The sequence below is a fragment of the Schistocerca serialis genome, chromosome 3 (assembly GCF_023864345.2).
Source record: "Schistocerca serialis cubense isolate TAMUIC-IGC-003099 chromosome 3, iqSchSeri2.2, whole genome shotgun sequence".
NCBI lineage: Eukaryota > Metazoa > Arthropoda > Insecta > Orthoptera > Acrididae > Schistocerca > Schistocerca serialis.
Window position 1 is genome coordinate 448,659,461 of NC_064640.1, and position 1,153,433 is coordinate 449,812,893.

Below are 1,153,433 nucleotides of genomic sequence, written 5' to 3' on the forward strand. Positions count from 1 at the left end.
AATGCCTATCCTCTTCTTATAAACAATTTATCACAGAAAGTAAAACACTGTTAATGAAACAAAAGCGTTGATAGCGTTAATGTCTGAAAATTTCTCACACATTAATAAATGATTCGAAGTGGGCTAACAGGCAGTGATAAACTGGAAATAAGGTAGTCACGAACTACGTTAGCAAAAGATTGATAACTACTGTTAAACTTAGATACCACAGTAGCATAGTATCCTAGTAACACGATAGCAACAGACATCAACAAAGGGCATGAGAAATACCACACGTCCACGGCAGGCAAACGGGACCAGAGAGCTGCTAAATCTTGTTAAATGCTGTGTAGGAAACAGAACACTTACGACGAAAATCAAAACACAAAAAATTCATAAGAAACTGAAAAATTATTTTAAAGAAAGTTATTCCTAACTCCATCAGCATTTAAATTTTGTCCAGTACCTGAAGTTTAAGTCGTTATTTTATTAGATACATACGATATCAACGGAAGCATATGAAATTCTGTTTTTCGTATCTTCGGAGTAACATATTGTATACAAAATTTGTACATGTTGTTGTCTTCAGTCTGGAAACTGGTTTGATGTAGCTCTCCACGAAAGTCTACCCCGGGCAATCATTTTCATCCTTGGTTGACTGCAGCTTCCTACATCAAGTTGAAGTTACTGTTTTCTAGCTAAAGACTCACTCTACAATTTTTACTCCATACTTCCCTTCACTACCAAATTGACGATTTCTAGATGCCTCAGGATGCGTTCTGTCAATCCATCCCGTCTTTTATTCAAGTTGTGTCAGAAATCTTTTCTCCAATTCAATTCAGTACCACTTCATTACTCATTCGATCTACTCGTCTAATCTTCGGCGTTCTTCTGTAGCATCACATTTCAAAAGTTTCTATCCTCTTCTTGCCTGAATTTTTTATTGCCCGCGTTTCACGTCCGTGAAATAGTATTGTCTAGACTTTGTGGCTAAATATCGGATTTAATTAACGGAACGAAACCTGACACACTGACACATAACCCGTAGGTACTACAGCCCCCAAGTTAAACTGCTTTGTTTCTTGTTATGATTATACTGCTCTGCACACTTCGGTCAAGTGTTGTATTACATTTCATCAATATAGCTCTTTCCGCTGCAATCCAACAGCTACTCAATTGGTTTTTTGTTAATGTTCATCTTTTTTATACCATTTAATTACCAAAGTATGCTAGTTTTGACAACATAATATATAGGAACTATATGCTGTAAATGTTGTAAATCGCAATGGAGGTGTAGATGAACCCAAACGCTTAAAGAAATGACTGAGTCTGTACCCGAAGGCGTAATATACAGTAAATTGCACTTCCATTTGAATATTTTCGTACTAAACAGAAAACAAAAAGCAGCTTTGAGAATAAACTTACTTCCAGAAGAAATTCTCGAGATATGATCATAAAGTCACTCAAAATAGGTTCATAGAAAAGTACGAAGAATGGAAGAAGTTCATTCCGATCTCCTGAACAACAGTGTAATTGAAGTTCTATTCATCACAGGAATATTATAAAACAAGACGATGCTCTGGAGGCTTCGCTCCTGTACAACAAAATAAATTGGCTGCAGTTTTAGAACAATCATTTAGAAGAATACCTGGAGGCACGATGATGTGAAGTTCAGACTGCACTATTCTAAGAAAGGCAAATAGAATCAGACGACTGAACACCGGTATAAAATGGATTAACAGAACACGTAAGATAGTAAAAGAAGAAATGTGTAATTTGTTGTGGGTTTGTCCAGTAAGAGTGGCAGCATTAAGGAAATGTTCAGCAACGACACTGGAGGACCTTACAGAACGCCATTGTGCATCAAAATTCCGAAAGCGTAAGTCCCAAGGATGAGACAAGAAACATATTACTTCCTTCTACATACTCGTGCATCTCCCGTTATTTTCCTGGCGGTGAAAGTAAAAAAAATTCGGCTTTGTGCAGAGGCGCACACACGTTCGTTCTTCCGCGAACGGAATAGGAAGAGAGCCTAATGATATGGGAACACTGTGTACCCTCTATGACACAAAGAAGGATGATTTGTGAAGGTCAAATATAGAAGGAAGAAAAGGAAAATGAAACATCGGATATTCAAAACCAATGAAGTCACAACGACTCGATCTTTCACTTTGATAATTTCGGTAAGGTACGACGCTGGCCTCGGTTAGTATACATCGTGCATCGCCAGAATATGTATGGAGAACGTTTTGGGGAGCTCAGGGACTAAGAAAGAAGCTAACTGTTTGTAAATGAAAATATCAAAAGAAAAAACCTTTACAACTTTTAATATTCCTCTGACTCTGTTTCTGTAGTATGGTGTAAAAACGTAGCTTGTCGCAGAGAAGAACAGATGGGCATTAAAAGTAGCGCACCGAGAAACGATAATAAATGGACTTTATATTCCACGAAAGAACATAACTGATACTGAAATACTGAAAGAGAAGTTAGATGTAAAACCAGTGGTCAGGAAATGAATTTAACCTACTGCTTGTAGGTCTAGGTACCATATGGAGTTCAAGTAGAGCAAACAGTGAGATAGAGGTACGAGTTGGGCTCTTTTCAGGACAAAATTGGCCAGAGTCACAAAGTAACAGCTGGCACTGGAAAACCTTTGGCGAAGACTGTTCACACCGAAGGGATGTTAGTTGGTAGTAGTAATAACAACAGAACAGCTGAAAGATAACTATCCCTTTAAAAGTATTAGTTATGCTACAGGAATGATTAAGTATCGTGCGAATGCGAACACAAAATGTTATAGAGAAGTTTCAGTACTCGCACTTGTTGTTATTCACATAACAAAACAAATGCGACAAAAAGTTAAAAGTATATTTCAAACGATACATTAGACCTACTTCACTTAACATATATTATTTCGTCCTAGACTGTAGCGGCCCACGAATAAATCATTCCTCTAATTCCTATTTATATTAATGACAGTAACGGAACTCAGTAACTATATCAGATATGAAATGATAAATCGAAGATAGTAACCGATCGTATATGTTTCAATTTATTACACCACTAACCTTCGTTCGTTTTCTGATGGTGGCTTACCTTAGTTTTACGCAAATTTCATTTCCACAATGCATATGTTTGTCCCTGGACATTAACTGAAAATTAAGCTGGACATCAGGGTACAAGCCTTGTTTTGTATGAAGGAAATTCAAGCCAAAATGGTGGATACACTTACACTACTCAGTGAAAACTTGTTTTCTTTGACATATTTGTTTCCACTAATTTCACGACGACAGAATTTGTTGATTTTGACAATATAATCATGCAACAAATATGGATCTTATGATTGTTAAATCATCTCTTCGAATAAACAAACAGCGAGGTATGAACCCATCACATATCGAATATTGAACGTCAGAAGGATCTGTCCTTAAAAACCACTGTTTTAATTTTATTTATCTTTATCCCAAACAGTTTGTGTTAAATGTCTAAACTGTCAGCAGCACGTATTCGGGATTGCTACCAATGCCATTTCTTAGTTTTTGTTCTTAAAGTTAGCATGGAAAATGAGTGTCTCGTAATGGAAAACTATTTTGCGTTAAGTACTTCAGCTCTTTATTGCCTACCTGAAAATTTCGTGCTCTGCGGTCTTTGTTTCAGTGGCAATCATAAGCTATTGTAACTCAAATTATTGAGTATATTTACATTCAAGCGCAACATTGTGATAACTGGGTTTGTCTGCAGTGCTTTCAGTCATTTTTAATCTACAGTGCCACGCATGCAGGCATAATCTAGAGAAATTGCAAAGCCTTGCATGACTCATCAGAGTTCTCCAATTCCTCTAGCTATTTGAACAGCTTCATCTGAGAGCATCTTACGGTTGCTCTTGACCTTTTATCGGTCTTCTTTCACGTATATTGTGAGAAACGGCGTTCTATTACGTTGCACAGCAGGAGACCTGACGTTAATCATGTCTCTGATGACGACCCTTCCTCCGCAGGTTGCCAGTTGGGAAGTCTTTGATCAGCTCACAGATTTATGAGGTAACTGACGAGACTTTAACTTGTTTACGAACCAGCATGGGGGTGCGTATCGAACCTTTTTTGAAACCAGGCATTTGAGCGTGCAATCAAATTTTCCGTGAAGACATCCAAAGGTATCTCACGCGATAATAAACAGCAGTTCATAAAACACACTCTTGAATAACTACTGTGATTTGTGTGTGAAAGCCCTTCCCTTAAAATAAATAACGAGCTGTTTTGTTCCACGGTTTCGGTTCACATCAGTAAAATATTTCTGCGATTTCTCTGAAGCTCGTGCTAAATAAAACTGTAATTTTTTCCACCGTATCTTATTATTCGAGTGATGGAATCTGCGTACTGATTTCGGAAGTCTTAAAAATTCCATAAAGTTTTTCTGTAGTAAAATAAGCAATTTCTGGTCAAAACGTGTTGTTTTCTCACACGATGTCTAACAATATTAAGTTATGTCACAGTTTTCAATTCCGTTTCTAAAGTTCACTGATTCCGCTCATGGCTTTCATGATGGAATTGTACAGTTAAGTAGAAGTCACAGAATAATATCTTCGTGCAATTTTCATTGAGTGAGATGTCTTCCTACAATTTTCACTGAGGAAGCTGTCATAGTGAATCCACATTTGGAGGGAGTGAGGTACAAATAAAAGTGCGTTTATTCATATTTAGGTCTTCTGTAGCTCATTACAAGCCAATACTTTAATGTTTCCTTCAGAAAGTATAAATCCAATCTTCCGGGTTGTCATTGTCCTCCTCAGTTGGTGGTATTTTAAAACATTGACGTCTTTGCGATGCTATTTTCTAATCTTACCTTTTTCGGCGAGTTGAGATTCACATTCTAATTTGATTCAGAACCACACTTGGACAGAAAGGAGGTAGTATAGCGAGGTGTCCACACGAAAGAATACAGAAAACTATTTAGACAGCAGGAAAACATCTATATTCAAATTCATAGGATGATAAACAAATTCTTTGCTCTTTAAAACAAGATAAAGGAGTTACCTTCCATTTTGTTCGATAACTACAGTGGAGTCGCTGGAGATATTTTTTAGGGATTCATCTTGCAATGTGTCCGGAATTGCCGGCCGAAGTGGCCGAGCGGTTTTAGGCGCTACATTCTGGAACCGCGCGACCGCTACGGTCGCAGGTTCGAATCCTGCCTCGGGCATGGATGTGTGTGATGTCCTTAGCTTAGTTAGGTTTAAGTAGTTCTAAGTTCTAGGGGACTGATGACCTCAGTGCTTAGAGTCATTTGAACCATGTTTTGTCTGAAATGGTTTAGACAAGTCACATAACCCACGTAATCCCACTGTGCCGCGTTACAACACAGTAAATGAATGGTGCTCGCTGGCATTTCTCACACAGTGAAACAATTAGTTATGTAATCCTTATCCTTCATCTAAAACCCTAACTTTAAAAAACATTTATAGTTTCCATATGATAACTGTTTTTACGGCAACAGCTACTTAACTGCAGTGGCAATTCCAGTTGCAGAAACAACAATGAAGAAGTCTAATCACATACTAATTGTCATGCATAAAACAGTCTACACAATGATTAAATTAAAAATTCCGAATGATGGAATTTAGAGATAAAGAGAAGAAGAGTTCAATGTGGACCAACCTCAATGGCAAAGAAGTAATTTCGATATGATGGATGTATTTAAGAGCCTACCCGATGGAACTAAAAGGAAATGAGACGAAGACGTGAGTCAAGCGCTAAGTTAAATTGGTTTTGTAGTTAAAGCACTGTATTTCAAAATCCCCACCCTTGTCAAAAATTTGTCTCTATTGGCCTCGTCGTCAATTACTGAATGTTAAACCCTAATCCTTCTTCCATGTTTTCAATTAAGGATACTAACTGAAATAATATTGGCGTATTCCAATAGCAGAAAGAACATCGAGAAAGGAAGTAGTATTCGCAACACTGCAATATATCAAGAAGAGAGGAAAGGACATAAAAGGTAAATGGCATCAGCAGTAACTTTATGCTGACCTGACATAGTGTGAAGTGGAGAAACGCACGACATATGAATTATTAAAGTGTGTTTTATTTCAATCTAATGCCGCTCACGTATGATTGTATTAGATTAATTCGGTATGCTTACTCTTGGCAAGCCGTTTTATTCGTTTTTAACTTACCATAATATATTCAGTACTGGAACGAAATCAGTCGTCAGTGTCAAAATGTGTGACATTAAACTGTATTAAAAGACTTTTAGGAGCAACATTATAATTTCGGGAAATAAGTATTAGAACAGACTAGAAGATAATGATACTGTGGTTGATTGTGTACCATGTAAATAGGTGGAAATAGCTCGTCGGACCGTGGTACCTAGACTAGCAGCAATCATAGGACTGTAGTATTTGACACATACTAGATTTTCTAACACTAAGAATGAAACATCAAACTGTTTCTGTTGCAGATAAATGTTGAAAGAAATAGGTATGTGGTATTACTGGCTAAGGAACACGAAAGGTTGTTCGACTGACTGAAATTGACATTGTCAACTTTCCTTCGCTACAGATGAGCGCTGTGCTTTAGTTTTCCCTTTCACTGTAAACATTGCGTGCAGAGCGTAGTATTGGATTTGCGCAGTTGACGAAGAAGAGGATAAGTGAAGTTGATGCTGGAGCACAGCACTGGCCTGCTCTTCTACATTAGCAGTAACAAAGGGACCTACGAACTTCTCTTCACCGATTTGATTCGTTTTCATAGAGCGCATGGGACTCGAATAAGACTTCAACATACGTAAACAGGAAGTCGCAACTCTCAGCGTTTTGCAAGAAAACCGATTTTCAAAGTTTTTGGCCTCACACAATTACGTAATTTATATGGTCGCTATTATTAAAGGAATCTCCATCTAAGCGAGTAAGCGGTTAGTTTCATAAGCGCGAGGCCCTTGGTTGGAACCTGGCTACGGGTACTTTTTGTTTTCATTCTCACATTATTCTGCCAAGGTGCAGTATTAAAGTAATTCCTCCTAACTGTACATTGCTGGTGCTGACTTGCGACTTTTTTTGCACATGTAGGTGAAGTATCTTCTAATACTACTACATAATTGCGCGTACGTTATCGGACAAAGTAGAGAGATAGCTTCTAAAGAAGACTGCATAGAAATTGAATCAACTGTACAACATCAGATGTCTGTACCAATATACGGTGATACGATTCGATACGCGTGGTACGCCAGTCAATTGTGAGATGACAGAGAAGCGTTTACGAATGTAAACCAAGTTTCTTTTACAGTAGACCCACTGAAAAATTATGCACACGCGAGAATTCGACGTTCATAACAAATGCTCAATGTCGCAATAATTCTTGTTTTCCGTGTTTTTACGATCAGTATCATCCTTATTCGTGCAGCGCTTCATGGACTACATATTATACCTGTCACAAATGCAGATACAATGACATAAATGAAACGACTATGCTGATTTCATTGAATGTTCTCGTGTATCCTTTTTTTTTCTAGTCTCCGTGCGAAAAAATTATTTCTCATTTTTCGAGAATAAATATTATGTAAATAAAAATGAAGCGTTAAATATTGATAAAGAATTAAGTGGGAATGAAAAAAAAAAGCATCAGCAGTAAGATTCGATTCAGAAACTTCGCGCTTATGCAACTACATACTTACTCGATCGGCTGCGCGCTGCTTCCATATTTGCGACCATACAAAGTACACGTGCTATGAGGGCTGATAACACTAGTAATTCTGAACGAAAAACATTGAATAACCGTAGGTTATGCTTTTTACAGGTTCCGAAGAAACTAATGAAAACAATGGGGAACAGAACAAATGCAGGTGATAGTAAATGAAACATTGTGAGCTAACGTTTTATTTAATTGTGTACATTTCCTCACAAAAGAAGTGCAAAAAGCCCACCGTCAACAGCAATGCATTTTTCCGCTCTTGTAGACAGTTACTGGGCTGCTGATCTGATCTGAGCTGACTCGTACTATCAGCCACTCGAGCACACGCGTATAAAATACGAGCGAGAAGTTCCCCCCTTTGTGTCCACTCGGCGCTTGTAGACTTTACTCTTAAGACAACCCCATAAACATTAATCTATTGGAGTAAGACTGGGTGACCTCGTTGGCCAAGAAAGGAATCCACGGCGACAGATCCAACGCCTACGAAAGTTTCAGTGAAGTACTGTGTCACTGGCCGTGGTACAGAATGTGCGGAATTCGTTCGTGCTGAAAATACGTACGAAATGGTCAGTAAAGACAACACTACGTAGCCTACTGTCACTTTGGTTATATTCGCACGTGAGTTCTGGTGAAGAAGTACATGCGACTGACGCCCGTGATCTTCAAACTGCTGTTTGTCAGATACGGTAAGAAATGAGCATATGTTCACTTGAAGTTTTTGATAGAATAACCATAATATACAAGGGCGATGTACTTGAGGACAATATTATGGAAATGGAAGAGGACGTAGATGAAGATGAAATGGGAGACACGATATTGCGTGAAGAGTTTGACAGAGCACTGAAAGACCTGAGTCGAAACGAGGGCCCAGGAGTAGACGACATTCCATCAGAACTACTGACGGCCTTGGGAGAGCCAGTCCTGTCAAAACTCTACCATCTAGTGAGCAAGATGTATGAGACAGGCGAAATACCCTCAGACTTCAAGAAGAATATAATAATTCCAATCCCAAAGAAAGCAGGTGTTGACAGATGTGAAAATTACCGAACTATCAGTTTAATAAGTCACGGCTGCAAAATACTAACGCGAATTCTTTACAGACGAATGGCAAAATTAGTAGAAGCCGACCTTGGGGAAGATCAGTTTGGATTCCGTAGAAATATTGGAACATGTGAGGCAATACTGACCCTACGGCTTATCTTAGAAGCTAGATTAAGGAAAGGCAAACCTACGTTTCTAGCATTTGTAGACATAGAGAAAGCTTTTGACAATGTTGACTGGAATACTCTCTTTCAAATTCTGTAGGTGGCAGGGGTAAAATACAGGGAGCGAAAGGCTATTTACAATTTGTACAGAAACCAAATGGCAGTTACAAAAGTCGAGAGGCATGAAAGGGAAGCACTGGTTGGGAAGGGAGTGAGACAGGGTTGTAGCCTCTCTCCGATATTATTCAATGTGTATATTGAGCAAGCAGTAAAGGAAACAGAAGAAAAATTCTGAGTAGATATTAAAATCCATCGAGAAGAAATAAAAACTTTGAGGTGTGCCGATGACATTGTAATTCTGTCAGAGACAGCAAAGGAATCGGAAGAGCAGCTGAACGGAATGGACAGTGTCTTGAAAGGAGGATATAAGATGAACATCAACAAAAGCAAAGCGAGGATAAGTCGGGTGATTCTGAGGGAATTAGATTAGGAAATGAGACACTTAACGTAGTAAAGGAGTTTTGCTATTTGGGGAGCAAAGTAACTGATGATGGTCGAAGTAGAGAGGATATAAAATGTAGACTGGCAATGGCAAGGAAAGCGTTTCTGAAGAAGAGAAATTTGTTAACATCGAGTATAGATTTATGTGTCCGGAAGTCGTTCCTGAAAGTATCTGTATGGAGTGTAGCCTTGTATGAAAATGAAACGTGGACGATAAATAGTGTAGACAAGAAGAGAATAGAAGCTTTCGAAATGTGGTGCTACAGAAGAATGCTGAAGATTAGATGGGTAGATCACATAACTAATGAGGAGGTATTGATAGAATTGGGGAGAAGAGGAGTTTGTGGCACAACTTGGCAAGAAGAAGGGACCGGTTGGTAGGACATGTTCTGAGGCATCAAGGGATCACAAATTTAGCATTGGAGGGCAGCGTAGAAGGTAAAAATCGTAGAGGGACACCAAGAGATGAATACACTAAGCAGATTCAGAAGGATGTAGGTTGCAGTAAGTACCGGGAGATGAAGAAGCTTGCACAGGATAGGGTAGCATGGAGAGCTGCATGAAACCAGTCTCCGGACTGAAGACCACAACAATAATCAACCATAACTATCACCCTTCAAAGCATGCACGTTTCCTCCTGCCTCACCCTGAAAAAGCACGCCTCAGATTTCCGAACTCGATCTTACAGTAGACGGTCGATTGTTGCATCTTCCTGTTTACAAACGTCGACGTCATTGTCGTGCCCAATACTCTGTCAATATGAATCAAAGCGGCGAGGGCAAGTTCGTACGGTCCCTTGTAAGCAGCCCACCGAATGCCATGTCACCATCTGAGGAAAAGCTCGCCGTCAGCAGTACCACATCACCAGCCATCTAGGAACATTGCCTAATGGCTAGGGATAAAACTCAGGATACAGGCACACTATGTACCATGCCATATCTCCTCCTCCTGGAAGATATTGGTATTGACAGTATTCTCCACTGTCGGAATTCGAGCCTGCTACCTCAGAGACGAGAGCCAGCCTACCTCTGCTTCGGAGATCGGTCTGATATATAGTGTTTCACCAAAGCACTAACTCTGGGGGTAGAAAATAATTTCCCACATCTTCGTCCTCGACCTGGATGCGAAGCGGAGCCCGCGGTGCCGGTGCCAAGAAGTGCGTGCCGCACTATAAATACGGAGAGAGGACAGCAGTCCGCGAACGCAGATGGGGATGCAGATGTACCGAGGAGACAAATATATTCGCTGCCGTGTAACACAAATCCTGTGGCCGGGAGCCGAGGGATATTTCAGACGGGAGCGGCGTCCTCGTCATTTTATTAAATAAAGCTGTTATCAGCTTTTATCGGGTGTCAGTCGCAACCGTAGAAGCAACACTTGGCTGCCGGGCGCGGCGCAAAAAAAACGGAGCTCGCAGGCAGGGGGCAGGTAGAGGCGCACCCTTCCTTCCCTCGCCAGACCAGCCGCTGGCACTGCCTTCCTTAAAACCTTCGGCTTTTCCATTCACAGTCGCACTGGAAGGCACATAATTCCTTCCATCAATATTAACAGGGCTCTATGGCGAAATTAAAAAACTAATAAATAAATACATGGTGATCTAGAAGTCCGCTGACATTTGAAAATTTAGTACCTCGCCGGATAATGTAAGTTGAGGGGTGAAAATTGACCCACATGCTTGAAATACCGTGACGTTTAATTGAAACAAAAAAGTGCAAGAAATGGCCAAAATATGGCGCTTCGTATGATACAAAAGCAATAATTAGTATCTCAATTAATTTGTAGCAAAGACAATATTCTTTATAGTAAATGTGCGTCATGCCAGTCGTTATTCGTCAACAATGCCTGTAGTCGAGGAAAAATGATGTGAACAGCACAGTATATTAGCGGTCGGACGATCGCGGTAGACTTGTGACTTCAGGTACCCCCATAATCTATAATCGCATAACTTGAAGTCTAGGCACCTGGGAGCCCAAGCGTGGCGAAAGTGGCACGCGAGCCTCGGCAAACGATGTGCCCAAGAGATCTTTCACGCGTATGGAGAGCAATTATACATAAAAGTCACACTTTCCACCCTGTGTTTATCAGCCAGGCTAAGGATGACACAAATCTGTAACACATCGGCGTACCTCGGATCCGTCACGCCGACATTTTGTAAAGCAGCTACTTGTACTTCCTCGAAGACAAAGGAAACGACCACAATTGTTGTGGTAAATTCACGCCACGCCGTGACTTTCTCGACATTCAACGGCCTTCCCACGACAGTTCTAGGATTTTCCGTAGGTTCAAATGGCTCTGAGCACTATGGGACTCAACTGCTGTGGTCATTAGTCCCCTAGAACTTAGAACTACTTAAACCTAACTAACCTAAGGACATCACACACATCCATGCCTGAGGCAGGATTCGAACCTGCGACCGTAGCAGTCGCACGGTTCCGGACTGCGCGCCTAGAACCGCGAGACCACCGCGGCCTGCGATTTTCGGTAGCTCATACTCTGCAGCTGCGGGTGTTGTCAGACCCTCGGAGTGTGAAATGGGCTTCTTCCATACAGAACACGTTAGGCAATCAATCGATATGTTCCCACATTTTTGGAATGCCCACACCACAAATGCTCTCCGCGCTAGAAAATGGTTAGCTAACAGTTCATGATGACTCTGGATTTTGTACGGACAGCATTGGAGGGTGCGTTTTAGTGCTTTCCAAACAGTAGTGCTTGGAATGCAGGTGCGGCGTGCGACTTCACGAGCGCTTACTTCACCATGCTGAGGTGAACCCGCTAATGCCACCATTTGTTCCTGAACTGTCCGAGCAGCAGTAAGTAGCACCTCTGCCTGGTCGCCCACTATGGGACCGATCGTCTAAAGAACCCGTGGCTTCGGACTTCGTGATTATTTTCTTCGCAGCGACACATGTTACACTACCTTTAATTGTACGAACACCCTTCTTATGGCGATTGGATCGCAAAGCTGCGGTAGTGGATTCTCTATTCTGATAGTAAAGCTTCACTAACAGTGCCTTTCCTAGTGAACTCAACATGCCGCAATTGCTGGTGCATCTGACTCCCTTACAGTTCTTTCTACACACGATTCTCATGCGGCGTCACTTACGTGGTGTTGTATAGCGCCATCTTCTGCCGGTTTTTGCACTCGTTTTTGGTTTCAATAAACCTAGTATCATTTCAGGATCGTATATCAATTTTTTTCCTCTCTATCTACGTTATTCCCTGAACTGGTGCAATTTCAAATGTTAACGGACTTTTGACTCACCCTGTATATCAACATATTGTTTCTAATGTAAAGTATGGCAGAATGGAACTTATGACTCATGACAGGCACGTTTTGTTAAGTTAATTTTTGGATAGTTTTTCGGTACGTGCCTGCAGGCAAAGAACTCTAGTGATAAATTGTGACGATATTTACAACATTCATTAAAATTGGATAATGTTCACAATACCAGTCATATAAACATCTTTTAGTGATAAATTTTTCTCAGTTTTTTTAAGAGGGTAAAATTACAACTGTGAATTATTGATAACAGACCTAACGCAAGCATTTGAAAGAGCTATCGACAGTGAAGGGTCAAATCACCGGTAATGTTAATAAATAAACCAACGTTAGCCTAAAGCCGCTGAAGACAATATATGCATGAAAATAATGTTCTTCAGACCCACTCTTTCAGTGTGACGATGCAGTAGAAACTGTACTGGAAACGCCAACACAATAGACACTTGCTACTCATGCTGAATCACAAAAGCGCGATATGGGGTGTGGCACTCACGTTCAATAGGCAGCCACGTGTCGCCGAGTGGAATGCTGTGGGAGGCAAGCAGAGAAAACTAACTCCGGTGCATCGCGACACGATAGGTGTAAAACAAAATATAAAACTATAGCTAGAGAAATGGTGAATGCAACGCATTTGGCTGTAAAAAAGGCAAAGAGTGGAGCTATCAGGGGCTACCGCAGCAGAATCTTATCTAAAGACTTCTCACAAAAGCCAAAGAAATTCTGGTCGTATGTAAACGCAATCAGACACGGAAAAAACAGAATATCAGAGGCAAAAGAAAAATCCTGAACTCCGTTTCCATCTGTTCCTTCACAACCAAATTACAAAAGTGCTGTTGTGAAGTAATTGCTATTTCTTTATGGAAACATCATAGCCTGGAGCGTTCCTCCCATCATGAATTGTTTTACCAGTACATATAAGGGGCGATCGAAAAGTTCCTGTTTAGGGGCGTTGCTGCAGCGTATATTCAACGTAGCGTGACACCGGTACGGGTATATAAGCATTGACAAGTAGGCAAGGGGTTAGTGTAGTATCGTGTCCTTCCGACATGCGTGCATTGAAGACGAAACGTGAACTATGGCGACGTTATTACAAAATGCATATCTAAAGTGTTGTTATTCTTTTCTTGGCTGCCGAAGGACACCACCGCTGACAACCATCGCATAATGTAGAATGTGAATGGGGCAGCATGTGAATCGAAAAGCATGGTTGTGGAACAGTGCGCCAAGTTCCACGCTACGTAAAATGTCTTCGCAGTTGCGAATATGGATAACCATCAGCTGTAAGACGGAACGAGGACAATGAAAATTTGTGCATGTCCGAAGTAAAATTCCATCGGAATTCGGAATAACACAGGCAGTGCAATACGATATTGTAAGTTCCGTGCTGGTCGCGATTCGACACAAGTCACATGTCACCATATGACAAATGTCGTAACGTAAAAGTTTCATCAACTTCAGTGAGAGACACTAAGGCACCTGACCTATAGTCTTCATCTCTTCCCCGAGCGATTATCACGGCTCCAGTCCCTTAAAAGAGGCTTTGAAGGGTCGACGATTCCTGTCGGGCTATGATGTACAGCACACAGTCACGGACTTCCTTACGCAGCAGGATACGGTGTTTTACCGAACTGGTATCTTCCACCTGGTTCTTTGGTGGGATGATTGGCTCAATGATCACGGCGATTTTGCCTAATTGGCATACTGATTCTGGACTGTACGGCCTTCGAACAGAAACTGTTTGATCGTCTCTTATACATGTCCAGTTTTTGGTCAATTATCTTTTAAATTTCGGACACAATTTCTCTACATGCTACTGCCCAGAGACAAATATTCCAAGTTCCTCATTGAGATATGACATTACTATCTCTTTATACAATCTGATGAACATTTAAACAATTCCACATGTTTTAGTTGCCCTTTGTACCTTGGTAATCATTGTCACTATGAAAGCCACAAGGTCACTAATATCTGTTTCAACATGGACATCTTCATAATGCTTTAGCTACAAGAATAGCAATAATACCACCAAACTAGTGATTAGAAAGAGGTGGTAGGGAATTTTTCAGCTCGATCACCTGATCGAACTTCAGAAACAAGGGAAGTTCAAATCAAATGGCTCAGAGCACTATGGGACTTAGCATGTGAGGTTATCAGTCCCCTAGACTTAGAACTTCTTAAACCTAACTAACCTAAGGAAATCACACACATCAATGCCCGAGGCAGGATTCGAACCTGCGACCTTAGCAGCCAAGTGGTTCCGCACTGAAGCGCCTAGAACCGCTCGGCCACCGCGGCCGACACAAGTGAAGTGCCCGGGAAGATTGTCGCTAAAACAGTAGATATGAATGTCAGCGCGTTGCACATTGTATTACTCGTGGCTTCTCTGCCATCGTGTTTTTTCCCACCCTTCATTCCATGCCTTGTACGGACACGCTTTATTTTCTTGGAAGTGGTAAAATGCATTGAAATCGTGGATAAGTGAGAGCTCCTTGTGATTTAACCCCTTTGTCAAGAGGGGGACGTACCCGTTTTCTCGTTTTGTTTCAGATCTCTGTGGGACGGTATCCAGATAAACTTCAACGAAGTTCCGTACCACTGCAGTTTAACAATCCTCCGCTTTACGTTCACGACATTAACAATGTTGTCTGTCCGTATTGTTGTGGTGCCGAGAAATTCGCGGAACACAAATATGAATTACGAAATCTGTTCGCTGTGTTTATACACAAGGCTCTAAAAGAGAGTAGATACTTTCGCCCAGGTTGGAACCGTGTTCATTGACTTCCGAAACGGCCGAGAGGTTCTAGGAACTTCAGTCTGGAACCGCGCGACCGCTACGGTCGCAGGTTCGAATCATGCCTCGGGCATGGGTGTGTGTGATGTCCTTAGGTTAGTTAGGTTTAAGTAGTTCTAAGTTTTAGCGGACTGGTGACCTCAGATGCTAAGTCCCATAGTGCTCAGAGCCATTTGACTTCCGAAAAGTTTTCAATACATTTCCGAAATTTGGCCTCATGAAGAAAATACCAGCGCACAGAATACCAGACCAGCTATGTGATGGATTCTGTTCCTAGCAAACAGAAGACAACATGTCGATCATAACAAAGAGCTACCTTCAGGCGTGAAAGCAGCTTCGGGCTTGCTCGAAGGGAGTGTTATATTTTATATATTTATTCAACCTGTTCTTATTAGGGGCATCAGGCTCTCTGTTACATCAGACAAGAGTTTCACGCACACAGTACCTTTTTTCATCATACTTGCCTAGGGAATAATAGTTTTACTAAGACAAATAGTATTAAAATTATCTAAATGTGAATAGTGACAATGTGAGATGTGTTGGATCTGTTTCATATCCGGTGAGTTGGGGGACCACTACATCAAATGGAACTCGCTAGTCTGTTCCTCGATCCACTCGAACACGCTCCTGGCTTAATGTAGTGACTGTGAACTAATAAAGTTACTACTAGAAGTTCTTGTTTTATTGCAATTGCTGCTAATGATAGTGATCATAGTACTAATACTACTACTAGTAGTAGTAGTAATGACAATAATAATATCGATAATGATAGTAGCAGCGGAAAGAAACATTGAAACTGTACAAAGTAGATTTTTTCTGATACAGCGAGTTCTAAGGAAACTAACTTTAAGGAGCACTGCGCCAGCTAAGAATAGTGGGAAATGGGGAAGATCAGATTGGAACGAGTGATGTACAAGAGCAACGAGTGCGTTCAGGCAAAATTGTAATCATCATCGTTGATTTATCAGATATGAGATTAACTGTCTTCTGATACAGGAGCTGTTATTTATTTCCCTAATATATTGCGGATGTTATTCCAGAGTAGGGTTTCTTCTACTGAGAAGGATTTCGATAAAATGGCTAAACAACAGAGTGGGACAGAAAGGATTTCTCTCTTATTGGAACGGGTGCTTCTGCCATGTTCTTCAGACAACTGCGTTGAGGTCGGGGAGGGATTTGGTGGACAGAAATGTATGCAATAAATAAACTAACAAAACCTCATTCTGTCTCTTCGAACAGTCAATTGCAGACTGTTTCTCTTCGGTCTGTGATCATCACCAGGTGGTACTCACAAAGCAAATAGTGAAGATCATAGGCAAAGAAGCATGTTTCGCCATGGATTTGTTCAGTATACACGAACACGTTCATTCCACCCCAGTGGTAGACGCTACAAGAAAGGGGCTATGCATTACTATGTGGTTTACTGTTAATATTCCGAGGATGTCAGTTTCTAGAAGAGACAACCAACATATTGCTTCCCGCGGCACAGATCTCGTAGAAACACAACGAAGGTGAAGAAAATGCATCATCCGACTAGGCGACCCGATTCCATTGATCCATGGTCTAGTCTCAATGGTTCTGCACCCACGGCATCCGTAACTGACGAAGTTTATAGGTTAGCATGGAAAAACATAGAAGTCGTCTGCTGCAGACCTCCATGTTCTCGAAAATGACACATTGTACAAAAAAAAAGGGACTAGGTGAAAAGTTTGTATTAGTAAAGAGGACATTTTTCTGTGCTACAACTGGCCACCTCCTAACCGCCCTTTCTGCATGGGCGTGGTCAACTTTATATTTTCAAAGGGGAGCCCCCACATTTATTGCATACATTTCATTTACGATGTTAATATAAACCTTTGTGTTGTAGCGCTTGCTTCTGATATTCAAACGTTACCTGGGTGTTGAAAATGTGATTGTACCGTACAAGTAATATTGCTAGACACTGGCATTTCTGGGAAGTGAGATATGTGTATGGTAACGTAGTTTTCTGTGCCGTACAGCGTTGATTATGGTGGGACCCCACACGATCGGAACGCTTGATTCGGTGGCCGCTCTAGAGCCCCGCCATCAGAGCTGCTGATTTCGGCGTGTGTTTCCATCCACAGCCATTCTAACACGGTGAAATGTCCGTGAAGTGATATTTTACTGAAAGGCGCACGTGTCATCGATACTCAGCGGACTCAAGCACTCCATTGGTGAGAGGCAAATGGACTTACAGATATCAAGCATACCGATGTGAACAGCAAACTGTTACATCCACATCGTTTTTCCTGGATTACGCTAAACGTAGTTTATAACAGACAATGAAATGGCTAACCATATTGTACTGAACAACCAAATTCGCAACACTAAAGTAAATTTTGGACGCAAATATCAACTGTAGGAACACATTTACAACACATTTACATCGTAAATGAAACCTAGAATCAAACCCGCCGGTTCTTAATTGCAAAAGCAGCACACTTGATAACTGTCGATTCCAGCGCCATGCCATGAATTGAAAACACTGATTTGGTAAACCTTAAGTACTTTTTGGTGTAGAACTCTAATATGCAATAAGATGGGGCGGGGGGGGGGGGATATTTTGGTGTCTCAAGTTAAAACAAACATTTTGTATATTTATTACTGTCGCCGAGTACAATAATACTGTTTATACTTGAATGGTACTGAAGTACAGTCACAGTTCAATGTAAATGTAATTTTAAACTTTGGCACACAGTTCCGATTATTAATACTAGCGCTGCCAGATATGTGTTATGTTGATGTAACTGTGGAGCGAGGGGCGCTGCGCTCTGACGTAAGTAGTCTTCCAGCAGATGCGGCGTGTTGGCGTTTCTTCACCGACGACTCTGTAGTTGCATCTGGCAGCGACTATCTTTAGCTTGAGATGCCCTTGTGAAATGCGAACGGTAAACTGGACTCTCACTCTCCGTACGACAAGACACTGAGAAGAAAGGTTGAATTCCTCATACACAGTACACGTCATGTGTGAGCTGTGAGACGTGGGCATTCAACACCTTTTCGCCTACTAGTGGTTTTACCATTCCTCAACAACTTTCTATAGATGCTCACGACAGTAACAAGCAAACAGCCAACCAGTTTCACCTTTTCCAAAGTACTCGCTCCCAGGTACCAGGTCTCACAATCTTCCCGTTGCCAAAGTCGCTTATGTCAGTGGATTTCACCATTTGCGGTCCGTATTATGGCCAGAATAATTTCCCATTCGTCTCTACTCTGCTGATACACTTTCTTTAACTCGTTATATGGCTCCAATACCACGAGGTGGCATTCAGTTTTGTAGTGTGCAGTGGTCATAATATTTTCGGTCATCAGTGATATGTAACTGTAGTAGTCACACTATCAACTTATTACGCACAACACGTATTGTGCTTTCAACAATTAAAAACAATAGCTATTACCAGTAGGGAGTTCTGGGCTAAGCCACTGGTAAACTGTACATTCTCCCGTTCATGATCTGTTCAGTCCATTCTCAAGTTAATCAAAGTGTTTGTCGAGGACAATATTGTTATCAGATGAAGAAAAACTACGTTTCTGATAAACCCTCAGCTTGTCGATAGAAAATACCTGCCTTGCGGTTTTTGCTTCAGAATTTTTTTAAGATCAAGAACTATTGTAAAGTTAAGCTTATCCATTACGAATATTGTAGAACCCGTGACTGTTGATTGATGGTAAAGACATAAAACTGAAACCAGTCTTTTTTTGAACAGTTATTTTTATTTGCATGAACCAGTTTTCGAACTTGTTCAGGTTCATACTCAGATCGTTTTCCAGAAGTTTCATATCTATTTCTAGCATAATGGTGGGTGCTGGCTCTATGACAATAAAATGGGACATGCTTTAACGTATCGCCATGAGTATTGTTTATCTGTCTATATGGATGCAAAACTTTTAGTTTTGTAAGCACTGCGACAATATGGGCGGCTTTTTACTCTTCGTGTCCATCTGTCTGCTCCCATTGTGATGGCCAGTTGGTACATCACTTCACACACTTCTACACAAGTGGTGTACCAACTGCCCGTCACAATGGAAGGAGACAGATGGACACTACAGAAAATAGCCGCCCACACCGTCGCAGTACGTACAAAACTAAACATTTTGTATCCATATAGACAGATAAACAATACTCATGGCGATACGTTAAAGCATGTTCCATTTTATTGTCACAGAGCCAGCACCCAGCATTATGCTAGAAATAGATAGCTAACTTCCGGTAAACGATCTGAATATGAACCTGAATAGGTTCGAAGACTGGTTCATGCAGTAATAAATAACTATTCAACAAAGTGACTGGTTGCAGTTTTATGTTTTTACATTATTGTTAAGTTATTTTACAACCTGTGTTCCTTTAGATACGCATGCATGCCTGAAGGAACAGACATTGTAAACAAGTATCACAAGGCAAGACGTACAAAACGATGATAATAACACTACCGCCGAAGACGTTTCTCTGATTAACTCTGTTGCGGAAATCCAAGTAAAGCTGCGAGCAATAAGAGCGTACAGTGTGGCGTATCGAGGTTTCGATCCGGCACAAATTTTCATGTCACCAAGAGGTAATATTTCCATACCTAATACAGTTTATGTCGAAAGAACTCGCAGTTGTTGAATAAATTTCGTAGTATTGTAAACTTCGAACAGTCAGAGTGCCCGTGTTTGGTTCTAAACGTGACTGATAACTTCAGTTCCTAAATCCCGACTGTTATGAGTTCGGGCTACCGTATCTCCTCCTTCCACGACCGGTCTCTCTCTCTCTCTCTCACTCTCTCTCTCTCTCTCTCTCATGTACGAGTAGCCGACATTCGGGGATATGACGGGAATAATCATCCGAAGGAAAATAGTCTAGTAAATATGGTCTCTAAGATGCATAACTGGAGAGCAATTCCCCATGTTTAACACTGTGAAACACTTATTTTCTACTGTACAACTCCTCATAACTCTTAAGGTATGCATTTTAGATTTAATGTTTTCCCAACAATTTTTTCTTGTTTTGGTCCACACTAACCCTTCCCAAAATGTGGAAAGTAGAGAGCTTGCAGTAGAAGATATCTGTTTCACAGTACTGAAGATGAAGCTGTGCTCATAGCTGCAAGTTTACTAAACATTGTTGCTTCGAAGGATCGTTCCTGTCATATTTCTGAATACTGACCATTCCTCCTGGGACATCCTGTATTTCTCTCCCTCCACCTCTTTCCCACTTTCCCTCCTACGCACGAACGCAAGTATGCTTGAAAATAATTTGATTATGATCTGTGCACATTTCACATATTTTTCTCTTTAGATTATAAACATTTGCTTATGTACACTTCATACCTGCAGAAACCTAGCTGCAACATTTTCGGATCTTTGAGTCTGAATCAAGTTAAGATTTTCGTCTCTGTCAGACTAGAGATGTATTTCACTTACGACAGGCAAGAACAACCCACCACAAAACAGAAAGAATACAATTTACTTTTTGTAATGGGTGCCGTAGTGTTATTGGAGCTTCTGTAGCAATTTAACGATTTTTATGAAAACGCAAAATTCGTAAAATTTGATTCAAATAGTGACAAGAGGATAGAGAGGTTAACATGCATTATTTGTAGGAAGGAAAGAAGACGATGGTTTATTTTCCCTCCGACGACGGGGTTACTAATAGTGCAGCACAAGCTCTGATGCGACATAACTGGAGCACGGAATCGACTACGGTCTTTTCACAGAAGTATACCGGTATTTCCTTTAAGCGATCTGGATAAACCACAGAATGGTCGGGGGAGGATCAGTGTTTAGTCAAGGCGCCACTTCGTTCGGGACAGACTTCAATCAGAAGAAGAATGCAACGTTAAAGCGAGCGACGTTTCGACTTACTACAAACAATAATCGTTACAGTAGTTGGCTGTTAACACACTGTGGACGGATTCCTAGCTTAGTCATGTTTCGCACGTCATCCGTTACGGACGGATCTCTAGATAACTCGTGTTTTCTACACGCTGTCTGTAGATCCCGTCTTCTGAGTTACACTGTAACTGTTTTGTTTACTTCTATGTTTACACCAGTAATCAATGTAACACACTTGATTGCTTTCATGTACTTTTCGCGTATTTAGAATTTTCGTTGTATTTTGATATTTCAAATAGTTGATGTTTTCCTCTTAGTGTTCCTCTAGCTTTTGTAGACGGTCCTATTCAGAAAATGAAAGGAAATGAACGAATCTGAAATCCTTTCTGAGGTTTTGACGATGATTATTCAGGTGTTATTATTGAAAATAAAGATCCAGATGACTGTGCGAATGAATGTTTTTATTGTTCTTAGGACGATTCTAGTGACAGTAACATCATTAAACCTGCAAAAAAGCTTAAGGTGGCAGGGTTTTGAAGTGATTCCTGCAATAATGATGAAGATGATTCTGTTCTTGTAAGGTTTATATTTATTTCTCCTCAAGCTTTTTTTTAAATTTATCGGCTTTCGGTATGTACCATAACAGCCGTCCCAACACCGAAAATCTGATTCTGTGGTTTGTTTTGACGATGCAGAGTATACGTTAGCGTAAGTCGTATCCTGGTAAGAAGTTACAAAGGCTTAACAAAGGACAAATCCCGACATGAACCAAAGTTTACATCCACGGTTTACGAGTAAAGAAGACGAAAATGTAACACAGGACACACAGCTGTAGCAAGCGTAAATCCTACTGGCAACACATTTAGGATTTTCCTAATTCAACCCATATTAATGACTTAGTTTGTAAATTAACAATAAAATATTCTTTTGTATGTCCTGTAAAAATTGTCTCAAAAGCAGCGTATGGAAAACTGAATATTTCTGCAGGTCTACAAGTACCATCTGTACAGTGTGCAATAGATTTGGGTATTACAGCCATACGTATAGGTATACCAGTATTCAGACACATACATATAAGAGGAACTTAGTGACATACATTTATAGGCTGAGAGTTCCACGTAGGAGTGTAGTCAGTTATTTGTGTTTTGGTCTTCTCATGGCATTGTAATTACCAAGATCATTAGATTAGCAGCCGAGGGAGCTATATCTGGATGTTCGCATTGATACTGAACTCGTACAGTATTTCGTACGTTGCTCTATGGTTGGATGCTAACAAGGTTTGGAGGCTGCTTGGAAACTGATGACCAAGCGCCCGAAGATTGCTTGTAAGGACGTTGATGTGATACGTATTCCGAGGATATTTCAGAAACATATGGTTTGAATCTTCTTCCTTTCCACAAACACTTAGAGATGTGGCGCTTAGGTTGTGCCGACAGAAGTGTTTGTTGAACTTCCAATGATTAAAATTCAGCCGTACCATAACTTTCGTGAAGCTCCTCGATGTGTCTACGTGGGCTATTCGGTAAGTAATGTCCGATCGGGCGCGAAATGGAAACCAAATTGAAAATACGATGAAGCTTTGCACAAATGTGTTGGGCATTGTCTATAGTATGCACGTCGATCGCGTCAAATCGCTCTTTTTAGTTCTGTGCTCACGGTGAGCACGTAACGATGCCTAGATAAAGTGTGTGTCCCTCAAGGTATGAGGCCTGACGGCCTGGTGAGAGATTTCACCTGATGTCATTTAGCAAACATAACATAACTGTCATGCGTTTCCTTCTTCATGACAATTCTCAGCCGCACTCTGCAGGTGCAATGAAGATGCTGCTGCAACTTTTTCGATGCAAAGTGTTTGATCACGCACAATACATCCCGTAATTGGATCGTCCTGAGTTTCATCTCTACTGATCACATGAACCGCTGACTATGAAGACAATGTTTTGGCACAAACAACGAGCTGTAGACCAACATAGAGAATTGGCGGGGAACGCAGGGGGTACTTTCTATGACAAGGGTATTGTAAAGTTGGTATAACGCTACGACGGCTGTCTATAAAAGAGCGGCGACTATGTGAAGAAGTAGCGAGAAGATGTAGCTAATTGTTGCAAAGAAAACATTTTTGACTTTCAGAGTGGTTTCCATTTCGCGACCGATAGAACCTTACTTTCTGGACAGCCGTCTTATTTTATTATATCAAGATATTGTTTAATCGTGGGACGATTAGTGCGTAGAGGCTGCCTTTGATTTCAGATGTCCTCGATCATTCCTTTTGCTAGTCCGATGACAACCATTTTCTGGGCATGGGTGTTATGTCGGTGTGAGTCAATTTATCACATACAATTCGTTCATTTTAACTGGAGACATTGAAATATCTCGGAACTAAACATCGGATCAAGAAAAGTTGTAATTCCAATTTGTCTCGGAGGTGGACACCCAATGATATAGCCCTGTGCGTGGATGGCGAGGGGCAACTTACAAATCTTCAATGGGAACCTCCGTTTTTTGTTGCAGATTAAAATTCTACGGCTAAATTTACATAGTTTTGTCTGAAGCATTTTCTTCGTTTCACTACAGATGGCGCTGTAATCGGAGGAGTAGATATGGGTACAGAATTGAAATTTATAACATGCTACTTAATGGCCCTTGAATATACAATGGCACGTACGACCCTAACTCCATGTTGCGAGGGTAGAACAGGCCAGTATTTCATAACTTTTAATTAGAAACCCCATTCGCAACGTCGTATTCCTCCAACATATCGAACAGGCGGCTACTCGGCGCGCCATCGTGGCCGTGTAGCGAACTACGACGTATCATAATAGACAGTACACTGCGACCGGACTCACATATCGTGCAGACTTAGAACAGAGAGCGGCTCTAGACATTACAATAAATGCGCAGTGTTTATTGCCTGCACACCTACCTATCATTTGGAGAACAGACGCCGGCCGCGGTGGTCTCGCGGTTCTAGGCGCGCAGTCCGGAACCGCGCGATTGCTACGGTCGCAGGTTCGAATCCTGCCTCGGGCATGGATGTGTGTGATGTCCTTAGGTTAGTTAGGTTTAAGTAGTTCTAAGTTCTAGGGGACTGATGACCACAGCTGTTAAGTCCCATAGTGCTCAGAGCCATTTGAATCATTTGAGAACAGACGTGCAAGCCGACGATGAATGTTGCAACAACAGAACAAAAAATTGAAATGATCCTAATTTGCGGAGAATGTAGGAGAAATGCTGTGACTGCTGTTGTCTCGTAAGCCGAGCGTTTTCCAGAGAGAGCTCGTTCTCGTTCTTTCGTTTTTGATGTGTGATGTGTGATGGCAGCGTAAAGACTAGCAAAAGGAAACGAAGCAACCGTGTTACAGGAGAAGCTACTGAAATAGCTGTACTAGCGGCAGTGGACCACAACCCACGGATGAGCCCGGCAACTACACCGCGATTCCGGTATGCTCGTAGGTAATATTGTCACAATATTGCGTGGTCATAAGTATCATCCACACCACGTGTCACTGTATCAAGAACTTCATGGCGCCGATTTCCATAACCGGGTCGTGTTTTGTGGATGGACACGTCAAGAAATGCAAACGACCCGCACTTTTGCCGAGGTACCATTTTCCAATGAATCTACGTTCACAAACCTCGTTAGCGTTAACCGGCTACATGCATTACTGGAGTGAAGACAATCCCCACTGGTTACAGCAAGTTGACCATCAACATCCTTGGTCGGTTAATGTATGATGTGGCATCATGGGAAACAAACTCATTGGTCCGTCTTTTATCGATGGCATGTAGAATGGACGCAAATATCGTATGTTTTTGGAACAGGAACTACCGGTATTACTGCCGGATGTTTCCCTGGACGTTCAACAACGTATGTGGTTTCAGCATGACGGTTACTTAGCACATTACACAACTGAAGCATGGGAGATATTAGACCGTGTTTACACTGGTCGGTGGATCGGCAGAGGTGACCCTATTGATTGGCCCGTCCGCCCCGATAGCTGAGTGGTCAGCGTGACGGATTGCCGTCCTACGGGCCCGTGTTTGATTCCCGGCTGGGTCAGAGATTTTCTCTGATCAGGGACTGGGTGTTGCATTGTCTTCATCATCATTATATCCCCATCCGGCGCGCAGGTCACCCAATATGGCGTCGAATGTAACAAGACCTGCACCGAGGCGGCCGGACCTGCCCCGCAAGGGGCCTCTCGGCCAATGACGCCAAACGCTCATTTCCATTGATTGGCTCACTACGTCGCCGGATTTGACGTTACCGGATTTCTTTGTATGGGGATATTTTAAAGATAAGCTGTACCAGAAAGTGCCAATAGACCGTGAGGACATTGTTGATCGCTTTAGAAACGCCTGTGTTACATTCCCGCAGATCTGCTTTTGTCCTGTGTACGGTCGTTTGAAACGCGGGTCACTAAGTGCACTGAAGTTGGCGGTACTACCTTTGAACACTTACTGTAATTGGAAAAGTAGAGAACCATTCGCTTCGAGCCGCGCTGATAGTGGCGCGTTGAGTAGTCCCTCTGGTCGATATAACGGAGCAATATGACGTTGCGAATGGAGTTTCGAATTAAAAGTTACGGAATACTGGCCTGTCCCACCCCCGCAACGTAGAGGTGTGGTCTCACGTGCCATTGTATATTCAAGGGCCATTGAGTAGCATGTCGTAAATTGCGATTGTGTATCCATCTCTATTCCTCCGATTACAGCTCCAGCTGTGGCGAAAAGAAGAAAATGCTTCAGACAAAACGTATGGAGATTTTGCCGTAGAATCGTAATCTGCAATAAAAAGCGGTGGTTCCCATTGAAGATTTCAAAGTTACCCACAACCGCCCACGCACGTCGTGAGGTGGGGGATCGAGTGTGGCATCATTGGATGGCCCCCTCAAACAAAAATTGGAATTATAACTTTTTTTGAACCGATATTTAGTTTTCGAGATATTTCAATGCCTTCAGTTAAAAGGAACACCCTGTATAATAGCTCATGTAGAGATGATCTCTTTGCGCCTCACATGCGCTTAAGCACCGTCGCGGGATGACTAACGCGAGCAATGAATCACAGAGCTACGTCTGCACAGATTGTTTTGTCTTTTAGGTGGCAAAAGCTAAATGTCACTGCACTAAAGGTACAGCCGAGAAAGGCAGCGGCGCGACAAACATCGCGTGGCAGGGAGGCGGTGACGGGCGCGGCCCGCAACGAGCTTTGTGAAAGTGTGCTCGGCGCTCGCCACTTACCAGACCCACCATTTCACAGTCGGCTGCGCTCCTTCTTAAGCAGAGCATTTTTTCCGAGCTCTCTTTTTCTGGAGCCTTTGTGGTTTGGCGTGAAGCGCGCGGCCAGGGAGCGCCGAGCGCTAGGGTGCCCGCCGGCAGCTGCCCCGGCACCTCCCTGCCCACACTCCGAGGCTATTCACCCAGCCGGGGGTTTCATCCCAGCGCAGCTAACCGAATTACTCAGGCCGCGTCACGCCCTTACTACGTCCAGGAGGTCTACTTCAACGTTCAGACCAGAACTGGGAGCAAGCAAAGTCCAATTTTAAATGCTCGAAGCCTGGGTTTGTCATAATTTTATATATCCGTATATGTGGATAATCGTATTACAAAATATCACATCTTTGCAAAACGTTGACAACATACAGTTGGTGTTTACGAACACTATCGGCTCGAAAGTATGCGGACGCCGCTACGTAATGCGGTATTGACCACTAGATGTCACGAACCATTTAGTATAAAAGGAAGCTGGCAGTGTTGTGTTGCGGTAGAGCAGCAGTAGCAGCGGAACAGGTCGTTCAGGAAAGGTCAGTGACTTCGAACGTGGAGTAGTCAATGGATAATACCTGAGTGACGTATTTGTTTTATCGGCTCGAAAGTATGCGGACGCCGCTACGTAATGCGGTATTGACCACTAGATGTCACGAACCATTTAGTATAAAAGGAAGCTGGCAGTGTTGTGTTGCGGTAGAGCAGCAGTAGCAGCGGAACAGGTCGTTCAGGAAAGGTCAGTGACTTCGAACGTGTAGTAGTCAATGGATAATACCTGAGTGACGTATTTGTTTTCAACCCTTCTAAAGATGCCCACATACATGTTGGTGATGCGATTGTGAAATGGAAATACGAAGAAACAACCATAGGTACGTGAATACAAGGTACACGTCATGTACTGACGTGCAGGAACCGTCGAGCGTTGCGGAGAGTGTTTATAAATAACTCACATGAAATCAGCGGAAGGAATTAATCTTTGGTTCCAAAGTGCTACCAGCAGCGTAGCTGGTACAATTCTTAAGCGTAAAGAGTTAGAGTGGAGTACAATGATAATAAGGTACACATTTCTGTGGTCGATGCTAAGCGATACTTGAGGTGGTGCTAAGAGCAACACCACTGGACCGTGGATGACTGGAAAAGAGTGATTTGGATGGAGGAGACAAGGTGTTACTTGCACCAATCCGTTGGTAGGGTTTGGGTCTGGCGAATGTCTCGAGAACGTTACCTACCATCACGTGTAGTGCCAACAGTGAAGCACGGAGGAGACAGTGTTAACGTGTGGAGATGTTTTCCGCGGTTAAGATGTGGTTTCCCTATTGGGTTTAAGAAAACTTTAAATGTGGAAACATATGAACCAAACCTGCAGCCTTGTGTTATGCTCGCACTAGAGGCACGGTTTGGAGGCGATGAGTGTGTCAGCGTGACAGTTTACTATGTCATAAAGCAGCATCTGTGAGGGAGTGGTGTGTGGGTGGCAACATTCCTGGAATGGGCTGGCCTGTCCACAGTCGCGACCTGAACCCAACGGAACGCCTTTGGAATGAGTTAGAACGTCGATTTCGCTCCAGTCCCATCGTCAAACTCCACTACCTCCTCCTATTTCGGCTCACGAGGAAGGATAGGTTGTTATACCTGCACAGACTTTAAGACACCTGATTGAAAGTGTCGCCAGTAAAGTTCAGTCCCTCATGAAGGGGAAGGGTGGGCATTCTCCATAGTAATGTCCACTAATAGGTTTCCGGATACTTTCAATCAGATAGTGTACTTTTTGTGAGTGGGAGTCATCACTATGTATTGAAGATTTCCGGGATCGGTCGTATGCGCGGCGTTCCGATTGGCCTTGACAAGATCCAATAGCTAGAGTACGACTATCAGGAGCAATTTTAGGTTTTAGACCCGTGCCCAAAACAAAACTTCATCCACAACTTAGATCTGTCTAAATATGATTTGTCTGTCTTAAGACCCCTTTGTCAGTCAATTGAGTGTCTTCGAGATTATGCTCAGGGATCAGTGCTGGGGCCAGCTCCTGTGCCTTAGTTATGTAAATGATATGCCCTATAATATTACAGGTGATTGTAACATATTTATATTTGCTGATGACACTAGTTTGGTAATAAAGGATGCTGTGTGCAACATTGGCTAGGTTTCAAATAGTGCAATTCGTGACATAAGTTCATAGCTTGTGCAAAATAAACTAACGCTAAATCATAGTAAGACGCAGTTTTTATAGTTTCTAACACACAACTCAACAAAACCCGACTCTTTAATTTTACAGAATGGGCATATGATTAGTGAAATTGAACAGGTCAAATTTTTAGGTGTTCAGATAGATAGTAAACTGTCGTAGAAGCCTACGTTCAGGATCTTGTTCAAAGACTTAATGGTGCCATTTTCACTGTTCAAATGATATCTGAAGTAAGTGATATTTCGACGCAAAAAGTAGTCTCCTCTGCTTATTTCCATTTGCTTATGACGTATGGTATTATATTTTGGGGTAACTCTTCCCATTCTCAAAGGATATTTTTGGCTAAGAAACAGGCGGTTCGGTGCTGTAAGTTCGCGAACTTCTTGTCGACCCCTGTTCATTAGTCTGGGTATTCTGACATTGGCCTCTCAATATATATATTCCTTACTGTCGTTACTTGTTAACAATATTAGATTATTCCCAGGAATCAGCAGCTTTCACTCAGTTAATACTAGGTAGTAATCGAATCTGCATTTGGATTGCACTTCCTTGGCTCTTGTGCAGAAAAGTGTGCAGTATAATGCTGCATCCATTTCCAGTAAGCTACCACAAGAATTCAAAGGTTCTGGCAGTAATCCAAGCATGGTCAAATCGAAGCTGAAGAGTTTCCACATGGGTCACTCTTTCTATTTTGTCGAGGAGTTCCTTGTAAAATTAAGCTGATTCCTGTGTTATATTGTCGATTGAATTTACATAAACGTATGGCTTGTCCTTTTTTGGATTCATAAACATTTTATTTACCTGTTGATACTTTTATGTTGAAATTTCATGTACTGACACGTTCCATGACCTTGGAGATTTGCTCCTCAATTTGATCCTTTGGAACTAGACGTGTAAAATAAAAAATAAAAAACGCGTAGTACAGCAAATTAGTATGAGAGCCTCTTCTGATATCTTTACAACAGGTTTTGACACTGTCTTTAAGCACGCCAGTCCTTTCTAAGCTCAGTTAGTGAAGATACAACAGTATAACCAACCGCTTAATCGAAATTCGACCTTGCCTGCACACGTCGGCGTGATACGCACAAGGTGGTGCTGTGTCCTGTACACCAGTACGCTGCTGTACTTTGGTGCAACGTCGCTGAAAAGATTCAGTCGCTTGGACACAAAATATACATTTCCGAGTGTCAACGAGATGGCCGGAACTGCTGTTTGGTAACGCCAGTTAGCACCAGAATACAACAAAGAAACTGAATAAGGAAGAAGATAGACCATAACTGAAAAAAAACAAGAAAAACCACAACAAGAATAGAAGGAATAACCGCAAAGTTTAAATTCCACAAAGTAGCAGGGAAGAAGAAATTCCTATGAAGACGCGTCGTCGTATAAGTGACATCATTTTCACAAGCTCTGTTTTCTTCATGTGTTTCTTACTTGCTGCTGTCCTCAATACTACTCCTTGCGTATCAGGTACAGTACCTACCATCATTATACACCTACAGTACATGATGTGGTACACACAGCACATTAGCTGTGCGTATGCACAACAAGAAACTTATCTTTATCTCCATCTCCATTTTACTTATACGACTGTGAAACGAACTGCACAGTAATCTGCTTTTTATTCAAAATGGTTGTGCTTTCAAGAGTAGATAGAAGTCTTGCCTTTTATCATTGGCGTGACCTCTCTTCCCGCATATCTCAACTGTTCAACAGAGGACCAGAATTTCTGTCACATTATCAACACTATCCGTGATATCCTCATCCTTATCTATTTCTGTTTTCTCTTCTCCATCTCATCTGATACCTGTACCCTGTTGTTACTTGCTCCTCTCGTGACCAATCAACTACCTAACCGTTTATCATTCCTTTTGTACTGCCGCCTACATTTCTGTTTGATGACTTTACTCACATTCCAAAAAAACTTAATGCATTTAAGAGAGTGTTAATTAGACTCACAGTTCTATAATACCGTATATGAATTACTTTATTTATTGATATTATCATTTTTAATACTGTCATTATTATGGACTGATCATATACTGTACATTTTGTAGCGATTGCCGCATCAGTTACTATCGTTATTATTATTATTGTTACTGTTACTATGTGCCTCGGTGGCTACAAATCCAGAGGCTCGGGTTCGGTGTCCTAACAGTCCTAGGACTTTTGCCTGTCACTTATCATTTCCTTCACTCTGGCAATGTTTGTTGATATGAAGAATGACGAGCTGCACTGTGGTACTGAATCCACGTTAAACTGTCGGTCCCTCTATAACTGGCTGAGTAAGTCACTTCAGAGGTCGAAGGAAGGCAATAGCATGCGACTACCAACAGGACCATGCCAAGTAAAGCACCGTGCTATTCAAACCCATCTTCAGAATGATGACTGATTTACTACTGCTCCTATCATACACTACACACACTGTAATGCTGACTTACTGAGGAAGCTTCGTTAGTCCTGCATTACATTGTCAAAGTTCTTTGATCAAAGACCTTTGTTAAAGACTTCGCCAGACTTTTCTGACCGAAGTACTTCACTGGAGCTATTACACTATTGACATATTTTTCGCCATAGTTTTTGCGGAATGAATGCTGAACAGTTGATGTGCTGTGCAGTAGCATTTAATGTAACGCTGGCGGCGAGAGCATTTCTCAAAAGGAAAGATAAACGGAAACGATTATGGGTGAAACCATGGATAGTGAGAAGAGAAGCTCGAATGTTCATCACAATTTCCTACAGTGCGAGGACATAAAGAGCTACGAAAATTATTTGAGAATGGAAGAACAAACATTTCAATTTGAAATCATCCATAGCGCAGCCATTTTGAATACAGCTGATGGCTGCAGCTATTTCTTTATGACAGTCTAACCGCTTATTTCGGTTTACACACGGTGGTCAGAAACAGTGTGGAAAGCTTGTAAGCATGTTTCATGGCGGTTGTAACTGCTAAGAAAAAAATTCGATATGTTGTGCCGTTTCGGAATTGATTAGCATTGAAGTTAGCCAATCAGGCCGTTGCGTGCGCCAGAGAAGGTGTCACCATACATGTTGTTCGTTTGATTACCTAAAACCGAACAAGATAGCGATGTAACAAATTGGACATAGGACTGTAGTAAGGATCGACGCCCAGCCAAAGGATGAGCAGTCTCGTGCGCTATCATTTACGCTATGAGAACAACTAACACGAATTGTATTTGGCGGGAAGCTTAAATTTGCGCGCGTAACGGTCTGATTGCCTAACTTCATTGCTTAATAAACTCGGAAACGGTGAAAAGTATCGAATTTGTTTCTTAACAATTATTTCTCAGGGTAATGTACCCTGCAACACCCTTTCACGATGTTCAGACCGTTTCAGACAATCCTGTATAATCAGTGTCTTTGGCTTGTGAAGAAAGTCGTTTTCTTCCTACCTGCAAATTATCAACGAGGTGGCGGCCACCGAATGAAGCGAGTCAATTAAGTTTACAGTATGGCGAACTAGACCCACGCTCTAACTTCGAGCAAAGATCTTCTACCAAAAAATCTCCCTAGTTCACTCTAAAAAATCTGACCAACGGATTTTGATTAAACATCTTTCCAAAGAAATTTGACAGAGTAATACGGGCCTTAGATGAGAGGGGTTCAAAACTCTAATTCTGCCACATGAAATAAATAGTTAGATAAATTATTGAATTCTATAAGCCTGGCGGCTGTAGTGGGAATCTCGATGCATCGCGCAGGGCTTTCTCTTGACGAAAGTGTATCAGGCTGGTGCTCGCGCCCAAAAAGCAGGCGACGCAGGTCACACTTGCTTTCGCAACTTCATTGCTGCTGCTACTTCTCCGAGTTCAATGAGTGCCTCAATTTTCTCAGTTGAACTTAGTTTCAGGCAACCTGGCTATAACGCATACTGCAGTTCGTGAGATATGTGTGTGTGTGGATTTAGGGCACCCAACGGCGACATATACCATGACCGCATGTTACCAACGTTGCTTCGAGTACGCCTCAGAAGTTTCGCTCGGGAGCCTTTGTACACCTCCATACAGCCCCTATCCCTCCCCATGCAATTTCCATTCTTTTATTTTTATTTTTTTTTTACCACAAATATTTTTCCATGGAGGTACTGAGCGTATTGTCTTACAGAGTGATAAATGTATTTACAGTTCTGACGAGTCTTAACAATAAACTTAAATTCTGCTGGTAACGACTGCCTGTGAACAGGGACGACTTACTTTTCAAACTTTCACATGGTTTGTGAAATGTTACTAGAACAGCTTTCCTGTGAAATGACTACCTGATAAATACTGTAAATACTGTAATACATAATTAACGCCTTTGATTTGCACAGCATCATTACCTTGTTCTGTGCTTGTTCCCAGGAAAATGAGCTGATAATAAATACCTACGACGTCCTATTGTTAGAGTTAGTTGCAAATTTCACTTCCAGTTACCACAGTACGTCGACTTTAAAAATATTCATTGTAATAAAAACCACACAAATGTGATAGTTGCGCAAAGAAATATAAGTAAGAGTGTAGTAACGGAAGTTAAACCCGGATATATCAGACAACGCAAAAATTTTGCACTAAATGTTTCCCCGGCTTATAAGAAATTTTACTTGTATGGAAGCAAGTTCGCTTTGGTACCTGAGCGGTCAATAAATTTCAGGATGATTACTTAATGCCACAGCCCATCTCTTTCATCATCCTCGTAAGTACTAGCTTACTCTCCTTATACTCCGTGGCTAATGACCTCGAAGTCGACAGGACGTAAAAGTCAGTATTGCCTTTTTCTTTCTCAGCTGTGAGTTCAAAACACAACGCAAAATAAATTGCACGAACCAGGCGTCTTTACATGAACAACTGCGCGGACAGTAGAGTATTCGATTTTGTTGCCCGGTATCGCCAAGATTTTTTCCTAGTAGACAGCTACTATTAGCCTCACCGGGATACCTGAGGAGTTTCTTGAAGGAGAAGCAGAGGTTCCACTTTGAGAAAACCGATACAAACGGTGGAGATAAGTCCGCATCGAGTGGGTACACGAGTCCGCGCTACTAAGTTATTAATCTGTTATGGCCAGGCAAAGAAAAACCTTGAAAAACTTTCAAAATACGTTTCTCATTAACAGACAGAGACGCTTTACATTTATTCCTCTCCAGGCATTAGCTCTGATTATTAGATCATGTCACGAAACGACGTGAGTGGCAGATGAAATAGACAATGGAGTGCAGGCTGTAAGGTGACTATATCTTCAGATATCTCTTATATCATCTAAAATTTTCATTGATGTGCAGATAATTCAAATTATTTATATGTAAATGAATATTTAAGTTTGCTCCTGGACTCATTGCCCTTAGCTGTTTGATCATCAAAGTACCGCAAAGAAACTATAATTGTCTACAAGAGTATTACATTCCTCTTAGGATCACGTAAAATGAGTGTGCCTTTTGCTTTTTTTCTGACAACCCTTGTGGGTTGTCCACGTGATTACGGCGTACGACGCAGGTGGACGCGTCCGGCCAAGGGGACGCCAGAACAATGTCGGAGCATGAATCGAACGGTAGCAGAGAAGCGATCGACGACGGATGCTGCGAGAGTGGGCACAAAAACATTGATAAAATAAACATCTAGAATAGAAAGCTGCGAGTATTATAAGTAAACTGATGGAATGAGTTTTTATCGACAAAGTGTCGAACATGATTAATCAGTACTAGTTTTGTATATAACAACTAGCGTTAACAGACAAAGTGAATATAATAATCCACAACTTAAATCGAATGATTGTGGGTCTCTACTTTCATTTAATCGTTTTCCTACAAAGCGTCAGTAGGAAAGGAGCGATGCACTCAAACAAGGCTCTTCGACATATTACAGGTAAAACAGAGCGGATTAATTGCATGCTCTAGAGGACACTTCTTCGAATGTAGAAGACATCATGAAACTCTTTGAATATAAAACCTATGGAATTCAGTGCTCAAGAATAAATGTTGCATGTCACCGACTCTTTCATTATTATTTGCTCCTTCGGTCAGATTATACCAAAATAGACATTACAGCAAAATAGACATTTAACAAACATAAATTTTGATAGTGCTGTTTTTGTTTTATGGCTATCATAATTAACTTCGCTGGTTTTCACGTACACTGATGAGCAAAAACATTACGACCACCTGACTGTGTTTGTCCATCCCTGGAACGGAATGCAGGAGCGATTGTGCGTGGCATGGATTCAACAAGTCCTTTGTAGGTTTCCAGAAGTATGTGACACCAGATGTCTACACACTGGTGACAGAACTCCCTTAAGTTATGTGTATGTAGATTCTGGGCAGGGAGCTGGCTCCCGATATCATTCAAGATGTGTTCCACCGCCACCGCTATCATGCTCCTTAAGCCACTGTAGTACTATTCTGGCCTTCTGATAGGGACAATTTGTGCTGGAGTAAGCTGTCACCAGCGCACCGTTCGGCAAAGATGTAGCACGAACATCGATAGTAGGCCCTGGACCAAGTGCGCCTATCGCGAGAGAGGCCAGACACACCGACAAGCAACACGCCGCCAACGCCCTCTCGATAGCAAGTATTTAGGCCGCTGTCGCTGACCGGAGGGCCTTACTGGCTTACTCAATCGTCCATTTGGCGTCTGTCATTAATTCGCGGAGCGGCACAGTTCAGCACAGGCTATGCCAATACATAGCGGGACCAGATTAGTGCACTAGCAAGACTATCGATATTGTCTGCAAAACGATTATTACTGAGCTTGTACCACGACACATGGACTCTATTCAAGATAAGTAACTTCCTGTTTTTGTAAATAAAGAACCGTGTTAATCCAAGTGTGCATTTGTGTTGTCGAAATAGAATACTGGTCACCATCATTGCCATCGAGAAAGACATCAAGCAGGAATGGATTCAAGTCTTCCGTAAAAATGTTCACGTTGTGCACAGCTCTCATTGTGCCTTCGATTACCACCAAAAGTCCCATGGAAGCCCAAGTAAATGTCTTTCATAGCATTATACTGCTCCTTACTGGCCTGCGTCAGTGGCGTGACATATTTTTTAGCAGCTGTCTTCCTGTATGATAGTTTGTCTGGACACGACCGTTCTGACCTGATGCAATAAGGAACACGACTCTGTAGTTAGATCTGCCACTGTTCGCCACCTATCCTACTTTAGAGAGCGGGCAAGCCTCCGGGCTCCACGTAATGTGATTAGGTGTGCACATCCTACACGTCGTCACCTGTTCGCTGTTACATCATCCTTCAACCACTCTTCGTGGACGGGTTCCCGGGTTCGATTCCCGGCGGGGTCAGGAATTTTCTCTGCCTCGTGATGACTGGGTGTTGTGTGATGTCCTTAGGTTAGTTAGGTTTAAGTAGTTCTAAGTTCTAGGGGACTGATGACCATAGATGTTAAGTCCCATAGTGCTCAGAGCCATTTTTGAACTCTTCGTGGAATCTAACGACAGCTTCACCATTTTCAAGATGATACTTCCCTGGTGTCAGGCCATAACGACTTGCCGTTTGTCGAAATCGCTTATGTCAATGGATTTTTGCCATTTGCAGCCCATAGATTCACTACAATGATTTGCCATTGATCGCTGCTCCGCTTATATACTTTCCTTACCGCGTCACGTGCCAGAATTGCCACAAGGCGGCATTCAGTGTAGCGCTAGATAGTGGTCATAATGTTTTGACCCAACAGTGTGTTAATTGTAACACTACGAGCTCTATATCCTGCGGTAATTTCGCATTTTGTTTCGCTTCAGCTAACACAGTACAAATGTATAAAACAGGATTCGCTCGGAGTAGCTACCAGCTCAGTTATACAATATGGGAATTGCGAGTCTGCCTTGATGGAAAACCCTTTTTGTTATTTATTTATTTATTCCCCAAACTAGTTTCAGCGACAAATATCGCCATCATCAGCGGATTCTTTGCACCTACAACATGCAGAAAATAGCATAGTTATACAAACACTGTAACGCATTATCTCATTTGTAGTGTTTGTGTGGTGTCACCGCCAGACACCACACTTGCTAGGTGGTAGCTTTAAATCGGCCGCGGTCCATTAGTACATGTCGGACCCGCGTGTCGCCACTGTGTGATCGCAGACCGAGCGCCACCACAAGGCAGGTCCCGAGATACGGACTAGCACTCGCCCCAGTTGTACGGACGACTTTGCTAGCGACTACATGGACGAAGCATTGCTCATTAGCCGAGCCAATAGTTAGAATAGCCTTCAGCTAAGTCAATGGCTACGACCTAGCAAGGCGCCATTAGTAACATTGCATGTATCTAAAGAGTCTCACTTGTATCGCCACAATCTCCAGATGTACCAAAAAGATGGATTAAAGTTAAGTATTCCAGAAGCTACGTACTTTTCTTTATAGCATTCATTACGTATCCTGTTTCAGACCTCACGCCATCCTGCTTTAACTTAGCGCGTGCCTTTCGGCTTCCTCTCATTGTGTCTAGGCTGTCTTGTCTAGACACAACAGTTTGTTTTTTGAATACAGTTTTCTGTGGATACTTTCATAGTTCCTTATTTATTGTACGTTATAGCATGCTTTAAGAATTGTTGTCGCTGCTTGAAGCATATTTTCTGTGTTTTTTCTGTTGCCGTTTTTTCAGCGTACGTCATGCCATTTGCAACAGTATGAGTGACTTTTAGTAAACAAATAATAAAACCTGAACTTTTAACGCTGACATACGTAAGTCTACGTTTTAGTATTTGTTTACTGACAGCCGCCCACGCAATTGCAGATGACACGATGTATGCTGAGAACAACGGCAACAGGAAAAAGCACAGAAAATATGCCTCAAACAGCGACATCAATTCTTAAAAACATGCTACAACGTACAAGAAATACGCTAATATGAGAGTATCCACAGAAAACTGTATTCAAAAAACAAACATTATAAATGAAATAATGTGTTACAGTGTTCGTATAAAACACTTAACGCTTGTATTAATTCGGTGATCTGACGGGAACCGGTGTTACCACTGCAGCAAGGCCACTGGCTCGTAATTAATAAAGTGAAGGAAAATAATACGATAATTTTTAGACTCTGTAATTGGTTAGAAGGAAACGAAGTGGGGGATGCGCCGAACTGAAATACTCGTATGTTAGTAGCATTCGTTGTTTCTTTATAGGTCTACGACAATATCTATATAGCCGGAAATGAAAAGGAACTCCCTGATACAATAGTTCCATAAGAATGAAGTTCTTACACAAAGTGTACTTAGCATCACAGTGTTACAAGCTCATAGTCAGACTGTCTTGGACAACAATTTCTGTATCTTGTACCGTCCTACAGCTATAATGCAGTCATCCAAACGTGTGTGGATACGACTATCGAATATTCTTTTGGTTCTGTTCTACGCTACTTCCACCTGTTCTAGTAATTATTCGTTGGATGTTGTTAGCAACGGAAACCGGTTGCGAAGCTGTCCCTTATTTTTCACACTTACAGAGGGAAAAGTGTGAAGATCGTGTCAACCAGGGAGCTGAACGAACATCTCTGATGGCGCCATGGATAACCCAAGTATGTGAGTCCTTAAGGAAGGGCATTTCTTTTTTATATTCCAGGAAACGCCTGGAATGTGTTCGACGTCGTGTCAACAAATGCCAAGAGTAATACTATCACTGTAGACTATGGTATTCCATTTTGGGATGCCCGAAATTAGTCCTGTTTGTCTCATACAGTCCAGTAATGTAGTTTTCCTAGTCGTCGTCGGGCCAAAACATCAGCATTGATGCAAAAGCAGATTTTGCTCTCATTACTAAACACAATTTATTCCTCCAAATGCGTCTTTCGCTACGTTATTGGAGGTATGTATCCATGGTGGTGAGATGTGAGAGGAAGCTCAGCGAGCGTAGCTTTAGCTCATAGCGATGCTCCAGCAAACAGTTCCAAATGGTCTTCAGAAACACTTTGGGTGCGATATAGGTTTTAATTTATGCCATAGTCATGATGTAGTCACCAATAGCGTCTCCTCTGATGTGGCAGTCCACGTGTGAATCTATTTTCTGCTGTTGCCCAAAAACACGAAATTAAAATGAGCGACAACCGGGAAGTATAGTCAAGGGGAACCGAAAGAAAGTGTGCCGCAGCTACACAAGGTGTCCCTCCAGTGAGTCGTAAGGCGCATTTTCTCTGATATTTCAGCAGGGGTTTGCCATTTTTGCAGTTTGTAGCTGGAGTCAGCACGAACAAATACTGATCATCACGTCTTTGATGTGCACCCAGCGTCGACGGAAAGCGTCGGCTTGATTCCCATTGCAAACACAACAATTTTTAAAAAGGAATTTTACGTGTTCTTTCGACACAGTGGTCCCAAATTAGTGTAGTGCGATACTTGTTTTGACGATATACATGTACAGGAACTGTGAAATAGGAAGACTAACCATGGCGATAGCAGTCAGCGCGCGCCACGGCGTCACGCGGTTCGCTGCTGGAGCACCGGTGATCCATCGGGTTTTACTGGCCCTGTTACTACATATCGATAGAACGAATATCGCACTAGACTAATTTTGGACCGCTCTTTCGAAGGGGTACGTGGAATTCCGCTTTAAAAATAATTTTATTTGTAAAACGGAAACAAACCGACGCTTTCCATCGACACTCGGCGTCGCCTGCAGATGTCACACAATGTGTAATGGTCACGTTTGCAGTTCTCGAGTACAGTAACATGTATCTTTGTGGATTAATGCATCTAAACGATGTTCATCAAACCTCGAAGGTCTTCGTCAACATGGAGAGTCACTAATGTCGAAACAGTCCACCTTAAAACGAGAAAACCAATTTCTTCTCGCACTCTGTCCAGTGGCGTTATCCCCAAATACGTTGCAAATTTTTCTGGCTGTCTCCGCTGCTGTCACTCCTCTAATGAACCCAAATACAAGAATACGTCGAAAATGTTCCTATTTCTCTACTTGACACTCCATTTTCTAGCGTCCACAGCTCCACTCACTATCTCCAAATGTCTAAATGACAATATGCAAATTCACATAGCAATAATGAATTGCAAATAAAAAATGGCAATCTATAAATAAACCCACAGCAACGCGAATACCAACATGCAAAACAAAACCGCTACGAACTTGTACACCAACCTAATACATATCGACAAAACGAATATCACACCAAACTAATTTCAGGCCACTCTGTCGAATGAGCACTTTAAAAATCATCTTGTCTGTAATAGGAAACAAACTGACGCTTTTCGTCTATACTCGGCGTCACATGAAAGTTGTGATGAGTGGTATTTTTGTTTGGGTTGACTCCAGCTACACATTGCAAACATAAATATCCAAATATCAGCCGAATCACCTGAGGAAATTCACCTGAAGGCTCTTAGGTGGGATACCCGGTATACGAAGTGCATTATCTAAGAGTATACTAGTAAAAGGATTGCAGAAAGGTAGGAAATTAAGGAGATGGGTCTTGGATAAATTGGAAGAAGCAGACGTTGTTGTCAGTTTCAAAGGTACCATTAGACAAAAATTGACGGAAAAGGGAGATATGAATTCAATGGAAAATAACTGGATGGTTTTGAGAGATGAATTAGTGAAAACAACAGAAGATCAAATAGGTGAAAAGACAAAGCCTAGTAGAAGGAGGAAGAGCCCCACTGGTTGCCGAACCGAACCGCACAATAACTCTGGGTTCGGTGTGGGGTGGCGGTGGGGTTTGTGGACTGCTGTGGGGATGTGAACAACTGAGGGCTACGTCGGAACTAAGTCTCTCCGTCGTTTCTAGGTCCCCGGTCCAATACACAATACTTGTAGAGCACGTAAACCAAAATGTGAGTACACTGGAAAGTATGTTGACGACTACAAGGTTCCGCTTATTTCGCGGAGAAATCAATACCACAGATTTAATGAAAATATGAAATAGAATTTTAAAGTAGATAAGGTAGAAATATGGACACAAAGAAGTTGGAAAGGTTTAAACGAAGAAAAATTGAAGTGCACGCGTCGCCGGAGGACCTGAAGTCGTCCCAGCAGCGTAGTGTAACGATTAGCTGCGCCGCTGTTCCCGCGGCAGGTCGAGGTTAGTCGCGGTCTCTTTGTCACTCTGATCGGTGCCCACAGTTGCTTGTCAGCTGTTCTCGCGCTACCTGCTCTGCGCCCTTCGACACAACTGAAGCGGCGAAGCGCTTTCACTATGTCTCTGACAAATGACTGGCAATTTGGAAATGTAGCTCGGAGCATTACTCTCTCTTTCAACCCGCGTGTCTTCATTCTCGATTTGACTGAACTGCCCGTGGACCGTTGGCTGCTCCTTGCACTGTTCCGAGAAGTGAACCTACTAAAAACGCTTCTGCTGCCAAAGATACTGAGCTGTAGTTTCAAACAGCTTTAAAAACTGTTAAAGGTATCACCTGCTACCGAAAAATTCCTCTCAGCCGGCCGGAGTGGCCGAACGGTTTTAGGCGCTACAGTCTGGAACCGCGCGACCGCTACGGTCGCAGGTTCGAATCCTGCCTCGGGCATGGTGGTGGTGGTTGTTGGGATGTTTAAGGGGGACTAAACAGCTAAGGTCATCAGTCCCCCAGCCTCCGGCATGGATGTGTGTGATGTCCGTAGGTTAGTTAGGTTTAAGTAGCTCTAAGTTCTAGGGGACTGATGACCTCAGAAGTTGAGTCCCATAGTGCTCAGAGCCATTTGAACCATTTTTTGAATTCGTCTCATGTTGTTTATCATTAGCACTTGTTAATAGAAGGAGCCCCAAATTACAACAGGCAATTATTTTCTCCTAGCTGCAGTAAACAAAGCTGTTCGCATGACAGTGCACTGTTATCTTCGTGTATAGCAAAAATCTTTCTTCAGAATGCAATCGGTCTTTAGATTAAACTGTAGGGTGTTGCACACTGAAGAACAAAATATGTACTGCTCTAATTAAAGCTGTTTGTTAGCTCACATAGTTTTGTTTTTTGCCTTGGGAGCGTAACCGTATAGGAGGCTGGCACTTTAATAGTGTCAACTACACACATCATAAAAACTTTTGCATCACCTCGGTTCCGAGAGTTCCGGAACCTGTACAGAAAATAGGAATACAGATCAACATAAACATCGTTTCCACCCTTTTTATTGCTCATGAAAACCACACATTACGTGTTGTTCCACCATACGGCGAGATCTTCATAGGTGGTGGTCCAGATTGCTGCACACACTGGTACCTCTGATACCCAGTAGCACGTCCTCTTGCATTGATGAATGCCTGTATTCGTCGTGGCATACTGCCTACAAGTTCATCAAGGCACTGATCCTCAACGGCGATTAGACATAGATCCCTCAGAGTAGTTGGTGGGTCACGTCGTCCACAAAACAGCAATTTTCAATCTATCCCATGCATATTCGATAGGGTTCATGTCTGGAGAACATGCTCGACACTCTAGTCGAGCAATGTCGTTATCCTGAAGGAAGTCATTCACAAAATGTGCACGATGAGGGAGTGAATTGTTGTCCGTGAAGACGAATGCCTCGTCAATATGCTGCCGATATGGTCACACTATCGGTCGGAGGGTGGCATTCACGTATCGTACAGCCGTTACTGCACCTTCCATGACTACCAGCGGCGTACGTCGGGACCACATAATGCCACCCCAAAAGAGCAGGGAACCTCCACCTTATTGCACTCGCTGGACAGTGTGTCTAAGGCCTTCAGTCTGTCCGGATTGTCTCCGAACACATCTCCGACGATTGTCTGGTTGAAGGCATATGCGACACTCATGAGTGAAGAGAACGTGACGCCAGTCCTGAGCGGTCCATTCGGCATGTTGTTGGGCCCATCTGTACCGCGCTGCATGGTGTCGTGGTTGCAAAGATGGACCTGCTCATGCATGATTGTTTACATCTTTGGGCGGGTTTAGTGACATCTATGAACAGTCAAAGGGACTATGTCTGTGATACAATACCCACAGTCAACGTCTACCTTCAGGAGTTCTGGGAACAGGGGTGATGCAAAACTTTTTTTTGATGTGTGTATTTGCTATGTGGTTACAACTTATAAAAATAGATACGCGTTTCAAAGTTTTACTGTCCTTCAAAGTAGGCACCTTCATTGTGTATAACCCGTTGACAAAAATGTGGAAGTAGTAGAATACCCTTAGCAGCGCCAGTAGTATTGATAGGGTGAGACGAGAGGTCTGTTGCCCGACGAATCCTTGTAATATTTCTGAAGCGAATGCCATGAAGTGCTTCTTCAATTTAATAATTAAATTGAAGACACAAGGACTTAACACCTGGCAGTGTACAGGCAGACTCCGGACCAAGCAATCACACCAGCAGCGGTAGCAGAGCAGCGGTTGTCTGATTCACAGTAATTTGAGACTAGTGATTAGCAAATTAATGTAAGTTATCATTTTTGCGTAAGTCTTGGTGCATATCCTTTTGTACGGCGGCTTCCTAGTGTAATTTTCCCTCCGCCAGGCCGCCACGTCACAACACAAGTAGAATACCCTTAGCAGCGCCAGTCGTATTGATAGGGTGAGACGAGAGGTCTGAGATCAAGTTTATATCTCGTGCTGGTACACAGCATATAGGTTCGTTCAGTGCATTCTATTAGTTTGCAAACTTATCTCGTGCAGTAGCTTTCGGGTAAGCATTGTTTCTAGTAACAGGTAACTGTAGATACATTCACTTCAGTAGAGAAATTTATTTCTGTTTAAGGGTTTCCCCTCTCAGGGCATAGTCAGAAATCTGCACGGCAGTTTTTAGTGTTTCTTTATTCTCGTCCTTATATTTTGCGCACATTCCAAACTCAGTAGTGCCATTTGAGATCTTATAACTATTTTTACACAGTACAATATGGCTAGGAACTGTGTTTGTTGTGAGCGGACCCAAGGAGAACTGGCTGCTGTCCGCAGAAAGATGGAAGCAGTGTTGGCTACCGTCGACATGCTTTTGACTAAAGCTCAAAGTTGCGGCGCTGGGAACGAGATCTGCGACACCTTTGGAGGCGTTGGAATCCCCTGGTGACCCAGGTGTCGCTGCATCTTCTGATACATAACCATCTGTCCGGTCCGTCCTCATTCGAGAAGGGGTGACAAAAGGTGGTGGATTCGTGTTTCACTGGGCGGAAGGAGAAAGAGGAAGCAGATCGGGTGGCTTTCTCCCTACGCCGTAGTAACAGGTACGAGGTGCTATCGCTGATTTGGTGAAGACAACTAGCATCCCCCTCCGGGTGCAGGCTACGCTGTCTATTTGTAGCATCGCTCCCAGGGTTGATCGCGGTTCTCTAGTTTGGAGGAGAGCGGATGGTGTAAACCAGAGGCTCAGACGACTCGGCGACGGTATCTAGATCTCCGCTATCGAGTACAGAATTGTAGGGTTTCCCTTAAGGGGTCAGGCGTGCACTACACGCAGGAAGCGGATACTGGGGTGGCAGAGTATGTGTAGCGTGCACATGGGGCTTTTTAGGTCAGAGAAACCCTTCCTTGGGATCAAAGACGATTTGCCTGATAAATTAGCCACAGTGTCCGCAGAGAACGTTCGTCGTCGTAGATCAGAGACAGAAAAGGTTAATATGATTTTAGTAAACTGCAGGAGCACCTAAAGAAAGGTCCCGGAATTAGTATCGTTTACTGAAGGTATGGAAGGTATGAAGGAATGCACAGACAGCATTAGGAACAGAAAGTTTGTTGAAACCAGACGTTAATGACAACGAGATCCTAAATTCAGATGGGAATATTTATCGTAAGGATAGGTTAGTTGTCAATGGTGGTGTAGTGTTAATTGCAGTAAATAATTCGATAAAATCTAGCGAGGTTATCACGGATTTCGATTGTGAATTAATGTGGCCGAAGTTAACAATCAAAGATCGACCAAATATGGTAATCGGATGCTTTCATAGGGCGCCTGGGTCAGGAGCCCTAGTGGCAGAGCGCTTCAGACAGAACTTGCAGAATATCGTTAGTGATTTTCCTGATCATGCTGTTGTAATATAGGGTGATTTCAACCTGCCAGGTATAGATTGGGAGTGCCGTGCTGTCAAAACTGGTGCCAGAGACAGCGATTCGTGTGACATTATTCTGGATGTCTTGTCCGAAAATTACTTTTAGCAGATAGTTAGAGAACCAACTCGTGAAGGTAACGTCTTAGATCTCATGACAACAGACCTGAACTTATCGAATCAGTTGACGTATAGGAAGGTATCAGTGATCATAAGGCTGTGATAGCGCCTATGACAACGCGTCTGACAAAGAATGTTAAGAAAGGTAGGAAGATATTTTTGCATAGCAAGAGTGACAATATACAAATTTCAGAGTATCTCAGCAGTCAGCACCAAATATTCGGTGATGAGAACAAAGATGTGGAACACGAAAGGAAAACAAATTCAAAGGAATCGTGCAATATGCCGTAGACAAGTTTGTTCCGAGTAAGGTCTTAAGGTATGGGAAAGATCTACCATGGTTTAACATCCGTGTTAGAAAACTGCTACCTAAACAAAGAGAATTTCAGCTCAGATTCAAGAGAAGTAAAAACTTAACTGACAAACAAAATTGTTTCATCGCGGAAGATCGTAACACGGTCCCTCCTTTCAATAGTCGTACGAACTTCAAATTGACAGATGTTGAGATAGCAGATCGCGGAACAGAAAAACAACTACAATAACTTACTAGAGGAAAGGCGTCAGGATTGTGGGAAAGAACTTGCTCCCCTTCTAGCATTAATTTATCGTAGATCGCATGAGCAACGAAGGGTACCTAGCGACTGGAAGAAAGCGCAGGTCATTCCCATTTTTAAGGAGGACCGTAGGACCTACATCGTTGACGTCAATCTGTGGTAGAATTATGGAATATGTTTTATGATGAAGAATTATGACGGCCGTGGACAACGAAAATCTCCTCTATAAAAATTAACATGGATTCCGCAAACAGAGGTCCAGCGAAACTCAGCTCGCTCTGTTCCTCCGTAATAGACCGGCCGCTGTGGCCGAGCGGTTCTAGGGGCTTCAGTCTGGAACCGCGCTGCTGCTACGTTCGCAGGTTCGAATACTGCCTCGGGCATGGATGTGTGTGCTGTCCTTAGGTTAGTGAGGTCTAAGTAGTTCTAAGTCTAGGGGACTGATGACCTCAGATGTTAAGTCCCATAGTGCTTAGAGCCATTTGAACCATTTGAACCTCCAAATGTCAACAGCGCCGTAGGCAATGGCGCTCAGGTTGATGCCATGCTCCTTGACTTTAGGAAGACATTTCACACCGTCCCGCACTGCCGTTTAGTGAAAAAAAAAAATACGAGCTTATCGAGTATCGAGGCAGATTTGCGACTGATTCAAGACTTCCGTGCCGACAGAACTCAAACGCCGCTCTTAACGGAACAAAATCGACAGATGTAAACAAAATTTCCAGAGTACCACAAGGAAGTGAGATAGGAACGTTTTCGCTTAAAATATATATAAATGATGTATTAGAAAATGTCGGAGACTCTGAGACTGTTCGCAGATGATGCGGTTGTCTATAACAAAGCAGCAACGCCAGGAGTTAGTAACGATTTGCAGAAAGACCTCCAGAGAATTGATGAATGGTGCAGGCTCTGGCGGTTGGCCCTTAACGTAAATAAATGTAACATACTGCGCATACATAGGAAAAGAAATAGCTACACTATTGATGACAAACCGCTGGGATCAGTATATACCGTAAAATATATAGGAGTAACAATCCAGAGCGACCTTAAGTGGAATGACCACATAAAACAAATATCGGGAAAAGCAGATGCCAGACTCAAATTCATAGGACGAATCTTAAGGGAATGTAACTCATCCACGAGGGAAGTGGCTTATAAGGCGATTGTTCGACTGATTCTTGAGTACTGTTCATCTGTCTGGGATTCCTACCAGATAGGACTGATGGAAGAGATGAATGTCCAACGAAATGCGACACGTGTCGTCATGGGACCGTTTAATCTGTACGAGAGCGTTACGGAGATGCTCAAGAAACTCCATTGACAGACATTACAAGAGAAGCGTTCTGCATCACGGAGAGGTATACTATTGAAATTTCGAGAGAGCGCTTTCCAGGAAGAATCAGAAAACATATTACTTGCGTCCACATACGTCTCGTGTAATGACAATGAGGAGAAACTTCGAGGCATTGGAGCCAATACAGAGGCTTATCGCCAATCATTCTTCCCACACGCTATTCGCGGGTAGAACAGGGTTGGAGAGCTTGGTTGCCGGCCGAATTGGCCGAGCGGTTCAAGGCGCTACAGTCTGGAACCGTGCTGCTGCAACGGTCGCAGGTTCGAATCCTGCCTCGGGCATGGATGTGTGTGATGTCCTAAGGTTAGTTATGTTTAAGTAGTTAAGTTCTAGGGGACTGATGACCTCAGAAGTTAAGTCCCATAGTGCTCAGAGCCATTTGAACCATTTGGAGAGCTCAGTTAGCGGTACAAAAGGTACCATCCGCCACACACCATTAGGTGGCTTCCGGAGTATGATGTAGATGTAGATGATGTAGATGTGGAGTGTGGTGGTTGGTACAGCACTTCCCGGCGTCATCGAGCGAACAAAACAGTCACATCTCGCGCCATATGCGCCGGAACATTGTCCTGAAAAATGATGGGTGGTTCTGCAGAAAGTGTCGGCGCTTCTTTCTCTAAGTTTGTTGCAGGCTGTGTTCCAAAAACGAACGTCTTAGAGAAAGGCGTGGCAACAGTTTCTAGAGAACCACACATCATTTTGCAGGACAGTGTTCTGGCGTATATGGCGCAATGTGTAACTGATTTGTCCGATGGATGGGACATCAAGGTGCTGTACAACGCACCACTCTACCGGATTTAAGCCCTTGTGATTTCAGATTGATTCATAAACTGAAGCAAGACCTTCATATCATTCGCTTCAGAACTATTACAGAGATTCGTCAGCCAATAGGCCGCTCCACTCGCACTGTCAAAACAACCGGCGCTGCTAAGTGTATCCTACGACCTCTACGTTGCTGGCAATGGGTTATATACACTGCTGGTGACTATTCAGATGGACTGTTAAGCATTAAACATGTACTTATTTTGTATAAGTTGTAAATACGTAGTTGGCAACATTAAACTTGCAACTCTCGTCTTAAAGTGGAAGGTCGCACAGTCTTGCTTTAGCCTTGAGAGCCTGTCCATGTATTCATGTGCAAGTTATACTTTGTGTCACCTGTTCAGAAACATTGCACGAATTTCCATTAACAATTTGAATAACTTCTTTATGCATCCATTATCATCATGTTGGACAATACATGCTACGCAAACGTTTAGAAGACTTTGTCACATTTGCACATTGATGGAGTATATTGATGTCGTACTATGGGAGGGGATGGGGAAGAGTGTTTAATGGGGAATTGATGACCTTGCTTAGAAGTTTGGTCTTCTTAAACCCATAATCAGTAGCAGCAGTATCACGTTAGATGCTAGACTTCACTGTTAACTCTTTAGTTTTCAGTTTACCACCGTCTCAGGAAGTATTTCGCGCTCCTGTATTTCCATCGTAGTTCCGATGGTAGTTCGTGTGCTTCTACAAGGAAATGAGGGAAGGCTACAGTCATTAGACAGAGCATAGGCTGGGAATGGGGACAGATATACCGCGAAACTCCCTTATTTTACCTTCGTGGTCTTTCCAAGAGATATGCATAGGAGGAAGTAATATACTGATTTACCCTTCTAGGAACCTAGCACTCAGAATTTTAACAGAAAAGCATTTCTTCATGTAAAACACCTTTCGTCTAGCGTCGGACGCAGGTGGATGGGCATCTCCATAACGTTTCAGCGTATACTAAACCTACTTGTGACAAAACGTGCTCCTCCTCTCTGGATCTTGTCTGTTTCATCTATCAATCCTATCTGGAGAGAGCCCCAGAGATACCAGCAATGTTCAAGTATCGGTCGAGCGCGGGCACTGAAAGCTACCTCCTCGTGGGTGCACTACACTTCCTGAGGACGCTCAGTAAATCTGCCATTAGTTTTATGTTGCCGTTCCACTTTAAAATCGCTCAATACGCAAGCTGCCATATATATAGTTAGTTCTGGTACCTATGGCCCTCATGACTATTTCTAATTCTAGGGATGATTTCCACAGGAGGTAATTTAGCATGCTAATTACAGCACTGGAAGTGACAGGAACTGCTCGAATGTGCGACCATTGGCCAGTACGCACGCAGTACGTCGTCGGATCATTGATTGCCGTGTCCGTTCGTAGATTCCTGGTATGTTCGCAATGGAACCAGCAGCGACGGCAGTTATAGCGAAGAGGTCTTCTTCTGTTTCCACAAGTGAGGTCAGATGACCCGGGTGGCCATGCCACGGGGCACCTCGACCGATCCATCGATTCCCGAAGGTGGCTCTCAGATGATTCCTCACGGCAATGTTGAATTAGGCTGCCGTCCCCATCGTGCTGGAAGTGCATCCCATGTCCAACATTCAGGGGTACATTCTCCAGCAGGTCTGGCAACAAATATTTCCCCGTATTGTAGAACGTATGGTTCGATCAGCCTATTACCGAGAATTCCGGCCAACACATTAACATCGAATTGCTTTTGATGACCACGAGGTCGAATTCATGGCCAAGTCACTTGCGCCCAAAGATGAGAATTGGGGATATTTGAATGGCAGTACTCATTCCCAGTCAGCGACACCGACGCAACAGCTTACGTCAGCATTACTAACAAAATATTTCCTAACGGTATAAGCGGACTTCAGAGACCGTATGTTTTCATTAATGTTTAATCATGAACACAAATCTGTAAAGTGACTCATTCCAGGTCATTTTGATAAAATGATGGTTGAAATGGTCTATGGAACATGTAACTGCCTAACAAACTACCTAACCACTTTTTTTTTAATGTTCTCTAGCTCCTGTATTAATCTGAACTAATAGTTTCAGAGCAACCCTTATTTAATACACATGACAGCTTCTAGTAAACGTTCTGCTAGGGTGTAATCATATAGTAAAGTATTTTTCCATCTATTTATTGGTAGTACACCACACCTGTTTAAGATGGTGGTCAACAAATTGTGCCAGTAGCGAATTATGGTGAATTGTCACCATGGCTCCCGAGTATACTCTGGGGAGGGAGAGGTTATTCTATTTAGTGTAATTCTTTTAAAGCGTATTTCGGTTAATAACCCATTGAACTCGTGAGCACAGCGTGTTAGCAATGTGAAGAGTTTTCGGAAAATTGTCAGAGTAGCGAAATAGTTCACGGGTGAACTATTTCGGCCGGGTATCAGTTTCCAAAGGGCACAATATTCATACAGGTGACCATTTTGTCACCATCAGATGCGCTGATCAACTGCCGAAATATTGCTGAAATGCTGCGCCCATTGGACACAGAATCCGGCCATTCACCCCTGAATTACTTTGTCATGAATTACGCTGGGAAAGGTAGAGAAAGTGCATTGTCAGAGTAGTTTGAGTCTTGAATGAAATTTTCACTCTACAGCGGAGTGTGCGCTGATATGAAACTTCCTGGCAGATTAAAACTGTGTACCAGACCGAGATTCAAGTTGTGCCACAAGCGACTTATGGTATTACTCGAAGTATATTACATGATTTCTTTTTTATTTTCTGTCACCAGACGTTTAAATGTCGATGTGTCGTGTACGGCAAGAAAGGAAGAATGGAATCGATTGTTGGTGTTAATAACGATCATCCTCCTTTACCTCCTCTGCATTACTGCAGATGTCGTCTCACTGAGCACATTTGTTCTGTGCAAGCAGTACACGTGAGGCACCTAGTTGTTTCCACTGCACTGTGTGGACTACGAAGGTTCTATTATAGTTCACTAACCTGCTGTCTTCAAGTTGATGTCCCCAGCGCAGAAAACAGCACGCAGGTCGTAGGTTCTGTATCTTGAGGCTGAAACTGACTTTTAGTGAGGTTCTGTTCTGAAATAATGTATCACTTCTTTGGGATGCCACTCGCGTATTTTAATATAGCCACACGAGAAGACTACATGATCTTAATACAACACTTTCTGATACAGCAAAGTACATGATCAAACACAATGTTTACGAAAATGTAGCTTTACACTATTTGTGGCACGTGTCTGTGCCTCATAACTACCGGAGAGCTGAATACTGGCAAACACATTCTGCCACAGACAACATGACTGTACATCTCGACTACCTAACCCAGAGTGACGAACAGGAACTTAAACAAAAACTGGAAACACATCCTACGACAGACAACATGTCTGTTCTTCTCGACTGCCTAATCCAGAGTGACGAACAGCCCAAAACACTTCGCGCGCCATACCAGAAAAGGGGTGACCCGAACGCTTCCGAAGTGCTTCGTCTGCAATTTCGTCAGTCTTTTGTTTTTGATATAAATTGTTTTTAATAATTATAAAATGACTGATTGATAGACAGCTGTTGAGAGATATTTATATTAAAAAGTGAAGTCACTCCAATTAGTAGTTTAACTAATAATAATAACAATACTTTAACGTTTTGACGCCCTTGCTTCGAACACAGCAGCCAATCACAGAGCAGTAACATTATGCAGGCAGTCTTTCTCACGGAATGGTACCGAATCGAACATCTGTCACAGGTACCTCACAGCACATTTCGCCATCTATAAACTTCTTGCATCTCCACTGATCTCGGAACAGCTTCTTGGAGCCTAATATGATGGCTGACTAAGCCAGAAATATTACACGTGTTCATCTGAATTATAGTGGAAACAATGTTTCAAGATCTTAGTTGTTTTAACCTCGATCAGGTTGTAGTTTCCAAGCTAAATTCGCTGAACTTATTGTGGCCGTGCCTTGTGGAGAGCCGGCCGCGGTGGCCGTGCGGTTCTAGGCGCTGCAGTCCGGAACCGCGGGACTGCTACGGTCGCAGGTTCGAATCCTGCCTCGGGCATGGATGTGTGTGATGTCCTTAGGTTAGTTAGGTTTCAGTAGTTCTAAGTTCTAGGGGACTGATGACCTAAGATGTTAAGTCCCATAGTGCTCAGAGCCATTTGAACCATTTGAACCTTGTGGAGACCATGACAGCAGACTTGATCAGTCGATGTTTGTAGGTCAATGTTGTACAATGATTTTTGTGGATTAGATCGGACTTTGATGACATTTTTCCGTATCCTGATCTTCAGTGCGGGAGCAGCTGTTAGAAGGGATAAATACAGCGATGGATCCTTTGAAAACATCAGGCAGATCATGCCCAATACTCTACAATTTGAACTGCTGTTATCTCTAATGACTTCCACGTAGACGAGATGTTAACCTCAAACTTTCCGGCTTTATTTTAGACACGAACGCGTTTATCATGAGTAATGAGTCAGAGAGAGTTCTGAAAAGTCTCTCTGGAAATTTTTTTTACCGAAGTTTCGCTTGTGCGCCTGTTATTTCAGAGGCACTGTTACAGTAGCTTAAATTATTTATTATTTCATTCAGAATTCAATTGAGTTTTGGTTAACGTTTCTTGCTAATGGGCACTACTCAGCGGTTGTTCAAAAATGTGTTCAAATGTGTGTGAAATCTTATGGGACATAACTGCTAAGGTCATTAGTCCCTAAGCTTACACACTACTTAACCTAAATTATCCTAAGGACAAACACACACACCCATGCCCGAGGGAGGACTCGAACCTCCGCCGAGACCAGCCGCACAGTCCATGACTGAAGCGCCTCAGACCGCTTGGCTAATCCCGCGCGGTTCAGCGGTTGTTAATTTATGTAAAAATGTGAAACTGAGCCCTGTATCTGACACATATTAATTAATCACCGTGTAAAAGAATGAATTAGGGGTCCCACAGCGACTAAATGAGACAAGAATCACACTTATTTTGGTTTATTCTGATAAAGTTATTCGTAAAACAAATTACAATTGGGCCAAACAGATGGAAGTCGTAAAGTGCGAGATCCGCGCTGTATTGTGGATAAGGAAAAGCAGTCTAATGAAGCGTTGTGAGCTCCTCTCGGGTGCGGAGACTTGTGTAAGGCGTTGAGTTATCATGGAGAACGAAAAATTCATTTGCATTTTTATGGCTACCAACACGCTGAAGTCGTTTCTTCAGTTTCATGAGGGTAGCATAATACACTTCAGAGTTGATCGTTGTACTGTTATGGAGAACATCAGACAAAGTAACGCCTTCAGGGTCCCAGAAGACCGTCGGCATAACTTTAGCGGCTGAGCGTGCGGTTTTGAACTTTTTCTTCGGAGGGAAAGTGGTGTGACGCCACTCCGTGGATTGTCATTTTGTTTTCAATTTGAAGAGACGAATACATGTTTCATCGCCTGTGACAATGTTAGACAAAAAATTGTCATGTTCAGCCTCGTAGCGCGCAAGCAGTTCTGCCCAGTGCGCCTGCTTAGCTGGGTGGTAACGTGTTCGCCTCCAATGCAAGCGGGCCGGCTTCGATTCCCGGCTGGGTTGGAGATTTTCCCCGCTCGGGGACAGGGTGTTGTGTTGTCCTCATCATCATTTCATCCTCATCACCGGCGCCCAAGTCGCCCAATGTGGCGTCGAATTAAATAAGACTTGCACTTAGCGGCCGAACTTCCCCGAGTAGGGGCCTCCCGGCCAACGATGCCATACGCTCATTTCCATTTTTAATTCTGCACAGATGGTTGTTCGTTGCTCTATATGGTCTCTTGTTAGGCGACAAGGAAGCCAAAGGGCACACACCTTTGAGTTCCCCAGTTGGTGTGTCAACACTAAACAGAGACGGCCAGCTGAACAGCGAGATGTTTGATTACAACCCGTCGATCACCTCGTATCAGAGAGTCCGTATCCTACAACACTGCAGTAGTCACAGCAGAGTGGGAGATGTACAGGTTGAAGCGATCTTAATTACAGACACTTCGGCCAAGGACTCACCGTGCATTTTCTCGCTGCCAGGTCTCCATAGATATTCTATAAGCGCCTATGAATATCTGCGATGCCCTGGTTTTCCGCCAAAACAAACTCAGTGACAGCGAGTGTTAACATTGTTTTGCGCGAGTAATACTTGCATACAACGTCAGTCCAGGAAGGTTCGAATCTAGATTAGTGAAAAAATGGAGAAAACTTAAGATGGTGACCTTAATGAGTCATGCGCACCACACTAAAGAACAACGATCAGAACGTTAATGCAATCATTTTAAGGTGTCAGAATAATCCTTCTTTGAGACATTGTCCAAATCGTGCGTCACTTTGACTTCAACGTCAGTTATGTCGTGAAAGTGTTGATGCTTCATATAAATTTCTGCACTTGGTCGTGTAGTTGTAGGTTCGTATTGATAACACCAAGTCTCGTCACCAGCGATGATGTTTTTCAGAAAAGGATTGTCCGCGTTTAGCATTTTGATCAAGTCGTGGCAAGCTTTCAGGTGTCGTTGTTTTTGTTGGAGAGTCAATGTTCCGGGACAAACTTTCTCTTCTTCAAAACGTTCTGGAAAATAGCTTGGACATTTGGTTTAGAGGTGTTGCACCACTGCAGTTTGTGACACAACGACGTTGCGTTGACACACTACGGTAGCACGTACACTTCTTAACACTGCCTGTCAGAACCCACTGGCCGAAGCTACTTACGTTGTTTAAAGTTGTTAGTTTAAGCTGCCACCTTAGTTACTGCGCTGAGAACGTTTATACGCCAGGAACAAAATCAGTCTCGAAACTTTTTGGATGGGTGGCGTACACCCAAGTCACCAACAAATTTAATCATAACCTCACCGGACAAAAATTAGTCACCTCTAGACATATCAATACAAGCATCATTTAATAACGTACAATACCTCCCTGTACTTGATAACCGTCTGGATTCGGTTAGGAAGCCACTCAACAAGGTTGCGAAAGTATGTGGAATCAAGGTTAAGCCACTCGCTGAGGTTTTGATGGCGCAATTTCACCAAATTCCAGGGATGTTGATATCGGCATTTTACCCGCCTTTCCAGTATGTCCCACAGATATTCCGTGGGGTCTAATTTAGGTGATTTTGCATGTCAGTCGAGATGCAATAGGGTGGGGGACTGTTCAGAAAATCAGACACGTATTCTTCCAGCCCGACGCGAACTTCGCTGTTGTCATCTTTACGTGCTTGTGTGAGCAATGGCGTCTTGCGAGGTTACCGACTCCAGATGTTCTTTGTATGCAGTTTCCGTCTCAATGTTCTCGGTAACAGGTTGGAATGGATCTCCATTCACTGCCTGCAGCAATTACTGTCGGGTTTAGAAGCGATTCTGATTCACAAGCTTTGAAATATGTCTCTGGCATTCCTAAGGATCTTTTCTCGACCACAATTCTGACTTCGTGTATCCTGGCCACAGATGTTACACCATTCCAGTAGATACGTTGAACAGTTGTCCGTTGGAATACCAACAAATCCAGCAACTTCACACGCTTTATGGCCATAGGCCCGGCCAAACACGGTTACCGCTTTTTGCCACTCTGTCACTTCCTTACATTTACAAATGTCTGAGTACAATGTCCTCTTGAAACATAAATGTCTCCACTGATCGCTACTGCCTTAGTCTCACTTAGCACTTGACTCGATCTCAGGGCTATCTGTAAAGGCTTAGCGATTCATCTGGGCGTGCATACTGGTGTGATTGGTTTTTTATCTGGTGGGCTTATATTCCTTCTGCTATACTGTGTACGCACAACTGTCAAAATTTCATTATTTTCTGTCCTTTCCGGTGCTGCAGTTTGAATGACGAACAGTATGATCTCAAGGGAATACTGCACCATCATCACTTAGGAAAAAGAAAAGATTAGAAAATAAAAATAAAAACGATCTATTACGCTGAGGTACAAGACGGCAGCGACTGATGCGGGCAAGTCTTGTGCACGTTTCCGGACGGCAGCGAGGCAGGCGTCTTTGTTTTCGCGGCTGCGGTCCACGCTGCGCCACGCCACGCCACCACGGCACGGCGGGGCTCGGCGCGACGCATTCCGCGGCTGCGTTTCTTGCGCGGCCGCCGTCCGCAGCGCCCGCTTCCTATATTAGGAGCCAGACTAGTTCTACAATGTGTACCGAGAATACGGAAACACTATGTCACCGTCTGCTGCCTGTCCCGCCAAAAGAAACTAGCCGCATTAACCTTATACGATTGCGCAACACTTCCATTCGATATATCTATAGCGGTATATAGGCTACAGAAAATCGCCTTCGCCGAATCCAGTTCTTTAACTTTCCTGAAACCGATACGACGCTGTGCTCGGCTCGACCTCTTGGTGACAAGTTTTCGACGCGGCCGCGTGGATTCCCCGTGTCATGAACCTCTCTCGGTGTTGTGTGGTAGATGCTAATCACCACACTATCGTATTTGACACTACATTGTTGAAAAACTGAAGGGAGCGGCCAGAGAGCCGGTAGCGTTAAGTTAAAGCCGTTAACGTGCCGCTTCTAGTATTCAAGGAGTCGAGCCAGCCCGGATGGAGTGCTGGAGAGCCCGCCAGCCTGGAAGTGGTTTTCAGGCGGTTTCCCACATCCAAGTCGGTAACCGCCGGTCTGGTATCCACGTCACGCCTCAGATACACACCACGCTAACATTTAGAAGACATTTTCACAGTTGAAAATGTGATTTACGTGTAGACGCAGACGAATGGGGTACGCTGATTCCGTTTCGGAGAGGAGTGGAGGAAAGGCATCCGACCACAGTTATCTCTAACTTTGCTCCAGCCCATATAACAGTGCCGATCCCTCAGAGTACTCGAACGAGCAACGAAAAAGAAGATGAATAAAAAGAAGATGAAGATTCAACATTGCAAATGAAAATTAGTTTACCGTGCATTTTAATTTCATTTTGTTTTGATGCACCCCTGATTTTGGGTTTTAAAGTATCCTCACCCAGCCGACCTCATCAGCTCCGAAAACTAAACGTGCCGATAACTGCGCTGCTATACATGTAGTAGAAACAGTATAGTGTGAAAACTATTTTTAAACATTTTTCAGTCACTCGCCTCATCTAGCTTTTCCTTCGCTCTTGATTACTTGTATTTCACCTTTTACTCGCTATCCCCCCCCCCCCCCCCCCATCTCTCTCTCTCTCTCTCCATCTCTTTCCCCTACCCCCCGCACCCCTTGATCAACGCCCATTGCTGCTACAGCCGTATGTGTAAACCCCTATACCTTTCTGCCTCTATGGCTACGCGATCATTGCGGCGGAATGCTAACCGATGGACCTGGGTTCAATTCCCGGCCAGTTAGGAGATTTTTCTCCGCTCAGGGGCTGGGTTCAAATGGTTCAAATAGCTCTGAGCACTATGGGACTCAACTGCTGAGGTCATTAGTCCCCTAGAACTTAGAACTAGTTAAACCTAACTAACCTAAGGACATCACAAACATCCATGCCCGAGGCAGGATTCGAACCTGCGACCGTAGCGGGCTTGCGGTTCCAGACTGCAGCGCCTTTAACCGCACGGCCACTTAGGCCGGCAGGGGGAGGGGGGGGGGGCTGGGCGTTGTCTTGCACTCACGTTCGAATCGTCATAATTGACAGTCCGCTATTTATATGGTTGTAAGGGCACGTTCTAAAAGACAATACATTAAAAAAGATCCATATACCTGTGTAGTTCTCTTTCTTCCGCTCCTATTCTCAAAACAAGATAGTAGGCTGCATTTATTTCTGTTTTTAGTATTTATATTAATGTTATTTTACACTTTGTCTTTGTTCTTTGTTTCAAATATTTCGAATTAATATTAAATATATGACCCGTTGCAGCAAATGTGTCATTACGAAATAATCGTTACTGTCAGTCCATAGGATGCTTCAGTAGAGTGTGTAAGCAGTTACGTTGAATCGAAGGTAGTATTTAACTTCCCACTGATATCAACAGACGAAATCCTCTGTTGTGCCGGCCATCCCGATTTAGGTTTTCCGCGATTTCCCTCAATCACTCCAGGCAAATGCCGGGATGGTTCCTCTGAAAGGGCACGGCCGACTTCCTTCCCCATCCTTCACTAATCCTATGAGACCGATGACCTCGCTGTCTGGTCTTGTTCCCCAAACAACCCAATCCAACCCCTCTGTTGTGCAAGGACTGGGAAGGAAATCGGCTGCGACTCTTTAATGGACCAACCCGGTATTCGCCTCCTTAATCATATCGGCCGCACAGTAGCATGAATCCCAATCCTCTTGAAAAAGAGTCCATTTGTCAAGTATTTTGCCACGTCCCTCTTTCATTAAGGTTAGTGTTGATACTACGGTGAAAGAAACTTAGAAAACTACAAATTGAATTTGTACTGGTATTTAGTTAAAGTTGTTGTGAAGCTTCCGATAAAAGGACAGTACCGCTAAAAACAAACGTTACATATTCTACCAATACATTTTTTTCTGTTTTACGTCTTCTTTCGGGAACAAAATAGTAAACCCCAGTCATTAATGACAGGACAGGAAAGTCTTAAATTGTATTTCGTGTATGTTTTGGAGCAGAGAGTCTAGAGGAACGAGCACTGCTGCAACATACACCAATGTGCAAAAGAGTGAAAAACGTACGAAGAAACTGCGTGACACAACAGAGTCCGTACTCAGGTGTAGACCAGTGTGTTCTTAACAGGCTGCCATCTGGCAGTATATATTTTCTTCCCTTTAGTGTTATTTCATCCCCTCGGGGATGGGCGGGCAAGTGGGCTGTCAGCCTTCCAGTTGTCCGCTCTTCAGCAGAGCGAATTTAAAAAAAATGCAATGAGAACTATACACAAAATTAGGTGTTGTTTTCTACTTTAAATTAAAAAATTAAATAATTAAGGAGTATATAGAGGGTCTATACAAGGGCGATGTACTTGAGGATAATATTATAGAAATGGCAGAGGATGTAGATGAAGATGCAATGGGAGATATGATACTGCGTGAAGAGTTCGACAGAGCACTGAAAGACCTGAGGCGAAACAAGGCCCCGGGAGTAGACAACATTCCATTAGAACTACTGACGGCCTTGGGAGAGCCAGTCCTGACAAAACTCTACCATCTGGTGAGCAAGATGTGTGAGACAGGCAAAATACCCTCAGACTTCAAGAAGAATATAATAATCCCAATCCCAAAGAAAGCAGGTGTTGACAGATGTGAAAATTACCGAACTACCAGTTTAATAAGTCACGGCTGCAAAATACTAACGCGAATTCTTTACAGACGAATGGCAAAATTAGTAGAAGCCGACCTTGGGGAAGATCAGTTTGGATTCCGTAGAAATATTGGAACATGTGAGGCAATACTGACCCTACGGCTTATCTTAGAAGCTAGATTAAGGAAAGGCAAACCTAAGTTTCTAGCATTTGTAGACTTAGAGAAAGCTTTTGACAATGTTGACTGGAATACTCTCTTTCAAATTCTGAAGGTGGCAGGGGTAAAATATAGGGAGCGAAGGGCTATTTACAATTTGTCTAGAAACCAAATGGCAGTTATAAGAGTTGAGGGGCATGAAAGGGAAGCAGTGGTTGGGAAGGGAGTGAGACAGGGTTGTAGCCTCTCCCCGATGTTATTCAATCTGTATATTGAGCAAGCAGTGAAGGAAACAAAAAAAAAAAAAAAAAAAAAAATTCGGTGTAGGTATTAAAATACATCGAGAAGAAATAAAAACTTTGAGGTTCGCCGATGACATTGTAATTCTGTCAGAGACAGCAAAGGACTTGGAAGAGCAGTTGAACGGAATGGATGGTGTCTTGAAGGGAGGATATAAGATGAACATCAACAAAAGCAAAACGAGGATAATGGAATGTAGTCGAATTAAGTCGGGTGATGCTGAGGGAATTAGATTGGGAAATGAGACACTTGAAGTAGTAAAGGAGTTTTGCTATTTGGGGGGCAAAATAACTGATGATGGTCGAAGTAGAGAGGACATAAAATGTAGACTGGTAATGGCAAGGAAAGCGTTTCTGAAGAAGAGAAATTTGTTAACATCTAGTATTGATTTAAGTGTTAGGAAGTCGTTTCTGAAAGTATTTGTATGGAGTGTAGCCATGTATGGAAGTGAAACGTGGACGATAAACAGTTTAGACAAGAAGAGAATAGAAGCTTTCGAAATGTGGTGCTACAGAAGAATGCTGAAGATTAGATGGGTAGATCACATAACTAATGAGGAGGTGTTGAATAGGATTGGGGAGAAGAGAAGTTTGTGGCACAACTTGACTAGAAGAAGGGATCGGTTGGTAGGACATGTTCTGAGGCATCAAGGGATCACCAATTTAGTATAGGAGGGCAGCGTGGAGGGTGGAAATCGTAGAGGGAGACCAAGAGATGAATACACCAAGCAGATTCAGAAGGATGTAGGTTGCAGTAAATACTGGGAGATGAAGAAGCTTGCACAGGATAGAGTAGCATGGAGAGCTGCATCAAACCAGTCTCAGGACTGAAGACCACAACAACAACAACTGCATTATAGGCGCAGTGGAAGTTTAGTGGGTCTGTAAGCTCCAAGCCAGTTTGAGTGTACGGTTCAGGCTGTTTCTGTACCGCACGGTAAATATTTACGATGCGTCTTGCTATGAAAGTACGAAGTCATGCTGAAAAAGCAATGTCTCCGAATTTTTTATGTGAATACTATCAAAATTTTTTAGAAAAAACAAATGTTATTAGCATTCTACAGCTTTATTCCTGTCAAAATATTTGCAGCCCTCCCCCGCTAGTGGGCTGTGAACTGTAGCGTGCAACATGGCAGTGTGTAATGTAACCATGTCGGTGTGTGAGGAACAGCGTGCTGTAATCTAGTTGCGAATTCGAAGAGTTCTTCCACCCGTGGAGCACCCTCTCCTTCAGCATGACAATGCCAGACCACACAAGAGCGCTGCGACATCTGCAACAGTCCAATGCCTTGGGTTCACTGTTATCGATCATCCTCCCCACAGTCACGACTTGGCCCCATCAAGTTTTCATCTGTTTCCAGAACTTAAAGAACACCTTCGAGCACTTCACTTTCATAGTGTTGAAGCGGTGCAAGTAGATGTGAAGTTGTGACTCCGTCAATAAAGTCAGACATTCTACAGTGACTGTGTCGACAAACTGGTCTCTTCTCGGAAGAAATGTATTCGTCGCCAGAGTGACTATTCTGAGCAGTAAATATGTAGACATGAAGACTAAAGATGTAAAATGTTAATAAAGTTTGTTTTATTTTAAAAGTTTGAAAAGTTTCACATAAAAAAATTCGCAGGCATTGCTTTTCAGCACCCCTCGAACTACATCTACATCTACATGACTACTCTGCAATTCACATTTAAGTGCTTGGCAGAGGGTTCATCGAACCACAATCATACTATCTCTCTACCATTCCACTCCGAACAGCGTGCGGGAAAAAACGAACACCTGAACCTTTCTGTTCGAGCTCTGATTTCTCTTATTTTATTTTGATGATCATTCCTACCTATGTAGGTTGGGCTCAACAAAATATTTTCGCATTCTGAAGAGAAAGTTGGTGACTGATATTTCGTAAATAGATCTCGCCGCGACGAAAAAACGTCTTTGCTTTAATGACTTCCATCCCAACTCGCGTATCATATCTGCCACACTCTCTCCCCTATTACGTGATAATACAAAACGAGCTGCCCTTTTTTGCACTCTTTCGATGTCATCCGTCAGTCCCACCTGGTAAGGATCCCACACCGCGCAGCAATACTGTAACAGAGGACGAATGAGTGTAGTGTAAGCTGTCTCTTTAGTGGACTTGTTGCATCTTCTAAGTGTCCTGCCTACCGAGGTAGCAAAATTGTTTCATCTGATAAATTCTGACTTCGTCAGTTTCTATATTGATTTCAAATTCTCCCATATTTTTCAGTGCTAAGATTACTTTCGTTTTTCGTTTGTTCACTTTAAATTTCTCTCCGGAGAAAATCAGTCTTATCTGAACGGGCATGTCTTTATTGTAATACAGTGCTCGGCCAATCTGAAATTCTTCAAAGATCTGATTACGAAATCCGGCAATTTTGTATTTTTTAATCAGGCAGTGATGTAACTGTTGGAACAACCTTGCTGGCCAGTGTTCACTTGGAGTCATTTCGATACCCATCACTGCCCACCGCTTCCTCTCGATTGGACTTCCCACCCTATACGCGGTAAATCGTAACGAATATCGCGCCTTTTCCTTTCCGTGTGTGCTTGTGTGACGATGCAGACGTCGGACCTTACCGGAGGCTGAGCGCTAGCGGCTCGTTAATGAGCTCTCATTCTGGAGAGGGAGGCCTTATTACGGTTATTATGGTTTGTGAGCCGTGTAACAGTTACAGCCGCAATGGATAATTGCTCCGCTATGGAGCACAGACGGGTTATTATGTGATACGTAGTGCGAGCAACAATCTCAGGCGGCACCCGTTAGTATAAACAGCGCAAAAAGAAGCAAACGATATTAGCTGTTCTCAGTTTTGTTGTGCATTCGACTGAAGAAGAAGCGGTCAGTATGCTCGAATATGCCAGTGTGCATTTACTTCCGTTACTGCTGGATATAATATTTACTGCGGCTCTGCTACAGATTGGTTTAACGATTGTCGTTCCAAACACCTCAGCAACATTAGTGGGAAAACACTTACTTCGTAAAAATAGGTTGATACTGTTAAGGTTGCTACATCAAATGCGACAGTTCGATACCGTTATGTAGCTCTTTCTGAAGGGACGTGATTTACAAATCTTCCAGTTTTTCTTCTTTTTCTGCGTTTCGTATTGTGCTATTTTTCTGTCTTACAATATTTACGCTTATGTCTCACATCTCGTAAACAAAAATATAACTTAAAACTACACTACATTAAAATCACTCATTTAACAGAGAAATGAATTTTCTATTGGGCATAGAAATACGAGGGGCGTCCAGTAAGAAGACTTCCCAATTTTATGAAAAACGTTATACAATTTATCGTGTTCAAATAACTTTTTGATATTATATAGCGCATCTGTTACTTTTCTACATAGGTGCCACTTTTTTCCAGGCATTTTTGTTAATAGAGACAATTTTTTTTTCTAAACCAGTGTTGTACCAGGTAGGGCCCATGCTCGTAACCAGGTGTTCACTGTTGATATTATTCTATCATCTGGTGTTGAAGTACTTACTTCCAAGATGACCTTTGAGTTGGGGGAACACGTAAAAATCACTTGGGGCAAAATATGATTAGTACAGAGAATGCGAGAATATTTCCTAGTTGAGTCTTCAGAGCTCCACCTGGGACATTCTTGCTGTATAAGGCCGATCATTGTCATGAATAAAGAGAACTTTGTAAGACAAACGTCTAGGACGTTTTCTTTCGACGACAGCCCGCAGTTTCCTCGAGACGAGCACAGGACACAACCTTGAAAAACACTGTTTTGGAAAAACTTGTGTCACGTTATCAGAAACTCTTGGAAAGTAACAGAAGCATTGTCCAACGCCAATAAAATTATTTCAACATGTTAAATTGGGTGTAACATTGTTTATAAGTAAAATAGGGAAACTTACTTATTGGGGGCCCCTCGTACAAAACTACTGTCCAAACGAAATGGTGAGGAAAGAGGAAAGGTAAATCTCTTTCTAAAAAGAAAAAAGAAAAAAAAAGATTTATTTCATTTAACTGGCTTGGGGTTCAACCAATCTTCTTGTTGCAGGACGCATTGAAGTATACCACTAAAATTTTCACTTACTGTCTCACGTAGAAAAAGCATCCCTCCTTATAATTAGAAAATTACAATACTCGGTGAAAGACATATATTTGTAATTTCATAGGTCACATTACATCACTCTTCTGCATCCGGCACTGTAGATCACGGTAGCGTAAAGAAGCTATGCTCGCTTCACACGAGCAATTCTGCAAAACTTCTCTTAAGTGATGCTTCCGACCTCTGAAATGAATGAAAATTTGAAACAAGTTCTGTCAAAATAAATCGCTATGTAGTAAAAATTTCTCGCCTTATTATTCGTGTTTCACAATTTAAAAGTTTGTTTCACCGCAACAAAACGTGGTAAACAGAAAAAGGGAAACTCTTTCCAGCCTGTGGTTTTGTTTCGTTTGCCACCTCTAAAGATATCGATCTTGACGGAACGCAAATCCCAATTATTCCTTTTGTTTTGTGTGATATCTCACGAAAGCGGGTGAGATATGGCATTGTTTAGGCACTAGACTCTCAGTCGGGAAGACCATGGTTCAGATCCCCCAATGGCCACTCACATTTAGAATTTCACTGATTTCGCTAAATTGCTTAAGATCGATCTCGGCATGGTTTCTTTTAAAAGGGTACGTCAGATTTTCTTCTCTATCGTTATCTGTTCCGATCTTGTACTCCGTCTTTAATGGCATAGCCGTCCTTCCTTCCTTTGAAATTCCATAACGCTTCTTCAAACGGAAATAGTCTCTTAGGAATTTTCTTTTGATTCTGTGTAAGCGTACGTATGAGAGAAGCTACAATACACATCAACACTAACAGATAGAAACAAACATAATCAGCTGTGAAAGATTCTTCATCACAGGCTCAGCGAAGTCACCTCTGACATCAAATAAAAGGAAACCACTTGGTGACCTGCAGCTATATTTCAATCGGTTGGTCAATGAAAATAAGCTAAACGTCCGTACCTTAGCCCTTTAGCAGTGCTTATATCATTGTGATGCATGTAGCTCTTTCAGAGAAAGAAACGGGAGCATCGAGTGTGTATTCATAATGAAAGTTATTATGGTGACAGCATTTATACCCGTAATCCATTAGTTTTCTGCAGCCATCAGTGGAGCTGACGTTTATTATTACTCCAAAAATCACGTAGGATGAACTGGAGAAAAAGCATGGAAAACTTATTTGTTGCTGTAAGAGCCTCCATGCTTCAGAAAACGTGATCAATATCTTAGTATTGCCCTTTCAGTATCTCCATGTTCTTATTACAGTTTTCAAGTACCGATATCGGTGCAGTGACACGTGACCTCATTCACATAATCTGTAACACACTTCCTGAACATCTGTACTGTTGATATCGGTTTCAGACGCAATAAAAACTTCGGGATATTAGTGATAGTGAAACGTTTGCGGTAACATGATTTCAGCACACTAGAGGAAAAGAAATATGGCGTTATTATTCTGAGCTCAGCGATAAATGGTTCAAACAATGAAGTAACATCAGCTACCAGTAATAGTAACCGTAACATCTCTCTACAACTACGCTTTAATCAATAATCCGTGGGTAATGACATTACAGAATACCGAGTTTCTCATACAGTAAAACTTGGCAACTTCGCGACACTTTTAGCTGACAACTTGCAACATAATCTTATACAAATATGTGCGGAAACATTTAAACGTTACATACATGGAATTTTGTATCATTTATTCTTTAAGGATACAGAGGACTTACAAATGGTGGGAAAATCGAAATTTTTTATGACTTTATTAAATTCTTTACTGTTTCCCGATTACATTGATATATTAATTATGCGGTTTCAAATGAAAAATAACCTCTATATACCAAATTTTAAAGTTAAGGTCATGTATGCCGCCATGCCCCCTTTATTTCTGTTACAGAAAAAAGTATTATTTCGAAAAGAACTGTGTACTTCCTGTTTCCAGCGATATGTTGGTAACAGTGCAGGTTTCTAGTGTCTGTAAATGATTACCTTTGCTAGTATTTAGTTTTGTTTCGCTGAAGCAGTTTGTTCACGTGTTACTGAGTGTTTGTTGCCCAAGTGCTACATGTATTTGTGGAAGTACATATCCTTTAGTGTGTAATAAATACGAACTATGCCACGCACCAAGAAATTCAATAAAAGAAAATTCCGTGGTACCCAATTCACATACAAAGCAAGCCTCACTGTTGAGAGTAACCTGTGTATCAGTTCTTCAGGGAAGAAACTCCCACATGGCACGCCTCCCGGTGATTCAAATTTTTGTGTTAACAATGACGCTGTTTGTAGTGGATTTGTTGTTGCTGATGTGGGCATCTTATCTTCTTTGATGACGGAAGTGTCGACAATGTGACCGTGAAGGCGGTGTGAAAATAACTGAACAACATAGTAGGAGGTAGGGGTTAGCGTCAAAATTAGTTGTTCTGTGTAGTCCTGCAATAAATCTACCTCGAAAATGACTTCGAACATTATGCATAATTCATATGATGTGAATTTGAAGTTAGTGTATGCAATGTGTGCAATACGAAAGGAGAAAAGGCTGCTCAAACGTTTTGTGGTTTGATGGACCTTCCTCCTCCTCCCAGTAGGTTCAGTAAGTACATAAAAAGACTTTTAGGTGCCTTGACGGTTGTGTCTAAAGCATCTATGTAACGTGTAGTAGAAGAATCTGTAAATATTAGTGGAAACAGTGACATTGCTGTTGAACTTTATGGGACATGGCAAAGTCGAGGACATCGTTCCTTGAATGGTGTTGTAAGTGATACTTCTCTGGAAAATGGAAAAGTTGTTGATATTGAGTGGTTATCTAAGTACTGCCACACCAGCCATGGTAACACTGAAGGACATATTGAACATCAGCGTTCTAGGAATTATGATGGTCACAGTGGAGGTATGGAGTGTGATGGAGCTCTAAAAGTATTTCAGAGGTCTATGCCCGTTCATAGCGTTAAACATACGAAGTACCTAGGCAATGGGGACTCTAAAGCTTTCAATAAAATTAATGAGTTATATGTTTACGGTGATGCCTTCGTAATAAAACAGGAGTGTTGTGGATATGCGCAAAAGAGGATAGGTGCTAGATTGAGGAAGCTACGAAGAGAAATGAAAGGAAAGTTGCTATCTGATGGAAAATTTGTCTGTCCGAGGCAGATTGACAGAAACTGAAATAGACCTTCTTCAGAGTTATTATGGAGTGGCCATTAGATGAACTGCACTTCTGAATGAAGTTACAGCAATGAGAAAAGCTGTATGGGCCACCTACTTTCATAAGTTGTCCACAGATGACCACCCTGTTCACAGACTTTGCCGTAAAGGAGCAGATTCTTGGTGTGGTTACCAAAAAGCAAAAGAAAGTGGTCAAATATACCATCATAAGCATTCTCTTCCTGAGCCTGTTGTGAATGAAATAAAAGCAATTTTTAGCGACCTGAGTGACAGTGTTTTGTTAGTAAATGTCTTCATGGGGGCACTCAGAATACAATTGAAAGCTTCAACCATTGCATATTGGAAAGATTACCTAAGAATGTTGTTGTAGGACTGAATTCATTAAAAGGTGGTGTACTAGATGCTGTGATATGTTTCAATGATGGAGTGATAGGAAGGTTGGAAGTCCTAAGAAATTTAGGCATAAAATGTGAATCTAACATGGAAGATCAATTGGTTGGTTGGTTGGTTGGTTTTGGGGGAGGAGACCAGACAGCGTGGTCATCGGTCTCATCGGATTAGGGAAGGATGGGGAAGGAAGTCGGCCGTGCCCTTTCAGAGGAACCATCCCGGCATTTGCCTGGAGCGATTTAGGGAAATCACGGAAAACCTAAATCAGGATGGCCGGACGCGGGATTGAACCGTCGTCCTCCCGAATGCGGAAGATCAATTGCTTGCGTGGTGCATGAAACTTACAGATGTGCTCTTCAAAGTACCAAAGAAGCAAGAAGTGCTAAAAGCCATGCCGAGAGGAAGCTTGAAGATGAAGTAATGCTACAGGATGAAAACTATGCTTCAGGAATGTTCTGAGGCACAGTTTAATTGGACTCACATCTTCAGTCGCAATTTCCCGCAAGTTGTATTTTTCATAATTCAGGTACAAATATTTCCTGAAGTTTACAAAGCATTGCTCTAATTTTTTTCTGTAACTTGCAATAGTCCTAAGCTCTAGTGCAGACTCCACTAAATTATAGAAAAAATAACATCTTTATTAGGAAAAAATTATATAAATATACATAATAGGTGGAATTAAATAGGTTTAGCACCTCAGCCATCATGTCATGCATATCTGGTAAACATTTGGTCTCCTTAAAATGTATAACACTGGATTAAATGGTACCTCAATTTGAGGAAGCATTTTTGAAAAAATAATTGCATCAATTTTTTTTGTAATTTTTTCAATAAACCTAAGCAGGTACAAAAATATTCAAAATACTTCTAATTTGTTTTGAAAGTTTGCTGCATTATCTGATATCAACAAAAATCTGTAAGAAATATTCATTATAAACAGTGCCTGAAAGAAATAGGTGTTGATTTTTACATAATATTGAACCGGAAAAGTACCCTGTACCTTAATTCTGATAGCAATAAAGGTTTTACGGCGGTGAGGTATTTGGAATATGGAATACAGTCACAAAGTTAACCCCCCGCCTCAGAACAACGTTGTGATGTGAGGTCTAAGACAGGGAAAGTAGATTGTCACAAAGATTGACTGCCATAGCATTTCTTTATGAAACACACTTATAACATTTTTTAGAAATGCGCCCATTTTTATGAGTTTCTTTTACCCATACACAGTAGAATATTTGTGAGAAAGGTTTTCAATTGCTGGGATTTTTTCTAATTTTCTTAAAATCCAAACATGTGCAGGACTATCTTTATCGCAACAAAGTAAGAGTGGAAAAAAACTGAACTGCATTAACTAAGGTAGTTAAATACAACTGTTGCACACTTACACATATGTTCAGTGGAAACTTATACGTTTAACCTTATAGTTTGTAAAGAAGATAACTAGTTCAAACCTATAGACACTTACTTAGAAGTTCAGTGGTAGGAGAAAAAACAAAGTCATGACTCATTCAATACAATATTCTGAACAACTTTATTCACTTTTCCAATGGCTGACGTAACTTTTTTGTAAAATTTAACTCATATAAAGAACAGCCTGCATATATAACTTGCTTATATCAACTTATATTCAGCTAGTCAGCTCTTCAAAGTTAATGGCAGTAGCAGAAAGTTGTAACATATTACCATGTTTACGACGTTGCTCATCGAGCCATATACGTTATCTCGCATTTCTAGCTGCTTCTCTCACACAAATAATGATAAAAATTCAGAAATTCAGGGTCTCCACCAGTCCAAACCCTTCCTAACCATTTAGAAAGAACGGAGCTAGAGAATTATTAGTTTAATTACTTTAATAATTTAATTACAGGTACGCAAATTTCTTTAAGCAGCCAGGTAAATAGCACTCCATGTCGTGCATGAAGCAACTTGATTAATTCAGGAATGGAAATCAGAGTAAGGGGGTAAGATCGACACCAAAGAATTTATCTTTCACGTAAATTATTAATTGTAACTAAATATTTGTTTGCACATCCTAACTACACATAACTGGTGCCTGACTCGAAATATTTAAGTAAGAATTACGTGAGAATGAAACAGAGCACAATTTAACTACAGCAAGAAGAAACACAGAAGATGGGGGTTGGACACAATTATACTATCAACTCCTTTGCATTAATACCTTAAAAGTATCTAAGTGAGATTTGCATTACGATTCTACGCATGCTCTATTCTGGACAGAGGTTTAACCAATACACAAGGCTGTGCGATAATTATTTAACATCCTAACTGCGTTTGCTGCTTGCAAACGGCCGAACTAGAGCACGTGGTTCATTCTGACTCAAACTGTTGTGCTGCTTTGTAGAAAAAGAACGAAAGAGCAGATATTCTTGCAGAAATTGTAGCTCATTAAACAAGCAAAGTGTTAAAATAAAGCCTATTGCGATGCCGTGGTGAACCAGAAGGGTCATTGATTACCAAACACGTGGCACAAAATCGACTCACAAAGACAAAATAAATTTCCACAAAATATAAGATTAAAAATCATTAAAAAAATAACTCGCTCCACACGCTTCAGATAAGCTAAAGTTCTCAAGTATTTCACCAGTTAAACATAGCGAAGTCCTAACTCAACCTGATTCCTATCACCTGAAACCCCCCTGAAGAGCTACGATCCGTACTCACCAAGCGTCCACCGAAGAGTGCCCTTCTCTTTGCAGATTACCTAGCTCGTCGTGCAGCGGAAGCTACCAGAGGGGTAGCCCTCCGTCACCAACCTCACACACAAAAACAGCCTTCGAGACAACCCTCGACTAAGATGGGTAAACCTCTCTGTTCGGGTATTGGGAATTTAAGTTGGCCATCCTGCGCTCTCCTTTGAACGAGAAGCAACGTCGTCCGCTCCCAGCAGACGATGACCAATTCAGCGATTCCCACAAAACAAAACCGAAACCCACATTAAAACACACATATAATAACCAATAGGCCTTATCTGAGTGCTCAGTCTTTCTGGAAGAGTTCATAAATTGAGCTATAGTCAGGTAGTAAAAAGAATAGGTTGTACCGAACCCGACAAGCGTATTATGAAACGACTCACAGAGACGTTTCAAAGTTTCTAAAAAATCTACAAACATGCCTTTCTACCAGCAAAAAAGTGGCTTTGTGACCAGCTCAAGTGTAATGTTCGTATTTGAAGCTTCCATCACTAACGGCAATGATGTATAAGAACCCACTGCAACCACTATTTACTTAATGTTGTCCAGAGTTAAAGTATTTAAGAACAGAAACTCTAGCGAGCTGTTGTCACACAGTAATACCTCAATAACAAAGTTGCCCCATTTTACGGTATACTGCCGCCCGTGACCTAATCTCTGCAGTTTTATTACCAGGTCTCTGCACGATACCCACACCGGAGATTTTAACGCATTGTTAGAATCCTCTGTAAAAACTGGCTCGCCGCCAGAGTGGCTGTACGGTTTGAGGCGCCACGTCGCGGATTGCACGGCCTCTCCCGCCAGAGGTTCGAGTCCTCCCTCGGGCATGGGTGTGTGTTGTTCTTAGAATAAGTTAGTTTAAGTAGTGTGTAAGTCTAGGGACCGATGACCTCAGCAATTTGATCCCTTAGAAATTCACAAATATATTTTTTTTAAAAAACTGACTCGCGAAATTTTGAAAGCGTTTCTCGACGTAGCGCGTGACGTGTATCGGAGGTGAAGAGGTGCACGCTTACGCATCTGTTCGGACTGCCTACGGCAGAGCATAAATTGTCCCGCAGGTTGTGGAGAAACCACAATAGAAATTAGTCCCCGAATAGATCAAAAAATGTATTTTCCACAGAACAATCACACTTGAATTAGTGGAATTATTATCGGTGCATACTCACGTGGAATTATAGTGGCCCACAGCACCGTCACAGACGTGCCATGGAAAGAGAGGTTGTGGTGGACCCTTATGAGAGACGACATTGGATGTGAGTAGCTACCGTCACCTTTACCGAATGGAGGAATACTGTCAATACGCAGAAGTACAGAGATTGGGTAATGCAACCCCATATGCATTTCTCTAAATCTGCATTTGATCCATGGGCAAAACCACCTGTCTGCACTATCAGACGCATTTCTTGCAGATACCCACCGTCACACTGGTCGTAGTATGCTTGGAAAGCAGAAGGAAGACGAATTGCAGCCTGTCAGCCTCTATCAGCTGCTATTGCGAACGTAACAAAAGGAATGGTATCGACTGCCAGTGGAGTTTGTGCATCACCTCTTAGTAAGCGTACCACATGGCTGCAATAATGTGTGGTAGTAATGCGTAGCCATATCTCTTATTAAGAGTGACGAGTAATGAAGCAGTAGAATCTTTCTCGAGGGGAGAGAGAGACAGAGCTCCGAGAAAAAGTACTCAGTGCGTGGCGGGGACTTTTATACTTCACTGTACTACACTCACATGTTTCTGAAATTTTTGGAGGTGTTTTCTCCGTTTCGAGGATGCTAGTGGCTCATACTGACTTTCCTCTTCATTCACCGAAGATAATGTTACTTCACAGGGTGTTCATTAGTCCCGCTCTCATTTCAAACAACCATTACTTAGAAGCTGTCAGACATAGAGAATCGTGGTTTATTGTAAAACTTTTAGAAGCTCTCGATCTCTTCTTTGTACTTCGTTGCACAATTGACTTGGAGTGTCACCATTTGGTGACAGATCAAAAGTCACCATGTGTTATCTGGAGTGGAGAGTCCAAATGTCAACGGTACTGCGTGATTATCGACGCCAGTGTGGGAGGTCATCACCGGAAAGAACAAGCTTAATGAGGTCGTTCAAGAACTTTAAGGAGACCTTCCTCGAAGTGGACGTCTCTGTTTGTCTCAATCGCGTATTTACAGAGCGCAAGCCGCAGTTCAAGGCTGCCCGCAGAAGTCAGATCGTCGGGCATCACACGAATAGCAGGAAACTAGATCAGCTGTCGATAAAGTATTACATATGGGGTTACGTCGTTTTGCACACGAAGTGAAAATAGTCCAACCATTGTAGCCAGGCGATCGTCCTCTGTAGTATGCATTCGAGTGACCCATGCTGGTCTCCATATGTGATGACATAACTAACTCAAAAACTGCGTGTTTTAGATGAGGCAACGTTCCACAAAAATATGGTTCAAATGGCTCTGAGCACTATGGGGCTTAACATCTGAGGTTATCAGTCCCCTAGAACTTAGAAGTATTTAAACCTAACTAACCTAAGGACATCACACACATCCATGCCCGAGGCAGGATTCGATCCTGCGACCGTGGCAGTCGAGCGGCTCCGGACTGAAGCACCTAGAAACGCTCGGCCACACCGGCCGACAACGTTCCACATTTCTGGACATGTGAATCGCAGCAAGATTAGGACATGGAGCTCGAAACACCTACACAACATACGTGCACACATGTTTGGTATTGCGAAGCCTAATATTTGGTGTGACCTAATGATAAGTCTCTGCAGAGAAAACCATAATGAGAAATGTAAATCTGGACATACTCCAACAGTTCCAGCTACCTCAGATCGAAGAGCTAACCCATCAATCATTTTCCTGCACAATGTTGCACCCGCACATTGGAGTTTGAACGTGCAACATGTGCTGAAAGACACATTTTAGAAGAGGCGGATGGATCGTATGGTCCCATCGTGTGGTCTCCACGCTCTGCCGATGTCACGCCCATAAACTTCTTTTTGTGTGGTTTTGTCAAGGATCGCGTATACACAGCACCAGTCAGTGACATTCCTTCTCTTCGGGCACGGATCAATGAACCAATCAGATTAGATGTTGTAATGTTGATCCATACATGGGCAGAAATTGAATAGCACTTCGATGTTCTACGAACGACGAGTGAGGCAAACACTGAAATTGTAACACATCAGGAAAAAAAAAGTTTTCCAACAAACCACGTTTCTCTATCTCTAATAGCTTTCAAGTTACCATTTTCGGAATGATATAGGAACTGTATGGATATAACAGAAATTAGTGGGAACAATAGGTATATTTCTTACAACCATGACGAGCATTCCTTGGCCCAATCTGTTCCAGGATATCACAACGCTGCATAAGACGACGTCAAGTGGAAAAGCCCGGTTTTTGTGAGTACGACACTCTTTGGAAGAGGATCAGAGAACAGACGGCATAAAAGGTCTCGTGGAGTAAACAAGTGACAATAAATTTTAACCTACATAGCATGGTTACGGGTGCAAACGTCACAGCATACGACGATGAATAAGCACATATCGCTGTCCTAAAAGTCAGGTCATTTCCAGACGCTAATGGTGAATTTTTCCTTCAGCTTTAGTGAAGAGTTGAAACATGTTTCGATAGACTATCAGAAAATAGTTACAGACAACTCGCATAGGAGCTTAAAACCATGCGTCCAAGATCGGTATCCATATTCTTCCTTTATGAGAATGCTCCGTAACATCGAGAGAACTTTCGTGTTTGACTTTTTTCCGTTGTGGTAGACGAAGTTCATCTGAAACTTATTTTCTGTTGATAAGACGGTGATTCTCTGGATGGATACCACCTGATGGCGGGAGACGGGGAATGGTCTCGTCTGACAGAAGATATTTTTAGAAAATGGTTTAATGAGTGGCTTTTAATGATAAAGAAGTGCGTTAAATGTGATTAGCGGAAGTAAAGTTATAGGAAAAACTCTCCTATTACCGTATTTATTTATTTCATCTGGAAAGATAGTGCTCTCAGGCCCTCTCTTACACCTAACCAGACATCCTTAGTGAGTCACCATTACCAGCAATAATATTATTAATGATAAATAATAATAACATTATTAATGATGACCTAATTTATAGTAATCAATATACTGAATATAGGAAATGTCAAATGGTTCAAATGGCTCTGAGCACTATGGGACTCAACATCTATGGTCATAAGTCCCCTAGAACTTAGAACTACACTCCTGGAAATTGAAATAAGAACACCGTGAATTCATTGTCCCAGGAAGGGGAAACTTTATTGACACATTCCTGGGGTCAGATACATCACATGATCACACTGACAGAACCACAGGCACATAGACACAGGTAACAGAGCATGCACAATGTCGGCACTAGTACAGTGTATATCCACCTTTCGCAGCAATGCAGGCTGCTATTCTCCCATGGAGACGATCGTAGAGATGCTGGATGTAGTCCTGTGGAATGGCTTGCCATGCCATTTCCACCTGGCACCTCAGTTGGACCAGCGTTCGTGCTGGACGTGCAGACCGCGTGAGACGACGCTTCATCCAGTCCCAAACATGCTCAATGGGGGACAGATCCGGAGATCTTGCTGGCCAGGGTAGTTGACTTACACCTTCTAGAGCACGTTGGGTGGCACGGGATACATGCGGACGTGCATTGTCCTGTTGGAACAGCAAGTTCCCTTGCCGGTCTAGGAATGGTAGAACGATGGGTTCGATGACGGTTTGGATGTACCGTGCACTATTCAGTGTCCCCTCGACGATCACCAGTGGTGTACGGCCAGTGTAGGAGATCGCTCCCCACACCATGATGCCGGGTGTTGGCCCTGTGTGCCTCGGTCGTATGCAGTCCTGATTGTGGCGCTCACCTGCACGGCGCCAAACACGCATACGACCATCATTGGCACCAAGGCACAAGCGACTCTCATCGCTGAAGACGACACGTCTCCATTCGTCCCTCCATTCACTCCTGTCACGACACCACTGGAGGCGGGCTGCACGATGTTGGGGCGTGAGCGGAAGACGGCCTAACGGTGTGCGGGACCGTAGCCCAGCTTCATGGAGACGGTTGCGAATGGTCCTCGCCGATACCCCAGGAGCAACAGTGTCCCTAATTTGCTGGGAAGTGGCGGTGCGGTCCCCTACGGCACTGCGTAGGATCCTACGGTCTTGGCGTGCATCCGTGCGTCGCTGCGGTCCGGTCCCAGGTCGACGGGCACGTGCACCTTCCGCCGACCACTGGCGACAACATCGATGTACTGTGGAGACCTCACGCCCCACGTGTTGAGCAATTCGGCGGTACGTCCACCCGGCCTCCCGCATGCCCACTATACGCCCTCGCTCAAAGTCCGTCAACTGCACATACGGTTCACGTCCACGCTGTCGCGGCATGCTACCAGTGTTAAAGACTGCGATGGAGCTCCGTATGCCACGGCAAACTGGCTGACACTGACGGCGGCGGTGCACAAATGCTGCGCAGCTAGCGCCATTCGACGGCCAACACCGCGGTTCCTGGTGTGTCCGCTGTGCCGTGCGTGTGATCATTGCTTGTACAGCCCTCTCGCAGTGTCCGGAGCAAGTATGGTGGGTCTGACACACCGGTGTCAATGTGTTCTTTTTTCCATTTCCAGGAGTGTACTTAAACCTAACTAACCTAAGGACATCACACAACACCCAGTCATCACGAGGCAGAGAAAATCCCTGACCCCGCCGGGAATCGAACGCGGGAACCCGGGAAGCGAGAACGCTACCGCACGAGGAAATGTCAGTCACAAATTTTGGAAATTTGCGGTAAGACCTTATGGGACCAAACTGCTGAGGTCATCGGTCCGTAAGCTTACACACTACTTAATCTAACTTAAACTAACTTACGCTAAGGACGGTACACACACCCATGCCCGAGGAATGACTCGAACCTCCGACGGTGGGAGCCGCGCGGATCGTGACAGACGCCTCAGATCACATGGCTACCACGCGCGACAGTCTCTCAGTCACATTAACATTGTACTTGGATCAATTGTTACTGCCTGTAAGAGTAAAGCAAGCGCTCTGATTGAGTGCTTTACTCACGATGGGACTGAGCAAACAGAAAAACTACGTTCCTCTACATATAGCCTTCCCCTGCTTTCCTTGAACCATTCCTTTGGAATTGTGGAGTGAGTCCCTCATCAAGAACCACGTAACTTATTCCTCCCAAAACTAGAAAGCTTTTGCCAGTGCTCAGTTTTAAAACTGGCAGTGGAGACCACTGACGTAATATTTCTTTTTCTAATACTACTTTGATCTGTCCTACGTCTTTTGAGAACACAGTGGTTTCACTTCTGCAGAGAAGGAGATAGAGAGAGTGAACGAGAGAGAGATCTAAGGCATTACCGAGGTATTGGTAATGATTAGATTGTAATGACTGAGACACTTCAGTATGCAAGGCTACAACAGAATTGTAAACTTGTTTTTTATGCTTACACGTGTCATTGTAGAGGGAGGTATGGTGTCAGTGAAACATCGCTTACCCTGCTTTATTTAGTATGTGATCTCTGGAAGATACCCTGGGTGAATTCATAATGTTGCGCTCCTTTTCTGGACATAGCCGTGGCTGGAAATCAACCATGGGAATCTTCGAGGAATCATCCTCCAATTCATTTCTAGTCAGGCAGATGAATCACTGAAGACACACCTCAGGGGAGTCGGAATGCAATTTGAATATATGGAAATATGAAGTTAGTGTTTAAAGCATTCTTTCACCTTGAATGAAATTTTCACTCTACAGCGGAGTGTGCGCTGATATGAAACTTCCAGGCAGATTAAAACTGTGTGCCGGACCGAGATTCGAACTCGGGACCTTTGCCTTTCGCGGGCAAGTGCTGTACCACTGAGCTACCCAAGCACGACTCACGCCCCGTCCTCACAGATTTAATTCCGCCAGTACCTCGCCTCCTACCTTCCAAACTTCACAGAAGCTCTAGCCCGCGAAAGGCAAAGGTCCCGAGTTCGAATCTCGGTCAGGCACACAGTTTTAATCTGCCATGAAGATTCTTTCACCTTGCTCATCAGTTCAACAGGAGGTGAGTTACGGTGGGCCAGCCAAGCTGGTAGTGGCAACAGAAGAGGGAAAGTCTCAGAATGCAATCAAACGCTTATGTTTCGAATCGACAATGTCATTCGTTGTTTCAGCACGACATCACTACGGGGTGAAAAGATAAGTAGATTCCAATCCGGATTCTCTCAGTTGTCCTATTACTCATATTTGTTTTAGTCTGACAGCAGTATTCGAGCAAAAACTGGAAATACAACTGCATGAATAAAAGTAATCAACATCTTCTGCTTTCATAGTATCAGCCGAGTGACACATGAAATTATTTTGATGTAGTATGAGAAGAGTGAGTGTCTACCATGAAGTTCTTGGCGTTCTTGGAGACGAGACAGTCGCCCACCTGCACAAGCCTAGATATTGAATCTGCAGCCGGCCGCGGTGGTCTAGCGGTTCTAGGCGTTCAGTCCGGAACCGCGCGACTGCTACGGTCGCAGGTTCGAATCCTGCCTCGGGCATGGATGTGTGTGATGTCCTTAGGTTAGTTAGGTTTAAGTAGTTCTAAGTTCTAGGGGACTAATGACCACAGATGTTAAGTCCCATAGTGCTCAGAGCCATTTTTTTTAATCTGCATTCACCAATCTCGCAAAGCATAAATCGGGATAGTCGGACTGTCTACTCGCCTTCCCCGAATAAATCGAGGGCATTTACCACTGCACCAGTTTTACTCAGTTTGTGTAATAAATCAATCCTTCTTTTATTTTTAGACCAAATGTGTGTTAATCCTCTATCTTCCCCTAGGCTATTATTCAATAATCTGCGGGTTTCTACTAAATAGTGCTTTATATTCTGCTTGCGCAGTACTTCTAGGTGATTGGTGACATACTGCATGGTTTCAATTCCAAGTTCATGGATTTTATCTTGACGAAATCTATTATTAATAGAATTCAGTAGATACTGTTTTTGGAATAAGGGCTCAGGACTGTTGCCTGGTCCTATCGATTTTGTTTCGATGTTCTGGGGTTATGCAATCATATCATTATTATTATTATTATTATTATTATTATTATTGACTAGAATCAGCTCTGTCCCCTTTGTTAGTATCATTCTTTTCTATCTTCGTTGTATTTATTTTCATTCAGTCGCTCTTTTGTCTTCTCTATTCATAATTGGAAGTCTGATAGAGTTTCATTAACCTATTCACCCATTTCTAATGTTTTGGTTGTTAAAATACTGGAAAATTTGTTTAACGTAAATTGACTTGGTTCCGCAGTTATTTCTATCAAAAAAAAAAAAAAATTAGAGTTTACTGTGAGGACGATTACGAGGTCCCTAGAGCAGGGGTACGAATTTGGATTGGGGGAAAGGCGAGAAAGAATTTTGACCGTGTATCTTCCAAAGTGGAACGGCGTGTCTGGTGCGGCCTGATGTGGTCGGTGGTTCTGTACCGCAAATGGTTCAAATGGCCCTGAGCACTATGAGACGTAACATCTGAGGTCATCGGTCCCCTAGAACTTAGAACTACTTAAACCTAACTAACCTAAGGACATCACACACATCCATGCCCGAGGCAGGTTTCGAACCTGCGACCGTAGTGGTCGCGCGGTTCCAGACTGAAGCGCCTAGAACCGCTCGACCACACCGGTCGGCCTACCGCAAATGAATGTGGATGCAGTAGAATAACGCTGCTCGTGCATTATATACATTCATTCAGTCTTTGATGCTGCTGATGTTCATCTTTGGCTAGTGCGACAATTACAGCTGCACAGTGCCTCACGGTGTATTGACCTGCCGCCGCTGGACTGATCAGCTAATGAGGACCCCGCTACTGCGTCAGTTGACGTCTCGAGTAAAACTGGCCGCGGCGTCAGCTGCTGTCACAGAAAATACCGCAGACTGCGTCTTACCCCAGTGGCACAGAACGAAGGAGTCCTCAGTTTGAACGTCGCCATTATGCGAAGACGGCTAGCTCCCAGCGTCGTTGTCCCACGGATGCGGCAGAGTGCAGAGCTGACAAGCGCCTGGGTGATCACTCGGTCGTCGAAAGTTCGAGGCTCGGCGACGGTGGTAGCTGCTGCGTCATCGGTAAGGTGGCACACATTAAGTGTTATTGCGTAGCCTAGGTATTCAACTAGACAGGCTGGCCCTGGGGGATTTAAGTACCGACATCTCAAGCTGACCACGCGGCAAAATTCGCACTGCCATATTTCAATGTCACACAGAAGCATCTCGAAAAGGGCCCAGTGACCTAACGCCAGCTATTGCCACACGGCAGTGGGTTGAACGGCGAGATCTCCCTCATTCTGCTTGGGCGTTGTGTCAGCAGGCCACTGACTGCAGCTCACGGGATGACTGCTAATGTGCTGGATACGACACTTGGTTGTGGTCTGTATCGTTTCAAAAGGAGCCATCCTGCCGGCAACCGATTTAGGGAAAACTGAGTGCCCGGCCGTGCATTTGAACACCAGCAGCCCCCAGCTGCGAGTCCAGTGAGCCAGCGTAGCAGCTTGCTTGGTATTGGTATTGCTGTTCTCGCTCAAAGAATTTCAGCTCAATATGATAAAAGAAGTTCCAAATAATAGCTATTTCCTGCGGCTAATGCACACAGAAAACAGCATTACGGCAAGATACGACATGAAATTGTGGTGGTTATTATGTTTTTAATATTTTAATCCAGTGGGTCTAGCTTCTGAGTAATACGCGTGTTTCACAAGCAATTGGTTCTGCTAATGAAGAGCATTTTCCGCAGTGTAATTTACTAGACGTGGGCATACGTCAAGTGAAAGATCTTTCTTACGCTAGAAGGAAGGTAGTGCTCAGAATGTGACGAAACGGTGTATCACCTGAGTTAGCACTTGGCCTAAGGGTTGCACTCATTCCTAACCTTCGACGAGAACACTGGCATCCACTACCATCATTCCTGTTGTTCGTCGTTTGTTACAAACCAGCTGAGTACCGGGCATTGCTCGGGTATGTATTTATTGCAGCTATCTATTATTCGATCTCTTTCTGTCCGTCTCCTCCTCCTTCCCTTATCTATCCATCTTCTCCTCCTCCTATGTTCACCTGCTCCTTTCCCCTCTGTCCATCTCCTCCTCCTCCTCTTCTTCCTCTTTCTCCTCCTCTCTCTGTCCATCTCCTCCTCTTTCTTTTCTGTCCGTCTCCTTCTGTCCCTTCTCTCTGTCGATCTCTTTCTCGCTCCTACCTGCTTCCATCTACTCCTTACCCTCTGTGCCCGACCATCTCCTCCTACCACCATCTCTCTCCATGTTATCGCTCCTGCCGCAACAGAATGTTGCTGGTTCGTACCCCCACAATATTTCCTTGCTGGTAGGATGTAGTATGTGTACCAGGTACGGCTGAAGTCCATGCAAGGGTTTAGGAGGAGCTTCTTAACCGTGCCTTTGCCTGTGTACGCACATTTCACGTATATTTCATATACCTTTGTCATATTTCAAACATGTTTGTACTCATAGTTCACCTGTGTCTCTAGCAAATTTCACCCTGCAGTTTCGTTTTCACCCATATCAGTGTTTATGTAGACATATCTCTTTAACTATGTGACGTACTATGATAATTTTGTAGGTACATTCAGTGGAATGTATGGATACTGTCCGCAAAGTGTGTTGCGACAAGAGTTAGTAGCAAAGAAATAACAGAAGGTCAAGCATGATGCAGTAGTTTTTTTACGCATCTCGGTGTCTATTACGTCATACCTCCTGAAATTGTTTCTTACAATGATATAATTTTACAGGTGCATCCAGGATTATATGTGAATACTAACTTCGAAATGTCTCGCGAATGCAATCAGTAGCAAAGAAGTATTAAATTACATCATCATACAAGATGCGGGAGTTTATTGCGTGAACAGTGAAAATGCTGAGGTTGTCATAGAGTAAAAATTTCGTTAAGGGTTGAAATGATGTGTAAAGCTTGTTCAGTCACTAAATGCTCTCATTCTCAGATACTGGACGAATACATCTGGGTATTCGCGCGTCGTGGGCTACACTTCTTTTCACCCATTTTTCCACTGGACGCATCGAAGGTCCCACAACGATTCCGTTCAGACAGTAAGCGATATGTGTACCAAGCTTAAAGTTAACGGTCCAGTGGTTTAGAAGGAGATGAGGAAAATACATGTACAAACATACACACGTACGTTTTTAAAAAAGTATGGATTTCTACATTTATTTACTGATCTTGGAAAATGGTAGACGTTCTAGCCTCAATATCCTCCAAGGCAGTGCCGGCCACGGAGTGCCATACTTCACACGTGCAGTATGTGTGGACCACGGGCGGGCCAAGGCCCGGTCTGTGTCGGCTTTGATCGGTCCTCCTCGTAAGTACCCGGAGCAACGCGACATTTCAGTGAGTACTGTTGCCTGGCGTAATTCGGTCGCCACTACTCTCTTCAGTCGTGCAGACGTGTAGTGTCAGCGCTATTTATCCTTCACTATTTGTTCGTAGTACGGAGGACGTTCGCAGCGCCAGTGGATGTTTCTACAAGAAGAGGCAATCTAGCGATCTGTCGTCACAAGTCTTTAAAAATTAATAGGAATGGCAGGAGAGAGGGATGAGAATTCTCAATATACCCTGAAGCGCCAAAGAAATCGGTATAGGCACGCGTATTCACATACAGAGGTATGTACACACGCACAATATGGAGCTGCCCTCGGCAACGCCTGTGTAAGATAACAAGTGTCTGGGGCAGTTGTTAGATCGGTTACTGCTGAAACAGCGGCAGTTTGAACATGGTGTTATAATCGGCGCACGAGCGATGGAACACAGCATCTCCGAGATAGCGACGTAGTGGGAATTTTTCGGTACGACTTTTTCACGAGTGTAACGTGACTATCAGGAATCCGGTAAAACATTAAATCTCCGACATCGCTTGGGCCGGAAAAAGATCCTACAAGAAGGTAACCAACGACGACTAAATAGAATCTTTCAACGTGACAGAAGTGCAACCCTTCCGCACATTGCTGCAGATTTCAATGCTGGACCCTCAACAAGTGTCAGCGTGCAAACAATTCAACGAAACATCATCCATATGGGCTTTCGGTGCCGAAGGCCCACTCGTGTACGCTTGATGACTACACGACACTAAGCTTTACACCTCGCTTGGGCCGGTCAACGCCGACATTGGACTGTTGATGACTGGAAACATGTTGCCTGGTCGGACGAGTCTCGTTCCAAATTGTATAGAGCGGATGGACGTGTACGGATGTGGAGACAACCTCACGAATCCATGGAACCTACATGTCAGCAGGAGACTTTTCAAGCTGGTGGAGCCCCTGTAATGGTGTGGGGCGTGTGCAGTTGGAGTGATATGGGACCTTCGATGCGTCCAGATACGACTCTGACAGGTAACACGTAAGTAAGCATCGTGTCTGATCACCTGCAACCATTCATGTCCATTGTTCATTCCGACGGACTTGCACAATTCTAGCTGGACAATACGACGTCCAGCGCATCCAGAATTGCTATAGAGTGGCTCCAGGAACGCTTTTCTGCGTTTAAACACTTCCGATGGCCATAAAACTCCTCAGACATGAACATTATTGAGAATATCTGAGATGCCTTGCAACGTGCTGTTCAGAAGAGATCTCCACCCCGCTCCCACTCTTCCGGATTTATGGAGAGCCCTGCAGAATTCCCTCCAGCACTACTTCAGACATTAGTCGAGTCCATGCCACGTAGTGTTGGGGCACTTCTGCATGCTCGCGGGGGCCCTACACGATGTTAGGGAGGTGTACCAGTTTCTTTGGCTCGTCAGTGTACATTATGCAGTCATATAAGCAAAGGATACTGCAAACTTGCTATGAAGCAGCATTAAAATACTATGTTAAATGTTTAGTTGACAATGAAAGAGCAAATACACTGCTGGCCACCGTAAATGCAACACCAAGAAAGACAAGAGGTAGCACAACAAAATTTATTTTGTAGATAACATGTTGACCAAGTATCAAATGATTACGTTTACAGACGTCTGTGACATGTGGTTCCTGCCAGAATCGGTAGCCAGAGTAGCCGCCATTGTTGGAGATCACCGCTGCCACACGTCTCGGCATTGAGTCAAAGAGACGTTGGATGTGCTCCTGGGGTACAGCAGCCCAAGCAGCTTCCACACGTTGCCAAAGATCATCTGGTGTGGCAGTTGGGGATGTAATCTGGGTCACTCGTTGAGCAACCATGGACCACATGTTTTCTATCGGCGAAAGATCCGGAGAGCGAGCCGGCCAGGGAAGCAATTCAATCTGGTTATTGACGAAGAACCTTTGGACAGTGCGTGCCACGTGTGGTCGCGCATTATCTTGTTGAAATATGGCTGTGGCCGAGCCCTGAAGGTAAGGAAGGACAACTGGCTCCAGCACCTCGGATATGTAGCGCCGGCTATTTAAAGTACCGGCAATGCGTACTAGAGGCGTGCGAGAGTAATATCCAATACCGCCCCATACCATAATACCCGGTGCAAGACCAGTGTGGCGGTGCATAATGCAGCTGTCCAGCATCCTCTCTCCACGGTGTCTCCACACTCGAATCCGACCATCGTGGTGCTGCAGACAGAAGCGTGCCTCGTCAGTAAAGACAACGTCATTCCATTCTGCCGTCCACATCCGTCTGTCATCACACCATTGGCGACGGAGACGTCTGTGGTTCTGCGTCAGTGGTAGACGAAGCAATGGACGTCTTGCGGACAGACCACTCTGCTGTAAACGGCGTCGAATGGTACGCGCAAACACTGGATGATGCGTTACAGACGCAATGTGCTGTGCTATTGTTCGGGATGTCACTGAGCGATCCGTCACTGCCATGCGCACAATTTGCCTATCAGCACGTGCAGTGGTGCACCGAGGTGAATGCGATCGACCACGTCGGTCCATCGTACCCTCCTGCATCCAACGGTCACATATCCGCATTACAGTTGTTTGGTTTCGTCCAACACGACTAGCGATTTCTCTGAATGATAATCCACAATCTCGGTAAGCCACTATCCTTCCTCTGTCGAACTCGGATACTTGATCAAACGATGTTCGCTGTTGTCTACGAGGCATAACTGATCGTCTTGTGAAACAACCACAAGGTAAACACACGTGCCGAACGTACACTCGTCGAAATCGCCAAGCCTTAAATGGCGCTATGAGGTGGCGCCACAGGCGCGCGTGATGTGCGTCTGCTCTGAAATTCTAATCAGTTGCATATCTCATCGCTGCAAACCCATGGTGTAAATTTCACTTGATTCGGATGCTTCCTTCAGGGTGTTGCATTTACGGTGGCCAGCAGTGTACTTCGACGATCCCGAGGAGGAAGTCACTGTTCTGTACATAAAGAAGCACTTTGTGCTAAATTTGCAGCCACGGAGCATGTTAAGAAATTGGTGGTACGAATAGCGAAATTTCTGACCTCGCAGTCAGTTGCAACACTCCTTGATTGAACTGAACGAGGACTATGGAAACTTTATACATTACTGCAAAGTACGTAGATTAACTCAAGGGGTAAGATTTTTCGATATAAAAAACGTCATTTTTTTATTTGTGAAGGAAAAATAAGTGCACAAACGAAACTTAGAACTTCCGGAATGGATTGTAGATCTTACTTGCACACTATCCACAGTAAGACACTACAAGGAGAGAAAAAAATTTGTTTCTGATTTGATGGGAATGGATTTAAAAAGAAAATCACTTTGTAGAAGGGTCACATTGTAGCACATAGTCCACTTCCCTATTCTCAGGACATTATGGAAAATGCGAGGTTTGAAGAATTCCTTGTAGTCTTGAAAGAATTGCAAGAATAGTTCTTAAACATTTTGAGGACGCTGCCAGTCTTAATCTCCTCTCTAGCTTTTTTCGAGACTGTTTGCCGTTTCAGCTGCAAGCACCCCTTTAACATTAAAACCGTAAAAAAAAAATGGTGCAAATGGATCTAAGCACTATGGGACTTAACATCTGATACTAGACTTAGAACTACTTAAAACTAAGTAACGTAAGGACATCATACACATCCATGCCCGAGGAAGGATTCGAACCTGCGACCATAGTAGCAGCGCGGTTTCGGACTGAAGCGCCTAGAACAGCTCGTCCACATGGGCCGGCTTAAAACTGTTCAGTACGTCTTTATTGCTCACCCCAAATAGAGTTTTCACGTCTCTATAATGAGGTTGCAAAAGTGCTACAATATTTCGACCAACATATGTGTGTGAAAGAGGTTTTTTCGATTATGAAATTAAATAAGTCACGATTACGTGCAAAAATGTGTGAAATTCCCTGCACATCCCCGTATGCCGAAAGTTTGTACCAGATAAAAATTATGTCTTCAGAGTGTAAAAAAATTAAAAAATACTGAAATTGGCTTTTTTCATCTGTGTTGTTTAAAAATGTGAAAATTAAAACAAAGTCGTAGACAGTGCGACTGTATTGCCATTTAAATGCGGCGCTTTCGCTGTTTCCCCCTCCTCACGCTCAGAAAGCGTGGTGTGGCGGTGGGGGAAACACGCCAGCCAGACTGAGCGCTATGGCCCTCGTGGTGGAGCACGGTCCGAAAGCCGAATTCTCGGCCACCCCTGTTCTAAGGAGTACGAGAAATCGGCTGTCGTTGATATCGGTCACATCACATCCGCCCCATCACCGGCCGCACTGCGTCATGATTTTGTGACATTTGTGAGTTGTGCGGAGTGATGCTGCGTGGACATTACTGCTGTTCGCAAGACACACAATGTGTGTACCTGAGCCCTTTTTAGGGCCACAGCTAAAGATTACATCTATTAACATAGAAGGCATAACACCAGCCAAAGAAGAAGTGCTACGTGAACCATGCAGTCAGCACCAGTGCCATGTACTGTGCATACAGGAGACACATAGAAGTAGTGACATGAGCAGACCAAAAATGGACGGAATTCGTCTCGCCATCGAAAGACCACATGATAAATATGGAAGTGCAATCTTTGTTCATCCAGATATCCAGCTCTTATCCACAGTATTCACGGAGGAAAACAAGTTTGAAATTCTTATTCTAGAAACAGTTAATTGCATCATTACATCGCTTTATAAATCACCTGATGCTGAATTCATTGTTAACAAACCACCCAATTTTCTAAATAAACATCTGCAGATCGTGATCGGCGATTTCAACAGCCATAGTACCGTCTGGGGCTATGATCATGAAGATGAGAATGGAACAGCAATACAAGTATAGGCAGAAGCAAGTCACCTGGATCTTTTAACAGCGGCAGGTAGAGGCGAGCTTACAATCTTGACCTAATTTTTGGTAACAGCAGTATCAGCCAACAATGTGTAAAATCTGTCTGCCCCCCAATACCCAACTCGCAGCGTAGATCAATAATGTGTCAATTATTTGCTACTATAAGACCACAGAAAATATCTTTTTGGAGAAGGTTTAATTTTAAGAAGGCTAATTGGTCAAGATTTGCGGAATTGTTGGACATCGAAGTATCTCATATAGAACCAATACCCGAATGCTATGACACCTTCACGTAGGCTGTAAAGAGATGCTCCAGAATTTCTATCCCTCGCGGCTGTCGAACATCTTATGTCCCCGGGCTTACTTCAGACCAGGACACCCTACTAGCGGAATACAGCTACTTATTTGAAGAAAACCCTTTCAGTGAAGCAACTGTGGAAGCAAGTAACAAGATTATTTCCTCTATTAGGGAGACAAAACGGGATAAGTGGAGAAAAACCATAGAAAACTTGGATCTGAAAACAAACAGCCATAAAGCATGGAGACCTCTGAGACGCCTAAACAATGATCCGACTAAGACCATTACACATCACAGTATCACTGCCAGTCAAATAGCACATCAGTTACTGATGAGCGGGAAGCCAACACACAAATCACGAAAACCGAAATTGCAAAGAGAACAGGAAGAGGTGAGTAATGACCTTACATCAAGATTCAACATGGAAGAACTATAGAAGGCTATCAAACAAAGTAAAAATACCAAATCAGCTGGCTTGGATGATATACGAACAGAGCAAATCAAACACTTCGGCTTAAATACAAAGAAATGGATTCTCCAACTTTTCGATAACTGTGTAAGCAGAAACCCAATTCCTGGCAAAGAAGGAAATAATCCAAAGGATATTAGAACAGATGCACTGCTTCGTCATCTTTACAAATTGCTGGAAAGACTGATTTTAAGTCGCCTATCACCTGAAACTGACCCCTCACTTATACCTCAGCAGTCGGTATTTCGTCCAGGTAAAAGCTGTACTGGACAATTGCTAAATCTCACACAGTTTACAGAAGATGGCTTTGAAGCTACTACTAGTCAAGGTCTACAATCTGACCAAAGATTTAGGTCTAACCAGACTCATCGCCTCCCTTCTGCAGAATCGCAGGTTCTTCGTCGACTTTCAAGGACAGCGTAGTCGATGGAGACTACAGAAGAATGGTCTCCCGCAAGGAAGTGTTATGGCTCCAATTCCGTTTAATATATACACGAACGACCAACCTATAGCCCCAAACATCAGGAGCTTCTTATATACTGACGTCCTCGCTCTAGCCATCCAGAGCTCAATTTGAGTCAGTGGAGAACAACTTCAGGAATGCCCTTGAAGATGGAGTGACACTTAACAGATCTCTCACTTTCAAAAAGCACTGCATGAAATGCAAGTCGAAAGTTTACACAAGGAACAACCTCCTACGGAAACTGGGTGGATCACAGTGGGGTAGTCAACCTGAAACAATCCGAACATCTGCTGCGGCACTATGGTATTCTGCGGCAGAGTATGCCTGTCCTGTTTGGTATAATTCAATTCATGCCAAACAGGTGGATGTAACTCTCAACGAAACCTGCAGAATTATAACAGGTTGCTTGAAATCCACTCCAGTCTAATGGCTTTTGTACCTCGCAGGAATAGCACCACCACCTGTTCGAAGAGAGATAGCCGTGAACAAGGAAAGAAAGGCAGTGGAACAGGAAATCACCTATCCTCTGTATGGGCATGAACCGCATCCGCAACGACTGAAGTCAGGGAAGAGTTTCCTTAGGGCATCAAAGGAACTTAGAACCACTACTGAAAAAGCTAGGTTGCAACTATGGAGGGCTACGACCTACCTTCCCCATGGCTGGAAAAGAGTTGTTGAAGTTTTACCTCCAGGTAATGACGGGGAATGGACAACTTGGAAGTCCCTGAATAGACTGAGATCCGGATTTAGAAGATCAGAAGTTAACTTGGCAAGATAGGGATACACTGAACCAAATGATATTCGGTGTGACTGTGGAGAAGAGCAGACAGTTCGGCACATGCTTCGGTGTCGATTGTGCCCAGTCTCCTGTACAGAAGATGGTCTTCAACAAGCAACAGAAAATGCACTGGAGTTGGTCAAGATTTGGTCACACGTAATTTAATCATAACTGTGTGCCTGTATGTTTCTGACACGAGAATAATAATAATAACAATGTACGTAGTTTTTTGATTTCACATTCGTTGGCTTCATCAACTCCAAACAAAACTGTCACATTCCAAAATAACCTAGAGCTCAGGCTACGGTACAGATCAATCTTGTCACCACAACCAGGGTTTCTGTTTTCACATTAGTTGGATTCTTCACAACGATACCGAAACCACCTCTTACAAAAATTTATGAATTGCTATGTTCATAAACCTCTTACGTTATTTGATTATCAAACAGCTGATCAGAACCGAACGTACTCAGACATTTCTCTCATTACTTATTCTGATCAACACTAAACTGACACACAATATTTTTAGCGCAACGCAATCTGACTTTCAATAATCGCTACAAAAGAATGGCCCTGACTAACTATAACCTATACCTTACATGAATCACTTACCTCACAAAATCTTCGTTACTCGAACTACTGCAATACAGCGAGCACCAATACTGGCAGCTAAGTAAAAGGTTCTAACTACTGAAGGCACTAACTACTGATAGGCAAATGAAAGATTTTGATAGAGAACAAACAATTTATTTACCTTAATAGTGTTCAAGAGTTATAATATATATATATCAGTTCATGACATCCACTCTTACAAATTTACTCTTTCTGATGGAAACACCTCCAGATCATCCGCTCTCAAAACTTCGCCACTCTCTCCCCACATCCACCACTGCTGGCGGCTCACCTGCTACTGCGCAACGCTACGCGCTGTTCACATCCAACTGCCCAACACTACAATAGCAAATTCCAACAATGCCAACCAGCCACAGACTGCACACAGCGCAGCCAGTGATTTTCATACAGAGCGCTACGTGACGTTACCAACATAAAAACCTAAACAGCCTACGTACAATACTATATCTTACTGTCTAATCTACACCTCAGGCTAAGTTACAGATCAGTCTGTCATCACAACTAGTGTGCCTATACACTACCTGCGAAAAGCCACTTAACCCAGCAAGAGCCCCTGACTCCGCAGAAGTGTCTCTCCGCACAAGTGTCGCTCCATCCAAATGATCCAACTCTCTTCCTCATCGACGAATATCAACGCGGACACAGCCTGCTATGGATCGTGACGTTGCAAGGCCAACTACCAACAACACTTTTCACAGTTCGCTGTCCTTAGAGTCGCCACTAGAGTTCCAGGCATTTACAGTATTGTTTAGATCTTTTATTCCCAACATTTTTCATTCTGTAACGGCGCTAATGTTTCTGGAAAACTGCAATGCATATGTGACGAAAAGGAAGTTATATAACAGAATAGGTAAATGCAATGCACAGTGAAACATATCACTCTTTGCCTCGTCAGTGGGCTGTGTCCTTGGTCTGTTTTGGATGCCAACATAACGGAAAAGGGAGCTTTTTTTCAGCCTCGGGCTAATGGACTTGCCTTTCAACAATCCTTACAATGGGCTGTGATCGAGGTCTACTAAGCTTAATTAAGGACGAATGACTGGCCCTGGAAATAAAGTTTCAAGACGCCCAGGCAGGAAACAGCACTTTGCCGACGATTGCTATAGCGTATGCAGGAAATGGTCGCTCATCCTTTTATTTGTGTTACAGCCTAGTGCCTAATGTTCTACAATAGGCCTACTTCAATATCTACAGTTTTATTTCTACATTAACTTTACATAAAACATGGCGATATGCTAAAAAGTAACGCCTCCGAATTTTGTATGTGAAAATTCGTAAAGCTTTTTAAATAAAATAAACGTATTAACAAGGGAAATGCAAAGGCTCAATCTAGATATAGTAGGGGTCAGTGAAGTGAAGTGGAAGGAAGACAAGGATTTCTGGTCAGATGAGTATCGGGTAATATCAACAGCAGCAGAAAATGGTATAACAGGTGTAGGATTCGTTATGAAGAGGATGGTAGGGCAGAGGGTGTGTTACTGTGAACAGTTCAGTGACCGGGTTGTTCTAATCAGAATCGACAGCAGACCAACACCGACAACGATAGTTCAGGTATACATGCCAACGTCGCAAGCTGAAGATGAGCAGATAGAGAAAGTGTATGAGGATATTGAAAGGGTAATGCAGTATGTAAAGGGGGAAGAAAATCTAACAGTCATGGGCGACTGGAATGCAGTTGTAGGGGAAGGAGTAGAAGAAAAGGTTACAGGAGAATATGGACTTGGGACAAGGAATGAAAGAGGAGAAAGACTAATTGAGTTCTGTAACAAGTTTCAGCTAGTAATAGTGAATACCCTGTTCAAGAATCACAAGAGGAGGAGGTATACTTGGAAAAGGCCGGGAGATACGGGAAGATTTCAGTTAGATTACATCATGGTCAGACAGAGATTCCGAAATCAGATACTGGATTGTAAGGCGTACCCGGGAGCAGATATAGACTCAGATCACAATACAGTAGTGATGAAGAGTAGGCTGAAGTTCAAGACATTAGTCAGGAAGAATCAATACGCAAAGAAGTGGGATACGGAAGTACTAAGGAATGACGAGATACGTTTGAAGTTCTCTAACGCTATAGATACAGCAATAAGGAATAGCGCAGTAGGCAGTACAGTTGAAGAGGAATGGACATCTCTAAAAAGGGCATCACAGAAGTTGGGAAGGAAAACATAGGTACAAAGAAGGTAGGTGCGAAGAAACCATGGGTAACAGAAGAAATACTTCAGTTGATTGATGAAAGGAGGAAGTACAAACATGTTCCGGGAAAATCAGGAATACAGAAATACAAGTCGCTGAGGAATGAAATAAATAGGAAGTGCAGGGAAGCTAAGACGAAATGGCTGCAGGAAAAATGTGAAGACATCGAAAAAGATATGATTGTCGGAAGGACAGACTCAGCATACAGGAAAGTCAAAACAACCTTTGGTGACATTAAAAGCAACGGTGGTAACATTAAGAGTGCAACGGGAATTCCACTGTTAAATGCAGAGGAGAGAGCAGATAGGTGGAAAGAATACATTGAAAGCCTCTATGAGGGTGAAGATTTGTCTGATGTGATGGAAGAAGAAACAGGAGACGATTTAGAAGAGATAGGGGATCCAGTATTAGAATCGGAATTTAAAAGAGCTTTGGAGGACTTACGGTCAAATAAGGCAGAAGGGATAGATAACATTCCATCAGAATTTCTAAAATCATTGGGGGAAGTGGCAACAAAATGACTCCAGAATGAGATTTTCACTCTGCAGCGGAGTGTGCGCTGATATGAAACTTCCTGGCAGATTAAAACTGTGTGCCCGACCGAGACTCGAACTCGGGACCTTTGCCTTTCGCGGGCAAGTGCTCTACCATCTGAGCTACCGAAGCACGACGCACGCACGGTACTCACAGCTTTACTTCTGGCAGTATCTCGTCTCCTACCTTCCAAACTTTACAGAAGCTCTCCTGCGAACCTGGCAGAACTAGCACTCCTGAAAGAAAGGATATAGCGGAGACATGGCTTAGCCACAGCCTGGGGGATGTTTCCAGAATGAGATTTTCACTCTGCAGCGGAGTGTGCGCTAATTCGCAGGATTCGCTGGTTCGCAGGAGAGCTTCTGTAAAGTTTGGAAGGTAGGAGACGAGATACTGGCAGAAGTAAAGCTGTGAGTATCGTGCGTGAGTCGTGCTTCGGTAGCTCAGATGGTAGAGCACTTGCCCGCGAAAGGCAAAGGTCCCGAGTTCGAGTCTCGGTCGGGCACACAGTTTTAATCTGCCAGGAAGTTTCAACAAAACGACTATTCGCGTTGGTGTGTAGAATATATGAGTCTGGCGATATACCATCTGACTTTCGGAAAAGCATCATCCTCACAATTCCAAAGACGGCAAGAGCTGACAAGTGCGAGAATTATCGCACAATCAGCTTAACAGCTCATGCATCGAAGCTGCTTACAAGAATAATATACAGAAGAATGGAAAAGAAAATTGAGAATGCGCTGGGTGACGACCAGTTTGGCTTTAGGAAAATTAAAGGGACGAGAGAGGCAATTCTGACGTTACGGCTAATAATGGAAGCAAGGCTAAAGAAAAATCAAGACACTTTCATAGGATTTGTCACCTGGAAAAAGCGTTCGACAATATAAAATGGTGCAAGCTGTTCGAGATTCTGAAAAAAGTAGGGGTAAGCTATAGGGAGAGACGAGTCATATACAATATGTACAACAACCAAGAGGGAATAATAAGAGTGGACGATCAAGAACGAAGTGCTCGTATTAAGAAGGGTGTAAGACAAGGCTGTAGCCTTTCGCCCCTACTCTTCAATCTGTACATCGAGGAAGCAATGATGGAAATAAAAGAAAGGTTCAGGAGTGGAATTAAAATACAAGGTGAAAGGATATCAATGATACGATTCGCTGATGACATTGCTATCCTGAGTGAAAGTGAAGAAGAATTAAATGATCTGCTGAACGGAATGAACAGTCTAATGAGTACACAGTATGGTTTTAGAGTAAATCGGAGAAAGACGAAGGTAATGAGTAGTAGTAGAAATGAGAACAGCGAGAAACTTAACATCAGGATTGATGGTCACGAAGTCAATGGAGTTAAGGAATTCTGCTACCTAGGCAGTAAAATAACCAATGACGGACGGAGCAAGGAGGACATCAAAAGCAGACTCGCTTTGGCAAAAAAGGCATTTCTGGCCAAGAGAAGTCTACTAATATCAAATACCGGCCTTAATTTGAGGAAGAAATTTCTGAGGATGTACGTCTGGAGTACAGCATTGTATGGTAGTGAAACATGGACTGTGGGAAAACCGGAACAGAAGAGAATTGAAGCATTTGAGATGTGGTGCTATAGACGAATGTTGAAAATTAGGTGGACTGATAAGGTAAGGAATGAGGAGGTTCTACGCAGAATCGGAGAGGAAAGGAATATCTGGAAAACACTCATAAGGAGAAGGGACAGGATGATAGGACATCTGCTAAGACGTGAGGGAATGACTTCCATGGTACTAGAGGGAGCTGTAGAGGGCCAAAACTGTAGAGGAAGACCGATATTGGAATACGTCAAGCAAATAATTGAGGACGTAGGGTGCAAGTACTACTCTGAGATGAAGAGGTTAGCACAGGAAAGGAATTCGTGGCGGGCCGCATCAAACCAGTCAGTAGACTGATGACAAAAAAAAAAAAAAAAAAAAAAAATGTACATCTCATTCTTCATGTCTACATATTTATTTCTCAACATAGTCATCCTGGCAACGAACACCTTTCTCCCAACGAGAGGCCAGTTTGTTGATACCGTCCCTTCGAGTGTTAGACTTTGTTGACTGTGTCACAACCTCATCTCTATTTGCATCCATTCAACACTATAAAACTGAAGTCCTCGAAGGTGTTCTTTAAATTTTGGAAAAGGATGAAAATAGGATAGGGTTAACTCATGACTGTGTGGGGAATGACCGATGAGAGTGAACCCAAGGCGTCAGACTGATGTAGATGTTGCAGCGTCCCTCTGTTGTCTAGCACTGTCATGTTGAATCAGAGGGTGCTCCGTGTTTGTACGAACTCTTCGAATTCGAAACTCGATTATAGCACGCTGTTTCCCATTCAACGACATACTTACGATACACGTCGGCATGTTACACGATACGATTCGGAGCCCACTAGCGACAGAGGGCTGCCAATATGTGAAGATGAAGAATAAAGACTTAGATAACTAATAACGTTAGTTTTATTTTAAATGCTTTAAGAGTTTTCACATAAAAAATTGAGCGCATTGCTTTTCAATACGCCCTCATAATAACGAATTTACAGTTAAAAATGCAGCAAACAATGAGTGGTCAATGAAATCGCATCAGTTCTGCTACTGAATCTCACTGGATGAAGGGCTTGACTGTAAAATTGTTACGTGGAACGGAGCTCACGAGATCGAAAGTCAGGCGGCAGCCCTCAAAAGGGAGGTGGGGGAGTTGTGTGCCCTGCGTTGCGGAGCTGATGTTTCAAAAATGTTTAGTGCGTTATTTCTGGAGCGAATGACCTTTAGTGAACAATAAGGTTGTTCTACCTGCAGGAAAGTGTTAAAAGCGTTTGTTAATGCGTTTCCAGAAGCGGAGGTGGAATTTTGCTTAAGCTACCGGTTTTTGATACGTGTTGTAGTCTCGTGAGCATACACGTACTGGTGGGGAAAGGTCGCATAACAGAGCGAGGAGCCATCAGCTAACGAGGCAGACTGTTTCTTCCCGTGGAAACCCGAAATGTTATGTTTTTGTTGTATGTCCTTTTCCTGTTTGAGTTCAAACTGTTGCCTGTATCAGTTTGTATTCGATCTAGTTTTTCGAAAGTAGTCCGACTGCTGCAGGGCATTTATTAGTGGTGCAGCAGTACTGACAGTTCGTCAGACGGGACTGTTGGGGGACAGACAAACGCTCCATTTTGCAGGATATGTTCAATCACAGTCTACTGAAAGCTTTTGCAACCATTTTTCAAATGAGTCTAAAGTTTCTCGCTTTCCCCAATTAATCTTTCACGGTGCTAAAAAGTTTTTTTCCGACAACCATTGTATTCTAGGTGCTAGGCAACGAAAGATGTGAACGTTACAAAATTATCAGATATCGTGACCAGTTGTGATGACGCACTGTTTTATAGACCGAACTCGTTTTTTTTTAGGACGAACTTAATTCAGGTCCCGTGTATATGTACTGAATTTTAGTTTTCCTGTGGACTCTAGGCTGTCAGACGGCTGCCTCTTGGAGCCAAATCACAGAGGAATTCTTCTTCCTTCTCTGTCTATACGAATATGTGCTATTTCACTTATCACTTCCTATTGACCAGCATATTAAAAGTCGATAAAGCAAACATAAGAAAGTGAAATCAATATCTGATGAATATACAGAGTGAATGATGCATGCTAGAATGTGGATTTTGCAATGTAGTTGAAAGTTAGTCTTGCGCTCGTTGTTAGCTCACCATGCGAGACTCAGACTAGCAGTACATAGACCTTATATCTCACTAACGGATTTTATAAAGACAACTTCTTTAATGATTTTGGCTCACAACGAAGCTATGCTTAGGACTCCGTTACTCAGTGATGTTACGCCTCTTTTCGACTCACGTTGAATTCTTAAGACTTGGAAGTTACTGACGAAATAATTCTTGTTGTTGGAATAAAGCAACATTCAGTCTATGGAGGAGAGTGATTAATGTATTCTTTCCTTTTTATCACAACCTAAGCTCACCGGACAAAAAATTAGTCATCCCTGGAGAAATCATTACAAGCATTATTTAATACCGTCCAATTTTGACCCTGGTCTTAATAACCTCCTGGATTTGGTTAGGAAATGAGTCCACGAGGTTGCTCAGGAACATCGTACCAGGTTAAGCCAGTTGATCACGCAATCTACCAAATTTCTGGGATGCTGACGTTGGTGTTTTACTCGCTATTCCAACACGGCCCACAGATTCTCAATGTGGTTCAAGTCAAGCGATTTTGCAGACAGTCGTGGTGTAATAGGGTGGGGCAGTGCTCAGAAAATCAGTCACATATTTTTCCAATCAATGAACTCTGCTGTAGTCGTCTTGAAAATTAGGGTATCAGTAGCATACTCATCACGCAGGAGTTGACTGAGAGGGTACACTTCATCATTCACGACGTTTCAATAAACATGCTTGTTCATGTTAGTGATCACCTCTACGAGCGGGCCCAATTCGTGGTAAGAGGAACACTCCCAAAACATCATAAACCCACCTCCGGCTTGAACCTAACTTTGCAAACAGTCAGGTTGAAATGCTTCATTTGGCATTCGGTGCATTCGACGAGGTGTGTCGTTAGAATACAGGTAGAAAAGTTATTTTTAAGACTACATTACGTCCGCCAGAGAAATACTACCGTCGTTCTATGATTTTTAGATGCCCTGTAGACGCGCAAAACTATGTGCCCGTCTGAACAATGGCCTTGTACAAGGTGACCGACTCCAGATTTTCACTGAATGCAGCAGTTCCTATCGAATTTTGAAGCGATTTTGATTCATAAGCCGTGACACGAGTCTTCGGTCCCTCTCAGTCAGGATATCTTTTCGGCCAAAATTCTGTTTCGTGGCTACGTACCTTACACCACTGCATGTGGAAACTTTGAACAGTCCGCCGCAAAAAACCAACAAATCCAGCGAAATTCACATTCCATATGGCCAGGACTATGGCCAAACACAATTTTCCCTTTTTACTACTTTGTCAAGTCCTTATATTTATTCATGTTTACGTACAATGACTGTTTCTGACGTAAATGTGTCATTGATCGCTACTTCCTTGCGCTCACGTAGAGGTAGTGGGCTCGCTGTTGAACTCTGAGCCGATCGCTGCGCTATCTGTAAAGGCTTAAAGATTCATCCTTGTGCCGCGCGGGGTATCCGGGATAGTCTTGTCACGTTTCGCGCTGCTCGCTCCGTCGGAGCTTCGAGTCCCCCCTCGGGTATGGGTGTGTGTGTTGTCCTTAGCTTAAGTTAGTTTTAAGTTAGATTAAGTATGGACCGTTGACCTCAACAGTTTGGTACCATTAGACGTTACAACAAATTTCCAAATTCATCCTTGACTGCCCCCAGGGTTGACTAATTTTTTGTCCGGTGAGTATATTTGTCATATGCTAACGACCTTTACAAGTTTCGGCAATATGTTGGCCACATTCAGATTCTATACCTCCATGGCATTTGGTGAACAGCCTTATCATACTACATTTAACATGAGATATCTGAGAACCAAATTGCATGTTGTGGCCGAGCGTTTCTAGGCGTTTCAGTCCGGAACCGCGCTGCTGCTACGATCGCAGGTTTGAATCCTGCCCCGGGCATGGATGTGTGTGATGTTCCTAGGTTAGTTAGGTTTAAGTAGTTCTAGGTCTAGGGGACTGATGACCTCAGACGTTAAGTCCCATAGTGCTTAGAAGCATTTGAACCATTTTTTGAACCAATTTGTATACACCAAATACCACTTATGACGCACAGAATTTTAAGATGACCAATGTGTGGCTGAAACCGTTAATGGCTGTTATATGATACGTGTTGCTGTATCTCAAATAAAAAGGTGTATAAATCGTGTGGTGTAATTTCATCTCTCCGCGCAAGGATACAAGTGTTAACACAAATTCATAATTTCGTCTGAATGCTCACTATAATTTTTCTTTATGTTAAAGGTTAAGAGACATCAGAAAACCGTTCGATTAAAAGCTACACATTTTGCTTTCATTAAATGTCCCATGAAGTTACTCGATTTCGCTTCCCATATTTTTGTGGAACAACGCATGAACCGGTACCAAGCATAATTAAAAACATAGAAAATTATGCATAACATGGCATCAGTAGGAAATACACCACTACAGTTGTGTTTGCAATTAAACTAACGACTCTTGGAAACACTCAACGTCTTATAATGCAGCTTTGATGGTTTTTCTGTACGGATAAGTGTCAGGAAGATACGTTGTCGCGACGTTTGATGTCTTCGGCAGTGTTAAGGCCATCGTATTTTTAGCACTTCTTATGTGTCATTTACTGTTTACATTATTTATTTTTTTATGTGCACCTCACCTTTGAAAGAAACATGGAATGAACTTTGCCACATCCATGATGAATGACCAATCCTGTTATCAGCTTAGAATCCGTATAGTAATACGACTGACAATTTAGATTAGAATGTATGGTGGTAGATTGGAATCTTCATCTACGTCCCGCACTAGTTAATAATTGGTTTTAAGACTCCTACCGGCGTCAGCTACAGCAGTAGGAAAAGTAATGTTTGCGTTTGAGGTGACATATTAGCAGCACTGTATGTTTTGAAAAGAGATGGTGTGCCGTTCGCTTACGTGAGGTAGCATCAAGAGCACGTTGAAAAATTTGTTGTTGGAATGGAAGGATAATATTTAGAAAATCAAACGTGCTAATATATATCATGGTCTGAGCGTGTGGTGAGGGAAGCTGCAAATGCACAGCATTTAAATGACAATGCAGTCTCATTGTATACGAATTGGTTTTGTATTCCACATTTCGCAACAACACAGATGACAAACAAAACAAATTTTCAATATTATTTAATTATTTTTGGTGCGCTTAAGACATAATACAATTGTTATCTGGTACGAAGTGTCGGCATGCAGATAGGCGTGGACATATTTACAGATTTTTGTGCATGGGTTGCCATGTAATCGTGACCTATTTTGTTTCATAATCGAAAAAAAAAATTTTCACAATTATACGGTGATTGAAATATTGTAACACTTTTTCAACCTCATTATGGAGATGTGGAAACTATACCTGACGAGGATTTGCCTTTAAAATGGGAATTACATTGCAGATCAATCAGTTACACGGGCACATGCGTAGGGGCACTTTAAATTGAAATGGTAAACTGTATCGAAAACAGCTCAGAAATAGATATAAGGCTGGCAGTTTTCTCAAAGCGTTTAGAAAAAAATTCCTTGTATTCTTTCAACGCGACAATGAATTCTTGGAATCTCGCGTTTTCTTTAATATCAGTGAGCGTAGGGAACTGGACTCTTCTGGTCTGAATTTGTCCCTTCTACAATGCGATTTTATTTTTAAATACATCTCAATCAAATCAGAAACAAGTTGTTTAACACCTTGCAGTGTCTTACTGTGGGCAGTGTGTAGCCAAGTGCACTCAAAATGCGAGGTCTGCAATCCATCCCAGATGCTCTAATTTTCATTCCTGCAGTCCTTTTCCCTTTATAAATTCAACAATATGGGGTTTTAAATTTAAAATCGTTCCAGTCATGGCCCTTGACTTAACCAACGTACTTTGCAATAATATATTCCTTGTTCAGCGGTATGATGCTTGCCACTTCAGAAATTTTACTATTCGTACCTGAAATTTCTTCATGTCCTCCTGCCTGCAAATAAAGCTTAAAATGCTACTTGGTGTACAGAACATTGAATCCTGTCTAATAATCGTTGTAATTTTTCTCTTTCATTGTCAACTAAATCTTTAAATTCCTTCTGTATGTTATTGTTATGTCGTTTCATAGAAAATTTGCAGTATGCGCCGATTATGCGACTGCATAACACATAACGAGAATTCTCATCCCTCTCTTCTGTCTTTTCCATTCATTTTTAAAGCTTGTGACGCTAGCTCGCTAGACTGCCTCTTTTTGTGCAAACATCCAGTGGACCTGTGAACGTCCATCACACCCCGAATGAATAGCGAAGGGAAAAAGCGCTGACACCACTATTTAGTCGAATGGTTAAGAGTTGTGCTGACCGAAGAACTAGCACATTACACATATGGAATGAACTTTACAATTTTATGCCTGTGGAAGACTTCACCGCTGTTTCTGCCACCACTCGGGCATATGAGCTAGATTACTAGAATATCATCGCTAATGTTTGGTGCACTGTTTCAGCTGATCTTGGAGATTTCAAAGAAGTTCAAGTTCAAATGACCCAGACGTGCGACTGATGTTGAAAATTCCTCGTTCTATTAAGTTGCACTCTTAGCCCCAATGCATTTTGTCTTATAAGACAAGTTAGTAATTTTACTATTCTCCTTAAGATGTCGAAGAAAAACAAAAATAAGTTATTCAGCAGTTTGATGTATACATAGGTACCATTTCAACATAGCTGAAGTACCCTCAAAGCTTGAGTCAGCCTCCTCCAGTTTTCTATTCCCCTTGATAACATCGTCTCGATTGTCTTTTCGACAAATATAACAAACATTCATATGCAAGCAGAATCGTGATTCTGCTGAACAAACAACACGTTTTCTATTCAACGTGTTTCACTGCTGGTGTCTGTTGCTAACGTAATCGGGAAACATTGAGAATACAAGTGAGTAAGAATCTAATGGATGTATCTCTGCAGAAAATGCGACGAAGTTCTCACCCGACTGTTCATTTGGAAACGAGACGGGAAAGATCAAAGTTGCCACTCTCCAGCAATTGAAGCTTTGTAACGAAGTGCTCGACAGGACACATGCCGGTACTTTTCCTCCACCATTATCGTCTTTCAGCTGCAGTTCGAAGTATCCCCGAGGATCATTGTTGCTAAACCTATTCAGAAAATTCTTTACCATTTAACTATGAGCCCAATGGTGTGGAACTAGTATGATCTTTGGAAGAGTCTGCATTGTAGGTAAAATCTTTGTCAAAAGATTATTGAGAAGGCTGAAATGCGAGCGTTCTTATCGCATTCTTGTAACAGTATATTTCTTATCGGCAATACCTCTAATTACGCACAAGACACATTTCAAATTCTACAGTTAACAATAATGCTAGTCTTTGGTACAGCCCACATATATGCCATACCTACCACTCTTGGAATCTGGCTACCCTTACTTCCTCCCACTCTTTTCAGCTCTTGCATATGGTTCTCATATCTGCCAGCAGTAATTTTTCGTCAGGTGATACATAGTTCGAAGGGAAGCGAGGGGTGCTCTCAGAAATCATGTTACGGAAATTGGAAATTTGTGATAAGGTCTTATAAGACCAAACTGCTAAGGTCATCGGTTCCTAAATGTATACACTACTTAATCTAACTTAAACTAACTTACGCTATGGACAACACACACACCCATGTCCGATGGCGGAATCGAATCTCCAACGGGGGGAGCCGCACGGACCGTGACAAGGCGCCCTAGACCACGTGGCTACCCCGCGCGGCTATCATGTCACGTGGTCGGGTCACAAGTCGTGCTTCGATAGCTTAGTCGGTACTAGAATTGCCCTCGAAAGTGTAGATTCCGTTTTTTAGTTCTTATCGGGTATATGTTTGAAAACAGTCACTGTGTTTCGTCTGAACCTGGCTATAACTGTGTTCCGCTGATTTGTGCTCGCATTGGTGTTTGTTGAGACTGAAGCAACTGGCCGGCCGCGGTGGCCGTGCGGTTCTAGGCGCTTCAGTCCGCAACCGTGTGACTGCCACGGTCGCAGGTTCGAATCCTGCATCGGGTATGGATGTGTGTGATGTTCTTAGGTTAGTCAGGTTTAAGTAGTTCTAAGTTCTAGGGGACTGATGACCTAAGATGTTAAGCCCCAAAGTGCTCAGAGCCATTTGAACTGAAGCAACTCGATAGCTACGGAAACGCGGACTGCCGATTTACTTCGTTTTAAAATGTTGCAAAAATGTAGGCGCTGATATGATTTTCTGGTAAATCTCTTCCCGACAGCGATTTCAGAAACATTCATCCGATTTCATAAGACCATATCTTCCAGATGACTGAAGATAGAAACTAGAGTTAATTTTAACTTAGAAATGGAAGTGTATCTATTGCTTGCATGCGTATACAACATTGAGGTACTTTTTACAATTAGACTTAGTTTAGGATATAAGTTTTCATTTGCTCTTTACAAATGTTCAATGTCCCCTCCACCGAACACACGGGAAATACCCAGACAATAGTCAGACTCGTCTCACACTTTTGAGAGCATGCCGAGTTACCGTATTCACTGCCGTTTTTACGCGGCATCCCAGTTCACCTAAAGTTGTTGGGAGGAGAGATACTTAGACGGTCTTCTTCACAGACCACCACAAAAATAAATCACATATCTTGAGATCAGGCTACCTTGGAGGCCAGTGGTGCAATAACACGTGAGAATGCCCCTTGCGGACAGTCTATCGTTCAGATATCTCATTATTAAGAAATGCTCTTACATGGATGGTCAAGAGTGATAGGACTCCGCCCTGTTGAAAAACGCAATTTTTGGCGTATTCTCAAAATTGTATAAAAAGGTAAATGCCCAACATATAGAGGTTAATACCTGTAACCATTTTTTTCTCAAAAAAAGAACGAGTCGTAAACATTTTCTTGAGAAGTGGAACCATACACAAGAAACTTTGGAGAGAGTCTTTTGTGGTCGACCACGGCACGTGCCTGCCATGTTCCTCGCGTTCTTCAAATTTAGCCGTTCACTTTTCCACTTAAATGAAACGTAGCCTCATCGCTTAACATTGAATCTGAAAGAAAATTGTCATCTTCCATCTCCACACTCAGAATGAATTCACAAAAATCTGTATGTTCTTCTTTAAAACTATTATGAAGGACTTTTAAACATAAACGTCGAATCAGAAGAAGGCCAGACAGATACATGAGGAATGGCTAACTTTAGGCTAGAGCGAAGAATAGATATCTGGGGGCTACGTCCAAAATTCTGTTGAATGCTCTCTACGTTTTGAACGAGCACACGGGGAGCGGCTGTGGATTTTAACTTACATGTGCAATCATTGTCTGGCAAATGCTCATGCCATCGTCGAATTCTTTCAGCTTTAGGAGGTATAATCTCATATTCCCGACGATAATTACGCCGCATAGCTGTAATGAATAGCAGATGTTGAAATGGAGAGACTAAACGCGTGTCTTGCTACGTGATAAGCGTCTCGACTCGATACGCATTAGTAATGAACGAGAAAGCGAGTGAGGACGTGCACCAAGGAGACACCTATCAGCTAGCACATGAACCGGAGCTTACGAGTTGTACCAAGGTAAACTTTTAATTTAGATACGTACGTTCAATGTCACCCCAAGTTTCTAACTTCATTCGTGCAGAAAGTATAACCTTGATAAACTGGATGTATCATTTTAAAACAGCCTGTATTCCTCATCAATAAACCACGTAATTGAACACTGTTAATAATCATTAATAACTCATCGAGCACTAATTCTCGTTTTGCATTCCTAACCTTGCAGCATATCTATAATTCTCAGCTCGTGACTGCCCATTCTCTCTCGTACTTGATAGGCCACTGCGAAATACACGGTTATGAATCATAACCTTACGATCGCCGGCTGTATGTCCGCTTATGGAATGCAGCTCAGTAGTGATGCTGCGTGGCGTAGATTCGACAAATCCTTGGTAAGTTTCCGGAGTTATGTGAGTAGAATGGCAATTACTAAGGCGACAAAATTCGACCTCGAACTTTCAGCTAAAGGCCACGAAGGTCGTACATGTGGCCATCACATGCAGCCACCTGTGACATCACAAGCTACAGACCTCTCATGTGTCACGTTACAAGCCACGCACCTTTTTCAATAACATCACAGTAGTGGCCATTAGCACTAAACCGAACTTTACCTGCCATTAAGACGAAACAGCCAGTCACAGTGTAGCCCCATTGCCATCTTGGCTATGTTCAAAACTATCCGAATGATCTGGCTCAAATGGCTCTGAGCACTATGGGACTTAACTTCTAAGGTCAAAAATGGTTCAAATGGCTCTGAGCACTATGGGACTTAACATCTATGGTCATCAGTCCTCTAGAACTTAGAACGAATTAAACCTAACTAACCTAAGGACATCACACACATCCATGTCCGAGGGAGAAGTCGAACCTGCGACCGTAGCGGTCGCGCGGTTCCAGACTGTAGCGCCTAGAACTGCTCGGCCATCCGGCCGGCCCGAGTGATCTGAAAATGCGCCATGTTCAAAAGTATTTATCAGGAAAATTATGTAAAGCGTATAACGTGTAAAATTTCCACGTACAAGATACATAAGTTTCATCGTCCACACACACACACACACACACACACACAGACACACATATGCGCGCGCGCGTGCGTGTGCTCGCAATATTAATGCCCATGAACTTACAGGTTTAGCAGCACGGCAATCGTGAAAGTTCTCAGATCGTAGTTCAGAGTTAGTTACACCACACCTAGTGTAAGGCACAGCGGATCCTCAAACTAAACATTTTCACATTTTAATTGTTGTATGAACCACATAATGCATTCAAGTTTTACAATGTTGTTTTCCACTCTAAAAGTCTGAAAAAAACATGTCAGCAACACAAAAATGCAATGTTTACGTCAAGTGTGACTATGTTATGTCCACACTACTCATATCCATCGAAACTAATACCTAAAACATGACGTGTTCGCCAATGCTATTTCCAAATCCAGTTTGACACTAAACACATGTGGATAAAAAATAAGTTCCCAAGTAGCCAGACGACATTTAGTTTTTCGGACTAAATGACGCAATTTATAGTGCGTCCATAATTAAAGTTTTAATTTCAAAGCACTGTAGAAAGAGAACCACTGCTCACAGTGACGTCAAATTTGAACAGCATGTTATTAACACAGGCAAAACGACGAGGAACAAAAAATAAAAAATAAAAGTGTTGACCAATAGATAGCACTGTAAGCGACGGAATATGCACACCAACAGATTCGCGGCAGACGACTATTAGTCAGTTTCTGTCCGAGACGCCCAACAGGACTGTCTCCATGAAGGGTACCGCGTTACTGGTAAAGTTCTTTTACAAGAACGGTGACTGTGCGTGAGTAGCCCTGCAGAAGTTCCGGACACTCGAGGATACGAAAAGGGCAATGGTCTGATGTCTGCCAAGGATCTGGAAAAATAGTTACAAATTTCGAAAAGACAGGTTCTTTTAAAATGCATTGTGGCAGAGGGAGGATAGCCGTTGATCCGATGTCTGTCAAAGATATGACTACAGCACTACAGAGAGGTCAAACGGTGGTTTGTAAACATGCAGTGCACGGGGAACTGCCCAAACTTCGGACATGCCTGCGATCACGGTGCACAAGATCGTACGAAAAATCCTGCACTGCTATCCGTAAAAAATCATTCCTTTTCAGGAGTTGCTTCCTGACGAACTGCCAACAAGACAAACGTTCGCTCTGGATTTCTTACACGAATGGAAGTGGCCAATGAACGGCCATAGAACATTCTTTGGACAGACGAAGCCGACTTACATCTCCAAGGACGTGTCAATATGCACAATTGCAGAATATGGAAAATAAAAAATCCGCACGCACGTAAATCGGTAGCACTTAATTCTGCAAAGGTGCCGTGTGATGTGGGATGATGGTACTGTTTATCATACGGCAGCATATTTTCGAGGAGATGTGTACTGCGGGTCCTGTTAGCTGCACCGTCACTGGTATTCGCTGTGGGAGTCTTTAGCGTATCAACGTCATTCCAACCCTTCAACAGCGTGGATGTGTGGGTAGTATAATTTTTACGCAAGATAGTGCTCCTCCTCGCATTGCACAGACAGTGAAGTGGCTGCTGCAAGTGCATTTCGGAAGTACTAGAATTATCAGCCGTCATATCCCTACAGCCTGGCCGTCCAAATTACCTGGGTTATAAGAAAGATGTGTTCAGTGCTCCAATTGTAACGCAGCTGAATTGAAGAAATACACTCCTGGAAATTGAAATAAGAACACCGTGAATTCATTGTCCCAGGAAGGGGAAACTTTATTGACACATTCCTGGGGTCAGATACATCACATGATCACACTGACAGAACCACAGGCACATAGACACAGGTAACAGAGCATGCACAATGTCGGCACTAGTACAGTGTATATCCACCTTTCGCAGCAATGCAGGCTGCTGTTCTCCCCTGGAGACGATCGTAGAGATGCTGGATGTAGTCCTGTGGAACGGCTTGCCATGCCATTTCCACCTGGCGCCTCAGTTGGACCAGCGTTCGTGCTGGACGTGCAGACCGCGTGAGACGACGCTTCATCCAGTCCCAAACATGCTCAATGGGGGACAGATCCGGAGATCTTGCTGGCCAGGGTAGTTGACTTACACCTTCTAGAGCACGTTGGGTGGCACGGGATACATGCGGACGTGCATTGTCCTGTTGGAACAGCAAGTTCCCTTGCCGGTCTAGGAATGGTAGAACGATGGGTTCGATGACGGTTTCGATGTACCGTGCACTATTCAGTGTCCCCTCGACGATCACCAGTGGTGTACGGCCAGTGTAGGAGATCGCTCCCCACACCATGATGCCGGGTGTTGGCCCTGTGTGCCTCGGTCATATGCAGTCCTGATTGTGGCGCTCACCTGCACGGCGCCAAACACGCATACGACCATCATTGGCACCAAGGCAGAAGCGACTCTCATCGCTGAAGACGACACGTCTCCATTCGTCCCTCCATTCACGCCTGTCGCGACACCACTGGAGGCGGGCTGCACGATGTTGGGGCGTGAGCGGAAGACGGCCTACCGGTGTGCGGGACCGTAGCCCAGCTTCATGGAGACGGTTGCGAATGGTCCTCGCCGATACCCCAGGAGCAACAGTGTCCCTAATTTGCTGGGAAGTGGCGGTGCGGTCCCCTACGGCACTGCGTAGGATCCTACGGTCTTGGCGTGCATCCGTGCGTCGCTGCGGTCCGGTCCCAGGTCGACGGGCACGTGCACCTTCCGCCGACCACTGGCGACAACATCGATGTACTGTGGAGACCTCACGCCCCACTTGTTGAGCAATTCGGCGGTACGTCCACCCGGCCTCCCGCATGCCCACTATACGCCCTCGCTCAAAGTCCGTCAACTGCACATACGGTTCACGTCCACGCTGTCGCGGCATGCTACCAGTGTTAAAGACTGCGACGGAGCTCCGTATGCCACGGCAAATTGGCTGACACTGACGGCGGCGGTGCACAAATGCTGCGCAGCTAGCGCCATTCGACGGCCCACACCGCGGTTCCTGGTGTGTCCGCTGTGCCGTGCGTGTGATCATTGCTTGTACAGCCCTCTCGCAGTGTCCGGAGCAAGTATGGTGGGTCTGACACACCGGTGTCAATGTGTTCTTTTTTCCATTTCCGGGAGTGTATATTGCGCAACGCATTCTGATCGTGATCCTCAAGACACTCCGAACTGTTGTGGAATATACTGTTTCTCGATTTCAACAAGGGGCATAAAACAATGGGCAGCATATTGAACATGTCTTGCGCCAGTCCCACGATAGTTAGAAACCCATGTTATTTTACGAAGTTTTTGGCCTCAGGACAGTTAAAAACCGATATAATTTTGCTTTTTATGCGGCTTTTGACCTCGGAACAGTTACAAACCGATTTTCCCATCCGATGCGGTAAGGCCTTACCGTGGTGGACGGGCTTACCTAACTAACGGTATCGCAGCTGTTGACTACCGCTCTTGTGCAGTCATTCACATTGGACAGTACGGACTTTGTAAAGTATAGCTCAAACCATAGCCGTCGTATTGCGATTCATCTGCCATTTGTAGCCAACCCCGTTAAGATGCTTACAGGGAACTTTAATTATAGACGCCTTGTACCTAAACGAACCTGCACAAAACACATGTAGCCTAAACTATTATGCTAAGCAGATAGGCATACTAACAAATATGTAGTCTGAATTACTGTCGGCTATCGTAAGTATCCATATAATGTGTGATGTCTAATGCATGACTGTGAACTCTCAAATTAATTGCCACAATGCTAATTCCACATCTCAATCGTTCTATAACTGTGTAAAACACACGCAGCAATTAAGATCGCATCCTAGGTCCAAATGAGTGTAGGAACAAAAATGAACCTGACAAGCACCGTTTTATGGGATAAGAAGATAACAAAACACTCTATGTTTATGTCAAGTACCACAATGTGATTTTCAGGTTTGAAATGTGCATCGAAATATATAAAGGGGGTGACTTACAGCATTTCCATATTTAAAATGTATGTCAAAAATTATAGAAATTTTTCAGTAATGTGTCATCTCTCCAAGCATCATTTTCCACGCCAGAAAAATTTAATCGATGACATTGAGAAGCTGATAATCCTTTTTATTCTATTTGGCATCAGCATACTCAGGGTTATGTGCAAAACCAAACTTTCGAGGTAGGCTGTGATCTTTAACAAAGCGGACCTGTGGTTTCAAGGCTCTCTACAAGGCTTACAAACTGAATTTCCTTATCGTAATGCTCCAGAATACGAAGTGTAAACACAAAACATGGACAGAGACAAACAAATTGAGCAAGCACTATTATGGGAAGGAAGAATGTGTTTCGATGAGATCTTTGTTGTGATGTATTACTTAAACTATACAATTTCGTAGTATGCAATAAGATCTTCTAATGCACCTAATATGAATGTGAACATGGCCAACGACAGTGCTGAACAGGATACCACACACAGAGATGAAAGACTGTTATCTCAAAAATATGATCTCTGATCAGTAACTACAGTTTGATATTTTCATAATAGTAAAAGTATTTACCAAAATAAAAAGATTTTGAGTACAAAAATTCACACACGCATACATGTTGCTTATCGTAATACGTAATTACAGTTTCATGTCTCTGACCACAAACGTAAAATCGATCTTCGCACAATAATAAATTTATATCTCAAAACATGTAAGATTTCAGGCACAAAATCCACAATTAACTACTGCAGTAATTTAAACTTTCTGTACCATTTTAAAAAATACACATGGCTCGCTTAATGACACTAGTGATAAAAGTTACAGGTTAAGGCAAACTGGTGGTGACCAAAGCTTCTTGTAATACACTTGGCCAGTCACAGTGGATTCTGTTCAAATGGGTGTGAATTCCTATGGGACCAAACTGCTGAGGTCATCGGTCCCTAGACTTACACACTACTTAAACTAACATAAACTAACCTATGCTAAGAACAACACACACACACCCATGCCCGATGGAGGACTCGGACCTCCGGCGGGAGGCAGTGGACTCTGAAGTTAAATATTTCCTGTATAAATTGTTTGTATTACTTATCAAAACGCACATCCTTTCAGCCATTACTGGTTCCATCCTTGTAGCACATATTAAATTACTAAAAATAGATAAAAATTGTTTTATAACATCACAAAACACTACTGCTGATCTATGTTATAGTCTGAAGTTCACTTACCGATGACAATACTTTCATCTTTACACTAAAATAAACACTGTATAATGGTTCAAATGGTTCTGAGCACTAGGGGACTTAACATCTGAGGTCATCAGTCCCCTAGAACTACTTAAACCTAACTAACCTAAGGACATAACACACATCCATGCCCGAGGCAGGATTCGAACCTGCGACCGTAGCGGTCGCGCGGTTCCAGACTGAAGCGCCTAGAACCGCTCGGCCACACCGGCCGGCTAAACACTGTCAATCCCATATCCAAACTGTCAAAAAATCATCTTAGTTTGGCTTACACTGATCTCAAAGTCAGCCAAAGATTATAGTGACGTCCATGCTAAGGTATTAACATCATCTTACAGCTTAGAACATTTGCAAACTTCTGCTGATAATGCTAACTTGTGCTCTCACCCAGTGGAAACTACATGGCACTTTTGAGGAAATAGAATTCGGAACAGTGGTACTACACACTGGTACAGGTAAGAAATGAGTGTTTCTATGCTATCAAGTACCCACTTTCAAAATCAGCCAAACATTATAATGATCCCACACTATGGTATATGCTTTACCTTGCAGCACAGAAAAATTTATAGCTTGACTGAAATATGGGATTAGTTGGATTAGTTGATAGAGCCAGGAATCACCAGTTTGGAGATAGTAGGAAGTTTCTAGGTAAATATCGTAGAGGGAGAGAAAGGTTTGAATGCATTAAGCAGGTTGAAACAGATGTAAGCTGCAGTAGCTATGCAGAGGTGATAGATGAATATGCAAAGCCGCATCAAACCAATCTCTAGAAAGAAGTCCACAACTACAACAGATGCTGTTTCTAATTGTGTCCTCTACTTCTGACGTATTTTACCTTTAGGACAAAATCCATCGCATTCCATAGTAGGAGCTATTAGACGGACAAACAGTGCTGCACATTCTGAGAAGATAACAGTGAGTCCGAGACCTATTTCCTGTGGCTCTAAAGTGTATGTATCATCAGATGTTTTAATCATGTCTCCTCGACTCAGTAGCCAATAACCCACATGGGCAAACTCTATACCTGTGTCCTTTGAAACACAAAAACGTTGTACACTGTACCAGGCCTCTGTGAACAACATTTTTCTATAGAGCACACCAGAAATTTTTTCTGAAGAATTTCTTGCGACAATGGGAAATTTCTGCTGTTCGAACGCTTCTTACTATTCCACGCTAACAAATTATTTGCTTGTTTTGCAAAAAATAATTTGTTAGGAACTCTGCAGTCACGTACATCTATTTGCTCAACCATTCTGAGCAAACTGCACCTCAATACAGCAGAAACTCTGATTATTAATAGTCGCTGCAATTACTCAACACCTAATGAATCAACAAAATTTTGAGGAATCATTGGCTTCCAGTAGCTCATTGCATTTCGTTTGATTTCATATACCAAAAATATCTGTAAATTAAGAAGATATGCAATGCGTGTGTTGCTGTTGACAACAGTAACGTATACTTAAAGCTCGATTCATTTGTGATCCGGTCTGTTTTTTCGGGAGTGTTAGTTGCACAATAACAACATGGATAGCTTTGCAAGTGAATAGGTGATCAACCTGCTTTTCGTTTATCAGCTGTTTCCTCAGCTATGCCTTGAGTCGTCATTATGGTGTAACAGCTTTATTGTGTGTCTTTTTTCTTTTCTCTAAAGGTGAAGTTGTAAGTAAAGATAATCATTTAAACAGCAAGAGTTATCGTACTAATAGAACAATAGAAGAGGAAATTTTGAAATTGCAATCCTATGCATTATTAAAACGCCCAACACCAATGATCAACGTCTGTCTATATTATTTAAAGTATCGTGTCAACGTAATTCAAAGTGAAAGTTAATTAACAAAAAAACTAAAAACTACGCAGTACGACACTAGTCCAATGAATACAACGCATAATTTACTTGTACGAGCATAGCCTCTTGGCTTTGAGGGTATTTCTACATCACCGACATGGATCGATAATGAATATGGTGGGTCATCATACTCATGACGTATAGCAATGTGCACGGAACGATGTGTCCTGACACACTTGTGCCTGCACACTTATGAACTCTGTGTTCTTACCTGCCACAGATCGCCACCTATCCTGCTTACAGAACGTGCAGGTCTCCAACCACCACATTCTGTGATGAGGGGTGAACGTCTAACATCTTGTCGTGTATTCATTGGTCAGCATACTTCAACCACTTTACATAGTTGCTCATGGCAATAGCACACAACGCCGTTTTCAAAATGCTCGATCTCAGGCATCGGGACAGAGCTGTCTACCCTTTATCAAAACAACAAGGCTGATGGCTTCTTCTCTCTCTCTCACTCTCTGCAGGGGTAGGGCAATCTCTCTACGAAGAGACATGTCTTACCTTGAGTTGCCTGCAGATGGGCAAGCGATGAAACACTCTACTGCTGATTAGACGAGGTCTTTTTCACTGCCCAAGGTCTTGCACAGAACCTCCCTCCCCCCCCCCCCCTTCTCGCTCTCTCTATCTCTCTCTCTCTCTCTCTCGCGCGCGCGCGCGCTCCACTCTTCGAACTGCACTCAGGTTTGTAACGTGTTTCATATATATATATATATATATATATATATATATATATATATATATATATATATCACTCCTGGAAATGGAAAAAAGAACACATTGACACCGGTGTGTCAGACCCACCATACTTGCTCCAGACACTGCGAGAGGGCTGTACAAGCAACGATCACACGCACGGCACAGCGGACACACCGGGAACCGCGGTGTTGGCCGTCGAATAGCGCTAGCTGCGCAGCATTTGTGCACCGCCGCCGTCAGTGTCAGCCAGTTTGCCGTGGCATACGGAGCTCCATCGCAGTCTTTAACACTGGTAGCATGCCGCGACAGCGTGGACGTGAACCGTATGTGCAGTTGACGGACTTTGAGCGAGGGCGTATAGTGGGCATGCGGGAGGCCGGGTGGACGTACCGCCGAATTGCTCAACACGTGGGGCGTGAGGTCTCCACAGTACATCGATGTTGTCGCCAGTGGTCGGCGGAAGGTGCACGTGCCCGTCGACCTGGGACCGGACCGCAGCGACGCACGGATGCACGCCAAGACCGTAGGATCCTACGCAGTGCCGTAGGGGACCGCACCGCCACTTCCCAGCAAATTAGGGACACTGTTGCTCCTGGGGTATCGGCGAGGACCATTCGCAACCGTCTCCGTGAAGCTGGGCTACGGTCCCGCGCACCGTTAGGCCGTCTTCCGCTCACGCCCCAACATCGTGCAGCCCGCCTCCAGTGGTGTCGCGACAGGCGTGAATGGAGGGACGAATGGAGACGTGTCGTCTTCAGCGATGAGAGTCGCTTCTGCCTTGGTGCCAATGATGGTCGTATGCGTGTTTGGCGCCGTGCAGGTGAGCGCCACAATCAGGACTGCATACGACCGAGGCACACAGGGCCAACACCCAGCATCATGGTGTGGGGAGCGATCTCCTACACTGGCCATACACCACTGGTGATCGTCGAGGGGACACTGAATAGTGCACGGTACATCCAAACCGTCATCGAACCCATCGTTTTACCATTCCTAGACCGGCAAGGGAACTTGCTGTTCCAACAGGACAATGCACGTCCGCATGTATCCCGTGCCACCCAACGTGCTCTAGAAGGTGTAAGTCAACTACCCTGGCCAGCAAGATCTCCGGATCTGTTCCCCATTGAACATGTTTGGGACTGGATGAAGCGTCGTCTCACGCGGTCTGCACGTCCAGCACGAACGCCGTCCAACTGAGGCGCCAGGTGGAAATGGCATTGCAAGCCGTTCCACAGGACTACATCCAGCATCTCTACGATCGTCTCCATGGGAGAATAGCAGCCTGCATTGCTGCGAAAGGTGGATATACACTGTACTAGTGCCGACATTGTGCATGCTCTGTAGCCTGTGTCTATGTGCCTGTGGTTCTGTCAGTGTGATCATGTGATGTATCTGACCCCAGGAATGTGTCAATAAAGTTTCCCCTTCCTGGGACAATGAATTCACGGTGTTCTTATTTCAATTTCCAGGAGTATATATATATATATATATATATATATATATATATATATATATATATTTGTGTGTGTGTGTGTGTGTGTGTGTGTATGAAGAATAGCGTCAATTCATGTAATTCAGTTGAATCTTAGATAGTTTTTGGAAATTCTGTAATATTAGCAACATTTTTCTTGAACTTGACGCCATTTTTACCCAGTTCAGGTGAAGCTTAAGTATTTTTGACGCTGTGTGCGCTTTTATTAGATGACAGGTACAGTATTTGACGTAAACATCTTTATAAACATTACAGAGGTGAAAATAGTGTATTTTCACGTATCTTTGAATATGACAGAAGAAGATTTCAGATACTTTTGAACATTGTGGCCGCGCTGAGAGGCCGCGCGGCCTCAGGCGCCATGCCACGGAGTGCGCGAATATCCCGCCGGAGATTCGAGCCCTCCCTCGGGCATGGGTGTGTGTGTGTGTGTTGCTCTTAGCATAAGTTAGTTTAAGTAGTGTGTAAGTCTAGGGACCGATGAACTCAGCAGTTTAGTCCCTTAGGAATTCACAAACATTTGAACATTTTTGAAGATTGTGATTGACTATTTTCTTTAATGTCCACTACAGTCCTAGACTGTGATTGATTGTTGGACGTGAGAGGAGAAGTACGGGGAGAGAGGACTGATATCGAAAGAGGACGGGTGGGGAGCGGGAGAACAGTGGGGGCATGAATGCGTCATGTGTTCAAGGTGAATGATCGCATTCAAGGTCGAATTTGGAGCCGTTAGTACCTTGCCGTCCTACTTACGTGGTAGCAGATTTCTACACACAAGTCACGCAATTCCTGTGAATTAAGGCCCGATGGTTTGTGGACGCAAAGCTAGTGCCCGACAGTGTCCCAAGTGAGTTCCATCGGGTTTAGATCAGGCGAATCTGGTACCATGATAACAAACTGAGTTCAGTAGAGTACTAAAAACTTGTTCCCAAAAAATAAGCCCAGTCTTAACTGAAATACGTATCGCATTACTAACTCAAGGCTTTTTTCCGGAGAGACTGAAATGTGCCGTTATTAAACACCTGGTTAAGAAACGTGATAAGAGAGATGTCAATAACTAACGACCGGTTTCATTGCTGACATAATTTTCCAAAATTTTTTATATCATGTGTTCTGGAATAGTATCTCATCGTCTCAACAATAATACCCTCAGAAAGTCACACTTGCTTTCAGAAGAGTTGCTCCACTGAGAACGCAATTTACATGTTTACTCACCAAATTTTACAAGCATTAAATAATAAAATAGCGTCGTCTGGTACTTACTGCTACATGTCTAAGGCGTGGTTGTATGAATTAGAGTATTCTCCTAGATAAATTGAAGTTTTATGGAACTGATAGTATAGCAAACCAATGGAAATGTTATATCTAATCAAAAGAATACGAAATTTGTGCTTAGTAATTCAACTAATATAGTCTGAAGAAATAATTCGGAGTGGGGAGAAATCACTTATGAGGTTCCCCAAGGCTCAGTCTTAGGTCCACTATTGTTCCTCATTTATGTAAACAAACTTATGTTTAATAAACAGAAAGCAGAATTAGTTGTTTCTGCAGATGACACTAAGATTGTAATCAATCCAAGCCAACGTACAGAAATATAAGAAGTGGTAAACCAGGTTCTCAAAAGTATCATTGGCTGGTTTCCTGTGAGTGGTCTCACCCTCAATTTTAAAGAGACACAGCATAGTCAGTTTTGCACATATAGGGTGCAGCACCAATGATAAGTTGGGTTGGGGTTGATTTGGGGGGAAGAGACCAAACAGCGAGGTCATCGGTCTCAAACGTTTAAGGAAGGAAATCGGCTGTGCCCTATCAAAGGAACCATCCCTGAATTTGCCTGAAGCGATTTAGGAAAATCACGGAAAACCTAAATCAGTATGGTCGGACTCGGGATTGAAACGTCGTCCTCCCGAATGCGAGTCCAGTGTGCTAACCACTACGCCACCTAGCTCGGTCAGTGATAAGTGTAACACATGGTGAGGAAATAATAAATATGGTGAAACTTCAAAATTCTTAGGTGTCTACACTGATGAGAATTTAAACTGAGAAAAGAACACTTTGGAATTCCTAAAACAACTTAGTTAAGCCACATTTGCTCTTAGAGTATTGCAGATCTTGGGAACAGACAAATCAGTAAGTTGACATATTTTGCATATGTTTATTCACCAATGTCATAAGGAATAATTTACTGGGGTAGCTCATCTTTAAGAAAGTCTTCGTTGTGCAGAAACGTGCTGTAAGAACAATATGTGGTTTTCACCCACGATCATCTTGTAGATAACTGTTTACGGAATTGTGCATTCTGACTACAGCTTCACAGTATATTTATTCCCTCACGACGTTTGCTGTAAATAATCCACTACAGTTCAAAAGGAACAGCGATGTGAATAATAAAAATAGTAGAAGGGAAAATGACATTCATTACTGCACATTAAGTATGTCTTCAGCACACAAATGGTTGCACAATGCTGCAACAAAAGTTTTCGATTGCTTACCCAGTGATATAAAATGTCTGATAGATAGCAAGTAAAATCTGAAAACAACCTGTAAAAGTTGCTCTTTGACAATTCTTTCTATTCCGCAGAAGAATCTCTGTTATTACGTTAATTACCTATTATATTATATATGTATTACCTTATGTATTATTATTATTATTATACAGTACACCTATATCCATGGTATATGGGTAGCGTCTTTGATTAGTAACCAAAACGTCCTCGGTCTCGGGTTCGAAACCCGCCACCGCTTAAGTTTCGATTAATAATCAGCATTGGCGGCAGAAGACTCCGGCCTAAGAAGTCACCTTGATTTTGCCAACGGCCTTGTCAAAGAGGGCGAAGGAGCGGACAGATGTCCAGGGGACTCTCTTGTCCTTGGGGTGGGAAACTGCCCCTAAAGGCGGAAGTATAACCAATGATCAACGGCATGAGGATGCAGAGGGCAATGGAAACCACTGTATTCAAAACACATAACGTGTATCCACAGGAAACGTGTTCCATAGTTGAAAAAATGTCATGATGATCTGTCCATTGGCAAAAGATTCCGGAATAGTCCCCCATTCGGATTCCAGGAGGAGACTGCCAAGAGGGAGATGACCATCAAGAAAAGATTGAATAATCAACGAAAGAATAACGTTCTACGAGTAGGGGTGTGGAGTGTCAGAAGCTTGAATGTGATACAGTAACTGGAAAATCTGGAAAGGGAAATGCAAAGGCTCAGACTAGATATAGTAGGGGTTAGTGAAGTGAAATGGAAAGCAGATAAGGATTTCTAGTTAGATGAGTGTAGGGTAATATCAACAGCAGCAGGAAATGGTATAATGGGAGTAGGATTCGTTGTGAATAGAAAGGTGGGGCAAAGAGTGTGTTGCAGTACACAGTTCAGTGATAGGGATGTTCTTGTCAGCATTGACAGCAAACCGATACGGACAAAGGTAATTCAGATATACATGCCGACGTTGCAACCTGAAGATGAAGAGATAGAGAGAGTATATGACCATATTAAAAGGATAATACAGTACGTAAAGCGAGATGAAAATCTAATAGTCATGGAAGACTAGAATGCAGTTGTAGGGGATGGAGTAGGAAAAAAGGTTACAGGAGAACATGGGTTTGGGACGAGGAATGAGAGGGGAGAAAGACTAATTAAGTTCTTCAGTAAATATCTGCTACTAATAGCGAATACTCTGTTCAAGAATCACAAGAGGAGAAGATTTACTTGGAAAATGCCAGGTGATACGGGAAGATTTCATTTAGATTACATCATGGTCAGACAGAGATTCTGAAATCAGATACTAGATGGTATGGCATACCCAGGAGCACATACAGAAAAAAATCACAATGTAGTAGTGATGAAGAGTAGGCTGAAGTTGAAGAGATTAGTCGGGAAGAATCAATACGCAAAGAAATGGGGTGCAGAAGTACTGAGGGATGATGAGATACGCTTGAAGTTCTCTAAGGCTATAAATATAACAATACGGAATAGCACAGTAGGCAGTGCAGTTAAAGATAATGGAAAGCTCTAAAAGGGCAATCACAGAAGATGGAAAGAGAAACATAGGTACAAAGAACGTAACGGTGAAGACACCATGGGTAGCAGAAGAAATACTTCAGTTGATCGATGAAAGATGGAAGTACAAACATTTTCAGGGAAATTCAGGAATACAGAAATGCAAGTCTCTGAGGAATGAAATAAATATGAAGTACAAGGAAGCTAAGAAAAAATGGTTGCACGAAGAATGTGAAAAAATCGGAAAAGAAAGGAAGGACTGACTCAGCATACAGGAAAGTCAAAATAATTTTCGGTAATATTAAAAGCAAGGGTGGTAACATTAAGAGTGCAACGGGAATTCCACAGTTAAATGCAGATTAGAGAGTGGATAGGTGGAAAGAGTACATTGAAGGGAAGATCTGTCAGATGTGATAGAAGAAGAAACACGAATCGATTTAGAAGAAATAGGGGATCTAGTGTTAGAATCAGAATTTAAGAGAGCTTGGAGGACTTAAAATCAAATAAGGCATAAAGGATAGATAACATTCCGTCGGAATTTCTAAATCGTTGGGTTGGGGGAAGTGGCAACAAAACGATTATTTACATTGGTGTATAGTATGTATGAGTCTAGTGACATACCATTTGACTTACGGAAAAATTACGTACACAAAATTCCGAAGACTGCAAGAGCTGAAAAGTGCGGGAAGCAACGCACAATCAGCTTAACAGCTCATGCATCCAAGTTGCTGACAAGAATAATAAACAGAAAAAGAAACGAAAATTGAGGGTATGCTAGATGACGATCAGAATGGCTTTAGAAATGGTAAAGTCACAAGAGAGGCAATTCTGACGTTTTGGTTGATAATGGAAACAAGACGAAAGAAAAATCAAGACACGTTCATAGGATTTGTCGACCTGGAGAAAGCGTTCGACAATGTAAAATGGTGCAAGGTGTTCGAAATTCTGAGAAAGATAGGGGTAGGAGACGGGTAACTTACAATAAGTACAAGAACCAGGAGGGAATAATAACAGTGGACAACCAGGCACGAGGCACTCGGATTAAAAAGGATGTAAGACAAGGATGTAGTCTTTCGCTCCTACTATTCAACCTGTACATCGAAGAAGCAATGATGGAAATAAAAGAAAGGTTCAAGAGTGGAATTAAAATTGAAGGTGGAAGAATATCAATGATACGGTTCGCTGATGACGTTGCTATCCTGAGTAAAAGTGAAGAAGAATTACGTCATATGCTGAATGGAATGAAAAATCTAATGAGTACAGAATATGGACTGAGAGTAAATTGAAGAAAGACGAAAGCAATGAGAAGTAGCAGAACTGAGAAGAGCGAGAAACTTAACATCAGGATTGATGGTCGCGGATTAGATGAATTAAGGAATTCTACTACCTAGGCAGCAAAATAACAAATGATGGACAGAGCGAGGAGGACATCAAAAGCAGATTAGCAATGGCAAAAATGGCGTTCCTGGCCTAGAGAAGTCAACTAGTATAAACATAGGACTTAATTTGAGAAAGAAATGTCTGAAAATGCACGTCTGGAGCGCAGCATTGTTGCTAGTGAAACATGGACTGTGGGAAAATCAGAACAGAGGAGAATCGAAGCATTTGAGATGTGGTGCTATAGGCGAATGTTGAAAAGTAGGTGGACTGATAAGGTAAGGAATGAGGAAGTTCTGCGCAGAAACGGAAAGGAAAGGAATATGTGGAAAACACTGGCAAGGATAAGGGACAGGACGATAGGACATCTGTTAAGACATCAGGGAATGACTTCCACTGTACTAGAGGGAGAGTAGAGGGCAAAAACTGTAGAGAAAGACAGAGATTGGAATAAATCCAGAAAATGATTGGGGACTTAGGTTGTGAGTGCTACTCAGAGATGTAGGGGTTGGCACAGGAGAGGAATTCGTGGCGGGCCGCTTCAAACCAGCCACGAGACCGATGAAAATAAATAAATAAATGAAATAAAACTGTAAAATGTGATGGGTAGGGATTACTAACCCACATCAGTATATTTGGAAAAAAAAAGAAAGAAAATATAAAGGTCTAGCCTGTAGCCATATTCACAAATTAATTTGCGATGTGAATGTAAAACGACTCGTTCCACATCATTACTATTCATCGTGATTCATGAAACATCTCAGACACTAAGACTGTTGGAAGCTGTTATCTATGTGAAAGATGACATTAAGCATGAAGGGACGCAGGTGGCCCGCAACAACGTTCACGCAGTGCACAGATGTCATTGTGCCTTCGAATATTACCGTAAATCTCATGGAAGCTCAGTTGAAAGTCCCACATAGCATAATACTGCCCCCACGAGTCTATGACTGAGCCATCATATACTCTGCATGCAGATAAACCGTATACAGCTGCCTGTCCTGTTATACAGTGCATGCAAACCTCCGTTCACCACATTCCGCGATGAGGCATGGGCACCTTAGCACCTTGTTGCACGCTCGTGGTTTCACTGTCCTTCAAACACTTTCCATAGTTGCTCACGACAGTTTGCACGTCAACAGCCGACAAGCTTCGCCGTTTCCGAAATGCTCGTTCTCACACATCGGTCCAGAACAGTCTGCCCTTTGTCAGAGTCGGTTATGTCGCTGTATTTCCCCATTTGCGGCCGTATCGTCGGTAGAATGATTCGTCTCTGCTCCTATTATATACTGCCCTTATCGTGACACGTGCCCGCAACGACTCCAGAAAGAATTCATTCTAACGGTGGGCAGTGCTCATAATGTTTCGGTTCATATCAGGCGAGATATATTCAGCAATACACTAGCGAAATTCGCAACTTCCTCCACAGGATGCCTTTCGTACGTCTCAAAGCAATCATTCCCTTCTGCCCTTTCGTCACCTTGACTTTGCATCACAATATACTCATGGCGAGCTAAATGTAGACCTTTTGGTAGCAACTCTGCTGTCAATCAGAACGCACCCTACGCAGCCGTTCCCTGCCTCTCCACTTTCTCCGGCATCCACTGATGCCTCGCATTACTATTACCCTTGACGCACAAGGTGATAAAATTTTGAACCAGCGAACTTGCATAACTTTAGAGATATGCCGCAGAAACATACAATCCACGTACAGCACTTGGTGCCCAGTGACCTGTTAAAACAAAAAATATTCTTAATGTTATATGTTGTTACAAGGAAATTATGTAAAACAGTTTCTCAGTACGGCTGATACTATAACGTAGTTCTGTTAGTTTCACCTGTGCGGTAACTAGATCATGTGGTCTCTCAGACTTAATAAATGTTTTGTTACAATAAAAATAAACTTGTGATTAAAATTTGAGTGAAATGACGCATAGGAGAAAATTTTCACAGGTCACGTGTTATTCTAGAAGCTTTGGTGTTAACTATGTTGCTTCTTCCGCGAAGATACTACTCTCGAGATCGAGAATGTATGCCATTTTAGTACGCGGCGGACCGTCTCTTACGTAGCTCCAGCTGCCGCCCACAATGCTATTTTCATCGTTCCGTGGCAGAAAGAATTACACATAGTCTATGCCATTCACTCTAACCAACTTTGAGTTCCATGTAACGTGAGAATTTCTGAGTAATTTGTCTCAGCTACACTACTTTATAATCTCACTCACGTGACTGAATTCCACTATTCATTTTTTCCCCTTTTTGGGATCTGTTTTATTTGAGGTGTTTTAATGATGCCTTGTAAAACCCAGATTGACTGCCTTAGCTCTCTAGTCAGTTAATTGCAGATCTAAGAGAAATGTTGGCACTGAGTTTTGTACGGAAAGCTAATTGCAAAAGAGATATGAGATGAATCTTCTTTATCGTAATGATGACATTTACTATTTAACTTATGTAGCTTTATTAGTTTTTATTGTGTAAATATATTGGACATTTACTTTCATACACACATCAAAAAAGTTTTTCATCACCTCGGTTCCGAGAGTTCTGGAACCTGTACAGAAAATTGGAATAGAGATCAACATAAACATTATTTCCGCCCATTTTATTGCTCATGAAAACCACAAGTGGCGTGTTGTAGCACCATACAGCGAGACCTTCAGAGGGGATGCTCCAGACTCCTGTACACACCGGTACCTCTAATACCCAGTAGCACGTCCTTTTGCATTGATGCATGCCTGTATTCGTCGTGGCATACTATCCTCAAGTTCATCAAGGCACTGTTGGCCCACATTGTCCCACTCCTTAAAGGCAATTTGGTGTAGATCCCTCAGAGTGGTTGGTGGGTCACATCGTCCATAAAAAGTCCTGTTCAATCTATCCCAGGCACGTTCGATAGAGTTCATGTCTGGAGAACATGCTGGCCACTCTCGTCGAGCTATGTCGTTACCCTGAAGGAAGTCATTCACAAGATGTTAACGATGGGGGCGCGAATTGTCGTCCATGAAGACGAGTGCCTTGCCCATATGCTGCCAATGTGGTTGCACTATCGGTCGGAGGATGACATTCACGTATCGTACAGCCGTTATGGCGCTTTCCATGACCACCAGCGGCGTACGTCAGCCCCACATAATGCCATCCCTAAACAGCAGGGAACCTCCTACTTGCTGCACTCGCTGGACAGTGTGTCTAAGGCGTTCAGCCTGACCGATTTGCCTCCAAACACGTCTCTGACAATTGTCTGGTTGAAGGCATATGCGACAATCATCGGTGACGAGAACGTGATGCCATTCCTCAGTGGTCCATTCTACATGTTATTGGGCCCATCTGCACCGCGCTGCATGGTGTCGTGGTTGCAAAGATTGACCTCGCCATGGACTTCGGGAGTGAATTTGAGCATCATGCAGTCTATTGCGCACAGTTTGAGGCGTAACACCTGCACGAAAAGCATTATTCAACGTCGTGGCATTGCTGTCAGGATTCCTCCGAGCTATAATCCGTAGGCAGCGGTCATCCACTGCAGTTGTAGCCCTTTGGCGGCCTGAGCGAGGCATGTCATCGACGGTTCCTATCTCTCTGTATCTTATCCATGTCCGAACAAGAGACGCCTGGAGACTTCCTTGGTTGAGAGCCCTTTCTGGCACAAAGTAACAATGCAGATGTGATACAGTATACACAGTCAACGTCTGTCCTTAGGAATTCTGGGAATTCTGGGAACCGGGGTGATACAAAACTTTTTTTGATGTAAGTAGTATCCGACTTATTGAAATTAATTATTGGCTCAAATAAACAGTAGTGGCTCAAGCGCTATTGGGGGAAGGATATAGTGTCGCTATTTTCCCGCTGTTACAAGTGCGTCTGTGTGTGTGTGTGTGTGTGTGTGTGTGTGTGTGTGTGTGTGTGTGTATGTCGGGAGAGGGGGGGGGGGGGCAATGTATATCAGCAAACTGTTTAAAATGGGAGGTGTAAACTGTTTGCCGACACAGTTTGGTTGTCAGTAAAGCTGTATGTTGCCCACCAAAAGTTACGAACTGATTGATTAATCTATACTTACTCTGCCTAAACAGTGAGGTGTCAGGACTGTGAGGTAACGGGCGAGTTGTGGCGCCCTGGATATAGAAGTTCGGAGTTGGCGTGACCGCACGGGCCGCTCAGCAAGTCGGGGCCCGGCAGGAAACACGTGGTCCCGAACGTTAGCTGGACAAGAGGGGTAGCCCCAGCGCATGGTCCAGGCCGATCACGTGGCTAGGAATTCCTTGGTGACGCTGTGTTCATGAAAGAGACTTGTATGCCGATAGTGCCAAAGATGGCGGACTTTGTGAAACCATCATGACAGACATTTCACAGTTCGTATAGAAATTAATAGTAGCCAGATCAATCGTGATACCTCAAAAAGAAACATGAACATTATCATTATTTGCACGACGATTCTGATGGTTTAATCTGATTTTCAGTATCTCTATTAGTTTAAAGTACAGTATCCGACGATAAATTATACAAGTAACACCCAGCAACGAATTTCCAAAATCTAAACTATTCTTCCGATTTTGTCGATCGACGTGTCTTTAGAAAGCTATTAGTGTAAACCTAAACTGGTATAAATTACAGGCACGTAACTTGAATAGTACATGAGTTATTGGAGGTCAAAGTGACCGATTACTATCGATCGCGTCAGGCCAGAAGTAGTCCACAGTTACACGAAAAAAACGTAGCAGCATGCTTATAAATATATTTATTCATCTATGTCTTTCTTTATATCCGATATATATTCTTCATAAAGAAATTGGTCTATTGTTTACAGTGTTTAGAAAGCACAGAGACATTAGGATACAGGCCTACTTTGTTTTTATTCTTTTGATATATGTTTATTTTATTTGTTTCTGTGTTTAATAATGTGTGTTAGAGCGCGTTTAAGGTCCAGCCGTAGGAATATTTATTTAATTTTAAGTTATTTAAATGTAAATCCAGTATTTCGTATGTGTTTCAAAATGTTGGTGAGTGTACATTGGCTTGGAGAAATGGAAGGAGCGCTGTAGCCAATCACAGCGCTCGTTAATAAGGGAGGCGATTACCGAAGTGAATGGAGGGGCAGTTTTGAACAGTGTGGCGCGAGGGACAGTCGCACAGGACACGAGGAGTTCTGAACAGTACGGCACAAGACATGGGAGGTGCTGGACTGTACGGGAGAGAACGGCGCGAGGGACTTGGAAGTGTAGAGCGGTTTGCGGGTGGCCGCGAGAGAGAGAGAAATACATTGGAGTGCCGACTTGTGTACTTGTGAGATTTCTGTGACTTCTACAGTGAAGACGTAGTGTGCGTTTAGAAGTAAATATCTCGTGACCTATGTTGTTGTTCATAACTAATTACGTAGAGTTGGAATCTATTGTTTCCCTGTTATTCAACTTATATTTTATTTAATTGCTGGACCATCGACACCAATAAGTGTTTTGCAGAAATATACCACATTCTCAGAAGTACTTCTACTATCGTACTCATCATTTAAAGTCGATAAGATAGTACCTGCAGATTTTATTTAATTGCAATCTTTCATTTATAAATTTCTACATTACATTCGCAATTGCCGAGTGATAGGAACCTTCGACCATTCGATTCATGTGTATATTCCTTTTATATACTGTAGACTCAGCAGTATTTGGCTTGTACTGTGGCAACTACGTCTCGCAGCCCCTACACAACGAAACCAGCCAAAACTTAAATATATCAACACTGAGTCTCAGGATACATAGTTGAGTGCCACACCACACCATCACATCATCTTTAATTTGAAAGCACGCAGGACATTAACATGATATTTTTCAATTAAACGTTGGACTGTGCTGACAGAGGGGAGGAAAGAAGATTTTTACGGTTTAACGTCCCGTCGACGACTAGCTCATTAGAGACGGAGCCCAAGCTCACATTATGGAAGAATAGGGTACGAAATTGTACGGACCTTTCAAACGAACCATCCCGACATTCGTCTTAAGCTATTCTGGGAAGCCACAGAAAATGTGGATCTGGATGGTCGAACGGAGATTTGAATCGCCCTCCTGTGTGTTACCACTGCAGCACTTCCCCCGGTACTGAGCTGACAGTGAATGTGTCCGTCGAAAGGAGAATTTCTAGTCAGGCTACGTATAGACCAGCGATGCAGTGGGCGATGCTTAAAATTTCATAACCACGGCAAAAGTGCGGTCGTAGACAAATTCTGAGGAGGGGGAGGAGGAGATTAGTATTTAGCGTCCCGTCGACACCGAGGTTATTAGAGACGGAGCACATGATCAGATTATGGAAGGATGGAGAAGGAAAGCGGCCGTGCTATTTCGGAGGAACCATCCCGGCATTTGCCTTACACGATTTAAGGAAATCAGGGAAAACCTAAATCTGGATGGTCGGACGCGGGTTTGAACTGTCGTCCTCCCGAATGCTAGTCCAGTGTGCTAACCACTAAGCTTCCCCGCTCGCTCACAAATTGTGAGAGAGCAAATAGAAGTGTTTGTGTTGGCAAGATAGACTGTTTTATAAATCGCACGACTGGTATCGACCAAGCCAGAAGTGTCGAGATTTTCTCTGCTGGGATACTGGGTGTTGTGTTGTCTTCATCATTTCATCCTCATCGACACACAAGTCGCCAAAGTGGCGTCGACTACAAAGACTTGCACGACCGGTCTGCTAGATGGAAGACCCTACACACGAGCAAATAATAATAAAAAACTTCTACTTCTATGATTATATGACGGCTGCGAGTACAAGTGCTACAAATGACATTTTAAAAGAAAATTATCTAAAGACACATTTGGAAAGACGAGGTGTGGATCTCTTCTGAGAAAAAGAAGTACAAGCGATTTCCTGCGTAGAGCCGCAGTCTCTGATGATGAAGTTTAAACGCAAAGCCAATGCCTGGACTGCATTTAGAATACAGCTAGTAAAAGTGAAATGGCAGACAGAACGGTTGCTGTTATATTTAGTGAAGGTTCAAGCATGTATTTTTTGAAAGTACAGCAATAGCTTCATGTGTATGCTTTTAAAAGTACTTATGACAATATTTAATGCATGTTTAAACAGGCCATATTTTGAAATACCGCTTGCACATCTTTAGGCAAAATCATCATATTAACACACCAGATCATGAAGTCCTTGAACTTCGCCATACATACGTAGAATGTGATAAGGATTTTGTCCTCTCTGAAAAAGCCAAGAAGCACTTCAAACATGTATTTGTTGGACAGGATGGAAGCAATGAATTAGGTCAGAAGAAAGTTTTCTGTAAAAGAAATTAAAATAGAAAACTTTCTTTCGAGTAATGCCATGGATTCCATACCAAAGGACGAAGTTGTTAAAGACGCACAAAGAAACAAAATAGAACAGTGGAATACCACCTGGATCTGAATCAGAGAAGAAAATCCTCTTACAATGCGGTTCAAGGATTCACTAAAGAAGGGATCTTGAGTTTACAGAAGCGGACCTTAGGAGGTCCAATATTGGTACCCTATGAATACCTCTTCTGCTGCCTTTGCCTTAAGATAGTTTTAAATAAAATTTTAAAAACGGAAAAATCTTCAGGAGGTGAAGAATTGCATCCCTCCACATTATCATGTGATCTGTAACAATATATGCCGTTCCCGGAGAGTGGTTACCATGAGTACTAGAAGAGGGAGTGTAGAAAGAAAATGACGTGGTCAAAATAGACGAGGAAGATTGAAAAATGCACCCCACAGTGGTACAGCATCACGAATATTGCCTCAGGAAGGACATTCTTCAAGAGATACCACGGAAAGACATGATTATGAGTCTATAGGCACTGACTGTGAGGGGTTATAGAATGTTACTATGAACAACCACACCAATAATTTCCGTTTTGGTATATTAATTTTATTTCCTACTTACCTGTTGTTTTTCAGCTTGTATTAATTTCGCTATAACTTCTCGTATGTCGTTGTTCTATAGTGAACGTGTATTGTACTATGTATATCATGTGTGCAGAACCAAAATGGTTCAAAATAAAGCACAGTACATAGAATTATTTTACACTTGTAGCCTACCTGTTGTACTCTGAAACGTTTTAAGACACAAGCAGTATGAGTATTTTTAATATCTTATGAAACATACTACCGGCGAATTAAGACTTCTACGATATCTACAGCTATACACAGACTAACTGACCATTAGGAAAAAATATCTGATGTCTCGATAGTAACTCACATAATTTATAAAAGCCATTTAACTTTGTCAGTCATTTACTCTTTGCTTGAGCAAGCACTTGTGCCATTTGTACTCTCAGCCCTTCAAATATGGCATGAGCGTATGAACAGTAGAAAAATTTAATGGCAAATGTAGCTTAGTATTTCATCATTATTAACACTCGCGTCAGCCTGATGAGTCCAATTTTTCTCCTTTTTTACGACTGCAGTAAAGTTTCAATCGCAAAACCCAGTTCTTCTTTGCAATATACGCATCTCAAATTAAAGTGTGAGTCATCTGATTAAACTATTGTTGGGTTTACTACAGTACTTTATTCTGGACATTACTAATGATACTGTATTTTGCTGTTTACGGATGCTAAAACTTCCTATTGTATGGAGTTTTAATATACACGGTGTTTCAAAATTTCTGTTACCCTTTCGCGGGCTGTGGGAGATAAACTTCCCACTAATGGTATTCCTTTACTGCATTCATGGAAATACGTGTTCCCACTTCCGTACGCTCCTGGCCCCTAGTGGTAGTCCGCTGCACTAGCTCTGGTTTCTGTTTGTTGCTAAACATTTCTTTTAGGGCTGTGGGAAGTATATATCCCACCAAATAATGGTGTTCCCAGGGTTCTTGGGAAGTATGCTTACCACCGAAAGTCGTTTCTGAAAGTGGCTCGGGAAATATATATACCACAATGTCTTTTGTGGTCCTTGGGAAACATAATTACCACAAACGTCGAGGTACCACAATGCTTCTGGGAATACGTCTTACCACCGCTGTATTTGCCTGACATGTTGTGGTAGTACACTGTACAAGGTGTATGAAAACTGCTACAACAATCAGTTTGTGTGTATCGCGGGATCACTACTGTTGTCGGAAGAGTTTGCTTCGCTTCTGAAGTATATGTCTGTGTCACTATTATCAGCTCATAGCTTTACTATTTTCACATTGTGGCAAGTAAATATTAATATTGGTGGCAAACATAATTGGAATATCACATTATCACTAATTGTTCGCCTCAATCTTTCTTTGCTTTTCGTAGCAAAAATGTCAAAGAAGCACGCCTATACTAAGAAATACACACCAGAAGAAGAATTGGAGTTGCTATTTTCACTACCTAGCGATCTTGAGGATTCTGAAATAGAAAGTAATGAAGCATCAGAAGATGAATTTGTTTCAGACGTTGATCCGTGTTTGATTCCACAACCTAATATCAATGACCGTGCAAACAATTCTTGCTCCATGGACGTAGATATTTCTAGTGACAGCACCGTAAGTGCAGAAGAGCCATCGGCAGAAGAGGAATGGTCCGATGACACTGCTGTTTTCGACTTTCTTCGCGTTGATACAAAAGGAGAACCAGTTGTCAATCACCCATCGACAAAACACAGCACAGTGAGAGACTAATTCCTTTCTTTATTTACCAATGAGATGCTGGAGTATGTGGTTCAGCAAACAAATCTGTATGCAGAGCAACAGAAACAAAAACAGCAATCTGGTCAGACTGTAAGTGAGTCAACAAATAACTGGACAAATTTATCTGTAGAGGAGTTACAGGCCTGGAGTGGAATGAATATCTTGATGGGTGTGGTTGTGTTGCCAAGTATAGTGCACTACTGGAGTCAGAACCTGCCTTAGGTCAGCCTTACATATCGAAAACTATGACATGCAAACGTTTCAAAAAGATATGTGAAACTATTCACATAAATGACAACAAGCTGAATCCTCCAAGAGGGCATCCAAACCACGATAAACTTCACAAGGTCGGACCTCTTATAACCTTTCTGAACAACACAATTCGTAAACCATACACTGCTAGTAAGGTATTGGCTGTAGATGAAAGCATGATACCTTTCAAGGGACGGTCTTCGCTCAAGCAGTATATGCCTCTCAAGCTAGTAAAACGAGGATACAAGGTATGGTGTTTAGCAGATTCAAAGACTGGCTATGTCATAAAATTTGATATTTACCCAGGAAAATCAAATGACGGATGTATAGAAAATTCTATGGGAGAGCGTGTAGTCATTAGCCTCACCCAGGACCTGAAATATAGTAACAGTTTAGTAGCGTTTGACAACTTCTTCACCACAGTGAATCTAATGCAAATGCTTTTGAACAATGGAATCGATTCTATAGGGACTGTCAGAGCAAACCGGAAAGGGCTTCCTTCAATGATGAAAGATAAATGTACCTTGAAAAGAGGAGAATTTCAGTTTCAATGCAAACGTGGCATTGCAGCTATAAAATGGATGGACAACAAACCTGTCACTATTTTCACAACTTCAGACAATCCTAGAGATATCACACTTGTCTCAAGAAAGAATAAGGATGGCACAACCAGCGTGGTTACGTGTCCCACAGCTATGGCAACATACAATACAATAATGGGAGGTGTAGATCGCTTTGATCAACTTAGAGAACGTTATGCAATAAGTCGACGTTCTCGTAAGTGGTGGCATCGGATTCTCTATTTCCTATTAGACATGGCAGTTGTAAATGCCTTTATATTGTAGAAAACTAATAAAGGACAAGAGGGATATGATGGTCAATTGAACTTTCGATTACGACTCGCAAAACAATTGATAGATGGCTTTACATCCCGCAAAAGAAAACTGCGTGCAGTAATCATTCTAACCAGGCAGAACACCGTACCAGATCATGCTAGACTGGAAAAAGTAGGCGATCATATGCCTGTTTTAGAAACAACCTACAGACGGTGCCGAAAGTGTCCAGCAAAAGCTCGTGACAAGAGAACAAAATATGTATGCTGCTCCTACAACGTACCCCCGTGTATCGAACCATGCTTCCGCCAGTTTCATGGGAAATAAAAAGAAAATGTAACAATCATTTGAACATTTTGTCGAAAAACAATTATTACTTGTAAATTTGTAATGTTAATGTTTTTGAAATAAAGTAAAACGAAAAGAAATCACCGTCTTCTTAAAAAATTTTTACATGTAATGCCAACATGTTACAGCTTATAAAATGGAAATGGGATATCTTCTTCCCACCAAAGTGTAAAGCTCACAAATTGGTTTACCACCGAAAATGTAAGGTTTAAAAAAGTGCTGTGGTGACATATTTACCACCATAATTTTTAGACCTAAATCACAAAAATAAAATTATCAAAAAATTAAATATAATAAATTCATCACAATTCTAATTCGATGCAAAAAAAAATTAGCTTCGCTGAGTCGCCACAAAAAATGCGCCCGTTAAAGGGTGGCATCTAGGGATTGCTTCTTAGATCCAGTTTAGTACGGGATTCACGTCCGGAAGTATACTACTTGGATGTGAAATAAATCTGATGGCTGAATCATTTTCAAATCTTCCCCGTGATGCTTTGCCCAAAGCGCTGACCCGTGTGCTTCACAAGACCTGTTCCACGTGGCGAGCCTGCTGTTCGTTGCACACGCTGTATCTTCGCGGCATGCTTTCACATACATGTCCGAGGAGCACCATAGTCAGCCTTACTAGTTGAGAACGTACCGGTTTCTGGCAACCGACACAGTAGTCGGACGAAAATGGTATTTGATGGAGTGAGGCAATCCGGAAATCGTTCTCGATACATTCATTGTTCAGCTTTACCATTACGTAACATACCAAGAAGCGGAAGATTTCAAAATTATATGATTTTTCAACTTATTTTTTACCCAAACTGTACATTTCCGGACGTGAAATCCTTATCACAACATTATGTAGTAAGTTTCCGTTACAACGACCGGAAGCTTGTAAAAGCAATTATGAAGAACCCTGTGTTTTGTGCAGGCGGTGTTCCACATCTCGTAAACATTTCGAGAAAGTGAGTTTTGTGTGACACCATAAACTGCTAACAATCGAACACATTCTTACTACCAGTCTCAATATTTCAGATCGTCTGGCACAAAGCAAAATCTTTCATAACAGAAACCTGAAATATTCGCATAAAAATTTTCTATGCACCCTATATGCCGTCAGAAATGCTATGTCGTCAGTGATAAAACTACAAAAATAAGCAGCTATTTTGTGTCATTGGAAATAAAGCACATAGCAAATAATAATACAGTACATTGCGTAGCAATAAAAGTGAAGCATGGTCGGATTCAACTTAACATCGATGAGTATGTAAATGATTCTCTGTGACAGGAAGAAACGCCACCAGAGTGCATCAACCTTGTTCGTGTTTAGTATTGTTACCAGGTCTGGTAGGGTATATAAGGGACGTGAACAGCGTCAGATATTGACTAATCACTATGAAGGGCGCAGAAATGCCGCTTACTCTTGTGAGAATGCGTTATCAGCACCTCACAGTGTTTGGAATGGGCCTCAGCGACAGATGTTGACTAATCACTATGAAGGGCGCAGAAATGCCACTTACTCTTGTGAGAATGCGTTATCAGCACCTCACAGTGTTTGGAATGAGCCTCATTATGGATCTCCATTGGGGCGGCTGGTAGAATCGTTCCTTGACTAGATTTCTGGGCCATTTGGATATGGCAGTGGCGTGGAGTTGGACTGCATCGGAACGTAATGGCATAAATACTCGTCGTCAAAGTTCCAGGCGACCACGTCCGACCACCACAAGGGAGGACCGTCGCAATGTGCACCAAGGATATAGTAGCCCCTTCACAGATGCGCCTGCCATCCGAGAACAAGTAATGGACTCCAAGCAACATTCCGTGTCATCTCGTACCAGTGGTCGGAGATGGGCAGCCGGACTAGGTACTTACGGTCCCAGGCATAGGCTGCCGTTAGCACCACAATACAAAAAAATGGCTCTGAGCACTATGGGACTTAACTTCTGAGGTCATCAGTCCCCTAGAACTTAGAACTACTTAAACCTAACTAACCTAAGGACATCACACACATCCATGCCAGAGGCAGGATTGGAACCTGCGACTGTAGCGGTCACGCGGTTACAGACTGATGCGCCTAGAACCGCACGGCCACACCGGCCGGCACTACAATACAAACGGCTGCGTTTGGTGTGGTGCCGTGACCAGGAAACATGGACTGCTGATGAATGACTTCACATTGTGTTCAGCAATGAATCGGACTGTGCACTACCCCGGATGACCATCGTTGGCGTAAATGGCGGCGACCTGGTGGGGGGTCCCATTCTCTTCGTGTTTTGGTGAGGCACATTGGTGTTAGTCTTGGCGTCATTGTGCCATTGGTTATGACTTCAGGTCACGTTACGAAACAACATACTGCGTCCTCCCTTGTTACCTCCTAAGCGACAGTATCTCGATGCCTTTTTTGAACATGAAACACGATATACATTCCCTAATGTATACAGACATTAATGATATGGGCCCGTAATTTAGTGGATTACTTCTACTGTCTTTCTTAAATATTGGTGTGACCTGTGCAACTTTCGACCCTATGGGTACGGATCTTTCGTCGAGGTAGCGGTTGTAAGTGATTGCTAAGAATGAAGCTATTGCATCAGAATACTCTGAAAATAACCTAATTAGTATACTGTCTGGACAGGAATAGCCGCTTTCATTAAGTGATTTAAGTTGCTTCATTACTCCGAGGATATCTACTTCTAAGTTACTCATGTTGGCAGCTGTTCTTGAACCGAATTCTGGAATATTTATTTCGTCTTCTTAGGTGATCATACTGATAGGTGGGCTCATACTGCCTAGTTCCTTTTAAATTTGACTTGATGTTGTAATCAATTAAATAACATCATATACCCTCTCAGTCCGCCAAGTTTCATTTCGTTACTTCCTCCCCTTCCGCATGCTTCACCTGTTTTGATTAAGCAGTGTTCACATGAATGATTTTTAATCGGTGTGGGTAATATTTTGTCAAGGGTGAATCTTGTCCACAATGGAACTGTAATATGCAGGCTGAAAAATCATATGCGGGAAATTGGTTACGTCCACAGTGTACTTTTATGTGGCAATTGGGATATAAAAATGTTAAAATAGGGCGTCACTACGCTGATGGCTCAAGTCAGGTCACGTACCTACTTCATTTGTAGCATCTAGCTGACACATTGTACGAATAACTCGAACGGACCGCCATTTTAGACCATAACGTACACAATTTGTTAATTTACATATCACACTGAGAACCAAAACCATCTTGTTTTGAATATGGATGTTAACCACGGAACTGATAAATTTCACAACATGGACATTTTATAATGATGGAAATGTAGACAGATATACGGGGTTTAGTGTCCCGGCGACGAGGAAGTCATTTTAGACAGAGCACAAGCTTGTAATGAGGGCGGATAAAGAAAGATACTGCCCTTGTCATTTATTAAGGAAACCATCCTGGTATATACTCCAGTAGTTTTAAGAATATCACGAAAAATCTAAATCTGGATGGCCAAACGTCGATTCGAGCCGTTAAAAGTATCACTGAGGCATTAGGCACTGTCTCCATAGAGTCACTATCAGTCAAACTGTAGAAGTATCCGATAGACGTTTCGGCCCAGGTACCCGGTACCGAGGTCTAGCTATTGTAAGGTAGCTATAATTTCGCACGTTACAAGCACTCATCTACATACTACCGGAATTAGGTAGGTTGTATATCGTATATATGTATATTTAAAGAAGGCTGACACTGTCACGTACACCTTGTAAATAGTGGTTAACGCTTATTGCATGAAAGGTGACGGAGTGTCTTTATTATCAAAACGGCGTAATGAATGATTGCCTATACTACTAGAGGTTGGAACGCCAGTGGAAATTAAACAGCAGGCATAACTCAAGCCCTGGGGGGAAAAGCCAGCACAGATGTGTTGATCCTGCTTGACACAGAAAGCAGCCGAAACAGACGGACGGTCTGGGCACCTGAGCGCGGAAGCACAATACATAGCGACCGGCCGGTATTGCAGCGGGGGCCGGAAGGATAACCGGATAATACTTCCGAAAGTCTGAAAATCTTGGACGCAGCAAAGAGAACGAGGAAGTGTTACCTCGGAAATCGCAGGCTGCGTTATTTCCGCGGATTTTTACTCTGAGAAGCGTACCACTGTATGAGTATAGTATTTCTTCGCAAACTTTCCGCGCTGGACAACAAAAGACTAAAATATGGTTGGTCGGCGTTCGGAAGAATCTGTAGAGAAGGAGAGTTACGATGGAGGGGAGCCGAGCTTTGCTGGGAAGCCAGTAGTGGAGGTAAGAAGTCTTCCGTTTTGAGCGCACGGGTTTGAAGGGCACTCACGATCAGCTTTTGTTGGTACAGACGGACTTGCTGTCTTTGCTCTCAGGAGATTTTATAGTTAGAACGGTTAGGCACTGTACTGTTGCGAGCTTATACGATTCTGGACTTCGCCTCTGGGTAGGAACTCGTCATTGAGTACGCAGCGTTCAGTGATTGAGAGCACTTCCTCTGTCTATACTCACGTAGAGACGTTATCTGAATTCCGTCCTTGCGGTTTGGAGTTCGCGTTTCTTGTCTGTAGAACACAGAGAGGAGAAGACAGTATTAGGTTATAATAGTCAGAGGACTGCCTTCTGCCGTCCTAGTGTTTGAAAGAGTTTAATTTTTTTGCTGGTTTCCTTCCATCATCGCAGTCATGTACGAGAACCATCACTCCGACGCATCGGATGCAGTTCATACAGTGATATTGCTAATTGCTTTGGCTTATTAGAGCTATAAAACTAAACAGCTATGATCACGTAAATTATATTTCCACTGAGTTTGCACACCACTGTAGACCATCTTTGAAAGTAGTGTCTTCTAGTGTTTGGTACATAGGTCATGCCAGTCATCTTGTGTTAGTTATATTAGATCGGGTAGCCATAACAAGGGGCTGATTTGGGCAATTGATCAATCATATTAGTTAGGAAATCCATTTGTATCTCTTTATGTCCATTGCACATTGATATATAAACATTTATAATTTTATAAAAGGGCTTTAATCTACAATAAATGTATAAGCAGAAATAACATTTATCATTTGGTAGTTACTAGTTCCCTTAATCATTAATTTATGTTTATGCTGTAATTTATGTGTTAAAGACCAAGAAGTTGGTAATTACAATTAAGAGACTCTAAGATCTGCTTCAGGGAGTAGTCAAACAGAGCCAAATCTTCATTTTCGCCTTCAGTATTTCCGTTGCGCACATTCATTTTTACACCCGCCTGGATGAGGATGATGATGATGTTTGGATTGTGGGGCGCTCAACTGCGCCGTTATCAGCGCCCGTACAAATTCCCAACCTTTTCTCAGTCCAATTTTGCCACGTGCATGAATGATGATGAAATGATTACGACACAAATACCCAGTCATCTCGAGGCAGGTGAAAATCTCTGACCCCGCCGGGAATAGAACCCGGGACCTCGTGCTCATCTTGGAGTATCACCTTGGACTACAAAGCAGTGACTTTCAAGAGGTGTACGGGTTGATGGAATGAGAACAGAATGACAAATAGGTTCCATCTTAAACACTGATGGATGGAAAGAATGGAAAGGTGAAGATATTGATAAGGGTTAAAAATACAAGCTCAGTTTCTGATATCAGCTAGTGGCTGAAACTTCTCCATGGAGCGCTTTTCAACTGTCATCCAGTAACTAAAATTTCTTCTTTCTCTTTTTCTTTTCACCTGTACAGTCTGCTTGTATGAGGAGTACGTTCCGTGATGAATCCTACCAGCGATGCTGTGCTCGCAGCTTGAGCGGTAGTGATACTGCTGAAAGAATGAATGCTGCTGAAGCTGCTACAAGGACTTGCATGGCTTTCCAGTTTGCGCCACCACGAGAACTAACAATTGAGAAGTCATCACCAATGGATGAGGAAATAATAGAGGAGTACAGAATGATCATTGGCATTAGACAATGATGTACATGTCGCCGATGATTTGTAGCACAATAAAGAGAGTTTTTGTCAAATGTAGTTACAGTTCTGTTGTAGTTAAAGAAGTACTGTAGTTTGGTAGTTTGGCCTATATAGGCAGCCACCAACTCACAGGGGAAAGGAGGATACGGTTGCTGGGGCTGCAGTAAGTTATGGAAAGCAGGCAGGGCAGTCTGCCGACCGCAAAAGAAAGACTCCCCCGTCGAGGTGGAGGTAGCTTTCTCATCATTTTCTGTGCTTTTTTTGTTCAAATGGTTCAAATGGCTCTGAGCACTATGGGACTCAACTACTGAGGTCATTAGTCCCCTAGAACTTAGAACTAGTTAAACCTAACTAACCTAAGGACATCACAAACATCCATGCCCGAGGCAGGATTCGAACCTGCGACCGTAGCGGTCTTGCGGTTCCAGACTGCAGCGCCTTTAACCGCACGGCCACTTCGGCCAGCCTTTTTTTTTGTTCTTATAAAATAGTACTAATAATAACAGTTAACAGTTCATTATAGTTTGGATGTAATTGTGATACACACACAATCCTCTGAGGAAAATGATATAACGTAAAGAGGTAAATTTCACTGTTATAAAACACTTTTACAATCTGTCCACATAAATGACAAATATAAGTGGGAGAAGTTATTATTGTAAATGCAGATTAAATTTAATTCTCTGTGACAGCTGCCATTTCACAAATTAATTCCTGAGTACAGCTGAAAAGGCAATTAATTACGTATAAATTACAAGCTTGTGTTTTAATGTATGTGTGCAACTGTTGTTGATACGACATGTTCCATATCAAAATAGTTATCCAACATGTGATCTAGGGCACACGTAAGTAAATAACTAATAATAATTTCGTGTGACTAAATGGCCGGATGCAAGCCTTTCAGTCGGACGCCATTTCATTGAATTGCGTGAGCTTAATCTAAATCGGTTATCTAGCGGGGAAAAGGGGAACCGAATCACATGTCGTTCCTGGCGACTCTCCACATAATTAAGAGCTGAAGGCTTGTTTAAATGCAGACTGAAGGTTTTCGAGGTACGATCGGGATTCGATCCCAGGACCTCTCACTTTCTAATTAGTGAATTCATTTATTTTTTCGTCTCTGTTTGTTGCTATGAATTCTTTTAGTCTTGCGCTTTTAGTTGTAATTTCCTTCAGTTTAAAAAGGATTTAAGTTCCGGGAAATCAATCGTATGAACAGTGGTACAGTGACGTCAACTTGGTTCATGGACTAATTTACGCATCAGATTAATGGGTGCATAGGTAATGCAACAACAAAGTACAAGGGACAGTAAATCTTATTGCTGCCACAGAACGAGATGACGTACTGTTTGTGTAACCACATAAAAGTTTCATTGATGTGTCTAGCACTGAATTTGATATCTCCAGAGACACTGCCTGTCAAAAAAAGTGAAGCACCCAGAACGGAAGGGAGGAAACGAAACAAAGCTTCACAGATTTAGAAGGTATATGATGTAATTTCAGTGATTACAAAACTGAGTCAAATTCAAAAGGAGCTTGTCAGTATGAGACCACATATCAGTGTAGTGTTGTATCCTTTCTAACCTAAATGCATGCACTGATTCGATTGGGAAGGCCGCTCTATCCTCTCCTGAGGAAAGCTGGCCCAAGGCTGTTGTAATTGGTCCTTCATAGACTGTATATTGGCATTGGGACGGAGCTAACTTCCGAGCTAGTCCCATATATTTTCCATCGGGAACCGATCTGAGGATCTTGCTGCCCACAGGTGCACCTGAACATCACGCAAACAGTTCAAAAAGGCACGAACTACACATGGGAGAGCGTCATCCTATTGAAAAATGCCACACGATATTGTCGTATGGGAGATAAGACATGAGGATGTCCGTGGCGTACCGATGTGCCGTCAGAATTCCCTCAGTCTCTTCCAGCCGTGATCTGGAGCCATACCCGTTGGCTCTCCCCTCCATGACGCCACGAGTAACGCCGCTGTGCCTCTTCAAAACATTGGAAGAATGAGATCTCACCCCAGGTCGCCGCTGTACTTGCCGACGATGTTCATCCGCGGTCACGGCATCACTCCAAACGCATCGTTTTTGTTGTGCTGTTAGCGACAGCCTACGCTTGGGACGGTAATTCACTTCTCCGACTGCTGCTAACCTCTCACCAACGGTTTGGGGGGACACATAATGTTGTAGAGGGTCTATTACTTGTTTTCGGATGGCAGGCGCAGATATGAAGGTGTTATGATGCTTGGTGCACAATACGTCGGTTTTCCCTTATGGTGATCAGATGTGATCGATCAGTACCTTGACATCGAGTATGCCTGCCCTCGAGTCCCATGCAGTCCAACAACGGGCCCCACTAATCTGGATACTGTGCAGTTCTACCAACCTGCCAAATGGAGATCCTCAATAATGAGGCTCTTACAAAAGGCCTGGTAACAACACTGTACACGGGACACCCTAATACAGTCTGGTGGCCTTTCTATCTGTCACAGAGAACTGCAGCTCTAATCATTTACATACCCGCCGATGGGATGTACGTATACGACGTTACATTGACGTGTGACCAAGTCTTCTGGGTGCTTCACTTTTGTTTGTTAGGCGGAGTACGTTCAGCCTGTAGAAGAATCACTATAAAACGGAGGAAACAAGAAGTATAAACAATATGTTTATTCGCCTGTTGGCCACAAGAGCGTACTGAAAAAATTTACAAGGCTGCTGTCGATAAAGGCCTGTCTGGAATCAATCCAAGCCTCGATTTAATAGTGTACGATATTCACTGAAATTTGAAGCAGGCAGCTGTGCAGTGCGACGCGATGGTTGCCTAACCTACTGCGGATGAAACTGACAGCACGAAGTCTACATTTATATCTCCATCTGCATCTGTACTCACCAATCCACGTTGCGATGTGTGGCGGAGAATCATTTATAGCCCTCTCCTGTTCCATTCGCGAATGGTAAGTAGGAAAAACTAATCTTGCACATGAGTGCTAAACTCTGTGCTCATTTTACGCCGAGTTCAGCTCACAAGGTGTAAGAGAAGGGAATGTGTGTCACCCTTTGCAATCCTGTTCAAAGTAAGTCATTAGCAGCTAACAATTTACTGGTTTTATTACTTCCGAACTGTCCTCCCTATACCTCACAACTGTGACCCGGATGTTATGCTCGTTGGTTATAAGTCTTCTGTCTTCAAACACCGTGATCGATCTCGACGCGATGTTAAACTCCAGCTTTGCTTAGACTTCCACAAAGTATAAATTTAAGCAAAACACAAAGTGAGGGCTCCTTTGGACAAGTGAAACGGCATTTTGCTGGGACTCTAACGCCTCAACATCAGTGGACGATAAGCCAACCCCAGGTCGTAAGTACGTAGACTTAAGTCCCGACTGACACCAGTAATGAAATAAAATTAACAATATGCGCAACAAATAGCTTATTAATTCAGTCTACTGCCACCAGAATTGTTGCCGTTGGAGGATTATCAGACAGCCACATCTCTTAAGCTAAAACAGTGTGTAGATATGGACAAGAAGTACTGGAAGGGCTCCCGGTATTTTACAGCTCTGGAGTTTAATGAGAACCATCATAATAGTCTCTCGCTTACTAAATCAACCTATTACGCCTCTATTCTTTGGGTCTTTTCTATTTTCCATGTAAATGGCTCTGAGCACTATGCGACTTGACTGCGGACCCGCGGCCGATTTAAAGGCTACCACCTAGCAAGTGTGGTGTCTGGCGGTGACACCACATTCCTCCCCCGCAAATCGGCGTACGGTTGTGGCATAAGGCTTCCGCCCGCCGTGGGGAGGACCCCATGTTGACGTATGCGACGAGTTGGGGAGCCTAATAACAGGCGAGGCTGTGCCACCCGCACCCTGCCATTCGGACCGCGGGGAGCTAGGAAACGCCTGAAAACCTGCTCCAGGGTGCACGCCAACATGCGGTGTATGTGCCAGTAGAGAGACAGGAGGGGCCGAAGGGTCGACCTCCATCGGGCCGGGGCACCCGACGGGCGAAGACGACATAGGGTCCGGAGCGTGCAAGAGTTCCATGTCGGAGGACAACTGGTCACGGGAAGCGATCGGCGGCGCGTGACCCAGGGAGGCGCCCGGCGGTTGCAGCGACGCGTCCACTGCGGGCGTCGCCGGCGGGAGAACAGGCGGCGGCGGCGGCGGCGGCGGCGGTGGCGCGTCGCCAAGGGGCAAAATGGAAGGCAGCGTCGGTAACACCTGGGGCTGAGGCGAGCCAGTAGATGGGTCCCCAGGGCGCTGACCGGACGGCACCGTCGCTGAAAGCAGACGGGGAGCGGCAGATCCCGTGCGACGACAGGGGCGCAGCTGATTGAGATGCCGTCGCACCTCACCAGAGGCCCCCAAAACCTGATACAGAACGCGGCCGAGGCAGCGAAGAATGCACTCTTCGAGCCAACGCCTCGATAATGGCGGTAGTAGACAACGTCGCCTGCGGGAAAAGCAGGTGTCTGCCGCTGCACAGGAACCTGATGCGGCGGATGTAGCAAAGACATCAAGGTGCGATGAGGGCGACCGTGAAGCAACTCAGCCGGCGAGCGACCATCTCGGGGCTGAGAGCGATACGAGGACAAAAAGAGCAATAACGCATCCTCCCGAGAATGCGACTCTTTCAACTTGACTGTGGCGAAAACGGCGCGGACGTCAGATGTTGAATACCATTGGCCTTGCAGAATGACTGAAATTCTGCGAACATGAATTGTGGGCCATTGTCGGAAACAATAGTCTGTGGAAGACCTTCAATGCAAAAGATAGCAGATAACGCTTGGATGGTGGCAGATGACGTCGTGGAAGACATCCGGACAACAAAAGGAAAATTACTGAATGAATCTACCACAACCAACCATCGAGCATTCCAGAATGAACCAGCGAAATCGATGTGTAAGCGTTGCCAAGGGGAAGTGGCTTTTGGCCATGCAAAGAATTTCCGCGGTGGTGCTGATTGTTGTTCGGCACACACCCTGCAAGAAGAGCACATATTCGTAATCGCGGCATCGATTCCGAACCAAGTACAGTGCTGACGAGCAAGTTGTTTCGTTCTCACTATACCCCCAATGTCCTTGGTGGAGCAGCTGTAAGACAGAGGACTGTAACGAACGTGGGACCACGACCCTGGACTGATCATTATCAGAACGCAACAGCAAAACACCACGTCGTACAAAAAGTCTCTCCTGGTGAGCAAAAAATCGGCGAACCAACGGATCCCCGATCCGTGACTTTGACAAGGGCCATTGCGTAGCAACAAAACGCAGAACGGTAGCAAGGACAGGGTCGGCAGCTGTGTCTGTAGCTACACGACGAAAATCAATCGGAAACGATTCGACCACGTCATCGGTTTCCGAATCAATGAACATGCAAGCAGATTCGGAGGAATCGAATGCTCTATCCTCAGGAACAGGCAAACGGGACAACGCATCGGCGTTTCCGTGCTTAGCAGTGGACCGATACAAGATATAGTAGCGGTACTGCGAGAGGAAAATGAATTTCTGCGCTGTACGTGGAGGTACAGGCTTGGTCGGATGAAAGAGCGATGTCAAAGGTTTGTGGTCTGTGATGATGGTAAAGTGACGACCATACGAGAAATCATGAAACTTTGTAACACCAAATACGAGAGCCAATGCTTTTTTCTCGATCGGTGAATAATTTCTTTGGGCAAACGAGAGCAATTTGGACGCAAAGACAATAGGGCGATCGTGCGAACCATCTTTGTGCGCAAGCACAGCACCGATCCCGAAATCCGATGCATCCACCATCAACAAAAGGGGCTTCTGGGGATCGAATGGCGTAAGGCAAGTATTGGAAATCAACGCCGATTTCAACTGGTGAAAGGCGCGTTCGCATTCCGTCGTCCAGACGAACGGAACACCTTTACGGCGTAAGCGATGAAGCGGAGCTGAAATGGAAGAGGCATGGGGAACATAGCGATGATAATAGTTAATTTTCCCCAGCACACTCTGTAGCTGCTTCAAATTCTGCGGCGAAGGCAAGTCTTGTATGGCACGTAGGTGCTCGGGACTGGGATGTATGCCTTGGGCATTGAGTACATGTCCCAGGTAGGGTAAGTCACGAGCAAAAAATACACATTTCTCCTTCCGCAAGCGAAGACCATTTTGTCGCAAGATGTGAAATAATGTTCTGAGATTGGCTAAATGTTCTTCCTCCGTCTTTCCGGAGATCACAGTATCGTCCAGATAGTTTGCTGCAGTAGGGACCGACGCACAAACAGTTTGTAGACATTGCTGAAACAATGCAGGGGCGGATGCACACCGGAATGGCAGTCGTTTGAATCGATACAAACCAAGATGCGTGCTAACCACCAAAACGCGCTGGGATTCTTCGTCCACCGGTTTTTGGAAGTACGCATGTGCTAGGTCCAACTTCGAAAAATATTTACCCGGGCAAAGTTTGCCAAAAAGATCTTCCGGGCGGGGTAAAGGAAAAGTTGCAGTCACTAGTTGTGGATTCACTGTTGCCTTGGAGTCCACACAAAGTCTCAATTTTCCGGAAGTTTTTGGCAAAATTACTAATGGTGATGCCCAGAGAGAAGCCTGCACACGTTCAATTACACCTTGTGATTCCAAATCGTGTAATGTTTTTGCGACCTCATCACGCAATGCGTGGGGAACATTGCGCGCTCTGAAAAATTTCGGTTGCGCGTTGACTTTCAGTTCCAAATGTGCTTTATAATTCTTAGCGCAACCGAGGCCCAGTGCAAAAATGTCTGCAAATTCTTCACATAGACGAGAAACACTGTCTGAAGGCGCAGTCTGGTTCACTGATAGGACCTGATTTACTATAGACAAGTGAAACAACTGAAATAAATCGAAACCAAATAAGTTCACTGCAGAAGAAGAAAGAAGGACGAAAAATGACACAAGTTTTGTTTGTCCCTTGTATGTTGCAAGTAGGCTGCACTGTCCTAACACAGGGATCTGTTGACCTGAATAGGTACTTAACTTAACATTTGTGGCACGCAACGGAGGTGTGCCCAGCAGTTTGTAAGTGTCTTGATTGATCAGTGAAACTGCAGTCCCGGTATCGAGCTGGAATGGTATCACTTTGCCGTTAATGTCCAAGTCCACAAAAAGTGTATTGCTCTGCTGATGACAAGAGCGACTGTCTCGTGCAACGTGAACTGACACTGGTACAAAATCACCTGCGACTTGACAGGAGTTCCTGCAATGTCGACGCACACTATTTGTGGGACGAACACAGTCACTGTTAGAGAGAGTGGCACTGGGTGGAGTGGCATGAACTATATGAATTTCCATGGGCGAAGTGTTGCGAGCCTGTGTATCCTTGTTTCGATTCAAATTCCGGCGCGAAGCAAAGGGCCTGGAATGGTTTTGAGTTGCCGATTGGAGCTTTTTCTGGCAAACACTCTGAACATGTCCTTTTTTATTACAGAAAAAGCAAATAGCTTGGCGTGACGGGCAAGTCTCACGTGAATGTCTAGTAGCACACCACGGGCATGATTTTAGCACTGCATTTGCTTGCCTGCGCGGTACCCGTGGCTGAGAGCCTGGCGGCAGTGGCGCGGCAGGGCGCGAGGACTGTTTACTGTTCCGTGCAGCTCGCCCGGAGGGCTGGTTAACCTGACACACGGCTGGCGAAGTTTCAAATGATTCCTGAGCAAAGCCAAGTGTGTCCTGCCGATCCAATATGTCCATCACTTGTTGAAGGGAGGGATTGACTAGTTTCAAAATCTGTTCCCGTATACGAACATCAGAAATGTTCTGTGCAATTGCATCACGTACCATAGTATAGAAGGTATACCGTTTGGCAACTACATTGACTGATTCTTTGAAATATGCATCTAATGCAGACAAAATTTCTTCATAGGACAGAGTTGCTACGTCGCGTCGGGGAAATAATTTGACTATCACACGGTACGCGGTCACCCCGACGAAAGATAACAAAAAAGGCTGCCGCTCGTTGCCTTGAATTCTGTAGGAGGCGAGATGGAATCCAAATTGGCGTGACCACTCCGTCCAGCTTTCCAGTGCAGCATCAAAACGACGAAAAGTTGGTGCAACTGCGTGTTGTGGCTGCGTTAGCGGTGGAGCGGTGGCTGCCGCATCGTTTTGCATTGCACGTTGACCCTGGACGAGCTGTCCAAGGGCATCCAGTAAGGTCTGCGTTAGCTGATTCTGTAAGCTATAAAATTCGGACAGTACATCTGGAGATGGTGGCGAAGCCATTACACAAGTAAATCAGGGCAGTATAGTTACGAACGCGGTATTGTCTCGACGCCAGTGTTGTGGGTTGGCAGGAGAGCCAACACCGTGTTACTAGAGGAAGCCAAAAGGCATGTGTTTTAGCTCACGCAGGCTGGCGTGAGGTCTGGAACAGGTCAAGGAAATTAGAATTTAGAAAAACGGACGTAGCTGGTGGAATACTTAACTTTAATCTATTAATGATGAACGTCGCTCTTGACTGTACATTATTCACAATATCGATAGTAACTGAACATGGCGCCTTGCTAGGTCGTAGCAAATGACATACACTCCTGGAAATGGAAAAAAGAACACATTGACACCGGTGTGTCAGACCCACCATACTTGCTCCGGACACTGCGAGAGGGCTGTACAAGCAATGATCACACGCAAGGCACAGCGGACACACCAGGAACCGCGGTGTTGGCCGTCGAATGGCGCTAGCTGCGCAGGCATTTGTGCACCGCCGCCATCAGTGTCAGCCAGTTTGCCGTGGCATACGGAGCTCCATCGCAGTCTTTAACACTGGTAGCATGCCGCGACAGCGTGGACGTGAACCGTATGTGCAGTTGACGGACTTTGAGCGAGGGCGTATAGTGGGCATGCGGGAGGCCGGGTGGACGTACCGCCGAATTGCTCAACACGTGGGGCGTGAGGTCTCCACAGTACATCGATGTTGTCGCCAGTGGTCGGCGGAAGGTGCACGTGCCCATCAACCTGGGACCGGACCGCAGCGACGCACGGATGCACGCCAAGACCGTAGGATCCTACGCAGTGCCGTAGGGGACCGCACCGCCACTTCCCAGCAAATTAGGGACACTGTTGCTCCTGGGGTATCGGTGAGGACCATTCGCAACCGTCTCCATGAAACTGGGCTACGGTCCCGCACACCGTTAGGCCGTCTTCCGCTCACGCACCAACATCGTGCAGCCCACCTCCAGTGGTGTCGCGACAGGCGTGAATGGAGGGACGAATGGAGACGTGTCGTCTTCAGCGATGAGAGTCGCTTCTGCCTTGGTGCCAATGATGGTCGTATGCGTGTTTGGCGCCGTGCAGGTGAGCGCCACAATCAGGACTGCATACGACCGAGGCACACAGGGTCAACACCCGGCATCATGGTGTGGGGAGCGATCTCCTACACTGGCCGTACACCACTGGTGATCGTCGAGGGGACACTGAATAGTGCACGGTACATCCAAACCGTCATCGAACCCATCGTTCTACCATTCCTAGACCGACAAGGGAACTTGCTGTTCCAACAGGACAATGCACGTCCGCATGTATCCCGTGCCACCCAACGTGCTCTAGAAGGTGTAAGTCAACTACCCTGGCCAGCAAGATCTCCGGATCTGTCCCCCATTGAGCATGTTTGGGACTGGATGAAGCGTCGTCTCACGCGGTCTGCACATCCAGCACGAACGCTGTTCCAACTGAGGCGCCAGGTAAAATGGCATGGCAAGCCGTTCCACAGGACTACATCCAGCATCTCTACGATCGTCTCCATGGGAGAATAGCAGCCTGCATTGCTGCGAAAGGTGGATATACACTGTACTAGTGCCGACATTGTGCATGCTCTGTTGCCTGTGTCTATGTGCCTGTTGGTCTGTCAGTGTGATCATGTGATGTATCTGACCCCAGGAATGTGTCAATAAAGTTTCCCCTTCCTGGGACAATGAATTCACGGTGTTCTTATTTCAATTTCCAGGAGTGTAGTTGAAGGCTATGCTAACTATCGTCTCGGCAAATGAGAGCGTATTTTGTCAGTGAACCATCGCTAGCAAAGTCGGTTGTACAACTGGAGCGAGTGCTAGAAAGTCTCTCTAGACCTGCCGTGTGGCGGTGCTCGGTCTGCAATCACTGATAGTGGCGACACGCGGGTTCGACGTATACTAACGGACCACAGCCGATTTAAAGGCTACCACCTAGCAAGTGTGGTGCCTGGCGGTGACACCACACGATCTTCTTCGTGATGCGTGACAAAATGTGGTGTTTATATGATGCTCCATTACACTTTCTTCCTTGTCACCACATTAGACTAGCCACAGTAGATATATTTTCTTTAAATTAGCGTCTTAGATGGGCAACGGCCTTGTCGCAGTGGATACACCGGTGTCCGTGAGATCACCGAAGTTAAGCGCTGTCGGGCGTGGTCGGCACTTGGATGGGTGACCATCCGGGCTGCCATGCGCTGTTGCCATTTTTCGGCGTGCACTCAGCCTCGTGACGCCAACTGAGGAGCTACTCGACCGAATAGTAGCGGATTAGGTCAAGAATACCATCATAACGACCGGGAGAGCTGTGTGGTGACCCCATGCTCCTCCCATCCGCATCCTCCTCGGAGGATGACACGGCGGTCGGATGGTCCCAATGGGTCACTTGTGGCCTGTAGACGGAGTGGTGGTAGCGTCTTAGATGCTCCGTTCACATCTCTGTATGTCCATCGATGTGCCTCTACATGCCGTTTCCGTAATTATTGGTAATTAGATAGCTAACAATTCACCATTTTTGACAGACTCACCTTCTACTGTCGTGCATTGAAGGGAACCTTCTAGATAAACTGCATGACCGTTTCGTTAGAAATCGGATCCATGGCATCACTTACCAAAAAAATAGTTCAAATGGTTCTGAGCACTATGGGACTTAACATCTGTGGTCATCAGTCCCATAGAACTTAGAACTACTTAAACCTAACTAACCTAAAGACATCACACACATCCATGCCCGAGGCAGGATTCGAACCTGCAACCGTAGCGGTTACGCGGTTCCAGACCGAAGCGGCTAGAACCGCACGGCCACACCGGCCGGCATCACTTACCACAGATTCTCATTAAATCGCTATGAGTTCCACAGTAGTGCATACATGGCTGATCGTCCTGGCCGCAGAGAGCTCGGCTGTGATCTTCCTGCAGTAAGTGTTTTTATTCCAGTGGGAAGTCCTTCTTTCATTCACCATTCTCAGAGAGAGATAAATGCATTTTTTCCTAAAATCTCATAATTGAAGATATGATGTCTCAGGGAACTGTGATCACCTGTAATTACAATAAAATAAGACTCCGTCTGGGTCACTAGTTATGTTTTGTTAGGATCACCGATTTCGATCCTTGATACAAGTAATTCTCAGATGTATACATCTAATAAATGTAGGTAATGGAGTACTGTAGTACAAAGCTGATCTAATGTGGGCCGGCCGGAGTGGCCGTGCGGTTCTAGGCGCTACAGTCTGGAACCGAGCGACCGCTACGGTCGCAGGTTCGAATCCTGTCTCGGGCATGGATGTGTGTGATGTCCTTAGGTTAGTTAGGTTTCATTAGTTCTAAGTTCTAGGCGACTGATGACCTCAGAAATTAAGTCGCAAAGTGCTCAGAGCCATCTAATGTGATGTAAACAATACAAACAGTGATAGTATACGAATAAAAAATAAAAAATCATGACGTACTGTCACATTACGATCAGCTTTGTACTTTTATTTCATGAGTGGTTCTGGGGATGGTCTGTATCAAAATTCGAAAGCTATTATCTCAACAAAACATACCTAAACTGTTTCTCCATTACTTGTTAGGTTTACTTACGACGACAATTACGTGGAGTGTAGAACATACGTTCCATAGCTGATCCCTTTCTACAGGCCCTGTGCATTCCATTACCATTGGCATCTACTGCACAAGCTGTGACATTGACAGCTAACATTTTATTGGTCTTATTATTCGTGCTGGCAATTCCGAACACGTTATCGACACAGTTGGAACCCGGGAGCTGTGCTCGTTAGTAGCACGTGTTACGTCTCCATAGCTATGACTGATCTCGATGCCGTGTTAAACTCGAGCTTTCTCCCACAAACTATAAAATTAAGAAAAACGCCGAGGGATTGCTTCTCCCATTTCGTTGTGAATCTAAGGCCTCGACTAACGAATAATGTACCGAAAGATAGCACTTCCTGAAACCTATATTGATATCAGTGGACGATGAGCCAGCTCCAAGTCGTAAGTATGTAGACTAAAGTCGTGATTAACAGTACAACGTCAGTAACTAATGGAAATTGACAATTCGCGCAACTAATAGCCTATTAATATAGTCTATTGTCACCAGAACTGTTGCCATTGCAGGTATTATCAAACAACCACATCTCTTAAACTAATAAAAATAAACCTCATGTTTAAATTTTACGTTACTTTTGTATTAGCGTGTACTATCATCCCTTAACTCGTATATGCTTTCTCCTGAAACATTTAGTGTGTAGATATGGGCAAGAAGTACTAAAAGGGCTCATTTCAGTTCTCGAAACTAAACATTAACAGTGGCACAACTGGCCTTTTACTGGTAAAACATGTAATAAGATAAGCAACATTTTAAAAACAAAGGGATTCTCTAGGATTTTCGAAGTCCCACATACATTAGGAAGATGTTTCATCAGTTTGAAGTATAATTAACTTATCACGAAAGGTGGAGTTCATAAGAACACCTGTCAAGAACATCAGTCCAGCTATATAGGACAGACTGGGAAGTCAACCCATACTAGACCAAGGAAACATCACATAAGCTGGAGATTAAAGGAGCCAGATTCCTCCTTTGCTGAACAGTGCTTGAACCAGAACCACAAATATGTAACAGATGTAGAAGTCCCACACACAAAGGGAAAGGGTGCACGGCTCACTCAATTACAAATATTAGGAATTAGAGACAGATGTGCGTATCCCCACATTTACTATTGAATAAGAAAACTCATTTCAGTTATTCACGGATTGTAGATAACGTTGCAATTTTCACATGGGAGAAAAATCTTGGTGTCTGCATACATAAGCAGATAATTACAGAAATATCCGTTTCTGTGCACATAGCTCTACAACACTGTATGTGTACTTATAATTAGAGTAAATTATGTCCTAATGAATGTTACAAGGCTGTACAATACAAACTCATCTATGTCGGAACTGTCAATAGATATTTATAGTTTGAATCGTGAATCGTTAGATTTTGGGGTTGACATGTTTTTATCTTTGCTTGGTTGCTATCTTTGGAATTAGTTGTGTACTGGATAATAGGCTTACAACCAGAAACATAGATCTTACGAAAATAACAAAGTTTCGAGAAACTAAGCAAAACAATTTCGTGTTGTTAATGCAGTATACAAAGTTTCACCAAGAACCCACATCTGAATTAGTTAAAATGGCTATACAGAAATTTAGTTCTTTCAGTTCATGGAATACTGCAAAGGATAGTCTGCACACACAATCTGCAGGCGTAACGCGCGGTAGTTGAAGCTCGTATACGAAAGGGCTGAAATTTAGATTCCCCTCGGCCGTTCACCTGTCCCAAACAATGTTTCCCGCAGTTTCCCTGGATGGCATAGGATGAATTTCGGGATGGTGCCTTTAAGAGCGGTGTGGCCGATTTATTTTTCTAGCATCTCCAGTCCCTAGCTAGTACTTTGTTTTTGGCACTTAAACGCCTTTGTTGCAGAAATTAAAGATTATGGCAAAAGACAAATAAAAATAGTGGACTACGGGAGATAATGGGTAATGACCTACAAACAAATTCTTGACGAATGAGGCCAATGCCGAATTCAGGATTTGGTGATTACGTAGGATGAACATGAACAATGTAACCGAACTGAGATATCACGGTTAAATAAAGTGTATTGAATAAATAATCCTTTCCGGAAAAGTGTTATTCACACACGTTATTCATAACGTACAGCATAGACTACTGCATTGGCAAATTTTATAAGAAATGGCAATTAAACCTCCAGAACACTCATCATTGTTACCGCTGTTCGCCGACCGCCGACATCGGAAGAGCTTGTGTTATTAGTAATCACGTCGTGGAGGCGAGGCGTATTTGCACGTCCTGAGGCACGCTATGGAAGTAGTGCCTTCACTGGCATCGAGGGACAAATGCTGGCTGCTACATGTCGTTACTTCAGCCCACTTCCTCATGAACGTGCGAACGTACAACGAAAGCGTCTTCCTCAGCCGATGTTCCGGGCCAGTTACGTGCTTCGGCGGTCGCTCAACGTCAACATTTCCGACCTCCCCTGAACAACGTTCGCTGAAAAGTGTTGTTTCAGACCCCCTTCACTGGAAAAACTCGGTTATGCTACCTGTACTGCCATCTGAGTTCGGGCCGGTCTATTAGAACGAATGCGGCAGTCCACATTACGTCGTGGGCGTAGATGTTTCGAAATCCGTGGGGGGTTCTTTGGAACACCACCTCTAATGACACGTGGAGGCTTTTCCTTTACCAGACTGTACCAGTGCTGAGTAAGGTGCTACATGTTATGGCCTCTGGCTTGGAAACCAAGCTTCTCGGAACATATGCTCTTGAGAACATACTTGTTCCATATCCTCAAAGGGAAGTTCCATGCTGCTTTTCGCGGATGATGCGGTAGTATACAGAGAAGTGGCAGCATTAGAAAATTGTAGCGAAATGCAGGAAGATCTGCAGCGGATAGGCACTTGGTGCAGGGAGTGGCAACTGTCCCTTAACATAGACAAATGTAATGTATTGCGAATACATAGAAAGAAGGATCCTTTATTGTATGATTATATGATAGTGGAACAAACACTGGTAGCAGTTACTTATGTAAAATATCTGAGAGTATGCGTGCGGAACGATTTGAAGTGGAATGATCATATAAAATTAATTGTTGGTAAGGCGGGTACCAGGTTGAGATTCATTGGGAGAGTGTTTAGAAAATGTAGTCCATCAACAAAGGAGGTGGCTTACAAAACACTCGTTCGACCTATACTTGAGTATTGCTCATCAGTGTGGGATCCGTACCAGATCGGTTTGACGGAGGAGATAGAGAAGATCCAAAGAAAAGCGGCGCGTTTCGTCACAGTTATTTGGTAACCATGATAGCGTTACGGAGATGTTTAATAAATTCAAGTGGCAGACTCTGCAAGAGAGGCGCTCTGCATCGCGGTATAAATTGCTCGCCAGGTTTCGAGAGGGTGCGTTTCTGGATGAGGTATCGAATATATTGCTTCCCCCTACTTATATCTCCCGAGGAGATCACGAATGTAAAATTAGAGAGATTAGAGCGCGCACGGAGGCTTTCAGACAGTCGTTCTTCCCGCGAACCATACGCGACTGGAACAGGAAAGGGAGGTAATGACAGTGGCACGTAAAGTGCCCTCCGCCACTCACCGTTGGGTGACTTGCGGAGTATAAATGTAGATGTAGATGTAGATGTAGGGACTGTCTCCAACAGTTTGTTCTAGCGTTCAAAATCACCTGTATCGATCTACAATGCAGTTATAAGAAACGTACTGTATCGCCAAAAGGGATAGCTTCACCAAATACTTCATTTATTTAAGAAACTGTGAGTAAACTGATATAGGCTATCATTCAAAGCCATTATAAACCCTTACTCTTGAGCTCTAGTTTCAGAACTTGTAGGAATATGATAAATTAAGATAACATTTATCCGTAAAAAAAATTTAAAAAATCAGCGATAATGAAGTCAACATGAAAACGGGCGACTTTCCCAGCTGTCATAAAACAGGTGGGAATTACCAAAAAATAAGAGAGGAAAGGATATTTAAATATGGTAACTCTTTTGGAACGATGTGTATCACGTGTAAATATTCAAAATATTCAAATAGGCAAATTTAAATACACACACTTTAGACTTCAAAGAAATTTCTGAATTTTTAATCAGAAAAGGATACTTTTTCCAAGATTTTGTTGGAAGGATGGTCAATTACACACATAATGACTTGAACATTGAAAACTCTTCATCAGACATGTTTGAGAAATAAAAACATTTCCCTCTATCATTTGTTCAGAGATACCAACTCTTCATCTCCGTAGAACCGACAACGACATGTTTTAAGCCTATCTTCTTCCTCAGCATTACTCAACACAGCCAGGCGCCGTTGTGTCTTTGAATGGAGGCACTTTTCTTTATTTCCAGTAGTTCTAAGCGGAATATTATCTCTTTCGGTTGTTTCTCCTCTGCTCATCTCGTTACTAACCACTGCAGGGAGCCGGCCGCGGTGGTCTAGCGGTTCAGGCGCTCAGTCCGGAACCGCGCGACTGCTACGGTCGCAGGTTCGAATCCTGCCTCGGGCATGGATGTGTGTGATGTCCTTAGGTTAGTTAGGTTTAAGTAGTTCTAAGTTCTAGGTGACTGATGACCACAGATGTTAAGTCCCATAGTGCTCAGAGCCATTTGAACCATTTTGAACCACTGCAGGGAAGCAAGTTGCAGACCAGCATTCTCATAATTTTATTACATGCGGTCACCCATCTTGATCTTGATCCGTCTTGGTATTTCAACAACATATAAAACAAAACTAAAGTGCAAGATCTGAAAAAAGCATGGAAAAGTATAGAAAATTACGAAATTCTGTGTTGTCAAAGTTGTTCAGTTTCCACCACGTTTCCTGGGGTAACACCACTTACTCTTACTCTCCTGGCTTAAAAACCGCAGTCGGTTTTTGGGGTTGTCATGTAGCCTTCTCCACAGCGTTCTATCCTAGGCATCTTCTTCCCTAGCTCCAAGTATCTGAAGATACGTGACCACCCGCTCTCTCGGTCTTATTTTCGGTCTGTCTAAAGGTCTACGTCCTTTCGGTTTTTTCCTCTGACACTGCTCTCAATCTTGATCCTTCCTCCTCTCTATAAACGTGACACTGCCCCTATCCTGGACATCTACTTCATTTGACAGTGTGAGCCGGAACTTCGCCGACGATCCTTCAGAGGTTGTTCAGGGATACCTCCTGAGTAATTTGGCACAAGGGACCCACAGTCTTCGGCGGCTCGTTAGAGTAATAATGTAATTATGATTTATCAGTTTATTAGCCCAGCTACCTCCGTTTCTGTGAAAATGACGTCGAAACACTGAAAAAGATTGCAATACACAATCAACAAAACGTACAACACATTTGATTTCCCGTAAAGCCTGTGTACAGATGCAAAAGGACTGTGTTGTGTTTGCCATCACTGCCGGCACAGCTGACAAGGGAACCTCCCCATCGCATCCCCTTCAGACTTAGTTGTAAGTTGGCACAGTGGATAGGCCTTGAGAAACTGAACACAGATCAATCGAGAAAACAGGAAGAAGTTGTGTGGAACTATGATAAAATAAGAAAAGTATATAAACTGAGTAGTCCATGTGCATTACAGGCAACATAAAGGATAATGGGAGGTTAGGAGCGCCGTGGTCCCGTGGTTAGCGTGAGCAGCTGCGGAAGGAGAGGTACTTGGTTCAAATCTTCCCTCGAGTGAAAATTTTACTTCATTTATTTTCGCAAAGTTATGATCTGTCCGTTCGTTCATTGACTTCTATGTTCACTGTAATAAGTTTAGTGTCTGTGCTTTTCGACCGCTCCGCAAAAGCGTGCGACCGTGCGATTAGAAGACGAAAGGACGTGCCTCTCCAATGGGAATCGAAAACTTTTGATTGCAAGTTCATATGTCAACCGATTCCTCCACAGGAAAGTACGTCTGATACGTTCTATACGACACTGGTGACGGCATGTGCGTCACATGACAGGAATATGTTGTCGTCCCACCTAACTTGTGCACCTGGCGAATGGGTAAAAAGATTCTTCTACTGTAATATTGCTACATTAATTTTTGCTATGATGAAATCGGGTGCTAATAGTAGAATAAAAGCGGCTTAAAAGCTGTGAGCTGTCTGGGGAGAAGTTAACCGTGCATTACTGCGTAACTGTTTCACCAGGTAACTAGTCTGGGTTTACCACATTACCAATCAGACTAACATTGATTATAATCTTTTACAGTCATACAACAACCGGTAATATATCTATATATAAAAAGGAGAATTTAAATAAAAAGAAAGAAATCAGTTTATATTTGGAAATTTATTTTAAGATTGTTCATTGAAATTTCAGCATATTATACGTGAGTTATAGCTGAGCTGGTGCCTTGTTTAAGGATTGTAAAAATGTGAGATTTTAATCTTACGGAACACATCAAATATGGAGCCAAGATTGGGAGACTGCGTACAACACTGCATTCACAAAACAACACCCAAAGAACGTTGAAACATAAGCAAGGAGAAATTAACCACAACCAACAGATTCAGTTTTCACCCAAAGAAATTACGTTCCTAACACAATCCCGTCCGTCATGTAATTACCACACACTAGTATACTAAATTCATATTAACTCTTTGTGAAATCTTCCCAAAAAGAATAGCTGAAGGCTACTTTGATGATTACACCACATGCTCCACGTGGTCAACTTGGTTTACAGAAAGCGTATAACTCCACAGTAATTTTGATAATTAAAATAAATTCGATCGAAAAGCAATTGACAAAAGAAAAACCTTGAACTGGTTACTAACGTCTTACTATTAACCTGAGGGGTCAAACAGTTATATAAGCACGTGGTACTGGTCTCGTAAAGTACACTCCACGAGGGTTGAACATAAAGAAAAGTTGCTATCTTGTAAAATATTGTCAAGCATGCAACTACAAACACATTTGATCATTCATCCTCTCACACAGAAGGGAAGGGGGATGACAGTATCTTATCATATACAGTATATAACAGAAAGCGGATGTAGGTTCCGTATGAGACTGTGTGACATGAATTACATATAAACTGTGTTTTAAAGTGTAGTAGTGTGACAGATCGTTCTTGTTTACGTGTAAAGGTAACACGTTCCACTACTCAGTCTCCTCCCAGATAGTCAGAAACGCCACAGTAAATTTAGAAGAGGAATTTACTCCATAAATGACAACAGATTTAAGAAATTAAACATGAAAGGAATCCAACAGAGACCTTTCACTACCTTGCCCGATTTAGGTTTTCTTGTGGATGTGATAATCACTCCCAAAAAGTGATGAAAACATAAGAAATTGTCACATAAACTGAAAATGAAGAATTAAACTTTTCACTCGAGGGAAGACTTGAACCAAGGACCTCTCGTTCTGCAGCTGCTCACGCTAACCACGGGACCACGGGGCTCCTTCGCTCACGCTGTCCTTGATGTTGCCTATCTTAAACATGGACTACTCATTTTGTATATTTTGCTTATTTTTTCATAGTTCCACATAACTTCTTCCTGTTTTCTCGATTGATCTGTGTTCAGTTTTTCAAGGCCCATCCACTGTGCCAACTTATAACTAAATCTGAGGGGGGTGCGATGAGGAGGTTCCCTTGTGAGTATAGGCGTCGTTGTGCCGCTATTCCACTGCATTCAGTGAAACCACACGCGAAGTACACATCTGTCAACCCTCCATCCGTAAGCATACCCATACTACTCTGTATATCCGTTAACGTACAACTAACACTGCTGGAAAAACAAACCCGACACAGGGCGAAGTGTAACGTGGGCGTGATGCCGTTATTATTGTCAACAGCAAGTACCGTGAGTGTATGGAATAAATTTGTTTCCAAACAATACTCGAAGCGGCTATCGTCGACATTTGCACTGTTGTGCACTATTTTCAGTGCAACATAGATACGAAGTTAGTTGGGGCAAGAGACCAAACGGAATGCAATAACTCCATAACAAACTGGCGGAGACCGTGGTTCCTTCGTACCAAGATACTCGGAAGGTATCCCGGAACAACCTCTGAAAGTTTGTCGGTGGAGTCATGGTTCACCCTGTATATCTCCATGAGCTCCCTGTTCTTTCATCTTCGCCATTCTCCTCCCTCGCAAATTGGTCCAGATATCTTCCGCAGCATTTTTCAAAAGCCTTCATCATTCTCTCTGTATACTTATATATTCTCCATTCTACCAGATAAAGTAATACTCGTCCGATTGAATTTTCTCATTTTGAGAAAACAGAAGGAGCGATCTGTTTTGCTTGCTAAAAACATTCTACAGCCAATATCACATAAATATTTCTTTATTTAAAACGAGCGGTTTTGTCAGACTTTGCTGACCTGAAGATTACAACAAAGTGTGCCGCAATCGATTGTTTTGAATAGAAAAATATTGATGCGATCCTGGCTTTAGAATGTTTTTAGTTACTCGTCTGATTATAGTCTAATATGTCCTTATGTTGGTTCTTCTTTCATCTACTTCTTCGAAGACGAAGTTATCATCAAACTGTGGGAAACATTCTCAAGTCATATTATGAAATCAAATATAACATAACAAAATGGTTCAAATGGTTCTGAGCACTATGGGACTCAACTGCTGAGGTCATTAGTCCCCTAGAACTTAGAACTAGTTAAACCTAACTAACCTAAGGACATCACAAACATCCATGCCCGAGGCAGGATTCGAACCTGCGACCGTAGCGGTCTTGCGGTTCCAGACTGCAGCGCCTTTAACCGCACGGCCACTTCGCCCGGCTATAACATAACATTTTCATGTATAACTGATTTTGAAAGAAAATTATGCGACGTTTCAAGCAAAACAAGTAGATTTTCCTCAGATGTGAGTGAATGAGCAGGGCGAGACACATATGAAGATTACCAGTAAATCGTCTCCTCCAAGAAGGAAGCAAAAATGTCGACAAAGACATGTAATAAACACGTACAGTGTCGCAAACGAGCTAACTGTACTCTGCGTGCAGTGCAAACAATCGTGCCTCTGTTGGCCAATTAAGGGACTTTGCAGGTCGTTAAATAGGCTACAGCCGTTTTCAAAAACTGGCAATCTTATCCTGTTCGACAAAGTTATCCTACTTGACAGTATGGCTGTCACACGGGATATGTATAGTTACGTCTATGACGACGAACGGCACGTTCGTATATAATGAGTGAAGGATTACACAAGTACCGGTAAAGGAATTCACTCAGCGATAATGTAACTCTAGCTTCGCGTCTCAGATCATTTCCATTAGCCGCAAGAATAGGGCGGCGCTTCGTCACAGTATCTCGCGGTAGTCGCGATACGAGAAGAAGCGAGTGGCGAGCCAAAAAAACCGTCGGTAATTACGAGTGCGATTGTTTGCGCGGGTGTGCTTACGGCTGGCAGCGTGCGCCCGCGCGGGGCGTCCCCGCGGCGGGTGGGGCGGGGCGAGGGGTGGGGGGCGGCCGGCGGCCAACGGGCGCGCGCCTCGGCCTGGGGGGCGTGGCTCCCGCCCACGGCGGCGGGCCAGCACGTGTGCGCGCCTCAGTGCGGTGCGCGAGCGTGCGGCGTGCGGAGACCAGGCAGTGCGGCGTGCCGCGAGCGCGACCGAGCGCGTGTGTACGTGCAGGGTGCTGCGGTGATGGAGCAGAGCGGCTACACGTCGCCGTGGGCCGCGGTGCTGGGCCGCCACCACGCCGCCGCCGTGCCCGTCATGCAGGACCACCACGGATACGGCCCGCCCGGCGCCGCGCCCATCGACCTCCACGTGTCGCAGCCCTTCCCGTACTACAGGTGCTCACCCTAGCTACTCGTATTCTCCGCTGTCGTAAGTCGCCGTCCCTCCTCACCCAGCCGTCGACGCGCCCTGCAGGCCGGCGGGACGACAGCTTTCCTTAGCGCGGTCGTCGATCCACGTGTGTCACCTGTGTTCTCGTCACACACCACGGGCATAACGACGCAGCACCAACGCACCCCCTCCTCCTCGCAGAAACGTCACGGCAAGAAACCGCACTGTTTAAGTCTGCGCGCATTGTTATTGTAGGTAATAGGCTATGGTACCCAGAATAGGATGCTGACCTTTGATGTGTCCGTCACCCATAGCGTGATCTCGTACATTTATTACCGGCCTTCGAAACCTGTGTCAACTAGAAATATTTTACCAGCTCTAACTTTCTTTTTATTTATTTTGACGTACTGATTGGCGAAAGATGGCGTCACCTTACCGAATTTCTCAAGTTTTCGTTGAAGGGAACGACAGTAAGATTGTCATCTTTAATTAGATTATTTCCCCCCCAAAAAAAATGGAATTCACAATTTCTCCGCCGCATACTTATTGGCTGGTGGTGTCAACGGAGCTGAGTGCAATGGCCAGCCTCTTCTGCGAGAGATTGTTACACTTATGCCTCTCTTTTGACAGACATTCTTTTATCGCATTTGCACATGGACAACAGGTGACTGATGGACGAGACTACAGCTAATGCCGGAGTCGGTAAAAAAAGGTCTTACGCAGGATATTAACCTAAAAAACCGCTTGTTCATTTCCATGCTAAACTCTTTCCCGCTACATCAAGTTAAAAGAAGAATTTGACCAGAACCGGTCTTGACAAGATGCCTGGATACTCGTCGACCAACAAGCTCTCTTCTTTTTTCCTCTTTTCTTACAATTTTTTATACCTCTGGGGGCAACATATCGGAAAATATACAGCGGAAAGAATGATCAATTCGGCGGAAAATATTCTGACGACTACCGCATTCGCTGCACAAATTCCTGTTAGGAATAATACTGCATTTCTGTGGCTATGAAAGGGCGTTTCACAAGGAGTTAGGTTCGTTACGAGCTACTGTGTACTTGTGGGTGGATTTTGAAACCACATGCGCGCGTGCTCCTAGCTTCAGCCGGCTATTAGTGAGCTGTCACTTTCGCTCGCGAGAGAATTTGTAAACACGCACGGGACGGGCGTCGCCCGGCCTCGAGACCGGTTTGCTATTTGATGTGAAGCGACCCGCGATTTGCGTGCCGCACAAGTGGAGCTGCCAGCGGCTGACGCGCGTTCTTCTTCGCACGCCGGCCGGACATAAACAACGCTAGTGCCACGAGGGGCCTCTCGTTTACTTCTATTTTGGAAGGCCGCCAGCATACCGTTATGCTAGGCCGATTAAAAAAGAGCACAAAAAGAGGCGGCAGTGGGCTTTTGTCGCACGGCGAGTTGTTCCATCAGACGCGCCACGGTCGGCTGCGCCAGCATCCAGAAGGTTGCTAGGCCGCTGCTGTCAAATTGGCCATTTACTACTCGCACTCACACGCTCTCCTACGCTTCTTCACGCACAAATCCAGGCCCGCATGCTGCCGCTCCTCCACCACACAAATATGTATTGTATTCTAAGAAGAATGGAGTCACTACACGTTTCACCAAAGTTCTTAACGCGCATCATGTAACTTGGAAACTTTCTCCAAGGTCTCAACAATGGAGGAAAGTGTCCTTAAAAAAATACGTTTCCGTTTTTTATTATGAACAACAGAGGCCAACTACAAATAAAACTCTGCCTTAAAGGAAGCGCTTTCGCAGAAGGACTTGTGAGACGTAGGTCATCCCTGAAGCATTATTCTAAGCGCCTATCGGGAATAGGAATTTCATTGTAACGCTACCTCATTAGATTAAATTTATCCGTTAGGATGTTTAAGAATCGTGAATGTTTATTGAATATAAACACAGAAAACAGCAACCAGTCACATGTTTGAAACAGTTATTTATTACATAAACTAGTTTTTCGAACCTTTTCAGATTCATATTCAGATAGTGCACAGGAGGTTACATAAATATTCCAAAGTGTAATTCTGAGTGCTGTCTTTGTGACAAGAAGACGAAACATGCCCTAATGCATCTCCATGAGTATAGTTTATATCTCGATTTGGATCCAAAAATGCATTTTGTACTTACTGCGACAGTATGAGGACTTTGTTGTTAACATCCAATCATCATCTTCCTTTGCAGTTGTTGAAGAAACATGCCAAAAACATCATTTCACGTGTGAAATAATAAACGTCGACCTTCCCAAGAGACTGTTTAGTACGAGTGTCTTTCCAAATCCAGGCCGGGGATACAGCAACAGTTGTAATTAATGTACACAACACAACCACATATAGCATATTATTCCATTTATTTTGATCAGATTTTTCTGACAGTTGCCCCAGCGGTAACACGTGACAAGTTAAAAGCACCGCTCGGTACCATCATCAGTGCAAAGTCTCACTTTCCATCTCCTCAAATAAAATCTAGAAACATCAAAAGTATCAAAGAAACATATTATTAAAAAAAGTGCAAAACATTTTCGCGAGCTATGTAGCCTGCAAATCGTCGGTTGAGAGTAATAGTAAACTATATTTCAAGGGCTTGTCACTGTGCAAGTGGACAAGCGCTTTTGTTCTCGCCCGTGGCTTTTCTACGTCTGCATCTCATAAATTAATTGTGAAGCATCTTGAGTATCGAAGCGTGTTGCTCCTATAGTCCCTGTGCCTTTCCTCCACTGCAGCTGAGATCTGCGTCTTCTTCTCCGGCGCGGTATGCACTTGTCAGCACTGCACACCGACTGGAAAGGAAAAAAAAAGAACTTGTCGCAAAGGTGTAAATATATTTTGATAAAAGCACATCGGGTTGTAAAATATAAGAGCATATTAAAATGCAGCAAAGCAAGCACATATGTATTGCAGCAGTAACACACTGTCACTGAATATGTTGCACGGTAATTTGAAGCAAGGCGAGTACGTCAGAAAATTAATCGCGCTTAATCCGCTGCGCAGATACGTACCTTTTTTATGTATTGATAGAAGAACGTCTACAAATGATAATGGCTACTGTATAAAACCTTCTCGATTTTCACGGACATTTTTGAAGAGTTGAAGGTAGAATCTGGATTCACAACAAACGTACCTAAATATTACGTTGCATCGTCTACATAGACACTCGCTCCATACCAATTGTTTGTATACTACTTAGGGAGAATCCATATTTCAGTCACTTTGCAAAAGAGTTGATAAGTTCTTTTGTTTACTCAGTGTGTCCGTTGACATCACGCCTAATTTTTGATAACTGAAAAATTTGTTAGGAAGGCAGACGTGTTGTTTGTCTTGGAATAGGGTAGCTTAATAATTTCGTTAATGTCAAAGGATCGAGAAAGCACTTGTGGAGCCTGGCGTGACTATCCTGGTTTGTGAATGGCCCGTGCGAGAGTTACAAAAACTATTAGGGGCGGCATAGCGCCCCTTTCGTGCGTAATTAGCGGCACGCGACTCCGCGATGGGGAAGCTCAACGGGGAGCACTCCACCTGAGTGGCCGCTCGAGCAGGGGCTGTTTTAGCGGATATTTTCTCATTGTTGTGGTTCGCTTCCAGGGTTGGCAACTTCCACCAGCAATTATTTTTGTATACACATTCCTCTAAAACGCTACTTGCTACATGCGAGGCTGTCATTTAATTTCAAGCAAAGGAAAAAGCACTACGACAAAAATACGTAACTCGGTTTAAAATACGAGAGGGCAAAACGTATGATTTAATTTCTGGAACCTGGTAACATTAGGATTTAGTTTGCATATCGAACAAACGTATAAAATTTGACAGATATTTTTCTGAATGTTCGAGCTGTGAATTGCAACTCGAAATTTGATATGCCTCCTGTAAGTGGAAGAAGGAATTGCTGACTGCTATTTCAGCACCTATTTAAAGTGTAATATGATGCATTTTTGTATTTGTGTTTTGCTTCGCAGACTGATATTCAATATAACAATAATGCCTAAGTAGCATTACCGTAAATTACTGATGGGGAACGGAATACTACATATAATGCTAAATATGCTGAAAGTTTCTTTTCTGTTACTGAGAGTCATATTTTAATCCTTTCAAACTTTGTCTTTCTATCAATAAATTTGTGGTATTAGAAGATGATATAAACTAAAAATAATTCTCCTTTTTATTACTTAGCAAATTGTCTTGGCATAAATTCACAATGTCGTGTTTTAATAAAGACAAGGATGTCAAAAAGAATATATTCCTCCCGTTCTCAAATAAAATATGGGAAATATTTTTTTAATCTCTCTTGTCTTAAAGTGCTTGGCAAATATTTTTACTGTAGTCAATTAGAAAATTACTTATTATTTTCAAACAGAGCACTAAATACAGATTTTCTTATATTAAGCAGATCATTCTTAAAAAATAAATATGGCAGGCAAAGGGTGAAAGAGTAGTTTTAAATCACATTTTACTTGATACTATTTGTGGATTTTAAGAGTTTTCTGCGTCAGTTTAGCCCGGAGATATCTTTTAAAGCATGAAAATAAAGTATCATAATGGTTAGAATATCATACTATTGACAACATCTAAAACACCTGAAGTTTTATAATACAGTAATCAGTTTTGTTTGTGCTCTAGTGCGTTTCACAAATATGTAGAAACAGCAGTAAATTCCCATGTTTATTACCGGACTATCTGGACAGTCTTGTTTGAATAGTCCGTCACAGACTTGTACAGTAGAACGCATGTTGTAATTTTGTACCACCCGCTACAAGAAGATATAAAATATTAAGACTTCTTGAGCGAACAGTGAAATAGCATGAAAATTTAAGATCTTATTACCAAGATTTGATCTTTATCTGCTAGTAACATGGAGTATGTTTATTAGTGACTGCCTTCAAACAGCTGCATAATAATATCTCGGATTTTATATCATTTTTTGGGATTTAGACAATTTTCTGAAAGGATTTCTTAAAAAAGAGGCATTTGATTTCCCTTTTAAAATTTCTGTCCTGCTGTGTTACGATAAGAATTTTGTCTGCATTCCAGGCTTTGAGTTTGCATGGAAACAGAAGTTGCTTTTCGTCTAATCAGAAAATAGGCGCAACTGTGCAGTTATACGCCAGAAATACTCGTGCAATTGAATGTGTGTAGAGTTACAATTTATGTCCGCATACGTATGTTTGCAATTATTGAAGTTTGTTGCTGCTGTAAAGTGGTTTCATCTCTTGTTTTGTTTTCGTTATATCAGCAAATAATCGCGTTTTACGCTTTTCCCTTTTTTATTTCCGACAAAATTTGATACAAAGTCTTTTCGTAACACCCCATTACCAGATACCTAGACCCTACATAGATATCTAATGTGGAATTGAATGATACCGGGGCATACAGTCTGTTTTTAATATTTTTAATTACCATTATATTGATAAATGTGCCACGTAAATAATGTGACAAAATAGCGTCGTCCTTGTCCAGAGGAAATGGAATATGTAAGCTCATACAACGAATAAATATTTATTTTGACAATTGATGTTAAGGACTACTACGATTATTTAAGTTGTACATTATGTTTTCTTTGTCACTGATAAAAATACAGTGTAACGTAGTCCAAGTTGCATAGTTTGGAAAATGGGATTGATTAGCTGCTGGTTTTACGTACGACCTGCGTTTTAAATGTTACTGCACGCAATGTTTCACAATTATTAATAACAGCAGTAATGGTAATAATATTAAGAGCCACAGTACAATAATATGGAATTCTTCTATTATAAATAATTTACTATACAGCCCAGTCACAGTGAAAAACATAACGTGTGCTCTGGTTACTTTCAATTTTGTGTTAAAGACGTAGATACACAGTTGAATACGGTACCATCCTTTCGAAATGTACCGGGACAATGTTAATTGGTGATAAATAATTTGCCGGATGCAGAAAATGCTATGTTGATTTTGTGAGATTTCCAGTTACCGTCGCAGACATCAGCGAGTCAGTTTGTAACATGGAAAACCCCAAAATTATATTTTTTCGGCCATGTTACGTGAATCTACTTGCAGTAATTTTAGTATTCATTCAGTTTGCTCGCTGTGGGTGACGATGCCTGCTAATCGTTCACAAAATTATTAAGTGTGGGTGGCAGCTGGTCATAACAAAAGTAGAGGTCACGACATTTTGTGAAGCATTTTTGAGTTCCGAATGAAACCTTCGGCCCCATTTTCGGAAGAAGCTTTGCAGTGAAACTAATGCAGACATTATCTACGGCATTGTTGGATGCTAGCGGCCCAAATATAATACAAAGCGACTGGGAGATAGGTGGACGTTGACGCGAGATCCGAAGAAGGCAAGCGGATGGTCGTAGGTAGGAGTAATATGGCACGGCCACGGCTCGGGACCAGTTTCTGGTTTCTTGCGCGCTGCCGATGCGCGTGATGGATGTGCCCCACGGTGACAGATGGCACAATCCCGCTGCCATTGTAGTCTGACCCCAAGGACACTCCTCCTTTTTCTCGGCCGGTTGAGAGTTGGAATAATTTGGCTGTTATGATATGAAACTGAGTCCCCCTCTTGCGCCACGTCAAAGCGCAAGAAAACCTTAATTATCATCTCGCAGCAACTGAAATACGTCCATCTTTGTGTAACGGATCACCAAGTACCCTTCATAATGTCTTCTGCGTTTTCTCTCCTGCTGACAGATGAATAATTGCCGCTGTATTATGCTTCGAAGCGAGCATCGTTGAGAAAAAAAAAATTTCCTACTTTCGGGACATCAGCAGTATAACGCAAAAATTATGTCGCTGGGTAGTACAAGTGTGTTTGAAAAAACTATCTCCTTTTCTTATGTTTGTGGGCAAACAGCATACGCTGATAAACCGTCATGGTCGCTCAAGACCGCGATACCTAGCTCATCAAGACTAACACACTTTCAGATACATAATTTCTAATTCTCATCGTAGGTGAGCTTTTCTTCCGAAACCGTCATCTTATACTTCTTAGCCACCATTATACACCATTCCTGACGAAAAGAAGAAAAAGCAGTTACCACACTGTAGGACCATCAGGCCCTCTCTTACATTTAACGAGGCATTTTGCATTACAGTATACCCATTACAACAATTTTATCAATTAGATCTAATATAGGATCCAACAATTAAATGTACTATGACATAAATAGTAGGAACAGCAGTAGCTACAAAAGAAAAAAAACACAATTTTCAGAGAAAACTTTTATGTCGACTGACGCCTACGCAATTACAATAAAGATAAGTTACACGCAGCTAGGTTGGAGCTGTGAGCGCTAGAACGAACAGGCATGAGAGAGGATTAGGACAGGGAATGAAAAAAGGTGATAAAACACAAGTCATGATGATAGGAAAAAAATAAGGCGTCATGGCGTAGAAATGGTAAGCATCACTGGGAGAAGATGGGGCATTTGTTTTACTCTTTGACGTCGACATTTTTGGGGACAAATAATTATATTCACAGAAAGAACTGCTTCAGCTCTCGCGGTACAATACGAACTTTTCATTGCAAAAGACTGGACTGTTTACATCGACAATATATTTTGAAGTGCGACAGTTACTGAAAGTAACTGCTTTCTCTCAGATAAACTAAGTGACAATTTGAAAAGAGAGACTTGCTTGTCCTCATAAACAGATTTTTCTAAAAATATTAAAAGTTCTTCATCTTGCACAGCCGAATTATTGACAATTGTTTCCAACTGTGATGACAGGAGTAAGTCAGTGATGATGCGGCTTATCCAAACAGAAGTTTTCTATTTCTAATTACCTAAAAATGCCCTAAAGTTATTGCATATTCCTAATATTTCCACGGTAAACTTCTAAATTAATGGAAAGCCTTCTGATGCCGCATTACTACTGACAAAAATTAAAGGGATGTTTCGGAAAGAGAGTAAATTTTCTTAGATGGTCCACCGAATAAAATTTATCCGTTTACATGGAACACGTGTTACCTGTGTAGTTCTTGGTGAATGAACGCGGAGAGCCAGGAAGAACATTCGTTGTCAACTCGACTGGGTGGACTGGTAGCACAAACACAGCAAAAAAAATGGTAGCACAAACACAGCAAAAAAGTCGCCCGTATCTTTTCCCAGAGGACACACACATTAGCCTCCCGCATCGCGTTGCCTGCTTCGGTTTCCTTCCGAGTGCATAATTTATTTACATTGAAATCTGTTGTAGTACTTGGTATGAAATCTTTTTCAAACACGACCCACATTGATCTGCTTCTGTTGTGCTGATTAATGAGCCATGCTGTATTGTTATCTGATGTGTGCCTCTGGGCTAAGTCCAGGAACCTGATTGACCATATTCTTTTCATAATATTTTCTTGTGTGTGTGTGAGGGGGAGTTGGGGGGTGGGGAAGGATCTTGTGCTGTCTGTCTTTCGTTCCCTGTTTCTTTTGCCGTTTTACGTATATTTCATTTACTTTCAATTTCCGAATGCGTTTATTCTTTGCCGGCCATACCTTTCTTCGACATGTGACTACATTAACACAGTTTGCATTAGTAGGAACGTTAATTGTACATGTGTACTTATGTACCTATGTAACAATTTTGGCTAATATAGACATCTATTTCAGTTATCTGGATTGTAATTAGAGACACTTCGTGTCTAAAATAAACCGATTAGATACCGATATAACTTTCTTATTGTATATAAAAAGCCAAGTGACGATTATGAGCTCGTTCAGTATGTACTGATTTGTTTGGTAAATAAATATGTGACTGACTGAAAATAGTGATTGTTTCTAGACAGTTTCAGACTCAGTGGTACTCCAACTTTAAATCTACTGCTAACACGTGAACTAAAAATGCAACGTTTGCGCAACATAAATCTGTCGCTTTTAGCGTTTGGTTGCGGAAGAACGAAGCATTTCGTCAAAGAACTTAGGAACTGAAAAGAACGACGTAATTTCCTTTAGGCTAAACCCCTTTATTTATGTCAGTGCTGCTGCACTACAGTAGACAACGTATTTATCGATAAAATGCCGTCGGAAAAACTGGAGAGAGAGGTATGTAGTAAAATTTCGCATCTCTACTAGTAATTATAGCTGTTTGGTGTACCTAACGTTTACTGATGTTCTTGTAGCCATATTCTGCTAAACCCGACAATAAAACCTGTCCGCTCAACAGCTCCCTTCGATGCTTCCCGCCGGTACTCGCGCCAGAGTGGAGTTAACACGAATACAAAATTTCTCTCCGGCTACAGTGTGCTTATGATTATGGCTTCTATTTATGTTAATTCAATTCAGTTGTGCGCATTACTCAGCAGCTCCGGGCTTATCCCAATAAACAAGACGTACGCAGCTCTAAGCAACTTGTACGGCTGGAAATATACGACTATTTGGTGTAATAATATCAATTTGGGCCACGGCGGTGGGAGGCGGGTTCGGCTGTTACACATGCCGGCGGCGGGACGCGTGGGAGCTGACAGCTTTACATTTCACAGCTGAGTCGTCTTTTTCACTGTTCGCATCAAAGAACCTCTGTGCCTGCCTGTAGCAGCTTCGCGTGTTATGTGATTTTCCAACTGCTCAAAACAAATACAGAACAACATCCTTTCTTTTTTTATTTGCTTCTACCGTATTTGGTCAGCGTAGCCAGTCGTGTTACGTGACAAGTAGCAAAGCCGTCTCAAATATGGATTTTAATTGTGTTCTTCGTTTTGGTAAATTTCTTTGTTGTCTACCGGTGGAGGTTACACCTGAGGCTGGGCCCACTGATGTCAGTGTCCAGGATGCTCCACAAAAATGCTAAGGCATCTCACAGGAAACGACATACATTACACGTCAACTATTATGTATTTGGCAATTACATATTGACTATCTGGAAAGCGTATACATAATATATAATGAATACACATTTCAAACATTTCAACCGTCAGGAGCTGCTGTTAAGTAGTTCTTTATTTACAATCTGTTTTACTTACTTCACATTATCTTCAGGTATCAAGATTATTTACAGCAGAGTCCATGGCAACAATGATACGACATCAAATTAAATAAAAGCTATTCTGCATCGCTGCCTTCAAAATTAAGTACGTTAACCAGTCAGTATTAAAATTCACAAACATAGTTAATCTTCGTCCACCGATGTGATCAAGTTCTACATAGTACATGGAGTGCTTCCAAACCGAAAGGTAGAATTGTATTACTCGACTGTTCCGTCAGTTCTTGGTAGAATATTTTATATATTACGAATGAGAAAACACGCGACACTGGTTAAACAGTCCACAGTAGTTATTATTTACTATTTACTGGTTTAGTCCCACTTGTTACGTTGTTCCTGTTCGTGTTATTGGACCTTTAAAAATGGATTATCTTGTTCAGTCACCTCCTTGGAACATGTCACCAAATTTTACCGTATATTGTTGAATTTATTTTTCCTCTCTCAACAGTTGTTGCAATTTGTCATGTAGTCAATTATATAATGTGTCACTCATTGTCCCTACCATAAATGCTTTTACATCGCAGTTTTTACCACAATAATCACTCTCGTTTTTGTCTTAAACCAAACATCAACAGTTGTCATCTTTGGAAACCAACTGAGATATTCTGTAATTGCCCTCTTTTAAAATCTTTAATCCTATAAAAATATCATATACATATTTGTACCTTACACACCAGTGTTATGGTTTTTTTCATTCATAATGAGAAGATGGAATTGTATTATAACAGCAGGCGAAGATTAACTTTGTTTCTAGATTTTACTATTGACTTCTTAATGTACTTTATTATTGATGGCAGAGATTTACATCTACATCCATACTCCGCAAGCCACCTGACGGTGTGTGTGCAGAGTTTATTGTATTTGACGCCAAAGCATTGTTGCCATGTGGGTTACTGTAAATTATTTTGATGCCTGAAGATCGAAACTAGAAGTAAATAAGGATTTATCTAACACTAGCTCTTGGTGGTTGAAATATGGTTTTTTTTCCATACAGGTATGATTTCTGAGGTATCATACCGCTGAATGATAATGTCAAACGTTACATTCATAGGGTATTTTATTTATTTGTGGGGTGTTGATCATTTAACTCGTCGTCAGTTGTTAAAAGTTGTACACACATTGTATTCTAATAACTAAATGCAAAATAAAATGCGGTAGGAAGGTTGTCTGGCAGCCTAATAGAAGCTTTCCTAGTTTTTCGAGTTTTGCCACTACGAAACTTCTTAACAGATATACCATATATCCGCCTCCTTTATTTCAGCTTATATTCAGTTGTCAGAGAAGAAACACGAAGTGGTCCTTTTATGCAGTATGTTTATATCTGACGACTCAATAAAGATCAAATGCATTGCACACAAAAAAATAAAATCAGTTATGAACACGAAGGTAGAGAAAAGATAATGTTAGATTTGCAATTATTTCTCATTATTTCGCTTAGCCTTTCAAAGAGTACGAACAATCACTACTTATCTTCAGTCTTCTTCTTCTTCTTCTTCTTCTTCCTACCAAAACTTTATCCTGTTACAATGAGTCTGTCGATCTTTAAGTGTTCATGTATTTTTTAATTTCAGAGTTCTTTCGGTTAGTTGTTTGGTGGTGAATTTACGTGGAAAGGTCTTCTGAGACTCTGTGTGCTTTCTGCAGTTGCCAGTAGGTCAACAGCGACTTCCTTGATACTCTTTTGGGTATTGATTAGTCATAGGAATTTGGTTTTTGAATTCCATTTACGACACTGAAAATTATCGTAGGTAATCGTGAGTCGTCCGTTCGTACTCTATGTAACTTCAGACGTCTCATCCGTGCTTTTACACACAGTCATTCCGCTAGGGAATAAAATTCTTTTGAACTTTAACGCATCCAGGTACCGTATTGGATCTCGCGTCCGAATATTTGCCACTATATTTGTCGTTACATTTTCTCGATGACATTGACGTTCGTAATTTATCATAATGTCTCAACTGTTTGGTAGTGGTGTCATTTATCTTCGTTGGAAATGCATTTACCGTTATAAATATGCCAGATGTTTGTTTAGACTTTACGTATGTCATATTAGATTCTTCTTAGGCTATTCTTCGTTGGGGTAGAGGTCTTGCACTTCAAAGAGGTATTAATGTGTCGAGCTATATGTGAGACCATAGGCGTGTGTGTTTGTGCTTATTTACATGCTTCTGTTATCGGAAGAGACTGTAGCGCGTATCAACGAGAAGTTAGTATCACCAGGCGATGTGTATTTAATGATTAATAGAAATATTGAATTACTGTCTGGAAACGGTATTTTTAATATTTGTGGATTAAATCTTCGCCGGCCGAAGTGGCCGTGCGGTTAAAGGCGCTGCAGTCTGGAACCGCAAGGCCGCTACGGTCGCAGGTTCGAATCCTGCCTCGGGCATGGATGTTTGTGATGTCCTTAGGTTAGTTAGGTTTACCTAGTTCTAAGTTCTAGGGGACTAATGACCTCAGCAGTTGAGTCCCATAGTGCTCAGAGCCATTTGAACCATTTTGATTAAATCTTCGACGTCCCTGCTTTTTTCCTGGAAATTATAAGGAAGTTCTTGTTAATATTGGCTTACTGTCATCCAGTGAAAATGTCGTTTCCCTCTTGAGCCAGTGTGCAGAAATCGATAACATACTAGGTTTACAAAGACAGGTTTAATATTTCCCATAGATGTCGTGAAGGTAGCCATGGTCTTATAGGAAAAAGTTCACGAAATCACAGCAATAATCTTCTGATGACTAGTGCATAGTGGTTTTCTTATCGCGGCTGTAGCATCACACGGTTATAGCTTCTAGTTTACGTTATACAAATGTGGCGGGGCGCCATTCCGCTTCAATAAAACACATTATACGAAAAAACTAAAATGTTTTACTTTATTTTAACATCGAATGATTTGACATCTGCTGGAACAACTTTTGTTTCGGATCTGGTGTTAAAACAGTGTGCTATGGCATAGAAACACTCTACAGTGAAAGGCTATATAGCTGATAGGGGAGCTATACATCACCGCAGTACACATTATGTTCTTCACTTGTAGACGGCGTATCTTACTAATGTTGGCAATAAGCTTACGTGGTAATATTTTCAAGAGTTTTATGCCTATAGGCCTTAACAGTGGAGATAAAAATAAGAATTTCGGCTTCTGTACAATCGTGTCTTCGATGTGCATCTGGCGAAGGTTATGTTTTGTTAATATTACTATCAAGATTTTATCTTCGTTAGTGTCTCACACTTGGTCATGTGCGAGCCACATTTCATCTGAAAACTCATATCGAAATACCTTCAGAATCTGACATTAGCAGCTAACCCTTCGATCTATAGCTGCAAAGTACTTGGTCTAAATAGTACGTCCTTATAGGATTGTTGGGCGAAACACGTCAGCAATGTCAAACTTAAGACTGCCCTGTGACTACATGTGATCACGTTTTTTTTTGCGTTGGCTCTAGAAACAGTGGTATATTTGCCTTTCATTCCTGGTGTTGCTCTTCAGTTGTTATTTACCCTTCCTATGCACTACTAGATCGATGGAATCAAATCACTACGTTATCTGTGCTATGATTCAGGAAGAAGGTGTCCTTCACGCTGCTGAGAAAGGGGGGAGAAGGAGGGTTCAGATGAATGTAAGGGAAGCCTACACTAAGTTTGCCGGACGAGGCGTCATGTGTACCAGCACATGTTTCATCCTACATGAATGAAGGGGAACTGAAACGATCCCGCACTGTGCTCTCGTATCTCTACCCAGTCCAATCTAAACAAAAAAAGAGGAAAAGAAAATGAAATGAACAGCAGCACAGATTTAGCATCTTCATGATTTACTGTCAACTGCATACCTCGCTTAGTAGCGCGACTTTTCAGTGAAATGTATGAATTTTGTTGGATGCAGATATGTGTAGGAAGTGTTCTAGTGGAAAGGAACTTTGTAGGCTGCATGGTATCTAACTAGGCACGGGCTGGCTGGAGATCACAGCCGGAGAGCGTGCAAGACGATTTCAGACTCTTTTGATCTGCGTATTCGAACTAAGTGCCGTTATTTCTTTCACTGGCATTAACTGCAGTAAGCTTAAGACGGCGAAACCAATAATAATTGCGCTTAAGATTTATTTTGTAGTTTTATTTCTGTTTGTCAAAAGGTGCTGTTAAAGTGACTACGATATCTCTGCAAAATATCGCCCTTTAAAATTAGTTCGTGGCTAGTTTACATAAGGCCATCATCGCGAGAAATTCCGTTCTCAGTTTAAAAGAACGAGTGGCATATTTTGTGTTTGTTGGGAGCTTTTATGTCGATGTTCGTTTACTATATGTTCAGCCTCCTACACACGCATCCAGTTACACCCAGACTTGTGCGCCCAACATTGATATAGCTCAAACCCTTCCAGCTCACGTGGTGTCCTGCGTTGTTGTAAGCTGAAGGGAGAACAATCGTCGGAACATCGGTGTAGCTAACGCTCTTTTGACAAAATATGAGGGTTACCGGAAACTGTGGTTACAAGACGTGTAGTTTCAGCATGGAATGTCCGTGAGGGAAGTTGGTCACACTTCCGTGTAGCAGGAAGCCAGCGGAAAGAACGAACATTTCCAACAATTAGTAGCTCGTCGATTAATGTTGTGGTGACTGCTGTAAATGAGCGTTCTCATTCCGGCTCCCGCCAAATGCGAAATATGCGCTCTAATTCGCTACCTAAGTGCTAAGGGGATGAACGAAGCTGCGATTCGACGCGAAATTGTTTCAATTTATGGAGAGGACGTAATTACAAGGCAGCATGTGACGAAATGGGTACGGAATTTCAAATCTGGAAGGACGGAAATTGACGATGAAAACAGAAGTGGAAAGCCGTCTGTTGTGACTGATGATGTGGTGCAGAAAATTGAAGAACATCTTCTCTCTGATCGCCGTTCGACAACTGACGACCTGCATGCAGTTTGTCCAGGCATTTCACGAACTGTTGTTCATGAAATCGTAACTGATCGACAAAATTATCGCATGTTGTGTGCGCGATGGGTGCCCAAGCACACAAAACGAACAGAGTCAGTGCCGCTCGCGAATTTCTTGACCGTTTTGAGACTGAAGGCGAGGCTTTTCTCAACTCTATACTGACAGGAGATGAAACTTGGGCTTATCACCAACTCCAGAGAGCAAACGGCAATCAGTTCAGTGGCGCCACACTCATTCTACTTCAGCCAAAAAATTGAAAACTCACCAAACAGCGAGGAAAATCATAGTGTCAGTGTTTTGGGACAGAAATGGCGGCTGTTCTCGTTGACTTTCTGGAAAGAGGTGAAACAATAAAGGCTGCAAGATATTGTGAAACTATGAAGAAACTTTGGATGCAATCCATCGTCGCGGGATTCTAACAACGGGAGTCTGTTTCCTTCATAACAACGCGCGTCCTCACACCGTTCGTGCAGCACACGAGTTGTTGACTTCGTTTGGTTGGGATTTTTCAAGCCACCCCTCTCAGTCCGCCGATCACGCACCTAGTGACTATCATCTGTTCACTAACTGAAGGAACATCTTCGTGGAAAACACTTTTCAAACGACGACGAGGTAAAAATCGAAGTGAAGAACTGGCTGAAAAAGATGGAGGAAGATGTCTATGACACAGGGATAAAAAAAACTCGTCCCACGGATGAAATAAGTGTATTGAAGTGAATGGTGATATGTGGAAAAATAATGCAAGACCTATACTACAATGCATGCAAATTTTATTAAAATAAATTCATTTTTTGTGCTTCAAAAAATTCTTGTAACCATACTTTCCGGATTACACAACATCGTGAGGACGACTTGGCATTCTCTGCCACGAAAGACACATGAAACGACTACTGGATCTGGTGCACTGAACGGTGGATGCCGCATATAATTTGTCATACAATGTATTCGACTTCGCTTCCAATGACCGTTCAAGAGGGGACAGTGGTTCAGAGAACAGGCGCGCTTTTGGAAAAGCGGGATTCACGTCCGTGTACGTCTACGACGATTTTCGTTTCATGTGGTCTGCCTAAATCGATAATGACGAACGTAAGAATGACTGTTTCAACAAGTACACCGCCGAATTATTTTCTCGTTTTCTTTCAATGACGCTAACTCTCCATGGATAATCGCCTGTTTACATCACATGCACTGTCTCTAAATGAAGCACGAATAATCTTATTTGTCTCTGCAAGCTTAACATTAAAGTGTTTTAGGAGCCTCTGGTAGTGGGCTGACATCCGTGAGGCTTGGAATTGTCGAGCTTAAAACTTTGTGTCCGTGTTAATGAAGTGTGGAGTGCGAAGTTCGTAAGTGAAAACGACAGATTGACCTTTACGATATATGATAGTTTTGTGAGTGAACCCTTTGAGGTTCGTTGTAACTAGCCATTAATTTCATGCAAGTAGGTAATTCAGGCAGTCATTTTCTTGACTAGTAACAAATGTGAAAATGGAATGAAATAATTGAGGCACTTCGCAAAATATGAAAATAGCTCTGTCTAGAATATTTTCAGGAGTAACATTGGCTAATCAATAAATTTGTGGACACAGTGTCCAGGAAAAGAAAATTTGACATACCTGAAGGAGAGACATGTTACTCACAACAGTGATGTTCTAACGTTCTTCACAGTACAGCAGTTGTAGAAAAAGCTGCTCAAGTGTTGATCGAAATTTGTTGTCATTTTAGAAGGTGTTACTTACTATCACGCAGCACAATGAAAACTTATTCAGCTCGGACTGAGTACATACCTGCGCATAGGCTTTATGATTTGGGAGCGTGATTAAATAAAGTGATTTTAAAATTATAGAATAGGTTTATTCTAAAAAAGTCATTCATGGTTAGTTATTTTGATAATTTCAAATCTTCATATTCTTTATATATGTTTAATTTTTTTCGGAAAGCATGTTTGTTTTTTGTAGAACCTATAGTCTACTTCTAACAGCGTGTAGCATGTCACTGTCTGTGGGGAATGAAGGATACACAGTTGCAATAGTTACTTCACTCTGCTATTAATAAACACAGAAATTCGTTCTCAGGAGAATTCCTACCTACTAAAAGTTCCCCTTTCTTTACTGCGTGCGCATGTACAAACCAAAATACTTCTTTTATATTTTCATTTTAAAAATAAGCATCGAATACATGACACTTTCTCTACGTTTTGACTTATCAGATTTTTTCCAAACTATTTGGTTCTGTTTAAGACAGTAGAGAATGAAATTATACTTTAATAACGTTTTTGGATAGTTTAATAATTTACGAAGAAGCTTTTTGTTTATCTTCCTGCTTATTGAAAGGCAAATAACTTACCCACATCTGTTAATACGGTTCTTAGTTATGTTATACACGTTCGATGATGGTGCTAGAAAGGCATACGTGAAGTTGCAATAGTTGCTTTAGTTCATTTTTATTTCCTGTTGAGATTTTTCTATAGGAGGCTATTATTGGAATAATTGTTTAAAGCTACAGTCCGAATTACACCTACGTGGATAACATATGATTACACACAGAAAAATATGCCGGTGGCCAAACAGTTGCTTGACATACTGAATGTCGAGCAGTGATAGAACAAACACATTCTACTGTATTTCCATGTGTGCTAGACCACTCACGTCGAGCACTGATAGAACAAACCCATTCTACTGTTTTTGCATGCGTGCTAGACCACTCACAGAAAATAGTATTTCTACGAACGGACAGTAATGTATTAACTATATGGAATAAAACAGTAAAAAAAAATTCCATCATCTTCAGATCGTGCATCCAGAACAGTAGTACTTCGGCTGTCAAACACACAGCCATCTTAAAGGCGAGTCGATGATATGACTCTAAACTTTTGAACGAAGTCAACACTGTTCTGCGGATGATATAATTGTTGATTGTTCGTGTTCATTAAAGGGATCTGAAATTGATCTCACAGTGTTCTGCTGATAATATATTGACCGTTCATGTTTGTAGCTCCTTAAAGGGATTTGCATCTGGTTTCACAGTCTAAGTTTGATAGTTGAGATGTTGGAATAATTTAATAACATGAAGGCTGATATTTGGAGAACAATTAAAGTATTTCATTTTGTTGAATCTAAGCAAAATTTCACACTCCCTACGTCTTTAATGAATCCTTTAATATGGAGCAGATTGTAGAGTACGGCAGCCCTACCAACTTTCGTGACAAACCATTAACCGTAGGCTTCAAAATGTGTTACAAAATGAATGAATGACTTTAAAACATTAGTTTGTTAATAGCGTTATTCCAAACAGTTAATCTAGTGTCAAAGCGAACACCACGCACAATTCGTGTACTACCGAACTTTTGAAGAGATCGTTCAACGTAAGAAATGCCAAGTTCACTCTTTTAAGTTCTTTTAAGAGTTGCAGAGTTGCTTCCGGTATGTTAGAAGTATAATTTTACTGCTTCTTGTGTCGGGTAAATAGTAAAATACATCTAACTGCCGTGCTGTAATCGAAAGTTATTGTTTACACAGTCTTGTTCCCCTCGCGATAGAAAGTGCTTTCGGTATTCAGCCGACGATCTGGACATGCTGGAACTCTGTCGACATCAGCGTGACAATGCTGTTTCTCTTGTATATAGTCGCCGTATCAGATAGACAGGCGAACACGTATTCACTAGCAAACAGGAACAAGAGTTGTTATACTCTGAATGAAAAGCCAGGTCAACTTACGGAGTCAATGCAGTGTACTGTTTAGTTGTGTATACTGACTATCTATTGCGAAAATTATTTATCGTATTACAGTGACAACCGTCAAGAGAAGTTTACGTTAAAAAAAAAAGCACTCTTCGCTTACCACCTGAGGCGGAGCATTGGTATAGAGTTTTAACTAGCTAATAAATGCATATTACTGAAAAGATCCTGCTATTTGCTGGGGGATGTATACCATATAAAAATGTTGTTTTACCTTCTTATACAATGCAGGTCTCGTATGTAACTAACGTATAGAAACTGTACAGTCTCTTCTCAACGTTTCGGCAACTGGTTATGTTCAGTCCCTCAAAGCTGCACAGTAAAACTTATTGAATCATTCACATCCCATTGCAAGCACTGTATGTCACAACTTTTTAGTGGGCTACGCTACTTCTCATTGGAAACTATTCCTACAGTATTTGAGGGTAGGATTATGTCTTTACTATCTGTGTATAATGCAAACGTTGCACGTACGTGGGACTGAGTGGGAGCAACTTAAAGTCGAGGAGTGTGCAACGACGTTATATGGATTAGAACAACTGTACGACGCCTTCTATGAAGTACATGTTTCCCCCGAAACATTCACACTTTTTTATGTAAGTAGCCGTATGTCTCAATACTTACCAAGACCAGACTGTTTTAGTGTATTATTAGTTTCTTCTTTCACACGTAATAGTGTTAAGATATGCCTATGTCCAACAAAACATCACACTATGCACGAAGTTTCAGGATTCATTTTTTAGATTTCTGGCGTTTGGGATCGTCGTATTGTGGTGGCCGATACTGTTTCTTGTTAGCGATATTAGGGTGTGACGGTGATACAGATGGATTACTGGCTGATACAGAATGATCAATTCCTGAACATTTTACTACTAATATCGCCGTTTATTTTACTCCACCTGATTTGAGCGCTACAATAATCTTAAAAGATGGGTCAAGAATATAATATAAATAGCAAACGAAAAAAAACACAACAGACTATGAAGAAAATAATTTTTAACATTTTGTCACTATAAAAGCAAATGCTAACAAAAATGCAGTGCAATGCTCATGTGTTGAAAATATGACACGTCAATTGTCAATGAAGAGATCCGCTACGAATTGCTATGTGTGTTACTTCCTATCGTTAATGTCGAACATGATTTTGACCTGCTTCCACAAGCTATGTTCCATACCCTGAACTTCACAGCTTAAATAGTGAGTATATCCAAGTCATTAAGATGTTTTTTTAGAAATTAACTTTTACAATAGATAAATGCTAAATAAATACAATAGATAAACAAATAAATAAAATACAATAGATAAATAAATTTCCTTAATATATGTCCGAATGGAAGTATAGCGCTCGAAAAGCGTAGCCTACATGAAGCAACCACAAACGTTTCAGGGGATGGTCCAACCAAGCAATCTATAGTGAAGTGCGTCATTGAAACTGACCTTTAATCACAACCTAAAATATTTTCTTCATTTCGTTTCTGAACTCATAGCGCGTTTATTAATTGCTTGCCCTCGTGTTGCGCTCTTCCCGTCGACGCCGGAGGCTGTGCGGGCTGCCAGATCGGCTGATAACGTCCAGCTAATCTCCATAGATGAAATAATTGACGTAATGAAGCGCGCAGTGCCCCCATCTGGCACGCTCCGTTCTGGCCGGGTAACAATCTCGTGGTATATTGCGGATGCCTCGCGAAGCGCAGATACGGGCTGGCAATCAACCTCGCAGATCAGAGATTAATGACTTCGGCCGCCGGGCTCACTGCTTACATAGTAATTATCACGCGGAATCGGCTTCGGATCGAAGTCGAACCTGGACCTCCCGTCGATTAAGTCTCTCGAGGGTTGATGGGCTGCCAATCCTCCTGCGCTAAGAAGTCCAAAAGAACGACTGCGATATAAGATTACTGCTTCACACATGGATACGTTCACATACTTAGTTTATGAAAAAAAAAATGAAAATAAAATGGCCACACTTCTTTGCAACCCAGTGACGGTGAGCTGCAGCTTTATAGGACGGGAACATGGAAGACGATTTTCACGAAATAACATGCATACCGATGCTTCACTTGTGTATTTGCGCTGTTGCTGCAAGTCCGGTTTCACAGCATTTCCATCGTAATTGTGAGGATGACGGTGAGTATGTGCCAATTCATACATGGTTCAAATGGCTCTGAGCACTATGGGACTTAACTTCTAAGGTCATCAGTCCCCCAGAACTTAGAACTGCTTAAACCTAACTAACCTAAGGGCATCACACACATCCATGCCCGAGGCAGGATTCGAACCTGCGACCGTAGCGGTCGCGCGGTTCCAGACTGTAGCGCCTTTAACCGCTTGGCCACCACGGCCGGCAATTCATACATGGCTGACCTCTGTACCGTGCAGTCGTAACCGTCATTCAGTGAAAAATATCGGTAATCGGAAGAGACTAAAAACATAACGTAACATTTTGGTTATTTATTTAAATTCATGTTATGAGACTTTCACCTCGAAACGCATGTTAAGATGGCTACATGTTCTTGTAATACAGTAAATGAATGTTAGTCGGTATGCTAAAGTTTGCTGAATAGTACTTTCTTTATCTACTTTGACAAGGGAACTGAAATTGTAACCAGAACTATACCGAACAAAAAAGTTGAGGCGCTATGAAGGTTACTTATTTAAAGAAAGATGATGCCAATCCCATGTTCTTTAGTAAAAATTTTAACAGCAGTACATTTCACAGCGAGTCCGTTATCGATCTACAACATTCCTCTAAATAACTTACCTAGGGTCGTTACACTGTATTATAGTTAACGAAATTCATTTTACTTGTTGCTGTACATAATAAACAGAACCCATACCATTTTTCATTAGGCCTAGGAAAACAAATTCAAACACACATAGCAATCTGGAAAAGGTAGCCAAATTTGAATCCTGTAGTGAAGGTAATTTGGATACGTAAATATATAATGTAAGTCAATGAATGCGTCAAGGCACTTCCCTTCTTTTCACATAACAGTTGCAGAAAGCGCACCACCCACCAGGGCTTGCCGTTCTAATCATTATTCTGAAGGTTCTTCTTGTCTATGAGACAATTAGGATAACGACGTCACAGTGTTTATTTTATGTTGTTTGACTTTGGCTTTTTCCTCTATTATTGGTGCATCATCTGTGCAGCCATCTTGAGTTTCTGCAGTTTTACTCATGGATTTTTCCAGAAATTGCTTGTAGTATGTTAGAAACTGGACCCGTCTTAAGAAAATGAAATTACATTTTACATTCACATTGAAATCGGTACCATTGTTCAAATATAATCATTTCATGTATGAGTATGTATTTCAAAACGTACACAGAAGAGAGTTTGCTTCACTGATCAACGCTACAAATTACAGACAGGAAATGTCTCAAAATACACGTATACGAAATTTTCATATCAGAACATCGCAGAAAATTTCAATTTCGGTACACAGGGTAAGGTACTTCTTATTCCAATTTTCATCAATCAAACGATAAATTTAAAGTGTAAAAAAACTGTAACCATGGAAATATGAGTTATAAATCTACATCTGGCTCATCGCGATGAGAGCACTATAAATAACAATTATTTTTCCATATAGCAGACTGAGTTTCAAAAAACAGGTATACTTACGAGAACGTTTTCTTGTTGGACACGATCTGAACAAATATTTGTGTAATTCCTCGTATCCTCAACGAAACGTGTTTTAATTTTAACCTGATTTAGTTGCTATACAATGGAAGCGTAAATTTCGTTAATGTAAAGCAATGAGAATCAGAATATTCTGTACTCAGAACACGGTTTTATGCAATAATTTGCATTTTTAAAATTACTTAATGTACGAAATCTTCCTATTTGCTTGACGCTATCCTGGAATTTACTTCAATAAAAGTGAATTCGAAATTCAAACTGTCTTGTTAACTAGTGGAATGGAATTCGTTCTTTTTACACTTGTGTGATAGTGAACTTGTTTTCCGCCTTCTACAGTAACAAACAAATCTTTTTCAAAACTTGATGGTAGCGATAGTATTCACGTCACAAAGGTTACGGTGAGTCGCATACGCCTTTTCCGTAGCGTTTTTTCGCGAAAATAGTTAGACTTTCGATTTCACTTTACAGGAAAGGTCTACACATTTGCCTTTCAGAACGAATTCGATAAATGAAGTTCTCTGCTGATGGTTACTGCATAATCTTAAACATAGCTATACCTGCCGTGCTTTAGAACTATTACGAATGTGGGCTGTTAGGCGCTGGAAGTTCGTCCCGACAAGGAAACGAGCTGCCGAAATACACTTGTTAGCGTTTTCACGGTGTCGGTGAGCTGCGATTCCTGTAGGTAGCCGAAACAAGAAACAGCCGTTCACACCGATACAAATGCCTGTGTTGCTATGACATCAGGTAGCCGAGCTGCGTATGTAAACGAGACAGTGGCGCTCACGGTGTGTGCTGTGGTGTGAAGAGGGCTACATGTACAAATAAAAAATAGTCCACCACTCGGCGACATAAACGAAAAAAAAACCTGACTTCGAAGGTTATCGGCAGGGAAATATTTTAGCCCCTCGATGAAAACCCTTCTGAAACGGTAGGCTTTTTAAAAGAGGGGTTGTAAGACTATTAAAACTCACTAACATGGCTTTAGGCGTTTCTTGAGAAAGGTAATAGACGCACAAACTAATTTAGTACACAGCAGATCATGGTCAGAAGGCGGCAGATTATCTGTAATGGCGGCTTTAATAGAGGAGGCAATCTACAGAGGAAGCTGTGCCGTGGGTCAGCGGTCAGCGGGCAGACAACTTGGACCGCTTGTTCGGGACAATCCCCCACCCTACTGCCGCTCCATGGCATTCCCTACACGCTCCCCACACCGCCTCAATCTCCACCACGGCTCTGAATATCGAATGAAATATGTCAACTCTCATCACACGATACGTTGCAGCGCAGTTTTGACATTCTCCTGATTTTAATGTTTTTCATCGGAAATTTCTTAATAGACTATACTTAAATCCTTTAACGAAAAAGAATGAAACTTTCCGGCAGCATTAGTGGTCGGTAGACCCCATCTGGAGCTGTACTGCCGCCTAGTGCATGTCTTTTCATTTGACGCCCATTCGGCGGTTTTGGCGTCGATGGTGCTGAAATGATGACGAGGACAACACAATACCCACGTTCCGCACGGATAAAATCTCCGACCTGGTCATGAATCGAACCCAGGACCCACTGTTTAGAGGCAGCAATGCTAATCCGTATACCACAAACTGCAGACATTTCATTTACTGATTGACTCTCAAGAACATACCCACTTGATTTCTTTAAAGACTTACCCGCAAGAATCCACCCTTGTGACTTCACTATACTTTGATCTTTACGCTTATTATTGAATCTGCAGTGCAGAGAATCAGACTTCGACGTAGAACTGGTGGGCCTTACAGCATATCAGTGAAACCACCCGATGTCGAACCCCGAGACGTTACCTCATGAAGACAACAAAGTTACCTTTCGTGTTAGTTCCAATCGTTGTCGTCTGTTTCACCTCTGCGAACGCTGTGTCGGCGAGACTGGTAGTGACCGCGTGTGACAGTAATAAGACAGCCTGAGCCGAAAGCGCCCGGTGTGATGGCTGTATGCTCGCTGTCCGGTGTCTCAGGCTCAGTGCACGCGTCACCTCGCTTCACGCTGCGGCCACATGTGCGGTGAGATACAATTGCCATTATCTGAAACTTCAATTGAAACGCTGGACTAACTGCCCGTAACCTTTAACGAAATGCACCTCTAATTTTGTCTGTTATTGTGATCAGAGAACAACGCTACCGTGACACGTCGCCACGAGACTCTTAAAACACAAATCGCATGTGCCTACTCAGTCACATCGCAGCTGACTTCCTTTCAGTTCTTATTTCAATCTCTCGCTATATTCTGCGAAACAATGAGAGACCTGAAATTAAAGCAAGTATTTCTGAGGGGTACATTTTCCCCTGTAATAGGATCAAAAAGTTATCTTTATTATAATCGAAAGACGTATACGAAGTTTATAATAAAATGCTTTCAGGACTTAGACGTTGCTGTTCGACATCTAGGCCATGAGTGCTTTTACGGTGTTTTCATTGCTCCGTTTTTGGAAATATTTCTTCGTCGCCATGTCGTACAAATATATACATTATTTTAAATTTGAGATTACTCTTGTTCGGATCATGAGCAGACATACTTTACGCAGCTGTGAAGAAAACGTCTACACCATGTATGAATACATTTTTAATTTAAAAATAAAAAAGTAAGCGAATTATGTTAGTCCAAAAGAGTTGAAAATGATTAAAAGTACTTGGCATGAAAAGTATGTTACTTTGGTAAAGTGTAAAAACCTTGTAAGAAACTGAAGTCAGCTTTCTGACGCGACACCTACCATCTTACTCAATTTTTATGAGAAAACAGTTAATTTTTATGACTGTCTATAACGTCCGTATTCCCAGCGGGAAATTACTGCTTATTAAAACAAATCATGATAAATTATTGATTGTGACCGATTACAAGTTCATATCTCCGAATAGGATTTCTTTCGAAATTTGTCTACGGAAGTTGCAGTGAATAAGAGACGTAAAACGCAAGCGTATTTACATTGTACTTTACTATTACTACTTGTGACTAGTTATTGTCGCATTAAGTGGAAACCAGAAATCTAAAGAGTAATTCAAATGAAAATGTGCAAAAATTATCGCTTCTGGGTAATACAGTGCTGCGTGCTTATGACGTTTATAACTGACAGTGAAACATTGGTGCGATCGTGGCAGCAAACAGTTACGGAAATTCATAATTTTGGTACTTACTAAAATCTTGTTCCTTGAAAATACATCCTCCTTGTTAAAAAAAAACTGTTAATTAACTTCCTCCGAGTGAGAATGCAAACCTAAAAACGTAAACATAGTTCCATTCATAAGTAACCACTAAATGATCCATCAGAACGAATAATTTAGGTGTTAATTTTTATATGGACTGCTTTTTATCACAGTATCATCTCTGTCTTAATAATATAGTCCTTACACACGAAAATAATCACTTGTTTCAGTGTTTTTCTCTAATATATCACATCCACTAAGTGCTTTGTGGTTGTGAAGTGTCAGTTGAATGTATACCACAGTTTCTGGTCTGACATTATTAATACACTAGCCAAAAGAAGCACTTGAAAAACTTCACACAATAATTCAACATCGATTGCGCCTAATCAGCACCAGTGGTAAGGGTTCCTGACATTCCTTAGCATTGTCTGTCTCTGTTTCCTGTCGCACTTACTCGGCGATCCAAAACTATGTTATTTTAATTTTCTGACATGGCAATTACTTCAGCTGACAGACTTCCCAAGAAGAATTCATGTAGTCATAGATGCGTGTGAAAACCGGCTCATAACAGGCCGTGAAACTGCAGTTTTATTTCTAATTTAAAAACTGGATATAATATGAGTGGCACCCGCCCTTTTCACTCATTCTTTTTTTTTACTAATATCGTATTTATGAATACAATGCGCTCTTCTCTATGTCTTTTCTTTCGATGATAAGCTGGAAAAGTTATTGTCCCGTTGTTTATGACTAAATTCTCACCCATCTCTTTCTTACTGTTAGGTAATGCATTTTTGCAGATTGTTACCTGATACCCTGCAGTAGTTTAAGCAGCTGGGTTTCATTGGCTGTTCCACAATAAAATTCCCAGATACAGTGCACGTATTTAGATTTGACAGGAATTATGAAACGAGTTGTCCGTGCCATTGTCTAGGTCTCCGTCTCGGTGTAGCCATAGAGAGATTTAACGAATCGACAATATCTCTGATTCAGAATGGCCAGGCAGATATTTGAACTATTTCTTTATTGGATTTGAGTACAGCTGCACCAACTCGCGTGATAAAATTCTGTTTCGAGCGGATATCATCGTTTGGAGAACAGAAGCTCGTATTCGGCTACACGTTTACCTTCGCGCTTGGTATTCCGAATCATTCCGTGTTGTATCTATATGGGCACGTACGTAGGATATAGTTGAAAGACCCTACAAGGTGCAAAATCTGTAGCTTTCAAGCCTATGAATGGTGAGATCTCAGCATCAATAATTCGTAACGTGTTTAATTTTCCAAAAACTTTTTCTATTTTGATGTTTTCTCGGAACCGTGATTTCAAAATGTGCATTCTCTCATACATAGCATAGCTGAAATTTCGAATTAAATTACGGTTGGGGCAGCATATCACCTGTATTTAAATATCACGATGTTCTTTACGGTAAGTTTGCCTTATTTCCCAAGACGATGGTGTCAGTTAATTAAATCGATGGATACTGAAACAGAACTAACGATTTCAAATAGGCAGAGGCCAAGCTTCCTTGCATTTTTGTTGCCTAAGAGCACTCTGCTGTTGGGAGATTCAGACTCACGCTGGTACCAGCAATGTTTTCGACGTCTGGAATCTGATGTGGAGGAATAAGTTTTCTTTTCTGTATTGTGTAATCCTCCTTTCCAGATAGACGTCTTGGACGTTATGCGCCACTCAGTAGTTCTAATTTATGATATTAATATTTACATTATGTTATATTACCCCATATTCAGACCGTCATACAGTTGTCCGATTAATAGGCCACGGAGCAGATACAGCAAATAAAATTGCCAGCAAACAGTAGATCCGCTGTGTCGGTCTATTGTAGAAGTTGATAACGTTGAGGCACATACGAATGTCAGAGAGACTGAGCGTATTATGAAAAGCTTTTTATTATCTGTTAGAATAACTGTTGTTATCGCGTTCTTGGATCATCTGGTTATTAGGTTGGCTTGGACAATGGAACTCCTACATAATGAACCCGAACTCGATCGACAAAATTTCGGAGGTTGTTCTGGGATATTTTCTGCATATATTGATACGAAGGACCCACGGTCCCCGATGGCTCGTTGCAGAATAATTGCATTTCGTTTGATTTCGCACTTCCATTTACGTTTGTATTTGCGTTGCACTGAAAATATCGGCACAGCGTGGAAATGTAGATGGTATGTGCTGTGTGTCTTGTTTGGTAACAAACTTATTCTATTTACTCACAGTACTTACTGGTGGTAACAGTAATGTACAATTCAGTCGTCGCCCTCAAGTTTGCATTCAGCACTGGTTGGTTCTGCCCCGTGTTTGTTTCCCTGGTATTGTTTGTTGTATGTTAACAGTAGTACAGAGCATCATGGATGAGTATACTGTTGAAGATTGGCCGATATGCACTTTGTGGATGGATTCGCTGAATGCAATGGAAGAGCGGCAGCCGGCCACTGTGCCAGAGCGATTTTAGGCGCTTCAGTCCGGAGCCGCGCTGCTGCTACGGTCGCAGGTTCGAATCCTGCCTCGGGCATGGATGTGTGTGACGTCCTTTGGTTAATTAGGTTTAAGTAGTTTTAAGTCTAGGGGACTGATGACGTCATATGTTAAGTCCCATAGTGCTTGGAGCCATTTGAACCATTTTTTGAAGAGCGGCACAACGACTGTTCCCGCAGCGACAACAATCACATCATAATACTTTTGCAGCTCTCTGATGGCTCTTTTGTGTTGTACGTTTAGGTGACTTTATTAGTGTTGTGAGACTATTTTCACAGAAACAAAGATGACTGACGTAACAAACCGAATGAATCATAATTATACCTTTAGCCTACATTATTAGGAGCTACCGGAGACAACAGATCCCTTGTATCAAAATAACCATTAAATATCCGTGAACAATCTTCGACATTTTATCGATGGCGTTCTGGTTCACGCCGTATGTGTAAGCCATATGATCTACTCGATGTACTCCGTGGTCTCCTCATCTGGACATCAATATGGACGGCTGTGTTTGGAATTATTTAACTCAGAAGTCGATAATATAATGTAAATATGTACGTCATAAATAAAGACAGCTGAGTCCAATACTACTACCTGGAGTTGTAAAACTACTGGAAGCTACCATAAGTAAGCGTAGACTACGGTAATTTTCCTAGTAGCTATGGTCAGTTGAGGTCGGACCCCCGTTACCTGTACATTGGGTATATTCTTACCTATCAGGGATTAACTCATAACAATCACTTTCTTTACAAATTCGATCAGTGTCTTACTATATTCCACTAAAAACAGGAAGTGGTGAACGGTCTAGAAACTGAATGAGGGTATATAAATGGCCGGGTAAACTACGGAACATTTTTGTTCTACGGAGTTATACTGCTGTCTGTTACTTAAGAATAAAAGGTATTTATATTAAAACTGAAACTACCAATGTTTAATTCGGGTCTTATTCGAAAATTGTTGATTTTTGCATCGCGGGATTAGCCGAGCGGTCTGGGGCGCTGCAGTGATGGACTGTGCGGCTGATCCCGGCGGAGGTTCGGGTCCTCCCTCGGGAATGGGTGTGTGTGTTCATCCTTAGGATAATTTAGGTTAAATCGTGTGTAAGCTTAGGGACTGATGAGCTTAGCAGTTAAGCCCCATAAGATTTCACACACATTGTTTTGTTGATTTTTAACGCGAAACAGAGGGCCGTTGTAGCAAAAATAAAGAAAGCAATACAGATTTATCATATAGCGCTAGAAAATGCCATTTCCTCAACAAAAAGGTAAAATAAAAATACAACAAAACAAAATACATAAAACGTCGCTTCAATACTTCGTCGAACTTATATAAAACATGTTCCTGTTATTTATAAACAACTTTCTCATTTATCAGTAAGAGCAGTGAACTCTTGTCTTTGATCATGATGAAGACATTCTATTGAGAACAAAATAAATATAATAGATATACATATTTTTTATGTCTGTGAATGTAAACTGTCCTTTCATAAAAAATAATTGCTTTGTTTACGAAACAGAGCAGAAGTTACGTGATCAACTAATTTTTATTACTTATATAATGCAATTTATATTCTGTAAGGGTGTAAAATACACAGTGGACTAACACTGAATGATGCGCCGTTCTCATTATGTGCAAAACAAACAACAAGAAAAGAGAAGTCGATGGCTCCCAATTTCTCTCTTACACATGCATTTGTGTTTGTTTCCCCACCAACTCTACCAATTCTACTAATACTACCGGCAATCCTATCATTTTATATGTCGTTTATATAGTGCACCATAACTACCGAACCTTAGAACACAAGTCTACTCCTAACCACAATTTTGACGTCGAGCGACTTAAGTAGGGTAGGAATAAGAGTATGTAGTAGTTGAACTGTGGCTGCACTTTGTCCAAAGTGTAGCCACCAAGCATGAAGGTGAAATGGTGTTTTAGAGACTAAACTCATACTCGTGACAGACGAGAGTCAAACCACCGCAGAGCCATTATATTCTGATTGTCCATAGTTTCCTAAAATTACTCCATGCGAATGTCAGAATGGTTCCGTGAACTTGACGTCGTCCAATTAATTCCTTCTTCTTTCTTCGACTCTAATGACAGGTCAGTAAAATTTTTTGTGTCGAAAGAATGGTTCTTTTCTCAGTTGCAAAGCCACGATGGCACATCTTCCTCACATCTTTTTTTCGAGTTCGGAGACAAATAGCGTTTCTCTAGTTACTTACACAGTATAGTTAATCGACGAACTGCTCATCATCATGGACAGATCTGTCTTTACTACACAGCTTTGATTTTCATTCGTTTATTCCTGATAGAGTGATATGCTGGAGGGAGCCTTGTCAAGTGTAAAATTAACGACGGACTTCTTTGGACCTGAAATTTAATAGAGCAAGAAATTTTACACGCAAATTGGATTAATCATCCTTCTTAATAAAATGACACTCATAATTCTAAAACGCTCAGCAGGAGAAACGTATCTGGGTGAAAATGTGTCACTGACATTGTAAATGTATGTTTATATACGGTATGAGTAACGACGCGGGCGTGTTCATTATGCTAAGAGGCTGACATTAATTGTGGCGCGTTTATATATTACGGCAATTAGCGCGCAGTCGTATGCAATTACCAGCGGTGGCACGCCGATCGCGTGTTGGATAGCTCCCGCCTCTGCGGGCTGCCGCTGCCCCCACAAATTACCAAATTCCGTCTAACGACGCTCACAAGCACGGCTATTGTCGACGAGCGGCCAACACCTCTGCCAGGCCCCATCCAAGCTTTTCTTGCAGATTCAGAAGTTCTGTAAGTCGTGAACCTTCCCAGACCCAGAGGATATTGGTTCCTATCGCGAACTGTTTATTATTCACCCCATATCTCGATCATTGATGTATGTGGGCCCTTCACACCTTCTCGTTTCGTATGATTACTAAACTAGTCCTTCGCGAAACTCGTCAGTGCAGCTCGAGATACAGAAACGAAAAAACCATACAGCTTCCACAAGAAAATAAAAATAAGCGCTGCCTGTAACGTCCTCAATAAAATAAATGGCCCATTTGTTTATAATTAACTGTGTCAATATAATATGCTACTGTACAGATTCTAACTCGTTGTAAATGGTTGGACTTCACTACCGCTCTGTTTTCTATAAGACTGAACACAATATTAACGACACTCCACCTCTTACGTTTATTGTAGGCCAAAACAACTATTTGTCATAATTCTTGTACAACTAACACCTCCAAAGGGGCTTCTCAGAAAATGAAAGAAATCTTAATTCCTCTGCAAGAAAGGCCGGTACACATTGGAAGATTCCACCTGGATTACATCATGATCAGATAGAGATTCTGGAATGATATATTGGATTGTAAAGTGCACTCAGCGGAAGAAGTATATTCCGATCAGAATTTAGTATTGACGAAGAGCAGTCTGAAGTTTAAGATACTCGCCTGGAAGAATTAATGTGTTACAAGTGGGATACTGAAGTGCTACGGAATGGTGGGATGCGTTTTGAGTTCTCTAAGTCTGTAGATACTGCAATAATGAATACCACAGCAGTCAGTTCAGTTGAAGAGCGAAAAAGGGTAATAACAGAAATTGGACAGACGAATATAGGCACAAGGAAGCCAACAGTGAAGAAACCTTGGATACAGAAGAAATACTTCAACCAGTGGACGGAAGAAGGAAGTACAAAAATATTCAGGCAAAGACAGGAATACAACAATGTAAGTCACTTAGGATCGAAATAAATAGAAACTGCAGGAAAGCCAAGTCGAAATGGCTGCGAAAAAAGTCGGGAAATCTAAAAAAAAAAAAATGTTCGTCGGAAGTACTAACTAAGCCTCGTAGAAAAGCCAAAACAACCTCCACCGAAATTAAAAGCAAGGGTGACAACATTGAGAATGCAATGGGAACTCTACTGTTAAATGCACAGGAGGAAGCGAAGAGGTGGCAAGAGTGTCTGGAGAACCTCAACTAAGGGGAAGACTTGTCTAATGACGTCATGGAATAGTACGTGGGAGTCGATACGGAAGACAAAAAATGGTTCAAATGGCTCTGAGCACTATGCGACTTAACTTCTGAGGTCATCAGACGCCTAGAACTTAGAACTACTTAAACCTAACTAACTTAAGGACATCACACACATCCATGCCCGAGGCAGGATTTGAACCTGCGACCGTAGCGGTCGCTCGGCTCCAGACTGTAGCGCCTAGAACCGCACGGGCCACTCCGGCCGGCTACGGAAGACAAAGGGGATCCAGTTTTAGAATCTTAGCTTAACAGTGATTTGGAAGACTTGCGATCAACGAAGGCAGGTAGGATATATAACATTCTTTCGGAATTTCTAAAATCATTGGGGTGAGCCGTGTTCAATCGAAAATTCAAGTCCGTGTGTAGAATCGATGAGACTGGATACATATCATCACGCTTTTGGAAAAATTTCGGTCACACAGACATGAATGAAGGCGTTAGAGATGGCTGTACTATAGATGGGTGTTGTAAATTAGATGGACTGACAAGATCAGGAATGAGCAGCTTCTCCGCGAGGAGAGGAACATAGGGAAAACATTGGAGGAGGAACAGTACGATAGGACATATGTTAAAACATCAGAGAATAACTTTCATATCGATAGAGGGAACTGTAGAGGATAAATCTGTAGGGGAAGACATATATGGGAACAGTTGAAGCTGGCCGGAGTGGCCGAGCGGTTCTAGGCGCTACAGTCTGGAGCCGCGCGACCGCTACGGTCGCAGGTTCAAATCCTGCCTCGGACATGGATGTGTGTGATGTCCTTAGGTTAGTTAGGTTTAAGTAGTTCTAAGTTCTAGGCGTCTGATGACCTTAGAAGTTAAGTCCCACAGTGCTCAGAGCCATTTGAACCATTTTAACAGTTGAACAAAAACAGTTTACTTTTCATTCAACCTTACATATGACATTGTTCTACCAGGAAGTAAAGGGAGGATCATCAAATAAGATATTGGAATTATCTGACTAATAATTGAGGACGTAGCGTGCGAGTACTACTATGAGATGGAGTGGTTGGCACAAGAGAGGAATTAGTTTCCTTCAATCTTCTGATAGTATTAAAAAACGTGAGCCCTAATTAGTAAGCGATGTCTATGTAATATCTTCTTAATATGGACTGTAAAATATCGTTTAATGTAATATTCTTGTAACAAATGACACTAAAATATGGTGTGCTAGCATCGTCGTCAACTAACAACGCCATCGAAGATGAACAGAAACGTGAGTATCGAGCGGTACCGTGCGGCTGGTCCCGGCGGAGGTTCGAGTCCTCCCTCGGGCATGGGTGTGTGTGCTTGTCCTTAGGATAATTTAGGTTAAGTAGTGTGTAAACTTAGGGACTGATGACCTTAGCAGTTAAGTCTCATAAGATTTCACACACATTTGAACATTTCGAGCAGTACCACCAACGTGAATTACAATGTGTTCCATTCGTCATAAGTTAGAAATGGTGTGTGATGGTCCCACGTGGAGATACGGGACAGATGGCTCAGCAACAAGCCCTACTTGCTTGGCTGTGATGTTGGAACATTCTATACATTTACCGAAACCTATTAGTAAACAGTATTGAGACTTGAGACTAGGGCTAGTAGTTTCAGCGTGCAGTGTGTGAGTGAAAAACTCGGCACCGTTAATATTATTCCCCTTCCTGTAGATAGAAAGCGTATAGAAATTAGCGAAAGCAGCAATGAAACTAATTTATTACCAAAAAACTGATAAAATAGATGTATACACTAAGACACCCACTTTGGTTGGTCGAAAACGTTGGAAAGCGATGCTTCGTCTGGATTGGCATACAGCGATGTAAATGGGCCATTCTATTTTGAATGCACAGAGGCGACAATAAGTAACTGAAATACTGAGCGCATCTGGGTCACTCGCCATTCGTATGATCTACAGAAGCAAGAAGTTTTCTCATGGCGGTGTCGCCAAATGTATCAACTGATCTTTCTAACAATCTTCCTGAGCAGTGAATAGAACGAAGGTGTGCAGCTAAGTTCTCTCCACGTCCTCCAGATTGAATACCGCTGGGCGCATACACACAGAAAATCCTACAAGACGTGTAGCGGCTAAAACAGCTGCTCCCTCTCCATCTACATCATACACCGCAAGATACTTAATGGTGTGTGGCGGTGGGTACTTTTGTACCACCAACTGCGCCCTCCAACCCTGTTCCAGTAGCGAATAACGCGTGGGTAGAATGATTGTTGTTAAGCCTCTGTATTGGCTGTAATTTCTCGAATTTCCTACTCATGGTCATTACGCGAGACGTATATGGGGGCAAGTAATATGTTGTCCGACTGTTTCTGAAAAGTGCTCTCATGAAATTTCAATAGTAAATCTCTCCATGATTAACAACGTCTCTCTTGTAACGTCCGCCAATGGAGTTTGCTGAGCATCTGCGTAACGCTTTCGTGCCGACTAAACGATCCCGCAACGAGCGTACCGCTCTTCGTTGGATCTTCTCTATCTCTTCTGTCAGTCCTATCCGGTAAGAATCCGAGATGGGTGAACAGTACTTAAGAAGCGGGCGAACAAGTGCCTTATAAGCCACTTCCTTCGTGGATGAGTTACATTTCCTTAATATGCTTCATATGAATTTGCGTCTGGCATATGCTTTTCCCACATTTCCCTTATGTGGTCATTCCATATAACGTCACTCTGGATAGTTATTCCTAGATATATTACGGCAGATACTGTTTCCAGAGGTTTGTTATCAGTAGTGTAGCTATACAGTAATGGATTTCTTTTCCTATGTATGCGCAATATGTTACATTTATTTACGTTCAGAGTCAACTGCCAGAAGCTGCACCATTCATCATTTCCCTGGAGGTCGTTCTGAAAATCGTAACTATCTTCTGCCGTTGCTACTTCGTTATAGACAGCCGCGTCATCTGCGAACAGCGTTAGAGAGCATCCGACGCTTTCTACTAGATCATATATATATATATATATATATATATATATATTCTCCTTTAATCTCTCTCTCTCTCTCTCTCTCTCTCTCTATATATATATATATATATAGAGATTCAAGAAGAAATTTGAACTGTAAGTGCAGCTATGGATGTGCACACTGTGACAGCTACTAGCCGGCCGGAGTGGCCGTGCGGTTCTAGGCGCTACAGTCTGGAGCCGAGCGACCGCTACGGTCGCAGGTTCGAATCCTGCCTCGGGCATGGATGTGTGTGATGTCCTTAGCTTAGTTAGGTTTAATTAGTTCTAAGTTCGAGGCGACTCATGACCTCAGAAGTTAAGTCGCATAGTGCTCAGAGCCATTTGAACCATTTGACAACTACTACTCAAGCAACAGCTCGCCGTTACTCGAAGTTTCCGGGTTCTGGCAGTGAATGTGTTGGCAACTATAGTAGTTGTGGAAATCGAAGGTGATTCTGTATTTACAACTACATATATACTCCACTAGCCACTTTGCATTCTATGGGAAAGGGGTACACTGTACCATTACTATCAATTTTATTTGCGTCTTGAAGGAGAAAAAATGACTCGTTGTATGCCTCTGTGTACATCCCTTAATCTTCCTAATCTCTTTCTTGTGATTCCTACACCAGATACCCGATTGTGGGCGATAATGGTCGCACAGTCTTGTTCGAATGCAAATTCCTTGAAATTGCTCAACAGGGTTTGGCGAGAATTTCGTCAACCCTCTTCGACGCATTCCCACAAAGTTCGGCGAGTATTTCTGGTAGAGGTTCGTAGTTGCTGTACCAACCTGTTATGATCCTAATAGTGAGTCTCCGAATTCTTTCAGTGTCCGGCTACTTGATAAGGACTCCTAACACGGGAACAATTGAAATGTCCGCCATAACGCGTTCTATGCGATTTCATTTTACAAATACACTGCATTTTCTCAGACCCGTTGCAACAAATCCAAGACTTTCACCTTCTTGTGTTTGTACCAGTTTGATATCACCATATTTATTTATTTTTTTCATTTTCCTGAAGTGAACAGCATATACATTCTTACAGGTCATGTATATTTTGCTAAAAATCGTCACATCGTCACGTGTTTGTATTGCAAGATAAATAATACATTCAAAATGTATCAGCAGTAGCGCATCCTCAAAAGATCTCGGATGAGACTACTACAGATCCTGTGCCAAGAGAAAATGCTGAGTAATCATTGGTTCGCTAGAGCATGCATGAAAGCGACCAGAAAGGAAGAGGAAAGAAACTGAACAAAGAAACTGTTCCGCTGCAGATTTCGACTGTAGGCTGATCACAAGGAACCTGCCAAATCGAACGATCTTCATCTTACGAGGTCGCGTCATGTTAAGACATTGGACACTCGCGCGGGAAGAGAGGGGTTGAAACTTCTTCCCTGCCATAAGGCTTTAGTTTTTCCATGCTTTCAGTACATCACGTGAGGCGTATGCTGGGATAGTTTCTTCGGAATCCGCGACTGATTTGTTCCCCCCACCTCGCTCCAACAGCGGTGGTGTTCCGTCGCTGATGACCACATTGTCCACAACACGTTAGACTCTGACCTTTCTTGCTTGTTTCCTAACGCGGGAATTCCCTGCTTTGCCCCGTGTCTTTGGATGGTAAACCAGTTTTTGTTACACTTTGAAACTTAAGACTAATTGCTTTATTGGGCCACTGAGAAGGCATTCAGGACTTTGCGGCATCCGAATGTTTATTGCTGCTTTGCTTTGTTCTTGCCAATATTTGAGAATATTTTTTCCCGGCTATACGAATATTATTATTATTATGGCTAGGTACTTGTTTTCCGAGGCAGACACTGACGCATGTGAATTGGTTGTTACGTGAAGCGTCCACATAATGGAAAACGGAAACATTTTTATGTTTATCTGATTCATAAGTAATCTAAAAAAAGGAGGAGCATCTAGTGTCACTAACCGCATACACAAAATCTGTTGTCACGACAGTGTGTAAGAGAATCGCGCATAATGGAAAACTTTGTGCTAAAAGTGGAACTTATCTTTTCTCAAAAATTGTTGTCTGATAACAGTATTAATCTTTTTACACATTTCGTATTATTCGCAGTATAAATTTATGTCCTTGAACGGTAACAGATGTATGACCACCACTTTCATCTATGCATATCCGCAACTCTTGTTCTTGGACACTATGTGTAGTTTTCTCTCAGGAGCAAAATAAATTATTGCACAAGCATGAGCGTAATTAGTAATTTCCAGTGCCGTATTTTTTTCAATCTTGTTCTATGATCATTGAGAGGGAAAGACAAATAATCATAGACAAACATTTAGCCACTTACGAAATATGAGCCTTAAATGGTACTTGTATTCTGCTTGTTCGCTAAGGTTTCCGCATCTCCGATGAGATAAAAATTGTTATAACCGGTGTTCATAATGCAGAGCTTATGACGGTTTTTTACAAACTGATTGTGTTTTTTGTGACTCGTATGTAACCAAATTTGATCGCCTGTCATAATATTTAGATAGCTCCTTTTGCTACTCTTAATCCCAAAGTATTTTGCAGTAGAAGTGATACTATTCAAAGAAACGTTCTCGAATTTTGTTGGGAGTAATATAAGAAGCATTATTTGGAAATTTAAATCGATCTACCTGGGTACAGCATACGTAATAGTTGTTTTATTATTAATGTATTATGAAGATAATGATTGTTATCTAAACGTAATGCATTATTCGTCCCAGTCTGTGCTTCCTTTCTCTAACGCAAAGGACACATAATTCATACTTTACCCTAGTTTTGTCCTTTGATCAGTAATGCAGATTTTGATCACTTCAACGAAACTGCATTAATTCTATAGATATTTTGTATTTTCTTGTAATATTGGAATTTTTTGCTGTACACTTCCCCATTTACGTTTCAGATAGGCATTGACGCAGATTTGGTAACATAAGAGAAGTAACACTAGACAGATATAACCAGCTGAAAGTAAAAACTAAAGCGTGCACCGATAATGCACAAAAACCTCTCGCATTTTGCGGCAGAGAACTGTGTTAGTAGTGGGCACATTTGTTCTTGCACGCTTCGTCGCCTCCCATGTAGTTTCTCCGATAACTTCGAATAATCAAATATGGCGCTCTTAAGAAAGTTACTGTGACTACAGCTAGTTAATTTCTAGGTATTTCAACTATTATACCACTACACGTACGTTCTCCGTAGTCGCTCTAACGAGTTTAAGCTTTTAAACCCACAGTGGGGTTGGTAATGACGTTCACTGGATTGCACCTTGCCTTCTTTTGAATACGAGATTCGTTATTCCGTATGAAAAGCCAATGAAGAACTTTCAGTTTTTTGCTTAATCAAGAAAACAAATCATTAATAATTTAAATCGCATCGCTTGCTCTTAATACCTGTTACAGGCTCATTGCCTTCCTGGCGGTAGTTTAATAAAATGGTACAGCTATCCCCATTAATTTAAGACGCAGAACGCAAAAATTATCAATATTGTACCAGCAAGCAGAGTACTACTCTCGTACTACTGCAGCTAGAGTTAGCCGTGCGCTTTGTGATACGCAGCAAGGGCATGTGGAGTATCATTACACAAACATACCGCACCAGCCTGTTGCCTGTCAGTTTTTCCGGGTATAATGCGTCGTAGGCCAACATTAAGGAGGACTGCAATGGTGAACATTGTTGGAAACTGAAGGAGCCGTAGCTAATTTTCAAATGTCAGCTATTAAGATGAGCTTAATAATTTTCTTGCAATGTCTATAAAAATATTTTGTCACTGTGCAAGAAAAAATATTGACTTTTTAACTTTAAATAATCTTCTTTATTATGAAATTTTGTAAAGGGTAGAAAAATTACTTGTTTTTAATTTACAGTGGCAAACTTCCGAAATGCTTGTTTGTAAGCGCTGTTGCGCTTCGTCTTCATGTATACTGGGTATCCCAAGGCATTTTTGCAAATGGATATGACAGCCATGCTTTTAGAAAATGGCCTATTATTAAATCTTTCGGTAGTAATGGCCAGGAAAAAATTTATTTAATGTACTTCCAACCAACAAGAAACAACGATCTGGAATACAGTAGCCAAAAGATGTAAATGGGTTTTCTGTAATTATTTTCAACCGAAGACCTGATTTCCAATCTAAAAACTGTCTTTTTAATCATCAAATGGACATTTTAGAAACATAAATGTAACAAAAAGACTTTGCTCTTTACAACATAAGAAATAAATTGTAAGTTGATCAATAATACTACAGAATTTTCTTTCCTTTAATGTAGCTTGAATAATCAGTTCATGGAAGATTACTTTGATGATATCATGGGATCGGTTCTATATACTAAAAACTTCCCAGGAAAAAATGTTTTTTTTTTTTCGAGAGCCTTATTCAGTCACACCTACTTTAGCCATCCTCCCATTTCAGTCTCTGAAGTTGACCTTGTTTCCTGCAATTTCCAACGAACTGAAGTTCACCATTCAATTCGTGCTTAATAGTATTTCTAATGCGTATTTTTTTAAATGCTGTAGCCGTAGATTACGACACTCAGCAAAGTCGTCATGGTGATAGTTATATCATTATAATTCATGGTATTACCCTGAACTAGATTTATTAGGGAACAATGTGAAACGCATAACTCACACAAGATGTCCAGCTGATCAAGAATCTCCTACGTTGCTCACGTCTAATCCTTTACTATTTTTCTCTGTTTGATCGCCACTACAACTAACAAATTAGACGCATTGGTTTCCAGACCTCTTCCATAGTTCACACATAAAGGAGCATGGCTTTCCCTGAGGCTAACTGTCTGTCTGTCTGTCTCTCTCTCTCTCTCTCTCTCTCTCTCTCTCTCTCTGTATCTGTGTGTGTGTGTGTGTGTGTGTGTGTGTGTGTGTGTGTGTGTTTTCAGGAAATCTTCTTGTCTCGTTTTCTTGGATAACAGTTCGATAGAATCACTAGTAAGTAAAACAAAATGGAAGTTGTAACGAATGAACTTATGTGACTTTGCGCATCTAAATAATTTGAATCATGATTTAAGATTTGTCATGACTGCAAAGTTAAAAAGCAATTTGAATTTATTTAATTTCGTGTAGTATTTAAAACCCTCAAGTTTTGAGTACAGAGATTTTACGTCTTTTTACATGTTAACGTTGTCTCGCCGGGTTTCATCGTAAAGCATAGGAGCAAGGGCTCCTGTTACGGTCTGAGTTTGCTACAAATATTAATTTATATTTACATAAACAGTCGATACTTTTTAAACGTCATTGTAAGAGTAACCTTTCTACGTACCCACAAAACTAGGTAAACTGGATGTTGTGTAAATTTATTGAGCCGCCCGTTCTGAGGTGCCTTGCCACGGTTAGCGCGGCTCCCTCCATCGGAGGTTCGAGTCCTCCCTCGGGCATGGGTGTGTGTGTTGTCCTTGCGTAAGTTAGTTTAAGTTAGATGAAGTAGTATGTACGCCTAGAGACTGATGACCTTAGTAGGTTGGTCCCATAGGAACTTACCACAGATTTCCAATTTCCAAATTTATTGACTGTTTTTACGAATATAGAGGATACTGTAACGAAATGTATTTTTTGTGACTAAGGATCGTTTATATTTTCACGTAATTACTACGTGCTGTACTTCTCACTAGCTTATTCAGTCCTTTCGTAAAACTCTCGACTAGACTTATCCATAATTTCGAGTAACTGCTTCAGTCGCTTAAGTTTTGAATAAACATATTAAAACCCTACATATTGCTGACGTATGTACCACCGCAGTCAGTTGCAGAATGTTTTTGTCGTTATTTATGATGTTGACCTCGCAATAATTGTTTATAGCGCATTACAACCTTTACATTTCCTTCGGTAGACAATTTATATATTGAATACTTACCCTAATTTAATCTATTTCCTATATTTCACCAATCATTTGTTGTACTTCTACCTACAATACGTTTATAAATAGGTGGGTGGTTTTTGTTGTAGATATCGTTTCTTCATTTAAATCGAAATGCTTCGGGGAAAGACTGTCTTAGATGCTACTAAATAACTCATACTTCATTAAAAGACGGTGCCTGATGTCAACATTCGTATATCTGAAACTTCCTGGCAGATTAAAACTGTGTGCCGGACCAAGACTCGAACTCGGGGCCTTTGCCTTTCGCGGGCAAGTGCTCTACCAACTGAGCTACCCAAGCACGACTCACGCCCCGTCCTCACAGCTTTACTTCTGCCAATACCTCGTCTCCTACCTTCCAAACTTTACAGAAGCTCTCCTGCGAAGGAGCTACATTTCGGACACATCTATGGTCTCTCTTGTGTCTACATTGACCTGAACAGTCTATAATTACTGCTGAGTTTATTATCCTAGACAATTACCCCAATTACGAATACTGTAGTATCCTGGACTAGGAATACCTTTCAGTTTCTCTCCTCTAGTACACGGATATTTGGTAATTCACTAACCCAAACGTTTCGCTGTATCATCGTAGACTGTCAGATGGAACAACGTGGATAATTAGGAGACTAACTAGTAATCGATGCTATTTTTAGATATTTCACGTCAGAAGAGCTTAACGTCACTGAAAATAAGAGAGCATTTCGTGTATCGCATTCGAAATACTATTTAAGTTATCACGAGCCCGATATCTGCGAACATGAAACATTGCTTTTGAATTCAGGATTGTTGTGACGTTTTGTGTGCTGATCTAGTCTAACATTTGGAGGAATTACCACCACAATTTGAAAATACTTTTAGAAATTTGATTAACGTGATAAACTTTATCGTCAGTTATACAAGTTTCATTAAACATCGTAAAACGACTCTCCCGGAATTATTCGTTCCATAGAATAGCCTAATACGTCAGTAAATGTATTCACACAAGGAATGTCCCTAAACCCACCTCCCCCACTCTTCTCTCTCTCTCTCTCTCTCATATTTTTCTTTCTTCAGTTAAATAAAGGTGTCATCGTGGAGCACTCTCTCTCTCTCTCTCCGTAATCGCCAGTACAACTATTCTGCGAATATGACCACTAGAGCCTGCAATGAAGTACCCTTTGTCGCCTTTTCCACCCATCAGATTCCGTGGCGAATGCTATGCAAATTATTAACGCAAGGGCCAAGGTTTTTTACCCCTAGATTATTGGGGGAGCATTGCCGACAGCACAATTGTCACTTTCTGCAAGACAAGTTCAGAAGAAAAGCAAGATCAATATATCTTCTGAAGTAATGGCACTATGCAATACAGTGAAAAACTAAAGCGTTCGGGGTTGGTCGGTAAATTTCAGTGTACGGTTCCATATTAGCACAGTCGATCATCCAGCTGTTGGTATTTATTTGCGTTTTATATGTCATCAACAAAGCGAACCAGCAAATTGAATACTTGTAAATCTGATATCGGACAGCTCTGAGCGAAGCACGTTAAGTAACTGAAAGCCTTTTCAATGAGCTGTCAGGAGAGTGCAGCATGCAGCATCTGATAGACGGCACTTGGGCTAAGCTGCAGGGAACGCAGCGCAGCGCCGCGCCGCGCCGCACCGCGCCGCGCCGAGGGGAATTAATACGGCAGCTGATCCGATAAGTCTCTATTGAGTGTCCATTGTTTCTCAGCTCGGTAATAACCTTTAATGTGAAGAGTTGCCTCATCTCAGCAAGTCCCCAAAAACACACACAAAAATTTGCTGGGCGTCTAGAGGACTGTAGGATACATCGGTATTCAATACAATACGTCCTGCCCAACGGACATGGTTGTTTGTGAATGCATACCAAAACCCGCGGCAAAAAAAATTGATAATTAAATTAGTTACTGTAGACATACAGAAAATCGTTAGTGTGGACTTACAATTTTATTTTAAATAATGTTAGCAGTAAATGAAACAGTTACCTTCATATTGGATTACATAGTGTCACTAAGCGCAATGCGGCCATCGACCTGCAGACTAATTTGACTACAGAAGTGGTTTATTAGAAGTGGTCGTTTTTCAGGCTATACTTCCTTGCCTTTCTTCACACGTTTATTAAGTGCTTTAATTGATATTTTGAAATCGTGCATAAACCATAGCGCAGCTAGAGCATGATTAAAGTAGCAAACACAATATAAGGTAATGACATTTGGATGTATTCTGAATGTGAATGTTTGTTTAGTGCAATATACCAAAGCCAATCCGTTGACGGTGATTGTGTTAACGCTTGCGCAGCCTTTTCAATAGACAGCGGCGTATTTTGGAGTTATTGCAGATGCAGTGCGCCCAAGGCCTCTTTTTGGCTTATTACGCTGCATCCTATACTAAACAGTACATTAAAACGGTCGTTTTATGCTGTGTTATTTTTTTTCCTGGGAATATGAATAATTCTCTACGTTTCTCTGTAGATAGTATTACTATAGGCTACAGCACCTTTCACCATATACACACATCACGTGACCAAGCCGTGCATATCCTTAGCATTGGTGTCAGTATTCTGTTATCTTCTGTGGTGTCACGAAGTATCAATATCACGATGATAGGAACATAGTTATACAGGGTGTTTCAAAGCAATTCATCCGATTTCATAATATTACATGTTATTGTTGTGATCTTCAGTCAGAAGACTAGTTCGATGCAGCTCTCCATGCTACTCTATTCTGTTCAAGCCTCTTCATCTCCGAGTAACTACTGCAACCTACATACTTCTGAATCTGCTTACTGTGTTCATCTCTTGGTCTCCCTCTACGATTTTTACCCCACACGCTTCCCTCCAGTACTAAATTGGTGATCCCTTGATGTCTCAGGTTGTGTCCTACCAACCGATCCCTTCTTTTGGTCAGGTTGTACCACAAATTTATTTTCTCCACAATTCTATTCAGTACCTCCTCAATAGTTACGTGATCTACCCGTCTAATCTTATATATGAATAAAGACAGATATTAGTGGTGGATTTCAACTTACACATAAGACCACAAATTTTTTATTTCAAAAGAAGGATCGATTTTACAAGGGTATGTCTATTCCATGTTTGTAGATGCAACCCTTAAGTGATTTTTACAATCACTTTTAGAATCAAAATTTTCATTTTTATTGCGATTTAGTATAACATTGGTGTTGTTTCTTGCAGCCTAGGTTCCAAAGTTTTCTATCTTTTCCATCTTCCACCTGCAGATTCCTCTCTGACACACCTCTTATGTCTCACTGTACCAATCTCTTTTCGACCGTCCTCTTTTTCTTGTCTTAGTTAGGATTCATTCCATCACCTTCCTAGGCCACTCAAACGGCGTACATACCCATAACATCGCAACAGTTTTGCGTCGAATGTATCCACTACAATGGTTTCCAGGTTCATTCCCTTATGTATGTCCTCATATTTAATCTTATCCCGTAGTGACAACCTACGGCAACACCTCCATAATCCCATCTCCATTGACAATAATTTCCTCTTTATTCTTTTACTTATTTCACGTTTGTGCTTCAGATGCTTCTACACTTTCTACAATACTTTCCAAAATCCTAATATTCGTTTTCTACCTAACCCGGCTGGATTGCCATGAGTGTTTAGCCGGCCGCTGTGGCCGCGCGGTTCTAGGCGCTTCAGTCCGGAACCGCTCTGCTGCTACGGTCGCAGGTTCGAATCGTGCCTCGGGCATGGATGTGTGTGATGTCCTTAGGTTAGTTAGGTTTAAGTAGTTTTAAGTCTAGGGGACTAATGACCTCAGATGTTACGACCCATAGCGCTTAGAGCCATTTGAACCATGCGTGTTTAAGTGCCCTATCCGAGACGGGCATGAGCACCGGCCCCGGGTCGAATTCGTACTGCGGGCTAACGACGAGGATCGGCGTGTCGGCTATCCTGGATGTGGTTTTTAGATGGTTTCTCACATCCCATTAGATGAATACCTGGCTGGCACCAAAACCCAGCTCAGTTACACGATTCTCAAACATTTAGAAAACATTTGCTCACTTTCACATGAATAATACTACACGCATATAGTTCCATTACAGGGGGTAACGGGATGGCGTCAGTAAAGGCTGCCGGCCACCCCTTAAACCAACCACGCCAAATCCGTTCATAAGCAAGCCGACCCTGCGCTGATGCGGGACAAAGGCACAACAAAAGATGGCTCTCCATTCCTGACGTAATTCACGTGCTCCATAAAACTCTATTTAATAGTTCGGCTGCTTATCTACCTGGCCCGCACCGCTTCTTAATTTCGCTTTTACTGGATCCTCCTATGTTAATAATGACTCCCAAATATTTATAGGAGTCCACAGACGTTACTACCCCAAAATCGAACGTTAGGTCTTGACTCACTGCCCCTGTAATCAAATATTCCCTTTTCTCTAACTTAATGGTTAAATCTCATTTCTGATATTCTCTATGCAACTTTCTAACCATTACGCAAGCACGTCTGGAGTTAACTGCATTCACTTTAGTTATGCACCGTCACCGTTCATCCAAAGTTGTTTGAAGGGGAACCACATAAAATGAGCCCTCCACAACCCCCCACCAACAAATCGCATATCATAAGGTCAGGCGACGTTGGAGTCCAGTGGTAGAATGCGAGATCTGTAGGCTCCTTATCGGTCACACAGCTAACTGTTAAGAAACGCTCTGATATGCAAGGGACAGTGGGATGGCTTTCAGTCATCTTGAAGAATGAAATTTTTGGCGTGTTCTCGCAAGTGTGGAAAAAGCCATATCTCCAACATATCCAGGTACATGTTTCCTGTAACCGGTTTTTCCGAGTGAGCGAGCTAATTAGTTGCTCCAGAGAGACCCTTCCGGGAAACGCATGAACCAGCAACTTACATCCAGCTCCACTATAAATTTTTTATTTCGACGCGTATGCAGAAGTACGAGGGCGTGCTGAAAAGTAGTGTCTCCAAAGTTTTTTTTGTGAAAACTCTTAAAGCTTTTTAATTAAACCGTTATTAGCGTTCTACGTTCTTCGTGTCTACATTCTTCTTATTTCCTAAAATAGTCATCCTGACTAAGAACAACTTTCACCCAACGAGAGACTTGTTTGTTGAAAGCGCGACCGAAGAAAATTTGACTTTGTTGACGGAGCCATAATCTCGCCTCTGCTCGTACCGCTTCATCGCTGTCCAAGTGACGTACTCGAAGGTGGTATTTAAAATCGGGTGGGGCCAAAACGGGGCTGTGTGGGGGATGACCGATGACAGTGAACCCAAGGCCCCGGATTGTTGCAGAAGTCGCATCGCTCGTGTGTGGCCTGGCATTGTCATTCTGAAGAAGAGGGTGCTCAACGTGTGGACGAAGTTTTCTGCAGTTACAAACTCGAACACAGCACACAGTTTCTCAGGCTCCGACATAGTTACGTGACATACCGCCAAGTTACACGTTAAAATTCGGAGCCCTCTGGCGGCATAGTGCTACAAGCATGGAGACATGAAGAATAAACATGTAGAATGTTAATAACGTTTGTTTTGTTTAATAATCTGAACGTGATTTCACCTAAAAAATACGCAGGCATTACTTTTCTGCGCACCCTAATTGGATGAATCTTTCCGATACTCCCTGTGCACGTTGTCAGGATAGTACACATCTTTTTTACTGAGTCCTTAACTCCATCAATAGTGCGCCCCTGTCAACAAGTGGACAGTCTTTTGGGGTGTTGCAGCTGCCGCTACAGGTGCATGTGCAAGTAGGGAGCCAGCTCCTCATACCGCATTCATATTACTTCGCGGTATTCAAATTTGTGAGGGGAGAGGAAATGTGCGATGAGCGGAGTTTTCTTTCAAGAAGCACCTTGTATACTTATGAATATTTTATTTCGCGAGGGTTGCTCGTCTGTCGTGCAGCCGCCACCTTACGGGCCGCCGATGAGTTCGTTACACGGCAATAAATCTCTTACGCAGACTGCACCACAGCGCTGTATTCCAAAGGAATCCGAAATTCATCTGCAGTGGTGCATTGTAAGGAAGGGTCTTTCGGCTGCTGAACAGTTGGAGGGCAATGTGTGTAGTGTGTAGTTTAAAGGAATTTCATAGAGAAAGCCGGAACACCTAAAATTTTATAGTTGGGAAAAGTGTACTTTTGCGTTACTTAATTAACCACTTTAGTTTTCGTCCTACAAATATTAGTTTTTAGGTCATACTTCACGATTAATGTGTCCGTAATGATGAATATGACATTACGATGACTTTTCCAGTTTCGGAGCAGACAGAGCTATACGTACTGGTGCTGACAAAAGGATGAATTGTCTATTTTCCGCCGGCCGAAGTGGCAGTGCGGTTAAAGGCGCTGCAGTCTGGAACAGCAAGCCCGCTACGGTCGCAGGTTCGAATCCTGCCTCGGGCATGGATGTTTGTGATTTCCTTAGGTTAGTTAGGTTTAACTAGTTCTAAGTTCTAGGGGACTAATGACCTCAGCAGTTGAGTCCCATAGTGCTCAGAGCCCCTGTCTATTTTCCTTATTTTATGCAACTGCTTATCTCTTTTATATTATTCTTTCTTCACATTTTTAATTTTATAGCATTCCTATAAATTGCCGTTCATACTGGAGAATTTAACGATGTTCAGAAGAAGACTCACAGTCACATCATCTACAGACATATGTTTCAAAATGTACTGACCGCTGACTAACATGCCATCAAACATTTTATAGAAGGGAAAAGTAGCAATTTTACTACGTTTAAGGATATGATTCAAATTTAAAGGCTAATCAGCATCGAGCCAGAAATCTGTATACTCGGGGAACACTGAATAATAGAACAAAGAAAGCACCTAGGATCGAGTTTCATAGAAACAATGGAACTGAAATGCCAATGAAACTCGGAATAATAGTAAAACAAATTGGAAGCAGACTGCAAAGATCAGGGATACAATTTTCAAGACGAATTAAGGCATTCAGAATGTAAATGCATTATAAGTGATGATACCAGAGAACACACACACACACACACACACACACACACACACACACACACACGTAGAGTACGAAAGACCAGGGATAGCAAAATTAATTAATCTCGTTTACATTAAACTGAAGGAGATGGAACAGTCAGGAGGCCGTAGTTAACAATGACCCATAAATTCCATAAGCTACTAAAGAAAACCACAATACAATTAGTTTAAGGTCGAGCAACTGATCGAAGTGATTATGAACAGAAAATAATCATAATGTACATAATTCCAATACCAGAAGGGAAAATGACATTCATTACTCCACATTAAGGTTGTCTTTAGCACAAAAAGGGGTGCAAAGTTTTTAATAATTCACCCACTGACATAAAATATCTCCTACAGCAAAATAAATTTGAAAATTAATTGAAACCGTTTCTCCTTGACAACTCCTTCTGTTCCGCAGAATAATTTCTATCACTGTGATGTGCAAAAGGTGGTGGATAGAAATTACCAACTCACATCTGTATGTTTAATAGTAATAACAACGATAACTTATAAATGATCAGCATGTAGACACATTTACAAAATATTTTGCGATATGAATATAAAATGACTCCACATCATTACGATGTAGCTTGCAAAGGATCCATAGAACATGAAGTTAACTAACTACCATTTTGAGCACTCACAAGATGATTTCTCGAATAGCGATGCGCTTTTGAGTAAAAGTAGTCTAAACATAGGCTCATTGTAACTCTGCTCGTAGCTCCATGAGCTACCAGCGATATGGTCGGTCGGCATATAGTATTCATGTAGTTTTCCACACTCATTGTACGTTTTTTGGATTCATTTTACGCTTTACTCCAGTGTTATAGTTACTTCAGATTTATATTGATCAAAATGAGTGTAGTACATCACAAAACAAAAAGCATGTGTAACATTGCCATGCCTTTGCGTATCAGCTGGCAATTGGCTGGAGAGTGTTTTACACGTAGATCGCCGCTGAAAAATTTTCCTGTGTATTGTGGATTGATGAACGGTGATTTTACACGAATATCAGCCACGAAAGTGCGTAATCCCTCAGTTATTAATGGAGCTTCACTGTAAAGCGCGCCTCCAGGCACTCCTTGTTTTCTCTGCACATTTAAATTCAATTTTTTTGAAATGCATCACAACACTTATTTCGTCCTCGTACATTATTTGTCTCTTTTATTGATGTATCCATTGTTGATTCATTCTCGCCCAACGCATGCGTGGCAATTGGTGGCTTAGACGGAGTGGACACCTTTGTAAACCGTACGTAAAGAAGTCCTGCACCTACACTACCAATTCCTTCTCACAAGGGGCGTTCAATTTTTTTTTCTGGAAGCAGGGTGCTTTTATCCAGGATTCCAATGTGCCATATTATTCCCCACTGTTTTGGCTACAAAACTATCTTTCTTCAACATAATCTCCGCTCGATGCGACGGTCTTACGCCACCTGACTGCGAGGGCATCTTTTCACGCATGGTACCAATCCACTGATCGATGTCGCAGCCAACGTCTTGCTCCATCAATAACCTCCCCATCATCCAAGTACTCCTTCCCGCAGAGTGCACCGCTCATTGGGCCAAACAGATGGAAGTCGCAAGGTGCGACATTTTGGTTGTAAGATGGACGAGGAAGAACAGGCCAATGAAGTTTTGTGAGCTCCTCTCGAAGTGCAGACTCTTCTGAGGCCTTGCGTTCTCATGGAGAAGGCAACGAACACGCTGGATCTATTTCTTCAATTTCCTGATGGTGTGTGTGGCCAGCAGGCACGCGGGAGATCTGGCAGATTTTCGCGATCTTCTTGAGATGATGACAGACGCCTCACCCAACGACTCACCGTGCTTTTGTTCACTGACCTGTCTCCGTAGACATCCTGTAAGCGCCTATGATATCTGCGATGCTCTGGTTTTCCGCCAAAAGAAATTCAGTGATAGCTGTTTATGTGGAACGCAAGTCGGTTACGGACGCCATTTTGAAGGCTACATAGAGCGCCGCCACCTATCGAAACTTCATGAAAGTATAGGGACTGAAGCAGGAATATTCCACGATGTCCCGCAACAAATACCGCATTTTTCAACCGAAACTGTCCGAGAAAAAAGGTATTGCATCGCTTATTGAACGTTCCTCTTACTTAACGTGGCTACCCTTCCTTCACTTGGGTATAGGAGACATATCAGATAACACTGTGCCAAGGATTTCGCGTTAAATTGCTGGTACCACCACAATTTGCTGCAAAACTGTTTTCTAGGTAGGAGGAAGGCAAGGCTTGCTATTTTCAGTAGGATCGTGCGCAGAGAAACGCCTGACTTTCAAACTTTCAGGTCGCTACGTGCTTCTCTTTACTATAAACTTGTAAGTGCGAATTATCGCATGAAGTGTCTAATTTCCTAAACTATTCCGAATCACATATTTTGTACAACAGCAAAACTGACCCGCCCGGATAGCCGCACGCGTTGGTACTCCCTTTCCGCCATTCCTGAAGATGCACTGATCGAATCGCCCGGCGGATTAACAACAACGGCCGATGTACAGGCCAGACTGATTGTGGTTTGTAGACGGTTTCCCACACCCCACTAGGTGAATACCAGGGTGGCGCCCACGTCTCGCCTCGGTTACAAGATTCGGAAACATTTCGAAACACGGTCTCGAACTTTCTCGAGGGATAACACTAGACGCAGATAGTTGGAGTGGCGACAGGAAGTGCTTCGGGCAAACCTCTATCAGTAACATTGCCAAATCCGGAAATTAGCATGCCGCTCCCGTGAAGATACGGGATAAAGGCCACAATAAAGAAAAGAAGTTAAGTACGATAGTGCAGCTGTGGAGATGTACATTAGCATGCATGACTGTATAAGGAAACAGCCAGGTTCGATGTGAATCCACTGTTCCAAGATCGGACAAAATAAGGCCGCCATTCATAGTGAGAGTGGTTTTTTGAATCTTTGCTGATTCCTTTTGGGAGAATGCTGTATCGTAAGCACCTTGCCCATTTCAAATGTAATGCTAACGAATATAATTAATGACATTTAGTGCCAATCTATATGCTTCAGTAACAAGTCGACAGCATTTTTAATACCTATAAAAACGATAAGTGTCTCAAATAATGACGTATCTAATTTCAAATTTAAAGTTAAATATTTGTTTGTGCTATACTGCTACCAGTCTCGATGCAGTAATGCCGTATTTCATTTCAATGACCGCAGGTAGAAATCTGTGAGCAATGAGAGTCGGTACTTAAATATACATATACAGGGTGGTCACAAACCGTCTAAAAAGCTTATTAAGAGGGTTGCACGGTAGGTTGTGCTGAGAAACAGTTATGAAGAAAATAATAGATATATTGCGCCGTTTCCGAGTTAATTACTATTGAAGTTAGCCAGCCAGGCCGTTGGGCGCGCAAATACAAGCGGTCTGCCAGAGACGGTGTCGCCAACTGTGTATTTCGTTTGGTTTCCTAAAACCGTACAAGGGAGCGATACAAAACTGGACACGGGACAGTAGTCAGGATGGAACCAGAGCCAAAGACTGAACAGTCTCGTGCGCTATTTTCTACTCTATGAGAACAATTGACACTAACTGTCTCTGGTGGGCCGCTTGAATTTTCCCGTGCAACGGACTGATTGGCTAACTTCAATGCTAATTAACTCGTAAACTGCGCAACGTATCGAATTTTTTTCTTAACAATTATTTCTCAGCACAACCTACCCTGCAACACCTTTACAAGCATTTCAGACTGTTTCTGACAACCCTATATATTCCGCAAGCCACATTTCAGTGCGTAGCGGAGCCTACACCGTACCAATATCAAAGATTTTCTTTCCTGTTCCATTCGCGTGTTCTGCGGGGAGAAAAAGACTAGCTATAGGATTCCTTACGTGTACAAATTGCGTAAAAGTAAACATAAGCATAATCGTAAACAACCCTGCGGGGTTAGGCCTTAAGCCTCTTCTGACTAGCCGACTGCTGCTTTCAAGGCAGTAATAGGAGTGATCTATCATTGTGGGACATGTGATCAGCTTGTCGCCAATGCCACAAGACGTTTTTACCAGAAGATAAATCCAGATGATACGGCCACTACTTTACTCCAGCAGCTTCTCGTTTGGCATCGCGAAGCTGTGTGGACACTCTTACCGACCCCCTCCCCCCAAAAATCCGAGGAGGCATTTGGAATCGAACCCAGGGCCTTCCGCACCAAAGACAGTAATGCGAACTATTTTTTTGTATTCTTCCGTTAGATCTGTTTCTTAGTCGTTTTCTGTAAATAGTGGTTATGCGCGGATGTCACATGACATTCAGTATATGAGAACTCCACTCGGTTTTTCGTATTACAGAGTGTGGCTAGTCTTCTGACGCAACAGGCTGAGTTTTCATGCTGGCTAAATAAAGCACTAAGTGGACTCGAATCCACTATTTTGCGCAGCGTTTACCACTAGATCAACAGCAGATACTGCATTCTCCTACTGATACGGCTTGCTCTAATCTCACACATCTTATTATTGCGTCGGATGGACGATGTTGGCGGATCGCATAGCCTTTTCCGAATACAGGCTCTGTAAATTCACCCAACAGTGTTTTGCGAGAACTACATCGTCTTGCTACCAAGGATTCTCATTTGAAGTCTCGAGCATTTCTGTTGCACTTTTATGTCGGTACACCCACCTGTTAAAATCCTAGCAGCGCGTCTGTGAATTCGTTGGAAGTCTGACGTCATACCTATTGTAAAACAACACTCCACAATCGGTCACACTAGCGTCTTGTATGCGAGTTTCTTTACAGAATCATCGAATTTTCCCAGAACTCTTCCATAAAATCTGAGACTTACATAAACTGATCATACGTTACCGTTCTATTTGATATCGCTTGTTAGTGTATTCCCTAAATACAGAAAGATTATAATTAAACTTCCGCTGCTTCAGAGGGCCCCCATGAAAAACGAGTGATCGTAGGACAATGAAACTTCGTGGAAACATTTCTAAAGACATCAAGAGAAGTAATGAATAAACCACTGAAAGACACATTTTAATTTTACCGTGAGATGGTAACATTTATTAACTGCGTACCATGTTTTCGTTCCAGGTTAAAAACGTCGCTCAATGTGACGACCGTCTTCATCCACGGCAGCCTGGAACCACACTAACGAATGCATTTCACAATTGTTCGCAGCACTTTTCGAATGGTGGACCACGGAATGTTGAGCTGTCGTCACACAGCTAGTGCACTGCTTGAAGACCGCATATTCCGTCCAGCGTTCTCAGCCACGGCATGAGTAACTTCTTCAACAGTTTGTGGCGCAACTGGCTGTCGGCCTCTCCCAGGAGAAATTCTCAAATCGCTAGTTAATTCGAATTTGCGAATCGTGCATTCCAACTCCAGCGCGGAAAGGGGCCCTCTCCGTGTTCCTTCTACATCTACATGGGTACTCTGCAAATCACATTTAAGTGCCTGGCAGAGGGTACATGGAACCACCTTTACATTTCTTTATTATTCCAGTCTCGTATAGCGCGCGGAAAGAACTTTCCGTACGAGCTCTGATTTCCTTTATTTTATCGTAGTGATCGTGTCTCCCTATGTAGGTCGGTGTCAACAAAATATTTTCGCATTCGGAGGAGAAAGTTGGTGATTGGAATTACGTGAGAAGATTCTGTCGCAACGAAAAGCGCCTTTCTTTTAATGATGTCCAGCCCAAATCCTGTATCATTTCAGTTACAATCTCTCCCATATTTCGCGATAATACAAAACGTGCTGCCCTTCTTTGTATTTTTTCGATGTACTCCGTCAGTTCTATCTGGTAAGAATCCCACTCCGCGTAGCAGTATTCTAAAACAGGACGGACAACCGTAGTGTATGCAGTCTCCTTAGTAGATCTGTTACATTGCCCTGCCAATAAAACGCAGTCTTTGGTTAGCCTTCCCCACAACATTTTATATGTGTTCCTTCCAATTTAAGTTGTTCGTAATTGTAATTCCTCGGTATTTAGTTGAATTTGAGGCCTTTAGCTTTTACTGATTTATCGTGTAACAGAAGTTCAACGAATTCCTTTTAGCACCTATGTGGATGACCTCACACTTTTCGTTAATTAGGGTCAGCAGCTGATTTTCACACCTTTCAGATACCTTTTCTAAATCGTTTTGCAATTTGTTTTGATCTTCTGATGACTTTATTAGTCGATAATAGACAGCGTCGTCCGCAAACAAACTAAGACGGCTGCTCAGATTCTGTCCCAAACCGTTTACATAGATATGGAACTGCAAAGGGCCTATAACACTACCTTGGGGAACGCCAGAAATCACTTCTGTTTTACTAGATGTGAAGATATTGTCGATATTCGCGAAGAGCAGCAGAGCTATTGTAGTTTTCATAAATTAGCTTTACGAGTAAAGCCCTGCTCACCCTGTCCAGACACATGTTGACTGTCTGCAGCTATAGTGCACAGTGATGCTTGTGTTTCAACCTTAGTCGCTGTACAGGTACGTGCGCCGAAAGGCGAGTTGAGACAACAATACTACTAAAAACGTAAATCCTGTAAAACACAGTCTGACCGTCATTCTTATAAAGTTGGGTGTCCGTACAGTACTACACTGCTTCTAGTAGTGAAAGTTTAATTATAGTCACACAGAAATTATAGGATGTGACGTGCCCAAGAAAAGGTAGCAAGGAAGGAAGATTAGTCGACAATGGAGACGGAACAAAAGCTCGAATTATGATAGGATGGGAAAGGAAATCGGCCGTGCCTTAAGTGATTTGGGGAAATCAAGGAAACCCTAAATCTGGGTAACCGAACGACTATTTGAACCGTAGTCCCCCCGAATGCGAGTCCAGTGTGCTAACAACTGCGTCACCTCGCTCAGTAACGTGCTGGACATATTCACCTCTAGCATCGTACCGTACACAGGTTTCTGGATCATGACGACAACAACGGACGACAAGTTGACTCCCTCAGTGCTTCTGAAAATAGCTGTTCTCGAGAAAAGCGCAAAGGCTGTATCTACAACGTACGTTCGGTCGAATAAGCGCGAGACGTTGGTCGGCAGAAGCCGAGAAAGTAGCGGAAGTGTCGTAGCGTAGTCGACAGAGGCGCCGCCAAGTAATTTCAGTAACGGGGGTGGCTGTAGAGGGCGAGGCGGCCTGCGTGGGTGGCACCTGCAGCCGCCTTCTCGTTATGCGGAGCCCATTTCATTTTGGCGCAATCTCTTAAAGAAGTGTAACGGTCTAATTTGCGCGGATCTCAAGCGCACCGCTTGCATCGCCGCCGGCCGTTCAACTTAATTCTGAATAAACAATAAGTACCCAGGCGCGCGGCCTTCATTAGCTGTGACCCTAATACACAGATGAAATGTCATTTGCAGCCGTTGTGCGGCGCCGCTGGCTGAACACATAGTCTAAAGTGTACCCCTCTCCCACCTTCTCTACACACACACACACACACACACACACACACACACACCACTCTCCCCTCTTTTCCTTCGCCCGACACCTCCCCCACCTCTCTCACACAGCCTCCCTACGAGCTCAAACCCACACTTCCGAAAATTACACCCTATCAAAATTTGCATCGCAAATTGGTGCGAGGACGAGCTGTTATTAAGGCTCTATCAAGGGAAGGCGATGGCCTCTAATAGCGACTGATGTCTCGACGTGGAAAAGCAAAACAGGACTTCCTTGCCGGCTCTGGGATTCCGTCGTTGCGCAGCTTTTATTTCGTACCGTTGCTAAATCGCTGTCGCGCCTTTTCTGGGTCAAAGTGTGTCACACGGGCTGGCGAATAATTTTGGGAGCCCGGGGTCTCCTCGGCTGCGAGAGTATTCGGCTGCCGGGACCCAGCTCGTCACTTGTGGCGCAGTGCGTAGCCGCCGCCTGCAACATCCTGTCTGCTTGTTATGCAACACGGGACACCGGCCCGCCGCTCATTAACGTAATTCTATGTGGTTTGCACCTCCTGGATTGCTGCTTCCGAATCAGTTCGGTGCCAAAACATCCAAGGGACGTCCCCTTGCAGAATTGCCTCATCTTGCGTGGCAGATATTTGGGGAAACCTCGTGTGCGCGCCCACTTCACTTCAGAAATTGGTTAAATGAGAGTCCGCAAATGAGAGCGAAATGAAGCCTCTCTTGATCATTTGGAAGGTGAGTGGTTTTTTTATGGCTGCATGAAATATTAGCGAATGAATCATGTCTCGACGACAACTTCTTTAGACTTTGTGATGATGTCAGTCAAGGCTGCTACACGGTTGATAGGTTTCCTTCAGAAGATGTTTTCTACCAATATTAACGTTTGGTTTCAAAACACGAGTCAGCTGAAGTGCATGTACAGATACAGTTGAAAACACAGGTAGGCCGCATCCAAAAAGCAGAAGACGTCTGATCACAATATAAGCTGCCGAAAGTTGATGCCGAAGAATTTATATTCCCACTCTCTTAAACTAATTCTCAATTACAACATCAACTAGGCATAATAGTTAATTATGACAAAGTGAAACAGATAACTTAATCATGAGAGCTACAGCATTGGAAACAGTAAATCTCAGAGAACCTTGAAGATCAGCGACTCCACACCTAAACAGGTGGATCGTTAGTGGAAAATGTAGGAAACTTTGTCGTAGGAATATAAAACAAAATTTCCTCTTTCCACCAGAGTTCAGGATCTCCACACAACTCAAATTTTGATTATGAAGTTGAAGCTATCAGTACTGCCGTAAGTCTGCTAAACTACCTTGTACACACATTGCACAAAACTGCCTATTTCGCGATTGCAGAGCAGCAATATCAGCAGTTATTAACTAACAACTTCCAAAAAATCATTCAAGTAAAAGAAATGCAAGAATTAATTAAATTAATAAAGCAGAAGAACAAGAAAACTGCAGTTCAGTGGATATCCTCTCACTGCCGCTTATATGCTAATCAAGAAGCAGATTTTCTCTCTAAAAAGTGCACAAAAATTAAAAAGATTAGAAAAACTAACAGATCGTATTTGCAGTGAACAAAGAACATTTCAAAGAGTGTGCAAAATTAATTGTAGTATAGACTTAACAACACTGTGAAGCAATAAGGCGAATGAGTGCCAGAGCATTATAACAATGATACTTAAACTTATCAAGTGAAAGCTAATTTCCATTATTTGTGCGTTCGAAATTTTATATGTGTAATTGTATATTGTCGGTGTCAGTAATGAGTGCATGTAGAAGGTAGTTTCCCTTTTTTTGTAACTATTGACATTTTCAGTAGCACCCATGTGACCTCTGGATTTAACGTTTTCTTTCGACAACGTCCGGCCGGCCAAAGTGGCCGAGCGGTTCTAGGCTCTTCAGTCTGGAACCGCGTGACCGCTACGGTCGCAGGTTCGAATCCTGCCTCGGGCATGGATGTGTGTGATGTCCTTTGGTTAGTTAGGTTTAAGTAGTTCTAAGTTCTAGGGGACTGATGACGTCAGAAGTTAAGTCCCATAGTGCTCAGAGCCATTTGAACCATTTTGTATTTTCGACTGACTTTATGGTAAGGTTAAACAGAAGCAGACGTCATAGCGTGTAGGCTTTCACGGCCGGCGTCTTCAGTAATTAAAACTTCCGGGCTAAGAGGCCGTGGTCCAATAATAGAAATACTTCTCCCTGACGTTTCGTTGCCAGCTGCGGGAAACATCATCTGAGGTAGACTCACCTCAGATGATGTTGCCCGCAGCTGGCAACGAAACGTCAGGGAGAAGTATTTCTATTATTGGACCACGGCCTCTTAGCCCGGAAGTTTTAATTACTGGAGAAGCAGACGAGTCATAGGAAAACATATGCATAGCGCGAACGTGATTCATGGGTTCCGAAAGACGTAGTTTAAAATAAAACAGGAAAAAGATATGCAATGGCTATGATTTCATTATTTATCTCGTATTTTCAACCAGTTCCTTGTGCTCTGTTGACTATTAAAAAGCCATGCAATTTTATGTATGAACTGAGTACTATTGGAACTCGACTGTGCATCGATGCTGTAACATATTTGAATATAACTTAAAGAATTAGCCATGACGGTGCAGGAAAATCTTAATGAAAGCACAACTTCTCTTCCAAAGATATACTTAGGTAATGTCCACCTCATTTCTAGGAATACACCATTTGCATTAGTTACTCTTTGTAAATAGCGGTTTAACGGTTACTTAGTAATGTCCCGGTGTGTTATGTACAACGTTACACAATCAGACGCGGAAAACAAAGAAACTGTGAGGAAGAAGCAGTGCACACTGTCAGAGGCCGATATCCGTTCTTCGAATCAACGGTTGTTCTAATTTCCCAGCCTGCCTCATTAGCAGAAATGCCATTATTCGTGCTGTCATTTTTACTCGAAAGGCGGCGCAAAAAGTGCCGCCTCGCAAAGGCCCGTGTGACACCGCGCTCGTTAGAAGCTCGCCCGCTTCATTACGCTCACGTAACTTAGAGCTCTTCAAATACGCGTATTAGTAACAGTACTATTCGCGTCCAGAATAAAATAGCGCTCCATCTAGTACAAGTAACGTCAGAGCAGGTTGCAGAATGCAATTGATCACTCTCAAGTACGTAACAAATTCTTTTCCCCAGCGCGCTTCACTTTATCAGCACATCTTTTCGCAGCTGACGAAGCTTAAAGGTGTGCATACGTGTGAGCATGTGGAGAATAGTAGTGCTGACGGTGATTGCAAGATTTTGAGGCTTTTTGCAACGGTTTCGGCATAAAACAATCTAATTACTACGACGAGTGGTACCACAATCTTCGTATCATACGCAAGTCTTTAGGGAAGCATTTTGTTCGATTGATAACTTCAGCGGACGCCTATATTATATAAACATCCAGTCATCACTGGAATTATTTAAGGGGAGACATCGATCATTTGTTGTATAAAACCAGATGAATATTCTTGTATGTCCTGCACTGGAAGTGTGTGTGGCCCTGAAAATATGACATTCGGTTTCTCGAGAATCATATAATGTCCAGCTCTGTGCGTGCAATAACGAAAATTATTCCAGTACAAATATATGTTTGATGTACCACATTTTTAAATGGGACTTCAAAGTGTAACATAATTTCCCCTAACTCCATACTTGTGAATTCTTAATAGCTATGAAAATGCTTGTAATATTCAAAACTAAACACGGGAGTCGCCACGCGAGGTTAGCTGAGCGGTCTAGGGCGCTGCAGGCATGGACTGTGCGGCTGGTCCCTGCGGAGGTTCGAGTCCGAGTCCTCCCTCGGGCATGGGTGTGTGTGTTTGTCCTTAGGATGGTTTAGGTTAAGTAGTGTGTAAGCTTAGGGACTGATGACCTTAGCAGTTAAGTCCCATAACATTTCACACACATTTGGTCTAAAACACGGGAGTCGCATGCAACCGGTAATAGTAAGGAGGTGAACTATTCATGCCTCAGTTACGTGTGTATTGCATGCGCTCATATTCATGCCTATTAAAAAAGCACAGTCATAATTTTTCGGATTTGTATATACGGGATTAGGAATCTGTATGGGGTTAGGAGAAATCATTTAACATTTTTAGATCGATTTCAAAAAGTAGTATATTAAAATTCGCTTTTATTCAAACAATTATTTTCTGGTTTTTAGTCTTGTGTATGTGAAACTTTTCAGTCGATCTCAAACATACTAACTAGGTTATAACAGAGACATGGGGTACATTTCAGGTTTATTCAGTTTGTCATGATCTGATTCAACAAATATTCTTCTTCCTCCTACTCATATCCCGGAAAAGACTGAGAAGCAATCGTTCTTCTCATGAATGGGACAGGAAAAGGGGGAAATGGCAGCGGTACACAAAGTAGCCTCCAACACACATCAGACAAGAAAGCCAACTAATATTCCACTGTCATCCAGTTATGAACTTTGTTTAAAATTTTAAATCTCTAGCTCAATACAAAGCTGGATCAAAATGAATTTCAGAATTTTTGCCAAATAGATAGACAGAGAAGTAAGATATATTCATCTCCTGTCCCTTCCTCTCTCTGCTGAGCTGTGCCCATCCGCCTGCATACCACCTGGAACTGTTTCCGATGCTACCCACACACCACCCTGGTCTTGCAGGGTAGTTGAGATGTCAGGCGTTACCAAAGTTTTTCACCCCCACCCCTGCGAGAGCAGGTTGACGAGAAAGCGAGTTATTATTGCATTATCATCCACTTCTGAGATATATTTACGATTTCAAGCTTAAATCTTGTCGGGAAGTTGGTTTAAAATCAGTTTCAAATTTTGCACCGAACAGACAGACAGACAAGAAAGCGAATTAACAAAAACTTGGTAGAAATAGAGGAGTCATTGGCGAATTTCTTTAGCATAAAGTAAATTAATGTAGGACTGATGGCTGATGCATCCCTCATGCTCTTTCAGCCCCCACAATTTCACAGGCGTCTGTGATTAGGTCTGGTATCATTTCTTCAGGAGATGACAGCAATTTACTACAGTATATAGGTTCTGTATGGGTAATTTTTATGGCAGCATCCGAGAGAGATAGCTAAGTGGGTACGGCTGGGGATTCGCGTTCGGGAGAAGCGCGAATCTAATCCCCACCGGGACGCCTCGATTTAGGTTCTCTATTGTTTCACCAAACTGCTTAAGGGAAACCTCGGGATGGTTCCTTTCAAAAGGATATGGACGATGTTCTTTCCCTCTAATGACATTGTCGCCGACGGCCCGTTGAGCTTCTATCTTCCTTCCATCCTTTGCTACGTCAGCACGCAGTGTAAAGTCGTGTCTACGTAGCTGATTATGGAGGTAAGTACAAAACCAGAGACGAAACGTAGACTATTCCGCTCACCATTAGGACTGATTTACCCAACTTGGTATCTCAGAAGTGTTTTAAATTTCCGAATATTTGGTGCACCCTCAGTTGACCGTAAACTGCATAACATCCTTTGTCTATCTTACCAATCGAATTCCGGCTATGAAAATATTTTTTTCCACTTCTTGCGATACTATATGAGAAACTACGATACGAGCGACACCAGGCGATCTAACGACCTCCACGACCATGTGGCGTGCAATTTAGACGTGGTCTATGGCAACAGAATTCCCATTCACAGTGTAAGACTATCAGTATTTCTGTTTCACTGCTGCAGCCGATACAGTTGTGACCTATCTAGCATATGTCTATGTATTTCTAAGAGCATGCGTTATTATAGTTTCTCTTCGACAACAGAGTAATTTTGTTGGTGCATTTTGGTCATGTATTAGATTTCATGTATCAGTCTCTGTAGCTTAGTGGGCAACGCAGCTGACAGCTATGCGGGGGAACCAGCTTCGATTTCCAGTACTGTCAGGGATTTTATTTTCATGAAAGGGATGTGGCGAAGGGCACTGAGCCTCACGACGCCAGCTTTGAAGCTGCTTGACAAAGTAGTAGCGGTTCCAAGACACGATAGCTGACAACCACCGGCAGGCCGGTGTGCGGATCCCACGCTCCCTCTACACCACATCCAATGACACAATCAGTGGAGAATGACACAGTGGTTGGTCGGTACCGAACGGCCCACCAGGGCCTGTGGATGGAGTTTCACATCTCATCTCTGGGAACGTAAACCGAGCCTTAGTCAATAGAGCTCAGTGCAATGATGCTTTATCTTTATGCTGGGCCGGCCGAAGTGGCCGTGCGATTCTAGGCGCTACAGTCTGGAGCCGAGCGACCGCTACGATCGCAGGTTCGAATCCTGCCTTGGGCATGGATGTGTGTGATGTCCTTAGGTTAATTAGGTTTAATTAGTTCTAAGTTCTAGGCGACTGATGACCTCAGAAGTTAAGTCGCATAGTGCTCAGAGCCATTTGAACCATTTTTTTTATGCTGGGCGGTACCATTTTAACCTAGTCTGGCTCTTCACTCTACAAACGCGACACCTGGGGTTTCAGTGTAATCACATAGTCACCTCGTTCTGGATCTCGTGCACAGTTTGACGATGTCGCCCAGTTTATTAAGGCTGTGACTTGTCTGCGATGCTACGATTATGTGAGCTAAACGAGGTTGAGGGTTAAATATCAGAATAGGAGTTGGCGTAGTATCTATTCCTTTGTAATGACGTGGCGCTGCGTATGGCTAATAATTGGAAGAATCCGGGATAAAATCTCACTCTTCTTATTCTTCTCTGGGTATACCTTTTGTGCCGGTCAACCGTTCCAGGCGAATCTTGACAAGGGTTCTTGGAGAACGTTGCCTTCAGCCGTCCTTATAAACTTCCCTACTGTCGGTATCTCAACATTAAGAGTAAAAAAGTAGCCAGTAGCTTTGCGTTGTTAACGCAAGTATAACTTGGGCTACATCGCTGCTAGTGACATTGTTTTCAATCGGAGAGAGAAGTTCACAGTGAAAAGAAAAACAAACGTATTTTAGACCATAAAAATTCGTAATTAATCACTACAGCTGTTAGTATTCTTATTCTTATTATTATTATTATTGTAACAATAAACATAGGAAATGAGATCAACATACTGGATTTCATATTTTATCACTAAACGGACGCTTCTCAAGAGTCTAGGACTGCATCATGTATGGCCGGCTACATCTTACAGATCCCAATAAAGTGGCTTTTTGTAGTTAGCAGATGAACATTTTATAATTTTGAATGGTTTTCAAATGCCCACTAAGATCTTTTTGTACTGCTCCATTGGAACAACCACGGGGACTACAGTCACTCTTAGGGTAGCCGTATTTCTGTTTTCAAACCCTCTTATCTAGAAATTTTTTCATTTGTTTCTAGTATCATCTGGGACGTCGGTATCAATGAACCACCCTTTCTTTTTCTTCGCAGTTATGATTTTTAGTAGGTTGTGTTCCAGCAATAGATCTGACAGAGGTCGGAAGCCACTCAGTAATTATTATTACCACTAAAATAGTAATTATTATTATTATTTTATCTTAGTAACAGCTTCAGCTGCTTTTCGGTCTTGTATGTTTGCTATCTTCTCCGTACGCCTTCTTCTTCCCTTGTCTTTTCCTTTCTTCTATCCATGTTGTTTCAAATTTCTTACTGCTTCTGTGTCAAAATCCTACATTGAATATTTTATTCTTAAATCGATTTCTTTCTGTTATTTCTAATTCCTTTATTATTATTATTATTATTATTATTATTATTATTATTATTTTGTTAGTGTGGTCTGTATCTGATTGCTCACTGCGCGTCAGCGTACATATCCAGATATAGGCAGTTAGATCCTAAACTGGTTAAATTTTTTCTGGTTTTCTGTTTTTCAACTATTCATGTGTTGCGTTTCTGAGGAAAATATGGCGAATCTACCAGGATGAGAATGGGAAACCGCCTAAGATTCAAACGCTGACTGTCCGGGAATCTTGACCAAAAGTCGTTAGTTCATAGCACTGGTTGTATTCATGGGTTGGCCTTTTTGTCTAGAGACAGCAGGAAAAATGTTACGTATCACAGAAGTTAGTACGCGACTATTAACAGCGAATTATTAATTGGAGCGCAAAGAGTTAGTGGGTAACCTTTGCATTAGAGTTGTGCGAACGCGTAGCACACATGCCTTTTTTGTAGCAGACTGAGGTCGGCAACGCATAAGTGTGCACTAATATATCCCGCGCACTAAATTCGGTAACGCGATGGGACGCCACAGCGGCCGGGATTTGGCATCTAAACATGACGCGGCGAGCGGCATGGGCAGGCTGCGTATCCCGTAATGATTAACGACGAATAAAGAGGACGGAATGACCGTAATGACCCCGGTTTTTTGTATCGGCCGTGGGGTTTTTTAGCGTTTTGTTTGGTGGCCCGCTGCGGCGGCCGGTAAGTGGACACCTACGGGACCAGGTAATAGTGGCCGCGCCGGAGTCGCTCGGGCCCGGCTACGACACCGCGCCTACCCGCCACAATTACAGGCTGGCTTTAAGGTGATCGAGAATTAAAGCTGCGTGTGTGCGCGGGGCGGCTTGTTATTACGCCCGACAGATGGTCAGCAATCAGACGGACAAATTATTGGCCGCCATCGGTCACGATTCCGTCCCGCCATTACGACTCATCCGCGGAGGGCCGTCCGCCGTCCGCCGTCCGCCGACTGCGCGGCGTGCTAGTGTCAACAGCGGGCTCCCCGCCGTCGTGCCGCTCACATTCGTAGTTAGCGAACCGGCGAGCTGCGCCGAGTGACACGCTGCCGGCCACTGGCCCTGCAGTCTGGAGGCCGTGCTTCCACTAAAAGCGCGAAACAGAGAATTCAATTCTTGCCAGTTAATTTCGCAAAGGAAGATCCTATGCTGATAATACACAGAGTGGTCTAAAAAATATGTATACTGTTTAATTGCTCATAGCTTCTGAATCAACCCATTAACGCTCAGTGTCGCGAATCTGCAACATACCAATGCTGTACTAATATTGTAAGGTTAACTGCTTTTGAGCACCACTTCCGGTATCAGCTGATTCTGCCTGAAGCTATCAACGCTTCCGACAAGTTCTGCATTCTCCTGAGTGTTTCGAGTACCTCTAAAGCGCCACAATTTTTTATTATTATTTTTCATCAAGAAATTAATTCAGGCGTTAAGAGGTTACCTGACGTCTCATTTTCACTGAAACTTTCATTATCCATAACATGTACTACCAAGGAAGGGAGGGAGGGGGGGCAACTTATTCGCACCACCTACCTGAAAAAATTAGAAAAAGTAAATTTCGTCAATTGCTGTTAACTGTTATCAACGACATACTTCTCGAATAGATACTGATGTTAAAGTAGGGTCCAGAACCTGACTATATCTTTTGGCACCCTCTTAGCAATACCAACACATTTTCTGTATTGCGTAACCGATGGGAGAGATACTTTATGACCACAATATTTTTTTTATAAAAAAACGTATTTCGTTAACTGTCGTTGGCTTTGTGTAAGAATGGTCCTGAACCTGAAAATACGAATATGAAATTTCTCTACCCCTACATCTACATACATACTCTTCAAGCCGCCGGCCGCGGTGGTCGTGCGGTTCTAGGCGCTGCAGTCCGGAACCGCGGGACTGCTACGGTCGCAGGTTCGAAACCTGCCTCGGGCATGGATGTGTGTGTTGTCCTTAGGTTAGTTAGGTTTAAGTAGTTCTAAGTTGTAGGGGACTGATGACCTAAGATTTTAAGTCCCAAAGTGCTCAGAGCCATTTGAACCATACTCTTCAAGCCACCGTATGGTGCGTGGAGGAGAGTACCCTCTATCACTAATAGGCGTTTCCTTTCCAGCCACACTCGTAGACAGGGTGAGGGAAAACGACTGTCTGTATGCCACCGTATGAGCCCTAATTTCTCGTATCTTATCTTCGTGGTCCTTACGCCAAATGTGCACTGATCAGCCAGAACATTATGACCACCAACCTACTATCGATAGCCGGCCGGAGTGGCCGAGCGGTTCTAGGCGCTTCAGTCTGGAACCGCGCGACCGCTACGGTCGCAGGTTAGAATCCTGCCTCGGGCATGGATGTGTATGATGTCCTTAGGTTAGTTAGGTTTAAGTAGTTCAAAGTTCTAGGGGACTGATGGCCTCAGAAGTTAAATCCTCTGGTGCTCAGAGCCATTTGAAGCAATTTTTTTTTTTTTTTTTTTTTTTTTTTTTTTTACTATAGATATAAACCCACCCAGGCGATAGCAGCGTCATCTGGCGAAGAAAGACTGCTAGTCCGACACACGTACGGTGCGTGTAGTATAAGTAAGCATGCTGTCCGTTGGTCCAATGGGAAAGGCGAGCGATCAATCTGAGTTTGACCGAGGGCAGATTGTCATGACCCGGAGGGTCGACACAACGATTACAGAAACTGCATGACTTGTCGGGTGTTCGAGACGTGCTGTGGTGAGTGTCTTCAACAGGTGGCGAAATTAAGGTGAAACCACGTCCAGACGTCGTGGGTTTGGGCGGCCACACCTAATTAAAATCGTCGGACGACGTAGGCTGGACAGACTGGTAAAACAGGACAGGCGGCGAACTGTGGCGGAAGTAACATCAGATTTTAATGCGGGGAAGAGTACAAATGTGTCTGAACACACAGTGCACCGAACATTCCTAACGATGGGCCTCCGCAGCCGACATCCCATGCATGTGCCGATGTTAACACCACGACATCGGCAATGGGCACGTGACCACCGGCGCTGGACGATGGCACAGCGGTCGTAATGTTCTGGCTGATCAGTGTACGTTGGCGGCAGTAGGATCGTTCTGCAGTCAGCTTCAAATACCGGTTCTCTAAATTTTCACAATAGTGTACCTCGAAAATAAGGTCGCCTTTCCTCCAGGGATTCCCATCTGAGTACCCCAAGCATCTATCTAACACTTTCGTATTGTTCGATTATTACCAATACTCAAAGATTTCGGTTAAGTTATACTGGAGAGCCGGCCGTGGTGGCCAAGCGGTTAAAGGCGCTACAGTCTGGAACCGCGCGGCCGCTACGGTCGCAGGTTCGAATCCTGCCTCGGGCATGGATGTGTGTGATGTCCTTAGGTTAGTTAGGTTTAAGTAGTTCTAAGTTCTAGGGGACTGATGACCTTAGAAGTTAAGTCCCATAGTGCTCAGAGCCATTTGAACCATTTTTTTTTTTATACTGGAGAATTTAAAATAATTATGGATTTGGTATAAGAAAACATTGGTCTGGCATTCTGGATAAGAGGAGTGATTAAATCCCCATACGGCTAGTCTAATCTAGATTTTCTGTTGCTTTCCTATATCGATTAAAACGAATGCTGGGACACTTCCTTTGAAAAAGGCATCGTCGTCTATCTCCTCAAAATCAAATGTGTGTGAAATCTTATGGGACTTAACTGCTAAGGTCATCAGTCCCTAAGCTTACACAATACTTAACCTAAATTATTCTAAGGACAAACACACACACCCATGCCCGAGGGAGGACTCGAACCTCCGCCGGGACCAGCCGCACAGTCTCTACCTCCTCATTCTTGCCTTATCTGAATTTGTGTTCCGTCTCCAACAATCTCATCACCGACGAGACGTTAATTTCTAATTTTACGTTCTTCCTTTACCTTGCCTAACTGGTCTGCTTTCCTGTATCTAATTATTCAAAACAGGAAACAAAAAAAATGGTTCACATGGCTCTGAGCACTATAGGACTCAACATCTGAGGTCATCAGTCCCATAGAACTTAGAACTACTTAAACCTAACTAACCTAAGGACATCACACACATCCATGCCCGAGGCAGGATGCGAACCTGCGACCGTAGCGGTCCCGCGGTTTCAGACTGAAGCGCCTAGAACCGCTCGGCCACACCGGCCGGCGAAACAGGAAACTACTGACTGTGCAAAAAGAGGTGGTGCCTCGTCTTTTGCATGCTGTACCGTTGGATGGTAGTTTTGGTGAGCACGCCATTTTCTTTCACTCTAGTCTCCGATTTCGAAACCGAAAGAACTTCAAGTAACTCCTGAAGGATAATAGTTGGCAGAACCGGATACTGAACGCGTTACTGCTCAGTTACAGTGACAGAAAAGAAGCTAAGGGTGTAACACAGAATTGCAGTTGCATCCAGTATTTGTATAAATAATGTTTCCTCCTCTTATTTGATTAGGCAAAATTGGTTAAGGGTGTCAACGAGTGAGACACCGTACAAGCCACTGAGTATCATACGGTGGAGGCCCAGAACGATGGGCCTGAGGTACTTGGCATGCACTCGTAAAATCATTCACGTGCAGTAGGGAGCTGAGATCCAGAAGAGAACCTGAAACATTTTTGCCTCACACAATCGTGGTCACAAGAGTCAGATTTTTCACATATTTCCACTTACAAAAGACCTGCAAAACTCACTTGAAACTAGTTACCAGTTGAAGTGGCATTCGTGAACAGTTATAGATGGTCCTACAATGCCGGGACAGTGAAATATTTCGTGTAGTAAAAGGGTGTGTTTCATACACAGTTTAATAGACTTAACGCATCTCTACACATGGATAACAATGTTATTCAACATCGTATCCGCATAACTGTTGTCCATGAACGGGATACTAGTATCACAAAATATTCTAGTGTTCTGAATAGTGGACGTTGAACGCTCCTACAAGCAGTAAAGCTAATCTTGTGGAGAGCGATCTAGCTCTGATACCCTGTCTCAGAGGATATTGTTGTGCTATAGTTTTTTCACTATGCAGGCTGGTTGTTTCCACTACATATGCTTTGCCCGTCTGCCTAGCTCAGACCCTACATCACTGTGAAGGTATGTCGTTTCACAACCGTTACCTTCGCTGCATTTTCGTTTTCAAGAAAATGGTTCAAATGGCTTTGAGCACTATGGGACTTAACATCTGAGGTCATCAGTCGCCTAGAACTTTGAACTACTTAAACCTAACTAACCCAAGAACATCACTCACATCCATGCCCGAGGCAGGATTCGAATCTGCGACCGTAGCGGTCACGCGGTTCCAGACTGAAGCGCCTAGAACCGCTCGGCCACACCGGCCGGCTTTCGTTTTCATCCCAACCAAATAGAACGCAACACCAACTGGAGCACACCACACAGTCTACAAATTCTGCCGTATGTCACACTATCCACTTTTTCTTATTTCCCATATATTTTTGTTGTCTGTGTCGGTATACAGACTCAAATGGAGACTTTATGTATCAGGTGTCGAGCTGGGTCGAGCTGGAGATAACCTAAAACCTTACTCTCGTCTTTGTGATTATGAACTTAATGAAACTCGTAATCAGAAAGCTAAGGCCCTTCTGTTTCGCGGTGGATATGAAGAAATAACGTCAACATACAACTTACGGGTGCCTCTGTAAATTTACGTAAGGAGTATTTTCTATTTCTTTCTTAAAAACGCACTCAACTGCGTTTCGTTATTACATTTTCCGTTGCAAAGCGAATCACTGCCGTAGCTGTGGCAAAGAATGTGGCAGTGTTTGGAGAAAATCTTTTTCTTTCCCATAAACCCATATAAAATCACGCGAGGTTAAGTCTTGAGATCGTGGTGGCCATGCGCACCACACGTCATCATCAGCACCTGCACGGCCTTTCCATTGTCCAGGAGGTTGTGTGGTTAGGTGTTCCCGCACACCGAGGTGCACCATTTCGTTGCAATATGAAGTTGTTAAAGTCTGCTTGTAATTGAGGCAGAAGCCACTAAGAAAGTGTGTCGCGGCAGCAAATCCCATTGAAGGTTTTCTTTGTGAAAAAGAAGGGTCCATAGACCTTCCCCATCGACACTGCGCAGCACACATTGCCCTTTTGCGAATTTCTTTCATGTATGATGGAGAAATTGGCGTTTTCTTTTTCCAAAAACGAACTTTGTGCTGATTAACTTTAGCATTAGTATGAAACGTTGCTTCAGCACTAAACATTAACCTCTTTGATTTGTCTTTGTCATAGTCCATCCTCGCTAACATCTCGATGTAGAAGTCAGGACGTGCAGTATAATCTCCTGGATTGAGCGTCTGAACCGACTGCAATCTCTACGGTTGCGTGCGCAAGCGTTTACGCAGGATTTTTGAAATGGTTGTTTGTTGGGTCACCACTTGCTCGGCGTGTTGATTTCTGTGGACTTCGCAAGAATGCTGTTCAAACACGATCAACATCTTGCTACGACACAGGAGGCGGGTAGGTCTTTTGCCTTTGCAAAATATTTGCAACAGGCAATAATGGAGACTCTGCTAGTTGTTTCCTGGTGAATTTTATTGCGAAATTCTAGTTGAACAGAAGCTACCGTGTCCCTTTTGGCTTACCGAAGGACCCACCAGCGCTTCTGTTGCGGTGGAGGCGCCATTTCCTACACTAGCACCCTCTGGCGACGGCATCTTGTAACAAAAGTGACGTGCCCACACACAGAAAAGGTTCCAGAGATATTCTATTAACAGGTTAAGATCTGAAGAGAAGAAATTGTACCATTTCGTTTGTATGAATTTTAGAATATGTTAAGTTCTTTTATGACCACCCAGTACAAGGTGAAATGCGAGACATTTTATTGTGCGAAGAACGGTCGGTACTCAATGTTGTAGGTTGTCGTCCTGTTGACGTTAAGTGTACATTTTTTATTGGTTGTTCTTAGGTATTAATGAAGATGGTTAAAAGCGCTGCAGTCTGGAACCGCAAGACCGCTACGGTCGCAGGTTCGAATCCTGCCTCGGACATAGATGTTTGTGATGTCCTTAGGTTAGTTAGGTTTAACTAGTTCTGAGTTCTAGGGGACTAATGACCTCAGCAGTTGAGTCCCATAGTGCTCAGAGCCATTTGAACCATTTTTTTGAAGATGGTTACTAATAGTTGTGGTTGCCCTGTTTGCAAGCTGTCTGCAACTTAATTTTTGTGTTTGTCTCTCTACTTCGTCCTCTGACAGTGACGCTGTTGTCAGACACAAGAAACACAATCGTCTCCTGCATCAGCCGTTCTGTACGTATCGTTCTGAAATTGTGGCGGCATCAGGACAGGATTCACGATTCCGTGGAATGGGAATAATGTAAACAGTGGAATGGTGTTCTGGTATTCAAACTGGAAATGGCAGACGTTGTATTCTACTACGGTTTAGCCGAAGACATTAGTTGCCAGGCACGTATCACGTGCGCCGGATGACACTCTCAACGCCGCATTCCATCTGAAAAATGCTGAGCAAGTTGTTCCTACGACTTGCAGTCACGGACAAGATATCGCAGTAGATCTCGCACACTTCTAACTCCAAATATGGGAGATCGAGTGCTGTGACGAGTAGAAGAAGATCCTGAAACGTGTGTGCGATGAACTGCAGGTTCTGAAGGCATGAACCACGCTTTTTCGTGGTGACTTCTGAGTTATGAATTACTTTATCCGTGTCACAGCGCGTGCAAGCTCTCAGGTTATATATACACTATATTAGATTACTGTTTTGGTGGTGAATTCTAGTACAAAGTGTGGCGCTGCGCTTCTGGTCCGAAGAATTGTGTTTAGACTGCTTGACTACCAGTTAATAAATTCGACCATGCAACCACAACACAAGCCCCTCTGTATTCTTGAAGCATAATAGTGAAATATATCTTTGTTAAACTTACAGAGCCTTTAATGTTTCAGAATGTTTCTCTTGGAGAATAGTGGTTTTTTTGTTACTTTAAAAGAAAATAAACAGTGTCGACGGAAGGAACATTTTTTTCAAGGTTACCGGCTTTGGTCTGTTTTAGGCCATCTTCAGCCTTCATACCATGATGACATGCGGTTGTGCAATTAGCGTTCGTGGAGTCGTAAAGCATGCTCCGTTCACCGCCACCACATGAGGTCTGAAGATGGTCTAAAACAGACTGAAACAGATAAGCTCAAAACAAAAAGTTTCCTTTGGTCGAGACTGTTTATATTCATTCTACAGAGGCTTTGTTTCAGACTGAGACTTTATTTGAAAGAAGAAAAGAAAAAAAATCCGTTCACTTGTCCTCTAGAAATCGCATTTCAATCGATAATAATTGAAATATGCTGTATATTGATGAAGTTTGTGCCAAAATGTAATTATCTACGATTGTAATCTTAAAGTATCAGTACAGCTGAAAAATTATTCTACTACGTGAATGTACAGAGTGGTCAGAAACAGCGTGTAAAGCTTGTAAGAGGGTTACAGGGTAGGCCGTGCTGAGAAACAATTTTTCAGAAAATAAATTGGATGCATTGTATCTTTTCCGATTTAATTAGCATTGAAGTTAGCTAATCAGTACGCTGCGCTCACAAAATTACAATCTGTCGGTCGTTGTCATAGGCTGTTGTTGATGGCACACGGAACTGCCTAGTCTTTGACTCGAGTTCGATCATTAATACCGTCCCATGTCCAATTTTTGTATCGCTCGCTTGTTTGCTCTTACGAGGCCAAAGGAATATCACGTTTTGCGACACCATCTCAGGCGGGCGGCTTGAATTTGCGCGCGCTATGACCTAATTGGTAAACTTCAATGCTAATTAACGCAGAAACGGCACTGCGTATCGAATGTTCCTCTTAATAATTACTTATCAGCAAAACCTACCTTGCCACATCCTTACAAGCTTTTCAGACTGTTTCTGATCACCTTGCATAAACAGCGTATAAACTGTCGCTCGATCTGTCTTTGTAAGTAAAGTAACTTCTTCACCCCATAAATAATTTCTGTGTAAATTCAACTTTCAACTCTGTACAAGTTTATTTGCTTCTTATTAAACTGACACGTTTACATGTATTCTGTTAATAGCAGACAGTCACAGACTCACTTGTACATCATTACAATTTCGTTACAGTTACTATTAGAGTTTCTTTATTTAGTTACAATAGCATTGATTTATACCCGAATGGAACCAGATTTTCGCAATAGTCGCGTCTGCAGGATCTTCTGGCTATCGCTGGCCGTCGCTTCAGATATAGCGGCAGCGAAGACAAGTGAGGCAGTTTTGATCTGTACTATCTCCTGCAGGATTGTGGGACACCTTTCTTTCACAAAATCCTGTACTAAAATTCACAAACAACTGAATTTTAAGAAATTGTTAGGTAGTTAACTCTTCTCTGCCTCGTACTTAGTCAGCTACAAGAGTCCGTGTTAACTGAAAGTGACGATACAGGCAGTAGAGTATGCGTATAGACCTACCCAGAGTTACTCTTTCATGACAGCAATCGTGTGGCAGGTGGCTGCGACGCTCGGGAACTTTCCTCATCGCCAGGGCTGGTGACCTTTCACTCACGGCCGAAAAGGTGGCGCAGCACATTTTCATTGAATTCATATTCTAGAACACCCTGGCTTGATTATCGGAACAAGAGTTTTTGTCTGCAATTCCTTGGCCTGGCTGGGGAGAGCCTTCTACTGTTTCCACAATAAAGGCCATGGTCAAACTGTTGCACGTTTCCTTTGTTGCATCGCTGAAGAATACTTCTTCTTTCCTGAACTCTATGTTTTGGTGTTCTTATTACCTATTGAGAGCTATTTTCTACGGTATTTTCGTTAAACTGATAATTTTGTGGATTATACAACGTTCGTGTAAAATGTTATGAGGACTTAGTCTATACCTCCATGTACTGGAACCTCAAGTGCAACCCATCATCACCGTGCAATTAGATGTATGAACTTTTCAAAAGAGAATATCAAGCATATCTACAAAGCCCCTTACTTGCACGTAGATATCAGTGGAAAGAGGCCTCCATTGTAACTGGTAAGCGTACCGAGAACAAAAAGGCAGAGTATCGTACAAATCTTGTTTGTAATTTTAAGTAGTCCATTTTCGCCGGAATTTGGGACACCTAGGTTCAGTTTAATGTTATAGCAGGAGAAATGTCAGAAGTACCCGGGAAAATACAGAAGTAATAAGTTTACAGTAGGATGTACAACAACATTAGAAACATGGGCATGGATACAGATAGTTTCGGAAATTTTATTTTGTAAAATGGGTTTAGTAACATACATGGATTTATACAAATTCGCTTTATCGCGACTGTTGTGACTGCTTTCCTGTGCTCAGATACATATTCTGGCCATTGCCCCCGCATAGTTCAATACAACCTAATAGTCTTCCATCATTGCGAAACGATTTCTGAATCGTTCTGCTGGAGAGCGGAAAGTGTATCGTGCTATATCGATGGCGAGAAGACACGAATGGAGAGGATCGTATCTCAAAATGAGTATAAGAAGAACATAGTCATACATTTGATATGTAATAAAACAATTTCTTAACGTATTGCCCCGCTGCCGATGGGAAGTTAAATATCACAAGGGGGCAAAAAGCAACAACGTACATTATCTGTACTTCAACGCAAACTATTTGTGCAAAAATCCGCGAAGATATTTTCCTAATTTCATGTCACAAATAATCTCCTGAAATAAAAATAAGGAAGTAAGACACGTCTAACAGCAATTAATAACATCGATATTTCAGCTGATTTCGCTTCACATAGTGTATTTCATAAAGTACTCATTCAATCAATCTACACTAAGTTATGCTGTCACACTGTCATTCCTAGCGTCCATAAATAAACGAGCAAGAAATGCAGGACAGATATTTAATCATGCGTTCTTTCCTGCCCCTCAAGGAAGTTCATTGTACTCGAGGAAACACTATAAAATCAAAGCATAAATAGTTGTTTTTTTTATCACTGCCTTGATTTCACAAGCGGGTGTTCTCTTTTACTGTAGCTACTTATCAATAACGTACTTTGTGGGATTACTTCCACTTCGAATAATACCAGTGTGTTATATCCGTTCGGTTAAAAGAATACCAGATGACATTAGGCGCTACTGTGTGGAAACTATTCAGAAAATTCGCACCCTGAAAGAAAATTCAAAGGTTTATTTTTGTCATCTGTTCATCCTGCAGAATAATATCTAACATTGCTGCACAGTGATAAATCATCGGACAGAAATTGCTCATAAACACTCCCTGTGAATGTTTTTATCGACAAGGCTACGGAAGATTCCTTCTCGCGTCACAGGCTCAACCCAGAAAATTGTGTCGTAATGGCTAATACGCTCTCAACTGATGCTAAACACTAATTTCAAAAAAGTTCTTCAAGGTGTTATCCGTTAATGAAATTTCCACAAGAACATTGCAGAGCTCTCTGAAATATCTGTTCCGCTTGTGGCTACACGCTTTGACAGCTTTACCTCGCTCCCTCCCACCTCCCTCAACCTCCCCCCTCCCTCAACCTCCCCTCTTCCCACCTCCCCTCCCCCCCCCCCTGACCACTACACGTCTAGTTTCAATTTACTTCTTGACGGTAATGGTGGAATGTGAGTTCCTATACTTGCGACATCATTACATGGATGATGTTCAGAATACCAGTACAGATTATGTTTATCTCATATAATCATGATACTAACCCTCTGTCATTCGTTTTCGTCCAAAACACTCTTCTTGACAGTCTGTTTAAGTGTAATAATTTTGTAACAGTGACGTTCTCGCAATAAAAAACTCCTTAGAACTCTGTTTGATTTCTCTATTCCAGAGTACTAATATTTTGTTTATTTAACAGCATTCGATTTGATATATGCGTCAGAACTCGTTCCTATTGAACATTATCAACCAGAATAGCACTCACTGTTCTCTGTTCTAGTCGATTACCAATAACTTGTATAACCGACATACCCTTGGGACATAGCATTCGTATGTACCGAAAAGTACTTTGTTTTCGATAAATATCTTCAAAACATCCGCGGTTTGAATTTCAAAATGAACTGAAGGTTTTTTCACTGGGGCTTGTTGGACTTCTAGCAGTTCTGAATATAAATTAATCAAACTGAGGCAAAGAGTCATGTTTAACGTAAATTCGTCTTAAAACCACGAATACGTCCACTGTTTTAGTGGCCGAGACAATGTTCGGGAATCTGTCCTATTCGGTGTCATCTGTTTTCACAGATGCAACACCAAATACATTTACCTCACAGCAGGCAACTGTTAACTGCGTAAGTGTTTCTCTACTCAGTAAGGTTCCTTCTCTTCTGCATATCTGCTCTTCTAATTTTTTTTTTATTTTGCCTCTCTGCCGAAGTTTTTGTTTCTGAACGCTAAATTTAGCAACATCAGGTGTTGGAAATGTAAAAGTGCTACCAAACGCAGAGAAAATTAAAAAATATGTTTTGAAGAACATTGTCTTGTGTGTGTTTATTTATGACAATCAAAGTTTTCATTTTCTTAATCATAGAATTAAGTTATGATGTCATAATAGCCGCCCGGGATTAGCCGAGCGGTCTAGGGCGCTGCAGTCATGGACTTTGCGGCTAGTCCCGGCGGAGGTTCGAGTCCTCCCTCGGGCATGGGTGTGTGGGTTTGTCCTTAGGATAATTTAGGTTAAGTAGTGTGTAAGCTTAGGGACTGATGACCTTAGCAGTTAAGTCCCATAAGATTCCACACACATTTGAACACTTTTAATGTGATGGCCTTAGACCACCTTTCAAATAAGGATATACCTGCATGGTACCACACTTGATGTCATAATATAGTTTTGTACTTTTATATTATATACTGTTTTCATTGAAAAGGGAAAATCTTTGTCCGTATGCTAAATATAATGCGTAGTGGTCAGTGATCAGCCTCATGTGTGTCAACCACCCTTTTGTATATTTCAATTTAAATTCCGAGGTAAAAATTAACAGAAAATTGACTAATGAAATGGGTATCGGTGGGGGGGCATTATAGAAAAATCGTTTGGATGTTACATTTAAAGCAATATTTAACATTTGCGTCCTGATTCAGCTTCTGCTGTTTAGTTAAAAACTTCATATTATTTAATGCTTTTCAGTATATTTTCCCATTGAATGTTGATGTAACTTTAAATAGTCTCAATTACTTGGCAAAAAAAGAAGCACCAGATCGATCTGTACACATGTTTTAGCCAGCCGCAACAGTCTATGTGATACCGGGAATGAAACAGTTATGTCCTAGTCCTCTCCTGGAATTTACTACTGAAGAGAATGATGCGCCTGATCAATTTATTTGACCGACCGTTATATTACTAACAACAGTGATCCGGGAAAGAACTGAGTGTTCACCACTCAGTGATTTCAAAGTATTTTTTACGCTCTCCATGGCTTAAACCAGGGTAATCCGTAGTCATAGATAATTTATTATGTCGGTCACTGCCCAAACTTCCTGTGCGAGATTCAAATCAATTTTTTTGAAAAATAAAATGCTCACTTCACTTTTAATTGCCTAACACTGATAATTTTATCTAGATAATGCTTTCGCTGAGACCACGCCTATCGTCACTTTACATTTTTTTACGTAAAGCACAGGCTTCCGCAGGCTATTTACAGAGGTCATGAAACAGTAGGTGCGTGACATTTCTGGAATTTTATTTTCTGCTTAGTTCAATGAAAACTAGATAACCTAATAAGAATGTAACGCAGTACGAAATTTATTATAAACGCTAAATGCCCTGTTACTAAGAAATCTCTATGGTACAAACATTTCACGAAATCTCGAGAATACACGGCTTTCGGATAGCCTCTTGCCGTTCCATATGTAGAACTACTGTAAACCCTGTGTTATCAGTCACTGATACTTGTCAGTGTTAGAGAATAATGTTTCAGTGCTTTTAAGTTGAATATTCGGCTGGCTTTCTTATGCAGATAAACAGGAGAAACTGACGAACGTGGTGGCACCATGCAGAGTTCGGCCTCCGTACGACTCTCCTTCCTGAATGTCGTAATGGAGTATCAAAGCAACAGTATATTTGCATCTGTTACAAACACCAGGCACTGCTTACTTATTTATTCAGTAGTGGAAAAGGCTGCAACAAAGTGCTCTAGTCAGTAGGCAAAAGCAGATTATGAAACTTTGAAATAGCGTACAGTCGTACTAGTGCCAATCCTTTGGTGTAACTTTCAATAAATAACAGATCTTGATATACGATTACATGTCGGCAAAGGCTGGCTGAACGGCTTTGGTGGCGAAAGCAGAGGCGATTAATGAACAAGAAAGTTATAGACATGCTCTCCTCCGACGTGATCGTGTTTGAGACCATGCGTGCAAACTCCAGAATGGGATGGCTGTCTGTGATACTTCCGTTTCTCGCGTCAGATTTTCTCAAAAAGGCTATCTTATATTTACCTCTTCGTGTCTGAATCTCAACTTCCCTAGCATATGCTTCTGTTTTGCTTAGTACTTCGAAGATGGAAACAAAAGGGCTGACCGCAAGCAACTAACAGCTGTCACCCGCATGTTTCTTGAAATTCCACGCATTAAATCTATTTGTTGGCATTGTGAAAGTATTCTTGACAAAGTTAGCGAGCCTCTGTATGCTGAATGGGTATCTTCGCAGCGAGTGAGGTGGCGTTGCGAAGACAGTGTACTACTGTTGGGGAAAAGCGGAGCTAAAATCCTAATCCAGCTTGTAAAATGACTTTTTAAATAATAATACCAATATTTATATATGTGTTTGGAGAGAGAGAGATTGATTTTTGATTGAGATTTTTACTTTAAGTCGTAACTGGTACCTGAATTTTGGTTGCTGCCTCCTTGAATGATCAGCTTCTGCACCAGTTGTTGACGTATTGCAATTTGGAGAAAGTTATTGTTCTTTAAGGTTTAAAATACGACTCTGTTAGTTACTTGGCCGTATTACGGATAGCTTTGAGCCCAAGTTTTCGTAGCTTTTCATACCTAAGGGACCACTGTTGTAAGTAATTAAGATCAAACAGCAATCTGCTTTTCGTGAGAAAAGGAGATTGCTTGACACACAAACTTCCTTCAAACTACACGTCCTGTTACATCAAAATTGGTCAGTGGAGTTCAGCACCATAATATTGTACAAGAACATAATCCAATTACTGTAATTAAGAAACTATGAGAGGCTGCCACTTATTGAATGAAAACTATAGAGAATGCATTTCTTCTCCTGTATTTTAGTGAACTTTGTACACTTACAATTCTGTCGATTGATAGACGGCGACGACAATGAAGTCACCTCCTTTTCCAAAAACAAGATTCTATTCTTCACTTCCAGAAAATTTGTACATATAAATGTTTGGCAACTCTTACACATACTTCACTCGGTTTTGTCACTAGAATATCAATTTTCATTAAATGTAACAATACGTTCTGAGCGACGACCTAGTAACACGTCCTCTTTCCACAAGATACAGATTAACAGTCTTTTTCCTTAATAAAATCAATTTTTTTTAGAGTCCATACGCAAAGATTCTCTACTATCGTTGTGGGGGATTGCGCGCTAAAGACTTTGTTTGCTGTCCAGCTGCGCTTCACTTCACTTCAAGAACTTTTTGAATCACAGTTACATTTACGGTATTTAAATACATTACTGAGCTTCTCAGAATAAAATCAGGCACAAATTAGATAAAGAAAAAAAAGCAGTGAGGCACACATAACATTACAAGCTGTGTTGCTAAGTTTTACCGTGGTGACCCTAAATCCTTATAGACGAATACCGGATTTGTTCCTTGAAGGACACTACCGCCATTTCCTTCACGAATCCTCGTCGATGTTCCAGTTCTCGGTCTATAACGACCCCAATACTTGTTTAAATTCTTTTTGGGCTTGCTGAACCACATTGCCAACGGCGTGGTAGAAAGTTGGAAAGACCTGTACAATGCAATACAGTACAAAGAGTTCGAACAATGCTTTAAGATTATTTAACAGAATCAACTTAGGCACAAAACACGTAGTTAAATCAACTCAAAATCTCGTGCAGAGAATACACCTGGAGATTAAAATGTTTATGTAACCACTGAGCGTCTGGTGAAACAGCATATGATAATTCGAGAGACATTATCATAATTGAGTAATTGCTAATCATTGGACAAAGCCTTCCGATGCGCTGTGACCGCTTCCTTTCATGTTGCCCTTATGACCTCAGTTTGAAACGATACTCGGTGGTAGAAAACAAGCCGCCGCAGTTCAGCTGTCAAGATACTGAATAACGATCAAGTGATCTGTAAGGGCGCTCCCGTGCGGCGCTTAGAACCCGCTGGCACACATTCCGGACCCGCCAGCGAACGCGGCTTAGCATGTCCGCCGTCACTTCGTCTCTACGCAGACTACTAACAGACACTTTACGTCTTTGATTTCTCGATCTTTTGCAGAGCAAGAGCGTGTCGGGAATTGGATTGGGGGCTGAAGTGGCTGTTACTACCTGAAAGTAGCCGCGGTTAGGTTTTATTTGCTGGAAACTTGTCGGTTGAAAGGAAGCGAGAGTGCGTGGGTGGAGGGGCACTACACGCGCATGGAGCATTCGTTGCCAACACCGGCATCGTGCAGGTATAGCCCACCCTACACGTCACTGTGCTCATGGCACAAATGTACTCCATGTTCTTCGCAGATTCATAGCCCTTTCTCTGTTTATAATACATAGTGCGGTCCGAAACAGTCTAAAAAGCGGGGTAGGCCGTACTGAGAAATAATTGTTAAGAAAAAATTTGATACGTTGCGCCGTTTCCGAGTTAAGTAGTACTGAAGTTAGCCAATCAGACCGCTGCGGGCGCAAAATCAAGCGATCACCAAATGCAATTAGTGTCAGTTTATGTCATAGTGTAGATGATAGTGCACGAAATTCGTCAGCCTTTGGCTCATGGTCGATCCTTACTATCGTTCCACGTACAATTTTTGTATCGCTCTCTTGTTTGATTTTAGGAAACAAAAAGAACACGTTTGGCGACACCGTCTCTGGCCGGCCGTTTGAATTTGCGTACGCAGCAGCTTGATTGACTAACTTCAGTGCTAAATGACTCAGAGACGGCGCAACGTACAGTTTTTTCTTAAAAATTATTTCTCAGCACAACCTACCCTACAACACTCTTACAAGCTTTTTAGGTTGTTTCTGACCGCCCTGCATTCTTCAACACACCTGTTGAAGACAACTAATTGTGATAAAGGACACCTGTACATATTCCACTGGCTCAGTTTGTTTTACACTTCGCTGGAAATAAAATTTCACTATATAAAAGTATGTATAGCCCACTAATTGTATTTTTTAAGAAAAACCGCAGAAGTTGGCCTCACATTCAAATGAGACGTATGTGTCGATCACCCCACAGACGGAAATCCATTCACAGTTCGTTTATGTTTTGACATCAGTGTAATTACAGTACATCGAAATCCTCGGAATCAAATACTGAGAGCAAAATGAATAATTATAATAAGTAATTGCATCAAATACTGATAGAAAGCACACATTTTCATTGAAACAAATGTTGTGCCTCACTTTGTTACGGTGCAGTTAAAAGTTCTCGAATATTGTACAAAAGGAAGTTGTTTAAGTAATCCAAATTTGTTTGTAATTAGTCAGGGCTCTGTTTACAGTAACATTTTTTTCGCACATCTTCCATCTCGTATCATAAAGTGAGTCGTCTTTCCATTTTCGCATTTATTTTTATTTTGTAATGTCTCTTGCGCTCCATCAAGCAGTCACTGCCGTGCTCCCTTAATTCTTCAGTCTATTACCTTCCTCGAATATGAACTTTGTGCTTTACTCTTTGATGAATACCTTCTAACATCTGAGACTCTAATACGTTGGAACCAAGTAAGGTGGAGCAGTGTTTAGGACAGAGTGCTTACAGTCGAAGGTGCGTGGTTTCCTCACATCGTTTAAGGCAAATGCCGGTATTGTTCTTTCAGAAATGGCATGGCCAATTTCCTAATGCATTCGTTTCTAATCCGAACTTGTGCTCTGTCACTAATAACTTCGTCGACGACATGACGTTAAACGCTAGTTTTCCTTCTTACTTCGTTCTCAAATGTTGCACTTTCCTAAGTCATTCCACTTTCCGTAACCCAACCATTAATTATAGTTTTATTACAGTGGTTACTTATCAATTTGGTTAGTAGTTTATTTTCCTTAATTCAATACAGACGTCTTGGAAATGAAGATATCCATTTCCTCACGGTTTCAGAAGTTCTCTTCACATTCTGCTGGACTTTCCTGTTGTTAGAAGTTTCCATCCATCTTCATTCCGTCTTACGCCCATCATTTTTCGCAAATTTTTTCTTTCTTCGACATTCATTGGTGTAATACGTATCTGTTTTCACCACGGTTGTATCGCATTATCTCGGTTTTCTAGGACATGTATTTTTTATTGTAATATTTTATGTCAACTCAAACGGTATGCCCATTTTTATGAATCGATATGTATCAGTGGATCTTCCAAATCCATTCGCAAGGAGAAATGGGGTTTAACGTTCCGTCGATGTTTTATTAGAGACGGAGAACATGCTCGGATTGTTGAAGAATGGGGAAGGAAAGCAGCCGTTTCCTTTTCAGAGGAACCATTCCGGATTTGCCTTAAATGGTTTAGGAAAATTAAGGAAAATGTATATCTGGATGATCGGATAGCTATGTGAACTGCTGTAATCCCGAATAGGATTCCAGTGTCGTACCACTGCGCCATTTTGGTTCCCCTCAATCATTCACCTGTATAGTCTTAACAAGATACTTGAACTTTTTGATCCTTTCTGTCAGTCCTACCTCCATTCCAAAGAATGTTGTTCCTTATTTGTCGTTGCGACGATTTTTTTTGTCCTGCTGACCTTCTGAGCGCTGCTGATACAGTGATCTGCAAAAGGTCAATCTCTGTGTTCGACTCTTCGAGGCAGCTGACATTAGGCACTTCTCTCATTTTTCCTGAGCACGTTTTGCTTCTTCCAGGACCATCACATTCTGAGTTCGAAATCTTGTTTCTCCTCCATAGGATGCAACTGAGCAGGAGTTGCAATCCGTTACTTAAACTTATGATTTACTTAATTCCGCAGGATTAGGAGATCTGTGATCTCGACCCTAGAGGTTAGGTTTGTTAGGTTCTTCTCGATTATTTTCACTAACATGTTTTTCATTAAACATTTAATGGTGATGACCTGTAATGTCTCTTTGCTCATCAAGTCGAAAGCCTCTGTCAAAAATATCATGTTTTTCTTGTCGATTAGCTTTCTACAATTACTTTTAAGAGTGGCCCTTTTCCAGAGCATTCTTGGTATCACCGACTTGCTTATCTAAGTTTTCCTCAATATTAATCAGATATCATTTCTAGACAACTGAAAGATGCAGCTTACTTCGGTAGTTGTTTCTGTCCTGTTAGTCCCTTATCTTGTTGGCCACGTGTACCAGCGTTATCTTTCATTTGTCTGTGAGTTGCTCCATTTTACAGACTTCTGCAGCTGATGTGGTTAGGGTCTCCCTCTTTAACATTTCTAATGGAGTTAAGATTACGCCTCTCAACTACTTGTTTTGATGTTGAGAACTTCAGTTTCTTATTCTGTTGGTGGTTTGTCATCTCTAGATTATTTGTGCGGTTCAGCATTTAAAGAGTGCGTTGTGCAATTGCGAATTCGAAAATGGCTCTGAGCACTATGCGACTTGACTTCTTAGGTCATCAGTCACCTAGAACTTCGAACTAATTAAACCTAACTAACCTAAGGACATCACACACATCCATGCCCGAGGCAGGATTCGAACCTGCGACCGTAGCGGTCGCTCGGTCCAGACTGTAGCGCCCAGAGCCGCACGGCCACTCCGGCCGACCTTGCGAATTCGTCTTTGATATACAACATGTAGAAGAATTTTCTTTCACCACACGCTCCATTCAGTAAATAAAGTTTTGGCTTGTTAATGTAGAATTGGATTCCGAACTAAAGCGGCATAGATTTCAACAATGATTTTTTCTTATTTACTTTACTAAAATTTTCTGCCACCTCTGTCCTGTAATGCCATTAAGAATGTTGACCAGAATCCTCGTGTAAACTAGGTGTGAGCGCATCATTCATATTCAGAAACACCAAAGTTTTCTAAAGAGGTGTTGCACCTCTCCCTTGTTCATCTCTTGTAAGATGAAGTATCGGGCATGGGTCTGGATATGACGCGCTCTAAAAATATAGAGTACTTATCCTCGCATATTGTACCTAAATTTTTCTTACACCAACCACTTCAGTTGTGTAAACTCACGAACGGAAATAACTGATGGACGGTTTAAATGGCTCCAAGCACTATGGGACTTAACATCTGAGGTCATCAGTCCCCTACACTTAGAACTACTTAAACCCAACTAACTTAAAGACATCACAAACATCCATGCCCGAGGGAGGATTCGAACCTGCGACAGTAGCTGCAGCGCGGTTCCGGACTGAAGCGCCTAGATCCGCTCGGCCACAGCGGCCGGCTACTGTTGGACGGAATCCTATCGAAGACGAGGTCATTAAAGTTGTAGAAAAAATAGGTTTGGACAAGGGTATGAAAGGAAATAGGCTGATGTTTCCCTGAAGTAATTTAGAGATTTCACATAAAATGTAAATATAGAGGGACATCTCTAATACGAGTCCAATGAATTAACCATCTCACTTGGTACGAACTAGGAATGTTCGAAACCACTTGTCTACGTAAACAATTCCAATCCGGGACAGAAAGAAGGAACTGGCAATCCCGTTGAACACGATTTTAGGGGCCTCACCTGCTTTTTAATGATTTCATAATAGGTAGTAATTAATTCAGCAGTATTTTACTTTAGTCGCATTGGCTTTATGCGAATGTTCTCGTACGTACATGAGATGGCTTACGATGGACCAATTTGTCTCGAATGATAAATGTGTTCCCGGCCACTTACTGCTGACTTTTGTAAACAAGTTAAAAGACACTACATAATATGAAAGTAAGACTGTTCTCCAGTTTTCTCTTTAACACCAAAATTTTTACCGCTGCTATAATGCTGCTATGGTGTATGTTGTCCCAGCCGATACTATGGGCTAAGTATGTATTTTTGGTTAGCAGGAAGCATCTCTCCCACGCTTCATAGTCTATCAGACCACTTAGGATGGAACGCGTTACAGCGGCAGAAGAGTCCATCAGAAAGGTCACACAATGCAATATAACAAATATGACAGGCAAGGAAGAAAGCCGCCATTGAACTGAAATATGGGGTGTTGAAGGTATTTGTCAAACTACATCATAAGACTATTCTCCAAGAACATTCTACAAAAAGTAAGGAAAGAAGATAAGGATTTAACTTCCCGTCAATAACGAGGCCATTCGTGACGAAGCAGAAGCTTGGATAGGACAAAGATTGGGAAGAAAATCGGCGTGTCCGGTTTCGCCTTAATCGATTTAGGGAAATCGTGGAGAAGCTTAATGGATGGCTAGACGGGTATCTGAACCCTGCTGTGCTCGAATATGAGTTTCATGCGATCGCCACTGCGACAGCTCAATCGGTGAATGTTTCACACGTTTCTGGAAAATGCAGTTTCTCTAGACATTTTGTTTTCGTGTCAGAAATAGAAACGGACATGAGCGTACTACTGAGTGGTTTTCAAAACTGGTTCAAATGGCTCTGAGCACTATGGCACTTAACATCTGAGGTCATCAGTCCGTTAGAACTTAGAACTACTTAAACCTAACTAACCGAAGGACACCACACACATTCATGCCCGAGGCAGGATTCGAACCTGCGACCGTAGCAGTCGCGTGGTTCCGGACTGAAGCTCCTAGAACCGCTCGGCTACCGCGGCCGGCTGAGTGGTTTTCATTCTAACCAATGGAACATTGCGTTGAGCAGTACTGAGATGTGCAACATAAGATTCCCAAAAGCTTATTGATGATTTGATTCTAGATGAATTCATTTTGATGGCTCTCATTCATATGTTTTATGCTCTGAATAGCTAACACACTTATGAAAACATAGTTCGCGTAATACAGTTATGGAAGCGATGAAGGTATGAATAGCTAGTCGTGCGGAAGGTCAGAAGAAATGTTAGGCGCAGCTTTTGAATGCACAGTACACTGCGGAAGTGACTTGAAGATTGGTGATTCCTCGTGTGCGATTGCGGTGGGAAGTCGCTATTGTTGTAGCACTGATTACTTTATCGGATACTGACCTGCTCAAGCGGTCACAGGTAAGGAAATGCAAACGAAAAAGTTGGTCAACGTGAGACATGCAAGTGTTACTGCACAAAAGTTGCCTGCAGGGATCCCATCGCCTATATGTGTATTCCCTTATTTACTTACAGATCACAGGAGAAAACCGGAACAGTAATTAGTTACTATAAATTGACACATTGCTGCTTTTTAAACCGTAGTAAGGAATTCTAAATTCTTCAGTTGGACAAATGAAGCTAAGCAGAAGACAAAAGATGTCTACGGAGAAGACAGACTTTGTAACTCAAAGATTTGAGACGGTTGTAGCATGATACTAGATGGTCAGGTCTGAATGTATGACGATATTGTGCAGTGACTGTAGATATCTGTGAGAGAGACAGCACACGGGAAGGAAATGCTATACTTTTAACTTTATTCTTGCTATTCGTACGTGAACAACATTACGATTTTGTGACCATACGTATTTTAAAAGCTCCTTCAAATTACTTGCTTTTTAGCGAACGAACTCATCAACTTTTGTACAAGCAGATGACCCTGAAAGAGTTACAATTATTATAAACATCCTGATTTAAAAAATAGAAAAAATTTTGTGTAAGGAAACGTTAATTTTTTTCTTGAGGGTATGTTCATTTGCCAGTTGGCTTTATTTATGTACTGAATATAACTTAAGTTATACAGCTCGACCAGTCGATAAGGACGCTACTCTACTCTGTTGCGTTTCGGAGGGAAACAGATGGCACAATTCGTGTAATCATCGCAAATTAAATATGGAGTTCCAGAATTACATGTTATGGTTGGCGGTATTCTCCTTTCTAGAGGAGATGTACAGAAATAGGATCCTGAAACACTACTTGGGAGTTCTATGTCTCAAGGAGCAGGATAATGTATCGCAGTATTTCCAGGCGCACGTTTTGTTTTGTAGAGCAATACAAAGGAGTGGATTGGTTATGGCAGCTATAGTCAACATTCTAAACAAGCTGCACAGCAGTGTAAACTGATAGAGTAGGTGGTTAGAAGTGCATTATGAATAACCATCTCTCTCATATCTGCACATTGATAGCCAATAAATTATCCCCTGGATTGTTGGTGCGCATCTGTTTTCTGGAATGTACCCTTCTCTACAGACCTTTCGCAAAAAAAAAAATTCTAGTGCTTTGAAAGATCATGAAAGAAACTGCTGCACATGTTGTCCATAGGATGCTTAAAATGCTGTGTTTGTAACCTTGATACAAACAGCTTTAAGATTTACTTAAATGGCACAAGCTACATGAAAACATTCTTTTTATTAGAAATTCCTTATGCACCTTGATGTCATGTTTTGGCACGGAGGAAATGAAAGTGATGTTTCAGAATGGTTGTGAAATGTGATGTTCATTTCCACAATACAAATTAATTTATTAATTTTTCCCTGACTGAGTTGAATGGCATTATTTTAGCCTTCCTCCGAAGGTTTCTAATTATATATTTGGTTATAGCAGTTGGACCACTATCAACAGTATTTATTAGTACAAAATAACGACGCACAGATTCGACGAGCCTAAACAGATTCGACGAGTCTAAACTTCTTGTCTCTATTAACAGCGCTCTTCAAATGAAATCTTTTGCTGCTCATACTTACACCAATATAACAGCTACGTGTCTCTCAATAACATCGGAAAAATATTTTTAGCAACAGAAATGAGACTGAAATCAGAAATGAAATTCATGGCATTCAAGTTATTATTTATCGCTTGTAATTGTTTTCGACAAATTTTCAGGCAATAATAATATTTTAACGGTATATTTCTTTATTTACTGTTGGTTTATTGTAGTCTTCCTTTGTGATTACAATACATCCGTACGAAGATGTACCGTCCCAAGTCCCTACGCTCTCCGTATGTCTATCCAGAAGTCCATGACGTCATACAGCGCAGTTTTATACCAAGGACGACACACACCGTAAACACAGGACACGGTTTGCTTAACAATTAGACGAGTGTTTAATCATCCGTGTGTACTGACTGATAAGTACCAGAGAAGTGAGGAACGAACGTGACCAGCCCATGATGTACTTCACTTATAAAGCTGTCCAACTTGAGGGTTACTTGCTTTCCAGAATCTGTGCTCTTGAAAAGCACTGACTCTTGGTGTATGTGGTTCAAGCACGTGCATTCTGCAGTACGGTCAATTAGGATAAACGTACGACTATCGATTCCATGAGAAAAAATTTTGAACGAGCTTCCATTAACGTTATTAGTAAGCTTCGTCGTTATTTCATACTGATTTGTACTCGTCTCTTTAGTACCTCTAGTGACATGTTAAACATCTGCCTTATTTGAAACAGCTAAGAGCAGTTGTCAACATAAAACAAAATTCGATCCGTAGCTTTATCAAGAAGGAATAAAATATCATTATATCAAAAGTGAAGTTTAGGTTGAAATATAGCGAATGTTTACTGTAAAAACTCGATAAAACAGAGTATAATGTGATAACTAGAAGATAACTTAAAAACTTGAGACTGGCGACTTAAATTTGATGCACTGTTTGATATGTGTCGTCTGTAACAAGAAAGTTTAGCGAAACACATTTTCTAGTTAATTTTCACAGTTGTAGATATATAGCAACGTCGTTTAAATTTCATGTTCTTATGACTATGTGCACGAGACTGCGGCGAAATCATACAGATCATCACATGAAGGGCACCGTCTCCATAGACCTTTTCCAGCATTTTCAAGTGTTTTTGCACTGCTTGAAATTTAGGATATTTCTGTACAAAGTACTGCTCAGTATTCTGTTACCGTGTTATGTCAGCGATACATCATGTCGTAAAAGGGTACACGTGACGGAGTTGCCAAGATGAGGCCGCCACTGAAAGCAGACATGAGCTTTATGTGGCACCGTAGTTTTACATTGTTGCTTGTTATTCAGAAAATGTCTATCGCCTTTGTCATAAAATTTAGCTGTTTCAGAAACATTACAACTGTAAATCACCCATATTTCATTACTGTAAGTACAAAGTAGCTTAAAGTCTAAGCTTCTCTAAAAATGCTTCCTTTCTAGTGCTTAAGTTTTTACGTGGGCGATGTTTTGAAGATAGTGGAGTCATCTTAGAGTCTGTCCCAAATAGCGTCCTCAAGTCCTTGCCAGTAGTTTCTCTTACGAATGCCACAACATTCCTTCATTACCTATGAAATTTTACTTCATATTAGCGCTAATCTATCATACTGCTTGAACCACCCAGATGATAATATGACAGCGCAACTACTGAGTACGTCCGATTGCATTTTCAAACTGACTTCGTACAAATCCCAAGTGGTGCCGCTGTATACAGTAATGGATCACACGACAATTATGTAACAAGTCTCCTTCGTATGGATTCTGTACGCTTGCTGTTAAGAACGGAAGTTTGCCACCCGCTTTCTCTGCTAAAAACCCAGAGGTTAGAGTGTAGCGTGCAGTCGACGTTGAGGACATTAGAGAAGAGATCTAGTTCAAACAGGCAAGACTGAGGAATATGATTGGCTGTCAGTTTCTTAAATAATATGTGCTAGCATTAAATTGAAATCTCAGGAGATGTAAATCTGGCTACATGAGTATTTAAACCCCTATCCCCTGGAAAATGAGCCCCGTCATTTAAGCTTGGTTCATCATCGCTCGGTCGCTTTCTCTCCATGTCTCTTCGTGTGTTCACTGCATATTAAATTACTTATAATGGTTCTATGGCTAGTTTTTGGCTAAGATTCGTCTAAAAGTGTATCACTATAACTGTTGCCGAAAACTATCACGTTTCTCAACAGTGTTACGAGGATTATGTAGCGCTTATCCGCAGATGAACTCCTCTTTACTGTATGAAACGAAATACTAGTTTTGGATTTTCATTTTCTTTCCATGCAGTATAAGCTATAGCGTTTTCTATCGAATTTCAGGAGCCTGTACGTTAATGTTCTTAATAGCAAGGTAATTAATTAACACTCGTTTGAGTTAGTACGTTTATGTGCACATGCTTTTAAACTCTAACAACATCAATAAATGAAAGCTATTCTTTGAGTCTGAGCTCACACCGGAAACTGGTCATAAATTAAAATAAATACTTTACTAATTGTAATTACCGCTGTTTGCGGTTTTTCAGTAATAATTTGCTTTCGACTGACAACAACATTTTTCGCGATTTCAGTGTCTGCTAAAGTGGTTTACATTTTATGTCAAATTTTGATGAAATTTCCGTGAGGTTGAGGACTGTCTTCAGCGTATTCTTCTTGATAAAACACCTCTCTGTCAAATACGTTTCCCTTTTCTTATCTTATACTATTCTCGTATCGAAGTTGATTACTGAGTCCCAAGCAAGACATCACATACATTTTTGTCACTAAGTTGCTTGATATTGATGAAGACAAAAAATTTAATTTTAGACTTGATATAGCAAAAAAATTCATAGCATTTTCCCCTCTTCTCTGCACTTATCCAGAAACTGAAGCTTTCTACAAATAATGTAACTTCATTTCTCAATGCGATTGATCTTAGTATTCCTCGCTCTACATCCTCTCTCAATTTCCACCCCAGGAAGTATATCGTGCTCGTTTGGGTTTTATTATGTATAAATTTTCTTTATTTCTTATAACCATAGTAAGTATTTAAATTAGATGAGAAAGACAAAATTCGACAAAAAATGTTTGGCAAGCACGTCGATAGCAATAAAAGAGATAATTAAAGGAGACTCAGACGTTTTAGGTGTTACGTAATACTTCCAACAGGGGAACAAAGACGCTGGCGCAGTTTATACATCGCAAAAAATTTTTAAGCACACGCACAGTCAGACGTTTAAAGCTCATATGTTACATTGTGTGGCTGTCGTCACATTCTTGTTTGATCCATTCTTACTGATATTGGTTTGCTTTCTCTCTTCACATTATAGACGAGATTTTGTGCTCCACTCTTCGCAGCCAGACTCGAAGCCTGCAGGGAAAATTTCTTTTACGTCCGGCCACTTCGACGAACGTGTTGTGGCTTACCATAACTGCATCATCGTTTCTTCCTATCTGGAGATCGCCTTGTGAACAGTGTACATTGAGCTTTTTCTTAGGTTTCGGATGTGCCTTTGCGCTGTGTTATGGAAAGAGTGGGATGAGCTACGTTTTTTGCTGCCTTGGCTCGTTTAGATCTGACTGCAAGCTCAGGCTAGAGGCCAGGTGGACCACTGCCAGCCAGATAGCAGAGACGGCACATAGGCACAGGTTTCAAGCACCCTTTTATTATTCTTCATGGATCTGTTAGTGGCATTACGACCTGATGTGCCTGTGTTCGCTGATGTTAGCTGGATTCTGCCGCTGTGCAACACAGAAGCGACGACATTTCACATGATCCATCTGGAAGGACAACATACGTTGGCTCCATTGTTCCTCGAAATAAACTATCCTATTTCATTACTTTTGTTTCGTATGTAATCAATGAGATTTTCGTGTTTCATACGACATATAATCACACTTAAATACTTCCAGAGTAAACGTTTTTTCCAATGCACGTGGAGGTTTACGGTTCTAGAGTTTGACAACGCAAAAGCCGGCTTATAAAATGCAGTACAATTTAGTTTAGTCTGTTATAGCTGGAAACATTACTTACAGTATCGGTTAACAAATGGTCCACCTTCTAAAATTTTCCACTCAGCTCAGTTAGACGAAGTTTTTCGGTATATGTGATTTTCTGTGCAGGAATTGGCAAGAAGAGTATTGACACTCATACTGAACAGTAAAACCGAAACAGGTCCTGTATTGGTCAAGGTACTTAACTCAAGGCCTTTACCCCTGTCCGGCCATACCGATTTAGATATATTGTGGTTTTGCCAAATCATCTGAGGCGAATGTCTGGCTGGTTCCTTAAATAAGGCCGTAGACGATAACCTACGCCGAATGTGACCAGTCCGAGCCTGCGCTCCGTCTCTGGCGTCCTAGACATCGTTGGGACGTTAAGCTCTTAAAAAAAAAAAAAAAAAAAAATCCCCCCTTTCGAAGAGGAACAGTGAGGATATAGTGTACTGGGCAGGGAAAATTCGTTGAAACGTCTCTAGCAATTATGCAGCTTTCATATATGTACAATGAAATTCTAGAGCTCCAGAGCACATCTCGCCACGAATGAGGGACCATAACACTAGAGAAAACTTTTAGAGCAGTATCATAAGCCACTACCACTTACACATTTAATCCCAAAATCAACTTTTTCAGTTACTGAACCTCATTATCTGGTCCACAGTTGTTCAGAGCACATCTCACCACGAATGAGGGACCATAACACTAGAGAAAACTTTTAGAGCAGTATCATAAGCCACTACCACTTACACATTTAATCCCAAAATCAACTTTTTCAGTTACTGAACCTCATTATCTGGTCCACAGTTGTTGTAACTGATCCTTGATATTCTGGACTCTGGCAGTGGATGTAGTTGACGCTGAGCCGGTCCCACACGTGTTCTATCAAGACAGTTCTGTTAATCTTGCTGGCTACAGGATGACCTCAATATTACGTAGACAGTTCATACAGACACGTACGTTGTGAGGATCGTCCTACTGAAAAATGGTATTACGATACTGTTCCTTGAGTGGGTACACATGAGGACGCAGTATGTCCTTGGCGTACCACTGTGCCGTCAAATATCCTTCTAACACTATCAGCCATGACCTGAAATCGTATCCGATGTCTCGCCACACCATGATGACTGGGATAACACTGCTATGCCTCTTCAAAACATAAAAATGATATGAGCTGTCTCCAAGTCACCGCAATACTCGCCGACTATGGTCATCCCGGGCAGTGCAGAATCGCGATTAGATGCCGAACACAATGCGACACCGTTCATCAGCAATCCGTGCTTCCCGGTCAGCAATTAGTGTTGTAGTGTTAACGGCAGCCTACACATGGGACGGTCATTCCCTAGTCCGGTTGTTGATAGTCTCTGACCAGTGGTGCAGGAAGAGACAGAATGTTACGGGGGATGGCAGGTACACATGTGAAGGGGTATGTTGTACATGGTGCACAATACGGTGAGCCTCCCTTGTAACGTTCTTGTGCAGTCCAACATTGGGCCACTGTCACGTATCAATGGACCGCAAATCTCGATACTGCGCGGTTCGACAAGCCGGCCAATTGGACACCCACAATGAGTCGCCTTTGAAACTCTGTCAAGTGTCGATGGTGCTGTTTCACGTAAGTACGTGGCATCTCTATGATCTTCGCAGTGGTCACTCAACATCTGATGCTGCTGACTTCCCTTAGACACCCTAACAGGTTTACGACGACGCCAACAACGAACGACACTAATGCCCTCTGGTGGCCGTTCTATCTGTCACAGGGAATTGCAACCGTAAACATACCGGCCGACGTTGTTTTCATGTGAGAAGCCATACTGATATGCTACCAAGTCTTCTGGGTGCTTCATTTCTTGTCAAGCAGTCGATGTAACTCCATCCGAACAGGCCATGAAGTCCTAACGGTACCGACCGACCGCCGTGTCAACCTCAGCTCACAGGAGTCACCGAATGCGGATATGGAGGGGCATGCGGTCAGCACACAGCTCACCCGGCCGTATGTCAGTTTACGAGACCGGAACCGCTACTTCTCAGTCAAATAACTCCGCAGTTTGCTTCACAACGGCTGAGTGCACCCCGCTTGCCAACAGCGCTGGGCAGACCGAATGGTCACCCATCTAACTTCTAGCCCAGCCCGACAGCGCTTAACTTTGATGATACGAGGGGAACCTGTGTTGTCCCTGCAGCAAGGCCGTTGGTAGTGCATATAATAGCTTTATTTCTTAAATTGTTAAAACTGGCTGTTTTGTATTGAAGATATGAAATCAAATATTGTTGTGTCCTTTAAAATAGTAAATTTACTCTTAGCGTTATAAAACAAGGAACTTTACTGGTCGGGATTGCTGGAAATGAGTAGTAAGTGAAAAGCGTTGTTGTAGGAGAGTCTCTTAGAAAAAGGATGTGGAATGAAAGAGTTGGGGAGAATGTCTCCGAACCAGGGGTTGGAAATGGAGGGAAGAGAGTGGGAGAGGAGACGAAGAGAAGCCCCGACACGGACAGCAAGAGTAGTATTCTGGAAGAGTGGGTAGACAGCTACGTGTGTTTCATCAACGAGGAAGAGGAGGCCGTCGGAGTAGGACGTGGTGTAAGGTTAGGGGAGATGAGTCAATATAAACATGACAGAGTAGAATGGTTAATAATCAGAGCTGAAACAATAAAGTAGGTGGTATCAAATTTGCGAGAACTGTAGAAAATACGAATGTGTTTATTGTGAAAGAAGAGAAGGGAAATTAGTGCCCTTTGTTGCATGGTTAGTAGGTGGGGTTCCCTTGTTAGTTGACGGTTAAGAGTTAGTCCGTGGCAGTTTAGTGTGTTAGTTAATGGGATAGGGCGGTTGCAGATTGTGAAGAAGACACGAACGCGGTTGGTTCGTCCTGCAATTATTACCTGCTTCTTGGAAGGGTTGATTTTGGAGAGTAATTGGTTGCACCAGAAGGTAAACTGGTGGAGATGGTGGTTGAAAGGATCTTTGGGATTTCTGAAGAATTATGAGTAGGGCTTGTGTGGAGGAAGTGTGAAGGATGTAGAAGAGTGGAGAAAAGACAGAGCCTTGGCAGCCATTATTGAACCCTGTAGGCGTCAGCTTTATAATTTTCTACGAGCAGACCAACACGTCTGAAGTAGTTCCATCGAGCTAGGTAAGGTAATGGTAAAGTTCCGCGTTCTGGCCTTAGGTGGGCCAATCGGGCCTGACAGACCGCCGTGTCATCCTCTGCCAATGCAATCATCGGAGGCGGTATGGAGGGTCATGTGGTGAGCAAACCGCTCTGCTCTGCTCTCCCGGTCGTTGTCAGGTTACTTGATCCTGTAACGGCTTCTGCTCTATTAAGTAGATCCTCCGTTGGCCTCGCGAGGCTGAGTGCTCAACGCTACAGTCCTCCCACCAAGGAAAATCTCATGGCAGTACCGGGAATCGACCACATCGAATTATGTGGTACAGCTATTAAGACACTGAACTCGTATTCGGGTTCGGAGTTCGAGTCCCGTCTGATTATACAATAGAAGTTTGGGTTTCCGAAAAAGACAAGACAGTTTCTTTTAATGACCTGAACGTGGGCCAGACGTTAAGCTTGAGCCGTCCACCTTTCCTCCCAGCTTGTAGGACGGCACTGTTCATCGTCAGATGGTAGCTGTCCGGTGCCTCGCGCGCGACATTTCCGTTCCGTAGGACGGGGGCTCGCCACCGAGATTCGAGGCGTCCGTCTATCGTATTTCCGATAACCGGCGATTAGCCGCGAGGCGCAGCGCGGAAACGCGTCGCCCGCCAGCGGTCGCTGCGCTGCGGTGTAAATCGTGCGCCTGGCGTAATGGCGGCCGTAAGGATAGTTATTACGAACATAACTAAAACACGGGCGCGCCGCAGCCGGACACGGCGCGCAGATTGAAACTCGCGCGCAAAAAGGGAGAACCGAGTGCCAAATTGATTGAGATAGATCTGCTTTATGGGCGTTAAGTGGCGATACCGACGGCGATAATTGTCCTCGCAGCCCTCACAACAAAAAGTTGACCTATAAATATTGATTGCTCGCTACTGACTGACCTGTGCCTTCCATTTTGTTTCCTCGTTTTGTTCCGGTGGGAGCGTTTGGGGGCGTTTCGTTTTTTAATCTCTCTTATTATCATGATCGCCGGCGGTTCCGTCATGCACCCAGTTTAAATCAAAATCTGATTCGCCGGGAAAAGCCTCTGTTTTTTCCGTTTTACCAGCGTCACAACTGCAGTAAGATAAAGGCTAAATAGCTGCCTTTATGTAGAGGTTGCTCGGTTTACTCTCTGAGAACATGTCTTAGTTTATATACCGTAGTACGCCGCTATCACGCCAATTATCGATATTGTTTTCTGCCCTTCCCCTCCTGCTCGGAGATGAGCTGCCCAGCTCAGGCCGAAACAATTTGTGTAGCTGGGAACACGGGCACTGACAACCTTCCTGACGCACATTGACAGACCAACGTGAACCAGCATCGCCTTTAGGTGACCATTGACTCCTGTATAAAAGAAGAATTTTGCCATCTCATCAAATAATCGATCAAGAACAAAGTGTACAAAACTCTCCTTGCACTTTGGACCCTTAATAACTCCCTCCCTCCACCGATTGAGTTGGCGCAGTTTTTAGGACACTGGACTTGCATCCAGGAGTACGTCGGTTCAAATACCCGTCCGGCTATCCAGATTTAGTTTTCCGTGATTATTCCTAAATCGCTCCGCGTAAATGCCAGGATGGTTTCTTTGAAAAGGGCACAGCCGACTTATTTTCCCATCCTTTCGTAATTCAAGCTTGTGCTCCGTCTCTAATGAGCTCGCTGTTGGCAGGACATTTAACTTTAATTTTTCTTCCTTCTCTCCCTCCCTCGCGCTCTCCTTTCTCACAGTACCTCTCCCTGCCCCCCCCCCCCCCTCTCTCTCTCTCTCTCTCTCTCTCTCTCTCTCTCTCTCTCGCTCTGCCCCCTTTCATACGCACACACACACACTCACACACACACACACACACACACATACACTAGCGAGTGTAGTCACATGAGATTTCGTAAATGCTCTCAGACGTTCGTATCTTCGGCCTACAATCCACTCTATTTCCTACGATATAACTGAAGGAGAGATAAAGTAACATCCTTTGCCGTAACAGAGCAGGAAAGTTTTATTACCTGAAGTATTCAAGAGAGAAGAATTACTGTATTTTTATTCGTGACTTGGCATTTAGGAGGTATCACGTAAATGTTTTGATACTTGATCCACAGAAGTAGTCTACACAGCGTGTGTAACTCACACCGTATTTGCCAAAGCGTTTGAGTGTCTCACCCGGTTCTTATGAGCTTTTCTGGACAAGTGTCAAGGTACTTAGGCTTTTCTGGTGGTAAGAATCGCACGGATGAGAACAGAAGGTCCAAAACAAAGGTAAGATTCGTATTATACTCTTAGATTTTTTTTTGACAAAGCTGGTTTATCAAATATATTTGACGTAGTCTAACGACCCCTCCTTAGATTTGATGAAAGAAACGATCCTCTTCTGTTTACTGCAGCCATGTAACCGAGTGGTTATGATTAAAGTGCACATACTCACAGAGGTCCAGTGTGGGCTGTAATTATTGTACAGCAGCGAAACCTGGTAGATATTCTAACGCGTTAATGCAGAACCAATTTGCGCTGCGAAAAATTCGTGCCAGGTTTGGCGACCAAGTGCGAATCTGGCGCTGTGAACGGGAGAAAAACGTATAGATATGTTTCCGTATATAATGAATTAGGAACTGGACGTGGGCAGAAAAGATCAGACAGGTAAAGACATAATGTTAACTTTACTATTAACAGAAATTTACACTAGATGCTGTACAGCGCCAGATTTGCACCTGGCGGCCAAAATTGGAACTAATTTTTTCAGTGTAAATTGGTTCCCCATTAGCTCATTAGCATATCCACCAAGTTTCGCTCCCATACGATAATTACACACCAAATTGGATCTCCGTGAGTAGCTGCACTTCAATTGTAACACCCCAGTACAGACACTGTAAAACGATTGTGTATTATATACATGGAACGTAGAAGCACATTCAGAACGTGAAAGACGTCGTATTTCTGAGCTTATTGTGGCACCATAAATACAGAAAGGCATGCTATAATCTGGGATGAAATAAATTTTTTTTTTTTTTCCAGAGAGGTGGGAAGCCACTTTCTTTCTTCAAAACGAATTGGAATAGTGTGCACTGAGATCTATATAAGAAGTCAAAACCAGGAAGTATATAAGGCAAATTCATCGTCATCATTGGTGTTAAATTGTTCATTGAAACTTGAATCAAAGAACTTTTGTTGTTTGTGAGGAATAGAAAATTAGCTAAATACGACTGATTGATGATGCAGCAATGGTAGCTGAAAGTGAACAGGATTAGAATTTTGTGCAAAATGTAATGGAACATTTGGTAGGTGTAGGTTAAGATACATAAAGATGAAAACGACACAGGCGGACATACTAGAGGACTAAACGCTGCAGTCGGGAAAGAGAGACTGATAACCACGCATTTTGGTCGCTTTAATCGACAACCCAACCCAGGAGAGAGAAATTTGATTGGTACACGCAAGGTGTAGAAGCAAGGACAAGACCAATTGGTCTTTTATAAGAATAAATAGCAGCTAATGTGCAAGAATGTAAAAATAGTGCCCAGTTTTAAATGTTCTGAAATGAGTTGAAATCCGTAAAGAAATTCGCGGAGTGAACTAAAGTTGGGGGGATGCATCAGAGAGTGCTTGGTAAGCACGCAGATACACTTATGATCAGTTTCTTTTGAATTTGAAAACATCAAGCGAAAATTCATTTCTCATATTAGAGGATTTTCAGTGATGGGTTTCCGACTAGGCTACTGTGATCTGTGTAGCTACATTACGAGATTACACTCAGATGTTAACATTAGCAGGAAGTGGGATATTAGTTTTATCATACATCGTACTCGTACTGGAAAAACCACTGGCCCATTTAGTGTTCGGGAACTATGGAACTAACACCATTAAAAATAGAAATTTTCGGCTGAAATCATGCGGTTCTTATGTTACTGCATGTCTGTCATTCTGAAGCAACTATGATGAAATAGTTGATGACTATGTAACACCCGCCGGCTGCTGTAACATAGTGGTTCTACGCGCTTCAGTCCGGAACCGCGCTGCTGCTACGGTCGCAGGTTCGAATCCTGACTCGGGCATGGATGTGTGTGATGTCCTTAGGTTAGTTAGTTGTAAGTATTTCTAAGTCTAGGGGACTGATGACCTCAGATGTTGAGTGCCATAGTGCTTAGAGCCATCTGAACCATTTTTGAAACACCCCTCATTATGCCGCGTCAAAGAAATATGGATTCAAATTTCTTTGCCAAAGAAATTTGACAGTGTAATAATGGCCTAAGCAAGTGAGTGCCAACAGAGTAAATGCTTTTTCAGAGAAGAAAAAAGTTCTATCTTTTCTGTCTGAAAACGGCAGTGTATCGGCTGTGGAAGCTTGTGACAGGTCAGGATGTTCTTAACTGCATAAATTATCCGGTCGTTTATTTTGATTCCCGAAAAGCTCGTCACGGAACATGTATTGAGTGTACAATGTAGAACTTTCCAACTATTTCTCTACAGGCTATCACGCTCGCTTGAATTTATTTTTGTCGTCATTACCAGCGGAGAAACTGCAGCGGACAAGTAGGGACTGGTTAGGTTCATTAATAAAATAGCACCTTCTGTTGGTACAAATATTGCCTCATAGCTTCCCACTGAAAGGTTTCCAACTGACGTCCTTCCCCTTATTTTGCTAACTGTTGCTTCTCATCCATCTTTGAACGTACACCTCTTCTTCATGAAGACAAACTTATAATAAACACATTAAGTCCGCGGTATTAGTAATCCCTACATTTGAAGGGATCACACCCATTCTTTGCAATGAAATCCAAAACAAACGAAAAAGTTGTTTGTGAAAATCATACATGAAGCATTTTTAATCACTCTTCGAGATAACTGTGCCCACATCTCAGCACTTATTGATTTTCACAAGTACTCTCATTTCTTTTCTTGATGTGTGATGCTGGTGTCCTGCACTCATCCTGGTGTGATGCTTTCTTTTCCAGCTGCGGATACCTCACTTAAAATTCAATGCACGTCATCCGGAACAATTGAGGAATACTGGTGGCAATAAAATAACAAGTTTCCGCCATTCCATTCACAATGATCCACAAAAAGCACGGAAAGGTTTTTGAAGGACACCAACAGCAAACTGAGGGAGGTGGCGCAGTGGTTATCACACTGCACTCGCATTCAAGAGGGCGACGGTTCAAACCCGGGTTCGGCCATCCAGATTTAGGTTTTCCGTGTTTTCCCTAAATCACTTCAGGCAAATGGCGGCATGATTGCTTTGAAAGGGCACGGCCGATTTCCTTCCCCATCCTTGACACAATCCGTGCTTGTCGTGCGTCTCTAATGACCTCGATGTCGACCGAACATTAAACCCAATATCCGTTCCTTCACCAACAGCAACTTTAGTGATATTATCCTTGGAAGTAACTGACAAAATTGTGTGATAATTGCTTTTTATATATATAAAAGTATTTATCTTTTCTAAAAGTAATGGAATGATATCTCAAAATTAGGAAATTATATTTTCCACTGCCTGTATATTTGTCTTCAGCATTCTTTGAGTATGCACAAATGCTGCTACACATAAGCGTAAATATGACTGTTGGTGGTGTTCTTGTTGTTTCTCTCATTCCTGATGATAAAGATCTGCAGCGGATAGGCACTTGGTGCAGGGAGTGGCAACTGACCCTTAATATAGACAAATGTAATGTATTGCGAATACATAGAAAGAAGGATCCTTTATTGTACGATTATATGATAGCGGAACAAACACTGGTAGCAGTTACTTCTGTAAAATATCTGGGAGTATGCGTGCGGAACGATTTGAAGTGGAACGATCATATAAAATTAATTGTTGGTAAGGCGGGTACCAGGATGAAATTCATTGGGAGAGTCCTTAGAAAATGTAGTCCATCAACAAAGGAGGTGGCTTACAAAACACTCGTTCGACCTATACTTGAGTATTGCTCATCAGTGTGGGATCCGTACCAGATCGGGTTGACGGAGGAGATAGAGAAGATCCAAAGAAGAGCGGCGCGTTTCGTCACAGGGTTATTTGGTAACCGTGATAGCGTTACGGAGATGTTTAACAAACTCAAGTGGCAGACTCTGCAAGAGAGGCGCTCTGCATCGCGGTGTAGCTTGCTCGCCAGGTTTAGAGAGGGTGCGTTTCTGGATGAGGTATCGAATATACTGCTGCCCCCTACTTATACCTCCCGAGGTGATCACGAATGTAAAATTAGAGAGATTAGAGCGCGCACGGAGGCTTTCAGACAGTCGTTCTTCCCGCGAACCATACGCGACTGGAACAGGAAAGGGAGGTAATGACAGTGGCACGTAAAGTGTCCTCCGCCACACACCGTTGGGTGGCTTGCGGAGTATAAATGTAGATGTAGATGTAGATGTAGATGAACTCTGACAATGAAGAAGGAGAAATATTAATAGAAAAATCTTCACTTTTTTTAATAAAATTCTTTTCCCCAGAGGCTAGCTGATGAAAGCTGCACAACCTTGGAGAGGGCTAAGCTAGGCTGCTAAGATCTGCACATGGCGCTGTACCGTTGGAAGCAGCCGGCTGACGGTATCGGAATCACTGCACCATTCACGAACCTGTTTTCGTGACATGACGCTGCCGCTGGTACATGTGCACAAGTTATCTATTGTCTAGAAGTCACTCGCCTTCTATGGACCACACTGGCTACTGTAATAATCATTGGACAAATTGAATAGTGCACTAAGTGGTTTGTTCGTGCACGTTAGTCATTTATTTTAAAGAAAATATGCCACAGGAATTCTTTTCATTATGTGTGACATGCTCGCACTGCTCTCTAGGTACATGATAATTAAGAGGATAAGCAACGGTCGAAATTTGGATGAATTTGGTGGGTGGTCGGGTGCAGCTGGATAAAAGTAAAGATTTTTTGTGTATTCTGGTTATATTTCGTCATCTTCAAATTCAGTCAGATATTAGTTTATTACAAAGTGGGTATTCAATTTCTTGACAACCATAGGCAGCGTCCTGTGCACTGAACCACATCTGCAGGTATGAGACCTGGTCACTGACGTCGAATGGCATCGATGACATGCATCAAGCACGTCTGACATCCACCTACCTTTACAGTTTATCGTGATCTATTAACTAACTCACCTAACGTGTCCGGAAAAGCCAAGCATCATTCTCACCGCACCTTAAGCCTACTCAATTTTTTCATATATTAGTGACTTTGCTAGGAATCCACTCCTCGGCCAGGTACCTATTCCTTGGCCGCAGATGTATGTGAGTTGCAGGAAGAACCTGTGCTATTCGCCAACAATATGAGTGTGTTTCTTTATTATTATTTTACGACGTTTGCACATAGGAATTGGAGATGCCGTGGCCCGTAAACTATAACATTATATTGTTGGTATCGTAATCCCTGGTCTGCAGTGTGCTGTCGAATTTGAAAATGCTTGGCTCAATTGTTAAAATTTCGGTTTTCCTGAAATTACATTCCTGTGAGGCTTCTCCGAATTGCCTCACAGATTCAGATTAATCGAGAAACATTATTCTTTCTTCATTAAGCTATAAATAGAGCCGATTTCCTCGTTTGAAAATATGACTGTTGGTGGTGTTCTTGTTCTTTCTCTCATTCCTGATGATAAACTTCATTAGAACTAACCAAAGCTGTCCTCAACCTGAAAGTTGGTGTTAACACCAAAGCGGTTTACTAGACATCGTCTTTTCTGGGGCTAGTTTCGTAAGAAGTTCAGACAGAAATAAGCAAATTACGTCCTTTCTGTGCTATCGAGGCCTGCGAAATCACCCGGAGGTTGTCCTGTCTGCCAAAGGTCTCTTTGAGCTTCCAGCGATTGCGTGCCATGTGGCGTTAACAAATTCCTGACGGCACTAGCTCAATGACCGTTATGTAACAGCGATAAAGAACAAAACAATTCGAGTCGTATATTTTTCTCATAGAACCGTAGATGACATGATCATGGGTCAAGATTAAAGAATACAGTATTATGATACTTTCTCTATTTCCATTGGTGTTCGAAGAATGTCGCAGATGCTACTGACAAATATGTACTTTAGCCTCCATCTTCCATGTATGACATTTCCCAGTTGCATTCTACTAAACTTTTATCATTACATGGCTTAGTTTCTTCTAGAATCCCGCACAGATGAATGTACTGACTGATTAGAGCAGCAGTTTAGGTAATGTTTTTGGCTGAGGATTACACCTATTTAAACCTCGGAAGTATAATACATTATAAGTTTATTATTTTATACTTTTCTCAACATTTCATGACCAGATAAGAGATATTTATAAATGTTCCACTCCTCCAATTGTACACAATTTTTATTCGAGTGATGTGGATTGAGCGAAGTTGTTTAAAACCACGCTGCGAGTGTTTATCATCGGCAGGAAGATATGCAGATGCAAGAGAACGTATTTCTGAAACCTCATCATCCCAAATGCTAAACTGTAACCTTTCTCAAATGGTAACCTGGTTTTCTGTTCGCCAGTTAGAAATAAGATTCATGTTTACAGCTGCTACTGACCTTAGTGTGTCAGCATTACATAATGAGAAAATGTAGCGGCTCTCTACTCACAGTAGCGCTTGTGATAGCAAATAGTTTTCCGTTCGTCTGATTTTAGCGGCGCAAGTAATGGCACCCGATTTGTTTCATGGTACTTTGGCTTACATTGTTCGCATACGTGTTAACGTTTTAAGTTTGCTTGTAAAAACTGAAGAACGCGTTTCACAGCTCCATCACTAGAACGTTATGGTCGATAAGAAACTATGGTAAATAAAGCCATACTGTCGCTACGTTTCTGTATAATTTTTAAAAGGAATTCATCTTGATTGCAGCTATTAGAATTTTATTTTACGACTGCAATTTCGGCATTAGGATATTTTCAAGCATAAGGTTTTGACATATAGGTTTATGTTAGGCAATCGTAAAATAAAATTCTAACAGCTGAAAGGGAGATTAAATCCTTTAAAATTCTATGGAAGCTTTGGATCCATATCACAAGAAAATAATTTCTGTACAAAATTTTGCTTGGAGAACCTGTGTAACGACGTATCGTCCAGAGCAAAGGAAGTTACATAATGTTGGAAAGACATGGTACAGAGCGACGTACAGCTCTGAGAGACAACGAACTCACACTCAGGAGGACATCACATCAAATCCCTGGGCGGTCATGAACATTAAGATTAACTTGCAAATAGCAAAAGCAGGGATGGTTCTTTGGGAAGGGCGGGGTCGATTTCTTTCCTCATACTTCTACCAATCAGAGATGGTACTCTATCTCTAATGTCCGGATCATTAACGGGACATTAAAGTGTTACCTTTTTTCTGGAAAGAATTCACTTGTGAAGTGTCTAATTTAGTAGTAAACAACGGTGATTTTGTAACTTCAATCCGTGGGAAAGCAATATCTGCTTATGTTTACTTTCAGTCGTATAATCGGGCCTTCCATTAGCAAGTACCCAAATCTACAGCTGCGGAGGAAATAATTAGCTGATGTAATTGTCCAGGTTTATAGGTAAATGTCTTCATTTGATGTCTGAGGTGATACTGAGGTTTGGATGAAAAAGAGTGCAAATAGCAATCGCGGACTGAGGGTTCCGTACAAATTTAGTGATGTGCATAGATAGTTCATACATTCATATGTACATTGCATGTACCCTATACATTTAGTTGAGTGAGTTTGGGAGTATGAAAATATATAACGTAAATAGCCGCACCTTTTGAGTGCGTTGACTTGGAAACTTGAATTTGTTACACCACCAAGGGACCTCACCCTCGGTGTGTCACATAATTTTCAGCTTAATATGTCTACCTGTTCCTCAGAAAAAGGGGTCTTAAGAAACGGAGTGACAGAGTCGAATAACAAATTTTAAAAAATCGTGTGATGTAAGTACAAATTGACAATTTTCGGACTTTGTCCCTCACATGTACTATGACACCTTGCTTCTCGACAAATTTAATGATTCTAGGTCAAAGGGAAGTACGCAACAGATTTTTATGAGTAAGTTTGCAAGTATCAAAACATGTGACGTAAAGGCTCGTATCTTCCAATTGCACTGACTTAAAAATGGTTCAAATGGCTCTGAGCACTATGGGACTCAACTGCTGAGGTCATTAGTCCCCTAGAACTTAGAACTAGTTAAACCTAACTAACCTAAGGACATCACAAACATCCATGCCCGAGGCAGGATTCGAACCTGCGACCGTAGCGGTCTTGCGGTTCCAGACTGCAGCGCCTCTTACCGCACGGCCACTTCGGCCGGCTCCACTGACTTAAAAGCTTACATTTTTTACATCGCCAATGGACTGTAGAACTTAGCATCTGACATAAATTTGAAACTGATATGTCTTTCAGTTATTGAAAGAAAAAGGGTCTTAACCGACAGATAGACAACAGTCGGATGACTAATGTAAAAATATTGTTTGATATAATTACAAATCAACAAGGCCATGGACATTTGTTCCTCAGTTTGGTCCTATCGAAATAAAGGTGTAAAATAAAATAATCTTAATTGCAGTCTGCTTGAAATTGCAACAGGCAAGGGTGTTAAACCAAAACTGGATATTATTATGATGGTAATTAGGAGAGTACAATCCCTGAAATCGGTTTTCATCAAGGCGGATGTATTTTGAAAGTTACCGATGTATTTTTATCGAAGTATTTTTATCGATGTTTCATATAATTGATATTAATGAAAGCATGTCCTTTGGATTATGCTAGTTATCTGAATCGAAGTGTTTTAACCTCGTGCTTCAAATGTGATACTTCAATTGCTCAAAATAATTTTGTAATAAATTTGAAAACGTGAGTTGAATAGCGTTCACGTATCAGACTTGGCGGGAAGTTATCCTTCACAAACATACAGAGCGCGGCCCTTAAATTCGGACAAATTTCAATCTGAATTTACCGCCATATCGTAGTTTCGCCGGAGGTAGCGATTGGCGTTCTTGAAAGCCATAGGCATCTAGTAAACAGTCAACCTCAGAACTGCCGAGATGTTACAGACAAGTGCGGAGTACAACCGAAGAGCCGTGATTATCGGAAGTCTTCGCCTGGACGTTCGCCAACTGAAATAGTTCTATTCTTCGGGAACCAGAAATCAACTGTTTACGATATTGTGGCCAAGTATAACGCTTCCGAGACGTCTGGGTAAGGTTCCGCTGACCCGGCGAGGAAACCTCATCAGAGGAAAAGTGTGTCACGAACTGCGGCAGTCATAGAAAAAGCTCAGGCGCTGATTTCGGAGCACCCGGGTAAACAGCTAAGGAAACTGGCGTCAGTATTGAATGTAAATGAGCGAATAATACGTCAGATGGCAAAGGAGGACCTCATACGAGCCATTTAATCCAGAACTGGCTCTCGGATAACGATGACATGTTGTGGTCAAAGGAGTTCTGCCCCCCGAATAGCCCGGATTTGAACCTCCTCGACTACTGTGTTAGGAGCGTGCTCAAAAGAGTTACCAATAAGACGACGCACCCTTATGTCGCATCTCTAAGCACCGCTATCGAGGCAGCATTAGCGAATATGGTCAGCGCTGTTCGAAAAGTGTGTGCGATCTCTTCAGGACAAGACTGGAGGCAGTCATTGCAGCTAAGGGAGTTACTTTTGAAAGATACCACTACGTATATGTAAAAGGATTTACATTTTTATTTGTATTTTGTTTTAATGAATTTGCTTAAAAATGTTTATTTTGCCTGGATTTAAGCGTCACATCCTGCGTTATATCACTGCGAATAAACGGTAATTATTACTGCTGGTAACGTTGGGCGTAATTTCTGAAAAGGAAACCAACGGTGGAACTTGAATCACACGACGAGAGACGATGGAGTAAATATGCGTAAAACTAGTGGTACAAAAAGAGACGAATAATTTTATGTTGTGGCTGGAAGTATCTGATATGCTACATCAGAACCAGCTACTATGGCTACTATGAACATAGACGCTTCCGCCCGAAGCAGTTCATAGGCTATAGACAGACTGCACGCAGTCGACCTTGGACTAACAGGAGGGACGGAGAATTCAGCATAACAATGTCACAACGTTCATTAGGCAGTTGCAACAGTGTGAGAAATAAGTGGTCGTGCGTACGACATCCTAGTGTGTGCGAAGACTTTTGACAGAAGATGACGTTGTCGTGTGTGCAGCGGGTTAGCACACCGCGGGCAGTGATTTCCTCGGTTAATTTCCGTGCGAGGCGAGGGCGGCGACTTCCGCAGGACGGCGGTCGGCTATCGAGATGTTAGGGTGTGGGCCCACGACGCCAGATAGCGCCGCCCAGGGGAGCAACTACGTGTGTCCCGAACACGAGATTTCAATTAAACCGACACGTTTAGTAATGAACCCTGGACAGATTTATGTGCGTGGTTTCTGCTTTATTTTCGGAGTCTACACGCCAGGTACCTGCGATGGGGCTCTCTCGGGGACGCTCATGATGGCCGTCATACTCCGTCACCGCCGCAAGAGCGCGCTTCTTCCCTTCAACCTGTTGCTCTCGCGATAAAACCGAAATATCTCTTGCAAAATTCCAAACTTTCTGCTACTTCGTGTCTCAGATTTCGCGTTTATCTCTGTGAATGCGACGGGTTTGTTAGCGATGTTACCGCTGTCGCCCAGAAGCATAGGAGTCATTTACTGTTAAGCGGAGTAATATTCTGGGTCGAGTGCTATGGGGAATCGAAAATTTATGCAAATAATTCATACTGAAGTCATTTTTCAGTGAGAAGTCGCATAGCCAGTTTACATCTAGACATTTTATTTATGTTTAGGGGGCTCCAGATTACGTCTATGAAATTCATCGGGAAAGCTGCAAGTACATTTTTCGAGAGAATGTTAGTTATGTAACCAATGAAGATCACTTAATATTTTTTCAGGTAATCCTAAGTTGGGTTTCCCGGCTTTTATGACCGACATGTTTATGTATAATTACCACAAAGCTGGTGAAATCTTTGTTGTTCTGTGACTTAGTACGAGAATATGTCATCGTTCGGCAGACTTGGGTGTAATATGTAATAAGAGCTTATAATTTTATGAAGGAAGATACATATTTAATACGATAATCATATAATTAATAACTTACTTTAGAATTTTAAAATTATCTAAACCACATGTGTGTAATTTTGAAATAATTAATATTTTTATTTAGCGCTGTGAAAGTACGTGGGTCGGTAAACAAAAGCATAATATACAGCTGAAGCGTGATGCTAGACATCAGTAACAGCTACATTTATCATTGTTACACTCTACCTGGATCAAGGAACGACATCGTCTAGCCCACAGATAAATAAATTAGGGCTCCACGCATATTTCATAGTTCTAGGCGTGTGGTATACACCATTTTAAAAATTTAGATTATGTGGTTAGTGATGTAATATTACAGTCGTAATCAAATACGTCTCCACCATAAAATTGTCTGCTGTTATTATATACACTATCTGGTCAATAGGATCCGGACACAGTTACGTAATGCAGAATCGACCACTGGATGTAAAAAATGGTTCAGATGGCTCTGAGCACTATGGGACTTAACATCTGAGGTCATTAGTCCCCTAGAACTTAGAACTACTTAAACCTAACTAACCTAAGGACATCACACACATCCATGCCCGAGGCAGGATTCGAACCTGCGACCGTAGCAGTCGCGCGATTCCGGACTGAAGCACCTAGAACCGCTCGGTCACCGCGGCCGGCTACTGGATGTCAATAGGGTCAGATCCGCCAGAAGAAATCGAGGCGAGAAGAACTGTGTTGCCAGCAGAGAATCAGAAACAGTAGAATGGATAGGTCAGGAGAGCTTAGTGACTTCAAATGTGGGCTAATCATTGCACATCACCTGAGTAACAGACCTATCATCAATATTTCAACCCTTCGAAGGCTGCACCAGTCGACTGTTGCTGATGTGACTGTGAAGTGCAAATACGAAGGAACAACCACAGCTCAACCAAGAACGACGGGCAGAGACTGTTGAGCACAGTGGAGGGTGGCTGCACAAATCTCATTAAATCAGCGGAATGAATGAAGTTGCTGCAAGAGACCACTTAGCTCAATAACTGTGCATAGGGACTTAAAAAGGAGGAGGTACAATGATCGAGCGTCTCCTTCTAAGCCACACATTTCTGTAGTCTGTGACAGGCGACGCTTGAGGTGGTGTAAAGAGAGACGCCACTGGACAGTGGATAAATGGGAACAAGTGATCTGGAGGGATGACTCACCCTATAATCAAAAAATGGCTCTGAGCACTATGGGACTTAACAGCTGTGGTCATCAGTCCCCTATAACTTAGAACTACTTAAACCGAACTAACCTAAGGACATCACACGCATCCATGCCCGAGGCAGGATTCGAACCTGCGACCGTAGCAGTCGCGCCGTTCCGGACTGCCCGCCTAGAACCGAGAGACCACCGCGGCCGGCTCACCCTATAATCTGTGTTAACCCGATAGAAGGATTTAGGAGTTCGCGAATACCTGAAAAAGTTACCTGCCGTCATCTGTACTGTGTGGTGTTACAGTATTCGGGTGTTTCTCGTGGTTAGTTGTACTCCCGTTACCGCACGTAAGAAAACGCTAAATGCAGAATGATATGAATACAGTTTGCAGCACTGTGTACTGCGCAGGGTAGAGGAACAGTTCGGAGACAGTGATCGTTTTTATCAGCATGACAATGCACCCCATCATGAAGCAGCATCTGTGAGGAAATGGTTTGTGGACAATGAAGTCCTAAACGCAATCGAACACCTTTGAGATGAGTTAGAACGTCGCCTTCGCTCCAGCAACAGCGGCCAACTTAACTGTCTTCTCTAGTATCGGCTCCTGATTAAGAATGGGTTCATTCTTCCACAGACATTCAGACACCTCATGGAAAGTGTATCCAGCAGAGTTTAAGTCGCCATGAAGGCGAATGGTGGTACCACACCATATTAATTTCCAGTAATAAGTGTACAGATACTTCTGAGCAAATAGTACATCATGTCCAGGTCTGCTAGGCGATAATACAGTGCTGAAAGTAGTGCCAGAACTGCAAGGATTTTAACAGCTTTGTGGTGGTTTTGCATAAAAACGTCTCATATTTTTTTCATTGGGTCACAAAGAAGCCTGAGCCTGCTGCGTGTCCATTTTGCTCGGAATGTAGCCAGTGAACACGCTCAATTTCTCCGCGTCTAATTTCTCGACAGTAACTGTGTCGTCTGGCGTGAATTTCCTTCGGCGTATGTTTAATAAGCAGTGCTCATTATTTCCGAGCGACGAGCCCGCGTATTCATACCCCACAAAGCGTTGAAGAACACATACAACCGGGACAGGAATCTCAATGATAGGCGTCAGCTTGAATGGAATGATGTATTTCATCGGGATACGGGGCTTCTGATGCAAGAATGTGTCCGGGTTAACTACTCCACATCGTTTGCAGCAGAAATCTATTCGACGTGCTACGCCTCGTTCTGGCTTTTTATTGCGGAAGGTCTCACACTGTGGGACGTGAATCGTCTCTCGCTTTGTGTACCAGCTTGCGTTTCGAATTATGACCGTTATGCCGTGTGAGAGCGACTGAATGGATAGACGCAGCTGTAATGTCTTCAACACGCACTGAAGGATCTTGGGGCTTTGTACCAAACGTAAGTCTCTGCGACATAGGTTTGTTCCTTTTGCTCTTTGTGGAGCCATCGGAGTGTAACACAGGACGATTTGTCTTCAGTTTACGAACACATCCTTGCATACAGTCTGCTAAGTAACAGCGTGGTCGGCATTACACACAGATGGTAAAAGATATCGCCTTAGTTTTTTCACGACCCAACAAAAGGAACCTTTGTCCTTCATGCAGTGTCCTTACAGCATTAGTTTAGTTTGAATTCTTGACTGAAATACACTAAAACAGACATGAGTGCAGCTTACTCGTCGCGTTTTTAGGCTGCGCTTCTCTGCAGCCCTCCTAAAGGTCCGAAAACGAGTCATTCCGCGGCGTATAAATATATGGGGAAATCAAATTCATTTGTACAAAAGTGGTAGCACGCTATAAATTGGTTAAAAACGTGAATCTGCATCTACATTACGTCAAGCAAACACAAAATTAAAAAAAAAAAAAAAAACGGTTACGATGTGATGTGTGTAACTATGAGAAGCGACTGGAAAAAGGAGAAAGGTGTGCAGGTGTATGATTGGACCACACAGTCGCCTGATGCTAGTCCTGTTGAAAATGTATGGTCTTAAATCAGAACGCAGTTGCAAGGAAGGAATATGTTCACTTTGAAACAGTTGTCAATGCAAATTCGAACCGTTTGGAGGTCTCTTTTACATCAATACGTGGAAAGCCGGCCGTTGTGGCCGAGCGGTCCTAGCCACTTTAGTCTGGAACCGCGCAACCGCTCGGGCATGGATGTGTATGATGTCCTTATGCTAGTTAGGTTTAAGTAGTTCAAAGTCTAGGGGACTGATGACCTCAGATGTTAAGTCCCATAGTGCTCAGCGCCATTTGAACCATTTTAATACGTGGAAAACTGGGTCTCAGACATGCCTCGAAGATGCCAAACAGTTATTAATGTAGTGTTGGCAGAAGAGCCAACACCGTGTTACTAGTGGAGGCCGAAAGGCACGCGTTTTAGCTCACGCAGGCTGACGTGAGGAGGGAAGAACTATACTGACGTGAGGTCTGGAACATGACAAGGAATGAGAATTCAGAAAGCGGACGTAATTAGTTTGATACTTAACTTTAATCCATTAGTGATGAACGTCGCTCTTGACGGTACATGATTCACAATATTATCTATTCAGAAGACATATAGTAACTGAATATGGCGCCTTGCTAGGTCGTAGCAAATGAAGTTTCTGAAGGCTATGCTAAACTGTCGTCGCTTCAAATGAGAGCGTATGTAGTCGGTGAACCATCGCTAGCAAAGTCGGCTGTCCAACTGGGGCGAGTGCTAGGGAGTCTCTCTAGACTAGACCTGCCGTGTGGCGGCGCTCGGTCTGCAATCACTGATAGTGGCGACACGCGCGTTCGATGTATACTAACGGACCGCGGCCGATTTAAAGGCTACCACCTAGCAAGTGTGGTGTCTGGCGGTGACACCACAATCGACGCTGGGGCTGACTGGAAGAATTATTAGATACTAATTGCATTTTTCTTTTGTTCATGTATGATGTGTATATACGTTTTAATTTGCTGTCAAATACAGTTTTCTACTGAGTAACCTGACCACTATCTTACCTAACAGACTGTATATCGTATTTCGTGCGTGATGTTGGCTCGGCTTTGAGTCTGAGTTCGGAATGCATCAATAACTGAAGGAAAAATCGGCAAATGCAGAAGCTTGCAGGAAAGACTAGACAGCTACAGTGTAACAATACCTCTTATTTAAAACATGCTAGCTTCCCTTACAATACGTAGTCTGGATTCTATCTTTCATGATAAACAGAATTTTTTCAAGTCACTTGCAATAACACAGGTTAAGTTATCGCTATTTGTGTTATCCATTCTCCCAAGATTAAATTGCTATAGTAAGAATAGATGGAATAACCCATAAATATGTCAGAAATTTTACTTTATGACTAAACTGATTGTGAATTACAGCGATAAAGAATGAAGTGACGTGTAACGTTGACATCATTGTAATGCATTTACCGGCTTACAGTGCCTTGATGACTTCGTTACTTTGTGACGATGCTGAGATCGTAGTGTGGACTCGTATTGTCGTAAAACAAGGGCTACATCCTGATGTGCCTCTCATTATTTAAGTTCGATTGGGCTTCTCTTGCCTATACAAAGGTACGCAAGCGTAGTCTGCGATATCTCCACCAAAAAGGCCACTGCTGGCTCTTTTCCTGTCGTGAAAACTATGATTGGCTCTAGTCCCTAGTGATCCTAAACTCGACGTCACATAAAACAACTACTCAACACTTTTGATTCGGACCACACTGGAAATCGATTTCCAGCGAATTTCATTGTGTATTACATTATTAAACAATCCCAGTAAAATCACTGTAATTAATATAATCTCAAAGAATATGGGAAACTACAGGAGTAAGAGTTAACGGTATAGCAATGTCCAATGAGATCTTGAGAAAACATCAGTTTAGTGTAAAACATGGCAATTAGCTATCAGCATATAGAGACATAAAGTTCTTTTCCTTATAAAACGTAAAACTGTAGTATCTTGTTATTACTCAGTTAACAAGTCATACTTGGAAGTCAGTTATATCAGAAAGATTACTAAGAAAACAATGCGTGGCGATGATTGTAGTGTTGGCAGAAGAGCCAACACTGTTTCTCTAGAGGAGGCCGAAATGCACGCGTTTAGTTACACGCTGACTGGCGTGAGGTCTGGAACAGGACAATATCTTGAGAATTGCAAATAAAGTACGTAGATGATGTAATACTTAACTTTAATCCACAATTGTAGAACCTCTCTTGATGATATATGCTTCACAATATTAATTATCAACTGAATACGGCGCCTTGCTAGGTCGTAGCAAATGACGTAGCTGAAGGCTATGCTAACTATCGTCTCGGCAAATGAGAGCGTAGTTGTCAGTGAACCTTTCCTTGCAAAGTCGGCTGTACAACTGGGACGAGTGCTAGTAAGTCTCTCTAGACCTGCCGTATGGTGGCGCTCGGTCTGCTATCACCGACAGTGGCGACACGCGGGTCCGGCGTATACTAATGGACCGCGGCCGATTTAAAGGCTACCACCTAGCAAGTGTGGTGTCTGGCGGTGACACCACAATGATCATAAAATATCAGCTGTAAATAATCCAAATATGAAGATACAGTAAACCTAAGGTTCGTTAGTTAAATATATTTCCGGCAGACGTATTGTACAGTCTGTACCGGAATACTGCTCAAGTCTGTGGGATCCGTATCCTGAAGGGAAAACAGAGGACCTTGTCTACTTTACGAAAAGCAACGCTATGAGCCACGGGCTTGTTCCAAACGTAAGAGTAATATAAATACTATCACTTGAAGAAGATCAATATTTATTTCAAGTATGCCTAGTTAGAAGGCTACGAGAAACAGTTTTCAAGGTGTCGACTACGGATTCTCTTAGGAACCCTACACATCTCTTAGAAAGAAATACGATTATGTACTACAGTACAAATTTGACAGGCTTTGAAGTCCAACGAAGTATCGAAAAGACTGAAAGACCTATGATACGAGAACAAACAAAGCAGTCTAAAGGACCAGTGAAGGAGAACTGAAGGCAGAGGACGGAAGGAAGGCAGCAAGGAAGTTTAAGGTTAAACGTCCTGACGACGACCAAGTAACTGGGTATGCAGCAGAAGCTAGACCCATTCAAAGAACCATCCCGGTATTTGCCTCAAGAGATTTTGGCAAATCACGAGAAATCCAAATCTAGATGGCGAGGCATGGATTTTAAATGTCATCCAGGGCCATACCACCGCGCAAACCGGTCGGTTTGAAAATAGAAGAGACGGTTGATAAATAGGACGACGTTTGAAAAGTAATGCCTCCGAATTTTTAATGTGAAAACTCTTGAAGCTTTTTAAATAAAACAAACGTTATTCACATTATATATCTTTATTCTTCATGTCTACATAGTCATTTCTCAACATAGTCGCCCTGGCAACGAACATATTTCTCCGAACGGGAGACAGATTTGTTCATACCTTCACTGTAGATTGTTGACTTTGTTGACGGAGCCACAACTTCTCCTCTGTTTGCACCGCTTCATCATTATCAAAGTGAAGTTCTCGATGACGTTTTGTAAGTTTTGGAAACACATGGAAATCGGATAGGGCCAAGTCGGGACCATACGGAGGATGATCGACGACAGTAAAACCAAGGCGTCGGATTACTGCAGATGTCACAGCGTTCCCTAGCGTAGAGATTTTAATAGTGTTTCAATAAGACATAGACTAATTCACGAGTAAGAATTATGCATATACTCTATTACCGTTATGCCGGACAAGTCATCCGGCCGCAGATATTAGTGTTATCCGTGCGAAGCCGCAAGGGTCGTTAGTAAGACACTCCAATTTGCTATTCTAGCATTTTTATACCGTGGATGCCGATTGCGCACGTAAAGGTTTACTGTTTTGCCAACCGCTTGAGAGCAGGTTCAGCATTACCTCAGCAAACAGGTCGACTGTGCACGATGTCATATATTGTAAATATATTGATTACACGTATGTTATTTGTTACTTGGTAATGTTTACACTGAACTGTAGATAGTACTGTTGTCATTAGTGACTTTCTCCAAGTGCTGTGCTGGTTGTGCCGGATCCTATTCGTTGTAGGTGACTAGTAAGTTAGAAATGCTTAGTAACGTTCCTGTGGAGCAGATGACAAGTGTAAAAGGCCAGAAGTAGATCGTTGTTGGAAGAAATAAATTTCAGAAAGACAGAAACGCAACGTGAAGTAGCGTGGAGGTGCACAGTAATAACCCGTAAGACATACATTTACTTAAACGATTCGTCAACCCACATTCCGTTTTTTAATAATGAAGTCAGTCATAACGGTGCAGTAGTTGAGAACTTAAATAACTCCAATAGAGTTACTAAATTCTGTGAGAGACCTTTACAATTAATTTTTAAATATATTGTCTCCAATGGACTCGATATGAAAGTGAAAATGTTGCCTGTTTTGGTGATTATCTGCTAACGCACTTCACAGACTCCGAAAGTGTGTTTCCGCTCAAAATTTTACAAATATTATAAATTCTGAAGGAAAAACCAGTGCTAGTGAGGTATATCACAGGGCTTTCGGCCTTAACTTTCAGAGTGCATATCCACTTATATTACATTACGTTGACGCTATCGATCAGACTCAGAAAGAGATCTGCATTAAAATGAATTATACAGATAGACCTAACCGTCCTAACAATAAACATGAAAACCATGAGCAATATATACACGAACTGATTTGAAAGTACAGAAATGGAACTATGATACGTTTGAATTTTTTGGGAAAACGCTTTTTGCTATTATCATAAGGAATGAAATTGTTTCCGGGCCTTTTTAAATATCTTGAGAGTGCCTCATTACGGACATGACTGTTTTATCAAACATTTTTGACCATGCCTATGACTGGTCTAGCTTAGCAGTCATACAGTGTCCCAAGTCTCTGAAAATGAAAGAAAAATACTGTAGTGGCAACTTCACTTGAGATTTCCCCCGCGCGCAGTTGACTTGACACAAAAATTGAACACCACGCGCAGGTGGCCTATTTCGAAAAGTGACAGCGCACGCAGTTGACCTCTTCAAGAGCAGGTAAAACTTTGGGTCTGCGCGCAGTCGGAATCACCCGTTTTTCTATAACTCTTCTTCCGTTATTCGTTAATAGGCAATAATGAAAGCCCGACGCCATTTAAAAACAGCAGATGTCTCTTTTATTACGGAGTGGCAGACAATGAGGTTGTTAGCGCTGTCAGAGAGCTGAAAGCTCGCTCCGGGGTTGGGGTCCGGTAGCTGGACGTGAGTCAACTGTTGGGCTGCGGTTGGCGAGAGATGGGGATCTGAAGCGGCGGCCGGTGGGCGGCGACTTGAAAGCACCAGCCCCGCCTGCCTTATCTGCTGCGGTGGCGGGACCACGCTCTTTATCACTGGCCCTTAATTAATTCCATCACACTGCCACGTGATACCTTTCCTAAGAGGCGTTCTGCAACCCCCAACCGGACCACCTCCCTCACCTTGCTCGTTTGTTTCTGTGAGTGCTCCAAAACGACCAAGCAATCGATGATTTCGAATGTTTAAAATTTTTAGAACGCAAGATTAACGGACCGTGTTATTGAAGTATCACCTTCAGGATGTTAAGCATTAACTAGATGCTGAGGTCAACAACAATAGAATAACCTTCACTGTCGTTTACAATGAAACTTTACTTTTCTTAGTCTCAATCTGTTTTGACTAACAGAATGTAACAGAATGCTAAAGCGACATTATCAGGACACATTCATTGCTCGTAGAGCAATAAAAATACGTCATACTAACATGGGTTCGGAAACACTTTACTTACCCACATTTCGTACACGTGGTCGTAGTAAATTAATCACAGGAATCAGACAAGAGCAGAACACACCATACGCCGTAATCTGGCATCATTTGGTAATTTTTTCCATTCGTTATCTTTCAAAACTGCTCTGACCGATACAGACACGGAAAATACCGTTGAAGTGGTTAGGTTTTTCTGAATTTTTCTAAAAAAATGATAAATAACTGTCAAAATTTTGGAACACACACCCAGTATGATCTTTTTGATTTTTTTGTCTGCATCATTTTTCCTTTGTTTTGGTCCTTCTCGAGGCTGAAAATTTCTTATTTTTTACAACTACATTTGGGTACTGTCTAGCAATAACTTAGGAAAATTGACTTCGACCGGTATCCCTGCTCATTAGGAGTTTAGAATCCTGAAAATTACTCATAATCGCAAAATTTTAAATAAATAAATTGTCTCTGTCACTTATCGATTTTGCCTGAATTTGTAAAGCATATTGGTTACTATGAAGGAATGAATAAGTTCAGTTAATTTAGTATCAAGTTAATATAACGTAGCTTTTTAAATGTTTGCTTCTTGGGAATTTCTTCGAATTGGACGTTGTCCAGTTTTCTGAGCGGAAATATTAACTAATCACAATATCAGTCCAGTTCAAACTGTAATCCGTCATTTCATTATTTAAAATGTACATTTATTATTATGTTAGTTTATAGCTAGAGGAACAAACTCTCCTCAACATCGATGTCAAAATAAATTAAGTATTCTATAATCATACTGAACAAGGAGAAACAGACAGAAAGACGGTCTCAAACACAAACCGGTCATATTTGCTGGTATATGTAAAATCTTCGAGCACAGATGACGTTTCGTACGTTCCATGTAGTTCAGCGTTCAGGGAAATAAATTTAGAAAACCACTAAAACAGAGTACATGTGCTTAATTGCTTCCGTGTGATATTCCTTTCTCGAGTTGTGGATTCGAGGTGAGTTGCAGTATCTCTCTCTCTCTCTCTCTCTCTCTCTCTCTCTCTCTCTCTCTCTCTGGAATGTCACGCACTCTGGGTGCTTAGTTAAATAAGATAATTTGTTACACAGTGTTTGCAAATTGTAGGAACTACAGTATAAGGTCGAGGTTGTAAGTATTTCGACAGACACATCACGTTGTGTGTTATCGCAGCTGCTTCTGTTCTTGACGTGCGTCCAAGTCTCCACGGAACTCGAATTCCGCCCTAGTAAACCATTAGCAGTTGAGAAAACAACAGAAGCGAGCTAAGTTACTATTCTTTCTCCAGTACACGTATTGTGGTATAATGCGTGGAAACTAATCAACATTTCACTGTTTGTTCCACGAAGATTTTTCTTAAGTCATTTCCATGTAAATGAACTTCAGTCTCTGTTGCAAGAACAGAATAACTTTCACGCCGTAGGTATTCAACCTTCACCACAAACTGTAAATATCTCATATTATTAATTAACTGTTAGACAAAAGCTGCTTTCTGATAGTATTTTATTTCTCCTGACTATTTTCGGGCGTTTCCCATCATCAGCGGTATCTGTATTACACAATAGACACCTATTTCTATTTTACTAGCAACAAGTTACAGAGTGTATTGCAATGTCTTTTATGCATATGCGGTATTTCAATTCATTGTAATTCGACTTGCCTTAAAGGTGATGTTCCCTAGCGTATACGAATGACAATATTTCGTTATATTCATATAATAATACAATTGCGTGATTTATATATACACATATTTAACCAGCAGAAGGAACTGGTTACAAAACATATGTAGTTGTCGTTGGCAGTTTCTGTGCATGAAAATACTACTTTTGGTATACATCACGTAACAGATATAATGCTGATTCTAGTTTCTATTACCTCTCTTAGCAGAACAAAGAAATGTGTTTTCATTAAAGAACACTAGCAAAATTTTCAATGGATTTTTTTAATTTTATTATTTTTAGATCCGTCTGTTCCTTTAAAGTTCGGATGTTTCGTAATATATGTGAAAATTTCTATTTCTTCCAAAATATTTAGTAAGTTGCTTATTTTGTCTATGTGTAGGACTTACAGGCATTGTGTCGTGTCACTGGCAGTGTTGTTGTGTTCTTTTAAGTCTGTACTAACTTGACAATTAGGTTCAGATGTTATTCAAATCTTGTTTTAAAATTTTGTCCAGGTTGTCCTACGTAAATTTTCTCACATTTATCGCATCTTATTTTAAAATAACAAAACCACACAGCCAGTGACACGACACAATACCTGAAATCAGTCCTATATATTGCCGAAAAAGGCAGTTTACGAAATATTTTGGAAGAAACAGTAGTTTTCACATATATAACGAAACATCCTGACATTATTTTAAACGAACAGAGCGATTTACAAAACAAAAAATTTATCGAATATAATACAAGCATATTTTAATGAAAACACATTTACTTCTGTGATCTTCTAACTCAGATAATACAAATTAGAAGTAGCATTACATACATTTTGTGATTTATACCTAAAGTAATCTTTGCATGTACAGCAACTGACAATGATAACTGCATATATTCAATAAATATTCCTTATTCTGATTACATACTGTGTGTACATATGTCATTTAATCGTGTTATTACATGAACATTAAGAAATATTCTCACTGGGATACGCTAGAGACCATCACGCATAAGGCAACTTGAATTAAAGTGAATTGAAAAACAACATATCCATAAAACACTAAAATATACATTGTAAGTAACTAATTATAATAAGAAATATACGTCTTTTGTATAATACATATACCGCTAATGATGAGCAACGCCCGAAAATAGTCCGGTGAATGAAATATTACCACAAAGCAGCTTTTGTCGAACAATTAATTAATGTGTTGCAGGAACCAGAAACCATCCCGGCATTCAGTTGTTTGTAGAAATCTGGAAGAACCTCGTTATCATGAGGTTGTTGTTTGAAGTTCGCTCCTCCCGAAATTACGTTTTCTTCTGCCCGTGATTTTTGGTATTTCTTTGCTGCAATATTTTTCAGAAATCATACTGTGTTAATAAGACGCGCAAAGAAACTTATAGTTGAGTATCTGCTTCATTTTAATCAGCAGTAAATTTCTAATTGAAAATGAAAAGTAGCGAAACTATTCCAGAATGAATTTTCACTCTGCAGTGACGTGTGCGCTGATATGGGAATTCTTGGCAGGTTAAAACAGTGCGCCAGACAGGGACTCGAACCTGTGATCTTTGTCTTTTGGGGGAAAGTACTCGACCAACTGAAATACCCGATCATGACTCACAACCCGTCCTCACAGCTTTACTTCAGCCAGTACTTCATCTCCTACCTTCCAAACTTCACGGACGTTTTTCCATGAAACTTGCGGGACTAGTTACCCTGGAAGAAAGGATCAAGACTCTCAAAAAAATTGAAGAAAACACAATTCCTGAAAGTTATCTCTCTTACTCTATTTACGAAATTTCAATCACCAACTTTCTCTTCCGAATGTGAAAATATTTTGTTGACACCCACCTACGTACGGAGAAATGATCATCATAATAAAATAAGAGAAATCAGAGCTCGAACGGAAAGATTTAGGTGTTCCTTTTTCCACGCGCCATTCGAGAGTGTAATGGTAGAGAAGTAGTATGAAAAGGGTTCGATGAACCCTCTGCCAGGCACTTAAATGTGAATTGCAGAGTAACCATGTAGATGTAGATGTACAGTCGATATTTATTAATAGACTAGCCTAGTTTTCCATTACATACACTAGTCAGGGGCTGGAGACAATGAATTACTTACCGCTTATGTTAAAACATTTAAAACATTATGCCACAGACTCATGTTTTTCTTAGTGCATAAAATAGCTTAAGCATTCAAAAAAGGTTTTCATGACGAAAAAGCCTTGAAAATGTGTTTTAAATATATTTCATTCTCTGATAAACTTTGAAGTTCAAGAAACAGACCAGAAAAGAAATAAAAGTGTTCGAAACTTTAATATACACTTTCTTTCAAAGAGTAAGGAAATACCTCCTTTCAGACTCCCCTGAGAGATTGTTATAAGAATTGACATACATATTGTCTTAACACGACTAATACGTTAAAGATAATCGCAGTTATCGCTTGAAGAAACTCAATAATAGTCCTAAAAGTATTCATCGTTTTGTAATCTGATCCAGACATACTTCTCATGTTAACGACGTCTCAATGAAGTTATCAGAAGGAATATACATATATATATATATATATATATATATATATATATATATATATATATGTGTGTGTGTGTGTGTGTGTGTGTGTGTGTGTGTGTGACTTAAATCCTTGAGGTCCTCTGAACATCAGCGCTGATGTGAAATATCAAAAAGACGAATGGAAGAGTGACGTCGCAAACACTACAAAAGGACGCAAAGAAGTTACCAAGCCTTTTGCTAAATTCAAATAGTAAAACTTCGACGAAAAGTGAATATGTGGAAAGATACACTGTGGATTGTCAAGCGTATGTTCTCAGAGAATTAAGTGCTTCGGTGACGTAAGGAAATTGTGTGCAGAAATGATTATAATTCCTTAGCTGTCCAATTTCAGAACTAGCAATAGGTTCCTATCAGCAGTGACAAACTTTTAGGTGATGGTTTTGTTCATTATCGGCCCGACAGGGTCTCGTAGCATAGTACTTGAAACAATAGAATTGCCCATTGGGATTTGAGTTAGCAGCGGCAGTTTTTTTATATAATAAGTAACAGTATTATTAGGTTTTTGAAGAAATATAAATGAATATATTAGTACGCTCATGAAATTTGGGTGTATACTGTGCAACTGATGAACATCACTGCATCAGCCAAAATTTGTCTGATCCAAGACGTTATGTTCACAAGAATTGGAAATTCTCAATTATTTGCCACTTGTTTCACTAAGTATCAATTCCGAGACCTCGGTTTCGGATTATTAGCCCACTGCGTAACAGCACTGAAAACGATGTTGTTGTGCGTACTGGTAGAATTATAAACAAAGCAAAGAATTTACTGTTTAGAAAAAAATTAATTGCTGATTCTAAACAAGTAAAAGTATTCGTTTGAACTCATATAATACAAAAATACATTACTGGCTAATCCATTTAAAGTGGGACAAAATGTAACAAAAATAGACCCGACAGTCAGTCAGGGTTGGCAATATAAAAGAGTGGAGAGTAACTGAAGTCTGCTTATTCATTCAGTAGCTGTACAGGATGGTTCTTGTACCTCTCCATGTCCAGCATTTCAAGCGGGAACAGAATCCAGAATTCAGTATTTATAGAACCACTAAATAACTGTGTCTGGTTTCCAGACAGTTTCGTGTAAAGTCACCAGAGACTGTAGGTCTTTTTATTTAAACAAACTTTCGCCTACTGTTTCTGCGGTATAGCAAGTAACTGAAAATTAATTTTTCATTAAAATATTACAGTTTTGATAGACTGTCTGCCGACAAATGATAATACATTTCCTTTTCCTTGTAATTTTTGTGACTCTGTTAATGGATGCGCTAATGTTGTAACTGGAAGTTTTAGCTTTTCCTTTAAAATATTGTCAATAAGAGTTTGCTGGTAACCGTGGTTTATAGCAAATGTTATAATGACGTATAGTTATTGTTAATGATCAGTCGTCGACACTGAAACTGGCAACAACCGGTGGATTATAAAATGAAAAGTAGCTCGTTTGTGTCAGGAAGACAATATTGAAATTGAAAATTTTTGTATGGCGACTACCAACAGCCGTCAAATAATGTACAAAATGAATGTTTGCCATGTCCAAACATAAACAGAGGATCCAGTCTATTCCAAGTAAACACAGGCCACACCATTATGGAGCTGCCACCGGCTTCCACAGTGCCTTGTTGACTACTTGAGTCCATGGCTTCGTGGGGTCTGCGTCACATTCGAAACCCACATCAGCTCTCACCAACTGATATCGGGATCCATATGACCAGACCTCAGTTTTCCAGTCGTCTAGGGTACAACAGACACGGTCACGAGCGCTGGAGGCGATGTCGTGCTGTTAGCCAAGGCACTCGCATCTGTCGTCTACTTTCGTAGCCCATTAACCCCAAATTTTGCCGCGCTGTCGTTACGGATACTTTCATCTTACGTCTCACAGTGATTTCTGCGGCTTTCATGCAGTATTGCTTGTCTGAAAACTCTACGCAAACGCCTCTGCTCTGAGTCGTTAAGTAAAGGCCGTCCGCCGGCCGGGGTGGCCGAGTGTTTCTAGGCACTACAGTCTGCAACCGCGCGACCGCTACGGTCGCAGGTTCGAATCCTGCCTCGGGCATGGATGTGTGTGATGTCCTAAGGTTAGTTAGGTTTAAGTAGTTTTAAGTTCTAGGGGACTGATGAGCTGAGATGTTCAGTCCCATAGTGCTCAGAGCCATTTTAAAGGCCGTCAGGCACTGCGTTGTCCGTAGTGAAAGGTTATGCCTGAAATTTGGTATTCTCGGCACACTCTTGACAATGTGGATCTCCGAATACTGAGTTCCCTACCGATTTCGAAAATGGAATGTCCCATGCGTCTAGCTGCAGCTACCACTCCGCGTTCAAAGTATGTTAATTCTCGTCGTGCGCCAACAATCACGTCGTAAACGTTTCCATAGGTATTACCTGAGTACAAATGACAGGTCGGCCAATGCACTGCGCTTTTATTAAATGGCTCAAATGGCTCTGAGCAGTATGGGACTTAACATCTGAGGTCATCAGTCCCCTATAACTTAGAACTACTTAAACATAACTAACCTAAGGACATCACCCACATCCATGCCCGAGGCAGGATTCGAACCTGCGACCGTAGCGGTTCCAGACTGTAGCGCCTAGAACCGCTCTGCCACTCCGGCCGCCTGCGCTTTTATACCTTGCATACATGATACTATGGCTCTCTTCAGATGTGCATATCCCTATCCGATGACATTTCCATCTCAGTATAAGTCATACACAGCACACCGTAGACATTTGCACTGCTGTTCAGATGATGTCAGTGCAGTACAGACATGTGGTAAAGATGGATAAAAAATTAATCGAAATGCAACTACTAAGTAACGAGCCACCGAAGATGAAGTGTCCTCGATGCCAAGATACAAAAAATGAAAGGGGATGATCAAAAAGTTCCCATTTGAGGGTGTTGCAGCAGCGTAATTGCAAGGCGGTGCGGGTACAGAAGCACCGACAAGTACGAGAGGGATTAGTGTGGTACTCTTGTCTTTCCGACGTACTTGCCGTAAATGGGGAAATATTAACTATGGCGACGTTATAACCAAATACGTCCAAACAAGATCAAAGTACTGTTAGTCTTTCCTTGGCTGCCAAAGTGCAAACAGTAGTAGGTGTCCATCGGAGAATGAATATGGGGCAGCATGTTTGTCGGAAACCTCCGTTGTGAAATAGTGCGCCAATGGTTGCTGTTGCTTCCTGATAAAACACGTCCCCATATTACAAATGCCGTAACGCAGAAGCTACGCTAAGTCAAGAGGGAGACACTTGAGCACCCGCCATATATTCCTGACCTTCGCCCATACGATTATCGCTCCTTGTGTCCCTTAAAAAAGACCTTGAAGAGTCGAAATTCCTGTCAGGCGAGGATGTGCAGCAGGCTGTTAACGGACTTTTTCACTCAACAGAATACGGTATTTTACAAGACGCGTATCTTCAACGTGATGCGTCGTTTGGATGACTGACTCAATGCTCACGGCGATTTTAACTGATTGGCATACAAATTCTGGACTTCACGGCCTTCGAACGGAAAATTTTCGATTGCCCCTTATATTTCCAAACAACCTCCAGAATTTTGTCGGTGGAGTTCAGCTTGGCGTTGCAGTTTTACCGCGGAAACGAACGTGCTATAAAATGGATTACGATTCCGTTGTAGTGCGGCCACCAAAGTTCGCAGCTGAAAGACACGGAGCGCGCAGGTGCGGCGGTCGGTTTTGCGGGATATGAGGAGAGCGTGTGGCGCATCCGTCAGCGCGGGCGCAGCCGCTGCATGTAAAGTTGGCGGCAACACGTGTCCGCAAGTGTCAGCCGCGTGCCAGTAACGGCCGGCGCGCCACCCCGCCCTGTAATCACCATCTAATTGTACCTACCTGCGCCTGCTCCCCTTGCCAGCTGTTGTGTTAATCGCCATCTGTATTTCACTCGATGCCATTTCCTTCACGGCTCACGAGAAGTTATCAGATTTTGTATCTCAGACTGTACCTACTGTTTTGTCGATTTTCAGACTGAATTATATCGAGTGGTAAGAAACAGCTGAAAAGCTTGTAGGGGTGTTGCAGGATAAGCTGTGCTGACAAATAATTGTTAGCAAAAAATTTCGGTATGTTCGAGTTAACTAGCATTGAAATTAGCCAGTCAGACGGCAGCGCGCAGAAATTCAAGCGGCTTTCCAGATACGATTAGTATCAATTATTCTCATAGCGTAGATGAGAGCACACGAGACTGCTCAGCCCTTGGCTCGGGTCCAGTCCTTACTAACGCCCCATGTCCAATTTTTGTATCGCTCTCTTGTTCGGTTTTAGGAAACCAAACGAAGCACACAACGAAGAACACGTTTGTTATGACGGACCGCTTGAATCTGCGGGCCCAACGGCCTGAGTGTCTAACTTCAGCTCTAATTAACTCGAAAACGGTGTATCGTATCAAATTTTTGTCTTAGCAGTTATTTCTTAGCACAACTTGTCCTGAAACATTCTTACGAGCTTTCAGACTTTTCTGACTTTCCTGTACAAGAATAGCCAGGTTCACAACCCAGTCACTGCGCTTAACAGAAATTCGTAAGAAGCAGAAGCTGCTCCGCTCACCTAATGTACGAAAAAAAAGGTTTCTCTTCAGCACCAATAATTATTCTACAGGGGCTGCCAGGTAATGAAAGTCGAAACTATTTTGAATAAAGTTAGCAGCTGTTTGTAGGAAAAAATGGCTCTAAACGCTATGGGACTTAACATCTGAGGTCATCAGTCCCCCAGACTTAGAGTTACTTAAACCTAACCAACCTAAGGACATCACACACATCCATGCCCGAGGCGGAATTCGAACCTGCGACCGCAGCAGCAGCGCGGTTCCAGACTGAAGTGCGTAGACCCGCTCGTCGACAGAGGCCGGCTCTTTGTAGAAAATGACGACCTTAAAACTGAAAGTAAAATGCCGTTAAATGGAAGAGGGTATGAATGTGATGCTGTTTCAATCAGGTCAAATTTGCAAAGTAGTGTGAGCCATCTTATCAGTATGACGTTACATTCCGTTTGATCTTGATGCATGCACTGATTCGGTTGTAAAGGATTTAATGGAGCCGTTCTATCCTCTCCTGATTCAAGCTGGTCTACAGCCTTCGTACTATGTTTTATATCTTTGATACTGGCAATGAGATGGAATTACTGTTCGAGCTAGTCCCGTGTTCTGTGGGGGAAGGATCTGGAGACCTCTCTGCCACGTGAGTTCGTCAGAACCACGTAGACTCTTCACAGAGGTAGGTGCCATGTATGGACGCGAATTTTCTGTTGAAAAGCGGTATGATAATAATGTCGCATGAGCAGTAACACATGAGGACACTGGATGTCGGTGACGTACCATTGTGCCGTCAGAGTTCCCTCAGTCTCTACCAGCCATGAACCTGATGTCATATGCGATGGCTCCCTACATCACGAGGCCAGTAATAAACCAGTTGTGCCTCTCCAAACCATTGTAGGAATAACTTTTCCCTGGTCGCCGTCATAGATGCCGACGATGGTCGTCCGGGGTACGGTAGAACAGATACGCCATTGGTCACCAGTCAATGCTTCCTGGTCACGGCGCCACTCGGAACACAGTCGTTTGTGTTGTGTTGTTAAGGAGAGCTTACATATGGAACGACAACTCCCTTGTCTGGCTGATGCTAGTCCCTGACCAATTGTGTGTGGCGTTTGCAAGGAGTCCATTATATGTTCTCAATGTCAGGCGCAGATGCGGAGGCGCTACGATGTACTTGTTGCCCAATACTGCGATCCTCCCTTGTGGTGGTCACTCGTGGTAGACCGAAAACTTGACTTCGTGTATGCCGGCCCTCAAATTCCCATGTAGTCTAACATCGGGCCTTTGTCGTACACGAAGGCCCCAAACATCTGGATATTGCACAGTTCGACCAACTGGCCAAATAGAGATACACAGTGAGGTCTCTTTCAAACTTCTTCAGGTGGTCTAACGCCGTCTCATACGAGTACCCTTCAATTTCGTGTCCTTCACAGTCATCACTCAAGATTTGATGCTTTCACTCCCCTCATAGACTGAAGCGCAAAAGAAACTGGTATAGGCATGTGTATTCAAATACAGAGATATGTAAACAGGCAGAATGTGGCGCTGTGGTCCGAAACGCCTATACAAGACAAGAAGTATCTGGCGCAGTTGTTAGCTCGGTTAATGGTGCTACAATGGCAGGTTATTAAGCTTTAAGCGAGTTTGAACGTGGTGTTATAGTCGGTGCACGGGCGATGAGACACAGCATCTCCGAGGTAGCGATGAAGTGCGAATTTTCCCGTACGACCATTTCACGAGTGTACCGTGAACATCAGGAATGAGGTAAAACATAAAATCTGCAACATAGCTGCGGCCGTAAAAAGATCCTGCACGAATGGGTCCAACGAAAAAATCAGTCAACGTGACAGAAGTGCAACAAATTGCCGCAGATTTCAATGCTGGGTCATCAACAATGAACAAGTGTCAGCGTGAGAACCATTCAACGAAATATCATCGATATGGGCTTTCGGAGCTGAAGGCCTACTCGTTTAACCTTCATGGGTGCACAACACAAAGCTTTACGCCTCACCTGGGCCCCTCAACACCGACATTGGACTGTTGATGACTGGAAACTTGTTGCCTGGTCGGACGAGTCTCGCTTCAAATTGTGTCGAGCGGATGGACGAGTATGGGTATGGAGACAACCTCATGAATTCATAGACACTGCATGTTACCAGTGGATCATTCAAGCTCGTGGAGGCTCTGTAATCGTGTGGGGCGTGTGCAGTTGGAGTGTTATGGGAACCCTGATACGTCTAGATTCGACTCTGACAGATGATACATACGTAAGCAACCTGTCTGATCACCTGCATCCATTCGTGTTCATTGTGTATTACGACGGACTTGCGCAATTCCAGCAGGATAATGCGTCACCCCTTCGTCCAGAATTGCTACAGAGTCGCTCCAGGAATACTCTTCTGAGTAAACACTTCCGCTGACCACCAAACTCCGCAGACATGAGCATATCTGGGATGCCTTGCAACGTGCTGTTCAGAAGAGATCTGCACTCCCTCGTACTCTTACGGTTTTATGGACAGCCCTGCAGGGTTCATGGCGTCAGTTCCCTCCAGTACTGCTTCAGACATTAGTCGCGTCCATGGCACGTTGTGTCGCGGCACTTCTGCGTGCTTCCGGGGACCCCACATGATGTTAGGCACGTGTACCATCTTCTTTGGCTCTTCAGTGTATAACCTACCGCTTGTGGTAACAACACTAGAAACGGACACAACTCACTCTGGTGGCCGTTCTACCTGTCACAGAGAACTGCCACTAAATCATTTACACACCTGTCGATGGTTTGTACCTGCACGAACTTAGACACTGCCATCCGACCACGTCCTCCGACTGGTTCACTTTTTTGTCAGGCATTGTACTTTAACGGTTACGAATTGATTGTATAAGAAAAATAAGGAAGAATTTAACTGTGGCTTTGCGGTGCAGCCATTCCGAAACTCGACTCGTTGAATTTAAGAAAACCACCTGATACCTTAATCTGGACAGAGGAACGGGGTTAGGAGTGCAGTGTCATGCCCATGTGCCATATCGTTCAATGTATGTTAGCGCTGGAGCGTAACGCTCGAAAATGCCGATGTGACCCGCCGGCCTTAGCTACTGGAGCGTTGCTGGGGTCTTTGGCACTGCGTGCTCTGGCTGTACACTTCGTGGCAGGTAAGGGCCACGTGCAGAGGACCATCTCGCCGTCACCGTGGCTGCGCATGGGCCGACATGCAAAGCAGCCCAAAGGCCTGCCAGGCGGCACGGCAGCGACGAGAAGGAGCGCCGAGTCTCGTGAATACGGTAGCTCCACGACGTGATTCGAATCCTGGACCGGCCACACTCAGCTAGTTATACTGGCGGTTTTTCTTCAGTTCTACGTGAATGCCGGTATGGCTCCACAAACAAGTTTACAGCTTGTGGCAATGCTCTGTGGTATTCCGTGTCTGATAGTCGCATAAAAACATAGGGGAGGAAGAACGTCGATAGTTGTGATTTCGTGAGTCAGAACAATATCTGCACAAGAACTACAAAAAATTGAGGGAAGCGTGGCACTTCCAGATGCATTCGGTGCCCTTTTTTCCGTTGAGAATTACCAAAGCAATAGGCATGACTGAAAGTAGAGAAAAGGGGTTAAATACTGCTACCACATATCCCCCGTCACACACCGTACACCATAGGAAATGTAATCCGCCTACGAATGAGGTCTAATCTAATCTCCGCCCGAACAGACCATAAAGGCCCAACGGTACCGGCCGGCCGCCGTGTCATCTTCAGCCCACAGGCGTCACTGCATGCGGTTATGGAGGAGTATTTGGTCAGCACACCTCTCCCGGCCGTATGTCAGTTTACGAGACTGGAGCCGCTACTTCTCAATCAAGTAGCTCCTCAGTTTGCTTCACAAGGGCTGAGTGCGTCCTCTTGCCAACAGCGCTGGGCAGACCGGATAGCCACCCATCCAAGTGCCAGCCTAGCCCGACAGCGTTTAACTTCGGTGTTACCACTGCGACAAGGTCGTTAGCTACAAATGAGATAGCTCACAAAAATCTTGTTCGTGCGGTACTTGAATACTGCTCGTCAGTCTCAAATCTGTACCAAATAGCATTGTGGAGGAAGTAAAGAAAGGCTGCCAAAATGAGAAAAATATCGTCGGTGTAATGGACAAAATGGAAATGAGCGTTTGGCGTCATTGGCCGGTAGGCCCCTTGCGGGGCAGGTCCGGCCGTGTTAGTGCAGGTCTTATTACATTCGACGCCACATTGGGCGATCTGCGCGCCGGATGGCGATGAAATGATAATGAAGACAACACAACTCCCAGTCCCTGAGCGGAAAACATCTCCGACCCAGCCAGGAATCGAACCCGGGCGCGTAGGACGACAATTCGTCACGCTGACCACTCAGCTATCGGGGCGCACCTCGGTGTGATGAAGGAAGTCCAATCAATTAACCGTACGCTCCAGATTTGTATACCAGTTAGCTTCTTTTCAGAGTACGATGATACAATAGCTGCATACTTAGCAATCGTGTACAATCGCTCACTCGACGAAATATTCGTACCGAAAGACGGGAAAGTTGTACATGTCACACCAATACTTAAGAAAGGGGGTAGGAATAATCCGCTGAATTAAAGACCCAGTTCACTGAAATCGGTTGAAGCAAGATTTTTTAACACATTCTGTGTTCGAATATTGTGAACTGACCCGAAGAATACGGAAGATTGACACATTCTCAGCACGGATTCAGAGAACATCGTTCTTGCGAAACACGAGTATCTTTTTACTCACGCGAAGTAATGAGTGCTATCGCCAGGTATCTCAAATTGACTCCATGTTTCTAGCCTCACAGAAGGCTTTCCACACCGTTCCACACAAGCGATTTCTAATCTAATTGCGTGCCTATGGAGTATCGTCTCAGTTGTGCGACTAGATTCGTGATTTCCTGTCAGAAAGATCACAGTAAGTAATGGCCGGAGAAGCAGTAACAGCAGTATGTGTCACGTGAGCTCAGTGACTTCCAGCGCGCACTAGTCATTAAATTTCACCCGAGAACAACTTTATAAAGGACATTTCAACACTTCGAAAGCTGCCCAAGTCGACTGTTTCTTATGTGATTGTGAAGTGGAAACACGAAGGAACGGCAGCAGCTTAACCAAGACTTTGTAGACCTCATGTACTGGTGGTCAAGGGACGTCCGGCATTACGGAAGGTGGCTGTAAAAATCGCATGAAATCAGCGGTAAGGATCACTCGTGAGTTCAAAAGCTCTACCAGCAGTCCAACTAGCACAATGACTGGGTGTAGGGAGTTAAAAAGAGTGGAGCACGATGGTCAAGCTACGCACCGTAAGCCACCAGTTTCTGTAATTAATGCTAAGAGACGCTTGAGGTAGTGGAAACAGCGACACCACTAGAAATGGATGACTGGAAACTCATGATGTGAAGTGATGAATCACGCTATAATCCATGGCAATCCAAAGGTAGGGTTTGGTACAGAGGTGGTGGTGTTTAGGTAGGGAAATCGTTTTCGTGGTTAGGATGAACCTGTAGTCCCTTTATTGTGCTTAAGAAAACGCTAAATGTTTAGGGATATGGAAACAATTTAAAGCAATATGTGCTGCGTACAGCAGAGGAACAGTTCGGTGACGATAACTGCTTGTACCAGTATGACAACGAACTCTGTCATTAAGCAGTATTTTCGAGGCAATGGCTTATAGATAGTAAAATTCCTGAAAATTACGGGCCTGTCCAGAGCTTCGTTCTGAATTTAATGGAACACGTTTGGGATGAGTTAGAACGTCGACTTTACTCCAGACCGCAGCGTCCAACATCACTACCTTCTATGACTTCGCCTCTTAATTAAGAAGGGGCTGCCATTCCTCTACAAACGTTCAGACGCCTCATTGAAACTGTCTCCAGCAGAGTCAAGGCCGTTATAAAGGCGAGCTGTGCACACATCCCATATTAGATTTCTCTAACACGTGTCCGGATACTTTCAATCATATGATGTATGTGTGATTATGTAGTAGTGTTGTGTGCGGGACTTCGGTAGGATTTTGAGACGTGTGAGCTATGATGGGTCTTTAAGACAGTGTCGATTATTACTTAAGTCTGATAAAAGGGCCAGATAAAACTCGCTGCCTTTCTGACTAGCCGGCCGGAGTGGCCGAGCGGTTCTAGGCGCTACAGTCTGGAACCGCGTGACCGCTGCGGTCGCAGGTTCGAATCCTGCCTCAGGCATGGGTGTTTGTGATGTCCTTCGGTTAGTTAGGTTTAAGTAGTTCTACGTTGTAGGGGACTGATGACCACAGCAGTGAAGTCCCATAGTGCTCAGAGCCATTTGAACCATTTTTTGAACCTTTCTGACTAATGGCAGTAATGATACGGATGTAGTACGAAGGGCGTTCGCTTAGTAATGCCGCATATATTTTTTCCGAAAGCATGTTGTTTTTAGTCAGGATTTAAATACACGATATTATTCCACACTCTTTTGGCTACAAAACCCTATTCTTCAACCTAATCTCAGTTTAATGTGACGGCGCTGCAGTCATGGACTGTGCGGCTGATCGCGGCGGAGGTTCGAGTCCTCCCTCGGGCATGGGTGTGTGTGTTCGTCCTTAGGATAATTTAGGTTAAATAGTGTGTAAGCTTATTGACTGATGACCTTAGCAGTTAAGTCCCATAAGATTCCACACACATTTGAACACTTTTAATGTGATGGCCTTAGACCACCTTTCAAATAAGGATATACCTGCATGGTACCACTCAACTAGTCGACGTGGAAGCCTTCGTCTCGCTGCATCAATAACCTCCTCATCATCCACGTACTGCTTTCTGCTGAGTGCATGCATCATTGGGCCAAACGGATGGAAGTCGGAAGGTGCGAGGTCCGGCCTGTAGGGTTGATGAGCGTGGATGAAGTTTTGCGATTTCCTCTCGGTTCCGCAGATTAGTGTGAGGCCATGAGTTGTCATGGAAAAGAAGTCCGTTTGCATTTTTGTGGCGATGAACACGCTGAAGTTATTTCTTCAGTTTCCTAGGGCTAGCACAGGTGTGTGCTGCCGGCCGGCTCGCGAGAGATCGCACAGGTTTGCGCAACCTTGTTGCCACGACGACAGACGCCTCCCCCAACGACTCACCGTGCTTTTGTTCACTGCCAGGTCTCCATAGACATAGACATTCCGCAAGCGTATATGAATATCTGAGATGCTCCGGGTTTCCGGCAAAAGAAACTCAATGAATGCTGTAATCCACTCCTTCTTCCTACTTGCAGCTATTGTCCACAATAAGCAAAGTGTTTCATAAAAATTTTGAGAGAAGCGAAGATTACAATAAACTTACTAGTTTACTTAGCTTCTCCTGTACATTTGTCTCCAGCCCTTCTTGTCTAGGGGTCTGATTCTTAAAGCTGAAATGTCACATTGTGGGTCCTCGCGGTTGGATTGATCTAAATTTGAAAATTGTTGTTGGAGAATTTTCGTTGTTACGTTAATATACACACATCAAAAAAAATTTTCATTACCTCAGTTCCGAGAGTTCCGGAACCTGTACAGAAAATTGGAACACAGATCAACATAAACAACTTCTCCACCAGTTTTATTGCTCATGAAAATAACACGTTGCATGTTGTATCACCATACAGCGAGACCTCCAGAGATGGTGGTCCAGATTGCTGTACACACCGGTACCTCTAATACCCTTTAGCACGTCCTCTTGCATTGACGCATGCCTGTATTCGTCGTGGCATACTGTCCACAAGTTCATCAACGGACTGTTGGTCCAGACAGCCGCACTCCTCGACGGTGATTCGGCGTAGATCACTGAGAGTGATTGGTGGGTCACGTCGTCCGTAAACAGCCCTTTCCAATCTATCCCAGGCATATTCGATAGGGTTCATGTCTGGAGAACATGCTGGAACTCTAGTCCAGCGATGTCGTTATCCTGTAGGAAGTCATTCACGAGATGTGCACGATGGGGGCACGAATCGTCGTCCATGAAGACGAATGCCTCACCAATATGCTACTGATACGGTTGCACTATCTGTCGGAGGATGGCATTCACGTATCGTACAGCCGTTACGGCGCCTTCCGTGACTGCCAGCGGTGTACGTCGGCCCCACGTGATGCCACCCCAAAACAGCAGGGGGAACCTCCACCTTCTTGCACTCGCTGGATAGTGTGTCTAAGGCGTTCAGCCTGACCAGGTTGCCTCCATACCCGACTCTGACGATTCTCTGGTTGAAGGCATGTCCGACACTCGTCAGTGAACATAACGTGACGCCAATCGTGAGCGGTCCATTTGGCATGTTGTTGGGCCCATCTGTACCGCGCTGTATGGTGTCGTCGTTGCAAAGATGGACCTCGTCATGGACGTCGGGAGTGAAGTTGCGCATCATGCAGCCTATTGCGCATAGTTTGAGTCGTAACACGACGTCCTGTGGCTGCACGAAAAGCATTAATCAACATGGTGGCGTTGCTGTCAGGGTTCCTCCGATCCATAATCCGTAGGTAGCTGTCATCCACTGCAGTAGTAGCCCTCTGGTGGCCTGAGAAAGGTACGTCATTGACAGTACCTGTCTCTCCATGTCCGAACAACATCGCTTGGGTTCACTCCGAGATGCCCTTGTTGAGCGTCATTCCTGGCACGAAGTAACAATGCGGACACGATCGAACCGCGGTATTGACCGTCTAGGCATGGTTGAACTGTAGACAACACGAGCCGTGTACCTCCTTTCTCGTGGAACGACTGGAACTGATTGTCTGTCGGATCCCTCCGTCTAATAAGCGCTGGTCATGCATTGTGGTTTACATCTTTGGGCGGATTTAGTGGCACCTCCAGTCAGTCAACGCGACTGTGACTGTGATACAATGTCCATAGTCAACGTCTATCTTCTGGAGTTATGGCAATAGGGGTGATGCAAAACTTTTTTGGTGTGTGTATTTCGTCACATTTTAGTATATCATACAGTCTCTTGATTTGTCACGTTAAAAAGCCTAAATTACATTGTTCGCACAAAATACAAAACTACGCCAGATCACATCAGAGACATGCTTATCACACCCACACTCTGCGGAAATAACTATAATCCTAAAGGGTTTGCAATATTTCGTAACAAATGAATTACTGTTAGTTACTTTCGATTATTATTTCACAAATGAATCCCGAAACAAACATAATAACCAGTACACTATTGCGTAATTAATAACAGAAATTTGGAATGTGCCAAATAATTCGTAATTTGAAATGTTTCTAAAAAAAATTATTTTAACTGTATATTCCGAGATAGTATTTATCGATTATAACATCTAGACTAAAACATTTTATAAAGTAATTCATTTTCATAAATTTTATCTTGTAATATATCATACTGTGTATAAAATGATACGAGTTGTCAGAAAAGCAACTTAGATAATATTGACCTGTCCAAAATTCGAAACATAATACAGGTATCGACAACTACTGTTGAGGAAAAGTATCGATGGAGGAGGATGTCCCTTTATATAGCTCTCTCCTTGGAAGGCACCTCCGTTACAGACAACATTCTGAAGACTACATATATCACCGTCACTTCTTGGAACTTAAGGAAATAATAGTGGTTTAAGCGTAAGTATTCAACGATGTCGCACAACAAATTCTGCACGTTTTCATTCGAAAGTGCCCAAGTAAAAAATGTGTTGCATTTCTTATCGAATGCCCCCCGTACAACTGTTTCGGTATTAGTAAAGCTTTGCGTGTTCGGCAGGATGAAAGTAGAAACTCGGACGTGTGACGCACTCGTTGTGACGAGTGTCGGCCGCGAACAAATCCCGCCGCTGTTCCCGGATGTAAGAAGAAGCGCACGCGACAAACACGGCGCCCGGCATTCCCGGCGCGCAGCGCATCCCCGATGCGCGTCCAGCTCTACCCCGCCGGGTCGCCGGTCGGCGCGCGCGCACTCGTGCGCCTCGCGTCGCGTCGGATATACAAGCGGGTCGTGATACGCTCTGCCGCGCAATATAAATTATTCGCCGCGGCCGCGTTAATGAGGAGGGATCGTCGAGAGCCACCTGGAGCGGCGCAGCTCCGACAAACGCGGCCCTCGTGTTACGAGGCGATGACAGCGGCCGGCCGATGTTATCGGTGCGTCGCAATAACAAACAGTGGCGCTGGGGGCGGCCAGTGAAATATTTTAATTGCGCCGGCTATCAGCGCAGATAGTAATTGAGCGGCGGCCGTCAGGCTGGCAGAGCGGCGGGGCGCCGCCAAACCTGCTCCGCCACAGATTTATACCCGCCGTGTCACTCCGCTCCCTCCACCGCAGCCGGCCCAGTCACCGCTTTTCCGCTCCGCGGCCGCTGCTGGCGCTGGGAGAGTTTGGTTGCGCAGTATCGTAAAAAATAAACAAACGTTTATTGTCATTGGGAACAACGTTTGTTGAACACATAATGTTCGTTGATGCTTCCCGGCCACCCTAGGCGTCTTATGTGATTGGTTATGGTAAAGGACACGGATGGGCAATCTGCGACCCGCGGGCTAGATATGGCCCACGATTCGTTTCGGGCCAGTTCGTGGAAGAAATTCGGGAGGGTGGGGGACGGGGAGTAGCGGTGAGGGAGGTGGGAGGGAGGGGGGGGGAGCGATGCACGTGGCACTCGCATTGTATTTCGGCACGTGACAGATTTTCGGATATTTCTGCAATCAGTCTTCAAAATCATTATCGGAAAAAATATTTTAAAAACGCTAGCAGCTTGTGTACACGAACGCACTGGAATGACCTGCCTGAGGCTAAAAATCGCAAACTTTCTCCTTATTTGCATGTCAAATGCAATTACTTATCTCAAATGGCTCTCAGCACTATGGGACTTAACTTCTGAGGTCATCAGTCGCCTAGAACTTAGAACTAATTAAACCTAACTAACCTAAGGACATCACAGACATCCATGCCCGAGGCAGGATTCGAACCTGCCACCGTAGCGGTCGCTCGGTTCCAGACTCTAGCGCCTAGAACCGCAGGGCCACGCCGGCCGGCACTTATCTCACTGCCGTATTTTATTTTGCTATTCTTCTCTTATTAACATTAGTAAATAATTTTTGTCCGTTGTGGACGTACTAGAACACAGCAAATGTTGACACTGTAGGTTCATTTTTAATGTGCTTTAATAGACGTTTATTTTCCACGATGACACATCAGGATGCCTTGCATGTCTCCTTCAGATGTTTACATTTATTTACGTGTCATAAAAATTATTTCCTTGCTAACGGCGTTGAAGATTTTCGCAACGGAAGTCTTTTAAGACAGCTATTGTAAAACATCATAAGCAAAGAAATAATCTTCACCACACTTAAGCAAACTTAAACATCTGAAAATGGGGTGAATATAAATAAAACGCATGTACTCTCGAAAACGTGTATTTTAAGGCATAATTTGCTGTCATGGCGTGTCGAGAAAAGAGTGCCATTCATATCGGTGCGTTATCCCATGAACATTAACGACATGGGACTGTATGATTTTCACTTTATGCACTAGCAGCGCAGATCTCGCGTCACGTGACGGGACGGCCCGTGCACTTAAGTACGTGAATCATGCCCGCAGGTCAGCAATGGATGTCCATGCCTGAAGTAGGCACTCTGCGACTTTCGTGTGCATTGTGTGTTGCCTATAGCCCTGTCCAGCTTCACGTGAAGGAGGGTAGGCCGTACTTTCAAAATAACTTGCTCCGCTTAGAGACAATCATTCTAAGGGTTTGTTGAAAATCACTATCAATTTAGCGGGGTAGGTAGTACGTAGATGCAGCACACCTGGCTAATAGACCCTGTAACTTTGTTAAAATCCCGTCGTCCCAGGGCCGGCGAATTCAATGAAATGATGCGTAGTGTCGCCGGGAAACATGAGCAAACCTTTTGTCCCTATCAAAAGTTCTTCCCTATGACGTGATCTATCACCCTTTGACTTTTGATGCAAACACTTTGAAACACCCTGTATAGTTAGTGGTAAATTTAGTAAAACACTTTAATTTATTGTTTGCTTGTAGACCACGTGTAGAGAAACACATACATTTTAAACGCTACTCACAAGATTCACTGTGCACAGCACACACTGAAAACAGCAAACCCACAAAAGAAAACAGTCATAAATATATTGACATATAGTCAACAGAGAGCACTCTATTGATCGTCAACGGCGTTTATGTACTATTTTTTCGGCGGATGGTATTTTTCATCAGTAATCTGCATCATTATTTGCTTATATCTTGCCGGCCGCTGTGGCCGAGCGGTTCTAGGCGCTTCAGTCCGGAACTGTGCTGCTGTTACGGTCGCAGGTTCGAATCCTGCCCCGGGCGTGGATGTGTGTGATGTCCTTAGGTTAGTTAGGTTTAAGTAGTTCTAAGTTCTAGGGGACTGATGACCTCAGATGTTAAGTCCCATAGTGCTTAGAGCCATTTGAACCATTTTTTGCTTAAATATTATTTTCAGTGTTACTTATTTCTATATAACGCTATTTTATTTGAATCTTTAATGATGCCGTCTACGCATCTGAAGAAATTAGTCACTTTTCAGTTTTTCATTCAATGTTTGGTTCTCATATTTTTTATGACGTGACTATATTTCCTGTTCTTGCAACATATCCATTTTATGACCTTTATGTAGTTGGTGAAGTGCTGTGACATTTCTCACTACATTTCCAATTCAGGTACTTTATTGCGCTACGTGTGTTGCTATTGCTGGTGTGAGTCTGTGGTGTTTTTGTAGGCTCCAGTACGGTGTGCATACCTAGTATGAAAATCTCTGCTTGTTTGGACTGGGTAGAACATGAATAATACATCCTATGTTATTTGATGTATTCTACAATCTGAACGTCGGTCACAAATAATAACGTAATACGTGAAAGAAAAACATGACTGGCAGCAGCAATAGTTATTTCAAAAACAAACCCACCGTTCTTAAGCTCGCAGAATTTCACCAGACATTTCGAATGGATAAAATAAAAATATCTACATCTATACTCTGCAGACCACTGTGAAGTGAATGGCAGAGGGTACGTCTCATTCTACTATTCATCAGACTTCTTTCCGTTCCATTCCTGTATGGAGCGCGAGAAGAATGATCGCCTAAACGCCTCCTTGAGTGCTGAAAGTGGTTTATCTGTCCAGAGTCAGTTTACCCACACGGTACATTGGATCACTTAGCAGGGGGGGGGGGTGGAGGGTTGGAAGGCTATTGGCGTATTCCATTGACAGTAGCGACAGTTCATGCTTGGGTGTCAGGAGTGTTAGTAGAGAGCTGTCATCGATGAAGCGGGACACTGACGATGTCTCCTGGGACAGCGTCAGCGTACGTGTAACATAAATGCCGATTTTGTCGGCTGAGAAGTCAATTTGATCATAAAATCTGCCGCTCGGTACACACACAGAGCCGTGTGGGCTTTGTTTGCATTTTGTGTGTATTCAGCTGCCCTGTTGTTGCTGGTTTGAAGATTGCATGAACTCAGCTGGCGGCGCCAGTCAGGTTTGCTGTGCTGCAGGGTTTCGCCTATATTATGTTGCATGTCTACCACAGCTGCTTAGTTGTCCCTAAGGAAATTTTATAACATTATAATGTGGTGCATTTTAGTTTTTTAATGTGAGATTTAAATTCAATTTTGAGACAGTCTGCGAATATCAGCGCCTGCTACGGTGGACATATGTCACTTCTGCTTACTAATGATTCGAGCGACGGTAAACATATTTAATAGTGGTTATCATTTAATGCCTCCTTTGTGGAAACAAAACTAAAAGTATTTAGATCACTTGGTCAGTTTCAGTGTATGCATAGTATATGCATGTTTTCGTCCAAAATATTTTATTTCAACTGTATGATTTCCCTTGCTATTTAAACAGAATGAAGACTCAACTGTGACGGGTGGTTCTAGTTTACTGAATAATGTTAACGACGTTGCTCAGGTGATGATTCAAAATTCGATGTGCAACTTGTTAGTTACAGCTTAAATTAATGTAATAAAATTTTATTAGACGTTACCCTCACGTGCTGAACGTAAGTAAAATAAGACGCTTGACAGGAATATCAGTACATATGGCGGAACAGGGACCCTACAGGTAATCAGTGTTACGGGCCTCACGCGTTCTAAAACCTGCCGTGGTCTAAAATTCTCGTCGCGATCCCCACGGGAGAGATACATAGAGAACTGTAGCTTATTCTCCTACTCCTCACTTACAGCTCCATCTTGAAACATTGTAAGTAAGCTTTCGCAGCGTACGCAGAACAGAAATTGTGTCGCCAATTTACGTTACCTCCAAAAGCACCTGACCACGGTACTACGTAAGGTTCAAATGGGTCTGAGCACTATGGGGCTTAACATCTGAGGTCATCAATCCCCTAGAACTTAGAACTACTTAAACCTAACTAACCTAAGGACATCACACACATCCATGCCCGAGGCAGGATTCGAACCTACGGCCGTAGCGATCATGCAGTTCGAGACTGAAGCGCCTAGAACCGCGCGGTCACAAAGGCCGGAGCGTAAGGTTTACCCGTAAGCGTTCTGCAGATTTAGAAGTTGAACAAAAATATGGAAACGTCGCGGGAAATGCGTGCTTGAACATAAATGCAGGTGTTAACCAATCCTGCAGGTTCCGCTGTTGTCTCTGACGTCACATGTGCGATGTCCTCAATACGTCGCAAGTATCAGTCGTGGGCAGGACAGTTCTCAGCATAGTTGTAAGTGCACTATGTCGGGGCCCAGTGCATTCCAACGTAGGAAAATTATTGGTGCTAGTATGGTGACTGCTTCAGTAACCAAAGTAGCCGAAGTTTTTGGTGTTCCAGGAGGCACTGTATCGAAGATGTACTACCGCATACAGGGAAAGAGGAAAACCATACGATAAGTCACAACATGGAAGAAAGTGTGCGTTGAGTGATTGTGACAGACGGTCACTGAGGAGGACATCAGCGAAAGTCACTGCTGAACTGAATGTCGCACTCACGAACGCTGTCAGTACAAAAACAACACGAAGAGTGCTTCATTAGCCAGGAACTGCAGAGTGAGCTAGAATTCTGAAATCCATATCGTGATATTCCATGGGCCCCATGGTTACTCGGCAAGTATGGATTACTGCCAAGAATTATGTGGCCGTATTTGCTGAACAGGTCCAATCCTTGGTACAATGCTTGTTCCCCAATGGTGAAACTGTGTTCCAAGAAGACAGGGTCCCTGCTCACACAACTCGTGTCTCCAGTACTGGTTTTGTAAGCACGAAGGTGAATTCTCGCGGCTCCCATAGCCATCATAGTCTACAGATATCAACATCAGTGACCCTTTGTGGTCTATTTTGGAGACAAGGTTGCATTATCGCTACCGATCTCCATCATCGTTACCTGAACTTGGCGCTATTTTTCAAGAAGACTGGTATAGAATTCCCTGGACAACAATATAGGACATGTAGTTATCCGTTACGAGACCATTGGCAGCGGTTTTTAATGCCAACGGTTTCGCTACACCGTATTAGGCATGTTAATGTGTTGAGTGTTTGTTGCTTCAAAATTTTTGTCCTCCCATTGCCATTACGTCGCTAATACAGACAGATCTGGTTTAAAGGTGTTGTGGATTTTATGCACGCGTTTGATAGGAAAATTAATGATCTGGTGTCATATGTTTCATAGTCATTAATTCTAAGTGAATATAAAATTTTAATCGCATATGCTCATCCTCCTCGACACAGCCATTAGTAAAACAGTTTCCTAGTGTTAATACTTCAAAATAAGAACAATGATTAAAAGATCTGTATAATTTGGGGGTAATGACTCAGAATGTCACATATAAACCTTACCTTCAGGTGAAAATTGTTCGAAATATGCATACAGTCGACGGATTGTTTGGTAGCACACTCCCACGTAACAGAATTTTTGCCTCTTGAATTTAATGCCACACGCTCTTATAATTTCCTTTACATAATAGACCAATGATGATGTCTAGTATGAATATGCGAAACATGTTCGGTCAGTTGTAACAGGCGAAATTTTTCTTACCTACATGATAATAATAATGACAATAATAATAATGTGGTGGCTTGTAGTTTCAAATGCTTCAAATGGCTCTGAGCACTATGGGACTTAACATCTGAGGTCATCAGTCCCCTAGAACTTAGAACTACTTAAACCTAATTAACCTAAGGACATCACACACATCCATACCCGAGGCAGGATTTGAACCTGCGACCGTAGAGGTCGCGCGGTTCCAGATTTAAGCGCCTAGAACCTCTCGGTCACCAGCGGCCGGCTGGGAAAACTGAGGAACTGGAAGTAGGAATCATCGGTGCCTCCCCTTCGACCACCAGGTTTTCAGCCCTCTGATCTACGCCTACTCCTGCATTAAAAATATTTGTGGTGTAAAAGTGCACTGAGTTCAGCGGAAAGGATGTTGCTTGTGAGGATATATATTTTGCAAAACTTCCAGAATCGCATCTTCTCACAAAGAAAGCTTTGAATGAAGTCTGTTGGTCTAAAATGGGGGTGCGGAGAAATATAAAAGCATTTTTATACCAAAAACACTCATTTGTTTGCTGTCTCAGTGACAAATGTTCCTTACTTTCGAACAAAGAGTATTCATAAAAGTAACTTTGAAATTCGCGCTGTAATTTCACGAGTGTGCGTGGTCGTCGTTTGGTGATAAGTCAGCCAAGCAGAGATACCACTCTTAGAAGGCATGAAGGAAGATCAGGGATTAAAGTGCCATCTACGACGATGTCATTAAAGACGGAGGACAAGCTCGGGTTTGGGAACTACGAGGAATGAATTCCACTGTGCACTTTCAAAAGTAACCATCCTGGCAATTTGTCTTCAGTAATTTAATGAATCTCGGAAAATCTAAATTTGGATAGCCGGACAGGGATATGAACCACTTCTCTCCTCTACGGCAATAAGTCAGCTTGTCGAAATATCCGATTATCAGGACGATGTCACCGGGACGAATACGTCAGAACAGTTCAAAATCAACCTTCATGTCGCGATCACTAGTTTGAAATCGCACATTGTAATCATTCACCACCCAATAATCGCAGGTATTTCAGTCATTTCAGAGTATTTTTCACAATTTTTCCATTTTTAAACATTCTTTTATGTCTATAGTTCACATATCTGAAGAGCAACCATCAACGTTCTGCCAATCCGCCCCTTTTGGGGGAATGAGGGAAAGACGCTAAATAAAAAAATAGCATTTAGTTATAAACAAAAGGGGAACGTCGGAGAAAATCTTAGGGTTCAAGAGACATCTCGTTGCATGTATCATAATTACCAATAGTTACATGGGAACGCTGTGAACAGAGCTTCCCCTATGCTTCTGCGTATAAATACTTGGGTGGAACAGTAAATTGGATTTATTTCCGTCAGATCTTTACGTTTCGTGTTAATTAACGGCACAGCAGAGTGTGATTTCAAATCTCATGTCAGGTCTCTGAACGGAGCAATGGGAGAAACACGCACTGCTCAACCGTACGAAGCCTACCTGGGATTTGTTCACTTTCGTCTTGCACTGTGTTACTGCTGCTACGTTTACGCGTTAGTGGACAACGATGAAAGCGGAATGTCGTAGTTATCTTGTTGTGGATCATAATAGATGTACTAACTCCTCGCTTGTCAAGGAATACTAAATTTGAAAAGAGCCATTTAGTACAAGGAAGCAAGTATTTTTCAGTCATAGCATAACTTGAAGGAAGGAAGATAGTTTAACACCCCGTCGACGTCGAGTTTATTAGAGACGGAAGCATAAATTCTTCCAAATAACACTCGCTCAAGAAATCACTCGGACGGTAACACGATGATTGTTTCTACAGATTTGCACGGAACCAACCGACCAGGTTGACCATATAACCAATTTAACTTAGAACCGACAATAATTATCTGCTAAATCTTTCACTGAGATTTTTTTGTACTTTGTGGTTCAAAATGGTTCAAATGGCTCTGAGCACTATGGGACTTAACATCTGAGGTCATCAGTCCCCTAGAACTTAGAACTACTTAAACCTAACTAACCTAAGGACATCACACACATCCATGCCCGAGGCAGGATTCGAACCTGCGACCATAGCGGTCGTGCGGTTCCAGACTGAAGTGCCTAGAACCGCTCGGTCACATCGGCCGGATTTGTACTTCGTGTACTAGCACCCCTCGCTTATCCATCTTCTTAGTCAGGAGCACCTGAAAGACTTTTCTCTAGAAGATTGAATGTATCACCCTACCCGTAATCTTCTGAATGGGTTTTTCAGAGCTTTTTCATTGATGACGTAAGGATGGTTTTTGGAGACGAAGCGATATAAGTCACTCAGATCCACAAGGTTTTTGATAATACTGAATATCAATGCGACATTTGCCAGAGAACAAGATAAATGTTGCTGGATGTTCTGATGTTAGTACGTGGGTGAAACTGTCAATTCCAGCGTTTGTTGCTAATGTTAGAGGTTAATGCGTTTCAATCTACCTCATTTTTTAATTTAATTGCCTGATAATTTAAATGTGAGTCATTCAGACCTCATATCTAAAAGTCGAGTCATAAAGCGAAATATGTTTACTATATCGCACACTCAGTTTACGCCGCTTCCTTCACTAACAACTGCCATAACCTGCAATACCCTCTTATAAGCTTTTGGAGCACGTTACTTTAATGTATTGAACGGAGAGACTGATTACGTATATTTAACTCTAAACACCAAAGCTGTGGGCTTTTATCTTTGAGAACAACCCAGTTGCCCATTTTTCATTTTTTGTTTCTATGCAGGAATGAAATTTTGTAAATCGGCAACACATTCCTTCGTCACTTCAAAAAGAGGAAGAAGAAGAAGGATAAACCCACTGTGTGTTCAGTGTACAGAACGAAAAGAAACTGTGGACTTTCGTTCCTTCTGTAATCTAATCCCAAAATTAATGCTCCCTGTAGTTGGTAGATCGGACATTCGAATTCTTGTGATAGCTTTTTTTACACCAAGACTTTTAGAAAAGTATCCTAAGTGCAGAAAACACGCAGTGCTGAATGTACTCTACATGTAAAATGTAACAACGGAATGACGTAACTTTGAGAAAAGTGTTGTGTATCAACGAAAAATACTTGTGACGTTTAGTAAAGACGTATACTACTCGTTTACAAAAATACAGTTCCAGATTTGAGATAGCTTAACTTGTACGAACGACAGGACATGCTGAGTATACGTTTAGAAATCATTCCTCGCCGTTTCCCTACAACTTTAAACAGTCACGTTGCAGTTTCGAATACATTTCCCGCGTACGTAGCTTTTACATTAAGTCATTAACAAGAAGAAGTCATACAATCCACAAGAAAATATAACTCTCATTTTATTCTTGACTACTTTCTCAGAATGAAGTAAAAGAAATGATATTCTTGTTTCTAATTTCTTCTGAATGTTAACTTTGGCTATACTTGCTTCCACGCCGTTCTGCGAGATTCTAGCTTACTTCTGATGCTATTTGATCATTTAATAATCTTAAGGAACTTCGAGTATTACAGGGTCGTTATAACTGCACTTTCGCTGCTTGAGAGGGCCTCCATGAAAAACGGGACAATGAAACTTTGTGTAAACATTTGTAAGGTCATTCGGAAATAATATAACGAATAAACCATCGAAAAAAGACACATTTTAATTTCCATATGTGATGGTAACGTTTGTTAACTGCATATCATGTTTACATTCCAAATTGCAAAGGTTTTACGAGGTGACGATTATCTGTATCCACTACTGCATGGAACCACACTAGAGATACCATTTCACAGTTGTTCGCAGCAGTTTTAGATTGTAGACTATGGAATGTTCAGCTGTCGTGACACATCTCGTGCACTGTTTGAATATCGAACATTGCGTCCAGCATTCTCAGTCATGGCAGAAGAAACCTCTTCAACAGTTAGTGGCGCAATTGGCTGTCGGCCTCTCCTAGGAGCAATTCTCAAATGGTTCAAATGGCTCTGAGCACTATGGGACTCAACTGCTGTGGTCATAAGTCCCCTAGAACTTAGAACTACTTAAACCTAACTAACCTAAGGACAGCACACAACACCCAGCCATCACGAGGCAAGCAATTCTCAAATCTCCAGTTAATTCGAACTTCCGAATCATGTTCTTAAACCCTGATGCGGAAAGAAGACTTCTCTGTATTCCTTTAACTCGTCGATACTCGCGGAGAGCAGAAGCACCATTATTGTTGTTTTGATGAAACAACTTTACGAGTAAAGCCCTGTTCACCTTTTCCGGGCCTCTGTAGACGGTCTGCAACTGTAAATGCGCACTGATGCTTGTGTTTCAAACCTACGTCGCCGTAACAGTACAGACACCTAACGGCAAGCCATGACACTAACACAAGTAACAACTGTAGCACACAGTCTGGACGCCATTCCTACAAAGCTGGGTAGCCATACGGTAAATAGTTTTCCGTCTACATGGGCTCAAGGAGCGTAAGTTTAATTATGATCACCCTGTATTTTAAGTGCTTCACGGTTCGATTGTGGGTTGATTATCGGCTTCGTATGAAACACTGAAAATGATTGGAGAACTGTTTATCCTGTTGAAGGTGAACGAGGGAAATGGATACGGAAGTTGATCTGACCCCCTGCCCACGTGTTAGTTTACATTTGGTCGCAACAGTTCCGTTGTCTACTTACATTGCGCTTTAAGTCGTTTTCGTTTCTTCAGAACCACTAAAAACTCTTTCCACTTCATTTGTCTGGGGACAGTTCATCAGTTTACTTACGTACCAGTGAGACTTTATCTCCAATGTTGACGAGAGATGAACGCGAACAGTTACATATTTGTCTTCGGTGCATAAAAGTTCTGTGATTCAGCTGTCAATTACACAGATCCACCAATAAAATTAAAAAAAAAAAAAAAACGGAAGAAAGAAAGAAATTTTCAGAGACGAGATTTTTATATTAGTTTGAGGAGATGAACCCTCACACAGTATGGTTTCTAGCAGCATATGCAGTATTGTACTGCAGCGGATAATACAGATTTTAAAACTATTAAGAGCCTTCTTCTCCATATTTTAAGGGCAAAATTTATGTGGCTTCGATTTGATCTCGAAAGAGCTTCCTCAATTTTCTGTTAATGATTAGCCAACGACGTGTACTGGATTTTTTTAGACCATTACTTTTGGGAAGATTTTTTTCTTTAAAGTGCATTTTGCGAGACACATTGAGCATAATCATATATCAACATCACATCATCAGCCATTTGGATAAACGGTTCCCCTATACTTCCCCGTAAATTACGAATGGCTCTGAGCACTATGCGATTCAAATAGTTCAAATGGCTCTGAGCACTATGGGACTTAACATCTGTGGTCATCAGTCCCCTAGAACTTAGAACTACTTAAACCTAACTAACCCAAGGACATCACACACATCCATGCCCGAGGCAGGACTCGAACCTGCGACCGTAGCGGTCGCCCGGCTTCAGACTGTAGCGCCTAGAACCGCACGGCCACTCTGGCCTGCCGTAAATTACGGTCTTCAGCCATCTTCACCTTCTTTTCCTGGCCTCTCTCCTGTACCTTCACGAGGTCGGCATCTTAATCTGGATTTGACTGTGTTAATGGCACAGAGTGGCCAGATGCCCTTCCTGTGCCCACTCCCACTGCCCCCCCCCCCCATCTTCCCCGTCTTACCCTCTCGTCTTCACTCCTCGCGACGGAATTCATGGACCTCATTTGTTTGCGTCTATTGTTAACCACTGGAAAGTGTGAAACGTTTGAGAAATGCTTACGAATCGTGTAACGGAGACCGGATGTGGGCACCAGCCCGGTATTCACCTATTGGGTTGTGGGAATGCTGTCTTCAGCCGTACGAACTTATGTTGCTACTGAATGTTTCATAATGTCGTGTATCCACCTTAAATTAGGGCGGCGTCCCTTTCTTGGAATACAACCAAGAAATCCTTGGACCATTTACTGTCCATCAGTAAGGATAATAGTCCATCCCATTTCCATTTCCATTTGTACTAGTTGTACTTATGTCATCTACTTTAGTTGTTCTCTACTTCACTGCCTTGTTTTCCAGTGTCTTCTGCCAGTTACCAGTATGTACATACAAACTGAACTAAACTCCGTCCGAACAGGCCATGAAGGCCCAACGATACCAACCAGCCGCCGTATTATCCTCAGCCCTCAGGCGTCATTGGATGCGTATATGGAGGGGCATAAGGTCAGCACACCGCTCTCCCCCTCTCGTATGTCAGTTTACGAGACAGGAGCCGCTGCTTCTCAATCAAGTAGCTCCTCAGTTTGCCTCACAAGGCCTGAGTGCACCCTGCTTGCCAACAGCGCTCGGCAGATTACACTCCTGGAAATGGAAAAAAGAACACATTGACACCGGTGTGTCAGACCCACCATACTTGCTCCGGACACTGCGAGAGGGCTGTACAAGCAATGATCGCACGCACGGCACAGCGGACACACCAGGAACCGCGGTGTTGGCCGTCGAATGGCGCTAGCTGCGCAGCATTTGTGCACCGCCGCCGTCAGTGTCAGCCAGTTTGCCGTGGCATACGGAGCTCCGTCGCAGTCTTTAACACTGGTAGCATGCCGCGACAGCGTGGACGTGAACCGTATGTGCAGCTGACGGACTTTGAGCGAGGGCGTATAGTGGGCATGCGGGAGGCCGGGTGGACGTACCGCCGAATTGCTCAACACGTGGGGCGTGAGGTCTCCACAGTACATCGATGTTGTCGCCAGTGGTCGGCGGAAGGTGCACGTGCCCGTCGAACTGGGACCGGACCGCAGCGACGCACGGATGCACGCCAAGACCGTACCGCACCGCCACTTCCCAGCAAATTAGGGACACTGTTGCTCCTGGGGTATCGGCGAGGACAATTCGCAACCGTCTCCATGAAGCTGGGCTACGGTCCCGCACACCGTTAGGCCGTCTTCCGCTCACGCCCCAACATCGTGCAGCCCGCCTCCAGTGGTGTCGCGACAGGCGTGAATGGAGGGACGAATGGAGACGTGTCGTCTTCAGCGATGAGAGTCGCTTCTGCCTTGGTGCCAATGATGGTCGTATGCGTCTTTGGCACCGTGCAGGTGAGCGCCACAATCAGGACTGCATACGACCGAGGCACACAGGGCCAACACCCGGCATCATGGTGTGGGGAGCGATCTCCTACACTGGCCATACACCACTGGTGATCGTCGAGGGGACACTGAATAGTGAACGGTACATCCAAACCGTCATCGAACCCATCGTTCTACCATTCCTAGACCGGCAAGGGAACTTGCTGTTCCAACAGGACAATGCACGTCCGCATGTATCCCGTGCCACCCAACGTGCTCTAGAAGGTGTAAGTCAACTACCCTGGCCAGCAAGATCTCCGGATCTGTCCCCCATTGAGCATGTTTGGGACTGGATGAAGCGTCGTCTCACGCGGTCTGCACGTCCAGCACGAACGCTGGTCCAACTGAGGCGCCAGGTGGAAATGGCATGGCAAGCCGTTCCACAGGACTACATCCAGCATCTCTACGATCGTCTCCATGGGAGAATAGCAGCCTGCATTGCTGCGAAAGGTGGATATACACTGTACTAGTGCCGACATTGTGCATGCTCTGTTGCCTGTGTCTATGTTCCTGTGGTTCTGTCAGTGTGATCATGTGATGTATCTGACCCCAGGAATGTGTCAATAAAGTTTCCCCTTCCTGGGACAATGAATTCACGGTGTTCTTATTTCAATTTCCAGGAGTGTAGATTAGGCAGACCGGGCGGTCACCCATCCAAGTGCTATCCCAGCCCGACAGCGCATAACTTCGGTGATATGACGGGAACCGGAGTTACCACTGCTTTTAAGGTATGCATTTTAGAGCACATGTTTACTGGACATCTTTTTCTTGTTTTGGTCCATACGACTGCTTCCCAAAATGTAGTAGAAGAGATTTTCTTCACAGTATCCAAGATGAATAATTGCTTGTAGCTATTTAGGTATGCATTTTCGACCCTACGTTTACGGAGACTTTTTTACTTCTAGTATCGTGCATTGTCAGCTGTATGCGTTTACGCCATTAATTATGTTACACAGTATATATATATATATATATATATATATATATACGTACGTTCCAAATTTGAGGCGATAGGAGAAAACTTTATACACGAAAATCATGGTGAATTCCTTTGTGGTTATATGACATTTGCTGTTTGAGTAATTAACGTGCAGGGCGCTTGCATATAGACTGTGGCTACGAGCCTAAAAATTTATAGTGATCAACGTCAATGACTTACGTTTTGGCAGCAAAATATTTATCATTTGTGTACATACTCTTAGTCACTGCCACAATTCCCATGTCGAGAAATTTAGTTGTGTTTCCATCGGCGTTTTTCAAAATTTGCAGTGGCGTTCTTGGACTTCAAGGGAGTTGCAAATGGCGCTGTTGGCAAGAAACCTGACATTTCTTTGTAAGTAAAAGGGCGAACTTTGTGGCTGGAATGGGAGAAAGAGGAGACTTTAGTAGAACAGAGCACAGCGTCTGAGTCAAGTTCCTGACTTAGTAGAGCGTCATCTGAAACTCGTTCCCGATAACTCGAATCTCTCTTTCAAATTTACGACTCACTTAACCGAGAGAACAAGGCATGCTCAGGAGTAAGCTGTTATCAGCCAACTCATACGGGCTGACGTAAATATTAAAACACTGCTGATATATTGAGCTTGCAGCACGCTGAAAACTTAATTACAGCAGGGCGCACTTCCAGATTTTAGATAGTTCTGAAGGCACTGTTGTTGCTTTAGCAGAATACATGCTGCTCCTATCGTACGTAGGTCATAACTCGCAGCGGTTGTTAGCGGCTTTGTGACCTGCGCCGCGGAGCGCTCGCACTCGCGGCGTTCCCACAGCCTGCTGCCAACTAATTGTTTTGGCGCTTTTCGTGCTCGTTGGGAACAACAGTACGTACATTAGCTTGCGCGACTACGAGAACACTAAATGGTAGTTTAGAAGCATGTCTCTTTTTAAACAAACAGTCGACGTCTGAGACGGAAGGGGACCCCCAGAACACTCAGAAACTTCCTGTGCCTTAGCGTTCTTAACGTTCGGGACAGTATTGACATGTTAAGTAATGAGTGAAGATGTATAGTTCACTGATTTAAAAGTTGGTCAAACTAACTGAACAAGATGCCTGTAAAAGAATTCTGATCCATAATCTAGTCATCTAGAATTTTACGTTAACATCTCCGTTTCTGGTTGCTGGCTAGACTCCACCCAAGAATATTTCTTCCGTTACCGGCTACGAGCTGGCTACTTCAGGTCGATCTACGTGGCACGACGATGATTTGGTGAAAACGAAGTCGATTTGGTACCCTGTGCAGCATGTAATGCTAATCTCAATCGTGGAATCCTTCTGACAGTGTGCATCTTATATAGGTAAAATAGTGCCAATGTTTCAATTTATACGTAGGTTTCCCTAACATTAAACACTTTCTGTAGATCTAAATACTAGGTGTTTTCGGGAGAAAGCAGGTGATAGGACGAGCCATTCTGAAATGAATGCAACGTACACAGCGCAAACACGTACTGTATACTGCATGGGTTCGGATCTGTTTCAAATTGGTAGAACTGGACGAGGTACAGGAAAAGAAGAATTAGCTTTTCTTGCTCGAAAATACCACTGTTAACTTCAATGTATTTTGCAGTTCGTTTTTGCAGTTCATGTTGACAGATACCGTGTCGCTAATCGGAACTGGTTTCTGACGAATACATTATTCAATACGTGCGTACGAGACGTTAAAATACTTGATTTGGACGTTTTGTCTGTAGACCGAGGTGTTTTACCAACCCTACAGGCGACATTTCACCTGAGAGAGATCGACGATGATGCCACAACACCCCCGCGACCTATCTATTGAGCAAACTGACGGAAGTGGTTCAGTTTTTAAGACACTGAACTGTTTCTATGGAAGAAAAACCTGTTAATATGTTATGATTTGGATTTGCTTTGTGTCCCCTGAGTCACTATGAGAAAATGTTGAGATGATTCCTTAAAACTGTCGCTTTCGTGCCTACCCCTCATCCCAAATGACATCGATGAGAATTAGACTCTAATCTTCGTCCCACCAATTTCCGATGATTGATGTCATAGTCACTGCATCACTGGTATTGAGAGACGTGCATCGGCCGCATTTTGTGGGAAGTATATTCCAGTCCTAATTTCCAAAGAAATATTTTCCAACAACTCTGAACACAAAAATTGCAATTGGCTAAGAACTTGAGTAGCAAGTTACTTACGGATAACATCTCAACCCAACTGAGAAACGAAGCTGTGAATTATTGTCTACGTTAGCATTGGAATCGCGTCCGTCTTTGTATGCGAGTCGTGTCTGTTGCGGTTCTGTTTCGGGTAATCTTAAATTTTCTAGTAAACAAGATCGAAAATGGTTCAAATCGCGCTGAGCACTATGGGACTTAACTTCTGAGGTCATCAGTCCCCTAGAACTTAGAACTACTTAAACCTAACTAACCTAAGGACGTAACACACATCCATGCCCGAGGCAGGATTCGAACCTGCCAACCGTTGCGGTCGCGCGGTTCCAGACTGTGGCGCCTAGAACCGCTCGGCCACCCCGGCCGGCAACAAGACCAATTGAAACAGTTCGTCACTGTCAGTGGCTCATCGGTTCACGCAAGTGGTACATGCATCATTTTTCAAGAACGCTTCACATTAAAGTTGACAAAATGAAAAACACAGAGTTTCAGAAAGGTGCATTTAGGAAATATTTGAAAATAGATCGAATGGTTGTAGAATATCTTTCCTCCTGGATTGTCCTTACTGTCATATCTAAAAAAAATGGCTTTCTCCTCCTGAAATACCCTCAATAAATAGATACACCAAACCGAGAGCCGGCCGTGGTGGCCAAGCGGTTAAAGGCGCTACAGTCTGGAACCGCGCGACCGCTACGGTCGCAGGTTCGAATCCTGCCTCGGTCATGGATGTTTGTGATGTCCTTAGGTTAGTTAGGTTTAAGTAGTTCTAAGTTCTAGGGGACTGATGACCTTAGAAGTTCAGTTCCATAGTGCTCAGAGCCATTTTAATATAAAAAAAAAGCCAAAACGAGAAATACAAATTTCATTGCAATGAACGTTTCAAAATAAATCTAATTTATAATAATATGGTGGCTATCGAAGCAATATTCCTTACCAGTTATTGTTGTTATGTTATTAAGCCGGAGGCCTGGTTTGATGCAGCTACTGTATCCTTGCAAGCCTTTTCTTCTCTGCATTACGGCTGCAGCCTAAAACCATATAAACCTGTTCACTGTAATCAAGACGAGGACTCCATCCGCAATGTTAAACAGCGACACTTCCCTCCATTACCAACTGATGCCTCAGGAAGTGTCGTATCAACTGGTCACTTATTTTAGTAAATTTGTACCATAAACTTCATTTCTCCTCAGTTCGATTCAGTACCATCTCATTAGTTAACCGGCCTACCGATCTAATTATCAGTATTTTTCTGCAACACCGCATTTTCTAAAACTTCTGTTCTCTTCTCGTCTGAACTGTTTATCATTTGCATTTCACTTCCTTATAAGGTCGAACTCTTGAAACATACCATCCGGAAAGACATCTCAACTCGTAAATGTAAATTTGATGTTAGCTAACTTCTCTTTTTCAGTAAATTTATACACAATGTAGCGCGTCTTCGATACTGCTATATAAGCGGCGAAATGCAAGCGACGGATTAGTGTGGCATTTATGTCTTTCCGACGTGCGTGCAGTATATGCAGAAACATGAACTATGGGGACGTTATTTCCAAATGCATCCAAAACGGACCAACATGCTGTTAATCTTTTCTTGACTGTTAAAGGACGAACACCGGTAGACATCCATTGGAGAATGAAAAATGAGTATGGGGCAACATGTCTTTCGGAAACCATCTTTGTGGAATGGTGTGCCAAGAGGTGTTGCTGCTTCATGATAACGTACGTCCACATATCGCAAATATCGTAACGCAGAAGTTACGCCAGCTCAAGTGGGAGACGCTAGGGCCACCGCCCTGTAGTCCCGATCTGTCCCCACGCGATTATCACTCCTCCGGTCCAAAAACGGCCTCGAAGCGTCGACGATTTCTGTCGGGCAAGGACGTATAGAAGTCAGTTACGCACTTCCTCATGCACCAGGACACGGTGTGTTACCAAACGGGTATCTTCAGCTCTGTGCCTAGGTGGGATGATTGCCTCAATGCTCGCAGCGATTTTGCCTGATTCGCATACCCATTCAGACCTATACGGCCTCCGAAAGGAAACTTTTTGATCGCCCCTTGTATCATCTGTACCTCAGAACAAGTAACAAAACCAGTGTACTATTTTTAGTGTCTCACTTCATAAGTGCCGGCAAGGGTGACTGAGCGGTTCTAGGCGCTTCAGTCTGGAACCGCGTGACCGCTACGGTCGCAGGTTCGAATCCTGCCTCGGGCATGGATGTTTGTGATGTCCTTAGGTTAGTTAGGTTTAAGTAGTTCTAAGTTATAGGTGACTGATGAGCTGAGATGTTAAGTCCCATAGTGCTCAGAGCCATTTTTCACTTCATAAGTCATTCAGTATCGCCTGATTTAATTCGAACACAGTCAATTACCCTTGTTTTACTTTAGTTGATGTTATATGAGATATTTTCTTTCGTTTTACGTTTCTTAAGCGTACAAAAGATCATGAAGGATTTTACGAAACGTATTCCCCCTTATTGGTGAGATTAAACACGTATGATTTTGTTGGCTGAGAGACCCCGAATGGCGAATTCAGTCACCTAACTAAAAATGTTTATCTGTCCTTCATGCACAATGGCACATTTCCTTCATAAAGTTTGGTATTTGTGTGTTTAAAGTTGTCTGGTTCAAAATGGCTCTGAGCACTATGGGACTCAACTGCTGAGGTCATTAGTCCCCTAGAACTTAGAACTAGTTAAACCTAACTAACCTAAGGACATCACAAACATCCATGCCCGAGGCAGGATTCGAACCTGCGACCGTAGCGGTCTTGCGGTTCCAGACTGCAGCGCCTTTAACCGCACGGCCACTTCGGCCGGCAAAGTTGTCTGGTAAGTGGTGGTGACTGTAATGGGTGTGTGCGTGTGTGTTGTCATGTTTGGCCGGCCGGAGTGGCCGATCGGTTCTAGGCGCTACAGTCTGGAACCGCGTGACCGCTACGGTTGCAGGTTCGAATCCTGCCTCGGGCATGGATGTGTATGATGTCCTTACGTTAGTTAGATTTAAGTAGTTCTAAGTTCTAGGGGACTAATGACCTCAGAAATTAAGTCCCATAGTGCTCAGAGCCATTTGAACCATTTTTGTTGTTATGTTTATGTCTTATGATGATGAGAGAAGGGAGAGGGCGAAACCTTGTTTCAACACATATCTTACTACACTCGAAAACCACCAAGGGGGTCGCTGTGCTTAACTTCTCCATCCGATGGACTTTCTTTCTTTCTTGGGTTCTTTGTCCCGCGTCGCGCGAGGTCGGCCGTGTTACTATTGATTTGGCAGTGTTAGTTGCAGAGGATGGCCAGATGCCTTTCCTGTCGCCACCCCGAACCCCCCAGGACGGAAGTAGTGTACCTCAGCTGTTTGCATCTAATGTAAACCATGGAATAGTTTGAACGTTTTTCAGATGTCTGCGAGTCGTGTAAGTGAAGCGGAATGGGGGACTTGCCCGGTATTCACCTAGTGGGATGTGGAAAACTGCCTAAAAACCACATCCAGGCTGACCGTAATACCGGCCCTCGTTGTTAATCCTCCGGGCGGATTCGTTATGGGGCCGGCGCACCTACCCGAGTCCAGGAAGCAGCGCATTAGCGCTCTCGGCTAGGCTGGCGGGTCTCCATCCGATGGACTTATCACCATCAATAGAGTCACATGCTCTCACTGCATGACACACTGAGGAGGGGTTAGAATTTATCTAGGACACTGATGCAGAGGCTGGGGGTCATTAACTCTGCGCCACCACCACTTTTTCCCTTTGCTGTAAAGTTAAAGAGAAAGCTGCCAACAACACATGGCGTACCCAGGCGGTTACCCATCCAAATACTTGCCACGCCCGACGTTGGTTAACTTCGGTTATGTGACGAGAACTAGGGAGGGCGGTTATCGCTGAAATAACATGTTATATCGGTTTCTTTCCACGCCAGTTTAGCCTGATTGTTAAAACCGTTCTAAATATCGGTTTCTGAAATAAACAGATTTTCGGTTTTTCGTTCCTATTATTTCCTGTAGTAAAAATATAAATAGAAGAAAGATTGAAAAATATTGTCTCCCTCAGTTTCAAGACACATAGAATCAAAATATTAAATTAAATAGGAAAATCAAAGAAAACTTTGTGTGTCCACTGTTGGCTGCTATTCTCGGGAAGTGATAAGTGGTTGAATACTAGAAAAAAAATCATCAGCCTTCTCGCACTGATTCTAATTTTCTGAAACTCTACCAAAAACCATGTTGTTATCAGGGATCATATAAGTATTCGGGTATTAGGAATAGTCAGCGCCAAATGGTGAAAACTGAGGTAGAAGAACTCTGAAACGTGTTAGTTTGTCCCTTTTCAAAGGTTACAACCTGGAAAAGACATCTTATGAACACGCCGGTAGCAGATCAGCTACTTTCTGTTTTTATTGTGCATTATGAATGAATGGTTGCTAAGTTTTTAATTTGTTATTGTTAATACAATCTCCTTTCTCTTTTATTATTTCATAGAAATGACACACACACACATTTAATGTTTTAAAGCAAATGAAGCATTGTACTTCATTGTTATGTCATTTCATATAAATATTTCCAGATTGGGATTGGTGCAGTTCCGGAATGCAACGGATTTATGGCGATGACAGCGAGAAACTAACTTATAGACCAAGTGGGGGCAAGTCTTGCACACTACACATACACTCGTACCTGAAGCCACGACACACGCAAACAGGGACGTTATTGTCTCAGCAACGCTGTACCAATTATTCTGCAATGCGTTTGTTGCTCGTTTCTGGCAGTATTGTCATTAAGATAACACCAATTGCTTTTCTCATTTTGTATACAAATACAATACTTGAAAATAAACAATATTTTACGTATAAAAATTACTTCTTTTTTGAGAAACGTTTATTTAAAAGCGAAAAATTTTAGCTCTGTTCCTATGGCTAACTGATATTTCGGGTTTTACTCGGTTATTAGTAAAAAATACCTTTTACGAACGAGACAAAACAAATACTGAAAAATATCGGTTATTCGGAACTAAAATACCGGTATCGGTTTTAATCTGTCGGTTTTTTCCATCCCTAACGAAGACCGGTCTACTGAACGAGGCAGGGCCGTTGTTGCTATGCACCATCCTTGGTGACACTATACTGGAGTACCGAAGAAACTGGCATAGGCACGCGGATTCAAATCCAGAGATAGGTAAACAGGCAGAATACGACGCTGCGGTTGGCAACGCCTATATAAGACAACAAGTGTCTGGCGTAGTTGTTAGATCGGTTACTGCTGTTACAATGGCAGATCATCAAGATTTAATTTAGTTTGAACGTGATTTTATAGTTGGCGAACGAGCGATGGGACACAACATCTCCGAGGTAGCGATGAAGTGGGGATTTTCCCATACGACCATTTCACGAGTGTACCGTGAATATCAGGAATCCGCTAAAGCATCAAATCTCCGACATCGGTGAGGCCGGAAAAAGATCCTGCAATAACGGGACCAACGACGACTGAAGAAAATCGTTCATCGTGACACAATGCAACCCTTCCGCAAATTGTTGCAGATTTCAGTGTTGGACCATCAACAAATGTTAGCCTACGAACCATTCTATCAAACATCATCGATATGGGCTTACGGAGCCGAAGGCCCACTCGTGTACCCTTGATGAGTGCATGACACAAATCTGTACGCCTCACCTGGGCCCGCCAACGCCGACATTGGACTGTTGATGACTGGAAACATGTTGTCTGTCTTGTTTCAGATTGTATCTAGCGGATGGACGTGTATGGGTATGGAGACAATCTCGTGATTCCGTGGACCCTGCATGTCAGCAGGGGACTGTTCAAGCTGGTGGAGGCTCTGTAATGGTGTGGGGCGTATGCAGTTGGAGTGATACGGGACGCTTGATACGTCTAGATTCGACTCTGACAGGTGACACGTTTGTAAGCATCCTGTCTGATCACCTGCATCTACTCATGTGAGTTGTGCATTTCGTCGGACTTGGGCAATTTCAGCAGAACAATGCGACACGCCACACGTCCAGAATTGCTACAGAGTGGCTACAGGAACACTCTTCTGAGTTTAAACACTTCCACCGGCCACCAAACTCCGCAGACGTGAACATTATTGGGCATATCAGGGATTCCTTGGAACGTGCTGTTCAGAAGAGATCTCGACCCCCTCGCACTGTTACGGTTTTATGGACAGTCCTGCAGGATTCATGGTGTCAGTTCCGTCCAGCACTACTTCAGACTTTAGTCGAGTGCATGCCACGTCGTGTTGCGGCACTTCTGTGAGCTGGCGGAGGCCCTACACGATATTAGGCAGGTGTATCAGCTTCTTTGGCTCTTCAGTGCATAAGCGTGTATTTTTATATTCAGATTAAGCAATAAATGACGTAATTATCGTGTACAAATCTTCACTTTTCTATGCATAATTCTCTTTAACTCTACAATAATCGAAATGTAAAAACGAATCATTCATGGAAAATATTTATGGACCACCACTAACAATGCTGTGCCAACAAAGAGATATACATCTGGCAAAAAACTCTGTTAATTTGCCGTAAGCTTAATACTGGAAAAGGCCAAATAATACCGAGATTTATAACTGTTGCATCCTATGCTACCAGCAAGTACGAGGTTCAGTTCTTTACACGCTATCGTTGTGGACGTATGCACAATAATTGGATGCTGCGGCCTGAACTCTTGCACGCAAACGTACGCGTAAGGCGGTTACGTAAAGGAGCGACGTGGGGTGAGGCTCGTTAGCCGGCGCAGGCGCATTGTTAATTGGCGGTTATTGCGCGGACGGCTAAGCAGCGCCGCGGCCATTCATAACGGCGCCGCTCGCCTATACATGCAGGATAAAAGCCGAGAGCAAATGGCCGCCATTGGTCTGCTGTCGGTGGTGCCTGCCTTTTTGATCCGAAGCACGTGCCGCTCCACGTTCAGCACCTGCTGGCTCCTACTTCGGTTTCTTCCCTATTACATTCGTCCGTTTGGAGAGAAGTCTCAGAGGAACTACACACATGTCAGACGCCTGGCTCTTAAAGGTGTAAATATTATTGCTTCACTCTTCGTGCCAGAAACACTATGTGATAAAAGGTAGCCAGGCACATGTTAGTGAACATCAGTATGAAGTGAGTCTGCCCTTTGCCTTTATGGCGGCTTGAACTCTGCTGAGGACACTTTCATTAAGTTGTCTAAATGTCTGCGATGGAATGGAACCCTGTTTTTATTTTTTGTCAAGAGCGGAAACCAAAGAAGGTTGTGATGTTAGACGCTGAGGTACAGAGTGAAGCTGACGTTCTGACTCATCCCAAAAGATGTTCTGTTCAGTTCACGTCGAGACTCTGGGCAGTCCATTTCATTTCAGGAAAGTGATTGTCCATAAACCATTGCCTCACAGATGTCGTCTTATGACAGTTTGCATTGTCATGCTGATACATTCATCGTCTCTAAATTGTTCCTTCCCTGTACGGAGCCGGCCGTGGTGGCCGAGCCGTTCTGGGCGGTTCAGTCCGGAACCACGCGGCTGCTGCGGTTGTAGGTTCGAATCCTGCCTCAGCCATGGATGTGTGTGATGTCCTTAGGTTAGATAGGTTTAAGTAGTTCAAAGTCTAGGGGACTGATGACCTCAGATGTTAAGTCCCAAAGTGCTTAGAGCCATTTGAACCATTTTGAACCCTGTACGGAGTACATAATGCTACAAAATACGTTCTTTCTTTCCGCTCTTAGCGTATTCGTAAGCGCAATAAGGGGACCACATGCTAATCACGAAAACCAAGGCCATATCGTAATGACACCTTTTCTGCATTTCGCTGTGGATACCGCAGACGATGGGAGGAATTGTTCACCAGGCATTCGCCAAACGCAAACCCTACGTTCGGATTGGCACTGGGTATAACATAATCAATTGTCCTGTGGCGTCGCTCTTCACTCAACCTCAATGGTCGCTTAGTAATGACTACAGAAATGTGTAGCTTATGAGCTACTCGATCGTTGCATACCTTCTTTTTAATGTCTTACGCACATTAGACTACTGGTCGCATTTTGAAACTCACAAGATATTTCCTCCGCTGACTGTTTACAACCAACCTCCACAATGCTCGACCATACCACTCCGTCAGTATAACAGGTCTACCTGGTTTTGATTCAGCTGTGATTATTTCTTCGCGTTTCTAATTCACAGTAACATCACCAACAGTCGACTTGGACAGCTTTAGGACAGCGAAATGTCCCTAATGGATATGTCAATCAGGTGATATCCAATGACTGGTCAACGTCTGAAGTTACTGAGCTCTTCTCACCCATTTCTTCTGCTGTTACTGTTTCTCCACTGTTAACACAATACTCCCCGCCACCATTTATACTGGTGGATCTGCCTGTCGTGACATCTACAGGTCAATTCCGCATTACATAGTGGTGTCCGGATACTTTTGTTCAGGTAATGTGATAAGAGTTTTACGTTACTCCCAACGAAGAGAGATATTACGATTTACTCCGTCCTGTGTCATAAGTACTGATCTCATTATTTGCCATGTTCTAATAACTTTAGTGTTTCAACAATAGATCTCAGAATATTTCCACTTTTGAGGTAAATTTCGTGTCCGTAAGGTTTGATACAAGCGAATATAGTAAGACAAACACCAAATAAATTTTAGAGTAGGGTATATATTATTGTATTTAGTTATCAATACTTGAAGTTAAACATAAATATGATACATAGTGTGGAGAAGGAAATTTATGTTATGACTAAAAAAAATTAGCTTCTGCTTTTTAACTTCACCTGTATACATTAAAATATTGCCTAGAATCTATGAATAATGGTAAATTAGACAATATTCTTCCTGGTTTTACACTCGAAAGCGACTTTCCATACCTTTCCCAAATTGATAATCACGCTATAACTTGGCCATAAACTCTATTAGTGAGGTCAAAACACCAAACTAGTCCTACATAATTTACAACATTAGAAGTCGACCCCGTTGTAACGGAAGAAAATACATTATCTTGGCGACCATTTAATCTCCGTGTAAGTACAACGCCCTGTTGACGTCACAGACGAGAAACCATTTCAAAAAACTGCTGTCTTTTCTCAAGAAAACAGTCGAGGATTATATCGAAATTTTTTGTGGATACCAGGTATGGTCTGAATCAGTAAGGCTGAGTTGAAATTTGATCGAATACTCTCGTGTGTAGTGTTTGGCAAACGAGTGTCCGTTCTGCGAATAAACTCTTTTTCTTGAAGGGTTAGTGATCTCTCCACTCATACGTCGACCGAGACTGTAGCTTTTCGCATTTAAACTACAAGCCGCCGGCCGGGGTGGTCGACGGGTTCTAGGCGCTACAGTCTGGAGCCGCGCGACCACTACGGTCGCAGGTTCAAATCCTGCCTCGGGCATGGACGTGTGTGATGTCCTTAGGTTAGTTACGTTTAAGTAGTTCTACGTTCTAGGGGACTGATGACCTCAGATGTTAAGTCCCATAGTGCTCAGAGCCATTTGAAGCATTTGAAACTACAAGCCACCACATTATTATTATTGTCATTATTATTATCATGTAGGTAAGAAAAATTTCGCCTGTTACAACTGACCAAACATGTTTCGCATATTCATACTAGACATCATCATTGGTCTATCATGTAAAGGAAATGATCCACCTACACATATTTTGTAAGGAGATATGTAGTGTTTCCCGGCAATATATTTAATTTGGTAAATGTTGACAAATAGACGCTTTGATTTATCGTATACTTTTACTTTTCTGTTCTTTCATGTATACCACAGTTCTTCTGTAGACACTAAATGCACGTAACGCATTTCCTACTTATAAACTTTCCTGTTGCACACAAGCGCATGACCAGTTAATCGTACAGCAAGTGAGCAAGGCCATGGGCAGTGTGGAACAGGAAAGGCTACGTGTAGTGAAATGTACTGTGTGCATGTAGTGCCTACAGAAGAATCAAGGGATGTGTGCATCAAGTACCCACAAAAGAACCATGGTGTGCATAAGAAGAATTTAAAATTCAAAGTAAGTAATAAATCAAAACAGTATATTTGTAAATAGTTAGATATGTGAAATGTACTGCCAGAAAATAATAAAGATTTCCTAACAAAATATGTATAACTGAATAATTTTCTTTATATACGAGCAGTCGAATAAAAACGAGGAGGTTAGAAAGAAAATAAGTAAACTGTTCATTATTTCAACAGTAATCACCGCCTCTGTCAATAGATTTTTCCCACTGGGACGAGACGGTCAGTGCCTTCATGGAAAAAATTTTGTGGTTGTCCAAACGCAAAGGAACGTTGACGGGAGGCATCATTATTTTGTGAGGTAATGCCCGTCCAAATGTTGCCAGCGACCTCTTTTGAAATAATGAAGAGGTTACTTACTTTTCCATCTGTCTCGTTTTCATTTCACTGTCCCTCATATTATAAATCGCTGATGATGCCTAGCACGAACAGACGATACATGGTTAGAAAAAATATTTAGTTCCAAAAGACGGAATTTTTCTCTCCTATATGATAAACATAATTGAAGCAGAAACTAAGGAACAACGGCTGCAAATATTATTATTATTATTATTATTATTAGTATTAGTTTTAGTATCCATTTTCGCATTGTTGTCAGAGTAAGACAAATAAAATGGTGACGATGCAATAGCGCCCGAACAGGTATTTGGTAAAGAAAAATTATAGATACAGTGACTTTACTCACATCATAGCTCTTTTTCCTCTCATTTTATATTTTCAAAGTGCAATACTAAGCTTTAAACAGCTTTTAGTGCAAACGAATAACCACTTGCAGCTTATGCATACTAAAATTTAGTATCGTTTTATCACTCCTCGTATGATTTTAGAAACATAGAGAACATAACGATATGAAAGCTTTCCTAATCAAAAGATTTGTTCTTTTAAGAGTGCGATTTTCAGATGAGTTTTGTTCTCTCTTTTAGGTATATACAGACTAAAATCTCAGTTGCTAAGAACTTTTTTATCGAACGTACTTAAGGCTTCTCGTCAATGTTTTGCTCCTCCTGTGTGGCTCTAAATCGTTTTCTGCTTACGAACCATGACATTAGCTAGTGAGGGAGGATATCGAATGCTGTAACACTTACGATTAGCTGTCAGACAAGACGGGCGTGAATTTCACGCGCTCCAATTGCTCGTTTCGTAATGCTACAAAAGGTGTGCTGCTTCGTCAGTAGCCTCTAACAACAATCGCTGTAGCATCTAACAGTCACGTCTCTCCATCATTGAAAGTTTCACTGTTGCCCGTGGGCCACCGGAAAGCGTGAGGCTACGGAACCCGACTAAGTACAATGTACCGTTTCCACAGGCCGCATGGACGAGAATCACCATAAGCTTTTGAACTAATTTGTTACGTGCTTCTTTACTTTGAAGTTACCTTTGACTGGCTGACACGTACAATATTCGACTAAGAATTAAGCATTTGGGAAGCAAGCTGAGACTACCCTATTTTAAGCAAACAACAGGAAATGAAACTAATGATAACTTCTTCTCTTGCATGCATTCTTGACTAGCACAAATTAAAAAAAAGGTCTCCCAAGACCAAACACAAAATCATCACACACTTATAGGGCTTCCTTGCACATGCTCAGAATCACCACTGAATAGAGATATGTACCAAATTATAAGATCCTAGCAAACTGCTGACACTCTAAAACAAACTACGCGTCAAACAGTCACCCCCTCCCCTCGCCCTTCTAAAAGAATTTTATTTGCAGATAGAAAACATCAAAATAATAATAATAATATACACAACAAGCCTCTCCTTGCACGTCATCAGACGTTATATGCAACGAACAGAGAGGAAAACGGAACAGTTACACAAATTCACGAAAAAAAGACAAGTGGGAATTCAAAAAATCAATAACCTTTAAGCTAACCGAGTGGAAACAAGCAGCGTTAGTAAACGAAGAAATTGTAAGAAAAAATATCCGTGAGAAAAAACGGACAAACATGAGAATGTAGTACTTTAAGCTAATGCGCATTTGCTTCCATAATCTCTAAATTAACGATGCATGTGGTCAGAACTGCCTGAGTCTAGTTTTATTAAATTAATTGGGTCGTGTAATTTATTATGACACGTGATGCTTAAACACACACAGCTGCATCGTCTCTGCTGACAAGAAAAGAAAAAAATGTAAGCAGTTATAAGTAGAATGGTTTATTAACCATTTGAACATAGGTTCAGGAGTCAGTCTTGCTAATTAAGTAGCTTCTTACAGGTCTCTGGTATTTGTAGATAGTAATGGGCACTAGAATGTTTGCACTCTGTCCAATGATTCTTCTTACCTGGAGGATTGCAGCGACCTGAGTTTTGACTGAAATTCTTAAGAATATCCACTAAATAAAGTCTGCATTGTTATATCCCTCCGGCGTATATCACTGTGTATGGGAATGTGAACTAAGCGAGACAGTGAAATTGGTCACCAGACGGCAAAAGCTAGTAACAGCCAACGTAAGGACCCGACAAGTCTCCACAGTATCTTACCAACAATCAGAATCCGAGGTCGCAAGTTCCTTACCAAAATCTAACTATCGAACTAACAAGGTCAACTCCATGATTAAATTGACGAAACCATGTGTTCTAGTCCCCGTGTAATCCAATGGCCAGCCTCACCGCTTCAGACGAAGCCGCGACAGCTGTGCTGTGGTCCCAGAAGAAACACTGTGACTGTGTTATCTATACTGTGTATTGTCACTGCCATGTGGTGAAAACCTGTACAGGAATCTCATGTGACATATACCCTGTGGCTTGCCGACTCCTTCAGATAATGAAACTTCCTGGCAGATTGAAACTGTGTGCCGGACCGAGACTCGAACTCGGGACCTTTGCCTTTCGCGGGCAAGTGCTCTACCAACTGAACTACCCAAGCACGACTCACGGTCCGTCCTCACAGCTTTACTTCCGCCAGTACCTCGTCTCCTACCTTCCAAACTTATCATTTCTTCAGATAATTCTTGCTAATGGGAACAGGTTACTACGGAAAGCCGGCCGATGTGGCCGAGCGGTTCTAAGCGCTTCAGTCTGGAACCGAGTGACCGCTACGGTCGCAGGTTCGAATCCTGCCTCGGGCATGGATGTGTGTGATGTCCTTAAGTTAGTTAGGTTTAAGTAGTTCTAAGTTCTAGGGGACTGATGACCTCAGGTGTTAAGTCCCATAGTGCTCAGAGCCATTTGAAGCGTTTGAAACTACAAGCCACCACATTATTATTATTGTCATTATTATTATCATGTCAGATGTTAAGTCCCATAGTGGTCAGAGCCATTTGAACCATTTTCTTACTACGGAAAAACGGTTACGGTAGTAAAATGGGCCGATCTGGTTGATTTTTCCTATCGTGCGATACTGCATCTGCGAGTTGAGGACGCCAGCACAGTTAAAAAGAGTGAAGTCGCATAATTTCTGTTCATAATCCTGCCTTGCCGTTAAATATATGTGGGGGGGGGGGGGGGGGGTACGAAGCCTGTTTTCTCGGATCGCTAGACAACATTAAAACAAATCGTATTAATGAGTTTTATTACGAAATGAAGAATGACAATACGTAACTTCGAGAATAATACGGAAGTGTTGCAAGCAAAGGGAAATAAGAAATATCTTCAGTATATACAATTCCTAAGTCGCTGGTCTCGAAGTGCCTAATCTTGATGTTGCTGTAGAAGTGGGCCGTGAGCAGTCGGGAGCCATACTTATGTTGGCGTTCCGGCGCTTGACTTTCATATCCATTATTGGGTTCAACGTCGTTAATTTACCTTCTCTGACTATTAGATTAAAATTATCTTGCCTTTGGCTATCAATATAAATATACTATGAAGATCTTCGCTTTCGTAAGTTGCTGAATGGCTTACATACCATTCATCACGAATGTCCCACTGCCTTATCCTGGCATCATCATTTTTAGAGCTTTATTTCCTTCTGCCAATTGATGCATAATAGTAAAATAGCTGAAAATATTCTTATTATGAGATTTCAGCTACTATTAAATTCAAGGATTCAGGATTGGATTCAGCTACTACTAAATTCAAAGATTCAGGATTGGATTCGCGGTTGTTTCTAAAATTGTTTGTGGAACTTACGGGGGTATTGACACCTGGTTATTCAGTGCATATAGAAGTAAGTCAAGGTGCTTCGTACTTCATATTCTACATAAAACTGTAGATGCTTCAAGTAATGACATATGAGGGCAATGAAGTTCAAGTCCACATTAGGTGATCCAAACTGAGTAGTGGGGGCATTATGATGTTGTGTGGGACGTTTGTCTGGGCTTCCACAGGACCTGTCGTAGTATTCGAAGATAGCATCACAGGTGTGGAGTTCAAAAATGGATCAAATGGCTCTGAGCACTATGGGACTTAACATCTGAGTCCCCTAGAACTTAGAACTACTTAAACCTAACTAACCTAAGGACACCACACACATCCATGCCCGACGCAGGATTCGAACCTGCGACCGTAGCGGTCGCGCGGTTCCAGGCTGCAGCGCCTAGAACCGCTCGGCCAGCCCGGCCGGCTGGTGTGGAGTACTTGTACATTATTGCGGACCACGTGTATCCCTTCATGCCTGATGTCTTGCCCGACACGATGACAGGTTCCAGCAGTATAACCCTCCGCGTCACAAGAGCAGAATGGTGCTACAGTAGTTTGAGCAGCATAATGGTGATCTCTTGATGATATCTTGGCCACCAATTCGCCTGATCTGAACACGATGAAACATATCTAGGACACTACCGACTGACAGCCTTACGCCAAAAAACCACATGCCCGAAATTTATAGGAATTTCTTCTCCTGTGCGCAAAATCGCTGGTACTCGTATATTGCGCTCCAAAAGTGAATAAACACGCCGTTAAGCAGGCAATCGTAATGTCTTGGTTCATTAGTGTATGCTGCTATTTACTCTTTAATCATCATCATCGTCGTCGGCGTCGGCATCCTCTTCAGCCAATTCGATCACTTGGGGATGTGGCCCACTTGATTCGGCGTGCAATATAGGAGCCCTGCAGGTTCTTACATTTCTGACGGTCTTGAGCTTCCTGTTGCTAATTGAGTCCGGCTATCTTTCTTAAGTCTCTGTCACATCTGTGCGGTGGTACTCCCCTTAACCTTTTTTCTTTTTTTCTTTTTTTTTTGGTAAAATCGGCTTCAATCTAGTGCCGGTTTTCACCACCTGTCATCTTTTCTTCGAACGATTTCACCAGCCCACTGCCTTTTTGAACTATTCACTCTTTCCATTATGTCATTGACCCTTGTTGTTTATCTGATATCAGCTGCTTTCTTTCTGCCTTTCTTCGTGTGGCTCAACATTGATCCTTCCATTCCTCTTTGGGTTACTGTTAGTTTTCCAACAATAAATACATTTAGTGTCCACGTCTCCCAGCCATAAGTTATTACCGGCGGCATACATTGGTCAAAAACTGTTTTTTTCAGCTCGGCCGATGTCTTAGACTTTAAAATTGAAGAGTATCTCCCGCAGGCTTGCCAGCCTAATTTAATACGTCGAAACAGTTTTGGTTTTAGTTGACCTTTCATATGTACAAGTTGACTCAGATAGACATATTCCGTGAAGCTTAGCAGTTACTTACTTCCAACAGATACGAGTACATTTTCCCACTGTATCCATTCATTCATCACGATCTTGGTTTCATCATAGTTCATTTTTAGATGAGCTTCAGAGCAGACTAACGCAAGTTCATGAACCAATATTTGAAGATATTCTAAACTATTTACAAATAGAAAAATATCTTACTACTTTCTTATTATTGTTATTTCCTGTTACAAGTTACGTTCCGCTACGTACTTGAAGAGTTGCTATTCCACGTTGGAATTTGTCCACTTTACACAACACTCTCAAAGGACACAGAGCGATGGGGAGGGTGGTAAAGGTCCCATAAAGCTGAATCCGCAAAACACGAGCTATATTGAACTATATTTTGAAGCACAATACATTTAGAACGCAAATGATGTCCATCCTATGTGTAACAGTTTTCGGTATGCACAGTATCGCTTCAGCATACGGTTTACAAGTCGCGCAGCGTAGTACCGAGTTTCATTAGTGACTGCGAACGTAAAAGCAGAGGCTTCTGTCTGTTGAGAACCATTCGGCGTCTCCCTAGAGTGCTATATGGGGACCTGAGACACGTAAATCAGGCCCGTCAAAGTGACTCTGCCCTTCGGAATACTCGCTGGCGCGCCCGGATCCTTTACTGGCGACGCGGTCGCTGGCGTAGAATACTGAAGGCGACCGGCGTCCGCTGGTCAGCGAGCTGCCGAGCTGCGCTCACTTTGTAGCCACCTTCATAGGACACGGATTCCGTGCTATGTCCATGTCCGTCACGTCCAAATAAGCTTTGCTGGGCACTGAATGAGAACACACAAGCTCATGTTGTCACCATTGTCTTGTAGCTAAGCTATAACGTATATCATGGCACCTTGTGATCTCGTGACGATGCTGTTGAATGTGGAAAGCTTTGCAGAATTATAAGATTACTACTTTTTTAAAAAAATGAAGATTTTTTGACTTTGAAACAGCTTGTTCCGTGGGCTCTTCTAAGGGCAGTGGTCTGTACTCAAGTGGTTTCGGTTTGGAGTAGTACGTATTAAAGTTCTCGGGGACGGCTCAAAAATTCCCGGCCGAGGGATAGATGTAGATTTTAACATGTATGGCCCTCAGCTGCAGGATATCCTTCATTGTCTGGTAGTTATTCGCAACGCCGATCCTACCTCCAAAGGAGTTCCCTATGGTATCAACTTCTTTTGGTGTCAAAACGAAATAAATTCCTTTGTACTGCTACAGAATGAGAAGAGAGCCCAGCCGTTAACATCTTCTTCTTCTTCGGTTATCAACCCACAGGTTGGTTGGCAGCAGCACGCCATTCCGTTCTTTTGTCAACTTTCTTCTTCATATCTGCATAGGTCTGGCACCCGATGTCATTTATTACTTGTTGAATGTAGCTTAATCTAGGTCGTCCTCGGCGAGTTCTTCCTTCAATGATTCCTTCTAATATTCTCTTAATGAAGTTGTTATGCCGTAAAATGTGACCTATGAAGGTTATTCTTCTTTTCTGTATATTTCGCCAAAGAGATCTGTTTTCTTTCACTCTTCTGAGGACATCTTCGTTTGTAGCCTTGTCTCGCCAGCTGATTTTTTCCATTCTCCGGTAGCACCACATTTCGAATGCCTCTAATCTTCTCTTTTCTTCTTTTCCACTAGTCCAAGTTTCACATCCGTAAAGGGCTGTACTCCACACATAGGTTTTCATGACTCTCTTTCTTACGTCTAAACTAACATTTCTACTCGTTAACATACAGGACTCTAATTCAGGTGAAATGTGGCGCAAATTCCCATCCGCACATCCTGACTGTTGTTTCCCTGAATAGCTTGGGGTGAATACCTGATGAATCCTCCGATAGGACATTCGGAAGGACGACGGTTCAATCCCGCGTCCGGCCATCCTGATTTAGGTTTTCCATGATTTCCCTATATCACTTCAGGCAAATGCCGGGATGGTTCCTTTGAAAGGGCACGGCCGATTTCCTTCCCCATCCTTCCCTAACCCGAGCTTGTGCTCCGTCTCTAATGACCTCGTTGTCGATGGGACGTTAAACACTAATCTCCTCCTCCTCCTCCGATAGGACCAAGGCTTATTTCTTCCTACATCCCCGTCCAATTGAATTGGTTCTCCATCCCCAGTGACTTCGCTGTCGACGAGACAATACCTAATACACTCTTTCCTTTCTTATTTTCAACGCCGAATGATAATTAGATGAAATTATTACGAGAGAAAGATTCGAAACGTCGTCAAGCATTAATATAAATTAAATAGTGTGTTTCATCGTTTCTATTGGAAACGATCATTCTTAAATGACACTTGCAGTAGTGAAATGGGTTCATCAGAGTATTGTTGTCACAAAATGGTTCAAATGGCTCTTAGCACTATGCGACTTAACTTCTGAGGTCATCAGTCACCTAGAACTTAGAACTACTTAAACCTAACTAACCTAAGGACATCACACACATCCATTCGAACCTGTGACCGTAATGGTCGCGCGGTTCCAGACTGTAGCGCCTAGAACCGCTCGGCCACCCCGGCCAGCTATATGTTGTGATTTATGTCTTCTCCAGTCGTTTGTTTAATACTTTTTATATCCTGAAATATATTCTCAATTAATATACCATAATTGTATCACGCTGACATATTCTTTTCTTAAACTCTCGTGTCGTATTATGTAGGGCTTACATCTGAAATGATCGGAATAGCCCTGTTGTACTCTGTGGATCTGAAAAGGAATACCTCCGAACATTTCATGTGAAAACTGTTAAACTTTCTTAAATAAAACAAACATTATTAACAGTCTACATCTTTATTCGTCATGGCCACAAATTTATTTCTTAACGTAGTCACCCTGACGACGAACGCATTTCTCCCAACGAGAGACCTGTCTGTTGATCGTCACTGTTGAATGCTTGACTTCGTTGACAGAGCCACGACCTCACTTCTGCTTGCATCGTTTCATCGTTGTCAAAGTGAAGTCCTCGAACGTGTTCTTTAAGTTTTAGAAACAGATGAAAGTCGGATGGCGCCGAGGCGGGGCTGTATGGAGGATGATCTATGACAGTGAACACGAGGCGTCAGATTGTTGCAGATGTCGCGGCGCTCGTGAGTGGCCCGTCATCGTCATGGTGAATGAGACGGTGCTCCATGTTTGGACAAACTCTTCGTATTCGAAACTCACTAAGAGCCCCCTGTTTATCACGCGTCAACATAGTAACATTACAAATGGCTATGTTACACGCTACAAATCGTAGCCCTCTAGCGACAGGGGGCTTCAAATATGTAGACATGAACAATAATGATGTAGCATTTGAATAACGTTTGTTTTATTTAAAAAGCTTTAAGAGTTTTCACACAAAAAACTCGGAGGCATTACTATACAGCAGGCCCTAGTAGGACTAATGAGCGGAATGCTAGATTTGCTACCAGTAGGTTCGATCAGAACGCAAGTATTACGGAGGTGCTTCTTGAACACAAAGGAAAACCCTAAAGGGAAGATGATGCTCTTTCCGGAAGGCACTACTGCGCAAATTTAGAGAACCACCATTTGAGGCCGACAGCAGAACGATCCTATTGCCAGCAATGCACGTTTCGCGTAAGGATAACGAAGATAAAAGTCTGGAACCGCGCGACCGCTACAGTGATAGTGAATCGAGCATGGATGTGTGTGGTGTCCTTAGGTTGGTTAGGTTTAAGTAGCTCTAAGTTGTAGGGGACTGATGACCTTAGAAGTTAAGTCTCATAGTGCTCAGAGCCATTTTTTTGAACAACGAAGGTAAGATGAGAGATATTAGGGCTCCTACGGAGGCTTTTAGACATTCGTTTTACCCTCGTTTTATTTGTGAATGCAACAAGGAAAGAAATTACTGGTAGTGGTACAAGGCACCTTCCGCCATGCACCGTACGGTGGTTTGAGAATTTTTTATGTTGATGTAGATGTGCGTCAAATAATGTGTTTCGGTAGAAGCCAGGTTCCTCTTTTTCTTTTTTCCAATTTTCGATTAATTGTGCATATTTTCATAATTGCTGTTGCATTAACTGTTTTTATCTCTGAACGATAGTTCTGAGGTATCTTCAACGTTTTCTAACAATTTTAGCCTTTCTGTGTCCGCTAGCTTCAAATATAAGTTTCGGGTAAGGTTTAATAGCATATGTATATTTTCGATCGTGCCTTTGTTATCACGAGTTCGCGTTCTTTGTTGCACGTATTGAAAATATGGTCACCTGTTCAAATTTTACTAATACAAATCCTACACTTTCTTTTACTTATGTCGCTCCTATTATATTTGTTAGCTGAAAGAACCTCGGACAGACCGAATGGTACAGATCATATCTAAGGTGCACATAAATATGCATTTTTTGTAATTCCCATTTACGCTTTTCCGATAGAATCTTTTTCTGTGGGAAACATTGTTTTCGTCTGTGTTCTTCTCTGTGTGTGTACGCGTATATTTTCAGGTACCAACGTCACAGTGTGTTCTGGTGTAGTGAAAAGCGTTTTATTACGTTATTTGTGGAAAATGCTTGTTATAGCTACGTATGCATCACAACATCTCAGCATGACGCGGAGAATAGAAGCGCTTGCCACACGAAAACGTAAGTAAATACGAAAATAGGCGAGAAAACATCGCGAAAAACTAGATTACACTCTAGAAGATAGGTTAACTCTCGGCAAAAAAAAACTTTCTCATCGACATCGTTTGGTTGCAGATGACGGGCTACCTGTAATAATTAACACAGAAGTGGTCCAGAAAATTCATGCTCACCAAATGTAAAGGTATTTACAAAAAGAAACGATCTGTTGTTTGTACTAAAAATGCACATAATTTTATAATCATGTAACAAAAATGTTCACAGTGCAGAAAAATAAAAACGAAAACCCACTGATGATGGCACAGTGGTGCCGAAACATGTTTGGGTACTGAGAAAAACGGTGTTTTGCGTAACTGGCGGACCTCAAATCCAAAAAATTATTTTTGAGTTTCTAAAGTGATAAGGACAGTCTAAAAATAAAGACCGAGCGAGATAGTGCAGTAGCACTTTCATGGAAGTCGTAATTCGAAGGAGCTGCTTTCGAATCTCCGTCCGTGACATCCTAATGTAGGCTTCCTGTCGTTTGCTTAATCACTTTACGTGAACGCATCAGCCACCTGTGCTAGCAGTTTGTCTCCAGTCGTGTCAACGTTGACGTGACGTTAATGCTCAAGTTCCTTCCTTATGAGAAATAAAGTGTTGAATTGTCGTAGAGCTACCAAGAACTTTTTTTAGAAAAATCCTCTATGTAGATAGTCCAACTGCTCTGTTAGAGGAAGCGCAGACTTGGCCTTAAAATTATGTATCTAGACGAATGTAAATTTGATTGCTCGCTGCGAGCAGTAGCCGTTAATTTGTAGCGAGCTGGCGGGAGTAATTTGGAGCTGAGGCGGCGTGGCGCCTTGCTGGCGACACCTAGAGGCCACCCCAGGCGGCGAGCAGCGCGCTTCTAGGGCGGCTTACAGCGAAAAGCTTTTTATATGAGTGTAGCGGCCGCGCGCGATATGAATGCAAAAGTCGGCAATAAATCGGCCGTGCCCTGTAAATCAAGGGTGAGTAATGCGGCAGGGGAGGGGGAGGGCGCAGGCGCTCAGCCATCACACATCCGTCTCATCGCGCCTTCTCCTCCTCGCTTCTCGCCTTCACTCAATTATTCCCCGCCCTGTCCCCCTCTCCATTTTCCCAGTGGGATGCTTAATATTGAGAATACCATCATTCGAAGGTCTTAAATTTCTTCCCAAGTCCGGGAGCAACACCGCTTCAGAGTGGCGTATTGGTTCTCGGAAATGGTTAACTTCTTGTGCCAGAGAAACATCATCTGACTGAACTGTAGTTCTTACAAATTCGCTATACGCCGTGTAATAGCGCAGTACGCTCTGACAGACGTATTTCGCCAGGGCGAGCTTTCGAGCTTTATCGAGGATAACGCTACATGTGACTAGAACCGAGGGCTCCTCAAAAATTAGTATTGTTGAAGCGTGGTCGATTACTGAAAGATGCACAGGAGGTCGCAAGGTTTTAATTATCGTCTCAAAAAAGGAACTTTATCAACTTGTGGCCGTTTGCAGATAGAAGTCTGCAGTCCTGGGACGAACTGAAATAAATAAAAAAAGAAGTTAGTTAATTTTTAAATATGGCTACATGTCGAACATTCATAAGGAGAAAATTGTTCAGTTTGTTTTCAGACTTTGGTTGGTTTGTTTGGGGGAAGACACAAAACTGCGCGGTCATCGGTCTCGTCGGGGTAGGGAAGGACGAGGAAGGAAGTCAGCCGTGACCTTCCGAAGAAACCATCCCGGCATTTGCCTGGAGCGATTTAGGGAAATCACGGAAAACCTAAATCAGGATGACCGAACGCGGGATTGAACCGTCGTCCTCCCGAATGCGAGTCAGACTTTACTTTGCTGTCTGTCAGGCATTTTTGATCATTGGGTGCGTGATCAATGATTTTTGGTGCAGCATTGTGCACACCTTTCTGTGCTGAAGACCACCTTAATGTGGAATATGAATGCCATTTTTCCTTCTAGTATTGTAAGTGTGTACATCATTGTTCCTTTTGAACTATAGTGGATTATGTACAACGAACTTCGCGAGTAACTATACATGATGTGAAAAGTAGCCACAATGCCCAACTACTCAAACAGATGTTTACAAGACGAACGTGGATGAGCACCACATATTACAGCACGTTTTTGCGCAACGAACACTTTACCCCACAACATTATTCCATATGACATTACTGAATGGAAAAATGTCAACTTACTGATTTGTCTCTCCTCAAGATTTACAATGACTCTGCGTGCAAATTTGGCTGAACTAAGTTGTTTTAGAAGTTCCAAAATGTGCCTTTTCCGGTATAAATTCCCATCAATATGGACACCTAAGCATTTGAAGTTTCCACCATATTCATTATTTCCTCACCCAGTGTTACACTTATCATTGTTGTAGTACCCAATACTAGTGTCATCAGCAAAAAGAACTAATTCTACTTGTTGTATATTAGACGGAAGATCGTTCACATCTATGAGGAACAATAGTGGACCTAATATTGAGTCTTGGGGAACCTCATACTCAGCTTCTCCCTCCCCCCCTCCCCCCCCCAAAAAAAATCAAATCATTCATATGGCTCTGAGCACTATGGGACTTAACATCTGAGGTCATCAGTCCCCTAGAACTTAGAACTACTTAAACCTAACTAACCTAAGGATATCACACACATCCATGCCCGAGGCAGGATTCGAACCTGCAACCGGAGCGGTGGCGCGGTTTCAGACTGAAGTGCCTAGAACCGCTCGGCCACACTGGCCACCCCCCCCCCCCCCAAAAAAAAATCACAATTACTTCCTAGGACTACATTGGTTGAATTACAAAGTACAACTTTCTATATTATTTTGTTGAGATATGCATTATGCATTGGTTGACTGTACCATCAGTCCCATAAAACTTCAATTTATCTAGAAGAATACTGTGATTCACCCAGTCAAATGCCTTAGAGAAGTCGCAGAAAACGCCAGCCGGCGTTATTTTATTATTTAAAACTTGTAAAATTTGGTGAGAGAAGATGTAAATGACATTCTCAGTACAGTAATTATCCTGAAACCCAAACTGTGATTTGCTGAGGGTATGGTGGTTTTAAGGTGAGATACTATTCTAGAACATATCAAATTCTCAAAAAGTTTGCAAAATAATGTCATCAGTGAAACCACTCGGCAGTTACTGACCTCTCTCTTATCCCCTATCTTGTAAAGGTGTTTAACAATGGCATATTTCAGTCTCTCTGCAAAAATGCCTTGAATTAGCGATGACTAGGATTTAACGTCCCGTCGACATCGAGGTCATTAGAGACCAAGAACAAGCTCGGGTTGTTTCATGGCTGGAGAAGAAAATCAACCACGCCGTCTCAATGGAGCCATCCCGGAATTTGCCTGATGTGATTTAGGGAAGTTAGCAAAACCAAAATCTGGATGGCCAGACGCCGATTGGTATAGTCCTCCCAAATGCGAGTCCATTGTGTCACCTCGTGACACAATACCGTACAAGCTACATAGGTCAAATATGGTCTTTTGCGACTGTAATAAGAGTCTTACTAAGACCAAACGCGTTTCTCTTCATTTTAAGGCATCTTCAGTGGTCAGGTTTTTTTATGTCATCTTCGCGTTCTTCTACACAAATGTGGTAGATTTTAGTGCACGGCACATTCACTAACGCTAAATGTATTCACGTTCTTGTGTTGTGCAGAACCACTTCCATCTTACCGAGCGAGGTGGCGCAGTGGGTAGACACTGGACTCGCATTCGGGAGGACGACGGTTACATCCCGCGTCCGGCCATCCTGATTTAGGTTTTCCGTGATTTCCCTAAATCACTCCAGGCAAATGCCGGGATGGTTCCTCTGAAAGGGCACGGCCGACTTCCTTCCCCATCCTTCCCTAATCCGATGAGACCGATGACCACGCTGTCTGGTCTCCTTCCCCAAACAACCAACCACTTCCATCTCGCCATGTATGTGTAAAAGAACGAGAAGGCTGACGTAATAAATAAAAAATCGACCACTGAAGATGCTTTAAAATAAAGTGAAACGCGTTAGATCTCAATAAGGCTTTTATAAAAAAGTCGCGAAATGCGGTATTTAACGTATATAACTCTGGTGTCGTCCGAAGAGTCAGATCCTATGGTAAAGTTGGTACCACACGACGGCACAACAAGCTGACGACAGTCGCTGCCAGACGCAGCCACGAATGAGAGACGTCGACGAAGACGTGCCCTCAAACATTCCGTACGCCGCCGCTGCTGAAGTCTACTTACGTCAAAGCGCAACGCCACTCGCCCCACTCTTTGATAGCCTACCCTGATAGCAGCAGGATCGTAATCGAGATTCGGCAGTGAACTAGTCAGAACTATTCATTGTTAAATGAAAGCGATATCTGATAGTCATTCGACACAAGACAAACACCGTTGCGTCGTTACATTACAGTATTATTCAATACGTCCCTCATATGAACGTGAACTAATATTCTGTATATATTCTGGCCTCCACTCGACGTCCTCCAGAAGTCAAGCCTATTGAACTATTGTCTACACTTGCTACAACACGTATAAAAATAACTTGTTTGAAAAGAGAGATCTTACAACAAAGAAGACAACATGTGAAATACTGTACCACCCAGCTATAACAGCTAAAACAAAATCGAGGAGACAATCGTGAGGTAATTCGTTTTCTTCTTTTGAAGAAGAACAACGTTCACCAATCCATGCTCAGCTGGAGGATCTGTAAGACAACAAATCACCAACATATGAAACAGTGTGGAATTACGACATTGTACTGGTAAAAGGATCCTTAGCTGTATTCAGTTTTTTTATTTCTTCGTTTTTCCATATCAGTGCTGTGACTATTTTGATAATTGGTGACCAGTTCGATAATGGTTCAATAATGAAAGTAAAAGTGTGAAACTAGTCACCATTAACCCAAACTGTCAATGCGGCTGAAATGCAACAATAAAGAAATAATAATAATCTCACCGGACAAAGATTTAGTCACCCCTATAGAAATCATAACAAGCATTATTTAATACCGTGTAATTCCGCTCCTGGACTTGATAACCGCCTGGATTCTGTTCGGGAATGAGTGCGCAAGGTTGTGTAGGTACGTCGCATCCAGGTTAAACCACACGCTGAGGATTTGATCACGCAAATCCACGAAATTGCGGGGAAGCTGATATCAGGCTTTCACCCGCTGCCTCAACATGTCACACAGATGTTCTGTAGCCGGCCGCGGTGGCCGAGCGGTTCTAGGCGCTTCAGTCTGGAGCCGCGCGACTGCCACGGTCGCAGGTTCGAATCCTGATCGGGCATGGATGTGTGTGATGTCCTTACGTTAGTTAGGTTTAAGTAGTTCTAATTATAGGGTACTGATGACCTCAGATGTTAAGTCCCATAGTGCTCAGAGCCATTAGATGTTCTTTGGGATCCAAGTCAGGTGATTTTGCAGTCCAGGCAAGATGTAATAGGATGGGGGAGTGCTAAAAACCAGTTATATATTTCGCCAGACCGATGAAATTTTCTGTTGCCGTCTTCATGTGCCTGTGCGAGGTGAATGGATCCAAAGGTTCATAGCATGCTGTCCCGTCTCGCTGATACGTTGGAATGGATCTTCATTCATTGCCTGCAATAATTCCTGGCGGATTTGGAAGCGATTTTGATTCACAAGCGGTGAAACGAGTCTTCTGCCCCTCGCAGTCAGGATATTCAGACGACGTGTTTCGTGACCACGTCTGTTACACCACTGCTTGTAGACTCGTTGGACAGTCAGCTGCGAAATGCTAACAAATCCAGCAACTTCACACACTGTATGGCCATGGGGACAGCCAAACACGATGTATAATGTCTGCTTGGAACATAAATATCTGACTGATCGCTACTGCCTTGTACTCAAGTAGAGGCTGTGCGCGCGAGGGTTGAGGGCGTGACTCGTTCGCTGCAACGTCTGTAAAGGCTTAACGATTCATCTGTTCGTGCGCACTGGAGTGGCAAATTTTATGTCCGTTGAGCTTACATGACACAGTGGTTAAGTGGCTCAGACTGTTCCAGCGTGGTCAAACAAGTCTGAATGATGAAGAGAGAAATGACAGAATATCACTCTGTGACTAACCAGGAGTCACAACAGAAGAGGAGGCCCTGGTGCGCCGAGACATACGTACCGTAATCGAGGCGGTAATAGAAAACGTGAAAATCAGTCATGGATCAGTTTTCAACAACTTACACAACATTTTGAACACGAAAAACCTTGCTGCCCGCTTGAATGCGTCGACTTCTCAGAACGAGCGGCTATGTTGAAACAGGCGGGCCAGTCTAGATGTCTCTTTAGCCAACTAAACAATGTGGACAAGTGTTGAGTGTATCACTATGATCTAGAGACAAAGAGATAAAACAATCAATGACATATGTGGGCTCACCACATTCATAAAAGGCGAAAACCGAACCGTTATCGGCCAAGGTGACGCTGAGTGTGTATTGGCATTGCCACGGTTTGGTGCTAACAGATCAAGCTTAGAAGGGTCAATCGTCATAGGAGCACGCAACCAAAATCTGCCGAGGAGGGTACAGGAGACTGTCAAGACGAAACATCGCAGCAATATGTCGAAGGGGATGCTTTTCCTCTACAACAACCCTCATCCTGCACAGGACGTAGTCACACATGCTCCTCCTTTGAGCTATCAAATTTTGCTTCCCCACTCCTCTTCAACCGACATGGAACCCAATGACTTCTTCCCCATTGGACAGATGAACAAACCACTGCGTGACATGAATGATGAAGAGGTGATTTCCGAGATGGAATGCTTTCTGAACAACCAAAATGCAGACTTCTTACAATCAAGGTCTCGACCGAGTCATACGAGCGATATCGGGAAACTAAGGTTACGAGGCTTGTAACTACTCCTCGGAATTGAGTTTTTCACAGTTGGTACCACTGTTGTGCACATTGAAACGAATGAGTGGTAATGGAATTAGATAATTTTCTTGTTGCAGATTGTTCATTTACCAATGTTTCCGAACTATCGAGTGTTAAAAAACTGAAATGAAGAACTGTTTGTGTGTGATAAATTTGGTGCCAGTCTTCATTATAGAACAACTTGTAGTTCGTATATTCAAAAAATGTTCGTTAATTTACAGGCTAAACCAAGGATATATGATTCAATTTCGCTCCAGAACGAGGAGAAAACTAGATTGTCTTTCTTTGTGTGGTAATGACATTTTTATTTAAGTTTTTGAGTTCACTGTAATGGCTAAACTCCGGGATAATCTATTCCTTTAACACTGAAAGATAGTGAGACACTACTGAGTCACAAAAGTTTAATGATAATGGGAGGAAAAATCACTAGTATTGTGCATGAAACAAACGCTTTTAAAAAGTTACCAACTGTTTGGCGAGACTTCTCGTTTTTCAACGGTTGAATTCTGATATGGATATAGAAGCCTACACCCGGTTTCTGCTAGTCACGAGCTTCAATCAACAATTAGTGATAGTTAGAAACTGTTACGTTAGAAAAGACGATAGTTGGTCAACATGTAACTGCATATGTATTCAGTGGAAGCTGCTTCCGCCTGAAAATCCCATGTCGTGGCGATAACTTGACTTCATATAGCCGGCCGTTGTGGCCGAGCGGTTCTAGGCGCTTCCGTCTGGAATCTAGCGACCGCTACGGTCGCAGGTTCGAATCCTGCCTCGGACATGGATGTATGTGATGTCCTTAGGTTGAAGTAGTTCTAAGTTCTAGGGGACTGATGACGTCAGAAGTCCCATAGTGCTCAGAGCCATTTGATTTGAACTTCATATACAAACTGCTTCCGTAAACAAATTCACACACTTTGTAAAGAACTTACTGAATAACGACACTTTACGAGTAATATACTGATATTTTTTCCGGTGCGTTCTACCAATCAGCTATCATAGGGTTTATTCACATGAACTATCACACAATCAAGATGTGACAGACTATTTTCAAAATAAAATATTCCCACAATTTAAACAATAGAAGCATGCTAACCGCTCGAAGAGCTGTACAAAACACAGCCTAAGCTCATCGGCGAAGCCTGGGATCTGATTACTCATGCACGACGATGCGCTTACTGGAAGCGAAACGCATCCGCCTTTTTTGTGTGTGAGCTGGAAATGGGCAGGAGCCATCTACCGCCGCTGCCATCTCCGCAGCGCCCGTGTAAAGTAATTTAGGGGCACAATCGACAGGGTAAATTAGGAGCCCTGAGCTGTTAATTGAACTTCGGTTTTCTCAACTAGGAAATCTACTTGCTAGCCCTACATTCCACCACTCCAGCAGTTAACGTGCTGACGAAGGGCACGAAGAGGAGTTGCGTAATTCGTTTCTTCGTCTCAAGACATTTGAAAACGCCGTAAGGTGGCGCAGTAGCTAAGCCGCTAATCTCTAATTGTTGAAGAAAAATGAAGTAAGATGAGGATTTGACGTCCAGTCGATGAGGAGCTCTTCAGAGACGGTTGTATTTTGAAAAAATACGGTTCAAATTTAGACCAGTACCGTGATTCAGTGTTTCAGTGGTTTCCTTAAAATATTTCTGGCGAATGCTTGGAAGATTCCTTCAAGAAGGCCACGGCTGTTTCCCTTATCTAGCCTTTTTCTTACCGTGCTACTGCTCTATCTACGACAACATAAATGAGAAGACCAAAAACATTCTTTCGTTAGTTGAGCTGGAAACCTGTGATTTCTTCAGGAATTCTTTCTCCGTGGCTTGCTACGTTCACGTTGTCTGGATCCTGTCATCTCACACGTCACAGATGTGTGCAATTTTTTGGCACTGTTCTTAAGCTTTTTGTTTCATTTGGTTGAATACTGAACCATCAACAGCCATGTAGTAACAGCTGATTCCACTGTATCCAGCAATAAAAGTAATGTTTACCTCAACAATGTTCTGTGAATCATCGTTATTGTTCGCGTTCTGTGCTCGCTGGACTCACCATGTTAGTGTAACCATTGGTATTAATTCCCAGTCTGAAATAATTCAGTGATGGTCATGGCAGAAATTCATTTTTCAGTGGGTGTGAATTTTCGATTATTGGTGTTTGAGTAACAAATGAAGCAATAAATGGGAAACTTGTTACCCGTAACTGACTGTTCTAAACTGAAGCCTTCCTTTGTGCGCGTCATTATCCGATCCTAAATATATTCTCAAAGTACAGGGAGTTTCAAAAAGAATATACCTATTTGTAATGCATATATTTATTAAACTTTAAGACATACGAATATGAAACTTCACACACATATTTATGAACCTCTCAAGTTCAGATTCCAGGTGTTAAATATGTCCTCCATCAGCGACACGAACAATATCACATCGATACTCAAATTCCTCCCATATTCGGGCAAGCATGTCCTTCGTCACTGATGTTATGGCAGTACGGATCCGGTTCTTCAACTCTTCCAGGTTCTGTGGGAGTGGTGGTACATAAACGTTGTCTTTAAGGAAACCTCACAGAAAGAAGTCAGAAGGTATCAAATACGGTGACCGTGGAGCCCAGCTCAGACATTTTAAGTCGCCAGCTTCTTGACGACCAGTCCAACGGTTCGGTAGAGTTTCATTCAGATTTTCACGCACTTGGCGACTCCAGTGAGGGGGTGCCCCGTCTTGTTGAAAAATGAAGTTGTCTTCGTGCAGCCTCGGAAAAATCAGTTTTGTAACATAGCGAGATACTGCTGACCGTTAACCGTGTTTCCATCAAACAAGAATGGGCCGTAAACAGATGATCGGGATATCGTACAAAACACATTGACCTCGTACATGTCCAATGGCTGCATGTGTGTTCTGTAGGCCCCTAATTCGAACATTGTGTTTGTTTACCTGACCACTAACATCGAAAGTCGCTTCATCACTGAACATGATGCGCTGTGTGGAAGTGTTATCATTGTCAGTAGCATCAAGAATCTCGTTACAAAATGCCACACGTTTGCGTTTGTCATTAGGACACAGAGCTTGTAACAGCTGTAACTTGTACGGCTCCATAACCAACCTACGTCTCAAATCACGCCAAATAGTTGTTGTAGGCATTTACAGCTCCCGACTGGCACGACGAGTTGATTTTGAAAGACTACGTTGGACAGCAGTTTGAATTCGTGCAACATTTTCTTCCGGAACATGAGGGCGGCCAGGACTCTTTACTTTACAGACACTTCCTGTATCTAGAATCTGACGATACCATCTGCGAATGTTCCACCCATTCGGAACATCAATTTGGTACCTCAACCTGAAACGTCTTTGCACTGTAATCACGGAACTGCACTTTGCAAACTCGAGGATACAAAATGATTTCTGCTGCGGAGTAGCCATTTTAAACATCTGACGGCAACCAAGCAAAAAAAAAAAAAAAAAAAAAAAAAAATTCAAATGTGTGTGTGTGTGAAATATTATGGGACTTAACTGCTAAGGTCATCAGTCCCTAAGCTTACACACTACTTAACCTAAATTATCCTAAGGACAAACACACACACCCATGCCCAAGGGAGGACTCGAACCTCCGCCGGGACCAGCCGCACCGTCCATGATCGCAGCGCCTCAGACCGCTCGGCTAATCCCGCGCGGCACCAAGCAAAACAGAAGACTAATAGAAACTTGTAACACATAGTTGGAGGGTAAAGTAGGATAGCATTTGAATTGGTGATGAGAAGGTGAGTAATGTAATATTGCTACTTCGGCGGGAGTGTTACAACATACTACGCAGCTAGTCGTGAACCAGGCCGAGGGTGTTCGCAACGTACACCGGTAACTTCCTTCCACCGGCTAACAGTTAATGTGCACAATGACTTTCGCGTTCTACAGTGGAATGGTTCAAATGGCTCAGAGCACTATGGGACTTAACTTCTGAGGTCATCAGTCCCCTAGACTTAGAACTACTTAAACCTAACCAACCTGAGGACATCACACACACCCATGCCCGAGGCAGGATTCGAAGCTGCGACCGTAGCGGTCGCGCGGTTCCAAACTGTAGCACCTAGAACCGCTCGGCCACCCCGGCCGGCACAGTGGAATGAACGCGGTTTTGAAACTTCCTTACAAATTAAAACTGTGCCTGACTGGGACTCGATCCCGGAGCGTTGTCTTCCGCGGGCAATGATCTTAGCAACTGAGCTATTCAGGCAAGCCCTCACAGCCCCACGTTGACCAGTTTATCTTTTCTTCCTTCCAAAGTTCATAGAATCCCTACTGAATACCCAGCAAGAATACTACTCGTGGGAGAAAGAATGCTGCAGAGAAATGGATCAGCCGCATCTTAGGCAACTGTTTGCAGAATGAATCTCTTACACTGCAATAGATAGTGCACGCTTTCGTAACTTCCTGGCAGAGTAAAACAGAGTGTGTAGCCTCTAGCTAATGTACAGTCCTATTGGCTAAACGTCCTTGCGTTTCTTAACACGATTCCACAGTGGGTCCGTCTCGTGCGCAAAGAAAAAGTGCTGGGTCAGAGCTCCCCTTAGTGTGAGTGGAACGTGGGGTGCCATACGTGCCACCACTTATCACCCGTCAACAAGCCTCGCGTGTGTTTTGAAGACTCCGGCTTGGCAAATATACGACGCATGCTCACGCTCTGATTGAATAGAAAACAGCAGGCGCGTCGGGCGTGTTTTACGGCGCGGCGCGACGTCTAATTCATATTTCGGCGCGAAGGCATCCCGCCGCGGCATTGTCCACTCGGCACGTATTTCACAGTCGCCGCTGTCGCGCCTCGAAATTACTCCGTGATTTAGTTGCTGCTGTCTTCCTCCGCCGCTCTTTCCGTAATACACTCTGCGGGGTCCTTTATGTCCCACTATCTATCGATCTTCAAGTCTTCCGGTCTTCCATCTCTATCTGAAACCCCCGTTACGTATAGTAAATACTGCACTTTTGGGGTTTATCTGCAATACTTTCCAATCTCCCGTCGTCTGCCTCGTTACCTGTTGCACCACATTACAGATATTTTCATGATAGTCAAAGGATTCTTTTAAAAATAGTTCTTAATCCGACCCTTTGTTAATCACAAATTTGATTCATTTAGTAGAAGTATCTGTTAGCAGAAAACATAATATAAGACAGCTGGGAAAGCATTTAAGAAAATGCCACCTTGAATAACGGTGGGAAACTTACATCTGTAAGTGGATATTAATACAATATGTGGTGTGTCCACCCTTCCCCTCTGTGTCAGCATGAGTTCTGCTGGGAACGCTTTCAGTGAGGGATCTGAATATTTCAATAGCAGCCCATTCTTCCTCAGGAGCCGAAACCAAAGAAGGCAGTGGTGCTAAACGCTGGGGTCTGAAGTGAAGTCGACGTTCTAACTAATCCCAAAGGTGTTCCATTCGGTTGAGGTCGGGACTCTGTACAGGATAGTCCGTTTAAGTAATGTTAACGCCCACTCGTTTCCAATCATCCACTGCCCAGTGGCGTCACTCTTTACACCACCGCAAGCGTCGCGTAGCACTGACTGCAGAAATGTAAGGCGTATGAGGAGCTGCTCGCCCATTGTACCCTATTCTCATTAACTTCCAAGGCTAGGTGGGCTGCTGGTAGAGCTCTGGAACTCAAGCGTCTTTCTTTCTACTGATTTCATGCGATATTTTACAACCACCCCTATCCATCAGTACATAAGTCTGCCTCGTTTAACAGTGGTTGTGGCTTCGCGTTTCCACATCACAGTTACACCACTAACAGCCGACTTGTGCAGCATTAGGAGGGTTGAAATGTCCCTGGTGGATTTGTTACTCAGGTGACATCCAGTTACTAGTCGACGTTCGAAGTTACTGAGCTCTTCTGATCGACCCATTCTGCTGTTTTTGCTTCTCTACCAACATCACACTACCGCTCGCCTCCTTTCATACTGACGGATGCGCCTCTCGTGACATCTGGTGCTCAGTTCCGCATTACATATGGGTGTCCGGATACAGTCGACAGTCACTCATAAAATTACACCTCTTGTAAAATCAAGAAAGAATAATCGGCAGATTAATTGGTAACAAAACGCTTATACTACCAGTACACACATATGCCTCGGAAACTTGGTCATTAATCTCAAAAGATATTATAATTCTGCATGGCTTTCAAAGACCGGTACTTCGAAGAATCGTGGCCCAAACTGTGAAAGACGAAGATGGAGGAGGTGCACAGTCGTGTGCTGGACGCTGTGTGTAAAGACTCACCTATTAGAAGAAAAGTGAAAATAGCGAGATTTTGATGGATGAGCACATGGCATGCGTGAGTGAAGTGGAAGATAAGGATATTAGAAGAGATATAGGGGTTCCAAGAAGATGGTGTCGACAGAGAGCCAGCTGGATGGGTGAAGTCAAGGAGGACCTGCAGAAGATGAGCTGTAGAGGATGAAAGCTCGAGCATTTGATTATGATGGTTGCCGGCGAACTGTTGAGGAGGCGAAGGTTCACAACGGACAGCAGAGCCACAGAAGAAGAACTGAAAAAGGAATAACACAAATTGATCTTATGATTCCATCGCGATCTTGTAAATAGGGTTCATTCAGTAAATTTAATACGACCATCTCTCTCTCCTCACTTTCATCCCATCGTATGGCGTCCACTATTTTCACTAGCTGGGAAAATTTATATTTATATCAACTTTGAAACCTGCTTGTGCAGCTTAGCGCTAATCCGACATGCGTGCCGGCCGGAGTGGCCGAGCGGTTCTAGGCACTTCAGTCTGGAACTGCGATACCGCTACGGTCGCAGTTTCGAATCCTGTCTCGGGCATGGATGTGTGTGATGTCCTTAGGTTAGTTAGGTTTAAGTAGTTCTAAGTCTAGGCGACTGATGACCTCAGATGTTCAGTCCCATAGTGTTCAGAGTCATTTGAACCGACATGCGTCTGGCTCACCTTCCTGTCTTGTAAGCTACCGCGCTGAGCATTAAGCTGTCCGACCTGGTTCGGTCGAATACAGCCATCGTGAATTCAAAAGCATTTCGCCCTCTTAGTCAAATTACTTTCTGTCCAATATCGATAAATATGTATTCTGGTTGAAAACTAGATATGATTATGAGTCAACGTGTGGAAACGACATGTGTTGACAAATATTCAATCAAACTTCTTCCAGAACTCTTAAGGCATTTGCTACTGAGAAGTTACGCACACGTTAATCTATAGTTTGCACGGGAGATGGTACATTGCTAACAAAGAAATCACACCATTACCTATCCACACACTTACTAGAATGCGAGAGTCTCAGTGGAATGACAAATTTAACTGTGACAGACACAGCTGGCATGGTTATACCACAAGTTGAAGCAGATCCACTGACGCATTTAAACTCATAAGTGAAAAGAATCGCAAAAAACACACACAGGAATGAACGTCTGATATACAAGCGATATTTGAATGTGTGGGCAGAGTGTCGCTGGTGATCGTACAGAACACGCCAGACTATAAACCATATGAGGTATACCAGCTGCACTGAACGAACTCTTGCATGAGTTTATCTGACGCTGATGAAGCGAGGTGACGTCAGTTGGAGCACTCGACTGGCAACCAAGCCGGTTAGTTTACGTGCTCTTCACAGTCGTTGGCTGACCCCGACACAAAAATGTTGGGTATGAAGCCAGCTGATATCGAAAGCACTGCCGGTGAAGGTGACTAACTGCTCAATTTAGCTCCATTCAGTTTCGCTCCACATTACTTCTGCAATCTCTTTAAATGTTTATACAACGATGATCTTTGGAAATCAAATGTCAAGTGGATTACAGCTCGAAATATGAAAGAGAAACTGTAGGATACAAATGGCCATCATGTGTTCGGCGATGAAAGATTTCATCATTATGTCCACAAAGAACGCGGGATGCCAATCACAACCGAAGAGATATCAGTAGTGGTTCTTTCATTTAAAACAAAGCAGATACTTCAACAGCAAAAAGTAAAGTTTTCAGACGCAGAAATCCATTCCTAACGTCGTGAGCACGAAATGTAATTTTAAAATTCCATAACAAGGTTTTCTACGGATATAAGAGCGGACTGTTAAGAGACAGGTTTGGCTTTGGAGAAAGGTGCGAATAAAATCAGGAATGAAACACAAACGTGGAGAGGGCGGCAATGTCATTGGAGGCTGAGTACTCCTCTGTAAAATGATAGAACAGGAAACTCACGTTGGTTTTGCTAAGGAACTGTATCTGCATTCGGCTTAAGTAGTTTAAGAAAATCACGACAGTTGTCTGGGACCGCGCGGGATTAGCCGAGCGGTCTTAGGCGGCTGATCCCGGCTGAGGTTCGAGTCCTCCCTCGGGCATGGGTGTGTGTGTTTGTCCTTAGGAAATTCAGGTTAAGTAGTGTGTAAGCTTAGGGACTGATGACCTTAGCAGTTAAGTCCCATAAGATTTCACACACATTTGAACATTTTTTTTAGTTCTCTTGGTGGCTAAGCGATCGCAAATCGGAACTCAATTCTATCTCAGTAAGAGAGGGATACGGGAGGGCGTCGGCTATTAGCTGTCGAAAGAAACCGTCTCAGCATTTCAGTGTCTTACCCATTTTAAAAGCTGGTTCGGCAATAGTTTACAATCACTTTGTTGATACAAACGGAGTTACTAGCCACAAAGATTAAGTGGCGTCCATTACATATTGTGGATACAGAAGACCCACGCAGACAATAGAGTGACGTGAATAATAAGTAGGTAGGTCAAAATCTAATCAAAGCTCTTGAGGTGACCTGCAGTTATATATGTGTGTATCATCGCCTCATAATAGCCAACCTTTGACTTCCAGCAAATTAGTGTTCTGCGCCTTTTCTTTTTCCTTTTATCTAGTGTGAGAGGCATCTTATTACAAAAAGTACATAAATACAAATTATAACTAACGGAGAACAATAATTTATGTGTCACTGTTGTAAATATTATGAGGAATTGTTTGCTTGTTGCCGTTCAGGCAAGTGGGAGGCTTATCGGAAGCAGTTCGCTATTGTTCGCGTAAGAAATTAGCGTTAGTGTATTAAAGGGTTTTCCTGCAGACTGATATAAGGAAAACATTGAACCTAAATAGTGAGGCTATCTTTCAATATGAGCGCAGCTCTTCCCAACTCTGACTTCACCATTTTACCTCCACTCCACCTTTTCACGTGATTAATGCGCCGTCAGTCGCAGCAGTGAATGTTTCACTTCCCTATCGAAAATTTGCTTAGTACTTCCATATGTTGTGTGGAAGGTATCGACTGAACCGTAATAAATGTATTTTTCACGTTTCATTACATTCATCTTTCCACTGTGGACACACACACACACACACACACACACACACACACACACACACACACTCTCTCTCTCTCTCTCTCTCTCTCTCTCTCTCTCCCCCCCCCCCCCCCCCCCACTTCGCTTCACTTACTTCACTTCTTGATATCTGGCGCAGGTACATGTGTAAAGAGCAGTACTCTTACATGCAAAAAAATCGTTTAATCAAAAAAAACTTACACCTCTTTTCGGTGTAAGGGTCAAGTTAATTAATTTTTTTGAATTGTCTCCTATTTGCAGTCGCTCTTAATAAATGAAACACAAGTACTGACAGTCTTTGGCCCTCTATAAATTTGAAAATTAGCAAGAACCACTCTTCTTAGAAATTTGCTGGTGATACTGCTATAATATGCATGCATGTCTTCTCACAAAATGTCTCTCGTTAAGATTTCGTGTGGATCCGTACTTTCCTCACCAAAGTGTTTTGTGTTTCAGGTACCAGGAAGAGGCACTGTGCTGGTCTGACAGGTGAGTATCGTCACGTCCGTCGGCCATGTTTCCTAAACAAACTTTCAGACAAAGCCCCGCATACCGTGCTGTCTAGAGCGAAGAAATTCCGTGGACGCGTTAGCGTTCTTCTCATGTGGCGGTAAAACAGTAACACACATTAGCTCGAGCTCAGAAACCTACCGCTGAAGCGATGGTCCGTTACCCATAAATGTGCTGTGCAGACACACTCCACTCATATGAAGTTTACTCAAAGCCGAGTACACCAGAGATGTATTTCTGTCAGACTAGTCTGTTACAACTGTATTTAAGATGTTCGTAGAACTATAAATCGGTACCACACGTGCACTGAACACTACCGACGTGTCGAACATAAATGATTAGAATTACATATTTCCAGTGCGGACTGAGCAGCCTCTTATGAATGGCAACGATAAGATGTATAAGGCAGTGCAGAAACCCGACGTACGTTGTCAAACGAGGGATCACTATTCTTCGTCTTTCAGAAAAGTGCACCATTACCAAGTTACGGAATAAGAACGAGAACCAAAAATGATTCTTACGTGAATGCTGTTGCTCGTGCTGTGAAATTCTAACTCGTGCAGTAACAGTTCAACTGCAGTGTTGCATGTGTAACTGGCAAAGTTGTAAACCTGAAATTGGCCCACAACGTGATACTTTGGTTTGGGTGATTGACATTCGCAAGACAGTGTGTTTCCGTAGACGGCCATCCAGTGTTCTCTAAGCGCTGAAATATTCCCACCAAGTGTTTTGTTCTTTGACCTCACAGTTCACCAGCTTCTGCTGCGCTGTGTGCACGAACTCCCTTTTCCAGGAAACCCCTAAAAACAAAAATAGACTCGGCCTGAACAGACCATGAAGGCCCAACGGTACCGACCGGCCGCCGTGTCATCCTCAGCCCACAAGCGTCACTGAATGTGGATAGGGAGGGGGATGTGGTCAGCACACCGCTCCTCCGACCGTATGTCAGTTTACGAGACCGGAGCCGCTACTTCTAAATCAAATAGCTCCTTAATTTGCCCACAAGGACTGAGTGTATCCCGCTTGCCAACAGCGCTCGGCAGACCGGATGGTCGCCATCCAAGTGCTAACCCAGCCCGACAGCGCTTAACTTCGGTGATCTGACGGGGAGTTGTGTTACCACTGTGGCAAGGCCGTTGGTCGAGGAAACCCCTAGCATCAAGAAAAAGGTACCTGCTGGTGAAATGAGTTCCCTGATGCTGGCAGTAACATGTCGATTATCGAGAAGTCGTTGGGGGTCTCGCTCAATTTGAATCATATTCCTGGCTGAGTTTGCGTGAAACGCTGTAGAGGTGAATACTGCCCTACAGACGAAAATCAGATGAGATGATGTTGGCGCTATTAGATGCTACCGTGGATTCCATCTATTCGAAATAGTGATCACTCTCAAATACCAACCACAATGTCAAAAATGTTGTATAACGTGACAAAGGATAGTTCAGAGAACATTTTGCTAGAATTGTTTTCTGGAAACAAGGAAGCTCGTTTCCCTCATCTGACTCTTAGCCATACAAGACCATATATGAACTGTTCGTTACTTACCAGCGTATTGTCCGTGATACATGTCCGGTTTTGAATTAACTATGGACTACAATGAGATGATCACTCTGCAGTGGCGTGTGCGCTGATATGAAACTTCCTAGCAGATTAAAACTGTGTTTTAATTCTGTGATTCTTGCTTGGGCCTAGTTTGGAATGGCATTGCTCTTTGAGACATTCATAACGTTTTCAACTTAGTACCATAAAGCTTAGATGCCTGCTGTTGAGAGTCTAAGACTGACTCTGTACACATAATATTAATTTATAGTATTATGTATTTAGCTGATTGTTGGCTACACTTCAGTGATTTTATGATGTTTAGTCATCACTGTAAAACATTTGTCTCTATGAGGTTTATAACGGAGACAGTAAACAGCCACAAGAATGATTTTAAAAAGTTTATTAAAATCAAACCATGACCGATTTCGGATTTCTTAAAAATCCGTCTTCAGATCGTTCTTAGGGATTTCCTTGTTTTCTTGCTTGGGCCTAGTTTGGTATTCGTAATTTGTTTGCAGCACTAGGATAGACAGAAAGTATTTTTGTACACTATTTTGTAATAGTTATTAGAGATACAGCTCTTTTGACCTCTATAAAAATATTTATGAAAATGTTTCAAAGTTAGTAAAATATGTAGTTTGTGGGAAACGTACGTGCTTTATGATTTTGCTTGACGAAATGGCCGTGTGTTTTTTATGAACTTTAAAAACATCACATAAGTGGACGAGCAATATGTGAGTGCTGTTAAGTTCATTGGAAAAGACTTTACACCAGACCTTTATGTTTAATGGCAGCACACACGATAAACATTTACAAAGTATAACCCAGCTTCACATGAGTAATATACTTTGTAAGAAATCCGAAACCGGTCATTGTTTGATTCAAAAAAACATTTTTAAACTGTACTTGTGGCTGATTTCTGTTTGAATTATAAACCTCAAATTATTTCAGCCACAGTTCTCAAAATTTCAGTTTTCGACTAAGTAGCATTTGTCTCTATAGTTGTCTCAGAAAAGTTTGTTTATAGAAATTTCCATATCAATATAATTCGTATTATTTATCGTTCAGTAGTTATATCGAAGTAGACAAACGAAAAAGAAGGCCTAGAATTTTTCTCCATGACAGACATATTAAGGGTTCTGTCAAATGAGACGGTGTAGCAGTAAAAGCTAGTGGTAACATGTTGAGCTAAAAAAATTACAATTAGAAATTGAAGTGCATCACTAGTTACACGAGTGATATTAAAGACTAATATAGTTAGTCTTATTACATTTAAGCCAGTGTGCCATGTAGCGACCTCTAAATGGCTGCTTGTAGCAAGACTCACAAACAAATCGTGTATATATTGTCTGTACACTCACTCATTCCAATTCATTTCGATAAAATCCGTGTATCTGATCTATGAAGGATATAACTAAGCAACTCGACGACACAAGATTATGTAGCGTGTATTAGAAATTGTCATATCGCTAATATTAAAGTAACACAGTTCATACGTTGTAGCGGTGGATGACTAGTTCTGGAAGAAACATGGTAGGACTACAGAAAATATTGCAGCAACAAATAAACGTATGCTTAAAAGCACACCAGACCCATTGGTATGGCGAGGTGGGCCAGTGGTCTGCCGTCACTGAGAATGGTCGTTAACGTCAAACGTCTGCTGAAGGCACTCACCAGAGCCAACCAGTTCTACTAACTCGTGATTTTTGTCATAGACAGACTGTGGTTGTATTTGAACTAGATACTGAGGTTAGATGACTCCTCTGAGTTCACTGTCTACTTCCTATGTTCAGAGGCAGATTTAAAATGCAACCAGGGTGTCCTCAGAACAGTAGCAGTTCGGGCGCAGTGCTTAGGGAGATCCGAGCGCTGCCCAACTAGAGAGAGAAGGAGAGCAGCGCACCGTGGGTACCAAACTAAAGCTGCTAATTTCCTGTAAGGTTCATCTTTCGACAGCAATGTTCCTAAAAATATTTTTCTCGAAGGTGTAGTCGCCAAGATTTAATCTTGAGTAACACAAGTATTCGTGATAGAGACTATCAGTCTTAACAAACTTTACATATTTTCAGTCCTTGTTCGTGAATCATGTTCGTAAAGTTCGCTGCAGTACGAGTGAAGTGTTGTTTCCTAATATTTTAGCATGGCCAAGTGATCCCAATTGTGCTCTATCAGCAGCCTGAATTGCGACTTTCAAACACCTTTAATATACTGCAAAATCCCAACAAGCATTACATCTTGCAGGAAACAGGCCTCCCACTTAGAATACGCGCTGCTCTCAAGTACGCCCTCAAGGAACCACCATAAAAAATGGTTGAAATCGTGTCTTCATGAAATAAGAACCTTATTACACAGTCTCTTAGGATGGGTTCTACATCATTCATTTCAACTGATCGCAACATGAGGTCACAAATTATAAAAATAGTAATTTATGTATTTGAGTGGTGTCTGTTCTATCGAATATGTCCGACAGAACAGACACCACTCAAATATATACTTCTCTGTAAGAGCGCGACGGCTCCTTGACGTTTGTTTCAGTGCGAATACCCTAATATCGTCCGAACTCCTACGGTAATCAATGATCTGCGAGAATGGGGTTAATGGAAGAGGGACGAAGCATTACAGCGTATGGTAAGTTCTAAATTTGAAAAGGGCGGGAACCGTGTCCGGATGGCCGAAGCGGTTACAGCAGCCGCTCATGAGAAGCGGTAAACCCGACTTCGAATCCCGGTCCGGCACAAACTGTCAACCTTTACCACTGCATTAGCACTCTGCCCTTTGTGGCTGGAAGTCACGACTTCCCACCCATAGTTTCCGTTTCTTTCCTCACTCTCTGTTTCATATAAATATAAAATAGTGGCATACACACTGAAATATTACGTATGCTGCATGAATTTACTACAGGGTGGGGCAAATAAAAGTGGCCCGGACGAGTGGATACGATTGGACGTGAATTTGTGACAGCATTAACGGAGGAGGAAAAGACCTGAAGTTACTTCCAACAACTGCCTATAAAGCCGGCCGAACTTTGGAGCACATGTAAACAATCTTCACGCTTGACAGTGTTGTCCACCCCAGTCACCTGATCTCTCAGTGTGCGAGAGCCCTTAAGTCTCAGGTGTATCGCAACAACCCTCATAGTCTTCAAGAACTGCAGCAGAACATTTGGGATGAGATTGCAGGAATTGCAGCAGTCCACCTTCGATCAGCCTTCAGCATCTTGCTAACCAGGGTCCATAAGTGCCAGGACATGAATGGTGGTCACTTGCAACATCTGCTATAGTCAGGTTAGTACTGTATTTCTTTTCTCTGCCGTTTTTCTTTGTACCCTGGAACTCTGTTCTTCGGGCCACTTTTATTTGCCTCACCCTGTACTTGTTAATAATACGGTATGAGTAGTCCCGCAGTTAATGATTTGCATTAATATCAGCCCAGTGCTTAGCTAGAGTGCAGACACGCAGTTCTAATCTGCCAGTGTTTCAGGTGCTGACAACTGTTTGCTGACAGGTGTCGCAATGTCTCCTTCCTTCCTGTCAGCCGTCGTTGTGTCTGTCATCTGCAGCGGATAAATTTCCGCGCGGGCTGATTCGGCGAGTGCCCCCATGCAGGCGGGCGTTTTTCAGTAGCGCGGTCCAACAATGCGGGCTACTGGAGCCAGCCGCACTATTTATTGGCCCACATTGCTGTCGCGTGGTGCAATATGTCGTACCTGAGAAATGTCCACCAACCGTCGAATCGTGCGATTAAAAGGAACATGTCTAACTGCGCACTGCATCACACATCGAGCAGGCTATGGTCCGTTCTCAGTTTCTGTTTGTCATTTATCTATTGGTAAAAATTTCCATCGTGATGGAAGGCGTGAACGCAGTCGTGTGATGACTTGAAATTATAAGTAACGATAAAAAGGTTTCCGTCTGAGGACGTTGCTGCAGCATATATGCAGGTATGTAAGCACCGACACAAAGGCAAGGGATTAATGTTGCATTTGTGTATTTGCAACATGCGCGTGATGAGTGCGGAAACGTGAACTATGGCGACGTTATTACCAAATGCGTCGAAACAGGACCAGCGTGCTGTTATTCTTTACTTGGCTTCCGAAAGACGAACATCGGTAGACATCCATGGGAGAGTGAGGTATATGTATGGGGCAGCATGTCTGTCGAAAACCAGACAAAAAGTGTGACAAGTTTCGCGCTGGTCGTGGTTCGACACAAGACGCCAGTCGATGTGGAAAGCCAACTTCATCCATTACGGACAAGTGAGGCACACTCAAGCACTTGCCCATAGTCCTCATCTCTCCCCATGCTATTATCGCGGCTTCGACTCCTTAAAAACGCCCTGATGGGCACAGCAGGCAGTTACGGACTTCTTCACGGTGTTTCACCAAATAAATACCTTCAACCTGGTGCGTCGGTGGGAGGTTGTCTCAATGCGCACGATTATTGTGCCTCATTGGCATACCGATTCTGGAATGTACAGTCTTCGAACGGTAACTTTTTATAGCCTTTGTATAAATAAGTTAGCCTCTGACTGCAAGAATCATCTTTAATATCCTTACTGCATTATCGATTTCAGGACTGGCAACCCCATCATCAGATGCACCTTGTATGTACATATCTAATCGCTGTTATGTATAATTTCCATGAGATCACCAACTCCTGCCGACCGCTCAGGTGTCATATTGTAGACACAGGTTTTTGTACGTATTATTGATCGGTGATGACAGTAAGCTGTGATCCCGAAAAAATTATGCCAACATCGATTAGATGTATATGTACAAGTTGCATCTGAAGATGGATTTGGTAGTCCCAAATTCGATAATGCAATAAAAAAATGAGATGATCCATGCAACCAGATCCTAATTTACTTATGAATTCAACTAATCTACTGTTCATTAAGTTTTTTGTACATTTTCGTTCACAGCGGCTAACTAGTGGTAGCTCATGTCTACATCTACATCTACACCTACACACCGCAAGCCACCTTGCGGTGTGTAGCGGAGGATACCTTGTGTTCCAATGTCATTTTGCTCTTTTCTCTCCCAGTCGCGTATGGTTAGCGGGAGGCCTCCGTATGGGCTCGAACCTCTCTGATTACGTATCCAACAATGATACATGAAACAGGTTAAATGAGGAAATCGGAACAAATGTCGAGGAACAGAGCTTATTATGAATGTTATCAACTATTGCCTAAAACATTGGAAGCTTTTTTATAAGACTACCGTACCAACGTATTCATCCAAAGCTAATATGGAAACCTTAAAATATGTATAAGAAAAGCTAATATCGAAGGTGTAGAGCCAATAGTATTTTCCCCGATGGTGGATACAGAAGGGCAGAACCGACAGTAATACAGAACGTATCCGATGGTGTAAGTATGCGACCATCATTACCGGAATGGTGTTAATGACTTATCTACATGATGCTCAATAATCTATACTGATATAACTAAAACAAAACACTGAAAAAGGCACTACGGATTTAGATACTACATATGTGGTGATGAAAGCGACAGCCGAAGTGTTGCTGCCTTGACTCAATAATGTCAACGTATACATATATATTCGGCAATTCACCTAATGTTGTGCGGCATAGGGTACTTCTGTTAATACTATAATTTCAACAATAGAACATATTACAGGGAACCACATTCTTGGCATATGAATTTCACTTTGTTCAGCGCAGATTGTACACTGTGTCAAATACGTGTGATCAGCTAACACAGTGTGCAGGGCTAAGTGTCAAATCTACATACCTAACATTCTCGGGCAGGACGCTACTAATTGCGCTACACCGGGTACATTTCACAGACTAGCATAAAGCCTCAGCTTAAATTGGCTCCGTCATATTCCTTCCAAATTCCACAGAGGATCTACTATAATGCTGCTGGCCTAATACCACATGGAGAGAGGCGACATTCTTGTTCCCTATGCGCATTATGAGCAGCAGCGTCAGTATCTCAGATGTGCGAGGATAGCACAATTGGTACCACAAAGCCTGCAGTAGACAGATGTACGGGTTCGAGTCCCGGTTCGCGTGGAGTTTTAAGTGGTCGTTATTAGTACACGTAAAGTAACTTCGTAAATGAAACCTAATTGGCGTAGTGAAGAGGACAATTCCCTCATATTCAGTCATCCTGGTGGTAGTAGACCCACAGCATCGTAGAAGAACCTCTGCGAAATTTGGGAGGAATGATGAGGAGCCAACAACATGTTGAAGCTTTAAGTTGGTCATTGGAACGAGTTATTAGCTCTCCACCCCCGAAGCCGGATATCTGGATTGTGTCCCAGTGCTACAGAATATTAAGTTAACACGCACAATCAAAATTCTTCTGTCTCTTAAACATTTTTGCTGCATTTGTACACGAGCAATATGCTTACGGAATTCAGCAGATAAAGTGTCACATCAACAGACTTTTGTGCTGTATAACTTAGGCATAGTGCATACAGCAATCTGGACGGGGAAACCAATTTTCAGCGTTTACCGCTCGTCGTGTCAGTGAAAATCATGTTTCGCAAACCACATTTATTGATAGATGTGCAAGGGTCATTTTCACTTCAGTCGTATAATTGTGTCGATTAGGATTAGTTTAATCGCAAATTGACGGCAGTATCGTTCATTTTAGCTCCACTTGATAATCTGAGAGAGAGAGAGAGAGAGAGAGAGAGAGAGAGAGAGAGAGAGAATACAGACGTATACTGTGTGTGGTCGCATAAGACAGTCTAAAGAATTCCCTACTATGACATTGTTGATGGACACACGCCTTCAATTGAGACAAACCTGTATCTCACATGAAATAATACCCCGGCAAGTCCACGTCCGCCGCATTTGAAATTAAAAATTCTGATGTACACCTGTCGCTTCACAGACCGCAATTAGTCGTGTCGTAGCAGATCTTTTCCAATTGCTTTATTACTGAATGTTGACGGAGCTTCAAGACAGTTATTGGACTTGCTCTCGTCATATTTCACTAGGCTAAAAGAAGAAACTGACTGATGGGAATTAATTTAGATGTTCTATGAGATGAAAGTGGAGGCTAAACAGAATTTCAAATGAGCGTCGCAGTGAATCCACGTTGATATGTATATGGCTCTGCTGAAGAGCGTTCGTCGTCTGTGGCTGTAACACTGAGATTGTAAACAAACTGCAGCTGGACAGTAATTTTTTCTTTTTTTTTCTTTTAAGACGAAAGTTACGTTTTTCTTGACTTACCACATGTTTGTAATTGAGGAAACCGTTGGTATAGAGTTCCATTTGAATTTTCAAAGAAAATTGGTATCTGAAAATAAGCTACACAATCTTAACTTACAGAAGAACAGGAACTCAGTGTATTGCAAACATCTGAGACAAATAGCTACATTCATTAATAGAATAATAGTTCGCAAATGGCGCTTAAGCCTGCTGCCTTGTGTTAAATCATCCTTTGATGCAGGAATCAGTTAAACTCTTTGATAATATTTTAAAAAGTCTTGGAGACAAAGGTTGTCTCGTAACTCAGATTCGTTTTTCAGTGACAACGTCTTCCATGCCAAAGAGAGCCTTCAATACAAATAGGTAGTTAGTTACAAGCCCGTAAATGGCCAGTATGCAGCACATATATGTGCAGTTACTGTTCAGCTGACGGGTTTTGCACCATAACGTTTATTGTTAATATTATGTCTAGAACAAATAATTAAGATGTAGTTTTTAAACAAAAATCATTGATATCCTTCGGGCTGCGATCTGCATAAATTCAGAACTTTCAGTGCTAAGAATAAAGAGCGACAGTACTGGACAGTGGATGAGAGGAAACGTGTGATTTGGAATAATGAATACGCTCTACCCAGTGGCAATCCGATGGAAGGGCTTGGGCCTGGTGACTGTCTGGAGCACGTTGCCTGCCGTGGGGCGTAGTGCCAACAGTGAGATACAGAGTAAGTGTAGTTACGGTGTGAGTGTGTTTTTCTTTGGATAGGATGTGGTTCCCTTATTGCTCTTAAGAGAACGCTAAGAACAGAGGGATACGATAGTACAGTCGTGCTTACAGCACGCAGTAGAGGAACAACTCGGAGACGACGATCGTTTGTATAAGCATGACAGTGGACCCTGTCATGGAACAGCATGTGTGAGGTAATGGTTTTTAGGCAATAACATTCCTGAAATGAACTAGCCTGCTCAGAGTCCAGACCTAAATCCAATGGAACATCTGTGGGATGAGTTACGATGTCGACGTCGCTCCAGATTCCAGCGTACGGCATTATTATCTTCTCTGGTCTCGGCTCTTGAGGAAGGATGGGCTACAATTCCTCTACAGACATTCAGACACCTCACTGAAAATATCTCGAGCACAGCGCGGGCCGTCAAAATGGTGAAAAGTGGACACACCCCATATTAACTTCATATGGCAGGTGTCTGGATACTTCTGGTCAGATAGTGTATACAGGCACGGATGTTTGACGTCATGTTTCAGTATCACTTATGTCGTGTGATGATATTTGTTTTGACAGGTAATTACTCAACATTGGCCTCTGAGAAGAGGCATCAGGAATTTCGTGGATGATGCCTCTTCAAATATAAAACATTTCGTTATAAAAGTCATCAGTCACACGAACTATCGATTTTCTATATTTTTTCAAGTACTCATTTTTCGTGCTGAAAATTAAACTGAGCTTGCAGCGAAAAATATTTTGATTTCGATGCGAAGCGTTATAATGTGTCCAGTATGACAGGTATCATATACTGTCTATCATGAACAGGATAACAACACATTCAGTACGTACTCCAAAATTTCCTATCGAATCACAACTCTCGTTTCTTGGGATTATTTGAAGAAAAACTTCCGTCTTGCCTAAGAATTAAAGCTACAAGAGAAAAGTTTATTCAGAAGGAAGGAAGAGTAAGATTTAACGTCCAGACGACGAGCGAGGTCATTAGATACGGAAACACGGATAAGAATGATCGCTTTTGTCCATTACAAGGGAGCCTTAACGGAATTCGCCTGAACTAACCCCAGTAAGCCACAGAAAACAGAAATATCAGAATTTTTTGTCCTGTGAGTTGCCACAGCCTCTTATGACTTTTTATGCGAGGTATTTCGAAGGTAAGGTCAGATTGGTCGTGAAATGGAAACCACTGTACAAATCTAAAATGTTTTATTTACAACAGTTAGCTACACCTTCTAGCTACTTCTCTACATAGTTGCCGATCCGACTAGACATTTGTCGTAGCGCTGTACCAACTTTCCAGTACCTTCGTAATGGAAGGCAGCTGTCTGTGCTTCCCGCCAACTCTCTGCACTGGTCTACATCTTGCTGTCTGTGCCAAAATGTTGTCTCCATAGCCAGCGGTTCACGTGAGCAGAGATGAAACGCAAACGCTGCAGGAGCATCTTCATTGCCCCTGAAGAGTGCGGCCGAGAACTGTCGTGGAGAAGGAAGCGCATGACAGTTATGTTATGTGGGCTACATGACATCAGGCGAAATCTCTCACCAGGTCCTCATACTTGAAATGAAACACTATTTTCTTGGCATCTTTACTTGCTAACTGCGCGCTCAGAACTAAAGTGATCGACGGGCATTCTAGAGACACTGTCCAACACATCTGGGCAAAGATTCATCGGATTTTCACTGTGGTTACCATTTCACGCCCGATCGGATCTAACTTTCCGAATACTCTCGTGAAAGAAAACATGGTTAGCAACAGGCTGTAATAATTTACTTTGTAAAAGAAACGTCAATGCCAGTACTGGAATCTGAACCCTACTTCTGTCCAATGTTACCCCACAGCTTAAACGACCGGTCACCTCGCGCGCTAACTGGAGATGGGCCGCTTGCGAATAAATTGGTCTAAGGAACAGTTCACAAAACTGAACGAAAGGAACGTGGAACGACTCGTAAGGAATGGTCGTTCATCATTCCCTTCAAATTGGTCTCTGTCTCATTTGCTCGATCTCATTTTTTTTTCGGATAACCACTCATTTCTCGTTCCACCGTCCTTTGTGGAGTACAGAGTTGTAGTTTTTTTTCATTTTTTTAAAGTAGCTTTATGGACGTGCCCATACAGCCATATCAATTGTGGAAGTTACGACAGTGTTGTTCGAAAAATTCAGAACATTCGTTAGGACCAAGCCTGTACTGATTTCGCATATGCTTAGACGTGTCATGAGACGCCATGCAGCCGATTTTAGTGTCAGTTATGACGGTACGAAGACAAGGACAATACATCACCCAGTCTCCGAGCGGAGAATATCTCCGACGCCGCCGGCAATCGAACTCGTGCCCCTTCGATTAGCAATCTGCAGCTCTGAGTTCTTGTTGATTCCGCTCATTGTGTTCGCCCGTCTTTGTTCAATATCAAACCGTTTCCGAAATCTCGACTTACAGTTCTTTGTTAAGCCGTTCACTGTCCACGACTGGTGAGAGCCGAAGTTCTGTGCGACGTCGAAAAACTGGCTGCACGGTCGCCGTGCCAAGCTAGTATACCCGTTACGTGGCAAACTTCAACCGGTCCCGTCTGACTAGATTGACTGCGGTATTCTATTATCCCGTTCATTACCTCTTCTGCGAAACTGTAGGCGAAAATGTATGTCACTTAAATGGCAGACTGACAGCGGCTTGTAGTAACTAGACAGATACAATTTACGAGCTGCTTACGAGGGGAATCACACATGTATGGAAATATCTCACTTCGATTCATTCACTATGCCTTCAGGTTTGGAATAAGTATTGCACTCAGTTCCGTATCACTACTAAAGCAGTACTTTTAGACTATGCTCAATGGCCGCGTTATAATGCAAGTGAAAGGCGAAATTTTTATAATGTTGATTTGTAACGAATTTACTGCCTATCAATAGATGAACCTGCACTGATTGCGTAGTCGAGACACGTCCGTTGGCTTCGGATTCCCAGTTGCATTAGCTTTACTGCACGAAACTTCTACCCAGTTTATATCTGGGTTATTCAATGTGTGCGACCTACTTATTTTGGATGACAGATGATGCAAAGTTGGTTATCGACATCTGAAAGTGAGGGGGCTGAGAAAGTAATTTTGTACCCTTCCAAGATCTTGCAGCCGTCAGTAGTGCTAATACAAACAGCTCAGGAATTAGTATCAGTGTCCACAACCATCGTTTCTCAAAATGAACAATATCATACATAAGAGTGCTTTGAAGAAATGTAACATGTAGTTCACTACATGTAGAGTAAAACAACACTGAATTGATTAATTTTAGTTCTGTTAGTTCTGACTTCGATTGGCACCACTGTCGTATTGTACGGGGTGACCCAAAACTATGTTAACATTTGAAACTTCAATGCTTCTCGAAATAATGCGGAATAATGTAGGTAGAGAAGTACAAACTGACACACATGCCTGAAATGACATGGGGTGCTATTGAAACCAAATAAAGCAGAAAAATGATCAACAGCTGGAGCTTCATACGATGCAAAAGGAATAATTAGCAGAGCAATTGATTCTTAGCACAGATAATATTCTTAACAAAAAAACGCTCAACATTTCAATCACCTACAATATCTCTAGTCGAGGGACAATGTTGTGAACAGCACTGCACAGTGTATTACTAGGTATGGTGAGAAACTGTCGGCTGATGTCGTCTTTTAGCATCCCGAATGAGGTCGGACGATGGCGGTAGACTTGCAGCTTGAGGTAACCCCACAACCAGTAATCACACGGACAAAGTCCGGGTACTTTGGAGGCCAAACATGGCGGAAGTGGCGGCTCACCACGCGTTCCTCCCCAAACTATGTACACTAGGGACGTTTTACAAGTGTAGGAATATGAGGTGGTGGCCATCCTGCACAAAAGTTATACCTTCCAGCAGGTGTTTATTAGCCACTCAAGGCATCATGTTGTTCTGTGACATGTCGGCGTACCGATCACATCGTGCGGAGTCACTGACGTTGCAGCCAGCGCCATGTGGAAGTGGATTTTGCACTCTTTTTCTGGTTTCAATAAAACCTCATGTCATTTCAGTCATGTATGTCAATGTTTACATCTCTACCTACATTATTCCGTGATTTAGAGCATTTTCAAATGTTAACGGACTCCTGGGTCACCTCGTATTTATCAAATGGCTACTTTTCAAAAATGGTTCAAATGGCTCTGAGCACTATGGGACTTAACTTCTCAGGTCATCAGTCCCCTAGAACTTAGAACTACTTAAACCTAACTAACCCAGTAAACGGTATCTCTCTCTCTCTCTCTCTCTCTCTCTCTCTCTCTCTCTCTCACACACACACACACACACACACACACACACACACTACCTGCGTTACATTTTATTCCTTTTACACGAGTGAACTGATAAGTTTCCAAATTCCATCAGATATTCTAATTTTTACAATTAAAAAAACTGTAAGCTACATTAAAAAGTCACTCACTGCCTTAAAAACTTCAGTGCTTTAGGGTTGCCGACATAGCGACAACTGAATGATAAAAGTCGAATTACCATTGCTGAAACAGTTAGTTGGCTTAGGATGCAATTGCAGAAAGTTTCGGGTTCGAACAATGGTACTTTAGTATCTGACAGTTGTCTGTGAAGAGAGAGACCGAGTGAGGCGACGCAGTGGTTAAGCTACTAGATTCTCATTCTGAAGATGCCGAGCTCAGATTCCCGCCTCGCCATCCTGAATTCCGAACTGTCGACGGGCCCACTCAGTTCAGTCTGTTGTTCAGGTAATGTCACAATTAGGTCATAACCGATTCCTTCCAGCATCCTAGACTAAGGAGTGAAGGCAAGAGGGAAGATTTAGGTTTAGCATTCTGTCGTCAGCTAGGTCACTAGAGATGAAGGACAGACTCGATCGGGCAGTGATGAAGAAGGAAGATCATCTACAAAGGAATCCACGTCGCTGAACATAAGATCTGTCTCTTGAATCTTTCCCAGCCGCTCGAATATTTCTCCATTTCTCCGCAGTGCTTTAAAAATCGTGCAAGCGACTCACGTTTGGACAGGCTGGAAGGTATTCAGCCGAATATTGAAACAAGATTTAATAATGTCTCGTATGCAGTGCCAGCAAATGATGGAATATTTAATCTGAGAAGCCAGATGGGGTTTGAGTAACAGCCCTTTCGAACGTATACAAGGGAGAGGATTCAGCTTCAAATATTTCTTTTTCTCTTATTTTTGGCGTAGTATATGGATCAACAACCCAATTTCTTATATACCACAGTGTTGGCAAACACTCCTTTTAAAATTGTTTCTATGGCAGAAGCTGACATCGATTAGGGTCGTTTTGAGACTGAGAAAAAGAAAACTTGGCTTAGTGGTTAAATGTACACTAGTGACTGAATGGTCAGTGTGTTCAATCCCAGTCAGTTCTCGGACTTTTATCTGTCGCTTATGACTTTTCCCATCTCTCGCAATTTATTTACTGTAAAATATGTCGAGTTGAACCAAGGATGGTAGCTTACATTAAACTGTAGGTTGTCCTATAGCTGGCTTTGTAAATCAATTCGAAGGTCATGATAAGGTAAGGGTATACCATCTCAAGTAGGATGATGCTTAGTAATGCATTGAGGTGTTCAAACCAACCTGCGGGTTGATGAAAACTTTACTTACCACCCGAATACAATGCCACCCGACCACTGCCCCATTTCGCTCGACCTCTTCTACAACGTAACTAGTGACCCATCCCGAATGACCTCGATCCTGAAGACACGTTTGGTTTTTAACGTCCTCATCTTTACAGGGGTCATAAATAGAAACGCAATCATTTTTTGCAGAGACGAACCAAGGACTGATGTTGTTGAAGGCCTTACTTGCTATGTGAGAAAGCTGAGAGAGGGGAAGCATCAGCTGTTGGTGTATCGATCAGGTGGCGCTTAGATGACGCATGCGGAGGCTGTTGAGCAGGGAGCGGCAGGCGGGGTGTGTTAACCTCATTTGGGAGTGCATCGTCTCCGCGCTGCGACAGCTGCTTTCCGTCCACCGCCCTCGTCGCTCCACTCCACGCCGTTTTACCAGTAATTACACGCTTGCCTGCAATTTTGTGTCGCTGCAGCCGTATTGCCTGTTTATGTTATACAAGTTCCGATGCTCTACTATTCTTTAAGTACTATCAACAATAACTTTCACTGTTATCTTCTCTAGAAATCAGCCTTTAACCGGCGAATATCTCTTAAAGGGTGCCATGCACACACATTAAAGACTTTATGACAGTTACCAAATTGTAACTATGTAGATATAGATCGGTAATATGCTAAAGACTTATTCTAGACAAAAAAGCTGGCAATGCCTTTTTTCTACTATTTTAGAATTTGTGTACAATGACCACTGGCGCGGAGTGCACTTTTTAATATTGATGTTGGGATACAGTATAAATTCCATCTCTTTGATGATGCTTGTCGTTGCTGATCAGCTTCGAACTATAACTATTCAAAGCTAAGTGTTCAACAGAGCACATTGGAAGACTTGAATATTCCTACGGTTGTAAGTTCAATCTATTTTGAGAGTCTCTTATTTTTCCGCATCGTTCCTGATCACCTCTTATGCTATATTTCAACTAATTTTGAGGTAAGTGGGCGACGTTCCAGTTTCACTCTTTTGCACATGGGCGAACTGAATCCGATATAACTCTAAATTACATCCGACACAGCAAGGAAATGACGTGAAGTCATCTCAAAATGCCTATAAATAGCGATAACTGTAGTTTGTCATTTTATCCACTGTGGTAGAAACCGTGTACTTCGGTGAAATAAATGATAGCTTCTTACTTTAAATGAAAGCAAGAATTTTCGTCTCCTGGAAAACCTGGAAAATTTATTTCATTTTTAGTGGTATTTTACGATAACCTTATTGAGAAGAAATTATCAAGCGCAGAATTTCTTTCGATTCGCAAAATCACTACTTCTAACAAACCAGATTTCGAAAGTTTCATCCTGCTTAGCTGTCTTTCAGAAATCTGCCTAACCAAGGGTGAGTCCACCCTGAAATTGATAAATACGGATGTCAGTACAATACTATAACATACTGCCTATCTATCAGTTGTTTAGTGTTTACTGCAATTGCTTCCTTATGTACAAAGTGCTTTTGTTATTTCTAGAATACTGAAATTCAAGAATAAAACTTTAGAATGCCAGAGTAAATAAACCTTTACCTCTAACAACAAGTAATGTAGTAATAGTTAATTACTCTGAATGTTACGGAAGCGACTGTCCCAGACATCAACTTCTGTTCATCGTGACTCAGAGCGGACAGAACCTGCATAAGTGAATTTAATAAATACTCTTCCTTATTTTGTTTCAAGATCTCAGATGGAAAGGGACCCATCTGCTTCTATTTTTTGAGAAAAAGAGATTGGTCTTGTTGTTAGAATTGCTAACTGTTGGCACAGAGGTACTAGATCCGGTTCTCAGTCACCACCTCGAATTTTTATGACGCAGAAACGTCAGAAGCCACCGTCAAATCCAACTTCACTACCTGATGCATCCTCGCATCAGAGAGCTTTGCGTACCAGTGCGCCAACGATTTAGTTGCCACCAGAGAATGTATCCAGATTCAGTTCGTGCTTGATGGAACGACGTGGACGATGAGGAAGGAGACCGGAAATTTTCATGCTGGCAGCGACTTCTGAGTGGTACTTGCACTGCAAAGCTACATTTAAAACTGGTCGCCTCCAATGTGCATTCACTTGTTTTTAAGTAAACCTGCAACTTAGTGGGAAAAATACTTTTATTTTTTTTGATCCTGTAATACAGTTCTTCTAATCTACGACAAAACATCTGAGCTGCCTTTCCACGTGCAGCAATATCCTTACATCGGGACAACCGTGCCTGTCTGCGAGCCAGCTGAAACAAACGTTGCAGCCGTACGGCGAAAATCGCGAGTCACAACTTTCCGAGGCGGGGAGCTCGCTTAAAGAACGGACGATCGCATTTGCGCGTATGTTGATGCTAGTGTGTAGCATCGAGCGCGTTCTTGTAAGTGAGCTTGAAGCCAGCTCGTTTCTCTGCGCTCATGAATACTATCGGCAATCAGGCGGCTGCCGCGCTCTCGGCTTTGTAATCGCCGCACTGAGCCTTCAACGTCGCGCTGGCCTCCCAGATCGATTAAGTCCCAAGCCATATTCTAACTGGCGGCCTAGTCTTCTTGCCTGGCACATTCATCAGACGCCACTGGAGTGACAAGCGCAAAAATAATTATTCCATTGAAGCTGCGTACCTGCAGTAAGTGCGTGCGTGCGTGTGTGTGTGTGTGTGTGTGTGTGTGTGTGTGTGTGTGTCTGTGCGCACGCGCGCGCACCAGGTAGTGTGTTTGAGTAAGTGTTTGTCTTCGATACATAAAAGTTCATATAATATCTATCGGTGCCGTTTCCGTCTGTAAACGTTAGTATTCGTCTCCATCAGCGAAGAGAAACGGTGAGAATGAGATGAAGATGTCTGCATGGGGAGCAAATAAAAGTCGTCCGCAGTAGTAAACATCTTAGCCATACGCCATCATCTACCCCACTACCTTACTGTGGTTCAGTAAAGAGAGCTCAAGTCTCTATGTATAGTCGTTTCCATTTTTTCTTTCTTTTTTTTTCTTCTTTTTCTTTTAAGTACAGGGTGTCCCTGGACGAATAGTCAGTATGCAGGGATATGACAGGAACGATCATTCGAAGCAAAAACGTCTGGTAAACATGGGCTCTAAAATGCATACCTTAAGATTCAGGTGGTTTGGGGAAGGAGACCAGACAGCGAGGTCATCGGTCTCATCGGATTAGGGAAGGATGGGGAAGGAAGTCGGCCGTGCCCTTTGAAAGGAACCATCCCGGCATTTGCCTGGAGCGATTTAGGGAAATCACGGAAAACCTAAATGAGGATGGCCGGAGGCGGGATTGAACCGTCGCATACCTTAAGAGCTGTGAACACTTGCTAAGTAGAAGGGATGTGTTTCACAGTAGTGAAGGTGAACAAGTGCTCATAACTCCTAAGGTATGCGTTTCAGAGCCCATGCTCGCTGGAATTTTTTGCTTGGAAAGACCTTTTCTATCTTATCCATAAATATTGACCTGAGACACCCTGCTATGTCATGACACTTGACTCGTATCTCTGAGTTACAGGCTTCCCCTCTGAAACGGATTCCAGCATTCAGGTATGAAATTGTGTTACACGCTGATTGTAAAGAACATAACGCTTCTTAACTGGTTACTTCTCTTCATCCTCTACTCTTATACCGTTTTATCAGGAACACACCCGCGCTACAACCGTTCTCTGCAAGTTAGTTTGCTTCTTGCTTTCTGCACTAAACTGTAGTTGATTTGAATATCTTTTTATCCTTGAAGCTCGCTTAGGAATTTATTGTGAAAGTAAAAATTTTTCTGCAGAATTCGTCAAATGTGCGCCTTATTCAAGAATACTGCTGGAATCTTATATCGCGCTCAAGCATGTGCACAAGGAGGAGGGACAATGAGGCAGGAGATTCAATTTAGAATTTTGCAAGCGCCCTATTATTACCTCTGTGATATCTTAAGGTCAGCAATGGAATCTTGCAGTTCCACTTACTGTCAGCGCCTTCCACAATAATAAAACTACCGCTTAGCTGTGGTGATACAAATTGTTGCATACATTCTTCTTTACCAACCGTGCTCCGGGTCTATATTCTAACCTATATTTATGAATTCCACCAGTACGATTCACAGCCATATGAAGTGCTTTAGACTGACACTGTCTCTCTACTTAATTCGTATACAGTGGCGATATCTGAAGGTTCCATCAAATGTTGGAAGGAGACATAAAATTAAAATCTTTTTGGAAGCAGACTTAAAATTACAATTTTTGCTGTTGGCGACACAGATCAGCGATCTCAAAGCAATATTATACGGCACAATGGAATATTCAAACAATTAAATCCACTGTTAGGTGTAAATTAAGGATCATCATAATAAGGAATGAAAAACTAGTGACAGTCCGTAAATCTACTATGGTATATTGCTCGTGTTCTTGGTGGAATTGCAGGAAGCTGAGTTTGGCGTACCGAGTTCATAGAACCGGTTTTTAATGGCTGTTTCAATTATATACCATTAGAAAAACATTCCTTACTATGTTTCAGATTTTTTTAAAATTTTGTTAAACTCCGAAATATTACAATTCATATTTTGGAAAAATCCTCTGCGGCGATTGTGGCTGAGCGGTTCTAGGCGCTTCTGTCCGGAACCACGCTGCTGCTACTCTCGCAGGTTCAAATCCTGCCTCGGGCATGAGTGTGTATGGTGTCCGTAGGTTAGTTAGGTTTGAGTAGTTCTAAGTCTAGGGGACTGATGACCTCAGATGTTAATTCCCATAGTGCTTAGAGCTATTTGAACCATTTTGAAACTTCCTCACTTAATGACATGTAAGAAGATGAGACGAAAACACAACACACAACACACAACACACACACACACACACACACACACACACACACACACACACACACACACACACACAATAATATGCTACTAAAGCCAGAAAAAATTAATTACATGGTTGGATAGTGGCCTTACAGCCAATACGTACTCCCAGAGACGGGAAATTATTGATAAAAATTTAATTTTGAGTAAAGAAATGTAAATAATAGCTGAGTGGAACCGTAAACAATTGGTGACTGGCGGTCCTATGCAGTTGAGCTGCCCCTGCAGAAACTGGCATAGCTACGTTTTCTAATCGCTCATTTGCATCTAACATGGAGGCCTGTTTCAGTAAGCTAGTGAGAAGACTACTTAGTTTTCGATTCTGTTTGTTTAACATTACTTCAGTTTAAGTTGATGCAATGTTGTCTTCTGAGCATCTGCAATTTCCCGAGTACAAAGATAGTTTATCAGACGCTACTTCAGTAGGCGACACGTCGGAGCTGATAGAACGAAGTAAATTCTCGGCCGTTTCTAGTAATTCAGGTGAATCGCCGATCGTTCTAGAAAATAGGCATCTTCTATTCCAAATGCTTATGGGCAACAAAGGAGACTTTGTCAACACGGACTGGAAACTCGTGTTTCGAGGGGAGATCAAAAGTTCTTTTGGAATCAGTTTCGGCGATCGGGGCGGGAGGTGAGAATCCTCTCCGGATGAGGCGCGGTATGGTAAAGCAGGCAATCTACATTCACATGGTCCGTATTGACGGGGCGCCGATCACTATGGAATGTATCGGGTCGCTCCTTCTCTCCGCGGATAAGCCCGGAGAGCGTTGCGGACGCTCGCTCCTGCACTTCGCCTGAAGAATGAACGCGAGGGCCGAGTGAAAGCGTCACACGAGCCACAGCTCCCGGTCCACACCGAGAAACTAAATTCGCTCCAACAGCTGCAGACAACCACACCCGACAGCGAGCTATCATGGCCAATCAGCTTAGAAACCATGAGATCATCATTACCCGGTGCTATGCCACGTTTCATAACCAGGCAATTGCCCCTCCAGAAACAATATTTCTGCAACCGCACTTCAGAATCGCTCTGGGATACAATAAATCACGGAAGGAAAAATTGTTTAAGAATTTTCCATTTCGAAATTTTATTGTTTGAGACCGATTCTAATTATTTACAGAAGAATCGGAAAACTGGTAGAATCCGACCTCGGGGAAGATCGTTTTGGGTTTCTAAGAATTGTAGGAACGCGAGGTGCAATACTGGTCCTACTACTTGTCTTGGAAGATAGGTTAAAGAAAGGCAAATTACGTTTATAGCATCTATAGATTAAAAAAAAAGCTTTTGACAACATTAAGTGGAATAGACTCATTCAAATTCTGAAGATAGATGGGATAAAATACAGAGAGCGATAGGTTGTGTACAGCTTGTTCAGAAACCAGACGGCAGTTGTAAGTGTCGAAGGACATGAAAGGGAAGTAGTAGCTGAGAAGGAAGTGAGACAGAGTTGTAGCCTATCCCAGGTATCATTCAGTCTGTGCCCTGAGCAAATATTAAAGGATACAATATAACATGTAGACAATTTGTTGGAAACTGCTGTTCAACGGAAACAGAGTGAGTAATATGAGTTGAGTCATTTGGCTGTAATAGGAAGTGGTCAGAACTTTGGCTAAGGTCTAAATATGGGATAGCTTGATATTTCGTACTGGGAGGTGCTGTAACCTAGCGGAAACATGTAAAACAGCGCTACAGGCCACGTCACTTGTTCTGTAGAACCGCCACGTCAGTTCATTGTCGCATTCGATTGTAGTCAACATAAACTCAGTTTCGGTCGTACATATGCATTCATTATTTTTTCATACAGTTCCTGTGTTTAGGAATAGTAATCTCTCTAGTATGTCGTGTTAAGAATAATCTCAGCTTTTAAACCATCTTTAGTTTTAAAAGATACTTTCCGTTGTTTTGTAACTAATCTAAAAATTATATAGTGATTATGGTCTAAATTCGGGCTAGTACGTATGGTCTAAATTTGGTCTATAACCAGATATTGGACCATTTTGTCTGTATGACTAACTGTGCTGCTTTCGTTCTAGGATGTCGAGAACAAAGCCAAAACATAACGAACACGAGAAAAGGAAGAAATAGAATTAAACAGAAACGATCAAAATGATTCGTGCAGTCATAGATAAAACTAAGGGTGTATTGAAGACTGCTAATATATTTAATGTGCCACTATCGACATTAAAAGCATTTTCCAAGGCGCGAAGTTTACCTAAGCCCTGTGGAACTTCATCATGTGCTCTAGGTTTTAATAAAGAAAATGTTGACACTTTCTTTAACCTATTGCAGGTGGCTTATCTCAAACACAGCTTTCCGGCTGACAGGATCTACAATGTAGCTGAGATGGAATTAACAATTGCACAAAGTAAAATTCCTTATATAAGTGGACGGAAGGGAAAGCGACAAATTGCTGCCCTTACCTCTGCTGAGCGAGGTACAACGATTATAGCGATTGCCTGTATGAGTGCTTCTGGACATTATGTCCCTCCTTTTGCCCAATTCCCTAGAACAACATCAACAACCAACTAATGAGAGGATTTCCTCCAGGGACAATAGGTGCTCCACGTTCGTCACAGTAGGTGCAGACCAACCTCTTCTGTACATGGTTCAACTGTTTTGTAGAAAAAGTGAATCCCTCAAAGGAATCTCCAGTTTTATTCATCCTGGATGGACGTTTCACTCATGTGTGTAATTTCGATCTCATTGATAGTGTAAGATGTAACCACGAGCTCATTTTGTCACTTACCCTATATTACACACTGACTGCTGGGATCTTTCGAAGTTTACTACAGTGAAGTGGTAAGGTAATGGCATAGCCATTCAGATAGAGCACTAACCATTTATGAAATGACGGAATTGTTTGGAAAAGCATATCAGAAAGTACAAACAGAAGAAACTGCAATCAATGGTTTCGCAGTCACAGGGATATAACCTCTAAACAAAAATGTCTTCACTGAAGCTGACTACTTGGAGTCCACGAATGGCGAGCGAAAATCTATAGCTCGTTGTCAGTATTTCAGCATAATTATCGCGAAAAACCTTCTCAACATCACACATACATTTCGGGTAGTCTTACACCGGGAACATCACACGTGTCAGCCCCTTTAATGCAGGAGCATCAGCGAAACAGGCCTACCTCATCGGCTGTTGATCCTCACGAAATTCCTCCCGTTCCTATGGCAAACAAAGTGAAAAGTAACAAAGGACGTAAGACCTTAGGATCTGTCCCGATAACTAGTACTCTTTGCAAAACAATGTTACAAATCGTTCTAGGCCTTCTGAAGAAAACATTCCTACGAACCTTCCCAAAGAAGCCGCTGCGAAAAATAAATTTAAGTTTGCAAAAGAAGGTGAAATCATATGAAAAGGCGAGGGATGACAAAAATAAAAGAAAAAGAAAAAATAGAAACGGAAATGAACGAAAAATCAAAAAGAAAATTAAGGTGGGTGAATCGGCCACGTCAGTAACCACTGACGACCTGAGTGATTTAGACTTCCCTGCTGGAAAAAAAGGTCAAACAGTGAAGATGTAGAATGCATTCTTTGTGAAGGAAACTCTTCTGGTGGTTGTAAGGAGAGCTATGGGTTATGTGCGTCATGTGTAATATGTGGATACATAACGAATGTGCAGGGGTTCATAAATACGTTTATATTTGTGACTTTGGTGAATTGGTTAGAATGTACATTAGGTGACCACACTTTTTGATTAACCATTGATTTAAAAATAGAAATACGTCATATTCTTTTTCGCATGTGTTAAAATATTCCTAATACTGTATTCCTTAAAAAGATTGGTTTTCCTTCGTTTTACTGAACTTTTCTCAATGATGTCTCAATATTTTTAGAACTAGCCCCAATTTAAAGCACAGCGAAGTTTTGTCAACATTTTTAAAAATGCAACATAAGGAAAAATAGTGAAGATGTGTTACACTTAATCATAATGAAATGAAGTATGAAACTTCAAAGTGTTCTTTGCTGCAACTTTTTGTAATTTACCTCCAAACGAACCTAAGTTTTACCTCGAAAAGTAAGTGGTAGACCACATTAAGACCACTTCCTCTACACGCCACAGCAGATAAGAAGCGAATAACCATTCCTAACGGAACTCTGCAGTTTTTTCGTTCCTGCTTGATGAAAGGAGACAATATAAAAATGCAGTAAGTGAAACAGGCAAAAAGGAATACAAACGTCTCAAAAATGAGATCGACAGGAAGTGCAAAATGGCTAAGCAGGGATGGCTAGAGGACAAATGTAAGGATGTAGAGGCCTATCTCACTAGGGGTAAGATAGATACCGCCTACAGGAAAATTAAAGAGACCTTTGGAGATAAGAGAACCACTTGTATGAATATCAAGAGCTCAGATGGAAACCCAGTTCTAAGCAAAGAAGGGAAAGCAGAAAGGTGTGAAACGTCCCCTTTGAACAATTTCTTACAAGACTGTGCTTAAACTGACACACAATATTTTGTTAGCGCAACGCAATCTGACTTTCAAAATTACCTACTAAAGAATGGCCCTGACAAACATTAAACTATACCTTTCACAAATCACTTACCTCACAAAAATCTTCGCTGCTCAAGCTACTGCAGTACAGCGAGCGCCACTACTGCCAGCTAAATAGAAGATTCAAACTACTGAAGGCACTAACTACTGATAGGGATAGTTAGCAAATGAAAGATATTAATAGAGAACAAACAATGTATTTACCTTAATATCATCATATATAAATATATCAGTTCATGAAAAATTACAAAACTCCGCCATCTCTCTCCCCACATCCACCACTGCTGGCGGCTCACCTCCAACTGCGCAACGCTACGCGCTGTTCACATCCAGCTGCCGCTGCCCAACACTACAATGGCAGACAACAATGCAAACTAGCGACAGACTGCACACAGCACAGCCAGTGATTTTCATATTGAGCGCTACGTAACGTTGCCAATAAGAAAACATAAACAGCCTACTTACAGGTGGAAGGAGTATATAGAGGGTCTATACAAGGGTGATGTACTTGAGGACAATATTATGGAAATGGAAGAGGATGTAGATGAAGATGAAATGGGAGATAAGATACTGCGTGAAGAGTTTGACAGAGCACTGAAAGACCTGAGTCGAAACAAGGCCCCCGGAGTAGACAATATTCCATTGGAACTACTGACGGCCGTGGGAGAGCCAGTCCTGACAAAACTCTACCATCTGGTGAGCAAGATTTATGAAACAGGTGAAATACCCTCAGACTTCAAGAAGAATATAATAATTCCAATTCCAAAGAAAGCAGGTGTTGACAGATGTGAAAATTACCGAACTATCAGCTTAATAAGTCACAGCTGCAAAATACTAACACGAATTCTTTACAGACGAATGGAAAAACTAGTAGAAGCCGACCTCGGGGAAGATCAGTTTGGATTCCGTAGAAACACTGGAACACGTGAGGCAATACTGACCTTACGACTTATCTTAGAAGAAAGATTAAGGAAAGGCAAACCTACGTTTCTAGCATTTGTAGACTTAGAGAAAGCTTTTGACAATGTTGACTGGAATACTCTCTTTCAAATTCTAAAGGTGGCAGGGGTAAAATACAGGGAGCGAAAGGCTATTTACAATTTGTACAGAAACCAGATGGCAGTTATAAGAGTCGAGGGACATGAAAGGGAAGCAGTGGTTGGGAAGGGAGTAAGACAGGGTTGTAGCCTCTCCCCGATGTTGTTCAATCTGTATATTGAGCAAGCAGTAAAGGAAACAAAAGAAAAATTCGGAGTAGATATTAAAATTCATGGAGAAGAAATAAAAACTTTGAGGTTCGCCGATGACATTGTAATTCTGTCAGAGACAGCAAAGGACTTGGAAGAGCAGTTGAATGGAATGGACAGTGTCTTGAAAGGAGGATATAAGATGAACATCAACAAAAGCAAAACAAGGATAATGGAATGTAGTCTAATTAAGTCGGGTGATGCTGAGGGAATTAGATTAGGAAATGAGGCACTTAAAGTAGTAAAGGAGTTTTGCTATTTGGGGAGCAAAATAACTGATGATGGTCGAAGTAGAGAGGATATAAAATGTAGGCTGGCAATGGCAAGGAAAGCGTTTCTGAAGAAGAGAAATTTGTTAACATCCAGTATTGATTTAAGTGTCAGGAAGTCATTTCTGACAGTATTTGTATGGAGTGTAGCCATGTATGGAAGTGAAACATGGACGATAAATAGTTTGGACAAGAAGAGAATAGAAGCTTTCGAAATGTGGTGCTACAGAAGAATGCTGAAGATTAGATGGGTAGATCACATAACTAATGAGGAAGTATTGAATAGGATTGGGGAGAAGAGAAGTTTGTGGCACAACTTGACCAGAAGAAGGGATCGGTTGGTAGGACATGTTCTGAGGCATCAAGGGATCACCAATTTAGTTTTGGAGGGCAGCGTGGAGGGTAAAAATCGTAGAGGGAGACCAAGAGATGAATACACTAAGCAGATTCAGAAGGATGTAGGTTGCAGTAGGTACTGGGAGATGAAAAAGCTTGCACAGGATAGAGTAGCATGGAGAGCTGCATCAAGCCAGTCTCAGGACTGAAGACCACAACAACAACAACAACACCTTAGTTACAGCTATGGTATGAATATGTGTATTCGATGATGCTCCTTAAAATCCTGGCCAATAATGAGAGGACTGTCACTATTTATCATCTGTGTGATTATTACACAACACGCCTTGTTGCCAAATAACAGCATATAGTTTGCTTAATTGCGCAGCGTATATGCAACAAGAAGTCCCAATTGGATTTTAAAAGAGGTATATTTGATTGTTACACTTCGTTTTTAGCTACACACTCTTTTGTCTGCATAGATAACAGCAGTCGCTGTCCGTAGTGCCTGTGACTCGGGGCGAGCGATTCAATAAATTACATTTACGAATTATCTGTCAAAAACTAACAAATTATCAGCGAAGTGGCACTTTACACTGAGGTGACAAAAGTCGTGGGATAGCGATACGCACATATACAGATGGCGATAGTATCGCGTACACAAGGTATAAAAGGACAGTGCATTGGTGGAGCTGTCATTTTTACTCAGATGATTTATGTGAAAAGGTGTTCGAATTCATTATGGCCCCACGACGGGAATTAACAACAGACTTTGAAAGCGGAATGCTTGAAGGAGCTAGAAGTATGAGACATTCCACTTCGGAAATCGTTAGGGAATTTAATATTCCGAGATCCACAGTGTCAAGAGTGTGCTGAGAATGCCAAATTTCAGGCATTACATCTCACCACAGACAACGCAGTGGCAGACGGCCTTCACTTAAAGACCGAGAGCAGCGGCGGTTGCGTAGAATTGTCACAGCTAACAGACTAGCTACCCTGCGCGAAATAACCGCAGAAATGAATGTAGGACTTACGACGAAAGTACCCTTGTGGTCAGTACGGGAAAATTTGACGTTAATGGGCTATGGCAGCAGACGACCGACGCGAGTGCCTTTGCAAACAGCACGACATCGCCTGCAGCGCCTCTTCTCGTCTCGTGGTCATAATGGTTGGACCCTAGAAGACTCGAAAACCGTGGCCTGGTCAGATGAGTGCCGATTTCAATTGCTAAGAGGTGATGGTAGGGATCGAGTGTGGTGCAGACCCCTAGTTGTTAACAAAGCACTGTGAAAGCTGGTGGTGGCACTATAATGGTGTGAGCTGTGTTTACATGGAATAGACTAGGTCTTCTGACTTGGAGACCATTTGCAGCCATTCGTGGACGTCATGATCCGAAAAAACGACGGAATTTTTATGGATGACAACGGATGCGCCACGTCACGGAGTATCAATTGTTCGCGATTGGTTTGAAGAACTTTCTGAACAATTGGAGTGCATGGTTTGGCCGCCCACATCGCCCGACATGAATTCCATGAAACGTTTATGGGACATAATAGAAGACAGTTCGTGCACAAAATCCTACACCGGCAACGCTTTCGCATTTATTGACACTATGGAGGCAGGGGACATCCAACGAGTTGTTGAGTCTCGCCATGTGGAGCTGCTGAACTATGGCGGGCAAAGGAGGTCCACCACGCTATTACGAAGTATGCCACAACCTCCGTCACCGCAGCGTTGTGGTAGCACATTGTCGGAGGTGGTACGAGACGGGACTCGAGTTAGTGGCCGCTGGCAACGTCTCGCTACGCTGGTCGGCCACACTGGCCGATCTGAGGACGGGGAACTCCATGGATGGGTCGTGGTGGTCTCTTTTGCTTCGGCTGGGCCACGTTTAATTTTCAGTGCTGGCGCCTGGACCATCACTCACCGGGACTACTGCACGGAGAACCTGCAATTAGCAGCTGCCACGGCCCGCCAGCCGACAGCTGTAATCCCCCGCAAGCTTCCGCCCCGTCACCGACTCGCCACGCTGTATGACATTCTGTCTTCCCCGCTTCTAATATTTCATTAAGCCCTGCAGCCTGAACTCGCCGGTTCCACTTCCTTCCAATACTGTAAAAAGGAAAAACTCCTGTCAGTAAATTTATTCCACTACACAATTATGCGCACAGACATCACATCGAAGTTCGTCTCAATTGTTGTTTCCTTTCCCTGTCTCGAACAAATCAGTCAAGGCGAAATACGGTATTTTTTGAAATTACGCCACGAATGTTTTATTAACACATATGTGAATATTTTCAACGTTTTCAGACATTTCAAATCCTACAGCTATAGTATATCGAGAAGTTGCGTGACAGAAGTCATTGGATACCTTATCATATCGAAAAATGTTCAGATGTGTGTGAAATCTTATGGAACTTAACTGCTAGGTCATCAGTCCCTAAGCTTACACACTACTTAACCTAAATTATCCCAAGGACAAACACATACACCCATGCCCGAGGAAGGACTCGAACCTCCGCCGGGACCAGCCGCACAGTCCATGACTGCAGCGCCCGAGACCGTTCGGCTAATCCCGCGCGGCTCATCATATCGTGTCGGACTTCCTTTCACTCGGCGTACTGCAGGAAATCGACATGACGTGGACTCAACAAGTTGTTGGACGTCCCCTGCAGAAACAATGAGTCATGTTGCCTCTGCAGCCGTCCGTAATTACGAAAGTGTTGCACCTGCAAAATTTTGTGCACAGACTGACCTCTCGATTATGTCAGATAAATGTTCGATGAGATTCATGTCGGGTGATTTGGATGGCCAAACCATTCGCTCGAATCGTCCAGAATGTTCTTCAAACCAGTTTGGGTACGTCTTCGAAACCATGCTTTCACTTTTCTGAGGGTCTCGCAGTACCGTACAGAGTTTATTGTGATGCATTTAGACATGTACTGCAAATGCACCACACCTTGAACATCGCAGAACACTATGAGCATAACTTTTCCTATCGACGGCGTGGTCTTGAACTTTTTCGGCATCGGTGATAGTTTTTGGCGGGACTCCACTGATGCACTCTTGTTTTCGGAGTCAAAATGGTAAACCCTCCTATCACTACTTGGCTCAATGTTGTTAAGGAAACCATCACCCTCACGCTCAAAACGCAAATGAGGTTGTCGGCAGTTGTACAGTCTCCGCTGTTCCATGTCAGGAGCGAGCATTCGAAGCACCCACCGTGCACACAGTTTCCTATACTGCAATTCTGCAGCGATGTCCTGTACACGCTCTCCTGACAAGCCCGAAATACCCGACAGCTGTGTCTGTGTTATCCGACGACTTGCGCTGATGACTGCATCAGCCCTATTGCGGTAAGTCTCGTCGATTTCCGTACGCATTTGTCCGCTCCGAGCTCTATCACACACGCTGAGGTTACTTGCACCGACATAGTCATGTTACACGCTACAATTCGGAGCCATCTAGAGGCAGAGGACTGCAACTTGCGTCAGCGAATCGGGAAGGTCGACCGTGTGAAAGGCGTGTCATGTAATACCTTAACTGATGCTGAGACAGAATAAAAAATTCGTAGTCATTGCTTTTGATCGCGCCCTCCTAGCTCCCACGAAACTCGGGAATGATGAGTTTGGGTTCCGGATAAATGTAGGAACTCGTGAGGCAACACTGACCCTACGAATTGTCTTAGAAGATAGGTTAAGGAATGACAAAGTCATATTTATATCATTCATAGACTTAGAGAAAGCTTTTGACAATGCTGACTGTAATAAACTCATTCAAATTCCCAAGTTAACAAGAATGAAAAAGAGGGAACGAGAGATTATATTGTACAGAAACCAGAGTCGAGTGGCATGGAAGGGAGGCTGTGCATGAGAAGGGACTCGGACAGTATTGTAGCCTATCCCCGATGTTATTCAATCTATACATTGAGGAAGCAGTAAAGTAAACCAAAGAACAATTTCTAGAGAGAATCAAATTTTAGGGAGAAGAGATAAAACTGTGGTTTGCAGCTTACATTAAAATTCTGTCAGAGACAACAAACTACTTGGAAGATCAATTGAACGGAATGTGCAGTGCAGTGTCTTGAAAGAAGGATATGAGATGAACATCAATAAAATCAAAACAAGGGCAATGGAATATAGTCAGATTACATTAGGTGATGCTGAGGAAATTATATCAGGAAACGAGACAGTAAAAGTAGTAGATGAGATCTTCTATTTGTGCAATAAAATAACTGATGATAGCCGAGGTACAGATGTTATAGACTGGCAATGACTTGAAAAGCCTTTCTAAAAAAGAGAAATTTGTTAACATCGAATATAAATTTAAGTGTTAGGTAGTCTTTTATGAAGGTATTTGTCTGGAGTACAGCCTCTTGCCGAAATGAAATGTGACCGCTACGGTCGCAGGTTCAAATCCTGCCTCGGGCATGGATGTTTGTGATGTCCTTACGTTAGTTAGGTTTAACTAGTTCTAAGTTCTAGGGGACTAATGACCTCAGCAGTTGAGTCCCATAGTGCTCAGAGCCATTTGAACCATTTGAAATGAAATGTGAACGGTAAGCACTTCAGACAAGAAGAGAGAATAGCAGCCCTTGAAAAGGAAAATGATGAAGATTAGATGAGTGGATCGTGCAAGTAATGAAGTACTGAATACAACTGGAGAAAAAAGAAATTTGTGGCATAACTTGAGTCGAAGAAAGGATCGGTCGATAGGCCACTTTCTGAGACTTCAAGGAATCATCAATTTAGTATTGAAGGGAAATGTGGTGGTTCGAAATAGTAGAGGGAAACTAAGAGAGGAATACAGCAAGTACGAGCAAATGGATGCAGGTTGCAATATTTATTCGGAGATGAAGAGGCTTGTACAGGACAGAGCAGCATGGAGAGTGGAATCAGACCAGTGTTCGAACTGAAGACCACAACAACAAATGACACCAGATACCTTTCCTCTACAGCTGGCACTATAATTGTGTTCGGAAGGAGCGAGGTTCAGATCTCCATCTGACCTTTTACATTTATCCCATTTTCTTTTCTTTCTGAAATAGATGAACGCAAATGCGTTAGAGTACCTTCAGAAAGAACTCAGGTAATATCCTTTCGTAAACCGCATTTGTGGTCTGTTACTAACGATTCATCATCTATAGGACGTTAAACTTCGATCTTTCCTTGCATTTCTTTCAAAGCTAAAGAAGAATTGCGCGCTGCTCTAACTGCAGTTGAAAGAGTGGAGTCGCCGGTCGCTGTGGCCGAGCGGTTCTAGGCGCTTCAGTCCGGAAAAGCGCTGCTACTACGATCGCAGGTTCGAATCCCGCTTCGGGCATGGATGTGTGTGATGTCCTTAGGTTAGTTAGCTTTAAGTAGTTCTAAGTCTAGGGGACTGATGACCTCAGATGTTAAGTCCCATAGTGCTTAGTGCGATCAGCGATCCGATCTGAAAGAGTGGGGGAAGTGCTTTATGGAGATATTTATGCAGATGCAGTAACCGTGAAACAAAGAAAGAATTTCTGTGTGTGCAGTTCAAACCCCACCCGCACCGTAGATTTCATTCCGAAAAGTGTTTCGTATAAATGTGTGATTTTATTATCAATCTCTTTAATACAGTGGTTATGCAGAGTAGCATAATGGTTAAAAATAGGTAAATCGCAAGTTTAAGACATGTAGCGTCAGCTGACATGATTATGTTTGGTGATGCGTTACATACTCGTGTGGCGCTGTCACGTTGCAGTCTACGTTTATATTACTACCGTTTTCTGCATTTCCTTCCAGAGACGTTAGCACATGATCCGTAGACATTTGGACCGTCCCTAGTCGCTGTATGCCCGATGGGCCAGCTACGTAATCCGCTAAGGGCGGTTTTTTCATTTCGTTTTCCACTCTGCTGTGGCTTTCGCATTCGTCATGTAATGGAATTTTTAGGCTTTTTGGTTTCCTTTCGACGCGAGCTTTCCTCTGACTTCAGTTTTCTTTAACTCCGAGCATATTTACGGGTCATACGATTCGACATCTTTCATTATTTTGTAATTTTCAGTTTAATACCAATTTTCACTTATATTTCGACGAATACTTTTATTGTCTCATTTCGGATCCTAGTAATCTTCCACAAAATCTTCATAGACACCCGAATCTGCGTCCTTGCTAATCGACTTTCTACGATACACCAATCTGTGACTTTACACAAAGCTAATTCGTAACAATCACCCGCATGAACCTACACTGGTATGACGACGTCACAGGCAAAACAAATACTGTACGAAGAATAGGTACAGACTTGCTCTGTCCGCTGTGGGCTCAACGATTGTTTACGCATTATCAGCTTCATAGTTAGTAGCGGCTCAAAGCTGACGACATATTGTCAAATAAGAAAGTTTGACCGACTAACACTTAACGATCGTATAAACATTTTCACCCCAGGAAAGGTAAGCTTAGAGTCTGAAGTCACGCCGACGGCGAAATTGTTACAGGCGGACGACTGAATGAGTTGGAGAGCACTGGAAGAAGGAATCAGTAAAGCCCTTGTTGAATGAGCTATTATGCTGTTCGTCTGAAGTAATTTGTGGAAATCGCAGAAAACTTGGACTGGAATAGGCGGGAGTGGATCTGAATTCAGCTCCTCTCAAATCAGAACCCAATGTCTTAATCAGCGCGCCAGAATATTGAAATTGATAATAAATTTAGCTGTAAGAAAGGTGATTGTTACAGAAAAGTGCCTGCAGGCGCTTCTACCTTTACGTCTAAAGTGAAAGTAAGAGGAGGCTATATGCAATCGCATTTACTTAAAAGAATCCTTGAAGTATCGGTGAGGTGGGTCTTTACGGCCGGATGCGCTGCCTCCATAGTTCATCTCCTTAAGTTGCCCCTGTGGCCGTTGCATTATTTGTAGTTTAATTCATCTAATGCGGCCGCGGAATGAAATAATTCATGAGGCGGGCGAGCGCTATGTATATTAAGAAGCGAGCGAGCCGCGGCTCCGTCGCCGCCGTCTTATCCGAGGCACGTTGAGCATTACCAAATTGACTCCCTATCAGCGCGAGGGTGAACCAGGATTAATCACACGAGCCGTTGTAATTTATTATCAGTTTGAGAATGTTATTAACGCTCTTCTAATGAATCTTTATTACGGCGTGACTCGAATACTAAATCGGCTGTGTCCTTGCCAAATTACGGCGACAGTCGGCTCTGGTTTACCGCCGAGCCTTATTAGATGTTTTTAATATGTGGAGGCGTCTAGTGCGGAGGATAGGAACTACGTTAACGAAGTGTGTCAACGAGGCACCTTCTACGTCTAGTGGAGTTACCTACAGAATTTTGTTCCATGGACGGTTAAGTTGCCGTTAGAGCACTGTCTTCTTGCAGAGACTTGAAAGTGTTGTCAAAAATTCAGCCGACAGCAGTACTGTGGACTCTGTGTGACAACGCTGTAGACATTTTGTCAGTGCACCAAGAATGGGCCCTTGACGACCAGAGCAAGTATTCCGCTGCATTCCCAGCCCTTACGTATACTTGGCCACCACACAGAACAGAGCTAGCAGTCAGGGCTAAGGATTGAGAATCGACTCTTCTTGCTACGCAGTATTGTCAGTTGTCTTATGAACATCAGATTAGCTTATATCTCAGACTAAATTGTGGTCTACGCGCTGAAACAGTAGTCTACTCTCCACTTCTGCAAAAATAAGAGAAATATATATCTTTTACTGAATTTTTCCTTTTATTTTACTCTGTAGAGCAATGGTTCCCAACCTTAGAGAGTCCATTACCCCTGAGTGAATTCAAATATCAGCTTGTTCTATCCTCCTTCCCCCACCCCTTCCCCCACCCCACCCTTATTAACATAGTGCCCAACTAAACTTTAGAATGAAAATGAATACTTTTAAAACGACGGAAGCTGAAAAATGTTAAAATTTTTATCGTGTTTTATTAAACCACGAAATAATGAGTCAATGAAGGAACTGGTGCTGTTTCTTTCTAACAATTTTTTTCATGGAGTGATGAAGCAGTTCTCAGTGATCATGAGTGCTAGCTACAACTGCTTCTTAGAAAAGAAAACTAACTATCCACATTGAGGGTAGACACTTGTTACAAAACATGCTTCCTCTGTACCAGACTTCTCCCTAGCGTCGCAAACTTCACCCTCACCATACACCCCCATTTAAAATCAACAAAATTTAAATGTGTGCACAGTACTTACTGTTTGTAAATCACTTGATTACTGGACTCCTTACTTCTGAACTGACAGAAACTGGAAGACGTTAGGCCATCAAGGGTTTGGATCTAGCCACGGTCACTAATAATAATAATAATAATAATAATAATAATAATAATAATAGTGATAATACTGTAGACCATGCAGCAGTGTCGTAATCGTTTGATACATACTATCGTGTTGTGCTGTCAATTTGTTCGTTTATTGTTGCGAAGTGAACTTCTGGGCTCCTGCGGGAACTACCTACCTCTCTGAAAAGCTATTATCATGAGATGTTTAAGCAATGTGATACATATGTCTCTTTATTGTTAAAGATGCGAGGTACAAAGTTTGTGTGTAGTGGGTTGACTGTGTGAGGAAGATGAGCAGGGTCGGCATGTTTATTTACGGGTTCATTTAAGGGGTGCCCGTATGTTCTTCCTCGTAACCCCCCTCCCCCCCCCCCTCCCCCGCCACCCTCCCGCCTCTTCGGGACGAAATACGAGTACCCCAACTGTCTGTGTGCTGTGTGTGGTGTTATTTGAAAGTTTCCAGAATTTTTGAGAATAGTGTTACTGAGGCGGGACTAGAATACCCACCCGGTATACACATAGTGGGATATGAGAAATCACCAAAACATCTCATCCAACCTGGCCAGCATACCGACCCTCGCCGTTAATTCGGCGGGCGGATTCGACCCGGGGTCGGATCACCTTCCCGTCCCAGAAGCGGCTCTGTAGCACGTACCACTATCCGGGAGGGTAATCATTGTAACGACAATACGGGCCACAAATGGGGAAATCCACTGAGATAAGTGACTGACAAAGAACAAGTGGTTTTTGCCCTTCGCCTGGGATCGAGCATCTCGGAAACTGCAAAGCTGGAGCTCCTGTCAGGAACATCTATGGAGAGTGGCTGAAGGACAGTGAAACCGCGAGAAGGCGACAAGGTGTCTGACACCCACGCCTCATCACAAGTGCAAGCAGGTGCAGGCGCAAGCGGAAGTATTTCGAAGTACATCGTTCGGCGCACGTTGCGGAACACGGAGCTCCGCAACAGACGACCCATACGTCTTCCAATGATGACCCAACTGCATAGTCAGTTAAGATTCCAATGGACGCAGGATCATCGAGACTTGGCAGTGGATCGACGAAGAAGTGTCGCTTCGTTGGATGTACACTCCTGGAAATGGAAAAAAGAACACATTGACACTGGTGTGTCAGACCCACCATACTTGCTCCGGACACTGCGAGAGGGCTGTACAAGCAATGATCACACGCACGGCACAGCGGACACACCAGGAACCGCGGTGTTGGCCGTCGAATGGCGCCAGCTGCGCAGCATTTGTGCACCGCCGCCGTCAGTGTCAGCCAGTTTGCCGTGGCATACGGAGCTCCATCGCAGTCTTTAACACTGGTAGCATGCCGCGACAGCGTGGACGTGAACCGTATGTGCAGTTGACGGACTTTGAGCGAGGGCGTATAGTGGGCATGCGGGAGGCCGGGTGGACGTACCGCCGAATTGCTCAACACGTGGGGCGTGAGGTCTCCACAGTACATCGATGTTGTCGCCAGTGGTCGGCGGAAGGTGCACGTGCCCGTCGACCTGGGACCGGACCGCAGCGACGCACGGATGCACGCCAAGACCGTAGGATCCTACGCAGTGCCGTAGGGGACCGCACCGCCACTTCCCAGCAAATTAGGGACACTGTTGCTCCTGGGGTATCGGCGAGGACCATTCGCAAGCGTCTCCATGAAGCTGGGCTACGGTCCCGCACACCGTTAGGCCGTCTTCTGCTCACGCCCCAACATCGTGCAGCCCGCCTCCAGTGGTGTCACGACAGGCGTGAATGGAGGGACGAATGGAGACGTGTCGTCTTCAGCGATGAGAGTCGCTTCTGCCTTGGTGCCAATGATGGTCGTATGCGTGTCTGGCGCCGTGCAGGTGAGCGCGACAATCAGGACTGCATACGACCAAGGCACACAGGGCCAACACCCGGCATCATGGTGTGGGGAGCGATCTCCTACACTGGCCGTACACCACTGGTGATCGTCGAGGGGACACTGAATAGTGCACGGTACATCCAAACCGTCATCGAACCCATCGTTCTACCATTCCTAGACCGGCAAGGGAACTTGCTGTTCCAACAGGACAATGCACGTCCGCATGTATGCCGTGCCACCCAACGTGCTCTAGAAGGTGTAAGTCAACTACCCTGGCCAGCAAGATCTCCGGATCTGTCCCCCATTGAGCATGTTTGGGACTGGATGAAGCGTCGTCTCACGCGGTCTGCAAGTCCAGCACGAACGCTGGTCCAACTGAGGCGCCAGGTGGAAATGGCATGGCAAGCCGTTCCACAGGACTACATCCAGCATCTCTACGATCGTCTCCATGGGAGAATAGCAGCCTGCATTGCTGCGAAAGGTGGATATACACTGTACTAGTGCCGACATTGTGCATGCTCTGTTGCCTGTGTCTATGTGCCTGTGGTTCTGTCAGTGTGATCATGTGATGTATCTGACCCCAGGAATGTGTCAATAAAGTTTCCCGTTCCTGGGACAACGATTTCACGGTGTTCTTATTTCAATTTCCAGGAGTGTATTACATTCCTTTTAACACCAGGTCGATGGTCGTGTCCGCATACGCCATAACACATGCGGAAAACTGCTCGAAACACGCCCCGCACCGCGGACATAGGCCGGTGGGGGGCAGTACCATGATACTGGGGTCATTCACCACGCCTTCCATGGGTCGTAAAGTAGTAATTTGAAGTAACACGACAACTACGGACTACGTGAATATTATTGTGGACGACCTGCAGCTCTTCATATTTGATCCCTCGGTGTCTGCCTAGACAGCGATGACATCCTCCAGCAGGGTAACCTTCCGTGTCCCAGAACCAGAACCGTACTACACTGGTCTGAGGAGAAATAACAGTGTAGTTGATGTCTTGGCTACCAAATTAGCCTGGTCTGAACCGTATGAAACATGGGACGCTGTCGGGCGTCAGCTCCACGCCCACAAACCACCGGCCCGTAATTTACGGGACCTGCGTGACCTGTGCGTAGACATCTGGTGCCTCATACCTCCGGAAACCTACTAAACACTTGTCGAATCCGTGTCACACAGAATCGCTGCTGTATTGAGCTCCAAAGATGGACCACCACACCATTAAGCAGATGGTCACAATTTTTTGGCTCATACCTGTAGGTGTATTTGTAGCTAATGCGCCTTCATCAATTCTATCAGCGAGAGCACACTCCAGATGTTTCTATCATTTGTCTGCATAATGAGACATGATGTTCCGTGACTCCACAGCCGACATGTCCGGTACCCACAAAGGAAACAAGCCTCATCAGTGCAATGTATCCTTCCAGTAACGAAAGAAACATCACAGGATCAGATACGCCCAATGATTAGTCTGTCTGTTGGTATTGATACACTGGTTTCCTCCCATAGCATCCACATGGTGACAAACTAAGAGTTTTATTCTGAATTCGGAATGTCTTCTGGGCTGAAATTGCATGTCTGAAACTATCTGAGCCGTCTGGCTATGTTAAAGCGATGCGAACACTCTACTCCATGCTTATCAATAATTCGTACATGAGGGCTGCGACTGTTGATACATACAAATAAAACAGTTTTATGCGTCAGTCAGATATTTATTTTGCCACTAAGTGATTCAACGGTTCACGCCATCATCTTCAGGTGGAGAGTTGCTTAGTTACATAGCTGGCCTTAGTGAAGAGCACAGACGTCTTCTCGCAGCAGGAGACCAGGGGCAATGTAGATTATGCTGCGTCTTTTACTGACGATAAAATAATATTTATCATCAGCAAAAGACACAAATAACTTATATTGCTCTTGGTCTGCTTTTGTGAAAAGACGTCTACGTTCTTCACTAACACCGGCTATGCAACTAAACAACACCTGAAAATGACGATGTGAACTGTTGAAACGCTTAGTGACAAAATACACGGTCCAGTTTCGTTAATGTGACCACCTCCTATGTTCGACGTCAACGTGCAATAACCACCCACAGACGGCAGGTGCCAGCAGTAGCAGTGGAGGTTATATAAAGTGCGTCTTGTCGGAGGGACGCGGAAAACGTGCAGTCGTTATCCTAACACGGAAACGGAGCCATTTGAGTCCAAAATGGCATTATCGTGCGTTTTCAGGGCAAGAGTGGAAGCATTTCGGAAATGGCTATTTTTATAGACTGTTCGCGTGCCGCCGTGGTTAAAGTATACCTCCCATGGCAAAACAACGCTATCCAAAACCGGCGCCGAGGCAATCGTGGTGCACCAAGGATCATAGGTGACAAGGGGGACGATGGCGGCAGAAATGCGTGTGGGCTAACAGACGTGCAGCGTTTGAGCACCTGACAGCCAGTATGGTCCAAGAGGCTACCAACAGTGTCTCCTCAACGACCGTTCTGGAAATGTTGCTGCGTTTGGACCTCCGCAGCAGGCACTTGGTTCATACACCCGTGCTTACTACTGTTCATCGGCTGGAATTTCCATGCCAAAACCGCAACTATACGTCAACCAAATGGCGAAAGGTGGTATTCTCAGATGAATCACGGTTTATCTACAGCAGACAGGTGGGCGTTGGCGAGTACAGCGTGAAACATCTGAAAGCAAACACCAACAATCGTCCAACGGGTCCAGGCCTGAGAGCATTCCATGGGTGATCTCATAATTCTGGAAGGCACAAAGGTTCAGAGCAAGTACGTATCTATCCTTGGGGATCATGTTCCCCTCTACTTGCAGTTTTTTTCCACGGCACGATGGCATCTACCAGCAGGACAATGCAATGTGTCACACACTCGCAGTCTACGTGCGTGGTTCGAAGACCACCACGATGAATTTACCGTACTCCCCTGTCAATCAAATTCCCCGGATTTAAACCCAATCGAGAATCTGTGAGACCACCTCGATCTGGCCCGCACGCGCATAGATCCTCAACTGAGAAACCTAGCGCAGCTGGCCGCGGTAGTGGAGTCGGCTTGGGACCACATCCCTGTGGGTACCTTCCAGAACCTCACTGACTTTTCCTGCACGTCTCGCAGCCGTCCGCGCCGCAAAATGCGTTTATTCAGGTTTTTGACATGTGGGCAGATTAATGTGAATGGACAGTGTAGTCAGTGACTGCCGCAGGAAACTGTTTTATTTCTAAGTGCTCCATGCAGTGATGACACCTCGTCGAAGCGCCGACACGGTGTATTCTTTCTTGCACTTAAACTAGTGTCAGAAAGTGAAATGTAATCCAAGGAGACAAAGACGCTGACACACACACACACACACACACACACACACACACACACACACACGTTTAACAGTTGAGGCAGTTTCATTCTCGATATCTCATCGACATACCGGGTTTAGAGGTAGAATGTTGTTGCTTTTGTGTACTGAAAGTCGGCATGTGCCTTGTATTTTGTGAATTGGACATTGAGGGCGCGTTCAACTTTGTTAATCACTGGCTACCGCCTATGCCGCCATGAGCCTAAATGAATGCCGGGGAAGCACGGAAACACTAAATATAGAGAAGCCTTCCTCTCGATTGCGAATACTACGTTTTGAATCAGCGACACTGCAGTCAGCCTATTTGGTGATTAGGTATTTGCCTCTAACAGCTGAAGAAAACCTTACTGGTTATATTCATCGACGTCTTAGAGCTACTCTAGTGTTCCACACGGCCAGTGTCGCTTCCTGAGTGCGTGGTTAGTTGTTGTACTGTAAATGTACAAGTTCGAGTTGCGAGTAATGCTTTGTCCGATGTTTCTTTTTCTGTACTACGCTAAACTTCGTCTCTCCCTATGACTGGCTAGTTAAATGTAAGGGTCGATCAAAAAGTTTCCGTTTTAGAGCGTTGCTGCAGCGTATACACACGACTCCGATGCGGGTGTATAAGCACCGACATGTAGGTAAAAGATCAGTGTGGCTCTACCCTGCTTCCGAATTGCTTGCAGCAAATGCGAAAACGTGAATTATAGCGATGTTATTATTAAATGCTTCCAAGCAGGACCAGCTTGCTGTTTTTCGTGTTTTGGCTGCCGAAATATATGCTTCGATAGACATTCATCGGGGAATGAGGAATGAGTATGGGTGACAAGTCTGTCGGAAACCAGCGTTGGGAATGGTGCGCAAGGGGTGCTGTTGCTTCATGACGTACGTGCCCATATCGCAAATGTCGTAAAACAGAAGTTACTCCACTCCAAGTGGGTTCAAAATGGTTCAAATGGCTCTAAGCACTATGGGACTTAACATCTGAGGTCATCAGTCCCCTAGACTTAGAACTACTTAAACCTAACTAACCTAAGGACATCACACACATCCATGCCCGAGGCAGGATTCGAACCTGCGACCGTAGCAACAGCGCGGTTCCGGGCTGAAGCGCCTAGAACCGCTCGGCCACAGCGGCCAGCAGTTCAAGTGGGAAACACTCGAAGCACCCGCCCTATTGTCCTGATCCCTCCCCATGCGATTATCACGCCTTCGGAACCTTAGAAAAGGCCTTGAAGGATCGATGATTCCTGTCAGACGAGGATGTGCTTCAGGAAGTTACGGACTTCTTCACGCCACAGGACACGGTGTTTTACCAAACGGGTATCTTTAACCTGGTGCATCAATAGGTTGACTGCTCAATGCTTACGGCGATTTTGCCTGATTAGCATACCTATTTTCAACTGTACGGTGTTCGAAAGGTTTTTATGTCGGAGGAAGGTCGGGGCACACCTCTACCGGGTAAATAGATGTCTAGTACCCACTGTGGTATTCAGATCAATCCTCCGATCTACTAGTGCTTAACTTGTAACATGGATTTCCTCACTCAATCTAAAGATGTTTTATAAGAGCTTTGCATCAACAATGAAAGAAGAACTGCGGCTTAGGAATACGTTAATGAATAACCTATGCTCAAGTGTGTGCAACCGGTATCACATAGTACTAACGGAGGATAATGAATGAATGTAAAGATGGGAGTTGGTGCGAGTGGTCATAGGTCTGTTTTAATCACGGGAGAGCGTCACGGAAATGATAAAAAACTTGAACTGGCAGATCCTAGAAGAGACATTCTTCAACTCCCTACGTTTCGCACCCGTTGAGACCGTGGAGACAAGATTAGATTGATCACAGCACGCACAGATACATTTAAGCAGACATTTTCCCGCGGGAAGAAACACTAACATGTGGCTCAGTGGTTTGCAGGATGTATACGTAGATGTCGATGTAGAGTCTGAGGATGGTTGTTGACAGAGTTCAAGAACAAACTACCGGAGTGAAAAGTCAGTTCGTGGAAAAATCTCTTCTCTACAGCACTGAAACTGTCACCGAGTGTGTCGGTGACAGAGACTCCTGCCGCTCCACGTTCCTTCGGTCAGTTCCCTTCGAGGAACCAAAAAACGAAGGCGACTAGGGTGAGGAGGATCGTATCTCTCAATATTTCCCACTGTGTCTCCATAACTAATTTCGCCTGCGTGGATAATGAATTACTGTTAGAGGCCCGCAAGTCGTCAAATCCGCCACGGGGCAGCGCGCAATTAGCGACGTAAAAGTCGAGAAAACCGCTACGAAGCGAGAAATTTCCGGAGAGCGGCGCTATTTGTTCCGGAAGGGCCGGCTTGGCCAGTGCTGTACCTCCATTCATGTTGGCGGGAAGAACCTGTTCTTCTTGTTTGTATTGGCGAGCTGGCGGCTTCGGCGGCCGTGGCTGCGTCGCTGGCGACAAGCGCGTCTGCTGACGACCGCCTCCGATAAGGACAGACGCTCGTGCAGAAAAACTCCCGCCCCACCGGCCAGCTGTAACTCATAAGTAAGATCGGCCGGCGGAAAATTTGATGTCACTTTCGTAGCGACACTAAACATCCCCCTTCTGACCTAATGGTTGCTCTTACTACTCTGTCTCTTCGCGTTTCCACCACATTCACTCTCCTGTCATCGATAACATCCTCATTGTTCTGTGGCGCCAAAATATCTAGCGTTCCCACCAGCTTTCAGTTACTGAAGAAGTCGCAAAGGCCCAACAAACGGTGACTCGTGGCAAGTATGTCTGATGAGCATTTTGTATCATGGGAACTCACTAAATCCAAACTAGCAAAACTAAAGAAGAACTGCCGTTCTTACATCAACAACTTTCCCATCTTGCCTAATACTTTATATTACCAGTCTGTCTCTTCGCTCATGTTCACTTCTCCCTTGTCACGAATAACATCTTCATTGTTCTATGGTGCCAAAATATCTTGAGTTCCCAAGAGCTTCCATTGATTGAAGAATCGGAATCGCGATTACACTGGTTAGAGCAAACCACGGGTATGCCAACAACTACGGAATTGCACCAAGTAACGATATTTTGTATGGAAACTGGCTCTCGGATAAGGATATGGCGCCTTTACGGAACACACTCTGCAACGATTCACAATTAAGCATTTACCTACAGTAGTCAAATCAACATAATGACTTGGAAATAAATCTACCTGAGATGAGATTAAAATGTTCAGTCTGTAACTGGAAACAGTGTGTTGCACCTACGTAACACAAATTTTCCTTTTCTTATTTTATATCATATCACAAGCGATGCTCTATGCAGACTGATAGTGTATTGCTCAGAAAGATGTGCTCCAACCATAAAGAAATCCTACATAAAGGTCTACTGGAAACTTCTTACAGCAACATAAACAGACCATTCTAACGTGGTAAAAATCAGTGAGGAAAACTTTCACCAGAGATCTAAATCGTGAATATTTTTATTAATGTTTTGCTTAAGAGGTAGCATCGTCTCGTGAGTGAGGCAGTTGAAGAAAGAGTACCACATAAATTTCGGCAGTAACTACGGAAAATAATGAACGTTGAATTTTAGAAGGAACTATTCCGGAATTCTCCCGAAATTATTTAAGAAAACCAACGAGACGAAAATAATGATAGCCAATAGGGCACGTGGAGTCACATAAGCGAACTGATGTAACACGTGAGGCACCGAGGAGGTAGGAGGACGTAGGTGAAGATGTAATGGGAGATACGATTAAAAAAAGAAATGGCTCTGAGCACTATGGGACTTAACATCTGTGGTCATCAGTCCCCTAGAACTTAGAACTACTTAAACCTAACTAACCTAAGGACATCACACACATCCATGCCTGAGGCAGGATTCGAACCTGCGACTGTAGCAGTCACGCGGTTCCGGACTGAGCGCCTAGAACCGCTCGGCCACTGCGGCCGGCGGAGATACGAAACTGCTTGAAGAATTTCACAGGCACTGAAAGATCTAAGGCGAAACAAGGCTCCAGGAGTATACAACATTCCATTAGAACTACTGATAGCCTTGGAAGAGCCAGCCCTGACAAAACTCTGGTGAGCAAGATGTATGTGACACGCGAAATATCATCAGACTTCAAGAAGAATATAGTAATTACAATCCCAAAGAAATCAGTTTGGATTCCGTACAAATGTTGGAACACGTGAGGCAATACAGACCCTACGGCTTATCTTAGAACATAGATTAAGGAAAGGCAAAAATACGTTTCTAGCATTTGTAGACTTGGACAAAGCTTTTGACAATGTTGACTGGAATACTCTCTTTCAATTTCTGATGGTGATTGGGGCAAATACAAGGAGCTAAAGGCTAGTTACAATTTGTACAGAAAGCAGATGGCAGTTATAAGAGTCGAGGAGCATGAAATGGAAGCAGGCAGTGGTTGGGAAGGGAGTGAGACAGGGTTGTAGCCTATCACCGATGTTATTCAATCTGTATACTGAGCAAGCAGTAAAGGAAGCAAAAGAAAAATTCGGAGTAGGAATTAAAATCCATGAAGAAGAAATAAAAACTTTGACAGAATTACAATGTCATCGGCAAGCCTCAGAGACAGCAAAGGACCTGCAAGAGCAGCTGAATGGAATGGACAGCATCTTGAAAGGAGGATACAAGATGAACATCAACAAAAGCAAAACGAGGGTAGTGGAATGTAGTGTAATTAAATCAGGTGATACTGAGGGAATTAGATTAGGAAATGAGACGCTTAAAGTAGTAGATGAGTTTTGCTATTTGGGAAGCAAAGTAACCGATGATGGTCGAAGTAGAGAGAATATAAAATGTAGACTGGCAATGGCAAGGAAAGCGTTTCTGATGAATAGAAGTTTGTTAACATCGAGTATAGATTTAAGTGTCAGGAAATCTTTTGTGAAAGTATTTGTATGGCGTGTAGCCATGTATGGAAGTGAAACGTGTACGATAAATAGTTTAGGCAAGAAGATAATAGAAGCTTTCGAAATGTGGCGCTACAGAAGAATGCTAAAGATTAGATGGGTAGACCACGTAACTAATGAAGAGGTAGTGAAGAGAATTGGGGAGAAGAGGAATTTGTGGCACAACTTGGCTAAAAGAAGGGATCGATTGGTAGGACATTTTCTAAGGCATCATGGGATCACTAGTTTGGTATTGGAGGGGAGCGTGGAGGGAAAAAAGACCAAGAGATGACTGCACTAAGCAGATTCAGAAGGCCGTGGGGTGCTGTAGTTACTTGGAGATGAAGCAGCTTGCACAGGATAGAGTAGCATGGAGAGCTGCATCATACCAGTCCCTGGACTGAAGACCGCAACAACAGAAGTGGGATTCAACCCTCCATCCGCCCATCGTATTTACAAACGTAATTGGCTTAATGCGAATATCAGAATGTTTTCGAAGAAACCATGACCGATGTCCTGTTTCATCCTTCCTCAGTTCTACCTTGTGCCATGTCCCTTATGACCTCATCGTTGACTCGATGTTGACTCCTAATCTCCATACCTACTCTTGTACTGGGATCCACCTAGTAATGTCTGGGGTTTCATTACTAACACAGTGAAAACACCACCTAGTAATATAAATGTAGGGTTGCAGTTTATCTATAATGGGAGGAAACTATCAAAACCTTAGTCTTGAGTAATTATCAGTGGTGGTTGTTACAGCTAAAATGTCACTAGGAAATGAGTCATTTAATATATAGTAGTTTACCTGACGACCGAATATGAGATTCGCCGCGCTGATGCCCTCGGAAAGTAACTTTTATTTGTTGTGCAACTCAGAGAAAGTAGCACGTCATGCGCTGAACAAATATATCTCAGTTAGTTGTCCGTTATAATTGAACAACAAGAGAACGAAGACAAGGTTTTACCGCGAAGTAAGATTTAATCGCCAAATTTAAGCACGTTTGAAGTAGCACAGTCCCACATTGTATTCAAAGGAGCATTCCTATAAATTTAGCTTTATCTGGCTGCGGTAATGTTAGCAGTAGTTAACCACTAAGCTTATCAAGATGTTTTAGCTGCAGGTGGGACATGTCCCCCCTCAAAGGCTTCAGGATTCAGCCGCCTCAATGGCCATTGCTTTTGTCGCTGATTTTTCTGTTCACAGCCATTCCTTTAGTTTTGCCACTCTCACGAGTGTGAGCTTTATCTGAGCCTGAAAAACAATCAGTGAAGTTTGGGTAATCGATTGAAAAGTATATATCTTAACGAACTTGGAATTAAGTCAGTATCAGTCTATCACATTTTTTTCGATGTCTTCTCACACTGTGAATAAAACTTTTTATCTATAACAAATTATTGCAAAAGGCAATTTTCTGCGACAGATATAAGAATAATTTTTTTTAAATAATCCTTGGAGAACAACAATGTTAATATTTTCTATCCCATAGGCGTTTCGCATCCTGAAGATGGGTTTCATATAATAGCGAAACACGTGTATGAGAGTTAATACAAACATTACGGGACAACAAAGTTGTTTTATTTATAAGAGAATAATTATAATTACATTTATCTCACAGGAATAACACATTTTGGCTCTTCTTAGAATATTTTCGTACATTTGTTCTGCTTAACACTAGTATTAATCTCCTGGAAAAATGAAAAAGGTAGTTTACTGGCAATGTGTATCCATCGAAGTTTCAAGGCTGCCTCTCCGATTTTTATTAAACTACTATATTTCTTCCATAGTATAAATATACGCAATGTATTTCCTGTATAATAAAAATCCATTCATTTTTCTGGTTATTATTTATTTATTTTTATCGGAAACTTTTCCAAATAGCTAAACTTTTTTTACATGTATGTTACTGTATCATAGCAAAGCAACTTGACTATGACGCCATGTGTTAGGTAAACTCGTAATCATTCGTTAATCATAAATACTAGTTTTCCATTTGGAAATAAGAACGAAATGGTGTTTTGCAACCGTCTGAGAGCTGATCTACGTGAATGCTAAAAACATTTTATTATCACTTGTGGACGTCGCTGCACTGTTTTAACCAATAAATTAAAAAAAAAATCTGCATCAGTCCCATTTCTATGCTTCCAAGAGATGTTTTGACGGCTTGCACCCTCACATCCAGATGGGTCAAGGGTTTAAGTAAAAATTTCTTGTTTTGGGCGTAGCTAATTATCTATTTTCATCTTCACTTCGAACATGTTCCAGAAAAACGAACACTGAGAATAATTATAAATACACATTTGTAAACTGCTTTTTTTTTTTTGCAAAGCACGTTTGTCTTTTGTTTAGTTAGATGGTAGCGGGAGTGTTCGCTATTACTCTGTTAGTGTGAGTGTTCATAGTTTTCGACAGGTGTGTGCGGGCGCGTATGTGTGTGTGTGTGTGTGTGTGTGTGTGTGTGTGTGTGTGTGTGTGTAAAACACACACACCAGTCAAAAACTATAAACATTCACACTAGTTGAGTATTAGCGAACTCTCCCGCTACCACCTATCTAAACAGAAGACAAACGTTTTCCGCACATAAAAAAATTACACAAAGTGGCGGTGTTCCCCCACAACAAAAAACCTCGAAAAAAATTAGTGTGAGTGAAAGTGCTGTCTGCTGAAATCTACCACATACGTGCAAAAGAACTTGAAGAATGGCGTGTGAAACAAAACAGGGTGAGTAACGATAAAAAAATTTGTTGTCTACAGTGTTAAGTTAAAGCACGAGAACTGCCCATGTTCCAAGCAAACCAAATCCATAAGAAAAACTATATTGTTACGGTGCCTGCTGAAGATACTTTAGAATAAAACGAAACGCATTTGGTTTAATTAAACTGTATTACAGTCACAAAAGATGATGTTAACCTATATTACTTGCAAACTCTCTCGTTTTCTGTTTGTATGCCATTCAATAATTCCAATATTTATTTATAATGAATTTCTGTGTTCTTTCTGGTGAAACATACTCGAAATGAAGGATAAGACAGACATCTGGCTACACACAGGAAGAGAATTTGTTGCGTAATCTGTTGATCCACTTGAAGATCAAATTGTGAGCACTCGAAACGCTTAGTGGAAGAAAATAAAAGTGCCTGACACAAACCTTTTTTAAAAATTTGTATCATGATCAGTCACAGTTTTCAAATCACATTTCGTTTTAGATATCAAAGGTGATACATTCAAACTAAGTATTCACCAACTAGTGATAAAGATCATTTAACGCGCACAGACTCTTAGCTGTAAAGTTAGCCGCCTCCAAAGTCTAGTAGTCAGTATTCCTGACTGCTGATGTGGAAGTCCTATGTTTGATTGTCAAGAAATACTTATGATTTTCTTAGCTTAAAACATGTAAAAACTGTGTCCCCCAGCTTAGTTGTGCTTGAAGAAATAATCAGCGTGAAACAGGTAACCACCGAAGTTTTCGATTCTGTTGTATTGAATGGCTTGTATCTGCCTGTGAGTCATACGAAATTTAGTTAGTTAAAGTGAAACTTGATTTCAGGCTATACTGTAATACTGAATTTCGCAGATGGTATGCAGTATACACTAGCGTGTAACACAACACAGTCGGCAACAGTAGTAGTGACGTTTGTTTTTTCAATACACTATCTGATTTCAGTATTATTAAAATATCAGAAGATGGAGATTATGCAAACGGTAATCGAAAGAATTTGGATACCGATGAAGGTCACCAATCTCACTTTGTATGTGACTAAAAATGAAAAATGTTGCCTAACTACACATTTACTATCATGCAGAAAGGCATTTCTTTTATAAAACTGGTATTCAATTAAAAAATAGGCACTGCGAGATATTAAGATTCCCGTAAAAATTTCGGACACATTAAATGAAATACCAGCACAGATTTCATTTTTCCCTACTGAAAATAAAGAAGAGCACTATCTCCCTTACAATTAGTGACACCAGTGGATCCTTTTTTCGTAGATTCTTGCGTTTGCTTGAGGCATAATTCGGACGCTTGCGAAATTAACGTCATATAGGAGAAATGAAGGCCATGTTTTTGTGTAAAGACTGGCCAAGATGCGGTGGTTAAGCCCTTAATGTTATTTAGATGGTTTTCAACACACAGACGCACAATTCTAATGGTATTATTACTGAAATCTAAGGTTAGCCGCAAGTGTTCGGGAAACAGGTTATTTAGAACAGACGTTCGCACATGTACATCCGGAGCTATTACGCCAGTACCCCCGTTGAAAAGTTAGCGTCTAATAATGTATTACATTATCTGTATGTTGCTGAATTTTGTCTACTGCAGCTCATAAATTCTGGAATTGTTCCACAGATATATTGAGGTAATTTGTTTCGTTTGATTATCTTCCATCAAGCTTGAGAAAGCAGATTACACCTATTTCGTATTCAACAACTTCGATGTTGCTGGGACACGGAATGCTGAGTGTTCCACCGAACCGAAGTTTCTGAAATTTGTGTCAGAAGCTCTATTTTAAGGGGGAAACGATCCATTAATGAATGCACCAATGGTTCTTAGGTAATGAGTGCGATAATTTTGTAAAATTACAGCAGAACTGTAGCGCTCCGGTGCAGTCGAATCTTTAATTATTCGCTTTTACTTGCTTTTCGAGACTTCTGTCGCAGCAATCAAGACATGCTACTCGTACTATTGACGGGACAAGTCGATTTTCCGGTTCAGTAAGAGTGATCTTGTTTTTCGCAGCTTGATATTACTGTTTCGTATTCGGGGCTGTAACATACATCGTGTACCGACATTAGTAGCCGCATCCATACTGCCAGTTTTTGCTGCGACCTGATACAGGTTGACGACGACGCTTTGAAATCAGCATCATTTGAACTACATCCATCAGTGTATATCCAAGTGCGTCTTCGTATACATAACAACTACGTCACATACATCCGTAAAATACTCGTAAAATCTAAAATAACGTGAATAATAGAAAGCATCACACTTCCCACGTCAGAGGTCGGCGTATAACCAGCTCAGCACGCTTTGGGTGAAGTCAAAGTTGGTCGCTGGCCAACAATAAAAGAGTCAGACTATAAATTCACGGTCGAGGCTCAGCCTTCAGTAAATTCTATAACTTTTTCTATCGCTTACCGCTTCTTTAAGTGAAGGACAGCTTGATTTGTACGGATGTAGGTACAGGGTGGTGCACTTAAAAGTAGCCCTCTTCCCCTTTGAATTCGAATGGAATATTTGGACTTCTGAAATAAAAACCTACAACAATGGACAGTTTTACGCAGTAATCGATTGCTAGCATCCTTCTATCAGCATTTCAGTTTATTTCATCAGTGGAGTTACACGTTTCTCTTCGCAGTCTGCAAAACGACTTTTTGGATAGGAGGAAGAATTGAAATTGTCGAAGCATGAGTGTTGTCGCTTAGGGAGGTCAAACAAATCCTGTGCTGCAGTGGGAGGCGGATTTGCGGAGAGATGAGACATGGTGCGAGATGTGATACTCAGAAGAGCGGGCGTGAAACTGTTGAATGTTGTTTGCTTGAGCGTGATGTGGCAACGATGATATTAGGTGGATGTAGTGTGATAATATGGGGCTGTTTCAGGGTGTACCAAGGCTTTTTATCGATAGTAAAATGAGCGTAAGCGTTTATGAAAACACTTGAGATCGTATCATGCTTTTCACTCTACGATAAAAATTTGTAATGGGCCATTCCTGTTCCTGGATGGTAGTACCCCTGTCTTAGCTGCTGGTAAGCCTTTCTGGATGTGAGGTCGTGGTCCAAGAAACTCTTCCGTTCATGACACTTTGTCCAGGACTGCGCTGGACATCTTCAGAGGCGCTCCTCCGCTGTCTGGCAGACTGACTGGTCGGACGTCCGAGAGCGGAGGCAATGGACAGTAGTTCTGCAGAATCGTTAGACAATTTTATATTTGACAATACGACAATCGATAGTTAAGTTTTATCTTTGACAAGGATTATCTCTGCCTAGCACGTGTTACTTCGACCACGCCCCCTATATGACGCTTTTGGACGTCCGACCAGTCAATCGGCAAGACTCAGCCGAGGAGCGCCTCTGAAAATGTCCAGTGCAGTCCTAGGCGAAACGTCAGGAACGGAAGAGTTTCTTTCTTGGACCACGACCTCACATTCCGAAAGGTTTACCAGCAGCTATATAATCCGGTGGTGAAAGCCTTCATTCTATGATCAGTACTCCTGTCTACCAAGTAAGGACCTTTCCCGTATTATTCCAAGGACAGCGAGTGTCTTTGGTGCTCTGGCATGCTTAAAATTCATAACTGAGGCCCACATAAAGTCTTTTGTCATTAACAAACATTTCGATAGCGTGAGAGACTATTTCGCCGTCGACAGTCATTCGTCAAATTAATTACGAAGTTAACACATAATTTTGTGATCGTAATAAATTGTATAATTTTTGATGCAGTGTACTATTGCCCTATTTCGGCAATCATATCATTTTTAAGTGAGTTTGCCTTAGAAATTTATCGAGTGTTGACAGGAACGCCTATGTATTCATTGCAGGTGGAAAGGACAGACAGCCTTTCGAAATAGTTCCTAACACATTTTCCGAAGACTGTCTTATGGAACTAGTTCGACATCCCTCACGTAATGGAAATGTTTTGGATCTTGTAGCTACAAATAGGTCTGACCTTATAGACGGCGTCGGTATAGAGACGGGGATTGGTGATCATGATATATAGCAACGATGATTACTTAAGTTAATAAATCAATCGAGAAGGCTAGAACAGTATTTTTTTGCTGGAAAGAGCAAATAGGCAGTTGCTGGTATCCCACATAGACAAAGAACTGAAAACATTTAGTTACAATGTGATGGACGTAGATGAAATACAGGCAAAGTTTAAACTGTTGTAAATCGCGCTGTGGAGAAATATGTGGTTAGTAAGTGGATTAAGGACGGAAATGACCTACAATGGTTTAGTAACAAAATTCTAAAATCCTGAGGAAACAGACTGTTGCGCTCTCGGTTCAAGAAAGAACGCATAAATGTCGACAAATAGACGTTAGTAGCAATTCGTGCGCGTGTAATAATATCGATGAGTGAAGCATTCAACTACTTCCACAGTCATACGTTAAAGAAAACTATTGCCGAACACCCCATAAAATTCTGGTCCTACGTAAACTCGCTCAGCGGTTCAAAGGCTTCTATTCAGTCACTCGTCGAGAAGTCTGATGTGTCAATAGAGGACAGCGAAAGGAAAAGATGAAGTTTGAAAAAAAATATCACTCACTCAGGAGGCTCGTACATCGTTTGACCGTTGCTCAGACTCCTCTGTGGAGGACTTAGAAATAGGCATCAAATGGTTCAAATGGCACTAAGCACTATAGGACTTAACATCTGAGGTCATCAGTCACCTAGACTTAGAACTACTTAAACCTAACTAATATAAGGACATCACACACATCCATGCCCGAAGCAGGATTCGAACCTGCGACCGCAGCGGCAGCGCGGTTCCGGACTGAAGTGCCTAGAACCGCTGAAACAGGCACCCCTGGCGCTGAGAAGCAAATGAAAGAGTTGAGAACGAATAAGTCGCCAGGTCCGGATGGAATCCCAATTCGGTTTTATGAGAGATCTCGTCGGCACTAGCCCCTTACTTAGCTTGCATTTATTGTGAATCTCTGGTCCATCGTAAAGTATCAAGAAACTGGAAAATCCAGCAGATGACTCCCGTATGTAAGATGGTTAAAACAACGGACACGCAAAATTACAGACCAGTATCGTTAACGTCGGTGTGCAACAAAATTTTTGAGCATACACTGAGTTCGAATACAAAAAAAGCCATGAGACAGAGAAGCTTCTATCGGCAAATCAAGACAAATAAAAAAAAAAATCGCTCGTACTAAACTCAGCTTGCACGAAATCCTGCGAACCGTGGATGAAGGGCGACAGGTAGATTCCACATCTCTAGATATCCAGAAACAAGAAAGTGACTGACACAGTGTCCTACTGCAGACTGTTATTGAAAGTCTGAGGATACGGAATAGGTTTTCAGATATGTGAGAGATTCGAAGACATCTTCAGTATTTGGACCTAGTACGATGTTCTAGACGACGAGTGGGCACCAGAAGCCTGAGTATCGTCAGGAGTGCTCCAGGGAAGAGTAATAGAACCGTTCGTTTTCTCTATACACATAAATGATCCGACGGTTAAGGCGAACAGCATTCTGCGACTGTTTACTGACAACATTCTAGTTCAAAAATGGTTCAAATGGCTCTGAGCACTATGGGACTCAACATCTTAGGTCAAAAGTCCCCTAGAACTTAGAACTACTTAAACCTAACTAACCTAAGGACATCACACACACCCATGCCCGAGGCAGGATTCGAACCCGCGACCGTAGCAGCCTCGCGGTTCCGGACTGCAGCGCCAGAACCGCACGGCCACCGCGGCCGGCCAACATTCTAGTGTTTGGGAGAGTGTGTCATTGAGTGGCTGTAGAAGGATGCAGGACGACTATTAGACAATAGTTCTCTTTGATGTGCTCAATGGTAGCTTGCTATAAACGTAAAAAATAAGTAGGTTACCACAGAGGGGTGGATAAAAAACCCTGTTCTGTTCGTATACAGTACTTGTAGTGTGCTACCTGACACAAACACGTCGATTAAGTATCTAGGCGTGACGTTGCAAAGGGACATGAAATGGAACTAGCACGTAAGGTCTGCAGTAAGAAATTTATTTGGGGAGTTCAAGATAAGTGTAGCTCACCTATAAAGATATCGCGTATAGAACACTAGTGCGACACGTCCATGAGTATTGCTCGAGTGTTTGGGATCTCCAGCAGATCAGGCTGAAGGCAATTCAGAGGCGTGCAGCTCGATTTGTGACCAGCAGATTCCATCAACAGGCTAGTGTTACGAAACCGCCCTGTGAACTCAAATGGGAATCCTTCGAACTAAGACGAAGTTTTTTTCGCAAAACACTATTGAGAAAGTTTAAAAATTGCATCGTATAGCACTCAGTGGTACTTTCTTATTTCTATTAACGCCGATCGATTTCTGTGATGAATCTGGCCATCTTCGAGTCGAAAAAAAGTATTCAGCTATGCAATGCACAGTTGCAATACGCATTGAAACTCTTAATATTCTCCATTCTTAATACTACTGCCAACGTGTAACAACCATGTCATGAGACTACCAACTGATCAGATACATGACCGAAATCGATCATTTCATCAAAAATAAGAAATTAGAGCTGTGTATTATGTGATGCAATTTTTAAAGTTTATCGAATTTGTCCAGCACTGTCTACACAAAATATTACTTTTGAGATGGTTATAGAACCGGCATTTGCGGATGACCGCAGACCGATTCTACTGTTACCAACGTACATCCCGCTTGCATAGCTGCGAATGCAAGATAAGTGAAAGTAGGGTTCGTACGAAGGCATATAGACAGTTTTTCCCTCGCTCCATCTGCGAGTGGAAAAAGAAAGGGAATGACTAGTAGCTGTAAAAGGTATCCTCCGCCATGCACCATATGGTAGTTTGCAGAGGATGTATGTAGATATAGATTTAGAGACAAACAATTAAACACATCAGGACAGTAGAAAGTCTTCAGATCCCAAAAATGAGAACTGCGATAAGGAATACGAGTTAACGGAACGTACAGGTGAAGCCTTCATTTCGCTGATGACGCTGTATCGTTTGCTTCTAATGCACATACATTTGAATAAGTGATGGAAGAGCCTAATAGAGAAAACAGGAAGGGATTCCTGAAAATTATATACAATAAAGCTTAAAATAATTTATAATCATAAAACCGAAAATCAGTGCTTGTGGTGGAGGAAACAGTTTTTCTGGAAGAACGCCTTTTCTAGCGCACAGGCACACTATGAATCTGTTTCCTGTGTAGTAGTGTAGTGCAGGGTGTGCTCATTTACATAGTCTGTTGATGTGTGATTATTATGGTAGTTACGAGTCACTAATTTCTGTATTCTGTATATTTTTTATTACATTTAGAGGAAAATATGTACTCACGGGCAATGTCAGAGCAATGCGTCGTCACTGATTTAAAAGGCGCGCTGCGAAGCTGCTGATTCATCTTGATGAAACAGCTGGTGGGTGCCCCTTGTAATTTATTTGGGTAGAGTTGAGTAGAGAGAGCGAGGACTTATCTGTTCGTTCTTCAGTTTAGAGACAGACGAAGTCATAGAAGCAGTCGATTAGCTACTTTATTTAGGGCAGCTAAGGGAAACCCAGAATCTACTCTGTAGGAAACAACATGGATTCCGGAAACAGCGATCGTGTGAGACCCAACTCGCTTTATTTGTTCATGTGACCCAGAAAATATTAGATACAGGCTCCCACGTAGATGCTATTTTCCTTGACTTCCGAAAGGCGTTCGATACAGTTCCGTACTGTCGCCTGATAAACAAAGTAAGAGCCTACGGAATATCAGACCAGCTGTGTGGCTGGATTGAAGAGTTTTTAGCAAACAGAACACAGCATGTTGTCATCAATGGAGAGACGTCTACAGTCGTTAAGGTAACCTCTGGCGTGCCACAGGGGAGTGTTATGGGACCATTGCTTTTCACAATATATATAAATGACCTAGTAGACAGTGTGGGAAGTTCCATGCGGCTTTTTGCGGATGATGCTATAGTATACAGAGACGGATAGGCACTTGGTGCAGGGAGTGGCAACTGATCCTTAACATAGATAAATGTAATGTATTGCGAATACATAGAAAGAAGGAGCCTTTATTGTATGATTATATGATAGCGGAACAAACACTGGTAGCAGTTACTTCTGTAAAATATCTGGGAGTATGCGTGCGGAACGATTTGAAGAAGAATGATCATATAAAATTAATTGTTGGTAAGGCGGGTACCAGGTTAAGATTCATTGGGAGAGTCCTTAGAAAATGTAGTCCATCAACAAAGGAGGTGGCTTACAAAACACTCGTTCGACCTATACTTGAGAATTGCTCATCAGTGTGGGATCCGTACCAGATCGGGTTGACGGAGGAGATAGAGAAGATCCAAAGAAGAGCGGCGCGTTTCGTCACAGGGTCAATTGGTAACCGTGATAGCGTTACGGAGATGTTTAGCAAACTCAAGTGGCAGACTCTGCAAGAGAGGCGCTCTGCATCGCGGTGTACCTTGCTCGCCAGGTTTCGAGAGGGTGCGTTTCTGGATGAGGTATCGAATATATTGCTTCCCCCTACTTATACCTCCCGAGGAGATCACGAATGTAAAATTAGAGAGATTAGAGCGCGCACGGAGGCTTTCAGACAGTCGTTCTTCCCGCGAACCATACGCGACTGGAACAGAAAAGGGAGGTAATGACAGTGGCACGTGAAATGCCCTCCGCCACACACCGTTGGGTGGCTTGCGGAGTATAAATGTAGATGTAGATGTAGAAACGACTGTGTCGACAACAAAATAAACAGAGGAAGAGAAGATACGTGAATTTTTTCTGGTAAACTAATTCGAATTTTGAAAACTAAATTTCCCATATGTGTGAAACATTAAGTATTCAAGCAGTGTCTACTATCAGTGCTGACTTATGACAGTGATTTCGAGAACTGTGGACTCCAGGTGAAAAATGGAGCGAAGAATCCTGGCCATTATTAGAAGCAGGGCAGCAAAGAAATGGACCAGAGAACATACCGAAATAAGGCAAAATTTCGAATATAAAGGAAATGAAATGGAGATTGGTAGGTCGTGCAGACGGGCGAATGGATGGCAAAAGCATCAACACTGTTACTTGCTGGATTCCAAGAGCTATGAAAAGACGGCCACAACGATCAAGTGGAAGGCGGGAAGACGAGTGTCAACGCTGTCGTTCGTTAAATGTGATTATTGTTTCTTACTGGAGTGCAGAAGCTAAGCTTACTGCACACTAAGCTGTCTGCTGGCATTGCAATTATGCAATTAGCCAGAGATATATAAGGTGAAATGGGGGTCCTCAGTGACTTTCAGGATGAGCAGATTGGTGGAGTACTTCTTGTTGGAGAGAGGGCACCAGAGACTGCAAATGTCTTTGCTTATATCGTCGGCAACAGGGTACAAGGTGGTGATGACGTTAACGACTCTTGCAAGGTATCATCGACGGTTATTAAGTTGTCAAAATCACAGAACACTGAAGAGGGCTGTCACAGTAAATGAAATATGAGGGAACGATGTCAGACTCGAACAACTTGTTTTTACGTTTCAACGAAATCTGTAACGACTTAAGAAGCGCAGCTGTATGCAAAACTTATGATTAACAAGAACCTCTAAGGAAATGCTACAGAGACCTTCAAACACGATCCAAGCAGGATTGGAAGAGAGCAGTGTTCTCCGATATATCACACTAAAATTTGTCTTCAACACCTGGTAAGGTTTATGTATGGTGGACACCGAAAGGCCCTTACGCATTGGACTCTTAACCTTCTGACGCTAAATCATGAGGTAGTTGTAGATAGTATATACTGCCGTTTCGTGGTATTCTGTTGATTCTTTTGTTATATCTACAATGAAGAATCCCGGCTAACGATTGTATATACGTTTTAAGTGATCGTACGTATCTTTTGATGCCTATGACGTTGCCAGACCAGACAATAATGCCGCAGACTTTTTTACTGTTTTAACTTTAAGGTTATAGATCATCTGTTGTCAAATTTGGAGGAAGGAATGCACAGTACAGTACATATCCTACCCGTCACTATCAACGGAACTAAGTGACACAGTACGTGACGAAGACATTCATGAGTCCTGTGCAACAATGCGGCCACAAATATGAGCTCAACGGCAGAGTAAGCGTATTCCTTTAAAAATTTGTGTTTCGTGTCTTAATAATTAACGGTATAAATATTAAATATCGTGTAACAAGTACAAGCAAAAACAGAAGAGACTTTATTAAATTTCAGTACGCATCACGTATTGCACATAATTATTATTAAAATATGAAATACAGTAAGAATACCGTTGTCAACTAATGACGGCTTTGAAAGGCTTAAAGGCAGGAACGAAAGAAGATTAGGGTTTAATATTCCGCCGAGAACCAGGTCTTCGGCAACGAACCATACGTTCGATTGGTAAGGACTGACCACGAAACTGGCTGTAGCCTTTTCAAGGGTCCTACCCTAGTATATAAATGTGAGTCTGCTCGTATCACACTGAGATGTTCAAAATGTTTGTTCGTTACTAAACATGAAACTGTTTCACTAAGGAGCAACAAGACAAAATATTAATATAAAGTACGGTATATAAAGGACAGATATGAAATTCTTGTGAAGGCAGTCTTCCAGAACGCACTGTTTTTACTGAGATGCACAGAAGGCATTAAGTTAGTTCTGAAGAGGCTCCCACTTAAAGTCAATACTAATTCATGATCGTGCGGCTTTGGTTTCTGCCTTGAACACTTTCATTTTCCCCTATGAATAATACAAGCGCTTTTTTTGAAGATCCGATCGGTTTCGAAATGGAAACATCATTGAAAATCATATTTATTTTATTTGCGACATTCAGGCACAGCTTCCAGTTACTTCTCTGTATAGTTGCCGCTCCTGCTTATACTTTCGTTGTAGCGTGGTACCAACTTCCCAATGCACACGTCATAGAGGGCAGGCAGCCACCCGTGCTCTCCGTCAATTCTCTACGCTAGTCTGCAGCTCTTCGTCTATACCAAAATGCTGTCCTCAAAGCTGGCGTATCATGTGAGCAAAGAAATGAAAATTAGACGGAGCCAAGTCCGGTCTGTACAGTGGGCGATAAAACACTTCCCATCCGAAAAGTTGCAAGAGCGCCCTTGTTTCAGCTGCAGTGCACGTCCGAGAATTGTCACGAAGATAGACAATGCCTGATGACAATATTTCTCTTCTCTTGTTATGAATTGCCCTTCGTAGACCATTTTCTCTAATCGTCTGATACACTTGCCGAGAAAGATCATGGGTTTACACTCGCTTCCTTCCCTGACTGCCTGTACGTCCTGTTTCGGAGTTCCTGCACCATTACCGCACTTTGCTTTCACTCTAGACAGTTACGTTATGTGGGCTTTATGGAAACCAGGCGGAATCCCTCAGCATAAAGAAATCGAATGACAGCACACACTTCATACTTGGCGGTAGACACTTGTTTTAGGCATCTTTTCGAGCTCTCTGTGCGCTCATAACTGAAATATGCCACTAGACGCGATCGACGGGCATTCTAGAGACACTGCACAACACGTCTGCACAAAGAATCATCGCATTTTCAGAGTGGTTTTAATTTCGCGAACGATCTGACCTTGAAAAAAAAAAAGAAAAGAAAACGCCCTCGCGTTTAATGTAGTAGTGGTTTCAGTCCCGTCGCCTGTAGTTTACGGTTGCTCATTGTAGCCTCTGGTCGCATGTCCATGAATTCAGCTCTTCTTTGGATGAATAACGGAAGGGAGACTAGCGCTTAACGTTCTGTCGACAAGTGGACCATTACAAACGGAGCACAAGGGTGGATTGGGTAAAAAAACCAGCCGTGACTCCTCAACGTGACAATCGTGGCATTTGCACTAAGTAGTTTAGGAAAATCGTAGAAAGTCCATATATGATTTGTCAGACAAGGGTTTGAGCCGCCGTCCTCCGAATACGACTCTAGTTTCTTAATACTATCCCTCCTTGCTGGGTTCGTCTTTGGAGAGAGGGGGGTGAATGTATTGAGGGTGAAGCTGAACCGGTGAAGTCACCGACAGCCGGTGATGCTTCTCCTGTGATACCTGCGAGCGTCTTCGTGAAAATCGCTTTGGGTTTTATTTTCCTTGCCATTTTATTTAGACTGCACCAAAATGAAATCTAATTTCTATTAATTATGGTTTACCTTCGACTGTGATTAATGATTAAGTAGCTGTTCAGAATTTCAAAGCCACTCGCCTCTGAGAATCACAATTGTAAGTCGCGCTTACTGTCACATATTCGATAATTTTTTATCGATATAATTTCTGTACTTAGCTCATCAGACTCTAATCGACACGATTTTAAGAGAAATGTTATGTAAAAAGAAATACGTCACGACTGCTCGTGTCAATACCGATCTAAGTTTACTCCTGCGACGCCTTACATCGCAGAACCGTCGGTCTCAGTAACAAACAGTTAATCCTTAAAATGGCAAGTATGTGTTACAGCCGTTCAAGCGAAGGAAGCGAGATAAAAATTACTCTGCTGTTTCCAAAGAAGTTTCCTCAGTTGAGTACACGTGATTTGAAAGTGTATAGTGACAGAAATCTCTTGTGTCCCTGTTTTAAAAACGTCTCAATAAAACAGTGAAAAATTGTTGTCGATTCGGGTGATGAAACCACTAATAATTTGATGCCACCCACAACGAGCAAGCACAAGTCGAAATATTCTGTTCATTATTGATTATTTGTATCAAGGCAATGCCTGAGACACCAGTATAGTGAATAAAGATGTGTAATTCCGATTATTAAGTGAGCTTCATTTTATCCACTGGGAATGCTGAGGGCATACTTTTGGCTATGGGAGTTTTTATTCTGTATTATGTTTCTGTATTACGTTATCTTGTCCTGGGAGGTTATAATTAAAGTGCAGCTACTCTCTGAGGTCCAATGTGGGCAGTGATTATCATATGGAAACGAAAATTTGTAGATACTCAATGTGTTAATGCGAAACCGTTTTACGTTGGGAAAACTTGGGAAAAAGTTAGTTCCACTTTTGGCCACCAGGTTCAAATCTGGCACTGTGAATGCAAGAAAGACGTATATAAATATTTCAATAGGTTATGGATTAGGAACGGGACGAGGAAAGAAAAGGTCAAACAAGTGAGAATAGCATAATTTTGATTTTATTAATAACTGCTGCTTAGACAGTTTGCTCAATATGAGCACCAGAGCCGTCGACGGGATGCTGCACCCGTAGAACGATGTGGTCAACAGTTGCTCTCAGGAGTTCCGGTGGAACCCGAACAACGTCTTCCTGCATACTGGCCTTCAGATCGGATAGAGACCGAACGTGTTCCTGGTAACCGCGTTCTTTTGGACATGCCCAGAACCAAAAGTTACATGGATTCAGATCAAGTGATCTTCAAGGACATGCATGTAGAGAACCTCAGGAGATAACACCTTCGTGGAAGGTTGTATTAAGCAGATCTTTACGAGGACGAAAGACATGAGGTGTTTGGCATACCTTGCATGAAAACAGTGGGTTTTCACGCAAGTGTGCCCTACCAAAGCAGGAATCACGTGCTGTACAAGGAGGTCTCCACAACGTGCAGACGTCACGGCTCACCTTGTCATGTCCTCTCAGGGTATTCTCTTCAAAGAATAACGGACCGAGAGTAAAGGTGTTTGTGAATCCTCACCACACAGCCACATACGGCTCGTACAGTGTCTCTTTGCGCCAACACGTGGTTTAACAGCACCCCAGTTCGACAGTTGCCGGCCGCGGTGGTCTCGTGGTTCTAGGCGCTCAGTCCGGAGCCGCGTGACTGCTACGGTCGCAGGTTCGAATCCTGCCTCGGGCATGGATGTGTGTGATGTCCTTAGGCTAGTTAGGTTTAAGTAGTTCTAAGTTCTAGGGGACTGATGACCACAGATGTTAAATCCCATAGTGCTCAGAGCCATTTGAACCATTTTTGAAGTTCGACAGTTCTGTGTATTCACGGCGTCTCTACTGTGAAATGCGCCTCTTCACTCCATAGAATATTGCCTGTCCACATGTCATCAACTTCGATCCGTGCTAGAAATCGTAGAGCAAATTCAGAACGCTGCTGCGGATCGTGAGGTTTCAATTACTGCACATGCTGGATCTTCTACCGGTACCAGTGTAAAATACACAACAAAACTTGGGATGGAAAATTATCTTAACAGTACACGAGTACTAGCATTGCACGTGGCACGTGCTGCGTGGTCAGTTACAGCAACAGCAACCTCGTCAATAACTTCCACTGTGATAGGATGTCTTGCTGTTCCAGGTGCCACACCAAGCCCACCTCCCATGGTGCTCAGAGCCATTTGAACCAAGCCCACCCGTGGTTTCGAATTTCATTATCATCTCCTTTAAACCATTTAATGACATCGCGCTTCTCCTCAGACCTTTCAGATGGCGATATTCTCTCAATGCAGCCCTGTAATTTCTGCCGTTCACATAAAATAGTTTCACTGACAGTGCACGATCTCTCTTCTCATTAGCTATATTGTTCATTCACTTTAAGGCTTGTCGAATGATAGCGTGGATGTCATACCGTCCAACAAACTGTGTACAACGCCAATTTTTTACTTGGTGGCCACAACTGGAATTACGTTTTTTTTTTTTTTTTTCCAACCCAAATCGGTTCCGCAAAACGCATTAGCAAATCCACCAATTTGCGCTGCCATACGATAGTTACAGCCCACACTGGAATTCCGCAAGTAGTTGCACTTTAATTATAATTAGCCGGTAGCATCAAAATAGTGCTCCAGAACAAAGGAGTATTTTCAGCGAAATTATCGACTGGTTCAAAAGAGTAGTACATTAGGTGGTATACTAGTATACTTTTTAGAACACGCTGCTTACAGCTGCCGAATGGTCTCTGACTGTATTTCAATGGAAGGGAGAAAAAAAACTGTTTGTTTTCTGCTGAAAATGTTTGTTACGAGTGGAGCGGCCGACTGTCCGGTGTGCAGAATATCCGGGCCGGCAGCAGCCTTGGGGCTCGGCCGAACAGCTCACGGCATGAATGGCTCGATTAGCCGTTATGACCGAGAGGCCCCACTTAAATTCGTCACGAGGCCAGTATTACACGCCACGGACGTGTCTTCACTGTTTGCGTTAAACGGCTCGGACCTACACGCACAGGAAATCACATCCAACGTGTGATGTCTCTCTTATCTTGCTTCCGGTCTAATAAGATTCACTTTTGTCTCATTTTGTCCAGGCAAGCTTTTAATTAACCCTTTCCAGAAAGTTTGCTGTGCCTTTTTTATTCATATCCGTACATACATTTCTCCGCAGAGCTTCATTAAGTATAATTAATCCTCTTTTTATTTCGCAGGTCACTTCTATAGAAATTATTGTGATAATGTGGACAAGGACTACCATTTATAGCAGGCGTTTGTTCAGATTAGAAAAACATGAACATACCAGAGCCTCTGTCCCTCAAGAACTTTCTCTATTCCTCACAGATATATTTCTTCCTTCTCTTTTATTTGAAACGTTGATTTATCACTAACTTTAAAACAGCGGTTAACTTCTCATCTCTCAGTAAGGTTTACATTAAATGAGGGGCTTCTTTCAACAGTGGTACAAGTCAATTTTTGTTCATTCTGAGATACAGAGTCCTAAAGTTAAATGAGCGCTGAAAAATCTGCAGTTGAGATATCAGAAATATTCAAGTACATATACTTGAATATTTTTGGTATCTCAACTGCAGATTTTTCAAGTATATAAACTTGAATACTTTTGGTATCTCAACTGCAGATTTTTCAGTGTTCATTTAACTTTAGGACTCTGTATCCCAGAATGACCAAAAATGGACTTGTACCACTATTAAAATAAGCTCTTCAAATGTTCCCATTAGTTTTCTTACTGGTGCCATCTTCTGAGCGACACTGCAATTCTTGAGACCTTCGAAGCTTTTTACAGATATTTCTGGGCACATTCTGGCAGGAAATCCAACACAACAATGGAAATATTACATTAAAGATATAGATGATCTTTACACGTAATTTAAGCGCGACATCTCGATGTAACTCAAGCTTACATTCGAATGGGAATGACGAGTAGTCGTCTGACGGGTATTATCAGCGCTAGTCCATAAATATGAGTTAAGCACGAGAAGAAGCTGGATTCGTGAGATTCAGAGGAGGAGGTGCGCTCAGTTATCAAACTTTTTTACTAAAATAAAATCACGTGAGTGATACAATAAATTCCAGTCACCAGAAATATAGAGGGTGGACAAAAAGAAAATATAGGACCATCGCGAGAGATACAAGCTTGAACACAAATGCAGATACTAGTGAATTCCAGTCACCAGAAGTATAGAGGGTGGACAAAAAAAAAGGACCATCGGGAGAAATCCAAGCTTGAACACAAATGCAGATACTAGTGAATTCTGCAGGTTGCGTTGTTCTATTTGACAATGAACGGCATCTGTCAATCAACTCAATAATACGTTGCAAGTAGCAATCGTGGCTAGAACAGTGTTCTGTGTAGTTGCTAATGTACTATGTCAGAGCTCAGTGTATTCTAACGTGAGCAAGTTGTTGGTGCACATATAGTGCGTTCTTCCGTAACCAACGTACACTACCATTAAAATTGCTACACCAAGAAGAAATGCAGATGATAAACGGGTATTCATTGGACAAATATATTATACTAGAACTGACATGTGATTACATTTTCACGCAATTTGGGTGCATAGATCCTGAGAAATCAGTACCCAGAACAACCACCTCTGGCCGTAATAAAGGCCTTGATACTCCTGGGAATTGAGCAAACAGAGCTTGGATGGCGTGTACAGGTACAGCTGCCCATGCAGCTTCAACACGATACCACAGTTCATCAAGAGTAGTGACTGGCGTATTGTGACGAGCCAGTTGCTGGCCCACCATTGACCAGACGTTTTCAATTGGTGAGAGATCTGGAGAATGTGCTGGCCAAGGCAGCAGTGGAACATTTTCTGTATCCAGAAAGGCCCGAACAGGACTTGCAACATGCGGTCGTGCATTATCCTGCTGAAATGTAGGGTTTCGCAGGGATCGAATGAAGGGCATAGCCACGGGTCGTAACACATCTGAAATGTAACGTCCACTGTTCAAAGTGCCGTCAATGCGAACAAGAGGTGACCGAGACGTGTAACCAATGGCACCCCATACCATCACGCAGGGTGATACGCCAGAATGGCGATGACGAATACACGCTTCCAATGTGCGTTCACCGCGATGTCGCCAAACACAGATGCGACCATCACGATGCTGTAAACAGAACCTGGATTCATCCGAAAAACTGACGTTTTGCCATTCGTGCACCCAGGTTCGTCGTTGAGTACACCATCGCAGACGCTCCTGTCTGTGATGCAGCGTCAAGGGTAACCAAAGCCACGGTCTCCGTGCTGATAGTCCATGCTGCTGCAAACGTCGTCGAACTGTTCGTGCAGATGGTTGTTGTCTTGCAAACGTCCCCATCTGTTGACTCAGGGATCGAGACGTGGTTGCACGATCAATTACAGCCATGCGGATAAGATACCTGTCATCTCGACTGCTAGTGATACGAGGCCGTTGGGATCCGGCACGGCGTTCCGTATTACCCTCCTGAATAAACCAATTCCATATTCTGCTAAGAGTCATTGGATCTCGATCAACGCGAGCAACAATGTCGCGATACGATAAACCACAATCGCGATAGGCTACAATCCGACCTTTATCAAAGTCGGAAACGTGATGGTACGCATTTCTCCTCCTTACACGAGGCATCACAACAACGTCTCACCAGGCAACGCCGGTCAACTGCTGTTTGTGTGTAAGTCGGTTGGAAACTTTCCAACCTTGTGTGAATGATCTGAAAAGCTAATCATTTGCATATCACAGCATCTTCTTCCTATCGGTTAAATTTCGCGTCCGTAGCACGTCATCTTTGTGGTGTAGCAATTTTAATGGCCAGTAGCGTATTATTCAATGTTTCAAGAGGCACTATATCGAAGATTTGTACCGCATGCAGGAAATGTCCCCGGGTGGAGGCATTTCCGAAACGGCTAAGTTTGTAAACTACTGCCGCAGTTAAAGTGCATAAAGTGCACCGTGCATGGCAAAACGGCGCTATCCAAAACTGGCGCCTAGGCATCTATGGTGCGCCAAGACCATAGATGTCAGGGGTGAACGACGGCTGCGGAAGATGTGTACGGGCGAATATACGTGCAGTTGTTGAGCAACTGACCGCCCAGATGGACCAACAGGTTACCAACAACGTCTCCCCAACTACCGTTCAGCGAACATTGCTACGTATGGTCCTCTGCAGCAGGTGACTGGTTCATGCACTCATGCTGACTGCTGATCAGCGGCGACCAAGTCTACAATATGCGCACCAGTATTGTGGCTAGACGCCCACTGAATGGTGACCGCTGGTCTTATCAGATGAATCACGTTTTATGCCCCTTCGGAGTGAAAAGTCTGAAAGCAGACACCCTGCAACAATCGACGGAATGGTCCAGGCGTTATCGTCTAGGGAATGTATTAGTAGCATTCCCTTGGTAATGTCGTCATTCTGGAAGGCCCAACGGTTCAACACAGGTATGCATCTATCCTAGGGGACCTTGTCAACCCCTATACGCAGTTTGCTTTTTCTCGACAGTGGCATCTACCGGCAGCACAATGCAACGTATCACGGCTCGCAGTGTACGTTCGTGGTTCAGAGAGTTCCAGGGCGAGTTTACCACACTACCCTGGCCACCTCTGTCGGGCTGTTCGCTCCATGGATCCTCAATGGAAGTTCATTTGGCCGCGGTGCAAAAGGTGGTTATTCAGGCTTTTGACAGGTGGTCACATTAACGTGACTGGACAGTGTACTTGTTTTCGTGGCGGCGCGGAAAAAACCTAACTGTAAATATGCCTACAAACGACTCTCGTATTTATTTTATACTTCCCAATATAGGAAATGTTACTGTGAATTAAACTGATCGTCGTTTATATCAGAATAGTAAATCCATAGGTGGTAAATGTTAGCTGGACACAAAACCTGCTATGAAGACGAGTGCCTCAGAGACCATCAATAAATGCTCATATCATTACTCATTTGTCCGCTGATATCTCAAGCCCACCGACTTAGAAACCTAAAACTGGTACTCAAGCTTACCATAAAAATTATTGTAAATATAGCAATAGCAACAAAATCGGTTGTTTGTAGCAAATAGAGTAATAAACAGAATTTAAGACTCGTGAAATACCTATTTATCAGTGTTACTTTAAGGTTTAAAATATTGTATACGATCGCTGTGTTCCGTAATGATGCCAGAAATTATTCATTCAAGTTAAATGCCGGGATGGCTGCTCTGAGAAGGACAATGCCGATTTCCTATCCCATTCACCCCCAGTCCGAGCTTGTTCCCCGACTTTAATGACCATGTTTTTGGCGGGAGTTTGAACCCTACTCTTCTGTCCTTTCCTATCCCCTCGTCACTGTCCGAAGACCGTCGTGCACGATATTGATCCGCGAATCGTGTGTACTTCGCTGTGTTTGTGTTGCGTGTTTAACTGTTTAGTGACGGTGTTTTATTTCTGATGTGGAGATAGAGAATCAGTCAGGAATTCATTTAAATCGATACAGGAAACCGTCTAAGAAGCTACAGTTAAGGGCAGCCGTATCTGAAGTTGTAAAGAAGACAGATCTGTAAATTGAAGGAACAGAGCAACATTTTTAACGCTCACTGTAAAGTAGATGTGAGTAGATGTAATAAAGCAGTTCATAGCATCAACAGCGTCTAAAACTTGTTTTATACGAGTGACTTTATGGTCAATATCGACTACTTGTAAACAGTGCGCCTCACATGACAGCGTGTAAATCAGCCACCCCCACGTCACATTTGGGTCCACCGACCTCTTTTTTTGTGACGAGTAAAGATTCTAAAATCCTGACTATTCTCAATATGGTGTATACGCAAAGACAGGGGTTGCTGGTGTCGTCTGCTAACACTGTAAACTAACCAATTTCGCCGCGGTGTCTTACACACTGACGGAAAAAATCGCAAAACTAAAAAATAATTAATGTAGAGAAAGGAAATTTCGAGAATACATTGCAAGTTAACAGGTTAATTTAAATGCGAGATAAGTCATTGCAAATGTGAAATTCTCGTACGTTAACAACCGGTGGACCGCCTGAATGTTGAATGCAAACATGCAAACGTGCATGCATTGTGTTGTACAAGTGCCGGATGTCAGTTTGTGGGATGGAGTTCAATACCTGTTGCGCTTGGTCGGCCAATACAGAGACGGTTAATGCTAGTTGTGGATGACACTGAAGTTGTCGTCCGTCGATGTTCCACATGTGCTCGATTGGAGACAGATCTGGTGATCGAGCAGGCCAAGGAAAAATTTCCATTATTTCAGTTCTCAGCTGTGCTAGGAGTTTACCATACGTATGTTCACTACAAATTTTGCTTTGGTTATTAATAATCTGTATTGTCATTGCAAGTTCCTTAATTCTGTTACCGTGATCTTACTCTCTGTAAAAAGGACGGTCCCTCATAAACCTCGCGGAGTGGCCGCGCGGTTAGAGGCACCATGGCACTAATTGTGCGGTCCCTCCTGCCGGAGGTTCGAGTCCTCCCTCGGGCATGGATGTGTGTGTGTGTGTGTGTGTGTGTGTGTGTGTGTGTGTGTGTGTGTGTGTTTTGTCCTTAGCGTTAAGTTAGTTTAAGTAGTGTGTAAGTCTAAGGACCGATGACCTCAGCAGTTTTGTCCCTTATGAATTCACACATAAACCCCACTTTCACTATTCAGGTGACAAACTGCAAAGCAGACATCTTCACAACACACACAGTTTTGGAACCGACGTATAAACAAAAATGGTCTTTCGCGACAGATGAATCTCAGTTCAAGAATGAAACACCAGAGGCTCTGCAGTAGAATCATCTGCCACGAGTTCTCAATTGAGACAAGAAGGTCGCTCTTGTAAAAGGGGCTTAAGATGCATATCCAGACTGACAGGTATAAAAGACGAACGGTCTGCGACACCTTACAATCTCACAAGCTAAATTATGGTAGCAACAGCCTTGTATCTGGTCCCAACACCAAACCGCATTGCAAATCTTCGGGGTGCCGTACGTCGCCTGTCGCATTCGTGGCACAATGGCTGAACCTACGAATGTTTGCGGCGTCTGCACGAAGAGACTCTGTTATTTCAGATACGGTCAAATAATATAATCTAGATCATCAGGCAGTTATACAATGTAAAGGAGCCGTGGCTGGGCTTGGTTGATAGCAGCGGCCATTACGGAAGTGGTGGAGAGTTCCGGCAGGACCGGAGCGCCGTGTGGCTGTCCAGTCTGTGAGAGGCCGCCGGGCCACTCACTGTATCTGCCGCATCGGACGCCGCGGGATTCGCCTTTATCGGTTTTTAACTCGGCGTTAAACGTTACGTTTTTCTCCGGCGTGCCGCTGCACAGCATCCTAAATTTAATTGCCGCCCACTAACATTTGAATGTGTATGTTTATCGGATGCACGGTTCGCGCCATTTTCTTAGGCAACGTATCTAGATGCCTTCCGGCTGAAAATCGAAACAGTCCATAAAATGAGCATAAACAGTATACAGTACCGGCGTCCACGGGCTACAGGCAGCTCCCCTCCCCTCCCCTCTTCTTCACTCGCTAAGGACCGGAGCGTTAAGAATTAAGGACGGTTATGACGGGCGTGCAGATAAGCCTAACAAATGCGAGTGAACTTTGAAGCCAAGATTTTTCGTCACCTGTCTTTATCCAATGACCATCAGCTATTTTTCAGGACCGAATCAGCGCTAGCAATGTTTGTGGAGATGACTGTAAGATATTATGGGTAACCTTACCGACCTATAGTAGTAGTAGTAGAAGGGTTTAGTGGGCGAACGACAGCAAGGTCTTCAGCGCCCGTTCGGTATCATAGGGAGACGGGTGTCAAGAAAAAAAAACTCAGAACATTTACATAAAACGGAACATAAAACACGGGGAACAATCATTGAAAAATATGTGCTCACCCACACCGAAGCGTGGGATGAAGCAGGGCGTCAGCAGTAAAACATGGAGAACACAGGAAGAAAAAGGTAGAGGGAGCTAAAACAATGTAGCAGATGGAAGTGGCTGGCTGACCGCAAGGAAAAAGGGGAGGAGTCAGCCACTCTGCAATACACTAAAACCTCCAGCCTAAAAGTTTAGGCCAGAGTCCAGACACATCACAAAACTTAAAAACCCTAGACACACACGTCTCATCGTTAGCTAAAACTTACCGACCTATGTTGCTGAAATCGAAAGGACAGAAGATTAAGGTTCAACGACCCCTAGATGACGATATAATCAAAGACGAAGAGTATGCTCTCAATAGGAAGGGGTAGGAAATGAAATAAGCGCAGTCCTACTGGTAGCAACCATCGAAGAATTTGCCTTAAACGATTGAGGGAAACCATGGAAAACATAAATGTAGACGGCCAGACGAGTACTTGAACTGCCATCGTCTAGCATGCGAGTCCAGTGTCATAACATTGCGTCACCTCGTTCGATGGATGAACTCAATGAAGTTCAAAGTTCTTATCACTTTTTTTCCCCTCTCATCAGCGATAAGGAAATGAAATTGGGTTAGGAGATAAACCTTCAGATAGGTGACTGACGGTTTTGTTATCTTCTTGAGTGGTAATACACTTGCAGAGGTACACATGATCGTCACTTCTCTTCCAGTGTGGCGCAGTAGTTAGCACACTGGACTCGCATTCGGGAGGACGACGGTTCAATTCCGCGTCCGGCCATCCTGATTTAGGTTTTCCGTGATTTCCCTAAATCTCTCCAGGAAAATGCCGGGATGGCTCCTCTGAAAGGGCACGGCTGACTTCCTTCCCGCTTCTTCCCAAATCCGATGAGACTGGTGATCTCGATGTATGGTCTCTTCCTCCAAACAACCCAACCCTCTCTTCCAGTGGCAGGTAGTATTATTATTACACTCATGGTCAGAAAAAAAGAACAGAACACCTTAGGACATTCATATTCACAGGTCATGTACAGTAGTATGTTCTGCGGAAAAGATTAACATTTCAATCACCTCAGTGCAGCAAGTGTCGTGTTGCCTAGTAGGCGCAGGGTCCGCCGTGGTCCCTATCTGTTGCTATTCCTGTACACAGTGACGTCGTTCCATACACCGTTGTCATCTAGCACGTCTCTGCACATTCGTCAAAGGTAGGCGGAGAACCGGACGACGCGCACGTAACCTTTGCCGTAATAAACGGCGACGGACTGTCACCCCCGATGGTGTACGATGTGTTACTCTGCTCCACTGTTGCGCCAGAGCCTAGCACGACGCAGATCTGCCCTGCAATGCCATTAAAATGAGTTGTCGGCCTTCTCTTGGGGGGTGGTCTCTCGTTGAGGTTCTACGGCCTTCCGTGAACAGTTCTGCACACACCTGTTGCGCTCCCGGAACACTTCGTCCCACAAGAGCAACAATTTCCCGTATGGATGCAGCACAGTCTCTCGTGCCAGTAATGCGCCCTCTTTCAGTACTCACCGATTTGATGGTACGGCTCGCGCATACGTGTACGAGGCATTCTGCACGTCTGCTCAAGTCGCACTGCTCCATTACCTTCAATTTATAGCAGAAACGAGATCCGCAGGCACATTTTACCGGTGGGTGGTGTTGCGCCGCGACATCGGTATGCCGGCCGGAGTGGCCGAGCGGTTCCAGGCGCTACAGTCTGGGACGGTCGCAGGTTCGAATCCTACCTCGGGCATGGATGTGTGTGATGTCCTTAGGTTAGTTAGGTTTAAGTAGTTCTAAGTTCTGGGGGACTGATGACCTGAGAAGTTAAGTCCCATAGTGCTCAGAGCCATTTGACATCGGTGTGACCTTGAACCTGCGAGCGGGCATGGTTCAAATGCTAATCATTTCTGCAGAATATAATAATGTACATGTCCTGTGAATATGAACGTCCGATCTCTAGTCGTTCAAGGTTTTAATTTTTTTTTTCTGAACATGAGTGTATTTATTAATGTTTGTCTCATTTCCACTCCGAAATTTTATGGTCCGTGTTATGTAAGTATGACTTTTTTCCAGAACATACACTGTCCAGTCACATTAATGTGACCACCTCCAAAAGCCGGCCGCGGTGGTCGTGCGGTTCTAGGCGCTCCAGTCCGGAGCCGCGCTGCTGCTACGGTCGCAGATTCGAATCCGCCTCGGGCATGGATGTGTGTGATGTCCTTAGGTTAGTTAGGTTTAATTAGTTTTAAGCTCTAGGGGACTGATGACCACAGCAGTTGAGTCCCATAGTGCTCACAGCCATTTGAACCACCTCCAAAAGCCTGAATAACCACCTTTTGCACCGCTGCCCCTGCGAGATGTGTAGAAAGATTCTCAGTGAAGTTCCGGAATGTACCCAGAGGGATGTGCAGCCATGCCGACTCCAATTCCGATGCCAGATGCACTCTAGGTTTCTCGGTTGAGGATCCTTCGGGCGAACAGCCCGATATAGGTGATCCTACAGATTCTCGACTGCGCTTAAATCCGGGGAATTTGGTGTTCAGGGACGTGTGGTAAACTCGCCCTGGTGCTCTCTGAAACACACACGTACACTAAAGTAACAGTGACCCAACTCAGATCTGGTGAATTTTGACAGGTTCTGCAAATTATTCTACAAGAGGCATACTATTCTATATTAGAAGACGTTCGTGCGTGAACCTAACTTAGCTATGTGTACAAATCTCTTCTTATAAGGTGTCCTAATACTTTTTCTCAAGTATCTGTACTGTTAAAAATACGTGGGATTGTACTGCCGGTAGACGTAATCGGGCCAAGGAAAAAAGCAAACTACATGTAGCGGTGAGCATGGTGCCCAAGGATAGATAAGTACTTATATTGATCCAGTGTGCCTCCCAGAATAACTAGGTCGCCTAGGGAATGCAACGAAACATTGCCCAGATCATAACCCGCTCTCGTCCGGCCTGGACTCTTTCGAGGATTGCGGCAGGGCCGCACACGCCAACGGCTTCCTGTCCAATGGTGATGAAAACACGATTATTCTTAGAAGGCCACCTCTCGCCACTCAGTGGACGCCCATATCCGGTACTGGTGTGCAAATTCCAGCCTTCGTCGCCGATGAATAGCAGTCCGCATGGTTGCAAGAACCAAGCGCTTGCTGCAGAGGCTCATACGTAGCAACGTTCGCTGAACTGTCGTTGAGGAGACACTGCTGATAGCCTCTTGGTTCATCTGGGCGGTCAGTTGCTCAATAGTTGCACGTCTATTCGCCCGTACGCATTTCCGTAGCCGTCATTCACCTCTGTGCTCTATGGGCCTGCGGTGCTCTACACTTGCCTCTTCGTCGGTTTTGGATAGCGCCATTTTGCCATGCACGATATACTTTAACCACGGTGGCACGCAAACAGTTTACAAACTTCGCCGTTTCGGAAATGCTTCCTGGCCCGAAAGCCAATCATCATGCCCTTCTGGACGTCAGTTAACTCGCTCCATTTACACATGACAACGACTGCACTCTTTCCCGCGTCCCCCGACGTGCTTCGCACGCTCTCCACTGCTAGTGGTGCCGCCTGCTGACTGTGAACGGTTACTGCACGTTGACGTCAAACATTAATGTGACTGGACCGTGTTTCAAGATGTATTGTATGACGTTGTGTTTTTGACAAAGAGGTTGTGGTGTCACCGCCAGACACCACACTTGCTAGGTGGTAGCCTTTAAATCGGCCGCGGTCCGCTAGTATACGTCGGACCCGCGTGTCGCCACTATCAGTGATTGCAGACCGAGCGCCGCCACACGGCAGGTCTAGAGAGACGTCCTTGCACTCGACCCAGCTGTACAGCCGACTTTGCTAGCGATGGTTCACTGACAAATTACGCTCTCATTTGCCGAGACGATAGTTAGCATAGCTTTCAGCTACGTCATTTGCTACGACCTAGCAAGGCGCCATTATCAACTGCTATTTATCTTGTGATGCATGTGCCGTCAGACCGATGTTCACCAACTATGGATTAAAGTTAAGTATTCCAACAGATACGTACTATTTTTGCTAGTCTCATATCCCTGACCTGTTCCAGACCTCACGCCATCCTGCGTGAGCTTAAACGCGTGCCTTTCGGCTACCCGTCACTGTGGATTGGCTGTCTTGCCAGTCCACAACAGAGGTCATATCGAACACAAATTAATTGGAAAACGAGCAAATAGTAAACCCACAGTATACCTTTTCTTTTTCTAAAATACAATGACCCAACTGAGATATGATGAATTTTGAGAGGTTTTGCAAATGATTCAGCAAGCGGCATACTATCCTCTATTTGAAGACGTTCGTACGTGAACCTTACGTAGCTATGTTTACAAATCTCTTCTTATATGGCGTCCTAGCACTTTTTCTGAGGGATATGTACTTTTAAAAATAAGAAAGATTACATTTCACCTTCTGCCGTCTTCGAGGTTATAAAAGACGGATCACAGTATCGGGGAGGACAACGACAGGGCAGGAAATCGGCCACGCTGTTTTCAGAGGAACCATCTCAGAACTTCCCTTCATCGATATAAGTGATTCACAGGTAACTTAATTTTAAATAACTAGACGGGGATGTGACCCTCCCTTCTCCCGCATGCGAGTGCAGAGCCGCCTAGTTCGATATGCTGTAACATAAACAGACACCGTCCGGAGCAGACTTTGAAGGCCCAAAGATACTGACCGGCCGCCACGTCATTCTCAGCCCTTAGGCGTCGCCGGATGCGGATACGGAGGGGCATGATTGTGGTCAGCACACCGCTCTCCCGGCTGTTGTCAGTTTTCGTGACCGGATGCTGCAACATACTAAAGTAGGAGAAGGAAATGACGCCGATATCTGTAACCAGAGATTTTTTGTTAAAAACGAAGATCTGCAAAGCTGCCATGTAAACTATTATATGACCCGAAGATGAAAATCTTGTATCGAAACTTCAATCAATTTGCAAATTAAACCGCTATACGCAGCCCACAAGTTTCACTTTTCATCTTAGTAGCCTCAAATACATTTTAGTGTAGGCTCTAAAGCTTCCACAGATTTATTATATTTATTCTATTATTCATGCTACTCAAAACTCTATTTCAAGCAACAGACATAATAAGGAACAATGAGTTGAGATTCGGTCGACTATAACGTTATTCTAGATTGCACACTAGCTCGCATGGAAGAATAAGCTGAACACGGCATTTTAAAAAGGAACATTCCTCCATTCACGTAAAATATTTTTTTCTGAAATCACGGAAGAGATTAATGTGGCTGAACGGCCGACGATTTGAATGCGAGCTCAGTAGCTTAACCAACAACGCTAGGTTAACACATGCAGAAATTAAGAGATATTAGAAATTTTAGCCTGTTAGGGCTTAACTACAGACTGGTGTTGTAATACTACAGTGAAAGATCAGCGGTTGGAATTGCTATCATTCGAACAGTGTGAGTCATTTTAGTGGTTATTTGTTCTAAATACTGAATCATGTCGTCTGTGCATCTGTATCGTAAGGATGACCATCACGAGTGACTGTGTAGTATAGTATTGCTACGGATGATTATGGAAAGTTCTGAAGAAAAGAAGCCTCGGAGCCTAACCCCAGTTGCCGCAGCCTCAGAGCTTAGTGTCTGATCAGAATCAACTACGTAACGTGGTTCTCTATATGAGAAGCTGAGGAGAGGCAGTAGATTTAATGAGAGACATAGTCATACGGTTTGATTTTCCTCTTCTAACAAGCCGATAATATAGCTGAAAATTTGCCTCCACCACAACGCCAGTCGGTTACCTTGCTGTCTAAGGTACTATACCATCTGAGTGTGCGCTCTCGGCAACGGACGTACGTCGTAAAGAAGATTGATATTCGGTAGTAAAATATCACCTTTCTATTTACTAGTTTTCCCCCATCATTTCAGTTTCCTCGAGTACTCGGTTTTAACAAGAAGTGGCGAAATACATAACAAACCAACATCAATAACAGGGTTTTGAGAACCCACAGTTTTTACTGTAACGGACGCTGTTTAAGAAGTATCAGTACGGTTATCAAAGGGGACATCGACGTATATCGTGGAAAACTGTTCCGAAGTAAGCTTTATCTCCACATGTCGACACCAAATCTCAGAGAATTTAAATGGACACGACACACGAAGCAGGCGCGCTTCCTCGGGCTCCCGAATTTTCTCATGGAAACTATCTACGCGTGCATCGCAAGCCGCGGGGCGGATATGTAGTTAGATATTTACTCTCGATATGATAATCGAGGAGCGGCAATATTGATAAAGCGCGATGATAAGAGGGAGAGGACATCAGATAGGTGCGACCAGCTCCGGACGTTGGCCGGCGCTCGTTGCAGGACAACACAGACATGGCGCTGGAAGGCGTGTGCTTTACTCCGCTCAGCACAGAGTTGCTTGCGATCAGACTCGCGATTCACTTTCTTGTGTTTGGGTTGTCAGCGGTTGCTTGAACTAATTGTCATATGTTAGAGGTCGAACGACCACTGTGTGGCGAAATGGTAAATGATGGTCTGGAACCGCGCGACCGCTGCGGTAGCAGGTTCGAATCCTGCCTCGGGCATGGATGTGTGTGATGTCCTTAGGTTAGTTAGGTTTAAGTAGTTCTAAGTTCTAGGGGACTAATGACCTGAGATGTTAAGTCCCATAGTGCTCAGAGCCATTTGAACCTTTTTTTTGGTAAATGATGTGAGAAATGACCCAAGTATGTTGCGCATTGAAAAAAACTGTTCTGTAGTAAGCTTTATCTCTGCGGGTCCGACGATAGTGTTACTCGTAAAAGGTTTGTTAAGCAACATTTTTCTGATGAAAAAGATCGATTTAATTAATATGTCGGGAAAAAATAAGCCGACCGCGATGGCCGAGCGGTTCTAGGCGCGAAGTTCGGAACCGCGTGACTGGTACGGTCGCAGGTTCGAATCCTGCCTCGGGCATGGATGTGTGTGACGTCCTTAAGTTAGTTAGGTTTAAATAGTTCTACGTTCTAGGTGTCTGATGACCTCAGATGTTGAGTCCCATAGTGCTCAGAGCCATTTGAAACATTTTTGCAAAAATTAAATTGCGTAATTATTTTTTTTAATGAGAAAGCCGTTCAACGGTTCACCGTAGGCTGTCAAAATATTTTTATACGCACACTGAAGCGCCACAGAAACTGGCATAGGCATGCGTAGTCAAATACGGATATACGTAAACAGGCATGATACGGCGCTGCGGTAGGCAAAGCCTATATAAGCCGACAAGTCTCCGACGCAGTTGTTAGATCGGTTACTGCTGCTACAATGGCAGGTTATAAAGATTTAATTGACTTTGAACATGGTGTTATAGACGGCGCACGAGCGATGGGACACAGCATCTTCGAGGTAGTGATGAAGTGGGGATTTTCCCTTACGACCATTTCACGAATGTACCGTGAACATCAGGAATCCGGTAAAATATCAAATCTTCGACATAGCTGCGGCTGGAAAAAGATCCTGCAAGAATGGGACCAACGACGATTGAAGAGAATCGTTCAACGTGACAGGATGCAACCCTTCCCCATATTGCTGCAGATTTCAATGGAGCCATCGACAAATGTCAGCGTGCGAACCATTCAACGAAACATTATCGATATGGACTTTCTTTCAGCATATGAGGTTAAGTTTTCCGCTGCACGAGCTTACGAGATGCGGGGCGTCCCGCATCTCGTAAGCTCGCGCAGCGGAAAACTTACCTCATATGCTGAAAGAAAGAACATTTATGTGCCAGGTGTGTGCAAGGAGCATACAAGTAGCTCAGTCCATTACAAGAAGTCAAACTCTTGACCCTGTGGAAAGATAGTCCGAGGACTCTTGGTGTGTGACATCCGTAACAATAATTTCAAATGAATCTCTACTGAAACGAACATAAACGTAACGTTTAGTCCAGTCGGAATGCAAGCATGCAGTTGGCCGAATACTAAGGGCACACCAGTGCATAACCACATATTACCGAAAGTGCAAATTCATGAACCATTAAAATTATTTTAACTATAAAAAGTCATTAAAAACACACTGAGAATGGGTATAGGAACATATAAAGAACTAATAACGGAGACAAGAACGACAATGTGGGTCAGAACACGTGTCGAGTTACCGATTGATCGTCATGCACGCTAAGAACTGCCAAAAACAGCTAATCTAAATTCTGCGGCTATAATAAGTCCATAATATGGCGTCGATTCTAACAGTTTAAGCAAGTATGACGAATGAACAAAAACCTTTCGCGAAACGTACAGAACAATGGAGATTCAGGTACCCACAACTTGCAGCGTAGCTCATTAGAAGTAAGATCTCTCTCTCTCTCTTTGTGTTATAGTCATTCGGAAAATGCCTTTTCATCAAAACGTGATACCCTTCTTTCCGCGTTGACAGAAATAATCGTTACTTACTGTGATCACCGTAACGACGAACACGTTCCTGAAGTCTAAAGAGTTTTCTGTTACAGGCATATCGATACTGACAGGCTACCTTTGCTTCAGCAGGTACTTCGTCTGCTGAAAGCTGACGTAGTCGTAGATGCGTGATGAAAGTTCGTGTGTTAATATTTGTCGCCGAAAAAATCGTCAATACAGCCAGCTTTTATCTTATTGCACTGTCACAGATGAATGTATGTGAATGGTCGGCTCTTTTTAGATTCCGGCGTCATTCACTCTACAGAAAGAGAGGTAACACTTGACTGACATTGCGTCTACAATTACAAACTTCTCTGATAGGTGGCATCATAGTTACTAGCTCTGCACAGCTAGGCTGAAAAAAAGTACTACTTTTTCATACTTCGCTAACGACCAGAGTGTTGATATTATGTTAAAAGGAACATGAATATATCAAAAAAATTATTTTTCCAGTATGGACACATCTTGTGTCATATCTTGGCTTAAAAACATCACCCCTCACAGCTATTGTCCTGAACGGAGTGGTCACTACTCAGGTTTCCGTTCCAAAGCTGTGGAACGTCACACGAGCAAGTGACTGCTCTTGGGGTAATCTGTGGGTGTTTACGAAATTTATTTAAGGCTGCGAAGAAATGTGTTCGGATTAGTCCTTAATCGGGGGCACTGTCGGTTTCACTGTGGAATTTTTTCGTACAAAACACGTGCAGGGGAGGGAAGGAAAATCGATTTGATCTTTTTACTGTATAAACAGAATGAGTATCGAAGATTTCAATACAATACGACCATCAATGGTTTCAAAGCACCGTTTCGCTTGGATATAACGAGGTTAAATTTTCTTGTGACTGGTTTCGTTACCACTCCTCACCACTTATTTCACTTCCATTGCCACTTAAGATCTTGCCACGCGTTGCCTCATCGAGAGGCCGAAGCAAATAATAATCAGTTCGTGTCTGACAAGGACATAGCAAAGATAAGGTGCGAAGGATAGCGCAGTATTCTTGTGTATTTGATTGTAATTGATGGTTTCTTTAGTTATAATCCTTCGAAATCCTTCAAAACAACATAAAACACGAAAAAAGCGCGACTTTTCTTAACTTCACACCAGGTTTCAAATAATTCTTAAGTGAATAACTATTTCATTCATCCTTCACAAAACATCCCCCCCCCCTCCTCACCAATGGAGAAAGCCATAGCCGTATATAACTTTTTTTTCTGAAGGAATTAACCATTTGCGTATCTAGGACCTGTCATCGGTACAACTTCAATATTTTTCTAGTAAAGTTGCTATACAGTTCCAACAAAAATACATATTGATTTATTCGGGTGAAGAGTAAGTTACCTTTGTCCCCTTCTAGTGGAAACTGCTGCAGCATGTTGCGAACGATACGATCAACACATCCTTCTATTGGCTATTTGTCGATGTTCACACACCAGCTTTGTCATATGATTCAATCTACTATAGCGACAATGCATCACATTTATCATATACTATCGACTTGAGCAAGCAGCATTAGTAAGTTTCTGAGTAAAATGATTTCGAAGTACGAGGCCTTCATATGTGGTCCGTATTCGCCTGCATTTACCGTATACTACTTTTAACAGACTGTGCAGTTATCAATAAGAGAATGTTACTTCCACTTTCAGATATTTTTTCTTGTACTTTACTAGTGATAGTATCGCCGTAGTTTCAGTATCACCTCATTACCCGTTCGTGATTAACTTCTTTCAAAAGGCACGAAGAGCATTGTCTTCTTTTAGGCATATCTCGCTTCTCGCTCAGTGGTAGTCTCTTGTGCTATGGACCATCTTCAACGTCCCTCTTCTTCTACCTTAAACACTGGCTTTCTAGGTGTACGGTAGCTTCTTTCTTTGAAATAAAATCAGAAACTTATTCTAAACTGAGGTTTAAACAGTATGTGTAAAAAGACAAAGTGGGTGTCATAGTAAAGCAACCAATCGTGTTTAAAGTTACACTCAATTATCTCAAACGAATAACGTTTGCTTTTGGAGTATTTCTTAGTTCCTTTGTGGGAAACTGGTAAGAATGTCTGTATCGGCTACAAGATCATATTAAACATGGAACATAAAAAGGTCTAAAAGACCTCGCTAAGATATACCGGAATGATTACAAAACAAAATAGTCTCGCTGATAGTAAGCACATGTAATGAAAAAAATGAATTGTTTCCAACATAAAATTAACAAAGTATCGATTAAAACATGCATATTGACCGTGGAGATGATTATCGGTGCATGTGAGGAAGTAATGAAGCATCGTCGTAAGGCAGGTCCGATGTTAGCCGCCTAGCCGCCTCAGGTAATTGGAGTGAGAATCAAGATTGGGACTCTCCTTTTTTTCCACTCCCAGCAGCATTCTCATGTTTTTATTAATTCAGCTCATATGATAGCTTCCTTTTTTCAACATTGACCAGTTACTGTCGTATTTTGCTAGTGGCCATCAAATACGATTTAATTATGCGGCGCATACCTTTTCGCTATTGGCAAGCGTCTTCAGGAAGTGTTTATATCAATTCCAACTAAGCCTACATCATCTGCGCCAGAAATTAACATGAAGTTACGATCAAAAATCACCACTACTACTGCTGTGACTTTCTTCCATTTTTTGTCACATTAATACTGTAAAAAACGCTGGATTTCCCTTTGAGTACAAAGGGGGAAGAATATCCGATGTCCTTTCGATGCAGAGTCTACCAGTAACACAGCAAAGTATTAACCGATATAAACTGCGATCCTAGTCTTAAATACCTTCAACTTCGTAAGATTGTGGAAAGTAATAGTGCAAACATCGGTAGAAACCACTTTTAAATTAGGTCGGATATATGACTCATTAAGAACCAGACCTTCCAGTGAATGATGGTGTAACGCGTCACTGGAACAGCTAATTATGAGTTATGTTTTACAATAATATTGTTAACATCTACAGCTATTTTCCTCAGTTGCTAATAGTAAGTTCCATTATGGTTTATCATAAAGATTAAATAATTTCCGTCTTTTACAACTGAAATTTATTCTTGAGTACCAGACATGTTTCACCTATTCATGTTAGGCATCTTCAGTGGTCTATAAAACATATAAAATTATTTAAGTATGCATATTTTGTGAGATATTTCACAAATAAAAACAAAAATGTTCTCAATGACCAAAAGAGCAATAACTGAAGACGAATATCCAAACTTATTCACAGTGTACCACAAAAAATATTAAAAAATAATTTAAAAAATAGAAAAAAATGAAAATAATAATAAGAAAGGTACACACACATTATATATATGAGAGAGAGTGTTTGTCTGTCTGTCAGTGCCCCACCACCCACCACTCCCTCATCCCCACCCCAGTGTTCCACTTCACTCTCCCAGAGTCCCTCAGCCAGTTTCCTACAATATAGGTTACGTGCATATTTACTGGACCAAACACATACAATGTGCACTTAACACATATAGGACAACAAATAGCCACATGAACAGGACACAGGGATGAATGTAAGTAAAAAAGAATCCAAAAATATAATTGTAAATAGAAACAACTAGATCAAAACAAATTGCAAAAGAATTACAACAAATCTCGCATCAAAAAAAGTATAAGCTGTGTAAGTATTATAGATCATTTAAGATGCATAACATGAATAGGCAAAACATATCTTGGCAAAAGACGAAAGTATTCTTATCTTTTTGATAAAACGTAATTGAAGTTACAATAATATACGTATCATATGGTTCAGTGAGGCCTTAAAGTCCGGTCTACATCTGCATCTACACCTTTACTTAGCATATCAACTTATTTATGCTTTATGGCAAGATGGTACTTCGTATGCCACCATAATTTCTCCCTACGCTATACCATTCCCAAAAGAAGGAAACAACAAACTCCCCATGAACTTGAATTTTTTCTGATTGTACCATCATGATCATTCTACAGGTGATATTTGTGGCCGGCCGTTGTGGCCGAGCGGTTCTAGGCGCTACAGTCTGGAACCGCGCGACCGCTACGGTCTCAGGTTCGAATCCTGCCTCGGGCATGGATGTGTGTGATGTCCTTAGGTTAGTTAGGTTTAAGTAGTTGTAAGTTCTAGGGGACTGATGACCTTAGATGTTAAGTCCCATAGTGCTCAGAGCCATTTGAACTTCTCTTGGAATGCGAAATCGCATATAAATACGGAAAAGAAGCTAATGACAAGGGATGTTCCCACCGACTATAGTACTACACCATATGATGCAATCGTCTTGTTCCCTTGTCACGTATCGGTGGGGAATTGACATAGTTATTTACAGATTTGGCATGTTTAGTTTTAGGGATGGCCGTATGCCTTCCCTGTCGCCACCCCTTTACCCCCAGAAATGGAATACGTGTACCCCAACTGCCTGCGTGTAGTGTTAGCTATGTGAAAGTGGGCGAAAGTTTTCTGAATGTTTCCGAATCATGTAACTGAGGGAGGACTTCGGCACCAGCACGGTATTCACCAAGTAGGACGTGGAAAACCGCCTAAAAACCAATCCAGGCCGACCCGCTCACCGGCCGTCGTCGTTAACTCGCCTGCCATATTCGGTCCGGGGCTGGTGTACCTCCGCGTTCTGGAATCTGCACTTAAACACGCACGACTGTTCGGGTAGGTAGACAATGGGTTGCAATGAAACATTCAAAGTTTTACAGATGCGATTAGGACCTTGGCATACTTAAATACAACCAACATTTTTACCGATGCATAGAAATTACAAATATTTTCCTGTTGTAGGTACATTAGAAAAATCTGTCAGTCGTTTGTTTTTAAAATGCGAAATGATTTTTGGAGTCCTTCGAAGCTACAGCTACAAGGGCGTATATCAACTAGTATGTAATTCAATTATGTCGTTGCTAATTATGTCTTTACTTCATACGAATATTCATCCAAAGACAAGTCGCTAGACGTGACTGGTGCCACTGACGCTCCCTTGTTACCAGGTGACGTAGTTTCCCACCGCTACCGTGAGCATTTTAACGTTAGTGGTGCTGCTTCTTTCACGACAGTGTTATGAAGGAGATTATTCCACAGATATCACTGTGAGCAATAATTAAGTTTCGGTAGTACATTACTCCGGCTTCAGTAAAAACTGACACCATCGACGAGATTTAATATGTGCATGTGTCGTTTAATCAAATTTTTACATTATTATATCCGACAAGTCGGGCCCGTGAGCGTCCCGATTAGTGATACTGTATATTTTTCTCGTTTCCACAAACGAGCAAAAAGTATCAGGCCTTTCACATCTAAATCGTTGTCAATTAATTAAGAAGGGGAACTGAGAACAGCGTCTGGTGCTGAAAATGTTATCGACAGCTCGGCATGCGTTCTCCGCTACCTGGGAAACTACCGCGGACGGCTACGTCGTGGCGGTAGTCATTTATTTTTCGTTTTCGTAATCAGTCATGCCAATCAATTACTGTGTGAACCAAATCTTCCTGTTTCTAAGAGGACACTTTTAAGGCATTACTGAAATATTGAATCCTCCTTGAATACTTTAATCGTATACACAATCTGAATCATAAGTAAATTCATGTTTACCCTAAAAAGTAGCCAATAAAGCCACCGTGAACATTTTCAACCACAGTTTTGCGTCGAAAATAGTGATCGAATGACACTGTACTAGTGGTTTGGCTTTGTCATTTGTTATGTGTGCAACAACCGTGTTTCTAACGTACAGTAAAAATATTTTTGACGTCATTTAGGAACCACAGCGATCGTAAATTACAGTTTTAACAAAACGAAATAGGAAATTCTTTCGGTACTAACATTCTGTCGATATTTACATGCGTTTATGTCCTTGGAATCCATTTACTGTTGTTTGATGCATGATCAAACAATAAGTGAGGTACTTCACCAATTGTGATGTGAAATATAGTTCTCAAGAGAACAAAATGTTTCTGGTAACTAGATTTCTTTTATAAACTGTCCCAGAATATAAAAATGTGTGAGTCGTTCTCGACCATATTCGTCAAATAAGTTTGATGTAGAAGATTCGTATTTGAACATACGATCACGAAAAAAGTACTATTTCATATTTCATATATCTGTGTTGAGACGAGAACCTTAGCGGAGCACAGTTTCCTGCGACGATCAGTGTTCTTTCAAACGACTGACTGTTAAAGGCCAGTTAGGAGGAGGATAAACAGTTTTTTCACGTAGGCTAGGAAACAAAGACGAAAGATATGATATTAACATCCCATCGAAAACGCAAACTCAAACTGAAAAAAGTGACAGAATTCGTCCGACCCTTTTCCACAACAACTATTCCAGCTTTTACCTTAACTGATATAGGGAAATTACGAAAAATATACACCTGGATGGATGGACGGTGATCGGAACACTCCCCATCTCTACGTTCGAAGGAAGGAACATTGTATCGTTCTTCTTAACAACACTGGCCCTACAGTATTGTATTTAACCGCCGATTCCTGGGAGCGACTTTCAATTAAAATAGCCGCTCCTTTACGAGAATTACGTAATGTATCTACGAGTACAGACTGTGCCGCAGGAACGACGACATATCCAAGCTTAAGTCTGGCAGTGAGTGGCGCAGGGATAGCCCGAACGGTTAAGGTGACTGGGCACGTAAAGCGAGAATTCCGCGATCGATTCCCGGTGCGGCACTAATTTTTACTGTCGTCATTCTCTTATACAGGTGATGATTGTTCGTATTCGCAACTGTGAATACGTTTCATGTATTTCAAAAGCAGTACCTGTCAGATTTCTATAAATTTCAAAGTGCTGAAGGGATTGGCAACTTGTTTTAAATGTTACAAAATGTAACTCTAAAACGTATTATCCTATGATTCCAATATAAATGCGACATAAATGGTAACAATCAGCTAATCGAACAACAGGGTACAACAGTCTCTGCGGATATCGAATGGAGTGATGACGTATGTTCAGACGTAGATAAAGCAAGTGGCAGGTAGGAAACTGCGAAATTTCCAGCAGTCTACAAGAAAAGTGCTTACAAACGCTGCGTGCGATCCATTGTGCAATATTGCACAAGTAAGTGAGATCCGTACCAAGCACGTTCAACAGGGGATACTGAAAATGTATTCGTACACTATCTGATCAAAAGTATCTGGACACCTATTAACGGACATTAATTAGTGGTGTGCTCACCCTTCTCTTTTATGACGACTTGATCTCTGATGAGGACACCTTCAATGAGGTGTCTGTGATGGAAATGGCAGACCATTCTTGTTCAAGAGCTAGTGATGTTGGAAGCTAGTGTCTGGAGCGAAGTCGATGCTTTGATATATCTCTGAGGTGTTCCTCTGTCTCCAGGTCCATTTCAAAAATATTATTGTCCACAAACGATTTCTCATACATCCTGCTTCATGACAGGATGCATTGTCATGCTGATACAGTCACCATCTACATACAGTTCGTCTACTGTATGCAGTACATAATCCTTCGTAATTTAGTGTTTTTTAAAGCGCAATAGTGGGACCATACCCTAACCACAACTGCCGGTAGCGCTTCGGAACTCTCGAATGATACCTTCTGCTGATTCATGCCATTTTTTGACAAACACCCTCCGCAGTGTTCGACGGTTCCTGCCCGTCAGTCGCGCGGGATAGCCGTGCGGTCCGAGGCGTTTTGTCACGGTTCGCGCGGCTCCCCTCCGTCGGAGGTTCGAGTCCTCCCTCGGGCATGGGTGTGTGTGTTGTCCTTAGCGTAAGTTAGGTTAAGTTAGATTAAGTAGGGTGTGAGCCTAGGGACCGATGACCTCAGCAGTTTGGTCCCATAGTCCTTACCACAAATTTCAATTCCTGTCCGTCAGTACATGAGGTGCGGTTAAAGGCGCTTCAGTCTGGAACCGCGTGACCGCTACGGACGCAGGTTCGAATCCTGCCTCGGGCATGGTTGTGTGTGATGTCCTTAGGTTAGTTAGGTTTAATTAGTTCTAAGTTCTAGGCGACTGATGACCTCAGAAGTTGAGTCGCATAGTGCTCAGAGCCATTTGAGCCAAGTACATGAGGTGTGGCTATCCTTCGATTAGCTGTGGTTGTTCCTTCGTGTTTTCACGTCACAATTACATCACCAACTGTCGATTTGGGCATGTTTAGAAGAGTTGACATGTCCCTTACATACCTGTTAATTAGATCACCCTTTTATACTGGACGGCCTACCTCAGGTGATTTCCAGCAGTCAGATTCGCATTACGTAGTGGTGCTCGCATACTTATTATCAGATAGTTTAGAAGAGCAGTACAAACGGTCACAGGTTTGTCTGTCTCGTGAGAGAGCGTCACGAAGATACCTAAAAACCTAAACTGGCAGACGTTTGAAGAAATGCGACACCTATACGGTGAAATCTTACGTACAAAGTTTCAAGAGCCAGTTTTAAGTGAGGTGTCGTGGAATATGGTACAACTATATACGTACCGTTTCCGGAATGACCGCGTGGAAACTCTAGCAAATCACATTTCAGATCGGAGCGTTTAAGCAATCATACTTCCTACGTTCCAGATGCAAATGGAAGGGGAGGAAGACCTTATAAATGATAGAATTATAAGTCCCCTCTGCCATGGACTTCAAATTGGTTTGCAGGTTATAGATTTGGATGTAGGTGAAACTACCTGGCGGATTACAGCTGTGCGCTCGATCGGGATCGATTTGTGACCGTTGCCTTTCGTAACACGCCCTTCTTCTACTTCCCAAGCTTCACTGAAGTTTTAATCTGACCCGAAGTTTCGAATCAGCGGACACTCTGCTGCAGAGTGGAAATTCATTATAGATGTAGATATTTGTCATCACTAATGTGGAAAGTCACACGAATGGCAAGTAGATACAGCTGCACTTCGGTGCGTGTGCTGTTGCGGTTTGCAACTGATTGCGCAAGAGAAATGCGGCAGCCGGAACTGGGAAGCAGCAGCGGGCAGTGAGGAGTCTGCGGAGAGCAATTAATGCGAGTGGGCGTTGCGCAGCGGTGACGGACGTGGCCGGCTCCGTCTGCGTCCGCGGCTGACCGCCTCGTCTCCCGTGCAGAAAAACCTACCATTGTCTGAGCTTCCTTATCGGGCGGCCTCTGCATGAATTAGCCAGCGCCGTGTCCTTTTGTTGCGGTAACGAAGCCAGATAAATCTCTGCGAGGCAGGGCGCGGGTCGCCGCCCGCCGCCGACGCCCGCTGCACGGGGTGCGCACCACGGCCACTCGCCGCGGGGTGGCTCTGGGAGGGTGGCTCCAAAGTTGGCGGCCTTGCTCACAGATGGCGTTGATAGCAGCCTAATCTTGCTTTAGTTAGGTTGGTACACGCTGTGCAATAACGTAACTCATGTGTCAGCTCGATTTACGGAATAATTCAGTTATACAGTTTGTATCACAATTATTAAATCTTGTTTATTTCCTGACACAGTCACTTTCTTTATGACACAGTCGTAACTGATTTCGGCCTCGATGGTCATCTTCAAATACTGGAAACTAAAAAAGTTTATATTAAAATCTTAAAAAAGCAAGAATATGTTTACTAGGTCTGCTTGTCAGCTAAGTAAAGTGCTGTTCAAATATTTGTGGATCAAACCTAAAAGCGACATTTGGTGAACACATGTTCATGTGTTGTCAAACTGAACGTAAAACCAAAACTCTGGAAGTTATATAGGAACATCTAAGTGCACTTTCCTTTCCATACCTTTTGTGTTAGATGCAAACGTCCTATATAAGACAATCTGTAGTTTGAATACAATAAAACATGACAGATATACCAATAATATTTGTCAGTTATTCGTAAAATATAAAAACAGAGTACAGGTCGTTAAATCAATAAAAATATATTTAAGAATAGAATATCATTTTATAATAAAAGAAACAACGGAACAAGCCTTGTAGTGCAAAGTTTCGACAGCTGATGGCACTACATTTCTGGTTGCTAGATGTTCACCTATTGCGCCCAAGCTTAGAAGAGATGATACGGGCATTCTGTGCTCGGTGACACTCTTCTTCCGGCTGCGAGGTGTGTTTACATTTGCGGGGCAGATGCTAGCAAGTGGCGGCGTAGCCATGATTACACAAGGCAGCACTCGGTCACAGGGGGCAGGTGCGGGGGTGGGGGGCAGGAGGCGGAAGCCCTGGGACGGTGGGCGGTGGCCGGTGGCCCGGAGGAGGGGTGGGGTCATTAGTTGGCAAATGTGGGACGCAGCAATCCTTTCAACTGTATAATAAATAAACAAAACTTTTATAGTCAGTCACAGTCTCCTTAAACGAAATGTCGTCGTATAACTATTATTAGCAAAAACTGACATGGATGAGAATATACAATAACTGAGAGACTACTAAGTAATACTATAGAGACTGCTTATCCGCCCTCTTATGGAGTACTGCTATGCAGAGTGGAATCCACATCAGTTAGAGGAGGAGGAGATTAGTGTTTAACGTCCCATCGACAACGATATCATAGAGACGGAGCGCAAGCTCGTATTAGGGAAGGATGAGGAAGGAAATGGGCAGTGACCTTCCAAAAGAACCATCCTGGCATTTGCCTGAAGCGATTTAGGGAAACCACGGAAACTTAAATCAGGATGGCCGGACGCGGGCTTGAATCGTCGTCCTCCCGGATGCGAGTCCACTGCGCCACCTCGCTCGGTCACATCACTTAGAATTGGAGGAGAACGTCGAAAAAGTCCAAAAAAGGGCCGTTCGTTTTGTATTACCACGAAATTGGGGAAAGAGTGCCACGGATATTATACGCTGACTGAGGTGACAATCACTAAAGCAGAGATCTTTTTGTTACTACAGGATCTTCTCAGGAAATTTCAATCACCATCTTTGTCGTCAGAATGTGAAAATATTATGTTTGCGCTTAGCGGCATAGAAACAAATAATCATCGTAATAAAATAAGAGAAGTCAGAGCTCGCACGGAAAGATTTAAGTGTTCGTTTTTCCAGAGCTGTTCGAAAGTGGAACTGTAGAGAAATAGGTTGAAAATGTTTCAAGGAACCCTCCACCAGGCACTTAATTGTGAACTGAAGAGTAATCGTGTAGATGTATATGCTCCAGTAAATGTTCCAGTAAACCTTTATGTAACTGGGAATGTGTCGCTACGAGCTGAAATATGAGATATTGTCCTGGGTCTTCCAGTTGTATTTGAAATATGAAGATTTCGATTAAATTCCCACCTAATGGGCTCACATTTCTCTGGTGTCAGTGGCTGGGGAATGTGGTACATGCATGATGGAGCACAGGCATATTTTTGTTGCTGATGTGTGGATGGGTGGATTTAAAATTGTCGGGCACGAAACAGCGTGGTCATCGCCGCCCTTCCTCAGGGTCGTGGTACCTGAACGAGTAGTTACTCTTGAAACGAAAATATAGAGCCATATAACTAAAGCCATAGTCATAAAAAATATCATATACGTTCTCCAGCAGATCCGTTCATGCCATTGTCATACTTCAATAGTATTAAAAAAAATAGTCAACTGCATTATTGTGGCAGGTTCATCGCGGAACTAAAAGAATGAACCAGCCACTCAGGACTACATTAAAATCTTCGTCCATTTAAACTGGGTAGGAGTGCCGACGCCACACAAAATATCTACAGTTTTCTTGATATTGTCTCGTAATCGCCTAAAATTCAGCATAAGTCCCTCGGTAGACCAAAAGCTTCCGGCTATCAGCATACAAACCACATGACATTGAAACATTATGCAGTGTGTGTGTGACGTTGCTCTTGATGTAACACTATATGATAAGCGCCAATATGGTCCTAGATGAATAGGTCGAGAGGCACACTTAATTAGTTTCCGAGGTCATCTGACTTCAATTGTCTGGTTTTTTTCTGTCTGGAGTCACATCAAAAGTGAAAAGTACAGCACTACCGTTGATATGGTTGAAGAACTGAAGCTGCGAATTACACATTATTGTCAAGATTTAAGAGACGATGCGTGACTGTTTCAAAGAATTCGCTACTCACTTAAGACACGGGTGCATGCAAAGGCGAGGACGACATTAGGAACAACTCCTTCATGAGTATGAAGTAAACTGTTACATGTAACGTGCAGCAACACCATTGTATTTCTTGTTAAAGTATCCAATGGTTGCAATTTGAGCCCAATGACATGAGGAATTAATCGTAAATTCTCATTTCCAGTACATTTATGCCAACTATAACGATGTTTCATACAGAATTAAAAGGCTAGTAACCATACATTCGTTTGCGGAATGTTTATTGGGACTTTGCTGTTAATTATGATGCACCCTGTGTTACTGGCCATTGTTTTGTTTGTGTTCCGTTCAACTGGAGAAATTTGTATACAGTCTCGTCATAAAATTTACTGTTTTGTAAAATTTTCCGCTACCAGAAACCTATCTGAAGAAAGGGCAAAACATCTTCGAGAGCTGACGATCGACACACAAACAACGAGAGGTTGCTCCATAAGATGTGAAAATGTGGGTGATTTAAGTTGTATGAAATACATGCCACTGTTGCCATGTCAGTAAGAAAAGATTGCGGTACACCTTGGATGAAAACTGAGTATTGAGAACGTGTTTTTCTATATCTACATCTACATATATACTCCGCTAGCCACCAAGCGGTGTGTGGCGAAGGGCACAATTCGCGCCAAAGTCATATTCCAAACCCCCCCCTCCCTCTATTCCACTCGCGGTTGCGCGAGGGAAAAACGACTGTCTGAACGCCTCAGTACAAGCTCTTATTTCCCTTATCTCTGAATGGTGATCATTGTGCGATTTGAAAGCTGGTGGTAATAATATATGCTCTACATCCTCGGTGAAGATGGGATTTCGAAATTTAGCGAGCAGCCCCTTCTGTCTAGCGCGCCGTCTATCTGCAAGAGTGTCCCACTTCAAACTTTCTATGAGATTTGTAACGCTCCCGCGATGGCTGAATGTACCAGTCACGAATCTTGCCGCTCTTCTTTGGACCTTCCCAGTCACATGAATCAGACCCAACTGGTAAATATGATTGCTGCATACGTTGAATTGCGACTAATATAAAATGCAGAAACGAAATTTTCGACATAATTTGGCCATTTTGAAAAGAATCTGTTAGATTTTATGCAGAGATTTGCTGCTGTGGTAGAGAAGTTGGTCCGACAAGTCACGCTAGGAATAAAACGGTAATAAAAAAGTAAAAAGTAATGCGTAGGTATGTAAACAGTCGAGTCCTGCAAGTATACGGCCAGTATTACTAAGGTTGTTTTTATTGATCGCTTTTAAAATTATAAAAGAATTACTGACAAATATCACGCAAATCTTCTGGATCACTGGATGCAAAAAAGAAGCCGATACAAAAAAACGAAAAGGCCAAATGCAGTTATCCAAAACGATCGGTTTCCAATGGGAAAACTATAGGATCTGAAGTATGAGTAATTCGAACGTCCACTATATTCACACAACTTGGCACCAACTGACCCAAAACTAAAACGATTACAGGAGCCGTGGGTATATAGTCTATAGTGCATAGACCTAAATGATAACCCCGTAGCAAAAGAAGTGCATTTTAATATAATCCATTATGGAGTCGAGGTAGCAGTTGTCGTTATACTGGTTATCACTGTTAGCATTCAACCGCGATTCTTATACATATATTTTAACAACGCGTTTCAAGGGCCAGTGCTCTCATCGTCAGGTTGTAAAGTCTATGTCATGAAATTAAACGGACTAAAAAGACAAAATACCATCACAAATAGTTGGGAAGTCCATACTTTTAATTCTGTTTTACTCTATGGACTTCCCAACTATTTGTGATGGTATTTTGTCTGTTTAGTCCGTTTAATTTCATGACATAGACTTTACAACCTGATGATGAGAGCATTGTCTCTTGAAACGCGTTGTTAAAATATATGTATAAGAATCGCGGTTGAATGCTAACAGTGATAACCAAAAGAAGTGCATTTTTTCAAGTGACAAAGTACATAATTTAATACTGCATGGCTAAGACCTGTTCACTGTGCCCTCGCACAGCGCCTGAAGACCGACTCAAATGCCAATTTCCAGACTTTGACAGAGAGACTGGCTGATTACAGTGAGACGAGGAACTTCTGGTTCTCAGTGGTTAACTGTAAAAGGAATGACAGTTCTAGTTTCTTGTTACACCGACATTGATGTCATCAGAGACGAAGCGCTGGCGCAGTTGGAGTGAATTTTGGGTATAAAGCTGTTGTGGCCATTCTAAGCAATCGCCGGAATAAGTTAAAGGAAATACGGAAAATCTAAAATAGGTTGGCTGGACGAGTGATTGAACTTTCAACGGGCGAAGACAGTTCCTCAACAACTAAGATGCCTCGTCCAATACTAATAATTGTGTGCTCAAATGAAATTCCACTGCCTCATAGCGAACGAGTTTAGGGGCTGTAGCTCTGGTCTCCATTCGCCCATTGGGGAACCTACAGGCTGATTGCGAACTTCAAGATAGCTCTCCCGAGGAATACTAGGCTGGCCTTCAGTTTTCGTATAAAATAATTGAGTACATGCTGACAAATATGACGAGGGACGAGTGTGTGTTACCTTTGTGTCCTGCCGTGATAGCTGGTTAAGGCCAAGGGAATTGCGTGTGTTACGCTATCGACAGTTTTACTTTTAGGAAAGATGACCGCAGGACTGAGAAGAAGCTCAACACTAGGGTACGACATGGAAGTAACTTTTATGTAACAGAAACCTGAGCGAGGTGCTGTAATATAATTATGTAGCTGTCTAATTTTGAAAGTTCGCTCAGGATTAACAATAGAGCTGTCCTTGTTTATATTTGCTCCTGCTGCATCGGCAATGGAAAACTATGCCCAGTACTGTTCAACGCGGAGGCGGCTCTGCGTTCATTGCTAGTCTAAGCAGGAACGTCCCGTGTCTAATGACTTGGATGTTAGGGAGACGCTAACACCATAACCACGGACAGTACCTATTGTCCCTGCAGTAGCGCCTCGATACGTAAGAGACGAAGGAAACGCTGAAAAAGTGTACAGGAGCGCTTCTTTGTGTTGCCGTTGTCCGAGCTGCAGCCAGACGTATCGAGACAAAAACACGCCCTGCAAGCCGCCAGACGCTCGCTCTATCCCCACCGCACCTTCGCTTTTTGCTCGGTACTCACGCGCGGTCGTAAGGGTACTATTTTGACTTGATCGCACTATACTGACTTGCGGTACATTGACCATCTGTTCATTTATGTGTAAATATTAAGGGAACAGAATAGTAATAAAACGACTAGCGTTCTCCTGCTGGAAAGGCCAATAGAAAGCTGCACCCAAAATTGGAAATCCAGAATTTTTTTATTTGTCGGTCTTACCTACGTCGCAGATTAAAAACTGTTTAAATACATTTTACAAGGCCTACCGTTGCTACCTCGTGTTCTAGACGTATTACAAAAGAATGCCATGCCAAAAGTCATCACGTTAGAACAAAACTCAGTGGGTAAAAAGAACAATGGTGTTAGTGGAATTGCATAGACCAAACAAAAGGCACATAATGCATTTGTTTTTTTCATCTCGCTGCGATAAATGAAGGCTGGTCAAGAAGCCTGGGTGCCTGATCTTCATTGCGCAACAGAACTGAATGGTCACTTTTTCGAAACCGCTTAATTGCCTTCCACTGCGACGCATAAGTTTGAAATTTGGCTCAAGGGTGCCGACACCCTTCCTCTATAATACAAGAAACGAATTCAGAGCTGCGAATATGGACAACTATCGGCTGTTTGATGGAATGACGACAACGAAAATTTGTGCCAGACTGGGATTCGAACCCAGATTGCCCGCTTACCCCGATCAGATGCCATACCACTTTTTTTACATTATATTCTTTGTTATTTTTGGCATTTGATATGGGTGGACGCCACATGACATCTAGTCAAGTTCATCGTTGATTTCTTCACACAGTTCTTTTGTTACACAGGGCAGCAAGCCCTCTGACAGAACACGCTGAGTAATCTCGTCGGTATGTGATTAGGCTACCCGAGCACGCTTCACGGACAGACCCTAACTTCCATACGTCGTCAAACATGTGTCTCCGACCTGCACTTGCACATCCATTACTTATATTCCCGCACAGGGGAGACATTTTAATTGAAAGTCGCTTGCACGGTGTTGGCGGATAAATATGACACTGCAGGGCCTGTATTGTTCAAAAGTACGATGCAACGTTCCTTCAGGCATACATGAATGTCCGAAGGAACATAGTGTCGTACTTTTGAACAACACAGGCCCTGCAATATGATATTCCTCTGTAGTGGTGCAGACTCTTGGCCCACTGTGACGTCACCCTTGGGCTCGGCGACGTTACAAACAGCAAGGTGTCGACACATGCGCAAGAAAGGCCACAGCTCGGAAGTTCATGTGAGCTCTAAGGTGGGTTAATGATGTGACATTGGCACCAAATTTCACCACAATTCTACCCAACGCCACAGTGGACGTGTCACACGATGAGAAGGTTGTCACATCCCTTCTTACCCACATTTCACCCCTTCCTTTGACGTCTCTGCAGTGGAGGTCAGAATCACAATACCCATCGTTGAAATCACGCGATTTTCTTATGGGTGGCCGAGGAAAACATTTCAGACCCACAACACGATACGAAAATGGCTCAGGGGGTGACATAAAGGGCGTTAACGAAACCCCCTTCTTCCTGGATCGTTGATTCCCACGCATTTCGTGGTCGAAAACGACGGTTCGCAGTGCGATGAGCAGCAGGAAGATGTTCTTGACAATCTTCGACACTGCTGACACCATCGGAGATTCAGCCCTTCTCTAAGGAAGCTTTGGGCCTGCATACCCATTGAATGTGATCGCACCCCTTTGGAGTGCAAAGTGACCACAATTCTGCTTTAGTGTACAGTATGAAACAGCTAGGGATCGTTAAAAACCATTCGAAGAAATCTGAACGCGATCCGAATCAGAAAAGGGTACTTACTCGTTTTTAACCCTCCTGTTTTTCTTCATCCTGTGGCGTGATCACTAGGGAGTGCAACATTAACATGTGCGTAAATAAAACGGCAAAATGTGTCTCTAAGAAATCCCCCACCCTCCCTTCCAGTTCGGCAATACACTCGGTGCCACCCACACACACTTGCTGAGCTCATTGGAAGTGTACCCTCAGAAATTTACAGATGGACAGTAAACTGTGAATCTTTACGACAGCTGTTATGCAGTTTTGACACGTTTGTCTAACCTACAACATGTTTGATTTGTGCGTAAATAATATGTGACAGCCCAGTTTTTAGACAGTCAGGATGCCCAAATGAAAACTGCTGATTACCCTGTACTTAAAATATTAATATTTATAAACAGAAAATTGTTTCCTGCTCACTAAACTCTACGCAAGTGCAGCGTAATATAACGAAAAACACTATAAAAGCTGCTCACGTTGTTAAAACAGTTTGTGTGAAGAATTCTGAGTAAATAAAATTTGTAATTAAAGGAATAAGTTGATTTACCTGCTTACGTAAGTAACACAGTCTGTTTTTGGAGAAATAAAAGGGAATAACGGCTGTCGAAATCAGCGTAAACGTGACATGCTTTACGATAAGCGGACCAGGTCCTAAATCATTATGGAAAGTCTGAAACTTTTAATTTGTTTATTTCATATGAACTGTGGCGTTCAGCCACCTCTTGCTGGTCCCGTAGCTGTGTAAGCAAGAGACAGTGGTTTCCTGCAGTTAGCCCAAAACATTTCTTTTACCGTACTCGCGACATGGCGCGAGATATTTTTGTGTTGGCCGTTTCCGCGGCACATAGAGAACTGACCTCTGTCAAGAGTCTCGGTGGCGCAGGTGGACTGTTATAATTATTTTGACCTTGTCGGGCGAGCCGCAGGGCATTTTTGTATTTTTTGCGGCGGGTCTTGCAGTCGCGAGTGGCGGGCTACAAAAGGGGGTTGCGGCGGAGCGACCGCTGATTGAGAACAAGAAGTATCGCCGGGACCGGTTCGCCTGCCATTGTCGGTGTGTCGTCCATGTTGATGAAATGTGCCGACCGATGTTTGGAATCTCGCCTGCTCGGGAGGCCGCATCTCATTACTCGCCATTGTTGAGTGTGGACACTTTGATTGATCATTGCCAAGCGGCGCACCGGCTCACCACGCACTCTTCCAACTATTGCACTTTTTAGCGGCGGTGCACGCGAAAAAGATGTGCGCCGCACCCAAGTCGCTGCTGCTCCCCTCGTCATTTTTGAAGACTCCACCAGATCTGTCCCGCCGCCTACACCAGGACACGGTCTTCCGGACATATGTACCAAATGGTGGTCAGTTATTCTCCATTCGTCCAAACCCGAGGTCATTCCTCCGTGCGGTTTCATATTGCTGTGTGTGTGTCATACTGAGCCCACTGTTTGTGTAGCAGGCAGCACTTCTGTTTCATAGTAGCATTAGGGAAACACTTGATCACCATAAGACTTCTTTATGTCACTGACCCACAACATGCATCCTCAAAATCCATGCCCTAGCTCCGTTTCCACAGATATAATTTCGACCGGTAATATTTTTGCTAAACATCTGCAGGTGAGTTCCTTACGGCCTGACAAACTAGTGAAGCACCCAGAAGACACTGTAGGGAGTAAATATAACCTCTAACACGTAAACACCATCGGCGCGGATGTAAATGACGAAAACTGCAATTATATATGAAAGGCAGAACGGCCACCAGAGTGCATTAGTGTCGTCCGTATTCAGTGTTGTTACGAGGCCTGGTGGGGTGAATAACGTAAGCGAACAGCGACAGGTGTTATGTGAACACTGTGAAGTCCACACGAAGAAGCCGCGTACTTCGTGTCACACAGCGTTTTCGGCACCTGAAACAGTTTGAAAGGGGTGTCATTGTCGGTGTTTATTTGGCCAGTTGGTCGAACCGTGCAATATCCCTATATCTAGTTTCGATGATTTTTGGTCGTGACCATTTTGAGAGACGTATCTGTAAGGAAGTAACATGTTGGCCAACTCTTCTTGGAACGTACGGTCTCTACATTTCAACAGTAAACCTCTCTCTGTTACACAACGCTTCGTTTATAGCGTCTGTACTGCAGTTTATTTTCACCAAAATTCCTTTGTAGCCCTCAAAAAATGAGCACCGATTGTGGAGATAGCCACATGTTCGCAATGCAGCGGATGAAACCTCGCAATCCCATGCCTACACTTAAAATCTAACGTCAGACCTAACGAACTGATAAATACCGCCGAAACTTATTTATAGCATCTGTTTAAAGGGAAAGTCGGACTGCAGTGCGAGACACGAGAGTAATTTCGAAATTTTGTATTTCTGTCAGGCTACACAAAATGTCTACGTCGGCATTCACCTCGTTCATCAACGGCACATCCAGTTTCGCAGTTTCCACAGCGGTTCTTCACAGTGCTGCTATTAATCCATTCGCGATAAGTTTTCTTCACAAAAGCACAAAAATACTTCACGGACGTTGCTGTTTCAGTAATAGTGTCCATCTGGTCCGACATCGAATGATTGCGTCTACTTGAAAATTGAATTAATTGTTCCTTTCTATCACAATGACAGTGAGGTATAAGCGTGTACACATACTGTCAGTACCTTCGTTGCCGGTGCACATCTTGTGACATACGAGACGAAATACATTCTAACGGCGGCACTATAGGTCTCGGTCACAATCAGGTGTCTCGACAATGTATTTCTACACTCAGTGTTAGTAATGAACGTGCCTGATTATGGGTCGGACATTTCTTATAAATGTGATCCTCCACAATATAGCAGGTATATTTACCCATGCTCGCTGCTATCTTGAATAGAGGCCTTGAGAATACCAGGCTAGATAATAATCATTATTCGAAAGTCCCACTCTACCGAATGAGATTCCTGGTTCGAGGAAGACAGTGACTGATGTTCTTTACAGTAACCTCCATCGGGACATTGAACTTTTCTTTTACCATTGCAGCCAACGTTCACTATCAGAGACATACCGTTTGTCAGCTACATATTCTGCCTGTTGCTCTAAACAGAAGTGGAGGTAACCGAGTGAGTACGGAGGGAGAACAACGCCCTTATTCAATAGTTTTTACTACGAGCATCTAAACATCATTGGACCAACACTGAATCCGTATACTGGTATCAATCTAGGTTTAATTAGAACGCCTCATCGAACATTGTTAATACCCCGTAAAGCCTCATTTACTCTGTCGCAAAGATGCTCTTCATCCGTAAGAGTTGTGAACAAATTTCATATAAGCTTTCCAGCAGGACTCTCAGGTCAGGTTGGGGCGATGGAGGGGGAAATCTGCAGTCGTCTCTTTGTTACTAAGCGTGTTCGATGGTTTAAATCATGTGATTGTCCAGAGGGGGCCAAGCACTGAAGGAGATTTCAGTTACCCAGATCTTACATCTGAGCGGGGGCAGCTATGTGAAGTGAGTAGGTCACTGTCTTCTTGACGGATCAAGAGAGACATGTGTACCCCGAGATGCACTTGGTCTGCTAAAATATTTGTAACGAGCGAGGTGACGCAGTGGTTAAAACGCGAGTCGTTTTCTGGAGCAGCTGAATTGAAATCACTGATACCTCCTTGTCCATTCTAACCATTAACCCGTCTCAATCGACCTTCCTCTTACAATACCCTAAGGACCTTAGTTCATAGTTACTCAGTGAAAAGGTATCGGTACTGGTGTGTCAGACGAATGACATGAATCTCATCTTCACGTCTCTAGTGCTATCGCCACAATAAACAGTCGGGGATAAACAGGACTTGGACCAAAGGATTGTTTGGATATCTGCCATGTATATGACCGACCTAACGCGTTACTGATAATGATCAAATAAAGAAAGGAAAGTTGTAGTTTAACGTCCAGCCCAGATTCGGGTTGTTAGGGATGGAGCGCTGTCTCAGGATGACAAGGAAATTTCCGAGGTATATTCTGAGGAGCCACGTCAGCAGCTGCCTAAATTGATTTAGTGAAACTGTGGAAAAATTGAATCTCTCTGGACGTAGATGGATCTGAAACGCAGTTCTCCCGAATATGAGTGCAGTGTCTCAACCACTGAGCCATCTCATTAACTAACAGTGCTCAGAGGTCCATAGACCGAAATCTCAGAGTATACTGAAATTTCTCCCTCTTCCCTTTGCATCTGCTGATGAGCTCCTACACTGTATACAATTCTCTGGTAGCATGTAGCATCCATTTCATTCTTGATGATGATGATGATGATGATGACAGCTATTAGACGTAGTTCGCATACATGAGTTCAAACGCGGTTACTGGATGTAGCCATCCATCCTAACAAACAGATATAGGTGGTATCATGGTCATCATGGTCAAGGCAAGAACACTCATGTCTGTGCAGTCTTCATCAACCGACTCGCACATACATTGTACTCGCTGAGATGGTGACTTGCCTATTCAAATGTTCAGGTTGTCAGCAGGATGAAATAGCCGAATAAACAGCTGCAAATTTTTTGCTGTGAGAGCATCGTATCTTTCGCCTGCTAGCTCCTCAAGCAGACTTACCAGTAGCTGAATTTCAACGCAGACAGATGACTCCAGTATTAGGACCATCACCTGCTTGAAGTGTAGCTTGCTTTGCAGTTTAATAGTATACCCATATCACCATCGTTATCACGTAAGGCGAGACTTATTAAGTCCAGGAGCCCTTTTATCATGTTTAGGACGTTTATATTCGTGGACTTAGCGTCACTGCCTTCGGTGTGGAAGAACTGGGGTTCGATTCCCAGTACCTCCTCAGATATATCTGGAATCTGGAAAACACCTCCTCATGACACCCAACAAGGAACGGCTTGACTAGAGAAGCAGCGAGCGGCATCATCAAGTTTCATCTATTGGCAATAACAGCTGGAGGAAACTTCCTGGCAGATTAAAACTGTGTGCCGGACTGAGACTCGAACTCGGAACCTTTGCCTTTCACGGGCAAGTGCTCTACCAACTGAGCTACCCAAGCACGACTCACGCCCCGTCCTCACAGCTTTACTTCTGCCAGTACCTCGTTTCCTACCTTCCAAACTTTACAGAAGCTCTCCTGCGAACCTTGCAGAACTAGTACTCCTGAAAGAAAGGATATTGCGGAGACATGGCTTAGCCACAGCCTGGGGGATGTTTCCAGAATGAGATTTTCACTCTGCAGCGGAGTGTGCGCTGATAAGAGTCTCGGTCCGGCACACAGTTTTATTCTGCCAGGAAGTTTCATATCAGCGCACACTCCACTGCAGAGTGGAAATCTCATTCTGGAAACAGCTAGAGGGATTGACTACATGCTGATCACATGTCCCACGATCAGAGATCGCTCCTCGAACTGCCTTGTAGGCAGCAGTCGGTCAGTCGGAACAGGGAAAAAATCCTAATCCTTGGCCGATGTTTACGTTTATGTATTCTTCAGCAAATTTTTGCGCCCTAAGATTCTGAATCAGCTGAGGTTCAGGAACAGGGCACTGACTTTAGCTCATCATAGTGTGAAGAAAGTTCTGAATAGTAAGGTGCTTTCATGCTGTCATCAGTTTCGTTGTTGTTGGCCAAGACACCAGACCCCGCAAGTTTTATCCTAATGGAGGTATTAGCACTAACCCCTTAAGATGGCGATGCGTAAAGTATCCAGTACCTGGTCGATTTACGATATGGAGTTCACCCATTACCTTGTCCCGATGATCTCACAACGATCGAATGTTCTGTGATTCCTTGTCTTGCAGATTCTGCGAACGATATCATTTACACTGTCAGTGCAATATCAGACAACACTGACACCACTTTCCATACCGACCTGTTCTAGCCACTGCGGTGGCAACAGCTCAAATACTTCAGTGTGGCAGCATCCTTATATCAATTGTTCAGCCATGTAAATAAAAATATTGAAAGTGTAAGTTGATATAAGAAACTCGGCCAGAGCGGCGAAGGATTGCACATTCGTCTTCTCTTTGCCATAAGCCGATCAAGTGACAGATCAGTGAACGGAAAGCGCTGGGCGCCAAGGTGCTCTAGGAAAAACAGTGAGCGGCAGCGGAGGAGGGCGGAACAATATCTCGGGTGATTAGCTGCCGAGATTCCAGCACGGCTCGTTAACGGCGGCCGCCTAGCCTTTTAATTACATGCCATTGTTGTCTCCGTATTGTCAGCTCTTGGCAAAAGGAAAACCTTCCTGACGCGGCTCCTTAGCAATGCGTAATTCGCGGCACTGCCCACTTGCCGCTAACTGATATTTCCAGTTGCCAGCTCCTTTTCGTCTTTCTTGCTCACTTTGGATTAATTCGATACTGTCTGATTCTTCATCTTCTTTGACGAGTGACTGCGACCAACCGTTTCCTTTTCAAATGTACGGTGTTATTCGAAAATAATTAAACCGACTTGCATAAGAAATTCTCGGACTTCTTGCCGCGTCAGTTCAGGGTGAAATCGCGAGCTTTCGTCGATTACCTTCATCGTCTTCGTCAGGAGCAAATTTATGTCAAAACTGCCGCTGTAGTGGCCTTATATTTCCCTTATACGGCTTCTGATTGGTCGGTAATTAGGTAATGCTGTCGCAGACGGTGTCAACGTCCTCGCTGGTAGCGCCACCTGTTCCATTATAGCGTAAGCATTGCGACGAATATCTCTGCCTCTTCTCTGCATCGAGAGCTTGCTTTTTGACAGTCAGTTGCTCCTGACTAATACGATGGAGGTAATCGTCAAAACCTCCAGGATTTACCCTGAACTGATGAGGCAAGAAGTCCAAGAATGTTTTGCACAACAGTGCCGTCGCGAAAGACTCCGTTCTCAAATAAACCGACATGACGCTCTCGTGATCAGTGTATTTTTTTTCCATTCCTTCTTTAAGACCTGGTACGACGCCAATGATAGCCACCAAAATGATATTAAATGTATATATTTGGTAATAATTATCCCCTTTTCTCTTTAATGGATATGAGAAATGTATGAATTTGAGGACAACAGCAAATTATATAAAGAAGTACCAAATGACCTCCAGCTCCGTCGAAGTAGTGGGATACTATATAAAAAGAAATATCTTAAGTAAAGTATCCATTCATCTGCCGCATCTCTTAGAAACACAAGAGGAGTACTACAAGAAAATAAAGCAAACAAGTCAAAGAACATAGAGTACTAAAAGCACTGAGAACTGAAACTTCCTGACAGACTAAAAATGTGTCCCTAACTTGAACCCAAAAAGTGGGACAAAGTTGAAAGTATAAATAAGCAAGCATGGTTTTCAATTTCTTGATTGCTTTATCAATTTCGAGGTTACCAACCCCAGCTTCAGATGCACCTGGTAACGTACCTCTAATCCATGTTTTATAACTTACTGGGGATTAAAATTAGCTGCCATCAGCGACCATCAATTCGAGAAACAAACATGTGTCTCCAACACTGCACAAAATTAACACCTCAGTGATCGGTAGTGGTTTTGTAGACACAGGTTTGTTGCCCGTACTGTTCATCGGTGATGGCAGCAACCTATAATCCCGAGGTAGTTTAACTTAATACTGATTAGATGTATGTAAGAAGGTGCAACTCAATATGACTCTGGTAGCCCCGAAATAGATAGTGCAAGGAAGAAATTGAAAATCATCCCTGCAGCCAGAAGCTATTTTATTTATCATCCATCACAATGGAAAATTTAAAGATGGGACAGGGTTACTGATACTGTTTAACGCGTAGTGGTGGCTCCTAAGCTCTTGCACTGATGGCTCATTCGGTAAAACGGCAAGAGCCCCTATCCGAGTTCCATTCGTGAATAGAGTTTTAATCCGTCAGAAAGTTTCCTAAGTACGCACACTCAGTTGCAGAGTGAAAGATTCATTCTGTAGCACTAAGAACTTTTAATATTAAAAGAAAATAAAGACAAGTATGATGGATCACACACGCGCTATGTTCACATGACACAATGCAAAGATGAAAAATAGTACTAAATTAAAGACCAGCGAATTGGTGAGACGTTGCTGGTAGAAAAATACAGATTCATAGTAGAAAGGTTATCTTTCTCTTGTTCAAAAACCGAAGTATGAAGGAAAAATAAGAAGCAAAAGAAGGAGGAGGAGGAGGAGGAGGAGGAGGAGGAGGAGGGAGAGGGAGAAAAAGGAGACAGGTAAAGCGAGAACAGGAAAGGAATACGCTGACAGTTTAAGACAATACCTACAGTGCATCAGCATTCTACTAACGTTCTGAAATTATATATATACAAGGTGCCACCAACAAACGTCGAGGGGATCTAGAAGGTGTGTTGAAGAACATTATGAGGATAGGAGCCCGTGACCGAAAACGGCATCCAACGACGCTACAGAGTGTCTAAGTTAGAGGCACCGGCGCCTGTACAGGGCGATTGCGTGATGATACTACAAACTTTCAGGGGTAATGTAAAAGGATAAATGTATCAATCAGAGTTAAGGGACACTGGTCTGGAAGCGAATCAGTCACAGGGTTTGAAGTGAAAATCGTTCTGATACCTCTGACAGTGGAATACATGTATCGGTACTGTTGTTGCTAAAACTGCGGGGTAAGCAACTTTCAGAGGTGGAGGTATAGGCCAAAACAGGAAAAAATGTCCAATGATAAAAAATAGTCCAGTGGTACACGCCGGCGTCTGTAACTCCGACGCTCTATACAGAAATGCATGACGTTCCCCCACACGGATTCCTGTCCTCGATTCGTTCCTTAAGACACCCTTTACAAACGCTAGAAGTTTTTCGCAACACTTCTGGATTACTCTGTATGACGGGAAACATAAGTTATGAATAGTTAACACTGAATAATTACCTGCTATCGCACTTCCGCAGTTTGTGTTTTTCCACGCAGTGCTTGAGTTCCTTCGTTGATACCCCAGCCCCCTGTTGCACGGATATGACTCTAGTGGCCCGTCGTGAAACAGCTTTGTGCTGCAGAGAGAGCAAAAATTAGAGTAGGCCCACATTAGTATAAGTTATAGTGAAGAAAGAGAGAAATAATGACTGAAATAAAGCGTTTACATCGTTGAATGCATGATTTTTGCAAAAAATAATCTTAGTCCATATTTGAAAATCTATACTAAGTACCACGTTCCTTAGTATGAGCATTAATGAAAAGACCAGAAACTGTTTCGGAAGACACAAAAAGAAAAATTTATGACACGCGAAATGGGATTATGCAACTACGCTTGGTGTGGCAGGAGACAGGTTATTTGTGTTGCAAATCGATTTACTCGAATGCCTTCGATTACGCAGTGCATTAAACCCTTTCCGTTCTTTGTCACACAGTGTTTTTTTTTTTTTTAAAAATCACGTGAAATGCCTATCATGTGACCATTCTTCCAGATGGACAAACAGTCAATCCTTAAAATGCTTTGACATGCTGTAGTGGCATATAACATAGTATGTAATAATCTTTCATTATCAACCAAATACGGAAAATATTTCAAGTTACATTTTCCAAACGTTATCAAGAGAACAGTGGATTTGCAGCAGATACAGCTCAAAAATTTCTCCACTAAGTATTAAAATTCCCAATTCCTAATCGGAGTGCACGAGGCAGAGATAACAGAATTTCCCTTAGATACTCAGGCTTCAAATGAATTCTGTATTTGTTTCTGACGCAGCCAGCCGTAAGAATAAAGTGACAGTAATGTCTGTGCTGACCTGACAGAAGGCGTTTAACAACCAGTTAGGCAAACAAACCCGCGTAATTTATTTTTCTCGGAAATATTTCTGAGCTTGCTAAGTTTCATTTCATAGTGCAACACTTCCAGAGACGTAAAAGCGCTTGTAAAAGAGTCCCTTGTAGGCAGCGTGATAACTTTTGCAAGAAAAGTGGCAGGGGACGCAGGTCCTGATGAGGTCTGAGCAGTATCTTGCTACTTGAATGCTATGCAAATGTGCAGAGGGCTTCTTTGCAGGGGAGCCGGCAGGAATATATGCCATTCCCCCGCGATTGGCTTGTTATAATTAAGTGCGGGGCTGCAACAAGTTCGTCGGTGCCGCAAGAAGTTGGCGCTGTCCCCTCCGCCTTCGTCGAGTAGCTTCACGCTTCGGTGAAACACTGCCCAACTTTTGCGTGTGCGTAAAATTCTGACGTTGCTGAAGGGAGAGAGGCGATAGGTATATTGACTAGAGTTTAAAATCCCGTAGACGGTGATGACGTTAGAGACGCAGCAATAGTTCGGTAGGAGAATAATGAAAGAGCAAATTGGCCCTGGCCGCCTTGAGGAATCTTACATACGTACTCCCGAAGTCATTCTGGATGACCACGGAGAATCAAAATCAGAAGAGAGTGACAAGACTTTGTCTCCAGTTTTTGGGTAGAGGTTCCACACTCGCTTTTTTTAAAACAATTCAGTAAAAAATAAGAATCCAGATTGAATATATATATATATATATATATATATATATATATATATATATATATATATATATATATATGTATATATATATATATATGATCAAAAGTATCCGGACACCTAGCTGAAAATGACTTTTAAGTTCGTGGCGCCCTCCATCGGTAATGCCGGAATTCAGTATGGTCTTGGCCCACCCTTAGCCTTGATGACAGCTTCCACTCTCGCAGGCATACGTTCAATCAGGTGCTGGAAGGTTTCTTGGGGAATGGTAGCCCATTCTTCACTAAGTGCTGCACTGAGGAGATGTGTCAATGTCGGTCGGTGAGGCCTGGCACGAAATCAGCGTTCCAAAACATCCCAAATGTATTCTGTAGAATTCATGTCAGGACTCTGTGCAGGCCAGTCCATTACAGGGAATTCGTCGTGTAATCAGTCCGCCACAGGCCGCGCATTATAAACAGGTGCTCGATCGTGTTGAAAGATGCAATCGCCACCCCTGAAATGATCTTCAACAGTGGGAAGCAAGAAGGTGCTTAAAACATCAATGTAGGCCTGTGCTGTGATAGTGCCACCCAAAACAACAAGGGGTACAAGCCTCCTCCATGAAAAACACGACCACATCGTAACATCACCGCCTCCGAATTTTACTGGTGGTACTACACACGCTGGCAAAAGACGTTCACTGGGCTTTCGTCATGCCCCACACCCTGCCACGGGATCGCCACATTGTGTACCGTGATTCGTCACTCCACACAACGTTTTTCCAGTCCAATGTTCACGCTCCTTACACCAAGCGAGGCGTCGTTTGGCATTTACCGGCGCGATGTGTGGCTTATGAGCAGCAGCTCGACCATGAAATCCAAGTTTTCTCACCTCCTGCCTAACTGTCATAGTACTTGCAGTGAACCTTAATGCAGTTTGGAATTCCTGTCAGATGGTCTGGATAGATGTCTGTCTATTGCACATCACGACTCTCTTCAACTGTCAGTCGACAGACGAGGTCGGCCTGTACGCTTTTGTGCTGTACGTGTCCCTTCGCGTTTCCACTTCACTATCATAACGGAAACAGTAAACCTAGGTATGCTTAGGAGTCTGGAAATCTCGCATAGGGACGTATGACGCAAGTGACACCCAATCACCTGACCACGTTCAAAGCGTGAGTTCCGCAAAGGGTCTTATTCTGCTCTCTCTCTCGATGTCTGATGACTACTCACGATGTCTAATGACTACTGAGGTCGCTGATATGGAGTACCTGGCAGTAGGTAGCAGCACGATGCACCTAATATGAAAAACGTATGTTTTTGGGGTGTCTGGATATTTTTGATTACATAGTGTTTATACTCCATCTGCTCCGACTGACTGGGGTCTGCTACTCGCACAGTAGTACATCGTCCCCTTCGACATGCCTGAACAGGAAAGCAAAAGCGGTGTGTTTCTTAATTCTTACTTCGTTCAGGTGTACATCTGCGTCTACATACATACTCAGAGAGCCACCGTACGGTGCGTGGCGGAGAGAACCCTGTATCACTAATGGTCATTTCCTTTCCTGTTCCACTCGCAAACAGATCAAGGGAATAACGACTGTCTTTGTGCATCTAAATCTATGTTGGCCGCAGTAGGACCGTTCTGCAGTCAGCTTCAAATGCTGATTCTCTGAATTTTCTCAGTAGTGTTCCTCGGAAAGAACGTCGCCTTCCCTGCAGGGATTCCCATTTGAGTTCCCGAAGCATCTCCATAACAATTGAATGTTGCTCGAACCTACCGGTAACAAATCTAGGAGTCCGACTCCGTATTGCTTCGATGTCTTCCTTTAATCCGAAATCATAAGGATCCTAAACGCTCGAGAATCATAAGGATCCTAAACGCTCGAGAAGTACTTAAGAATAGTTCGCACTAGCGTCCTATATGCTATCTCGTTTACAGATGACTCACACATTCTCAAAATTCTACCAACAAACCAAAGTCGACCATTTACCTTCCCTACCACAATTGTCACATGATCGTTCCATTTCGTATCGCTTTGCAGCGTTACACTCAGGTATTTAAACACCTTGACTGTGTCAAACAGGACACTACTATCGCTGTATCCGAACATCACGGGGTTGTTTCTCCCACTCATCGGGAGTAACTTACATTTTTCTACATTTAGAGCTAGCTGCCATTCATTACATCCACTAGAATTTTTATCTACGTCACTCAACTTCGACACCCGTACACCACAGTATCATCAGCAAGTAACGGCAGATTGCTGCCCACCCTGTCATTTATGTATACAGAAAATAACAGTGGTCCTGTCACACTTCCCTAGGGCACTCCTGGCGATACCCTTGTATGTGAAGAACACTCACCGTCGAGGACACCATACTGGGTTCTGTTATTAAGAAGTCTTCCAACCGCTCACTGGGAACTTATTCCACATGCTCATACCTTCGTTAAGAGTCTGCAATAGGGTACCGTGTCAAATGCTTTCTGAACTCTTTAAACATAGAATCTTTCTGTTGCTCTTGATCCATAGTTCGCAGTATATCATGTGAGAAAAGAACAAGCCGAGTTTCACACGACCGATGCTTTCTAAAACCGTACTGATTCGTCAACATAAACTTTTCTGGCTCAAGGAAATTTATGGTATTCGAACTGTGAATACATTGAAGTATTCTGTAGCAAACTGATGTTAGGGTTACAGTTACAGGGGTTCAGTCTCGTAAGTGGTGGCAGGAAAAGTGTTACAAAAATCTTAGTAGAAGAGGAAATGAAACCAAATTTTCTCATGACACACCTTCATGATTGAGAAATAAAAGCGCCGTACGAGAGTTGCTTGAAGTAACCTCCCACCACCTGTATACACAATTCAACACGGCGCTGCATGTTCCTGAATGTTTCTCCCAGAGAATCGGATTTCATGGTGGATGTTCTCACGTAAGTCGTCGACGTGGCAGCACCTGTAAATGTGATAACAGTGCGGATCCGCGAGCTGTGTGTCTGTCTCCTGTTTCAGTGTGGAGCTTACGGAATAGTGACGACCAGCATGCAGTCGTTCCCTCAAAATAGGTGGAAGTGTTTTGTGCATTATCTGTGCCTTTTTTTAAATTACTTATTTTTGTTACACAACTGTGACCAGTGAAGCGTACTGGATGAATTTGTCAAACCAAGTTAGATGGATCGATAGGTGGGAGTAGGTCACTACCAGCACTTCTTGTAACCATAAAGGTATGTAATGTACAAATTTGGTTTCATATCAACTTTTATTGAGATTTTTATAACACTTTTATCGCGGTCGTGTGTGACACCCGGTACCAATAAAGAGTGTCTGTGTTATCACCTACAGAATCCATATTCACTGCTGACAAATGCAGTTTCCTGGTCACTGTGAACTCGCTGCACAGGAAAATCATGCACAATTTCTGCGAACTCCACCCAGTTCTACAGACATGCAACTTAGGCTGGGGTCCCTGGTGAATATGTTACTGAGGCTTACGCCGATGTTGCATACACGATAATTCACTTAAGAACGCCACCGATGCGATACGGCCTCTTTTTTTTTCTTTTTATACTAGGGAACTGCTTCAGACACAGTATTGCAGAAGATAGTGTGGGATTAACATGTAACGAGTCGGCGCTCATATGGAGGAGATAATACAGAAAAGGTTTTTTATTTAGATACAATTATTCTGTGCGTTTTCTCCAAAACAGTCTGCTTGATGCGACACATTCAGTGTCGTAAGTATTTCGAGGGAACGTTGAACACATAGAACTTTGGCATTTTCAAGCTAAATATACGTTCTTCATTCGCTGTAAGCTACCGATCGAAGGAACTGGGTAAAGTGCAGTGGAACCACGTCTGTCCAAATCAAGTTTGTTGTGATGTATACCAATGCTAATTTAGTACTAGACTCTAGAACATTTTTTCCCATATCTCCGTCAAACGAAATTCCATTTAATTACAGACAACTGATAATTATAATATCAAAAAGTTAGATGAGTGTGACAGTAGGTAAAAATTGTTGGATATTAAGCAAATAAATTATCTGCAGCTAGTGACATCTTGAGGAACAGAGTTAGTCTCCCCTATAAAATAGTTCTTTCAGCACTTTATGTTTTACAAGAATACACCTAATAAACGGAACGCTTGAGGTAATCTGGGTAGGTGCCACTGTCAGAACAATGACGAAATTGACTCGACATTTAATTTTTCTTGAAGTCGTATTACAGCTGCGTAGAAATACTTATGAATTCATTGCGTCTTAAGATAATTGTTTACAACTTATTTCAGTTCGTCATACACATTTGTGTGATATCTTGTTTATCTGCACGCGACTTACCTGATCAGTTTTGAAAGTTGGATGAAATACATTGACAAGAAACTTTCAAACAAATGACATTGCTTACACAAAGACAGGTACTAAAGCGCAGTTGCTTGATTCGTTACTTAATTTTGTTACATGGTTATCCGGGTATTGACAAGAGAAGATATCTTTATTTTGTTGTTAAAGATTTTTGTGGCTATAAAATTCAGACTTTCACGGATGGTGTGTACTATTTAGCTGAAATATGGTATTTAGGCAATAGGTCACGATCATAGACGAAATTTTCTGCACAATTATTCTCCGGATACGATTCACATCGTCGGAGTCTATGGCTGTGGATATCTTGATCACCCACAGTTCATTGTTAAGAAAATTCATTGATTCTAACACTTAACAGCTACAAACAGGTCAACAGCTCTGTGACCACTGACATCTGTTAGGAAACAACGTTAGACATGTCTACAAACGAATATCTTTCGATTTTTTTCTTAGTCATTGTAGGTGATTCTAATGTTATTGATATGCAAAGTTCAAAAATGCTAATGGTTTCCCCCTATTATTTGAGATTTGTTCACAAAATAATGATGAATTTTTAGGAAATTCATACAAAACAAGCATTCAGGAAAACCTTGTTAAATACACGATAGAATGTGGCACTCCCAAAAATCTTAATGTCTCTTTTCTTTTCCCTCAGATATCCGCAGATTTTTCTTGTGTGCACTGACTGAGGACTCTCCCCGTGGAGCATCCAGCAGTAGTCAGCTATCATGCTGACATTCCATCGATACCGGTACCCCTGTTCCATTTTGTTTAATGTTTTGATGGGACCTTTCTCCCTGTTCTTCACTCACAGCAACTAGATTTTCTAGGAAACAGCTGACACGAGAATTCAGAAAGTCCATCTTCAAGTTATTTGAAGCATCCTATACTTCGAAGTAATATAGCATGTTGCTTACATATTCCAGTAATCAGGATCTTTCTAGTTCCCAAGAAATTTGTTGATAACTTGTTTAAAGGACGTTCAAGACGATCTTTCAGTTTCGCTCACTTCGTCTTCAAATGTTTCGCATGTCACTTTCCAAACTTACCTTCTTTCATCTGAGCTTCTTGTAGTTACGGTAACTTAACTGGCCAGAGTCTTTGAGACCAGTGCTTGTCTTTACCACGACTTTTCCATTTTCATAGGAAGCAAGGGTCTTCACAACTTGAACACAGTCGATGTGGGGCGCATGACTTGTTCTGATCCCCAACCTTTACGCCACAGTACGCAAAATACACTTCCCTGACAGAGTCTGAGATTGTCCGCTGCTGCTTTTTCACTGCAAGTTTGCCACAGATGTATCGGAAGTGGTCAGGAGAAGTAATATAATCCTTTGAAGAAGACACGGAATTCCCAAAAGCAGGCACCAGTCGATTTATCACTCGTCGTTGAAGTTTGCACGAAAAACGATATTTAAAACAAACGTATAGGACTGAACATTACCATATCACCAAAATATGTGGGTGTCTGTATTATAGACTATAAAATTAAACTTACTTTTGTAGCAGGATACATTGTGAACCTTCACAGAACAAAACTGACATTATTATAACAATTAAATGTGATAAAATCTTCTTAGGTGATCAGTCGAGTGGTGGTGTCGACTTGCGACGTTTCGATAGGTTTCGTACCCATCGTTTTCAGGCGAATATGATCATCTTCGCCTGAAGATCATGAGTACAAAACTGACTGAAACGTTGTGACATGACGACGGCATCACTCGGCTGATCACCCGAAAAGATTTTATCATTGGAATGCCCTAAAAAAGCCTACAATCAGAAACAATTACATAGCTACATTTTGCATATCTCACAGAAATCCTAAATTTATACCAAAATTGCATGTGACTGAAGTACTTTGCCTGGAATCAGCATCAGAAAATACGGACACCGCAAAAACCTTCTACCTTTTAGAAAAATTTCATTGTGAATGGTGTTATCAGTCACCTTTCCAGGAAAGTAATATTTGTAATTCCTTCTTCACAATAAACAAATTTTTTTCCTTAAGAACGTTTCGGTAATTGGCATCTGGTTTTTATTTTTGAAAAGTGGAAAATAAATAAGATTTACTAACAAGGGGAGGCCGCCAATTGTGAAATTCAGATTCGATTCATACTGCGCATAATAAAAGCTCATGGCCAGAGGTGTAATGTGCCAAAGTACCAAGATGCACTTCTCAGCCGTTGTCGAGAAAAATCGACAGTTAAAAGAAACCGTTTCGGTGAAATACTCACTGCGATTAACAATTTTCTGCAGCGTCGTAGCGCAGCGGTAAGCGCCCCGGTTCGTAATCCGAAGGTCACCGGATCGAATCTCGCGCCATGCAATTTTTTTACTATTTGTTTTTTTGTAATATATATATAATTCCCGGCAATCAGTATCAAGAATTATGCATATAATAAGTTGTTGAAAGTCGTTTGTCGTGGAAAAATAAAACTTGAAATAAAACACAATATCACAAATAGTATTCAAGTGGATACAATTTATTGAAAAGTTCGGTGTACAATCGCACATAATTAACAATTAGTGACCGGCAGTAGCTGGAGTATCGCACGAACCAGAGTGATAGTTATCATAGAAACATGGAAAGCAGAAAACAGCACGACATCGAGCACATCTGATAAACGATGCGTTTTTACAAGAACAATTGTTTTTTAAAGTATCTGTTGGGAAACACACCTGATAGACATTCTGAAAAATTGTTCTATCGTTCGTCAGGTTTGATGCATACCACGCGTATCGTATCATATCGGCAAAAATCGGAGAAGACAATTGGTGGTGGACGATGGATATATATATATATATATATATATATATATATATATTGCACTTCCCAGGAGTTGTCGAGAAAATCGACAGTTATTTATTTATAAAATTTTATTTATTTATAAAAAAAAGTTGCATAGCGCGAGATTCGCTCCGGTGACCATCGGATTACGAACCCGAGCGCTTACCGCTGCGCCACGACGCTGCAGAAAATTTTTAATCCTAGAGAGCATTTCACCGCAACGGTTTCTTTTAACTGTCGATATTCTCGACAACGGCTGGGAAGTGCATCTTGGTGCTTTGCCACATTACACCTCTGGCCATGAGCTTTTATTATGCACAGTATGAATCGAATCTGAATTTCACAATTGGCGGCCTCCCCTTGTAAGACTGCATGGTAAACTAAGATGATACAAGTTGTTCGTTTTCCGCAGTTGAGAAATAATGACCCATTTACGATAGCTCATATTTCTCGACGTGTTAAAAGCAAAGCGGTGTTTTGCGCCACGGCACACCTAAGAATGCTAAGTTGTTTGCATCAGGTCTGGCTCAATTAACAGAAGAGCTAGAAGTATATAATTAACCTGGGTATTTTCGTCGATCTTCCAATCTTAAAATTCTATGTAACTCGGAACTCCGTTATTTGTCGTTTATGTGGAGTGTGTGAAAGCGGCAGAATTTGCGCGCGGGGGCGCAGAAGGGGTGAAGCAGCGTGGACTCGGACAGACAGGGGTGCTCAGAGCAGCGCTCGTCTTACACACGATACTGCGCCGGCAACTGCTTGTAATATGATGTGCAAAATATGCAGATTGCGCCCTAAGCCATCTGGAGGAAAGAGCTAGTTTAACGCGAGGAAATGGAAGCGTTTTCAAGATTGAGGTTACAAGCGGAGCTCGTTGCGGCGTCAAATGTTCATTTCCTGGCTCACATGCACTTAGCGCGGCCGTCCTCGCGCTGGCTGCAACTTCAGCTTCAGCCTCCTCTGCGGCCGCATTAGTCTGCTCCCTTAACAGCCGACTCACAAGTGAAAACAAACTAAAACACTAGCGCGCTCTCATGCTACACAGTCGGTCGTCGTCTAAAAACGAAGTGGGGCACACGCTTGCTCTCGCATTGCAATAACCTCAACGAATGACACGTTTAAGTACCTACACAGATTAAAAAATAAAGAAAACAACGCCTGTGTGTAAAAATGCTGCTCAGTGGTCTTTCTTTGATCTTACTGCTACCTATTGTAATTCTGATTACCTTATGTAATTCCTTCCTCTAGTGGTTCGTACATTCCTAGAAACTTCTGTTTTGACGACTCATGAACGCCCGCATCTCGTGGTCGTGCGGTAGCGTTCTCGCTTCCCACGCCCGGGTTCCCGGGTTCGATTCCCGGCGGGGTCAGGGATTTTCTCTGCCTCGTGATGGCTGGGTGTTGTGTGCTGTCCTTAGGTTAGTTAGGTTTAAGTAGTTCTAAGTTCTAGGGGACTGATGACCATAGATGTTAAGTCCCATAGTGCTCAGAGCCATTTGAACCATTTGACTCATGAACAGAGAAACAAACTGTGTCATTAGTGTTCTGACTTGTTTGATGTGGTCCGACGAATTCCTCTCTTTCGCCTACCTCTTCATCTCGGAGCAGCACTTGTGTCCTCAAGTATTTGTTGGATATACTCAAAACTTTGTTTTCCCATTCAGTTTTTACCCTCAACATCTCACTTAATTAACATGGAAGTCATTCCTTGATGTATTAACAAATATTCTACCATCCTCTCCCTTCTTCCTGTCAATGTTTTCCACGTGTTCCTCTCACAGCCGATTCTGCAGAGAACCTCCTCATTCCTAATCTTATCAGTACACTTAATTTACAACACCCTTCTGTACCACCGCATGTCAAACGCTTCGATTCTCTACTTTTCCTGTTTTCGCACAGTCCATGATTTGCTACCAGACAGTACTGTGCTCCAAACGTACGCTCCCTGAAATTTCTTCCTCAAATGGTCTATATTTGATACTAGAAAACTTCTCCGGGTCTGGAATACCCTCTTTGCATGTGCTAATCTGTTATTTATGTCCTCTCTGCTTCGTTCGTCATATGTTATTTTGTTTCCTAGACGGGGAATTTCCTTCAGGTCTTTAACTACATGATCCACAATTCTGATGTTAAAGTTCATCGCTAATCTCATTACTTTCGTATTTCTTCGGTTTGCTCTCATTTCATTGCGTGTGCTCATTAGGGCACAGGTTCTGCAGTTCTTCTTGACTCTCACACAGAACAGCAATGTCATCAGCGAATCTTATGATTGACGTTCCTTTACCCTTAATCTAAATCTCACTCCTCAACCATTCTTTCATTTACGTCATTGCTTCTTCCATATGTAGATCGAACAAAAGGGGCGAAACAGACGTCCCTGTCTCATACGCTTCCTAGTCCGAGTACTTCGTTCTTGGTCACACATTCTTCTTTTTCTCTCTTGGTTTTGTACAGATTGTATATTACGTATCTTACTTTACCTGTGGCTTACATCTACTTTCTTGAGCATTTCGAACGTCTTGCACCATTTTGCATTGTGTAACATTTTTTTCTAGGTCGGGGTCTTGATTTTTTAAAGTCTTGCTTCCATTATCAAGCGCAACGTCAGAACTGCCACTTTAATGCCTTTACCTTTCCCGAAGACAAACTGAAGGAATATAGTTCCTTTGAAAGGGATACTTCAGAAGCCGGCCGAAGTGGCCGTGCGGTTAAAGGCGCTGCAGTCTGGAACCGCAAGACCGCTACGGTCGCAGGTTCGAATCCTGCCTCGGGCATGGATGTTTGTGATGTCCTTAGGTTAGTTAGGTTTAACTAGTTCTAAGTTCTAGGGGACTAATGACCTCAGCAGTTGAGTCCCATAGTGCTCAGAGCCATTTGATACTTCATATTTTCTTCCCCGTCCTTGTTCTATCTTCGCCCGTGTTCCATCACTAATGAGTTGATCGGCGACTGAACAGTAAGGGCTAACTTATTTCACCCGGTTCTCTGTTCTGTTCCATTTACATAAGGAATGAGAAAACAGTGTCTGTACTCCTCCGGTTGCTCAATAATCACACTTACGTTACTCTTGCGATCCATACGCTACACATACACACATCAAGAACAGTTTTAAATCATCTCTGTTCCGAGAGTTCCGGAACCTGTACAGAAAATTGGAATAGAGATCAACATAAACAACATTTCCGCCTTTTTTATTGCTCATGAAAACCGTATATTGCATGTTGTGGCAACATACAGCGAGACCTTCGTAAGTGGTGGTCCAGATTGCTGTACACACCGGTACCTCTAATACCCAGTAGCACGTCCTCTTGCATTGATGCATGCCTGTATTCGTCGTGGCACACTATCCACAACCTCATCAAGGCACTGTTGGTCCAGATTGTCTCACTTCTCAACGGCGATTCGACGCAGATCCCTCAGAGTGGTTGGTGGGTCACGTCGTCCACAAACAGCTTTTTTCAATCTATCCCAGGCATGTTCGATAGGGTTCATGTCCGGAGAACATGCCGGCCACTCTAGTCGAGCGATGTCGTTATCCTGAAGCAGGTCATTCTCAATATGTGCACGAAGAGGGCGCGAATTGTCGTCCATGAAGACAAATACCTCGCCAATATGCTGCTGGTATGGTTGCACTATCGGTCGGAGGATGACATTTACGTATCGTACAGCTGTTTGCTTTCCATGACCACCAGCGGTGTACGTCGTCCCCACATAACGCTACCCCAAAGCAGCAGGGAAACTTCACCTTGCTACACTCGCTGTAAGGTGTGTCTAAGGCGTTCAGTCTGACCGGATTGCCTGCAAACACGTCTCCGACAATTGTCTGGTTGAAGGCATATGCGACACTCATCGGTGAAGAGAACGTGATGCCAATCCTGAGCGGTCCATTCGGCATGTTGTTGGGCCCATCTCTACCGTGCTGCATGGTGTCGTGGTTGAAAAGATAGACATCGCCATGGACGTCGGGAGTGAAGTTGCGCATCATGCAGCCTATTGCGCACAGTTTGAGTCGTAACACGACGTCCTGTGGCTACACGAAAAGCATTATTCAACATGGTGGCGATGCTGTCAGGGTTCCTCCGAGCCATAATCCGTAGGTAGCGGTCATCCACCGCAGTAGTAGCCCTTGGGCTGCCTGAGCGAGGCATGTCATCGACAGTACCTGCCTCTCTGTATCTCGTCCATGTACGAACAACATCGCTTTGGTTCACTCCGAGACGCCTGGACACTTCCCTTGTTGAGAGCCCTTCCTAGCACAAAGTACCAATGAGGACGCGATCGAACCACGGTATTGACCGTGTAGGCGCGGTTGGACTACAGACACCACGAGCCGTGTACCTCCTTCCTGGTGGAGTGACTGGAACTGGTCGGCTGTCGGAACCCCTCCGTCTAATAGGCGCTGCTCATGCATGCTTGTTTACATATTTGGTCGGGTTTAGTGACACTTCTAAGCAGTCAAAGGGACTGTGCCATTGATACTGTATCCACAGTCAACGTCTATCTTACGTGTTCTGGGAACCTGGGTGATGCAAAACTCTTTTTGATGTGTGTACAATGGAAGGAACAAGATTGTCGCATAATGTAACTGAAATACTTTTTGCTTTCCTTTATCCAGCCGTTCGGAGTGGCCGTGCGGTTCTAGGCACTACAGTCTGTAACCGAGCGACCGCTACGGTCGCAGGTTCGAATCCTGCCTCGGGCATGGATGTGTGTGATGTCCTTAGGTTAGTTAGGTTTAAGTAGTTCTAAGTTCTAGGGGACTGATGACCTCAGATGTTAAGTCCCATAGTGCCCAGAGCCAATTGAACCATTTTTGAATATTGCATAACGTGAGTTGTCAACATAGACACTGTACAATAACATAATACGTATAACGCGCCTCTACGGGTTAAAACGACGATTACATCGAATGTCCTTCTCTGGTGAAAATCACATGGTGTGTGTGTGTGTGTGTGTGTGTGTGTGTGTGTGTGAGAGAGAGAGAGAGAGAGAGAGAGAGAGAGAGAGAGAGAGAGAGAGAGAGAGAGGAGGGAGAGAGAGAGCATTAGGAGACTTGGGCAAGTGTGACATTTGGAGATTCGGATCGGTTCCCTGAGGCGTGTTCCAACAGCCGAAGTGGTTAAGGCGACCGCGGGAAATGCGAGTGTGACTCCTGGTCCAGCACAGATTTTTATACGTCACCGATAACTAATACAGTTAAAGTCAATTTAAATTTGCTATCTTAGAATCAAATTTCTTAATGTACGATATCAATAAGTCACAGCTGGGTTCGGTCAACTCATAAAAACACATGGGTGTAACAGTTTGTAGGATATGCAATGGAACTGTCACATAGGATCGTAGATAAAGCGGGTGGCGCGCTTTGTTAATAGAATACTAGGGAACTACTATCAGCCTACAAAGGAGATGGCTTACAAAACACCTAACTAACCTAAAGACAACACACACATCCATGCCCGAGGCAAGATTCGAACCTGCGACCGTAGCGGTCGCGCGGTTCCAAATTGAAGCGCCGAGAACCGCACGGCCACACCGGCCGGCTATACAACATTCCTTCAGACATGTACACATAAATTTCTAAAGGAATAGAAACTACGTAGCGATCGAATGTTCCTTCTTGGTGGGAATCACACTGTGTGTGTGTGTGTGTGTGTGTGTGTGTGTGTGTGTGTGTGTGTGTGTGTGTGTGTTTGTGAGTGTGCGCGCGTGCGCACTAGATATGGACAAGTGTGACATGTGGAGATTCTGATCGATCTTGGAGGTGTGCACGGATAGACAAAGTGGTTAAGGCGACAGCGCATGTTAAGCGGGAAATCCGGGTTCAAGTCCCGCTCCGGCACAAATTTTCATATGTCGCCGATAAATAGTACAGTCAATTCACAATTTTGGAATCTAATTTGGTAATATTTAATAAGCAGCTGTGGATTGTTAACCAGTGTCTGTTCCTTGAGGCATGCATGGATGTCTGAAGGAACATTGTATAACGTGACTCAACAGAGATATTGTTCAATATTATAGTAAGTATTGACATTGTAATCACAGGATACTATGTTTTCTCGTTTTGTGAAGAGCAAAATTTTACATTTATGAACATTAAAGCTAAGTTCCCAGTCTATATACCACTCTGAAATCTCATCAAGATTATAAAGACGAACGGAAGTGGTCCCAAGACGGTATCCTGTGGCATTTTCATATGATATTCTGGACTCATAGGCCAACATTGTAAGGGACATGTCGTAAAGATACCGTCTGTGGAAGGTTTCCGACTGACTGCCTTCAGCAGACGGGGCATGACTGCTTTCAGAGGCGAGGCGTAACGATACATTGACAAATTGGGCGGTTTTTGCCATAAACAAGCTGGAAAAGATTCTCTTTATGCGGTTAGAAGACACACAGAATTCGAATCCGAACAAATACTGAGATGTTAACATTGTCACCAAAAGGGGTACTGAAAACGGTGTAACAGTCCGTGACAGCTTGTTCGTGAAATGTGTTAATTACGTAGAAGTGTTGTCATTATTAGACAATAGCATTCCTGCAAAGTTGGTGCTTTTGCGAGATAGCTAGCGGAGAGTGTGCGCTAGCGCAGTATGTGAGAGGTGGCAGCCGTAATGGTTTTTAGGGCGCAAGAAGCGGAGGGGCGCGGGCCCCGGTCATATTGCACACGCCACGCCGGGGCACAGATCACGCAAAATACAAAAAAATAGCTTCGCACTTCTGGCTGTGCTTTAATGTCCTCCTCGCTAACGAACATTTGATGGCGCCGTCGCTAGTGCCATCAAGGTGAAACAAATAAAGCGCGCGCCGCGTTGTTTGTATTTGTAACGGGGGAAAGAAGCCAGCTGCGATTTTTCGCTAACTTCAGATTTTCACGCAGAAGAAAAGGAAATATGTGCTCGGTTTCAGCGACTTGCTGATATTGCCCAGTGAATAACAGGTGGTGTGAATTTTAACGAATTCGATGGTGCTTTGTTGAAGACACTGGACTCGTTTTTGGGAGGAGCAGGGTTCAAGTCCACGTACAGTCATGCAGACGTAAGTCTCTTATCGCTTCCCGAAATTGCTTAGGCCATGCCCGTCTGGGTTCGCTTCTAAACAACGCAACTGAGTTCCTTCCCACCTGTTCTCCTATCTGAACTTGCACACCGTCTTTGATGACTTCTCCTTCAACGAGAAGTTTCTGACAACGCTGTTTTGAGAGTCGTTGTCCACACTTTTAGTCACGGTCCGTATTCGCATTTTGTAGTTATTATTCTGGAAAATACTTCCAGCAATATTCTGTTACCGCCGGCCGGGGTGGCCGTGCGGTTCTAGGCGCTACAGTCTGGAACGGCGCGACCACTACAGTCGCAGGTTCGAATCCTGCCTCGGGCATTGATGTGTGTGATGTCCTTAGGTTAGTTAGGTTTAAGTAGTTCTAAGTTCTAAGGGACTGATGACCTCAGATGTTGAGTCCCATAGTGCTCAGAGCCATTTGAACCATTATTCTGTTATCATGCTGGAGGAACTCCAAAACTGAGACTCTTACACTCTACAGAGCACAAGTACTTGCGTTGTTTTGCTTTTTTCTCATTAACTTCTCGTAAAGCACCGCAAACCGCTATGAAATTATGAGGTTTTCATGAAGTTTGAAAACTGTGGTCGAATTCACGCGCAAGAAATGGTAGATCAGTGCTTCTGATTGTAGATTTCCTGCGATCTGACACAGTAGAATGTTTGGTAAGTTTCCGACTACAGCCTAAAGTATCACCAGCAGCGTAATGGGTACGCTGTATACAGATGCACTTCGTAATTCCGCTAGCCTAAGGTAGCCTCCATCCGAGCACTAATTGTTCTTATTTTACAAGATAAACACTACCTGATCAAAAGTACCTGGGCATCTATTAGTGGACATTAATATCAGGTATGTCTATCCTTCTCCTTCGTGAACTCTCTTCGGGACACTGTCAGTGAGGTGTGTGAATTCTTGTGGAGAAATGGTGTCCCATTCTTCCTCAAGAGCCGAAACCAGACAAGGTAGTGATGATTGACGCTGCTGTCTAGAGCCGATACAACGTCCTAATTCATCCCAAAGGTGTTGCATTCAGATCAGATTGGCACTCTGGGCAGGCCAGTCCACTTCAGGAAAGTTATTGTCCCTAAATCATTGCCTTACATATACTGCTTTATGGCAGCGACTATTTTGGTGCCGATGCAAACAAGTCATCGTCTCAGTGCTGTTCCTGTACTCAGCGCAGTACACACTGCTGTAAAATTTGTTCACATTCTTTCGCAATTACCGTTTTATTAAGTGCAGTAAGGAGCTACACCTAACTGTGAATATCACTCCCATACCCTAATACCACGCACTCTATCAGACACGCGTGGCTTCTGAGGAGCTACTCGACCATCGTAGCTCATTCTTTTTAACTTCCCAGTACTTTCATTGTGCTAAGTGGACTGCTGGTAGCACTTCCAAACTCACGAGTGATTCCTTATGCTTGTTTCATGATATTGTTTACAACTACACTTAGCATTCTCGACGGTCCCTGTCCGTCAGTACATTTAGTCTGTGTCTGGTCTTGGTTTACCTACGGTTGTTCCTTCGCGTTTACACTTCACAATCACATCGCCCACAATTTAAATAATTGGGCAGCTTTAGAAGGGTTTAAATGTCCCTTATGGATTTGTTACTAAGATGACTTCCAATGATTAGTCCACGTTTGAACTCAGTGAACTCTACTGACCGATCTGTTTTGGTTCAAAAATGGTTCAAATGGCTCTGAGCACTATGGGACTTAACTTCTAAGGTCATCAGTCCCCTAGAACTTAGAACTACTTAAACGCAACTAACCTAAGGACATCACACACATCCATGCCCGAGGCAGGATTCGAACCTGCGACCGTAGCGGTCGTGCGGTTCCAGACTGAAGCGCTTGGAACCGCTCGGCCACAACGGCCAGCGCTTTGTTTAGAAACTACGAAAGATAGATACACGATTCCAACGTTTCTGGAAAGAGAAAAGTTCAAATTTGTATGCATTCAATGTCAACACCATGTGTCGCCCGAAAAATATCAAAACGGTGTCTCATTTCCTGCAACATCGTCTCTCGTTATCGAATTCACGGCTTCAACAATGCGATGTCACAGACTTCTAAGGGCGTCAGGCAAAGGGGGATGAAAACGCGGTTATTTACGCAACCTCACAGATAAGTCACAAGTTGTGAGGTCTGGAGACCTGGGAGACTACCAGCGATGAAGTTCATCTTCCGCTCCTCCTCTTCCACTCCAACGGTCTACGATGGTGTCATTAAGGTAAGGTCGGACGTGCACACGCCTTCTGACTTTCATCAGTGGGGGGGGTTACGTAAATGACCGCGTTTTATCACCCCTATGCCGCGTAATAATTTGAACTGTTCTCTTTCCTAGAACGTTGGAATTCTATTTCTATCTTTTGTAGTTTGGAAGCAATAAATGCTTGAAATCTGTTCCTTATTTTTGGACAGACCTGTATATTTCCATGCTTCTGACGCTAGATGAAGTTTAACAGATGGACTGTTAGTGCATCCCGAATGAAACTGAATAATTTGAGTCAAATTTACTTTCAAAAACGTAAGAAGTTGTTCTTATTGTTTGACTATGACAGCTAAATGATACGCGGGTATTTTGTGTGAGTGTTTCAGTCTACAAGTGTTCTGCATGTAGCAATGGCCCTGAATCATGAAAAGATCTCTTACTATCTGTCGATATGAACTACAAAACAAGGAAACAGCAAACATCATTTTATGGGTTTCATCAACGATGGATGCAATTGAAATGGTAACTGCATATTATCTTCAATGTGTCGATTCAAAGTGAGATTACCGAGCGAAATGGCGCAGAAATTGAAGTACGTACTTACATTCCAGGTGAGTGGGATTTTCTTGGACAGCCGAACTTAGATATACCACAGCTGATTGTCTCCCCCGTCCCTGTCTAATTATGGTCTGTTCTCCGTATGTGATAACAACGACATAGATAGGACGTTAAACAACATTTCTTTCTTCCCTGTATTCCATTTTGAATATCCCTGTAATGTGCATTGTGTGAAAGGAACTGAGGACACTGCTTTCTGTTATAGTTGTAATCAATTTTTTTGCCGGATATTGATAACATTCACTGTTGTGCTTTCACGATACTCATTACAGCGAACGCTGATGTCACTTTCAAGCTTAATATGTTGGTGTAACTCCGGATATCCGTTGGTTTATTATAGGTGGATGTTAGAGAAATAAATGGGCCGAGTATGGACTCTTTACTATATTAGTTGGAAAGTGAGATAACAAAGGTAAAAATCATACATGTTGTTTCAGCGCGAAACTGCTACATTTATACTAAATGTTATCTACCATGATCGATTAAAGAGCAGTTTTCATTTGGTGCTTCTATGTAAAATCTGAGTTGGCACATAGATGCTTAACACTTCTTCTTCTGAACTATGTACGATGAATACTGAGCACATAGTCCAGAAACCGGATTGAAATTTTTTACACGTCTCAGCTAAAAAGAAGACTCTCAGGTTTTTCTTCGCAAATCTTTCACGCTATTTCCCAAACAGCAAGCTCCGACTAGTACAATGGCTCTCAACCTGTGGTAATTACTTCACGAAAGGTAAAAACTAAAAGGTACGATTGAGTTCAGGTCACGAAATTAGATTACTTGTGAAATATTATGACTAATATCGTTCTAAAATACGGTGCTATTAAAAAGGAAGGAACAGATTTCAAACACTTTTTGTTTACAAATGGCTCTGAGCACTATTGGACTTAACTTCTAAGGTCATCAGTCCTCTAGAACTTAGAACTACTTAAACCCAACTATTCTAAGAACATCACACACTAATATCATTATTTAATGAGAGTGTCATACTAATTACCTAAGTTAGCAACACTTAAATTTTTTAAATAAATACTAGCATTAACATATGAAACAATGTGGAGGGCCCTAAAGCCCGTGAAACAAATTATGAACGTCATCTGCCTCACCCAATCCACGCACTACACACATTCTTTGCACTTTGTATCATGCACGTATGACATTAAAACTCAGACATAACAGGCACCACATACAGGGTGTTACAAAAAGGTACGGCCAAACTTTCAGGAAACATTCCTCACACACAAATAAAGAAAAGATATTTTGTGGACATGTGTCCGGAAACGCTTAATTTCCATGTTAGAGCTCATTTTAGTTTCGTCAGTATGTACTGTACTTCCTCGATTCACCGCCGGTTGGCGCAATTGAAGGAAGGTTATGTTGACTTCGGTGCTTGTGTTGACATGCGACTCATTTCTGTGAACGTTTGGGCAGGCATTGTTGGTGATGTCTTGATTGGGTCCCATGTTCTTCCACCTACGCTCAATGGAGCTCGTTATCATGATTTCATACGGGATACTCTACCTGTGCTGCTAGAACATGTGCCTTTACAAGTACGACACAACATGTGGTTCATGCACGATGGAGCTCCTGCACATTTCAGTCGAAGTGTTCGTACGCTTCTCAGCAACAGACTCGGTGACCGATGGATTGGTAGAGGCGGCCTCCACGCTCTCCTGACCTCATCCCTCTTGACTTTCATTTGTGGGGGCATTTGAAAGCTCTTGTCTACGCAACCCCGGTACCAAATGTAGAGACTCTTCGTGCTCGTATTGTGGACGGCTGTGATACAATACGCCATTCTCCAGGGCTGCATCAGCGCATCAGGGATTTCATGCGACGGAGGGTGGATGCATGTATCCTCGCTAACGGAGGACATTTTGAACATTTCCTGTGACAAAGTGTTTGAAGTCACGTTGGTACGTTCTGTTGCTGTGTGTCTCCATTCCATGATTAATGTGATTTGAAGAGAAGTAATAAAATGAGCTCTAACATGGAAAGTAAGCGTTTCCGGACACATGTCCACATAACATATTTTCTTTCTTTGTGTGTGAGGAATGTTTCCTGAAAGTTTGGCCGTACCTTTTTGTAACACTCTGTATACAAGGTGAGTTACTAACTCCGAAAGTATAACAGGAGCTGAAACGTTTGTGGGACGTTGGTTTTTTGTTGCTAGGTGGGGTCACTTCAGAGATATGAAGGTCAACTTTGTTTTTTTTTTAATTGGATGCTACAGTTTGCTACTTATTTTCTGATAGCGGCCATCGAGACGAATCCAGTGATGTGCAACAATAAGGTCTTTGAAGGTCAACGAAGGTCAAAAAGGTGGCATGAACGTCCATTTACAGAAGGTGTTCGAAGTGATGACTATTGGTATCAATGCAGTGCTCCAATATTCTTATCATGGATTGAGTGGTATTCTTTATCACTTCAGCACTTATCGAAGCATATGCTCGGGCAATTCTCTCTCGTATAACGTGCAAATATACGTAGTAAATATTCACCGAATACGTGCCATGGACATGTAAACACCATTCGACGGTTTCGCAATACAACACTAACAGGAACTGTAAGATTATCGTCGAATCAAGAGAATGTGAATGATGAATTCCTTCGAAGAACAAGTCGATATGCTTCTCATTTACGGAGAATGCCAGGGAAATTCAGTGAGAGGTAGAGACTTTTAAGCTGAAAGATATCCTCAACGTACTCACCCTGCACGCCGTACATTTAAATATGTGCATGATACATTGAGAACAACTGGATCTTTAACGCATCGGAAACATACCCGGCAAAGGAAAGTTACTAACGAGGAAACGAAAATTGGCACCCTGCCACTGTGGTTCGAGATCCTGGTGTTAGTTCACGTCAAATCGCAAGGGAATCTGGCATGAGCCAGAGTAGTGTTGTTCGTGTTCTGCATCGCCATAAATATCATCGTTACCACATCAGTCTCCATCAAGAATTAACTGGTACTGATTGTATGCGTCGCAAGGAATTCTGCCGATGGGCTCAGCTTCAGATTCAGAGGGATGACACATTTATTAATCTGATTTTATACAATCACGAACCAAGGAAATGTTAATTTGCATAACATGCATTACAGGGCAACGGAAAATCCATGTTGACTGCTGCAAGTTGCACACCAAAAACCGTGGTCGGTGAATGTATGGCGTGGGGTTCTGGAGGACAGTATTATAGGGACCTATTTCATCGAAGGAAATGTTAATGGTAGGAAGTACACCACATTCCTGCAAGAACGTTGGGTCTGTTTTTGGAAGAAATACCTTTAGGAACAAGGAACAGAATGTAGAATCAACACGATGGGTGTCCGGCACATTTTTGGCTGACGGCTAGAAATGAGTTGCAGAGACAATTCCCAAAGCGTTGGATTGGAGGCAGAGATGTGTCATGGCCGGCTCGTTCGCCAGACTTTACGCCTGTGGATTTTTTCTTGTGGGGACTCGTAAAAGACATTATTTATAAAGACGTTGCAACTACACCTGAAGATATGCGAGAGAGAATTGTACGTGCTTTGATAAGTGCCGATGTGATAAGGAATACCACTTAATCCCTGATAAGAAGACTGCAGCACTGCATTGATACCAATGGTCATCACTTCGAACGCTTTCTGTAAATGGATGTTCATGCCACCTTTGTGACCTTCGTTGACCTTCGAAGACCTTCCTGTTCCAAGTCATTGGATTCGTCTCGATAGCCGCTAAAAGAAAATAAATACCAGGCTATACCATCCCATTTAAAAAACGAAGTAGACCTCCATATCTCTGAAGCGACCCCACCTAGCAACAAAAAACCAACGTCATATTATGGCCCCTGTTGTTCCATGCAACATTTGTCCCACAAACATTTCAGCTACTATCGTACTTTCGGAGTTAGGTGACGCTACGCTAGTAGTGTGTAACAGGGTGGGAATTCGGGAAGCGTGCCCGGGTGGCCGAGGCGGTTAAGTCAACTGCCCAAGTTAAGAGCGAGATCGGGGTTGGAGTCCCAGTCCGGCACAAATTTTCACCTGTCATCAACGATTCCTTTTGACACGCAAATGCGCTTAATGTCACTGAAAACCTTTGGCTCAGATATTTATGTTACATATGTTTAAATACACTCCTGGAAATTGAAATAAGAACACCGTGAATTCATTGTTCCAGGAAGGGGAAACTTTATTGACACATTCCTGAGGTCAGATACATCACATGATCACACTGACAGAGCCACAGGCACATAGACACAGGCAACAGAGCATGCACAATGTCGGCACTAGTACAGTGTATATCCACCTTTCGCAGCAATGCAGGCTGCTATTCTCCCATGGAGACGATCGTAGAGATGCTGGATGTAGTCCTGTGGAACGGCTTGCCATGCCATTTCCACCTGGCGCCTCAGTTGGACCAGCGTTCGTGCTGGACGTGCAGACCGCGTGAGACGACGCTTCATCCAGTCCCAAACATGCTCAATGGGGGACAGATCCGGAGATCTTGCTGGCCAGGGTAGTTGACTTACACCTTCTAGAGCACGTTGGGTGGCACGGGATACATGCGGACGTGCATTGTCCTGTTGGAACAGCAAGTTCCATTGCTGGTCTAGGAATGGTAGAACGATGGGTTCGATGACGGTTTGGATGTACCGTGCACTATTCAGTGTCCCCTCGACGATCACCAGTGGTGTACGGCCAGTATAGGAGATCGCTCCCCACACCATGATGCCGGGTGTTGGCCCTGTGTGCCTCGGTCGTATGCAGTCCTGATTGTGGCGCTCACCTGCACGGCGCCAAACACGCATACGACCATCATTGGCACCAAGGCAGAAGCGACTCTCATCGCTGAAGACGACACGTCTCCATTCGTCCCTCCATTCACCCCTGTCGCGACACCACTGGAGGCGGGCTGCACGATGTTGGGGCGTGAGCGGAAGACGGCCTAACGGTGTGCGGGACCGTAGCCCAGCTTCATGGAGACGGTTGCGAATGGTCCTCGCCGATACCCCAGGAGCAACAGTGTCCCTAATTTGCTGGGAAGTGGCGGTGCGGTCCCCTACGGCACTGCGTAGGATCCTACGGTCTTGGCGTGCATCCGTGCGTCGCTGCGGTCCGGTCCCAGGTCGACGGGCACGTGCACCTTCCGCCGACCACTGGCGACAACATCGATGTACTGTGGAGACCTCACGCCCCACGTGTTGAGCAATTCGGCGGTACGTCCACCCGGCCTCCCGCATGCCCACTATACGCCCTCGCTCAAAGTCCGTCAACTGCACATACGGTTCACGTCCACGCTGTCGCGGCATGCTACCAGTGTTAAAGACTGCGATGGAGCTCCGTATGCCACGGCAAACTGGCTGACACTGACGGCGGCGGTGCACAAATGCTGCGCAGCTAGCGCCATTCGACGGCCAACACCGCGGTTCCTGGTGTGTCCGCTGTGCCGTGCGTGTGATCATTGCTTGTACAGCCCTCTCTCAGTGTCCGGAGCAAGTATGGTGGGTCTGACACACCGGTGTCAATGTGTTCTTTTTTCCATTTCCAGGAGTGTATCTCATGAAAATGTCTTCTCCTGTTGGTAGGTACCTACCAAAAAGTACTTGCTACGTTATTCGCTTTGCAACAGATAAACGAACTAATTAACAGCAGAACACAAGAGTAACTGTGTAACCGCTATTACATTGCCGTAGGACCTATACAGTGTTGTTATTATATTATTATTAGTGGCAGTTTGAAGTCTGTCAGTTTAGAAATGATTCACAAACAAAAAATACAGTGCACACAATTTAACTTACTTGACTTTAAGTGAGGGTGCTGGGCATGGGTGTCGCTTCGGAGAGGCGTGGGCTAGAGAAAGCATTTTTGTAACAGGTGTCTACCCTCAATGTGGACAGATAGATTTCGTTTCTGAGGAGTTGTAGGTAGCGCTCGCGATACACTAAAAACTGCTTCGTCATTCTATAAAAATGTTGATACAAATAAGCATTACAAATTGTCTCATTGTACAAATTGTCTCATTGGTGTTTAGTAAAACACCTACAAAAACTAAATGTCATCTATCTTTCGTCATTTTAAAAAAAGTACAATTTTGCAGCGTCTGTGTTTTACGGTGTACTATGCAATGTCTTTCAGTAACTGCGCGAGCGCAGGATGTGGACATACGGTAACATATGGCGGTTTGGGTCGGTCCTGAAAGCGTGGTCGGGTAGCTGATGATAGCTCTGCATGTTCGTTCAGAGGGTTAGCTGCAATCTGTAGTAAAAAATTGAGTGAATGGATCAACGATGAACTTGAACGGGTTTCATGGGACATCCACCCCAAACAAATGTCACGAACAATAATGAACAAAATGAGATAAAAAGTTATTAAGGCGACAGCGCGTATAAAGCAAGAAATACAGGTTCGAGTCCCGATCCCACACAGATTTTCATGTCTCACTAATCAATTGTGCAGCTGAAGTCTAATCGTGTTGCAATTGCGAATACATCTGTTAAAATAAGTGTCCCATAAATAAGAGTACATTCTTTTTCATTCTAAAGTTAAGTTAGACGCAATGTTGATGATAGTGAGGGCGGAGAGGGTAACTAGCTAATATCTGTTTACACTCAGGGTTAATGGTCTCGGACAGGTCGGGAGCCATTGGACTTGGATCATATGTAAACAGCAGCGCGGCGTGGAATGGCACGATCCGTTGTGCGTAGCTGGCTGGAGCGTTTTTGCGCACGGCGGGCAGCGGAGCGTGCGCCGGAGCAGCCGCCGCCTTAACGGAGTGGGCAGGCGACCTCGTTGCTCGTTGACCCCTCGGCTGCCGTGCAGACGCAGACAGGCGCACACGTCGTACCACGCGTCGCCGCTTCCGGAAAACGGCGCCTCAGGTAGCTCGCTTTCCACCGAGATTGGAAAAGCCATCTTGTCGGCACCTAGCAACGATGTTATTTCGAACTTTATGGACCACAGTGTGATGTCTGCGAATGATCAATTATGTATAAATGAAACTCATTTTGTGTAATTCACAATTCTACGCGTTTTCAGAGGCGTAGCCAGAAATTTCAGAACGATTACTCGTCTATAAACTAAAACTTAACTCCACCAGAACGGAAGGCCTAACGGTACAGAACGACTATAGTGTTATCCTCAGCCGAAAGGCGTCACTGTCGGCGGATATTGAGGGGGGGGGGGGGGAGGGAGGGGCATGAGGTCAGCACACCGCTCTCCCGGCCGTTGTCAGTTTTCGTGACGGAGCCAGCACGTGTCAATTACGTAGATCCTCAGCTGTTCTCAGAAAGGTTGAGTGCCCTCCACTTTGCCAAACAGCGATTGGCAGACCCGGACGGTCACCCATCCAAGTGATAGCCAAGCCCGACAGCACTTAACCTTCGTGACCTGACGGGAAGCAGTATTACCACTGCAGCAAGGCGGCTGGCCATTACTTGTCTTCAACTCATTCAGTTCTACTAGTCACACGTACGGACAGTTACGATAAAGTTTCAATTATCACTTCGAACAAATCAAGCTGGGGCTACTACACTTGACGTAGGTGTCAGTCCTTCTTTAAATATTCATCCTTCAACTCTAAACTAAAACACCGCCCACAGACTCTGGCGAACCCATTCCTACCTATCGGCCGCGCACAGTCGGCTAACTCACTTGAAAACCTAGCATAATAGAAAAATGGATATAAAATCCGACAAAACTGTGTTCCTTTTACATTTTTGAGGTCGCTGATTATGAATCCGATGACGAAATTGCAAAATTCAAATTGGCGAATCCAAGACGGCGGATCAGAATTTATTAATTTATCGAATTTGAGTAAAATTTATGGTACAAGATATTCCGAGGTAGCTTATAACGAACTAGGAGTCGGAATTGCCACATTGAGAACGCTTTATTTGATATTATACATTTTTCAATGGAAATCTTAGTCACATTTTTCGCTTCCGTCGTTATCGCTATTGTATAATATAAAATTAACATTATCACACTAATATAAAGCACGGAGTGTTGAAATGAACGATAATACGAACGCGGATGGTATTCATTACAAATGCAGTTTACTGTTTACTGAAAACTTCATATCGATCGCGTTCCCATTGACCCTTGTTCCACCTCATCCACAATTTCGATAAAATTAATCACAGTTGCTTTTCATTACCAGCACTCAGCTGAAACAGACTGTCTACATCCTCGGACAATTTTTACTGTACAGTCGTGACTTGAAGGTCAAGTCCTGCAGCCCATACATCTCGCACAAAGTCAAGTCAAGTCTTGTCTAAGATTTCAGTTCTCTGAATGGGAAGCAGATGCTGAAAAAAAGTCATTCAAAATGCTCATCACAGAATTATCCACGATTATCGATTAATTTTCAGTTCAATAATGAAGCAATATTTACTTCAGTTTTAATTAATTAATTATTTTTTTTATTTATTGCACAATAATTTCTATAATATTGTCCATTATTTGCAGAATATTGTTCATTATTGCACAATAAATGTCTACTGTGTAGCACTGCCGCACTAGATAAATGACCCGCGTCCACAAAAAGTGCACAAATATGCGCTCGTAAATACATTCGAACTCGTTAACTATAGGCCTACTATTAAAGTAGTAGGAGAGCCATTTTCAAAAGTGGAGCCATGCAAGGGAAATTTTGTAGTCAACGATTTCGAATAGTAGCGGTAGTCGTTTAATTTTCATTCGATGTACGTCATTACACCGATTAAAAATGTCATAAATGTTCGTTCTGGAATGCTGCTCGCCTAATTTAATCTCGACAAATGGGCATGATCGCTGTACTTACTACATAGAAACCAGGTAAACAATATCTGAAAAAATGTTTCGTTGTCCGATTCAATGTTTGCCGGCAATAATCGACTTCTGTCTGGAAACCCACCACCACATTCGAAAAGTGTGCACCAGTGCTATCTACACAATATCTCGCGATAGTAAAATCGGAAAGCGCACCCTTTTCTATTTGTATTCTGTCCAGGTTTTGAAGCTAGCTGCTGCGTCGAGCGCTGCCAGTGGCGTCATTGGATGCAGTCAGGAGGGGCGTAGGTTCAGCACAACGCCCTGCCGGCTGTTACCAGTTCTTGTGACCTGGAGCCGCTACTACTCGGTAGAGTAACTTCTCAGCTGGAATCACGAGGCTGAATGCACCCCGTTTCAGTCCTCCCACCAAGGAAAAATCCCTGGCAGAACTGGGAATGGAACCTGTGTCCTGCACACGCGCTGATCACTCAACAACGAAGGTGCACATTACTTTTCCTCAACGATGGATGACTTGGCGGAGACCTTGAGAGCAGAATTGTACATTTTGGCTGTTCAGCTAACATTCCACCTCTGAAATCATCTCGTCATCATCTTGGAAATGACTGACACGCAGTGATTTCTTCATCCGATGAAAGAGGAGGAAGTCACTGGGTGCCATATCACGAGAATCTGGGGGCGAGGCAAAGTTTGATGGCACGGAGAAGCATCATGTGTGACTGTGTTCTGGGGCGTTTTGGTGGAGCAGAACCACCCATTTGGACAGCCTCACGTAATCTCGTCAGAAAATTCCATTAGTATGCTCCTCGATATAAATAAATAAATGAAATTATGCTCCTAGGACATTTTGCAACTTACGAGCATGATACACTGACAGAAAAAAGTCACAACACAAAAAATAATTAATGTACAGTAATTAAATTTGGGGAATACGTTTTTCCAGGTAATACATTTAAGTGATTAACATTGCAAGATCATCAGTTAGTATAAGAGCGAGTTAATCCATTGCAAATGTGAAACGCTCGCACATTAATAAACGGTGTAACCGGCAGAGTGTTGAATGCAAGCAAACAAACGTGCATGCATTGTGCTGTATACATACCGGATGTCAGTGTGTGGGATTGAGTTCCATGCCTGTGACACGCGATCGGACAATACAGGGACTGTTAATGCTGTGTGTGGATGACACTGGAGTTGTCACCCGATGATGTGCCATATACGCTGGACTGGAGACAGATCTGGTGGTCAAGCAGGCCAAGGTATCATGTCGACACTCTTTAGAGCGTATTGGGTTACAACAACGGTTTGTGGGCAAGAATTATCTTGTTGGAAAACACCCCTAGAATGCCATTCATGAATAGAAGCACAAAAGGTCGAATCACCAAGAACGACGCACAGATTTGCAGTGCGGGGACGGAGGGTAACCAAGAGACTGCTCCTGCTGTCATACGAAATCGCTTCCCTGACCAAACTCCAGGTGTAGGTCCAGTGTATCTAACACGCAGACAGGTTGGTTGGCAGGCACTCAAATGACTTCCTTCTAACTAGCGCACGTGCATCACTGGCACCGAGCCACAACCAAATTTCATAGGCAAATACAAAAGACTTCCACCCTGCCCTCCTATGAGCTCTCGCTTGACACCATTGCAGTCAAAAACGACGGTGCCTTGGGGTCAGTGGAATGCACGCTAGAGAGCGTCTGGCTCTGAGCTGTCATTGAAGTAATCGATTTGCAACAGTTCGTTGTGTCACTGTGGTGCAAACTGCTGTTCAAATTGCTGCTGCAGATGCAGTACGATGCAACAGAGCCATATGCCGAACACGAAGATCTTCCCTCTCGGTAGTGCTAAATAACCATCTGGAGCCCGGTCTTCTTGCGATCGTACATTCTCGTGACCACCGCTGCCTGCAATCATATATAGAGGCTACATTCCTTCCGAGTCTTTTTGCAGTATCGCAGGAGGAACATCCAGTTTCTCATAGACCTATTACACTACCTCTTTCAAAGTCAGTGAGGTGTTCATAATGGCGTCTTTGTTGCCGTAAAGGCATTCTTCACTAACATCAACTCATCACCCCCAGTCTGAAAGGTAACTAACGCTCAAGACCGTTACAGCGTGTATTTAAATCAAATCTGATTTGCATCCTCATAGTGGCGCTACTAGTGCCTCTGTTATGCGACTGGCGCGAAATTGGAGTAGTCATCATCTTTCGATGTAGAAACACGTCTACCAACTTCCCTTTATGTCACACAACTAGGGTGGAAAACCCAATAAATACTCATTACCACCTTGCCCGATGATGGTTGGGTCGTAGCATTTTTATATCTTGGTTAATCCACATATTTCCACTGTTTGCTTTGCCCATTAATTCGGGATGATACTGATACTCCTAGCACTCGTCCACGGTGATCAGGCAGCTTTTGAAGTCATCTGGATTGATGTGACTTGCCGTAACGTTCCACCTGCGGCCTCAGTTCTCCGGGCGTTTTGAATGGGTGTGAACAGTCGTGGAATCCAGGGGCCAGTGCCATTTGTAATTTTCAAAATGGCGTTCAGGATGTTGAGAACTGATCCGTGAGTGATATTAATTTTTTAGAGAATCGCCCCTATTGTAATACGCCTATCATCGAGCATCACCTCCTTCACTTGTCTTGCGGTTCTCCACAGGGAGATGGTCCGCCACTTCATTCTTTGTTATTCAGACTTTTTTTAACACAATGGAAGAGTCTGTGCCATTTGAATGCAGTGTCATATGATGGTTCATTGATGCTATGCACTTTCACCATCTCAACGTAGATTCATGCGGAGTTGTTGCTCATAAAATGCAGAAAACTAACTACCGCGCGGTACTCCACCTTGCCTTTTTCATTTGGCTCCTGTAGCGGTATGCTACGTCACTGTAGCGTGGAGTTGTCCGTCAGTACAGTCAGTACGTAACAGGACTGCAGACACGTTCCTGAAAAAACAAATTGGAAAATTTTATATCATCTAGATGATAATCAAACCATAATGACTACCTGCTCCTATCGTAACACGAAAAAGGGGAGTATGTCCTGGGCAGATTTAAGGATATAAAGAAAGGAACTAACTTTTCCACTCATCTGGCATCTTCAAAGACATTTAAATCAAAACATTTTGATACATACGCACCTTTTTATTTGTTGGTATTAGTACCCGTGTCATGTAATACAATGCATCGTGTCAAGTAAAGTAACATAATGCATGACGCCATGTCATATAACATGGCACATGCCATCATGTCATTCAGAATGGCGTTTGTCATTTGGTTCAGTATGAGACAATGTGCCATTAAAGCTACCACTCTGGGATACTTCCTATTATAGATGCACTCCCGCTCTTGTACACTTCCTATTGTAGATGCAGTGCGCTCTGTAGGAGCACATAAATCTGTCTCTATTTCTTCTTAAACCCCTCACCATACATTAACATGAGATGGGGTCTAAAAAAGCTCACTGAGCTGGGGAAGCAGTGTTAACTCGCAAAGAAATGCGAATATGTAGGGATGTTTTGATTTAAATGTCTTTGTAGCGGCCAGATAAAATACATCCCTAACTCTGCTCTGGACGAATTCGCCCTTTTCTGTGGAAGCATCGATAGGAGCATTTTTCACTGTGATTCCCAACTTTTACTCTACGATAATTTTGACATTAGACCGCCATAGCTTGGCAACCAATGGAGATTTTTGTCGACTCAGGTCACGACTTATCCGGTGTAGGTATTATTTTTATTGTCTTTCGAAACATGTTGTTTATATCGTGGCAACGGATAAAGCTTTTACAAAACAACGGGATGGCCATTAATTATATGTATTGTCTATTTTCTTACAAAATTTGAACCGATTCACTCAAGTTTAAAACACAGAAGTGACAGCGTAAGAAAACTCGCAAAAACGTGTTTTTTGCACGTAAGATCCGAAAAAAGCTAGATTTTCGAAAGTGAGTTTTCAATTTCATCGTAAGAATGCAGTTTTTATTTGATTCACTGTAAACCGTTTCCGTGCAGTCAGTTCATGAAATAAAGAATTTTACGTGCTTCATTTAGGTAGACTTTAAGCCATCGGATCTCGACAAGGGACAAAGATCATTGCACAAAAAAATTTCGTTTTGACCCTATCCATTTGTATACCTTCGCGCAAAGTTTTAACGGATTTGTACAAATTAAGGTATAGATGTGGTGTGCTTCAAAACCCCCCAGAAAAAAACGTGTTTTTACACATAAAGTCCAAACAAAGCAGTATCTTTTCAGATGGTTAAAACTTACCTCAGAACAGGTTCCGATGTATTGGTGTACCAAATTTGAATCATCAGCCTTGCTCCAGTCCGGAGTTATTTAAGGGTGACTGTTTTTGTACGTAAAACCCGAACCGTGCACTACAAAGGTAGTCATTAGCTGAGCATTAATTTCAGCCCAGTTAAAATCTTTAGCAAAAGCAGTTAATCGATTCGCACAATTTGCCTGGGCGCCAGCTCCGGTTCGTCGTTCAAACCTTGTTTAATATACCGTAATATAGCTGCGTTAAGACAGATTTTCGAATGTCTATGCCATCGGCCACTGGTCCTGCCTAAACCATAAATTTTTCACTCCATGTTCCTAGCTCAAATAGGGGCCGAGCACCAAGACTGAACCTGCGCGCGGCCTTTCAGACATACACTGACGTAACAATAGTCATGAGATACCTCTTAACGTCGTGTCAGACCTCCCTTGAGTTCCCTGCAAAAATATTGAGCCGTGCTGTCTCTATAGCCGTCCATACTAACGAAGGTGTTGACCGTAAAGGATTGTATGCACAAACTAACCTGTAAATTATGTCACACAAGTGTTCGATGGGCTTCATGTCGGGCGATCTAGGCGGGCAAATCATTTGCTCTAACTGTCCTGAATGTTCTTAAAACTAGTCACGAACAGTTGTGGCCCAGTGACGTGACATTGGTGATTGGAAACATGAAGTTGATGAGTGACGGCAAATGGTCTCCAAGTAGCCGAACATAACCATTTTCAGTCAATTATCGGTTTAATTGGACCAGAGGAGCCACCCTATTCCATATTAATACAGCCCACATGGCTATGGAGCCACTACCAGCTTGCACAGTGTCTTCTTGACAACTTGTGCTCATGGCTTCGTGGTGTTTGCGCCACACTCGAACGCTAACATCAGCTCTTACCAACTGAAATCGGGACCGATGACCTCAACAGTTTGGTCCCATAAGACCTTACCACATATTTCCAGTCTCGGTCGGTAGCGAAGGCTGTCGGCCACTGGGTTATCAGTGGTGAGAGGTAGTGCCTGAAATTTGGTGTACACTCTTAACACTGCCGATCTCGGAATATTGAATTCCCTGACGATTTCCGAAATGCAGTGTCTCATGTTTCTAGCTCCAAGTACACTACCGCATTCAAAGTCTGTTTATTCCCATCGTGCGGCCATAACCACACCGGGAAACTTTTCATACGAATCACCTGAGTGCAAATGACTTTTCCATGACTTTTGTCACCTCAGTGCATTTTTTACAGCTCTTCTGCGCTGTAACGATACGTTAAGAGATGCTTTACTCTAGTGGTAAAGTTCTAATATTATATGTCTCACTGTCATGTCTTACGCGCGTTAATGGACACATACGTAACGTGTATTGTGATCTTGTGCCTCATCACCAATACCTGTTTAAGACTATAATTCCTGTAAAATTTCCTGGTAACCTGTACGGTACTTAGCGCTCGTACGCATGCGTGCGTTCCCGCACACACACACACACACACACACACACACACACACACACACACAAACATACACACACACACACACACACATCTCTTTATTTCACATGTCTAACGCGTCCAAGTGTAGCTATGTCGAAACCTGGCTGTACAACAAATTTTCATTACGTATGTTGCACCAACTAAGGAAGGAGAGATTTTACTATAGTTATCGATCGTTAGTGTGTGCCAAAGTCATCGATTAAATTTTAAGCCTCTCTGCAATATATTGACGATAGAGGGCTACACAAGGGAAGATTATAATATGGTAATTTGATATGGAATTTCAGCTCGGTAATCCAAGAGGTTAGCTATGTACCTCCTCAGTATATCACCCTCTCCGTTTTTGTGTTCCATGATCATCAATAACAACACAGCATTACACTACACAAACACTTACGGCAGTCATCCACACGACATAGGGAAGATAACGACAAACCCATCTCTATTAGCAACTTGCGTACGACACCAATAGGATTTTCTCTCGCCGGCCGGAGTGGCCGTACGGTTCTAGGCGCTACAGTCTGGAACCGAGCGACCGCTACGGTCGCAGGTTCGAGTCCTTCCTCGGGCATGGATGTGTGTGATGTCCTTAGGTTACTTAGGTTTAATTAGTTCTAAGTTCTAGGCGAATGATGACCTCAGAAGTTAAGTCGTATAGTGCTCAGAGCCATTTGATTTTCTCATTGTCCTCAAAACTCGAACGATTGCATACATGTGAAGCCTGTCGAGTCTATTATTGACTTTTCTGAAGAAAATGGCTGGCTCAAATGGCTCTGAGCACTATGGGACTCAACTGCTGTGGTCATAAGTCCCCTAGAACTTAGAACTACTTAAACCTAACTAACCTAAGGACGTCACACACATCCATGCCCGAGGCAGGATTCGAACCTGCGACCGTAGCCGTCGTGCGGTTCCAGACTGTAGCGCCTTTAACCGCTCGGCCACTCCGGCCGGCCTCTGAAGAAAATGCACTATGTAAAAATGAGTATTTTTAGCATTGGTGTACGTGAAACGTTTTATACCGTTATTTTCCATTTATCTTGTTTTTGATGCAGTGCCTAACATCTGAGTAAAAACATCGAAATATAACTGTGCAGTGGCAGGTAAATTTGTTGCGTTGTGGCATTACACAGCACTTGGCAGACGGATTACATCAAAAGTGTCACACGCCCTCACTCAGTAAGACACTGTGGATAGGTTTGGAGTTCAAGCCAGGACATTGACGTAGAGGCTGATGTCAACTAAAATATAGGCCTAAGCCTTCAAGTCTTTTCCTCTAGTTGGTATAATGCCAGAGCGTATATCCAAGAGTCGAAATGGTGTTTTCCATATTGGGGGCTACTGATGTAGTGTGCATTAAAAGTCTCGGCTATGAAGACTGACAATGCAGTGTGTTTATAAAGTCACTTACCATTTATGTCTTAACGTTAAAAATTTTGACTTTTTGAACAGAATCTAAATGAATGTACACAACAGAAGAATTAACAGCTGTTGTTTCTGACCGACTGCGTGGAAAATCGTATCATGAGACTCGGAACAATTTCGAACTTAAATTACACAAACCAGCTCCTTCCAGGCTTGGAATTAGGAACATGATCAACAAATTAATGCGAACTGATCATGTTACTAATGCATAGCGTTCAAGAAGCCTGGCTGTAGCAGAAGAACGTGTAGAAAGGATTCAGGAAGTGATTACTCTAAGCAACACAACATCAACCAGAGGCATAAACGGAGAACTTGGTATCGCACACCCAGCAGCGTGTGTAAGGTACTGCGATTCAAATCGGACAAACGTGTCTACAATTTCAAATCGTCTATAACCTTGAATGTGAGGACTATGCTACCACAAGCTATGTGATATGAGTTAATGAATGCCGCTAGAAACATAGATTTAATCCATCACCTTCTGTTCAGCGACAAGGCACCATTTCCCACCTGTCTGAGGTCACGCGAATGTCACTTCTGATAGTTGACTGACTGACCGTGCCTCGCTAAGACCTGGGCTACCCGCTCACCCGATTTGTCGCGAATGGAATTTTTCGTCTGCGGCTTTATCAAGTCCGAGCTGTATCAAGTGAAAATAACAATCTTCAACAAGTAAAAAACCTCATTTTTGTTGCTATGGGGTGTTAGCAAGGGTGTTCCGGTCCACACATTTCTAGAGACGTCACATTGAAATGTATTAAATTTTTATAAAGATATGTGTCAGCGGCTGTTCATGTTGTTTACAATGCACGATAAAGTGATTTAATGGAAAATTGTATGTGTATTCATAAACATCCCGTGCAATGTTAATCTGAAAAGAAGGGAATGGATTACCCCTGTGGTTAGGTTATTATTTCGAAATTGTCGTTGAATAGTATTGGAAAACGATAGTATATCTTTACACTACATAACAGTACTAGTTGCTGTGTAAAGCTCCTCAGAAGTATCTGGACATTGTGTTAATGCTGTTCCATATAACTCGCTATGGGTTTTGCACGTTACGCCTGCGAGATTCCTATTTAGTCGCCTTACAAAGGTTGCATTACGTTTTTACCAAGAGATCTGACGCAAAGCGCTGAACATAGTTTCAACTTTTATACAGAGTTTTGAAAGGTAAAGGATAAATCTCATGCCTTTTAATGGCAAGTGGCAGTATACTCCGATACAAAACGTCCGGTGCAATTTTCAGTGCTGCATGTTGCGTTAGCACTAGAAATAATACGACGATAATCTCTTATTGTTTCCTGATAACCTGGAACGTACCAGAGATTCATCCAACCAGCAGGTGTTCTGCAGCGAAATGCACTAAGTGCCCTAATCTCTAAATCATTTCCTCAGACGACGATAGGAAGGAAAAGCACATGGCTCAGGTTTCATAATCGTTCGGGTCTTGTTTATTGCTTTACAAATATAGTGCAAGAATAAAAGAAACAACTCATGTATACATATAGACACAACTTTTAGTGAAGTATCGTACTGTAGCAGAATTAAATGTAAGTTACTAACGTTCCACAAATTTCATACATGACAGAAACTGATTCAAGTTGGAGAACATAAACGTGTGTGGCGTTTCAGGTAACGCTTTCTAATTGCTGTGGCTAGGCAAACGTTCCTCGTCTTGATCATCCATAGCAGTCCCAATCTGTCTTTTTTTGCAGTGCTACACATATGTGAGTGAAATATGTCATAAGATACTTGAGTAATAACCTCACAGTAGTACTGAATTTTGTCCCCATTAATTTCTTTTTCGCCGCGCGGAATTAGCCAAGTGGTCTAAGGCGCTGCAGCCATGGACTGTGCAGCTGGTCCCGGCGGAGGTTCGAGTCCTCCCTCGGCCATGGGTGTGTATGTCTGTCCTTAGGATAATTTAGATTAAGTAGTGTGTAAGCTTAGGGACTGATGACCTTAGCAGTTAAATCCCATAAGATTTCACACACATTTTGAATTTCTTTTTCCATGTCAGAAAAAAACACGTAAGTGTTCCTCAGGCACCACTAATGTTTATAAGGCTTACTGATTTTTCCTTAAGGCCGTAATGACTTAAGTGATGAAATTAATTTGTGTTATATTGTTCATGTGCGATATTGTTCATGAGAATTGTCTACTAATTTATTATATTTAATGGAATATTGTAAACAACATATTAATATCATTTGTACTTAGATCTAAGCAAATATCTGCTCCATCTGGGACTGGCTCGAAGTTGTTCCGATGCCCTCCCACCTGGAACAGCCAGGTAGTGGGACACTTTCGTCCATTAAAAACCTCCCCTATCATCTATTAGCTTCTTCTTAAATTTTTAAATTGTTTCTCTTTTATTTTCTTCAGTTTATGTTCATTTTATTCCACTACCAACTCATTATTGTTACTCTTATTTTATTGCTCAAAAAACGGTAGAAAAATGGAACAATGTATTGTAACATGCAAAATTGTAAACTGTACGACCTGGTTTTTAAAATAGGCAGCAGATGTTTCAATATGCAATAAATGAAATGAAATGTTCATAGTTGTTATTCATCTCTGGGTATGACTAGCTGAGAGTGCAGATCTAGTCATCCGGGTCGGTTGCGCACCTGCGTATCTAGCTAAACTAGTCTCCCCTGTTCTGCCGATTTGCCGACTTGCTCGCAGCAGCTCCTGTAAGACAATGTCCATAGGCTGGTGTAGCCATTAAAGAAGCTGTCGAGCAGCCGGTCTGCACGATTGCACAGCTTTCTTCATGCTTGCGTACTGAATTGGCTTATCTCGCGTACAGTTGGCTAACCAACACAGCACTCCCGTAAACAGGCGTGCAATACACCGCCATATCGACATGCAGGCGGGCGGGTGAACCTTTCAGTGCTAACCCTGCCGACGGGTACAATACGTTTCTGTCTACACTCCCTTTTCTTCAAAATAAAGCTTAATTCGCTAGGTTATTCTGAGGCAACAGACTACAAGGTAAATATTACATTTCATTTTGTTCTTACAGTTTGTAATAAATGGTTCAAATGGCTCTAAGCACTATGATGGGATATAACATCTAAGGATGTCAGTCCTCTATAATTAGAACTACTTAAGCCTAACTAACCTAAGGACATCACACACATCAATGCCCGAGGCAGGATTCGAACCTGTGACCGTAGCAGCAGCGCATTTCCGGACTGAAGCGCCTAGAACCGCTCGGCCACAGCGGCCGGCACAGTTTGTAATAATATGACAGGATTTATAGTTAGTGCGTTATTATGCAGTAAGTAGATTACTGAACCACGAGGCCGCTCAGTTGAATTTATACGGAAAAAGTAAATAAATGCACCAATCACATCAAATATCATTGCTACCAGAACCTGATCAATATGACTAAGCTTGTGGCCGAAGATTGAGCATAAAAATGAAACCTATACCTACACTATAAATCTTAAAATACAACTTCTGTAAATCACGCGTTGAAAACCACAGAAATAATGTCGTAGAGTTTTTGGTGATTTGGGGTTTTGAAGATGATTTGTCTCTACGACTTTTCTGTGTGCAACTGTCATTGTAACTCCAAATCAGCTCCATCGGTTTCACGTTCCATTCGGTTACAAAACCGGAATGAGTTGACTTGTGTATGGGAGACTGGGTCCAGCTTCCCGTCGAAAATACTATCGTTAGGGACTAAGCACAATCTCGTAAGATAAATATGGGAGGAAAATACACCATTTAATTTGAAAATATCTTGCCCATCATTCGCTGTAATCTACAGGGTTGTTATAATTAAACTTCCGCTACTTCAGAAGACCCGCACGAAAAATGAGTGATTGCAGGACAACGAAATTTTTGTGCAACATTTCTAAGGACATGCGGGAGAGAAATCGCGACTAAGTCATTAAATACACACACACATTTTAATTTCCAAATGAGAGAGTAACGTTTGTTAGTTGTATACCATATTTAAGCTCCAGGTTGCATACGTTGCTGAATGTGGCGACAATCTGTGTCCACGACAGCCTGGAAGTTTGTACGGAACAGTTTCACAAGGTCAAATGGTTCTCAGCACTATGGAACTTAACTTCTAAGGTCATCAGTTCCCTAGAACTTAGAACTACTTAAACCTAACTTACCTAAGGACATCATACACATCCACGCCCGAGGCAGGATTCGAACCTGCGACCGTAGCGGTCGCACGGTTCCACATCGTAGCGCCTAGGACCGCTCGGCCACCCCGGCCGGTTTTCAAAAGTGTTCACAGCACTTTTCCAACTGCGGACAATGGAATGTTCAGCTGTCCTGACACACTCGTGCACTGCTTGAAGTTCGCAGATTGCATCTAGCATTCTCAGCCATGCCAATAGTAACTTTTTTCAAGAACTTGTGGCGCATTCCACCGTCGTCCTCTCCCAGAAGCGGTTCTCAAATCTCCAGTTACTTCGAACTCCGAATAATGTTCTCCATCCTCGGTGCGGAAAGAGAACTCCTCTCTGTATTCCTTTAATGCGTCGATACTCGAAAGAGCAGCAGCTGTTGTTTTGATGAAACAGCTTTACGAGTAAAACCCTGCTTTCCTTGTCCAGAACCATGACTGTCTGCAACAGAATTGCACATTGATGCTTGTGTTTCAACCCCATGTCGCCGTACCAGTACCGGCGGGTAAAGGTAAGTCATGTCCCTAACGTCAAAAACAAGTTGGGTACCGATATGGTTCAAAAATGTTGAGATGTGTGAGAGTTCTTAAGGGACCAAACTGCAGAGGTCATCGGTCCCTAGACTTACACACTACTTAAACTAACTTAAACTAACCTATGCTAAGCAAACACGCACACACACACACACACACACACACACACACACACACACACACACACACCCATGCCCGAGGGAGGACTCGAACCTCCGGCGGGAGGGGCCGTGCAGTCAGTGACATGGCGCCTCTAACCCCACGACCACTCCTCGCGGCTACCGATATGGTAAACAGTATTGCGTCTGAACTTGCTCAAGTAGCCTAACATTAATTGTAACGATGCTGAATTTAGGAAAACCATCGAAATACTAAATCTGGATGCCCGGATGGTGATTTGGACACCGCTCCACCAGCAACATAATTCACGGTGTGGTTATGGGCACATCAAAACACGATAGCTCTTTTCACCTGTTCTGTAACGTCTACACTGCGACCAATCTTACTGCGCTAATTACATATACCGACACCTATCCATCATTTTATTAGCATGACATGTCTGCGGTGGAAGGTCACATGACCATCTGTTACCAATTCTAGGTCATCTACAGCGAGAAGTAATTAATGTTTTGTCCGATGAACTGTGTGTTTACACTATTGACCATATTCAGTACTGTATTCACCAAACAACTCCTGGAAATTAAATTCACCAACTACCTCTCTGCTTTAGCAACCCTGTAAATAAGTTTTCAATGCGTTAGATGTCAACGGCAAGACACGAGCCAAGTCTTGGCTTTCGGGAGTCTGGCAGGTGCACAGTAGCCTGTATGGCATAGAGAAGAAAGAGCGGTCCTGGGTACAGCAATCGTTAAGTTGGTGTGTGGGGCTCTGTGAGGCGCTATGTTTGCATGGCTCGTTAGACACTTCTCAACGCTCGGGACGCTGTGTGTCTGCCCCTGAATCTGTAGCATCTTACAGCGGATTTATTGCTTCACGACCGTAGCCTTCATTTCTCGGACACTTTTGCCGAGCGAGTTGGCTGGGATTACGGACTCGTATTCAGGAGAAGCGAGAATAACGAAATCGTGAAGAAATGAAACTGTTGATTACAACTTCGAAATACATGTAGAAAATTGTACCAAAAACAGAATGTACTTATAGGGATGCAATGCACACATAGACCCAACAGCGCTCTTTCTTATTTGATCAAAAAGGTGGGTGTCACGCCAAGCTCATTCAGTGAAGATTCGTCAAATGGCGTGGAAAAGTAAAATCAAGTGCTAGAGTGCCCCCCCACATCAAAGCACATATGCCTGTGAGAGAGTTGGAATGTGGCAGATCGATCGGCCTCCTGACAAAGTATTTTTCTCCTCGTGATACTTCGACTCGCACAGGATATTCGGCGTATGTGCAAAAAATTCACAGGTGAATGTCGTATACAGTGACAACAGCGTAGTGGACCACTGAGTGGATACACAACACGAGATGATCGCCATCCTGCCGTGTGGTTGTAACGACGAGTTCATCTTCACCCGTGAAGTTGTGTCGATAGTCGATTACTGCACTGGTTGTGGACTTATCCACGGCAACAGCTTTGCAAAAGACGGGAAGAGTAACACACATGTCATCGCATGGCTTTCCATTGTCCAGAAATCTCCGTAAAATGTAATGTTTCCGAACGTGTCTTGCTTCAATCTTTCCAACGGTTACAGCTTTGTAAGTTCTAGAAGCTACCGTGTGACCACATCTGCTAGCCTTTACACACTGGTCAAAACAGTTAGGGGATCAGTTGAGATATCTAGGTTCTAAAGTATTGTCATCGGCAGAATGTACTAAAATGGTTCGACGTCTTTCTGTCGGTTCTACAGAGTCGAGACAACAACTTGACGGTCACCGAGATAGTGGTAATAACGGAAAGTTGCTGCAGAGTAGTTGGTGTTGACTTGTGTTTATCAAACGAATTGCACAAGCAGTTGGGTTCAAATAGTATGGTGAGCAGGTAGTACAATGGAACAACAACGTGACTTACCCGAAGCTATGGCATGGAGAGCCATAGGACGGTTGGAAGCGGGACAGACACAGAGAAAGGTGGCTGCAGCTATTGGATTGTCCCAAAGTGTAATTTCCAGGACCTGGACGCGATCCAGACAACAGGAACCGTTAAAAGAAAGCAAGGCCAAGGTCGTCCATGTGTAACATCAGCAATGTTGTTGTTGTTGTTGTGGTCTTCAGTCCTGAGACTGGTTTGATGCAGCTCTCCATGCTACTCTATCCTGTGCAAGCTTTTTCATCTCCCAGTACCTACTGCAACCTACATCCTTCTGAATCTGCTTAGTGTATTCATCTCTTGGTCTCCCTCTACGATTTTTACCCTCCACGCTGCCCTCCAATACTAAATTGGTGATCCCTTGATGCCTCAGAACATGTCCTACCAACCGATCCCTTCTTCTGGTCAAGTTGTGCCACAAACTTCTCTTCTCCCCAATCCTATTCAATACTTCCTCATTAGTTATGTGATCTACCCATCTAATCTTCAGCATTCTTCTGTAGCACCACATTTCGAAAGCTTCTATTCTCTTCTTGTCCAAACTATTTATCGTCCATGTTTCACTTCCATACATGGCTACACTCCATACGAATACTTTCAGAAATGACTTCCTGACACTTAAATCAATACTGGATGTTAACAAATTTCTCTTCTTCAGAAACGCTTTCCTTGCCATTGCCAGCCTACATTTTATATCCTCTCTACTTCGACCATTATCAGTTATTTTGCTCCCCAAATAGCAAAACTCCTTTACTACTTTAAGTGCCTCATTTCCTAATCTAATTCCCTCAGCATCACCCGACTTAGTTAGACTACATTTCATTATCCTTGTTTTGTTTTTGTTGATGTTCATCTTATATCCTCCTTTCAAGACACTGTCCATTCCATTCAACTGCTCTTCCAAGTCCTTTGCTGTCTCTGACAGAATTACAATGTCATCGGCGAACCTCAAAGTTTTTATTTCTTCTCCATGAATTTTAATACCTACTCCGAATTTTTCTTTTGTTTCCTTTACTGCTTGCTCAATATACAGATTGAACAACATCGGGGAGAGGCTACAACCCTGTCTTACTCCCTTCCCAACCACTGCTTCCCTTTCATGTCCCTCGACTCTTATAACTGCCATCTGGTTTCTGTACAAATTGTAAATAGCCTTTCGCTCCCTGTATTTTACCCCTGCCACCTTTAGAATTTGAAAGAGAGTATTCCAGTCAACATTGTCAAAAGCTTTCTCTAAGTCTACGAATGCTAGAAACGTAGGTTTGCCTTTCCTTAATCTTTCTTCTAAGATAAGTCGTAAGATCAGTATTGCCTCACGTGTTCCAGTGTTTCTACGGAATCCAAACTGATCTTCCCCGAGGTTGGCTTCTACTAGTTTTTCCATTCGTCTGTAAAGAATTCGTGTTAGTATTTTGCAGCTGTGACTTATTAAGCTGATAGTTCGGTAATTTTCACATCTGTCAACACCTGCTTTCTTTGGGATTGGAATTATTATATTCTTCTTGAAGTCTGAGGGTATTTCGCCTGTTTCATACATCTTGCTCACCAGATGGTAGAGTTTTGTCAGGACTGGCTCTCCCACGGTCGTCAGTAGTTCCAATGGAATATTGTCTACTCCGGGGGCCTTGTTTCGGCTCAGGTCTTTCAGTGCTCTGTCAAACTCTTCACGCAGTATCGTATCTCCCATTTCATCTTCATCTACATCCTCTTCCATTTCCATAATATTGTCCTCAAGTACATCGCCCTTGTATAGACCCTCTACATACTCCTTCCACCTTTCTGCTTTCCCTTCTTTGCTTAGAACTGGGTTTCCATCTGAGCTCTTGATATTCATACAAGTCGTTCTCTTATCTCCAAAGGTCTCTTTAATTTTCCTGTAGGCGGTATCTATCTTACCCCTAGTGAGATAGGCCTCTACATCCTTACATTTGTCCTCTAGCCATCCCTGCTTAGCCATTTTGCACTTCCTGTCAATCTCATTTTTGAGACGTTTGTATTCCTTTTTGCCTGTTTCACTTACTGCATTTTTATATTTTCTCCTTTCATCAATTAAATTCAATATTTCTTCTGTTACCCAAGGATTTCTACTAGCCCTCGTCTTTTTACCTACTTGATCCTCTGCTGCCTTCACTACTTCCTCCCTCAAAGCTACCCATTCTTCTTCCACTGTATTTATTTCCCCCATTTCTGTCAATTGCTCCCTTATGCTCTCCCTGAATCTCTGTACAACCTCTGGTTCTTTTAGTTTATCCAGGTCCCATCTCCTTAAATTCCCACCTTTTTGCAGTTTCTTCAGTTTTAATCTACAGATCATAACCAATAGATTGTGGTCAGAGTCCACATCTGCCCCTGGAAATGTCTTACAATTTAAAACCTGGTTCCTAAATCTCTGTCTTACCATTATATAATCTATCTGATACCTTTTAGTATCTCCAGGGTTCTTCCATGTATACATCAGCAATAGGTGACCGTTATCTCCGATTAACAGCCCGTCGAGGCAGGAGGCTGAATGCATCTCAGCTGCACCGCACCCTCCAGGCAGCAACAGAGCGCGCGATATCAACACAAAGTACGAAATCGCCTTCGGGAATGTGGCCTCTACGCACGGAGGCCTATGGTGTGTGTCCCATTAAGTCCATGACACCGTTTAGCCCGAAGAATCTGGGCGGAGGAATATCAGGCTTGGAGTCGTAATGAATGGCGCCGGGTGCTGTTCACAGTTGAGTCAAGATTTTGTGTTCAGCCGCACAATCGTCGTTCCCTCATCTGGAGAGAACGTGGAACTCTGAACAATCCTGCTTATGTGCAGGAAACGTCACCATATTATGGTGGTGGACGAATGGTGTAGGCAGGAGTCAGTATTGGCGGACGTACGGACCTCCATGCCGTTCAGAATGGCGCTTTGACTGCTCAGAGGTATAGAGACGAGATCCTTCGACCTTTCGTTGTGCCCCACGCTGGTGCCATAGGAGGTGCGTTCCTTCTGGTGGACGATAACTTTCATCCCCACAGAGCTGCACTGGTGGACGACATACTTGAAGTTGAGGGAATTGAATGAATGGAGTGGCCAGCGTGTTCATCGGACTTAAACCCGATTGCGCATGTCCGGGATGCACTTGGCAGACGCATTGCAGCCAGACCCGCACCTACCACAACTGTTGCTGAGCTGGATAGTGCACTCCTGGAAGAATTGCCAAATATCCCGCAAGTGCTGATTGATAACACCTACTTTCCATGCCACGCAGGTATGCAACTGTACTGGCTGTCCGAGGTGATTACATACCATATTACAGGGCAACGAGAGTGACTGTTTCACTATTGTAGTAGCCCAATGGTGCCTCGCTCTACGTAAACTCCATGTAAACCTCAAGTAAACGGTTGAGACAGCAAAATATCGTACTATATAACACAAAAACTACAATTGTAATCGATATCTGAATAAAATACGTTACCATATGTCTATTGTGTATGATATTTCACCTGATCCCCTAATTGTTTTGAGCAGTGTATTTCAGCCGCATAGCAAAATCATGGCTTGGGACGCAACTGGGTACAACAATCTATCTCGATTCGGACGTATTGAGGGTAATCTGAACGGCAGTCTCTACATCAGGGTGGTTTGGAGTGTCTTATTACATCTGAAAATGGCAAATTCTAGAAGGGAAGGATGGTATTCAATTAAGTATTCACATTTGCTTAATCTTTGATATTTGGTTAATTTCAGTCACGTGTGTCCTCCTTGCAGTTGGAAATTTTCCCAAGCATGAGGGTAATGCATCTTCACCACCTGCAGAAAGACTGTTTTTTCTTACTTCCTTGCCCATAACAATAATAATGTCGTGTGATTGGGACCTCCCCTCGGGTAGACCTTTCGCCGGGTGCAAGTCTTTCGATTTGACGCCACTTCGGCTACTTGCGCGTCTATTACGATGAAATGATGATGATTAGGACAACACAACACCCAGTCCCTGAGCGGAGAAAATCTCCGACCCAGCCGGGAATCGAACCCGGGCCTTTATGATCGACATTCTCTCGCGCTGACCACTCAGATACCGGTGGCGGACCCATTGCCCATAGATATATATCGATACCGTTCCTGCTTTTATTTCTGAAATCGTGTGCTACGTTGAAACAAGTGAGTAATACAGGGTGGTTATAATTAAACTTTCGCTACTTGAGAGTGGTCCCATGGAGAAAGAGTGATCCTAGGACCATGAAACTTTATGGAAACATTTGTAAAGTCGTGCTGAAGAGAAATAACAGATACATTACTGGGAGAAACACATTTAAATTTCCATATGAGACGGTAATATTTTTTAATTGTACACCACTTTCACGTTCGAGGTTACAAACGTTGCTCGACGTGACAACAATCTACGGCCACGACATCCTGGAACCTCACTGGAGCTACAATTTCACAATTGTCTGTAGCACTTTCCGAACGGTGGACCATGGATTATTCAGCTGTGGTGAGGCAGCTCGTGCACTGCTTCAAGGTCGCACATTGCTGCCAACATTATTAGTCATGGCAACAGTAACTTCATGAACACCTGTTGGCGTGACTGAGCCTCGACCTCTCCCAAGTGCAATTCTCAAATCGCCAGGTAATCCGAGCTTATGAATCGTGTTCTTCAGTCCCGATGCGGAAAGATAACCTCTCCGCGTTTCTTTAATGTGTCGATTCTCGCGAAGAACAGGAACACTGTAACTGTTCAAAAAATGGTTCAAATGGCTCTGAGCAGTATGGGACTTAACATCTGTGGTCATCAGTCCCCTAGAACTTAGAACTACTTAAACCTAACTAACCTAAGGACATCACACACATCCATGCCCGAGGCAGGATTCGAACCTGCGACTGTAGCGGTCACGCGGTTCCAGACTGAAGCTCCTAGAACCGCACGGCCACACCGGCCGGCACTGTTACTGTTGATTTGATAAAACAGCTGTACGAGTAAAGCGCAGCTCACCTTGCACAGACCCACGTTGACTGTCTGCAACTGTGATGCACAATGATGCTTGTGTTTCAACACTACGTTGCCGTACCAGTACCGGCGCCTAACGGCAAGTCCGGCAAGTAATGATACTAGCACTAATAACAAGACAAATCTTGCAGCGCACAGTTCGAACATCGTTCCTATAAAGTTGAGTACCCATACGGTAAATAATTTTCCGTCTACAGAGGCTCAAGTATTGAAAGTGTAATTTTAACCACCCTGTGCAACAGATATAACTTCATTAGATGAATAATCTCGCTTTTAATAACACATCCTTACAGAAATAAAAGATCCTGTTCATGAAGATTCAATAATAATGATACACAAAAGGATGGAAGAAAATAGACTACGTTTTTTAAAGTTTTTGAGTTCAAACTATTTCATTCTATAGCACTTCTGCACCCGATCCTAACTAGTTTGTATGCGTAATTTAATTCACATGCCAAGCAAAACCGACTACCTTGGCGAGTTAAAACTACAAATGTGACAACCGTCCCACTGACATCGTCTAGGCCGGCCGAAGTGGCCGCGCGGTTCTGGCGCTGCAGTCTGGAACCGCGAGACCGCTACGGTCGCAGGTTCGAATCCTGCCTCGGGCATGGATGTGTGTGATGTCCTTAGGTTAGTTAGGTTTAACTAGTTCTAAGTTCTAGGGGACTAATGACCTCAGCAGTTGAGTCCCATAGTGCTCAGAGCCATTTGAACCATTTTGACATCGTCTATTAGGGCGAATTACAAAGAACTATGTTTATCTTATGCTGAAAGAACTTCATTTCTTGAAAATTTAGTTTGTTTCGGTTGCCTTGGCCAAGGGAAGGGATGCTCGGTTTCGCTGGAGACGATGTGCAGGCAGTTTTTCTGGCTGCCATGAATATGGAGTGACACTCGGACAACATTGGTTCCAATTACGCATCGCCCCATAACTCATGGCGTGCGGCTCGTGATGCACCTGACTGCGAATGCCTACATACGTTAAGGACGACGCGCCGCTGGCTCTTTTTGTCGGGCACTCTGCAGGCGGTGCCCCTTCGCCTTTCGTTGTTAGCGTCGTGTTTCTCACAGCACAGCCAGGTATAAATCTGAACCGACGCATAGCTGCCGCATATACCTCAGCTAGCTCCCAATTTCACTTTCGGGTGAACAGAAATTACTCAAGATATCCCATTATCGAAGATAATTCTTTTTTAATTTCCTTAAGATACCGGAAGTTCGGTTGCAGGAGGAACAGGACTTCTGGTCCGGTGAATACGGGATTATAAATACAAAATCAAACAGGGGTAATGCAGGAGTAGGTTTAATAATGAGTAAAAAAAAAAAATAGGAACGCGGGTAAGCTACTATGAACAGCATAGTGAACGCCTTATTGCAGCCAAGATAGACACGAAGCCCACACTCACCGCAGTAGTACAACTTTATATGCTATCTATCTCCGCAGATGAGAAGAAGATTGAGGAAATGTATGACGAGATAAAAGAAATTATTCAGATAGTTAAAGGAGTCGAAAATTTAATAGTCATGGGAACTGGAATTTCATAGTAGGGAATGGAAGAGAAGGAAAAGTAGTAGGTGAATATGGACTGGGAGAAAGGAATGAAACAGGAAGCCGCGTCGTAGAATTTTGTACAGAGCATAATTTAATCATACTAACCCTTGGTTTAAGAATCACGAGAGAAGGCTGTATAGGTGGAAGAGACCTGAAGACACTGGACGGTGCAAATCGGTATCCATAAATCCAGATTAGATGTTCCACTAGCTTCCTAAATCACTCCAGGTAGACGGCCGTATGCTTCCATTGAGGCGGACGGTGTCGCCGAGCCGTCCTAGACGCTTCAGTCTGGAACCGCGCGACCGCTCCGGTCGCAGGTTCGAATCCTGCCTCGGGCATGGATGTGTGTGATGTCCTTAGGTTAGTTGGGTTTAAGTAGTTCTAAGTTCTTGGGGGCTGATGACCTCAAATTTTAAGTCCCATAGTGCTCAGAGCCATTTGAACCATTTGAGCTTCCATTGAAAGGATGTCGATATCGACGGGAATGGCTTTGTTTTTTCCTTCCTGACCAGCCATGTGTATACACCAACTTGTCGATAAACTAGGAATGTTCTTCCTGCTCAAAAACTAGTCCTGCCACAACACTAATTTTACATAATCAGTCATCGTAGAGGAGAATAACGCGACCTTTTTTGTTCTTTTGAAGAACTTCCTCTCATATTTACAATGCAAAACTTAGTGTCATCCTTTGCCTATAACACTTAGGTAAATTTTGTTTTTTAGGCTAAAGGTTAGGCGCCGCTACTTAAATGAAATGCTGTAGTCTGGCCGTTCATGCAAATGAGTGCGGTGTTCCAACCGGGAACGCTGTTGGTGCGATCAACGTACAGACGCGAGGCTGGCAATGAGCGCGCACTGTGTCGTCACACGGAGCCGTTATTAAATCTCGGAGCATAACAAGCCGGTTTACGGGCCTTTTATGAGAGCCACTTGCAGATGTTATCTACCGATCTCTCTACAAATCCGCGACACACAGCAGAGCTATCTTCCGCACCAGCAAAAGCTCCACTACCGCAATGAAAGTACAATGCTGGAAGCTACTAACTGTCCTTCCCCTGCGCGCCTCCCATGCCTAACAAAGTCAGACCTCCAGTGCTTGGGCACTGACATACATTTTTACACGAGCAAGAGAGAGACTTAATACATTTATGTCCTCCTCCATTCTCCTGTTTCCAGCAACTGACATTGTAAACACTGTTTTATATTTGTCTTTTGTTTTTCTCTCTGTCAATTCAAATCCCTTTTTTCAGTCTGTATCTCCAGTCTGTTCGTCATTTGGTAATATTTTTATTTTCTTGTTTACTTTTTAGATCGGTTACAGGTATCTAAGGGTTGATACTTCATTTAACTTTAAAATGTGAGTAGATAAAACCAAAGAAAAGATCGTATGACAAAATTATTCTATGTGTAGTCTGCCACAATATTTCGGACACACATATACCTCTTGGCGGAAATCTTGTCTGTTGATAATTGTGGCAAAAACGTAGGTGCTACCTGCCAGAGTTGTACCTGTCATCAGCAGCTCCATAAAACTAGCCACCAACAAGATGGAACGAGTGATATCTTTCTGATATTTGGGAAGCATGAGTTGGAGCAACAACAGTTTATAAACATAAATAACTACCCGCATTGCTGATACTGTTGCTGCTGCCTCACTAAATTAAACCATAGCGCAGGGGTCACCCACGATTTAATGTGAAAACCAGATCAGCCCTCGATCTTGCTCTTTCTGCTGTATGTGTCTATTGCTTGGTGTCTGCGCAGAGGTGATATCAAACATTTGGGAAACTCCGACATGAAACGCCTTTCGAAAATTCTTAAACTGAAACGGAAGAACATGTGTAAAACAACGAAATTCGTATGAAGGGCCAGCTAAAATGACGTGGTCACGTGGCGCTGTACTTTATTCAGAACTTCAGAGCTGCAAGCGCAAGGTTGAGAGTCAATACCTCCACTGCAAGGATGTCCTAAAGTGTAGATTAGCGTCTTGCGGTTTGTCAGTGGAGAATTTGTATCAGCTTGCTCAAAAAGGTATGAGGGACGATTCAAAATAAAAGGTATGGAAACATGTATAGAAACATGCGTAGACTATCTTAAGGGATACACACGCCCGAAATCAGGGTACGTCTGCACCGATGACGACAGCCGCCATTTCTCCTACCTGGCTAACGACCGATGCTTCAACACTAAGCTACGCTATCCTTGTTACACCCACCCGCTCGCTGTCGGTTAATATGTGGATGGAAGTGTTATCATCACTATCATGAACAGCAGGTGTGTTTGAGTACTAACAGACCAGAAGTTTTGCAGTTAGTTATTCACCAATGCTATCTGAGGAAAAGGGAGAGGGTATTTACTAGCGAATATTAATGAGGAATGTGTTCACCCTTCGCCTTTATAGCGGCTTGAACTCTGCTGGGGAAACTTTCAATAAGGTGTCTGGATGTCTGTGGAGGTATGGCTTCCCATTCTTCCTCAATAGCCGAAACCAGAGAAGGTGATGAATATGGACGCTGCGAGCTGGAGCGAAGTCGACGTTCCGAGTTGTCCCAAAGGTGTTCCTTTCGGTTCAGGTTGGGAATCTGGACAGGCTAGTCCATTTCAAGAATCTTATTGTCCACAACGCATTGCCTCACAGATGCTTCTTTCTGGTAGGACGCACTGCACTGCTAATATAATCAATAATTGTCTCCTAACTGTTCTACTGTACGCAGTTCACAGTGTTGAAAAATGTGTTCATATCCTTCCTCATTGAGTGTTTTCCTAGCGCAATAGGGAGACCCCACCATAACTACGGCAGCCAACTGCATACCGTGACACCATCTCTTCCATATTTCCTGTTGGCACTAAATATGGCTTGTAACGTACTCTAGGTATTCACCAAATCGAAACCCTTCCATCGTACTGCCGTAAGGTACAGTGTGATTCATTAATAGAATACACTTACTTACAGTTACCCAGCGTCCAGTGGCGTTGTACTTCACGTCACCTCAAGCGTCGCTTCAGAGATGTGTGGCATATGAATACCTGCTTGACCACTATACGCCACTTTGTGAACTACCTACGCACAGTCAATGTGCTAGGTGGACTGCTGGTAGCACTTTGGAACTTGTGAGTGATTTCTTTCGTTGATTTCACGTAGTCTTTTACGACGAGCCTCCGAATGCTCGATGGTTCCAGTCCGTCAGCACATGAGGTCTGCTCGGTCTTGATGATATAACTGGCAAGTGACAACAAGAAAGGACAACCATAACTAAACCAGCAGTCGACTTGGGCAGTTCTAGAAGGTCTGGAACATCCCTGATGGCTTTGCTTCTCAGGTGACATCCAGTGACTCGTCCACGTTCTAAGTAACGGGCTCTCTTGACCAGCCCATTCTACTGTAACACCTTCCGACGATTTCATGCGGTATTTTTACAGCCACCCTTTGCGATGTTCAGCGATCCATGGGTGCAAGTACTTGAGGACTGCCTGGTCTTGGTTTAGTTTTGGTTGTTCCTTCGAGTTTCCATTTCACAATTACACCACCAACAGTTGACTTGGTAGCTTTACAAGGATTGGATTGTCCCCGAGAGAACCCTTGAGCTTTTACTACTTCTCTACTGACAACAAAATACTCTCCGCCTCCTTTTATACTGGCGAGTCTGCCTCTCGTGGCATCTAGTGGTTCAAATGGCTCTGAGCACTATGGGACTTAACATCTGAGGTCATCAGTCCCCTAGAACTTAGAACTACTCAAGCCTAACTAACCTAAGGACATCACACACATCCATGCCCGAGGCAGGATTCTAACCAGCGACCGTAGCAGTCGCGCGGTTCCGGACTGAGCGCCTAGAACCGCTCGGCCACCGCGGCCGGCCCATCTAGTCGTCATTAGTGTATTGTATAGGGGTGTCCACATATTTTTGATCCGACAACGAGTATCACTGATCAGACGTAAGACAGCAAATGATGCACTCCTGTAGCCGAAACTGACAGTCCTGAAGTACAAGAATATAAGCGAGCGCTGCTACGAATGATGCATGGGTTGTCGTGAGTTAGCAGAATTGATGCTCATGTATTCGAACATGACTTCCAGATTAAAATGTATCTGAATCGAAACAACTGATATGGACTTACACATCACAGCAGACGATTTAGAATGTTCGACGAACATTCAATGGATGCACTAGATTTGACAACAGAAGAAACCGTTTACAGCGATAAGTTGAAAACAATGTTGCGTCAGAGTCGGCTGTAACGCTCTATCATTAAATATTTATTGGGCTGTGAAAATATGGTGTAGACTGCATTTAGAATTCCCTGCATTGATTAGCTTTTCACTCTGGCAGTAATTCAACCTATGTATCTAATGCACAAGCCATCCTTATAACTCATTTTCCACACACACACACACACACACACACACACAAAATGCCTTTTAGTTTATAATTTCAACCAAGCGAGCACGAAGTTTACCATCACCTCCACGTACAGTGTTCCCTTGCGTAGCTGATCATAAACGGTCTACAGCTACTGCATGACTCCAGGGAACGCAGGGTGAACATTGATAAAAACCGACGAACTGCAGGTACGGATTCATGACTGGAAATGGAATAAAAAACGTCCTATGAAAATGTGTCCGGAAATGCGTCGTTTCCTCGGTAGCCGTGTGTTCCTCCAGTATTGCAGGCTGTGTGATTGACGCAGCGTACTGAAAGCAGCAGAATGGTCCGGTATTCACGACGGGATCAAGCCGAGATGGTGTTCATGTACGGCCAAGCAGATAGAAAAGATCGAGAGGCAGCACGGCTATACCAATACAAGTGCCCCCACAGACACCAACCACACCTGGTTTTACAGAACATTGACACGAACCCTAGTACACGCTCCAAGCAAGTGACCCGCCAACATGGTGTAAGCCAAAGTACGATTATGTGTCTCCTGCAGAACAACCGCTACTATCCCTATCGCCTACAATCCCATGGAGGCCACTTTGAATATCTGTTGTGACGTGGATGTGATTCAGTTCTATACTGCGTTCCGGAAAAATTTGTTGTCGTTGCACGCAGACTGTTCGTTTCTGGACACATGTTCACAGAATCTTTTTTCGTACAGTTCCAGTCACGAAACCGTCCCTGCAGTTTGTCGGTTTTATTAATGTTCACCCTGCGTAAGTAAAAACTGGTTCAAATGGCTCTGAGCACTATGGGACTTAACATCTGAGGTCATCAGTCCCCTAGAACTTAGAACTACTTAAACCTAACTAGCCTAAGGACATCACACACATCCATGCCCGAGGCAGGATTCGAACCTGCGACCGTAGCGGTCGCGCCGTTCCAAACTGAAGCGCCTAGAACCGCTCGGCCACTACGGCCGGCCCTGCGTAAGTAAAATTAAATGATTTCATCAGTAATTGAATTTTATCGTTACTTCAAAGTTAAGGAACTAACTCAGTTTTTGACCTTAGCTGAGTTTACAGCAATAACACGTAACAAAAAGGATGACAAAAATTTAACTAGTTTGTGCCTACTTTACAGTGACTAATTATGTTGAGGTAAAGAGCAGACCAAATGAAAGGTGTTTGACCTTCTCAAAAGCTGAGCATTCTAGGTCGGCATTACGGTCGTCGTCGTGAAAGCTTATTGGAAAAGAAGAGTACTTTGCTTGAGACTTGTTCGCCTCCGTAGTTCAGTGGTCAGCGTGTCTGGCTGCTACTCGGAGGACCCTGGCTCGATTCCCGGTGCCGCGAGTTACTTTTCCACGGTGGACGACTGGAAGGGGGTGCACTCAGCTTCTTGAGAGCTACTTGAGTGAGAAGTAGAGGCTTCAAGATCAACAACGCCTGCAACGACTGGGAGAGCTGTGTACTGACCGCATGCTCCTCCAAATCGCATCCGAATGACGCCATTGGCAGAGCATGACACGGAGGTCGGTAGGCAGCTATTGGCCCATCTGTGCCAGAACGTCAGATTTTGCTTTGCTTCTTTTCAGGAGAAGTGTGAGATCGGTTCTTGCCTAAGAATCCGCTGAACAAGCTTGTAATGTGAGTAGATGGGACGGGGTCACTGTAGTTTAACGTGAAATTGAAACAAAAGGCAGTTTGAGTAATATCGCGCTTAAGGTCACACATAAAAACCCTCTTGACTGCCAGGCCCCATCTTTATATCAACTTCAAACATTCCGTTTTTGTCAGACTCGGGATGAAATGCGCTGCTAAGCCGCACTGAGTAGCGTGAATGAACACCGTAAAAATTTCTGAAATCGTGTCAGTTGTCCAGAATCATTGGTAACTATCGATTGGCTTAAAAATGTATGTTGGGTTAGTGCCACTTCTACTACACCATGGTTGCTACGCTAGCGGAATAACACGGAAAAAATAACGTACGGACTAAGGGCGAGAGACTTCGATGTTACAGCAAATGTAATGAGGCATAAAATCTGTTACGGCTTGGGAAAGGTGTAATTTGGAACAAGGCCTCCAACGACAGCTAAAACGTAATGCGAATTTTACTGTTACGGCAATGATTACCGGTGGTTTACATCTTCTTTTCGACCCCAGGTAGCCGAAACGCGCGAGCGGCAGGTAACTTTATGCCGAATGGCCGGTGCGTAACACGGGAGCCGGAAGGTGGCATTTAAAAGGCGCGTAGTGTGGCCCCAGACCATACATCGGTTACTCGCCACCTGTTAGATTTCAGTGAGAACGACACCGTAAAGCCGCTAGTGTTGGCGCAATAAAAGCTGCGCAAAGCGGCCGGCCGCGCCTCACGTCGCCCTATCATCTCCATAACAGCGGCGCCCCGACGAGAATAGACCTCATATTGCGAGGAATGCGCCCGTGATGAAGGACTTCATATAAATGTCCGGCAAATTCCGATTGCCGGCGTGTTTATGAGTTCTCATAACGCGACCGATAAATCAACTCGGCGCCGCTCTTCTCGCGCTGGCGCATGCGCGCTGACTGCGCTGACTCAACGGCGCGCCGTGGCCTTCACTGCCAGCCAGCATCGGCTGTCGACGAACCGAAAAACCACCAATGTCACGTATCAAATGTTCGCAATGTTCTTCCGCCCTGATTACGTATAAAGTTCCAAGCTTTCGACAATAATCTCTGTAACATTCTACAGGAAAGCAATCGACTGCCCAAAACCACTGTCTGACAAAAAAAGTGAAGCACAGGTAACACACGGTAGGATGTCATTGTACACCTGCACACCATCGACTGGTATTCAAGTGATTAGTGTTGCAGAAGGACAACAACAGTGCGTTAGTGTTATCCTTGTTTAGTGTGGTCAGCACGCCTGTTGGGGTATATAACCGACATGCACGACATCAGATGTCAAGTGATCACTGTGAAGAACGCGGAGATGCCATGTACTCTGTAAGACAACGTTATCAGCTCAATTGGCCGGCTGGTCGAACCGTTCAATATGCAAATTTGTAGGGCATTCAGCTGTGGCAGTGGCCCGATGCTGGACTGGACGTGAGGGCAGACATACTAGCCGTGAAGCTTCCGGTCTACCATGTGTGACCACCACAAGGGAGATCGCCGTATTGTGTACCAAGCATATCGCAACCCTTTCACATCTGCGCCTGCCATCCGACAACAATGGACTCCCTGCAACGTTCTGTGTCATTCCGCACCATTGGTCGACGACTAGCAGCAGCCAGACCAGGGAATTACCGTCCTACGCGTAGGCTGCCATTAACACCAAAACACAAACGGCTGCGTTTGAAATGGTGTCACGACCGGGGAGCATGGAAAGTTGATGAATGGTGTCACATAGTGCTCAGCGATAAATCACGATTTTGCACTATCCCGGAAGAACATCGTCGGCGAGTATGGCTGTGACCTGTGGAGAGGTCCCATTATTCCAAAGTTTTGGAGAGGCACAGCGGCGTCATGATGTAGGGAACCATCAGATATGACTTCAGGTCCCAGCTGGTAATGACTGAGGGAATTCTGACGGCACATTTATACTCCACGTTCTCATGAAACAGTAACGTCGAGTTATTTTTCAACAGGACTGTGCTCGTCCACACATGGTACGCGTCTTATGAGCTGTATGCGTGCTGCTGTGTTACTCCAGTGGCCAGCAAGATCTCCAGAGATGTCCCCAGTAGAACATATATGTGACCAACTCCGTCCTAGAACCATTACCCATGATATTAAATCTACATCTACATCATATTCCGCAAGTCACCTAATGGTGTGTGGTGAAGGGTACTTTCGGTGCCACTATCTGATCCCTCCAACCCTGTTGCACTCGCGAATAGTGCGCGGGAAGAATGATTGTCGGTAAGCCTCTGTATTAGCTCTAATTTCTCGAATTTTCTCATCGTGGTCAATACACGAGATGAGTGGGAGGGAAAGTAGTATGTTGTCCGACTTCTCCTGAAAAGTGCTGCCCGAAATTTCAACAGTAACTCTCACCGTGAGAGGAATGAAGGACCAGTTACAACAGCTGTGGTCCAGCTTTCCCCAGGAAAGGCTACAACGGCTTTAGGGCAACCTTCCCCACCCAGTCAGTGTATTCATCCAGGCCAGAGGGGATTCAACATCAAACTGATAAGTGTTCCCATAATACTACCTCACGACCTTTTCCATCTGCAACATCACGTATCCTCTCGTACCGTGAAGTTTCATTTGGTTTCCTCCTAGTCGTATGACTGTACTCGTATTTACCAGGCACCATGGATCACAACGATTTTTTGTCAGTAATCTTGTAACTGGTTTGATGCAACCCGCCACGATTGCTTCTCCGTCTCAGAGTATCAGATTGTTCGCTGACGTTGCCGTTGCATACAACAAAGTATAGGCGCTGATCTTTCGTAAGGAATAGTAAGATGGGCCGGCCGCTGTGGTCGAGCGGTTCTAGGCGCTTCAGTCCGGAACTACGCGGCTACTACGGTCGCAGGCTCGAATCCTTCCTCGGGCATGGTTGTGTGTGAAATCCTTAAGTTAGTTAGGTTTAAGTAGTTCTAAGTCTAGGGGGCTGATGACCTCAGACGTCAAGTCCCACAGTGCTGAGAGCCATTTGAATAGTATGATGACTTGAACAAATTTTCCATCTAGTGTGACGAATGGTAGCTCTTTTCGGTTGTTTGGAAAAATGTAGGATATAATAGTAACAAAGAGAAATGAATCGGTAGTATCTGATTACAAAATTAATTCCAGAGCACGTTACGACGTATAGGTTTCTGAGGGTAATACTAAATAGCCCATACGAAAATGTAACAGAAATTCTCGTGAAATTTAAATAATAATTCTTGGAAGAAAGACGACGAATTTATCGAAAAATTCTGTTGGGTGAATTCAGAAAACCTATATTTGAAGAAGATTGTGCCTTCATTATGATCCCACATCTGTATATCTCGCATTAGGAACCGCCATAAGATTAGAGAAATTAGGGTGCGTACAGAAGCATGCACTCGCCTCGTAGACTCATCATTCTCTCGCTAAATATGCCAATGGAATATAAATAAAACTGATAATATTGGTACGATATACCACCTCCATGCATTATACGGTGGCTTGCCACACCGGCCGGCTCCCCCAGTATCACGGAAGCTATTCGGTCATGTCGTAACACGCGTTCTGCCAGTCTGTCCCTTCTTCCACTTACTGTTTTTCGCATATTCTTTCCACCGTAGATTCTGCGGGGAACCTTCCCATTTCTAATTTTATCAGTCATACTAATTTTTAGCATCCTTCTGTGAAACATCACGAGCGCTTCAATCCCCTCATTTATCGCTTTTCCCGCAGTCCATGGTTTTCTGATATACCGTGCTGTTCTCCAGAATTAGAAATGTCTTTCCCTTTCTAAAAACCTTTCCCGTAATAGTCTTTCAAATGTTTACTTACTAATGTATAGGGTGTTACGAGCATTCGGGTCAAACGTCTAGGGGTGATGGATCATGTCACGAGGAACAATTTTTGTTTTTGTATTTGTTATGCCCCTGAGAGGCAGCATGCCATATACACTCTGCAGTGTGTGTATGACTTGTGTGTTGCCTCCACTCCCGTCGTTTTCTTCACATGAAATGGGGTACTCCCTGCAAAATTAAAGTTCCTGCCCGCATCTCGTGGTCGTGCGGTAGCGTTCTCGCTTCCCACGCCCGGGTTCCCGGGTTCGATTCCCGGCGGGGTCAGGGATTTTCTCTGCCTCGTGATGGCTGGGTGTTGTGTGCTGTCCTTAGGTTAGTTAGGTTTAAGTTCTAGGGGACTGATGACCATAGCTGTTAAGTCCCATAGCGCTCAGAGCCATTTGAACCATTTTTTGAAAGTTCCTGATTCGCTTCTAAAATAATTTTCTCCGTTTGAGACATTCATTCTTCAGATTTTCATGTTGAAAATTGCTCTCGGTTAATGGGGCAGGTGGTATGCAGTGCACCTCGTTAGTAGACTCTACTACTTCGGTTAAGTCTCGTCGTCCATGGTCAGGTGAATACTATAAAAGGGCAATCAAAAAGTTTCCATTCGAAGGCTGTATAGTCCAAAATCTTTGTGACAATCAGGCAAAATCGTTGTGACCACTGAGGCAATCACCCCAATGACTCACCACGTTGAGCCGGCCGGAGTGACCGAGCGGTTCTAGGTGCTACAGTCTGGAACCGCGCGACCGCTACAGTCGCAGGTTCGTGTGTGATGTCCTTAGGTTAGTTAGGTTTAAATTGTTCTAAGTTCTAGGGGACTGGTGATCTCAGAAGTTAAGTCTCATAGTGCTCAGAGCCATTTGAACCATTTTGAACTCACCACGTTGAAGATATCCGTCCTGCTGCGTTTAGAAGTCCGTAACTGCCTGCTCCACATTGTCGTCCAACAGGCATCGTCAACCCTTCAAGGTCTTTTTTAAGGGACCGCAGGCGTGATAATCACGTGGGGAGAGATCAGGTGCTCGAGTGACTCCCACTTGAGCTGGCGTAATTTATGCGTTACAACATTCGCGATATGGGGACGTGCGTTATCATGAAGCAGCAACACCTCTTGTCACGCATCATTCCAAAACGGTGGTTTTAGACAGACATGCAGACATGCTGCCCCATAAATTTTCTTCATTCTCCGATGGATGCCTACTGGAGTCAGTCCTTCGGCAGTCAATAAAAGAATAACAGCATGTTGGTTCTACTTGGACACATTTGATAGTAACGTCGCCATAATTCATGTTTCCACATTTACCCCGCGCACAACGGAGAGACACCAGTGCCACTCTGATCCCTTTCCTACACGTCGGTGCTTATGTACCCGCATCTGAGCCATTGTATATACGCCACAGCAACGTCCTCAAACGGAAAGTTTTTGATCGCCCCTTAAAGATGACGCTTGTGGCGTCAGGAAGCGTCTTCGAACATGTTGCGTCTAACAAAAGTTATTCACTATGACGTGAACTATCATCCCTAGACGTATGATGCAAAGACACTGAAAACACTCTGTGTTTAAGAGAAACATTGATGGATTCACTGATTTTATACGACATACTACTAATGTGTGTATTATAAAAATACACCAAAATAGTAATACTTACACTGTCCTTTAATTTTTAACCACAGATTAATTATTATTGCGGATATCCACGGATACAGCAACAGATATTCCTACCGGTGCAAGCTTTTATTCGTAATGTAATCATTACAGCTGATTTGTCCTGGATATCTACATCGGGACAGACCTCTTGTTACAGAGTATCGGTTTGTAATGTTGTTCATTGGAACACGAATTCTCGTGCTAAATTTTCCAAGCGTAGCTTCAAAGTAATACGTACGCAAGCGAAACTGCAGAGGGGCGTATCGAGGAACGTGTATGCTCCGAAGCAAAATAGTTCGAATATCGGCAGCGGTTCCTGGTAGCGCAGCAACACGATTTCGAGGGAGGTAGGAAGTGTCCCGATGTAAATGCGCCGGCTCACAATCAGCAGAAGTCACAGCTTCGACACCGCCGTCCACGATGAGCCTTTTGTCTGCCTCACAAAGGCCACCAGACATGCGGAATTTTCTGCCCGGGGCTGCTCTACGCTACGACGGCCGCGACGGAAGAACAAAAATAACGAAAAAACCGGAGGAATAAAATTTAAGGCAAAACCCCGGATATAAATAACGCATTACAAAAAGAGAGAACCGTTTTGACATTGTTCTGTGTTTGGTAATACAAGACGTAATGGTATCGTTTAGAATTCCCGGCGGGGCAAAAGGAAGCAGACGCGAGCGGAGCCTTGATGGAAGCCTTGTTACGCGTCGTGTCGGCGGGCAGCCGGGCCGCGCGCATATTTTAATTTACGAATATGTTGCGCGCTTTTTCACGGCGCTGGGCTGCGCCTTTGATCGCGCGCATGCGCACGCAGAGCTACCTTCCTAAAATGGGCAGCGGCCGGCGTACTGCATACTTCCGCGCCGGCGACATACGACGCCGGCCCGGTAATGATCTTTGGCCGGGGCCCGACCTCTCGTAAATCCTGCGCTTCCTTAAGTCCGCGGCCGGCTAATACGGCTCCCTCAAAGCAAATGTGACGTGTCTCGTCCCGCCACTGTCAGCCGATACCCAGATACCCGGCTACCTGTTTCGTTTTTGCCGCGAGTGCTCTTTCCTAACGGCTCGTGGCGTCACTGTTTAAATGTGGGCCACATCTCCCTCATGTTTGCACACATGTAGTCTGGCACACCGGGACGTAACTTTCGGACTGCAAGGCTGCGTCCACGTCCGCAGTTCCTGGTCTTTGTCAGTGTCGCTGCCTCTGGAGCGTGCGGTCCCGGGTTTGATTCCCGACCACGTTGGATATTTTCTTCTGTTAGGGATCGGATGGTTGTGTTGTCCTAATCGTACCACCTCATCTTCATCAACGTCCGCCCCCGGTAGCTGAGTGGTCAGTGCGACGGACTGTTCCGTGTTCGATTCCCGGCTGGGTCGGAGATTTTCTCCGCTCAGGGACTGGGTGTTGTGTCGTCCTAATCATCATCATTTCATCCCCATCGACGCGCAAGTCTCCGAAGTGGCGTAAAATCGAAAGACTTGCACCAGGCGAGCTGTCTACCCGACGGGAGGCCCTTGTCACACGCCATTATTATTATCTTCATAAACGCATAAATCTCTGAAGTGGCTTCAAATACAGAGACTTGCATCAGGCAGCGGAACAACCCCAGACGAGGCGAAAAAAAGTGTGATTGAAGGCCAGTCTTACTACACTTGCTTCCCACATACAAATTTTGTTGGTTGATTCAAGTCCTTCAAGAATGGTCACAGACGTGGCAGATCTCACAATAGTCCAAAGGAAGACATTGCTAAGATACAGTCAGATCAAGCTGTTAATGCGTCATACCACTACTACAATGCGCATCCTGCTAGATTACGGCTGTTACCCTTCATGTCTTTATAGGATTAAAGTTGAGCCACCTTCGTACCCCGTTGTCCAGCCAACTGAGATTGCAGGCCTCAGCCAAGTGCTACTCGGGTGTTTGCGTTACGACAGACAGGGCTGTTAGATCAAAAAATGGCTCTGAGCACTATGGGACTTAACTGCTGTGGTCATCAGTCCCCTAGAACTTAGAACTACTTAAACCTAACTAACCTAAGGACATCACACACACCCATGCCCGATGCAGGATTCGAACCTGCGACCGTAGCGGTCGTGCGGTTCCAGACTGCAGCGCCTAGAACCGCTCGGCCACTCCGGCCGGCCGGCTGTTAGTTTCTCATGGCCATGATCAGAGCAGGAATTCCCCAACCTACATATGTGACTGACCTGTTTCGTCAGTTGTCCACAACGGACTACGTCAGTATTGTCCTGTTTCTGCAAGAAGCGGATATTCAATTATAAGTCAGACACAAAGGATCCAGCGTGAGAAGATGTGATATATGAACTCTGTTGAATGTGTTAATGTAGAAAGTGTACTATGAAGTTTAACTGGTATTAATGTATTTCCCAATGCCCATGCTATATATATGATATTGTTCACCAAATCTATAATTGTTCACTTGTCTGGCTAAATGCTAACACCGAAGTGCAATAAATACATAGAAAAAGAAGAAACAGATGGGTCTCCCGGTTAATAATGCCATGCGATCATTCCACATTGGCTGTGGTTTACCATTCGTCCGTTTTGCATCCAGCGCAGTCTGTACAGGAAAGAAGGAACGTCATGAGTGAGGGCAAGATGCCAATAGAGTGTACAAGTTTGTGGGGACGCGAAATGGAAAGGTCACCTGGGGTCATGCGCAGGTAAAGTAGACAGACTTCGGTTTCTTGATAGGTTAATAAGTTAATGCTATCAGTCTAAAACAGACTGATTATAAAAAACTCGCACGACCTATCCTAGAATACTGCTCAAGCGTGAGGGACCCGTGACAGAAAGCACTAACAGGTGGTGTTGAAAGTATACAAAGAACAGTAGCACAAACGATCGCTGGTTTACTTGACCTATGGGAGAAAAAGAAACTCCTGAACTCTTAGACGCCAACTACCCAGCAAAATACTTACAAATCTTCCAGACCCAGCCTTCAGTGAGGAATCTTGAACAGACAACAACCCCCAACGTAATGTCCCATAGGGATTGGGAATACAAGGTTAGACAAATTACGGCGCTCACGGAGGCGTTCAAGCAATCTCACTTCCTGCGCTCCATACGCCAATGGAAGGGAAAGAAGGCCTAATATATGGTACAGGGGAAAGTATCCTCTGCCATGCACTTCACAGCGGTGCGCAGAGTATTGATATAGAAATAGATGGTGCTGAAGGTGAGGGCATGAGTTTCCTGAAGTGATATGTAGGTAATCGCCTACTTCTTCTTATTATTATGATTACTATTATTATTATTATTATTTGAGATTTCCCGTTTCTCTGGGGGTCGACATTTTTACATGACTTCTTAGCCTGGAATATCACTGACTGGAGTAGAATTGGCTTCAGTGATGAGTTCCGCTTTGATCTGAGCCCCGAAGACTAGTGAAGACGAGTCTGGAGACGCCCAGAATAGCAGTGGAATACCGCCCGCCCGCCATACAGGCTTACAATCAGGTGTGATGGTGTGGGGTGTCATTTTTTTCATAGCAGGACCCCTTTGGTTGTCGGGCGAGACACCCTTACAGCACAGCAGTACATCGACGATATTCTATGCCCCGTTTTGTTGCCCTTCATGGCGAGCCATCCAGCTTACGTTTCAGCAAGATAATGCCCGCCCGCACGAGGCGAGAGTCCCTACTACTTGTCTTCGTGCTATCCAAATCCTGCCTTGGCAGAGAAAGATCGCCGGACCTCTCTCCAATTGAGAACGTTGGAGCATTAAGGGGCAAGGCCCTCCAAACGGCTAAGGATTTTATGATCTAACGTGCCAGTTGGACAGAATGTGGCACGATATAACTCAGAAGGACATCCGTAAACTCTACCAATCAAAGCATATTCGGTTAACTGCTTGCTTAAGAGCCAGAAGTGGAGCAACGCACTACTGACTTGCTCAGTTTTGTAAGCTCTATCTTTTGAATAAGTCATCAATTTTTTCTGAAATTTTAATCATTTGGTTGTATATGTACATCACATTTACTGACTTCCATTCCATCATTTGGATAATCTTTTCGTGGTGCGTGTTTTTTTTTATTTTTTTTATTTATTTATTAGGATGTACATTATTAACTAGTGACAGGATACCACGTCTGCAAAGAATTTTGGCGACGTGGTGTTTTGGGGAATCGTTCAGTAACTAGACAGTTAATTGTACTGAAAATATTAAATTTTACTTACGTCAGTGGTATCAACGTCCTTGCCGCAATGGTAACACGGGTTCCCGTCAGATCACCGAAGTTGAGCGCTGTCGGGCTTGTCCAGCGCTTGGATGGGCGACCGTCCGGATCTGCTGAGCGCTACTGGGTAGCGGGGTGCAATGAAGGTCAATGGAGAAGCTACTTGAGTGAGAAGTGACGGCTCTGATCATGAAAATTGGTAATGGCCAATAGAGCGGTGTGCTGAGCACATGCCCCTCCATATTCGCATCCACTGACGCCTGTCGGTTGAGAATGACACGCCGGGCGGTCGGTACCGTTAAACTTTCCTTAGTTTTAGTTCAGATAAGTAGTAAGAAACCAATATGGAGTTGTCCCGCGAGAGATACTGAACCTCGCAATAACTTGAGAACCACGTATAGAATACGAACAGAATATGGATAATATTTGGGAAAATTACAAATGACCGTAAGTGTAGTTATTTTCCTACTCAGTGCAGACAAAACTTGAAGAAATACCGAGGTAGCCATCAAAAGAAATCCACATAGCTGGGAACACTAGAAGTTACTTTAATGTATTAATGTTTGTTTTGGTTTTTTACAATACTCATTTTTAAGGGATAATGTATTTCGTATTATAATAGTATAACAAATTTTGCACTCTCTTGTGTTGGACGACTTGTTTTGGACACAGAAGGGGATAGGTTTTTAAAAAGTAACAGATAAATCATACAATTAGTAGTAACAATAATAAGAATAATAAAGTCTGTTCAATGTCCCGTCCACGTCGGAGGAAGGGCAATTATAGTTTAAGGAGCCGTCGACTTCAGTACTGTTGTTAACTGAAATCGACATCTAGGTCATTGGGGAGGCAATACCATATGTCATCCAAACACGTAGATGAAAATCGGTCTAGATCTCTTTGAAGAAATCGTCCAAGAATTCAGATGAAGAGATTTAGAAAAATACACAGCAAAACTGAATCGACGTGGCTAGCCAGGGATATGAAGTCTGCTCCTCTCTAGTGTTAAGAGCTGCGACACCTCGCTCGCTTCTTGCAGAGCTAGCACGCGATTGTAGGTATCTGATTCCAATAATGTGGTGTTTCTGTCATGAAGATAACGGGACTACCAAAGGGACATGGGCATAGTCGGATTTCGCATCAATAATCACACTTGACGGAAATCATCCATGGTGGTTTAGTGGTTAGATCATTGGACTTGTCTTCATGTGGGGCGATGTCTGGATTTCAGTCCATGCGTTCCGAAGTAGACATCGTGGTTTACCTAGACCAGAGCCAGAAGAATGTTGGTATGATCTGGAAATTCGCTACGGTCCAGTCATTCGTCTAATATTCCATAGATGTCTAATTACTCGGTCTCTAAATGTCTTACTGTCGAATAGACGTTAAAATCTAAAAAATTTGAAAGGAAACCGTGTTTGCGATCGCGATCAATGCTTATATACCGACGTAGTACATACAAAGATCATAAGAAAGGCTAAGTATAAAAGTAGCTAGTATGATGGCGTAACTTATGTAGAAACTAAGTACATACATACAAGCAATAGGTTTAGGCACCGGTGAGTAAATGTTCTGAGCACAGTTTATTAGTTTCATCGTAATGCACCTGAACAGATCTGGTGTTGAAGTATTTGTGGAGTATTTCATATTCAGCTCTGTCGGACAATCAGGTACATTGTGTTGGTACCTACTGTACTTCGACGACAGGGGCATGATGTTTTTTCCCTATCTTGTGCCGGGGACCAGGGAAACAACTACAGACCTTTCTTCTTTAAACTGGAGAAAATTTTGGACTTTTACTTAAAGTAACAGAAAGCAGTTTTACGAAGGATAGTAGTTTTTTCTGTATGCTCCCTTAAACAGGATGCTCCAAATCTCTGGGATGGGAGTTATACAGAAGGTAGAGGATACTAAGTTAGGTTCTTTCATAGAAGGTACTAGTGTTCGGAATTCCACATACGTTGTTTTTGCTGACAAAAGCAACTCGTTACTTACAGCAGCAGGTTATGACAACAGCAGCTGACGACCGTTCATATTCTCTTAGATATTCTTGTTGTCCATTGTAGAACGAGACAAGCAGCTAGGATCTTGTAAGCCTTTTCCTCTTCAGTTCCTACTGGGAGCTTATACACCAACAACTTCATGTAATCCAACAGGAAAAATTCCGACGTGGACACATCGCCGATAACAGTGTATTGTTTCTCTACGTCAGGAAACTTACGTCGGTTTAGAAATAGAAGCAATTTACGTACAGATGTGTTGCTCATTCAACACCCATTAGAACCAGAAATATTCATTAATGACTATTGGTTCTTTATCCCAAAACATTCAATTTAAATCCTTCCTCTGCCTTTATAATTTTCACTCTAACGTACTGGAATGCCTTGAAGTCGTATTCGTAATAACGGCGCCGTAAAAAAAATGATTAAATGGTTCCTGACTTAAATAAACGACTTGCTTCGTAAGGAATAACAAGCAGAATCTATAAGAAGCAAAGATAAATAGTGTTGGCAAACTTTCTGACAGATGAAAGAAAAGAAGACTTGAAATTGTAATTGCGATTAGTTCCATTTGAATGCTTGGTAATTTTCTTTCATATTATTTCTATAGGCGGTTGTCAAAATGGTTCAGTCCGCAAGACACTTTCAATAACTAGTTCTTCCGTTATTCAACAAGGGAACTGTTTCTACCAGCCCTTTCCAAAGTGTGTTCGTTCTTCGAATCGAATGACCACATAGCGGAATGGTAGAGAATCGTTCGTATTTCTTACCACCCTGCGGCAGGTTTATGTAACTGTATGCCCACAACTCAGACCACTGTAGTGATGTGTGACGCATCCTAGTACAGCTGTTGGACAGTTACAGTTATCACGCGAACCTCTGACTTAAGGAATCTGCCTTTCCTCGCGAGTAGCGAGGGCATTGTAGAAGAAAAGCCCAAGTTGCCGCAGTGTCTCAGGTTCCTGGAGCAAGTGGTGACAATAGAGGCTAAATGTTTGTCAATTGGATAATAGTAGCGGCCCGCAACGAGGCTCGGGCAGCCACGGCCTGTGTCCAACTGCACCTGCCCCGCCATGATTCACTCACCAGCATCGCGGCCTTCCTCCCGATTTTGCTGGAGACGTAGCCCACATCTTTCATCAGTGGCTGTCAGATCGCGCCCAAGACACAGTTTCCCTTTAACTGGAGGGGTTGCGTCACTTAAACCGTGAGCGAGAGCAGTGTTGCACTGTAAATCATCACGAAATAAAGCTGCTGAATGAAGTAATCGCCTCCACTAAGTAAAAATGGGCTTGCACACATTTTTAAAAATCGCAAAATATTTGCCTCTTTTGGGTGGTGTCTTCCGTTTGTGGGAAGTGAAAGGAACCAAATTTTCGTAGGAGCATCCATTAGATTTCCATTAGGTACGTAGCTCAGAGGGAAAGTGACTAAGAATCCACAGTTCACGGTTTCGATCTCTGGTCGGTACTAGGATTTTTGTGTGTCCCTTATTTGTTCTTTCGTCAGTGATAACGAACGTTAATGTGAAAAATCCCGAGTTGCACCGTCGTTCGGAATCCACAATAAACGACAGATCCCCTTATAATTGGCTGCCTACCTCAGTTCGGAGGTCGCAGGAAAACAACAGCTTACCATTGACCACGCATAATAAACCAGTGCGGTGTTGAAAGCTACTTTCGGCCTGGCTTTGGCAGCTTTACCTATACCTGTTTGCTGAGCCGATGAAGCAATTAAAAACTTACGTATAAAAATAACAGTGATAGTTGCTCCTGGTGTTTTTATGTGAATTCATTTGTTTCTATTTAGTGAGACTTTTCATGAATGTATAAGACGTTTCCGGAAAAATAATCGGGAATAATAGAGGTTAAATTGTTCCTGCTTCCCGAGAAAGATTATGCTATAATTAAAACACAATATAAGACTAAACTGATTGAAATATTACTGCTGATTCGTTGTGATGTTTAAGTAAAACGACTCGGATACGCCACTCAAAAAATGTTCGATGAAGTGAGGTAGCCGCTATTTCTATATTCAAAACTTGCGGGATTCAGATCCCCGTTCTGCCATCTGACATTACGTTTTCTACGGTTTTCTTAAGAATGCCGAGATGTTACCAATGACAAGTACATGGTCGGTCTCCTTCTTCATATTTATAATGCAATCCCAAAAAAGTAAATTAATGAACGGAGATTACACTTTGAAAATATATATTAGCATTTAAAGTATCGTCAGCACCGAGGTTACTATAGACTATCCGAGCCTCGTATTTTTACACATTTAAAAAGGTAGACTGGTGTTTAAGGTATCGTCACTGCTGAAGTAAGTGTAGACTATTTGCAATCTCGTACTGACTGGAAAAGGTCATAATTGTTTAAGGAATCGTCTCAGTATTCACCTCCGATAATTTAGCAAAACGCGAATGTGGCCGGCTGTCTGGAGATTGGAGTCATGGTTCTGTCGCAGAACGCACTGTCTTAATCACAATGATATCTCACTCGCTCTAATGGACTTAGTAAAAAAGTAAAGCAGTAAAAATAACACTGTCAAGATAGATACGATTTTGTCTCTATCGCGACGGGTAATGGATACTATAAGATGTGGATGGGAAACGTTACGTCAATCTTAAAGTATTGCTTTGCTAACAGTACTGAAATAAACTTACATCTCAATTTTGTGTTGTTCTTAGTGCCTCGGGTCTAGTTGTACTGGCCGTTTGCTCAATTTGGATTCTTCCTGTGATCGGGTGATGGGGCGTGGCTCGTGTTGTCTTAACGTCATCTATACCCAGAACTGGAGAGAGAATTGAGTACTCAGTCGCATGTACATGGTTAATTGGTTTCGTATATTAACTGTTTTCATAGTGTAATCCTCAAGTGAAAATGGGGAATCAGTCCGAAATATGGGTGGATGTAGCACAGAACCATCTACAAACCACATTTCAATACGAATAGACCGATATTACAGATCAGCTGTTGTCAATACGGCACATCGATTCTAAGGAACATTAAGATTAAAACCCAACGACAATTGTATTGCCAGCTAGGGTGGCCGAGCGGTTCTAGACGCTTCATTCTGGAACCGCGCGACCATTACGGTCACAGGTTCGAATCCTTCCCCGGGCATGGATGTGTGTGATATCCTTAGGTTAGTTAGATTTAAGTTGTTCTAAGTTCTAGGGGACTGATGACCTCAGAAGTTAAGTCCCATAGTGCTCAGAGCCATTTGAACCATATGAACTATTGTATTAGATACATGAAATGTATTCGCAGAAGCGAACATGGACAACCATCAGCTGTATAATGAATGACGACAATGAAAATTTGTGCCGGAGGAGGACTCGACCCCGGATTTCCGCTTTACGCCAGCGATCAACTTAATCGCTCAAAGTACCCTTGTATGACTCACGGCCAGACACTAACTTCCATATATCGTCTTTCATGCGTCACAACCCGCACTCGTACAGATTACGTTATTCCCGTACAGGAGGAGGACATGTTAATTGAAAGTCGCTGCCTGGTATCAGCAGGTAATTACGATACTGCAATGCCTGTGACGATCAATGCAATATCGATTGTATGAGAGTTTGGGCACGGGCTCCGACTGCAAAGGATGAAGAAAGATATGGCCCCTCTATTTTTCTGAGGAATCGTAAGGTATTTACCTTACAGTATTTAGGGAAACCATGGAAAACCTAAATATTAATGACCGGATTACAGTCCGAAACGCTATCCTCCCGGTTGCGAGCCAAGTTACTTAAGCTCATATTTTATCCGAGTGCGACACGGCTGTGCATTTTGTTCGCCAGAGTCCTGCACAGTAGACTGTGCGGGCGGGCTCGAGTATCGGTATTAGCACTAAGTTAATTTTTGTCTCTGGGTGCAACTCCATTTAAAATTACATACTCGGTGCGGCAGCTCGGCGGTGTGCATATTGTGGAATTTAATCAGGAGGACGATAGCCGGCCGCTCAGTTTTAACGAGTGCAATTGTTTCTGAAGACTGTTTTACGACGGCGGAATCAGTGTCCGGCAGCGGGCGGCTTTTTTCTGTTATTCTGCTTTATTAACCCTAATCTGGGACGAATCCTTGTCCCTTGTCTGGTTATGCAAATAGGGAGGGTGCGCGGCGCGGCGCGTTCCCTTAATCCTGGCGTGCTCTTGCTTGATGATATCATCTGGGGTATAAGGGCCTTAATACGCGCCATCCGGGGGGACCGCGGCCACTGGACGCAGCCTTTCTTCCGAGCCGCAGTTGCACCTTGCCCTCGTCCCTCGTCCCTCGCCATTCGGCCGCACGGCCACTGAACCGCGCAATCTCTCTTGCGTCTCCCGCTGCCGTTCTCTCACATTTCTAGTGTTCGTTCACTAGCCCTGAAAGTAGATCATTATAGCTCCGTACACCATCCCATAAACAATAAAAAATGTATGTTGCAATGCAGTTTAACTGAAATGAACGAAACAGTGCGTTTGATTTTAATCTACATCTCCATCTACACTCTGAAAATCACTTTACGGCGGAGGGTACTTCTGTTAGTAGTATATGTTCCCTCCTCCTCTCTTCCATTCGCGGAAGATGCGAGCGGAGAACGACTGTCGATAAATTTCCGTATCAACTCTAATTCTTCAGATTTTCTCGCCGTGGCCATTTCGTTAGCCCATGCGAGAGGAAGTAATATGTTACACCACTCCTAGAGCATTCACTCTGTGAATAACAACCTCGCGGTGATACATAATACCTTTGTTGTAGAGTATGTCCTGGAGTTTACTGAGCATATCTATAATGCTCTCGCGCTTAATGAATGACCCCGTGACGACACGGACCACTCCCTGTTTCCTCTATTAATCCAACTTCGTAAGCGTCTCATACTGATAAACAGTATTCAAGAATCAGTCTTACAAGTGTTTTGTAAGCCACATCTGTCTTGGATGAATTTTATTTCCATGGTATTCTTTTAATGAATTTCAGCCTGGCTTCTGCTGTTTCTATAATTAGTTTTATAATCTTCATCATGCTTTAGTCCGCCCCCGGTAGCTGAATAGTCAGCGTGACGGAGCGTCAATCCTGAGGGCCCGGTTTCAATTCCCGGCTGGGTCGGGGAATTTTCTTCGCCCAGGGACTGGGTATTGTGCTGTCCTCATCATCATCCTATCATCCTCATTGGCTGCAGGTCGCCGAAGTGGCGTCAAATTGAAAGACGACACCCGGCGAACGGTCTGCCCGACGGGGGGCCATAGCCATACGATTGAATAGATTAAATAAATTCCGCTTTAGGTTGCTGTGGATGCAGAATCCTAGGTATCTTGCGGTTGCTTCTGGTTTCGACAGCAAAGTAAAGCTCCATGTTCTGCCCCTAACGGACCAATCGCGGCCGACCGACCGCCATGTCATCCTGTGCCAGTGTCGTCACTGTAAGCGTGGTGGAGGGATGTGGGGTCAGCACACAGCTGTCCCAGTCCTCCCAGTCGTTGCCCGCTTTCTGCCTTGGAACCGCTACTTTTCTCCCAGGTGGCATCACGAGGCTGAGTGCAACCCGTTCCAGTCCTCCCACCGAAATTCCCTGAGAGTAGCGGGAATAGAACCCGTGTCCTTCGCATAGCGGCCGGATACGCTGACCACTGAGCTACGGAGGTGGACCGTTGTTCCCAAAGCTTTATCGCTAATAGCGTAATCGAACAGTAATGGACATCTTGGCCCTTTTATGTCCAACATGTTAAATTTATTCATGTTCCATGTCGGCAGCTATTCCCCACCCTACTCATAGGATATCTGCAGGTATTCCTGCATTTCTCTATAGTCTCCTAGCGTGGCAATCTTCCTATAGATAATACCATCGTCAATATGCTGGACAATACGTTGACCATGACATGTCCCTTCGTTATTTCGGAACATATTGTGACAAATTATAACGTAACATGCTGTGTTCGATGTTACGATGACTAGATCCGAATATGAATTACCCTTTTCTCATTCAAGATGTAAACCTTGTATCTGTAAACGTACAGTATGTGTTCATTCAACGAGATTTGGGACACCTTTACATGTTTATATGAAGGCAGTCAAATGAGAACCGAAAACCCGCCACAACTGGACCATGGATTGGTTCCATTCAAAAGTATTCACAACACGCGTTAAGACATTTATCCCACTGGGAGACGAGACATTCAGTTCCTGATACGTAGAACACGATCCGTCGCTGATGGATCCACAATCGTCCCCACTCTTGCCCTCGCCCAACTGAAACCGTCGTCCATGCATATCTTTCTTCAAGATGCCAAAAATGTGAAAATCACACGGTTGAAGATCAGGGATGACGGAGGATGTTACAGTGTTTCCCAACCAAACCACTCATGCGTGACCTTCATCCCATTGGCAGCGTCGGGCGGGCGTTATCGTATATCTGGATGATTCCGTCCGACATCATTGCTGGGCGTTTTGACTTTAGCATGCGCCGCAGTTTCTGCAAAATGTCTTCGTAGGTTGCACATTGATTGTGGTTCCACGGTCGAGGAACTCGACGAGCAGAGGACCTTGAGTCGAAGAAGGAGGTCATCATGACCTTACTGGAACTTTTGTGAACAACTTTGAATTTCTTTGGTGGGCGAGATGTGGAATGTTTCCATTACTGACTTTTCGTTTACCCTCGGGCTGTCGGCATTCTGTCGGACAGAAGGATCCTGTCGCACGATAATACCCGCCGCCACACTGTCAATCGGACGAAGGCTACGCTGCAGCCATTTGGTTGGGAAACATTGCACCATACTACGAACAGCCCGGATCTTTCACCGTGTGATTTTCACACACTTGGCTACCTCAAAAAAGACATGCGCGGACGTCGGACGAGAAAGTGCACGAGTGGGTGCGGTTGTGGAGTCGTCAGCGGCTGACTGCGTGCTACGAAACAGGAATTGATCATCTCCTCTCCCAATGGGATAAATGTCTTAACAGGTATTGTGATTACCTTTGAATGGGACCATTCCATAGCCCAATTGTGGCGGCTGTTGGGTTTTCTTCTGACTGCACTTTACGTATTTAATACTGCTTCTTGGATCATGAAATGCCGGGAAATGGAAGCATATAACACGTTGCATTGTGTGGCATTCCTTGGTAATATCTAAGGGGTGAAATTAGCTACCTGTCATTGAAATAACATCTTAGAGATTGTTTCAGATTTCTAAAAAAGCATGATGCCGGAAAATGACTTCCTTGAAGGGACGAGTGTTACTACACTGAGCAGAAAATTTAATCAGTTATGTATTATTTGTGGCGTTATTCTGCAAGTTCCCTGCTGTCTGTCTCATGGTCCTGCAATTTTTCAGTGTTTCAGAAAACATTTATGGAGCTAGGAAGAGAAGGTGAAAGCGTTACATCGCAACAAGGTAACAATTATGCGACGAGGAAAAAAACTGAAGAGGGGAGGATAATTACACATTATGGAAAATGTGGTCTAACTTCTGTATGACCAACAAGGAAGACTGAGTCATTTTCCTTTAATTTCAGCTTCGTAAGCTATTTAACTGAAAACAGGAAAAGGTAACACGGGTACACAAATCTACGAGCCCCTTTACTGACTGTCTGGTACTATTAACTATTGGTAACTTACAAAAAATTGACACGAGCAGACAACAGTATCTGTACAGAAGAGAGGCCCTTTGAGAGTGAGTAAACACTCTGCTTCTTTAGCATCTGGGGATTTGTTGTATTAATTCAGTGCCTACAGGCGAGCTTGTCTATAACATTAGGGCGTATCTATATATACCCAATATGTGTTGGGATTTTGTATGTATGTGAGTACTTCACAAGTGGTACAGGGATATTGTAACATCGAGTAGCACAGAAAAACGCGCTATGTTGTCTCCGTTGGTTCAACGTTGCTCGCAAAAGGCAAAACCATGGACTCGAATCCGTTGTCTAACACACAGTTCCAGCCAACTATCAAGTTTCACTACAGAGTGTTACCGTTACAGCGTGAAGATTTCACTCTGAGAATGCTTATGTTTTTGTTGCTGTTACAACTTTATAAACAGTACTGGATACTATTAAGTTCAGAGCAACATCGTGGACAATGGCTACGAGGAACTGTGAAATGAATTAGAATCTAAAACTCTTCGGGTAATATTATAGTCAACGTACAACAGACTCCCTTGTATATCTTTACAGAACAGTGTGTGTGAGTTGAGTTGCCTTAGTTGTTGATCATGACTAAGGAATTTCGTTTGCTGATTAGATGTAAGAAGGCAGTAGGCAAATATGAGTATTTTTAAACACAGTCGGGACACTTTGTAACGTTCATATTGAAGTCTGCAAACCAACTGACCTTAGCAACACACACAGTAGGAAGGCGAACCAAATGAGTCTCAGATACAGTGATTCTAACAGCAGTTAAAGCGCGCAAGTCGAAAGATTCTCACAATGAGTTCGGAAGTTTCAGTGGTCCCAAAATGCTCCACTGGGTTAAGATCTAGGGAAACAGCAGACCAGGAAAGTATAACAAAATCGCAATCACGATGTGCCAGTTAGTTATACACACGTTTAGCTATGTGGAAAGAAGTATTACCTTGCTCAATGAATTCTTAGATACTTGGTTGAAATTGCCTTCCCTGTTGATTATTGCTCATATCGAATGCCGCAAAAACATTTCTGACACAGTAACCTTAGCCTTACTTCCTAGTCATCTTTCATTAATGATAACAGTGTATTTCTTTTGTGATGTATCTTACTGGAACAATAACGTCCACCTTCCATATGAAGCAGAGAATGTGATTTGCCGTGTATTAACTAACAGTCACCAGTTAATAGCGGCTCGGAAAATTCAAATTTTTTCCATCGATGCATCGTCGACATAATGGATGTAAACACTATCGATCTGCCTCCGGAACCCCAAATTCTGCAGGTTTCACTGAGACACGATTTTGTTCTCCCCTGGTTTGTTTGACACTACTTCATGTCACGTACTTACGTACGTCGGACATGTTCAAGTAGACATAGAAGTGTAGAACGCTACGAAGTCCACTATGGTTATATGCAATTGGAGCCATTAGCTCATTTGTTTCACACTTACGTCGCAGAAGAAGTTTAAATAACGCACCCATTCCTCCACACCCGCAGCCTCCTTCACAGAACCGTGTCTGCATGTTGGATGGATCGCTTCCTTCATCAATGATAACACTGAACGAAATAGCCATGTATTCTCTTCTGTATCTACTTCAGATGTGTTATGACATAAGTTGTAAACAGTAAACATGGTTTTTGGTCGTAATAATGTGAATCGAAATTGCAGATTATAACATGTAGAAAACGTAAGAACGCATTTATGTACGAATGAAGAAATGAAAAGTAACAGAGGTACTTACCTAATATGTAAAGAAATTAAGAAACTCGGTGAACTCATGTCATGGAAAGAAACACGAAACCTGTTATTACTAACTACACGATTTCGTCGACGTCTCAGTCTCTTCAGAGTGTTCCGGATACCACCTGACAGGCTGGAAACTGCTCGTATCTCACGTTCGGTTACTACAGTGAAACCTTCAAGTGCATTACCGCGTACCGTGTGCTGTCATCTTCTGTTCGGGAAGACGAGGCGTAATTACGTTAGGATTATTTCTTTATCACGATTTTCATTTTGCATAATTGCACATACAGAGGGCCGCTCCTCCATTATTCTGTGTGGCAATCAAGGTAATTTGGATCTATTGTTTGGAAGTTTTCAGGTGAAGATACCGCTCGATCTCCTGAATGGTTTTCGCAATGTCGGGAGTATGCAGCGCGGCCGCCATGTTTTATTCATTGTGCTTGACGAAACGGCGTGCTGCGCGCCTCAGTTTGGGAGGTTGAACGAACGTTGGGAATCGTGAGAACTCCTGTAGCGCCTTCTTTTTTTCGGCCAGCTTCCCACTTCTGCTCCTCGCCAACAAAGTGTGCGCTAACTGCTGCTCAACTCTGTAACACTGGCTACGTTGCAGTACTGCCGCCTTTTGGCATTCAGAATTTCCGGGAACGTGCGGAACGGACGCAATCTTTTGATTTGCTTCTATGGAATACGTGTTACTAATTTTTGAAAGGAGCTCAATGTGCACTGGAGCTGATGCAGGAGCAAAACACGCAAATAACGTAAGTGTACGATGTTTTACAGCTTGTCTCCTTTTCCTCCGAAGTACGAGAGTAATTGTCAAGACACACTAGATGCTCGCATGAGGAGTCTCTCTGTTCAAATGCCCAGCTTCACACATAAGCAAACGGCACACTGTGCTGCGAGTGTATGCTTCCGCGTTCGTTTTCGCGTTCAGTAAAACGTTTCCGCTTCTGTGACTGTGTCGTCACGTTGTTCATAAATCCAACGTTCTGGTCACTGTCGCAATGAGAGTATCTCTGACATATCAGGAAAAGTATTGCTGAAGATAGCACACTGATTAAAGTCCCATGCGCGAACCTGTTCGAATATTGTCTATTAGATTTACCTAGCATAATCAACTGGAAAAGAACACTCAGAATACTGTCAAAAAATTTCCTCCTTCCCCCTCATGTTTTGCCCTCTGTCCTAAGGTACATCTATATCTACATATATGCTTTGCAGGCCAACGTACGGTGTGTGGCAGAGGGTTCCCTGTACCGTTGTTACTCATTTTATTTCCTGTTCCACTCGCAAATAGAGCGACGGAGAAACACCTGTCAAAATGGCTCCGTATGAGCCCTGTTTTATCGTAACTTATCTTCTTGAATCTTAAGCGAGATGTATGTTGGCGGCAGTAGAATCGTTCTGCAGTCAACCTGAAATGCCGGTTCTCCAAATTTTCTCAGTAGTGTTCCTCGAAAATAGTCCCTTTCCCAACAGGGACTCCCATTTCAGATCCCGAAGCATCTCTGGGACGCTTGCGTTTTGTCCGAACCTATCGGTAATAAATAGAACAGCGCATCTCTGAATTGCTTCGATGTCTTCCTGTGCGGATCCCAAACACTCGAGCATTACTCGAGAGTAGGTCGCACTGGGGTCCTGTATGAGGTCTCGCTTGCAGATAGACCACACTTTCCCAAAATTCTCTCAATAAACCGAAGTCTACCATTCGCCTTCCCTACCATAATCTTCACATGCTCGTTTCATTTTATATTCCTTCGCAACGTTACACCCAGATATTTAAACGGCGTGACAGTGTCAAGCGGATCAGGCCGGAGTGGCCGAGCGGTTCTAGGCGCAGGCGCAGGTTCGAATCCTACCTCGGGCATGGATGTGTGTGTTGTCCTTAGGTTAGTTAGGTTTAAGTAGTTCTAAGTTCTAGGGGACTGATGACCTCAGATGTTAAGTCCCATAGTGCTCAGAGCCATAGTGTCAAGCAGGACATTAGTAATGCCGCTTCCGAATATTACAGGCTTGTTTTTCCTACACTTCCGCATTAACTTACATTTTTCTACATTTAGAGCTAGCTGCCATTCATTACACCAATTAGAAATTTTGTCTAAGTTATCTTGTTTTCTCCTACAGTCACTGAGCTTCCACACCTTCCCGCACCCCACATCATCATCAGCGAACAACCGCAGATTGCTGCCCACCTTGTAAGCCAGATCGTTTATGTATCTAGAAAATAATATAGGTCCTATCATACGTCCTTGGGGCACTCTTGAGGATGCCCTTGTCCCTGATTAACACTCGCCGTCGAGGACAACGCACTGGGTTTTGTTACTTAAGAAGTCTTCGAGCCACTCACATATCTGGGAACATATTCCATATTCTTGTACCTTCGTTACACAGGGGCACCGTGTCAAATGCTTTTCGAAAATCTAGAAATATGGAATCTGCCTGTTGCCCTTCATCCATAGTTCGCTGCATATCATGTGAGAAAAGGACAAGCTGAGATTCACACGACCGAAGCTTTCTAAAACATTGCTGATTCGTGGACATACGCTTTTCGGTCTCAAGGAAATTTTTGATATTCGAACTGTGCTGCTGCAAACCAATGTTAAGGATATTGGCCACTTCTTTTACGCTTCTTATATACAGAAGTACTCTCTGTGAAATCGGACTGATATTCCATCCGGACCTTGCGACTGATTTACTGTGCCACTCATATTAGACTCTGTGTGATGGTCAGAACAATTCACCATAAAGACTACTTGCCGCTTTCCATGCTTGCATGAACTGGGTTCTGTAAAGCTTTTGAAGATATCTTTGTGGAATATAGTTCAAAATGCTCGACTCCCTTGACCCCTATGAAGATAAAAAATTAAAACAGAAATATTTGCTCTAGAACGGAATCGAACATCTTGCTATTCTTTAGCACGTCACTGGTATCAACTTTCAGCATCCAGAAGTCAAATAAAATAAAGTACTTTAGATTAAGAAGTCTCATAAAATACATGTATTTTTAATTTTTTACGACTACACTGTAGTACGTAAGAAATAAAAAACAGGATTGGTGTTCCTCGCGTTCAAAAAATAAAGTAAGAACGCTTTACATAATGACTCACGAACTAATTAGGGACACTAGCTTATAATAATTTGTGCGCATTTTCTCGTGAAATTGTATCCAATCAGAATGTACCCAATTAGTAACTGCGGAATAGGCTTAGGAGATGAGAGATCGATCTTCTTCTAACTCATGTTTGTCGTTGCTCAGTTCGCTCCAGCCATATACACAGTGAAGGTCTAGTTTCCTCAAAATACATAAACGATTTATCAGTTAAGATCAGCACTATAATATGTTTCAATGACGACGATGATGTGTACAAGAATATATCTTCATTCGACGATCGTAAGGAAATGCGAGAAGCCTTTGGCAAAATTTCCACTTAGTGAAACGAATGGAAGCTCTCATTAAATGTGGGTGGATGCAAGATAATGCCTATAGCAAAGTGAGAGAATTCGATGGCATCTAATTGCAAGAACTGAGGGCAACACCATGGGCACGATAAATCGGGGAAGTAATAGGGAGTGCTGAAAAGTAATGTCTCCGAAATTTTTATGTGAAAAATCTTAAAGCTTTTTACATAAAACAAACGTTATTAACATTCTACGGCATTCGTCCTCATTTCTTCATATTTATTAATGAACATAATGACGCTGGCGACGAACACACTTCTCTCATCGAGAGACCAGTTTGGTTCAAATGGCTCTGAGCACTATGGGACTTAACTTCTGAGGTCATCAGTCCCCTAGAACTTAGAACTACTTAAACCTAACTAACCTAAGGACATCACACACATCCATGCCCGAGGCAGGATTCGAACCCGCGACCGTAGCGGTCTTGCCGTTCCAGACTGCAGCGTCTAGAACCGCACGGCCACTTCGGCCGGCCCAAATCGGGACTGTACGGGGGGATAATCGATGACAGTGAACCCAAGGCGTCGGATTATTGCAGATGTTGCAGGGCTCGTGTGTGGTCTGGCATTGTCAAGGTGAAGGAAAAGGTTATCCATGGGGGGACTAACTCTTCGAATTCATCCTTTCATTACTGTGAGGGTTTCTCTCACGCCGACATAGTTAAGCTACACATCGCCATATTACACATTGCAATTCTGAGCCCTCTAGCAATAGAGGGTTGCAACCTGCATCAGCCAAGCGAGAAAGTCAACCGAGTAATTTGCATGACATTTAATACTTCCACCGATATTGAGAACAGAATAAAAAGTTCGGAGGTATTACCTTTCAACACGCCCTCGTATTTAGCGGTGACACTAGGAAGCGATATCAAATAATATGATCACTTACGATCAGTATTAAGGAAGCCGACATGAAGACTTGATTTCTTGGAAGGTTTCTCGGAAAACATAATATGCCTGTAAAGAAAAAAGTATACAACTGCTTATGGCGACCAACTAGTATATTGTTACATTATTTGACTCGTTATTGAGTAGGCATGACAAAAGTCATGGAACGAATTCAGAGACGTGCTGTTAGGTTTCAAACAGGTCGGTGTAGTCCATATGAAAGGGTAATAGAGATGCTCGGGAATCTTAAATGAGAATCCTTGGAAGAAACACATTGTAGCTCTCACTAAACACTGTAGGGTAAATTAGAGAACCTTTATTCGTGCAATCATTATGTGGTCACCATCCCGCATCCAGCGCAGACGAGATTTGAAAGTTAAGGACACGTATAGAGACGTTAAGACAATCATTTTCTCTTCGTTAAAGGTATGAATAAAACAGGAAAGAAAACTGATCGATGTAGCTTCCGCCATGCACTGTTCAGTGATTAGCACAGTATATGCAGGGTAATTCGGTGATAATGTTATCAACTTTCGAGGATGAAGGAGAATGGTAAATGGATCAATATGAGGTGAAGGACCCTGATCCGGAAACGACCGAGTCGAAAGTGATAACCGAAAATTGTTCTGATACTTCTGAAAGTGCAATACATAGTACCCGGGTTCCGGAAATATGTCCCACGTGTTATTCGTTAACGAATGTGGTTCCAACACGACGGAGCACCACCTCAGCTTGAACTGAGTGTTCCTGAACACCTGGATCAAACAGAGTTAGGCAGAGGAGTTCCTGCTTAGCGACCAGTACGTTCGCCTGATCTCACCCCACTTGATCTTTTCCTTATGGGGCCATGTAAAAAGTCTTGCGCACCAGACACCCGTCGAGTCTGAAGAGGACTTCCTAGCAAGAATTCTCGGTATGACAGAACTTTTTGCGACAATGCTATGCCTACATTGAAGCTATGTGACGCCACTTTAAACAACTGTCGTAAATGTAGCAGCTTGTGAAACTTGTGCATGTAAATGGAATTTAATTTTATTATTACTGTACCGTAGACTTACGATTTTCAGTCTCTCTGAAATCAAATTAAGTGCGCCGTTACTAGTCCCTCAACAGGAGTCATTATCTGAGGCTATTGCGAAGTATTTAGTCGGAATTCTGACCGAGCGAGGTGACGCATTGGTTAGCACACTGGACTCGCATTCGGGAGGACGACGGTTCAAACCCTCGTCAAGCCGTCCTGATTTAGGTGCTCTAAATCTCTTCAGGCAAATGCCGGGATGGTTCCTCTGAAGAGGCACGGCCAACTTCCTTCCCCATCCTTCCTTAATCCGGTGGGACTGATGGCCTCGCTGTTTGGTTCCCTCCCCGAAAACCAGCCAGCCAGTCTGAATTCTGTACATATTGATCAGAATTCGGAAATCTGGGTCCTTGGTTTGAGCACTGCGCGAGGCATAGGCGGAATGGAGTAGATTTTCGTTTTGACTCGGTCGGATCCGTTACATTAAACTGATACATTTACCCTTTTTCTTTATCACTGAAATTTTGTAACATCATCATGGTATCACCCAGTGTCTACGAGGGCTATTTGTATGCTACCTTCGTTCGGTTGCGTAATAGAAGCCGCGGTGAAAATAAGAAATGTTTTATTTGCAGAATTTAGTTACATCGTTCAACTACTTTTCTACATAGTCGCCGTTCCGAATTAGACATCTGTCATAGCGTGGTACCAACTTTCCAATACCCTCTTCATAGAAGGCAACCGCCAGTGATCTCTACCAATTCCCTGCGCTGGTCTGCGGCTCGTTGTTTGTGCGAATATGCTGTCCTTATAGCCAGCGGTTCATGTGAACGAAGAAATGAAAATCAGAGGGAGCCAAGTCCGGGCTAAATGATGGACAATCAAACGCTTCCCATTGAAAACGCTGCAGTAGCGCCTTTGTTGCACCTGCCGTCTGCGGGCGAGAAGTGTCGTGAAAAAGGAAACGCATGATAGTTATGTTATGTGGGCTGCATAAAATCAAGCGAAACCCTTCACCAGTCCTTGGAATTTGGTTGGTGACACTATCTTCTAGACACTATCTTTACGTGCTCACATAACAGAAAGGTGCGACGTAACGCGATAGACGGGTATACAAGAGACACTGCGCAACACATCTGTGCAAAGCTACACATTGGATTTTCACGGTGGTTTTAATTCCGCGAGCTATCGGATGTTAAAGAAATAGCCTTCGTACGTTTAGGTGAAGATACACAGAAATAGTCCAAGATGCCGATTAAATCCATTGTTTAACAGACTAAAGCATCATTTCCACACTGTAGTGACGGCAATAAAAACAGACCCGTTTGTTGTGTGGCTCACGCAGGCTAGCGCTTTGCCTTGGTCTGCGGCAACTAACAGTCTATAGCACTACTGCGCCGTCTTTTCATAGTCCGTCGATTTTCGACACGCTGAATACAGCTGGTTCTGGCTGTTATCTGAAATTTATTTGCATGGTTTTCCGATATTCATGTATTCTCAGCCATAATTCAAGGGACGGATGACCTCAACAGTTTGGTCCCATAAGACCTTACCACAAATTTCCAAAATTTTCAGTTATAATTTGCTATAGAACAGAACAACAGCGACAATTTCACATAGACACTACATCATCGTGCCCATGTCAACCCCTATACCGAACTGTGTAAAGGAGATGACTCATATTCGGGAGGAGCGGGGTTCAAATCCAGCCACAGTCATCTAGATTTATATTTTCAGCGGTTGCCCTAAACCACAAAAGATGAATGCAGTGATGGTTGCTTCGAAACGGACATGGCCTATTTCCTCTCACGTTCTAGTCATATCAGATGTGCTCTATCTATACTGCCAGACAGAAAAAGTGCAACAACCAAACAGGGAGGAGGAAACAGAATGAAAATTCACAGCTTCAGAGGGTATGTGACATTAATACAGTGATTACACTATAGAGTCAAATATACAAATAACTTGGCGATATGAGGCTACTTTTGAGAATGTTGTTGCGCACCCTCTGACATGATGCATACACTGGTTAGGTTGGAAGGGTGTCATAAGGGCGTTGTATCCTCTCCTGGGGCAAGTTGGCCCTCAACTGTTATAAAAGGTCTTCCACATCCTTGCTACTAGCATTGGAAACGAGTGGTTGTTCGATCTGAGCCCACCCGTGTTCTATTAGAGACAGATCTTGGGATCATGTTGGCTACGGGAGCACCTCAGCATCGTGCAGACAGTTCAGAGAGACACGTGCCATGTGTGGACAAGCATTGTCCTCTCGAAAAATGGCGCCGTGTTACTGCCGCATGAGTGAGAGCACTTAAGGTCTCAGGTTGTCCGTGACCTACCACTGTGTCGTTATAATTCTCTGTCACTACCAGGCGTGATTGAAGTCACAATCAGTGGATCCCTATACCATGACACCAGGGGTAACATTGCTGTGCCTCTCCAAACCGTTTGAGGAATGGAACCTATCCCCAAGTCGCCGCTATGCTCGTCGACGATTGGTCATCTGGGGTAGTGCACAACCGCGGTTCGCCAAATGCAGCCGTTTGTATTGTGGTGTTAACGGCAGCCTACGCATGGGACATCAATTCCTTAGTCCGGTTGCTGCTAGTCTCTCACCCATGGTGCGGTAGAAAACACAATGTTGCCCAGAGGCCATTACTTGTTTTAGGATGGCAGGCTTAGATCCGAAGGGCTTAAGATGTGCTTGGTGCCGAATACGGTTATCCTCCATCATGTTGGTCAGACGAGGTCGACCGGATCCTTGTCGACGAGTATGCCGACCTTCATCTTCCCATGCCGTCCAACATAGGATCACTGTCACATCCGAATCCCAGGGAAATCTGGATATTGCACGGTTCGACCAGCAGACCAAATGGAGACCCACAATGAGACAACGAGGCTCCATTCAAACTCTGGAGGTGCTGATAGCGCCGTCTCATACCAGTACATGGCACCTCCGTGTCCTTCACAGTGATCATTTAACGTCTGACACTGTCCACGCCGCCTCTAAACTAATGCACTCTAGTGGCCGTTCTACCTGTGACAGACAGTTTCAACTCTAATCATTTGTATACCTGCTGATGGAGTATACATGTACAAAGTTGTATTAATCATTGACCATGTCTTCTGCGTGCTTCAACTTTTTTGTCAGCCAATACATAATATAAATTTTGTCTCGGTGGACTGTTAAACGTTTTTCTTCCTTGATTTACCACCCAAAACATTCTCATTGGAGCTGTCATTATAAATTTCTTAGCGTAGCGTTCGGTTGTACATGTGAATATTCGAATATAGCTGCAGTTGGTCTTAACCTCAGTATTTTCTGCCAAAAGATTCACTCCTTGAGGAAGACATGGGTTAACCACACAAAACAGTTTACATTATGCATATAAAGCTTTCTCATACTTATTTTACTTTGCAGTTGTTCCTGCTTACTCGGCGACTTCATGTGATTGACACACTCTCAATCTAAATTCCGTGGTATAGTATAGCTGCTCCAGATAACGATCCTAGCGCTACAACATGTCCTTGGTCCAGTATGAACGAACATTTTTTTAAAGCTGTTGTGGGCTGTATTTCTGAGTCTGAGAATGGGAACCAGTTCGCATTTGCTTAGGTGTGTGTGTGCGAAGCTGTTCCAAGCTTACAGTCGTTAACCTCACGCGTATATTCAAGCCTTTTACGGTTTACCAGTTTGCCTGCTTCTTACGTGTTATTCTAATGGAAGTCTGAGTTTGGCAAAATAAGAAGCAAAATGTTTTTAGGGAAGAAAAATTGTTTCGCATCGTGATCCTGACCGTAGTTAATACATTAGAAGTAATGAAATTCTGATCGCCAAAGCCAAGTAATGTTTCCATCTATGCATAATAATCATATACAGCTCAAATAATACGATTAATTCAACAAAAATGTTTTCTCTCCAAGCTAATCTTTTGGTATTAGGAAATAGAAACAAGTCACATGGGACAAAATTCGGAGAGTGGGCTCGGTGGGAAACTTCGGTTACCCATCTCATACCAGTTTAAAATAATCTCTACAAACTTTAAGCAATTGCATTTTTATGTCGAATATAGTTCACTCTCCGAATTAAAAGGTTTTATCGTTAAATGATGCTCATCTTTATCTATGTGTAAGAAACTCGTGACACTTGATGCAGCTTCCTACAAACAACTACGCGTTGTATGTTTCTAAACTTTGCACCACCATATGCAAGGCCCGCCCTTACTAATAGCGTTGTGGCTTAAAATTTGATAGGAGTTACCAAGCTTGTCGATCCACCCCCATAAAGCTCTCACCAGGATACACAAATAGCGGCAAAGGTTAGACGAAGATAGTGGTAACGCTATTCTGTTAGGAAGTTCCTTAACGCATCAGTAAGATGTCTTCTAAATTGATTGATACACGGTGACTAAATATGGTATTGTCCTAACGGTTTGACCATATATCATACAACTGAGAAATCAGATGAAGTTTTTTTTATCTCTCTTCGTTAGTTGTTAATGCATTGTCAATGCCAAGGTCACTACATTGGCAAGAAACTGCCAATGCCTTTGTCGAAGGAGACATTCCAGCACTCACCTGTAGTGATTTGAAGAAACAACGGGATCGATGCGCCTAGATAGACCGGATTTTGAGCCCAGTTACCTAATCTATGAGCTGACCGAATTACTCGTACCACTGTGCCATCCCTGTGGCATGCGCAGTAGCGTCCCAAAACGGCGAAACGTGGTTTGGCGCACTAGAGCAACCGAGTGTCACGAGGACGCGTGCCTCCTAACACGGTCGCAGTGCAGATGACAGAACAGAACAAAAGTTAGGAAACCTAGCACCGTTTGAAAATAATACATAATCTCGCACTGGGAAGGTGTTAGGTGGGACAATGAAACATGTATACTTAAAAAAAAGGAAGAATGCCTCACGAATCATGACAAGAAATATAGGCGGCAATTTGGAATGTTGCCCAGCGTAAGCTTATAAAAGTCCCACCCCTGCCCCCACCCCTCCTCCTGAACGGTCGGAGAATGGTATTCTCACAGAGCCACAGTCTCTCAGTAGTCTTTTTTGCCGCGAGAGAACAGGTTCTTTAAGGCTTAAATTTTGAGGTGATGATGACTATCGATTTCTCTGCAGCGTGACTAGCACGGAATTTTTTGTTTATCGGGATTGCTACTGGAGTAAGCACTAAACACCGTAGCATTTCGCCGAAACGTCCGTCCGAGCCAGGTCACAATGGAACGATTTTGCGTGGTAAATTCGTGGAGATTAGCCGACGCTGGAGCCACGTTGTAAAAGTGGTGTACAGCTTGACCACGGTACCTAAATGTGAAAAGAGAGAGAATTCTTAGGGGGCAAATTGTTCATCTGAAGTGTCTCATTATAAGGAAGTGTCAAAGTGACAAGACGCGTAATAGAAGGTGGAAATCAAGTTGTTATTTTCAGATGAAGTGCTTGCCTGAGGGGTCAACCAGTTTAAAGACAATTTTTTCTTTGTTTTGCATTTTCCTCCGCTGGCGGTGTAACTAATTAGCATGTCGAGTACTTGAGTGTAAGGATGTAATAGCGGCCGGAGAACGAATATGGCACAAATGACCCTAACTGCTTGATGGGTGGTCATCGTGCTTATTGAGTCAGTTTTCTGGGACATCGCCGCGTACATGCTGGCGTGCTGAGTAGAGTAAGTGAACTTGTCACATGTTTTTCAGCATTTACGTCACTAAATATTTAATTGGGCCCTCTTAGTGCTGTTATACTAACTACATCCCCAAATGTGTTGAACGAATTTTCCATTTTTTATTTATTGGAAAGATGAGACACATTTTTATTTGATGGGATGATGCTCTATGAATAGATGCAATAACTGAAGGAATGAAACAACAAGATCAGATGTAAAAATCTTTTCAGTTAATGACAAGAAAGAAGTGAACAGAATGAAATGGGAGGATCGTATTGATAAAATGACATAAATCAGATTGTCAAGAAAAGGTAAAAAAATTATTGGTGCAATGGAAGAGAGAACTAGGTAGACCTCGTAAGAGGTGGTTGAATGGATGGCTGGATGAATGGACGATAGAGTTCGGAACAGGTGACCACAGCATCTAATCCTTAGGAGACGATGAACTGAAAACCTTGCGATCTCATAGGAGTAAATGTTTCCCATCAGCACCAACGTTGCTATAGCGATGTGTGGCCGCTAGGTTGTTAGGCTCTTGATTGCCTAGGGGAGCGACCACACACGGTACCAATTTGTTCCACTCATGTTCAGAGTTACTGCTTATAACACCAGTGATTATTGAAATATAGGGAGTGGGTAATCAATAACTAGGCAACACACGTGAATTTGTTTGATATTCCATTTAAGTAACAAATTTCGGCAGTCCATTCCACAGAGTGGACGTATGAGTATCTAGTCAAACGTGACACTGCACGGGTGAGGTTACCTTCCAAATCCAAGCTCCAGTCTTCTGTCAACTGGTTCCGCAGATTTCAGCACCGTAAACTAAGTTGAAGACAGTCATGAATCAACTACTAAAATTGACAGAACCGCCTGTTCACTGTAAAGCGATAAAAATAGGTGACACTGAATGAAAATTCTGCTAAGCACGAAACTTTTGCTTCCGCACTGAATTGTACAAAGTTTCACACTGCGCCGTCCCAGCAACTCAGAATGTGTCTCCGTAACTTCTACTAAACTTTCCGACTCTAATAACACGCGAATCTCACACAAGTAAGCCTTGGTTCGTACAATGTCTCTCGCTATGCGTGTCCATTCCTTACATACCAGCGTCCCTACTCAGCCTCCAAATTCTTACCTTTACTATCCAGATACAGGAAAAGGAAGATGAAAATACAGCTTAAAACCCACGTTAAAACAACACAGTGTGTCGCTTTCAAAGCTTCATCTACCAACACCAAACACGGCAATTTTAGCGTTTCTTTTTTGACTTCAGCAACCATTTATTAAATTTCGTTTATACATCGACTACTTTAAGAGAAATGATTAAAGTTAATCATAAGCCCTCCTGAATTACTTCTCGTGGGGTCCACGAAGTAATACTATACGATACTTTATTTTCCTTCGAAAAATTATCTTGTAGCGGTTTTTACAATTTTCTTCTTATGGTTAGGCATATGAATCAGCTCATTTAAATGGTTTCCACTGTTTCATGAAGGACGGCATCTTGGATTAGTGGAAGATGTGGTCCATCCTGTCAAGTAAAGAATCATACTTTTGCGGTTCCGACGTGTCATTCACCGTGACTACGCACAGCGCTATTTCTTAGTTCCGTGGAAGGACACCAACAATTCATTACTCCCCAACTCATTTTTTTTCTCTGTGGCGGCTAACGTCATCCATTCATTTCATTTCAGGAAAGATAAATCTGTTGATACTAGATGATAGGCGAAATGCTGTTTTCACATGAGGAAGCCGCGCGGAATTAGCCGATCGTCTAAGGCGCTGCACTCATGGACTGTGCGGCTGGTTCCGGCGGAGGTTCAAGTCCTCCCTCGGGCATGTGTGTGTGTGTGTGTGTGTGTGTGTGTGTGTGTGTGTGTTTGTGCTTAGGATAATTTAGGTTAAGTGGTGCGTAAGCTTAAGGAGTGATGACCTTAGCAGTTAAGTCCCATAAGATTTCACACACACACATATGAGGAAAAAATGGTTCAAATTGCTCTAAGCACTATGGGACTTAACATCTTAGAACATCTTAGAACTAACCTAAGGACATCACACACATCCATTCCCGAGGCAGGATCCGAACGTGCGACCGTAGCAGCCGCGTGGTTCCGGACTAAAGCGCCTAGAACAGCTAGGCCACAGCGGCCGTCTATGAGGAAAAGATCTTCAGAGTATAATATGTTATGTTATGTAGCAAACGAAAAATCTGTTCACGTTCATTAGATATACGAAAGAATTCACCCAGACCCTCGCATTTAGCGGAGAACTATTTTACACACTGCGCTATGCAATTATGCGTGTTCTTGTTGAGGTCTTCAGTCCCACGGTATGACTCCATAGCACAGTCGTCAGGACGTCTGGCTATCTTGCGGGGAAGCCAGGTGCAATTCCTGCTATTCCACGGATCTTTGAGATTCTTGAAAAATAGGGTTTTGTTGCAAAAAGAGTGTGGAATAATATGGTCTATTGTAATCCTGAATAAAAACAACCTAGTTTCAGAAAAAAATGTGTTGCATTATGTATTGAAAGCCCTTCATACATGCAGTTGAACTGGCTTATTGTAGTCAAGCCCTCTACAACTCTTAGCCTCCAACCCTGCAGATAAATATTTCGCTTCATTATTAGACTGACAATGCCTCAACATATCTTCTATCAACCGATCCGTTCTTTCAGATAAGTTGTGCCATAAATTGGTTTTCTCCCTAGTTCGATTCAGAACCTCTTCATGAAACCACCTAATCTTTAGTATTCTTCTGTGGTACATAACCCATGCAGTGAGGCTCTATCCAAAACTTTAGTCTGTCTTCACTTTGCTGGAGAGCTTGTCCGTAAGAGCACTTCTCGCAAAAGTGAAGGGTAGAGCTTCGTCTTCTGGTCCGGCATATGGTATTGTTTTTAGGGATATCTCGTCACAGCTGTAGGGCAAAAGGTTTATTAAAATACCTGCAACTCTATAGATTACCCAAAAATTCGTCAGTTACGCAGGGTGAGTCTGCTAAATGGGGACAAACTGCAGGAAACGATCCCTGAGGTGATAATAAGCAATAAAGTTATTATGGACGTATGGCCGTAAATACTTTCCAAGGGAAGTATACCCACCTGGAGGAGGAGAGAAATAATATTTGACGGTGATCCCGTTATCAGCACCAGGCAGGTGGCCCACCAGCTTGGAATAAGCCAGACGACTGTGTGGAACAGTCTCCATGACAACTTCCGCTATCCGTATCACTTACAGCGCGATCAGTCCTTATTACCTACAGACTCCCCAGAGCGACGGTTTTGTAGCTGGTTCCTCAGTCAGGCCACAACGGTGCTGGGATTTCTGTCATCCATGCCATTTACTGATGATGCTACCTTCAAGATTGCGGTATCGTCAACCCAGATACGCCATTCCGTGGTCTAGAAGGATCCCCAACGGTATGGTGGCAGCGAACCATCAGCACCAGTTCAGCCTCGATATTTGGGAGGGGTTAATGACGACCGCCTCGTGAGACAAGCAATCCTTCATGAACGCCTCACAGGCGAGGAAAATCTTCAGTTCATGCCAGCGACCCTGCCTCCCCTGCTGGAAGACGTGCCTTTGGTCGTATGAACGGTAATGTCGCTACTACGAGAGGAGTTCAGTAAGTCATGTAACGTATTTTTTTCTGAAAGCAGGTAGGTTTTATTCAGAATTCTGATACATCATACTATTTCCCACTCTTTTGGCTACAAAAGGACGTTTTTCAACGTTAGACGGCCTTGCGTCACCTTAGTGGGAAGACTTGTATGTCCGCTTGGTACCTCTCCACTAGTCGACGTCGGAGCCAACGTTTTGCTGCATGAATAACCTCCACACCATCCACGAACTGCTGACAGCTAAGTTCATCCTTCATTCTGACAAACGGATGGATGTGGGCAGGTGCGAGATCCAGGTTGAAGGTGCATGATGACGAACAGTCCAATCAAGTTTTGTGAGCTCCTCACTGATGCACAGACTCGTGTAAGGCCTTGCGTTGTCATGGATAAGGAGGAGTTCGTTTGTATTTTTGTGGCGACGAACACCCTGAAGTCGTTTCTTCAGTTTTCTCAGGGTAGCACAATACACTTCAGAGTTTATCGTTGCACCATGAGGGAGAACACCATACAGGATAACACTTTCAGAGTCACAGAACATCGTCGCCATTATTCTAACGGCTGAGGGTGTGGCTTTGAACTTTTTTTTCGGAGGAGAGGTGATGTGGCGCCTCTCCGATTGCCGTTTTGTTCCCAGTTCGAACTCATGAACTCATGCATCGTCTCATATGATGATGATCGACAAAAAATTGTCGCCATCAGACTCGTAACGAGCAAGCAGTTCCGCATAGAATGTCCTTCTTTGCTCTTTATGGTCTCGAATGAGAGTGTCCGCACTTTCAAACACTTCAGATGGCACAGCTGTGAGCGGGCGGCCGGCACGTGGGACATCAGACAGGTTTGCGCGACCTTGCGATGTTGACAGACTACTTGTTCAACGACTCACCGTGCTTTTGCTCTCTGTCAGGTCTCCTAAGACATTCTCAAGTTAGCTATGAATATCTGCGATGCTCTGGTTTTCCGCCAAAAGAAGCTCAATGACAGCTCTCTGTTTGGAACGCACCTCCACTGCAGACGCCATTTTGAAGTCTACGTATAGCGCCAGCACCAGTCGAAACTTCATTAATCTGCAGGTGCTGAAGTGTGAATATTCCACGATGTCCCACAACAAATTCCGGATTTTTCCAGTCGAAATTTGCCAAGAAAATAAACGTGTTTCGTTACTTATTGAACGCCTCTCGAACGTGACGGTTCTACAACTCGCCGCCCTCTTGAGTGTGGAGGTAAAACATTAGAACAGAAGTAAAATTCCCGCTTGGCTGGTTTCTCCTCATGTGTACTTTCAGTCATTGGTACCTATGTGTTCTATCATAGTGGTTCAACTGGCTCTTATCACTATGGGACTTAACTTCTGAGGTCATCAGTTTCCTAGAACTTAGAACTACTTAAATCTAACCAACCTAAGGACATCACACACATCCATGCCCGTGGCAGAATTCGAACCTGCGACCGTAGCGGTCGCGCGGTTCCAGCCCGAAGCGCCTAGAACCGCTCGGCATACTATCATAGATCTGTTATCTCCACCTTCATGTGGGTGTTTCTCCTTTGGAACGCATGTGCAGCCATACGTCCATATGGACTTGTTTGCTCCTTATCATACAGGGAACATTTCCTGCAGTTTGTTCCCATTTAGCAAACTCAACCTGTGTATCAATGCAGGAAATTAATTTTAATTAATGCTAAATAGAACCGTGTGTAAATAATTTAATGCTTCTTGTCAGTATTCAGAATCCACATCGCTTGAGCTTCTCCACCCACTCATCTCTCGTGGGGAGACACGTGCTGGGACAGAACGTATTAAGAATACGTATTCTGCTTCCTGGTCGCGAGTAGCCAGTTGTGCGGAAATGAGTTAGTGAAATATTGCAACGCGAAGTGCAGTGTTCTTGTCAAAATCTGGATAGGGGATTTTCGTGTTGCTCATCCTTTTTTCCCTTTGTGGCCCACGACTAAAAAGATCTTATTATTCATTCACCTGTATCAAATTACTTTTTAGATTTGAGAAACGACGCGGGCGTTTAAAGGCAGGCCGCGGTGGCGCAAGAAAAGAAACAGAAAGGAAAGGCGCTCGCAGAATATGGCGGCGCGCATTCCGGCAGCCGCGTGTAGCTGCGCGTGCGGCTCGTATTAATCCCGGAGTTTGTCACCCCGCTATGCCGGGCATCTCCGCGTGTCCGGACCACTTGCTAACCCATCAGCCTCCCCATATTCGTTTACGCTTCGCTTCTTCGGGCCGCCAAATTTATTACGTTTTCTGCGTCTAGGCACTTATCTGCTGAAATACGGTCCCAGAAGACGTGTTCCGGTTTGAATATTACAAATGGGCAGGTGCGACAGTTGCAGATGTGCGATAGGGCAGCATCTCGAAGCGAGTGAGTAGATTACGGCCGTGTTTCTAAACAGACCTGACTCGGCCACGCTACCACCGCCTGACTGCCGCACGAGCTCCAACGTGTGTTGTGTGTTACTGAAGGCGAGCATCACCTAGTTGGAAAGCCACCACCGTTGGAAAAAGAGTACAGTGAGAGACATTGATGCATTTATTGTTCCATTTTCAAATTATTGGCCAAAAGACATGGAAATGCTCTGTCAAACAAGGCTGTAGTTGTCTGTTGAAGCCTATATGGTGCATTCAACTCGACATCGTACAGTCGTGGTAGAAACGGGTTTCTGACACTAAAAATTCAAATTGGCGGCGGTCTGTGGCACAGTAGATCCTCGATGCACCGTTCACGATATTCCAATCACCAACTTTCTCCTCCAAATGCGAAAATATTGTATTGGCGCCCACTTACTAAGGGAGAAATGATCATCGTAATAAAATAAGCGTAATCATAGCTCGCACGGAAAAATTTAACTGTTCGTTCTTCCCGCGCGTTGATGGGGAGTGCAACAGTAGAGAAACAGTGTGAAAGAAGTTGGACGAACCATCTGCAAGGCACTTAAGTGTGAGCTGCAGAGCAGTCGTGTAGATGTAGACGTTTGGCACTAAGCAGGCGACGTGGCATCTGTCCGTTCGAGCGGCAGTTTATGCGTGTATTTGTCTCAGCTGTATTAAAGGCCACCCCCCCCCTTCCCCCACTAGACATTGCAACCTGGGAAATTCGAATTCCTGTGTAATTACCGATATGTTATAGCCCATGCATCTTCACCGGCAATCATCCTACATTCAAATTGGGTTAACTTGCGACGTGTTGCCGATTACATTACACACCTGCGCACAGACAGGTGCACTCGCGCCAAGTGCAATGTCTCCCGAAACATTAAGGCGTCTTCTAGTCAGACAAGAATGGCCTTAACTTTTGGTCTCTCAACTTACTTTCATTATATAATTATCGTCTTAAACTGTCCAGTCACACTAATATGCCCAGCTGTCAAAAGCCTGAATAACCACCTTCTGCAGCGCGGACCGTTGCGAGGCATGCAGGAAGAGAGTCAGTGAGGTTCTGAAATCTATCGATAGAGATGTGGTTAGCCGAGCGGTCTAAGGCGCTACAGTCATGGACTGTGCGGCTGGTCCCGGCGGAGGTTCGAGTCCTCCCTCGGGCGTGGGTGTGTGTGTTTGTCCTTAGGATAATTTAGGTTAAGTAGTGTGTAAGCTTAGGGACTGATGACCTTAGCAGTTGAGTCCCATTAGATTTCACGCACATTTGAACATATTTGACAGAGATGTGGAACCAGGCAGATTTTAGAGCCGTGGCCGGCTGCACTAGATTTCTCGGTTGAGAATCCATGGCATGAACTGCTCGAGCGAGGTGAGCCCATAGATTCTCGATTTAGTTCAAATCTAGGGAATTTGGTGGTCAAGGGGGTACAGTAAACTCATTCTGGTGCTCTTCGAACCACGCACGTGCACAGCAAGCAGTGTGGTAGATGACACCATGCCGAGGAAAAAACAAACTGCATGTGGGGGTGGACATGGTCTCCAAGTATAGATGCATACTTGCGCCGATCCATTGTGCCTTCCAAAACGACGAGATCACCGAGGGAATGCCGTCCCTCCTGGAGCCTTCCGACGATTGTTGCACGGTGTTTGCTTCCAGACGTTTCACGCCGTACACTCCAGTGGCCAACCGTCCGATGAAGCATAAAATGTGATTCATCTGAAAAGATCAACTGTCGCCACTAAGTGGACGTCCACTTGAGGTATTGGCTTGCAGATTCCAGCAGTCAGCATGGGTGAATGAACCAGGTACCTGTTGCGGAGGCCCATACGCAGCAATGTTCGCTGAACAGTCGTTGAGGAGACGCTGTTGGTAGTCCCTTAGTTCAACTGGGCTGTCAGTTGCTCAACAGTTGCACGTCTATTCGCCAGTAAACATTTCGCAGACATCGTTCACCTCTGTCCTCTATGACCAGTGGTACGTACACACAGCTATCTCGCCGCTGGTTTTGGATAGCTTCATTTTACCATGCACGGTGTACTTTAACCACGGCAGCACGCGAACAGTTAACAAACACAGCCTTTTCGGAAATGTTTCCAACCCTTACTCGAAAGCAAATGATGATTTTCTTTTGGTCCACAAATAAATCGCTCCGTTTCCAGATTACGAGCCGGCCGCAGTGACCGAGCGTTTCTAGGCGCTTCAGTCGTGAACCACGAGTTTGCTACGGTTTCAGGTTCGAATCCTGCATCGGACATGGATGTATGTGATGGTTCAAATGGCTCTGAGCACTATGGGACTTAACATCTGTGGTCATCAGTCCCCTAGAACTTAGAACTACTTAAACCTAACCAACCTAAGGACGTCACACACATCCATGCCCGAGACAGGATTCGAACCTGCGACCGTAGCAGTCGCGCGGTTCCAGACTGAGCGCCGAGAACCGCTAGACCACCGCGGCCGGCTGTGTGTGATGTCCTTAGGTTAGTTAGGTTTAAGTAGTTCTAAGTTTAGGGGACTGATGACCTCAGCTGTTAAGTCTCATAGTGCTTAGAGCCATTTGAACCATTTTTGAACCACATTACGACAACGACTGCACTTTTTGTTCGCATCCTCTCCCCTCTCCCACCCCAGCGAAACACACTTTATATATATGCCCTGCATTGTTAGTGCTGCCACCTGCCATCTGTTAGTGGTTATTGCACGTTGATGTCGAATGTAGATGGTGGTCACATTAATGTGACTGGACTGTGCATTTGGAGTATAGTTTCCGATTGTCTCACTCAGCGAATAGGCTAACAGAGAAAATTTATGACCAATATTCTTGATCGTCGACTATTGCAGGATCATGAAATATATTCCAAACTGGAATAACGTTGCTTTACAAACAGGTTTTTTTCAGTTATCCAGTATAGATTTCAGAAGAACTCTCGTTTCAGACATACACTGATCAGCCAAACCATTATGGCCACTGCCCAGCGTGGGACTGAATGTAGCCTGGTGACGTTGCGGGTACGTGAGGCTCTAACCCGAGCAGGGAGAAAAATGAGTCATTCTAGCGACCATATGGGTGGCCCATATGGTCGCTAGAATGTCTCGCTTTTTGCCATGCTTGGTGAAAAACCACTGACATAAGAGACTTTGACAAAGGCAAATGTTATTACCGATAGCTGGGGACGAACATCTCGGAAACGTCGAAGACTCTCGGAGACCTGCCGGCTCTGTAAATCACGAAAGGTGGCGATCATAGCAGTTCTGGCGACACAACACAATGCTTGTGCAGGCAGAAATGTTTCGGAATACACCATCGCACACACGTTGTTGAAGATAGGGCTCCTCCGCAGACTACCCCATGTTCCTCTGTTGGCATAACAACCTCGTGTGTGTGTGTGTGTGTGTGTGTGTGTGTGAATTCCAAAGGGACCAAACTATTGAGGTCATCGGTCCCTAGACTTAACACTGGTTAAACTAAATTAAACTAAATTATGCTAAGAACAACACACATGCCCTTGTCCGAGGGAGGACTCGAATCTCCGGCGGGACGACCTCATCGATTACGGTTACAGAGGGCACAGGATCATTGATCTTCGACCGTGGATCGATGGATACGTGTTTGCCTGGTCGGATGAATCACGTGTCTCGTTACACCTATTGGTTGGTCGTGTCCAGACACATCACCTTCTAGGCCAACGGCTGCTTCATCATTAACCGCGCAACGGATGCAGATCAATGCGGCCACTAATGTACTAAGGCGGATTTTCCCCTGGACTTCCATGGGACCTGTGGTGGTAATCGAAGGCACCGTGACAGCTGTGAAGAACGCAAACATTATTGCGGACCGCCTGCATCCCTTCTTGCTTAACATGTTCCCCGGCGGCGATGGCGTGTTTCAGTAGAATAACCGCCCCTATCAGACGGCCATAAGCGCGCTGAAGTGCTTTGAGAAGCGTAATAGTGAACTCACGTTGATGTCTCGGCCACCAAATTTGCCTGGTCTGAAAACGATGGAACATATTTGGGACCCGATCGGCTGCCGCCTCCGCTACCGTAATGTACGGGAATTGCGTGACGCGTACGTAGACAATCTGGTTAAACAAACCTCCAGAAACTAACCAACAACATGTTGAATCTACGTCAAGCAGAATCGCTGCTGTCTTGCACTCCAAAGGTGGACCACCACGCTGTGGGTCACAGTGTTTTGGCTCAACAGTGTACTCCACTCTCAGTACATGTGATTACATTGGACTTCGAGGAGGCGAATGACGCGTGGGAAGAATGATTGTCGGCAAGCCTCTGTATTGGCTCTAAATAGTTGAACTTTCGCATCGTGGTCCTTTCGCGAGATGTTTGTGGGAGGAAGTAGTATGTTTCCTAACTATTCCCGGCAGTACTCTCTCAAAATTTCAATAATAAACCTCTTCGTGATGCAGAACGCCTCTCTTGTACCGTATGCCATTGGAGTTTGAGACCATTTCTGTAACGCTCTTGTGCCGGCTAAACGTTTTCGTGACGAAACGTGCTGCTCTTCGTTGGATATTCTCTATCTCTTCTAGCAGTCTTACCTAGTAAGTGTCCTAGATTGATGAACAGTACTCAAGAGTCGGTCAAACAAGCGCCTTGTAAGCCACTTCTTTCGTTGGCGTGGCACTTTTCCTTATAAAATCACTCCCTCTTCAGGCCACAAGCGACCCATCGGGACCATCCGACCGCCGTGTCATCGTCAGCTGAGGATGCGGATAGGAGGGGCACGTGGTCAGCGCACCGCTCTCCCAGTCGTTATGGTGGTTTTCTTTGACCGGAGCCGCTACTATTCGGTCGAGTAGCTCCTCAATTGGCATCACGAGGCTGAGTGCACCCCGAAAAATCACAACAGTGCATGCCAGCCCAAATGGTCACCCATCCAAGTGCCAGCCACGCCCGACAGCGCTTAACTTCGGTGATCTGACGGGGACCGGTGTATCCACTGCGGCAAGGCCGTTGCCACTTTTCCTTAAGATCCTTTGTATGAATTTCAGTTTGGCATCCCCTTTCCCTAATATTTGTTTTACATGGTCATTCCACTTAAGATGGCTCTGGAAAGTTACTCCTAGACATTTTTCGATAGGTTAGCTACTTTTCAACGACCGCCTACCAGTTCTTTCGAAGGTCGTTTACTTTATACACTGTATGTGTCCAAGATAATCGTTCTTCAGCATTTACATAAACATTTTATGTAAAGTGAAGGTGGAGGGGACAGGAAGGAAAGGAAAGGGGAGGAACTCATGATGTGAGCTGCATCGGGCCTTTATGCGGAATCAGCGGCGCAGAGTACCGGACTGAGATTCGAACCCGGGATCTCCTCCTGCTTACTAGGAAGTTGCGTTAACCACTGCGCCATCCGGTGACAGTGTTTAGTGCAATTAGGGAGAACATCCCGATGCGCCTCCGACCGACTCAAATTCTCACTCAGCGCCTCCTATCCACTGTCCCCGTCCATGTTCTCCATGCTCGCTATTTTGAGATTCCCGGAGGAGGTCGAAAGTAGTCGTGCAATCGCGCTGAAGGTGGTCGATATATTGTCCATCGAGGCTACTCAATTATATGAATGCGTGGCGTCTGTTCCGAAAAAACAGACACCACACGGAATCTGCAACTGTGATACATATTACTCAAACGTTCGACCTCCTGCAGAATCCAAAGTATCGAGCGCTCATACTGTGTCCGGGTGGCGCAGGAGAGCCCGACTTCGAATCCAGGTCCGCTTTTTCACTCGTCGCCGCTGATTCTCCATGAAGGCCCGATGCAGTTAACACCATGAGTTCCTTCCTGTTCCTTCATTTTCTCCCCCTTCACCTTCAGTTTACATAAGATGTATGACAGCTGCGGATTCCGCATGCTGTCTGTGCTTTCGGACATGTCCGAAAGAACAGAAGACGCCACGCATTCATATAATTTAAATAAACATCTTATGTTACAGATTGAAAAACACTTTCAGATGGTGTCGATGATGCTGCTGTTTTTTACTGGTAAATATCGTTGATAGATGATGGGAGAATTGCATACTATGTAGTGAATGGGTTCACAGTTTAAATGTCGATAATTGGAAGGTGACATGTATACGAGATAAAATACTCAGTTCCACCATCGATTAGTCTTTGCAGATTTTACATTGGTTAATCTCGTAGAGGAAAATGATATGAGGTTCCTGAAATTGAGCGAAACAAAAATATATGGTGGTAACTGTGAAGGTAAGACACGGTTGTATTGGTTGAATTGTGAGTAAAATTAGTGGATCCGCGAAGGATGCCACACATAAGCCTCGTGCAAACCATTTTGGAAGATTGCTGGAATCCTCATCAAGTCGACCTGAAGAGAGAGATCGGAGGGTTTTTATAGCTCCGTTTACTCCACACTAAACTATTAATTACACGCACGTGGAACTTAATCGGCAATTATTCGAAGATTTGTGGCGTATTTCAGTATTTCAAAGAAATTCATTTAAGGACTGTAACTGTGAGGTAGGAGAGGTAACTGTTCATTCGAAGCCACAGAAATAGTTATCTTTCGCTAACTCTACACGAGAAAGATTTTGGAAAGGCAGCGATTTGGAGTTACGTACATTCTTCTATGCCCTGTACAGTAGCCTAGTGAAACCTTCTTAACACCAGAGGAGCTACACGTTTCACCAATCAAAAACTAAACCTAAGTCATAGCCCCTGAAGTTACGGTAGCAGAATCTCAATCTATTCCTGAGTGCCTGTGTGTAGTACGAATTCCACCTCTTGTACTAAGACATCTACAATTTTCTCCCTGTGGTCTTCTGTTTCCGCTTTTTCCTTCTCTTTAGTCGTTACGTACACTTGATGTGGCATGTTACTTGTCTGATCGGATGAGAGCGAGAGCGGAGATAACAATGGAATAAATAAATTAAAAAAACTAATTTCTCGGTTTTTTAATTACTTCCATTTTCCACCAATCTTAAATAACTAATTGCAACAGTACTATTGTGCTTTCGCGCAAGAGTTTACGTATGCCATAAGAATTTTTCCATATTCTTTTAATCATAGACAACTATGCCACATTAACGTGCAGTATTTACTTTCACCTGTACCTGCAGCAAAAATACAAATATCAAGCGTTTTATGACTTCTGTTTCAGGTTTTTAAAAATGAAAACGTCAGTTAATGTAAATAAAAGCTTGAGAATAATGAGTAGTAACCAAATCTTTTTTTCATTAGATTCTATAATAGTGGAACAATTCGGATTATTTCACATCGTTTCTGTCCCTCGCATCTATTCTTAGGACCTTCTAGTACTGAATGGTGGATCCTGCATAGCAGTTGTTACGCATGCATTACTCGGTTGCTACATATTCGCAATTCATTTTCAAGTCTACTTCCAGAAAAACGAGCGAAACGTTGCAGGGAGAACTGCACACGCACATAATCAGAGCATAACCGTGAAGACAAATACTGTACGCTTTTAACAATATCTGTAGAAATTTTTTGTATCTAACGAGCTGGACTGAGTAATACTGTAGCATAATTAAACGAGGCGGGAGCCACAAACCCAGATTGCTCTCTTCCTTTTATCTCCGGGAGCTACTTCCACTTCCATTGGCGGTGATTACTATAAAGATCTAACGCAGGGAACCTGTAGGGACGAAGAATGTCCATTATCGGAAGTGAACTTGCCTGTGGTATCTTATCAGCGTGACGGCGATTCCAGAGAGAGAACAAGCGACCGATTCCCCCATTCATTAACGATACTGGAGTTGAATTGCTGAGTCTGTTTACTTACATCGTCTGGAGGCCACTGTTTCATTCACGGGCCTACGCACCCTTCTTCGGAAGATAAGCAACTGCCCCCACCAAGACGTGGCATCTTAGACTCGTCCGTTAAGGTTACTAAAAAATCAGCTGGAGGAAGCTGAACACCGTCGAAATAGTGAACAGAATAGAAGCAATGCTCCTAACAGATGCCTTGGAAGGCTTAACTCAGCTCTTCCGGCGCATGAGAAAGGCAGTAGACGTCACAGCATAACATAGTACGTAATTATTTCCCAAGGCAAGTAGTAAGCTAGAGTGAAGAAAAGGATGTATTTATGTGTACAGTTAAATGTTCACAGTATATCTTATGGGACTTAAGTAAGATGGAGTACTCATTCTTATTTAAAGCGGCTTCATATTTATTAAATTAATAGTCAGAGCTCTGCATAAGATGAAACTCAGAGATAAGTTTAAAATCTTCACTACCTGAGAATCATGGGGTAATGTAGATGCACGTTTCGAACTTCATTGTTTGAAGATAAGAAACATGTAGCGTTCAATCTTGTTTTGTACTGGACCATCATTCAATTCCTTTCGATTGCTGTGGGTCTAATTCGAGCCCGACATTTCAAATAACCATTTTCCTTGTTTCCTTAAATTATCTCAGACGAATTCGCTAATTGTTCCTTTGAAACTGTTCACTCTCTCTCTCTCTCTCTCTCTCTCTCTCTCTCTATCTCTCTATCTCTCTCTCTCTCTCTTTCGTAAAGCTGAAGCAAGATAGCAATAAACAAAGTAGAGAGTAAATGCAGTTTTAGGCCACCAGATATTAAAAAATGATGGACTTCGTTGTTCGAGAACTGTACGCTCATTCAGAAGACAGAAAGTTTTAGTTATTAGGTGAGGTGCAGCGTAGACATCGCGCAAATGTTTTTCTGCGTTTCGTCAACACTGATCAGAAATGTTCGTAGACTGGGTGTGACTGTTAGTAACCCAGTTAAGAGCGGTTTCCAGTTATGGATTTTTGAATGCAGAAGAAATGAGGCAGAGTATTACCCAGCACTGACGATGGGTTCTGTATGACGCTGATGTATAAAACTGAAACTAAGCACAAGTATGCCTACGGTTTTGTACGTGCGTACTCTCTGCTTTACTTATTACTTCCCTTGCGTCACCGCTGGCTCGTCAGGACGATTAGAGAAAGTTATTACTTTTACTCTGGCGCTGGTTTGTTTAGTTTTTGTTTATGAACTACGTCATTACTTTTAAGTAATCAGCACTGAAGTGTCATGCTTACAAAAAGTGCCTGTTTCTGAGAAATTGTGTAAGAGAAATCTATTGAAAGATGGTCCAAAGTGCAAGTAAGACGGAATGTTAGATAGTTTACCATACATTCAACAATGGTATCCCACTTTTCTTGTGTGATATATCTTACGGTGAAGGTAGCATATACATTGAAAGTATGTTAACACACACATTACACATAGCTAAGGATACATTGTTCTCGGATGTTTCTGTAATGTGATTCTGTTTCTGTAATGTGATTCCCATTCCCATTCCCATGTGATTCCCATAGGTAGAACACGTTTGAAAATCGACGGTCTTAGATATTACACGCAGGCATTAGTAAGGCACCTGTGGATGGTAGTATGCTGTTGAAATCTATGGTTTAAATTTCACTACTAATTAGTAAGTAGCACTGAAAACTGTTTTTAAATTATCAGGTCCGTCACACACAGCAGAGAAATTATCATTGCCAAAATGTATAAGATTAAGAAAGTCGAGAACTTTAGAGGAGGAACATTGAATTAATCGGAGAATGAGATGGGTATAAGTTAGGTGTATCCCTTTGAAGGAGTCATGCTGGAATTTACCTAAAGTGATTTAGTGAATTCAGAAAATCCACTGGATACCTACATCACGGAGTTGAGACTAGGATTTAGTCCCTACACCTTCTGAAAACAAGGACTTTGTTTTAAACATTGCAACACGTCGTTCTGTCTCAGAGACTACGTCACTGGGTGCCACCTGTATGGTTGTTGGTGGATTTTTCTGTAAAATAAAAGCACTATAACAAGTGTTCTGTAAAAGAAACTATTTTTCACTCCTCCAAGCTTGAACAATAAAGTCATATCTGGCTATCAGTAAGTATGAAAGAGTAAAAACACTAAAACGTTTGTTTTTGGAATCATGATAATATGATGACCATATTCGTTGCTTATTCTAGTTAGTGAAGATGAGATAGGGAAATTATGCACTATCCTAGAGCATTGTATTTTGTAGACTCTTTATAGCGAACAGTAATAACGAACCGCAAATTGATTTTGGTTTCGATTTAACATATTCATCGTCAATAGTTTGCATAGTTTTATCAAAACACACCAGCTTGTAAAAGTAAACAAGTACTCTCTATTTGTTTTCGCTTGGTACAAGTCAGTCAGAACGTGTGATGCTCCTCCATAATTCGTGTTATATCTCATCGAACGTCACTAGTAATCAAGAACACTGTGAGGGAATGTGAAAAAACATAAAAAACAACGTGGTTGTTATTTGTTGTAGAAATCCGCTAAAACGAATGTAGCGGGCAGACATTTCACAGCAGCTCACCTGTAAATCACCGTACCATTTTTTTTATAGTGGCATGCAAGCCGTCTGACGATGAATTTGTAAATTCAAAACCGTTAACTATACTTTAGCGATAGTATAAACAAAAATCAAATTGTGGCTGATTGCTGCTGTACGTTATAAACATTCTGCATCACAATACTGTAGTTATTCGAGAAAAAAATTGTGGCTGATTGCTGCAGTACGTTATAAATATTCTGCATCACAATACTGTAGTTATTCGAGAAAACAGCTGTAAGAATACTTTGAAAGTCTTTCTCCGCTTCAAGATTTGCAGAGACTACGAAGAGAGGTTTTAATGAGCAGGTCGTGAACGCTTCCTCTTCTGATTGTATGGTTATAGTGTTGAAAAATTCAGATCTGACGGTGGAGTGCACAGGACCTAGCATCGGTAAATTCCGCTCGCACATTTGTCGAACTGGATTCGCCAGGGACGGAAAACGGAAGACCGCCCACGTAAAGGTTATGCTCTGGCCCGCTATTATCTTACATGAGATGTGCAAACATTCGGAGAGCCGCTGATCTTTCGCCCTCATGAAATTTTAAATTCAAGTAGGCACTTGCTCCCCGTGCTGAGGGCGTCCTCCCCGGGTGCTGTATTGACACCATCGGTTTTAACGGAATGGCTGCCAGTATGTGGCCGCGCATCGCAGTTAACCGCGGAATCTATGTGAGCGTTACTGTCAATAAAAGGGGAAGAAAGTACGCGAGGCAAACAGCTTGGCTAACCGCCTTCATTACGTCTTTTTTTCTCCCTCGCGACGTGAACCAGAAGATGCGAGCCCGTCTGCGGCTTCCCCATATTGCTCTTCAGCTAGGAAACAAAATTTAACGGTGTGGTTTCATCGATGTTGCAGCCCGGTTCACTTCAAATTATCGCTTACGTGGTGGTTCCAGTTGCCACATTTTATAACGCCAAAAAATAAATGGTTTCTCTGGCGAAAGACAGTGGGTTCTCATGTTTCTTTTATGAGCTCTTGGGAAATGCTACACATCCTTACAGTACGTGAAAGTAGCAAAGACATGCTCGTACGGTGCTAACCAGTTCTAACCCTTTGCTCCGTATTGTCGTATTGAATTAGTTCTCCCCTGCAGATAGGCAACCCAGTGAACACATTTGCAAAGCAAGCTGCTGTCGCACCTAACTGGAAAATTCGTATATGGATTGCACTCACTCACTGACGTTTACCGCACCACAAGCGGTATCCATATTGAGCGCCTTTATTGCGAATTACAAACTTGCTGAGATGGTCTGTCCACTGATGTGTCACTGTTTTCTGTATGTCTTGTAGTTTTAGAACAGACGTTTTCTGAAACCCAGCAGTGCTGGATGGTTGTAATTAAAGTACAGCTACTCACAGAGTTCCAGTTATGGGTGTAATTATTGTATAGCAGCGAAACTTGGTAGATTTTCTAATGTGTTAATGCGGAACAAGTTTAGGCTGGAAAAAAGTTAGTTTCAGTTTTGGCCAACAGCTACAAATCTGGCGCCGTGACTGCAAGAAAGACATATAGAAATGTTTCCAATATAATGGATTAGAAACGGGATGTGGACAGAAAATGCCAAACAAGTGAGAAAGGCAAAATGTTGATTTTATTATTATTAACAGCCGCTTACACGATTTGTTCAACCGGAGACGTCGACGAGATGCTGTACATCGCCAGATTGCACACGGTGGCCAAAATTGGAACTAATATTTTTTCCATTGTAAATCGGTTCCGCATTAATACATTAGAATATCTACCGAGTTTCACCTCCGTGAGTAATTGCACTTTAATTATAACTTCCTGGTAAGCCAAACTAACACTGTATGCATCAACTCTCCCCACGGCCGAATACGATACAGCAGGAGATTTTTTTCGTGTTGTTCCGACTATGACATTAACTGATATTAATATACATTGACGTGTTTCACTCCGAAAAAAAGTGATGATAGTCAAAGAGTTAAATTGAAGTTGGTTTCTCATTAGAAGAACAGAGAAATACGACTATATTTTTACGTAGTTACATAAACCATTCGTCAGTCTGAGCGCCGTGTTCTTGAGTTGCAGTCGTTCTCCTACAGCACAGAACTCCACTTTTACATAATGTCAACATAGTGACAATCACTGAATAGACATCTACATATTTCGGAAACAGGAACAGTAGTCTCTATACCAAGGGTCACCTGTGGGTCGTCAGGCTCATTTTCTCTGGTGTTTCGGCAGATATTTGCAATTTCGTATTTGCCACCTACAGCTGGAGTCAGCTCAAACGAATTCTGATTATCACGTCTTTCATACGATGCCCAGCTAGGACGGAAAGACTTTGTCTGTTTCCCATTACAAAGAAAATGACTTTCAAAGTGGCATTTTATGTGCCCATTAGATAGAGCGGTTCCAAATTAGTCTAGTACGTTATTCGTTTTATCGATATGTATTAACAGGAACAGCAAAACACCAAGAACAATCAGTACTCCAACAACGACTGAACAGCGCTTCTGCTTAGCGGTAGGAGTCAGTGCAGGGAGGTGCTGTAGCTGCTAGGCTACTGGTTATCCTGCAGATTTTACTATCCCTGTTAATACACATCGATAAAATGAATATCACTCTAGCGAATGGGCCCGTAAAATTCTTCTTAATTTTTCTGTAATGGGGAATAAATCGGCGCCTCCGACCATTGCTGGGCGTTGCATGAAAGGTGTGGTAGACGTAATTGTTGTTTGGCTGACTCCAGCTGCGTGTTGCAAAAACATAAAATGTAATAAAATAAATACAAATATCTGCCTAAACACCAGAGAAAAGACTCCAGACGACTCTTACGAGAAATACCTTGTATACTTAAGATAGCATTAAACAATGAACAGAAGATTGGAAGGTCGACGTAAACTTATTTTATCGCTCTTACAAGACTCTGTGAACTCATCGGTCAGTTTACTCTCCGTTTATACTACCTGTCTGCACATGATCTTACACACGTTCGAGTGACGGCTAGCACGGATCTCGTGGTAATTATTACGATGTTATGCCTTAATACAATTAATTTGAGGTTGTGATATTTTGGCGAGGTATGAAGTGTCCTTAAAGAGCAGTGCAAAGTTTAGTAAGACTTCCGGTCAGAAGCACGTGACAACTCCTTCCTCGAAATAAATACAATTAGCATTATGTCTAGATAGTGAAGCTATTATCGTGTAGTAGCACATCTACCCTCATGTGCCACCGTATGGTGCGTGACGGAGTTTACCAACACAATTACAAGTCAGTTCCTCTCCTGTTCTCCTGGCAAATTGAGCTAGGGGAAAAGGACTGTTTGTATGCCTGCGTACGAACCCTAATTTCTCTTATCTCAGCTTTGTTATCCTTATGCGAAATGTATATTGGAGGCAGTAGAATCGTCCTCCAGTCACCTTCAAATACCGGTGTTTCTATAAATTTTCTCAATAGTGTACCGCTAAAGGAACATAGTCTTCCCTCCAGGGATTCCCATTTGAGTTCACGAAGCATCTCTGTAACACTTGCATGTTGATCGAATCTACCGGTAAATATCTTTAGGACACTAAATTATTTCGATGTCGTCCTTTAATACGACGTGGTGGGAACCCCAAACATTCGAACAGTATTCAAGAATAGATCGCACTAGTTTATTACATCTTTACAGATGAACCACACTTTTCTAAAATGTGTCCAGTATGTCTATACCATGCAAGGGATCGTAAAGTACAGAGTACTTCCCGTTTTGCAGTTTTTAGGGCTTCAGCCCTTTCGATTCGTGAGCGGAGCGTGGGAAGAATGAGTGGAAATGCCCCTTTGCGCGTAGTCATTAGTCTAAACTTATCGTCACGATCGCCACGGGTTCCATACATAGTGAGTTTTAGTACATTTCTAGATTCTTTACTTAATGCTGGTTCATGAAATTGTTTAAATAGACGTCGCGGGATAGTTGTGGTCTCTCTTGAAGCGTCAGCCAAGTCAGGTTTCTCAGCATCTTCGCGATGCTCTCCCCTGGCTCAGACAAATCTGTGACCATACGTGCTGCTCTTCGTTTATATGTTCAGTATTTCTTAACAGTCCGATTTTGTACGAATCCCACTCATCTGAGCGATATTTTAGGATGGATTGTACGAGTGTTTTGTAAGCATTCTCCTTTATAGCTTGACTGCATCTTCCCAGTACCCTTCCAATGAAACGAAGTCTGCCACCTGCTTTACATACGACAGAGCCTGTGTGAACATTGAGTTTCATACCCCTACAAACTGTTACACCCAAAGCCGGTCGGAGAGGCCGAGCGGTTCTAGGCGCTTCAGTCTTCAACAGCGCGATCGCTACGGTCGAAGGTTCGAATCCTGCCTCGGGCATGGATGTGTGCGATGTCTTTAGGTTAGTTAGGTTTAAGTAGTTCTAAGTTCTAGGGGACTGGTGACCTCAGATGTTAAGTCCCATAGTGCTTAGAGCCGTTTGAACCATTTGTTACACCCAACTATTTGTGATTGCAGTTGAGACTAGTTTATATTGTAGTAATAGGATACTACTCTTTTATAGTGTTGTGTGAAGTTTTAAATGTTGTGTGTCGTAAGTATACGAACCTATTGAGGAAGGAAGATTAGAATTTATCATCACATCGCCAGCGAGGTCATTAGAGGCCAAGCGCTATCTCGGTTAGACAAGGAAGAGGAAAGGAAGGGGCCATGGTGTACGTAAGGAACCATTCCGGAAGTGATTCATGAAATTTATCTGGATGGGGAGTTGGGTCCCGATCCTCAAGAATGCCAGTCTAATGCCTTAACCACTCCGACATATTGTTCGGAAGCTTTTAAAGATGGAAAGAAACTAATAAGAAAACATCATTCGGATAGATGACAACGTGACACAATGAATAATTTAAAGTGACGCTAAAAGAAGTGCGAAACTGATGATGATATCTTAGAATAGTGAAAGTGTAATACACATACACAGTGCGAGAAGAAAACGTAGAATAGTGTAGACAGCTCCGTTCCATTGTAGTTGAAGCTTATATGACATAATAGAAGGCACTGATCATTACCAATTAGTATGTCACCTGAGATGCATTAAATTCTGTCTAGTCTTCCTTCGACACATCGAAGCCGAAACACCGTCAGAGTCATGACAAATAACTCACGTCTCCGGTGTCATTGTGGCACAGAATAATAAAACTGGAGATAGTTCGGCTGTCACTGGATCCAAATTACACTTGCTGTAGCTTTTCCGAGATTGGTGTCGTCCGAAGGGCGAAGAGACCGTTCAAGGTTGGTACCTCGCGAAGGAACCTTCAATAAACATAGTCGCTGCCTGAAGCAACGGCAAATGAGAGGCGATGGCGTAGACTCACTCAGAAGGTTTTCCAGACGCCACAGCGTCAGCTTGCTTATTTCTGGCAGAGCGCAGTGCTGCGCAGTCCAGTCAGCCATCATCGTCGAAGTCGACAGCAACGTCTCTCCACTGAGGCAGCAGTGCGAGAGTTGCATTGGACAGAAATCTGCGTTTATGTTTATACTCAATTGTACTCCGTAAGAAGAGACTAGTATCTTGTCTGTAACAATTGATACATTAATGCAGGGTGACATTATGAATACTCGTGACATTCCTGTGAAAATGGATTTTTACAGAGTTATGTATTTCATCTTGTTTTTTTGTGAGCTGATATTTTGTGTGCTGAAGTGTCACCTCGGCCCCATTGAGGAGCAAAGCTGAGAACCCACCACTATACCAAAGAGTGATATTTCGTCCGGAACAACACTGAGGAAGTGAGAAATATGAATCAGATTGTCTGGGCCTGTAGCGGCAGCCAGAGGCATCAGAATTTACTAGGCAAGCATGAGGATTTAACTTCTGGGAACGTAAGCTTACTTGAAAGTTAAGAGCGGTACTCACCTCTAATATTACGTCAGTTTTTATGAAAACCAGCAGTCCAAAGTTGGAATGCAGTTTCTGGCTATTTACAACCGAGAGGCGTGGCTCAGTGGTTAAGGCGTGAGAAATGGATTAGGGAGAACCGGGGTTTAATTCCACCACATCACTTTGGATTTTCCGAGGTTTCACCTAACGACTTTAGACAAATACTGAGATGGTTTCTTTAAATAGACTATCTATATTTATAGTTTGCGATTCACTCTAAGATAATAGGACGAGAGTACCTTTTATTATACCACGTATTGATGGAAGGAGCATTTAAGGAGCGCCTGCTTGTACACATCCTCCCAAGTATGGTTTTACAGGATATTTTCTATTGTTGCTCAAGTGCTTACCAGCTCATATTTCTCAGAGTTTGTGTCACATTTTCCTAGGTCATACATGACTGTGACTATTCGTGTTGCCCTTCTTTTTGTATTCACATGATCCCGACTGATACGGATTCCGCAAATTGATAGTACTTGATCAGTATGACTTTTCGATTTCTTCCTCCATATTTATCCAACTGTGTTACTGTTCCCTCTAACGATTTCGGTACCAACTGCATTGTAACCTTCTGTGCTTCAGTCCGGAACCGCGCGACTGCTACGGTCGCAGGTTCGAATCCTGCCTTGAGCATGGATATGTGTGATGTCCTTAGGTTAGTTAGGTTTAAGTAGTTCTAAGTTCTAGGGGATTAATGACCTCAGATGTTGAGTCCCATAGCGCTTAGAGCCATTTTTTTTTTTTTTTTTGTTCATCCTTCCTCCATTTAAGTCACGATGTTTACAGGTTTTCACTCCTTTTCCCACACCCCATATTCAGGCTAAATGTCGCGTGTAATTCATAACACTCATTAGTTATACATACACTATGTAATCAAAAGTATCCGGACACCTGGCTGAAAATGACTAACAAGTACGTGGCGCCCTCCATCGGTAATGCTAGAATTCGGTATGGTGTTGGGCCACCCTTAGCCTTGATGACAGCTTCCACTCTCGCAGGCATACGTTCAATCAGGTGCTGGAAGGTTTCTTGGGGAATGGCAGCCCATTCTTCACTGAGTGCTGCACTGAGGAGAGGTCTCGATGTCGGTCAGTGAGGCCTGGCACGAAATCGGCGTTCCAAAACATCCCAAAGGTGTTCTGTAGGATTCAGGTCAGGACTCTGGGTAGGCCAGTCCATTACAGGGAATTCGTCGTGTAATCAGTCCGCCACAGGCCTTGCATTATAAACAGGTGCTCGATTGTGTTGAAAGATGCAATCGCCACCCCTGAATTGGTCTTCAACAGTGGGAAGCAAGAAGGTGCTTAAAACATCAATGTAGCCCTGTGCTGTGATAGTGTCACGCAAAACAACTACGGATGCAAGAACCCTCCATGAAAAACACGACCACATCGTAACACTACCGCCTCCGAATTTTACTGGTGGTACTACACACGCTGGCAAAAGACGTTCACTGGGCTTTCGCCATGCCCACACTCTGCCACGGGATCGCCACATTGTGTACCGTGATTCGTAACTCCACACAACGTTTTTCCAGTCCAATGTTCACGCTCCTTACACCAAGCGAGGCGTCGTTTGGCATTTACCGGAGCGATGTGTGGCTTATGAGTAGCAGCTCGACCATGAAATCCAAGTTTTCTCACCTCCCGCCTAACTGTCATAGTACTTGCAGTGGACCCTGATGCAGTCTGGAATTCCTGTGTGATAGTCTGGATAGATGTCTGTCTATTCCACATTACGACCCTCTTCAACTGTCAGTCAACAGACGAGGTCAGCGTGTACGATTTCTGCTGTACGTGTCCCTTCACGTTTCCACTTCACTACCACATCGAAAACAGTGGACCTATGGATGTTTAGGAGTGTGGAAATCTCGCATACAGACGAATGACACAAGTGATACCTAACACCTGCCACGTTCAGAGTCCGTGAGTTCCGCGGAGCGTCCTACTCTGCTCGCTCACGATATCGAATGACTACTGACGTCGCTGATATGGAGTACCGAGCAGTAGGTGGCAGCACAATGCACCTAATATGAAACACGTATGTTGTTGGGGGTGTACGAATGCTTTTGATCACATAGTGTAGTTTTTACACACATATCTTCAGTGTACTTATTTTGCTTTTGAAGTTCGCATAACGCACTTTACTTCTCTGCGAAGTATTAGTGACAGTACTTTAATATGAACTATACGCCGATGAATGGAAGTTTTCTTACAGTGATATAATGTGTCGGCTATACTAAAAGCCGGTTCCGAACTGAAACGTGTGCTATAAATCATCTGCTGCTTGAAAGAGGTCCCGAGAATTCTAAGGATGGCGCCTCCAAAAACTTGCTGACATCCTTGGGTTTTTTCGTACTTCCTAGTTCTCTTCTCGTATCTGTAGAGGGCAGCTTGAAGTGCAGAGAAAAGAATACGTTCAGGTACTCAACTTGAAAAATATCTCCGGAGAAGCTGGTGCAAACGGGTCGACGTACGGCGGCTGTGAGCCTCCACGTCCAGGGATCTGAATATGAATGTGGCCTGTGTTTGGTGGGGGGTCAGGTTGTTTATCTCTCAGCCGCGTGACCACCATATCGAATCTGGCGTGTTTGTAGCGCACGTACCTGATGTCAACAGGTCCACGCTGCGCTTCCCTCCGCTACTTCCTACCATCTACCGCACGCAGTTGCTCTCGCTCACCTTTTTACCATGTCTTTTGAGTGCCTAAATCTATTTTTGTGAGAACAGAATTACCTTAAAGAGCTTAGAGCGTACTTAATTCTTTGCGCTAGTCCTGACGTGTAACAGAGCTTCCCTGGAACCAATTTATTTGAACCGCAATGTAGCTAGTGACTGTGGAATAAATGACAAATTTTCCTTACTGCGTATTTTGCTGCTGCTACAGTGATGTCAGGATGCGGAGAATTAAGACTGATAAAAATTCGGTATAGCAACTTCTCTAACTGGGACTGAAGTGCTCAGAGGAGGTTGACGACCGCCATGCTTCCATGAAAATTTAAGTACTCGTGTAGCACCTCAGCTATCCACGTTCACTATGTATTTAAACATTTTATTTCTATTTACTCTTCCACGAGGCTACTTAAATTCTTCTCTTTTTCAAAATTGTAACCAGTGTTCAATTTTCGACTTTCATCAAGAACATTTTAGTTCTGACATATTATACATCTGAATGATTTTGGTTCGACCGCATAAATATGGATCGTACAAAATGGTGCAACGTTCCTATGCGTAAATTATTGTTTCGTGGTCCTCAGTCCGAAGACTAGTTTGATGCAGTTTTCCATGGTACTCTATCCTGTGCGAGCCTCTTCGTTTCTCATTAACTACTCAACCACATCTTTCTGAATCTGCTTACTGTATTCATCTATTGGTCTCCCTGAACGATTTTTACCTCCCACACATTTGTGATACTGTGATGTCTCAGAATGTGTCCTATCAACCGATCCCTTCTTTTGGTCAGGTTGTGCCGCAAATTACTTTTCTCTCCAATTCTTTTCTGTACCTCCTCGTTAATTACGTGATCGATCAATCTAATCTTCAACATTCTTGCCGGCCGCGGTGGCCGTGCGGTTCTGGCGCTGCAGTCCGGAACCGCGGGACTGCTACGGTCGCAGGTTCGAATCCTGCCTCGGGCATGGGTGTGTGTGATGTCCTTAGGTTAGTTAGGTTTAAGTAGTTCTAAGTTCTAGGGGACTTATGACCTAAGATGTTGAGTCCCATAGTGCTCAGAGCCATTTGAGCCATTCAACATTCTTCTGTAGCACTACATTTCGAAAGCTTCTATTATCTTTTTGTCTAAACTGTTTATCGTCCGTATGTCACTTCCATACATGTCTGCACTCCAGACAAATACCTTCAGAAAAGACTTACTAACACTTAAATCTATATTCGATGTTAACAAATTTCTCTTCTTCAGAAATGCTTGTCTTGCCGTTACCAGTCTAATTTTCTATTCTCCCTACTTCGGCCATCATCAGTTATTTTGTCCCACAAATAGCAAAGTTGATCATATGAACATTTTATTTGGTGGCACAAGATTACGTTTTTGTAGGGTAAGGCCGTGTTCCAAGATACAAGAGACAGTGAACGATAGTACGTACCCGTCGCATTGTCCATTCACAATCCAGACCCTTGTAAGAAGAGGCAGGACAAATGATCACGAATACTATCCCACTGTAGTTCAGTCGATCGTTCACTCGCTGATCGCCGCGTAACATTGGTATTGTAGTTGGCGATGATCTATCGACATCCCAGACCGAAGTACGCTTGCAGTCGTTTTTGCTGTTTCATCAGTGATGTGAAGTTTCGTCAAAAAAGACGCTTGGTTCGGATTGCATGTTAAACTGTAGGTCCCCTTTTCACGGTTTGATAACTGGGGTAGCTTAGCGATACAGAAGTGGCATACAAATGAACCATTCAGTTATGCGAAATTGTTATATACTTAAGACAGATATCATGGGAAATACGCTGAAGCTTCCTAACTAAAAGAAAAAAATAACTTTCCTATAGAAGTGGACCTAGAAGCACCAAATAGTAACCTTGAAGTTAATGAGGAGTCTTGATACGGGTATGGGCAAGCTGCTTGATCATGAATTACGGAATGCTGAGCATAATAAATTGTTAAATAAGAACTCAGAAGTTCCAGTTGTGTACTGTGGCTGAAGAACATCACACTAGAACTCGAAGTTGTTCTACTTTGCTTAACGCCACGTAGAGAACTATAATATTGCCGCAGAATGAACTTAGCTACGCGAAAGCTAGATTATTCCATAAGGAATTGTGGAAATTTTTGCAATTTTGTCGTCTTGCGAGGTGGCGCAGTGGTTAAAGCGCTGAACTAGTATTCGACAGGAGCAGGATTTTGACCCTCGTCAGTTTATTTCGATTCAAAATTTACGAGATTTCCGTGAATCAGTACCGTCCAAATATAGTATACTGGGTTTTCATAAATCGTATTCACGTTTTTGTGGGTTTCAGAGGGGACGTAGTAGATAAAATTCGATAAGGAACCCATGGCCGAAAATGGTCTGTTTGGATATACGAGGGGCGTTCAATAAGTAATGCAGCACAGTTTTTTTTCTTAGGCCAATTTCGGTTGAAAAAATGTGAAATTTCTTTTGGGACATCATGGAATACTCCCTCTTCAGCCCGTATCGTTTCGATAAGTTCCCATAGGTGGCGGCGCAATACGTAGCCTTCAAAATGGCGTCTGTGACGGAGGCCCATTCCAAGCAGAGAGCTGTTATTGAGTTTCTTTTGGCGGAAAGCCAGAGCATCGCAGTTATTCATAGGCGCCCACACAATGTCTACGGAGACCTAGCCGTGAACAGAAGCACGGTGAGTCGTGTGGCTGGCGTCTGTAGTCATCGCAACAAGGTTGCACAAACCTGTCCGGTCTCCCGCGTGCCGACCGGTCGCACACGGCTGTGACTCCTGCAGTGCTGGAACGTGTGGACCCTCCCATTCGAGGTGATCACTGCAAAATCGGAAGTGTTTGTTGGTAGCGCTGACACACTCGTCCACAAGATGGGATACTCAAAGGTGTGTACCCACTACCCTCAGGATATTGAAGAAACGACTTCGACGTGTTCGTCACCACAAAAATGCAAACGACCTTCTCCATGACAACGCAAGGCCTCACAAGTCTGCGTGTCAGAGAGGAGCTCACAAAACGTCATTGGACTGTTCTTCCTCATCCAGCCTACAGCACAGATCTCACAGCTTCCGACTTCTATCTGTTTGGCCCAATGAGCAGTGCACTCCACGGGAAGCAATATGTGGATGATGGGGAGGTTATTGATGCAACAAGTTGTTGGCTCCGACGTCGACAAGTTGAGTGCGGGCACACAGGCCCTCCCACGAAGGAGGTGTAAGGCCGCCGCATTCAACGGAGATTATGACGAAAAATAGTGATTTGTAGCCAAAAGAATATGAAATAATATAATGTTTTGGAATCCGGAATAAAACTGGCATTTTGAAGAAAAAAATGTGTTGCGTTACGTATTGAACATTCCTCGTGAAATTAGTTTGAAGAACAGACCACTTTTAAATCTTTCGTCACTCAGTGCGGCACATAATGGTAGAACTGTACAACGAATATGCGGATAATGCTTCACGAATCGCCTCAGTCCATCACGTACCATTTTCGTCCGACTATTGCGAGAAACTGGCACTTTCGCAACTAGAAAGATTGCCTGTGGTGGTCCGGGGACGTACATCATTGTTTGTGGGCCGTGTGTATGAAAGCTCGAGTCTCAGATTCATCTCGCGCAATGAACAATAGGGTCACCACGTGGAACGTGCATACCGTTAAGCGGGAGATTTGAAAGTGATCCGTTCTTGAAACTTATTTTACGTCCAAAGTGTACATTTCCGGACTTGGGTTACTTATCAAAACTTTATCAACCAAGTCCCCTCTACAACACCTAGACGCCTGAAGTAGGAATTATGAAACACATTATATAGCGCAACATCCCTGAGTGTAAGATAACTGCCAGCCGCGGTGGCCTAGCGGTTCTAGGCGATTCAGTCTGGAACCGAGCGACTGCTACGGTCGCAGGTTCCAATCCTGCTTCGGGCATGGATGTGTGTGCTGTCCTTAGGTTAGTTAGGTTTAAGTAGTTCTAAGTTCTATGGGACTGATGACCTCAGATGTTAAGTCCCATAGTACTCAGAGCCATTTGAACCATTTTTGTAAGTTAACTAAGTAAGGAGACTCGTGTTATTATATTTAGTAGAGTGCATAACTTACAGAACTTGTCTATCCAGTGAGCATTTAGTTTGCTCAGAAAATCCCAGGAACAACAACATTCAAACGGAGACGTGCCTCACCATTCCGCACGCAAAAGAACCATTATGCGTCTACGCTAAAACAGCCTAACAGATCGGTCGCAAAAGTGGAAGCAGAAAACCTAAAGATACCGATGCGAATTGTCCGTGGCGCTACTCTTTTCCATCCATACCAGCTGCCCATCTAAACCGCGAGCTGCACCGGAGGGTTAAGCGCCACCGTTCAGCCGTAAACTGAAAGCCGAGCAACGCTAACATTTTGTGATTTGGCCCCGCAACATTCTCTTCTGTGAGAGCCAAGACGCAACGCGCAAGCTGCGACGTCCCGAAGGAACGGCCGCAGGCGCACCGAACATCTGCTGTCGGATAAGCTTATTAGGGCCTCAAGAACACTGTACCAGAAAATCGCACCTTACGGTGGCTGTGTGTTCTCGCTCCATTGGTTATCGCAAGGCGCGGATTAGGACTTGATCAATAGCATTAGGCTGCGAGCGGACGAGAGAAAGAGTTGCCATTGTACTGGGATTACCCGCTTCCCCGAGGCAGCTAGTCGGCCACACTCAGCCGTCACCTGAAAAAAATCTGCAACGGGAGCAGAAAATGGTACAATCTCTGTAGTATGGCAACACATATTTTCTTTCAAAGATTCAGATAATTATCTTTCGGTGGCCACGTTTCTACCCTGGCTAAATATTTATTCGCGACGACATCAATATTACTCTTTCTTCATTGGAACAAGACGTTACTATTAACTTATGAGAATATTTTCATTATCCAATACGTAGACTAATGACTATCATGATGTATCTTTATTGTAGTAAATATGGGCGTGTCCTTCTCTAAAAATACGAGCGGTGTATCGAAATATTGCTAGAGAAATCTGTATGGGGCTGTTAGATGAAAACGAGACAGATGGAAAAAATTAAGTAAACCTGTCTATGATTTCAAAAGTATTCGCCATAACTGTTAATACATTTGTCTCACAAACAGACAAGACGGTCAATGCCTTCACGGGAAAAATGTTTGCGGTTCCCTACGCAACCATGATTGTACCCAGGTGTTCACCTCTTCGTCCGAAGCAACTCATCGACCACGAATATCTCTCTTCAGGGCTTCAAAACTATGGAAAATGATTGAGGAGGCATCGGGACTGTATCGACGATGCATAAGAGCTTCTTAGCGAAACTTGTGCAGCGTTGTCGGAACAAATTTCCAAGGTTGTTTCGACTACGGCGCAGAAGTTTCGCTACAAAGCCCTTCGCGGCCTCCATGCAGTCCCAATCTCTCCAGATGGGATTTCTATATTTCTGGAGCCTCTAAGAAAAACGTTCGTATCCATCGATTTGCTTCGGACGAATAGGCGCATGCCTGGGTACAATCACGGTTCCATAGGCGACCGCAAATATTTTTCCATGGAGGCATTGACAGTCTTGTCTCTCGGCGGGATAAATGTATTAACAGTTATGGCAACTACTTTTGAAGAAATAAACTGTTTACTTTCGCTTTTTCTACCTGCACAGTTTTCATTTCACTGCCCCTTCAGAATATGTTTGTCATATGGAATATAATGTAATATAGATAAAAACAAAAACTGACATAAAGTTTTACATTGTTCAAAGCTTCGGGATAAACTACGCTAGAATTGGCTTATATATGTTGAAAAATTTTGTTGAAAAAATAAATAAATTTAGTAGGAGCAGTCCTAGCACCACTGAATTGTTGAAGAACCACGAAAATAGTGCTGGATAGTTTTATATGCTGTGCTGCCATGCTGCTGTCATTTCTTTTGTGCTGTACTATGTTCCACTGTCCCCTCCGGGACTCCAAGGCTGTGAATTAAAGTAAGAAAGGGAAGAGAAATTCAGTGAAGCTGTGAACAAAGACCAAAGATGATGATTCTGACATTGATTTAACATGATAGATCCAAACAGGGTGCTATATTTCGCTGAGAATGATTTTGTCGTTTGTCTTACGTGGTTTAGTGGCTTGTTTAATCGAGATATTAAATAATCTTGATCATATGGAAAGAGCTGCGAAGTTCTTTAGTTATTTTGCCTACAGTTCAGATCTCCACGAATCTTTATTGTGTGTGATAATTCGTTTGATACAGCCTAGAAGGAAATCATTCAATTTATTTATATGTAGGCCCAATGTGTAATAAAGATCAATGAACTGATTGCAACGCCTGGCCGCTTAATGTTATCACTGCCTGGAGGTAACGATGAGCGTTCAGCCTACAGTAATTATTCTACAGTAATCTGTGTACATTTAATTTCGCAGCGTACATCTTTCCACTTACGGAAACCTAGATTATTAACAGGTCCATGAACGGAGATTACAGATTTCTCACGTCGGTCACACAACCAGTCAACAAGGCTGCCTTCTCAAACTCTCATGCTGCAAAATGAATCTAAGCGAAATTTCTCTTTTAGTCAAAAATTACATCGGGAATAATATATCTCGTAAATAATGTGATAGCTTCTATAAAAATTCGGATTAGATTAGTGGGTATTCTAATAAGCAGAAATATAATAAGTCATCTCGTTCCTTGCTTTGTTAGTCATTTTCCTCATCTATGATTCGCACCAGTGACCGTATTCGCAACAATATCAGTCCTAGAAATCTTCGAACATTACGTAAACCTTCCTTCCCCAGTACGTTTACTGCAAGCGCATGACAGTTTTCCGATAATTTTTATGATTCATGTGGTAGTCTGTCAACATTATTATTTGTGCGTCTTACTGCCGATCTCCTCGCAACTGCTATTACATATCTGATGAAGATGCGTCAGTCTGGTAGTCACATATTGTTCTTTGCCGTATCTACAGAGTGCGGCAAATAAAAGTATCTCAGATGACTGGATACGATTGGACGTGAATGTTTGCATATAACCACACCCCGTGACGCGCACACCGCGTGTACGCCCGCCACGTCATCCACACCGGTTCAGAGCTTAGTGAGAGCTGTGTCAGTGCGAGTGGAGCAGTAGAAAGAGGACGATGGTACCCACAGTGGAGCACCGGGTGTTCATTGTCGAGAGTTACGTGACAACAAAGTCGTGGAAACGGTGTGACCGGTTGTTTTCTGAGAAGTTAAAGGATATCAAAGTGCCAGTATAGAGTGACAGGCAACGCTTAGTCCGAAATTGGCGTCAGACAGGATCTGTTTGGAACAAGTCCAAAAACATTACGAAATACACCCGCACACCAGAAAATTTGGCTGCAGTTCGTCAGAGAATGCTTCAAAGTCTTACCAAATCAACCCGACGCTTGTCGCAAGAGACCAGCATATCATGTCGAACATGTGGACGAATACTCCACCTGGATCTGCACATGCATCATAAACGAGTGTCTGTTGTTTATGCATCAAAACAAGCAGATGCTCCTCAGCGCCCCAGTTTTGTGAGTCGCTGTTCACTCAGATAACAGTGAATGGCTTGGACATGGATCTGTTCTTTATGCCTGATGAAGCCTGCTTTCGCCTGAGGGGTTATGTCAACTCACAGTATCACAGGTTCTGGACAGCGAAGAATACGCGTAGCTTCCACGAAACAACGTTGCATGATCCGAAGGTTGGGGTTTCGTGTGCAGTGTCTGCACGTCGCATTATTGGTCCCATCTTCGTTCACCAGACGCTGATTTCGGCGCTTTACATTGCCAACATTCTGAAACCATTTGTGGCAGCATTAACGGAGGAGGGAAAGACCTACAGCTACTTCCAGCAGGATGAAGCAACTGCCCATTCAGCCGGCCAAACTTTGGACCACATGTACACAATTTCACGACTGACAGATTTCTCAGCAGACGTCAGTTGGTCGAGGTCCTAGCTGACCACACAGGTCACCTGATCTTTCAGGGATTTTCACCTGCCTCGAGATGACTGGGTGTTTGTGTTGTCCTCATCATTTCATCATCATTCATGAAAGTGGCGAGATTGGACTGAGCAAATGTTGAGAATTTGTACGGGCGCTGATAACCACGCAGTTGAGCGCCCCACAATCCTATCATCATCGTCATCACCTGATCTATCAGCGTGTGATTATTTTGGGTGGGGACCGTTCATGTCTTAGGTGTATCGCAACAAACCTCGTAGTCTTCATGAACTACAGCAAAATATTTCGGATGTGATTGCAGCATTTCTAGCAGTCCAGCTTCGGTCTGCCTTCACCAGCTTGCTGACCAGTGGCCAGAAGTGCCAAGAGGTAAATGATGACCACTTTCGACATCTGCTACAGTTAGGTTAGCGCTGTATTTCATTTGCGCTGCTGTGGTTCTTTGTACGCTGGAACTCTGTTCTCCAGGATACTTTTATTAGCCCGACCCTGTATAAAATAGCGTCCATTTCACCACAAGAAGCATTTAAAGCTGCAGCTACTAAACTAACATGGAGTTTTGTTCAGAGGTAGATAAATTCGGCATTAATATATATGACTGCGAACAATTTCACGTCGCTGAAAAATTCCCCACATGCAGGTAATATATCCACTCATCGTTGTTCCCAAGCGTGACTGCAGAACCTTTTCTGGTTGTGAAAGTTTAATGTCCTGTGGAAGACGACTGCATTACAGTGGGAATAGTAGCATAGTTTTCACAAGGACCCGGGACTCATATGGCTGTGTGCTCGTCGAAGGAGTCATTATTATATATTCCAGGAGGCATTGTAGGTTACCGCGAATCATCTAGGAGGCAGTAACTTTGTGTCATACCCCGTCCTCGAGACTGATGACGGTTTACACCGTTATGTCCATTACACATCCCAACATCCCAATACGACTTCCTTCCGCGTGGATCGCGATGGAATACAGTTCAGTAAGCCCTATTCCTTCTTCCGGGATTAATGTGTGTCTTCGCAAAATGTACATTTAATGGAGTCAGTGGTATCAGCCATGAAGTTCAATGACGGTAGCTACTTGAACATGAAATCAAAACTCCACATCTCTTCAACCCCTAGGCATGTGATGTGAATGTTCAAATGTGTGTGAATTGCTAAGGCACCAAACTGCCGAAGTCATCGGTCCCTAGACTACACATACACACACATGCCCGTGGGAGGACTCGAACCTGCGGCGGGAGGGGCCGCGCAATCCGTCACATGGTGCCTCAAACCGCGCGGCCACTCCGCGCGGCTAGTGAGGTGAAGATCAAAACGATAAACATATGTTCGATGAGAGTAAGGTCAAATACCACTCAAGTTTTAGTTTTTCTGGTTCCCTTAAATCACTTCTGGTGAAAGCTTGAACAGTTCCTTCAGCAAGTCCGCGGCAGATGTTCTCTCGGATCATTTTTCGGTTGAGCTAGCCCTGCTCTTTAATGACCTTGATGCCGATAGGACACCCAACTAGTCTTTCCTTTTTCAAGTGATGGAGACTGAAGGTTCTCACTGTTCAAGTTACGTTGAAAATACCTTTACGTTTACCTAATTTGACCTTCTAGCCAAGGATGAGGCGGAGACGAGTTGATGAGCAACTAGCTTGTAGCATTGCTCCTCGGTGTGAGTTACCTATCACATAACGGAATGTCGGCCATGTGAGATCGGTGAGTGTAGCAACACGACCGAGGCTCGGCGCAGCGGTAACTAAATTTTCACTCGGCGGAGAGAAATTTACTACCGTTCCGATCCGGCGCGTATTTCTGCGCGCGGCCTTTCTTACACGAATTGCCGCAACGGCGGTGGTGCGGCGATGACGCAACCGCATTCCCACGTCAGATTGAGAATGGCTGCAAGCGGACCACAGGGTCTGCGGCCCGCGCCGAGTACACCCCATGATTCTCTCCAATACGGCGACTCCTATTGCACGTTCCACACTTTTCCACGCTTAACGCTTCATCCATTTTCATACATAAACGATTTGTTCATTGAGAATATTTTAGACATTTTGGAACTACATCCTGGTGTAGCTATGAAGACAAAAAAGGGACAGAAGTAAGATCAGCTCATTCAAGCGATTTGCCAGTTTTCTCTATGTGGATAGTTTCTTAAGGCCGCAATACCTGTCCATGGGAAGGTATCAAACAATTAAGTGACTAGTTCACTGGTTTTGATGTGAAAGTTATGTCTCCGTTGTAAATGTAGCCTCTCTGCCACCACAGAATTGGAGAAAACTCACGAAGCCACGAATTAACAATGACTGCATGCTTACCAAAAGTTAAAAATATGAAGTTCCTAACATCGGAGGGTATCAAAAAGGATAGTCTGAAGATTCTCCTGCAACAAAACATGAGATGATTATTGTTCTGCTACTGTAAAGACAGACTTCCGCCATTGGTTTTTCCACAGCCTTGATGCCATTCTAAGAGTTTCAGCTTCTCCTGATGCCTACTGTTGCTGCACTTCCTCTCCTGATGTCTTTAATTCGGCCCCCTTCTAGAATCATGCACATCTCATTCTAGAGACAGTCTAACAATACTTCCTTCTTCACCGCTTAGAGACTGTGCAATCAACACACACTTCATCTGGTGAATACGAATAGCTATGGTAGTTTGATTCGCTGTGACCGAGAGTTTCTAGACATGTTTGATTTCAGATCATAGTAAGTCGGAACGATCTGGGGGTTGTAAAGATGAACAAGTTTCGAAATTATTTGCTGGACCTAGCAGCCTCAGTTACACAACCGAGCCGTTGCGACCTTCCCCGAACGTATCGAGGGGTTTCTGCAATCAGTGGTGCGATAGCACGCAGCTGCCTGGAGTCTGGGTTGTTTTCAAACTAGAGTGTCAGAATGTCAGGGCGATTTGCTACATTTACGTCCAGTCACAGTCATATATGACTACTATGAATATTCGGCGTTTAGGAGAGTATAATTGCTGGATTTACAGCTCTGCACTTAGGGAGTAAATAAGAGAATCTGTCATTTGCGAAAGGCATCCAGAAGACCAGCGCCCAGAAAGGGGAATCCTTGTTGCACTATGGCGTCATATGTTCCAAGCTGTGTAGCTTTGCTACCGCTGAGAGACTATTAAGTCACTAGCAGCTATTTTGCCAAATAATGACGTTGTTGGAGAACCGTGACCGTTTTATAGTACAGAATGTTGAATGTACACCGCTTTGATCTTATATATAATAAAGTAAATCAGAACCAAATTCTAACTGGTTGCTGCTGTATACTGTCAACATTCTGCTACGTTGCAGAAGTGAATGCAGTAGTCGTTTCTCAACAACAGGCTGCTGAGAACAAAGTTAATCGTTGAGAAGTGGGTACAGGATTAAGTAAATCCTTTGACTCCGCGTGGAAGTTGTAAGGATATTTGATGCATGTTTAAAAAAATATCTCATCCGGAGTGGCTGCGACAATTATAAATGTGCCAGCACCACATACGAAGATGGCAAGAAACATGAAAACTGGAACATGTAGCCTCATTTCTAAAACATATATTAAGAGAGAGCAAGAGCTTGTTACCATTTTCACACACTTGCGGCTTGTTTAGTGGTTTTAAGAACAATGAAGTAGAATTGTAGCGTATAACTGTTTAGAGAGCGTTCTTCAGCGTCGCAGAGACAAACCTGTACTAGAATTGTAAACGGAAGTCGACATCGCAAACTTGGGAGCGAAAAACCATTTCTTTCATAAGTGTGTCTGAGGTACAGATTTTTACTGTTTTTGTTGGTCTCCGTAAAATGTTACGTACGTAAGAGTAGATAAAATTATTAGAATGATTTGGAGAATATAAAAATTACAAATTGTGCAAAATGGACATTTAACATGCGATATGTAAATAATGATACCGACAGAATACGAGGAAATATAAAAATATAATTTAAACATTTGTCTTTTTATGTAATTGCATCATTGTGTTGGTATAAGGATCAGCAGCTCAATATGTCTGTAATTTATGAACTAAGGTTTCCGTCAGAGTTGCAGATAATATTTTTATTAGTGACTAGTTTCGCCGCGCGGGATTAGCCGATCGGTCTGAGGCGCTGCAGTCATGGACGGTGCGGCTGGTCCCGGCGAAGGTTCGAGTCCTTCCTCGGGCATGTGTGTGTGTGTGTGTGTGTGTGTGTGTGTGTGTGTGTGTGTTTGTTTGTTTGTTTGTCCTTATGATAATATAGGTTAAGTAGTGTGTAAGCTTAGGGAATGATGACCTCAGCAGTTGAGTCCCATAGGATTTCACGCACATTTGAACATTTGACTAGTTTCGAACTTTTTGCTCATTCTCAAACCACCACCTATGTTAGAAGATAAAATGTTATTGACATTGGTTTTAGAATGAACGAAAAGTTCGAAACTAGTCACTAATAAAAATATTATTTGCAATTCTGACGGAAAACTTAATTAATAAATTAAAAATAGCTTTTTGACCAAATATAGGTATACAGGTTATACAACGTACCACAGTGGTTTAGGGGAACTCAAGACGAACAATTTGTTATAAGACATTTGTGGTCAACCAAGCCAGGACACAACCTCAAATTGGCCTATAAAATCCACCTAAGATACGCCAATTACGCTCCGCGCGAGATCTTGAATTCTGCAAAAAATAATTGTGCTTCCAATTCGATTTCAAATTAACACTTACAAGCACAGTAGACTCGTATAAGAGGGCCAGAGAAACAAAATTCTGCAAACTTAACCCTGTTAAAATTCACTAAGTCGTAAGGTAAAATGTGCTCCAATGTCAATTTTAAAATTTTTAAAGTGCACGACTAAGCCGTTGACATGAGAGACCGAGAGGATATTCAACATCTGGCGCGGCGAGCATGCGTTGTACCGTTGTGGCTTTTGTAGGCAAATTTGAGATTGTTTCCCGGCTGGACAGACCACAAGTGTCCTGCATCAAAATGTTTGTCTCGACTTTTGCTACACCACTGTCATATGCTGTAAGCAGTTACAGTTCACTCTCTGTTTATACAGAGTGACAAAACGTAAAAATGTAAGTTGATAAGCGTAAGATTAGTTGCAGTGTTACAAATACTTTGATTATGGTGTATATTTCCTGCAAACTTTTTGCATTTAATTAACGCCCGTCGGCGGTTCTGCCTTCTGCGAATAGTGGGCCAACAGTACGGAAATCAAACGAGTTAGAGCCGTAGCCGCCAAGTATGGGGACCTCACTGCTAATAATTGGCCCTCCCTGGTGGCACACATTTATTAATATTCATACATGTGATCGTGTCGCTCACCGTAAGGTGTGTTTTTGTTCGCACCGGTGGCCCGAGCGGCCGCCCCGTGAAGCTGAGGAACGGCTGGAAGGAGAGGGGGGAAGGGGGTGAGACAAGTAAAAATCGTGTAGAAAACGAAACATCAAAAAAAGGGGAATAGTGAAGGAGAGGGGAAGGGATGGCGGGTGGGGGGGGGGGGGTGAGAGGGGAGCAGCGTGCTGTCGGGCGCGGCTTAATCACACGGAGAGTGCGCCAGCGCAAAAAACGCCGCCGCCGCAGCAGCAGCAGCAACAGCAGCGGAGGGCCATGCCGGCCCACCGTCATGCAGTCGCACACGCAGACGCCCCCGCCGGACTCCACGTGCTGGTGAGCGCCCCATACTCACCTCAGTCGCCTTCTATACGCGTAAACTACTACCGACATTTTTTCAATCAGCGATGTGTGTATTTACGATCCAAACGGTGCGGAAACGTAGGGACTGTACTCTGCTGTTTCGGATAAAAGAGAGATGTTCTACATCTTCCAGGAGGACTAACCAGTTCTGGAGGTTTCTATTTGACAGTTCCGTGTTAAAAACTTTTTATAACCGAATATCCAGTTTTTAGTGTGTGTGGAGGTACGGCTGCTTCGAGTCGACACGTACATTTCGGATCCGAGAGCTTAATCTCATGATCACTGGCGTGATTCCGGTTTCAGGTCTACTGCCTGTGACAACACGAGTGTTTTAAAACAGTGTTTATAGCGTACGGCAGCAACCAGCTGCAATTTCTTTCAGTCTGCTTTGCTGAAAATGCACCGTTACCGGTTTCAGCTTTACACATTCAGCGTCAGATGCTTTTTTTCAAATCATCGGTTTTATGTCGTTTTGACAAAAAACTTGAAAACTTTCTGGTGATGAATCTGTAATTTACACAGCGGTAATAGTATCTTTTCAATAAAATAAACCGAAATCTAATTGTGGTTGGTTGCTATTGTGCACAATAAACATTATATGTCATATAATAGTCATGGCAACTGAAGAAAACTTCGAAAGACAAGATCGCTGAAAAAGAAATTTATTGCTTGACCGGTGTGTCACCATCGGATCTGCAAGAGGAGGAACAAAAGTTGATTGGAAAATATTTTGCAATCATGATATCCTTATTGTGGCAGCACAGCTCTGTCGAAACTCGACATTCAATAAAATGCCTTTTTTGTAACAACCTTGACTTGTGATGTTTTCTTCACTTACCATACACTGCAGATCGCCCAACGGTTGAAAGTGTCAGGAAAATATATAACAGTCAAGGTTCTCCGTCACTGTTTGACAAAGTAGCATCCAAAACAATGCCGTATTCCTTTAGACATCTTGAATAGGCCGACGTGATTTGGGGGTTTTCAGGTGGAAACGTTACTAATGCCTGCGGAGAATGACGCAGACGATTTTCTATCCTCATTTTCACGGATTCAAAAGTGTTCTCTTGTGTTTTTTGCGAACTTAAACACTTCCCAGTGCACATATTTTTACCTAAAGTGGAATTGAATAAAGTGAGGTCGAAATAGAAGCTACAGTTGTCCTACGTCAAGAAGTCACAAATTCAACACTCATATATGATCAGTATATAAAGATATACCTAACATTTCGTCGACATGGATTATATTCATGGCATCATCAACTGCTGCTATATCTACTAATAAGCTCGAAGAGTTGGATTTTGTCGATGCATAATTGGAAATCACGGATTAATACCATTCATACTGATTACTAACGAATTTACTTTCAGTTTACTTTCACGGGTGACGACATAAGCTACATTCGTAACTGACATTTATTGTGCGACGGAAATTCTAATACCACCGTGGAGAAATATTTTCAGTATCACTTCTCTGTACATAATTGCTGCTTTGCGGCTGCCAGTCGTTTGACTGGTCCGGTTATCATATCGCATCGTCTTGCAGGAGTGCCACAGGGAGATGTCTTGCACAGGAAAATCAAGTCCTCGCATGTTATACGCTCAGATAATGTGCCATCTGACTCTTCATTCTACCATAGCAATGGGTCGACCACACCATTTACGTTCATATTCCACATTATTCGTCCAAACTTACTTTATTAGACTTTATACTGCTCGGATGAATACAAAGCGAAGACAGCAAAGAAAATGCAATCGCAGGAGGGGACTCGTCAACAGTGTTACCCTCATAAATATACGCGAAGAGGTCTTCAGAAGAGCTGCGAATAATGTTGCGAAGAAACCTTGTAACTGTATTGAAGTTTTCAATGGGTTTTTCGAAGATTTCATTTGAACTGTTAGCATTTAATTTCATGCTTTGTACGAAACAGTTATTTCAACAGTCATTTGATAGCGTTGGCTCATTAACGAACGTAACTAGAACTGCGTTGTTAATGAGTTATGAGGCACTCCAATCTATGACGATAAGATTTACTGTATTGCCTCGTGGATTTGAATTGTAACTATTCCGTCTTATAACGTCCTATGGTACACAGTCGTCATCAAGACCGATTCTAAGACACTGGCCGGACGATGTGGCCGAGCGGTTCTAGGCGCTTCAGTCTGGAACCACGCAACTGCTAGGGTCGCAGGTTCGAATCCTACCTCGGGTATGGATGTGTATGATGTCCTTAGGTTAGTTAGGTTTAAGTAGTTCTAAGTTCTAGGGGACTGATGATCTCAGATGTTAAGTCCCATAGTGCTCAGAGCCATTTGAACCAAGACACTGCATAGTGTGGCGTCATCCCTGAACGCTTCAGTGGACTACGCTGCCACCGTTGTCTCGCGTCGACGGCCATCTCTAACCCACCTCTTTCAGCACGACTTATCGGCGATTTATTAAACTACATCCTTTGTTGTAAACTGATGTAATAGTTTGACGAATAATTGAAGGGATGTTCTTTCCACGGGTAACGTTTAGCCCTCATAGCAAATCATTTGAATGAGGTACCTTCATTGCGTGTTTTCGCTGAGTCTCCGAGCTGAATCTTCTTTTGTGCCTAAATAGTTGAAATCGAGACGTTACAGCAGGCAGTTGCTCCACCAGACGGGCTTAGAGTACTCTGCAGTGTACCTCTGACTTATTGTCATGGCACTGCACAGTTGGGGTTGCCGCTGATGGCTGCAAATTGTGCACTTTCAGAATGGCGACTTCGTCGTTATTACCTGTTCCGTATTGAAGTTGTGTACGTTGTTCACGTTATGATCTCCAGATCCTCGGAGTCCCTAAACTACTGCCTCTTTTCTTAAATGCTCATAAAAAATTACGTACGTACCATAAGCAGTAAACTGCATTACCATCGACGCCGCATTTAGTTGCCAAACACATTGTATGTATAAACATTCCGGAGCACTGCTCAGAATTTCGTAAATGTTCTACGCCGCATTTGACAATTCCCTGGCGGTAGATGTTTGTGTTTTATCTGCATAACATGCACTGAGGAGCCAAAACATTTGACCACTCCCCACCGCGAACCTTAATGCCGCTTGCTGCCTTTGCAGGCGTATGACACGTGAAGGGAAGTGTACAAAGTGGTCCAAAACCGTCTGAAAAGCTTTTAAGGGTGTTGCAGGGTAGGCAGTGCTGAGAAATAATTGTTAAGAAAAAATTCGATCCGTGGCGCCGTTTCCGATTTAGTTAGCACTAAAGTTAGCCGGTCAGGCCAATACGCTTGCTAATTCTAGTAGCCTAACAGAGACTTCCGAGAAAGACACATTTTAACTGGCAATCAGGATCTGAACAAGTGGTAACTCACGGACCCACAAATGTCTATGCATTACCGCATTTTAGAGCGTGCAAGTGCTTGCATTTGTGCGCGCAACGACCTCATTGGTTAACTTCACAGCTAAATATCACGAACCGGCACAACGTATTGAATTTCTGTCTTAACAGTTATTTCCCGGCACAACATATAAGCTGAGCAGAGACGAATGGCGAACCATTCTCGCGACTATAAGGGCAGCAGATGGAGAGATTCGGTGTGACATAAGTGACTTTGACTGGGGCAGCTTGTTACGATCCGGCGCCTAGGAGCGAGTTATCTTGGAAACGACGTGCTGCTGACGTGAGCATCTATGGAAAGTAGTTGAAGGACAGTGACACCACAAATAGGCGACGAAGTGTTGCACGTCCAAGCCTCATCACAGAACGAGTTGGCAAGAGGATTGCACGATCCGTAAAGCTAGATAGGCGGCGATCTGTGGTAGATCTGGCGACACAAGACAATGCAGGCGCGGCAAGACGTTTTCGGAGTACACGTATTCCTACGTGTTCCCTTGTTGACCCATCAACATCGTCAACTGCGACTGCTCTGGGCACCGGGTCATCGAGATTGGACAATGTATCAATGGAAATGTACCTCTTGGTCGGATAAATCACGTTTCTTGTTACATAATGTCGACGGCCGTTCGAAACATGAACCGCGCGACGAACACACGCCGGCAGGAGCAGTATTGTGCTATAGCAGACATTATCTCGACTTTCTTCGGTCCTATTGAAGTAATCGAAGGCATCACGAGAACTGGGGACAACGTGGAAATTATTGCGTACCACGTGAATCCCTCCATCCTTGATGTCCTCCCCAACTGCGATGGCATCTTCCAGCAGGGTAACTGTCCGTATAACAAGACCATAATTGTGTTATAGGGACTTGAGTATCATGATGGTGAACTCCCGTTTCAGATTCTCCCAGTCTGAAACTGCCAGCGAATTCTACATCTACATCTACATTTATACTCCGCAAGCCACCCAAAGGTGTGTGGCGGAGGGCATTTTACGTGCCACTGTCATTACCTCCCTTTCCTGTTCCAGTCGCGTATGGTTCGCGGGAAGAACGACTGTCTGAAAGCCTCCGTGCGCGCTCTAATCTCTCTAATTTTACATTCGTGATCTCCTCGGGAGGTATAAGTAGGGGGAAGCAATATATTCGATACCTCATCCAGAAACGCACCCTCTCGAAACCTGGACAGCAAGCTACACCGCGATGCAGAGCGCCTCTCTTGCACAGTCTGCCACTTGAGTTTATTAAACATCTCCGTAACGCTATCACGGTTACCAAATAACCCTGTGACGAAACGCGCCGCTCTTCTTCGGATCTTCTCTATCTCCTCCGTCAAACCGATCTGGTACGGATCCCACACTGATGAGCAATACTCAAGTATAGGTCGAACGAGTGTTTTGTAAGCCACCTCCTTTGTTGATGGACTACATTTTCTAAGCACTCTCCCAATGAATCTCAACCTGGTACCCGCCTTACCAACAATTAATTTTATATGATCATTCCACTTCAAATCGTTCCGCACGCATACTCCCAGATATTTTACAGAAGTAACTGCTACCAGTGTTTGTTCCGCTATCATATAATCATACAATAAAGGATCCTTCTTTCTATGTATTCGCAATACATTACATTTGTCTATGTTAAGGGACAGTTGCCACTCCCTGCACCAAGTGCCTATCCGCTGCAAATCTTTCTGCATTTCGCTACAATTTTCTAATGCTGCAACTTCTCTGTATACTACAGCATCATCCTCGAAAAGCCGCATGGAACTTCCGACACTATCTACTAGGTCATTTATATATATTGTGAAAAGCAATTGTCCCATAACACTCCCCTGTGGCACGCCAGAGGTTACTTTAACGTCTGTAGACGTCTCTCCATTGATAACAACATGCTGTGTTCTGTTTGCTAAAAACTCTTCAATCCAGCCACACAGCTGGTCTGATATTCCGTAGGCTCTTACTTTGTTTATCAGGCGACAGAGCGGAACTGTATCGAACGCCTTCCGGAAGTCAAGAAAAGTAGCATCTACCTGGGAGCCTGTATCTAATATTTTCTGGGTCTCATGAACAAATAAAGCGAGTTGGGTCTCACACGATCGCTGTTTCCGGAATCCATGTTGATTCCTACATAGTAGATTCTGGGTTTCCAAAAACGACATGATACTCGAGCAAAAAACATGTTCTAAAATTCTACAACAGATCGACGTCAGAGATATAGGTCTATAGTTTTGCGCAACTGCTCGACGACCCTTCTTGAAGACTGGGACTACCTGTGCTCTTTTCCAATCATTTGGAACCCTCCGTTCCTCTAGAGACTTGCGGTACACGGCTGTTAGAAGGGGGGCAAGTTCTTTTGCGTACTCTGTGTAGAATCGAATTGGTATCCCATCAGGTCCAGTGGACTTTCCTCTATTGAGTGATTCCAGTTGCTTTTCTATTCCTTGGACACTTATTTCGATGTCAGCCATTTTTTCGTTTGTGCGAGGATTTAGAGAAGGAATTGCATTGCGGTCTTCCTCTGTGAAACAGCTTTGGAAAAAGGTGTTTAGTATTTCAGCTTTACGCGTGTCATCCTCTGTTTCAATGCCATCATCATCCCGGAGTGTCTGGATATGCTGTTTCGAGCCACTTACTGATTTAACGTAAGACCAGAACTTCCTAGGATTTTCTGTCAAGTCGGTACATAGAATTTTACTTTCGAATTCACTGAACGCTTCACGCATAGCCCTCCTTACGCTAACTTTGACATCGTTTAGCTTCTGTTTGTCTGAGAGGTTTTGGCTGAGTTTAAACTTGGAGTGAAGCTCTCTTTGCTTTCGCAGTAGTTTCCTAACTTTGTTGTTGTACCACGGTGGGTTTTTCCCGTCCCTCACAGTTTTACTCGGCACGTACCTGTCTAAAACGCATTTTACGATTGCCTTGAACTTTTTCCATAAACACTCAACATTGTCAGTGTCGGAACAGAAATTTTCGTTTTGATCTGTTAGGTAGTCTGAAATCTGCCTTCTATTACTCTTGCTAAACAGATAAACCTTCCTCCCTTTTTTTATATTCCTATTAACTTCCATATTCAGGGATGCTGCAACGGCCTTATGATCACTGATTCCCTGTTCTGCACTTAAAGAGTCGAAAAGTTCGGGTCTGTTTGTTATCAGTAGGTCCAAGATGTTATCTCCACGAGTCGGTTCTCTGTTTAATTGCTCGAGGTAATTTTCGGATAGTGCACTCAGTATAATGTCACTCGATGCTCTGTCCCTACCACCCGTCCTAAACATCTGAGTGTCCCAGTCTATATCTGGTAAATTGAAATCTCCACCTAAGACTATAACATGCTGAGAAAATTTATGTGAAATGTATTCCAAATTTTCTCTCAGTTGTTCTGCCACTAATGCTGCTGAGTCGGGAGGTCGGTAAAAGGAGCCAATTATTAACCTAGCTCGGTTGTTGAGTGTATCCTCCACCCATAATAATTCACAGGAACTCTCCACTTCTACTTCACTACAGGATAAACTACTACTAACAGCGACGAACACTCCACCACCGGTTGCATGCAATCTATCCTTTCTAAACACCGTCTGTACCTTTGTAAAAATTTCGGCAGAATTTATCTCTGGCTTAAGCCAGCTTTCTGTACCTATAACGATTTCAGCTTCGGTGCTTTCTATCAGCGCTTGAAGTTCTGGTACTTTACAAACGCAGCTTCGACAGTTGACAATTACAATTCCGATTGCTGCTTGGTCCCCGCATGTCCTGACTTTGCCCCGCACCCGTTGAGGCTGTTGCCCTTTCTGTACTTGCCCAAGGGATATGCGTGATTTGCGTGTTGACGTCTGGTGCTACATACCTCCCGAAGCCTACCCAGGAGATTTAGAAACCATGCAAGGCAAAATCATCGCTTTGCTTTTTTCCAAAGATGGACGCGTTTCTCCTCTTTCCCGTTCCATTCACGAATTGTGCGAGTGAAGAACGACTTTCGGTAAACCTCGAAATGAGGTGTAATTTCTCTAATTTTCTCTTCGTGATCATTCTGCGAGATGTATGTAAAGGAAGTAATATGTTGCCCGTTTCTTCTGGGAACGTAGCCTCCCGGAATTTCGATAGTAAACCTCTTCGTGATGCATGTCCCCTTTCCTGTAGCGTCTGCCAGTGGAGTTTGATGAACATATCCGTGGCGCTCTAACGCTTACTAAACGATCACGATCACGTCGCGAAACGCACCGCTCTTCTTTGGATCTTCTCTACCTCTTCCATTAATATCATCTTTGAAGAGTGCCATAATCACGTGCAGTGCCTAAGAATAGGCCAAACGAGTGATTTAGAAGCCAGTTCCTTTGTGTATGAAATCCATTTACTGTTATTAGTTTTTTACATTCTAGCTCTCCAGTAGCCCGTTGGTCAACTTTTGACACACGTAACATCTTTAGTTCGAGATAACACGTATTGTACAGAGCCTGGATACATTATCGGCGGTGCTTAGCACTAGATGTCAACGACTAGGGCACGTGATTCAAATAAGCTACCAGGAGATGGACTCTTACCTGTGGGGCTGTGTTCTATAACATGTCAAATAAGTCCGATGACACTGAATTACTGGTAATTTTGGAGCAAGGACATCATCTAGAATTCATTAACATGTTCTTCAGTTCATTCTATCACAGTTCTGGCCTACTGCGTGCTGCAAGTTGCTTTTCAATGTGTGGAAGTCATCTGATACAAACGCATTCAAGTCGTCAACAACCTTACTGACATGCTACAAAGCGTTCGTTGTCCCTCTGTCACAATACCAGGCCCCAGTAGAACGCCTCCTGTAGCACTCATATTTTTTCCAGCAGCCGATATATCGGAAGAGGACACATCCTGACACAACCACCGATGTGGCGTGACTGGAAACGTGATTACTCCGTCACGGCATTTCGTTTCCATTGCTCTACTGGTTAATGACGATGTTTTCCTCGCCACTGCAATCGTAGTTTTCATGCCGCTGCTAAACGAAGACACGCTTACGGATCGTCAGCTGAATAGGCCACGTCACGGTACAATCCATGAACAGTGCGCTCTAAATTAATGTGAGTGGTCAAAAGTCACAGGAATGTTTGTCACATTTAAAGATGTGCCGTGTATGACAGCTGAATGTGTTACGGACAGATAGAGAGAAAGCCGCTAGTGATTTATACGATATCTGAGCAGTCTGTTGCAGACAGGTGTGTAGCGAACTTGGAGCAAGTCACAAGTTAACCGACTTGGAACATGGGATGATTATCGGTGCAAGACGCAGAGCCTTACGGAGCGATCGACGGCCTACTGCGGCCGACATCACATCCAGTACCTTCCCATGACCCTTGGCCACTCTCCAGTACTGCAGCCTGCCGTCGGTATGTCCACTCTAGTTACCTGTTATGATTTACAAAGCATGCAAACCTCCGATGTGTCCTTCCTTTGACGAAGTATAGACAGCCATACATAGCTTTGTCATTCATCCGCTCCGAATACATACTGATTATAGCAACACGGGAATACTTGACGATATATGATGTTTCTGCGACTCTCGTCTCGACCAGTCGTTACACCATAATCTGCCTTTTCTTAAAATCGCTTCAACAGCTTACCCATTCTCTGTAGATGGATTCGAGCGAGTTGCTCCTCCATATTTTCTGCTCGTATTACGCATCTTTCCTATCACGTCGCACACCATCCAGATGGAGCAGATGTTCCAAACGGATTAGTCACTGCATCTGATGTGAAATCCAGATTCACGTGAGGATTTGAACCAGACAGCTATCACCTACCAGAGCGGCTATTCTATCAACATCTGCACAGCTTTCCTGTGCGGAAAACAAGCTTTCAGCGGAAATCTGTTTATTGAACGTGTGCTATATTTACTACTTACACTTTACACACATGTTTTTGCATTCATTTACAGTGCACTTATCATTTATAATTTTTGTGTCTTCAACAACGGTAAGTAATAATGTTATTAATTTGACCTGATGACGCACCGAGACTGTGGAACGGAAATTCAAAGTCTGTGGTAAAAGTTATTGTGATACGCAGTAAGGCACCCAGTAGCCTGTATTCTCTCTCTCTCTCTCTCTCTCTCTCTCTCTCTCTCTGTGTGTGTGTGTGTGTGTGTGTGTGTGTGTGTGTGTGTGTGTGTGTGTGTAATTTATACCTATGTATACTACTCTCAGTATCGACGGAAAGTGACTTGTCCTTTTGATTCCATATTGCGCTGCAGATATGAATATGTATCAATTTCCCATATTCATCGTCCCAAATATGGAGTTGGTTAGAAGCATTTTAGAAGTGCTAAAGTTCTTTAAGTACTTTATTGCAATTGATGATTATAAAAATCTAACTTACCTTGATTCCAGTATCGTACATTATCTGCTGATTCGTGGCATATGGCTGACTGATGTTTTTGGTATAATGCATCTAGTCGACGTAGTGGACTATAGTGGAACATTCCACTCAGAGAATTCAGTCTTGCACAGTTATCATTATTAGGGACAATATATCTGTATTTGAGGTGTAAGATTACCCCTAGTAGAAGTGAGTTTTCTGTCAACAAGACCAACGGAATATCAGTGTAGATGAGAGTATGATTCCAGCCAATGGTTCTCAAAGATTTACATCATTCCCTAAACCACGTACATCACACGCTCAAAAAGAACTACCTTGCTCATACCTGGCGCCCAGTCACGCGTCTCTCAGTATTAAATGAAGATCTACGTTACGCAAATGATATGCTCCACGTTTAGAGAGCACACATATTGCGAAATGTTTATTCCTGCAGACAACTTGACATGATTGTTTATATCTGATAACAATAGTTAGTTTACTTCTCTTTTACTTCTCTACTATTTTCATCGTCAAATATTGTGTGGTAGAAAGAGGTGATGACAATTTGCCACATTCCTAACGTTTATTCAGTACCAGACATACCAAATTTGGTTGTGTGTGTACCATAAAGTGTTATCGAAATAGTTCGAATGGCTCTAAGCATTATGGGACTTAAAATCTGAGGTCATCAGTCCCCTAGACTTAGAACTACTTTAACTTAACTAACCTAATAACATCATACACAGCCATGCCCGAGGCAGGATTCGTTCCTGCGACCGTAGCAGTACCGCGGTTCCGGACTGAAGCGCCTAGAACCGCTCGGCCACTACGGCCGGCTAAAGTGTTATCCCATCGAGCTTTCCCCGTGAAGGAGTGAAAGCAACGGCCCAGTGTGTCATTTACCACTTTAGATATCAATGGGATCTGAATATGGACATGAGCCTTTAAGAGACGTTTTGTGTCAGCTTCTAGTGACAAACGTGTGCCACTGGTCGTACAACCAATCACGTTCTTTATTGTGTTCGACCTACAAAAGTTGCTAAGTATTTGTCGCAAAACAGCAAGACACTGCAAAAGGGCCACTAAATCTGTGAAATGTGTATTCACAGAGCCTAGTGGCATTGGTATCCATGTAGGGCAGAGCATTCAGCAATAGCCCGCATCTCGTGGTCGTGCGGTAGCGTTCTCGCTTCCCACGCCCGGGTTCCCGGGTTCGATTCCCGGCGGGGTTAGGGATTTTCTCAGCCTCGTGATGACTGGGTGTTGTGTGATGTCCTTAGGTTAGTTAGGTTTGAGTAGTTCTAAGTTCTAGGGGACTGGTGACCATAGGTGTTAAGTCCGATAGTGCTCAGAGCCATTTGAACCATTCAGAAATACAAGGACAACAACAGTTTAAGAAGGTGGTAAGATATTCTTAATGTTGTATATACTATTGAAGAATCCAGTTTGTCTTTTTAATAATAAGAGATAATTATAGTTTACACAGAGATATCTTCCATGTTTTATTCAATGTTATAAGTCGCTTTTCCAATGATATATTTCATATCTGAATATTGGTTTCGAAAACTTCTTCCCTAGGAACTTCAGTATTCGATTCGATTACTTAAGGGACATCACTTGACCTACATGATGTTATATAGTTCAGTATTTTGAGTCCATACTAATAGACTGACCGTTTGTGCCCTACTGGGTGTAGGTGTATGCCACAGAAGGTCTGCGCAGCCTTATAATTTACGTCACCGACACACAAGTAGACAACGGCAGGACACGGAACACCGGAGACTGAGACAGTGTTAAGTACTTGCCTCCTCATATCAGATGCAGGGCAACTGCGAGAGCTGTGTTCACACGCACGTATCGAATTCGAAACAAGTTTAGATGTCTTACTCACAGCTGTCTTCCTGGCACTGCCTGGCGTCACTGCCTACTGGCACAGGTGCCAGGATACGCAAGTTCGTTTACATCCATCTGAATAAGGCAACACCAAATGACTGTCTGCAACTGTGCCAAGAAAAATCGAGAAGTGACATGGTTACTAACACCTTGTTGAGTTCTTCCTCGTTTGCCAGGAATTCAAATTTACTACTGACCTCACGGATGTTTAACAATGTACTGCTCTTACGAAAACAGAATTACAAATTTAACTCGTAGTACCTGGCAATTGCTACATGTGTACCAGAGCGTCCTATTTATCTTTTTTAGACCAATGTCTCATAAAGGATTTTACGCTTCAAAACTAATTTGTGTGCCATTGTTAACTAGCAGCTATAGGGGGAAGTGCAGAAAACTCTGATTTGCCTTCGCAATTCGCACACTTCAGCACCTTTTCTGAGGGATATTAATGTGTCTTAAGTGTTACTGTAGATGACTTCTGTTACTGCTTCTGAAGTGCAACGTTGTGTTTCTGTTACAGATATTGGAAATGTATGAAAAGGTACGGGAATCTTAGTTTTCTCCTCTTGATACAGAACAACATGGCTGACAAATTTAACGTCTGTATGTGGCTGATACTTTACCTTTACGAGTCTCCAAGACATCCTACTCTGTACGAAAGTGCAGAGAGATTTGAGAGGGGAAGGATGGGCAGAATTTAACATCTTATCGGCGTCGACATCAAAGACAGGACATTGTTCTGTTGGACAAGAGTTATGGAAAGGATCTGACACAAGCTACACCTGGGGACCACTGTGGAATTCGCCCAAGGTGGTAGGGAAAGGCAGGGAAACCTACTTCGAAAATATCGGGCCAGGATTTTGACAGTGGCTGCTCCGAACTGAGTCCATGATTTTGATTGATATGCAACATCACATAATGGTGAAAATTGTAATCAGTCTGGTTCTCAGGATCTCTACGCCATCACCGCTCTGTTCGTCAGTCCCCCTTTAGCACCGGAATACGATCAGCCTGCCACTGGTTCGAACACGAATGCCTCATCGCGATATGGCAACCTCGGGCGCAGGCTCAGACATCTACAACTTGTTCACGGTCTGGTAACTAACGAAAGCAATACACGCTTACATGTCAGCGAATTTACTGTTAAATGGGACAAGGTTGTAGAGTGAGGAATGTTTAATAGTAATTTTGGGAACAATCCATGACTCAATTACAAAAAAAAAAAGCAGCTTCCGGATTGTATGGGAAAAAATGGAGATCAGGCTGCTGACCACACACTACATGATACAGCTTTTTTCTTCTGGTTGCATGCCAACAAAGCCGTATTTTGATGTTTGCAAAAATAGTCAAATGACGATTAGTCGGACATTCTGTGTAGTGATTTCTTGCCTCGTGTTGCACAGAAGCTTACTGCACCATGCTTTTGACACCACTAGTCACAAGAGACTTCTAGTCATACTGCATGTCTATGAAGTACGCTTCACTTGTGTGATTGGATTCATTATTTCCCGTCAGAAAGGTCACAGTACGTAGTAATCGACGGAAAATCATCGAGTAAAGCAGAAGTGATAAATGTCATTCCTCAAGGAAGTGTTCTAGGTCCTCTGCAGTTCCTAATCTAATCTATAAGAACGATTTATGAGACAATTTGAGCAGCCTTCATAAGATTGATTGCAGATGATGCTCTCATTTACCGTTTAGTAAATTCCTCAGGAGATCAAAACCAATTGAAAAATGACTTGGAATCGACATCTGTATGGTGCGAAAAGTGTCAATTGTCCTGAATAAGGAAACGTTTGAGGTCATTCACATGAATAAGAAATGAAATCTGTTAAATGTTAGTTAAATGATAAATTACACAAATTTAAAGGCTGGAAATTACACTAAATACCTAGAAATCACAAATACGAACAAATGTTCAAATGTGTGTGAAATCTTATGGGACTTAACTGCTAAGGTCATCAGTCCCTAAGCTTACACACTACGTAACCTACATTATCCTAAGGACAAACACACACACCCATGCCCGAGGGAGGATTCGAACCTCCGCCGGGACCAGCGGCACAGTCCATGACTGCAGCGCCTTAGACCGCTAGGCTAATCCCGCGCGGCACAAATACGAACAACTGAAATTGGAATGATTACATTTCCTAATAGCGGTTCTAGGCGCTCAGTCCGGAACCGCGCGACTGCTACGGTCGCAGGTTCGAATCCTGCCTCGGGCATGGATGTGTGTGATGTCTTTAGGTTAGTTAGGTTTAAGTAGTTCTAAGTTCTAGGGGACTGATGACCACAGATGTTAAGACCCATAGTGCTCAGACCCATTTGAACATTTCCTAATGTTGAGGGGAAATTCATGCCAGAGACTACGTTTTATTGGCAGAACACTAAAAAGATGCAGCAGGTCTACTAATGTGGTTGCTTACACGACCCTTGTTCGTCCTCTGCTGGTGTACTACTGTGCGGCATGGCATCATCACCAGATAGGACTGACATCGAAAAAGTTCAAATAAGGGCAGCGCGTTTTGTCTTGTCGAGAAATTGGGGAGTTAGTCACGGATGTGATAAGCAAGTTGGGGTGGCAATCACTAAAACAAACCGAGCGAGGTGGTGCAGTGGTTAGCACACTGGACTCGCATTCGGGAGGACGACGGTTCAATCCCGTCTCCGGCCATCCTGATTTAAGTTTTCCGTGATTTCCCTAAATCGTTTCAGGCAAATGCCGGGATGGTTCCTTTAAAAGGGCACGGCCGATGTCCTTCCCAATCCTTCCCTAACCCGAGCTTGCGCTCCGTCTCTAATGACCTCGTTGTCGACGGGACGTTAAACACTAACCACCACCACCACCACCACCACCACCACCACTAAAACAAAGGCATTTTGCGTTGCGGCCAGATCTTTTTACGAAATTTCAGTGACGAACTTTCTCTTCTGAATGGGAAAATATTTTATTGTCATCAACTTACATCGGGAGAAATGATCATCTCAATAAAATCAGAGAAATCAGAGTTCGTACAGAAAGACTTACGTGCTCTTTTTTTCCCACGTGCTGTTAGAGAGTGGAATGGTAGATAAATAATCTGAAATTTGTTCGAGGAACCCTCTGCCATGCACTTAAGCGTGAATTGCTGAATGGTCAAGCAGATATAGATGTGGATGTTTTACGACGTTTTTTGAACACTGAGATCGTAATATAGAGAAAACCTTATATACATGTGCATAATAAGAATGGCTCTGAGCACTATGGGACTTAACATCTATGGTCATCAGTCCCCTAGAACTTAGAACTACTTAAACCTAACTAACCTAAGGACATCACACAACACCCAGTCATCACGAGGCAGAGAAAATCTCTGACCCCGCAGGGAATCGAACCCGGGAACCCGGGCGTGGGAAGCGAGAACGCTACCGCACGACCGCGAGCTGCGGACTGTGCATAATAAGAGGTAAATATTTGACATATGAGTATATCAAATATCTGGACATGGATTCTAAGTTCTCCTCAAAGTTTATCGTGCCTTTGAACGAAAGTTATAGCTTTTACCTGTGAGCGATTGCTACGTCATAGCTAGATGGAAAAACAGTACCGAAACTAATCCAGGTGAAAGTAAAAAGTTGCCCACGAAAGCTTCAAGTCTTTCTAAATAACAGATAGTGTTTACTTAGCAATGGATCTCTTTTCTTTCGAACCGAGTTTTCTTGTATCCGAAGTCAGACGCAAACATAGTGAACGTAAACATTAGTGTCCACCATTTTTATCCTTAGTCTACTCCATGGTTGAGCTTGTCACGTATCAATGAAGCAGACCTCGATGTTGTACTGTATATAGTAAAACTTCTCAATTAAGTAAAAGTTATGCATCTTACATATAATATGAAAAAACTTTAGTAACTTACAAAATCATGAATATTTTGCTTTACTATAAGATAAATATGTGGAATTTCTACGAGAGATCCTCTCTGCCGTGTGAAGATGGCGGTGAAATTAATCATTCACTAAAAAAAGGTGTCGCTGGTTGCGGTTTTTTCTTCAGTGATCTTTCCCTAAACAGCTTCGACTTTCTCAAAATATCATTGATAAAGCAAAATTATCTCGAACATTTCTAAATTTCTTCATAGGTTAACAGGTGAGCCGTAGATGGTTTGCTTGGACTTTTTGTGATTGCTCGTAGCTGACGGGCTGTGGATCGATAAGTCTGAGAGCAGGTGTGGTGCAGAGCGCGGAGTGCAGAGCTGAGAGCGCACACTCACGGTCGCGTGACCCTTCGCTGGGTGGGCCCGCACTCCCACGCCTTCCTTTTCGTTTTTGCTCTCAGCTACTAGTCTCTGCAGCGCCTCTTGTATTCCAGAGCTCGTAGTCAACACTTTTTATCAGTTTCTTGTCCCGTCAGCAGCGTGATAATTAGAAATCGAGTACTCGCTCAGAATTGATTGTAGTTGGGGAAATAACACGCTCTATCTTTGCGCAACTGCCTACTCCAGCTCTCTGCAGCAGTTAAGAAATTGTAAATACCCTTGGAGTCGAGCATAAATATGGAAGGAAGGTAACCCCCTACAACCGAATGTAGTTTCTGTTATTAAGGTGGCTTGCTTACACACAGCAATTGCACAGCCCCGTCACAGGGCATAATAGGTTTAGTCAGACTACGGTAAAACGAGTACAACACAAATTAACAAGAATTTACAAGAATTTATCAAAAGAATTAATTGACTAAATAACTTGAATTTGAAGAGAATGCATTGTAATGAAGTTCGAAGTTCACTTTCACTAATCAGTCTTTGAACACTAGTCTAGTACTGACTCCAGTGAATGACGATTAAATTTTATTTGCGTGTCTGGAAGAACAGGCATTATTGACGATCCACAGCTGTACGAAACACTTCGAAATGTTTTCGCTGACAGCGAGTTCCTTCGTATCAGCTGTATTAGGTATAGATAAAATGTACATTAGTGACAGATATAAATTTGTGCTGGATCTGAACTGGAACCAGGAATTACCGCTTAACGCGAGCGGTCGCCTTAGCACTTCGGACATCCGTACAAGCTCCCTGAACCGACCCAACTCTCCTTATGTCACATTGTCTAGTCCCTATGTCATAATCCACTACTGACATGGAGAATGAGACTACGACGAATCGAGACCATAGTTGTTATCGACGTATGGCCACCTAGGCATACGACGACGACAACATTGGTCTCGATTCGTCGTAGTCTTATCCTCCTTGTTGATGGATTCCGAGTAATGATACGAGCATTGGGTGACACAGTGGACTATGACATATGGATGTAGACAGTGTGACATATGGAGGTTTGGGACGGTCTGGGGAACGTGCACGGGGAGCTGAAGTTGTTGAGGAGACCACTCCGGATAAGCGGAGAAGTCAGGTTCGAGTCCCGCGCCGGCACACATTTTCATATGTCACTAACGGGTAGTGCACATATAACGAACACAGTTGATGCAAAGGAATTCGCAGTCAGCAAATGTATTTCGAATGATGGCAAATGCAACTAGTAGAAGGTCCAGCCTGGGTAGCGACTTTACGTAGTCCTGATGTGGTTTTGAGGCTCGGTGTTGCTGTCAAAATGTCTGTTGATACCCTCTCTGAGTGGACCTGCGTGTCCGTTGACATCTACCTTTGGCGGATGGATGCTCACTTGGAAACTACTTGCCGGCCGGAGTGACCGAGCGGTTCTAGGCGCTACAGTGTGGAACCGCGCGACCGCTACGGTCGCAGGTTCGATTCCTGCCTCGGGCATGGATGTGTGTGATGTCCTTAGGTTAGTTAGATTTAAGTAGTTCTAAGTTCTAGGGGACTCATGACCTGAGAAGTTAAGTCCCATAGTGCTCAGAGCCATTTGAACCATCTGAAACTACTTGCGTGACATTAGGCGGAAGCATAACACAGTCTGTGCTGTGTGGGATCTATGTAGCGTCTGACCATAGCTATATTGCGCCTTCTGGAGGCTGTCCATGCTGTGTGGCACTCTCTCCATATAGTGTTCTTCTGGAGGACAAAGCAGTATCCCAAGATGGACGGACTCGCTGAGATGCGAATCCAGCACGCTGCTTTGAAACACCCCACTCGTTACCAGACAGTACTACAACTTTAGTGGTATATAAAGTGGTTTTCTTCGTATTTCATTACATTATTATTGTGCATATTGTTACACGGACTTTCCTGTGACGTCGCATACGCTAAATTGTGTTAATGAAGTTGTGATCGACCAGTAAGTATTGCATATGAAGTATGATGATGAGAGAGTTTTCTACATCAAAAATTAATTCATGTAGGAGAGGAGAGATGGTGTAGATCCTTGTCATCAGTTTGTGTTCCATTGTAATAGGTGAAATACAAATCTCTCTTCAGTGTCTCATGGTGTGAAAGCGTAAGAGACAGGTGATAGTAATCTACTCGTGTGAGACATTATGCTCAGTGACCTCTGTCATGCTGATAGAGGGGAATGACTGAGTGGGAGTACCATAAGCATGCTAACAACACGGGGAGCACCATAAGCATGCGAAACAATACGAAAACAATACTGAATTGTACATTTACATATTGCAGCCATCTGCACGATACAACTGATGCCACAGCCACAGGTGGATGAAGGCAAAGGTAACTCATATATATCGACTAACACTTTGCCATGAACACTTGCGCTGTGTGCCCCACACTTTCTGCTCACACAAAAAAAGCACATGATTTCACTAGAATATTCATTCTTTGGCCAAAAAAATTCAGGTTCACTATTCCAAAGTGTTAGACCGAATGGAATATGACCGAAAATTATGTAAATTTGGTTTGCAAGATAGCTGTCTAGAGCGATATTTAGAAACACATAGGACACAATATTCGCACAGTCCAATGAAAAGTTCACCAAGTGTATGAAAGACGTCCTTTCTAATAATGAAACTTAATGACCCCTAATCAACAAAACCATATATCTGTAACGACATATCTTCAGTTTCGTAATAAAAACAATATCTCTAAGCATTACAGTGTTCCACTTCAGCATGTGTGTTAGAAATTTAAGTCATGGTTTTCTTTTTGCATTTATATGAAGAAAGTTAGTGCTGAAATTTGGACTCTGTTGATGAGTCACGAAAGTACCATCACCACAAAAAAAAAAAAAACAGGCAACAACAAATAGCCAGTTCTGAATCACACAGAAGGCTTCACTTTTAATTCTATACTGTCGCTCATGCATTACAAGAAATATGTTCTTACAGAAACGCCCCTACGAAGCTTCTGAATTGAATTTCACCTCGAATGATGATTTCGTCATCTGTGCGTGTACTGCGATTTCTGATGTAAGGCTCCAAAGTGAGTTCCCTCAAATAGGACTAAAATTATCCACCGTCCACACCTTCAAAAGTTCTATATATTAATTATGTCAACAATTTCTCTCATACAACGACAGACTGATAACATCGGTACCATCGTCAGTCACCGTTCGAACAGAGGACTGTAGAAAGGTATGTGGTGCCTCCGCTTTCACTATTAAAATTTTTGAGATACTTTGTTTTATTTTCATTGGCTGTTACTCAGCTCAGAAGCTTTAAATTATCCGTGAAACGAAAAATTACTTTGTTAAAATGACAAATTTAGGTTTTCCGTGGATGTACTTCCTTCTTTGTTACCTTGACGTACATTTTTCTCTGCATAATACTACATCAGTCTAGAATCTATTAGCAGAGGCTGATTTGTGTGAAAACAGTATCACTCAGTCGCAGCAATAAACACTCCTTTAATTTCTATGCCTTCATTTCTAACTTATGTAGTGATTGTAGAATTTAGTTAGCTATTTTCGGGCTAGGTTTTATGTTTAATATCTCTATCACTTTACGAGTCTGTTGTGATTAAAAACCATACAGTGACGAAATTTTGCCCGTTTCTTTACCAGAGGTTGCTGTGTGTTTAATTACAATTGTTCAGCAACGTATTGTATCCTAGCGCTCTAGCCCTCCATCTCCAGTTGCCTATATTCGCAACACAGTGTCTCGTGTTATCTGCCCGTTGCAATATATGTTCATGTGTTGCCGCGGGAGGTTGAAGGTATCTCGTTCAGATGACACAAAATAAGACGAGAATTAAAGGGGACACGCACGGTATGACTGGGAAAGGACACAATAGGGATTTTCCCCGAGCCAAATAAAAATATTTCACAATTCTTAATTCAGTACTTTGCATGTACGAAAAGAACGTATTCCATAGCTATTCAGCAGTAACAGCTTTTTTAGTGACGTATACATGTTTTTGTACAAGTATCTTTAGGGCTTTCAATGCAATTTAGGTTTTGATTTCGGTAACGGACGGGAAATTCACGATGAGCCAATTGCTAATGGTGTGGGTACTTGCTTCTCTTGCAGGAAACACTCCGTAGACGATGTGAGCAACCCCACGTCCGTGAACGCTCGGTAAGTGAAGCTGCATCGCTCTGATTTTTCTTACCGGTGAAGCTTGTGCGGCAGCGAAACACTCATCAGTGTAATGTGCGAAATTGAGGAAACAGCCTGTTCCGTAGTTGATAGATGAGATGAATTCTCTTGCCTGATCTCTGCATGAAGACAACACTGGGAAGAGAGAGGAACAGTTAGAATAAATGCTTGCGACTTACTCGCAGATACCGAATGTCTAATTGAAAGTTTGTATAACAGTACAGAAGTACAGCTGTCCCCAACCCAAAAGTTGGTTCGAACAGTGGAAGGAATGGTCCTATCGGATGCTTGCTCTTGCCTTCCAACCACACTGGAAATGACTTATCCAGTCAGTTGTAGGGGGGACCTATATTATATCGTGCACTCCGAAGAACGGTGAAATTTGGCAGTCTTCACATACACACATCAGTTACGTAGTGCGCAACAGATATGTCGACACAGACTGAAGCTTTGAAGTACTTACAGTTCATAAAACGCTCGTCGTTTATTACAGTTAACTACGCCATAGTTCAGATTTTATATTTCCATTACAGTAATATAGCTTAAATAGTTGTTGCTCTGCCAACCTGTACCCAGATACGTATCTTCATTGCACATAGAACGCAACCCCACTTACAGCCAAAATTGTTGCTAACCGTCGATTGAACCGATTAACATCACGACTCTTGTTTTAAGTTCTTTCAAAATTGGCTTGGATTACATATAATGTCGCGTGTGTTTGTAGTGGAACAGGAAGGTAGTCGGTATCGTTTCACATTACACATCCGTCTATCATCCTGAACCATTTCCTCTTACCTATGAATTGTTTATAATGGTGATGCTAAGTGCTTCTATTCTGTGACTGATTTTTTTTTTCTACATTTCCCTCACATTTGTGTTTTCGTAAGTAATATATTGAATAAAAAAAGGTTTGTATTTTCTTCTGTTTTAATAGGCTCGAGGTCATGATTATTTATCATAAACACAATTAGACGAACTGCACGAGTGCGGGTCTTCAGGAAAATTTATTGTGTAAAATGGCAGAAATATTTACCGAGTTCGTGGATTAGATCCTAAACCCTCATGCAGTGTTTCACGAACTGGGCGCACGTGACACAGTCACGGTGAACCATCCAGCAGACGCAGATCTAAGCTCGGCGGCTCCCTGGTGAAGTTCAAGAGGAGTGGGTTGTGTCTCATAGCCACGAATTACATAAACACCACACTAACTCTAGACGCATGCCACATAACACCCTGCAATAACCAGCTACACTTAAAACACAGTATTCAGGAACCACGAAAGAGAAGTGCCAAAATGTGCGAAGACAGCAAACCTCTGCAGTCAGGAGGTTGAAACTTACCCTGAGGGTCTTGCCGCTAATGAAGTCGAGCAACCTCGCTTTTTTCATTAATTTTTCGTTTTTAAAAACTTCAGTCACGATGTTCGGATCAGAATTCAAATCAGACTTCTCTCACGTATGGAGGCACTATTGTACTACTACTTCACCTGTTTCGATCAATTACCAGGTAACTACAAGCAGCTCCTAACAGGTTAGAGAATGTGATGGCCTGGTCTTCCATCACGAATTTCTGCCCTCGGAAGGATAGCGGAGAGCTGGCGATAGATTTTAAGCTATGCGAAGATGAAAGTTGTAGTTTCGGATAGCTCAGATGAACGACTGCCTATTAGAAACACAGTTTGCTTAATACATGCGTCTGAAACAGGTACAACGAGCGCTTACGAATATTTCGCCGAGAATGAACTAATCCCGTTGTTGAAACTAGAACTCTACGGATACCATTTACACAATACTGGCCTCTATTTCGACAGGAAGTGGGGTTAGATTCCACGTACATCTTTGCCAGGAGGTGTAGAGATGGCGTACTGAAACGTCGAAACTGGTTGCATAAATAAATTACATTCACAAGTTGCAGGTGTTTTTAATTTTAGATTCTGGTTAATTTTTACCCGGTAATTGGTAGATTTCGTTTTTATTTTCCTTCTGGGCAAAAAGTAGTCAAGAGGAATAGGACGCCCTGTATATTGACAATAGTGCAGGCGATTATGAATTTGTACAGAGAAATGCGAGGATGAGAAAATGTTTTGCTACCCAAGGGCACCTCCGGCTGTGAGGTGTGCTCAGAGAAGGCCGGCCATGTGGCCTAAATTATGTAAGGCAACGCGACGCGTCGGCTATGGCGCGTGCGAGGCCTACAATGGGCATCCGCGCGCCTCGCATGCCAAGACGGTGTACGGTACCGGTCTTTGTCCCCGTTCCGTTCCGTTCGACTTTTCTTCCGGCAGCCTTCTTTGAGGCAGCCACAAAGCTGCTGACACTATCTAATAAAACATACCGAGCGACGCTGCTTTCAGAAGTCTGTGCTCTTATTGTGGAGGAAACAAAGACGCCAATCGTCGACATTGTTGCTCGGATGTCGGTACAAGCTACCCCTAACGAAGGCAGCACCTCGCCCTCACGAGGAGCCCTCTCTGTAATCCCCAGCCTATTAACATCACCTCTATTTACTGTTTTGATTTAATTTTGTTCCACATGAATGAGCTAATAGGAACTTGTACGTTTTCGGAATCTTTTTAGTTAGTATCGAAAAGATATGGGGAAACTAGTGATATGAAGCGAGTGTTGTCAAGGAAGCCTTGTGGAGAGAATGAGTTAGACACTCTAAGACAAAGAAATGAGGCACCGCGAAGTAATTACCGGAATGGGACGGTAATCGGGAGATGAGATGTACATGTACAGACAAACAAATTTTTACAATTTCGTAAATCACTAGAGGTGGTTGGAGGGCTCTGCCCATAATGCTCCAAACTTTCTCAATTGGGGAGAGATCCGGTGACCTTGCTGGCCAACGTAGCGTTTGGCAAGCACGGACACAAGCAGTAGCAACTCTCGCCGTATGTGGGCGGGCATTGTCTTGTTGAAATGTAAGCCCAGTATGGCTTGCACACGAAGGGCAAGTAAACGAAGTGTAGAATATCGTCGACGTACCACTGTGCTGTAAGGGTGTCGCGAATGGCAACCAAAGGGGTCCTACCGTGAAATGAAATACTATCTATTACATTAAATGTATTCGCAGTTGCGAACATGAATAACCATCAGCTGTACAAGGGAATGACGACAATGAAAATTTGTGCCGTATTGGGACTCGAATCCGAATTTTCCTCTTATCGCGAGCGGTCGACTTACAATTTGGCTACCTGAGCATGATTCACGGCCAGACCAAAACTTCCATATGTCGTCAGCTATGTGTCTACAACCTGTACTCGTACGTCCATTATGTATATTCCCGTACAGGGGAGACATTTTACTTGAGATTAGCTTGCCCGGATTCGGCGGATAAATACAATACTGCAGCGCCTATATTATTCCGAATTACGATGTAATGTTCCTTCGGACATGCCTGCTGGCAATGGATTATCGTACCACTCCTGGCTGTCAGGCCGTATGGCGGGCGACTCTCTGGTTGGTATTTCACTGTGTCTCCAGACACGTCGTCGGCCTGAAATCTCGGTGGCTGGAGTAGAATTGTCTTTAGTGATGAGCTCTGCTTCTACTAGAGCGCAGATGACCAGTGACGAAGTGTCTAGAGACGCCCACATAGCGGTGGGATATCAACCCGCCATCCTACCCGACAACCACGAGTGATGGCCAGGGGTGCCATTTCTTATTATAGCAACACTCTTTGGGATGTCATCCGCAGCTCTCTTACAGCACAGCGGTGCGTCGACGATATCCTATGCGCCGTTTTCTTACCCTTCATGGCAAGTAATGCCCGCCCGCACACGGCGAGTTACTGCTGCTTGTCTTCGTGCCTGCCGAGCCCTACCTTGGCCAGCAAGGTCGTCGGATATCTTCCCAATTGCGAAAGCTTGGAGCATTATGGGTAAGACCCTCCAACTATCTCGGAATTTTGACGATCTAATGCGCCTATTTGACAGAATTTGGCACCTTCGCGGTGTTTCCGTTTTTATTTATTTATATTTATTAGAGTGTATCCCGGAAGCTAGCGAGAGAGGTGAATTCCGGTAGAGTCTAGCATATTTGCATTGAGAATAACTTCCAAGCGTCTGCTAATATATTCTGAATACTTTTGTACAAAGGACTTGTGGTTTCAGGTGGTTGGTTAGAGAATAAGTGCATTTCATTTGATGGCCTACCGCTGTTTATCTTTGTAACTGAATTACATTGAAAATATCTACATTACAGTGCAAACGTCGACGGTGTGCGCTCTGTCTTGTCTGGAAAAACAACTTAATCCACTCCTTCACGGTACTTGCTGTTGACAACAGTCATGTTTTGTAAGTTTCAGTGGTGTCACACTACTGGCTTTTTCACTTTTGTAACGGAATTTACACAGAAAAGGTAATTGGGATGACAAATGGAATTAACTGTAATTGAATTATCACTCTGTAACGATCTAACGGAGGCCACATGTGTCTTACACCAAAATACTCAGAATATGTGTCTCAAAAAGTTCTTTAATTTTGTCAGTGCAGTTCGGATTCACCCTACGCACTAGGTGCTTACAGCCTGCTTCATCTGTGCCTGATGGGGAAAAAAATCAGAGGCAAGCAGATAGTATAATCACTAGCAGGTAGCGCAGACTAAACTAGCAGATTTGGTATATGCTAGGTTTCTAATGTCTAACATATCTTGCAGAAACACAACAGGGCAACGGCAGTGAGAATTTTGCCTTTCTTAAATGACTGTAAAAGACCTGGACCGTACAGTAAATGCAAGAATTTCATCTGTACCGTATTATAACTTAAATTAATCATACTCAGGCAGGTGACGCAGTGGTTAGCACACTGGGCTTGCATTCCGGACGACGACGGTTCAAACCCGCGTCCGGCCATCCTGATTTAGATTTTCCGTGGTTTCCCTAAATCGCTTCACCCAGTTACCAAGATAGTTCGTTGAAAGGGCACGGCCGACTTCTTCCCCATCCTTCCCTAATCTGATGAGACCGATGACCTCGCTGTTTGGTCCCCTTCCCCAAATAAACCAGCCAGCCAACCAACCAAATTAATTATTTTCTCCACGAGACACAACGGCGTCATGCACCTGTAGATGTTTGAAGTGGTCGTCGGGAGAAAGCGCTGAACAACAGGAGTGAATTTTGAAATATTACTTATTATACGTTGAGTTAAATTCAAAAACAAGAACATAAATACAGTAAAAAACAAAAAATTAAATGGCAGACAACTTTTTCTAGTAGTACAACTGAAACTACGTGTTACTCGAATGTGGTACGTTCTAAAACACAATAAGTCAGTCTATTCTTTACTAAATTGAGGATTAGAACTTTCATTCTTTGACCTTTCATTTATAATGAGCAAACAGACGCGCCAATTGCACTGCTTTGTTAGCAAAGCGGCTTTCTATTAGTGTCGAATCATTGTTAGGTATTCTGTAAATTGGTCTGACATTAATGAGCGTCTGGAAAATTAGCGTTCCATTAGAATATTCATAGCTGAGATATACAGGGTGATTCAAAAAGAATACCACAACTTTAAAAATGTGTATTTAATGAAAGAAACATAATATAACCTTCTGTTGTACATCATTACAAAGAGTGTTTAAAAAGGTTTTTTTTCACTCAAAAACAAGTTCAGAGATGTTCAATATGGCCCCCTCCAGACACTCGAGCAATATCAACCCGATACTACAACTCGTTCCACACTCTCTGTAGCATATCAGGCGTAACAGTTTGGATAGCTGCTGTTATTTCTCGTTTCAAATCATGAATGGTGGCTGGGAGAGGTGGCCGAAACACCATATCGTTAACATACCCCCATAAGAAAAAATCGCAGGGGGTAAGATCAGGGCTTCTTGGAGGTCAGTGATGAAGTGCTCTGTCACGGGCTGCCTGGCGGCCGATCCATCGCCTCGGGTAGTTGACGTTCAGGTAGTTACGGACAGATAAGTGCCAATGTGGTGGCGCTCCATCCTGCTGAAATATGAATTGTTGTGCTTCTTGTTCGAGCTGAGGGAACAGCCAATTCTCTAACATCTCCAGATACTGTAGTCCAGTTACAGTAGCACCTTCGAAGAAAAAGGGATCAAAAACTTTATTGGCTGAAATGGCACAGAAAACGTTCACCTTAGGCGAGTCACGTTCATACTGAGTTGTTTCCCGCGGATTCTCAGTGCCCCATATACAGACATTGTGACGGTTGACTTTCCCGTTAGTGTGGAAAGTTGCTTCATCGCTAAACACAATCTTTGAAACGAAAGATTCATCTGTTTCCATTTGAGCAAGGATAAAATCACAGAAATCGATTCCTTTAATCTTATCAGCTGCAGACAGTGCTTGAACCAATTTCAGACGATAAGGTTTCAGAACTAACCTTTTTCGTAGGACTCTCCATACAGTTGATTGTGGAATTTGCAGCTCTCTGCTAGCTCTGCGAGCCGATTTTCCTGGGCTGCGAACAAATGCTTGCTGGATGCGTGCTACATTTTCATCACTCGTTCTCGGCCGTCCAGAACTTTTCCCTTTGCACAAACACTCATTCTCTGTAAACTGTTTATACCAACGTTTAATACACCACCTATCAGGAGGTTTAACACCATACTTCGTTCGAAATGCACGCTGAACAACTGTCGTCGATTCACTTCTGCCGTACTCAATAACACAAAAAGCTTTCTGTTGAGCGGTCGCCATCTTACAAGGGAACCTCCCCATCGCACCCCCCTCAGAATTAGTTATAAGTTGGTGCAGTGGATAGGCCTTGAAAAACTGAACATAGATCAATCGAGAAAACAGGAAGAAGTTGTGTGGAACTATGAAAAAATAAGCAAAATATACAAACTGAGTAGTCCATGTGTAAGATAGGTAACATCCATGTGGTCCTGTGGTTAGTGTGTGTAGCTGTGGAACGGTAGGTCCTTGGTTCAAGTTTTACCTCGGGAGAAAATTTTAATTTTTTATTTTCAGACAATTATCAAAGTTCAGGCACTCACATATAATTAACTTTGCTCTCCAAAATTCCAGGACATGCTCAGATTTGCTTGGACATATGCAGGATTTGACGGTCTACACACGGAAAAATTTGAAAACGTTAAAAACATATGTTTTGACAGAGCACAGGGAAAACTGTGCGACTGTGAAACTGTTGCATTCATTTGTTGCAGTTTATGTGACAAACTCTTATGTTTTCACACTTTTTTGGGAGTGATTATCACATCCACAGGAAAACCTAAATTGGACGAGGTAGAAGAATCTTTTTACCCATTCACCAAGTGTACAAGTTAGGTGGGTCGACAACATATTCCTGTCATGTGACGCACATGGCCGTCACCAGTGTCGTATAGAATGTATCAGACGTGTTTTCCTGTGGAGGAATCGGTTGGCCCATGACCTTGCAATCAAATGTTTTCGGTTTCCATTGGACAGGCAGGTCCTTTCGGCTACTAATCGCACGGTTTTGCGGTGCGGTCGCAAAACACAGACACTAAACTTATTACACTGAACAGAGACGTCAATGAACGAACGGACAGATCATAACTTTGCAAAAATAAAGAAAGTAAATTTTTCACTCTAGGGAAGATTTGAACCAAGAACCTCTCGTTCCGCAGTTGCTCACGCTAACCACGGAACCACGGCGCTCCTGATCCGGCGTACTCCTACATGTTGCCTATCTTGCACATAGACTACTCAGTTTGTATATTTTACTTAGTTTTTTCATAGTTCCACACAACTTCTTCCTGTTTTCTCGATTGATCTGTGTTCAGGTTTTCAAGACCTATCCACTGTGCCAACTTATAACTAAATCTGAGGGGTGTGCGATGGGGAGGTTCCCTTGTTAGCATCAACTGACGCTGACGCCTAGTCAACAGCGCCTCAAGCGAACAAATGTACAACTAAATGAAACTTTATAGCTCCCTTAATTCGCCGACAGATAGTGCTTAGCTCTGCCTTTTGTCGTTGCAGAGTTTGAAATTCCTAAAGTTGTGGTATTCTTTTTGAATCACCCTGTATAATAACGTTCCAACATGTCCTACATCTGTTGAGATGGTTATTTTCTCAGAAACAACTATTATTCTGTTGCGACACTCAATGAACATAGAACACTTTATTGAACGCATAGTAACGATAACCCTCTAGTCTAAAGCAGTCGTACCAGACCAAGTGGAACCCTCCCGCTGACAGCAAGTACGTGTCATTTCTTTGAAGCATATCAGTATAATAATCTTTTGTACAGAATCCAAAACATTTCTACTATCTCAAGCATATACTTAATGTATGTCCGGCAACGGTGCTTTTAAACCTAAATATTGAAGTCCGGGAGGCAATTTGAGTCCCATTCCTCCGTAATGCTGACCCAGTGTTTTAACTGTAACCACACTTCTCTCTGTTTCCTTTGAGGCTTCTATGGTTGTGAAAGTCTGTGGGTGGATTCATATGGTGTTGATATCCTTTTCTATTTTTTATTTTGCTGTCATTGGCGAACTGAGTAGCGATGTAGCTGTCGCCGGATTTTACATGTAAATAAACCTATTCTCAAATCCAAAACTTGGCAGGTGTGTGAAGACAACAAGTGAAATCAACCAGCAGGTCAGTAGCCTTTTTATGCGTCCGACTGATTCGCTTTGATTTTCTAAGTCTCTCCGAATTTCTGAAACACTGTGCATTGGCCTTGCAAGGCACCACACAACGCTCTATCCACGCGGGGATGGCTCACTACAGTACTACGTCGACTACGATGCAATCATTTTTCCAGAGGCCATTTGTCTTCCGCAGCAATAAATCGACCCTTCATGACAAAACGATTGACGAGTTTAAGCGGAATGCAGAGTACCGTTAAACGTGTACGCTAAACAGAAATCTTGTGCCCATACTAGCAATAAGACGCGAAGCAGCTTTTAGTGCGGCGTTCGACCTCCCCGTGGCATTTCCGTTATTTTTGTGACGGCCCTTTGGGTATCGGATTTTTATTACTCCCATTACTCATCCATCTTCGGGGCCAGCGCGCGACTGCTAACTAATGGCTCCTGAGCCGATAAGCCGATCGCAGCAATATTTTGCATCCTTGCCGCATTCCTGTGTAATTTGGGAGTTGGGGCCATCAGTGAACAGAGGGTAGGCCTAATTAAATAGCAAACGGTAGCCGATCGGGCGGCAGTCTGAGGCCGTAGTTGATTTATCAGCGCCCGATGGACTTCATACGCTTCGTCGACATAAATCCAGCGCGGCGCGGCGCCGGCCTAAGCACGCGATATTTCACGCCGGCTTTTGCGGCCGCGCGTCCAGCTTTCACGGCGCCGCATCCGATTTATTTCTCCTCTTCCATACAACACCTGCGAAGCGCACGCCACGCGGACCACATGCGGCGATTTCTGGGAACGGGGAGGCATGAAGGCGGCGAGTCTCCTGTGGGGTTAATCGTTGATGTCCCCGCAGCTAATGCCAAAGGTTTGGCCGCTAGCTGGGCTGGCCGCGTTTACCTACTAAACGGGCACGATGCGGCGGTGGACTGTACGGCAACGCCGTGAAACAGAATTTCGAGCCGCCCCCACACAGACCTATATCTCTGACGTCGATCTGTTGTAGAATTTTAGAACAAAAAAAAAATGGCTCTGAGCACTATGGGACTTAACATCTGAGATCATCAGTCCCCTAGAACTTAGAACTACTTAAACCTAACTAACCTAAGGACATCACACACATCCATGCCCGAGGCAGGATTCGAACCTGCAACCGTAGCGGTCTCGCGGTTCCAGACTGAAGCGCCTAGAACCGCTCGGCCACACTGGCCGGCTTTTAGAACATGTCTTTTGTTCGCGTATCATTTCGTTTCTGGAAACCCAGAATCTACTCTGTAGGAATCAACATGGATTCTGGAAACAGCGATCGTGTGAGACCCAACTCGCTTTATTTGTTCATGAGACCCAGAAAATATTAGATACAGGCTCCCAGGTAGATGCCATTTTCCTTGACTTCTGGAAGGAGTTCGATACAGTTCCGCACTGTCGCCTGATAAACAAAAGTAAGAGCCTACGGAATATCGGACCAGCTGTGTGGCTGGATTGAAGAGGTTTTAGCAAACAGAACACAGCATGTTGTCATCAATGGAGAGACGTCTACAGACGTCAAAGTAACCTCTGGCGTGCCACAGGGGAGTGTTATGGGACCATTGCTTTTCACAATATATATAAATGACCTAGTAGTGTCGGAAGTTCCATGCTGCTTTTCGCGGATGATGCTCTAGTATACAGAGAAGTTGCGGCATTAGAAAATTGTAGCGAAATGCAGGAAGATCTGCAGCGGATAGGCACTTGGTGCAGGGAGTGACAACTGACCCTTAACATAGACAAATGTAATGTATTTCGAATACATAGAAAGAAGGATCCTTTATTGTATGATTATATGATAGCGGAAGAAACACTGGTAGCAGTTACTTCTGTAAAATATCTCGGAGTATGTGTGCGGAACGATTTGAAGTGGAATGATCATATAAAATTAATTGTTGGTAAGGCGGATACCAGGTTGAGATTCATTGGGAGAGTCCTTAGAAAATGTAGTCCATCAACAAAGGAGGTGGCTTACAAAACACTCGTTCGACCTATACTTGAGTATTGCTCATCAGTGTGGGATCAGTACCAGGTCGGTTTGACAGAGGAGATAGAGAAGATCCAAAGAAGAGCGGCGCGTTTCGTCACAGGGTTATCTGGTAAGCGTGATAGCGTTACGGAGATGTTTAGCAAACTGAAGTGGCAGACTGTGCAAGAGAGGCGCTCTGCATCGCGGTGTAGCTTGCTGTCCAGGTTTCGAGAGGGTGCGTTTCTGGATTAGATATCGAATATATTGCTTCCCCCTACTTATTCCTCCCGAGGAGATCACGAATGTAAAATTAGAGAGATTCGAGCGCACGCTGAGGCTTGCCGGCAGTCGTTCTTCTTGCGAACCATACGCGACTGGAACAGGAAAGGGAGGTAATGACAGTGGCACGTAAAGTGCCCTCCGCCACACACCGTTGGGTGGCTTGCGGAGTATAAATGTAGATGTAGATGTAGAAACCACATCAGCAATGAGGTCTAAGCACTCGGAATAGATTTTCAGATTTGTGAGTAGCTCGAAACTTCATAAGTCAGAGAATACAGTACGTTTTACTGGACGGCGAATGTTCATCGGAGACTATGGTGTCGCTAGGAGAGCCCAGGGAAGAATGATATGATCGCTCTTATTCTCTATGCAGGATGGTCAGAAACAGTCTGAAAGTCTGTAAGGGCGTTGCAGTGCAGATTGTGCTGAAAAATAATTGTTCAGAAAAAAAATCGATACGTTGCGCCATTCCAGAGTAAATAGCATAGAAGTTAGCCAATCAGGCCATTACGTGCGTAAATTCAAGGGGTTCGCCAGAGACGCGGTCGCCAAACGTATTCTTCTTTTGGTTTCCTAAGTTCGAAAAAGACAACGACGCAAAAATAGGACATGTAACTATAGTAAAGATTGAACCCGAGCCAAAGCTTGGGTAATCTCGCACCCTATCATCTGCGCTATGGGGGTAACTGACACTACTTGTATTTGGCGGATAGCTTGAATCTGCGCGTGAAACAGCCTGATCGGCTAACTTCAGTGCTAATTAACCCGGAAACGGTGCAACATACAGAATTTATTCTTAACAATCATTTCTCAGTACAACATACCCTGTAACACCCTTACTAGCTTTTCAAATTATTTCTGAGCACACTCTATTTATAAACAGTATGACAGTAGGTTGAACATCAGTCTGTCACTGTATGCTGATCATGCTGTGTGTACGAGAAACTCGTCGTTGGCTGACTGTAGGACAGTACAGGACAGGACTTGGATAGACCTATTTTGTGGTATGAGTTACAGCTTATTCTAAACGTGGAAAAAGTGTAACTTCATGTAGATGAGTAGGAAAAACAGTAATCTAATATTCGAATACAACATTTTGTAAAGTAACATGAAATGGAACGAGCAAATAAGTTCAGTAGTAAAAGGGAAAAAATGAAATGACCGTCTGGCAGTGATGGCCGGGAGGCTCCAGCCGGGGAAGTTCATCCGCCGGCTACAAGTCTTATTTCATGTGACGCTACAATGGGAGACTTGTGCTGTCCTCAATTATCACCTTCGCGCAACACCCAGTCTACGAGCGGAGAAAATCTCCAACCACGGCCGGGAACAGAACCCGGGCCCGCTACATAGGAGGCAAACACGTTACCACTCAGCTTAGCAGGCGGACATGTCTGTTATAGTGAACGCAAATGATGAGATCGGTTTACTGAAAGATTTCTAGGAAAGTGTAGTTCATCTGTTGAGATCGCCTGTTTAAAACTAGTGCGATCAACTCTTGAGTGTTGCTCTAGTGGCCGGCCGGGGTGGCCGAGCGGTTCTAGGCGCTACAGTCTGGAACCGCGCGACCGCTACGGTCGCAGGTTCGAATCCTGCCTCGGGCATGGATGTGTGTGATGTCCTTAGGTTAGTTATGTTTAAGTAGTTCTAAGTTCTAGGGGACTGATGACCACAGATGTTAAGTCCCACAGTGTTCAGAGCCATTTTGTTGCTCGAGTGTTTGACAACCACATCAGATCATGTTATAGGAAGACATCGAAGCAATTCAGAGGCGGGCAGGTAGACTGGTTACCGGCAGGTTCGGTCATCGCCCTTGTATTGCGAGAATTCTCTAGGAAATGAAATGGGAATCCCTGGACGTGGTAAGTCGTTCTTTTCGCTAAACATGATTGAGAAAGTTTATAGACGCGGCATTTGCGACAGACAGCAGGACGATACTACTACTGCCAATATATACCTTGCGTAAGGACCGTGAAGACAAAATGAGAGAAATTAGGACACATACTGAAGAAGATAGACCGTTGTTTTTCCCTCGGTCTATTTATGAGTCGAACAGGAAATGAAATGACTACAGTATGCACCGTATGGTGACTTGCGGAGTATGTATGTAGTTGAAGGTCAGGTCATTTAGGTGTATCATCCTGCAATAAGGCAACAGCATTGGTCGAGTCCTTTTCTGTGATGACACAGACTAGAAATCAGAATTAGAGTTGAAAATACCGTCGACATTTAACTCATTAGAAATGAAGAACTGGCTCAACTGCACAAGACTAGATGAGGAAATTAATTAGGCAAGGCCTTTTTCAACGATCCAGCCCAGCATTCCAAAGAAGTTTTGTAGGGAAACGTAAGTCAGTATGTCTGGGCGACAATTTCTACCGAATGTAGATTTGTTGCCCGTTCCAACTGAATATGAGTTAAGTATGACAGCTACTGCATCCCCTCCTTTGGTGTATATTCAGGACACAGATCGATTCTGAAGACTACGGCGATGATGTTGATGATGATGAGGAGGAGGAGGAGAAGGAGAAGCAGAAGCAAGATAGTGATTTTTGATTTGAGTTGGCCCAATGTCACTGTGTTCACTGCTATGTTATTGTTACTCTTCTTTCGTTTCGTCTTTTTTTTCCTCTCTGCCTTTCTTACTTGTTTCTCCGGTTTCCTTTATAGGATACTTTGTTAATCGTTCTAGATACGTTTATCATCACCTAGTTCTCTTTCCCCAGAAACGATAACTCTCAAAGTGTAAATCTCTGAAAGTGCTTTTCATTGGAGATCTGTGTTAAAGTTTGGCACTATTTTATAACAAAACCTTTAGTAAAACAAATATTACTTTTGACAGTTACCACGAAAGATACCTAGCACAAATGTGATACGTCTTGCATTTCATACATGATTCTAAATATTTAAACGATGTATTCAGTAAAAAGAGCAAGTAATTTACCACAAGATCAACAACTGCAACATTGTACTTTGCCATGAATTTGAAGCAATCATGTTTCTCATGACACGATGTAATTTTCTTTATCGGTAATCAGGTCTGTCGAAATGAGGTACACAGTGAAATTTCAGTGTTCGCAGTAAAATATATCAGGAAAAAAATAGGAAATAGGGTGTACGTGCAAGTCCAGTGACATTAGGTTGTCCTCCGACCTGTGCGAAAAGTTTCGCTGTAGACATTAACAAGGGTATTCCTCACGACCTGTTGGGTTCCGTTAAGAAAAATTATTTAGTTTTAAAAAATAAACATTTTATTATTTTGGCATCTCGATAAATAAAAATGTTAGGCGCATTAGCTACACAGTAATTTACCTTTGTTTGTATATTTTGCACAGCTTACGAAACATTATGTATTGTGAATCCCTATTACATACGACACCCTATATTGAGATTTAATCGGTATTGAAATATAACTGTTAAACCGAGTGTTATTAGAATATATATCAGCTAAGTACTGCTGCTTCAGTTTGTGACTGAACATCGATTTACTTGGCAGCAAATATCAAATGTATAGTTGTAACTGTTTCCTTGATGAATGCACCATATAGTTTTACTACAATGTGATTTTGATTCAAGGCATTCCACGACATAGCCTGCAGAACAGTTGTTAAAGTCCAGTACGCATCATTCTACCTCCTTGCTATGACCCACCATCCTATACCATCCTGTGCATTTATTTAATCGACATTCTAATCTGTCCATATATGGATCGCTCTTCACGTGGATAACCTTCAAGGAAAGTACAGCCACCTTTGGGTTTACGGATTAGTTCATAATTAAATTTTCTTTACTCTATGTCTATGGTCACAAACTTTTTGTCAACAGATTACCAGTTTCGGTCTATAACGACCATCTTCAGATCTGTTTTACAAAAGCAATGTCCTAATGTACTGCAGCCATAGATCACAATTGTTGCAAATAAAATAGCTGGCCTCCTCGCTAACTTTACACGAATTCCGTCGGTTTGTAAGCTGTTCTGATAGAACACGTAACGTTCCAGAGATAAAGTTTTGCACAGAGTTCAATTACTTCGCAACACGTGTCAACAGAAAGAAAAAAATCGTTGACATCGTAACAGCCTCTGTTAAAGACGCAGAACTTTTTATCATATTCTCAGGCGTTCTGCATCACGATGCGCTTTACTATAGCTATTCCGAGAGCGTACAGTACCTGAAGTGTGAAACAGTATATTACTTCCTCCTACATATATATGTCGCGAAAAGACCATGAAGGTCAAATTTGAGAGATTCGAGCTCACACGGAGGCTTACCAGCAATCGTTCTTTCCGCTAGTCATTCGCGCCACGAATAGGAAAATGAGGAACTGACATTGGTACAAAAAGTACTCTTAGCCACACACCGTGACATGACTTACGGAGTATACTTACAAATGTAGGCATCTAACACCAGACGAATTTACATTTTGGCTTCATTAAAATGTAGCAGTTTGCTCATATTGTTTTCCGATGAAGGCAAAATTTCTTTGAACACCGAAACAGCAGGCACTACAACCAGAACGAGAAGCAGTGGAGGAGACCCAGCGGCGGATGCGATTTTTAGCAGCTGTGTGGTTTGGTGCAGGGCGCCGTAATGCTCGCAAGCCGGGCTAAGACCGCCATTACACACGTGTGATCCCGCGCACCCCAGGGGACAGCACGTGACCTGGAACGCAACGCTGCCCAGCAGCTAGCATTAACAACTACCACCTTACGGCGCTCTCTCATAACAACAACAGTGGCTCCAAAAAGTATTCTTCCGACCATAGCGCGTAGAATACGACAAGCACAATCATACAAATAGAGCTAAGAAACGAAGAATGGCTACACTGAAAGAAAAAAAAAAGGTCCGACCACGAGGGAATCATCAGAATGAGACGGAAATCGGTAGATATGATGAGCGTGTGCAGACAGAACAAATGATTAAAAATTCAGAACAATTCTATGATACAGTCAAGAGAAAGAGCTTCACAAAATGAACAAATCAATAATGCGATAGTCCACCTATTGCCCTTATGTAAGCAGTTATTCGGCTTGGCACTGATTGATAGAATTGTTAGATATCCTCCTGAGGGATATCGTGCCAAATTCTGTCCAATCGTCGCGTTGGTTCGTCAAAACCAGGAGCCGGTTGGAGGGCTCTGCTCACAACGCTCCAAACGTCCTGAAATCGGGAGAGATCCGGCGATCTTACTGTCCAAGGTAGGGTTTGGCAGTAGTAACTCTCGCCTTGTGTATGCAGGCGGTATCATACTATAATGCAAGCCCAGGACGGCTTGCAGTGGAGAGCAACAAAACGGGGCGTAGAATATCGTTGACGTACCGCTGTGCAGTAATGGTGCCGCGGATGACAACTAAAGTGGTCCAGCTATGAAATGAAATGGTACCCCAGAGTATCACTCCTGGTTGTCGGACGATATGGCGGACGACAATCAGGTTGGTATCCCACTACCGTCCGGGGCGTTTCCAGACACATCTTCGCTGCCGGCCGCGGTGGCCGAGCGGTTCTAGGCGCTTCAGTCCGGAACCGCGCGGCTGCTACGGTCGCAGGTTCGAATCCTGCCTAGGGCAGCGATGTGTGTGATGTCCTTAGGTTAGTTAAGTTAAAATAGTTCTAAGTTCTAGGGGACTGATGACCTCAGATGTTAAGTCCCATAGTGATGACTGGGAGTTGTGTGATGTCCTTAGGTTAGTTAGGTTTAAGTAGTTCTAAGTTCTAGGGGACTGATGACAATAGCTGTTAAGTCCCATAGTGCTCAGTGCCATTTGAACCATTTTGTTAAGTCCCATAGTGCCTAAAGCCATTTGAACATCTTCGCTGGTTATCGGGGCTCAGTTCGAAGCGGGACACATCACTGAATAGAATTCTACTCCAGTCAATGACATTCTAGGCCGAAGACTTGTCCGAAGACACAGTGTCCTTCAGCTTCATTATCCCACGCCCGGGTTCCCGGGTTCGATTCCCGGCGGGGTCAGGGATTTTCTCTGCCTCGTGATGACTGGGTGTTGTGTGATGTCCTTAGGTTAGTTAGGTTTAAGTAGTTCTAAGTTCTAGGGGACTGATGACCATAGATGTTAAGTCCCATAGTGCTCAGAGCCATTTTTCAGCTTCATTAAAGTGACGAACCCGTCGTCTAACAGTGCTGATATCCATTGTTGCGTCACCATACACGTATCCCAGTCTTTCATGAATGCGACTGGGAGGTTCACCTTCTGCATCCAAGAATTCAGTCGCAGAACGTTGTCTAATACGAACTTCGATGTCGCCCATTTTGCGAGCGACTGCAACACTTGCCTCTGTTAGCACAGAAAATTACTACTGCAGTGGACTGGGAAGAAATATTGCCGAACAGCGCTAAATTCTAAATTTCCCTTAAGAAACTTTATTTAAGGAGAAAAAAATTATGAAGCACTACTTTTTGACCGGCCCTCATAGAATAAAGAGAATGGACAATATTGCAGGACACTGAAATGGGGAGGAGACAGAAATGTACTAAAGAAAATCATGAGATTCAGGTTGTCTTGTGTTGTGCAGCACTTCGAGAAGACCTGCACCTCCTCGGTATATAAACACTTCCGTCTTTCTTCAGCTAGGAGACGGAGCCACTCGTTATGTCAAGTAAGCCAACGATAGTGTAAAGAGTATGTATAGTGTTTGTTTTTGTGTTTGTTACGATTTTGCGTTGCTCGGCAGTGAAACAATGAAAAGGAATCGCGTTACTGTCGCAGCAATGCAACGTTGGACCGTTTTTTTCTCCAGTTTATTGAAATGCGAGCATTTTACGTCGTTTTGAAGTCGTGATGATCTCAGTAACTAATAAACTAAGCAGGTGCAAAATGGTTCAAATGGCTCTGAGCACTATGTGACTTAACATCTGAGGTCATCAGTCCCCGAAAACTTAGAACTGCTTAAACCTAACTAACCTAAGGACATCACACACATCCATGCCCGAGGCAGGATTCGAACCTGCGACCGTAGCGGTCACGCGGTTCCAGACTGATGCGTCTAGTACCGCTCGGCCACACAGGCCGGCGACTAAGCAGGACTGAGGATTAAAGAAAAAGAAAAAAAGGGGAAGACATCGGGTAGGTGGCCGGTAGGTACGGGGGAGGACGGGGATGGGGGTGGGGGTGCATGGTGCGAGAAATTATAGTTTGCCATGGACACCAAATACCCTAAGCTTTTCTCAGGACTGTAGAGCATATTTTTGCTACACAGACAAAAATGAAATATGAGCCTGAATAATGATATGTAATGTATACTATGAGCGTACGTCGTCTACGTTCTGATCTGTTATTAATGATGCTTGATAATTTTATTCTGTTGCGATGCTTTCAAAAATAGAAATCTCAGTGGGTTCATACTTGGAACACTCCTTATTCTTTTCCCTGCCTGTTTCCGTTTCTGTATGGAGTCAGCACTGTACGGGTTTTGGAAATGTCAGTGACAGCTGGAGACGGATGCCGTCCCTGACTCCACCACTCTCCATGGGACGGAATACGTCTGTGTCTAGATTAAGTCTGAGATTCAACTGTAAAATCGTTTACTAAATATTTGTGTAGCGAGTAGCTTACACTAGACATGGGTACCAGTCCGGAAATTACCAAGTGGGATGTGGGAAACTGCCTGAAAACCGCTTCCAGGATGGCATGCACACCAGCCGTCGTTGTTAATCCGTGCGGCGGATATGATCCGGGGCAGGTTCGCTCCCAGCATCCAGGACGCACAGCGTTAACGCGCTCGGCTATCCATGCATGTAATACTTGGAGCACTGAACAGTTGACAAATCAAAATTTACTATTTCTGCTCGGTAATTTAACACCTGAGTTATAAAAATTATAACACAACTTGAAATTATTTTCGTGGCAGGTTTCAACATATTATTTATGTTGCGTGTATGAATGTGATATGCTTTGCAGATGCATTGCTTGATGATTTCAGAAGATAGAATATCTTTGAAACATACACACTTTATTTATCTCTGGCTCACGTTGCGGGTTCCTTCGGGTTCACCTTCACTTATCAACCAGTTGATGTTTTCTCTGACTTCCCTGAACCGCTTAAGGGAAATGCCGAAATGTCGCCTTTTGAAACTGACACGGCCGATTGCCTTTCACAAGTTTCCTCAATCTGAGCTTCTGCTCCGCCTTTGCCTTTTTCTTTTTTTTTTTTTATTTCAATTTATCTGCTTTCGGTTCGTGCAGATTCAGGCTTCTCAGTCACGGAAAGACGATATGACAGTTTATTACAGACGATTTTCTTGTCAGTTACGAACGTAAGGGCAACACAACACACACTCCCCGAGCGGGGAAAATCTCCGACCCGGCCGGGGATCGAACCCGGGCCCTTTCGGTTGGCAATCTGCCACGCTGACCTGCATCTACCGAGGAGGACCACCGCCTCTAATTAGATCGGTGTTGGCGAATTTAAGCCCGAATCTCCCTTTCAGTTTTCGACGTATGGCCGCGAACTAGAAAGTCTGATGAGCTGGAAGCGAGCGCGGCTAAATCCATCATTCGCAGCACCTGGCGACGACTTCTAGATCAGTCGGTGCAATATTGTAAATAAAAATGGAATCATCAGTCCTGTTGAGCACCTTTTTTTCTTATTTTCCACCATCTTTGCACCCAAACATACTAAGAATTGCAGTCTTTATATGAAAATTCTCCTCGCTGCATTCAAAGAGGCTAAACTGTTAGAACGCTGTACTCATTAATAATGCGAAAATGAAAAAAATGTTATTTATTATTTTCATAAATTACTTCCTGTCCTCCTAGATTTCCGTCTGTGGCTTCTGCTGAATGAGAAAAACTGCAAACTTTTCTTAGCTAACTTTTAAATCGCTCAATACAGTTGATATACAAGCTATCCACTGACGTCTATGAAGTAGGTATAAATACATCAGTTGCTCAGATCTCACTCTCTCTCGCTCAGATTAATTATCTTTATGTAAGAATGTACCTCTGATTTACACACGAGTAAATTTGCTTTTTTGTTTAACATGAAAACCATTGTAAGTTGTGTATGCTGGCCGTCCTGGAGAGGAAATTTCATTGATTTCTGCTTTGGTGTATCGCGCATTTATCTCGCAGCACTTGGCGACGTCTGTGGAAACTGTCAGACCAACTTACTTTGACAGCCATACGAGAGCAGCTCCGCTGCGAGAGAAGTTATTACTCCGTTGCGCCACAGGTACATCCATTTACATAGCCGCACACTGTGTTCATCTTCTCAACCATCCTCGTGTTTTTTATTCTTCTCTCAGAAACTCTTAATTGCATTCCATTTTTAGCTTGCAATGCTTTCGTGCAGACCTCTACGCTAGACAGTGTGTTTCTCCCTGTGATATAAACGAGACAGTATTAATTTACATAATCGGCATGAAAATATTGGGGAAATAGACTTGCGTTGATCACCACGAAATTGTTACCCATGCGGTTGTGATCTTTCAGCTGAGAGCGGTCTGTTGAGAATGTTGTAAACAGAAGCTTCTGACAGGACATTTGAGAGTACCACAAGCAACAACGTAATTCTCACTTCCTGATCGAGCGCCACAGTTAGCTATTTCATATGCGCCTTTGTAATTTATACGCGGTTGCTACAAATGATTTCACTCACAATATTCTCGAATTTCAGTCAGTTAAACAATATGTACCTGAGGGGCGAGTAAAACCAAAGGTTAAAACCCATACCAGTATTTTAGTCTGAATAACCGGTATTTGTCGGTATTTGTACGATATCGGTTATAACAGGTCCTTTCTTCATTTTTTGATAATAACTGGGTAAAAGAACGGCTTGTCAGCTTGCCATAGCAGCAGTGCTAAACTTTTTGATTGTAAGTAAAACATCTTTTTAAAAAACTAATAATGTTTATTCGTAAATGATCCACTGCTTTCAAATATTGGACTATTGTAGAAATTGGGGAAAGCGATCGGTACTATTTTTATAACAACACCTACAGTTAGAAACTAGCAACACAGACGTGTTTCCACGTGACTTGGTGTATTAGACGGTACGCGGGTACGTAGTGTACAAGACTTGCCCCAAACTAGTCTATACAGCAGTTTCTCGCTGTCGTCTCCGCACGTCAGTTGTATTTCAGAATGATACCATCCCTAGTGTGGAAGTATTATACGAAGTGAGGGAGCAATGAAGTACAATGCTCTATTTGCTCCAAAAGATTAAAAACGGGAGGAGGCACAACAAACTTGCAACACCATATAAGAAGAAAATATCCCCGATGTCAATTGGAAGAGAAGGCAGATTTAATCGATACACCTATTATTTTAATGACGAGCGACAAATCTGAGATAATAACTGAACCCTTTATTATGTGGTTGCTTCACATCATCCAAAAATGAAGATGCAGGGAAATCATCAACTAGTGACTTTCCGTTCTCGCTGTCGCCGCCCCCATCTCCTTCACCTTCACAATCTATGCTGGAGATAATGAGACCGATTTCTGCCACAGACACAACCACATACCGATCGCGATCTCTTAGACATTCACCTTCATTAGAATTTTTCAATAAATATTCAAAGTTTATGTTTATTACTGAAAGTGATAGTAATAAAAAAAACAGAAAATCGCTTATTTCCGAAACCGGTTATTTTTGAACGTTAGTGTAACATAAAACCAGACGTTTCAGTGACAGCCGTCGTCCCTAGATTTCACCTTGAGACATCACTGTACAGAAATTCTACCTCAGTTTTCTGTCCAGAACCTTTCCGGGGTAAAACGTTTAAATAAAGAGCCGTGATTAGTTTTTTCTACACAGAGCGCTATTAGGGCAACTATTAATCCCTCGTTGCAAGAGCCTCACGTTAACGTTATTTTGTAAATTATTTATCTCAGTAATAATCACTTAAAAGCTTAAATGGGGCAGGGGAGCCAGCTTAGAGACTTGAAAGTTATCGTCAAACTAGCGAGGACAGTTAAAACCAGTGAGCATGAACTAGCAATACATAAATGTTCGTCTTCGAATTATGGTCTGGTACTCAGTTTCAGTCTCGCGATGGTTCCATATTTATGCATGTCAACCGGTCAGGATCAAGGGCAACAACTTGAAAAGACTTGGAAACTTGACTGTATTTGAGTGCTCAGTACCAAGTGTCCAAAAAAGTTTATTGCATTAGAAATATACAAAATGTTAAGGGCCATTTCATACTTAAAAGGCAATGTAGCGAATTGTTTTAATGTGTTACCAATACATTTGCCAAGCGAAAGTGAGGTCAGCATCCGTGGCCTACGTCTAAGAACGATTCAATCTCTCCTGCACTTGTCTGCCAGTTTTACTTGCTGTTTGAGCGATAACTTAGACCGAGCGAGATAGCAGAGGTTAGCACACAGGACTCGCATTCGTGAGGATGACGGTTTAAATCAGCGTTCGGTCATCCTGATTTTGGTTTCCTGTGATTTCCCTAAATTTGTTAAGGCAAATGCCGGGGCAGTTCCTTTGAAAGGACACGGCCGATTTCCTTCATCCTTCTTCCTTAATCCGAGCTTGTGCTCCGTCTCTAATGACCTCGTTTTCGACGATATGTTAACCATTAACTTTCCTTTTAATAACTAAGATTCATGAAAAAGAATCGCATCAGGGTCTTTTTTTATCTTTTGCATAGAGCAAATGGGTTGCTTTAACGACTAGAGTAACAATGTTTTGTTAGTCGACATTGCTCTCGGTCGTCGTGGCCGAATGGTTCTAGGCGCTTCAGTCTGGAACCGCGCTGCTGCTACGGTCGCAGATTCGAATTCTGCCTCCGGCATTGTTGTGTGTGAAGTCCTTAGGTTAGTTAGGTTTAAGTAGGTCTAAGCCTGGGGGACTGATGACCTCATATGTTTAGTCCCATAGTGCTTAGAGCCATTTGAACCATTTACGAGTAATCTACTAAATTACAGGCCCATATCATTAACGTAGAAATGTAGCAGAATTTTTTAAGATAAGTTGTGTTCGAACATTATGAATTATCTCGAAGGAAACGATCTATTGACGCGCAGTCAACATGAATTTAGAAAACATAGTTCTTGTGAAACACAACTTGCTCTTTACCCGCATGAAATGTTGAGTGCTATTGAGAAGGGATTTCAAATTGATTATCTGTATATCTGGCTCCTCCTTGTCCGTAAGAATAAAAAAAGGCACGAAGGCGTTTGACCCAAGCTACTCGTGATGGTTGGTGAATCACTTAAAAGTATTCACTTGGATGTCCACAATTTCTTCATTATTAAAGCTATGGCTTCTACAAAGAAAGTGAGCATTTTCAAAGCTATTAGCATAACTGATAATTCATTGGCTTGTGTCTGCACACTGATCAAAGAAACCCTTCATAAAATAGAAACTGGCCATAGGATAGATGTTCTCAAGTTTAGGGATGCTTGAGATATTTCAAGGCCTGCATATTGGAAATGATACTATACTTGTACAGAAAAGAACACAGAAAACCTGATTCAGACGTAAATTTTGTGACGTCTGTTTACTTTACACTTTTCATAAATCTTAATGTTTGGCCTCTTCTTAAACTGTAATCTGACTTTATTATGAAACCGTCAATAAGACAACACTAGAAAATCGTTGCTGTATCTGTAATGCAGTTTTGGAGACTGATAAGGCAGTAAGGTACACATGATTATTAAAACTTCTGCCCCTACATTTTAAGCTTTAAACCCTTTCATTGATAAGTATCCAATGCCGTATTTTTAAAAAAAAATTTAAATGTCTTACTCATAGTAGTTTCTGATTGATCCCTTCAGATGGCGAAGTTCCAAATTTCAGCCTTGCAAACATGAGTTGCAGAAATCCGTAAAGACAGTGAGCAATACTGAGACTGCCGTTTCTTCTGACATTTATGACATGTGCAGTTTCAACTCCAAAACTGTTAGCAACATATCAGTGTTTCCTACGTGATGGCTTACAACCGTTCTCTGTAAAGTTTCTTGGCTTCTGTTACCATCAGCTTTAGGTGCATCAACCTCCAACTCGGAATGCACCTGAGTTCTTTGGCACTGGGCTGTTTCCAGCTGTGCCATTGTCCGAGCGATCGCCAGATATTTCACCTATCGAATCGAAAACGTGTACTTGTAAAAAGTGGTCGCCGGGGAATGTCCAGCCAGTGTGCCCACGAGAAGACAAAGAGTGCAGTGGGATATTTCTGAGCAAACCAGTCACACACTTTTTCCTCCAACTGTTACCGAGTATTTATGCCTGTTTGGAGATAGTCTTCCGTAACTCTAAAAGATTATCCCCATCAATTTAAGGAATCCGAATAAAAAGGAAAACGAGGAAACAATACACAACGCAGGGTGTCCATAATTAAAGTTACGGTTTAAAAACGCTGTAGAAAGAGCATCACACCTAAGAACGACGTCAAATATGAACAGAGTGTTATTGACGCAGGGGGAACGTCATGAAGGAAAAAAAAAACGAAAATATGATCAATAGATGGAGCTGTAAACATCGGAATATGCACGCCAACAGACGCGCGGCACACAGCTGTTCCTCAGTTTGTGTCCTACACGCTCAATACGGTTGTTTCCACGAAGGATCGCTTGCTGCTGGTAAAGCGCTCTTACAAGAACGGTGACTGCGCGCCAGTAGCCCTGTAGAAGTTCCGGACATTCAAGGGTATGAAAAAAGGCATTGGTCCGATGTCTGCTAAGGATCTAGAATGGCCATAGAACGTTCTGTAGATTAATGAAGCCCATTTCCATTTCTAAATCTGCACGCACTTCAACCGGTACCACTTCTTTCTGCAAAGGTGACTGTGTGGTGTATCGTTTATAGTGGGGCCGCGCTTTTTCGAGCAGTGCGGGTCCTGTTATCTGTGCCGTCGGTGGCGAATGCTGTGAGAGTCTCCTTCGCTCATGGCACAGCCAATGAAGCAGCTGCATTTTGGAAACACTCCACTTACCAGACGTCATTTCCCTACAGCCTGGTTGACCAGATCACCTGTCATAATCTGTGTGACTTCTGGCTATGGAGCTATCTGAAAAATGTTGTGTTCAGTGCTCCAATTACAAACGTAACTAAAACGAAGACAAGCACTGCATAATGAATTCTGAATGTGACCCCCGATACACTCAGATCTGTTCTCTATTTCAGCTTGTGTCAGAACACGGTGGACAGCATATTGAACATGACTTGCGTCACTCTCACGACAGTTAGAAACCGATGACATTTTGCTTTTTATGCGGGTTTTGGGCCATGGACAGTTAAAAACCGATGTCATTTTGCTTTTCACGCGTGTTTTGTCCGCAGGAAAATTAAAAACCTTCCTCATTTTGCGTTTTATGTGGTTTTTGGCCTCAGGACAATTAAAAACCGATTTTTCCCATCCGTATGGTATAACCACGCTGTGGTGGATGGGCTTACCTAGCTAACAGTGCCAGACTTTTGACTCCCGAACTTGTGCAGTCATGCACATTGAACAGTACGGATGGTGTAATGTGCAGTTCAAACCACAGCCATCGTATTGCGATTCATCTGTTATTTGTAGCAGACCCCATTTACGTTAAGGCACTAATAGCGCCAGCTACTGGTAATTCTTTTCCATGACGTTACCACATGCGTCAGTCCTATGCTGTTCAAATTTAACGTCATTCTGAGCAGTGGCTCTCTTTCTAAAGCGTCAAAGCATTTCTTTTACCAGATAACTAAATAACTGTCCGGCAAATATGTCTAGCAGTGATCTGAAGAGGGCAGTGTGCTTTCCATAAGCATTTTATTTACTTCCTAAATAAACACTCGATGATAAGCTAGATGTTTCATTTTTTTCAAATGAACGTCACCGGAAAAAGGAAGGTAGGTTTATGTGAAATATCTAGTCGATGTCGAGATAAGTGACACAGGACTTGCTGAGGTGAACAAATATGGTGATGAAAATCGTACATGGTTCCTTCTTTTTCCTCAAAAGAATCATCTCTGAAATGACCATAAATGATTTAGGGAATTCGCAGATAATCTACATCTGGAGACGGAACGCAGCTCCTCCGAAGTGCATTTCTATTGACTTAACCGCCGCCTCCGTTCGTCTGGTCGTAATTAAATTTGCAAATGCTATCATGCACCATTAGTCTCGTGGGAAAAATGTTAAAATCCCAACTTTCCCGTAATTTCCGCGTTTCTGCTAGAGAAATGTACACGAAAAATTTAGCGGCTACAATAAGAGCGATCGTCGTACAGGTGCTGAAGCCAACACCTCAAACCTTACAGGTAAGATCCCATTTTGAACCCCACTCATTTTCTGGCAGGGATAGTAAAGCTGACATTAACCACTAGTTTGGCCTGACCAGCAAAGTCCTTTACTAGACATTGCTTTATTAGAGGTGAGTAGCCGTCTTAGATTGTTTGCAGATGATGCTGTCATTTACCGTCTTATAAAGTCATCAGATGATCAAAACGACTTGCAAAATGATTTAGAGAAGATATCTGTATGGTGCGAAAAGTAGCAATTAACCCTGAATAAGGAAAAGTGTGAAGTTATTCACATAAGTACTAAAAGAAACCAGCTAAATTTCGATTACGCGATAAGTCACACAAATCTGAAGGCTGTAAATTCCACTAAATACTTAGGGATTACAGTTACAAATAACTTAAATTGGAACGATCACATAGATAATATTGTGGGTAGAGCAAACCAAAGACTGCGATTCATTGACAGAACACTTAGAAGGTGCAACAGGTCTACTAAAGAGACTGCTTACACCACGCTTGTCCGCCCTATTCTGGAGTATTGCTGTGCGGTTTGGGATCCGCATCAAGTGGGACTGACGGATGACATCAAAAAAGTACAAAGAAGGGCAGCTCGTTTTGTATCATCGCGAAATAGGGAAGATAGTGTTACAGGCATGATACGGGAATTGGAGTGGCAATCATTAAAACAAAGGCGTTTTGCGTTGCGACGGGATCTCCTCATGAAATTTCAATCACCAGTTTTCTCCTCCGATTGCGAAAACATTCTTTTGGCACCCACCTACATAGAGAGAAATGATCATCACGATAAAATAAGAGAAATCAGGGCTCGCACAGAAAAATTTAAGTGCTCGTTTTTCCCGCGTGCCGTTCGAGAGTGGAACGGTAGAGAGACAGCTTGAAGGTGGCTCATTGAACCCTCTGCCAGGCACTTTGTTGTGAATAGCAGACTAATCACGTATATGTAGGTGTCTCTCGGCTTTCTCCGACCTCTGCACTGACTTACTCAGACAATTTCAGAGGGGCCCAAGTTTAACGTGAATTCCAAACTACAGTGTTTTCCGACGTTTTTCACATTATTAACTGTCTTACGTGAAAGAGTGAATAAGTGCAACATAAAAATTCTGAGAATGATCAGGGAACAAACTCCAGACGTTTATATACATAATCTGGCAATAAAGTAGAAAGCTGAAGTTTCAGTTACCATCAGAACACAGTGCAGTCTAAAGTATTGCTGGTAACAATATGTATTTTTTCTTCTAACACGCACACTCTTTCCAACTCCCAGAGAACGTTTCTTTATGTGTCTGAGACATTAACTGCAGTTCCTGAATCACAGAGTGAAGAGCCACGAAACGTGCCTGCTATTTGCCCCAGAGTGTTTCCCCACGGACTGGCGGCAGTGCAGAAGCGAGCGTTCCGCGGCGCTTCTATAGGAACGCTGCTGGCCGCCATAGGTCATTCTGCTCAGGCGCTTAGTAAAAACTGAGCAGTATGTGAAAGCAGTAGCAGCCGAGCGAAAGCGTCACCACAACGTTCGCATACCAGTACCGGCCGATCGAAAGCTATAAGGCCGGCGAATATTTATGCTGCAATATGCCTCGGCTGGGAATTTCGTAGTTCTTGTGCTTGCGCTTTGCGGAGCGGTGCATTGCTTAAATGGCTAGCTTGCGACACACGGAGAGATCTCCGCCGCTAAAGCGTAATTACCGAGTGAGCCAAATTGTTGCAGTATAGTGTAACAAAAGGAACCGCCGGCTGCTGTACTTTTTGAGGGTCTGGAAACTGATTGCTACAAAAACCGCCGACATTCTTTGCTGTAAGCGAGCTTTCAGTAAATGTTTTTTTGCTTTGGCTTCACTCAACATTCGCTACGGTACATTCGTTTACGGTGTTTCAGATGCAATACTGGAAGTCTGGACTAGATTTCATTTCGAAGAAAGCGGAGACGTCACAATAACGAACGAAATCTGTTCGTGTTTCTTCCGTACGCGAGCTGTAACAGTAAATGCAATAAGTGGCAAAGAACTAGCCTTTTATACACAACGGCCTTGCAGTGGTCTTACGACATCGGAACTAGAGCGATGTGACTGGCAGTGGCGCCCGAATTCTAACGAAGTAGTCCGACAGAAAGCATTTGTTGTAAGCTGCGCTGTACCACCTGCAGGGCCAGCTTTGTAACAACGAGACATCCTTTATGTCTCGTGCTATACCTTGTATTAAAAACTGATTTTGGCCGTAAGAAGTAAGTTCTGTCATTTGCTACTTGTTTCTGTTGTTGTTGTTGTTGTTGTTGTTGTGGTCTTCAGTCCTGAGACTGGTTTGATGCAGCCCTCCATGCTACTCTATCCTGTGCAGGCTTCTTCATCTCCCAGTAGCTACTGTAACCTACATCTTTCTGAATCTGCTTAGTGTATTCATCTCTTGGTCTCCCTCTACGGTTTTTACCCTCCACGCTGCCCTCCAATGCTAAATTTGTGATCCCTTGATGCCTCAGAACATGTCCTACCAACCGGTCCCTTCTTCTTGTCAAGTTGTGCCACAAACTCCCCTTCTTCCCAATTCTGTTCAATACCCCCTCATTAGTTATGTGATCTACCCATCTAATCTTTAGCATTCTTCTGTAGCACCACATTTCGAAAGCTTCTATTCTCTTCCTGTCCAAACTATTTATCGTCCATGTTTCACTTCCATACATGGCTACACTCCATACAAATACTTTCAGAAAAGATTTCCTGACACTTAAATCTATACTGGATGTTAACAAATTTCTCTTCTTCAGAAACACTTTCCTTGCCATTGCCAGTCTACATTTCATATCCTCTCTACTTCGACTATCATCAGTTATTTTGCTCCCCAAATAGCAAAACTCCTTTACTACTTTAAAGTGTCTCATCTCCTAATCTAATTCCCGCAGCATCACCCGATTTTATTCGACTACATTCCATTATCCTCGTTTTGGTTTTGTTGATGTTCATCTTATATCCTCCTTTCAAGACACTGTCCATTCCGTTCAACTGCTCTTCCAAGTCCTTTGCTGTCTCTGACAGAATTACAATGTCATCGGCGAACCTCAAAGTTTGTATCTCTTCTCCATGGATTTTAATACCTACTCCGAATTTTTATTTTGTTTCCTTTACTGCTTGCTCAATACACAGATTGAATAACATCAGGGAGAGGCTACAACCCTGTCTCACTCCCTTCCCAACCATTGCTTCCCTTTCATGTCCCACGAATTTATATGTGCCATCTTGTTTCTGTACAAATTGTAAATAGCCTTTCGCTCCCTGTATTTTACCCCTGCCACCTTTAGAATTTGAAAGAGAGTATTCCAGTCAACATTGTCAATAGCTTTCTCTAAGTCTACAGATGCTAGAAACGTAGGTTTGCCTTTCCTTAATCTTCCTTATAAGATAAGTCGTAAGGTCAGTATTGCCTCACGTGATTTGCTACTTAGTTTATAGAAACAATATAGTTACGAGCAGTATGCGCCTTGATAACATACATATTATTATGTATGTATACTTTGCTCTATCTTTTTCCTTAAGACAGAGTGAAATGGCGCTGTGGAAAGAAAACTAGACTTGTATTTCGAAGTGCAGAGGTTCAAAGCCCCGTCTAGGAATGCAGATTTGGGTTTGCCGTGATTTCCCTAAAATCTCGTAAGGCAAATGCCAGAGTTGATACCTTCCCCAATCCGAGCTTGCGCTTCTCCTCTAATGATCTCTTCGTCGACGGGATGTTAATCCCTAGTCTTGCTTTCTTTCTTTCCTTCCTTCCTTCCTTTCTTCCTTTTCTTTAAGCTAGTTCGATAACTCGATTTAATGCCCTGGTGTCCGATCAGTAATAGCAGTTTTTTGCGATATGAACCTATGACCGTTATCGTCTGTAAATGCATGTGTTTTTTTTTAAGCTTTTCAGCTTTCAAAGCACATACAGCCATCTCAATAATGATATGTCAGTTATGAGGATACGCACGTAAGGACAACACAACAGCCAGTCCCAGAGCGGGAATCGAACCTGGCTCCTTCGGTTAGCAATCTGCAGTGCTGACCGCGCAGCTACCAAGGCAGACAACTACACATGTTACCTCGGCAAATAGATACAACATATAATTGTCGGGTGGAGATATATCTCTATAATAATAGAGCCACTTCTCTGGGAACTATTATCATTTCTCTACTTTTAAATTTGTTCAGTATAATTATTGAAAACGGAAGAAAACTTTCATAAAATCTCTTGAATGGATTGGTTAAATTACGTTACAGAAACAGTCGAATTGTGTAGTGGAGCACAGAAATATAGTTTCCTTACCGTATAGGTTTTGGTCTTACGCGTTTCATCTGTATTAAGTTTACAGGAGACGTGACTCAGAGAAGCGGGGACGAATAGCAGCTTTCGTTTCGCAGCCTTTCCAGAACAGTTTGGGTGAAGAAAGAAAAAGTTGTAATACGCGTGAATTATAGCCTGCGTGAAGCGGACCTCTAGTAAATTCACATAAATGTTGCCTATGTGTGGTGACGATATCGGATAACGTATCCAAAATTGTGCTAAGAGGAAGAAGGCATTCAAGTCACAGCTGTGGGTGGCGTATTGAGTTTATTTATGTTGTGGCGTGGATGACTGTAATCAGTTGTGTAGTGTGGCGCTGGTTTTGTTTTGTTGTGAACGATTCCGAGAACGAATAAGAGGGCTGAAACCCCAGGGTGACAGATAGCCTACTTCTGTCGAGAAGCACGAAGCAGCCCGCCGTTGCCGTCCGACATTCAACTTACAACAACTGATCATTATGTCACAAATTACAAAACACGACACAGAAGTTTCAAGTTGAACACAGAACATTAACTTGAAGTGTGAAGTGTTATGACCAGGAAATGGAGCCGAGCGGGGTAGCCACGCGGTCTGAGGCATCTTGTCACGGTCCGCGCGGCTCCCCCCGTCGGAGGTTCGAGTCCTTCCTCGTGTGTGTCGTCCTTAGTGTAAGTTAGTTTTAGGTTAAATAGCGTGTAAGCTTAGTTACTGATGACCTCAGCACCTTGGTCTCATTAAACCTTACCACAAATTTCCAAATTTCAGGAAATGGACACAACTTTGTCCTCTTCTGATCAAATCCTGACGATGAAAATGCAGACAGTCACAAGGATTCAAACCGAATACTTCCGATCAAGAATCAGCGCCTTAAATCTCGTTATCGAACTATCTTAAGGAGAAAGATGGTATGGAGATTAAGGTTTAATGTACCGTTGCATGGGGGCTTAATTAAAATAAAATGCAAATAATTTTAATTTTTTGATTTAGTAGCTGTATGTCCGATTACGAAGTCTCGTAAACGGTTGGCCCTGACTAGTTTTAGTACGCAATCTGACTGCATAGAATAACAACAAAGAATGGAATGAAATTTTCCGTTAACACAATTAATTAATTAAGTCCCCAGCAGCTATAAAACCAACGCAACAACAAAGCACAAGTGTAACTGTTCTGTGTGTGGAAGTGTGATTCAACGTACACATCTGGCACAGTTCTTCTTCAATAAGACAAGAAATTTTAAATATCATTTATACTGAAGTAATTAAAAACATATAAATACTATAATTGCGTAAGGAAACCAGAATTACACTCTAATACAAGAACAGGAGCCAGATGCTTTGTTGACTGAACCTGTAATGACGCATTATTTAAGACACTGAAATAATGAAAAAAACAGGGAATATTTTACCTTCATATATATTGACGAAAAGCACTCTGATCATTACAATACCTCCATTCGAACAACATCTGCTGACTAGCCCATCAAACAACTGCATAAAACATGGAACAAGCGCTCTCCACTACGACTTCTCGACAAGAACTTTTCACTACGACATCTCAGCAAGCACTGACTACTACGAGTTCTCGACAAGCACTGCCAGTGGAGGCGGCTGAATAATACTCTTTGGCGCAATCTCTGGCGCTGTGGCTCAGTGTAGCCACCTTTCACCGTTGATGATGAGATCATTAGAGACAGACTACTTGCTCGGAATTGACAAGAAGAGATAAGGAAATTGGGTGTTGTGGAGCTTTCCTGGCACTCAGCTTAATCGACTTGGGAAAACACGAAATACTTAAATCTGAATGGGAGGACAGTTTATGAACCACACTCCTCCCGGAGATGAGTTCAGTGCCGTAACCACGGCGCCACATCGCTGCATGTGAGGAGAGGTACCAGGTACTTTTACCATTGCATTATCTGGTAGGTATTGATTATAAAATGAAACATTCTAAAAATTCTAGAAAAGAAAATGAAAATCTAGAGGCCAAGGTGTATTACGTACATACATAATTTACAACATATTAGTTTCGTAGCTTGCGTCTTTTGACGTTTGGGAGAAACCTGGCGAAACTCGTGGTGTAAGTAATACGAAAAAAGCCCGATCACGCGAATTACAGGCTGCGGTAATTGACGTCCATGGCTCTTTCGTCGTCATCATGTATTCTGTTAGAGATCGTTCTGTCGACGTTTCGCAAACGACACAGCTTTTCACTTTCGAAGCCATTTTTGGAATATTTCCTGCCATATTTCCATATCGTACAGAAAAGAGAAAAAGTCTGTTGACGCTTGAAAGTCGAATCCCCTGCTCATCCACTCGTCCATCTTACACAGTGGGGTAATTTTCACTGTACGATCCATAGAGACCTTGCATGTATGTCACAAACTTACAAACGCTTCACAAAGGAATTTTATGGATATATCCTACTCTAACATTCTACATTTCATGAAAATAAGACGATAATAGCTGTAGCAGACTCAAAAACGTGCTTAAAAGCTCACCATATGCAGAAACCTATAGGGTGTTCCAAAATTATGCATCCGATTGCTCAGTGGTCAGCGTGTCTGGCTGCTATGTGGAGGATCTAGGCTCGATTCCCGGTACTGCCATGGAGGGCGGGTACGGGATGGATGCTGCCTCTTCAGACCAATTGAGGAAATGCTTCAATAAGAACTAGTGGCTCCAAGGTAAAGAAAACTGACAACAGTCAGGAGAGAGGTTTGCTGAACCCCACTCCCCTCCATAACGTATCCAATAACGCCGTTGGCAGAGGATAACACGGTGGTCGATGGGTCCCGCAGAGCTTTCCTTTTCTTTTATTTTTCCACATAAAACTTTGGGTAGATTTTAACTCGTTCATACGGCTACAACGTCTTTATTTTCAAAAGAACCACTCGATTTTACAAAGGTATATCTTTTACTTATACAACCTTGCAGTTTTACCATAACATTTGGTATATAATCAAAGTTTTAATTTATCTTTCGCTGATGTTATACGCGACCTCTGCCAGGCGCTCCATCTATTGTTCCATACTTTTGGGGCAAGTGTGGAGTAACTACTGTTGCGGTGCGGCGTCGTAGGTCATCGAAAGTCCCTAAAATAACAACAACAATAATAATAATAATAATAATAATAATAATAATAATAATAATGCAGTGGGATCAGGTGACCTTGGTGCCCAATGGTGCACGACCCATCGTTGAAGAAATTTCCTCTTAAACGGAGGTTTCACGTGGGTGGTGCTCTATCCCGTATAAACTGAAATTTTCGGTATAATCTCGCAGTTGTGGAAAATGGCACATCTCCAGCATATCGAGATATGTGATTCATGTAACCGTCATCTCCGCAGAAAAGGAGGGGTTGTAACTCTTTCCTGTGGAAACGGCGCAGAACATAAGTTTTGGAGAATCCTCGTGGTTGTTGTGTTCCTCATATTCTTAGGTTGTGGCGGTTCACTTTTGGATTTAAATGCAACGTAACCTTATCACTGAGCAGTAAATGTGAAAGGAAACTACTATCATTTTTTCCACACCTAGAATGAATTCACAAAACCCTCCGCTACACACCGTCAGGTGGCCCTTCAGGTTGTTATCATTATCAAGAAAAGTTTGAAGAACCTGAATTCTGTATGGTCTGAAATACAAACGTCGCCGCAAAACACCCCAGATAGACACATGAAGATTGGCTAAGTCTTTTCTGGTATAACAAGTAGATTTCTGTGGACGACGTGCAGAACTATCGAATGCACTTTGCACCTTGGACGAGCAAGAGGGGCGACCTATGGATTTCTTACGTAAACAGGTAATGTCCTGAAACTATTGCCAGCCGCAGTGGCCGAGCGGTTTCTAGGCGCTTCAGTCTGGAACCGCGTGACCGCTGCGGTCGCAGGTTCGAATCCTGCCTCGGGCATGGATGTGTGTGATGTCCTTACGTTAGTTAGGTTTAAGTAGTTCTAAGTTCTAGGGGACTGATGACCTCAGATGTTAAGTCCCATAGTGCTCAGAACCATTTGAATAATTTTTTGAACGTGAAGCTATTGGTGCTCTCGTCGAATGGTTGGAAATGTAGAAGGTGCAACACCGGGCACTCGACGAAAATTACGTCGCACGGTTGTAACTGAATTGCACCTGCTGAAACAGAACGCAGAATGCCTTTTGTTCCTGTGTTATCTCCAGCTCGTCTCGACGTACATTCGGTAACAGATGAGCTAGCCAGCTGCGCCGGGAAGGCCCGTACCAGCAACCACATGAACTAACGACTTCAAACTAGGGCCAAGCTAAAATTCTAATTTCAGTGCGTCAGTTAACGTCTACTTGAAGTGTCTGTCTTCATTCGTGTAGAGGGTATAGTTTTGTGAGATCGGATGAAACTTTTTGAGCGTAGCGATTAATCCTTCGTTTGTGCATACACCTGCACAAGGTATTTCACTACAGAGATCTTATAGTTCTGGACCATATTTCGTATTTAGAATGAAATTTTCACTCTACAGCGGAGTGTGCGCTGATATGAAACTTCCTGGCAGATTAAAACTGTGTGCCGGACCGAGACTCGAACTCGGGACATTTGCCTTTCGCGGGCAAGTGCTCTACCAACTGAGCTACCCAAGCACGACTCACGCCTCGTCCTCACTGCTTTACTTCTGGCAGTACCTCGTCTCCCACCTTCCAAACTTTACAGAAGCTCTTGCAGGAGAAGCTGTGAGTACGGGGCGTGAGTCGTGCTTGGGTAGCTCAGTTGGTGGAGCACTTGCCCGCGAAAGGCAAAGGTCCCGAGTTCGAGTCTCGGTCCGGCACACAGTTTTAATCTGCCAGGAAGTTTCATATTTCGTATGCTGAAAATCGTCATGAAAATATGTCAGCTTCCGCCTTTATGTGAACTTCGCTGATTAAATGGTTCCGGCACGCATACAAAATTCCAGAGTGGGGCGCCGACGGTGGCCTGGGAGACTGGACGTTGAGCGGCGAGGAGTGACGCAGCGTGAGACGCGCGTCCAGAAGGCGGTGGGCTGGCGGCGGCATGGTGCAGCGGCCAGCGTGCTGGGTTAATCGGTGCGGTGGAAGGCCTGGTGTCCGGTCGGGGCTAATGGGGCCAATTGACCTTGCTCCCGCTGCCGCCGCCGCACCGGCGTGGGCTGCCTCTTCACTCCTGTGCGCACGGCGGGCCCTCGCCAATCACGGCCCACCTGCCTCTCCCCGGATGCATCCCTGCATCTAAAACGAGTACCAAAACTTACAAATTTCACGTGAAAAAGCAGCAGGATATCTGCTTCGATGAGACAGCATGGAACAGCGATTTATGTTCCCGCTTAGTGTCTCATACCTCCTTTCTTGCCCATAGGTATTGGGGGCGGGGGGGGGGGGGGGGCACGTGTTCTGCTGGAGCGCATTCGCTGGTCCGACGGAGGCTGGTCGCAGAGAACTGTTTGTCTCAACTGCTTGATTCTCCAAAAAGGCCCATCATACACCGTCCAATTTTATGATACCCTTCTGTACTGGAATCTTATCACGTATCCTGAGCTCAAACGTAATGAGGTTTCTCGATCAGAATGACATCCTCCATGTTAACCAGCATCGATTCGGAAAACATTGATTGCTCTTGTGCAACCCAACTCGTGCTTTTCTCACAAGACGCCCTGAAAGCCATGGATCAAGGCAGCAACGTAGATCCAGTATTTCTCGACTTACGACAAGTATTTGACACAGTATCAGACCATCACTTATTAGCAGAAGTATTATCATATGGGGTAGTTGTGGTCTTCAGCCCCAAGATTGAACTCGTGCCGCCCTCCACGCTGGTCTATTCTGTGCAAGCCTCTTCATCTCCTCATAACTACAGCAAGCCATCCCCATTTCAACCCTGCTTACTATATTCAATCTTTGCTCTCTCTCTCTCTCTCTCTCTCTCTCTCTCTCTCTCTCTCTCTCTCGCTCTCTCTCTCTCTATCTCCCCCACCCCCCTCTCTCTCTCTGATTAAAGGCGCTACAGTCTGCAACCGCACGACCGTTACGGTCGCAGGTTCGAATCCTGCCTCGGGCATGGATGTGTGTGATGTCCTTAGGTTAGTTAGGTTTAAGTAGTTCTAAGTTCTATGGGACTTATGACCACAGCAGTTGAGTCCCATAGTGCTCAGAGCCATTTCTCTCTCTCTCTCTCTTTCTCTCTCTCTCTCTCTCTAAAATGGCTCTGAGCACTATGGGACTTAACTTCTGAGGTCATGAGTCCCCTAGAACTTAGAACTACTTAAACCTAACTAACCTAAGGACATCACACACATCCATGCCCGAGGCAGGATTCGAACCTGCGACGTAGCAGTCGCGCGGTTCCGGACTGAGCGCCTAGAACCGAGAGACCACCGCGGCCGGCTTGAACCGACAGTGGCTAAGAAAAAAATATGTTGCATCACTTATTGGATGCTCCTCGTACTATGACACCACTTTCTCTTCTCTTGTTAGATGTTGGTCTGCAAACGACATGTAACAAAACTGGAAACCGGTAAACCGAATAAACGTAAGAAGTGCCATCAGGCATCATGTTTTCACTTACTAAATACTTCGTAAACCTATGTCTGTACCAACAAAAATGGAATACATCATATTTGCATTACAAAAAAGACCTCAGATGTTAAGTCTCATAGTGCTCAGAGCCATTTGAAACATTTTTTTTGACAACGACGACAACAACAACAACAACAGTTTGACATACGCAAGAAAATGATGGTAGCATATCGCGATTTTCCATGTTCCAATGTTATTTACCCGCGTATTTAATGAATTCATAGGTGGAAATTGAAATACATTTAACTTTCTTCACATCACCTCGCTGTTGGGTGAATGTTTTCTACAACATGTTCCAAAACTGTTGGCACCACTTCCCAAGCAACATCAAAATGCCATCAATCATCACTGCAATAGCTGGAAAAAAACATATGTTCATATTCATGTTTTCGCGGCGTAAAGACTGTTCCATAAAATTTCGGGCACTGAACCACTGCTTCATCTTTCTGGGACTCAGTAGTGAAAGAAGCAATTGAAATTCGATTGGCGACGAATTTAATTAATAGAGATAGCGGCTTCAGCTTGGACAAATCATGGAATCCGGCAATTTATGTAATTAAAACACAAAGACGTCGCGACGGTACAGCTCTCTGTGACACATCGATATCACCCTGTGGATCGACTGCGCAGCCATAGATTTAATTTCCATGCATATGTTACACCTCTTTGCCGCCCATCAACGTCTCTGGCGCCTTGTGTATCTTTGGCCGCATCCGCAGTGGTTCAGTCCTCGGGTTTAAAAGGACGTAGCAAGGGCTGGAGTGTTACATGGGGGTTGCACCCCTCTACCATCCTCCACACCTACAAATCCTTAATCCGTCCCATCCTCTGTTATGCCAGTCCTGCCTGGATATCTGCCCCCCCCCCAAATTCTATAAGTCCCTCCAGATCCTTGAGCGTCATGCACTCCGCCTTGCCTTCCGTATACGCCTCCCGTCCCCCACGCGGATCCTCTATGATCTCATTCCTTTCCCCCATCTGCTCCTATTCCTCGAACATATCCGCATCCTCTACACCTCCCACCGCCTTGAACGCCCTCACCCCCTGGTTGCTCCTCTCCTCTCCCATCCCTGCCCCCTGCCACGTCTTCACCGTTGTGTCCCTCCCTACCCTCCATCTCTACACCCTACATCTCCTTTCCCAAGGTGCCTTCCATCAACTCCCCCTCCCGGATGATGCCGTCTCTCCCTCCATTTATCCCTCCTATCAACTCTGATCCTCACTCCCCCTCCTTTTCTCTGTCCTTTTCCCGGGCTCCCTCTCCCCCCCCCTTCCATCCTCTTTCTTCCCCACCTCCCCTCTCTTTGCCCCCTTCTCTCCCCCGAGTCCTTTTACATTTCCCTCTTCTGCCTCCTCTCATTCCCTCTCGCGTCTGCCCTTCTCCCCCTTTATTAGTCCTCTCCCTCCTTGCCCCCCCCCCTTTTTCGATTTTTTCCTTCCTCTCTCCTTGTTCTTCCCCCTCCTCCAGGTCCACCCCCCCCGCCATCTGCCTTTGGCTCGGGAGTGTCATCTTTGTGCCGCCACTTTCGTGCAGTGTTCTACATTGAGTGTTTTACAGTGAGTGTTCCGTGTTGTGTTTTTTGGGAATTGTTGCGAACGGCCATCATACTGTCGCTGGGTGTGCCTTTTATCTCTTGCAACAGAAACCAGACTGTCGCCGTGTTTTTTTAATTGTGTGTGTACTATGTTACTTGTCTGATTCCTGTGTCTTTTATTAACGTTGCCAACCCCTTTTGCCTTCTGTTTTAACTTTCCGCATCTTTCCGCCATTTTACACTTGATGTCACCGTTTTATCGCCTGTTTTTCTTGTTTCTTTTCTTCTTCCATTTTTTAAAATAAAAGTCTGTAAGCTGCTGCCAGCCCGCCCCCTTCGGGGGGAATTGAAAATCAATAAAGGGGGAAAAAAAAGCTGGTGCGTTAGTCACCTCGGCTCACTCTGAAGGTGGCTGGACGGTATTCAGCCGAAATATTAGAAGAAGAAACTGAATTTATGTGGCTGCACGCCCGAAATTTTATGGAAAACATATGTTTTTGTATTTGTTGCAACGATGAAATTAATGTGAAAGATACGACTTCGGTACAAAGCGAAAGTATATACGATAAAGCAGGGAAATTCGTAAAGAAGAGTGTACATATCTAGATAACCGGCGCTAGCATGGCTTTTACGCAGTTTTACAAACAATTTCATTTTAACAAAGTTTATTTCGTCAGGTGACAGATGACGCTAAGTTTGTTCTTTTCACCTGTAATGACCCCTTATGTAACAAATTAGTGGGTGTATAAGGTGTCAAAATATTGATATCTCTCTCCAGCTGACGTTAGGGCTGATGAGACGCTACAGTCGTGTATTAAAATCCGACACTTTTTCCGTACTTTACCCAGTATCAGCAAACCAGTCTCGTCTTTAAGTCTAACGGAATTCATACAGTGCGTTTGTAATTCATAGCAGCCATGCGTATGTCGAACGTTCTTTTCTTATTATTACCACAAATTTGTTTCTTATTTGTTATGCTGTGTGACTGTATCCATATTGTCACTGCATTTTTAAAGATCACGAGATTTGTGAGTAAAACATGTATCGTTGTCTTGGACAGTCTTTTTGCTTTCTCTTGTGTATAGGTTGCACTCGATGACGAAACCCAGAGTGAAGCTCGGCTCGGGTTACGTGAAATTACGTGAACAATTAAGTCACTGTTTCCACATATGGATATATGTTTTGATGTAACCTCAGCGGTCGACCGATGAGAGCAATAAATCATTCTATACGTGCAGCGATTTCTGACGCGGGACATTAAATCACAGTTCTCTGAAACACTGCTTTTCATTCTGTCGCGACAGTTCTGCGCAGACTTTTCAACAAAAGAGTCACCGCTGTTTCTGTATTATGTGGTGGAGATGAGTATCGCTTATAAGACTCGCCGATTAAGTGATATTACAGTAATTTCCTCCTGTCGACGATGAAATACGATTCTGGGTGACGGAAGCGGTAACACAAACGAGTACAGATCAGTTTTGGACATTAAATTTGCCATTTTGTCAACCTGAACAGTAGTTCTGATCACATCTTTCTCACGAAATTTCCCTTTTATTGGGACGACACGATAATATTACTTTGCTTTCTTGACTGGTCTGCGGGAATAAGATACCAAACTTTGAAAGTAACTGGCATTATTATTTAATATATTCTTTTTCAGATTCTGCAGTCTGAGTTGTCGATTCATTTAGATGAGTGTCACCTGATTTCCTAAATGACAGGGATTTCTCCTCAGAATACGCAAATTTAAGGAGAAACGCCAGCCTCGCTACACCTTCACTATCGGATTTGTTTTCTTTCGCATATTACAACCTGCCATATACTCCAACTGAAGCTGTGTCAGTTATCTCTCAAACTCCCAATAGCTATACTGATCAAATAGCTGCACAATCACATAAAACTGATATATGACATGTGGTACATTCAGCCGAATAGGCTACATTACTGGAGCAATTTTTCATACATATATGCTGGACTAGTTTAGGCAATTGAATGACAGTTGTATCGAGACGGTGATTGAATCGTTTTTTGTGCGTACGTTATGCATTGTATACTCTTCTTCAAAATACCGTTGTTCAGAGGCAACACGTTTCACCGAGAATGCATATAAAACATAAGCAACATCAGAGACCTCAGTCCTTGAATTATCAATTATAGAAGTACTTCCAGATTTGGATTATAGGACCAAAAAAGGAACATCGTAGGGAGCTGAATTCCCCGCAATATTCAACTTTACATAACGAACGGGAAAAATCAAATATACCACTGCCGAAAGAAGATGAACACTTACGTCGCTGACAAAGTAATAGATGAGGATCTGTTGGAGTTAGTTCATCAAAAGATGAAAGAATGCTGTATCATATATGCCAAACCAACAAGGAGTAACCAATTTAATTGTTGAGTGTGTAGTAGGTCATCAAGACTGAAAGCTCATTACGAAAGCACCCCCATCTCAGTTGTTGGAATAGGGGGGAAGAAAGTTAGTTCAAAAAACCATCCTGGCATACATTTTAAATGACTTAGCAATGGAAACCAGTATGGGAATTGATTCCCACTCCTCTTACTCATAAGTATCAGTTTAGTGCCTTAGCTACTTCGTTCGGTGGGTTGACTAAAATACAACTTACGTCACAGATCAGTAAGAATGTCAGATGTGATCGGTGTCTAAGTGGGTAAGTATGTAAAAGAGGGAGTTCAACTCTAGTCGGACCAAGAACTTGTTTCTGTAATCGTATTCGTCTACGGCAATGACTTGTGTAGGTGCAAAATAACACTGGTTTGGAGTGTACATTTAACTGAGAGTTCAGAGTTGGGAAAGAACAAAATGTGTAGGACCTCCAATAGGACCTTTCCTAGTAAACCACTGCGGTGTTAAGCCTACCTTCGGGTTGAGGATAGCACGTAGGCATCAGTAACGTGACTGAAAAGTACTGGTCAATCGAAGTATCACAACAAGAAGTCTGGACTTCTTTTCCCAAAAACTGATTCAGATATAGGGAGGACCCAATGAGTTACGAGAAAATTTTGCCTTTAAAATAGGCTTTCAGAAAAGTGAATACGTGAATCGACACAATATCTCCAAAATACGGGAACTAGGGCAAGTTGGGATCCTCAATTGTGAAACTTTGGAAATGAATTGAAGACATAGTAGAATGAACTTCAACGTTTCCCGCTAACAGTATTCCTGCCTTCGTGAGCACTCCTCATCTCTAAAATCTCACTTCGTCCCTTAAGGCAGCCAGAAGTCTAGAATAATAGCGATAAGTGAGGGTTTCGTCCTACGGCAAACACACCTGCATGTAGATATTGGTGACCAGCTTTCCGAATACGCTAAATCTATAAATTGTCCTTCTGAGGGCGAGGAGAAGCTGTTTTTTTCAATTGCATCTTTATTCATTTTGTTTCTCAATTACAAAATAACAATAGAACTCTCTCATTTCTAACAGTCAACTGGCAGGATGTTTTATATCTAGCTAGCGGTGGATTAAAATTTCTTTCTTACTTTCTCTCGAGTCTTCCTCCTCGAAGAATGAGAAAGCCCTGTGTGATTTGCTACACTCATATACTTCTTTCATCTCACTATGAATGTTTCTATCGTATATCTAGAAGGTGAACGCATTTAATGACACCCAACAATTCTGGTAAATGAAATGAGAATCAAGCTTCAAACTGAAATTCAGTGTGCATGCCTCAGGAGTATGAAGTATGTCATGCGCATTGTAGAAGTTTCTCACCTTGTCTGCTTCAGAGCAGCCACTCGAAATATTGCAGTATTATTAGCTGTCCACAGTATTATTGCACCAGGGAGTGAGGGAACTTCGATCGGTTTGTCGTGAGTCAGCGCGTAGTCGGGGTTCATAGTACACGCACAACTGATCTGAAAGCATTGATTCTGCAGCGCGCTTTCCTTAGTCACCACTGTACTTGGCTACTGTAACGTCACAGCGCGTTTCCGATAACGGCCAAGTACAATAATTCGTGGACGACAGATCCTTCATACAAGCGTACCGACTGATCCTGCCCATTGAGTGATTAGTCTTCTTAACAAGCGCTCGGAGGGAGCTCTTCGAATACCCATTCAGCCCTCCACATTTAAATTTCATATGGGTTTTATAAATCACTTCAGATGAATGCTGGGATAGTTCCTTAAACATCCGAACCCCGACTTCCTTTCTATTCTTGTACTATTCTTCGTCACCAATAACCTCGACCCCTACAGAACGTTATGCTCTAATCTTCCTACCTTTCTTTCACACCGACCTGCTTCTAGCTGAAGTTAGAGAAAACTGAGTGAAGATATTACATATACATATATATAGTCGTGTGCGAAGTAATTCAAGGGAGCACAGTGAAAGATTCCAAGTACTGCTAGAAGTAAAGTTGGGACTAAGGACTTGCCGTTTACCAACAAAAGGAATTCTTCCCCACCACCGACGTTAACATTCTTAGTCTTACTGTTTTTCATTCTGTCCAAGGAGAGATCACTGGCTCAGATTAAGACGACGCTAATGTATGAGAGCGGGAGAAAGACTCTATATCTCATACCTCCAAGTAAGGGGACGTGGCAGAATGTGTAATTGTCCTACAGTTTAATGCTAAATAGAGCATGTCAACGGAAACTATTCAATTATTGATCAAGTTCAGCGTTGAAAACTGCTTACAAAAGACTCACAGCTGAGCCAGCTTCTGATAATTGGACTAGGCGAGGCTCCCTGAAAATCGCTGCTTGTCTTTATTCAAATGATATATTCCAACTTACTAGTATGTCATTACAGATCCTGCTCGGTTAAGTGGATCTTTGCCATCTCACATCTCATCCTCCTCTGTTTTTTAAAGACTCAGTCTTTTATGTCGGGAGGTTTTCTTCTTACGGTTTAGACTGCAATTGCCCTGCTAGGCGGCAATGTACGAGTAGCATCCTCCCTATAAATCAAGTGCCAATTCGGGAGGCGAGAGTGAATGCAAGCAATTTGCATGTGGCGATGGGTATCTGCGGACACGGTATCGCTGCCCTGAATACTAAGTAGCGGGAGTGCCTCGCGCGATACCAGCATTTCTTGCCAGCGACACCACGTTGTCTTCAATGGTGTTTCATTAATAAAACTCTATGAAGGAAAGAGCAAGCACTGCTAAATTAATGTTCGCAGAGCCACATCCCCGAGACTATCATCGCCGCTCTTAGAAAAGAAAAGTTCAATGAAATAAAAAATAAGGTAACGTTCATGAGAAGGTGAGCACCCTCCCTGCATGTATGAAATGGTAGAATGTACGAAGAATGTAGAGTGCATCTCCAAATATGCGCGAACTATATGATGAGCTCTCGCGAATTTATGCAACACATGGAAGCAATACCTAACGTGGGAAGTTAATGTGGTGTATGTGAGGCAGTTGTGAAAAATGTAAAACATGTCGTTCACAAGACACTTCAAAATGACCTTTCATATTAGACAATGAGAAAAATTTACATCTACGGTATGTGGCATGAGAACGGTAACAGAAACCGGGAGAAAATGATTCCATTTAGGTACAGAAATATAGAGAAGGAGGAATCAAATGAAACAAAAATAAAAAGAAATGAACAATAAATCTTCCGTAACAACACACAACTTTTTTTCCAAAAAAAAAACCTTAAATTTGTTGCTTGCACAATGTACGAGGGCAGTTCAATAAGTAATGCAACACATTTTTTTTCTGAAACAGGGGTTGTTTTATTCAGCATTGAAATACACCAGGTTATTCCCCAATCTTTTAGCTACACAACACTATTTTTCAACGTAATCTCCATTCAATGCTACGGCCTTACGCCACCTTGAAATGAGGGCCTGTATGCCTGCACGGTACCATTCCACTGGTCGATGTCGGAGCCAACGTCGTACTGCATCAATAACTTCTTCATCATCCACGTAGTGCCTCCCACGGATTGCGTCCTTCATTGGGCCAAACATATGGAAATCCGACGGTGCGAGATCGGGGCTGTAGGGTGCATGAGGAAGAACAGTCCACTGAAGTTTTGTGAGCTCCTCTCGGGTGCGAAGACTTGTGTGAGGTCTTGCGTTGTCATGAAGAAGGAGAAGTTCGGTCAGATTTTTGTGCCTACGAACACGCTGAAGTCGTTTCTTCAATATCTGAAGAGTAGCACAATACACTTCAGAGTTGATCGTTTGACCATGAGGAAGGACATCGAACAGAATAACCCCTTCAGCGTCCCAGAAGACTGTAACCATGACTTTACCGGCTGAGGGTATGGCTTTAAACTTTTTCTTGGTAGGGGAGTGGGTGTGGCGCCACTCCATTGATTGCCGTTTTGTTTCAGGTTCGAAGTGATGAACCCATGTTTCATCGCCTGTAACAATCTTTGACAAGAAATTGTCACCCTCAGCCACATGACGAGCAAGCAATTCCGCACAGATGGTTCTGCTTTGCTCTTTATGGTGTTCGGTTAGACAACGAGGGACCCAGCGGGAACAAACCTTTGAATATCCCAACTGGTGAACAATTGTGACAGCACTACCAACAGAGATGTCAAGTTGAGCACTGAGTTGTTTGATGGTGATCCGTCGATCATCTCGAACGAGTGTGTTCGCACGCTCCGCCATTGCAGGAGTCACAGCTGTGCACGGCCGGCCCGCACGCGGGAGATCAGACAGTCTTGCTTGACCTTGCGGCGATGATGACACACGCTTTGCCCAACGACTCACCGTGCTTTTGTCCACTGCCAGATCACCGTAGACATTCTGCAAGCGCCTATGAATATCTGAGATGCCCTGGTTTTCCGCCAAAAGAAACTCGATCACTGCCCGTTGTTTGCAACGCACATCCGTTACAGACGCCATTTTAACAGCTCCGTACAGCGCTGCCACCTGTCGGAAGTCAATGAAACTATACGAGACGAAGCGGGAATGTTTGAAAATATTCCACAAGAAATTTCCGGTTTTTTCAACCAAAATTGGCCGAGAAAAAAAATGTGTTGCATTACTTATTGAACTGCCCTCGTACGTAAAAGCACTTTCTGTAATTTTAAACAGAGAGGTTCAATACTAATGTAATTATTATCTCCATTATATGTAGACAAATGTCATGCTAATGGTTAAATTGTTTCGTGCCTCAGTGTACTTATCAAACTGAAATTAAGTCGAAGTTAAAACAAGTAGGAGAGCATTTTCGAGTATCATTCTAGACACTAACGGTATACATCAGGGAGCAGTGGTACACCCTTGTATAATTTCTAAAGTCTTTATGGTAAACTGGTAGGTTACTAGACGCATGAAATTTGGGTCTGGTCGTGAGTCGTGCAACAGACAGCAAAAGCGGGTAAAGCGATCTCTCGCGTAAAGCAGGAAATCTAGAGCCCAGTTCGGCACAAATTTTCATTGCCGTCACTACATTATACAACTGATGGTTGTCCGTATTCGCACCTGCGAATACATTTCATTTATTTCATGTAATCCAAAGGAGTTGGGAAACGTATTTCTCTCTATCATATAATTATGGCGAAATGACCACAATGAAAAAATTAGAGCAATTTGATCTCATCTGGAGGCTTTGAGACAGTTGTTGTTCCTACGCACCAACCTGAATGAAGAGGGGAGTGGGTACCTCCTACATACGCCATAAGACGGCTTACGGGCTATACAGTAGATGTAGATGCCATGCATAGTGGAGAATGATGTCGCTACTTGCATTGAGAGGACACGTAGCAGTTTGTAGGCTTGTCAGCTGGCGCCTACGCTGCAGTCTGAACTACCAACATTAGCCCACTTACTACGCTACCAATGAGTCGGCTGATGTTTGCCGCCAGGACTTCGCTACTCCAGTTGCGCATGCGCAAGGGCCACTTTCCTCTTGTATGCGCCTCGCTCCTCTGGTGTGACCGTGGTACAAAAAAATGGCTCTGAGCACTATGGGACTCAACATCTTAGGTCATAAGTCCCCTAGAACTTAGAACTACTTAAACCTAACTAACCTAAGGACATCACACACACCCATGCCCGAGGTAGGATTCGAACCTGCGACCGTAGCAGTCCCGCGGTTCCGGACTGCAGCGCCAGAACCGCACGGCCACCGCGGCCGGCGACCGTGGTACTAGTACACAGGAACCAGAGCTAAGACAACGGCAGACCATTTCCATTGAGACCTTTCTCAACGTTCGTTTAGGAGAGGGGAATCGACTTTGGCTGAGAGGTGTGGACGTTGTAGTGTTAGCGGCTGCTGCGGATTGCGAGGGCCTGGCCGTTTGGTTGCCGGGTTGTGACATGGAGGGGGAAAGGGGGGGGGAGGAGTGGTGGAGAGGAGGGCGAGGCGAGAGCCATTCAGCTGGGGTGGCGAGCCGAGCCGTCTGCCGAAATGCACTCGCCCGGAATCGCTAATAGAGGGCCGATATTAGGTCAGGGATGGGCTGACAGACGCACCGACCGGTTTCCGGCAGCCGTCGCGTCCCGCCTAGAGCCATGAATAATGCTGCTCCCGTACGTCATTCAGTCGAATGTCGGATAGATCACTAACCCAAGCCGACTGTCCAAATAAATGAGCTCCAGAGGCGTTCTCGGTCTGCGGCACGTTGGTTCCAATCAGTTTGCCGGCCGGTGTGGCCGTGCGGTTCTAGGCGCTACAGTCTGGAACCGCGTGACCGCTACAGTTGTAGGTTCGAATCCTGCCTCGAGCATGGATGTGTGTGATGTCCTTAGGTTAGTTAGGTTTAATTAGTTCTAAGTTCTAGGAGACTGATGACCACAGATGTTAAGTCGCATAGTGCTCAGAGCCATTCCAATCAGTTTGTTCTGTACATTCGAAGCTAGACACTGTCTCTACCCTCATTTGGAAATAACAAGTATTTCCTACTAGTCTCCTATGTCCGTGTCGATGTTGTACAGCACATAGGCGACAGCTACACCGTATTAGGAAGAATACTGTAATGAAGGGAGATAATGTGCAATGTTGTCTCGTGATGGCCTCCTGTGCTCTTCTAAATTCTGTGAAAAATATGTGAACGAAATACTGAAGTCTAACTTTCGGCATAATGCAACTTACACTCAGCACCACGCTCGTTAGAGACGGGTTGTTGCTTTGGTTGGCCATGGATGGGAATAGGAATCCAAAGTGATCTTGTTGGAAAAGCGACTTGGGCGTGACGGATGGGCGGAGATATGTATTTCGATACTCCCGGATACCAACCAAGTGAGATGGCGCAGTGATTCTATCACTGGACTCGGATTCGGGAAGAGACGAACTCGAGTCCCCATCTGACCTCTCTGATTTAGATTTTAGTTCCTTTTCTTCTTATGATGAAGGCTAATACTGGGATTTTTCCATTGTAAAGGACACAGCCGAGCTCCTTTAATACCCTTTTCCAGTTCAATGTTACGCTTCCCCTCCAATTTTCTTTTTCCTAGCCTTATCCCTTGCTTTATGGGGTCGGCATGTTTTTCTGATTTGGCGGTGTTGCCCTTCCTGTAGTCACTGCCCCCTCCCCCCCCCCCAACCCACCGGCAAAGAATATACCCCCTCTGTCCGTTTCTAGTGTTATCTATGCTAAAGTGTGAGAAAGTTTTCGAAATGTTTGCAAATCGTGGAACTGAGGTGGGACGTGGGAATCAGCCCGGTAATCTTCCTAATCGGGTGCGGGGAAACCTCCTAAAAACAACAACCAGGCTGGCCGGCACACCAGCCCTAGTCGTTAATCCGCATGATGCAGTAGATCCGGGGACGGCATACCTCCCCAAATCTCGAAATCGGCGTGCTCATGCAAGCGGCTATATGCGCGGGAGGTACCGCAATGACAGTGCAACAGTTTCCTGGATTACTGTAAAGACGGAGTAGTAGAATGGCAGATGGATAGCCAGAAATTAATTTAAAAAATTACAAAAGGCTTTCCTCAAGAGTCGATCTACGGCCCCATCTTCTGGTACATAACAATGGATCCCGTCCTAAAACTCCTAGATGGGGATGACAGGTCAGACGGAATTGTCGCCTACGCAGATGACGTATTAGTTGTAGTCACTGCAAACAACAGAGCACAGCTAGAAGAGGAATCCAATTGAATACTACAAACAATTACACAACGGTATCACAACAACAAACTCAGGATAGCCGAAAACAAAACAGCATACACATTATTGAAAGGATCGCTCCAAAGGAACCCTTCAGTTAAAATAGCACCAAATGTTGTACTCGGATGAGCACCTAATGTTAGTGCATAGGATTACCAATACTATTTCTCTAATACTAACCAAATTTCTTTTGTTGTGACTGGCGGTCAATAGCTCGAAGAAATCGTCCCGAGGTATTCATCGCCGGTCAGAATTGGTGATGCAACTAACAAATTTCTCCTCTATTCTACCATCTGTTTACATTCTTCTGAAAAAAAAACTTTTATTTATATTTCGACCTTATGCTACTGTTATTTTAAAAAGTGTTATTCTTTGTCAAATGCTGTAGATAAAAACAAAACAAAAAAACTACAAAAAAGATGACAACGAAAATTTAAAACACCAGGTAACAGGTCTTTAATCCTCTAACAAATAAATAAATAAATAATATGTGGGGGGCTCCATTGCTTCGTCTTCAGTGATCTTTTCGTTGATGAGACATTATTTCTTCAGCTCCCTTCTTTTCTGAACATAAGTTCTACACATCACCTTACGTCTACGTCTTTCAGTAGTCTCACTTAGTTGTCCCATACGTCACTGCTGAAATCCGTCCTAGTGACACATTCTGGTTTACTGCCATGGCTATCGAATTTCATAAGGAGTGGCATGGCTGCGAGGAAAGGAGAGAAACATCGTTAAGAGTAATATTAAAGTAGTACAAAGCGTGGTTGCAGGAGGACATCAAAAAGTGGGACAGCACTTAGTAAGAAGTCAGATTTGTTGACGGCCTGATGAGGAAGCGGCGGTGCCGTAATGGTTATGCGGGGGCAACACGCTCAGGCACCGAGGTAACTAGCAGACGCTGGCCAGAATGTTCGAGAATCTTCTAGAAGGCTTTACAGTAATCTTTACGAAGACTTTCTGAAGAATCAGTGTAAAATATCTCTATGCGAAAAACTCACACAAAAGCCCCTGAGAAACCGATGTATAAACGGCTAGCGCGTAGGGCCAAGTCAGTTAGTACCATGAGTTAAGAGGAGTGGTTACCAGGAAACAGCTAGGAACAGTATAACAGCCGAGTCGTCGGGAGCAGCCACTATAGTGTGACCCTCTGATGCCGATGCAGTAAAAACTACGTGAAGTCTGTACACCTTCGAGGGAAGACAAATGGCTTTCCGATATATGTCCACCAACAGCTGTTATCTTGAGTTTCCTGTCTGTTAGAAAAGAACAAGCTTTATAGGGTTTGTCTCTAGTAGTAGGAATGAGTAATTGGCGATTATTCCATGCGTCAAAATATGAAAGCTGTCTCGCACATGTCTCCAGTTGTGGTGAAAATATTTGAGTGTGCATTATCGGAACGAGTTGAAAGCAGAGCACTCGTCTCTGATAGCGAAAAGTGAAACTCAGAAAATGGGAGTTGCTAGAACCTACATCTGCTCTAAATTTTCTTTCGAAATTATCTGTAGTGATACAGAAATAGCAAGAATAGTTATAATTTTCATAGTCAGGCCAAATAACTGACCTGACATTCCTTGCATATTAATTAACGATCTCCCAGTCTCTAAAGCAGATGTTTCCCTAAATAACTTCACGAGAATGCTGGGAGAATGCCTTTAAGTGTTCGCATCAAGTTCATTCCTAGTCTAGGAAGATTTGTGAGACTGCTGTGTCTCTGCAGGTCTAGATACGAGCGCGATGATGAACTCCAACTTTCGTTCTTCGCCAAATTATTCAAGCTGAAGACTATATGGTATGTTATTTTTTCCTGAAATCCAAAATCCGGTAATCTCTCGTATTTTAGAATAGAATGGTGTGAGAATAAATCCAAGCTGAAGTAAGGTGGGAGCTGTAATACTGATTAGGACAGCATGTGTTTTAATCTAGACGCTGCGAACGCCGGGCGAGACGTGATCGGCTGCTTGCCAGTTGACAGCCGCGTCCCTCTGCGTAATGACCGTCATTTTCTGTGCTCAATTTCCACAGCCTCCCAAGTCTCTCTTGTTTTGTTTGGTAGACTGTCCGCGCCGTGTTTTTAAGTCGCTTGGGCCCTGGCAAGGAATGCAGTCCGAACAAAGCGGACGACCGTCTTCTCACTCAAAAGCTATCTTTTTATTCATTCAGAGATGACATTTCGGGATCAGAGAGCTTTGTTCATCATCTGCAACACGGTGATTTAAGCGTCTCGTTGATTTTTGATTACTGAAGCTTACATAACATGCTCCAGAAAATTTCGCATTCGAATAAATCTAAATAGAATATAGCGCTTTCCAGAACCACTAATTGCCTAATATACGTAAAAATAAAGCAATAAAGACAGAATTGGATTTTTTGCTTGCGTAGAGTCGTTCCATATAATGCTTGGGGCTTTTGATGCGTGACACAAGAAATAATTCTCTGTCATCTATTGACACACGTCTTGATGTTGAGCACTGGCTAATCCTTGAACTGTGTTCCTGACAGTTCATAGTGATTCGCAATTAAAATCAGTTCCATGCTCTTCTACGAGAGATTGGGAATCGCAAATGTGCGGGGTTACAGACCTCCCCAAGGACCACGTGAATGTGGTTTGACGTTGTGATGGAGGCCTTCTAACGACTTCTCAACATAGTGTCCAGTGTTAAGTCTCTATCAAGTGAGTTGTGGGTCTAGCAGAAAGACGTTATATTTTATTTCTGTTGGAAGAAATGGAGCTATTCGTGTTCCTAGATAAAAAAAGTAACACTAAGTACATTCATTTCCCTACATCCCAGGCATTCTCCTCTCGGGAGAAAAGAAACAATTAACATCGACTCGCTATTATACTGCACGTAGTCAGTTCCAAGATGGACCGCTGTCCTTCCATGCACTTACTTCGCCCGGTTGAACTGTATCTACAAAATGATTTTGGTAAATGGGACAAACTGCAGGAAACCATCCCTGAGACGATAACGAGCAAAAAACGTCACTTGGACATGAGGCCAGAAATGTGTTCCAAGGGAGTTACCCCACTTGAAGTTGGAGATGAAGAACCTTTTACAGTGACCTCGGTATCGATACCAGACAGGTACTCTGCCATCATGAAATGAAATGAAATGAAATGATCGCGTAGCATTAAGGGCCGGGAGGCCCCATTCGGGGAAGAACGTGGTCATTGGAGCTTGATCACAACCTCTGTCTGTGTTCAAGGATGGGGAAGGATATCGGCTGTGCCCTTTGAAAGGAGCCACCCCAGCAATCACCTCGAACGATTTAGGGAAATCACCGAAAACCTAAACCTGGTGGCCGGACATGGATTTCAACCACCGACCTTCCGAATGTGTCCATTGTGCTAGCCACTCCGCCATCTCGCTCGGCGTGTGGAGAGATCTCCACGCTGATTGCCACCATCCGAATTATTTACAGTGCGAGCAAGCCTTATTACCTATGAACTGTCTCGGTGGCGACAGTTTCGTCGCTGGTTCCTCGCACACGCCACCACGGTGTTGGGATTTCTGTCATTCACATATTCGCAGATGAAGCTACCTTTGCCGGCCGCGGTGGTCTAGCGGTTCTAGGCGCTCAGTCCGGAGCCGCGTGACTGCTACGGTCGCAGGTTCGAATCCTGCCTCGGGCATGGATGTGTGTGATGTCCTTAGGTTGGTTAGGTTTAAGTAGTTCTAAGTTCTAGGGGACTGATGACCATAGATGTTAAGTCCCATAGTGCTCAGAGCCATTTGAACCATTTTTTTTTTTTTTTTTTTTTTGAAGCTACCTTTGCGAGTGGCAGTATCGTCAACCGTCACAACACCCAACTGTGGGCTATGGAGAATCCACATGGTATGGTGGCAGCGAACCATAAACACCGGTTCAGCCTTAATGAGATGGCGAGGCTATTGGGTACCATCTCGTTGGATTCATCCTTCCACAACGTCTCACAGGCGATGCTTATCTGCGTTTCCTGCGGATGACCCTGTCTCCTCTCCTAGAAGATGTGCCTTTGTTGGTACGAAGGGTAATGGCTACCACATCATGGTGCTCCAGCTCATTGCCGTCTTGAGCGTGGAGCTACAACACTAGTACACACGGAACATTCCCACTTTTCTGGTGTGTTCTCTCGTGTGCTTTCAATCATTGAAACCTACGCCGTCAAAGATCTTTTATCTCCAGCTTCACGTGGGTGAACTTCCCATGGAAGGCATTTCCGACTGTATGACCATATTACCTATTTTGCTCCTCATCCTCTCAGGGATCGTTTCCTGCAGTTTGCCTCCATTGAGCAAGGAAGTCTGCTGTGAGAGCCTTAGCGGTGTAGTGCTATGATTCTGTTTCTGTTGATGAAAGAAAAGGGCAGAATGACAGACGTTTCAGATACATAGTCTGTTCCTATTTCATACCACCATGGGAACCTCGGAGCATAACGACCCCATCCAACTGACGGACCAATAATAGTGTCACATGTTTCATTCCATTAGGTAGTGCAGACAGCTTTGAAATTAACCCCAGGGTACTTCGTACACGGTCTGGTGATCACGGACTGTGTATCACACCACCCTGTTGCATCTTCTTGCCGGCTAAATACTAGTAATGAAACTTCTTCCACTAGCGAGATTGGGATCAGCTACCTCCGGTCCGACCGCAATGCACTGTGTGCATATGAATGTGGAGGGAAGCCCAGTCATTGTCGCTGACTCGCTCAACAGCCAATTTTAGTGACCTTTGAACTCTGGTAGAAACTTTATGACGCCATTTCTCAGGGAAATTTTGATATGTTGTATGTTATCCGCTATAATTTTTCATGCAGTGTTGTTATCGCGACGTGTAACCACTTCACTAAATATTATTATATAATAAAATATTTATAGTAATGTAAATAAATATTTTACATTAATATATAATACGTACAATACAATTGTTAAATGAATAATATTTAGGAAGGTGCGCCAAATAAGACTACCTAAGGTTTCACGATTTTTCTTCGCCAATCATCTCTGGTGATTAACTGTAAACTTCGAATACCTTTAGAATAGCTCGTGATTACTAAGAAAAGAAATATCTGTTCATTCAAAACTGCTGAGGTATGTTCTAAATTGAAATTTCAGAAAGTAGTAAACGACCTTTTTGGGCATACAGCGTGTCCAATAACTCCACCCCATTCAACCCAATAAGTCCCAGTATAGAAAAGGATAGGTTGGAAGCAGTCAAATGTCAGACAAAAAAAAATTACATATTAAGAGAAAATCAGTAAGAAAAATTGACATTTTCAGACTGAGACTTGAACAGTACCATTTCGCAGTAGGGGGACGGATAGTTCTCAAAACTGTCTCTCTTGTCGATCGCGGCAAAAAGCTCGTGAGCAGTAGTCTATACAGTGGACAGCGAATCATACCTTTACCAAGATATAGTACAGATCAAACAATGCTTAGATGTAGATGCATCCGGTTTTAAGGCGCTGGGGGGATCTACACAAAACTTTTCGTCCTTTCCGCACAGTTTCTGCCATTTCTCACAAACCCACCTTAAAATAACGGTTGCAGATCTACTATAAATATGCTTCAAAAGAATCACCAGTTCATAAAGCAGACGCAAAAATTACTTTCTCTAGAGCTTAGGAAAAACTTACCGCAGTAGCTTAGCAGAAAACTGGTAGCCTTACTGGAAACTATATATCCCGTTTTGCTCACCTACCTTACTATTTCAAAATAATTGATTATATTAATTATGATTATATAATTATTTTACTAAAATGATAATATAATGTATCTCATTTAATCAGTCATTAATAACTATTATCCTAAAGGATTGACTACATTAATCTAAATGGTTTATATGATTTAATCTTCCATAATTAGTGATAGAAAAGGAAGATTAAATAATAAAGATAATAATACAATGCATTCATCAGAATACTAGTTCTATATTTATCAGTATTTATATATAATAGAGAAGTAATTTTGGTCATGAGGATCTTTCGGTCTAAAATTTTTCGATTTCTTTTTGATTCCATTTCTTTTTTCCAAATGTTTTTGTGATTTTAGTAAAACAATTTTATTTAGTTATTATTACTATTATTATATATTTATTATTTTATTATCATATTATTTAATTATTGCTCGATACTTTGAATACAAATTTTATATCATTGTACGTTACACATTAAATTAGACTACATTTCATTCTCTTCTGGTGATTCTCATAGTACGTAGCAATCTACGCAATTCGTAATAAACTGATACACGTGTAATCTCGTCTGTTATAGGCCTATTCAAAATGTGGAACAGTAGTCCTCAAAAAAAACGTTACTCTATCACTTTCTGTCGTGAAAGCCGTAAATTCTGTGCCAGCAACTCTCCTTTCTGTGTTTTCTACCGAGTGAGGTACAGCAGTGGTTGGCACACTGGACTCGCATTCGGAAGGACGACGGTTCAATCCCGCGTCCGATCATCCTGATTTAAGTTTGCTGTGATTTCTGTCAATCGCTCCAGGCAAATGCCTGGATGGTTCCTCTGAAAGGGCACGGCTGACTTCCTTCCCCATCCTTCCCTAATCCAATGAGACCGATGACCTCGCTGTCTGGTCTCCTCCCTCAAACAACCCTCCGTGTTTTCCAGGTGTGATTTATAGATAGTACATTTTGCAGCTACCATCTGGATTGACTGTTCCATGTTTCTGCACCCCTATTTTGAAAACACACCCATTCCCATTCGTCAAGTGCCGCGAGAGAAGTTATTAGGTGTGCTCGCAGAGCGTGATGAAAACGACAGAATCAGTAGGCGATTCATTGTAATCCGCAGATGAGTCGCTCAGTTTTGAAATTTATGTGCATAAAGACTGAACCGTTGACGTGGACAGGCTCCTTTAAGTACAATTGCACCGTCTCACTCTCTCGCTTTTATCCTTAAGCCTCTTATCAAATGTTAATGATATAAAGGTTATGGTTTTCCTCTTTGCTTGATAGTTACTTAACAACAAATTACTAACAGTATAAATGAACTAGTTGCAAAGCTACTTTTTATTAATGACATTACTCCTAGAAATGTGTAGTGGCCTTATAAATAATTGATCAATGTAAATCCTTCGTGAGCTAGTACTGTTTTTACCAACAGAAATAAAATTTCATTACGAGCTATATAAATGTTTACAGCCTCGGTGCTGGAATTTGCCATATTGATTCTAGCACAACAGCCAGTCTATGTGCATATTTTATGCGATGTTTATTGCGTTTTATTTGAAAGATACTCCACAGTAATATCATACAGATATTCAGGAGAGCTACGCTAAATTTATCGAATAATACGTGAGAAAAACTGGAACCAGAACTCATTCCTTCTGTGGGAGGTATATCGCACACGACGTTCCATGAAACACATTAACATCTGTGGCATTTGTTTCTTTACGAGGTTCGACACTTTAAATTTATGGCGAATGGAACTGCCATTGGTACGTGATGGTAGGCGTAACTGATCGTAATAATTGAAGAACTCTTTATTCCGTAGTGGAATGTTGGCTGCAGTATGACTGTTATGGCTACAGAAATTACAAGTACCAAAAATCCGGGCTAACCTGTTCGGCCGATTACTCCTCCAATAAATACGGCTTATGCCACACGACGCTACTCCGAAAAACAAGTTCACGTTGTTGAAACAAACTTCTCTTCCAGTATGATACCTGTTCTTATGCTACTGCTTCTTAGGACACTGCAACGATTAGAATTCTTGTACGTCCTCCTTTGCCGTGGGAGCATTCAAGGTGCATAATGTGGTTAAATAAACATATATTTCTAAATTTTTATTCCATCCGCAAAGTTCTGATTTTAGTAGTGTTACAAAAACATTGTGAGTGTTGTAACTGTTATTAGTTTAAAATGTAATTATTCTAGTTTTTTTTCATAGCCCCTGTTCGCTGTACACCATTGTCTTCATGTACATGTTACAGCTACGCATCAACAATTCTCGATCAGAGACAAGTTACCCTTTCCGACGATCACTTTCATACACTTAACATAAAATAACAACCATAATAAATATCCATGCTAGAATTCCACGCTTGTCTAGGTGGATTCCGAATACTCTTCATATTTATTTGTAGCAATAAGTTCCATGAGACCTAAGTAGCAGCCAAAACTATGCAGTTAAGCCATACTACCTGTTAGACTTTAACCTGCGTGCATAACAATTACGACTCTGATACTTATTACCTAAAAATATTCTTCTTCTTGCACAAAATTTTGATCCGTGAATGAAAACCAGCGCAATCTGACTATTGTTAACGGAGTATTAGGCATGAAGCACACTTTCATAGTGCAACAAAATATATGAAGAGATCTTTAGCAAGTGTTAAAGGAATACAATATTATAACCAAGACGTTGCACGACTCGAACACAGCCTATACGTACAGGTGCGTCTTGTCTTGTACAGAAAAGGCGTATAGTGCAGATATAAACTGCACTTTCTCTTGCTTAGCATCTAATACAAGAAACATGAATCCCAAAGGAACCAACTCACCCTGTATTCAGGGCTGTAACACGTATCTCTAAGTTCTCTGCAGCTGATATCTACCCTATATTGGCTGAAAATTACATGCAAAGAAGAAAATATTCTATCTGATAAAAGCCGTTTACAATAATATTAATTCTGGCACGGGTAGATTGTTTTCAAATAAGCAGTGCTCGTATCGGTTACTGACGTGAATAAATGAATAACCGAGCAAATGAAGATCGAACGTAAAAGTCGTAAGGCTGAGCGATCATGTCAGCAATAAAATAGTAGAGGAAGAATTGGACACTAACTCCAATTACTTAACAACAAATGAGAATCAAAGTTCCAGAACAGTGGATGCTTATGACCTCTACGGAGCCCCGGGGATATACGAGGCTTGGAACTTTAATAGTGGCAACTATTTATTCACACCTTATACACTACATATACATGTTTGAAAGCTTTGCTGTCCTTTAGAGTAGTCACCGGCATTGTGTATAACCCGTTGCTGGCGATGTGGAGATCGTACGCAGCAACAGATGTGTCGACAGTTCGAGTGGAGCGGTCTGTTGCCTGATGATGAATCTCAGTAACATTTCTGAAGTGAAAGTCATGAAGCGCTTCCTTCAACATGTAATATGAAAGACGTTTCTAACAGACGGCTTGCACTGTGAATGTTAATCAGGATTTCATCTTACATTTAAGTTCGTCACGCAAATAGTAACCGATAAAGGTAAATATAAGGTTTGTGGCACTGAGAGTAGGCTGAGTTGATCTGCGGCAATCATGGAGAGATTAGAACGAGGAAAAGTTCTCTTTCTCACCTGGGATTCAAACCGAGACCTACGTGGTTGGAGTTAGCTCTCTAATCGCCAGACCGCCACAGCCACAAATAGTAGCTGCCGTTTGTAAAATTGCTCCCCACTTTACAATGAGGTGACAAAAGTCTTGGGATACCTATTAATATCGTGTCTGACCTCCTTTTGCCCAGCGTATTAGGCCAACACGACTTGCCATGGACTCAACAAGTCTTTGGAAGTCCCCTGCAGAATACTGACCCATGCCGCCTCTATAGCTCTCTAGCTTCGAATTTTTGAGTCTTAGAAAGTGTGAGACTGTTGCTTGCAACGACATTTCTTGAAAGATAATTTTCTTTTTGTTAAACTAATCTAACTATATGCGTCTAACACTTCGAAAAATTCTTGTGTCACTGGGCATGGATCACTCATCAACTCCTTCGTGGTGTATTGTTTGAAAATGAAGTAACACGATAGATGCTCCTAATAGTTTGTATCAGGCCTTTTGACTATTTTTAGCTACCGAAAAAAGTCCACTAGGATACGTGTACCCTTTTGTATACGATGTGGAGATACATCGTACGTTGCGAAACAGTACGAAAGAGAAAAATTAAAGCACGCAATGTCCCAGTAAACTGACTTAAACTGGCAATGTCTCTCGTTTAATATTATCTGGCTGTAACACACCATTTTATTGACAGGTGCTGATTAAAGCACCTAGTGGACACGATTTGCCGAGAACGATGTTTGTCTGTTTCGCATGCGACAGTCTGTACATTAAAAGGCAAGGTTATGAAAACAAGTAACATGAAGCCAACGCAGAATTTATTACGGTTTCTGACTAGCCACATAAGGTGGTTTTATGAACTTCTACATAGCTACATCATTTTCGTTCGCCACTCACTGTCGCGTGGAATATTACACAGGGCGGTTAAAAATTATTGGTCAGTTTCATAAGAATATATTTTCACCTACTGAATGTTAACACACGAACTTACCACAGTTTCAACGAGGAAAATTTGAAGTTACACGTTTGTGTTTGATTTTTATATGCCGAATTGGAGGAATCGTGTACGTTGTAATTATTGGAGAACACGGAGTTTTACCTGCATACACTATGTGATCAAAAGTATCCGGATACCTGGCTGAAAATGACTTACAAGTTCGTTGCACCCTCCATCGGTAATGCTGGAATTCAGTAGTACGGTGTTGGGCCACCCTTAGCCTTGATGACAGCTTCCACTCTCAGAGGCATAAGTTCAGTCAGGTGCTGGGAAGTTTCTTGAGCAATGGCAGCCCATTCTTCACGGCGTGCTGCACTGAGGAGAGGTGTCGATGTCGGTCGGTGAGGCCTGGTGCGAAGTCGGCGTTCCGAAGCATCCCAAAGGTGTTCTATAGGATTCAGGTCAGGACTCTGTGCAGGCCAGTCCATTACAGGGATGTTATTGTCGTGGTACCAGTCCGCCACAGGCCGTGCATTACGAACAGGTGCTTGATCGTGTTGAAAGATGCGATCGCCATCCCCGAACTGCTCTTCAAAAGTGGGAAACAAGAACGTGCTTAAAATATCAATGCTGTGATAGTGCCACGCAAAACAAGTGGTGCAAGCCCCCTCCATCAAAAACACGACCACACCATAACACCACCGCCTCTGAATTTTACTGTTTGCACTACACACGCTGGCATATGACGTTCACCGGGCATTCGCAGTACCCACACCCTGCCATCAGATCGACACATTGTGTACCGTGATTCGTCACTCCACACAACGTTTTTCCATTGTTCAATCGTCCAACGTTTACGCTCCTTACACCAAGCGAGGCGTCGTTCGGCATTTACCGGCGTGATGCGTGGCTTATATAATTCAAGTTTTCTCACCTCCCGCTTAACTATCATAGTAGTTGCAGTGGATCCTGATGCAGTCTGGAATTCCTGTGTGATGGTCTGGATAGATGTCTGCCTATTACGACCCTCTTCAAATGTCGACGGTCTCTGTTGGTCAACAGACGAGGGCGGCCTGTACGTTTTTGTGCTGTACGTTTCCCTTCATGTTTCCATTTCACTATCACATCGGAAACAGTGGACGTAGGGATGTTTAGGAGTGTGGAACTGTCGCGTACAGACGTATGACACAAGTGACATCCAATTACCTGACCACGTTCAAAGTCCGTGAGTTCCGCGGAGGGCCCCATTCTGCTCTTTCACGGTTTCTAATGACTTCTGAGGTCTCTGATATGGAGTGCCTGGCACTAGGTGGCAGCACAACGCACCTAATATGATAAACATATGTTTTGGGGGGTTTACGGATACTTTTAATCACAACGACACAATTTGTTTGTGATTCTTTTGACATTTGGACTACACTTTTGATGTCTAACTCTCCAGTGACTTCAACAGGAAGGAAAGTGGGACAATGTTTCCGACAGAGGCTACGACTGCCATAAGAGAAAAGGATAATACTGGAGATAAGTTTAAATGAAGATACAGTTGTTAAGGCGTTCAGACTTTTGCTACGGAGTCCACAGATAACATTACGGGAATCCAGCCAACAGCTACCGTTATTAACATATACAACGGGGAATATCAAAAGGAAGCGCTGGCAGTAGACACTGTACAGTCTGCTAAAGGGTATAACCTGCAATCAAATGGTTACGTAAAGAGTAAGGCTGGCTTTGAGAATTTTACGGCCTTTGACGAGGAGGATTTCTGTTTTCCAGAAGGAATCATTATGAATCATGAAAAACCAGTAGGTATGATGAATGGATATGCGGGTCAGAGAAACAAAGTGCTGTAGTTGTGTCAGAGGAAAACGTGTTTCGACCGATTTCTAAATTACGTGTTTTTTGCTCAATTTTCTTCAAAAATGGCTCTGAGCACTGTGGGACTTAACTTCTGAGGTCATCAGTCCCCCAGAACTTAGAGCTACTTAAATCTAACTAACCTAAGGACATCACACACATCCATGCCCGAGGCAGGATTCGAACCTGCGACCGTAGCGGTCGCGCGGTTCCAGACTGTAGCGCCTAGAACCGCTCGACCACTTCGGCCGGCCAATTTTCTTCGCCGGGGAAACTGTCATTGGACAGTACGGGAACGTGGTCACATTCTGTCATAGGCTAATGATAAAATTATATCGGAGGAGGAGAAAGAAAAGACAGATTCCACCGTAGCGACATACGTTCGCGTGTCAAGTACCATGTAGGTGGACCCACACAATACATTTTGGACATGATCACGGCAGTCGTGGGGTCACTTAGCCTGTGATTTATTCCTTTGACACTTCATCAAGGAAAGTGTTTATATGTCTATACTTGAGAGACACTGACAGAGATGAGAAGACATATCACCAAGCCATCATAAACATCGCAAGAGACGTGCTACAGAGGGATTGTCGAGGATGGGACGCTGGTGCACGTAAAAATTTGAAAAATTTAAGCTTCCTTCTTTTTTGTAATGCAAATATGATGTATTCCATTTTCTAACAAGAGAAGAGAAAGTGATGTCATAGTACGAGGAGCATCCAATAAGTGATGCAACATATTTTTTTCTTAGCCACTGTCGATTGAAGCCGGCCGCGGTGGTCTCTCGATTCTAGGCGCTCAGTCCGGAACCGCGCGACTGCTACGGTCGCAGGTTCGAATCCTGCCTCGGGCATGGATGTGTGTGATGTCCTTAGGTTAGTTAGGTTTAAGTAGTTCTAAGTTCTAGGGGACTGATGACCGCAGATGTTAAGTCCCATAGTGCTCAGAGCCATTTGAACCATTTTTTGTCGGTTCAAAAGATGCGGGATTTGTGGTGAGACATCGTGGAATATTCTCGCTTAATTCCCCTATATTTTCACGAAGTTCCTATACGTGGCGGCGCTATAATGTGGAATATTCCCGCTTAAGTCCCCTATAGTTTGATGAAGTTCCGATACGTGGCGGCGCTATAACGTCTGTAACGAAGGTGCGTTCCAAGCAGAGAACTGTCATTGAGTTTCTTTGCTGGAAAACCAGAGCATCGCAGATATTCGTAGGTGCTTGCAGAATTTCTACGAAGGCCTGGCAGTGAACAAAAGCACGGTCAGTTGTTGGGCGAGGCGTCTGTCATCATCGCAACAAGGTCGCGCAAACCTGTCCGGTCTCCCACGTGCCGGCTGGCCGCTCACAGCTGTGACTCCCGCAGTGTTGGACTTCAACGTCTTCCGTTTTAATGCCAAAGAGTGGGGAATAATATGGTGTGTTGGAGTTATGAATAAAACCAACACGCTTTCAGAAAAAAAGTGTTGCATTAGACATTTAACTCCCCTGGCATAAAGTTGACCCTGACTTCTATACATATTATGAACTGAAGTCCCCCGCTGCGTTTTTTTTTTTTTTTTTTTTTTGTCTAAATGTGAAGACTTATTTGTTAGGAACTACTGTAGGGATTTTAACATGGTTAGAACATCTGAAGAGGATGGCAGATGGCAGGATAACCAAACAAATAATGAAAGAAAGATTGATTCCACCAGAAGGATCGACCTAAAGCTGGAAGTCAGGATAATGTGTTGGCTGACGTTACCAAGAAGAAGATCCGAGGATGGAACAGAAAAGCGAGAACAGGGATGGATGGAGGCACATTGTTGAGGACGCAAAAGCTGGTCAAAGTCTGTAATGGCTGATAAGAAGAAGCAGAAGAAGAAAACGAAAAAGAAGTATAATGATGGGTGCGTAATAGATGTACTGTTACCTGATGCATATTTAATTGATGTTTGGAGTGACGTCTCGAGGCACTGATGATAGCTACTAACTGGTCAACGACGGAGGAGGCGGCATCTGGCGGGAAAAGTAGTAAAACGAGTGCCGGCTGGGGTGACCGAGCGGTTCTAGGCGCTTAAGTTCGGAACCGCGCGACCACTACGGTCGCAGGTTCGAATCCTGCCTCGGGCATGGATGTGTGTGATGTCCTTAGGTTATTTAGGTTTAAGTAGTTCTAAGTTGTAGGGGACTGATGACCTCAGATGTTAAGTCCCATAGTGCTCAGAGCCATTTGAACCATTTTGATGACGAGTAAGCACAGGTGCACATATTGCCAACGGTTGATTTTTGTGTACAGCACGCGGTACCCACACACCAGGTTTTTCAACCTTCCACATTGCATGCGAATGTCGCACGATGGCGGAATGATCACAGTTCATCACATTTGTCATTTCTCGAATAAACTAATGTGCAGCAATGCATATAAATGATCTTCGTCGTACCCCGAATGTCTTCTTGAACGATGAGAGTCACTAACGTCAAAACGATCCTCCTTAAAAGGAGAAAGCCATTTTCTTGTCGTGCTCTATCCAATATCATTAACCCCAGACATGGCGCAAATGTTTCCGGCTTCCTCCACCGCTGTTATCTCTCTACTGAACTCGAACGGAAGAATATGTCGGAAATGTTCTGATTTCTCCACTTGGCACTCCATTTTCTATCGTTCACATCTCCAGTCACTATCTGCAAATGACAATATGTAAACTCAAGCCGGCCGGTGTGGCCAAGCGGTTCTAGGGGCTGCAGTCTGGCACAGTGTGACCACTACGGTCGCAGGTTCGAATCCTGCTTTGGGCATGGATGTGTGTGATGTCCTTACGTTAGTTAGGTTTAAGTAGTTCTAGGGGACTGATGACCTCAGATGTTAAGTCCCATAGTGCTCAGAGCCATTTTTTTGTAAACTCAAATAGCAACAGTGAACTACGAATAGAATATGAGAGTCGATAAATAAACCCATAGCAACCAGAATAGTAGCATGGAAAACAAAAACACTGAACTTTCGTATGAACCTAGTACTTACGGAGTAGCTCGTAATTTGTAATCTGTTTGATTCTTTGCCACTGATCATGTATACGAATTCTTAACAGTTCAGCTGCATGTGTTATCGGTACTACCGTATTACCGTAGACGAGGTTGAAAATGCACTGTAGTCGTAAATCGAGAGAATCGAAACGTGTGTCGTAGTCGGTTGTCTGCTCTGGTCGACTGGCGCCGTTCCAGCCGGCAGGGTAGCTGCTGCTAATACGCGCACGGGGGGCATTTAGATGGGCCGTCGGATTGAGAGCTTGCCCTCTTGTCTGGCGCATCTCGGCGCAGCGCTCGCCGCGGTTTCGGCGAGTGAGTAAATCGAATCGCTACGAGATAAGCGCGCCAGCCGGCGGCCGCGGCGCGCCGGCGCTGATGTGACAGATAGCGCGCGCTGTGTGCGCATGAATTATAAATCCCGCTATTATCTGTGACGGAAGTGGGCGGTCGAGGTGTTGGTTTCCTCTTTATCTCCGCATTCTCCCCGAGTCATTTCGTTGCGTGGTAGGATAAACATCCAGGAATGTTAGGAGCCGGAGCCCCGCGGCAGGCGCCGTTCGCTCACCCCGGCCGCGTCTTTAGTGGACTGACTTCTTCATTTGGCGCTCATTCCCTTCTGTGGCGGCCCGTCTTTAGCGTCGCCTTTAGGCCATTCTCGTTTGGGAAAAAAGTCGGACAACCTTTTTTTTTTAGTAGAGTGGCTGCCGACCCATTGGCTTGTCTGCGTGAGTTGGCTCTGCCTCCCCAGCTTAAGGATGAGTAACGAGGCCATCCTCAAAACCTTCAGCATTTGTCTTCGAGAGTCATCGACATTGGAAGAACTTCCCATTTATTTGAAGACCTCCGTTGTAAACAGTGGTAAGAGACAAGTGGGTTGTTTTGAGATACTGCACAGTAAAGTTGCACCAAAATTTTCGTGAAAAAATAATAAGCAGCCAGTCATTTGCAAAATGCAAGTTCTATTTAAACCCATTGACCGTGGTCTCAACATTTATAAAAAGTGTTCTTCAGAACGAAATTAGCTATAAATCGGTTAAATGTAGCAGAGGGACGTTGAAAATAGTCGAAAGGCAACAGTAAAATATAAAATTCCACCTTCATAATATTAAAATCATGCCCAACACTGTGGTCGTCATTGAGAAGTACCTCATCATTGCAGAGCATGATGGGTATTCATACAGAGTCTAGGGCAGTAAAACGGCCGAGCAGTGATTTCAATGGCAAAAACTTTCTCCCGATTCTACGCTACGCACTCAAGCTTCCAACATAATTTACCTATCTAGATCCGTGCCGGCCACAGTTACACTACTAGCGAGTCACTGACCTCGGTTACAGACAAGCGTTCCGCTTAATTAAACAGCTCCTAACTGATTTTACAAACTTGAAGTGCTTTAACACCGAAAGAACAAAGAACGAGCAGAAATGAAAGAAGAATGCAGGCAATTTCTTTGTCACTAGAAGATGACCTACTTGCTTCATTCTTAATCGAGGAGTTAAATATTTCGTTACAGCTTAGCCGCGTGTGTAGTACACGACATAGTCTGATCAGTAGCAGAAAATTTTGTCTGGTGACAGTGTAAGTTCTAGGAAAGTGTAACTTGTACACCTAGGCTGTGAAAAAGCCAAAAAGTTTGAAACTAATGCCATATACGACACAAACGATCAACCAGTAGAATCACATCACCGATACAAAATCCATTTTTCTTCACGAGTTACATGAAACAGACAATTAAGTAGAGAATAATTCTACGGTATTTCCTACCAGGCAGTTTCGATGCGAGTTCACAGATGACTGGTCCTGAATGCCAAAGGTCGATCATGGGTCAGTTAGCGAGTGACCTTATTTCACACACGTTCAATTGCTGACGTGTCTGGCTGACGAACAGGCTAACAAAGAAATGGCAATTGCTGTGCTATGGAGAAGACATCGGTATTCCGCAGCAGATAAACATGAGTTTCATTGTATTGAAAATTATAAGGTGTTCAAAAGGGTACTTTTCAACTTCAATATTAGATAATTCGACTTGTAATTAGCGTAGCGAAAAAAGTAAACTTCGTCCGACGCACCAATTTAAAAAGATTTTTTGGAGGCTTTAATGAGGTTCTGCATGCGTTATATTTATTAACGTCCCGACACACGTGAAGAGTCGATACATCTGAAAATACAACACGCTTCAGAAATTATTCATTCCTATCGATAAATGCAATAATGCACTGAATATGCGAAGCAAGTTTCGGCTTGTGACAATTGCAGTCTGTACGGAAACGGATGAAGACACAGTAGCAATACGTAGTGCACTGTCGTACGAGGGATCCGCTGTTCTTTTGGAGCCTTGCGAACAGACTACTGTGATGAACGCTGGAAAACCTGTCGATTTCTCTCCGTGTCTTCCTCACTTCTCCTTGACCAGCCTACATGGTGCTTCAAATTCACACTCCAGATTTCCATGAAGTTCCTGTGCACTTTTTATGGATGGGAGAGAGGGTTGTGGTCGTGCGTATTGCGTTCTGAAATTTGTCTGGAATTCGGTGTCTGACTTCGCGTCGAGACAAACCAAGCTGTGCGTTTTGGAAGGAACGAAGCAAGGAAAGAAGACTGGGTTTAACGTCCCGTCCCCAGCTGTGCCTTTTCCTGTGCAGACTCCATTCAGTTATGGTGCTCCCACCACACTGCAACAACATATGTTGCTCTTGTCACCTAGAAAGGCAAACCATTTATTCAATACTTTCCAAAAAAGAATTTTGTTTCGGTGCATCAGACAAACTTTACTTTTTTTCTGTAAGTTAATCACAGATCAAGTTATATGACAATTGAAATTGTGAAGTACCTTTCGGGATACACTGTAGAAAGGTGGTTGTATCGAAGCTAAGGCATCTGCACCTACAAATTTCTTGAAGCTGTAATTTTAATTTTTAATATCTTTGATTTTTACAATCATATAGCTTTACCTTATCTATGAAAACACAACTCACTGTTTACTCACACACACACACACACACACACACACACACACACACACATACACACACACACACACACACGCTATAACGTATTCAAACATACTCTGTTCCATCAGTCCATTCACAACTCCTCTTGTCGAGACTGCCAAGGACGTAGGACGTACTTGTACAACACCGGATATGTTAGTGATGTCTCTTGCAAATTTAGAAAAGCATGTGATACCTGTATCGCATATGTAAACAACAGCATACCAAACTAAAGTTTCGCTAAGGTCTCGTCTCTTTATTATGGTAGAACTAGGCTTCTACTGCCGCAAGGAAATCCAACGACAGCTGTGCGGTTCTAGGCGCTACAGTCTGGAACCGAGCGACCGCTACGGTCGCAGGTTCGAATCCTGCCTCGGGCATGGATGTGTGTGATGTCCTTAGGTTAGTTAGGTTTAATTATTTCTAAGTTCTAGGCGACTGATGACCTCAAATGTTAAGTCCCGTAGTGCTCAGAGCCATTTTGAGCCAAATCCAACAATAATCTAACAATTGTTGCCTGTGGAGTTTCCAAACTGCAACATTTCCTGTGTAGCATGCTCCTCAAATGCAGGATTATGGTGTCCAAGGCCTGTATCCGTCTTTGAGAACCAAGTTTCTCAGGCAGTGGTTGCTGCAGGCAATATTAACAGCTCGCAACATTCTTGACCAATGGTGGCACTAAAGGACGTCCCATACTAACAAACCTGCCGCTATTGTAACTCTCTTTTATAACCCAGTGTCAGTTGTTCTCATAGTGTAGATGGAGCACGAGACTGCTAAGCTTTTGGCTCGGGTTCGGTCCTTACTGCCGTCCCATGTCCAATTTTTGTATTGCTCTCTTGTTCGTTTTTACGAAACTGAACAAAGTAACGGTCTAATTGGATAACTTCAATGCTAATTAACTCGGAAATGGCGCAACCCATAGAATTTCTTTCTTGGCAATTATTTTTCAGCGCAACCTACCCTTTCATGCCGTTATAAGCTCAAACTTTTTCTGACTACCCTGTATGTAATGCAGATATTTCTAGTCACTTTCTGGCATGGTTTCTCGAAAGTATTTAATGTCGATGATTCTTGCTATTTATTGTATGAAATGTATTTACAGATTGCGAAAACAATATTTCACCAACTGTGTGGTTTACTATAGACACATGAAAATTTGCGTCGAACTGGACTCGAACCTGGCACAGATTTTCGTGTGTTTATAGTAAGCCGTACAGCTGGTGTAATATTGTATTCGCTGTTTGCAGATACATTTCATAATATAATACGGCTGTAGGTTATCGGCAGTGTGGGTTCCTTCAGACATGGATGCATGTCTGAAGGACATTTGCATCGACCTATACTGACACTGTCAAATACAGACTCTGCGCTAATTGTCTTGCTATTTAATTTTTCTGTGTATTTTGGCGTATCTTTGATATTTGTACGAACCCTATTCATTTTTTCAGCCAGAATTCTGCCATTAGTGCTGTTCGTTACTCCCTCTTTAAAATGATTATTTGAGTACTAGATTATTATTGTTTTCCCGAAACTATCCTGGATACATCTGCGAATCCGTTATTTCCATTTGACTTGCATCTGATAAACATGGATTGAACTTTATAAAATTGGAGCCCCTAATGTACTGTTAAAAAGTAAAAATGATAAGCCACTCCATGTCTTAACTCACTTAATATTTCAAGCTGCTAAGATGTTCCTCCGACAAATTTCACTTTACATGTGTCTCTTAAACTGTTCGGAATTACGATTCTCTGTTTTAGTATAACAGAAAATTCTGTGACTGCTTTGTTCATTGGTTCTGTGAGTACTGAGCTGAATTCTCTCTTGGGATGAAGAACCTCGCTGTTTATGACGGGTGAAAGTTATTTATGTATTTTTTTCGTATCATGGAAGAACAAGAAAGACAGAAACTTCGTGTGTTGCAACTGAAATATTTGGGGCAAAGGTTGGGAGTATTTCGTGACGTGGTGGCATTTAATTGCGGATGTCACGAGCATAAACGCGAGCGACTCGCACAAAAGGCGGTGGGAATGCGATAATCCGCACGGAGATTTCAATATCGGCGCCCGCTGCATTCCTCAGCCTCCACTCTCTTTTCAAGATTGTCCTCCCGGACCCCACTCGCTCACGACCCCTCTATAAAGCGGCAGCAAAATTAACTGGAGTGTTATATAGTCTCACTTTGCGGCATTTCTCTACTTTAATCGTTTCAGTAATTCATCCACGAAAGAAATGGCTTACAAAGCTCTTCGACTGATTCTTGAGTGTTGGTTATCAGTTTGGCATCTTTATGGGGTTGGATTAATAGAAAAAAGAGATAAGATTCAACAAAGAGAGGCGCGTTTCGTCACGGGATTTTAGTCGGGGCGAGAGGCTTACGAAAATGCTCAACAAATTCCAATAGCAGACGCTACAAGAGAGCTGCTGTGAACCACGGAGAGGTTTACTATTTAAATTCGGAGAGAGTAGGTCCCAGGAAGAGTCGGGCAACATATTACTTCCTCCGATGTACGTCCTATGAAACGAGTAGAGCTAATACGGAGGTCTACCGATTACCACTCGCCATTCGCGAATTGAACAGGATAAGTGGGACGGGGGCAGGGTGGGGAGATAGTGGTACCAGAAGAACCCTCCGCCGTACACTGTAACGTGACTTGCGGAGTGTACATATAGATGTGGAGTTGTGTATGGAGAAAAGTTCTCCACTTGACAGCAAAAATTGCGATTTTGGTAGGTAAAAAAATTAATTTCCAGTTTTTTTTTAAGTCAAGTGTGTAATGATTTTTTTACCGGTGAGTAGATTCCATTAGTGAAGTGTGACTCACGAAGGTCTGCAGAATTCCCATCCATAGCTCCCTTAAGTTCTTCATTGGACTCAAAAAGTTTCCCAGCCACAAATTCTTTTAGATATGGGATCAGTTGGAAAGCAGAAGGTACCAAACCTGGTGAATAGACTGGATGTTTCAAAAATTCGTACCTCAAAACGTTCATTTTTCCATTGTTAAAACACCTTTGTGCATTGTCTTGTCTCCTCCTATGCATTTTGTATTCATTTTATCCAAGCGATTTGTATCTGTAGCGTTCTTTTTCTTTGTGTCAATTAAAATCGAGTACTTATTTTTTGGTATACAGCTTCCGTATTGCAGTCATTGGTTCGATAGCTTTTCCGTGTATGAGGTGAACTGAAGGTCCCCCGTCTCGTCATGAACAACAAATCGCCGCACAAAATCAATAGGAATCTTCGCAAAGTAGTCCAGTCATTGCTGAGAAATTCTGTTCCGTATTTGTTTTAGGCCATCATTCGACAATGCCCATTTTGCACAATGCTTGAGAAATGTAGCTCACTCTACCTTCTGACACGGCTACGCTGCCAGCTGATTCAGAGATCGGTTGTTTATTGTCATCGTATACACTTTCTGGATGCTTTCATCTGCGGCTGCAGTTTTGGTACCACATTCATGTATATCATCTTCGAGAGAAGCACGGACACGTTTGAAATCAGTCATCTCAATAGTTGAATGTGAAGAAGAAAAATCCCTAAAATCATTTATCAAATTTGGATAAATTTCCTTTAGTGATAAATCAACAATAGGAAAAAAAAGTAATATGGCGTACTGGTATTCCAGATTATCCCCCTGAACGAATCCCACATGACATCAATCTTTTGAAAATCCATATAAATTAAACTATTCTGTACACCAAAACATCACTTTTACCACTTTATTGTGCAACATATAGAAACAGCAAAACTAAATGTCACTGATATCAACATCATTTATGAGTGACGATGAGAATATTTCATCGAGCACTTGCATAAATCTATGTTCTGTCTTGCAATAGGTTGACGACATCGCGTGGGCGATGCCCAAGTTCGAATCCGGCCAGCCACACAGGTTATCTTGTCAGGTATGGTCAATAGCTTGTTAGTTGTTCGTTTAAACAGAGCATTACTTATACAAACAATGTAAGGTAAATTTAGTCGAGTGGTTGGACTGACTGGAAGACGAGGAATGGGAGTCTGGCTACTATTATTGGCAATGACAGTTTCACTGGACACCCTTCTGTTTTATGTATAACAAACAAATATTACGATTCAGTGTAGAAAACTGAAAGTAGTGTGCAACACGTCAACGACTGTGTGTCTTATGTTGGCTTTGGAAGCGACAGATGATGATGCCTGGTGCTAAAAAAGAGTTAACTTGTTCAAATAATTTACAGGAATGCAGCCGGGAGACGTTGCCGACAACGGCCGATATTTCGACAGGTACAAAACTGCACGAACTAAGCGCTGTGCGAGCAAAATTAAATCTCGTTTTCCACAGAAACTCCGTAAAGATAAAACACACACACACACACACACACACGCATTGTAAACACTAGCGTCATCGCAAACCAAATATGACCGACGTCAGAAGTTATCGATAGTGAAATTAATAATCAACGGATGAGATACCATATACTCTGCCCCTCTGTTTTTTGACAAGGGACAGAGTGGGACTCCATGCAGAATTCAAACAAAAACGCCCATCTTTATTTATAAAGTAACTTCCTAATTTAATTTCAACAGCTTCCTTAAAAACACTATCCCAGTAGCTGGAAATGCATGCCAGAATCTTGGTGTTGTTATGTATCATGCACTGCAGAGCCAAAGAAACTTGTACACCTGCCTAATATAGTGGAAGGCCCTCGCGAACACGCGGAAGTGCCGCAACACGACGTGGCATGGACTCGACTACTGTCTGAAGTGGTGCTGGATGGAATTTACACCATTAATCCTGCCGGGCTGTCCATAAATCAATAAAACTATGAGAGAGTGGAGATCCCTTCGGCACAACACGTTGCAAGGCATCTCAGATATGCTCAATAATGTTCATGTCTGGGGAATTTGGTGGCCAGCGGAAATGTTTCAACTCCTGGAGCCACTCTGTAGCAATTCTGGACGTGTGGGGTGTCGCATTGTCCTACTGGAATTGTGCAAGCCCGTCGGAATGCACAATGGACATGAATGGATGCAGGTGATCAGACAAGATGCTCACTTACGTTTCAGCTGTAATAGTTGTATCTAGACGTAGCAGGGGTCCCATGTCATTCCAGCTACAGATGTCCCACACCATTACAGAGCCTCAAGCAGCTTTAACAGTCCCCTGCTGACATGCAGGGTCCACGGATTCATGAGGTTGTCTCCGTACCCGTAGATGTCAATCCGTTCGATACAATTTGAAACAAGACTCGTCCGACCAGCCAACATGTTTGCAGTCATCAACAGTCCAATGTCGGTACTGACGGGTCCAGGCGAGACGTAAAGCTTCGTGTCGTCCAGTCATCGAGAGTACGCGAGTGGGTATCCGGCTCCGAAAGGCCATATCGATGACGTTTCGTTGAATAGTTCGCAAGCTGATACTTGTTGATGGCCCAGCATCGAAATTTGCAGAAGGGTTGCATTTCTCTCACGCTGAACGATTCTCTTCAGTTGTCATTGGTCCGTTTTTGTAGCATCTTTTTCTAGCCTCATCGATGTCGGAGATTTGATGTTTTACCGCATTTCTGATACGCTACGCTCGTGAAATGGTCGTACGGGAAAATCCCCGCTTCATCCCTACCTCGGAGAATCTGTGTCCCACCGCTCGTGCGCTGGCTATAACACCACGTTGAAACTCACTTAAATTTTTATGACCTGCCATTGTAGCAGCAGTAACCGATCCAACAACTGCGCAGACACTTGTATTATATAGACGTTGGCAAACACAGCGCCGTATACTGCCTGTTTACGTACCTTTTGTACTTCAATAGGCATGCCAATACTAGTTTCTTTGCCAATTCATGGTAGTATGACCGGAGTCAAGATAATGATCTGCAATGGCTGATGTGCGTTTGTGCCGCTTATATTCAGTACATCGGTCCTCCACTGTTCTGATAGTCTGACCAACATATGACATACCACAACTGCCTGGAATACTATAGTTACCCGCCTTATGCAAACCAAGATAGTCCTTTACGGAACCTTAAAGGATCTTGATCTTGAATGGTGTTCGAAAAACAGACACCACATCTTACTTCAGCAAAATATGACCAATTCTGTTTGAAATGCTCCCTGCGTAGGGCGAAAGGGCCGTAGGCTTTGGTGCCACCTTGGTATTATCATCACTCACCCGGCGCACTGTTGGTCGATAGCACAACGCACGTCTAGCCTGTCTTTCAGTATAACCATTCTGACAAAAGGTGACTTCAAGATGGGCTAATTCAGCTGACAAACTCTTAGGGTCCGATATGACATGCGCACTGTGAACCAAGGTACGAAGTACCCCTTCACTTTGAGCCGTATGGTGACAGCTGGCAGCCTGCAGACACAAGTCAGTGTGAGTAGACTTCTTGTAAACAGCATATCCCAACGTACCATCCAATATCCTCCTGACCAACACATAAGGGAAGGGAAAACAGCCATCCTTTTCCATCAAAAAATGGTTCAAATAGCTCTGAGCACTATGGGACTTAACTGCTGTGGTCATCAGTCCCCTAGGACTTAGAACTACTTAAACCTAACTAACCTAAGGACATCACACACATCCATGCCCGAGGCAGGATTCGATCCTGCGACCGTAGCGGTCGCTTGGTTCTAGACTGTAGCGCCTAGAACCGCTCGGCCACTCCGGCCGGCCCTTTTCCATCCCCATCCTCAAACGAATATTCATGTGGATTGAATTCAGATGTCGTTCAAACTCTCACTTCCATGAGTCCCACGCAAAAGTGTTGTCTTCAAGTCTGAAAAAATACCTACGTTTCAACCCCGCGACTCCAGTTCACGTTCCTCAAAACCTTTAATAAACAAAGTGGCAATAATGGATGGCAACGGGCTTCCCATTACAACTCCATCTCTCTGCTCGTAGTAGCGGTCATTCAATAAAAAGCAATGGAACACATGTCGAAATAGGTTCGTTAAATCGGCACCAAATCTAACCTCAATCAACCGTAACAAATCAGACAGAGAAACACGAGTGAAGAGAGACAGACCACACCAGACCTTACTATAATATCAGAGTCATTCTAAGGCAAACCCTCTAATCGACGTAAGAAATCTGCTGAGTTCTTGATGTGGTGCTCACACCGACGTACTGTAGGGCTCAATAGGGTAACAAGGTGTTGTGCTGTACTATATGTCGGAGCAGCAATGTTATTCACAATCGGACGAAGAGGAACCCGTTCCTTGTGGACCTTAAGTGTCCATATAACCTAGGGAGAACAACAGAATAAGAATTGAGAGTCTTGATGGTCTCCTATGATAAGGAACTTTTCTACGGGTGGTTGTTAGTCCTTCTCTCAACACTTCTTGTGTGGCAGCACTGATCCTACAATACGTTGAATCAAACAGTGAACACTGCATCTTTCGAACGTAATCCTGCTTGCCCAAAACAACGGCAGCATTGCCCTCGTCTGTAGGTAAAATAACAGTATCCGATCAACTCTGAGTGAACGTAAAGTAGCCCTTGCAGCCACTGTGATGTTTTGGAGGTAGTTTCAAAACAGCCTGTTCAGTTGAACTAATAAAATCAGCCACTGGAAAACGCTTACGAGTCGGTACAAAATTTAAACCTTTTCCTAACATGGATAAAGCTGCATCGTCAAAAGATTTCTCCGCGAGATTAATCACAGAACGTCGAGCAATAGTATTAGACTATGAGCCCTGGAAACGTTCAAACTTCGCCAAATGCCAGGCAGTTATAGAATAAAATACCCAGTCGGAATGCGACCATGAAGCACTGTCCAGCCAACCTCAAGAAAAAGAATTAATTATAGAAGCAAACATTAAATAAAGCCAGAACAATTCCTTGCAAACGAAATCCAGGTGTTGACGAGTGTAATGGATCCTTTCGCGAACAAGAGCTAGGCCAGCACGTCGCTTGGCTGTTGACGGCAGGAGTATTAATATGATGCACAACTTTGGCAAACGTTGAAACAATATTTTGATCACGACACAGCAGCAAAAACGACAACGCACATTGCAATCTTTCTCTACTGCTGCCAATGTTATCAAACCTTCACAAGCACCGTACATTTCCTCCCCGTACAGGCAAACAATGTAAGACGCAAGTTTCTCCCGGCCTATACAGTGTTCAAATAACATACGATAAAGTAACCGGGTGACGTAGTCGACAGCCGCCGATATTTGGACACGAGCACACACTGCCATTTTCAAGGCAAAACTGCAGCAAGTAAGCGCTGTGCAGTCTATCGATAATTTCTCACGTCGGTCATCTTTTGTTCGCGATAACGATAGTGCTTACAGTACGTGCGTGTATGTTATCTTTACGGCGTTTCTGTGGAAGCGCTTGCACAGCGCTTACTTGCTGCAGAGTTGCCTTGAAAATGGCAGAGTGTACTTCTGTCGAAATATCAGTGGTTGTCGACGACGTCACCCTAACGTTCCTATCCGGCGAACGGATAATCGCCGTCAATATCTTTTCCCCTCATTCCATCAGGCGTATCACGCAGGGGTAGAAATTAACCAATATCATAGGGATGCACTTAAGCGATGGTAAACTTGACGTTTCTCTTTGTATCTCCGTCGTCGCCCAAATTCAGTGAGCGAAGTAGGCATAAATGAAGCGATAGTCACTAGATAAATCATGCAGGTAAGAAAAAGGAGGTCCCAGTCCAGAGTCCATTACTTGGGAAAACATCAGGAAGAAGTCAACGGCTCGTACCGCCATAGATGTCCTTCTTGTTCGGGAATGGATAATTCTTCTTCAATATCCATGATAAAAACCACCATTTTTTGGATACCTGTGTGTCTTCAGATGGTCATCAAACACAGATTGCAGATAGTTATGACTCGCGTGTGATGCAACGCTGTATTTATCCTCTCGGCGAATACCAGTCAGGCTAGACCGAATTTAATTTTTGTTTTGTTTCACTAAATCGTGTTAGGTGCATGGGCGGAATGCTTCACTTGACCAGCGTTCTGTTACTTGAAGCTCGCGATACACTGGTTATATCCCTAACTTTCATTCGGGAGCAGCAGAGTACAAATGTCCGTTCAGCCACCCTGACTTGGATTTCCATTAAATCTCTTACGACCTATGCCGGGATAACACTAAAGAGGATCGGTCTCCAAAGCCCTTGTCTGGACGGACGCTAAACCTTAATGTTCTGTTTCTGTTACAATATTCAGTACGACGTTGTCAATTTATCAGTATCTGCCTGCGAATGCAGTAAACTTGTAGTAGTAGTTATCTGAAAGGTGCCACTTACCTGAAATGAATTTTCCATCGTATGTTTGCCATACTGGCCGCTCGTAACGTCTTAGTGCACCGGAAATTTGATGGTTTATCGAATAGTGAAGAGGACTGTACCTTTAACAAAGCCAGTGACTACATATTTAATCCTCAAACTGAGTCGTTGTTACAGTTTAAGAGAAGAATTCGTCTTAGCCACATTCGGAACGTTAATCACCTTGAAATCTTGTTCTGTTAAAACTGACGGGTTTCGGAAGACCAAACTTTTCTTTTGATGGTGTGTGTCAGTATATGGAAGCTCGATCCTCGAAAGGCGTCCTTTTTGATGTGAAATAGAGTCTACGGTGGTCAACATAGTAATTGCGGTTGAGGTGAATTATTTTCTTGGATTTTTAATTTGCGAGAGCGTGCTGAAAAGTAATGCCCCCAAATTTTTTTATATCAAAAGTCTTAAAGCTTTTCTAAATAAAACAAAGATTCAATCTCCCTATGCCTCATCCTTACATATTTTCAGTACTCTACCACTAGAGGGCTCCGAATTGTACCGCGTAATATGGTGGTGTGTAACGTAACTATGTCGGTATGTGAGAAACAGGATACTGTAATGGAATTTCGAAATAAAATAGTTCGTCCACTGCTACGGTCGCAGGTTCGAATCCTGCCGCGGGCATGGATGTGTGTGGTGTCCTTAGGTTAGTTAGGTTTAAGTAGTTCTAAATCTTGGGGACTGATGACCTCAGATGTTAAGCCCCATAGTGCTCAGAGCCATTTTTGAACAATCCGACGCTTTGAGTTCAGTGTCGTCGACCATCTTCCATGCGCTTCCAGATTGGCCCCAACTGATTTTCATCTGTTTCCAAAACTTAAAAAACACCTTCGAGGACTTCACTTTGATAGTGATGAGGCGGTGGAAGCAAAGGTGAAGTTGTGGTTCCGTCAACAAAGTCAAACATTCTACAGTGACGATCAACAAATAGGACTCTCATTTGGAGAAATGCGTCCGCTGCCAGGACGACTACGTTGAGAAATAAAGACACAGACGCGACGAATCAAAATTTAGAACGTTAATAAGCTTGCTTTTATGTAAAAAGTTTTAAGAGTTTCATATAAGAAAATCGGAGGCATTACTTTTGGTTGGTTGGTTGGTTGGTTTGGGAAGGAGACCAGACTGCTTGGTCATCGATCTCATCGGTTTATGGAAGGATGGGGATGGAAGTCGGCCGTGCCCTTTTAGAGGAACCATCCCGGCATTTGCCTGGAGTGATTTAGGGAAATCACGGAAAACCTAAATCAGGATGGCCGGACGCGGGATTGAACCGTCGTCCTCCCGAATGCGAGTCCAGAGTCTAACCACTGCGCCACCTCGCTCGGTGGCATTACTTTTCAGCACGCCCTCGTAGAACCACAATGTCGCTTTCATTGGGCTGTGCATAAAAATAAAGAATTGTTATTAATTTCATAATATCTGTTACCCCTTTTAAGAATAAATAAATCGATTTTTATTAATTTTTGTCATAATGGCATAAAAAGCAAACAGTCACTAGTTTATAAAATTCATCTTTAACGTGTAATTGGTTTCAATCTACTGTGCCCATTTACATATGGTTGAACTTATTTCCCCTACTTTGTGTATGAGGTTAGAAATATGTCGTTTGCTGCTGTGTTATGTGAGAAACAGCGCCACTGTAGGAGATTAAGAACCAATTACAGTGATTAAAAATGGTTCAAATGGCTCTGAGCACTATGGGACTTAACTACTGTGGTCATCAGTCCCCTAGAACTTAGAACTACTTAAACCTAAGGACATCACACACATCCATGCCCGAGGCAGGATTCGAACCTGCGACCGTAGCAGTCGCGCGGTTCCGGACTGCGCGCCTAGAACCGCTAGACCACCGCGGCCGGCTACAGTGATTAAAAAGCTTATTTGTGGGTTTGTGCTTGGGACTAGTTACTGAAAGTTGCAACAAATAAACAGAATATGCCCGCGTGTCTCGATATGTGATGCAACTCTGTATTTATCCTCTCGGCGAAGACGGAGGGGCTGAATACCAGTCAGGCTAGACCGAATTTAATTTTTTCTTGTTTCTCTACAGTAATTATGCACAGCAATTATGCTCATTGTTATATGATACTTAAAAATGATGTTTTTTACAAGGAAACTGTCGAAATCTTTTTATACCAGCTAAATGTTATCTAATAACTGTTGATAATTAAAAAGCCCCGTAGTAACTAAGAGAGCAACCTGTGAGTTAATAATCAGCCGTACCTGTGCAAATACAGCTTTAAGCGTAGATTACTAAACCCTCGTAAAATTTACGATTGCGCCAGTGTATAAAATGGCTCTGAGCACTATGGGACTTAACATCTGAGGTCATCAGTTCCCTAGACGTAGAACTACTTAAACCTAACTAACCTAAGAACATCACACACATCCATGCCGGAGGCAGGATTCGAACCTGCGACCGTAGCAGTCGCGCGGTTCCGGACACAGCGCCTACAACCGCTCGGCCACCGCGGCCGGCAACTAGTGTATAAAACAAGACGTTTTATACATACTTTGGTATCTAACATACCATTGCAGATCTAATAATAGTAATTAACTAATGCATAATCTATAAATTTTGAATTACTTTGAATAAATTTGGACTAGCAATTTACTATGGTTTAGTAGTAATGTAACAATTTATCCTCTTTAGTGGAGTAGGGTTAAGTTCTGTTGAACTATGATGTCAGTATGTTCAGTCGGTGATATGTATTCCACTGACTGAGCGTCAGTTCTTTAGCGTCAGTTCTTCCCAGAGGCGGCGGTAGGTAGGGGTGGGACTCTTAGGTTTCGATCCCGCGCGAGTACACAGTTCTTGCGTAGAGCTGTTCAATATTAGAAGCGCATCGGCGCCTGGGGCGCGAGCGGAAGTTCTCACATCAGAGATTACTTCAGTGACGATTCCGCCCGAGGTGTGTACATAAAAAGAGAGCGCCTCAGCAGCGCGCCGACAACAATAGTGGTATTGATCGCGGCGTGGCCTTCCACCCCAGCTGTTCCATCCCCGCAGATCGGATCGCATCGGCAGTTTAGCGCCGCCTCCTCGCCGGACAGCCGGTCATTTAAAATATTGAAAGTGCCGCCTTGTTTCCCGGAGAATGGAGCCATTGCGAGGTGCGGCCCGATCGAGCCGAGCGCCCTAGCCGCTAGCCCTCTAGCCTCCCGGCGCCACCCCACACTCGTTCTCCCGACCTCGACCACGGCCTGCTGTCTACTGCTCCCGCTGCCGCCGCCAGACATCCTAAAGTCGCTACCTCCCCGTCTCCATTCTCTTCCAAGAGTTGGACCAACTATTGTTCCTTATAACAAAGCTGATACAGGTCTATCACAAATGAGTCATTAGACTTTAACATGTTTCTTTTCATTGGCAACTACCACAGCAGATGATAATTTTACCATGATTTGGGGCGACAGTCATGTAATATTTTTTAAATGAAAGTTTCGCCATAACTAGTGCGCATAACTTAATGCGATCTTAAAATCGGTCTCTAGATTGAAGCAACTACGAGCAAAATTCTATCGTTGCTAGGTACACTATCTTCCAGGTGCAACACTCGCCCCTACTATGTCTATGGGAACAAACGTTTACGATGTTTACAAAAAGAAAGCGAAAAAAATACAAATGCAACGAAAGAAAAAGTTGGTTTGCAAAAGCCGAAAAATCGTGAAATACTTTTTAAATGAAAGTTTCGCTATTTGACTTGGGTTAGATCGTTTATTCTACTTTACAATCACGATTTCGGCCATTGGCCATTTTCCAGTACCACAATGTTGGTCATGATCCAACTTTTATAAAGGAAGTAATTTTCGGAATATAACAAACTTGGTTATACCGGGTGTTACAAAAAGGTACGGCCAAACTTTCAGGAAACATTCCTCACACACAAATAAAGAAAAGATGTTATGTGGACATGTGTCCGGAAACGCTTAATTTCCATGTTAGAGCACATTTAGTTTCGTCAGTATGTACTGTACTTCCTCGATTCACCGCCAGTTGGCCGAATTGAAGGAAGGTAATGTTGACTTCGGTGCTTGTGTTGACATGCGACTCATTGCTCTACAGTACTAGCATCAAGCACATCAGTATGTAGCATCAACAGGTTAGTATTCATCACGAACGTGGTTTTGCAGTCAGTGCAATGTTTACAAATGCGGAGTTGGTAGACGCCCATTTGATGTATGGATTAGCACGGGGCAATAGCCGTGGCGCAGTACGTTTGTATCGAGACAGATTTCCAGAACGAAGGTGTCCCGATAGGAAGACGTTCGAAGCAATTGATCGGCGTCTCAGGGAGCACGGAACATTCCAGCAATGACTCGCGACTGGGGAAGACCTAGGACGACGAGGACACCTGCAATGGACGAGGCAATTCTTCGTGCAGTTGACGATAACCCTAATGTCAGCGTCAGAGATATTGCTGCTGTACAAGGTAACGTTGACCACGTCACTGTATGGAGAGTTCTAAGGGAGAACCAGTTGTTTCCGTACCATGTACAGCGTGTGCAGGCACTATCAGCAGGTGATTGGTCGCCACGGGTACACTTCTGCGAATGGTTCATCCAACAATGTGTCAAAAAAAATGGCTCTGAGCAGTATGGGACTTAACATCTTAGGTCATCAGTCCCCTAGAACTTAGAACTACTTAAACCTAACTAACCTAAGGACATCACACACATCCATGCCCGAAGCAGGATTCGAACCTGCGACCGTAGCAGCCCCGCGGTTCCGGACTGCAGCGCTAGAACCGCACGGCCAAAATGTGTCAATCCTCATTTCAGTGCAAATGTTCTCTTTACGGATGAGGCTTCATTCCAACGTGATCAAATTGTAAATTTTCACAATCAACATGTATGGGCTGACGAGAATCCGCACGCAATTGTGCAATCGCGTCATCAACACAGATTTTCTGTGAAAGTTTGGGCAGGCATTGTTGGTGATGTCTTGATTGGGCCCCACGTTCTTCCACCTACGCTCAATGGAGCACGTTATGATTTCATACGGGATACTCGACCTGTGCTGCTAGAACATTTGCCTTTACAAGTACGACACAACATGTCTTTCATGCACGATGGAGCTCCTGTACATTTCAGTCGAAGTGTTTGTACGCTTCTCAACAACAGATCCGGTGACCGATTGATTGGTACAGGCGAACCAATTCCATGGCCTCCACGCTCTCTTGGCCTCAACCCTCTTGACTTTCATTTATGGGGGCATTTGAAACTGTATCATAAACTGGTTACCAAAAACGGTCGTTATATGCGCAGGCTCTGTTATCTACAGTGACGAAATCAGGTTGCTGAAGTCACCAAAAAGTTGCATTTACTAATATACGATACAACTTCATTTCAAATGGACATAATGCCTCAACAACACATGATTAACAACCTCTTCCATGCTAATTTCGAAAGCCTGAGAAAAACCGACAAGTACGGAGACAAGAGATGACAAAACAAAGAAGAGTGCGAATGCAACAGTCCTAGATAAAATTCTGGAGCTATGTAGAAGAAAAACTACTTCCATAATCGATGCAGTAATGACCATGACTGAAACACAAATATAAAACAGAATGAGAATTTTGTAATTGTGGTGTGCGTACTGTAAGACCTTCGGTACACACACCATCAGATTATTTGACTTGTCGCTCTAACGAAGTAGGCAAGTGTCAGCAATATGTCTCGTGGTCTTATCGTGGCGTGTTTATCTTCTGCCGTTAGGTCAGACGATAGAAATGCCACTTACACTCTTAGAGTAGCAGATTGACAGTGACCAACTTTAAACAGAACTTGATTAATTTTCACACACATTTATTAAATAGTAACAAGCATAAACCTTATGTAACTTGATTCTGGATGCTATTTACAATTGACAATCTGGAGTTCCTTTGGTCTTGGTACATTAATCTTATTCTCACAAAGTGTCTATATGTTTCTCTTCATGGCTATGTACAGAAATATGATAATCTATTAGGTGCAGACTGAAACTTGACTATAGACTGGTACACACTGGTGCAGACAAATGCAGACTGGATGATCGGAGGTCTGTACACTCGTTATAATACCTCGCGCGTTCAGGTATCACTGCGCGAGTGTGATCCGCGAGGAGAAAAGGCTCTACATTAGCAGCAATCTCATTGGCTGCTTTACATATTAATACGCGGATCGGCGGAAGCAGAATTTGGTCCGTCTCTAAGGCAGCTCCATCTCGTAGTGCGGAGACGGGCGAGCGCTGCGCCTGCGCTGTTGTGCTTAGCGGGGCGCGCTCTAGTGGGAAAGTTGTGTACGCGCTGAATACGCGGAACTATGTACACAACAGTAACAATGCTAATTCTGGAAATGCGCCCTGTTATGGTAAAATAAACTAAAAGACGACGCAGGATCGAATGAAAGAAATGGAATAATACATGTGAAACACTGAAATACCAAGAATTACTTTTCTTTAAAATGTGAAACCACTGTTTATGACTTAATATAAGAAATTGTGTAAGATTATGCAGTATTCGTATGCAGAGGAATAAGGAAATAATAGGCACCAACATCTGCTGCTGAATACTGTGTTTCGAATCTAGGCGGAAAATTAAGCTGTAATTGGTGTTTTAAATAAAGATGCGGCTCTAGGACAGTTTTGTACATAATCTACGAAGCTGCATTTATGTTCTATGGTGTTATCGTCCAATATAAAAAAGGCTTCGTCGCTGTAAGGACTGGGACGGCGGGGCTTTAGTCGTGCTTGGCTGGCTCAGCTACAGTCTGCCTTCGGCGGTGCTACTGCACGGACGTCTGTTTACGTCCCTGCCGGAGAAGTTCGCGCTCGCGCAGTTGTTTACCTCTTCGGCGTACTCGCGCGTTTAGATGGTTCAAATGGCTCTAAGCACTATGGAACTCAACTGCTGAGGTCATTAGTCCCCTATAACTTAGAACTAGTTAAACCTAACTAACCTAAGGACATCACACACATCCATGCCCGAGGCAGGATTCGAACCTGCGACCGTAGCGGTCTCGGGGTTCCAGACTGCAGCGCCAGAACCGCGCGGCCACTTCGGCCGGCTCGCGCGTTTAGACGACTCGATATAGAACGGCACATGCATACCGAAAGTCGACTCTCAAGATTAGTTTTTCGAATGAATATGCGAGACCGAAAGCCTACGAAATAGAAAGATTCCTACGACACGAAGTTAAACTTGACTACAACGAACTTATCGGAATCCATCTCTCCATAGTGAGCAGTGTCGTTTACGTGAAGCTGATTAACGATGCAGTATGTGACAGAATCATCCGAGATACTAAACATGGACTCAAATTTCGTCACTCTGATGGACATGTTGGAGAAGTAACTATTGATCACGCAGGACTGGGCTTACGAAACATACGCATTTTCGAACTTCCCTTCGAGGTTCCGTCTGACTTGGTCGTTGACGCCTTACGCCCATATGGAAGAGTGCTTAGCCACGTTGAGGAAAAATGGTCCAACTTCACGACTTACCCCGTTCTCAATGGGGTGCGTCAAATCAGAATAGAACTGACACAACATGTACCCTCGTACTTGTTCATCGGCGGATGCAGAGCTATAGTGATCTACGATGGACAACCCAAAACATGCTCAGGCTGAGGGAAAGAGGGCCACGTCCGTTCCGAATGTATGCAGCGGAGGATAGTGCAAGTTCCAAACGGCGAACCCGTGCCTCCATTCGGGAGGACGACGGTTCAATCCCGCGTCCGGCCATCCTGATTTAGGTTTTCCGTGATTTCCCTAAATCGCTCCAGGCAAATGCCGGGATGGTTCCTTTCAAAGGGCACGGCCGACTTCCTTCCCCGTCCTTCCCTAATCCGATGAGACCGAAGACCTCGCTGTCTGGTCTCCTTCTCCAAACCAACCAACCAACCAACCCGTGCCTCCGTCCACGTTGACGCCGCTGCCACTAACGTATGCGGACGCATTTCGAACAGATCCCATCTCGAAGAATGACCAGCTACAGAATCCTGACAGTTTACGGCAACCGACTGCGGCAGAGACCGCCTCCAGTGACGAAACGACGCACACTTCTGCCGCTCCGGCGCCGACGACGCCCTTAACCGAGCGGAAAGGATCGGTAGGAGGTATGGAAACTGATCCTGCTGTTGTGCCGACAGCTGCTTTCGTCCCTGAGCACCGGGAGTCACTTCCGCACTCGGATACGGAGGCGCACACGCGTAAACAACGATCGCCGAAGCGCCACAAGAAACGACGGCTAGCGCCGTCGGATACCTGCTTACTGCAGTCCACGTCAGACGGACATGGGTGTAACGTCGATACCGAGCATCCGGATGCGCAACGGGAGGTTCTACCTCCCACACAGCAGTACGACGCGAATCATGCTAGACAGTGGTTGAATACAGACACACCGGACGGAAAGCCGACGGAAGGAGTCCCTCCACCCACCGCAGCCACGCCACCGCCTTCGGTCAGCCAGGCAGGAGAGACACGACGGGAGCTGGACCTCCAGTACAGGAACTAGGCCGACGAATCCGATACTGGCCCACAGACCGACGACGCACCCGCAATGGCGAGTGCTGCGTCCACCGGATGTTAACCACGCAGAAGATGCAGACTGATGCACAGACAGCATGTCACCGGGCAGCAGCACACAAATTAACATAAGCGTTCATGTGCGCTTTACGCACTGAAGAACAGCGGCAGGCATATCGAACAGCCTCTATTAATATTAATACGATCAGAACGCCTGTCAAATTGCAATTATTACGAGACATGTTGCATGCGTCAGACGTCGACATCGTTCTGCTGCAGGAAGTATGTGTTGAGAGCTTCGCCGACCTCTATGAGTACGATACGTACATTACACCTACTACCGACGGCGGCAGCGGAACAGCGATACTTCTACGTAGTGGCATAGTGGCCGAGGACGTGGTGTACCTGCCGTCAGCGCGAGGACTCGCGCTGACAGTGCTGGGAGTACGGGTCGTTAACATCTACGCACCGTCGGGGTCCGACAGACGGCGCGACCGATCCCGATTTTACGCAGAGGAGATTGCAACACTATTCTTAGGTCGGTATGAACATGTCTTATTTGGAGGCGACTTCAACTGCGTGTTCGCACCAATAGATCAACACCCACGTTATACTTCATGCCCGTAGCTGCGGCAACTCGTACAGGACATGAATCTCATTGATACATGAGAGACGATACATGGCGACAGACGTGGATACACCTACGTTACGAGTCACTCTGCAAGTCGTCTCGATCGCATTTACGTAACACGTCGTCTCGAACCTGCGATCCTCGATGCGGAATTGTGGCCTGTCGCCTTTTCAGATCACTTAGCATATATATGCACGGTCTCCCTGAGTCGTCAACAAGTGTGGAGGAGTCACAGTGTTTGGAAACTGAATACAGCACACCTCAGGGAACCTGAGTGCAGACGCTTAGTCGAAGACACTTGGCACGTGTGTGAACGACACCTTCCGACATATCCGACGACGTTGCAGTGGTGGCTGGAATGCGTTAAGCCTGCATTGCGCCGAGTGTTAATTGCATACGGAAGAGAGCAGATGATGTGGAGGCGACACACGATGGAATTTTATTTCACGATGCTCCGCGAACTTTCTGTACAAGCACCTTCACAGGAGCGTCGTGCCGGTATAAAACGAGCACAGGCCCAAATAATTTCCATAACGCGCCGCCGTCTGGAGTGTGTCGCAATCCGTGCAAGGGCCTTTGAACGAGTCCGTGGAGAATCACCGTCGATGTATCACGTTATCAGAGAAAAACAACGTAGCCGCAGAACCTTAATACAGACGGTCGTACTGCCAGATGGTCGCCGCATGACAACGCAAAAAGATACTGCCAACGCTTTTGTGGAACACTACGGTCATCTCTATGAAGAAGCGGAACACGATCAGGCAGCCTTTCATGAGGTCCGACAAACGCTCTCCGCGTGTCTCGACGAGACGGCCAACCTGGAGTTAACAGGTAAAGTCACAGTTGACGACGTAACGGAAGCGATTGATAAGGGAGTGTCGCACAAATCGCCGGGGCCCGACGGGTTTCCGTTAGAGTTCTATCGTACATTTAAAAATCTAATGACTCCACGATGGACTGCCATGTACTGCGAATTGATGTCTCCCAACGTGCCTCTTCCACCCTCCTTCGTGGAAGGATGGATCATCCCCATCCACAAACCATCTGGCGGCACAGGGATACAGACGTACCGGCCACTGACCCTTCTTAATTGCGACTACAAGATCTACGCCAGGACACTTGCAGCACGCTTTAAACGCGTAATACGCCAAAAGATTTCACTCGACCAAACCCAGCTAGGAGGAGATAGCGACGGCACTTAGCGACTACCGCGATGTTATCGCACTGGCATCAACATGTCGTCTCCGGGGTGTATTAGTATCGATAGACTTCGATCGCGCATTTGACAGTCTGAGTCATGCTTATCTCACGGACCTGATGTCGAAAATGAAGTTTCCGGAAAGTTTTGCCACCGTCGTCATGAGACTACTCCACGGAGCCGCATCCAAAGTGCTCATCAATGGACGCTTGGTGGGGCCCATCACCATCTCACGATCGGTCAGACAAGGGTGCCCCCTGTCAACGATATCGTATGCCATCGCTGTCGAGCCACTGCTCTGCGGGCTCCGGAATCGACTCCAAGGAATGACGATAAGACACAACAAGTTTATATGCCGAACATACGCAGATGACCTAGTGTTTTTAGCACGGTCAGGCGACGAGGCAAGAGCGGCCTTGCATTGGATTAATTTTGTATTGTATGGCTACGGGAAGTCGCCTGAACATGGCAAAGTCGGGAGCGATGAACATCGGGAGAGGACTCCCGACAGGTAGTGTAGCACCATTACAGCCGATCAACAAGATGAAATGCCTAGGAATTATCTTCACTACAGACGTTCGACGCACGGCGACACTGAGTTACAGACATCTTCTGCAAAAAATTCGTGCGAGTGTCCGAAGTCACAGGTTAAGGGCACTGGATATGATACAACGGGTCACCTTTGCCAACACTTATCTAGCTTCTCGCATCCCCCACCTGGCACAAGTTCTTCCTATGCCGGTGGTGTTGACCCGCCGAATCCTGGCGGCACTAGGATATTTTGTGAGCACAGGTCTGCTTTTTTAAGGTAGGATACGAAACCCTCACCCTTCGTCGTAGTCGTGGAGGTCTTGGACTAGTCCACGTACGCAACCGAGCAGTCGCTATTTACACTGCTGGCCACCGTAAATGCAACACCAAGAAAGACAAGAGGTAGCACAACAAAATTTATTTTGTAGATAACATGTTGACCAAGTATCAAATGATTACGTTTACAGACGTCTGTGACATGTGGTTCCTGCCAGAATCAGTAGTCAGAGTAGCCGCCATTGTTGGAGATCACCGCTGCCACACGTCTCGGCATTGAGTCAAAGAGACGTTGCATGTGTTCCTGGGGTACAGCAGCCCAAGCAGCTTCCACACGTTGCCAAAGATCATCTGGTGTGGCAGCTGGGGATGTAATCTGGGTCACTCGTTGAGCAACCACGGACCACATGTTTTCTATCGGCGAAAGATCCGGAGAGCGAGCCGGCCAGGGAAGCAATTCAATCTGGTTATTGACGAAGAACCTTTGGACAATGCGTGCGACGTGTGGTCGCGCATTATCCTGTTGAAATATGGCTGTGGCCGAGCCCTGAAGGTAAGGAAGGACAACTGGCTCCAGCACCTCGGATATGTAGCGCCGGCTATTTAAAGTACCGGAAATGCGTACTAGAGGCGTGCGAGAGTAATATCCAATACCGCCCCATACCATAATACCCGGTGCAAGACCAGTGTGGCGGTGCATAATGCAGCTGTCCAGCATCCTCTCTCCACGGTGTCTCCACACTCGAATCCGACCATCGTGGTGCTGCAGACAGAAGCGTGCCTCGTCAGTAAAGACAACGTCATTCCATTCTGCCATCCACATCAGTCTGTCATCACACCATTGGCGACGGAGACGTCTGTGGTTCTGCGTCAGTGGTAGACGAAGCAATGGACGTCTTGCGGACAGACCACTCTGCTGTAAACGGCGTCGAATGGTACGCGCAGACACTGGATGATGCGTTACAGGCGAAATGTGCTGTGCTATGGTTCGGGATGTCACAGAGCGATCCGTCACTGCCATGCGCACAATTTGTCTATCAGCACGTGCAGTGGTGCGCCGAGGTGAATGCGATCGACGACGTCGGTCCGTCGTACCCTCCTGCATCCAACGGTCACATATCCGCATTACAGTTGTTTGGTTTCGTCCAACACGACTAGCGATTTCTCTGTATGATAATCCACAATCTCGGTAAGCCACTATCCTTCCTCTGTCGAACTCGGATACTTGATCAAAAGATGTTCGCTGTTGTCTACGAGGCATAACTGATCGTCTTGTGAAACAAGCACAAGGTAAACACACGTGCCGAACGTACACTCGTCGAAATCGCCAAGCCTTAAAGGGCGCTATGAGGTGGCGCCACAGGCGCGCGTGATGTGCGTCTGCGCTGAAATTCTAATCAGTTGCATATCTCATCGCTGCAAACTCATGGTGTAAATTTCACTTGATTCGGATGCTTCCTTCAGGGTGTTGCATTTACGGTGGCCAGCAGTGTATGTAACCACAATGATAAAGATGTGGACACGACACCAGACATGTCTGACGGGCACCTTGATAGACGAACTCGCCCCACCTTCTCGTTCGGCTCCGGTAGCTGTGGCTCACATCTCACCATCGCTTCCCCATATGCGAACCTTTTTTGTGGAACACAGTTATGTACATATGGAACTACCGACTACCAGGACGGCAACGGCACGTGATATATATCACATCTTGACTCGACGACGGCCGAATAATGCCGTAGAGCGCCGCCAACCAACAGTCACGAGGTCAGTGGTATGGCGTACAGTGCACAACCCACACCTTGATACGGGAACGCGCGCACTGTGGTATCAGGTGGTAAATGGGAAATACGTGACTCGTTCCAGGTTGCATACAATTCATATGGCGGACGAGCCACTGTGTCCGCAGTGCAATGTTATAGACACAGAGGAGCATCGCCTGATATGCGGACCTTCGGCGGACGTATGGTGTTTGGTCAAAAAAAATGATCGCCTTCCTCCTTCGGGTGGGGCCACAAACAATAGAACCACGCACACTACTTCTCCCAGATAGGACATATTATCCCCGAACAAAGACAAACGCAGTGACTTGGATTTGAGGTTTGACTGTGCGTTATCTTTTCCGAGGCGGCAGTAAGAATGTGCTCGACTTCTGGGCCTTACTACGGGAACATCACTCACAGCTTATGAGACATCCGAGATATCGAACATATTACGCAAATTTTTTAGGGAGTGCCTTGCTTGATCCCTCACCCAGTTGGGGTGTCCCGGGTAGGAGAATGTAATTATTGTCTGTAAGTATCAGAACAAGAAACGACCAGGACAGTGGAGAAGATCCACAAACACACGTGAAGACGTACCCGACACCAACGCGAGGTATAACGGGATTAGCGAGGTACGCGCCTAAAAGAGGAACGTAGACCGTTATTGTTTTGTACTGACAGAAGCAGGATTTTTTTTTCACTATTATGTAAAAAAAAGTCCACTTATTTACGTTTCCCAGAAAAATTTTATTTTGTAAAAGTCATCGTCTTATATATTTAAAAAAAATGCTAGAAGCAGTTTATGTTTGTTATTGTTACACCATTCAGCAAAAAAAAAAAAAAAAAAAAAAAAGAAGTTGGTGGAGCACTCGCCCGCGAAAGGCAAACGTCCCGAGTTCGAGTCTCGGTCCGGCACACAATTTTAATCTGCCAAGAAGTTTCATATCAGCGCACACTCCACTACAGAGTGAAAATCTCGTTCTGGAAACATCGTCTTATTTTCACACAGTAGAATATTTATTAGCTTCGTCATTTTAGCTGCAACATTTTATTCATGTAACAGGAGTTTTTCTTCTTTGTTCTCTACAAGAAAACTTTATTCCTTATATCAAGAAGAGACGAATAAAGAAAAGAGTAGTTAAGATGAAGGATCGCGACAAGTGGGAAAAATCGTATGATGATTGCTCGTGATTATCCGGAAATCCGGGTTCATGTCCCGGTCCACAACAAATTTTCATTGTCATCACTCCATTATACAGCTGATGGTTGTCCATATTCGCAACTGCGAAGGCATTTCACGTATTTCATAACGGCTGTAGTCGCCGCTGTACGTGTTCCTTCGCCCTTGCATGCGTGTCAAAGGAACATTGCATCGTAATTCGGAATAAGACAGGCACTGCAATAAAGTGATTGTAAAAGACGCCTTGGGTCGCCGGGTAGCGTCAGCGAACATTTTGTAGCTTACAAAAGTTGTTCCCCATGATGATGATTTCACGATCCTAAGCCTTTCGCTTTCTCAGCAGTTTAAATGCTTAGTAAACTGCCACTGAATGGATAGCATGCTAAACAAAATATATTTTACTTCCATGAAGATGCTAGAGGAGGCCTTCAACCACTCATTGTACTCTAGTATCCAGATAGCATCACAGATATCTGAAAACTTCATAACGTGCCTCTGAAAGCAGCAGCAGCCGGCCGTTGTGGCCGTGTGGTTCTAGGCGCTTCAGTCTGGAACCGCGTGACCGCTACGGTCGCAGGTTCGAATCCTGCCTCGGGCATGGATGTGTGTGATGTCCTTAGGTTAGTTAGGTTTAAGTATTTTTAAGTTATAGGCGACTGATGACCTCAGATGTTAAGTCCCATAGTGCTCAGAGCCAAAGCAGCAGCAGCAATAGTATGTCGTCGCTGTTAGCATACATGAGGTCTAATACACATGCGAAACGTTATAGTTAACTGCAGTTATTTCATTTTTTTATATTTTTTCACGTTGAGGTTGGTATCTTTCCTCGATTCAGCTGGGTAATAGAAAGTGTACTGCTAAGACACTTTTGGAATGGGCGTGCTTAAAAATTAGAAGAAATTTACAATATTATTTTAGAATCACAACTGAAAATGTCCTCTTCTGAGATTTTCACCACGTTTCCGTTTCGAAGGTGACGTGTTTTTGGTTTTCTTCTTTCCTAAAATATAACTGCTAGTTGACAGACTGGGAGCACAGTTAACATGACGGAAGAAAATATTCCTTTTCGTTGAATATTTAATTTCTTCAACAGAAAGTTTAAAAAAATCAGCTACTGATACTAAAGAGAACATGACGAAATTCAAACATTACAACCGAAAAAATATGTTGAATTTTGTATCTGAAGCGTCATTATCGGATTAATACTTTATTTTTAAGACTTCTGTAAACCGTAGGACATGGCTCCCCGAGTATAAAGAATACAGAGTGGACCACGGTATCGTACATCCTGGACATAAGAACTTTCATTTAATTGAGTACATGTGATTAAAAATAACGTGCAATTAAAATGCATCTTCTCTGACGTACAATTATGATATTAAATGCCCTCTACACTTCAAAGATCGGGTGTTTATAACAGAAATGCAATATACCCATAATGGTCAAAACAAGAGAAGGCGTTTATCACCATTAGTATACTTAGGTGGTTGACCATCGTTTCGTTTTACGTGATAAATTTCATGAGAATACTGCAGGCAGAATGTACCCGTAGCCCGATGGTCACATATTCACGATCATTCTCTACTTCTCTACTCTTCAACGCTTCACAGTTTACTACTTCTGTTGTGTAGTGCTTCCGGAAAACTGAGCTTCTTTACTCAATTTTACAAATAAAAAGAGTTATGATTAACATACCGTCGACAACGAGGTCATTACTGGTGTAGCGAGTCCGTAGCTCGTGGTCTCGCGGTCGCATTCGCGCTTCCCGAGCACGGGGTCCCGGGTTCGATTCCCAGCGGGGTCACGGATATTCACATGCCTCGAGATAACTGGATGTTTGTGTTGTCCTCATTATTTCATCATCATTCATAAAGGTGGCGAGATTGGATTGAGCAAACGTTGGGAATTTGTACGGGCGATGATAACCGCGCAGTTGAGCGCCCCGCAAACCAATCATCATCATCACTGTTGGAGCGAAAGCTGGAATCGGGCACAGATTGGGAAGGAAATCGGCCATGTCCTTTCCACAGAATGAGTCAGTGAAATCATGGAAACACAAACTCGGGCGGCTTCTCCTGAATGGTCGTGCGATGTCTCTCAGTGGGTACCATACTTAACTCGCGTCCAGAAAGACTGGAGTTCAAGTCTCCGTCTGGCCATCCACATTTAAATTTCCGTGATGTCTATAAACAGCTAAACACCGATTTCGAGATGGGTCCTTCAAAGCAGACAACGCCGATTCCGTTCCCCATCCTTGTTAAATAAAAAATTGTGCTCAATCTCCAATAACTCCCGTGTCAACGGAACGTTCAACTCTGTCTTCCTTCCGAATGCGAGTCGAACGCCTTACACTGAAGCTCCTCGCCTTTACGGTAACCACGTGCCTTCCTTTCAGCCTCTTCTAACTTGACAGGCGAATATTATGCTGCAGTTCTCAAATGCCTACAGGGTGTTAAAAATAAGTATTCCATGTTTTTGGAGGTGCTAGTATGTACCAAACCAAGAAAAAAGTCCACTTAACACGGGCTCTAAAATGTATACCTTAAGAGCTATGAGCACTAGTTCGTCTCTGCTACTGTGAAACACATCTCTTCTACTGCAAGTCCTTCGCTGTTACGAACAACCTGCACAATGTTGTAAGTAAATGAGGACACGTTACTCTGTTACTGTCCATGGTTACAGAGTGCAGTAAACATCTCTTAGTGTTGCTACAGTAAGCCGTATTCACAGCAAGCGCTTTGGCTAGTTCTAATGAAACCAGTTTGTGTCAGGGAGGTCCAGTACGTTGGCCAGCAAGTTCCCCCGTCATATACATCTGGATCTTTGGTTGTGGGGACACTTGACGTCTTTGGAGTTTGCAAGCCCCATTACTCATGTACAAAAACTACACATCAGTGTCTGCCATCAAAGCGATGACCAACCTGCTGGAGTTTTTCAGAGTGCGTGATTCCCTAAGCATGCCTTACTATGAATGGATACCATATTGATCACATACTTAAGCGATGTCTCACAACTGCAGGTCGTATGTAATAGCAAGTAGAATACACAAGAAGCTCTACCTTTTCAGAGTAACAGAATGACGAGTTCTCATTTTTTCTACTATCTTCTCCAGTTCGATCGTAATAGCAAATGAACTTCAAGAGAGAGATACATATTTCACAGTAGCGAAGTTGAATAATTGCCCATAGCTCTTAAAGTATGCATTTAAAGCCCATGTTCACTTGTCATTTTTGTTTTGTTTTGGTTCATACTACCAGATCTCAAAATATCGAATGTTTTTTTTTTTAAATATTTTTTACACCCCCTGTATAATCGTTCGACATTTCATGTGTTCCTGTCTTTTACTGATTTTTTAGTTATGCAATATAAAGTCAAGCCAACAGCCTTGCCGCACTGTTTACACCGGTTCCCGTCAGATCACCGAAGTTAAGCGCTGTCGGACAGGGCTAGTTCTTGGATGGGTGACCATCCGGTCTGCCGAGCGCTGTTGCGAAGCGGGGTGCACTCAACCCTTGTGAAGCAAACTGAGGAGGTACTTGAGTGAGAAGTAGTAACTCCGGTCTAGTAAGCTGATAAACGGCCGGGATGGCGGTGTGCTACCACATCCCCCTCCATACCGCATCCAGTGACGCCTGTGAGCTGAGGGTGATACGACGGCCGGTCGGTACCATCGCGCCCTCATGGCCTGTTCGGGCGGAGCTTAGTTTTTTAGTATAACGTGAAAGACAGTTAATTTTCTCTATCCTTAGTTTCCTACTTATTTCTACAAGGGCGTGTTGAAAACTAATGCCTCCGAATTTTTATTCTGTTCTCAATATCGGTTTAAGTATTACATTTCATGCACATTACTCGCTCGACTTTCCCGTTTCGATGACGCAAGTTGCTGCCCTCTGTCGCTAGACGGCTCCAAACTGTAGTGGTGTGTAAACTAACTGCCGGCCTGTGTGGCCGAGCGGTTCTAGGCGCTTCAGTCTAGAACCGCGCGACCGCTACGGTCACAGGTTCGAATCCTGCCTCGGGCATGGATGTGTGTGATGTCCTTAGGTTAGTTAGGTTTAAGTAGCTCTAAGTTCTAGGGGACTGATGACCTCAGATGTTAAGTCCCATAGTGCTCAGAGCCATTTGTAACGTAACTATGCCGGCACGTGAGAAACAGCGTGCAGTAATCGGCTTTCAACCGAAGACTTCGTCCACACGTGGAGCACCCACTTCTTCAGCATGACAAAGACAGATCACACACTAGCGCTGCGACATCTGCAACAATCTGACGCCTTGGGTTCAAATGGCTCTGAGCACTATGGCACTTAACATCTGAGATCAGCAGTCCCCTAGAACTTAGAACTACTTAAACCTAACTAACCTAAAGACATCACATACATCCATGCCCGAGGCAGGGTTCGAATCTGCGACCGTAGCAGCAGCGCAGTTCCGAACTGAATCGCCTAGAACCGCTCGGTCACAGCGGCCGGCTGCCTTGGGTTCGCTGTCATCGATAATCCTGCGTACAATCTCGTCCTGGCCCCATCCGATTTTCGTTTGTCTACAAAAACTGAAGAATACCTTCCAGGGCTTCACTTCAATAGTGATGAAGCACAGGTGAGGTCACGACTCGGTCAACAAAGTGAAACATTTTACAGCGACGATCAACAAACTGGTCTCTCGTTGGGAGAAATGAAATCGTCGCCAGGATGACTATGTTGAGAAAGACATGATGAATAAAGATGTACACTGTTAACAAAGGTTGTTTTATTTTAAAAGCTTTAAGAGTTTTCACATAAGAAATTCGAAGGCATTACTTTTCAGCACCTCCTCGTACTTTTGTCTACACACAGTGTCGGTAGCTTGCCAAACAAGCTTAAGTGTTTGACCGACGATAGCATTTGAATACAGAGGCGGAACTAAGAAGCCAGAAATTTTTGTTGATCTCTTCTATCAGATAGTTGGTTCGTCCAGTCGGTCGAGGGATGGGGGACCACGACCGGGAAGAGCAGAAGTTGAGGACAGCGAGCAGCGGGCAGTGAGGCGCCGTGGGGGCTGCTGCAATCCTGTTTAATTTAAGTGGGATTTGTCCGGCCGCAGCTGGCGCCCTCTGGGACCGCAGCTTACGGCACGGACGCGTGCGTCACCTGTTGGAACGCTGCGCGAGCCGACCCGAGGCGTGCCGCGGTGTGGTGACGTATTCACAGACACCGCAATGACTTTAGCAGTCGGACTTTTTAAACGAAACCAAAGCGGAGGCAACAGCTTCGCCTCGCTTGACGATACTGAGCCAGCAGAAAATAATGTCAGTGTTTTACTTTGCATACCCTCGTAGTGTGACTTTGTGCTGTGTGAGAAGTTTTCCAGGATCAAGGAATTTATGCTCCTAATGCTTCGTACATATGCCACTCTTCCAGCTTTTGATTCATGACATGCTATCCAGTTTCTCTCTCTCTCTCTCTCTCTCTCTCTCTCACACACACACACACACACACACACACACACACACACACATCGTGTGTCTCCTAAAAGTCGTCAGGCACATTTTCCCTGATGTTTCGGCAGATATTTGCGATTTTGTTTTTGGAATGTGTAGCTTGAGCAAGTCCAAACAAATACTGCTCATCAGGTCTTCCTTGCGACATCCATAGCTGACGGAAAGCGTCGGATTGTTTCCCGTTACCTACAAAATGGTTTAAGTGGAATTTTACTTGTCCATTCGACTGAGCTGTCTCAAATTAGTCTAGTGCGATATTCATTTTATCGATCTGTGTTAACAGGGACAGTAAAAGACGAATAATAACCAGTACTCCAGCACAGCAGCGACTGAAAAATGCTGCTGCGTGGCTGACAACTTAAGTCGACACTGGGCGTGGCGTGAAAGAAGTGATGAGCAGTATTTGTTCGGAGTGATCCTAGCTACATATTGCAAAAAGTAAATTGCAAATATCTGGCGAAACACCAGAGAAAAAGCTCCTGACGAGCCATAGGAGAAACAAACTATCTACATTGATTGTGAACATCGTAATTATATTACGATATGTTCACCGTCCGTCCAAAAAGTTCCGAGATGATTTATTCCTGGCGCATAAGCAACGCCAGAGCAGCAACTACGGTGGCAACAAGAACTAACATCTGTAAACGACAGATGTGCATTCGACCAGTCATTTGTGGCCAGGCAGTGTTGAGTAGTGGACGTACAGCCGTTGTGTGCCGACATTGTTGTGTAACAAATCGCAACAGAGTGACATTCCTACATCCAAAGTTCAAGATATTTTCCAGAATTTTTTGCAGAAGAGAAAAGCGTGTGCATAATTTGTCCAGTGTATCTTGGCTCCCGAACAGAAACAACGACGCTTGAACACTTCCCGTGACCTGACTGAACTACAAGATGTGGGCAGTTATTTTCTAGAAGAAATCGGCAGGGGTGACAATGCTTCGTGTTATCAATCGAACCTATCACAAAACTTCAAAGTGCAAAGTTTCACATTTGGCCTCATAACGGGCATTCGAGCCGACATGATGCCCGAGTTGAACGACATCACAAAGTAGGACTTTTCTGATAATTTCACAAGGTGCATTGTAGCAAAGGGCGGGGAGATTTTGTAGAATACCTGAAGCACTAAAACCGCCATCTCAACTTTTACCTATTTTTTGCTCATCCAGTCTCGTAACTTTCTGTACTGACTAGGTAAACTTTTATGACTTGTAATTAGTTCTACACTTATGACAGCAGTTTGATTCATAAATTATATTGAACGTAATGTCCCTCACTTGATATGTATGGAAACATTGTTTTTTGCATTTTTCTTGCACACTCCGCCCAGAAACCTTCAGTATTTTCGTCCTTATTTAAATTCTTTTCGAAATGCAAGTACGATCTTGACCTATTATTTTAGCTCACCGCGAAGCACTCTGGATTGGGAGACATGGAGGTGAGGCAGATCCGGATCGAATCAGCGCAGCGGATTAACGACCATTCGCCTGGTACACCGTCCATTATGAGTGCGGGTTTTGTGCCGTTTTCCACGCTCGTTTGGCAAATGCTGGCCTGATCCCAAATGGAGGTTGAAATATATCCTAAGTGTGTGATTATTCTGTACGAACAACAGAATACCACGGGCCCTTATGACAAAATACTCAGGAAATATACCTGAACAACGCCCGAAATGTTGTCTGTGGAGTTCGTGTCCACCCTGTACATCTTACGCCCTGAGACGGAATGACGCAGGTAAACCTATGATGAGATTCAGGAGGGCGTGCGGTTTAGACCTTTTTATGTTACAGCCTCTGGGGAGTCATTGGACCGGAGTACGTAGCACACCGTTCTCCCGGCCGATAATGACAGCTTTCCAGACCAAAGCCTCTAACCTTCTTTAAGAACCTACGAAATACTCTTCAGTCCTCTTACCATAAAAATGGTTTTGTCAGGATGGGGGTCTAATGCGGGTCCTTCGCTTTAGAATGAGACACACAGGAACACTCAGCTACTGAGGCTGGCGCATTAATGTGGTCGAAAGAAACTTCGCGTATTTAGAGATAGTATCACCCATTCTGTAGCGCACTGGTTGCACCTAAGAAGCCGTTATGTCGCCGTATATTGCGTATACCCTCTGTTGGGCGAAACGCCCGAGATTTACTGCGTCATTGAATGGCAAGACTAGCGGCAGTGGCACGCGCGCAGATTGGCAGCTTCTGGGGCAGGTTCAAAGACCCTGTGCCGATATTGAACTGGTTGCTGCAGTACGCGCTGACCGCGTTGCTTTTTACCTCCGTGTGGCCGGCCGGACTCTAATTTATTGGTCATTGAAGACGGTCTGGCGGCGCTGTCAGCTGCCCAATATTTATGCTGAGCCGACTCGGGTCCCCTTGTCAATCGCCGTTTAGCGACCCATACAAATGGGGGCAATAGATCCGTCACATTAGCAGGCTCCACAATTATAGAACGCCTGCCGAGCGCACGCACATTTATTACTGGCCAGGCCTGCCTCGCCAATAACTCCGTCAGACGGCCGCGATAGCGCCCACCGACGCCGTAAAGACCTCCGAAAGCAGGACGACAAGCCGGCTTCGCTTTTAAGTACGCGCCTCCCTTTCCGCGGTGTATATTTCTCTCAACAGAAAAGGGACTGATCCGCGACTCTTCTACCGCTATACCCTTCCCCACGGGAGCTTTTTGTAGAAACGAGATCAGGTCGGTCGCAAATGGATGTCTAAGAAGCCCGATCGGGTGAAAACACTGAAGTAACTACTGTATTTTAACCACTCCTGTTTGCCGCGAAGAGAACCTTGTAGTCGCTGGATCTGGTTCGAAGATGACTATCTCGTTTACAGACGTCTCAAGTTGAAGAGAAAATTGCTCGGTGCGCTAACATTTACCTATAATTTAAAGAGAATTCCTCTGAATGCTAACGGTCATTACACTGCTGTCATTGCACGTGAAACGCTTGTCTACATCAATGACTTTCGCTTTAGGCTCACAAAAGACATACCCCTTCTCCACTTCTGTACAGTTTACTTCGCAGTCTGATTGTGCTCAAGTGCATCTCCTCTCTTCATCTAGCAAAATTTTATCGACGAATCTATCAAACTTAAAACTGTGTACATAAGGTTTGAATAATAGTTACATATCTCCAAAAGTACTGACAAATTTGTCGCGTTAAGTTTCCGGATGGCAGCCAGATGAAGCCAACATCTTGCCACCATATTCCGGCTGATATCCAGGCAACCACTTCCAGCTGGGTTTTATCTGCAGATTTCTGCCTAGTTTTCAGCCAAAATTTTGTAGCAAAATGTCGATGACCAGGTCAGCAATCCCGGAACTCCATGGAATACTCGACACGCTCTCAAACCTTCAAAATTCACACAATGTATAAATCTGTTCATGTAACTTACAGAATCAGTTGAGGTCTTTTTATTAAGCAAAACATACGTTTTCCGAATTAAATAGCAATTTTGAACATATCTCTCTATACTCGGCGACAAAAAAAATATTGTAGGTGAAGTCATTTTAATGCAAAATCTGTTCCATAAAGTGAGGTGTTATTTTAACAGCTGCAGTTTGAGTTCATTCTCGCAGCTTAGCGGTATCTGTAGGTCAGTGTGGAACAAAACCTCGATCTTCGATGACATATGGTGAACATGTCACTTCACTGTCATTTCTGTACGGGTAAAAGCTCTAATACAAGAAAAAATCATTCTATTGACCTTTTGGGCACTCTCACATTAATATTACGTTGCAGTAATCGCTAAAAGCTTTCAGAGTCGCTCATTTTAAGTTCACATATACAATTCTGTAGTTCAATATTTATTTTTATCAAGCTTTGTATCAATCAGTTCTGTAGTACCGCCAATACTACTCGAATAATTTCTCTGATACCATGCTTTGGACCGTACGTACGTTCCGCAATGACATTACCCAAATGCCGAAATGGTTATCACACAAAACTCGTCTCGATTTCTATCCTGAATGTTGACAAATCCAGGCTATTTCTTCATTATTAATTATTCTACCATAAACGGGACCTTAAAGAAGCACCGGAAGTACAATAAGATCAACATTTCCTCCCTGATACGTTTCCTCTGCAAGCAAAAACCATGCCCCACTCCGAGTGGTTTGGCATCCTAGGCAAATATATCTGACACTACTCAACCCAAGTTATTTTTAGTCCGTTCCCGCCCAGAACTGTTCTAAATTTTTAATTTTTATTTTAAGCTATTTAGACCACTAATACAATGTTAAAATATGCCAGAGGTGTCTCAGTAAAAAAAAATGTGATACTTAATTTTGAAAAAGAAGAGCGGCAGATCATTTGAAAATTATCATAATTATAAGACATCAAGAAACAATAATTATAACTGCAATAAAGCACACAAATTAACACAAAGCACTGTGTATTGCGTACCGTGCGTGCAGTAGACAAAATAGAAGATTCCTTTTATTTATTAAAAAGACGTATTCATTTTCCACCTTGGCCGTATTGCAAAGGTTCAGAAAACAGTAACCATGAACCTCTCATCCATCCAGCAGCTCTCGACAAATTTCCATTTACTTTTCCTTGTGTAAGCTGCCGCGGGACCAAGCTCGCACACACTCGGCAATAACCGAAGTTGCGTAACTTCTTGTCCAAGGTAGTAGAGTCGAATTCGACTGTTTACACAATTACTTGGTCGTAGTCCATCGATTATGACGGATGAGTTGATCCTGACACTTTTGTCAGGTATGACAGCTGAGCAAGTTCATTTACATCTACATCATCTACACCTACATTTTAATTCCGCAAGCCACATTACGGTGTGTGACGGAGGGTACTTCCGTTAGCACTAGATTTTTCCTTCCCTTTTTGTTCCATTCTCGGATAGCGCTTCGGAAGAACGATTGTCGATAAATCTAAACATGAGCTCGAATTTCTCTGATTTTCTCGTTGTGATCATTCCGCGAGACGTATGTGAAAAAAAGTAATACGTAACCTGACTGTTCTTGGAAAGCACGCTCTCGAAATTTCAACAGCAAACCTCTCCGCGATATGCAGTGCCTCTCTTGCGTTTCCAAAAGAGTTTCTTGAGTGTCTCTCGAGCAGACTAAACGATTCTGTGACGAAACGCGAAGCTCATCGTTGAATCTTTTCTACCTCTTCCATTAACCCTATCTGGAAAGGGTTCCGGACTGATGAACAGTACTTAATGATTATTGGAACTAGTAGCTGGCAAGCAGCTTCTTTCGTGGAGAAATGAATTTCCTTAAGATTCCGCCAATGAATCTCAGTCTGGCATCTGTTATTCCCATGTTTGTTTCATGTTTTGTTGTGCATATCCTTTCCATAACTACCGAAACGCAGTACCAACCGCCTCGCGATACTCAGGTCTATTGTATCGTCTCCATACGCTTGTAGCAAGCGCCGATGGATATCAGTGGTGCAGTTTGTTCATCAGTGAGGGATTCAGTGACGCCGGCCGAGGTGGCCGAGAGGTTCTAGGCGCTACAATCTGGAACCGAGCGGTCGCAGGTTCGAATCCTGCCTCGGGTATGACTGTGTGTGACGTCCTTACGTTAGTTAGGTTTAAGTAGTTCTAAGTTCTAGGGGACTGATGACCTCAGCAGCTAAATACCATAGTGCTCAGAGCCATTTGAACCATTTTTGATTCAGTGACACATCTCTGTTTTGCACGCACAAGGTACCCTTTTAGGACGCTCCCCTGCTGCTGTAATCTATCACAGGGCAATGAAACCGAGAGGGCATCAGCGGGAAAGGTTCGAAAGTTTGTACAGCACCAACAGAATGAAGTTCGGACACACAGAGTCAACAGACAGAAAGAAATTGGAGGCATTAGTTTCGGAATGACCCCCCGTAGTTCTCCGTTTTTCGTCCCGCAAAGCACGAGCAGTATGGCATAGCTTCAGCTTTCTCCCGATGGCTCTCAGACGCCGATGGGAAGCGTATTGGCGGTGGTGGCTGCGGAGTACGAGCAGTGTGGCCGCGGAGCGAGTGCGAGGAGAGCTTGCGCTAGCCGGGGCCGGCGAGTTGAAGGTCGGGGAGCCGGCCCCCAGCCTTTCATTATGCCGCATTCCCAGTATTCGTGTGTGCGCAGCTCGCCGCACGCGCAGCATCCATTCTCCGTCACGGCTCGTCTCCAGCCAGGGCGCATATATGACACAGCGCTGATTTTCAGATCCTCACAGTTCATATTTATCGCATATCTCCTGGACACAATCCTGAGTCCAAGCTTAACGCTGCTAGAGTCTACTGTTTTTCTTAAGGATTTCGAAGAAAATAAGCAGGGGTAGTCGTTAAGTTTTAAACACCTCGAAAAAATGAGGATGCGACCGTGAAATCTAGTGAAGGTGTCAGTGCTTCTCTACATACTCACACTTAAATGTGACACATTTTTCCCAACGTTAGGTATTTGGGGAGGACCATGGATATAGAAGGCTTCATGTGGGCTGTTTAGGAAACGTTTCAACTCGAAAATCACCTCGTCGTCGTTCTGGAAACCCCTGCCACGAAATGGTTTCTTCATCCGAAGAAAGAATAATATTTCACTGTGTGACAGTGTCGCAGGATACAAGTGAGGCAAAATTTGACTTCCTAGAGAAGCAGCATGTGTGACCGTGCCCTGTGCAGAATGAGTTGGGGTGTTGTCGTGGAGCAAAAACACACCTTAGACAGCTTTCCGCGATGCTACGTGTTGAACCACACAACGGCAGTCATATACAACGCTCGCGAGTAGAACACGGCAAGTGCCATAACCCGATTTCCCAGAAACGTCGCTCAGTGGAAGAGGAGTCAAAATAAGCGAATACGTGTCTCGGCTTAGCCGTAGATACACAACTGTTTCTGAGAAAACGACAGTCAATGTTTTCAATTTAATTTAAATACCTTTTAGCGCTCGATAATCTCAGCGTAAATGGTGGCACAGGGGCTAGCAACACGACCTTCCACTTAATGCTCCCCGTGTTCGGAACCCGATAATTATTTTTATTAATTTTTTTCCATTTATCTACACACGTCCGTAGAAGGTACAGGAGTAGGCAACAGTTACAGCAAAATGATAGCAACACAGATTAGTAACAATTTACAATAATTCATTATAGACACCCTCCAAATACTTAACTGTAAAGTGGAGATGGTGCATGGGAACACTTCAGTGTTCACTCACACTGATCTGTCTTTAACTCTAGTGCAGCCCTGAATCCAGTGAATGATAACTGCGATCACAAGTGGAATGTCCAGGGCGGCTCTTCTTGGCAGCGACTGTTGAAATGCTGTTATTGGGTACTGTTGATCTCATTTTTACTGGCCTTTATCCCATCTCCTCACGGGGTCGGCACGTTGATCAGGACTTGCTAATGTTAGTGGTAGAGGGTAGATGAATGCCATTACTGAAGCTCTGAGACGGGGTTCAATGAGAAGTGCGGGCAAAGAAGAACCTGCTCCAACAAATAAGCCAACTCGTGTAGGTAGGCACATCGCTGTCCAATTGAAATCGAATGAGGCTCGGACCCAGCATTCGGATTTGTACGGGGGCTTCAGTTTGCTAAGAGCTCCACCATCCTCTCACATTCAGCTTGTCGTCACTTTCACTTTAAAACTGCCACAGATGTCTAACGCTTCAATAATAATAAAAATAATTATTATATAATGTTTTAATATAATAATGATAAAGATGTAAATTCTGTGGTGCAAGCTATACGCGGTCCCCCTTACTGTTTATTGATTTATTACTGATCATTACTTGCTTAAGTCTGGCTGGTTGGAAAATTAGTCATCGGACATTCATAAGTAGCTAGATTTGGAGAGAGAACTTACTCCCAATGGACATGCGCTGATAACTTAAGTTCTGAGCGTCAGTCCACAGCTCTATCTATTGTGCCACACTGACTTATAATTCCTTCCCTTCCAAAATATTGTAATAATAATGACTAGGTTGTAATACATCATTACTTTTGTACGGCACAGTTAATTTATTCCGCTTTAAACTTGATTATCATTTCCCTACTTGATCTGATCTTACCCACACAAAGGTTACAATCAATTTGTCACGAGCTTATATAAGTTTACCATTACAGGTTCCCTACTGCACGAGCTCCTTTTCACATTATAACAACTCCTCCAATATGATATTAATAATATGTTTCAAAATTCTCACTTCTCTCACACACATCCGCGTGGCACTCGCGTGATGGCTCTAGCGTCACTTTCCGTAATCTTTCAACCAAATACTTCATTTTTATACGCAGTCGCTGGAAGCACGAGTCATAAGAATATGCCCTGCAGGCATACTCCGGCACGGCTGAATCATTTCTTCGCGCCAAACGATCTCCAGGCACCAATCACTCCGTTTCAGAACTGTGGAGCATCCCCGTTATAGACGCCACTGTGCTGTAGCAAAAACGTGTATAGGAGATCAGATCCTTCAAGTATAGGATCGATATCTGTACCCTTACAAGGCCGGCACAGTGACCGGGCTATTGGCCTGACTGTTGGGAGAATACAGCCTTTCATACCCGCGGCACGAGGGCCTGGGCCCGCCAACACCGACATTGGACTGTTGATGACTGGAAACTGTTGCCTGGTCGGACGAGCTTCGTTTCAAATTGTATCGAGCGGATGAACATGTACGGATATGCAGACAACCTCATGAATCCATGGACCCTGCATGTCAGCAGGGGACTATTCAAGCTGGTGGAGGATCTGTAACGGTGTTGGGCGCGTGCATTTCGAGTGACCCCTGATACGTCTAGATACGAGTCTGATGGGTGACACGTACGTAAGCATCCTGTCTAATCAGCTGCGTCCATTCATATCCACTGTGCATTCCGACGTACTTGGGCAATTCCAGCAGGACAATGTGACACAACACACGTCCAGAATTGCTACAGAGTGGCTCCAGGAACACTCTTTTGAGTTTAAGCACTTCCGCTGGCCATCAGACTCCCCAGACGTGAGCATTATTGAGCATATCTAGGATGTCTTGCAGCGTGCTGTTAAGAACAGATCTCCGCGTCCTCGTACTCTTACGGATTTATGGACAGTCCTGCAGGATTCATAACGTCAGTTCCCTCCGGCACTACTTCTGACATAAGTCGAGTCCATGCCACGTCGTGCTGCGGCGCTCCTGCGTGCTCGCGGGACCCCTACACGGTATTAGGGAGGTGTACCAGTTTCTTTGGCTCTTCAGTGTATTTCAAGCGGACATTGTAAGTAAATGTGAGTAAATGTAAGGACGTGACAGTGTGGCAAAAAGGGACAATCGTGCTTGGCCGTGCCATGGCCATACAGTGTGTGATATTACTGGATTTGTTGCTGTTTCGCGGCGGACTGTTCACCGTTCAAATGGCTCTGAACACTATGGGACTTAATATCTGCGGTCATCAGTCCCCTAGAACTTAGAAATACTTAAACCTAACTAACCTAAGGACATCATACACATCCAAGCCCGAGGCAGGATTCGAACCTGCGACCGTAGCAGTCGCGCGGTTCCGGACTGAAGCGCCTAGAACCGCTCGGCTACCCCGGCCGGCCACTTGAACCCCATAGAATATCTGTGGGACATCTTGGCACAGCGGGTTAAATGGCGACATCAGGATCCCCGCAATTAGGTGGAATTGCGCTAACAAGTCATCGGCGAGTGTTTTGACTTTGCTGCGACGTAGATGCTCAACTCTGTGGATTCATTCCCTAAACGAATCCAAGCGGTTATCACCTCCACGGACGAAACTACACGGTATTAAATAATGTCTATAATGATTTCTGTGCGGGGGAGTAATTTGTTGTCCGGTGAGCTTAGATTTATTCTGGATGCCGACAAATGGGATATACAGATTCCGTTTCGGCGAGATTGGTGGCGACACTATGGGCATCGTACTGAAACGGGACAAAGAAAAAGACGAAATAGGTAAAGCAATGTTCTAACCATGACATAAACACTGTATTATTAGTATTATATTTATTAAAATATGTTATATATTTTATTTTTGTTATTATAATCGTACACTTACGTGGCACGTTAAGATTGGAGTTAGGGGTAACGGCAAATTATATTTGTAGTGGTGGTGGTGGTGGTGGTAGTGGTAGGGGGGGGATGAGAAACGAGAGATAATGAGTGTGACGCCTCCCCTTCTCCCACTCCCACCGAACCAAACCTTGGACCCTGGATCCGCGCTGATTCGTATTGGGCCAGTTTTGCCCGCGACTAATCACAAAATGGTGTACTTGGTGCGCAAAGCGAACACAATGACGTCGCTAGACTAAAAACCTGTTGTGGAACGTAGGAGCCGCGGGCAGTGACCTGCAGCAAATCCGGAGTGCGGTGTCGGCGGCAGGAAGCCGAGGCGTGCGGTACGGAGCGATGCGGAATGCGTCACAGGCTCATCGCGCCGCCGTGACTTGGGAGCCAACCGCGCCACTGGCACGCAAATAATGCTGTCTGCTTTTTACTGCCCGCAGCTTACGGTACACTCAAAACTGGGTTACCGGGAGAACTTTATCGTCTCGCATTGACGCTTTGCGCTGTCACATAAAACACGGTCGAATTTTGATTCGCTTTAGTCCGCGTTCGATGCATTAATGGCTTTCAAACAACAGCAAACTAGAGCAAATACTGTAGTCGTTGCTGAGGGCATGAGGTTTTGGATACTTCTACGTGAGTCTGTCATAATGTTGGATAATTTGTGGGTTTCAGCATTACGTTATGTGAGGTAACAAACACTTGCTTTTCCTATTCTAATCATGTATACCCAGCTTTTCGGAATTAGTAGTAAATATTATCGGAGATGATGATGATGAAGGCAGTTACTACTAAAACAAAATTTCGAAGGTTGTTCAGAGTTATTTTTTTAGTTCAAAATGGTTCAAATGGTTCTGAGCACTATGCGAATTAACTTCTGAGGTCATCAGTCGCCTAGAACTTAGAACTAATTAAACCTAACTAACCTAAGGACATCACACACATCCATGCCCGAGGCAGGATTCGAACCTGCGACCGTAGCGGCCGCTCGGTTCCAGACAGTAGCGCCTCAAACCGCACGGCCACTCCGGCCGGCATTTTTTGAGTAGTTCGTACTAGGTACCCTTGGGAACAGCGGCTTGTTACAGGGTAATTATATTCCGTTTAATTTCAAACCTAAAGTCATTTTTGTACCTGTATTGCACTTCTGCACAACAGTGCAAATTCCGACAGTACGCTCCACTTTTTTTTAAAAAAATAATCTTGTTCCATTCACTCACGGTACTTTCTGCTGACAACAGTAATGCCCACTTTATTTTGAGCATCAAGATAGCGTTCAGTATTGTTCGTTTCTGTCTCATATTGCTTTTGCGGAAGCGTTAGTTGTAGGTCAATAATGATACATGATAGTAGGGATAGATATACCCATATATATATTTAGTCAATATGTACGTCATGTGTAGATTTACTGAATGCAGTGGAAGGACGGTACAACAACACTATGCTAAGCTGTACTTGTAGCGACGGCAGACGCATCACAGTGATTCTGAGGGTTGTTGCATTACTGAGGGTTATTTGTTATAAGTTTTGGAGAATTCGTATTACAGGATTTTTCACTATTGTGATAGTACATGATGCTGTAGTTGGGGCTGTACACATCTCAGAATGCTGAAACATCGCAGTTACGTTCATTAACCAGGGCGCTCGCGGAGTATGCTGAAAATTAATAATTCTACTTTCTGCCACCAGGTGAAAACGTGGCTCTTTAAGCAGGCAGAATGTAGTGCGGGGCCAGGAAAAGAGGAGGAATGACCAAACACATTAAAACGGTGATCCCGGCACGTTTATTAAGATATGGTCACAAGTTACAACATGTGTTCAGTATGGTCTCCCGACTCAGCAACACGCCTCAACCGTTACACGTCATGGTCAACAGTTGCTCGCAGTATATCCGTTGTAATTATAGTGATATGTCACCGTATGCTATCCTCCAGATTAGAAGTAGTCTGGATGCATCCCTGATAAACACGATCTTTCAGAAATATTCCCAAAAACAGAAGTCACATGAATTTAGGTCGGGGGATTTGGGAGACCACACCTCTTGAAATTGCCTAGAGATTATGCGGTCGTTACCGAAGGTTTCTCGAAGCAAATCCACCTGGCAAGTGACATGTGGTATCGCTTCATCATGCATGAAAATAGTACTGTGGACACAGTTGCGTTCTTGCAGAGCTGGAATCACGTGTTATAGGAGGAGGTCTTAATAACATGCAGATGTCACTGTACACCCAACAGGCCGGCGAGGAGTCATTTCCTCGAAGAAACACGAACCGAGAACGAAGGAGCTTGCGAAAACACGCCACACAGTTACAAAAGCTGAGTGCACTGGGTGTTCCTGCACAACTTGTGGCGGGGAAGAGTGGCAAACGTGACAGTTCTGTGCGCTCAAGGCACCATGCAGGGTAAAACACGCGCCGTCCGTCCCAAGAATATTCCCCGGCCACATATCATCCATTTCCAGTCGTGACAAAAAAAGGAAATGCAGATTCGCGGCGTTTTAACCTCTTTTGAGACTTGAATTGGTGCACATCTTCGTAGGGATAATAATGTAAAATGCGCCCCAAAGTCTTTTTAACTGATAATCAGAGGAAAGACAATTCCCGTGACACAGCTCGAGCACTGGCTGCAGAATTTGAGGTATGTGCTGCACTGTCCGCTGTGGCTACAGCAACTTCGTCAACAACAGCCAAGGTAGTGAGCCGCCTGCCTCTCCATGCTGCGCTACCTGATTAACCTGCTTTTTAAAATTTCTTGATCATATTTTTAGCCCATTTATTGGCATGGACCCTCTTCGCGTGTGTTTCTCCCGGCGACATTAACGCAGTGGAACGCTGCTCTTGGTGGTGTTCTAATAAAACTACTTACGACCAGAGCACGGTCTTTTTCCTCAACAGCCATTGCGTTTCGTATGGAAAACCTTCTTAACCCTTTACACGAACAGTCACTTCACAAAAGAAATCAATACGCTACGACAAGCAACAAACAGCATACAGACGTCAAAACAGGACACATTCTCATTATGACTGCTTCCTGCGTCAAATTTTCACCTGATCGCAGGAAGTGGAATTATTATTTTTTTCAGTATACTCCGCTAGCGTACTTTTTAATGAACATACCTAAGTTGTTTCAGTATCCTGCGATGTATACAACCCGCACAGCAGCACTCGGGACACCGTCAGATTAATTATAATCACCTGGTATTTTCATAGAAGGTAAGGTCACTGTTAAACAAACCGAACAGATCATAAGTGCATTATTATTCCGTCACGAGCCATTGGCGACCAAGAGACCCTTGTAAAATACTAAGAGAATGACCCTGAAAAAACCACATAAATTTTGTCAGTAGAGTTCAGGTTCACTCGGTTTACGTATCACAGTGTACAGAGACCAAGCTTTGGAGAATCAACTCCCTTGATGCTCTCGCAGACCGTGCATTTCCAAATATGAAGACACGCGCGGAGAAACGGGCTAATCCTCAAATGTAAAAACTTATAGATAAGTGTTGCTATCTGTTGCTGGGTAGGGAACTATCAAAACTGACGTTGGGTTACCACTAAGTGATATTTAGGGGTGAGATCAATGTCAATTTTGATAGTTCCCGTACCCAGCAACAGATGGCAACACTTATTTCTAAGTTTTTACATTTGAGGGTTAGCCAGTTTTTCCGCACATGTCTTCATACGTAATTATATTTTCAACAGAAAATTGTTTTTCTGTGACGTTTTGTTGACTGTCCGATTATCGAGAGCACTTTTTCTTTGGTCGTAGGGAGAAGTCCTCCTGTCCCCGAGGGTTTTGATGTGGCGTAAACTCAATGTGTGATGTTTTTCCATGATGCTTAAGTAGAAGTTAGATGAACGAAGAAATTTAAAAAATTAAAATAATAATTAAAGAAAATGAAAAAGATCTAATTATATTTCAAATGCTGAACAATCCTAAACTTTGCAATTGTTTTTGAAAAATATCACCCAGAAAAAATAGAACCAACAACTTGGTTGAACATTGGAAAACGCACTGTTACTGAATCACGGCGAGAAAACCTGAGCGCTCATGAAAATTTCTTGGACGATAACAAGTTTCTAACAGACTACCTCATGCTTGAGATGCTCCGTATCGCAGTTCCTTGCTCTTCTCAGAGACGTGGATGTCGTCGGACAAGGAGACCTTACGGACTCTATTACCTTAGATTTTCTTCTCAGTTACAGATTTTGCAATGTCAGTGACCCCACATTCATTAGTTAATGCTATACGACGCAGTTCTCAAAGAAACTCAGGAAATATTACCTTTGAAGATGAGAAGTTTTCGGAGTGTTGTTAAGAAAAAATTATTTTTAGCTTCTTGACGTATTCGTCAGTAGCTAAGCGCATAGCGTAATCGTGCTGTAGCAGGGTCGTATCTAGCTTGTTGTAACTTCTTTTTTTCCTTTTATTTTAATTCGCTGTTAATTACAAAATTGAAATGTCAATTAACAAATATTGAATCATAATTTTAATAAAAATAACATCTTTTTGTTGTAAATTCCTGTTCATATTAAAATTAATAAAATTTGATACTTACATGCGGCTTGCTTATTGTTAAATAAAAGTTGTATATAAGCTGCATTCAAAAATAAACAACCCAGAGTCTGTAAAATGAATACCACTGAAAGCTACGTAATGTTACGCCGCCGTTCCACGCACTCCTTCCAGTATCAGGAACCGTTCTATACCCTTTTGTTCTTCTTCTGAAACTATCATTTCTCTGTTTGCAGCACAACTGAGTGCGGTGGACAGCCGATGCATGGGTGCGCTCGCTCTGCCGTCCCGAGTATGTGCGGCCACGCCCCCTAGTAGCGAATTTAGAACATCAGCGCTCTTATAGGGACAGCAGAGTCTTCGGCAGGCAATGCCATTACGATCGTTATAGCGTTTCCATTTTACGGCTGCCTGCTCGTTACTTTTTGAATGCACCTTGTATATCAATAATACTGTTAAGTTCTAGAAATAAAAGATGATTGTTATTTTATATGTAATATTTCGCATCTTTTACGAAATTTCAGTTTAATGTGAATACTTACGTTTTCATGTGAATATTAATTAAAAATAAAATGTTATTTTCATGAAAAATTAGTATTCAATGTTCGTTAAGTAACATTTCTATTTGTTAATAAACAACGAATTCATATAAAAGTAAAAAAAAGTTTCTATCAGGTTTCAGACTAGCGACCTATTACAATCCTGTTACACTATGCGGTAAGCCAAAACAATGTATACTTAACAGCAGTCGAAAATCTTCTAACCTTCAAAGTTCGTAAGGTCCCATTGTTAAGTACTGCTACCTTATTTGCATTTTCTTGCAGAGCAAAAGTGCCTCGGGCAAAGTGTGGCCGGAAAACCTGCTGTTACCAGTAACGTGTATGGCAGCTGGCTATCTTCAGCCACAGGTGAGACAAGACGCGAGACACTGTGTATCGAGGATTGTTGGTGAAGCAGGAAGAAGCGTAGAGGACGAGGCGGCGCCACCTGAGGCCGCGGACGGGCTTGCGATGCTGAGCACGGCGCGGCCTCTCAGGATTAGCGTGTATCACAACACCGGATTCAATTTCGCCTCTGCCCGTGATTGAAGAGGGTGCAGGGGCTCATTCCCATGCATAACTCGACACCCTATACCGCGGCCGTCGCGCTCCACTATTCTTTACCGCGACTTGGCGTACCCCGTCCGCCCTCGACACCGCGCCTATGTTCTACCCTCGGCTGAGAACTGCGAGCCTAGCACAGCCGAGCCGGCTAAGGCTTACTCGCGGCGTACGAAGCACCTAGTGCAAAGAACGAGCCCATAACTTGCCGAGGTGTGAGCAGCTTCTTTGAACAGAGGACACCAGAATGAGATTTTCACTCTGCAGCGGAGTGTGCGATGTGAGAACGGGGCGTGAGTCGTACTTGGGTAGCTCAGGTGGTAGAGTACTTTACCGCGAAAGGCAAAGGTTCCGAGTTCGAGTCTTGGTCCAGCACACAGTTTTAATCTGCCAGGAAGTTTCAGAGGACACCATGTTACACAAGTTGATACCGTTACGTCTGAAATTCCCCTTAAGTAATAGAACTGATATAAAGCTCTAGTGCTAGTTTTACGTCTAGTTAATGCTCAACAGCGATCTTCCATTCCACCTCATCAGACACACGTCACTGAGTCTCCGTTCTACATGTATTTTTATTTCTATACTATAGGCCTCCGTAGCCGTGGTCGCTAACGTATGTCTGTGTGATGGCGGTCGACTCGGCGGTAAGCCGGTTCGTATCCTGGTGGTGGATGAAATTCTCACTGTCTGTATTCGGCCAGCAGCAGCAGGAGAAAAAAAATGGCTCTGAGCACTATGGGACTCAACATATGAGGTCATCAGTCCCCTATAACTTAGAACTACTTAAACCTAACTAACCTAAGGACATCACACACATCCATGCCCGAGGCAGGATTCGAACCTGCGACCATAGCGGTCACGCGGCTCCAGACTGAAGCGCCTAGAACCGCTCGGCCACACCGGCCGGCGCAGGAGGAGAGGTGATGATGTACATTTCTCGATCACCACCCTAGGCGCCAATATTCAGGGTTAAACTCCAAACCTCTTCGCACTGTCTCATTAACCTACTCCTCATGAATAGCACCCACCCCTTGGGTTCATGTCCCCATGCCCATGACACGGACGAATCACCATCGACAGTGTAAAATGCCCCCCCCCCCCCCCCCTTACTGAGACAGTGCGAAGAGGTTTGGAGTTTAACCCTGAATATTGGCGCCTAGGGTGGTGATCGAGAAATGTACATCATCACCTCTCCTCCTGCGCCGGCCGGTGTGGCCGAGCGGTTCTAGACGCTTCAGTCTGGAGCCGCGCGACCGCTACGTCGCAGATTCGAATCCTGCCTCTGGCATGGATGTGTGTGATGCTCTTAGGTTAGTTGGGTTTAAGTAGTTCTAAGTTCAAGGGGACTGATGACCTCAGATGTTAAGTACCATAGTGCTCAGAGCCATTTTTTAACCTAGATCCTTAAGAAGAACCTTAAGGAAATGTAACTCATTCACGAAGGAAATGGGTTATAAGGCGCTTGTTCGACAGATTCTTGAGTATTGTTCGTCTACATGGGATCCCTACCAGGTAGGACTGATAGAAGAGATAGAGGACATCCAACGAAGAGCGCCACGTTTCGTCACGGGATCGTCTAGCTGGCGCGAGAGCTTGACGCAGATGCTCAACAAACTCCATTGGCAGACGTTACAAGAGTGTCGTTGTGCATCACGGAGAGATATACTATTGAAACTGCGAGAGAGCACTTTCCGGGAAGAGCCGGAAAACGTATTGCTTGCCTTATATACGTCTCGCGTAATGACTGCGAGGAGAAATTCGAGAAATTAGAACTAATGCGGAGGCGTTCAGCCAATCATCCTTCCCACGTGCTATTTACGAGCGGAACAGGGTTGGAGGGCTCAGTTAGTGGTATAAAAGTACCCTCCGCCACTTGCTATTTGGTGGCTTACGGAGTAAGATGTAGATGTAGACAAAAAATCAACACAATATTCACATATTCGTTACAAACATCTACACGTGACAAATACAAATACGACAGAACTCTCACATACACGCATAAAAAGAGGAGCCGTTGTGAACAGAGGAAGAAACCCTATTCAACTATGCTCCTGAACCTACCTTTTACTCATCTCCCAGCCAACGATACCCTACTATTCCACCTTTTTATTTATATTTGTGCTGCTCCAGATTTCATGATCTCTGGGCAACATCTTATATCTACCACTGTCTAGCCTTTCTTCAAAATGAGCTTCCAGCAATACTGTAAGTGAGTTCCTAGGGTAAAACGACGGGTACGTTCTTCCAGCATAACGAGGCAACTCAAACTTCTAGGAGTCAGATTACACATTGGCTAAGCCTAACATTCCCCAGTATATGGGTTGGGAAAAATATTCAAGTTTCTTCGGCACCAACTTGTCCAGGTATTACCACCTTCAGATTTTTTCCTGTGGGGATGATTAAAAGACGATGTCTGCAAAGGAAAACGCTCTTGTACTTGGTGAACACTTCGACCATTATCCATTTACACTTTGTCACTCTAGACCAAACCTTAGAAAGAGATACATTTTAGCTTTTTTAAATGTCTGATGTTAGCAAAAGCTACCACTGTAATAATAACACAAGGGACAGACTATTTCTAGTATCATCCAACACACTACCCGTCCCAAAAGTAAAGAATACCTTACTCGTGACTGATAATTCCAGTTTTGAAGTGTACATCCGTAATAAACATCTACGTCGATAAATACACTGGCGTCCAAAATTAAAGCAACGAACCGCTATTTCCCCGCCTTGTGTCTAGCTCTCCGTATAATAATACAAACTGTCAACAGATGTCTGTACAATCGTCCTTTGCAAGGAAAACGGCATTCACGTCAATGGACAACATGTCAACGATGACGTCAGGGCACCTACCAAACAGGGTAGTGTTTGCCGGGCAGTCCCACATCCACAATCGCTGTGTGTACAGTCACCGATGGTGCAATATGGCACAAAGAAGATACCTACCAGACTCTCTGCGGTGGAGGGCCGTAAGAAGAATGGAGGCACGACAGTCGAAAACTGATGAGACCTGATGACTTAATGTAAACCGTTCTGTTGCTTCTCGGATGTGGCCATAATTTATAGAGAGGGCCATTATGTGGATGTAAGGGCACGATGGTACCGCCTTAGCACTGCACGGCAATTGGCATCTGACCTCGCAGCATCCAATGGACGCGTTGTATCGAGACATAAGTTGCACAGAATAATTCGACAGATGGCCTTTATTGTTGGAGACCTGCTGTAGCGTCTTCAGAGAAGGGGACGTCTAGAGTGTAGTCGTCATTACACCACCTGGGCCGTCGAACAGTGGGCCAATGTTCTTTTTACAGATGAGTCCCAATTTGATCTGGAGAGTGGTTCTCGACGCATTCGCATCTGGAGAGAACGTGGAACACGATTTCGGGACCCAAACGTTATGGAAAGAGATGGTTATCGAGGGGGATCCCTAATGTTGTAAGCAGGGATTTTGTTGAGCTCAGGAACACCTCTTCATGAAATTGTATGTATGATTCGGCAAGGTTTAAGTGCTGTCAGGTATTGTGACGAGATCTTGGGACTTCATGCGCGGTTGTTGCGAGGTTGTGCGGGCTGACTTCGTACTGATGGACAATAATGATTGACCTTATAGAGCAAGAGCGGTTGATGTTTTCTTGGAAACGGAAGATATTGCACGCATGGCGTGACCTGCTCGCTCTTCGGATTTGAATCCCACAGAGCATGTCTGGGGTGCACTAGGAAGACGCGATGCATCACTGCAGCATTCACCAACCACTCTCGAAGACTTGCGAGCAGCTCTCCAGAAAGAATGGACGTTTTTGCCTCAACATGAGATTGACGATATCATTCACAGCATGCCCCGCCGTTGTCAGGCCCGTATTGCTGCCAGAGATGGTCACACCCCATACTGAGCATATTAACCAGTTATCGGAATGTGTGTGCAAGTCTGTTGAGTTGGATAAAACGAAGAACATTTTTGTCTACTGTTATGCATATTGCAGTTGTTAACGCTGTGTTTTCTTTACATTGTTTCTACTTTAATATCACCTGTATTTACTGCTTTGTGGCAAAATAAAGGCATCCTTGCAAAATTCCCGTCTGTTGCTTTCATTTTGGAGACCAGTGTACATTACTTGTGGTATGACATAATGATGCAGTTTGTTAAAATTGAATTACTAGACTATTGGTTCAAATGGCTCTGAGCACTATGGGACTCAACTGCTGAGGTCATTAGTCCCCTAGAACTTAGAACTAGTTAGACCTAACTAACCTAAGGACATCACAAACATCCATGCCCGAGGCAGGATTCGAACCTGCGACCGTAGCGGTCTTGCGGTTCCAGACTGCAGCGCCTTTAACCGCACGGCCACTTCGGCCGGCTATACTAGACTATTAATATTGGTAATGATATCTACTTTATGTAAAGAGCACGATATCCGGAGAAACACAGTCAACTCTAATGTCTCAGTTTCTATGTACAAATATTTTTTTTTTGAAAGCATAAGAATAATTCGAGCCGTCATGTCAGTTGTGAATAGTGATGAGACCAGAATGTTAAATTAGTATCTGACACGGTTTTTATGTTTGAAGTACAATTCCAAAAGTTGCCATCAAAAAGTAGTAATCGATAATGTGATTACTACTGCCGCTGGACGTTCATCAAAGATCTTTTCCTTTATTTTGCAATGTTATAAGTGGGAAGTGCTAGTTCCTAAATGTTCCTTGCAAGTATTATCTCATTTTCTACGAATTAATAGTGTTTTTAGAGATGTTACGCTTACACATTCAGCTCTGCAACAGATGTTGTTAAAGGAGGAGAATTGGGGTTCGACGTCCAGCCTGTGACGAGATCGCTAGAGACGGGATACAAGCGCGGATAGGGAAATAAATCTGGTTCGAGTTCGCCCTCAGGCATGTGTGTGTGTGTGTGTGTGTGTGTGTGTGTGTGTGTGTGTGTGTGTTCAAAATGGCTCTGAGCACTATGGGACTCAACTGCTGAGGTCATTAGTCCCCTAGAACTTAGAACGTGTTAAACCTAACTAACCTAAGGACATCACAAACATCCATGCCCGAGGCAGGATTCGAACCTGCGACCGTAGCGGTTTTGCGGTTCCAGACTGCAGCGTCTTTAACCGCACGGCCACTTCGGCCGGCTGTGTGTGTGTGTGTGTGTGTGTGTGTGTGTGTGTCGTTCTCAGCCTAAGTTAGTTTAAGTTAGATTAAGTTGTGTGTAAGCCTAGGGACCGATGAACTTAGCAGTTTGGTCCCGTAGGAACTTACCACAAATTTCCAAAAACTCGACCTTTTCTGCTATTATCGCATACTTCCGCCCCTGTACGTTTTCACTATTAATTATGATATATCTTTTATACACGGTGTTTCAAGAGGAATAATATATAATTTAGCAATTATTAGTATAGATTAATTCGAATAAAACACTCCATATAAAATTTGTCTATTTATTATTGGTTACATAGTTACAGCTATTAAAATGTACGCAATGACATTCTCACACAACGTGTTAAGTACAGGGTAACAATTCAGTCCAAAGTATTTTTTCATGATTTCCACCTTGAACTTCAATGCTCTTTCGACTTACCATGACGACATCGGGTGTAGCTTTACTGAAGGTATCGTAGCATTCGTCTATCAGAGCAGCACTATTCACACTCCCAACGATCAGTTGGTCTCTTTACTTTTGGGACGGGTAGTGTGTTGGATGATACTAGAAATAGTCTGTCCCTTGTGTTATTATTACAGTGGTAGCTTTTGCTAACATCAGACATTTAAAAAAGCTAAAATGTATCTCTTTCTAAGGTTTGGTCTAGAGTGACAAAGTGTAAATGGATAATGGTCGAAGTGCTCACCAAGTACAAGAGCGTTTTTCTGGCATGTTCAGGCGCTGAATATCACGTCTCTGTCTCACTACTCAACATAACTCCAACCCACGCTCTGGAATAATGTCCTATACAGTGGGATTCCCACTTAAAGTTTCTTTGTGTCCTTCACAAACAAATAGTCATCACCGATTGGCCCGCATCTCGTGGTCGTGCGGTAGCGTTCTCGCTTCCCACGCCCGGGTTCCCGGGTTCGATTCCCGGCGGGGTCAGGGACTTTTTCTGCCTCGTGATGGCTGGGTGTTGTGTGATGTCCTTAGGTTAGTTAGGTTTAAGTAGTTCTAAGTTCTAGGGAACTGATGACCATAGAAGTTAAGTCCCATAGTGCTCAGAGCCATTTGAACCATCACCGATTTTTTCCGTTGCACGTAGTAAACTATCTGTCAGACCTGCACTGGTCTCCCTATTGACGGCTGGGATGTAATCACCCTCGCTTCACTCGACTCCCCAAACACGGTAAAAATCCGGTCAGTGAACTACGTATGCAAAAATTGCTACAGGGGAGATGAAACGTTGTAGTGGCCGGGTACACAAAAACTGTCAGTGAGCGTCCAACCGGAATTGTTATGTCCACTATAACTACTAGCCTAACTGCGCAATGCGTGTACCTTGCTTTAACATTCCTTCCACATTGAACCAATCGGTATGAATAGTGTAGTTATCGTTCATCCGCATACGAAATGCTTGTTTTAAGTTTATTAAAACGGAGGCCTCCATAACGAGTCGTACGTGAAAGCAAAATCCATACATAACCGCACTTCAGCCGCTCACACGTATTGTCGCAGGGTGCCTGAGTTCAGGACGAGCTTTTTCCGCGGCTTCTGCGCGGCGCTGAAAATGTCGAGCCATCCTGGAGTTGGCTTCTATTCAGCGCGTCCTGCTGCATTCATTCACTCCTGGCGTCCGTTCCAGTAGGGCCGGTTCTTCTCTTTAGCAGCCGCCACGGAAAACGTGCCGCGTGCTCGTCTGCGAGGCAGCGGTATTCTTCGATGCCCACTTCAGGACACGCACTATGTAGTCACTTTTTTATCCGAAAGTATTTCTTTTAACTTTATAGCACTTACCACAAAATATATCTAGCTTCCGTCCAACTAGTCGACCACAATATTTTGCACCTGGTAGTGAGGACGTTTCGCTCGACTTATCGTGAGTTAGAGTGTGATCGGTGTTGACAGTACATGCACAGCTCACCAGAAAACATTGACGAAACGATGCCTTTTTCTTAGTCGCCACTGCACTTTTTAACTGTAATGTCACCGCGTGCTTTCTGTAAGGGCCAAATACAACTGTACCGTGGTTGAGTAGTGCGTCTAACTTTAGCGAAGCAAACATCTTCACCTGTTTTTAAAACTTGAAATCCGAATTGTTTCGTGGCCAGAAATGACAGCACTTCAGTGGATGTGAAAAATTTTAAGAATACATTGAAATATTTCATATTTTATGATAAATGCAATTGCTGTAGGGAAACACTGAGGGACTGCAGTTTACATTAATTTGGAGAGAAAACACTCTCTTTATAAAATAAAATTTAGTGAACAGTCGGTTTGCGTCGTTTAATGCTGAATTTGTCCCAACACATTTCATAGTTGTGGATTGTAGGCTTCGCCTCTTTCTCTCTTCTTGGTTGTCGATTTGGGGGAGGGGACCAAACAGTGAAGTCATCGGTCCCATCGGATTAGGGGAGGAGGAGGAAGGAAGTCGGCCGTGCCATTTCAAAGGAACCAGCCCGGAATTTGCCCGGAGCGATTTTGGAAAATCAAGCCGGCCGCTGTGGCCGAGCGGTTCTACGTGCTTCAGTCCGGAACCGCGCTGATGCTACGGTCGCAAGTTCGAATCCTGCCTCGGGCACTGATGTGTGTGATGTTCTTAGTTTAGTTAGGTTTAAGTAGTTCTAAGTTCTAGTTGACTGATGACCTCAGATGTTAAGTCCCATAGTGCTTAGAGCCATTTCACCCATTTAGGGAAATCACGGAAAATCTAAATCAGGATGGCCGGACGCGGGTTTGAGCCGTCGTCATCCCGAATACGATTCTTGTGTGCTAACCACTGCGCCACCTCGCTCTGTCCTCTGCTCTTCACACAAATAAAAATTCTCTCTCTCTCTCTCTCTCTCTCTCTCTCTCTCTCTCTCACACACACACACACACACACACACACACACACACACACAATTCTTGTGGAACCAAACTAACTCTTCAATCTTTGCAGTGGACAGACTGTGTATTGCTCTTCAGATCGAATACTGCTACTAACAATCCTGGACAGACAACAGACCAACAGGGAATGCATATGTCGCGGCTTGTAATAAGAAAATGGGAGTTGTTTCCTCGTCTCGGCGAGCGCCGTAGGAGGGTTCATCGCTCTAATTGTACGTATCCACCTAGCGAGCCCGTATCTGTCTTACAAGCGGCAATAAAACACGCGCAGCTCTTCAATATTGCAGGTTTATAGGGCTGCACCTCTCGACATTCGTCACGATTTGCGGGGAGGCGCTCCCCTCGGTGTAACCCAGTAACCCGGTACAACCCTCGCGGGAGCAGCATGTCATTTCCCTTTCTTCCTCCATTCTTCGTGGCTCCCGCCAGCCGTACATTTGCCTGCTTTATTCGACCCCGCGCTCTCCCACGCACGGGGGCGCCAGGCGCCTCGCCTTCCGTTTCTTCTCCGGCATATTGCTTTTTTATTTTTTCACAAATCGCGATGTGGTCTCCGACAGTTGGGCGAATATTTTAATGTTAAATCCACGTTGAAAAGGCCTCGGCCGAGCCATGTGTTTTGATCCGCAGGGCGCGCGCTGCGTGCCGTGAAATATTGATGTCCCTCCTAAGCGAGGAGCCGGATGGCTACCACAATAAGAAACTTCCTCGTCCGCTGCCTCGGCTGCTTAACGCGACGCGCCCGTGCCAGGTCAGGAAGCGTCACACTTAACACAGGACCGCAGATGGAAGAAATTTTCCGGTTAATAAGCTCGTCCAACGAAATACACTGACGGAAAAAAATCGCAACATCAAAAAAATTAATGTAGACTAATGAAATTTCGGGAGTATATTTGTATAGGTACCAGATGTAAGTTATTAACATTACGAGATAACAGGTTAATGTAAGCGGGAAATAAGCCATTGCAAATGTGAAAAGGTGGTACATTAACAAACAGTGGAACCATCAGGAAGTTGAAGGCAAGAATGCAAACGTGAATGCATTGTGTCGTAGAGATGCGCAGGTATCAATTTTTGGGATAGAGTTCCATGCTAGGCGAGGGGTCTAAGGCGTTGCAGTCATGGACTGTGCGGCTGGTCCCGGCGGAGGTTCGAGTCCTCCCTTGGGCATGGGTGTGTGTGTTTGTCCTTAGGACAATTTAGGTTAAGTAGAGTGTATACTTAGGATCTGATGACCTTAGCAGTTAAGTCTCATAAGACAAAAAACGAAAAAAAACAACGAAAAAGCTCCATGCCTATTGCACTTGGCCGATCAGTACAGGGACGGTTAACGCTGTTTGTGTATGACGCTGGAATTGTCATCCGCTGATGTCCCATATGTGCTCGACTGGAGACAGATACACTATCTGATCAAAAGTATCCGGACACCTGGCTGAAAATGACATAAAACTTCATGGCGCCCTCCATTGGTAATGCTGGAATTCAGTACGGTGTTGGGCCACCCTTAGCCTTGATGACAGCTTCCACCATCGCAGGCATACGTTCAATCAGGTGTTGGGTTGGAAGGTTTCTTGGGGACTGGCAGCCCATTTTTTCACCACAACATAACACCACCACCTCCGAATTTTACTGTTGGCACTATACACGCTGACAGATGAAGTTAACTGTTTATTCGCCACACCCACACCCTGCCATCAGATCGTCACATTATGAACCCTGATCCGTCACTCCACGCAACGTTTTTCTACTGTTCAATCGTCCAGTGTTAACGCTCCTTACACCAAGCGAGGCGTCGTTCGGCATTTACTGGCGTGATGCGTGGCTTATGAGCAGCCGCTCGACCATGAAATCCAAGTTTTCTCACCTCCCGCCTAACTGTCATAGAACTTGCAGTGGATCCTGATACAGTTTGTAATTCCTATGTGATGGTCTGGATAGATGTCTACCTATTACATATCACGACCCTCTTCAACTGTCAGTCGACAGAAGAGGTCGGCCTGTACGCTTTTGTGCTGTACATGTCCCTTCACGTTTCCACTTCACTATCACATCGGAAACAGCGGACCTAGGGATGCTTAGGAGTGTGGAAATCTCACCTACAGACGTATAAAACAAGTGACACTCAGTCACCTGACCACGTTCATAGTCCGTGAGTTCCACGGAGCGCTCCATTCTGCTCTCTCACGATATCTAATGACTACGGAGGTCGCTGATATGGAGTCCCTGGCAGTAGGTGGCAGCACCATGCACCTAATACGAAAAACATATGTTTCTGGGGGTGTATGGATACTTTTGATCACATAGAGTATGATGATCGAGCAGACCAAGGTAATATGTCGACATTCTGTAGAGCATGTTGGGTTACAACGGCGGTATGTGGACGAGCGTTATCCTGCCGGTAAAACCACCCTATGATGCAATTCATGAATGACAGCATAACAGGCCGAATCACAAGACTGACGAGAAAATTTTCAGTCAGGGTGCTGCTCCTGCTGTCATACGAAATTGCACAGTAACTCCAGGTGTAGGTCCAATGTGTCTAGCAAGCAGACAGCTTGTTTGGAAGCTCTCAACTGGCCTCCCTGTGACCAAAACAGGGCCATCATTGGCACCGAAGTAGAACGGGCTTTAATCAGAAAACGCCGGCCGCGGTGGTCTAGCGGTTCAGGCGCTCAGTCCGGAACCGCGCGACTACTACGGTCGCAGGTTCGAATCCTGCCTCGGGCGTGAATGTGTGTGATATCCTTAGTTTAGTTAGGTTTAAGTAATTCTAAGTTCTAGGGGACTGATGACCACAGATGTTAAGTCCCATAGTGCTCAGAGCCATTTAATCAGAAAACAAACAGACCTCAATCCTGCCGTCCAATGAGCTCCCCCTCGACGCCACTGAACTGGTGGACGAATGTGTGAACACTACCGATAGAGACGTCCAGTAGAGCAGCGAGGTGTTTGGTTGTGATCCGTCGATCACCTCAGATGAGAGTTCCGAAAGTACCTACATTGCTGACGTCACTGACGGTTGCAGCCGACGGAGACGCGAGAGATCGGATAGGTTTTCGCGACTTTGTTGTGATGATGACAGACGCCTCGCTCGATGATCGCCGTACTTTTGTTCAAGGCCAGGTCTCCGTAGACATTCTGCAAGCGTCTACGAATATCTGCGATGCTTTCGTTTTCCGCCAAGAGAAACTCAATGACAGCCCTCTGTTTGGAACACTTCTCCGTTACAGACGGCAATTTGAAGGCTGCGTATAACGCCGCCACCTATCGGAATTTCTTGAAATTATATGGGCTGAAGCGGTAATATTCCACGATGACCCTCACCAAATTCTGCATTTTTTTCTACTGAAAACTGAATGCGCATCGTACTTGAATCACTGCAACACGTGCTCTCAAAGCCACCATGCGGTATTCAGTCTCGGTGTGGTCAGTGTCATAATGTTTCGGCTCATCGAGGATTGGAAGCTCAGTACAAATTAATCGACAAAGTTCAACATACTCTACTAAACCATTCTGAGAACATTTATGGATTTGGTCAGCATGACATATGCTAACAAACAACAATTTGATGCAGAAATTTAGCGTCTCTTTAGTGGAGAAATAGTAATTTTAAAAGTAGATAGTTGCATATAGTGTAGTATTGATATCACTACAACATAACAGAATGTTTATGGGGACTATTTTGGTTACGGCACTAAAAGATTAAAAGTTTCCAATTACAGACATGGTAGAAAGACACCTATGTGTGTGCGTAAAATATCTTATTTTGTAACCTAATTTCCGTCTTTGTAATAAAAAAGGGGTTAGCACCTTACGGAAAATAACCTGGTATGAAGCTGTTTTCATTCATTCGGACAGCTTTATCTTACTCTGTAAGAGAAAGTAACATCGGTAATTGTGATTAACCGTCTCTCTCTCTCTCTCTCTTCTCTCTCTTTCTTTCTCTCTCTCTCTCTCTCTCTCTCTCTCTCTCTCTCTCTCTCTCTCTCTCCCTCCCCCCCCCCGTCTCTTTCCATCTGTCTTTCACACTTTCACCCACCTGTTTTCAGTTCGCTGATTTTATTATTACACCATGAACTGGTATAAAGTTTTGCGAATAAAAGAGAGAGAGAGAGATAGAGAGAGAGAGAGAGAGAGAGAGAGAGAGAGAGAGAGAGAGAGAGAGAGAGAGAGAGAGAGAGACGGTTAATCACAATTACACCAATTCTTTCTGTGAAAACAGATCTAAAAATTATGATTATTTTACATAATCGCCTTTACCTGTGTTGATGTGCTCTATAATATTTATCTTTGGCTTAAATAAATGTTTTGTCTGTTTAGCACAATTCTGAATGCAGGATATGTGCGTTCATAGTTCGTCACCCGTGTGTTTCAGTATCATGCATCAAACGAAAAAGAAGTTGCCTTTTTATCACATGAGATACCGCTCCTTCACCTTTAGAACCGAGCTAGGTGTGCTGGTCGGAGCCGTTTTAAGTCGTTTGTGCACACGTGTTGGGGGAGAGGAGGAGGATTTGTCTCAGCGGCGGCAAATGGTATGCACAGAAAGCGAGATCCAGCACCTTATCTCACCAAGAAGTAGAAAAGAAGTAACCAGAACGCAGGAATGAAAAAGTAAAAAAGAGTGAAAAAAGACTCATCATTACAAGAAATAGCGGGCTCATACTTGAAATTTCTGCATAACTGTTCCAATCGAAGAGCCCGCGAGTGGCATTTGTGGAGACGGCCGTCTTTGTGGAATCGTTGCGCGGCATAATGCGAGCCGTGTGCGATACATCACAGACTCACAAGGCACCGCCGTCATAAATCAGGGACCGGCCAGGCGGGCAAACTTGCACTCCCCTAAACACACAGCCGGCCTGAAAGTGGGTGGCGATATTAAATAAGTGCCTCGCCCGTGTCTCCGGCATGGCAATAAATATTAAGCAGACTCACGTGAGCCGTGACGAGATTTAAGTGCCGAAAGACGTGAAGTTGATCCGAGAAGAAGGGACACAAGAAAAGGAAGGCAAAAGTTTGGTGTGAAATTTATGTAGGCTACGTTCTTACGGGAAATATTAATGTCGCCGTGTAAAATAAAGATTAATGGCCATATCCGAAAGGTAACTAGCTTTTCATCAAACTCTGAACGAAGATCAGGCAACAGGACACCTCGATAAATACAAATAGAAGTTGAATCCAAGGACGTGGTTAGTCACCGCGAGTGTTCAGGTGTGCCTCCACTTAGAGGAAGTAGGTTTACAGTCCCTTTCAGGATGATTTCATTAAAGGTGGTGCTCTAGGTGCGAAGGATACATGGGAATAGCAGTTTTGTTAAGGGAACTTGACCGATATCCGAATTAAATATCTTAGGGGAATCAACGGAACTCAAAATGAGGATGATTGGACAAGATCTCAACCGCGTTCATCCGCAATATAAATCCACGTTAAAACCTTTGTGTCATATGCTCGGTCCCAAGAAGAGACTTTTCCACTCGTCACGATTTATTGTGTCTACCTTAAGCGATGTACCGCTGTCCTCTCCGACTGCAAGGGCTCCAACGTCATAGATAAATCTGTGCCATCGTCTCAAATAATTCCGTACAGACGGCAAGATGTCGTCTTTTTCGAAGCAACAATCGTCGGATTATATGATTTTGATAACAATTGCACTTTGCAACTTCGTGGGGAATAAACATTGATAAGAGCTACATGGATGACACCCAGTGTTATGGTTAGGAAAGAAAAAACCTGGATAACATATCGGTCAAATATTTTGTGAAATGATGTATCTAAAATAAAGTAATAAAATAGGTTGGGCAAACATTTGACGCACATTCGAAAGATGCTGATATCATGTAGAGTAAATGAGGTATCGATTGAGAATTTGAAGTTCTGCGTTGAACTTAGAATTTTAAAGAGTAGTAGAGGATATTAGTCTTGCCGATTATGTATACCACGCAGCCTGCGGTTGTGTGGCTTTGTAATACAATTGCCGTGTGAAGTCAAGCGGTAAAATATATAAACAGTTGAGATACTGAAGCTATGGAAATTATTATCCGTGACAGCTGAGATAATCATACATTAATGATGTTACGAGACCACTGAGTGCAAATTCTACTGGTCGAATGTCCCACTTTTATTCAATTTTCTCGGTTAACCTTTTCCTATTGACAAACTTTAGTGAGCAAGAACAGTGTTATCAACAGCACTGTGAGGAGCTATACTACTTCTTTCACCACACGCATCCCTGTTTCTAGTATTTGAACGATTCTCTAGTGAAAAGCTTTTTCAGGATCTAAGACTGTTGAAACCTTTTCACACATAATTTCACAAATCAAGGAACTATGTCATTGCCACACAGCAGCTCTGAGAATTTTAAGAAATATCCGCCAGGGAAATATTTTCTAGAACCACTGAAAATTTCAGTTCGAACACAAAAATAAAAATATGGTTGACGTTGGTATGTAAACTCAAGTATTTATATATTTAAAGTCAGAAACAAAGAAACGTAGCAGCTGCAACGTCCATGCGCTAGTTATGTAGAAAGAGCACTAAGTATAATCCCTAGCTTGATTGTAACTGCTGTCTGTGTTACGGTTGTGCGTAATTTTATTCTTTTCTTTCCATATTTACTTTTATATCGGAAAAAATGGGTAAACAAGAACAGTGATGTCAAAATCACGTGTGACGGAGACATTACTTCTTGCTCCTCACGCATTCACTTTCCTGATGTTTGAAGGATTATACAGAGTTGTCAGAAACAGTCTGAAAAGTTTTTAAGTGTATTGCAGCCGCGTGACCGCTACGGTCGCAGGTTCGAATCCTGCCTCGGGCATGGATGTGTGTGATGTCCTTAGGTTAGTTAGGTTTAAGTAGTTCTAAGTTGTAGGGGACTGATGAACTCAGATGCTAAGTCCCATAGTGCTCAGAGCCATTTTTTGATATACAGCGCAGGTTGTGCTGAAAAATAGTTTTTAAGAAAAAAATTCGATACGTTGCGACGTTCCCGACTTAATCAGCAAATTTGAAGTTAGCCAATAAGGCAATTTCTCTCGCAGATTGTATTGGCCGCGAGTGACGATGTTGCCAAAGGTTGCACACGGGGACGGTAGTAAGGATCGAGTCCGAGCTAAAGAGTGAGCATTCTCGTGCGCTGTCATCTACACTATCACATCTGACAGTAATTGTGTCTGGCGGGCCGCTTGAATTTTAGAGCACAAAGGCCTGATTGGCTCACTTCAATGATGATTAACTCTGAAACGACGCAACGTATCGAATTCTCAACATAACCCACCCTGCAGCACACTGACAAGCTTTTCAGACTGTGTCTGACCGCCCCGTATATTGAAAAATGTTATCATAGTCATATATGTTAGAAACTGAAAAATGTTGGACCTTTCTTACGCCTCTGGGCATAGATGATAGAAATGTCAAGGCCACACAGCACAGACTGCACGGTCTCGACTAGACAAATAAGATTTCGTAACTTTAACATTTTAAATTTCCAAGTTAATCGTTGAACTTCAAATTCTCAGTCGACCCCTCATTTTCTGTATATTATTTCGAGTATCATTCGAAGGCACGTCAAATGTTTGATAACCTGTTTTAGTACTAGCTTTTAGACCAAACATTTAATAAAATATTTGAACAACTGTTTCAAATATTTTACTTTCTAATTCTGTTCAGAAATCAATTAAATCTTTTTTGCAAAAGTAGACGTGACGCTCGTGAATTTTACACCTCATTTCTCCATTTCTCGCTCATGTTTTGGCTACGAAAATTCGGACGAAAATCAAAGAGCCTTGTCTTCACTCCGTTCAAAAATATTTGACAAAATAAAATTTCGACGCGAGGTGATTTGAGACGATGCTCAAGCTCTTATCGGTTGAAGACGAATAAGGAAGTAGGCGCATCGTTTTCAGTGGAAACATACATAAGGGCTAGTAATTATTTTCATTTCTATAAATGTAAAACGACGGAATGCTCCAAGAGGTTGGTCAGAAACTTAACATTACGTACTTTAAGTAAAAGATGGATAACAGTGTTTTGTGATCTTATGATTATAAGATTTTACCCTGTTATTGGCTGCGAGATTTATAACATATTTCTTCAACGGCTTGTCGAAAACTGAGCAGTCGTTAGCATCTATGGCATTTTATACTGCAAACGGGCGTGCACAACGATTTTTTCCCTAGAGAAACGAATAAAGAAACAATGAAAGATTATAAAGTGAAACCTAGACCCAATGTGCCCAAGAAGTGACTGTAACAGGAAAACTCAATAGGGAACAGCATTCTTTTGTTAATATCCGAGACCATAAATATTTTCAGTCAATGTGTTGAAAGCATTTAAGTTTATTCTGCAGTAATTGAATTCTTTCGCTGAGAAATGTTTAATTACCGAATAGACGCCGCGTTTATTCTCCTTTCCCTCTTCAGAATGAGCAGCGTGCATTGAAGAAACTGAGGGGGAGTGTGGGAGAAGACTGAGAGATGTGTTACGACGTGCAGGAGTTTATCAGCAGTAAATTCTCTTAATTAAAAGTGTGGACGTTTCTAAAAGTTTCTCTTTTTTATGTTTCTAAGCTCCTAACGGGACGAGTGTTAATTAGAGGCGCCCGATCTTCACGCCAATTTTTAACCCTTCCTTGCAGCGTACAAAATAGAATACGTTCGCTACACAGTAATCTTTGTTCCTTTCGCGGATGAATACGCTGTCGCGATTGTTCTACCTTTTACTCCATGTAAGCGATACTCGCTCTGTTATACATAAGTCACTGGATGTTCCTATTTCTTCTGAGATCTCTGATTTGCTTTCGACTAGAGTATCAATTGAGTCCGAAGAGTATTTCCTATTTTTCTGCACTTAACAGTATTGTATTTTTTTTAATTTATTGGTGTTTGGCATTAACCATTTAGCCACAGAAGTGAGTAACTACAGATTTGGTACACAATATTATATATACAGCATAGTCATTAGAAATTGCATTAGTTTCAGTTAAACTTCATGGTGTACTTTGCACATTCACACATTTAACACAGACCATGTATCGAAACTTATCACGTTGGATCCTCTGTGTCTGACTCATAAGTGGATTCCCCTCCTTGCAGAAACAAGGCAATACTGACGTAACTCGTTGTGGGCAGTTCCAAAAATGGTTCAAATGGCTCTGAGCACTATGGGACGTAACATCTATGGTCATCAGTCCCCTAGAACTTAGAACTACTTAAACCTAACTAACCTAAGGACATCACACACATCCATGCCCGAGACAGGATTCGAACCTGCGACCGTAGCGGTCACGCGGTTCCAGACTGAAGCGACTAGAATCGCACGGCCACACCGGCCGGCTGTGGACAGTTCCGAAACAGGTCCGTCACATATGTTGTAACGTCAGTGTTCCGGACAGACTCAAATTATCTGTCTGATCTCGAGCTGGACTCATATGCTCAGCTTCCTCTATAACGTTTGAAGCTCAAAGCCTGAAGCCGACCATGCAAAGTGTCGCAGTGGTCACGACCTGGACTCGCATTCGGGAGGATGGCGGTTCAAGTCCGCGTCCGGCCATCCAAATTAAAATTTTCCATGGTTTTCCTAAATCGCTACCGACAAATGACGGGATGGTTCTTTTTAAAGTGTACGGTAGATTTTCTTGCTTGTCTTCGAAACATTCCAAGCTTGGACTCCAACTCTAATGACCTCGATGTCGACTGGACGTTGATAACTAATGTTCTTTCCTTTTTCAAGGCTCAGTTCACGGTTTTAGGCATCAGTAGCGCCATCCTACTTATAAAAGCCTAAAAGGATTTTATAAAACTGTCTGGCATTAAAGAGTAGGAGGTTCAAATGGCTCTGAGCACTATGGGACTTAACTTGTGAGGTCATCAGTCCCCGAGAACTTAGAACTACTTAAACCTAACTAACCTAAGCACAACACACACATCCATGCCCGAGGCAGGATTCGAACTTGCGACCGTAGCGGTCGCGCGGTTCCTGACTGTAGTGCCTAGAGTAGGAGGATGACTAGAGTTAAAGGTTCCGTCAATGGAGAGGCCATTAAACAGAATGCCAAACTCGTGATGGACAAGGTTGGGACAAGAAATGGGAGAGGCATTTTCAAAGGAACAAACTCAGCATGCACCTGACGTGACTAAAAGAAATCACGGGAGACATAACTGTGGGTAGTGCGACGGGGATTTGAACTCAGACTTTCGAAAATGAGTCCACTCATGCATCACTTCTGTGGATTTCGTTTGACAGGATTTGTATTTTTTTAAATAACACAAGGAGAAAACAAGAATGGGAGTTTTGGATGCTCCACAATTCCGCGAAAATTCATCATAATGAAAAGAGAACTCCCAATTGGATGGCATTCTTCCTTTTTTTCCAGCACTGTCGTCTGTTTTCCAGGAGATTAAATAAAGAATTTGCTAAACACCCCGGCGACATTTCACGAATCCTCTCGTCGGAGTATCCTGTTGCGACGTTTTTTACCGTGTGTCGTTTGTTTAATGAAAGAGGAGTTACTAAATGGCCCGAAGCAACATACTAGACTGGAAACTAAGCTCTGCTACTTGCTGGCGGCTGGCTCGCTTGGTTTCCTCGGGAACCAGAGGGTACCAGCGCGTTTAACACACCATTAGCGCCTGCAGGAATGAAAGGCTGAGACAAGAGAGGGGAAAAATAAATAAGGAAGGGGAAAAATTAAGGAGCCGTGCTAGCCGGTAGGGGTGTGGCGGGGGACCGGGGGGGGGGGGGGGGGGCGAAGCGAACAAATGGCTAACACACAGTTGGAATAAGAAACGGGACAACGAGCAAACAAATTGCTGCCGGGCTCTTTTAATTAGTATGAGTCTCTTTGAATGAAACGTGTCCTGTTTTTATAATTACGATCCCTTTCTCCCTGACACTTAGCAAAATGTCACTTCTGTACTTGCTTTTGTTCAGAATGGAACACAGAAACAAATGCACGGCGCAGAAAGCCGGTCGTAACACATTTACTATCGACGCCTCTGATACTTCATAAAGGAGATACCGAAGCAATGTTTTTGATAACAAATTCTTCGTAAGAAAACCATTATTTTGTTGTATCGTTAACTTTAGAATTCTTTTAATCTAGCGATGTGTTAAATTATGCGTTGTATATTAGGTTTCAAGAACCTTTAAAGTATAAGGACATTAAGTTTTTAAAGATTTCACAAAGAATTTTTCGCATACAGAAAATATGCCAAATATGAAAGCCAAGAGCTGACCCGTTTTCGTTGAACATTAAATATTAAATCTGAGATAACGAGCAGAAACTTCGTTATACCGTCTATTTTGATCTTCTTATGCAGCTGATAATTTTTATATTTTAATTTAATAAGTGTATTATCTGTAGACTTCTATTTTCAAGGGCTCTTGAATCACATTGGAAGAACTCTGCGATTCCACAGAGAAGAAGTTATTTCAGTATATCGGTAAAGTTAATCACTTTGTTGTGTATTTAAGACGCGTAACATATTTACCGGACGCAAGTGAAATGCATTCTTTTAAACGAAATCCGATATCCCTCAAAAAGGCTAGTATAGTGATAAAAGATCATGCTCAATGTTCACATTAGAATTTTGTGCATAAAACATTCGGGAAATATTCTAATTATCAAGGTGTTAGGGGATTTTACATTTTATAGACAATAGAGGTGAAAGATGTACCTTAGAATTAATTTTTGTTACCTACATTTTTTCTTTTGTAGAAGATTCACTGTGGACGTAAAAATCTTTATACAGTTTTAGTCCCCTTCCAAAAACTCAAATACAGATAAAGAAGTACGTCACTCAAAATTAAAAGTCGTGTTACTCCTTCGAAATCTAAGCTGATCAAGTAGTTTAGGGTATTTATAAAAAAGAGTAAGATGAAACAGAGATGTTCCTTTGCGTAGTGCGGAAACGTTACCCTTCATATATAGTCGTTTGTGAAGCATTAGGTGTGTCTTGATAACATGCGCGCCCTGTATATCCAAGACTAAATCACCGTAAGAGTACTCAAGTTCCTTAATTAATATCTGCGTCTTAACTAGAGAATTTTCATCAGTTCATATTTATTACAGGCTTTCAAAGTTACCTACTTTCATCGAAATCAGTTTATTAGTTACAATATCCATTGTGTAGTTGTGACAGATCTCCTCCTTGTTTTCCTTGTATGACAGCTGAAGATATAAGCTACAGACTATAATAGCAAGAGATCTGTTGATGTAAGTGACGATGCCTAACTCTTCATTCACAGCGTCCATTCAACAATAGTGGAGTAACACTTCAGATTAAAAGTGTTGTTGATAATGTATGCGTGTTCTAGGGGGCTAAAGTGTTATTCATCTATGAAATAAAAATACTCACACTCAACTGTTTTCGTGCAGTGTTAAAGAACTGAAATATCTGTGTATTTTCATGCAAATGTAAAGTGATCTTTGACTGAAAAATTAGACTGTCGAAGCTATAATTGCTGCTATCCATCACGTATTCTTAGAAAAACTTGTGATTCCTTGCTTTTTCAAGCCAGGGCTTTTTAATGCAGTTTTTCACACTCGTGTAAGGGATTCATGGCTTGAAAGGGCGTTGATATTTCACCATTTTTTGGACATTTTATATGTATCTCATACATTTTGTTTTACACGTCACATTCTTCTGTTAATCTTCTTCATAAATGCTGCGTCGTAAGGCGTCTGTATCTACAGTTTTAAAAATAACCATATGCTAATTTTGTAAATACACATGTGAGTTCTTTACGTGCACTTTTTCATTATTAAATTGTTTTCGACTCGAAAAGCATTTCTGTGTTATTGCGATCAACATATCGGGATTTGTTGGGATCGTCCCATTCCAATTTTTACAAACTATAGTACATGAATTCATGAGTCTACATCGCAAAAATGACGATATAACGATGTTGACTAACTTCTGTCTATGTGTTGCTGGAGCTACATTTTTAGAAACTGACGCTTCAGGATTTTTCCGTAATTGCTTAAAGCCGTTGGTCTGACCCTCCATCCCTTCGGTGTATTGAAAGAAATGGAAACAAATGCGGGAGGCAGTTTATTGGATCTGGAGACTGGAGTGCCCCGTCTGAGGAAATGAACACCCTCCACGACCCTCGTCGCCGCCTGAGGTAATTTCCTTTTGGGTGCAACGTTTTTCTTTATGGTAATTCGTGTCTATTTGTTAGGGTGACGAGTAATGAAACTGCTCTCCGCTCTTGCTTTATGTCGCGACATATTGTTCGTATTTCCGCACTCGGTGATAAATGAGCTATGAGGCCATAATAATCCCTGCACAAATTAAGTGAAGGCTGTCTCCATTCCCAGTGTAACTTCGGTCCGTATTCCCTGTTGTGATGAGATGCATAATGCAGTCTACTCCTCGAGCGCTACAGCTTCTTCACGTGTTACGGAAAATGACCTCTATAAAAGCGAAGGAAAAGATTTGCTTTCCTTCATACTATCTCCGAAAAGAAACACGCCCGCAACGCCGTTTTTTGGTACTTTTTTTACAATGTGTGACTTGCAAACTAATTTAAAAAAATATATTTTCTTCATTAATTTGTGATTCCATGCATATCAGGTGAGAACTTCTAACTCAAGTTTACATTGTACTCAGTACGTCATTAAATTGGTTTACTGAAACACACACACCACACACATTATTTATAATTATTTTCTTTATGGAGAAGACGGGGATGTAAAGCAAGAATGATTTCAGTTGGTTTTTAAATTTGTTTTTACTGTCTGTTGGCATTCATTAGAAAGGCTATTGAATAAATTTTTTGGTGTATCATTCTCCATTTTCTGTGCAACAATATGGTTCATTCGTAAATAATGGAGGTCTTGCTGTATTAATTCCAAGGATATATTTATGGATTGTACTATTGTTCTCAAATTCTTACCGATTCTATTTAACTGCTTCGTAAGAGAGTGAATGTAGAACAAAGGCGATGTTAGCGCCCCTAACTGGTTCAATACTCTTCTACTGGATACTTGAAGATGATGAAGGTACATCAACCACTTAACATCTAAATGTAGACATTCCCAGAATATTATTGCATTGGATGTCGGCTAATAGAATACCGCATAGCCAAGAAGGGCTGTAACATTTTGAGCAATAAAGTCAATAATCATACGTAAGACGTAAGTTGCTGAAATTTACAACTTCAGTTCTTATCAGTACGCACGGGCGGAATTAATATCTTGTTTTCCGTATTGCCTTTTTCCCAGTTTCTTCAGTATTTTGGGAAACTGTGTTGCACGAGGACTGTTGCTATTTAATGGCTGGAAGGAATGGGACGAGAAAATAGAAATCATTTAAATCTCCTTTTCTCTACAGTAGTTCCTTCATATTAATTTTTATTATTTTTATCAGAAACATTATTTCTTAGTGTAAACTTTAACCATCGTCATTCTTAACCCTGTGGTAGTGCATACGGATGAACCCTCCCCAGTCAACGTTTATCCTATTTCTTTCCCACGCGTAATTTCCATGCATGACAGGCGTGATATTGGGTGATTAGTTCGGTACTTTACCACTGCAGTTCCTTTCGGAGCGATTGTCGGTAAATAGGCTGTACCTGCGGCAGGAATGCTCTTATCCAGAAGGTGTTGGCGTCTAGATTCCTGCGACAGAGCCCAGCCCGGAGAGTTGAGATAGCTGTAAAACGCTCGAATAACAATGAGCGATATGCATGTTCAGATTCTAAATGAATCGTTTCAGTAATACTCCCTCGCATTTCCGAAATCGCCTTAGACGCTCGGTAAGCATCTTCCCGCAACACTCCTACGACCAAGTTCTTTCTCCGTCCTTCCCAAAGCTGGGCGAATTCCTTTTCTCCAGTGACATCACTGTCAATGAAGATTAAATACAAGAAAACTAGAATACACCAGTAACTGACATCAGTGAAGAACAGAACATCATTTATGTTGCCTGCGAAAGGCAAAGATCCCGAGTTCGAGTCTTGGTCCGGCACACAGTTTTAATCTGCCAGGAAGTTTCATATCAGTGCACACTCCGCTGCAGAGTGAAAATCTCATTCTGGAAACATCCCACGGGCTGTGGCTAAGCCATGTCTCCGCAATATCCTTTCTTTCAGCAGTGCTAGTTCTGCAAAGTTTGCAGGAGAGCTTCTGTAAAGTCTGGAAGGTAGGAGACGAGGTACTGACAGAAGTAAAGTTGTGAGGACGGGGCGTGAGTCGTGCTTGGGTAGCTCAGTTGGTAGAGCACTTGCCTGCGAAAGGCAAAGGTCCCGAGTTCAATTCTCGGTCCGGAACACAGTTTTGATCTGCCAGGAAGTTTCATATGGGCGCACACTCCGCTGCAGAGTGAAAATCTCATTCTGGAATCATTTATGTACGTAGCTCCGAACGATACAAAGTCTGGTGCCTGTTACCTTAAAAGGTTAGTTGTAAATATTAATTACCTAAATGTTCTTGAGATTGTTGGAAGAAACGTACAGTCGGAAGCAATACAGTTTTGCTGTTGCTTCAGGAGTTTTTAATTACCATTTCTCTATCGACAAAAAGTGTCATGCTTTACACTTTGTTCTCGTTATTACCAGCACGCAATTTTCTCCCTTGTTAGTTCCAGCCTTGACTGCATTTTCGAACAATGTCCGTCTTGTTTTATGTTGATTAACTTTTTATAACGTCATACTAATAACGGTGTAAATTCTAGTTAGTCAGTCACCTAGCTCTGGATAAAGGAATGGAATCGATACTTTATTTCTGTTTCCCGATTACTATGTTTTCGATTTCTGTTTCCGATGTTGAGGATACTTTCCTACGCTATTGGTTAATTACAGTCGTGAATAACGAATTTCTTTATCACCGACGACAATAATTCACACAACCAAAAACGACAGAAAAGTTTAGTTTGTCGCACACTGCATTATACCGTCAGTACTCTTCCTAAACTGTACTACTGTTGTATAAAATGTGCCATTTTAGTAAACTACTTTTGGAACATCACAGTCCTGTCAAGTTGGTATTACATGGAAATCTTAGCTTTCACGAACCTAAGCAAGGTATTTCTGCAAATGCAGCATATTTGCAGTAAAATGAAACTACATATACGACTACATGTATACTCCGCAAGCCACCTCGCGATACGTCGCGGAGGGTGAATTGCATATCGTTGTCATTTCCCACTTTCATGTCCAGTCGCAAGAAGAACGATTGCCGGTAAGTCTCAGTGCGGGCTCTCTCTGATTTTGTCTTCATAGTCTCTATGAGAGATATACATAGGACGAAACAATTGACTCTTCTAGGAACGTACGCCCTCGGAATTCTGGTCAAGATGCAAACCGTCTCTCCTGCAGGGTCTGCCATTGTAGTTGGCCGATCATCACCTTGAAGTTTTCGTACTTACTAAACGAACCTTTAAGGAAACACACTGCTTCTCTTTGGATCTTCTGTATTTCCTTTATTCATCCTGTCTGGTACAGATCTCACACTGACGATCTGTATTCAAGTACTGGTCGAACGAGGATATTGTAAGCTAGCTCCTATGTGGACGGACTAAATTTCCTGAGGATTTTTCCAATGAATCTGTCTGGCGTCTAACTTTCCTGCGATAAGTTTTATGTGGTTGTTCCACTTGAAATAGCTCCGTACGCACAATCCTAGCTGTTTTACGGAAGTAACTGTTTCCAGCGTTTGTTTTTCAATCGTGTCATCATACGATAATGGATCATTCTGTCTCCTTATACGCAATACGTTACATTTGTTTAGGTTTAGGGTAAGTTACCACTCCCTAAACCAAGCGTCGATGTTCTGCTTCTCTTTCTGCATTTCGATACAATTTTCTAGCGTAGCGCCTTCTCTCTATGCAACAGCATCATCAGCGAAAAGCCTCATAGAACTTGACAAGTTGCCCAATACGTCTCTTGTGCGTATTGTGAAAAGTACTGGTCCTATACCACTTCTATCGGAAACGCTCGAAATCACTTTTCTGTCTAAAGATTGCTCTCCATTGAGAAAGTTATGTAGTGTTTTGTCTGCTACAAACTCTTTAATCCAACTACGCAGTTTGATATTCTGTGTCCTCGTATTTTGGTCATTAGGCAGCACTGAGAAACTGTATCGAATGCTTTTCGGAAGTCAACTAGGCATAAACCTTGGCATCAGTATCTACAGCCTCCTGGGTCTCGTGGATGAACAGAGCGAGCTGGGTTTCACATGGTCGTTGTTTACGAAACCTGTGTTAAGCGTTTGATAATGTTAATTACGTTATTTCTGTACGTTTAAGTGCTCCATTTTCTCAAAGTACACATAGTAAGCATGTTGTTATTTTTTTACTTTTGGCGCGCACTTCAGTTAATACACAAAGCGTCTCCGGGTGAAGAGGAACATCATTTGACAAAAAATTTTTTCAGACTTTGTTTTCGAAGTCATATTTCTCATGTTAACCTAGAGCTTACTGGAGAAGAGGTCTATGCATGTGAGCGTCGTGCACCGCTTTGCGGCATGTCCTTAGGCTTGCAGAAGAGTGGAAGGACACGCGTTATGCCGGCGCATAATTAACCAGAAGGCTGAGTGGCCGCATCTTTAATCCGTGTTTCCACTGCTACGTGCCTCTATTCACGACGGTGCTCGGCTGCACAGTTAACTCGTTTGGAATCTCGTAGCTGCTTACTTATTCTGTAAGTTCTTTCCTAACTCGTTTAAATGTTGATGCTCGAAAGTACTGTAAAATGTAACAAATATGAAAGTTAAAACAGTAATATTGATAATTTCTTGTCGTCGCAGAGGTAACTGTTATCCATAAAGAAACGAAGTAGAGAAAACAGAGCTTACTGGATTGTAAAAAATTACGTCGTGCATGAAGAGCAGCGCTAATGCATAGCTGACTACCATCCTCATGTAACTAATCGTCGACGTGGTGCCAGCCGCCATGTTTTCCAAGAAAGAGAGATGCGGAGTAATACTTCCAATATATCTTGTAAACGGGTGTAGGAACAGCCGCAGATGAAATTTCATCAGTGGTTTTCCCTCAGCTTTGAGAGAGTCGTTTACGTGTTGTGTAGATTATGCGTGTATTATCACGCACATGAACGGCTAGTCAGTTTCACGAAGGTTAATTATACAAGATTCACGTGTACATCCCGCTATAAGCGTCGCTTTTTACAGCTGGAAAATGAAACACTGAAGAGTACTTAACGTAATACATACGATTTCTTCGTGCTCGAACGCACGCGTGGGCGCAAACACACACACACACACACACACACACACACACACACACACACAGAGAGAGAGAGAGAGAGAGAGAGAGAGAGAGAGAGAGAGAGAGAGAGAGAGAGAGAGAGAGAATATCGCTGGATACCAAATCTATAGCGCAGAATATTTTGCAACATGAAATGCTTAACTCATCTTCATGTCTATGTTTGCTGTCAGTGGATTAGTACAGCTCTCAGCAAATGGGAGAGGTTTAATGCAATTCATTTTACTTTTTCCTTTGTTACGTTGTAAATCTATGGATATTTTTTGTGCAGAATCCTCTTGTTTCGTTCTTTGGCTTCCCTCCTCGCGATTAACTACCGTATCTAAATGAATAGTAAAGGAAACTTTACTTCCCAACCTAGCTGAATTTCGTATGCTACGTAGGTCTCAAAGTAAATCGCTAGGCTGTTATTTTCATAACATTTTCGTTTGTCTGAATTAATATTATACAACATTTTTATACTTCTCACGCCCATAATATGTCAGCCGAACTGTCAACAGCATCTCATTAGTATATTTTGTTCTTTAGTTAATATATAATTAAGTGTAATGTCGGCTAAAATTCTGTTAAGCAGACTTATTAATCGTATGTTATTCTTTGCAGGTGAGTACCAGTCGCTGTATATACTTCATTGAAAAGACTTGAGAGCTCTGCGATCTGTGGCACTGACGGTAAGTGTCAATAACTGTATCTTTTGCTGTGCTTATAGCGAGTGTTTCATCTAATAACCATCAGGCGTATTTCCTCTGGTGTTCCGGCAGATATTTGGTTTTTTTTTTTTTTTGCAAACAGATACTGTTTATTATGTATTTCAAGCGGCAGGGTAAACAGAAAACGTCGGTTTGTTTCCCATTACAAACAAAATGATTTTTAAAGAGGAATTTTATATGCCCATTCGACAGAGCGGTCCCAAGTTAGTCTAGTACGATAGTCGGTTTAGCGATATGTATTAAAAGCGACAGTAAAACAGAAAGAATAGCCAGTACTTCAGAAGCGACAGCATGGCCCTGTCCCGCGCTTGCTGCCACCACAAAGCAGCGCTGTTCAGTCGCTGCTGGAGTACTATTTACCTTCCGTGTTTCACTATAACTGTTAAAACATATCACTAAACCGCATCTCGAGCTAGACTAATTTAGGTACTGCTCTATCGAATGAGCTTGTAAAACTTCGCTTTAAAATCATTTGATTTTAATGAGAAACAAACAGACAATTTCGGTTGACACTGGGCGTTACATGAAGGACGTGATGAGCAGTATTTGTTTCAGCTCAGTCTACCTGCCCACAACAAAAATGCAATTGCAAATATCTGCCGAAACACCAGAGAAAATGCGCTCGACGACTCTAAGGGCAGCCCTTCTCTATCGTCCGCAGCTCGTGGTCAAGCGGTCGCGTTCTCGCTTCCCAAGCACGGGGTCCCGGGTTCGATCACAAGCGGTGTCAGGGATTTTCGTCTGCCTCGAGATGACTGGGTGTTTGTGTTGTCCTCATCATTTCATCATCATTCCTGAAAGTGGCGAGATTGGGCTGAGCAAAGGTTGGGAATCTGTACCGGCGCTGATAACCGTGCAGTTGAGCGCCCCACAAACCAAACATCATCACCATCCTCTATGTATATAAAGACAGATATTTCGGTTCATCGAGAATCAGTTGCATATTACACTCCGAGAAAAAAGAAAGTTGCGACAGAGTGACGATGGGGGATCGCCGGGAACTCTGCTGGCACACTTTTGCGCAGAGAAACTGCAGACCTGTAATACAATCAGAGAAGGCCATGAAATTACTAAAGCCGAAAAAAGAGTGATACTGAGTGAGTTGTTACGATGTTTATCAGAATGTGATGTACTTGTACTTCATAAAACCGATTCAGAGAGGTGTTTCGTGTGTTTGTAGGGTATCGGCGATCAGACTGCTTCGATCCAAATCCAAGGCTGATACTGAATGAGTTCTAGAGTACGGCATCAGCAGATCGCACACTTTATTTAAGTAATTAGTGACGCGTCTGTCAAAACAAATGGAAGCGTGAGTTTTCTGTTACGCTAGGAAGAAAATTTCAGTACTGTTGGCAGAGCCGGCCACTGTGACCGAGCGGTTCTAGGCGCTTCAGTCCGGAACCGCGCTGCTGCTACGGTCGCAGGTTCAAATCCTGCCTCGGGCATGAATGTGTGTGATGTCCTTAGGTTACTTAGGTTTAAGTAGTTCTAAGTCTAGGCGACCTCAGATATTAAGTCCCATAGTGCTTAGAGCCATTTTGAATTGTTGGCTGTTTCCGTATAATTTCATAAGTATACCGAAGGAAGGGATTAGTTTGTTTTCTACAGCTTCCAAGAGGTTGTGATTTTGAACTGGCTCATTCGCAATTCGTGTCAGTCGTAATTATTGATTACAACACATCACCCACCACATATTATGCCTATGTTCATGATGTATAGTGCTGTAAATGCCAGTTTGCCATGATGCACATACACTGACGCCTCATACCAAGGTTGGCGCAAGAGTACAGTCATTGGGTAGTCGGCCGGCCAACAGCTTGCGCTGTCCAAAAGGTATCGTCAATTTTCGGTTACAATTATGGCCGCGTACTGATTCGGTAACTACTGTGTTGGGCCCGATGGGACCCATTAAATGAATCACAGACGAGAAAACATGTTGTTCTTCCTGCTTCTCTTCGATCTATACTTTTCCACCTATCGAGTATTCACAACAGCAGTTGCCGCATGTCGAGAGGTGCCAGAAGCAAAGCTGCACGCTTTTATCAGCAGATTTATAGTCTGGTTCTAACACCGGAAAACCTCTTGAGAAACTTTCTGCAACATAATATGGCTATAAAGGACACTAATCAGTGCCTGCTGAGGCTCAAGACTGCCGAGAAAATACAAGTCTTCTCCGTCTTAGTTATAATGGACTCAGGCACGAGCTGTCTGCTTCATAGTCTTAAATAATGCTAAATGGTAGCGAAAGAAACAAGCTTGGTTGCACCCTGGTTTATTTGGACTGCAAGATGTTCAACCGTAGCATGTTGGGTGAACTCGACACACCCTGTTCCCTTCATCTCACCTCAGACGTAAGTGTCACATGAAGTTCTGTAGTTCCCACCACGTCGCACACAATGGCGTCATTTCAAAATGGCTCTCAGCACTACGGCACTTAATATCTGAGGTCATCAGTCCCCTAAAACTTAGAACTACTTAAACCTAACTAACCTAAGGACGTCACACACATTCATGCCCGAAGCAGGATTCGAACCTGCGACCGTAGCGGTCGAGCGGCTCCGGACTGAAGCGCCTAGAACCTCTCGGCCACATCGGCAATGGTGTCATTTGATCAACACATTATACAGTATCATGACAATGGCACAGCAACAGGTCACGAAGCACATATTTTCAGAAAGTCTTCGCCGCTTGATCGAACTGTCTATACTCGTTCCTCTTATAACTTGGTTAAATCTGTTGTCTGAACCAAGATAACAGTGAGAAACGTACACTCAGCCTCCTAGTCCACTTACATACCCACTCTTTCAGTGTATGTTACACCACCTAAGGGGTAGTGGTCATGGTAATGGGGGTTCGACTGTGTATATATGCACTCAAAAACTAGAGTACCAATCCCTTCAGAAGTCTTTGGACAGCGCAAGCTGTTTGTCCGGCCGACTACCCAATGAATGTACTCTTGCGCCAATCTTGGTGTGTGTCGTCAGTGTATGTGCATCATAGCAAACTGGCATTTGCAGCACTATACATCATGAACATAGGCATAATATGTGGTGGGTGACGTGTTGTAATTTAGGATTGAAAATATGGCAGGTATTACCTACAAAAAATGGATTTAAATAGCCTGATTTATTGTACAGGACGAATTCAGACTCAGTGGACAAATTTTTTGAGGTTATCCGCGGATATGATCTGTGAATTTGGGAACATTTTAGGAGATCATAATGTGGACTGTTACTACTAAAACAAATTTTTTATTATTTTGGTATAGGGGACCCGTGGCGAACGGTGGCTCGTTGCGGAGTAATTGCATTTCGTTTGATTTCATTCACTCCTTTATCTTTGTGTCTTTATTACATCGAAAATATGCGATAAGTATTTCCAGTGTCGCAGTATACACTGCTTGTGTCTTGTTAAGAAACATGTGAAGAACCTAGTATAAGAGACTCTCTGCGATACACACAAGGACTTGTTGCTATGATTGTCACATCCGTAGTAGTAGCTCGCTAAACTATTAGGATTCTTGAGTTTTTAAAACAGTCGATGGTGCGTCGCTGTACGCGCTAGTACAGGGGCTCCCAAACTTTTCCCCAGACGGAACACTTTGAGAATCCTGGTACTGTGATGAGCCACCTTGTTTATTTTGAAGGTTAATAATTTTTTCTAAAAAATGTGGAAAACTTGTTTTATGCAGTTATTACTTCAATTTTAAATCATAAGAACGAACTCCTCGCCGGGCCGAAAAGTCCCAGGGATAACTAGCGGTAGCTGTGTCAACCTCTGCCTTGCGCCATCACATGGATGCGGTGTGGAGAGCATGTGGTCAGCACATCGCTCTCCCTGCCGTTTTGCAGAGTTCCTAAACCGGCGAGCCGCTGCTAATCGGTCAAGTAGCTCCTCCGTTAGCGTCACGAGTGCAACTCGTACCAGTCCTTCTACCAAAAAAAAAAAAAATCCTTTGTGGTACTGGGAATCCAACCCGGGTCCTCTGGATGGCAGCCATCTAAGCTGGCCACTCATCTACGAAGGAGGACTTAAAGCATAACTAACAACACAGAAATCTTATTAAAATTCTAAAAAAAAAAATAGTTTCGTCAAAACGTTGTAAAGACGCCAGTTATTAGTAGTTTCTCACGGAGCACTTATTCACTTCCTGACGAACACCAATCTTCCGCGGAACACATTTTGAGTAGCTCTGCTCTTGTGTGATCAACATGGTCGACATTTTGAACAGTGCCTGTAAGGGACAGTTGTGCAATTGTTGCGTACTATACTGCACACTGATAAAGCCGTGGTGATAAAACTACACACGTTTCGTCTGCTGGTTGTTCCATTACATATGTGGTAAGCTTTGACGATTGCGTATTACACGCTTCTTCTCTGTATAACGCGGATTTTCAGAGTAGCAAACGTAATTGTGACAACAAAACCGCATAAAACATATTAATACTCCGCAGCGATCCACCAGAGACCATGTGTCCTGTATACCAAAGTACTCAGAAAATATCCCTCAACAACCTACGAAAGGGTCTGCTTCCCCCTATATAATTCAAAGCCGTTCAAAGAACGACCTAAAGGAGACCTTGCAGCTGGAAGAACTATGTCCGGTTGTGACATAGTTTTGATAGGTACTTCGCTTATTTGTTCGTATTACCATTAGGCTATGGTGCTACAAATTGAGGTTCTCTAGTGTACCATATATCGTTTAGTAATTTTTTTAAAAAAATTGTGTGCATATATTATGGGGCTTTATAAGGCAGTCGTACCCAAATCCTGCGATTTTTACGGGGAGTTGTAATAAAGTTTTAATTATAATTTCGAAGAAATATACATAGTTATATAAATAAGTTTTTGTTTGTTTTCGGGTACGGGAACATGTCTAAATTCTTGATACACATTTAAATCGCCACACCGAAGTTCTATTGCACGACACTAGAGGATTCAAAACAAAATGGCACACCCCGTCGACGAACTGGAGTCCTGTAATTCGTTTTCAGCTGAAGAGGAAATGTTGGAGCTGTGACAGTCCAATCGAGACGACTTATTTAGTCCTCTGGATTGGCCTGACACAGATACAACATTTCCTGTTTCACAGAAAAGGAATTACTACACAACACTCCGCTTTGTCGTAGCTGAGTTCCCAGCGCAGCTGACTGCCATGCGGAGAACCCGAGTTCGATTCCTAGTACTCCCAGTGATTTTTCCTTGGTGAGAGGACTAGAGCAGGGTGCACTCAGCTTCGTGATGTCATTTGAGGAGCAACTTGATCTAGTAATAGCGGCTCCAGGTCACGAAAACTGACAACGGCCGGGAGAGTTGTGCGGACCCCGCGTTCCTCCATACTACACCCAATGCCGCCATTGGCGAAGGATGACACGGCGGTCTGTCAGTACCGATGGGCCCGCTAGAGCCTGTGGACGGAGTTTTGATCCACTTTATCAACGGGTTGCGCCATTTTGTTTTTTAATTCTGGGGAGGGGGTCGGGGAGAGAAAGGAAAGAAAAAGGAAGGAACTAATAATATCAGCTACATCGGGACTTCGACAGTGTTGCCTCGAGTACACTCTTTCGAACTCTGAAGTTACCGGGGATAAATACAGGGAGCGAGAGGTTACTTATATCTCGTACGGAAACCAGAGAGCACATGTGAATCGAGCGACATGAAAGGGATGCGGTAATTGAGATGGGAGTGAGACAGGGCTGTAGCCATATATATATATATATATATATATATATATGCGAATAAAAAATTAATTAAGTAAGTTTATTTTTCGAGGCGATAATTAAAACTGTAACTGCCCCTGGTGTATGGGACGGTCGCAGGCCGGTTGCACCCTTGCCATAAGGACAATTTGCAGCGGCACAGCGTGTAAGCGAGAACAGCGGGCGGGAGCGGAAGGAAGGCGGCAAATCTTGGCTGCGTAATGAAGACGCGGCCCCGAGGGCGTCCGTCAATTAGACCTCGTGTCGCGCTGATGGCCCGACTCCGCAAATCAACGGACACCCCCTCCCTCAGCCGCAGACCGCCTCCCGGCTCCCGGCTCAGAGCTCGCGCCTTGCCTTCCCGAGCTACTTCAGAGCCTCCAGGTTTCGTCGCCCCTTTCTCCCTCGTCCTCAGAAGGTAGGTTCAAGAAAAAACAAACCCACATTTATTAGTTTCGCACACTTAGACAAAGCTATTGACAGTGTTGCCTCGAGTACACTCTTTCTAACTCTGAAGTTACCGGGGATAAATACAGGGAGCGAGAGGTTACTTAAATCTCGTACGGAAACCAGAGAGCACATGTGAATCGAGCGACATGAAAGGGATGCGGTAATTGAGATGGGAGTGAGACAGGGCTGAAGCCTATCCCCAATGTTATTCAGCTTGTATATAGAGCAAACGGCACAGGAAACCATGAAGAAATATAGAAAGGGAGTTGAAAGTCACGGAGAAGGAACAAAATATTTACCTTTCTATGTAAATTGAATATGGAGGGGAGGGGGTCGGGGAGAGAAAGGAAAGGAAAAGGAAGGAACTAATAATATCAGCTACATCGGGACTTTATGCAGAATCAGCGGCGATGAGTGAAAATGTGTGTTGCATCGGGATTCGAATCCGGGATCTCCCACTTATTATGAAGTTGCGTTAACCACTGCGTCCCCAGACACAGTAGTTATGGCAAATGTGCAGCAGACTGCTCCCAGGCCGACGAACATTCTTACCTAGCGCCACATATCCGCCGTCCCCGCCCATGTCCTTTATGATCCATAATTTTAGATTCCCGCTGGAAATCGAATGTCAAAAATGGTTCAAATGGCTCTGAGCACTATGGGACTCAACATCTGAGGTCATCAGTCCCCTAGAACTTAGAACTACTTAAACCTAACTAACCTAAAGACATCACACACATCCATGCCTGAGGCAGGATTCCAACTTGCGACCGTAGCAGTCACGCGGTTCCGGACTGAAGTGCCTAGAACCGCAGGGCCACCGCGGCCGGCAAATCGAATGTCAATGTGCTTCCGAACTAAAGTTTGTGGATTTGGACATGTCCAAAAGAACAGACGCCAATCATTCATATAATACACACATCAAAGAAGTTTTGCATCACCACTGCTTCCAGAACTCCTGAAGACAGATGTTAATTGTGGATATTGTATCACAGACACAGTCACTTTGACTGTTCAGAGATGTCACTAAAGCCGCCCAAAGATGTAAACAACCATGCATGAGCAGCGCCTATTAGACGGAGGGGGTCCGACAGCCTATCAGATCCAGTCATTCCATCAGGAAGGAGGCACACGGCTCGTGTTGTCTGTAGTTCAACCATGCCTAGGCGGTCAATACCGCGGTTCGATCGCGTCCGCATTGTTACTTTGTGTCAGGAAGGGCGTCTCGGAGTGAACCAAAGCGATGTTGTTCGGACATGGAAGAAATACAGAGAGACAGGAAGTGTCGGTGTCATGCCTCGCTCAGACCGCCCAAAGGCTACTACTGCAGTGGATGATCGCTACCTACGGGGTATGGATCGGAGTAACCCTGACAGCAACGCCACCATGTAGAATAATGCTTTTCGTGCAGCCACTGGACATCGTTTTTAGACTAAAACTGTGCACAACTTCGCTCCCGACGTCCTTGGCGAGGTCATCTTTGCAACCACGACACCATGCAGCGAGATACAGATGGGTCCAACAAGATACCGAATGGATCGCTCAGGATTGGCATCACGTTGTCTTCACAGGTGAGTGTCGCACATGCCTTCAACCAGACAATCGTCGGAGACGTGTTTGGAGGCAACCCGGTCAGGATGAATGCCTTAGACACACTGTCCAGCGAGTGCAGCAAGGTGGAGGCTCCCTGCTGTTTTGGGTGGCATTCTGTAGGGCCGACGTACGTCGCTGGTGGTCATGGAAGGCGCCTTAACGGCTGTACGATACGTGAATGCCACCCTCCGACTGATAGTGTAACCATATCGGCAGCATATTGGCAAGGCTTTTGTCTTCGTGGTCAACAATTCTCGCGCCCATCGTGTGAATGACTTTCTTCAGAATAACGTCATCGCTCGACTAGAGCGGCTAGCATGTTCTCCAGACATGAACCCTATCGAACATGCCTTGGATAGACTGAAAAGGGCTGTTTATGGACGTCGTGACCCACCAACCACTCTGAGGGATCTCCGCCGAATCAGCGTTGAGAAGTGGGACAAACTGGACCAACAGTGCCTTGATGAGCTTGTGAATAGTATGCCATGACGAATACAGGCGTGTATCAATGTAAGAGAACATGCTACTGGATATTAGAGGTACCGGTGTGTACAGCAATCATGACCACCATCACTGAAAGTCTCGCTGTATGGTGGTACAACATGCAATGTGTGGTTTTCATGAGCAATAAAAAGGGCGGAAATGATGTTTATGTTGATCTCTATTCCAGTTTTTTGTACAGGTTCCGAAACTCCCGGAACCGAGGTGATGCAAAACTTTTCTTGATGCGTGTATTTACATTTTGCCACTGCCACTATAATTATGTCAGAAAAAGTAATAAAATGAGCAGCGTCTTGAAAATTGAACACAAATAAAAGTGAAAAAAGGTACAAACTCACCGACTTTGTATCATTGTGGCCCGTAGGAGGACGTCGATCACGTCGTTTTCGGCTGCCTATTGCAATACCACGCGACAACCGACTTGCTGCAGTGTCGAACGCTTCGTTGACAACTCCCCACTAGAATGAAGACACTACTAACAACGGATGATGTGCCACTGTATAAACATACACATAACTTTTTAGCAGCTGGGCATATCACGATACAGTTACACCCCTAACCAATTTTAATATTCTATGTGAGTCGTGTTTGTGTGTGGGGGTGGGGGGGGGGGGGGGTAGTGGGGGGAGGGAGGGAGGGAGGGGCTTGTATACGTCTTTTAATTTTTAGCACGTCATGTATCAAAGGCTGAGTAAGAGGATCATGTCCGGAGGCCATACATAAAACGGAAAGAAGTCGGGTGATATTCAGAGGCCTCGCGGGATTTGCCGAGCGGTCTAAGGCGCTGCAGTCACGGACTGTGGGGCTGGTCCCGGCGGAGGTTCGAGTCCTCCCTCGGGCATGGGTGTGTGTGTTGGTCCTGAGGATAATTTAGGTTAAGTAGTGTGTAAGCTTAGGGACTGGTGACATGAGCAGTTAAGTCCCATAAGATTTCACCCACATCTGAACATTTTTTATAGAATACGATCATGAAATACAGTCTAATATCAAAAAGAGAAAAAGAAGGACCAATCCTCATGGGACGGAAACTGGTAGAAGTGGTGTATATGTTCAGAAAAACAATGATTACAATTTCAGAAGAAAATTGAATGGTTTATTCTAGAGAAAAAGCTTCACAAATTGAGCAAGTCAGTAACACGTTGGTCCACCTCTAGCCCTTGTGTAAGCAGATGTTCGGCTTGGCTTTGATTGACAGAGTTGTTAGATGTCGTCCTGAGGGATATCGTGCCAAATTCTGTCCAGTTGGCGCGTTAGATCGTCAAAATGTCGAGCCGTTTGGAGGGCCTTGCCCGTATTGCTCCGAAGTTTCTCAACTGGCGAGAGATTCGGCGACCTTTCTGGCCAAGGTAGGGTTTGGCAAGCACGAAGACAAGCGATAGAAACTTTAGTCCTGTGCAGGCGGGTACTAACTTGCTGAAATATAATTCTAGAAAGGCTTGCCTTGAAGGGAACAAAACGGGGCATAGAATACCGTCGACGTACCGCTGTCCAGTGTGGGTGCCACGGATGATAACTAAAGGGGTCCTGTTACGAAAAGAAATGTCACCCCAGACCATTTCTCTTGACTGTCGGACTGTATGACAGGCAACAGTCACGTAGGTATCCCTCCGATGTCCGAGGCGTCAGGTCATCGGGGCTCAGTTCAAAGCGGGACTCGTCACTGAAGACAGTTCTACTCTAAGATTCCGGGCCGAATGCGTCCGCCACCACTGCAAACAGGCTTGATGATGCAGAGAGGTCAATGGTAGTCAGCTCAAGGTGTGCCGTGAGCTCTGCCGCGTACTAATGGTCCTTGCGGTTACTGAAGCACCAGTTGCACGTCGGACCGATGATAATGATGAATCCAGGGCTCTGAGGGGCTCTTTGACGATTTATCAGTCCTCGCGTTATGCCTTCTCTCTAGGTCGACCACTTTCTTCTTGACGCTACATTCGGGCATGGTTCACCCATCTCGCCGACATCGTCGAATAGTGGCGTCGCTCCCATTCAAATGTCGAGCGATTCTCCAATAACTCCATCTGGATTCTTTCAACCCAACTACACAAACATCTCTAAGATATTGACATTTGCGTATTTTACTCGTGCGCCGGTCTGAGAGGCATAGTTACTGTAAGAACCTTCCACATTGCAGCGCGTCAACTATCGTTGGTTAATATATTAAAAACTAAAAACCCATCTCGATTGCGAAAAAAGCACCTAGTGTTAAGTGTTGGGTGCTTTTTTCGTAATCGAGGCGGGTTTTCAGTTTTTAACATGGTTACTGTCCTATTGAGTGCAGGGAATGAAATTTGCAAAGATTTTATGACCTGGTATCGACATCCCATTGTTTTGATTATCCTTGCCAGCTGCGAGGTGAAATTGCGCTGCGGAGTCACACATCCATCCATCGGCAGCCGAAGTTTACAATTTTGTATTTCCCATCGATACCTGTAAGAATATAAATTTGTGACCAATTTGCATTACTCCTTCGTGGTGCGACTTTTTTTTCTCTCGGCGTGAATTCACGATTGTCTCATATGTCATATTTATGATCTTGGCTATCATGTATTGACAGCCGATGAGGTAAGTGCCACTGTCATCGTCGACCGATAATTTGCGACGACGAGGAAGAGCCTAGCGGCAACGACCGTGCTGGAAAAGTACCACCCAAGGAGGAAGCTTTCACTGCCTTGAGACAGGCATAAAGTGGTCAGAACAACAAGAGGATTGTGATTCAGTCCAGTTGCTGTCTTTAAAACGTTTGCGAGATATGGCGACAAAAACAGTCTCCACTCTGAGGCAGAAACAAATTTTTGACTTCTTTTCCTAAACTGCAAGGCTACGTTAGTTGCCATTTTGAACTTCTAAGTCTAGGATATGTAGTCTCTGCGTTATTACGTAGTTCCTTTTGTTATTTGTAAGACGTGAGATACAAAATATACACGAAAAAGCTTTGTTTCTTATTTCTATGAACACTGGTACACTAAGTTCTTCATAAAAGGTCGGTTATCCGAAAACGTAAATTTAAATACAGTATAAAAGTGAAATGGATGTAGGTCGTAGTAACTATGAAAATGTAAAAAGACTTGCACAAGAATTGTATCCAACCAGTCGTCAAACTAATGGCAAGAACAACAGAAAATGTCTTTCTTACGAAGTCTCACTCCACATTTGACGGCACTTGTAAGATATTTGATTGGCATTGGCACCAGTTTCATTGAGCGACGTAGCTGTATTCACATTTGAATTCCACTCATATTTATACTAAACGTGCTCCGGATTAGGAATAGCTGGACAAGAGGGGCGCGTAGCTGAAGTCATCTCGGCGACGCAGCCCTGCCGCAAATTGGCAGGCATTAATAGAAAGTGGGATCTGTTGCTGGAGGCGCGTCCCGCTAAATGGACTTCCGATACGATATTTTATTCAGCAGCTGTCCGCGGCCGCTATTGCTTCTCTCTTGGCGTTGATCCCGCGGCCGTCCTCCCGGACCAATCTTCGCGCGCCTGGCCACGGGGAGAGTCCGGCGCGCGCAGCTGCTCACCAGATGAAATTCGTGCATGGACGCCTGCCCGGCTACACTCCTCGCTAGCTTGTCGCACTTACATCTTCACTTGCATATAACAAACAAAGATTGCGAGATTTAATTCACGAGGCATAAGGCGCAGCATCACAGCTCACACGTCATTCTGGTGTAGTTACATAGCCTGACAAAAGAGTGAAAAATGAAGAATAAATGGTCGGATGCCAATGTAGCTTCTTGCACGTACGAGTACACACCATCGACGTGTATGTAAATTACGAGGGGCGGTCAACAAGTAAGACAACACTTTTTTTTTTTTGAAAGTAGGTTGGTTTTATTCAGGATTCCAATATACCATACTATTCCCCACTTTTTTGGCTGCAAAACCCTATGCTGCAACAATAACCTCTCCAAACTATTTTATATTCCGGGCAACCGCAACTGTTGAAAGGCATGATATTAGGAAGAACTCAGCTTACAGGTTATGACATTGTTCTTTATTAACACACGACCGGTTTCACGGCTTCAAGCCGCATCATCAGGCGAACAACTTTAAACGATCATAGGCATATCCATCCCTCCTACTCAAAATTTAGCATTCAGGGAATATCGTCAATACTGTGGCTAGCGAAAGGTAAAGACAACGTGCTACATTCTTTAAAATTTGCTTGCAAGTCTTCTCAGCTTTCTCGGGTCCACGGAATTTTGTGAGGCCTTGCGTTCTCATGATGACGGAGAAGTTCGTTTGCATTTTTTTGCCGACGCAGACACTGAAGTCGTTCCTTTAATTTCCTGATGGTAGCACAATACACTTCCGAGCTGATTGCTGCACCGTGAGGGAGGCCATCAAACAGAAAAACCCTTTCTGAATCCCAGAAGTCCGTCTCCATGACTTTATCGGTTGAGAGTGCGGCTTTGAACGGTTTCTTCTGAGGGGTGGTTTGTATGGTGCCACTCCATATAATGCCGTTTTCCTCCCGGTTCGAAGTGATGAAACCGTGTACCATCGCCTAAGGCGTTGTCCGACAAAAAAAATTGTCACGATGAGCCTCGTAACGCGCAAGCCATTCCGCACAGATGCTCCTTCGTGCTCTTCGTGGTCTTCTGTTAGGCGACGAGGAACATGGCGGGGACACCCCGACTGGTGGACGAGTATGTCAGCACTACCAACAGAGACGTCCAAGTGTTTGACAGTGATCCGTCGACCACTTCGAATGAGAGTGGCCGCGCGTGGCAACACTACAGGGGTCACAGATGCGTGCAGCCAGCCGGCACGTGAGATATTGTACAGGTTTGCGTGACCTTGGTTCGATGATCCAGACTCCTCACCCAACGACTCACCGTGCTGTTGTGAGCTGCCAGGTCTCTGAAGACATTTTGCAAGCGTCTATGAATATCTACTATGCTCTGGTGTTCCGCCAAAAGAAACTGAATGACAGCTCTCTGTCTGGCTACGTACAGCGCCGCCACCTATCAGAAACTGTAGGGGCTGAAGCGCAAATTTTCCACGCTGTCCCAAAACAGATTCTGCATTTTTAAACCGAAATTGTGCGAGAAAAAAATGTGTGTATTACTTACTGAACGCCCCTTGTGTTACAGCTGCAATTCTATGTGACAGGCAGAACGGTCATCAGAGCGATTTAGTGTTGCTCGTGTTTATATTTGTTACCTGTCTTGGTAGTGTATATAAGGGGAGTGAACAGTGTCACATATTGAGTGATCACTGTGAAGGACACGGATTTGCCACGTACTCGTGTGAGTCAGCGTTGTCGGCATCTGAGAGAGTTTGAAGGGGCCTCATTGTGGGTCACCATTTGGCCAGCACGTCGAAACTTGCAATATCCGTATTTGTGGGGCAATCGGATATGACAGCGACCTGATGCTGGTGTTGTGACTTGGCAAGACAGCCAAGCCACTAGGAGGTGAAGCCGAAAGGCACGCGTTTAAGCTCACGCAGGCTGGCGTGAGGTCTGGAACAGGTAAAGGAAGTTATAGTAGCAAAGAACGTACGTAGCTGCGGGAATACTTAACTTTAATCCATAATTGGTGAACATCGATCTGACGGTACATGCATCACAAGATAAATAGCAATTGATAATGGCTCCTTGCTAGGTCGTAGCAAATGACGAAGCTGAAAGGCTATGCTAACTATCGTCTCGGCAAATGAGAGCGTAATTTGTCAGTGAACCATCGCTAGCAAAGTCGGCTGTACAACTGGGGCGAGTCCTAGGAAGTCTCTCTAGACCTGCCGTGTGGCGGCGCTCGGTCTGCAATCACCGACAGTGGAGACACGCGGGTCCGACGTATACTACCGGACCGCGGCCGATTTAAAGGGTACCACCTAGCAAGTGTGGTGTCTGGCGGTGACACCACAGCTGGACTGCATAGGAACCTGAGGACAGATATACCCGTCGTCAACTTACCGGTCGGCAAAGTCTGACCACCACAAAAGAGGATCGCCGTATTGCCGACTGCAATTGATTCAAATGGTTCAAATGGCTCTGAGCACTATGGGACTCAACACCTGAGGTCATCAGTCCCCTAGAACTTAGAACTACTTAAACCTAAGCAACCTAAGGACATCACACACATCCATGCTCGAGGCAGGATTCGAGCGTGCGACCGTAGCAGCAGCGCGATTCCTGACTGAAGCGCCTAGAACCGCTCGGCCACCGCGGCCGGCGACTGCAATTGACCTCTGTACATCAACAAGCCAGTTTTCAGTGGTATTGGACACTTTCGACCAGGAATCTTAGGGTAGAACTGTCATCAGTGACGAGTATCGCTTTGAATTGAGCTCCGATGACTAGTCAAGACGTGTCTGGAGACATCTCGGACAGCGGAGGAATACCAACATGACTGTTGCCCGCCGTACAGCCCGAGAACAAGTAATGGGCTGCCTACAACATTATGTCATCCCGCACAATCGGTAGGAAATTAGCAGCAGCCGTACTACGAAACTACCGTCCCATCCGTATGCTGCGTTACAACACAAACGGCTGCATTTGGAATGGTGTCGCGACAGGGAAGCATGCACTGCCAGTGAATTGGCTCTGAGCACTATGGGACTTAACTTCTGAGGTCATCAGTCCCCTAGAACTTAGAACTACTTAAACCTAACTAACCTAAGGACATCACACACATCCATGCCCTTGGCGCCAGTGAATTGCGTCGCATTGTGTTCAGAAGTGAGTCGTAGTTCCTAAATGCCCCAATGTCCACCGTCGGAGAGTAAGGAGGTTATCTGAGGAGAGGTCCCATACTTGCAATGCATTGTAGAGGCACAGTGGTGTTATTCCTGGTTTCGTGTTGTGGGTATGGTTTCGCGAGACGGCTGGTAGTGATTGAGGGAACTCTGACGACACAACAATGTAACTGACATCCAAAGCTGTCATGTATTATCTGCCGTGCGACAGTATCACAGTAGCTGTCATGTGTTTTTGTCTTGCGATAGTAACACGGTGAAATTTTTCAACAGTAGAGTACTCGTCCAGATATGGCACGTATCGCTGTGAAATGACTGCGTGATTTTGAAGTACTCCCATGGCCAGCATGATTCTCAGGTCTGTCCCCGAGCCGAGCGGGGTAGCCGTGCGCTCTAAGGCGCCTTCCCACGATTCGCGCGGTTCCCCCCGTCGGAGGTTCGAGTCCACCCTCGGGCATGGGTGTGTGTATGTTGTCCTTAACGTAAGTTAGTTTAAGTTAGATTAAGTAGTGTGTAAGTCTAGGGACCGATGACCTCAGCAGTTTGGTCCCATAGAACTTCCCACAAATTTCAAACTTTTCTGTCTCCGACTGAAGACATGTGGGACTGTGTCCCAGTGCCAGTATTGAGAATATCAACCGTTGTGGGCCAACATGCCTCAGGAGAGGATACAACGGCTGTGTGACACCCCAACCGAGTCAGTACGTGCATCCAGGCCAGAGCGCTTGTAACGACATACTGATAAGTAGGCACATACTGCAAAGTTCTTTGTGAGGTCAAATCACTATAATAACGTCACATGTCCTCTCGTTTTCTCTTCCCACTGTGGGTGCCTCACTTTTTTTGTCAGTCAGTGTATTTTATTATCGCTACGTCCGAATTTTACCGAGTGATATGCAGTAGCTGACCCCGGACACAAATTTGGTAGAAGCGAAGTTCAAGCCCACTCAAGACCATTGAAACTCTGCTTTTCTGTGGTTTACCTAAATCATTTTAGGTGGATCCCGATACAGTACCTTCGAATGGACCGTAGGCTATTTCCGTTCTCAACCTTGTCCAGCTGAGCACAAATCTCTCTCGATTGTGACCTTTCTTCCATTACTTATGATTTTTTTCTTTCAATTTAGGCAGCCGGCAACTGCCAAAACTTAGTATAGTGCAAATGACGTAAAGACGGAATAGAAAGTTCCGGATTTTTCAAAATGTTATTGCGGTGTTGAGAGAATTTATCATGTATACTAAAATAAAAGATTACGCTTACACTTTCACTACATTTGAAAAAAAAAGTATTGTATGTAACCGCTATGATGACAGAGCACGAAGTTCAAGTGTTAATGCTGTCCTGAATTGCCGAGTACTTCGTTCCACTGACCAGATTAAAAGAAAAATGACAGATCCAGGGAAGAATGTGCAATAAAATCGTCAAATAAAAGTGCCAACTGCTACTAATAACCTGATATTTCAGGCGCAGGTGTTTGCAAGTAAATGTCGCCAGTAAATGAGCGTGTTTTAAAAAACCCTTACGTATCCATCATGTAGTATTGAGTAGTTAATGATGATACATGAGAACGAGAAATCAGCTGAAATAACAGACACCATTACTGTAAGCATAAAACAGAGAAATGATGTCACCTTTCCGTCTTATTTACTAATAAAGTGAAAGGAAATCTACTTTTAGTGATGTGCTTCAGTGAAACGCCTAGTAGGTGTGCCTGCTACCAATGAAGAGGAATTTTGTCTTTACCTGCTGTCTAAAAGGATGAATTCCGTCTTCCCTACAACTAAATATAAACAATTTACGAAGTCGATTAGATACACCCATAAACCCTTGTAAACTCGATCGTACGGAAAGATATATATATATATATATATATATATATATATATATATATATATATATACTCCTGGAAATGGAAATAAGAACACCGTGAATTCATTGTCCCAGGAAGGGGAAACTTTATTGACACATTCCTGGGGTCAGATACATCACATGATCACACTGACAGAATCACAGGCACATAGACACAGGCAACAGAGCATGCACAATGTCGGCACTAGTACAGTGTAGATCCACCTTTCGCAGCAATGCAGGCTGCTATTCTCCCATGGAGACGATCGTAGAGATGCTGGATGTAGTCCTTGGAACGGCTTGCCATGCCATTTCCACCTGGCGCCTCAGTTGGACCAGCGTTCGTGCTGGACGTGCAGACCGCGTGAGACGACGCTTCATCCAGTCCCAAACATGCTCAATGGGGGACAGATCCGGAGATCTTGCTGGCCAGGATAGTTGACTTACACCTTCTAGAGCACGTTGGGTGGCACGGGATACATGCGGACGTGCATTGTCCTGTTGGAACAGCAAGTTCCCTTGCCGGTCTAGGAATGGTAGAACGATGGGTTCGATGACGGTTTGGATGTACTGTGCACTATTCAGTGTCCCCTCGACGATCACCAGTGGTGTACGGCCAGTGTAGGAGATCGCTCCCCACACCATAATGCCGGGTGTTGGCCCTGTGTGCCTCGGTCGTATGCAGTCCTGATTGTGGCGCTCACCTGCACGGCGCCAAACACGCATACGACCATCATTGGCACCAAGGCAGAAGCGACTCTCATCGCTGAAGACGACACGTCTCCATTCGTCCCTCCATTCACGCCTATCGCGACACCACTGGAGGCGGGCTGCACGATGTTGGGGCGTGAGCGGAAGACGGCCTAACGGTGTGCGGGACCGTAGCCCAGCTTCATGGAGACGGTTGCGAATGGTCCTCGCCGATACCCCAGGAGCAACAGTGTCCCTAATTTGCTCGGAAGTGGCGGTGCGGTCCCCTACGGCACTGCGTAGGATCCTACGGTCTTGGCGTGCATCCGTGCGTCGCTGCGGTCCGGTCCCAGGTCGACGGGCACGTGCACCTTCCGCCGACCACTGGCGACAACATCGATGTACTGTGGAGACCTCACGCCCCACGTGTTGACCAATTCGGCGGTACGTCCACCCGGCCTCCCGCATGCCCACTATACGCCCTCGCTCAAAGTCCGTCAACTGCACATACGGTTCACGTCCACGCTGTCGCGGCATGCTACCAGTGTTAAAGACTGCGATGGAGCTCCGTATGCCACGGCAAACTGGCTGACACTGACGGTGGCGGTGCACAAATGCTGCACAGCTAGCGCCATTCGACGGCCAACACCGCGGTTCCTGGTGTGTCCGCTGTGCCGTGCGTGTGATCATTGCTTGTACAGCCCTCTCGCAGTGTCCGGAGCAAGTATGGTGGGTCTGACACACCGGTGTCAATGTGTTCTTTTTTCCATTTCCAGGAGTGTATATATAATCGTCCTCTCACTTCGAGGCAGCTAAGTACTTGTGGGAATATCCGGTAAGGAACCACAGACAGCTACTGTTTTGAGGACTATTGTTGTAAAGTAGTTAATGCACAGAAGTTATATAGTTGCGGGCTTTGATGGCGATATTTTTGTATGTTTACTTCTGTGCTCCAAAATATCCTGATGTTATAAAGGAAGGCACTACTCTATATCAATCGTCGTTGAAAGAATGAGGGTCTCTTGATGTCCACTCAGTACCTCTACGAGTAATTAGCTGCTTCACACCAACGAAAAAAGATGTACAAAATATGTAGTTGAGGAATGGTAATTCTAAGTATGTGTTGATTTCTAAATCTCCATTAGAATTACGAAATGAAACACTATACTGTTTCATTAATTTACCAGTAAATTACATTTTTACATTTTCCATACACTCTCCTCCATGAAACAGTCTGTGCAACTACTGAAACCACTGTCATAATCATACTGATTCCATAAACTGCCGTAAAAACATCAATCTAAGAAAGTTTAGCGTCAATAAGGACTGAAACAAAGGAGTTATTGCATTTATTTTCCTCATCAATTTTGCAAAAGACAGAAATAATGAGGATGCAAATATAATCTGATGCCTTTCCTCGTGATTCGTCTGAAGTAAGCCACATAAGAATACTAGTTTTTATTTGGCAAATGTATCTTAAGCTGAATAAGTTTCTTTATTGGCCTAAGAAGTAAAAAGCCGTAGGAAGGCTTGATGCCATTCAGTAGTTTGCAAGTCAGTGTGCGTAAGTTTTATTTCTTTACTCAGACAAGTACCCAGGACAACACAGAGGAGAGGGACAAAGATGTTACACGAATGCTTACAGAAACAGGCTGGAACCACCTTCCTTCTGACAGCAAGTAAAGCCTAGAGAAAGAATGCCGCCTTCACCATAGTGCAAACTGACTAACGCGAACGTTAGAAAGCCACCACGACGTGACGCATTCCACGTGTTTGGTCACGTCCACTCTCGGATATGGCCACAGGTGGATGAAAGTAGAGGGATATCTAAAGAAAGAGCTTAGAGTAGATGGAAAGAAGTGCCACGGCAAGCAGGGGTAGAAAAAAATTCTAAGACTGTATGAAAGACAGCAGTTTTTTAGTTGCGTGCCAAAAGCGAGTTTTCCTGTGTCTGCTACACCCAGACAATTCAGTTCCCGATACTAAATAGATCATGAAGGTTTAGTTATACTGTAGTGGACTGCTAGAGGTTACGTATGGTGTTGCATCACAAAGTGTTTAGTTACTATAGTTAAATTCCTTGTGAGATTCTGCACAGTTCCTTATTTTTGGTTAATAAGCTGGCGAAGCCAGGCCAGGATTAATGGACAGGAGCTTACTGTGTTACGCAACACAAAGTAAAACATATAATCGGCCACTACTAGTATAGCTGGCGTCAACATATGTTCTGATTGTTTGCCTTAAGAGTGCGGATCAATTTCATAGAGGTTCTTGAAATTCCCCGAAAGTCTTTACAGATCAATCCTGGACTCTGGAGTCGAATCACTTGGTACTGCTGGCCATAGAACCCTCACAATAACTCCTTACCCTTTCCTCTCAACAGGCGGTAAAGATATGCGTTGTATGGAATTTAGTACAATTTATGAGGCCAAAAATAAGATACTTAAAGTAGCTTTACCCTCCTCTTTGGCAGAGCACCCATTGGCTGAAGTCCGAAGGAATTAAAGCTTGCACTTTCTGCGAATATTGGAGTGTAGCTACTGTTTCCGTCTTACTTTCCACACAGTACCGAGACCAATACCAAATTCAAGTGTGTCTGATAGAATGCTGATTAACGACAAATCATCCACGATTCTTCGATGTCGAGCCTCTACAGTCTGTTGGTTTTCGCGGTCGTTCTATTGTAGCACTACTTATCCAGTTCACTTTAATTGGTGGAGCAGTTTGAGAAACGTGATGTAGGAGGGAGATGTCTGACTAGGGTACTTAGTACAATACAAACTCTCAGCTTGTCTAAAGAGCACGGAAATCACGTTTGCTAAGTCTGTAACACTGTACAACAACATTTCATTGCAGCAGATCGACTGTACGCTTCAACTTGACACACGGAAAGCAGTCTTACAGTCCTTTCCGTCATGACTGTTCAAGTCAATACACATATCACGCCGAGTGCAATGTATTAATGTAGTTGGCTGACAAGACTTCTGACGATATACTCCTATAAGTTGGTCGGATTTGTCTTTAATATAATGTGAACAATCACGTACATAATAAATCATTTTAGGACACTGCAGAAAGAACAGGAAAGCCTTATCTAAGACATTTGCAAATCAACAGGGTGAGATTACCCACAGAGCACTTTGATGGTTGTTGGAGTGACTTTCAGTTTATGTCTCCTTTACACATTTGGGGATCAGGCAATAATCCCTAAATTAACATATACTCAGAAGACTTTTATCACTTGCGAAACTTCCTAATAGACCAAAAATGTGTGTTGGACTGGAACTCAAAACTGAAAATTTTGGAAATTTGTGGCAAGTTCCTATAGGACCAAACTGCTGAGGTCATCGATCCCTAGGCTTACACACTACTTAATCTAACTTAAACTAACTTATGCTAAGAACAACACACACACCCATGCACGAGGGAGGACTCGAACCTCCGACGGGGGGAGCCGCGCGAACCGTGATAAGGCGCCCAGACCGCGCTGCTACCCCGCGCGGCTCTCAAATATGAAACCCGCTTTTACGGGGCAATATCGTTACCGATTGAGCTACTCAGGTAGAACACACGACTCACCATCACAGCTCTATTTCAGTCAGTACCTCTCTCCTAGTTTCCAAACTTCACAGTAGTTCTCTTGCATACCTTGACAGACTAGCACTTCTGGAAGAAAAGATAGTACGTAGAAATGGCTTGGTCACAGCCTAGGGGATTGTTTCCAGAATAAAGTTTCACCCTGCAGTGGAATGTGGGGTTCTTTTTCTCTGCCATAAAGTTTTATAACAGAGCACACTTAGCTGCAGACTGAAAATTCTTGCTGAAAGAAAACCCCTAGGCTGTGGCTAAATTACTTTTCTGCAGCATTGTTCTTCCAGCAGTGCTAGTCGTGAAGGGTATGTTCAAGTGTGTGGCACGCGCACAAAATGTCACTAACTGGGATATTGGACACATACAAAGAAGGGCAGCACGAATGCTCACAAATGTGTTTGACTCATGGGAGAGCGTCACGGAAATGCTGTGAAACCTTAATTGTCAGACATCTTAAAACAGACGTCAATTATCTCGCGGAATCCTTTTTACAAAGCTACAAGAACCGGTATTGAGCAAAGAATTTAAGAATGTATATCAGCTCCCGTAGGGATCTTTCAATGGCTTAGTTCTTCCAACGCCAGAGAGCACATCGGGCAGCAAGCTTCTTCCACCGGATTTCGATCAGATGCCAGATTTTCAGCTTTCTCCCAGTTCTGTCCATGCACTGAAGATCCTCCACTTTTGTATCAATCCATCAATTTCCACAAAAATGTTGAGTTGAGGGTACTTCATCTTTAATGCACAGAACATGCCCCGCAAGTTTCAGTCTCCTTTCAGCAACGATTTTGTGCAGACTGTGTAGAGCACTTTCTCTCAACACTTCATCATTTGAAACGTGGCCGCGATAACTCATCTTCAAAATTCGCCTCTGGCAACGTTGGTGCAGATGATTGAGATTCATGCTTATTTTACTGACATTTTCAAGGTCTCACTTATTTATATGGCCATCGGTAGGATGTTAAAAGAGTACAGTCTTATCTTTGTGGACACACTTATAGAGCCTAATTGCCATTGGTATCGTATTCGTTGGAAGACTGCAGAAGCTTTCCGAGTTCTGCTGTTAATGTCTGTATCTACGTCTCCGTTGTTACAGATAAGGCTGTCGCGATATGGGTTCAAATGGTTCAAATGGCTCTGAGCACTATGGGACTTAACATCTATGGCCATCAGTCCCCTAGAACTTAGAACTACTTAAACCTAACGAACCTAAGGACAGCACACAACACCCAGTCATCACGAGGCACAGAAAATCCCTGACCCCGTCGCGATATGGGACTCGGTCTTGTAGTACCTTCTGTTGCACTGTAATTTCCGCAGATACATTTCCACTTTATATGCACATGGCTTTTGCCTTTTCATCATTTATTTTTAGCCCCGCAGAAATGACCATTACTTATAGCTTGGCAGTGATCAGTTGAAAACTTCAGGGTATTTCTGCCAGAAGAACTGTGCCATCAACAAAATCCACGAAGACAAAATTAGGCTAATTACTGCGCGCACAGGGGCATTCAAATAGTCATTTTTGGCCAGCTCCATACGCGATTAATACAGGAAGGAATTTCTACATATGCTACAAGGCTAATTATACCTTCCTTTGTTCTTACAGTGTTTTGCATAGTACGTGTGTAGACGTAGATAGATTCAAAGCTGAGCCCAGTTACTCCCCTTAGGAGTCAAATAACACAACTTGATTGTACCCACCTAATGGCTACAGTGTATGAATTGTGGAAGCGTCCTTTTTAAACCCCTACATCTAAACTTTGAGAATTAGTGTGATGTGCGGGGCAGAGGTATACGTAAATGACCTGACGAACAGGGTGTGTAGCAATTTACGTCAGTTCGCTGATGACGCTGTGGTGCACGGGAAAGTGTCATCATTGAGTGACTGTAGGAGTATGCAAGATAACTTACGCAGAATTTCTAGTTGTTATGATGAATGGGCTTGCTCTATGTGTGAATGAGTAGTGAAAACAATTCTGTAAGGTTCAGATTGCTGCTTGACACAGTCACATCGATTAAATATCTCGGCGTAACGTTGCAAAGCGATATTAAATTGGATGAGCACTTGTTGTTGATAGAAGAGAAGGCGAACGATCGACTTCGTTTTATTGGGACAATTTTGGGAAGGTGAAGATCATCCATAAAGGAGACGGCGTGTAGAACGCTATCGCGACCCACTCTAGAGTACTGTTAGGGTGTTATGGATTCTCACCAGATCAGATTAAATGAAGACATCGAAGCAGTTCAGAGGCGGGCTCCTAGATTTGTTATCGGTAGGTTCGACAAGCACGCAAGTATAACGGAGATGCTTCATGGGCTCAAATGGGAATACATGGAGGGAAGACGACGCTCTTTTCAAATTTAGAGAACAGGCATTTGAGGCCGACTACAGAACTATTGTACTGCCGCCAAAGTGCCTTTCGCGTAAAGACCACGAAGATAAGATTCGAGAAATAAGGGCTCGTACAGAGGATTTTAGACAATTATTTTTTCCCTCGTTCTATTTTCGAGAGGTTAAAATGGTTCAAATGGCTCTGAGCATTATGGAACTTAACTTCTGAGGTCATTAGTCCCCTTTTTCAAGAGGAACTGGACAAGAAATGACTAGTACTGGTACTTGGTACACTCAGCCACGCAACGTACAGTGGCTTGCGGAGTATATATGTAGATGCAGATGCAGATGCAGATGCAGATTTAGATCCCATTCTACCAGTTTTAAGGAGTTCTTCCCATTCTGGTTGCCTACGAAGGGCGAGAAATTTGACTGGTTAAAAGCCTCTGTGCGCTGAGTAATCAGCTGATTCGGTCTGCGGAAGCGATACGTAGACGATTGTAGTACATTCCAAGAGTCTTCATTTAAAACTGGTTCTTGAAACTAAACCGAGAGAAAGAGGCACTCTACGTTCGTACTCAACTACATATCATAGTTGCAACATGAATTTGTATTAAGAGACATCATTACACCGACGTTTAATAAGAATTGCGCGTAGTAAAGAAGAAACTGGGAATGTGCAGGCATAATGATTAGCTGGCGACCCCGGGATGCGGGACTGGGGAATGGGCGGCCGGTCAAGATAGGCTGGTTGCGACGACAGGCAGCCGTCCCCTCGTTGCGGTCGTAACTACGCCGTCACCTTGCTGTAGTGGCCACACTGACCTCTGAACTCCGCGATGGCCGGGGCGACCCTCTCGTTTGCATAATGACAGCCATTCGGCGGGCGCTCTCCCCCGTAATGTGTACAGGGGCACGCTCAAATGGAATTTTGTTCTTCTCCGAGACCGCCTCTTGGCAACACGGATAGGGCGCCCCGACCCCGCGCGCTGCGTCGGAAATCGCTCGCCGAGGAAAGCTCCGTCTGTGTATTTGCTCGCAGGTTGCCAGGCCGGCGCGGAGAATTACTGCCGCAAAAACACGTTCTGCATGGAACAGCCCGCGTGATTCCAGTTTAATTCGCGTGAGCTGGATCCGAGCACCTAGTGCGACGTAATATTACGTTCTAATTTCACAATCATATCAAATTGAGCTTCATTAATGTTCAAAAAATTTTAAATATTTTTTTTCCATTCCGTCACTTAAATTTTACCGCAACCTATCTTCACTGAACTAGACCAGCGGTAAGTTTCGTAATAACTGAAACAATTTGGGTGTTTCTGCAAGTCTACAGTTGTTATCAACGGAATCCACACCATATCTAACGTGTATCCGATGTGATCCTCGAGTATTCTGATAAAAAAAGGCAACGCTTTTTAACTCGGCTGTATTAATGAAATTCCCCTCCAGTAGGGGATAAGCAGCCAGTCGGGTAATATCACGCCGTGTAACGTCGTTATGAATAATTACGTATGTAAATCGAGCAGTTTGCGCTATGTACTTTCTTCTTAAAATATGTCCTTGTAGATACCTCGAGCAGAAAGAATCGCTCGCTGTCTCCAGTTAAGACGAAAATATCCCCTTATGATTATTCCGGTGGCCGTAATCTTTTATTACTTAAAAACGACGAGCGGCTCAAAATGGAAGAGAATGGTTAGCCTGGACACATAATGCGTAATATTAGTTTTAATAGCGGGCCGTATAGGCCGGAGTTGTCTCGGAATGTGGTCGGGGGACGGGAGGCCGGCGAACCATTACGCAGCTTGGGAGCCTGCCTGTCATCGGCGCCCTGCCAAAACGTCTCACTTCTGCTGCCGTCCAGTCTCATTAAAATTAGTCGACCTTTTCCGCACTAAAATGCAAATGCTAAACTGTAGCGTAGCTGATACTACTCTGCAAACCTCAGCGAGATGAGAAAAATCGCCCGATTTCCTTACGTTATATTCCTTTCCTTCTGGAGTTAAACGTCCTCTGAACACGACGTTGTTAGGGAGAGAACAGAAGCTCAGCTGGATGAATATGGGGGTAAGGAATTGGCTGCGACCTTTTGAAAAAGGATTTTGAAAATATCCACCTGAAATACGTTAAGGAGACAACAGAAAACATTTCAGGTTGCCTACATTTGGATGTTTCCGCTCTCGAATCACAAGGAATGTGTTCGCAGATGTGTTAGACATGAATGTTTGAAAGAACAAATGTACCGTCACCTTGTCAGTTCTGTCCTGTCTGTTGAGATACCGCAACGTGAAGTAATATCGGACGGAACTGCAGTATTCTTTGAGGCAGCTTCGCAAAGAATATTGAGTTCATGTCTCAAAAAGGGCGAGATATTTGGGACAATACTGAAGAACAATATGATCAAAAAAATTGAACCGAAAATATTAATTAAGCGACTAGATCATAAAAACAAAAGTGGACGTTACCCCGCACGATTTAATTTTGGAGGCTCCTTGAATTTCCATCCAAAGTTCCACATTTCCCTTCAGTGAGTTAATTTCGGACGCAAACTATCCTTTTAAAAAATACATCTGTTTAGAAATTCATTTTCCATGTTTAGAAAATATTTTACACATGATCACAAAATAATTTACGCGTGTTCAGAAAACAGTTGACACATGTTTAGAAAAATTTAGACACACACATTTAGAAAATATTTGGTTACAATGACAGTCAACTCATAGCATCAATCATAAATCTGCAATATGTTCTCAGTGGATAAATAGTTCCTCTCCCCTTCTTTTTTTGTTTTTGTTTTGTTTTAAATCTTATGGGACTTAACTGCTGAGGTCATCAGTCCCTAAGCTTACACACTACTTAACCTAAATTATCCTAAGGACAAACACACACACCCATGACCGAAGGAGGACTCGAACCTCCGCCGGGACCAGTCGCCTCTCCCTTTCTCTAGGAATCGGCAACACTCTGACAGTTTGGTGTTTTCTACAGTATCATCATCTGCAACCTAAGGAAAAATAAACAGAGTTTTGCTGCCTTGAAATGGACGCAGAAATTTGACATCCACTTCTTTGGCACCCACTTCTGCTACTATTCCGACAAAATGCCCGTGAAGCTGTTTGCTTCCAACCATGTGTTTGTAATCTAATATTGTACGTGGTATACTGAATTTGCATGATGCCTTTCTGTACGACAGTTTTCTGATCTTGTGGCAGCACCTGCCTTTTCAACATTTTGATGCTCAGATCTGCGCCTTGGAAGGGCACCAAGTCTCCTTTCATAAATCCACACATTGTCCGATATTCCCCCAAAGTACTTAGATATCAGTAAATAGTTTCCTACAAATTAGTGCATGTAAAATACATGGACAAACTACATTCACATTTCCCTCTTAATATTTAAATAAGTAAATTATAAGAAAATTATGCTTACCATGTTTTTCTCTTCAAGTACAGTGACGAAAGTATTCCCATAAAGATAACTAGCAATAGTTGTACATTGCACTGAAATCTGCAACACACTACAGTCTCAAGTGCCTAGGGCAACAATGCATGTTTGAATCTGCTTGACAATTCGTAAGGTGTAATCATCAAAACGAGTAATCGAAATGCCAGTTTGCATTCAGTGGTACCATCACATGAACACAAATATAGTGTTCCCGTGCGAATTTATACCTTTGTCCGATATTTCTCCATCTTACGGTACGGGATCATCCACAATGAGAGCTTCAGCGGCTGCCAATCGACAAACCTATCACCCGTCTGTTGGATACGTCATCGCAACCACTAACGCAGAATCGAGTAATTTCTCCTGTGCCTCGAAGTAGGAAGGAATCAAGCGGTAAATGCAACAAAGGAGAAGGGGGTTAAAGTCCAGAAAGAAAAATAATAACTTTAAGGTTAACCTATTACGATGTGACTCTGTCAGAGACGGAGAAGGACTGGAAGATCGATTGAACAAAATGGATGTCTTGAAAAGAACTTAGAAGATGAAAATCAACAAAATTAAAACAAGGATAACGGGATTTAGTAGAAAGAAATCAGGCGATGCTGAGGGAATTCGATTATTAAAAGGGATACCAAAGTAGCACATGAGTATTTGGGCAGCAAAAGAACTGATGATAGCCCAAGAAGTGACGATATAAAATGTAGACTGGCAATGGCAAGAAAAGCATTTATGAAGAAAAGAAATTTATTTAGACCTAATAGAAGTTTAAGTGACAGGAAGTCTTTTCTGCAGGTTCGAATCCTGCCTCGGGCATGGATGTGTGTGATGTCCTTAGGTTAGTTAGGTTTAAGTAGTTCTAAGTTCTAGGGGACTGATGACGTCAGAAGTTAAGTCCCATAGTGCTCAGAGCCATTTGAACCATTTTGAAGTCTTTGACATGTCAGGATTGTAGCCTTGTAGCCTTGTCTTCAGACAAGAGGAGAATAGCAGCTTTTGAAATGTTATGCTACAAAAGAATGATAAAGATTAAATGGGTAGCTCAGATAACTAATGATGGGATACTCAATACACTTCGGAAGAAAATAAATTTGTGGCACAACTTGACCATAACAAGGGATCTGTTGATACGACACATTCTGATACATCGAGGAATGATCATTTTAGAAGTGCAGGGAAGTGTGGGGAGTAAAAATTGTAGAGGGAGACCAAGAGATGAATGCAATAACTTTATTCAAATGAACAGGTGGCAGTAGTTATTCGGAGAGGAAGAGACTTGTGCATTATAGACTAAGGAGGTGAGCTGCATCAAACCAGTCCCAAGACTAAAGACCACAACAACCAAATTATTATTTATCGTCCCGTCATCAATGACCTCATTAGGGATGGAACGCAAACTCGAACTGACCAGGGTTGGGAGAGTAAAACCACTCAAGTGTTCGTTTTAAACTATGCTGGGAGACCACAGCAAATCTAGACCTAGATGACCAGACAGAGATGTGAACCCCGTTCCTTCTGAATGCGAATCCAGTACCTCATCTGCTTTACATAGCTAAGGCAATGACGAGCAATGATACCCTCAGTGCAGATGCACACCAGGCTCGAGATGCCGCGAGTAACGAGGCTAATGAGCAGGGGCACTACATCACTAGTGTGTGGTATAACCCGAGAATTCTGCTCTGATGGGGTGGTGTGTACTAGGGTAATCTGTAAGGCTATGGTGACAACTGTGTCTGAATGGCGTAGTGGTTAATGCGTCTGCCTGGTAAGTGCAATTGTTTCCATTGCCACTTTTAATTGAGTTTATATTATACTGCAACAAGAGAGCAGCTGTCAGTTAACCAGAAGACTTGTGTTTTTTTTTTTTTTTTTTTTTTTTTTGTTGGCAGAGAGGCAAATTTCGCTAGATTTTTTTTTAATTAGCAGGATACATATTCTAAAATACGTGAACCTCGATCCTAAATTACTAGGTAGCTGCTTTTGACAGTAGCTGATGCTCCTTATCGAACTCTTCAGTTATCGACTTCTCTGTTCGTGGTCAGTCCTAGCAAACTCTCCATCCCTAATGACTTCCTTGTCAATAGTTATGGATGTGGAATGAGACCTAAAAAGTAAGGCTATATTGTTTCTTTGTGCATGTTAGTAGTATTGCAAGCGCTAAAGGTAATTTTAATTATCCAGAATTTGTATGCAAACTGAGTCAAACAATAAATTTTAGCTCGGTGTTAACAAATTTCTGAAGCATGTCCTGGCGCAGATTAACTAAATGAAGCATAAACGTAAATTGCGTCTCTCTTGGTAGTCTAGCGACCTCGCGCATTTCATTAGAAATAGCAATCTTTTTCTAGAAAATAGCATACTTCGACGTAGACGTAGCTGATAAAGCGTACTGCTAGCCAATGGTAGGTAAAGAAAAATCTGTGATACGGTCATTATAAATCTTGAAAACTTCTCCCTATTACAAAATTTGAATATAAAGTTTTTTTTTTTTTTTTTGGCAAGATTCGGAGAGAAGCGTGAAAGTTCCGCAGACGGGAATATCTGACTGTTTAAAAAATTCGTGTATTGTCGTCCACTAGGAAAAGCATTTAATCTTTGAATGACCTTACTCTTGAGATTACTTTGAAGATGACAAATTATATTTTTACATCAAGATTAAAATGCAGAAACCTCTCTCTAGTGTCCAATGAAAATATCCTTCGTACCCTGTACGAATTACATATGAGTGCAGAGCACGGAAGGAAGACTACCTTGCGCTCCTTTACATGTCGTGAATTCTCTTACATTTCTGTAGAAGAACTGAAGGATGCTCCCTGTAGGTAGACACGCAAATCTAAATCTACAGTTCTGTACGCAATAAATGACGTCTTGCGTTTTGTGTCGTTTATCGAAGACCATCGTTCACTTCCATCGTATTCCACGCCATTTAAACATGACGTCAAGAATTTCCTAGCGTTTCATTCGATCAGCTCAATCCATCTAGTCCATCCAATGTTTAATACTACAAAAATGATCCGCTGCACAAAGCTGTCAGACGTCCCTTTCGTAAATAAGTTAGAATGGCACAAACGTCTCTTCCTGTAAAGAAATCAGTCACGTTTTCTTCATCACTACTTGGCTCACACTGTCACCTGACTTTTCGTCGACCTGAATACTTCCTTCGAGATATTTGAATGCGACTGCCTACTTAAGTAGAAGTAACGCTGCGTCTTAAACTTAGCAGAATTTGTCGCCTGTCTACGGGCGCCACATGCGTTTTAGTTTCGACAGTCACCATACCGCTATTACACCAGATGATGCTATTTTGAAAGTAACTTCAGTAACTTTGAAACAACGTTTTTAGAAATAACATGCGTAAAAAAGAACAGTTTTTTCCTAGAAAAATCGTATTTGTCTTTCAAAATATGTTTTATGCACCTACAATCCTTTCACAATGCATTTGTTAGGACGTCGCCCAAGAAGTTACTTTTTTGAGTGTGGAACTTCCTGGCAGATAAAAACTGTGTGCCTGACCGAGAATCGAACTCGGGACCTCTGCCTTTCGCGGGCAAATCTGTTGCAATCTGGAAATACTTATTTATCCATGCTTGCGGGCGATGTGTTTGTTTCGAATCCTGCCTCGGGCATGGATGTGTGTGATGTCTTTAGGTTAGTTAGGTTTAATTAGTTCTAAGTTCTAGGCGACTGATGACCTCAGAAGTTAAGTCGCATAGTGCTCAGAGCCATTTGATGTGTTTGTTTGGGTCATTTGTTATCAGACAGACTGCTACAAAGCGTGCTATAAAGTAATGTCTCCGATTTTCTTATGCGAAACTCTTAAAGCTCAAAATGTTTCAAATGGCTCTGAGCACTGTGGGATTTAACTTCTGAGGTCATCAGTCCCCTAGGACTTAGAACTACTTAAACCTAACTAACCTAAGGACATCACACACATCCATGCCCGAGGCAGGATTGGAACCTGCGACCGTAGCGGTCGCGCGGTTCCAGACTGAAGCGCCTAGAACCGCTAGGCCACCCCGGCCAAATTCTTAAAGTGTTTTAAATAAAAGAAACATGAGTAACATTCTAAATGTTTCGTTCTTCATGTCTACATATTTGCAGCCCCTAGGCACTAGATGACGCTGAAATATTGCGTGTAACATAGTGGTGTTTAACGTATCTATGTCGGTGCTGAGAAGAAGCGTGCTTTAATCGAGTTTCGAATTCGAAGAGTTTGTACACACATGGAGCATCCTCTCCTTCAGCATCACAATACCAGACCGAACACGAGTGCTGCGACGTCTCCAACAATCCGAAGCTATGGATTCACTGTCCCCGATCATCCTCCATACAGTCCCGACTTGACCCCATTATATTTTCATCTGTTTCCAAACCTCAAAGAACACCTTCGAGGAATTCACTTTGTGATGAAGCGGTGCAAGCAGAGGTGAGGTTGTGGCTCCGTCAACAAGATCCAACATTCTACTTTGACGATATCAACAAACTAGTCTCTCGTTGGGTGAAATGTCTTCGTCGCCAGGGTGACTATATTGAGAAATAAATATGTAGGCATGAAGAGTAAAGATGTAGTATGTTCACAGCGTTTGTTTTATTTAAAACCTTAAGAGTTTTCACACAAAAATTTCGGAAGCATTACTTTTAGCGCGCCCTTGTAGTAGATCTTCTGTTAAAGCAACAGTTTGGAGTATATAGAGTTAAGTAACATCTTGCCGAGGCCAGCAACAAGTCGGAAAAATATGAAAGAATAACAGATTGTACTGATCAAGCAGTCATAAGTTCTTCACGTCATATGCATTGTGTATCACGTAACTCGGACACTGGTAGTACTAAATAAGCAATAAAGATATCGGATCAAGGCGTACGGTAAGTGATTGTAAATAAAAAGACCAGTATTTTATTGTATAGGTAGTATTAGTAACGTTTATGGTTACAGAAATAAAAAAGCAATAATCGCTGTTCCAGTATAAAATGGAGTTTGCAGTCATTCAGTAACTCTTGAAAAGAGGAGCGTTGTAATGCAACATTAGTCAGTGCGTTCAATGAAAGTTTTTGCGAAGGAAGCCACGGGTGCTACTTGTGAGGACAGTTTCAGCGCCTTTTCCCTTCCATTTTCATCTAAAGATCTCACACTGGTGGTGAATTTTCACTGTGTTGGCAGACGTTCGCCTCAAGTTCATGATATTTCCGGTTTCTTTTGCAAAAAGTTTCTCTGCTAACCGTCAAATGTGTAATAATACTAAACTGTTCTCTCGAACTATCGAATGAATTTGAAAAATAAGCTCACGGCACCAATAAAACAGAAAGAATTATAGGTGCCTAAGTATTTTGGAAATAAAAAAATTAAGTACATTAAAATAGCCACTCTTCTTTCAAAATCTATAACTGTATGACTTGGTCAGTATCAACATGCTGTGAAGTCCAGATATTCTAAGCAAGAAGAGTAAGAAAAGGCCAGTGGGGCTGAAACTTATTATTATTTTTTTTTCAAGAAAGGAAATAAGAATACAGAAGCGACTGATCTTCAAAAAGAAACACATCTGGCGACGTCTGGTTAGATAACCTGAAATTATCGGCGAGAACTTTGCCACCCAGAATTGTGTCGAAAATCGAATACGTTACTTACATTGCCTTTCTGCAAAAATTGTAGGAAAAGTAACCTGATCGCTATCGATTACACTACGTATCCCCTATTTACCTCGATAGGATAATTTCTATCATCTAAGGTCCTCCTTATCGGGAGCCTATAGTGCCAACTGGACGCGGAAGCTCTAGGACCTACACTGGTGTGTCAAAAGCGCCATTACTCCGAAATACGACTAGGAAGAATATGGGGACAGGCAACGGGAGGAGGTGCACAGCACCTTTGATCAATTTTTAGGGTCTACTGGGGTGAGGGCGCAGGAGCGGAAGATCATTGCGATCCGAGTTATAGCTTGATAAATGATTCATCGCGTGGCCTTTTTACGGCCTGCCCGCCGGACACGTTGGCTAGCTCGCGGTCGGGATGCGGCGCTCTTACTCCGAGCCCCAAGTGCCCGTTGCCGGCCGCCCGCTGCCAGACGCTCGCTCCTATGTAGACGGCGGACTCCCTCCACATGGGTCACGCAATGGCTGCGACACTGGACTCATATCTGGGAGAAGCAGAATCAACGTCGCCATTGATCATCCAAAATATAAGTTCTCCGTGTTTTCCCACACGATACTTCAGACGAGAGATGAAATAGTGAAGGTAGCAGAGGATCAAGTAGGTTAAAAGACGAGGGCTAGTAGAAATCCTTGGGTAACAGAAGAGATACTGAATTTAATTGATGAAAGTAGAAAATATAAAAATGCAGTAAATGAAGCAGGCAAAAAGGAATACAAACGTCTCAAAAATGAAATCGACAGGAAGTGCAAAATGGCTAAGCAGGAATGTAGAGGCGCATATCACTAGGGGTAAGATGGATACTGCCTACAGGAAAATTAAAGAGACCTTTGGAGAAGAGAGAACCACTTGCACGAATATCAAGAGCTCAGATGGATACCCAGTCCTAAGCAGAGAAGGGAAAGCAGAAAGGTGGAAGTAGTATACAGGGTGTTACAAAAAGGTACGGCCAAACTTTCAGGAAACATTCCTCACACACAAAGAAAGAAAATATGTTATGTGGACATGTGTCTGGAAACGCTTACTTTCCATGTTAGAGTTCATTTTATTACTTGTCTTCAAATCACATTAATCATGGAATGGAAACACAGCAACAGAACGTACCGGCGTGACTTCAGACACTTTCTTACAGGAAATGTTCAAAATGTCCTCCGTTAGCGAGGATACATGCATCCACCCTCCGTCGCATGGAATCCCTGATGCGCTGATGCAGCCCTGGAGAATGGCGTATTGTATCACAGCCGTCCACAATACGAGCACCAAGAGTCTCTACATTTGGTACCGGGGTTGCGTAGACAAGAGCTTTCAAATGCCCCCATAAATGAAAGTCAAGATGGTTGAGGTCAGGAGAGCGTGGAGGCCATGGAATTGGTCCGCCTGTACCAATCCATCGGTCAGCGAATCTGTTGTTGAGAAGCGTACGAACACTTCGACTGAAATATGCTGGAGCTCCATCGTGCATGAACCACATGTTGTGTCGTACTTGTAAAGGCGCATGTTCTAGCAGCACAGGTAGAGTATCCCGTATGAAATCATGATAACCTGCTCCATTGAGCGTAGGTGGACGAAACTAAAATGAGCTCTAACATGGAAATTAAGCGTTTCCGGACACATGTCCACATAACATCTTTTCTTTATTTGTGTGTGAGGAATGTTTCCTGAAAGTTTGGCCGTACCTTTTTGTAACACCCTCTATAGAGGTTCTATACAATGGCGATGTTCTTGAGGACAATATTATAGAAATGGAAGAGAATGTAGGTAAAGATGAAATGGGAGATATGATACTGCGTGAAGAGTTTGACAGAGCGCTGAAAGACCTAAGTCGAAACAAGGACCCGGGAGTAGACAACATTGCATTGGAACTACTGACAGCCTTGGGAGAGCCAGGCCTAACAAAACTTTATCATCTAGTGAGCAAGATGTATGAGACAGGCGAAATACCCTCAGGCTTCAAGAAGAATATAATAATTCCAATCCCAAAGAAAGCAGGTGTTGACAGATGTGAAAATTACCGAACTATCAGTTTAATAAGCCACTGCTGCAAAATACTGACACGAATTTTTTACAGACGAATGGAAAAACTGGTAGAAGCCGACTTCGGGGAAGATCAGTTTGGATTCCGTAGAAATGTTGGAACACGTGAGGTAATACTGACCTTACGATTTACCCTAGAAAACAGATTAAGGAAAGGCAAACCTACGTTTCCAGCTTTTGACAATGTTGACTGGAATACTCTCTTTCAAATTCTGATGGTGGCAGGGGAAAAATACAGGCAGCGAAAGTCTATTTGCAATTCGTACAGAAACCAGATGGCATGAAAGGGAAGCAGTGATTGGGAAGGGAGTGAGACAGGGTTGTAGCCTATCCCCGATGTTATTCAATCTGTATATTGAGCAAGCAGGGAAGGAAACAAAAGAAAAATTCGAAGTAGGAATTAAAATCCATGGAGAAGAAATAAAAATTTTGAGGTTTTTCCGATGACATTGTAATTCTATCAGAGACAGCAAAGGACCTGGAAGAGCAGCTGAACGGAATGGACAGTGTCTTGAAAGGAGGATATAAGATGAACATCAACAGAAGCAGAACAAGGATAATGGAATGTAGTCGAATTAAGTCGGGTGATGCTGAGGGAATTAGTTTAGGAAATGAGATACTTAAAGTAGTAAAGGAGTTTTGCTATTTGGGGAGCAAAATAACTGATGATGGTCGAAGTAGAGAGGATATAAAGTGTAGACTGGCAATGGCAAGGAAAGCGTTTCTGAAGAAGAGAAGTTCGTTAACATTGAGTATAGATTTAAGTGTCAGGAAGTTTTTTCTAAAAGTATTTGTATGGAGCGTAGCCATGTATGGATGTGAAACATGGACGATAAATAGTTTAGACAAGAAGAGAATAGAAGCTTTCGAAATGTGGTGCTACAGTAGAATGCTGAAGATTAGATGGGTAGATCACATAACTATTGAGGGGGTACTGAATACAATTGGAGAGAAGAGGAATTTTTGGCACAACTTGACTAGGAGAATGGATCGTTTGGCGGGACATATTCTGAGACATCATAGGATCACCAATTTAGTATTGGATGGCAGCGTGGAGGGTAAAAAGAAATGGTTCATATGGCTTTGAGCACTATGGGACTTAACATCTGAGATCATCAGTCCCCTAGAACTTAGAACTACTTAAAACTAACTAACCTAAGGACAACACACACATCCATGCCCTAGGCAGGATTCGAACCTGCGACCGTAGCGGTCGCGCGGTTCCAGACTGAAGCGCCTAGAACCGCTCGGCCACACCGGCCGGCTGCGTGGAGCGTAAAAATCGTAGAGGGAGACCAAGAGATGAATACACTAAACAGATTCAGAAGTATGTAGGTTGCAGTAGGTACTGGGAGATGTAGCAGCTTGCACAGGATAGAGTAGCATGGAGAGCTGCATCAACCAGTCTCAGGACTGAAGACCACAACAACAACACTTCAGACGATATTCGGAACAGTCCTTTCGAATAGGCCACGGTCGATGTACTTCATCGTCAATGTTTGACTGAGCTACTTTAATTAATGAAATTTGTAGCGGAATACGTGTTTTGATGCTGAAATTTACAGCTGCCATGGAATTCCACTGAAAGCAATTCGTAATGGAACAACTGATTTCTATAAACTACTGCGAGGGATACCTGCAATTCTCAAGGCCATAGCAAATTCCCTTCTCATCACAATTTGTCTGAGAACAGCTCCATTTCAATGTCTTCAATGTCCACTGCATCTTTAATTCAAAGCGTTTTTCCTTTTTAGATTACTGCTATTCGCACCGCTTCTTCCTGGCAAGTTTCCTTCTATCCGTATTTTCTTGCCCCTAGCTTACCGAGTACTATCAATCGCAAGGTGACGGATGTGCATTGTATACAAGGCGCTCCGATACCCCCCTCCAGAAACTCTGAAGCAAAGTGCGTACTGCGAATCCCTTGTAGGGAGGCGTAGGGTCGCAGGCGAGAATTCTTGTAAGATAGGCCTATTATACATACAGGGGGAAACTGAACTGTATAGAGAAAATTTGGAGGTAATTCAGGGATACTTTCTGAGTATTTCTGTATTTCGTACGGATGGCTTACGATGGCTCTTTGCAGAGCAATAATATAATTACGGTTTATTCGGCTTGTTACCCCAATAACTATTATTTCTGTAAAAAATCTTTCACAGTCGTGAGGAAGCTTGTAACATACTTTCACCAAAACGTACAACGTAAAACACACAGTAAGGCAATATCCATTAGATGCAATAATACTGTGGTTGCCGTCGCTGCGGGAAGCGCACTGCATAGTGACGTTGCGCAACTCTTCCATTGCATTCGATGAATACTTAGCACCGAGTGAGCTGACGCAGTGCTTAGCATACTGGCCTCGCATTCGGGGGGAAGACGGTTCAAATTCGCGTGCGGCCATCCTGATTTGGATTTTCCGTGATTTCCCTAAATGGCTTCGGGCAAATGCCGGGATGGTTCCTTTGAAAGGGCGCGGCTGACTACCTTCCCCTGCTTCCCTAATCCGATATAACAGGTGACCTCGCTGTTTGCTCCCCTCCCCAAAATCAACTAACCGACCAAGTAACCAACATATAGCAGAAAATGCATATCAACCAACTCTTCATCACTAAACGTATCGAAACAGCTGTGTATCCCTGTTAACGCACAATTAACATTGCCAAAAAAAAAAAAAAAAACTAACCGAAATACAACTGAGCAGTACTTAATGTAGTCTTTAGGGTCAAGAGAAACGTGGGCGTTACTGTTGTCAACAGCGAGTACAGTGAATGAATCAAACAAGTTTATTTCCAAACTAAACACATGGCACTTATTGTCGATATTTGCACTATTGTGCGGAACATATATGAAGATAACGGGGCTTAGTAATTAAACGAAATTCACTTATTCTGTAATGTGCCATGGAGACAATGAGTCCCATATACCAAAATACTCAAAGAATATCCCAGAAGAATCTACGAAATTTTTTCGGTTGAATTCGGGTTTACCCTGTGGACTCTTGAAACTCGTTCTCTTACAGTTCAGGTATTGAGAAAGATTTATCCGATATGCTCTTTATGTAAGTGGAAATGAAATGAGCTTATGGCATCGTTGGCCGGGAGGCCACATCCAGGGAAGTTCGGCTGCCAAGTGCAAGTCTTATTTCAGTCGACGCCATATTGGACGGCTTGCGCGCCGGTGACGAGGGTGAAATGATGATGAAGACAACATAACACCCAGTCCCCGAGCAGAGAAAATCTCCAACCTGGCCGGAATCGAACCCGAACCCGCTTGCACGCTACCACTCAGCTAAGCAGGCGGACCTTATGTAAATGAACTTGAGGCATAAAGCATATACTGAAGCATATACTGGGCATCCAGCGAAGGAGTCCCTAACTTCAAAATTAAATATCTCGAAGACTAAGATCGATAGACGAGTGAAGCAGAAGAAATGATTACTGTGAAAGCTGTGACAATTTTGTACAGCAGTTATACATAAGTTTCGAAATAGTTCGAAAAGCTGCTAACAGATGAAGCTGTACGCTGTGCAGCTCGTATGGTATCAGTAGCGTCCTCTGCAAGCAGTCATTGCAATTACATCTCAGTCTTTTCGAAATGTCCTCCACTCGCAGTACGGAGGTGGCGCAAACAAACAATGAAATTAAGGAGTCAGATCGGGCGAACATGGAGTACACTCCATCCCTGTGTCAGTAAATTTGCAATAATCCAACGCAATGACTCTATTCCCCAATTGTTCATCAAGAAAGCGAAATACCTGTTCTGTGCTATGTGGTCTGGCCCCATTTTGTATGAACCACTCGGTGCCTGGTCGTTCTTCCAACGCTGCACCGTAACGTTCGCTAGTGATCAGTCCTCGTATGAATAAAGGGCCAATAATACCACAGCCCAAACATTAATTTTGGGAGAGTACAGTAGTTTCGATCCACACAAATGGGGATTTTTGAAAGCTCAGTTTTGTTCATTCACGACTCCACCCAGGTGAAAGTATGCTTCATCTGTGAACCAGATGAATACAACATCAAATCCTTCACAATCAATCATTGTGAGAATATGGTTCGCAAAGTCAGCCCGCTGTCGTACAGTTCTTACAGCTAGAGCCTGGTAGCTTTGTATTTTGAATGGAAACGTATGTCGGCTTTGTCTCAGTATTTTCTGCGCGCTGGAATGCTGCAAACTACACTCCGCTACATTTCTTCGTAATGTGCTTAATAATTCCAGAAAACGGGACGAAATATTCAGGAGTAACTCCAGTTTGCATGGGGCCAACATTCTTCGATTGATCAGCGATCACGCTGCCTCTCCGTTGGAAGATCTTGCGAATAGTTTTCGCATCGAGTATTTTTGGAACATTAAATCCCGTTTTCAAACGGCACCTTGTTGCTGTAGAATTATGTTCTAACCTGCAGTATTCCAATATCAGAAAAAACGTTAAATGGAATACATGATTTCAACTCCTTTTTTCGGAACACTAACCTCCTTTCGCGTTTCAACGGCAGAGATGATCGCTCTGAAGTGAGGCACACTATTTATAGGCACTACGTATTGCGATTACATCACTATGTGTTAGCAGCTTTTCGAACTATTTCGAAAATTCTGTATAACTTTTGTATAAAATTCTTCACAATAAACATACCGTTTGTTTCATTCGTCTATCAATCTTAGTGTTCGAGATAATTTTGAGATCAGAGACTCCTTCGCAGGACACCCTCCAAAAGGATCGTGTCTTCTGGAGAGGGAAACCAGACTACGCCATTTTCAAGCGGAGATCAAAGGATATAGACACGCTTACTTTAAAAACAAATCCGTTTCCTTTATAATGACATGTGTCATACAATTTAATAAATCTGCACGTACTGGAAGAAAAGGGAGAGATTTCTACATGTACTTCGGGTATACTAGCTAATTAACGCAAAAAATTGTAATACGTATTAATATATTCATATTATGAACATTATAAGTATAGAAGATTGGGATTAATCAGCATGCATGCTTTTTACCGCTATTGAAAATAAACCTGCCAGTTACTGCGTTCGCTAGAGAAGGGACAGTATACTTGGCCGAATGACAAAAAATTATCTGATAATCGTCAAGCAAAACTTGAAAGGCGACAAATAAATTGCAGGAGGAGCATTATTTAATGAGGGAGTAGCGCTCGGCGACTTCTTTTGGGGAGTAATTTTCGTAGCCACGATACCAATTTGTTCCAGTTACGTAATGCGGCGACAGACGTTACACGAAATTCCGGACGCATAGAAAAACTTGCCCACCGACGACGATTTTGACAGTTAGGTGGTGAGTTATTACAAATAAAAAGAAAAGCTGCTGTTCAGTCTCGCATCAGAAGTGTAACACATCGCGCAAGCATGCAGAAGTTGCTCTCAAGCAGTGGTTTACTGGCTTTTGTAGGAGCTTCTTGGAAGCTGTCGGTGATGATTTTTGATAGACATAACAACGAACTGAAGAAAAATTGAGCATATCAAGATTACGTAATTGCGAGTACATCAGAGTATTCCGAGGGCGGACGGAAAGCACTTATGATGATATCTCTCAATGAAATAAGCGAACACCGTTGAAATATTATTTATATGTTTCCATTTATGGCTCGAGTAATGAAGATTGGAGAGGCAAAACTGCTCAGCATTCTCTCAGTCTTGTCATCAAATACAAGCTTAAAATCGCACCCAGCAGCGTGTCACGAGCACTGATTACATAAATCGAAGAGACTACTACTCCCACCGAAGAAGGTGGCTTAGTTGCTGAGCCAGTGCACTTCATTCGAGAGGGGATAGATTCACTTTTAGGTATTCAATAGATTCTAGATCAATTAAGATGAAAACCGAGATGTTTTCTTTGAAAAGTACATGGCCTAATTCCTTCCCCATGCTTGTCCTATTCGTGCTTGTGTTACATTTCAAGAAGTATCATCGTCAACAGTTCTAATATTCCTTTTTTCCTTCTTCTTACTATTACTTTCTTTTATTTTTCTTCACTGGTAAACAAGGCAAGGTGACGCATTGGTTAAGACATTATACTTTCATTCCCAAATAGCGGCATTCAAATCGTCCCACAGGAAGTCTAGTTAGACTTTCCGTAGTTTTCCAAATAATCTCAGCCAAAGCACTAGAATGGTTATTTCGATAAGACCACAGCCAGATGACTTCATCGACCTTGCCAATACGACTTTAGAGTACAGACTGGGACGTCTACGGACTCACTGTTGGGGGTTCGACCAGGCAGTCTCGTGAAGTACGTTTAAACAGGTTTTCCGAAGACTGTCTTAAGCAGCTTGTTCAAGAGCACACTCACAATGGAAATACTTTTTGCCTCGTAGCCACAAACAGGCCCGACCATATCGACGGTATCAGTATAGAGACTGGGATTAGTGATCATGACGTCATCATAGCGACGATGATTACCAAAGTTAATAAATCAGTCACGAAGGGTAGGAGAGATTTTTTTCTAGAAAGAGCTGATAAGCAGTTGTTAGCATATCTCTTAGATAATGAATGGACATCATTCAGTTCCAGTATGATGGACGTAGAGGAATTATGGGCAAAGCTTAAACGAGTTATAAATCACGCTCTGGAGAAGTATGCGCGGAGAAAGTGGATTAGGGACGGAAAACAGCAACCGTTATTTAATGATGTAATTCGGAAAATGCTGAGGAATCAAAGAAGAACGTGAAAATGACAACAAACAAAACTTAGCATAGATTCGTGCGTCTCTAAAAAGATCGATGCCCGAAGCATACAACTGCTACCACCGTCACATATTTGTCAAACTTCTTGCCGAGAGCCCGAGGAAATTCTGGTCGCATGTAAATTCGCCAAGCGGGTCGATGGCTTCTATCCAGTCACTCGTTGACAAGTCTGGGGTGGCAATAGAGGACAGCAAAACGAAAGCTTAAGTTTTAAATTTCGCATTTGAGAAGTCGTTCACTCAAGATGATCGTACAGACACACCATCGTTTTACCATTGCACAGACACCCGTATGAAGGACGGAGTATCATTGGCAACTGAAAGGGTCACCAGATCCGGATGGAATCCCAGTTCGGTTTTACAAAGAGTACTCTACGGTATTAGCCCCCTACGAAGCGTGCATTTACCGCAAATGTCTCGCCCAGCGGGAAGTCCCGATCTATTGGAAAAAAAAGCACAGGTGACTCCTATATACAAGAGAGGCAAAAGGAAGGATCCACAAAATTACAGACCCATATCTTTAACATCGGTTTGCCGCAGTATTCTTGAACATATTCTCAGTTCGAATATAATAAATTTCTCGCCCCGTCGGAGGTTCAAGTCCTCCCTCGGGCATCGGTGTGTGTATTGTCATCAGCGTAAGTCAGTTTAAGTTAGATTAAGTAGTGTGTAAGCTTAGGGACCGATGACCTCAGCAGTTTGGTCCCATAGGATCTCACCACAAATTTCCAGTAAATTTCCTTGAGATGGAAAAACTCCTGTCCATAAATGAGCACCGATTTAGAAAGCGTCGCTCGTGCGAATCTCAGCTTACCCTTTTCTCATATGATAGCCTGTGAACCATGGATGAAGGGCAACACCCGATTACATATTTCTAAATATCAGAGAAGTGTTTGGCACGGGGTCCCACTGCAGACTTAAGGAAGGTACGAGCGTACAGAATATGTTCCCAGATAAGTGAGTGACTCGAAGACTTCTTAAATAATAGAACCTATTACGTTGTCCTTGGCGGCGAGTGTTCATCAGAGATGAGGATATTGTCAGGAGTGCCCCAGGGAAGTGTGATACGAGAGCTCTTATTCTCGGCCACATAAATGATCTCACAGAACGGGTGAGCAGGAGTCTGCGGCTGTTTACTAATGTGCTGTGATGTACGGGTAGGTGCCGTCGTTGACTGACTGTAGGAGGTTACAAGATGACAGAGACAAAATTTCTAGTTGGTTTGATGAATGGTAGCTAGCTCTAAATGTAGAAAAAATTAAGTTAATATAGGTGAGTAGGAAAAATAATCCCGTAATGTTCAAATACAGCATATGTAGTGTACTGCTTGGTACTGTCAAGCCCATTAAATTTCTAGGCGAACGCTAGAAAGCGATAGGAAATGGGAAGAACATGTGAGAATTGTAGTAGGAAAGGCGAATGGTCGACTTCGGTTAACTGGAAAAAATTTAGGAAAATGTGGTTCATCTGTAAAGCAGACAGCGTATAGAACACTGGTGTGACCCATTCTTGAGTATTGTTCGAGTGTTTGGGATCCCCACGAGGTCGAATTAATGACGGCATAGGGGTAATTTAGAGGCGGGTTGCTAGATTCGTTACTGACAGATTCTATCAACACTCAAGTATTATGAAGATGCCTTGTAAGTCAAATGTGAATCCCTGGAGGGAAGGTGACGTTCTTTTTGAGAAAATTTTGAGAAAGTTTGGAAAGCAGGTATTTGACGCAGACTGCAGAACGATTCTACTGCCGCCAACGAACATTTCGTAAGGACCACGAAGATGAGATAAGAAAATCAGGGCCCATACGGAGGGATATGGACAGTCACTTTTTCCTCGCTCTATATGGAAGCAGAACAGGTAAGGAAATTACTAGTAGTGGTACAAGGTGCCATCCACCACGCACGTTCGGTGGCTTGCGGAGTATGGATATAGACGTAGTGTTCAACTCTAATGGCTTCCATGTGGGCGCGATGGTAAATTCTAAACAGCTTTATTCCACTGTTTTACATCCCAAGTGGCATATACAAACACTTTTCGAGATGGAAATTTTATAGTAAATGGAGTTTAATTCTACAGTTTTAGTCCAGAATTGGTTACACAATTCGTATAAATCCTGATTTTTGACAGTAACTCCTGCCTCGAAGTAATGTCGTCTGGTGTTTCAATCGCTTTTTTAACTGTCTTTTATATCACTTGGCTTATGTGCATAACGGAATGAGCAGCTTTTTTACGTCCAACACAAGAAATTTTGTCAAATTCCAATCGAATTCGTACACCGGATTAATAACGACACCCTGGTTTTCCGCATCTATTAATACAAACACAAGATGGATTCTTGTTTCATTCTCAGCTGTGTAGACAAAAAAATGAAGCATCCAGAAGGCATGGTCGGATGCCAATTTCACTTCGTACAGGCACCCACCATCGGCTGGTATGTAAATGATTAACAGCTTCAATTTACTGTGAGAGGTAGCGGTTTATATTTAGAGTTGTTACCAGGGCTGGTAGAGCGTATAAGGGAGAAGAACAGCGTCAGACGTTAAGTGATCGGTCTGAAGTACACGGAAATGTTGCGTACCCGTGTGCGATAGCATTATCGACATCTGACAGAGTTTGAGGAGCAGGGCTGAGGGTAGTGTTTAACGTCCCATCGACAACGGGGTCATTAGATACGGAGCACAAGCTCGGATTAGAGAAGGATGGGGAAGGAACCATTCCGGCACTTGCTTGAAGCGATTTAGGGAAATCAAACAAGCACTAGACTCCCTGCAACGTTCTGTATCATCCCGCACCATTGGCCGGACTAGGCTATTACCGTGGCATGCGTACGCTGCCATTAACACTGCACTAACGGCTGCAATTGGAGTGACGCCGTGACCAAGAAGCGTGGACTGATAACAAATGACATCGCGTTGACTTCAGTGGTGAATCGCGGTTCTGCACTATCCAGGAGTATGGCGGCGATCTGGGGAGATGTGTAATTCTTCCAATGTGTTCGAAAGGAACAGCGTTGTTACTTGTGGCCTCATGTTGTGGGGTGTCAATGGGTCACGGCTGATCGTGACTAGGGCTTGTCTGGCAGCAGACATCCTGCGTCCTTATGTGTTACCCCTCAAGCGATAGTATCATGGTGCCATTTTCAGCAAGATAATGCTCGCCCAAATATGGCACATTTCTCTATGACTTGTCTGCATGATGTTGAGGTTCTATCGTGGCCAGCAATATCTCCAGATTTGTCCCCTTTAGAGCATGTATTGTGTCAGATCGGACGTCAACTGCGTCTCAGTGTGAGTGTGGAGGCTGTCACGTACAAGTTACAACATTTGGGTGCCTGTTTGCCTCAGGAAAGGATACAACGGCTCTCTACCCCTTAAGTTTCATTACGTTCACTTCTCTCTTCTGGGTGCTACACTTTTTTTGTCAGGCTGTGTGGTTACAGAACGCAAATGCGGAATAATGTTACGTGATTAATTGTATCGCGCTGTACTGCGTCGGCACAAAAGAATTAAGGCTGCTCGTATTACTAAGGACCTGTCACGGTGAATTTTCGCTGCGCGACTCATTTTCGACCCTGTATTGAGTCTTACTCTGTGAATGTTTCATCAGAATCGACCGATTCCGTTGCAGTGGATGAGGAATTTTTTTACTGTTCTCCTGGAAGGGCAGAGTATAAGGTGGATCAAAAACGAAACAAGACCGGTGCGGCAAGCTTGGATACCTACCAAATGTATTAAGGATTTGCTGTTTTCCTTCAGAGTATTCGCCACTTGAGCCAGTGTACGCAGAAAACTGTTTACTACATGGGAACCCAACACTACAGCAATGATGTTCACTCTGTGCGCCGCATGATTCGCGTTGATAGCAGTGTTAGTGTCACGACTTGCTGTTAGGCTAAAAAAAAAAAAATGGTTCAAATGGCTCTGAGCACTATGGGACTTAACATCTGTGGTCATCAGTCCCCTAGAACTTAGAACTACTGAAACCTAACTAACCTAAGGACAGCACACACATCCATGCCCGAGGCAGGATTCGAACCTGCGACCGTGCTGTTAGGCACCGGTATTGCGACTTAGGACGGAAACACAAGCACCAGTGTGCATTACAGTTGCAGACAGTCAACGTGGGCCTGGACAACGTGAGCAGGTCTTTAATCGCAAAGCTGTTTTGTGAAAACAACAGCAATAGTGCTGTTGCTCTTCGCGAATATAGACGCATTAAAGGAATACGAAGGTGTCCTCTTTCCACATTGGGGTCGAAGAATATGATTCGAAAGTTCGAATTAACTGGGAATTTGGGAATTGCTCTTGGGAGAGACAGACCATCAATTGCCCCATAACTTGTTGAAGAAGTTACTGTTGCCATGACTGAGAATGCTGCACGCAGTGTGCGATCTTCAAGCCGTGCACGAGCTTTGTCACGAAAGCTGAACATTCCATGGCCCACCATTCGAAAAGCGCTGCGAACAGTTGTGAAACGGGATCCCTAGTGCGGTTCCAGGCTGTCCTGGATGCTGATTGTCGTGACATTAAGCAGTGTTTCTAACCTGGAACGTAAACACGGTACACAGTTAACAAATGTTGCCTTCTCATGTCGAAATTAAAATTTCTTTATTTATGTGGTTCGTTCGTTACTTCTCTTCCGCTTGTCCTTACATTTTCACAAAGTTTCAGTGCCCTATGATCATTTATTTTTCATGGGGTCCTCTCAAGTAGAGGAAGTTTAATTACAACCACCCTATAAGCCTGTTTAACTCCACATACGTTTGCTGTCGTTCCTTCCACTGTCCAAAACATTTGTGAATGTCGAATGAATGATTCACGGTTACTCACGGCTTTCTCAGGTTACCACTATCTCGAGAACGAAGCGAGATCGGGAAAAATTTTCAATGAAAATCTTGTATGGTTTCTGAACTCTGTCTACTGGTGAAATTTTCGTGAACTTGAAATGGCCTTGAAATTCTGCATTAGGGATTAACCTGAAAGCAAATATCATTGGCATTTGCGGAACCCAATGTGCACCACGTGGAGGTTGCCCATCGGACTTCGCACATGGTTAGCCCTGAAGTTGGAGTTACCAATTGCAAAAATGAACTTGACCTTGGTTTAATCTTGAAAACAGGGTTCAGGGTCATTTCGAGGTAGCCACTCCATGACCCCCTCCGAACCTTACAACTTTTACTAGTGACTTATTTTGCAGAATTGTGGCGCTCCAGAGATATCTACTGGTATAAATTAAAATGGGACTCCCTGTATATTCAGTCTCAAACTTTCGACGACCTCCTCTGTCGTCATCGCCCGAAGTTATACTTGGGTCGTACAATAATTCATTTATTTGAGCGAATTATGTGATGGAGACATTATGAAGTTAAGGAAATTTCATATGCTACACGAGATGACGTCAGTTCCTATGACGGAAGACCATTAGCAGCGATGCTGATTTCGGCAGATAGTGAAAGATGACGCTCATTTCTCTATTGCCTTTCAGCTACCAAGCGACCATTCCATACACCAATACCGGTGTAGCCGCTGACCCGGTTAAATTTGTTGTTAAACATTCTGATCTCAACCTATTCTTTCATGATAGAATCCCAGCAGACTGGTTCATGGATTAATTTTTCCATTTCATCAAACATGATGGTATTTGTGTTCATAAGGCTGTGTTCGGCGACGGCATACTTGTAGAAATCGCGGTATTTAATGTGGCGTCGATGATCTGTATAGCGTTCCGAAATGCAAGGGAATAGGAGCCTTATGCTGAAAGCAACAGATATATAAGCTGAGTCATCCATTACCTAAGGAAATCAACATCGCTATCAATCATACACTCCTGGAAATTGAAATAAGAACACCGTGAATTCATTGTCCCAGGAAGGGGAAACTTTATTGACACATTCCTGGGGTCAGATACATCACATGATCACACTGACAGAATCACAGGCACATAGACACAGGCAACAGAGCATGCACAATGTCGGCACTAGTACAGTGTATATCCACCTTTCGCAGCAATGCAGGCTGCTACTCTCCCATGGAGACGATCGTAGAGATGCTGGATGTAGTCCTGTGGAACGGCTTGCCATGCCATTTCCACCTGGCCCCTCAGTTGGACCAGCGTTCGTGCTGGACGTGCAGACCGCGTGAGACGACGCTTCATCCAGTCCCAAACATGCTCAATGGGGGACAGATCCGGAGATCTTGCTGGCCAGGGTAGTTGACTTACACCTTCTAGAGCACGTTGGGTGGCACGGGATACATGCGGACGTGCATTGTCCTGTTGGAACAGCAAGTTCCCTTGCCGGTCTAGGAATGGTAGAACGATGGGTTCGATGACGGTTTGGATGTACCGTGCACTATTCAGTGTCCCCTCGACGATCACCAGTGGTGTACGGCCAGTGTAGGAGATCGCTCCCCACACCATGATGCCGGGTGTTGGCCCTGTGTGCCTCGGTCATATGCAGTCCTGATTGTGGCGCTCACCTGCACGGCGCCAAACACGCATACGACCATCATTGGCACCAAGGCAGAAGCGACTCTCATCGCTGAAGACGACACGTCTCCATTCGTCCCTCCATTCACGCCTGTCGCGACACCACTGGAGGCGGGCTGCACGATGTTGGGGCGTGAGCGGAAGACGGCCTAACGGTGTGCGGGACCGTAGCCCAGCTTCATGGAGACGGTTGCGAATGGTCCTCGCCGATACCCCAGGAGCAACAGTGTCCCTAATTTGCTGGGAAGTGGCGGTGCGGTCCCCTACGGCACTGCGTAGGATCCTACGGTCTTGGCGTGCATCCGTGCGTCGCTGCGGTCCGGTCCCAGGTCGACGGGCACGTGCACCTTCCGCCGACCACTGGCGACAACATCGATGTACTGTGGAGACCTCACGCCCCACGTGTTGAGCAATTCGGCGGTACGTCCACCTGGCCTCCCGCATGCCCACTATACGCCCTCGCTCAAAGTCCGTCAACTGCACATACGGTTCACATCCACGCTGTCGCGGCATGCTACCAGTGTTAAAGACTGCGATGGAGCTCCGTATGCCACGGCAAACTGGCTGACACTGACGGCGGCGGTGCACAAATGCTGCGCAGCTAGCGCCATTCGACGGCCAACACCGCAGTTCCTGGTGTGTCTGCTGTGCCGTGCGTGTGATCATTGCTTGTACAGCCCTCTCGCAGTGTCCGGAGCAAGTATGGTGGGTCTGACACACCGGTGTCAATGTGTTCTTTTTTCCATTTCCAGGAGTGTACAATGTAAGCTTTCACTGCTGGTACTGACGTCATTTAAAACTTCCGGGCTATTAGGTCGTGGTCAATGTATAACACTTTCTCCTAACGTTTCCTGTCCGACAGCGGGAGACATCTTCAGATGTAAAATGGCTAAATGCCATGACCATTTATATATCTACTTTAAGTAACTACATATTTTTTCTTCAAAGTGCTTCTGTGTGAACCAAATAAAGAGGCAAGAGTATATATCAAGGAATCAATGTAATTGTTAACTACATGGTTTATTATTCCGGCGTACGTTAAAAATGCGCTAGAGGTTTACAGAACCGTTGGAGGAAATACAGCCCAAAGCTTGAAGGTTAAATGTTCAGATGTACATTCTCTCTTGGATATTAAAAAGGAAGTTTATAGTGCAATACCTCGTCGACGACAATGTCGTTAGAGGTGAATCACAAGATCAAGTGAACAAGAACGGACAAGGAAATCGGCAATGGCCACGCCGGAGGAAGTACGCGGACAGTTCGTCTGAAGCGATTTAGAGTAGCCACAGATGACCTAATTAAGATCGTCAGGGATGCATTTAAATCCCGCCCCTCTAGAAAATAAAACCACTTAATTGGGAGATCCTTTGATTTCTTTCTCATACAGACATCACGAACTTCACAGCAGATGTGCAGACAATGTTGTCGTTCGACAGAGCAGCATTGTTTTTCACACGATGTACGAATTAGTTTTCTGCCTTTCTGCAAATACCTGTTCTTAAGTGCATATATTCATTAACCTGGTCCCATGGGACGCTGGTGCTAATGACCGTAATATGCGCGTCAGCGCAGCATGGCTGCCTACTGCGCGGTGTCAAAGAAGCCAGCTGAGCCCTGCCAATTAAGTGTAACGGCGCTTATAGCGGAGATAGCAACATACACTACACACTTTATAGGACCAGTAGCTACCTAATATATTCATCCCCGACGTTCCGTCAGGCCCCTACAGTTTTTCGCCCAAATTTAACGGCATTTTCCAAGCCAAATATTTCAGGTGGTCATTGGAAATGCAAATGAATAAGTAGCTCGAAATGGAGAGGAAGGGTGTTGTTTGATGTCCATAAATGGAGTGAGTTAGCTGTTTTGTGCTGTAGTGAACCAATATCGAAGCAGTTACCGTGTTAAAGACGCGACTTTGAGGCCCCGAATTGTCTTTATGTGTGATAAACCTGCGAGTCCTGCTGTGCAAGTGTGTCTGTGTCTAGACATTTCATCAACGAAAATTAATAACTAAAAAATTTAGTAGCTTAGCGCAATTTTATCGGAAATTTGCATCAACTTTTCTGGCCAGTTGGTAATTTGCTCGTCTCGCGCGGAGAGAAAATAGATACCAATTAAAAGCTTTTATGTGCCTCATAAATGAGAGTAGTACATGTCTAGTTACTAGTCATAACGATGCTGCTTAGAGTAAGAAATGTCTGAGTGATGTGTATATCACACTGGGTGGTTTATGTAACTGTATTAATCAGCTACTATGCAGATAAATGCTAGAAGCGACTCCAACAGAAATTTGAAGTGACCACTGCCGTATGATTGATATTTATGGTTAACCATTAGTGAAAAATGGTGTAATTGTACATAAAGTGAATTTGAGTGACGCAGCCGGCCGTAGTAGCCGAGCGGTTCTAGGCGCTACAGTCTGGAACCGCGCGACCGCTACGGTCGCAGGTTCGTATCCTGCCTCGGGCATGGATGTGTGTGATGTCCTTAGGTTAGTTAGGTTTCAGTAGTTCTAAGTTCTAGGGGACTGATGACCACAGCAGTAAAGTCCCATAGTGCTCAGAGCCATTTGAACCATTTTTTTTCTTTTTTTTGAGACGCGTCGATCATTAATTTTAATTACACGCGTTGTTCGACTAAAGTGGGTATAGCTAATGCTGCATTTTTCAGGTAAATTATATAATTCTCTTAAATAGGGTTCGAGATGCCTTGAAAAAAGGAGCCTAATGATTTGCAGCTTATTATATCATGCAGAGAAAATTCTTGCAAAAAATGGGAGAAATGTACAAAGTGTGAACGTTGTAGCAGTCGGTGCAGCTCATTTTTCGCCTCGTTATGTTATGTTTACATAGCACTGGAGTCAGAGACGTTCTCAGTGTTCACTAACTCTGTGTGCGTAAACGTTCCGTTGAAACTTTAATGTGCTTCATATTATTATGCACTCTTTAAGGGTTCTCTGATCTGTAATGAACAATGAACAGTTACAGTACAGTAAGACTGCATAGTTTCCTATGTGTCTGTCTAAATAAATGATATTTCAAGCTTTAGCTACACCAGCATATGCTTTTTTGATACGCACTTATCTCTTCCATTCCTTGTGTACTCAAATTATTATATTTTTTTTTTTTTGACGCAAGAACAAAATATTTGACAATGGAGCAAACTTTGCCTGTGAAGGAAGCAGGATGATATCTATAGCAAATAGGTGTTAATGGAAAACAAGATAAAAATCCATATCTAATAACCTCATGGCCTGCAGGATTTTTAAACCAAAAATTGAAAGAAAAGATAGAATAATTCCACTTCCCTAATTCATCCTACTAGTTTTCTATTGTTGCATTCTCGACGTAATTCTTTCCTGTTTGAGCCAGTATGCTCGTCCTTATGTCATAGTTCGACGGTAATACGATATACAGCGTTGGTTTGCTCCTCTCATTTTCAGGCGAATGTCATCAACAGGTTCTCAGAAAAATAAGACGACTGATTCCTACACGTATGTATCTTATCCAACTGATATAGTGTCAAGTTTCTCATAAGCTCCGTGTCAAGATAAAATCAATGCCCGAAAAGGATAAACATTTACATTTAGTATTTAATCTGTGTCGTATGATTATGGTCATCTGTGCGGCTTAATTCGCGGTATTGTGTTATGATTAAAGCTTAAATTACAACTAGTACTGTGCAACAGATGCGATGCGTATCCTTCCGCGTACATTTAAAAATACAGTAGTTCGTCAGTTTATCCAAAATTATCTGTTTTCATAACTGTATACTATTTGCCTTTTTTGATGATTTATATAACTTCGCAAAAAGCTTGCTGTATCATACCTAAGGAAAATAAATAGCGCATGTCTCTTTTGTCAGTTTTCTTGTTCTTACGCCAATAGATTTCCACGATTAATGTTATGTAGGCTGTCAGTTACCGTGATTATATCGCAAATGTCCTTGTTTACTTTTCAGCATGTCTCCACACCCCTCTCTTTAAAACTTTCAGTGCAGCGCCACAACCTACTAAGAAAATACTATTAACTGGGACATGTCACACGGTTTGTGTCTGGTCTGAATATTTCTCGGAAGCCATAATGCAGCTTGTTATCCTATACATACCCACAGACTACTCCCAGTGTGACTCCGCGGAGATCATTGCTGTTCGTAGTACACATTAATAAGTTGACAGATGATGTTAGCAACGTTCCGCATGTGATATTGTTGTACATGAGTGTTGTCCAAAGAGAACTACTCCAGAGTCCAGTCACTTGCAGAGTCTTCTTCAAGGTCTAAAAGCTTTTTGTAAATGTAGAAAAACAAAACTGTAAAATACATTAAATGTGTGGGTATTGTGCCTGATTATAGGATTTTGACAGGGAAACGAGTTTTGTCAAATCATATAAGTACTTTGGTGCAACAATATGAAAATGCGAAATGTAACAATTGCATATGCTCCTTTTTGATGCCAGGTTGGAGGGCTGTGGATACCGGAAAAACGCACTTCAATACAAAACGCTCCTAAGGTTTACCGTTAACACTACTCGGCCATTCGGGATCCGTATCACATTGAGCCTACTCTTCGTAGCTAGAGTGTTTCGAGATCTAAAATTGGATAGTATCTGATTTGTGCAACGAATCAAAGAATAGCAAAAATATAAAAGGAAGTCGTTGCAACGACGCTATTGTTATGTTCTTTCTCAGTTTGCTTTTATTGCAAACGGTGTTATTTATTTTGTTCGAAATTTAGCTTTTGCTACATGTGTTTTATATTTTCCTACATATTACTATCTTCCAACACGAAAATGAGTTGCTATCTGATTATGCTTTTGTAAGTCACAATCAAGGCTGCTACATAAATATGTAGAAGACGAACATTCACAGTATTGCTTTCCATTCTTAAAATTTTGATGTTTAGTTTTATTATGATGTAAAACATATTTTATTTTGGCGCTGCAGATGTTTTTTTTTTTTTTAAAGTGTGATGCATTTAGAAGATCTGCCATAAGTACTGAAATAAGACATCGGAATACTAAAGGAGAACTGCTGTGAATGCGCGACAATATGTGTTTCGTGTTTCCTTGTTACCTCTTCCATCCATGGTTCAAATGGCTCTGAGCAATATGGGACTTAACATCTCAGGTCATCAGTCCCCTAGAACTTACAACTACTTAAACCTAACTAACCTAAGGACATCACACACATCCATGCCCTAGGCAGGATTCGAACCTGCGACCGTAGCGGTCGCGCGGTTCCAGACTGAAGCGTCTAGAGCCGCTCGGCCACACCGGCCGGCTCTTCCATCCATGAACTAGTCAATTACTCGCGCAACTGATGGGATAAAATGTCAACTGTTCATTAGATGGCTATCTGGCGTATTGTGTTTAGTACCAGTCTCAACAACTAAACTGGATTCTGAGCATGATAGACTTGTGGGAACGTTTCATAGAAAGCCAGAGCTCTAAGCAAAAATTGTTTTTCTCGTCGAGACTCATTTTCATGTAAGATACTCTACTATAACCATTAAATAAAACAATCACGAGCATAGCGGCTCTCTGTGTGAGACGTTTTTTTTCTGTATATCCCGTTAACCTGAGCTCATGTTTATTCATACTAGCGTAACAGCACCGGACAAAAGGCCGCACCGCAGTCACGTAAGGTGGGTCTTCTGCAGTCGCACTGCGCTCCACGAGAGTTCGCCGTGAAACCTGGCCAAGGCACTGACTGCGTGTCGCAGAGGTTATCAAACCTCTCACCTTTATTTTCTCGACCTCCATGTAGGCTGGCAGTCTCTATGAACCATAAATTCCGTCAGCGCTCAAAAATATTGACATTTTACTGAAATATACGATATTCTTCTAGTAGTAATTCAGTAATATAAAATGTAGAATCCTGCCCACAGTTAGGTCATGCTGTGCGCTGCAAGATGCCAAGGGCTAAGTCTCAGTCTCAAACACGTATACGCTGTAGCAGCTGTGTCTCTCAATAGCACGCACAGTCCATCGTATCAGTGCGTGTCGACATTGAACAGCTGACTCCTGTATGTCCTCAAAAGTGGTAATTTAATCTATAATAGAATATTATTATGTTAGTACATCGGACTTTCCTGTAGTATCGGCTACATTCTTCGAAGGACGAACTCGTTAATTTGTATTCTAGTAGTAAAGCATAAGTTTGTATTTTTACATCGCTCATTATCCTTAGCTAACCAGAAGTGCTTAAGTCCTTCTGATGCTCCCGGTCTAGAAATTTTAAACTTGTACGGATTGCTTTCCAAAGTCTGGGTCAAACTGTGGCAACTCAAGAGTCGTCTCCTTGTTAAGTACTGTTAGTTATTTGTCAAAAAGGTATGGATTGTCTGACTGCCCGTAAGGATATATAACAGTCGCCAGTCGAGTCATCAGAGACTGAGTAAGGACAAGGAAACCGGCCTCGGCTTCCTTGAAAGAATCATTGAATTAGTAAAGCCAAGAAAAATATAAATTAGAATTCCATGATATCGATTTAACCCCTCTCATTACCTACATGAGTCCGGCGTCCTAACAGCTTCACCATTTCGCTCGATCTTCTATAGGTGAGTTGGCACTTCAGCGTCCGGAAGGGTCGCCGAACACAGGACATGTGCCACGTCTGCAGTGAAGAAAATTTCAACAGGTGTAACGACAGCAGCGTAAAGCCAATAAGATGGAACAGATATCTTACAAAACCAAACATGCGTCACTAATATGCGAGCCGCAGCACCTCGCACACCAGATGCAATACCTGACATGCTTCCTGAGAAACAATGGATAGTCCAGCAGAGGTATAAAAATTGTCACGGAACCGAATACTGCGAAGCGAGAAGTTAGAAGGAGAAATGTCGAGCGCGTCCTCTCTGCCATGCATCCTCAGAGTGAAGTACATAATCAGCCGTATATTGCATGAACACGGTGGAAGGGCTATATACAAGGTGTTAATAAAAGAGTGTTCCACGTTCTGATAGGCAGTGGTATGGGCCACAACAAGACAAAAATGCTTTACTGTGAATGGACACCATGATGAGTACCTCCTTAGCAATCGCTCACAAGTGCAGGCCATATGTTTAAGGAGCAATTAAAAAGTTTCCGTTTGAGGGCGTGCTGCAGCGTATGTGCAATGTAGCACGACTCCGGTGTAGGTGCACTACTGGCCATTAAAATTGCTACACCACGAAGATGACGTGCTACAGACGCGAAATTTAACCGACAGGAAGAAGATGCTGTGATATGCAAATGATAAGCTTTTCAGAATATTCACACAAGGTTGGCACCGGTAGCGACACCTACAACGTGCTGACATGAGGAAAGTTTCCAACCGATTTCTCAGACACAAACAGCAGTTGACCGGCGTTGCCTGGTGAAACGTTGTTGTGATGCCACGTGTAAGGAGGAGAAATGCGTACCATCACGTTTCTGACTTTGATAAAGGTTTATCGTATCGCGATTGCGGTTTATCGTATCGCGACGTCGCTGCTCGCGTAGGTCGATATCCAGTGACTGTTAGCAGAATATGGAATCGGTGGGTTCCGGAGAGTAATACGGAACGCCGTGCTGGATCCCAACGGCCTCGTACCACTAGCAGTCGAGATGACAGGCATCTTATCCGCATAGCTGTAACGGATCGTGCAGCCACGCCTCGCTCCCTGAGTCAACAGATGGGGACGTTTGCAAGACAACCACCATCTGCACGAACAGTTCGACGACGTTTGCAGCAGCATAGACTATCAGCTCGGAGACCATGGCTGCGGTTACCCTTGACGCTGCATCACAGGCAGGAGCGCCTGCGATGGTGTACTTAACGACGAACCTGGGTGCACGAATGGCAAAACGTCATTTTTTCGGATTAATCCAGGTTCTGTTTACAGCATCGTGATGGTCGCATCCGTGTTTGGCGACATCGCGGTGAACGCACATTGGAAGCGTGTATTCGTCATCGCCATACTGGCGTATCATCCGGCGTGATGGTATGGGGTGCCATTGGTTACACGTCTCGGTCATCTCGTGTTCGCATTGACGGCACTTTGAACAGTGGACGTTACATTTCAGATGTGTTACGACCCATGGCTCTACCCTTCATTCGATCCCTGCGAAACCCTGCATTTCAGCAGGATAATGCACGACCGCATGTTGCAGGTCCTGTACGGGCCTTCCTGGATACAGAAAATGTTCGACTGCTGCCCTGGCCAGCACATTCTCCAGATCAGATCTCTCAAGAATTGAAAACGTCTGATCAATGGTGGCCGAACAACTGGCCCGTCACAATACGCCAGTCACTACTCTTTTTTTTTTTCTTTTAATGGCTCAAATGGCTCTGAGCACTATGGGACTTAACGTCTGTGGTTATCAGTCCCCTAGAACTTAGAACTACTTAAACCTAACTAACCTAAGGACATCACACACATCCATGCCCGAGGCAGAATTCGAACCTGCGACCGTAGCAGTCCCGCGGTTCCGGGCTGCGCGCCTAGTCACTACTCTTGATGAAGTGTGGAGTCGTGTTGAAGCTGCGTGGGGAGCTGTACCTGTACACGCATCCAAGCTCTGTTTGACTCAATGCTTAGGCGTATCAAGGCCGTTATTAGGCCAAAGGTGGTTCTTCTGGGTACTGATTTCTCAGGAACTATGCCCCAAATTGCCTGAAAATGTAATCACATATCAGTTCTAGTATTATATATTTGTCCAATGAATAGACGTTTATCATCTGCATTTCTTCTTGGTATAGCAATTTTAATGGCCAGTAGTGTATATAAGCAAAGCCACGTAGGCAAGAGATTAGTGTGGAATTCGTGTCTTTAGGGCGTGTTTGCGGTAAATGTGGAAACGTGAACTTTGTGACGTTATTGCCAAATGGGTTTAAACAGGACCAACGTGCTGTTATTCTTTTCTTGGCTACCGAAGGACATTATCCATCGGATAATGAAGAATGTGTATAGGTCCACATTTCTGGGGAATGGTGAGCGGCACGGGGTGCTGCTGCTCCACGATAACACACGTCCCCATATCGCAGAAGTAACGTCAACTCAAGCGAGAGACACTCGAGCACCCGACCTATGGTTCTGATCTCTCCTCATGCGATTATCACTCTTATCGTCCCTTGCGGAAGCCCTAAAGGATCGACGATCTCTGTCGGACGAGGGGGTGTAGCGGGAAGTTACGAAATTCTTCAAGCAGCAGAACACAGTGTTTTACCAAACGGGTATTTTCAACCTAGTGCGTCGGAACGGAAACTTTTTGGTCGCCCCTTATAATAGCAAGCAGATTACATTAGAAGCTCTACTTTTTCACCATAACAGAACATTTGTTTACTGCATGCCGTAGGCCGTACTTAATAGCAAAGACCTTGCAGCAGTAGAGATATGTTTCACGGTTGAGAAGATGAACAAGTGCTCACGGCTCTTAAAATGTGCAGTTTAGAGCTCATGTTCATAGGAAGTTTTTTCTTGTTTTGGTCCATAATACCGCCTCTATAAATATGGAATACCCTTTACAACAATCTTTACATACAAACCGCCCAAGAAGATCAGAGTGTGTTATCGGCAATGGACAAACGAGACTCATTCGCAGTGTTGTGCGAAGGCCGCAGACTACATACTGTTTGAAAAGTCTGTGCTGGAATGACGAGACGATCCATTAAGGCAAAGAGATGCCGAGTTGGATACTTAACGTGTGTGTGTGCTTGTGTGAGAGAGACAGAGAGAGAGACAGAGAGGGGGTGGGGAGGGAGGGGGGGAGAGGATGGGGGAGGAAGGGGGGAGGAAGGGGGGAGGCTTGTCACGATGTGGTGCTAACAGATTATGCTCGTAAGGAGCGAACCGACACAGGAGCACACTACCGAAATATCCTGGAGAGGTTTCGGGGTGCATGTTTCGGGGTGCTCTGAAGACGAAGCCTCGTGGTAAATTGTTCAAGGGGGTGTTTTTTCTGCAGGAGAACGCCTCAGCTCAATCTGCACACGACCCAAGCTGCTTCTCTGGAATGTCGAAATTTTCAACCTTCGTGTTCTCCTCTCGTGGAACTCAATGACGTCTTCCTCTTTTCTCGGATGAAGAGTCATTGCTTGGCAGGCGTTTTCAGACTGGCGGCGAGGTGATTGTTCTGCAGATGGAACGTTTCGTAAACAGCCAAAATTGTTTACTTCTACAGCCATAGTCTCCGCAAAGTAATCCAGCACTGCAAAACTACGTCGCACTGGAAGAAGGGAGATTAGTGTTTGACGTTCCGTTGACATCGTGATCATTGATGATGGAGCACAAGCTCCGATTGAGGAAGGAAGGGGCAGGGAATCAGCTGTGTCCATTCACAGGAACGATTCCGACATTTAATGAAACTTTATAATATGGGCATCTGTAGCTGAAGGTACACATTCTTCAAAACTAAACTGCAAACAACTGAAGTACTACCGGTTTCACAACGTCAGAATTATATTTTCAGGTACATCTGAACAACAAAGAATAACACATGACGGATTTAGAAATTATAAAAGATATTTAGAAATGGCATGAATCTAGGCAGAAGAAAATATGACATGTTGTGCGATACGTAAAACAGACAAAAACCAATTTAAATATAGTAGTCAACTTGCTTATTTTCAGATCATTTACATGAAAAAGTTGAGGGCATTGTACGTCCCATCACCTCCCGTTAGGTTATAATGAATTCGTTGAAGTAGTGACGACAGTCAAAATTTGAAATAGAAAGAACGAATAAGACGGCCATAAAATCAGAACAGCTCTAAAAAAAACAAATAAAGTTGCAAAACCAGGAAAAGGGGGACTTAAAGATGAACAGCTATATTAAATAGTAGTCGCGATCAAAAGACAGGACGTAGTGAAAAGCACTAAAAAAAGGGGGTAATACGGGTAAGACATGTTTTTGTTTTGCGTCTCTTCACCGTTCTTTTATTCATTCTAATTTTATTCTATAACCCTTTTTCTTTGGTATTTTTCACTACGTCCTGTCTTTTTATCGCGACTACTATTTAATACCGCTGTTCATCTTTAAGCCCCCATTTTCCTTGTTTTCAAACTTAATTGTTCTTTTTAAAGCTCTTCTGCTTTTATGGCCGTCTTCTTCCTTCCGCCTGTTTCAAATTCTGACTATCGTCACTGTCTCGACGAGTTTATTGTAACCTGTCTGGGAATAATGGGACATTCAAGCGCTAAGCTTTATGATGTGCGTGATCTGAAAATAAGGAAGCTGACTATTATATTTAATGATTAGAATAAGCAATACCGCTGCGGCTGTTAGAATTCTTTATTAGAGAACATAACTGGTTTCACAAATTAAATTTGCATTTTCAGGTGCTTCACTGTATAAGAGAGATAAAAGAATTTATCAGAAATTCAGCCATTCCAAGAAACGGACAAGTAAAAGCGGTAGGGTCTATGTCTACTTATAGTCTAAAGAGTAAAGGTCCTAATTAAACCCGATAAAGCCATTCCCAACATTTATATCCAGGTATTTAAAAATTCTGACTGACGAATGTGCGAGCGTCTATGATATAATGTATTCGGGGCTAAGGCCATCCCCAAACTAACAAAGAATCCAATAAAAACATCATAGTAAGAACGTTGTACCTATTAAAAGAGATTTATCCGATTTAAATAGAACCTTTAATCTTTTGAAAATTTAATTTACGAGGTCTTATTGATTCAAATAATGGAATAAAAAAAATGTTCAAATGCCTGTCAAATCTTATGGGACTTAACTGCTAAGGTCATCAGTCCCTAAGCTTACACACTACTTAACAACCTAAATTATCCTAAGGACAAACACACACACCCATGCCCGTAAGAGGACTCTAACCTCCTCCGGAATAATGGAATATTTGGGCTGTGGTTGCCCTGCATATAAAGTAGTGTTACATTTAAATTTGTTTTTGTCCGTTACGTATCGTACATCACGTTATATTTTCTTCTCCCTAGATTCTTATCATTTCTAAAAAATTTCATAATTTTTGAATCCCTCATGTGCTATTTTCCCTTATTTAGGTGTACCTAAAAATGCAACTCTAGCTTTGTGAAACCGGTGGTACTGCTAAATAATCATACAACATCTACTGGCTATTTATTTTTTAAGATTCACGATATTTGCTTTTTTGCAATTTTGAGAAAATCTCTGTAAACCTAAATCAGGACGCCCGGACGGGGTTTTGAACAGTCGTCCTCCCGAATACCAGTCCAGGGTGCTAACCACTGCGCTATTTTGGTCGGTCACACTGAAGGGAGAATATGTAGAGAAGAAATGTCGTGGTCGTAGCTCGATTTTTTACGACTTGAAAATTAAATCTTTACGCCTACTCGTCGTAGTAAGCCCGTAATGAAAACCGTATGGATAAAGTACTACAGCCGACAAGCCGATTTTTGCGTGCTGCACGAGTGTATAGGTGACATGAGCATGGTGCGGTGCCTGTAAGCACTAGCGGCCGGTGTGCTGCCCTTGTTTACGTCGATCCAGGAGTGACCGCCTACTTTTGTTTGCACGCTGCCGTTTAATTTTAGTGAGCAGCCGCAGGGAGCTCTTGATAGAGCGGGCGCTAACAGGGGGCAGCCCGCTAAATTACAGCCTCTCTCACAACATTACATTCGCCGCCGGACACCCCTTAAATAGGTAATCCCTGACGCCGTGTTGTAGCCTACGAAGGGATATGTGCTGGGACAAGTGCCACTGAACAGCCTTCCACCTGTCTATCGCCGGGCATTTCCGTATGTCGAGACCATTAGCTCCGCTGCAGAATCGTAAAGACGGTGGCTGCTATGTTGCTATCACACGCAAGTGGACCAAAGATATGGTACGCCATTTCGTCATAAACAGAGGCTAAGACCTTCGCTAGTCCATTGAAACTAACCAGGATCATTCGTTTCGCCACTCAGTTAGTCAGCTACATGTTTCGTAGATCATTTAAACGATTATTTTCTCGAGATGATGTGGAATGAGTCAGTTTACAGCATATGTATACAAGATTGGTGTTAACATTAATGAACACGTTATTTTTCAGTCCTACTCACCCAACAACACTTAAAAGTAAACTTTTACTGGCTACCAGTTTTTAAGTAGAAATTCGACAATGGAATAGAAAGGGTGTCCAGGAGAAATGATTTTAAGTCAGATTTTTCACTGGCTTAGGTACCTATCAGACATTTTGAGTTATTGGGTAAATGATCAAAAACTTCTCTTACTGCGTAATGAGCTCTTTTCTGACCAATTTGACCGCTTTAATGATGGGCAATGAAGGTCATTTTTCCCTCTAGTGTTGTAGGTATGGGCATCACTAATCATCTCAAATTGTGATGGATTATTTATGACGAATTTCATTACAGAATATATGTACCGTTAGGGCGCAGTTAAACTGTGTCCGTCCGCAGCTCGTGGTCGTGCGGTAGCGTTCTCGCTTCCCGCGCCCGGGTTCCCGGGTTCGATGCCCGACGGGGTCAGGGATTTTCTCTGCCTCGTGATGACTGGGTGTTGTGTGATGTCCTTAGGTTAGTTAGGTTTAAGTAGTTCTAAGTTCTAGGGGACTGATGACCATAGATGTTAAGTCCCATAGTGCCCAGAGCCATTTTTTTAAACTGCGTCCGTGGGTGAACGCCACATATCATTCTTTAAAAAATGGGTATGAGCACTATGGGACTGAACATCTATGGTCATCAGTCCCCTAGCACTACTTAAACCTAACTAACCTAAGGACATCACACACACACATCCATGCCCGAGGCAGGATTCGAACCTGCGACCTGGGTTCACGCGGTTCCAGACTGAAGCGCCTAGAACCGCACGGCCACGCCGGCCGGTATATCATTCTTACTGTTCGCATTTTTGCAATAAGTACTTTCTTCCTAAATGATGAGTTACCCGAGAAAATTATTCCATAAGGCATCACTGAGGGGAAATATGTCAACTATATCGGGCGGTTTGTTGGTTTGTTCCCAAGATTAGCAAGAGAAAAGTAGGTAAACTTAATTGTTTGAGAAGCTCAGTAATATGCTTCTTCCAGTTCAAGTTTTCGTCGATATGTACACCCAAAAATTTGGAACACCCTACCCTATTTATTGACTCCTACTCATGCGCCACATCAATCGTTGGTATGACATTTGTTGATACAGAACTGAATACCCTGTGTACAGAATGTGACATACAATGAACATCCGAAAAGCGATAATGATGTATATAATTTTTATTTAGTTGTCTTGATCGCACAGTTTTTCGAATAGAATTACGTTTCGGCTATGGAATAGCCATCTTCAGACTCTACAATACAGTCTTTATTACTTACCAGCCTAATAAAAATATAAACTGGAATAGATTATGAAAAACAGGATAATATGCATGTTCTCGAAGTTTATTCCCTCTTCTTCCTTTATAAGACTAATTTTAGATGTATTCTGTTTAAGAATTATTTCTGTAATCAGTTTTTAGTTTTAATTTTTTAATTTTTGAACATTTTGTTACATTCCGGCCGGTTTTAAACTGTCAGAAGAGAAATACATTTTTCGCATGGCTAAACTTGTTTTTAAAAATCTTTCTTGCTTATATGAAACCGAGAATAATTTAAAAACTACACGTTGCAATGAAATTCCTGTTAGTTATCTCGTATAATTATTTTGCGTTGTTTATGCATCAACGATCCCTAGGATTGCTTTACACCCTGTATATAACTGGTTGGAACATGCGTGGCAGTTCTGACTCATTTTTTGTGTGTTATGACTTGTTGCAGTGCAGCAGAATGAGAGATAGATTGTGTTTTTGTTATAACTTTTATCATTTAGTTTTAATCTCTTAATGTAGCAGCTAGTAATGCAGCTTCTTTCACTTCTGTTGTAGAGGCTGACGATGGCTATTGCATAATGGAAACCGGTAACTGTATACAAAACGCTATGTGATCGAGACAATTAAATACAAGTTATAAATATGGTTTATTTTATCAGAATTTAGGAAGACTCCATTTTCTGAGAACCTCTTTATAATTCTTTGTAAAATATCATTTACCATCTCTTCTGTTTATTTCTCTCTAATGGGAGTTATTATAACACTACTATCGTATGCAAAAAGTACCAATTCTGCTTGTTTAATATGAAGTGGAAGGTCAATCGCATGTATAAAGAACATGAGTGGACCAAAAATTGAACCCTGTGGGACTCCCTTGGGATTTCTCCCTTGTCAATAAAATTTTCTACCCTTCCGACAGTGCTTGAATTATTCATATTATATTTTATCCGGGTTGAACCTGAACTCTACCGACTGGGGATATTTTCTGAGTATTTTTGTGTAAGGGACCCGTGGTCTTCGATGGCTCTTTCCAGAATAACTCCATTTTTTTGGATTTCTTACCCTCCATTTATTTTTGTACCGCATTGAAAATATCAGCACAACAGTTAAGATGTCGGCGGTATGCACTGATGTCTTGTTTGGAAACAAACTTATTCAATACACTCATGGTATATGCTATTGACGATAGTAACGTCCACTTTACTCTTCTCTCACAAGCTTGTATTCGCTATTGCTCGGTACTGTCTCGGGTTTGTTTTTCCACCAGTTTTAGTGGTTCTTTAAAACTGATACAAAGCTGTATGAATAGGTTTATTGATAAAGAGTTGGCCTATACGCCCCTTTTGTATCGGTTAACTTAATACAATGCAGTAGCGGCACAACACTACCCTGGCCTGTTCCCACAGCGATAGCCACCACACCAGTACTTTTGCATCTGTACATAGGCGCCAATGAGAAAACCGATCATTTCGCGTTAAGGTGACTACATATTACAACATTTTTCAATTTTGCGGAAGTAGTTTCACAGGAACGAAGATAAATGGGGTAATAAACCGAAAAAATCGTAATTACGTAACTAGTCTGTTGCGTGCCAACGGAGACTACTGGACATTATACCAAAATATTCAGAAAGTTATCAGGACAGTCAAAGGTTGCACACTGATGGACAAGATACGAAACAGAGAAATAAAACAAGAGCTAAAGATTTTTGATTTGGAAAGTAAGATTGGAAAACACGAAATCGATTGGTGTAACCATTTATTAGTGGGATATCACTCTAGTGAATGACTGGTGCTTTGTCGAACACCAGAGTGCACGTACAGTAGCGACTGCGATTAAAATTTCTTACCTGCCACTTGATAATCTTACATGTTTTGCGTTCGTTGGGTTACTAGTAAATTTCATCCATTCTTATCCATTGACTGGTACTCCAAGCAACGAAAGTCATTTTTCACCCAATGCATCAGCTGAGGACATTTTACGTACTTCACGCACGGTGTCATATACTGTAGTGTATAATAAGTGAATGCTGCCATATTGATGTGATTTTATTTCGTCATCATACTGTACACATTTTTAATTGTCTGCCCAATGAATCATTTATTTATATTGTGCATCGTAAGATATCCGTTCATACATTGCAATGCGTAGTACGCTAGTGCCCGAGACAAGGAGGTGAACTAGTTGTTGATCGAGTATGTGCGTTTGATTGACATCCACTGATGTAACACTCCGGCTAGCCTAGGAGTAGTATATGGATGAAATCCAAGCCTATGTAGGCGAATTGCGGGCTGGTTCCCATTTCTGCCTCAGAAATGTAACTAAGATAATTAAAACAACAAACGCACACACAAAATAGAAATTTGAAGAGTCGTAAACATAAAGCGCACATGCTTGATAAGAGAACAAACTATCGAGTGATCGACAACAGAAAGAAGTTTAGAGCTTAACCTTCCATCGAAACAGAGGCCATTAGAATCGGTATACTAACTCGCACTCGTACGAGGATGACGAAAGGAGTCAACCGTAATCTTTTTTTAATTCACTGTCCTGACATTGGTTTAGGGTAACCGGGAAAACCAGCTACTGAGATAGCCGGGGATTTGAACTCTATTATTCCAGATTCCTGATATTTGCACCGTGTCACTCGGTATGAGCAAATTGCCAGACCCAATTACTGCGTACAACACCTGGCGTGTAAAGTGACCAATAAGCGATTAGATTATCTGCGCCCGTGTGTTTACCGGATAGTTTATACGCCAAGGATTAATACACAGTTTCGATCTATAAGCGCTCTTTCACTCGTTAATTTGTTCTGTATTTTGGGATTTACCTTAAAGTGACGTTCCTATACCGGGAAGGATATCTGGCAAGGGAAGCAAGTGACAGCTGCAACGTGAGGGAGTGCAGGTTCATGTAGTGCTAAGCTTACAATATGGACTACCAACAGAGAGAAGAGAAAGAAAGTAACTGGCATAATAAATCATAGAACAAAAAGAGAGAGTTGTTCCGAAGTTATAATCAGTTCTTGAACAGTTAATGGCCAGTGGTAACACTAAGTCGAAGTACAGAGTAGTTATGTTAAGCTTTGGCTACTTGGGGCAGTATAGACGGAAAACTATATACCGGATGAGTACGCAAATAAGAACGCTGTTCAAACTGTGTACTGCAGGATCTGCGTTGTTGGTAGTGTTAGTGTCATGACTTGCCGTTAGGCGTAGTTACTGGTGAGGAAATTGTACTCCAAAGAACCAAGGACATGCGGCGTGAACGGCACTTGCTAATGTGTTCTGGTTCGCCAATATGTGATCCCTGCTGTAAGGGAGAGAAGTGTTTTGCACTCAGCTGTTTCGATGCACGATGGAGCTCCACCTCACCTTGGTAGTGAAGTCACACGGTTACTCAACGTATTTGGAGGAATCCGAATCATTGATCTGTCGTCCCAAACTACACGGCCACGAAAATTATCAAATTTGGACCAGTGTGATTTCTGGCTGTGCGGTTATCTGAAGGACGCGGTTTATTAACGGGACACTGACACACAAAAGGTTGAAGATGAACAGAGCAAGGGATGTAGCCGATATCCCACCTGAGATGTTTCGGACAGCAGTAGGACAATCTCTAGAGCTGTTTCAGGCTGTCGTGGATCCAGATAGTCGTCACGTTGAGCAACGTTTGTAACCTGAAACGTTAAATATGGTTCGCAGCTAACGTTACCTTGTCATGTGGAAATTGAAATGTGTTTAGTTCAGTGATTTATTGGTTACTTCTCTTCTGCATGTCCTTTCAAATGTTTCCACACAGTTTCATTGTCCCACGATCACTCGTTCTCAAGGAGGACCTCTCAGGTAGAGAAAATTTGATTATAATCACCCTGCACTTCTTCTTAAATGTTAGCACTGGGCATTAACTGTTTAAAATTGTTTACAACTTCTGTACTACTATTTCTTTTGGTTCTTTAATTTATTATGCTAGTTGCATCCTTTTTCTTCTCCTTGTTGGTAGGTTGGTGATTAGTAGAAACATTTGTCTCGTGAACTGCAGTTGCATATAGCAGGGAGTAGGACAGATACAAACAGACATTTCGAATAGACTCGTACTTCGACGTTCGTAGACTATGGAAGAAGCTACAGGCGAAGCATTTCATACAGCGTAGTTACAGTGGATCTCGGTTGTATGTTAAATCGGCCACTTATTAGTGATACATTTTCACGGATGTTTGAAGGAACAGCCAAACTACATCGAAGTAGCAGAGTTCTGATGCTAAGGCTGCCACTGACGGATACTAACACAAATGCGTTTCAGAAATACCTTCACGAAGGTGCACTGCATGCTCGTGTCTACTAATCAATTATCCAGCAATAAATAAGACAGTGTTTAAGATGAAAACACGAATCAGACCCGCAGTCATTGGGTGTTATTCTCCTTCACGTGTGGTTCCTGATTTTATTAGACAACAGTATTGACACACCGATGCCTGAAGCAAAATAGAGACATGTTACTGAGAGATACTGAGGTGTAGTTCAGGTTGCATGCTCCTACAGCGAATTGTTTGGATGATGGCACTGAGTCTGGGTACAGATGCAACATTTTCCAGAATACTAACATGATGCGCCCCCAGTAGAAAACCATCCGGCATAATTATATCGTGTGGTTATAATTAAAGTGCAGCTAGTCACAGAGATACAGCGTGGGATTTAATTATCGTATGACAGCGAAACTTGGTTGATTTCCTAATGCGTAAATGCGGAATCGATTTACGCTATAAAAATTATTTTCAATTTTGGCCACCAGGTGCAAATCTGGCGCTGTACAGCATCTCGGCGACATCTCTGATACTCGTATTGAAGAAATTGTGTAACCTGCGGTTAATAATATCAACGTTATGCCTTTTTTCACTTATTTGACCTTTTCTGCCCACGTCCCGTTCCTAATCCGTACATATGGAGACATTTCTATACGTTTTTCTTGCATTCACAGCGCCAGATTCGCACCTGGTGGCCAAAATAGGAACCTTTTTTTCAGTGTAAATCGTTTCTGCATTAACGCATTAGAATATCTACCAAGTTGTGCTATCATATCATAATTACAGCCGACAATGGATCTCTGTGAGTAGCTGCACTTCAGTTATAATCACCCAGTAGTTAGCTCCATCTCCAGACTGTTTCATTACGCTTGGTCAGAACTCAGTTTTCCTTGGAACACACCGACGTAGCAGCGACGAAAGCTACAGCCCCAGCACATGTTGAAGTGCAATAGCGATGCCTCACGGAAAGAGGACCTTCCTACGCCTAAGCTGTAGTCGTTATGGTTGTGGTTCTGTCTGTTTATGACTCGCTGACAACGGATAATTACGTAGCCAGCATCATTTAGGTTTTAATTTTCCCCATAACCGACGCCTCGCCAGTACGCTGTAACAAAATTCCTTACAAGAAGACTGGTTACTACTCTGTCTCCTGGAAGCAAGTTTGTATACACCTCCACTTGAGATTTTGTTGTCAGCTTCGCGGTGTAATGAATTAGTGACGCCTCACAGTACCGTTGTAAAGAACTGTCATTAAAAGATTTTGTAAACATTCGAGAGTGAGCAGCTCATGTAGTTTGCCGTTTGTGTCGATGTACAGAGATATTATTTACAGTGATTTAGGATGTAACATAAAGCACTGACATACCATAGACTCTGTGACATCATTTAGTCATCTATTGAGGTTATATGGACAGTGGGTCGTTTCTACTCTTCTCGATGTTACGATTTATACTTACCATCTACAATGTTGTCACAAAGAGCAACTACTTGGGTTTATCGTGTAATATTCGTGTAGGTAGGTGTATTTCACTATTATAAAGGGTGTGCCGTGTTACGTAACATGCTTTGTACAAAGAATATCACAATTAACAGCGAAAATTGACACAGGTGATTGAATATGATAACAGAAACGAAACTCGTTCCAGTAAACGTGGGTACGCAAACGAGCCGTTTGCGAGATAATTGCGAATGTGTATTTACGATCCGCTACTGACTTCACTATGAAATATTGTCCCAGTTAGTACAAACGTATTTGAAATGTAAACTTTTCAATTAAGTCCTCATGTAATTGGGCACAAATTCACTTACAGCACCTTAACAAGAAGTACATTACTACTTCAGCACGTTACTTGTTATATACTGAAGTGATAAAATTCATGGGACACCTCCTAATATCGTACAGAACCTTCTTTTTCCAGTTGCAGTGCAGCACATCGAAGTAGCATGTACTCAACAAGTCGTTACAAGCCCCTGCAGAATTATTGACCCATAATACTTCTATAGCTATCCATAATTGCGGAAGTGTTGCCGGTGCTGGATTTTGTGCATGAACTGACCTCTCGATTGTGTCCCATAAATCTTCGATGGATGGCCAGATCATTCGCTCCGATTAGCAGAATGTTCTTCAACCCAATTGCGAACAATTGTGGTCTGGTGACATGGCGCATTTTCATCCATATAAATTCCTTGGTTTTTGGCAACATGAAGTTAATGACAGGTTGCAAATGGTCTTCAAGTAACCGAACTTAACCATTTGCTGGCAGTGATCGGTTCAGTTGGACCAGATGACCCAGTCCATTCCATGTAAACACAGCTCACACCATTATGGAGCCACCACCAGCCTGCACAGTGCCTTGTGGACAACTTGAGTCCATGTTTTCGTAGTGTGTGCGCCACACTTGAACCATAAAAAAGCTCGTACCAGCTGAAATCGGGACTAATCTGACCAGGCCACAATTTTTCAGTTGTCTAGTGTCCAGTCGATATAGTCACGAGACCAGGAGAGGCGCTGCTGGCGATTTCGTGCAGTTAGTAAAAGCACTCGCGTCGGCCGTCCGCTGTCATAGCACATTAATGCAGATTTCGCCACACTATCCTAACGGATACGTTCGTCGTCCATCCCACATTGATTTCGCGTTTATTTCAGGCAATTTTGCTTGTCTGTTAGCACTAACAACTTTTCGCGAACGCCGCTGCTCACGGTTGTGAGGTGAAGGCCATCGGCCACTGCGTTGTCCGTGATGAGAGGTAATGCCTGAAATCTGGTATTCTCGGCACGCTCTTGAAACTGTGGATCTCGTGGTACTGAATTCCCAAACGCCTTCCGAAATGGAATGTCCCATGCGTCTAGTCCAAACTACCATTCCGCGTCCAAAATTTCTTAGTTCTCGTCGTGCGGCCATAATCACGTCAGAAATCTTTTCGCATCAATCACCTAAGTGCAAATAATAGCTCCGCCAGTGCACTACCGTTTTATGCCCTGTGTAGACGATACTGCCACCATCTGTACATATTCACATCGCTATCCCATCACTTTTGCCACCTCAGTGTATAACAATAGTATCTTAAATGATAATTGATTGAAACCCTCAGCTGCCGACAGTTGTAGTTGATACACCTCGATGGGGACAGCTGAAAATGTGTGTACCCGGGATTACCTGTCTACATGACAGACGCTCTATCCATTTTTTTTTCGTTGTTGATCATTGGGTTTGGTTGTTGTGGACGTCACATGACCTCCGTTAAAGTTCTTTGTTAATCCTTCCACTCAGTTTTTTTATCACAGAGGCCAACCAGCTCTCTGACCGAACACTCTGAGCTACCGTGCCGGCTCCATCTGAGCCACCGAGGACACAGATGAATAGCGTGTCTGCACGGACTTATACCTTGCACGCTTCCCGTGAGACCCACATTCCCAGCTGTCCACAATCGCATACGTGATGTTCCTAATAGATATGGTATCTGTTCTTTCGAGAACAGTTACTATCTTCATATACAGTTGTATCTGTTAACAGAGGTATTCCAGGTTTCGTCCCCGCATTTGGATGCAATATTACACTCGTTATGTTATTTACCCCACTCTATTTTTCACTATTAATTACGGTGTACATATATAATAACCATTGAAGTGCCAGCAGGTTAATTTATTACGTACTAGTAACAGTTCGGCGTTTGTCCTATTTTCTCACTCGTAGTATTTTTATTATGTCAATGTTTTCTCAACTTCATTTCCGTCAAATACTAAGATAGTTTACAGCAAAATAAAGTATGTTGCACCTTAACTTTATCCAAACCGCGGCCTCTCTTGAAATTATATGGGAAATGCGCAAGAAGGATAGCAGAATGCGGTCTCTGAAGAGAGGGGTTCAGTTGATTAAGATGTGTATCTCCGGACAGAACGGAAAAAGAACAGAATGAGTGCAAGCAGTACGCAGTCGACGCGATCGAGCAAGGCGGGCGTGGGTGACAAAGTGGTATATCTCACTGACCCACATCCCTACGCGGTTTACGAGCCCCGTTTTAATCGCCATAACCCCCACACCTTGCGCGACCGTAAAAGTGCAGTAAAACGCCGCCGCCAAGTCGAGGAACATGGAATTGCAATATCGGCAGCAGGGGAGGACGGTAACTGCCCGACTGGGGAAGATTCGGCTATCAAGCCAGTGCCGACCTTATTTTATTTATACGCCGTTTCTGTAGCGGGCAGTTGTGCATAATAACCCCATAACGCGATGGCCGGGCAGTAAACATAACGGCGGCCATAATAATAGAAATAACCAATTATTCGGCAGATGTCATGTATGCATGTTTGTATGGAGCAACCCTCCCAGGCGCGTATAAAGCTTCTGGCTTGCAGCTACCGCACTATCAGTCTCTACGCGGGGCATAAAAATTCATCGTGCGGCACATCCCAAGAGGAATGGCTCGGGATTTGCTTTAAATGTGGTTTATAGTAGCATTTACTGTAAATTTCCGAACGATCTGACCCGAACTATTAGCTGCGCGTGCTCGTGAAAGTAATTTATGAGCTCCTCTTAGTCCGTTCCAGCTGTAACGAATTATTGTGAGTATAGTTCGCACGTCCTAGGTTACTTGCATATTGTGAACGTGGTGTTCAATGAAAATTTTTAAGGGAAAGACGGAATAAAGGTTAGAGAATACTCTCTCGTCGACGTCGGCAATAACATTAGAGGCGGAGCACGGGCACAAAAGTAGAAGCCGGCAATAATAGATTACAGATTTTGATGAGATTTTGAGCGAATGTTTCTCACTAAAAGAATTTCGACTTTTTTAAAGACGAAGTTCTAACCAAATGCCGAAATATGCGTAGAATAGTTTTTCATTTATTATTTTTTTAGAGACGAAAAACTGTTTAAAATTTCATCACAGTCCGTGACCCACAACGTATGAACTTATATAGGAAAACAATGTTTAGATGATTACCGTAAATCAAAATGCCCTAACAGGATATGCATTTTATTAACCACGAATACGAATAATGAAGGAGGGTGTGCGTAACAAACATGAACCTATGACTTACGAACGAAATTCTCTGCTAATGCAGTCAGCCATAATGGGAGATTTACAATAAATATATTTATTCTACTCTGCGGGACCTAACCACTGTGCCATACCGTGCAACTACGTGATTATAAGGTGTGTGAATTTTTGGCTACAAATGACAAACAGTAGGCCCTACGTTTTGTCAAAACTACTAGCACATCGCTCAGAGAACGCGAAATCAGAATATGTACGTCGACAAAAAATACAGCTGCTCTCATCACTAAGGAACTATTTGTCTTAACATGCTATGAGTGATACTTTTCATTCTTGATCTGTATCATTACGCGGCAACACGACCTTGTGCTCCACCGACGGCAAAAACGGCGATTCGCTCTATAAGCTTTACAGAAAATAACATGCAAAAATATTTTAAGCAGTTGAAGAAACAAATGCAGATGTATGCGTACTCAGATGCGTCCTTCTTCGATGATGACCATCACTAATTCACCATGTGACCTCTCTAGTATTCTCTTCATAATTCATTAATGGTTCATTTTTGGGTTTTCAGTCGAGACGTTGTCTCCATTTTATGCTCAATATTTGCAAAAAATGGAAACAACTCGGCTGAACATCTATCAGTACATTATTAACTAATGAAGGATATGCGTCTTTTCATATACCTGACGCGTATAATGTTTTAAGATTGTTTACCATAATGCCTAAGTTATGCATAAATCATGTTCTGTTTTATCTGATCGTCGTTATCGAATAGACTTCCGTAAATGTTGGTTCTACGGGTTAGCTCTGACAGTTCAATTATTTCCCTTAGTTCTCTGTTTTACGTATACGAACTATTTTGCCGATGTCAGCTCCGAAAGATTAGCCATCGAGATAACTTCGGGGTCTTCACTTCAGTGTCGCAAATAAGGAAATAGACAAACAAATTCCAAAGGTGGCAATTTATCCTAAGTAACAATCACGAATCGGTGTTAAATAAAACTCTCAGCTGTATCTATTCGTTTGACAGTGTCATTTCCACAGTGTAGAAGTTCTGTGTGGACATTAATAGAAATAGAGAGGAGTTATTTAAAGCTTTGAACTAGTCTGGGAATTGTTTTCAGTTAGCCCATCGGGAGAGTACCATTTGCACAAAGAAGCTGTTCAGTATGGAGGCCTGGTCTGGCACATACTGATTGAAAATAGACACCACCGTCAAAGTGTCAGAGGTAGCTCACGGATACTTTCAAAGTATTTTGCTGTAAAGGCCGGTGGTCCACGGCAGCTCATTACAGAGTAATAATGTAATTATGACACAGAATTCAGTGACAGTATACACGAGGGGCATATCGACCAACTCTCCGCCAGTAAACGTATCCACACTGCTATGTATCACTATTAACATATAACTGACACTACCGGAAAAACAAACTAGAGACGAAGCCGAGAAATACGGAATGCAAGCTTGAGGGCGAATTGTCAAGCGTACATTACTAAGCACAGCTAAGTGACAAATCCTATAAAAAATTTAAGTGAAAACGATATCGACCTGGTCGCCTTACGGAAGACACACGCTGAATCCGAAGGAAACCTTATCTGAAGGGAAAAATATCTGGCTCTGATTTGATCGGAGAAACATACTAAGAGCCTATATCGTAGTGACGTATACGACGTCAAGTACTGAAAATTTGCCCTTTATTCTCACTTGCCTGATCTAATTTTTAAAAGTAGCAAGATCACCTTCGTTACATATTCCAACTGAACAGGCAGATTTCACCCTCATGGAAACTGTTGGGATCATGGTTTTTCATTAGCAACTTTCATAGAAGGTTTCGAATTCTCCCTCGGGCATGTGTGTGTGTGTGTGTGTGTGTGTGTGTGTGTGTGTGTGTGTGTGTGTGTGTGTCCTTAGGATAATTTAGGTTAAGAAGTGTGTAAGCTTAGGGACTGATGACCTTAACAGTTAAGTCCCATAAGATTTCACACATCTTTGAACATTTGAAATTTCAAAGAAGCAGGCTACCAAAACAGCTTAAAACCCCAGCCGTGTTTATCGACCCCACAGCAGCGTTACGACATAGTTAGAAGACGGTTTATATCATTAAAACTCAAGAAAGTGATCCGTTGCAAAACTATCATCAACTTTATTAGTGTCATGCTTTCTGATACATGCTTCCGAGTGATCACGGGTGACTGAGCGCTTACGTCAAGCTGGACACCAGTTTTCTGTAGGTTCCCATACTGGCTTCACTGTTAAGCAGCCTTTATATAACTAATATGCCCGAAACCACCTCACGGAAATTTGGATATGCCGAAGATTGCGTCCTGGCAATAAATTATCGGGATACAGAGGCCACTGAGGACATCAGGAGGAAGGCGCTATGAGTTAATGAGAAATACTTCCGCCATTGGAGATTGCAACCCAGTGACAAAAAGACAGAAGTCCTTACGTTCCAAGTCGGCAACAAGTTAGCCATCAGAGAACTCAGTATTTACTTTGAGAACGAAGTACTGTTTTACAATCGACACCCAAAATAGGAAGGTGCCATCCTGGGTAGAACACTGAGCTTCTAGAATAATCTCTCAAACACAGCTGCCGAACTCAGAACTCGCAACAATACCTTACAATAACTAACTGGCACTGGGGACCTTCATTCACCACGCTACGACCTTCAGCTTTTGGTCTAGTCTGTATGGTAGTGGGATATTGTGCATCAGTTTGGCTCAGCAGAACTTATACTAGTCGCAATGATGTCCAACTAAATAAAACTACGCGCCTTGCCATAGGAATAATAAAGGCGACCCCGCGCTCAACCGCATAGCGGATTCGACAAGCCTCGCAAAATCTGGCCTACCCCAAATAAAATTCTAACAAACTGTTGTTGCTCTGCTGACTCGTATAGACGGGAGAAAATACACTCCTGGAAATGGAAAAAAGAACACATTGACACCGGTGTGTCAGACCCACCATACTTGCTCCGGACACTGCGAGAGGGCTGTACAAGCAATGATCACACGCACGGCACAGCGGACACACCAGGAACCGCGGTGTTGGCCGTCGAATGGCGCTAGCTGCGCAGCATTTGTGCACCGCCGCCGTCAGTGTCAGCCAGTTTGCCGTGGCATACGGAGCTCCATCGCAGTCTTTAACACTGGTAGCATGCCGCGACAGCGTGGACGTGAACCGTATGTGCAGTTGACGGACTTTGAGCGGGGGCGTATAGTGGGCATGCGGGAGGCCGGGTGGACGTACCGCCGAATTGCTCAACACGTGGGGCGTGAGGTCTCCACAGTACATCGATGTTGTCGCCAGTGGTCGGCGGAAGGTGCACGTGCCCGTCGACCTGGGACCGGACCGCAGCGACGCACGGATGCACGCCAAGACCGTAGGATCCTACGCAGTGCCGTAGGGGACCGCACCGCCACTTCCCAGCAAATTAGGGACACTGTTGCTCCTGGGGTATCGGCGAGGACCATTCGCAACCGTCTCCATGAAGCTGGGCTACGGTCCCGCACACCGTTAGGCCGTCTTCCGCTCACGCCCCAACATCGTGCAGCCCGCCTCCAGTGGTGTCGCGACAGGCGTGAATGGAGGGACGAATGGAGACGTGTCGTCTTCAGCGATGAGAGTCGCTTCTGCCTTGGTGCCAATGATGGTCGTATGCGTGTTTGGCGCCGTGCAGGTGAGCGCCACAATCAGGACTGCATACGACCGAGGCACACAGGGCCAACACCCGGCATCATGGTGTGGTGAGCGATCTACTACACTGGCCGTACACCACTGGTGATCGTCGAGGGGACACTGAATAGTGCACGGTACATCCAAACCGTCATCGAACCCATCGTTCTACCATTCCTAGACCGGCAAGGGAACTTGCTGTTCCAACAGGACAATGCACGTCCGCATGTATCCCGTGCCACCCAACGTGCTCTAGAAGGTGTAAGTCAACTACCCTGGCCAGCAAGATCTCCGGATCTGTCCCCCATTGAGCATGTTTGGGACTGGATGAAGCGTCGTCTCACGCGGTCTGCACGTCCAGCACGAACGCTGGTCCAGCTGAGGCGCCAGGTGGAAATGGCATGGCAAGCCGTTCCACAGGACTACATGCAGCATCTCTACGATCGTCTCCATGGGAAAATAGCAGCCTGCATTGCTGCGAAAGGTGGATATACACTGTACTAGTGCCGACATTGTGCATGCTCTGTTGCCTGTGTCTATGTGCCTGTGGTTCTGTCAGTGTGATCATGTGATGTATCTGACCCCAGGAATGTGTCAATAAAGTTTCCCCTTCCTGGGACAATGAATTCACGGTGTTCTTATTTCAATTTCCAGGAGTGTAGATTCCCCCAAGTGCGACTCTGGCGTGGCTAGGCAAACCGTTAAACATATAGTTCAAGATTACCCACATGTTATTTCCAAACAAAACAAACAGCACATGCCGTCGACATTTGTACTGTTGTATAAATACTTTCAATGAAGTGCAGATACTAAGATAAATGACGATAAAAGTTACTATAGAACGAGCAACGGAAGACCACGGGTTCCTCATACCGAAATAGTCAGGAAATCTCGCTGAACAGCCATCAAGCTTGTCGCTGGAGTTCAGGTTAGTCACGTACACTATGTGATCAAAAGTATCCGGGCACCTGGCTGAAAATGACTTAGAAGTCCGTGGCGCCCTCCATCGGTAATGCTGGAATTCAGTATGGTGTTGGCCAACCCTTAGCCTTGGTGACAGCTTCCACTCTCGCTGGCATACGTTCTATCAGGTGCTGAAAGGTTTCTTGGGGAATGGCAGCCCATTCCTCACGGAGTACTGCACTGAGGAGAGGTATCGGTGTCGGACGGTGAGGCATGGCGCGAACTCGCCGTTCCAAAACATTCCAAAGGCATTCTATAGGATTCAGGTCAGGACGCTGGGCAGGCCAGTCCATTACAGGGATGTTATTATCGTGTAACCACTCCGCCACAGGCCATGCATTATGAACAAGTGCTCGATCGTGTTGACAGACGCAGTCGCCATCCCCGAATTGCTCTTCAACAGTGGGAAGCAAGGAGGTGCTTAAAACATCAGCGTAGGCCTATGCTGTGATAGTGCCAGGAAAACAACAAGGGGTGCAAGCCCCCTCCATGAAAAACACGACCACACCATTACAACACCCCCTCCGAATTTTACTGTTGGTACTATACATGCTGGCAGATGACGTTCACTGAGCATTCGCCATACCCACTCCCTGCCATCGGATCGCCACATTGTGTACCGTGATTCGTCATTCCACACAACGTTTTTCCACTGTTCAGTCGTCCAGTGTTTAGACTCCTTACACCAAGCGAGGCGTCGTTTGGCATTTACCGGCGTGATGTGTGGCTTATGACTAGCCGCTCGAACATGAAATCCAAGTTTTCTCACCTCCCGCCTAACTGTCACAGTACTTGCAGCGGATCCTGATGCAGTTTGGAATTTCTATATGATGGTCTGGATAGATGTCTGCCTATTACACATTACGACCATCTTCAATTGTCGGCGGTCTCTGTCAGTCAACAGACGAGGTCGGACTGTACGCTTTTGTGCTGTACGTGTCCCTTCACGTTCCCGCTTCACTATCACATCGGAAACAGTGGACATAGGGATGTTTATTAGTCTGGAAATCTCGCGTACAGACGTATGACACAAGTGACACCCAATCACGTTCGAAGGCCGTGAGTTCTTCGAAGCGCCCCATCGTGCTTTTTCACGATGCCTAATGACTACTGAGGTTGTTGATATGGAGTATCTGGCAGTAGGTGGCAGCACAATGCACCTAATATGAAAATCGTATGTTTTTGGTGGTGTCCGGATACGTTTGATCACACAGTGTAGATAACATATAAAGAATAGTCAACAAGGTGTACACTTCGCAAAGATCAAGAAAACCCCATCCTCAGATTTTAGGGATTAGACCATCGACATATGCTTACATAACGTGCACTAATTGCTATTCACAGTATGTGTTACACAACGCTACGTAAGTGCCAACCGACTTATCGGAGGAAGTGAATTGCTTTATGAAAATAGATCTACCGCTTTCAGCTCGTGACAGGGAGCTCGGGACTAGGCCTGTGTGATTTTTCTGATCTCACAATGATTATTTTGCGATTGTAGGCCCGGTTTTCTTGTGCTGTCGATGGCACTGTTCTTCCTTTATAGGGTGTCACGAGTAAGAAACTTAAGTTCCATACAAATTTATTATGGTGCTACTGTGAAATATGAAGGTGGTCACGTTCTGCACAGCGAGATTTCTCGTAACCCTCCCGGCGCTGACGCGAGCCGTATAACGGCAAGCACAAATTAAACATCCTGCACACCTCGCTATCCTGTTTTACAACTGTCGTGTTTCATTCCGGCATTGCTCAAAATGAAGGAACGGCCGCGAGTTTATAATAAAGTTAGTGCGCATTGAAAAAGTTAGGGGCAGGTTTACGACGCCAGGAAGACGTGTGATACGAATTTTCAGATTACGACTTTTCACACAATAAAGTCGTCTCCCGTAAGGGCGGTTAAATGCGTCGCCTGTGATGAAGTCGAAACCGAGATTGCGTTTCTGTGGGCAGGGGTCGCGGGGGAAAACTTTCTGGTGAAGTTCAGTTCCTAAAGATTTCATGGGTATGGGATAATGGGAAAATTTGACTGCATGCACGTCGTAGAGTGGATGAGATTTTGTCTTTCCGTCAATTATCCATAATGTGAGGTGGATCATGACTGGCGTGAAAAAAAAAATTAAGGAAGACGGGTACGTATTCGGTCTGTCTTAGCACAGCATTTCACTTAGTATCAATAGAGGACGCTGTCTGCTTGTAGTCAGGGAATATAATCTTAGGATGAACAGTCAGCACCTCTCCCATGATTCTCAGCATTTTTCTCGCCCCCAGGAACTTCAGTTGCAACGCTTCTTTTATGCTGTATTCTGGATCGAAAATCTGGGGATAATAAATGCAAGTCATTCACACAAAGTACAACATATGATTTAAAGAACAACTTCTTAGTGAGGTGATGTTAAATAAGAACTGTAATAACGTGTCATCATGTTTGCATCTGCAGCGGATGCTGATCGATAAATGGCAAAGCATCCGAAACTGGGTTACCCTTATGTATTAGTCGCGCGGAGTAGCCGCGTGGTCTGAGGCGCCTTGTCACGGTCTACGCGGCTCCCCCCGTCGGAGGTTCGAGTCTTCCCTCGGGCATGGGTGTGTGTGTTGTCCTTAGTGTAAATTAATTTAAGTTAGATTAAGTAGTGCGTAAGCTTAGGGGCCGATGAACTCAGCAGTTTGGCCCCATAAGACCGTATCAGAAATTTCCAAAAATATTTCCTTATGTATTCTACCACTAATACTTGGTCTTTCCAGCCACCTCTCGCTATAACAGGTCAGCAACTGGAAGCAGTCAATTCCATAAATTATCTGGGAGTACGCATTAGGAGTGATTTAAAATGGAATGACCATATAAAATTAATCGTCGGTAAAGCAGGTGCGAGACTGAGATTCATTGGAAGAATCCTAAGGAAATGCAGTCCGAAAACAAAGGAAGTAGGTTACAGTACACTTGTTCGCCCATTGCTTGAATACTGCTCACCGGTGTGGGATCCGTACCAGATAGGGTTCATAGAAGAGATAGAGAAGATCCAACGGAGAGCAGCGCGCTTCATTACAGGATCATTTAATAATCGCGAAAGTGTTACGGAGATGATAGATAAACTCCAGTGGAAGACTCTGCAAGAGAGACGCCCAGTAGCTCGGTACGGACTTTTGTTGAAGTTTCGAGAATATACCTTCACCGAGGAGTCAAGCAGTATATTGCTCCCTCCTACGTATATCTCGCGAAGAGACCATGAGGATAAAATCAGAGAGATTAGAGCCCACACATAGGCATACCGACAATCTTTCTTTCCACGAACAGTACGAGATTGGAATAGAAGGGAGAACCGATAGAGGTACTCAAGGTACCCTCCGCCACACACCGTCAGGTGGCTTCCGGAGTATGGATATAGATGAAGATGTAGAAACAAAGAGTCTGAATGACATTAATATCAATAACGAAACGGTTCTGAAAGGTTTTCCGGTTATTTGGTGACTATATTACCAGACCCGGTCTGCCGTTCAATATGGTGAATTTTCCCTCGTACAAGAGAGCCAATCATCTTACTTTGTTTGTCAAAGAGTGACCACTACACTACCACAGACAGCCATCCAGAAAGCCGAATACTTCTGCTACCACCCTGCCACGGAAACTTTATCAAAGAGGTTCTATGCGTAGTGGAGTCCTGAGTGCATGCATATTTTGCGTATTTAAATACATAGAAAAGCAAATTATCCAGTTTACCTAGAAATGTGACACGGTCTTCTGGTGTAATTAATCCATCTTCTTTAAGCCACTAAGGACAGAAAGAACTGAATCTGTTAAAGTGAAAATGAAACCCACGATTTAACAGTTTTTAATGACGTAGCATATGCACTGATGTTGCCTACCGATGCTAGCTTATTGTGTGAATTAAATTGGAGTGCTTCAAAGCGTTGCATCGCTGAAAGGCGCCGAAACTAGCATACATGGAGACAATCGACTTCTGTGCTACAGCAGTTAATAACATTTGAAATTTTTCTATAAGAGAAAGAAATTTCTTACAACTTATAACATGTATTGGCGAATATACACATTTCACCTTCCATGATACTAATCACTGTTACGAAAAAAGCAAGATCAGAGTGTAACGTCCCATCGAATTAAGCCAAAGTAAAAGCTCGTATTAAGGTAGGATGAAGAAGAAAGTCGGCCGTGGCCTTCCCACATAAACAGAGGATAGACTGGCGTAAAAATGTTCCGACACTGGCTTTATTCCTGGGGAATAAACGACGCTAGGGCAGTAACTATGGTTGTAGCTTTAACTAACAACTGTAAACAATAGATATATATCCGACCAGCTTGTTGTGAACAGGTAATTTTAAGTTGTGAACGTGCGGCCGTAGTGTGTCAACGCTGCTGTGTCACAGATCGCAGTGGAGCAACATCTCTAAATAAACTGTTGAAGACATTGTCCAGAACGTTTTGAAGAAGAGAAAAGTGTCTGCGAAGCCTGTCTTGCACACATTGACACCTGAACGGAAACAACGACACGTTTCATGACTTGAAATGCGAAACGTGCAAAATACTTTTCTGGAGTAGATCGTCACGGGTGACGAGACTTCATCACTACGAACCTGCCACAAAAAAAGTGCAGAAATTCAAATAAAGGGTCACCGCTTTGATTGTGTAACTAACATTCAAGTCAATGTGACGCGTGAGTTCAGCAACACCCCAAAGGACGACTGTTCTGAAAGTTTCATATGGCTGTATGAAGCTTTTGTGCGTTACAGTCAAGTGGCGGGCGAGACAGTATGTAGAATACTTGAAGCATTAAAGCCACCACTATCTCAGCTTTTCTTTATTTTTTACCAACCCCATTTTCGAAACGTTTTGGACTGGCGGGGTAAATAGGCTGCCGTGGCATGTGTCAGTCTCATTAAACTCGTTCTGGGTGTACTTCAGCGTCATCTTATAAAATTCCTCAGAGAAAGGCCGTTGCAACACAGCAGAAACGTCTCGTTATTTTTGAAGTTAAACATTTTAAATATTTTATAAGGTGACAAGACAGTACACCCAGAAGAATTATGATAAAAAAGGTAATACTCTATATTCCGGTCTTCCCATCTGTCGCGTATAGATTAGGTGTGTGTGTCACCAACGCTGTATCTCGGAAAGGAATCAGTTGAATCATATGAGTAAGCAAGAGAACCAATGCTTTCATATTAAAATAATTAATAAGAAAACTCATTTTCTCTCTATGGTTCGGAGTTAAAGATTTAAATTATTCAGAAATATAATTGAGGTGGGGAAAATGGAAGACTTTGCAAGTCAGCGCTCGGTAGAACGAAAAGTTCGAAAGCTAAGCGCAGAACATAAATACTGAATTTAACTGATAAAATAATGTAAGTGTCGCGTGACTAGGACCTCTCGGCCGGTAGAGTGTTCGCCGGGTGCAAGTCTTTCGATTTGACGCCACTTCGGCGACTTGCGCGTCGATGGGGATAAAATGATGACGATTAGGACAACACAACACCCAGTCCCTGAGCGGAGAAAAGCCGGAAATCGAACCCGGGCCCTTAGGATTGACATTATGTGGCGCTGACCACTCAACAACCGGAGGTGGACAATTGAGCTGATGAAAATCCACAAAAATGGGACTCTGAGATGTGATGGTCATTCTTTAAAGCCACAAGAAATTAAGTTAAGTGTGAAGAAGAGAGTTTGTTGATCTCTCTAACATCGAGATAAACAGAGTCGTGCGCTAACTGGGCAAGGATCAGGTGCCTTTTGGCCGGAGTCTTGTTTTCAGGACCCGACGTGGCATTCGACTCAAGTGATTTAGGGAAACCGCCGAAAACATAAAACACGTTGGCAAATTTGGACTCGCTCCTCCCTAATGCGAGACGTGTGTCTCTAATATTGCAGCTCACTCGGTGAGATAAATAGAAACAAGGCTATATCAAATTAAAAATGTGTGCCCGACCGGGACTTGAACATGGGACTTTTGACTTTCGCGGTCAAGCGCTCCACCGTTTTGAAATATCCAAGCATGACTCAAGGCAAACCCTCACCGTTTTACTTCCACAAGTACCTCATTCCCTACCTCCCAAATTCCATAGTTCTCCTGCATACGTTGCGGGACTAGAAGAAATTATATTGCGGTGTCATGGCTTAGCCACAGACTGTTGGTTTGTTTTCAGATTGAATTTTCACTCCTCAGAGGCGTGTGCGCTGATCTGAAACTTTCTGACAGATTAAAACTGTATACCGGAGGGAGACTCGTACCTGGCTTGGACGATTGCGCCCTCATCTCGTGGTCGTGCGGTAGCGTTCTCGCTTCCGACGCCCGGGTTCCCGGGTTCGATTCCCGGCGGGGTCAGGGATTTTCTCTGCCTCGTGATGGCTGGGTGTTGTGTGCTGTCCTTAGGTTAGTTAGGTTTAAGTAGTTCTAAGTTCTAGGGGACTGATGACCATAGCTGTTAAGTCCCATAGTACTCAGAGCCATTTTTGGACCATTGCCTTTCGCTAGCAAGTGGTATGTCGACTGAGCTATCCAAATACGACTCACGACTCGCCCTCACAGCTTTACTTTCACTAGCACCTCATCCCCTACCTTTCAAACTTCGCAAATGTCCTGTATACCTTGAGGAACTAGCTCTCCTGGAAAATCCCTAGAAGATCACAGATTTGAAGCTTCAGATAAGAGAATACTCCGCTGTATACTGAAAATTCACTCTGGAAGGCACTGTCAATTCACAGAATTTGAAATCGAGCAGCCAAGGAGATGGTTTGACGATTTCGAGGATGTATCTCAGCTAGTTCGTCTAGGAATGTGAAGAGTATAGAACCCCGTGGCCTGGGGCAGCGAGTGTGCCACCGCGGGCCGCGGGCCTTGTTTTGAGCGGCAACAGATTTGGCCGGTGGGCAGTTGAGCGGCCGCCGGGCCAGCTAACTGAGGTCAATGTCAGCCGACCTCTGCGACGCCGGGCCCACCGTGGGAAGTCGGCCCGCGCGCAGCTCCGCACTACGCTAATTGCCTATTCCTGCAACGCCAACACGCTGGAATGTGTCACCCACCCTTCACCTTCCCACAATTGCGCTGCAGCTGATTAGCTAATAGAACCGTCGCTCGCTCCAGATTTTGCCGAGCCCATCGCACGGATCTCTTAAATCTGATTTGCTCTAAGCGGACTGAAGTGAACTGCACTCTCTATATGCTAGAAGAACAGATGAATAACACATTATATATAGTGCTTCATTGATCTTCTTCCACTTCATGCAAAATATGTAATATCGCTTACGATAACGGCTACCTCTGTCCAGCAGATTTCAGGTTCAGTTCAAAGTTCTGAAGAAATTAACCCTCAGTTCGACAAGAAACTCTCATAGTCGGATATTATCAACTGGAAGTTTTCTATGCTATCCAGGAAACGGTGCGTCACTCTGTTAGTTTATAAGTACTGACAAATGCATTTTATGCTGTCGTACTGTCCGTCAGTCTGTGATGCACTTATTTTTTTAAAACATGCGCGATCGGTTTCGGACAGTAATTCACACTCTCATCTTCGTTTCTTTATGATGAAGTGTCCTAAATGTTCTATTTACTTTATGCTACTATAATGTTGGTAACTTCGCTGTATTATTAGATGAGTTTGTTAGTCTTCTGGTACAGAACAATGTAAAGTATGTCGTACCTGTGTAACGCTTTCATGCTGCTGACATCGGTATTTCTCTTTCATCGTGTTGAAAGAAAAGTGACGTTATTCTCGCAAAGCCCTGTTGGGTAAGTATAGAGAACCAGTATGCAATGAACACAGTTCTACAATTTGGTGCCATCCTCGTACATCTCGTGTGGGAACATAAGAATAATAAGATTAAGATTAGGAATAGCGAAGAAAATCGATAATATTAGTAGGAAGTTCTCTCGGCCACCACTGTACAGTGGCTTGCGGAGCATAAATAGTGTCTCTCATTTACCTTGACCACCACAAATAACTTTTCTTCCAGTAGAAAAGTAAAAAAATGTTCCAAGAAAATATTGTTTAGCTACCAGCGGACATTAGGCAGCATGACTGCCGTTCTTGTAACTTTGATCGTTACGAAAATATGAGCTGCAGGAAGTCTTTTTTAAATAGCGCCCTTTCTCGTTTAGTCGGTAATCCACATGCTCTCCTGCAGCTCCCTCAAAAAATAAAAATAAAAAAAAATCACAATGTACTTTTCACATAAACGCGACGTTCTTAAAAGCGTAACACAAAATAGATTTTGTAGTGTACTAACACTCCTTGCAGATACCCACAGTAACTCGTGCACTTGCCACAGATAAATGGGGACACTTTGTATATGTAATTGGCAGTCCCCAAGGTCCTGTTTACGAGGAGAAGGTTATGTTTCGACACATCCACTCCGTTTCATTAATAACAACAACGACAAAAACACGATACTGCATTCTCCACACACTCATCATACACAGACGCTGACGCTATACTGTTACACATCACACAGGTCGAGCACTCACAACCGAAGTGGATTGAATAGAAACGATTCCATCGGGCAAGAACCTCTCAGGAAGTAAATAAGACAGTATAAGTTATACGGCCACTCATCAGTGCAGGCGAGCTGTTCTCACGCTTCAAGTGTCCACTGGTAATGTTTTTGTACTCAGGCCAATATTTACGCCCCGTCTAGGTGTATTCTGTAGAGTTGCTACAATGATAGAATCATTCTGCGTGGTATAGGTGATCGCATGTAGTTGTGTAGCACTGAAATGGGAGGAGATGAGCTGTATAGTGACCGATCTGTCCACTGTTAATATCTCGGATAGTTAACTGTGAAACTTATAGTCCGTATATAGTTGATAATAGCAGCAGATATTGGTAGTGGAAACCTTACGTGGAAAGTAATATCCAAGGTAGAAAGCTAAAAATCGCATAGATATTCGTAGAAAAGCGATGCATGACATCAGAGTTTAAGTTCCTCACACACCAGTTTTGATCAAGTGATGACTATAAAAAGCATTGTATTTTGACCATTCTGTCTGGAACAGACATCTAGATGACCAATAAAATTTGTGACAACACGACGGTAACATACCATGTCTTGGCCACACGACACTTCTCGTGGGATTCCACTTTTGGGCAAATGAGTATATGAAAGTAAATGTCTGTCCCATGTACAACTTCGAGCACAGAACAAAGACGTAGTACTACTTTCAATGTATGCTGTTGTTTTCCTCCAACCTGTTAATAAAGTGTCTAGTATGTACACTGTGTGATCACAGTTATCAGTACACATACACTGTAGGCGCCAAAGAAACTGGTATGGGCATGCTTATTCAAATACAGAGATATGTAAACCCGCAGGATACGGCGCTGAGATCGGCAACGCCTATATAAGAAAAAAGTATCTGGCGCAATGGTTAGATCGGTTACTGCTGCTACAATGGCAGGTTATCAAGATTTAAGTGAGTTTGAACGTGGTGTTCTAGATGGTGCAGGAGCGATGAGACACAGCATCTCCGAGGTAGCGATGAAGTGGGAATTTTCACGTACGACCATTTCACTAGTGAACCGCGAATATCAGTAATCCGCTAAAACATCAAATCTCCGACATCGCTACGGCCGGAAAGAGATCGGGACCAGCGACGACTGAAGCGAATCGTTCAACGTGACAGAAGTGCGACCCTTCCGCAGATTGCTTCATATTTCAATACTGGGCTCTCAACAAGTGTCAGCGTGCGAACCATTCAACGAAAAATCATATATATGGGCTTTCGGAGACGAAGGCTCACTCGTGTACCCTTGATGACTGCACGACGCAAAGCTTTACACTTCTCCTGGGTCCGTCAACACCGAGATCGAACTGTTGATGACTGGAAACATGTTGCCTGGTGGACGAGTCTCGTTTCAAATTGTATCGAGTGGATGGACGTGTACGGGTATGGAAACAACCTCATGAATCCATGGACCCTGCATGTCAGCAGGAGACCTTTCAAGCTGTGGAGGCTCTGTAAGAGTGTGGAGCGTGTGCAGTTGGAGTGATATGGGACCCCTGATACGTCTAGATACGACTCTGACAGGTGACACGTACGAAGCATCCTGTCTGATCACCTGCAACCATTCATGTCCATTGTGCATTCCGGCGGACTTAGACAATTCCAGCAGGACAGTGCGACACCCCACACGTCCAGAATTGCTATGGAGTGGCTCCAGGAACGCTCTTGTGAGTTTAAACACTTCCGCTGTCCACCAAACTCCCCAGATATGAACATTATTGACCATATCTGTGATGCCTTGCAACGTGCTGTTCAGAAGAGATCTCCACCCCCACGTACTCTTGCGAATTTATGGACAGCCCTGCAGAGCACATGGTGTCAATTCCCTCTAGCACTACATAAGACAGTAATCGAGTCCATGCCACGTCGTGTTGCGGCACTTCTGCGTGCTCACGGGGGTCCTGCACGATATTAGGCAGTTGTACATGTTTTTTTGGCTGTTTAGTGCATATTTTTCAGTTTATTCCTAGCACATCTCAGTATAGTAGGTTGGAACAGGAAGTCCTACAGTACACATATTACCGAGCGAGGTGGCGCAGTGGTTAGCACACTGGACTCGCATTCGGAAGGACGACGGTTCAATCCCGTCTCCGGCCATCCTGATTTAGGTTTTCCGTGATTTCCCTAAATCGTTTCAGGCAAATGCCGGGATGGTTCCTTTGAAAGGGCACGGCCGATTTCCTTCCCAATCCTTCCCTAACCCGAGTTTGCGCTCCGTCTCTAATGACCTCGTTGTCGACGGGACGTTAAACACTAACCACCACCACCAGTACACATATTGCGTATGAAACACCGTGTACTTATGCAGCTGACAGCAAAGGACAACTCGTCATGATGTCAGCTTCAAAACTATGTTCCATTTCCTCATTATGTCCTACAATGTTTAACATCTATGCACGGTAAGCACAATAAATTAATCATTTTGCAGTTTTTTATCGTTTGACAACATATGCGGACAGTAAGCAGCAAAAAGGGAAACGGTGTCAGAGGATAGAGCCAACAAGAAGTAAAACGTAGAGTGCTTTGATAAATATATGTGTGTTGTGGGGTGTAATGGCAGGCGGGTGCTGATATTGTGGCGGAGTAATTGAAAGTAGGGCTATAAAGCGCACGTGCGCGGCTCTCGTAACTCACAGCTACGCGCCGATTATTATTGCGGCCGCGACAAGCACATATTGCGCCTCGTCCACACATCCTTCTGGCAAACCCACTTGCACGATTCCTGCCGTGAGTTATGGTTCTGTTTCGCCAAACTTTCCACTGTTTTCTCACTTCCTCGCGCTGTCTATAACCGGGGAAAGCAGTTCTTTCCTGTAGTAAGCGCCAGACGAGAAATCTGCTGTACGACGACATCACACGGGGGTGACGCGTTCATAAAACAGAAAGAGAAAAAAAAAACTAAGGTTCCACCTTGCTATTTATTCATCTTTTAAATACTGAATGAAACAAACGCATAGTTTGATTAAGTTTTCAAAAGATGTATCCTAATCGCTAATGATTCTTCGTTGTATGTTGTAGAACGAGCGATATGCGAGGTTATGTTAAATGGTAGGAAGTGATACAATATTATAAAATGCTCAGAAGAAATAAAATTTTTCTTCATTACAGAAACACGGCGTTTTAGAGCTAATTTTAATACCTAAGGAAGCAGTGTACGGCTATCAGTCGGAATCAAAATGACACAATTGGTAGTGTATGCCTAACTGGGTAATTTCAACCAAAAATTGTCGAAATCGTCTAGTTCTAATACAACACGACCAGAAACAAGAACCGGTATAGAATAATAAATAAAAACACTGTTTCGTTGATGAAAGCACAAACAAGCGTCTCTGTCTAAAAAGAACATGAACTTCTCTATAAATTTATTTCTTTTCGCACTAACAGACCATCAGATATGCCCGAGTCGCTGATCACTGGTGTGTATGCTTTACTCAACTGAAGTAAAGAAAACATATTCAGTGAACCAAATGCCCATCGTGAAACCAATTGATCCACTGGTACCTACAGGTTCGTAGTAAATGCTAAACTTAACGTATATGATGTTTCACTTGGACTGCTTCCACTACTTTACTAATAAAGTCATTTTCCTAATTGTTTCACGAGGAGTTCCCAAATTCCTTTTACGCTCGTTGAGAACTTGTAGTGGGGACTGAGGAATTATTGTTTGAACCCTCTGAGTCCCAGAAATATGAAGAAAATATAATTTTAAAATTTTTCACATAATTTACCTTTATTATCATAGTAAGCAAAGAATACAAGATGAAATCGGCAGAGGGTAAACAATCAGTATCTTTAAGCTGGTGGTTTTACTTTGTAATTACTGGGACGCACAGTTTTCAACCACCTATGACATCGTGTGATACATGTGACAGCAAATTCGCGTTTTTTAAGGTAAAGTCTCACATATCGAAACTTTCATGAACTCGTAACGCCGAAAACAAATTATATACCTAAATAACAAGCAAAAATGTGTCTAAAACCTAATAACCTTTTTATGAACGATTAATACTCATAAAACTGGTAGTACAAACTCAAATTTACGTTTCAATAACTTAGATATACTTAATTTCACTATCAATGATGTCCTCTATATGACCACTATAAGGAAAACTGCATATCTGAATGACTCTCCTACAACTACGTAGCACAGTCTCGGCGTCGACTGTTGCTTTGAACGTTATGAATGACTGCTACAACGCACTACAGTCGTAGAAGTACCTCAGTGCACCACTAGAAGTCTCTGTCTTGCCATAGTATCGGTGGTTTCATGCGAAAGGCAATAGTGCTTAAAAAAGGGGCGGGGGGGGGGGGGGAGATGGTGGTTCCATGCATAAACCACAGGGGGTCAAATGCTTGAACAGGAAACCATATCTTTAGGCGTGCTGTTTTGCTGTTGCAGAAATAAACATGTAAAATAATGTGCTGCATTCTTCTACGCCTGGTGGCTAAAAAGATTACAGATTTTAAATTAACTGTTGAATTTTTATGCAATTAACTAACGTGGTAACTAGACTTAATGCTAACACTCAAACGATGCATGCAATACGAGTAACGTGGTTCCATGGGTATCTCGGCATCCGATCTCACTAGCTAAACAGAGCAAACGTGCCATTGCCCGCGAAGGACAGGAAATCTTTTCCACTTAGAAGCTGAGTCTGCTCTACGGATCTTTAAGTCAACCGTGCCATACGACTTTATTTTTTACCACACTAATCAATGGTGAAAAATGCAGTATTAAGTCGAATCCTATTTAATTATCCGGCAGAAGTTGGACAATGTAATGCCTGGATTTATATCTTTGTTGTTGCCGTGCGGGAACCACTACACTTTTGCGCTGATTTTCTATGCGTAATGATAACTATTCGGTTCACAACAGAATGCATAAAAGAGTGTAATGGGAATTTAGAAGCGGCCTGTCTGAAAAATAGTGATTAGCGACACTGCTGTTGGATATAAAAACCTTCTCCTATCTAGGAGTTCAATGAGTTATGAGAATGACAGGGTTGGAAAAATAAAACGATGATATTCTGATTGGTCATTGGAATTATTAGTAGATCACTGAATAACAAGATCAGGAAAGTCACAGCATAGAAAATCTGATGGAAATATGAACTATCATATCTCGAACTGAGACATAGGATCCAACAGAGAAATACAGGGTGATCCAAAAGTCCGCTTCGATTTGAAAATGCACTAACACGAAGTAATGTAGGTGAAACTTGACATACACGTCTGAAATGGCAAGGATTTTAATTGAAATCAAAAACGATGGGAAAAACCGGCTAACAGATGGAACTGGACAGCAACACGTCAGTGATGACGCATGTGAATCGTGCATAAAATGAGTTGTGACTTGTACGTGGTACGCCGATATGTAACAAGATCGTATCATCCCTAGCCTGGCTGATAAACAGCTGCTGGAAGTCACGACTTTTATTCGGTGTGGCCTTCAACCCCATATTGCGCACATCGTTTGATGAGGATCGCGTGCTGAGCTGCCCCTTCCGTCATGCTTGACCACCAAGGACCGCAAACCTCAAGCCGTGTGATTATTGGTTGTGAGGATACACGAAGTCGCAATTCTGCAGCGATCGTTCGTCCACATTAGGGACGCTGGAGGTCAACACCCGACGACAATTTCTCACAATTCCTACTGATACGCTGTACAGTGCCGTTCATAATATTGTTCCTCAACAATAGGTAGGCCTATTGTTGATGAATGACGGACGACATTTAGAGCATCTGTTACACATAACATTGTCTTTGCTAGAAGTCAATTGCAAGGCTAATTATTGCTTTTGTATCATATGAAGCGCCGTCTGATGGTCATTTTGTGCAACTTATTTTGCTTTCAGTAAAACCACATGTCATTTCAAGCATGTGTGTCAATGTTACCTTTCTACCTACATTATTCCGTGAAGTATCGAATTTTCAAATATAAATAGACTTCAGGATCACCCTGTAATCCAAAAAAATACAAGCAACGGAAAGAGAAATATCAGTGTACTTTCCGGACTAGATAGGACAAGAAAAGATAAGATACTGATAGAACTGAATATTATTAAAACTGTGACAAGAAGAAAGAATTGGAAAGACCACAATAACAGAAGCGCCAAGAGAAGATTATCCTAAGTTGTAACAGCCTTCTGAGTAAACGAGCAAGGAGATGCTGGAAGACCTTGGAAATGATGGGAGCTGCTATTTGCGTGGAGTTGATATTGGAATTTTATCTATATTGTGAGGTGCTGTTAATAATGACGATTATAACTCAATTAACTGAAGCGCTGTTGTAAAACTTATCAGATGTCTGAAGTAGTAAGTCTGCTTCCAGATTGATGAAGCTTCGCAGTATGGAAATAACGTAATAAACTTAATGAATGCAGAAACTGAGTACAAATCTTCATTTTTTCCTTAGTGCCTGTAACTCAATCGATCGTTAACACCCGTACGAAATTAATGAAGAGGAATTGTAAAATGTTTTCTGTTTTACTTTCGCAATTAAGATTGTTCAGTAGGCAAGCGCTCCCTGTTGGGCCACGAAATAAAAGATCGGAGGCTCGAGTAACTATTTTGGCTTATAGCTTGAAATTACATAGGCGCAAATTCTAGCGAGCTCCGCACGCCTCCCATTGTTCGGATAGCAGGCCTGTAATTAACGCTGTGACAGGCGCCTCTACGCTGTAATTAGGAATCTCGATACTTAAAAAGCCGATGTCGTTTACCAATGAAGTCTATTGTCTTACACCATGTTTGTGTTGTCTGAGATAATGGAAATGGTCAGGGTATGGCTCATAAACACACATTACATGTTCTTCGAGACACGAAATATGTAATATTCCCCGAGCACCGCACACCTTCTTTTGTATAACAGTCAATAAGAAATCGGTTTTACAATGAATTACCGCGGTATCACTAAAAGCTGCTTCTTTTGAATAAAAGTACTGGCTAATTTCCCTGCATCATAAGAACAAATGTGTTGACCATTGTTGTTTAAGCATCGTCCGGGTTAAAAGCTTTTGGTAGAATCAGAAGAAAAATTAAACCATTCGTATATTTCACAATGTATTACTACAACTGTTTCCAACGTAATACACTGTAATCCTATTCACTTGTACAGCCATGTTATCCGTAGTTAGTATATAAGAAATTAAAGACGGCCGCTGTGACCGAGCGGTTCTAGGCGCTTCAGTCTGGAACGGTGCGACCGCTACGGTCGCAGGTTCGAATCCTGCCTCGGGCGTGGATGTGTGTGATGTTCTTACAAGGGAACCTCCCCATCGCACCCCCCTCAGATTTAGTTATAAATTGGCACAGTCGATAGGCCTTGAAAAACTGAACACAGATCAATCGAGAAAACATGAAAAAGTTGTGTGGAACTACGAAAAAATAAGCAAAATATACAAACTGAATAGTACATGCGCAAGATAGGCAATTTCAAGGGTAGTACGAACTCTGGAGCGCTGTGGTCCCGTGGTTAGCGTGAGCAGCTGCGGAACGAGAGATCCTTGGTTCAAGTCTACCCTCGAGTGAAAAGTTTACTTTCTTTATTTTCGCAAAGTTGTGATCTGTCCTTTCGTTCATTGACGTCTCTGTTCGCTGTAATAAGTTTAATGTCTGTGTTTTGCGACCGCACCGCAAAACCGTGCGATTAGTAGACGAAAGGACGTGCCTCTCCAATGGGAACCGAAAACATTTGATCGCAAGGTCATAGGTCAACCGATTCCTCCACAGGAAAATATTCATTGACCTTGTCATTTAAGTCGCGAGCTATATTTGCTGGATTCATATTGCCCACGGAATACATCTCACGTATTTAATGCACACTCGTCCAAAGTAGCGAACAGTCAACTGCCAGCCAGAGATCCTCGTTAGCAGGAATACTCTCTCTTCCGTGCGCTGTAGTCGACTGACGTCGTGTGTTTCGATGTTTGTTTAGGTTTAGCGTCCCCATACTACGGCGCAGTTACCCCGCATCGGACGGACGGACAGATAATAATTATCCGAAAATAAAAAAAATTAAACTCTCCACTCGAGGGAAGACTTGAACCAAGGGACCTCTCGTTCCGCAGCTGCTCACGCTAACCACGGGACCACGGCGCTCCTGAGCTCACACTCCCCTTGATATTGCATATCTTGCGCATGGACTACTCAGTTTGTATATTTTGCTTATTTTTTCATAGTTCCACACAATTTCTTCCTGTTTTCTCGATTGATCTGTGTTCAGTTAATCAAGGCCTATCAACTGTGCCAACTTATAACTAAATCTGAGGGGGGTGCGATGGGGAGGTTCCCTTGTTAGGTTAGTTAGGTTTAAGTAGTTCTAAGTTCTAGGGGACTGGTGACCTCAGATGTTAAGTCCCATTGTGCTTAGAGTCATTTGAACCATTTTTAAGGAATTAAGAAATTTATTTGTTCAGGTTTCGGTAGTATAAAAATATCAACAACTCAGACAGACATACGGGTCTCTCTCTCTCTCTCTCTTTCTCTTTCTTTTTCATTTTCTTTGAACACACACACACCACAAAAAGAAGTAGAAGTTTTTGTGATTGATTCCTCTAAACTAATTATGGGATCAAGTTGGAAGCACGTGTATACAAAATTAAATAGAAACTCCAGAAACATCTTTATAACAATAAGCCCGTTTTTACACATACTATTACTTCCAAAAATTTATACACAAGTGACCGAAGAGAAATGCACCATCAAGAAGAAGAACTAAGAACAAAACTTAGTTTCATGCTGTAAGGGATACAGTGTTAAAAAATAAATTGTTTACTGAACTTACCTTTAATTTCAGTTGTCCATAGTGTTGTATACTGCTAAATTCCTATCATTAACAATCCTTATATTAAACATTACTTCTTTAACCATGAAAAGGAAATTTATCTTACACGTGCAGTATTGTAACCAATAGTACCCATTATGATGCCAAATTTGGTTGACAGTTTTCTGCTCCATATTAGATACTTTTTGTCACATTTGTGTAATGTATAAGTAGCAAATTTATTTCTAGAGTCGTGAATTATAATTATGGTGCCAGATCTCCTGTTTGTTGTTACTTCGGTGCCTTGGGCTCTTCTCGTGTGAATTAACAGCGATGTCAGAATATTATTATACCTACTATTCCGGAGTTTTTTTCGATATTTTCCTGCATATCATGTTTTTTGACGACGATTTTGAGCTGTTTCCTGAAGATCACCTTGAATGTCTAAAACCATTTCGTAAAATAAATACATGTAAGTCATTTAAGTTTTTTAGTTCACTTTTATTTTTTGTTTTTAAACGTAAGATCATTGTACTTCCCAGTGACGAAGAATCAGTTTCATGAAGTCTGTGTGAAGTTTATCGTAATTGACAATCTCTTTGTGTCAGTGTTAATAACAGTTACCTCAGCTCAAATACCAGTTCTTCAGAAAGTGTATGCAAACATAAGGGATTAAACCTGTAAAGTGCGTGAGGTTACGACTGTAAAACTGATTTGAAGCATCTGTCCGTTTTCTGTTTCGCAAAGAACTTTTCCTGCGCTTTCTCAAATATAATCACAGCTCCCCTGTTCGCAGTACTGATATGATAAAGTTGTGCAGATAATACAAGTGAAATATTTTCAAGTACGGGGAGTTGTACAAAGTACTGTGGTCCCATACATGAAGCGTGTTACCCTAGATATAACGTTAGCTTCACTTTGTTTAGAGAGTGGAAGTTTTTTGCTACTTCATGTACGCAGGAGAGGCTGCTATGAGGTAACATAAAAATTTAGCTCGAATTTTACCTACGTTTACAATACAAAAAACACTAACCTTCTGAGTCCGAGGTGATAGGTAAGGCAAGTGACGGAATTTAATTAATTTTTTCTGTCTCCGCTGAGTCGCAGGTCTGTGCTTTATAACGCTTTCGTTTATCAAACCGAAACGAATGCGGTATGCACAAATGAGGATGAAGTCTTAATTCGTTGATTAGAGAGGGAGTGCTGGCGAGTGGTTTCGTCGTAGTTTCGAGATCACAGTTCCGTGCAGAATCGATTATTCCATTTGAAAGCCAGTAACTAATTGTAAGGTGAGAGCCAATTTCGTGTAGTAAAAGAGATTCAGTCAACCCTTCTGTGCGCTGTGATTAAAGAGGAAAGGATTGAAATACCACTGAATAATATACTTTTTTAAATTAGTTTCTGCCCGATTATCGCTAGGACGGTGAACTTAATTATTTAATTAAACAGATGTAATTACGACTGTGGAACGTACCAGGTTTTATAAGTCATGTAATAAAAGTTCATCTTGTCGTGAGAACAGTTCAAAAGTAATTTACCTTGACTGCTCTCTTTCGTGCCAACGTGTATGTACTTCTCGATAAAACTGAAGGCTGATTTCGGTGTTATAAACTTTTGTTTTACAGCCTTGTAAATAATCAGAAACAGAATAATCGTGTTTATGCAACTTGCAGATTATCGAGATTTGTCGTAGAGATTCAAAGTGAGCATAGCTGACATGTGCTCCGTGCGCACCAAACATTTTACAATCAACACACAAATAAAATGTTAGACTTCATTTCTCAGACAAACAGCTGCATTTTGTATCGAATGAATTTATCAAATTCTTGTAACACTGTCAGGCTAGACTGCTTCAGATGTCATAGCACAGGTCATTCGCTTCCTGCAGCTACTGTAGCAATCTCTGATCCCTCAACGGCATCCCATACGTCTTAGTAATCTACGCGATTCGTAGAAGGCTGCCACGCGCCGTGGTGTGAGCGCTGCTTCGTTTTCCGCCCAAATCCTCGCCGGATATCAGTATTTCTCCCCAAGTGCAATGCACTGGTTTCACTCATACCTGACGTCTCGCCAGCAATGCGTCATGTCCGGCACCATACAGTCACAATGGAGAAAGGTGGTATTAGGCGAACATCAGGGCTCGGCATTAGGCCCTATACTCTTTTCATTTTATGTCAGAGATGTATAATCAGTTTTGTCCTACGGTAAATACCTCGTATACGCTGATGATCTCCAGCTGAACACAGATACCGAGCATTTCAATACTGACTATCAAAACCTAGCAATACACAGGTGGTCCTACTTAGTCATACAAGGCTCATTATCCCGAAATATCGGGAATCAGTACCTGAAATGAAAAAAAATCCAATTCTCTCCCTCAGCAAAGAGCGTAGAAGTAATAACAGATGAAGAGGTGAACTGATCTAGGCACGTAGTTGCATGGTGGAAGAAGGCTCAGCATAATTCCATGGCCTACATAAATATAAAAATATCTTCTCTTTTAATCTGAAAAAGAAACTTGTACAAACGCTTGTACTTCCAGTTGTCGATTACAACTAAGTTAGGTGTGGCCGAGCGGTTCTAGGCGCTTCAGTCTGGAACCGCGCGACCGCTACGGTCGCGGGTTCGAATCCTGCCTCGGGCATGGATGTGTGTGATGTCCTTAGGTTAGTTAGGTTTAAGTAATTCTAAGTTCTAGGGGACTGATGACCTCAGATGTTAGTGCTGCTCAGAGCCATTTGAACCATTTTTTGACAACTAAGTTATCCTGCCAGGTATTTCTCAGAAAAGCTACGGGACCTGGAACTGGTCATGAACGCCTGTGTTCGACTGATCTGTGACATTCGACTCTTTGATCATATTACACCATCTCATACGCAGCTATTCTGGTTACAAGCAGACAAGCGCAGGCACTTCCATACACTCTGTCTCCTCTGCTGCCTTACCGACGTACCCTGTCCCTCATACCTTTCCTCGACCTTAACACTCTTGTCTGAACAACACAGCAGAAACACTCGTCCTCAGCAGAGCAAAATCCTTTCTGTTCTAATCCGTGTCCCAGACGCTTTCTCGAAGTCCTTTTCAGTGACTGCGAACCGAGTGTGGAATGGTCTGCTTTACCATATCAGAGAACTGGATAACATCTGCTTCAAGAGACAGTTAATCACATATCTACTGAAGCAAGAATAATATCACCCTGTTTCCCTGTACGCAGTCATTAACCCATTATATCCTTCTTTTCAGCCAGATTTTCCTCATTAACCAATGCTCTTACCTGGTGCATTCGACCTAAATTTATGTCCTTCAGAACTCGTTAAGTCAGAATATATCACTTTCGTTCAGCCATAAATACATTCTGCATCTGCCTCTATAATTATACATTATTATAATAGCAATAATAATAATAATAATAGTTACTATATTATTATTATTATTTCTTTCTTGTCTCAGACGTTATGTCTGGTTAAAAATGGAAGGTGACGCGGACCTTGATCAAGTGTGACTTCCTTTTAACTGTACGGTATTTGTTACATTGCATTTAGGAACTTTCGGGTAATTGAACAAGTTTCAATAATTACAGATTTCTGTAGTTGTATATATAAGTTTGGATGTAGCTGTATTGCATTGATGTACTGGTGGATATTGTGTGGTATGACTCCTGTAGTTGATAGTATAATTGGTATAATGTCAACTTTATGCTGATGCCACATGTCCTTGACTTCCTCAGCCAGTTGGATGTATTTTTCAATTTTTTCTCCTGTTTTCTTTTGTATATTTGTTGTATTGGGTATGGATATTTCGATTAGTTGTGTTAATTTCTTCTTTTTATTGATGAATATGATGTCAGGTTTGTTATGTGGTGTTGTTTTATCTGCTATAATGGTTCTGTTCCAGTATAATTTGTATTCATCGTTCTCCAGTACATTTAATGGTGCATACTTGTATGTGGGAACATGTTGTTTTATAGGTTTATGTTGTAAGGCAAGCTGTTGATGTATTATTTTTGCTACATTGTCATGTCTTCTGGGGTATTCTGTATTTGCTAGTATTGCACATCCGCTTGTGATGTGATCTATTGTTTCTATTTGTTGTTTGCAAAGTCTGCATTTATCTGTTGTGGTATTGGGCTCTTTAATAATATGCTTGCTGTAATATCTGGTGTTTATTGTTTGATCCTGTATTGCTATCATGAATCCTTCCGTCTCACTGTATATATTGCCTTTCTTAGCCATGTGTTGGATGCGTCTTGATCGATGTGTGGCTGTGTTAGATGATACGGGTGCTTGCCATGTAGTGTTTTCTTTTTCCAATTTACTTTCTTCGTATCTGTTGATGTTATGTGATCTAAAGGGCTGTAGAAGTGGTTATGAAATTGCAGTGGTGTAGCCGATGTATTTATATGAGTGATTGCTTTGTGTATTTTGCTAGTTTCTGCTCGTTCTATAAAGAATTTTCTTAAATTGTCTACCTGTCCATAATGTAGGTTTTTTATGTCGATAAATCCCCTTCCTTTCTGCTTAATGTGAATCTTTCAGTTGCTGAATGTATGTGATGTATTCTATATTTGTGGCATTGTGATCGTGTAAGTGTATTGAGTGCTTCTAGGTCTGTGTTACTCCATTTCACTACTCCAAATGAGTAGGTCAATATTGGTATAGCATAAGTATTTATAGCTTTTGTCTTGTTTCTTGCTGTCAATTCTGTTTTCAGTATTTTTGTTAGTCTTTGTCTATATTTTTCTTTTAGTTCTTCTTTAATATTTGTATTATCTATTCCTATTTTTTGTCTGTATCCTAGATATTTATAGGCATCTGTTTTTTCCATCGCTTCTATGCAGTCGCTGTGGTTATCCAATATGTAATCTTCTTGTTTAGTGTGTTTTCCCTTGACTATGCTATTTTTCTTACATTTGTCTGTTCCAAAAGCCATATTTATATCATTGCTGAACACTTCTGTTATCTTTAGTAATTGGTTGAGTTGTTGATTTGTTGCTGCCAGTAGTTTTAGATCATCCATGTATAGCAGACGTGTGATTTTGTGTGGGTATGTTCCAGTAATGTTGTATCCATAATTTGTATTATTTAGCATGTTGGATAGTGGATTCAGAGCAAGGCAGAACCAGAAAGGACTTAATGAGTCTCCTTGGTATATTCCACGCTTAATCTGTATTGGCTGTGATGTGATATTATTTGAATTTGTTTGGATATTAAGTGTGATTTTCCAATTTTTCATTACTATGTTTAGGAACTGTATCAATTTAGGATCTACTTTGTATATTTCCAATATTTGTAGTAACCATGAGTGGGGTACACTATCAAAAGCTTTTTGGTAATCAATGTAAGCATAGTGTAGCGACCTTTGTTTAGTTTTAGCTTGATATGTCACCTCTGCATCTATTATCAGTTGCTCTTTACAGCCTCGTGCTCCTTTGCAACAGCCTTTTTGTTCTTCATTTATAATATTGTTCTGTGTTGTATGTGTCATTAATTTCTGTGTAATGACTGAAGTTAATATTTTGTATATTGTTGGTTGGCATGCTATGGGGTGATATTTAGCTGGGTTTCCTGTGTCTGCTTGATCTTTATGTTTCAGATAAGTTATTCCATGTGTAAGTGTATCAGGGAATGTGTATGGGTCTGCAATGTAACTGTTAAATAATTTAGTTAAATGTGAATGTGTTGAGGTGAATTTCTTTAGCCAGAAATTTGCTATTTTACCTTTTCCAGGGGCTTTCCAATTGTGAGTAGAATTAATTGCTTGGGTGACTTCATGTTGCAAAATTATCACTTCAGGCATTTGTGGTATCATCTTGTATGTATCTGTTTCTGCTTGTATCCACCGTGCATACCTGTTATGTTGTACCGGGTTTGACCATATGTTGCTCCAGAAGTGTTCCATGTCTGTTATGTTTGGTGGATTGTCTATAATGTGTGTGTTATCTATTGTCTGGTAAAATTTCTTTTGGTTTGTGTTGAATGTTTGGTTTTGTTTCCTTCTATTTTCACTTTTTTTGTATCTTCTAAGTCGTTTGGCCAATGCTTGTAATTTCTGCTTCTTTTCATCTAATTGCTCTATCACTTCTTGTTGTGAGATTTTACCTAACCTTTTTCGTTTTTTTTCTGACATTTCATTTCTTATAAATTGTGTTAGCTGTCCGGTGTCTTTTCTCAGTTTTTCTATTCTGATCTGTAGCCTGTGTTGCCATGCTGGTTTTGTGGGTTTCTTCTGTGTGTTGGTTGGTTCTGATCTTTGCCTAGTGTGTATATTTAGTGTAGTGATTGCTCCTATATAAACCAGTAGTTGTAACTCTTCCATAGTTGTGTTTTCATTTATGTTGTTGTGTTTGATTGTGTTGATAGTTTTTATTGTTGTTTCGACTTGTGGGTTATTTGGCGGTCTATGCAAGAATGGTCTAATGTCTGTATTTGTGTCTTTGTATTCAATATATGTCAGCTGAAATTTTTCTTCTATATCTAACATGTGTGTCACTTCGTGTTCTATTTGTGCTTGTTCTGGTGGCTGTCTTAAGATTTCGTTTTCCTCTGACTGTTTAATTGATGCGTGTTGTTCTTTGTTTGTTTGCTCTGGGATGTTTGAGTCCATTACTGTATTTTCTTCTTCTTCTGATTGCACATTATTTTGTTCCAGTATTTGTTGTACTTGTTGTTTGATGTTTTCTAATTCTGACAGGGGTATCCTGTTATTTTTGATTGTTACACGGATCTGATCAGCTAGTCGTTGTTCTGTTAAAAATTTTAATTCTGGGCATCTGGTGATAAATGTTGTGTATACTTGTGATCTGTATCCAGTTGTGTTGGTTCCTAGGTTTGTTGCTTGGTAATAACAGAACATGAGGTGTCGATTGACCTCATCTGACCATCTCATCCTCTGTCTTTGTTTTCCTTCTAGGGTGGTTGCTGGAAGCTTATCCTGCAAAACACCTCTATTTGGATTTGAATGATTTTCCAATTGGCTAGCAGTGTCGTTACCATTGTGGGCGGGCATAGGGTTCAAGCGTCGTCCCCGACCATGACGGCGCTTGTCCGAGGCTTCTTTAGTTCTGTCCTGAACCAACTAATCACACTAAAAGGGAGGGTTAGCCCTGTTAGTGGTTTGTTCTTTTCGTCGCCTTTTACGACTGGCAGAACATACCGGAGGCCTATTCTTTTCCCGGGCCTCCACGGGAATTATTATTATTATTATTATAGCGGCTGCAGCCCATCAGTGGTAGTGGTACTGCTAGTATTGTTGTGGGTTGGCAGGAGAGCCAACACCAGTTATGAGAGGAAGCCGAAAGGCACGCGTTTTAGCTCACGCAGGCTGGCGTGAGGTCTGGAACAGGACAAGGAAATTAGACTTTAGCAAAAAACGTACGTAGCTGCTGGAATACTGAACTTTAATCCGTAAATGGTGAACATCGCTCTTGAGGGTACGTTATTCATAATCTCAATAGTAACTGGTAATGGCGCCTTGCTAGGTCGTAGCAAATGACGTAGCTGAAGGCTATGCTAACTATCGTCTCGGCAAATTAGAGCGTATTTTGTCAGTGAACCATCGCTAGCAAAGTCGGTTGTACCACTGGGGCGAGTGCTAGGAAGTCTCTCTAGACCTGCCGTGTGGCGGCGCTCGGTCTGCAATCACTGATAGTGGCGACACGCGGGTCCGACGTATACTAACGGACCGCGGCCGATTTAAAGGCTACCACCTAGCAAGTGTGGTGTCTGGCTGTGACACCACAAGTATTAACTTCGTTAGTTCTTAATCGGTACTATGAATTTCACATTTTCTACATACATTCAAATCACTTGTAATTCTATTTATACTATTATATTATTGTTTGTGAAACGAATATTATTGTTATTTTTTAGGTAATTATGGTGTCAAAAAATTACTGTCTCTGTGAAACCCTAGCCCAATGTTAGAGAGGACCTAAAGGCCCTGATCTGATCAGGTTAAACAAGAAAACAAAACTAATACATATTTAAGGGCTACGTGATTCGTACACTGTTCCTGGTCACTAATGTTGACTTTTGAAAGCACAAACAGCAGTTCACCTTCCAGTATCTTCCGTCTTGCACTAACAAATCGTAGTGGGTTTCTTCCCAAACTTCGGAAATATCCAATGTGACCACCGGGAATCGAAACTGGAAACGAGTGATTTGTAGTGTTGAATCACGCTCTACAATGTGGAAATCCGATGGATAGATTTGGGTTTGGCGAAACCTTGGAGAACGTTATCTGCCATCATGTTTAGTGCCAATAGTAGTGTCACGCTGTGGGGGTGTTTTTAGTGGTTTGGGTGTGGGCCCTTTATTGCACTTTAGGAAACGCTAAATGCGGAAGGACGGAAACACATTCTAGATAACTGTGTACTTCGTGCAGTAGATAAACGTTTGTTGTTTGTATCATCTTGATAATGCACTCTTGTCATGTTGCAGCATCTGTGAGGCAGTGGTTTGTGGACAACAACATTCCTGAAATAGACTTGCCTGCCCAGAGTTCCGACCCGAACTCAATGGAACACCGTTGGGATGAATTATAACATCGATTTCGCTCCATACTTCAATGTCCAACTTCATTACATTCTGTGTTTCCGACTCTTGAGGAAGAATGGGCTGCCATTGCTTCACAGACATTCACACGCCTCATTGAATGTGTGCCTAGCAGATTTTAAGTCGTTATAAAGGCGAAGGGTGGACACCCCATATTAATGTCTACTAATACGTGTTCGGATACTTTTGAGTAGATACTGTACAGTTAGTACCGCTTATCGTGCTGTTCACCTGAGTAACACGTGATCATCCAAAAGGCAGTAGGGAGCTCATATTCGGGCTAATTAGTGTTTGTGTAAATATAATGACAGATCATAATTGCTGAAACTATAGTTTTTCAGAGTGCTAAAATGTTTATTCATATTTAAATACATGCCTTTTTAATTATTTATATGTTTATTTTGGTGCGATAATTCAGTGCGCAAGGTATTAGTTTTAATTTCGAAATTTCATCAGAAATGGTGCTTTTTTTTAACTGATCCACATCCGAAACGTTTGTGTCTCTATATATCACTAAATACCAAGTATCTACTTGCTGTTGAGTCAGTCATTTTCACTATGCAAACAAAATTAAATTTAATTTACATACAATTACGAAATAACACAATGCCATGAACATTACTTTCTATTGCACCTAGAAATATTTATTTGGAAAATCGTAAACTTTCTTAGAATTATACCAATTTTGTAATTTTTTGGCTTTAATTCTTTGAGACAATTGATTTGGCGTGAACATCAGATAGGGAGGCAAAAGCAAAACCGGTCGTTAAAGATGTCCAAGTCTGGGACATAGCCTTTTGAGAAGCTGACGGATTCATTGGAACTATTAATCTATAGGTTACCACTAGCTTTTTAAGCAACATTGCTCTTTTTCTCTTATGTCAGATACTCTACAGCGCTAACGAAATTTCGTATATGACTGACAAGGTGAGCCAGGTTTAGTCTGAGTTCCAATGTTTTCAAACGTACCACATTCTCTCTCTCTCTCTCTCTCTCTCTCTCTCTCTCTCACACACACACACACACACACACACTCAAACACACACACACACACACACACACACACACACACACACACACACACACACACGCACGCACACACACACACACACACACACACAAGCGTCGCAAATTCTTCGATCTTCTATGTTAATCCAAGTACCTTCTATGTCAATGCAAGTATATATGTCAGTTCCAGACATACCCCAGGCATGTAAATGCCACACAAGAGAATACGCGTCGCTCTTGGTTAATTACTGGTTTGTATATCTACCTCACCCGTAGGTTAAAAGGGAACCTAGTAGCTCAGTTTTTTCCTGCCTGCTAGAGAAGCCATTCTGATCACGTACGATTAATATAGATGATATTCCATAACAGATGTAAGTAATTAATATTGTACTACAACTGCGATAATGTAAATGTACTATAGTACATATTAAGCTTCTCTTTTTGTCCCCTAGCATTTACTGCGTCGTTATTGGAGAGACCATACCAGAAGGATCAGAACTGCAAGTAGGACAGGACTGAACATGAGTCGTTGGTGAACTTTTAAAAGAAATCGTCGTAGCATACGATAGAAAATAATTTCCTGAAATGGAGTTGTGAAATATTCATGTTGCTTGATGTCAAAACCAATAAGGTACAAGGGGGTGATCATAAGTTAAAACTATTAGCGAGACGTCTGACTTCAACAGATGAATGAGAAAGTTGCTCCTTTTCGGAAACTGTTGTTTCTTCAATTCAGATACAGTATAGGCTTCACCAGTACACTCAGCAGTGATTATTTGTATGTCACGAATTTCTGCCCAGATTCCATATCATTTGCAACTGTCTTTTTTCTGGTTCCATTGTTCACAAGGAGTACTCGCTAACGTTATCTAAAGACAACGAAATAATTAATATTCGGACAACTTTTGGTAAATACGAATCCAGTGTGATATCGTAAGGGTTAAGATATTGGATCTGAATTTCTAGGCAGTGATTCCTACACCTTTTCTGCGCATTCTGAATTTGACCTCCCGTTGTTTCCGTAACTAACTTCATGGGAACACCTGAGTGCTTCCTAATAACGGTCTCTACTGATTTGTTTCCAAAAATTTACCCAGTGAAGTTGTAGCTAAATATCTAATGACTTCCCAAAGTGTGGGTTACAGACGATGACACTTGATTTAAGTTCTCCTGAATAGCGGTACACTCTCTTTGGCGGTCCAGTATTTTTCCGAAATAGCATAAACGTTTCTCCGTACTCAGGTTTTGTTTTTTAACTTGGTCTGTGTATCGGTGCTTTTGATGTCTATCTTTGGATGCTGGCTATCAGTCTTCTTCAGTTTTACCGATTGCAGTGGTGTAAGGAATCCAGCCAGATGAAGTTTCAAGAGCACTGTTGCCAAATCAAGCATTCTGATTTCGGTACGCGAAGCGGAAACTTGCGGCGCTTATGAGCTCGCAGAAATCATTGTGGGCCGGCGGGTGGGTCGCGGCGCGGTTCGCCGGGCGGCCGCGGCGGCGCTGTGATCGACGGCGGCTGGCGCCACCCCTTTGGCGCCGCGGCGCACGCAGCGAGCATCGGTATTTCGAATTGAGCGTGCGCCTACCTGGCCCAATGTGGCAACGCCGCCGGCACGCCTGCCAGCCAATCGCAGCTGCTGTTCGCGCGCCACGCGGCCAATGGTTGATATGGAAACACGATCGTCTGCATGTGGCGCGGCTGACTTTTGTCACCCAGAACAGTCGGTGCGCTGCCGGAGAAGCGATTGCTTTAGTCCGAGCTACTTTTCTGATACGGCAAATGTGTCGACATTTTCCTGACGAATTTGATTAAATGTGCCGTACTGTACACAACACCGCGAATTATTAGGTTGAATCAAACGCCTGCTGCAGGTTCTCTCCATAAACCAGCAACAAAAACAATGTTATTACTGCTGACGAGGCATTGATGACTTATCCGAAAGGACATCTACATGCTCAAAGAATATTAATAATAAGAAGACGAAATATCTATGATGACGAACGAAGAGATAGACAGACACACACACACACACACACACACACACACACACACACACACACACACACACAGAGAGAGAGAGAGAGAGAGAGAGAGAGAGAGAGAGAGAGAGAGAAAGAGAGAGAGAGAGAGAGATAAGCATACTGTAATAATCGTGCTCGCAAGAGAAGGATCAGTAGCTACGTTGCATAAGAGTAAGAGAATGAATCAGCCTTCACATCCCAGAATTACATGAAAGTCGGGAAAAAATTTTATCAAAAACTTGAGTGGTCGGATGGGAGATGACATTCCCCTTCTCCCGAGAACTTGACAAGTATTTTAACCACTACGGTATTATGCTAAGGAAAAGTTAGTGAAAAAAACAATTGTGAAGACAGTTATTTTGTTATAATACGACGATCATGGTGATAAAACAAGTTCTAAGAACTATGATACTATTATTTTCATGCCATGGAACGGGAGGAAAACTGGGTCCATGTCAAGAAACGGTTGCGGTATTAAAGCCTTCAGACGTATGTTTCTGCGAGACAGCAACTGCCGAAAACTGTTAGATTGCAGCTTTTCCGATCGGTTTCTTCCTTCGACTGAGGTTACCATTTGTTCTGAGTTGCAACTAATTGAGTTTGTACTAGATTTATTTTCTGATGAAAAAGTTCTCAGAACTCACTTTACGATGGCGAGGTATCATAGTGCGCCATAAAAGATATGCATAGTCATGCTAATTTGTATGGTCCTGTTATATTAAACCGGTTCAGATGAATACTAGTCTGTCCCCGTCAACAACATGACTGCCGATTCCATCACATTTCAGTTAGTGCTCCACAGTTCCTTATGACAACAAATTCTCCTTGGAACTTGGAGAGATCGGATAACCCGTGTTAAACCCACGTTCCAAGGCGAGAGACGTCTCTTCAAATGTGGAACAAGTGAGTCTGTTGCGTAATCTTTTGTATGATGAGTGCAATTTGCGGACTGTGACTAAGGTAGACGAACAAACAGCAGAAGCGACGAATGTTTAACCATGAAGATGTTCAAGATACAACTGAAGAATGTCAATCCCTCAAGGAAATACGAAAAGAGAAGAGCATAATGTGTGCCATATTCTGACACGTAACAAATGGATAACGAATATTTCACAACTTAATGACAAAAAAGTAAAACACTCAGATGGGGAGGAGGAACCGAAATGAAATTTCATGGGTTGAGGGGGTAGATATTATTATTTGAATGATTATAAACTCCAGTCAAATTTACAAAGAAGATGGTAGTATGACTTTGTACTCCCTCTGACCTGGATGGATGCAGGATCCTGTTGGGAAAGGTGCATCTTCTCCTGGGACAAGCTGGCCCACAACTAAATGTAATTTGACATTCATGACTTGGATACTGGTACTGACACAGAATTGACGTCCGAGCTGTTCCCACATGTGTTCTATCAGGTTCTGCGTGTTCTGTTGGAGACACGAGTACATCATCATCACACTGATAGTTCATAGTGACACATGCCATATGTATTTGAGCATTGTCCTGTTGAAAAATGGGACCATGATTCCGCCACATAAGAGGTAACTCACGGGGACGCAGGATATCCGTGACATAACTTAGTGCCGCGCGCGATTAGCCGGGCGGTCTTAGGCGCTGCATTCATGGACTGTGCGGCTGGCCCCGGCGGAGGTTCGAGTCCTCCCTCGGGCATGGGTGTATGTGTTTGTCCTTAGGATAATTTAGGTTAAGTAGTGTGTAAGCTTAAGGACTGATGACCTTAGCAGTTAAGTCCCATAAGATTTCACACACATTTGAACATAACGTAGTGCCGTTTCCTCAATCACTTCCAGCTGCGACTGGAAGTCATACCCGATAGTTCCTCATACCATGACTCCAGGCTGCGTCTTCCCAAAATATTGGAAGAATGGGACCCTTCCCCACGTTGCCGCCACACTCGACGATGATGGTCATCCTTGGTAGCGCGTAACCGCGATTCATCGCTAAAAAAATTAGACGCCACTCGTCACCAGTAGATGCTTCCCGGTCATGACACAACACGAAACGCAGCAGTATATGCTGTGGTGTTAACGGATCCTCGCTCACCCCTATACCGTAACTCCACCTCCTCTGTACTTCACTGTTAGCACTTCACATAATGGCTGGTAGCGTTCTCCAGGCATTCGCTAAACCCAAACCCTTCCATCGGATCGCCACAAGCTACGGCCTGATTCAACACTTCAAATCAATCGTTTCCAGTCATCCACTGTCTGACAGCGTCGTGCTTCGCACCACCTCAAGCATAGAAATGGTGACTTATGAGGTGGTCCTCAACCATTGTGGCCCATTCTTTACAACTCCCTTTGCACAGTCATTGTGCTAGCGGGGCTGGTAGTAGCACTTGGGAAGATGAGGTCTGCCTGGTCTCGGCTTAGCTACAGTTCTTCCTGCTATTTTGCATTTCGCAATCAGTTCACCAACAGCCGACTTGGGTAGCTTTTCAAGGGTTGAAATGTCCCTGATGTATTTGTTACTCAGGGGTCATCCAATGATTAGTCCACGTTCGAAGTCACTGACATGCCCGTTCTCCTGTTACTGCTTGTGTTCTGGCAACACAATACTCCAGATGTCCCCTTGTACTGGCGGATCAGTCTCTCATGACATCTAGTGGTAATGCATGAGAACGTCAGGACAGGCATACTCTCCATCAGGCTTCCGGTCGAGTACATCTGATCACCACAAGGGTTGAGTGTTGATCAAGCGCATCGTAACCTACCCACATCAGCAGCTGCCATCTGAGAACAACTAATGAATGGACTCGCTGCAAGACTGTTTACTATCCCACACCATTAGTCAGAGGCTAGCAGTAGCTGGACTACAGAATTACCATCCCATGAGCGAGGTTCAAATGGTTCAAATGGCTCTGAGCACTATGGGACTTAACTTCTAAGGTCATCAGTCCCCTAGAACTTTGAACTACTTAAACCTAACTAACCTAAGGACGTCACACACATCCATGCCGGAGGCAGGATTCGAACCGCTCGGTCACCCCGGCCGGCACAGAAAGACAGACTGACCTAGACACACTACTGTCTGCAGAAGCCCGAGTAGGATCTACAGCGATGAAAGTATAACCTGCGCGCAATAACAAAAATATACAACATGATATCGCCCTAAATAAAACCATCATTATGGCCTTAATCGGAAAAGACCACAATTGACAACATAATCATGGAGCAGGTGTCAACATTCAAATACCTAGGGTACAACATCTTCTACATTCAAGAAAACTAAACGTAACACAAAATCAGAAACTTCATAACCGCCACTTGACTAATAAACGGCATCTTCAGAACATCGAGAGTTCAGCGGCACACCAGACAGAGGCTATACTGCACCGTGGTCAAACCTACCTTCTTGTACGCAGTGAATTTGGCTCTGCAGGGTGACAAAATGAGACTAAAGAGCACCGAGATGCGATTCATGAGGAAATCAGCTGGCTGCATAGTTCGAGATAGGTAAAGATTTGGTGACATCATAAGGATCTCAAAGTAAAACCAGTTCTCAACACGGTACAGAACTACAGAACTTCTTGGAAAGAGCTTGTACTACGGATGAAAAGCGGCCGGATCCGACGAGCAATCCTCAAATGCCAACACAGAGTTGGAAGAGATGTAGGAACGCCAATAAGGACATGGAGTGAGACCGCAACAGGCCACTAGGTGTGATACTGGATAGGAGGAGGAGGACGAAGAAGAAAGTGTGTAAAGGGGCAATTATTTTCTGTACAGATAATATTCGTGAATTTTGTATTCAGTAATATAATGAAGCTCTTGAAAAGAAGAGTTTCCTTGTATGACGTTTATTTATGTTTGCACTTAAACGTTTCGCAGAGAAAAACAACATGGAAAGAGTGTTAAATTTAAGAGGCCAAGTATCCATTAAGAGGTGTTTACATAGCAATAGAGATGACGTTGAGCTTTACTGGCAGTCTTGGCCCTCACTTTTAACATATATTCCGCTTGTTTCTAAACGAATTCACTGCAGAACGAGACAGCAGAAACGTCTTCTCTTTGAGAACACCCAATTTTCGAAACATTTCCTCGTTGTATTAAGATAAAATCGTAATTGCTCCAATTACTTGATAAATAAAGTGTCTAATATTCACCACACAACAAAATTATTACTGTTTTAGTGCATTATTACTTGCAGAAAGGCTTGTTTTTGTGTAGTGAATTAAACTGCACGGCCAAGGAAAGTATCAAACAGAAGACATGATTGGATGTCAATGTCACTTCGTACACGAACAAACCGGTGGTGGGTATGTAAATGTTTGGAGCTACAATTCTCTGCGACACGCGTAATAGCCACTAGAGAGCATTAGTATTGTTCGTGTTTAGTGTTATTACCTAGCCAGGTAGCTTATATAAGAGGCACGAACAGCATAAGGTGTTGAGTGATTACTGTGAAGGACACGGAGATGCCGCGTACTCGGAGACACCCTTATCAGAACTCGACAGTTTGAACGGGGCCTCTTTGTTGGTCTCCATCTGCTCAGCTGGTCAAATTTTGCAAGTCAGATTCGTGGGGCATTCGGATGTGACAGAGGCCAGATGTTGGACTGCATCGTATCCCTTCACATTTGCGCTTGCTACCGAAGGAGAAGTATTGGACTCCACGCAACTTTCTGTGTCATCTCGCATCATTGGTCACAGACTAACAGGAGCCGGGGTAAGGTATTACCAGGCTATACGTAGGTTGTCGTTAACAGTACAGCACAAACGGCTGCTTTTGGAGTGGTGTCGGAACCGGCAATCGTTGACTCTTGGTAATTGACAATGCACTTCGTTCAGTGGTCATTTCCGGTTCTGCGCTACCCCAGATGACGAATGACGGCGCTTATGGCGGTGACTTTCGGAGAGGTCCCATTTTTCCATTGTTTCGGAGGGACACAAGAATGTTACTCTTGGCGTCATTGTGTGGGAAGCCATTGAGTATGACTTCAGATCACAGCTGGTAGCTATTGAGGGAACTCTGCTCGCGCAACGGTACGTCACTGACATTCAACGCCCTCGTGAGCCATCTCTCATGTGACAGTATCGTGGTGACACTTTTCAACAGAACAATACTCTTCTGCATGTCTCCATGAACAGTCTTCGTGATGTTGAGACACTCCCGTGGCCAACAAGCGCCCCAAATCTGTCCCCGATGGAGCATGAGTAGGTCCAGCTCGGTCGTCAACCTTGTCCCACTGCCATATCGATGATATCAAGGAACAGTCGAGTACTAGCTTGTCTCAGAAGTTGATACAATGGCTTTGTCATACTCTTCCCAACAGAACCAGGGCAGGTGTCCAGGCCAGGGGACCCACAACCCCATACCAACACGTTGTCTCAAACTGCCAAGTTATTTGTAAATTTGATACGATTACCTAATTACTGAAATTACATCACGTACCCTCTCAGTCCGTGACGTTTCATTTCGTTTCGTTCTCCGCCTCTTGGTGCTTCATTTTTCTATCAGACGGGGTATTTATTACATACTAGGATTGCTCACTTTAGACGACAAATCATGTACATAAACTGCTGCACGGCTGCAGAGCAGCAGCAAGACTTGCCCTCACCCTCCGTACCGAACAAGAGCTGAAATGACATCGTCATCTGTGAGAACATCGCTTACATTTCTGCTCCTACAAAATCCTTATGCCTCATCACCATCCATTCCATCTCGTCTTCCTCTTCTGTTTCCCTATCTAAACACGAATCGTTTCTATCATATCAATTTTATGCCTTATCTGACAAATATTCAACATTTTTATGTATCCTACGAGACCTGCGAAGTAAACACTAAGAATCTCACCCACGCCTCCGTCTCTCCTCTCCCCCTCCTCCCCCCCCCCTACATGCCACTTCCAAAGTAAAATCATGGTGTATCTCTGCCATCACATTCCTGTAATCTTACATCTACAAACAGTCCAAATCCTGTACCTACGCATAACTACACAATTATTGTCAATTCCAAACTATCAATACCCACCATGACACCTGTCTTTCCCATCAGATCAAACTCACTGATCCCCGTCCTTACCCCTCCTTTCTTTTCCTTTCATTTCCTCTTCATAGTCAACGCCAAGCATACAAGGAGCTATTACACTTATACCTAGTCCCATGGTTTCTAACCATAAACATTCCATATGAAACATCCCCTTAGAAAAATTAATGAATTACTGTACTGATAAACCTCAACGTTATTTGATTTTCGAACAGTTGAGCAAACCCGAACGTACTGAGACATTTCTCTCTTTACTTATTCTGATCAACACTAAACTGACACACAATATTTTTAGCGCAACGCAATCTGACTTTCAGTAATCCCTACAAAAGAATGGCCCTGATTAACAATAACCTATAACTTTCATGAATCACTTACCCCACAAAAATCTTCATTACTCGAACTACTGCAATACAGCGAGCGCCAATACTGCCAGCTAAATAAAAGATTCTAACTACTGAAGGCACTAACTACTGATAGGCATAGTTAGCAAATGAAAGATTTTGATAAAGAACAAACAATGTATTTACCTCAATGATGTTAAAATGTCATCATATACAGGGTTATTACAAATGATTGAAGCGATTTCACAGCTCTACAATAACTTTATTATTTGAGATATTTTCACAATGCTTTGCACACACATACAAAAACTCAAAAAGTTTTTTTAGGCATTCACAAATGTTCGATATGTGCCCCTTTAGTGATTCGGCAGACATCAAGCCGATAATCAAGTTACTCCCACACTCGGCGCAGCATGTCCCCATCAATGAGTTCGAAAGCATCGTTGATGCGAGCTCGCAGTTCTGGCACGTTTCTTGGTGGAGGAGGTTTAAACACTGAATCTTTCACATAACCCCACAGAAAGAAATCGCATGGGGTTAAGTCGGGAGAGCGTGGAGGCCATGACATGAATAGCTGATCATGATCTCCACCACGACCGATCCATCGGTTTTCTAATCTCCTGTTTAAGAAATGCCGAACATCATGATGGAAGTGCGGTGGAGCACCATCCTGTTGAAAGATGAAGTCGGCGCTGTCGGTCTCCAGTTGTGGCATGACTTTATGAGTTTTTCTACGTATCTGTAGTGTGTCGTGACCATATGTCAATGAATGGAGCTACAGTGAATTTATGAAATCGCTTCAATCATTTGTAATAGCCCTGTATATATATATGTGTCAGTTCTTGATTTCCAGTATGACAAATTTACTCTTTCTGATGGACACACGTCCAGATTGTCCGCTCTCAAAATTCTCCCATCTCTCTCCCCACATCCACCACTGCTGGCGGCTCACCTCCAAGTGCGCAACGCTACACGCTGTTCACATCGAACTGCCCAACACTACAATAGCGAATATTTCAACAATGCCAACCAGCCACAGACTGCACACAGCACAGTCAGTGATTTTCATACAGAGCGCTACGTGGCGTTACAAACACAAAAACCTAAACAGCCTACTTACACACATTACACCAAACACCAAACCACTTTCCCAATATTTGCGCCTGCCCCATAGCTTCAAATGATCCAATGTGTGTGAATTCCTATGGGACCAAACTGCTGAGGTCATCGGTCCCTAGACTTACACAGTGCTTAAACTAACTTACGCTAAGGACAGCACTCACACCCATACCCGAGGAAGGACTCGAACCTCCGGCGGGAGTGGCCGCCCGATTCGTGCATGGTGCCTCTAACCGCGCGGCCACTCTGCGCGGCCCCCATACCTTAACCGAATCATTCAACCACCACATCACGAATTTTTGAGGACATGTCTCTCTGGAGTACAGTTGTTTATTTATTATTTAGAAATAAACACGAACAGTCTCATCCGCAATACACTTTTAAAATTTTTTTTATATATCGTCACCGGTTTCGGTCTGTTATAGACCATATTCAGACCCACACCATGATGGCAGATGGTGGCTGTGCACGGAGCAGCCGCTATACCTCCACGAACGCTAACTGCTGTGATTTTATATCACATCACTTTCCAAAATTATTCTTCCTCAGTGTTGTTTCTCCCTGCCCACCCTCACGATCATCGGTTTATCACCACCAACTTAAAATTATTAGTGTTCCCCTATAGTTTTTAATTTAGGTAAAAATTCTTCAAATGATGGGAGTATTTTATCAGCTGCCCTAAACTAACTGATCTGCTGCTTTTCAAATCCTTACGGCTGAAAAGCAGAAATTTATACCAGTGTCAGCCAATTTACTACACTCACCATCACCGCCATGTTAAGAATATTAGTGGTCTAGAATGGTTCTTACTGTTTCGATTTTAATTTTTTTAATGACGTTAGGTTCGCCTATTCTTTATAATTTCCGCAATTGCAATTTTGCCCGTAAGTCATCTGTAGTGTTTAAGGTGCTGAAAATACAGCAGTTGTCAACATCAATAAAATAAGTAAATAGACTATATGGCTCATTGTCAGTAATAGTCACATGTACAGTAGCTATGCAAGAGACGCAAATATATCTCGTAAAAATGATTTAAGATCGAAACTGAAGTTGTGGAAATTAGAATAAATAGTACAATCGATGGTGAACGTAACGTCGTTTTAAAAAGATCAGTCCCAAAACAAATTCAATTGCGTAGTTCAATTTCTTTAAACGATAGGACTATTTTATTTTTCCAACTCAACTACTTAACCATTCCTTCAAAATCCTCACGGCTGAAGAGTAGATAATTGAAGTGCCGCTGTCAATTAATCCTCCCCCTGGCAGAATGCGGGAAGGGTAGGAACAAGGCAAAAGAGAAGAAATTCTGGTACTGTTTTTGATTCAAATTTTTGAGGACATGTCTCTCTGGAGTACAGCTGTTTATTTATTATTTAAAAATAAATACGATCAGTCACAACTGCAATACATTTTTTTTTATTTTTTATATATGGTTACCGGCTTCGGTCTGTTTTAGACCATCTTCAGACCCACACAGTGATGGTAGATGGTGGCTGTGCACGCAGCAGCCGGTATAACCCCACGATCACTAGCTGCTATGATTATATATCACATCACCTCTGTTATGCTTCAGGTCATACATAGGACAACAATAGCTTATCCCACGCGCCGGTATTTCGCACAGTACTAGGGCCACAGTCACAGACCGTGCTCGCGAACTGGCAGAGTGGAGGACTGTGCAGTGTAGTAGTTGTCGGGGCATTAAGAGCGCGCCAAACGGCAGATCGCAGGGCCCCGCCAACTTCCGGCGTAAACAGAGAAGGCCAGATTATCCCGCATTGGTATTCCGGCGTGCGCCGCCTTCTGCACGAATTGAAAAAAGAATGTGTTTCTTAAGTAGCCGCCTCCGGAATAACTTGTCGCCACGCCTGCAAATAAGCACGTCGTTTATTCCTTACGGTTGTGAATCGCGCCTGCATGTATAATCTGCCAGCCTTATGGGCACGGGCGCACTGTTTGGCGGTCCTCGGCCGATATTGCGAGTTGGCGACGATATTGCGGCCGGGGGCGTTCTGTTGTCGATGGCGCACCGTACACGCTGCGGCCTCATCTGCGCCTCCTCCGGCGTGTGCCACACTTACCCCAAAGTTATTGCTAGAATACAGATTACTCCGATCCATTTATTGCCTTGCTTTTTGGACGGCGCGCGACTTCTAACGTGTTCTCTATGTCCGTGTGGGAATCCTCAAAACTATGATGAAAGAAAGAAAATTATTTCGTTACTGACTTCAGTTCGTCGTCATTTCCACCTGCTGTTTCCTGGGTATCATACAAATGCTGTCACCATCTCTTTTTATGAATGCATACACAGTGCGATTCGTCTATCTGTTGCTCACGACCTCTATACATGTACCGCGGGCATTTTCACCTGTCAATTTTCAATAGACATTTTGATCTATTAACATTCGCTCTTGGCTTACAATATTCCCTACATTCTTCTTAAATATTAGTCTGCGGTGCAAGCCCCCCTGACCGCATTATCGGCCCGACTGCACCTAGAGTGCAGTCCTCTTATTCGATTCGCCACGCCCCCCCCCTCCCCCTCCTCCACCAATCAACCATCGCCAAGTGGCCCTGCTAGGGCCGTCCTGGAGCGAGTGCGATTGAACGCGGGACCTCAACGCTAGACCACCACGTCCACATGTCTTGGGTCGTAGTGGCTTATAACCGTACGTAATGAAAGAAGCACAACGGTGATTTACTGTCGTCTTGTAGCATAGTATGGTTAACAACACTAAATAGATGAAATTATACAGTAAAATAAGATGAATAGGTAACAATGAAATGAATAAAGAAAATACATTACTGGCCATTAAAATTGCTACACCACGAAGATAACGTGCTACAGACGCGAAATTTAACCGACAGGAAGAAGATGCTGTGATGTGCAAATGATTAGCTTTTCAGACATTTCACACAAGGTTGTCGCCGGCGGCGACGCCTACAACGTGCTGACATGAGGAAAGTTTCCAACCGATTTCTCATAACCAAACAGCAGTTGACCGGTGTTGCCTGGTGAAACGTTGTTGTGATGCCTCGTGTAAGGAGGAGAAATGCGTACCCTCACTTTTCCGACTTTGATAAAGGTCGAATTGTAGCCTATCGCGATTGCGGTTTATCGTATCGCGACATTGCTGCTCGCGTTCGTCGAGATCCAATGACATAGCGGAATATGGAATCGGTGGGTTCAGGAGGGTAATACGGAACTCTGTGCTGGATCCCAACGGCCTCGTATCACTAGCAGTCGCGATGACAGGCATCTTATCCGCATGGCTCTAACGGACCGTGCAGCCACGTCTCGATCCCTGAGTCAACAGATGGGGACGTTTGCAAGACAACAACCATCTGCACGAACGCCTGCGATGGTGTGGTCAACGACGGACCTAGGTGCACGAATGGCAAAACGTCATTTTTTCGGATGAATCCAGGTTCTGTTTACAGCATCATGATGGTCGCATCCGTGTTTGGCGACATCGCGGTGAACACACATGGAAGCGTGTATTCGTCATCGCCATACTGGCGTATCCCCCGGCATGATGGTATGGGGTGCCATTGGTTACACGTCTCGGTCACCTCTTGTTCCCACTGATGGCACTTTGAACAGTGGACGTTACATTTCAAATGTGTTACGACCCGTGGCTCTACCCTTCATTCGATCCCTGAGAAACCCTACATTTCAGCAGGATAATGCACGACGGCATGTTGCAGGTCCTGTACGGGCCTTTCTGGATACAGAAAATATTCGACTGCTGCCCTGGCCAGTACATTCTCCAGATCTCTAACCAATTGAAAACGGCTGATCAATGGTGGCCGAGCAACTGGTCCGTCACAATACGCCAGTCACTACTCTTGATGAACTGTGGTATCGTGTTGAAGCAGCATGGGGAGCTGTACCTGTACACGCCATCAAGCTCTGTTTGGCTCAATGCCCAGGCGTGTCAAGGCCGTTATTACGGCCAGAGGTGGTTGTTTTGGGTACTGATTTCTCAGGATCTATGCACCCAAATTGCGTGAAAATGTAATCACATGTCAGTTCTAGTATAATATATGTGTCCAATGAATACCCGTTAATCATCTCCATTTCTTCTTGGTGTAGCAATTTTAATGGCTAGTAGTGTAATAAATTTCTATAGTTAGGACTCACCACTTCATTACTACACTCACTGCCTTTAGTACCGGCAGCCTGTTGGAGAACACAGTTCTTGCACCCACTACAAGACGTTTAATCTAACATTAATTTAATCTGTTTATTTAGTTAATGGATACCGCAAATTTTACTTACTGGAAGACCGTCGGGTAGCGGGAGCACGTGGAAACGAAATGTTACATCGGACGGTAGCGAGTCAGGGTGTCGCTATCAAGAAAATCTTCACACACGTCCAGAAAATGAACTTGATCACAAAAATATCTAGTGATTCAGTGGGACACATAACATATCACTTCGACCCACCTATCGTCGCATATACTGCAAATCAAAGTGTCATTCACAGCCCGTGGAAAGAGTTCTGGTGACCCGTCAGAATGAAACAACGGAAGCCGACGAATTATCAGCGGAACATTATCCAAGGATTGCTCCAGGAAATATTCAAAGAACGTTTCGCAGATGTCATCGTTCAGTCTCTGGAGGCATGGATTCCTTGTAACAAACCACACAATAAACATCGCTGAACAAGCAACTTAAGTTTCTGAGGCACTGAAAGCATCGAAAAATTTTCGATACCAACATCACTTGTCTTCTGTGAAAAACATCTCTTCTGCTGAAATGTGCTCATCGTTATTGGGATATACCTTTTAGAGCCCATGTTTACTAGACTTTTCTGCTTGCGTTGGTCTATACTACTACCTCTGAAAGTTTGTCTGTGGAGTTCTGATTCACCCTGCATGTTGTTGCTGTTGTTGTTGTTATTGTTATTGTTGCTGTCTTCAGTCCAGAGACTGGTTTGATGCAGTTCTCCTTGCTACTCTATCCTGTGCAAGCTTCTTCATCTCCAAGTACCTACTGCATCCGACATCCTTCTGAATCTGCTTAGTGTATTCATCTCTTGGTCGCCCTCTACGATTTTTACACTCCACGCTGCCCTCCAATACTAAATTGGTGATCCCTTGATGCCTCAGAATATGTCCTATTAACCGGTCCCTTCTTCTAGTCAAGTTGTGCCACAAATTCCTCTTCTCCCCAATTCTATTCAGTACCTCCTCATTAGTTGTGTGATCTACCCATCTAATCTTCAGAATTCTTCTGTAGCACCACATTTCGAAACCTTCTATTCTCTTCTTGTCTAAACTATTTATCGTTCACGTTTCACTTCCATACATGGCTACACCCCATACAAATACTTTCAGAAACGACTTCCGGACACTTAAATCTATACTCGATGTTAACTAATTTCTCTTCTTCAGAAACGCTATCCTTGCCATTGCCAGTCTACATTTTATATCCTCTCTACTTCGACCATCATTGGTTAATTTGCTTCCCAAATAGCAAAACTCATCTACTACTTTAAGTGTCTCATTTCCTAACCTAACTCCCTCAGTATCACACGATTATATTCAACTACATTCCATTATCTTCGTTTTGCTTTTGTTGATGTTCATTTTATATGCTCTTTTCAAGACTCTGCCCATTCCGTTCTACTGCTCTTCCAAGTCCTTTGCTGTCTCTGACAGAATTACAATGTCATCGGCAAACCTCAAAGTTTTTAATTCTGCTCCATGGATTTCAATTCCTACTCCAAATTTTTCTTTTGTTTCCTTTACTGCTTACTCAATATAGAGATGGAATAACATCGGGAATAGGCTACAACCCTGTCTCACTCCATTCCCAACCACTGCTTCTCTTTCATGCCCCATGACTCTTATAACCGCCATCTGCTTTCTGCACAAATTATAAATGCCTTTGACCCCTGCCACCTTCAGAATTTGAAAGAGAGTATTCCAGTCAACATTTTCAAAAGCTCTCTCTAAGTCTACAAATGCTAGAAACGTAGATTTGCCTTACCTTAATCTACCTTCTAACATAAGTCGTAGGGTCAGTATTGCCTCACGTGTTCCAACATTCCAACGGAATCCAAACTGATCTCCCCCGAGGTCGGCTTCTACCAGTTTTTCCATTCGAGTTCGTATTTTGCAGCCGTGACGTATTAAACTGATAGTTCGGTAGTTTTCACACCTGTCAACACCTGCTTTCTTTGGGATTGGAATTATTATATTCCTCTTTAAGTCTGAGGGTATTTCGCCTGTCTCATACATCTTGCTCACCAGATGGTAGCGTTCTGTAATGGCTGGCTCTCCCAAGGCTGTCAGTAGATCTAATGGAATGTTGTCTACTTCCAGGGTCCTGTTTCGACTTAGGTCTTTCAGTGCTCTGTCAATCTCTTCACGCTGTATCATATCTCCGATTTATTCTTCATCTACGACGTCTTTCATCTCCATAATATTGCCCTCAAGTACATCGCCCTTGTATAGACCCTCTATATACTGCTTCTACCTTTATGCTTTCCCTTCTTTTCTTATAACTGGTTTTCCATCTGAGCTCTTGATATTCATACAAGCGGTACTCTTTTCTGCAAAGGTCTCTTTAATTTTCCTGTAGGTAGTACCTATCTTACTCCTCGTGATATACGCCTCTGCATCCTTGCATTTGTCCTCTAGCCATCCCTGGTTAGCCATTTTGCTCTTCCTGTCTATCTCGTTTTTGAGGGGTTCGTATTCCGTTTTGTCTGCTGCATTTACTTCATTTTTATATTTTCTCCTTTCATCAAATAAATTCAGTATTTTTCTGTTACCGAAGGATTTCTATTAGCCCTCGTCTTTTACCTACTTGATCCTCTGCTGCTGTCACTATTTCATCTCTCAAGGCTACCCATTCTGCTTCTACGGTATTTCTTTCCATGTTCTTGTTAATAGTTCTCTAACGTTCTCTCTTAAACTCGCTACAACCTCTGGTTCTTTCAGTTTATCCAGGTCCCATCTCCTTAAATTCCCAACTTTATGCAGTTTCTTCAGCTTTAATCTACAGGTCATGATCAATAGATTGTGGCCAGAGTCCACATCCGCCCCTGGAAATGTCTTACAATTTAAAACCTGGTTCCTAACTCTCTATCTTACCATTATATAATCTGTCTGAAACCTTCCAGTGTCTCCAGGCCTCTTCCATGTATACAACCTTCTTTCATGATTGTTGACCCAAGTTGTGGCTATAATTAAGTTACGCTCTGTGCAAAATTCTACCACGCAACTTCCTCTTTCATTCCTTACCCCTATTCCATATTCACTTACTACGTTTCCTTCTCTTCCTTTTCCTACTATCGAATTCCAGTCCCCCATGACTATTAAATTTTCGTCTTCCTTCACTATCTGAATAAATTCTTTTCTCTCATCATACACTTCGTCAATCTCTTCGTCATCTACGGAGCTAGTTGGCATGAATACTTGTATTACTGCAGTAGGCCTGGACTTCCTGCCTATCTTGGCTACAATGATGCGTTCACTGTGCTGTTCGTATTGGCTTATCCGCGGTCCTATTTTTTTTATTCATTATTAAGCCTACTCCTGCATTACCCCTATTTGACTCTGTATTTATAACCCTGTATTCACCTGACCAGAAATCTTATTCCTCCTGCCACCTAACTTCACTAATTCCCATTATATCTAACTTTAATCTATCCATTTCCCTTTTTAAATTTTCTAACCTACCTGCCCGATTAAGTGATCTGACATTCCACGCTCCGATCCGCAGAAGGAGTTTTGTTTCTCCTGATAATGACGTCCTCCTGTGTAGTCCCCGCCCGGATATCCGACTGGGGGACTATTTTACCTTCGGAATAATCTGCACGTGGACGCCATCATCGTTTAACTCTACAGCAAAGCTGTATGCCCTCGGTAAAAATTATGGCTGTAGTTTGCCCTTGCTGTCAGCCGTTCGCTGTACCAGCACAGCAAGGCCGTTTTGGTCAATGTTACAAGGCCAGATCAGTCAATCATCCAGAGTGTTGCAACTGACACTACTGGAAAGGCTGCTGGCCCTCTTGAGGAACTACACGTTTGTCTGGCCTCTCAACAGATACCCTCCGTTGCAGTTGCACCTACGGTACGGCTATCTGTATCGCTGAGGCATGCAAGCCTCCCCACCAAAGGAAAGGTCCGTGGTTCATGCGGGGGTGGTCACCCTGTATTTATAAAGAAAACCAATGTACACAGAATAGAATCTCTTGGCAGCTCCCTCTTCCCCCCCTCCCCCCTCTCCCATCCTTTACACACACTTCACATTCCCTCAGTGAGATTCAGATCTCTTCTATTTTTGTAGACACTGGAGAACATTACACTCCTTCCTACTGTCCAGATATGAAGTAGAACACTTATGAGTGTTTCCGCTACTAAAGTTCCACTTTATGCACAACTAGCATAGTTCTGTATAGTTAGGTTGTGTACGGCCTCTACGATATAGATAATGGAGCACGCCTCTTGAGAATACGTATGTTGTGGTTCTGATTCAGTGATGAGAAACAGCCCAGCATTCGTCTAAAAAAAGTTCCAGCCGAGATGTCTGACGTCCCAGACAAATGATCGCTTGTCAAAGACGGATTCCGTCCGTGTCCGGTTCACCTCCCCGATACGCGAACTGCGCTTTAACGCTTCACAGAATGATAGCGAGTCTTCTCATTGAAATCTAAATCCGATGGCTAATGTGACTGATGTGTAAATCATTCAGCCTTAACCGCAAGTGTGCAGGGAGAATGCCCTCAAATCGATGCACAGGCGTCAGGATCCTGACCACGAAAGAGAAACAAACTGCTGCACAAGGGAGGTGGTGTTGAAGTGTATCGGTGTCAGAGAGCCGACGAGAGGTTAAGGCAGACAAGTGGAGTTATCGAGAAAGGCAGCGATAAATCGGGGTGCTCGCTAAGATAAGCAGCGGCGTGAGCGTCGTCCGTCGGCCGTTGGGTGTTGATTGCGCGGCGCCTAAGCCCCACCAGCCGCAGCACGCGCACTGCAGCGCCGCCCGCCGCCCGCCGCCTCCCCGAGTGCAAACTCTTGTTAACAAACCCCCTCCGCCCTCTCCTTTATTAGAGAGGAGCAAGTCTTAAGCCTGTCGCCGCATTAAGCTAACTCCCACCAACTTCAACTTTATTATATTGTTTTATGTCAGTTGCTCCCGGGAAGTGCAAATCTGCGCGTACGGAAGTCGCCGGCTAAAGGTTGTGTTTTAGCGACGCTGTTATAAAGCCGGCACGAAGCAAAAACAGAACTTCGCACGACCTCTCAACGCTTACCAGCAACAACCAGCGCTTCCCGTACAACTGGTATGCTCTCGCCGAACAAAGCGGAGGAATGTTAAGGTGCTACGTGTTGTGGTCACAAGGAGACACAGTGATTACTTCTTTGTGAAACAAGTGGCCCAGTTACACAGCTAATACGCTGATATTATATGCTTTACTGTCCTGTCCATGTCAATATTTCCTTACGCAGACATTGTGTGTGTGTGTGGGAGGGGGGTGGGCTGGGGGGGACGGGGGGGGGGGGGAGGAGAGTGGGGGGTCAGAAGTTTTTCAACCCACCGTCGTTCATAGCACGAGAAGATACAGTGAAACAACGATATTGCTGTGTCAGTATTTCAATGTTGTTAAGAATCTCTGTACAGTGTTCCTTAGGACATGCATATACGTCCATAGGAATAGGCACTGCGGCGACTACAGCCGCCATGAAGTACATGAAGTGTATTCGCAGTTGCGAATACGGACAACCATCAGCTGTCTTATGGAATGACAACAATGAAAATTTGTACCGGACCGGGACTCGAACGCGGATTTCCCGCTTTACGTGAGCGGTGACTTAACCGCTTCGGCTATCCGTGCACGACTCTTGACCAGACCCAAACTTCCATATTTTGTAGTTCATGCGTCACAACCTGTAATCGTACATATTCCTGTGTGCTGAGTTGTTGTTGTTGTTGTTTTTTGGGGAAGGAGACCAGAGAGCGAGGTCATCGGTCTCATCGCATTAGGAAAGGAAGTCGGCCGTGCCCTTTGAAAGGAACCATCCCGGCATTTGCCTGGAGCGATTTAGGGAAATCACGGAAAACCTAAATCAGGATGGCCGGACGTGGGATTGAACCGTCGTCCTCCCGAATGCGAGTCCAGTGTCTAACCACTGCGCCACCTCGCTCGGTCTGTCTGCTGAGAAATTCTCTCGTACTGGGAGAGGAAATTTAATTGAAAGTCGCTGCCTCGTATCGGCGGATAAGTGCGATATAGCAGTGCCTGCGTTGTTAAGAAGTACTAGGAAATGTTCTTTCGGACATGCATGCCTTCAAAAGAAAGCTGCTAAGCCGAAGTAAGAGCGTCACAGAATGTTCAGCAGTCACTAGCTGGAACTGCTAAAACTTTTACTATCAGAGGTTGTATCTTCCTGGACAAGTCAAGAAGTGTATTACTTCCTCCTGAAACCATTTTACCTTACAATCACTTCATTTTTTGCTGGTGGCTCAAGGCTCTCCTGAGGGATCAGTGACAATGCTCCTATGGGCACTAGTCATAAGGTGAAACCTATATTATGGCGAAACGACAGAACTTGTAGCATTCAAAGAACTATACATAATACTTAGATATGCACTTTAGAACCCATGTTCACTGGACGTCTTTTTTTTTTTTGGTGTGCTGTAGCATACTAAGTCATTCACCATATCTATGTTAACGTTCGAGTTATCGTATTAATGTATTGTGTAACAGCCACCAATTTACTGTGTCATTACACATGATACATGTGTATTTGTACTTCATAGTAGTATTGTGCAACAGTGGCAATAAAACAACCGAAGCTATTTTTGACACTATAGAAATGTAATTATATGTAGGAAACAATACTAAGTCATGATTTACAGACATAATATGAATGAGAATCAGTAACTAAAGCAGAATATTGAAAATTGTCCTACGTGTGTAACAACGATAAATAAATCTGAAAGAAACTACACCGTCAGATTCCACAGATAATTGATTTCAGCACATTTTGAAGTTATAGTCAGTGCCAGTTTCGTGAATGAAGGGCCCACTAACTAAAGTTTATTTATCAATTTTTGTACTATAGTGTCTCTAGTTTAACATTTTTTCCTGATTAATTCCTTAAGCCTTTTTATACGGAAATATGTTTTCAAAATATCACACAGTCTGTTATAAATGTTGTATATGTGTTTTAACGCAACAAATAACTTCTTTAAAATCGTCTGCGCTTCCCAGTGAGCTCCCATTGTGTGGTAAAGGAAATCAAGCAAAGTTCCGCATTCTGGCCGTGTTGAGCCAATAGGAACCGACCGACTGACATGCAGTTCTCTGCTCAGCAGCGTCACAGGATGTATGGTATGGAGGGGCGTGGGGTCAGCACACAGCTCCCCTGGCCGATGTCGACTTTCTTGACTCTGGAGTCGCTACTTCTCACTCAAGTAGGTAATCAGGTGTCATCACGAGGCGGATTGGACACTGTTCCGCCGAATTCCCGAATAGTGCCGGGAATCGACCCCGGGTCCTGCGGATATCAGCCAAACACGTTGAAAATGGCTCTAAGCACTATGGGACTTAACATCTGAGGTCATCAGTCCCGTAGACTTAGAACTACTTAAAACATAACTAACCTAAGGACATCACACACATCCATGCCCGAGGCAGGATTCGAACCAGCTATCGTAGCAGCAGCGCGGTTCCGGACTGAAGCACCTAGAACCGCTCGGCCACAGCGGTTGGCCCAAACACGTTGACCACTGAGGTATAGAAGCTGATATTGTGTGACAGATTACCTGAAATATAACATAAATGAATATATCTTTGTAAGAAACTTAAAGCAATTTTTATTGATTATTCCTATTACTTTTCGCACCATTTTCTTTCTGACGTAAAATGAGCGATATAAGTAAAGCGCAACCGTCGCTAAACACAAACATGCATAACTGTAAACGACTGGGTTGCAGATAACTTATACTAGTGTCTGATTGACTAGCAAGATGATTTTGTAAAACTGAGACGTTTGTCATATTAAGAGGTAGGGTGTCCTGATGCTTGGAATAAGAATTGTAGAGGTAATATGGTAGCTGTAATGGGTCTCATAAAATGATAATTTCATGAATATTTGCAACATATTTTGAGTACTTGGCAAGCTGTTGTGGGCAGAAAATTTAGGAAATTCATGTAGCTGCGTAAGCCGCATTGTGAGTAAATTGTAAATCGCAAAGGATGCTTCCTTGTTCACACGAAGTGAGCACCAACCTTTCAGTGTCGCAATGGTACATTTAGGAATGCCCAACCTGTGACATAGCTTGTGGGAATTTGACAATAAGTGCAGCGCTTGTTCCACGCATTCTGTTATGTTTTACGTATTTTGCGTTCTTCAGCACGTTGGCTTTGTAACACGACTACGTACAACATGTAGAAGGAGTAATGTTGGTGGCGGGACATTGTCGTCACACAGTTGTGAGGCATTAGCAGGACCCTGTCTGGCGGTCGTAACGTGTTATTAGAGCGAAAGCCGCGCTCGTAGTGGATGTGGGTCTGCGGTTCCCAGCGCAGTACAGCCCATACGCAACCGCTGATGGGCGCTCTTTACCGCAGCTTCCTTTCTCAAGAATCGGGATGTTCGCTGCACACCCTCACACGGAAAGAGGTGCAGTAATTGCTCAGTCTAATGCCAGTACTGTTCCCTCTCGCGCTACACAGTCAGGAGGCAAGCGATCATTAATTTTATTGCTTAGCCCTTATTGTTCCTCCGTTTTCAGGGCTTACATTCTTTACTAAACTAAAATAATAAAGATTTCTGAACGAAAAAGGAGGCGTGAAGAAAAATATATGGCTTTTCAAATCCATTATTTCAGTGTTCAAAGCGGGACGATTATAGCTTCTCGTAAATGGACTACTCGCTGTCCGCGAGTTGTTACAAGAGGTAAGCGATTAGCCAGTGGATACTTTTAGGTGGAAGCCGATAATGGAAGGAAGAAATATAAAAAATTTCAGGCACTTCTAAATGGAAAATCTATTTATGATGCAATTGTTTTGAGTGGTCTAACGGGATGCCGATGACTCACCGAATATGTTCGATGGCAAAGCTCGAAGCTAAAACTGAATGTGATCTATGATTGCATAAGATCATTGGCTTTCCTATGTGACTGATTATGGTATCTTGGGATACTGTGCATGGACGACAGAGGAGTGTGCTTGTGATGCTGTCAAGGGCGTTCCGAACCACTCCAGCGGAGTCATACACGTGGATCTCTTAATATACCAGACAGACGTCGCTTTAGGTGCAGTTCTGTTATGTACTGGGTAAGGGATGAAATACACTACTGGCCATTAAAACTGCTGCACCAAGAAGAAATGCAGATGATAAACGGGTATTAATTGGACAAATATATTATACCAGATCTGACATGTGATTACATTTTCACGCAATTTTGGTGCATAGATCCTGAGAAATCAGTACCCAGAACTATCACCTCTGGCCGTAATAACGGCCTTGATTCGCCTGGGCATTGAGTCAAACAGAGCTTGAACGCTGGTCGATCTGCTAGGCCAGCCTCACCCATTACGTACCAATACCCACCCTATAGTCCTCCTCTCTCCCCATGCGATTATCACGCCTTAGATCCATCAAAAAAATACCTTGAAGGGTCGTGTTTCCTGTTGGACGAGGATGTGCAGCAGACAGTTCTGGACTTCTTCACGCAGGAAGACACAGTGTTTTATCATACGGGTATCTTCAACTGGGTGCCTCGGTGGGATGATTGCCTCAATGCTCACGGTGATTCTGCATGACTGGCATACCGATTGTGGACTGTACGGTCTTAGAACAGAAACTTTTGATTGTCATTTATATGATAAGCCAGATTAAATCTGCTAAACTGAATTTCAGTACCAAGAAACATAGAAGAAACGTAATTTCGTAGGTAATTCCGCCACCTGTCCGAAGGTTGGTTTGAACACAACGGCGGTTTATTAGACAGGGTCCTGTTGAAGGTGGTATTCCGTTGTCGTCTTACGACCTTTGAGCTGATTTATCCATTCAGTTATAGAGGGACCTACATCGACCCTTATCATCGACTCTCAAGCACGGTTCAGTTTGACATTGACAAACATTGATAAGAAGTGAATGACATAAAATCCTACGACTGACCAAGAATCGAATTTATAGACTTGGTAAATATCTTCAGTTGTGTGGCAATATTGTCTGTAGTTGCTTTAAAATATCTATAAATACCACCTGTTAATTTTGTAATAATTAACACAATTTAAACCCAAATTGTGAGGCTGCTCTTCAATAGTTAATTTTGCCTCTCCTTGACGATGATGGATTGTTTGATAGCTAGTATTACTTGGCTATCGTTATCATGAAGTTCATTCAGCACAGTACATTGGGGCGTCACTTTGTCGAAAGATGTTATTGAATTGCAGTAACGAAATCATGCCACGTGATTCGAATAAAACGTCAAATTTCATGAATGTTTCATTCTTTGACAGCGTACCCTACTTGCGAATTACTGTTCAATATTCTTACTATACGTGACTGTAAAATTTAGTACACTACTTGGCTTCCTTTCGAAAATTTCCCCCGACCGAATGTTCGCAACCGAGCACATCTGAAAACTCCTCAATAACGACTGCCGCACTGGCGCGCTCGCAAAGATAAGATACAGTGAAACTCATTGTTGAGGCCAAAAATGATTAACTGCGCGTTGTCGCACCTCACAGAGACTGCATTTGTTTTCGTATCGATCGAGATGCAGAAACGGCAATCTCACAAAATATAATTTTACTGTCATCAGAGATCAACGTGGAGCTATCGATAGTGCGAGTTTTGACCAAAGAAAACCTCTACTACAACGGAAATTTTCGAATATTTGCGTCCCTCACACTATCTGGTTTGTTTGTGGAAGTTGTTATCTGCGGGAAATAGTGTGCATCGTCGTAGAATTAACGTAACTGGAAGGCATAAACAATATTTTCCAAACTGACTTTTGCACCAAGAGTAATCTCTTGGACTCAAACTATTTCAAGTAACGTCTTCTTATGATTTTTTGATGTAAAGAACTCTAGACACCTCTCCACTTTCAGTGATTATTTCTTTCGAGCCTTTGCTGTCTTACTACAGCTACAGAACGGCCCCAATAATGCTATGAACGATCACTAAGAACGGTACTGTCTGATGATAAGTCTGTAGGCGACTTGAAACATGTATCTGCAAGTACGCATGGGAAAATAAAAATTCTACCTTCTTGGAAAGCCAATAGTTGCAAAAAAAAATGGTTCTGAGCACTATGGGACTTAACATCTGTGGTCATCAGTCCCCTAGAACTTAGAACTACTTAAACCTAACTAACCTAAGGACATCACACACATCCATGCCCGAGGCAGGATTCGAACCTGCGACCGTAGCAGTCGCGCGGTTCCGGACTGAGCGCCTAGAACCACTAGACCACCGCGGCATCTACTTAGCTACTTTTCTCGTCCATTTTTGTCAGCTGAACTAGTGCCCCAGCTCGAATGTAGTTCTCTTAGCCATGTATTACGAAACATGCAGGACATTCAAAATGAACTTTTCATTTTCGTGCCAAATAGTAGATAGCGATGAAAATTTCTTATGTGATCCGATTAAAAATTAAAAATAAAATTTAACAAAGTTCTTTACTCTGTAGCTAATTTTTTGAGCGTTTTTGTGGCCTTCTTCTGCCTATTAGCAACTGTTTTGATGTGTAACTATTGACCAGACATTTCTGCACCTACGATGTTCAACAGATTTGTTTTTCCCTGATACCTCTCCGTCATCCTTGAAAGATTTTCTATCGTCACGTGTTCATTACAGATCCAACACTGTAGTTCAAACGTCACTGTTCATTCCCTGTATACGATTTAGTTCTGTGATTCACATTAATTACAACATATCACGTTCTGCTTTGAACGTACCTCCACAGGCTAGGTCAGTAATACCTGTTACTGCAATGGCACTCTTCCGGAAGTAGATGGCTTGAATTTGGATCATATAAGAAATTTTCATCGCCCTCTACTATTTGGCAAGCAAAATGAGAAGGTCATGATGATTTCGTTTTGGAATGACTTGCACTTTACGTAATATTAGAGCATTTCCTTTTTGGTGTTGCTACTTTCAAAAACCATAGATTTTCCACTTCTGAACCGATTTTGCAGAATATCCGTAAAATATGCCTTGACATCTCTTATGGAAGAAAGCAAGTTTTTTGGGTGGTAGGCCAGCTGATTCTTTACTGGAGAATCCCCGCTGTAAGCAACGATGAAGCTACCGGAGACTTTTGTGGTCGCCGTGTACGGAGTAACCCCGCGTCCTCTCACCATCGCGGAGACACGTCTGAGGAAACGGCGGAAGAAGTGGTGTGTGTGTGTGTGTGTGTGTGTGTGTGTGTGTGTGTGTGTGTGTATCTTGAGGCCGTCGGAGTGCGCCCAAGGAGACGGTCGTAAAGAGGCCTGCACTTCGCCAGGGGTAATTGTGTAATGAAGGTCCGGGGACCGCGTGGTCTTAAAAAGTTATTAGTGTGTTGTGTCCGAGGTTACGAGCGCGGCCACATTACTGGATTACACGGCGTCTCCCGGGACACTAACGCCGCCCCACACCTGTCGCGGCCGCCCCCGTGCCGCCTCTGCGCCACCCCCGCTAGTCATGTCGGAATGCGACTGCCATCCCACGACCTGCCTCGCTCTTCACTAATCTAAGGTAGCCGATGTGTCACTCATTTGGCCGACCAGCTTTGCCTAGCAGTGGCATTTTCAATGCCAGACTGCATAGAATACATCCTCTCAGTTTCCTCAAGCGCCAATGAACGATCCAAAATTTATTCTCTGCAGCCTACATTGACAAGAGCCACCGAGGCAACGACGAAGTGATTGAGAGCGAATGGCGCTACTGATATTTTAACCCTCAAATAAGCAATGGTGATTGCAGCGGACCTTTTACACTTCTAATGAACTCCTTATCGCCGGTCTTTCAGTAACCAATCAAGAACTCGTCTCCATGTACCCTCCCATATTTCTGTCTCTACCCCCTCCCCTCTTCTCTCTCCCTCTCTCACCCTCAGCCCCCCACCCCCCTCCGTCTCTCTCTCTCTCTCTCTCTCTCACTTCCGTGTTTCCGAAGACAAGAAGTAGGCTTCATTACTGCATGGATGTTTATAAGAGACATTACACAGATCACCGTAACATTACCATTGACACACAGAGACGTACAATTCAGTAATCGCAAAATGGTAGTAAGTGCGCATATTCCTACAAATCTAAAGTTCGCCTGCTTTCCTAGTATAAATGCAAATGACAAAACAGGAATCCTTGTTACTATCAAGTTAAAAATGCTCCTCTTCTGTATTCTGTACTTAAGTTTTGTATATGTTCCCTGAATTCATGACTGTTTCTTATGTTTTTGTCGTTATTCCCAACTCTAGTAAATCTGTCTTAACTACTATGATCCATGAAATGAGCGTTTTGGGATTTTTGACAAAGAAGTTGAATATTTTTTGTCAGTCTGTCGGTATTCATCTTTTGTAAGTGGTCATGAAATGTAATCCTCCACTTTTCCATTATATCTATTATATTACAATTTTTCATACATATCCCTGTTGCCTATCAATTCCGAAAGCCTGTTATCATGCTTTTTACCTAAAAATTTTCGAATTATTTCTTTCTTCTTCAAATTATTTAACTGTTTGGTTGTGTATATGGCGAGGCACTATGAGGCACATAGACAATCGGTTTTAATCACAATATTATAATGCCTCAATTTTGTATTAACAGGTAAAGATTTTTAATATGCGTCTCCTTTGTTAAATGGAATGCCATTTCCATTTTTCTGTCTCTAATTATATTAGCTGGGTTGTCCAGAGAATTGGGAAGGATTGTTTGTACCAATTATTTGAATTACGAAACTTAAACACTTTTCCACATTTTGGTTATATATATTTTGGTGTACCTTAAACGTTTGTCCCATATACGTTTTGTTTGTTTTCTCTCTCTCTCTCTCTCTCTCTCTCTCTCTTTTTCTTTTTTTTTCAAACGAAATTCTTAATCCAATTTTTTCTGCTACCTCTTGAGGAATGCTTATATGTTTCGTTGCATCTTGTAGACTCTCTGCTACGATTCCTAAATCATAAGCAAATGCTAAGCAGTCAGTTTCAAGGTTCTCTGTCTTTCTTCTAAGTTTTTCTTCATCTAGTCCCTATTCTCCTGTCCTTTTTATCCATTCTCGCACTACTTTCTCCAACATGGAACTGAATAATAATGGAGACAGTCCATTTCCCCCTGCCTCACCTTGTTTTAATTTCGACAGGTTTTGTTATTTCGCGTAAAAATTTATCTTTCTGAATTGTAATAGGCAAATTTTGCTTAATTATTGCCTTTTTTTACAGTCAGCACCAAATTCTTGTAGGTCACTGAATAGTGTATTTCTATTTAGAACAGTTTCCATCATGCGTCGGCTATCTCAAATTATCTTGAAAGTGTTATTATACAATTCAAAACTTAAAACTGGGATTATGAGTCGTAGGGAGCTAGTTTTGGTCTGCCCCGGGTATTTCATTTCCGTGGTACCACCCATATCTAGGATGCGTTAGCTTATTCGCTACCTGGGGTGGCGCCCAATGAAGGATCTAGCACCATCACACGGGTTTGGATTTCTATATTAGGCAGATTTTAAGCCTCATATCCGTTTCACTAGAAATAAGTGAAAAACAGAAAATATCTTGACATATTTCTCCTCGCGAGCCTTCACGAGCAACAATACGAAAATATGAATTTCTGTTTCCAAACGCGAAGCATCTATACAAGCAATGTAACCACAAAATCTAATCTAGTCCCATTTTTAGCCAGTGAGTGCTGCGGACTACGCATTAATCTCACGTCTCTTACAAGCTCCTTGTGGATGTGGTTTGCCAATGACTTCCTCCAACTTATTAATACGATATAAAGTGTATATCCGTGTCATGTGGGTGACTGTGACAAGTGCTGGTAGGGTGCTGGTAGAGTGTTGCGTTGTGTTTGCGCTGTTCTCACCTAATATGGAACGAAGGAAGCGAGATGGCGAAACCCGGCGCCAGTAATTACGTACCTTCTCTCGACTGGCATCAAAACGGTCACTTGGCTGAACGTCCCCATTGCCATCGATAATATCGCATGCCTATGATATGTGAACCACTGCTGAGCTGTTTTGACTTTAACCAAGGTCTGTTCCTTACTTTTTGACCAAATCCTCATGATTAAAAATTCTTCATTCACTCCTTTTTCAGGTCTGTTTGTACTTCCAATGTATCTTCTTGTTGCATATGGAAGGGTGGATTTTGAAGTGCACTTTGAGAAAAACGTAAACCACTAGAATGTTTTATGAATCAAATCTGGCAAATTGACATAGAATACAATTCATCGACTAGACGACAGCGGGTTAATAAGAGTTCCGTAAAATTTCAGTGAGCTGCATGTAAGAAAATTTCCTTTAAACATTATGTAGCGCATACTTCATTGGAAAAACATTTCCTTGATAAAAAGTTGACGAAATGTCTAAATAAAAGCGATAGTCGGCTGGCGAGAGGTTTCAGTTACGAATCCAGGCGAATATTTATGTTTAGTCAGTCAGCGTGTAGTACTTACCTATTATTCTCTGTCTCCGGAGATGAGTACCAGCAGAACACCATACGTCCTCGTTATCTCCCTCAAATGAAAAGTCATTTGTAGCATGTGTTTCGAGTCCTCATCACCATCCATCTGTCATGCACGATGGCGACGATTGCTAGGTAATACTCATAAGGCGTAATGCAGTCGTCGTCTGCTGTTAATTCTTACAAATGCGTGAATATTATCGAAATGTGGCTAAATACAAATGAACCCTGTATGGGGAAGACATTCTGTTGATTTCGTGATTTGAAAGTGATACGCTACTCCTTTTACTTACAATAATCTCGAATCGAGACTTCTCTGTTGACGATTAACAACAGTGATACTATGACACCAACCAGCGAAACATTCGAAGTGAAACTCATGTTATCGTGACACACTCGTTCCGAATTACGCGATCGGCAGTCGCTTAACTGGTCTGCTTACACATTATAAATCGAGAGTTTCATTAACATCCGTCTTCTGGTCTTTCCAGGTTATGTAGGATCAATGAAGCCAAAGCAACCCGCTCGTGGAACAAATCATTACACAAGGCACAAGACACTGATAAAAATTGAAATCTAACACATAAGAAACAAGAAAATAAGCAATTTGGAATACACAAAGAAAATGAATAACACATCAAAGCGAATGGCTCATTAACACTACGAAGAAATCGTGGGTAGAAAGTAATGTATTAGCTTTTGAGTATTGTACATTCTCTTAATTGGATTGCTAACGAACAAAAATTAGAGAAAATTTCCTTATGGTGCAAGATGTAATTCATTTATTTAAAGAAATAACGCAACCTCGATTCGCGAAAAACTCCTATAATCTTCCTAATAACACGTATGATACTCCAACAATGAAGTTGGAAATACAAAATTTATATCATAATAATTATTCTAAGAATCCAAATCCGAAAATAAAGCATAGTGCTGGTTACAACTTCACATATTGTAGTCTTCGTAAAATTCATGCACTTAACGGGGCACGCCACTGGATGTAATACATACCCTCTGTACATATTCTGTAGAATCATCAGGAAGTACTGAATTGCATTAATTTGCCATGATTGTCGGTCTTGTAAGTCTATTTTTGTATGTGTTTCTTAATGTGCAAAAACAAAAAATATCTGATGGTGCAAATGGTTCAAATGGCTCTGAGCACTATGGGACTTAACTGCTGAGGTCATCAGTCCCCTAGAACTTAGAACTACTTAAACCTAACTGACCTAAGGTCATCACACACATCCATGCCCGAGGCAGGATTCGAACCTGCGACCGTAGCGGTCGCGCGGTTCCAGACTGTAGCGCCTAGAACCCCTCGGCCACTCCGGCCGGCAAGAGAGGAAGGAAGATAAAAGTTTAACGTATCGTCGACAACGACATCTCTAGAATAAGAGCACACTCTCGTTCAGGGAAATAAATTTGCCGTGCCCTTTGAAAGGAACCACACCGGCATTCGCCCTATGTGAATTAGAGGAACCACGGGAAATCTAAATCTGGTTGGCCAGACGCAGATCTGAGCTGCCGTCCTTCAGAATACGAACACAGAATAAGTTCACACATTGTTTATTCACATCATGTAGGCTTTCGCCGACGTATTTGCGTTCTTGGCGATTTTTGTTTTCTGGTCACTAGAACGTGGCCTAAAGCCTTTCTCACACCAGATGAGTTGGCTAAATTGATGCGGAGCTCTACGAATTTTGTGACATCACTTCCTGTTATTTCATGCTAAGGAGTCATTGCCTCGCGTGAAACACAAAATAAGTTCTACGGGATCTCGGGAACGTGCTACGAAAGACTGAACCAATAAGATACAAGAACGCTCTCGCGTCACAAGCAGAATTTTTGAGACGCCATCTTGGTCTTCGTCGTTTTCAGTTGAGGCCATATCTGATGGGTTTTGTATCATAACTTACATCCTATGAATATATGCTTTTTCAAAGAGCTACCACAATTAGGATATCGCAAAGAAGCTTTGTTAATGGTACGATTTGTTTTAATGAATTACGAGAAACGTCATACTGGTGGTTAAACAGTTATCGTAATTAGAAACTTTCGGGAACGGCATATTGAAGATTTACCAAAAATCCGTTTCTCTTGATAGGATTTGTTATAATTAAATGTTAGTTAATACCACATTGGCTAATAAACCCTTCAATAGATCGCAGCATAAAATACAAGGTCGTATGTATTACTGGTTGGAGGCACCAAACTATGAAATCATAGGCAGTGTAATTGTGTCTTTCTGTATCAGTTTTTTTAGTCACCTTCGCATTTTCTAAAAGGCTGTGGTACTTTCTTATTAACTGAATAGATGTATTGGCTGTAATATTCGATGTAACGCAAATAAAAGTGCGCTCTCTCTCTCTTTCTCTCTCTCTCTCTCTCTCTCTCTCTCTCTCTCTCTATCCCTCTCCCTCTCTCTCTCAGGAACTCTTATAAGCTGATATCCTTACTGACTGGACATGGAAAAAATTGGAAATTTGTGGTAAGTTACTATAGAACCAAACTGCTGATGGCATCGATTCCTAGGCCTACACACTACTTTAACTTCAACTAACTTCCGCCAAGGACAACACACACGCGCGCGCGCACACACACACACACACACATATATCCTTACAAGCAGAAATAATCGATCCAATAGAAACTGTAGACAGAAATGTATACAGGGACAAGATACACAAATGGAATGTGAGAGCCGCGTGGTTTGAGGCGCCCTGTCGCGGATTGCGCGGCCTCTCCCGCCGGAGGTTCGAGTCCTCCCTCGGGCATGGGTGTGTGTGTTGTCAGCATACTTTAGTTTAAGTAGTGTGTCAGTCTAGGGACCGATGACCGTAGCAGCTTGGTCCCTTAGGAATTCACACACATTTGAACATTTGAAATGTGGGGTCATAGAATGAAGCCTGAAAGAAACCAGGGACAAAGTGGACTGAAGACAGAGAGAGACACTATGGAGAAAAAGATGAGAGAATCGTGGAAGATTAGAAAGCACACTGAAATGAGGCAGAATGCTTTGCGTGATCCTACAGGATCTCGATGCAAATAATGATAGTAATAATAACAATACCAATATATGGCGGTCAGAAACAGTGTGAAGAGCTTGTAAGGGTTTTGCAACCGGGTAGGTTGTGCTAAGAAATAATTGTGACCGATAAAAAGAGATACATTGCGCTGTTTCCGCGTTAATTAGCGTCGAAGTTAGCCAACCAGACAGTTGCGCGTGCAAATTCAAACGGCCTGCCATAGACGATTTTGCCAAACGTTATTTTCGTTTGGGTCCCTCAAACCGAACAAGAGAGCGATAAAGAAATTGGACACTGAAACGTAGTGAGGATCGAACCCAAGCCAAAGGCTGAGAGGTCTCATGGGCTATCATCTAAGGTAAGAGAACAACTGACACTAACTGTATCTGGAGAGCCGCTTGAATTTGCGCGCGGAACGGCCTGAATGGCTAGCTTCAATGCTAATTAACTCGGTAACAACACAACTTAATGATTTTTTTTTCCCTAAACAGTTATTTCTCAGCACAACTTACCCTGAAACACCCTTACGAGCTTCTCAGACTACTACTGAAAACTAATATATATCAACGTCAAAAAACTACAAAGCTGGTTTATTTGCTGTTAATCCCACCTTACTTTTTTCTCATTACGTTGTATTATGCACTTTAGATGCTTGAAAATGGCATAATGCCGAAATTACCATTGTAAAATAAAATACTAACCGCTGACTGCAAAATGACGCCATTTAAAGAACTTATTATAGCTGTGGACCTATATCACAAGAAATTAATAGCTATAACTAAATTGCACCTCTTGAAACGTCTTTTTCGTAGTGTGTCATCGCCATCTCGGGTCGAGGCATATTACGTATTCGATGAACTAGCTGTATCAGGGAGACCCCCACAGGAAAGCACAAGTGTCAGTAATTTACAACTGCTGCCAAAGTAAACTTTCAGTTTCGGTGCGTAAGTTAAAGTTAACCCCAAGTCTCTAACTTCATTCGTGTATGAGATTTGTGAAATGGGGCGAATCTTTTTGAAACACCCAGCACAGTTGGGCGTCCCGGTCTCTGACGCAACGCCGCTGTCGGACGTTAACGGAAACAAGATTGTGTTGTCGCTGACGTCTTTCCCTCGTTCAGAGCGCGGACGGCGCGCCGAAATTAATGTTCTCCCTCCCAGTGACTAAGCTAAATACTGGCAAACGGATGGCTTTGTGAGTGGCGGCGCGGGTCGAGTCAGTAGATCGCGCCAGCTTGATTGAGTTGCTGGGCTGTGCATTAACGGCCGGCTAACACGGCGCCGGAGTCATAGGTCGCCATCGGCGATGTTATTTGTGCGATCGCAGATCAGCGCGACGGCGACATTCATCAGCCGCTCTCCCACCGCGCACAACCAGCACTTCGTTCTAGATAACTTTCTGCACTATCACGCATCTCCTCCCAAGGGAAGCGACTACAAAGAACTTCTTTTTTTAATTCTTCCTCTAAATCGTAGGATCCACATTTTCGAATAAATCACAAACAACACGGCAGTTATTCACCTACTGATTGCATCTATAAGGAAACACTATTAAGTGATATCCTGAAAGTTATTGGTAAATTTCGGCTACTTTCTACAACTTCAGTAAAAAATTCAAAAATAAAAAAAAGATTTTTAAAACCAGAAGACTACAGATAATAAGACACTGGACAAAAAATTGGTCACGATTGGAAGCCGTAACGTTAAAACAGTGTGATACCGCTTCTAGCGTTGACAATTATCTCCGTTACGCGAAGAAAAGAGTTCACGAGTTTCTTCAGCTATAGTACAGTCATCTGAAGTCACTCTTTGATATGGGAGGCGATGAAAAAGTTTCCAGACCGTACAGTCCGGAATCGGTATGTAGTCAGGCAGAATCGCGGTGAGCACTGAGGCAATCATTCCACCTACGCACCAGGTTGAAGGTATCCGTTTGGTAACACACCGTGACCGCCTGCGTGAAGAAATCCGTAACTGCCTGCTGCACACCCTCGTTCGACAGGAATCGTCGACCTTGAAAGGCCTTTTTTAAGGGACCGAAGGCTTGATAATCACACGAGGAGAGATCAGAACTATAGGACGGGTGCTCGAGTGAGACCCACTTGATATCGTTTGGCTTCTGCGTTATAATACTGGCGATATGAGGACGTGCGTTATCATTAAGCAGCAGCACCACTTGTCGCAGCCTACCCGGAAGTTTCGCCTTAATTGCAAACCGTAATTTCTCCAGCATTACGTAGTACCTTTCCCCAGTGGTGGGGACACTAGGTTCCTCGAAAGCAATAAGCTGTGGGCCCCAGTAACCAAAGAACAGTGTGAGAATCGCGTTTCCAGCGGATGGCTGGCTCTTGAACTTCTTGGGAGAAGGGGCAATGAAAGACACCATCGTTGTCGCTTTAGACCCTGGTCCCCAGTAGGTGGCACCAGCTTTCGTCGCCTGCAACGCTGTTCGCCATATTGCACGTTTCCGCATTTACTGCGCGCACGTCGGAAAGACAAGACTGCCACACTAATCCCTTGCCTAATTGTCGGTGCTTAGATACTCGCATCAGATCGCGCCATGTTGCATATACCCTGCAGCAACGTCCTCAGATGGAAACTTTTTGATTGCCGCATATAATTAGTGACGTAGAGCTACCAAATTGTGGGTATGTGTATTGTTGCGTTTTACCAATCCTTCCAAATAGTCTCACACTTGTTCAACGCGGCTGAGATGCAGTAAGAGTGCGAAAGGGTTGCCAGACGTCCGCATTTACGCAGACATGTCCTCATTTTCGAAGTGAAATGTAGCGTCCGCACACATTTTTGCGATTTCTGTTAACGTACGCATTTTTTGGTTTTGGGATGAAAATATTTTGATTTTTGTTTTCATGTCGTATCGTCAACAATTTATATACTTTTTACTACGGTCATTGAATTGCATCATTTGTTATTAGCTTAAATTCGATCTGTTACACTCACAAAATCGAAAATATCGATTTGTATTACATACAAATTATGTTTCCTTTACCTTTGAGATAGCTGCTTCGATCATAGGTGGTATCTACGGTCAAAGCATAGCTGTGATTGTCTGCGTGCTGTTTGTTTTTGTGTGACACACGTGTTTTTAGCGAACTTGTTGATCATCCAGCTGCATCTTTACTTTCCGTATTCATCTTATTGGGTAAGTTTCATGACTTTCAAAATACAGCTTATGGCACAGAATTATAGTTAAATTTTGTAAGTGAAGACTTTTTCATGGTTTAGCTGAACAATACATTTTGATCATTCTTTGTTTAACTTTTGTTTAAGCTAATTTCTCATCATGCCAAAGGGGAAGTGTGCATTTACGGATAAACTCCGAGAAAAATATCGGAGCTTCCGTCCTGGAAGAGTCCAATGGGAAGCAGAATCTATGGTTTGTTGCCCAGGGACCTATGTATCTATAGCAAATCACGGCACCAGCGATCTGGAAGTTCATATGAAAACAGGAAAACATATGAAGTGTGTTAGAGGTGCAAGTTCTTTAGGTAAAGTGAGTAATTTTTTTTAACAAAACCCTGTGCTGAACTGGACACCAAAGAAAGTGCTGCTGAGGGAACTCTTGCTTACTATACCGTGTTTCATCACAGCAGTTACAAATCTATGTACTGTACCAGCGGACTGCTGAGAGAAATTTTCCATGACTCGTCCATATCATCAAAAATCTCGTGTGGACGCACCAAAACTGAAGCAATAGTGAATTCAGTTCTAGCATCTCATTCACTAGAATACGTCATGAAAGATCTGGAGTGCATTCCTTTTGTTGGTGTCTCGACAGATGCTAGCAACCATGGGAATATTAAAATGATCTCCATTGTAGTTCATTACTTTGATCATAGGAATGTGCGGTAAGTCGCCTGGATATTCGCCAAATCAGAGACGTATGTGTGCAGCTCTGTAAACACAGCTGTTGTCATCTTAGAAGACGGGATTGTCAACAGCAGACGCATCGTGAACATGTACAACACATAGCATCACTTGGCCACTATGAATGTTGATAGTGGCAGAACGGTTCTAGGTGCTTCAGTCCGGAACCGCGCTACTGCTGCTGCTGCTGCTGCCACGGTCGCAGGTTGGAATCCTGCCTCGGGCATGGATGTGTGTGATGTCCTTAGGTCAGTTAGGTTTAAGTAGTTCTAAGTGTAGGGGACTGATGACCTCAGATGTTAAATCCCATAGTGCTCAGAGCCATTTTTTTGAATTTTGATATACTGTAGGGGCCTGAGTCGAGACCCCTGCTATTATCGGGATGACGGAGCGTGGAGAGTGGTGCAGCAGACCAGTCGGCAGAATAAGAATTTAGTACTTCAAACATTAGAATCGTGTATTTTTCTTTGTGGAGGTGCCCAGACCAGCGGCAGTGCAGCGCACACCCTCGGAACGAGCTGACGCTGTCTCAGCAATCTCCGGAGGACGTCGACCCGGCGGCATTCATTCACGTAAACAAGATGTCGGGAGGGCAGTAGGTGTGTCTGGCGGCCTGCGTAGCTCGTACGTCAGGCGATGATGCCCAGGACAGTGACTGTGTATTACCAGAGCACCCTCGTGGATATCGAAGGAGTGTGCTCGGGTAATATCTCAGCAGCTCTGCACGGTGTGTAGATGGACAACAGTATGACCCTTGCACCCAGGAAGGCCGGGGATGTCAGTGACTGCTTACAGGTATTATTCAGGGGCAGCAACGGTTAGCACGCCTCCCGAATACTGCGATAAGTGGATGATCTGGCAAACACGATCAGTTGGGCTCACGAAGCCAGAAGTAGATGTCTACAAGTCCTCTCGTCAGTGGTTGCGATGTCGGCAGTTCACAGCAACCTATTACAGCAGACTAGACAGGTAGCAGTTTCGAAGACGGAGGTGTTCTTTGCGAGCTGTAGTGGCACATCACGAGTTCAGCCTCGTAGCTGGTGAACTGTAACGTAATTCCTCGGAAGGCTCGGAAGCCTTAGTATTTATTACTGCTCTTCTGAGACAATGACGTTAAGCCAGGCCGGCGATGACTGAATGAGGCCTACTGTCCCGGGCTCATCAGCAGTCTTCACCCCACCTCTATTTCGGAAAAATTGCTTTCAGGGCTTCAGCTTGTTGCCTTTCCGTCTTATCACCAGACTGATAGGTATTACTGTAAATCTTTTACTCTCTTGTGACATTAAGCTGTGCTGTTATAATGACGTCACGTCTTCTAATAGCTGAGGTCATGTCGCTGAGTCCACGTTTCAGACCTGTCGCTCGCGCAAGGTGAGCAATTTCTTCCGTGTTTGCTCCGGTGCTCGCAATGTCGGCTTTCTGCCTGTTTGTTGTTCCAGTTGTGACGCATGGTGTTGGCCAGGACTGCCTTTGCTTGGTGCTAGCTGTAGAGGACATCAATAAAATTCTACATCTGCCCACAACGCTTTTTTCCTGTGTAAAAATACACAGCCTGAAAAAAAAGTGAAGCACCCAGGAAGATGAAACGAAATGATATTTCACGCGTTGAGAGAATATGTGATAATTCAGTGATTACAAATTCAAGTCAAATTTACGAAGAACTTGGCAGTGTGAACCTGCTTACCAGTAATGACGATCCACTGCCTCTGGCCGGGATGCACGCACTCATTCAGTTGGTAAGGTCGTCGTTTCCTCATCTGAGCAGGAAGACCCACAACTGTTCCTTCATATCTTGGACACTGACGCTGGGACATAGTTCACGTCCGACCTGGTGCCATTCATGTTCTATCGAGGTCAGATCTGGGGATGTATCGGGCCACGAGAATACCTCAGAAACACGCAGACATTCCATACGGACATGTGACATTTGTCAACGAGCATTGATCTATTGAAAAATGGCACAACGGTACCGTCGCGTGAGAGGTTTCACATGAGGACGCAAGATGTTCGTGAGGTGCCGTTGTGCCATCAGAGTTCACTCATCACTACCAGCCGTGACCTGAGTCATACCCAATGGCTCGTCACTATATGACGCCTCAAGTAATACCGCTGGTCTATCCAAAACTAGTACAGCTGCTAGTGCGGGATGACAGAGTGTTGCAGTGCGGCCATTCCTTGCTCTCGGATGATAGGCACAGATGTGATGTGGTTACGATATGCTTGGAGCACAATTCGGCGATCCTGCCTGATGGCAGTCAGACGTGGCCTAGCGGAACCTTGACGACGAGTATGCCTGCCATCACGTTCCCATGTAGCCCAACATCAGGTCACTATCACATCCGAATGCGCTACTTATCTGGAGACTGCACGATTCGACTACCTGGCGAAATCAAGACCCACAGTGTGGCCCATTCCAAACTATTAGATGCTGATAACGTTGTGTGACACGAGTACGTAGCATCTCCGTGTACTTCACATTGATCACTCAACATCAAATGCTGTTCACTCCCCTTGCATTCCCTATCAGGCCTGGTAACAACACTGAAGACGAATAATACTGACTCACTATAGGTGGCCGTTCCGCCTGTCGTAGAGAATTGTAACTCTAATCATGTACATATCCGCCGATGGTGTGTACGTTTATTTAGTTATACTGACATCTGACCATGTCTTCAGTGTGCTTCTCTTTTTTGGTCAGCCGGGTAAATATTCTGGTTCATTTCCACGGTAGCATGAAGGAGTGGGCCTAAGTCACGAAATGTGCTCCCTCGCTCCCCCTCCCCAAAACATCGCAGAACTAAAATACACTTCGCATAAGTGGCAAAATGAAAGCCTCGTTGGACCGTCGGATCATTCCATTTTTATACGCATCCGGTTTTTTGGTCCATTGAAGACGTGCAGCCTTATGTGCTGCTGTGAAGTTTCATGCAGTCCCCTTCTCATTGTACCCTGAGAGACTGGCTAAGATGTGCAGCAGCAGTACATGTTGAGTTTGAAACCGATTGTCATTGTCAAGTCGAGACACTCGCCTCCGGTCCCTGCCGGTTACGATTCTATCCCGAACACTGTTCTAACATCGTCTTACACGGCTATTCGTAGTGCTCCAGTCTTTGTAGATCCATTGATATTGGGTAAATTAATTCACGGTGCAACCATAGGTAAGTCGAAACACAATAACTTCTTTCTGCCATTCTGTCATATTTCCAGTCCACCCATCTTACATCATACACACACGCACCACTTCACTGCCGTATGTCAGTGGTGGAGGGTCACTTGACCACCTGGTACGGGGTTTACACTACCTGCAGCGCTAGGGCCATCTTTTAAGGAGGTGGCTAATACACCGTCTAGCGAGCTTGTTTGTATACGGCATACTATCAAAAAACCTTTTCTCCTCGTAAATTCCTTCTATTCCAGCTGGTTAAGTTGATGAAAGATAAATTTCCAAAACGAATGTATTTTGGAAGTTGTTTTGTCAGCACAGTCCTCTTTAGTTTTCGATAGCTACAAAGAAACAAACTTTGGTTCTTGGATGCTACAGAGAAATAGTGCAACAGTTGATGGATGAAATGGCCGGTTGATATGTGATGTGCGTAGTACAATGTACAAGTTGCAGCTGGCTGTAATGCGAGATTTCTCCACGTGGGGGAGCAAGAGAGAAAACATGAATCGGTGGGACCTTCTTCGGAGAAACAGCCGAGAAATTGGGAACATTAGACTGACATGTGATACACGGATACGTGGATCTCTCTCATCACGTACAAATCGTCTTTCCACTTAACCAACTCGTTTCCCACAGATCACAGCTAGAACTGACGTGTGGTGACCTGATTGCGAATGTTCTTCTATGAAACGAAATGAAGTCTTAGAAAGACGCGGAATCAGTACTCGGTATGAACTATGTTTCGTTATTGCAAATAGTGAGTGGCCTAAGCTAGTTTAGGTTGGTAATGAGGTGCATTTGACAGACATTATATGAAACGTGAAGACTTTAGAGATCGTGAGGTGTTTTCTCAGGTACTACAAATAATGCGTTTCCTTCATGGAAACGTTTTTGTACCTTCAGCAAACAAACAAAATTTGCAGCCAGGCGTAGCTTAAAACTGATGTGTGTCAAATATATTCTGCGAGTAATTCTTGATCCAACAAAGCGCCTCTGATTGAAGAAAAGAAGCGCCATAGCATTGTTTTCGAGTCTCAATTTTTCGGTAGTCGTTATTGAAGAAACATTCGAAACTTTAGCATTAACTACTTCATTACAGTTCGAAACTACGCACAGGTAATATCCTCAAATGAACAAGGAAGCAGCTCGTACTGTGGCGCACTACAGCGAAACGTCTATCCTACATTTTACGAGAAGCAATAAGCAATTCTACTTTTGAATATGAGTGCTGCAAATAAAAACACTGAGCATCAAATCACAGGTGGAATTAACGTGAGCGACAAGCGTTAAAGGTACGAGAGCTACAAGAATATTCCTGGACAATTTGCTCAATGCTCCAAAGTGTGTAACCAGTAGGCATAGTACATGTCACAGGTAGATCAGTTGTCACGCGATGCTACGGGGGCCTCACACAACAACGTGCATGTAGCTGCTTTTCAAGTGGCTCAAATGGCTCTGAGCACTATGCGACTTAACTTTTGAGGTCATCAGTCGCCTCGAACTTGAACTAATTAAACCTAACTAACATAAGGACATCACACACATCCATGCCCGAGGCAGGATTCGCGCCTGCGACCGTAGCGGCAGAACCTCACGGCCACTCCGGTCGGCGTAGCTGCTTTTCTGTGACCTATTAGTGACAAGTAAGGCCTGTAATATGGAAATACTTACGATTTTTTTTTTAGTATCTGCATTCTGTTAAGCAAATCAGGAAAAAAATTGTGATTTACAGTGAGAAAGCGTACTTTCCAGCCGAATGTAACTTTTAAACCGACGTCTTTCAAAGACCGTTCTAATTTACTTCTTCCCAAAACTTTTGCTTCTGTGAGAGATGATGACTTGGTGGTCCTCCGCGAATTTAATTTGATCTCCACATCGGCGGGTGGATAGGGGGGGGGGGGGGGGAGGGGCTTCACAAACATCCAAAGTTTCGGCCGTAAAAACTGGTTCTTTTGAGAGATTATTAGATGTTTTTCTTACAATATATGCCGGGTGAGATTTTAAAATATTTATGTTGCACTTTCGTGCGAGTCAAATAAGCACGTGTTTCTCCCGTATAAATGTTTTTCAAGCAAGCTATTTCGTATACAAACAGCAATTTCTCTACGTCCTATCAATATATGGAACTCTGCCAGTCGCTTTCACTCCAAATGAGCCTATGTTAGCACCCGTCGACCTCGAAGTCATTTGAGACGGAGAACTGGCACAGGTGGGGAAGGTTGGTGGACGCAGAGGGCCTTGGCCGTTCTAAGGAACTATAACCTGAAGCCGCTTAGAGAAATACCGGAAAACTGAAACCACTATCAATGGACGGAATATCAATCCAGTTTTTTAACAACTGCGATATCTTGCCTCTTGCCATTTCTTTCTTCCATACAGTTTGAGAGCAGTTCATTTAACTGACATCACTGTTTGCTTTTTGCAGACTGTCAATGGTTTAAATAAATTACCAGGCAAAAAAACCATGTCTTCAGCCATAAATATTTTATGCAACTAAAACACTTAATTTCGAGCCTTCATGTCCAATAACAAGTACTGAAACAACGATGTGAATTAACAACCCTTAGTTGATTCACCTTTTTCATATTGATGTTTGTCATAGTTAAATATAAATTCAGTTTTGTCTGCATAAGATCCGTCTTTAATAACGTTAAACGTTGAAGCTTAAAAAAATGGTTCAAATGGCTCTCAGCACTATGGGACTTAACATCTATGGTCATCTGTCCCCTAGAACTTAGAACTACTTAAACCTAACTAACCTAAGGACATCACACACATTCATGCCCGAGGCAGGATTCGAACCTGCGACCGTAGCAGTCGCGCGGCTTCGGACTGAGCGCCTAGAACCGCTAGACCACCGCGTCCGGCGTTGAAGCTTAAAACTCTTTGTTCTCCTTAAAAGGTTTTTAATATTATTATTAATGATAATTTTTCACTAAACCTTATTTCTAAAAGTAATAAGCACTACACACAATCATTGTTGTCCGTATAAACATTATGAACCCGGAATGCTCATGAACAAACTCGGAAATATATTAATTAATAAAGGATAACATTAAATATATTGCTCTTCCATGTGTTAACATTGTGAACGATTTACGTTAATTTCTTCTTTTGAGACAAAAACACGCCTCCGTTTAAAATATTCTTGCCGCCTTATCCCCTGTAGAAACTGTAGTTCAAATGGTTCAAATGGCTCTGAGCACTATGGGACTTAACATCTATGGTCATCAGTCCCCCAGAACTTAGAACTACTTAAACCTAACTAACCTAAGGACATCACACAACACCCAGTCATCACGAGGCAGAGAAAATCCCTGACCCTGCCGGGAATCGAACACGGGAGAAACTGTAGTAATCAACCCAACGTAGACTCAGTTTAGTTATCGAATTCATAAACCTAACGTTTTTCTACTTTTTAACTTTGCTCATCTTTGAAAGTACTACTGCAACGCTGTAGAAATAACCTAAAAAATTCTGGGTACTATAAATTAAGTCTGACGTATTCCAAAGTGACGCCCCTTCAATGGGTAAACGTCCTCAGAAAACGAGTCTCTATTGCGAACATTAGAATCTGAACTAATATTCCTTCTCCACGAACAAAAAGAACGGGCGCAATAGGCTCCCAGGTAAACGACGCTTCTTTCGACTCACTCTGTTAACATGACAAAAATGGAATGGTTGTAAAGAAACTGTCAAATGTTCATATATCAGTGGTGGTAACTGAGGAAACGGGAGCTCAACCGATAACTGCGAACTACATTTCAATCCCTTGAAAGCAACTTATCTGGGCTTCAGTATAATGACTTTTCTCGCAGGCCGATATTTAGAAAGCTTCTCTTACATGTTAGAAGTTTTCTGTTCCGTCATAGTAAATAATAGTTAATATGCAGAATTGAGGAGACGTAAGGCGTTCAAAAATTACCCCTTAAATCTTAAAAAAAGTTATGAAGCTAATAAGCTGTTAAACTATTTCAAGCAAACGTAGTACAAGCAAGCGTCGTAGATCTGATTACGAGATTGGTAGTGAACATCTTAAACACGAAACATACTGCTGAGGGATAACATTAAGAAGTGATATGATGTGGGACGATCACGTGAAATAATTGTTCGAGAAGGCCAATGAGAGACATAGATTTGCTATAAGGAGAAATTGCAATGCACATAGATGTACAGGAGGTGGACAAAAACATGGAGGCACCACAAGCACAATAATATAGTGTAGTAAAACCTATGGCATTCAAAACAGCTTCCAGTCGTCTCGGAATGGACAAATGCAAATCATGTATGGTTTTTTTAGTGAATCGTATACCATTCGTCCTGCAAAATACTGGTAATTTCACGTAACAATGAAGGAGGTGGATAGCGATCACGCATCATTCTCTCCAAAATAGACCACAAAGGCTCAATAATATTGAGATAGGTTGATTACGGGGGCCAGGTGAAATGCGACATTTCATCTTCGTGCTCAGAAAATCCGACCTGGACAACGCTATCTGCGAACAGAAGCCGTGTTGTTTAGGCGCAGCATTATGATTTGCGTACAGATATTAGACAATCGGATGGACCCGATCAGCCAAAATGGTCACTTAATCCTTGGAAGTAATGTGACATTGCAGTATCACCAATTAGGCCCATGGAATACCACGAGATGGCTGCCACATCATCACCGAACCCTCCCACCATGTTTTACATTTGGGACGTGAACTCGGCTAAAAGCAGGAAACCGAGTAAACAAGACTTATCCGACCTCATGAAGAAAATTCAAATGGCTCCAAGCACTATGGGACTTAACATCTGAGGTCATCAGTCCCCTAGACTTAGAACCACATAAACCTAACTAACCTAAGGACATCACACACATCCATGCCCGAGGCAGGATTCGAACCTGCGACCCTAGCAGCAGCGTGGTTCCGGATTGAAGCATCTAGAACCGCTCGGCGACAGCGGCCAGCTACCCGACCTAATGACTTTCTTCCATTGTACAACAGTTCATGTTTCATGGTTTCGGCACCACGTTTCCCTGTTACGGGCATTCGCATCACTGATAACGGTTTTGAAATTCTAGCTCGCCCTACAATTCCCTACTTCTGGAACTCCCTTTGTGTTGCAGTTCTGACAGTGTTCGCGAGTGCGACATTCAGTTCTACAGTGACTTTTGCAGCTGCCGTCCTCTTACTTTTCGTCAGAATCATTTTCAATGACCGTCTGTCACAATCACTCAAAACACACTTTCGATCGGTGTGTGCCTTGGCGGATGATGTTTTTCACTTTCCCGTTATGCGGTATAAATTTTAGATACGGTTAAAAAAAAAAAGTACTCCGTCTTCAGGCCACGAGTGGCGTGCCGGAACCATCCGACCGCCGTGTCATCCTCGGTGGAGGATGCGGATAGGAGGAGCGTTGACCGAAGCCGCTACTATTCGGTTAAGTATCTCCTCTATTGGCATCACGAGGCTGAGTGCACCCCGAAAAATGGCAACAGAGCATGGCGGCCTGGATGGTCACCCATCCAAGTGCCGACCACGCCCGACAGCGCTTAACTTTGGTGATCTCATGGGAACCGGTGTATCCACTGCGGCAAGGCCGTTGCCCAATTTTCGATACGTTGCCTTCGGAAACACCAAAGACTACCTTGCTCACTGAAACACGCACCACAGGAGCACCATCAGTTTGCCCACGTTCTAATTCACTTAGCACCGACATAATGCACTCACAACTACACAGGCAATTGTTCTGACGACGACTGACGCTTGCAACGATACTGAGGACACTCCACAGGTGCTGTTGGTGGCCCAATACAACATCACACGTAGGCGTGGCTAGCATCTGCATTTATGTTCAAGCATGCATTTCTCGCAGTGTTTCCATTTTTTCGTCCAACCGACTTTATAAATGAAATTAAAAAAAAAAATAGTTAAAATTCAGACATGACGTCCATCTTCGGTTGTGCAATAGAAAGCTTTATTTCGTGAATGTTAACTTACCGAAACGTTGAGTGGTAACACACGGAGATATATGCAGAGTTGCGCTAGCGAACAGTTATCGCCGCTAGTAAATAACGAGCTGTAGGCAAGTATGACATTGCCGCGTGTGATTGAGCACGCGTTTTGCGCTCGGCCTGAGCGCGCATCGATCATTTGAGGAGAGACGGAGACCGCAAGGCAGGCGTTGTGGGGCCCTTGGCTCTCGGGTCGCGCCTATCCCCTCGCGTTATAAATCTGAACAACAAACAAGCTCCGCGCCGAGATTCATTACAGCTCCGGCCGCCGCACTGGGTTAGGGGGGCAGTCGCAGCCCAGGCGCATACTCTCCTCCGAGGTGCCAACACCACCTACAGTGTCTCAGCATCAAAGGCTCAACGCAAACACACACCGTGTGTGTTCTTCATTTGTGAGGCCATAATATCAGCCGTTGCTTTATAATGATTCAAGGGATTTTAAATACGTCTTTGCAATTAATATACTGTACGTATTTATTTTACCGTACTCGTTTCGCTTTATTTGTTTAGAGCATCGTCAGTGATCTAGAATGAAACTTATTTACAGTCTTTGTTTGCTTCCGCATCGAAAAAAAGTTTGTTATAAAATATATTAAAATGTGAATTTATTTGCAGCATTTTATCTGATTCCCGTTTATCTCTGCAAGTGTCAAATAATTCAAATTGCTCTGAACACTATGGAACTTAACATCTGAGGTCATCGGTCCCCTAGATTTAGAACTATTTAAACCTAACTAACCTAAGGACATCACACACGTCCATGCCCGAGGCAGGATTCGAACCTGGAACCGTAGCAGAAGTGCGGTTCTGGACTGAAGTGCCTAGAACCGCTCGGCCACAGCGGCCGGCTCTGCAAGTGTCGCGTACTTGCATAATGTCCAGGTATTCCTACTTTTGGTACTGATGTTTTAGACCTAAATTGACGTTGGCAGATTTCTTGACGCTAATTATTTTTTGAGTGTTTTCAGATCAATAAATGTGTAGTGCTGCAAGCCAACGCTAAATTAAGCCAAAACCATCGGAGCCAAATGCAGGAATACCAGGAAAATGTGCAAACCTACGATATTTCCAGATGTTAGCTGAAATCAGACAAAAATGCTCTAATTAAAAATCACACTTCAATATTTTTTTGTAAAGAGCTGTTTTATTTCCAGAAGCGAACCAGAATTGTAAATTTCTTTAATTCCAGACCACTGATGACGTTTCAAATTAATAAAACGGAAAGCATGTTTAAAATAAACACGCACTTTGTGCGAAATGTTCGTGAAATCTTATGGGACTTAACTGCTAAGGTCATCAGTCCCTAAGCTTACACACTACTTAACCTAAATTATCCTAAGGACAAACACACACACCCATGCCCGAGGGAGGATTCGAACCTCCGCCGGAACCAGCCGCACAGTCCATGACTGCGGCGCCTTAGACCGCTCCGCTAATCCTGCGCGGCAACACGCACTTTTTAGAGAACAGCAAAGACAGATTACAAATACTTTTAATAAATATACAGAATTTATTTATGTTGTTAATGGCTTTCGGCTTACAAAGCTGTCGACAGACATAATTGTCTAACGATGGATTTTTAATATGGAAACTGATTAACAAGTATCGTATAGCTCCAATACTTTCTGTTTTCATTGATAAGTATGAAACGGTTTGCTTTTCCGTGAGGTCACCATTCCCCCAAAGATTCCTATTGAAAATTTCTGAGAATCTCCGTTACTCTTTCGTGTGCCGATCTTTTACGATGCTAGCAGAATGCCTCTGAATTCTGATTTCTGCTATTATGCCTGGGCGTGCTAATAAATGCAAACGCTGGGACAGTACCCTGGCATTGGCAGAGCTACCCTCTTGTATGCAGTGTCTTTTATAGATCCACTCCAGATCCACTCCCTTCCAACACATTTTCGTCTTCAATTCGATTTCCAATCATTTTTTTTTTTTTGTGTTCTTCCCATTTTGTATCACTTCTTCCTGTCAACCCTAAATAGTTAACCGATGTAATGTGGTTTGTTTACCGATAACCTTGTTAACGTATGCTATCTGGTTCTGTATCTTTGTTACGGTCATTATCTCGCATCTAGTAAGTGTACCTTCTTTATTGACAGATATGACTGAAACAAATGTAAGATTGACTTTATTCAACGACATTCGGTGACTATTCAGAAACAGGGCACGGTATAAAATTTGTTGAAGCCTACATTGAAAATAATCGCAAACACTACCCGGAAAATGAATGACACGCAGTCGGCACAAAGAATTTTGCCGCAATTACCACATAAATATCACGTAATAGGGTGGAGATCACACTGCGTCGACAACTTTTCGTTTCTCTTACTGTACGTGTGTCGGCCTTTCTTGAAAAAAGTTTCAGTGCAAATGTGAGCAAGTTTCATATCGCATTACTTACTATCGACTATCGAAAGTACTTAACTTTTCATTGTCCTATTTTAAAAGCCACAGTTTCTTCAGTATTTGTCTGGTTAAAAAGACGTTGCTAAATGTTGTTTCTCAGCTAAAAAGAAGAAAATAATGTAGTAACATATCTATAATTATTATGTAACGCATTTATTATATACATAATGCATTCGCAGGACACTGAAGATGCGTCACCAAAACAGAGGCGAAATGTGTCCACCACGAAACAAATATGCTTTCATTTAGTTACATACACGGGCCAAGTTACAGATAATATCAGGGCTGTTTGTACTAGAATGTCAATGTCGTAGTGCAAACGGCCCCTGTTAGTGGTCAGCACGACTTCTGCGACTGATAATTGGTGGTTCTATGACATATGAATCTTTCCATGCCTCACTGTGCCTCTGGCTTACACAGTAAGAGGTCTGTCTTCGTTGTGGCTGCGACGCTGTCTCGGCCACTCTCGGCACACCCACGTGCTATTTACATGTCATTCGCAGTAATGAGGTAATTGCGCATCCGTTATACAGCAAGAAATGGGACCACATGGTTTCTGTGGCTGAGACCAATACGATTATATCGTATGCCTAACGTTTTTCACCGGTTACAGCACTGCTTCCAACGTAATTGTCGTTACAGTTCCGTATAAAGTCTTGCGTATCCTGCAGGGCACCAGCAGCTGAAGATAAACTGATCACTAATGTGCTAGAGAATTATGGCATATAAACACCTTGGAAATGTGTCACATGCGCAACAATACATCTGGCGTTCATGACGTGATTCTTAGACCAATTATTATAAATCATTAAATTGCACTCCTTGCAAAATTCTGCCAGATATCTTCCTCTTTCACTCCTTTCCCGCAGTCCATGTCCTCCGACTACTTTTCTTCCCTATCTTTTTCTACTATCGAATACAGTTCCCCACAACAGTTTTCTTCTCCCTTTTCTTTCCATCTTTCCATCATCTGGGCTATTAGCTGACATAGAAGCTTATACTACTGAAGTGGGTGTTCGCTTAGCATCTGTCTTGGCTATGATAATGCGTTCACTATGCTGTTCATAGTAGCTTACCCGAATTCCTATTTTCTTATTCATTATTAGACCTACTCAAACGTTACGCCTATTGATTTTGTATTACTAACGCTTTACTCACATGACCAGAAGTCCTGTTCTTCCTTCTATCACACTTTGCTAATTCCCATTATCCATTTCCATTTTTAAATTCTCTTACTTACCTACACGGTTAAAGGATCTAACACTACCAGGTTTTTGTTCTTTTCCTGATGACGGCATCCTCTTGAGTAGTGCCAGTCAGGAGATACGAATGGGGGATCATTTTATCTCCGGAATATTTTACTCAAGAGGGAGCGTTCATCCTTGCCTCATGGCTCAGGAAAAATAACGGCTGTGGTTTCCCTTTCCTTTCAGCCGTTCGCAGTTCCAACACAATAGGCTATGTTTGCTAATATTGCAAGGTCAGATGAGTCAACTGTTGGGCCCGCGACCACTGCAGTGGCTGCCGTACCTCTTCAGGAAACGTAAGTTCGTCGGCCTCGACAGATACCCTTCAGTTTTGGCTGCACCTATTGTAGGAATGTTTCTGTAGTTGAGGTACGCAAGCCACCCGACGTCGGGCAAGTTCATATTTCATGGGGAGGTTGCATACGCTGAACACACGTGTAAGCATATAATGGTGAGACAAAGAGGTTGATACCAGATTTTAAACTGTAACATATTTCCAGGGACAAATGCGGACATGTACCACAGTTTTGAACTGCAGATTAAAACGGAAGAGATTGCAAAACAGGTAGAAAAGTAAGGAGATGGTACGTGGATAAAGTGAAAGAACCAAAGGTACTTGAGAGTATCAGAGAGTGCATTAGGCAACGATTGACTGAAACTAGGGAAAGGATTACAACATACGACGAATGGGTATTCTACAGAGATGAAACAGTGAATCCAGTAGAGAATCACATAGATAAAAAGACAAGGTAAAGTACAAATGCATCGATAACTCAGGATATATTGAATTTAATCCACGAAAGAAGAAAATATAAAAAGTATATAAAAATGCAGTCAGTGAAGCAGGCGAAATGGAATACAGACGTATAAAAGAGGGGCCGGCCGGTGTGGCCGTGCGGTTAAAGGCGCTTCAGTCTGGAACCGCGTAACCGCTACGGTCGCAGGTTCGAATCCTGCCTCGGGCATGGATGTGTGTGATGTCCTTAGGTTAGTTATGTTTAATTAGTTCTAAGTTCTAGGCGACTGATGACCTCAGAAGTTAAGTCGCATAGTGCTCAGAGCCATATAAAAGAGGAGATACACCAAAAATGCAAAATGGCTAAGCAGTTGTGGCTAGAGGCCAAATGCTAGGCTGTAGAAAGATACATTTCTTGGGAAAGATAGATGGTGCCTGTAGGAAGATGAAAGTGACCTATGGAGAGAAGAGAAGCAACTGTGTGAATATCAAGGGCTCAGATGGCAAGCCAGTACTAAGCAGAGAGGGGAAAGCTGAAAGGTAGAGAAAGGGAAGAGGAAACAAATGAAGTTGAGATGCCAGACATTTTCTGCGAGAAGAATTTGGCAGAGCACTGACACAAGTCGAAACAAAGCTCTTAGAGTAGATGACATTCTGTCAGAACTACTGATATCCTTGGGAGAATCAGCTATGACTACACTTTTGCACGTAGTGTGCAAGATGCATAAGACGGGGAAAAAAACCTAGGCTTCGAGAAGAATGTAATAACTCCATTTCCAAAGATGGCAGAAGCTGACAAATGTGAATACTACAGAATCATTAGTTTAATAAGTCGTGGTTGTAAGATACTGACACGAATTGTTTAGAGAAGAATGGTAAATTTGGTAAAAGCCGTCCTAGGGGGAAATCAGCTTGGGTGCCGGAGGGATGTAGGAACACCAGAAGCAATATTGATCTTACGACTTATGTTAGAAGGTAGGTTAAAGAAAAGTAAATGTTCGTTTATAAAATTTGCGGATTTAGAATAAGCTTTTAACAGTGATGAGTGCATTCTGAAATTCTGAAGGATTCAGGGATAAAATACAGGAAGGAAACGGTTATTTACTACTTGTAGCGAGACAATGGTGAATCCTACCCTCGGTTTAATCAATCTGTACATTGAACAAGCAGTAGAGAAAACGAAGGAGAAATTTTGAAAGAGAATTAAAGGTCTCGGAGAAGAAATAAAAACATCGAGGTTCGCCGATGACTTTGTAATGTTTTCAGAGACAGCAAAGGACTTGGAAGATCAGTGGAACGGAATGGGTAGTGTTTTAAAAAGAAGTGATAAGTTGAACATTAACGAAAGTAGCACAAAGTAAAAAAAAATCCATTGTAGTCGAATTAAATCAGACGAAGCTGACGGAATTAAATTAGGGTATGAGACACTAAAAGCAGTCAGTGAGTTTTACCATTTTGGCAGCTGGTCGGAACAGAGAGTACATGAAATGCAGACTGACAGTGGCGTTACAGAAAAAAGTAGAATTTGTTAATGTTTAAGATAAATTTAAAAGTTAGGAAGTCTTTTCTGAAGGTACTTGTCTGGAGTGTATCCTTATATGGAAATAAAATGTGGACAGTAAACAATTCAAATAACAAGAGAATAGAACTTGAGAAATGCGGTGATACAGAAGAATGCTAAATGTGAGATGGTTAGATCGGATAACTAATGAGGAGATACTGAATCGAAATGAACTAAAATTATGGACAGCTTGACCAAAAGAAAGGATCTGTTGGTACGACACATTATGAGGCATCAAGAAACCGTCAGTTAGGTATAAGAAGGCGGTGTTGGGAGTAAGAGCTGTAGAGTGAGACCAAGGCATGAATAAGCAGTCAGGCTCAAATGGATATGGGTTACAGTAATTGTGCAGAGATAAAGAGATTCGCACAGGATATACTAGCGTGGAGAGTTGCATCAAATCAGTCTTCGGACTGAAGACCACAAGCAAATGGTCTGTATCCCAACAGGCGTTGCATTTCTGTTCCGTAAGCTTTACGACCCAATCCGTGCGCCGAGTTAACTGTTGCTTGCTTGTTGCTTGCTTTTCCTTGTTCGACAGTCTCTGCTTTTTTCCTAAAAAATATTTTAACAGCTGATTTCGACGTCGGACAGATGGTTTGTTAATAACTTGTCACGTGACCGACAGACTGAGGCCGATATTTACGACTGTGTGCTCTCTTCGCTTACGGCGAGTTTAGCGCCTTTGGCTGAGCTCGTAAACGTCACATTTGCGGCCGAAGGGCTCAATCACCAATCGTCCGACCCCCTGGGACGTTTCTGAAAGAAGGAACTGCGCTGTGATGCCCCATCTATTTGCTCACTCTCCCTCGTTATCCGTTTTCCCAGAGAAGGGAAGCGTGTGTGAGAGATGCTAGATGCCATATGCTTCAGTTCTTTTTCAACTGGGAAGGGTGAAGTAAATTTTTTTTTTCACTTTCCACATTGCTTCAAGTACCATCCCAACTTCCTCAGACGTTGCGTAATGCTATGGCGAGACATATCACTAATATTTCGTCTTAACTTGGTTTTATCCAATGACGAGACGAATTTGTCACGATAGCGACAATTATCCTTTCACTTACTTTGTCATTTCTCACGCGTTCCTTCTTTTCTTACATTCATGCCCTTTCTTAAAGCATTTACAATCTTTACGGTGTGTCATCTTCTTTGTGTTGTAATTAGACAGTGTAAGATACCTCATTAACCATACACTTACCTCACAAAAATCTTCGCTACTCAAGCTACTGCAATACAGCGAGCGCCACTACTGCCAGCTAAATAAAAGATTCAAACTACTGAAGGCACTAACTACTGATAGGGATAGTTAGCAAATGAAAGATATTAATAGAGAACAAACAATGTATTTACCTTGATATCATCATATATAAATATAGCAGTTCATGACAGATTTCAAAACTCCGCCATCTCTCTCTCCACATCCACCACTGCTGGCGGCTCACCTCCAACTGCGCAACGCTATGCGCTGTTCACATCCAGCTGCCTAACGCTACAATGGCGAGTATTACAACAATGCAAAGCAGCCACAGACTGCACCCAGCACAGCCAGTGATTTTCATACAGAGGTGGCGTTACCAATAAAAAAACCTAAACAGCCTACTTACAATGTAATTAACTGAAAAAGGGGACCACTTACCGAAAGTTGTTTAGGTAAAGAACAATACAATTTTATATATATGTACAGAAAGAAAAATTGTGTAATAGTGAACTGTGGAACCAGGGGTATTCTTTTCACTTACATTACTTTTCGTATGATAATTCTAAATAGATTATAAACCACCTTTATATATCAAGGGAATCCACGTGGACTTCGGAGATAGTACATGAAACCATTTTCAATCACGGTACCTCACTTATTTTGTGGTGTCGTGTCGGACAAAACTGGTACACGTCAAGCAGCAATTTACGAGTCTGAAATTGGCCTGCCACGAAGGATATTAGCCTCTTACCGATCTATAAATTGCTAGTACTTATCTGTGTTTAGACTTACTCAAACTTTTTTTTCTGAAGATGCACCATGAGGGTATGTGGTTAAAACTTCAGACAGTAACCTTGCATCTGAAAAGTGAATAGTTCATGGAAAGGAAGATTAGGATTTTATTTCCCGTCCGCTATAAGTTCGTTACAAGCTCGGATTGAATAAGGATAGGGAACGGAATTCATTGTGTCCTAAAAGCAACCATCACGGTGTTCGCCTGAAGTGGTTTAGGAAAACCTCAGAGAACTTAAATTAGGATTGCCAGACGGGAATAGAATGGCGTTTCTTCCGAATGCGGATCCCGAGCGCAAAAAAATGGTTCAAATGGCTCTGAGCACTATGGGAGTCAACTTCTGGGGTCATTAGTCCCCTAGAACTTAGAACTAGTTAAACCTAACTAACCGAAGGACATCACACACATCCATGCCCGAGGCAGGACTCGAACCCGCGACCGCAGTGGTCTCGCGGTTCCAGACTGCAGCGCCCAGAACCGCACGGCCACTTCGGCCGGCGATTCCGAGCGCAGTTCAAGTAGACATCTGGGAATCCTGAATTTATGTTTCCTTGATTTTCCCAAGTTACTTGAGACAAATACGAGGCTGGTTCTTCTAATAACCGGACAGGCGATATTCCCTTGTCATTGTCAAACTGAACGACTATTCTGCGTTTACTGATCTCTTTTATACTAGACGTAAACCTCTAACGTTCTCAAGAATGAATTTTCACTCTGCAGCGGAGTGTGCGCTGTTACAAGGCTGTCTTACAAATTCGAATTGTGTGCCGAACAGGGACTCGAAACCGGGACCTTTGTCTTTCATGGACAAGTACTCTACCAACTGAGCTATCCGATCATAGGTCACGACCCGTCCTCACAGTTTTACTTCCGCCAGTGCCTCATCTCCCGCCTTCCAAACTTCACAGTTCTTCTGCATGATTTAAGGGACTAGCACTCCTTTATCCCAGGTTTGCTAGTACAACAAGTACAAGCAGGAGAACTTGTGTGAAGTTTGGAAGGAAGGAAATGATATAGTGGTGGAAGTTCAGCTCTGAGGAGGGGTCTTGAATTGTGCTCAGGTAGCCCAGTTGGTATAGTACTTGTCTACGAAATGCAAAGGTCCCGGGTTCCAGGCCCGGTCCGGTACGCAGTTTTAATCTGCCAGGAGGTATGTAAAATACTGTCTTTTCTGTCGAAAATTTCATAGCTCATTGATACTTTTTCTGTTCCTCCTTCCATCTACAGTAAACCTTTTGTTTAAAGATGTGGATACGTTCCTTATAAGGAAACAGAAATGAATCACAGATGAACAATGGAATATTAAATCGTGGTTACTAAAAGTTCAAACTTCTAACAGTCCTTGTTAATTAAACAACGTTCAAAATTCGGATAAATGGGACCGTTGATGGTTAGAGACATTTTGAACGCTTTACTTGAAGTTCCTTGACGTTTCTAAAGACAACGTAAGAATATAATATCCCTCGCACCGACAACGCAGTTTTCCGACACCATACACTTTCCCCTTAAAATTTGGATACAAAAATTTCTCTGAGCACTATGGGACTTAACATCTGAAGTCATCAGTCCACTAGAATTTAGAACTACTTAAACCTAACTAACCTAAGGACATCACACACATCCATGCCGGAGGCAGGATTCGAACCTGCGACCGTAGCAGTCCCGCGGTTCCGGACTGAAGCGCCTAGAACCTCTCGGCAACCGCGACCGGCTCTAAAATTTGGAACATCCGGTGAAATGGAAATGGGTGGATCAAAAAGCAATACCTCGTGTGTCTTAAAACTTTAATGATGAACATAAAAAAGTAGAATTACTACATATCGTGTCGTGAACTGACCTCTACACAACACTGCCGCTACACATAGTCACCACACATTTGCGCCATCTTTGAACCGAGACATCAAAAATCGAGCGAGGTGGCGCAGTGGTTAGACACTGGACTCGCATTCGGAAGGACGACGGTTCAATCCAGCGTCTGGCCATCCTGATTTAGGTTTTCCGTGATTTCCCTAAATCGCTCCAGGCAAATGCCGGGATGGTTCCTTTGAAAGGACACGGCCGACTTCCTTCCCTAATCCGATGAGACCGATGACCTCGCTGACTGGTCTCCTTCCCCAAACAACCCAACCCAACCCTAGACATCTAAACCAGTTTGAAAAAATTGAGGATTTTGCTTCTTCACCCATTTTTTTCAGAATCATTTTAAAGCTGCTGACTGTGAAATCTAGCGCGTCTGTCTCCTCGAATCACATCCTCAGCATATCCACGGCCTGGGTTCTAAAGATGGTAAAAATGTGTACAAATGCATGGTTGAAACGTCCCGTTAGAAAAATTATTGAATTACTGTGCTGATAAAATCTCTTACATTAGTTGATTTTCAAACATCTGAGCAAAACTGAACGTACTCAGACATTTCGCTCTTTACCTATTCTGATCAACACTAAACTGACACACAATATTTTTTAGCACAACGCAATCTGACTTTCAGTAATCCCTACAAAAGAATGGCCCTGACTAACATTAACCTATACCTTTCATGAATCACGTACCTCACAAAAATCTTCATTACTCGAACTACTGCAATACAGCGAGCGCCACTACTGCCAGCTAAATAAAAGATTCAAACTACTGAAGGCACAAACTACTGATAGGCATAGTTAGCAAATGAAAGATTTTGATAGAGAACAAACAACGTATTTACCTTAATAGTGTTCAAAAGTCATAATGTATATAGCAGTTCATGACATCCATTCTTACAAATGTACTGTTTCTGATGGACACACGTCCAGATCATCCGCTCTCAAAATTCCACCATTTCTCTCCCCACATCCACCACCTGGCGGCTCACCTCCAACTGCGCAACGCTACGCGCTGTTAACATCCAGCTGCCCAACACTACAATAGCCAACAACAATGCAAACCAGCCACAGACTGCACACAGCACAGCCAGTGATTTTCATACAGAGCGCTACGTGGCGTTACCAATAAAAAAACCTAAACAGCCTACTTACATGGTGACTACACTGTCCAGACACATTACCGTGACCACCAATCAAAAGTCTGAATTATCATCTTTCGCAGCGCAGACCGCAGGAAAATAGCCATGGGGTGCGGACAGGGATGAGGAGCCATGCCGACTCCAGTGCTGTGGCCAGCTGCCCGAGGTTTCTCGGTGGAGGATCCATGGCGCGAACAGCTCGACCGAGGTGATCCCACAGATTCTCGATTGGGTTGAAATCTGTGAAGTCTGGTGGCCAGGAGGTCCCGGTAAACTCATCCTGGCGCCCTTCGAAAAACGCACACACACTGCGAGCTGTGTGACACATTGCATTGTCCTGCTGATAGATGCCATCGTGCCGAGGAAAAACAAACTATACATAGGGGTGGATATTGTCCTCAAGGATAGATAGCACTCGTGTTGACTCATTGTGCCTTTCAGAATGATGAGACCACCCATGTTGTGCCACGAAAACATTCCCCACACCGTAACCCTCCCCCTTTCGGCCTCAGCCCTTCCCACGACTGTTGCAGGGTGTTTGCTTTCAGAAGTTTAACACCGTACACGCCAACGATCATCTGTCCGATGGAGCATGAAACGAGATTGATCTGAAAATGTCACCTTTCGTCAGTTGTAACATCCCCTCAGAAAAATTAGTGAATCACTGTGTCGATAAACCTCTTACGTTTGTTGATTTTCAAACAGCTGAGCAGAATTGAACGTACTCAGACATTTCTCTATTTACTTATTCTGATCAACACTAAACTGACTTACAATATTTTTAGCGCAACGCAGACTGACTTTCAATAATTCCTACAAAAGAATGGCCCTGACTAACAATAACTTATACCTTTCATGAATCACTTACCTAACAAAAATCTTCGTTACGCGAACTACTGCAGTACAGCGAACGCCAATACTGCCAACTCAATAAAAGCTTCTAACTACTGAAGGCACTAACTACTGATAGGCATAATTAGCAAATGAAAGATTTTGATACAGAACAAACAATGTATTTACCTTAATAATATTCAAAAGTCATCATACATATATCAGTTCATGATATACAGTATTACAAATTTACTCCTTCTGATGGACACACGTCCAGATCGTCCGCTCTCAAAATTCTGCCATCTCTCTCCCCACATCCACCACTGCTGGCGGCTCACCTCCAACTGCGCAACGCTACGCGCTGCTCACATCCAAAAAAATGTTCAAATGTGTGTGAAATCTTATGGGACTTAACTGCTAAGGTCATCAGTACCGAAGCTTACACACTACTTAACCTAAATTATCCTAAGGACAAACACACACACCCATGCCCGAGGGAGGACTCGAACCTCCGCCGGGACCAGCCGCACAGTCTATGACTGCAGCGCCTAAGACCGCTCGGCTAATTCCGCGCGGCTCACATTCAACTGCCCAACACTACAATAGCAAAAATTCCAACAATGCAAACCAGTCACAGACTGCACACAGCACAGTCAGTGATTTTCATACAGAGCGCTACGTGGTGTTACCAACATAAAAACCTAAACAGCCTACGTACCCAGTCAGTGGACGTCCGATTGCGTTCCACGCCGCTGAATAGCAGTCAGCGTAGGTGCATGAACCAGGGGGACTGCTGCGGAGGCCCATACACAGCAACGTTCGCCGAACTTTCGTTGAGGAGACACTGTTGGTAGCCCCTTGGTTCATTTAGGTCGCCGCTCTTAACACCTCTCTGCAGCCGTCGTTCACGCCTGTCATCACACTTGCAAAGGAGTTGCTTTTGGATGGCACCATTTTGTCATGGATGGTATACTTCAACCACGACAGCACGCTAACAGTTCATAACTTAGCCGTTTCAGAAATGCTTCCACCCTTGCCTCGCTAACCAATCATCGTGTCCTTGTGAACGTCACGTAAATCGCTTCTACATCTACGTCTATATCTACATGATTACTCCGCAATTCACAATTAAGTGCCTTGCAGAAGGTTCATCGAACCCTTTTCAAAATATTTTCTCCACCGCTCCACTCTAGAAAAGCGCGTGATAAACTAGCACTTAAATCTTTCCTTGCGGGCTCTGATTTCTCTTATTTTATTATGATAGTTCAAATGGCTCTAAGCACTATGGGACTTAACATCTGAGGTCATCAGTCCCCTAGAGTTAGAACTGCTTAAACCTAACGAATCTAAGGACATCACACACATCCATGCCCGAGGTAGAAATCGAACCTGCGACCGTAGCGGTCGCGCGGTTCCAGACTGAAGCGCCTACAACCGCTCTGTCACAGCGGCCGGCCTCTTATTCTATTATGATAATCATTCCTCCCAATGTAGGTGGGTGCCAACAAAATATTTTCACACTCTTAATAGAAAGTTGATAACAGACATTTCATGATAAGTGCCTGTTACAACGGAAACGCTTTTGTTTTAATGATTTACCCCCAATTAGCGTATCATATCCGTGTCACTCTCTCTCCTATCTCGCGATAATACAAAACGAGGCGCCATTTTTTTAACTTTTTCGATGTGTTCCGTCAATCTTATCTAATGCAGATCCCACACCGCAGAGCAGTACTCCAGAAAATAGCGGACTAATGTACTGTCAACAGGCTCTTTAGTAGACCTATTGTATTTTCTACGTGTTTTGTCAATAACAGCAGATTTTGGTTTGCTTTCACCACAACATTATCTATGTAATCGATCCAATTTAGGTTATTCATAACTGTAATCCCTAAGTATTTAGCTGAATTTACAGTCTTTAGACTTGTGTGTTTTATCCTGTAACCAGACTTTAACGAGCTCATGTGGATGAGTTCACACTTTTCGTTATTTAAAGCCGTTTCCGCGTAACGACAGCAACTGCACTGTTTTCCACGTCCCCCACCCCACCCCCACCCCTCCGACACGCTTTATATACAGTCCACTGCTGGTTCTGACAACTGCCATCTGTGAGAGTTTATTGCAAGTTGACGTTGAACATAAGCAGTGGTCACATTAATTTGTTTGAACTGTTTGTTTTACACGGTTGTGTTGTGTAGAGGAGAGTTCAGGCTATAACTTGTACTAATTTCGCAGTTATATGTCTATTATTACATTTTTATCATGGCACCGGTTGTCTTATGGTTTGATCCACTGTCGTAGAAGTCAACATCGCCGTAATTTGGTGGCTCTGCGGGATCTGATCATCAACATACGGCTTCATTTGGTTATTGCGTCCTTGAGGAAACTTGTGGACTTTCTTCGACGCCCGGTTGAGGCTGTAATCAGTGCCAGAGACGACGTTACACGGCACTGGAGTAATATCTCCTGGAGGTCAATAATTTTTTGTACAGCATTCTTTTTATATCTCATAAGGGAATCGACGTCACCGTCAATCTGGCACTGAAGATGTGGAATGAAGTCTGGAAAAGAAAAAATTATGTTCGTATTGTCTCCACGCGTCGTGCAACACGACAGAGATCGTATTATTTTCATCTTACGCGGCGGCGTTGCATCTTTCTTCAAAGAAGTGGAAGCGTAAGGGAAGAAGGAAAATGACCAGCTAGGCGCTAGCAGCTTTCGGAGCCGCGCGAAGTTCCACCATATCGCGTTACAGCAATCACAACCGTGGCAACGATAAATCTTTGATTAAAATTCGGCGCTTGACGTGCGGCGTCCGAGGTGAGGTATGATTGGGCGCGGGGAACCGCAGCCGCCATTACCGCTCACATGCGGTGCGCTACAAATGTGAATGCCTGCGGAATTACGGGGTAGTGCGCCGGCCTGGCTCCGGCGCGCTCTCCGGATTTCAATTATTTGAGGCCAATTACGTGATGGTTGTCCGATGGCCGGCACGTCCCAGGGATGGACAACGACATTCGCGCTTCCTCAGTTATCGAGTGGCCACATCATCTCGCCGGATGGGCGGCCCCTTTGTCTGAAAGCGACGACTACGCCCGATTCACGGAAAGTCTGCCTTATTGTGGTTCCCACGTAGCCGCCGCACTTATCGCCGCATTCTTTATGCGTGCGCCATATGCAACGCACCGCAGGTCTTAATCTTTCAGGCTAAAATATTCGAATCTGCTTCGCGACACTGACAACCAATTTTGTAATGTAAAATTAGGACAGAAGACGAGGCTCTCTTCTACATCTACCTCAGAAACTGTGTGGGGATATTAACACAAGGACCGTTCTACATTTATGTCTTCATCTTTATCTGCACTTCGCAAGATTCACAGTTTGTGACAGAGGTCAGAAAGTGTTATAGAATCTTTTCTCCCGCCCTCCTTTTTGCTTAACTCACGGATGATAGATGGCATCCGACAATATAAGGCAGTCTTAGAACTGACTTTTGAGTGTATATTATTAATAATATCAAATAATTGAACGTTACGTAAAATCTGACATCTCTACATTTTCAGTGTAGTACTTTGGTCAATGTAAATAAGTGTTCTGATATGATTTTCTCTCAGAACGCGTTGTTACAACAGTCTAAGTATTACCGTATGTACTTCAGTGTAATGCACATTTACATGTTTGCGACAAGTTCGTTATTACCTTTTAAGTGAAAATATGTTTCAGATTTTTTGTCTTATTCCATATCCATGAGGACCATTTCATTTAGAATCTGTGGAAGAAACGATAGCAACTCTCTTTTCCTGAGTAAATATATATTGTTTGTTGTTGTTTAATCCATGCTGTATATCCCAGAGAATATAGATGTATGGAACAAAGAGGATATCAAATCTAATGAAGTCCTCCAGTTGTTGCTATGCTAGACACGATGAACTCTAACCTTAACACCAAAATTTAGGGTACTTGAATATTGCTCCAGGTATGACTAGTAGAGGAAATAGAGAAGATCCTACGAGCAGCAGCACGTTTCCTTACAGCTTCATTTAGTAAGCCCAAAAGCGCCACGGAAATGCTCATCCACCTCACTTGGTACACATTAGAAGATACGCGTTATGCGTAAAAGGGTGGTTTGCTGTAGCTAAAATGTGGAACAGGAAAGGGAGGATGTGTTGGTTGTACCAGTAATACCCTCCACCAAACACCGTCACCTGACTTTCAAGGCATTGATGTAGATGTAGCTGTATTTAGAGAGCGTACGTTCATAGAAGAGTGAACCAATATATTGCTTTTTCTTAAATTTATCTCATGCAAAGACCATGAAGGTAAAATTAGGGAAATTAGAGTTTATGCAGAGGCTTGCCAACAATTGTTTTCCTGCGGAAAATTCGCTACTGAAACAGGAAAGAATGAAGTGACAGTAGTACACAAAGTACCCTCCCTCACGTACTATATGGTGGTTTGCGGGGTATAGATGTATAGAGGTAGCTGTATTGTGGTATAAGGGACCCATAGTCTTCGGTGGCTCGTTACAGTGTAAGAACATTATTATGATTTATTCGATTTTACCCCAGATACCTTTGTTTATGTGAAAATAACTTCAGAACAGTAGAAAATGCCTGTAATATGCGAAGTCCAAACCGTGCAACACAACTCAGCAAAGCGTCTTTGTGACATTCTTCCGTTGTATTCAGTCAACCCATACTTAAGGTGCATATCCGCCCTCTTCATCAGTAAACCTATCCTTATTTATGGGTATGAGTTTTAACGCACAACTACTGGCAGTACTCAATGCAAGCTTGAAGACGAAAAGTAAAGTGGTCATTACTGTTGTCAACAGCAAACACCGTTAGTGAACGGAAGAAGTAGTTTTCCTGGAAGGACACACAGCGCACATCGTCGACATTAGCAATGTTGTCCAGGTATTTTCAGTCTAATACAGAGATAAATGGCGCTAAGAACTCAAACGAAATGCAGTTACTCTGTTTGGAGCCACTGGAGACCACAGGTCTCTCATACCAAAGTACTCATAAAATATTCCTGGACGATCTCGGAAATTTTGTCGTTGGAGTTGCGGATCGCCCTACATGTTTCTTGGGTCGTATTGGAAAATAGGCTCGCTGAATTTTTAGATTTAAATTCTCCGCTAAGGGCAACGTTTCTATTTTGATATATTATTTTTTTGTTGCATCTCCCGTTAGAGGTCTTAGAGCATTGCTGTGAAACTCTCTCGCAGGATAACAAACCTGTGACGAACCGTTCAGCGTGTCTTTGAACGCCTTTCCTCCACTAACTCCGCCTCTAGTGACCTCTTGCCGGCCGGAGTAGCCGAACGGTTCTAGGCGCTACAGTCTGGAACCGCGCGACCGCTACGGTCGCAGGTTCGAATCCTGCCTCGGGCATGGATGTGTGTGATGTCCTTAGGTTAGTTAGGTTTAAGTAGTTCTAAGTTCTAGGGGACTGATGACCGCAGCAGTTAAGTCACATAGTGCTCAGAGCCATTTGAACCATTTTTTTCTAGTGACCTCTTTCTCGACGGGACGTTAAACCTTAAACTTCCTTCCTTTGTTCCTCCCTTCCTTCTTCCACTAATGCAAGTAGATGAGAGTCCCAGACCGACGAAGAATACTTAATAAATGGTCGCAATACGGGTTTTTAGTGACCTTCATAGAAATTACGTTGTCGTTCCTTTTTTATGGTTTCTAGTATCTTGTAAGTAATTGTGTAGTCAGATTATGTCAGAACATAGCGCTGTATTGCATTTATTTATGTTGAAGCTCAGCTACCAATCTTCCTTTGTTTCGTAAAGACTTTTGAACAACCTGTCCTTCCTAGTTACAATAGCATCACCGTCGTACAACCTCATAGACAATAAGAGGTCAAAATAGCAAAGCAGAAAACAACTGACTCAAAAGTCATTGGGGGTTGCTATCAAATTAAATTTTGGATTTTCCGATTTGCTGTGGTAGCTGTCTTTGATTATCAACTTAGAAACGAGAAGGAACGATATAGTACAATGCTTGGATGGAGAACTGGTAAGTAACCTGCTGAAAACTATTTCAGGAACTTTCCCAGCGTGCTCATTTAATGGCTTAAGAAACAGCGGAAACGTAAACTGGAGCGACCGGACGTTTAATCCTTGTTCCTTCCAAATATCATCGAAGTATCTCATTCACTTTTCCACATCGCTTATCATTCTACAGCGGAACCGAAGAAACGACTGAATGTAATTCTGCTATTGACATCTATGAGGCAGAAGAGAGTTAAATTCTCTCTCAAAACAGAGATTTTTCACAGAACGTATAGGACCATGAGAACTAAGTCGGCTAATTCTTCTACGTGATTTTTAAAGACAATTTTGCAATGTGAACTGCGTCGAATATTTGGCGTTTTTAAACTTTTTGTTTCCTGAGTTGAACCTATAAACCACAAGCAATGCTCAGTATTTAAGAGCGCGAACGAAAAAGCGTCATGTATCTGAAACGGAATTCGATTGATGGATACAAACTGTTGACACTGAGTTCCTTCGTTCTGAAAGCATCAGCAACATGACGAATATTGTAGGTTATCTAGAACAAACTGCTGCATTAAAACTGATATTACTTTGGCAAATTAATGTTAAAAAGACATAAAAAATCCAGTTTATGATAATTTTTAAAGAAGTCCTTAATTTGTTGAGGTACTTACGAAATTAGTATCATATGGAAAATGCTTGCGGTATTCATCCGATGAGAATCTTCGTTTATATGTCTGGGTTATTCGTTATGTCTACATTCCGAATGCTTATAATAGTTTCGCGTATCCCTCCAAAGGGAAAGCAGAAACGTATAGTGTTGTCGGCACTGTGATTTCTGATAAACTTTCTATTGTCACCAATACTTATTTTCATATTGTAAGCTAAATTTTCTTTTAATGCAACTACAGAATTTTTCAGTTCGTTTGTTTAATGACTGTGTACGATCCCTATTATGAACTTATTATTATGAACAAAATGTCAACTGTCGTCATTTGTGATTCATCTTATATCTAGATACACTCTATTCCCCCAGGAACCACTTGCCGTCGGTGGAGTGGCTTGCGTGCCTCAGCGATACAGATAGCCGTACCGTAGGTGCTACCACAACGGAGGGGTATCTGTTGAGAGGCCTGACAAACGTGTGGTTCCTGAATATGGGCAGCAGCGTTTTCAGTAGTTGCAGAGCAACAGTATAGATGAGTGGCTGACCTGGCCTTGTAATTTCAACCAAATCGGCCACACTGTGCTGGTACTGCAAACCGATCAAAGCAAGGAGAAACTACAGCCGTAATTTTTTCCGAGGGCATGCAGCTCCACTGTATGGTTAAGTCAGAAGATGTAGGTTTCAGTAGTTATTAGAAGCTGAAGAGGCTTGCAGAGGACAGAGTGTCATGGAGAGCTGCATCATTCCAGTCTTCGGGCCGCCGCGGTGACCGTGCGGTTCTGGTGCTGCAGTCCGGAACCGCGGGACTGCTACGGTCGCAGGTTCGAATCCTGCCTCGGGCATGGGTGTGTGTGATGTCCTTAGGTTAGTTAGGTTTAAGTAGTTCTAAGTTCTAGGGGACTTATGACCTAAGATGTCGAGTCCCATAGTGCTCAGAGCCATTTGAACCATTTGACTCCAGTCTTCGGACTGAAGATTGCAATAACAATAACAACAACTACAACACTCTATGTAGAAGAAACTGTGGGGAGAAAAGCACCAATGGTGGACACTTAGCTATTATAATGAAAGTCAAAAGCTTAAGGAATTTAATCATTTTCATCTCATACAATGGACCATGTTTAGAAAAAATTGAGTGAGTAAATTTTATACAGCCTTTCATTAACAGATAGCCACATAACGTACAGCAAAATATTTGCTTAGTCGCAAGTGAAAATGTATATAAGTTTGTTAGAGCAGGGAATTCATTAGCAACTGCGAGAAGGTAAAAGTGCAAGCTCCACAGAAGGTAAATCGGATAACCCAAAGCTCGATTAACGTTATACAACTGCAGAAAAATTGTAAGTAGGCTGTTTATGTTTTCTCTATGTAAGTAGGCTGTTTATGTTTTCTTGTTGGCAACGTTAAGTAGGCTGTTTATGTTTTCTGTATGTAAGTAGGATGTTTAGGTTTTTTTATTGGTAACGCCACCTCTGTATGAAAATCACTGGCTGTGCTGTGTGCAGTCTGTCGCTAGTTTGCATTGTTGTCTGCCATTGTAGTGTTGGGCAGCAGCAGCTGGATGTGAACAGCGCGTAGCGTTGCGCAGTTGGAGGTGAGCCGCCAGCAGTGGTGGATGTGGAGAGAGAGATGGCGGAGTTTTGAAATTTGTCATGAACTGCTATATTTATATATGATGATATCAAGGTAAATACATTGTTTGTTCTCTATTAATATCTTTCATTTGCTAACTATCCCTATTAGTAGTTAGTGCCTTCCATAGTTTGAATCTTTTATTTAGCTGGCAGTAGTGGCGCTCGCTGTATTGCAGTAGCTTGAGCAGCGAAGATTTTTGTGAGGTAAGTGATTTGTGAAAGGTATAGTTTAATGTTAGTCAGGGCCATTCTTTTGTAGGGAATTTTGAAAGTCAGATTGCGTTGCGCTAACAAAATATTGTGTGTCAGTTTAAGGACAGTCGTGTATAAATTGTTCAAAGGGGACGTTTCAAAATATATCTTACTGCATTTCAATTTTTTTGGCATCTCTCCAAAGTCAATGCTGTCCAAGCGGTACCTTTCCATAAATGGTTGCAAAACTGTAGAACAGACGGTAGTAGGACGGTGGACGTGCAGCTAGTGGGCTGGAAACGTGCCCGTAGCCGGGAATGGACAGCCCTGTACTGTCACCTTGTAGCCGCGCTGTGTAATTGTTGGTCCTGATTACAGGCTGGACGCCCTACCTGCCCTCGTCGTCGCCTACATGCTTACACTACCGGTCGTCTCCAGCTCTGCCTCAAACACCGCTCCCAAAAATTCCACATCATGAAATCTGACTAAGCTTTACTCTCCGTGGCGAGTCTAACATAGAGCTAACACCATAATATTTCTTCGTTTATACTCGTATTTCATTTGAAGAGCGAACACAAGCGTGTTTTCGGTGAGGGCTTTGATTGATTTTAGAGTGATAGATGTCTCAAAATCTCAGGCAAAACAAGTTATCGCCAGCTGATCAACATACTCGTGCATTAGACTTCAAATACAAAGAAACCAATTGACTAGCGTCCACAAGAGGCACTAGTCTATAAGAAACCAAACCAAATACAAAGAAACCAATTGACTAGCGTCCACAAGAGGCACTAGTCTATAAGAAACCAAACATTCTGGTAGCATCCACGAACAGAATCTCTCTTCGTGCCATTAGATGAGAAATTTCTTGATTCAAAAAACTTTAGCAACAGATGTATGTTTTGTTTATTTTATTTTATATCTCAAATGCTACCAGTTTCGGCAACTCAATATTGCCACCATCAAGCCCCTTACGCTATTATCGTATTAACAATCTTATCGAATGGTGCCATAAAAGTGGAATCGTAAATCAGATCGTTATGCAACAGATTCCTGTGAACGGCTGACACTGACTGAGCCTACATTCAGCCCTCGAAACGTGGTCAGAAATAGTCCCCCTAAAAAATAAACCAAAACATTCGGCTGTTGGTAAAGTTTTTTGAATCAAGAAATACGTACCAGCCGATGTCCCCCAGGCCATAATGGACTGACAGAGACTTAGGTGAGAAATGTCAAATCGAGTGATCATCACTCATGTTATGCACCAAGATTCAACACTGTAATTTAACATGTATGGTGCATTACCTGAGTGAGGAACGCTCGATATATTTCTCACCTATTGCTACGACCAAAGATTCTGTGTATGTTGATAGCAGACTATTTTTGCACCTAATTTTTGTTTTCCTAAACTTTAACGTCTTTTGGAGGTTCTAGTCAGCTGTTTGGTGATGATGGTCCAATTAGCCGAAAACCTGTTCAAAATAAACAAATATGCGCTCTCACTTATCCTTGACATAAGAAAGTAAATAAGACAGATTTTAACAACTATAAAGAAATATGTTTAGTGGCTGTTACGTACAAAATTCTATTCAAGGCCCTTCAAAATCGTTTGGAAGTGAATAGCAAGTGGCATGTAGAAAGGGCAGGTCCTGCTTGGAATAAATGACAACACTGAAACTAATGGTAAGGAATTATTACGTATGAAGTAAAAAAGTACTGCCTAGAAAGGATTATAGCACTGGATCTGATAGCTAGGAATTATTATCTACGAAGCAGAAATATTGTCATAACCTTCGTAGACTTTGACAAAGCCTACTACTCAATAGACACAGAAACACTCTTCAGTGCGTCAGAAGAATTCGACAGCAATTAAAAAACATGGACAGAAACACAGCGGCTTATGAAAAGCACGGATGAAGCGGTGAAGAGCTCATATGAGAACTCATATTACTTTTCAGGCATTAGGTAGCTCCGCGACGAAATGTTATATGGAGTTTCCTTAGAGAGATCTACTTTGAAGTTATTATCTTTCACTGCCTATCATGAATCAAACGTGACTTACTCGAAAGCACCTCTTCCGGCAATATTAACGACAGAAAAAGTTTAAAAACGTAACCCAGGGAGACATATTTTTTTAATCTAATTCTGTTCAAACACCGTACGATAAACGTTTTCCTACATGTCCAACACACACACACACACACACACACACACACACACACACGTCTTTCTGTCGGTAGCCAGGAAACATTGTTAAGAATGTTGACGTACTTATTGCAGTTACACAATGCCTCATCAGTCTGCAGAACTCATGGACACATTGTCCGTAAAAGTTCGTAAAATCTCTACGAATAATCGCTCCTTCCGGTGTCATAGTCGTTGGTACGCACAAAACATCAGCATATTCAATATTTTCTCTGCAGATAACCACAATATTCATGAACCTCCGCTCCACCAAATGAACGTAATTATAAACTAACGTAATATCAATTGTTAACAGCGATCATATTTTATATTTTAACAAAAAGTACTCCAGATTGCAACAATTATCTTTTACTTTTATGTTTGATTTGGTCTGAGGATGGTCTTACAGACCGAAAACTGTTACCAAGAATTTAAAGTTAAAAAAAGTATTGCAATTGGGCTGCTTTTTATTAAAAACTATGTTGGTTTTGTCTGTATTACGTAAGAGCCTGTCGATGCAATAGTAATCACGAAACATTTTCCACCTTATCCTCGTTCCCAAGACAGCAGTACAATTGTTAAACCGATCTGTGTGTTGTATTATTATCTGATGATGGGAAAGCATTAAAAGTGAACTAGTGGGCAATAAACATGAATGAAAAAAATATGGACATGTTGCTTTCTGCTGTAGTGTATCTTCAGTTTACAGTCGCAACGATTAGCAAATTCTACGATAGACAGGATACATGTATTCCAATAGTAACAGCATGCGACGTACAATAAAAATTGGTCTTGCACTAGCATTTATTGAATTATTAGTTTCTCCGTGTGTTGATTCCGCAACTTTGTTAAATTATTGATATTGACTCAAAGTTCCAAACAGCAACTGGAGCGGTTTTTCATCATTTTCTTATCGAATTCCCTAAAATGATACGAGTTTTTATCAGTACACAGATAGAGATTGCAGTTGGTGGGCATGGTCACTGTTGACGCTAAATCTCTTTACAGTCTGCATATTTGCCTATTTCTATTACCAAGGCCAATGACAGGCTCCATGAACTCGACCAGACTGGTCAGGTAACGATATTATTGTACCCTTGAACTTATTATTTACAATTCTCTTTCCATATTTACAGCCTATTTTTCCTTTTCCTTATCATATTACTTTCTAGCATGCAGAGATTTGCAATTCTGCATTTATTTACAGATCATTTTCTTTGTCAGCATGAATATCAAATATTTCGTAGTTCGTACCACATTTTGAACAAGAGTTCATCTGAGGCAGGTCAACAACTTCTCCAAGAATGAACTCGATGCTTCTTTTCCAATTACAACACACGGACAACTGTCGCAATAAAGTGTAATAAGGGCTAAGAATATGTCAATTCTTGCGATAATCATAGCTGTAGTTTATTTAGGACATTTTGCGTTATTCACTGGAGTCCGTAAACGATACAGCGAATTTCAACTGCTATTGTATTCATTCGTGATGTAAGACGTTAAGGTAGCAGTCTCAGAAATTATTTTAAAATTGCAACTGAGGTATTGTTTAGGGCGAGTATGTGCAGCCCGCTTTCGTGTTGCAAGTTGCTGGAGTTTGTTTACCCGTTAGTGTGTCACTGACTATCCCCGGGTCGTTGCACTCCGGCTCGAGAACTTATTTTTAACTTAGATATGGAAGAGAGATACATATCTGTGAGGCCTCCGACTCCCAGAAGAAAACGAATGCGAAGATCAGACGAGAAGATAAACTTACCTCATATTCTACTACATTTTGTTTTCGTTTCGCAATCTCTAACCATGATAAGTAATGCAAAAGAAAGAACACACATTTTTCGTTGTGAGTAATGCAATCTCTGTTTTTCTTTTTCAGGTAAGTCTGTGTCCTAGAGTTGTCAAGAAGCTAACTCATCCGGCACAAGGTAAGACTACAAATGATGCTTAAAAAGAGCTGAGAAACACACGCTGTATGCGTTTACTGTTACAGCAAAAAATTCATTAAAATATATTCCACAACAAAATATTTGATACGGCAAATGAACATATAAACTCCAGAAAGATGGTATCATGTTCTGTAATAATTCCACATAACGGTTTTAAATGAAGATGACACTTCATTTCTGAAACCTACCACAGAGAGTTGTAAGAACACTGTGGGAAGTTTACGAGTTCATGCCTTTCGTATTAGTAGCACAAGTACTTGGAACTGATACGAAGGCACTTGTAACTAGTTAACTCGTGGTTTACTTTTCATAAGTTAACTAAATTTCATGATTTTGCAGCTTCAGGAAGCATCATTTGCGTATTTTTGATAACAAAATACATTTTGAATAATTACTACATGTGAAAAAGACGTCTACGTCTCTAACAAGACATTGAAACAAAAATATCGGCGTAGTTACGTCAAACTTCCTCCTAACAAGTGTTCTAGGCTGCCATCATATATTTCTGAATGAGACTAACGAATGATTCATTTGGTGTGATGCAACCACGCAGTTCGGCTATATTCCAAATTTTTCCTGAGTTTTTTTTTTTTTAATTCGCAAATGGCGCTTCATGCCACGAACAGTCGTTTCACGCAGAGAACTATAGTCAAATTTTAGTGGTTGAATTATCAGATGTCTTCGGAGCAGCACAAAGCCTGGAGCCACGCAAGTAAAAATCTCTAATTTGTGTGAGAAAGTGTGCTACTTATGTAGTTACTTCATGTGTATTAAGTGTTAAACATAATGAGAAATTATACTTCACATAGCTTAGGAGTAGTTTGAAATCCTGTTTACAGTGATACTTATTACATTTATCACAAAAAAACAATATTTTTGTGAGTCGATAGCCATACTTTCCTGAGCGCAGTGCACGCAGAAAAGGTAAAGCTTTTCCTAAGAGTATCTTTTTGTCTTAGAAACATAATAACCCCGATTAAAACGTTAATTGCAGTGCGCGAGACGCTGGTCATGGTCAGAGGGAGCGGGACTGAGTAAATATTATTTTCGAATGCGGCCAGCGCGGCTCAGTTTCCAAACCGTGATGGATCAATTCGTTTTTATTGTGCGGGGATGTCCAGGCGCGTCCACCCTTGTGGCTGCAATCTTGAGCAATATTCCCCGGGCCACCCCCCTCCTCGGATTACGGCAACAGACTTCGCCAATATGTCGGCCGCCATAAATCATAGTTAGGAATGACTAACAGCCGCGGGGCTCGCCACGAGAACCTGCCCCCTGGAAAATATGATGTAATTTATATGGAAATGCTTCGGAAATCTTATGTCATTTAGAGATATGAATGAAAAATTCAGTGTATAGAGAGGCAGGCGACCGGCGGAAGAAATACAAGAAGACTTCGTCCAGTGTAGTCGCTTGTAAAGCGAGTTCCGCAAACAAGCCACAATTTACTACGCGCGATAAGAGAGCGACCAACTCGGCTGTTCGTCTGCCGGAACGAGCGACGGTGTCCCGATGCATTCCACCTGCCTGCTCACTACTGCCGCATATATTTTCAGCAGAAACACCATTTGCACCGTGCGGAACACACAGCTTAGGACAAAACACCGACATTAAATCTGGCAGTGATCTTCCTGTTGATACGGTAAAAGGCTGTTGGAAGGAATGTCACTTGACTCCAGGACGCAAAGTCCGAGGTTCAATTCCCGTTGGGAGAGGGAGGGGACGGAGGGAGAAAAATTTCAGTCGGTACATTTTGTCCCAAGAAACTGCCCTACATTTTAAGTATCAAGACAGTATTGTCTCGTGCTGATTAAAGACATTTCAAAAATAGTTCCCTGAAATTCGTTTTGTCATAAAACAAGAAGTATTTTTCTTTAATAGTTAGTTACATGTTCCGTAGATCATGTGAACGATTCTCTTATAGAAATGATGTGGAACGAATTTTTTCACGGGATATGTACATGTAAGTAGTGTTAACATTAACGAACCCATTAGTTTTTTGATCCTACATGTCCCACTACACTTTAAAACCAGATTTTCTTACGGGCTACACGTTTTGTGATATAAATTCGTCCATCGAATAGAAGCAGTTGTGCAGGAGAACTGTTTTTATATTAGATTTAAAACTTGCTTTTCTACCTGAGAGACATTTTATGGTTTGCGGCAGATGATCAAAAAATTTTGTAGTTTCATATTGGACTCCTTTCAGCGCCATTGACAGTTTCAGTAATGGGTTATTCCTCTCTCTAGTGTTTTAGGTACGGAAATCACTATTCTTCTCAAATTGTGATGGATTTTATACGACGAATTCCACTAACGAATGTATGTATTGAGATGGTGTAGTTAAATGCCCAAATCCTTGAGGAGGTACAGTATGTACGTGACGACCGCAATTGAACACCACATATTTTTCTTACTGCGCGCTTTTGTGCAATCAATACTTTCTTTTTAAGTGAAGAGTTTTCCCAGAAAATTACTCCATTAAGTATTACTGGGTGGAACAGCGGAAAAATATTTCAGGAGGCTGATTCTTTTGTTTCCAAGAATAGCAATTATACGAAGAGCAAGAGTAGCTGAGACGTTCAATAAAACGCGCCATACAGTTTTAGGTTTTACCAACATGTTGACCCAAAAATCTAAAGTGGTTTACCCTATTTACTTGTTCATGTGTTACATCAGTTGTCGGAATAACACTATTTGTTTTACAGAATTGAATATTGTGTGCCCACTCAAAATATAAGGAGAGTCCATTTTCATAGAAGCACTTAATAATTCTTAGTAAAACATCATTAACAATCTCCTCTGTTGCTTTCTCTCTAATGAGGTTTATTACAATACTAGTATCATTTGCACAAAGTACCGGTTCTGCTTGTTTAATGTTAATTGGAAGGTCATTCATATATTTAAGAAACAGGAGTGGACCCAAAATTGAACCCTGTGGGAGCCCTGTGGTGATTTTTCTCCATTCACTAAGATTTTCTACTTTCCCAACATTATCAGAGCCATTCCGTCCAATTTTTTTGCATCCTGTTTGTCAGGTAAGGTTCACGCAAGTTTTGTGTACAGACATCAATTCAATGAAACTTACGTTTTTCTAAGGGTGTAACATGATCTACACAATTAAACGCTGTGGAAAAATCACAAAAAATACCAACGCGCGATATTTTATTATTTAAGCCATTAGTATTTGATGGGTGAACATGTAAGTAGCATTCACAGTTCAGTAACCCTTCTGAAATCCAAAAGCTATTGAGCTAAGTTTTTTCTAATTAAATGTTAGACTACTTTAGAGAACACGACTTTTTCAAATATTTTGGAAAAAGATGTCCCTAAGGGAATCGGACGACAATTACTTAAGTCACTCCTGTCGCCTTCCTCATAAAGAGGCTTAACATTTACATATTTCAACCTGCCTAGAAACATTCTCCTTGACAGTGATGCACTACATATGTTATTAAGGACTTTACTTATTAAGTTAGACCAGCTTATCATAATTCTGTTTGAAATTCCATCAACACCAAATGAGCCCTTGTTTTTTAGAAATTTTACTATTCTGTTAATTTCAGTGAAGGTTGCTGCTGCTATTTCTAGTTGCTAAAAATTTTCTGGAATGATGTTTCTAATACATCCTCTCACAACTTCAACTGAACCATTTAAACCTGCTTTTGCTGCTACATTTTGAAACTGGTTGTTAAAAGTACTTCCAGCTGGCGAATAATCATTCACAACATTGTCACTTCGATAAATTGTTACGGTATCTTGTTTAGTCGCTGGCGGTCCTTTCTCCTGTTTGATAATATCCCATCAGGGAGTACAAATAGATGAATCCATTGACTTCATAAAACCTTTGTTTCGATCCCTTATCGTCTAGGATGAGGTAATAATGACAAAATACCTTCTTCTTTCCTTCATATTTGTTATATAATAGGTGTTGTATCAATTCTCGAATTTGTCCTCATGGAGACGCAGTTGACGTAGTCCTCGCTTCACCGTATTCTACGTGGCATCAAACTGCCATTTACTACCTACGTCTACATTAGTTCATTTTAAGTGAGCTTATACTTGTATTTTAAAATTTTCGTTTGCAGTTCTTAGATCGTTTTCCACTTTGTATTTTACTTTTATCGTTCCAACTTCAATTTTGCTTTTCACTGACTTGTAAACTACAGTTACCAAAAGCACCAGTCAGATATTTTATGAAATATACAATTAGACAACTATAATCGTTCTATATCAAGCTCATTCGCATACGAGACGTGCATTCACCTTACATTTCACTTTAAAGAAATCTACTGGTCATCGAATTTGTTTCAGGAGGCAAAAAAGCATGAAATTAAGAAGCTGCTGAAGCGGCAGCTGTTTTTTGTGAATTTTATCGACGTGCGAACTAACAACTCCCGTAAACAGACGCTGGCGGCCCATCGTTACCGAACGACCGCCGTGTCACCCTCCGCCAGTGGCACTATTGTACGCGGTATGGACGGACGTGGGACCAGCATATCGTTCTCCTGGGCGTCAGAGCCGCTACTACTCGGTGGATTACCTCCTCAGTTGCCATCGCGAGGCTGAGTACACGCTGTTCCAGTCCTTCACCAACGAAAAACCGCTAGCAGTACCAAGAATCGAGCCCCGGCCGTCCGCATGGCAGTCAGGAAAGCTGATCACACAGCTGCGGAGGCAAACGACGTACTAAGTACGTTCGCTTTATTTGGCAATTTTGGCGACGTTGATCCCAAAGTTCTCTTTTAATTTTTTTAACGCCTTCGTTTTCATTGGTCCCCACATCTACCGAACTGACGAATGTACAATGTCTCTGCTTGGAAGTCCGCACCGCGTGATCTTGAGGTTAGCGACACTGCTTCTAGATCGCGAGGTCCAGGGTTCGATTTCTGGCTGCATCGGAGATCTTTCTCGCTCTGTCGCTCTGGGACTGGGTGTTTGCGTTGTCTCCTGAGCAGTAATGCCATACGAACATTTCATTTCTTGTAGGAAGTGCGTACTTTTACCATACTCTCTTCTTACTTCCAATGTTATCTCGTTATATTTCTGCTAAGCAAACTACATATTTAGTTTTCACACTACGTGATTCAGTAGATCCTGAAAAAAAAGGACAAGCACGAGTAGAACTCACACTTTTCGAGTTTCGCACAAATTTAACTACGTATACATCTACAGGTTTTGATGAGTGAGTTTGCGGGTATCAAAATATGTGACATAAATGGCCGTATCTTTTGATTGCATTTACTTAGAAGCTTAAATTTTTTACACTGCCCAGGGATTGTAGCCCTTAGCATTTGATATAAATTTCAACTTGATACCTCTACACGTTCCTGAGAAATATGAATCTAAACAGACGGCAGATGGAGAGACAGACGCACAACAAAGTGATCGTATAAGGATCACGGTACGTCAGGTGATCTGAATCCTGCATCAATAGTAATTTTTCGTAAGCATTCTACTTTTTTTTACTGGCTTTCGGGACGTGCCCATACAACCATCTCATCAGGGAAATGCCATTTTTGATGATACGAAAGTTAGGCCAGCACAATACCAAGTCGCCGAGCGAAGAATATCTCCGATCCAGCCGGGAATCAAACCCGCGCCCCTTCGGTTAGGAATCCGCCTCGCTGACCACGCAACTACCGGGACGGACAGCATTCTACTCACGAACGCAGTTTCTGACGTTCACGTATGCTTTAAAACAGCCAGCGTTAATCTTCACCTGCGTTACAACTCTTTTCCACAAGAGCTCTCAGAAAAGAAGGCTTCGCTGTTTGTTTTGAAGTCTCATATATGCTGGTACTGCTCATCTTACATACCACTCTGTTCGCCATTGTCTCTTAGAAACGTTAGTTCATTGTGTAATTTCATAAGCATCCACATTTGCACCTTTTTTTTCCTTTTGCTTCTACAGATCTTTGACTGTTGCAATTCTTTGAGGTATTCTTTGCATTTTAATTTTAATGTCTAGAGTAATTATATCCCACGAATTCCCCTTCTTCATGCTTATCCCTTCGCGCAAGAAACCTATTTTGTCTTACAAGCACTTGGCATCAAGCTTTCTTTGTATTCTGTCTGGCCGCCCGCGGTGGTCTAGCGGTTCTAGGCGCTCAGTCCGGAACCGCGAGACTGCTACGGTCGCAGGTTCGAATCCTGCCTCGGGCATGGATGTTTGTCATGTCCTTAGGTTAGTTAGGTTTAAGTAGTTCTAAGTTCTAGAGGACTGATGACCACAGATGTTAAGTCCCATAGTGCTCAGAGCCATTTGAACCATTTATTCTGTCTCGGAACAACGAGCACTGTACATGCTCTGTCATAGACTACCCCTATCTGATGCAAATTTTAACGTCCGGTGACAGTATGGGCATTCTGTTCACAGTACTCGCACTGTCATAGTTGCTTGCCATTCCAGATCCGCCCACTTCTTATCGTCGAACAGGTGCAGTTCCTGTCCACATACTGCCTCTAGGCTTCGTAAGTTTCTTCTTCACAGTCGGCGCGTATATTCTCCCCTCCACAACTACAGGTCCAGTGGGTATATCTCCAAGATTACCAACAGAAGCTCGAGCGAAGATAGCGACAATAGGCGGGGCTTCTTAAGGCGAGGAGGGCGCGAGGTAATAGCTCGCGCCCTCGGCGCCCAGCAATATGCCACCCCGCGCAAGTAATTAATGACGTCATCGCAGCGTCAACCCTTCGTGGTCGGCGTCCAGCGCGGCCGAGCAGGCTGTGCCCCACACTCTGCGTCGCCGTCCTTCTTACTCAGCGACGAAGGGGAGCCGCCGACTGGAGGGGCCATCGGGCTATAAAGAGGCAGCGAGCACGCGGTATGTAGCTGCTCCTTCTGCACCGAGGGAGCCCGGAAAGCCAGGGCGAGATAATCCTGATATTGAATATCGTCATACTTTCTCGTATTAAATGACGAATTTTTTTCTAGTATTGTGTTGCTGGACACAAAATGTCTGATTTAGTAGTGCAGATTAGAGCTAACGTAACTGTGTGGAAACGAGCTTTTAATGTCATAATAAGACAAAATTTCTTGCTTCACTCTTAACCGTCCTGATTTAGGTTTTCCGTGCTTTGCCAGAATCACTTCAGGTAAATGCTAGGGTGCATCCTACTATAAGTCCACAGCTATTTACGTATTCCATCATTGTTAAACTAATCCTGTAAGTAAGTAAATTCCTGTACATATGAGTTTTTTGTTGTTCTGAAACTGTAGTACCATAATTTGTCGATATTTTTTTTTGAAGGTATCAACGGATGAATAAAATTACTACTGTTACAATAATAATAATAATAATAATAATAACGACTATTAATATCCAATAACATCCAATTCCATTCTAGACTGAAGAGGATAGTGAAATTATTTTATTCGTGGCTGATTGGTTCAAATGGCTCTGAGCACTATGGGACTTAACATCTGAGGTCTCAGTCCCCTAGAACTTAGAACTACTTAAACCTAACTAACCTAAGGACATCACACACATCCATGCCCGAGGCAGGATTCGAACCTGCGACCGTAGCGGTCGCGCGGTTCCAGACTGAAGCGCCTAGAACCGCTCGGCCACAGTGGCCGGCTATTCATTGCTGAAATTTTCAGTAACTGTAGTATATATTTCAGAGTAAACGACAGTCAAGAGTTACAACTTTATTTTTACTTCGCTTTACCGGTTTCGACAATTAATTTGTCTTCTTCAGAGCCTTCAGAATTAGGGATATTATAAATCTCTAGAGCTTGAATGTACATTTACGTGAAGTATAAGATATATATTATAGAAACTTACTACTGATTTGGCAGATGTCAATACCTTCTTCATACAAGCGTAACTCCATGATGTGCCCAAAATGTACGTATTCTCTGTGGTTATTGTAAACAAAGATTGACAATTTAGGGTAAATGAATCACATCTACGTAAATGTCAAGCTGTTGGGCTAGCAGCAAGGAACCTATATAAAAGTAAATAAAAAGTACAAATAAGGCACATAAAGAAGTTGTACGTAATGCATTTCAAAAAATATGGCACATAGTTCCAATAAACAGGGTGATTTTTTTCCACCGTGTACAAACACTAGGAGTTAATCGATGAGAGGATACGAAACAAAAAGAGTCTAATGAACTTATGTCCAAAAATACATGGTTTCCATGCTAGAGACCGTTTATTCAATCATATTCCGTTACAGAGACTGCGGTCTAATACGCGTTGTACAATGCAGTCACATTTACAGTTTGCATGGTTTCCTCCTAGAGGGTGGAACTTTTCCGTGATACTGTTCCTTATACCTCATGCCCTCGCGCCCTCTCCTGGCATAGTAATTGGTAATGTTGTGTCCAATTCACTTCTCTTGCTGATTCAACTTGTGGTGGATGTGATACAGCGTTGTACACAATGGTTCCGTATTCGATTCGAGAGCTTGCCGACGTGGTGTTTACTTACGGGAAGGCAAATGGCAACGGGAGGCGTGCAACAATGTTGTATCACGAGACGTATCACCGCCGACAACAACCACAGCATTCAATGTCTGCAACAGTGTGTCCCCGTTTGTCTGATACAGGATCGTTTCGGGAAGCAGGAAATCATGAAGGACGTACCCGAAATGTTTGGACAACAGACTTGGCGAAAAATACGATTAGCACTGTGGAAGGCGACCGGCATGTCAGTACCAGGCAGTTGGCCCGCCAGTATAGGGTAAGCCAGACGACCATGTGAAACATTCTCCATGACAATTGTTACTACTCTTATCACTTAACGCGTGTGCAGGGCTTACTATAAAAAAACCCTAGCGACAGATTTTCCACATCGGAGGCAGTTTTTTCACTGGTTTCTTCACCAGGCGATCACGTTTCCGGCATTTGTGTCATCCATCCCGTTCAGAGATGAGGCCACCTTTACGCGGAGTGGTATCTTCAACTTTCATAACAGTAATCTGTAGAACAGTATTCAGAACCCCCATGGTGTGGCGACAGCAAATCGTCAGCATCGGTGTAGCCGGAATGTGTGGGCCGGTATAATTAGCGACCGTATTTTGGGACGAGTCTACCTTCCACGTCGCGGGTTTCTTTGCCCCCTCCCCTCCCTGCTGGAAGAAGTGCCATTGATGATTCGAAGGGTTATGTGGCCGCTACATGGTGGTGCTCCAGCCCACTTCGCCTTTAACGTCCGGACGCATCTCAGTCGTTTCTTCCCAGGTCGATATATCGGACGAGGGTGTCCAGTTGCATGACCACCTCGTTTACTGGATCTCAACCCCTGCGATTTCTGGTTATGGGGTCATCTCAAAAGTATCGTGTATGCAGTGCCCATTCCAGATGTGGAGACACTGGAACAACGTATTCATGCAGCGTTTTACACTGTTCGGATGCAGCCTGGTCGATGTGACCGTGTGAGACAGAACATGCTACGGCGCGTACACGCATGCGTTGAGGCACATGAGAACGATTTTCAGCACATACTGTAACTGTGGCTGCGTGGTACAGCGCGTACTAGATCGCAGCCTCTGTAACAATGTATCACTGAATAAATGGTTTCTAACATGGAATCCATGCACATCCGGACATAAGTTCATTAGACCTTTTTTGTTCCGGATCCTCCCATCCCTAAAGTTTGTACACGGTTGAAAAAATCACTTTTTATAAAAGGTATGGGTTAATTTTCACATTTTATAAAAGATGAAATGTAATCAGAATAGTGTCGTTTTTAATGCAAGTTGATCATTCAACAAATCTTTTAAATTTAGATGTGAATGTTGTACTTATATATTTCAAATCCTTCTGAAACGTTCACGTCGTACAACTAATTTGTGTTAAAAAATATATCACCCTGTCCTTTACCACCAATAATGCCACTAAGTAGCTCTTTATACATAATGAGAAAGCTCCAAATGACAAATTTCTCAGATATGGGGTATGATAAATACAATGTAATAAATGTTTGAGTTTTTATATAGGACAGACAGGGAGGTCATTTAAGACCCGCTTTGACGATCACCCGCTCCACAAAGATGGAGAGAACTCACATAAGTCAACTTATGCAGAACATCTCAAAATCAAGGAACACACTCTTCCTCCTCCATACTTGCGCAACATAGAAATTTTGCGTATCGTTGACAAAGGCAACAAAATGAGCCTTTTAGAATTTTTTGAAATATACAAACATTCCCAACTAAATTAAAAAAAAAGTTGAATGATCAGCTTGCATTAAAAAACAGACATTATCTTCACTGCATTGCACCTCTTATAAAATGTGAAAATTAGGCCATTTCTTTTATATACTGTATTAGAACTATGTGCCGTATTTTTTTCAAATATGTTACATACAACTTCTTTATATAACTTATTTGTACTTTTTATATACTTTTATACATGTTTCTTCCTCCTAGCAAAACAGCAGTCATTAGGTCGGGTAACTGGCCGCTGTGGCCGAGCGGTTCTAGGCGCCTCAGTTCGGAACCGCGCTGCTGCTACGGTCGCAGGTTCGAATCCTGCCTCGGGCAGGGATGTGTTTGATGTCCTTAGGCTAATTAGGTTTAAGTAGTTCTAAGTCTAGGGGACTGATGACGTCAGATGTTAAGTCCCATAGTGCTCAGAGCCATTTTTTTGAACGACAGTTTGACATGTACATAGATGTTATTCATTTATCCTAAATTGTCAATCTTTGTTTTCAATAATCACATACGATGTGTACATTTTTGGAAATATTATGGCATTATGCTTCCATGAAGAAGATAATGACATCTGGTATACCAATACTAAGTAAGTTACTGTAATATACATTTTATACTTCACATATATGTACAGCCAGGTCTAAAGATTTATAATATTCCTAATTTTGTAGGCTTCTAAAGATGACAAATCAGTTTGTTGAAACCGGTAAAGCGAAATAAAAATATATTTGCAACTGATGACAGAATTTTAATTCTGAAGAATAGTGAAAGTTATTTCTTAGAGAAACTTCGCTGTATAAGCTTTTACATACTATAAGACTCCTCCAAGTGCCTAGAAGACTGTGAAGGCTCGTTGCGTATTCTTCCCAGTAATATTGTAGCTACAATCTGTCCCGCCTCCTCTTGAAGCACTAAAACTCCATTTCTGGTTGTGTTGACCTATCAGTTTTCCGTGTATCACATGCAAATCTGATCGGTGCTAATTCTCTTAAAAACGATCTTATGTGCAAAATAAGGCGATGGATAAATTGCGCTCCATTTGAAGCAAAGGCTAGTTTTTCAAGCGTGTCAGTGTTGACGACGTCATACCTCCTGAACTATGAGTCGTGTAGTGATATAATTTTGCAAGTACATTCAGTGTTTTATGTAAATAAAATCTGCAAATTATACTGCGAATAGAGATTGTATTAAATAAATGATAAATTAAAACATCACGCCTGCTGTTGAAGGTTTATTGCATGAACAGTGAAAACGTAGTGAGCAACAAACTTGTCTCCTCTTGAAGCTATGTAAGAAAACAAGTGCCTGACGCAGTTGTAGATCGCTTACTGCTGCTACAGTGGCAAGTTATAAGGATTTTGTGTGTGGGTGTGTGTGTGGGGAGGGGGGGGGGTGTCAGTAAGAAAAAGTTTCGTGAAGGTTAAAAATTATTTGTAGTGTTTGTTGGAAGTCGCTAAGTGATCTTATTCTCAAATACTGGAGGAGTATAGTCAAAGTATTTGCGCGCCGTTACTTACGATGCCTCAAGACAGACACAGTATCTAACTGTAATACTTGTCTTATTGTGTTAAACTTTTAATATAAGGTCATGCTTCTTAATGATTAGATTAAGACAGCATTATAAAGTTTTAAATGTGGTCAATAATAACTCGAAATAGTGATAATCAAATCTTTGTTGCCCCTGGAAACAGTTAGACAGGTAACCTGCAACTGGTTTTGGGTTCAGGGAGAGGAGTTTAGTAATATACACTGAAGCGCCAAAGAAATCAGTAAGGCATGCGTATTCAAATTCAGATGTATGTAAACGCGCAGAATACGGTGCTGCGCTCGGCAACGCCTATATGAGATAACAAGTGCCTGGCGCAGTTGTTAGATCGGTTACTGCTGCTACAATGGCAAGTTATCAAGATTTAAATGAGTTTGAACATGGTGCTATAGTCGGTGCACTAGTAAAGGAACACAGCATCTCCGAGGTAGCGATGAAGTGGGAATTTTCCCGTACGATCATTTCACGAGTGTACCGTGATTATCACAACTCCTGTAAGACATCAAACCTCCGACATTGTTCAACGTGACAAAAGTGCAACCCTTTCAGAAAATTGCTGCAGATTTCAATGCTGGGCCATCAACAAGTGCGAACCATTCAACGAAAGATCATCGATATGGGCTTTCGGAGCGCCGAAATCCCACTCGTGTGTCCTTGATGATTGCACGACACAAAGCTTTACGCCTTGCCTGGGGGGTAGGGGGGGGGGAGGGGTAGCCGTTCAGCCTGAGGCGTCTTGTCACGGTCCGCGCGGCTCTCTCTCCCCGTCGGAGGGTCGAGTCCTCCCTCGAGCATGGGTGTGTTTGTCGTCCTTAGCGTAAGTTAGTTTAAGTTACATTAAATAGTGTGTAAGTTTAGGGACCGTTAACCTCAGCAGCTTGGTTCCATAATACCTTACCACAAATTTTAAAAAAATTTCCTTGCTTGGGCCCGTCAACACCGACTGTTCATGACTGGAAACATGTTGCCTGGTCCGACGAGTCTCGTTTCAAACTCTATTGAGTGGTTGGATGTGCACCGGTGGAGACAAGCTCATCAATCCATGGACCCTGCATGTCAGCAGGAGACTGTTCAAGCTGGTGGAGGCTCTGTAATGGTTTGTGGTGCGTACAGTTGGAGTGATATGGGACCCCTGATACGTCTAGATACGACTGTGACAGGTGACACGTACGTAACCATCCTGTCTGATCACCTGCGTCCATTCGTGTCCATTGTGCATTCCGACGGACTGGGCAATTCCAGCAGGACAATGCGACACCCCACACGTCCAGAACTGCTACAGAGTGGCTCCAGGAACACTCTTCTGAGTTTAAACACTTGTGCTGCCCACCAAACTGCCCACACATGAACATGATTGAGCATACCTGGGACGCCTTGCAACGTGTTGTTCAGAAGAGATCTCTACCCCCTCGTACTCTTACGGATTTATGGACAGCCCTGCAGGATTCATGGTGTCAGTTCCCTCCAGCACTACTTCAGACATTTGTTGAGTCCATGTCACGTCGTGTTGCGGCACTTCTGCGTGCTCGCGGGAGCCCTACACGATATTAGAGAGGTGTACCAGTTTCTTTGGCTCTTCTGCGTATATTGTAAATTAAACTCCTCTGCCGCGTTTCTCTGTCTGTACGTGAAGGCTAATCTTAGAAACTGCAGAGCAGATTTTGATACTGTTCTCACTAATAGACAGACTGATTCACGAGCAAAGTTTGTGTATATAATTTATTGCTACTCCGTCAGACAAGTCGTGTGCCTGTATATACTTGTTATCCAAACGAAGCCACAACAAATTTTACTTCATTTGCAAATGCTCTTTTGGACTGCAAGTAGTGTGTGTGCGTGTGTGTGTGTGTGTGTGTGTGTGTGTGTGTGTGTGTGTGTGTGTGTGTGTGTGTTTTGTGTGTGTAAATACTGTAGTTTGACTGTAACACCATCGGTATCCTTCTGTCATTGTGGTGACGTCAGGACCATCAAATAAAACACATTTTATCACATTCCGCCCTTTTGCGCAGAAATAGCAAATCTCCACTCAGAGAGAGGAATGACGTTTATAATTACAGACGACGTTTGTACGTTTTTAGGCTTATCCAGTCTGCATTCAGGGTCTAGAGAGTGTTTTAAAAGCGTCGAATAATGAATAGTACCACATTATGTGAGTGCTCGCTTTTACATACATACGGTTGCGTTTTAAGATACATTAAATGTAATGTCAGAGCTGTTTGTAGATCTTTCTTAGAAGTTGTTAAGACTATATTCTGGCATGAAAATAAGGTTTCCAACGTGGTAGAATGTGTCTGGGACTGAAAAGAGACTCGTGAGATAGCGTTGCCATGCTTCATGCGTTTAAGGATAACAACCATTCTCATGTTTCGTCACAATGAATGGTTTCCACAAAAGAGGCCGTAAGAAGGAATTCGCTACATAACAACATACTTGGCCATCTAGCTGGAGGCCTGACATCTTCCATTCGGAAGCTACAAAGAGCCTTCCGACGTTCAGCTCACGCACTGGAAAGACTACTCCGAATAAACACAACGTTGCGGCCGAGTAACAACGATGCTAGACAATACAAGACCCACATATCTGATTCAGATCAGCTTTCTGCGTTGTCAGTTCGTAAAAGGAAAGCGCACCGAGCGAGGTATAGAGCATATCAAGTTTGATTTTGCTTCTGCGTGGTGTAATCTTTCACTCATTATAATGTTTTCTAGTAACGAACATTCGTTTTTTAAAAACTTCACGCCTGTTTCCACATACTGCATTCATGTACGTTATTTTGTGCAATAAGAGGTTAAAGGTACAAATTTTCTAACTTCGTTCAAGTTGGCGGTGTTGCTGGTATTCAGCATCCCTTAGACATCTGGGTAACTAAATGTGATTCGGTAGCTCAGTTAGATTAGGTTAGAAGAAATAAATTGCTGTAACCTTCCTGAAGTTGTGGTCCTTTTTCGTAACTGAATGAAAAGCTATTTGTTTTGTGCCATACGCGTTTCGCTACTTTTTATTTATGAAATATCTTCAGTGGCCTGCAATACATGTTTGATTTATATATAATAATAATTACGTAATGTAATTATCCCAGATAGGTTATTGTATTACAGTTGGATGGGCAAAATAACACTGGCTCAGAAAATATTTCATGCACATGAAGATACACAACCAATCTCACTTCATCTGCCCAATGGTAAGTGTGATTTAAGTTGGGTTGCCTATTTTAGAGTGTATGAAGTATTTTCCGGTTTTTTTTTTTTTGTTTTTTTTTTTTTTTTTTTTGTCCTGTAGAAATCTATCGGGAATAATACACAACGTTGATGGATTACAGGCCGCCGGAAATAATTCATAGATAAAAAGAAGCCAAACGTGTATGAGACAAATAACAGCCTTTCACTTATTTATATAGACGGACTACATCTCAGAGAATACATAAGCAATTGAGTAACGACGGCAAACATAAAAGATGACTGTTGCAACCCTGTTTTATAAACGAGTGAGAGAGATTTTGAAATTTAGGGATATCACCGAAAGCCTACACTAGGATAGTCGGATGGGAATTTGACCCCCGCTTAATCTACTTGTCACTCCTATTGTATCAAACAGGACCTCTCTCGGTACATATATAAAACGGCTGGTGAAATTACTTTGCTAATATCTTTCCATGCCTTCTGTAATTTAATCGTAGACTGTAAGAAACTGTTGCAACAGGATCCTTTTACCTACCATCCACGTTAGTACGTCGGTAAAACTACAGACCCGTACTCTGGGTGCCAGTTGAAGCGTGATCTTTCAGTGGTATGTTTCCCATAGTTTGTCCAAAGGACTCTTCACAGGCGCCGCCCAATTCTTCTTTATTGGCAGCAATGAGACAACGTTCTGCTCTCTATGACGGTTATGTCGATGGCTCGACTACAACTGCCTTCCATGATCTTCTGAGTTGTTAGAAGCATGCAGGGACACTCCTTACTCCGAGTCGGTCCTTGGAGGATGAGCATGTCTTATTTCTGTTCTTCTGAAAGCCTCTACCACACATATAGCATACTCACACTGTGCGATGCAGCATCAAGGGTGTTGCATTGGCAAGTGCATTTCAGGTTTTTCAGTTGTTTTCGAGTGTTTCTCTTCATTTTCCTACGTTTCGGAACATCTAGGAAACTCAGGAGCAGCACATAAAAATCCTCTGTAACTTTTCGTTTTTGTGCCATTGCTTCTGCAGTAACTATTTTCTGTCAACAAAGGGATTTTGCGCAGACAGAAGTGTAGGTAAGGCACTGTAATCATATTCGGGATGACAGCGGTTCAGATCCCTATCCAACCATTTAGGTTTAGGTTTTCCGCAGTTTCCCTAAGCCTCTTGAGTTAAATGCCGAAGCGGTTCCTTTGAAAATGACGTGGCTGATTTCCTTTGCTATCCTTCCTTTAACCGAACTTGTGCTCTGCCTGTAATGCTTTCGCCAATGACGGGGTGCGTAACTTGAATCTTCCTACCTTTCACAGATCTCTGGACGCTTTGTTACAGCACTTTTTGCTAGCGGAAATTATCTACACTTCACCACGTACTCTGATTAGCCAAAACATTATGACCACTTGCTTAATAGCTTATTCGTCCATTTTTGTAACGAAATACATCACTGATTCTGCTTATCAGGGATTAGACAGTGTGCTGGTAAGTTTGTGCAGGTATATGGCATTAGACGTCTACGCACAGGTACGCAATAATCGTAAATAACGGTCCGCCAATTTGCGAACGCGGTGGTGGCGCCGAATAACGACCCAGACGGCTTCTGTAGGATTTACATCAGGCGAATTTCTTAAATATGAAGCTGCTCAAACCGCCGTAGCACGGTTCTCGCTCCGAGACACGGACAATTATATTGCTGAAAGATGACATTGCAGTCGGGGAAGACATCGAGCATGGAGGGATGCAGGTGATTCGCAGCTGACAGCGCGACTGCGATTACTACCACAGGTCCCACGCAAGAACAAGAGAATGTCTCCCATAGCATAATACTGCTCCCAATAGCCTACATCGATGGCGTGCTACACGTTTCGAGCAGCCGTTCACCTCGACGACGGCATTTGTGGAGACGACCATCGACCTAGTGTAGCGTAGCAACAACGTGATTCACCCAAAGAGCTACCACGTTTCCATTAATCAACGTTCGAATCCCGATGCTCCCGTGCCCACTGCAATCGTAATCGACGATGTCGTTGGGTAAACATGTGCTGCGGAGCTCCAAGTTCAACAATGTTACATGAACGGTGTGCTGCGAAACACTTGTGTGTGCGCCAGGGTTGTGCTCTTTCGGCAGAGATGCTACAGATCACCACCTATCCTACATTACAGAGCAGACAAACCTCCGAACCCCACGTTTTGTCAAGAGTCGAGGACGTCCAGCCATTTAGCGTCTAGTGGTAGTTTCACTGTCCTTCTTCCTCTTTCCGAAGATGCTCACGACAGTAGCACGTGGACATGCGACCAGCTTCGCCGTTTTCGAGATACTTGTTCACAGGCTCTGCGTAATAATAATCTACCCTTTGTCAAAGTCAGTTATCTCAGTGGATTTCCCGATTTGCAGCCCACATCTTTGCTAAGATGATCCGCCACTCGTGTCTGCTCCGCTTACATTTGTTACCACGTCACGTGCCCGCAACGCCACCAGGTGACATCCAACACCGCGGTGTGCGTTGTTCATAATGTTTTGGCTGATCAATGTATATGCATTTGTCTGGACGATTACCCATCCTAAAAGAACTATTCATCAGCGACCATGCCCTGGGAAGGAAGCACCTATAGCGTCTTTGCATGTCTTAATAGCGAAGCATGCGATTAGCACATCACTCGCTTGGCAATGAATATAAGTTTTATAGGCGGAATCGTTAATTCTCCTCCTAATAATTCCTCAGCTATCTTAATGAGGCACAGTGCATCCAGTTCAAGACCCAGCCTCCTCCCCCTCCCCTCCCTTCTCACCCCCCTCCACACAAACCACGATTGGTTAGATTGTTACATGTTCAATAGATAATTCGAACTATTCTTTTACGGAAATGATGTGAAACGAGTCAGCTTATAGGACATATATACAGGATTAGTGTTAGCATTAATGAACATGTTTTTTTTAATCACACTCATGCAACTTTTTATCCATGCTACACGTTTTTAATTAAAATTTGTCCATGGAATAGAAAGAATAGGTCAGGATAAATGATTTTATGTTGAATTCAAAACTTGCTTTGCTAGCTATCAGACATTTTACATTATTGGGCAAACGATCAAAAATTTTTGTTATGCTACGTATTGCCTTTGACAGCTTCAGTAATGAACAATAAAGATCTTTTTTTTCTGTAGTGTTGTAGGCATGGACATAACTATTCTTCTCAAATTGTGATGGATTATTTATGACGAATTTTATTAGCAAATACATGTATTGTGATGACCAGTTCCTCGATGAGGTACCTACATGACCGACCGCTGGTGAACACACAAATTATTCTTACTACTAGGTTTTGAGCAATTAATAACTTCTTTCTAAATAATGAATTACAACAAAAAGTTATTCCATAAGACATTATTGAGCGCAAATGAGCAAAATACGTTTTGAGGCTGACTCGTCTGTGTGCAAGACTAGCAGTTACACCAAGAGCAGAAGTAGTGTTTTTGAGTGGCCAAAAGTTTTTGTCAGTACGTATACTCACAAATTTGGAGAATTCTTCCCTGTTTGCTGACTCCTGTTCATCTGCTACATCAAACTTTATTAGGACTTTTTTCTTGTACAGTACAGAATATTTTCTCAAAATTTAGAGAGAGACTATTTTCAGAGAAACACTTAATAATTCTTTGAATGTGTCGTTAACAATCTCTTATGTTCCTTGGCAGAACTGAGAACCGAAACAGAGTCCTTAACGTGCAGGCACTTCCGATGACTACGCGGCTACATAGGCAGACGGGTCCTCCGGTAGTGGAGAATATTTTTTCGGGAATCCCCCACATAAGTCATTTGTTAAAATTTCGTTAGCGACGGGAGCGACCCTTATCTCACGCATCTGCGGATACAATGTCCCCGTTGAACTTTGCAGAGCAGCCGTCTTTCTTCTTTATTTTTAGGTACTTATACGTAAAAATAGACCCTGCAGGTGTCGAGCGATTAAAATGACTGAAGGAGACGGATGAGATTTATCGTCAAAAGATTTTTATGAGTCCATGTCAGCTCGGAGCGGGAATAAATTGGCGCCCGTAACGTAGATGCAGACAACACCTAAAGCACCAAACGGCCTCCGCGTGGCAATAACGAGAAGCGACGCCCGTTTCGCCGCCTGTAAAAATGTGGCGACGCGAGCCATAAAAGCAAAGCGAAGGGGCGGTAATGAACGCTGCCCTCTGCCTAATTACGGCCAACACCGGCACAGCGCGCCACAAATTGGCCAACTTGGCGTGCCGCAGATGCTAACAAGCGCGGCCGCGGCCACACACGCCCCGCCGAGGCGCGCCCGCGGCTTCTGATCGATACGACAACTGCCTAGCTAACACCCGACTACCGCACTCCGCATGTCTCCATTGCAATTATTGTTGTCGCAACACGGCCACCGCGCCAGCGTGCCAGTTGTTTACTTACTTCAGATGCGGGGGTGTGGGCGCGAAGCAGAGCAGTGGCAGAATTCGTTTTGTCCATAGGCACGTTCCGTTCCTTCGAACTTGTCCACTTCAAAGAAAGCTAAGGTACGGATCCCAGTTTCGGTACACCTGTAAAAGAGATGTACAGTAATTTCCCAAACGGCCACATTGCAGCCCAAAGAAAATGAAAATTGCTATTCGATATCTCAAATTTGATCACCACTTTGTACTGAACTCCGAGTGGAATGTGGACATGACAGAGTAGTAAGTTCTATTCGGTGCCATCATCGAGAGTCATACACTCAGCTGTATTTATTCCTTTATTTTTAAAACATTACAGGTTTCATGGAACTAAAAGCCACATATTCCGGCGAACATCTGGATAACAATAAATCAAGAAGGAATAACAACCCTGAGACATCCTTTGATTTGATAATTATCTAAAATTATTTTAAGATTTAAAAAAATTAAAATGATTAAAAACTTTTACATAAGAATATTAAAATATTGGTACTCACATAACGAAACTATTACAGCTAAAATGCTTGGAACGTTGTCCCCAACATTCGTTGTCCGTCAGAACAAAATGCCGCTAAAAGGCAGCATGTTATTCAATACAACAGCAGGATGCATGGATTCCAGTCCAATAAGATGGTTCGGACTCAAACAAATTATACCACAGTGCGCCATTGGTAAGGTGAAAATAAATGGAAAACCATTAAGACCTATTTTGTGGCTAGCATAAAAACCAAGGAATCTGAATAGTTCTCAATATATAGTCGAGAAGCATCACGAGAAAGGCAAGCCACTGTACCTAGCATTCCTGGATCTCGGAAAGGCCTTTGATCGGGTGCCACATAGTCTCATCTAGCTAGCACTTCGACAATATGATGTGCCAGAGCGGCTTATTAACTGGGTGCAGTTACTTTATACACAGCCAAGAAGTTATGTCCGTACAACCTCAGGACTATCCAAGGACTTCCCCATCACAGTCGGCGTCCATCAAGGTTCTGCATTATCACCACTTCTGTTCATTCTCGTAATGGACACCGTGACAGCTGACCTGACACCGTTCATTACCACGGGCCCTACTTTATGCTGTCGACGTGATGCTGGCAGCAGAAAACAAGTTTGATCTGCAGAGCCCAACTCAAAAATGGAGTGACCGGTTGGCGCAACACGGTTTGCGCCTTAATTTGAAAAAAAAAAACGAGTACATTACATCAGACAGACATGAAATGGTGACCATTACGATTAATGGTGAAGATCTGACTCGTGTGAGTAAGATTGAGTACCTTGGTTCCACGACCAACGTTGACGGCCGACTCACCGAAGAGGCCTACACCAGAACTCAGGCAGCCTGGATGAAGTGGCGAACAACAACCGGAGCCACTTGTGACAGCAGGAGGAAAGATAATTTAAAATCAAAAATCTATCGCACTGTCATCCGACCAGTCGCCTTGTATGGTTGTGAGTGCTGGCTGACTACAGTTGAGACAGAAGGCCGCCTAAGTGTAATGGAAACGAAGATATTAAGGTGGACAGCGGGCCTCACTAAGTTAGATCACGTTTCCAATGACAGCATTAGGAAACAGTTTAGTGTTGCACCGATCCAAGACAAGATGCTTGAGTGTCGTCTTCGATGGTTTGGGCATGTTTTACGGGCCGGTGATGACCCTATTGCCAAGGCGGTTTACACACGTGAAGTAGTCGGCAGAAGACCCAAAGGACGGCCTAAGCAACGTTGGGCTGATACGATTCATAGAGGCCTTAAATACGTGAACATTCACCTAGATGCAGCACGTGATAGAGCGAAATGGAGACAACGGACTCATGTAGCGGACCCCGGAGGTAGGCGGGCCGACGCTGAAGGAAAAGAAGAATATATAGTCACCTTACCGATGGATCACTATGGTATAATTTGTTTAGGTCCCATTCGCAATATTGGATTGGAATCCATGCATCCAACTGTTTTATCCAGTGACATATCGCCGTTTTGCGGTGTATTGTTCTGACGGACAACTGATGTTGGGTACAAAATTCGGAGCTTTTTAGTTCTAAAGTTTTAGTTGTGTGAGTACAAGTATTTTAATATTCCCATGTAAAAAGTTTTAGTAGCTTCCAAAAATTTTTAAAATGTTAATTTTATAAAATCATCATATCAGTGGATGTCTCTAAGTTGTTATTCCTTCTTGATTTATTGTTATGCAAATGGTCACCTGAAGACGTGCCTTTTAGTACCATGAAACCGGCAGTGATCTAAAGATAAAGGACTAAATACAGATGAAGTGGTTTATTAACACCTAAGATGACTGATGATTACTGTAGCTGTCCTACTTATTAGGTTGTCTGCACAATCAAAGTAGCCTGTGTTTATTGCAGTGTTCGGGTTTTCAGAAGAAACCGGTTTTCGGCTATTACGCCATCGTGAAGAACGAAGATAACTATGTGGTGAAGCGAAATTTTGTGGCATCAAAGATTTTAAACTAGTGAATGTACCGAGTATCTCCATTTCCAGAGAAGGAAAATGTTAATGTTAATGTTAACGTTAATGTTAATGTTAGAGTTAGGAATAAAACGCGGAATTATTTCAGTGTAAATGCGATATAAGATTATTTAACTAAGATAAAATATGTGTCATATTGACTAATGAATTATAGACAAATTACAACAGTAAACTTTCGTGACGTATTCCAAAGATTTGGCTGAACAAAATAATTTTGTATTTAATAGGTCCTAAATTAAAAACCGGTAATATATAATAGTGATATTAAGCAGGTAAGTGAAGCAGTTGAGATTATACAAAGTAAAAACTTTTTAACACAACATGAGAAATTATAGTAATTGAAATAAAGGAAATGGGGCAAGTGGGTAAGGGGCGTAATTTACAACATGTCCTGGATGTAATTATGAGGAGTATTTGCAGTCAGAAGCGGTGAATAAGGGAACTGTGTTTGGTCATTCAGTACTAAGCTTGCGTTGATGGATGTGTGTTTCTTAATTTCCATTATTTCAAGATGAACTATCCTGAAGTAATTTCAAGATAGTTTCAAGATAGCTCCGGGTCAAAATTTTGGAAATTTGTGGTAAGTTCTATGGGACCAAACTACAGAAGTCATCGGTACATAAGCTTACACAGTATTTAATCTAACTTTAACTTACGCTAAGGACAACACACAGACACCCAGGCCCGAGGGAGGACTCGAACCTCCGACGGCGGTAGACGCGCACTCTGTATCATCCCGCATCGTTGGTGGCAGACTAGCGACAGCCGGACTAGGAAATTACCGTCCGATGCGTAGGCTACGTTAACACCACAGCACAAATAGCTACTGTGACCGGGAAGCATGGACTGCTGGGCAATGACTTCGCATTTTGTTCAGAGATGAATCACGGTTCTGCACTATCCCAGACGACCACCGTCGGTGTGTATGACGGCGACCTGGGGAGAGCTCCCGTTCTTACAATGTTTTGAACAGGCAGAACAGTATTACTCCTTATTTCACGGCGTGGAAAGCCATCGGGTATGACTTCATGTCACAGCTAGTATTCATTGAGGGAACTCTGCTGACACAACGGTATGTCACAGACAACCTACGCGCTTACGCGTTACCACTCACGTGACAGCATCGTGGTGCCGTTTTTCAACAGGACACTACTCTTTCATGCATGGCACGTGTCTCTATGAACAGACTGCGTGACGTTAGGTACTCCCGTGGCCAGAAAGTTCTCCAAATCTGTCCCCGACAGAACATGAGTAGGACCAGCTCGGACGTCAACCTTGTTGCAGTACCAGTACGCACGATACCAACGGCAAGTTGTGGGCCAGCTTTCTTCAGAAGAGGGTACAACGGCTTTATGACACCCTTACCAGAGGAAGCAGTGCATGACTCCTGGACAGACGGGGTGCAACGTCGTACTGATCTCTGCGCTCTAACTCGCTAGTTCTTTTTAAATTTGGGAACGTCTGAAGTCACTGGAATAACAACACATACTCTGATAAGCCGTGTAGTTTCATTTCGTTTCCTCTTCCCCTTCTTGGTGCTTCACTTTTTTTCGAGGCAGTGTATATAATAATAATTCACAAAATTCGCAGTAAAGTTTTAACAAAAGTTTTCTGTAATTCTGTGTATTTTCCATTATAGTTTTGCAAATAACTATTAAGAATTAGCTATACGACACTGATACGATATTTTGATTTGTTGACGTGGCAGTGAGTTTCCTTACACATCTCGGTGATATATACTATTGGTTCAGAATAAAAATATTATAGAATTATACAACAAATGTTTACGTGGTAGAAGTCTGACATGCTTCAGACACGTGATTCGGTGATGCAGTGTCTTTGAAAAATGTACATCTGACTTCACAGGACTATAGGTCTCACACGAAACAAGATCGATAGTTGGGGTAAATTTTACCCATGCAATGGACTGCTAAATTTTTATTTTTAACGGTATATTTTTACGTACATGCTCATACAACCTTGGTGTTCTTTATGCAGTTACGTTTACGATTAAAGTTTCCATTTAACTTTCACAAATGTTAAATGTGTCCTCCACCAGACGCATACAAAACATCCAGACGATAGTCAAACTCGTCCCATACTTACGCATGCATGTCTGGAGATGCGGCATTCACTGCTGTAGCTATGCGTCGTAACAGCTCACCCAATGTTGTTAGAAGGGAAGGCACATACACTAAGTCCCTTACAAACCCCAACAAAAGATCCGCATATCGTGAGATCAAGCAACCTTTGAGGCCAATGGCGCACTGCGAAATCCGTTCGCCCATCAGGGTGCGCACAGTAAGCAAGCGGGTTGCCTGTGCAGAGGGGCCCAGCGCGAGGCAGCTTGAACGATTGCGGAAAATATCCCTCGTTATCTAATGAGGCAGCGCACAATGGCAGCCGGGTGGCGGCGCCGACTGGCGCACGGCTTTCGGCTCACGGGCGGCGACGCGCTGTGCAAACAGAATCGAGAAGCGCGTCTTTGAATCTTTCCCCAACGATTTTACAGAAACCATTCGATAAAAAAAAATTTATTTTTGCGTTACTTATAATTTTACATGTCAGCTTTATGGTGAAATGCCCATCTCCCTAATGGTCATACTAATTGTGATGTTCGCTTTTGGGTAATACACTGTGCGAAATTCGAAAAGTTTGCAATAGAAACAAGTATGTGATGGGGGAGATAGGTAGGGGGTGGAGGGATGCTGGGAAGCTTTCGCTAGGGTGCCGTCGTCTTTAAATGCGGCACTGAAGGTCGGTATATGAGCTGGATATTTTAGTACCATTGACTGTATTTTTTCTCGGAATGCAGAATGTGCACTGTTGCGAACTGCGAGAGGGAAACTCGATGACGGCATGAGCTCGCCTGTTAGCAACGGACAACATAGTGCGGCCAACCAGGCCGTGTAACAAATACACTTAAAACCTGCCTCCGAAAGAGTTCTGGTACGACTTTCTCGATATGGAGTGAAGTAATACATCAGGCCGCGACTTGTCCGGGCGAGCCGATCACTCGCTTTCTGCGCGCGGCCTGAGCGTGCGGCTCTTATCTGATGTTATTCGCGGCCGCAGACGCGCACCTGACCTTGTACGGCCCGCGTAAACTGCGCTATCACCACCACACACGTTCAAATTGCGGCCCCGCTTATTCACCAGTCACAGCGTTGTTCGTGCCATTCGATTACGTTTAGCGTACACATGGGTCCGCTAGCGGGCATAGGCACGTGACCGCCGGGAACTGTGGCTAAGTGTCGCGTCTTTTCCACCGTATGTTCACAGATCCGCTATAAGAATATAGTGCAATGCGCAGAGCTAATGGCAGCCATTGGCTATAGATCAGTTACGTAAGGAATTGTAGTTACACTTTCTCTTTTGTCTTTTCCCCTCACGTATTACGTATTGTGGACTCTTAGGACTTTTACTTTGAGCTGGCCACTCTGGTGCTTCCATCTTTTACTTGGTCGTCCCAATGACCCTCGCGTCGTTGGATAGCATGTACAATGGTTGAACCCGTACTATACCGACAAAATTTCGGAGCTTCTTCAAGGATACTGTACGCCTGTTTTAGTGAAAGGGAGCAGTTTACTCTGGTAGCTCGTTTCAATATAATTTACTTATCATATTTATCTCGGCACGCTAGATGTCTGTTCTTCAGTTCTCCAGTACAAATTTTGATGGTATGCGTTGTGTCTCGTGTTTGGAAGCAAACTTGATCCAAAAAAAAAAAAAAAAAAAGGTTCAAATGTCTCTGAGCACTATGTGACTTAACTTCTGAGGTCATCAGTTCCCTAGAACTTAGAACTACTTAAACCTAACTAACCTTAGAACATCACACACATCCATGCCCGAGGCAGGACTCGAACCCGCGACCGCAGTGGTCTCGCGGTTCCAGACTGCAGCGCCTAGAACCGCTCGGGCACCCCGGCCAGTAAACTTGTTTCATTGTGAGTGAAACACATACGACAATGGTATAATATTCTACACTTTATATCATTTGTTGCGCGAACCGGCCGGCGAAAAGGAGACCCACACTGAGGCGCCTTTCAAACGCTGTCAGGTGCTGATAACGCTGTCTACATGAGTACGCGATATCTCCGTGTCGTCGCAGTGATCGTTCAACACCTGAAGCTGTTCACGTCCCTTGAGTAACTTATCAGGCCTGGCAACAAGATTAAAAACGAACAACACTGATGCTCGCTGGAGGCCATTCTTCCTGCCACAGACAATTGCAACTATATATATCCCGGTTGAAAGTACACGATACTAGAAGTAAAAACGTCTCAGTAAACATAGGGTCGAAAATGCATACCTGAAGAGCTACAAGCAATTTTTCACCTTCGATACTGTGAAGCAAGGTACATTCAGTGGTATATATGCCTACTGCCAACGAAATTTGTTGCGAATAGAGTTAGTAGTATAGAAGTAATGAATTAAAACGTCATGCATAACGCAGTAGTTTCTCACGCATCTCAGTATTTGACGTCATAAATCCTGAGCTATGTGCCGTACAATGATGTAATTTTTCTGGTAGTTCAGTGGTATATGTGAAAACCATTCGGAAAATGTATCACGATTACATTTAGTAATAAAGAAGTACTAAATTAAAACGTCATACTTCATGTGGCAGTTTTGCTGGATGAACAGCGCAAATGTAGTAATCGATAAACTTTTTTTTTCCTTTCATCGTTTTCTGGAATTCGCCAGCGATAAAATATTTCGTAAGGGTTTGAAATTATTTGTAAAGGTTGCTAAAAGTATCTAAGTGCTCTAATTCCCAAATACTGGATGACTAAATTACGGGTTTTCTCGCGTCGTGGGGTACACTGCTTTTTCACTCCCACCCTCACCCCTCTCATAGATGGGTAGTTCTTTCCAGACACTAAATGATATGTGTACCAAGTTTGTATATATTTAAACCATAAAGATACGCCTGGAATCTGTAAGCGTCATAAAGCAAAACTATTTAAGATTTGGTTCACAATAACTCGAAACCGTCCATATCTAGATGCAGATGGATAATTTTTAACAATTTTATGACGTATCTGATGAGAACTAACTTTCTCTAATGAAAATTTAGCTTACGGTGAACAAAGTATTTCTCGAGTAAATAATCGATTATATGAAAATCGTGAGTACTTAATCGTCCTTAGTCTGACAAAAAGAGCGGAGTATTCAGCAGAGTTACATTTCAACGCATCGCATGTGAAATATTGGTAACTCGCAGAGGCGATTCGATCAGCGCAGAGCAGAGCCCGGGTTTCTCGAAATGCAGTTGACCGAACGTCCGCTGTTTCTTCGTGGCAGTCGCGGCGCCCCCGAGGAAGTGTGTCCGGGAAGAGAGAGACTGGGCCAAGACGCAGGGCTCTCCTTTATGCGCGACGGCGCAATTCCATCAGCGGGGTGGCAACGCGAGCGGCATATTAGGATCGAAAACTCGCCCGCCGAAGAAGCGGGGGCTGATGAACACGTACACACTGAAGCAACAAGCCGCCGCACTGACGCTGATCTGAGCAGATTTGCCACATACCTTGTTACGACATGCAAATTGTGCGTATCCATATGCAAAGACTCGGGCCGGGCTCGCCTTCAAGGAAGCGTCGAGCACTGCTAATCAAATGCAGCCAGCCCAGATAAGATTGCGCCCGGAAATTTTATTTAAATTATGTATAAACATATCGATCTATTGTTCTGATATCCTCAGGCGGAGACAGTAAATAGTGCCTTCCGTACCCAGTTAACGAACGCCCGTGAGGTCTCCCGGGACTGCTGTTGCAGAAAAATAGATCCCACATCTAGAGTTTCTTAAGAAGTGCAGAGAGCTACTCGGATTAAATTAATCGCGTTGTCTAGGTTTTTCAGTCATTGATCCGTTACTTTTAACCCAAAATAACAAAGGAAATACTTCCTTTATAGCCGGCCGAAGTGGCCGTGCGGTTAAGGCGCTGCAGTCTGGAACCGCATGACCGCTACGGTCGCAGGTTCGAATCCTGCCTCGGGCATGGATGTTTGTGATGTCCTTAGGTTAGTTAGGTTTAACTAGTTCTAAGTTCTAGGGGACTAATGACCTCAGCAGTTGAGTCCCATAGTGCTCAGAGCCATTTGAACTTCCTTTATATTTCCGTATTGCCGTCAGTAAAAGCGGAACCTTTATAGGATTACTTTGTTTTTTGGCTGTCAATCTGCCTCTCCGTCCATCCGGCGTTTAAGAACCCTTTTTCTCAGGAACGGGTTGACGTACCAAGTTGAAATTAAGGCCACATACTAACGTGTACGGTCCCTTGGCGCTGTAAAAAAGTGAAGCGTCCAAAACAATGAAATCAAAAGATACGGTCATTTATGTCACATATTTTGATACTCAAAACACAGACCCCTTGACATGGAATCATGCAATTTGACAAGCAGCAAGCTTACGCCGTAAAAACAAAGGAAAATATACGAAAATGGTTGATTTGAAAATATACCACACGAAAGGAAATTTTTGTAACATATTACCCAACTGTCTGTCTGTCCGTGTGTTAAGACAACTTTATCTCAGCAACGGTAAGAGTTGTTGTTTGTTGTGTTGTTGTAGTCTTCAGTCCAGAGACTGGTTTGATGCAGCTCTCCATGCTACTCTATCATGTGCAAGCTTCTTCATCTCGCAGTACCTACTGCAACCTACACCCTTCTGAATCTGCTTAGTGTATTCATCTCTTGGTCTCCCTCTACGAGTTTTACCCTCCACGCTGCCCTCCAATACTAAATTGGTGATCCCTTGATGCCTCAGAACATGTCCTACTAACCGGTACCTTCTTCTAGACAAGGTGTGCCACAAATTTCTCTTCTCCCCAATTCTATTCAATACCTCCTCATCAGTTATGTGATCTACCCATCTAATCATCAGAATTCTTCTGTAACACGACATTTCAAAAGCTTCTATTTTCTTCTTGTCCAAACTATTTATCGTCCACGTTTCACTTCCATACATGGCCACACTCCATGCAAATACTTTCAGAAACGACTTCCTGACGCTTAAATCTATACTCGATGTTAACAAATTTCTCTTCTTCAGGAACGCTTTCCTTGCCATTGCCAGTCTACGTTTTATATCCCCTCTACTTCGACCATCATCAGTTATTTTGCTCCCCAAATAGCAGAAATCATTTACTACTTTAAGCGTCTCATTTCCTAATCTGATTCCCTCACCGTCACCTGATGTAATTCGCCTACATTCCATTATCCTCGTTTTGCTTTTGTTGATGTTCATCTTATATCCTCCTTTCAAGACACTGTCCATTCCGTTCAGCTGCTCTTCCAGGTCCTTCGCTGTCTCTGACAGAATTACAATGTCATCGGCGAACCTTAAAGTTTTTATTTCTTCTCCATGGATTTTAATGCCTGTGATGTCACCGCCAGACACCACACTTGCTAGGTGGTAGCTTTTAAATCGGCCGCGGTCCGGTAGTATACGTCGGACCCGCGTGTCGTCACTGTCAGTGATTGCAGTCCGAGCGCCGCCACACGGCAGGTCTAGAGAGACGTCCTAGCACTCGCCCCAGTTGTATAGCCGACGTTAATAGCAATGGTTCACTGACAAATACGCTCTCATTTGTCGAGACGATAGTTAGCATAGCCTTCAGCTACGTCATTTGCTACGACCTAGCAAGGCGCCATTACCAGTTTATATTAAGATAGTAATAATGTCTAAACAAGAGCGATGTTCTCCAATTGTGGATTAAAGTTAAGTATTTCAAGAACTACGTTCTTTTCTTTATAGGATAATTACTTTACCTTGTTCCAGACCTCACGCCAATCTGCGTGAGCTTAACGCGTGCCTTTCGGCTACCTCCGAGTGGCTTGGCTGTCTTGCCACGCCACTACAATACCTACTCCGAATTTTTCTTTTGTTTCCTTCACTGATTGCTCAATATACAGATTTAATAACATCGGGGATAGGCTACAACCCTGTCTCCCTCCCTTCCCAACCACTGCTTCCCTTTCATGCCCCTCGACTCTTATAACTGCCAGACGTATCAAGTTGAAATTTATGTCACGTACTAAGGTCTGTGGTCCGTTGGTAGTGTAAAAATGTTAAGCTTCAAAGTCAATGCAGTCAAAAGATACGGCCATTTATGTCACATATTTTGATACTCGCATACTTATTCATTAAAACCTATAGGGTACTTTCTGTTGATCAGAATCATTACATTTGGCAGGAACTAAGGTTTCGCAGTACACAGTGAAGGAAAAGCTGTTAACTTGTAAATACGTAACACAAAAAATATATTACTTTTGTTATCCGACTTCAGACTTAGTATTAACTAAAAATTAAAACTTTCTAGAGAGTCTTAGAGTTCCCAGGATCGATCTCTTGCCAGTATCAATGACTATAACAGGCAGAAATCGTCGATATTCTCGTTTCACGGTATCGATAACTTTATACAGACAGTATTAACTTTGTACGGAAGAACCTTCAGAGCTCGAGTCGTCCTCGCACCTGCTCATTTTTTATGTTTTTATTTTGTACTTTGTACATCTCGCATCCATGAAACACTCCCACATCTTAACCAGTCGTTTAAGGTGTATGACGTCGTTTGAAGTTCTTGACATAACGTACTTTGCAGTCTGTCTTGTACTAAGATCGCTATAATGAAAAGGTTTACGTGAGGACTCTGACGTATGCAGCGTGCACCACTGAGGCAAAACATGATCACTGCCCACCGCGAGATGGAGAGCCGTCTGATGGGTCTGCGGGCACGTGAGCCAGCAAGGGAAGTAAATGGAGAAGAGACGAATAGGGAATCATTCTTGTGACGATACTGGCCACCAATGAATAAATCCTCTGACATAATCGACTTTGGCAAAGGGCAGATTTCGTAAATTGAAGGTGGAGAGGGGAGAAAGGAAAGGATATAAGCTGCATCGATAAACTGTGCGGAATCATCGACGAGTGAAAAATGTGTGCCGGACCTGGACTCGAACCCAGACTCTCCTACTTATTAGACAGTTGCGTTACCACTGCAGTACCCGGACACAGTGTTTATCGCAAATGTGTGGACTATCTCGGTACGTTCACTGGCGACCACACCTAACACCACCTATCCACAGTCCCCGCCCATATCCTCCATACTCACTAATTTTAGCTTCCCGCTGGAGATCGAACTGAAATGTGCATCCTCACTGAAAGTCATGAATTGATTGCCCATTGAAGCAAATCGACTATATGAGTGCCTGGTGTCTGTTTTTTCGGATATGTCCGAAAGAACAGACACCACGCATTGGGAACGAGTATCTCAGAAACAACGAAGCTGTTCGGCTGCTCAGGTACTACTGTCGTGAGCACCTGAAATTGGTTGAAGGACGGTGAAACCACGAGTATGCACCAAGGTGTTGACGTCGACGCCTCATAGCACTACACCCTCTCCGTAAAGCAGCATAGATGGCATCTGTAACAGATCTGGCGACAGAGGACAAAGCTGATGCAGACTCAAGCGTTTCGGATCACACTGTTCGGCGCACATTCTAGAACAATGGGCCCTGCAGTAGACGAGCCGTACATGTTCCACGTCCGCCCAAAGAAATCATCGATTATGATGTGAGTGGGCACGGGATTAACGAGTGTGGATGGTGGACGAAAGTAAACGTGTCGCTCGGCCTGATGAATCACGTTGCTAGTTACACCAGGCCGATGGTGGTGTCCGGAGAACCTTTCACCCAGGCCAAAGGCTGTTCGAAAATGCACCGCGTCACGAGCGCAGGTAATATGCTATGGAGAACATTCACCTGAGCTTTCGCGGGACATCGTAGTAATGAAAGCCATGATGGCAGCTGTGGACTACGTGAACATTATTGCGAGCAATCTGCATCCCTTCTTGTTTGATGTCTTCCCTGTCGAAGAACGCATATTTCGGCACGATAACTGTCTCTATCAGAAGGCCACAATCGTGCTACAATGATTTGAGGAGCACGACAGTGAACTCACGTTGATGTCTTGGCCAGCAAATTCGTCTGATCTGAAGCAAATGGAACATATCTGGGACGCTATTGGGCGCCAGCTACACGCCTACAAACCACCGGCCAGTAATTTCCAGGAATTGCGTGACCTGTGCGTACGTATCTGGTGTCACCCATCTCCAGGAACTTACCAAAGGTTTGTCGAATAATCCATGCCGAACAGAATCGCTTTTGTATTACTTTCCAAATGTGGACCAACACAGTATTAAACAAGCGGGCGTAATATGGTCAGTGGATATCGATATTGTGTTGGGTAGTTGGGGGTCAACGGACTAAACAGCGAAGTCATCAATCCCTTGATCAAAATATTGTGTTTCCAGAACATATGTCTTCATAGCGTAATGTGTAAGTATTACTGCCTGATCTGCATTTCAGTTAAGTCGTTGTTCCAGAGAACGCCTCAGTTAACATCAGTTGGATCGCCAATAATGAAATATGGTGAGAGAAACAGTCGGATCAGTTGTGGATGAGCCAGGTGGGAGCCCCCGGACCCAGCACTGACAGGGGCCGTCCTTCGTGCAGCCGTACGACCTCCGGTTTAATCAAGGGGTTACATGTGGGAATAGTACACAATATCTCACAAGAAGCATAAAAAGCTGTTCAACTGTCTTTTCATTATCAACTTCTATCAGGGATAATGAATCCTTTAATGTCAAGCGTTCACGGAAGTGCTACTCCTGAAACATACAAAAGAGTGCAACAGAGAAAAGCAACTAAATCGGAATAAAGAGGGATGACATTGGCAGCTGGCAGAGGAGGTAGAACCGACGGTCACCCAGACCCAGCACTCGCCGGGATAAACCCCAAAAGTAGTTTAAAACGTTGCATATGAGAATAAAAACTAGATTCTAAGAAAAAATAAAGAGCCCGTTCAGTTATCCCTATGTCAGCCGCCAGCATCAGCAATGCGCAAGACCATGCTTAGCATGGAGAGCCAGGAGCAGAGGGCAATTGATGTAGTGTCCATCCGGAAAAAAAAGAACTTGTGGCGCTGTTAACCGCACCACTGGCGACGAATGCGAGGTTCCATCTTTGTTCAGCGCCACATCGCAAATATACAGTGCGAACTACCTAAGTTATAACACCTCTAAAACTCCGCAAACGGTTCCAGATATCTAGACAAAGTACACGGAAAATGAAAATCTCAAGAGGAAGAATATTTTTCTATATGGTTAATAATGCACTAGCTTTATGCCATTAAACCCTAGATTCCGTAAAGAGTTGAACTTCAATGTATAAAACAGCTTCAGACGTTCTTTGCTTTACAAGTGAGTTAACGTGTTAAATACTTTGCTTTAAGCATGCAAGTGAGAAAAAGTTAAGAAAATGTTTGAAAACAAAGTTTGTTGGACGTTATTGTGTGTACCCATTATGACACACTGGATTAATGCAGTCTGCATAATTTGCGCTCCATTTTAACCAAAAGCTTGTTTTTCAAGCATGACGACATAATTTTGCAAATACATTCAAGTTCTTATTCCGATACTTTGAACCGCTTATTAAATATTACAGGATGTACTAGTGCTGCATAGCGTTTACAGGTTTACCTACGAGGCAATGTTACAAAATCAGTAAACAACAGTGAGAGACATATATTTTGTTTGTATAACATTATACGTTAATGTTCCGAGACAGTTCTAAATATTCGGTTCTAGGCGCTTCAGTCTGGAGCCGCGCAACCGCTACGGTCGCAGGTTCGAATCCTGCCTCGGGCATGGATGTGTGTGATGTCCTTAGGTTAGTTAGGTTTAAGTAGTTTTAAGTTCTAGGGGACTGATGACCTCAGTCCCATAGTGCTCAGAGCCACTTAAACCATTTTTGAGTTCTAAATACGTTCTTGTGGAAATGGTTTGCACAAAGTTAAAGTTAAGTAAGTCTTATCTGTGTTGCAATAAAGTGAACTAATATTTTATGTGTTATAGTTTCCACTCGGTCTCCTCCAGGAGCAAAGTAAAGAACCCTCTATTGAACCGGTGAGCGTATTTTCGTCCGGTTCAACAAATGAAATTAAAGAAAGTAGCAAAGAATATGAACAGTTTTTTGACTCGGTAACACGGTTTTTGCGAAAGATTTTGACGCAGGTTACACAAAATCTGTAGTAATATCTTTTGAGAAACAAGGCATCGAGGTAATCAAAAATGGTTCAAATGGCTCTGAGCACTATGGGACTTAACATCTGTGGTCATTAGTCCCCTAGAACTTACAACTACTTAAACCTTACTAACCTAAGGACATCACACACATCCATGCCCGAGGCAGGATTCGAACCTGCGACCGGAGCGGTCACGCGGTTCCAGACTGAAGCGCCCAGACCGCACGGCCACACCGGCCGGCTCGAGGTAATCTGACAGTACACAACAGAATATACACACGATTGGTGCAGCTATCGGTAGACTCCATCCCGATATTAGAAAACTGGAAATTGAAGGAGCAGTCAGGCATGGGCATTCCATATCGCCCATACAATTCGCAGCTTCACAGGAAGCTTTGGATCCCTTAACTGGGGAGGAAAACGAACTAATTTGAGAAACCTGAAACATCCTCATTTTTCCGACAACATTGTATTGTTTGCCGCTACTGCAGGATTCCAATAACAGTAAGCGTAAAATAATCTGCACTACCTCGTCAAAGCTCGCCCAGTTAGCCGTGCGATCTAACGAACGGCTTTCCGGGCGGGAAGGAGCGCCTGGTCCCTGGCACGAATCCGCCCGGCGGACTTGGGTCGAGGTACGGTGAGCCGGTCAGTCTGTGGACGGTTTTTAGGCGGTTTTCCATCTGCCACAGCGAATGCGAGCTGGTTCCCTTTATTCCGCCTCAGCTACACAATGTCGGCGATTCCTGCGCAAACAACTTCTCCACGTACGCGTACACCGCCATTACTCTATCATGCAAACATAGAGGTTACACTCGTCTGGTGTGTGTGTGTGTGTGTGTGTGTGTGTGTGTGTGTGACGTTCCCTGGGTGTGGGGGGTTCACCGGGGGCCGAACCGCACAATAAGCCTGGGTTCCGTGTGGGGCGGCGGAGGGGTGAAGTGGACTGCGGTAGTCGTCGTGGGGTTGTGGACCACTGCTGCTGCGGGGGGAACGGAGCCTCTCCGTCGTTTCTAGGCCCCCGGTTAACATACCTCATCAAAAGTATCCGGACACGTCTACACAGTCCACTCACAATGTGACCACCGCTTCCATTCGACGTCAACGTGCAATAACTGTTCATAGACGGGAGGTAGCAGCACTAGCAGTGGAGCGTATATGAAGCGTGTCGGGGGAAGCGCTGGAAGTGGAAGGATTTACCTGACGTCCAAAAGGACACGATCATTGGCTTTCGGGACAAGGGTGGAAGCATTTCCGAAACTGCTAAGTTTGTAAACTATTCGCGTGCCACTATGGTTAAAATACACCGTGCGTGGCAAAATGGTGCTATCCAAAAAGGACGCCTAGATCGCTGTGGTGTACCACGGACCACATGTGACAGGGGTGACCGACAGCTGCGAAGAGCGAATAGATGTGCAATTCTTGGGCAGATGACCGCCCTTGTGAACCAAGGGGCTACCAACTGTGTCTCCTTAATGAACTTTCAGCGAATGTTGATGCGTATGGGCCTCCACAGCAGGCGTCTGGTTCATGCACCCATGCTGACTGCGGTTCATCGGCTGGAATGTGCTCACCGGTACTGCAACTGGACGTCCACTGAGTTGCCTTTTCAGATGAAACACGTTTTATGCTCCATCGAACTGAAAGGGAACACCCTGCAACAATTGTCGGAAAGGTCCAAGCCGGAGGAGGGAGCGTTATGGCCTGGGGAACGTTTTCGTTACATTTCTGGGTGACCTTGTCATTATGGAAGGTTCAAATGGTTCAAATGGCTCTGAGAAGTATGGGACTTAAAATCTATTGTCATCAGTCCCCTAGAACTTAGAACAACTTAAACCTAACTAACCTAAGGACATCACACAACACCCAGTCATCATGAGGCAGAGAAAATCCCTGACCCCGCCGGGAATCGAACCCGGAAACCCGGGCGCGGGAAGCGAGAACGCTACCGCACGACCACGAGTTGCCGACCATTATGGAAGGCACAACGGATCAACACATATATGCATCTATCCTTGAGGACCGTGTTCACCCCTACATGCAGTTTGTTTTTTCTCGGTACGATGACATCTACCAGCAGGACAATGCAACGTGTCACACAGCTCTCAGAGTATGTGCGTGGTTCGAAGACTACCAGGATAGGTTTATCGTATGCTCCTGGCCACCAAAAACTCACAGGTGCTCAAATTAATGTGAGTCAACAATGTATATAAGGCCGAATTGACAAATAGATGTCAGAAGAGACCGACTCGCCAATATAAAAAGAGTTGGAGGGTATTGTGTTGTCAGTGGAGAAATACAGTAGAACTGGTGGGTCAGGAGAGCTCAGTGACTTTGAACGTGGACTAGTCATTGGATCTCATCTGAGAAGCAAACCTATAAGGGATTCTTCAACCCTTCTAAAGCTGCCAAAGTTGATTGTTGGTGATTTTATTGCGAAGTGGAAATATCATAGTTAAACCAAGACCAGGCAATCATGTACTGACGGACAGGGACCGTCGACCATTTCAGAGTGCGGTTGTAAGGAATAGTACGAGGGCTATCCACAAAGTACATTACGTTTTGGAATTAAAAATAAATAAAGTATTGGAATTTTTTTTATTATATACAGATGAAAGCCACACTTAAATACAACTTTTCTACATAGTTGCCATTTAAATGGGTTCAAATGGCTCTGAGCACTATGGGACTCAACTGCTGAGGTCATTAGTCCCCTAGAACTTAGAACTAGTTAAACCTAACTAACCTAAGGACATCACAAACATCCATGCCCGAGGCAGGATTCGAACCTGCGACCGTAGCGGTCTTGCGGTTCCAGACTGCAGCGCCTTTAACCGCACGGCCACTTCGGCCGGCTAGTTGCCATTTAAATTAAGGCACTTATCGTAGCGATGGACGAGCTTGGAAATTCCTTCGTCGTAAAATTCGGCCGCCTGCGCCTTCAACCACGTGGTTACCTCTTCTTGAAGCTGTGCGTCATCATCAAAACGCTGCATAGCCAACCACTTCTTCATTACTGGGAATAAGTGGAAGTCGCTCGGTGCCAGGTCGGAACTGTACGGCGGATGAGGAAACAACTCCCACTTAAAAGATTCTAGAACTTCACGAGTGGCATTTGCCGTGTGGGCCCGGGCGTTGTCGTGAATCAGCTTACGAGAAAGATGGCGACTCATTACTCGATCGCATCATTACCGGTGACGAAACATGGGTTAAGCATGTGAACTGCGAGACAAAATTGCAGTCAATGCAGTGGGGGCACACGAATTCCCCCCAAAAACCCAAGAAATGCATGCAGACAATGTCGGCAAGGAAGGTGATGGAGACTGTCTTTTGGGACAGAAATGGTGTGATTTTTGTGGATTTCCTGGAAAGAGGCACTACAATAATCTCTCAAAGGTATTGCCAAACTCTGCACAACCTCAGAAGAGCAATACAAAACAAGCGCAGGGGAAAGTTGGGCTCAAAGGTCTTGCTGATTCACGACAACGCCCGGGCCCATACGGCAAATACCACTCGTGAAGTTCTAGAATCTTTCAAGTAGGAGTTGTTTCCTCATCCGCCGTGCAATCCCGACCTGGCACCGAGCGACTTCCACTTATTCCCAGCAATGAAGAAGTGGTTAGCTATGCAGCGTTTTGATGACGACGCACAGCTTCAAGAAGAGGTAGCCACGTGGTTGAAGGCGCAGGCGGCCGAATTTTACGACGAAGGAATTTCCAAGCTCGTCCATCGCTACGATTAGTGCCTTAATTTAAATAGCAACTATGTAGAAAAGTAGTATTTAAGTGTGGCTTTCATCTGTATATAATAAAAAAATTTCCAATACTTTATTTATTTTTAATTCCAAAACGTAAGTTACTTTGTGGATAGCCCTCGCATAAAATCACCAGAAGGGATCTCTCCTGAGCTAGAAAGTGCCACCAGCAGTCGAGCTAGCACAGTTACTGTGCATGTTGAGTCAATAATAGTGGGGTACAGTGGTCGAGCAGCACGTCATAACCCAGACATTTCTGTAGTCGGTACTAAGCAACGCTTGAGGTGACGCAAAGAGTGACGAAACTGGACTGTGGATGACTGAAAACATGTGATTTAGAGTGACGAATCACGCTATTCCCCGGGGATATCCTTTCGAAGGGTTTGGTTTTGGCGAATGAACTTACCTGTCAACATGCATAATCCCGACATGAAGTACGGAGGAGATGTTGGTACTGTACGGGGTTGTTTCTGGTGGTTCGGCCGTGCTCTCCTTATTGTGCTTAAGAAACCGTTAAATTCGGAAGGATATGGTCACATTTTATAGCACTGTGTACTACGTACAGTAGAGGAACAGTTTGGATTCGATGGTTGTTTGTATCAGCATGAAAATTGACCCTGTCATAAAGCAGCGCCGGTGAGGCAACGGTTTATGGACTATAACGTGTCTGAAATGGGCTGGCGTGCCCAGGGTCCCGACCTGAATCTTATGTACCGTCTTTGAGATGAATTAGGACGTCGACTTCTCTCCAGACACCAGTATGCAACATCAGTACCTTTTCTGGTTTCGACTTTTGGCTAATAAAGGGCTACCATTCGTTTATAGGCACTCCGATAACTCACTGAAAGTGTTATAACAGTGTTCAGGCCATTATAAAGGTGAATGGTGGACACATGCCATATTAATGTCCGCTAATAGGTGTTCTGATGCTTCTGATCAGATAGTGTATAATCGGCACATCGAAAAGAAAATAATATCATTTATCATGAAAAGAGAATCATAAATAAAAATGTTGATCCGTGGTACCTACTACTTGATCTCTAATCGACCCAGGAGGCTCCGTGATTGAAATACTGGGCTCATATTTGGAAGGGATAGGTTTCACATCCGCTCAAAAATGGTTCAAATGGCTCTGAGCACTATGGGACTTAACATCTGAGGTCATCAGTCCCCTAGAACTTAGCACTACTTAAACCTAATTAACCTAAGGACATCATACACATCCATGCCCCAGGCAGGATTCGAACCTGCGACCTAGCGGTCGCGCGGTTCCGGACTGAAGCGCCTAGAACCGCTCGGCCACAGCGGCCGGCTTCACATCCGCAACCTTCCATTATTATACAAAATTATTACTTTCCTCAAATCTTTTTGTATAAATGACGAAGTAGTTCTACAATAAGATAGCAAGCAATTTCATTTCCCATATTTATCCAGCTGAGCAAGTGCTCCGTCCACAGTGGTCACTATGTGAACCACACGGTAACGTAACGCACCTTGACTTCATCGATCTTGTGGATATATCATCACGGAAAAGACAACCATTACCTGAAACAGACACCACCTAGCAAAACTTGTAGCTTCCTTTTTTAAAGACTGTGCTTCACTGAGAATATTATAGTATTTCAGTCTGGTGTAAGTGGTATACATCTAACTACTAATATCTTACTTCAAATGCGAACTGAAAACGTTTAGTTCGGAGTGCTTTTGCTAAACAATGCGATTCGGAGAATATTTTTAAAACAGACATTATTACACTGTCGCCAGGCAAGAAAGAACATTAATGACAACTTGTGCAGCTATTAAGATATGCAGTGTCAGGTCTAGTAGATCTAGGAGAAAAGCGCAGGAAAATCGCAATAAGTCTCGCGTAGATCAGTCTTATATAGAAGCCGAATAAAGTCAGAAAGCTGAAACATTAAATTCGGCGTTTAATCTTCCATTCATGTCTGAGAATGTATCGCTGTTTCACCCTCTCACATCCTCAGAAACGCGTGATACTGAAATAAGTTCTTTCGGTGTTGAAAAGCGATTCAGACGACACAAAGTGTACAACGCACCAGGGATTTCTAACAGATTTTGCGTTTAATACGCTGCGGAACTACCTTTTTTTCCTTGCTCATAGTTATCGGGAATGTCTTGAGCAACAAATAATTACAAAATAGTGCAGGTCACTTCTGTTTATAAGAAAGTAAGATAACTAATGCACAGAACTACCTACGAGTAACTGTAATGACTGACTGTTGCGGGAACAGTGCGTATTCTTGGCTCGAACACTGTCGTTCCTGGGGAAAAAGAATCAGCAGCAGAAATACATCTCGCTTTTTCAGCCTCTATATCTTGCAAATAGTAGATGCGGATCGACTTCTAGCTACCTTCTTCCAAAATTTCCGCAAACATTCAACATTGTATCTTGTTGTCGACTGATAAGTATAATGCGGTCATGCGGAGTATCTTTTCACATTTTTGGTTGGTTCTAAGGATTTTCTTATAAATAAAACTCATTATTTTGTAGAGTACGGTGAATGTTCTACAGGAACGAAACCAACAGCGAATGTGCCACAAGAAAACGCAAAAGAACCTCTAATATTTTTAACACACGCTGTCGATTTATCAGAAAGCGTCAGATCTGCCACAAGGAAATGTTATTGTAGCGTTAGTATTCTCTGTACGGTGTGGCAACTTATCAGAGTGTGTCAGTTGTACTTGCAGACTATTCAAGTAATGTAGGTTATATATCATCTTTTGCTAGTGTAATAAAAGTCTGAGACCATACCCGTTTCGCTTTATTTCGAAGTATCTTCAGTGATCAGATTTTTTGTTTTCTACTTCATTAATAATGTTCTTTCACACATAGGAAGTAGGATGCCAAAAATCTGACCACTGAATATGCGTTGTAATAAAGCGAAACATGTTTGGTCTAAATAAGACTTTTACACAGTTGCAAAAGACAGTATATAGGCTATATTAATCGTATATAACCGCAGAATAAAAGAGGCCTAAAAAGAAAATACTAAAACATGTACAGATTATTCATTAACGTTGTTGCCTACAAGGGGGTTTTGCTACTGTCTGGTAGCGAGAAAATACAGAACTACATAGTATTTTCACTAGGTATACTGGAAGACGTCCGCGTCCGTACCTGCGTGATGAGTGGGGCTATCTGCAATGCGGACGACCCAGGTTCGATTCCCGGTGCTGCCAGCGATTTTTACTTGGTAGGAGGAGCTGCTTGACCGAGTAGTAGCGGCTCCAGGTCACGAAAACTGCCAACATCTGGGAGAACGATATGCTGACCCCAAGCCCCTCTATACCGCATCCAGTGACGCCATTATCAGAGGACATTTCATTTCGGTGGTCAAATTTTCTTATTGTTGCTAGAAAATAATGTGGATGTTTTATCGCTGAACATTTGCAAAATGAGATCAACAAAAGAGAATTAATTTACGCTTAGCTTAGGTAGCTCCCGGATTAATATATTGCGTAGTTTTGTGGGATGGTCCACATAACTGATTTTTAAGCATAGTTGCCCAGTAAACGCTATTACAAGTAATAGATAATGTGTTACCCATGCAGGTTGCCTGCTACGGTCGCAGGTTCGAATCCTGCCCCGGGCATGGATGTGCGTGATGTCCTTTAGGTTAGTTAGGCTTAAGTAGCTCTAAGTTCTAGGGGACTGATGACCTCAGATGTTAAGTCCCATAGTGCTCAGAGCCATTTGAACCATTTTTTTGAAGTAGGTTGCAGTTATCAAGAGCAATCTCGAGGCGAGTGCAACGCTTTCATTTAATAGTAACCGGCATATACATTTGCAGAGTGTAAATAAACCGCCTTACAAAGAAAGTTAAGCATATAGAAGAGGAAACGAAATCAAACTAACCTGGTTATTTCAGTGATTACAACTTCGCAGCATGAGCCTACTTTAACGAGTACGACGTTGCACCCACTCTGTGTCCTAAAGCCGTTGTATCTTCTCCTGAGGCAGGTCGGTCGACGACTGTTGCAACTGGTCCTTAACATCCCGGATACTGCCACTGAGAAGAAGTTGACGTCCGAGCTGGTCCCACACAGATTCTATCGGGGACGGATTGGGGATCTTCCTGGCCCACGGGAGTATTCCAGCATCACGCGGACAGGTAGGCAGACGTACCAAGTGTGGCCGCTCATTGTCCTGTTGAAAAATGCGCCGTAATACTGTCACATGAGAGATAACACATGAGGAAACAGTATATCCGTGACATACCGTCGTGCCGTCAGAGATCCCTCATCACTATTAGCTGTGACCTGAAGGCATACCCGATGGCTCCCAACACCACGGCGCCAGGAGTAACACTGCTGTACTGCTCCAAAGCATTGGGAGAATGGGACCTTTCCCGAATCCGTTGCCATATTCGCCGACGATGGTCATCGTGGTAGTGCGAAACCATTCACCAGCAGTCCACGATTCCCGGTAACGGCACCACTCCAAAAGCAGCCGTTTGTGTCGTGGTGTGAACGACAACCTGCGCGTGGGTTGCCCTAGTCTAGATGCTGCTGGTTTCCGACCACTGGTGCGGGATGAGACGGAATGTTGCACGGAGTTCATTACACGTTCTCGGATGGCACGCGAAGATGTGAAGGGACTTACGATGTGCTTGGTGCAAATTCCGCCATTCTCTCTTGGTCTGGTGGGACGTGGTAGACCGGAACACCGACGACAAGTGCGCCTACTCTCACGTTCCCATGGCGTCCAACATCGGGTCACTGTCACATCCGACTGCCCCACAGATCTTGACATTGCACAATTCGACCCGCCAGCCAAATGGGGACCAACAACGAGGCCCCTTCCAAACTCTGTCAGATGCTGACAACGCTATCTCATACGGGTACCTGACATCTCCGTGTCCTTCACGGTGATCATTCAAACATCTGAGGTTGTTCACGCACTGTGTATATTCTACCACATCTGGCAACAACGCTAAACACGAACAACACTAATGCATTCTGATGGTCGCTCTACATATCACAGAGAATTGCAGCTCTTAATCATCTGAATGTCGTGTGTGCGTGTATGAAGTTACATTGACTTCCGACTGTGTCCCTGGTTCCTTCACTTTTTTTGTCAGGTAGTGTATTACCAGAGAGGCACATATACAGGAGTGACCTGCAACGTACGTTATTTTGGATAAAAGAGTACAATGAGTGAGGATGTCGCCATAAGTTTGTGCCTTACGTGTAACCTCAGGCGCACAGAATGTTTCTTTTTGCTATGATTAACCAATCTGAGGTAAAGTTATTTGAGATGGAGCACCTGTTTGAATGCTGTGTAGCGAGCTTAGGAAATTGATTACCACTTCACTGAAGAAACTAATGCACTCTTCGCCTGGTGTTTTTGTTGTAATTATGTACTTTATGCCACAGACAAGCTCACAACGGAAAATATAATATAATGTTTCAATACTGAAAAGAATTACTTAACATGAGCAGACGTCATGGAATGAAAGTAAAAAATTAATTTGCATATGATACTAGATAGTTTTATTACACAGTTTGTATTCCAGATTTATTCAAGTTGTATGTCCAACTTCAAAAGCCAAGACGATAAATCTGATATTGTTTCTACGATGTCTTCTCGTGGTTCATGGTATCATTGAACGGGAACTATTCTGTGATGAACTTCACTATTTGTTCAGGACATCTGCCGTCACGGGATTGACATTTAGGAAGACCACTGTTGAAAACCGCAGTTCGTAGTCTGATTTGGCAAACATGAAGATGATTTGACTCAATCATGTCAGTATGAGACATAATACTTTTTTAACAAACATTTTGTAAGGCCGAAGGAAGGTCGTTAATGGTCTGACGTTTCACTGCAGATTTGAATAAGGAGGTGGGAGTAAATAGGCAAGGGTAACTATACCGAAATTTTGACTGACATGTTTTAGAGGAACCATGGAAAATCTAACCGGACAGGGAAGCAATCTTCGGTCCTCCCAAATATTTCCAATGTGTTAACTATCGATAGCGTAATGAGCTGTTATTTTGAGAATACGTATTCTACTCGTGTATAATGCCTTTATGTTTGTAAGTGATTGCATGTTCTCTGTTTTAACAATTTGGGAGAGACATTTTTTTCTTTTCACGATGGAACTGTTGCAAGCTAACATTATAGGCAGATGTTCAACATCTGTTATTAAAATTATATGCTCAAGGACAGTTCATAACTTTTGCTAGGTACTTACGTAATACCTAACATCTCCTTTGGTGTGCGTCTACGTTGTTTTCAAACTCTCGACAGTTTCACACAAGATTAGCCATGAGATTAACTTCTCATGAGCGATAAAAGTTTACGATATTAATAACTGTAATGTTATTTAACAATAAAATCTTGTTGATACGGTGTCGATCTCAGCTGTTCTTTTAAAGCTATATAAACAATTGTGTTTTGCAACATGATGCAGATTATACAAATATGATTTCATATTTTGTTGTTCGTCTTTCGCAGTTTATTGAAATCGAAATTTTTAAGCGGTTATCCGCCGCGTCCGCTTTTCGACTTGCATTTGATGCCTACAGTGCCATCTGGCGATTTTCGTCGCCACTACCCTCGCATTGACCTGCGCCTAGCGCTCCGTCGGCCGGTCGGTGAACTACTACTGTTCGTGGCTACAGGTCCCACTCTTCCGTGTATTCTATCTTTACCGCGTGAAGCACTATCCAAGCCACAACATTAATATGATTTAAATGATTTTGTTTCTCTATAAGTAAAATACACCCATATTATTCTGTATAATAGAAAAATAATGAAATAACTCACCTTTTCTTCTACATTTTTCCTATATCCGCCATGGTTTGCTGAGTTTTTATTACTTTCGAGCCACCTGCGAGATTTTAGATTTTTTACTTTTTAATGAAATAATATTGAGGGTCTTAAACCGGTGGCACCCGGGGAGACCTTGTGAACTGGCGTCACTCGAAACACTTGCAACATTGCTTATTAGCAGGAACATATATACAATGGTTTGTTCAAATGGCTCTGAGCACTACGGGACTTAACATCTGAAGTCATCAGTACCCTAGAACATAGAACTACTTAAACCTATCTAGGCGCTACAGTCTGGAACCGCGCGGCCGCTACGGTCGCAGGTTCGAATCCTGCCTCGGACATGGATGTGTGTGATGTCCTTAGGTTAGTTAGGTTTAATTAGTTCTAAGTTCTAGGCGACTGATGACCTCAGTTAAGTCGCATAGTGCTCAGAGCCATTTGAACCAATTTGAACTTAAACCTAACCCAAGGACATCACACACATCTATGCCCGAGGCAGGATTCGAACCTGCGACCGTAGCAGCAGCGCGGTTCCGGACTGAAGCGCCTAGAATCGCTCGGCCACAGCGGCCGGCTACAATGGTTTTTCAAACCGCAGTTTCACTTAAATTTTCCTAAAATATCTGTTTGTTCCAATGCATTGAACATTAAGTCCGCCAAACGCTATGTTCAACAAATTATCTAAACATTATTTCTAAGCTGCTTTTTACTGTGACGGCTATTTTGCAGAATGTGGGTTGCTATTTTATTGGAGTCCTGCTTTTCGTTTCTCTTACACATTAATTTACAGCATTTACATGAGTAGGCCTACAGTCCGTGATTTTACTACATTACTGTTTTCTTCTTTACAAATGGTCGACTGCATTCGGTTATAGTTAACTCGCGTTAAGGATTTATTCAGTTAACTTGGTTTCAGCGTGGTAAGAACACTATTAGAGTGAAATCGAACAACTCACATTGCACGGCTCGTTTAGCTGAGAGTTTGGACAAACTAAACAATCGTGCAATGTTATGAAACCTACATAGACGATATAGGGTTGCCCTCCTCAAAGAGGCCGACAGGTCTAATAGAAAGGCTTGAGAAGCAAAGATGACAGGCTTTTTCGAGCTGATATCACTGGAAAACCAGTTAGAATATCACTGCTTTGCTGTAATGTAGTTTTCATATATTACACAGTGTCCTATATGCTGTATATGCCTTAACTAGATCAGTTCAAGTGATGGACATAAAACAGATTCAAAGAATAAAATTGTTTAACTGCACGAGGTGAGGCACGAGGACACAAAAGAACCTGTGCATAAGATAAGAACAGCCCTGACACGCTTCCAGCAAAATAAATAAATATAAAATTACGTGTCTTTTACCTCTCCAGAGAACGATAAAGGAAGGGGCTGCACGTGGTAGGCCGGCCACGGTGGTCTAGTGGTTCTAGGCGCGCATTTCGGAACCGCGGGACTGCTACGGTCGCAGGTTCGAATCCTGCCTCGGGCACGGATGTGTGTGATGTCCTTAGGTTAGTTAGGTTTAAGTAGTTCTAAGTTCTAGGGGACTGATGACCACAGAAGTTAAGTCCCATAGTGCTCAGAGCCATTTGAACCAATTTTTTTTTTTTTTTTTTTTTTTTTTGCACGTGGTAGACTTCGAATTCGATCAAGACCACTCCTACTGAAAAACATAGTTTATACGTGCACAGACCCCGTGGATAGAGCGAAACTCTTCAAAGAAGCATGTGGCATGTCTTAAGAAACTGAGCCATACAGGCTAACACAAAGGAATAATTCCACCTTCACTGAATATTAAGTTTTAGTTGATCCATCACTGAAGTGGACGTGGGACTGCGGCTTTTCATAAGCTTATAGAAATAAGGAATACTAACAGCCGTACTTTTATAGAATATATTAATCACGCGATCAATTAGGACACTACATTAGGGTCGTCTTCAGGCCGCTACGCAAACGAATGAATTGTGATATCCATCCCTCGGTGCATTAGGACAGTTACCATGTGTATTAACTTGTCTCTCCTATAACTAACAAAATTATATGATACTGAATTTCATGGCTTCACAGATGTAGCTCCTCCATACAGTGAAACAATCAAGTATCTCAAAGGTTAAATGGCTTCGTCCGTTCTCCGTGTGTAAAACGGCTCTGCTGCTCGAATCAGTGCCGAAAGACATTGATTAATTAATTCATCGATGTATTTACTCATCCAAGGAACAATACAAATTGTACGGATGTCGTCATTTGTTGGTAAAATGTTTCTTATTAAATAGATATACATGGATTGTTACAATGTTTACTGTTCTTGTAATTAGTCTTACAATGTTTATAATTGTGCCATTTAATGTTACTTAATATGTGAGGGCATTCATAAATATTACGTGGCTATCTATAATTATTCTAAATAGTCACAGTGTAACAGTTTTTTCTTAATTAATATCTTTTTAGTGTTTGGCTAAAGGCATGACGTTCATTTACGCCGTTAATTTCCTGTGGCAGCCTGATGTACAGTTTTATGCCATTATATAGCATGCTCTTCTGTGTCCGTTTAAGCGAAACAGTGAATGGATCTAGATTCAGGGTCATGTATTGTGCTGTTTGTAGTATACATATGAATATTATTCTTGTGTACGTTATAGTCATTATATTCTGGAAAATGTATTCACATGGGCCAGCAGTCATAATTTCTAGCTTTTGGAATAAGTTAGTACAACTGGCCCCATTGCTATTATTTATTATTGTCCGTACAGCCCTTTTCTGTACGTGGAAAAGAGTCTGAATGTTCCCAACATTTGTTCCCCAAAACATGATTCCGTAACTGAGGATTGAATATATATATACCCAAAATAAGTCACTTTGACGCATGTGAAATGTATCGCATCGGTGCAAATATTTGCAAAGCATAATGTGCTGTAGGTAATCTCATTGTCAAAGCTTTTATATGTTTTATCCGCTTCAGCTGACAGTCTACATTCATACCCAAGAATCTGATATACTTCACACTTTCTAATACATCGTCATTAATTTTCAATCCAGCATCATTACTTTTATTTACGTTTAGAGTGCTTTATTTTCCACTGACCATCATCTGTGGACAGCTTTGAGCGCTGAGTTATACTTTCCGGTCTTGCCACATTTTGTCTGCAGGGTTATTTTTCTTAATGAGTCACTCAGTAGGAAACGATATCCGAGGGGCTAGGGGATAGAAAAGGTTACACAAGCATATGGCTGAAAATGCATTCCAAGTGACGTACACCCACTTGAAGGTGTTGAACACTGTAGAATATTGCCCCAGCATCAGCACCAGACGTGTGGCCCTGCGGGTTATGTATCCGTTACATAATGTTTCTCCGTAACAAACAGCAATGGTATTCGGCTACACTCTACCACTAACACTGCCAATTACATTAGGGTTTCGACCCAATGGCGATACGGAATACCGTCGCTATAAAGAAGAAGAAAACACTATCTAGATAACTAAAGTATCTCACTGTCTAAAACATTTGTTACAGCCATACGGGTCATTCGATGTCCTGGCCTAAGAATTGCACGTTATCGTACATTTAGTCTCATTTTAATTTACTGTGAGTCCAATCTTTTCTCCTCTGGCTTCCACTACCTCATACATTGGCATGTATGCAAGGGATTAGTGTGGCATTCGCGTCTTACCAACGTGCGTGCCGTAAATGCGGAAACGTGAATTATGGCAGCGTTATTACCAAATGCGTCCAAACAGGACAAAAGCGCTGTTATTCTTTTCTTGGCTGCCGAAGGACAAACACCAGTAGACATGCGACGGAGTACGAAGAATGTGTATGGAGGAGCATGTCTGTCAAAAGCCACCGTGGAATTGTGCGTGACAAGGGGTGCTTGTTGATCATGATAACGCACGACCCCAATCGCAAATGTCGTAACGCAGAAGTTACGCCAACTCACGTTGGACACACTAGCCCACCCGCCCTATACTCCTGATCTCTGCCTATTTGATTATCACAACTTATCCCTTAACCCTACATCACTGTACCTTCATAAAATTTACGGTTGTAGTTGGTACCAACGCGCCGTTCCCCGCGATCTGGTATCGTTAGTATACGATGTAAAATAGGACATTTTGTACTTATTTTGTATGTGACATGCCATTGTAGACCTTATGATTGTAATTAACTAGTGAATAAACTCCAAATTATGACACCCTTTGACTAAAATATGGAGTAGTAAAATTTAGATGGTTTAGTTCGAATGGTTCAAATGGCTCTAAGTACTATGGGACTTCACATCTGAGGTCATCAGTCCCCTAGACTTAGAACTACTTAAACCTAACTAACCTAAGGACATCACACACATCCATGACCGAGCCAGGATTCGTTCATGCGACCGTAGCAGCAGCGCGTTTCCGGACTGAAGCGCCTAGAACCGCTCGGCCACAGAGGCCGGCGATGGTTTACTAGCAATTTGTGTTTTCAACCCTTTAGAGTCCTAGGGATAAAAAAGGCTTTGAACGGTCACGATTCCTATCGAACGAGGGGGTACATCAGGTAGTTACGGACTACTTCACCCAGAAGTTCACTGTATTTTACGAAACGGGTAGCTTCAACCTGGTGCGTCGGTGGGATGACTGTCTCAGTGCTCATCTCTATTTTTCGTGATTGGCATATCGATTCTGGACAGTACGGCCTTTGAACGGAAAGTCTTTGATCGCCCCCTTGTACATTGAGGCGACGAAAGTAACAGAATACTTCCTAACATCGTGCCGGCATGGCTCAATATTTCTGCAGGGAACTTCCAACGACTTGTTGAGCGGCCTTGAGTTTCGTCACTACGCCGTGCAAAACGTGGTCCGACACGATATTTCTCCTCAATGTATAAAGGACGATCAAATAGCCATCCATAATTGGAAAGTGTTACCGGTGCAGGATTACGAACTGACCTCAAACGTTCCATGGAATTCATATCCAGCCATCTGGATGGCCAAACCATTCGCTCGAGTTGTCCAGAATGTTCTTCAAACCAATCTCGAACAATTGTGTCCCGGTGACATGGCGCATTGCCATCCATTAAAACTCCATCGTTGTTTGGAAACAAGTCCATGAAAGACTGCAAATGGTCTTTGACCAGAGGGCTGAGTCTATTCCAGGTAAACATAGCCCACTTCATAATGGAGCCGCTACCCGCCTTTTTGACAACTTGGGTCTGCGCCACACTCGATCCCTACCATCTGCTCTTACCGATTGAAATCGGGACTCATCTGACCAATCAAGGTTTTCCAGTCGTCCAGAGTCCAACCGATATGGCCACGAACCCAGAAAAGCCGCTGCAGGCGATGTTGTGGCGCTAACAAAGGCAGTCGCATCGGTCGTCTGCTGCCATAGCCCATTAACGACAAATTTCGCCGCACTGTACCAACGGATACGTTCGTCGTACGCCCCTCATTGATTTCTGTGGTTATTCACGATGTGTTGCTTGTCTGTTAGCACTGACAACTCTACCCAAACGCCACTGCTCTCGGTCGTTAAGTGAAGGCCGTCGGCCACTGCGTTGTCCGTGCTAAGAGATAGTGACTGAAATTTGGTATTCTCGGCATCCTCTTGACACTGTGAATCATCCTGGAATATTCAGTTCCCTAACGATTTCAAAAATGGAATGTCCAATGCGTCTAGCTCCAACTACCATTACGCGTTCAAAAACTGTTAAATCCCCTAGTGTGGTCCTAATTAGGTTGCAAACCTTTTCGCATGAATCACCTGAATACAAATGACAGCTCCGCCAATGCACTGCCCTTTTATACCTTGTGGACGCGATATTAGTGCCATCTGTATAAGTGCATATCGCTAGCCCACCTCACTGTGTACGTCGTGCCACTACTGCCGTATCTCAGTACACTCATATCTATGACACGAATCCATCGAGACAAAATTAAGCTCCAACATCGCAAAACATGAATGCCTTAATGTTATTCATAGAAAAGTATTTGTCATGTTAAAGTGTTTCCCCTGTTTTGTCGACGCTCTGTAGATGATACTGCTGGAATATTTTCTTAATAACACCTAAAATCACGTCTCGTCGTGCTGCACGAAATTGAGCACGTTATTACACGCAGAAGAAAAATGAAACTTGTACTTGAAATCGCCGCGAAGTGCCACCACCGGGCCCTGCAAGGGAATATTCGGACTTCTTGTCACTGAAGCGTGGCTTGTATGTTTTGCACCCGACAAAATTATACTGGCGCCGAATAAGACGTGTCATTATCAGATAAACTGGTTCCATAATGGCAGATGGCAGATGATGGAGGGGATCCAAGTGTAACGAGCGGTCGGCCGTCGCTCTAGAAACACAGCGCAGCGCAACACAAGAACCAGCCAGCGACTTATTTGGGAATGGCGAGATCCTGAACAGGCTAGACTACTCGTTTTTCAGCCTTACGTTCATTACTCAGCAACCGATCCAATGATTTAGAAGGACGGAAAATAATGTCAAAACTGTGGCTCTTCGTCGATAATGTCGGTTATCTATGTTCTACACGAAGTCTCTTTACAACTTCCTTTGATGTCTCAGACATAGTCAGTTGCCTAATCTTTAAATACTGGGTTTCCTACACCAGCTAGAAATAGCGCCACATTTGTCTAAAAAAGAGAAGTGCATTCGTCATTTCATTAGACTGTTTCGTTTATGAAAAAATAAATTTGTCATCACCGACTTTTCCCAAGAAAATGACTGTAACCGCCATCCTGCTTCCTGTATGAGTGCGTTAAACCAAGTGGATTTTTCCACACAGCAGTCACCACTATGCATTGCGAACAAACTCCACATGTGGGTGATGACTTTTGCTGAAGGTAATATTCCGCAACACACAAAAAACTGAAGTGTTACACTTTCTGTATATGAGCACACAAACGGCGACATAAGGAGATACAATTCGGTATCTTATAAAGCTCCTGTAAGGTTTAGAAGTGGGATTACTTGTGAAAGTAAGTCCGAATATGTCCTGATTTGAAAATTATGCACTCCCGTGTACAATGTTTCGAGCCATATATCAAGTTAAGTAACGCGATCTGAAGGGAAATAAGAAAAAATTACTCTGACTGACAACACTTATTTTACTAACGCAGCGGTTTACAGTGGTCATTAAAAAAAAAAGAGAACTAAACTTAAGTGAACATGAGCAATCGTATCAGTTACCTCACCAAGTACAGAAGTGCCAGGTTCAGTACGCTGGTGATGTGGACCCCAATCTATTATAACAACACTCATATATACTGCATTGAACATATAATCCATTTGTAGAGTGAAGCACGGCGTCTTTGCACCCTGCATCAGCGTCAAGATCTACTTCACCTGCTGAAAATCATTCAAAGAACGGAGTGTGTAATATTCAAGGAGACTGATGTTAGTTTCAACGTGAATTCCAGTAAGAAACAAGTGCCAATGTTATCAGTTACTGAAGCCAAATGGTTCTTTCCGTATCGTGCGATTGTATACTGACTGCAGAGTACGAGTCGCAATAGTTTGTTCAAACAGAAATGTGAATGAGAAGGAAAACTGAACAGCAAGAACATTTGAATGTTAACTCGTATAACTCAGGAATACAAGTAAAACTTAGTAACATACTAACTGTACCACAGTCTATATGCGTTGATAATAATCAGATTCTGTACCAGCCCTTAAAATGAACTCATTTCACAAAGACACAAGTAACCAATGTACAAACGTAGGACGTGTGTCCAAGACATGAAAGTTACCACAACTTCGCGATGTGAACCAAGAAATTAGTTAAGCACTCTTCGGGAAACCAACAATGTAATACAGAATGCATACATTTCCTGCACGCAGCTTATGAACATTTCTCCACGTCACAAACCGACGGCCAGTAACCTTTCTCTACAAGACGGAAGACAACAGTGCCTATTCAAGCTCAAGTCTCAGCTTTCCTACCGCGTCGGGTAGCGATCTGATTGGCAACCTGAACGGGAATCCGAAGACGTACTTATTGTATACTTCAAAGACTAATCAAAGCTAATCAAACTGTTCGCGATCGATACTGAGTATACAACAGCATATTTGCAGTGAGTTAGCAACAACTAGTACGAGAATGAATTGAAATGTTGAAATAGTAAATTGAAATAAACTCCTGGAAATGGAAAAAAGAACACATTGACACGGGTGTGTCAGACCCACCATACTTGCTCCGGACACTGCGAGAGGGCTGTACAAGCAATGATCACACGCACGGCACAGCGGAACACCAGGAACCGCGGTGTTGGCCGTCGAATGGCGCTAGCTGCGCAGCATTTGTGCACCGCCGCCGTCAGTGTCAGCCAGTTTGCCGTGGCATACGGAGCTCCATCGCAGTCTTTAACACTGGTAGCATGCCGCGACAGCGTGGACGTGAACCGTATGTGCAGTTGACGGACTTTGAGCGAGGGCGTATAGTGGGCATGCGGGAGGCCGGGTGGACGTACCGCCGAATTGCTCAACACGTGGGGCGTGAGGTCTCCACAGTACATCGATGTTGTCGCCAGTGGTCGGCGGAAGGTGCACGTGCCCGTCGACCTGGGACCGGACCGCAGCGACGCACGGATGCACGCCAAGACCGTAGGATCCTACGCAGTGCCGTAGGGGACCGCACCGCCACTTCCCAGCAAATTAGGGACACTGTTGCTCCTGGGGTATCGGCGAGGACCATTCGCAACCGTCTCCATGAATCTGGGCTACGGTCCCGCACACCGTTAGGCCGTCTTCCGCTCACGCCCCAACATCGTGCAGCCCACCTCCAGTGGTGTCGCGACAGGCGTGAGTGGAGGGACGAATGGAGACGTGTCGTCTTCAGCGATGAGAGTCGCTTCTGCCTTGGTGCCAATGATGGTCGTATGCGCGTTTGGCGCCGTGCAGGTGAGCGCCACAATCAGGACTGCATACGACCGAGGCACACAGGGCCAACACCCGGCATCATGGTGTGGGGAGCGATCTCCTACACTGGCCGTACACCACTGGTGATCGTCGAGGGGACACTGAATAGTGCACGGTACATCCAAACCGTCATCGAACCCATCGTTCTACCATTCCTAGACCGGCAAGGGAACTTGCTGTTCCAACAGGACAATGCACGTCCGCATGTATCCCGTGCCACCCAACGTGCTCTAGAAGGTGTAAGTCAACTACCCTGGCCAGCAAGATCTCCGGATCTGTCCCCCATTGAGCATGTTTGGGACTGGATGAAGCGTCGTCTCACGCGGTCTGCACGTCCAGAACGAACGCTGGTCCAACTGAGGCGCCAGGTGGAAATGGCATGGCAAGCCGTTCCACAGGACTACATCCAGCATCTCTACGATCGTCTCCATGGGAGAATAGCAGCCTGCATTGCTGCGAAAGGTGGATATACACTGTACTAGTGCCGACATTGTGCATGCTCTGTTGCCTGTGTCTATGTGCCTGTGGTTCTGTCAGTGTGATCATGTGATGTATCTGACCCCAGGAATGTGTCAATAAAGTTTCCCCTTCCTGGGACAATGAATTCACGGTGTTCTTATTTCAATTTCCAGGAGTGTATGAAAGGCAGGGAGACTTTAAAATACGACACCGGGGTCTAGGATCTGGGCTTGTACGGGCAAGATACTGCCCCAGCTTTCCTCATTGAACCATATCGGCATTACTTTGAAATGATGTAAGAATCCGCGAGAGAAACTTAGATGGGGCTTTGAACCCTGGACCTCTCTGAGGAAGGAAGGTAAGGTTTTTACTTTTCGTCGATCTCGAAACCGTTACGAGTAGAGTACAAACGTAAATCCGACAAGGAGGGGAAAGAAACAGGGTCGTGGCTTTCTTTAAGGAAACATGCCAACATTTGACACAAATGGTGTCAGTGATAATATGGATAAAATACATCGGAATAGGCTGACTCGTGCCCCTCTTTTTTGAATATGAATCCAGAGTATTTCGATGGTTCATGTACTCCGTTAGTTTTTACGACTAAGCGTCTCTGAATTGCTGCATCCAGACATTCGGTCAGAGAGAGAGAGACGGGAGGGGGGGGAAAAATCATCCAGCATTAAATGGTAGAGAATTTGCCGTAAGGAAGATAAGACATGTCAGAAGAGAGAAACATATAGGGTTTATGCTCCTGTATTTTGTCTACAGGATGAAGGATGTGTTGCACGCAGATAGCAGTAGCAACGTTCTCCTGAGTGTTTGGGAGTAATGTAAGGTGTCTGTACGTTATTCCCGTTGGTTAGGTTCTGTATCTCCGTACCCAACACTGTCCATTTCCCTTCGTGCACGGATAGCGTTGTCATTAGGATGTATCGCAATGCGTGCTTTACATGCGAATATCGATTCGGGGACGTTAGCCTTGTTTGCTTTGCTGACGAGTGTTTGTCAATTGTACACGCATCTCTCCACGCTAATCTGGCCTCTACAAACCTCTTCATCTCTGCATCACTACTGCATCATCCATCCATTTCAACCAGTTTACTGTAGTCAAACGTTCATCTCCCTCCACAGGTTGTTCTCCTGTATCTCTCACCCCTCTCACTTCCCACCATTAGGAAGCGTACAATTTCTTGATGCCTCAGTATGCGTCCTTTCAATCGATCTTTTTGTCAAGATAAGCCGTAAATTACTTTTCACCCCAATTCCATTAAGTACCTCTGCACTGGTTTTCCGATCTACCCATGCAATCCTTCGCATTCTTCTGAATGTGGAAGGAAATCCATCGAACCGGCCGAGTCATCATTCCATCATTTGCCTTAAGTGGCTTAGGGGGCTGCGTTAAACGTTAACCTGGATAGCCATACAGGGATTCGATCGCCGCAGTGAGTAAGTAAGAAAGGTTATGGTTAACATCTCTTCGACGACGAGGTCTACTGAAAAGGGGCACAGATTCGCACTTGGGAGGGATGTGAAACTATATCGGCTGTGGTCTTTTAATAGAAACTCTCCAACATTTACCTCATATGATTTAGGGAAATCGCGGAAAACCTAATTCTGGATGGCCGGGCGTGGTTGTTGACCGCCCTCCTCTCAAATACGAGCTGAGTGTCTTCCACTGGGACACCTCCCGAAATCGAATTCTACGTCTCACCCGTTTCACCAGCTCGCTCAGTGCTGCTCCTATAATGAACGCTGTATTAAGATTCAAAACGGATTACTCGATTAAAATGTAAATTTCACCTTGTAAGTAAGTCAGGCTGTTGTTTTGATGCCCTTAGCTGTAAGTCTACACGAAAGGCAGCTACGTCTTTTAAAAACGTAGGTTGTATGTTGCGAACTGCAGGAAGGAAGCGTTACACCGGCATGACTTCACCTTAGGACTGGGGAGGAAGTCGGCTGTGTCGTTTTCACTGCAACCATCCAGTGTTTGCCTTCGGAAATCTAGGGGCGGAGGGGGAGGGGGGGAAGAAAAAACCTAAATCTGAAACATTGGACTGGGATTTGACCCGATCCCCCCGTGTTATTCCAATGTCTTACCCGCTGCACAGCACTGCTGAGTAATAAGGTCATGAGATTGTTACTACCCCCAGAGGAAGAGTTGGTCTGGACACGGTAATATGTAAATGTTACATTTATCTCCTAGCCGTCTCGACATGCAGAAATAATTGTGTTGACAAATACAGTGAGGTCAGATGTTCCTGGATAGCCGAGTACGTTATAATGACAGACGCTTTTTGTAGGAACGACTCAAAAACTGATGGCCATGACTGTTGAGGACTCCAAGTTCAGCAAAGTCTCACAGGCATTGCAAGTACGCAGGTCTCCTAATAATGATAGCTATGTGAACTGGCGACTTCAGAAAAGTTACAAAGGGACCGATGGCCTTTGTTGTCTGGTCCCTTCAACCCCACAAACCAACCAACTAACCAACCAGAAAAGTTACATGAACAGTTATCACTCAGGAAAAACTAAGGCATTTGTGTAAACCTTTAGACTGTCCTGTACAATATGAGGTAGCGATGTTGGACAGCGAAGTCGACAATCTAACGAATCCCAAAAGGTGTTCCATTGGATTCATGTCGGCACCCTGGGCAGACCACTCTTTTTCATGAATATTATTGTCCACAGATAATTGCCTCACATGCTGCCGTATGATAGAGTGCATTGTCATACCGATACAAGCAATCATCATCTCCGATCTGTTCCTCTACTGTATGCAGTACAAAATGTTGTAAAATGTGTTCATATCCACACGCACGTAGCGTTTTCTTATGCTCTATTAGGGGACCACAACCTAACCACTGGGAACACCTCCTTACCGTAACATAAACATAGATAAGATGGCTCTAAGCACTATGCGACTGAACATCTGAGGTCATCTGCCCCTAGACTGAGAACTACTTAAGCCTGACTAGCCTAAGGACATCACACACATCCCTGCCCGAGGCAGGATTCGAACCTGTGACCGTAGCAGCCGCGTGGTTCCGGACTAAAGCGCCTAGAACCGCTAGGGCACCACGGCCGGCCTTACCGTAACATCACCAATTGACTGTCGACACTGCACATGATGGCAGGAAACGTTCTCCAGGCATTCGCGAAATCCACGCCCTTCCATCTCATTGCCACAGGTTGTAGCATCATTCATCATGCCAAATCACTCGTTGTCAGTCATCCCCTGTTCAGTGGCGTCGATCTTTACGCCACCTCAAGCGTCTATTAGAACTGATTACACGAATATGTGGCTTGCGAGAAGCTCCTCGATCACTGTACCACTTTTTTTTTTTTAGCTCCACAAGAACAGTGTTGTGCTATCTGGGTTGCTGGTAGCACTTTGAAAGTCAGACTGATTCCTTCCGCTGATTTCTTACGATTTTTTACAACCACCCTCCGCAATGTCCGACGGTTCCTGTCCATCAGACCGGTCGGAGTGACCGAGCGGTTCTAGGCGCTTCAGTCCGGAACCGCGCTACTGCTACGGTCGCAGGTTCGAATCCTGCCTCGGGCATGAATGTGTGTGATGTCCTTGGGTTAGTTAGGCTTAACTAGTTCTAAGTCTATGGGACTGATGAGCTCAGATGTTAAGTCCCATAGTGCTTAAAGCCATTTGAACCCTTTTTAAATGAAAATGTGCTACTTCTCGTAGGCCACCCTGTACAAATTATGTCTACTGTAATGTTGATATAGTAATTTATCTGTGAAGAGGTAGGTGATGGGAGGGCGAGAAAGTGTCAAACCATTTCCCCGCAAATAATGCCTGCATCAAAATTACAGGGGAAGATGTTCACAAGTTACCGTACATATGATTTAAGACTAATTTAATGCCTTTTGTTGTCTGATGTGTGGAAAAAAAATGCCTAGGGATGAGAAAAATACACTCGAAACGCGCCGCAACGACGAGTGGCAGTATAACACAAATAATTTATTCGTAGCAATCATGATGTCTACATTTAGACCATATGTCCACTATTAGTGTCATGTTTCCCACAAACCGAGCTAGGTGGCGCAGTGGGTAACACACTGGACTCGTATTCGGGAGGACGACAGTTCAAACCCGCGTCCGGACATCCTGATTTAGTTTTTCCGTGATTTCCCTAAATAGCTTCAGGCAAATGCTGGAATGGTTCCTTTGAAAGGGTACAGCCGACTTCCTTCCCCATCCTTCCCTAATCCTAGCTTGTGCTCCGTTTCTAATGATCTCGTTGTCGACGGGACGTTAAACACTAATCTCCTCCTCTGTGTTTCCCACAATGTGTCAACAGTCTGTAATCTGACCGCTTCGGTATTGGCGTATTAATGCTCCTGTCCGTAGTGCAAGTGCCATTGCATTGTGGTTCCAAGGCAAGAGCATTTGCTGGATTCTAGTGCTAAAATCCCCAATCTGAACATCACTAGAACGCAGTACAGCATGGGAATTCTGTAATCTCAGTCAATCCGAAATCCAGCAAGAAGCATGGTAGCAGACAGATTGCAAACAAATGTTATCATCAGTGCACCACAACTTAGTGGAAAGCCTTCCTCGAAGGTTAAAAAGAAGTCCTATTGGCCATAAGTTACACAGCTGCCATCTTCGGAAAGAATAATTGTACTTGATGATCATATTGTATTCCACAGAGTGTCCCAAACCTCTAGAGCGAAAATTTTACAGACCAATGGATCCTGAACAAAATACTAAGAGCCGAGCAACCAGTGGTAGGTAACGAATATTTTAGGCAGCGTCATGTGTCGAATGAACAGTACAAAAATAAAAACACCGCCCGAACAGGCATTGATGGCCCAACGGTACCGACCGGCCACCGTGTCATCCTCAGATTTTAGGCGTCACCTGATAGGGATATAGAGAGGCATGTGGTCAGCACACCACTCTCCCGGCAGTTATCACTTTTCGTGACCGGTGCTGCTACTTCTCAATCAGGTAGATACTCAATTGGCGCCACGAGGGCCGAGTGCAGCCTGCTTGCACACTCAGCAGACCCGGACAGTGACACATCAATGTGCTAGCCAAGGCCGACAGTGCTGAACTTCATTGATTTGGCAGGAACCGATGTTACCACTGCGGCAAGGCCGTTGGGAATTAACAGTTCACTCTCTTCTCAGAAGCATCTGGACACCCATCTGTACTTCGGAATTGACCATAAGGTATCACAAAAGGCGGACATGAAAATATAAAAGGAGATGGAGAGTACTGAGTTGCCAATAGAGAAACGGTAACAGCATGATAGCTCTGTGACTTCGAGCGTGGTCTTTTCGTTGGACATTACCTGAGTAACAAATCAATCAGAGACATTTCAACACTTCTAAAGTTTCCGAAGTCGACTGTTGGTGACATGATTGTGAAATGGAAACGCGAAGGAACAATCGCAGCTAGACAAAGACCACTCAAACCTCACGTACTAACGGACACGTACCGACGAGCATTGCGGAGGGTGGTTACAATAATTCGCATGAAATCAGTGGAAGGAATCACTCGCGAGTTCCAAAGTGCTGCGAACAGTTCAGGTAGCACAGTGACTGTGCGTAGGGTGTTAAAAATATTGGGATAAATGGGCGAGCAACTCCTCATAAGCCACTCGCTTATATAGTTAACGCTGAGCTAAAGGTGGTGTAAAGAGCGAGGCACTGGACAGTGGATGACTCGAAACGAGTCACCATGTGGCAAGCCGATGGAAGGATTTGGGTTTTGCGAATGCCTGGAGAACGTCGCTGCCATCAAGTATAGTGCCATCATTCCAGTACAGAAAAGTTGGTGTCACGGTGTGCGACATTTTCGTGGCTGGGGTCTGGTTTCCTTACTGGGCTTAACAAAATGCTTGATACCGAAGGGTATTACACAGTTTGCTGTGTTGTGTACGTCGTACTGCAGAGAAACAGTTCGGAGACGATAGTTGTTTGTATCAGCATGACAGTGCAACCTGTCATAAATCACCATTTGTGAGATATTGGTCGACAATAACATTCCTGAAATGCTGTGGACTGCTGAGAGTAGTGGCCTGAACTCAGAAGAATATCTTTTTGATGTAATAAAATGGAACACTTACAGCCGTCCTTACGATGTTATTTATTACATGGCTACCAGTGTCGGTGTTTCAGTACACCATCTTCAGGCTTTAAGTGACACTGAGAGGATAAGTCCAATCGTATACACTATTCATCAGTGGCAAACATCGTGTATACGATTGGAGACCTCAGCGTCAGTTAAGGCCTGAGGATGTAGCACTGAAGCACCGAACCAAGTAGTCATATAATAAATAACATCGCAAGGACGTCTGTAGGTGTTCCATTTTATTACGTAAGTGAACGACCGAAGTCCCTCAAACCTCCAGCAGGAAGGATGGACGCGCAAAAAAAAAAATTTTTTTTTTTATGAGTTAGAACGCTGACTTCGCTCTAGACCCCAGTTTCCATTATCACTACCTTGTCTGATTTTGGCTCTTGAGGAACACTAGGTTACCATTCCATACACACACATTTAGACACTTAATTGTGAATGTCCTCAATAGAGTTCAAGCCATCATTAAACTTCCTGGCAGATTAAAACTGTGTGCCGGACCGAGTCTCGAACTCGGGACCTTTGCCTTTCGCGGGCTAGTGCCCTACCAACTGAGCTACCCAAGCACGACTCACGCCCCTTCCTCACAGCTCTACTTCTGCCAGTACCTGGTCTCCTACCTTCAAAACTTCACAGAAGCTCTCTTGTGAAACTTACAGAACTAGCATTCCTGGAAGAAAGGATATTGCGGTCAAATGGTTTTGCCACAGCCTGGGGGACGTTTCCAGAATGAAATTTTCACTCTCCAGCAGAGTGTGCGCTGATATTAAACTTCCTACAGATTAAAACTGTGTGCCGGACCGAGACTCGAACTCGGGACCCTTGCCTTTCGTGGGCAAGTGCTTGGTAGAGCACACTCCGCTGCAGAGTGAAAATTCACCACATATTAATGTCCAATACTAGGTCTCTGGATACTTTTAATCTGATAGTGTATGTGTGAGGCACGTATCTGCGAGCTACTTGTGTTCTATAAGCAACAACTGCTTGTCGCTGCGATATTTGTGGTGCCACCTTGAAAAACAATACACAGTCCGACCTGCAGTATATCCACGTTGAAGCTGACAGTTGTTCATAGTACATGCCTGGTTCTTCAGAAGTGCGCTTAATATAAGCTGTAGTAGGATGTAACGCTCAGTGGGAACAGGGATGTCACAGTAGGCGTCATCCTATCGCCGAGGACAGAAACTTTGAGAGACTGGCTCGCTCAAGCCATACAGCTAATCGGGGTTTTGAATAGAGTTGTTCGCACAGTAGAATATGAAGAGATGGTGTTGTACCGTGTGGGAGAAGATTCGCGAGTAACAACCCGTCAATTTTCCCATCACACACACACTTCAAAGAGTACTTTGCGGAGAGAGTATCATAGGCAGCGTGCGCAAACAATAAATCCAAAACCAAGAGTTCACTTCTGTCAATCGCTTGTCCAACTATGTGGTTGGCATTCGTCACTTTTGACGACTATGAGATTAAATTGTTGCTATAGGGTAAAAGTTTTTTGTGACAGTAACAGCTAAATATAATCGTTTCCAACTATTAGTCCCTTAACAGGAAGTGCCGAGTATCGGCTCCTCTATAATTTTTATTATTTCAGTGCTGAAGCTTCGGGACAGCCTGTATTTAGTGCACGTTATATGTGACCATAAATTTAAATATGAGTCCGTAACAATATTTGTACCCTCTATTACCATTTCTGTCTACAGGGCACAGTTAACTTTTTTATTCCAGTTACATTACCCGCTTCGATGTACTCCCACCGCTATTCAATGTAAATAAATGGAGAATCGAGAAAACGACCATTACATATAAATGACGAGGTTTCCATAGTCTCATCTTTTTTTGTCACATAAGACTGATAACTGTCAGATTGTGACACGGATCTTGAAGTTCTGATTTGAAACTATGCATTAAGTACTACTTCCTGTTGAATATGATACGCCTTATTTATATGCTAACGCTGGTGTTTGTTCTCATTGTGTGCTATTTCTGTCTGATGATTGCTGGATGTTGAAACAGGTAATGTAACTGGAATTGGTATAGATACCACACGGAGCTATCTTATTAGTATGACGGAACATCCTCTATGCAGCAAGCAACCCAACGCCGCACTTAAGCTCTGTGGGTAGCATATTGTCACCGTATCTTGTTTTATGATTCTAGTGCCTTTTAATTAAGCTCCTACACACGGATTACTTGTGTGTTCCGTGTGTACACAGATGTCAATAACTTATATGCATATCGCCTCATAATATTTTATTATGTTTAAGTAGAATTTCGTCGATGCATTTTGTTTCTGCCTTAAACGTGATATAAATATTCCTGTATTGATATCCTGACACATTAAGCTGCTTTCTACTATACTCCCTAGTTTATTTCTCCTTGGAAGTGGTAAGACCATAGTACTGTGGACACTACATTGTTTGTAGGCTCCCTAAGGATAATTAAAATACATGAAATTAGAAGCCAGAAATTCAATGAGTGAATTAAAATTTTCATTAGGAACGTGCGAACTAATGCTAGTACTGTCGAAATCACAACTTTCTGTTGGTGTGTTACTATCGAAGAAACTGTCTGTGTGATGCGCGTTCTTTATAACTGAACTTGCTGCAGATGCTTTCAAAATGATTTGCTTGCAACTTAGTGCAAAAGCCATGCAGTTTGCCCATACTGATTATAATGTTGCTTTTACACGGGTCGGCAGTATGGAAATCATGTAGAAGCTTAAAATAAATGGAAGAAGGAGAAAATTTAAGTGTGCACTGTAACGCAAGAAGCGAATATTGGATTTATTTTATTGGTTAACTGTACGTACTTAAAATGGATTAGAGATGAAATATTACATGTGCACTTTTTTAGACCACAGTATAAGAATAATTTGGGAAAAAAAACTGTTAATTGTGTAGCAGTGATACAGTATAAAATTAGGTACACAATAATACGATTGATATTTGAGATAATATATTTTCCACTTTGTAAATACATACATACAGATACTGCAACTATCATCTAACAAATTAAACGTAGTATATAGAAATTTAAGGTTGAGGGTTTCTCCGTTGGTAGATATATTTATATCAGGACGCCAGGGAATCAAACCAAGAAGCTGGAAATTTGTATTTATTTTGTCGATTGTTCTTAACTGCGGCAACCAGCAGAACCGATTTCGAGGTCTATGACCTGACGTAGCTGGAAGTATACAGCCGTCTCCTCGACCATACAGACAACTGTCTATGAAGTATTCTCTGCATACGTACGTACATAAAAACACAAGTATTCTTATGGTTACTCCCAGATAATAGACACTGCGAGAGATCTACGAAGTTGCAATACATTTTAGGGAAAAACAATTGAAACCTTGAAGAGCTGCGTAGTATCTTATTAGGAAACAGACCATTCTCGAACACACAAAATATTAAATAGCTGTAGTAATACTACCACTTACATCATATTTCTTCTGTTACTGTCAATTGGAGTATTTGGGAGGTAAATCTCTTTTGATGTATATATGTGATATCGGGAAACATTGCAGTTTTGTCTTCCTCATTTCAGGCGCACTAAATGATTTTCCCCCTTTTTCCGCTAGAGTCGAAAGAGAAGTTAAGCTATAGCGCGCAGATAAGGGCGGCCGGATTTGCGCTATATGCCACAACGACTCGCTTAGCAGATCCCCTCTCCTCGTCACACTGTCACAAGGACGGAAATTGCATCGGCCTGCTTACCATAAGCTGACGCTTTATATCCGGAGGCGTCAATTCTGACTTCATCTCTCATCCAGTGCTGTGTTTTCCCTTCTTGTTTCCCCATTCAGATGGGTACTTAAAAAGCACTGTACTTCATTTGTCAACATCCGTGACAGGTCGTTTTCCTTGTACACATCTTGACATTTGGCGTCTGCCCTGGGGTGAGGATTTGTTCTGTTTCCTCGGGATATCTCATAGCCGTGTTAAGTAGAAGTGGCTTCGGTTAAGACGAATCTTGTATGCTGGCAAATACATATTCGTTTACTCGCATTAGATTAAAACGCACGTTCAAATATTTATTTTGTCGATTGTTCTTAACTGCGGCAACCAGCAGAACCGATTTCGAGGTGTATGACCTGACGTAGCACGTGAACAGCTTCCCGATACCGCCATCAGATGGCACTAGACGCGGTGCGGCAAACGCTGTTGCGACATCCGGCCGCGAGACTGCGCCACAGGCTCTCTCTGAAACGCGAGGTGGTGGCCGGCTGCGGACGGGTATTCAATGACAAATGAAGTGTGACGTTAACTGACCGTCATCGGTGGAAGGGGAACCTTCCCTAGTGGCACTGGGGGAAGCGAGGGCGCGGGGAAGTCATTCAATTGCTGCTCACTTCTTCAAAGGAATTCGGGCGTCGAATTCTTTTTCGTGATAAACGTGAAATAGAAAGCTCCGATGAAGTAGTGCGAAGAAGCCGGCTGTTCTGATACTGATATGTAAATATAATGGAAATTGGTCTGCTGACTCACGGTCCTGTCAGACAATCTGTCCAAGAAAAATCCTATTAGCTCTAATGTCCATGCACGACGCAGTGAGGCGCTCATAAGCGATATTCGACCCGGAAAGAGTCAGTGCACGGTTCATATGCCACGGTCGAATTCGAGCAAGTAGGAATGATCTAGTTCTTTTTTCTATACTGGGTACTAGATTTTAACGATAAAAACCAACGCGAAATACATGTAAACTAAGGTTTTTCCGTAGCGAATTGATTTGATACGCATTACATGTGTTGCTTCTCATTTGATATTGCCGCTTTCGCGTTTCCATTAATCTCAGTGACAGCAGTGTTACAACATCATTACGCTTGCGAGACTTTAAATTTTCTACAGTTTTACTACGTCATTTTATACGAATGCCTGGATGATTCCCCCTATAGTAACAGGAGCAAATACTAACACTGCCTGTGTCCAGATGAGCAAATGCTCAGCAGTACTTCGTTGATACCTCTGCGACACTCTGCTGCCAAAATTGAATTATGTCTTAACAAAATGGGTTGCTTTGAGAACTGCTTTACAGTATTATCATTTGTAGTGAAACTTCCTGGCAGATTAAAACTGTGTGCCCGACCGAGACTCGAACTCGGGACCTTTGCCTTTCGGGGGCAAGCGCTCTACCATCTGAGCTACCGAAGCACGACTCACGTCCCGTACTCACAGCTTTACTTCTGCCACTCCGCTGCAGAGTGAAAATTTCATTCTGGATCATTTGTAGTGTTCAAACAAGACAATACGAGAGTAATGAGACTACTGATTGCGACTAAAATCGGAATCTTTCTGTATCGTTGAATACTTCTACTGTATAAAAACTGGATATTGCAATAACCCAACATGTAAAAGATGCTTGCGGGATGATGTTACAGTCTGTCAAGGATAATGGAGAATGAAAAATGTATCAATGTTTTTGTAAGGGACCCTGACCCGAATTCGACCGAGTCGGAAATAATAAGCGAAAGTGGTTCTGATGCCTCTGACAGTGGAATACATGTACCAGTAGTGTTGTTGCCAAGGTTTTTGGGTCGACAACTTTCAGAGGTGTCTTTATGGACAAAACAAGAAAAAATTGGCAAGTAAACGTGGGTTCTAAAATGCATACCTTAAGAGCTATAAGTAATTGTTCATCTTCAATACTGTGAAACACATCTCTTCTACTACAACCCCTTTGCTTACAATACTTTGGGAGGAAGTAATATGGACCAAAACAAGAAATATGTCCAATAAACAGGGACTTCAAAATGCATACCTTAGGAGCTATAGGCTTTTGTTCAATAGAAGAAATATATGTCGCTGTAGTGAAGATGAGCAAGTGCTCTTGGCTCTTAAGGTAAACATTTTTGAGCCCATGTTTACTAGACTTTTTTTTTCTTATTTTCGTTCATACTATCACTTCTGAAAGCCGCCTACCCTGCTATCTTAACAATAACAATACCGGTATATATTCCACTATCAGAGGTATCAGAACGATTTTCGCTTTCGCTTTCGACTTGGTCGTTTTTGGACCTGCGTCTCTTACCCCGTCGTATGTGGTAGCGACGTAAGAGAAATTCAAACAACAGAGTGTTGTTTTCTAGAAAACACTTCAAAAAATCAAAGAAAAATATCAAACATTTTCAAAGAGCAAGAGTGGGCTCTATGTTCCCGAAATATAAACGATTTGACTTTCATGTTAATATTTGTGATGAAAAATTTTCCAAAGGAGTTTAGACGTTATGGGAACTAACAACCTGCATTTTCATGGAATCCGCTCAAACATTGATACTAGGTATCGAGATTTTTCAATTTTTCCCGGCATATATTGTGGCTGAAGGGGTGACAAGTGGTCCTATGCACTCAGCCATTGAGTTACTTGTACTTAAATAATCACTAAGGAATTTTACCAATGGTTACCGACAAGGAGAAGGCGTAAAAGACATTTATTAATGTTGAAAAATTTTGAATGAACCGTAAGGTCGTCGTGGGAGATATTTCGAGAACAAATTGAGCTCACATTAGCAGACTGATAAGCTACTTCGAAGAAGGATGATTAGAGTTCAATTTATCGTCAACGTCGACGACATTCGCGACAGAATATTAGCCCACACTCGTCGTCAAGGATTCTGTCGACCACGTCTGATCGTCACAAGGTGGGTTCGCTGTATTGTGCACCAAACATATCGTAACCTCTTCACAAACGCATCTGCCATCCAATAACATGTTGGTTCAAATGGCTGTGAGCACTATGGGACGTAACTGCTGAGGTCATCAGTCCCCTAGAACTTAGAACTATTCAAACCTAACTAACCTAAGGCTATCACACACGTCCATGCCCGAGGCAGGATTCGAACCCGCGACCGTAGCGGTCGCGCGGTTCCAGACTGTAGCTCCTAGAACCGCTCGGCCACCTCGGCCGGCCCCAATAACATGCAATGTACTTCTTGCAACGCCCTTTGTCACCCCTCACCACTGGTCGGAGACTAACGGCAGCCGGGCTGGGGAATTACCGTCCCATACGTGGGTTGCCATTAACACTACAACACAAATGGCTGCTTGTGGAGTGATGCACTGACCGGAAAACATGGACTGCTGGTAAATGGCGTCGTATAGTGTTCAGCGATGAATCGCGGTTCTGCGCTAACCCGGATAACCGTTGTCGGCCAGTATGGCGGAGTCCTAGGAGGAAGACCTATTCTTCCACTTTTCGGAGAGGCACAGCTGCGTTACTGCTGGCGTTTTGATTTGGAGAACCGGCGGTTATGACTAAAGGTCATAGCTGGAACTGATTTAGGGAACTCTGACAGCACAACAGTATGTCACCGACAACCGGCATTGTTATGTTTTACCTCTCATGCGACAGTATTGTGCTGCCATTTTTAATAAGACAATGCTCGCCGACATGTGGCTCGTGTCTATGAATTGTCTACGTGTTATCAAATGGTTCAAATGGGTCTGAGCACTATGGGACTTAACAGCTATGGTCATCAGTCCCCTAGAACTTAGAACTACTTAAACCTAACTAACCTAAGGACATCACACAACACCCAGTCATCACGAGGCAGAGAAAATTCCTGACCCCGCCGGCAATCGAACCCGGGAACCCGGGCGTGCGAAGCGAGAACGCTACCGCACGACCACGAGCTGCGGACCTACGTGGTATCGAGATACTTCCGTGACCATTAAAATCCCCTGATCTGTCCCCGATAGAACATCTCTGGGATCAGCTCGGCTGTCAACTGTGTCCCAGCGCCAGTGTCAATGATATCAAAGACCAGTTATAACAGTTGTGACGCAACTTGCCTCAGGAGCTTTATGTTAGCCTTCCCAACCAGCGCAAGCATCCAGGCCAGAGGGAGTGATAAGTAGGCTCCTGCTGACAATCACTGAAATTACGCCACGTAACCTCTCAGCCCGTGATGTTTCATTTCGTTTCCACCTCACCTTCTGGTTCCTTCGCTTTTTGTGTCAGGCAGCGTACGTTAATAAGACTTTTTTTACGTGCTTCAGGTGGTGGAGAACATGACGTCGCTAATGCACTTAATTAGGGTTCCTCTTGGCGACAAGGTAGCTGATTCGATACCCTGTAATGAAGAAAATTATCATAAGTGAATTTTGACCGATAGAGAGAGTAGAGGTATTGCCGCACTTGGTAATTAGAGCAATGTCTCGGTCAAGCTCCAAACCTCTCTGTAGTGATTCGTGAAGTAAGGGCATGTGAACTGTGGGTGGTGGTTTGTCCGCTGGATGGAGTCGTTAATAGCGGAGGCCCTACTTGTTTCACTCGAGAGCAAAAAGCCTGTCCCTACTTCATTTCTTCATTTACAGTTCTCTATCATCCCGTCACTGCATGCGAAAGTACTCATTACAGCCTTCCACACAATGTAGGTATACACTCGACACACCCCGCTCGGAAAAGAACAGAGTATTTCAGTACGAAAAGCCATCGAAATTAGTCGCAGCATTTGGCTTCGAATTACAGACTAGTCCGGCAGATAAGGGAGTGTACTGCCGGTATCTCAGCACTTAATTAAATGATGTCGAAAAACATGAAGACGACAGAATTCATAATCAACATCTTTGCAACTAAATTGTTGCACAGCTTATAGATGACATTGCCTATTTGATAGTGTTTTCCTCAGTATTATAAAAACCTGAGTAGGGTCTCTCAATGATAATAATAATAATATTATATTATTATTATCAGATTATATTTTATAATATATTATTGTTAGCATTATTACTTGAACAGTCCACCTTTAAGACATATGGGTGGCAGAGGTGTTATTGTATAGAAACAACCAGTGTAAAAAGCAAATACTCTGCAAGAGGTAATTTATTCCGGAAGCCAAGTAGGTCATCGTTGACACCACTCCACATAATTCGTCAGGCATATAATTTAACGCTGCTGCATGTCAGCCATTAGGAGACGCAGAAAATTGACGGTATGCTAACGAAGTAAATGAAGGAAAAATGTGACAAAAATTGCTACAGGCGCATCGTACAACTGGTTGCCGTCCAGGGCAACTGATCCCAGAAACAGAGGGTTTTATGCCGGCTATACATTTTGCATTAACTTGCACATTATTTTCCATTGCATCTACATCTACATTTACATGACTACTCTGCAATTCACATTTAAGTGCTTGGCAGAGGGTTCATCGAACCACAATCATACTATCTCTTTACCATTCCAAAAATGGTTCAAATGGCTCTGAGCACTATGGGACTCAACTGCTGAGGTCATTAGTCCCCTAGAACTTAGAACTAGTTAAACCTAACTAACCGAAGGACACCACAAACATCCATGCCCGAGGCAGGATTCGAACCTGCGACCGTAGCGGTCTTGCGGCTCCGGACTGCAGCGCCTTTAACCGCACGGCCACTTAGGCCGGCTTTACCATTCCACTCCCGAACAGCGCGCGGGAATAACGAACGCCTAAACCTTTCTGTTCGAACTTTGATTTCTCTTATTTTATTTTGATGATCATTCCTACCTATGTAGATTGGGCTCAACAAAATATTTTCGCATTCGGAAGAGAAAGTTGGTGACTGAAATTTCGTAAATAGATCTCGCCGCGACGAGAAACGTCTTTGCTTTAATGACTTCCATCCCAACTCACGTATCATATCTGCCCCTATTACGTGATAATACAAAACGAGCTGCCCTTTTTTGCACCCTTTCGATGTCCTCCGTCAATCCCACCTGGTAAGGATCCCACACTGCGCAGCAATATTCTAACAGAGGACGAAGGAGTGTAGTGTAAGCTGTCTCTTTAGTGGACTTGTTGCATCTTCTAAGTGTCCTGCCAATGAAACGCAACCTTTGGCTCGCCTTCCCCACAATGTTATCTATGTGGTCTTTCCAACTGAAGATGTTCGTAATTTTAACACTCAGGTACTTAGTTGAATTGACAGCCTTGAGAATTGTATTATTTATCGAGTAATCGAATTCCAACGGATTTCTTTTGGAACTCATGTGGATCACCTCACACTTTTCGTTATTTAGCGTCAACTGCCACCTGCCACACCATACAGCAATCTTTTCTAAATCGCTTTGCAACTGATACTGGTCTTCGGATGACCTTACTAGACGGTAAATTACAACATCATCTGCGAACAACCTAAGAGAACTGCTCAGATTGTCACCCAGGTCATTTATATAGATTAGGAACAGCAGAGATCCCAGGACGCTTCCCTGGGGAACACCTGATATCACTTCAGTTTTACTCGATGATTTGCCGTCTATTACTACGAACTGTGACCTTCCTGACAGGAAATCACGAATCCAGTCGCACAACTGAGACGATACCCCATAGGCCCGCAGCTTGATTAGAAGTCGCTTGTGAGGAACGGTGTCAAAAGCTTTCCGGAAATCTAGAAATACGGAATCAACTTGAGATCCCCTGTCGATAGCGGCCATTACTTCGTGCGAATGAAGAGCTAGCTGCGTTGCACAAGAACGATGTTTTCTGAAACCATGCTGATTACGTATCAATAGATCGTTCCCTTCGAGGTGATTCATAATGTTTGAATACAATATATGCTCCAAAACCCTACTGCAAACCGACGTCAATGATACAGGTCTGTAGTTCGATGGATTACTCCTACTACCCTTCTTAAACACTGGTGCGACCTGCGCAATTTTCCAATCTGTAGGTACAGATTTATCGGTGAGCGAGCGGTTGTATATGATTGCTAAGTAGGGAGCTATTGTATCAGCGTAATCTGAAAGGAACCTAATCGGTATACAATCTGGACCTGAAGACTTGCCCGTATCAAGCGATTTGAGTTGCTTCGCAACCCCTAAGGTATCTACTTTTAAGAAACTCATGCTAGCAGCTGTTCGTGTTTCAAATTCTGGAATATTCCATGCGTCTTCCCTGGTGACGGAATTTCGGAAAACTGCTTTCAATAACTCCGCTTTAGCGGCACAGTCGTCGGTAACAGTACCATCGGCACTGCCCAGCGAAGGTATTGACTGCGTCTTACCGCTTGTGTACTTTACACACGACCAGAATTTCTTCGGATTTTCTACCAAATTTCGAGACAATGTTTCGTTGTGGAACCTATTAAAGGCATAGTATATTATTGTATATGAAGTTACAAAGAAAGTACACAATAATGGTAACCGATAATAACTGTCGAGGAGAAGATGTCTGTGAAAGAAAGAAGTGAAAAGTCTGGAATGAGGGGAGGGTGACAGATAGGGGGAGCAGAACAGATTGCATGTTTTACAATCAGCGGTATGAGATGCGTCGCGGCGAAAATTCAAACGTCAGCGACGCAAATATTTCAGGGTGTAAGGCACACAGAGAGGCCACGACAGGGGACGGGTGATTACCAGGTGATGCATAATCCGGGGAGTCTAACAAATAAGCAGACACGCCAATTCCCAATCCCCGGCTGTCTTTTGTTTTCATATGCATAAGGCAAGGCGCGCGCCCTGGAGCCTGTGTGTTATTAAAGTTTGGTCATTACAGAGAACCGTGAAAAATGTATCACCACCGCTCACTTGTTGTGCGGAATATTTTACTTTAAGCCAGTAGCAGCTCCGCCAAAGATTTCTGATGCATGAGGTCTTCGTGTATTGATCTGTTGTCCTCGGGAAGCTAATGGTTACAACGTAATACACTGCAGAGGCCTGCTGTTTTGAGGTATATATTGCTTGTTAATAGCAAAGAAATCCATGTATTGGCGTCCTTACTTCGTCACACATTTTTGTAGGCATTTAGGTCCTACTTAGTTTCTAAGGAAATATATTTTCTCGCCTCAAAGACACAGATACCCTACTAGAGCAGCACCAATATATACACATTAAACTTGAAAAACCTCCATTTATAAGAGAAGTGATCTGTCGACATAGGTTCACAGTTATGTTAACTATGCTGACATTTAGCTACAGTAATTTCGATATTTATTTAAACTCTCAGGAGAGGAGCTGCACCTTAGAGTTGGAAGGGAGAAGAACGTTGCAGAAATAATAGAAGAGATTGGGAAAGACTTAAAGCTAGGTTCGTGACACATTCGTATATTTTGAGCGATAACGATGGACTGAGTCCGAGTAGGAAACAGTACTATAAATTACCGTGCAACTCATGAGAAAACGCTCAAACTTTTGGGAAGGAAATTAGCCAGTAGTCAAAAATACTCTACATACAGCACTCATGCTAAAGGGGATTTTATAAGCTATGGGGAATAACAGGGCCACATAAATAATTATTTCTTACAAGTTCAGTTTGCAGATGAAATAAGCCACTTTAGTATGAGCTGCTACAGACCAGATGAAGATATCCGGACGGTAACCGACGATGCAGAAGGAAAATCAGTGTCTTCGGCCGTAACCGAGGTGTTATTTTCCAGTCTAAAACTTTAAATATCCTCATCTGACAGGCCGAGACATCGTAGCTCGTCATAACATGAGAATTCTCTGAGAAACAAGCAGAACGCACACTGAGTGTAAGTTTGTTATTTTGACAAAAGTCTGCTGTTCTAATTCCGCTCTCAACATATCTCTCTGCGTTTGTGAAGCGTTTTTCTAAAGGAATCAACACGCATGTCGTGAAGATTTCTTAAAAGAACCGCATGCAGATAGGTCGCCAAGTCCTATCATAACCTACTGAGCTAGCGCTTCACTTCTGCCGACGTAACTGACGGTAGGACATGAAACCCTAACAAGGAAAGCAGAAGAGATAACGTTGTAATTTCACAGACTGGAAGAGGAAGTGCAAATAATAAAGAGCATCCTTTTTGAAGACTTGAGCTTTGTGACACATTGAGATCTAGAAACTATAATAAATAAATATTAATTTATTTTTCAGAGTCAGTTGTTACTGCAGCATTAACTGTCAACCGTGAGTCTCTGTTCCATTTGCTTTAGTTCCATCGTCCAACAAACTGTTTTGACTTATTCTTCCTCTGGTATTCACAATCTTTTCATATACAGAGTGATTTATCTGCCCGTACCGATGTCGTTTTATGCAACCCACAAATCTACATCTGGACTTCAAAAACCAGGTGCGAAAGTTTCATATTTTCTCCCTCGCCACGTGCAGACTAAGAGTCCTACAGAAAAACGAACAGGACCTTTTTGTAGGAAATTTTCTTCAGTTAAAGTTTTACTAGGAGCATTTTCGCTAGAGGCCGTAGTTTTCGAGTTGTTCAAGAGATACGTAGAAAAGTGACCCTAAATCGCACCCCCAATCCCACACTCATCCCCCACCGGTCAGGGTTTCTACTACGTTGTTCACGGCACTCCCTCCTACCTCAGTAAAAATATTGTGACTGCACGAATTATTTCCCATATTACAGCTTTTTTGGTCTTCATTGACTGGCCTCATTAGGCCAACGACTTAGCCAAGCGCTTACAAATTGTAAAATTAATGTTTGTGTAAATTTTACCTAACAACTTTGTGAATTTTAACAGTATGAAATAAAAAATTATGTCTTTGTATAAAAGTCGTTTTTCTTCGATTACCCTCACGGGTACGTTTGAGTTAACAGAATATCCGACTACACTGGTGGCTTAATAGCTCAATATAGTCGAAAAGTTTTATACGGTGAGGGGATGGAGTGCCACGAACGACATACTAGAAATCCCGACTGGTGAGGGATAATGCGGGGGTGGAGATGCGTTTTGTATAACTCGAAAAACGTACCCTCCAGCGAAAACGTATCCCACTACAATATTTAACTAAATAAAATTTCCTACAAAAACTTTTCATTTTTTCTGGAAGACTAATAATTATCTCATAGTTAGCGAGATAATATGAAAATCGCACGCTTGTTTTTTGAAGGCCAGATATAGAATTTCAGGTTGCATAAAACGACTTCAGTAGAGTCAGCTGAATCACCCTATATATTATCCACCTGTATATGATGTGCTCTACGGAAGATTCTTTTGTCTTTCCGTTCCAGTGGTATCTTCTACGTAATTTAAGCACACCATTAGAAACGGTGCAGAAGAAAGATCGAAATATTTCTGTTTCTAGGAAAATAATACACTACTGGCCATTAAAATTGCTACACCAAGAAGAAATGCAGATGATAAACGGGTATTCATTGGACAAACGTATTACACTAGAACTGACATGTGATTACATTTCACGCAATTTGGGTGCATAGATCCTGAGAAATCAATACCCAGAACAACCACCTCTGGCCGTAACAACGGCCTTGATACGCCTGGGCATTGAGTCAAACAGAGCTTGGATGGCGTGTACATGTACAGCTGCCCATACAGCTTCTACACGATACCACAGTTCATCAAGAGTAGTGACTGGCGTATTGTGACGAGCCAGTTGCTCGGCCACCACTGACCAGACATTTTCATTTGGTGAGATATCTAGAGAATGTGCTGGCCAGGGCAGCAGTCGAACATGTTCTGTATCGAGAAAGGCCCGTACAGGACCTGAACATGCGGTCGTGCATTATCCTGCTGAAATGTAGGATTTCGCAGGGATCGAATGAAGGGTAGAGCCACGGGTCATAACACATCTTAAATGTAACGTCCACTGTTCAAAGTGCCGTCAATGCGAACAAGAGGTGACCGAGACATGTAACCAATGGCACCCCATACCATCACGCAGGGTGATACGTCAGTATGGCGATGACGAATACACGCTTCCAATGTGCGTTCCCCGCGATGTCGCCAAACACGGATGCGACCATCATGATGCTGTAAACGGAACCTGGATTCATCCGAAAAAATGACGTTTTGCCATTCGTGCACCCAGGTTCGTCGTTGAGTACACCATCGCAGGCGCTCCTGTCTGTGATGCAGCGTCAATGGTAACCGCAGCCATGCTCTTCGAGATGATAGACCATGCTGCTGCAAACGTCGTCGAACTGTGTGTGAATTCTTATGAGACTTAACTGCTAAGGTCATCAGTCCCAAGCTTACACACTACTTCACCTAAATTATCCTAAGGACAAACACAGACACCCATACCGGAGGGATGACTCGAACCTCCGACGGGACCAGCCACACAGCCCATGACTGCAGCGCCTTAGACCGCTCGGCTAATCCCGGGCGGCACGTCTTCGAACTGTTCGTGCAGAAGTTTGTTGTCTTGCAAACGTCCCCATCTGTTGACTCAGGGATCGCGACGTGGCTGCACGATCCGTTACACCCATGCGGATAGGATGCCTGTCATCTCTACTGCTAGTGATACGGGGCCGTTGCGATCCAGCACGGCGTTCCGTATTACCGTCCTGAACCCACCGTTTCCATATTCTGCTAACAGCCATTGGATCTCGACCAACGCGAACAGCAATGTCGCGATACGATAAACCGCAATCGCGATAGACTACAATTCGACCTTTATCAAAGTCGGAAACATGATGGTACGCATTTATCCTCCTTAGACGAGGCATCACAACAACGTTTCACCAGGCAACGCCGTTCAACTCCTGTTTGTGTATGAGAAATCGGTTGGAAACTTTCCTCATGTCAGCACGTTGTAGGTGTCGCCACCGGCGTCACCCTTATGTGAATGCTCTGAAAAGCTAATCATTTGCATATCACAGCATCTTCATCCTGTCGGTTAAATTTCGCGTCTGTAGCACGTCATCTTCGTGGTGCAGCAATTTTAATGGCCAGTAGTGTATAAGTCATGTAACAAAAATCGATTGTGAAATTCAGAAAGACATCTACGTGGTCGACAGCTGCATGGCCGAACACTTAGAGAAAATTGCCTTAAAGTGGACAGGATTATTCGTAAGTAGCTCCGTAAATTTAGAATCCGACTTGGCGAAAACTACAAAACATAAAGAAATAAACACATGTCGGTGAATAGAGCGTCTCTCCAGTTTTTTAACTCATATAGTCACCGTCCGTGGCGTGGCAAACGCCAGTATGTGCGTGCAGTTCATTGAAGTCACTGACACGAATTGCTCAGGAACGCGCGACAGCAGCCCGCTTTGTAAGTAAATCTGTTCATTGTGTTGCCTATCCGCAGGCGCGAACTGATTCTAAGTCTACATCAGTCCTCCGAAAGCCACCTGAGGGCGTGCGGTGTAGGATGCTTCTGGTACCACTAATTGATGCCCCTTTCCCTGTTCCACTCGCGACTGGTGTTTAGGAGGAATGATTGTCGGCAAGCCTCTGTACTAGACCTAAATTCTCGCATTTTCTCATCGTGGTGTATGTGGAAGGAAGTAATATGTTGTCCGACACTTCCCCCGAAAGTACTCCAAAATTTCGATAGTAAACCTATCTGTGATGCAAAACTCTTCTCTTGTAGTGTCTTCCATCGGAAATTCTTGAGCGTCTCTATAACGCTGCCGCGTCGACTTAAAGATCCCGTGGCGAAACGTGCCGCTCCTCGTTCTACTCTAGCTCTTCTATCAGTAATACCAAGTAACGGTCCCAGATCGATCAACAGTATCCAAGAATAGGTCGAACAAATACCTTGCAAGCCATTTCTTCCTAGAAGAGCTACATTTGCTGAAAATTCTTCCTATGAATGTGTCTGGCATCTGCTACAATTTTTTTATGTGGTCATTCCATTTACGGTCTGTCTGGATAGTTACTCCTAGATATTTTACGGTAGATACTGCTACCAGAAATTTGTCACCTATAGTGTAGTTGTGCAGTAGCTGGTTTCTTTTCCTTCGTATGCGTAATATGTTGCTTTTATTTTCGTTCAGGGCACCGCTCGTTAGTCCTCTGTAGGTCATTTTGCAAATTGGCTCTGAGCACTATGGGACTTAACTTCTGAGGTCATCAGTCCCCTAGAACTTAAAACTGCTTAAACCTAACTAACCTAAGGACATGACAGACATCCATGCCCGAGGCAGGATTCGAACCTGCGACCGTAGCAGTCACGCGGTTCCAGACTGAAGCGCCTAGAATTGATACTGTCTTTTGTCCTCACTGCTTTCATGTAGACAACCGCATCATCTGCGAACAGTCGTAAGGCATTTTTGAAACTTTCTACTACACTACTGGCCATTAAAATTGCTACACCAAGAAGAAATGCAGATGATAAACGGGTATTCATTGGACAAATATATTATACTAGAACTGACATGTGATTACATTTTCACGCAATTTGAGTGCATAGATCCTGAGAAATCAGTACCCAGAACAACCACCTCTGGCCGTAAAAACGGCCTTGATACGCCTGGGCATTGAGTCAAACAGAGCTTGGATGGCGTGTACAGGTACAGCAGCCCATGCAGCTTCAACACGATACCAAAGTTCATCAAGAGTAGTGACCGGCGTATTGTGACGAGCCAGTTGCTCGGCCACCATTGACCAGACGTTTCCAATTGGTGAGAGATCTGGAGAATGTGCTGGCCAGGGCAGCAGTCGAACATTTTCTGTATCCAGAATGGCCCGTACAGGACCTGCAACATGCGTTTGTGCATTATCCTGCTGAAATGTAGGGTTTCACAGGGATCGAATGAAGGGTAGAGTCACGGGTCGTAACACATTTGAAATGTAACGTACAGTGTTCAAAGTGCCGTCAATGCGAACAAGAGGTGACCGAGACGTGTAATCAATGGCAGCCCATACCATCACGCCGGATGATACGCCAGTATGGCGATGACGAATACACGCTTCCAATGTGCGTTCCCCGCGATGTCGCCAAACACGGATGCGACCATCATGACGCTGTAAACAGAACCTGAATTCATCCGAAAAAATGACGTTTTGCCATTCGTGCACCCAGGTTCCTCGTTGAGTATACCATTGCAGGCGCTCCTGTCTGTGATGCAGCATCAAGGGTAACCGCAGTCATGGTCTCCGAGCTGATAGTCTATGCTGCTGCAAATGTCGTCGAACTGTTCTTGCAGATGGTTGTTGTCTTGCAACATCTGTTGACTCAGGGATCGAGACGTGGCTGCACGATCCGTTACAGCCATGCCGATGAGATGCCTGTCACCTCGACTGCTAGTGATAAGAGGCCGTTGGGATCCAGTACGGCGTTCCGTATTACCCTACTGAAACTACCGATTTCATATTATGGATATATTGGATATTATTGGATCTCGACCAACGCGAGCAGCAATGTCGGGATACGATAAACCGCAATCGCGATAGGCTACAATCCGACCTTTATCAAAGTCGGAAACGTGATGGTACGCATTTCTCCTCCTTACACGAGACATCACAACAACGTTTCACCAGGCAACGCCGGTCAACTGCTGTTTGTGTCTGAGAAATCGGTTGGAAACTTTCCTCATGTCAGCACGTTGTAGGTGTCGCCACCAGCGCCAACCTTGTGTGAATGCTCTGAAAAGCTAATCATTTGCATATCACAGCATCTTCTTCCTGTCGGTTAAATTTCGCGTCTGTAGCACGTCATCTTCGTGGTGTAGCAATTTTAATGTCCAGTAGTGTAGATCACCGATGCGACAGTATAGAGTATATGATTTACCTACAGGTTCTTACACGCCTGCCCCGTAGTGAAACAGTGCCACGGCGTGTTCAAATATTACGAATCGAAACTGATAAGTGTCATTTTTATGTATGTGCTTTAATTTTGGCATACTTTTCTCCTAAACGCCATAGGTACTATTCATAACCCCGCATGACTGTGAAAGTTGTATCGAAGAAAAGAAGTTTTCCTTCGTGTGCGATAATGCATTCTTGTCTCGGATGGGAGGCACGTCTTCGGCAGTGCCCGGTTTCGGAAACCCTGTCACCGGGAAGCGACCTCCCAGCCCTCGCAACACGATTATTGGCCTTGTAAAAGACATAAATTTGACGTCAAGTAAGGGAAAAGAATGCTGGGTGCGAAGAGTAATTTAGTGCTAATACAGCACTTGTTCCCCAATAAGAACACAGCATGTGCCCGCATCTATCATACAGGGACGCAATTTCGCAGGCATCATTTTTCACGGCGCTCTCCCCGACTGCGCTCCCCGGCCGCGTGTATCGGTTGGCGCGCGCCGATCGGTCAAGACGCTCTCCGTGAGTAATGGACACGAGATAGCGTGCCTGATTGCCGCTTTACATTCAAATGCTTGCAGCGCGCGGAACGTCTGCGGGCATCGCCTCCGTCTTTAATATTATCTCGTGCCCCTCCGGCGTTTGCGAGCTGCGCCAATGGCACAGATCTATTTCCTGTTGCCTCTCCTTGTCCCCTCCCAACCCCCTCCGTGTCGCACTGCGGAAACGCGTGGTCATTTGCAACACGACTACCATCAGTCACGAGTGTAACGCATATCCTGAGCGAATTGTTTACGGAAGGTCCAGAATGTACCAGCATAAGCATACAGGCTTAGTTCTTCCTAGATCCCAATGAAACCCCGACAAGGTTTTTTCGTTTGCTGTGCGCCACAATAGATATATCTGCGCAGCTACTTCCCTGATGCCACTGCACGTTATGATAGGATGGAGTATGTGGGTACGAAGCCCAGATAGATCTTCGAAATGTGGGTTTATGAAATATAGAATTTTTTGCTACGAAATATATGATTCGAATAAAGACATCACATGCTGGTGTGCTGTTGTGGCCGTAAGTTGAATTATCCAGCATGTGTATGCCTTGTATACAGGGTGTCTAACAAAGGAGTCCCTAATTTAAAGATTAAATATCTCGAAAACTAAGATCGATACAAGAGTGCAACAGACGGTATGTTTATTGTGAACGCTGCAAGAAATTTATACAGACGCTATACAGAACTTTCTAAACAGTTCGGAAAGCTGCTAACAGATGGCGCTGTAATCTCAATACGTAGTGACTACAATTAATACGCTGCAGCTCAGAGCGATCAGTTCCCTCTCCACCGTTGAAACGTGAGAGGAGATGAGCGAACCGAAGGCAGAGGGTTAAAATTATGTATTTCACTGAGCGACGAGTTTTTCGGGTACTGGAATACCACATATTAGAGCACAGTTCCACGGCAGCAACAAGCAGTTATTTTCAGACGCGATTTAATATTTCAAAAGGACCCGATGCGAATACCATCCGCAAGCTCTTCGCCAACTTCCAGGGGTCAGACAGCGTGGCTGATAATCTAGTGGGGATTGCAGATCCCAGGCAAACTGTAGTTACCCTTGAAAATGTCGCCACAGTTTCTGGAATATTCAGCAAAATCTAAGGATATCGATCCGAAGAATTGCAGCAGAGATTGAGGCGTTCCAGCATGTAGAAAATACTGAATCAGAGCCGACGCGAACCAGGTTCTCACAGTGATTGACAATGAATGATTTGATACTGGCTGCATCTGGTTCACAGATGAAGCACACTCTACCTGAATGGAGTCGTGAATAAACGAAACTGGTGATTTTGGGGTCCCGCAAATCCCCATTTGTGTGAAGCGAAGCCACTGTATGCTCCCAAAGTTACTGCTTGGGCTGCGGTATGCAGCAGAGGCATTATTGGCTCTTTTTTCATGCTATAAATGAACACTAGTGGAACAATTTGTCGTTAACATCCTAGGATCGACCAGGCACCGCATGGATCACGCGAGATTGGGTCAGACCAGCACCGAACAGGTGTTTCGCTTTCTTGATGAACACGTCCGGAATAGACTCTTCATAGTGAACAATTACAAATTCGAAACTTCTGGAATTACAAATTCAATGGCACAGGGAAGGATTGGCCTTCTTATTCTGATTCTTTTTTACTACTTTTTGTGAAGAACATTGAAAAACACTTTCTACCGGATCCATCCAACCACGCTGTACGAGCTTGAATCGGCGATTTGTGTTGCATCTGAATCCATTCCCGCTGATTCACTATAGCAGGGCTTCCCAACCTTTTCAGCTGGTGGACCCCTTCTTCAGTCGAAAATCAATGGTGGACCCCTAGTCAGTCAAGAGCACAGTAACTTTAAATTTCAGAGCGAAACCGATGGGAACTGAAAGCTTCTTAATGCAAGTTCCATGTTCCCAATGACCCCCCCCCCCCCCCCCCCCCGTAAGTATCAATAGTCTTTGGTTTAGAGATGAATGAAAACAACTTGAAGGTCAAAAATCGACTTATGAAATAGGTAGTGCACTGACAAAGCAAGTTTAACACTTAATGATGGCTTGGACCGTATACGTGCCAGCGAGCACATGCGTAAAAGGTTTCAGCGCATCTACCGCCGTGAGCCGGCGCACGAACGACCCCCGTATTGTTGCGAAACAGTCGGTCAGAGAAGCCGCATTCTCCGGCAGTAAACTGTATATGCGTTCTCACTTACGAACTGCAAAGGCTGCTTGGGAATACGACCTGAAGTAAAAGTACACATGTTTTTCACACGAAAAGAAATAGAGATGAATTTGATTTTCACATTTTTATTCAATAATTTTACTCATTATTTTACACGATTTGGTGAAGGGTGGCCGCGGACCCCCTAGAAAGAACCGGAGGACCCCTAAGGGGTCCGCGGACCACACGTTGGGAAGCCCTGCACTATAGGATGTGACTCCAAATTGGATTGTTCCTTTGCACCACATCTGTCCTGGAATAGTGGACAGTTCGAAAAGATTGTGATGTGGTTCCAAGGACTGCCTGCAAAAGACTATTTTAAGTATGCACGCATATACTTTACGAACTGCACAGCGTACAGTGCTATCTGTTAGCAGCTTTTAGAACACTTTCGAAACTTTATATAGAATCCTTAAAGCTTTCACAATACACATACCTTTTGTTACATTTGTCTATCGATATTAATTTTCGTGATATTTAATTCTGAAGTAGGGACTCCTCCGCTGGACACCTATACGATCTGCTTCAATGTATATCATTCACGAGCACTCTTCACCGTGTTTTCACATTAGCAAACTTTCGTCTTTAATTTGGTTAGTAAACATCAGAGGAAGAGGAAAATTTTCATATAATTATGATGTGATGGTGTTGATGATAATACTGCGATTCATGTAGGCACCTCGTTATATATCGAGACATCTCCTCAAACTAAGATGCTTATCAATTCCATGAATGACAATAGAAAGATGGGGCGAATTTTAACTTGAGTATAGCACTCCAAAGCTTTTGTTTTCAAAGCGACCATACTTCACATGGGTGTATCGTTTACATCTATGCATATACAACTTTGAGATACTTTTTACCATTACTTTTAGGATCAAAGTTTTCCTTCACCTTTCACAAATATTCAATGTGCCCTGTAAAAGACACTGCAGAAATATCCAGACAGTAGGTAAAATCGTGCTTTACTTTTTCGAGCCTGTCTAGAGTTACAACATTCACAGCGATAGCTATGCGGACCAATAGTTCACTCAAAGTTGTTGCAAGGGAGCCACAAAGCTGCACAAAAAGAAGTGTGACATCCCGTGAGCTACGTCGGCGAAAATCACGCCACAGGATTGCAACTGAATTGTACCTGTGAAATGAAGAACGCAAAGCGCCGTTTGTTTCTGAGTTAGCCGGCCGAAGTGGCCGAGCGGTTCTAGGCGCTTCAGTCTGGAACCGCGCGACCGCAACGGTCGCAGATTCGAATCCTGCCTCGGGCATGGATGTGTGTGATGTCCTTAGGTTAGTTAGGTTTAAGTAGTTCTACGTTCTAGGGGACTGATGACCTCAGATGTTAAGTCCCATAGTGCTCAGAGCCATTTGAACCATTTTTTTTTTCTGAGTCACCGCTGTCGCGACTCGACGCACACTAGGTAATGAAAGGGCGACTTAGCTAGCTGCACCAGCAAGACACCGATCGGCAACCACATAAACCGATAATCCGCAACTGATGCCAACGTAAACTTTTAATTTCAATGCTCGAGTTAAAATTTACATCATGTTTCTATCATCATTAATACAGATGAAATTCTTGTAAAATTGGATCAATTTTTGATATGTACGCCCCTGCATATTACATGGCATATGTATATAATGAATATGTCAACTTCGCTGTAGGTTGTTCGGTTTTGAACATAGCTTTCTAAGCCTTTTGACCGAAAAATAAATCAAAATTACATCCTAGCTCCTCTAGGCGGGACAGTATTAATCGTGCTCATTTATGGGTGGCATTTAAGTCAACTAACATAGCACTGGAAGTTTTGTGCGGTAAGTATTATTAAACTCATTCCACCTCGAAGTCGGAAGGTTCTCTATGAAATAATTCATACGAAACTTAATAATCGTCAGAGTATTCACCAATACAGCCTGACAAAAAAAATTGGCACACCCGGAAGGGGAGGAGGAAATGAAATGAAACTTTGTGCGTTGGGTATGTGATATTTGAGTGATTACAAAATGGAGTCAAATTTACAGAAAACTTGGTAGTGTAGAGTCTTGTACCGTAAGGAAGCAAGGGAGAGGATGTTGTTATGGGTTGCCGGTATCCTCTTTCAGCAACACAAATGCACATGTGGATTAATATTGTTCTATATTTCATAAACTGTAAGTTTTTACTTAACTGGAATAGAGTCCATGTGTTGTGGTACAAGCTCTTCAGTCACTGTCCTCTTGCAGACAACTTCGGTAATCTTGCTATTAGAAACTTTAGTCTCACTCCTAGTCCTCCTACGGTCACTAATCAGATCGCTATGTACTGTCGTAACCTGCAATGTGAATTGAGCCCGCTGTGCGACCAACTGACAGACGCCAACTGAGTGAGTGAGTCAGTGAGGCCCCCCAGTCAGCGGCGGCGGCCTAAATACATGCTGTCGAGCGAGGGTTGGCGGCGTATTGCTTGTCGGTGTCTCTGGCCTCTCTCATGATAGGTGCGCTTGATCCAGCGCCTACTAATAGATCTTCGCGCTACATCTTTGCTGACCTGTGTGCTGGTGACAGCTTATGCCAGGATGGGTAGTATGAGCCTATGACGCTGCACCTCCTGAGTTTCAGTTGGGTACCTCAACGCAATGCAGATAGTACATTGATAGAGAGACGTGCCATATGCGAACGAGCACTGTCCTATTGAAAAACGCCACCATCGTAATGTCGGGTTATAGGAAACACCCGAGGACGTACAATGTCCGTGACGTAGCTTTGTACTGTGAGAGTTCCTTGAGTCTTTACCAGCTGTGACCCGAATTCATATCCAATGGCTCTCCACAACATGACGCCAGTTGTAGCCCCTTGTTCCTCTCCAAAGCTTTGGTAGAATGGGACCTCTCCACACTTCACCACCACACTCAACGACGATGGTCATCCGGGATAGTGCGGAACACAATGCGACGCCATTGCCCGGTCACGGCGCTTCTCTAAAAGCAGCTGTTTGTGTTGCGGTGTTAACGGCAGTCCACGCGTGGGAAGGTACTCCCCTAGTTCGGCTGCTGCTACCAGTTAATGTACATCTACATCTACATTTATACTCCGCAAGCCACCCAACGGTGTGTGGCGGAGGGCACTTTACGTGCCACTGTCATTACCTCCCTTTCCTGTTCCAGTCGCGTATGGTTCGCGGGAAGAACGACTGTCTGAAAGCCTCCGTGCGCGCTCTGATCTCTCTAATTTTACATTCGTGATCTCCTCGGGAGGTGTAAGTAGGGGGAAGCAATATATTCGATACGTCATCCAGAAACGCACCCTCTCGAAACCTGGCGAACAATCTACACCGCGATGCAGAGCACCTCTCTTGCAGAGTCTGCCACTTGAGTTTATTAAACATCTCCGTAACGCTATCACGGTTACCAAATAACCCTGTGACGAAACGCGCCGCTCTTCTTTGGATCTTCTCTATCTCCTCCGTCAAACCGATCTGGTACGGATCTCACACTGATGAGCAATACTCAAGTATAGGTCGAGCGAGTGTTTTGTAAGCCACCTCCTTTGTTGATGGACTACATTTTCTAAGCACTCTCCCAATGAATCTCAACCTGGTACCCGCCTTACCAACAATTAATTTTATATGATCATTCCACTTCAAATCGTTCCGCACGCATACTCCCAGATATTTTACAGAAGTAACTGCTACCAGTGTTTGTTCCGCTATCATATAATCATACAATAAAGGATCCTTCTTTCTATGTATTCGCAATACATTACATTTGTCTATGTTAAGGGACAGTTGCCACTCCCTGCACCAAGTGCCTATCCGCTGCAGATCTTCCTGCATTTCGCTACAATTTTCTAATGCTGCAACTTCTCTGTATACTACAGCATCATCCGCGAAAAGCCGCATGAAACTTCCGACACTATCTACTAGGTCATTTATATATATTGTGAAAAACAATGGTCCCATAACACTCCCCTGTGGCACGCCAGAGGTTACTTTAACGTCTGTGCGCGATGAAACAAGAGCGGTACAGAGAGTCCATGACACGTTTTCAGATGGCATGTGCAGATGTGGAGCAATTACGATGTGCAGTACTACGATCCTCCCTTGTGATCAGACGTCATCGACCGGAACTTGACGGCGAGTATGCCTGCTCTCACGATCCCGAGCAATAAAACATGGAGCAGTTCTCACATCGGAATGCCCAAAAATCTTGATATTGCTCGATTTGACCGGTAGGCCAAACGGAGACCCACTATGAGGCCCTTTTCGAACTCCGTCACACGCTGATAAACCTATCTAGACGAGTAGGCCTATGCGGCACCTCCGCATCCTTCGTAGTATTCATTGACCATCTGACACTACTCACGTCCCATTACACACTCTACCAGGACTGGTAAAACACTAAAAACGAGCAAAATTCATACCATCTGGTGTCCGTTCCACTTTTCTCGCAGGATTACAGTTTCAGTCATTTGCATGTTCGCGGATCGTATGTACGTGTACAAAGTTACACTGGTATCTGACCATGTTTTCTAGGTGCTTTACTTATTTATTTTATCTGGTAGTGTACATAAACTGAAAAAGCTGGTTAAAATCAGATTGATTTGGCTTGCATAGTAATACTTGGCTCTCGTAGAGCAACATTTTCGAATATTTTTACACCCTCATTAGTGTCTAGTTTCATTGGTTATTTCACAAAACTGTGAAATAATCCTCGGGAGAGTGGTGATGCCGGTTCCGGCAAGCTTATCTGCAGATAGTGACCGTGTTCGGAGAACAGCAGTATAGTTTGCGACTTATTTGTTGTGATCGTACGAGTGTGTTTCACATGTGAAATTTTAGATGCAGTTGAATAGAAAATCAAAATACTTCCTAAAAAGATAACTGTACTCTCATCACCCGGTTTTCATCGAGAAATCTAGGAATACTCCGCAGGTACCTGCACGTCAAATTCGTGAAAATAAGCTTCGGAAATTACAGCAGCAACTACGTAATTCTTCAGACCTTGTGGTCGAAGATTTTCTCCCCAAATTGTGGAATACATTCTACTAGAGTGTTGAGGTGAGCTGTGTTGTTGGTTATCTGCAGTATTTTAGAAACAGTACTCATGGAGCCATACTGATTTTGATAGAGGAAACATGTCCCGTTGCCGAAGTATTGAAGTATGGTTACTTCATACATGTTATGTTACTACATACTCTTTCGTAACATCCAACAAGGCTGCGTTCAGTATTCCATGCCTAAGTGCGCTGTTTTCCATTAGGAACGCCATTGTTCAATTTATTTTACTCTGTATTTTTTCTTCGTGATAAGTTGTGAATGACTCCTCTACTTCATGGAAAAAATCTTTTGGAGGTGTAATAGCTCTTCAACGATCCGAACCAGAAGTACGTATTTGGAACACTAAATAATCCGTCCATAGCATGATAAAAATGTATTCCAGCAGCTTACGTGCCATTTCCGTCTGTACATTAACTGCGTATGAAATACGGCTACTGAACCGTACTGGCCTAATCTCGCTGTTTGTACCACAGAACACTGTTGGAAATACCTCATCGATTAATCGTATACCTGATCCAGGCGTAACGAGCCTTTCAGAAGTTATCAGAGGCTTAATCAGGTGGGATCCAAGTGCGTAAACAAAACAGATTTCCACGGGGAGATTCAGTTATGGCTCACAAGCCCGCGCTGATTGCCATTCTTGAGGGAAGTCTTTAGCTGATCCCTATTAGATTAGTGCGGGCGCGTCGGAGGCTCGGGGGAGGGAAAACTTCGGCAAGAAGGCGAGCTTTGCGCTCTTGCCGTTGGCCGAGACCCAGCCTTGGCTGCCAGACGCCCAGTGATGGAATTTAATCCTCCTTCATTAACACGTCTTCGCGGCTCGTGTACTAATTTCATTTGTCCCGGTTTATTTGTCGTCCGCAGGGAATGAAGGTAAACCGCAGTTGCATTTGTTTACTCGTCGGTGTGCACGAAACTGGTGGCCTCCTCACTATAAGCTTCTCCTAAAGTGTAAAACATCTTCCATTTCTTAGCACAGTATCAAATTTAAAACACGAATCTACTGGGTACTTGCGGTGATATGGATCTCCCGTTCCTTCTCATTTTGTGAACCAAGAAAAACGAAAGAATCTATTTACTAAACAAGTCGTTACAGGTTTCGTATTTCATTATAGTTAATTTATTCATTTGTGTTAGCAGTTCTGTAGCCCACAAGTTATTGTTGTTGAAGCTATGCGACTACCTAAGTCAAAAACCCAAGCCAAGTCTGGTGGCACGTTTGTCAAGCCACTCTACGAATATTTATTAGTAGCGACGTTAAAATCCCCCTTTCTGCAGTCTGATTTTGATTTTTCGATCGTTTCTTTAAATCGCTTCTAGTGAATGTTACTTCAAAAAGGCCACATTAAATGTCCTCCCTGCTTACGCGACTAAATGTAGGTTCAGTCTCTAAGGGCCTCAGTGTCGACAGCAAAAAAAAAAAAAAAAAAAAAAAAAAAAAAAAAAAAAAAAAAAAAAAAAAAAAAAAAAAACTTAAATCTTCTTTGCTTACTATTAAAGAGGAAAAGTGGGCCTTGCAACTGGTTGTTAACGTTCCAAATGTTTTACGTCTGATCTGTGATTTTGAGTGATAGTTACTTATATTTATGATTTGATTCTACATTTTATGACAGAAAAAAACTGCACATGACGAAGGAATTCCCCAAATGAGACGGAAATTGGTAGATGTGATGTGAATGTACACATAAACAAATGATTATAACTTCAGAAAAATGTTGGATGATTTAATCACGAGAAAGAGCTTCACAAATTGAGCAAATCGATAACGCGTTTGTCCACCTCTGGGCTTCATGCAAGCAGTTATTCGGCTTGTTATTGAGTTGTGGAGTTGTTGGATGTCCTCCTGACGGACATCGAGCCAAATTGTCTTCAATTGGCGCGCAAGATAGTCTGGACTCACATTCTGGAGGACGACGGTTCAAACCCGCGTCCGGCCATCATGATTTAGATTTCCCGTGATTCCCCTAAATCACTTCAGGCAAATCCCGGGATGGTTCCTTTGAAAGGGCAAGGCCGACTTTCTTCCCCATCCTTCCCTAATCCGATGGGACCGATGACCTCACTGTTTGGTCCCCTCCCGTAAATCAACCATGTTTGTACGGCCCTGCCCGTAATTCTCCAAACTTTCTCAACTGGGGAGAGGTCCGGTGACCTTGCTGACCAATGTAGGGTTTGGCAAGTACGGAGACGAGCAGTAGAAACTCTCGCCATATGCGAACGGACGTTATGTTGCTGAAATGTATAGCTTGTCATAAAGGACAACAAAACGGAGCGTAGAATATCGTCGACGTACCGCTGCGCTGTAAGCGTACCGCGGATGACAATCAAAAGAAATGGCAATCCAGACCATCACTCCTGGTTGTCCCGCAGTATGGAGAGTGACAGTTATGTTGGTACTCCACCGCTGGTCATCGGGGCTCAGTTCGAAGCGGGACTCATCACTGAAGACAGTTCTGTTCCAGTCGATAAGATTCCATACACAAGACTTGTTTAGAGACTCCACAGACAGCGGTTGGATAACGAACTGACTGTCGCCCACCATACGGCCGGACAACCAAGCGTGATGGTCTGGGATACCACTTCTTTTCATAGCAGGTCACCTTTGATTGCCATCCGCTGCACCCTTACGGCACAGTGGTATCTCTACTATATTCTACCCGCCATTTTGTTTCCCTCCATGGAAAACCATTCTAGGCTTACATTTCAGTAAAGTCACTCCCATTGTCACACAGAAAGAGGTTCTACCGTTTGTCTTTATGCTTACCGAACCTTACCTTGGTCTGCTAGATCGTCCAATCTCTCCCCAGTTGAGAATGTTTGCATCATTATAGCCAGGGCCCTTTAACCATCTCGAGACTTTAACCGTCTCGAGACTTTGACAATTTAACGCGCCAATTGGACAGAATTTGGCACGATATCCGTCAGGAGGATATCCAGCTACTCTATCAATCAATGCCAATCCGAAAAACTGCTTGCTTTAGGGCCAGAGGTGGACCAATGCGTTATTGACTAATTCAATATGTGAACCTATTTCTCTTGAGTAAATCATCCAATTTTCTGAAATTATCACCATTTGTTCTTCTGCATACATATATATCACGTCTACCGATTTCCGTCCCATTCGGATAATTCCTTCGTGGTTGTCTTTTTTTTTTCCTTTTTCATTTTACGTTTTCACAGGTGGTAGAAAATGGAACACTGTCGTTATCCATTTTTACCAAGTATCGGACAACGAATTTAGTTCTCAAATACAATACATTTATTGTCTACTGTAACATTCTTTTCTTATTGCAAGCAAAGCTGTAACTTTTTATGCAGTGTTCTACGATTTTTGCTGGATCTGTGTTTTACACAGAATTTCGAGGCTTCGAGTAAGCAAAACCAAAGAGGGAAGGAGAAGAAAAAAACCATTCCACGTAAATTCCACCCTGCAACCTTTTTGAGGTGCAGCAGTATTTAACAGACATGCTGCAGATCGTCTGTAGCGATAAATTCTTGAAAGTCATTTCAGTCTAGGTATAATATTGAAACTGCAAAACAAGACTTAGTAATTATTTATTAAAATTATAAGGTTTCAGCCATACAAAACCTACTAATTATAATACTAAATCTAACATAGCACGCACCATTTCCTATATTTCCTCCGTTCAGTTCCATTAAAATTTTGCATATTTTTTACGTGAAATCTGTGCGAATTCAGTAATGAGCCTGAAATTGTCTGTAACGCCAAAATTTTGTTTTGTTTTCCTATCGTACTCACACTTTTTGGTGTGTTACGAGCTGCCAGTACTATTGTCATCTTTCTAGTGTTGAGTTAAGCTGCAGTCATGTGGGGCACTGAAGACTTCTACCGAGCGAAAACTTTTTGTACTCTTTTAGTCGGTGTATCCTGCACAATATTCATAAATACAATAGAGATATCTAATGCGTCTTGTTAGAAAATCACTATTACGAAGGAAATGTTTAGTTTAACAGGCGTCTGTGTACAACAACACAGGTAATGCAAAAGAAAAACAGTTATGGGAAAGCTGCTACTCCCAAAAGTCATTCACTACAGGTTAAAGCATAGAGGAAGTTGCAGTGCTAAAAGATGTACAATACCTGGGATACCGATCAAGGAAAACGTGCGATGTGATGTGATGCTCTGTTTTTATGTTGATATCTGCAGCAAGACGAGCAGACTCTTGGACACCACGGGGCCATTTCAACAAAATTATCTTTAACTAACTGTGGGGCATGGGGATTCTTTTGTACTGATATGGGCGTTGTATCTTTGATTTCATTGGGTGCTGTCATCTAACTGTAAGGGTTGGTAACTAATATAGTACTCGAAGCCTCTGTATCTGGCTATATTTAATGGCGTGTGCATCGTTTCTCAGAGAAAGATTTTTACTTTCAGAGATTATAGCCATTATATTGTCTTCTTCAGTGTTACTGGAAATACTGAAGAATTGTTTAATGATTTCTCACGTATTAAGAAACCCGTGAAGAGCAGTCAACGCTCTCCCAGTATCTCTCAAACAGACGAACCAGTTTATTTGCGAAAAGTCACATGTAATCCATTTGCCCAGTTATGTGTTGCATACCTATGTGTCCAGGAGAATTTAAGCTGTTCTGAATGACAAAATTGGACTTATAACATGTTACATGGGTGTTATTATTTTCGCCCAGCGCCTACTACTGTGTATCGGATTAGTGTTTAAGCGTTTCGGTTCTGTACGAAATTGGACTAACGGTGTATTTACAGCGTTAACAAAGAAGGGAAGCGTCACGGTTTGGTGAACATACGAGAGGGTCTCATACCAATGTCGATAAATCTAAAGAGTTAGACTCTCATAGAAAAGCTCCTGTTTCCTACGGAAAAGATACATAAATAAATTAAGAAACCTAGCATTAATGAGGAACCTGACATTTTTCCTACAAAACACTTCATTAAGATTGTAAAAGCTAGGAAATGATCAACACTAGCAACACTCTTCTCATTTTTCATCCGTGAATTCATGTGGAAGAAACCCCAATACAAGCGACGGCTCAAAATACGCTCTGCCACGTTATTACCAGTCATCTGCAGAGTATAAGCACAGATATAGACAACCACAAACTAAATGTTTTGGCTTGAACCTGCGCTGTAATTCCTGCGGGAAGCAGTCAGCTTTTCGATAGGGTTCAAATGGCTCTGAGCACTATGGGACTTAACATCTGAGGTCATCAGTCCCCTAGAACTTAGAACTACTTAAACCTAACTAACCTAAGGACATCACACACATCCATTTCCGAGGCAGGATTCGAACCTGCGAGCTTAGTGGTCGCGCAGTTCCAGACTGAAGCGCCTAGAACCGCTCGGCCACTCCGGCTGGCCTTTTCGATAGGGATATGACAGGTTTAAACAGTACCAGCAGTAGGAAAAGACTATAACGCTTCAACAGGCCCAAAATATGCAGATAGTAATTACGATTGAGATTGGTCGGCATTAGAAAAATCGCCATTTTTGCGGCTTCTCGCATATACATTGCAGTATTAATCTTCTGTGGTGTGTTGCATCTCCGCCCAGTGAAACGCCTTGGGAAATTATGATCGCTGCGTTCTTGCACGCTCCATAATTATGTTTTCATTTAAATCTGTCTCACTACTGTGATAAGGATCAGCCATTAAAAGCCACGGAGAGCGTGGTCATCACTGGCCGCCCTAGGGCGTAATTCCGGAATTTATCCCACGGCCGTATTTCTCTTCAAACGTCTCTCCTAAGCTCTCCAACATGTAGAAGAGGCTGATAATGACTCTAAAGATGTTGGCAATGGCGATAAACCTAGCATTTTTTTCCCTTTTGTGAATATGACTCCATAAGAGGCACAAGTTTGACAATAAGTGTGTATTAGCGCATAGAATGACTCACAAAGCGTAAATCTGACTACAGGAAATGTTCTAAAAGATGTTTATATCAATACGAGAGAAAAATTTATTTTTGAAGTTAAAGAGTAGTTGTGGGATTTATTTACGTACTTTCGATATCCTGAAAGAAGTGCTTTGAGTTCAAAAAAAATATTTGTATGTCGCTTCTTAAAGCACATGAATATTATCGTATAAATAACACGTGCCAAGGAAGAAGAGAGACCGAACCCTTGTCTCGCGGCCATAACATTAAGGGGATCAGCGTTATTGCCCACATACAGACGGTCTACCCCAGATCGCTGATATACCGAGACAGCCCCGCGCTTTAAAATTGACTGAGTACGGGGAATGTGCTTCTCCATCGTCTGAAATATATACTTCCCGTGTGGAACCATTACTTGTCGCTACACTGCGTCGTTGTCCCATTAGCCAGATCCAGATACTTCTCATGCTTCTCGTCTTGGGCAAAATTCTTTAATTAGATTGATAACTTCTTACCAGTCAGAACTCAGTCTGCAGTTCTGGACGAAGATTTATAGTCAAGGGTAACATCGAAGGAAGAAAGAGCAGAGTTTCATACAGACAACGATGCCGTTAGAGGTAGAACACTAGCTCGAAGTGGGTATATATAGAAAAGCAGAATGGCCGTGTTTTTTTCCAAAGAAACAATTCAGACATTCGTTTTAGCGACTTATGAGAACTACGCAATGATGATCTACATTGAGGTTGTAAAAGTCAGCCGGCTGGAGTGGCCGTGCGGTTCTAGGCGCAACAGTCTGGAGCCGAGCGACCGCTACGGTCGCAGGTTCGAATCCTGCCTCGGGCATGGATGTGTGTGATGTCCTTAGGTTGATGATGATGATGAAGTCCCATACTCCGTGACGGAGCGTAGGGGAACGATGCGGGAGACCCGCACCGCCGTACTAGGCAAGGTCCTAGTGGAGGTGGTTTGCCATTGCCTTCCTCCGGTCCTTAGGTCAGTTAGGTTTAATTAGTTCTAAGTTCTAGGCGACTGATGACCTCAGAAGTTAAGTTGCATAGTGCTCAGAGCCATTTATATAAGTCATAGGATAGCGGTATGCACATATACAGATGGCAGCAGTGTCGCGTATACTAGGTATAGAAGGGCAAAGCCTTGTTGGAGCTATCATTTGTACTCAGGTGATTCATGTGAAAAGGTTTCCGACGTGATTATGGCCGCATGATGGGAATTAACAGACTTTGAATGGGGGGTAGCAGTTGGAACTAGATGCTTGGTACATTCCAATTCGGAAACCGTTGGGGAATTCAATATTCCGAGATTCACAGTGTGAAGAGTTTGTCGAGAAAACCAAATTTCAGGCATCATCTCTCACCACGAACAACGCAGTGCCCTCCGGCCTTCACTTTACTACCGAGAGCAGCGGTGTATGCGTAGAGTTGTCAGTACTAACAGACAAATAACACTGCCTGAAATGACACCAGAGATCATTATGGGACGTTCAACGAATGTATCCCTTAGGACAGTGTGGCGAAATGTGGCGATAACGGGCTATGGTACCAGACGACCGACCCGAGTGTCTTTGCTGACACCACGAAATAGATTGCAGCGCCTGTACTGGACTCGTGATCATGTCGTTTGGACTCTTGACGACTGGAAAACCGAGGCCTAGTCAGATAGGTCCTGATTTCAGTTGGTAACAGCTTATGGTAGGGTTCGAGCGTGGCGCAGAGCCCACGAAGCTATCAACCCAAGTTGTCCACAAGGTGCTGTGCAAGCTGATGGTGGCTCAATAATAGCGTGAGCTGTGTTTACATGGAATCGACAGAGTCCTCTAGCCCAACTGAACCGATCGTTGACTGGAAATGGTTATGTTCGGCTACTTGGAGACGATTTGCAACCATTCATGGACTTCATGTTCCCAAACAATGATGGAATTTTTATGGATTACAATGCGCCATGTCACCAGGCCACAATTGTTCGCGATTGGTTTGAAGAGCATTGTAAAGAATTCGAGCGAATGATTTGGTCACCCAGATCGTCCGACATGAATCACATCGAACACTTATGGGACATAATCAGAAGGTCAGTTCGAACACAAAATCTTGCACCTGTAACACTTCCGCAATTATGGAAGGCTATTGAGGTTGCTTGGCTCAATATTTCAGAAGGGGGCTTCCAACAACCCGATAAGCCTATGCCACGTTGAGCTGCTGCACTACGCCAGGAAAAAGAATATCGGACACGATATTAGGGGGCATTCCACGACTTTTGTCACCTCCGTGTATATTGAAGACAAATTACCTTTACTGTAAAACTACTTTTTTCTAATTGCACATAACGTCAAAACAAACGCAACTTTCAACCAATGTAGAGTCAGCGAACAAACTACTACATACCAAAAGTGAAATAATTTTAAAAAAAAATCTGAGACATTGTTTGGAAGTCGCAGGTCGAACAATGCTTTTACACGTTCCTGTGTTTTTAAACTTTTAAATAATACTGAAGATTAATCGATTACAGTACTACTGAACGGAGGTTCGAGTCCTCCCTGGGGCATGGGTGTGTGGTTTTGTCCTTAGGATAATTTAGGTTAAGTTGTGCGTACGCTTAGGGACTGATGACCTTAGCAGTTAAGTCCCATCAGATTTCACACACATTTGAACATTTTTGAACTACTGAACGATGATTTGATAAGCTTCGGACAGAAGCCACTTCGTTTCCGCATAAGCACAAATTATCCAGAAAATAAGAGAGTTCCTCGTTTCAAATTTCAGTCTTTAACATTCACAGCTAATATAAAAATTAGATTCCGAAAGATTTCTTGTCGATCGTTTTGGCTATGAGCTGTTTCGCATTATGATCTAAAATTATCCCTCTTCTTTCCTAATATAAAGATATGGCAATCGTCGCAAAGTCTAGCGATACGAAGAGGATAATATTTAACATCACTGCCGTCAGATTTCTGCGACAAAGATAGCAGCTCGTCGATCGCTACGATAAGTAGCTTAATGTCGCAGGAAATCGTGTAGAGTGGTAGCTTATGACGGTAGCTTTAGCCCTAGAATACTATGATGAGGCACTGTATTAGCGACTCATTTTTTTAAAAAGAGATGGCAACACTTATTTATTTGAGATCGCTATAAAACCGCGCTAGGGGATGAAAACTTCATAAATTCTCTGAACAGTTTACAGTGAAGATGAAAGTGATGCTGAAGGAGTAGACGAATATGGAAACAATGAAAAAGACGAAGATAAGCGCAGTGATCATCACGCTGAAGAGGACGTGATAACCTATGATAAAGTGATATTTTTGGAACAAAACCTCAAGTTACACCTTTACAAATCGTTCCAAAAGAGAGGACTTCAACAGATTTATTTTCAGCGTACGTAAGTTCCGTTGATGACCTGATTGTACGTAAATTATCTTGTGAAAACTGGTTTCATTAATCACCATTAAACACTGTAATGTTAACAATAATTTAAGGGCGATAAAACATGAATTTTCTCCGTTGAAACAGCGATTTTAATCACCTTGATAACTGGGCTCTGCAGTTTCCCAGTATAGTGTCACGTGAAAATCTCTTACATGTGTAAGCGATTTCTTAACCGTTGCATTACCAAGGGTGGGTGTACTTTATGCCTACCTTTTGAAACTATTGAAATCTAGTCCGTTTTTTATATTTTAAAAATATAAAAATGTTTGTTGTTTTAATGAAATCTTTTACCAGATTCCACAAATGTTTTAAATTTTCCAGTTACATTTAAACCAAAAATGTAAGTTTTAGTAATAGATGTGATATTCAAAAAACTGTTCAAATGTGTGTGAATTCCTAAGGGACCAAAGTGCTGAGGTCATCGGTCCCTAGACTTACACACTACTTAAACTAACTTAATCTAACTTACGCTAACAACAATACACACACACACACACACACACACACACACACACACATGCCCGAGGGAGGACTCGAACCGCCGGCGGGAAGTGTGATATTCAATATTTTCGTGTTCAGGCCCTTACTTATACATCAGTATGTCTTTAAAAAGTGTGATTTGAGCTAAAGTCAGTAAAAATTAACGAAGTTTGCACTGAAAAAAACTGTGTTGCTCATATTACAGTTGGTAGTAAAAGTCGTTGAAAATCCCTTGACATTGTTAAGAGTGTGCTAATCGATATTTTCAGGTTCTGGACACAACTTAGACATCAATACATCTTTAAAATAGGTGTTGTTAATGTAAGTTAACAACAATTGACGAGTTTTCTTTTTTTATATTTTGTAGAGTTTGCATAGAGCCCCTCCCCCGCCAACCTGCCCCCCCCCCTTCCCGGTTGGTACTTGGTAATGCGCGTTATGGAAAATAATAAGCAAATGGAAGTTACATTCCGAATTGGCATCGTATACTGTATTTCAGAAGCAGATCTCGGAAACAAATCTGTATCGGTTTAAACGGTGCATATAAACTGGTAAGTGAACCACTTTGAATAGTGCTCCGTCACTAAGAAGTGCTGCGAAATTCGACGAGAAAAAGAAAATGAGAACGAATTACGAAAAAGGCGGGCCACTGCAAACGATCAACGTTTCTTTTTCTCCTACGTCTCAGCTTGTTCCCTCGCCAAGGAAAATGCTCGGCGGAAATGGCTTTCGGACTAAACATTTCGGCGCACAGTGGGAATTTTCGCGGCACGTGGAGGGGGTGGGGAGGAACTGCGCTGCGCCGGCGCATTAATCGTGTCAGGTGCGGGGTCGACGGCGTGGCGATTACCGCCAGGATGATCGCGGCGCCGCAAAGCCCCCGCACTCCATCCGCAGTTTACAGCCCCCAAAGAACTGGCGAGAAGTCGATTCAAATCCCCGCGACCGTCTTCCGCAGGCCCTCAGATGCAAAGTTTTATACGCGGCATTTGGGAATCGGCTCATCATCTCCGTGTCTGATTTGTATTCTAACCTGTTTCTTGTCACTCTGGTCGTATTACTGGGAAATAAAGTGTCGTAAATTACGCGCCAGTGGAGCGCCCCTGCGCGCGTATCCCCAGAGCGCCGTGCACGGTGTGGCGCGTGCATCCCCATCTTTTCCGTGACGGGAGCGCCACTTCCCCACAAGCATCCCGCCAATATATTATCTGCCTCCTCCGTTGATAAAGCCGCCTTATAAACGTACTGCACCAGCACGCCAAATGTAAGATTTATTCTGCCACTCCCGTCGAAATTTTCACCTTCCTTTCACGTACTACCACGTACGATTATGCTTGTGGTAAAAAAAAAAGGGGGGGCGGGGGAGGTTGCCATCTCCGGCTTGAACTATTCTTACGTATCAAGACGACCTCCAACACGTTTTAGAGCAAAATTTCGAAAATACTTCTAAAATTCAGTTCTAAGGGAGGGTTTGGTAGTATCGGACAGCAGATTGTATCGGACAATAGCTGTTCCGAACCCTAGTGCTAGTCACAGCATCTGTCGCGCCACTACAATAGGAGTTATGCAGGAAGAAGACTTCTCGTTCGATTCTGAATAAAAGCAACAATGCGTTTCTGAGTGGCAACATGTTATCTGTTCCTAGCGAGTTTTTCGGAGTACGACCTTTACCCCAACAATAGCAACACATTTTCCATAACGTGCAGTACTAGTTGGTGAGGCGATGGTGAGGGGGGAGGAGTTAAGGAGGAGGTCCTTTGTGCTCACCTTAAAAGAAAAAGAAAAACAAAATTCGTTAATTGTTGTTGACTTATATTAACAACATACTTTTTAAAGAGCTGCTGATGTGTAAGTAGGTTCCAGAATCTGAAAATGTCTTTTAGAACACTCTTAGCAATATCAACACAATTCCAGTGACGTACTACCAAAGGGGGGATACTTTTTGCCCCAGTGACGTACTACCAAAGGGGGGATACTTTTTGCCCACAACAAAATAGTTTAAAAATATAAATTTCCTTAATTGTTGTTGACTTTTACTCACAATGTACTATTTAAATAGGTACTGATACGTAAGCAAGTTCCTGAACCGGAATATATTGAATTTGACTTCATAGGGGAAAGAGGCATCAACTATAAGAGCTAAATTTTTGGGGTAAGTTTAAGTGAAAAATTTAAAACATTTATGTAATCTGATAGTAGAACTTGTTTAAACAATAAATATTTTTTCAGAATTTTAAAATGTGAGATAACTAACAAGATTACGATATTTTCAAAAGGTGGACATCAGGGTATTTCCGCCATTTGACTGCATATAACGTGTTTATTTCACTATCTGAATTTCGGTCTTAGGTTAAATACGAGTCACACGATTTTTGGCGTTGTAACACTTTAAAATGGCCTAAGACCGAAATCTAGATAGTGAAAAAAACGTCAAATGACGGAATCATCCATTCTAAAATTTTACATGGCTGTGGCTGCAGAAAAAGGAAAAAATCATTAAGTTTGCAATGCTGTGTTTCTTTTTTTGCAAATAAGTAAGTCTACATTTTATTGTACCTTTAGATGCAGCTCATATTGTTATGTGTATTGTAGGCTGTGATAGTGTATCGCAGGTAGTAACAATGGGGATGTCACGTTCGTGTTCGTATTGGACAAAATAATTTCATATGCGACAAATGAAACAGATAGTACATAAATTTTTACTGTTTTTTTTCTCCAACAGACAAAAAATATATCAGAATATGAATGATATGAAAATAACATGAAAGAAGCCGAAGAGAAATCAGACTTCTTGAAATGACATTGATGCTAAAAATTTAGAAAGCCAGCTCGTGCTTTCTAGTAACGGTGAGGTCTTAAATGTAAAATATGTAGGTTATATACAAAGCCGCTGAAAATAAAGCATTGGGTAAATAAGGTAAAACTGAAAGCGGAGAAAGACTTTTATCATGATTTATGAAAAGACATGAAGACTCAGCGCTGAGGATAGCTGTGTCCACGAATTTGCAGCGGGCATCAGGCTTCGGCAAGGAATAAAACAGACTACATTAGCTGATAGACACGTTCAATTTTACAATCCTTTATGATTCAATGACATTTTTTTTTCACATTAAAATGTCATGTCCAATACAACCCTGCAAAAATTTAAACGAGTGAGCGGCAAATAGTGGAAAAATATTAAAAAATCAACGACATCGAGTTTTATAATTCCATTAACTAACGTACCGGTACCATACTACTGCTTAGTGTGAGAAATGTTCCATTACAACCTTCACATTACTACCCGATGTTCTCCTACTGAAAGGTCTGTCTTGGCCTGCTGCAGATAATACTGAATTACATCACAAAGCGTTAATTTCCGAAATTTGTAAAGGCTTTTGTTGGGTATTCTCACAATCTCCCAGACTGTTTAAAGGATTGTAGGAAGACATGTACAGATCCCTATTGGTTGAGGGTAAATCTGTAGAGTGATGATAGTACGCACAATTTTCTATATTCGAGAAAATACAAAGTCTGATATCATAAATTAAAGTTGAGAAGATTTCGTTGCTTAAAAAATGGAGGCCGAGTCCCCTGTTCTAGTGAGATGATATTATCGTTAAGACATCGCATTCGCGTTTGAGAGGAGGATGGTTCACTTCCCCGTGGACCCACCCAGATTCAGATTTTTCGTAGTTTCCCTAAGCTACATAAGTCAAACTGTGGAATATTTCCTTTTAAAAGGACACGAGTGAGCTGCTTACTCAGCACGAGATTGCGCTCAGTCTCTAATGACTTCTCAGTCCGTCTGCTAGTTTTTGACAAGCAGACTGATTCACTAGCCGGGAGTGGAACCTAGAGTCATTGTCCTCATCAGACGAAGATCAACCAAATTCTATAAACCGTCACAGTCTTCTATCCATTTCATCCTCATGTGGTTATGACATTGGAGTCGTATTTGGGATGAATCAGGTAGGAATTGCCGTACGCCTATTCTTATTTCCTTAAATCTCTTCAGGTGATCGCTGCGATAATTCAGTCCATAGTGCCACCGTTGATGTTTTCCGCACGCTAATCTAGGTTACGTTTATGCTCGATCTCTATTGACCTCGATTTCGGAGTTAAATATGACCTTTTGTATAGCATCTGCAATTATCCCTCTCCCTGTTCATTATCATGGAGCAAACGTGCAACCCCTTTGCTTCCTGTAACAAACGACTTCTCCCCAGCGTAAGTCAGACGAGAAAGCATAGAGAACGCTCTAGTGCAGTGCGTTTTTACTCAAGAGCCAATATTGACATTCTGGGGCGGCACCCTGGAACGTATACCTACTGATTTTATTATTAATTGGGTGCATACATGAAACGGTTTGTTATGAGCATCCAATAGACTGGCTATAGTAAGGGTCAATAAGATGGTCGCCGACACCCAAATACTGATCGTTAAAAGTCAGCACTATCCCAAACACTTCGTGTCGACTGTTCTTTGTTTCAGATTGCTGCCACCGTCAGCGACCCAAGAGTTATGACAGAGTACCTGCTTGTCTTGTCTGTGTGTGCGGATAATTAAGCGATTAATAACAGTAATTAGCGTATATTTAAATACACTCCTGGAAATTGAAATAAGAACACCGTGAATTCATTGTCCCAGGAAGGGGAAACTTTATTGACACATTCCTGGGGTCAGATACATCACATGATCACACTGACAGAACCACAGGCACATAGACACAGGCAACAGAGCATGCACAATGTCGGCACAAGTACAGTGTATATCCACCTTTCGCAGCAATGCAGGCTGCTATTCTCCCATGGAGACGATCGTAGAGATGCTGGATGTAGTCCTGTGGAACGGCTTGCCATGCCATTTCCACCTGGCGCCTCAGTTGGACCAGCGTTCGTGCTGGACGTGCAGACCGCGTGAGACGACGCTTCATCCAGTCCCAAACATGCTCAATGGGGGACAGATCCGGAGATCTTGCTGGCCAGGGTAGTTGACTTACACCTTCTAGAGCACGTTGGGTGGCACGGGATACATGCGGACGTGCATTGTCCTGTTGGAACAGCAAGTTCCCTTGCCGGTCTAGGAATGGTAGAACGATGGGTTCGATGACGGTTTGGATGTACCGTGCACTATTCAGTGTCCCCTCGACGATCACCAGTGGTGTACGGCCAGTGTAGGAGATCGCTCCCCACACCATGATGCCGGGTGTTGGCCCTGTGTGCCTCGGTCGTATGCAGTCCTGATTGTGGCGCTCACCTGCACGGCGCCAAACACGCATACGACCATCATTGGCACCAAGGCAGAAGCGACTCTCATCGCTGAAGACGACACGTCTCCATTCGTCCCTCCATTCACGCCTGTCGCGACACCACTGGAGGCGGGCTGCACGATGTTGGGGCGTGAGCGGAAGACGGCCTAACGGTGTGCGGGACCGTAGCCCAGCTTCATGGAGACGGTTGCGAATGGTCCTCGCCGATACCCCAGGAGCAACAGTGTCCCTAATTTGCTGGGAAGTGGCGGTGCGGTCCCCTACGGCACTGCGTAGGATCCTACGGTCTTGGCGTGCATCCGTGCGTCGCTGCGGTCCGGTCCCAGGTCGACGGGCACGTGCACCTTCCGCCGACCACTGGCGACAACATCGGTGTACTATGGAGACCTCACGCCCCACGTGTTGAGCAATTCGGCGGTACGTCCACCCGGCCTCCCGCATGCCCACTATACGCCCTCGCTCAAAGTCCGTCAACTGCACATACGGTTCACGTCCACGCTGTCGCGGCATGCTACCAGTGTTAAAGACTGCGATGGAGCTCCGTATGCCACGGCAAACTGGCTGACACTGACGGCGGCGGTGCACAAATGCTGCGCAGCTAGCGCCATTCGACGGCCAACACCGCGGTTCCTGGTGTGTCCGCTGTGCCGTGCGTGTGATCATTGCTTGTACAGCCCTCTCGCAGTGTCCGGAGCAAGTATGGTGGGTCTGACACACCGGTGTCAATGTGTTCTTTTTTCCATTTCCAGGAGTGTACATTATGCAATATGAGACTCGATCACGGATGTTTAAAAATATTTTAAATGTCATTTTTCTTCTAATCATTGCACTGTATTACAACAGTCTTAATTTAATTTCATATTCCGTGCTAAAAATATGTACCTCGTTTGAAGAAGACAGTCTGTATACCGCGCATCCATGAATCCATGTTACCTAAGTTTGAAATTCATACCATAGCAGCTGATCGCACGCTCATAAGTTGTCAGTACTGAAAGACAAACAATAAAACATTCTACATCTCACATTCTTAAATCCTGCAATGGTCGCGCTACATAACTCTCTGCCAACTAGGTAAGCGACCAACTTTACTTAACTCACGTCTGAATTCACCAACGTCAATTAAAATTAAGCATATCTTAAAATATTATTCACATCAAATGAATTCTCAATTACGAATAAGGACTACCATCAGCTGTAGATGGAATGACAATGAAAATTTGTGCCGGACCAGGACTCTAACCTGGATTTCCCGCTTATCGCGAGCGGTCACCTCACCATTTGGCCATCCGAGCGAGACTCACGGCCAGGCCCAAACTTCCATATGTCGTCAACCATGCGTCTACGACCTGTACTCGTACATCCATTATGTATATTCCGGTATACGTCAGACATTGTACTTGAAAGCCGCTTGCCGGTATGGGCAGATAAATACTATATTGCAGTGCCTGATTACTATGCAAAGTTCCTTTGTACATGCATGCATGTACAGAATAACACAGACACTGCAATATCGTATTTACTTATTACGATGCAAAGCTCCTTTGGACATTCATGCATGTCCAAAGGAACATTGCATCGTAATCAGAATGAAACAGGCACTGCAATATCCTATTTATCTGCCGATACCGGGCAAGTGACTTTCAAGTACACCGTCTGACCTGTATGGCAATATACGGTAAATTCGGGTTCGAGACCGGACCGGTACAAATTTTCGTTGTCGTCATTCCATTCTACAGCTGATGGTAATCCTCATTCGCAATTGCTAATCATTTTATGTGTTTAGTAACGGCTGTGGTCACCATAGTGCCTATTTCATTGGACATGCAAGCCTGTCTAAATAAACTTGACATCGTAATCAGAATAACACAGGCACTGCAGTATCGTAAAATATTATTGTATCGGTAAGTACTTTTGATTGTTACTGATCGGGAAAACTACCCTCTTAAGAAGCTCTAACGTTAGTCGACGGTTATGGATTCGGCTGCTCGTTGCTAAGTACGTACATGTTATTATAAAATACGGCTGGGAACCGCGGCTCGGACGAATTCTTGATTCTAGCGCAGTTTGGCGACCACTGCTCTAGTGCGTCTGTCGTGTGCTGCAATGGCGAATCAGCTTGAAATACAGTAATCGTCCCTGAATCTAACTGCCGCATAGGAACCATGCAAAAATAGTAGAGAAGTATTTATATGTGACCTAATAAATGAGCGAAGAAGGGTCCTAAAGTTTAAAAAACTCCGTCTCTCTATATAAAACTTGCATGCGATGGCGATGACACGTGAGCGTGATTAGAGTCTGTAAGGACAGAAAATGGCTGTAAAATACTCCACTGTTTCCCGGCGCATGTAAAATCACACGGAAGTAAGGAAGCTGGCTAAGTGGATTTCTTGTGTTCGCAGGCGAAGTTTCAGGGTTTTGATCATTATTTCAACGATTAAAGCATAGACCTTTTTCATAGGCTGGTAATAAGGAGTTGCATTTATAATCAGATACTTTAACTAGTTAAAACGCTGCGGAAGTAAAGCAGACAGGGCGGTGTTGTGATGAATATTCCAAGCCATGGGTCCGTGGGGTGACATAAAGGTGCAGCTGTGTGTAATGTCGGAGCGTAAATCTTTGTTAACGTCGTAATGTGAACGACCGACTTTCTAGCAGAGCGGTCGTAAACTTAGTCCTCTTTATTTCAGAGGCATCGCAGCCGGGCTTCCTTGCTAAAATAAGAAATAAGGGGGTGGTGAAAAACTCCGATTCCCATCAATCTTTAACTTCGGTTTAAGTTGATAAACGGTCTTCTGCCTCCCTCGGTTAGCTATCTTAAGCTCATTTAGGTTAACATTTTACAGTTTTTTAATATTTCAAAATTTCATAGCTTCCAGTGAGCGTCGGGTGGAATCACGGTAACAGTAGACGGTATGTGACTTTTACTCGGGAGTGATCACAATGTATTTTAAATAAAAGTATTTGTTAACGGCTGTGAGTAAGTGAGGAAAAAAATTCCTTATGTGTACGTTACTGCGTAGTCATGTCTCATGAATCCGCAAAATTGAGTGTGTAGAAAAAAAGTTCAAATTAAATACAGTGTCTCTCAAGATTTTCATTTCCCTAGCTTAGTAATGTATTATAGCAAGAGTGGTCACTTTCAGTTATCGATTTAATGTGATTATAACTTACTGAATTTTTTTTCAAAAGTTTGTGGAAGCATTTTGAAAGTGGTTAACTGTTGTTTTGATGTACAGTTGAGTAAGTAAGCTGCAGAAAAACGTCAGAGGAATGCTTTTATTACACTATCGCACGAGGGGGATGTCGGAAAAAAAATAGACTGTGCGTTCTCCTTCTTAATCGATGTAAAGTACAAACAATTTACTCAGAAAAGCCGTCTGAATATTTGTGTTTTGCATTTAATGAAACGATGAAACCAAAGCACTTTTCCGTCACAGTTTGAATGAATACAAGACAAGAAATGCTTCTCATGCCCCACGGCGTCTTTGAGTCATAAAGCAGAGCTCCAAAGCCCTCGATTGCCGCTCTGCTCCTCGGAGGGCCCAGATTCTTCATCTTACCACTCCATTTCACAGGCACTTACACAGGCAAACGCACTCCCAGAATAAAATATAAGTGCATTAATATTTTGTTGTTAATTCATTTTTATTATCGCCAAAGGACAGGGGCCGCTACGCCAGCCACCCCAAGTCCCAGAAGGGCCATTATAAATATTCCGCCCGTGTCCTCAAGACGCGAGATAAAGTCTCGACTCCGCGGTTATCCATCATACCAGGAATGCTCTTCTGTTCTCCCTATATTTATTTGCGCCCTCTTCCGGTGTACGTGTAATCTCTGATTTCTCTGCAGTGAGATGGAGGTGCAAAAATATAATTAATTTCCTAATTATCATCACGTTTAATCTTATTCTAGAGGCGGCACTACGTTTATGATTACCGCTAAAGTAATGTAGACTTCCAGGATACTTCGTGTCATAGTGATATTCTAACTACAATGGAATTTGTTTTTCGTTTACTTTGAACATGAAGAGTCCTGGAAGTTGTTCAGAGCAAGAACATATAATCGGCTAACGAACACAATGGGGTAGTATTAATAAACATGTGTTCCTGTATTCCTCGCATTTTGTCTCCAGTTTTAGTTCACTGGAAGATTTTTCACCCTTGAATGATACCTGAAGCTTTTGCGGTCCAGAATTCTGTATTACTTAAATTCATAATTATACCATTTCTAACACTACACTGAACAGGAGCTAATTTAATACCAAACGCGTTTTAGTCTCTGGGTACATTTACTGATAATTCCCAACTTATGGTTTCGTCAAGATTACTGTTATACCGATAGGACCTTTCGAATTTTTCTCCCTCCAGCCACTATAGCCGAAGAATTTGAATGAGACTTATTTTTATTTGTTTGACCAGATCTGAACTACATGAACTTTACGTTAAGCTCCTCACTAAGTGCTGACGATCCCACTTAATAATGACGACTTTGGAATTGGATCAAGCGCTCAAAGCTGATAAATAAATAAAAACATATCCTTCTTACTCCTTGATGAAGAATGGTACTTGTACTTTACTGACAATAAAAGTATAACTATTCGTCATCACTTATCCTACCGACAACACTATTCTACATTTTAATACTATGCTAGTCTATTCAACTTGCTCCGTCTACTGCTAATGAAGCTTTTGGGAATACTCTACCTAGTTAGGTGGCGCAGTGCTTAAGATGTTGAAGTTTTATTTGAGAGAAGCACCGTTCATACTCTCGTCTGGTTATCATGACTAAAGATTTATGTTCTTTTTTTCAATTCTTTACAAATAATATGCGACGAATGCCGTAATGATTCTTCAAATCAGCCTATGTACATTTTCGTCATCCATGGTTGTCCTGCAAGCAAGTGCTCCGTCTCTGATGACCGCGATGTTGTCACTACCTTGAGATAAAACTGTTCTTCTTTCTTTTTCTTTAATAATCTGATTTCGTCTTCAGTCATCATTTTCAGATCGACTTCGATTACTTAATTACCTAGTACATGAACGCTTTAAGATAATTAATATCATCTTTGTGATCCTCTTAAAGGTATTACTAACGACCCCTTTTGTCTTAAACTACTCATGTTAAAAATTCTAATTTGATATTCGTTTTTCTTTATTTCTGGCTTTTCACATACGTTAGTTACACATTGTACTGTGGACCACACACACAATTCCGGATGCGTCATCTCTGCACCTACGTCAGTGTTTGTCCTAATATTTTTAAACGTTTTTCTCCTCTTGCGTTTATTTTATCTAAGTTATTCCTCCCGGATGTCTTTTTTGTTTCTATTTTCTGTGTGGAGGTAGTAATTCTCCTTTTATTTGTTCACCTATCATAATGCAATTTGGGGCTTTCAGTTATTTTTCTAATTTTATTGCTCTTTTCCTTCTGATTTCAACGTTTCTTCCACTTGATTTACGGCTTATTCCATCCTAGTGACCGCTTTTCTCATATTTAATTTCTGGCTGAAGCACGATAAAAAAAAAAAGTGTGAAGGCAAAAGGATAGCCCAATGAAAATATCAGACAAACATAATTGTATGATACTTAAATCTAAGTGTATGCTGCTTCATTTCCATTTCGTCTACATTTAACCTTGTATAGAGTGGAAGGACTTCGTTGCCGAAGCAGATTTCAGTTTTTATCGCCATTGGAGAGTGAATGTTTACAGTTACTTCAGGGAGTTACATGGACGTTCGACTGGACCTATTTCGGGAAAACGCAAAAAATCGGATGAGGTTGGCAAGATAGCGTTATACTCCCGGTGGCTCCCCATTATTTATCTTATCACTTGTATGTAAACCACTGTACCCTTTGTTTTATTGCTAAAGACGTTAACTACATATTCGAGGGATATTCGGGAATTAAGTTCCGATCGGTCAAGAAATGGAAACCACTGTGAAAATCTAATAAAGCTTTGCACATACGTGTTCGAAAGTGTCTCTAGTATCCCTGTCGGTTGCATCACTTCGCTCTTTTCAGTTCTGAACGCGTGGTGAGCACATAAAGACGCGTAGAAAATAGTTTCTCCCGCCAAGTATGAGGTCCTGGTGAGAGATTTCGCCTGATGTTATGCAGCCCACATTACAGAACTGTCATACGGTTCCTACTTCGTGACAATTCTCGGTCGCAATCTGCAGGGGCAATGAAAATACTCCTGCAGCTTTTTCGATGGGAAGTGTTTGATCACCAGGACTACAGCAGGTAACTGGCTCTCTCTGTGTGTCATCTCTGCTCACATTAACTACTGGCTATGAAGACAACATTTTCGCACAGCCAAAGAGCTATAGATGAGCGTAGAGAATTGGAGCGAAGCACAGGCGGCTGCCTTCTATGACGAGGGTATTCGAAAGTTGGTATAAAGGTGAGACAAATGTCCTAGGTGGAACGGCGACTATGTGGAGAAGTAGCTGGAAGGTGGAGCCAACTGTCGCAAATAAAATATTTCTGATTTTCAATGTAGTTTCCATTTCGCGACTGATCGGAACTTAGTTTCTGGACAAGCCTTGTATTATAGAGAATATTGGTCTCATAATGTTGAGTGGTTTGTACGCATGGTGTTATGCCTAACGTATGACAGGTGAGCTGCGCGGGAAGCTAGTTGCAGCTACGAGGGAATAAACAATGTAAAGGTGAACAACAACAAAAGGAAAATAATGAATATCCCTTCGGCTTAGGAAAGTTGTAGGGTAGGAAATCAGTCGTGTCGTTATGAAAGGAAGCGTCCTAGCATAAAGTATTATGATCACAAATACCACCTGGTGACATGGCGGGCACGTGATGCGGCAAGGAACGTGTACAGGGTGTTTTAGAATGAAATTTTAAAAATTTTGGGACTGGTTTCTTACCCCAAAACAAGTAAGAAATGTCCTGTAAACATGGGCTCTAAAATGTATACCTTAAGAGCTATGAGCACTTGTTCATCTTTGCTATTGTAAAACACTTATACTGAACAACTGCACGTATCTCTCAACGTATGCACTTTCGAGTGCATGTTTACGGGACATTTTTTCTTGTTTCGGTACCAAAATATGGAAAGCAAAGAGCTTGAAGTAGAAAATATGTGTTTCACAGTACTCTTAAGATACGTATTTTAGAGCCAATGTTTACTGAACGTCTTTCCTTGCTGCGATGTAAGGGATTTGTCCATAAATTTTTGAAACAGCATTCTGAAACACACTGTAAAAGTGGTGTGGATTGGAACGGGAAAACAAGACTCTGAAAAAAGGAAGATAGAGTTTAGCCTCCCGTCGGTCGCAACGTCATTAGAGACAGAGCACAAGCTCGGATTACGGAAGGATAGGAAGGAAATCTACCGTGCCTTTTTCAAAGGAACCATTCCATCATTTGGCTGGGGTAATTTAGGAAAATAACAATAAACCTAAATGATGATGGTCTCTCACGGAATTGAACCGTCGTCTTGCCAAATTCTGGTCCAGTGTACTAACCGCTGCGCCACCTCGCTCGGTCATTATTCCGAGCTGAGATGCCGACGTGTGCGGATCGATGTGACGAAGCAGAGAGTGTGGCGGATCGCCGTCCGGCGGAGCCTGCTCCGGCCCCCACATACGACACGTGGACGATGAGAATGTGGATGCGCCTCCGCGATCGCGCGGACTGTGTTTCGGTCTCGCACACTCGACACCAGCATAATCGTACACTGTTAGCTGCTATGGTTAGGTGCATATCCACGTTCATAAATATAGCTGTTGACCATCTAGCCACCAAAAATGGAAAACAACGCCGCAGCGTCATGGACGGCACTGTTGTCCAGAGCGCAGCGAAGCCTACCAGTGAAAAATGGTGTGCACCTGGTCCCCCCTATAGCTACAGGGAGCTCCAAAATAACACGGGCCGCCGTCCCCACATCTGATGGGACTCGCAACCGAGCTGCCACACCAGAGGCGAACATGGTCTCCATCCCGGGGCTTATCCCTGATAGTGGGACACTAGAGGAAGAGATAGAGGTGATCCAGGTTTCACGGATGCCCCCTGCCGCTGCAGCTGAGGAAGATTCCACGCCAGTCTGCCGCCGTGTTGTTGTTGGTGCACACAAGCAGCCACGAAGGAAAAAGAGAATGGTTCAAATGGCTCTGAGCACTATGGGACTTAACTTCAGAGGTCATCAGTCCCCTAGAACTTAGAACTACTTAAATCTAACTAACCTATGGACTTCACACACATTCATGCCCGAGGCAGGATTCGAACCTGCGACCGTAGCGGTCGCGCGGTTCCAGATGTAGCGCCTAGAACCGCTCGGCCACCCCAGGCGGCACGAGGAAAGACGCCAAGGTAGCTCCACGGTCGGAACAGCGGAGCAAGGTCGACGTATTTGTTACTTCAAAGCGCAGGTAGACTGCCAAAGCCGCTGCGCTTGAGCAAGTACCGCCATGACAGACGGCCAAGCGTTTCGGCCACATTCCTGACGCAATCGGCGAGTGTGGCGCCGCTCCACGGGCGAAAAACTATTCTCCTCCGCAGCCCACTGTCGTTCCAGACCAAGATTAAGGGGCCAGTCATTCCGCTCTTCATCCGTGTCCTAGAACGTGGCCTTAAAAGGTCACAGTACGAACCACTGACGACTATCGCAAGGTCACGGACCTTATCGGCAGATAAGGACTCCACTGATACGATTATTCGTCGGAGCCATTGAAGCTTCTCAAGGTGGTTTTCCATCATCTCCCCATCTCAAAGAAGAGCTGGTGGAACTTTACTTTGGCGTGCGTTTTGCCTCACGCGTAAAGTCGTCCAGGACCCAGAAAGATATGCCGAGTTTCAAAGTTGTCGCCCTGGACAACATCGAGAACCGCAACATCTTCCATCTAGTATCGGTTTCCCACAACCGTCTCGCAGTAAAGTCACTAAGAGCAAAGGATTGGATGCCACAGTGCTTCTCATATCAGGGTACCGATCACGTGGCCTGCTATTGCAAGATGCCGGTCCCCTGCATCAGGTGCGCAGCGTCGCACCAGAGCAAGGATTGCTCCAAGCCAAGACAGGAACAATCGCAGTGCTGCGACTGCAGCGAGCCGCAGTTTGTGAGTTCCTGTGGCTGCAGGAACTTCAAGCACACAGGTGACAAACTCGTCAGATGGCAGCAGTACCTCTGCCAGCACACCAGGATCAGCCAGGAGAACGTCAACGTGCCGGTATATCAGCAGCTGGTAAACCAGCAGCCCACACAGTTTCGTCGTCGTTGTTGTGACTTCCACGAGGCTTCCTGCCTCGGTCTGTTGCAGATTAAGCAATTGCTGATGTTCCTGCTTCTTCCTGGGGTCGATTTTTGTGCCCTTTCTGTATGATTATTCTCCTTTATGTGTTACTTGTGCTTTTCTTCCTCTCCTGCAGTGTGTCATGACTACTCACGAAGCACGTCCGGATATCTCGTGATGGGTCGCCAGTGAAACTGTCTGCCCAGACACTGACGAGTTAGCTGCCACGTAGAATCTCGTTGCTGTTTGCCGAAATCAATCCTTGAGCGTCGGTACTCCGTCAGCCACGTGAAATTCCCTGATGGGCAAGTCTCGCGGCAGGTGCGGCTCCAGTTTGAGAGCTTTATTCTGCAGTGTCTGCAGCATCTTCTGCGATGTGTCTGCACAGCAGACAGTTCCCCAAGACGTTCAGGTGGAGGTTGCGGAATCATTGTAGGGAAGATATGAGCCCCAAATAGGGATATCCACCGTCATAAGCAACTTCGAAAAAGGACAGATAGTTACGTCACAGCTCCAGGGAACGTGCATCTCGGAAATGGCGAAGCTGATCGGTTCTTCGATTGCCCCTTTATGAACGCAGTGTCGTCGTGGAGTTGAGCAACGAACACATTAAGCGCATCCTGCCCTGCGTTTTACCGCACGTCTATTGTAGGTGCGGCTTCAATGTCAGGCATCGTTCCAGTGTGACGCTAAGGTCTTTGTTAGCGTGTAACAGAGGCATGGGGGTCACCTTGTTTCGCTCTGGATGGGGTTCAGCTCGCCGCTTCTTCCGCGTGATGGCCACTGAGCTGCCATTCGGTGGCCAATATTCCAAGCTTATTGCAGGCCAGCTGCAGCCGGCGGCGCAGCAATTGCATGTTCAGGCTTCGTTTAACGTCTTCGGGACGTTTGCGGTGAAGAGGGAGCATACGAGGAGTTTGAGCACAGCCTCCTGTGGCAGTCACGCTCTGATGTGACGCGTTGTTGAGGCGCAGCCATCGGCACAGCAGACAGTTCCACAAGACGTCCAGGCGGAGGCTGCGGAATCATTGTAGGGAAGATATGAGCCACAAATGGGGAAATCCACCGTCATAAGCAACTTCGAAAAAGGACGGATAGTTACGACACAGCGCCAGGGAACGAGCATCTCGGCAATGGCGAAGCTGATCGGTTGTTCGATTGGCCCAGTCGTGAGCATGTATGGAAAGTGGTTGAAGAGCGGTAAAACCTTGAGTAGACGAGAAGGTATTGGACGTCCACGACTCGACACCAAATGTGGAGGTCTCGGGCTCGTCTGTAGTGTAAAGTAAGATAGGAGCGACCTGTGACGGATCTGACGATAAAATGCAGTGTTGGTGCAGGAGTGTTTTGGAGTACAACGTTCAGCTCACATTGGTGAACATGGGGCTTCGCAGTATTCGACCCATACCTGTTCCCATGATGACCTAGCGACATCGTCAGTTGCGACTGCAGTGGGCACAAGATCTTCGAGAACGGGCCATGGATCAATAGAAACGCCTGGTCGGATGAATCACGTTTCCTATTACACCAGGCCGATGGTAGCGAACGGATACGCCGTTATCCAAGCGAACGGCTGCTCGAAACATGCTCTGCGCAACGAACGCAAGTCGGTGGGGGCAATATTATACATTTTCATTATGGCCTGAGAACACTGCAGTCACATCAAGTATCGAATGGCATCGTCCTTCAGAGATGAACCATCCAAGAATTCATTGGGAGCGATTTTTTGTAATTAGAGAGATCGTACAATAGATATAAGTTATCAGTTTGGAATTACGAGATTTCATACCGCAGATCCAGGATTTTTCTGGCACTCTAGTGTTCAATTTTATTAACACAATAGTGCTGCTACTAAAAGAGTTATCAAATACATTCAACTACAGTGCCTGAGTGAAATGGCATTGTATTTATTGAATGCCATAGGACAGCTGCGTGTTTACCATGTTGCCTGTGTAACAGCAAGCGTTCGAAATAAAATGATGTCACCTTTCCCTTGTAGAAGTATGTCCCAGCTATGATGACCTCATTAGAGACGAAGCGACATTTCTGTTTTGATAAATTGGAGATTTTGAACCGCATTCTTCGTGGATGGTCCTATCTAGAAAGGGTTTGGACAGATGTAAGAAAACCACTGAAGGTCGATATGAGATTGGAAGATTTGGTACATCGGTGCACCAACGGTCGTTCTAAAATCCACAGAATTATGACTTTACTACTTCGACTACCAATTACTCTCATTTTAAACTGCTTCTGCTTGAAGTATGTATATTTCTGTCTCTGTATTATTTTTTGCCTTGTATCCGAAAACCCATTATGATGAATATTTGTCATAAATGTGCTTATTTCGAAGTCACGCTGTATTAAGCAGTTTCATGGTATGCACACGAGGTCAGATAGTAGAGATTAACAGCACTGCAGATTGACGGAGTAATCTGCCGCTGTTGTTCATGTTTCGCTAGCTACAACGCCTTTCTGAGAATTAGGTACAATGACGAGCTGGGATATTACTTGATCAGAAAGCCAGTGGACTATGTTTATTTTGTTAGAATTTTAATCAGATTGCCGTGGTGGATTACTAAGCGTATGAAGTGAATCCACTGTGCCGAATGAAGGAGACTGTTCCCTGAAAGGTGTCGTACAGATTAAAGGACCACGAGCAACTATTGTTTATGATGTAAAATTAAATTTTATTACCAACACGACAGTGAGTTTCTTCCTAATTTACATTGAAAAAAGGAATAAAGAACGGTATACTGGGCGCCAAGAAGATGTCTGCGGTCGGCAACTGGCTAAGCGACGTGTGAGTATCCCCTTAGCGTTCCCCTGCGCCTCCCTGCCAAACCCCAGCGGTAATCAGCACTGCTAGCTGACTGTGTACTCTGCGACAGCAAACTGCGTTTTATTTACTCAGCGCCCTTTCATTCGTTCGCTCCTACCCGCAAGAATGGCTGTGCCCAGAACAGACAGGAAGGCTTCCACCGCGTCTCGTTGCCGGGTCTCTGCGTGAGCGGGCTGCTGCTCAACTGTCAGTTTAGATTAGGCTGTGACTGACTAAAGTGCAGGATGGTTATAATTAAACTTTGGCTACTTGAGCCAGCGTAGGCGGATGAATCGTATGAGTAGCCAACTTTACAAGAATGATGTTTAGATTGTGTGCTGCAGGACATCTTTTATTGGCTTTCGGGACGTGCCTATAGAGCCAGCTCAACATTGAACGTCAGTTATGACGATACGAATGTAAGAATAACACAACACCCAGTCCCTGAGCGGAGTAAATCTCCGATCCGGCTGTGAATCGAAACCGGGCTCCTTCAGTTAGCATTCCGCTGCGCTTACCTCGCAGTACGGGGGCGGATGCCGTTGTAAGGAGTGTTAATGTCATGACTTGCAGTCAGCCGCCAGTGCCGATACAGAGACGTGGAGTTAAAACACAAGCATCAGTGCCCGTTACATTTGCAGACAGTCGACATGGGTCTGGACAAGGTGAGCACAGCTTTACTCGTCAGAATAATTTATCAAAACAACAGTAGTGCTGCTGCTCTTCTCGAGTATCGCCGCAGTAAAGGAAGACAGAGAGCTTCCCTTTCCGCACCGGGGTTGAACAAACATTATCCGGAAGTTGTAAATAACTGGCGAAATGAGAATTGCTGCCACCTAAAAGGCCTATCCAGGTTGGCTTTATTTCGTCGGGTAGGTTTGATCCGGGACCGACGCGACTTCCCGAATCCCGAAAGGGGCGCGCTAAAGCGAGCGGCTTACAGGGCGGGTCGGGTTGATTTGACTGGCTTAAACTGTGGATGCCGTATGTGCATGCACTGGTCATCATCGCAGACGATTCGTGACGAGCCGAGTTTGGATCTTGAGCCAGATCCCTGTTCTTGTCTGAACTGGTCGTGTGCCGCGGCAGATAGGCAACCAGCTACAACACTTTTGAAGGAGATTTTCGCCCATATGAACAAATATCAATGAGCATTTAGCATCATTTTGACTCGTAGCAGAATCTTCGTCGAATCAATAGAAGCCTTTATTGTGGGACTACATTACTGAAATTAGATGAGCTTACTTCGTCTCGCCGGCCGGGGTGGCCGAACGGTTCTAGGCGCTCCAGTCTGGAACCGCGCGACCACTATGGTCGCAGGTTCGAATCCTGCCTCGGGCATGGGTGTGTGTGATGTCCTTAGGTTAGTTAGGTTTAAGCAGTTCTAAGTTCTAGGGGACTGATGACCTCAGAAGGTAAGTCCCACAGTTCTCAGAGCCATTTGAACCATTTTACTTCGTCTCCGGAGTGAGTTCCCACACAACACCCTATCGCTTTGAAAAATCTAAATTTGCCGAAACACACATGTCTCGTATTCGGACTGCCCAACCTGTCGTAGTTGTGAGCCTTTCTGTACCAAACTAAAACTAAAGACGAACGGAAATAACAGTGATTACTTTTTTTTCGTAAATGTATTTGATTTGGATCTGTAGTCTCATTTAGTTTATGGAACCATAACATTTTCGCCATTGACTGTATGTATTTATTGTAAATCGCACAACTGTAACTTTGTCTTAACCCTTTCACTACCAACGACATGTACAGGGCTCGGGCAGAAATATCGAAACACCAAAAACACAACCAATTGTCATGCCTAATACGGCGTAAGAAACCAGTTGGCATTCAAAACAGCTTCCGATCGTATCTGAATGAATAAATACAGGCACTGCATGGTATTAAAGGGTATATTGCACCATTCTCCCTGCAAAATAATGGCAAGGTCAGGTAACGATGATGGAGGAGGATAGCGCTCACGCACCCTGCCCTCCAAAGTTGATCATAAAGGCTCAATAATATTGAGATAGCTATATGGTGGCTATGGTCGCCAGGTGAGACGCAACAGTTCACCCTCGTCCTCACAAAACCAGTCAAGAACGATGCAGCAGGGGACCTATCGTGTTGAAACATAGCGTCACTATTCGGCAACAAACATTGTACCATGGGAAGGACTTGATCAGCCAAAATGATCACGTAATCCGTGGCAGTAATGAGACCATGGGGCCCACGGAATACCACAATATGGCTGCACAAATCACCACCGAACACCCGCCATTCAGGTTTTATTGCTTCGGCATCACGTTTTCCTGTAAAACAGCATTTGCATCACTGATGTGTGCTTTTGGAATTTAGGTAGCTCAGCAATTCTTAGCTTATGGAGTTCACTTCGTGTTGTTTTGGTGCTGACAGGGTTCCCGAATGACAAATTCAGTTCTGCAGTGACTCTTCGAACTGTCGTCCTCTTATTTTTCATCACAATCCTCTTCAATGACCGTCGATCACGATCACTCAGCACACACTTGCCTCTCTGTTTTGACTTGGTGGATGATGATTAAGCGTTTTCCCTGTATGCAGTATAAATCTTCGAAACGGTGCCTTTTGAAATACCAAACACTACAGCTTCCTTGGTTACGGAAGAACTCACTATACGAACACCAACAACTTGCCCACGTCGAATTAACTTAGATTCGACCTAATGCACTTACAACTACTCAGAACACTGTACTGACCACGACTGACACTTACAACGTATTGAGGACATTTCACAGATTTCGGTCTTGGTCAAATACAACGGCGCAAACTGCAAACGTGGCTATCATCTGCATTTATATTCAAGCATGTATTTCTTGCGATGTTTATATATTTTTGTCTGACTTCTGTAAACGTCTCGCGATAGGTCATCAGAGAAACAGTGGGAGTTTGTTACACCATTTTGCTATGTATCGATGTTCCACTGCTAAAGGGAAGACTGCTAATGTTGCACAGAAGTTTTATAATTACAGACTGCATCTGTATGGTGTGCTGTCTTCAAGCTTCATTGTTAACCCTCTGCTCCGTATTGTCGCTTCGAATTAGTTGGTGCCTGCGGATAAGCAACCCTATGAACACATTTGCAAAGCGAGTTGCTGTCGTATCTCCAGACAATTCATGTCAATTAATTGCACGCATGTATTGACGTTTACTGCGTTACAGACATAAGTTACTGACTAGGGGAGATGCTCTGTCCACTGATGTGTGTCTGTTTTCTTTCTGTCTTAAAATGTTTCAGCATTCGTCTTCTGAAAGCTCAGAGGTATCTATGAATAACCCTGTATGTCTCACCTCTCACGAATTGGGAACCGAAACGGCAGGAATTTTTTTTATTGTTATTGCCGATTACGACTTTAATTAAAATAACCATACATTAATATTTTTCACTGCGAAAAAAATGGTATTTAAAATATTAAGCCATTATCAAGTGGCTTAGATGATGAAACATGACGACAGTGAATAGGGTCAACAGAAACAAAATGGATGGGAGCATGTATGGATCTTGTCAACTTTCGTTTTACACACCATCGGAATGTAACAGGTGGGAATGAATATTGAGGACCTGACTCCGTGATGTGTATAAATATCATCATCGTACACCACATTGGTGGAACACAATCTGGAGTCAGGTTCGAAGTATTTATAGTATGGCGTACGATACTAACATGAATACCAATGTTATGTTCAACCAATGCTGTCAGTAACCAAACAGCCTCACAGCAGTTTTATTTCTCTTCCTCATGTTGACAGTTGCTGTGACTCTGCATCTAAAACCATTTAATAATGGCTTAAAGCCGATACTGCAATTGTGAGATTTCCGGTAAATAGAGTATATTCAGTAAATGGTGAAAATATTGTCCAAAAAACTAATTACCGTTATTTACCTCATAAACTCATATATAGTGCGGTGGTATGTTAAAGTGTGGAGCAACTTGGAGTCGAAGCAAAGCGTGGGTATGTAACAGGTGTCGCTGATATTACGGGTAAGTGTCGACTATCCATGTCAGAGGGAGAGCTATAATCGTAGCGACAACAGGGAAGGATCCCCACTTATTAGCTTTACTCTCTCATCGTTCATTTAGAACGCTAGGGGTTGCGAGGGAAAAAACTTCTCCCCGAGAAAAATAATTACGTAAATGAGCCGATGAGGAGGGGCGGTTGACGGTCGCGAATAGACACGCAAATAGGAATTGATCATCCCTTTTTTTCCAGTGGTGCTGGGGAGAAGGCTCTCCGTGTGTGCTGAACAAGTTACTTCAAGTCGAGCCTAATTGGAAAGACAAATGCAATTACGAGGGGTGGAGGGAGGGGGTGGGGGCGGATGGGGCGGAGTTTGACATGCGCACCCCTGTCCCCAGCTGCCACGAACAGCCGTCGATTGCTCCGGCCGCGTCTTCAGCAGTAGCCTTCTGTGAATCGCCTCGATTATTGCAGCCCAAGGACGCTCATTAGCTTCCCAGTGTAACAGCTCTCATTTGTATTCCAGTGCCGCGACATCTTACAGAATTTTCCTTTCCTCAGGGCAGAACCTGAACCGCGAGCTCCTATTCCACTTTGATATCTGTGAATACAACTCCAACATACTCGCGAATAGAAAATGTATTGTTCTTTCTACGGGACCTAATAGCGCACAGTATACATAACACACTTCTCTTGACTGCTATGTGATCGATTACATTAAATTTTGAGGGACAACTTAATAACACTTTAGAGAAAAACTCTTGTAGCTTTCATCTTCCCAGTGACCCATAAGCATATACTAACAATTGTCGTCCTACGCTTTTTATTCTTACTTAGTATTTAACTATTTATTCTTCCTTTCTTACGGTTTAATTTCCGGCGCACTGTAGGAAGGCTATTCTCTACGCATTTCGTCGTCGATTTCTCAAATATTTCGGAAAATTCGTCTATTTATAACTAAACAAGCATTTCTGCTTATTTACTCTAGGGTTGATTATACTTCCGGGTTGGTAATATTGCTGTATGTATGCGAAACCTTGTGCTGTGATTGGTCGCAACTGCGCATAAAATGAAATAAAATTGGACAGACTTGTAAAGGGTATTTCAGATTTTTTAAAATGTGTAACTATAATATTCCACGCAAATTTCATGTGATACAAGACGAAATCGCTCCAAACACATTTACTTACGTAAAACAATAATGAAGGCAACGGCCTCGTCGCAGTGGATACACCGGTTCCCGTGAGATCACCGAAGTTACGCGCTGTCGGGGGTGGTCGGCACTTGGATGGGTGACCATCCAGGCCGCCATGTGCTGTTGCCATTTTTCGAGGTGCACTCAGCCTCGTGATGCCAATTGAGGAGCTACTCGACCGAATAGTAGCGGCTTCGGTCAAGAATACCATCGAAACGACCGGGAGAGCGGTGTGCTGACCCCATGCCCATCCTATCCGCATCCTCCTCTGAGGATGACTCGGCGGTCGGATGGTCCCGGAAGGCCACTCGAGGCCCGAAGACGGAGTGCTTTAAAACAATAATGAAGAAGTGTCTCGCTCACGGGAGAGTGGTTGACATGCCGGGGTTGTCCTTAAATCTTTGATAATGGTTTCACTGAAATAAAATGCTCTAGTTTCCAGTTGTGCCATTATCTAAACAACTGACGGGCAAGGTAAAATCGGCATGACTGCTTAATACACTTGAAAATGATTCGTAATTTAGTCGAAATGGTTTTTTTGAATGAAAGGTTAACATAATCAGCAACTGAAGTGTTTGATTTTACTAAATAAATAATGAAACTGGTCACAACAGCTTGACCTCCGGGAATACTTTAACCTTATCAACGTGCCACATCATGCGGATTGAATTCGGTGTTACGTGTATTTTATTAAGTTTATTGCGAGTACTCTGGATAAAATTAAAGTTATGAATTAATCCAAATTCGTCAATAATGAGCAAAAAATATAAATGTTTGCACCTCCTCTAGCCGAACCTATCCAGTAGAACAGTATTCATATTCATCTCCTCTGTGGCCGAGCGGTTCTAGGCACTTCAGTCCGGAACCGCGCTGCTGCTACGGTCGCGGGCTAGAATCCTGCCTCGTGCAAGGATGAGTGTGATCTCCTTAGGTTAGTTAGGTTTAAGTAGTTCTAAGTCCAGGGGAATGATGACCTCAGATGTTAAGTCCCATAGTGCTTGGAGCCATTTGAACATATTCATCTCCCGAGAGAAGAACAACCTTTTCTAATATATACAACAGCTTGAACGAAAGAGCTACTGAAATTTCAGTACAATAATTAACAACGTTCCGACTTGACTGCTGGAAGATTTACGATCCTTTCCTAACATTCTTACTAGAGAGAAACTGAATCGTTGATAAAGAATACGCTGGCTGAAGTGCGTGGCTCAATGATTAAACGTACGAAAGTGGTTTCAAATGTAACTGCAGCGTGTACGGTATACGAACAGTGCAAGCTACACATGGGCTGCTTAGGAGAGAACATAATTTTTATCAAGTTGTGCGTTTTAGGAATACCATAATTACTGTTTCCAAATATACCTTTATTAAATATAGAAATTCACGGTCATTACATTACTTCTATAAACTTCCTAAACTTATCTCAACTAATTACAAAAATAATTCCCAAACAGAGACCTAAGTTCGGTGTGTTCGGTCACGAAGCGATAGCGAGCAAGATCTATATATCTATTTACAGTCCAAATAATATAAAATAAAAAACAAGTAAATTTTCTTGTACCTAAGTAGCTCTATTGTTGTGACCCATTTCACAGTCGTTCGCAGGATGTACTGATGCACTGACATTAGATCCCTCTTATTCGGTCTAATACATCACACCTGTGGAGGCGAGTGATGATATTAACTATCAAATTGAGTATTTATTGATTAATGGTTCTTACATAAAACCTAAAATAGTATATCCTTAGTGCTTGTCTGGAGATTTTTTCTGTGTTACTGTCATACTTTCTCCTTGTCTTTCGTACACCAGGAGACAGTAGAATCGATTACAAAATTTGCATTGTACATTAAGGATTGATGTAGGAGTTGTCTGACAGAGTTTCATAATACAGTTTTTCAGTGACTGGTTTTCGACAGCCAGGAGAAAATTTATTTGCTGTTTGTAAATCTTTGATAGCCAGAGTCGGAACCAATTAAAAATGACATATGTGTATGACACAGCAGGAGGAGTTCCTGTGATTTTTGTGATATGAGTCGTTAAGAGCCACAATAAATATACCTTGTGAGATAACAGTATGACAACCTTCCTGCACACGAAATTGTTGGTGACGTATTCATATTACTATGTGCACTGACTCTTTCATGTGTTCTCTGCATTACAGAGCGGTATAGAGCAGTGGTTTAGACGTTGGGCCGATGCTTGGAAGGAACCGAGTGCAGACAAGTTGGCCATTCTGAGCTCAATTTCCCGTGTCGTCCCTGCATCATTCGACTGGAATGCTGGGATAGTTCCCATGGCAAGGCCACGGTGCCTCCTTCACAAATGTTCCCCAAAGAAGTTATTGTTTACACACTGGTTCAAAAATGGCTCTGAGCACTATGGGACTTAACATCTATGGTCATCAGTGGCCCAGAACTTAGAACGACTTAAACCTAACTAACCTAAGGACATCACACAACACCCAGTCATCACGAGGCAGAGAAAATCCCTGACCCCGCCGGGAATCGAACCCGGGAATACACACTGGTGACATCACCGTCCGCGAAACGTTAAAATGTAACCAAAGGGAAATGATGGCTGTTGCTGAAGTCTCCCTCGGAGAGAGGTCACCTGCCTACGAATTTGATCGTTGTAGTCCTAAGCGCGCCGTTGGGGGTGGGGGTGGTGGTGTGTGTGGGCGGGACGGGAGGCTGTATGGATCGGCGCAGCCCGGCTGGTGCGCAGCGCTGGCGTATTTTGATCGTGCATGCAGAGCAAAAGAGGGATAATTTTCAAGCGCCGGGGTAATTCCATTGTGACTTGAAGAGGAGATAACATTCCCGGCCGAAACGCAGTGCACGTGGATTTGATAAGGTTTATCTGTGCTTCTGTAATTGAAACCTAATTGGCTAAACTCCGGCCATTACCGAGCTCTGGTAATCTAGATGCAGTTACGCTGCCTGACTTATGGACTAACTTGCACTATTATCTGCGTCGCAAGTGTCTTATCGTTAAGTTTATTCTCCAGCCGCGTCGTATATTCCGTACCCTCGAATTACATACTAGAACTGTGTCAGTGAATTCGTATGTAGGTATAGCTCGCTTCTTTAGTACCTCTCCTGGTCTAAAGATCACTGTTCTACAAATAAAAATCTTACAATGGACCAATTTTTTACAGTTTTATCTTAAAAATGAGACTGTGTGTTCCACAAACTTTTACTCAAGCAACTATAGTAAAACTATGTTTTGTGTAGAATAACGTGTTAGTGTACAGTTTGCAACAGCATTTTGTTAAAAACATTGAAGTGCTTTGTGTACACTGCAGCTGACGGAGGACCTTTCTGGAAATGAACCTATGCTTAAACCGTATACATCCTTGGAAGACGTGCGCAAAATACGGTGGAAACGTAGTACGTTATATTATGTGATAACATCAAGAAAATAGCTCCCATAATTAAACCCCGTGAATCTTTTGAAAAATGCTTCGTGGCGGACAATTGTGAAACGATAGTCACATTCGATACATTTCTCGAGGGTACCAAAATGCGTGTTTTTTTTCACCAGATGCGCTTTCTTTTGTTGAGGTAAAGCATCATCAGTGGCCTATAATTAAGTTATTTACGTTTTTATTTGTTTTAAGATCGAAAAACAGTTCCTTAACAATATGTTGTTTGTACTTACGGCGATTTCCGCTCGATTTCTCGCTTACACTGGGAAATGCCGTCTGCTAGCACATAGTTTCTGTTTTTCTTCTTTAGACATTGGTAGTTGTTCTGCAGAGCTATGTATGGTTGCAACGACAGAACAAAAATACCCTCGAGAATTGTAAAGCAACTACGGACATCATGGCCACACAAATTAAGAATTACATTCGATACATGTTTATTGAAATCTCGCGTCCCGAATCATACCATAATGTTACCTATTTTTAGTTTTTATTTTATATGGTTTCAGCAGAGGCTGTTTCACCGGATACAAATATTTCACATAACGAAACAAATAAGACGTTTTTCTGACTTCATTACAAAACATCAAATTTAGTCTGATTAAACCATTACAATAAAGGCGACGAAATTTTGACATAAAGTTCAACTAATGTGTGTGTGTGTGTGTGTGTGTGTGTGTGTGTGTGTGTGTAATGAAACATAAGAAAAGATCCTCAAATTTTAAACTTCTATGTTACAAAGACGGAGAAAACTGCAAATACATATAGCAACCTGCCTATTCATGGAGTTAAGAAGCACACTAAGAGAAAAATATTCCTTAATTTTTGAACTATTGTCCCGCGTAATTGTTCTAGGATGATAGTATTTGTCACGCTCTATTAGTATACGTATAATGTCCTCGTCAATGAGGCAGGAATTACAGCTTGAAGATGAAATTAATTTTAACAAATGTTTAATTTTATTAGTATTCGAGTAAACTGTTCTCTTAGTCTGTTAACAGTAACAATTTCTCTTCTCGTAAGGGTCGAGTTGGAAAACCAAGAGCGGCCTGGGATGTGTTGCTGAGTCGCTCCATACCAAGTACCTTTGCGATAACGGTCCATGTCCACTAACTTTGTCCGTTTCGTTTTTTATCTACTGGCGAGCTCACTACGAAAGTCACTGTGCGGTAGGGGTATGTTGTGAGTAGATCTGCACTATTTTCGCCAGTTGGTATGCGCTTTCGTTGTCCCTAATTCCAACATGTCGTGGTAACCATTGTAGATGAATCAGCTGACGCAGCTCCTTTACTCAATGGAAACTTCTCAGCAAATAGTGTGCGAAAGGATTTACAGTGTTTCCTTAGGCTGCCCTCGTAAGAGGCTGTAGGGAGCTCGTCGAGTCAGTACATGTTAGTACTTATACTACTTGGAAGTCGACTACGTAAATAATAATTTGATGTATGGTATACAACACCGCGGTTAATATCGACGCTGCTGCTGGCAGTAGGAAAGACTGTATGCTCGTCAAAAAATGTGTCTCCCGCAGAGATAGATGTCGTTACTTCATGTTACTTGAAGTGGATACAGAATACGTTTGGGATGGGTAAGACAATGTAGTTTGCTGTCAAATGAAACCCACGAAACCGGTAGCGGTTCTAATCTACTTTTTCCCCTATGTTTTCCTTATCTCTACTTTAAGTTTGATTTCTCTCTTATTATTTGACGTACGCAGCACATCTCACTGTACTTATCACTGAAATACTGAATTAGGGCAACCTCTTTGGCGTTTTTGAAAAGCGTGGCAGACAAATTGCTGTACATTGTGGTCACTGAGAGTCTGCAAGTGAAAACTGCGATAAATTCCTGGTTTCATTGGGAAAAAATGGCTCTGAGCACTATGGGACTTAACATCTGAGATCATCAGTCCCCTAGAACTTAGAACTACTTAAACCTAACTAACCTAGGGACATCACAACATCCGTGGCCGAGGCAGGATTCGAACCTGCGACCGTAGCTGACGCGCGGTTCCAGACTGAAGCGCCTAGAACCGCTCGGCCACAAAGGCCGGCTCATTGGGAAAAAGTCGTTGGTGCAGGCACTTTAGAGCTAATAATTGCAAAATACCAATGAATGTTATTTTCGAAAAATGAAGTATTAAAATATATGTTTCATAGATTCTGTGTATTATTATACAGCAGGATCAATCAGTTACAGAAAGATAATATGTTAACTCTGGGGAGAATGGCTTTCCTAATTGAAGTACTGATTGTAAATAAAATAAAAAATACCTACCGAATCATATATTAGTTCTTAGATGAATAATTTATTTATCTTTGAGCAGACTAGGTAACGCCTCTATTGGAATTGTGCCCTGAAGAAGTGCTACGAGTTTGGCCTACATCACACCCAAAAAAAGCGCTAAATTTAATGTGAGGACCTAATCCGTTGTGTAGAAAAGCTTAACATCTTTTTGACCATGATGAACTATTTGGAGTACCTTCGTACTTCCCAGGAGAGGTCAATTTGTTACTTTGCGTATTTACTACCTGCAAGTTTCACCTGCTACGCGGATGATCTCACCGTTATGCGCACACACCGGCGGTAAATAGTTTTCGCAAGCTCTATTAGCAGTCATGGGCGTGCGCGGCTGACTTTTCCGACGGCCTTAACAAGGCCACGCAGAGTGCGTCAGCGGGTATTGTAATTGATAACTTATGGTAATCGCGGGGCAGGACGCGGCCTAGCTACTGCACCGGCAGAGACGTGCGTCTGAATCCGGACGAGGTGGCCGCCAGCTGCGCAATCCCGTAGCCTGGCGTGCCACCGGCTCAAGGCAACCTCTACTGCTTCCGCTGTCGCACTGCGCGCTTTCCATTAACCTGAAATCTGTCCCTACTCTTTCCACAATACACACTGGCATTCAACAAACGTCAAATCTGAATGAAATGCAACCACACAAAGCAGGTAGAGGTAACGCAATCAAATTGCTGTGTGTACAAAAAGGATAATGCAGCGGGTATCTCATTCAAAAATCACATTTTAATGTTGTTTGTTTGTGAGAATATCGTGTAAGAAGGAGAGACTTCTTCCAGCGTAAGTAAGAATTGGACAGTCATGGGTTCGTGGTCTATTGAGATAGTTCCGCGATATTAGTCAGGATTTCGTGACTGTAATGTGAATATGGAATACGTGGATTCATGAGCGCCACACTCAAAGTCATGCAAGAGCAAAATGACCCCACACGAATAACGCCCGAGAGGACAGATATTCACTCTGCCGTGTAGGGCACGTCCCGTACCTTTAGTCAGTATGTGGGTTTGTTTGCAACAAGGTAGATACCTACAAGGACAGTGAGACAACCTCTGGAGCACCACGAACTGTCAACAGGGCGGTTATTATTTGGCTTTCCTCGACTCGACAGCAGAGAGAGGTACGCCGACAGTGTAGGGTTCAACGACAACACTGGGCGCAAAGAGTGGCTCCATAGTGTCTTTTCGTTCGGGTACTGATTCTGGGTACAGCATAAGGATGGGCATATTCATGTGTGGAGTCTCCAAGGAGAGCGAGCGGTAGCAGATTGCATTCATCATCGTCATACGGGCCCAGTGCCTGGTGTTACTGAATGGGGTGCTGCGGGCTACACAACGCAATCACTTCGGGTTACCGTAATCGATAATTTGGCTGTAGCCATTGCAGTTATGACTTGACAAGGCAAGTGGATATATCTCTTCTCCAAGGCCTCCGTGACGTTACCTTCCAACAAGATAACTCAAAACCGCACGTTGTGGTGCTGTCCCGATCTATCTCGGTACAGAAAGTGTTCAGCTACTGCCATGGCCAGCACGTTCACCGGAGCTCTCAGCCACTGAAAACATTCAGTTATCGGTTGCAGAGGGACTGGCACGCCACCATTCGCTGTCCACTATGACTTATGATTGATGACATTGGGTTGAAACAGCGTGGAATGACGTAAGCATATTTGTTACCCATGCTCAACTGTACTTGTAGCTCACCCGAATTAGAGCGACTGTTGTTGCCAGTGGTAGCATCTCTGTGTTTCAAATTTCGCACCCACCACATCCCCCAGTCACATACAGATTTAATCACGTATTGTTCCTACTACAGCATACAGGTCCTAGGGGTAGAAGACAAGCTATTTCTTTTAAGGTTCAAAATGGTTCAAATGGCTCTGAGCACTATGGGACTTAACATCTGTGGTCATCAGTCCCCTAGAACTTAGAACTACTTAAACCTAACTAACCTAAGGACGTCACACACATCCATGCCCGAGGCAGGATTCGAACCTGCGACCGTAGCGGTCACGCGGTTCCAGACTGAAGCGCCTAGAACCGCACGGCCACACCGGCCGACTCTTTTAAGGCCTAAGGACAGTGTACTGAATAACACTGTCATTATTTACTTCATTTACAGACTAATGGTTTTAACTATTACAAGTAGCGTGTTTTTAGATTGGTTAGTACCTCCACGTACACGTGGCACAAGCGAGCTATCAATGTTTGTTTTTCCTTGCGCAGCAGGTCAGTTATTGAAGCGTGGACCCGTTGACGCAAAACCGATAGTCTACACTGACAGACTTCGTCCACCTCGTGATGCAGATAAAACCATGCAGAAAACATTAGGTAGTAAAATATGTATTATATTTGCAGCAGCACTGTCGGACACATAAGAAACAACTATCACGCTGAAGGGGATACATATTGAGATACCAATTCTCACAATATATATATACCTAAGGGCCTAACATCCTTGCATATGTAGAATTTCGTTATTTGCTATCCTTCCTGGTAGTTCAGTTTTAGTGGTGAACAATGAATCAGAGTGGAGTGTAGCTCCGCTTCTCAGTGTTTCAATGTCTGACTAAAAACTCAACGTTTCGCCGTTCAACCTGTGGTCGTTGTATGTCGTTTTCTGACGCGTAAAGTGACTTACACATTTAACAGTGAACTGAGTATGCAAATAGGTTAAGCGAGGACGATTCTGTAACTACATGGATGAGCTGGTTTTCAGGCCAGAGGAAGGCACTGACAAAAGGCGCCTGCGGTAGGACCATGCCTAGCAAAACATTGTGGTGTTTAAGTTTACTTTTTTACATGGATCGAGCGGGGTGGCGCGACAGTAAAGCTCCTGACTTGTGAGCAAGGTATTCACGAATTTCTTTTTTTTTTTCTGGAGTACCTTACGCCAAAACATTCGCTATCGACAATACAATGATTATGGAGGGTCGCTGACTCACTTCTTAGGCTGAAGTAATGTGTGTATAGTGTGTGCGATAGTTGGTTTGAGAAATAAATTAACAGAGTAGCACCAGCATTTTACATTATTAAGTAACTTTCTTGCAGTAATGAATAAAAAGGCAGTGCTGTACACTAGGGATAAACCGAATGAGGTTGCACTGTTTTGAACATAACGGCATCGTATTCGGGAGGATGGAGGCTCTAATCTCCATCCTGCTATCCTGGTGTAGGTTACCTATCGTTTCCCTAAATTACTTCAGGCATATGCCGGAATGGTTCCTACTACAAGGCCACGGACAGCCACACGTCCCGTACTTGGCGAACTAGATTTATATTCCTGTAAATGCCTGTATATATGAATTACGTCGTTTTGCTTTTAAGCTGTAATACGACGAAATGCCCAATATCCTTGTGATCCACCGTTGAATAAAATTACAACAACAGCTACTACTACTACTGCCGTATTACTACATAGATAATCACAGCCCGAAATTTAAAAGTGCCCTCTATTTTCGAAAACTAGTTCATTGATGGTGATCCCTTCCTTTACCCTCAGCGAATCTACGTAGCTTTCTGTTCACGTTGCTGTCAGCATCAGCTTACATCCACCTAACGCTCTCTAGCAAAGGAGGTGTGCTTTTCTGCAGTTACGAACATGAATTCACTATACATCGGAGTTATCACAACAATGCTAAATCGAGAAATGACCAAGATATACTACTCCTAGTTTGGTGAGGTGGGCTCAGTCCTCCCTGAGGCGGTCCTAGTTCATATCTTTCTTAGTTTAGTTACAACAGTTAAAGTTACAACGAGATCTGTCCGTTTCCAGCTGCTCCGTAGCTGTGTGTGTGTAATGACGTCAACATAGTGGCATGTTGGACCACAACAAAACAGAAAAGAGGATTCGCTAATAGAGTTCATTTAAGAAAGGTCTCTTTGTGGTTCATACATAACGTATACGTAAAATTATTTTTTAAATACAAGATCTCCACTGGAATTGTCAATATTAATATTCAGTTCTACCTTTGAGCCGAAATAATATGAATACCTAACGAGGTGAGAGTCAGGCCGTTTGTATATGGTGTCTAAAAGTCGAATTTTACGGAATAATGTTTGCACGAATAACGAAAACATATCTGAAGCAAGAACGTAAGAAGAATCGTCCTCATGTATCTGTGGATAAGGAAAAGCTGTCACTTGCGTGCTGTGTTATGTTGCTATGTTGCTCCTCGTACTTGATTCCTAAAGAACAAGACTGCAAGCTCACTGTCACCTGTAAGCTAACTCTTCCCAATACTGTAGATTGCTCATAAACAGGGCTTGCAGACTGACTTAATTCTGGCAACACAGGTTCGTAGTAGTGTTCGATATTCACTTAAGCGCAAACCGCAAACTCGTCCAGTATCTGATGCTGAGTCTCCAGTATGAATTTTTCCCCTGCTACAGAAACTGTTCCATCTTGTCTCGAATTTCACACCATGAGTCAAAAAGGACTTTACGACCTTAGAGTGATATATAAATACGAGGGTTATTCCAAAAGTAAGGTCCGATCGGTCGCGAAATGGAAACGACTATGAAAATCCGATAAAGCTTTGCACAGATGTGTTGGGTAGTGTCTCTAGTATAACCCCAGTTAGCATCACGTCGCTCTTCTCATTTCTGAGCTCGCAGTGAGTGCGTAAAGATGTCTAGAAAATAGTGTCTGCCGCCAAGTACGAGGGCCTGGTGAGAAATTTCGCCTGAAGCTATGCAGCCAACATTACATAACTGTCGTGCTGTTTCGTCTTCACGACAATTCTCAGCAGCATTCTGCAGGGGCAATGAAGATGCTCCTGCATCGTTTTCAAATGGAAATGTGAGATTACCCACAATACAGTCCGCAATTGTCTCCCCCTGAGTTTCATCTCTGGTCACATGAATCGCTGTCTTTGAAGACAACATTTTGACACAGACAACGAAGTGTAGGCCAGCGTGGAGAATTGGCGGAAAGCACTGGCGGCTGCCTTCTATGATGAGGCTATTGAAAAGTTGGTACAACGCTATGACAAAAGTCTAAGTCAGAACGGCGACTACGTAGAGAAGTAGCTGAAAGGTGTAGCTAATTGTTACAAGTAAAACATTTCTGATGTTCACTGTGGTTTCAATTTGGCAATCAATCGGACCTTACTTTTGGAATAACCCTCGTATATTGAGATAACGTACAATATTGGTATATGTGTCATTTTGTAGCAAACAACCTCAAGTTTAATTCATGAAGTGCATCAGTATCCCATTCCGATACCAGAAGCGCCAGCGTAGTGCATTGTTGAAGTGGCTACTTTCACTGGTGTGTAGCGTGCTCGTTGTGTGTTTTAGGTTCATGAAACTAACGCTGCAACAAATGATTCCACAGGTCAATGTGGGATGATTTACAACCTGAAAGACAGTGCACCATCCCATTTCCTCACGGGAGTTCAAGGTTACCTCGATAATCGCCTCCCAGGTCGGTGGATTAGCCGTGAAGGGACAATCGCATGGCTACCTCGCTCCCCAAACTTGACACTACTGTATTTCTTTCTCTGGGGTTTCATTAAAGACCGTGGGTATGCCCCCCCCCCCCCCCTGCAAACAGTGTAGCCGACCTGAAATGTCGAATCTACGGTGTCGTTGCACAAGTCGATTTCCTGCAACAAGTGTGAGAAGGAACTGACTACCGGTGGGCCGGCCGCGGTGGTCTCGCGGTTCTAGGCGCGCAGTCCGGAACCGTGCGACTGCTACGGTCGCAGGTTCGAATCCTGCCTCGGGCATGGATGTGTGTGATGTCCTTAGGTTAGTTAGGTTTAAGTAGTTCTAAGTTCTAGGGGACTGATGACCACAGCAGTTGAGTCCTATAGTGCTCAGAGCCATTTGAACCATTTGACTACCGGTGTTATGTTTGCCGCATCACAAGTGGTAGTACCACGGAACCAGAATGACATTTGACACTTTTATGTGAAACTTGAGATTCTTTGTTACAAAATGGCACGTGTACCGATTCTATAACTTATCTCACTAAATTTCTACACTCATGCTCATAAATTAAGGATAATGCTGATACATGGTGAAACAACGCTCTGGTAGGCGGTTTGCGGGTTCAAATCACCTCGGGGCATGACCAAGCGGTGCATTTGACCTGCGGTCGTCGCACGGTCCACATACGAAAAGGCGAGTTGGTGCATGTCAGACTACGGTGCAGCGATTAAGTGTGCAGATGTTTTCAGACGTGCTAATGGTGACTGTGTGTTGAAAATGGCTCAAAGAACACATGTTGATGGGATGGCGTTATGAGGGGTAGAATACTAGGGCGACTGGAGGCTGGTCAAACACAGCAGGTCGTAGCAAGGGCTCAAGATTATGGCAACGATTCCAGCAGACAGGAAACGTGTCCAGGCGCTACATTACGGGACGTCCACAGTGCACAACACCACAAGAAGACCGATATCTCATCATCAGTGCCCGCAGACGGCCACGGAATACTGCAGGTAGCCTTGCTCGGAACCTTACCGCAGCCACTGGAACAGTTGTCTCCACACACGTAGTCTACAGACGACTGAACAGACATGGTTTATTCGCCCGGGGACCTGCAAGGTGCATTCCACTGACCCCTGGTCACAGGAGAGCCCGTAGAGCCTGGTGTCAAGAACACAGTACATGGTCATTGCAACAGTGGTCCCAGGTTATGTTCACGGACGAGTCCAGGTATAGTCTGAACAGGGATTCTCGCCGTGTTTTCATCTGGCGTGTACCAGGAACCAGATACCAACCCCTTAATGTCCTTGAAAGTGATCTGTATGGAGGTCGTGGTTTGATGGTGTGGGGCGGGATTATAATTGATGCACGTACACCCCTGCATGTCTTTGACAGAGGAACTGTAACAGGTCAGGTGTATCGGGGCGTCATTTTGCATCAGTATGTCCCCCTTTTCAGAGGTGCAGTGGGTCCCACCTTCCTCCTGCTGGATGATAACGCACGGCCCCACCGAGCTTCCATCGTGGAGGAGTATCTTGAAACAAAAGATATCAGGCGAATGGAGTGGCTTGCCTGTTCTCCAGACTTAATCCCCATCGAGCACGTCTGGGATGCTCTCGGTCGACGTATCGCTGCACGTCATCAAACCCCTACGACACTTCAGGAGCTCCGACAGGCACTGGTGCAAGAATGGGAGGCTATACCTCAGCAGCTGCTCTACCACCTGATCCGGAGTATGCCAACCTGTTGTGCGGCCTGTATACGTGTGCATGGTGATCATATCCCATATTGATGTCGGGGTACATGCGCAGGAAACAGTGGCGTTTTGTAGCACATGTGTTTCGGGACGGTTTTCTCAACTTAGCACCAATACCGTGGACTTACAGATCTGTGTCGTGTTTGTTCCCTATGTGCCTATGCTATAAGCGCCAGTTTTGTGTAGTGCCACCTTGTGTGGCACGATATTCTGCAATTATCCTTAATTTATGAGCATGAGTGTATATCATTCCAAAGTTGCAAAGTCCTTTTTCACTCGTCCTGTGTAGATAAGAATAACAATGTACTTACGTCAGTACATGGCAGTACGTAATATTGTATATGAAAGTGTGTACTTCTACACTGCCGGAAAATAACTGCAGCACCCTCAAGAAGGACTGGGTCATTTTATTGATAAGTGATGTGACAGGTATTGTATTTGCTGCAGTACAAGATAGCAAGTTCACACCAAATGGAAACCACATTTAACAGCAAAGCATGACCAGTCATATCAGTGTACAGTAGTGTACAGTGTACCCCCCCTCCCCCTCCTTATAGTGGCAACGAAGGCGCGTATTCTTGCATGCAAATGGTGATAAAGATGTTGAATGGTATCCTACGGTAGATTGTACCAAGAATCTTGTACCTTTTGTTGCAATTCGGCAATGGTTAGCTTTGCTCTCTGGTGTCGTAGTGTTAGTGGTAACCTGGCCAAAGGTACGAGTGATTTTAATCCTGCTGCAAGCAGACGTTTCCTAATGGTCCCTGGTGTCACAGCAGGTGCAATATGTGCCCGGATTTCATCCGTGGACGATGGCGGGGTGTGGGAATGTTGCACAAACACTCTATGAAAGCAGCGACAACCACCGATATATTTTGCACATCATGGACAGCAATCCACAATGCGATGTCGTTCAGGTGGCTGAATCTGTTTAACATGAGTGAGTACTCGTCGGAGGGGGACTTGATTGTACCTTAGAATGAATGTTGCAAATACTGTTCATCTCTATAGTTAGTACAGTTACTGCCTGCAGAGTCAAAACGGGGGGCGCGTACATAGGCCTCCGGAGCACCATCTGATCGTCGATGACCGTGACAAATGAATCTCTAACACTACACTCCCTCAGTGTGCATGTATTACTCTCAAGTGCAACAGAACACAGCGTAAGTAGGCTGTTTACGTTTTTATATTGGTAACGCCACGTAGCGCTCTGTATGAAAATCACTGCCTGTGCTGTGTGTAGTCTGTGGATGGGTGGCATTGTTGTAATATTCGCTATTGTAGTGTTGGGCAGCTGGATGTTAACAGCGCGTAGTGTTGCGCAGTTGGAGGTGAGCCGCGAGCAGTGGTGGATGTGGGGAGTGAGATGGCGGAGTTTTGAGAGCGGATGATCTAGACACAAACAGTCACTTTGTAAGACTGGATGTCATGAACTGATATATATATTATGACTTTTGAACACTATTAAGGTAAATACATTGTTTGTTCTCTATCAAAATCTTTCATTTGCTAACTATGCCTGTCAGTAGTTAGTGCCTTCAGTAGTTTGAATCTTTTATTTAGCTGGCAGTAGTGGCGCTCGCTGTATTGCGGTAGTACGAGTAACGAAGATTTGTGAGGTAAGAATTCATGAAAGGTATAGGTTATTGTTAGTCAGGGCCATTCTTTTGTACGGATTACTGAAAGTCAGACTGCGTTGCGCTAAAAATATTGTGCGTCACTTTAGTGAATGTCTGAGTACGTTCAGTTTTGTTCGGCTGTTTGAAAATCAAATAACATAAGATGTTTATCAGCACAGTAATTCATTAATTTTTCTAAGTACACGTTACAACAGATCTTGACGGTGTTACATTTTTTCCGGCAGTGTATCTATGATAGGTGTGTTAATGAATATCTCATATTTACACAACGTGTGATATTATGTCTGAGCCCTAATTTTGTCCATTTTTTGTATATGTTCCAAATTTTTCATATATGTTTTTATATATGTTATTGTATTGTATACGAAGCTAGTAAGCATTAAGAGAATGGCGGAGAATTACTAACTTAGGGCAGTGCAGAATATATAATCTTCGTGTTCATCCGCGACTATTGTAATTGCAGAGAACAGAAGTGTTGGGGGTGGAAATTTGAGACATTTAAACACTCATTTTCTCTTTATTTAATAGATGAATCGAACCCAAAGATTTTTTATCGTACTCTTCTACTTACCACACCTAAACTCGCTAATCTGCTTAGTTATCTCTGTGAGACTTTTCATTCTCCTCTTACCATTCTTATGAAAGTTGTCATAAAATAAGTGTCTACAATCAAAAACACTAGGCTTACACGTTCGGAGCGTCCGGACGACATGAGCGTGCATGGAGTGCCAGTTTAATCAGTGACGATGAAATCTGGCGGGTGTAGGGACGGACGAGCCATGAATCCGTAACGACCTTACTTAATTAATCGAGTGATGTGATCTAGTTTGCGGGACCTGCAGAAAAGGTGTAATCAACTTCGGGCTCCCCAGAGTAAGGTTTCGTCGTCTTACCAATTCGTCGCCTTCCCGAAGAGGACTCGAGAACTGCGTGACGTCTTCCGATTTCCTTGTGGGGTGGAGGGATAGGACCCTCTTTATTAGCTTTCGTGACCGAGCTACTGATACTGATGTAAGTCAATTTTTGTAGTCATACCTATGTAAATGAACGAGGGATGAGTCTCTGTATCAGCTGAAATGTGATTCTGCCGAGTTTCAACTGCTGATTTAGTGACGGCGAGTGCCAAGAACGCTGAAAATGCATGAGCATTACCGCGTCCCTCTTCCGCTGTAGGGGTCACTGAGGCCTGTGAAACAGGAAATTGCATCATATTCTACAGTGTTACCCATACTTATTTGAAGTATCACCTATTCTTGGCACTGGTCATTTCCTTCGCGACTCTAAATTTGGATTTCCACTTGTCTGACGTTTCTGAGCCTTATCTGCCAGTGGCGGCAATGTATGTCGCACTGCTCATCTCGTTTGTTTCGTGTACGCTAACTTTTCATTCCTTTCTTCTGTATACGAGGAATGATCCACATTCCTACTCTTCCTTGTTGGCTAGAATTTTTCATATTTCCTTATATGGTATTCATTCACCCTTACGTTAAATCTTCATAGCAGGTCTCCTTTTGGCACTCGCTTGTGTACGGTTCACCTTTAAAAAGTTAGAGGAGTTTCAGGTACTATGGAACAGTAGAGCAGTATGGAATACCGACGCTGCTGAATCGTTGGAATGTTGGACACTATTTTTGTGGGCTCCCATGATGCTCTGTAGTGAGTGTCGACCGTTTTCTTCGCTGCTCAGGAAAGTTTGCTTTAGTTTTCTAAAATTTCTGCAGGTAAGTTCAAAAAATTTATCAACTATTACATGTGTACCTCAGACATTGACATTAAGTGTAATACACAGTCAAAGAGTATTGGTTTACTAGGCACTAGCCGCTTTTTAGTTGCCGACTTTTTCTTCAGCGAGCGAAAGGATACTTTTTTAAGTTGGCCTCTCGGCTTATAAAAAATATTTAACCAGAGTTCTGACGTAACCTCCCCTTGTCTGATACATGTTCTTATGCTCCCACTCCTTGTTAATCGAGGACTTCGGTTCTACCCTTGGATATATCACCACACCAAAAAAAGAAGACGTTCAGTAGAGGTAGACAAGCGGGGACATCAACTATACTGATCTATTCTCCATACAAAAGTCAGTTAGAGGTGGAACCAATAGCTAAGCAACAGCCAAGGGCAATAAAAGTTCTAAGTGCAAAATTTTAAAATCTAAGAACCAGAAACATACCAACAAAAAGAAAGAAATTCTTCAATAGATTACAATTAACCCGTAAGGATGTCCGAAGGGGCGGTGATGAATATTTTCATTCTAATTTATTGGCTGAAATGGAGTTCGTATCATCTACTAAACCGGAAGACAACTGTGCTGAATGTTACTTTAATAACGGATACTTTCCCGAACATAAATAAAGAGAGATCCGGATGTAATATTTACCTTCCCCCCTGTGGTTCCATCTCGACTGTGCTGTCACAGGAAAGGAAGATTATGTTTTTGATTTCTCCAAGTAAAATAAACTAAACTGCCTCACTAAACTGTAAAACGGTATTGTAAATGGCGTTACACATAATGCACTGCCTAAGTCTACTTACATACCGTTTTTTGCAAAGCGTAGTTTGTTGTCTGTTTTCGACCCTCTGTTCCGTACATCCCAGCTATTTCGTATTACACTCCATTCGACACAGTTTTTGGTTGTAATTATTTTTAATAAAAAGAATTAATCCAAATTACTGTTTTTATATTATGTAACTTATCACAATAAATCCCAGTCTCTATTAGCTTTGATTTTGGGCATTTTAATCATTCCGGCAGTAAATTATGCTTACAATTGTAAGTGGTATTCCACAATACCTGACTCTCCTCTACATTTACTGTCTTCTCTTATATCGATGAAACCACTGACGTATTTGACCTATGTTTCGGTAGTTCAGACTATTCTGAAACCATTTCCTTTATTTCGTGAAAATGCCTTGACGAGGGACCAAGACAGGGAACATATCACTTTGCGAAGGAGAGTGCAAAGTGGCGCATCGTTTAAGACGCCGGACATGTAATCGGGAAGATTACTGTTCGGATCACCATTCAACCAATCTGATTTTGCAGTTATCTGGTTTACGGATATTATCTGATGTTATTGACCAGATGGTATCTTCGAAAAGGCAGTGGATGATTCCCTCAACCATCTATTTCCACTCCAATCTTGTGCTCCATCTCTAATAACTTCATCGTCGGTGAGACATTGATCTTTAACTTAATTGCCGCACAGTGTACCCGCTCGGTCGAGGGCGCCTTGTCGTAGTCCGCGCGGCTGCTCCCATCGGGGGTTCGAGTCCTCCCTCGGGCATGGATGTGTGTGTTGTCCTTAGCGCAAGTTAGTTTAAGTTAGATCAGGTAGTGTGTAAGCTTAGGGACCGATGGCCTCAGCTTTGGTCCCATCGAATCTTACCACAAATCTCAAAAAAAAAATTTTTTTTGCTTACTTTTCTTTTACTTCACAAGTGTAAACAAACTGTGCCAGGCATAAATACACTAATGTTGGTGTCAAACTGACCAATATTAGTTGTCTAAGCGTCAGATTACATAAATTTACGTATCTAACCGGTCTGATTAGAGTGCAACACAGTCCACTGCCTTCTTATTATTGTTGCTATTTTCTTATACTAACGCATTAAAAGGATGAATGATCATCAACAGATGTAAAGTTGCCTTAACAGCCAATTATAACATTACTGACTGGATGGCGTCACTGGTAGTTGCTCTAAGCATATTTGTAAGGCTATGTATGAGTGCATGGACAGAATATCTTGTCTAGCACAGGAATGACGTTGATACCAATGAAACTTTGATTTTCTTGTTGTTATGATACATACTGAATTACAGTTTTAGTGTTAACTTTATATATATTGAGTGAGTATGTTATGGCAACCGTGAATGGGTTTTCGCAAACCTTGCAGCTTCAGGAATGGCATCTCCTAAATGGAAAATATAGGCCACTGACTACGCCGAGAAAAAGTTTATTTTTTATAGCGTCTTTCAATTCCACACCACAAATTTCCTTTTTGTACTTGTAATTAGGCCTTTTCTTCGTAGCTTATCAGTTATCTGCCCACTCTAACAGCGCTTTTTACTCTTTAACATTAAACTAAACCATTTGAAGATTAATTGGTCGTAATGAACAACATTTCACAACCCTGTTTCTGCGAAACCAAACATAGACACTCGTTTCAACAATGTTTCTTTATTTTATTGTCTGTCTGACGCTAGAATGACTTCGCAGAGAACTGCTCGTAACCCGTGCCTCAGCGCGATAAGCTTCCAGTCTCCGTGCTCGGGCCAGCAAAAGCCTAATGCTGTTTGTGGGGGCGCTGTTTCATCTCCCAGCACATCACGGTGCTGTGTGTACAACTACATCGCAGTCGAGCCAGATGGCCGAGATAAAGCGAAGTAGCCGACCGCGCTTCCATCTGGAGTGCAACACAATGCCCCGGAAATTAAAAGTCGCCAGTGTGAGAGCTTTCAGCTGCCGGGGGAGCGTTAACTTCTGGCCACCGCGGCTCCAGGAGGCCCAAGTCCTTAGGCTTTGCTGATAACCTACTGACTACCCTTCTTCCCGCACAGGACAACTCAGGCAAGGACCGCAATCCCTAGTACGGATTACCGACAGTTATTGAGGGATGTCATTTTTTTGTGTATCTTGTTTTATTTTGAAATAACCACTTCATTTTTTAATTTAACTATTAGCTAATTTCACTCCCTTGAGCGTAATAAAGCTATATCGCAATAAAAAACCGTAATTGAATTATCCCACTTACTGTAGAGGAAGCAACATGTAACTGTGTCCCTAATAACGATTTCACAAAACCATAGTCGTTACGGCACAACCTGTATACACATCTCTCAGAAGTTATGTGTAACATGGAGAAAAAATACGACCAATATGCAAGTTTTGTCACTGCGCCAGCATAAATTACGTTAAACTATGTTAGCGTAACTATTTAAAATGAAAATACACGTAAAGACATAATCAGCGCCTTAATGTTGTGCCCGTAACTGCTATGGTTGTACCGGACCCTTATTACGGACGCATAACATGTTGCTTCCTCCAAACATGTGTGGAATACGTTGTGCCGGGCGACATAATACTCGTCGGCACAGTGGTGGATTCTTAGATTTACTTCTGAAGGAGGCCCGGTTAATACAATAACACATTCAGAATATTAGATCACTTTATTATAACTTGGACAAGACGAAATACTTAACTTTGAAACAACCCATTGCCACTGGAATTTCATGTGTATTTTTTACTGTCAGTGACGCTAACTTAGCACTTGATACGATACAAGGTAACAGTCACTTCTCTCTAAGTACAATTGGCCATAAACTTTTCTACAGTTCTTCCTAATACAACTTTGGCACTCCTGGCCGTATAGGGAGGATGCTGTCGTCTTCGGCGAAGATTGCAGACTGGGGCGTGTGGCACTCCGCTCTACGGTAAATAAGCGTGCTGCAGCGGTGGCGTATCAAATGGTTCAAATGGCTCTGAGCACTATGGGACTTAACATCTGTGGTCTTCAGTCCCCTAGAACTTAGAACTACTTAAACCTAGCTAACCTAAGGACATCACACACATCCATGCCCGAGGCAGGATTCGAACCTGCGACCGTAGCGGTCACGCGGTTCCAGACTGAAGCTTCTAGAACCGCACGGCCACATCGGCCGGCGGTGGCGTATCGAACTCCTGCGAGTGTGTCTATGCAGAAGTCTCTCATTAGTCGTCGCTTCCGACAGTGACTGTGCCTTGGGATCTCGTTCTTCGCACTACATCGCAGAATATACCATACTGTATGCATTACAGATTTTTACTACGATTTAACTTGATAATGCCTAAGGGGAGAAAGTAGCGATTCGCCAACTTATGAAATAAAGTGCTTATTTCAAAATAAAACAACGTGCGCGATGGGACACAGCATCTCCTTCGTAAGGATGAAGTGGGGATTTTCCCATACGACCATTTCTCCAGTGTACCGTGAATATCAGGAATCTGGTAGAACATCAAATCTCCGACATCGCTGCTCCCGGAAAAATACCCTGTAAGATAGGTACCAACGACGACTGAATAGAATCGTTCAACGTGACAGAAGTGGAACCCTTTCGCAAATTGCTGCAGATTTCAATGCTGGGCCATCAACAAGTGTCAGCGTGCGAACCGTTAAACGAAACATCATCGATGGGCTTTCGGAGCCTAACGTCCACTCTTGTACACTTGATGACTGCACGACACAAATCTTTACGTCACGCTTGGGCCCGTCAACACCGACTCTGTGCTGTTGATGACTGGAAACATGTTGCGTGATCGGACGAGTCTCGTTTCAAATTATATCGAGTGGATGGAAATGTACGGGTATGGAGATAACCCCACGAATCCATTGACCCTGCATGTCAGCAGGGAACCGTTCAAGCTGGTGGAGGCTCTGTAACGGTGCGGGGAGTGTGCAGTTGGAGTCATATGGGATCTCTGTTACGTCTACGTGATGACTGGGTGTTGTGTGATGTCCTTAGGTTAGTTATGTTTAAGTAGTTCTAAGTTCTAGGGGACTGATGACCATAGATGTTAAGTCCCATAGTGCTCAGAGCCATTTGAACCATTTTTTGTTACGTCTAGATACGACTCCGAAAGGTGACACGTACGTTAGCATCCTGTCTGATCACCTGCATTCATTCATGTCCATTGTGCATTCCGACGGACTTTGGCAATTCCAGTAGAACAATGCGACACTCCATTTTTTTCACAAAAAAATTCGGAGAAGTTACTGTACAGCACGGTCGCGTACATCTATACTTCGCAATCCGCCTTATGGTGTGTGGCGGAGGGTACGTTTTGTACGGTTGTCACTTCCCACCTATCCTGCTCCAGTCGCAAATGGTGCGCGGGGAGAAAGATTGCCGGTAAGCATGTATGTGAGCTAGAGCCTATCTAATTTTAAATTCGTGGTGTTTTTGCGAGACATATCTGAGAGGAATCAATATATTAACTCCTCCAGGAACATGCGCTCTCGAAAATTTAACAGTAACCCTCACCGTAATGCAGAACGCCTCACTTGCAGCGTTTCCGACTGGAGTAGGCTGAGCATCCCTGTGGCGCTTTCGCCCTTACCAAATGAACCTTTAACGATACGAGTTGCTCTTTTTTGGATTCCTCTTTTTCCCCTATTAGTCTTGTCTGGTATCTCATATTCACAAGCAATATTCAAGTACTGGTCTCACGTAGGGTTTGTAACTACCTCCTTTGCGGGAGGACAACACTTCCTGACAATTTTTCTACTGAATCTCAATCCGGGATCTGTCTTACCGGCGATGATGATGTCATCAGGCAATGTCCTTCATGACAATTCTCGGCCGCACGCTGCAGCTGTATCAAAGACGCTCCTGCAGCGTTTTCGATGGAAAGTTTTTGATCAACCACCGTACAGTTCAGACTTCGTCCCCTATGATTTTCATATATTTGCTCATACGAAACGCTGGCTGCGAGGACAGCATTTTGGCACAGACAACGAGCGGCAGACCTGCTAAGAGAAATGGTGGACAGCAGAGGTGACTCCCTTCTATGACAAGGGTATTGGGAACTTTGTACCACGCTACGACAGATGTCTCAGTCGGAGTGGCGACTATGTCGAGAAGTAGCTGGAAATGTAGCTAAATGTTGCAACGTTTTAAATTTTCTCTGTTGTTTCCATTTCGGAGCTGTTCGAACCATGAAAAAAATAGCCCTCGTATACTAAGCGTAGACTACGGTAGATTTCCTAGTAACATTAGTCAGTTAAAATCACACCCGCGTTATCTGTACGTTAGGTGTGTTGCGTACGTATTGGGCTTTACCTCATATCGATCACTTTGTTCACTTATGCGATCAGTGTCTTACTAGAGTCTCCTAAAGACTGGAAGCAGGGAACCGTCCAGAAACAGAGTGAGTATATACAAAGGGCCGCATAGCCCACGGAACATTTTGGCACCACATAATTAGCCTCATGGGCGTTACTTAAGAATAAACGGTGTTTATATAGAAAACTGAAATTACCAATGTTTAATTCAGATCTTATTCGGAAATTATTGGTTTGTAACTTGAAACAAAAGGATGTTGTAGTAAAAGTAGAGAAAACAATACAGATTTATCACATAGTGCTTAAAAACGCAATTTGCTTAACAAAAAGGTAAAATAAAAAATTCGCAAAACAAAAATATATCAAACATCGCTTCGATACTTCGTTGAACTTACGTAAAACATGGTACTGTTAGTCGTAAACAACTTTCGCATTTATCAACTATATCAGGTTCAAATGGTTCAAATGGCTCTGAGCACTATGGGACTTAAACTGCCGAGGTCATCAGTCCCCTAGAACTTAGAACTACTTAAACCTAACTAACCTCAGGATATCACACACATCCATGCCCGAGGCAGGATTCGAACCTGCGACCGTAGCGGTCGCGCGGTTCCAGACTGTAGCGCCTAGAACCGCTAGGCCACTCCGACCGGCAATAATAACAGGAAACTGTTGCCCTTGAACATGACGAAGAATGATCTGTTGAGTACAAAATAACAACGATAATTATATAGCTTTTTTTTATATATGTGCATGTGAACCGTACTTCTATCAAAAGTAACTGATGTGTTACATTAAAAGGCCGAAGTTACGAGATCAACTAATTTTTATTTCTCATACAATGGAACTTATATTCTGTAAGGATATAAAATACACAATGGACTCATAATGAATGATGTGCGATTCTAATTATCTTCAAAAAATAAGAAAACAAAACAGAAAGAAAGAGAGTAGTCACCGGCTCCCAGTTCCTCTCTTACTCATTAATTTACGAACACTACTGCTAATTCTGCCATTTACTATGTCGTTTATGTACTGTACCAAAACTACCGAACCGTGGTTCTCGCAGAACGCACCTCTAGTAATGGACCTGTAACACTCCCGAAATGACATATACGTCAGAAGATTTCTGTCCGTTAAGAACGACTGTGTTGGTGGAGCGTGAACCGTGCGCACGGTCAGCTGCGTGTCGGCGAGAGTGGAGTACAGGTAGCTGGCTGGCTTTGGGCAAGGCGTGTCGGCCGCGCTTGGCCGGCCACGGGCTGGGCACGAGCTGGCCGTGGGAAGGCGCTGCCATGTGGCTTCTTGCGCGCGTGCTGCTTCCATTGTGCGCTACCTGTCGCGTGTTCCGGTTATCCAGCACGCCCTCCACCCAGCTTTTTACCTCGCGCTCCCTGCATAAAGGCTCAGCGTTACACCTAATCTCTTGCATTAATGACTCCACAGAGTATAACGCTTCTTCCTCAGACGGCCGAGTACGGTACTGACCAGTTTAAGCACCACTTTATTCAGTCGGTTAAATACGTGAACCGCAACGCAAGGATCGAATGTTCGATTCCTGATCTTAAAACTGCGTATTTTGTGCTAAGGTAATCCATACCAAAGTTTCGTGAAAGCGAAAAAAATCCAACCTGGAATGAGATTTTCACTCTGCAGCGGAGTCTGCGCTGATATGAAACTTCCCGGCAGATTAAAACGGTGTGCCGGACCGAGACTCGAAGTCGGGACCTTTGCCTTTCGCGGGCAAGTGCTCTACCAACTGAGCTACCCAAGCACGACTCACGCCCCGTCCTCACAGCTTCTGGAAACAGCTTCTGGAAACATCCCCCAGGCTGTAGCTAAGACATGTCTCCGCAATATCCTCTCTTTCAGGAGTGCTAGTTCTGCAAGGTTCGCAGGAGAGCTTGTGTAAAGTTTGGAAGGTAGGAGACGAGATACTGGCAGAAGTACAGCTGTGAGGAAGGGGCGTGAGTCGTGCTTGGGTAGCTCAGTTGGTAGAGCACTAGCCCGCGAAAGGCAAAGGTCCCGAGTTCGAGTCTCGGTCCGGCACACCGTTTTAATCTGCCAGGAAGTTTCAAAATCCAAGCTGTATCACAGTTTGCATTCTGCATAAGAAATAAAATACTAATAAGAAATAAAATACTAATAAGAAATAAAATACTAATAGGGTGACCTCCTTCACAATTCACTTGAAAACAAGAACGTATCATCTCCCAAACATAACATTTCCTACTAACAACCCATGATTTAAGTGGAAATTGCAATCATTCGCTTCATAATGTATTTAAACTTCTCTGTACCACATTACCAACCGCTGTAGCCTCGTTATCGGATGGTGTTCAAAAATGGCTCTGAGCACTATGGGACTTAACTTCTGAGGTCATCAGTCCCCTAGAACTTAGAACTACTTAAACTTAACTAACCTAAGGACATCACACACATCCATGTCCGAGGCAGGATTCGAACCTGCGACCGTAGCGGTCTCGCAGTTCCAGACTGTAGCGCCTACAACCGCTCGGCCACTCTGGCCGGCTACCGGATGGTGGATGTTGAACACGTTGACTCCGCATGCATAATGATGGATGCTGCACGGCCATGCCAGGCTACGAGTCGGCGTGAGGCTTTGCTGCGGCAACCAGCAACCTCTTGATTGTCAGCGTGTTAAAGGGACTTCATACTCTTCTCTATACACATCTTCTTCCTTTGAGATTGAATATTTGTACGGTGTACAAGCTGAGTTGCGTAAGACGTAACACGTAGTTTGTTTCTTGGACGGTCAAAGAATTTGAAATGAGGCATTCGACAATTGATAGTACGCAAAGGGACACGTAGTTATGTTGCATGGTTGATACTCTCATCTCTTGTATTAAGTAAGTTATTAAAGCAGGCATTGTTTTATTTTAACTAAACGTAATTCTTTGTAGCACCATTCTAAATTTCTTGAAACGACGAGTACAGTGATAAAATGCTAATTACTACTGGCTTGAAGTTTTTTGCAAAATTTGCCGAAATTGAAAGACAAGGCGTCCGGAATAGGACATTGTGGTGTAAACACTGTACGGTAGTACTCACAGGCCAGACTATGTCGTTGTACCAAGTACTAACTGAGTACACGGCGTTCCGTAGGCATATTATTATCCCAATCTTGTGTTGGTCCATCACCTCCGTTCTCCTGTGTTATCACCTCCTTCCCTCCCCCCCCCCCCCCCCACCACCACTCCCTCTCCATCCCCCTCCTTTCCTTCTCTCTGTTCATCTGCTCTTCTCTTCCCCCTTCTCTGTCCGTCACCTCCTTCCTCCTTTAAGCCATCTCCTCTTCCCCCTCTAAGTTCATCTCCTCATGCCTTTTAAGTCTATCCCCTCTCTCTGTCCATCTCTTCCTCCCTCTATCTCTGTCAATTTACTCACTCCCCCTCTCTCTTTCCGTCTCTTCCTCCCTCTATCTCTGTCAATTTACTCACTCCCCCTCTCTCTTTCCATCTCGTCATCCCCCTTTCACCATCCACCTAATCCTAGCCCCTTTTTCTATTCATCTCCTTTTCCCCTTCTCTCTTTTCATCTCCTCCTCCCTGCTACCTGTGTCCATCTCCTCCTCCACACCTTCTCTCTCCATCAGCAAGTTATGGCTCTGAGCACTATGGGACTCAACTTCTCAGGTCATTAGTCCCCTACAACTTAGAACTAGTTAAACCTAACTATCCTAAGGACATCACACACATCCATGCCCGAGGCAGGATTCGAACTTGCGACCGTAGCGGTCTCGCGGTTCCAGACTGCAGCGCCTAGAACCACACGGCCACTTCGGCCGGCTCCCATCAGCAAGTTATCACCTCCAGTCCAGTAGCAGGTTGGTGGTTCTTAACCCTCACAGTATTTTCTTCCAGAAAGTAAGTAATATTTGTACCAAGTTTGAATTCGGTCCAGGAACTTTTTAGACGCAGCTTTGCTGGAGTGCTCAGAAGTCACATACATTTCACCCGCCCGGTTAGCCGCGTGGTCTAACGCGCTGCTTCCCGAGGGGGAAGGCGTGCCGGTCCACAGCACGAATCCTTCTCGCGGATTAGTGTCGAGATGCGGTGTGCTGGTCAGCCTGTGGATGGTTTTTACGGCGGTTTTCCATCTGCCTCAGCGAATGCAGGCTGGTTCCCCTTATTACTCCTCAGTTACACTATGTCGGCGACTGCATCGCAAACACTGTCTCCACAAATGTGTACACCATAATTACTCTACCACGCAAACATTTGGGACTACAGCCGTCTGGTACGAGACGTGAGACGTTCCTGGGGAAGGGGGGGGGGGGGGGGGGAGGGAAGGGAAGGGCCGAACCGCACCATATCGCTCGGTTCAGTGTGGGCCGGCGGTGGGGTGGGTGGATTGCTGTGGCCTGTTGTGGCGTTGTGAACCACTGAGGGCTACGGCGGGACGAAACCTTTCCGTTGTTTCTAGATCCCTGGTTTAATACACACATACATTTCACATATATTTATCTGATTTCACACTATTTGTACATAGATTTCACATTTATATGTAGCGAATTTCGCCTTGCTGTTCCGTTTTCACGGAAGTCAACCTTTGTGACGCCATATCTCTTGAAGTGTGTGTCGTACAATGATATAATTTTGTAAGTACATTCAGCGGCATATGTGGATACTGTATGCGAAATTTTTTGTGAGTAGAATTAGTAGCATAGAAGTAATAAATTTAAACGTCATACATGATGCGGCAATATATCACCCATATCAGTGTTTATGACGTGGTATCTCCTGAACTATGAGTCGTAGAATGACATAGTTATGCAGGTACATTAGGTAGAAAACTGTCTACAAAATACGTTGCGAATAAATTTAGCTGTAAAGAAGTAATCATTTAAAACTTCATGCCCAGTGAGCCAGTTTTACTGCATGAATAGCGGAAATGTAGTAAGCTGTAAACTTTTTTCCTTTCGTCGTCGTTTGGCGTTTGTCAATGAGAAAATGTCTCATGGTGTGTAAAGTTTATTATAAGTCACTAAGTGCTCTCATTCTGAAATACTGGATGAAGATATTCTGGGTATTCGCGCGTCGTGGGCTATACTTCTTTTTCACCCCCATCCCTTTGATAGATATGTGGTTCTTACCCCACAGCGACTTTTTCCAGCCAGTGATGTATGTACCAAGTATGATTGAAATCAGTCCAACGCCTTAGGAGGAGATGAACATACATACATACGTACATCCATTTTTATAATTGGTATGGATTTCGATTGTGTACTTGTTTCCACAAAAGGTGTTCACGTAAAAACGAGTATGTACGCACATTTCAAATAGTTTTTCTAAGCCCCTTGTGATACACTAACAGTCAGCATATTTTCAACCGTCGTAGCTGATACTATATACAGGATGTCTGACTGACAGAAGGTGCAAGTAGAGGACACCAAAACAACTAAATAATCCCAAGAAACATAGGTCCGGAAATCAATGGTTTCCTCAGTATGATACATTACGACTGGAAAAAATTTGGAAATTTGTGGTAAGATCTTATGGGACCAAACTGCTGAGGTCATCGGTCCCTAAGCTTACACAGTATTTAGTCTGACTTAAACTAGCTTACGCTAAGGACAACACACACCCATGTCCGAGGGGGGCTCGAACCTCCGGCGGAGGGAGCCGCTTGGACCGTGACAAGGCGCCCAAGACCACGCGGCTACATTACGACTGAGTGTTCGAACACTTTATAATAGAGTCCCAGACGATCCCAAGCGCAGCTATGCACTTGAAGACAAACATACTACAATAAATGTTCCACATGGCCACTATTAATCTGAAGGCAGGATTCAACACGTCTCCTTATCGATGGCCAAACACGTTCGAAAATCCCAGGCGTGTTCCGAATGCATTGACAACCATTCACAATACATTCCCGGGGTTCATCGTCACAACCAACAGGACTCTAATACACAAAAAAGTTTAAATATCCTCACACAGAACAATCCAACGGGTTCAATTTGGGGGGCCTGAGAGGCCATGGTATTGGCCAGCCACGACCGATGCACTTATTGTCGAAGGTTCGTGCTTCGTATTTCCGAAAAGCCAGACGAAAGACTGCCGGTGAACCATCATGCGATGGACCACATACGCCTCCGTACACTATAAGGAACATAGTCCAAAAAGTCGAATAGCTTGTGCTGTCGTTTTTAAGGGTTCAAAAGCCCTATAATTGCATTGGGCGAAATCACGACTATAGGACCGGTGCTCGAGTGTCTCCCACATGAGTTTGCATTATCCGTAATGGATACAACTCGCCTCCCAGTTCGACTGGAGTCTTGTGTCGAAACAACACGAATGTTGATGCACCATTCCACAACGGGGGTTTTCTGCAGATATGCTGCCCCGTACACAGTCTTCATTCTCCGATGAATGTCTACTGTTGTTTGTCCTTCGGCAGCCAAGAAAAGAATAACAGCTCGTTTGGACGCATCTGGTAACAGTGTCGTCATAGTTCACGTTTTCTCATTTACTGCACGCACGTCCAAAAGACACGAATTCCACACTAATTCCTAGTCGTTGGTACCCGCATCGGAGTCGCACTGCATTGCACATACGCTGCAGCATCACCCTCAAGCGGAAACTTTTTGATCACCCCTTGTATATTAAAGTGAATTTGTCGGAAAGGAATAGTATTGATTTGTAGAAGCAGGACAGTTTTGTGAAGGATGAAAAATGATCACAAAATAATCTACTGTTTCTCGACCGTGAGAACTTATTAGATCAAAATTAATCTCTTAAGAACCGCTGTCAGTCGCAATTAGTTGACATATTGGGTTGGGTTCTTTGGGGAAGGAGACCAGACAGCGAGGCCATCGGTCTCAACGGATCTGGGAAGGACGGGGAAGGAAGTCGGCCGTGCCCTTTCAAAGGAACCATCCCGGAATTTGCCTGGAGCGATTTAGGGAAATAACGGAAAACCTAAATCAGGATGGCCGGACGCGGGATTGAACCGTCGTCGTCCCGAATGCGAGTCCAGTGTCTAACCACTGCGCCACCTCGCTCGGTGGAGTTGACATATTGCTAAACTTGTATTCGTGTGAGGTGTGTTGTAACGAAACAGGCTGTATTGGGTCATGTGGAGTACCTGATACAGCAGGTTTCGTAGTATGCGATACACGCTAAAACAGATGTGGGTAGTGTATAAGGACACCTAGTGAAAAAGTGTGAAATAGTTGTAACGAAAATGTTAAACTGTGTCACAGACCAGGTAATGCATGTTCTTAAATCAGGTAAAGTAATGTACAGTTAGGATAAGTCATTATCACTTTGATATGAATTTCGGGATGTTTTGAAGAGAAAGAACAAGTTCTGGAATCAGTGTTAATAGTGTAAAAATGTCAGTAACGTTTTTCATTCAGTTTTGCAATTACAATTCAATTAGTAAAATCATTGTTTACCATAACGCAGATTAACTGTGTAAACCATTGATTTTATAAAAGCTTAACATTTATGTATCTTCGCAAGTCAGGACAAAATTTTCTTACGCAAATCACAAACTAAAAATCTGTAATTAAACTCGCAATTAATGTTTCTGGAAGATTCTATATAGAAATTCAGTGCAGTGTCCACATATTACGAAAACTAGAAAACATTCGATTAAACTGGAGACATAACCTGATTCAGAAAGACAATTTGTATCATAAATAATGTTAGAAGAACGATTCATAAATCTTTTGTAACACGGTTTAAAGATTTTGTGATTTACGTAATTATTCTGCATTTTAGCATTCAAATGTTGTAAAAAAGTCATTTTGAAAGTATGAATTGTAATTTTGATGGTGTAGAAATATTACCAGCTCAAATTACGTAATTTAATTAATCATGCAAAGATATTCAAGAATGTTCTGGACAGAATAAAAAGAATTTAATTGTTAACTGTATGTATGTTTCAAAACTGCACTTGTAAAAGATCGTTAATTTCGGAAATATGCATTATCATGGTACTCGTTTTAATTTCTGATAAAACTCTGAAATGTCAGTTTTTAATGGATTAACTTATTGCAATTGCAGCATCAAACTTGAAATAACATAATAATGTCAAAGAACGTAATTGTTGAAAGATGCATAAATATACCTTGTCCAAAGCCTTGATCGACGGAGTGCGGTTGGAGTACTAGCTAGTGTGTTCACGTGACTGTAAGGTTGTGACAAATAAACAAGTGTTGTAAACAGACATCTGGTAGTTACCCAAGACTTTCTGCAGCGAAGTTATCACATCCAAAAATGTAAAACATGGCACGATCAGCTGTAATATGTTAAACCTGAATTGATGTGATTGCTACGTTAGATTTGGTGAATGGAGCTGGTATGAGAAGTTACGTTGTATTTGACGTTGGAGCTGGGCTTCTGGACCTGGTTACGTTTTAGTGTCCAGGAATAAGCTTCATCATCAGGCATTCATAAGGCAACGAAAATGATTTAACCTAAGTAGACACTGCTTTATTTTCTTTGTAATTGTCTAGTGACAATTTAAAAGGGCAAGTAAAAAGTACGTTTTAAACAATGCATTTCTGCAGTGAAGTATTACTTAGAAGATAGAGCTCAGGGGTTTGGTAAGAACTGAAACACAAATAAATAATTGTAAAACACCTGTCATTTTACAATATACTATCGCAGCATACTGTTATCTTGTTGTTACCTTGGAAAACCTAACACTAAAGCCCTGAAATGGTTAATGCTATCATCTTACTCTATTTCTGTGCTCAACATCTCACTTACTACGGGCGGATGCTGTCTAAATTTTTCAAGCAAACAAATGGGATGTTGCGATGTATAAAATGAAAACCAATCATAATCATCATCATCATCATCATCATCATCATCATCATCATCCTGGTCTTGTGTCATCTTATAGTGAGTGTACATTGAGTGAAGTGTGTACAGTCGTTGGTGTTGAAAAATAAATAAGCATAGTGGCTGGCTCAAATGGCTCTGAGCACTATGGGACTTAACTTCTGAGGTCATCAGTCCCCTAGAACTTAGAACTACTTAAACCTAACTAATCTAAGGACATCACGCACGCCCATGCCCGAGGCAGGATTCGTACCTGCGACCGTAGCGGTCGCGCGATTCCAGACTGTAGCGCCTAGAACCGCTCGGCCACGCAGGCCGGCAGCATAGTGGCGATAGCTTTTTAGATTGTGTAACAACCCCTTTGCAAGAGTGTATAAACAAAACAGCATTGTACACTAGGGATACTCTGAACGAACTTGTGCTGTTGTTAACAATCTAGCCCTGTATTCAAGAAATAGAGGCTCTAATTCCCATCTGGCCGTCTTGGTTTAGGTTTTCCGTTGTTTTCTAAAACTATTTCAAGAATAGTTCCTACTGTAAGGCCACGACCGACTAACCACCCTGTCATTGCTGAAATAGTCATCTAAGTATGTAACTGACTGTATATATGAGTATGTTTCTTTTTCTAACATCATGACTAGAGCACAATCCTTGTAAATATGAGCGGAGGAAGAATAAGAGTACTACTACTATTACTTCATATATTATGTTTAGTAAACCGTAATCGACGAGCAAGGTTTAAGCCGTTTTGGATTTTCGGCTGTACCCACGTTGCAAAAGAAAAAAAGGAAAATCTTTAGGAGAGTGAAACAGTGTTGGCGCGGAGCGCTCTGGCCAGGGTCCTTAAACTCTCATTCCAAGCTTTAGGTGCGCTCACGCTTTAGTCTGCGATTCACCGAGTCATGCCGCCCGTCCCGTGAAAAATTTCTTGTTCGTACTCAAGCGTAAAGCGGTCGCCAAGAAACAACGGCTTTTTCCGGGAACTCCTCCACAGGTGTTGTACCCTTAACAACTTGCGTTGTACCCCTTGAGCTCCAGGCAGAGATCTCCCTATCACGCGTGACAATTTCGCTAAGAGCTCTGCCAGTTCAGAGCGTATTTTACTCACTTCGTAGCTCGTAAACTTTCAGAAAATTTCGTTCAGATTTCTTTATCACATAAGTCATCCTGACAGGCAAATAAATTTCGACATTTATACAAACAGTATGACTCAGAGATAATTAAATAAGTGTAAAAGAGAAATAGTTTGAAAATAGAAGTAATATGCTATCAATAACAAGATCGTCACATGTATGGAAGAAGATATCCGTTTCCCGCTTCGAGGACAAAATTAAAATTTCACAGTGATATAAATTTCTTTACGAAAAAGTGTGGAAACAAAAACTTTGGACAAAATTTCTTCTTTTCCTTTTTTGTTGCTTAGAACAGTTGACACAGATCTTTAGGAATAAATTAAATAGAGTTGTGTGAAACAAGGCAACATATCCCAATATGTGACATATATGACATATAGCTCCAAAAATACAGTAGAAGCTTGTATACCATTTCAGCAAGCCACTCTTGTCACAAAGCAATAAACTGCCATCAGCTCGTAGACTTATTTAAAGTACTTCTTTTTAAATTTGACGTTTATTGTTTTTATTCTGTAATACCTTCTGTTAAACCGAGCTATTTTCATCGTGTCCCCCTTATCACAGGTTTTGGACACGTAGACTTATCAGTACATATATGTTTATCTGTCAATAAATGTGGAACACCACGATGGTATTCATACTCCGAAGAAGGCAGTATGACTTAGCGACAGAAATGACAGCTATGCTGGAGCGCTCACACACGCACCTGATAAGTCTTAATATTTAAATTTGTTTATTCATATTTAAGATTGTTTATTATTATTTACAACTGCTAAATTGTTGGGAAGTACCACGGTAGTCTGATACTCTGAGAGGGAAATAATTATTGTAAGTTTTTTTTACAAGGACTCTGACTCTTTGTCTTCGTATTTAATTCGCGGCTAAAACTGTATGTTTTGCATGCTGTTTATAATAGAATATATGACGAAAATATTCAAAAACTTGCAGTAACGTTCCATTCAACCAAATATTTAACACTGAACATGTTACTGAAGGTTACACTTAAAAGTCTTTGGTACATATTAATGAACTAAATAGCTAGTGTGACGTATTTAATTAACCAGAAGTAAGTACAGGGAAGGTTGCAGCAGTTTCGATCCATCGTTATGGCGTTTATTAAATCACTAGCATCTTACAGATTATATTAGATTCAGCCATCACAACAAAGAGTGCAGCAATTCTGTTCCTAATTGTATACATACATGCACACATATCTCCTCCTGATCAGTAAATTAACATGCTTAATATGATATGACTAATTTTTGCTTTCGATTTTGGAAAGGAATTCGGCTTATGTCATATGCGATAACACAAACTGGAGTCAGACCGTGAAGCGAAGGTTCCAGTGGAAGGAGTGTCCTAGAACACCCTTCACGTCGTTTTGTGGCAGCTATTGCTAATTGCGTAATAGACCCCTGTTAGTGTAATTGAAACAGGGATGACTCAGCTGTAAGGCAGCTGCTGGTGCGCGTTAAGCAGGCTTTACATATGCCTGAGCGGAACATCAGAAAAATCGCTCTATGGCCACTCTCCGCACTTGCAAGTGTTAACAACACGTCCACTGTCTCTAGGATATTATGCATTCAACCCAGTATAGCAGTATTTCGTCCAAAATGGGTAATAGTAATAACATAAACAATAATATTCATTATTATTGGTCGCTTTAAATGCAAAAAATAGGCGAAAATCGTAATACCAGGTGTTATAATTAAAGTGAAGTTATTCATACAGGTCCGGTTTGGGCTGTAATTATCGAATGGCAGCGAAACATGGTAGATGTTCTAATGCGATAATGCGGAACAGATTTTCGCTGGAAAAATAGTTCCAATTTTGCCACCAGGTGCAAATCTGGTGCTGTGAATGCGAAGAAGACGTATAGAAATGTTTCATGTGTAATGGATTAGAAACGGGACGAGGTGAGGAAAGGTCAAACGACTCAGGAAGGCATAGGCCTAATGAGGATTTTATTATTAACCACCGGTTACACATTTTGTTCAGTATGAGGCCTGGAGACGTCGGGGAGATGCTGTAGAGCGCCAGATTTGCACCTGGTGGTCAAAAAAAGAACTAATTTTTTCCAAATTAGTGTATCTACCAAGTTTCGCTGCCATACGATAATTACAGCCAACTACGCACCTCCGTGAGTAGCTGCACTTACATTATAACCTTCGGGTATTGACATTGTTCTTTACTCATACAATGCCGTGATATAAGGCATTACTTCTGAGATTAACGTTTCGTCTCCTAACGCTGGAGACATCGTCTGTGGTCATAAAGACTCAGCAGTTCCAAACTTTAATAAGCCCAGCAAGCCAATCTGTTTATACGTATCTACGCAACGCTCAGTTCGTGACGTCATCAGCCCACTGCGTGCGCTCGTGGATTTGTGCCGACGTGTGTTCTGGAGCATCTAGTGGCGAAGAGTTGGCGCTGTTTGCTTTATTTAGCAATTCGTAGTCTTAGGTAGCAGTCTGATGAGATCACGTACCGGTCGTTACGTGGGTACGTATAAAGAAGTTTGCTTGCTGTGCTTGTTTAAGTTTGAAACTGCTGTCTGAGTCTGTATGTCCTCCGATGATGTCTCCAGCCTTAGCAGACAAAACGTTAGTAACAGAAATAAATCTTGGAACACGGCCGCTGACGACTGTAAAACAAAAACCACCTAGTAGTGTCTTCTAACTTTTAACAATGTAATTATTACGACGGATATCCGCAGATACAACTGCTGGTATCCGCATCCGCGCAGGTATTTATCGGCAAAGTCAATATTACTGCGGATATATCCGCATCTGCGGAGATCTCTACTTTATAACTGACTAGTCGAGTCACCTGGGCTGACAACGTCTAAAAGAAGCACTTTAGTGTTCATAACCTCCAGCTGGGGGCGGCCACACCTTTACAAGTACCTAAGCTCCTGAGTATGTAGCATACGATCTTATGGAGTATAAAAGCCCGAGCTGGTGGTGGGCAGCTGGTGGTGAGGAGACGGGAGCTCGCGACAACGGCTGGCCCGGACGCCTTTGTTTTTACGCCAGGGAGTGATTTTCCAGCGGTGCACAATTTGTGCGCGCTGAACCGTGGCTAGCGCGGGTCCATTTGTTCCCTCACCCCCGTGATCAATGGGAATTTTATTTCCTCTCTGACGGGAAAGGAATGCTTTTCCCACCTCCCCCTCCCTCCTCTTCTGGCTCTGCTCCTCCACCACCTCCTCCTCCTCCTCCTCCTCCTTCTCATTCCGGTATCGCTTGCTAGTATCTCAGATGGGACTGTGCTGTAATGCGTTCAATTGGATGCCTACGTCGGAGAGGCGGAAGGAAGTTTGTTCCGTAAAGATAGTAAGTGCGGGACCGACAACTGCTAATGCGGGAGCGAACAAAATACGAACTTACCGAGTACTGGACCAGATTTGTGGCTGGATTCAGGACTTCCTTGCAGATACAAATCAACGCGTCACTCTTAAGGGGATGTCCATTAATTAAGTGAGCTCAAAATAGAATTGGGGGGGGGGGGGAGGAGGAAGGGTCTGGTAAAATGTAACCAAACCTAATTTAAAGGGGGTGGGGGTTAATGAAAACCTTACGCCAGCTTCTTAATTATACATTCTTCTTCTTCTTCTCCGCGGATGGATCACTTAGGACCACGCGTAATCAACATTTGTTGGCCTTTCTTTTCTCCCAGTATTCCTTCATAAACAACGAATGGGCTGGCTTTCGTTGCGTAGACCATGTATGTCGGTTAGTTTTTCTCTCTTCGTCCTCAAAACCCCGTGTGTTTGTGATTTTTCTGATTTCATTTCTATCATGTAGATTTGGAGCCCCTAATTCTCTCAGGTCTTTTTCCGTCTGTTTGTACCAGTTCGGTCTTGTAGTTTTGTTCTTTAAAAATGTATGGATTTTGTGCGTTAACCTGTTTGAGTCCATTCTTTCGAAGTGCCCCATGAATTGGATTCTTCTCATGCGCATTGTGTCTGTTATTTTGGAGATATTTTTATATATTTCTGCATTGGGTTTTGGATAATGTACTCCATCTTTAGTTCTTGGTCCTAGGATTTTCCTCATTATCTTACGTTCTTTCACTTCTAATCCCTCTTTTAGTGTTCTGTGTTGAAGGTTTAGTGTCTCAGATGCGTAGAGAGCTTCTGGTCTAATTACTGTTGTATAGTGTCGTATTTTGCAGTTCCACGAGAGACTCTTTTTGTTGTAAATGTTTTTTGTTAACTGAAACTCCGTCTCCATTTTCTGGACTCTTGATCTGACAGATTTTTATATATACATACATATATATAGACATTATTATATATACATTATTATAACTGATAACAGTTAATTTTATATAATTAATCCTGAGAAAAGACAATATTAAAGAGCCCATTAGTCTTTATGGTCTCTCTGAACAGCACTGAAGGCCGGGGATTCCCCGATTTAAAATAGGTGCCTCACAAGTGTTGAATTTTATTCAGGGGTACTGTGCCGCGCTGGTCGAAATCAATGCAAGGCATACTAAGCTAATGTTATTGTATTAACAAGAATTTTTATCAAAACTGTTACACTGCATCTGTTAAACGGCATGCCCAAGCCGAAACACTGGAGCAAATTAGAAATTATTTGTTTGTGGGAGGACGCTAAGCTGACATTCATCGATAAGACTTCTCTTAGTGTCACACAAAAAACTAAGTAATCATACCGCTCAAAGGAAGGTGCAAACAAAGTTGTCTTTCATCTGTAAAGTAAGTAAAGGTTCAATGACACCTGTCTACACCGTTAATACTAATTTCGTTGACCCCTGGCTGTACGTGTGCCCGTAAGAATGCTGCTCGGGATTGGCATGTTTAAAATAGTGTCTTCAATCACGCGTTAAAAACACCGTTTAATACAATTTATAATATAATTTAATACACTTTTATTAATGTGTTTTAATCAGTGCTTGAAACAAATTTTTAAAGATTTCATTTTTACCTATTTTTAATCGACTGCGCAATGGGGAGGGGAAATGTTACCATATCTCACTAAATCTCACCAAATGTAGAGGAGGAGAAGGAGAGATTCCAAATTTGAATGAAAACCACTCACGTAATTAATGGATGTCCCCTAACGGAACAAAATCGACGGTTGTGAAGTTAATTTCTGGAGTACTCCAAGGATACCGTCAGGGTTTACAATAAATACCCAGCCAGTCCAAAAAGTATCGAGACTTGATTAATAAAAAATACATTAAAGTTAAGTGATGTTCTTAATGTTTTAGGTGATATACATACTCTCTCCTCACGTGAGTACATCGCGCAGGAACCTCACTCAGCCACGTGCAACTGTCAGAAAAGTCATTCTTTGGGATGATGCTCAATGCACGCGTCACATCGGCTTGAATGTCGGTTATGCCGTCAAAGCGTTGAACCTTCATGTGAATTTCTATGCTTCGTTCAAATGGTTCAAATGACTCTAAGCACTATGGGACTTAACTGCTGAGGTCATCAGTCCCCTAAACTTAGTACTACCTAAACCTAACTAACCTAAAGACTGAAGCGCCTAGAACCGCTCGCCCACAGCGACCGGCCTATGCTTCGTCTTTTTGTGGTATGTTCGTACTGATGTCACCCAGCCTAGTCACTCATTATAATTTTTTTTTTCAGAAAAGAATTGTCTGCGTTTTCCACACCAGCCAAATCGCGGCAGGCGACCACGCGTCGTTGTTTTTGTTCAGGAGGCAAGATGTGCTGTACGACCTTTGCACAAACTTTTTCCTTCTTCAAAACATTATGGAAAATGTCTTGAACACTTCATTCAAAGATGTTGCTCCATTACGATTTATCACCCAACAACGCTGACACACTACGGCTTCGGTTCCATTACTTGGCACTTCCTTCTCACAGTTGACTGGTCGAATGCACATCTATTGTTTACAGTCGTTGGTTCCATTGGCCACTGTAGTTAATACGCTGACGTCGCTTGTACGCCAGGAATAAAATCAGTCTCGGAACTTTTTGGAAGGACGATTTATGTATTTAGTAGTAGTGCAATTCGATTCAATTTATCTGTTGCAACAGAGTGAAGTAAAACATGGATAAGATTTTCCAGTACTTGTTATTCGTTAACGTGGTGTGATACCGGCGTTCGTCAGGAAGGCGTAGGAGAAGGTCATAGACAGCAACTAAATGAGGAAGTGCAAACGCCAGAAGCTACTTAAAGGCTGTTCACAGATGATGCGGGCGCCTATAAGAAGGTAACACTGCCAGAAACTTCAGTGAATTGCAGGAAGGCCCTTAGACTAACGATTATTGATTCAGGGACTGGCAATTGACACTGAACATAAATAAACATAACATACTGTGCATAATAGGCGAAGAAATCCAGTAGTGTACGATTACATAATTGGCGTTAAATCAATGGAAACAGTAACTGCAGTAAAATACTGAGGAGCAACCATCCAGAGGGACGTAAAGTGGAATGGTCACATAAAACAAATCGTAGGAAAAGCGGATCCCAGGCTGAGATTCGTTGGAGGAATCTTAAGGAATTGTAATTCATTCACAAAAGAAATGTATTACAATATATTTGCTCGACGAATTCTTCTTGAGTACTGTTTATCAGCGTTGGAGCCCTAGTAGGTTGGATTAATAATCCAACGACGAACGGCGCGTTTCATCACGGGATCACTTAATGGGCGTCAGAACATAACCAAGATGTTCAACAAACTCCAGTGGCAGACGCTGCAAGAGATTGTGCATCACGGAGAGGTTTAGTGGTGAGCCGGCCGTTGTGGCCGAGCGGTTCTAGGCGGTTCAGTCCGGAACCGCGCTGCTGCTACGGTCGCAGGTTCGAATCCTGCCTGGAGCATGGTTGTGTGTGCTGTCCTTAGTTAGGTTTAAGTAGTTATAAGTTCTAGGGGACTGATGACCTCAGAAGTTAAGTCCCATAGTGCTCAGAGCCATTTGAACTAACAACTGTAAACAACAGAAGTGCATTCGACCGCTCACTTGTAAGCAGCCAGTGTTAAGTAGTGGACGTTTGAACGTAGTGTGTCAATGTTGTTGTGTCACAGATGCAATGGAGCAACACCTCTAAATCACGTCTTCAAGACATTCAAAAATGTTTTGGAGAAGAGAAAAGTCTGTGCAAAGTGACTCTCTGGCTCCCTGAAAAAAAAGGTAACAACAGCACTTGGACGCTTGCCGTAAGTTGACTGAAATGCAAAACGTGAAAAATTCTGTTCGGGAAAAAATCGGCACTGGTGACGAGACTCGGTGTTATCAGTACGGACTTACGACAAAACAACAAACTGCAGACATTCACAGGAAGCGTCAACTCTCTGACGACATAACCGACATTCAAGCCAACGTGACGCGCAAGTTGAACAACACCCCAAACAAGAGCTTCTCTGACTGACATATTTCCATGAACGTTCTTTGAATAGGAAACAAGTGGGGTTAGACTATATAAAACGGCTGAAGCACTGAAGGCACTATCTTAACTTCCCTCTATTTTTTATTAATCCAGTCTCGAAACGTTATGGACTGACGAGGTGTGTATGAAACTTTTTAGGAATTCCAGTGCAGAACACTAATGGCACATTAATAATGTTTATTAGAAAAATAAACCTTAGCAGACCACAGCTTCGGCAATAAGCATAACATTACATTTGATGAACCAAAATTCCTTCTCGAATTCTGACATCAAAAAGGCCAAAGCGACTAGACAGCGGATGGAATCTTAGGGATGCGTGGAAGCGGATTCTCGACCTTAAGAGATTACAGAAGTCTTTAACTTTCCTACAGGCACCAGTAGCAACGCAGAAATCGACACAATCTGTGGCAGCATGAAGTCACGATGACGTAGGGCGACCAATCACAGGACGATTATTAGGTCACCACAGCAGCAGTTACGATAGGCAGTTGCCCCTAATGAAGACGAAGGGAGTTACTGGCGACAGAACGACTTTTTATTCTAATTTCAGGCAGCAAACACACCGCGAATATTTTACAAAATCACATTGCCCCGAGAAACGTTGTCCCCACAGTTCATTACTCGCCTAAATGGGTAAGGTAAACAACCTGACAATCATACTTAATGTGACTAAAATGTATGAGTATTTGTCTTTAAAATGAGATCTGTCGCCAACCTGAGTGATGGATCTGAACCATCACATCTGAGTGGGTAATACATTGGCTGAACAAACAAAAACTTGCGCAACTTATGTTTTTCGGTCAGGTTTCAAGCAGGTGATAGTAGATAGCGGGGCACGTTATTTTGTTGTGTGGCTAATATTATTATCTCTTGTATCAACTGAGATACTGAAGATACAGAGTGTCTCATAAATATCGCGACAGACTTCTAGCTGCCTTGAACAACAAATCGAGGATAGAAACCCTCGTCTGGAAACGTCATCCAATGACGCTACAGAACGTCGAAGTTATATGCGCCATAGCCTGCCACAAGACCACCCCTTCGGCAACAAACGTGACTTTGTACGCTGACGCACTGTAAACGGAATGTCTCGCAGTGTTGTTTGTTATTCAGCGACCGCGATTGATTGCCACGGTCGCCTGTGTAGGAAATTGAGCTACCTTCGAGCTACACAGGCCTTGTCTCCAATGAATGTGAAGTTCTGTTGCCATGGTGGACGACGATTTTGGACACGGATTCCCATTTGAAGTTCATTTTTCTCCTGTATACCGAAAGTCATTGTAGATTTTAGATGGTTTCAGGAGAAAAATAAATAGTAAATAATAAAAAATAAATTGCGAATGGAAACCTGTGTCCGAAACAGTCACCCACGGAGGCAAAAGTGCATTGCATTCGTATGTCCTTTCTACGTAACAGCTAGCTCCGCGTTCTCCACTGGTGATCGTGGCAATCAGTCGCCATTACTGAATAGCGAACAACATTGCGAGACGTTCCGCCTACGGTCCGTCAACGTAAAAAGTCACGTTTGCTGCCTGAGGTGTGGCCCAGTGGCAGGCAACGGCGACTATAACTACGACTTTCTGGGCCGTTGTTGGATGACGTTTTCGGACACGGGTTCCTATAATCGACTTTTTCCTCAAGACATTCTCTACAACAAATATACACTCTGTATATGTTTTAATGGTACGACACACTTTTTAATGTATTCTGAAGTGTTTTGAAAAGACGAGTACAGTGATTTGCGCTCGTTAATGTTGACGGTGAAACTTCTCCAAAGTTATCCGTAAACGTGCTAAATTAGAAAGGCAAAGCGACTGTAAGCGGCTATGGCAAGGTAAACTCCGCCAGCTGGGGCTCTTATACCAGGCTCTGTCGTCACGTACATCTAGAAGACAGACTTGCGCTACTAAGATAAATCGTCGAAGACCCCAGAGCAGAGCGTGGAGACATTAGCTAGCTGCAGGTGGTGTTGGATAGAGGGACAGACTTGGCTATAGTTAATTTACATCAATAAATTTGTTTCAGTGCAAATTTGTGCGTAGTGTTTTGAATAATGTTTCCCCTTTTTACTCTGAACATTGTTCCTGGTTTGCTGTCACGTAATTATCAACAGCAGTTGTTAATAACCCCCAACTGCCTTGCCGGAGTGATAACACCGATTCCCGTCAGATCACCGCTGTCGGTCTTTGCTAGCACTTGAATGGGTGACCGTCCGGGTGTGCCGAGCGCTGTTGATAAGTGGGGTGCACTCAGCCCATGTGAGGCCAATTCAGAAGCTACCTGACTGAGAAGTAGCGGCTCCGGTCATGAAAACTGGCAGCTGTCGGGAGAGCGGTGTGTTGACTACATACCACTCCACATCCGAATCCCGTGACGCCTATCAGTTAAGGATGACACGGCGGTCGGTCGGTACCGTTGGACCTTCCGAGGCCTGTTCAGACGGAAAGTAATTGCTAATAACCAGTTGCAGGTTGTGAATACAAGTGTTAGCGGTGAACATACCCCAGTCCAGTGGTCGGACCTCGAAATCTTTCCAGAATATACACTACTCGTCATTAAAATTGCTACATCAAGAAGAAATGCAGATGATAAACGGGTATTCATTGGACAAATATATTATACTAGAACTGACATATGATCACATTTTCACACAATTTGGGCGCATAGATCCTGAGAAATCAGTACCCGGAACAACCACCTCTGATCGGAATAACGGCCTTGATATGCCTGGGCATTGAGTCAGACAGAGCTTGGATGACGTGTACAGGTAGAGCTGCCCATGCAGCTTCAACACGATACCACAGTTCATCAAGAGTAGTAACTGGCGTATTGTGACGAGCCAGTTGCTCGAAGACCATTGACCAGACGTTTTCAATTGGTGAGAGATCTGGAGAATGTGCTGGCCAGGGCAGCAGTCGAACATTTTCTGTATCCAGAAAGGCCCGCACAGGACCTGCAACATGCGGTCGTGCATTATTCTGCTGAAATGTAGGGTTTCGCAGGGATCGAATGAAGGGTAGAGCCACGGGTCGTAACACATCTGAAATGTAACGTCCACTGTTCAAAGTTCCGTCAATGCGAACAAGAGGTGACCGAGGCGTGTCACCAATGGCACCTCATACCATCACGCCGGGTGATACGCCAGTATGGCGATGATGAATACACGCTTCCAATGTGCGTTCACCGCGATGTCGCCAAACACGGATACGACCATCATGATGCTGTAAACAGAACTTGGATTCATCCGAAAAAATGACGTTTTGCCATTTGTGCACCCAGGTTCGTCGTTGAGTACACCATCGCAGGCCCTCCTGTCAGTGATTCAGAGTCAAGGGTAACCGCAGCCTTGGTCTCCGAGCTGATAGCCCATGCTGCTGCAAACGTCGTCGAACTGTTCGTGCAGATGGTTGTTGTCTTGCAAACGTCCCCATCTGTTGACTCAGGGATCGAGACGTGGCTGTACGATCCGTTACAGCCATGCGGATAAGATGCCTGTCATCTCGACTGATAGTGATACGAGGCCGTTGGGATCCATCACGGCGTTCCGTATTACCCTCCTGAACCCACCGATTCGATATTCGGCTAACAGTCATTGGATCTCGACCAACGCGAGCAGCAATGTCGCGATACGATAAACCGCAATCGCGATAGGCTGCAATCCGACATTTATCAAAGTCGGAAACGTGATGGTACGCGGTTTTCCTCCTTACACGAGGCATCACAAAAACGTTGTACCATGCAACGCCGGTCAACTGCTGTTTGTGTATGAGAAATCGGTTGGAAACGTTCCTAAAGTCAGCACGTTGTAGGTGTGGCACCGGCGCCAGCCTTGTTTGAATGCTCTGAAAAGCTAATCATTTGAATATCACAGCATCTTCTTCCTGTCGGTTAAATTTCGCGTTTGTAGCACGTCATCTTCGTGGTGTATCAATTTTAATGGCCAGTAGTGTATTTACATAGGTACAGCGCTTTTCATTATTGACTTTTGACTCGTAAAGCTTAACACTGTCTCGCGGGTCAAAGCGAGGTTGGTGACCCTTATTGATATAGATTTGGCAATGTAGCAGTGTAGACAGTTAAACCTGTAAACGTTCCAATTAAACCCGCGAAGCAGTAGGTCGCGTAATTCTTCCCGCGCTCCGCACTTCGTTATGCTTACGTGTATTCAGACAGCGGCTGCCAGTGTGACTTCGCGCGACCCCACGGCAGCTCCGAAGAAATGACGAAGGACCATTTCAGTTTGCAGGACCTCTCGAATACCATTTCAGTAACACTGCTTCATTATCTCGCTTCATATAGAATTACCCCTTACTCACATTCACACACACGTTTGCAGTAAATCCCACAAAAGAACACCGAACCCATACGGGCAGTCACACCAAAAGACAAAAGTTTCCGGCGTGACACTTAATTTGGAGCGCACAATAATACGATTAGGAATGAACGCCATTAAGTAATGGACGCCCCGCACACGAGATGATCGCCTGGGCTGTTAGGGTTTCTGAGAAGGCGGCCGCCGTCAGTCCTCCACTTAGCGCTACAATGCGCCGAGTCGTGGCGGAACGCACAAAAACCGGCACGATCTCTGGACCCTAACACTCGCGGCTTAAAGAGCCCTAAACACCACCCCGCAAACTATTATTGCACAGGTGCATTGCCCAAACTCGAGCGTGTAAGAAATTTTCAATGTTAGTGTTCTGCGCATGTATGGATGTAAAGCGTTTCAAATATCGAAACATACGTTAAAACTGACTGAAACTGTGCTATTATCCGATTTTACATACGTTCGGTTCGCATCTGGACATGCTACTGTTGAGTTAACGGTGTTGAATAGCAAAAGGTAGTATCAGAATATTCGTGACAGGCATGGTGCATGGGATGTCTGTAAAACAAGGTCTTCAGTTCCTTCCCTAGTGTCACATTTCTAACGGAAAGGAAGAAAGAAGTATTAGGATTTAACATGGTTTCAACGACAGATACATTAGAGACGGAGTAGAAACTTGGTTTGGGGATGAACACAGTTTTGCGACTGACCTGGAACGATTGCTCTGGTAACTGTTTTTGTGGTTTCCAACGGAACGAGCATTATTATTCCTCCCGTAGTTTGCCTTTCATTATCTTAGTGCTTTGTGAGCGTCACTAATGTCGGCATTCACGACCTTAGGGTTTTGGAAGTTTTGAGAGTGGAGGAAAAAATTATTTAAGAAAACCACTCAAAATCTAAATTCACATGATCGAACTTTGACTTGACCGTCATTCCTCATGAAAACGTGAGTGTCACTTTAACTGCTGCGCATTTCGCTCGGTATCATATGAAATTCTCCATGTGCTCAGCTCAAAAAGAGGCTTTTATCCCGAGCCATTCCACATTTAAATCATTGCCAAAGCCACGTTTCGAAAGAGTAGTCTCAAGTGGCCCCAGCTTTGACTAACTAATAAATAGACAATTTGTAATACGACTAAGGAAATGAGAACTCCATCAGACAGTTATTTTGATTCGTTGCCCTGAATTGTTGTTTCTTTGGGAAAAGAGGAAAATCACGGGTGTAGAGAAGTGTTAATGTCACTGGATGAAAGAAACCGATAGGTCGGCCATGTTTGCAGTGGCTTTCGTCTGCGTCGATGGGTGTACTATGTTTTGGAGAATCCAGAGGAAACATAAATGAACAGCAGCAAGCAGTGAAGGGTGCCGGTGACCGAATAAGGAAACATTTTCGCCGGGTTGGTGTCCGTCCCTCTTCTATAGCGTCTGTAAGAGCCACGACGTTTCAGGATCCGCCAAGAACAAGGCAGTTGCTCTACACACTGCAGACGTTTACAAGGTGCACCATGAGTGTGGAGAAGTACACGTCTGCGAAACTGACAGGCCAGTAGCAAAAAGTATCCGGCAGCACTAGATCTACATTTGCCATCGGCAGCACAACACATCTGCAGTGGACGAACACCAGATAGACTGTGACAAAGAGATAAAATTAAACGATGCTCTCATACTTGCCAAGTGACCGGGGATGGTGAAACGCAAAATGATGGAAGCACTAAAATATTAAAACATCCGAAAATATTAATAGAGAAGATGGCTATAGGCCTGCTCCAACGTGACTGCCAGCAGAGCTAGGGCGCACTAACAACTTACGACAAGTGTATGACCAGTGAGGAACTGACGCTACGTGTCCTAGTTTCCGCAAAAGGAAAATAGAGCTCACAGCAATCTAAAATCCATTCGCCGTTGACTGTCCATCAAGGTTCACCAACACACAGCAGTAGACTCCCACTCCTTCCACCAAAGGAAACCTATCATATCGGCCGGCCGGTGTGGCTGAGCGGTTCTAGGCACTTCAATCTGGAACCGCGCGACCACTACGGTCGCAGGTTCGAATCCTGCCTCGGGCATGGATGTGTGTGATGTCCTTAGAATAGTTAGGTTTAAGTAGTTCTAAGTTCTAGGGGACTGATGACCTCAGATGCTAAGTCCCATAGTGCTCAGAACCATTTTTGAACCAATCATATCACAGTTTTTTGTTAATTGCGATATAATCTCGCGACTAATTGTAAGTGGACCCTCTACAAAACTGTAAATCTGTAGATGCAGAGGAAGGATATTGCAAGTGTGGCTGAAACGTCGATTGCGTTCACCCAGTGACAGTTATTTTACAACGTGACGTACTGTACACTTTCATATAGTGAAACAGGCCATCATCTCAGCCTGTATGATCATTGATCTTGAGTATAGAGTGGGGTTTCAAAGAATGACAGAGCTTGCAAAGTCACTTCGTTCTGCTATATTTCAATCTGCATTAGGAATAAAATACGTGTATACTTTTAGGGACTTCAGAAAGTAAGTTACACGTGTCAACCCACGCTAAGACCATTGTGCACCAAAAGCAGCGCGTTGTCAGAAGAGAGTACACGATCTGGGATTCCTGCAGATGCAATTCTGCTGCGGTACAGATAACAAGTACGTCAGAGTGTGGTAGTGAAATGGCGCAGCACCTGGAATTTTATGAACGAACTGACCTCTCGATTACGCCCCGTAAGTGTTCTATGAGATTCATGTGGACGATCTGGCTGACCAAATCATTCGCTCGAATCGTTCAGAATGTTCTTCAAACCAATAGCGAACTATTGTGCCCCGCTGACATGGACTGTTGTCATCCATAAAATTTCCACCGGTGTTTGGCAACATGACGTCCATGAATGGCTCATGTGGTCTCCAAGGAGCCGAATATCCACAGGACCCTGTCCATTCCATGTAAAAACAGCCCACACCTTTGTTGAGCCACCACTAGCTTGAATAGTTGGCTGCATGGTGTAGCCGCCCGGCCTGGGCGCCTTGCCACGGTTCGCGCGGCACCCCCTCGTCTGAGGTTCGAGTCCTCCCTCTGCCATGGGTGTGCGTGTTGTCCTTAGCATAAATTAGTTTAAGTTAGATTAAGTAGTGTGTAAGCCTAGCGACCGGTGACCTCAGCAGTTTGGTCTCGTAGGAACTTACCACAAATTTCCAAATTGAATAGTTCCTTGTTGACAACTTGAGCCCATAGCTTCATGAGATCTGCACCACACTCGAACTCTACCATCAGATCTTACCAACTGAAATTGGGACTCATCTGATCAGGCTACAGTTTTCCAGTTGTCTAGGGTCCAACCGATATGGATACGAGCCCAATAGAGCCGCTGCAGGCTACGTCGTGCTCCTAGCAAAGGTACTAGCGTCGGTCGTCAGCTGTCATAGCCCATTAACGTCAAATTTCGCCGCACTGTCCTGATGGATAAATTCGTCGCTCCCCAACCATTTCCAAAATGTAATGCCCCATGCGTCTAGCCACAACTACCAATCCGCGTTGAAAGTCTGTTAATTCCTGTCGTGAGGCCATAAACACGTCGGGAACCTTTTCACACGAATCGTCTGAATACAAATGACGGCTCCGCCAATGCCCCGCCCTTTTATACCCTCTTTAAGCGATGTTACTGCCTTTTCTATATGTGCAATCGCTATCCCATGACTTTTTTTCACCTCAGCATAGGGGTATAGGTGGAGATATTTTGATCATTGGTACCTTAGTAGTACCTTCACCAGTGAGTTAGTAGTTTTCCTCTGTATCTAACAGTCTTCCCAGAAACACGCCACATAATTTGTACCTGATGTTTTCTGAACGGTCGTAACTGCACCACGAAGAGGACTACGCCTGTCAATATAGACTAACTGTCTTACATCCAAGTGTCCACTCTTAAACACCTGACCTGCTGCTCAGGGGATACCAAACATTAATGGCTTGCTCCTGCCAAATGTACAAGGGCTATTCGGACAGTAATGACCGATTGGAAGTGAAATCGAAACCACTGTGAAAATCAAAACCGTTTCGTTTGAAAGTGCAGCTCTTTGTCTGTGCCAAAATGTTGTCTTCATAGCCAGTGGCTCATTTGAGCAGAGGTGAAAATCAGAAGAAACCAAATACGGACTGTATGGTGAGTGGTCAAACAGTTCCCATCGAAAATGCTGCAGAAGCGCCGTCATTGCCCCCAGTGCGTGCGGCCGAGAACTGTCATGAATAAGGAACTGTATGACAGTTATTATGTTGGGTTGCGTGAAATCAGGCGAAATCTCACGATAGGCCCTAATACTTGGCCGGAGACACTTTTTTCTAGGCATCTTTACGGTCTCACTGTGTGCTCAGAACTGAGAAGAGCGACTTGACGCTAGCTAAGCGAATACTAGAGACACTGTCCAACACATCTGTGCAAAGCTTCTTCAGAGTCACACTGTGGTTGCCATTTCGAGGCCGGTCGTTCCTTACTTTCCAAATAGCCCTTGTGCTTGGAGATACTAACCAACGTAAAAACATAATTGTCTTAAGAGCTATAACTATTAACCTGCAAATTAAATAAATAGTCACGTAATGTTCTTCAGTAAACCGACCTCTGTCACCAATAAAAATATCTGAAAATATTGTGTCAGTGCAATGTGCTGAAAGTCGAAAACCTGTGTATAGAAGAACGCACGATTGCAATGCAGGAGACAAAAACCTGAGTACTTAAGTAAAAAATTACTTTTAAACATGAGATCTGTTGATTATATCGCTAAACGGGCTTCTAAACAAAACCAAAATTGTTACAGTAGCTCTGGAGGTATGTTATATAAAACGAAACATGAATGGTCCAAATAAAACTTTTTACAGTCGCAAGCTGATCGGGATTAGCCAAACAGTCTAGGGCGCTGCAGTCATGGACTGTGTGGCTGGTCCTGGCGGAGGTTCGAGTCCTCCCTCGGGCATGGGTGTGTGTGTTTGTCCTTAGGATAATTTAGGTTAAGTAGTGTGTAAGCTTAGGGACTGATGACCGTAGCAGTTAAGTCCCATGAGGTTTCACACACACACACACACAGTCGCAAAACAGGGGCCACGTAAGAGAGGGTTTAAATCAGAAACGTAACTCCGATATACATTGCGCTGCTGTGCTGAAATGTTAATCATGTACATACTGAAGAATGCAGCATCTCAGCATGCCAATTTGGTGTGTGTTGCGTGCCGTCTCTACGGTGCTGCAATCTTAATGGCCGGCAGTGTAGTTTCCAGCAAAGCGAGTGAGACTCTTTCTCCCCGAGTCCGCCATTCATTATCTCAGTGCCTCACGGGGGTCACTAATGACGACATGTCACGGCCTTAAGGTGGCTGGCGCGCGAGGGCGGACGAGGAAATGTGCGTCTGGCGGGTGGCGGAATGACGGCAGCAGGGCTTGAGCAGGGGCGCGTCCCCTCTCCCAGGCGTCATCCCCCTGACCTAGTCTTAGCCACATTTGCCGGGAAGGCCGAATCAATATTATGTCCGCCACACTGACTCATTCGTCTCGTGTGCTCCCCGGCAGTATGCCGCGGCCACTCAATCCGACTGGGGCCGCCGCAATATCGGACTCTGGGAATTGGTTTCGGCCGGCTTACTCGTACAGCAGGTTGGCGTCGCCGGATTCCTGCGGAGGGACCGCGCGCCGCGGAAAAACGGCCGCCGACCAGCGCCGGGCTGCGCCGTGCGGCCGCCTAAAAAGCGAGCGTAAGTAAGAGCTGCTCATCACCACTCCCGTCTGCCCGTTTTTCATTACCACCACAAATTTGAGGTAGCGGATCTGTGGCAAAACATCGAACTTACATGTACACATTTTCCGCTAGACCTGTGTCAAGTAACGCAAGACAAAATTGACAACACATACAGAGTGAAAATTATTGAACGATATTAAATAATATCGTCATAACTTATGAACTGTTTGGATTAGGACGTTCAAGGTGCACGGTTCGCTGCGGGACATGACGGGAATTAGTATGTGCATGCATGGTTTGTGTTGTGGATTGGCAAGAGAGCCAACCCACTATGAGAGGAAGCCGAAAGGCACGCGTTTTAGCTCACGCAGGCTGGCGTGAGGTCTGGAACAGGTCAAGGAAATGAGACTAGCAAAAAAGGACGTAGCTGAGGAATACTTAACTTTAATCCATAAATGGTGAACATCGCTCTTGACGGTACATGTTTTACAGCATCAATAGTAACTGGTAATGGCGCCTTGCTAGGTCGTAGCAAATGACGTAGCTGAAGGCTATGCTAACTATCGTCTCGGCAAATGAGTGCGTAATTTGTCAGTGAACCATCGCTAGCAAAGTCGGCTGTACAACTGGGGCGAGTGCTAGGAAGTCTCTCTAGACCTGCCGTGTGGCGGCGCTCGGTCTGCAATCACTGATAGTGGCGACACGCGGGTCCGACGTATGCTAACGGACCGCGGCCGATTTAAAGGCTACCACCTAGCAAGTGTGGTGTCTGGCGGTGACACCACAATTTGGTTTAGCGACGAGGTCCACTTTCATTTGGATGGGTTCGTCAACGCCGCGTCGGATTAGCCGAGCGGTCTAGGGCGCTGCAGTCATGGACTGTGAGGCTGGTCCCGGCTGAGGTTCGAATCCTCCCTCGGGCATGGGTGTGTGTGTTTGTCCTTGGGATAATTTAGGTTAAGTAGTGTGTAAGCTTAGAGACTGATGACCTTCGCAGTCAAGTCCCATAAGATTTCACTAATTTTTGGTTCGTCAATAAATAAAATTGGCGCATTTGGGGTATTGAGAATACGCATTTCGCGATAGAGAAGTCTGCTCATCCTCAAGGGGTGACTGAGTGGTGTGCATTTTCCAGCCACGGAATAATCGGTACGATATTCCTTGTTGGCACGGTCACTACCGAACGGTACATGAAAGTTTTGCAAGATGATTGCATCTCCATTACACAAAGTGACCCCGATTTCGACAAGATATGGTTCATGTAAGACGCAGCTCGGCAGGAGAGTGTTTTATGTCCTGCCACTGGCGTGGGTCTCGATTGGCCGCCATATTCTCCCGATCTGACCACATGCGACTCCTTTTTGTGAGGCTATATCAAAGACAACGTGTACAGCAGTAACCCCAAAACCACTGCTGAGTTGAAAATAGCCATTCAGAAGGTCATCGATGACATCGATGTTCCTACACTTCAGCGGGTCATGTAGAATTTCGCTATTCGTCTGCTCCACATCATCGCCAATGAAGGCAGGCATATCGAGCACATCGTAACCTAAATCCCAATATCTGTAGTGAGGTTTATATGTTGAATAAAGTGTGTGCACGCTGTAGTTTGAAACTATTTTATGTTTTTGTAGGTCGCACGGAGTTTGACATAATTAAGAAGTGGACGCATTTACATTCATGCATAACTGTACCATTTATTAGGGCTTCTTCCCGTTCCATGTACGCGTAGAACGCGGGAAGACTGGTTGTTTAAACACGTCTGTGAGCTCTGTCATCTTGTTCTAGCGATCACCAAAGGAGCGACACGTAGAAACTCGTAGTATATTCTAGATTTATCGATTACAACTCGTCCTTGATACTTTGTAAGCAGGCTTCCTCGGTGTAGTCGACACCTGTTTTCAGCGTCTGCCAGTTCAATTTCTTCAGCGTCTCCATGACGCCACTTTCAAAGCAAAACGTTAAAAAGAAAAGAAATTCATAGTATCGTCTTACAGAGCAAAAGCGTCTTGAATAAACTGTGACTTCACCCCCGAGAATAAGATGAGAGTAGCCTTTCGTTCCGACAGTCAACTTCGATGTAAATAATGGCATAAAGAAGGAATGTTTCGTAATAAGTACTCAGTCAACTGTTTATAAGATCAAGTGTGACGGACGCATGTCCGATATTTTACAAGGGCTAAACAGGCAGATCTTTCGATGTTCACTTTAGAGAAAATTCTAACGTAGGTAATAAAAACACAAATTTCGGTCCTCATTTAAAACAATGCGGACATGAAGTAAATAAAAAAAATTACTAGCTATTATGTTCCAAAACGATGCCATCAGGATGCACTTGAAGAACTTTAAATTTTTACTAATTTCAAAAAATACCTACATCAGTTGTTAAATGAACAAAGCGATTTTCGTGACAAAGCCTTTTTCCTAAGTGCTTGATGATCTTTTATCTTATTTTTCTTTTAGCTTCATTGCTTGGGGATACTTTTTGTGCGGACTCGCCCTTGCCCAACAGTACCTCGATTTATCAGTTGTATCATACCGGTCCTTTGGTGTAAAATTGCAAGACACCAATTGACTACTCGCTGACCGTGTCTGCAAGCGAGCGTCAAGTGCCCACTATTACTCACTTCAACAAGGCGTTCTCTCACAATCAATTTTCCGTTGTGAGTATTCTTAAGCATATATTTATAATTTAACTGTGACAAACTTTATATTATTTCGTACTCAGCTGTAGCCTTCAGTCCCAACAATCAGAGTGCACATATTTTTACAATGTGAATGCCTCTGCGGACTTCTTCACTTGATCGGTTACAATAAAACATATTCAAGTACGTTTGGTTCTGCATAGAACTTGATTTGATTTGGAATTTGGTTTCTTAGCATTTTATTTTGCCCTTTTGTTTCTTTTTAATCAGATAATCTGATGATGGATTTTAATAACCGCTAATATCACCACGGATGTGACATTAGCTTACAAAACGTTTTTCGCCATTTGAGCCTTCTACAAAACAACTGTTGTCTTTCCTTCTTTAGTGAAATCATACACAGAAGTCGCAACGCTAGACAACTATAGCAAAATTCAGGAAGACCAATAGAGGATCGATGCTTGGTGCAGAGTTACAGTTGACCCTCAACATAAACAAATGTAACGTACTGCTCACAAATAGACGAAAGTCCCGTTACTGCATGATAAAGCGATTGCTGAATAATCACTGGAAGCATTCACGTCCGTCTGGGAGTGTGCGTACGGAACAGTTAAAATTGGAACGTGCAGAGCAAACTATTCGCAGACTGAGATTCATTGGAAGAATCCTTAGAAAGAGTAGGCCACTCATAATGGAGGTACTTTACAAAACCGTCGTTTGACCAGAATTTGAATATTGCTCGTCAGTCTGCGATCCGTACTGGTTACGATCCACAGGGGAAACGGAATATATCTAAATAAGAGCTGTGATTTTCGTTACAGATTCATTTAATAAGCACGAAATCGTCACGTAGAGGCACATCCAACTCCTGTTGTCGACGCTGCAAGAGAGGCATTGTGCGTCATTGTGTGGTTTACTGAAAGTTCCTAGAGCATATATTCCTGGAAGAGTCGGGCAGTATATTTCTTCCTCGTACGTACATCTCGCGAAAAGACCATGAATGTAAAATTAGAGATTCGAGCTCACATGGAGGCTTAACAACAATCATTCCTCCTGCGTGTTATTTGTAGTTTTATCAGAAAAGTAGGGGAAGTAACAGTGGTCCACAACGTACCCTCCGCCACAGACCATAAGGCTGTTTGCGAAGTATAGATATAGATGTAGAGCAAAAATTATGTATTTTAATTGTGATAATGACTTAGTGAGAAACATCAGGGATGATGAGAATGGATAGAAAGGCGAATAAGCGGATAAGAAAAGGACAGGAGTTGAAGATATCGCAGTCTTCGTTACAAAATCGAAACAGTGATAGGCAGAGCATATACCCCAACGAACTTACGGGTTATTAAAAGAGGAAAGTCTTTGTGGGATCACTCGTTATCAGAAACGAACTAGACGACGACCACATGGAACATAGGCAGACCAGATCAAGAAAAATCTGTATATACTAGATACGTATAAAACTGCCCACAGTAATATGTGGAGAAATATGATAACGACCATTATCCAGAGATTATGAAAAATGACTTTTGAGGACGGTGCACACTCAATGAGGAAGTGGACCTGACAACCCATAGTCACGTTCTGTTGTTAGAGGACCAGATGAAAAAGTGGGTAGTTCGCACAGCGAACCGAATAGCTTCAGGCTGCAGTATTGCCACCGGAATTTGAGTCACGCTCATTCTTCGCCGCCACTCACACTGACTGCAGCGAGCGCTTTCTTATCAATGAACAGATTTCCCACAGTACGGAAGCTGTTTTGCAATTCTGCTGCCGGCTGCCTTTCGATCTCGTCGCAGCAACCAACACTCTACCAAAGGTTATGTACTTCATATACCTGCTAATCGTGTAACGTCTTCTGCACTTGATTGTGTCTTAGCAGTCTGTGATAAGTACCTGCCTGAAATAAGGAAGTAGCCCCCCATGCACCTAGGGAGGTACAGAATATCTCGTGTATAGCTGCCCAAACTGGCCAGCATAACCGCCCATCAATCATAAACTGGGAAAACTGATTGGATTAGATCAGGCACAGCGTTCTGCCTGGAGGTAAGCGTGAAGCAGAGACATTAATTGATCATGTAAATTTTGGAAACCGACAAATCCAGATTTATATCGTATAAATGCATAAACCAATCAGTAATCGACATTCAACGTTGTCTGCACCTCCTCTATTGCATCTTTCCTCTTAAATTGCACCCCATCTGTTCCAGAATACCCGTGTGAGTACTCCAGTCAGAAGCTTCGTTGTTCTGTAATTTCTCTATCCTTCTTTGTCACGACCTCTAATTCCCAGTTTGTGCACGCGTCCTAACCTGCTGGAGTGATTAATTTACGTTGCTTGTTGTCGGTGCTGAGAACTTGTACAATAAAATACAGTGCTGTGTTTGGATTATTATGGATGAGTACGGAATAAAGTTAGGAAGAGGTGAAAAGCGCTGACAGTAAATAGCCTGTTCATCTTGCATAATACCAATTGCGACGTGAAGCGTAACGTCCACGTGTGACTTCCAGATTTCCACGAACAACGCCGTATTCCTCTTACTCTACGATACACTGGGGAGAAGTTTGAGATTTAATCTTTTCCAGTGATGTAGGGTCTCGTCTAGTGTGCAAAACACTCAATTCGCCATCTCTTTTGCGAAATCCAAGGGAGTTTTGATGAAAATTTCTTTCATGATCAAATGAAACTATATGGTTCCAGAGACCGTTTCAAGTCTCAAACATCTGTGATGTATATATGCAGACCGAAGCGACGAATGAAAATTTATACCAAGGCGGGGATTCAAATCTGAGTTTCCTGCTCCTGGATAGATGTGCTAACCAGTACGCCACCCTGGCACAGTGTCTTTGCACAACTGCACGGACTGCCCTAGCACGCCTCCATCCTCAGTCCAAATACCCATTCACGCCTCATCCCACTTGTTTTATCTCCTAATCTGGAACATCACTGCAGCATTGAGGAGGGCAGCGTGCAAGGTTAGTAATCCATGCAGTTGTGCGAAGCTACTGTGTCAAAGTGGCTTAATGGTTAGTGCATCCGCCTAGTGAATAGGAGACTCGGGTTCGAATCCCGGCCTTGTTAAAGATTTTCATTCGTCGCTGCAGTCTGCATATACGCATCACAAAATTTCTTTCATCACCAGGGTTGGAAACGGCCACCTCTGAGTCGAACGCCGCCACAAAAGCGTGCATTAGTAACCTGGGTAGGTGTTTCCATGCTTTCCCCAAATCACCTCAGGCCAATACTCTGATTAAGACTGTCAACAAATCCAAAGACCATCATTTCCTCCCTCCCTTTACTCCAGTCCGAGCTTGTCTAGCATCACTAATGACACTGACATCGACGAGACGTAACACTCTAATCTTCTTTCCGTGTTTTTCAGAAGAATCTGTCACGAACAAAGCCTTTCATAAAGCTGGAGAGATCGGGAGCACCAACAAGTTTCCCGTTAAGTGCTGTCATAAGTAGCAGCACGGACAAAGGCCGCGAGAAGGCGTCACATTCCCAACTCGGCGGTGGCGAGCAGGAATCCGAGACTGAGTTTTGCTCGAAACGCGTAACACGGGGCTGTTGCATGACGGACACGCAGCTGGGTCGCTAACGCGGGCCGACTCCAGATAATAAAGCGGCCTTCGACCGCAGGACTCCCATAAAGAAACCTCGACTAAATGAATAATTACGGATCATCGCGACACAAAGACCGCGGCGTGGAGAGCGCCAGCTGCGTCCAGATACTTGTGTTTGTTTTCTCGAATCTCGCCTTGTCCTCTGCCTTTTGTCATCTTTTTTCCCCGTCGTGACCTGAGGGAGTCGCCGCTTTAGGAGAATGGCTTCCGATTTACATGGGTTAACGCTGTTACTCCGAAACCTGTGTAAGCTGAGGGATTCCCCACCGGTTCTGTGCAGAGTCGAGCGCTCCAGGACGGTCAGCTGCCGAGAAACAACGGCCGGCCTCGGGCCTGCGCCGGGACAATAAGCTAATAGAGCGTTTAAAGCTTTATCCGCGCTGACACTCCAGCCGTGAAGTCCGGCCGACGAGAAGAAGCGGCAGCGGTCCGCTGCCCTCCCCGCTGTTTCTCTATATGAACCTAATTCTTTCTTCGCTCCTCTTTCGGCCCGTCCCTCTCCTTTCCTTTCCTTCCCTTTGCTTGATTAGACGAAACTCACTAAATAAAAGCAATGTTGGTTTTATCTGGAGTGTAATTTCAGTCGTACAATAGAGATGTGGACGGCGGTAAATTGTGTTAGAGCGTGAGGGTTGTTTTGCCGGGTGAAGGGGTTGGCGCTGCAGCTCGCCTCCTTACGGCGGCTTTGCGGCTCCACCCCAGCGCACCTCCCCCTACCGATCCCCAAATCCCCGAGTCCAGCACTTCGTCGCAGCCTCTGCACTGCAGGCACCAAAATGCTCTTCTGCCCGAAAAACACACTTATCTAACATAATACTCACTGAAAATAAATTGACTGTTTAGTAAATGCAAGAGTGCGTGCTGAAAAGTAATGCCTCCGAATTTTTTACGTGAAAACTCTTGACTTTTTTAAACAGAACGAACTTTATTAACATTTTACATCTTTATTCCAATGTCTATTTATATATTACTCAACATAGTCACCCTGGCGACGAACACATTTCTCCCAACGAGAGATCAGTTTGTTGATACCGTCGCTGTAGAAGGTCCGACTGTTGTTGACGGAGGCACAAAGCTACTTCTGCATGCGGCGCTCCATCACTGTGAAAGTGAATTCCTCGAATGTATTCTTCAAGTTATGGAAACGGATGAAAATCAGATGGTGCCAAGTCGAGACTGTATGGAGGATGATCGATGACAGAAAACACAGCCGGCCGCAGTGGCCGAGCGGTTCTAGGCGCTACAGTCTGGAACCGCGCGACCACTACGGTCGCAGGTTCGAATCCTGCCTCGGGCATGGATGTGTGTGATGTCCTTAGGTTAGTTAGGTTTAAGTAGTTCTACGTCCTAAGGGACTGATGACCTCAGAAGTTAAGTCCCATAGTGCTCAGAGCCATTTGTACAGAAAACACAAAGCGTCGGTTGTTGCAGATGTCGCAGCCCTCGCGTCGGTCTGGCATTTTCATGCTGAAGGAGAGGGTGCACCATGTGTGAATTCGAAACTCGATTACAGCACGCTGTTCCACACGTACCGACATAGTTACGTGACGCACTACCTTATTATATCCTACAATTCGGCGCCCTCGAGCGGCAGAGCGCTGCAAATATGAAGCCACAGAGAATAGAGATGTAGAATGTGTAAGTAGGCTGTTTATGTTTTCTTATTGGCAACGTTACGTAGCGCTCTATATGAAAATCACTGGCTGTGCTGTGTGCAGTCTGTGGCTAGTTTGCATTGTTGTCTGCCATTGTAGTGTTGGGCAACGGCAGCTGGATGTTAACAGCGCGTAGCGTTGCGCAGTTGGAGGTGAGCCGCCAGCAGTGATGGATGTAGGGAGAGAGATGGCGGAGTTTTGAAATTTGTAAGACTGTCATGAACTGCTATATATAATATGACTATTAAGGTAAATACAGCGTTTGTTCTCTATTAAAATCTTTCATTTGCTAACTATGCCTATCAGTAGTTAGTGCCTTCCTTAGTTTGAATCTTTTATTTAGCTGGCAGTAATGGCGCTCGCTGTATTGCAGTAGTTCGAGTAACGAAGATTTTTGTGACGTAAGTGATTTGTGAAACGTATAGGTTAATATTAGGCAGGGCCATTCTTTTGCAGGGATTATTGAAAGTCAGATTGCGTTGCGCTAAAAAATATTGTGTGTCAGTTAAAGCACAGTCTTGTATAATTCTTCAAAAAGGGGACGTTTCATATGACGCACTACCTTATTATATCCTATAATTCAGCGCCCTCGAGCGGCAGAGCGCTGCAAATATGAAGCCACGGAGAACAGAGATGTAGAATGTTAATAACCTTTGTTTTATTTAAAAAGCTATAAGAGTTTTTACACGAAAAAATTCTAAGCTATTACTTTTCAGCACGCTCTCGTATATGAAATTCGTCTTTGCAACAACTAAAAATGTCAATTTATTTTACCATATCGATTTCGTTTTATTCCTTACAGCAGCATCAGTGGAACCATATTCCGTCAGTCCGAAAAAGTTTCGAGACAGGATTGATAAAAAATAGAGGAAAGTTCAAAAAAATGGTTCAAATGGCTCTGAGCACTATGGGACTTAACTTCTGAGGTCATCAGTCCCCTAGAACTTAGAACTACTTAAACCTAACTAACCTAAGGACATCACACACATCCATGCCTGAGGCAGGATTCGAACCTACGACCGTAGCGGTCGCGCGGTTCCAGACTGAAGCGCCTAGAACCTCTCGGCCACTCTGGCTGGCAGGAAAGTTCAGATGGTGGTTTTAATGGTTCCAGCGTTTTACTTAGTCTCCCTTTATTGGTGTACAACGCGCAGAAAGTTCATACAACTCATGAGGAAATGTGAGAAAAGTTCTTCTGCGAGGTGTTGTTCAACTCGCGAGTCACATTAGTTTGAATATCGGTTACGTCGTCAAATCGTTTACTCGTCATGTGAATTTCTGCACTTTTTCGTTATGTGGTAGGTTCGTATTGATAACACCAAACCTCGTCAACCGTGATAATTTTTCCAGAAAATAACTGTCCGCGTTTTTCGTTTGAGTCAACTCGCGCGTCGTTGCTTTTGTTCGGGAGACAGGATGTGGGGGACAAACTTTTCACACGCTTTCTTCCTCTTCAAAATATTCTGCAGGATGTCTTGAACATTTGATTTAGAGTTGTTGCTCGATTGTGACTTGCAGCACAACAACGTTGAAGCACTAAAGTCGCACACGCATTACTTAACATCGCCTGCACACGACTGTCAAATGCAGATCTGTTGTTTATCCTTTTTAGTTGAATTAGCCACTGTAGTTACTGCGCTGATGTAGCTCGTATGTCAGGAGTAAAATCAGTCTAAAAAACTGTTCAAATGTGTGTGAAATTTTATGGAACGTAACTGCTAAGGTCATCAGTCCCTAAGCATACGTCTGGAACCGCACGACCTCTACGGTCGCAGGTTCGAATCCTGCCTCGGGCATGGGTGTGTGTGATGTCCTTAGGTTAGTTAGGTTTAAGTAGTTCTAAGTTCTAGGGGACTTATGACCACAGCAGTTGAGTCCCATAGTGCTCAGAGCCATTTGAACCCTAAGCATACACACTACTTAACCTAAATTATCCTAAGGACAAACACACACACACCCATGCCCGAGGGAGGACTCGAACCCCCGCCCGGACCAGTCGCACAGTCCATGAAAAATCTGTCTAAACTTTTTAGACGGATGGCGTACGTTTAGGCAGAATTGGGCAAGTGAAATTAGTAGCCGATAACAAAGTTCAGTGCCAAATTCAAGAATACCTGTAAAATGTGCCTGCAGAAGACACTTCCGGGTGTCAGCCGACTATATTTTATGTGAATAAAACGAAACCCTTATGGTAAAACATACATTAAGCGGATTTTAAATTCCTTTAGTAATACAACTACTTACACCACAACCACACCGATGAGGACATAGGTGGTTGAAGTATGTGTATACAGCTGAACAAAATTCACTACGAAGAAATGAAAAAGAGATAACAGTTGTTTGGAACTGTAACTGATTACGCCTACGTAATTAATAAAAATGTGGTTCTCGTTATCTGTTCACACGTTACTTCGAACTGTCTTCTTAGAATATGAATGCATACGTATACGCGTTAATCAAGAGAAATTACTTTCTGTACCTTTCACCGAGATAATTTTATAATTTTAAGCCATATTTTAATGATCGTCATAATTCAATATTTACATTGCACACGGTGGCTTAATATTTCGCCAGTGACGCACCTTTCGTATAATCTACTGTATCAGAAGTTGTAGATAAACAGCTTATTCTTGTAAGAATATCTTTACATGAGTCTATAATAGATTTTCGTGTCAAAATTCCTTTTTTAATTTATTGGGCTGTTCACATTCAGCGTTCTTAATTGTGTAATGTCAGTTATAACGATACGACCTTGAGGACAACACCCTGTCCCCGAGCCAGAAAATCTCGGACCCTGCCGGCAATCAATAGAGTGACGACTCAGTGAGCGACATCAGCTCGCATACAATCGGCTTTTGGGTTTTTGAATAATACAAAACGTTTACGGTTAAACAAATATGCTTTTTAGTAGTTTCAAAGGCGGACCGGAAATAACTTTAGTCATACAACTACGTACGCCAGAAATATACTAATGAGGAATTAAGTGTTACGAATGCCCAACAGACTAACTATAGGAAGGACGCAATAAGTCGGCGGCTGTCCCGCAAGTAGGCCTACTGATCGTTAAAATTCGACACATCTAACAGATGTGACACTATAGTTGGATCGAAAAGTGTTGCTGGTTTTACTTTGCGTGCAAATGACTTTGACTGATAATAGTATTTGTACTCATATTTAAATGCACTGTTGAATATGAGGCACCCTCACAAAAGTTTGAGAACTGATTTAAATGTCAGTTTTCATCTATTCGCTGCTTTGTTTTACAACGATCTTAATTAATCTAATGTTGCTTACTACAAATAAGTACCGCATTTGAAGACGACGGCCTCTGTAATACGCAATCACGAATCAATTTTGCTTCCGTGTCATAAGTTATGTCATAGCAGCTGATCGATACGACTCGTGAATATCTGTGAGTTGTCAGTACTGGAAGGCAAACAATCACAGCAATACGTGATTCGGGCCGTACGCGGCTGGCGTGCTGCTGTTTAAAGACAGTTGGTCTGGACTTAAAAGAACTCAGTTGATTCGGTGCCAACAGAGTAAGAAGACGATGCAAGGTTTCAGTTCTCCCTTATCCCAGTCAATGGTGTACTTTCAAATGGTTCAAATGGCTCTGAGCACTATGGGACTTAACTGCTGTGGTCATCGGTCCCCTAGAACTTAGAACTACTTAAACCTAACTAACCTAAGGCCATCACACACATCAATGCCCGAGGCAGGATTCGAACCTGCGACCGTTGTGGTCGCGGGGTGCACTTTCGGTTGTACAGCAGAGATATTTACTCCGCTTTATGCACAATACTTCGACGACTGGGTGGAGTCCAGGCAGCGAGTACGCGTAACAACACGAACTGCAGCAGGTGAAGAAATCGACTGGCTCGGCCGTCGAAGTATTATGCATAAAATAGAAGCAAAATCTCTCCCAAAAACACGCCATTAACTGATCACGCCCAAAAACCGTGAGAGACCATATCACACGGCTGAGCAGCTGGCCATAGTCATACAAAAATATTATGACCACTGCCCACTCCGGGCTTGAATGTCGCCCTGTGGCGTTGCGTTCGCGTGACGCGGTAGTGGAAGTATGTTAGCGGAGCTGAGACTAATGGCGATTCATTCTAGCGACGATACGGACCATAAATGGGGAAATACGCTGATATAAGGGACTTCGACAAAGGGGCGATTGTTATGGCCCTACGCATGATAATGAGCATCTAGGAAACGGCGAAACTGGTCGGCTGCTCGAGTGAAACTGTCGTTAGCGCCCAAGGAAAGTGGCCGAAGGACGGCGAAGCCCCTGATAGGTGACAATGTGTTGGATGTCCATGCCGCATCACCGAACGTGGAGGTCGGAAGACTGCCCGCTCTGTAGAGCCGTATAGGAGGCGATTTGTGGCATATCTGACGACTGACTACAATCCTTGTGCAGGCAAAAGCTTTTCGGAGCACACTGTTTAGCGCACATTGTATAACACGGGATCCGCAGCAGTCGACTCCTACATGTTCATCCAAAGACGATCGTCAAATACGATTGCAGTGGGAATGAGCTCATCGAGACTGGACCGTGGATCGATGGAAACGTGTCACATGGTAGGATGAATACCGTTTCTTGTTACGCCGGGTCGATGGTCATGCCCGGAATAGCCGTCATTCAGGCGATCGGCTGCTCGAGACACACCGCTCCACGGACGCAGGCCTGTGGGGACAGTATTTTGCTATGGCGGACACTCTCCTGGGTTTGCATGGGACCTGTTGTTGTAATCGAAGGCATCATGTCAGCTGTGGACTACGTGAACATTATTGCGGATTACCAGCACCCCATCATGCTAGATGTCTTCCCTGACGGCGATGACATCTTCCAATAGGATAACTGGGCGTGGTCAGGATTGTGCTACAGTAGTTTGCGAAGTATGATAACGAAATCATCTTGATGTCTTGGCCACCGAATTCGCCTGACATGTACCCTGCGGAACATATTTGAATTGCTATTGGGCTCAAGCTCGGCGGCCACAAGCCACCAGCCCGTAATTTACGGGTAGGTGGGTGAGTTGGTTGGTTGGTTGGTTTGTTAGTTAGTTAGTTTCATGTTCCATAGCTCATTTGAACGATTCTTCCATGATGTGGAACTAGTCAGTTCACAGGATATGTATACATGATTAGTGTTAACATTAATTAGCTCGTTATCATTTTACTCGTTCTCATGCAACTACACTTAAAAACAACCTTTTTTCCACCGGCTATCATTTTTAAGCAGAAATTCGTCAGTGGAATAGGAGAGGTTGTGCAGAAGAAATGATTTTAAATTAGATCTAAAACTTGCTTCGCTACCTGTCAGACATTTTATGTTATTCGACAGATAATCAAAATTTTTATTGCTGCATGTTGAACTCCTCTCTAAACCACTGACAGCTTCAACAAATGGGTAATAAAGGTCATTCTTTCCGTCTAGTGTTGTAGATATGGACGTCACTGTTCTTCTCAAATTGTGATGGATTATTTACGACGAATTTCACTAGCGAAAATATGTATTCTGACGGCGCAGTTTAAACGCCTAGCTCCTGGAAGAGAATCTGTGCGTAGACCTCCGATGTCACTTCCACTCGGAAACTACCTAGGACCTATCGAATCCATGCCGTGCAGAATTCCTGCTGTACTGCGTTTGATAGGTAGGTAAACACTCTATTTAGCACTTGGTCGTAATCTTTTGGGTCATCAGGGTATCATATTCATATATGAAACACAACTAGCTATTCATTCTCACGACGTAATGAGTGCTACCGACATGGGATGTAAAATTGATGCCATATTTTTTTTATATTTCCAGGTGGTTTATGACACCGTTCCCCTCAAGCGACTTCTAATCAAATTGCGTGTCTACTTGGTTTCATTTCATTTGTGCTACTGGATTCTTGATTTCCTGTCAGAAAGGGTACAATTCGTAGTAATTAACGGAAAGTCATCGAGTAAAACAAAAGAAGTATATCGCGTTCCCCAAGGAATTGTTATAGTCTGTCTGCCGTTCCTGATCTCTATAAACGATTTAGGAGACAATCTGAGCAGCCCTCTTAGATTATTTTGCAGAAGACGCTGTCATTTACAGCCTTGTAAAGTCATCAAATGATCAAATGCAACTGCAAATTGATTTAGACAAGATAGTGGCAATTGCCTCTCAATAATGAAAAGTGTGAATTAAGTACTTCAGGATTACAACTACGAATAACTGAAATTGGAAGTTAGCATAGATAATGTTGTGGCGAAAGTAAGCCAAAGAGTGAGATTTACTGGTAGAACACTTAGAAAATGCAACAGATCTACTAAAGAGACTATCTACACAAGCTTGTTTGCCCTCTTCTGGAGTATAGCTGCCCGGTGTGGGATCCGCATCAGGTAAGACTGACGGAGTACATCGAAAAAGTTCAAAGGTCAGTTCGTTCTTTAGCATCGCGAAATAGGGGAAAGAGTGCTACGGATATGGTACGCGGATTAAGGTAGCAATCATTAAAAGAAAGGCGTATTTCATTGCTGCATGATCTTCTCATGAAATTTCAATTAACCAGCTTTCTCCTCCGAATGCGAAAATATTTTGCTGGCGCCTACCTAAATAGGCAGATACTATCACCATAATAAAATAAGAGAAATCAGAGCCATCACGGGAAATTTTTAGTATCCGTTTTTCTTACGCGCTGTTCGAGAGTTGAATGGTAGAGAAATAGTTCGAAAGTGATTCGGTGAACTCTCTGCCAGACACTTAATTGTGAATTGCAGAGTAATCATGTAGAGGTAGGTGTATATAAGAGTTTTGCAGTGATTCGTGTATGAAGTGATGCCGCAGGACTATGATATGTGGTATGATGTTTCACTCAGTGATGAAGCATGAAGTTCTGGAGATTTCCGGTTAAACGGTTGCCATCAGTTTGCGTAGCTTCTGCAATGGAACTGTGAGGCGCAAGAGTTAGTGCGGTCCTTCTCTGCTCACAGCTATCTCTCTTCTCCTCTTGGTCTGTTTGGCAGTCACAGCAGTAATTTGCAAGGATGTGCTGACTACTCAGTAACCTTCTCCCACTGAACAACATTCAAATTTTTTAGGGAACGAGCGTTGTGAACATCAAGCTTAAAGAGCGACTGATCACTCTGCACGAATGCGGGGAAATAATTGATATTAGAACTCGTACCATCTATGGACTGACCTACACAAAATCTATAATTGAATCAGAATGAATAGCTATGGAATGCGGAGGAAAGCCATCTCTGCATCATGCAACTCTCCCCTCATGATTGGTCAGCGCTGATCCTGTAGTGCAACTGATAGACGTAATAAAGAAGAGGAGGATTTAGTAAAGACCAAGTGTCACCTAAACCCGTACCCGACATAACCTCACGACATAAAACAATGAGTAATTCTCGATGCGATTGCAGGTGAACTTCCGGAAAATTTTAATCACATGTTGTGTAGCTGGAAATATGGAAATCCCTGAAATCCTCGATCTTGGGACGAACTAATTGCTGTTATGGGATATTGACTCTACCTCGGATTGTTATCAGTTGCAAGTTGCAGCTCTGAATCTGGTAATATCAGTTCAAAACTTTCGACAGCTACTTAATTCCGTGACCATACGCCTGCCGGATATTGTAACGCGGGCGGCCGCACACTTCCCACCGGCTGTCACCATTAGCTTGTTAGGCACAGCGGTTACTGTGCTTTAGGCTCCACTTTCTTGCGCCCGCAGAGGACGCCACCGCTTACTCGTTAACGTTTTTGGAGCTGCCTTTGTCAGCCACCGAATGCTAGCCTCTCTTCTCGATGCGCTTTATTTCTTCTCTTTACGCCCTCTTACAAAACTGAAAGAGCACTCTTTTTCGTGACATTTCCTATATCATTTTACGCAGACTTGAAATAGCTAGAGGATAAAGCGGGGCAGAATATAATGCAGTTGCTATTCTTTGTTCGGACACACTGTAACAGGCGAGGAAAAAATAGAAATTTTTCTATATTCGTTGTTAGCTACCCATGCTCTTGCTTCAGTACATCATGTGGCTACAAGGAGAATGACCAAGTAACACAGGTTGCTCGTTTTCACAGTAAGTTGCGACGTTAATGTCACAGTAAATGTCACAGTAAATTCTGCAGTCCATGATGAAAAAATATAATGTTTCTTTCTGTTTTATCATTCTTACATCTACTCCGCAAGTCACCTTACGGTATGCAGCGGAGGATACTTCTGGTTCACATCACTTACCCCATTCCTGTTCCATTCTTGAGTAGTGCATGGGAAGAACAGGTGTCAGTAGACCTTGGTATAAACTCTAATTTCTTTGGTATTCTCATTGTTGACGTTCTTGGGAGGAAGTAATTCGTTGCTACATCTACATCTACATTTATACTCCGCAAGCCACCCAACGGTGTGTGGCGGAGGGCACTCCACTTACGCTCTCGGAATTTCAATAGTTAACTTCTGCGCGATGGACAACGCCTCTCCTGTAGCACCGCGTGACCGCTACGGTCGCAGGTTCGAATGCTGCCTCGGGCATGGATGTGTGTGATGTCCTTAGGTTAGTTAGGTTTAAGTAGTTCTAAGTTCTAGGGGACTGATTACCACAGATGTTAAGTCCCATAGTGCTCAGAGCCATTTGAACCATTTTTTTCCTGTAGCATCTGCCACTGGAGTTCATTGTGTTTACTAAATTACCCCATGATGAAACGCGCGGCTCTCCTACATCTACAACGATATTCTGCAATCCACCTTACGGCACGTGGCGGAGGTTATCCTGTACACTGTCATTTCCTTTCCTGTTTCACTCGCATATAGAATGAACGAAAAAGGACTGTTTACACGTCTCTGTATGAGCACTTTCTCTTATCTTCGTGGTCCTTACGCGCAATGTATGCGAGAGGCAACATAATCGTTCTGTACTCCGCTGCAAATGCCGGTCCTCTAAATCTCTTCGTTGGATCTCTTCCATGTGTTCTATTATCCAGTCTGGTAATGGACTCCAATTGACGAGCAATATTCGAGAATCTGTCGAACGAATGTTTTTAAGAGATTCCTTTCGTGAATGAAATACATTTCCTTAAGATACTTCCAATGAATCTCCGTCTGACATCTACTTCCTCTAAAACTAGTTTTATGTGGGTATTCCCATTTAGGTAGCAGCAAACGGCTGAAAGGAAGTGTAAACGATGCGAACGAATTTCTGACCAACGTATACTGGGAGATTGCATGTCAGCAAAGCAGAACTATATCTTCCACGTCTGCTTCGACATGAAAAAGCACACTCTAACGCTAAAATTATTTCTCTGGTCGGACTTTCTTACTGTCTCCACATTATTTTAACCTAAGCGAAGGGAAAACTGCTGAAGCCTAATGTCTACAGGTAGAAGTTTATTCTGATCCCATTTGTATTTCGACTGTATTTTCAGCCTATCTCAGCGACAAAGGGCAATCTGTCTTAGTGTGCCCAACCTTTCAGTGTAGGTAGATGACCAGTCCCAGGGTTTTTAAGCGTTTGATAGGGATATAGCTAGCCAAGTGAAACTTATGTTTACGACTGAGCGAGGTGGCGCAGTGGTTAGACGAAGGTTCAAATCCGCGTCCGTCCATCCTGATTTAGGTTTTCCATGATTTCCCTAAATCGTTCCGGCAAAATGCCAGGCTAGTTCCTTTGACAGGGCACGGCCGAGTTCTTTCCCCATGCTTGAATCATTCGGAGCTTGTATTCGGTCTCTAATGACATCGATGTCGACGGGACGTTAAAACCTGATCTTCCTTCCTTTCATCTGTTCTCGAAGCTACTCCCTTAGTTGAGGAGCTCAACGAAATGTCTAATTTGTATCTTAGAGTCCACTGTTACTAGCTAAAGGAAAAAGAAGTCCAACTTGCTGAAGAACACTCAGCTATCAAAAGGGGACGGGCAATAGGGGCCTTTACTGACAGGCTCATAAGCTCAGGAATTCCAGTTTCTTAGCTCACATTCTCGAGAAGCAGGGTCAGATACCGGATTTGGGTTTCCCGTAGTTTTCGCTAATCGCTTCTGGTGAAATGCGTGCTATAGGTTGCAACAAAGCCACAGATGATCCTTTCCTCCTTCATTATCCAACTGAGATGCTGCTCAGTCTCGAATAACGCTGACTTCGTCGGACTCTAATGATCCTTGTTTTCTGTATTACACCTCACATAAATTGAGGCTTGTGTATGGTCAGTTTTCTCTCGTAACAGTGGTTTGTTGGACACACTGTCAAGTAGGCTGCTTTAACCGTCGGGACCTCTGAAGACCGAGCGACGTCACGCTATCGTGCAGTGGAAACAGGGAGGTGACGCGTTAGTCGTTACCAGTGACGAAGCGGGCGCTACCACAAGGTCAGAGCGTGACGTGCGTCTCCTCAGTGCGCTTTCAGGCAACTGAGTCTTCCGTGAAAAGCAGCACGATACTCTGAACATCTGACACACTCATTGTTCTCGGAGTCTAATTTTAATGTACTATTTATAACGAGTTCTGTATTATGTATTGGGCTTTGGATTTTTTTTCAATTTATTGACTTTCGAACAGCGCACATTCACCCATTCCAGTAGCAGAATGTCAATAATGACGATACGAACGTAAGGACAACACAACACCTAGTCACCGAGCGGAGAAAATCCCCGACGTGGTCGGGAATCGAACCCGGGCCACTTCGCTTAGCAGTCTGCTGCGCTGACCGCGCAGCTGCCGAGGCGGACTTTTTTTTATTATTATACACTGCCTGACAAAAAAGTGAAGGATCCAGAAAACGTGATCGGATGTCAATGCAACTTTGTACACGCACACGTCATCGGCAGGCTAGAGATTTGGTTCTCTGTTGCAGGTAGAACGACCACAAGAAAGCATTAGTGTCGTTCGTGTTTAGTGTTGTTAGCAGGCCTGACAGGGTTCGTACAATGGACATGAAAAACTTCAGATTTTAGGTGATCGCGGAAGGACACGGAGATGCCGTGTACTCGTATGAGACAGCGTTATCAGAACCTGACATTTGGAAAGGGGCCTCATTGTGGGTGTCCATTTTACCGGCTGAGAGCATCGTGCAGTATTCAGATTTGTGGAGGGTTCGGATGTGCCAGTGGTCCATTCTTGGGCAGCATACGAATGTGAGTGCATTCATACTTGTCGTCAAGTTCCAGTCGACTACGCCTGCCCACCACAAGGGAGGATCGCCTTACTGTGCACCAAGCATACCATAACCCCTTCACGTCTGCGGCTGCCGTCTGAAAACAAGTAACGAACTGTATAAAACATTGCGCGTCATCCTGCACCATGGTCGAAGGCAAACAGCAGCCGCACTTGGGAATTATCGTCCTATGCGTAGGCTGCCGTTACCGCATCACAAACGACTGCGTTTAGAGTGGTGCAGTGGCCAGATAATATGGACTGCTGACGAATAGTTTCACATTGCGTTTAGCGATGAATAGTGGTTCTGCACTACCCCGAGCGACCATCATCGGCAAGTATTTAGGCGACCTGGAGAGGAACAGCGGTGTTGCTCCTGGCGTCATAGTACGGGGACCCATCGGGTGTGACTACAGGTCTCAGCTGTTTGTAATCGACACAACGCTGGATGTACAGTGGTATGTGAAGGACATCCTTCGCCCTCATGTGTTACCTCTCATTCGACAGTATCGTCGCGCCATTTTTCAAAAGGATAATGCTCGTCCACCATGGCACGTGTCTCTATGAACCTTTTGCAAGATGTTGAGGTATTCCGGTGCCCAACAAGATTCCATATCCGTCCCCTATAGACCATGTGTGGGATTGTTTCGGACGTCAATTCTGTCCCATTACCAGTCTGGACCAGTTACATCAGTTGTCTGCGGCTTGCCTCGAGAGAGGGTACAACGACTTTATGACACCATTTTCAACCGAACCAATGCATAAATCCAGGCCATAGTTTTAAAGACATCGAGCATTCACCCACAGGCTTGATGACGTTGTTGCATGTCATGGTGGGGATGATATCTGAAACCTTACAGTGAAATCATGCTGAACATATCTCCCTGATTGTGCTGTATGAGCCCAAGTGCTCATTGCGATCCGTTCCTCCATGGTGTAATTGGAGTCATCAGCACCTGCAATAACAAGAAACAATAGTTCATTAACGTCTAAATTATACATTTGGGCTAATGGGACTTTATTACTCTATAGTGTGATTATACAAGTACTGTTCGTGGTCAAATACAACAGCACAAAGTGCACGCTAGGCTTGCTGTTGTATTTGACAGCACCTGTGTAATTGTAATGTCCTCAATACGTTGCAAGAGTTGTACCGGCAAACACCATCCGCTAACACACAAGGCGGACGAAACAGTGTGTTGAGTGAGCGTGACAGACGGTCATTGAAGAGGATCGTGACGATAACTAAGAGAACGACAGCCTGAAAAGTCACTGCAGAACTGAATGTCGCACTCGCTAGTCCTGTCAGTATCAAAACAACAGTTACGTAAGCATGGAACTGCAAGGCGATCTGAAATTCCAGAACTACGTATCAGTGATGCAAATGCCCGTAAGAGGGAAACATGGTGCTGCAGCCATAAGACCTGGACTGTGGAGGAATGTAAGGAAGTTTTGTTTCACACTGTATCCAACTTCGCCGGCCGGTGTGGCCGAGCGGTTCTAGGCACGTCAATCTGGAACCGCACGACCGCTACGGTCGCAGGTTCGAATCCTGCCTTGGGCATGGATGTGTGTGATGTCCTTAGTTAAGGTTTAAGTAGTTCTAAGTTCTAGGGGACTGATGATCTCAGATGTTAAGGCCCATAGTGCTCAGAGCCATATTTTTTTTTGTATCCAACTTCGCGCCGCGTTTACGACCCAAGAGTGAAACATAGCGTGGGTTCGGTGATAATTTAAGCAGCCATATCGTAGTATTTCGAGGACCCCACGATTACTCTGCAAGGTCACTTTACGGCCAAGGGTCATGCGAGGATCTTGGCTGATGAGGTCGAACCAGTAGTATAATATCTGTTCTCCAATGGTAATGCTATGGTCCAAGACGATAGTGCCATCGTCCACACAGCTCTTATAGTCTGGGACTGGTTTTGTGAGCACGAGGGCGAATTGTCGTATTTCCCTTCGTCACCGTGTAACGCCGGAAATGCATATCCTCCTATTTCCATCTATTGTACTATTTTTTTTCCTTGTTTTGTTACCTCAAGATATGACATTTCTGTCTCTTTATATATTGTAATTGTTTTACTGTTTGTATATATATATTTATGCATTTATGTCGATGTATAATTGGTTTGTTTCGTAAATATTATTTGTATTTTTACGCTGGGTCTTGCCTAGGGAAAACTGCTATCGAACGATTACATCGATAGGTCGTGTGAAGACTCAAAGTGTGTAGGATCTTTGGTAGTGTTAACTCTGCCGCGTGGAGCGCGGGCAGAGCTGTAGGAGTCCGGCTGGAGTAGCGAGTGGAGCAGGTGTGTTGCGTGTAGCTCCCGCGAGTTGCCGCGCTTTCGGGGTTTGGCAGCATGTAATTGCGCTCGACTCGTGATGATAGTTTCTGACATGGTGTCGCGGACGGGAAGCATTAGCTGGCGCACATCAAGAGCCCGTTTCGCCTGGTGACCGTGTCGAGAAGAAGGCGCGCCAACATCCAGCTTCTGCAACAGCGATGGCCGACAATGAGTGACTGTCCCCACCTCCTCGATCGACGGCTTCAAACCTTCAATCAACCAACAAGGAAGACTAAAAGCACGTAAAGTTTCAGAACTGTATGGCAGACCTCAGCTTTTCAAATTGTTCCATTTGCCTCGCAAAATTACAGCAACTTAGCATGAACCTTTGTTGCTCATTGTCCCAATTGCATTGCCAAGCAGGGTCCCTTCCTTTTCCGAAATGAAGCCGAGTGTCGTTGAAATTCAAACGCCAGCATAATTCCATTTCACTGCTTTAATTTCAAAGTTCAATTTAAGTATTCATAGCTGGCTACAATAGTTAGATTACTCAAGCACAAATTAAGAGTGCGAGTTTTGTTACCGTATTTTAGCTTACCTGTGACTGCAGCTCAGCTTGGTACGTACTAAATTTTACTATTGTTAATTGTTCAGAGTCGTTTAATTCAAGTTCAAAGTTAAATCTCTTCTTTCTAAATTGCGTAGATTCAAGTAGCTTTAGAAATGATTGTTGAGGTTGTCCAAGACTAACTGTATTTCGATGTGCTTCAGAAAGAAAGCTCACTATTAACTTCAGTCACTAAATTAACTTTCGATTTTCCGGGTTCATTCATTCTTTTGCTAAATTAAGTGTAGCGAAATTTATTACTTCTGACAAACTTTCAGTTTTCACACTACACGTGTCAACCTTCAGTTGCCACGCTTCTAGTGCTAATTATATGTGTAATACCTTTCTTTTTCAGTTATTATAGTAATTGTCCATAGGACTGGCGACCGTAATTTCCCCCAAATCTCAAATATATAATTACCGCTAGTTGATTGTTAACGTAACGGCCGCACATTTACTTTCTTTATTAACTTTATCCCTATTTCAAAATTAATTTCCACCAGTTTCACTTGCATTTTTCCTTTCATTTAGATGTAACCCTTTCCTCCCTCTTTACCGACAGGTTATCTTCGGTGACGATTGCTCTTCCAAAATTCCCATTAGGTACACGCGGTTTCATTTTTCACTGTCATTAAGGTCGATAAGTGAGGGGGAGGTTACAACCGCAATCACCAACTCTCATTATTATTGAGCCTTTGAGGTCTGCTTAGGAGAGGAGATCCGTACTGAGGACATTGCATAGGTACCGCTCGTAGTAAAAAAACAACCCGCAGCGTTACAACCCGCAGCCTTGGCTAGCATCTGCATTTATGTTCAAACGTACATTTTTTGCACTGTTTCCGTATTTTTATCCATATGGATTGGATGTATAAATGACCATCATCGTTACCTGAACTAGGCACTACTTTGTGGGAAGAAGGTATCAGATTCCTTCGAAAACCATGCAATACCTGTAGTTATCCTTTCCGAGACAACTGGAAGCTGTTTTGAATGCCAAAAGTTCCTACATTGTGTTATACATGGTAATGTATTGTGTTTTGCTTTTTCCATATTTTTGACCACACCCTGTGTATATAATAAAAATTCTACCTTCACTAAAGGTGATTGATGGCCGTCATTTCTGTAAACTTTTATTCATCACAGTCGCAGTGTTCCACATTCACAACAGATAAAACTTTTAGTACCTTATACGGTATCGTCTCTTACACCACCAGGAAACCGCTGCAAATAGACGGTAGAAAGTTGTAGCGTTTCGCCAAATTTGTGGAGTTGTTTGTAGCCGCAGTGACAACGTCCAGTAGCAGTAAGCGGTCGTCAGCAGAGGACGGAGGAGTCTGGAGACGTCGCCGCGAGGGTAACGGGCAGCGCGCTGTGGTCAGAGATGTCACGTTTAGATAAGCCCGCGCCGGCTCCATTACGATATTCATGAGGCGGTGCTTTATTAGCACATAAGACAAACGCCGCTCTCTGGAGGGTAATTGTCCCGCGGCCGCAATTGCAGTCAGGGCACAAAACCGCCGCCGGCGCCGTCGCCGTCTCCGCATTCCCTCACACGCCAACAGCTGGGCTGCGTCTCCCAACTGTGCCCAATGTTGCTTGGTACTCCAACTACATGAGTTTCTACGTGACGAAGAAAGTGCGTTATGGAGCGGAAGGTGCCGAAGCGATTACATTCGCCTTTCGGATGGTAGCAACACGCGTGCTCATCGTAGGTCAGACACGTTGGCGATTAAATAATTTTACAAGGAATCGCGATACCGTAGCTGTTAGGAAAACGGAAATCATTTGATTGAAACTTGCGTTTATGTCTACACGAATCCATCGCAAGATAGCTTATGACGTGTGGTAGAGTGTACTTCTGTTCCATTCGCGAATGGCGTGTACGAAGAATGTTTTTCGAGATACCTCCTCATTAGTTCCAATTTCTCAGATTTTCTCGTTGTGGTCATTTCGCAGGAGGTATGTGGGAGGAAGTAATACGAGGGAAGTAGACGTCTTGTCAGTCATTCGAAGAGATTTTTCTTGAAGAGACTATGAACACTTTATGTTAAATTGTTTTCAGTTTGTAGTTGAAAACTAGCGTAGAATTTCTAAAATTATAGAGAACATTAATTGGAACGTTTTTAATTTATTCCTTGTGTATAAAATTACGGTTCTTCACTGCTTCTTTCGCCAGAAAGTCAGATAATTGGCTGAAATATTCCGAGGGCACTTAAAACGATACGCGCGGTACGGTACACCCAAACGAAGTTTGCAGTCTTGTGAAACTATTCTGAGCCACGGAGGTATTCAACAAACTCCGCAGCAGGCCGCTGAGGTTTTGGGACGTAACAAACAGGCTATAACCGCAGGTGTTCCGCTTACTGGCTCATTATGTGGCGTAATCGTCTATCAACACTCTGTGTGGCCCGTTGAAGGCCATACGGTCAGCACATTCTGCCACTAATAGTGAGTAACGCTACTGTCTATACTACGTTTGTGTCCTGCTTGAGGGCACGCATCTATCGAATTTCACCTGTGCTTATTTATGACAATTGTTTTAAATTTGAAGTTATTTTCAGTTTTTAATGAAACTTCCCTGCGACATTAGTGTATATTGCAAGTCTCGTGCTGTGGCTCCTATGCACATAAAGCTCAACTACTCTCTTTTGCACTTATCCTCAGCCTAAGCTTAAGATGTTGAGGCACAACTTCGTGACAGCCTGTTAGGAAAACAAGGGGTGTAAATGTCGTGTGAAATAATTGCTTGTTTGTAACTTAAGTAGATGAGACGGAAATAGTATGTGTTTTTGCTTGTTTTTTTGTGTGTGTTCATGGAATGTATCCTAAATACTATTCGAGAGACCTTGCAGAATTACCACTCATATTACTCCAGACTGTAGGCGCAATCCACAGCAGTTGCCTTCCCACCCAATCTCTCTATCTATCTCTCTCTCTCTCTCTCTCTCTCTCTCTCTCTCTCTCTCTCTCTCCTCTCTCTCTCTCCCTCTCTTTCTCTTCCACCCCCCCTCCCCCACCTCCACCCCGAAAACCGTGGTGAAATGATTGAGTAACCATGTACCGACGATACCTCGTCATGGTACAGACTGTATAAGTTTGTAAACTAAAGTAAGACTGGCTTTTTGTATGTGCGTCGTTATCTGACAGTTATTTCCACGACAGTGTACTTAAGAGCTACATACGATAAATTAATCTATCGTAGAACAAATATGAAATGCACATAACTATTGTGTCAGTTTGATAGAAGACGAATACGCGGTGAGATTATGTTGAGCAGCAATAGAGGTGTTTGTGTTGCTGTCAATGGAGGAATGTCTGACGCCTGTGTGAAGGCAGTGTGTCGTTCTCGTAACAAGGCACCTTCCAGCGCGGTATAGGTCTGGAAAGGAAGACTGCCAGCAGTAACAGCCGGCCGCTGTGGCCGTGCGGTTCTAGGCGCTTCAGTCTGGAACCGCGTGACCGCTACGGTCGCAGGTTCGAATCCTGCCTCGGGCATGTATGTGTGTGATGTCCTTAGGTTAGTTAGGTTGAAGTAGTTCTAAGTTATAGGGGACTGATGACCATAGATGTTAAGTCTCATAGTGCTCAGAGCCATTTGAACCATTTTTTTGAGCAGTAACAAACATTCAGAAGGTACCACAGACACACAATGCGAGATCCAGATAGGCAGATAGAAGTGGGCACTCACACACTAAAGTGTTTGCTTTTGAAGATATTCATCTACGACACGAGTTGTGCGTCGTCAACAGTTGCCATAATGTAACATAAAAATCTCTCTTCTTGTAAAGGCATAACGATGTACAGACGAGTCAGAAATGTCATTTCTACAGACTTTTGTGGCCATAGTTCCTCCTAGAGAGACAGTGAAGCGTTTCCGCCCACACAGAGATACACTATCTGATCAAAATTACCCGGACACCTATTAGTGGACATTAGCATGAGATGTGGCCGCTGTCCACCTTTATGACTGCTTGAACTGTGCTGGGGACACATTTAATGAGTTGTCTGAATGCCTTTTGGGGAATGGCAAGCCATTCTACCTTACGAGCCGAACTCAGAGAAGGAAGTGATGTTGCACGCTGGGGTCCGAAGCGAAATCCTAAAGGTGTTCCATTGGGTTTAGGTCGGAACTCTGGACAGGACAGGCCATTTTAGGAATGCTATTATCCTCAAACCATAGCCTCGCAGATTTATGACAGGGTGTACTGTCACGCTGATATAAAGAATCATTGTCTCTGAACTGTTGCTCTACAGTACGCAGTACACAATGATGTAAAATGTGTTCATATCCTTCCGCATTTACTATTTTCTTAATCACAATATGAGGACCGCAACAACCAGTAAAATTATTCCCATACAATACCACCATCTCCTGTGCAACTCCACTAATGGCAGGTAATGTTTTCGAGGCATTCATCATGCCCAAACACTTCCATCGGCTTGCCAGAGGATACATTATGATTCATCACTCCAAAATCACTCATTTCCAGTCATCCATCGTCCAGTGGTGTTGCTCCTTTACACCAGCTCAAGCTTCTCTTACCGTTAGCATTAACTGCAGAAACGTGTGGCTAATGAAGAGCTGCTCGACCACTGTATGCCATTCTTTTAAGTCCCCACGCACAGTCATTGTGCTAGATGGACTGCCGGTAGCTTTTGGGACTCACGAGTGATATCTTCAGTTGATTTCGTGTGATTTTTTACAACTATCCTCCTCTCACGACACATCGTCGGATACCCCCCCCCCCCCCCCCGCCGGCTAGAGCGGCCGAGCGGTTCTAGGCGCTACAGTCTGGAACCGCGCGACCGCTGCGGTCGCGGGTTAGAATCCTGCCTATGGCATGGATATGTGTGATGTCCTTAGGTTAGTTAGCTTTAAGTAGTGCTAAGTTCTAGGGGACTGATGACCGCAGTAGTTAAGTCCCATAGTGCTCAAAGCCATTTGAACCATTTGATACCCTCCCCCCAGAGACACCGTCAAGTGCCTAGCAAAGTTCACAGTATCTGATCAAAAGTATGCAGACACTCCTATGCAGTGCGGAACTGAGCAGTGCATGCCACGAGAAGTGAACCCGCCAGTATAAAAGGTGGGTAGCGCCACGTTGTCAATAGAGAAGCAGTAACAGCAGAATGGATCAGTCAGGAGAGGTCAGTGACTTCAGACGTCAGCCAGTCATTGAATGACACATGAGTAACATATCTATTTGGGACATTTCAACGCTTCTATAGCTACAAGAGTCGAATTTTCGTGATGTGACGGTGAAATGGAAACACAAAGGAACAACCACAGCTAAACCAAGACCAAATGGACATCATGCACTGAAGGTCAGGCACCGTCGAGCACTGCGGAGGGTGCTAAATGCCTAACGATACGAACACATTTTACGACATTGTGTAGTGTGTACGGTAGCGGAACAGATCGGAAACGATGTTTGTTTGTATCAGCATGATAATACACCCTGTCATAAAGTAGCACCTGTGATGCAATGGTTTGTGGACAACAACATTCCTGTAATAGACTGGCCTTCCCAGAGTCCCGCCCTGAACACAGTGCATCACCTTTGTGACAAGTTAGACCTCAGCGTCAAACATGACTGCCTTCTGTGTTTTCAGCTCTTGTGGAATAATAAGTTGGCATTCTTCCACAGGCTTTCAGACACCTAATCTAATGTCTACCTAGCAGAATTCCAGTCGTAACAAAGGCAAAGGGTGAACATAATTCATATTAATGTCAGCTAGTAGCTATCCGAATACTTTTGATCAGATAGCTTAGCTATAGAGGTAGGAAAGACATTTTCGCCCTTACTGCACTTCCTCATTAGGGCACTGTATCTGAAGTTCTTTGTATCTAGATATCGAAAGAGAGTTGGAATTTTTCTGCTCTGCAGCCGACCGAACATTTCACTCACAACAAGGAAGAAGTGTCAAGTTCACATTACATCTGGCCGTTCTGTCAGCAAGGATTCTCGATCTGCTTGTGGCACGAAGGTCGATGTTGTGCTTTGCACACCCGGGTTTCCCCTCGGAAGACAATACAGGGCCGAGTTTTCCCTGGCAAGGTCGGATGGAGAGACACACGCAGCGACTATCAATGACCCGGGAGGCGCCAAGAAGCTCACCGCACACCCTCCTTGGGCACGTCTCCTGGAATCTTACGTTTACCTAGGCTTATGTCTTCCGGTCTGTAAAAAAAATGCCCATCACTTACGTGTCTGCTGGTGTACCTTTTCAAGTATTTACGTCTATGATAGGAAGACGAGCCGATACAGTGAGAGGGTTGTCCAGAAAGTATTGCATTGCATTTTTTTTCTCAGCCGAAAACAATGCTACGAATGCGAAACGTTACGAACGTATTAGTTGAAGTCTCCTGAGTGAGCGCGCCAAGTTTTTCGTCACTTCCGACAGATCGCGTAGCGGTAGGACAGTTTCAAAATGGCGTCTGTAGGTGATGTACTTAAGAAGCAACGTGACGTCATTGAATTTCTCACTACAGTCCGCCCCCGGTAGCTGAGTGGTCAGCGCGACAGACTGTCGATCCTAAGGGCCCGGGTTCGATTCCCGCTCAGGGACTGGGTGTTGTGTTGTCCTAATCATTATCATTCTATCCCCATCGACGCGCAAGTCGCCGAAGTGGCGTAAAATCGAAAGACTTGCACCAGGCGTGCGGTCTACCCGACGGGAGGCCCTCGTCACACGACATTTTTTTCTCACTGCAGAGAAAGAAACTGTGGAAAATATTCACAACCGCTTGTGCAATTTCTATGGAGCATCTGCTGTCAACAGAAGTACAGTTAGTCGCTGGGAACGGAGGGTGAGGTCATCAGAAGGGGGTTCGGCGAAGCTCCATAATTTTAGCCGTCGGGGAGACCATCCACGGCTGTCACACCTGACAGCCCTGACGTAGCCCCCTCGGACTTCCACTTGTTTGGTCCATTAAAGGGTGTCATTCGTGGAAGACAGTTTGAGGACGATGAAGAGGTGATTCACACAGTGAAGCATTGGCTCCGCCACTAGGACAAGGATTGGTAACGACAGGGCACACACGCCCTAGTTTCGAGCTGGAGGAAGGCCATAGAACAGGGTGGAGATTACGTGGAAAAATACGTAGCAAACTGTGGACGACTGGACACATACTATCCGGTCGGATCCACTACACTTTCGTTTGTAGACGAGTGCCGTACAGCATAGTGTTCAGTGAATATCTTAGGAAACCTTCTGCAGAGCTGCATGGAACTCGTGGCACAAGCTGAAGAGGGTTTCGTTTTACCGTGTGGGTCTTAAGTTTAAACAAAAATGGGTCCTTTGGATGAAGTTAAATGTACCACGAATCAGGTTGGCAACGTCGAGGTCCTGAAAACTAAGTTTTTCTGTTTGTCCTTAGTCTACTACCAAAGAAAAATCTCACCTGGTAACCTACAGAAACCTAAAAAATGTTAACCATGACGCTCTTCAAAAGGATTGCTCAGACATCCCTTGGCATGATATAAGCAATGAACCGACTTTAGACGGAAAAATTCGGGAATTATGTAGCAAAATTATTGCACTGTATGATAAACATGCTCCTCAACGCACTGTCAAGGTAAAGAGAGCTCCCGCTCCGTGGCTCACCACTGCATTACGCCAGTTAATGAATAAACGTGATGCTGCACATAGGGCCTTCAAGCGTAACCCAACTCCCGAGGCGTACGAAGCTTATAGGAAACTCCGAAATAGAACCAAGAAAAGCGTGAGAAATGCCAAAATCAGACATGCCCGCTCTGTCGTATGCGGCATATCAAAACCTGCTGCACTGTGGAAAAAGCTGCGCAGTTTCGGCATAGGGAAGCGAAGATCTGACGCTGTTTATCAAGCGTCTGCAGAAGAATTAAACGATTTCTTCTCAACAGCTGTAAACTGCCACGCAGCGACAAATTACCAGCCCCATGATATCAATCTCTCGATAGACAAGTATTTCCTAAAACATGTCACTACCGGCACAGTACACAAGGCAATTATGAGAATCTCTTCCGAGGCAGTAGGAAATGATGGAGTGAGCATTGGCATGATTAAGAACGTCGTAAACACTATTACTCCAGTTATCACAGACATCTTCAACCTGTCTCTTGTCAGTAGTACATATCCTACTGAGTGGAAGCAAAGTTTAATTCAACCTATACCCAAGACTGACAACCCTAAGTCGCCAGGTGACTACAGGCCGATCAGCATACTTCCTGCAATATCTAAAGCCCTAGAATACATCGTCCATGAACAGCTGACGGATTACCTCAAAACTCATAACATCCACGACAAATATCAGTCAGGCTTTCGAAAGCACCATAGTACAGCAACTGCATTAATCAAAGTAACTGATGACATTAAACATGCTATGGACAGACGTGAAGCTACCATCCTAACACTGCTTGACTTTAGCAAGGCTTTTGATACAGTTGACTTTGATATATTATTAATTAAAATGAAGCAGCTGAATTTCTCAAACAGCGCAATACACTGGTTCGACAACTACCTCAAAAACAGAAGTCAACAAGTCATTTGTGGGTCGGAAAAGTCATCATGGAAAAACGTGCGCTCTGGAGTTCCCCAAGGCTCCGTCCTTGGTCCATTACTCTTCTCACTGTACATTAATGATATTTCTTCAGTGATTCACTCCTGCAACTACCATCTATATGCCGACGACATCCAACTGTACATAAGTGCAAGCCCCAAGAACATTGCTGACGCAGTAGCGAGTATGAACGCAGATCTTTGCTCTGTTTCTCGATGGGCACAGAACCTAGATCTGAAACTAAACCCCAAGAAATCCCAGGTCATACTTATATCTCATCCAAAGTTAATCAGTCGGTACTTTCGTGAAACAGTCCCTCAAATACTCCTCAATGGTACCCAACTACCATACCAAAAAACAGTAAAAGACCTTGGAATAATCTTGGATGAACACCTAAACTGGGAAGAACAAACAGTCACAGCTTGCCGGAAATCGCTCTCCTCCCTTCATGCAATTCAAAAATTTAGAAAAATATTTCCAACCCATGTTAAACAAAAGTTAGTCCAAACACTAGTCTTGCCTAATCTTTACTACTGTGATGTAGTTCAACACGGCACAAATAGTGAAAATTCGATATGCCTCGAGCTAGTGATGAATGCTTGCGTTAAATACGTATGCGATATACGGTTGTATGATCATATCAGTCCTTCATACTCCCAGCTAGGTTGGATACGCCCACATAAGGCACGCGATCTCCACACGATGTGCTTACTTCATCGATTTCTTAGCCACTGGTGCCCCCAATACTTATCTTCTCACATTAAACACCTATCATCATTCCACAACCGCAATACCAGATCGGATACGTCTAGCATCTTGGCCGTACCTTTACATAACACAAAATCTTTCTCCATGTCATTCTCCATCTCAGCCATACGACTATGGAACGCGCTCCCCTGTGATCTGCGTCTTATCCAGAACCACTCAACATTCAAGAGGGAACTCAAGACTTACATATTAGGGACGGTATAGCCACCATTGTTGTGCCCTTCTCATCTTTTTCTTTCTCCTCTCCATCATAGCTTCGAATTTTACCATTCTATTTCTCTTCCTCTAACCTATCTACCTCTTCTATATCTCTTTCACCCCATTCCATCGTCTTATGTCTCTGCTTGATGAGAATAACTCACAAGCTGCAAGAATATAACGAGAAAATTCCCAACTAGCAATAGGACTGACATTCATAAAAGAAAAATATGTTTACTTTCATATACATAGTCATTATTATTATTATTATTATTATTATTCTTGATTGTTATAATTATTTTTTGATTGTTATAATTATCATTGTACTACTTTTATAATCTCTATTTTTTCTTTAACATTAATACTGTATAACATGTTATATGTCCTTAATGTTCTGTAGAAACTGAAATTTGTTGAATCTGAGTATGCCTGGTTAGGTGTAAGAGAGGGCCTGAAGGCCCTAATCTTACCAGGTAAAATAAATGCATAAATAAATAAATAATAGCCTATCTCCCAACATGACGATTTCCGTGTCTACTTAGTAAAAAATCTGTGACTCCTTGACTTATGCAGAAGTACACTAAGAAGCCATCACACATCACACAAAGTACATTGATACTAACTCAAATGAAATTATCCAGACCAACTGGAATATTGTGATCGTTTCTACAATGCTACTGCAGCGTTTGCAGCTTATCATGTAGGTGTGGCAGCATCAATTGAACGAATTCAGAGATGTGCTGCTAGGACAGTAAAAATTTGGTATCCTCACAAGGAAGTGTAATAAATATTCTCATTTGACGTAACTGGCAATTTACGGAAAATCAACGACGTCATTATCGCAAAACCTTGTAGGGTACATTGGAAAGACAGTATTCGATGAAAGGATAGAATGTACCCAATATTAGTGTGATTTGCACTCCAGAAAGTGCTTTACAATGGTTTACCAAACTTTTCGTTTTGGTGTAGCATGAATAGTTAGGCTAATGTCTTTTCCATCCACAAACTTCTCAAGCTCGTGCTACAGCAGTTCTCACTTGTTATCAGTGAAAGACAGTGCGATTGTTAACAGAGATAAATTGAACATGAGGCAGAGAGAGAGAGAGAGAGAGAGAGAGAGAGAGACAGAGAGAGAGAGAGAGAGAGAGAGAGAGAGACGTCATGATTTTATTCAGTCTTATTCTTAACCGCTCAGAAAAGAAAATGAAAGAATTTCAGACACTAACGAATCCGTGGAGGATGTCACTAACGTTTTCACTCTTCAGTGTATTGCAATATATGTGTCAGAAATGAAACGCTGCAAAGGGACTCCAGTGTGGCCAAAGAATGCAGCAGATTCTTAAAAAAAAAACTATGAAATAATATCCCAGAGCCTTGAAATAGCTCCGAAACGCGCACTGATTTATCAAAACGTGTGTTACAGCCTGTTGAAGGATTCTATACAGTAATAGTAATACAATAGAAGATAAGAGTTCCATGCTCCCCCTGTATTGAGGTCTCCAGGGAAATAGCACAAGACCATTTGGACCGGTATGGGATATGAAATTTTAAATGATGCGGGTGCAGTAGTCCTGAGCTTATTGGCGGTAGTGATTCAGAAAATGTCCAGAGTGCGTTTAATTCCTAGTCCTCCTGAATGCGATGCTGCAATTTGAACATCAGGATCCCTTATTAGACAGAAGACACGATACCGCTACAGACTGTATGATGACCATGGATGTTAACGGTGATTTTGCTGAATTGTTTAAATTCATTATTCCCGGGAAATCTTCGACACTTTTCATTACTTAGTTCAGCAGTCTCTTGGTTGTTTAATGAATTCGCCGAGTTTGTATTTCTTTTATAGTCACATTGCAACTCCTAATATTATCGCAAGCACCTCCCCATTTCTTCTTGCAATTACACAATTAGCCTCTGCTGTCTTTTCCACTTATTTCTCGTTCTGCTGGTGGAAATGAGAGAGTTTAGTTTGAGAAGCCGGAATTTGCACGCTAGTACCGCAACTGACCGCCCACTAAATAGCGACAGGTGGTCTTTTCAGATGAATCACATTTTATGCTCCATCGGACTGAAAGCAAGCACCCTGCAACATTCGTCAGAAGAGTCCAGGCCGGAGGTAGCCTTATGGTCCGGGTAATGTTTTCTTGTGATTACCTGGTTGATCTCGTCATTCTGGAAGGCGCAATGGGTCAACACAATTACACATCTGTCGTTGGGGATGATGTCCACCCCTAGATGTAATCTGTTTTTCCCGACACGACGACATTTATCAGCAGGAAAATACAACGTGTCACAGAACTCTCAGCATAAGTGCGTTGTTCGAATAGCACCGGATGATTTTACCGGACTCCTCTGACCACCAAACTCTTCGGATTTTAACCGAATCGAGCATCGATCGGGCTATTCTCGCCATGGATCCTCAACCGAGAAACGTAGCGCAGCGGGCCAAGGCACTGGAGTCAACGTGGCTCCACATCCATAACGGTACGTTCCAGAACCTCCCTGCACGTCTCGCAGCGGTGCGCTCTGCAAAAGCTGGTTATTCAGGTTTTTGACAGGTGTGTGACTGGACAGTGTACAATATTTTTATGTTGCTATTCCTATCATGACTAGGGCCCACACCGTGAACGTGAACCAGGTGGCTTAGTCCAACAATCTCGGTGACCAAGTGTTGTCCTTTTTTCCACATCTCCATGACGAGTACACTGGCTTCCAAGATGACAACGGTTGTGTTCACCGAGTTGCACGCATTACGTTCCTGGTTTGAGAAAGACTCGGCCACCTTCGAGCCTCGACTGGCCCGCTAAATCGCCCGATGTTAATCCCATATAAAATGTCTGGGACTGCTTGGAACAGAGGTTAACCATAGCAATCGGCATTCCCACAATTTGAGCCGGCCGCTGTGGCCGAGCGGTTCTAGGCGCTACAGTCCGGAACCGCGCTGCTGCTACGGTCGCAGGTTCGAATCCTGCCTCGGGCATGGGTGTGTGTGCTGCCCTTAGGTTAGTTAGGTTTAAGTAGTTCTAAGTCTAGGGGACTGATGACCTCAGATGTTAAGTTCCATTGTGCTTATAGCCATTTTGAACCACAATTTGATAATTTTGCGTAATCTGATCACCAATGAGGGACTTCAGCTGGATATGGCATACCTCAAGAAAGTTCTGGACTCTCTCTCTCTCTCTCTCTCTCTCTCTCTCTCTCTCTCTCTCTCTCTCGCTTGCCGAAATGATATTATTTTCAATGTTGGAGGCGGTGTTTCACGGTATTAACATGTTATCACCTGTGTGTGACTGATGTTTGCCAGTTGTGCTTATGTTATGTAGTTGCCTCCTTATGTGCGCCCCTTTCCCCTTCGATTCGACTCTCATGACTTCACTACTCTCTAATTTACCACTTTCTTTACTTCTAAAATCGCTAAGAAAATCACTTTGCAGTATATTCGTTCTCATGATGCGTAATAGAGACAGCTATTGACGTGTGTCCGGAAACACTGGCTTGAGCTGGAATCAAACCATCTACATATCCATTTACATACATACTCCACAAGCTACCGTAAGGTGCATGGCTGAGAATACCACGTACCACTACTAGCCATTTCCTCTCTTGTTCCACTCGCTAATCCAGTGACGGAAAAACGACTGTCTAAAACCCTCCATACGAGCCCTAGTTTCTCGCATCTTATCTTTAAAGTTCTTTCGCGAAATGTACGTTAGCGGTAGTAGAATCGTTCTGCATTCGGTCTCAAATACCAGTTCTCTGAATTTCCGTTATAGTGCCTCGCGAAAGGAGCGTCGTCATCGTCCAGGGATTCCAATTTGAGCTCACGAATCGTCTCCGTAATACTTGTGTGCTGATCGACCCTACCGGTAACAAATCTAGTAGCACGCTTCTGAATTGCTTCGATGTGTTCCTTTAGTCAGACCTGGTGAGAATCCCGAACACTCGAACAGTACTCAAGATAAGGTCGCACTAGCGTTCTATCCGTTGTCTCCTTTATGGATCATCTATACTTTCTCATAAATCTCCCAATAAAACGGAGCTGAGCATTCGCCTTCCCTACTACCAACATGACGTGCTCATTCCATTTCATATCGCTTTGCAACTTCAGGCCTAGATATTTGATCTATGTGACTGCCAAGCAGCACCCCACTAATCCTGTATTCCAACAACAAAGGACTGTTTTTCGTACTTACCCGTGTTAACTTACATTTTCCTACTTTTAGAGCAAGCTGCCGGTCATAACGCCGACTAGAAATTTCGTCTGTCATCTTGTATCCTCCTACAGTCACTCAACGACGACACCTTCCCTTACACCATAGTGCCATCAGCATGCAGTCGCATCCTGTCTGCCACATCATTTATGTATACAGGGTGAACGTTAATAAAATCGATAAACTGCAGGGACAAATTCCTGGCTGAAAATGGAGGAAAAAGGGTTCTATGAACATGTATCCGGAAATGCATCGTTGCCACAGTAGATGGCACTGATCACGTGCCACGTGCCCGTGTGTTCATTGTATGTTGCAGGCTGTGTGATTGACGTAACGTACTGTCGGCAGCAGAATGGTTCGGTATTCATGTCGGGAACAAGCTGACATGGTGTTTGTGTACTGCCAAGCAGATGGAAACGGCCGAGAGGCACCACGACTTTACCAAAACAAGTGCCATCACAGACACCAACAACATCGTACAACATTTCAAGCCCTTTTTGGGCGATTGTTTGATCATGGGTCCTTTCAGACAGACAAACGTGCAGGGAAGCGGCGGACTGTGCGAACCCCGGATTTGGAGGACCGAGTTCTACAGGATACTGAGACGAATCCCAGTACAAGCTCCTGGCAAGTGGCCCGCCAACATGGTTCAAGCCAAAGTGCGATTACGTGAATCCTGCATGGCAACAGCTACTGCCTTTATCACATGCTACGAGTGCAAGGATTATCAGCAGCAGACTTCCCTCTTCGGGAAGGATTTTGTCGATGGGTTTTGCACCAGATCATCGCAATTATGGGATTTCTGTCATCAGTCCTCTTTACCAACGAATCATTCTGCTGCTTACAATATGCTGCGTGAATCACACAACCTGCCGCAAACATGGAACACACGACATGTGTCAGAGGAACTTTCATTCGTCAGCTCCATCTACCGTGGCAACGATATATCTTTGGGCACATGTTCAAAGGACCTTTTTTCTTCCGTTTCCAGTCAGGATTCCGTCCCTGCAGTTTGTCGGTTTTGTTAATGCCCATCCTATACAGATAATAAGAGCGGTCCTATCACACTTCTCTGGGACACTCCTGACGATACACTTGCTCTGATGAACACTCGCCGTCGAGGGCAAAGTACTATTACTTAGAAAGTCCTCGAGCCACTCACATATCTTGTAACCCATCCCTTACTCACGGACCTTCGTCAGCAGTCTGCAGCGGGGCAGCGTGTCAAACGCTTTTCGGAACTCTAGGAATATGGTATGGTACCTGTCTGTGGCCCCCCCATGGGCTGTAGGATATCATGTGAGAAAATGCAAACCGGGTTTCGCACTAACGACGTTTCCTAAATTCGTGTTGATTGTGGACAGGAGCTTTTCTGTCACAAGGGAATTTATTATATTCGAACTGAGGATAAGTTCAAGAATTCTGTAGCAAACCAATGTTAAGGATGGGGATATCAACCTCCAACATAGGCTACTGACGCATCCTTGGTCTGCTCCGAATACACAAGTGCAACTGTTAACTTTTGTCTGTCAGCACTGAAGGCCTGTTTGGATTTGACCCCGGGTTCACCCATTTCGGCGGGTAATGACGTACTACTGTTGTTGTTCGGAACATTAATCGCAGCCATAGAGTACTGACTGCCCAACCCCATGCTAAAAATCATAATTACGAATGTTTATTTGTGTACACTAACACCGCCATGACCTAAAATCGAACTCGAGGACACACACCAAGCTGGAAGTGCAGTACCACAGCTGCTGTCCGAAGATGATTCTCATACTGCGAATGCAACAAGGCCACGTAACATGCGTTAGTCGAGGTACTACTGTTGCTCTTTAGGAACGTTAAACGCCGTCGTAATCTACTAACGACCCAAATCCATCCCAAAACTCAAGACAGCGGTTGTTTACTCGTGTACCTGAACACTGTCACGGCCTAAAATAGATCTCGGAGTCGTAACCCACAGCGGAAATGCGCTCCCACTGCTGGTTTCCGAACATCAAGCGCCCTCATTGGCTCCCTGTGGGTGCAACGAGGCCATCGGTGTGACTGTTTACTCGTATCCCGTGGTCTACCTCGGGATCTGTATCGAACGGCGCCCAGGTGCGCTATCGGTATCGACGCCCCCAGCGGGCCACGGCACACGGCTAGACGCACGCGGCGACACCTGTTGCTGTCCCCGCCCCCTGGCGCGCCGGCCAACACGATGCGGCGTGCAGGGCGTGGCCAGCGCGGGGCGCGGCCTAGCGCCGAGCGCTGACGGAGGCGCCCGAAGCTCGAGCGCGCGCTGCCCGAGCGTTCGCGCCGGCCGAATCGCTCATTATTTTGCAGCGAGTCGTTAAGGAGGAGGAGAGTATTGTTGTCGCACAGTGATGGGCGCAGCGTCGTCAAGGTTGCGTGTGCGCTGGCAGCGGGCAGTGAGCGTGTGAAATCTCAGCGGGCGAGTTTTTTTGTGCAGCATGTTGCCGTACCAGGCGGTGGCGATGGACTACGCCGTCACGTCGTCCTTTCAGCGGCAGCCGGGTTCTGGTGCGCTCATCAACCCGGCCTTCACGCACTCCTGGTTCGTACCGGCGGACTATGTCCCCTGCAAACAGAAACAGTCGAACATCCTCGAACCAGGGCATGTTATATTACAATACTATTCTCTGCCTGCTGTAGCTCTTAACTCGTGTTCCCCGTTAACGGATCTACGAACGCTCTAATGGTTTTTGCCAGCACTCTCCTCAGATGACTCGCTCCACCGAGCTTCCTCTCTGACAGTTCACTTGTTCTTGTTCAGCCCTTTAAAAAATTCCGAGGGAACGAACCTTGGAAGAGACTGAGTGGAGCGTCGAGAGCGCGGAGGAAGACTCGGAGGAACCATCAGAGCTTCGCGGACGTTTTGCGGAAGTTGAATTGCCCTCTCCTGCGCTTGCACCTTCTTCCTGTTACCGTTGTTTCTCGCTGCTGTGCATTCGTCTGCTGTGTCTTGCGTGTGTACATTTTGTGACAACCTGTGTTGTTCCTTTGTATCGTTCTGTGAAAACAAACTTTGTCAGTGATTAACTCCGCGATATTGGACGAACAGTGCAATGTGTTTCTTCTTAGCAACCAAAACATTTTCCATCCTAGGAGCGGCATCGGATAGCTGGATCATGTCCGAGATGCGATTTACTCCTCTTTGCAAGTTGGTCGGCTCCGAAGCCGCGGCTTAAGTTACAGTGTCTTCCAAACACCCAATAGTCATTGGAACGTGTACTCTCAGCATTCCTGATTCACACCATCTAGACACGAACTCGGTTGGGGATGGTAATGCGCTACCTCTGTTGAGCTTCATAAGCATTTCTTTCAGATATCAAACAGCTGAAGCGCAATAAATCTTGAAGAGGTTTTGTAATATTTTGTTAGGATCTGCTGAGCGTAGCAGAGACATAACGTCGCAGGAGCTTCGACAAAGTGATTTCAGTTCACCGAGCATGTTTGGTATTGCTGACTGCACAACCGTTTATATGAGATAAGGATGTGCATTGGAAAACAGCCTATCTTCATTGGTGGGATACGCTCATTGAATCTCTGTAAGAAGACAAAAGGTTAGCTTTTAATGTCCCGTTGACGTCGAGGACATCAGCGATATTAGGCAATAGTTGATTTGAATATAGAGTCAAGTCGAGGACAGTGGCCTATTCACAGGAAGTATACGGACATTTGTCTTAAATAATTTATAAAAATCAGGGAACCCCAAAATCTGTGTGTCTGAACAGGGATTTGAAGCCCAGTCTTCCCTAATATGAGTAGTCCAACCTCTTACGTAAAGTGTCACCTCGCTCTGCCCCCCCCCCCCCCCCCCCCCCAAAACCCACCGACCCCACTCTGCAGACACAGACTTCACGGCACACTGAAGTAGGTGACTGTAGACCAAGAGTGTAAATATTATCTCCCCGAACCTTACATCCTAGAGTAGCCCATGCCAAACGGCCCTCGAAACTAAGGGTCGCTTAGGACTTAATTTACCGCCTAGACACAAAAAAACGAGGCTACTCGTGTAACTAAGGAGATACATGTCATGGTGTATTAGTGCGCGACTGCTGTTTGACCTTCTACTTTGTTCAGCTGAGAGACAGTACGCAAGCAGTTTAGCACAGGCATTTTCTGGACCTCGACCGGGAAATTCCATGGACGGAGTCTGATACCGAACGAATGAGAATGATATTGCAAATTTATGTACATAACAGATATAGTCAGCCAGTGGTGGTCGTTATTTGCGTCCATACTCGTCAGCATTCGTTCCTTCCACTGCTCAAAACACTTCTGATCGTCGTTCGCCGCAAGGCTGTTCGGGAGCTCCGTCGTTTTTGCCTTCCGGCTGACAGTAAGAACACACCTGCAGTAAACTGTTAGCCCTCTGCTACTGAGTTGAGCGATTTGATTAAATGTACCACAGTGTAAAAATACAGTTCAAGGTCGGATACATTCACATTTCTTTAGAAATGCTAGCTCTCTCTCTCTCTATCTCTCTCCCTCTCCCTCTCTCCCTCTCCCTCTCCTCCTCTCCCCCTCCCTCCCTCCGTGTGTGTATGTGTGTGAGTGAGACAGTGAGTGAGTGAGTGAGTGAGCGACAGAAGTACGCCAACAGTCTTAAGAAAAATACTGTGTTAGGTCTCATGTTGTTGACACATGTCGCGTGAGCAACCCAACATCGTTCTGAATCTATATAAGCAGAGGAAAATCTGAACAACACTTTGGGATTGTTTGCAGATGATGCTGTCGTTAGCATCAAGTAAAGTCACAAAAAGATCAAAATGAATTGTAAAATAATTTAGAGAAGAGTGCCCAAAAAATTGCGTTAAATTACGATTAAATGATAAATCTCACAAATTTACAGGTTGTCAATTCAAATAAATACCTAGGAATTTCAATTACAAACAAGTTAAATCGGTACCATAACACAGAATATGTTGCGGGGGGGGGGGGGGGGGGGGGGTTGAACCAGGGACTGCGTTTTATTGGCAGAACACTTAGAAGATGCAACACATCCACTACAGAGACTGCCTATACTACTGTTGTCCGTCCTCTTATAGAGTTTTGGTGAGCGGTATGGTGTCCTTTACTAGATAGGATTGATGAGTTCAAAGAAGTGCACCTCGTTTTGTATTATCGCGAAATAGGTGAGAGAGTGTGACGGACATGAAATGAGAGTTGGGCTTGCAGTCATTCACACAAAGGCTTTTTTCGTTGCGGCAGGACCTTTCCACAAAATTTCAATCATCAACTTTCTCCTCTGAATGAGAAAATATTTTGTTGGCCCCCAGCTACTTACGGAGAAATTACCATGCTAGCAAAATAAGATAAATCAAAAATCGCACGGAAGGATGTAAATGTTCATTTTCCCATGTGCTAGTAGAAAGTGGTTCGGTCGATGAATAGGCTGGAAGTGGTTCCATGAATCCTCTGACAACCACTTACGTGTGGATTACAAGTAATCATTTAGATCCAGAACTAAACTTCATATTCTAAAAATGGCAGCAGTTGCTCTACCCCACAACTGCACCTCTGGAAGGATATGGAAGTTGTAGTTCTGCTCATATACTTAAGACAAGACTGTGGCAGCGCTCAGTCGCAATAAATTAACTACTCGCTACGAAGCACAATCCACGCCTGTCGTATCCTGCTTATGTCCTGGAACAGTTCTCTTCATTCACCGAGCATGAATAGAACTGCATGATTGTTGACAACGGCTTTTACATACCCGTTACATAAGATTTCAACTTCATTTTTAGTTATAGTCGAGAGGGTACCCAGATTCTGCGCTATTGGGAGAAAAGAGAACGGCGGGGGGCGGAGGGGGGGAGACGGAGGGGGGGGGGGGTAGTGAGGACGGCAACTAATGTTTATTCCACTATAAATGACGAAATAGTTTTGCACTTTCACCACGAAAGGCTACGGGTACACTAACTATTAGTCAGTACCCATTACATATTCTCACTTTCAAACTGATACTAAGTTGGTATGTCCAGGTGGGCAGGATGGGGATGGGGGCTGCCCACCTCCGCCTCTTGTTGGGTACGTACAAAATCATTGGGATAGAAACTTCGGGCGATAATTATAATGGTGCATGCTGGAATTACGTAGTGACGAACTTGTTAATGCTTATTTTAGATATTAATAGAGATACTGGTCATGCTGTACACTTCAGGCAGCTAACACCTACGAAGATGAGAGCGGTGAGCAAGACAAAAGTTAAACTCGTGCTCACTGAGAAGACGGGCCCGATTTCCTCTGAGACGCAGAGTCTGTTGGTGTTTCACAAATCTATTACGAACGAGGAACTAATACAAATTAATTAACAGCAACAGAACACGCAGAAATGTTGAGTTAGAATTGCTTAGTTTTCAGCTGAGGATGGAAACTCACCGTCGAGACGCAACGTAGTGTTTTATCTGGTAGAGAAATGCGTCACCGAAGGAGTCATTTGGGTGGATTTCGCCGCTAAAACGACGTTCCGCGGGGACGCGGGGCGCGTGTTCCGGCAGGCGTATCAGCGAGTGACGCAAGTACGCCAGTAGCCGAGTTTCCCGGCGCGCTGCGTCGCCTCCGCCTGCGAAACTTTCCTCACAATTGCTGGACTCGCTCCAAAATTTCGATTCCGTCAGGCAAACTCCCTGGAACTGGCATCGTTCGCTAGTCGTTTGCAAGAACCGGTATCTTCTTCCGAAAGTTGCGGTTTTGCCCATTGTTTTCTGAGGGACTCTTTTCAAGGAACTCTTGGCATCCTCGCGTCGTTGGAAAAAAAAAAAAAAATGAAAGAAAGAAAAATATAAAATGCTGTCTTGCCAATGACAGGGACACATTTATTGACAGGTATCCGAACTGCGTGATTTAAAAGGGGTACGCTTAAAAACACACACAAACACACACGCACACACACACACACACACACACACACACACACGCCGCAGATGTCGACATGGAGCTGGAGAATTTCGCTCTCTTGTACCAATTTTGTCCGTTCAGCAAAGTATACAAGTACTCAGTACGTTTTGTTATCAAACAAGAGCGTTGGAAACACAGTCATGACTTTATTAAATGAAGGTGGCGTTCTTCCACTTAGGTCGTGTTTATGTAGACCGCTTCTTAAGATTATTAAGCCATAATCGAGTGAACGTACCACATGTATGAAAATGGCAACATATTCGCATTGCTTCCCTTTGATCTTTTTTTCCCAAGTTGTTTCGTTGCAGAGGTTTCAGAGTACAAATTGTAAACCAAGACAAATAGAAACACATCGTGTGATTACATTGCCATTTTCATACTACAGCACCTAGTTCTCGCTAAAAACTCGATAATAGCTTAAAAATCAGAAACTGGTTGTGGATCACGCAAGACGACAGTTCGCAAAATGTTGCCTCCCTCCTGAACAGATGGGTAAGGAATCTGCCATGTGCTTGGTACTTAGGTGCCCTGTCACTGGCAAGAGTGGTAAGGAAAATGACAGGAAATTCCAGTCAGAGTTCGATTCTACCGTTTCAGTACTGCACCGCCTCTCCCAACGCGGTTCGTACTCTTCAATGTCCGTTGCTACAGATATTATTGGCTTCTTACGTGGGGAGAGATCCTTCCTCGTCCACTGAAAATAGCTGTCTCTCTTCTTGTAAAATATTTTGATAAAACGTTTTAAACGGCTTCACTTTAAACCCTAAGCGTGAATGAAGCCGTTACTCGAAGTGTCATGTAGCGAGTTCGAGTCGTTACCGGTGGAGAAGCTTTGCAGCGGGATGGATTTTCGTCACAGTGTGGATAAATTTTTCTTCCGTCAGCAGTTCGATATCCATTCCCGACTAGAATGAAAAATGTATTCAGCGGCGGCCATGGGTGCGTGACGAAATTGTATAAAATTTTTAGCTAGTAACTCAAACGAATACGCTGCTCTCAAACAGTCAATGATTTATTCATTTATACTACTTTTTAAAATTGTCATTAAAATGCGAATTTTCTATTATAGTATTTACTTATTCGCAAGTATACTGTTGGATCCTCACAGATGACCACTTCTTTCAAATAAAGCCTCCCCCTCTTCTCCCCTTCCTTCCCTCCCAGCCCACAGCTACGAATAAAGAATTTGTATTCATTTTCTGGAAATTTAACATTCAACAATTGCACCCTCTTAGCAGCAACAAGAGGTGTCAAGAAATCAATGAGTGAGGAGCTGCTCGATCAGCGCGCAGTGACGGCTTCGCCAGATTAACCTCTGCAACAGTGTGTTCACTTTGTTTATCATGTGTCAATCAACTTTTTTATGTTGCGCGTTCTGCATACTGAAGGTAGTACGGAGCACAACTCCAGTCGCCTGCTTGATTCGCTTCCCTCTTGTGATTACACATCCTCAACACCTGCGGCAATTTTCGGTACTTGTCATTTTTATTCTGTCGTCTTTGGATGATGTGCCAGTGTGTTAACTGAACAGTACACTGTGCTACAGAATATAGACAGTATAAATAACGAGCTTAGGCTGAATGTTTGACACTGAAATTACTGCTAGCGCTACGATCTTTTTTTGTGAGGCTCAAAGCATCTAGTTACGAAATATCTGACAACTTCGTGGATTTTTCTTTCGTTATGAATATTGCAAGACGAATGGTATACGGATAAAGTGACTTCCTCTGGGAAAAGCCGAATACAATAAACGTGCATAAGAGATTTACAAGGCTCGATGCCGGATATAAGAGCAAAGATTTCCGTATCGTAGCGCTGAGCTAATGAAAATGTGTTTTGCGAAGAGCTACGCTCTCTGACAAGGTAAAACAGCGATGCATTACTGGTGCAGAGGCAAGTAACAGACCACCTCAAATGGTAAAGACCAGCCTCTTTTAATCTTGTGGTTCAAGGACACATTTTACCCCTGTTCGCTCTCAGATACACGCATATGGAAATGCGGTCCTGCCTTCTGCGAACACAATTCTGTTCTTTAACACCCATACTCTCTTCGGCGAAGTTTCCCCATCGTCAATACGTTCAATTCATTTTCTGTCGAATAATAGGTAAAAATTTTGGGTGATAATAGTGCTATAAATATGAATACCGCAATCCCAAAACCGTGTATACTGTACGTAATGTTTGCCTATTATCGACACAAAATAAAATTAACCTCCTGACCATTGTGATGAAACTTCACCGAAACATGTATGGCTGTTACAAAAGAATATTTCTAAAATTATATGCCATCCTTTCCTCTAATGCGAAATTACTCAATTTCCTACATACTAACATTTTTTCCAAAGCAACACCCCGTTAATCTATTCTCAATACTTCAGCCAGTTTAGAAAACTCACCCGACCTGAGCTGTCTGTTTGTAGTTTCCTCGAAACAATTTACTGCACAGCAGCTACCAGTAACTTAAAATCTTAGCTGTGATTGTATTACGTACGTATCAACGGATCAGTTTCTGTATTTCAAATTGACAGTCAATGAATCACATAAACGGTACAAAAAGGAAATGCTAACACAGTAACGCATATGCTGCATCTCTGTCGTTAAGTATCCACATTAATGAAAGAATTCCAGAATACAGTAGTAACACACCGGGGGTATAAGCTAAGGGAAAACAACATTTCGACCTATCGAGGTGGCGCAGTGGTTAGCACACAGGACTCGTCTTCGGGAAGACGATGCTTCAAACCCGCGTCCGGCCATCCTGATTTAGATTTTCCGTAATTTTCCTAAATCGTTTCAGGCAAATGCCGGGATGGTTCCTTTGAAAGGACACAGCCTGCTCGATTTCCTTCCACGTCCTTCCCTGCTTCGTGGGACCGATGACCTCGCTGTTTGGCCCCCTCCACCAAATCAACCAACCAGACTAATATTTCGATATACCGAATACATCTCGATTATCTTAATGATGGTGACACTTCGCTTGGTCATGATCGCAGAAAATGACAGAAGAATGTTTACGCAGAACGAAATTTTTATTACAGCATCTACAGAAAAATCAGCGTATTTGCTGTTTAGTTTCTTTCAGTTTTATGCCCTTTACGCCGTCGACGCCTTTCTCAGTGTTGATCGCCAGCTACTCGGCGTAGAAATTGGTTTGGGAAACAACCTAGATAGCATTATGGAAACTATTTATACAAATCAGCTAAATTTTTGACCTTATTAAGGTTTGGTGTTGACACTAGTAAGTCAAAAGAAAAGTGTTACATCCTCATAAAATTAATTCGTACCGTCTCAGAAGAACTAATTCTATCGTCGAAACGCAGTGAACACGCTGGAACTTTATATACTTACTTAAGTCGTGCCACTTCCACACCTTCCATAGCGAAGGTAAAACAGATTGGCAGCGCGATCATGCTCTGTTCCACCTCCCTCTTTTTCGTCCGCGTTAATCAGACACTAACGGAGCAACAAGAAATTCTCCTTCATGCGTGTTAGATGTTTTCGCTGCTACATCTTGTCCGAACTCGTGCTGCGCGTAAAACGTTAAATAGAAAAACGTACTTGTAATTAAAAAACCGGCACACTTTTACCTTCACGCTGTGTGAGCTTCTGGAGTTAACTAGCCTCACTCACAGCTCAGGCGACTCATCACAGCCTCTCGTGTCTTTGAGTACGTAATCATGCGGCCGCTATAAGCTCCGCTAACTCCTAACGTGCGGCTCAATCGTGAAATTGGTGCAGCCCAAACGTCTTCGTTCACAGTCTAAAAACAGAATGGCGTGCCACATTTCTCCGGCAAATAAACACGTAGATTGTAACTTTTTTAGACTGGGGGAAACCTGGGTGCCTGATGCAACAATGTAATTGATTTCCGGAGAAATCACAACTCTGAAAATAGAATGGATATGTAGAAGACTGGTGAAGATCTAAAACACAAATGAGAAGTATGACCACAATTTTGCTGCAAATTCTTTGTTCAATAATCTCGTTCGTAACGATGTATTACGTATTTGACGACGGAACGTGATTCTTCGCTTTAGTTGCAAATCGCGTCGCTCGTAGAGCCCGCTTTATCATTTCTGTGAAATAAGTGATTGTCACTAAAGGAAGTATTTAAGTTATAGTCCCCGGTTACTTGTGGCCCGTTATTCTTTTTTGTGTCTCGTTATTAATGTCTGAGCAGTCTAGTTTCCTGGAAACAAAAAAGTACATTGATGCGATGCAAAAGCAAGTTCCATTAGTAGGTCATTGCCGTAATACTTTTTGCATCTTTTATAAGAAATGGTTGCATTTACTATTGTCCTTTTACCCTCTCACCAACACCTCCCACATCTCTGAGCCTTTTCTCTCAAATCTAAAAGGAAGCAACGTAACGCGAACAGAAAATTGCTAAACATACTGTACACGTCCATCATTAGCGAAGCTGACCTGTTCACTGATCTGATTTGTTATTTAATGTTCAATACTTCGTGGCTGACAGGCTTGTAGATACCGACAGTAAACTAATTTGTACAGAAAGACAAAATAAATTTAACTTGGCCTTGGTAAACGTGGCATCCCGGTAAGCGTGTCAAATCATTCATGTAAAATCTCATCGGGATGTCGGGACAATGATATGAATCGAAATGCGAGTCTATTGCGTTAAGCGTTGTACAATTTCCCTTCCTGTTTATTTTTCTCTAGCCTTTTTAGTTTCGAACTTTGTTGCTACGTTTAACCTAAATTTGGACATGTGATACACATGTGTAAAATATGTGTATTTTATTTGCTGTGTGAAGTATTGTAAAGAGTCTTAAATTTGAAACGTGATAGTTCGCAATTAATTCCCATTTCAACACACCCCTTTTAGTTTTAATGCTGAACTAAACATTTTATCTATAAATAGTTATGTTACTAACTAGCGGTCTAATCCGATTATTCTGCAGCCAACTAGAAAATTTGTTCTGCCACAATGTGAGATTTATAAATAATATATGAAAAATGCTCTGTCCTTTCCTCTCTATATGAAACTTATAGAATTTCCACTATTTAGTTGCCTGAAAAGCACGACTAATATTTGTAGGAGTTAAAAATAAAATACATAAATAATACTTTTTCGATTTGCAGAAATATTTCATACTTTATGTATAAAACAGTTTTGCATTTTAAATTTGCTAATACAAATTATGGCGATTATCACCGATAGAACGAGCATTGATATGGAATCGGTGAAAAACACGAACAGAAACCATTTGAAATTCCATGAGCCTCTAACGATAAAGAAAGGTGGCCGTACGTGACTCAGGGAATTTCAAGAGAGAGTTCCAACGTCTAACGCTTTCTCCTGCAGGAAAAGATACGTTTCCGGACGCATTGTGCGTATAAGTAAAATGATAGTGCTAAGAAATAAATAGGTGTCTAGAAACATTAACACGAAAAACATAAATACTTCAGCACCCCGCGTTACACACAAACGTATAATGAAGAGCAGAGTCGCTTGTTTCGTTGATGTTGTATTTTCATTACGCACAGTCATTAACAAGTGGCTCATGACACTTGACAGAATTTGTAGAGATGCAGTTTCATTAACTCTCTCTGATAAATGTATGTATAATTACGCAAATTACGTGGAGTGTTTACATATAGATGAGGCTGTTCGTTTGTGACAGAATAATGTTTACCTTTCATCCAGAAAACGATAATTGATTAAATAGAAACCTTATTTGACAATGTTGTCTCGACGAAACAGGTTACAAATACTTTCTGGATGTCCAAACACATATCCTTTCTTGGCTGTTTTTAAATCTTTGTACCACTTAAACTTCTAAATAATTACATTTTCACATTCTGTATAAAGCTTTTTAATTATTAACATTCATGGGAACGTGCATGAAATTGTTTGTGTACAAAGTTAAATTCAAACTCTGCGACACTGATGTGCTGAAAAAGATAAGCCACAGAGAATTCTTAAGCCACTACCCATGCTAAAAAGAAATTTTTCACCCCGAAGACCACGAGCATTGACTACCTACGCATTTTATTTAGTAACTGTCGGAATACAAAACTGATTGAGCTTCATTTGAGGATATGGACTTCGTTAGATGACGGAAAACGTAGTTCGTTGAGACACTCGCAATTTATTATAAACACAAATAGCATTATGTAGTATCACTTCTAGGTAGAGAAGAATAAGAGGAAAATTCAAATAGACATAGGTCCAATGTACATTTATATAAACAATAAAATTATATTCATTAATGTTTAAGAAACGTTGTTGTTGTTACATCAGTTGAAAACAGTACTCGGTTTTAGCGTAGTAAAGGGGGAAATTAAAGTGCCAAAACATATTGTGTAACACCATAGGACAGATCAAAACTTGTCACTGCCCTAATATTTACATGAATTTCGGAAATTTTATTCCACGTCTACTGCTCTAGTATATCGCATAGTTTTCTGTAGGCTTCTGGGTCTTTAAATGTGGTCTCTTTTTTTCTTTAAATGTTCACTGAATGCTTTTAGCAGTGTCGTCCCAAACTAAGTACCGGCTACAGACAGTGCAAAAAAATTTCTATCTTGAACTTAGTTCTCCACGAGAATAATAATTCATCCTACAATTCGTGATAGGGCTTATTGAGGATGTAATATGCTTGTTCCAGACCTCCTTTACGTTCTTCAGAGTTTCCACTTCCGTACAGCAATCCATATAATCAAAACACCAAATTATATGAACGCTGTTTTGCTATTAAACTGTCACGGTGCCGTTGATATGTGGACAAATACGTTCCTTTCCGATGTAAATTCCTTTCAGATCTGTACGTAATTCCTTACTGTCGATGCATAAAATTTCTCTTATTTCTCTCTCAGACATGTTGTAAACGCACTACAGTAACAAGTCTTACGTGCGTATTTTTCGAGACGTAAGTATTTGTCAGTGATAAAGATAAAATCAGTAAATGTGGTGTGTAATAGTGACAAGTCGGTTTCCGGTTCTCTCTCTCTCTCTCTCTCTCTCTCTCTCTCTCTCTCTCTCTCTCTCTCTGTGTGTGTGTGTGTGTGTGTGTGTGTGTGTGTGTGTGTGTGTGTGTGTGTGTGTGTAAACTTATAGTCTAATACAAAACTGCCACTGGCTCAGATTCGTTTTTGACGTTTGGGTGAACTGTGATTTTGACACACTGTGGGATGACATTCCTCCTCACAGCAGAGACCGTAAAATGTTCATAAGCAGCTCTTTTCTACGCTTTAGTTAGTATATATGTAAAACGTGGGGAAATTTGTAATAGGTTTCCGTTTTTCCTCTTACACTGCCATGATGGCATATTAGTTGCATATTTTTCTCTCAGTAAATCCGCGCTCTTATTCTTTCTCTCATAATTCACTGAAGTCTGGTAATCATTTCTGACACTTACATAGGTCAGCAAGAAGTTTTCAGTGTCATACGTTGAAACAACTTGATACTGAACCTATGTAACGTTTGCATTTTGTCGAGTCTGACTTTTTGCCATCACCACCTGACCATTTATTAATAAAGGAAACAAAGCTTTAGTGTGCATAGTTATAATTTTGTTAACTACACATTTCCTGCGTTTCAAGTCATAAATTCATCTTAAAATAAGTAGGCATTGACTAAAGGAGTCTTCAAGCACAAATAGTGCTTGTGCTTGTGAAATAAAATTCTCCCACTAGACAATCTGCTGTCACCACTTCATATGACTTAACTTCGTTCAATGATTAACTCAGAAAGAATGACTAACTTTATAAGAAAATTGTATAAAAAATTAAATGTCGTTAAATCAGCTTTTACCAGAACTTTGAAGAACAGTAAATCATATTTTATAGTAGTGCTGTCAGCATCTTACAGTGTTACTTGTTAATGAGATGAATCTTCGTAGCTCACATCCAAATGACGCGGACGAAAATGGTCCCACAAAATGTCTGTCACATATGATTGTTTAACTGTTTCACCTTCAGACTTCGCCGTCTTGACCCATTATTCTTGCACTCTACGGACATGTTAATCGGGGAAACTTTCAGTTGGGTGCACGTTAGTTTACCAAGACAAGGAATTCTGAGAAAGGAGAGTTAACAGAAGTAGAAAACCGTTTTTGTACTTGGAGAGAGGCAAATACACTACAAATGTGAGTTGCAGCCGTTGTTCATTAACAGAAAACAACCAATTTTGCACGATCCATCTTAAAGATACAAGAAGTCACTACGTTTTAAGTCATCCGTGGAATAGGCCAAAACTAACTATATGAATAAAATATTGTCGTTATATTGTACCTTTAGCCATTCCCCATCCACATAGGTGACTATATGACGTAAATATTCTACTGCTGTATGGGTCAAAATGCATATCGCATCATTCTGTTACTTTTGCAGTGTTTCATGAGCCTATTTATGTCGCCAGCTTACGAAGCTGTTCTCTACCGTCTGCTGCAGAAGGGATATCGCCTGTATATCAGTGAAAAGAAACTCTCACATTATGTAAAGTTATCACTAATTCTGTTAGTTGCGCAACACGTGAAGCTGCTATAGGAAAATATTTAAAGCAAAAGTCTGAGAAATTTCACACTGTTCAAACTCTAATAACCGCATTCTTCGAAACGACTTAATACATCGAATCATAGAAATCTGCACATTATCAGCATAACTGGTTACCGATACAAATGTTATCGTCCGGTAGGTTGCTGAAACATGGCGCCTTGGAACGTAATCATTCTTGGAACGTTATGACCGGTGCAATCAAGACTATACGACGACACAAATATTTTCAGCTGTGGAAGAGCTAGAATTAGCTCATCCTATCACTAATCTAGCTGACCAGTCGTAACATCCATTAGTTTTCTTCACAAAAATTCTTGGAATGATAGGAGAGAAATTTGCGCCCTTCACTCCATCTTAACTACAGGTAAAACCGAAGAGTATAGCGAACAAATAGTGAGAAATCTGTTTGTAGTTAGTAGAGCCGTGGACCCATGTCGTCAAAAGCTGTGCATTTGTCCATACAAAATGTGTAACGCTATTTAAGTGGTGGGTATTTCGTTAACGAGCTCACCGAGCGCGGCGGCACTGTCGTTAAAACGCATTTTTACCAGGAGTGGGTTTAAATCCTCGCCCGTCCGTCGATCTTTCTCCCTCAGGTGGCAGGGTGGTTCTGTTGATAAGGCCAAAGCCGATGTCTTCACATTAGTTCTGCATCAGAGTTAACGATGCGTCTCGTTAAACTGTAGCTTCCCTTCTTTCCTGTCCAATAATCTCAACGTCAACGTGACATTAAACGATAAACTCCCTTTAGTGACGGATAGGAAAAAGAACCTTCCAGTAAGTCCAGAAGATCGAAATATTTTTGTAAAATTTTCGCCATGAATTGTGCGCTAAGGGCAGCGTTTTTGCGTTTGCGAAAATGCAAAGTTGTCGGTTGGCATAACGTTTTGTACATTGCTTACTTGTATATTAAAATCCAGAGAAAGTTGTGTATTTTTTGTTGGTTTTAATTGACATTGGGTACATTTGTTTATGCCGATAACTCGACATTCATACATCGAGAAGACAGAGTTGCAGTATCTTATTATAACATGTTTTCATAACTGTATCACGTTCTGCTTCGTATTGACCTACTACAATGAAAATAAGGAATTAATGTTCACTCTGTGAAAAGATAAGAAATGGTGAAAACTTTCCAGTACGGCGCAACTGAATTTTTGCATTCTGGGTCTGCACTGCAGTAGTTGCCACAGATATTGCAAGTAATTAGTATAGTGAAAACGTTTGTAGTGTATATTTTCTAGCCACTTCCACTCTAATGACCTCGTCTTCGACAGGACGTTAAATTCTTAATCAGCCTTCATTTTCTATTTACCTGACTGAGTATTGTAATCTTGACTGAATTTCAAGTGTTTACTTCTAATGGAGTCTTTGTCAGACTCTGAAAGGCCCCATGATCATGTATTCATTTAATTAACTGTAGAAATGGGGCCCGCAACTATTTTAATTTGAAGGAAGGTGGGCTCACAGAACTCGGCTTATAGTGATCAAATTTTTAAGAAAATGGACACTTGTTATAAAAATTATATTTGGTGACAAAAACGTCCTGTACTCTTGGAAATACTGATCTTATGTCCAAAAGTAGAGTCCACTACAAATAATAATCGTAACACTTAAATTAATTTCCAAAAGAAACTCAAGATTTAAACATTATTTGAGAGAGGATTTATATGTATGTGACAACTAGTTTGCAAAGATTTGTCGGAATATTAAATATCTTATAGAGATTAAAAGGAAATTATGCAATATTCCCAAAGTCAACTCTCCCACTTCACTACAATGCTGATACGTTTTATATCTTGGAGTCATTATATTGTTCTTAAATAAAATATGCCATATATGTCAGCCTACATGATAGCCATCAACCTTTGGAGCCTGAATAGTTGTAATACTACGAAACGATATGAAACGAAGCGAACACTTGAAGTCAATACCTTGTAGGGAAGGCAAATCGAAGACGTATATTAGTTGGTTAGTTCTAAGGAAACTGTGGTGCATCCCTTAAGGAAACTGAATACAAGACGTTAGTGCGACCTATTTTAAAATAAAGCAGCGGTGTATGGAGTTAGTTAATAGCCCTGATTCTGAGACACGCTGCTAGAATTGTAACAGGTCAGCGTTGGCCATCTCATACGAAAATGTAACAGAGAGGCAGAGGGAAATTAAAACGGAACCCTTCGAAAGAAGACGATTTTTTAAAATTATTCCAAGTCATCTTCAAATGACCTGAATACGATACATTGTAGACTAATTCGTAAACTTCAGAGCGCATATTTGCTAGCATTACTTGTGTCTTCAGCTGACGAATTATTATGCAGCGTGTTCAGACCATCTGATAATGGTTTGATAATAAGTCGAAAGCTTGGAATTTTCCGATGCTGAAATGTGAGAATGCGGAGAGCCCGGGCTCAGTTCCCGGTACTGCCAAGGATATTTCCTCGGCGGGAGGGCTGGAACGGGTTGTACTCAGCCCCATGATGCCAACTGAGAAACGAGCTATTTGACCGAATAATAGCAGCTTCGCTGTAATAAAACGTAAGGATAACAAGATGCAAGACATAATGTGATAACATTGAGTCAACACAACTTTTAGAAGCATTACTTACAAAATCAGAAAGTATCCGACACGTCTGAATGAGATATCACAACACATAGGTGGACGTATGTAACAGTTGTCTCACCATACGACAAGAGTGCGTACTAAAAACAGGGATTGCAGCCAACATTACGCAAGGCAGATACGCTTTAACGCACTGTACTGTGATCATGATGTCCAATACCGCGCTGTGACAAGCGCGGAGTATAACCAAACACGAAGTACCATAAATATTCATCTATACCACTTCAGAGATTTTCATTTATATATCAACCTGATCTTTGGAGTGCCAGTGGCTTAATGAGGAAGGAGAACAGATTGTTTCTGATATTGGTACACAACCAAGGAATAACCGTAAAGAGTGGCTAATATTAGTGCTGCGTAGTGATTTGCCGAATATAGACGTGATACACATTTGGCTTGTTTCTATATACGAGGTCGCGCTGAAAAGTAATGTCACCGAATATTTTATGTGAATAATCTTACAGCGTTTTAAATAAAACAGACGTTGTCAACATTCTACTTCTTTATTCTTTACGTCTACTTATTTATCTCTCAACATAGGTATGCTGGCAACATCTACATCTACATGGATACTCTGCAAATCACATTTAAGTGCCTGGCAGAGGGTTCATCGAATCACCTTCACAATTCTCTATTATTCCAATCTCGTATAGCGCGCGGAAAGAATGAACACCTATATCTTTCAGTACGAGCTCCGATTTCCCTATTTTATCGTGGTGGTCGTCTCGCCATATGTAGGTCGGTGTCAACAAAGTATTTTCGCATTCGGAGGAGAAAGATGGTGATTGGAATTTCGTGAGAAGATTCCGTCGCAACGAAAGACGCCTTTCTTTTAATGATTTCCAGCCCAAATCCTGTATCATTGCTGTGATACTCTCTCCCATATTTGGCGATAATAGAAAACGTGCTGCCTTTCTTTGAACTTTTTCGATGTACTCCGTCACTCCTACCTGGTAAGGATTCCACACCGCGCAGCAGTATTCTGAAAGAGGACAGACAAGCGTCGTGTAGGCAGTCTCCTTAGTAGGTCTGTTACATTTTCTAAGTGTCCTGCCAATAAAACGCAGCCTTTGGTTAGCCTTCGCCAAAACATTTTCTGTGTGTTCTTTCCAATTTAAGTAGCTCGTAATTGCAATACCTAGGTGTTTAGTTGAATTTACGGCTTTTAGATTAGACTGATTTATCGTTTAACCGAAGTTAATCGAGTTCCTTTTAGCACTCGTGTGGATGACCTCACACTTTTCGTTATTTAGGGTCAACTGACACTTTTCGCGCCATTCAGATTTTTTTTTTCTAAATCGTTTTGCAGTTTGTTTTGATCTTCTGATGACTTTATTAGTCGATAAACGACAGCGTCATCTGCAAACAACCGAAGACGGCTGCTCAGATTGTCTCTCAAATCATTTATATAGATAAGGAACAGCAAAGGGCCTATAACACTACCCCTTGGTGAACACCTGAAATCACTTCTGTTTTACTCGATGGCTTTCCGTCAATTACTACGAACTGTGATTTCTCTGATAGGAAATCGCAAATCCAGTCACATAACTGAGACGATATTCCATAAGCACGCAATTTTAGTACGAGCCGCTTGTGCATCCGTGCAACAATCACATTTCTGCCAACGAGAGACCAGTTTGTTGATACAGTCACTGTAGAATGTTTGATTTTGTTGACGAATCCACAATCTCACCTCTGCTTGCACCCATTCATCACTGTCAAAGTGAATTCCTCAAAGATGTTCTTTAAGTTCTGAAAACAGATGAAAATCGGATAGGGTCAACTCGGTACCGTATGGAGGATACTGGATGAGAGTGAATGCAAGGCATCGTATTGTTGCAGATGTCGCAGTGCTCGTGTGTGCTCTGGCGTTGTCATGCTGACGGAGAGGGTGCTCCATGTGGAGATGAACTCTACGAATTCTTAACTCGATTACAGCACGCTGTTTCTCGAGCACCGATGTAGTTACGTTACACACCACCATGTTACACGCTACAGTTATTCGACGCCCTCTAGCGGCAGATGGCTGCAAATATGTAGACACGATGGCTAAAGATGTAGAGTATTACTAACGTTTGTTTTATTTAAAAAGCCTTAAGACTTCACACACAAAAATTTCGGTGGCATTACTTTCCAGAACGCCCTCGTAGCATACCCAATAAATTATCGCACTGTTCATCGCCGCCCCAGGTAATTTTACTGCGACTTATTTGTCTCACTAACGTAACAAGATTCATATGTAGGTGTACTGTGTGTATTTTACCCGTGTATTCGGTATCCTGGCGATATCAGGCTGCAGGCAGTTGTGCTGTCAGGGCTACTCAAACCCCCCCCCCCCCTCACCCCTCACAGGGGCAGTAAACGGATGCAGTGGCTAAGACAGTTGGGTCAGAGTAAATGCGGGACGTACGTAAAAAAGCGAGCGAGTGCTCGAAGGGCGGGTAGAGAAGGTGATCGGAGCGTTATAGGCGGATATCGCGTCAGCAAAATAGGCCAGGGAGGTGAGAAAACCCCATCGTTGACGTGGTTTGAGTGGGCGCCGTAAAGCACGCGGGGGAATGAAGGCGGCACGTGTTTACGGCCGTCCCGCGGGGGCTGAGTCGGCAGCGACAGCCGCGCCGCGCCGCCCGTTCTAATCAAGTGTAGCTCACTCTGCAAATGACACGGGACTCCCAGCTAGGGGTCAGCTATGCAGACAAGCGCAGCAAACGACAAATATGTAACAGTTTTGTTGGTATTGCCATTTTACGCAGGAAGTGTATCAATATTCGTTTTATAAATAAAAATCTATTTTCAAAAGACAAGGCATAAACATGGCCTGCAGCACCGATAATTCTCTGCAAAGATACAGGCTAGTTATTATCAGATTTTCACTACTTGAGAGAGTCACCTAGAGAAACGAGAGTTTTTTTTTTTTTTTTATTAAGCACATTTTTGAGCTCCTTTTTCAGCCAGAGCCAGGCAACAATTTATTGTTTTTTGTTCCGTTCTTCATTAAATTCCTTTGCATTAGCGCTATGTAAGGGGGGGGGGGGGGAGTGGAGGGAACTTTTATGTCCCACTTAGGAAAAACGACTGAACGTAGGGCAATGAAACTTTGTGGAAACACCTGTAACGTCATGCGGACAAAAAATAGCCTGTAAACCATTGAAATGTTCAAAATGTTTAAATGTGTGTGAATTCCTAAGGGACTAAACGCTTGAGGTCATCGGTCCCTAGACTTACACACTACTTAAACTAACTTATGCTAAGAACAACACACACACCCATGACTGAGGGAGGACTCGAACCTCCAGCGGGAGGGGCCGATCAGTCCGTGACATGGCGCCCCAAACCATTGAAAGAAACACATTTTAATTTCCACGTGAGAGGGTAACTTTTGTTAACTGCATACCATGTTTATGTTCCAGTTTACAAAAGTTGCTCAATGTGACAACCACCTGCATCCACGATAACCTGGAACAACATAGATTGTTCTTCTGCTGCCCGAAATATCTGACGTGGACGTCGGCCACATCCCTCGCTATGCTCACACGTGTTCCAATCTCGTGATCTTGGTGGCCACATAGTTTGGAACGATCGGCCAGTGATTCAGTTTTCTCCAAATGTGTTACGGAGTAGCTGGGTGACCTCACGAGTAATGTGAGGTGGAGCTTCATCGTGCATCAAAACAGCGTCTCTCTCCCATATAGCATGGATCACAGTTTGGCGATGCAGGTCACGATAACGTGTGCCGCTCACGCTGCATGTTCTTGGTCCTAGGGTGCGAGTACCTCAAAGAAAAAACAGAGGACCGCTCCGTATTCCTTTAATGTGTCGATAATAGTGAAGAGCAGCAGTACTAATGCTATTGGTATGATAAAACAGGTTTAAGAGTAAAGCCCTGCTGACCTTGTCTATACTAATGTTGACCGTCTGCAGCAGCAATGCACGGTGATGCTTGTGTTTCAACCCTATGTCGCCGTTCCAGTACCGGCGCCTAACGGCAAGTCCTGTCATTAACACACTACTAACAAAGCAAATCCTTCACAGCACAATTTGAACATCATTCCTATAAAGTTGTATACCCATACGGTAAATAGTTTTCCGTCCACCCTGGCTAAAGTAGCGAAAGTTTAATTATGAGAACCCTGTACGTCCCAAAACTAACAAAAGACTTAGACATATACCTGAAAGCATGTCAGATTGTAAATACATCAGGCCAACAAGTAGAGCGTTCTATATCGTAGACAACATATCAGAGTCTGGAAGTATGGAAAAATCACTCCACATTTGCAGAGCGTCTCAGAAACATAATCACAAGCCAACCTCCAGAAAAGAAGATGTGGAAATAACAAGAATAATTAGCTAAGACATCTTCCAAATTTGCAATAAATTTATCATTCAAAAAATCCATAAAGAAAACTCGTTTGAATGATCAGTCGTATATCACAAATAACACACTATTCACATTTAAAGTTGAAATGGTAGGGTAACGCCTGAACAGTTGTTTACCTTATGAAACGTCGCCTTAGAACAATTTATACATGACTGTCCTTAACCTGACACACAATAATTTTAGCGCAAGGCAATCTGACTTTCAAAAAATCCATACGAAAGAATGGCCCTGACTAACATTAACCTATACCTTCCACAAATCACTTACCTCACAAAAATCTTCGTTACAGGAACTACTGCAATACAGCGAGTGCCACTACTGCCAGCTAAATAAAAGATTCAAAGTACTGAAGGCACTAACTACTGATAGGGATAGTTAGCAAATGAAAGATATTAATAGAGAACAAACAATGTATTTACCTTGATATCATCATATATACATATAGCAGTTCATGACAAATTTCAAAACTCCGCCATCTCTCTCCCCACATCCACCACTGCTGGCGGCTCACCTCCAACTGCGCAACGCTACGCGCTGTTCACATCCAGCTGCCGCTGCCCAACACTACAATGGCAGACAACAATGCAAACTAGACACAGACTGCACACAGCACAGCCAGTGATTTTCATACAGAGGTGGTGTTACCAATAAAAAAACCTAAACTGCCTACTTACAACCTCACAACTCATTTCTCCTCCCTACACCTTAATACCGTCCAAAAAACCTGATAACCAAAAACCCGATCGTGTGAATAGCTAAGACTATTCACCCACTCCCTGACAGCTAGTATATTCACATTCAACTTTCTGCAGCCCCTAACCAAATTCCTGCTCTGCCAATATCTTAAAATAACGGTAAAATGTCTGAAGTATTACAAGTGAACAAACTGCTACAACAGAAATCTTTCATTGCCCCCGTAAGAAAAATCTACATTTCTTGTAAAATTAGTAGTGGTATTCCGCAATAGTTATCTTACGAAATGTGTAAACTATAAAATAAAACGAACGCGGCATGAAAATGTGACTGTCTCACAAGTGAAGTGATAGTGCGGCCTCTAACCTATTACCAGATGAGAGGAAACAGATTTCGGCGGGAGATTTATTTAAAAAATGTGGTTCAAAATGTTTCTAAGTATTACACATAAAGACAAACTGTATTATTCCAGATTAAATTCCCTGAAGATGCTTTAATATAACAAGCGAAACCTCTCTGGGACATAAATATAAACTGTAGCATAAAAATGGCATTTCAGTTTATAAAATGGAGGACAATTATGTCCTTCAAACATGTTTCATTGAACCATACGCAGTATCTGTCCGTACTGGCGAACTTTCTTCTAGTTACGTCTAAATGACTGCTCTGCAATTCACAATAAAGTGTCTGGCAGAAAGTTCATCGAACCACCTTGAAGCTGTTTCTCAACCCATCCACACTCGAACAGTGCGCAGGGAAAACGAAAACTTAAATCTTACCGTACGAGCTGTGATTTCTCTTATTTTAATACAATGATCATTTCACCCTATGTAGGTGCGCGGCAGCAAAATATTTTCGCATTCGTAAGAGAAAGTTGGTAATTGAAATTTTGTGAAAAGTTCCTGCCACAACGACAAATGTCTTTGTTTTTATGATCATCACCCCAACTCGCGTATCATATCCGTGACATTGTCTCCATTATTTCGCGATATTACAAAACAACCTGCCCTTCTTTGAAGTTTTTCGATGTCCTCCATAAATGCGGATCCTACACTGCACAATAATACTCGAGAAGAGAACGGACAAGCGTAGTTCAGGCAATCTGTTTAGAAGACCTGTTGCAATTTGTAAATGTTCTGCCAATAAAACGTAGCTTATGGTTAGCTTCCCCTACAACATTATCTAAGTGGTTGTTCCAGTTTAAGTTATTCGCAGTTGTAATACCTAAGTATTTAGATGAATTCACAGCCTTCCGATTTAAGCGATTTATCGTGTAAATTTGGCGGATACCTTTTAACACTCAAGTGGGTTATTTCACACTTTTGATTATTTAGAGTCAGTTGACACTTTTCGCACCATCCAGATATCTTATCTAAATCATTTTGCAATTCTTTTTGATCATCTGACGATTTCGCGAGACGGTAAATGATGTCACCATCTGCAAACAATCTAAGAGAACTGCTTAGAATGTCTCCTAAATCGTTTATGTAGATTAGTAACAGCAGAGGGCCTTTAACATTGTCTTAGGGAATGCCAGATATCACTTCTGTTTCACTCGATGACTTTCCGTAAATTACTACGGACTGTGACTTTCTGATCGGAAATCACGAATCCAGTTGCACAACTGAGACGATACTCCGTAGGCACCCAATCTGATTAGAAATCGCTTGTGAGAAACGGTGTCAAAAGCCTTCTGAAGATCTAAAAGCTGGGGATCTATTTGTGACCTCCTGTCGATAGCGTTCATTATTTCGTGTTAGTCAACAGCCAGTTGTGTTTCACAAGAAAAATATTTTCTGAATCTGTGTTAACTATTTGTCAATAAATCGTTTTCTTCGAGATAATTCATAATGTTCGAACATGTATATGTTACGAAATGTTACTGCATACTGACGTTAGTGTTAAAAGTCTGTAAATCATGGATTACTCCTATTTCCTCTCTTGAGTATTGGTGTGACCTGCGAAACTTTTTAGTGTTTAGCTACGGATCTTTCGTCGAGCGTTGGTCGTATATGATTGCTAATTATGGAATTATTGTTGCAGCACACACTGAAAGAATACTAATTGGTGCACTGTCTGGAACAGAAGAGTTATCCGTAGTAAGTGATTTAAGCTGCTTCGCTACGCCGAGGATGTGTACCTCTACGTTACTCATGTTGGTAGCTACTCTTGATTAGAATTCTGGAACTTTACTTCCACTTCTTTGGTTAACGAATTTCGGGAAACAGCGTTTAGTAACTCCGCTTAAGTGCCACCGTCACTGGTAACATTGACATTGCTATTGCACAGCGAAGGTGTGTCTTGCCGCTGGTGTACTTTATATATGATCAGATCTCCTTGGATTTTGTGCCGGATTTCGAGACAGACTTTCATTGTGGGAACTGTAAAAGTATCCTGCATTGAAGTCCGTGCTAAATTTCGAGATTCAGTAAAACATCACTGATATTGGAGATTTTGTGTTCTTTTAAATTTGGCATGCTGTTTTCGTTGCTTCCGCAACAGTGTTCTTGCCTGTTTTGTGTACCATGGCGGGTCAGTGACATCTCTTATCAATTTATTTGGTACACATCTCTTAGTTCCCGTCAATGCTACTTCTTTGAATTTGAGACACATCTGATCTTCGCTTATATAGTCAGTTTTCAGACGTGTCTTGGCGTTTATAAAATGCATTTCGTGGCAAGATATAGTATTTTGAAGTCTATTAGAAATATAGCATTTTGAAGCCTATTTTTAATTGCACTGAGATACGAGTGTAAGGTAACGTGAACTCGGCGTGTAGAGGTGCTTTAGGTCAATGAACTGTTTCCATGTTTCTCCTGTCAGTAAATTTCATCCGTAAAGTGGAATCTTCATTTTGATGAGGCATGATTTGGCATTACAGCTGCACAGGGTTTGGAAAAACTATGGAAACACCAAAAGCATAACACACTACCATGCCTAATACGAAGTAGGAAACCCGATGGCATTCAAAACAGCTTCCAGTCTTCTCGGTATAGATAAATACAGTTTATGAATGGTTTTCAAGGGATCTTATACCATTTTTCGTGCAAAATAGAGACAAGTCGACAATTCATCCTCGTGCTCACAAAACCAGTGCTGAACGATGCGGCCTGTTTAAACAGGGGCCTGTCGTCTTGGAACACAGCATCACCAGTGGCGAGAAAAATTGTGCCATGGGATGGACCTCAGCAGCCAAAATGGTCACATAATCCTTAGCAGTAATGCAGAGCAACCGTGGGGTGCATGGAATACCACTATATGGCTGCCCAAATCATTACCGAACCCCCCTGATGTTTCACTCTTGGAACGTAAACTCGCCCAGAAATTGAAGGCAGGGTGCAATAAGATTCGTACGACCAAATTAATTTCTTCCATTGCAACAAAGGTGAGGTGCTATGGCTTCGACACTACGTTTTACTGTTACCGGAATTTGCATCGCTGACATGTGGTTTTGAAATTCCAGTTCCCTCTGGAATTTCCAGTTTATGGAACTCCTTTTTTCTTTTCTTTTTTGTGCTGATAGCGTTCGCGGGTGCTACATTCTGTTTTGTAGTGACTTTTTGCAGCAGTCGTCCTCTTATTTTTCGTCACAATCTTCTTCAATGGAAGTTCGTCACGATAACTCAACACACACTTTCATCCACGTTGTGACTTAGCGGAAGATGTTTTTCCGCTTTTCCCGTATGCGGTATAAACCTTTGATGCGGTGCCTTTTGACACACCAAACATTTGGCTCCCCTGGCCACGGAAGCGCCCAACATACGAGCAAAAATTTGCCCACTTTGTAATTCTCTTAACTCAGACATAATGAACTTCCAAGTACATAGAACACTGTTCTGACCAAGACTGACACTTGCAACATCTTGAGGGCATCGCACAGGTGCCGTTAATGGTCAATACCCCAGTGCAGGTGTGTGTAGCATCGGCAGTTATGTTCAAGCATGGATTTCTCTCTGTGTCTCCACTCCTGTATGTTACTCTATTAAAACCACCATTAGCAATCAAACAACAGACCATCGTCACGTATCTATAGGCAGTAAAACAGACCATAACTAGGTATAATGATCACAAACCAAAAACAATCATCTTGTACCCATAAAACATTCATCACATAACCCGTACTTACCAAAAAAAAACTGCTTTAACTACAGCACATGATCAAATCATGATCACTTGCATCTAGATCAAAACTACACACTAACTTTTTCAGACTTACAGAATGTAGTAAAATGTCCTATTTTTACGTAAGGCAGTTTATTTACAGAGAGTACATAACAAATTCGAAGTATCATGTGATACTGTATCGCAAAAATGTTCTCGAACATACTAGAAATGATTCTAAAGATATGATCTATGGATAAATCTGTAGTCATCAATGTGTATCTCTTGTATCATTATTTTTTTATCTATAGAGAAATGTTTCCATGGATTTCAATTATTTTAAGACCGTTATTGTGACAAGAGCAAATGTCAGTTCCGTCTGGTCGTATACTTCGCCTCCTGTTAACGCATTCCCTTACCTATAGATCAGGTAACTCACCGCATTCTGTAAACTGGATTCAGCTAACGTATCGCGTTCATCTAGATACAAGTCATCATGACAGGACTCGTGTGATGTAATTAATGTCGTTTCTTGTAAGTAGACCTACAGGTTAATTGCAGATTTTTTTGATGTATAACGACTGTTTTTGGTTTGTGATCTTTGTCCCAATTCTGGCTTTTTCTCATTGGACATAGATATCTGAAGATGGCCTGTTGTCTGACAAAAAATTGGCAGTTTATGACATACAACTATTGTGCCAAATTATATTTCCACAATATTTAAAAGCTGCAAATCATCCCCTTCTTGAAATAATAAATATATTTATATGAGGGCAAAGGTGAAAGTCAGAGGTTGTCAACTCGCATTTTTTTTAAGTGGTTCAGAATCCTGTGTTGCATTTGCTTTGGTTAGCGTACAACAAATTGTGAAACCGTCAAGCAAAAAGCTTTCCCCTAGATCTCATGTTTCTGTTTTTGACTGTAATCAGGTCTCGTATATTTTTCTCAACTGACCGTTGAGTGAACACTGTACAGTCAGTATAAATCTGAAAATCTGTGATCTTCGGGCTAGAATCTTGTTCGTATTCTTATTCTTCTTTATTATTGTTATAATATATTAACAACACACTCATTCACAGTAGATGAAGGTTAGCACTACCTACTCGCACTCCCCCGTTCGTTTCTCGAGATAATGGAAATGACTGCCAACAAGTCTTTGTGTACACTCCCATCCCTGTTACCCTGTCGTTAGAGTAAAAATACGAAATTTATGCGACAGAAAAATCATTTTGAGGTCCATCTCGAGAACGGTATACCTAAACTCATAAATCATAGTTTTTCTAAGACGTGTTATGGTTTGATTTACATTGGTTCTGACGCGACCATGTTACAGCGCTAGCAGCACGTGGTTTAATTGATGATATCTTATCGTCAATCTGACTTGTTGAGAATGCAAACACACATACGGCACTTAAGAATAAGACATACTGGTATCTAGTGCGGCATTTTCTTTTCAGATGTGCTGTAGTTTCACGAATTGTCTCTACTTTATTCACAGGCGAGACTGAGTCCAGTGGCCCATCATTGCTGCTGGTCCTCTTGTTCGCGCCCATTATTTTGATTTTACTCACGCCTGGGATGAGTTGACGCTACTTGTTCTAAGTAGTCCCTTCTTTATGTAGCTGAGATACTTTTATCGATTCAGATGTACGTCCTTTCCCGTTGGTTATCTTCAAATTCACTTTTGTTTCGGAAATAGTATCTTCCACTTGTAGTTTGTGATTCATCTTTCATACACTGCAACATTATTTCATTCCCTTTTAAGCTACGTGGATATAAATCTATGTACAATAACAAATTAAAATTTCCGCTATAACGTTTCAGACAGGCTTTTCACTTTATAAATTCTCGTAGATAAACATGATAACGTTAAGTCAACAGGACACACAGGATTTTCTGCTCTTCACTACATTTAATCGCCTCCAGGTATCCATTTTGTTTGTACTGTATTTCCTCACTTTGCTGCTCCGCATATCTGGCAGTGACCCAATAAAATATAACTTTCAAATAGCATATACGATATGAGGTAGGCGCCTTTTGTCGGAAATATATTAAGCTTAAGAATTTCCAGTTGCTTATGTCTTCAAATTACTGATTACAACTTGTAAGGTAGTTTCGGTCTCGTTTATGAAAATGTAGTGAAAAAGATGGTCCCAAGGCAAGTTTGTATTTCAAAGTACTTGTACCCATTAAAGGATTTTGATTTTATACAGCAGTTCAATGTTTAGGTCTCAGAGAATGTATTTTCTGTATAGTCTTTTGTATAGAGCGTATTTGTTTGTGTATTCCGCCACGAAGTTACTTATTTATATGGAAACCACAGAGAAGTTTAACCATGTCATAAATAGGTTATATACGTACTATTTATGTCCGTTTTTTTATCACAATCTAGTGAACACGCAATTAATATAGCCAAATGAAATATGTTTGGAAATAAAATAAAAAAATTCAGAAAAGTTAAGCACATAAACAAATGGATATTAAACAATAATTTTTACTAAGCGAATGAAAATTGGCTCACCAATTCGTGTAAGACATTTCTCAAAGAACCTAGTTAATACTGAAGGCTACGACGAATTAACGTTTCTGAAATTCGGGTGATATTATCTGTAGTAAAAGTGTAGATATTATGTTTCAAGATTAGTCTTTTAGTTTAGTTACTGATATTGTTTCGTCTTATTTTTTATGACTCATGTTTTAAAACGTTTACTGAAGAACCTGGTTTAAGTTCTTATTCGTAAGTAGTTAGAACTGTTATGCTTCCATAAAAATGTTGCTAAGCTAGAATTAATTAACTCCTAATTTATACTTGCAGTTTCCTGTTTTGGTATTCGATACCAGTAGCAAGTTGGATCTCCATTTTAAGCATATATTTCAATTTTTAACCAATTCATACTGATTTCGCTTGGAAGACAGACTATGTACGTAAAAAGTATACCTATCGTAGAGCAAAATTTACATATTCAAGGTTATTAGATTTTAAACTGAGGCTCTTGATTGTGAACTACTGAATCACTCGTATATGAGTGAAGTCGGACCTACAAATATTTTGTAGTCCAGAGTAAACAAAAAAAGTGAATAAATCATATTTAGGAACTACAGTTCAGTTGTCAATAGTTTTAAGTCTTCCGGGACGGTTCAATCTCTCCTGATATACAACAGTCATAGACCACAAATCTCTAGATACAGTAAATTTATGTTCCAATATACAGTAGTTTCATAGGTACCTTTCAAACTATAAAGAAAAAGCTCCTCTGATTCAAAAATGACTGAACTTCTTGATTCGCTAAAACTACAACTTAATCATAATTGTTTCAAATTTAATGACAGAATGTATATACATCGTAAATATGTAGCAGCTTATCCTTTCCTATAGTCATATAGTTCCATTGAAAATATTTAGATTAAAATTCTTTAACCTAACCAGTAAAGCTTTAAAAAGATTATGCGAAAGGCATATCTTCTTTTCAACCTCAAATAGAATCAGAAATAAAAGAAGCGTCAATATCAGCTTTCTTACACTTACTGACAATTTTTCGACTCATTGATCAATAGATAGAGCAGTTAGTCAAATCGTGCATCAGCTGTATTTTCTTTTTCCTTTGCTAAAACTGTCTGAAGGCCTTCTGTCTAGCCATGCACTCACCGTGTTCTTAGTTTCTCGTTTCAAGTATTTGTAGCATTATACATTTTTTGTATTAAGATTCATCCGACCTTCCTATTTATTTATCAATATGGAATCCTCCAGTACGGCTATTACAAATAGGTCACGATGTAAGCCTCAATTTAAATCTGCAAAATAGTTCAATAAAAACTTTGTTTGACTCTGATACGACTTCCTGTTACGTCACAAAATTATATGTTTCCAATATCAGTGCTTTGTTATATAAGTCTAAAATATTAGGATCTAAACTATACGTAACTTAGAGATCTCTTCTTCTTTGCAGTCGTCGATTTGCAACTTTAGTAATCCCATCGACAATGAGACGTCAAACCAAAATGCTCCCTCGATTTTGAAAGTTATACTGAGGACTTTGATACTATACTGCAATCAAAACCAAGTCCTTTTCTTTTTTCCTTTGGGCGGAGTGGAAGATACAAGCGCACGAAAATAACGACGCGAGTTAATGTAGAACAAGTATAAAGTAATCTCCGACTTTCGAGTAAAGCAATTAAAGGTCACGACTATTTTTCGTTTTCAGAAAAAAACTTGAATTTAAACAATTGTTGTGAGCAATGAAGCTTTTAGCTGAAACGTCAGCTGAATGACCGTAGTGTCATTTGTTTAAGAATGAGTTGAAAACGCGATTCGGTAACGTTCTCTATTATAGATACAGTATTTTAGTGTAGGAAGGCTGAACTGGAAACGCATCTAGCTCCGTCATTACAATATTGACTATTATATTAATCCGTTTGTCATAATTTAATAATCTGCGGAAAGAGATGCTACTTATAAATATTTTGGCGTTTTATATCTAACTACCCAAGTATTCAACATTTCACTCTCTGTCTCCGAGTATTTGGACCTCATACTGTGCGAGTCAAACGCCTCTGCTTCTGTCGGCATCTGTTTTCAAATTTTACCTGCTGGCACGTGAAGAATTCTAGCACATACTTAATAAATCAGTGGTTAGGAGCGTAACTCGGCAGGTTTACTCACCTGCATTAAAGTATGAGTCGAAGTAATCAAACTACATCGTATACCCACGATGTGTAACTGAGAGTTTCAGCACGCCTAATTATTTGATTTGAAAAGGAAGGAAACTTCTACCATTTTTTCAGTGACAGTCAGCATAACATGTTACTGGTGGTATAAGAATCACAAGTTGCGTGACGAGTAGAGGTGGCATAAGGAGACTGCTCTTGCTCTGTACATTTACTGGCACAATTTCTTTTCTAACCACTTGAAGTTCGCTGAGACTATACAATGACATGTCTTTGACTTAGTTCACATGCAGTTTTTGACGTATCATGCATCAGGCAACAAACATAATTAGTTTTACAAAATACCAAATTTTGCTGGTAATGAGCTCCATGGGATACGTTCAAATAATTTACCTCAAAACTGTACGAAATATACTTGATTAAACATCAAATTATTATAAGATTGCACAAAAGTATAGTAATCTTCGTGAAGGTCATCCCCGTGTGCCGGCCGGAGTGGCTGAGCGGTTCTAGGTGCTACAGTCTGGAACCACGCGACCGCTACGGTCGCAGGTTCGAATCCTGCGTTAGTTAGGTTTAAGTAGTTCTAAGTTCTAGGGGACTGATGACCTCAGAAGTTAAGTCCCATAGTGCTCTCAGCCATCATCCCCGTATTAAAATTTATTTATTATAGTGGTATTACTTTAAAACACTCTTTACCCCTATAAAAATATCACACTCATAAGGATCTCAACTAGCACATTTGTTGTGTGGTCACATTTCATAGTGCCTACACTGCTTCCCTAGTTCGTCACTACAGTCCTCTGCGTACATCCCTCCACAGAAAAGGCAAGCAGTGTCGTTGTTAAGAGACATGCTAATACCAGATTCAGTTTTCGGAACGGATTCAGCCTTACCAATATCTGAACGACGTGACACATCGTCGGATTCTTCGGAAGAGATCTTTTGCGGGACTTTTTTGAGCTTTTATGTCTTCTTCCTTGTTCTTCACATATTGCGAATGACATCATTTATCTTATTACTTATTTCTATATTTTTTCACATCACGTTGCTTCATTTTCTGTCTTTCTTTTTTACATTTCTTCATACTTCATTTTCTGCCCCCTTCTGTTGGCATCTATTGATGCCAATTACAAGAAGGTCTTTGTATATCCTCTTTTTCTGGGGGGGGGGGGGGGGCTATGGAATGGGCCAAAGAACTCTTGGTAAAACAGCTACTTTAGATTTTTGTGATACAGAAAATTCGGAGGGACCAACTTCTTATATACACTCCTGGAAATTGAAATAAGAACACCGTGAATTCATTGTCCCAGGAAGGGGAAACTTTATTGACACATTCCTGGGGTCAGATACATCACATGATCACACTGACAGAACCACAGGCACGTAGACACAGGCAACAGAGCATGCACAATGTCGGCACTAGTACAGTGTATATCCACCTTTCGCAGCAATGCAGGCTGCTATTCTCCCATGGAGACGATCGTAGAGATGCTGGATGTAGTCCTGTGGAACGGCTTGCCATGCCATTTCCACCTGGCGCCTCAGTTGGACCAGCGTTTGTGCTGGACGTGCAGACCGCGTGAGACGACGCTTCATCCAGTCCCAAACATGCTCAATGGGGGACAGATCCGGAGATCTTGCTGGCCAGGGTAGTTGACTTACACCTTCTAGAGCACGTTGGGTGGCACGGGATACATGCGGACGTGCATTGTCCTGTTGGAACAGCAAATTCCCTTTCCGGTCTAGGAATGGTAGAACGATGGGTTCGATGACGGTTTGGATGTACCGTGCACTATTCAGTGTCCCCTCGACGATCACCAGTGGTGTACGGCCAGTGTAGGAGATCGCTCCCCACACCATGATGCCGGGTGTTGGCCCTGTGTGCCTCGGTCGTATGCAGTCCTGATTGTGGGGCTCACCTGCACGGCGCCAAACACGCATACGACCATCATTGGCACCAAGGCAGAAGCGACTCTCATTGCTGAAGACGACACGTCTCCATTCGTCCCTCCATTCACGCCTGTCGCGACACCACTGGAGGCGGGCTGTACGATGTTGGGGCGTGAGCGGAAGACGGCCTAACGGTGTGCGGAACCGTAGCCCAGCTTCATGGAGACGGTTGCGAATGGTCCTCGCCGATACCCCAGGAGCAACAGTGTCCCTAATTTGCTGGGAAGTGGCGGTGCGGTCCCCTACGGCACTGCGTAGGATCCTACGGTCTTGGCTTGCATCCGTGCGTCGCTGCGGTCCGGTCCCAGGTCGACGGGCACGTGCACCTTCCGCCGACCACTGGCGACAACATCGATGTACTGTGGAGACCTCACGCCCCACGTGTTGAGCAATTCGGCGGTACGTCCACCCGGCCTCCCGCATGCTCACTATACGCCCTCGCTCAAAGTCCGTCAACTGCACATACGGTTCACGTCCACGCTGTCGCGGCATGCTGCCAGTGTTAAAGACTGCGATGGAGCTGCGTATGCCACGGCAAACTGGCTGACACTGACGGCGGCGGTGCACAAATGCTGCGCAGCTAGCGCCATTCGACGGCCAACACCGCGGTTCCTGGTGTGTCCGCTGTGCCGTGCGTGTGATCATTGCTTGTACAGCCCTCTCGCAGTGTCCGGAGCAAGTATGGTGGGTCTGACACACCGGTGTCAATGTGTTCTTTTTTCCATTTCCAGGAGTGTATTTATAACATACGGAAAAATATTCTGTTTGGAACTCTTTGCTTGTCGACTATAGAACCATTGGATTTTACCTCTTGAGAAGAGGAAACAGCAGTAGCTTCACCTGTGAAAATCACTTCGTTGCTTTTTTTGAGACTTTACAAATCTAACTATGCCATGTAACACCTGGAGGAAACTAAATCAGAACCAGTAAAAACTTGTGGATTGCTGGCATAAATTCCTATCTCTCTGACACCATTGGTGGTAGTTACTCCAGCCTGACACATTATGAGAGACTTTCCAGACAGTTATGAAATGTCGTATGATGGAAGTGGTCTGTTATTGTGCCGTCTCAATGTACGAGTATTTTCACTATAGTGGTGTTTTAATGCGACCATAAATGTCTTGCCCAAGGCATGTATTGTGCATGTTGTAAGAAGGAAGAAGATTTATGGTGATCATGTGATTTTTCTGGGCAGTATCAACAACCCCGCTGTTTTGCGCGTGTATATTGTTCCCATCAAGAATTAGGATAACAGGACCTCAGCCCTGAACTTCGTCTTCCTACTAAAGTAGTGGGTCCAGCCTGTAAGTAGATTTCCGCTTATCCACCAAGAAGAGTGACGTCTTTCATTAGCCCCTTTCATTGAAAATTGTACCATGTTTTTCTTTGAGAAAATCATCAGAGGTGGGGCGAAAGTTCCTCCGGCTCTCATGAAACACGCAACAGAAATGAGACTCCGCCTCACAGCGGCAGCAGACCGGCGATGACCCTAAGACCAGTCACTCGAGAGACCTAGTTTTGCGCGATGGATTTGCCTGTTTCATCCACAGTGAATTTATAATCCTGTGGATAGACATGTTTATCATTCTATTATAATCAAATATGTAATAAGGCATCCTTCCATACCAGTAGGCTAAATCGGCTTTCTTCCAGTTTGTCTTCTAGCTGTTTCTTTGAAAGGCTATTCAAGACGAAAAGGCGTAGTAGGATTGTTCTAATCACAGAAAAAGATATTGTTGGCTTTTTTAAGTCCATTAATTTCTTTGAAGTGTCTCTAAAACCCTTCTCGTGTCTTGTTTACGCCACTTTTTTATCGTCAACTGTTTGCGAGGTATCTATAACGCGTTCTGTAGTGACTGGGAACTCATGTTGACAGCACGAAAGGGCTCGCAATACCACAATGGAGACCTTTGTAAATAAAAATATATAATGATCTAATGTGAAGTATAAAGTACAATAGGAACACTGGGGCATAATGTTTGACATGAGTTCATTACAGTGGAAAGATCATATGTAGCACTCGCATAGGTGTAGCTGCAGTAATACTGCCTACCTATCTAAATTTTGCCAGCGCTGACAAAAAGAAAATCTCACTTCCCACCGAAAAAAGCTGCTACTGTACCTGAGAGCTTTGCATGCGTCGCGTTGAGTTAGTAGTCGTAAATGATATACTTTTCTAAAAAAGATGAAGATCAACAAAAAGCCACAACTTACAGATCGGTTTCGGAACTTCGTATTTCCATTACCAATACTGTATAATGCGTCAGAACGACGTCTGAAATATAAAGGAAACAATGCAAAAAATTCCCAAAAAGAAAAAAAAACGCTCAATGCTGTAAATACTGCTCAACTACGACGTATTTATTCTTGTATTATAGTCACATCACGGTTGAGCACCGAGAACAGTATGGAGGCGAGCTTTTCGGGAATAATAGAGCTGGCACTTGTACCTGACATAAAGTCGCTCTGGCGCATTGTACAGCATTGGTAGGGGAAATACATGTGTGCGAATCCGATCTGTGAATAAAGTTCAAAGAAAAATTATAGCTGTTCGGTGGAGCTTCTATCCCGTAAAAATAGATTATGGACCCAATAGAAGCATCTTCCACCTCGAAATGGATCAAGATTTCTTTATTGGACATTGAGGTGGTCCACATTACCAACAGGAGTTCACCAGATCCTCCTTACCCCAACCCAAATCGAGGGTAGGAAGACGGAACAACGTCTATTGGTGCATCTCCGTACAAGACCGAATCTAATACGATCGTCCTCGTCATTAAGTAATATGTATATGGTAGCACGCAATATGAATTTTGGATCATGTACGTTATATTTTTTGGGGCTTTATGACGAAGATTATATAGGTCTCAGTTTCTTCCTGTACAGGTCCACAGGCTAGATGTAATTTTTGAATGATAAAAGCATTTTAAATATCCGAAGTAGACTAACTTAGTCCTCATACAAGATGACCTTTATTTCATCATGAATTGCATTACTGGCCAGTTTCAGCCTCTGGTCATTTTCAAATGCCATTTAATAATAACACTAACAAAGTAAAAGGGAAGACTGGTCTTGTTTTTCTTCGTGGTTGTTGTGGTCTTCAGTCAGAAGACTGAAGACCACAGCTCTCCATGTTACTCTATCTTGTGCAGGCCACTTGATCACCGGATAACTACGGCAACCTATGTCCTTCTACATCTGCATACTGTATTCATCTTCTTGCCTCCCTCTACCAGTTTTACTCCCCACAATTTCCTGCGATGTCAAATTGGTGATCGGTTGATGTCTCATAATGTGTTGCATCAACCAATCTCTTCCTTTAGTCAAGTCGTACCCCACAAATTACTTATCTCCTCAACTCTGTTAGTACCTCTTCCTTATTTACGCGATCTACCCATCTAATCTTCTGCATTCTTCTGTAGCACCACTCTTCAAAAGCCTCTATTCTCTTCTTTTGTAAACTGTTTATTGTCCATGTTTCACTTCCACACAGGGCTACACTCGGGAGAAATATCTTCATACAAGACTTCCTCACGCCTCAACCGATAATCAGTATTAACAAATGTCTCTTTTTCATAAATCCTTTGCGTATTATAGCTAGCTGCTGTTACGTTACTTACAGTTGCGTTGTTGATAGATGTATCATATTTCAGAAGATGTTTAATGCTACGTGTGAACAGAGGCATTCCAACCCACCCACACACACACACACACACACACACACACACACACACACACACACACACACACACACACACAAAATCGAAAGTCCTCATGTATAGTCTTGTACAGCACGTACTCTATACAGGAACGGATTTTTAACTTGTCATATAGCTCAACTGTTGCTGACAAACGGCTTCTGAGTCCTCGCTTAATGTATTTAGCAGCACAACGTGTCCTTTCGCTTCCACAGACGTAAATAGAGACGTTATAGAAACGCGGGAAAAGGCAACGCTCAAAGAATATGTTTAGACAGTGACATTTATCAGAGAGTCAGTGTAATGTAATACCTGAAGTAATAATGGTTCTTGTATAAAGAACCTTACGTCAAACAGTGGATCTTTGAAATGTTTTATCTTTCACGAATGACTCTCATACGGATGAGTCAAAACAGTACCTGAGTCCTACGAATCAGTGCCTTCATTTTTCGTCGTCTGCAGTGGAACTGTAGAAAAATGCTTCGTCTCCGGTGGTCCGAAAGTGAGAAGACATAAAATGCTATAGTCAGTACTGGGTGTTTCAGATCGCGGGACGCCCCTCGAAAAGCAAATCAGAAAAAGAATTCCACGGCTGTGTCACCGGCAATGGTGACGAATAAAGACCATTAAACGGTATCCGAGTCGACGGCACAGGAAGAACGGGCAGGGACAAAGATGGACGGCGGACGCCGAATCCGTTTCCGGGAACGCGCCGGCGAGACGTGACCTCCTGCCGACAGCGCGCCCGCTGCCCAAGACCATTGCCCCCCGGTGTCGACTCGCGACTGCTGCGAACCGCACCCGCCGCCCATCGTGTCACACCTCTACTTCGCTTCTTTCTCACTATTTATTCCATACGTATTTCGATTAAACCAGCAGAGCCTTCAGATATATGCGAAGCATAACTTAATTCCAATCTGTATTTCTTTTGAAGCATGACTTCCGGAATCGGCTTTCTCAACTTAGTCCTAGTGGAGGATCGTTAAAATGGTATTAATCTACGCTATGACCTAACCATTAATTAGAAGCTCCCCTGCCCCCAATCCCCCACCCCCCAGTTTCAAAAATATCGGCGAGCAGGAAACTGAAAACTACGGTGGTACGAATACTTACCAAACTAGGTCCAACGCCTTTCCACTGGCATCGGATAACCATCAAGGTTTACCATTTCTGTGATTTTCAGAAGATAGCTGCAAAACAAAACCTCCGCGTTCTGGCCCGAACTCCCCAATCGGGACCGACCGACCGCCGTGTCATCCTCTACCAATGGCATCATTCGGGAGCGGTTTGGAGAGGGGCATGGGCCGCATACTGCTCTCCTGGCCGTTGTCGGCTTCCTTGACTTTGGAACCGTTACTCCTTACTCAAGCAGCTCCTGAAATGGTATCACGAGGCTTAGTGAACGTCGGTCCAGTCCCCTCACCAAGGAAAAATTGCTGGCAGTACCGGCCATCGAACCCAAGTCTTCCGCATGGAAGCCAGGCATGCTGACCACTCACTTAGCTGCGGAGACTGACTGAAAAGAAAGTAGGAGATACAAACCACTTGCTGTTTTCATGCAGTTTTTCGAAGCACGGCAAATGTTTATTGCAAAACCTTGTGAAATTTCAGGTGTCGCTTTCAGCAGGTGCTGTTGTTCTATTCTGTCATGAAGATACATATATTTACAAAGCCCTTTTTTACATAAAAACTGTAAAAACCTTTGTGTCTATTCCTTTCACGTTCATATTGTTTGAGCTTTGCAATAACATTTACAAAAGTGTTCATATTATTTACATTCGTCAATTGCACTTGCTAGGAAGAGTACAGGAAGCCTAAGCAGTGTATAGACAAATGTTTCGAACAATATACAGAATGAACGAGCGCTGCACTAACAAACTTTCAGATGTGGCAGAACGTACCAAAACAAAAACAAAAAGTCTGGTAAACATGGGCCTAAAATTCATACCTTAAGAGCTATGAGCACTTGCTAATCTTCTCTACTTTGAAACTCACGTCTTCTACTGAACAAGTGCGCACAGCCTTTAAGATGCACGTCATAGTGCAGGTTTACTAGACAATTGTTTCTTGTTTTTTGTCACGAAGCTTTGTCGGTGCAGTTATCCATCTTCAGCAAGTGTAGTCGTATATAATGAATTTCGAGCACTTAGTGCCTTGTTCTGAAGGGCATGTATTCAAATAATACGATAGGCATAACGTTCTGAAATAATAAGCAACCAGCTGCATAAAGAAAATTTTATTTCTTTACATTTTTCGGGCACTTAGTGCCCTTCTTCAAATGGTTTTGCCTTAAAATAGTGAGATAGGTATAACCTTCTGAAGAAGGGCACTAAGTGCCCGAAACCAGTAAAGAAATTAAATTTCCTTTATGCAGCTGACTGCTTATTATTTCATTACATTTACATAATTGGTACAAGCGTCATGTGTCTGGTTTACTGCATGTTCAGTTTTATTAGTCTACACGCATTGTTGTTTGTAACAACACAGAAATCACAGATGGTTCTTACACATACGTACGATTCATATGAATTAATTCAAAAAATGTGTGTGAATTCCTAAGGGACCAAACTGTTGAGGTCATCGGTCCCTAGTCTTACACACTACTTAAACTAGCTTAAACTAACTTATGTTAAGAACAACAGACACACCCATGCCCGAGGGAGGACTCGAACCTCCGGCGGGAGGGGCCGCGCAATCTGTGACAAGGTGCCTCAAACCGCGCGGCCACTCCTCGCGGCTAACTGAGTTAACTGTGCGTAAATATCAATTCGTTATGAAGTGAAAATAAAATTACTAGTGATCTCATAGATTATTTACACGCTCATGAATACCAGTCAGTGAAACTGGCAAGTTTTTTAGCTTACCTTAATAGTAGGTTACACCCATTTCCTTCTCACAAGACTTTGCCACAAACTCTTCCACTTACCAGATTTAAAGAACTGTCATTGCATATTATATTACTTAACTTTTCGCAATCTTCCTTCTCTAATCTGTGTTTGCACGTTGTCTCTAATCAGCTCTTTGCCGATGAAACGTTAAACTCTAACATTCCATTCATTATCATGATCAAGCTTCGAACCATTTCCGTTTATTCAAATACAAATGCTATAAATAATAACTTCATAATACCCTCCCACAGCCCCGCAGTAACTGTAAAACACCCCTGTTGCAGTAAGTCACCGTCGTCTGACATAATTTGGCGAATCTCTCCATCGTTTCAACGTACTCCTCTAATTCCACATCGGAAAAGATAGAACATATTCCTTTTCTCATTCTCGGCATAGAAGTTCACCGGATGTTTTCCCCTTATTTCTATTATTGTCTCACTGTGATGTAAGTTCAACACTATTCCGCTTGTAAGCTGTGGAAGGAAGCATTGCGTAGTTCAAATGGTTCAAATGGCTCTGAGCACTATGGGACGCAAATGCTGAGGTCATTAGTCCCTCAGAACTTAGAACTAGTTAAACCTAACTAACCTAAGGACATCACAAACATCCATGCCCGAGGCAGGATTCGAACCTGCGACCGTAGCGGTCTTGCGGTTCCAGACTACAGCGCCTTTAACCACACGGCCGCATTGCGTAGTAAATACATGACATTCAAATGGTTCAAATGGCTCTGAGCAGTATGGGACTTAACATCTGAGGTCATCAGTCCCCTAGACTTAGAACTACTTAAACCTAACTAACCTAAGGACATCACACACTTCCATGCCCGAGGTAGGATTCGAACGTGCGACCGTAGCAGCAGCAGCGCGGTTCGGTAATGAAGCGCGTAGAACGGCGCGGTCACAGCGGCCGGCTCCAACATTAGTACTCTCTCTGTTTTCGTCTCTTGAGAATGAACTGGAATTCCTCCACAGACATTCAGAGACCTCACTCGAAGTGTTCAAATGACTCTGAGCACTATGCGACTTAACTTCTGAGGTCATCAGTCGCTCACTCTAAGTGTCCCCACCAGAGTTTCAAGCCGTCATAAACGCATAGGGTGGACACACTCCTTATTAATGTCCGCTGATAGGTGTCTGGATGCATTTGATCAGACAGTGTAAGGCACAGGTCTCAATAAAATTTGTTTTTTTTTTCGCAACCGTTTTGCGTTATTTTCTTTCTCTCGAGAACTACTTTGAAAGTTCGATTGTACTGAAACAACATGTATCTGCCGGATATAGTGCTGACACTTCGTTATTAACCCCCTAACCCTGAAGACTGAAATTCTGTGTCTGTTTCATCTAAAGTTAAGATTTGTGAGATTGTTGCGTGCTGCTCCGTATAAATTAACAGTGGAACAGTGACTACCGTACCATCGGTAGTGATGAAATGACTACGTGGATAATATGTAATCCTCCAAATGTGTATGAGAGTGCCGCGCGGGATTAGCCGAGCGGTCGCCGGTACGGTAGCTCAGCGTGTTCGTTCAGAGAGCTGGTTAGCCTCTGTAATAAAAAAAACTGAGTGGAAGGATCAACAAACGAACTTGAACGGATGTCATGTGATGTCCGCAACGATCAAAATCGAACAAAATGCAAAAAAAAGAAAAAAAAGTGGTCTAAGGCGCTGCAGTCATGGACTGTGCGGCTGGTCCCGGCGGAGGTTCGGGTCCTCCCTCGGGCATGGGTGTGTGTGTGTTTGCCCTTAGGATAATTTATTTTAAGTAGTGTGTAAGCTTAGGGACTGATGACCTTAGCAGTTAAGTCCAATAAGATTTCACACACATTTGAACATTTTTTTTTTATGAGAGTAAGAAAACAGTTTCGTTAAGAGTACAGTCAAGCATTAAAATAATTTCTGACAACCACAAACCGAAAGTGAGATGAATAAGATTTCAAATTAAATTTACTCGATAGTTACATAGGGCAGGAATAATTAATGTTGCGACGTAATGCTCTAAACACAGAACAGATGAGTTTACAAATAAACATAGATTAAGAAAAACTTTGAAGAAAAAAATCAACTTCGTAGACCTACAAAGACGAGGAAGCTTTCGTTTGAAATTTTAGTTTCTATATGCACATAACAAGTAAAGATGGGCTAACGCACCTGACTAACTTTCCGTTAGGTATTGAATATCTTGAGTAACTTATTTCTACTTCGAAGTTGTGAAATATTCAACGTAGATACATCGTCGTCTCGTAGTTTGTCGCTCATTCAGTAATGAAGCACTTGTGAGAAAATCCTCTAGAGTCGAATTGTGTTTACTGTGATCCACATTCTAAAGCAGAACAGGGAAGTAGGGCCTGATGTTAGAAGCCTCTCTACTTTTCGTCGTTGGCATCGAGCTTTCTCCGAGCAACTGATTCTACTCTATCCACTCAAACAAATGACGTGGGCAAGTCGGCGCTCGTGATCTTGAGAAGTCGTCACTTGATATAAACTACAGTGGCTTCTCTATTATAAGAATATAAACATTTATCTTCAACCATTGAGGATGCCAATTTAGTTGCAATGAAAACTTTTAGTACTTTTTATAAGTGATAATCGCAGAAAAATAATCTCCGTATACAAGAAAAATACCTTAAATAAGCAAAACACACACACACACACACACACACACACACACACACACATATATATATATATATATATATATATATATATATATATGTGTGTGTGTCTCTCTCTCTCTCTCTCTCTCTCACCACACACACACACACACACACACACACACACACACACACACACACACATATATATATATATATATATATATATATATATATATATATATGTGTGTGTGTGTGTGTGGTGAGAGAGAGAGAGAGAGAGAGAGACAAGGAAAAGAAAGAGTGTGCCCACATGAGCGTGACGTGAGTACTTTTTATGCAAGAGAGGAGACATTTTTCTGCGACTGCCGAAAACAAAAAAAGGAGCTGCGATTAGTGTGTAGCCGTGTGACGATGTAAGGCTGTCGGTGACGCGCTTGGCACCAGACAAGGCAGCTGCCAAGCAAACCAATGGCTGTGTCCGCTGGAGCAGGGCGGCACGCCAGCAGTGCGTTACACAATCCTCACGAGTCGACCGCCGTCGTTTCCGTACACAAGTCCTTGTTTCCTCTTAAAAAGAATTCTGTAGATTCAGAATTACTATCTGCACGTTGGAAATTCGAGAATTCTGAAAGCAGTTTGAAGACCCACAATGAATGTTGCCCGCTTTTACAGACTAATTTTTATACCCAGAAACTAATCTGAAGATAACTGCACAGTTCATGATGAAAGGCAGTGCATATCATTATTTATTTTCTCCTTTCCAGTTCCATGGCCCTTGGAGAACAGAAATAATTACTACCTCATTGTCACCTACTTAAAAGTCGAGCATGATTTATGAAGAGCCGGCGCCGTCAGCCATGATATCAGCCAAGGAACTGATAAATGTCAGAACTGCTTCACACAGAGGAGGTGAAACAATTAGAAATCCCTCTTAATAACTATTTCATCCAACATTGGTATACAAAAACTCATCAGGGATTACTTGCATTTCCCCACTTTCGAAATGTACCACTTTTGGCAGAATGTGAACCTTTGATTAACACCCATTTCCTTCATACTCGTTTCTAGCAGCAGTGCCATCTTGATCTGGTCTTTGTTAAAGCCACTGAAGTAGTGGCTTCCCTTATACACTGCACAGAAAGCCGACCGAACGAATGTCGGTATCACGGTACTGGTTATATACACTACCTGATCAAAAGTGTCAGGAAAGACCTATGTAAGGCAGAATTGATCAATAGATGTCACGAGAGGCAAACCCGCCAGTATAAAAGGAGTTCTCATTAGAGAAGCAGTAACCGCAGAATGGGCTAATCGTGAAATAGCCCAGTGACTTCGAACGCGGACTAGTTACTAGATGTCGCCTGAATACCAAATCCGTGAGGGACATTTCGATCTTTCTAAACCATCCGAACTCGACTGCTGGCAATATGACTATGAAGTCGAAATGCGCAGGCATAAGCGCACGTAAATAAAGGCCGGCAGACCGCGTTTACTGAAGGACACAGACCATCGAGTATTGCCGAGGGTAGTCGTAAAAAATCGCATAAAATCAGTGTAGGGAATCACTCGTGAGCAGAGTTGTGAAACTACCGTAGGTTACTGTAGACTATCATAAATAAACTTAAACTACGGTCGCTTTCCTAGTAGCTCTGGTCGGGTAAGATCGTAGGTGCGTCACGTTATGTGTTTTGCATACCTATCGGACGTTACCTCATTTTGACCGCTTTGTTTGCGAATTCGATCAGTGTCTCACTAGTTTCTTCTAGAAACCGAAAGCGGTGAAACGTCTGGTAACTGTGAGGATATATACAGAGCGGCATAACCCAAGGAACATTTTTGTTTTACATAGTCATTCTTCTGTCTGTTACTTAAAAATGGACAGTATGTATAGAGAAAATGAAACTGTCTATGTTGAACTCAGGTTTTATCGGAAATAGTTTAATTGTAAACTGAAACAGACGATTACTGTAGTAAAACTTTCAAAAAAAAATACAGGTTTATCATAGAGCACTAGAAAACCCAATATGCTTAAAAAACGTTGCAAAACAAGAACACAAAAAACGTCGCTTCAGTACTTCGGCAAGCTTACATTAAGTATGTTTATGTTATTCATAAACAACTTTCGCACTTATCAGTAATAAGAGGAAACTGTTGCCTTTGAGGATGATGAAGAAAGTTCTATTGAGTACAAAATAACAACAATAATTATATTACACTGTACTTGCTTCAAAAGTAATTGCTTTGCTTCCATAAAATTGCAGAATTTTGCGATCAGCTAACTTTTATGACTTATAAAATGTTATTTATATTTTGTTTGGATATAAGATACACAAAGGACTAACACCCAACCATGTGCGGTTCTAATTATGTACAAAAGGAAAGAAACAAAGAGAAACCCTTGGCCCCCAGTTTCTCGTTCACAAAATCATTAGGTTTCTTTCCGTAACAATGCTACCAATACTACGGGTAATTCTGGTATTTAATAGGTCATTTACGTAGTGTACCAAAACTACCGAACGGTAGTTTTGTTACGGCGCAACTCGCGAGTTTCAAAAGCTCTACCACCACTTTAGCTAACACAATGAATGTACGTAGGGAGTTAAAAACAATGGGGTCGATGACCGAGCAGCTCCTCATAAGCCACACATTTCTGTAATCAGAGCTAAGCGACGCTAGATGTGTTGTAAAAAGCTATGCCACTGGACAGTGGATGACTGGAAATAAGTGACTCGGAGTGATAAATAACGCTATTCTCTGCGACTCTCCGACTGAAGGATTTGGGTTTGGCGAATGCTGGTATAACGTTACCTACCACGAAGTGGTGTTACGGTGTGTGAATGTTTTTCGTGATCAGGATGTGGTCACCTTATTGCACTTAAGTAGCAGCTCAATGCGGAAGGATATGAGCACAATTTACAGCATCGTGTATTGTGTGCAGGAGAGAAACAGTTCGTAGACGATGGTTGATTGTATTAGCATGACAATGAAACCTGTCGTAAAATAGCATCTGTGAGGCAGTGGGTTTTAGACATTCCTGTAACAGACTGACGTACCCTAAGTCCCGACCTGAAGCCAATGGAACACCTTCGGGATGAGTTAGAAAGTCGACTTCACTGCAGACCCCAGAGTCCATCATCACTACCTTCTCTTGTTTCGGCTCTTGAGGAAGAATGGGCTACCATTCCTCCTCAGACATCCAGACACTGCATTTAAAGTTTCCCCAGCAGAGTTCAAGCCGTAATAAAGGCGAAGGGTGAACACACCCATCATTAATGTCTACTAAAAGGTTCGAAAATGGTTCAAATGGCTCTGAGCACTATGGGACTTAACAGCGGAGGTCATCACTCCCCTAGAACTTAGAACTACTTAAACCTAACCAACCTAAGGACATCACACACATCCATGCTCGAGGCAAGATTCGAACCTGCGACCGTAGCGGTCGCGTGGTTCCAGACTGAAGCGCCAGAACCGCTCGGCCACTCCGGCCGGCTACTAACAGGTGTCCTGTTACTTTTGACCAGATAGCGTAGTCGCAGCAAAATACACAATATTACAAGAAACCATTTGTATATTTATACTAGTTATTATCCACATTCTTGACCAATATACTGAACAAAATTGTGGTCTGTAACTGGAAAAAAGTGATAAGAGTTCTATGATTCGTCACGGGCCTTTTAAAATCCTCGACAATGGAGGACCGCAGAAGGTCGTCCTGCCTTAGAGGGAACATTACTCTCAAAATTCAAATTCCCGTTCTGATGTGAGTCTCTTTCTGATAGATTGTTAATTGAGCTTGATAGTAAGATGAGAGAAATGCTTGGCCACGTTGAGGCATAGCGACACTAGTTTTTCCCGAGCACAGTGCGCAAATGGAATAAAGAGCGGGATAAAATTATTTGGTACATCATATCCGCAGCATCAGACAACGTATGGTAGCTTACAGTGTGCAGATACCAATATAGACAAGCGTATTTACTGTCGGTGGAAGAAACCACGTATTTCAAAACTGCACTCTGTTCGTGGGGTTGGTGGGGAGGCTTGCGTGTCTCATCGATAGAGATAGCCGTACCGTAGGTGCAACCACAACGGAGGCGTATCTGTTGAGAGGCCAGACAAACGTGTGGTTCCTGAAGACGGGCAGCAGCCTTTTCAGTAGTTGCAGGGGCAACAGTCTGGATGATTGACTGATCTGGCCTTTTAACACTAACCAAAACTGCCTTGCTGTTCTGGTACTGCGAACGGCTGAAAGCAAAGGGAAACTACAGCCGTAATTTTTTCCGAGGGCATGCAGTTTTACTGTATGATTAAATGATGATGGCATCCTCTTGGGTAAAATATTCCGGAGGTAAAATAGTCCCCCATTCGGATCTCCGGGCGGGGACTACTCGGGAGGACGTTGTTATTAGGAGAAAGAAAATTGGCGTTCTACGGATCGGAGCGTGGAATGTCAGATCCCTTAATCGGGCAGGTAGGTTAGAAAATTTAAAAAGGGAAATGGATAGGTTAAAGTTAGATATAGTGGGAATTAGCGAAGTTCGGTGGCAGGAGGAACAAGACTTTTGGTCAGGTGAATACAGGGTTATAAAAATAGAAAATCAAATAGAGGTAATGTAGGAGTAGGTTTAATAATGAATAAAAAAATAGGAGTACGGGTAAGCTACTACAAACAGCATAGTGAACGCATTATTGTGGCCAAGATAGACAGGAAGCCCA

At 43.1% G+C, this 1,153,433-nt stretch overlaps 2 protein-coding genes, 1 non-coding gene and 3 pseudogenes across 3 annotated transcripts in view; 4 read left to right on the top strand and 2 right to left on the bottom strand.

Annotated features, from left to right (window-relative positions):
* Positions 1–145,152: 145,152 nt before the first annotated feature.
* On the top strand, positions 145,153–145,270 carry LOC126471712 (5S ribosomal RNA; annotated as a pseudogene).
* Positions 145,271–145,910: 640 nt separating this feature from the next.
* On the top strand, positions 145,911–591,539 carry LOC126470914 (uncharacterized). Its single transcript, XM_050098944.1, has 4 exons — positions 145,911–145,981; positions 155,983–156,369; positions 343,638–343,670; positions 591,488–591,539. Exons 1-4 carry the CDS (start codon positions 145,911–145,913, stop codon positions 591,537–591,539), a joined length of 543 nt encoding a protein of 180 aa, XP_049954901.1.
* LOC126471711 (5S ribosomal RNA) lies at positions 543,820–543,937 on the bottom strand (annotated as a pseudogene).
* Positions 585,718–585,790, top strand: Trnaa-cgc (transfer RNA alanine (anticodon CGC)). Its single transcript has one exon. It is a non-coding gene; the product is annotated as a tRNA-Ala (tRNA).
* Positions 591,540–876,958: 285,419 nt separating the features above from the next.
* Positions 876,959–877,076, bottom strand: LOC126471671 (5S ribosomal RNA; annotated as a pseudogene).
* Positions 877,077–1,108,144: 231,068 nt separating this feature from the next.
* Positions 1,108,145–1,153,433, top strand: part of LOC126470915 (protein trachealess-like) — a 324,995-nt gene continuing 279,706 nt past the window's right edge. The window contains exon 1 of the mRNA XM_050098945.1: positions 1,108,145–1,108,258. Within this exon, the coding sequence (XP_049954902.1) occupies positions 1,108,155–1,108,258 (104 nt within the window). The 5' untranslated portion in view covers positions 1,108,145–1,108,154. The remainder of the gene's footprint in view (positions 1,108,259–1,153,433) is intronic.

What these genes read in the sequence shown, in the direction of transcription:
- LOC126470914 (XM_050098944.1), top strand. Translation starts at nt 145,911, where the DNA reads ATGAGTTCCACAGTAGTGCATACATGGCTGATCGTCCTGGCCGCAGAG. An exon ending in TCGGCTGTGATCTTCCTGCA is followed by an intron (nt 145,982 to 155,982) that starts GTAAGTGTTTTT and finishes TACGGCTGGCAG; the next exon opens with CGTGCGCCCGCGCGGGGCGT. An exon ending in CAGCCCTTCCCGTACTACAG is followed by an intron (nt 156,370 to 343,637) that starts GTGCTCACCCTA and finishes TTTGTGTTTCAG; the next exon opens with GTACCAGGAAGAGGCACTGT.